The following is a 991,837-nucleotide window of genomic DNA, read 5'->3' as shown; positions in this document are numbered from 1 at the left end:
CCTGAAAGGGGGTTCCAAAGAGGATGGCTGTAGACTGTTCTCAGTGGTAGCAGATGACAGAACAAGGAGTAATGGTCTCAAGTTGAAGTGGGGGAGTTTTAGGTTGGATATTAGGAAAAACTTTTTCACTAGGAGGGAGGTGAAGCACTGGAATGGGTTACCTAGGGAGGTGGTGGAATCTCCTTCCTTAGAGGTTTTTAAGGTCAGGCTTGACAAAGCCCTGGCTGGGATGATTTAGTTGGGATTGGTCCTGCTTTGAGCAGGGGGCTGGACTAGATGATCGCCTGAGGTCCCTTCCAATCCTGATATTCTATAAGGAAAACAGCCATGTTAGGCCTGATTCTGACCAACAGGAAGGAATTGCTAGCAAATCTGAAGATGGAAGGCAGTTTGGGTGAAAGTGATCATGAAATGATAGATAGGAGGAAGGAGCAGAATAAGGACAATAAACATCAAAAAGGCATATTAACAAACTCTGAGAACTGGTAGGTAAGGTGTCATATGAAGAAAATCTAAGAGAAAAATGAGTTCAAGAGAGCTGGCAGTTTCTCAAAGAGACAAAAGCAAACTATCCCAATTGGAAAGAACAATAAGAAGACTACTAAGAGTCCAATATGGCTCTATTGGGTGCTCTTTACTGACCTGGGGAAAAAAATAGAAACATGAATTGTTAAGGAGGTGCACAAAAGAATAGCACAAGCATGTAGGGACGAAATCAAAAAGGCTGAGGCACAAAGTTAATTACACCTACCAAGGAACATAAAAGGCAACAATATGAGGTTCTTAAATTACATTAGGAGAAAGAGAAAGGCAAAGGGAAGTGTAATCATTCTACTTAGCAAGGAAGGAGAGCTAATAACTGATATAAAGAAGGCAGAGGTGTGGCATGCCTATTTTGCTTCTCTTTTCATTAGGAAGGTTAATTATGGCCGGATACTTAACACAATTAATATTAACAACAAGGCAGAAGGAATGCAAGCCAAAATAGGTTAAAGAATATTTAGATAAGTTAGATGTATTCAAGTCAGCAGCGTCTGATAAAATTCATTTTAGGGTTCTTAAGGAATTAGCAAAAGCAATCTTGGAATCCTTAACAGTTACCTTTTGAGAATTCCTAGAGAATGGGTGAGGTCCCAGAGGACTGGAGAAGGGCAAATATTAGTACCTATTTTTAAAAGGAGAAGAAAGAAGAACCTGGCAATTATAGACAAGTCATCATAACTATGATACCTGGAAAGACACTAGAACAAATGATTAAACAAACAATTAGTAAGTACCTAGAGGATAATGGAGTTATAAGGAATAGCCAGCATGGATTTGTCAAGGACAAATTGTGCCAAACAAGCCCAATTTTCTCTTTTATCAGGGTTACTGGGCTAGTGGATGGGGTCGAGGGAGCAGACATGCAATATCTTAATTTTTAATAAGACTTTTGACACACTTCCACATGACACATTCTCTTAAGCAAACTAGGAAAATGTGGTCTAGATGAAATTACTATAATGTGGGTGCACAACTGGATGAAAGATTGTACTTAAAGAGTAGTTATCAATGCTTGCGGGCAAACTGGGAGGGAGTATGTAGTGGAGTCCTGCTGTGGACATTCCTGGATCTGGATCTAGTTGTCATTTTTATAAATGACTTGGATAATGGTGTAGAAGAGTATGCTTATAAAATTTGCAAATGACACCAAGCTGGGAGGGGTTTCAAACACTTTGGAGAAGAAGGTTAGAATTAAAACTAACCTTGATAAATTGGAGACCTGGTCTGAATTCAACAAGTACTTCACTTAGGAAGGAGAAAATCAAATGCACAACTACAAAATGGGGAATCACTGGCTAGACAGTAGTACTACTGAAAAGAATTGGGACTATAGTGGATCACAAATTGAATGAGTCACAAATATGATGCAGTTGCGAAAAACGATCATACCAAACACCAGAATGGATAAAAGGCATGTTATATGTAAGATGCAGGAAATAATTGTCCCATTCTACTTGGCACTGGTGAGGCCTCAACTGGAGTACTATGTCTGATTCTGGGTGCTACACTTTAGGAAAGATTTGAAGACAGTTCAGAGGAGAGCAACAAAAATGATAAATGGTTTAGAAAACCTAACAAATGAGGAAAGGTTAGAAAAACTAAATGTTTAGTCTTGCAGGGCCTGATAAGTCTTCGAATATGTGAAGGGCTGTTATAAAGAGAACAGTGATCAATTGTTCTCAGGATCCACTGAAGATAGGACAAGAAGTAATGGGCTTAGTCTGCAACAAGGAAGATTTAGGTTAGATATTAGGAAAACCTTTCCAACTATAGGGATTGTTAAGATCTGGAAAATACTTCCAACGGAGGTTGAGAAATTCCCATAAATTGGAGGTTTTTCAGAACAGGCTGGACAAAGATGGTCTAGGTTTACTTGTTTCTTCTTCAGTGCAGGAGACTGATCTTGATGATCTCTCAATCTCCTTTCCAGCCTGAAATTTCTGATTCTTGCAAAGCAGTTTTAGAGAGCAGATTGCATGCCTGATTACGAAAGAAGTTATGTACTATCTTCTGTTTGACTATGCTTGAGGAAAAATAGAGAGCACTAGTGGATACCTATACATTCCTTATTGCTAGTTGTACTGTTTGAGCCATATGGTCTGTACCAGGAGTAGGCAACCTATGGCATGCATGCCGAAGGCAGCACTCGAGCTGATTTTCAGTGGCACTCACACTGCCCGGGTCCTGGCCACCGGTCTGGGAGGGCTCTGCATTGTAATTTAATTTTAAATGAAGCTTCTTAAACATTTTTAAAAACCTTATTTACTTTACATACAACAATAGTTTAGTTATAAATTATAGACTTATGGAAAGAGACCTTCTGAAAACGTTAAAATATATTACTGGCACGCGGAATCTTAAATTAGAGTGAATAAATGAAGACTCGGCACACCACTTCTGAAAGGTTGTCAATCCCTGGTCTATACATAAGTCAGGCAGAAACATATGACGTTCATGCATGAATTACTGCTCTAAGGTTTCTCCCACTTTGTACCAGTGCAAATACTCACAGAAATTACAATTTTAGGAGACTAAGAGATTTATGAAGAGCAGTTTGCATTTCAAATGCACAAAATGGTAAATATCACAATCTATTCCTGGAAAGGATATTCCAAGATCCCTATCATCACTTTGTTACTGTCCCTGTAAAATTTTGAACCCTGTGGATGCCTCTTATGCACATCAAGAACTTTAACATGTCACCCTGTGCTCATCCTATACTGCTTCTCCTTGTTCTGAGCACTCTCTTCTCCAGGTATTGGCTCCTTTGCTACCATTGATGTTTATAAGAATAACATGATGACATTATAGCTAAACTAGAGAAATCGTCAGTTTCCCTGTTTTTTTTGTCTTCCTTGTTGTACCTCTTGCCCTCATGGCTTGAGTCAGTATGCTCTAGTGATTCCATGCATGGTGCTCAGCAGTATTCATTCTGTAGTACTGTGTTCCACTTGGTAAAAGTTGATTATTGCTACACTTGCAGGTTGGATGATAATCTAATCTTTAAGTGTAAGAACTTTAAAAAAATAAAAATAAAACTTCATATCTAAGTAAGTTGTTATCATTCAATACAAATTATTCTACCATCTAATTTTTTGCATGGCCAGAAGATCTGGATACTGGTTAGTATCTCAGTAAGAGAAAAACAAGGAGAGATCATTCAGTTGTGGCAGCAACACCCCAAAAGTCTCACCTATGAAAGATTGCCAACCTCATTAGCAATTACTTAAATTTAAGGCCAGTGTTGGCATAAAAACAAACGAATAGAAACTAGGCATGAACAAGGTTAGGCTTGAAATTAGATGGTTTTCTCCATCAGAGGAGTCAAGTTCTGGAACAGCCTTCCAAAGTAAGTAGTCTGTGCAAAAAACCTAACTTATTATCAAACTGAGCTTGTTAAATTTATGGAGGGGATGGTATGATGAGATTGCTTACAATGGCACATGGCTGATCTGTGACTACTATTAGCTAATATCTCCAAAGGCTGGAGATGGGACACTAGATGGGAAGGGCTCTGAATTATTACATAGAATTGTTTCTTACATGTCTAGTTGGTGGATCTCACCTGAATGCTCGGGGTCTAATGGATTGCCATGTTTGAGATCAGGAAGGATTTCCACCCCAAGGTCAGACCAGCCGAGTACCTGGCTTCTTTTTCTCCTTTTTCTCCTTCATGGGGCAAGGGTCACTTGCTGGTCTGAACTAGAGTAAAAGGTTGATTCTCTAATTTGAAGTCTTTAAATCAAAATTTGAGGACTTTAGTAACTCAGCCAGAAGATATGGGTAAATTACAGGGGTGGGTGGGTGAGGTTCTGTGACCTGAAATATGCAGGTCAGACTAGATGATCATGGTGGTCCCTTCTGGCCTTAAAATCTGAATCGGTATGTGTTGAGCAATGGTACTGGAAATAATAATTCCATCTCTTTCTCTTTTTTTAAGCAGTCTCCCCCTCACTTCCCCAGGGGCATTTTGGAATGAGTATTGGCTTTGAGATAATTTACACAATTATATCTGGCAAAGAAGTATAGGTTTACTTGCAATATTTCTAACAATTCACCTAGACACAACCTAAGCTTTCATAATGCCTTAATAACAATAATTGCTTCAGAAGGTTCAGAGTATTTCTAATCTAGCTTTTTTTATCCTATAATTTCAGACATACTTTTTTAAAAATCTTTTTCTGTCATTCGGTAATCCTTTCTCTCACATGCAGTTCTCTTGATGTCAGTGGAAATAGTAAAGGCTACTTGTATAAGAGTTGGCAGGACAGGCCCTATATTTTAGTTTCCTTGATAGGTTATTCTTCCTGGATGGGCTCTTTTAGTGTAGTGGTGCAAATGGACAATCTCCTGCCTCGCCCCGCCTCTTCCCCACCCCCATTCCGCTGAGGACTACAGAGACGGTCGGGCCTGCACTCATCAGTAAGTAGAGTGACCTGGCCCCAGCCTGCTCCACTCCCCTGGCTCTCAGCCATGCCTTCGGCAAGTGCTGGGGGGTGGTTCCCCCCCTCCCTCCAAGCCTGGGAGCCAGAGGAGCAGAGCAGGCTGGGGCCGGGTCACTCCACTTCCCGCAGGAAGTGGCCAGCCCCCCTTCCTCCCATCCCCCAGGAAGGCCTGGGGCCAGCCCCCGGGTCCCCGCTGCAGAGGCCTGGGGCAGGGCCTCACACAGCCCCCCAGTGGAGGCCTGGGGCCGCACACAGCCCACCTGCGACATGGCTGCATAGGGCACCAAAATAGCTAGGGACGGCCCTGTTCACAAGTGTGGGCCAATATGAAATAAAATATTTCAATGAATGACTAATTTGATGATTTTCATACATTTTTAAATAATTTAAACACATTTACAAAGAATACATTTAATTATATAAGGTGGATGAATTATAGAAAAAATGGTCATTTTATTAATTATCAGGACATTTATCAGGTAACTATCACTCAACCAATTCTAGTGTGTACTTCTTTTAAATAAATGTGTACAGATTTTTAACTTCATACTCATGAACAATTTAGCTGGCACAATAGACTGGAGTCATTAATGTCAGTGCGGATGAATAATCAAAGGGCTTAGCTCTTTTATCAGAGAATTGTGATAATCAGTTGGGTCAAAAAACCTCTTTAAAGAAAGTTTCATGCACTAGTTTGTAATATGCATGAGCCTAATCCTGTAAATGCTAAATGCTTTGTTTCCAGTGGTAGCTGTGAATGATCCATACTTTGTGTTTGGAGAGAGAGAAATTCCCTTGGATCCATATAAGGAAATCACATTGATATGAATGAGGTGGAGGGCATGTGTGTGCATGTCTAAAACACTATATAACAGTTTTTAAATCAATTTTTTTCTTTGTATTTAAATGAAAGGGCTTAAAATATAGCAGAACCTGATTAATCAGTCAGTATAGCTCTTTTTCTCTTCTTAAAGATTTCATAGTAGAGATGCTATAGGGAGGTACCAAGTGAAGATTTTGCTTTCAAAATGTTCAGTGTTTTTATTAATAGCACTATAAATGAGTTACAGATATCAATTAAATGAACATAGCACATTTTGTGATCTGTTATCCTTGAGGTTTTTTTAATGTGTTCACTTATTCATGAATTCCTAGAATTCAAATAATTTGCAATAGGTCTATTGGTCAGTAAGGTCAAATAGTGATGGTGAACTGCTTGTATTTCTCCCACAGTAATTGGAATGGCTTAGGAGATGTTTTTTGCAGCCTTTGGATGACTTTCTTACGTCAAATAGCTGAAAGCTCAAAATACAGCCAGAGTTGGATGCTGTAGTGCTTTTTTGCACTCACACAATATATATGTTTCATTTTTTGATTGAACTGCAGCATGAGTTAATGGCAATGTCAAGTTCATCCTGTAGTTTTAGATTTTAAGCCTTTTGCCAATTCGTCCTGATTACAAATACTATTTTAGTGTCATATAGTTAGGAATGTTTTTGTGAATAATAATCCTCAGAATATTCTCAAATATTTAACAAGAAAGCAAACCAGATAATAAAATGACCAATCCATTGCATGCCTTGCTTGGCGATTGTAAGGGTGTTTTACCCCTCAAAGGCATGCAAGCTGTAGGCGTTTTGGGCAGGGATGTGCTGGTTTGACTGACCTTGAATCCAGAGGTATGGTAGGAGTGGTTCTTGTACCAGGCGCACACTGCCAGAATAATTAGAAATGCTTCAGATTGAAGGTCTGATAGAACTGGAATAATCTATTAAAACTGCTCAGATTCCTTAAATAAAAAAATTGGTCACTGGCTGACACAATTAAGAGAGCTCATCACACACTGTAATGAGTTGGGCAGAGCGCTCAAAAAGGTTTTAGCTATTTTATTTACTGTTTCTAATTCTTTAAGACCTCCAGGGAGGTGCTTCGGTAGGAACAGCCTTTTAGTGACTTCTTCTTCTTCTAAGAGTTGAACTTCTCTGTGTTCTAAATGCAGGAAAAAAGAATCCAAGCATATGCTTGTAATTAGAAAATAAATGGAACTGGTTTATATCTTTTTCAATAAAAATAAGGAGGGAAAATAGTTTGACTTGCACTTATTCATAAATGTGGTGTTCTGCTCTTTCTTCCATGTCCCCCTTTCTCAATACCTTGTTTAAATGTTGCTGAGTTTCAAAGTTTGCCAGTACACGTCAGGCTTTTCAGAACCCACAGACCTGCTTTTTGTCTTTCTTTTCCCATGGGAAGTGACCTGGAAGGTAACATTCTCCTATCTAAAATGCTATTCTAGCATTACAAGCAGCCACAGTAAATTATACTTCTCTGTTCACAGATTTAAGGTCAGAAGGGACATTAGATCATTTCATCTGACCTCTTAAAACACATGCCATAGAATTTCACTCAGTTGTCCCTCTATTGAGTCTAAAACATTGTTTTAATCAAACACATCTTCAGAAAGGCATCCAGTCTTGATCTGTGGACTCCAAAAGCTAATAAACTTTTCTTGGTAGTTTGTTCCAATAGTTAATTTACCCTCTCTTAAAAATTGTCTGATTTTTTTTTTTGGTCTGGCTTTAACTTCCAACCATTTGTTCTTGTTTGCCTTTCTCTGCTAGATTACAGAACCTTTTAATATTCATCTCCCAGGAAAGTACTTGTAAATCATCATCAAGTCCCCTCTTGATTATCAAAAACTAAACAGATTGAGTTCCTTGAGGAGGGCATTTTTGTTATCCCTCCAACTTCTCCATCCTTTTGAAAATGTGGACACAAATACTGCATCTAGTTATGTAGTGCTGGTTTTGTCAGTCTCCTATATAGAAGGACAACACCCTCTCTACTCCTCCTCTCCTCTTTTTCCTCCCCTGTTTATTGCTGTACTCCTTTGCAATCAAGGCCATAGGAGGTGAAGGAATTACTCCTGCTTTCCCAGAGCTAGATCCAGCAAAGTGCTGTGCATGACAGGTATGGGACACCCTCAACTTCCACTAATTACAATGCGAGTTGAGGGTGCCTAGAACCTAGCAGGATTAAACCCCCAGTGGGAGAAATTCTCAATCTCACAGCTGCCAAAGTGTCTCACATCTTCACCTCCCCCTTCCACCCACCACTCATTATTTTCTGTCTGTTTCCTCCTTTTTATCCCTCTAGCTGCAGGTCTTTACAAATTCTTTGAAATTTCACAGATTTCTAGTTACGAATGAGGCTGTACAGTAAGGTAAGGTAAGGTCATCTAGGTAGGAAAGAGCTGAGACAAGAAAGTACATTTTCCCCCAAGTTCCTAAACACAAGTAACTTGCTGACAATGTGAATGAGCAGTCCTTAATCTCTTAAACCACTCAGACGTCTGGGTCTCTAGCACTGCGGGGATAACCCAAAGAAATGAAGTATTTCAGTCATGCAAGTGAGAATGGATTGTATGTACCAGTCATGCATTCTGGGCCACAGGGAGGAGAACCTTTTGGCAGTGTATATGGGGCTTTATCAGTTGTTGATTTAGCTGCAGAGCGATAGTGCTGGACCCTGTTGAAATAAGCATTTGAACTGCAAACTTTCAGGGTTGGTAGTAACTTTTTTCTTTTGTGTTGGTGGGTGTGGGGGGGGTAGAGAAGGGCCAAGAATGGAATTCCAATGTCTTCATTTCCACTAGCAAAAGATGCCTAACAAGAAGGTTGCAGGTATTACTGTCACAGTACATTAACTCCTGGATTTTCAGCTAGTCCAAGTGTGTTTCATGAACCGCTCACACTGGTGTTTCACTATTGCCTGCCTCTTCCTTGTATTTTCTTGTTTGACCTCTTTGATAGTAGCTGCAACTGCTACAAATCATCCTGCAGCCAAGAAGGCAGAAACTTTTTAATAAGTTTGTGTATCCAGTAACTGACCAGTGTGCCCATTGCATTGCTCTGCTATAAACATCAACTGAAGATTGTATCATAAGTATTATCAAAATAGTTGTTCTTGCATAGCTCCCACTGATATTGGAGCATAAATAAAGATAAACCTCTATTTTTCCCCTCTGTCTGGGACCATGGAAAATGTAATCAGGGTAGTCTGTTGGAACAGTTGTTGAGATTTTTTTTTCCCAACCAGAAAAGAACCATTGAACAGATCTGACAACACCCTTCCATGTTTTATAAAATGAAAAACAAAATGCATAATATGTGGTTTACCTCATAGGTATATTTATTCTTCAAACATAAAGACACTTGCATTATCCCAAATGAAAAGCTTGGAATTCTGAAAGTAAAATGTAAGAACACAATAATCAAGTCTCCAGTTTAACTAATAGAGCTGCCAACAATATTGCAACAAAAATGGAAACAATCTTTTTAAAACTTTTAAATATTTTTTCCAAGTTCTGACCCATTATAGAGCTAGGTGGAAATGAAACAATTGAAAGCCATTTTTTCCCCCCAGAATTTCAACATCTCTTTTCTCCTCCCCCTGCCCCCAGGCACACACACGTTCCTACCTGCTGTATTCAGGCATAGCTCTCATGTACCTGCCCTTTGATACCGATATATGTTTTACCAATGTTTTCAGAATCTGAGACGTTATGAGCCTCGGACAATCTGAATGTGCTAAAAACAAAGAGCTAGATCCACAAAGAGACTTAAGTGCTTAACTGCCAAATTACACACTTAAGTCCAAATTTGGACCTTCAAAACCTCCTCTCAACTGTTATCTAACCCCAAAGATACCTAAATTCCCTGAGCAACTAAGTTTGTTTGCTTGGACAGACACAAAGCTGCCTCAGTCTTGATGACTCTATGTAGCTCTGTGCCTAAACTCCATCAGCATCCTTGAAGTAGGTGTTTTTCCCCACCTGTTTTGCCTGTGGGGCCTGATACAATAGGCTTTCTTAGAGCATGCTATGGGATTGGGCCCCACACAAAATAGCCAATAAGGTAACGGTGATGCGAACTAGTCATGAACCAAGACCCCATTGTGCTATGCCCTATACCAATATAGACCAAAAAATAAGTCCCTGCCCCAAGGAAGTTACAGTTTAAATACTGAAAGAGAAGTAAGGAATTCTGGATTACATTCCATTAACTGTGTCTTAGCTTCTTGTTCTGAGCTCACCTTTTGAGCATTGTATTTAGAATTATACATGATGACCAAGTTATGGAAATTTTCTGAAACTTCTCTTAAACATTTTGTGTGTAATTCCAGGTCTTTATTAATTAGGCCTTGCCATATTTCCACTGACCGTGCAGCAGTAGTACTTGTGACAGAAGTGTATAATCTGTAATAATGCTTTGAATACCAAGCTATAACAATTTTATGGACACTGTATGTGACTGGTCAATAAGTGGAAGTTATTTCATATTGAGTGTCTAATATTTTCCTGCATGAATGCATTCATTTAGCTGAATAAGGGGCTGTGGGAAAAATAAACAGAAAAGAACATAAGAATGGCCATATTGGGTCAGACCAAAGGTCCATCTAGCCCAGGGGTAGGCAACCTATGGCACACGTGCCGAAGGCAGCACGCAAGCTGATTTTTCAGTGGCACTCACACTGCCGGGGTCCTGGCCACCGGTCCGGGGGGCTCTGCATTTTAATTTAACTTTAAATGAAGCTTCTTAAACATTTTAAAAACCTTATTTACTTTACATACAGCAATAGTTTAGTTATATATTATAGACTTATAGAAAGAGACCTTCTAAAAATGTTAAAATGTATTACTGGCACGTGAAACCTTAAATTAGAGTGAATAAATAAAGACGTGGCACGCCACTTCTGAAAGGTTGCCGATCCCTGATCTAGCCTGTTGTCTGACAGTGGCCAATGCCAGCTGCTTCAGGGGGAATGAACAGAACAGGTAATCATCAAGTGATCCATCCCTTGTTGCCCATTCCCACCTTCTGGCAGACAGAGTTTAGGGACACCATCCCTGCACATCATGGCTAATAGTCATTGTTGGACCTATCGTCCATGAATTTATCTAGTTCTTTTTCAAATCCTGTTATGGTTTTGGCCTTCACAACATCCTCTGGCAAAGAATTCCACAGTCTAACTAAGCATTACGTGAAGTAAAATGATAGTGGCTACAGATGAGAACATCCCCATCTGCACTTGAATGACATGCTGGGACCTAACAGATGAAAGGGCAAAGTTGTAGTAGTAGTTGTGTTGGTCCCAGGGTATTAGAAACAGTTTTTTATTTGATCAACTTCTGTTGGTGAAAGAGACAAGCTTTTGTGCTGTCATAGTATAATTCCCAAATCTGAACCTTAGCATCCAAATATGGGTACTAGCATGAATTTCCCTAAGCTTAATTACCAGCTTAGATTCTGTAGCGCTGCCACCAATCAGGAATTTCGGGGCCTGATACCACCTGGTCCGCCCAAACCCTTCCCTGGGGACCCCCAAGACCCAGATTCCTTGAGTCTCAAAACAAAGGAGAATAAACCATTTCCCTTCCCCCTCCTTTTCTTCCTCTCAGCTCTTTCCCGCCCTGGGTACACTAGGAGACCACCGTGATTCAACTCCTTGAATCACCTCTTCCCCCTCCCTTCTTCCCCGGAGAGAGATACAGAGATAAACGCAGAGAGCAGGTTTTCTTCCCTCCTCCCTTTCCTTTCTCCCACCAATTCCCTGGTGAGTGCAGACTCCCTTCGCTGGAGTCTTACAAAAGATAACCAAAAAAAATCAATTAGATTCTAAAAAGAAGAGGAAAACTTTAATAAAGAAGGAAAACATAAAAATTGTCTCTGTAATCAAGATGGTAAATGTACAGGGTTTTTTTAGCTTATAGATAATAGAAAAAAGCTTTCTCCAGCAGAAACACAATTTAAGCTACTTCCAGCAAGTACACATCTGCAAATGGAAAAAAACAAGTTAAAAGACTATAACCACCTTTGGTACTTACTTTTTATTCTGAATAGATAAGAGACTGTAGCAGGGAGATTGGCAGAAACCTGGTTGCACCTCTAGTCCCGTCCAGGACCCAGAGAGAACAAAGCCAAACCCAAAAACACACACAAAGGCTTCCCTCCAAACGAGATTTGAAAGTATCTTGTCTCCTGATTGGTCCTCTGGTCAGGAGTTCCAGGTCACTGTTTGTTAACCCTTTACAGGTGAAAGAGACATTAACCCTTAGCTATCTGTTTATGACATGTGCTTACACAGTTTTTCTTCTAGTCTAGAAAAGTACTTGGAGTCACAGCTAAATACATGGTGAAATGAATTGTTTAGCGTAAGTAGTTAACACACATTATGAAAGACCATTCAAGGTACACTGGCCAGTTAACACCTCTGCAGTCAAAGGAGAAAAAAAGGAGGCTAGTGGGTTATTTTGTTGTAATAAGCCATAAATCTAATGTCTTTATTAAGTGCATGATTTTTAGTGTTTAGCAAAATTTAAGCTTCCAGGCTTGTCTTTTGAAGGTGTTGTGTAGATTTCCTTTGAGAATGAGAACTGAGAGGTCAGATATGAAATGATCACCATGAAAAGTTTTCACCAATGTTTGATAAGGTGTGTTTGTGTATCATTTTTTTGTATGAGTTCTTCTGAATGCATAGTGACAGTCTGTCCCACCAACAGCTATGTGGGTGAAACCATTTAGTACACTGACTGAGATATCCCACATTTTTGATAGGCATGTGTAGGACCCATGGATCTTGAAAGGTGTGTTGTGGGAGGTATTGATCCCCCTAGCAGTGGAGATATGTCTGCAGGTTTTGCATCTGTTGTTCTGGCAAGGTCTGGTGCTGCTTTGAGTTGATGTGTCCAGCTTGCTTCTGATGAGCTTGGTGAAGTTGCGGAAGGGAGGCGTTTGAAGGCCAGAAAAGGGGATTCAAATAGGATTTATTTCAGGGTGTGGTTCCCATCGAGTGCGGGTTGTAACTGTTTAATGATACCCCACCCTGAAGCCCATACAGGGTTGTAGGTGACACTAGCTGTGTGAGGCTGGAGTTTCCCCCCTCCTCCCCGTATTGAAGCAGGTTCTCTCTATGTATTTGGATGGCCCTTTCTATGATAGAATCTATTTCTCTGGTGGAGTGTTGTAGTTTGTATGTTTTTTGGTTTGTTTGAAGGCAGTTTTAAGTGTGTTTGTAAAGTGCATATCCCAGACTTTCTCCTTGGAGTATATTCTGTGGTATCTGAGTGCCTGGCTATAGATAACCAATTTCTTGGCGTACTTGGGATAGTTACTGGAACTGTGAAGGTAAGTGTGGTGACCTGTGGGTTTCTTGTATATAATTGTCTGTAAGGTTCCATTGCTGAAGTTGATTGTGGTGTCCAGGAAGTTGATGCTGTTGTGGGAGTGGCTCTCAGAGAGTTGATGGATGGGAGGTGGTTGTTGAAAGTTGTAGTGGAAATCTGTGAGGGAGTTTAAGTCATCTGTCCAGAGGATGAAAATAGCATCAATGTATATAATTGGTTTCATGGTGCATTTGTCCAGAAATTCTTCTTCAAGGTAGTCCATAAAGAGATTGGCATATTGGGAAGCCATCCTAGTGCCCATGGCTATTTCTATGGTCTAGACAAAGTATTTGTTGTTGAATGTAAAATTGTTATGAGCAAGGATGAAATGGATGAGTTTGGAATTGATATCTGAATGTAGTCCATTGTCTTGTAAATATTTGAGGCAGGCAGCAATGCTGTCATTGTGAGAGATGTTGGATGCCACCTCCATATAGACCATGGTGCCAAGGATGGTGTTCTGAAGGAGATTGTTAATGTTGCTGAGTTTCTGGAGGAAGCAGATTGTATTCTGCCGGCAGCTGACTCTTTTGTGCGGTGAGTGACTTGAGCATGGTTTCTATGAATTCTCATATTCCTTCAGAAAGAGTGCCATGGCTGGATATAATGGATCTGCCTGGCTTCTCTTGTTTTGTGTTCCTTGGGACTCATGTAGATGGCTTCTGGAATGAGATCACAGATGAAGTTGTAGACTTTCTCTTGGAGTTGTTTGGGGAAGGATTTGTTGATATCCTTAAATTCCTGGGTGAACTGTGGTGCTGTGTCTTCTCTGAGTTCTTTATAGTAGGTATCAGAGTTGTTTGTTGGCCTCCTTAATATAGTTATCATGGTTGAGGACTATGATGGAACCCCTGTTGTCTTTGATCATTATCTGGTGGTTGGTTTTTAGGGCCTATATGGCTGTTCTCTCAGCAGTGGAGAGATTGTGGTGGACATGATGTTTAAAGATCTCAGTCAATTTTTTTGTTTTTTTTGTGAAGCAATCAATGTAATAATAAAGAGTGTGGTCTCACCTGCCGTGCGGTGTCCAGTTAGATGATTCTTTTTTCTTATGACTGTTGGTGTGGGTGTGGTAGTTATAGGTGGTGGTGTCATTGTTGTGAAAGAATTATTTGAGGTGGAGTTGGCAAAATAATGTTTTAGTTCTCCACATGTTGGTATGATATCAGATTCTGTGGAGGGGCAGAAATTTGGTCCCTTCAGAGTACAGGTAATTCAGCTCTGGTTAGAGGTAGTCTTGATAAATTGATGATGTTTGGGTGCTCTGTATGGCCCATGTGGAGGGTCCTGAACCGTTAGTGTCTTTATTCCTACAAAAGAGTGTGAGTTGTCAGGAGCTTGTGTGTGTGTGTGAGAGAGAGAGAGAGAGAGATTGAAAAAGTCTAAAGAAAATGGTCCTTGCTGGATCCATGGAATGATAAACCATCAAAAAAGCTAGAGACATGCATGGTCTGTTTTGTTTAGATATGTTGTTTTTCTGAAATGCTTTTATTTTAAATGATACTTTTGGTTTAAGGAAGCTGTTTGGTCATTGATGACCATGATCATTTCCCCCAGAGGGAACACAACAGTAGGGCCTGAGCTTAAGTCAGACCTGCTGAGGTAACTGAAGTTAGTACTAGAGGACTGCAGCCAGGACCAGTTTGAGAATTGTGTGATTCCATCCTGAGACAAGTGATGACAGCTAGAAACTTGTGACCCAGAGGGTCAAAGGTGCAATTAGCCTGGTAACTGTGATAGTGCCATTGCTCTATAATCTTCCAAATCCTTCTCAAACATCTTTCAGTAGCTTTTGCAAACTTAGTTTTTCTCTATGGAGTCCCTTTAATTGTGTTTTGATCAAACCCTCTTTATGCTCAGTGAAAATGTGAGTATTTTTAGGGTAGTTGATCTTAGTGCAGAGACACAGATGTCATTGGGATTCAAGGGCATCAATTCTCTTTCAGTCAAACAACTTTGAGACTGATGGTAGTTATAGAAGAATTTATGAACTTCCGCACCATGTTTTGTGACTGTGTATGTTACAAAACTTTCTCAATAAGGTTTGAATACTATGTTCAACATGCATATGTAAAAATTTTAGGATGTTTGCACTTAAGAAGTTCTTTCACTTTTCATTTTTATATCCTTTGTCTGCCCAAATGGCAAATGCCTTTTCATGTTTTTCTCTGAATTCTTGGATTGCATCGTCAGCAACTCAAAACAAAATATTCTGCAATTCTATTCTATGATAGAATCAAAAATTTATGCAGGAATATGTTTTCTCCCAGTATGGATGGATGCATTATCAATTCATTTCTCAGTTTCAGCTAAGCATTGTGCTGAAATATCAATAGTGTTGGGGGTTTTTTTTCTTCCTTTAAAATTTGCTCTGATTCTTCACTTGCAGCATCTACCAGTGGACCTGAATATTTAAATTACTTATAGGCTGTAGTGCTTCGCTTCCTTGATTTAGCATTTTGTGCTACTTTGATGGAATTTTAAGGTTACAACTTTCTTATCAAGTTCAAGTCATTGCCTTTTGATCTTTGCTGGTTTTGGGGTAGGTGGGATTTCGAAAACGAAGATTTCTTCTGAATGAAGATGCTGCTGAAAGGCCTGAAGCAGGGACATAAATTAACCATTGTGCCAATGTTTCAGTTATGATAACTATGAAATGCCTCACTCACAGGATTGTTACATTCATCAGTGTTCTATCCTTTCACTTCAGTGTACAGTGTTTCATTTAGTGATACACTTGATCTTGAGAAATCCAGAGAAACTAATTGCTGTGCTTTGAACACAAATCCTTTCTATCTTGCCACAAAGTATACATTTTACTTTCATAGAACCATCTCTTCCATTAGTTCATGCAGTCACTTGATTTCTACTACTTCTTAAGGCAGGGGTCAGCAACCTACAGCACATGTGCCAATGGTGGCATGCGAGCCAATTTTTAATGGCACACCAAGGTCCCAGCTGCCGGCCCCGCTCAGCCCGCTGCTGGCCTGGGTGAAGGGAACCCCAGAGCGATAGCAGGCTGAGCGGAGCTGGCAGCTGTGACCCTGGCTGGCAGGAGCCAGTGGCCAGAACCCCAGACTGGCAGTGGGCTGATCGGGGCCCTGCCCTGCTTAGCCCGCTGCTGGACCAGGGTCCCGGCCACCGGTCCCGCTCAGCCCACTGCTGGCCTGGATGGATGGAACCCTGGGCCGGCAGCAGGCTGAGCAGGGCCAGCGGCTGGAACCCCGGCTGGCAGGAGCTGGCGGACGGAATTCCAGACTCGCAGCAGGCTGAGCCGCTCAGCCTGTTGCTACTCTGGGGTCCCTGCTGCCAGCCCCGCTCAGCCGGGGTCCTGGCCGCCAGGATCCCGGCTGGCAAGGGGCCAGCAGCTGGAACCTAGAAGTGAAAGTATGGCAGATCGTGCGCGCTCGAAGCCGGCCGATGCTGGGGTGCTCCGCTACGGCTAGAGGCACAGCCCGTGGCGTGCTCCCAGCTTGGGTCCTGCTGGCTGCTGGAACTCTCTGGCAGGCTGGCGCTGGCGGCCCTGTGCACCAGACTAAACAGCAGGCAGTCAGGCAAGTGAAAGGGGCCAGCAGGAGGCGCGGTGGAGGTGTCTGCATCCCAGCCTGTCCTATTGCCCCCGTCTCGCCACTGTGGCTGGATACCAGGGCACTGCAGGCACATGCTGTCCCTGCGGCATGCACAGCTACGGCCCCTCGGAGGGAAGAGAGTGGCAGGCCAGGGGGTCTTCTGCTGCTGCCCCCCATTTGCCTGCAGTTGCAGTGCCCCCACACAGCTGGCCCAGAGCTCCCTTGGCAGGAACGGGAACAGTGTGAGGCAGGGACCCATCCACCATCCAGGTAACCCGGCTGCAACCGAGACTGTCCCAGGCCAGCCCCAAGCCCTGGTCTTCCCAGGACTTCCCTTACACACACATACCAACCCTCTGCCCTGAGCCCCTCATGCCACCCAACCCTGTCTCCTGCACCCCCATGCTCCCAGCCCTGACTCTTGCCTCATCCACATCCTCACCCCCTGCCCTGACCCCGCCACACCCCAACCCTCAGCCCTGAGTGTTCCCCCCCACACCCACACAACCCAAGCCCCTGAGCTCATGCTCCAAAAACGTCTGTTAGTCTATAAGATGCCACAGGATTCTTTGCTGCTTTCCCAGAGGGTTTTCTTTTACCTTTCTTTTCTTTAATTAAAAGCCTTTTTCTTATTACTTGATTGATTTTTCCTTGTTTTTAGATCCAAGGGGATTGGATCTGGACTCAACAGGGATTGGTGGGGGAAAGAAGGGGGGATGGTTAATTTCTTCTTGTTTTAAGATCCAAGGGGTTTGGATCTGTGTTCACCAGGGAATTGGTGAAGTTCCTCAAAACTACCCAGGGAAAAAAAGTAGTGCTTGGGGGATAGTGGCAGCGATACCAAATCTAAGCTGGTAATTAAGCTTAGAAGTATCCATGCAGGTCCCCACATCTGTACCCTAAAGTTCAGAGTAGGGAAGGAACCTTGACAAGGAATCTTGAAAGCACTCATCCACCTTCCATAACTTTCTATATTGTAGCAAACCAAGCTCCACAATAGCTTGTATCAGCTGCTTCCTTCTTTCCAATATCTAATGATAACTGATTATATCCACTAACCAAACACCTTTCCCAGTCACCAGTGTCTCTACCCATTCCTTTCTAGTCAGTTTTCTAAGTTTCTTATTGTTTTCTAATTGTCAAAATGAGAATCTTGATGTCCTCATTACTCCTCCTCACATTTTTACAGTGGTGAAAGTTTTCATTCTGAAAAGAAACTGAAATTAGCCTTATCTAGTGATAGCATATACTATTAAATAAAGTAAAATAGGTCCTTCCATACTCTTCAGTATTAAAATTTGTTACATGTGCATTAATTTCCTCTAATGTCAATACAATCTCTGTGCTAAGCTATTATTACTTAAGAAGCTAATTTATTATTCTGAACTCTCTTCTGAGTTAAGCACTTGGATGTTGAAATAATAGTACAATTAAAACTTTTATCAGTGTTATGGTTAACATGACTAACAATGATGCATAGAGACATTGAAAAAGATCAGTTCACATGTAATAAAAAGAATGCAAAAAAAGAAGTGAATTGTTAGAAAGAAACTCTTACCAGGTCATATTGATTTCTTCAGTCTGCAGGGTAGTCTCTTCTTTGCATTATTAATTTAAGAATGGCTTTGATTTGATTTCCTATTTAAATCAGGTGAACTGCAAATAAATAGAATATTAATTGGGTTATGGTAATTTTTCTTCCTGTCTGTAATTCTAATCTCATTCAGCTCCAACACAGTGCAGTATTGTGTCTAGCCAATCACAGGTCCAGAACTGAATTTGGTAAGAAAGGAATGGCAGATCAGTAATAATCAGTAGGCTACAAGTGACATAAATGTTGTGAAGGCTTCAGGAGCATAATGTCGCTTTGGCAGTGACTGACTTCAAAACATCAAAATGCATCCAATCTTAAATATTTAGAGTACTCAGCAGAGAACAGTGTACTGTACACAATAACAATATTTTACATTTCTACAGTGCCTTCCATCTGAGTATCTGACTTCATTTTACAAGCATTAATGAAGTAAGCCCCATTTACATTAGTGATATAGGAACCATAAGTGGTGTTATGCCCATGTTATGGATGGATAAGCTAGGCACACAAGAGTTATGTCAGTTGACAGAGCCTGGAATAAAATTCAGGAGATTCTCAGTTCTGTTTTAGTGATAAGAGTTTCCTTTCTCTGCTCCACACAAGCATAGCTTTGCATGGGAACTTTTGGAAGAGCAGCCAATGCTAATGCATCTCTAATTTGTTTTAAAATGTGTATTAACTTGGACAATATATTTCACTAACATGAGGAGAATGCTACTTGTTATCTAATCACATAGATTGGTATTGAGTGATGAGAGGTTCTTCTGTTTACACATCTTGGGCAGAATTCTGAGACCTTGCTAACCAGGAATTGAAAATTAAAGTCTCTAATATTTCCTGTTTCCTCCTTCAACGTATATTTGGTTGTTTAGTTGGAAAGACACTGCAAGTGACATCACATGTTATTTCATACTCCAGACTGCACACTGCACTTCAGACTTGATTCCAGGCTAAGAAGACCATGAATTTAAATCCATTAAATAAATGCAATGAATCTCTTCATATTAGCCATGTAAATATGAGGATTTCTGAGAGCTTTAAGGAGTTGTCAGGATTAGTTCATTATTGTAAATTATTAGATGTTATGAGGATAAACTGAGACTGAGGGTGCTAATTGATTTATCGGCAGACAAACGGTCTGTGACAGAGCCAGTAATTGAATCAGAACTCTGGAGTTTCAGACCCCAGCTCTAAGCAATAGACCACAATCACTCTTTAAGACTTAAGGGTGGAATTTTCCATACAGCATAAGGAGTTGTGTCCAACTCCCAGTGACTTCTTATGGGAGTTGGGTGCCTAGCTTCCTTTTGCTCTGTTGAAAATCCAGTCATAAGACCATTTATGAATTTCAAAAGATAACCACTCCTATTTTTTATGATGTGTTGATCTGATCATTTGGATTCTTAAGCATGTAGCTGGTTTTTTTTCAGTGAGGGAGCTAGGACACTCTATTCAGCACAAATACCAATATTACCACATTGGCTTGTCAATCTTAATAGTGCCCACAGGAAAGCATTTTGAAGTGGCTGCTGAATCACCAGCAATGACTGATAAAGCAGGTTGTATTAAATGTACTCAATGCTAGCTCATGTTATACTCAGTGCTATCTATCTCAGCAGCACAAATATTCACTAGAAAAATAAAAGCTGAAAATCCTCATTACAAGAATTTTATCCTTAAAAAGTGCTGATATATTGTCTAGCAGAAAAGGGCTTAACTCTCTTATCAAACCAGTTTTACTTCAGAGCAACTCTGTCCACCTCAGTGGAGTTACTTTTGATTTACACCTGGGTGAGTGGAGAAACAGGCTCAGAGCTCTTTGCTTATTAGACCTGAAATTGTATCTGAAAAGAAACACACCTTATAGCGCATTGGAGTATTGATTTAGACTGTACACTCAGCTGCATCAGTGAAATCTCCACCGCAGTCAGAGTACCCTAACGCAGAATTTGGTCCAAATGTCCAGTTTTGATTGTATGTTTTTAAAAAAGTTATTTTAGTCAAATTGGAGAGAGAGCATCGTAGGACAGCTAAAATGATAAATGTATGGGAGGGATTCACCTGTGAAAAGACCTTTGTGAAATTGGTGACATTTAGCTTTCAGAGAAGGCTAACACCACTTGATTGAAATATTTAAACAAGCTAAGGGTTGTTAAAAAATTAAACTTGTTAAGTTTACATGGTATTTAACCATTGAAACAATGTACCAACAGAATTGGCAATTCATTATTACTTTGATTTGAATCAAGACTGTACATCTTTCTAAAAGATTTGCTATAATTCAGCTACAAATTATTGGGCTCAAGGGTGTTCAGTTACATATTAGGGAAGAATAATTTCCTCTACTGGAGGAATTAATGGGTGAAATTCTATGGCCTGTGTTATACTGGAGGTCCCGCTAGGTATCTTAATGGTCCCTTTGGGTTTTAAAAACTTTGCTTTATTTTAGTTTAATTGGACAAAGTAGACATAGGGGGTGTTGGTGTAGATTAACAGGTATAAGAATAATTGAAGCAAGTTTTATTTTACAGAGAAAGTTCTGAATAAGCAAAATGGGCTTTCTATTAAAGTAGTGATTTTCAAAAGTATTTAAACAAAAATACCAGGTGACTACATTACAACTTCAGTTAAGCAAACTTCCGTTGCTGGGAACTCCCTTTGTTAAAAACAGCAATAACCACTGATGTCTATTAATTACATTGAAAATTCTCTCAATTGTCGCTTAGCCTGCCTGCCTCCCTGCCTCAGTTTCTCATCTCTAAAATGGGAGTAAGAGAACACTTCCCTATCTCTCAGGGATATAGAGCATTAAACACTGTGAGGTATTCAGATACTACAGCAATCAAGATCATATAAGTACCTAAGATTTAGCCAAACTATCATGTACTCCATGATGATCCAACAATAGAAGCTATATATGAAATTCAATTAGATATGTTTATTTTCTGCTTGGGAATAGCTGACTGAATTTTTTGGGGGGGGTTAAGAGGGACTTAATAATTGATTTTTAGTTTGTATCCCCATGTTGGCTATGAAGTGTTTGCATAGTAGTATTTTTCCCCATTCTTACACAGGTGGTTTAAGAGGATGGGGCTATCAGAAGTGTCATTCGAAAGTTCTAGAAATAATAGTCCTACATGACTGTGTAACTCTGTAACTTTGTTTCTGAGCCATAAGGAGCATCATTGAAAATATTTACTTATTGTCTCTGGAGTGATCGCAATGAGAGAGATGGTTGCGAGTGATACATCATGGTTTTTTTTCTTAATACAGCTGTTGGTTTGATCATGTGCCAGACATTTAAAACAATTGTGATTTATCAAGTAGAGAGAGACTGAGAGAAAATGTCACCGTTCCTTGCCAGACTCCTTCAGAGATTGGGATCTGCCATAGTCAAGTGGGCTGGAGACTTATTAAAAAAAATGTCATCTGGAAAAAACATGTTTCCTATTTTATTACCATCTCTACGATTGAAAAGATGCACATTGGGGTGCGGAGGAATTTTAATGTACAAACAATGCTTTAGTCTTTTTCTCATTCTGTTATATAATCTTTAAGTAAAAAAATGAAATACCATTTAAGGTTTGGGCTTGGAGGCTGGTGGAAAAGCTCTCCACTGATCTGCTATAATAGAAAATAATTAGATATATTTCTAAAGTAATGCTTTTCTTTTTGTGTCATTCTTTACGGACTTCTTCGCTTAACGATTATGAAATAGTCCAGATAACAGCAAATTCAGTGTCCACACCAATTCTTGTGCAATGTGTGCTCTCCAGCTCTCTTGCTTCAATTTGTCTGGGTAACTGGATTGGCAGAAGGAGGAGTGAAAGGCAGAGAGGAATCTCATTAGTTAGTTCATGTCAAATCTTACTGAAAACATAGGACTGTTCAGACAGAAAGGGCTTTATGAACATGGAGAGGGTTTCACTGGAATTTGAAAGTGACCTACAAAATCTGGCATGTGAGGCAGCACTTCATATACATTAGTAGCTGAAAGCCCATGATGTTACATGGGTGTGGCTGCTGTGCCACGCAATCCACCATCTGTCGAGTCTACCTCATTACAACTAATGAAATTGTTGCATGTAAATTAGCTGTAGAGTTAAGATGTTTGGTTGAGTTACCTCTTAACTAGGACTTTTGGCTTGATGCACATAGGTCATAGTCACTTCACACTGACTCAACAAACATTCTGTCTGCCAGAGTGACACACACAAATTACTCTGCAGTTGATCAGTTTCGCTATTGCATTTCCTCCCTTTTAAAGCTCAAAATTGAAGCAGTGTGAAATACTCAAATGAAAGTCCCAAAGTACTCAAAATCAGTTTTGGGTCAACTTTGATCTGCATTTGCATACCCTGGTCTATGCTAAGTAGGGTGACCAGACAGCAAATGTGAAAAATCAGGACAGAGGGTGGGGGAGTAATAGGAGCCTATATAAGAAAAACACCCCAAAATCAGGATTGTCCCTATAAAATCAGGACATCTGGTCACCCTAATGCTAAGCAAGGCTGAGGTTTATGTAGATAGGAAACTTCCCTCTTCTCAGTCAGCCTCTCTTGCTCCTTCATCAACAGCTCCCCCCTTTTCGAAGATAGCTGAGATGAGAAAGGGGCTCTAAACTTTGCTGATGGGGAAGAGTGTAGCTGAGCAGTGAATCCCCTGAAAACTTGAATTTATTACTATTGTATTTGTATTACCATACCACCTAGGAGCCAGATCAAAAAGATGGTTGCTCCAGAGAAGAGCTTAAAATTTAACTTGAACCCTCAAATGAACTTGCAAAGGCTAATTTCATTCTTACTTCAAGGAACTGGATTGGTTTGTGTGATTTGTCTTGCTCTTCTCAGAATGCTGGGAAGATCCTCAGCTGGTATAAATTGTTGTAGCTCTATCAACTTCAGTTCAGCCTTATAAAAGAGGTCTGGATGTCAAATCTATTTTATGACTTAGTGACTGGTCTGAAATTGCTCAAAGGCTGACTTTGTATATTTTTTTTGGCGTCATGTCACTGCAGCTTAATATCCCCGTTTGTTTCTTGGAGTGAAACTATACAGCAAAGACATTTATAAATTACAATAGTACTTTTTAGATTTTGGTCCTTCTTTCTTTTTAAGTCATTCATCGGAGTCTGTGTATTTTCCTCTGAAAGAAAGGCCACAAAGTGAGACTCAATTGCTCACCAGATGAAAAGAAAATAATGGATGTATACAAAACCGGAGGCCCTTTACCACATATTGAAAACTTCATCTTTCATACAATAAGCAGCTTTTAGTTTTGATTTAAAAGCAGTGATTCAACATTTCATCCAAAGTCCAGGGGCCTTCAGTTTATATTATGGACATACCCAATGATAACCAAAATTGTGTATTTGGGAACACAATGTGAAGAGTTGTCACAGAGGTAAGTGTGACCATTTATTTAGTGGGGACTGTCAGGAAGTGGTGAACTCTTGAAATCAAAATGATGATTTATTGGGAGATACTAAAGAAACTTTGGAGACAGATGTGAACTGGCAGTTTCCAACCGTCATTAGATGTGATGTGTGTGCAGGCCCAGGACTAGTGTCTAATCTCACCACCTTTCCAAGGATTCTCTTTTATTCCTAATCAAGGCAACAATATAAACCTTACTCTGAACATCTGAGATGATTCTTCTAGGGTTTTGCCTTGCAAAACTTTAGCCTGAGCCCCAGTCTGTTGTTTGCCTTAGGGAAACTCCACGTTTTATATTTTGAGCTGAACTAATGAAATACTGCTGATGTTACTGTCAAGATGGATCCATAGAATAGCTTTGTATTGCCAATGCAGTGCCCTAGAACCTACTGTCCTGATACAACTGGGGTGAAGAATGCTTGAAATAGCAACATTTAAAATGAACACTTGGCCTAAGTGAGCAGAATTGATATTTAATCACCGCTATCACTTTAATCGGTTTAACTATCTCTCTTGTAATTCCAGTGACTATAAATTATATGTGAGTGTGTTATGGAACAGAAGGTGGTGGCATCTAATTATACAAAGTGTCTGAAACCTTGTGCTGCTGTACTGAAATCTAGATTGGTTTCAGTTTAGGTTTTTGTGTATGTGTGGTGACTACACTAATTAAATTTAACATACTTTTGAGCTCATCATTTCTGGGATAGATTCTTATTTTCCTTCACTGAAGTGAAATGAAAGTCATCCATCAAATTAGAAATTAAACTTTTTGTGGGAGTGCTCACGGAATAATAATAGGAAAGGCTAGAAGTTTAAGTCCAGTGACTGAAAGGTGGTACCATCTGATGGCTGTTTACTAGCCTATGTGAAATGAACTGATGATCTCAATCAAATTTCTTGTGTAGAGGTGTTCAATTACACAACCACTATTACCATTTGCATTATTTGCATCCTTGCTATCCATCCAGATGGAATCATTGTTAGGGTCAGGGCCTTTGTCTATGAGGCAGGCCCTTATAGGGACTGTACATGCAAGTCTTTTAGAAGTGCAATGGGGCTGGACTTAGACACTTGCCACGTAACTTTTGATGACTCTTAAGAGAAAGCACAGTTCACAACAGAAGCGTTTTGCTATCTTTCGTACAACGTGTGCAACAAGAAATATTCTCTGATCATGAGAGAGAACCATTTTGGCCTAATGAATAAACTTGATCTTGTTGCTGTTGCCATTGTGCTTCCTCAAACCCACTCTCCCAAAAGTTTGTTACCTGTGCATGTGGTTTCACCTCTATAACCAGAATGCAAGCTCTTTGTAGAAGGGACCAGAATTTGTAAACTGTTCTGTAAAGTGCCAAGAACATCTTTAGGTGCTGTAAAATATACGGAATATTCTACGACTACTACTAATTAATAAGGCAGACTTTTAAAAAGAACGATTGAGCCATGTAAACCCATGATATCTCTAAAAAACACCCACAATAGGAAAATTAACCATTTAGATCCCAATTCAACAAAACACTTGGGCATATGTTAACTTTGACCTCAATGGAACTACCACCTCCCTTCTTAAAGTTAAGTCTATCATTAAGTAGTTTGCTGAATTGAAGCGCTAGGTACTGCTCCTGGTCTCGATGTGAGTTTTAACCTGTTGACTGCTGTAGGAGCAAAGTTGGGATCTTTAACAGTCAAGATAAGCAACACCACCACATACAGCTCACAATAAAGTGTATGCTTACACTCTTTTCTCCAATTCAGTGCCCTCACATTCAGTTTATAAACTGAGACTGAGGAATGGGGACAAGATCTACAGTGATTTTTTTTGTTGCTGCTGTTTAACTTGACTATATAAAACAAGATTTTTTTTAATGTTACTTTACTTTTTTTTCTAATAGATACCACATCTTTATGTGGTTGGAACTGTTCTTTTTCCAGCTTGACTTTTTTACATGTGAAATGTTTTGAATCAGATATAAAACATATTGTATAATACCAGAAGGAAGTGGAAAATTTAAAATGGGCTTGCTTAGATTGAGGTAGTATCTCTGAAATATTTCTTGAGCTCAGTCCTGGAGCACAGCCTGCAGATTCAGGTTGTTTTAGTCACACCACTCTATTAGCCAGGGCTTATAAATAATATTAATTCTAATAATTAATATGCCTATTTATTTCAGGCAGTGTGTGGTCTCCTGTCAACATATTAGCAAGTTACCAGTTCTGCAGCTGATTTTGATTGGATCCCAATTATGCAGCATAAAGCAGCAGATGTTCTTGGCGTAATCTGATATCCGTTTTTATTCTGTATTTTCTAATGTATAATCAAGGATAGAGGGTTTGATGAGACCAAGGCCTCTGTCAAGCCCCCACCCCACTCTACCTCAAACTGATCCCTGACCTGAATAAGGAACAAACAGTTCTGCAGTAAAATTGTTTCATTCTGTGCTGTACCTTGTCCTGTTTAGTTGGAAAAATAAAAAACACTATGCAAGATCTGTTTGGACAGCGTTTTCCATCCTCAGCAACTTTCTCTATAACTGGAAAGTTGTAGGATTTTGTTTTTTTTTAAATATGTGAGACAAGAAAAATCCTTGTGCATAAATTTAATACCTCTTACTAGGAATAGATCACAAGCCTATGGAGAGTAATCACCTCTATTGTGGCAGATTTGACTATATGGTAACTGTCTGCAACAAGAATTAACAGGTTTCAAATGAAGAGGTGCTCACAGTGAAAAGGCACTACCGCTGGAATACTCTATTAAACACTGTCACTTTTAAAATTTGTAATTTAACCCAAGTAGAAACCCACCTAGATATGAAATGCAATTAGTTGATTGTTTGATTAATATTTGGCACTTCTGTATTATGTTTTTATGATTTCATGTACTTTTTTCACTGCCCAAAAGTGTTGTGGGTGCTAAAAAATATTCTATGGTCCTTTCCATTCCAAGGACCTTTTGTGAAGTATTGTAATCAGTTACCTAATCCGCCCAACAGACCTGTGTGGGAGGTAGGTAGATATTTCATCTATTTTCCAGATAGCTAAACTGGAGGCACTAAGTTACTTGCCCAAATTACTTCAAGTCAATGATAGAGCTGGTAATAGAACACAGGAGTTCTACTATCAGTGGAACCGCTAAACATTGAGGATGGAATGGAGGTTAAGGATAATCTAGGCATGGCCCAATATCTAAACAAATACTTTGCCTCAGTCTTTAATGAGGCTAATGAGGAGCTCAGTGATAATGGAAGGATGACAAATAGGAATGAGGATATGGAGGTAGATATTATCACATCCGAGGTAGAAGCCGAACTCGAACACCTTAATAGGACTAAATCGGGGCCCCCAGATAATCTTCATCCAAGAATATTAAAGGAACTGGCACATGAAATTGCAAGCCCATTAGCAAGAATTTTTAATGAATCTGTAAACTCAGGAGTTGTGCCGTATGACTGGAGAATTGCTAACATAGTTCCTATTTTTAGGAAAGGAGAAAAAAGGTGATCCGAATAACTGCAGGCCTGTTAGTTTGACATCTGTAGTATGCAAAGTCTTGGAAAAAATTTTGAGGGAGAAAGTAGTTAAAGACATTGAGGTCAATGGTAATTGGGACAAAACACAACATGGTTTTACAAAAGGTAGATCATGCCAAACCAGCCTGATCTCCTTCTTTGAGAAGATAACAGATTTTTTAGATAAAGGAAATGCAGTGGATCTAATTTACCTTGATTTCAGTAAGGCATTTGACACGGTTCCACATGGGGAATTATTAGTTTAATTGGAAAAGATGGGGATCTATATGAAAATTGAACGGTTAAAGGGGAGACCACAATGGGTCATACTGAACGGTGAACTGTCAGGTTGGAGATAGGTTACTAGGGGAGTTCCTCAGAGATCAGTTTTGGGACCAATCATATTTAATCTTTTTATTACTGCCCTTGGCACAAAAAGTGGGAGTGTGCTTATAAAGTTTGCGGATGACACAAAGCTGGGAGGTATTACCAATACAGAGAAGGACCGGGATATCATACAGGAAGATCTGGATGACCTTGTAAACTGGAGTAATAGTAATAAGATGAAATTTAATAGTGAAAAGTGCAAGGTTATGCATTTAGGGACTCATCAGTTAGAAGTAACAGAGGAGGAGAAGGACCTCAGAGTATTGGTTGATCACAGGATGACTGTGAGCCGCCAATGTGATATCGCTGTGAAAAAAGTGAATGCAGTCTTGGGATGCATTAGGCGAGGTATTTCCAGTAGAGATAAGGAGGTGTTAGTACCATTATATAAGGCACTGGTGAGACCTCATCTGGAATAGTCTGTGCAGTTCTGGTCTCCCATGTTTAAGAAGGATGAATTCAAACTGGAACAAGTACAGAGAAGGGCTACTGGGAGGACCCGAGGAATGGAAAACCTGTCTTATGAAAGGGGACTCAAAGAGCTCAGCTTATTTAGCCTAACCAAGAGAAGGCTGAGGGGAGATATGAATCCTCTCTATAAATATATCATAGGGGTAAATACCAGAGCGGAAGAGAAATTATTTAAGCTCAGTACCAATATGGACATAAGAACAAATGGCTATAAACTGGCTATCAGGAAGTTTAGACTTGAAATTAAATGAAGGTTTCTAACTATCAGAGGAGTGAAGTTCTGGAACAGCCTTCCAAGGGGAGTAGTGAGGGCAAAAGACATATCTGGCTTCAAGACTAAGCTTGATAAGTTTATGGAGGGGATGGTATGATGGGATAGCCAAATTTTGGCAATTAATTGATCTTTGACTATTAGTGGTAAATATGCCCAATGGCCTGTGATGGGATGTTAGATGGGGTGGGATCTGAGTTACTACAGAGAATTCTTTCCTGGGTGACTGGCTGGTGAGTCTTGCCCACATGCTCAGGGCTTAGCTCATCACCATATTTGAGGTCGGGAAGGAATTTTCCTCCAGGATAGATTGGTAGAGGCCCTGGGTTTTTTTTGCCTTCCTCTGCAGCATGGAGCCTGGGTCACTTGCTGGAGGATTCTCTGCACCTTGAAATCTTTAAACCATGATCTGAGGATTTCAGTGGCTCAGACATAGGTTAGGGGTTTGTTGCAGGAGTGGGTGAGTGAAATTCTGTGGCCTGCATTGTGCAGAAGGTCAGACTAGATGATCATAATGGTCCCTTCTGACTATAAAGTCTATGACTCTATGACAGTCCTCTGTTTTGACTATTAGAATTGTGGTGTCCATTCTTTTTATTAAGTAAATGTTGGCATATTTCTAACAGTACTTCGATATGGGATACTAAAATGGAACTTACAGTGGAAGTTTAGATTCTGTCTTCACTATAGAGCCACCACCAACACATCCATAATAAAGCACAAGTATACACCTAACACGATTGTTTGGGGGAAAGCTATCAATTTCCTTATGATTATAGCTGTTGTGAAAAATACTCCAAGAGAAATTAAGATAAAGTATTACAGAAACCCTGGAAACTACTCTGTTAAGGGATTATCTATTTTTCATTAATTCTACTTTGTTTTTCCTCTGGCTTTACAGGGCACAATGACTACATGTGTCCTGCTACTAACCAGTGCACCATCGACAAGAACAGGAGAAAGAGCTGTCAGGCCTGTCGGCTGAGAAAGTGCTATGAAGTTGGAATGATGAAAGGTGGTACGTACACAGCAACAAACACATTTTTTAGCACTGATGGCTGCTTAACTGGACAACCAACAGAGTTAAGCAAAGAGGCAACTATTGTTGTTGGCCAAAAACCCCGAACATGACAAAACAAGGGTGATATCCTGGCTGAATCAAAGTCAATGGAAATTTAGCCATTGACTTCAGTATGGGTAGGATTTCACCCCTAATATTTTATAATTCATTTGTTTTCTCACAAGTGGATTTGTCTGGCCGCAGGCTATCATGAGTGAAATCCAGTCCTAAAAGTTGTTTCTTTCTGCAATATGCCATTCAGCACTCTGTGAAACAAACTGATGATCTCAGTTCAGTTCCCAGTGGACAGGTATCCATATTGTAAAACCCAGCATCATTATTGTCATCTTGTGGACTGTTTCTGGGGGTAGGACAAGAGTTGTATGGGAACAGATAGTTAATTACCATTTATCTAGGTCAAGCATTAAGCACATTGGTGGGGTAGTTTGGAGAAACTTACAGTACTGCTGCTCCTACTGTACCACTTCTGCGGATTAACAAAGGGTTGCCACCTTCAGAGCTATTATTCCAGCACCCTGCAACAGCACGCAATGCACCTGAATTAATTTCTTTTTCCGGTATTGAAATATTGAGGACCTGATTCTGATCTCAGATACATTGAGCTAAATCACAAGTAATTTCACTGAGACACTGCAGTTATGCTGGTATGAGAGAAGAATCAGTCTTAGATGTCAACACTAGTTGCTGCACATCCCAAAACTGATTGTACTAGAGATATCTGGTGTTTAATGTTTAGAGGAAAAGTTTTATAAATAGATGACACTGCCATCAAATAACCTTTATTGTGCTGTTCTCAGAGCAATGGTTCTTTCCAAGAGGCCTTTGGGATGTTTTAGTAGTGAATTTTTTGAGCATTTCCCCAGTGGATGTCTTCTCTCCCTCCTTTAAATTACTGTTCCTTTTAGTTACGAGAAACAGACAGAAGGCAAGGGGAGGGGACAGGCAGAGATAAAAAAAATTAATCATGACTAATCGCATGTTAAACAATAATAGAATGCCACTTATTTAAATATTTTTGGATGTTTTCTACATTTTCAGATATTTTTATTTAAATTATAAATAAACAACATAGAATACAACATGTACAGTGCTCATTTTTTTATTACAAATATTTGCACTGTAAAATAAGACCAAATATTTTTCAAGTCACCTAATACAAGTACTGTTGTGCAATCTGTTTATCATAAAAGTTGAACTTACAAATGTAGAATGATGTACAAAAGAACCCTACATTCAAAAATAAAACAGTGTAAAACTTTAGCAATTACAAGTCCACTCAATCCTACTTCAGCCAATCCCTCAGACAGACAGGGGCAGTTACAATTTGCAGGCGATAATGCTGCCTGCTTCTTGTTTACAATGTCACCTGAAAATGAGAACAGGCATTCGCATGGCACTGTTGTAGCCAGCATCACAAGATATTTACATGCCAGATGCACTAAAGATTCATATCTTCCTTCATGCTTCAACCACCATTCCAGAGGACATACATCCATGCTGATAGTGGGTTCTGCTCGATAACGATCCAAAGCAGAGCGGACCAATGCATGTTCATTTTCATCATTTGAGTCAGATGCTACCAGCAGAAGGTTGATTTTCTTTTTTGGTGGTTCGAGTTCTGTGGTTTCCACATTGGAGTGTTCCTCTTTTAAGGCTTCTGAAAGCATGCTCCACACCTCGTCCCGCTCAGATTTTGGAAGGCACTTCAGATTCTTAAACCTTGGGTCAAGTACCTGTAGCTATTTTTAAAAATCTCACATTGGTACCTTCTTTGTGTTTTGGCAGATCTGCAGTGAACTTGTTCTTAAAATTAAAATCATTCAAGACTGCTGTAACAAGAAATAAATGGCAGAATGTGGGTAAAACGAAACAGGAGACATACAATTCTCCCCCCAAGGAGTTCATTCATAAATTTAATTAACAGATTTTTTTTAATGAGCATCATCAGCATGGAAGCATGTCCTCTAGAATGGTGGCCGAAACATGAAGGGGCATATGAATGTTTACCATATTTGGCACGTAAATACCTTGCAATGCCAGCTACAAAGGTGCCATGAAAATGCCTGTTCTGACTTTCAGGTGACATTGTAAATAAGTAACGGGCAACATTATCTCTCGTAAATGTAAACATGTATTTTTGTCTTAGTGATCGGCTGAAGTAGAACTGAGTGAACTTGTAGGCTCTTAAGTTTTATATTGGTTTTGAGTGCAGTTATGTAACCAAAAAAAATCTATATTTGTAAGTTGCGCTTTCACAATAAAAAGATTGCACTACAGTACATGCATGAGGTGAATTGAAAAATACTATTTCATTTGTTTATCATTTTTACAGTGCAAATATTTGTAATAAATATAAAGTGAGCATTGTACACTTGTATTCTGTGTTGTAACAGAAATCAATATAATTGAAGAAGTGGAAAAACATCCAAAAATATTTAATAAATTTAAATTGGTATTCTATTATTTAACTGTGAAATTAAATTTGAAATGCAGGGAATTATAAAACTGGAGATTAGATGTACCTGATTTAAAATGGAAGGAAGATCGATTGTGTGGTTTTAATGAAAAATATTTCAAAGTAACATTTATTTTAAAAATGATTACTAACCTCATTTAAACCTATTTGTAATGGAAGTGTTAGCAATAGTATCTTGCAGAGACTTAAATCTGGATGACGATGTCTTCTGAATGTTCAGACTCATTGGGAGGGTTTCCAGTGCTCATTCTTTATTTTTTCAGGTGAGAGACGTTTGGCTCAGGACTCCAATTTTAGGCTATTCAGAATGTTCCAGCTTTTCTCTGTCATTATTTCTATCATCCTGGTGATTAGGAGCAGCCAATTACTCCCCTCATGTGGCTTCTAGCTTCAGACTGAAATAGAACTTCGATAATTGATTCATGGAATGAATGTGTGTATATTGTGGCTCTCTCTTAATATTCTGGAGCACCTGGCTGGAGTTCATTTCTATCATGAAAAACGTAGTCCTTGCAAAACAAAAGAAAAAAATACAGTAAAGTAATGTTAGGGTTATATATTTAAGCAATTAGAAAATATCACAGTTAAGGCTGCAGCTGCTACCTTAACTCTGCCCTCTTGTATATATGCAGTATCATAATTTTCAGCTATATGATCATACACTATTTCTCAAATACAAAATATTTGTATCATTTTGTGCTACACCTTACACTTGATATATTTTCATTCATTTATATTTACATTGCTTTCATTGTCAGAATAATCCAGTACATCTCTATTCAGTTAAGATTTCTTGATATTCTCTTCCCTCTCAGGTATGCATTCTATTGATTTTTTCACCTGTGATATATTCAACAGCAATGTACATATACTTCTATTTTTAAGCAGCAGTGTAGCCTTAGCATCAGTTCTGGGGATTAAATTTAGGACAAAAAGGAATTTCTACTCTTAAATTTAAATTTGTCCCTGACCACCTCCTAATTCAGGGGTTCTCAAACTTTTTAATAATGTGGACCATCTCTTAATAGAGAGACTTTTTGTTGCCACCATCGTTCCCATTTGCAGTTCCATGGACCTTTCCATGATGGCATAACATCCCTATGGCAACTGTAGCAACTGATATTGAAAAATATTAGAAAACCAGTTAATGTATTTTAGCTGCCTTTTAACTCACTTTAATAGCTGAAAATAGGAAGAGCCAATGCCCTGTGATCAGCCAATTCTCTGTGAACTGCAAGCAAGCACTGTATGTGAACCACGAGTGGTCCACAGACAGTAATTTGAGAACCTCCGGTTTTAATGCAATCCTGTAGAAACTTCTTAATATCCCTCACCACCAGACTCTATATCTCCTCAGAACCTATGACCATTACCATCAGAAAGTTTCAATGCCTGACAAGATAACACCTGGATCCAGAACTGATAGTTCAAACTACACCCAAGCAACTCTATGGAGACATTGGTGGTCACTTAGTACTCATTCTGTGCTTGGACAGCATAGAGGTAATTGAACGAGTTATGTACCTCCATGATGTTCTGTCCTGAGCCAAACGTAGCATGTTACATGGCAGAAAACTTCTGAAGGACAGCCATCATGTTTTAGGTCTTCCGGGAGTGCTTGAAAGCAGCAGAGAGAACTTGAAAATGATTCTTACAAAGAGGTTGGTAAGCATTTGGAGCAGATGACCATACCATCTTAGGAAGCATTGGTGACTGACACCTATTCTTTCCTAACTGCTGTCTTTAAGGTGGATTTCAGTGAGGCCAGTGACTGACATCTTTCACTTAGACTTTTTTCTGACAAGCAGCACCTTTGAGCCTTCCTTCTTCAAGGGTAACATGTTCCACATTCTGATATGTAAAACCTGTATTTGTTAGATTAATTTTTATAGGTCTCAAGTCAGGTTGATCTGAAACACAGCACATTTTATGAGTTTCATAATAGTCAGGTGGGAGATCACTAGCTCATCCACCTCTATGCTGGGGTCCCACACAAAGACATGAGAAACCTGTGATAGGGTTTACCTGCTCCAATAAGGTTGCAAGTGTCCTGTATAGTGCACTGAGTGCAGGTAGTTAGGTTGTGAACTGGTGAGATGTGGCACTGTGCTTGTGGCAATCAGTGCAGTACCAGAATCAAAGCTGCTCAGACAAATACCTCTTCCACCATAGTGATATTGGTGGGAAGAACGAAATGTTTTAAGGAGCCAGTCAAGACTCTGACCACTCCTTCCAGTGACATCTTCTTTCTTCCATTCAGTGACATAGCATGAAGCCTTTGAGGTCCTACTGGACTCCTCAGTAATTCGTTTGTCCAATAACTACAACAGTGAGAAGTGCCTTCCTCCAGGTGTCAAACTGTCTGGAGGGGCTCAGGAGCATAAATACCAACCTCCAGGGCAGATTATTAAGAAATAGGGCACAAATCCCAAACTGGTTGTGAATTCTATACTTCGATTCCACCAACAAAGTATTAAGTACAAACTCCTCAAGCACTCTCACAGCCTCAACATGGAGTCACAGACTGTACCCATGGGTACTTGCTGCCCACGAAAGCCCATCTTTGTGATAGATGGTCCCTTACACCAGAAATCACAACAATATTGAGGTTACTCTGAGTTCCAAAGGACCAGTAACTTACCCCAGATTTATTGCATCTTAGATACTACACCAAAGCCAATGTTTGTAACCAATCCTACCTATTAACTAAGAAAAAGAAATGAGTTTATTTGCAAGGTTAAATATACGCAGACAAATGAGTTCTAGTCTTAGGTTCCAAAAGGTGGTAGAAGTTTCTACAATAAGAAAGCTTTATAAGTCCTTTAGGGCTGACCCAGGTGAAGCAATGGGGATCGTTTGCTAATGCAAATCTTACTCTCCCCAAATCCAAACAGCATAGAGATCTCGTTTATTCTTGTCAGGGATTTTTACTGCCTTCCCCTAGAGTTCACACTGATGGGATAAGTCAAAATGCAGATCTCCTCTTCAGGAAGGAGAAGTAATCAACAAAGGGAAAGTAATCAACTAAGTATCTATCCTTTGATGTTTCACAATAGCTCATTTGATTTCTGTTGGCCTTCTTGTGGGCAGGACCCAACACCTTCTATAGGAAGCCAGCCTTTACATTAATTTATGCTTCTTTCCTGTTCGGTGAGTTACACAGTTAGAGGTTTATAATGCAAACCATAACCATATAACATGGCGCACGGATGTTCAATGAAATTAATACATGCAGCAGCTTGCAAGCATTTCATTAAGTCTTAACACTGAACACTGGTTCATAACCCTAATACCTATTTTAGCAAAAGAAGGGTAAGACTGACTGGTTTCCAGCTATGCATTTGTCAGTGTTCAGTTGGGGCCTAGAGGCCTTAGCACCCTAGTCTGCCAGCATTACATCAGAATTTGCCAGTAAACAAGTCTCTTCATCTCCGATGAGTTTTTATGAATCATGCATTTGTCTCCTGCAGATTAGACTATTGTAACTCACTGTATCAGGGACCAGAGATGGCCGCATTGCAGCCCAGCTTGTGTGGAGTGCAGCATACCACCTCAACAGGAAAAAACACCCGAGAACACATTGCACTGCCAGTGCTGTTGCACCTCCATTGACTCCCATTTTCTTTCTCGTGTTAGTGCAAGGCTTTGGTCCAAATGGATTCAGTCCTGTTACAACAAAACCACTGAAGCACCAGCACTCTGTGGCAAATTCAGCTAACAGTGCACAGGACGCACATGAGATCTGGAGATAAGGCATTTTTGGTCAAAGGGACTGCCTGTAGAATGACCAATTGTAGAAGATGAGACTGAGTCAATCTGTTTTCAGGACACGCTACATGAGACACCTTTTTGGCAGAAGGTTTCTCACAATAATGGGTCCTTATCCATGAGTAATGCTCCTTGATGCTACAGTAATACAAATAATAATAGTAACAATAAGAGAGCAGTATGCAGAGCTACTAAACCCAAGAAAAGTAAATGGCAGAGTTCCACTATAGATGACGCTATGCAAATCTTAATTATTGTATTCAGTGCAAAAATCGTGAAGTAATGAGTGCCCTGAGACATGCTAAATAAATAAATTAGTAAAGACTTTTCTGCTTGCATATGTAAGGCCATAGTGTCAGCTGATATAAATCAGCATAGCTTCACTCATTTCAGCAGAGCTTTTCAAAGTCATTCGGTGGAGAAGGTGAAATTCATTTTTAGTTATGGTACGTAGCCATACATTTAGGATACCTTACCCCTTCCATCCACAGCAGAATCTCCATGGATGTCAGTGAGAAGATGCACAAAGATCAAGGGTGTAATCTAGCCTGTATGTAGTGACTAAACTTTTAATTACTATTATGTATTTATTGTCACAATCAGTATCACTCAGTGGGGAAAATATGCCTCCTTCTTTGGATCGCCACTGTGTTTACCTATTTTATTTCTTCCTTGTCTTTGTTTTTCTCCTGTTCTCCTGTAGCTCAGTCTCTCCCATGGTTCTGATATGTATAGGCTGTTCCCCTTCTGTCTGCAGTTTGAGGAGGCCATTCAAAGCTGTAGCACAACCTGTGCTAGCCACTCCCCCTTCTTCAGCCTGCTGCCAGATCTTTCTGCCTCTGTGGCAACAATCAAGTGGTGGTTCACTTTGCTCCAGATTTTTTTGACAGCTTATTATTTTATCCAATTTTTCAGACAGTAGCAAACAGATTTTCTTCTCCCTCTCCTGGTTTGAATATTGAACTGTGGCATGGTCTCATCCACCCAGAGCCAGTGCTGCAACACCTCTCTGACAGACTCCTCTCCTTTGCCCCCGCAAGATGCGGTAAAGCTGTCATGCAAACACGAGCTTAAATCCAAGCAGTGTTCTATTTGTGAGGCAGCTTTTACAGGCTCATAGGAGGGCAAATTGGGCCCTGCCTGTTCTCAGCCAGCTGATCCTTGCACTGCTAAGGCCGGGGGCTGTCGGGCAGGCATGTTGGGTCCCCACCTGCCCCAAGAAGTCACGATTCCCACACACAAGAGCCTGATCTGGAGGTGTTGAGCAAAATGAGGGAGGGACTCCATGGATGAGGAGAATATCAGCCAGCCTAGGGTAAGTTCCAAGGCAGAACAGGCCAGGGGAGGGGGTGAGGGAGAAACCCTTAACAGGTATGTGTCCCCCCCGAGCCCTGAAATGGGTCCCAAGTTCCCTTCTTCCCAGTTCATGTCAGGGAACCTATGGCAATAAAACCGCATTCTGCAGAAAGGGGAAGTGCCACCCTGAGAGGGAGGACATGAAGGGAGATGTATCTAGAGGACTCAAGATGCTGCATAAAACAAACAGCAAAAAGATCATGTGTTAGCCACAGCTAGGCAGCAATGCCTGCAAAGTGGGCCAAAAGGCTAAAAAATCCAAAAAGAACAAAAAGGAAAATAAAGGCTATCTACTGAGGAAGGGAAACTCTCAGATTCAGGCACTGAGGAAGACATGGAAAAAATGCAAACAGGATTTTTTCCCTCCTTAAATATTCAAAAGCGTATGCAAGAAGGTTGCATTCAAAATCCTGATCCAGCCTGAACAGGAGGTAAAGGCAGGACTAAATGCAAATACAGTACCTGCTGTCCAAAGTCTCACCTGAGACAGCAATCTTGCTGTACACAGCCTTTCAGATTGTGATCAGAGAGGAATGGGAAAAAACCTGACAAGGGTAAACACGTAAGTAGGCATGAATTTAGATATGAGTTGCGAGAGCTGACAAATGCTATTAGAGGTATACCAATGGTTGATTCTTTAGGGGCATCTCTAGCTAAATATATGATGATTCCGTTCAACTATTAGAAAGGTGGAAACCACCCTCAAAGGGACTTTGAGGCCTTGACAGCCACTTTTAAAGCAGTCTTGGCAGCTACATGCTTTGCAAGAACTAGTTGGATGACCTTAAGGCCCTGAAGGTTAAACTTTTCTGACTAATGGTCTACACTTAAGAAAATTTCTGTAACATCAGCCTTTGTGGTAGAGGCCTAAAAATGTATGCAGTGAGATTTTAAGCCATATCTGGCTTCATCCCAGAAGTCTGATGCTCACTCCAAATATATTCTGTGCTCATCTAAATTCCCAGGCTCTCCCCTTTTTTATGGAAAAACTAAACCAAGTGGTGGCAAAGAGTACTACCAGACTGAAACAGTCCCTCCCCTCCACCCTCAGTGCTCCAAGGAGGAAATACAGGGCCATCAACAGACAAAAACACTCCTTTTGTCCATCCTCACAAAGGTACCAGAGGAAATAAACAGATATATAAAGGGAAAACACTGGAAAAGGGTATCAAGTGGAAATCCAGGGGTGGAGCTACAGCTTCTAAGACCCCACTATGATGATAAACAAATATGCCTCTGCCAAGACCTGAACCTATGAGGTAGAATTTCTCATTTCTTAGTAGAATGGTCTTGATTTACCACAGACAAGTGGATAAGAGAGAGAATGAGTTGCAGATACTCCCTTGGAAGAAAGGCCATACCCCATCTCTTCATCCATTTCCCCCATCTCGAGTGACCCCATAAAATGAAATCTTGCATCTCTTGGACATAGGCTAATAGAAAGGATTCCCCCAGAAGAAAGATTCTTAGGACTGTATTCCATTTTCTTCATTGTCCAGCAGTGTATGGGTGGGTCAGAGCCAGGGCTGGCTCCAGGCCCCAGCGCGCCAAGCGTGTGCTTGGGGCGGCAAGCCGCTGAGGGCGCTCTGGCGGTTGCCAGGAGGGCGGCAGGCAGCTCCAGTGGACCTCCCACAGGTGTGCTTGTGGAGGGTCCGCTGGTCCCGTGGCTCTGGTGGAGCTTCCGCAGGGACGCCTGCGGGAGGTCCACCAGAGCCACTGGACCGTCGAGCTGCAGAGCACCTCCCGCTGCGTGCCGCTGTGCTTGGGGTGGCAAAATGGCTCGAGCTGGCCCTGGTCAGAGCCATCCTGGATCTCAAGCTGCTGAACAAACTGATAAAGAAAATGAGACTCCAGATAGAGATCCTTGCTTTCATGGTGGCATCCCTATACCAAGAGGAGTTTCTTGCTTCAGTGGATCTAGCACAGGGATTCTCAAACTCACAAACACACACCAATTCTGATGACAAAAATTACTTTACGACCCAGGAGAGGGGGGACGGAAGCATGTGCCCACAGAAGCCCTGCTGCCCCAGGTGGGGGGCCAAAGCTGAAGCCCAAAGGATTCAGCCCCGGGTGTGGGGCCTGTAACCTGAGCCCCACTGCCCCCAACTGAAGTGGAAGTCTGAGTCCCAGGCAGTGCAGCTAGGGCTTGGTCTTGGGCCCCAGGCCCCAGCCAGTCTAACACTAGCCCTGATGACCCATTAAAACAGGGTTGTGATCCACTTTGGGGTCCCAACCCACAGTTTGAAAACTGCTAATCTAGCGGATACATTTCTCCACATTCCCATATAACCATGCCACCACAGACTGCTGAGATTTGCATATGGCATGGCCTGCTGCCGGTACCAAATGCTCCTGTTTCAGTAGTCCCCAGGCTCTTTACCAAGGTGCTGGTGGTAATAGCGAAATTCAGATCTTGCAGCACTCACCTGTATCCCTTCCTAGATGACATCTTGATCAGAATTCTTGCCCAAGCAATGGATGCTGGATCTGCTTCAAACACATGGATTTACAATAAACACTAAGAAGAGCTGCTGGATTTCTTCCACATAAGTAATTCACCTGGGAATGAAGATAGATGTTTCTGTGGTGGCAAAGGTCTACCCATCACTGAACAGATTCCACAAGATATGGAACCTGATATCCATGTTGGTAAAATGTGCAAGGCTGAGCCTAGCTCAGTGTCTACTGCTATTGGATCTCTTGGTTTCATGTACAGGATTCCCATATCAGGTGCCTCCATGCCTTTCTCATGAAACTGTGGAACAATTCACCAGAACAGCTGCAAGATCAGGTACTGATTCTGAACAGGGTGCTGAACTCTAATGTGCTGGACAGTCCTACAAATGTCTGCAGGGGTCTTCCCATGTGCCTTTTAGATCCATGCACACACAACTGATGCCAACCTGACAGGATGGGGAGTGCATCTGGGGCACAGGAGAGTTGAATGTACTTGAATTCCCAGGGAAAGGAACCAGAGAATAAACCTGCTGGAAATCAGAATTGTCAATCTTGCCCTATGGAAATTACAGAACTATCTGGAGGGTGACTATGTTCTGGTTCAGCTGACAATGCGATCACTGTGGTATATATCAACAACCAAGGGGGATCAAGGAGAGCAACTCTTCCCGAAGAAGTGATGGAGGTAATGGAATGGAAACTTCCTTCTGTTAGTGCAGTACACATAAAAGGAGAGCTGAACCAAAAAGCAAACTAGCTCAGCAGATTCACAGTCAGCAATTCAGAATGGTGCCTGAATCAGGAAGTCTTCACCCTGATATCACAGTACTTCACCAAGGAAGCAGATCCCAAATTACTGGGGACAGATGCCTTTTAACATAGATGGCCACAAGGCCTGGTGCAGTTGTTCTCACCCTTTCTATTTCTAGGAAAGGAGATCCAGAAGATAAGTTGAGAAGAAGCAAAGGTGATAGTGATAGCTCTGCACTGACTAAGGAGATCACAGTTTGCTGATCTGATAGAGCTGAAAATCGTACTGGGGTAGCATCTATCAGTGAGACCAGATGTCCATTACCAAGGCCTATTCCTCCTTCCAGATCCAGACTGCCTTCAAATGAGAACCTGACTATTGAGAGGGAAGCATTAGTTCTAGCACAGCTCTCTTCCAAAGTGATCGGAACTCTCCTTTCCTCGATGAGCTTCAGCACTAAAGGCCTACTTCTCCACCTGACAAGGTTTAGTTTGTGGTGTCGAACACAATGAAAATCCCAAGGATCCTGGTTTCCCAGTTACCATGGGCTTTCTTTAGGAAGATGTAAACTAGGGACTTCAGTCCAACTCTATAAGGTACAAGATGTCAGCATAAGTAGCGTTATATTCGCAGGATCCTCTGATTCCTTGACAGATATCCAGATTTGTCAGAGCAGTTAGTCTGGTTAAACCTGTGGTCAGAACAATCTTTCCTAAGTGGGATCTGCCACTGGCATTGAAAGGTCTAACCACACACCCTTCTGAGCTACTGACTTCAATATCTCCATTCTACCTATCCATCCAAATCTGTTTTCTGTTTGCCATCGTGTCTATTAGGAGAGTGTTTTTGTTTTGTTTTTTCAAACTGGCAGATTTATCTGTACTGAAACTCTACTGTATATCCATGGTGACAAAGTGGTGTTAAGAACCCAAAAATTATTCTTGACTAGAATGAATTTCTTTCTGTGCCTCACAGGAGATTGTCCCCCTTCATCCTGTCCGAAACCACGGCACCTGACAGAAAAGCTGTGGCACACCTTAGATGTTTGAAGATTGTTGAAGATCTTTGTCAAGCACATTAAATCAACAAAAAGCTCCTTGTTTGTCTCCTTTCATCTGAATTGCAGGGGCTCAGGGTATCCAAGCTATCACTAGTTAAAATGGATCAAGCTATGTATGCATGTACAATACAAGGTCATGTGCTTCTGTTCCAGATGGCATCAAGGCACACTCCACAAGATCTATCGTGACTTCATGAGCAGAAAGAGCTTGCTTCCATTGTAGAGCTCTTCAGGACAACAATGTCATCAACACCTTTATCTGATGCTATAAGGTTGACTTTCTGTTCTCTGCGGAAGTACCCTTTGGCAGGAAAACACTGCAACGGGAGGTCCAATAATTATAATGACATTTTGGGCAATTAACTTGGTTGTAAGTCTTCCCTATCTCACTCTGCTTTTCTTATGACTCCTTATTTCTGTTCACAGCTTGCTACTTTCCATACATATTAGAATTGTGGGAGATGCTGAGCTGCAGAATGGTAAATTTCTTGTCTGATGATTTCCTTTCTGCTAGTAGTGTCTTTCACAATACTACCTTCTGTGGTTGGCTTCCTAACCAAGGGACCATATTTAATTTTTATATGTTTGGTTGGCCATATCCTACTATACATAGTTTACAGGTTGGTAATGAAGTTATTGTTACTAATCGTATTCTATAATCTTTTTACACAGCATGGGAATGAATCTTCTGTCAGCAGGCTACAGAAGGAGCCATAGCTATCATGGGCTGTACTATATTTCTGAACTGCCTGGAAACTACAGACAGAAGGGGAATAATCCATACATTTCAGAATTGTGGGAGATGTTGCTAGCAGAAAGGAAAGTATCAGGTAAGAATCTTACCTTTCTTTCCTTTCCTGCAGCAGTTTCCAGTTCTGACACTCTGAGCTTGTCCTCTACTCCATCCCCATTCCATCTGTTAAAATGATCAGCTTTGCAATACTTAGTGTTGACATTAAAGTGTTGTCATCATTTTAGTTAACATTCCAGTTGGGGGTTTGGAGTCATCCTATGGAGTTTTGGAGTTCTTCAGATAACTGGGTTCTTCTCTCTGTAGAGTAGTAGAATTTCTTAGTTTCCCATGGGTTTCTGATACTCCTTGCTTTGTCACTAGTGAGTAAAGCAGATCATCCCAAATTCATGATAATAAAAACTTTAATTTACATCCAGTTCTGGAGTAGGGGAAACCTCCAATACCTAAGATTGGATGCAAAAAGCCACTCTTCTCTGGTATCCTCTCAGTTACTGTTGGACCAAGTACCCACTTGAATCCAGATGGGCTAATGCTGGTCTTTCAGTCTCATCTAGCTAGGCTGGAATGCTGAGGCAGGACAAAAAGTTGAAACCGCAGAACAGAATAAACATCCTTGGAAGGTCCTATCTTTTTTTTCTTGTGAGGAACTTCCAAACCCTTTGATTTTTGTCTTTTGTGGACGGGAGCTGCTCTTTGTTTTTTCATAGTGTAGGTTCATGAGATGTTAGAAGACCAAACAAAAAAGCCAGATAGTTATTAAAAGCATTTTCAGAAACAAGGGTAAGCAAATGTTTAATGCAACAACTGGAAAAGTTCCAAATGTTCTAGTTTGTCATGCAATTATCTTCTAGTGCAGCAATTTATTAAAAATAGAAATTGGTGAATAAGAAGAAAGCAACTTAGCTATGAAACTGTTTGTGTTGTGTCTGAAGTGACTCTATAACATTTACTAGACAGGCTGTTCTGTTCTCATGCAAATTGGTACAGGTGGTGGGAACTAATACAAATATGAATAATTGCTTATTTTAAAGCAATAATTGATTAAAACGATGCAGACAAAGTATTCTTAAAACAATTTTTTCTTAGTGTTGTTTATAATAGCCACTTGGAAGGAAGCTGGAGCTGAAATCAGACTCTTTATTGAAATTTCTATTCACCCACTGTGCCCACATGCAGAGTGGATGATTATTGTAGTATCATCCCAAAGTTTAATCTGTTCCCCAAACAGAGCAAAGGGTAGCTCGTATTGAACCTTGATTCTTAGCTGCACATGTGCTTGTTTATTATTTGAAAATGCCACTTGGTCATATGCAATGGCTGCTAGGCTGTTACTAGAGATGTAAGGATATTCGTTGTGCAGTTTTTCATGGTTTACACATGTACATCTGTTTAAGATTGTATGAACTAAGGATATTTGGATATTTATTTATCTTTGCTTATCTATTTATATCTGACATTTCTTGGCAAGAGGTATGTTAATGAGGCAACCTTAACAAAGGTAACATTATAGGTATTTATCTGCTAATTTCCTTTAAAAACAGGGTCAGGGCAAATTTTAGGATCTCTGTGGGATCACCAACTCCCTCACCAACTACTCCATACAATGAGAACTTTATGGGACTGTAGATTCTCTGTTTATCTGTAGCTTGCACTGTCCTATGGAGTTTTGGAATTCTACAGATAACTGGCTTCTTTTCCCTGCAGAGCTTTAGAATTCCTTAGTTTCCCTGCATTTGACTCTCCTTGCTTTGTCATTAGTGAGTAAAACAGATCATCCCAAATTCATGCTAACAAAAACTCATATCATCCAGGGCCAGATTTAGTGGCAGACAACCCATTACCAGGGCACTTGAGGGGGCACCAGGCTCAGAATGCTGTTTTTGTTGTTAGCAACAAAAGGGAAAATAGAATGTTTGAAGTAAAATGTATCGGGTATCCCGTATGTGGATTAATTTTTCATTAACCTCCTAGAATGTTCTGGACTTTTGTAGAATCTCGTGGAACCTTCCAGACTTTCTGAGAACTACATTTTCCTTGAACTTCCTACAGTGTTGTCATCCATGTCCTCACGGGTACATAAGGGGCAGGGCGTCACCATCAGTTAGTGAGATATAAGAATGCAGTGAAGTGAGAGCCCAGCTGCAATATTGTGAACTTTGTTTTATTGTGTAATTGTAAGCGACTTTTTGATTTAAAGGACTACGGTTAAGATTCTAAGGCTGTCACCTATTGTAACGCTATTTAATACTGGTCCACCCAATGTTGGTACAATTTCTTGATATTAGTACATTTCAGTTATTCTTAAAATTAAAAAGTTTCTGTAAGCCTAGAGGCAATGATTTTTTTTATTTGCTTACATATGACATGAATAAATATAGATTTACAGATCCTAGCATGCAGATTGATCATCTTATATGATGGAAATAAATCATGCATGCAAATTGTGCATCAAAGTCATGAAATGGGCTACAAATGCAATACAAAATAAGGCATCCAAAAGTTGAACAAATAGAGGGGCAGCACCAAAGATGCTCTTTGCTTGGGGCAGAATTTGCTCTAGGACCAGCCCTGATACCATCCTGCACCATCATGTATTCGTTCTCTCTCCAACTGAATGCATATGAAAGGTTATAACTATGGAATACATTTCTTAATTCTCCAAACATGTGGCTGAGAGAAGAATTATGAAAAAGTGCTTATCAGGAACTTTTTTACTGCTTCAGTTGCATTCTGCCTACTAATCAATCTTCCCTGAGATTTATCCTAGTATTTCAAACCAATCAATATCTAAACAGCTATTGCTAAGGAAAACACTGTGTCAACTTTTTTTTTCTTTCACCTCGCCCCAGAACTAAAATTGCTTGGATGCAGGAATTACCAGACTGTGTCAGAAATGTTATATTAACTTCTGGACCAGTGTTTCATAAAACACAAAGTTGTGAGTGATTAGTTTTTTGTTGTATTTTTTTAGCATTGCATTGGAGAACTGGGATTACATGATTTCCAATTGTATACAGAGTTCAGTTCTACTGCCAGTCATGCAGTGCTTAATTTATGCCAGGGCTGAGCCCCAGTACCTTTCTAGGCATGGCAACTCATAGCCCTGGCATCTCTGGGCTTGCCACAGCAGTTATGAAAGTTAAAAAATTGCTTGAGCCCTGGTACCTATTTCATTACAAATTAAGAACTGCAGTCATGTTCGACTGTATAATCAAAACACCCTGATTTGTAGGGATGCTCATGTCAGTTTTGGAAGTTTCTAAAATGTATTAGTTACAATTTTCTGTCTGCCACTGAAACTGGTAAAATTGGACTTGTATCCATAAGGAACCTGACTTTTCTGTGGTATGTGGTTTAACCAAATACGTTATAGTATATGGTAGTATAAACTATTGGACGCTTGTTTGTGGTGTCACCATTGTGATAATGATGTAACGTAGACATGGAGCTGGATGTCATCTGGCTGTTGATGTCACTTAAATGTGTGTTTATCTTGCAATTTCCCCTGAGTGACTTGATATTATAAATAAGATGTCAAGTAGATGGGGGAGGAGGTTGAATCTCATGTGACTTGATGGATAAGGGCATTTCAGGCAGTGGAGCAGTTTCCTTTTATGATTATCTGCATTTGGTCTGATGATTGATGTCAAATGCAACAGGGAGATCCAGAGGAATGAACATGGATGGTAAGCCCCTTGTCAACGGACAAGAGGAAGTCATCTCTCAGTGCATCTGGTGCTGTTTCAGTTTCATGCCCTGGCATGAAACCTGTGAGGATCCACAAATGAGATTCAGGGTCTTCTGGCTCCTGAGCAGCTGCTGTGACTGCACTGCCACCTGACAACACTGTCGAAGCAGGAAACAGCCTTTGAGCCCTATGGGATCAAGCACAACTGGATGTTCCACCCTTGGAGGCCCTGACTGGCACTGCCTATTGCATTCCCTGATTTGTCCTAGGTATGCTATTTAAGGTCCAGGGAATACACCTGGAGGCTGTTTGCACAAGTAGGCAGATCTCCAGCTTGCTACTACAATAGATGCTGTTGCCTGTCCCTGATACCTTGGCTTGTTTCTGGTTCCTGGCCCCTGCACTGCTCCTGATACTGTGAAAGGCTAGATACCTTGCCTCTTTACATCTCACTCTGATGTCAGCTGACCTACTCGGCTCCGACCCAGTGTGGCTCATCAACTTTGACTCTGACCTGATCCTACGGAGTGACACTAGCACAAACAGAGCCGGCTCTAGGCACAAGCAAACCAAACATGTGCTTGGGGCAGCACATTTTCAGGGGCGGCATTCCAGCCATCTTCTTTATTTGCTTCAGGTGGCAAAAGCCTAGAGCCAGCCCTGGTAGCAGCAGCATGTCGTGCACGGGGGGCGCCCTGGGGCCGCTATGGTTCGCACCGTGGAGAAGCAGCACCTGTGCCTTGTGGGGGCTGGGCAGACTCCGAGCGGGGGACACTCGGGCTGAGGGCAACCCCACGGGGCACACTGAGCCGCCTGCAGGTGCCGCAGGGCAGCCACCCCCCAGTGCTGCAGCCGGGGCTGGGCGAAGCAGCCTGAGCCACCCAGGGACTGCGGCAGGGCGGCCAGAAGCAGCAGCGGGACCATAGAGGACAGGATGCTTCCGTGTGGGGCCCACGTTCTGCTCTGCAGGGCTCACTGGGGCTACCCTGCCCCAGCTCCTCAGCCCCCTGCTAGGGCAGTCCCCTGGCTCTGCCCTCCTGGGTCCCGACCAGTCCTGGAGGCAGGAGCCCTGGCTGGAGGGTCCCTAGGCTGAAGCGTGGCCCAGGAACCCTGCTGCTTACCCCAACCCTGCCAGCGCCGGACCAGCTGGAGGTGAGGGGGGAGCAGGCGGAGTCAGTACTGGTGGGGGGAGCCCAGGGCTGGGGTGGCAGGGGGTGCGGGTGGGGGGGGGAAGCCCAGCATTCGGGTGGCAGGGGGTGCAGATGGGCAAGAGCACCGGTGGGGGGGGTGAGAGCCCAGGGCTGGGGTGCGGGGCAGCCAAAATTTTTTTTACTTGAGGTGGCCAAAAACCTAGAGCCGGCCCTGTGCACGAATGGCTGCTTCTGGCCTTTTTGCTTTGGACTGAACTCAGATCTGATTATTGAGCCCTCTCCAACCCAGGCCCCCGTCTTGACTTGCACATCGTAGCTGGGATCCTGACAAAATCTGATTGAAAGGCATCTGGGATGTGGCAGCTATAGGGGAAATGGGAGATTATTCTTTGCTAAATTCTCAGTCAGCTTGCTCAGAAATTAAAGATAGGAACGAATGTCAGTTTGCAGGGCTACTGGCATTCAGCAATGATTTCTCTTGCTAATAAAACCTTTGTATACAACCTTGTATGCAAAATATAGTGTTCATAAGTTAAAATGGATGAGCTTGTGCTTGCATCCACCTCAGAATGGTCATGTCTTCATATTCAATTTGTGATGTAGTAAAGTATTTATCTAAACTCTACCTTTCCCAGGGCTCACCCTGCTGTTGCTTTTGCTCCTAGAAGTATTCTAATTCTCCAGTACAGATAATGCACAGTGGCTGAAAAGAGCTGCTTTGAAAGAACAAAATGGTCGAGGATTAAGTCTGATGATCACCTAGGTTGGTGATGTAGCCACAATACTACTCTTTCTTTTGGTAGATGGATTCATGTGTTGAGAAGATTTTATGAAGCAACTATAGAATTGAATAATCATAATCGAGTTACGTAGCTATACATGAAACAGTAATTAGCAATGAGTGGCTCTCCTAATATATAACTTCCGTGAAATGATTTGGAAAACTGGAGTGCTAGCAGCCTATGTATCTGGAATGTAGTGTTCTACCTGTAATGCTATGTGAAATGAGCATTGTCATTTCCACCCATTTCCAGAAGTACCAATCCCAGAAGGGCCACTTTTGGGTATGATGTTGTTGTATTAGAAATCTCGACTGTCTTCTGATGCTGCTCTTACAACTGTTGTCTTATATGAGAAGTAATGCTATTTGGGCTATAATGACGAATGGAAATATTGAGGTTGGCCTATCCAATGGCACCCTTATACAGATAGTCTACATAATTTAACTAGGATGAACCAGCCCTATAAGAACTTTAGTATAATTTCCATGGAACCTTTTAAACCCCTATGGAATTTAATATAAAATGTTTTCCTTTATGCAAGTCTCTTACAATCATGACATAAATTCAGTAGCAGGGATATCATTAGTTAAGTTCTCTAGTATGATCCAAAAAGCATATAGAAGAGCTGTGACTTTTTATTAAGTTCATTAGTTTGTTTTTTCCCTCTGTGAGGGCGCTTGAGTGCACACAGAATTTTCCAGCAACCTTCACTCCCTTGATAGAGAATGGCCAAACCAAACTAAGTTTAAACAGTTAGAAGCTCCACAAGACTTTTAAAGAAGTGTCTAACATATAGTGTTACTAGACTCAGAAATCTAATTTAACATCTTTGTTTCATTCCATTTGAGCTATCTACCTAAAGGTGTCCTTGTGTTTGGCTCCTGTGCAGAATTCAGCATAATCAGAAGGGCTCCTGAAATATTTATTGGTAACTCTGAAGTTTTGTTTCTCTTTGAAACAAATTGTCTACTCTTGTCTGTGGATAGTGAAGTCCATTACACTGTTGCGTGGCTGTGAAAATCAGAGTCTGAATATGAATCAAAGATCACTCAGGGAACTTTTTTTTCCTAAGAAGGAAAATCTTTGATATGTGCATGTGTGTGCGCGTGTGTGTGTGTGTATGTGTAAACTGGACTGAGGTACAGAGTGCCGGGAGCAAAATAAATTGAGGAAGAAAGGGCAAATTTGGATAATCAGTTTAATGTACAGCTAATAAAACTGGGAGGGGGACTTAACTTTTTTACTTTCACAGTTCAAACCCTCTGTTTTCTTATTGCCAAAGACCATTTTTGCAGAGATTGAAGTTTGAACTCTGCTAAGCCAACAGAGGGGTTGCAAAGCCAAACCAGAATTAACTCTGGGTCAGGGGGTGGGGAAGGAGCATTGAAAGCATTTCAGGACTTGTGTAGCCAAATATATTGACTTACTGATAGTTTTTGTTAAAATTCACATACCCTCATAGGAACATAATAAAACTTTAATAGCTCTATTTTCCCCAGTGACTCCTCCAGGCCACCTTACGTACAGTACTTATTTGGTGAGTAAGGGAAGCCTGTTACAAAGGATTGTCAAAGAGTTCAAATTTGTTCAATTAAATGTTGCATCTGCTGTCTTCAGCAATTAGTTTTAAATTGTAATTGACTATATGTTAAGCTGCTTTCTGGACCCATTTGTATGTACTGTATGCAACATTTTTCTGTGTCTTTATACTGCAGTGGTTCATCCCCTGCACAGAATGTTGGTAAGTTATTGCCAGAAATGTACTCTATTTCATAGCCAACCAAAATATATCCTATACCAAGCCTAGAGATGTTCTATTTCTCAACAAACAGGACTTGGAAGTATGATATATTTCTTGAGCTTCTATATAACCATTTAATCCACCAAATGAGACACAGACATATGATCCAAATGCCAAAGTACATCCGTCTGTGCTTTCCTGGCCCACAGTGCCTGGATTTAGCTACATCTCCTTTTAAACAACCTGTTGTGCAATATTCAGTAATGAGACAGGGAGGACTGCAGCAAAACAACACCTGCGTTGAGGATACAGATACACACATAGAAGCAAATTATCTTGATAAGTGAGCAAATCATTCTTCCCCTGCAAGGTTATGCATTTCATAAATGGTTGGTTAAAAGTAAGAAATGGGCAAAAGAAAGATGAGGATAAATCTGTAACTCAGCATGTCCATTTGCTATCACACAAATAAATCACATTCTCTTTTCTGAATGTTTAAGTATTAGAAAATGGCAGATTTCCCATTACTTGTTACCCCAGACCTTTAGAATATAGTAACTAGAACTGAGGTCACCCAGCCTTACTTAAGGTGAAACTATCAGGAGAAAAATTACATCTAAAAAACATCATTCCCTCCCCACTTCAGGCCATTTTCCTTACCTACATTACAAATAACAGCTTAGATTATTAAAAATGAAATAAATAATGGTAAAAAATAAAAATAAAAAATCTGAGTTGGAGTCAAGAGGCTGGATTTTAGTCCTGGCTCAGTCATTGGCTCACTGTGTAACTCTGGAAGTCATCTAATCTCCTTGCCTCAATTTCTCCATCCAAAAACTGGGGATAATATTATCCCATCTACCTACCTCACCAGTATGTTGTGAGAATTCATTAATAAATGTTTGTGAAGTGCAGTATAGGTGGTAGGGAGTATTATGATTATTTCCCTCCAGTCTTCTGTTTCACTGTACTTGGACAATGAAAACAGGTTTGTTAATCTGATTTTTGTGTAAAATCAGTTAGTCTCATGATCTATTGCCAAGGGACTAGTCCAGTGTTGCAGTGCTTGGGATACAAACACTTCAAGGGAATGTTTAAAGAAAAAACATAGTTTATTGTCTGTAAAAACCTAAATTTGGGGTTTTAATCAACCTTTGTTATTTACTTTCTATTTTATTTGTATTTATTAGAGTTTGATGAATAATGAGAAACATTAATTGAATAAGTTATTTGTAGTAGTAAAATCAATTGAATACATTATTCAGCCAATGCTGTCACTTACACAGTGCCATACATAAAATCTGTCCAAGTTGTTTACAATATAGATGACTAACACTGGGAAGGATGACAATAAGTAAAGAGGTATGGGAGACATGCACTACAATAGTGAAAAATCAAGGGATATGTTTAATATTTGTGAGTGGAATCCAGAATGAAGGCCAACATACTAAGAACCTTACAACATCAGTATCCCTTTTACTTTGCTGCTATTCCCAAAGGTAGTTATTCTTTTTCTTAATGCCTACACTTTGGGTCAGCTCTGAAGCATCAATACGGAAGAACTGCGCTCTAAGAGGCATTACAATTCCTGCTCTAGTAAGGAGGTACTTACAGAAACTACAGGAAAGCTAAACAACCTTTCAAAGCATTTACAGTTCCTGCTTGATGGTAGGTACAACAGGATAAGAAGAGTCCAAGGTTCTGAGCAGCTCCTATAGAGTGAGGGCATTGGACAGATCTCAAATTCATGATCTTAATGTGTATTCAGAACATTATCCTAATAGTTTAAGAAAATCAATATGGATGCACTGAATATGGCAAATTCTTGTATTTTAATTCTAGTTCCTTTTCCTAAGATGGAAAGTGACTTAAGAGTAAGACACTGATTTTAAAAAATGAAGTCAGGCAACTGCATACCGAGTTTGTAAGCAACTCCATACTCAGTTTGCACATACAGTTACTGCACTTGCACATGAAAACCAAGTAACTAATTAGCATTTACAGTTCCAGTAACTGCATGCCCTAATATCGACCCTAGACCTTCCCCATTGCAACCTGAGACATTGCTTCTTATTCTGTCATCTGCCACCACTGAGAACAGCCTAGCTCCAACCTCTTTGGAACCCCCCTTCAGGTAGTTGAAGGCTGTTATCAAATCCCTCCTCACTCTTCTTTTCTGCAGACTAAATAAGCCAAGTTCCCTCAGCCTGTTTTCATAAGTCATGTGCCCCAGCCTGCTAATCATTTTTGTTGCCCTCTGCTGGACTGTCCAATTTGTCTGATGCTTTCTGTAGTGGGGGGTTCAAAACTGGATGCAGTACTCCAGATGTGTCCTCACCAGTGCCGAATACAGGGGAATAATCATTTCCCTCAATCTGCTGGCAATGCTTCTACTAATGCAGCCCAATATGCTATTAGTCTTCTTGGCAACAAGGGCACACTGTTGAGTCATATCCAGCTTCTCGTCCACTGTAAGCCACAGATCCTTTTCTGCAGAACTGCTGCTTAGCCAGTCAGTCCCCAGCCTGCAGCAGTGCATGGGATTCTTCTGTCCTAAGTGGAGGATTCTGCACTTGTCCTTGTTGAACCTCATCAGATTTCTTTTGGCCCAATCCTCAAATTTGTCTAGGTCATTCTGGACCCTATCTTTACCCTCTAGCATATCTACCTCTCCCCCCAGTTTAGTGTCATCTGCAAACTTGCTGAGTGTGCAATCCATCCCATCATCCAGATCATTAATGAAAATGTTGAACAAAACTGGCCCAGGACTAATCCCTGAGGCACTCTGCTTTAGACTGTCTGCCAACTAGACATCGAGCAGTTCGTCACTACCCATTGAGCCCCATTATCTAGCCAGCTTTCTATTCACCTTATAGTCCATTCATCCAGCCCATACTTCTTTAACTTTCTGACAAGAATACTGTGGGCGACCATATCAAAAGCTTTGCTAAAGTCAAGGTATATCACGTCTGCTGCTTTCCCCATATCCATAGAGCCAGTTATCTCATCATAGAAGGCAATTGGGTTAGTCAGGCATGACTTGCCCTTGGTGAATCCATGCTGACGGTTCCTGATCACCTACCTCTCCTCCAAGTGCTTCAAAATGGATTCCTTGAGGACCTGCTCCATGATTTTTTTGGGGAATGAGGTGTGGCTGACCGGTCTCTAATTCCCCAGATTCTCTTTCTTCCCTTTTTAAAAGATTGGCACTATATTTGCCTTTTTCCAGTCATCCAGGACCTCCTCTGATCACCACGAGTTTTCAAAGATAATGGCCAATGGCTCTGCAGTCACATTAGCCAACTCCCTCAGCATCCTTGGATGCATTGCAGTAGTGGTGAAGCTGCAGCAGCATAGGCAGTGGCCACTCATGTATCTGTGTGTACCCAGGTGAAGATGCCTATGCTGTTGCAGCTGCACTGCCATTTGATCTAACTAGATCAAAGCTAGCTCAGATAGATCTACATATCCTCAGAGAGGGAAAACATATGGAACTTAACACAGGACATGCAATGAGGGCCCAGTTAAACAGGGATAGTGAAGCCTTGTTCATACCATAAGTAACATCTGATGATTGATGTGGGAAGGATTCAGAAGAGTCAGGTGATAGTGTGTAACCTGTATCCCTATAAGCATGTCCCTGAGGCTTTGTGACTATGGGAAACACCAGTGAGTCACAATTCCCTTGTGTTTCATTCTTGCTTTGGGTGGGGGTGTTATAATTTTGCTACTGGTCTATAACAGCAGCAAATGACCACCACCTCTGTGCCAGCTCAGCTTTGTTTGCCAGTGATGTGGGGTGTGAAGATAAGACTCTGCTTATTCTATATCCACTTCGTCTGGATGGGGAATAAGCAGCATCCTTGTACTCCTACACACCTGAACATAAGGTCCAGGAACTCAGATCAACCTGGATGGTCTACACACTCCCTCTTCCTCCCTTACATAAGGTGCGTAGTCCAAGTCCCAATCTAGTTCTATGGATTTGGGCAAGTGTTTATGGGCTACCATCTTAACTGCGCAGTTGAACATACACTTGTTTTAAGACAGACCTTAATTCTAAAAGAAATTCAGATAATTCCTGACAACATTTTTCTTTTAAAGTAACTATTTACCCAGCTGGGATTCCAGCACCATTCAAGTTTCTATTTAATGGCATTCTTAAAAGCATTCATTCTATAATAAATGAGTGTTCAGATGGTCTGAATTGCATCTAAAAGTAGTACATTAATATCTATAAATATTGAATTTGGAATATTTTCACAGTCAGCTTCCCAATGATCACAGTAATTTATAGAGAGAGAACAAAATGGGAAGAGAAAGCATCTCAGTCTGCCAGGCCTCTAAATCTCTTTGGGAGGACGATCATGCTGAAACACAATAGGACATTTGGACCTAGAACATAATCACAAGTGACTCTGGCAAATCTCCATCTTCTATAAACATAGTTTTTAAACTAATGAAAATTGGTTTGAAAAAACAATAACAACCTAGCCTTCTGCTCTTATCTAGGCCAGATAGCAGCCCCAGCGACTATATCTTTTTGGGGCACTCTTAGAGCGTAATTTCACTTCACTTTGTTAAAACTATTGATTTATAGAAGTGCCTGATTGGGAGTCCTGTGTATAAAGCAAAATAAAGGCACTGAAGTGGTTAGATATGTCAGTCAGGCCTCTGGCAAGAGTGAAACATAACTAGCCGCCATGTATTCTAAATATTGACCATGCTGTGTTCAGAGCATACCATGTTTAGTGCCAACTATGTCACTAATGGCTTGTCTATGCAACTTTTCCTGTGAAATCTCTCACCCTTGTACTACCACTAGTGCAGTTCCACCAGTGGTAGCAATAGTAGAGGTTTTAGTGTAGACACAAAGCAGTTGGGCAAATCCTTCTTCTTTACAGTCCTTTGTGTGATATGTCAGAGTATTGATCCATGTCCTGCTGATGCTATTCTGTGTGCACGTCACACTCATTCCTTTTTTCTGTCAGTGCCCAGTCTATACTAGTGTTTCCATTGCTGCTAAATTAAATCATTTTTCATTATTCTCTATTATATTTATGCTTTGAAATTGTTAATCAAATCAGTTTCCAACTCAGTTAGAAGAAGTGTCAGTAATTTTATTGTATGTATTTTTTGGCACCAGCAAGAGTAAAGAAGCTTCCAAGTTGCATGGAGTCTAAATTCTGGAAATGAAGTAAAGTCACATCTGCAAATAAATGTAGACTATAGAGTATCTTAAACAACCCAACCCGCACCCCCAAAATATCATCTGCATTCTGATGAAAATTGTAGTATCCAGTCATGGTCTGTAAGAAAAATAAATTGAACCAAGTACATTTTTGGGAAGGAGCATCTGATTTTTAATTAACCAGTTATAACATTTTTTTTTCAGTGTGCAAGTGGGCTCGATTGTACCTACAACCTGTGCAGGCAGTATACTACCAGTTTCTATTCCCACTTCATCTCTCAAATGTAGAACACAGCACTCCATTAACAGACCCTGTCATTTCCATATTTTATTGCAAAGGATTAGAGAAAATCACAAATGGTGATATAGTTATAATCGTATATATTGCATACGGTTTATTCCTAAATGTATTCTGTTATGTTTCACCCAATTCATGCTAATATTCACTCATACAAATTAGAATGATTAAGATAACAGCTTAATAGGTACCTTTGGTACATTGGACAGTTGTGTACTTAATCACTGTATTTATCTGCAAATAATGTGCATGTTTTTACTAGAAGAGATTGATTATTACTAGGACATTTAGAAAGTACCTATGTATTTGAACTGGCCTCTTCTTTATAAGTCCTAAGAGGACTGGAAGGCTGAGGTCTGCCCAGTGTGATGTTGAATGATTTCATCCATTGTAATGTTCTCAAGAGGAAGAGCTGCTGGACACCTCCCCACTTCCACACCCATATCCTTACATTTCCAAATAGCATGGACTCACTGATGGAGAAACCACTGTTATCTCAAAAATGATTGCATTTTAAGGTTTTGGATAGTTTGGCAATTTCAGAAGTATAGCAGCAATTCAATTTTTCAGTATTTCCTATTTCTACTAAGTATAATTCATTATTATTTCATTAATGCTTATGTTGTCTTGCCTACACTGGACGTGGGTGTTATGTAGTAGTAGGCCAAAAAGTATGATCCCTGTCTCCGGCAACTCAGCTTCTTCTTCCTTGTCTTTAAAGACTTCTGCAAAATCACTGTTGTTTCCTTAGATTTCTCTCCAATTCCTTCTTAACAATTTTTACAATTTTCTCTTAACTTCTGTCTGTATAGCATTCTTTTATTGAACATTTTTCTCTACAATTTGATCATTATGTCTTGTTTCTCATATTATCCTTTTCACTTGTTTCTACTTGGTTTTGTGTAGTTCTGAAAACTTCATTCTTTTTATCAGGTGTTTATATTTTTAGTCATATTATTGTTTAATCCAGTCATTAAATCCCTGCTTAATTATACCAGTTCCTTCTAAATGTGGGATTCTTTACAGGAGAAAGGTTGTACATGTATTAGGAGAGGAGTCTATGAGATTTTGTTATTGTGGTATATAATATAGTAGGTTATTGCAGTAAAACACCACGTCATACAAGTTGCATGGATAAAATGATTGATATATTTGATCTAATCTCATAAAATAAATCAACTGTATTGTTGAAGATGGAATAAAATGACCAGAAAAAAGAATAGGAAAGTCTATATATCAGAAATCCAAAATGGGGAGAAAAAATTTCTGGTTCAGGAGAACTAAAGCCCAAAGCTATGCAGCAAATGTCTAGATGGAAGCTTCTTTCCCATCTTAAAATCTGTTTATTTGGCAAGTCAGCAGAAATTCTATATGCAATAGCACTGATGTGGAAAAACAAAGCAGTACTCTGGTCCTTGGAGAGAAGCTGCTACCTACAATCCAGTTGCCTAGTAACCAGACTCTAACTCTCCTGCCCTCTCAGATATTTACTTTCTTAGCTTGATAGAAGTGTCAGGTTTCCAGGACTATTGGATTCCTTGCCTTGTAAATTTTTGGATTTTTACCTATCTGTCATCTGTATGGGTTTCAGTCTAATGGGTATAGACTATAGGACCCTGAAATTGAGAGGTAGCAGGCTGCTTAGAAGTACCTTTACTCTAGAGTGTTTAGAGGTTAGAGGACAAAGAGACCAGGCATGAAGGAAGGGATGGTTCTTGTAAGTTATTATTTTGGGCCACCATGTCGACAAATTAATGCCTAAATTCTTGAGTATTTTGTTTCTGAGGTGGTATTCTAACTCAGGGGGCAGGTTTTTAAAGCTAATGTAAGATGTCTCCTCTTCCAGACCCTCTGGCTGTCTCTACTATTAAATTCATAGCCTGCAACAACATAAGGAAGTAGGGAATTTGAGGTAGAGCTGGAATGTTTTTTTCTTTTCGCAGCACAGAACTCCTGCACCAGTCCAGTCAATTGCATCTGCAGAATTAAACAACAACATTAAAAAGCAATATTTCATTTATGTGAACAAAACTTTTTCTTCTGTCGTAGAATCCAGATTTTAAAAAATACATGTGCAAAAGTGTGTGAGCTGAATATGCAAAATGCCCAGTGGGCATGTAAAGGTCAGGGCTACATCCACAAATCTCCAGCTTGCTGCATGCATCTGGCATTCATGTGCTCAAAAAACTGCACACTTTTTGTGGGCCAAAAGTTTCTGTTAGATGTATTTCAAACAATGACTTAATAAACAAGATACTCATGGTTAAGGCACAGCAATGTGTCAGGTGATCTAGAGTCTATTTTCAGCTCTGCTATGTATATATTGTGTGACCTTGGACAAGTCACTTAATCTCACTATATCCCAGTTCCCTACTTCTCAGAAGCACTGGGAACTTAACTCACGTATATTTGTTAGCTGCTTTGAGATACTCAGGTGAAAGGGGTGATAATAATCAAATTTGTTATTATACTACAAGTTCATGTAGGGTTTTCTCCATTATTTCATCACATACAGTCTGTACAGCTGATTTAAATATTTCTGCTTATATCTATCTATATCTATATAGATATAGATATGTAACAGACTGCAGGAGATAATAGAGACCAGATTTTGATTTTTGATTCAGCACGGCTTTCTTAAAGAAACAAACAAAAAGCAGAATAATTAATTTCTATAGCAGTGATACTCAGATTGAGGCTCGCGAGCAGCAAATGACTCTTTAAAGTGTCTCTTGCAGCTTTTTGCAACACATGATATTAAAAAACTGCGTGCTTTTAATTATTAGCCAATTTTAGTTATTAAGCAATCCAGATGCTTTTATAATCAATTTGGATGTTATTAACCAATTGTAGTTGATAAAAGAATAATAGTTGGTCAGTCATTTTGCTCTCTGTGTGTACACACACACAAATTAGTAAACGAAACAATGAATTCACACTACTGTGGCTCTTTTGGGTAATTTGGCCCCTAAGCCACTGAGGTCTGAGTATCACTGTTCTATAGGAAACCAATGGTTATTTCATGTTGCTAAGCAACTGCCTGCAGGAGGACAAATATTCTGGATCTGCATATATTTATCATTTGAAGTACTGGAATGGGTTACCTAGGGAGGTGGTGGAATCTCCATCCTTGGAGGTTTTTAAGGCTCGGCCTTACAAAGCCCTGGCTTGGATGATTTAGTTGGGGTTGGTCCTGCTTTGAGGAAGGAGTTGGACTAGATGACTTCCTGAGGTCTCTTCCAACCCTATTCTTCTATGATTCTATGATAACAAACCTGTTTAAGAAATCTTCAATATAGTATTAGCACTGCAAATTGTAAATAAAAGATCCATTTGGTGTTTTGTGAGGTAAGCAGATATGAACGTGCTGTTTGCCATCATTAATTACCCTTCTGTGACTGAAGCTAAATAGGAGAATTGTGATATACACCACAGAACAATGGGTACAGGAAGGCTCTTATGTCATGATCGTGAGCACAGCCTAAAGAATGGATGTCCTTCATAGAGACGATACTAGATTTGGGGAGAAGGAAAGGAAACAGACTCACAATAGACAAGTCTTCTTCCAGCCTATTGATGGAGAAACATTGCTATCCTTGCCCTCCTTTCAGGAACATAAATGATACCAAGAAGAAAAGGTTTATGGAGAGAATAGTGAGAATTACTGTACGATAAAGGGAGGAATATCTACAATTCCCTGTTAGGATCTGTCTTTGATCATGGACCAAAGCCAAGAATGATGGGAGAGAAACACTTTTCAGTTGTTATTCTTTCGAAACAAACAAAAAAGCCCCCCCAAATTAGAGAGTACTGAGGATAAAAACCAATTTTTGTTACAAAAAAAGTTTAAATTAATGCTTATATTTATAAGGCAGTTTTTCTAAGATGAAGTGCACATTGACCTACTATATAGAGTCAGAAAGCCCCTTGGGGCCCACTATCTTAGAGCCAAGATCTCCTGTTTGACCTGACTTTAAGGGCATACCGGTACTGAAGTAATTTATATAGCTTTGCACACCAATTGACAGATCAACAAACAAGAAGTTGTCACTGAAAATGAATGGCTAGCTGAGGTCAAGCTGCACATTGGTGATGAACTTTCAGATGATTTCTTGAAGAAAGGTGATAAGGCCTGCATCCCTACCAGATTAATCAGTGCTATGGAGAGTTCTCACAAGCTGCAGGGAGTTGGACTAGGTCATGGGTTTTTTTGTTTTTGTTTTAATGGGATACCTTGAGAAGAATGCCATAGCTGCAACACATGGGTGCTTCAATAACATTTTCAGTCTCAGTCGCTACTGAACCAGGGCCCCAGCTTGATAGTAAGGTGGGATCTGGACTGCTGTAGGCACTGTGATGTAAAACTAAGGAGCTGACCACTTGTGGTCCATTAAGATCCTATGTCACGTACTGCAACAGTGGGGATGTTCACTGCTGGTCTGAATTCTTATTCAGCCTGCTTAAGTTGCTCTATAATTTTTATAGGATACTGCACTCATGTCCTGTCCTAATGTGTGCTTTTAAATAGCTCTTGTTTCATCTAGTGGTAACTACATTTCAGTTATAGATGCAGCAATTCCTATGTACTATGTGTTATATAAAATATATATAATACATTAAAAGTATATTAACGTTACAAAGCTAAGCAGTCAAATGTTAGTAAATGCCAGAATTAAGATTGTGTGCAAACTTATTTCAGCCTGCTTGTGCATATGCATTATGATACAGTCTTTACTTGCATGATCATATGCCAATCAGTTATTTGTATCATCCCTCTTCAAGAGGTTTGCAAGGTTTTGTTATTACTGCAGCTCTTAGACTCACTATCTCTATTAGTAATAACTGGTTTTACAGATTGTTTGTTACTATTCATATTCACCAGCGTATTTGCGTGGATGTATGTTTGAAACCAAGAAGGATAATTTAAAGATTGTCCAAAGTATCTTAGTAGAGTTGATGGTCTCCTTCTGTTTGTCATACTTAGTACTTCTGAGGTAGTGAATGCACAATAATGACTGAAGAATCCAGTGATAGTTTGGAGTTTGCAAAACATGCAGAACTTTTTTTTTTTAGGTTTCACAAAAGTTTCCTTGCATTTTGTGAAATACTTTCCCCCGCTTAATTTAAACCATTGTTTTTAAACAAAAATTTAATTTAAAAAAGAGCCATGCTTTAAGTACTGCTGTACTATGAAAGCAATAAGTTATTTGTTTGATAGTCATTTTTGCCAAGCTTCTAGGACTACAGAAGAAATAAAATAGCAACATATAAATCATTCCAATACTAAGATTTTTCCAGAGTGAAACAGAATTTGGACTTCAAAAATATTGAATGATCTTCTAAATCTAAAATATACAGTTTAGGGTCAATTCTGTGCAAAACAAATTTTCCTGCTGTCTCAGGAATAATTGACATAATGTACAAATGAAGTTGATGTTTTATCACTTTCCACAGGTAGATGGGAGGAAAAATAGAGACTGTCAGAAAGATTAGAAGTTGGACTTTGGGTTAGGATAAGATAATCACCCAAGAGTTCTACTGATTATTCAAAGCATTTCTAAATTATCTGGGTTTATTAGCAAAAGTTTTCAAAAATAGGTGGCTAGATCCATATATAGGCACTAAATATATGCCCTAGTTTTCAGCTGTTGAGCAGGTCCTATTGACTTCTATGGGAGCTGCCAGTGCTCAACAATTTTGAAAATTGGGTACTTATTTGGACTTTGAAAATCTTCATCATCGTATCTTTAAAACTCAAATGGAAATAGTGCAAGAACAAGATTTTTTTGCAAGATTCTCAGTACTTCCATTTTTGGTAGAATAGCCTTCCTCATAGTATTTTTGCAGTTCTGATTCTGTGCAGACAGGAATTAATGTATCCATACATTGTAGAAACTTAAAGATTCAGTTCAAGTTTGGCTGTAGAAATGAGTCAGTCAAATTGTAACTTGATAGAAATGTTTGCCTTAGGAATAAGGGTCTGTGGCTTGTTTTTCTTTTACTTAGGAAAACCCAAGTTAAAATTTGATAGGTTGAAAGAAATTTGGAGGCCCTCAAATTTTTCGGGGAGAGACTCATTCCTTTGGTCCAAGATAATGAATAATAGAATAAACATCTCATTTCTCCATCTAGGAGATAAGTGAAGAGTTAGTACTAGAAACTTACATAAATCTCTGATGAGCAGTAATTCTTATACAGATTTAAAGGACTTTCTGTCTGTGATCATAATAATTTCACTGCCTGATGTGAGACATGAGGAATGCATTTAAAATTCTCAGTTTCAGTCTCTGAGGCTGCAAAGCAGAACCTAGGTTATTAAGATGTTTCTTCTGAAGTAAAATATAAAACTTGGTTGTCACCAAGGTATGTTGGGTACATTCCCTGGGTTCAAAAATCTGACTTCTGAAGAAACCTTTTTCTTAATTTTTAAAGTTAAGTTAGTGGGAAACTCTAAAAAATCAATCCAATATACACATTTGAAATGTGAATTATTTGTATGATTACAAGTAGTCAGTTCTTTCATAGGTCAGCAACAGCATATGGCACATAAAATAACTGGCAGACATACTTCACCTGTGTGTATTGCCCAACACTTCCCCGTCTGACTTAAGAACACAGACAGCCAAATACGGAGCTGTTGAGGAGACAGGTTACATAAATTTGGTTAAAATATTTGCTTAGATTAATGCTCTCATTCTCAAACTGTGAGGCTGGCTCTGATTTTTTCCGGTGGAGGCGCAGATGTGCCTAGGGGAAATGAAAAAAGAAATATCTTTTCTTAAACAGATTATTTTCACTTAAGACTCAGCAGAAATGGACCTATTTAATTAAGTGAATATTCAATATTGAATATTCAATTGACAGTTCAGCTTTTGTTGATATTAAGTGCCAACACTAAGAGTTCCAGCAAGAAAATGAAATTAACAGGTTGCTCTGTAGTCTTCTAAAATGCACCATTTAGAACAGTTTCCCACTGAAACATTTTATCTCACTGATGCCAAAGGAACTCTAAATATTTCCTTAACATATAGAGAGGGAAAATCCTGGATTAGGACATAACTAATCTAAATCCTAACCGAAGTGACAACTTCCAATCTAAAATACAATATGGCCCGGTCTAAACTTGATTTTCCTGATTTATAATAAAGTGCCCATTTCATTTGTCTCTGGACACATAATTTAAACAAAACAACAAACTTAGTTAACTGACATTAAATAAAAATAATGTGCTCCATCCAGAAAATAAGCACATCATCAATGCTGTATATTCCCCACTTTCACCACCAGGCAGAGAGTCCTGTGAAAATAGATGGTCTTTACACCATGCACTGAAGGTTGACAAAATGGCTCTTTTGAACCAATGTGGAAGTGAATTCCAGAATTGTAGATGTCCTATCAGCAGCCACCACATATGCAAGTCAAGGCAATGTTAGAAAGAACACTGCACTCTTGTTGATCTGAAAGATTGTGGTAAAACAGAGAGACAGGTGATATCTCAGGTATGTATCGTCCAACCCAGATAAGACTTTAAAAATCACTTTCAACACTTTGCATTGCATTCGTAGGCAAAAAAGATGTCACCAGAAGCCACTGTTTGCAATGCATTGTGCTGCAATGTATATACTACATATTAGCACAGTATTTTACAAAAAAATTTAATAAGCATTGAGTGTATTGGTTGTTATATGCGGGACTGTACCATGTTTTGTGTACCAGTTGACTGTACCACTAACCATCACTGGAATGAGATACTTAGCTTAATTCTGGCTGAACTGATGAAGGTCTACAAATGTTCCTCTGCAGTATGGATAGAAGGCAACAAGTTTAGCAGACTCATTAAGTTGTCAGATCCTCCTAGCTCCATCCTACAATGCAGTACCTTACCTTTAGAAATTACCTCTGCTCCTAGCAATATTCATGAGCACTATTAGAAGGTGTCCAGGAATGAAATGTGGGTGTGTAGAACAATTTTGACACATCTATCAAAAACAAGTGAGCCAAAGGAACAACTACATGCTCTGTCTCTCCAACGTGTTTTTTCTTGTTCAGTACAGAAATAGTCTTTTAGGTTTATATCCTGAGCTAGTGTTATGGAACTCAGCTAACTTTTACACCACGTGAGGATCTGGCCCTCTGCATCTTGATCACAGGAACACCGAACAATTTGGTAATTTTATCCATGCCTTGCTAGTGAGGAATCTTCCGTTTTAAAATTTGATCTTGATCCTGCACAGGGATTGGCCCATATGGACCTTTATGCCTGTGTAAAGTCAGTGGGACCCCATGTGAGTGGATTGCTGTGCAGGATCAGCTCCATTGTGTGTTTGGTTTCCAGAAGAACATATTTAGAACATAGACAAAACTTGTAGAAAATCAGAGTAAACATGGATTGTAGAGCACTTAAGAGTCAAACTTTAAACTTTAACTATAGAAGAGTATATTGTGTTTTTGAAGAGGAGTAAAAAGCCCTCACACAAATATAGCAAAAAAAGATAATTTACAATAATTCGTTACATCAGACATCTACTTAGATGCTTCACTGCTGTGTAAGATATAAGAAATATAGGCCAGACAACTTTACTGGTGACTTAAATTTGCAAGACAAAATTCACCAGTATGGAAATTAATTATTAGTGTATACACTTATTGAATCTTGGAATATTTCTGGGCCTAAAATGTTCATGTAATCTTTTTTTGTCTTCAGTGCAGGTCTATTTGACCACTGAGTGGTATTATCTGGTGTGGTTTACACCATATCACATGTTATGCTCTAAGTGAATGTTCTGTGATCTTTGCTGTAATGAGCCATGTGACTTTATCAGAATTTGGTGGCATTGAGAATGTGTGAGGAGGAATAGTGATGAGACTATCTTGCCTCTACTCCCAGGCACAAAGCTTTCTCATGACCTCAGTGCCAGTTCAGATGTGGTCTTCTGGTTTCAACCTCTGCTAGCACCAAACTTATCATTCTGTGAAACAATGATCTGGGAAGAAGGAATGACTGGATGGACAAAGCATATAAGAAAAAGTCTTTTTCACACACAACAGAATGTTGCATTCTTGCTAATACCAAGTGGTGATTTTTAATAGATGAGTTTTGGGGTGGGTTTTGCCTACACAAAATGGGCATGAATTTGCATGTCAATCGATTATATACTGCTAATCACAGCAAGCGAGTAAATGTTAACAGATTTCACAGACATGCACATTTTATATTTCAATCAATTTGACTTTTTTTTTTAAACCAGAGATGTGTTGAATCAGCGATTCTATAATCCAGGATGTGGTTAAGTTATGATGTGCTCAAGTATATGTGAACCACATGGCTTTTTTCACACAATTGTGGCTGCTGATTTCATAGGCAAGTTTTAATTCACAAACATCATAGTCCTATAAACCATGCAACAGAAAATAGCAGTTAAGATCTCTTATTCAATAGTCTCCAGTAATCTACTTGTGAGAATTGGTGTTGGATGAAGTTTTGCCAAAATGTCTTTTGTTCCTGCTATTAGGAAGCCTTTGTGGTAGGAAAAATAACAATGAATTTATAAAAAATGGGAACATCAAATCTTTTAAGGTACTTGGCTTAGAAAAAATATTAGTTTAACTAATGGGTAAAACATGAGAAGGTCAGGTGATGGGTGTGAGAGATTTAATGAACCCAGTGTATGTGGAAAGATTCATTGAATATGGTTAGTGGAGCTACAGGGTATTAGTAGATCAGAATAAAAATTCTGCCCTCTTCACACTGCCCTAGTTCAGTGAAATGTCATTTTCTGTGGGAAGATGTTTATTCATAGAGATCAGAGATCCTCAGCCTGGAGGTCATGAAGAGGTTTCAGGAGAGTCATTGCCACCCTCCCTTTCTTTATGGTGTGTGTGTGTGTCTTCTTATCTTGTAACATTGGTTCACATTATGGGAAAGTTTGAAAACCATTTATATGGATGTTTGTTTACAGAAAGAGAGCACTACGCTGAGGTGGGGAATGTGGTGTCAATGCTACCAAATTTGGGGCCCCTTTTTATATTTAAATCATGCCCATAAGCATGACGATTTTGACACCTTTGAGAGGGCTTGAGATGAATTGCTTTTCAGTAGGTGCAGTGAGTGCCCAATATGACACATCCGGCCCACCCAATCAGCATGATATCTCTTGACCACTCTCTGGTGGTTCTTCTAAACCAGTGGTTCTCAAACTTTTGTACTGGCGAGTATAAAGTACAAAGTGAGTACAAGCCTCTGAGTGTGACCCCCCTTATAAATTAAAAACACTTGTTTATATATTTAACACCATTATAAATGCTGGAGGCAAAGCAGGGTTTAGGGTGAAGGCTGACAGCTCGCGACTGCCCATATAATAACCTCCCAGTCCTGACTCCCAGTTTGAGAACGTCTGTTCTAAATTATTCTCCCAGCCTCCTCCCCAGTTCCCTATCTGACCTCTCTCTTCTCTTTGCATTGATGGAACCCACTATGCTCCTTCAGAATATTTTCCTTGTAACTTTTTCAACAAAGGGAGATTTTGTTCTGTTGTAACTGCTCCTGTTACTACTACTATGGTAGGAATCCCAGTCAAGGATCAGGGCCTCACTGTGCTAAGCACTATCCAAACAAGGAACAAAGACAGTTAATGCTCCAGAAATCTTACAGTCCAGGTGTATTTTCTGTGCTTCTCTTCACTTAACAAGAGGGTTGCCATTTTATATTTATATATTATCTTATCTTATCATTTTATATTTATCCTTATTGTATAGTGTAACAAGGTTCCTCCTCTACCTTGGTGGGTCCTGCGCGTATTGGCAGATTTGCTCACCTCAGTGATCTTCCCCACAGTCTGGATCAACTCCTCCTGTGTCTGATCAGGAGTTGGGAGGTTTGTTGGGAACTCAGGCCCACCCTCTACTCCAGGTTCCAGCCCAGGGCCCTGTGGATTGCAGCTATAGTGCCTCTTGTAACAGCTGCATGACAGCTACAACTCCCTGGGCTACTTCCCCATGGCCTCCTCCAAACACTTTCTTTATCCTCACCACAGGACCTTCCTCCTCGTGCCTGATATCGCTTGTACTCCTTAGTCCTCCAGCAGCATACCCTCTCACTCTCAGCTCCTTGCACCTCTTGCTCCCAGCTCCTCACACGCACTTCCTCTCCTCTGGCAACTCCTTGCCTGACTGGAGTGAGCTCCTTTTTAAACTCAGGTGCCCTGATTAGCCTCCCTTGATTGACTGCAGGTGATCTAATCAGCCCGTCTGCCTTAATTGTTCTAGCAGGTTCCTAATTACTCTAGTGCAGCCCCTGCTCTGGTCACTCAGGGAACAGAAAATTACTCATCCAGTGACCAATATATTTGCCCTCTGCCAGATCCTTTACCCCACTGGTCTGGGTCTGTCACATAACCCTCTCCCCTGCTCAACACCAAGGGGTTGGGCAGCTTGGGAAGCCAGACAGTGCACATGTGGCAAGCCGTCAGCATTGCCGTGATGTCTCCCTGCTCTGTGTTGCACACGGAACTGGAAAGGTTGGAGGGATAAGAACCACCTTTTCAGCCTTGTGTTCTTCTCCTTGTTCTGCTGCATCCATTGAAGGGGGGCATGGTCGGTCACAAGGACAAATCTGTGCCCGAGCAAGTAGTAGCGCAATGTTTCCATGGCCCATTTTACGGCGAGACACTCTCTCTCCATCACTACATATTTTTGTTCCCTTGGAAGGAGTTTCCTACTGAGGTGGAGAATTGGGTGTTCCTCCTCCCCAACCATCATATAGAATGGCCCCCAACCCTACTTCTGATGCATCTGTCTGCAGGATAAATTCCCTGGTGAAATCAGGGGCTATCAGTACAGGGTTACTGCAGAGGGCAGTCCGTAGGTCTGTGAATGCTTCCTCTGCTGCGTCAGACCATCTCACCAGATCAGATCCATGGGCTTTCACTAGGTCTGTCAGGGGGCTTGCTCTAGTGGCAAAGTGGGGGATAAATCGTCGGTAATGCCCCATTACACCTAGGAATGCCCAGACTTGTTTCTTGCGACGTGGTCAGGGCCAATTTTGGATGGCCTCCAACTTGTTCACTTGGGGTTTTACCAGACCTTTTCCCACAATGTAGCCAAGATATTTGGCCTCTGTAAACGCTACAGCGCACTTGGCAGGGTTTGCTGTAAGGCCAGCTCGCCTGAAGCAATCAAGGACTGCCTCCACCTTCTCTAGGTGGGTTTCCCAGTCTGGTGTATGAATAACCACATCGTCCAAGTAGGCAGCAGCATAACTATTATGTGGGCATAATAGCTTGCCCATGAGGCACTGGAAAGTAGCTGGGGCCCCATGTAGCCCAAAAGGGAGGACAGTATATTGAAAAAGACCCTCTGGTGTAGAGAACGCAGTCTTTTCCTTTGCGTCTTCCGCAAGGGGAATCTGCCAGTACCCCTTTGTCAAGTCTAGAGTAGTCAAATACCGGGCGTTACCCAGATGGTCCACTAGCTCATCTCTGCGAGGTATGGGGTATGTGTCAAACCGGGATACTTCCTTTAGTCCCTGGAAATCATTGCAGAACCTTGTGGTGCCATCAGGTTTGGGTACCAGCACGATTGGGCTGGACCACTGACTGTGGGATTCTTCGATGATCCCCAACTCCAGCATTTTTTTTACTTCTGCTTTTATTTCCTCCCTTTTGGCCACTTGCACCCGATAGGGTCTCATTGTTATTCTGGCCCCAGGGTTCGTGACGATGTGGTGATATGTCTCGGTTGTTCGACCCGGTTTTGTCGAGAACACATCTTGGTTCAGGAAGATCATCTCAGATACCTCATTCTTCTGGTCTGGTGTTAAATCGGGAGACACTCTCACTGTTTGGAAGGCTTGTTTTCCTGGGTCAGGTCTTTTTGGACAGTTATGCACGCCTCTTGTGCATGCCATGGTTTCAGAAGGTTGATGTGATAAATCTGTTCTTGTTTTCGGCGTCCTGGCTGCTGCACCTTGTAGGTTACTTCCCCCATGGGTTCAACCACTTCATAGGGCCCCTGCCATTGGGCCAGAAGCTTTCTTTTTGCCGTGGGTACCAACACCATCACCCAATCCCCTGGTTGGAACTGTTGGACTTTTGCCTGGTGATTGTAATGGGTTCTCTGGGTCTCCTGTGCCTTTTCCAAATGTTCCCATACAATAGGGGTGACCTGGGCTATCTGGTCTTGCATCTGTAATACATGTTCTATTATATTTCTCCCCTCATTGGGTTCCTCTTCCCAGATCTCTTTGGCGATATCTAGTATGCCATGGGGGTGACGCCCGTCTAATAACTCGAAGGGGGAAAACCCAGTTGAGGCCTGAGGTACCTCCCAGACTGCGAACATAAGATAGGGTAGTAGGGGGTTCCATTCCTTCCTGTCCCAACTTACCACCTTCCGTATCAAAGCCTTGAGGGTTTGGTTAAACCTTTCTACCAACCCATCAGTCTGCGGATGGTAGACTGAAGTTCTCAGGGTATGTATGTGGAGCAGCGTACAGAGGTCCTTCATTAGCTTTGACATAAATGGGGTTCCTTGGTCTGTTAATATCTCCTTTGGTAGCCCCACTCGGGCAAAGATCCCAACCAGCTCTTTGGCTATCATTTTAGAGGCTGTGTTCCACAGGGGGACGGCTTCTGGGTAGCGAGTAGCATAGTCCAAAACAACAAGTATATATTGGTGGCCCTGAGCCGTCTTCTCCAGGGGTCCCACTAGGTCCATGGCTATTCGCTCAAAGGGGACTTCTATGATGAGAAGGGGTACTAAAGGTGCCCTCAGGTGGGGACGGGGACTGTGCAGCTGACACTCCGGGCAGGACGCACCGTACCTCCACACTTCTTCATGTATTCCGGGCCAGAAGAACCGTCGTAGGACTCGTGCAAAGGTCTTCTCTACCCCCAAGTGCCCCCCAAAAAGATGACTATGAGCAAGACTTAATACAGTGTTCTGGTGTTTTTGAGGTACTAGGATCTGCTGTACCTTCTGCCCCTGTACTGGTGCAACCTGGTATAAGAGATTCTTCTTCATTATGAAGTAGAGTCCTGTTCCCTGGGTTTTCCCTTCCACGGGGACCCCATCTATTTCAGTCACCTCCTTCCTAATGTTGTCATACCTTGGGTCTTCAGCCTAGTCCTGTCCAAAATTTCCTCTCCCGGGGCTAATCTGCCCAAGATCTAGGGACCCAGTCTTTGTTGCCTCTACTGATTCAGAAGCGTTAGGGTGGGGGTCAGACTCGGGTGCTTCTCCCTCCTGGGTGGCCTCCTTTTCAGCTGCTCGGGTCCACCTACCTATGAGAGCAACCCTCTGGCTTTGAGTCAGTATTTGGGTCCCCAAGGCCTTAGCTTCCCTCCTTTCCCTTTTTGACTTTCTACCCTGTCTGGGAATGGAAAATAAATCTGGGGATATTTCAGAGAAGACTGGAGGTTGACAGTCTACTGTGGATGCCTCACTAACTTCAGGGTTCCCCTTTTCCTCCAATCCTCCTACTGGGAATAAGTTTCCAAACCCTAGGAAGTCCCTCCCTATGAGCACCAGGTATGGGAGTTTAGGGACTACACCTGCTGCTACCTCAGTAGTGTCCCTCTGAATCTTGAGTTTTACTAGGATGGTGGGGTAATAACCAACTGTCCCATGGACGCATATTATCCCCGGATGCTTAGCCCACAGCAGCTGACTACACTTGACAAGCTTCCCCGAGACAAGCGTGATAGCACTCCCCGAATCAACCAGTGCCGTGGTCTCTACCCCATTTAGTTTCACTGGGCTGGTGTACATATGTGGGATTAGTGAGACCTCCACAAGGTGGATTAGGGAGCATGGGTCTGCCCAGTTCCCCAGGTTACACTACATTGGTTCCTCAGCATTGGGATACTGTGCAGCTATATGTCCCCACTCTCCGCAGGCATAACATCTGTATGGAGCCCTAGGCATTCCCCGGTCTCTTGGTTTGGGCAATCTAACATCATGATCCTCTTCTCCCTCCATGCTCTGACCCTTTGTGGCCTCTGGTGGGCCTTCAGCCCCTCTCTTTTTCCACCTGGGCCCTCCTGGTGGCCCAGTCACCTGAGCTCTAGTGCTTGGTGCTGCTAGTTTACCCCGGGGTACCTCTTCCTTAACTGGTCGGGTCAGCTTCCTCGCTGTCCTTTGCCTCTCTACCAGTGCAACAACCTCATCATAGGTGGAGGGTTGGTTCTGGCTTACCCAGGCACAAAGGTCTGGCAGTAGTCCCCTCATGTATCGGTCGATGACCAGAACCTCTAGTATCTCTTCCAGGCTCCGGGACTGCATTCGCAACCACTTTCATGCGAGATGGATGAGGTCATACAATTGGGACCGTGGGGTTTTGTTTTCCTGGTACCTCCACTCGTGATACTGTTGGGCCTGCACTGTGGTCGTTACCCCAGATCTGGCCAGGATCTCTGCTTTCAGCTGGGGCTAGTCTGCTGCAGCCTCTTCAGGCAGATCATAGTAAGCTTTCTGGGCCTCCCCACACAGGAATGGGGCAAGGATGCCAGACCACTGATCTCGAAGCCAGGCCTCCCGTAGGGCTGTCCTCTGAAAGGCCAGAAGGTATGCCTCTACATCATCCTCTTGCCTCATTTTCTGCAGCCAATGGCTGGCCCTTATGATCTGCATCCCATCATGGCCACAGTTCAGCTCTGTAAGGGTCTTTACCTGGTTTACCAGTTCCCGCAACATAGCCTGGTCTTGAGAAGCCTGGTCCATCAGCAGGCGATTAGTCTCTTGCTGCAGCCGCACTGCCTCCTGTTGGGCAGCTGCCTGGACATGGGTAGCCTCCTGCTGGGCTGCTGTAGCTTGTATCAATGCCCATACTAAGTCATCCATTGTGATGAAAAAAAAAACCCTCTACTTTTTTTTTAAATCACCCTCCTTCTGCAGCGCTGTGCACACCAAATCCCACGTCTGACACCAGTTGTAACAAAGTTCCTCCTCTACCTTGGTGGGTCCTGTGCTTACTGGCAGATTTTCTCACCTCAGTGATCTTCCCCACAATCTGGATCAACTCCTCCTGTGTCTGATCAGGAGTTGGGAGGTTTAGGGGAACCCGGACCCGCCCTCTACTCCAGGTTCCAGCCCAGGGCCCTGTGGATTGCAGCTGTCTATAGTGCCTCTTGTAACAGCTGCATGACAGCTACAACTCCCTGGGCTACTTCCCCATGGCCTCCTCCAGACACTTTCTTTATCCTCACCGCAGGACCTTCCTCCTCGTGCCTGATATCACTTGTACTCCTTAGTCCTCCAGCAGCACACCCGCTCATTCTCAGCTCCTTGCACCTCCTGCTCCCAGCTCCTCAGACGCACTTCCTCTCCTCCGGCAACTCCTTGCCTGACTGGAGTGAGCTCCTTTTTAAACCCAGGTGCCCTGATTAGCCTCCCTTGATTGGCTGCAGGTGAGCTAATCAGCCTGTCTGCCTTAATTGGTTCTAGCAGGTTCCTGATTACTCCAGTGCAGCCCCTGCTCTGGTCACTCAGGGAACAGAAAATTACTTATCCAGTTACCAGTATATTTGCCCTCTACCAGACTCCTTTACCCCACTGGTCTGGGTCTGTCACAATAGTTTTTGTCCGCTTATATAGCACTCATTACCATAGTATCTGAACAACATATGATGAGGAAAACCTCCCTGAGTGGTTCTTCCCCACTAACAAAGAACAAGTGCTCAGTGCTGTGTATTAAGCTCTAATTAAAATAATTCGTGGATCCAAGCCTCTTAAGGCTTTCAACACTAGCACCACAGCATTCGTGAGCAGTTTTGGGGTCTAATATTTGTTATCTGTTTAAGCCGCACATAGCATTCAGCTATCCCTGATGGCTTGCTCAGTGAAACGTGTGTGATTAGTTGTATGCTAGAAGCTAGGGCATGGTTTGGCAGTTCATATGGTAGGACAATATTTATTCAGTTCAGTTACTGATTTTTTAATTTTTTTAGAGGAGTGGAGCTTCAAATCATGGCTCCCCCAGGCTGGTGTTTGACAAGCTTGTCCCAAAACCAAATCCATTTAAATGTTATGAATCATTTGCAATAAAGAAGCATTCTTAATGTTATACTTTGCAAAAATATATAACGTTCCCCGTGTGCTAGCTTAAGATTCTATGTTTACAACTGATTCTTGGGAAAACAAATGCAAAAGGAGTGCTACATGACCCTACACAAAACTCTGCTGATTGGTTGAAGTTATAAACATGACTAGTTGTACAGGTTTAAGGAAAGGAAGCTAATTGTATCCTTGTATGTCTCCAGGGATCCGAAAAGACCGCAGAGGCGGGCGTATGCTGAAACACAAACGTCAAAGAGAGGAGCAGGATGCCAGGAATGGTGGGACTTCTTCTACTGAGATGAGAACCCCCACCCTCTGGACAAGTCCTCTTATGATTAAGCATAGCAAGAAGAACAGTCCAGCTTTGTCCCTTACAGCAGAGCAGATGGTTAGTGCCTTGCTGGAAGCTGAACCACCCATAGTCTATTCAGAGTATGATCCTAACAGACCTTTCAGTGAAGCCTCCATCATGACCCTGTTGACCAACCTTGCAGACAGGGAACTGGTGCACATGATCAACTGGGCAAAAAGGGTCCCAGGTAAGAAAACAGATCACTTGAACACTGGTTAACTGGAAATGTTCCAATATGACATTTAAGTGAAGAAATTTCCTTCGCCCTCTCCCTACTCCACAGACACAGTTTCCTCATTATCTACAAATCATTCATTTAAATATTCTTATCTGTAAAATTACAAACTTCATGCGGTGCTCCTTAGAAGGAAACTTTTGGAAACACAGGTAAAACTTTAGGGAAAAAATCTTGTTCAGAAAAATTAATTACTGTACATTATAATATATTGTCTGGCAAATATACTAGGTAGCTTGGGGGTAACTGGCACCAGTCTTTCATTGCCAGGTCAGTGAATTAAACTTTGCCTAGATCTGTCACAAATACAAGTTATTGCTGTACAAAAGATGTTCAGAGGCCTATGTGAAATGGGCTAGTTATCTTGGGTCTATTTCCCAGCACACAGGTGTCCAGATCACAAAATGCTACCAAATCTGGCACTGATTGACAGTCCAAGCAGAGAAACCATTGAATGGTCATTAAAAACCCTCTGATGTCTGAAGTTGTCAGAGTTGAAGGTCATTGACAGGGTAGCGTGGGGAAGATCGCATTTCTGCTGGACGGACTGATCCTGTTCTGTGGATAAAAAGAAGATACCAGCCTCCAGAGCTATCAGTCCAATACCTTTCATAAGCATTATATTCACTAAACATTTATTATGAATGCTGAATCTTTAATTTTATCACAGCACTTCTCTTTACTAGGCCTACTGGTACAATATACATACTAGTGTATTTTGCCTAGTTTAGCCAATTTTTAATATCTTTAATTTAATATTCTAGCCCTTTATTTCATTAACATTATGTAGATTTTGTGGACAAATGTTCTGAGAATGTCCACTACTACAGATTTAGTTAGGTCAAATGCTGTAGGTCATGCCTCTTTTCTGTGTCCTTCACTTAAGCTTGGCAAAATTTTACTTAGTAAATCAATAACAGAGTCTGTTTTCCAGTCCTTATGTGTTTTTTTTACCATCTTTCACGTGTCACTTTGTGGGCTCAAGCTGTGATCAATGAGAAGCTGTAAGGGATGTCTCATTTCTCATAGAAACTTAAAGGAAATCGCATGGGGAATTTTATTTTTAACATAGTTGCATTTTTAGGGCCTGATTCAAAGTCAGTGAGAGCCTTTTCATTAATTTCTGTGTGCTTTGGAACAGGCCACTACAACGTATTTTTAAAATAGGGACCTTAATGTTTAAAGCTATTGGTCATACTAATTTAAACACAGTAATGGCAGTGTGGACTAGAAAGGCTGAATTACAAATCTCTGGCGATATAGACTAGAATGTCTGTTGCATGGAAAAAAGAAGCACACTGCACTCTTGTCTTGCTCTAGAAAAATATCTCAGGTTTTGGATTAATTTATATTTAGAGTTTATAGGAATTTGAAAATGGATATCTCGTTTAAAGGAACTTGCCCTACAAACACCCTTTAACCATCCAAGGGCTAAACACAGAGTTAAATTATATGGTGATCTTACACTGTTGTGCAAGTTAGTGGAAAGCTTTCCTCCTATTTACATCCCTGTGAAAAGTCCAAGCATGGCAGCAGTCCTTGTGTCCCTGTGAACAAAGTCTGCTCAAGATCACTGCTACTTGCCCCTAGTAGGACTGGTGGAGCTCATGCAACATCCTGTCATAGGGTATCACAGGGTGTTTGCACATCTTTCACATAATGCCTCTTGGAGCTCTCCTGCAGAGGTGCGTCTGCACAAATGAATTCATAATGTACACTTTAATGGCCACTCTAGGTTCTTCACCTTTGTTAAGATGATAGGAAGGAGGCAAGGATGTCTGATACAAGTGCTTAGAAATGTACAGATATCACTCTTCTGAATGTGCATTGGACACTATCTGCCATTGCAGGAGTTAAGCTCTAGTATCGGGCATGGATACCTGCCCCTTTCCTTTCCCAGTGGCAGCGTAAGTCAATTTGGAATGAACACTGGAATTAGCAAATACTGTTTTTCCTCCTTCAGTTTCTCCTCCAGTATCTTCTGCTGCCACTGGGTAAAGGAACCGTAAGAATCATTCTCTGGAACACGCTTCAATGAAAGAGTAAGAGGATGAGATAGCTGAGCTTGAAGGAAGGTATTGAATAGACCTAATATTTGCCAAATCAAATGCTTCTACCTAGCTGATGTACAGCTTTCTCTTATATACAAGTTTAAACATGTTAGGTCAGAGTCATCCTGAGTATAACTCTATTAAAGCCTATGAAGTTACAATTGGGATGAATTTGTCCCATTCGAAATTAATTATTTATCAACAGTCCATTTTGCAGTGTTAAGTGGAGAAGTTAGTCTTCGATGGCATTTGGGTTTGGTTTGTTAATTTAATGAACCAAAATATATTCAGATAGAGAATAAATTGTGTTTGGGGAACTAAAATAAATTTTTATTATTGTCATTATCCCTGATGAGAAATCCATAAGGTTGCTTACTACTGGAATACAGCTGTTTATGATAAAAAGCCTTCTGAAACTGGAGAATCAACAGTTCACATTGTCAGCCATTTGTATACTTTACATGTTTTATTAGTATGTCATATATATATTAATGTCACTGTCAAGTGCCACACAACTCAAAGAAATATAGCTGCTTCCTAAGGAGGGATAGAGAGATGAGGACTTACAAGGAGAGACGGATGAGCACAAGTAGCTAATAGCTCTGTGTAGTTTGAAAGCTTGTCTCTCTCACCAACAGAAGTTGGTCCAATGAAAGATATTACCTCACACCTTGTCTCATAGATGAGCATGTTAACTTAGGGAGGTTTTTTTTTTGTCTTTTAAAGTTTGCTTCCTGATCTCAGCTTCTCTTTCTCTAAGGTAGTTTTGGGGTGGAAAAGGAGTTTCAATGTGTGATTATTGTGGAAGGTGTGAATCTTCAAGAGCCATTTGAACATGAAAGAGGGTGAGGACCTGACATACTGGGTTTGGGTAATTATTCCATAGAAAAGGCAGCAGGGAAGAAACTGAAGTGGCAAAAGAACATGAATAGAGTAGTGAGACTGGCTGCACTGGCAGAATAAAGAGGGCACAGGAGAAAGATAAGGACATGATCTGAGAGGTAGGGCAAGGCCAATATGTGTAGGCCATTTATGGCAAGGACAAAAAGTTTAAACTTGATGCAGTGGGCAATGGTGATTGAATGGTGGGATTTTAAATGAGACTACCTATGTGGTGGTAAGTATCTATGTGATAAACTGCAGAGCCATCTGATACATTGCATTAATCATACAGGTTTGTCCACCTCATCTGCCTATTAATCCTCTAGTGATTCTACTTTCAAAATTCCAAACCTCTGAGCAGCTTCAAACAACTGCTTTTTTAAAAAAAGAAACCACACACCTTTTCCCAAAATGGTTTCTTCTTTCCTCACAAAATTAGTTTACACTGGTGTTCAGGACAGGCAATTTTCAGTCTATGACTATTAGACTATGTGATGTAGGACTTCAAACATTGCATGAATTTTTATAAAAAAGCAGGTTGTGGTAGGAGGGGGACTTGCAAAATTTTAGTTTTGATTTTTCTTTCCCTCTGAATATTGTACAGTGGGACTTGTGATTAATAAGGTAGCCTGTCTTGGTGTAGGGATATAAAATATTCTAGATAAAAGTTTGAAAACACCATCAAACATTTCTAAAATGTTTTTCTGTAATACAGGCAGTACCGATAGAATTCATGATGGTGTGATGTGGTATAGAGGTTTTATTGATACGTTTTGCACATGACCTGCAAAACTTATTGGTAGCTTCAGCACTCATGAGTTAATGCAGCTCTCCTGAACTCATACAGATAATACCTTTATAACATATTATCTTGTATTGTCTTTCTCTTACATAAAGTGAAATTTATTCCTGTGCAGAGGGCCAGCACAATACCTATGCACCTCTTAAATCAAACTTAGTAGTGCATGGGCCTTGTGCTGGCTCTCTGCCCAGCAGTAAATTTCACCCATGCTGAATATCTCTATAACATGGCGCTTAATGATTGAAAAGGCTACCAACAACAATTATCCAAACAGAATGTGAAAATACAACTGCCTTTCCTACTTTCACAAATATGCTGCAGCACCTGTGCAAAAGTCCATATCATGAACTTTGAGGTGTTCATCACCTCATTGTGGGTGCGCTGTAGTACCTTAAATGCCTATTGATGTTAATGTGAGTTAAAAGTGCTGAGCACCTTGCAGGTTTTGGGCCAAATCTTTTGCTCTAAAATTGTAGACTGGCTCTCTACAATCCTTGTGTTACAGAGCTAGTCTATGAACACCAACATTTAAAGGGGTTGTATCTAGTGATAATTTTTTGCCCATCTATAGCACCTTACATTTGAATATCTCATAGTATTTTACAAATATTGATTTATGTATGCATTACAGCAACCTTTTGAATTAGGGAAACATTATTATACACCTTTTACACATAAGTAATCGCTCTATGAGTTTAAATGAGTTTCGGTTCTGAGAAATAATCTTGTGAAAATATCATCATGTTCCAAATTTATCTATCAACTATTTCCATATCCAATTTCTTAAAGTTACAAGTAAAAGGATTTTTTATCTAACTGCAAACTCAGTCTGGGTTTTGAGAGTCAAGATGAGTATTTGTACCAGGAATAAAAGCAATCAGGCCTGCCATTACACCTGCGCAACTTAACTGACTTCATTGGGGTTAGATTGGTGTAACTAATTGGAACTTGGTAAACAGTTCTGTTAGTGCACAGTAAAATGCAGGCTGGTTATGAATGCATCCTGGTTATGTTGACTTGGGGAGTAGATCTGTTGAACAAGAAACGAGCCATTTTTATAAAATCACTTTTCAGAGTAGAATCACATTTTGAGTAGCTTGATGAAAGTGCAATGCATGGATTCAGTGGAAGAAACAAGGACAGAGCCTAGGAGTCCTGAATCCTGGTTTGTTGGTCTAACCACTAGACTAGACTCTTACTACATTTACCAAAACAAATGTGTCAAGTATCAATATTATGTCAACTTTTCTAGCCCAATAACTGCTAAATCTACTCAGTCATTTAACATGACATTTGCTAGGATCTACAAGGAACTAAGTAAGCCTCAAATGAAACAGCTGCCACCGTCACCATTAAATTCATTTTCCCCTTTCGTTGATGGAAGTGGAAGCTATTGTTCTATACCCAGATGTACAGATGCTCTTTTCGCAACTGTGTATTATATATTTTTTAACATTAGCTTCAATAAAATTTTTAAATCTATTCTCTGTTTCCTTGTTGATCTAGATCTTTCTTGTAATTGTATTCTACAGCTGAGGTTTGGATCTATTCTGACTTCACATTGACATATTGTATCTGAATCAGTCCAGTAACTTGAGTAATGTTCCTAAATTACTATTTTCTTATGTGACAGCCTGATCCGTGTACCCTCCTCAAAAGCAATCTGCAGTGTCAAAGTATAACATGATTGCTAGCTGAGGCCCTGAAGAAAACTCTCAGGTGACAATGCAGTTCACAATTGGTGGGTGCACTGCAGATTCGTTTTCACCTCCTTTGAAGCATCATGTACGGGCTACTAGTGCAAATAATATATCAGTGTAGATGGGTAAAGAGTCTGATCTAGGATGGCATAGCCTGGCTCTCTGTCCTCCTCTAATGTCTGCACGATATAAATGTTTTTGAGTCTGCTACAGCCTTGGAACTAATATACTTGGGATTTTTTATAATTTAGGCAGTAAAGGTTCGTGGTTTTAGACCTAGGGGGTCCTAGGTTCTATCCCTGCTGCCAATAACGCATCCACAGGCATCACAGTATTATAGCAATCCTGAGGAAATAGCAATGCTGGGAATTCATAGACAGTATTTTATTTTTCATATATACCACTGTATTCATATCTGGAGCATCACGTGAAAGGAAGGAAGTTAGTACTTTCAGTGTGACAGTTGATGAGCGTGTTTGAGGGGATGTTTGCTAGATGTTTAGGTTGTATAAATAGTGGAGGGGCAGAGGGGAGAAAGAAGGTAGTTTTGAGGAGTTTTGGATTAAAAGGTGCAGTTTTTGGCACAGCTAATACAAGCTTGGCTAATTATTTATTCTGAGTACAGTAGCTGAACAGTTTAATGGCCCTAAAATGGTACATTGGGCATACAGGCTTTGAAGTTTTGAGATGATTCACGGTGTTGTACTTATTTTATGGTTTCATGAACTGAGAAGATAAACATTTTGGCACTGAATTTTTATTTTAAAGCTGCAGAAGTTGCTATTTTCTTAAGATATTGTTTTCTTATTTGACCTTCTAAATTGCTCTGTTTGTTAAATTAGGAACAGTGTGTGAAGGGACCAACAATAGCCACTATTTTACACTGTGTTTTACTGACAGCAAAAAAAAAAATATTGTTTGAAGCCAGGTACTGATGTACTGAAGTGCATATTACTACTGTACGTGTTTATGTACATGGTGGTTTGCAGCACTGTTCATTATAGTAGCCTTCCTGACAATAGATAATCCATTATCTCTGATGCTGTTAATCCAGGCAAATAAAGTGCATTTAGTGCCAGTGACTCTAATTGTTGTTGTTTAAATCCTCTAACATATTCACTATGTTTTCTTATCTGAGTTGGCTAATGAGCTGTATTGGAGACTGTGACAATGTTATCAAGTAATATTCTATTTGTAATCAGTTGTGGGTTTCTTTGACAGAGCTGGCATATACCACACTCGGGAGGTTTGGTACCCCACATATTTAGGGAAGATTAAAATAACTAAATATGTAGCTAAATGAAAAATGATGAACCTGATTCTGATTCCAAACCAGCTGTGTATTAGCGTAACTTCGATGAAGTTACTATTGATTTACATGGATGTAAAGGGGATCAAAATCCAGATGGCAGGATATAGTAACCACCTATAAGCCTCTGGAGATAGTAGACACCAAACAGAGAGAGGTATTGGTCCAAGGGAAGTATAACTAGGAGTGATGAGATGAAACAAAGCAAAAGAAAAAAAGAAAGCTGAATATCAAGTAAAAGCTTCCTAATACTCTGATCTGTTAGTTTGTGGGCTAGTCTGTGTGTCAAGAGCCCCATCGCTTGAATTGTTTATATCTAGTTAGGACAAAATACTGATGAATATGCTGTCAGGAACAATACTGTTCTGATGAGGCAATGGGCAAGACTATTAATAAATAGTAGGAATAGTTTATTTAGTGCCATAAATATACATCATTCTCTACAAACGTAGAGTAAGGTATGTTCCCTGCCCCACTGAGCTTCCCCTAGAAGATGGACCAGACAAATTAACATGACAAGACATGGGAGGATAGTTTTAGAGAAGAAACTGCAAGGAGAGATTATAGATAAGGAGAAGAAAGAAATATCAGTCTAAGAAGTTGATTCAAAAAAGGAGAGAAGGATTTGGAAAAACTGGAAGTTAGTATCGCAAGAGTAGGAATAGCATGTTAGAAGCATGAAGACACAAAGGCAAGAAGGTAAAAAATAAATAAAAGATTAAGTTGTAAGGATTTTGGGGGGGAGCATAGTATTCAGCAGTGGGAATAAGGGGAAAGGAGATCAGAGATGCGTATATATAGACTGGGAGGTGATGACAGGTGTTTGAATTTGATGTGGAAACAGAAGAGAAAAACCAGAAAATAGACAGTTATAGTAATCAAGGTGACTGACCAAGTTGTGGGTAAGGGTTTTAGCAATGAAGATATGGAAAGATGAACTAATATCTTTTCCATCTTTAATGTTTATAATTCTCTGTTAAGACTTCTAGGAGATTAAAGCAGTAGCCTAACACTAATACCACACATCTGTTTTGTTTTCTCCTTCCAGGATGCTGCACAAGTTGTTACCTTTAGACTGAATTTCAGAGATTACTTCATTGACTTTTAAAACAGGCTAATATTAACTGTTGGGTTTGTTAAGCAGAATGTTGTGTGCACTAACCTGCAGGTCACAGCAAGGCCTGTGAATGAACATAGATGAACTCATGTGGAGCTTTCCACCCTGTATTTGAATTGTGTGAGGACTTTGGGGTAGACATGAGCTGTTGTTGTGGGCAGAGTCCAGTGAAATGTAAAGAGGAGAAAGAACCGCTGATGCAATTAATGAGATCTCAGTCAGCAGAACATTTGGGAGCAGGGAGAGCTCATGTTCCAGTGAAGCATTTGTGTTCATATAAATAAAGGGAATTACTACTGGCTGAGTGTAATTAAGAGAAAGGAAGCAAAATTATTCCTCCTCAAGCCAGCATCCCTCAGTGGCGTTGCAGGTTAGGGTTAAAGTCCATAGATGTAATCACTAACTTGCTGCAGGAAGTTATCACACCAAGCACAACATTAAATGAATACTCTATTTACACCAGGGAAGTGACTCTTTCCTAGTTATCCCACTGACTGGGAACTTTCAGCTAACTGCCTTTCTCCCTTGGATTTGTGACACTTCTCTTTGGGGTCTGTTTTCATCGGGGTAATCTGGTTGTTTTGAGATTCAGGGTACTTGATTGGAATTGGGAGAAAACTATGATTTATTCAATCAGAAAGAAATGAGATGTGCCATGGACTATCTGTAAAATTTGCATTAGGAGAAACCCTAAAGAAAAATGTGTAGTTTGCCATTTGATTTTTGAAGTGTCAGAACCAAGTTATTTATAGTCTTCGTAACCCCAATTCTGCCACTTTAAATCCTGGGTAAGGGAAAATCTGTAAATGGGAAAAATGGGAGTTCTGTTAAAGAACTACAGCAGTGAAGAATCTGGTCTATTTAAGTGTGCTGATTCTATAGTATACTATGGTATGGAAGATAAATGTGTCTGTTATCTTTGTCTCTGCCTAAGAAGGTTCTATGCCTAACTTTGCTGTGGATAAAATGAGAACTGTATCTGCTGTGTGACTTTCTTTAAAGGTGCAGCAATAGTTAATCATTTCTCAGGTTACAAAGACTCAGCAATGTAGTAATTCCTAGAAAGTGCTATGCTAACATTTCATTCCAGAAATGCAGTTACTTCGCACATGTAGATGCCAGCAGGAGTTGAGAGAGAGAGAGATTGAATCAAGCATAGGATCCCATATTTTGGTTTCCCTGCTTCTAGAAGAGCTGTAGAACCTTTCTAGACAAATGTGGGGTTAGAGGTCAATTCAATTAAATTGCTGATTGTAATGATTATTCTGTCAAGTATCAGGGGGTAGCCATGTTAGTCTGTATCCACAAAACCAACAAGGAGTCTGGTGGCACCTTAAAGACTAACAGGTTTATGTAGGCATAAGCTTTCGTGCATTTGAAAAAGTGGTTTTTTACCCATGAAAGCTTATGCCCAAATAAATCTGTTAGTCTTTAAGGTGCCACTGGACTCTTTGTTGTTTTAATGATTATTCTGTGATCATAGGCCAATAAAATGGCATTGTGTCCCTACTCTTAAAGCTTCTTTTTATACATAAATGAATGTGTAATATAAATTTAAAGTTCATCTGTCTGATATTTTCAGGTAAAAGCATTTCTGTGAGGTGGTACTTGGATACCATCCCTCTTGTTGTGCCCTGTTCTGTAAACACGTTGCCCCAGTGTGGTGAAATCTATTTCCTCCACCTCATAAAGCCTTGAATAGTTTGACAATTGTCTGCAATCAGGCAACTGTCGAACTTCAAATTCCAGTAACCAGTCTTTCAGACATTGTTTTATTTGTTGTGGGGGAGGGAGGTTGTCAGAGCAGTCTTAGAGGAAGGATACAGTTAGAAACTGGTCTTCTGAGCATAGAAAGGATAGGAGATGCCTACGGTGTTACATTTAAGATTGCACTGTAACTCAGAGAAAAGATATACTTCAAGTAGAACTTAAGTTGGCTGGCCAGAAAACACCCTGGAGCCAACACCTTGAAATCAATCAGTGGAAATGTGCTTACTTATCTCAGTGGTGAATTAGTATTTTTAACCTCTGGGAGTCCACTCTGAAGTTTGCCTAAAGACAAGTTCTCTCTCCTAGTACATGGTGTGAGGCTATGGAAGAAAATGAGGTGGAGGACTTCTAGAATGGTGGAGGGGAAAGGAGATGAGGAATAGAAAGAAGAATTAAGCCTGTTACTAAAAATGACTTGTAGGCCATTCTTTGAAAGAGCTGGGCTATAGGTCACAAAATTAGGGTTCAGGTTTGAGACCAAATTTTACGTATCCTGCCCCAAAAGGTTCAGAGTGGATTTGGATTCTGGTTACCAGTTTAGACCCTGATTTCATTTATGCTAGGCTAGATCAAGGGGCAGATCCACAAAAGGGTCGTAGGTGCCCTGCTGTGCTCTCCAGGGGCATTCATAGTCCCAAGTTAAGTGCTGAAGCTCCCCATGCATTGCATGGGAAGAATTAGGCACTTAAGAAAGAGGTTTTTAGAAGCCAGCAAGCTGAGTGGGGAGCTGCCTAAGCTAGCCAGTAGGAAATGCTAAGGAGAGGGGCAGAGCCTAAGCCTCAAGAGTAGTAAGGCCCTTATCTCTGCTTAGGATTCACAGCTGTGAACCCTCTGCTGAAATTAGGCATCTAAGCCAAGTCAGTTCTTTCTCATGCAAAGCAAGAAATAACCCCCCATCTCATTATAAGCAAGAGAGAGCTCAGTGGTTAGGGTGTATTCAACTTCCTGCTCCAAATCAAACAGAGTGAATGCAGAGGTCCCACATTCCAGGAGAGTGCCCTACTTGCCAGGTAATTGGGGAGAGGGGTGTCTCTGTCTCTCCTGTGGAAGCTGTTTCACTTTGAATGAATAAATAAATACCGCAAACTCAAACCCCTTATGAATAAAAAACTTGAGAAAAATGAGTGGCAAGAAAGATAAATGTCAATTTCTGAGTCTGTTCATTCAGCTTTACCATTTTATCAGCCTAAACACTAAACTATTTTCCAGTGTTTCATTAGACTGCTTACAAAATAAGGGCTACATTTTCCAGACTTAGCACACCATGCATCTGTGCGAGAAAACCAGGAATTGAATATGCACGTCTGAACAAACTACTACTATTACTTGAAGCATTCAGTGCATGCATAGACTGTTTTTTAAACTGGTGCAAATATGTTAATATATGCCTGAGCAACTGTTTCTGCCATGTGCAAAAAAGCTGGAGCAACACTTACTGTCACATATCTGTAATTCTCATAGGAAAATGACATACAGTTTGTTATAGTTGATCATGTTTAAAAAAATGGAAGCTCAACTAATAATCCCTATACATTATGGATCAGTAAGTCGAAATGTTCTCTTAGAGGAATTCCTCTAGTAGCTCATTTTAGATTGTAAAATGCTTCCATTGTTTTGGCTTAGAAGGAGGATCTTTTAGAAAAACAAGAAGACACTATGTCCTAAGGAATATCAGATACATTGCGTAACAGTTTTCACTCGACAGAAGAACATATTTTAGAGTAATATGTTAAAAGCAAACTGTTTTGAGTGTGTGTGAGATAAATCAGCACAGTAGCTGTGCTTTACTTGTAGTCATTTAAAAATTACTTGTTTGTAGAGATGGACCTGAAATAAATTTCCACATCTGAACACCCCTGAACTTCATATTCTGATCCAGACCTGAATCAAATTTTTTTCTGTCAGACTCTAATTCCACAAACAGTAATGCATGTAAGTAGTTTCCAGTGAGTTCAACGGGACTATTCACATGTGTAAAGTTGCTTATGTGCACCAGAGTTTCTTCAGATTGAGGCCCAAACTGGTAACATGAGCCAGATCTACTCAAAACTTTCCAGGCTTTGAAATCCGGTCCCAGACCTGTTTCTGAATTTTGTGACCTGGGGACCGCCTCTCTTAAAGAATACATCTCTTTGACCACTAGTATTGGCTTGTAGATGTTGTTCTACAGATAACTAGCCTAACTTTTTGTTTTCCTTTTGCTAAACAGCCACAGGAGCAAAGTCTGATGTTAACTTTACTAAAATTTGCTAATATTCTTTTAGTTATAGCTAACTGGAGATTTTTATCCATTTACTAAGAGTTCATTGTCCATTCAATAATATATATGCTCAGAACACTTTTCCAAAAGGATTTTTTATTATACAGATGAAAAGGATATGAAAAACAAGCACCAACAATATAATGTTTGATATTTTAAATAATAAATGTTATAAGCCCTTAAAATTAATTTTTGAAAAATTCTTTAAAGATAGGAGCTTATCCTTTAAGCAATTAAAGGGAAATGCAAGTATGTGAATTGATTATTATCGGATTGAAACTTAGAGTGACCAGACAGCATATGTGAAAAATCGGGACAGGGGTCAGGAGTAATAGGAGCCTATATAAGAAAAAGACCCAAAAATCAGGACTGTCACTATAAAATCGGAACATCTGGTCACCCTATGATGAAACTCCAAGCAGGGCCAGCTCCAGCTTTTTTGCCGCCCCAAGTGACGAAAAAAGGAAAAAAAAGAAAAACCCAACTGCGTTGGGGAACCCTGAACTAAGGGAATGAATTCAAATGGTCGGTTGGTTGGTTGTATAGGGGATAATCAGGATGTGTGGTGATTGTGACACTGATAACCCTGTAGAGAAATGTTTAACAAAATAGACATCTGCACACAAAACTACACTAGCTTTTCTGTAAGTCAATGTTGATCAGTAGGAAGTAGCTACTCAGAGGAGTGATGCAGAAATATGCATATGCAGGACACTATAACTTTAAAATAAGATCTATGTTCCAGATCTATATAACATCTGAGGTGTCCCCTATTTAGTAACATTTGAAGGATGCTTGAGGCATTTTGGAATCAGTAGAAGTCGTCAAACCTTATTTGATTTATCAACGTAGAAAATGCAGCATATTGCTAGGTTTTGTAATGGTGTGAATTTACCAGTAAATAATTCAGTTGAACCAATGTTATTTGGCATGATTCAGAGGCTTAAGTATAGCTTTAAAGCCAGATTTCCTATCTCTTCTCTTAAACATCTTCTCCTTGCTTTCTGGTTCTAGGATCTTAAAACTATAGGATTTCTATACCAGGTCAGACCACTAGTCCATCAGTTCCAGTATCCTGTTTCTGTCACTAGACAGTGCCTGATGTTTCAGAAGAAAAGTCTCTCTTGCAGTGGATGCAATAGCAGCACACTATCCTTGCGAAAACAGTAATGGCACTAGTTATGAGTAACCATCAACAATGATGCACAACCATTCTGTACTAAAACACTGAACAATATTTGATCTGTCATATACTTGTTTCTGTTATCTTCGGTTTTGCTAGGATAACAGTAGATTTATTTTGTTTGGTAAATTACAAAAAAATTGTTTTGATAGGTGAGGAAAAACTACCTTGTAACAGTGGACTGTTTATTATCCAGTCTTCAACATGGCCTTACAGAGCATTCTTTAGAAGTAATTTTTTTCCATCAACACTCTTGATAAATTCATCCAGCATATTAAGAATTTGTCCTTTTGCGCACTAGTTCATTACACTTCCATGCCAATCTTTATTGGTAAATGCCTGTTTAGTAGTAACAAAAATCTCAACAAGGTCAAAAATCCATTCTTTTCTTTTTTTAAATTTCCATTTCCCTCTGCCCTTGCAGAATTTTCACTGTAATCTGACTTCCAGGTGTTGATATCATTCAGTCTTTATGCCACTCATTGAAGTATATATTGTACACCTTTTGTGGTGGTTTTATAGGCCTATTTGCTCCAAAATGTTTACTTAGATATATTTTAACATCACTCTGTGGAACCTCTCCAATGGAATGGATCACCACCTTTTTTGCTGTTCATTCACTTATGTTATCTGTAGGCCTAAAGAACTTCTTCTGATTTGCATTATGCTTAGTGATAATTGTGACTATTATTTTTCAGAACTCATTCTTCTGCCTTCATGTTCCAGCAGTACATCAAACTATTTGTTTGTTTTGCTTCTATCTGGAGTTGTCCATGAATGAACTTGAGAGCCTTGCATAAGTTCTGGAAGTCCTTTCAACTGAAGTTTGAACTCTGCATACAAGTGATCATGCAGCTGGTGATCTGAGTCAATATAGATGCAAGGCAAAATTTTACAGAATTCAGAATTTTTCCTCTTCTTCTGAATAGCAAAATCATGTTAGTGTCTGTGGAACTGATCAGGAGACCACTAGTGTATCTTATTCCATGGTACCAGAATGAAATATTAGCAATAATTAATTTTCTGAAGATAACAAAGCATTTTACATAGGAGGATATCACAGGTGGGTAGGGGGAGCTGCAAATAGGGACACAGCATACTAATGAGGGCTTCTGCCATATGCAGGGGCAGCTCCAGGCCCCAGCACGCCAAGTGTGTGCTTGGGGCGGCATGCCACGGGGGGCACTCTGCCGGTCACCGGGAGGGTGGCAGGCAGGGCTCCGGTGGACCTCCCGCAGGCGTGCCTATGGAGGGTCCACTGGTCCCATGGCTTCGGTGGAGCTGCAGGACCAGCAGATCCTCCGCAGGCACCCCTGTGGGAGGTCCACCGAAGCCACGGGACCGGCGACTGGCAGAGCGCTCCTCGCAGCATGCCGCCGTGCTTGGGGAAGCAAAATGTCTAGAGCCGCACTGGCCATATGGCATTTTAAACATTTATTATATGTACAGCATGCCCTTTCTTCTACTTAGTATTCATATGAACGCAGCTATGGAGAAGCAGTGGCATTCATATGAATACCAAAAGCAAATCACATTATATTTTATTATATTGCATCTGTTCGATGGAAATGTGCCCTTTAGACCAGGGGACTAGAGTGTCTAGCTTTATTCCTCGCTCAGCCAGTGACTCATTGTTTGACCTTGGGCAAGTCACTTACCCTCTCTTTGTCTCACTTTATCCATTTGTAAAACAGACATGGTGACCATTACTGGTCACGCTGGAGTGTTGTGAGGCTTGCTTAATCGACCTTTATAAAACATTCATTCTTGGCTTAAAGATATGATACAACTGCACATTATTGGTTTTATTATTTTTCTCCCACTTTACAGCATTATAACTGCCCATGATCAGCAGTACATCACTCTTTGGGACAATGTCTCTTACTTTTCCCAGGTGATTCAAACACTGTTTCATCATGCCGTTAGACATGTGCCTTAGGGAATGGTCAAGTTGGCCCCGATGTCCAAGTTTCTCTATAGGAAAACAGCATTACATATAACATTGAAAGAATTCATTCTAGTACAATGTAGCAATATACTTGTTAGGAAACAGAGCTGAGAAATAGAATTTATTCCAAGCTACCCATACAGTACTATTCCTATGGAAGTATTCCTTGATTATTTTGAAAGGGCCACTGCTAGTCAAATTAGTTTCAGAAAGATTACAGTACTGACACTTGGGTGAGACCACTCTTGGGCAGAGCCACTGCCTCCTAAGCACCTCCTCCCGCCCACAATGGACTGTGTGGCTTTGTGATGCCCTGCCTCCGTTTCCCCTCTTCGGGGCTCCTTAATAGACTCCACACAGACATTTTGTCCAATAATGCTGCTCCTACCTGCGTCTAATTTATTGACATAAAACTCAATCCTGTGGCTTCCCTTTTCCCCTGGACTCTGCTCTCTGCAGCACTTCCCTTCTTTGACTGACCATTCTCAGCCCTACCTGGATGGAGTCTTTTTTTCCTACTCCCCAGGTGTTTGCTCCCTCTGGCTTCCAGGTCCAAACTTCTCCTGTGGTCAGGGGCACTCTGCTTTCTGCAGTCTCTGCCACAACCTTCTGTTTCCAGTTACCCTCTGGCTCTTTACAGAGACCAGATGCCATTTATTGGGCCCATCAAGAGGCTGTTAGTGAGGCACAGCTGGTCTGCAACCCTTCCCTCTCAAAAAGCCCAATCTACCTTTTGACAGACAGGATGGCTCAGTTTCCCCATTAATGGTGACAGGTTTCAGTGGTAGCTGTGTTAGTCTGTATCAGCAAAAAAAACCTGAGGATTCCTCGTGGCACCTTAGAGACTAATAAATTTATTTGGCATAAGCTTTTGTGGGCTACAGCCCACTTCATCAGATGTACGAAGTAAAAAATACAGGAGCAGATATAAATACATGAAAGGATGGGGGTGCTCGTTCACCTGCACATCTAGCAATGTGATAGATTCAATCATATGCCAGCAATGGCCCTCTGCCATGTACATTGGCCAAGCCAGAAAGTCTCTGTGCAAAAGAATAAATGGACACAAATCTGACATCAGGAATCATAATATTCAAAAACCAGTAGAACACTTCAATCTTTCTGGTCACTCTAACAGACCTCAAAGTGGCAATTGTTCAACAAAAAAACTTCAAAAACAGACTCCAACATGAAGCTGCAGAACTGTAATTAATTTGCAAACTAGGTACCATCAGATTAGGCCTGAATAAAGACTGGGAGTGGTTGGGTCATTACAAAACCTACACTTAATTTCCCCAATACTAATTTCTCCCTACTGTTACTTACACCTTCTTGTCAACTGTCTGTAATGGGCCACTCTCTTACCACTGCAGAAGTTATTTTTCCTCCCTTGGTATCCAGCTGTTAATTGATTTGTCTCATTAGACTGACCTAACACTTGGTAAAGCACCCCCATCCTTTCATGTATTTATACCTGCTCCGGTAATTTTTACTTCATACATCTGATGAAGTGGGTTCTAGCCCACAAAAGCTTATGCCCAAATAAATTTGTTAGTTTCTAAGGTGCCACGAGGACTCCTTGTTTTTTTTCCCCCCATTAACTATCTCATTTCAGCAGATATTTCAAGTTGCAAGGTTCATTTGTTTAAATTCCAGACAGCCATTTCTGTGACTTCATTATCAGTAGTAGGACTCCTGAGAAATTTTGTGAAGTCCATCATTGTGATCTAATGTATTTGGCCCTGTTCTTTTTTTAGCAGCATAGTGTCTAACTCAAGGGTTCTCAAACCAGGGGTCGGGACCCCTCGGGATCATGAGGTTATTACATGGGGGGTTGCGAGCTGTCAACTTCCACCCCAAACCTCGCTTTGCCTCCAGCATTTGTAATGGTGTTAAATATATTAAAAAGTGTTTTTAATTTATGGGGGGGGGGAGTTGCACTCAAAGGCTTGCTATGTGAAAGGGGTCACCAGTACAAAAAGTTTGAGAACCACTGGCTAACTGGTTCTTCTTTTCCTGAAAGATGTTTACTTACAAGTGATGATATAAAATAAGTAGTGAGTTTAAATCGGTATCACAGTTAATGTACTCAGCTTGCCACTGGAAATATGTACTACTGAAATAAAAGGTGACTCTAGTCCTTAATGGATCAGCATTCTGTATGAGAAAGCGAGCAGCACATAATGGCATTATCCTGTCAGTAGCTGCTAAAAGATGCATAATGGTAGAATTCCAGAAATGTTCAAAATGTTCTTTTGTGGCATCTGCTTTCAGTATTTCATTAGAATTTTGATCATGTGATCCTCCCTTTCAAACAAACTGCCAGTCTAACTCCTTGCCTGTTGACTCCTGGTTGTTTAAACTTAGTTATCTACGTGCATTTGATGTTCTCCAAATGGCTCTTATGACTAGAACTTTTAATTATATGAACTACTTGGGCAACATCAAATGCTTTATTTGCTGCCCCCTTCAGTTCTGCACCAAGTACAACTTATCTACAGCTTTCAACCCTGTTTGTGATATTTATCAGATAGTTTCTGTAGGTTTGATATGAATATGGTTAATAAAAAGTTGTCCTAGTGCAGGTTTGAGCTGTGCAGGGAAGTTCCATTGTCTGGCCATAGCCAAAGTTTTCATTCTCACCTGTGAGCTGTCAAATTCAATAACTAGGTAAGAGAGAGAAGAAAAAGCAAATCAGACTTTATAGTAAAACAGGACAAGGCAAACTGCAGACTTTTTTAGAACTTCAAAAGGATTATAAAGCAAGATTTTTTTTCATAATCATAACATAAATTACCCTTCTATCATCTTCTCTTTTTCTGCCAATTTACTCAAGTTATTTTTAAAAAATCACAATGATTTCTTACATGTTTGTCTGTGATGACATTCTAATCAGTTTTTCAGCTGTAGTGAAGGATGAGTAGGGTTCATAGGTCCAGTTCAGATTGGATGCAGTTTCAGATGCTTATTCAGACTTCTTCCAAATCTTTGTATTGGAAATTTGGATAAAAAGTTAATCGGAACAAGCTTTCTCCGCTTCCTAATTTCATCCAGTTTGGAAATAATGCAACAACAGTGCTTGGTATTTTGTTATTTCACTTTCCTGACCAAAACCAGGAAATGCAGTGGCATGTGAAAATACACATTAAAATATTGTTTATATAACTTTTTCTGTAGTTTGCATTATGAGTGAAATTTTCGGCTTTCACCTGAATTGGGAATCAGCTTCAATTAGAGATGGCCAAAAACTGGAAAAGAGAGAAATTTCTAATCTGCCTGAGGAATGGCAATTCAAGTGGGAAGCTGGGCAAGTTTAAGTCAGAACCTTGATGAAATCAGCACACTCCCGCAGAATGTCTTGATTTGATCAAACTGGTATTTTCTGATAGGAAAACATTCCATTGGAAAATTTCTAGCCAGTCGTAGCTTCAGTGTGTGTGTGGGCGCTTACTGTTACACATAAAAGGCAGATTTCTCCAGTTAGAATAGCTGTGTTGTGTATGCATGCAAAGGATTTTCATTCACCCCAAGTTTCTCTGGTTGTTTGAGGCTTCGCAGGTGCCAGGGACTTCAGTAGGTCTTGTTCAACAAGAGGTAGTTCACAGCAAAAGGAGCTTGAGCTTGTTAGATGAGCGATGTGTTTTCTGGGAACATGCCGCTTGTTAACCGAAGTTTTACTAGACAGGAAAATGAATACAAATGGTCAGCTGCATTCCAACTTCTAAATCTTCCCCTTATGTATTCCTCTGCTCTCTTAGATTGTGACACTCCCACACAGCAGCTAAAGTGCTCATGTTATTGCAGTGGTTAAAGGAAATTGCTGCAATTAATTTTGCTGTCTCTTTTCTCTTTGATGTGTCCTCATGATTCCTTGGATGATATTTCAGAGGTTGGATTCTATTCAAAACCAATTGTTTGGGAGTTGGGGGAATGAAAGGGGAAAAATAATGTTTTTAATAAAGATTATAAAAGGATTATTTTCTCATTTGTACTTTCTGATGACAAGAAGAATGTCTCTAGTTGATGTTTAAATCTTACACTCGCTACATTTTAAAGCCCAATTATTATTTTTTTCTGCTTTGGGTGACATATACAAGCCAATGCAGTTATTTTGGGAGAGAGAACATATATTTATATTTGGTTGATATTGTGCATATACATACATGCAATAAGCAGGAGGAATTTTCCTAAATTCAGCCATAGGAAGATATAAAATGGTTGCAGGTGTCTTAGTGGAAGACTGATTTTATTTTCTAATGACTAAAAAGAACGACCAGACCATGAACCCTGAGGTTATGCTTCATTTCTTGGGTACAGTACATTATGTTCTGAACAGTTTCTAATTGTAGTCTTGAAGCTGTTTTAGTCTTCAGCTGCCTGACAGTTATTCCTCCCCTCTCCCCCAGAGTTTGGATTGCAAAAGAATCCACTTTTCTGTTTGTCCCATATATTGCCATACCTGAAATGATTACTGATGGGTTCAGAGATAATCACAGTAGATATTAGACTGAAACATGCTGTGGGATAGAAAGCTTAGTAAAGTGTCGTCTTCTTTTTGGTTTTACTATGAAGAATAATAATAAAAAATCATACCTGTCATTTTTCTCAATTCTTTCAAAAGTCTGAAAGTGATTATACTCACAGAGATGTTAAAAACAAAACTGAAACTTAAGCTTCCAAAAAATACCGATAGTAGGTGCTCTAGTGATTTTAAAAGGGAAAAACTAGGCCCACGTGGAGGTTCAAAATAAATAGAAATAGCCAAAGGTTTAAAATAGAGAATATGGAAACAGAGGTTTAAAAAAGAAAACAAACAGAAAGAAAAATGATAGGGGTAAAATTTTCAAAAGCACATAAGTTTCATACCTCATACTTATTTTCATACCTTAACACCTAATAAATGGGACTCAGGTTGCTGAGTCAGTTACGTGCTTTTTAAAATTTTACCCCTATCGTTTTTACCCCTATCATTTTAAAATAAGTTGGAACAACCAAATTATTTTTTTCGACGTGTAACAGTATAAATGAATACAGTTCATTGACAACTGGGGTAACTAATAATGACTTTTATCTATTTATATTTTTTTAAACGTGTGTGCACTCAAGCATGTGTGTCCATCCATCTTCCCTACCTTTTCTATGTTTTTTCCTATTAAATTGTACATTCCTCAGTGCAGAAATGGTACTTTTTGGTTTTGTAGAGTATCAAGAATAACAGAATCCTGGTCATGATTTTGGCCTCTAAGTGCTACTGCAGTAGGTATTCTGCTTCTCTCACAGAATGAAACAAAAGGAATTTGGCCACAATGGAGTCCTTTGTGGGTTTTTTTTAAACTTTAAAAACAGTCCCCCTTTAGGTTTCAAAGGGACACTTTTCAGCATGCACAATGATCAAAATGGCTTTTTGAAACAAAAAATCAGCCTACACAACAACTGTCTAGTTTTCTTCCTTTCATGAGCTGCACCTTCACTAAGCATTTTCAGAAATTCCCCAATGGGCTGGTACAGGTGTAGCAATGATGGGAGCACTACCATAGACCAGCTACAGGCATTGCAATACTGGGTTGTCTTGATCTGCTCAGAGTAGGTTGGATGACACCATGCCAACACCTGGAGCTGCACTGATTCTACACTAACAGAGAATTTCTGAATAAGCTCAAATACAGACACAGGACTGGGCCACTTTCTTTTATAGCTGGCATATGCATGATAAGAGAATAGTAATAGAATGAAAGGTTTTGCTCAAATAATGATCTGTAACAACTACAAAAATAACCCCCTTATCTTAACCTTAGCATTTATCAGCCTCTGATTTAGACCACTGCTGGAACACAGACTTTTCTTTTCTGTAACGTTGTCATCTAGTTCAGTGGTTCTCAAACTTATTTTTGTGGACCATTTGAAAATTGCTGAGGGTTTCGGTGGAACACTTAATGATCTTTCCAAATGTTGTTTGTACCATTAGCTAACTATTGTAAAGTGCTTTAGATAAAAGCACTATATTTTAAAAAATCCCTTAATAATTTTTTTTGTTCTACAAATAAAAGTACACAACTCATATTTTAATATCAGTAGTCTTACCTTTTTAATGTAATGGATGTGCCCTCTCTCCCCCACTATGGCAGACCCGAGCTGGGGATGGGAAGGAGGGTGGGGTCTCTCTCCTGCCACGGTAGCCACAGAGCTGAGGCTGGGAAGGAGGGCCATCTCTCCCTAGCAGATGCAGCCATGGAGCTGGGGAAGGTCACCTCTTTCTCTGGCAGCTGCAGCCCTGCACATCCCAAATTCCCCCCATCTCCTCTTCCCACTCCACTGCCCCCTCCCACCTACCCTCTATTCCCCCCAAGGCCACCACCTCACCCTATGTATGTGTCTCCTCCAGGGTGCAGGCACCTAATTTAATGGAGCCATGCCTGCGCGGCTCCACTAACTAGGTGGATGGCTTTTCATTCTCTCAGGTGTGCACCTGAGAGGGAACTATCCACGGATCACTTGAATGGAGCTCGCAGACCACAGTTTGAGAACCTCCAATCTAGTTAACTGATAGAACACATTGAATTCTCAATGAAGCACCCGAACCCACTCGTAGCTGTACCAAACATTGACTAATCAATAAAACAAAGGCTTCCTTCAACTGGACTGAAACCTGGAATAATGGTACAGTACCAAATATCCAGGGAGGAGGAGGGAGACCTGCTCCTGTACCACTAAAGCCAGTGTGAGTTTTGCCATTGACTGTTTGTTTCTTGACTTCAGTGGGAAAAACATAAGGTGTGTGTTGCTCTGTGGGCAGCCAAGGCCTTATCCATTTGGATTGTAAATCTGAATTTCCCAAGGAAAACAGACAACCTTAAAGGAAAAGAAAGAATAAACAGCAGAAAGAAGGTGAGACATTAATCAAAACCTAGCATGAGTCCTGGATAAGCATTACTGGACACAGAGGCGGTTCTAGATTCGCTGCCCCAAGCACGGCGACATGCCGCGGGGGGCACTCTGTCGGTTGCTGGTCCCGCAGCTCCGGTCAACCTCCCGCAGGTGTGCCTGTGTAGGGTCCACTGGTCTCGTGGCTTTGGTGAAGCCGCGGGACCAGCGGACCCTCCGCTGACATGTCTGCGGGAGGTCCACTCGAGCCACAGGACCAGCGGACCCTCCGCAGGCATGCCACCGAAGGCACCCTGCCTGCCGCCCTCCCAGCAACCGGCAGAGCGCCCCCCGCGGCATGCCACCCCAAGCACGCACATGGCTTGCTGGTGCCTGGAGCTGCCCCTGACTGGACAACTAGATTAGGGACACAGCAGAAGCAGACAATTAACAACACATGCTAGGGACAACAAATGTGTGTTGTTATATTAGACTGTTATATAGTGATGAACATCATTTTGCTGATCTTTGTTATATCAAAATAATTGTTTCTTAGAGGCTAAATACAGCAGTTATTCCTTTTACCTTTATAAATACAGTATAATAAACTCTTACTGGCAAGTTGGCAGCCTTTACTAACAAATAATCTTTAAAAATAACCATTTTGCATAAATACTCCAAAAGATTTTCTTTGAGGTGGAAGGGGAAGTTGGGTCAAGCCAGATGCAATGATTCTCAGTTACTTTGCTCATATTAATGAAGGTTTGTACGGAATAATCTGTGTGCCTTTATTTCATTCCAGCCAGGACTTTCTGCTCACATTTTAAAATCAGTTACTCCCAGCTCTCCTATGGTGAGGCTTTCATCTGCTCTTTAGGAACAGTTTGGTTTCACTTGACTTTATTTGTTCTTTTAATTGATTCACAAGTGCCAGAGTGAAGGTTGAACTAGATTTCAAAGACAGTTCTGCAGCTTGAAGATTTTAGAGGATTGGAGTCTGGTACTTGGGAGCCAGATGTGTCTAAATCCTAATCCCGGTCTGCCACTGACTCACTGTGCAGCCCTGCACAGAGCACTTAACCTATCTGTGCTCCATCTGTAAAATGCAGCTAATAATATTTAATGCCCTTTGAAAATGTGAAGTGCTGTGTGAGTGCTAAGTATTTTTATGATGTTGCCCTGATGGAAAGCCTTAACATTTTTGTACAAAATGGTCATGTTAATGCACTTTCTGGAATATTCTTTTGTTAACAAAATGAATGCATTGCCAAATGAAAGTACATTTCACTCAATTTAGACATTGTGAAACATGCTAAAAACGCCAGGAAATTAAGTTATGGTTGACATTTAGCCTCATGGTGACCTGCAGAGAGAGTTTTTTTTCCCCCAGTGAAAAACATGAAACTTATTTCTTTTTAAATCCTTCATAAAGAACAGAATATATAGGAAGATCAAGGGCCCGATCCTATTCCCACTGAAGTCAATGGGAGGACTGCTTATGCAAGAGAATTGGGCTTTTTGGCTACAATCATACACAGCCTTAACTTTATGTTCCTGAGTATGAGACTACACCCATGCAGAGAGTTAAGCATATGCATAAGTCTTTGCAGGATCAGCTCTTTAATTAGTCAGGATCAGGTCTGTGTGTTGTCCCACTGAATTTTAGTGGGACTATTAAAGTTATGCACATGCATAAAAGTTTCTAGGATGGAGGCCCCAGAAACAATACAGCCCTTTCATTGCAACATTTTGAGATAAAGTGAGTAAAAATAAGCCATTCCTTTAGCCTCACCCTTGTCTTAGAATCTGAGTCTGCACTTTCAGTATCTCCCTACTACTGTTGATTGTGGTGCATGGATCAGTGTTCACGTTGCACTCCCCGTCAGTGGCTGGGCCGGGGAAGCTAATGATCCAATCAGCAGACTAAATCTGGTGATTAATCCTGGTTGTATGCCAACTGAGGCACATTGAACATCCACTAAGAAGACCACTGTTGATAATTTCAAAGCCACCATTGACCTTCAATAATAATTATTGTTCTTTATGTATTTGAGTGCTGGAAATGTATTTGGTGCTGTACAACCTTTACAGGAAAACCGTGTCTGCCTCAATGCACTTGCAATTCATGGTAGAGAACATACAACATGAGGGGGAAAGCAATGTGTAAAAATCAAAATTATCTAAAGCCATTGGAGCGCATCCTCTCCTGGCACATCTCCTTTTAAGAACTGAAGCTGTTTTTGTTTCTATTCTGTTCTCTATAGGTTCTTATACCATGCTCATCCAGGGAATATCTGAGCACCTTCCAGTAATTCATTAAAAAACATGACTAACTTCTGTTCTTGTTCTCAGCCTGAGAGGGAAGCTTGTTGTGAGAGTAGTTCTTCCCAGGATGTCAGATTTATCTCACTAGATCTATTTTAATCTATCACCGTTCCTTCATGTTTGTGCTGGGGCTGATGGTAGCTATTCGTTGAGGGATATTACCTCATAACCATCTTCCCCCTGCCCCCACCACTATTGTGTGTCTGCCTCATTTCCATAGAGCTTTGTTCCCAGTGTAGATTGATGCCTTTTGTACCTGATTTTGAAGGGTTGAATTACTATATAAAACAGTAGAAAGCAGCTTCTATTAATGTGTAATGCTGTTTTTCAAAACTTTCAATACTGCAAATAACAATAGTTTGTTATAATAAATACCAAGGTATGTGAAAAGGGGACCATATCAAATTTCCCTGAAGTCCCTAGATGGTAGTGTCTTCTACAGTGTATGGATTATAAGAGACCTCTTGTTGTTGGTTTGAAAACCTTATAGACAAAAGCCAGGAAATTGAATATTAAGTTGTCTCAGCAGGTCCTATTGTGTATCTTGGGAACAATGGGATGGGCTTTGGATAGAGGGGCAGCTTTAACTTTGAATTTCCTGGGGGTTTGTTGTTGTTTTTTAGGGTTTTTTAAGTGTTTATGTTAGTATAGTAAAGATGAATACAGGTTGTTTTAAGTATTTCATATTGGGCTGATTAGAAAGTTCTATTCAAAGGGAACAAAAACAAGATTTTTTGTCTCTTGTATAACATCCTTTTGAGCCTTTTGGTAATGTGTTGCTCACTGGAAAATAGTACGAAAATATAAAAATCCCACATCTTGCATGGATGCTCTGAGAAAGGAGAATTTGGTTTGATACAGCAGATGATAGATGAAGTCTGAACTATGTTATATGTTGTTAATTTGGGGAGGGTTTGGTGAAATAGTTTCATATGGATTATGGCCTGGCGCAGCAATAAGCAAGGGACAATGTCCAGCAGTCAAGAGACAGATGATAAAAAAGGATACAAAGATAATTTTTAATAATTTTTTCCTAATTGCTTTTCATTTTCTTTTTTTATTTGATTTTACACGTGTTTTTTATGGCCAACTGAATGGCTCTTTGATCATTAGAAATTGTGCCCATTGTAGTCTGATTTACATATGAAAAGTTGCCTGTTTGCCTTATTTCACAGCTGCACCTGACCTACAGACTGAGGACAATTTATGTACTTCCTTTTACTTCCTGGCCTTAGATGGAGTAGGTTGGGAGATGGTGGGACAACATATTTCATCTCAGCTAGAGCAACAGAGAGGGTTTATCTGTCATTAGAAGGGTTGACTCCCGAATACTTCATTCCCTTCACTAACCAGAAATGTTGCTGCTTTTGACATTTTTCCAGGAGTTATTAGTGAACACCTTTGCCCAAGAAATTACAGTTCTAGAATCCAGTGAAGTTGGAAGCCATTGACAGATGTTTATTTACTTTTGATATCAGTGTTGGAATCTTAGTGGGGAAAAACTTCTTGACTAGTGAGTGGAAAACCCAAAAGAGTTGGATAGTTAGTTCTGCTCAGATATACACATTTGGTCTAATACTGGTCTTTTGCCTTGCTGTGGTGTGGCAAAGAGGGCAAAAAACTACCCTAAGTGGTCAACTATTCTGGAGGAATCCCTGGCTGGCATTCTGCTAGAGCTGGAGCACATTGCAATTTGGTGTTCCCTGATGGTGGCCTATTCAGGGAGTATTGCAGGCAAGTGTCGTTTTAGTGCAGTGGTAGGCAACCTATGGCATGCATGCCAAAGGCGGCATGCAAGCTGATTTTCAGTGGCATTCACAGTGCCCGGGTCCTGGCCACTGATCTGGGGGACTCTGCATTTTAATTTAATTTTAAATGAAGCTTCTTAAACATTTTAAAAATCTTATTTACTTTACATACAACAATAGTTTAGTTATATATTATAGACTTACAGAAAGAGACCTTCTAAAAACGTTAAAATGTATTACTGGCACATGAAACCTTAAATTAGAGTGAATAAATGAAGACTCGGCACACCACTTCTGAAAGGTTGCCAACCTCTGTTTTAGTGCATCCTCAGCTACAAACTATGTTGGGAGATGATGGAAAACTGGCCAGAGGATTCCAAAATAGTTCCTTTCTGATTCTTTACCTAAGTTGCACCCGCTAGTCACTCCTCCTGCCCAAGGATTTGAACAATCCAAACTCTTAGGAATGCAAAACTGGCTGAAAATCTCAGAACAGTAGGGTTTCTGAAAATATTTATTGTATTTCCCCTTTTCCATTGGGCTAGAAATAGTGAACTGTGAAATGTATAGCCGTTCTTGGCCTGGCCAGAGCCTGGAAAGGCAGAGGCCACAAAAAGTAGAAAAAATAGTTAGAAGGGAAAAAAGAAGACCAAAGTTTTGGTTCAGGTTTTGGGCAAAGGTTTAGATTCTTACTTTATTCAAATCACTTTGTCTATATCTGTTCTTGACCCAAAAAAAATAACATTGTGTGGAGAAAAGAGCCAGAGTGATGTGATGTAGAAGATGGATTGATGGATAAAGTTTGACCTACAGCATTACTGGATAAGTTATGGAAGAGAAAAACTAAGAACTGCAAATAATGTATTTATTTTAACGAGAACTCAAGAGATGGTTAACGGGATATTGTATGAACAGAGGGATGAGGCTAAAGGCTGATCTCTTTAAGGTCTGCTTGAAATGTTGTATGTGAGTGTGTTTTTTTTCTTTGCTTTGCTTTGCTTTTTTTGTCCCCCCAAATGGAGTTTGAGTTTTAGGAATATTTATGTTAATGTGGCAGGCGTCACCTACTTGCAATTTTTTTTAACTTACATCTGTACCTTAGAGACTGTGATTATAATCCATGATATAAAAAATAAGAAAAGCAGATATATTTATAATTGTATCAGAGGATAAACTGAGGGTGACTTATTAGTATCGTTTCCTACTGCAAGAGAAACTTTATACATTTCATCTGGCGAGCCTTGGTCTAATTTTCAAGAAATGATAGACGTTCACTGTAAGGATCCTCCTTGTGGTGTGAAGGCAATCAGTGGGATTGTTTTTGCATATGTAGGCCGACAGCTTTGTTTGTATGGCTTTAGTTCCTTCCCCCCTTCTTCTGAAAATTGCGGCTAGTCTGCTATTCAGGGAATAAAGAAGTGCAAGATAGCTGTCAAAATTATAGAATCTTCTTATAATATCGCACCACTTTTAAAGCCTTCTCTGGAGGGCATGTAGATTTGAAGAGAGCTCTCGTATGCTTTCAAGTCTACATCTCTTGTACTTAGTTAGTTAGGATAACTCATCCACCATTTCTCTAAGATATTATCTAATTTAGTTTTGAACTTTTCCATAGGCCACACTGGAAAAATTCCTCTACTGACCCCTTAAAAGTAAAATAAGTAAATAAATGAAAGCTCCTTCTGCATCATTTTGATAATTTTGTAATTATACAGATCTTTTGAAACTTTAATACCCTTTTCTGCAGTCCCTTCCACCAAGCAGTAATGGAGAAAGATGTTCTAGATAACAAGTTATCTGTCAGACCTCGAGGGAGTTGTAAATACAAACGATGTAAAGCAAATCACTAGTGTCTTATAATGAAATCTATAGGGTCTGATCCTTCCCTGTTGAAACTGATGGGAGTTTTGCCACTGGCTTGAATAGGAGCGTGGTTTTGTCTAACACGCTGAAGAAATCTGAATCCATTGGCTTTGTGGATTAGACTCTTAATAACCAGCTCCTGGCTGGGTTGCTTCACATTTGTGTTTAAAACACTCTCGCTGTTCATAAGCAAGATGCAGGTATCAGTAAAGCGCCAACAGAAGAGCACAAAGTCACCTGCAAGCTTGATAGTGGAGATGTGTGTTCCAACATACAAGTGCTTATTGTCCCTGAAACACACAGACAACAGGTGCCCTTTGTCAAGGAATTTGGAACAGTGGAGAGTTTCTTGCGCTTGCAGTTCAGCAAACACATTATTTCTTGTGTTCTGAATCAAATATAAATGAATGTGAATGCATCAGTGTAACAATAAATGAAAACCAATTGAGCACTACATAGTGTTTTGTCAAAACAAAACAACTTTGTGCATGGGAATAAATTCTACCCCAGCAGCCACTGACATGATTGGGTGCCTTCTCAACTACCTTGAAATACTTTTCATGGTGACACTTCCTCCAGTAGCAATGCTCCAAATGCTAAATAAAGAAGGTTATGAGAGTCTACAGAGATATGTGCTTCCTCCCACCATGTGTGGCTACTCTGTTTTCAGATGGTGGGACCTGCAAACTTTGATTCCCCAGTCTTATTTTTGCAGTCTATCAGTGAAGGAATATTGTATTGCTTCCACTCCATTGATTTGCTGTTGCTTTAACATGCTCTGCCTCCTTCTCTGGTATAAGGTATAACATATCAGCTGGTGTATGTGACATATACTGCTGCCTTCTACAGGATAGCATATGTGTCAACTGGAGCCTGTGACAGCTCCATGTGCAGGCAGAATTGGGCTGATTTTATAGTTTATTATTAATTTGTCAGCAGTGGAGTGTCTTTTTTTAAAAGCACCAAAATGAGATATTAGAATCTGGAAGAATTTCACTTTCAGACTTTAACAACATGAATGTTGCCAAAAATGGGATTTTACGAATGTACGCCGTACATTTAGAGTGTCAGTAATTAAAAAAAGTAATGCAGTATCCCAATCTATACATCTGGCAAAGTGCTTTATTAAGTAAGCACTTTGTTGCTTTCTGTCTTTAACTGGCATGTAGACTTGCTGCTAGGGATGAGCAAATTTTTTCCTAATTGTCCTTTTTGGGTTTCAAAATTCAGTTTAAAATTGAATGTTATTGCACTGATGTGGGGATGGGGGCTGAAAGGGGGACCAAAACACAGCCAGTGGTTAAAAATAGAGCAGAAAATAGGCAGAGTGAAAAACAAAGACAAGAGAGCATGTGAGAAATGGAACAGAGGAAGAGAAGTTCTAATGGGGGGAAATAAACATTCTATAAAGGGCAGTCTAGCACTGAGACATTGTTTTCTATCACTAACTTGTAGCAGAGGTCTCCCTTTCGTTTGAAAAACATGTGGTTTTGCTTTTTTAAAAAAACAGAGTAAAATAAGTTACAATAACAGGAAGAAAAGGCTTACAACTCCTAATTCACAAACCCAATAAACAGTTCACAAACCTTTAAGTTCCATGACGTTTGCTCATTTCCAGTTACTCTGTTCCTAAGCAATAGCAATGGCTGTAGTTCTGAGGTGGGTGAAATTGGTTCTTATGTTTTATTAAATGATTTGGGAGCTTTTGGAATGAAAAGAGCTATGTGAGATGCTATTGTTGTTACTTAACTTATTATTCTGCTGAGTTTCAAAAAGGAAGTGGTGGCTTTGTTTGTTTTTGCTTTTAGGTTGAATCCAAATGTGAAATATGGCTCTGACTTTACAGGAGTGCCAAAAATTTGGCATTCAAAGTACTGTAAAACTACCACGGTTTTACAGTGTAGTGGATTAGGACAATTGCAAAAAATTCAAATTGTCTGCAGCATATTCTTTTTCTTAGAAGCATTCCATTGTGGGACAGTGTGAAACGGTGGCGATATAATTGGCTTTTAATATGCTGAATGGGAATTTGAAATAATGGTAATCAGAGGGGGCAAACTGGAAAAGAAAAGTAATGGTACTCTTCCAAGTTATTGCTTACAACCCAAGTACCACCAACCAGAGGCACTAAAATGAGATGCCCCACTTACACTAGATAGCTTTCATAGCCTGACCATTTTTCTTATTCCTTGCATACTCTGCATGCAGTGATGTCAGGTTATCTTTATTTGTGTTCATTGATTAGCACTGTGAGAGTTAACAACGTTCATGTTTAGGCTGCAGCTCTATTGTTTTAGGCTGTCTACAAATTCAGACAGACATCAGTGTATCAGTGCACAGTTTATGGTTGCAAAGAGAATCTTTGAAGTGGGAGAAAATTACCTTTTTAAAAAAGTGAAGGCTTAGATTTTTGGACACAAAATTGCATCCTCCAAAACAGTAGCAGCATACCGAGCTGTGCTGAGCTGGCCCACTTCACCCTTATTTGTCATATCTGAAAGGATTTAATCCAGGATATAATCAAGTTCACCAACAATTTGAGTAGGATGCAGCTCACAAACAGACCTGTTTAACACTCAACAGCATTACATACAAATCCATAGTTCAGTGTTTTGAGGGAAAGAAGTGAACATATTTTTTGTTCTCTATGAATGATATCTGTTCTTTCTCCTCTTTATGTACTAATTCAAAACCACATTTTTAAACAACAAACAGCTTGAAACGTGGAGATAAATACAGTACTAGTTTCTTAGACATCTCAATGTAGTGAAGAGAGGAAACCAATTCTATTGACTACATAGAATAATATATTACTTGGAAATTATTCATTTACTTCTTCTGAGAATATTATTTGAAAGCCAAGAGCACTTACCTGGTTAATAAGGCTGTTTACCATGTAACCTGTGTGCCTTAATGTGCAAGTATGAATCATTTATAAAATCTTTAAAAATATTTCACAGTGGTAAAGATCAGCAGTATGGTTCAAGTGTTCAGATCAGAGTTACATTGTATTGGAGAGAACTATATACAAATGATAAATAACATTTGTTTCAAGAGAATTTCTATGTATTTTGTATATTATCAATCTCTCTATAAATTCAGACTGGAATTTCAAATTCAGACTAGAAATAAGGCACACATTTTTAAATGTGAGGGTAATTATCCATTGGAAAAATTTACCAAGGTTGGGCAGTCTCCATCACTAGCCATTTTTAAATCAAGATTGGATGTTTTTGTAAAAGATCTGCTCTAGGAATTATTTGGGGGAAGTTCTGTGTCCTGTGTTATACAGGAGGTCAAACTAGATGAGCCCAGTGGTTCCTTCTAGACTTGGAATCTACGAACCTTTTAATGAAGTACAAATAGATATGATATTTTGTAACTGGTCTCTTTTTGTTCACTTCATGTTGTTGTACATCTTTATAACTTCCAGGATATGTTTTGTGTCATCTAGTAGGTTATATTATGCAACCAATACATTATTTATTCCTTTGGACTGAATGTAGTGCCTATAAAAAGAGCTCGATCGTCAGACCTGGAAACTGAAATCCCTATATCCGGAGTACATGTACAGCAAGGGCAATAGTAGTGAATGCTTCTCCTCACTGCCCTACAAATTTACTGCAACCCTAGAAGAGACAACTTCTAGGAGTGAGATGATTCAGTCTCCATACTCAGTAAAGCCCGGGTGTGTCTACTGTGATGATTGTAACTGGGTGGGGTTCTTTTGTTTTTGTGATATGGACATCTGTGTAGTGCTATTAATCTTACCAACTCATTTCACTAGGCAAACAGATGATAATGGCAGCCAACCAAAGCAGAAGATCATTTTCTAAGACTTTTTGATACCAGGGACTGGCTTACTGCCTTCCTAAACTGGGCCAAGGAGATCTCAGGAACCGGTGCCAGTCCACGGACTGGTCATTGAGAAACACTGCTCTAAGCAACTGCTCTAAACTCTAAGCAACTACTTTGTTTCAGGCCAGTGACATACAGCCTAATCTGGTTTTACATTGAAGTTATTGCTGCTTTATATCAGTGTAACTAAATCAGAATCAGGGCCATAGAAGTTGAAAGGCTGCGTATCTCATTAGCATATCCCCTGACTACCCAGACAATGTGCTTTTTATTTTACCATTTATTTATTTCCTTGCTGACACAGTCTCTTCCATTATTAATTATTATTATTATTTTATTATTTTATTATTTATTAATTTGTATTGACATATCATTCAGAAGCCACATTTATATCCGCTCCATCGCACCAAGGGCTGTACAAATGCGTAGTAAGAGACAGACTGCAGTGTCTTCGGTGAAGGGACTAACTCACGACAAAAGAAAATTGTTGCATCTAGGAGCTGCAGTTAGGCTTTCATAAGTACTTGCTAATATATTTGTAGCACTGTGTCAGGCAAAAACACAGACTCAACATTTACAAGGTGCTTAGTTGCTCCAGAGCTCATGCAACATCTGTTCTACCATGAAGTTCATAATGTTCCAGGTTCTGGTGATTAGAGCCATTATTGCATACTATTAGTCAGTTTTGCCATTTTGTCATATTTTCTAAATGGATGGTAAAAATGGTAACTAGTATATGTAGATATGAGTCAGACATGAAAACAAGGAACTAATTTTTTTTTAAATTCAGACCATCTAGAACCCAGCCCTAAAGCCTCCTAATACATCCTCTTATCTGATTTTCTAAATACTTTGGTTTACTAACAGAAATATTTAATTATTATTTTCACACAGAGTATGGTTCTCCTGTAACCTGTTTATTTTTTTTCAGGGTTTGTAGATTTAACACTCCATGATCAGGTACATCTACTGGAATGTGCCTGGTTAGAGATACTGATGATTGGCTTAATCTGGCGTTCAATGGAACATCCAGGAAAACTCTTATTTGCACCTAATCTATTACTGGACAGGTTAGTCCACTTATTATTTATTTTTGTTTGTTTATTTATTTATTTAAATAAAATGTATCTCTACCACTTTTAGTCATTTTTAGCCTGCAGCCATCCCACCTGATGCTGAGATCCCATCACATTTCATAAATTAAGCAGCACTGGCCTAGTTAGTATTGAAAGAGGTACCTCTAAAGAACGCTCTGAAGGCGTTGTTAGAAGTGGTGTTGGTGATTCAATAAATGGCACTTTAAGTTGTGAGCTAATATGGTGTTAGAAGGTCCTCTCCTGCTGCAGGTGCTTACTTTCAAAGGAGACAGAAAATGAAGGTACATGCCATTTGTAGTTCTTAAAGAGTCCATTGCGCTTTTGGCAAGGGTAAGGATATAGAATCCAGTGTCCTGACCAGAAGCCATTTTGTTTATTATTTCTGCGTCCTAAAAAATCTCCCCTGCAGTTTCAGCCAGTTTTATACTAGTGCTATGTGCAATTAAACAGCTGCCTCTTGCCATTTTAGAGGACACTACTTTTCCACTGTAGAGGAAAACCATATGCTAGACCTCACTCTGCTTTGTGATAGTCTGGTTATACCAAGCCACCCAAAAGCTGGCTTAACTGACCACATTTCAGTGGCGAGGGGCCCTTCAGTGCTGCTGAAGATGTAGAGTGACTGAAGGGCCCCTCGCCGCCGAAATGCCACTGAGACCCAGACCGCCGCTGCTTCCCCTCTTTGCCCCAGGCCCCCTGAATCTTCTGGGTGGCCCTGCCTTGGGCAGTAGAATAATAAAAACAGCTCATTGGATGTTCTGATTTGTTCCACAGGTCTGAGCTGTAAAAGTGGTTTAAAGCAGGCCACACCCTGTCCCCCTCACACACTTTTAATCTCTTGTTCTGGGCTCATCTTGGCTGGGCTGGAGGGTCCAATCCAGGAATGCTATAGAAAAACAGATCAGCGCTCTGGCAAATCCAGTATTCTGAAACTTAGTTTCTCTTACTACATACTTCAAAGGGAGATGGAAAAACAACTATCTACTTGTACAATAGGGTTCTATGAAAGTGGGGAATTTCTTGTTGATTTCAGCTGGCATTCATTTCATGCACTGAAGCATGAGAATTGACATCTCTTAAAACTTATCCTAGCTAACATACTATAAATTCAAGTGCTTTCCTTATATTCATGAAAACAATCAAGTTTCAACCCCAAAGGAATTTTTTTAGAAAGATACAAAGAGATGAAAAAAGTGAATGAGAAGAGAAACAGTCTCTCAAACTTATAATAGTCACCCCAACTAACAGTATAATATCCAAGGCATGTTCTGGTGAGCAGTTCAGACCATTGAAAGGTTGTGTCACACCTTGCATTGTAAACCTGTGTGCCCCAAAATGCTTCTGCTAGTTTTGGCTTCCTGCCTGGGTCACACACACAGCCAGCAGCCAGCATGCACTTCATGTTCTGTGTGCTATACAGCTCTGATTCAACTACTTTGAAACCAATAGCCTGCCAGCAGTTACCACAGACACACTCTTGTCTTTACCTGACTTGGTTGATGTTAACAGGTGACCCCAACACTTTTCCAGACCTGTGTGTTCTGCAATGTCCAGCCCTCTTCTGCAACATTCAGAGGAATAAAAAGATCTGTTTGCTCTTTTAAAGAGACAAAACCCAACAGCTTGCCACACTGACTGGAGTTAACATTCATTTTTATTTAAACACAGTGCTGTTCATTGAGATTAATAGGAAAACAAGTTGATGAACAACAAGAAGGAAGGATTTTAAGTGACCAAGTACAAGAGAGAAAGTTAGAGATGGTTGCAAGCAATGAAAAGTGAAAACATGCATCTAAAAGTCTAAAACTTAATTTAACAAAACACAGACTTTGTTCAAGATGGCTTTGTTCATGATGGGTTTTCTCACCCATAGTGTTCCAGCAAGATGGTGGCTGATTTCCCCACCCTGATCAGGATTTCCTCCAGAAGCCCCAAAGTGCTGGTTCCTTTTAGGGTGACCAGATGTCCCAATTTTTGCATCTTTTTCTTATAGAGGCTCCTGTTACCCCCAACCCCATCCCGATTTTTCACATTTGCTGTCTGTTCACCCTATTTCCTTTGTCTTTTTAGGTGAAAGAGATCACTTGGTGTTTTCTGCCCCTTCCTTTTATAGTCCAGTGAACCTCTGAAATGGATTGTTTTGAAGGTTATCCCTCAAAGTAAAGTTTAGTCAATCTATAAGGAAGGTGACATGGTGTCTGGTGGTGAAGGAAACTCAGTGCTGTTTCCCCTCTCCCCACTGGTGTTTGCTAAAATGCAGATTGTTCTGTTTCCCACAATCTCCTCCCTCTGCTGTCTCGATAGTCCGGATTACTGCTTGTATGTAAACTGAGCTAAACCCACATTCCTTTGTTTAATATAGATCTGTTTACTAATTCCCCTTGACATGCCTAGTATTTAAATACACTTTAGTCATAATTCCGGCATATATCCATAACTCTTAATAAACAAGGCTATTAATGATCAGTGAGTTTTCAAATGATACTTCACAAGGAATATTTTGTACCGAGATATTACAATACTGTGTAGGGTCTGAATACCTGGGTGCTGGATTGGATCACAATCCACCAAAACTATTTAAAGAAAAGCTTGCTAATGTATTTTCCTCAATAATTTTCTGTGCTGATAAGTTCCACAGGCTTATTCCATATTGCATAGCAAATTATTAGCTTCATCCAATTGTTGCATGCCTTTGGAGCAGCCTTGCTCTGTAAAGTTTGATCCAGCACAATTGGTGCAAGCCAGAGGATTAGCACTGAGCAATCTTCAAGAAACAGGGTTTTGGTTTTTGTACTTTTAAGCAGCAGTTCAATAGAAATGCTAATATAATAGTATAATAACTACTATAAGAACAGGAAATAGATATATTTATTGCCTCAGAAAAAGCCCTATTCTGCTTAAATTTCCATTGAAGCACATAATCTTTCTGTGTGCTTTGGCATTAGGAAATGTATAAAACATTTTCTCTGTACAGAGCAGGAATTTCTCTGTTCATTTAAACTTAGATTTCCACCAGTGCTTATACTGGACAAAAAAATCAAGAGAACATAATAAAATTTTAAAACAGTCTTTAAGTCTTTGCACAGTAGCAATATAATTTATTACTTCAGGAAAGAAAATAAAGAATATTATTGGAAAATACAACATAAAGTACATATCTGCCTTCCAAGGACCCATCTGCTCTACATTTGATATTTTTCCAAGAAAATTGCAGATAAACATTTGCAAAATAGAGAGCAGAACCAAAGTACTTCTTTTATTTCAAAGAATACTTATTGAGGTTGCAGGAACAAACCATCCCAATGTGTAGAAAGAATAGTAAATATGACAGGTGACCTACCTGGCTTAACAGTGAAATCCTTGCTGATCTTAAACGCAAAAAAGAAGCTTACAAGACATGGAAGATTGGACAAATGACCAGGGAGCAGTATAAAAATATTGCTCAGGCATGCAAGAGTAAAATCAGGAAGGCCAAGTCACACTTGGAGTTGCAGCTAGCAAGAGATGTTAAGAGTAACAAGAAGGGTTTCTTCAGGTATGTTAGCAACAAGAAGAAAGTCAAGGAAAGCGTGGGTTCCTTACTGAATGAAGGAGGCAACCTAGACTCATAGACTTTAAGGTCAGAAGGGATCATTATGATCATCTAGTCTGACCTCCTGCACAATGCAGGCCACAGAATCTCACCCATCCAGAGGTGACAGAGGATGTGGAAAAAGCTAATGTACTCAATGCTTTTTTTGCCTCTGTCTTCATGAACAAGGTCAGCTCCCAGACTATTGCACTGGGCAGCACAGCATAGGGAGGAGGTGACCAGCCCTCTATGGAGAAAGAAGTGGTTCAGGGCTATTTAGAAAAGCTGGACGAGCACAGGTCCATGGGGCCTGATGCGCTGCATCTGAGAGTGCTAAAGGAGTTAGCCGGATGTGATTGCAGAGCCATTGGCCACTATCTTTGAAAACTCATGGTGATCGGGGGAGGTCCATGATTACTGGAAAAAAGCTAATGTAGTGCCCATCTTTTAAAAAAGGAAGAAGGAGGATCCAAAGAACCACAGGCTAGTCAGCCTCACCTCAGTCAATGGAAAAATCATGGAGCAGGTCCTCAAAGAATCAATTCTGAAGCACTTAGAGGAGAGGAAAGTGATCAGGAACAGTCAGCATGGATTCACCAAGGGCAAGTCATGCCTGACTGACCTAATTGCCTTCTATGATGAGATAACTAGCTCTGTGGATTAGGGGAAAACACTGGACGTTTTATTCCTTGACTTTAGCAAAGCTTTTGATGCGGTCTCCCACAGTATTCTTGCCAGCAAGTTAAAGAAGTATGGGCTGGCTACATCATCAGCTCAACAGGTAGTGATCAATGGCTCCATGTCTAGTTGGCAGCCAGTATCAAGCGGAGTGCCCCAAGGGTCGGCCGGTTTTGTTCATTATCTTCATTAATGATCTAGAGGATGGCATGGACTGCACCCTCATCAAGTTTGCAAATGACACTAAACTGGGAGGAGTGGTAGATACACTGGAGGGTAGGGATAGGATATAGAGGGACCTAGACAAATTAGAGGATTAGGCCAAAAGAAATCTGATGAGGTTCAACAAGAACAAGTGCAGAGTCCTGCACTTAGGATGGAAGAATCCCATGCACTGCTACAAACTAGGGACCGAAAGGCTAGGCAGCTGTTCTGCAGAAAAGGATCTACGGATTACAGTGACTCATATCTGAGTCAACAGTGTGCCCTTGTTGCCATGAAGGCTAATGGCATTTTGAGCTGTATAAATAGGACCATTGCCAGCAGATCGAGGGACGTGATCATTCCCCTCTATTCGACATTGGTGAGGCCTCATCTAGTACTGTGTCCAGCTTTGGGCCCCACACTACAAGAAGGATGTGGAAAAATTGGAAAGAGTCCAGCAGAGGGCAACAGAAATGATTAGGGGACTGGAGCACATGACTTATGAGGAGAGGCTGAGAGAACTAGGATTGTTTAATCTGCAGAAGAGAAGAATGAAGGGGGATTTGATAGCTGCTTTCAACTACCTGAAAGGGGTTCCAAAGAGGATAGATCTAGACTTTTCTCAGTGGTAGCAGATAACAGAACAAGGAGTAATGGTCTCAAGTTACAGTGGGGGAGGTTAGGGTGGATATTAGGAAAAACTTTTTCACTAGGAGGGTGGTGAAGCACTGGAATGGGTTACCTAGGAAGGTGGTGGAATCTCCTTCCTTAGAGGTTTTTAAGGTCAGGCTTGACAAAGCCCTGGCTAGGATGATTTAGTTGGGGATTGGTCCTGCTTTGAGCAGGGGCTAGATGACCTCCTGAGGTCCCTTCCAACCTTGATATTCTATGATTCCGTGATTATCCTCCCTTTAGCTAACTCGGGGAGGGGAGAGGAGGGGAAACATTCAGAGAAGAGGAGGTCTGCATTGACAAGTAACATTTTCTTCTCTGTCCTCATTTCCTGGATGGGGTGGTCACTCCTTTGAGCCATTTCCCTGGCCATCCTTGTGCAGATGGAATAGCAATAGACTTTAAGAGCAAAGAATGCTGTTTGGGAGTCAGGAAGCAATTGTACAAACAAGAATCTGTTTCTGTTGCTGTACTGTTGATAGTGTAATTAATGAGACAGACATCTCTATCAGGGTTAAAATAATAGGGGTGATTGGTACAATACATGCAATTTTAAAGTGATAGCTGGCCTCTTTAGAGAAGCTCAGTTAATACTTATTGTGAAGTAGAAAAATAGACACACTTCACAAAAAGTCATGCAATGTACATGGTTATTCTGAATGCCATTTTTAGGACTATATCTCATGAACAGGCCTGGCTTTAAACAGATGCTTTAAGCTGTTGAAAAGGGGAGATGCTTTGCTCTCCACAGGACAAGGCAGATGTTGCTAGCCTGAATGGTGCCCAAGAAAACAGATCTTAAAGATGTCACTAGTCCAGGACTGAAATTTGATAGATTTGACCCTTAGCTCGTTGTCATTTGGGAGGGAAATGTAACATTACAAAACAGAACCAGCTCAAGAACAGTAAATACCACCTTGGTACAACTCTAAGACAGAATTCTTCCTCTCTCGCAAGCACTAAGTCTGTGCCTAACAAAAAAAAAGCTTTTATTAAGAGGAGAGGGAACACAGCATCAATTACGAAAGGTGTACAAGCAGTAAGTAAACACCTGCCCCACAGTATCTTGGGTGGTAATCATTTGCCCCTCAACTAGGGCATATTAATTACAGTTCTGCTGCCCTTTAGTCAAGATTTAAGTGAATTTTAACCCAAAACAGCCACAGTTTGGCAAAACATTCTACTGAATACCTTGGCAAAGTAGGTGTTTCTGTGCAAATATGCTCTGCCACGGAGGTCTTTGCCCCCATGTCATCAACAGATGGCACGAGAGAATTCAGATCACTGGCTTATGTCATCTAAGCCTATGATTCTGTCAGATTTCCTGGTACAATGCTATGTTGGTAGTGCTGTATTAAGCTCCAGATATGTACCTAAATTTAGCTGAATGTTAGCGTCTGACATCATCTGACCTGCAGTGTCAACAGCCTTGTTCCTTCTGTCTCTTGTTGGAGAGGATAACTGGGCAGAGCCACAGGGTCCAGAGAGCAACAGAAGGGTTGTGAATGAGTATCTGGCTGTAGAGTACCTCCTTCCATGACCACAGAAGGAGCACTCTCCAACTGGAGTTGATTCCACGGAGTGGGCAACCTTTTAAGCTGCTGGCCTAAATGCTGGTCTCTCCCTTTCAATTCATGTCTTGCTGCTAGAATTACCAGGAAGACAGTAATAATAATGAAATTAATTAATAAGGCAGCAACCTAGCATTAATATTTCATAATTACATGTAAGTGTGCCAGACTCTATCATCATTACTTCAGAAATGGATAACAGTGCATAATACTGTTATGTAAACCCCAACTCTTCTACGAGCCTACTTTTGTGTTGTTGGGGAGAAACTCAGGGGCTTGCTGGTCCCCTTTGGTGTGTTTGGGACAAATGCATGTCCAGCATCTTTTGGGCATTCTTCCCTCTCTGTGTCTTTTCCTGGGGATCCACAAAGTCTCTCTTCACTCCCTTCTATGTTGAGCAATGGTGAAGGGCATTGGTTGGGTATCCTGCTTAACCCACAGCTATGGGTGAATCAAATAATTTGAAGACTAGCATAAATATCTGCTGCATTCATCAGCTGAGTGCAGATGAACAGTTTCCATTCTTATTTAGCTTTCTGGCTTTGGTTTGAAAATGTCCCACCACGTCTGAAAACTGTCTCTTACTGAGTTTCCTGTGCATGTTGTGCTTTCAGGCACTCAGATTCTACAGCAATGAGTCTGTAATAAAAGGCTAAGCACAATAGAATAAAATCAGAAAGGGACTATAGGATGGTTAGCTGGTTCCTCACATCTCGTAAAATGTTTCAAATGCCTCAGGACATCACACTCATAATAACTCTGTCTCTTGATTAAAGGGACAGCAAAACTTTGGTGCAGAACAAAGTAAATAAGATTTCTCCAATTTACCATCAGCTTATTAGAAAAAATAGAAGCAGGGTAGATACAGAGCTTTGATTCAAAGCATTTAATTAGTGACATATTATTTCTATTTATTGCCAAGGAAGTAAGCACATAAACACTAACTAAATCCACTGCTGCATTTCAAAAGCATTTTTTAAAAATCTATGTATAGATTTAATTTTCAATTAACCAATGACAGCGACAAGTTCCACTCTGGAAACCAGACCTCCAACAACCAGTCTGTAAACAAGTCACTTACTTAACAGAGCTGAGTGCAGCAGCCTGCAGTGAGCTAATAAAATGCAGAAATTGACTAAATTCTCTTCCATTTTTTGCTTTATTGATATACCTTAGGCTTGTTATTACATTGCAGTTATAGGCTATGGATAACTGGATAAACATGCATTTTAAGTATCAGACTTGCAATTCTTTTCAAGTTTTCAATTCTGCTTACTTGTATTTGGGGTCTCTACAAGGCACAGTGAATACTTTTCAAGGGTATTTCACAAGTCAAAGAACTTTAAAAATAATCAGTAGAAAGTCTATCTAGAGTTTTGGATCATCTTGGGTATTTATATTCTATTTATATTATGGTGATGACATTATGATTTTATGTAAGGTATATTTGAAATCAGAACTTGGAACTATAAACAAAATCCCATAGTGATGGTGGTGGTGATGTTCCTTTATTAAGAACAAGGGTAACTCCAGAGGTCTGTAAATATGATTGCCCAGCAGAAACGCTTGATAAGAGTGTCTTACATCCTCCGCACCACTGTGTCAACTGCTGTCATGGTTTGAACACAATAGCTATCCCAGTTTTATTATAATTATCATAGTGGAGGCATGAGGAAGGATGGAGATTTCTGCCACCTGTTAGTCTACAGATCTATTAAATATCACCTCTCATCAAGATGAATGAAGCCTTCTAGAAAAGATGCTGTGCTGCTTGCACACTTCAGGACAAATTCACCCCTGGGGGTCAAAACTCCATCAACCTCAATGGAACAGTAAATGTGACCTTTCTAATATAACTGCAAAATTTGATTAAATTGCCTTGTCCAATGCTCATTTGCTTTATTCTCCCCATGATTAAGTGTATAGCAGAGGCTACACTGATCTAGCAGTGCCAAATAATGCTACCCCTGAGTGAAAAATGATTGCTAAACAAATTACTGTTTATGTGTGTATTTGCATTTGTAAAGCACTCATCTCCGTAATATCTAGTGAAGTATGGATTCCTATTCAGCAGCAAGAGACATTTTAACCCCATAAACTGATATTAAAATGCATTTATATAGGTTATGGCCCACAGCTGATCCCAACCTTTATGAGGGATGTTAGCATCTCTTCAGAACAATGCTATAAGAAAGAGGCAGTTGCTATTGAGAACTACAGCGTGCAGTGAGGCATGATGCCACCTGTGTAGATCAGAAATATGCATAGTCTGTACTTCAGTAACGAAGGAATTCATTCTTACTACAGTAAAGAGGTTTATTGGTTTTCTATAAAATTCCTTTCTTTTAGTATCAAGGAGAGTAATGGTTCAGGGCTAGCTGTCCCCTGGATCACTTTCTAGTCCCTGAGTGCAGCTTTTCTAATGACAGGCCTTCATTTCTCTCAGGGTGGAATCCCACAATTCTCCTGTTATTGACTGCTCCCCTGCACTTCCTCTGTGCAGACCTGACTGGGTTCAACTACTGCAAGTCTCCTCCTTGGGAGCTGTGACCAGTGGTGAATACAATAACCCCAAACAGTCTTTTAAGCAGAGTATTGTTTGTTCTCAATATAGGAACAAAGCATAGAAAGAGAGAAGGGTTTTTCACAGAACCAACCAGTCTACATGCATCTGTCTCTTACTTTATGGCCCAGACAAGCCTACCTTATCCAAAACCCCCACCCTTTCCCCAGCAGTCCCTGCCTTCCTCTCTCCCTCTTGGTCTTCACAGGCTGTCCTTTTAACTGCCCCAACGTTCTGGGATTCAGTTTTTCCTGCTTGGTTCCTACCCTCTGGGGTTACCAGCTAAACCAATGGTTCTCAAACTTTTGTATTGGTGACCCCTTTCACACAGCAAGCCTCTGAGTGTGACTTCTCTTCTGAATTAAAAACACTTTAAAATATTTAACACTATTATAAATACTGGAGGTCAAATGTGGGTTGGGATGGAGGTTGACAGCTTGTGACCCTGCCCCATGTAATAACCTCATGACCCCTGAGGAGTCATGACCCCCAGTTTGAGAACCCCTGAGCTAGACAGTTGAATCCAGCATGGTCAGAAGTAAAACTTCAGTGTGAATGACAACCATATTGTCGTTTAAGTTCCATCTGATGCTCTTGTCTCCTGTGTAAATGCAAATAACCCCTGCTTGAATTAAACATGTGTAATTATAACAAATCCCACATTTTTTTAAAAATGGAGATATACCTATCTCATAGAACTAGAAGGGACCCCAAAAGGTCATTGATTCCAGCCCCCCTGCCTTCTCTGCCTGGACCAACTACTGATTTTCCCCAGATCGCTAAATGTCCCTCTCAAAGATTGAGCTTACAACCCTGGGTTTAGCAGGCCAGTGCTCAAACCACTGAGTTATCCCACCCTCCAATAATACTAGGACAGATAACAAGTAATATTTGTGAAATATTAGACAGCTCTTGCATCCTTTACAAATAATGTAGTGCATTATGGCTGTTCTGAGTTGCTTTATTATCTGTTCCCAGTTCTCATGCATTTTGCTGCTGCTGTTTTGTTTTGATATTTCCCATGTAGGCTGAGAATGAGTCACTGTGCTTTTATGGTGGTTGCAGCTAGTGTATCCTTTTGTATAATTTTCTGTGTTTGCCATCTAGTTACTACGGTGATAGTTGCTACATAAATATACTGATGGATTGTACAGGTTAATTATTTCTTTTTAGCTTAAAGAGTATTTATCACAACATTCCCCAAATGACATCTCATACCATAGCATCCTGAGGCAGAGTTAAAAATGGGCCCAAGCTTTCAAATCCAAAATAGTGTTTGAATCCAAACATCTCCAGAGTTTGAGGTTAGTTTGGAACTGATGCTCCAATTTGGCCTCTTAGAGAAAAAGGTTGGAGTTGCAAAGACCCAAACTAAACTTCCTCACTATCTGGGGGCAAGCAGATTTCATTCCACTTATTAGTTTGAGTCCAGTTCTAATCCCCATACTGCTGGGGATTCTTAGACTGTGATTCATACATTGACTCTATTAGCACATGCTTTTTGTCCAAAATTAAATTGGAACCAAAACTAAAGAGCTTTTTGAAAAATGAAAAGTTCATGCTTAGTTACCTTTTCTCATTTTTGTGCACATCTGCACTCAGTGCCAGTTTGAAGCAGACGCTATAACCACAGTAGTCCAAATATAAACCTTTTGCCACGGTCTTTACAGAGGAAACCATCTTGAAAGAGGGTAATGTAAAGGTTTTTATTCTGTATTCAGGTGCCGGCTGTGTATTTGTATACTTGGTTAAAAGGCTCAACACTAATAAGAAATAATTGCTGGAACTGGACCATTCCATGAACCTCTCCAAGCACTCACTTAAAATCCTTCTTTTTTACCATAGTATAACGATAAAGGATCATGTGACACTGGGGACTTATAAGTATCTGACAGAAATTGCTCACACTGAGGGCTAGTCTACACTGGGAATGCTAAAGCACTGCCATGGCAGCACTTCAATGTGGCTTGTGTAGTCACGGCAGAGTGCTGGGAGAGAGTTTCTCCCAGCGCTCTAAAAAAACCACCTCCATGAGGTCTCGCATTTCAGAGTAAACAGACAACTGCTGCTTTCACTGCTCTTGACAAAATTAGTAGGGATGACAAAGTAGAGAATAGCAACTTGAGAGTTCAAGTAGTGATTTTCAATTTTGTCACTTAATTTAACTTGACCTCATGCCCCATAGTGTGCTATACTTAGCCTACACTGGTTTAAATAGATGTACAGGCTCTAAATGTTTGAAAATACTCTTATTCATTGTTGGACGAATGAAAGGCAACAGAGCAGACTTCTGACAGCAGATGTGGTAACAGTATCACTATTTCACAATGTGCAGTAGCCAGCTGCCACAATACAAAGGGGAAAGTAAATGAGAGATATGAAGGGTTGGTAATAGGGAGTGCAAGTATGAATTACAGCTTCCTGATTGTGGGCAACACAGAAGAGGTAGAAGTTTTGAGCTGCATTTGAAAAAGGGATGAGGAATCAGGAGGGAGGAGAGCAGACTTCACCAAATAATTGCTATGGTAGCAGCAAAAGAGCAACCTCTGATGTAGGTCAACACTGGAGAAAGGGGGTGTGACAGACGTGAGACTTCGGAAACATGGAATATTCAAAGTGTATTAGAAGGAGACACACAAATGCCACAGACACATGGTATATTCAAAGACTATTCTAATATTTATGTGTTTGATACATCTTTATGAGCTTGCAGGTGATTGAGATTGGATTTCTGTCTCAAGGGATAAAATAAAGGAAGTGTCTGGCAGGAACTAAAGTCAACAAGAGGTAATTAATGAAAATCTCCAATATCGAAAACAATGTAGGTAACAAGTCATTTTGAAGTTTCACTCCCTGGAAATAGCTCAAGAGGCCTAACATGCAAAATGCCTGAAAGTTTATAAAGTGACATTCCTAACTTAGAGAGTGTCATTCACACTTGATCCAAGAACTGACATGAGTATATGACCAGAGACAAGCCCTATGAGAGGGCCTGAAGTACACTAATCCTATGAGGGGCTCCATGTAGAAGATGGCTGACCAGCTGGTAAGCTAAAATGCAGATAAGTTTGTTTTTATGATACGTTTTCTCTGAATTGCTTTTGTTCTGAATGAATAGCACTTTTCTGTCAGAGCTGACAGTCACTGATGATCCTATTATTGCTCCTGAGAGAGTGGAAATGCAGATGCTGAACTGAGGTCAGATATGGTGAGGTAATCACAGTGAATTGCAGGAATCTATAGCCTAAGTCCCCAGTTTGAAGAGAAAGGATTGTTGCACTCTGCTCTGAGATAGGTGATTGCTGAGTGAGGTGCTCTCAAGTAGGCCATGAAGGGGTCAGAGATGAAGTTATGTTGGGAAGTGTGACAGGGAGTAGAGGGAGAGATGAAATCATGGAGATATATTGGGATCATGAGGGTTCTTTAAAATGAGGAGAGCAATCTTGAGTGGGCAGGGAATCAATGGATAATCAAATATTCACTGGTGTTTTCACTTTCCTTCCTAAACCAAGATACAGACATCCCATAATTCCTTCCCCATAAGTTCTGTCATATGAGCATCCTATTAATGGCTTATACTCTTAAGCCTTCTAATACATGCACAGTTGATCAAACTTTAAAAATCCTTGTGACTGAAAGGATCTCTGAAATGAAACAAACAAATAGCATAGAGTCTTCACCAGAGAAGTTTCTTATTTTCTCTTCTGGAACAGATATTAATTCATCTATCGCCTATAGCTTTAGCAGGGTAGTTTATCAGCAAAGGGCATTAAGAGCCGATTGGCCATCCTGGCAATATTAGACTCGTGGCCAGATTTTTTCAAAGCTGCCAAGCACCTGCAGCTCCCATTGACTTCTGTGGGAGTTGAAGTTGCTCCACACCTCTGTGAAGAAGGCACAAGTCTCATAAGCCAATATTTTCAAATCTGGGAACTTAGAGTTAGGCAACTAAACCCACATTGACACGTAATTAAAAAAGTTGGATTTTTCGGAGGGTCTGTAGTATCCTCAACTGCAATTGGAGTAAATGGGAACTGCAGGTGCTCTGAATCTCTGAAATTCAGGTAATTCTGGAGGTGCTTAAATGTGAATGTAGTACTTTTTAGACACAAGTTTGAAAATTAAGGCCATGGTATTGCAAATAACTAAATGATAAATATTTAAGATTTTTGCTGAAGCCAAAGTAATCTAAAATTTTAGCCGTACAGTAGAGCTACTTGACAAGGCATCCTTGATTGGAGTATTGAACTTGTGTGAACTAATAGCCGTTAAAATATCTAAATAGGTCAGTATCGTTACACCTGAAGTTCTTTACAAAGACATTATCAGTAGGATACCTGATTGACCAAAGTATATTACTTGCTACTGAAAGATCGTTTTCCTCTCAGTTGAATTATATGACTCTTTAAAATGAGAGCTCATTGGAGCACCTAAAAAAAATCTATCTTTGCCAAGAAATATACATTGAAAACAGTAATGTGAAAATCTCAGAATCAGTCCAGACTGTGTAATGTTCTTAGGTGTTTTAAGCTGAAAACTGGCTGATAATAGCTAGATGGCTTTTGAGGAGCAAGTATATTTCTTACAAAGCCTCCTTAATGGTCTGCAATGGAAACATTCTTTGGAATATGCCAAGAGCCAGTGCATACTGAAATCCTGTTCTTACTGCTAGCTATCCATAATTCTTGTCTCATTTTTATCTGGGAATTTGCAAACTGTTGAAATGAAGACTTCTAGCTCCTCTGAAACCTTCTACATGTGGAGGTTTAATTCTGCTCCAGTTTAACACAAAACTACTAGCTGCTTTGCCAGAAACAAAGAAGCTGAACAGAGCAAGATGCCAGTCTTCTTATAAAACATCATGGAATGATTCAAGGGCTTTGTTTTCTGAGGATGTACATTTTAACGGGAAGTAGAGATTTGAGGAAAAGCGTGAATTGTATGCATCTTTTACCCCTTGCTTTGCATTACTAATTATTTTTATTTGTTCATGAAAATTTTTAACACCGCTTTTCTTTTCACTTCATTGATGTCCATACAGAGAGGTACATCTTACCTTACCGATGTACAGACTTTCCACACTATTTTCCCCATGCAGCTTTTCACCAGTCTTGCTGCTCTGATGTTAGTGAGTCAATACTGAGGCTGAGCAGCAGCTGCTTTTGCAGATGACCAAATCCTATGTTTTAGCTGTTGTTGCTGCTCTGAAATCAAGTGACTGATAACTAGAATTTTGAGAGAAAGACCCACTCCAGAACAGGCAATATCCCAAAGGTTAGGGCATTAACCTGGATCGTGAGTGCCTCATTCAGATCCGGGACTTAAATTTGGGTCTCTTAACCACCCAGGTAAATACCCTACCCACCAGGCTATAGAGTCACTCTCACTCTTCCTCTTCCTCCTCTGCCCCATCCATGAATATTTATTTATACTAACTACTACTCTGAGTGCATCTGAACCATCTGATTTAATCACCCAAAGTCTGTCATTGTGAACAGTGGGTCATGGGTTAAATGCCATTGTTAGTGGGTTGGTTGGATGCTTTACGGCAGCACTGAGCTTTGTCTTGAGCTAAACAAAATCATATAATGTCATGACATGAGTGCCATTAAATAACAAGGGACTCTTGAATCATTACACTAATGTAAGAGAAATATCAGTAACAAGTCAGAATACTGGTTTACAGTGTCAACAGGAAAAGGTTAGGGAGAAGTACTGTGAAGCATAAAGAAAAATGTTTGAAAGGTTATGTAAAGAAAGAGTAAAGAAAAAGAGGAGGCAAATTAATCAAAGCAGTAAAGAGGGAAAAAGAAAAAGGACAATATCTTTTAAAAATATCTTTGTTCTTAAGATGGTTTGCTCACAGGAAGTTAATCTTCATGATGACTCCTACTGGGTGTACAGCCCATTAAGTAATTAGCAACTCTTTTGAAAAAATAAAAATTTCTATATTTTAGCTTTGAGATGTTGGCCCTTATCCTCCACCGCCTTCCACTTTGTTTAGACACGTTGGTGCAAAGTGAGCATAGTGAGTAAATGCACTACACAATCAGAATGGAGTTGATAATTAAGAAGTCAAAGTGTAGTGGAAGGATCTAGGGATGAAAAACATCTTGCTGTTTGGATAAACTTGTGAACAGCTTGCTCTGTGATTGTGTTCTTGCAGGAATCAAGGGAAGTGCGTAGAGGGCATGGTGGAGATCTTTGACATGCTGCTGGCCACTGCTGCTCGGTTCCGTGTGATGAATCTCCAGGGGGAGGAATTTGTGTGCCTTAAGTCAATCATCTTGCTCAATTCAGGTAAGTGGCATGTTCACATATAACACTTTTATTATTTAATGTAGTAATTGAATTTTATTATTGCTGTGTGATTTCAGTTGTTGTTTGGATGCGAAAAGAGGCTGGATCGGAGCATTAGACTGGGAATTTGTGATGTAAAAACCTTAAGGCAAAGACAGACAGTGTAAACTTGTGCAGTACAAGAGGAAGCCAGGGAATTAATTAAAAAAGGAGTTGATATACTGAAAGCAACAGACCTAAAGGATGATTTGGGCAGTATTTTTGATGGATTGGAGGTGGGTCAAGATTGGTATGAAAAAGATCTGAGAGGAGGTGATGACAATAGTTGAGACAACCCTCATAATGTCCAGGGGTGATTCTAATTTTAGTTTTAGAACTGGAGCGTAAACATTCCTGTTTAGGTGGTAAGACTAAGGGAAGGGATGGCAAAGGCATGGCTAAATTTGTCAGAACTATGTTAAGACCTTGAGGTTGAAATGGCCAAATAAAGCTGAGAAGTAAGGCACAAAAAGAAAGGATCTTGCATCTTTGACTAGAAGGTTTTGTCTGTTTAAAATGAGAGAAAATAGAAAAAGATTTATTCTAAATGCAGGCTGAAGCATACAGCACTTTTCTAAAGCCGTAATGTTAAGTTCTGTTAAACAAGGCTCTGCTCTCAGAAGTGATTACAGAAAATTGGCACCACCTTAAACTCATGGATTTTTAGGCCAAAAGAGACCATCACAATCATCTAATCTGACATTTTTCACACTGTAGCCACAGAACCTCACCCTCCCACTCCTATAGTAGCTCCATACCTTTAGCCAAATTACCAAAGTCCTCAAATTTTGATTTAAAGACTTTAAATTACAGTGAATCCACCATTTACTCTAATTCCATGGTTCTCAAACTTTTGTATTGGTGACTCCTTTAACACAGCAAGCCTTGGAGTGTGATGCCCCTTATAAATTAAAAGCACATATTTTAAAAATATATTTAACACTATTATAAATGCTGGAGGTGAAGCAGGGTTTGGGGGGCTGGAGGCTGATAGCTTGCAACCTGCATATAATAACCTCATGACCTCTTGAGGGGTCACAACCCCTGGTTTGAGAACTCCTGCTCTAGTTCAAACCAGCAAGTAACCTGTGGCCCATGTTGCAGTGGAAGTTGGCAACCTCCTAAGTACTCTACCAATCTGTCTTGGTGGAAAGTTCCTACCTGACCCCATATATGGCAGTCTGTTAGAGCCTGAGCATGTGGGCAAGACCCATCAGCCAGACACCTAAAAAGAATTCTCTGTAAAACTCAGAGCCCTCCCCTCTAGTGTTCCATCTACGGGCATTGGAAATATCTGTGAATAACAGTTGTAGATGGACCATGTGCCATTGTAAGCAGTCTCAACCTTCATAAACTTATCAAGCTCCATCTTATAACTTAGGATTTTTGTCCCCACTATTCCTCTTGGAAGGTTGTTCCAGAACGTCACTCCCCTGGTGGTTAGAAGGCTTTGTATAATTTCAAGCCTAAACTTGTTTGTGTCTAGTTTATATCCATTTGTTCTTGGCCAATGCTGGCACTTAACTTGAGTAACTCATCTCCCTCCCTGACATTTATCCCTCCGATGTATTTATAGAGAGCAAGCATATTTCCCCCCAGCCTTCATAGAATCAGAGAAGATATGGGGTTGAAGAAACCTCAGGAAGTGATCTAGTCCAACTCCCTGCTCCAAGCAGGACCAACCCCAACTAAATCACCCCAGCTAGGGCTTTGTCAGGCTGAGCCTTAAAAACCTCCAAGAATGGAGATTCCACCACCTCCCTAGGTAACCCATCTCTGTTGCTTCCAACTGATACATCCCCAGTTTATAGCAAAATTCTTGTTGTTAGTCCCTAAATGTATGACTTTACACAATTAAATTTCATACCATTTCATTTACTCCAGTTTTCAAGGTCATTCAGATCTTCTTGTATAATATTTCTGGTCCTCCTCCATATTGGCAATACCTCCCAAATTTGTGTCATCCACAAATTTTATTAGCACATTATTGCTTTTTGTGCCAAGGTCATTAATGAAAACGTTAAATAAGATTGGTTCCAAGACTGATCTTTGAGGCACCTTATTTGCAATCTCCCTCCAGCCTGACAGTTGATCTTTCAGCATGACCACTATACTCTCTTCTGTAACCAGTTCCTTACCCTCCTTTCAATTCTCATATTAACCCTCATCTTGTCTAATTTAATTAATAATTCGCTTGTGGAACTGTATCAAATACTTCACTGAAATCCAGGTAGACTAGATCTACTGCATTTCTTTTGTCCTTAAAATTGGTTTTCTTCTCAAAGAAAGAGATCAGGGTGGTCTGGCATGATCTACTTTTTTTTTAAATCATGTTGTATTTTATCCAAGTTACCTTTTACCTCTATATTCTTAACTACTTTCTCTCTCTTTCTCTCTCTCAACATTTTATTCTAAAACCTTCCATACAATTGAGGTCAGCTAACAGGCCTGTAGTTTTGCAGATCACTTTTTTTCCTTTCTTAAATATAGGTACTATATTTGCAATTCTCCAGTCATAGGGTATGACCCCAAGTTTATGGAGTCATTAAGAATCCTTACTATTAGACTAGCAATTTCATGTGCCAGTTCTTGTAATATTTTTGGATGGAGATGATCCAGGCCTCCCAATGTGGTCCCATGAACTGTTTGAGTTTGGCTTCCAACTCAGATGTGTCAAGTATCAGAGGGGTAGCCGTGTTAGTCTGGATCTGTAAAAGCAGCAAAGAATCCTGTGGCACCTTATAGACTAACAGACGTTTTGGAGCATGAGCTTTCGTGGGTGAATACCCACTTCCTCAGATGCATATAATGGAAATTTCCAGGGGCAGGTATATATATGCTAGCAGCAGCTAGAGATAACGAGGTCAGTTCAATCAGGGAGGATGAGGCCTGTTCTAGCAGTTGAGGTGTGAAAACCAAGAGAGGAGAAAACTGGTTCTGTAATTGGCAAGCCATTCACAGTCTTTGTTCAATCCTGAGCTGATGGTGTCAAATTTGCAGATGAACTGAAGCTCAGCAGTTTTCTCTTTGAAGTCTGGTCCTGACGTTTTTTTGCTGCAGGATGGCCACCTTAAGGTCTGCTGTAGTGTGGCCAGGGAGGTTGAAGTGCTCTCCTACAGGTTTTTGTATATTGCCATTCCTAATGTCTGATTTGTGTCCATTTATCCTTTTCCGTAGAGACTGTTCAGTTTGTCCGATGTACATAGCAGAGGGGCATTGCTGGCATATGATGGCGTATATTACATTGGTGGATGTGCAGGTGAATGAACCAGTGATGGTGTGGCTGATCTGGTTAGGTCCTATGATTGTGTCACTGGTGTAGATATGTGGGCAGAGTTGGCATCGAGGTTTGTTGCATGGATTGGTTCCTGAGCTAGAGTTATTATGGTGCGGTGTGCAGTTACTGGTGAGAATATGTTTCAGGTTGGCAGGTTGTCTTTGGGCAAGGACTGGCCTGCCACCCAAGGCCTGTGAAAGTGTGGGATCATTGTCCAGGATGTACATCGGACAAACTGGACAGTCTCTATGGAAAAGGATAAATGGACACAAATCAGACATTAGGAATGGCAATATACAAAAAACCTGTAGGAGAGCACTTCAACCTCCCTGGCCACACTACAGCAGACCTTAAGGTGGCCATCCTGCAGCAAAAAAACGTCAGGACCAGACTTCAAAGAGAAACTGCTGAGCTTCAGTTCATCTGCAAATTTGACACCATCAGCTCAGGATTGAACAAAGACTGTGAATGGCTTGCCAATTACAGAACCAGTTTCTCCTCTCTTGGTTTTCACACCTCAACTGCTAGAACAGGGCCTCATCCTCCCTGATTGAACTGACCTCGTTATCTCTAGCTTGCTTGCTAGCATATATATACCTGCCCCTGGAAATTTCCATACATGCATCTGAGGAAGTGAGTATTCACCCACAAAAGCTCATGCTCCAAAACATCTGTTAGTCTATAAGGTGCCACAGGATTCTTTGCTGCTAACTCAGATGTGGTGATTTCTGCTTCCGTATCCTTGTTCCTATTAGCCTTGTGCCACAGCCCCCATAGCTGCTCATTACCCATTTTAAAAACTGAGGCAAAGCGTTTGTTGGGCCATACCTAGATTATCTTTAACCTCAATTCCATCGTCAGTATTTTGCAGTGCCACAGCTTCTTTCCTTGTTTCCTTTTTATTTATATGGCTAAAGAACCTTTTACAATTGTTTTTTATTTCCTTTGCAAGGTCTATCTCAGCTTGACTTTTGGCAATTCTCACTTTTTTCTGATGCTTTCTGACCTGCAAGAGACAGTTTTCTTTGCTAATCCGTCCCTTCTTTCATTACTTGAAGGTGTTTTGCTTTATCTTAATAACCTGTTTGAGATGCTTGTTCATCCAGTTTGGTCTGCAACCTTTCCCTACGATTTTTTCTGCTTAGTTTGGGATGCAGGGTTGCAGAATGTTTTGTCTGTTTAAAATTAGAGAAAATAGACAAATATTTATTTTAAATGCAAGCTGAAGCATACAGCAATATTCTAAAGTCATAATGTTAATTTCTGTTAATTTCTACTCCCAAAAGTGATTATATAAAATTGATACCACCTTAACTAACAATGTCATTTTTAGTCAGAATCTAAAGTAGCTTTTGAATAATGTAGAGTTCTTGTAACTGTGGGGTCAAAACAGCCATGGGGGAGCAAACTGGATTCTGTTGTAAAGTGCATAATTATCACAATGGAAAATTAATTTCCAGTGGTACCGGACCACACTCTTATTCTGCTTAACCTTAGAGTCTCCTACCATTCTCCAGGTTATGCCCAAGGTGAACACAGGTTAGAATCCCAGCCTTCTGACTGACTCCCAGGCTGCTAGGACAATGGCAGTACTTCTCAACAAGTGCTGGGTGGAGAACTGAAACTCTGTTTCACAGATGTTTCTGAAAATTTGGTTTGGTTCCAATTTTGGGACAAAAAACAAAAATTTCAAAATTCTCAGTGAGACAGAAATCTGAAAACTGTTTCATTTGCAAAAAAAAATCAAATATTCATTTTGATAATTTCAAAATGAAATAGTTTACAAACTCTGCAAAAAAAAAACCCAATGATTTGAATTGGATTGGGGAAAAGGAGCTGCTTTGTGTGGCATGCTTACCTGAGCAGCTGTAATGGGTCCTCTACGCCTTTGATGACTGTTTAGAAGGTCTCTTAGGGTGGTTGTGAGACACCAGCCGATGGTAATGTGACATCTTGGTTGCCCCTACCATAAATAGTTTGGAAGGGAGTTCTGAGGCAATTTCTACATGAGAAATCAGCTCTACAGTGCCTCATGTGTATCCCCACAAATCTCAGCCCAGTGTGGTTTTTAATGCATTTACCAATAACTATAGCCACACCATTTGTCAGTAATTATCACAAAGTGCATCTGAAGTAACATAGTTATTCAGCATACTTTAAACTGATATGGCAAACCTAATGATCAATGTGATAAATGGAAGATAAAATAACAAAAAAAGTCTCTTCATAAAAGCAAAACATTTTAATACTTCCTGAAAATAAAAAAGATCTGTTGTAAGTGACTATCATGGCAATTATGATCATTTTTAGCCAATACATTGAAACTGGATTATCCTCTTTGCATATTATTGATTTACAAGGAATATCTGATTTAACCCTAGAAAATGATTACTACATCATTCAAGTTTTACATTCCATTTATGTTTCTTGTCTGTTTTGTTTGACCCACACTTTGAAGTGTCCTTGTTCTGTGATTGGAGTTTAGCAAGTTGAGTGTTCCAGGTTCAATGCCATTTAGACTGGCAATAGCAGGACTTGCTTAGACAGTGCCCTTGCCAGACCTTGCCCACTGTGCTTTGTGGTATCTATCTGGCTTTTGTTATAGAGGGTTTTGTTTTCTTCTTATAATGGGGAAATTGTACAAAGTTAAGAAGTGAGTGCACTTGGATCTATATAGTCTGTGGTTGCTGTATTCTTACCTCTTGGGTGTCTGAGCAAAATAACTGTAATAAATCTCCCATCCAGCATGCACTATTGAAAAATGAATGGAAAGACTTTATGTTCTGCTTATTGAAATTTTTTATTTTGTATGTGGTGGTATGCTATTAAAGAAATATTTTATTGTAATGATTTTGGGACAGCATGGCTGCATTACACACTCAGCACTGAAGAGAACAACTCTGCAGCCTTCAGAGGGAGAGAGAGAGACACAGGGCTAGCAGCATATGCTGTGTGTCCTTTGAAAATATATGTAGCAAAACTTCATACACTCCCCCTACCTCCTAGTTGGGCTGTGAGATATCAGAACTTTAATCAGGTCCAGGAGTGAATATTGCCCAGAATTCACCTCAGGTCAATGTCTCTTTTTTGTGGATGGTTTAGGTCCTCTTGTGTGTACACGTTATGGTTCATTTGTTAATTACACAATCACATACTGGTTTTTCCACAGGCCCCTACCTTATTCAATGCATAGGATGGCCAGTGCTGTGGGAATGAATTAGGGTTGTATAGAGAAAGACCGTGGTGTCTGTAGGACTCCTGTGGCTTGTTTCTTGCAGGAATGTGCGTAGAGAAAAAGGTATTGGGCCCCAAAAAGAGAAAGGAGAACATCGTGGTTAAGCTCTTGAATGCCACCCTGAAGAATTGGATTATATACCTGCCTCTGCCACAGAGTTCTTGTGTGATGCTAGGAAAGTCTCTTAAACCAAACTTTTCCCAGGTCGTCACAAACTGTTAATTTTATGGGTGCCTAACCTGAGGCTCTGGGCGTGATTTGCAAAAGTGCTGAGCTCTTGCAACTGCAGATGAATTGAGTGAGAGCTGCAGCTACTGAAAACCCCTTGCAGTATGGTCTGAGGAATGAACATGGCTTAGGAGAAAGGAGGCCCTGTGTTTGAAACCTAGGCAAGTCACTTAGCATTTCCATTTCCCCATCTATAAAATGGGGTCATAATATTTCACCCATCTACCTCACAGGGGTGTTGCGATGATGAATTAATATATAACTGTACACTGCTGAAAACATATAAAGTGCTAAAAATGCTAAGTACTCGGTGAAAAATCAGATTTTTAGTGTCTCAAACTGGCTGCCCAGTGATTGAGCCACCCACAAAAAATGCTTGCAAATTTTGCCCTTAATCTCCCTCTGCCTCAATTCTCCATCTGTAAAAACTCCCCCTCTCTCCAGGGATGTCATAAAGATAAATTAATGAATATTTGTGCTGCACTACTATGGTAAGTGTAATGGAAAAAGAAATGAGTAATTCTGTACTCAGTGTGGATAGTGTGTGGTAAATCATGCCTGTGGCCACACACTGAATGAGGAGGATAAAAAGAGATATTTTACACTACCTCATTCCATGTGTGCAGAAGGAGATGGGATTCCTGTGGAAAATATACAGAAAACATGCAGATATTATATTTGGAAAAATAACCTATAGAAAATACACATGAATCTCATATAGCAAAAGCAGATGAAAAATGCACACAAAAATCTTGGAAAAACTTATTGAGAACCATGTTACGCAAATTACATATACATGGAACAAACACAATTGATCTCAAGAGGAACTAAATGTGTTTTCAGCCAATTTGAATTAGCCATATTTAGCCATAAATATTTAAAATCAATCTCAAATCTAATCTGTTAAATTGCATTTCTAAGGTGTTGTGTAGATTTACTGCACCAGATAAATGGTTTTTATTAAGTCTAGAACACTTTCCTTTCCCTGAAATTTTTAGTGCATGGTCATATTAGAGAATATTGAGATTAATTGTAGACATATAGGGCAGGAAGGGACCTCAAGAAGTCATCAAGTTCATCTCCCTACGCGATAGCAGGACTAAGTAAATCTAGACCATCCCTGACAGATGTTTGTCCAACGTGTTCTTAAAAACCTCCAATGATGAGGATTCCTTGATGTTATCATCATCTGCTATCTAATTCCACAATTCCTCCACCACTAATCAGATCTCTGTCCCTTTTCACTGTTTCGTGTAACTTCTTTCTTTCCCTGTGGCCTTAATCAGAAAAAAATAAAAGTGGCTTTTTTTCTTAAAGCCTCTCTCCTTCTGTATGAAGAAGTGAGAGTTTGTATTTGCACTGCAAGATACACTATATTGATTCCATTTGTGAATTTCTCCCAAGATACCATGGTGGCAGCTTGTCTCTTATAACTAGGACAGTGCTGTGGTTTCAATAACAAAACAGAATCTGTCCCTCCAGGGCTGCAGAAAATGAAATAAACCCTTCAGCTGCAAAACAAAGCTGTATTTTGAAAAGCACATTCAGTTCAGCTGTGCAGTGCTTCAAGGGCTCTTCCTTACCATTGGGGTCAAGGAGAACAAGCACCAGAAACACAAAGGCAGCAACATAATGCCGGAGTTCTTGCTGTTGGATTGGGTCTGATAAAAGGATCAATGGTATATGGCAAAGTGATCACCCTTTCTCTCTGGAAACCAATGTGGTGTTATTTCTGTCAAGGCAGAAAATTAATTTAATTGGTTTGCCCATGGAGACTGATAAAACTGAGTTAGTTGTATGAATACTTCAGGGAGAGTACTATACAGCCTTAAAACTACATGTGGATGGCTTCATGGGACAGCATAACCACTTGTTGTTCTTTTCCATTGATATTGTGGTTTTTAAACATCCTTTCCCACTGAGTCATTCTTGTATGTCAGTGGTTTCCAACCTTTTTTCCTTTGCAGACCCCTACAAAGTTTCAAATGGAGGTGCTGACCCCTTTGGAAATCCTAGACAGTCTGCAGTCCCCCCAGGGGTCTGTGGACCATAGGTTGAAAACCACTGATCTAGGTCATCTTGTCTTGTGACAGGTGAAACATGCAGGGTGGGATGTTGCATCGCCAGTAGTGGTCTTTAGATTCCAAGACTGAACAGACACTTTACACTCCACTTGTGTGGCTCTAGAAAGGGTGAAATGGGCTTTCTCCTCAACAATAGCATCCAAAAAGTCTGTCATTACCATTTGCCAACAGCATATATGGTAACATACTGTTTAGCCCCCTCCACAAATTCATTTGAAGCACAGCTTTGCCTTATTGGCACAGAATGTGGGCCTTACCCTTGCAGGGCTGTGGTTTTCCCTGTGTCTCTCCTTCCATGATGTTCAGGATATTGGATTGTTATACAGAGTTCGAAGAAAACAGTTTTGAAGGTACTTACTTAATCTTAGATTTTCTGCTTCAGGGCTTCGAGACAGCTTTAAGGCAGCCAGGACTTGCCTTGGTGAGCGAACTTTTCTGAAGGCAGCAGCCCTTCTTTCTGGTGATGAACAGCTGATATTCCTGTTTCTGAAATGCCTGCTCAGTGAGGAAAGGCAGCAGCAATCACCTGGGGCAGTGAGATAACTGATAACTGTCTTTCATTCAACATTTAATTAGTAGGGGTTGCCAATTGCCAAAGTCTTTTGGCATTTTGGGGGTGTTTGTTTTGATATTTTTAAACAAAGGTCTTCTATGGCTCCTCTGCTAAAGAAATGTGAGATCTGGGAGCTCCTGGCAGGACTCCTTCCTTTTGAGAGAGTTTTAGAACTCTGAAACTAGGAGGAATTCCTAAAGTATTCATAACACATGGCAGCATCCCCTGGCCAAGATGAGCTGTGCTGGTGCTATTATGGGACTATGAAAACATTTCCCACTAATGGATTAAGCCCAGTGAGTCAGAATTAAGAAATTAGTCCCTCTAGAATATTGCTAAACCATAAAACCTATTAGTAACATGGATGTGTGGAGGGTTGAAAATCATTTGGCTGAGAAAGGTCTAAGGGCCTTGTTCTCTTCAATGGAGTTGCTCCAGTCTGAAAAATGATATAGGACAAGCAGTCACTGCTTCATATTTGTAAAACAACTTCATAGCAATAGTCCAGTGCAGGCAAACAAATAAAAGGAAGAGCTGCAACTGCTGCCGTCCAGAGACCACACTGTAATAGCTGTTTTGTTCTCTATCAGTAGGCTAGCTTCTGATCTCACTTACTCTGATGTAAATGCAGGGCCAGTGCAACCATTTAGGTGACCTAGGCGGTCGCCTAAGGTGCTAGGATTTGGGGGCAGCATTTTCTTCGGTGGCGACTGCGGCAGCCAGATCTTCGGCTGCTCCGGTCACCGCCGGCATTTAGGCGGAGGGAGCTGAGGTGGAGGGCTGCGGGGAGGGCCGCCTGCAGCAAGTAAGGGGGGGAAGGGTGGCACACAGGGGAACTCCCCGCCCCAGCTCACCCCCGCTCTGCCTCCTCCCCAAGCACGCCATGGCTGCTTCACTTCTCCTGCCTCCCAGGCTTGCGGGGCCTAAGCTGATTGGTGCTGCAAGCCTGGGAGGCGGGAGAAGTGAAGCAGCGATGGCATGCTCGGGGAGGAGGTGGGGCAGGGGTGGGGAGGGTGCCTCAGGGCGGAGGGTAGGGGGTGGGGAGCTGCCGCGGGGTTAGGTGCCTCAGGGTGGAGCTGCCACGGGTGGGGGCGCCTCAGGGCGGGGGGTCGGGGACGGGGAAGGGTGCAAGGTGGAATTTTCGCCTATGGCGTGAAACATCCTTGCACCGGCCCTGTGTAAATGCCAATGAAATCAACAGAATTACACTTATGATCATTATTATTATGATGATTATTTCTAATGGTGTCCATAGGAGCACTAGATGCCTCTCAGTACGGATAGAAAACATGGTTTCTGTACCAAACAGCTATCAAATGTGAGGGACTAGGAGATGACAAGACAGTAGAGGTGGGGACGGGAGTAACTTCAAACAGATTACACAATTACTCAGTGAGGTGTAATACACAGCATGATGGAGCAAGGAAAGTGGGAAATTTATTATAACTATAGTAAATTGATCTCTTACTTAGGCTTAAATCTGGAGTAACTGAACTCGTAATCTGGCCCATTATCTCCAGTTCCACTTGACTGTTTCTCCAGATGCTGTCATCACTACTACACTGGTTGCTGGTTTACTTTCAGATTGCACCAGTGCTATCAGTCTGCATTGAAAGAAATAGTAAACTGCAAGCGCTAGATTTTATTGTGGATTGTTTATGAAGGTGCGTGGCTTGGAATATATAAAGAATCGAGTTTAGTCTTTCACAAACCCCACCCATCTTCTTTGAACAATACAATAACTGACCTAATAGCATCACCTGCCTTGGGAAAAAAAAAAGATTCTTTGAAATAGCCAGAGACTCTAAAACATGGAGCAGGTGGGATTAAGGCTTCAGGGCAATTTTCCCTTTCAGTCACTTTGATTATCCCACATTATGTATATCTATGAGAAACACTTTTCCTCATGCAGAAACATTTTTCTACCTTGTTTTATTCTAGGTACAGCATAAAGGACTCCAACCAAAGTGCCAATCAGTTTGCTTTCACCATATCATCTTTTTGTGTGTGTGTGCGGGGGCAGGGGCGGGGGGGTGGGTTGGGCTGGTTTGTGCATGAAAGCCACCACCGTTTAATAATAATCTCTGGGAGCTGAAGCAGCAGGAGTAGAGGAGGCTTAACAAGAAAACTGATTATTTATTATTTCTTACTCATATTTGCAGTTTGGGTTGTATAATATTTTCTGAGTATACCCATTGTTTTGTTTTTCATCTAGACCAATCTAGACCATCTAGACCATTGTCATTTTAGAGATACCTCCATTCTTTCCTTAGCCATGTTCTTTTTAGGTTGTCTCTAACCTCTTACTGCCAGAAGAGAACTAAGTTCACAGTGCGGTTGGCTCTCACGCCTCTTCTGACCTCTTAAGATACCTGTCTTTGAGACTGTAGCTGTGAAAATCTAATCTCTCTTTGTGTTGTCCCTCCCTCCCCCCAGGTGTATATACATTTCTTTCCAGCACCTTGAAATCTTTGGAAGAGAAGGAGCATATTCATCGTGTTCTGGACAAAATCACAGATACGTTGATTCATTTAATGGCCAAGTCAGGTCTCTCTCCAGATCAGCAACACAGACGACTGGCTCAGCTCCTCCTCATACTCTCCCACATCAGGCACATGAGGTGAGAGAGTGCACATGCAGCCTTCTTGCATTGTACAAGGCAACGGCACAAAATTCAGCATGCAGGGAAGGTTTTGCTCTGTTGATACAGCCAGACTCTGATAAACTCATGTTGAATAGTAATTTACTCCACAAGTGGTCTTTTCCTTCAGACACTACTTGTGGGGCAACATGCTAGTCAGTGTGAATGAGGGCATCATAGTGTGGCCCATAATTCCGAAATGCAAACAGCCCTTCTGCTTAATATCATGTGGGAGGGAAAACTGTCCCTAACGCTATTTGTTTCTTTTGCTCTTTATGGTTCCTCTGCTTCTGGTGTCACTGTACTGCAAATGAGTCTGATAGTGGAGGCAGGACCTGATTGTTGTTGGGTTATACACAATGTCTTACTCTGTTTATAACATACCAAGTAAATTGAAACAGTATATAACACCCCAGTTCTGCAACCCCTACTCACATTGAAGTATGGGATTCAGACTCTGTCTCCATGATTTTTAATAATAATTAACAGTTAGAGGTGATATGTTTGAAGAATTTAATTTGCTCTTAATCTAAGCAAAAGGTCTATGAGATAAGAATGGCTCTACTAGGTCAGACCAAAGGTCTGTATCCTGTCTTCTGACAGTGGCCAGTGGCAGTTGCCCAGAGGGAATGAACAGAACAGGTAATCATCAAGTGATCCATTCCCTGTTGCTTATTCCCAGCTTCTGGCAAACAGAGGAGAGGGACACAACCCTGATCAATTCAATTATTCAGTTCTTGAAGTGAAATTTGGCTCCTATACCTTATAGCTGGGGTGTTAGAAATCTGACAGTTCTAAACAGGTACTGTTTATTTTTAAGGTGTCAAAGCACACTGATTGGTTGTTGAATGGAGTTATGGTTCCTTGACCCCACTGCATAAGTAGCATTTAAAATAGTGGCAAGCGTCACTGAAGTTACAAATGTGGGTGGTGAAAGGATTAATAACACTCCCTAATTTTTTTTCCTCCCAGAACTGATCTAAATGTTCAGGCAAAAGCCAGAGTGGTGGTTTGTTTTTGTTTTTGTTTGTTCTTTTTACTTTTGTAAACTTTAAGTTATTTTTCTTGTTATGGTAAGTCTGACAATCATTGATTTGGTAGTTATGGGCGCTGAATAGACGATTAGCATTAAAAGCCAACACTTTGTGGGGGAAACTGTGATATCTTAGGTATTATTGTGTGGTAACTGTTGCCAGATGGTGACTTTTTAATGGCAATCACTATAAATATTATGGAGTGTTATTATGGAATGTCCTCTGACTTTGTTTTCATTGCAATCCACAGCAATAAAGGGATGGAGCACCTATACAACATGAAGTGCAAAAATGTAGTCCCTCTTTATGATTTATTGCTGGAAATGCTAGATGCTCACCGATTGCATGCCCCAGCCACCAAAAATGCTCCCCAGACGGAAGAAGAGAATCGGAGCCAGTTGACAACTGCATCAACTTCATCACATTCCTTGCAGTCCTTTTATGTAAACAGGGAAGATGAGAATTTGCAAAATACAGTATGAGGGTTCACATGTTAAAAAAGCCTATAAGGTTCTGAGAATCCCAACAGCATACTATCTAGTTCATACATCACTTTAGCTACATTGCCACATGTGTAAACACTCCAATAGGCACCAGTGATTTCCAGTCTGACTGTTCATTGATCACTTGCTAAAATCCTTAATGGAAGAGGTTTTGTTATTACAGATGGCCTGCAAGGATGGGAGGCCAACTTAATTTGAACTGGCTCTTATTTACCCCATGCATTAATTAGGGTGGGGATTCCTGTAGCCTTGGTCAGGCCAAGATTTTGGGCTTTGTTGACCGTTTGCTGGGAATCATTTGAGCCTGGGCCTGAGCTGAGTTTGAGTAATTGATGTTTCCACTGTAAGGTTGAGTGGCTCCAGGATGAGCCACAAGGAAGCCCCACTAAAGACTAGTTACACAGCTCAGATCTTGGTAGATTCCAGCCTGTCATATTCGCACAAAGTACTCCTTTCTGAAAGTAATATTGTTTTAAAATTTCCCTTACTGGCTGACATCAGCAGATGTTTCCCCCTTCAAGAATACATAGAATTTATATCCAGTTGCGGTTATATCATCCAATGGGCATACTGGATTGAATGCACTCAATCTTCTCTGATCTCAGTCCCTGGGGTGGGTAGTACTTCGATGGGAAGCCAGCTGGGAAACGTGTGCCTTTCTGTGGATGTGGTGCCATTGCCTTTAATATTAATAAGTGTTGTCAAACTCTATTGAACTCACCCATCCATTTATTTTGAGGAAGCTTTATGGCTTGTGTTATACAGGAGGTCAGACTAGATGATCAAAATGGTCCCTTTGGGCCTTGGAATCATGAATGTATGTAATTTCCACTGATACTAATAGGAGTTTAAACCACTTACGAAGGGCATCTAATAAAGGGGAAGATAAACTTTAATCTTCCCTGTACTGGGTACCATTAAAAATTAGGTATTTACCACCCTTTCTAGTTCAGTTGATTGCAGTATCTCACATTCTAATTAAACATTGCAATAGATGATCATTTCTAATGGTCTCCACTGCAACAAAAGTAGAACTCCTTGTATGCTGATAAACAACTCGCAGTAGGGAAGAACAGACATAGAGAGGGACAGTACAAGTTTACGCTGCAAGCCAAGGCCTAATATACCCTCAGGCATGTGCATCTTGACTTCAGTGGAAGCTGGTGGGGGAGGGGGGAAGGACGGGAGGAGGTATATATCAGAACACAGACTTTAGTTCTAAATCTGCAGGTAACTACTAGCTGCATGTGTGGTATTTTTTTCAGACTCCCTAGGAAGCTGGTGAGCTCTCAACTTGTGAAGCGCTTTCATCTCATCTTAATTTAACAACCCTCTTGCTAATGCAGATCACTAGTTTCGTTTCCAGTAGCCTCATTTTTTTGTGACTATGATAAAGCACTTGTCTTTGTGCTTATGCAGAGAAAGCATTGGTCTTTCTTTGCAATTCATTACCCAAAGCCACTGGGGGCTCCTAAGTGCCTTGTCCAAAATGTACACATTTTTATTTTCATTTTGTAGCAATTTTTTTTTTGTTGAGAAAATCTTGGTGTACTGTATATTATGGACATAAATAAGCAGAGGTGAAGATCTGAATGGGCCATAGGAATCTTATACCTAAGTTTAAAAGACAAATGTCACCGAATTGTAGCCCAGAGTTGCCCATCAAATATAGTGTGTTAACAACTTCCATGTTCTTTGTAATAAACTAGACAGAGCTCCTCTAAACTTCACAGTATCTAAATTAATGGCTCCTTCCTTGGTTCTCCCAACAAATAAGCACACTGGGTCAAATTAATCCTTGGATGAATTTAAATAAATGAATTTGGGCCATGGTTGGCATCTGGAAACAGAGGGCTGGATTCTGATACTTTCGCTGTGGTGAGTAGCACCCTCAGCTGCAAATTGTCCACTGAAGTCAATGAGCCTGCATATAGAATAAAGTGCTACCCAACATAAGGAAGGGTACCAAAACATGGCCTAGACTATTAAAAATGATTTGGCAAATAGAGGTGCACACCAGCAATTTGGGATTCTTTGTTAGCCTTGGCCTTTGCAATAAGACCTCATTTAGTTCAAATATACATTGTAACAAAAGCAGTGGGAGCCCAAGAAAGAAAAATAATGATTTCCCACAATACATACTTTTAACTCGGAGGCAGTGTCTGTGATTGACATCATTAACTTGTTCAAAACTTAATTTTTTCTTAAAAAGCACCTTAAATAATGTTATATATAAAAGATGCATTGCTCACATATCAGACAATTGAATGTAGCCATTCAGTAAACCCAGTTGACAAAGTCTATAATACATAAAACAAAATATGTTTTCATATGCTTTTGAGGTACCATATTACATATGTAGTTATTTGTGCCTGAGGCTAACTGATTGTTAGCTTATATGATGATTATATTTCATATATACTTTTATATTTGCAGTAGATAAGCCAGCACTAACTGCAATACCTAGTACTGGATATGAAAAAGAAAAATAATATCCTGTAGTGACTACATATGAGAAGGAAAAATATTCAGGGAAGCTAATTATGCTTTTACCAAACAATAATAGAGCAGATGAACTTGCTTTGCATAGCAAACCTGTTGCCATTCAAATAACAGTCATTTTAAGAAGTTCAGGGCACATGTGAAAGTAGTAATGTGAACTTGCAGACTGTCTCAGGTAAAACTCCTATGAAAGACAACAGGAGTGGTTCTGAAGTAAAAATAAAACAAACAAACAAACAAAACAGGAGCAATTTCTTGGTGTTTGTGGTGACTTTCCTGATTTTTCCTTCTTGTACATTTAAGAGGTTGGTAGATTAGAAAACGTGTCACTAAGGAAGAAAGAACAAATAGCTTACATTTCTACTGATAATGCAAGGTCAGTATGTTTTGCAGTGGAAGCAGTAGGTCTCATACTGGAGTCATGATCTATTTCAATAATTGATTACCGCTATTTTAATTCTTAAAGAGTTGTGCCAAAAATGAAACCAAACATCTAAGCATTAGAACTGTTTCCACCAAAATCCTGCCTCACTGAAGTCAATCTAACTACAGACTTAAATGGGAACAAGATAAGTCCCTGTTCTTGTGTGTGTGTGTGTGTATGTGTGTGTGTGTGTGTGTGTGTATATATATATATATATATATATAATATCCTGCTTTTAAAACTAGGATGCAACCCAATTTAAAACTAGCAGGATTGTGTGGATGCAAACACTAAGATAATGACAGCAGAATTAGTGTGATCAATTACTCTACATTATGTCAGCTATTTTGAAAGCTATTTACAAATATATTACATCTTTACAAACTGAATATTTTTGTATTTATGAAGTTAAGGCCAGGTCTTAATGCATAGTATGCGTAGCTAGTACCCAAAAATATACCACAATTTCAGATTGCCTTCAGTGATTTAAATGCTGGGTACCAAAAATTCATATTTCATTAAAAACCTTTTCTTTCTACTTGCATTCTCTTCTTTTTATGTTTTAATTCAAATGTAGATATTTTTTTATGTCCTAAAGGTTGTTTTCTAAGTGATTGTTGCCTTTGTGAGGGCACTTCAAATTTTGCACTGTCTGTAAGAGATTTTTTTTTAAAAAAAGCTCATTTTTTGCATTCAAAGGTGCCTAAACTTTTAAAGAAATATATGCTGCCATATTGCAATCTCCTCTTCAATGAGTGCTCTGTATCCCTGTGCATCTCCAATAAGTAATCTGTTTTCATTAAACAATGACCATCTGAGAGTGAAAAGAAAGAAGTTGCTAGTCACAAAGACTTGCATTAAAAAGCCACTTTATGCTCCCTTATTGTGTGTGTATATATATAAAAAAGAAGCTTCTTTTGTGAACTACCTATTTTTTCATTGTAGAGCCCTTTCTTTAGTACGAGGTTCAAGTGCCATAATGTATTTGTTGGATTATTCTGCTGATGCGTATACTGTTTTTGACGTCTTCTTGTTTTGTTAAAGTTTTGCTATGTTACATGAAACACACATTAAACCTCTTTTGCACCTTGAAACGAATGTTACAAAAGACTTAAAAAAAAAAATCCAGCAGCATACTTGACCTGTCCAAGAGTTTCTCAACCTATTTGATGTCAAAATAAAGAATTAACTAAAACAAGGTCTGTTGGATAGTTTTTAAAACTGCTTTTTCTGCTTATTGCCTCTTGATGACTAGCTAGATGATGGGTAATCATTTAGATTTATAAAAAATGTCCCCAGTACATTTGTCTAAGGCTAGAAAGTGCATTTGCAAAAGACATGGGAGTTTTGCCTTCATTGCAGGAAGAGAAAAGACCTCTTGAATTCTCCTATGGTAGTACCCACTTCCAAAGACCTTGTATTGCCTGTGTGCATGTATGTCTGTACCTGTTGAGTCAGGGCTCCTGCCAGAGCATGGATGCTCAACCTGCTGACTGCAGAGTCCTAAAATGTGGCTATGGGCTGCACCATCTATGAGCACTTGGAGGCTAAAGAGCAACCCTTATGGCTGTGAGTCTTTTGTCTTTTTTTTTTTTTTTTTTTAAATGTGACTGTTATTAGATGCCACTGAATCAGTCCTTCATGTCACAGAGTTTGGGCAACTTCCCTGCACAGCCACTCACTTAGCACTGTGCGGCACTCTCCTCTTTTCCAGAGTCAACAGGCACAACGAGACTAATCAAATAGATCGTGTTTTACAAGCGTTTAGTCATTTAGCATCTAGTGCAGACAAAGATCATGATGGGTTAATCACAACCAGCATATACATTTTTTTAAAGATCACTGTCTGTCTGCACTTGTTAACAATAACAAGTCACCGGGACCAGATGGCATTCACCCATGAGTTCTGAAAGAACTCAAATGTGAAATTGTGGAACTCTTAACTAGGGTTTGTAACCTGTCCTTTAAATCAGCTTCTGTATCCAATGACTGAAGGATAGCTAATGTAACACCAATATTTAAAAAGGGCTCTAGAGGTGATCCCTACAATTACCAGGCAAATTAATTGAAACAATAGTAAAGAATAAAATTTTCAGACATGTAGAAGAACATAAATTGTTGGGCAAAAGTCAACAAGGTTTCTGTAAAGGGAAGTCATGTCTTACTAATCTATTAGAGTTCTTTGAAGGGGTCAACAAACGTGGACAAGGGGGATCTAGTGTATTTAGATTTCCAGAAAGCCTTTGACAAGGTCCCTCACCAAAGGCTCTTACGTAAATTAAGTTGTCATGGGATAAGAGGGAAGATCCTTTCATGGATTAAGAACTGGTTAAAAGACAGGGAACAAAGGGTAGGAATAAATAATAAATTCTCAGAATGGAGAGGGGTAACTAGTGGTGTTCCCCAAGGGTCAGTCCTAGGACCAATCCTATTCAACTTATTCATAAATGATCTGGAGAAAGGGGTAAACAGTGAGGTGGCAAAGTTTGCAGATGATACTAAACTGCTCAAGATAGTTAAGACCAAAGCTGACTGAAGAACTTCAAAAAGATCTCACAAAACTAAGTGATTGGGCAACAAAATGGCAAATGAAATTTAATGTGGATAAATGTAAAGTAATGCACACTGGAAAAAATAACCCCAACTATACATACAATATGATGGGGGCTAATTTAGCTACAACGAGTCAGGAAAGAGATCTTGGAGTCTTCGTGGATAAAGATGTCCATGCAGTGTGCAGAGGCAGTCAAAAAAGCAAGCAGGATGTTTAGGAATCATTTAAAAAGAGATGGAGAATATCTTATTGCCCTTATATAAATCCATTGTACGCCCACATCTTGAATACTGCGTATACTGTGGTCGCCTCATCTCAAAAAAGATATACTGGCATTAGAAAAAGTTCAGAAAAGGGCAACTAAAATGATTAGGGATTTGGAGAGGGCCCCATATGAGGAAAGAGTAAAGAGGCTAGGACTTTTCAGCTTGGAAAAGAGGAGACTAAGGGGGAAATAATAGAGCAGGGATGGGCAAACTTTTTGGGCTGAGGGCCACATCTGAGTGGGGAAATTGTATGCAGGGCTGGGGCAGAGGGTTGGGGTGTGGGAGGGATGGAGTGTGGGGTGTGGGAGGGGGTGCATTGTGCAGGAAGGAGCTCAGGGCAAGGGATTGGAACAGAGGAGGGTTCAGGGTGTATGAGGGGGCTCAGGGAAGGGGGTTGGGTGTGGAGTGCAGGGGGAGGTGCAGATCATGGGTGCAGGAGGGGTGTGGATTGAGGGAGAGGGCTCAGGGCAGGGGGTTGGGGTGCAGGAGGGGTGCAAGGTGCATGCAGTCGGCTTAGGGCAGGGATTTGGGGGGCAGGGGGCAGGAGAGGTTCAGGCTCCAGCCCGGTGCTGCTTACCTAAAGTGGCTCTGGGGTGGCAGTGGTGTGCACTGGGGCCAGGGCAGGCTCCCTGCATACCTGCCGTGTCCCCAGCCCACACTGCTCCAGGAAGCGCTGCGGCTCCTGGGGAGAGGGGGGGCAACGGCGGGCTCCAGGTACCTCCCTCGAAGCTCCCATTGGCCATGGTTCCCCGTTCCCGGCTAATGGGTGCTGCAGGGGGTGGTGCCTGTAGGCAAGGGCAACACATGGAGCCGTCTTCCACCCCCCCTGGCCCCCCCCCCACCCAGGGCCTCAGCAACATGGTGCCGGCTGCTTCTGAGAGCAGCACAGGGCCCATGGCACCATAGGGGGCAATCCGGTGGGTCAGATCCAAAGCCCTGAGGGGCCGGATCCAGCCTGTGGACCGTAGTTTGCCCAGCCCTGTGATAGAGGTATATAAAATCCTCAGTGGTGTGGAGAAAGTGAATAAGGAAAAGTTATTTACCTGGTCCTATAATATAAGAACGTGCTGGTCAGCAAATGAAATTAATGGACAGCAGGTTTAAAACAAATAAAAGGAAGTTCTTCTTCACACAGCGCACAGTCAACCTGTGGAACTCCTTGCCTGAGGAGGTTGTGAAGGCTGGGACTATAACAGGGTTTAAAAGAGAACTAGATAAATTCATGGAGGTTAAGTCCATTAATGGCTATTAGCCAGGATGGGTAAGGAATGGTGTCCCTAGCCTCTGTTTGTCAGAGGATGGAGCTGGATGGCAGGAGAGCGATCACCTGATCATTACCTGTTAGGTTCACTCCCTCTGGGGCACCTGGCATTGGCCACTGTCAGTAGACAGGATACTGGGCTGGATGGACTTTTGATCTGACCCAATATGGCCACTCTTATGGTCTTAAGTGATGTTTAAAACACATTTATTTCCACAGTCTAGCCAAGTCTAGATTCGTTTATTTCCTGGGAGTATTCATGCCTAAGTGGACTCTCAGAATGCCTCTTTACCAAAAAGTCTGCTCTTACCAAGTATTACTAAGTGCATCCTAGCGAAGACAAGGTTGTTCGTGGTTTTTCACTACCTGTTAGCAGGTCAAAGTAAAGACTGCAGAGAAGCGTAGACTGAAAACTCGAGTGTTGTCTTGTGTTTGCTAATATGGGTAAGAACACATCTTTTTCCTAGTGAAGACTTTACCCTTTGCAAAAAAAAATACAGGTATAGCCTCAAAATAATTGTGGGTCTCTGAGCACAATCAATATAGCAACATGTATATTAGATTAGATTCTGTGCTGTGATTTTTTTTCGAAAAAAATCTCTTTGCAGTGCTACTTCAGGAAGGGACTATTGGCTCCTCTGATTGTGAGCCTGTACATTGAATAAGAGTGGGATTCACAAGCTGTTTAGGTGCCTAACTCCCATTGATTTCAATTAATTTTGGATGAAATCAACAGAAATTAGGTGCCTTTGTGCATCCCACCCTACAGGTGTATTTTTGGATTATATTTTTCCCTGCTGGGCAATGCTTCATTTTGGCTTCTAAGCAATGTAATTTTTCACTCTACATAGACCAGCATAAGAACCAATAAGGATATTATCCCTGGAAGATTATAAATAATTTGGTCAAACTCTGTAGCATGTTTTCTACATATGAGTAACAGATCATTCTGCCCCTTGCCCAACATGCTTGCATATGAGCTATTTGTTTTAAAAGGAAGCTTTGGATCTTTGAGGGCCAGCACTGGGCTTTTCTAGCAGAAATGAGCAGTGGTCCTTCCGCCCCCCCCCCCCCCCCCCCCCCCCCCGGAAACAAAACAAAATAAAACATTTTACCGGTACTGCATTTAGCGATCAGAAAACTAGATTGTGAATAACATAATACTCCGCTCATTTAAAGTGCTTTTTATCAGCAGCTCTCAAAATGATTTAGAAAGGTGATCAGCAGCCTCATCCCTATTTTACAGGTGGGGAAACTGTGGCACATAGAGGAACGTAACTTGCCCAAAGTTGTGCAGCAGGCCTGTGGCAGAGCTGGGAATAGAATCCAGGTTTCTTGAGTTCTAGTCCAGTGCTCTATTCACTAGGCAACACTGCCTCAGTCTTTCCCCACACAGGCACCCTCACACATATGCCTTGGGACACGTGAAGTATTTGCCAAAGATTTAGGTTGATTGCACATCTGTATGTGATCAAACGCATAAGCCAATGGACATGAACTGAAGTAATATCTCATATCACAGGATTGGCTCACAATCTAGCTGCACTCACTGGAAGCATCTAGTTTTATCTATCCATTTGATCAATCTGACGCTGTATTTGTAAATCACAAATGGGATGTTGTCTGATCACTGAAAACTGTTTTAAGATTGCTAATTTGGTTCACACACTTCCAGGACCAATCCAAGAAATTTTTCCCAATCAGTCTCTGTGGAGTCAGCCATGGTGCAACCCCTGGCCTTAGCGCCTCACCCACCAAGTCCATACCAAGCTCAGCCCCTGCATTCCAGCCAACCCCATTCTGCTGCAGTGTCACTCCCCTCACTCATCGGGATGGGGTTTCCCCCAGTGCATGAAGTGGGGGAATCACAGCACCATTCTCTCAATTTTCAGCCTCCCCCCCGGCCTTTTCATCATGATGGAGGGGCCACTGAGCCAAGGCTGAGCAGTGTCCCCTCCCCCCCCCCCATGACTGGGGTCACAATGGCACTCACTCAAGTTTGGTCACATGGCCTGAGCTGGCAGTGTGGCAACCAGTGCTTCTGCTCCTGGCTGCTGGCACCAGACACATCATGCACAGGACTGCAAGTGCTACTGCATATCTCACTGACAGAGAACAGCACAGCCAGGGATGTGAACATAATGGTCTGTGGCTCAGTGTCAAGCCCATCATGGTGCCAGTCCCAAATCATTATTTGAAATGTCATTGCATGTGGCTAAACCCTCCATTAATGCACAGTTAGAGGGTAGTTGGGTATGGGGAGGGCATCCCCTTGCAGAATGCTGAGCTGACCAAAATTGGCTGAAAGCAGGTACTGCACAGTTCAGATTGCCTTCAGGACACTGCTGACAGCGGGCAGCATTACAGCAAGCCAATCATGTCCCTCCCCTCCACCAACACCTTTACTCTGCCAACCCACAGTTGCTGAAAGGAACAAGCCTGTCATTGCTGTCTTTTACAAACCATTCAGACTCACCCACAGGATTCAAGCTAATACTATTAAAGGACAGCATCAAAGGCTTCCCACCCCACCCATCATCTACCATTGTTGACCTCATACTCACTGTCCCTTGGGTAGGGCCAATTGAAGTTCCCACTCCAGGCCCTGTGCTTCGGGTGAGGGGGGCGCCCTGTGGGCTGGTGCGATTGGCCGGCACAGTCACTCCCAGAAAAGATTACTCCGTCACTTCTTCCCCAGGCCTCTACTTTTTGCAAATAACATCAGTTATTAAAATCTTTATTGCACAGGCGTACAAAAAGTGGATCTGGACAGAGTGGTGGTGGGGAGTTCACCAAGTGGCACATTCCCACCAGCTACCCAGCAAGCACAGAGTGGCTGCACAGAAACCTGCCATGATTTTTTTCTTTATTGGCACATCACACTGTATTCCATCCACACTGCACATCTACCCAACCCAAGCAAAAAAGTTAGCATGTGCTCAAAGGCTGGTCACAATTTGGGTTCCCCCAAAGACATAGTGAGCGTCAGGATCTACCTTGGGTAATAATTGAGTGACTGAGACCATTTTGACTTGCATCATGCAATAATGTGAGCACTAGTGCTGCACCAAAAAAACCCCAACCCAAAACAGCAAGAAACTTTTTGAAAAAATAGCTAGGTTGGGCTTATGTCTCTGGAATGCCTGGCTCAAATGACCACATGAATGGGTCACTAAGCCTTCCACAAGACACAGCACATCAAGAAAGTTGGTGCAAGCAGGCAGATTTTTAGAGCAGTTGTCCTTTAAACAGGAAGGACAGAGGGGCGGTGGAGGGAAATGGTGTATCTGCACATCCATCTGCACCATAGGAGGCTCTGCAAAGTGTGAAGTGGCCTGTTGATCTCAATGTGATGTTTCTCAGCTGAATGAGCTCACCCCATGGGGATGAATACAATCCAAGACAATAGCTCTGAGACATGTGAACAGCTCCATTCACCTCAGTGGGTGTTTCCATCCCACTCTTATGGGCTTTAGAGCTGTGCATGAACTATGCCTATTCTCAGCTCTCCATGCAGATCCTGGCTCACATGGAGAAAGCCTGGCAGACCCTCTCAAAAGGGCAAGATGCCTCCTCACAAATCCAGCTCATGTGAGGGGCGTTAGAATTCAACCCCTCTAGATGGGCACAGGACCCCTAGCTCCTGGCATATGCCAAGGAGGCAGTGAGAAGGGCTCAGACATTCACAGAAGGGCATGGCCCCCGTATCACAGCATGGTGAGGGGGCATGGTAGGGCTCTCAGACACCACCTCAAGGGACAAACGCACACACATGGGAGCGGAGCATGTGGGGCTGACAGGTATCCCTGCCAGCAATTTAAAGGGGCCTGGGGCTCCCACAGCGGCTCTCGGGGGCAATAAAGGCCCCGGGAATTTAAAGGGCCTGCCCCTTCTGCCAAGACCCTGCCCCTTCCAGTTGAGCCCCCCCACACACACCTTACTCAAGACCCCATCCTGCGTCCTGGTAAGTCCCTGGCAATCAGATAGCAACATAGACATGAATTGATCCTCACACACATTTGCTGTGACCTCCCCACCCTCCACCCAACCATCACTTCTCCGTGGCATTTTTTTCCAAGCATTCCCCAATATCTCCCCAACAGACCTTCCTCTGAGATCTCTAAGGGAATCAACTAACTGGTGCCTAAAATGAGGCTGATTATGGCTCACTCTGTACAGCAGTGGCTCCAGGCACCAGCGCTCCAAGCCGCGGGGGGCACCCTGCCAGTCCCTGCAAGGGCAGCAGTCAGGCAGCCTTCGGCGGTGCACCTGTGGGAGGTCCACTGGTCCTGTGGATTCGGAGGCAATTGGGTGGTGAAGCCACGGGGCCGGGGAACCCCCCCGCAGGCAAGCCACCGAAGGCTGCCTGACTGCTGTACTTGGGGGCAGGAAAAAAGCTAGAGCTGCCCCTGACTCTGTACTAGCAAAGTGAGTCTTAGTGACATCAGTAATAATATCATGTCATTATCCTAGTACCAGTACACTGGATTGTGGCCAAACTGTGATCGGATTCTAAAAAAGAAGAAAAAAAAGAAAAAAATATATCAGCCAAATGGGAGGATCTTCTACTCTATTATAAAGTAACCCCAAGTAGCAGATTAGGATTCACATCCATGACATTTCCGCTGTTGTAGCACAAGCAACCAATCACTGCATAGCTACAGCACCCCCCTCTCCTCTTCTGCCCCCAAAAACCCCACCCTTCATCAAGCCTGCTTCAGCTGCTGTTTCAATTAAAAAGACTGACTTTGTCTCTTTGCTTCCCAGCCTATAAATGATTTATCAGTCTGCCCAGCGCAGCACTCCTCTGACAAGGAAGCTGGCCCATTCAAAACTGTTTAATTTTCTGGCTCATATGCAAGTGTAGTAAATATGTTTGTTACTGACAACTTTTATTCTCAGTTGGGTCAACCAGGGCGAGTCTATTGCCATGGAATGATAACAGGTCAGGGATCTGCACTGGAACAGAACATTTAATGCCACCACTACATTGCAGCATGGCCTGCTTAAACATCCTGTGTAACAAGTTCTGATGCACCTTCCACAGAACCAGAACACAGTTGCTGACACCCACAGGCCAGAAGCAGCACAGGCTGAAGACAAGAAGATAAAAAGGTAAACTAAATGAAAAAGGAATATTAATTACTCTGGCAATCGGTAATCCTTAAATATAGTGCAGCTGCACAGATTATTCTTACTGCAATAGGAAAGTCTGTGGGTTTTTTCATCCATATATGATCATACTATCCTTTAAAATCCTTGCACAGTGATTATTTCTTGGTCTGGTTAAACACTGCATTCCTTTCCACTCTATTACAAAGTCACTTCCTTCAGATCAAGCTAGAAAGAAAGAAAGAAACCTAGGCAGACCACAGCAGCATGGCAGTCTATGGTCAGTGCTGCTGAAAGTGTAAAATCACCTGCTGAATGAAACCCACTTATGTTCTTTTTCTATGGCCCACCAGGCTGTAGTTGTTTTCATTTTATCATGGCAACCTGCTGTCATATCTAAAGCAAACTAGGGGGGATGTCAGCTATTGGGACGTGACAATTAACAGGCAAAATATTATATTTAGAGCACTTCAGATTTTTTCCCTGCTGAAATATCTCTCAGGGATCTCTGCTTTTTCTGGATTTAGATATCACCACCAAGGGGCCGTCATTAGGAATTATTTGACTTTGCTCTGTCACATAGAAGATGCTTGTATTTATCTGCTGCTTCCTTCAGGTCTCAGATGTGTCCATGTTAGCTCCAGCTTTGGCTGTCTCATTATTTCAGGAAATTTAATTCAAATGCAACTGAAATTGTATTAGTCCACTCAATGCTCCTGCAGTGAGGTTTCAACTGTAGGGATTTTGGTACATAATGTATACTCTGAGATTTTTCTCAGGGAAAAAGAGCTTGCATATTACAAAGATCAGCATGCATTTTTGCTCTTTCACTAAATATGTTTGCAAAATAGAGGCTGAAAGATCCTTGCTTAGCATGAAAGCCTTGAAGCTGCTGAAAAAATACCTCAGTTTGTCTTTGAGAACATTGCCTCTGCGTATTTACAATTGTGGGATTCAGTTCTCTCCTTGTGACAGACCATATTCCTATGTTCATCCTTACTACAAGACTAGGATACATTTTGTACAAAGTATGCCTTGTGAGGTATCATTTGAAAACTCAATCTGCTGAACATTATTGTCCTGGTAAAATATGTGTATCAAAGTTGTCTGTAAAGTTATAAGATTCTCTTGTATAACATTGCTATAACATGCTCCAAAATTAGAAACGCAGGCCCAGATTAGTTCTTCAGAGACAAAAGACACACTGATGCTCCAGCAGGTATCAGCATCATCAAATGGACTATCATGACCTATCACCTGGCTAAGCAGCCATTCTTTGGCAGGAAGAAAGGTGTGAGCAAAAACTTTACATATTGGCAAAGGGGTTCTGCGTAAACAGACTGGCTGTTGTCTGAAACCCAGCTGGAAATATACCCACCTCCCCTCTTTGAGGATTAAGAATGAGAAAGAGAGAGCCCCCCAAATCACCTCTCTCCCTTATCTGTACTCACGGCAGTAACAATGTTTGAAAGACAAAGGAAGCATCATTAAACTGGAGAAGGGGTTCTATTAGTTTGTGTTTTACCTTTTATTTCTTTGCAACCAATTTTGATGTTTATGCCTCATTGCTTGAAATCACTTAAAATCTATCTTTCTGTAGTTAATACATTTGTTTTATTGTTTTATCTAAACAAGTGTGTTTGGATTGAAGTGTATGGGAACCTCCACTTGAGACAAAGGGCCTGTGCCTGTCACTTTCCATTGATGATATGATGGACTTTATGAGCTTGTATTGTCCAGAAGGAGAGATTTGGGCAGCGCAAGATGCACATTTCTGGGGAAGGTCTGGGACTGGGAATTTGGTGGTATCACCATTTGCTGATATCATGAGTGACTGGCCAGAGCATTCATGTAACTCAGCTGGGAGTGATTTTGCATGCTGGAGGCTGGGTGAGCAGGACCAGGAGTGATTGTTCTCACAGCAAAGCAGTGTAAAAGGCACCCCAGACTGCAGAACTGAAGGGACACAGCTATTCATCAGTCCAGATTGTACTTTGGGGAATGTCACACCCCACCCCACCTATCTCTGGTGATGCTGAGCTTCAGAAATCTGCTGGTCTTTTGGCTGACAGGCAATGGGAATTAAAGCAGCTTTGAGTAATGCCAGGAGATTATAAGGCCCCAGGATTGGGGAAGTGGGAAGGTGGTTTAAAGCCACCTTGGCATCCCACTCTCCTGAGCTGGCCCAAACACTCCTTGGCTGCAGCTCAGGTGCTAAGCCAACATTTTGAATAGCCTTAACATCTGCCAGAAGAAGTAGGCTTTAATGGTTGAGCTCCTTCACTGTATGGCACAGAGGAAATGTCTTATGCCCAAATTCAAAATCTCTACTAAAAGCAGTGTCTGATTTTCACCATTAGCTTCTCTATCCAATCCTCTCCCGCTTTTCCGCTCATCTTCCATTTGCCCTTGTGAACTTCATCTCCCCAGCTATTTTCCCTTTCTTCCTCCTCTCCTTTCTTTTCTACCTGGAGCTTGCTCCTTTTGGGAAGTGGAATCTAGTTCCCACTGCCTAAGTCTTTCCAGACCAATTAAGCCTAGATATTGTTTCAGTATGTAGGCTCTCCAAGCATTGTAGCAGTCCTTGTCCATACTCTGTCAAGACTGGCTTTTGCTTTTAGGTGATTGTACTCCAGATGAGGCCATACCAAAGCTGAATTGAAACTATTTCCCATCCTTTCTAATAATGATCCTAAGAATCATATTTGAAGCCTCAAAATGCAAAGGGAGTTTTGCCAGAATGAGGACTGCAGCTTGTTAGTTGCTATGGTGTACACCACCTGCATCAGCATTGATCAGCATATTTTCTGTTCCTAAGCCATTTTCCTCAGAGTACTCTGGAACCCACCAGTGTTTCTGAAAAAGATGCATAAGCAAAATAATGCAAAGAGTTCTGTGGCATCTTATAGACTAACAGACATATTGGAGCATGAGCTTTCGTGGGTGAATACACACTTGGTCGGATGCATCCGACCAAGTGGGTATTCACCCACTAAAGCTCATGCTCCAATACGTCTGTTAGTCTGTAAGGTGCCACAGGACTCTTTGCTGCTTTTACAGATCCAGACTAATACGGCTACCCCTCTGATACTTAGCAAAATAATGTATTTCCTCCCCAAAATAGTTTAAATTTAATCTGCCATTGTGCTGCTCAATGGCACCATGGTGAAATCCATCTGCTATTTCTCAGGGCCTTCACTGGTTTTAAGCCAAACAGGTTTGTCTACTTGTCCTCTTGCACATACAATAATATATTAAATAATTCAGAGCCCTAGGATCTCCCACTATTCATTTCTCTCTGCTCTTCGGAGCAGCCACGTAATATAACTCAGATTCCTATCTCTTAACTAATTTTTAATCCATGACAAGCCTGTGCCCCAGTCCCTGTGATTATTTATTTTCCTTTATCACTTCTCAGCAACTTTATTTAAAGCTTTTTTTGGCAAACCAAGTAGCTTGTATTTGTTTGGTCACTGCTGTCTACTCCTTTATCATCAATTATATTCAAATAATTCTAATAGTATTAAGCAAGTCAGAGCTCTCCCTTTAGAGGTATGCTACTATAGAGGTCTATATTTTGTATTACCATTAAAATCAATCAGTTTTATATTGCACCTTTCATGCAGCCACCCTTGGGTTTGAGGTCAACAATCAGCTGGTGGGGGCAGTAATGGGATAGTCTGGCAAAGTCACTGGCCTGTGACAACCATGGAAACTCATGAATTGGGGAGGGGAAGCTCCATATTCAGGGGCTTGCATAGAAGACCCCTAGGACTTACACAGAAGTCAGATTTTTTTACCTTAAAATCATGAAGTCTACAGCCACTCGTTAGAGTATTTGAACATTGTTTGTACCAAATCCAGGTCCAACCTTAACTAGGCCATCTCTTGCTCCCGCTGGTCTTTCTTCCATTGACCAGTTTCCTGAGACGCAGGTGAAAAAACTCAACAATCTGGATTTCACAGTATCTCCATTCACCCTGCTTCCTGCCCCACTTCTAAGCATCATATTACTGACTTTCCAGCTCGCAGCAAGGGTCTGCTAGTTGAAGTGTTTATTTCACACCCATGGCACTGGCTTCATTATTTCCCACTTATGGTCAGAATCCTCCTAGAAACACCAGCTAAATCCTGGGGAGTTATTGCTGTGGCGTGTCTCAGGTTGCTGAGATACTTCAATCTACATTAACCCTTTGAACACCAATTTGTTCTGAGGTAACTAGCAGCTGGAAATAGGAGTGGATGGTCAGTCATCTAGAACTAACTTGTCCAGGCCTAGGTGGGGGACCAGGGAGAGGAAGCCAGACCTTTACTATCTCATTACTTCAAGGAACCATTCCAACCCCTTCATCCTGATATGCCCTGTACTCACCGACCAGTCCAGGGTTACTAATCAGTAGTGGGGACAGGCTTCATAGGACTGGCAGGCTGGAGGGTGGGCTGGGGTTGTGTGTTGAGTGAGAACTGGCAGAGTAGCTAGGAGCACACATTTGGACAGCTGCCAGGTAGGTAGCTTTGTTGGGAAATGAAGCAGGGATCTCTGGGGGATGGGTGTGAGGCATGAGGCTGAGCAGTCAGGCTTATGGCTGTCAGGATTACAAGCACACATGAGGGGCGAATAGGAACAGACATTTAACGTGAAAACAAAAGTTCAGAAGTTCCAAGTTGGCTGCACAATCCTGAGATTGTATCATGAGTTTTGGGCTGCCTTTTGCTTTCCAACCTCCCTCACCCATCCCCTGTCTGGGTGACATTGGCGCTTACATCGGTGGCACTTACATCGCTCAGGGGGTGGTTTATTCACCCCCCTGAGGAACGTAACTTATACCAATGTAAGCTGTAGTGTGGACATAGCTTAATGTCCACACTACAGCTTACATTGGTATAAGTTACGTTCCTCAGGGGGGTGAATAAACCACCCCCTGAGCGATGTAAGTGCCACCGATGTAAGCGCCAATGTGGACAGGGCTGTGTCGGTGGGAGAACTTCTCCCACTGCCATAGCTACCACCCCTCACAGGGGCTGGAGTCATTAAGCTGACAGGAGAGCAATCTCCCCTCAGCTTAGAGCATGTGCACTAGCAGCGCTGCAGCCATAAAGCTCTGTAATGTAGCCTAGTACTGCCAACTCTCCCAAACGTATAAAATGATATTGGCCTCATTGCAGGAGCTCTCATTGGCTGCCTTATAGTGCAGAGCTTGCCCCTTCTCCTCAAAATTATAATTAACTAATTACACCCCCCCACCTAGAAATAATTATGGAGCTCCCCCCACATACATTTGCCCATTCCTCCAGCCCAGCAATTAATTATGCAACCCCACTGCTGCCCACCCCCTACCTAAGCAATTAATAATACATCTCCCAGCACAGCAATTAATTATACATACACTCCACCACAGCCCCACCTCTGCACCTACTACAGCCCTAGGGCATCCTCCCTGCCCTCTCCCCCTTCCCAGCACTGGTGTTAAGGGGCGGGGAGGGGGAAGGAGCAGAACACAGACTGACCCATTGTTCCTCCCTCCAGTCCCCTGAGAATGATGTCAGCTGCACCCTCCCCTCCCTGAAAACTCCTCTCAGTCAGTCGGGCTAGAAAGAGCCCTGTTGTGCCTCCTGCAGGAGCCCAGCCCCTAGGGCAGGAGAGGGGTACGTGGGGAAAGCAACTGGGGTGGCTCCAGCAGGAGCTAAAAGTTTATTCACTGCAGTGAGTTGGCAACACTGCTTTATCTCCCTGACCCTTTGATGGGCCAGCAGGGGTCACCAAGGGCTCTTATCCTGCAGATTGGGAAAGCAGGGTGTGTGTGTGAGAGAGAGAGACACTTGTCCTTCCCTCTCCCCTCCTGCCTCCAAACCAATAACAGGAGAGCTCTCCTCCTGAGTCCCCCTACTCCCTCAGCCACAGCCTAGGAAATGATGCGCCACTGTGATGCCAGCTAGCTGGTTTGTAGGCACTGTTAGTCCTATTCTCCTGCCTGAATTGACTCCAGAGTATCACAGAAATAAAGCCAAGCGCCAATGCCTGTAGGCATCGAAGCAACCTGTTCTCCCACCTGTCCCACGCAGATTTGTTGCTACAGCAACTTCCTGCAGCACTCTGAGCTAAAACAGAGAATAACAAGAAAAGCACAAGACGACGCAGAACCCAGGGGCAATAGAAACCATCTGTGCTAAGAGGGCTCTCTCTAAGGCCATGTCTACATCTAAAATTTTGCAGCGCTGGTTGTTACAGCTGTATTAGTACAGCTGTATAGGGCCAGCGCTGCAGAGTGACCACACTTACAGCAACCAGCGCTGCAAGTGGTGTTAGATGTGGCCACACTGCAGCGCTGTTGGGCGGCTTCAAGGGAGGTTCGGGGAACGCGAGAGCAAACCGCGGCGAAGCTGGTCTCCTTTCCCGGTTTGCTCTCTCGTTCCCCGAACCCCCGAACAAGCAGGTCTCCTTCCCTGCGGTTTGCTAGGTGGTTCGGGGAACGCGAAAGCAAACCCGGGAAAGGAGACCAGCTTCGCCGCGGTTTGCTCTCGCGCTCCCCGAACAAGCAGGTCTCCTTCCCTGCGGTTTGCTGGGTGGTTCGCGGAACGCGAGAGCAAACCGCGGCGAAGCTGGTCTCCTTCCCCGGTTTGCTCTCGCGTTCCCGGAGCCACCCAGCAAACCGCAGGGAAGGAGACCTGCTTGCTCGGGGTTCGGGGAACGCGAGAGCAAACCGGGAAAGGAGACCAGCTTGATTACCAGAGGCTTCCTCCTTCCACGGAGGTCAAGAAAAGCGCTGGTAGGTGTCTACATTGGATTACCAGCGCTGGATCACCAGCGCTGGATCCTCTACACCCGAGACAAAACGGGAGTACGGCCAGCGCTGCAAACAGGGAGTTGCAGCGCTGGTGATGCCCTGCAGATGTGTACACCTTCAAAGTTGCAGCGCTGTAACTCCCTCACCAGCGCTGCAACTTTCTGATGTAGACAAGCCCTAAGGGTTTGAGTGCCAAGCACAGGGTGTTGTAAGTGTAGCAGCTGAGTGACAAGAGGCTCCAAGCTGAGGAGGGAGTGGGAGACAAAGGCAGCTGTTAAAGAAAGGACTGGAGGGGATGGGGGACATGGAGAAAGGGAGAGAGACAGGACAAAAGGAGATGAGAGAAGGCAGAGTGGAGTGGGGCTGAATTATGAAGGGGAGACCAAGCGGCTTGAATATTATGTAGCAATGGAGATGGATCCAGTAATAGGATTCAAGGAGCAGAGAAGGGGTTGGGAGAAGGAAGATCATTGTATTTGCAATAGCTGAGTGGACTGGAGGAGCATGGTAGCAGGAGGCCAGAGCGGTTGAGAGGGCAGCAATAGAGGGGAGAGGCAATAAGACATGGACCAGCAATTTGACCATGGGGACAGAAAGGGCAGATTTTATGTTAGCTTCTAAAGGCTTCAATGCTTTGTATCCCCATTGCACTAGGCAGCGTACAGACACATAGGGCTAGATGTACAAAGGTACTTTGGTGTTGCAAGGCACCCTGCTCCCCAAGTGCATACTCAGTCCTGAGTTAGGTGCCCAGGATCTTCATACAACGCATGGGTTGTAGATGGGTGCCTAAGGAAGGGATCCTCAGAAGCCAGCAAGCCGAGCAAGGAGCTGCCTCAGCTAGCCAGGAGTAAAATGCTGAGGAAAAGGGCAGGGCTAAGAACCCAGATTCTCAACGGTAGTTAGGCACCTCTCTCTCATTGATCTGGGCTGGACCTGGCTGACTGGCTGGAAGAAGGCCCTTCCCCCAGCTCAGGATTCTTAGCCATGAATCATCTCCCAAAGAGTTCCATGATTAAGCCAGGTCAGCCACATCCAAAAATATTTAAATAAATAGTATTCTATTATTCTTTAACAGCATGACTAATTGTGATTATTTTTTTTAATTGCTTGGTAGCCCTACTTTGTACCCTTCCTAATAGGTCCTCCTCCCACCTTCCCTCCCTCTCCATGATAACCAGGATTGGCCAAACTCCATTTCACACCTTCTTCCCCCGACATTTCTGATTTTCTCCATAGTCTATGACCCCCTAGCCCCATAGCCCAGGGGTTGGGAGTTAAAGGCCAGAGGAACCAATCAAGAGATGCCCTAAACATAGAGAAAAGTCACTGCAAACCAAGAAGTTTCTCTGAAGATACTGACACTTCTCCCCTCCTTGGGGAATGGAGGTGGGAGGGCACTCCTGGAAGACTTCACTGTCCCTGCTAGTTTCTCTCATACTGTAGTGGAAGGCTCAGCTCCCGCAGACTATTTGACAGACAGAGGCTTCTGCATGGTCACCATACACCATCCTTGCCCAAGTGGCCCAGCATTCAGAGGTATAGTGGAGTAAGCAGCAAAAAAACTGAATGAGCAGGGGAGCCAAGGATGAGAAGCTTTCCAACTTGGAGGACAGGGAGAACAGCAAAGCTGCAACCAGATGGGAAAGGCTGGTAGAAGGACAGGAAGTTCAGTTTTGAATGGATAATTTAAGGCTTAATTTCTTACCTATTGCCTCCTGTATAAGACTTATTAAATAATCTTTTTCTCCCTCTAATTTTTAATTAACGTACTGATCCCTGGGAAGTCACAGGTGAGGCCGTGTACTCTTCCTAGCACCCTCTTTGGTGAACTTCTTGAAGATAAAACTTTAATGCTGGGTGCTTGCTTTCAGATAACATTTGCTGACTTCCTTGCCTGCATTGCCATCTCATGCTTCACAATCTCAGCTTTCCTTTTTGAAAACTCTCTAATCCGTATGGCTGCGAAGAAACCTTGAAAAAACACAAATCCAATTCAGTGACATCTGCCCAAGAATCTGGAACAATTGCTCCGAGATTTTATGAACTGCCACACGTTAACTCAGATGGCCTACTGGTGATAATTTTAATGACCTCCTGACTGGCCTCAATAGCTCAGTTCTAATCAGTCTCAGTTCAAACCATTGCTATCCAGAAAGGCAATCCCAAGAAGCATCAACTATGCAAATAGTTTTGTTTTCTTCAGGCTCAGCAAAAACAGGGCTTCTTTCCTTCTGCTTACACACTCCAGTCTATTCGCTCTTTAAATGAAAACATTTGTTCCTAAAATTAATGGGAAAATATACAGTATGTGTAATAGGTTTTTTTTGTAAAACAGAAAAAACGTATTAAACCAGAGATAACTTTAGGGCAACACTCTGCAATTTCTCAAACTTGAAAAAGTTTGGTTAAGTTATGACTCATAAGCTATGTGAAGTGCCTGCCGCTGCTCAGAGAGTGAGTTTGCTGTAATGTTTCTGGGAAATTTATGAGTTTTCATTTTGTTCTGTTTTTCTGCTATTTATGCCTGTGTGTTGGGTATATTCCATGACAATACTTCAGCTATTGGTCACGCATAAATATCAGTCTTAATGTCAGTCTATATCAAGCTGCTATGGAGAAGATTTAAACTTTTTCAACTCTCAAAAAACAAACTGTCTTCTTCAGTGTTGACTGGTAATAATAATAACTGGAATATGGGAGGCAGCATATATACACATAAATCTAACAGTTTGGGAAACATGGACTGTAAGAAACATATTAGAAAAATCTGGAGTTTCCAAATGTTAATTCATAATTAAATAGCTTTTTATATTCATCACTGATTCTATAACTGTATACTTTCCCATATCTCATACTGTTCTGCAGCAATTTTGCAAGGTCTTCCCATTCCCACAGATTCCTGCTACAATTCATTATTACAGCATTTCTTTTTATTTTACTTTTTTCTTTGAGAATTGCAGCATATACATGGTTTTATAATTGTTTTTACCATATATTTCTCATTCTAAACTTACAGGTTTCTATAATGGTCATTAAAAAGCACGTAGACAAAATATTGTATGGTATCTATAATAAATGCAAAGAAATCATTACAAACAAAACTTGGCTTAGCAAACTGTACATACATAAATAGGTTCCTTTTTATACTTGATATTCAATATTTTTTCTCATAAAACCTTCCATGTTCTTATTTATTACATCCATTTTTTTAAACCTTAAAAAAGTGCCTTTCAGATTTACAGCCTGTGCATCCAAAGAAAAGGTTAGAATGCCACACCCAAAACAAAAACCAAGGAAAAATAGTACATTGCCATACAAGCTTTTTAAAAAAATGTATGTTACAAAGTCTTTCAAATGTCCTTAGCACTGGTTCGTTTGAATACTGTTAGATACTGATAATATATTTAACAAAGATTGGCCAATAGCTCATTCAGAGCCGCACACAGGAAAGGTTCTATCGATAGTATAAAGTCCTTGGGCTATGCATAGCACAGGGCAGTGACCCAGATATAAAGTGGCCAGAAGATCCAGAATGTTGGATAGAAAGAAAATTCCCTCACTTACTTCATAGCCTTCTTCGTGCCAGAGATGTGAGTTTTGAAAGGATTACTCACGTAATGCATTACACATTTTGGTACGGATACATTATTAATTTAGTGCCAGCAGAATGATATGGGAACATTGGCTACAGTAGATAGATAAAGCTGCCACATTGAGTGCATTGACATTTGAAACAGGCCCATCTCCTGACATGCTTCTCCAACTTTATAGCTTTTCCACTGCTTCATAAAGGAGGAGGGCCATTAGTATATCTTAACATGGGGTGGAAGGACCGGGCAAAATTATTCGATAGGGTACAGCTGTAGTCCTCCTCAGTCATTGGTACAAGGCAGGCAAGACCAATCAAGAGCAGCAGAAGAAGCTGAAGTGGTAGAGCAGCTCTGAGGACTCTCAGGAAGAAGGACGGGTGCTGCTGAGCTGCCAGTGTCTCAGAATGGGAGGAATCTGATCCACCTCTTATGGACCTGAGAAAAGAAATCAATGCAGGATAAACAGAAGCCTTACCAAAATGGACACTGTTTTCTGGAATACAACAACTCTTCCTGGAGCATTAACTTTAAAATCAATACAAATCCTATAATTAACAAATGCCAGAGGTGTTTCATAGTGAATATGCTATTACTCTGACACTGTCACTGTTTAGCACTGATGGGATTGGAAAACAAAACATCTGATCAATCATAAAAAGAATAGCACATGGGCAGCTCAAGTGCCATCATTCTTACTTAATTGTGTAAAAGATTTTCCATGTGAAAAAAAGAATGGATTGTACTCTCTAGACAAGACAAAATATACTATCATGTCAGCTGCTGATTTAGTCAATATCTGCACACAGTCTAGAAGGGAAACCTCATTGCTTAAAATGTCAACTGCATTTCCTTTTAGGAATTATCATGATGAGTCATGCAACTAGAGCAAAAATATGCCAGTGTTTGATCAGAGGGATCTCAGTGTCCACAGAGTACAGCTTGGCTTCATTTTGCACTGAATCAGAAGTTAAAGTTCCTGAACTTGGATGGACTTCTTACCCTTTCTTTGAAACTTATTTCCTTGCTGTCTTTCTATGAAAAACCTATTACTAGCATGGCAGTCACAGCCTACTCTCAGTATCTGGTGGGGAGGTAGGCCTTGAGGTCAACATTTTCTAACCTGTATGTCTGAAGGTAAGCCCTAAATCCACAGCAATTTTTTAATGGATGGGAGACGTGGGAGCTCAGTACCTCTGAAAAACAAAAATAAGGCTATCCATTTAGATGCCTAATTTTAGGTACCCACATTTCAAAATTCTGACTGAAGTTTTTAGATTTCCCTGTAACATGGAAGTTGTTCTTTCTAGCACTGGATAGAGTTTGAATTTCATTTTGACACAAACCCAGAGTTGCTGGAACTGGAGGCGCTGCTGCACCTCCTTACTTGATGTGGTTTTCGTCATATACAGGGTTTACAGTTTGGTTTAATGGTTCTCAGCAGCCCCACCCCCCTAAAAACTGTTCCAGCACCTCTGCACAGACCTTCCCATTTTGTCCTCTTGACCTAACCTGTCAGAAAACTATTACATGGGTGACCTACCGAAAGGCTTCTTACAAGTTAGATGGGTTGATAAAGCCTGAAGGTTAAAAAACCCAAACTGAATGATTTAGATACATGAATTATGTGGCACGGAAAGGTACTGTGTTTGGCAAGTACTAAAATGCACAAGAATTTAATGGTTCTCAAGCTATCTCCTAATATTGCAGCTTACTTCAATCTTGCTTCATTTCTTTTTATTATTAAGTGTGTATCTGATATGGAAGTCTCAAAGCCATTTGATTACAGTTCAGGAACACCACACTGGTGTACTGAGACTAAGGAGGTAGAAAGATGTATGTAAAACAGCAGAAAGGAAGATGAGAAGCCATTTTCAGAATTACCTTTGTCTTGATGCAATTTTGGTTACATAGCCATGAAATTATGCCCTCCTCTGTACCTTCTGGATCACCGAAGAAACTAGTTCTCCAATTATTAATATCTTACTGGAGGACATCATTTGTTGTTACTAGCTCACTTATCTACAGATGTCTTCCCATGCTGAAGACTTCAAATGAAGCCAGGCAGCTTTTGGTTATGTTTAGTTGACTAATGGAGAGCTGACTATTCGAGTCCACTAAATGATTAACTTACTGGGATGATTAGGTCAAGAGGTCAAGATCAAAACAAAAGATTACACATTGCTTAAATCCACAGCATTGGAGCCAGAATGGAAAGCTGCTTATTCTTGCATCATGTAAGATCGTATATTATATAGAACGCAATGAAAGGACATGGCACATTTAACAGCATCAGAGCATTCCATATTAAAGTTCAATTAGACCAGGCCTTCCACTGTATAAGAATGCCAACACAGAGAATTAGTGGGCTGAGGTAGGAACAAAAGGAACATGGAGTGCTTAATTACCTTCCAAGCATTTCGCTGCAGAGTCTACCTACTTACGTGGCTTTTTGCATAAATACTATTGCCTACAGCTCATCAACAGATGCCACATTTTGCAGAGTGTCCACTTGTCATTGGGGTTAATGATCATGATGTGAAAAGAGGAGTCTTTTTTTAATATTTATCCAGTGACCTGAAAGTTTTTCTGGGGCTACCAAAAGGGTGTCTCAGGGAATTTCCAAGAGACAGATGAAAGGAGTGGGCTTGTTCATCAACTAGTAATTTTCCTCTCTTCCCAAGTCTATGGCAGCAGAAATGCACCACCAATTTTGTTTCTGTATTTCTTGAAAAACATAAAAACATTCAAAGTAAAAAGTGGTGGTGGGAAGTGTATGGAGGCTCTCGATGATGAGCCTAGTTAATTCTCTAAAGAATTAATGCCGTTATTGGAAAAGTGCTCTGAAATATAGTAGTAGTAGAGCAGGGCTAATACTGTATGGGAATGATCCAAGAAGTGAATAATGAAACATTTGCCTCTGTAAGAAACTCCTTCAAAGGGTCTTTTTTAAAAAGTTCAAGCGCTATATTCCTTTGGCGACATAACTGCTGTTTATCACACTTTCTCATACCATAATGGACACATTAATAGTGAAGGAAAACTGGATACGCAGCTCAAAGTGTTTAATGCGAGTGGAAAGGGGTGATTAAATGGTAACATCTGCAACCAAAGACCTGCTGTGCTATTGAAGTAAATGGAAAACTTCCTATCAATTTCAGTGGGTGGGGACTGGGCCCAAATGCTATACAGTATATTACTTTTGGGGGAAAGCGTTGTTCGTTTCTCTTGCCCATGGATTCCCTGCCTTCTCTTTCAGACTGCTCTGCCATTTGTCACACTGACAGCTGCTCAGTTTGGACTGAAGTCAGACTACTTCACAATTGTTCTTTACTCCCTTAAATAGATTCTAGTGACTAGATATTGTGGAAGGCACAGCTGCAAATCTGACCAAATGCATGTTTCCTAATGTCAAACCAAGTCATCTATGCAAGAACTCTGATGACTTGACCTTAGGCTACATAAAGCAGTCCAATTCCTCACCTACGGAGTTTGCAAAGTCTGGAGAACCAGAGCTCTACTCGTCTCTTCTGAAAAGCTCAGCTGGTAGGCAGAAGTTAAACTATCATGCACGGTTACCAGATGAGCAGGGGGAATTCTCATTTCACCTCCTGTGTATCTTCACCTTACTGCTCAGCATGCAGCTCAATTAGTTGTTGTTTGCTACGGTGTGTTCTACATCAACTACTCTGCGTCCCTCCTTCCCCCAAAGTTAGCTAGCTTCTTTACAATGTAAGATTAATATATCCATTTTACAGGTGGTTGAACAGGCAGTTTAACTGACAAGCCCAAAGTCAAGAGTGAGTGGCAGAACTGGGAACAGAACCATGGAGATCTGAGCCCAAATCTCCAGGTCTAATCAGTCCAGTTACACTGCCTGCTATTATGCAGTTGAAGCCTGTAAGAATCCTGTGGCCTCGTTTGGTTCAGGAATTAAAGGTGAGTTGCTATTTGAATCGAGGTGGAGGCAGGGTGGTGGTATTAGGAAGTGAGGACTGAATCAGTGGCACCGGAACTTGAATAAAGCTACCCAAGAAAGACAATGTAAACACACTGATGCAAATTGTACAATTATTTTTGTTTTTTTTTTTTAACATTTTAAATCACTTCAAAAAATCTGCAGGCAGGCATAGGTCCAGGTGTGCATTTTCTGAAAGCTATGTTAGCTGCCTAGGGGAAAATGCACTTTTGGGATTTGTTTTCCTAAATAGCATGCAACTGCTTGTATTGCCTGGCAAAACAGATTTCATGCCATACTGTAAACGTGGAGATCTGGGAGGATATCTTGCTAAGCAGACATGGTTTATGTGACAAATGAACAGGATACAGTAAATATGTTAACCTATTTCTTATGATAATTGAAAGGCAAAATGTCATCAAGCTTAATATAAAACCCCACTGACCCTCTAATTTTTAAAGTAAGTAACTTTCCATTGCAAAATCCTATAAGATAAAAATTTCTAATTTCTCTTTGGTTCTCCCTTACACTATAGTCTATTAGGGTTTGCTGATCCAGTGCAAGATCAAACACAAAGTACTCTGATCAGAGGCATGTCAAAATATTAAAGAACACAGTGACAGCTTGTACTGCTTTATCAGTTAAAACCACATTACACATCAACCACAACCTGTCTGGCTTGCGCATTTGATTAAGTTTCCTATTCAGTAGTAACTCGTTTGTATTCCACGCTTGTCTGAATGACAAATTGAATATTGTGTTGAACAGCTATGAGATGTGTTAATATACAGCGCTGAAGAGAGCTGATCTGAGAGGTGCCGCGCAGATGCCACTATTAGAATGCGGGCTGATTCCAAAGCTGCAAAGCGCTGCTAAGACGCACGCTGAGCCAGTTGCTCACCCTTACAACACAGAAGCCTTCTCAAAGGGGTGCGTGTGTGGCTGTGCATGTAAAGGGGAGCAGAGGAACAGATAACATATTCCTTTAGTTCAGTGTTGTTAGTGCAAGCATACGTATAAGCCTGATTTAAACATTGTTTTTCAGATAGGTTCATAAAAGACATATACTTAGCTGTTAATGGTCATAGATAAAATTTCTGATCCCCTCTTCCCCCTTTCTATAAGGAACAGAATGCCAAGCCTTATACTGACTGGAGGTAGAAAAATTCTCTCTGATTCTCCATTTGAGAGAACAGCAGAGAACTGGGGTCACTTGTTTAAGTACACATCACTTATTCTGTATGCTATTTTACTGTTTTTTTCAACCAAGCAATCTACTTTCTTGGAAGCATTGGAAGACTAAATGTTCTACCTACCATATATCACTTGGATTTTGATTGTGAACTGGTGCAACAAAAGTCGTCAACTGAATCCCTTTACACATTTAAAACATTGCAAATATTACTTCGAAATAATTTGGATATTGACTAGTTCTAAATGCTAGCAGTTTTTGCTCCCCCCCACAGTATTTCTCACTGTTGCTTTGTTGAGCAAAAGCAAGGTTTGTCTTTATGGAATAAAGGTCATCAAGTACAAAGTGCATTCAAGGTTTTTTTGAATGCCTGACCATTGCTCAATCACTGTATAAATCTATTTTGACCCTGCTTCAAACCTAAAATTTCTTGCATTTGAACAAGAACTATTTTAATGGATTTCAATTTTACTACATAGATGACAAAGAAAGTGTAAGTTTGATTACAGTTCCATATATATTTTCCCCCTCCCAATATAATTTTAATTTTTTGCTGCAACTCACTAGATGCTGGAATGGGACAGGACCTGTATCTTACAATGTTTATATATTTTTTGTTTTTTAAAACATTTTTTGTTTATTCTGTAGGGCGAAGTGAACTGATCAGTGAAAGAGTGACGGGAGACACACATCACACCAACAACAGAGAATGCAGAAGCACTGTTAGCCACAGAGATGACAGATTGCTGGAGACAAGGTGGAAAGCAAAAAGCTGCAGCTGCAAGTCTGCTCTCTAGTGGTCATCTAGAAATGGGAAAGTGCTGCTCCTAGAGTGATAGTGGATGCAAGCACTTGTCAAGTGTCACATTAATGTCAGTGTGTAATATCTGCAAAAAAGTTCTATGATTGCAGAGAGAAAAGATGCTACCAATTTTTAGGATGAAAATTCTCAAATTCTGACTTTTCATTCTGAATGATGAGAACTGAAAATCCACAAACTGAACAAAATATTAACAAAAATTAAAAAAAAAAAGAGGATGTTAGTGTGTTTTCTTCAGATTTGTGGGTTTTACAAATTCTAAAATATTGTATTGGTCTAATACCTGCCTTAATTTAATATCTAGAAATAAAGAGGATGATAAAAAGTCTTTGCCATGAACCTCATGGTGTATCTGCTGATCAGGTTTTAATGTAACAAGCAATATTATGAATGTAAACAAACACCCATGTGATCAAATAAATAAAATAAATTTAAATTTAAATGATGCTAATGGGAAGCAAAAGCTGTATATTCCAAGAATTACCTGATATTTCTATTTACATATATTTTGGTTGTAATAATTGAATCCTGCTTACAAAGGAACTCTGCACTTAACATGGTTAATTCCTGTCCCTTTGACAGATTAAGTGTGGAGAGACACTTAATGGACATCATGGGCAATTTCCATCATCCTCTTGGAATTCTAGAACAGAGTGCGGAAACCAGGAGAATAAGGTACCTGCTGTGTGGACTGCTGACAGAGGGTCCAGGCTGTGAGACACTATATTTGCCCCGTGGCTGTTTGCAATGAACAGGGGGTAAAGAAAGAAGAATGTTCAGTCCAGGCAAATAAAGACAAGCTACTGATGAAATCAAATTAAAAGTGCAGCAAAGGAAACATAAAATCAAATGAAGTGACCAATACCCATGAACCAAGGAAACTGGCTTTTCTTTTGCTTTGAGCGGAATATGAAAATGCTTTGAACAGACAAAAGGAACTTGACAGAATGTTTTAATCATTAGAATTAAAATCATACTAGGCTTAGTACCAAAAAAAGTGTGTTAAATATTTTTTAGATCAAGTGATTTGTTACATGAGATATTAATTAATTCATCTTATTGAAAGAGATGCACTTAAGTGTATTTATATTTAATTGCAGCTGAATTAATGTTCTGTAGAACATTAAAAATTATATTCCAAATGTCACCTTTAAAAAGTCTGGCTTCCCTCTTTCTACCCATAATTTTGAGGGCCAAATAACTGTGGGTGCATTACTGCACGTGCAATTATTTCCTAGCATAATTAATGATGCTTAGAAGGTTAACCAGCTGAAAGTCTCTGGATGGTAACAATTATTATAGATATAGCACTGGTGATATGCTTGGCATTAGAATTCTAAGAGACATCAGTTTTTGTTTCCAAAATTACAGGTGCAAAAAGGGAGGCCCTTAGGAGTCTTGCATCTTATACTGTACATTATGGACAAAAATGAAGAAAATAATGTTTGTAAACCACAGTATTATATTAAAGATGAACAAATAAATTAAAAGGTTAATATGAGGCATACTACATTTCTACCAATTCTTTAGTCAAAGTTTGCTATAGTAAATTACTTTATCACTTTCTGCAGTGTGCAGGCATCTTCTAGTTTATGGTATCATGACTTTTATTAGTAATTTTTGTAAAAAGTGGCTAATAAAAATATGAAATTAATGACTCCAGAAATAAAATGTTTCATGTTGTTCTCAACCCTTTCGAAAAGCCAGTATTCCTTTACATTCTCAAACTAGGATCTAAAGAAAACTAGTGAATGTAGCAAAATCAATTTCAAGAGACCACAAAGTTCATCAGGACAGAACTCAGATTTTTATAAAAAGTGCAAATGAAAAATCGATAGTTAAGAACGAAGGAAAACTGAATAATAATTAAAATAAATCAAACACAAGAACTGTAAAGAAAGACAAAAATTCCAGTTCCATACAGGGATCAAAGTGTGGAGAAGCAGAGTGCAGCATGGCGTGCTGCATTTCTTGTACTGTGTTCTAGTGGTGACAACATGAAACATTAGAGCTGTTGTCACAGCCATTGATCAGGTTCTGTTCCAGTGTTTCTGCCAATGCAGCCTCTCATCCAATGTCTCAATAAAATTCTGGCTCCAGTTACAGTTTTAATCGATCATGAAAAGAAAGTTTTATTGAGGTTCTTGACAAAGCAGCTCTGCAGAGGATGCCAGGTAGAAAGCAGAGGGATTGGCTGGAACTGTGCTGGGACAAGACCACACCTTGGGATGCTGCCATCGCTTGAACAGAACACAAGAGAGTATGCGCCATACCACAAAACTCCAGCCACACTTTGAGCCCAGATTTTATACAGAGCATTTTCTAATTCTGATTTCATGCAGGGAGAGTAGCAGCAGCAGGTTGGGGAAGCAGCTTTGTTTGAAGGGAATTCTTGGTTTGTGCCTTTTTCTTTCCTATCAGGGAGACAGTGTAGACCTCTCAGCTGGCTCCAGCTACTGTAAATATCTGGTGCTCCTGCCCAAGAGGTGATAGAAGGTATCTGGCATGAAATTACCGTTCTCTGTCTGCTTGGTGTGCTTCTGCCAGATACAGGACTGAGGGATCCTGAAGTGTCCAGTTCATCAGCTGAGGACCATGAAGACAAATCCTAAAGTTCAGAATCATAAGAGATTAGAAGAACGTAAGTAATCTGCCAAGGAAACCACACTCAGAAAAAGGGAATTAAATCCTTGGTTTTAGCAGAGTGCTTTGCATGACTGATCCTTGAAATATGACAAAGGGAGGTTTAGATTTCTGCAAATCTGTAGGATTAAACCACTATAAATTACATGTTAGGATCTGAAGAGAAAGACTGGCAAACAAATATGCTGCCAGAAATAACATTTAACTGCCCAAGGTAAGGCAAAGGCAGTACCAAGAAAACGACAGCTCTTTATTGGTTTTTAAAAGGTAAAGAGGTGTTGTGTACTCAGTGAAAATTCCCACTGGAATCCCAGACATCACTTTATACAGACAGAGAGAGACAGACAGACACTAGACAGATTAAAAACAGATCACATTCTTCATATTTTGTGCTAATTCATGTTTTGGGGTCTACAAGAGGAGGGACTGAGAACAATGGAGAGTGTTAAAGTCTTCTGTCTGACTGGGGCAGGTACAATGAAGACACAAGCATAACATTCCCAACTCTCATCTGCAAGAGAACTTGTGCTGCTACGGAATACACTTCCAAAGCTAAGAAAACACAAACAAATAGGGTCTTTGTTAGCAAACTAGAGAATTTATTTCAAGCCTTTTCATTAGTCTGTCAATAGGAAAGCAGATGCTGTTTACTCTGTGGAAATAACTCACATGCCACAGGTTCAGATACTGCAGCTACAGTAACTACCTCATGTACTCTGCCAGTTGTCTGAATCAATGGCAGCAAAGTAGGCAGCCAAGGCTGGAAGCTGAACCCAGACAAATTCAGATTGGAAATAAGATGCCAATTTTTAACAGTGAGGGTAATTTAATGACTGGAACGGATTACCCAGGGTCACGCAGGATTCTCAATCACTGGTGATTTTAAAGCAAGATAGGATGTTCTTCTAAAAGATCTGCTGTAGCAATTTTTGGGGGGGATGTTCTTTGGCCTATGTAACACAGGAGGTCAGACTAGATGATCACAGTGGTCCTGTCAAGCCTTGGAATTTATGAATTGGTGTCTCAGAGACAGGAAAGTTATTGGCCAGTACAAATTATGAAGGAGATTTCATAACGGTTTCATACCACTTAGACAGGCATCACAGTCCTAAGCAACAAAATAAGGGCCAATAGTGTATTTTACAGCTGATCATCTGAAAAAGGTCAGCGTGATTACAAAACTAGCCCTCAATGAGTGGTACAGGACAGAATACAATAGGACAATTTACCAGTTGACTGCTTGAGATGTCTAAGATTTTCTCTAGGTCCTTGATGTGATGTGTGACCTCCTTCAGTAGGAGCTTGAGTCTGTTTCCAATGACATGGACCTTCTCTTTAGCTTCCAGGCAGTCCTTGCCTTCAGCATTAACCAGCAGTTGGCAGGACATATCTTGGAGTGACACCACTTTCAGCTGAGACTCTAGCAACTCGCGTCTGATTTGCTATTGCAAAGCCAAAGAATCACATTTTTTAACTTAAATATTATGAAACATGTGAAAGAGAATGCTACAACTTCCACAAAAACAATAAAACAGACAGATGGCAATGACTTCAGTTTCCAAGACGACCACTATAAACACACTGAAAAAAGCTTTATTAGCCCTAAAATTCTGGCAGGTTATAATGAAGAAATATGATAAATGCCTTGCAATTTCTTTTAAACCTTATATCATGAGCAATAGACTCTTTTAGACTTCCTGTCGAGCCCAACAAGTTGCAATTAAAAACAGCCTTTCCAAAATAACAACCCCAAACTAAAAAACAAACAAACAAACAGCCAATAAGGTAATTAGACAGACGTTTTCTATATTAAACCAAATGTTTTTAACCACCAATTTCACTACCCCCCTCTACCCATGCTAAAGAGAATCCCTGACCTTCTTTGTATCACAGGATTAAGTATACTGTATACCTCACAGACCAATCACTAACCTCAAGAACTACCTTCTCTATGCTTGTCAATTTTTTTTGAAGGCTTTAAACATTCCAGGCATTTATGATCCTACCATTAGCAGTCTGTGATGATCCTGCAGAGTGTCCAAGTCTTGGTTTGGATTAATAGGCAAGATCTGATTTTTTCTTCTGTCAATGTTCTCCAACCAAAGCAGCAAACCATGGCTCATTTCATGGAAATCCTACAAGAGACATGTGAGAGATTAAGAGAACCCTGAATCATGCTGAGGTTTTCTGCCACAGCGCTATTTCCCACAATAGATTTGATTGGGTATATTCTTATATTACTATAGTATTACAAGCCTATATTAGTATACTATATTACAGTATTATTGCAAATACTTCCTGGGGTTGATACCCCTGCCACTGCATGAATATTGTTCTGCTCTGGTAGAACACTTTGCATTTGCTTTCCATAGGGGTGAATGCTAGCATACAGAATATAGATGTGGAGAAACATCTTTTAACTATACTTCAGTTTAGAATACCTCGAACGTGGACTTAGAACACATCTTTCAAGAGCCAGCCTTCACAAACTGAATTTTAGTTTGCATATGTGGGCAGCCTTAGGTTTGATCTTTCAGATTAGGAAGCTGTGAAGTAAATTGTGTGTGTAAAAGCTGATCATTTAAAATGAATCCCATCATCTCTAGAATTCCTCATTACGTCCAAGAAGGGAACGAGATTTCACACACCAATACTGACCTGACATTGCATTAGCGCATCCTGCAGTGAGCAACGCCATTCTTCAATCATACTGCATACATGTTCCCAGCGCATGTTCATCTGAGATAGGCGCTCCTGCAGCTTCTTGCTTTCTTCACTATCAGATTGAGTGAATTCAGAGCTGCACAGGTTGATGGACAGGACAATAGCTTTGCGGTTATCAACAGCTTTCTGCAACTCCTGGATGACAGGAGAATGGAGTTAAAAACACCCAGTAAGCATGCTACAGACTTTTAGAGGAATCAAATGTAGTGATTGTCATTAAACAGCAATTATTTGCTGTACAGTAATGCAAGAGTATTTAGCTAACCAGGTCCCTCTTTACTTAAGACAGGAAATATCTGTGGCAATTGTGGTAATACTGAAAGTGTTCACTCTTTAACGTCTACTATTTTATGTTTGCAATAAAACTTAATACACACCAGTTAAACTTTTAATATTTAAAACCCTGCTGTCATGGCTGAATTTTAAAGATCAGAAGAACTGGCTTGTGTTTCAAATGTCTGAAAGACAAGGAAGGCCTGGCAAAAAACAAACAGCCTAGTTATGCAAATATTGGAGCAAATATGAGATACAGGGAAAAATTGTGGTGTAGCTCCTGACAAATGCTTGACAACACTAAAGTTTCTGCCTCTCAATTATGTTGAAAATTATGTTGGCTTTTTTATGTTCATCATCTTGAGACCACTGTCCATATTATTTTTTTCTTTTTTCCAAAAGGAGAAAAAGAGGATTCTTATGGAAGATTCCATTTTTCCCCCTAGTTTACAGCCTTTTCCCTATGTCCTCATAATGCCCCATATCACGACTTCCATATCAATGAGGGCAGCTGGACTGGATTCCATCTAAAACACATTAATGCTGCCCCTGAATTGACTAGAGGGGCCACTGAAAGCAGCACTTTCCCTCTCCTCCGATACTCCAAGTGCTGAACATGCTGCCTTTCCATTGGCTCTGACATCCTTCTCGCCCAGGGTAAGACACCCTCAATCCAGCAACTGAACCTGGGTTGGTAGAGCGATAGCAGAGCGCACCAAGCTTAGGACCGCTAGGAAGGCACAATGTCAGGACTCAGAGAAAGAAGAGATTGTAACAAACAGAAAAATAGAAGCATACCATTTCTTTTAAAAACAGCTGGGTTTTGCCATGAGCTGGGCTAGGATAGATTTTAAATTTACTTAACTTGGCCTTTTCTAAGCTTCATGAATTCAGCTGGTTTCTGCTATTCTGAAAATGTAGCTTGCATATGGAGGGGTTTCCAACATTGATTTGGAATTTCAAGAAAATGGTGGTGGTTTATTTTTCTGTAAATAATGGATTTCTCAAACCATTTTTCAAGTTCCTCACCCCAATCATTATTCACATTCTCCTGTGCAGGGAATGCAGAAAGTGAATACCAAATATCAACTGTATCTCATGAATGGAGTGCAATGCACAGGATGCATGGTAGGCCATTACTGAAGCAACTGCCAGAAAACGGAGATAAAACCTTACTTTCAGTTTTTTAATTCGGAGCTCAATGGTTTGTATGTCAGTGCTGAGATCAAGATGACAGAGTTTCTCTAGCTCCTCTTCAGTCTCCACTAACCAAACCCAAATGTTGTTCAGGTCAGAGTTGAACTGCTGCCACTGCTGAAGGTTCTGTTTCATTCTCAGTTCCTTGCTTAGAGCTTGGGCCTGGATTAACTCCCAGCGATCAATCACACCTGCCCAAGCAGAGACATAATACAATAAAAACAAAGGCATATACATAATATGCACAATTACATCCATGTTTACACTAAATACAACACTCAGGATGCAGCAGCCTAAACAAAACATTAGCACACACAACCTTAAGTTAAGATGACACTGGGTATGTGGCTTTACATAGCAAAAGATGGACCAGATGATCTAATAAGTTTTTTTCAACTCTCACTTCTATGACTTTATGCAATTAAATATTTAGCCCACTGTGTGATATACAAGGGTGTCAGAAAATAAAACTATCCCTCTATATATGCATGCACACTTATACCTACCTATATTATAGCACTTATGTTAACAAAGCTCTTTGCAGACATTAGCTAATCCTCACAACAGCCCTGCAATGTAGGCAATTGTATTATTATCCCCACTTTACAGCTGGGGACACTGAGGCAAGAGACTAAGCTGCTTTTCCAAGGCTACACAGCAAATCCATGCCACAGCCAGGATTAGAACTCAGGAGTGACTTATTTCTCTCCTGAAGCCCTACCGCCATGGATAAAGCTGTTTCATTCATATAATGAATGACTGCGTGCACAATAAGGATTTTGTATTTGCAAATGGCCATTTATATGTTTAACTAGCCATTTGCACATATAATTATTGCTATCTGCATGCATCCTTGGACCTTTTCAATAAAAATATTTGTCCTTCCATAAATATGTTTAAATTACTGCCAGTGTATAAGACAAACATCGGTGTTACATGGAGATAAATAACGGCTGTTTTCCATAGTCATTCACCCCTTTTTCATGTGGCTTAGAGAGGAGCAGGTTACAATATTCGCTTTGCTAAAAATGTAAAAGTAATTTAGATCAGTGATTAAAATAGGCACAAAGGGTATTTTGTAAATTCAACTTTAAACACTTTTTTCCCTATAAGAAGATATCTAACTTGTATGTACAGCATCTAGAGAGATTTGCTCAAGTGCTTAGCGATAGATATAATGTGATGAGTTACTTAAAATGTGCACGTGTCGATATAAAGAACTGATTCATAAATAAAATGACAGTGGAAACAATCATACGTACATACACATATGGAGTAGCACAAGCTTGGTCAATATGAAGCAAATTCCTACTTTCCTGCATCATCCCAAGTGCTTACTCTGACAATACTATACATATTGCTGCTCATTTCACATGTGTTTCTCATGGAAGGATTCAACACTACGTACCAGCTGTTTGTGTTTCAGTAATGTTCAGGTTTATAAATCCAGAGAGCTTCTCCTCTTCCTCTTTCAGTTTGTAACCAAGCCTTTTTACTGAGTCTATGCTGCCACTGCACTCACCCAGTAGCTTCATCTGTTTAAAAAAATAGTTCTCATTAATCTATGCCATGGTAGAATAACTAGAGGTAAAAGGCTAATCACAAAGCAATTTTCAAAAACATTCTGAAAATGAGTCTTGACACGACAGAATGGGAAGCAGTCTATTGTTTTAATGATCTGTCAATTGTGAGAGTATCTTTCTGTCTCAAAAGCCTTTAGATACCCTGGCCAAGACAATCTCAGTGAGATGCTGTGTTTCTTGATATTATTTTTATCATTTTTGCATTGATCCACACACAAAAAAAGAACTGTACATGTGAGATTTAAGGGATTAAACGCAGAGTAGAGGCTCAAACGCCACTAACAGAAATAATTCAGAGCCACTGTATCAGGATATTGCCGGAGTCAAAGAATGGATGCCTTCAGGTGATTTTTTTCTATAAACACTAAGACTAGGACAGTGGTGCCCAAACTTTTGAGGGTTATGCCCCACCTTTACCCCTGTCCGTGCCCTCCAAGCCGTGGCTGGGAGCAGGGCCATGGCTCAGGGGGTGGAGGCTGGGTGAAGAGAAATGAATGCGAACAGCGGTAAGGGGCCAAGGCTGAGGCTGGAGCCATGGCCCAGGGCAGAGGCTGGGACAGGACCTTGGCTGAGGTGGAGGCTAGCTGCTGGGCCCTTGGCCAGGTGTGGCTCTGCTCCCAGCCCTGCCCCCTGCCTTGACCATGGTCTGTGAATGGAGCCGTGGCCAGCAGCTGAGGCTGGGGGTGAGGCCGGGAGCACAGCTGCACTGAGGCTGGGGCCAGGGCCAGGGCCAGGTGCAGGACTGGCTGCAGGGATGTGGCTGCGGGTGGGACCAGAGCAGAGCTGGGGGCAGGGAGCACTGGAGGACGCTCCCTTCCTGCACTCTGTGGAGGCTGGCCCAGGCCCTGCCACGCCCTTTCGAAGGTTCCTCCGCGTGCCCCTGGGAGGAGGGGCGCATGCCACAGTTTGGGGACATCTGCCCTAGTAGCTGGAAAGAAGATGATACTACGAGACTTGGGGAGTGAAAGAAAGTTACACAAGAGTGGAAAAATTAGGGTGTATCCACACATAAAATCTCTTTCATTCTGAATGTCATAGAATCATAGAAATGTAGGACTGAAAGGGACCTCGAGAAGTCAAGCCCATCCTGCTGCGCAAAGGGAGGACCGAATTAAACCTAGCTGCTTACAATGTTGTTTGTTGAGGTTTATTCTACAAAGTTTTCTCATTAAAATTATCACCACTGATTCCCATATACAATATGTTTATAATGTGTCATTAAAACAAGTTTCAGGCATTAGTCTATAAAATTCTGATCTTAAGAGGTAAGGACGTTTTCTTTAAAAACAAGAATGATCTCAGAGGGATAAATAGGTGAGTGTGAAATTACTCTGGGATATTGACACAAATTTAATTGGAAAATGAATTGACTGGGGTTATGTTCCTACAATCTCATGGTATTATAAACTCACAAATAATTACATAACCTCAAAATAACAATAACTGTGTGTGATCGAGGGCAGAGATTGTGTGTGAGAATGGAGCTGAGAGGCAGTAATAGCTTTATACCTAACCATCTGTTCTATTGCAAGAGCCATTTTTTCAATAGCTATTCTATGTTAATTTATTAGCACTTGTACTCTAAATATAGTGCCTTGTCACAAGGACTGTTATTTTAAGTATCAGAGGGGTAGCTGTGTTAGTCTGTATCCATAAAAACGAGGAGTAATGTTATTTTAAATTCAGTCACTAGGTGGCAATACACCTTGTACTCACATATCCTTTGTAACTAGAATCTAGTTCCGGTCCTGTGGGTGTTTTGCTGCGAATGATGTTTTCTGTTTGCTGTATTTGGAAACGACTAGTGTCTAAGGCCTTGTCCAGCTGACGGATGTGTGTTTCCAAGGCACTTGGTTCTCCTGTGGCAAAATTACAAAAGATGTGACCACTGATTTGAGATTTTTCAAAGCCTTTGCTTTATATCCAAGGAAAAACTTAAGAATTACTAACCAGGTTAGACAGCATGGAAAAGGTGGCTGCAATAGCACGTGTGTTGGGAAATGACAAAGCAAATTTGTAACTGATTACATGTTAGTGGGTTAGCAACTTTCCAGAGCACTGATGGTTATACTGATGAATGGGCTTGCCATGAGAATAGTATTAACGCTTCCATAGCTGCAAGTAGGCCTGCAACTTGCTTTGAAGAGATTCTTTCCCTAAAATAATTCCTGATCCCCCTGGAAGACTAAATTCTCAGTGGGCTTTATACCAGCCTCTCACAGTGACATTTTCTGTGACATTGCTCCTTTTCAGACCTGGCAATCACTCAGGACTAAGTATTTGTACTCCTCTCCTCAGTTTTTATTTTAAAGTTCAATTTTTCTCTCTCACTTTTTTGCAGTAGACATTGTGGCATTTCCCCTGAAGCTAACAGAGTGGAATTTTGGTGTACCTTAAGGATTCTATTTCTATACTTTTGAACATGAAAAGCAGTATGTAAATACCAAGCGATGCTGTTATAGTTACATCCACCAGGTCCAGCAGGCAATGCTTCTAAAACATGGCAAGCTTGTGATTTCTTCCTAGAGATCAAATCACTTCTGGAATATGCCTGATCTCCACTGGTTTAGGTAGGAGGAGATGTTAAAAAACAACATTTTTTTAAAAAACTGCAGATGATCTTACATCCTTTATGAAACCAGCCTCTTCCCAGAGGAAAACCAAGGGTTGGGACCCTGTTATAAGAATCTCTTATTCTGAATCCCTCTGCTACAATACTAGAGTCTGGACACCAAGGACACAGCACCAATTTGAGTAAAATACTGATTAGCTACATCTAGTTAGGCAGTAATTTAGCTAAAAGGTATTGCACCCTAGCCAGCTTTTTTAAACTCTTTCCACTCCTGTTGGGTGCATGGAAGAAACAAGACCTTTATGAATGGTAGTAAAGCAGGAAAGTTCTGCATTAACATGCTAGTGCTGTCATGTGAGAAAATATCTATCTTGTGAGCTGTGAGAAGTACAGCAGATGAGCTAAGAGAAGAGGACACTGTTACAGGTATGGGTTGGGTTATCTGGGTCTGGCTATGTTTAGGCTTTTTTGATGCCTACCAGAGATATTTCTGAGTGCATTTTCAGTAAGTTTTACATAGGCCTCGGGGCTTTCTGGGATCTCTACATCTGCAAAAATACAAGCACAATCTGAGTTGATATCTCAGCAATTGTTGTTTTATTGTAACAGGAAACCAACTTTCCCAGAAGGAGAGTAGATCACCAGTTCTAATTTCCAGCACATTTTCCTTTTGAATAAATAGAGTTAAATTGCATCACAAAATTCCTGCTGAAAATAGCTTTAAGTAAGTCAGCCTCTTTTTAGAAGGCATCAAGGAGCTGAAAAGCACAAGACAATCACAATTAAAGACAGAACAGAATCTTGAATTTAGGCCTCCCTAACAATAAATGGACAATGCTTCAAAACACATAGACACATTAGTCCTCATTAGTATTTGTTACACAATATGCACATTGTCATACAGACAGACAGGTTTCATGAACTCATAAAAGGCCAAAGTCTTGAAGTCTAAGTAAAACTTCTCAAAGATGTCAATGTGAGTCTTGCCTGAGTAACGACTGAGTAAAAACTCACTTAGACTTTAACATGTGGTCCAGTGGTGAATATGTCAGATGTTTCCTTGGAATTTTCTCTCCCTTCCATTTTTCTTACAATCATCCAGTACCATTTCCTCCAGTCAAAAGACTGTATTAGCCAACCCTGTTATAGGCGAGACCAGTGACATCTGGCAGACACAGAGTGCAATAAAATAGCCAGTTCCTTCTTTGTTATTCAGTGAATATGCCTCTGTGATATTCCAAGCCTGCACTCATCCAGAAGCCTGTAATATTGTGTCAAGAAGGCTAAAGGCACCATTCCAGGACAGCAATTTGAGGTCTTCTGAAGCTCTTTGGAATATTTTCCCATTCCTAGGAACTCCCCAGCAGTATGATCCTATATGCAATATTTATTTCCCTTTATTGAGAGCGATATAAAAGAGAAGCAATCAATACCTGCTATACTAGCTGCTCCTCTAAGATAGAAATCTTTGTCTTCTTGTCCTTCCTCCTCCTCTAAGTGCAGCGCCCTCGAAACGGCTGTCTCCAAGTCCCGACTGAGGTCATAGTCATGATCCCATTCCAAGGGGATGGAATCTACACTTGCAGGAGTATCCCGCCCTGACCGCTCACTTCTCATCGGTTGGGCAAGTGACAGTGAGAGGTTGGAGGAGGGATGTGGGAAGAGAACGCTGTCTGCAGATTTGTCGTGCCAGTGTATGTCAGAGAGATCTGCTGATTCATCCAGATCCATCTCTCTGTCAGAGAGGTCATGTTCATCGTCTGTCAGCTAGAAGGAAACACCACAACAGAGAACATTAATTCAACCTATGGAAACAATGTCCTTTCTACCTGGGTCAATGAGATAAAAATGTCACTGGATAACATTCAGACTGACAGGATTCCCATTTTATATCCTTCTTTCAACCTCCTTTGATTTTTTAAAAATGCATATAAAATAAAAAGATAAAATGAGTAAAAGAGGCTAAGAATAAATTCATCTTCACTGCTTAATGCTCATCTGTATAGTCTCATGTAAGGCAACTGTCTCCAAATTTTCTCCAGATATTATCTCTACACAGACAGCAAAATTAGAGCAACATTTTGGAACCAAATTATAGAAACTATAAAAGGCGTTTATCTTGACTGTTGCTCTCATCTATTCTTTCATGTTATGAAAAGCGCTTCTCATTGCTTTCCCTCAGTGGGCTTTCCAGTTTGATTGCCAAAATCACCCTCTCTCACTTCCCAGCTGTACATTCAGTTCTGGATATTTAAAGTTCCATCTGCCCTGCAAGGAAGGAGTGTCTTTATTTCTGTGAACTCAACGCTATTCAATCAGAGTGAAGAATTTTATGTCTCCAGTACTGCACCGTAACGCTCATTCATAAAGCTCTGATTTATAATGTACAGGTGTGCATGATGCTTTATAGAAATGAGACAGGTTCTTTGCCCTGAAGTGTCTGTAGTCTGAATAAGACATGACATAACACAGTATGTGATGATAACACACAGAAGTGCAGGGGGAAGGGAAGAATCAGGGTTACAAGTAAAGATTATGGGGTGTTTTGTCATATACATTACATCCCCCCAAAAACTCTTTCACCATTATTATATTTGTAAATTAATAATATTTCCTTTTTTTAAGATTTAAAGAGGGTACATACAGGAAGGCGGATCAATTTCTTGTGGTAGCGTTCCACACGACCAAAGACCTCTTGACAGTAATGCCGGAGCTCATCCAGTTCTTCTTCAATGACAGCTGCATCTATGGGTTCGCTTTTCTCTATCAGCTGCTCACCCTGGACAATTATCTGATCAATTTTATTGTTGTTCAGAGAGATCTCTTGCTGGAAAGCCTGTGCAGCATAAAAAGTCATGACTTTGTTATCATTAAAACCAACATTGAACAACTCTCGGTTACCAAGAATGCTATGTCTTACAGAGCTGTGTAGCAGAGATGGTATATTTACCAAAACACAAACAAGGACCATTACACAGAGTAAGCAAAATTTGATGGTGAGACTCAGCATTCCCTTGCTATACTCTCCCATATAAGCTAATGGGGTAGCACTTAAAGTTCTACCCAGCAAGTCTTATGATTTACAGTGCTGTATTTGGGAAGAGGACTGTCCTCTGAACAAGCCACTCCTAAGAGTTTTGAAAGGCTTAGATAGATAAGGTGGTTAGAATGAATGCAGATTCTAAAGCTATACTAACAAGTTGTTTTCTGTAGTGCCGTTTACACTGCAGATGTTCCAGAGTGCTCTGCAAATGAGTCACATTGTGGTAGAGCAGAAACCGTGCACAAACAGGGCAGGGCAGTTATGCTCTCAGCCATAAACACGCATAAAATCATTTCCAATGGCAAGGTTATCAAGAGAGTAAAAATCAGAGCACTGATGATTACCAAAAGAAACTACACCATCTGCTCAAAAAACTCCCTGAGAAAGCACAAGAACAGATCTGTACAGACACATGCCTAGAACCCCGACCAGGTGTATTCTATTTGCTACCCAAGATCCATAAACTTGGAAATCCTGGACGCCCCATCATCTCAAGCATTGGCACCTTAATAGCAGGATTGTCTGGCTATGTGGACTCTCTTCTCAGGCCCTATGCTACCAGCACTCCCGGCTATCTTCGAGACACCACTAACTTCCTGAGGAAACTACAATCCATCGGTGATTTTCCAGAAAACACCATCCTGGCCACTATGGATGTGGAAGCCCTCTACACCAGCATTCCACACAAAGATGGACTACAAACCATCAGGAATAGTATCCCCGATAATATCATGGCTAACATGGTGGCTGAACTTTGTGACTTTGTCCTCACCCACAACTATTTCACATTTGGGGACAATATATACCTTCAAGTCAGTGGCACTGCTATGGGTACCTGCATGGCCCCACAGTATGCCAACATCTTTATGGCTGACTCAGAACAACACTTCCTTAGCTCTTGTTCCCTAACGCCCCTACTCTATTTGCGCTACATTGATGACATCTTCATCATTTGGACTCATGGAAAAGAAGCCCTCGAGGAGTTCCACCGTGATTTTACAATTTCCATCCCACCATCAACCTCAGCCTAGACCAATCCACACAAGCGGTCCATTTCCTAGACACTACTGTGCTAATAAGCGATGGTCACATAAACATCACCCTATACCGGAAACCCACTGACCGCTATACTTACCTACATGCCTCCAGCTTCCATCCAGGACACATCACACAATCCATTGTCTACAACCAAGCTCTAAGTTACAACTGTATTTGCTCCAATCCCTCAGACAGAGATAAACACCTACAAGATCTCTATCAAGCATTCTTAAAACTACAATACCCACCTGCTGAAGTGAAAAAACAGATTGACAGAGCCAGAAGACTACCCAGAAGCCACCTACTACAGGACAGGCCCAACAAAGAAAATAACAGAACACCATTAGCCATCACCTACAGCCCCTCTCCAGTGCATCATCAAAGATCTACAACCTATCCTTAAAGATGATCCCTCACTCTCACAGATCTTGGGAGACAGGTCAGTCCTCGCTTATAGACAGCCTCCCAATCCTGAAGCAAATACTCACCAGCAACCGCGCACCATACAACATAAACACTAACCCAGGAACCTATCCTTGCAACAAAGCCCAATGCCAGCTCTGTCCACATATCTATTCAAGTGACACCATCATAGGACCTAATCACATCAGCCATGCCATCAGGGCCTCGTTCACCTGACACATCTACCAATGTGATATATGCCATCATGTGCCAGCAATGCCCCTCTGCCATGTACATTGGCCAAACCGGTCAGTTTCTACACAAAAGAATAAATGGACACAAATCTGACATCAGGAATCATAACATACAAAAACCAGTGGGAGAACATTTCAACCTCTCTAACCACTCAGTGACAGACTTGAAGGTGGCAATTTTGCAACAAAAAAACTTCAAAAACAGACTCCAAAGAGAGACTGCTGAACTTGAATTAATATGCAAATTAGATACAATTAACTCAGGCTTAAACAGAGACTGGGAATGGTTGGGTCATTACACTAATTGAATCTTTTTCCCTATGTTAAGTTCTCCTCACACCTTCTATGGGTCATCTTAATTATCACTTCAAAAGTTTTTTTTCTTCTGCTGATGATAGCTCATCTCAATTGATTAGACTCTTCCTGTTGGTATGCATATTTCCACCTTTTCATGTTCTCTGTATGTATAAATATCTCCTGTCTGTGTGTTCCATTCTATGCATCCAAAGAAGTGAGCTGTAGCTCACGAAAGCTCATGCTGAAATAAATTTGTTAGTCTCTAAGGTGCCACAAGTACTCCTGTTCTTTTTGCGGATACAGACTAACACGGCTGCTAGTCTGAAATCTAATAATCTTGTTCTGCAGTGTCAGTACTGGGGCCGAGCTCATGACATTAAACTGCATCCTCCACTGCCTTGTGGATGTACTTCTTGGTTGAAGTAAGGCTAAGGGATCTCACCCTGATTAGAAAAGGTGCTCACGCTGAAGCCACAGGCAGTTAGCAGCTCTATGCAATTTGCTCTCTGGCAGGAGATATAGCCTCTGTCACTGAACGTCCAGACTCTCTCTGACTTTGGATTCTGGCTTAGTGGTCTAAAGCGGGGAGGGTGACATGTCTATGGCAGCCTCTGCTCCTCCGTAACTTTGTCTAGGCGTATGTGCTGAAGGTCATGGCAAGATGGTTGCAGGGATCTGAAAGAGGCATAAGGGCTGTGGGGCAGCTAACAAGATTTCCAAGCAGCCCAGTTTAGGGATGGCCTGCTTGCCTCATGTGAGGGTGGCCCTAGAAAAGGCGGGTCAGACAAGCCCTGTCTCATTGTTTACATTTTGGCCCAACTGCTTTTACAAATAGAATTGCTTGCTGGAATATTTGGACTTTGACCTCGGATATGACTTTGTTCTGAATTCGGATTTGAGGAAAACGTCTGTGTTGAGTAACAAGCTTGCATGTTTCAGAATTGATACTGCAGCTTTTTTGGAAACTCAGCTCTCTGACACAGGGTTCTGAAGGGAGAAGGACTACATCATTTACTGGTATGGCAAACCTGAAGGAGTGTGGTGTGGATTTTGCTCTCAAAAATGAATTTATGTCATTGTGTGAAGCTCCGTTTGCAGTGTCCATACGTATAAACTAACTTCAAGTTAATCTACAGAAAGGATTCATCAACCTCATCAGTGTGTATGTGCCAACTCTGCAGGCTAGCAATGAGGGGTGGAACAGGTGGAAGAACTGATTGGCAGATTCCATGGAAAGAACCCATCCTAATACTTGGAGACTTCAATGCAACAGTTGGATCCAATGTTGAGATTTGGCCTCAGATTCTAGGTAGGCATGGCATTGAATATATGAATGATGAGGGTCAGAGAGTTCTGAAGCTCTATGCCAGACAACGCTTATCTGTGACCAACACCTTCTTTGCTGGTAACATAAGAACAACCACTCGGTAGAGACTGCTGAGGGCCAAGCACTGGCATCAGCTGAAATTGGTACTGATAAGACATACATATTTGAAAGATATCTTGCATACATGATCCTTCCAAAGTTCTGTGTCACAGCCTGAACACTCTCTTGCCTGCTGCAAAGTGAAATTTCAAGCTAAGAGAATGCACCTTAAAAAACTGCCATGCAACCTCATATTGACATGTGCCAAATCAATGATCCTATCAAGAAATGGACTTTTTAATGAAGTAGCAGCAAAGACAGTCAGAACAAATGAAACTGCTTCAGATGCATGGGAAGTGCTGAAGATAAGTATGTACGATGTGGCCATGAAGAGTTTTGGCAAGAGTACAGAAAAAATGGTACAAAGACCATTTGGAGATACTGCTACCACTCACTGATAGGAAAAGATCTGTGCTGATCACTTACAAGTCTACTTCTACTACTGATTCATTCAACAACCTAAGAGAAGCTCGTAAGGTTATTCAAATAGCTTCCAGGATTTTGGTTGGGTCTCTGTGACCGGATCTAACAGGCAACTGATGGAGGTGACAGTAGATGGTTGTATGAGGGTATTTGAAAAGCCATTGGGCCAATAAAGAGCAAGATAGCTCTGCTGAAAGATCAGGATGGCAATATCATAACAAATAAAAGGAAAGCAATGGGTGAGGGGGACTGAGCACTATGGAATGATATACTCAAGGGAGTCTATAGTAGGCCAATGTGTGCTACATAAATTTCCTAGGTTGAAGTTTTTGGATGCCAAACCTACACTAGAGGAACTTGACCAAAGCACCCAAAAGGTTCCCAATAACAAAGCTTCAGAATCTGTTTCTGCAGAAATCTACAAATGTACAAAGACTTGCTGCAAAGATTGCATGAGGTATTGCAATGCTCTTGGAAGGAAGGAACTGTTCTACAAGATTTTAAGGATGCTCGTTTCAGCCAACTCTCTAAAAACAAAAAAGAGACAGAAGTGATAGTAATAATCACAGAGGTATCTCTTTTCTTAACATTGTTAAAAAAAAACTCAAACTATATCATTTTACCTAGACTTCAAACTTTAGCTGCGAGAATCTATCCTCTAAGCCAGTGTGACTTCCACTAAGGAAGGTCTACCATAGACATGGTCTTCTCCATGAGAGAACTGCAGGAAAAGTACAGAGAGATGTACATGGCTTTTACAGATTTAACAAAAGTTTCTGAAATGGTTAGTTGGTCAGGGCTTTACATTGTTCTGAAGAAGCTTGCTTGTCCACCTATATTGCTAAACCTTGTGAAATTCTTACACAATGACATGAAGGCAATTATTATGTATGAAAATCAAGAGTCTGACTCATTTAAAATCAACAATTGAGTGAAGCACGGAGGGCTATGTACTGGCTCCTATATTGTTTAATCTTGTGGATCTAAATGTGGAGGAGGCCTGGAATTACTTTAAGTCGCAGCTGCAGAAACGATCAGAAGCCTGCATCCCAAGAAAGGGGAAAAAAACCATAGGCAGGAGTTGTAGACCAAGCTGGATGAGCAAGCATCTCAGAGAGATGATTAAGAAAAAGCAGAAAGCCTACAAGGAGTGGAAGAAGGGTGGGATTAGCAAGGAAAGCTACCTTAGTGAGGTCAGAACATGTAGGGATAAAGTGAGAAAGGCTAAAAGCCATGTATAGTTGGACCTTGCAAAGGGAATTAAAACCAACAGTAAAAGGTTCTATAGCCATATAAATAAGAAGAAAAGAAAGAAGTGGGACCGCTAAACACTGAGGATGGAATGGAGGTTAAGGATAACCTAGGCATGGCCCAATATCTAAATAAGTACTTTGCCTCAGTCTTTAATAAGGCTAATGAGGAGCTTAGGGATAATGGAAGGATGACAAACGGGAATGAGGGTATAGAGGTGGATATTACCACATCTGAGGGAGAAGCCAAACTTGAAAAGCTTAATGGGACAAAATCGGAGGGCCCAGATAATCTTCATCCAAGAATATTAAAGGAACTGGCGCATGAAATTGTAAGCCCATTAACAAGAATTTTTAATGAATTGGTAAACTCAGGGGTTGTATCGTACGACTGGAGAATTGCTAACATAGTTCCTATCTTTAAGAAAGGGAAAAAAAGTGATCCGAGTAACTATAGGCCTGTTAGTTTGACATCTGTAGTGTGTAAGGTCTTGGAAAAAATTTTGAAGGAGAAAGTAGTTAAGGACATTGAGGTCAAGGGTAATTGGGACAAGTTACAACATGGTTTTACTAAAGGTAGATCGTGCCAAACCAACCTGATATCTTTCTTTGAGAAGGTGACAGATTATTTAGACAAAGGAAATGCATAGATCTAATTTACCTCAATTTCAGTAAGGCATTTGACATGGTTCCACATGGGGAACTATTAGTTAAATTGGAAAAGATGGGGATCAATATGAAATTTGAAAGGTGGAAAAGGAACTGGTTAAAGGGGAGACTCCAATGGGTCGTACTGAAGGGTGAACTGTCAGGCTGGAAGGAGGTTACTAGTGGAGTTCCTCAAGGATCAGTTTTGGGACCAATCTTATTTAACCTTTTTATTACTGACCTTGGCACAAAAAGCGGGAATGTGCTAATAAAGTTTGCGGATGACACAAAGCTGGGGGGTATTGCTAACACAGAGAAGGACCGGGATATCATACAGGAAGATCTGGATGACCTTGTAAACTGGAGTAATAGTAATAGGATGAAATTTAATAGTGAAAAGTGCAAGGTCATGCACTTAGGGATTAATAATAAGAATTTTAGATATACATTGGGGACACATCAGTTGGAAGCAACAGAGGAGAAGGACCTTGGAGTATTGGTTGATCACAGGATGACTATGAGCTGCCAATGTGATATGGCCGTTAAAAAGCTAATGTGGTTTTAGGATGCATCAGGCGAGGTATTTCCAGCAAAGATAAGGAGGTGTTAGTACTGTTATATAAGGCACTGGTGAGACCTCATCTGGAATACTGTGTGCAGTTCTGGTCTCCCATATTTAAGAAGGATGAATTCAAACTGGAACAGGTTCAGAGACGGGCTACTAGGACGATCCGAGGAATGGAAAACCTGCCTTATGAAAGGAGACTCAAAGAGCTTGGCTTGTTTAGCCTGGCCAAAAGAAGGCTGAGGGGGGATATGCTTGCTCTTTATAAATATATCAGAGGGATTAATATTAGGGAGGGAGAGAAATTATTTAAGCTTAGTACCAATGTGGACACAAGAACAAATGGGTATAAACTGGACACTAGGAAGTTTAGACTTGAAATGAGAAGAAGGTTTCTAACCATTAGAGGAGTGAAGTTCTGGAACAGCCTTTCAAGGGGAGTAGTGGGGGCAAAAGACATATCTGGCTTTAAGACTAAGCTTGATAAGTTTATGGAAGCGATGGTATGATGGGATAGCTTAATTCTGGCAACTGATGTTTAATTATCAGCAGACAAGTATGCCCAGTGGTCTGTGATGGGATGGGATCTGAGTTACTGCAGAGAATTCTTTCCTGAGTGCTGGCTGGTGAGTCTTGCCCACATGCTCAGGGTTTAGCTGATCGCCATATTTGGGGTCGGGAAGGAATTTTCCTCTGGGGCAGATTGGCAGAAGCCCTGGAGGTTTTTCGTCTTCCTCTGCAGCGTGGGGCATGGGTCACTTGCTGGTGGATTCTCTGCAGTTTGAGGTCTTCAAACCACAATTTGAAGACTTCAATAACTCGGATATAGGTTAGGGGTTTGGTATAGAAGTAGATGGGTAGGTTCTGTGGCCTGCTTTGTGCAGGAGGTCAGACTAGATGATCATATTGGTCCCTTCTCACCCTAAAGTCTATGAGATATTTACTTCTCATTCCTGCATTAACATGTGTTCCATGATGTTTGAGAGGGTATCTATCTTAGCTCTAGACATGATGGAGGTTTGTTTAACATTGCAAGGTTCAGAGCTAAGATGAAGGTGAAGGAGATATCATAAGGGACCTGTTGTTTGCAGATGATGCTGCCCTTGTGGCTCATAATGTTGATGCCCTACAACATCTTATTACCAAGTTCTCTGATTCATGCAAAATCTTTGGGCTAGCAATAAGCTTGAAGATGACTGATCATGAACCAAGGCTCTTTAGAACCAGTTCCAGATATCATCTTATTCATATAGATGTTGTTAACCAATTTTGCCACCTTGGCTCTACTGCTACCAGCAATGCAGATCTGGATGCTGAGCTCACTAGTAAAATCGGCAAAGCCGCTAGGAACTTTGGTCTTTTGTAAGACAGAGTCTGGAACAATAACAAATTGTCAACTAAAATGAAAATCCATATATATGAGATGTGTGTTTTATCCACCCTCCTAAATGGCTCAGATACATGGATGACTTATGCCAAACATATCAAAAGAATAAACAGCTTTCATGTTAGATGCTTGCATAAAATTCTTCTAATAGGATGACAAGACAGGGTGACACATGGAGAAGTGTTAAATCGTGCTGGTATGTCATTAATGGGAACATTGATTAGTAAGAAAAGACTCAAGTAGCTTAGAAATGCCAAGCAAACGCCGAATTACAGGACCCCAAAGAGTGTGCTATACTCTGAAGCTTGTGAAGGGGTCTAGAAAGAGATGCAGACTGCTGCACAGATTTCAGGATGCTTACAAAGAATTTGGAATCTCTGCGGATGATCGGAAAAGGAGTGCAGAATGCTGTTCTGGTTGACGGGGACAGCTTGTAGATGGAAAGAGGCATTGCAAGGTGGACTGGATCAAGCTTTGTAATGACTGGCATCAGAGGAGGAAAGAATCTGTTGCTCAGATTCAGAGGATTGCTAGTGCATGGGTGTGCCCGACCTATGCACAGGACTGTCACTAGTGCACTGGACTCCGCAGCACATTAAAGGACTCATCAGCACATACACCATGCTCTATATAGAGCGACGGTTCCACTGATTGACTGGGGCTGAGCTCACATCCTGGGAATAAAGGGTTTTAATCACATAACACTATTCATGGAACATTTCTCACATTCTCAGTTCCTATTTGGATATTTTTGATGCCACAGACTGGCTGGCGTCCCGTACCTTGAGTTGCTTTATCTTTGCTTGGACGTTGCACTCTGAGAAATGTTCAATATTGGTCAACTGCAGATCCATCTCTGTTAGCCAGACCAGAATGTTGTCTCGTGCTGTCTCAAACTCCTCACGCTGGCCAATAAAATGCTGAAAAAACAAAAGGGAAAAAACAACCGAAACAATGTGAGGCCTCCACAAAAGTTAGTTTTCACTTCACTATCTTCTGAGTCTGACTGAAATCAGTACACGTTCTTCACTGATCTCCTCTATGCTCTTCCAGTTCCCACTTCAGTATCACTCTGCCTCTAGCACCGAAGAGCAAAGTATTCTTGGTCTTCTCTTCCAAGGGGAAGTAGGGCACCCAGGTCCACCTCTACATCTTCCTGCAGCGTATTACTTAACTACTTTAGATAGAGCACCCATGAAATCTCCAAAATAAAATTTAAAAAACCCAGCCAAAGAGAAAACTTGCATGGGCTTGAAGAGTCAGAAGCTCACAATATCGTTCATGCATACAGTCTAATTCTGTAAGAGAATTGCTTGAAAATGGAGAAATACTTTTAGCCTGCGCAGGATGGAAGTGACTCGTTTTTGTAAGTTGTCCCATCTCTGGTTCCCTTCATGGACCATCTGTTTGAGGCTGCAAGCAGAGTCAGTGCGGTTTTCTCGGGCCAGGCGGCGGTACTGTTTATTAATCAGTTCCAGCTGTGTCAGACTTTCATGCACTTGTCTTTGGAAGGCCTAAAACAACAATGGAAACAACAAAAGACACTATCAGACTGTCAGCTCCTGCAACTGGTAAATGGTCTCAGATTGTTCTTGTCTTTGGCTCCACTCCTGAAATTAGATCTGTACCAACATGGGTGCAAACATTTGCTGGTCCTGACCTGATTGTAGGACTGGGGTCTTTTGATTGGGATGAGCAAAGAGAAATGTTGTTGTTTACAAAAATCAATAAATGGCAGTAAGGACCAAGCATTTCAGTGAGAATGCTCCTGTCACAATGACAGCACAAGCATAGTTTTATTCCAAGAATGAGGTACTGTCCTTGCTTGGCTGGGCAATATTTTACCTGCATATTTTAGAATATAGAGGGTGTAAATTCTGAAACAGATTAAAAGTCTCTTAAAATGTTACATTAGAGGGCTGCATATGATATTGGCTAATTAAATTTCAGTGGGTTACAAACAAACAAGCACTGTAAATGGTGATATCAAATTTTTAAAGACATCAAAGCAAAAATTTCTATGGTTTTATAAGATTTCTCAAGTCTCAGTGAATCTATTTAGCACTACCTCTTGGCAGATGCTGAGAAGTCTTCATATGAAAAATAATTGTGAATTTGCTTTGACAGTATTCCAGCTAGCTTTTATTTATCTTTAATATGACAGGTATGAGAGCCATTTTTATTTCCACAGTCACAGAGAAAGAAAGTTTTGTGAATATTTAGACAAATCTGTATTTGAGCAAATGGCCAGGCCACATGTGACTTATTCAAATCCTACTTGTTAACTATCAGCTCTGTGTTCTTGGGGAACCAGGGTGCAGTACCCAGCCTGTCTGACTCACAAAAGACTCGCCCCCGCCCCTCCGCCAGCCTCTGCTTGAACTAAAGCCGATCAGAAGAAAGACTTACAGAAAGCAATGAAAAGGCAGTGCAAGACACACCTAAACCCCTCTGGACAAGGTTGATAGGATTAAGGAAATTCCCTTGCCTTATTTGCATCAAGGATGGGACAGGGAGACATTAAGGAAACTTCCATGGCCTCATTTGCATCAAGGATGAGACAGGGAGGCATTCCCATTAGCGTACAGAATGGAGAACAGAGATTCAAAGGCAAGAACTGCACTGAACTCTGGGGGACCTCTGCTCCAGATGTTAATGAACCCATGCCTGCATGCACCCAGCTCAGTAGTTATCAGACCAGTTCTAGTCATAAATCCTTTATTGGTATCCAGAATACTGAAGCTGCCTAATTGCATTGTGAGCACTCTCGAAGGAACACCATCCATAGCCAGGAATGAGCAGTTCCTATTGTCTAGCCCAGGGGTTCTCAAACTGGGGGGTCAGGGCCCCTCAGGGGGTCGCAGCTTATTACATGGGGAGTTGCAAGCTGTCAGCTTCCACCCCAAAACCCGCTTTGCCTCCAGCATTTATAATGGTGTTAAATATATAAACAAGTGTTCTTAATGTATAAGGGGGGTGGCACTCAGAGGCTTGCTATGTGAAAGGAGTCACCAGTACAAAAGTTTGAGAACCACTGGGCTAGGCTGAACAAAACAAACTTTGGTAAATCTAGTGTTCTCCCTTGAACCACTGTTCTTTCCCTACAAAAACTACTACCCATGCTCAAGTAAGTGCTCTGATGCCTGGATCCAACATCTGCATCAGTTTCATTGGGACCTCATCTTCTCCTGACTGATCGTGCTGGGGGCTCTGCCTGTCTCCAGCACTCTGGACACTCAACTACTAACATTTGGGACCCCCAATCAATTCAAGCTTCACTGAGTGGCGAGATCCCAGCTCTCTCTCTCTCTCTCTCGGTATAACCTTCTGACCCTGACTTGCGTAATCAGTTACAGTTTTCTAAACCTGACTTTTATAATCAAATTTAAGTTAGATTTAATATTATAATTGTTTTGTTTATTTGGCTCCCCTTGTATGGTTATTACCTGGCAATAAATAACTGTCATGGTTAAGCTGGTTGCTTCTCTCCCCCTGCCCACCCACTCGGGGGTGTTTTTTGGCTTCCCCATTTGCTCTGCAGCAACAGTCCTTATACTAAGCTAAAGATCCCTGCAGCACCCAAAAATCCTGTGGGGTTTGCTCATCAAGTGGGTTACTAGCAGAAAAACTGTAACATGAAAGTGAGGATAGAGACATGCTGAACCTGGGGCATGAGAGGCTGGCAGCCTGGAAGTGCTGCCCAACCCAGCCTGCTGAGTCCAGGGGCACATAAGGGTGTCAGATTGAAAGTGCTGCCCAAAGCAGCCTGCTCAGGCATGCTGTATTCCGATGCAGTGTCAATGGCATATGAAGGTGACAGCTTGGAGGTGCTATTCGACCCAGCCTGCTGAGTCCAAGGGTCTATGAGGTTGACAGCTTGGAAATGCTGCTTGACCCAGCCTCCTGAGTCCAGGGACATATAAGGGGTCAGCTTGGGAGTGCTGGTTAACCCAGTCCTCTCAGACAAGCTCTATTAATGTGTGTGTTCGTTCGCCTGATTCTGGGGCTGAAAGAACCCAGCCCTGGGGAACCTAGGTCCTGCGGGATAGCTGCATTGGGAGGGAACTTGCAGAATGGAGAAGTGGAGCTCTGTATAAGAACACAAATGACACAAACAATACATTGATAGAATTATAGACCCCCCCCACATAGAAGAGTAACCCTAATAAATGAGCATATCCCAAAGTAATGGGCAAATATGGTAACATTCTCCAGGTTATAAAAGTTTCAGTCAACCAATTCGGGAACAGAAACAGTACCATGTGGCTTAGATGATCAATCACACTGTATGAATAGCAAATACTCAAAAAGCAAGTTATAGCAAGAACCTGGTGAGCACTTTGTAGGCTCGAATTTGTTCACATATTTATTGTTGAATTTCTCAAGAGTAAAGTTTGTTTTGCTGATAACTCATGAACAGAGAAAAGGGCTAAATGTGTTGAATATTTCACTCAGCTCTATTTGAGACACATACAATTTAAAGGAAATGATAAAGAAGTGAATTGGCTTTGATTCCAGACCACATTTGTGCAAGTTTGCATTGTGTAGCATTAGGTAGCCGAAAAAGTGACAATGAGGATAAGAGGAGGGAGAGAAATGATAGCACTGGAAAACAAATATGCTAGTGGACCTGAATAAAAATTCATTATCAGTATCAGCTATGTTAATGCATATTGCCTCAATCTTGCCACTTGCCAGAATGTGTGTTAATTAAAAATGAAAATAAGCACTTTTGTGCAATGAAGTCACAGGGATAGCTAAAGGAGATAGTTAGAAACAACTAAATACACTGAAGGGTCCTTGTCACAATAATTACTTTCTTTGTTTAAATGCCAATGAAATAAGAAAGCAACCAACATGCGGTTCTATAATTGGAGTGAGAAGCACATTCTCTCACACAAGAGACATAAATCTGACCACTGATTTAACTTTGTAATCTACAACTTGGTGTAAATTTACAATGCCACCTCACCTGTTATCAAGTCTTGTTTAGCAAAAGAACAATTATATATGTTTTCCAATGTTCAGTTCAGCCATGCAGTAATTCATTTGCTTACGTTCCTCTTCGCATTACAGCCTCAGTGAAATACTGGACTACTGTGTGATTTTGTACAATGGAGTTCATGACATACTGGATGACTGAAGCCTTCTAATGTGCTTTACTAAAGTTCTTAAAGGTTTTATCTTATTGGTGGGATGGATAGGAGAATAAAATTAGGAAAAATTACAGTTACAATCTGAAGGAACTCAATTTTCTACCTCTGATCATGGCTGTCCCCATGTGAACATTAATTTTGGACGGACATCCCTACTTTGAGATGATAGTAGCTGCACGTACATGTAGATGTGCCAATTTAAACAGGAGTACTAGACTAAAAACTATTCTCCTTGTCTGCAATCTAAGTTCCATATGTCTCGGTGAGAATACTGTGGTGTGTGTTGGAAGAGAAAGGTCAGTGTATAAAGGTTGATACGATGAGAGAGCATAGACAGAGAAACCGGCTTAGGGCAAAGTCAGGTCAGCTGTGATCACAGGAGACAGCTGAGAGATTCATGGTAGCGTCTCATTTACAGTAACTCACTAAACATGATTTAGACTTTGGTCACTGAATAGAGGGAGGATGGAATGAATGGACAGGATAATTGTGAATTTGGCTTCACCATAATTAAGAGGTCTGTCAGTGGTTCAGTAATGACCATAGCTTCCAGAGGTTTGTACACAGGTAATAAAAACTGAGCCTGGCTGAAGCATTCCAAAGCCTAAGCCCAAAGAGTTTATTTTCTTGTGTTCGCAATTAGGAAAGAAAACTGAAACTAACACCTGAAGGGCCTCCAAAGAGTTCCATTTATTTGCATACCACACATACACTAGTCACAAACACCAATCAGTTACATAATTATAACATGGCTAAGCCCCAGGTAAGGCCCCAACCCAGCTAACACATAGGTACATGCTTAAGATTTAGCTTGTGTGTGCCCAAGTGATGTCAAAGGGAATACTCACACACGTAAAATTACTTGAGAGTATACGTGTTTGCAGAATCAGGATCTAAGGTGGGACTGTGGTAACACTTTGCAAATATATGAAGAGTGTAAATATGAAAAAGGAGAGGAGTTATTTAAGGTGGTACATTACCAGAAATTACAACCAGGAGCAATGGGATGAACTATAGTAAAAGAAAATATTTAGGGTGTATATACTCTTCAAAGAGAAATGATACAAGGATTTGGGACATTTTAAAATTATAGTGGAAAGAACCGTGGACGATGTACAGTAAGGAACAATCCTGCATTGACAGGGTGAGAGACTGGATAACCTAGTATGTCTTTTCCTATATCTGTATATCCATACATCTATAGCCTCTAATTTTTTTTCTTAAAAAATGCTAGTGGGGACAGCTGCAAAATTATCAACTCTTCTGTATCGTGTCTCTGTACTGAGCAGCTTATGTACTGAAAGGAGAACCAGCTGGCTGCTGTAATAGGATCTGGAGATATTAAATTTCAAACATAATAAGTTACCTCAAATTTCTTTAGCTCTTCCTTGGCAACCGTATACAGCACACCAGAGGAGCTAGGATAGGCAGCTGTCCTCTCTGAAATTTTCAGCCAGTCTTCAAAGCGAGAATAGTCATCTAAGAACTTCTGCCACAGTCGCCACGTCTCTTCAATTCTGCGACAGAAAATGGAAAATTACGGTACATTTAGATTTGAGGTCATTTGCCCTGCATTGCTCTGTCTGATCATAAGCTACAATAGGGAACCAGGGCTGCACTGAACAATAACTGGCTCTTAACCAAGCCTTGATTGCAAGGTTGATAAATGGACAACATAAATGGCTGGGTGATTCCAGTTTAAGCTGGAATAAGATAGCAACTTTTTTTTGTGTGTGCTGCAAATCCTCATTTACAATTGGTATAAAAAGAACATTATGAGCTGTAATAGGAGTTCTAAAAATGTGGCCATTTGCCAAAATGTAGTCCTATGTATACAAACTCCAATTAGTCGAATGTTCTAGAGCAGTGGTTCTCAAACTGGGGTCTACGGATCCCTGGGAGTCCACAAGGGTATTTCACGGGGTCCACAACTCATGTCCGGCTCCAGGGGGGCCCAAGAGTCATGTCCGGGGCTGCCGGCCCCACTGATCAACTCCTCCCTCCCAGTGCTTCCTGCATGTTGCGGAACAGCTGTTCTGCAGTATGCAGGAGGTGCTGGGAGGGCAGAGGAGGAGCAGGGATGGGGTGTGCTGGGGGGAAGAAAGAGGAGGGGTAGGGGTGGGGCCTTGGGGGGAAAGTGTGGAGTGGGGGCAGGGCCTGAGGCTGAGCAGGCGTTGAGCACCCCTGGGGAAAATTAGAAGCCAGCTTGGGGGTCCACAAAATTTTTTAAATAAAAATGGGGGTCCCTGGGTTGCTACAGTTTGAGAACTGCTGTTCTAGAGACAACATTCAGCTGTAGAATCAAACCATTCCTATAGGAAACCAAAATGTTGCAGCATGAACTGTTAAATTTTCCAGGGTAACTCAGCCAGGAGAAGGTAGTGTATTGGTGCTATTTAAAAACAAACATTAAAATGACTATGTATATCTGTCATAAATGACTTTGAATTAACATAAGGATGTGGTGACATTCTTTTGCATTCATCCGTAAAAATCAGTTTCAAGAATATCCACTGCAAATGTTTTTGTAACAATGTATTTTTAAAACATGAAATAAGTCACTGAAAAAAACACTTCAGCTGATGAAAAAACAATGTCGTTATAATTATACATGTAGTAGAAATGTAATTTGAGCCCTGATCCTGCAATTCAATGGATAGACTTTTAGGACTATACATAACCCCAGTAACGTCAACCTGGTTCCACACAAATGCAGAGTCCTACTTGTGCAGACTTCCTTGCAAGAGTTGGGACTTGGTCTGCTTTTTAAATATGGAGAATATTTTCTCAGGTAAGTGACTGTCTGAGAAAGAGCAACTGTTTTTTCCAGATTGAAACATCTGGAAAATATCTTGGGTTTTATGAGAACTTTGTACTTACTTAAGTCGCCTTTCCATTGACATTGCACAGATGTTTCTCCATCTTCTGTCCAGGTTCCGGGTGGCCTGCTGGATGGAGTCGCACTCTGTTTCTGTGGCACAAGCATCGCAGTCATGGAGAAGTACCTCACACAGGTTGAGAACAGATGCAACTCCAGTGCTGTGTTTCTCTATGTCCCTTTGGAGTTCCTGCAGGTCAAGAAATCAAAGCTTAAATATGTAAGCCAAACCATGTGCTCTTTGAAAATATTCTATTTAATATACTATTAAAATAATATAAAACAAAAAGTCAGGCAAGCTCATAAGAATCAGGCTGAATGAGTATTAAAATGCCCAACCTACATGGCATTGCTGCAATGTTACTAATAAACAAGTAGGTTAGTAGAGGTAGGCGATAGTACAGAGCTATCTGGTACTTGAGAAAACCTGCAGATAGAAGACAGGTCCTCAGCTGGTGTAAACTGTCATAGCTTCACGACAGCCAATGAAAGTTTTGTCTCATCACCATTTCTCACCACTGCCATATTACTATGGAATTGGATTTTATCCAGTTTTCTTGCTCCTCTTCCTCTCCCCCACCCCCGCCAAAACAAAAACAGAAGTTCAAAAGAGAAATGAGTGATAGCCAACAGGGACAGAAGCAGACAAAGCAGGGACTACTGAAATGGGGGTGAGAGACTCCGACACACACACTGGGGGCTCTAGGATCCAGATGTGCCTCACCGGCCCCTCGCCACATGGGCTTGGGAGAAAACTGCAGAGAGGAGCCAGCCAGAAGCTCCAGCTGGTAGGAGCAGAAGCAGCCAACACAATGACCTTTGGACCTTCAGAGAACTTACTACAGTTTTGACTGAATTTTCTCTGCCCTGTGCTGATTGGTGTTTGCTCCAAACCTACTGCGCCAGTACAGTCTCTTCACCTCAGCGCCACTCCACACCTGTCCTCCATCCCTCTCACCCTCTGTTCCTTTTCCTTCCATTTAGCTGAGCCTCTTGTTGAAACTAATAAGCCATTTGTCACCATCACATTGTTCCCTCTGCTTGTGTGTTCTACCCCTTCCCCCACTCTGCGTCTGTCTTGGCTGTTTAGAATGTAGGCGCTGCAGGGCAGGGACCATCTATTGTACTGTGTTTGTTGGGTGCTTAGCACAGTGGGGCTCTATTTTTGGTTGGCCCTTAGGCACTACTATAATACTTATGATGATGGTGATGAATATGTGTTAGCATGCGTTGAATGGCTGCAGGAGTCTCACTGGGAGAGAATATATGAACAGACACAATGAGGTTGACAAGTGTCTGCACTGGAGCCTTTCTGGGAAGTATGGATTTAAAGAAATCATATGGTATTATGACCACCAACTTGACAGTGCTCTACAGAACAAAGAGGCTAAGATTTTATGCGATCCCTCAATGTGGCAGCCTGAATGGTGCAGGCAAATAGCCTGGACATAGCAGCTGTAGAAAAGATGACAGACAAGACCAGGTTAATTGATATTGCCATACCAGCAGATAGACATATAAAAATGGAAGAAGAGAAAGTGACTAAGTATAAAGAACTCTGCTATGAAGAACAGAAAACAGAACAAATATGATTACTGGAGCACTTGGGGCAACCTCTAAGGGTACAAATGAGCAGCTCAGGAGCATGTTAGGTGTGCAAGACATCATGATCAGTGATCTCCAGAAGACAGTGTTCTTAGGCCTCATGAGAATTTTAAATAAAGTCGAAGTTGAATCAGTGCATTTAAGCACCTAAAATGCTGGAGTTCTGTGAATGGCTTAAGAAAAGCCCTGATTACCCAAACTTACAGTCAGTTCATGGTCAGGATTCATTGGTGACTCATGGGGATACATTTTAGACAGTACCTTTCCCCTTTTTATGCTTAAGTATCTTTTATGTTGTGAAGGCTATTTCTTAAAAAAAACCCACATACCTATCATGTCATACTGAGTGATGATAAATAATAATAATAATGGCAAGAAAAATAAATAAGTTCCACTGTACTGTGGGCATTCATTCTGCTATACTGTGTTTCCCTTCTAATTCTATTCTTTGCTAAGTCAAGAGGGTGTCTCTTGACATGTTCTGCAGGTGAGGCAGCAGTAGCACGTATATATCAGTACATCTTTAATACGAAATGTTGTTGTTTTCCCCTCAGCTGGCCAATAATAACATTGTTTTTAATTGGGGATGGCAGGGGAAAATGGGGGAGAAAAGTGACTTTCCACAGAAGTTTCATAGACATGGAAAGAAAAAGCAGTCCTCCTAGTGTCAGCACATTTACAGCAATTACACTCATCTAACTAACCTATATCCATCTCATTGTAATAAATTAAGAGGAGGGGGATAGGAATTTAAAAATTTATCCTGAAATTGGTTAGCTTTCCAACTCTACACATCTATAGTAAAATCCACAACAAAAATGATGAAGACACTAGAGATATGTGGACAAAGTGAGTAAGGAATCAACATAGGTTTGTGGAAGATAGAGCCTGTCAAACTAATTTTTTTTTTAAATGAGATTACAAGTTTGGTTGATAAAGGTAACAGTGCTTTGATTTGGAACCACATGACATTTTGATCAAAAAACCTAGAATTATATCAAATCATCATTCTAGAGATTCAATGGATTAAAAACTGGCTAACTGTCTCACAATATAGGTGTAAATGAGGAATCACTATCAAGTGAGTGTATTTCTAGTGGCGTCCTACGGAGATCCATTCTTGACCCTACATTATCTAACATTTTTATCAATGACCTAGAAGAAAACACAAAATCAGCATTGATCAAGTTTGCATATAACATAAAAACTAGAGGGATAGTAAATAATGAAGAGGACAAGTCACTGATACAGAGCAATGTAGATTGCTTGGTGAACGGGGCACAAGCAAACAACGTGCCTTTTAATATGGCTAAATGTAAACGTATGCATCTAGGAACAAACAACGTAGGACATACTTACACAATGGGGGACTCTATCCTGGGAAGTCACAACTCTGAAAATGATTTGGGCGTCAGGGCGGATAATCAGCTGAACAAGAGTTCTCAGTGCAATGCTGTGGTGAAGAGGGCTACTGTACTGTGATCTCTGGATGCATAAATTGGGGAATCCTAAGTACCAGCAGAGATGTTATTTTACCTCTGGATGTGGCACTGGTGTGACTGCTGCTGGAATACTGTATCCAGTTCTTGTGTCCATAACTCACAAAGGATGTTGATAAGGCTCAGAGAAGAGTCACAAGAATGATTAAATGATTAGTAAATATACCTTAGTATGATAAACAAAATAGATTGAGCTCCTTGAGTCTAACAAAAAGGCGGCTAAGGGATGACTTGACCACAGTTTATAGGTACCTACATGGGGCACAAATATTTGATAATGTGCTCTTCAATCTAGTAGACAAATACATACTATGATCCAATAGCTAGAAGTTAAAGCTAGACAAATTCAGACTGGAAATAAGGTGTACATTTTTAAGAGTGAGGGTATCCACTGGAACAATTTACCAGGGATAAATGTTGGAGTCTCCATCACTGGCAATTTTAAAATCAAGACTGGCAAGGTCCCAGCATTCTGCAACACTGTTACAGCAAAGTGGAAATTCTTTGGCAGCTTTATTTTAAAAATGAAGTTTTTTAGTGAAAATGAATGACAAAGTCAGTTCCATAGCACATGTACTATTTACCTGAATATTACATTTCCCAGAGAGCCTGCAGTTAGGATAGCCACATTTACTGGGTGTTTTTCCTATGATGATCATCAGTAAAATTGTTAACAATGTTGACTTTTTAATTGTCACCTTTAGGTTTCAGATTTCATACCCTATTCAGACCACACCTCTCAGAGTCATTGTTTCAGGATGCTTGTAGGCTCAAGAAAAGAAAGATGCACTGGTTGCAGTAAACCACATTTTCAAGGTTTTCTCTGCAACTCTAGGGGCTAAAAGCCAATTTAAACAAACAAAACAAACAACTGATATTTTTTAGTACAATTCCACACGATGGTATAGATTCTGCAGTAAATGTTGTGGCCTTGGAATTATAGATTACATGGGGACCAGCCAATACAGAACCAACCATTTGCACAAGTTTGGTTAAATGAACATAGATCTTGCCTCCTTCCTTGTGACTTCCTCTGCTGCATTATTCATCTGCACATAGCATAACCTCAGTATCACCTTTTTGAAATGGAACTCAAACATGAGTCAGTTGTTGCCGTGAATTTAGTGAATGCTTTTGCCGAAAAACCAATCCACAAATGAACACTTTAGTGTTTTTAAAGTCCAGTCTGCATCCATAAATGATTTACTGTATATTTGCTTTTACTTCCACAAGCTTTAGTTGCTGATCTGCCCTAGCACCAGCAATCCACACTATTGCAGCTCATATATTTCCTAACAGTGTTTTAACTCTTGGGAGTACTCCCAAGGACATGCATGGTACAGGACAACTATGAACGCTATCTGAAACATCCTCAAGGATTGCATTGCTCAGGTATGATCCTCTTTATTACTAATCTCCACTTCTTGGTTTTCATGACCTTTTTGCACTGGAACTGGTGTTCCATCTTGAAATGTCATTTCAACATATTTGTCTTCAGCACATTACTGGTGCTTGTGAGACAGACTATGAAAATGATCTGCTATTATTCCTGGATATGTGTAAGAATAATTCCTGCCCAACTGCTGACTACATTTGGATTGAACCTCGTGATTCAAATGGCTGGTTAAAGATGGAGAGTAACACTACCTGCAAGGAAACAGGAGGGAGGTTTCTGTAACACCTTGCCATGTTTCACATTTGTTGTGGCCTGATTAACAAAAAAGGAAAAAAAGGAAAAAAAAACTAGTTTTCCAGGGTTGGCAGATTGCAGTGAGGTTACACTCACTCTCCTTCAGGTCGTACTGCTTTAACTGCCCCTGAAGAGCAACTGCAAAGTTATTATGTGTGTTCCCCTCCAACTCAGACTTGCCTGATGAGCTAGTAGAAGCAGAGTGTGGGAGCCATAGAACTGGGATCCAGCCCTACTTTCTGGCAGGCAATGCTACATTTTTAATTAAATTTGAGATTTGTAGTTGAGTGATAGTTTCTGACAGTGGAGGCGGAGAGATAACATGTCCCTAAGAGAAAACAAATGTGGAAAAATATACAGATCAAACAGAAAGAAAAACTAGTGCTGACATAGCTGGCTGAAAAGGTAGCTGAAGTAAACTATGCTGTGAAAACCAAACAAATATTAATAGTAAAAGCTATAATAAAAATGCTTTCTTCTTTATGTTAAAAGTTAGTGTTTTCTTTGCTGTTAGTGTTATAACAAATTAAATTGGCAGGGAGCTGCCAAACTTACTATGCTTACAAGGCAAAATACACTTCCAGTGTTTGTCCCCTTTGGATTTCCAATGGAACCACTGGTACTTCAAAATGAACATTGCCACCATCTAGCATTGCACAGAAACAACAACCCAGAACTGCAGAGACTAGAGAGTTCAACTGATGTCTGTACCAAGAATGAATGAGCAGCAAAAGAGTCATAGCAAACCTTGGGATGCCCACATAGGTACACTCCCAAAAATCTCTAAACATCTGCTTTAACTTTAATACTTAGCACTGGACAGCACTTTACATCTTCAAAGCTCTGCACAGTATTAGCTACTCTTCATACCTGTCTTGTTTGTATTATTCACCCCATGTTACAGATAGTGAAATGTACAAACAGGTTAAAAGGCTTTTTCCCATAGCCACACAGTATGTCAGCTGAGGAGCTAGTATTAAAACTGAGGAGATTCTTAATTTTTGGACTTTCACTCTATTCACTGCATCACACTGTCAGTCTACATGCTTTATAAATCAATTGGCTGCAAAATGTTACAGTACTTTTTTCTCCACAAAAAATTAAACTTCTCTACTTTGTTGTGTGTTAAGGAGAGGTGTTATTTTGCTTTTCACATGCTCATCACAAACTGCACTGATATCAGTCAGCGACCAATCTGCCAAGAAATAACTGATGAGAAAACAATCTGCTATGTGACAGGCAACAGAATTTCTGCCCAGTGTGTCAAACAGAACTGGCATAGAGAAACAAAAATATGTACAGAAACAAGTGTTTCTTTACTTTGCAAAACTGATGTTACTCTTTCCTAAGTTGTGATGGAGGTGCACAGTTTAGCAGGAAAGGGAGCATACTAACAGTGTAGTACAACGTAAAAAACTACTACCAAAAAAAATAAACCACAGCTTATCTGCTCCATCCCACTTTTCCCATTTGCAGCATGAACTGCTTCATTCCAGCACTGCATGCAGGCTTTGCACAGTGCAAATCAGTTTAAAGTTAAACATCAGTTTTGTATTGCTCATGCAACTCAGCATGCAAAGGGACTCAAACATGTTTATGAACTGCAAAACAAAACAAAATCTGAAGGCATTTCCAAAGATGGACAACGTCAAGCACTTATAAAACTTGCAAGCGAACACTACAGTATAGTTTCATTTTAATTCTGGAAGTGGACGGTAGTTCATTATATACTAAAAAACAAAGAAAAACCCTCGACCACAACAGTAACCCACATTCTGGACATAACATCATGGTATCTTACCTCTGTCTGGCAGGATCAAGCAGCTCCTTGTAGATTCAATGTCAAAGCCGGCAGAAGACTCTACCAGAGTGATGTAATAAGCACTATCTGCCTTGAAATCTAAGGGCATCTTCTCTGCATCAGTGCCTTCTTTCAACACTGAGCTGGATACCGGCAGCCCAAGGGTATACTTTGCTTGGGTCTCCCCATACCACAGTGCAATTGCCAGTGTGGTGACTGTGTCAGCTTTTTTTACTCTTCTAACTCATTTTGTATTTTACCTGCTGTTCATTCAGTTTCCTTTGTATCTCCTCGGAATCACAGGTTTCGTAGACAATGGGTTTGGACAGCTCTGACTCAATATGAGCGAGCCAGGATCTCAAGCTGTTCATGTTCTTATCCAGCTGCTGCACAGCAACCAGGGTCTCCTTCAACTTCTTCACCCTGCCAAAAGGAGCAACAAAAGCACATGCACATCATTAAACAGCCTTTATAAGACATCACTTCTGCTTAATTTTCACTGGGAAAGAAACTCAACTTAACCTCACACTCAAACAACAGAATTGCTATCCAGGGCTTCCCCTTACTATTTACAGAACTACAAGCATATAAATAGTGTCCAAACCCAGTATTTCTAATTAACAGAAATTCAGGATTTTCAGAGGCCACACACAGAGATTTCATAGGCTTCTGTATCTCTGCCGGTGGAATCAAAGCTTGCTTTGGGGGGAAGAAACTGTATTTAATACGGTCAGTGTAAAAAAATCCATCTAAATGAGTTGTGCCTTCTGTTTCACTAATGTCGACACCTGGTCAGATTACAAGTAAATGGCTACTGCAATTAACAAAAGGAAACTGACCTGCATTGGTGTTGAACTACACGCATCTAATAAGACTTATTCATCTATAAGTTCTAAAGACTGAACTCTCTCGTCCTTAGAGATAGTGAGCTCGGTCCTTAGCTGGAGCAGAGCCCAGTACACTAACTCAGACCTCCTGTGGGTACACAGAGGTCTTCCAGGTGGTACATCAACTCAACTAGTTTTACAACAGACTATATAGAAAGCACTAGTGAAGTCAATGCAAACTAAAATTTCATACAATGACTTGTTAATACTGCTCTCTATACTATACACTGAAAAGTAAGTACAATATTTATATTCCAATCAATTTATTTTATAACTATATGGTAAAAATGAGAAAGTAAGCAATTTCTCAGTATTAGTGTGCTGTGACACTTTTGTATTTTTATGTCTGATTTTGTAAACAAGTAGTTTTTAAGTGAGGTGTAACTTGGGGTATACAAGATAAATCAGACCCCTGAAGGGGGTACAGTAGTCTGGAATGTCTGAGAGCCACTGCATTAACCCACTCTTTCACCATCCCCCAATCTTACGGGCTACTCTAACTTGCATTGGATTTTAATAGTTACTTCAGATTTACACTGGTACATAACAGAGTAGAATCTGCCCCCACAATGATTTCTTGGTTGTAACACGGCTGGTAACCTTGCTGTACAATAGTAATCACCAAAGACACCAATCAGCTCTCTTTTCAATAGAACATTATAGGAGAATGACAGAGACCTAACTACATTCCGTAAGTATTTATGGTCAGATGTTAACCATTAGAACAATTTACCAAAGGTCATGGTGGATTCTCCATCACTGAGAATTTTAAAATCAAGGTTACAGGTTTTTCTAAATTATCATATTATTATTATAATAATTAGGAATTATTTTGGCAAAGTTCTATGACCTGTGCTATACAGGAGGTCAGACTAAATGATCACAATGGTCCATTTTGGCCTTTGAATTTATGGATAGTCCTTTTGGTCTCCACAAATATCAGGGTTGTGCTGTTAGTGTTAAAAACCCCAAAGAGAGTGAACGTGAGAGAGGCAGAGTCACAGTCCTATCCCTACTAGGGTATTACTTTGTGGAGTGGAACTGGCATAGGGACAGTCTATGCTTCACTCTGTTTAGAGCTCTAGTTTTCAACCTGTGGCCTGCGGGCCCCTGGGGGTCCGCAAACTGTCTAGGATTTCCAAAGGGGTCTCGCACTTCCATTTGACATTTTTTAGGGGTCTGCAAATGAACAAAGGTTGAAACCACTGGTTTAGCGGGCTCAACAGTAACTGCTGCTATGTATTCTCCTGGAACTATAGGGCCTGCTTCAGACACAATGACTCCAAGCAGGGGTTTCTGGGGAACTGCAATTTAACCACTCACAGCAGAGCATGTAATAAGAGTGCACCACACAGAGCTATTTTCAGGGCTTCAGCTTAAATGATTCCTCCAAAAAAATCAGATCATAGTATCTTTGAAATTTGGACAAGTTTGAATGCAAACTTCGTGGCTTAAGTCCATCTCTCTAGGCTTTAGGAGGTTAAAAGCAAATCATTACAGAGCTGTCATCTGGTTCAGTGTTTGTGCATAGCACAATGGGATTTTGATCCATGTGTAGGGCTCTAAGAGGCTTTTTAATTATTCATCAGATGTGTAAATCTCTCAGATAACCTCAATATGTGCCTTTAATTACACTGAAACCACACTTTTCATGCTTATCCACAGGGCACGCAAGTGCTTCCGGTTCCACTCCCATCGCGCCGCCGAAGAAGGACCCTCCGCCGAAATGCCGCAGGCGACAGTGGCAGTCATAGAGCTGCTCAATTGCCTGCTGCTGTTTTCCGCGGACCTTCGGCGGTGCGACAGGAGCGGAACCGGAAACTCCTGTGCACCCTGTGGACAGCGCACAAAATGCTGCCCCCCCAAATCCTGGCGCCCTAGGCGACTGCCTAGGGTCGCCTAATGGAAGTGCCGGCCCTGGCTGTGCCCTTCTGGGGTTTTATTTGCAACAGCATTATATGAAAAAAAGCAAATTCTTCTGGGAAAATCCCACTAAACGTGTTACTGTAAGAGGCTTTGGCTGAGTTCCCCTGCTTGCTAACAAGGTTCCTAATTCAAATTAGATGCTTGGAACTATCACATGGCACGTTTAAGTAGGGTTGTATAAATTTAGCAAGCTTGACATATAAGTACAGGAAGTCCCTGAAGCTTGCTGTACTTTTCTCGTAGCCCATATTAAATCTCAGGCGTTTGTCCTTGCTCAGGAAGGAAAATACTATGTAATGCAATTGCTTAGTTTTGCAGTTTATTGCTAATGAGAAAACATTTGAAAGTTTAAGTCAGCTCATTACACATGCTGGTATAATTTAATATTTAAAGGAAAACAACATGATTCTTTTTTAAAAGCCAATTTCAAACCAAGAAAAATACTCAGAAAATATTTTGGAGCTGAAAACAATATGGAAGGTCTTTTAAAATGCAGTTAGCTAGAGTTAAACTAGATATGCTTAAATCTAAACATATACTGCCCCATAAACACACAACAGTGTAGTGTTCAGAAGTCATAACTTCAGTATTAGTTATTAGACAGCTGGTTACTAACATTAACTTAAAAACCAACCACAAAAATATGCATAAAATGCAACATCAGCTGAATCTATCACCAGCTTATAGTTTTAATTAGCTGTTAATCATTCACACACAATGTCTATAGTAATATCTAAGCTCAAACAAACCAGAGTGGCAAAACACTGGAATTCCAACTCAAGAGGGAGAAAACAATGAGAAACGATTCCTCCAACCATTTGGAGATACTTGAATTCTCAAATTCCAGGCAAATATATTGCAAGAACATAATGCAAGTGCACTATTCATACTTGAATGCTTCTGTTTGGGGAATAGTACCATGGGAAATGTTATGCATGCACCTGAACATATTGTAAAATTCTATCATCTAAAATAAACTAAATAGTGAAATGCAAAAAAAAAACCAAAAACTTGCAAAGTTCAGTAACTAATGCGTAGTTGAAAATGCCACATTTACTCTTCAGATTCTATATTTTATCTTTACTGAAAAATTATTTTACAACTCACAAATTAGCTTACACTAAAAATATTATGAAAAAATACAAGATGGAAAAAAAGGGAGAATATTTGACAAAAAATAAAAATCTTTCAGTCCAACTATATACATTGTTCAAAATTAAGCTACAAAGATCCATCTGGCTACAGAAATCTTAATAATATGTACATAAAAGGACGAGCTTAGCACATACCACATATTTTTGACTTTTGGATGTAGCCAGGCCCCCTTGATTACACAAACAGCAGGTAGTAAATTACAACCCTCTGGATCCTCTCACATGTTTACATGATCGTGTATTAAAAACAGTAGTAAAATCAGGTCTATGGTTTCACTCAGCCTAATTTAAGCACCTACTTACTAGTAGTGGTCAGGCTGTTTTCAATTAAGACAAACATTCGAGGATCCCAGAATTACAGCAATATAACAAAGCACATCATGATTTCCTAACACTCATCAACACCACTAAAATTCTGGACAGAAAAAAAAAGTTTTTCAGTAAGACAGCATGCCTATGGATTAATATCATGACAACTAGTTCCTCAGCAAGCTAAAACAAATTCCAAAAAAATGCATAAGAAAAGTAAATAGCTGCCTGCCTTGTGACATCGCAATTGCAGTCTGGGAGGTCTGAATCCACACTGCAGTCCTCTGCCATCCCACAGCACATAAATCCTCTCCTACCACCATGAAACTTTCCAGTACTAAAACCAAGAACTTGCAGTCCAAAAGCTTGTAGCCCAGCAGACTGTCCTGCAGGCAAGCTTGCCTTCACAAGTACTGTACAAAAATGCTCACATTCCAAACAAATGTTAGCAGACCCGGCCTGCAAACATGAGACTAAACGGTGACAAGTGGTCATGTTTCTAAATAAAACTTACATTCATCAACATGCGCCAGGCTTGATCTCCTGGAATGCAGGCCATGAGTGTCAGGAAGGCGGGGCGGGGGCAGGGAGAGGGAAAAAGAGGCCTTCAGTTGTCAACTGCCCAAGAAAAGTCTTGTATAAAGCATGCAGCCACACACTACTCCTTTACTGTGCACATATGCAGCTGGCCTATTTATCATAATGGACAATTCGTAGGGAGAAAACTTTCCAGCCATGAGAGGCCAGAAATGGGAAATCACTGAAGTAGGGAGGCAGCTGTCTTTCTGGGGAGTTCTGCCTTCTCCTCCTCTCCCTTCTGCAGAAGGAGTCAGAGCATGCAGAAGAAAATGTGAAAAGGAAATATGTTGTTGAAAAAGAAAATAGGCCAGAAGGAATATTTAAAATGATTACCCCAAATGGCATGAAAAATTAATTTTCTGACTGAAATATTTTCTCCAGGAAGAACAACTTGCTGTAAACAGAACATAACATTTTAGCCTGCTCACAGGTTAAAGTCAAGATTCTTTAATACAAGAGACGTAATTTAAAAACACAAATAAAATATTATATTCTTATTCATCTTCTGAAACAAACATACTATGAGTCTGTGTTTCTAAGAGAGACAAAGTGGATGAGCTCTGCATAGTTTGAAAGCTTGGCTATTTCACCAAATGAAGTTGGCTCAATAAAAGATATTTCCTCACCCACCCTGTTTCTCTAATATTGTGGACCATCACACTATAACTCTGTATTCTATTTTCCTGTAAATAGGTATCTCCCATTGGCGGATGGCTGCTGAAAACAAACCAATAAGCACATTCGAACAAAAGATGGCCTTGGCTTGACAGAGAGACCAGAAACATGGAGAATGTATGGACACAGTTAATATTAATATTGTCAAGGATTCAGAATGCAGAATTTGCACTATAATGTCAGCAGTGCCAAAAATAAGCTGCATTTTCCAGCTGAATGTATGAAAGTAGTAACATACTCTGATATACCAAATTTCATCCAAAAAGTATTTTACAAATTGTTTTTTGAGATGTGGGTATCTTTTTACTAGGAACTTTTCACTTTTCATCTTTTCGCTTAGATCACAAACTCATTTCACGCAGGTTAACAACAGACATTAGATAAGTCACAACCCACTTGGACCAGAGACGAATTGGCAAAAGCTCTCTATCCCTTCAGCAATCTTTTGAGCCAGTCACTACTCCAAGTTTAGCCACATGATATACAAACTTCACGCAGGGATCTCTTCACTCACAATTCAAATACAGCCAGCTCTGTGGTGAAAAGGGGCAACACCAAATTTATTAGATAAGAAATTATCCAACGGAAATTGATTGGGAAATTGAGGCAAATCTGTAATCACACCAATTAATCTATGGCCAGGAATATCACTCTGTACTTGAGGAAAATGGCATGGGAATTTCAACAAGTGTGTAACAATTCAGTTTTACAGCTCATCTGAAAAGACCACTGAGAAACAGAATCCTGAGACCCTGATCACCCTCCCAAGGTACAACATTAATCCCAGCACTGAGCCTAACAGATACCTAGAAGTACACTTTGCCATCTGCATATACCATCGCTTCTCGCTAGAAACCTCTTTAAGCTTGGTCTGGGCATAGTTATGTTTAAACATTAGAAATGCCTTCAAGAGAAAAGTATAGAATGAAGGTAAGTAACTGTTGTGCTTAAGACCCGGTGAGACACCACATCCTCTGAAACCAACAGACTTTTAGCCTGTAAGAAATGCCACTTCCTGAATAATGTTACATTAAAACAAAACACAGCCACCTTCATTTTAAAAGATCTGTACCCCTTAATGGCTTTGCCACTGTGAAATTCACTGATTCCCCACAATCACAGAATTCTGAGGAGAAATATTGTAGCACCGGGATCGGGAAAGTGACCAAACATATTTACAGAACCTAATGGATAAAGAGATAAATGTAAAAGGAATTGCTGCAAATAGGACACTGGGTATTGGTACAGACAGAAATATCTTTCAAGTTATGGAAACTCAAGCAACATGTCAAACATCCTTTATACTGCAGAGCACAGACACAATAGCCAAAGCTATGGCAAAAATGATTGTCTATTAGCTGGAGAGTAGTTGCACTACAGCTCAGAATGGACATTAGAAATTTAAACGAATATTCTTCATGTACTAACTGAGACTCGCATGTGCACAGTATATACTTCTGTAGATAACCTACTGCAAACAACTTTTGTTTTGTTTTGTTTGTTTTTGCAAGCTACTAGGCCCAATGGACATACATGTGTCTACATTATTTTCTCTCTCTCTCTCCACTAATCTAAAAACAGACAGAAAAACTAAACCACCTGCCATAAACTGTCCTTTGGGTAGGATTTTTAAAAGTGAGTCACTTAGCATCCTTTGGGCTGCCCTTTAAAGGGAACTGAAGATTTATGTCTCGCTGTACAAACCCCGTTTCAACCTAAATAACCACCCTTGACCACAAGACACTATACTTCTGACTGTAGCCAGTCTTGGTCATCCTAATAGGTACAGTGGATCAGAAAGGATAAGTTCAACCAAGCATGTTGGCTGAGAGCACTTACAGATCACAGTTAAGTGGACGGAGTGGGTAGAGACAGGTAAGAAAAAGTTCTGAGTCCTTCCTTGAGCTAGGAACTCAGGTGCCTTATGAATGTCAATACAGGTTTCTATTCCATGAAATGTTTAAAAACAAAGCAGCTGTTTTTACCTGGCTGCAATCAGATCCAGAAGGTGTTGCCATCTGTCATTGACCTTGCCAAGTTTATATTCGATTTCTGATGCTTTGCTCTCATGACTGGCTTTGGCAAGACGCTCTCCCATTTGCTGGAGCTGGATTTTATTCTCTTGGGCCACGGCAATTTCATCTTGATAATCCTAGATGGCAAAGAGGAATCACAGAGATCAAGAAGCTTATTCAGAATGCATTCAGCTCAGCCCTTCTGGAAGAACTAGAATAAACATAAGCAGTGTCTAATACTAAGTTGGAAATAGCTTGGTGAATGAACAAATCCTTGTAATCACCACCACCATATAAACATAAATAATCAACAGAAAGAAAAATATTCGCAAATGCATGTACAATAATTCATAAGTGGTTTACGGACACTTGTGATCAGGCATTTAGTAAAGCATTCACCTTTCTTGGTGATGTATTCATTTGGGGTATTTCTTTGTATTCTGAAAAATCCATTTCAAGAAGCACAGGGAAAAGGCACATAATTAGAGAAAAACAATGACAAAAATTCTCATTGGAACATACAGACTGCCATATATTGGATCAGACAGGTGGCCCATTTAATACAGTGTTCTGTCTATAACACAAGCCAGTACCAGATTACTCAAGTTCTGATAACTCAGCAAGAGAAGAGGAAAAGGTGCACATAACAGTATTTAAACATATAAAACCAAAAGAATTTTACCTTCTTGAGTTTCTCTATCATCTCTTCAATGAGGATGTCTCCATTCTGAGACACCTTACTCTCCATTTGTGTCAGCCACTCACAGAGCTCCTTGTTCTTCTCACTGAAGACTGCCCATTCATTCAGTCTCTCATTCACCTGCTGCCTTCGCAAGGAGATCTTGTAATGTTTACAGAGGGAGTCAATAAAAGAGAGTACAGTTAGTAGATGAGAACACACTAGTTCTCAGAGGTAAATTCTCAGCCCTGCAAAGAGTTTTAGCTACCTGGCTGCCATTAAGGTAAATGTGAGTTGTGCTGCAAAAATCTTGCAGGACTCATTATAAATTCAAGGTCAGCATTAATCTCAGGATGCTGGTAGCCAGATCCTGTTGCACACAGAGAAGAGTATACTCTAAATATAATTTGCTTCATAATAAGATACAAACCTGTGGTCTTTAATTCAGGTTTCCATAGCACAGTTATAAAATAGCCCTTTCATTGTCTTTAGAGTCAATATTTTCATTTATTAAGAATTACAATGTACATTGATACTTTTGTTAGTTTATTTGGAAGCACAAACTCCAACAGAGACAGATTGTTTAGCACAAAATAGATGCTTGACCCTTAGAAAAATGACATTTTTAAGACTGCAAACCAAATGGATGTCTAGGAGGATGCATGCATGGTATGGCCAAACTACAAACAACTAGTATGTCAACTGTATCTGTAAAATTTGTGCACGGATGAGATAGGCAGCACTCATAAACCAATCAATTGCAAATGCATGTGCAATTCCATGCTTGTGTCCACATGCATATATTTTGTGAGAGCCTCTTATTTTGCAACATTGCTACTCCCTGACCAGAGATTCCCAAGGGCTAAAGAATGCTATGACAGAAATGAACAGGCGATAAATGCAGACTGAAACAGAGAACAAAGCAACAGCATACACAGGAAATGTAGGCTTGTGTCACGTCACTTGAAAAGTAAGAGACTGCTGTATATTTAAGAAATTAGAAGAATGATATTTCAATCTCAAACTGTGAATTACAAGACATTTGGACAAATATTAAAAGGACTTGAAAGAATATTAAACACAGTATTCACAGTAAACTAATCTCTCCTGTCAAATTTCTGATAATCACATGGCTACAACGTAATGGCATCCTACTTACTACAGTTTCTTCCTCCTCATCTGAAATATGAGTTGCTTTTGACTCTACATCAGCTCCACTGATCATATGAGCATTGCACCTGCTCTTTCGTATATAACTTACTGCTCTTCTAACTGAAGCTTTTGATTTTTAAAGTCAGATACAAATGACAGCACATTTCCTTTTGCGGTAACACCCAACTACTAAACAAGAAAAAAAAGCCTCATTCATTTGATTACATCCTGGAAGGTTAAATATATAAATAGCAGACTAAGACATCCAATCTTTAATCCGTCTCCCCTTTAGCATGAAAGGTGTGTTGCAAGAATCTGGGAAAACCAATCAGAGTCTATATGGAAAAGGTCTTCTAGTTCATTCACCCACATGCAGCCAGTTCAGTTTCTGCTTTGTTTCATGAGAGTTTATGATGCATGAAGGCTTTTCACCCATGAATGCTGCTTAATTGTCTCTCTTTCTCATGATCCTATCAAATTCATTCACAAGACAGGAAAAGCATCCTCCAGTCTGAGTGCCCAACTGGAATTCTACAAGTTTCCAAAACTAAGTCTATTCCTTTGATACCTTTTAATGTTTATCCTGCAGGACAGATTTGTTTGCACCATACCATAATGAGAAAGGATATCAAGTCACTGGCACAATATAACTATGTTTTGCTGACCTACAATTTTTGTTTTTTTGACAGTGAAATGGTTCTTCACTGCTCGATACGTTCTGGAGTACACAAGTAAAATCAGGGCAATCCGGAAAATTTGGGATAGGTGGCAACTTTAAATCTGAGCCAGGATTTCTAAGCATAAGCAGCAACTATAAAATGCACCGGGAGCACTATGTATTTATCTCCCACATGGTGCCAAGGAATTAAGCGGGCAGCCTATCCAAAGAGAATGAGAAATGTGTCTTTTTTTTTTTAAACACAAGGAAAAGCATATCAAGAGTACAAGGTACAGTAGATTTTTTTCTCACATCAGACTATCTGGTCCCCACCTCCCTCAAGCCAGTAATGCTGTTCTGTTTCTTCTATATTCCTGTGGGCAAATTATGCCATAAATTTAACATTAGCTTTAATATAGTTTTTCTGAGTTTGTTTATACCCTGGCTCAGTAAAGTGATCATTTACAGGAAGTCTTGAAATATTAGTGGCAACTAAAGCAAATACTTGAAGATACACTGGACTGTTATTAATCTTAGCTCCACAGAGAAGCAAAGCTTTTAAGAGGAAATATTCTGCTGTTATAATAAAATACATAATCAGGCTTTCTTTCTTTTGTTGTCTTGACATGGCCATTGATTTCAATGGACATTTCACCAGGAAAGTTGGTCTCCAGGAATGTAAGGATGAACCCCTTTAGAGATTGCAGACACATACTGTATAAATCCTTTAACTATGAGGTTAGTCACAATTTCCTTCCAGGAATGAGATTCTTCTCGATTATTGTTCCATTTCATGGGCAGACTTTTGGTTATTCCACTCTAAGTTTGCTATTAAGTGAGTGATCACATTAAGATTACATCTGCTAACTCCTGAATTTTAGTGGGTATTTTCTCCACTCTTTTGTTTTAAATATCTGTAAATCAGTATGGCTGAAAATATTTCCCACCTCGCCCTATCCTCAAAAGTGTGTGTTGTTCCTCTGGATAAAGCTTGCATTTGACATGCCAAATTCTACTTCCTTAGTTCTGCCTCTGCATTAGGAGGCTGATGAGATTATACCTTACAAATGGATGAGTCTCAGTTCAAATTCAAATGCCAGGTTTGTCATCCAGCTGGTACCTGTCTGTTCTAACAGCTGCTAACCACATTCAGCTGTTCCTGTGCCCCTTTCATATGCATAATCACATCCAAGTTCAGTGTCACATTTACCTGGTGGCACAGCTCCTCCCATTGGCTGTGTAGCAGCTCAATGCGCTCGTTGAGGATTGAGATATCATCAGCACTGACGTAGGTAGCTAGAGTCTCCTTCAGCAGTGTCAGATGCGCAAGGTCATCCGTCCACCCTTCAACAGCATTTTCTAGCTCCTGGTTAAAAAAAAATAATCAAGATCTTTATGCTACTAGAGGTTTGGCAATAGTTGTGTTATACAAAGTTGTGTTTACCTGTTAACCATAGGCCCTAGCATTGAAGTCCTATTGTATCTAGCAAACCAAGTCTATTAACAGAGCCAACGTTTAGATGGAGAGTTACAACTATATTTAATAGCGTAATTTATAATGGACCACCTGTAAGACAGCATTATTTTTTCAGTTAGAAGGGAGGTCCCAGTGGTAGTAAAACTGATACAGCAAGATACATCAGCCCTTAAACAAGTTGAAATAGGTCTAAACTAAAATCCCAGAGTCTAACTTCTCCAAAGTTCAGGGCTATCTGGAATCAAGATTTTGGTTTGGGCTCATCTCTAGTGATCACCTTTGCAGTCTGCACTATGTTTACCCTCTGATTTTAAGAAAGGAAGAATGAGATTGGGATTCCCAGTTTGTTTCTAAATTGCAACTAATGCAAGATAAAAGTTTGTGACCTACAATTATCCTGAGTAGGAGTAATGAGCATTGACATGACACGGTTTTTAAATCTGTGAACTTTTACTTGTCTCATCTATAAGAACATGCTATAAGAACTTCTAAACTAAAAAGAACCACCAATACTTAGCACTTTTACAGCTCTTTATGGGCCTAATTCTGATCCGATTTACTTTGGTTTTACATTGATGTAACCTAATTTACACCAACGTTAGATTAAAGACAGGCCCTATATCTTCTAAGTGGTGTACAAACATTAATCAGTGCTGTGCAAACACTAACAAACAGATGTGCACACAAAATGTGCATGCCGACACAGGCAGGAAATTGCACATGCAGTAATTATGGGCTGCTGGTGTATATAGTCAGTAATGCCAAGGCTTATAATGGCTAAAGATGTTCCAAGACAAGCAAATTGCAGATCAGATGGTGCTCAACAGAGTGCTTTACCTTGCAATGAATCTGCTCTGTATGCAGCTCATCGTGGTGATCGGGCAATGGCTGAGAAAGCTTTTTCTTGAAGGATCTTAGTTTCTCCAGGGAGTCTGCTATGCCCTTTTCACATTTTTCCCAGTCCTGAAAGCAGAACAATTATTATTAGACTTTATTCCAGATGAAAGGGGGGGAAGGGAGAGAGTGGAAAGAGGCTCATCATGCTGAATCACTCAAGTTGACTAAATAATCATGGAATCATAGGACTGGAAGCCACTGCAAGAGGTCATCCAGTCCAGTCCTCTGCACTCATGGCACCAGTATCAACAAGCAGTGAGGATATTTGCATAATAGGATGTCCTCATAAGCCCTTTTTGTATAACATTCAGGTCTCAGAATCTGGATGGCATGCACCAGTAGAGCACATTGTCTATTGTGCTGTGCTCCAGTGCTAGTAGCAGGCAAAACTAAACCTCTTCTATTGCCACAGAGTCCTCAAGGTCTGATTTTGACCTTGCAATGTTGCTTCTCTCTGCCAGAAAGGGTTCCATGAGTCCCCTTAGGAATGACTTCATTAGGCAACCCATTGTACTTTGAAGAAGTAATCCCATACTAGGATTTTAGCAGACTGAAGACAACAGCTGACATACATAAATACAGCAGGAATTGACCAGACTAAAGAACTCAGAGGAGTACAGCTATATGTTTCTTTTGCAGAATGTCAGTTGTACGATACTAGAGAGGCCAGGATTTAGCTTCATAAATTCCTTTTTATGATAGCAGATAAAAGTGTGTGTGTGGGGGGGAAACAGTTAAGAATACAGGGAACATCCCAGCTGATTTCTCCCTTGAAGTGGTAAGATTCTATTTCTGTACATTTTTTGGGGGTGCGAGTTTCAGCATAAGAAAGAATTTTGCTGTCACATTACCTTTCAGAAAAAAAACAAAGACTTTGCAGTCATAGACTACAAGTTTCCTTCTGATCAAAGATTTTCGACCATCTTCAGATGATGTAGTAAGCAAAAAGAAGGCAAATGCATCAGTCCATCAAAAAGCATAGACCCAGTTAACATTTCATTGTCAGGGCTATTTCTAAATATCACATAATAAATAAACTAGATACATGCTCTTTAAAGTTGCATTTGCAAGTTGTTGAATGCATTAGACCTTGCTGGTTTCAACAGTGAAATGCATGAAAAAGAAAGCCTTGTGAGTTTATGTGGATGAACTTTACTTACAGTGCCACTTGTTTATAGCTGTTTAGCCAAAATTTCTCACAAGTGGCATAAAAGTCATCATGCATGTATTTTTACTGGAGTTTTTGATGCACACTTTTAACTACCTAAAGATTCAGGTTCTGAAATGTAAGGCACCACTCATCGTCAGTAAGAACTTCCATTGCCACTGCTGACACTTCTGTTGTCTTAATGAGGTCATAACTATGGTGGATAAAAATCAATGATTTTTATATTCAAATTATTTTTTTATTTAAATCATAATAAGTTTTTCTTTTTAAAAATGAGCCAGTTTAAAATGAAATCTGAATTTAATACAAAATACGTTAAGGTCTAAACTTATTGTAATCTCTTAAAACATTTAAATAAAAAAATTGTTTTGTATGTTTAATTAAATCTCAGTTACCATCTTAATGCAGATTTACACAAATCATGAGCAAAAGTTAATTATCTAGTAAATAAGCAATATATCATTCAGTATTTTCTTACATACTAAAATGTACAATTAAGAATCTGAAAATATTACATTATATGATTACTTAAATAAAATGTATATAGTTATAGCATACCTTCCAATTTGTGGTACTGTTTTTTCCCCTGGGGTGCAACAAGGGACTCAGGTCCTGAAATTAATGTGAGCTGGCACTAGACTGTTTGTACAACTCTCATTCTAAGTTTCTTCCCCTTCTCCACTTGTGAATGTCATGTTACATATTTTTGCTTGATCACAGGGATTTCAGAATCCATTAGACTTTCCTAACTATCACGAAGACTTCAAGTGCATGACACTTCCAGACCTGGTAAGGGATTTGATGACATAGCAGCAAAGTTTGTGCAAGTTGGGTATGGAGGAAGGAGGCTGGAAAGAGAGAATTATGTATTTGAGCTTTTACAAACCATACATGGTTTGGCCCTTTTTTCTTGAACTATGTTGCTTCCTCCTACTTATAACGAAACTAGAGACATTATGAAAAATGGTTAAGAGGCAACTAGTTACATCTATTGAACCCAAGTTGTAAGTAATTAGTTGCTTCTCAGAGAGATGGGTGGGACTAAGAGGCACCAGGTGATAACTTTATGGAACCTGGGCCTCATAAGAGAGAGAATTCAGTCTGAGGGGAAGAACCACTGGGAATCCTGAGAAGGATCCTAAGCCAGAGTCTGTAGGAGAAAATACATCTCAGGAAGGCTCAGTTGAGGGGCCAGTGCTCAGTATGGGAGCTAGTGGAGAAAACTCCAGCGTAGCTGAGAAAGGAGACTGAAGCCAGGGCCCAGTGGATAGAGAACTTACTTGCCTTTCTGTAACTGGAGTTCTTCAAGATGCAGGTCCCTATCTGTAACCCACTCTGGGTTCATTTGTGCTCCATGAACATGAGATGGGGGAATTCTTGCTAGCAATGTATATTGGCCTGTGCCTGTGCCCTCTCCTCATGCTCCTCACTGAGGATGTCAGGGGTAGGGCAGACTGACCATTTCTCCAGTTTCTTTCCTACTATGAATCTTGCCAAAAATCAAAGCAGAGGGGAAGGAGAGTGGGAAGTGGAATACAGACCCAGACCACACATCTTGAAGAACTCCAGTTACACAATAAGGTGTCACTTTCCCTTCTTTGAAGGGATTCCACTGTGAGTGGGTGACGAACAGTACTCAAAGAGAAGGAGGGAACAGCGATGCAGGTGGTATTACTGCTTCCAAAATCACTGTCCCAAAGAATGCATCAGCCAAGGTGTAACATGTAGATGGAACTCCAAGAGGTGCTCCTGCTTAATGTTTGGAGGGCAACTATGCGAAGTGATGCTACTAAGGCTGCTTGTGCCCTTGTAGAGCCCTTACCCCGGGTGAGGGAGGAAACTGCGCCAATTGGTAACAGAATACGATATAGCCAGAGATCCACTTGGAGATTCTTGTCCTTGTACTCATTCTGCTACGGCAATGAACAGGCCAGGTGACCTTCTGAAAGATTTTGTTCTCGTCAGATAAAATACCAGTGTTTGTCATGGGTCAATGGGATGAAGTCTCCTTTCCTGGTTAGAGGCTTCAGGAAAAACATGGGTAAGTGAAACAACTGGTTTATGTGAAATTCTGAAACTATTTTAGGAGTGAATTTTGTTGTCATCAGAGAGGAACTTTTGTCTTTATGGAATATTGCATATGATGGATTGGCCATTAGGGCCCCAAGTTCACTTACCCTTCTGGCCAAAGTGCTGGCAATGAGGAAGGCAACCTTTACATTTGAGACATGGAAGCTAGTGGTTCAAAAGGTAGCTTAGAGAGTGCTGAAAGCACTAAGTTAAGATTCCAGTGAGAGGCTGGTTTCTTTACTGGAGGAAAGGTTCTGATCAGACCTTTCAAAAGTGAGGAAAAAAATCAACCACCAGCCGATGTTGGATGACATACACTGACTGCCACCAGGTGAACCTGTAGTGAGTTAAGAAAAAGGCCTGCTGTCACAAGAGTAAGATGGTCTAAAAAAGAGGGAATATCATGGTCTCTGGGGATATTTGGTTTTGCTTGGCCCAGAGAGAGAAATGTTTCCACTTGGCAGGTAACATTTTCTGGTGGAAGCCTTTCTGCTATTAAGAATGAGTTGCACAGCTTCAGAGCAGGAATATACTAGGCTTGATGCATGAGATTAAGTGGGTTGGGATGTCTGAATCTGCTAGTCTCTTTAGTCTCAGAGATCCAAGAAAGGCCAAATGCTGTTAAGTGGATGGGATGACATTTGTAGGAAGACTTGAAAACTAGAATTGCCTGGGCCATTTGAGGATGATATCCAGTTGAATCTTCCATAGAACCTGAGGTAGTAGTGGGATGAGAAGGAAGGAACAGCTGAAGTGATCTATCCAAGGAAGAAATATAGCATCACCTCTGGAGTACTGACCTTGAGCTCCCATGCAGCAGTATTTGTTGTACTTCCTGTTTGCCCAAAATGCTTTTCACCACTGAATCACATAATTCCCACTTGTGATCAGTGGCAAAATGCCTGTTTAGGCTGTCTGCCAACAAGTTCTGGGCTCTTGGAAGGTGTGCCGCCAATAAGGTGATATGGTCCTTGACACACCAGTTCTGTAAGGTGACCACTTCTATACACAGGGGGATGAATCTCACTCTTCCCTGCTTGTTTATGGAGAATACAGTTGTTAAACTGTCCAACATTATGAGGATCTGAGAACACGGATGAGTGGTAGAAATGATTTGTAAGATTCTCGGACTGTCCCATATTCCAGAGGTGTGTGTATGTTCTGGTCTCCTGAGGTGTCCAAATGCCCTATACTGTCTGATCATCCATGTGAGCTCCCCAGCCTACCAGGAAGGCACCTGAATTATTGTATTGTCAGGTGTGGGGGATGCTAGAAGATGACAGGGTTACTGGCCTAATCCATGGGGGAAGCATTAGAAGGGATATATTTTGATCTCAGTAAGATTTTTGACAGTCCCACATCACATTCTCATAAAGAAACAAAGGAAATGCAGTCTAGATGAATTTACTATAAGGTGGATGCACAACTGGTTGAAAGACAACACTCAAAGAGTAGTTATCAATGGTTCACTGTCAAACTGGGAGGATGTACCTAGTGGGGACTCACAGGGGTCAATCTTGGGTCTAGCACTACTCAGTATTTTCATTAATGACTTGGTTATGGAGTGGAGAGTATGCTTATAAAATTTGGGGATGACACCAAGCTGGGAAGGGATGCAAACACTTTGGAGGACAGATTCAGATTTCAAAATGACTGTAACGAACTAGAGAACTGGTCTGAATGCAACAAAATGAATTTCAAGAAAGACAAGTGCAAAGTATTTCACTTAGGAAGGAACAAATCACATGCATAACTACAAAATGGGGAATAACTGAGTAGGTGGTATTACTGCTGAAAAAAAATCTGAGGGTTATAGTGGATCACAAACTGAATCCAAGTCAACAATGTGCTGCAGTTGCAAAAATATTTCATCATCATCCATGGGAATTTAATGACATATCCCATTTCCATTCATGAAATAGATGAAAGATGTGGCTAAATTCCAGTCTATCATGTTGAGTGCTTACATTGGGTTTAGCACGCATTTTGGAGACTTCTTAAATTAAAACATGTTTTAACGGTCTCTCCTCCAAGATCTAAGAAATTTGTCTTAAATAATGAGTAGTCAAGATGCTGGAGAGAAAACTAGATTACTTGGTAGCTAGGTAAATCCATATACTGGCATTTGAGTTGAAGAGGGAGATTTGCAATATTTGTAATACAATGTATATGTGGAATGATTAATCATAATGTTGCAAAATAAAATGCACATGCTTTCTGCAATGTTCACTAAAAGTATCAGCATAATATTTAATACATATATAGACCTTTACACATCAGTGCTGTGCAAACACTAACTAGTAAATATTCACAATAGTCACATGAGAGGGAAGTATTATTACTCCTATTTTATAAATGGGGAAAATGAGCAGTGTAGTTAAATGACTTGTCCATGTTTATACAGTGAGCGAATGGCAAAGCAAGATTTAATACACAGAAATTCCTGATGCCAAAGCCTATGATCATTCCTCTTGATTACACTTCTTCACTATGCCATAATAGTTACTGTGTGTGGTTTTGTGCCTACTCATTCAGCACGTTGTCATAAACAGAGTGTTAAGGGTTAATGTCTCTTATACCTGTAAAAGGTTACAAGCAGGGAACTGGACACCTGACCAGAGGATCAATCAGGAGACAAGATACTTTCGAATCTGGGTGGAGGGAAGTTTTTGTGTGAGTTCTTTGTTCTTGGGTTCTTCTCTTGGAGGGTCTGAGAGAGACCAGACATTACTACAAGCTCTCTAAGTTTCTTTTCAGATAGTAAGTAAAACAGGCGGTTTAGGCTTTTTAATTGTTTTACTCTATTTGCATTTGTGGATCTGGCTGGTTAACTTTTATATGTGTAGTTGCTGGGAATATTTTGATTTGTATTGGTACTGGGGGGAAGGTCTCTTTCTGGTGTCTGTAAGCTATAGAACCCTGTAATAGTTACATCTTGAAGTTACAAAGATAATTCTTTACTTTTCCTTTCTTTTATTAAAAGATTTCTTTTTAGAGAACCTGATTGTTTTTTTTTTTAGTTTCCCTTGTGTTATTTCAGGGGATTGGGACAACTCACCAGGACGGGTGGGGGAGACGGGAGGAGGGAGTGATAAAATCTCTCTCTGTTTTCCTTGAATCTGTTTGCCTCTTTGTGGAAGGGAAGGGAGATGCTTCTCTGTATGGTGATTTAAGAGGTCAGATCAGTATCTCAGGATAGCCCAGGGAGGGAAGTTCTGGGAGGGGGAAAGGTGGGGGAATGGTTTATTTCTCCTTGTTTTAAGAACCCAAGGGATCTGGGTTCTTGGGGTCCCAAGGGAAGGTTGGGGAGGTCAGAGTGCCCCAAAACACTATATTTTGGGTGGTGGCAGCCTATCAGATCTAAGCTGGTAATGAAGCTTAGGGAAATTCATGCTAGTACCCATATTTTGGACGCTAAGGTCCAGAATTGGGAATTATACTTAGGACACACGTGCACTTACTTTCAGTAGGAAGGTGAGCTGTTTCTTCTGTTCCTCAAGACGAATGGTGGCTAATTTCCAGTGCTCCTGAATTTCCGTGAGTTCTGTCTGCAGGGCTGCTTCAGCTCCACTATCAGCAGAGAGCAGCAGCTGCTTCCCAGCTTCCACAGTTAAAATGTAACTCCCTTGTTGCCGTAGGAGAACTTTCTCTCTAAGCTGCAAAAGTCAAGGATTTGTTAGCATCTTGTTTTTAATTCCAGTGAGTTATGATGTGTAAGTGACCCTAAAGCCAGCATGGGTAAAACATTTTTCACTGCTTTCTTAGCTTAGATACAGTGGGTTGCTACCCAAATGCATAAAGCTACCATTTTACAGTTCAACAAGTAGATCACTAGACAGAAGGTTTCCTCTCTTCATCCTCAATGCATACAGAGATTTTGAGAGTGGTGGGGATGAGAAAACTGACTTCTCCCCGCTCCTTCTCCACCTGAGTAGTTCAGAAACTCTGCAAGGGAGAAGCTCCTCTCTCCTGACTTCTGCTGTGAAGAGCACAGCAGACACGTACGTGCATCAACACTGCTATTTTCAGCCCTGCCAATTCCAAGCTAATAAGTGGATTTGTCTGACTTTGCACAAAGATGGACAACATGAGAGATCAAGGCCTTCTAAACATTATCTTAGCTCTGGTATGTCTTTAAGACCAAAGACTAATTAAAACATAAACATATAGGAGCACATACAGACCTCCTTGGGAGGTCAGTTGTGAATCAATGAAATAGGTAACTGGGTGAAAGGAAATCTTCAGTTGTTGCTTGCATAGTCTTTGTTAAACACTAAGTCACTGGGATTTCTTTAGATCCATAAATCGAGCTTTCATTCTTTCTGAGGCATGCTACTAGGTCTATTCTCTACTGTGAAAAACAACTATGTCCAATATTTCTGTGGCTGGACTCCACTGATCCATGACTACTGTAGTTAATTCGATTCCAGCACACTTTTAAGATTAAAAAACCTTTCAACTAAACATGAAAGCATACGGGAAAAGGACTACACAAGTATTGGACATACCTGCACTTCATCCAACAGGGCTCTGGCTTGCTGCAGTGGAATAGGAACACCACCCAGTCCACTCACTGGCTGATAGGACACTTCCATCAGCCATTTGCGTAGTTTTCCTGCCATCTCTCTGTAACGCTGCCATTGGCGGATCTGGCTGTCAATGATTCCCCTCCTCTGCTGTGCCCTGCGAATCACTCCTTGCCACTGATTACTGAGCAGCGTCAGTTTCAGATTAAACTCATCCCTATTAGAGAACAAACAAACAATACAAACCTGGGGTAAGAACTGTATCTTTGATCCATTTCTTTAATAAATGAAAAGCTGAAAAATGTATGTTTTCTGACAGCTCTCTCTAAAGTCCGAGTAGAAAGGGATGCACTACTCTTTCACATGGCAGCTAACATTCAACTGGGATCTAAAACTACCACATTTCAGGACAATAGCCAGAACCAAAAGGCTGTAATTCTCTTCTCAAGGAAAACATCTTAATCCAAACTGAAATCTTTGTAGAAATTATTGGCAAACCCGATGCAAGTTCACAACCCTCTCTCGGACAAATCTAGACATGAAAAACACCTATCACTGATCTCAAAGTAGGAAACAAACTAAATTTGTACTGGGAGAGGGATTTATGGCAAGTCCTGATATATAGTACAGTTGGATAAGGCTAGCATCTCTACAGCAAAAGCATTCCATATACATTAGTGGTGTGTGTTGATTTTTACTTGTTTCATCATTAAGAGTTAATTCTCCTGGCCACATGCTTGTTCTCACTCCATCCCATTTGTGCTGCTCTGGTGGTGCAAAGTGGATAGAAAACTGATATGACGAGTCAGTGGCGGTTCTTCTGGGATAGTTTAATTCCCAAATGACAAAGCAGGTATAGCTGGCTGTACACCACCCATTGCTCGCCCCCTTGGCGTAGGGGGCATTCTGGAGGCACGTCATTGTGGAAGGTGACAGGGACTATGTGCATTCTAGCCTGCAGAAACAGCCTCGGAGCTGCTCTGTTCCCAAAGATGACAAGTTGGAGGAATAAATGAGAATAATTTACATTAAAAACCCCAGTATTGTGCTGACACAGCACTGTATTACCAAGACACGGACAATCAGTACCTTTAGCTGCTTTACTTACATCTTCTGCGACTTCCACCTATCCTCTGCCTGTTTGCCTTTAATGGTGTTCTCCTCAATGTTAGCACTGTATTCCTTCTTTTCTGTTTGGCAATTACCTAGCACACAGCATGCGTTACCACACATAAACAAACAACAAACACACGGGTGTCTACCTGTCATCCACCTGTCCTTGCTCTAGTAGGTGCTGCCCATCAGTGATGATTGAATGTAAAATCTGCTGGCGACTGAACATCTCTGCCTGGAACAGCTATTACAAAAGAGATAGAAGTGGTTTTAAAGCAAAGGTCTCAAAGGTTTTCACCTCAAAGGTTTTTGCTATCACCGGCAAAAATTTCACTTCTCATTTAATTCACTCAGGCTTAATCCTGTTCCGGGTGAGCTCAATGGGAGTTTTGGTATCAACTTCGATGAGAAAGGGATTAAACCTTCAGTCTTGAGGAGGAGGAGGGAGGAGTAATTATTCTTCCCAGGAATGGAATATTTTTTACTGTACATAAAAGCTAAACAAGTTCAACAGAACCTCAGCTCTAGACATCCTTTGGAGATAATACTGTGATTGACCGCATGTTTTAAACACAAGCTGTATGAGGAATTTTGAATCTTGTGGTTTGGGAATATTTGTGCACTTCTCATTTTCTGAAATGTTTTTAAATATAAATATGTTCTAGCTCTTTGCTTTTTGAAGTCAGATATCTGCATGCAGAATTTTTGAACCAAAATCCAGTACAAACTTAACAACATTGTAAGACAATTTTACATTGCAGATAAACCCTCTTTGACAGAGGTGCACAGTTGCATGGTGACACTGAAAATGTATTGGCTACTTTTTTATTTTTACATTAATCAAATCAAAATCTTGGATTTTTAAAAAGTTTTTAGTAGAAATACTACTACTGGAGTGAATCACCATAACTCTGCTTAAGTCAATGGAGTTGTGCTGATTTACACCAGCTGAGCATATGGTCCATTGTGTGATTATTTAAAAATATATTTTTCTGAAGGACTCAAGGAGGAAAAAAGACAAGTTAATATTTTCAGAAGTGCCCAAGCGACTTGGGAGCCAAAATCCCATTTTCAAAAGTGACTTAGGCACTTGCAAGCCCTAAGTCTTAATCAAAGTCAATAGGATTTGGGCCCCTAAATACCTAAAAGTTACTATTAAAAATTTGTTTAGGTTCCTAAGTCACTTAGTTCCAGATTTTAAAAGGTATTTCAGCGATTACTTCTCACGGGAGTTAGGTGCCTAAATATCTTCAAAAATCTGGGTCTTAGATCCTTTTGAATTTTTTACCCAATATATCCTATAACTTCAGTACAAGAGAATGGTGCTTTCTGATATCATTGCAGACTTTTTCTGACAGTATTTTTGGGGATATGTAGGAACCTGAGGCAGAGAATGTTTTATGTTAAAAACATACACATGCACACCATTTGTATGTTTAATCCATGTAAAAAACTAGTATCAATTTTGTTACGGGTAGGTATGTGGGACAGAAAGGAGTTTATCACTTAATCATCTTGTTATTGCCAAAACAGGGCTGTGGACCTGAGAATTTCAGAAAGGCAGCTAAGAAGCTAGTAGTTAATATGTTTACAGAAGTTCCCATCATCTCAGTCTCACTCCAGGAAGCTAATTGCATAGGACAGGGAGACGAGGATGGAGCAGGGGAGCAATGGGAGCTAAGAGGGTGTTGGGAGATTAAAAGACTGGGAATTGATGCAGCAAAGACTGCAGATGAGGACAATGGAATGTCAAATGGAAGAAACAACCCTGTGAAATTACAAGATGATTTTTATATTCAGAAAATATATATATGGGCCACAGACTGCACACTAGTGGTCTATACACATGCTTAAATTATTAAGGTACAATATTTTCAGTGAGGATATAACAGAGGCAGTTTATTTCAGGATAATGTAAAATGTCTCTCCATAAAGTCGGTTTGTTTTAACTTGCCTCGTGTGCCCTCTGTTGCTCCAACAAACTCTGGTAGTTTCCTGAAATCTCTGCAGCCAGTTTCTGCTCAGTCTGAACCAGAAATTCCATCCAGCTCTCACATTTATCCAAAAAGGTCTGGTGTTGCAGCAAGAAAGACTGCAGCTTACTAAAATGATGAAAGGTCGATTCATTAATGCCTCCAGCTCACACAAAATAAAATGACAGTTGGTTTCCAGGGAGTCATTACAATTCTGGCTGATGCAGCTTTTCCATCACAAACCCACATGCTGCCTTATCCTAGAAGACTGTTTGATGTGGAACCCCCTTGTCCTCTCACCCTTTTTTCCCATTTCTTTAGTCTACACGTAAACAAAAACAGTATCATTTAAAATGTCAACTTGTGTTCATAAACAGACAATCACCATAACTTTACTTTTGGTAGAATTCCCTTTGGCTCTTAGCTCAATATAAAGAGGAACAAGCTCATTATTACTTTATAACAATGCCTGAGGTCATGTCTCCACTTAAAAGGGTTTGCCAATAGAGATCTACCAACAGAGCTATACCTCCCTAGTGGAGACATAGCTCACACTGCTAAAAAAAGTTCTTCTGATGATATAACTTAAACCAAGCTCCTGAATGGAATACCAAAATAGGATAACTGCATCTATAGTAACTGGGTTTTTTGCCAGGAGAATTACATCTACACTAGGGCTTTTGCCAGCAAACCTATATTGTTTAGGGAGCTGACTTTTCACACTCCTAATCTACATAACTGTGCTGACAAACCTTTTGAGTGTAGACAGAAACCCTAGTTGTGATCCCAAAGGCAAGCAGCATCAGTTAATGCAATATTGATAACATAAAAAGGCCTGATCCACATTTAAGTTTTACTGGCACAGCCACATTGGTTGAGGATGTGATTTTTGTTTTTAACCAACATAAATATACTGGCAAAAGCCCTGGTGTACATGCAGTGATGCTGGAACAACTGTATTTATATCAGCATAGTTTATGCTGGTTTCAGAGAAAAGTATAAGAACTTTTGTACTGATATAACTACATCCACACAAGAGCTTTTGCCAATGTAGATACTCAGGAAGACATGGGCTATAAAAAGCCCGCTCCTAAATGACCAGTGAAGCTAGCAAACAGGAGTGACTAACAGGAGAGTTTTGCGAGGAAGTTTAAGATACATGTAACATTCTTTAAAATTCTTTAAACTTAAGCCACAATCTCCCCCCTGCCCCAAAACCAAAACCTCAACAAAGGAACTAACTTCAGCAGCAAAAAGAGAATTCAGGCAGAAGTCCTGCCACAGAGTGCGGGCTATGCAGTTTATTGCATCCGATGCAGCATGTCTGATTACCTGCGCTATGGGCAGGTGGCATGTGTCTGCATTTGGTGCAAGGAGCTCCTGGCCCTCAGACCACGTGTGGGCTTTGGAGACCAGGGTGGCTCAGCTGGAGAAGCTAAAGAAGACAGAGATACAAAGATGAGACTTTCTGGGACACAGTAGAACGGTCTCACCCCCATCTAACAGCCCCTGTGCTGTTGAGGAGGATGAAAGTCTCAGGGAAGGAGAACATCCAACTGGAGCAGACGGAAATGATCCTATAGTTGGGACCCTCCTTCCAGATGTTGCGATATCCTCTCCCAGAGGGAACTCCAGTTATTAGGAAGAGACAAGTATTAGTAATGGGCGATTCGATCATTAGAAACATAGATAGCTGGGTTTGTGATGACTTGAGACCTCTAGAAAGACTTACATGTAGTGCTAGGAAGGAGCCAGTGGTCATGATACATGTAGGTACAAATGACACAGGGAGGGATAGGAGAGAGGTCCTGGAGTCCAAATTTAGGCTACTAGGTAAGGGATTGAAGTCCAGGACCTCCACTGTAGCATTCTCTGAAATGCTTCCAGTTCTGTGTGCAGGGCCAGTTACAGAGGTAGAACTGCAGGGTCTCAAAGCGTGGATGAGATGATGGTGTAGAGAGGAGGGGTTTTGATTTATTAGGAACTGGAGAAACTTTTGGGAAAGATGAGCCTATACGAAGGATGAAAAAAAGTCCCATTCAATTACATCATGCAAATGGCAAACAGGATAAATTTTAAAAGTGCTTATATATAAATTCTATAAGTCTAAATAATAAGATGGGTGAACTAGAGTGCCTTGTATTAAATGAGGATATTGATATAATAGGCATCACAGAAACTTGGTGGAATGAGGATAACCAATAGGGGACACTAATACCAGGGTACAAAGTATATTGGAAAGAGAACAGGTCGAGATGGTGGGGGAGTGGTGCTACATGTGAAAGAAATTGTAGAATCGAATGAAGTAAAAATCTTAAATGAACCAAACTGTACAATAGAATCTCTATGGATAGTAATTCCATGCTCAAATAATAATATAGCAGTAGGGATATACTACCGACCACCTAACCAAGATGGTGATAGTGACTGTGAAATGCTCAGGGAGATAAGAGAAGCTATTAAAAGAAAAAAAAACCTCAATAATAATGGGGGATTTCAACTATCCCCATATTGACTGGAAACATGTCACCTCAGGATGCAGAAATGAAGTTTCTTGACACCTTAAATGACTGCTTCTTGGAGCAGCTAGTTCTGGAACCCATAAGAGGAGAGGCAATTCTTGATTTAGTCCTAAGTGGAGCACAGGATCGGGCACAAGAGGTGAATATAGCTGGACCCTTTAGTAATAGTGACCACAATATAATTAAATGTAACATCCCCGTGGTGGTGAAAACTCCACAGGAGCCAAACACTGTAGCATTTAATTTCAGAAAAGGGAATTACACCAAAATGAGGTGGTTAGTTACACTAAAATTAAAAGGTACAGCAGCAAAAGTAAAAACCCTGCAAGCTGCATGGAAACTTTTTAAAGACACCATAATAGAGGCTCAACTTAAATGTATACATCAAATTAAAAAACATAGTAAGAGAACCAAAAAAGAGCCATCATGGCTAAACAACAAAAGTAAAAGAAGTAGTGAGAGGCAAAAAGGTATCCTTTAAAAAGTGGAAGTTAAATCCTAGTGAGGAAAATAAACTCCGGCAAATGAAGTGTAAAAATATAATTAGGAAGGCCAAAAATTTGAAGAACAGCTAGCCAAAGACTCAAAAAGTAATAGGATTTTTTTTTAAAGTACATCAGAAGCAGGAAGCCCACTAAATAAGCAATGGACAATTGAGATGCTAAAGGAGTACTCAAGGACGATAAGGCCATTGTGGAGAAACTAAATGAATTCTTTGCGTCAGTCTTCATGGTTGAGGATGTGAGGGAGATTTCCAAAACTGAGCCATTCCTTTTAGGTGACAAATCTGAGGAACTGTCCCAGATTAAGATGTCATTAGAGGAAGTTTTGGAACAAACTGATAAACTAAACAGTAATAAGTCACCAGGAGCAGATGGTATTTGCACAAGAGTTCTGAAGGAACTCAAATGTGAAACTGTAGAACTACTAACTAACATCTGCTTCTGCACCAAATGACTGGAGGATAGCTAATGTGATGCCAATTTTTAAAATGGACTCCAGAGGTGATCCCGGCAATTACAGGTCAGTAAGCCTGACTTCAGTACTAGGCAAACTGGCTGAAATTATAGTAAAGAACAAAATTGTCAGAGACACAAATGAACATAATTTGTTGGGGAATAGTCAACATGGTTTTTGTAAAGGGAAATCATGCCGCACCAATCTACTAGAATACTTTGAGGGGGTCAACAAGCATGTGGACAAGGGGGATCCAGTGGATATAGTGTATTTAGATTTTCAGAAAGCCTTTGACAAGGTCCCTCACTAAAGACTATTAAGCAAAATAAGCTGTCATGGGATAAGAGGGAAGGTCCTCTCATGGGTTGGTAACTGGTTAAAAGATAGGAAAAAAAGAGTAGGAATAAATTGTCAGTTTTCAGAATGGAGAGAGGTAAACAGTGGTGTCACCCAGGGGTCTGTTCTGGGCCCAAACCTATTGAACATATTCATAAATGATCTGGAAAAAGGGGTAAACCGTGAGGTGGCAAAATTTACGGAGGATACAAAACTACTCAAGATAGTTAAGACCCAGGCAGTCTGCGAAGAGCTACAAAAGGATCTCTCAAAACTGGGTGACTGGGCAACTAAATGGCAGATGAAATTCAATGTTGATAAATGCAAAGTAATGCACACTGGAAAACATAATCCCTATACATATACAATGATGGTGTCTAAATTAGCTGTTACCACTCAAAAAAGGGATCTTGGAGTCAGTGTGGATAGTTCTTTGAAAACATCTAGTCGATGTGCAGCAGCAGTCAAAGCAAACAGAACATTGGGAATCATTAAGAGATAGATAATAAGACCAAAAATATCATATTGTCTCTATATAAATCCATGGTATGCCCACATCTTGAATACTATGTACAGATTTGGTCACTCCATCTCAAAAAAGTTAAACAAAAATTATTAGGGGTATTTAGCGTCTGCCATATGAGGGGAGATTAATAAGACTGGGACTTTTCAGCTTGGGAAAAAAGGGGGATGTGATAGCGGTCTATAAAATCATGATTGGTGTGGAGAAAGTAAATAGGGAAGGGTTATTTAGTCTCTCTCATAACACAAGAACTAGGGTCACCAAATAAAACTAATCAGTGGCAGGTTTAAAAACAAACAAAAGGAAGTATTTTTTTACCCAATGCACAGTCAACCTGTGGAATTCCTTGCCAAAGAATGTTGACCAAGGCCAAGACTATAACAGGGTTCAAAAAAGAACTAGATAAATTCATGCAGGATAGATCCATTAATGGCTATTAGCCAGGATGGGCAGGGATGGTGTCCCTAGCCTCTGTTTGCCAGAAGCTGGGAATAGGTGACAGGGGATGGATCACTTGGTGATTACTTGTTCTGTTCATTCCCTCTTCGGCACCTGGTATTGGCCACTGTTGGAAGAGAGGATACTGGGCTAGATGGACTTTTGGTCTGATCCAGTATGGTCACTCTTATGTTCTTACTGGTTTTGTTATATCAGCAAAATTCACATTGTGCAGGTAAAGCCAAAGTTCCACATGCCATGCATTAAACTGCATTTTCCAGCTCAGAATGACTAACAGAGAGTAATATATGTCCTTCTAGCTGACCGACCTGAATCTTTCTGTCGTCTGAGATGAGATTATGGACCACCGCCTGTTCAGATTCTGCATCCTTTTGATTTCTTTATCATTCAGGGGTAGCCTGTAACCCAGCTCGTTCAGACGGTCCAAATCTGGTGCCATGCTACTGAACTTTAACATCTGGCTCTGGAACAAGTGATAAAGAACATATGTAGCTATAGACAAAGAAATTCAATAATTATCTTATTGGAATCTGAAAATTATGGGAAAGCTCTCAGTTGACAAATTTGGGATGGCTTGGATTGCCACCTTGTGGTAAGTGCTCTCCATTGCCAGGCAAGAGACTCATGATCCTAGATCCTTGCAAAAGGAGGCATCTCTTCAAAGATAGTGCACTTAGCCTGTGAAAAGAAATTTCTTATGCTGATCAGTACACCCATCAATTAAGACATAGTGGAGAGAAGTTCTGTAGCTATTTCTGGTGGAAGGATAACAGCAGGGCTAAAATGGAGGAAATACTGGGTTTGCGGGGGAGAAGGGGTGTCATCAACTTTCTGTCAGGGATTTGTTCCTGACAGAAGTAAAAAGACAAACAAGTGACCATATATATAGTATAATACACATACACATTCACTTTAATTATTAAGATATTAAAAATTAGCATATAAGAGAAATTACTTAATTTAGGGTGTAGAAAATATCACTACATAAAGTTCATTTGACTTAACTTGCCACTTGTGCAGATGTTAAGATATATTTTAAAATGTGTAATACTTTCTAGAGTTGGCAACAGATCAAAAATCTGGATGTGCACACTCCCATACTCGAGGAAGTTTGGATCTGGTCCTGAATTTCCAACAGAGTATTCTGGGAATCCCTTGTATAGTAAGCAGATTATATATTACATTTCAAAGAATGGTCGTTCTCATGGGATCAGGCTATTAAACTCTGCTTCATATTCAGGGGTCACTGATGCATCTTGCATCTCTGTTGAAATGTTACACTGGGGTATTTATTTTCTTTCCTGACACTATCCAGATATAAGAGGAAATGAGATACAGCACATACTATTCAGTTAGCTGTCCAAACGTTTGAAGGTTCAGTTTAGGTAAGCACCCAAAGGTCTGGATGTCCAAATCATTCTTATGTGAACCTCTTGTATCTGCAAAGCTTATGTGAACAGTCTTCCTGCTTCCATGTAGGCAGAAATAAAAGAGCTGCTTTTGTGGTACTTTATCTTTTCTACTTTCTGTGCCAGGCTCATGAATTGCAGAGGTTCAGGAATATGAAGAGAACAGAGATAAAAGAAAATACACAAACTTTTCTGAACTTCTAAAACTGTTCAAGTTTGGATGTTTTTGTACTTATTTTATTCCAATCAGTTTGCCCACCCAGATCCTTCTTACACTGAGGCACAAGGAAGGCAGTTAAGAATAGATTGCCAGAATTAACTTTTGGTTTTCTGTCTTTAGTGTGTGTATGTGAAGCTTTGATGAGAAGTGAATGCATGTGTAGATTTTGTGCATACGGTATACTATACAGAAGCTCCCCGGGTTGTGCAAACCTGACTTACGGAAATCTTCTCTTACAGAAAAAGTTTCATATGCTTTTTTTTTTTTGGGGGGGGGTGCATAACTGTTGGAGATACGTTCCCGATTTACACAAAATTCAGAACGGAACGCTTGCTTAAGTGGGGAGTATCTATGCATGGGTCATGCTGACCTCAATTTAATGTCATACTGTCTATATTTGCCACTCACTTTGAGTTCTTCCATCCTATTCTGGATTGTAGAGAGGTCAGATGAATGACTGGGGTCTTGTCCTTTCAACATTTCTTCAGCTTCTGTTATCCAGGCCTCCAGACCTTCTAGGCTCTTAGCAAATGTCTCATAGTCTAGAATTCCAGCCTAAGAAAAGAAAGTCCACAATTTAAAAGCTTAACATGAGGTCACATAACATTTATGTTCTTGCTGTGCTCTTCACTGCCCTTTCAAACATCCTGATGCTCCAACTCCCATAATAGCAATTCTCATTGGTAGCAATGGGACTGCTGATTGCTTCTCCACAGTAGAACCAATATTTTTTGATTAGAGGCAGTGATACTGCCTCCATAGTAAAGGCTGTATTTGTTTTGAAAGTGAGGTTATAATCCTTTTGCTAGGCATGAAAACAAGAGCTGATTGTAACAAAACTTACACCATTTAGTCTTTAAAGCACCAATTCAGCAAAGTACTTAGCACATGCTTAACTTTAAGCACATGCACACTGAACTCAATGGGACTTAAGCACACGCTTAAGTGTTTGATGAATAGAGGGCAACAGTAAACCTTTACTTTTCAAGAAAGTTGCAAGTAAATCAGCTCTGTTAGGAGTTCAAAGGGATTAACAATGGCGCTTTTCAAAAAAATTAGGGCTGATTTGGAGGTCCTTCACCATAAAAATAGCTTTGTTGTAACACTTGAAACTCTGCAAAAATGTAATTCTAAATAAAATCACATACACAAATTAATTTAAAAAGAAAAATTCAACCCCCAAAATTCTTAGCTTTATCTAAATTTTAAGGTTTCAAGACTGAATGCTAAAAATGTAATGTTATTTTAAAAATAGTTTAGGTGTCTGAGATAATTAAACTTTTCCCTTTATAAAACCAAATTGTCGGCTTAAGTAATACTGTTAATAAAAATAAAGAGTAGTCATAGTTAAATTCTAGATTGCTATAAAAGCCCCCTTCTTTTACACTGTATAAGAAATGGCATGCATGCTTGTTATTTTATAGGTTTAACAAACCGAACTGGCAGTCTTATGAGCACTTTCTACAGCACACAGCCATCTGGATATAAGCTACTTCCCTGTACTTTTTTCATGCATATGTACGTTTGCTGAAGGACTTGTGCTGTGCCGCCATTGTTGTGCTTTAATCAGCGGAACTGGACATTTCCCATGCCATTGGCAACTGATTTATGAGCACAGTTTCTTTACTGACTCCTGTATATATTTAATGTGGGATTTTCAAAAGCATGCAGCAATGGCCTTTTCCCATTGAAGTAAATGGTAACACTCTCACTGACTTCAACAGGAGCACAGCTAGGTTAATGAGGAATGCTTTCAAAAATCCAATCCTGGTTTCCCTACATGTTTATTGACTGTGAGGGACTCCTTGATATTTCCTAGCCCCTTGTAGCTAAGTAGCACCTGTGGATCTGGAGGTTAGCGCTATACACTGACTGACTGACTGTCATGTCCACAACTGCTATGTGGTTTCTAGCTTCCTATGGTAAATTTCTGCCCCTCTTGCAAGGTTTGTTGTCCCTTTTTCAGCACTGGGATTCACCTTCCTAATTTCCTATTATAGGTTTGGGCATGCTAGTTGGATTCTCCCACCTTTAGCTTTACTACACATACTACATGGATCTCTAGGGAATATGCCTGTGCAGATTATGCACCTTTTTTGGGTGTAATTTTCCATGCAACTTTGGCTAGATCAGTGCACATATTTTCAGGCAGAACGGAATGATCAGGAGCAATGAATACAAGTAAGCTTTTCATACCTGAAGTACAGCCTTTTGCCTGATGAGAGCCTGCTCTAAGGCTGACAAGTTTTGGCTCAGGGAGAGTTGATCAGACTGAATAGCTGCTACTGCGGAAGTCTCCACTTGTTGCTTAAGCTGCTCTCCAAGTTCATGAAGAACAAACAGAGAATCCTGCACTGTCCCCAGGCATTTCAATAGATCCTGTAGTGAACAAAAGCTTAAAATTCACTGATTCAAAACAATCTCAGCTGAGCTCTTGAGGTTCTCAAAATTTGTAATTTAACTCATGAAAAAAAAACTGATTACATTTTAACATAAATACTACTACATTCCACTAGAAAAGCCTTTAGTAACTCTTGATTGACCTCTGTAGTATGGAAAAGAGCATGTTTCAATATATACGTTCGAAGGATTGGAAAAGGAATGACCGATCAGCTATTTACATGCAAATTTTGAGCACTGATCAGAAACACGTGGAAAGCATCCACATGGATCAGTTGATATGATGTCATTTCTAGAAGCGAAAAATACCTCACTTTGGATCAGTAAGTTCAACTTTGACTGGACACACCCTCTCTAAGTTAACTAATGTAGTTGGAAGATTTTTTAAATCCATATATTTTTGTGCTTATTGTTTTCATGGCAAAAACATGCCAAATGAGCACAGGAGGAAACAATCCTACTTTGACATTTCTGGTTGTGAACCCAAGTGCCTGAAAACCCATGAATGCAATTTTAGGTAGCAATTTTTTATCTGTATATTTTGATAGCTTACACTAAATAGAATGAAAATGGTGAGGACCTGTATCACAGGGTGGCTGGCCCCAGTAAATGAAGCAGGTCCAACTCTCTGTGCCAGAATAGGTGAACATAAGAACGGCCATAGTGGGTCAGATCAAAGGTCCATCTGGCCCAGTATCCTGTCTTCTGACAGTAACCAATGCCAGGTGCCCCAGAGGGAATGAACAGAGCAAGTAATCATCAAGTGATCCATCCCCTGTCGCTCACTCTCAGCTTCTGGCAAACAGAAGCTAGCGACACTGTCCCTGCCCATCCCGGCTAATAGCCATTGATGGACCTATCCTCCATGAATCGATCTAGTTCTTTTTTGAACCCACTTATAGTCTTGGCCCTCACATCCTCTGGCAAAGAGTTCCACAGGTTGACTGTGTGTTGTGTGAAGAAATATTTCCTTTTGTTTGTTTTAAACCTGTTGCCAATTAATTTCATTTGGTGACCCCTAGTTCTTGTATTATGAGAGGGAGTAAATAACACTTCCTTATTTACTTTCTCCACACCAGTCATGATTTTATATACGTCTATCATATCGCCCCTTAGTCGTCTCTTTTCCAAGCTGAAAAGTCCCAGTCTTATTAATCTCTCCTCATATGGAGCACATTCCATATCCCTAATCATTTTTGTTGCCCTTTTCTGAATCTTTTCCAATTCCAATATATCCTTTTTGAGATGGGGCGACCACATCTGCACACAGTATTCAAATATGGAAGTATCATGGATTTATATAGAGGCAATATGATATTATCGGTCTTATTATCTATCTCTTTTTTAATGATTCCCAACATTCTGTTCGCGTTTTTGACTGCTGCTGGACATTGAGTGGATGTTTTCAGAGAACTATCCACAATGACTCCAAGATCCCTTTTTTGAGTGGTAACAGCTAATATAGACCCCATCATTTTAGATGTATAATTGGGATTATGTTTTCCAATGTGCATTACTTTGCATTTATCAACATTGAATTTCATCTGCCATTTAGTTGCCCAGTCACCCAGTTTTGAGAGATCCTTTTGTAGCTCTTCTGCCTGGGACTTAACTGTCTTGGGTAGTTTTGTATCATCTGCAAATTTTGCCACCTCACTGTTTACCCCTTTTTCCGGATTATTTATGAATATGTTGAACAGGACTGGTCCCAGAACAGACCCCTGGGGACACCACTATTTACCTCTTTCCATTCTGAAAACTGATCATTTATTCCTACCCTTTGTTTCTTATCTTCTAACCAGTTACCAGTCCATGAGAGGAGCTTCCTTCTTATCCCATGACAGCTTACTTTGCTTAATAGCCTTTGGTGAGGGACCTTGTCAAAAGCTTTCTGAAAATCTAAAGCTACCAGTTTGGCCAATTAAGAGGGCCAGTCAGCACCTGGGGCTATAAAGAATGGGGAGAATTGGAGACGGTCTCTCAGTGAGTGAGTGAGGACTGTCTTAGAGCACAGTCTGAGTCATTCAGGAAAAGGGCAGGTGAGAGCTGCCAGATACCAGGTGGATGGCGAAAGGTCCCAAAAGGAAGCTGTGGAAGGTTCCTGGGGAAAGCTGAAGGTAGGATAGCGAAGAGGGGTTTGCTGGCTGGCATCCCCAAGCCAGAGAGCTGATGGCAGGAGACCAGTGGAGGGGCTTACTTGCTGATGACTCCACACTTGAGAGGTGGGTCCAGGGAAGGATACTCCCCTGGTGAGGGATGATCTCCCAGCAGAGCAGCTGTAGGGGTTTCCTGCTGGTAAGAGCGGGGTTGCACTCTAGCTGATAGGGCTGGGGTGGCTGTCATAGCAGAGGGACAGAGGAGCCTACATGTGGCAGATGGCACCAGAGTGTGGTAAGGAAGGACAACCTACAGAAAGGGCGTGAGGGGGGTGCTTGCTGGGAAGAGCAGGGCTTTAAAGACTATATCCACCAGATGTGGGAGATGAACTATGTTTGGGACTTCTGTTGCAGATGCAATGAGCTATATTTTGGTAATAACCAGTTCTAAGAAGGGATATTATTAAAGCAGGAGAGCCTGAAGTGGAGTGACTGAGGACTCAAAGAGTGAACTGAGGCTGACATGCCTGTTGTGCTGTGGCCTGATGCTAGAGGGTGCTCCAGGCAACCTTCTATGACAATCTGCCTATCAAAGGCAGTGGTATAATGGGCTATCGTAACTCATAAATGAAGAAATTTGTCCATGTTTAGGAGATAAATTGTACCTTTGACATGAGATGTGGGTAAACTGATGAAGGGGCAGAATCTTGAGATTTCAACAGAGTGCATCATGTTCTTTCACAATCAAAGAGAGGTGGGAAAAGATTTTAAACTTCTCTCTTCTGTTCTGCCTGATGTATTTTCCAGTCTAGAGTATGTAGGCTAAATCATAGCAGCGGACCTTGCAATCCTCTCTCATGTGAGCTCTCTCACTGAAATCAATGGGAACAGTTCACCAAGTAACTGTGACTTGGATAAGGAAAGACCGAAGGATTGGGCCCAAAGATAGGTGCACACAGTAATTCAATTCATCTGCCTCTAGCATGGGCCTTGACCAATACACAGAAGTGTCTGAACTAACATTTAAGATGAGGAATGAAGTTAGCGTGAGAAAATCCCAGGAACCCAGGAGAACTCAGTACCCTGAATTCCTGATTCAGGAAGATGGGGGCCCCTTTGGCCTTGTCTCATGGCAGAATCTGGATAGGAAAGGCAAAGCCCATGGTTATTGCCTGAAGGATTCTTTAGTGAAGAGAAAATATCTCCCCTACATACAAATCTCAAACTATTTTGATTAGCCCAGATAAACAATTTAGTATAGAAAACCCTGTTGTGATATTAGCCCAGGTAATTGTGCTAAAGCAGTGAGCTTACATTGCAATCCTGAATCCAGGTAGTGACTTCATCATCAGCTATGTCCTTGTTAGTGGCTGTCTTCAACAGCTCATTGGTTTGGCCCTCATGCTGCTGGACTGAGGAGCAGCACTGGCTGTAACAGTCTTTGTACTTCTGCCAAAGCTGAAGCAGGACCTTACTTGAGTGTAGCTGCTCTGCAATCTCTTCCAAAAGGTTATTCCACCTGGCAGATATATCAAATGGATATGTCAAAGCGTGTGAGTTAACAGAGCTATACAGAAGAAGGCCTAAAGTAGCAATTATATACTGTTCATAGATACGTAAAGAATTACATGTTTGCTTTGACAAGTAGTGGTTTAGAAAACAAGTAACTCTTATGACTCAAATTAGATTAGATCATGGTTATTACATAAAACTGATGCTGTTTTAAATCATACTTTTTAAAAAAAATCAGTAGTACAATATTCTCTGAGCACTTAAACAGAGGAATGTATGTTCACATGAACTGCCATACTGCATCATATTTGTATCTGACAATAGCCATCACTAGATGCTTGCAAAAAAGGGGCAAGAAAAACTGCACAGCAGGCAGAAGAAGGGCGATACAGTCTCCTGCTAATCTCTAATAGCCACAAATTGGTTAAAGCTCTGAAGTCTGAGGGGTTACATCCTTTTTAAAAAACTCTTTTAAAAAGTATTAACTATAACAACTTTGGATATTCTTGTTATCCATACAATCTCTCTTTAAATCTTGCTAAATTCTTGGCTGCAATGACATCTTGTGGCAAAGAGTTTTACAGTCTAATCACATGTTGTGTGAAAAAGCATTTCCTTTATCAGTTTTGAAATTTGCCACCCTTCAGTTCACTCACTTTTCCAGAACTATGAGACACTGAAAAAAGAAATTCCCAGTTTACATTCTCAATATTGTATATTATTTTTAATACTTTTGTCAAGTCCCATCTTATTCTTCTATAAAGTAAAAATCCCAAACTATTCAATCTCTCCTCTTATGATAATTTTCCATACCCCTAATCATTCTCCTCATTCATCTGTGGAGCCTTCTAATTCTGCAGTATCTTCTTTGAGATGGGACGATCAGTACTACAAACAGTATTCAGGATGAGGGCGAGCCATTGATTTATATAATGGTATAAAGATGTCTTTGGTATTATTCTCCATCCTGTTCCCTGTGAATTTTAACATCTTGTTTGCTTTTTTCGACTGCAGCTATACCTTGAACAGAGGCCTTCATTGAGTTGGTTATGTGAAGCCCAGGTCCCCTTCCAGAGTTGATACCCTTAATTTAGAATACATCTAAACACTCTTGGTGCATGTATATATGAAAATTTAAGTTCTTCCTTCCATTTTGCATTACTTTGCATTTATCAACATTGAATTTCATTTGCCATTATGTAGGCAAATTACTTGGTTATGCCCTTCTGTTTCTTCAATCCTCTCCGGACTCAAGAAACCTGAATATTTTTGAACAATTTACAAATTTTAAAGTATATTTAAAGCTTTAAAATATTTCATACAAAATCAATGAACAAAATAAAATAAAATGAGGAAATCAGATAATCCAAACATATTTAAATTAGGTTTTGAGAGCTGGAAGCTTTCAACCATAACTTTCAGTTTAACAATGTTGAACACAAAAGCAACCTTTATACCTCATATTGACTTCTTTCAGAGAGTCAGAAAGTGTTTCAGTGACTGGTGGGTGACACTCTTTCAATAACTGGTTTGTCACTGAACCGAACTTCCGTAAGCTGTTCTCTTGCTTTTCCAACTCATCCTGCAGGCTCTGTATAGAGAGAAAAAAGAAAAACAACAACATTGAGATCTATTCCACTCCTGTAGAATAAAAAAGATTTTAATCTCACCACAGAAGTGCATGAGTCATATGACTTCATGAAATCAAGTTACATTTCTTATTTTTACCCCTATAATAATTCAAATCATACTTAAATACATGTTTAAAGAAACACTGTCGGGTTAAATTTGGCTCAAAATCTAGATTTTATAAAAAATTACATTTTTACCAAATCCATTTACCTAAATGAAAAAACGTTTCAATGAAACAAGTTGACTTTAAACAAATATTCACATACAGTGCTTGCAACCAAAAGACTACACTATATGCTAGTCTATCATGAATAAAAAGCAAAACTGACTGGAGGCTAACTACTGAAGAAACAATATTAAATTTGACTAGTCTATTTTCCACAGTCCAAGTGAGAGAAATGCACAAAAGTGAACTAGCAGCACAAGTAGTGAAAAGTAGATCTTATTTTTAAAATTCTTTTGGTTATTAATTTAGGATGTTCTTAGCAACACAAGGAAGTATGTTTTCAAAAAATATTGTTAACCTATTTATTTACACTGAGCAGAAGTTTAAACAAGTGTGGAATTCAAATCATCACCATTAGGGGATCTCAAACTTTTTAAACAATGTGATCATGAGATGCGCTCTTTGTTAAGAGACCTCCCAACCCATCCTTGGACTCATGAACAGCTACAATAATTGCTTAAGGCTAGATCATGAGTTAACAATCTACTCTCAACAAGGGAAAGTGCAGCCTGGGAAGGAACTTGTGACTAAGGGGAGCTCTACAGGAACATTTAGTTCAGAACAATCTGGGATGTAAGTCTATCCCACATCAGTCTTCCACAGACTAACTCTCCACGTGGACCTTGCTGACACACACTAACAGTCCATTAATGCGCTTTGATCTACCCTGCTTTGAAATGGGAGTAGATGAAAGTGTTAGTGCATGGCAGCAGGGTCCACATGGAGAGTTAGTCTGCAACACGCTAGTGAAGGGTAGATTCACACTCCAGCTTGCGGCAAACTAAACGTTCGCGTTGACAAGTTCTAAGGCTATGTCTACACTGCAATAGCAGATATGACTGCAACACGTGTAGGCACAATTGAGCTAACTTTGATCTAGCTAGCTTGCTAAAAACAGCAGTGAAGCTGTGGCAACACAGGCAGTGGCACTGGATAGCCACCTGAGTATGTACCCAGGGTACTGGTCGGTCAGACTTATGCTTGCATCATTTAGCCCATACCACCACCCATGTTGCCATTTTTAGCGAACTATCTTGATCAAATCTAGTTTGGCTATGTATAGACATGCTGCAATCACACCTCTTGACGGCACAGCCGCAGATCCTTTCCCAGTCTCCCTGCTGCTTCAAGGAGGGTGTAAACTGGACTGGGTCTGTCTGCTGCTGGATGTGTTTGGAGGGGTGGAGGGGGAAGGGGTACAAGGGAGCACTGCCCAGTCACCTGCTCCTGCCCACCCAAATAAGGAGAGGAGGAATACAGTGCTTCTGCTGAGCCTATTTCCCTTCCAGTGCTGTGAGTGGCAGTACAGGCTGTCAGCTCAAAGTAGTAAGGTGGCACCTTGGGCCCACAATCTGTCCCAAAGAAAAAAAATCAAAAGTATTTATTGTTTTACTTGCTGCCTTTTATGAAATGTAATATCTGGGAACAAGGAAAAGAGGCAGCACCATTTGTCAGCGAGTGCTCTGTGGACCTCAATTTCGGAATTGCAAATTTACACATATGCCATTTTCACCTTCACTTGTATCTTTGCAACTCCACTGACATGTATACAATCTATCTAAACTGCCAATCATTGCAACAACATCAACTTAAATTTGCCCCCAATTAACTACTAATAAAACACATTTTTAAATAAGTCCTAAGACATATGAAATGTTTCCACAATATTTTTAATTTCAAAAACAACGGTTTTAAAACAAACACACTTCTGTGCTGGCAGTGTTTTGAATGATCATGTTTTTATTATGAGCTTGTGATACTTGATATTTTTCATAAATCCCCTGCTCCTGGAGTCATTTGAATATGTGAGAATCTCAGCTTTTGTTTTTTTAAAAGTGTAAGTTTCTATCCCTCATGATTAAAAAGGAAAACTTGAAAATGTGACCTGAGTGTTCCCTAAAGACTCAGAAACCTGAAGGCAAATAAAAAGGACTCTATTTTTCTTAAACCCTCATGATTTTTAAGCTAGTTGCATGGTTTTGAAAGTTTGAGGTTGGCAATACTGTGTTTGAAACGCATACACTGCAACACTGAAACCTGAAAGAGAAAAAAAACCAATTACTTGCCTTTCTGTAACTTGTTCTTTGAGATGTGTTGCACATGTCAATTCCACTGTAGGCGTGTACATGCCTTGTGCACAGTTGTCAGAAAACTTTTTCCCCTCAGCAGTACCTATCGGGGCAGCTCAAGCACCCTCAGTTGTCACGTGCCACTGCATGTTGGCGTAAGAGGGTGGAGCTGCCCCGACCTCTCTCAGTTCCTTTTTACCTCCCACAGAGAGGGGAAGGAGGGCAGGTTGTGGAATGGACACGTAGACCACATCTCGAAGAAGAACAGTTACAGAAAGGTACGCAACTTTCTTTTTGTCTTCAAGTGCTTGCATATGTTATACATATTCCACTGTAGGTGACTGTCATAAACAGATAGCTAAGGGTTAATGTTCTTTTACCTGTAAAGGGTTAACACAGGGAACCAAACACCTGACCAGAGGACCAATCAGGAAACAAGACTTTTTCAAATCTGGGTGGAGGGAAGTTTTGGGTGTGAGTTCTTTGTTCTTTGTCTTGGGTCTGTGCCCTCTCGGCTCTGAGAGTGATATTTCTATCTCCAGGTTTTCTAATCTTCTGTTTCCAAGTTGTAAGTACAAGGATAGTAAGACAATAGGTTTATATTGTTTTTTTTTGTATTTACATGTGTGTAGTTGCTGGAGTGTTTTGAATTGTATTCTTTTTGGATAAGGCTGTTTATTCATTTTTTTCCTTTAAGCAATTGACCCTGTATATTGTCACCTTAATACAGAGACCATTTTATGTCCTTTTTCATTCTTTTTATATAAAGCTTTCTTTTTAAGACCTGTTGGAGTTTTTCTTTAGTGGGGACTCCAGGGAATTGAGTCTGCAGCTCACCAGGGGATTGGTGGGAGGAAGAAGTCAGGGGGAAAAATCTCTTTGTGTTAGATTTACTAAGCCTGATTTTGCATACCCTCTGGGTGAGTGGGGAGAGAGGTTAGATCTCTCAGTGCTTGTGTTTCAAGGACTTGAAGCAGGGAGGGTGGAATCCCTTTGTTTAGATTCACGGAGCTTGCTTCTGTATATCTCTCCAGGAATCCAGGGAGGGAACACCTGGGGGGGGAGGAAGGGGAAGGGAAATGGTTTATTCCCCTTTGTTGTGAGACTCAAGGAATCTGAGTCTTGGGGTCCCCCAGGGAAGGTTTTGGGGAGACCACAGTGAGCTAGGCACTGTATAATTCCTGGTTGGTGGCAGCAATTACCAGGTCCAAGCTGGTAACTAAGCTTGGAGGTTTTCATGCTAACACCCATATTTTGGACGCTAAGGTCCAGATCTGGGAAGAAATGTTATGACAGTGACTCACAAGCAGACAAACGTGTAGGTGGGCTGAGTCTACCTAAACTGTGACTGTATGACATCGCCCTTAGACTGAAATGGCACCGCCCTTTGGGGAGGCTTGGGAGGTAGTGGTATGGCGAGTTCCTGACACAGAGAGGTAGGTGCTGCAGGCATCGGTGCTTGCACTGCTGGAGATACCGGTACTGAGAAGCTAAGCAGGTCCCTGTGGCTGCGTATGTCTTTGGGGTGGTTGGGAGCAGCAATGAGCGACGGCTCTGTCACAAAGATCTTTCGGGATGCCCTTGATGGACCTGGCACAGGCTCTGGAGGTGGCGATCCATTTTTTTTTAGCTGTAGAGTGCTCAAGTGAGAGAGACTTCCCTGAATGTCTTTTAGAGTCTCTTCCTCTATTAGGCTTCAGCACCAACATGCCTGAGCAAGGTACTGAGCCTGAGGAAGGTCTAAGCCTTTTCTTTGGTATCGTGAATGGGACTGAGGAGCTGCTGTCCCCTCTGGTTTGCTCCAAACCTAGGCCAATGTATTTGGGGTGCTCTTTGTGTGAGAAGAGTCTGATGGGGGATAAAGTGCTGCCTCCATGAGCAAATATTTGAGCCTTGCCACTTTAGCTTTCTTTAAGTGGGGCTTAAATTCCTTAGAAATGAGACAATTGTCACTTATGTGGGATTCTCCTGAATATTTCAAACAGGCTGGGGGTGGGTTACTGACCAGCATAGATTTAGTACGAGCGAGGCAGGACTTAAAACCTGGTGAGTGCAGCACCATTTCAGTACTGATCTCAGTACCGGCAGATGAAAACTAGACCAAAAAGACCTAAGACAAAAAATCTATCACTAAAACTAGCTAAAACTAACTTAAACTTAACTAAGTAACTACTTTCTAACAATAACGAAGTACAGATACAAAAGAAGGAGGATGCTTATGACAAGAAGTCTGAGATTGTTTTAGCAACTGCCACTGGTGGTAAGAAGGGACTGAGAAGGGTTGGGGGTGACTCTGCCCTCTTATACTAGCATGCAGTGGCCTATGGAGACAGAGTCGCTTGAGCCGCCCTGATGGGTACTGCTAAAGGAAAGAGTTCTCCGACATCTGAGCACAAGGCTCGGACCTCCCTAACAGTGAAATGGACATGTGCAAACACTTGAAGAACTTATGATAAACATGTGAAACTGACTTTAATTGCTCAGGCCTGGAGAAATGCAAAAGTTACCAGTGCATGAATAAAGACAAGTAAATTGGTTTTTAAAAATTCTATTAATCTTCATATATTTCTAACAACTAGAGATGGTTAGAAAATGTAGAGAAAAAATATTTTGATTAAAAAAGCAATTTCACAAAAAACTACTTTTTAAAAAAAAATTCAGGACCAGCTCTTCTAGGAATGTGTATAAGGACATTTGTTAACATCAAATGTTGTGGCTTGGCAGAATATCTAAGATTCCATATTTTAAGGGCCAGATTCTGCAGTCAGCTACATCTGTGCAGTACTGAGGGCAGAATTTATCTCTAAATCTTTTCTTAAGATGTCAGGAGGCTCAGTACTCATTAGTTACCTGAAGGTTATCGACTTGGACTTTCACTGCTTCCAAGGAACCTGTGAGGAGATGAAAGCGGGACAAAGAATATCTAGCTTCCATCAGGTAACTATTTAGTTCTTCATAAGCCACTTTGTAAATGCTCCACTGATCAAGCACAGACTGCAACAATATCTTCAGCTGGCCGACCTGGGAGAAAAAAAAAAACAATCAACATGGAATGTGTGAGATGCATTTGCTATTTGCTTAAATTAATTCCCTTCATTTGATCTTGAATTAAAAAAAAAAGGTTAAGCACTCCAGGCTCAGTGGTATTTGTTCTACAGTCATGCTTAACAAGAAATGTGCTTGGTCACATAACAATTCTGGCCAAGATTTTCAGATGTCATTAGTGACTTTGGGTATCTCAATTTTTGGCTGCACAACATATAACAACTTAAAGGGGGTCTGATGTTCAGTACTTAGCCCTTAAACCACATGGTTTGTCATTATTGATAGCACACACAGTGACTATGAGAAAAACTATTTTTCACAGCTGTTGATCAGGCTTTTTCATGGGCCAGTACACAGCAGGGTGAGGTACTAGAACGTCTCTGAAGCTCCTGCCTTGTTCTGTAGAATCTCAGCTCTCTTTTTTTTTTTTTTTTTTTTTTAAAAGGCAAGTTTCTAGTAGTTATGGGAGAGAAAAAAAATCTCAGACACACGAACTGAGTGTAACCATTGCAGCCTTGTCTGCAGAAAGCCTGGAACAGTATATCTGAGAGTTGTGAACTGCCCCCTGAATCCCAGTGAGGCGGTAACTCAGAAACCTACTGATGATAGATAATGATGCTGACATTTCAATGATTTTATTCTTCATTAAAGAAAAGAGACTGACCTGCACAAGTTACTGTAAATGGTGTCTCGTTTGGTGCCAAAAGTGAGTTGTGTTTGGAAAGTTCTCCCACCCCTGCCCGCCAATCAAGCAGCAGCCCAGCCCAAGGAGCAGAACCAACAGCAGAGTCATGCCCCATGCAGGGGGAGTCAAATTAAAGGAGCCCAGTGGAGCTCCAAGAGCAGCATCTTTTTATTTTGATCCTCTGCACAATCTAATGGGAGCAGCATCTGATTTTGGCAACTCCTATGAGGGGAAGATTACTTTTGTGGGTGGATCTTGGAAGCAGCAGTGCTGGAACAATTTGTAGAGTGGGGTGCTGAGAGCCATTGAACTAAGCTGCAAGCCCTGTATGTGATGGAAGCCACTTCAAGCCAGGGGCTGCTGCCGCAACCTCAGCACCACTAGTTCCAGCCCCCCTGCCATTTCCCCCCTAATTCAACCTGTAGCTGTAGGTTTATTTATAGGCTTGGGGCAGTACTGCATACACTTTATTTGTAATGTGTGTACTTTAAAAGGTGGTCCTTGTAATGAATACAGCGCATTTCATGTGAAATCTGAAAGCACTGTGAAAACTTTAATAAATAAGAATTCAATACCCCTGTGAAATAGGAATTTTTATACCCGTTTTACCTGTGTAATCACATGAAGGTTGATAAAGACTCACTGCCCAGTCTCCTGGAACATCTACTCCCCTCCCTCCCACTTAGAAGAAATCCACCTGTTGCTTTCTGGTGAGCGCTATCTGCACTCACAGGAATACTAGGCACAGTTTGCCTCCTGATTAACAGAACCACGTTCTCTCACCATGTGGTCCAAATTGGCCCAGGAATGGTTAAGTTCTTGCAGGGTACTCATGACAACAGTAGAGACTTCTTCCTTCTTATTCCGGACCAAGGAAAGGCCACTCTGTTCTATTTTCTCGACTTCTTTTTCCTTTGCTTTAATCAACTCTTCCAACTCCTGAAAGAAACAAGCATTCATGTATTGCGTTTAGATCGATAATGCTTTCAGATACAAAAACTCTCTGCAAACCCCCAACTTCTGCAATGGTAACAATGGGAAGAGCACAGTGGTATGCTTAGTATTCCCTTAATAATAAAAATCCATCAACAATTTCTATGGCATATTTTCTATTTTCCATATTTATTTTAAAGAAAAAAAACAATGTTAATGCTGAGCGTGCGTGATTCTTTTTACATTACTACAATGCAGAATCTTGCTCTCATATACAGGTCCAAAATCATTTAAAATAATAGCTAGGAGACACATGGATCTACAGGAAACTGCTCTATTAATTATCAAAAGAGAAGCATTTTCTTGTTTCTTAGTTCATTCATTTCACATACCTTTTAATTGGTCATTGGCATCTGGATCTAGTAATCCTAACATGGACCCATTATTAAGAAATGGAGCACAGCAGCTCTGCTGCATGAGCTGCTCTGCCTGCAGAGACCCCACACTTCTCAACTTCTCCAAGGCTCCAGCAGTTTTGGAGGGGAGTGACAAACTCGGATGGAGGGTGGAAGAACCTAGAAAGCAAATGCTCTCGATGGCGTGCTCCCTTGGCTAACTGGTGCACTTCTAAGTGGAAATCCCTAACACCTTGGTGGAGCAATAATTACTGATCTATGCCTATCCTATCTGGAGGTAGTGTAAAGGGATCCATGCTGCCAGGTCATGGCCTGGGATCTGCTGGTCTGCCCTCTGGGTTGCACACTGATTCTGAGGTATCTGAGTCTGCACTCCCCACCTCCTCTATCCCCCCAAGCTACTCCTTTCTGAGAGACGAATCAGACAAAAACTGTAGATACTCATTAATATTCATCAGGCAGCAAGTGACTATTAAGGACCAAACCCTACCCAAGTTACACCCTTGAAAAGCCATAATATCAGTAGGAGTGCATGGGCAGAATTTGGGGCTCAATCGATAGCATACAGAGACATAAGCACATTCTAAGTTTTACAAGTATGATGAATTTCAGTCTATTGTTTCTTCTTACCATTTCATGTATTCTGTTCCATGTTTCTATTATTTTTAACTTTGTTATAATCCTCTGTTTCTCTTATACTCTATTTTCTGAGCTCTTGGCATCTGTTTTAGCAACTAAAATGTAGAAACTAGTTGATAATCAAATCATTTGGCATATTTTTTTTTATTGAATTTCAGTATTTCTACGTATTTCCCCTGCATTCTCCTGGACAATGGCATATAAATTGGGATGGACCCAAACCAGAACATTTATTGTACTCTCACCATTCCTTAGTCTTGGTGATTGATTCCAAACCGCAAACTTGGTTTGGAAACAATGAGGTTTCAGAAAATAAAAACTTGGACTCCTTGGTCCATCTCCAGAACAAGAGCTTGGAATAATACTTGCATCATTTTCATAACATCTGACACCAAAACAGCCAATTGTTCACTTTTTAGCAGTGCCAATTAAATCTGACATTTTTAACCAATCTAATTGATTTTAAAGTTAAAATGTATTATTTAAGTCTGTATGTGGTTGTTCCAAAAAAAAAAAAAAAAAAAAAGTGGATGTGATTTAAACTGGCAAAGCATCAAACGCCAGAAATACACAGGGAGCCAGAAATATTTACAGAGGAAACTGAGATGTCTATCCTTTCAATCTGATAACTCAGTTAAAGAGTCATTTATGTTTCTGTTCTATGATGAAAAAAAAATAAAGGCTGCCCTTAACTATTTAAGTTATATTGGATCAGTTTCAGTACCTGTTAATACATAAACTGTAGCTTTTGTGTTAGTTTAACTGAATACCTTACAATGTTTGACACCCTAGTGAAGTTATTTTTTAAACAATTTATTTTTCTAATGATCAAAGTCTTGCCATTCACACAGCTGTGAATTTGTTGACATCTCTGACCCAAAGGAACCATGTGTAATAAATCGGATTAAGCTTTGGACCTCTGCCAAGCAGAGTCTGCCAACTATGTCAAGTTGTGCTAATTATGCATGGTGGCTTCATTGTATGGGTTATTTGCTTTATTGTACTGAAATAATAAAGTCATTTGTACTGAAGACACAAGTTGGATTCAATTTGAAGTTCACAGGAAAGAACTTTAAAATAGTAACTTCTGACACTGCCAAACGTATCAGCCCTCTGCATTCACAGAAACATAGGTGGACTTACTAAATTCATGAATCCTGGCAATATTTTATTGTACTTTCTAGGATCTCAGTTTTCATATGAAAAAAAATTTCAAGCCCTTCTGATTATGATGATTTACCTGCTTCTGACAAAGTGGGTATTCACCCACGAAAGCTCATGCTCCAATACATCTGTTAGTCTACAAGGTGCCACAGGACTCTTTGTCACGATTTACCTGTGACTTAACTAATATAGGGTCATAATACTGTGTTGATGGAAAGCTTGGGGAGAAAGAAATGAACAGCAACAATAGGTGAAAATTCCCCTATTCTTCGTAACAGGACCATAACACTGAGCATTACAGACTCTCCACTCCCATGGGGATAGAGCTGGCCTAGAGCTTTGAATTTTTCACCATTTCCTGTTTGTTGTCTAGTAGATTAAATCAGTCTGGAGAGATCTGATCCCTGATACCATACTGATGGTCTGGCTTGGAAGTCCATATGCAAGCTGATTTCTCTAGAGGCTCCTACTCTATTTTCCTTGATCTGAAAAGAAGCAAGACATTCCTTCACGTTTAACGTTCCTAATATCATGCTGTCCCTACCTGATCAGAGAGCTGATTGTGGTTCCCTGATTCAGGGCCCCAGGCCCTGGAGCACATTAGGGCTACCCAGGCTCAGTGACTTAAGGCCAGTGGAGGGTTCCATCCATGCCATGCCTCGTCTCCTTCTCCCTCTTACAGGAGGGGCAAGGGGGGGCAGATGATTCAGGCAGCACCACCTTCACCAGCTATCCATCAGCAGAGAGTTCCCTGGCACAGGTGGAGTTTTCCACTAGCTGTTTCTAGTTGATTTAAGGCCCTTTGAGTTGCTTATGTGACACAAAATGGCCTTAGTGGTCTGGAAAATCTGAATTATTATTTTGGTTTCTTTGTGCATTTTCCATAGGGAAGGAGTATATAGGCCAAATTCGTTTTAAAGCATATTTTCCCCAGCATGTCCAAGGAAGGGAAGGCATCAGAAGGAGGGAAAGTAAACTTTTTAAGCTGTCAAGCGCAATGTTCATAACAGTGAAATCCAGAAAAGTGGCTGCCCAGAAAACAGAATGTATCCCTTTAACTCATAGAAATTCAGCATACCTGGGCATGGACCTGCTTCATTATTGCTATTACAATTATTAAGCTAGTATTCACATAAGTGTATGCATTTAGGTACGTTCAGCACACTATTACTCCTTTACATGTTGCACTTTAGTGGTGAAATCTTTACCTCACTGAACTCAAGGGGAGTTTCATCACTGATTTCAATGGAGCCAAGATTTGACCCCATGTTTGTTAGGTGCTGTTTCTATATGCAGGAAAGAGCACCCGTGGTTTTCAAGAAAATGTTACCTGACAGTCTTTCATGGTATTCTGGACTGAAGCCTGATCTCCAATTCTCTGTTGTTTCTTCAATCTCTTCTCTTGGGCATCAAACCAAGTTTTCAAGCACTGCACATTGTTTTCATATTCTGTCCAGGACTCCAGCAGGCTTTCCAACAGCTGGATCTGTAAAGAAATACATATGTATTTATCCTAAATGGAACAGCTTCTCTGTCAAGAAAATTAAATAATTCAGTGCAGATGAATGCTGATATGTGCTTTCCTCAGAATTCAGTGTATTCCTGCATTCAGAATTTAGAATAGAGCATACAGTCAAACTCTATTTTATTCATTCTCAATTTATTAAGGATTAAACAGCAAAGAAACAACTCAAAGAAGTCTTTCACTGAGGAGTTTCTCTAGTGATCTAGCTCATGATACCCCAAATTTGTGACAAGATGGAAGGAGATTTCCACATAAAAGTTTACATGAAGTTGAATTCTTTTCAGGTGAATGGTGATGGAGTGAAACATCATTTACAGTGAAGAATAATTCCAGGCCAAAATTATTTCAATGTAATTTACTTCTATGCATTTGTGGTTAACGAGAACTGCCACTCATTATGCAGATTTATATTTTACTTTGAAATAAGATTACAGGTTATTCACTTTTCTATTTTATGTTTGTAGAGTGCCTGGCACAACGGATTCCTGATCTTTATTGGGCCCTTCAGTGCTATTCTACTATAAAACAAACAAACAAAAATATAACTATATGACTGTTCCTTGACAGATTACCAGAATTTGCTAGTTGTTTGACTTCATAAGCAAGAAAAGTCTGCCGATGCCCAATTTTAAGCTCAACCTGCCACAAGTGACAGGTTAAGACAGCATCAATCTTCTGAGCACTTTAACTAATAGACATTGGAGAAACAGAAAGCATTCATTCACTCTTTGTTTCAATCTGAACACCATGGTCATAAGTGTGCAGGAGCATTTGAAATAATTAGGAAATGCATTAAGATAAATATAAAACTACTATTGGAAAGAAGATGACAAATCTCTGAGAACACTGAAGCAATTATGTTGACACTAGATCTTTTGCCAAGGGTGGTGTTCATATTACATAGGACATGCTAAATTACTTTTAGTATGTCTACTCCTGAATGAGTTGCATCTATTTTTAAATGCACACTTAAGAGCAGCTGGCCTTTTTCTTACCTTTTCTGTTATCAGGCTCTGGAGGATCTGCCAACGTCTGTTCATTGCTCCAAGCTGTTCTGCAAAATCAGTCTTGTCACTGCGTTTACTTTCCACGTCCTGGCTGCTAATCTGTAGTACGGACTGGTTCACAAAGTCTACTGTCAACTGTTTGCAATTTACATCAATTTTAAAGCCCTGGCAAAAAAAGAGAGGGGAGAAGAGGAGGATCCATCATCACTTTTCATGCTTATTCCTGGAGAGTTAGCATGGAAAATAGCATTTCTGGTTTATGATCTAGCAATAAACCAAGAGGTAAAATATCCAGACAATACACTACTAAAAAATGAATATAAAAATATCAGTCCTTAAAACTGTATGTACTAACTTCTGGAAAGTTTATTGATTATTACCTGTTCTGTAAGTGTTGTTCTTCAAGATATGGGTGCAGATGTGCATTTCACTAAGGTGTGTTTGTGCCAGGAGTACCAGAACTGGAGATTCTTCTTCCATAGGTTGCAGATGTGTATTCTACTGAGGCAGCTCACAAGCAGTACCGTAAGAGGGGGGCTACTGAATCTATTTAAATAATGATTGCAACACATATTTGCAAAGTTCACATCAAATTTGGATGAAGTGGTGATGGCATAATGAACGAACGTACATACTGAGGTCCAGGTGGAGGCCCTACAATTGTTCAGTATAGAAACATCTTCAGGAAGGTGACAGATGTAGCCTGGACCCTTGTTGTAAGGCAGAGAGTCTTTGCACAGGAGTACTGGCTACCCTGTAGGCTGTTATAATGCAGGAGGTAATCCATGTAGAGATAATCTGCGCTGACACTGTTTGACTTTTCATGCAATCAGCACTGGAGACAAAAAGATGAGGAAACTGAAAGGCTTGGTCCTGTCCCGACAGAAGGCCAGTGCCCTCCAGACATCTAAGGTACGTAGATCAGAATGTGGTTTCAGGAGGAAAACCAGGAGATGCATTGTCTGATTTAAATGAAAAGCTGACACTACTTTATTAACAACTTGGGGCTGCAGGGCTATCTTGTCTTTGAAAAATACTGTATAACAAGGGCCTGCCATTAAAGCTTCTAGTTCAGATGCTCTCCTGGCCAACATAACAGTTATGGGAAAGTGATCTTTTGGCTTAAGTAAGGCGAAGAGAAGATTGTCAAGGGCTCAAAGCCCATAACAGCTGCTAAGGTTGAGGTCCCAAGGAAGCACCACATCCTTAAATAGGTGGGAAAAGACATGCCACATCATCGGATGACTTACTTAGCAGAAGATTTTCTCATTACCACGAATAGTGTCTCCAACCAGTGTGCTGAGGTCCATCTTTGAAATTTAGTAATCATGGGGTTGGAGAATAGCAAGGCTCCTTGAACAGGAGGGTGAATAGCAGAGATAGCCACAAGGTGTACCCTCAGAGCTCACATAAATAGGATCTCAAATGCAGAAGATACTCTGCAATGTCTTGGACCCTCACTTTTGAAGGCTGTATTCCACGATTAGTAGACCAGATGGGAATTTTTTTCCCCTTAAACAGGTAAGTTTACCTTGTTGATTGCTTCCTACTGTTGAGTAAAATCTCTTGAATCGCATGCCCTATACTGGCCTAGCCACTCACAAGCCATGCCATGAGATGGAGGCTGCATTTGTAGCTTTTGACTGTGATGCTGCGACAGTCTGTCTGGGAGGAGAGGCAGACTGTGAAGAGATTGAGAGACTGTGAAGGTCTGAGAACAAGCATCCCCTGTCGTCCATTCCCAGCTTCTGGCAAACAGAAGCCACGGACACTTCATGGTTTTGCATCCCTGCCCATCTTGGCTAATAGCCACTGATGGACCTATCTAGCTCTTTTTTGAAGTCTGTTATAGTCTTGGCCTTCACAACATCCTCTGGCAAAGAATTCTACAATATTAACATAATGTGATCTTGTTTCAGTTTGTGAATGACATGTGGCATCAGAGGGACTGGGGGAAATGCATACATTAGCCCCGTTCTCCAGTCCAATATCAAAACATCGTTTAGTAAGCCCAGACTTTGAGTTGCCCAAAAGCAAAATTGCTGATACTTTTTGTTGTCTTTTGTAGGTTGACTGAAGGAATGTCCAATGCCCAAAGGATGGACCTCAGCATCCTGGTTTTGAGACACCACTCATGGTTGTGGGAAAATCTACTGCTGAGGAAGTTGGCCAGCTGGTTCTGGGTGCCCAGTAGGTGTGCAGACACAGGAGTGATATCCTCTGTGATGCAAAACTCTCAAAAGCTCATTGCCTCTTGGCAAAGCTGGCTAATGTGAGCCCTGCCCTGGTTGTTTAAATATTACATTGCCATTGTGCTGTTGGGCAAAACTTGGAACAACAAGCCCCTAATGCAGTGAAGGAAAGTTCAGTAAACTCTGTGACTTGCCCAGAGCTTGAGGACATTGACAAAGATCAGACTCGCGCTCCATCCAGAGTGCTTGTGTCCATGACCCTTCTAGGTGAGCTCCTTAACCTAACAAAGAGGCATCTGTTACAACTGTTGCAGCTGGAGTGGGGGTGGGAGGGTGAGAAGAGAGAATGCCTGTACATATATTGTCCTGGTTGATCCACTGCCATAGGGCATGCAACATTGCAGGTGGGAGCTGGACCAACTTGTCAAAATGGTGCTTACTTGATAATAGACCAATTTCAGCCATGCCTGAAGCATATGAAGACACAGTCTTACACACTTGGTTGCACAGGTACAAGAGCCCGTGTGGGCTAGCAACCTCAAATGAGTTCACAAGAATGTAAGAATGGTCATACTGGGTCACACTAATGGTCCATCTAGCCCTGTATCCTGCCTTCTGGCAGTGGTCAATGCCAGGTGCTTTGCAGGGAATGAATAGAACAGGCGATCATCAAGTGAGCTATCCCCTGTCGTCCATTCCCAGCTTCTGGCAAACAGAAGCTACGGACACTTCATGGCTTTGCATCCCTGCCCATCTTGGCTAATAGCCACTGATGGACCTATCTAGCTCTTTTTTGAAGCCTGTTATAGTCTTGGCCTTCACAACATCCTCTGGCAAAGAATTCCACAGATTATTGTGTGAAGTAATACTTCCTTTTGTTTGTTTTAACCTGCTGCCTATTAATTTCATTTGGTAACCCCCAGTTCTTGTGTTATGAGGAGTAAATAACACTTCCTTATTTAACTTTCTCCACACCACTCACAATTTTATAGATCCTCTATCGTAACCCTTAGTCATCTCTTCTCCAAGATGAAAAGTCCCAATCTTATTACTCTCTCCTCATAAGGAAGCTGTTCCATACCCCTAATCATTTTTGTTGCTCTTTTCTGAACCTTTTCCAATTCCCATATATATTTTTGAGATGGGGCAACCAGATATGCACACAGTATTCAAGATGTGGGCGTACCGCAGATTTATATAGAGGCAATATGATATTTTCTGTCTTATTATCTATCCCCTTCTCAATGATTCCCAACATTCTGTTCACTTTTTTGACTGCTGCTGCACATTGACTGGATGTTTTCAGGGAACTATCCACAATGACTCCAAGATCTCTTTCTTGAGTTGTAACAGCTAATGTAAACCCCATCATTTTATATGTTTAGTTGGGATTATGTTTTCCAATGTGCATTACTTTGCATTTATCAACACTGAATTTCATCTGTCATTTTGTTGCCTAGTTCAAGCCATGGTGGATAGATGAGATCTGAGGGACATGTATACATTGTAAATCATTTGAAATCTCTATTGGAAAATGAAAAGCAGTTAAAATTGTTGAGTCATGCAGGGTCTCAATAAACTTGAGTTTTGAGTAGGAATAAGTGTTGATGTTTCCCTGTTCAGGGTGAGTTCCAGATGACTGAAAAGACTGATGGTAAACCTGACAAGGACACTAATCTGGTCCTGGGATGGCCCTCAAATCAGCCAATGATTCAGGTGAGGGAAGACATGGATTCTGTTCTTTCTTAAGCAGGCTGTGAGCACCATCATGCCTTTGGTGAACACACGAGGCACTGATGATATGCCAAAGAGAAGTACTGTATACCAACAATTGTGCCCCCTGTCATAAACAGATAGCTAAGGGTTAATGTCTCTTTCACCTGAAAAGAAGTAACCTGAAACACCTGACCAGAGGACCAATCAGGAAACAAGACTTTTTCAAATCTGGGTGGAGGGAAGTTTGTATGTGAGTCTTTTGTTCTGGTCTTGTATCTGTCCCTCTCGGCTATGGGAAGGATTTTTCTATTTCCTGCTTTCTAATCTTCTGTTTCCCAGTTGTAAGTACAAAAAGATAGGGTTTTTTTTGTAGTTACATGTGTGTAGTTGCTGGTGTCATAAACAGATAGCTAAGGGTTAATGTCTCTTTCACCTGAAGCACCTGACCAGAGGACCAATCAGGAAACCGGATTTTTTTCAACTCTGGGTGGAGGGAATTTTGTGTCTGAGTCTTTGTTTTCTGTCTGCCTGCTTTCTGTGAGCTTTGGAGAAGTAGGTTCTGCTTTCTAATCTTCTGTTTCTAAGTGTAAGGACAAAGAGATCAGATAGTAAGTTATATGGTTTCTTTTCTTTGGTGTTTGCATGAATATAAGTGCTGGAGTGCTTTGATTTGTATTCTTTTTGAATAAGGCTGTTTATTCAATATTCTTTTAAGCAATTGACCCTGTATTTTGTCACCTTAATACAGAGATACCATTTGTATGTATTTTTTCTTTCTTTTTTATATAAAGCTTTCTTTTAAGACCTGTTGGAGTTTTTCTTTACTTCAGGGAAATTGAGTCTGTACTCACCAGGGAATTGGTGGGAGGAAGAAATCAGGGGGAGATCTGTGTGTGTTGGATTTGCTAGCCTGATTTTGCATTCCCTCTGGGTGAAGAGGAAAGTGCTTTTGTTTCCAGGACTGGGAACGGAGAGGGCGAGTCACTCTGTTTGGATTCACAGAGCTTGTGTCTGTGTATCTCTCCAGGAGCACCTGGAGGGGGGGAAGGGAAAAAGGATTATTTCCCTTTGTTGTGAGACTCAAGGGATTTGGGTCTTGGGGTCCCCAGGGAAGGTTTTTCAGGGGGACCAGAGTGCCCCAAAACACTCTAATTTTTTGGGTGGTGGCAGCAAGTACCAGGTCCAAGCTGGTAACTAAGCTTGGAGGTTTTCATGCTAACCCCCATATTTTGGACGCTAAGGTCCAAATCTGGGACTAAAGTTATGACAGCTGGAGTGCTTTGAATTGTATTCTTTTTGAATAAGGCTGTTTATTCAATATTTCTTTTAAGCAATTGACCCTGTATTTGTCACCTTAATACAGAGAGACCATTTTTATGTACTTTTTCTTTCTTTTTATATAAAGCTTTCTTTTTAAGACATGTTGGAGTTTTTCTTTAGTGGGGGACTCCAGGGAATTGAGTCTGTGCTCATCAGGGAATTGGTGGGAGGAAGAAGTCAGGGGGAAATCTGTGTGTGTTAGATTTACTAGCCTGACTTTGCATACCCTCTGGGTGAAGAGGGAAGTACTTCTGTTTCCAGGACTGGAAATAGAGAGGGTGGAATCCCTCTGTTTAGATTCATGGAGCTTGCTTCTGTGTATCTCTCCAGGAACACCTGGAGGGGGGAAGGGAAAAGGTTTATTTCCCTTTGTTGTGAGACTCAAGGGATTTGGGTCTTGGGGTCCCCAGGGAAGGTTTTTGGGGGGACCAGAGTGCCCCAAAACAGTCTAACTTTTTGGGTGGTGGCAGCTTTACCAGGTCCAAGCTGGTAACTAAGCTTGGAGGTTTTCATGCTAACCCCCATATTTTGGACGCTAAGGTCCAAATCTGGGACTAGGTTATGACACCCCCTCCATCACATAATCTAAGGAATTTCCTGGGACTGGGCAACATTGTGTGTCTTGAAGAGTGAGGGCAGTGAACCAATTGTTACCGACAAGGGAAGGAACGATTGATGCTAGGGTAACCATGCAGAATCTGACTTGCTTGATAAACTTGTTGAGAGCCAGAAGGTCCAATATGGGTCTCAGGTGTCCTTTGGACTTGGGGGTCAGGAAATAGCAGGAGTAGAAACCTCACCTCAAAACCTTTGGGGGAGGGATAACTCAGTGGTTTGAGCATTGGCCTGCCAAACCCAGGGTTGTAAGCTCAGTCCTTCAGGGGGCCATTTAGGGAACTGGGATAAAAAAAAAATCTGTCTGGGGATTTGTCCTGCTTTGAGCAGGGGGTTGCACTAGATGATCTCCTGAGGTCCCTTCCAACCCTGAGATTCTATGATTTCTAACCACCAGGGAACTTTCTCTATAGCCCTCAGAGTAAGCAGAGTCTGAACTTCTTGTAAGAATATAGACTCATGAGATGGATCCCTTGAAAGAGACAGAGATGGAGGTTGTGGAGGTGGGATGGAAAGACACTGGATTGAATATACCAGTCCCAGCACTCAGGACCTACTTATCTGAGGTTATTGCCTACTAAGCACTGAAGAAGTGAGATAATTTTTCCCCAAAAGCAGCAGGAGAGGGGAGGAATGGGAAGTTCACTGCCGGCTGTATTGCTTTCCTGAGAGCTTGTTGAAGGGGAGAAGATTGGTTAAAACTGGGGAAAGATGACCCTCTCTTCTGAGGCTTATGTTTCCTCCTCAAGATGTCTGTTGCCTCCGAGAACAGAAGGGCTGAATGGTACTGGTGAGAACATTGCCGTGGAGGCTTATATTGGCATCTCTTGATAACCGGACTATAAACTCCTAGGAAGCGGGAGAAGCACACAAGTCTTTAAAAGAGTCAACACCTGGTCAGTCTTGCCTGAAAACCAAGACTGCCCATCAAAAGAGTAGGTCCTCAAAAGATTGTTCAGTGTCTGGTGCTATACCAGATTTATATAATAATGATGCCCTTTTTATTATAATTACAGAAGCTATCACCCTTGAGGGAGCATCTGTGACTGGAGCGAGGTCTTTACAGTCAACCAGCTCTCTGCTGTGAAAGCCGTGAACTCCTCTTTTGAGTAGTCTGGCAATTTATCTGAGCATTTAGACATTGCCTCCCAGTTGAAAAAATCATATTTTGCTAATAGAGCTCATTGGTTCACTATGCACACCTGGAGCAAGGCACTGGAATAAATCTTTCTTTCTAACGAGTCCAGTCTTTTAGGCTCTTTTTCCTTTGGAATCGACTTAAAGTTCCCAGCCGCAACTCTCGCTGTCAGTGGCCATAACAATTAGGGAGTTTAGTGCTGGGTGAGAGTAAAAACACTCAAATCCCTGAGATGGGATGTCATATCTTGTCTGTTAATTTAGCTGTTGGGGTTACACACACTGGAGTAAGTCCTAAGGCTTTCATTGGCTGCAAGACAGATTTGTTAATCAAGACGGCTACTCTTCCTGGAATTGTTGCCTGGAGGATGACCAATAACTCACAGGTATTTTCCTATACGAGTTCAGCTTGAATATCCAAAGCTATAGCCACTCTCCAATGGGTACTATTGTGGGGGGAAAAAAAGTCTCCAGCTCTGGTATGCTTTGTGCAAATACACCTGAGGGAATACATGTCTGCAGCGATCTGAAGAAGAACTACTTCTTGTTGATGCTCTTTTAGAGAAAAAAAAAATCTGACTTTGAAAATAAAATGCTTATGTGCAGATGTATTTATCAGAGTAAGAATGTTACCAATTTGAAAGGAATGAGTTAAGAATTTACATTCTAAAAATTTGTCTTTCAAATTTCATTTGGATAAAGAATTTTTCCTATTTGGCCTAAATCATTGTCTAGAATTGTTTGGTGCTAGAAAACAACAGTTACCTTCCTGTTTAAGAGGTAGGTGATCTTTCTATGTAAAGAATTCATAAATCAATATGCAACATTTGCCGAATGTTTTGTGGTCTTTGGACAAAATTCAATCATAATAAAATTCAATTATTTTCATGTCACCTTGTCTTTGTACTGAAGTTACAGAATACAGAGCTTTAGTTCATATGCTGAATCTGATAAAATAAATCTCATGTATTTGCCAACCATCTCCACTTAATTACCTTGTACTTCTGTAGATAATCCTGAATGGCTTTATGTCCTACTACATTTTTTATATTCTCCTCATCCTCCTGAATGATATTTTCCATTAGTGAAATCCAACTCATGAGTTCAGTAATGGCATGACGAGAAGGAAGCTTGTCCATCTGAAGCTGTAAAGGCAAAGGATTTCAATTAATTACATACTGTCAAGAGAATGGATAAAAGCACTTTGCTCTGTTAATTCAGCATACTCTATCTTTCTCTGTCTTCATTATTCTGCATACTTACCAGATCATTTGGTCTGGTTTTCTGGATGTTTATAAACTGTAAAGTATAAGTTCTTTTTGGAAGTATATTATATTACATACATAAATATACGTGTATAATTATTGGTTTCAGAGTAGCAGCCGTGTTAGTCTGTATCCGGAAAAAGAACAGGACTACTTGTGGCACCTTAGAGACTAACAAATTTATTTCAGCATGCTGAAATAAATTTGTTAGTCTCTAAGGTGCCAGAAGTACTCCTGTTCTTTATGTTAATTATTGTGTGTCTATATAAGCAAAGAACCATATTTTAAGTAATATTTTTAAACCGTCACTGATCATAAACCATAAGCAATTTTGGATTTACTTCCATTTGTCACTGTCACTTTAGGGAGACATCTGAATGAGCCTATGAAGATTCCACTACTGAATTTTAATAACCTGTCAATTATCAGCTGTAACTACACTAATTACACATTGTACTAGATATACATGGGTCCCAGGACAATATCCTATACCCTCTTCCTTATTTGTTAACGGCTGATGAGCAAGTCTGCTGCAATGATTTCCTACTTCTGTGCCCTCCTCCTACGGCAGCTGATTTATCAATGGATTTGGGAGACTGGATTACTTAAAAATACACAAGTCATTTTCAGCTTTTGATGCAGCATTTTTAACTTAAATTTAGTTCTTCATTTCTTTTAAAAAAACATGAAAATTATTTTTCCCTGATGGCGGCTTATAGCTCTCTATCAGATTGCTTCTCTGTTTCTCAAGAAAAAGAAAAGTATATAACCTGCATTAGGAGAAGTTTCAGAAGGCTACAATATGGTACTATTTTGCATGTATGACACGCCATCTAATGCAGTGAGTGCAATTAAAATTTTTGCCTTTTTTCCAGCGTGTATACTATTACCAGGTCTAGCAGTATTCCTTATTATATAGTGAAAATTATACCTGCTTGAAGCCATAATACCTTACCTACCAATGAAAATAATAGAAGAAAACTTCTTCACTGAGACAACTATACCCTGTGCAATAGTACTGAAGTTAAAGGAAAAGTATTAAAGTAAAATTTCCTATTTCAAACATCCAGTTTCCCCCTATGAGGCCTGCAGCAGCTTTTTCTATACTTGTTTTTGTCTTTCCCAGAGTTGAACTCTGCTCACGCAATTTTGGCATATAAAGCAACAACTCTTAACAAACAAACCCCTCCTAAACTGACATTTCTAATCACAGGCTACTAAAAGGCTAGAGTGCAAAATGTAAAATTGACTCCCCTCATTTCTTGCAAATGCATATAATAAAGTTCTAATAAAATATAAAAATATGTATGTTTAAAAACACTTCAGGCTTTTTGCTTCGGTTTGTAAGATAAAATGTAATACTTACAGCTGCACTTAGCATTTGTGAAAGCAAAGGACTCCTAGCACTGACTAGGGTGGGGTACACACTGTGTAAGCTTTGCCACAGAACTCTGCCACTGCACATTAGCAAAGACTTCTATCCCAGCCCAAGTGTAGGAGGTTGGAGGGGAATCGTGCTCTCTCTTTAAGAGACTGCTAACTATGCCAAGAGATATGGCGGTGTGCGATGAGCAAGACGAGGAGGAATATACATTTTAATTTGAATTGGTCACAATTTGAAACTTAAGTGAAAGGCAGTGTTATTGATCCATTGTGCCACCCAACTGCACTTTAAATATTTCAAATGCAAAAGCTTTGAATTCAGTGACTGTATTTCTCTGAACATCAAAGGTTGTTGTAGCAGGAAACTTCTCCCCTACCTGATGTAGTTTTTCTTGTACTACTGGAATTTGTGTAAGTAACTCTATCCACTGGCTGTCGATCTGAGACAGTCCTGCACGCAGTGCTACTGTATCCACTTTCTTTAGCCGAAGGAGCTGGTTCCCAGTGCTTAAAACAGAAGATTTCTGGGATGATTTGGCATCAACCTCTTTTGAAAACTCCTGTAAAAGGATCATAATTTCATGGAGATACATATGTGATATTAACCAACTAAAAATAACTTTATTTCTCTACTCAAAAAGAAACATCTTTTAAAATATGTATTGGATTTGGTAGCCTCTTACATTTTAGTCTAGATGAAAATATAAATGTTTTAAAATTTCTTTTTTTGTGTTTTAATTAAAAGTACAAAATCTTTGTACAAGAACAAAAACCATCAAAGCCTACAATCACTACATACAATAGGTGTAACAAAGTATGAAGGGCACTTTCTAGTGACTTTGCTCAGACATTCTGTATTTAACAGTGCTGTTTAACATTCAGACATTTGAGGTGGGGGTTTAAAAAGCAAGCATTGTATTGTACAGCCGGTCTACACACACACAGACAAGGAGAACATTTTTTCACGTGCAACATTTTGCTGACGACTTATGCATAAACCTTATGAGAGTGGGACCATTTGTTTGCAATAAGAGATAAAAAGGTGCCTAAGATTCCTAAAGTGACTTACCAAAAAAGCATTCAGATGATCTCGCACCATTTCAAGTTCTTGAGGGACTGTCACTGACTGCTGAGTCCAGAACTCCAGCCGGTCCCTTGCCAATTGTAACCAATGAATCAGCTCAGCTGATTCACTCTGATATCTGTGGGGATATTAATGATAAAAACACAGTAATTGCCAACCCTAGTCTCTAGGGTAGTCTCTCAACAAATGAGGTTCTACACTGGAAGCCTGATTTTACAAAGACCACCACCTTCCTCTCCTAAAATCCACAAAAACATCATACGGTCTTGAAAGTTGGTAAGAGAGAACTGGGAACCAGCTCAAATTTGTTTTGCTTAACTGTGATGTCTTAAAATTAGATCTGTTAAAGCCAGCTACAGCAATGTACTTTTCCTCACTTTCTAGCAATCCCCACCCTCCATCCAGAAGCAAGATGAAACCTATTTTGTCAGATTCCCCTTGCAGAGATCTGGTAGCCAGGATCAATAATTAGTGAATAGAAGTCGAATTACAAAAGTTATTAATATTTTCCTGGTTTGACAAACTACATACTGAGGCAAGCTTTCCCTACTCTTCACTGGGCTGATTCTACCAAATGTGAATGGCACAAAATGTCTCCGTTAGATGAATAACATTTTAATGGCACGGGTCCTATATTTCCATCATGGTCTCTCTTTAAGAGATTGCCAATTATGCCAAGAGATATGGTGGTCTGTGATGAAAAAGATGATTAACCAGCCAATTAACCCAGGGTCATTAGACACAGAGCTTGAGTGCCTCCATATACAATACTGTACATACTGATCATGGAGTTAAAGCTCTCAGAAAAAGCAAAGATTAGTACGGTGACAAATCAGACCCTTTAGTATCAGAAACATGTATTGGTATGTATTAAATTATAATACAATTGTTTTATGGTACACATTTTTGAGAGTTTTTATGCAAAGAAGAGAGTCAGCTGGCACTCTATGGGGGCAGAGGTAAGGTAGTTTGGGAAGTGCAACTTTAATATTAATTTCCTGGGATTTTTAAAAAATAAACTCTACGTGTTTTTGAAAACATAACTCTCCTTGATTTTAATGGCACAGGATCAGACACTTAATCCCTCAGTTTCATTAGCACTACCTTGTCCAGTGCTTTAGTATAGTCTCCAGTCTGTGCAGTTCCTTGGTCACTTTGCTGGTGTTGTTTAACCAGTGCTCTCCTAACTGGTTCAGTTGACTTTCTAGAGCTGAACAGCTAATAGAAAAAAGTAGTCTTTTCCCATCATCCAACACCTGGTAAAGCTTGGGCTGGTATTCAGTCAGGCTAGATTTCAGGCGCTGTAATGACAGAGGACAAGAAAGACAGTTGATCAGTAGCTTCTCAGTGCCCCATTTTCCTTTTGCTGTTTTGTTTGGTATATCAAACTCCCTCTCTGTTTCAAGGACTCTTTTAATTCAAATTCTATAGCTCAAAAAGACCAGGCAAGGAAACACCAGCTGGACCTCCTGTTCATCATTTACCATGCCACAAAGTTGCTCTGCTGAAAATGACACTTGCAACATGGTGTGTGTTGTGTTTGCATGCCTGAAATTTCAGGGCAGCCTGCAGAAGCCAGCATTACTACTGAGAGGAAAGCAGAATCAAACTCAGAGCCCAATCCTCTGACTGTTAGCATCCTTGACTTCAATGGAAGTTAAAAGTGCTTGCAGGACTGGACCCTCAGACACCAACTCCCAAGCTTCGTATCTCCTGTAATGATTCTCCTCCACCACTAGGTCTTCTATGTGTCTCCTCCTTCCATCATCACTGTGACTTTCAGCTGTGCAGGTGCACAAAATAAAAGTTCACTCAACCTGTCCAGGCCATAAACTGTGTAACTGTGGGAGTGTGTGTGTGTGTGTGTGTGGGGGAGGAACATCTGAGTCATATGCAAAGTACAGTACAATTTAGGATGGACAGTTAAGTGAGTGAAAGGAAAAGAGCACAGGCATGTGAGAGTATTAAATTGTGCAGAATGGGAAGTTAAACTGAATTTTTTGTGGCACCTTATAGACTAACAGACGTTTTGGAGCATGAGGTTTCGTGGGTGAATACCCACTTCGTCAGATGCATGCATACATGCATCTGACGAAGTGGGTATTCACCCACGAAAGCTCATGCTCCAAAACGTCTGTTAGTCTATAAGGTGCCACAGGATTCTTTGCTGCTTTTACAGATCCAGACTAACACGGCTACCGCTCTGATACTTGAATTTTTTGATTAAAGATGGGGGCGGGGTGTCTTTTGACCCTGACGGGCAGCATAATTTGCATTTTTCAGAGACATTAAGAAAATGTGGTTTCATTATTCAGGCTGTGGAGACTTTGGAGACACATATACATGCATTCCCCAAGGTAGTCCAGAGCATATGGCAGTGTTCTAAGGGTTAAGAAGTAAAACACAACATCAGAATAATCACATAGTACGGGGAAAAAAAAATCTCTTGAGCACAAAATGCAGAGGGAAAGATCAGAATATGAAAATCACTACTGTGGAAGAGCATCAAGATGGCTCCAAGGCTTTCAAGCGACAAGGAAGCATCTCATGTTCCAGATGGTGAACAGTAATGTAGTCGAGAAAGAATAATCCAAAATATCCACTAAAACTCAGCAGTGACAGCATCAGAAACCTAGTTGCGACTGGGTCTTCCTCTGGATTGGACAATCTTGCCAGTTAGAAGATAATCAGGAAAACCAAAGATAGGCACATCCGTCAAGACAGAGAGAATAAAGCAGAAGGCCTTTCCATAAAATGAGACCAAGAATGCAGGATTTAGTAGAAATCCCAGATGTAAACTACTAGTTTTTACTGTGCTTAAGAGATTTATAATGAATGTTCAAAAAGTACATCATGTTTGAAAATCCCATGCTGCCACTGACCTGATAAAGCGTGATCCGATCTGTAAGCCTTTCCTCTGTCTCCTCTACCAAACCAACACTAGGGATGTTACTTTCAACAGCCTCCAGCTGTCTGGTCAGTTCCTGATAGTCCTCGTCCAGGTGTGTCCAGGTCTACAATAATAATTTATACATATGTATGGCAAATACTTGCTTTGATTTCTAGGTTTTTATTTCCAACTAAATTTAAAAATATTATCTACATCCTTTATGTAAATTTCTCCAAATGCATTTTCCCAGCCCTAAAGAAAATGCACAGTATATATAAAATATAATGTTACCTCTATCATAGACACTCAGGATCAGCCTTTAGTCATGTGATCCAAATCACAGACTTGGCTACTGCTTGGAAGATGACATTTTCTCCTCCGTGACGGGTCAAGTCCATTTAACTTTGAAAATGCTATACTACTAACATTATGGTTTGGCTGCTGAACCTGATGCTCTCATTGCTTCACAATACATGAGCATCAAAAATCGCACATAATTCTCCACTCTGACATAGGGGAATATGACAAGAGGGACCAAGGTTCACCAACACTGCCCTCCCTTTTCAGGGACAGGGGGGATGCATCCTTAATAGCGTATCATTACAGAGGAAGGAGAAAACAGAGAAACCCCTCACCTCTAGAATGTATTCCAGCTCAACACCCCGCTTATGAGCTTGTTTTAACACAGCGGAGGCTTGTGCCATCTGTTTCGTATGTGACTGGGTTTCCCTCAGGAGGGCAAAACTGCTTATCTTCCTAAACAGCGTTTCTGTCAGGATCATGTGAGATTCCAGACCCTGGAAATATTCCTGAAAGGATTCCAGAAAACAAAGATCAGAGTGTACCAGTTAGACTCAAGTCACCATAAAAAATTGCCAAACTCAAAGAGTGCTCCGACATTATTGTGATGGAGGCCATATAAGTACCTGGAGACATACAATGAGCTAACCTTCACTCCCCACCAACTGCCACACAAAATCTCACTAACGCTGGAGAAAAAGAGTTAATCTTTAAACAATACATTTTGCCCTTACACCCTGTGCAACATAGGTGGTTTCAATGATGTATATCAGAGAAGAATTTGTGTTTAATAACGTAAGAAGTTTTGGTGTACAAAGCAGCCACATTTTCCTGTGTTTGTGGAAGCTAGTAGCAAACCAAAACCTTATCTAAAGAAAATAGCATTAACTGATGTATAAATCAAGCAACTTTTCTCTTTCTAAAGTTTGCAGTGTATTCCAGACAATAGCTTTAACATATTCCATAGGTTGCTTTCAAGCAATAAGAGAATACTGAGTACAATGATGCATTCCAGAGAGATTCCCAAGTTCTTCACCTTTGCTAGGCAGCATAAAAGCATCAGATTTCCTATTCAAAGTCAGAATAAACTAGGATGAGCAAGAAAGTGACTACCATAATATACGGAATTTACTTACTGCAAGAGTACTTGCCAAAAAATCCAAGCTAGTCACTGATGGTGCACTCAACACCATTTAGTTAAAAAATACTGCATGTATCCTAAACCAGCAGTAAATCACCATCAAAATCCCTGATGCCTCTCCAGGTGTGAAGGCTGGCTACAGAATGGTCAGAAGTTAGTGGAGTGCAAGACAAGAGTTTTACTTAGCCTTCAAATAAACAGTTTTTTTAAAACATATATGTAGTTTTTACCTTGTGTTTGTCTAGTAGCATTTGGACTTCCTCCTTGGAAGCAACAATAATTTTCTGGTCACCTGCCATCTTTTCTTGCCCAGTTTCTATGAGGTCAGCCAGGTCCTGCAAAGCTCGTTCATACTGACCCTTGAGGGCCAGATTTTGGTTTAGCCCACTGCGTCTGGATCCAACGATCATCATCAGTTCATCATACATGTCCTTGGGAGAGACAAGCATCAACAGCGTTCCTCATTTCATGCATACTTTTACTGAACACATTACTTGTAAGCCAACACTGAAAATGTGCTCACTATATTCAAACAATGTTACCATAATTAGAGCTGGTCTTCACTGTGCCACTGTAGTGCTTCAGCGAAGATGTTACTATGCCTATGGGAGAGTTAATCCACCTCTCCGAGAGGCGCTAGCTATGTTGGTGGGAGAAGCTCTCCTGCTGATATAGCGCTATCTACACAGAGGGGTTTGGGGAAGGCCACTGTAACTATGTTGGTCAAGGGGTGTGGATTTTTCACACCCTTGAGTGACACAGTTATATTGATATAGGTCTGGAGTGTAGTCCTGGCCTAAGTATCTGAGTTGGGAACCTGCAGAGGGTGTAAACGGACAAAGACGACACACTTAACTCACTGGCAAATTAACAGTTCAGTGTTTAAAGAGAAAAACAGGTGAGAACTGCACCACGCTTGAGACCCTGTGTTTAAGAATGAAGTTAACTGAAGTGGCCTTCCTTAAGTAGCAGAGCAACTGGAGAAAGGACACATCCAGACACCTTAGGCTTCAGTCTCAGTTATACCAAGACTCATTTACACTGCTCTAGCAGTGTAAAGGGGCTTTAGGCCTGGTCTACACTACAAAATTATATCAGGATAGCTATGTCACTTGGGGTGTGAAAAATCCACACTCCCTGAGGAACAGTCATACCAACTGAACCCCCGATATGGACAGCACTAGGTCGATGGGAGAGTTTCTCCTGTTGCCATAGCTACTGCCTCTCAGGGACATGGGATTATCTACGCTGACAGGAAAAGGCACGTCTTCGCTGAAGCGCTACAGCGGTGCACTGCTGTATATGAAGACAAGCCCTTACAATCAGCAGAAAAGGACCCTAAAATTTTTCCTAGGTAGAGTGCCTTCCTGGCAAATGCAGAACTGGCATAAGGGCTGTAACTAAATGCTGCCTGGCGGAGAAGATGTGTGTGCACTATGGCTATTCCCTGCCTTCCTAGGGCCACAAAAAGCAACCATTCCACAGCTCATCCTGTTCATCTTTACATGTAACTACCACAGACAGCTAAGAACAAGAGAGATGACTCAGTAAGAAAGCAACCCAAGGAAAACCTCCATGAGTTGGCAATAAGAGAAACAACTAATAAAAGCTGGCTTATTGTTTCTCTGGGCTAATTATTTTGCAGTATATTTAAAAATAAAATTGGTGTCCAACAATTTAAAATGACTCCTTTCTACTCCACAATGATAAGGGGAGCTAGAAAAGAAAGAGTTGCAGTCTGAAGTGCTGAGAGGCAAAATGACTACCTAAGGCTGCAGATGGCTGTCTCTCCTAGAGTTAAAGGGAGAGCTAGCACAGATGCATGCTGGGAGAGGCTCCTATAAAAGAGAAAAGTCAAAGTAGGTAGTTCATAGGTAATCAGGCAGGATGACTGGAGGAAAGACTGATTTCTCACCTTCCTGAACGCTAAGGAAAAGATGGTTGCTCACCTTTGTAACTGTTGTTCTTCGAGATGTGTTGCTCATATCCATTCCAGTTAGGTGTGTGTGTGCCGCGTGCATGTTCGTCAGAGATTTTTACCCTAGCAACACTCAGTGGGCTGGCAGGGCGCCCCCTGGTGTGGCACCGCCATGGCGCCCAATATATACCCCTGCTGGCCCCACCGCTCTTCAGTTCCTTCTTGCCGGCTACTCCGACAGTGGGGAAGGAGGGCGGATGTGGAATGGATATGAGCAACACATCTCGAAGAACAAACAGTTACAAAGGTGAGTAACCATCTTTTCTTCTTCAAGTGCTTGCTCATATCCATTCCAGTAGGTGATTCCCAAGCCTTACCTAGGCGGTGGGGTCGGAGCGAGACATTGCGGAATGTAAGACCGCTGAGCCGAAGGAGGCTTCGTCTCTAGACTATTGGACCAATGCATAGTGCGATGCAAAGGTGTGGACGGAAGACCAGGTGGCTGCGCGGCAGATTTCCTGTATGGGAACATGGGCCAAGAACGCGGCAGATGAGGCTTGAGCCCGAGTAGAGTGGGCGGTAAGATGGTCAGTCGGAACATGAGCCAAGTCGTAGCAAGTCCGAATACAGGATGTCACCCAAGAAGCAATCTGTTGGGAAGAGATTGCCATGCCCTTCATACGTTCCACCACTACTACAAATAGCTGAGGTGAACGTTGGAAGGGTCTGGTCCTCTCGATGTAAAACGGGAGAGTGCTGCGGACATCCAGAGTATGCAGCTGCTGTTCCCTTCGCGATGAGTGCGGTTTTGGAAAGAAGACTGGCAGGAAGATGTCCTGATTGACATGAAAGGAGGAGACAACCTTAGGGAGGAACGCCGGGTGCGGTCGCAGCTGTACCTTGTCCTTATGGAACACTGTATACGGAGGATCCACAGTCAAAGCTCTAAGTTCCGAGACTCGTCTCGCCGAGGTGACAGCAACTAGGAACGCTGTCTTCCAGGACAGGTACAGCAGTGAGCATGTGGCTAAAGGCTCAAAGGGTGGCCCCATGAGCCTGGCCAAGATGAGGTTCAGGTCCCAGGTAGGGGCTGGTTGTCTGACCTGGGGACAGAGTCGCTTCAAGCCCTTGAGGAATCTGGAAACTATAGGATGGGAGAAAATGGAACTGCCAGCCTCCCCAGGATGGAAAGTGGAAATAGCTGCAAGGTGCACTCTTAGCGAAGAGATCGCTAGACCCTGCTCTTTGAGAGACCATAAATAGTCCATGGTGGGGACCGATACAGCCTGCGGAGAAAGGTCCTGCTGAGCAAACCAGTGACAGAAGCGCTTCCATTTAGCAAGGTACGTTGATCACGTGGAGGGCTTTCTGCTTCCCAGCAGCACTTGTTGCACTGCGGTGGAACAACGCAACTCCGATCGGCTCAACCAGCCAGCAACCATGCAGTCAGATGAAGGGACTGCAGGTCCGGGTGGTGTAGCCTGCTGAAGTCCTGTGTGATCAGGTCCAGGCAGAGTGGCAGGGGAATCGGGTCTGACAGAGACAGGTCGAGCAGCACGGTGTACCAATGCTGCCTCGGCCAAGCCGGAGCGATCAAGATAAGGCGGGCTTTGTCTCTGTGCATCTTGATCAGAACTCGGTGGACCAGAGGAAACGGAGGAAAGGCATAACAGAAGTGGCCCATCCACGGAATGAGGAACGAGTCCGACAGAGAGCCCAGGGAGCGACCTTGCAGGGAGCAGAACACTTGGCATTTCCTGTTGTCCCTGGAGGCAAAAAGGTCTGTTTGGGGAAAGCCCCACCTCCGGAAAACTGAATGGAGAATGTCCGGACGGATGGACCACTCGTGCGCCAGGAAGGACCTGCTCAGGTGAGGCTACTAGGTCTATGGAGGGGGCTATGCAGAAGTCCCACAGTAGTATCGCTTCCTGACACAAGGGGGAGGACCGTGTCCCTCCCTGTTTGTTTATATAATACATGGCCGTTGTGTTGTCCGTGAAGACTGCAACACAACAGCCCTGCAGATGGCGCTGAAACGCTTGGCATGCCAGCCAGACCGCTTTCAGCTCCCGGACATCGATGTGTAGAGTCAAATCCCGGGACGACCAAAGGCCTTGGGTGCGCAGGTGCCCTAGGTGAGCACCCTAGCCCAGAGAAGATGCGTCCGTTGTTAGGGACACGGAGGGCTGGGAAGGATGAAACGGTCGTCCTGCACACACCTGGGAGGGCGTTTGCCATCAGTCGAGGGAGCCGATAATGCTCAGCGGAATTGCCAGAATGATGTCTATGGTGTCTCTGCATGGCCGATAGACGGAAGCGAGCCAGATTTGGAGAGGACACATTCGCAGCCTGGCGTGCTTTGTAACGAATGTGCATGCAACCATGTGACCGAGGAGACCAAGGCAAGTGCGGGCAGAGGTTGTTGGAAAACGCTGAAGACAAGTGAGACTATGGCCTGAAACCGGTGGGGGAGGTAAACCGGCTGTCGCAAGGTTGTAGTCCAGCATTGCCCCGATAAACTCTATCCTCTGTGTAGGCACCAGAGTGGACTTGTCTAAGTTGATGATCAGGCCTAGATGCACAAAGAGGTCCTTGATAATGGCCACATGGCTGATGACTTGAACCTCGGAGGCCCCTCGGATGAGCCAGTCGTCGAGGTAAGGGAAGACGTACATCTGACGACGGCGTAGGGAAGCAGCGACAACTGCCATACACTTCGTGAACATCCGAGGGGCCGAGAAGAGGTCAAAGGGGAGGACAGTAAACTGGTAGTGACGGTGGTTTACCACAAAGCGCAGATACCTCCTGTGAGGGGGATAAATTGCTATGTGGAAATATGCATCCTGCATGTCAAGAGCAGTGTACCAATCTCCGGGATCAAGGGAACGAATAATGGTTTCCAGGGATACCATGTGGAACTTGAACTTTTTGATGAATTTGTTCAGTCCTCGCAGGTCTAGGATAGGCCGAAGGCCCCCTTTCGCCTTGGGAATGAGGAAATATCGGGAATAAAACCCCTTGCCCCTTAACTCCTCCGGTACCTCCTCTATAGCTCTGATTGAGAGGAGCTTGTGGACCTCCTGGATGAGGAGTTGCTTGTGAGAGGGGTCCCTGAAGAGGGATGGGGGGGGTAGAAGGGAGGGGGTGAAACAAACTGAAGACGGTATCCAAGCTCCACCGTGCGTAGGACCCAACGATCTGACGTCAACTGGGACCACGCCAGAAGGAATGAGGAAAGGCTGTTGTAGAACTGAAAGGAATCTGGGGAGGCAATTGGTACACTGCTCTCGGGCACACCCTCAAAAGTTTGGTTTGGGTCCCGGCATTGGTTCGGCAGACCGGAATTGTTGCCCCCTTGAGGTCCAGACTGACATCTGCGATTAGTATGACCTCTTCGTCTGGCAAAGTCTTGCCGTGGCCGAGGTGGGGGGTAAGGGCACTGCGGTTGAGAACGGAAGGACCGTCTGAGTCTGAGACATATGCATTCCCAACGAATGCATAATTACTCTGTTGTCCTTCAGACTCTACAGTCTGGGGTCCATCTTTTGCGAAAACGAGCTTGACCATCAAACGGCAAGTCTTGTACTGTGTGTTGCAACTCAGGTGGCAGGCCGGACACTTGCAACCATGATATACGGCGCATGGCTATGCCAGAAGCGACTGTTCTGGCAGCCGAGTCAGTGGCATCTAATGATGCTTGTAATGAGGTCCTCGCGACCCTCTTCCCCTCCTCCAGGAGTGCTGTAAATTCCTGGCGGAATCCTGCGGAACCAACTCAGCAAACTTCCCGACAGCCTCCCAGGTGTTGTAGCTGTATCTGCCGAGGAGGGCTTGTTGGTTTGCTATGCAGAGTTGGAGACCTCCCGCAGAATAGATTTTTCGTCCCAACAAGTCCATGCGCCGGGCTTCTCTAGATTTAGGCGCGGGGGCCTGTTGACTGTGGCGATCCCGTTAGTTGACGGACTGTACCACCAAGGAACAGGGAGCGGGGTGCACATAGAGGTACTCATACCCCTTGGAAGGTACCATGTACTTCTGTTCGACCCCCTTGGCTGTGGGTGGGATGGAAGCCAGGGATTGCCAGATGTTGTCAGCTCTAGCCTGGATCAAACGGATGAATGGGAGAGCCACTCTGGTGGGTGTCTCTGCGGATAAGATGCTAATCACCAGGTCCTCCACCTCTGGGACCTCCTCTACCAACAGGTTGATATTCTGGGTGACACGCCGCAGAAGGTCCTGGTGAGACCGGAGGTGGTCCCGATGATGACGTCCCTGCTACTGCCTCATCCGGGGAAGAGGATGACGACAGCCCCGGGACGAGTGGGTCCTGCACTGATGCCTGGTCCGGGGGGACTTCCGTCTCCGGAAGGTCATGCGGTTCCGGTGCGTGTGCACTGTTTTCCTCTGCATCAGTGGGGAGAGGTTGGCTGATGGTGGCCTCGGGCACACGGTGCTCTGAGTGACCGGAGCGTGATGGGCCAGTCGGATCGCCTTGGGCTTGATGATACGCCCAAGGTGTCCAAAAGGACCACTGATGAGGTCCGTGGTCCGGGCCATGGGCATGCGTATCCGAGTCTCCGTATGAGGCACTGTCCGCATGGGAGGAGACGGATGGATGACGCAAGGGCCACGGAGGAGCTGAAGTTGCTTGGACCAGGTCTCTGTGTCCATTGGACTCCTGTCTGTGCGGTACCGGCAAACGGTACCAAGAGTTGTAGCGGTGCCGGGAGCGGGACCAGGACCTGCGACCAGCGTGGTGCCGGGAGGTCTACAGGTGCCTCGTATCACCATGCCGAGATCTGCTGCGAGAGGTACGGCAGTGCCGGGATCTGGACCGGTGCCAAGAGTACCATGATGGAGACTGGGATCTCGAGCGGTGCCGCGAGTATGACCGGTACCGGGATGGAGAGCAGTACTGGGACTGCGAGCGGCGCTGAGAACGGGAGTGATGTCGGGATCGAGCGCGTCCGCGAGACCTGGATTGGGACCGGCAGCGTTGCACGGTGTCCAGCAAAGATGGCCTCATCATGGCGGGTTTGCCCAGTGACTGAAGAACCCGCTCCGGCAGTGCCGGAGGTTGGGGCAGCTCAGGCTCCGTCAGAGCAATTAGCTCCCGGGCCGTGGAAAAAGTTTCCGGCATCGAGGACACGACGAGCTCGACCACAGTGTGCACTGGGGAGCTGGTAGGCACCGGACTCGACGGCTCCTGAGAGACCGGAATCGACGGTGCTGAGGCAAGCAGTGCCACAGCAGTTGACGGTGCCAGGCGGTCTGCTTTAGATGTACACTCTGACTGCGGCGTAGACACAGGTGCCGCAGGGGCCTTGTGCCTCTTGCTCCTCGGGGAGAGGGATCGGTGCCTGTCAGCGGGTTGAGCCGGCGAAGGCTGGTGCCGAGGAGTCTTCACTGGAACCGTACGGTCCGGTGCGGAGGAAGCACTCGTCCCCGGTGCCAGAGTTGGTGCCGAAGATAGAGGAGTTAGAGCTGCCTCCATCAAGAGTTGCTTGAGGCGAATGTCGCGCTCTTTCTTCGTCCGGGGCTTGAACGCCTTGCAGATTCGGCACTTATTCGCAAGGTGGGATTCTCCCAAGACACTTTAAACAGGAGTCGTGCAGATCTCCTGTGGGCATCGGCCAATGACAGGCTGCTCAAGGTTTGAAGCCCGGTGAACCGGGCATGGGCCCCGGTACTGGGGGAGGAGAAGGGGCTAGCCCCCGACCCTCTAACTATATAACTACTATACAACTACTACTAATATAAAAGTTAACTAGAACTATATAAAACTAACTATGTACACAATAACTATATAAACAAGCGAAGAGCTAGGGAGGTGGAGATCAGCTAAGCCGCGCTCCACTGTTCCAAGGACCAACACGGGTGGTAAGAAGAAACTAAGGAGCGGTGGGGCCAGCAGGGATATATATTGGGCACCATGGCAGCACCACTCCAGGGGGCGCCCTGCCAGCCCACCAAGTGTTGCTAGGGTAAAAATCTCTGAAGAACGTGCACGTGGTGCGCACACACCTAACTGGAATTGATATGAGCAAGCACTCGAAGAACTACTGCAGGCTCTAACTAGATCTCACTGAACACGGACATGAGCAATTAAAGTCTGTCTTTTGTTTGTGACTATATGGCTGTTTTGTTGAGCTATTCAATCTCCAGGTCTCCTCTAAAGTTTAGCTTTATTCTTTGTGTCAGATTTATCTACCTTGGCACAGATATATTACCCTGTCATTGTTCCCAAGCACCTTCACTGAGTTAGTCCTGCTGGTTCCTAGGTCTTTGTCCTCACCTCCCCACCCAAAAGGATCCTGCAAGTGAAGAGCTAATCGAGTTCTAGAATGTGCTACCCCTGCATAGCTATTTTGAAGAATACTTAATATATAGTCCTGCAAGCTGCATTAATTCATCAAGTTTTAGTTGAAAAGACTGTAGAAACAGTAGAGATACACACAGGTTACAGAAAATAGAGGAATATCAAATATATATATGGAGATATACCTATCTCACAGAGCTAGAAGGGACTCTGAAAGATCATTGAGTCCAGCCCCCTGCCTTCACTAGCAGGACCAAGTACTGATTTTGCCCCCAATCCTTAAGTGGTCCCCTCAAGGATTGAGCTCACAACCCTAGGTTTAGTAGGCCAATGCTCAAACCACTGAGCTATCCCTTCCCCCTTTAAAATAATTCAATTCAGATGGAACATAATAGAGGTCACAGAGCTCTGGAAAGGACAGAGGCCAATATACACCAAACGTGCACATGCTTAACTTTGTTCACCTGAGCAGCCAATGGGACTGCACATAAACTGGAAGTTAAGCATGTAGAGATTTGCAGGATTGAGGTCAGTGATGCTACAAAAAAGTGTTAAATACAAGAAAAAGGAGGATATTAAGGAGAAAATTATAAATCTCTTTTATACACAGTGAAGTGGTATGAGATATATTTTTGTAAACTGCCCCATGTACAATAAAGATAAGGGCAGTTTACAAATATCCTCAATATCAGTAGGTAGTTATTATAATGTACCTTTCTTTGGAAGGGAACTATACCTGGAGCTTAGATAGCTCTTGCATGGAAGGCTGGTCAATCTGTAGCTTGTCCCCATGTTTCTTTAATTTGCTGATTCCAGCATCCAATTCCTTCAGACCATCTTCTGCCTGTAGTATAGCCTATATCAGGGAATTGCAACATTTAGCTAGAAGGTCTCAGAACAATCTTTTACTTGCACTACATGATTACCATCTACTTGAACTGTTTTAGATACAAAGTAGTAGTCTATCCCCATTTTTTTACTTGTGAATTTTGTATTTGTGGTGTTTCACTGAGAACCCTGGAAACTGAACAACCTGAAGAAATACAGCACAGGAAGCAGAAACATTCAAGATAATTTTTTGATTAAAGTGTAGCATGGCACTTTTATATCACATACATTGAATGTTATATTTGAATTGTTTAAAACAAAATCTGATTCTAGTTCTCTATTATTGTTTAGTAATATATAATGTTTATATTAGAAATCTTACAAACAATTAATTTAGCTTTGCAATGACCCTGATGTTGCACCACTGAAGAACATAAGCGCTTTGCAATTATCCTCATTATGAGTCCCAATATTGCTATGAGGTAAGAATGTATAATTAGCCCTGTTTTGCAGATGGGAAACTGAGTGACTAAGGGTTGGATTTACAAGACTCTCAGTGATGGCCTAACTTCGCTCACTGAAGTCAATTAAAGTTTTACCAATGACTTCAGTGGAAGCAGTGAGGCCAATGCCTTTTGAAATCTCACCTGAGGTGTCTGCTGAAGATCATACAGAAAGTTTGTGGCAGAGCCAGCAATAGCATGCTGATTTCCTGAGACTCAGTATAGTACCTTAACCACAAAGCCAGCCTTCTTTTTTAAGGCCCCTCTCCTGAAAGCATTTATACAAGTGATTGAGATTTCACATGCACAGTCTCTTTGACCTCTAGAAACTTTGAGCAAGTGTAGTTTTAAGACCTAATCCTGAAAACACTTATGGATGTGAGCAGTTCTATTGACTTCAGAATTAGGCCCTAAAACTGTACTTACCCAGTGCATAGCTTGAATCCATGACACTGAGATTAAAGGATTTATGGTTTATCAACTGAGCTAACATACTATTTCAGTCTGTTTCCTTGCCTACTTGCTTCCCTCCTTGTGTTCTATATATTGGGAACTAAATTCTGACTGCCTATTTTGGGTAGGTAAGCTAGGGAGGAAGGGGTACCAGGAACTACACAGCACATCATGCATGAGCCTGTCAGAATATAGACCTAAACACTCCCTGCACTGTAAAGGTGTGTTGATGCCTAATGTCTAACCCCCACCCACCTGCTGGCATCAAGCAACAGAGGCTGGAGCAAGAACCCAATGAGTTTTTTAAAAGCTGCTCTTTGGGGAACTTTGAACCATTATGTTTAGGTTTCTCCAACACAGGCAGAGTGACTGCCAGAATCAGTTTACTTATTTAGTTTCTCATATAGGTGCTCATCACGGTAGTACCTGAGCAAATCACTTTGCTTCTACATCTCTGCTCCCACCTACTTCCTATCACAAAAAAGCCAGAATGCAGTGTGCATCAAAGGACACATTTACCGAAGTTTGTTTTCAATACGAGGAATAACAAAAACATGGGACAAAAGATATCTAGGTTGAGATTAATTATCCTGTGCACATTTCCTGCTAAAGCATATTTTCCTCAGTCTGAAAAAACACAGAATGTGGAGGTCAGGATATGAACATCTCAGAGCACCAGAACATGCCACTTATTTGTAATCAGTGACCAGCAAGACAAAACATACTGAAGAGATCTAGGTCAAGGACTTATCCTTCTAATTTGTCTGTACTGAAATGACCATACTTTTGGATGGTCTCTGTGTGTCTATATGAATCTTCTTAGCTGCCTTGGTTTTCTGTGTGTGTATTCCATGCCCCTTCTATTTTAGAAGTTTTTAATATTTTGCAGAAGTACATTCTTGGACATGCACACATTTTATTTTCACATACAATGTACACACCATAAACATCCTCCTCCACACACCTGGTTCTTGTCCTATAGAGACTATTTCAATCTCAAGCAGAAAATCTCTCTGTATTCACCATACTCACACTGCTCTTCTTGCTCATAATACATATTTGATAATACCTTCATTTGTTCCATTTCAGGTCGCTCAGCTGCCTCTGCTAGTTTCTGCAGAACTATATATTTGTGATCAGCCAATGATGTAAACAGTAGTTTTAGATCATTCTGTAAGAGACAAAGTTCAAGTGAAGTTTTAAAAGAAAAAAATGATAGCCAATCATAACTCACAGCAATTAAACATTAGTCTCTTCAAAACAAGAGTATATCACTTGTTGACACAATGGACTAAACTTTCAGAACATTGTTACTTGTATGTATTCAGAATGGAAATTATGAACACAAATGCATACAATCTATTGTGTATTCAATTAGATGTACAAAGTGCTTTAAAATCACATGTGACACTGTTGACAACTTCAAAAAAAAAAGGTGAAATAACAACAATTATGCAAGTGTAACATTCAGAGGGGAAAAAAAAAAATCACCTATGTGGGCCCTTTCCATTCCAGTTCGACAAAATGAATTCATACTTCCCCTAAGAATGCCTTATTTAACAAAAATTAATAAATGACAGCTCAAATGCTTCTAAATCGCTCATTTTAGCTATCAAGCTTCTTCTACGAAAAAAATCTTTTTGCCTATAAACTGAGCAAATCTAACATGGAAGTCAATGGGACACAACAAACACGGATTCAATATTGCCGCTTTCAGTCATTTGTCAGAGCAGGACTATATTTTAACCTGTTTGTTGTTTTTCAGAACTACCCTCAAATCAATTGTTAGTGCTTTCTTCTCTGTTCACATATTTATCACAGCTATGCTCACAATACTAGAAAGCATCAGCAACATCACTACATTTTCAGACACTCAGCAATGGCAGAAAATAATGGTGATTTATTTTTATTTTCATATGATGACTTCTTATGCAACAGTACCTATGGTATTGCAACAATATACACTTCTGATCTCTTTTCTCTACCAGTTAGGCATTTTACACCTACACTTGTTGCTAGTGTTTGTTTCATTTGTGCCAGAGCAAGCCATCTCTCTGGGGGTTTTGGAGATTAGAACAAAGAAACATGACAGGCTGTGTGTCGAGGGAAGTTCCAGATATATGAAGAATAAAGATATTCATTCAAGATGAGACAACAAAAGCATATGCGACTAAAATAGATACTGTACTTGCTTCACTCTTGAATGTTATGAAAATCCTTTTAAAATACTCATTCAGTTTGTGAACCTGATCTAAACAGAGACAGAAGGCATGGGATATACCAATTTTACAACAGTTGCTGGAAGTTCTAATTCCTGTAAGAAACTTACTAAAGTGCCTGGCAGTGTAGGCTTCATGTGGCAGGAGGAGGGGAGAAGATGGCAGTAACACCGTGATGCCTGAAAAAGTTTCTAGGCGAATAAAGGGTTAGGGTAGTATGTACACAGAGTTTTTCAGACTGTAGGACACTTGAGGTAGGAGCGGTTAAAGGATAATGGGATGGTGTAAACGAAGTTGAGAAGGCAGATATCAAAACAAGGCTAATATTTTGCACTGTATCCCACCTTACCAACAAAGCACTATGCTGTTTGTACCTTAGAAATATGAAAGCGATAGTTACTTCCCCCCCTTCTTAAGTATAGTAGTCAAAGACTGCTGTTCATTGTAATACCATATATGTGCCATGCATTATTAGATGAACATTCACTGTAGCACACAGGGAACTATACGTACAACTATTCTGCTAAAAATAATGTGAGTTGAAACTTTGGCCCAAATTTTTAAACGGACTAGGGATTTTGAGTGCTTCCGTTTTTGGATGCTCAACTTGAGACAGACATCACAGTGTGAGTACTTAACACTTTCTGAAAGTCAGGTTTATTTAAGGTGTTACCAGTCAGATACCAAAAAATTGAGGCACTTAACACCTCTAGTCACTACTGAAAATCCTGTCTTAAAACTCCACTTGTCATGTGGAAATTTTATCCATTCATTCTATTCCCTAATAATCCCCCAAAACTTTCAACAGATAAAGTGACATGGGGGAAAGTCTAGAGAATTCCTTCAGAATAGGCAACCTACCTGGAAGGTGAGTATTTGCTGAAGTCTCTCTTTCATTTGATGGCATCTCTGGTTTACTACTGACTCCAGCATGGTCAGTCTCCTCAGTAGACAGTCCAAAGTGTCCTCTATAACATCCCTGTGATCACTGTTCTCGGGAAATGTTTGAGAAAACAAATTCTTGTTCTTATCCATTTCTTCTGACATCTCTTTGATATCTTTGGCAAGAGACTGGAGTTTTTATAGAAGAATAGAACAATTTTTGGAATTAGACACAAATAAGTAAACCTACTGTATTGCTGTAACTACCACCCCTTCATTCACAATAGACTCTAAAACCATGCTAAAAAGCCCAGGAAATCTTTTCAGTAACTATAAAAGCCCATTGCTCTGAGAAAAAACCTCTGAAACATAAAAGGGCTGTGGAACGGAACCGTTAGCCTAAACAACAGCTGTCCTGTGTCCAGCTACTGCAGAATGAGGCCGCCTTCTCTTCCACTCAAGCAGGGTCTGGTCCTTGTGAATTTGCATTGTGCATACAACCAATGGCTAAATCTGCCCCTGCTCTACTTCATTCCAATTTCTACGTACAAATATGGACATGTACCATCTTGCAGGAGTGCGCAGTCTCTCAATGTGGCTTGTTTACTGCTCAGGCCACTCCCTCCAATGCCATGGCCTGGTTTTTGAAATTGATGTTTTATCATCTTTCTACATAAGCTTGTCAGTTTACTCTAGTCAAAGAGAGTAGAAACAAGGGCCTCTAAAAGTGTGTGATCTTATTTCTCTTCTGACTAGACAAATATTGGGTCAGATTCTGCTTTCTGAAATCAGTAGAGTCACTTTACACTTGATGTAATGTAGCTGAAAGCATATTTTGGCCCACTGTATGCAAGTGTGCTGTTCATAGAATCACAGAAATTTAGGGTTGGAGGGGACCTCACAAGAGGTCATAAATACCATCCCCCAAAGCTGAGGTGGGACCAAGTAAACCTAGACCATCCCTGACAAGTGTTTGTCCAATCTTAAAAACCTCCAGTGATAGGGATCCCACAACTTCCCTTGGAAGCCTATTCCAGAGCTTAAACTACCCTTATAGCTTGAAAGTTTTCCTAATATCTAACCCAAATCTCTTTTGCAGCAAATTAAGCCCATTACTTCTTCTAGCCTCGGTGGATGTGGAGAACAATGGATCACTGCCCTCTTTATAACAATTTTTTATATATTTGAAGAGTTCTCTCTCTACTCAGCCTTCTCTTTTTTCTAAACTAAACATGCCCCACCTTTTTAACCTTTCCTCTTAGGTTGTTTTCTAAATCTTTTATCATGTTTATTGCTTTCCTCTGGACTCTCTCTCCAATTTGACCAGATCTTTCTTGAAGTGTGGTGCTCAAAACGGAACACAGTACTCCAGCCGAGGCCTCATCAGTGCCAAGTAGAATGGAACAATTACCTCCAGTGTTTTACATACAACTTTCCCATTAATACATTCCAGAATGACATTTGCTTTTTTCACAACTGCATCATGCTGTCCACTTATATTCAATCTGAGATCCACTATAACCCCAGATCCTTTTCAGAAGTTTTATCGCCCAGTTATTCCCAATTTTTAATCTGTGCACTTGGTTTTTCCTCTGAAGTGTAGAATTCTGCATTTCTCTTTATTGAATCTCATCTTATTGATTACAGACCAGTTCTCCAATTCATCAAGCTCATTTTGAATTGTAGTCCTGTCCTTCAGAGAGCTTGCGACCCCTCCACCTTGATGTGATCTGGAAATTTTATAATTTGACTCTCCACTCCTCCTTCCAAGTTAATGAAAATATTGTATAGTACCGGACTCAGGACTGACCCCATACAGGACCACACTTGAAATGTCTTTCTGGTGTGAAGGGAAAACATTAATAACTACTCTTTGATTTTATTTTTTCAACCAACTATGCACTCACTGTATAGTAATTTCATCTAGACCACATTACCCTAGTTTGCTTATGAGATGGTCATGTGGGACTGTGTCAAAAGTCTTACTAAAGTTCAGATATATCAAGTATACTGCTTCCCTAGGCCAGTAACCCTGTCAAAGGAGGAAATAAGATTGGTTTGACATGAATTGTTCTTGACAAATCCATGTTGGTTATTGCTTGTCACCCTATTATCCTCTAGAAGCCTACAAATTGATTGCTTAATAGTTTGTTCAAGTATCTTTCCACATATTAAAGTTAGGCTGACTTGTCTATAATTTCCCAGGTCGTCCTCCTCCCACTTTTTAAACATACATACTCTCTTTGTCTTTCTCCAGCCCTCTGAGACCTCACTCAACCTCTAAGAGTTCTCAATGGTTCCAAGATTGCTTGGGCTCTTCCTTAAGTACCCAAGGATAATGTCATCAGGCTCCGCTAACTTGAATACATCTAATGTATCTAAATATTCTTTAACCTGTTCTTACCCTCTTCTGGCTTGTTGCTTCCTCCTTGTTGTTCATATTAATTGTGTTAATCATTTCAATGAAGACTGAAAAATAATAGGCATTAAATACTTCAGCCTTTTTTGTGTCATCTGTTATTAACTCTCTTTCCCTGCTAACTATTGGACTTACACTCTCCTTTGTCTTTCTTTTGCTCTTACGGTATTTCTAGAACTCATTTTGCCCCCATATGCTTGTGCTATTCTTTCGTACTCATCCTTCGCAATATGTTCTTCTTTCCACTTTTTGTATTATTGCTTTCTGATTTTAGATAGTTAAAGAGCTGCTGATACAGTCATTCTAGATTCTTACTGTTCTTCCTCTCTCCTCCTCATCTGCATAGATTACTGTTGTGTCTGTAATACTGTCTATGAGAAACTGCCAGCTCTCCTGAACATCTTTTTCCCTTCGCTTTCCTTCCCACAGTATCTTACCTACCAATTCCGTATGTTTCTTGACATCTGCTTTTGTGAAGTCCCTCATTCTTATGATGACAGAGTCTTAACTGGAAGGAGTTTCCCAGTTTCATTCAGCTATGCAAAACTATTATTCTAGAGTCTTACTTCTCCCTAAAATACAAAGCAAAACAGAACTTGATTGGAAAACTAAAAATACTTACTTCCTGGTTATGCAGGCAAGTTTCTGTCTCTTCCGGAAGCAGGGCTGTAGCAACAAACAAGCCTTCTTCAATTCCATCTAGCCAAGAAGAGGTGGCTGCGACGCTGTCATACAGCTTCTGCTCCACGTGCAGGCTTTCCTTCTCTGCTCCTCCAGCCTGAGTGAAAGGAACCAAAGTGATAGGAATGTTTGTCAGTTCATACTGTCTCCATACAGGGAAGCCTCATATACCTTACTAATGTCCAGTGGTTCTCTAGTGTTCAGGGAGGCCAGCTCACTGCCAGGGGGAACTAGAGGAGTGTTCACTTTGTACAGCAGCTCTGCATAAAATTAGATTTAAAAACAAACAATGTCACTGTACCTGAGATGAAACATCTTCAAAGGCCTGGTTCAAACCAACCAGTATAGATTCAAATGACGATTTATCTTGTGCCTTTCCTTCCCCTTTATACAAGGGTAGGCCAGACATCAGTCTGTTTGGTCTGTTGTAAAGCTGTTAGGAGAGAAGTATTGGTTAGAGTATTTCTGATGCACACTGGATCTCTCAAACGAAAACATAGATACTACTACTGGCTGAGGAGCCGCTACACTATTAAATAAGTCACACACATACCGCTGTTATAAATTCATATTGTATAAAAGCTGCTCACACTGGAAGGTCACAGCATGTATGGACAGTTTAGCTGAGCTAGACTTAGCAATGAGATATGAATACCCAGAGATGCTGAAGTAGTAATACGTTGGACAGCTACAGTTACTACACCATTCTGGAACAGAGCACTAAACCAGTGCCTAACAAGAGAAAAAGTACAGTATAACACTACCCAATGGCTGGGAGCTGAAGCTAGACAAATTCTTCTCGACCTTGCATAGGCACTGACTATGGGGGTGTGCCAGGGCTGGAACACCCATGGAAAAAAATAGTGGATGGTCAGTTTTTTTTTTTTAAATTAATCAGGACAAATGAGAGGCCAATGAGGATCGCTGACTATATTTATATTGTACCATATTTTTAAATACAAAACCATCTACATTTACACATAAGGCCCAATCCAGCTTCCATTAGCATCCATGAGAAAGTTTTCACTGGGTTTTATGTAAACTGAGTCAAGCCCAGAGTGAGTCTACATAAACATGCACCTTCATCACTGTTGTTCTCATTCTTTACTCATTCTCTGTTTGATGCACACCCTTGGCGCATTTCACTTTAAACTGGGCTACAAGCTCTTTCACACAGAGCCAGTCTCTTGCCATATGTACATAGGAAGGCCCCAGTCCTAAGTGGGGCCTCTGGGCACTACTAAAATACAAATAAACTAATAATAATTATTAGTTTTAATCTCAGCCAGACCCTTGGATAGCTGACAAATGGTTCTGCTTACATCTAAAGCGAAGGTTATCTGCGATCCACGCAAATCTTGAACCATTTATCTCTTGCAGTAAAACCTCATGAGTGAAATCCTGGCCTCATTGAGGTCTGGGATTAATAATACTTCCAATTCTGGTTAATTTGTAAAATTTTACAAAAATCATGTTTTATGCTCCTTGAACTGACTATTTTTATATACATGTATTCTACATAAGGCATATTCTGTGCATAAACTGTACTTCGTGTGCTCAACTACATGCTTTTCATACCAGAGTGTACAGAGTCATTAAAAATAGCTACCGGCTGTGCCTCTTCCTGTTCCAAAGCATTCTGCAGCAGTCTCTGTTTGGTGCTGAATTCCTGGTGCAAGCTTTCCCATTTCATTTTCATTTGATCTTCAGCTGATGGAGTCTCACCTTCCAAGCCTAACTCCTGAGATAACACATCAGGCTTCTCCCTGTGACAAAAAAAAATATAAATTAAGCTCAAACTATACAGGAAGTATTGTAATTAAACGTGTTTCTTGCCCCTTTCAATTTTGATTTTTTCACATAATTCAATATTGAAATAAAGGCCTTTAAAAAAAAAAGCGTTTACTTGTACTTTCAGGCAGTAATATGGATACATTTAGAACAGAAATAAATACTCAGATATAACCAGACAAGTCCAACTCTTATGAACTGTATGGAGCTGAAAATATTCATATAAGCTAATAGAAATACACATACAACCCCCAAATTGATGAAAAATACATTACATTCAAATTTAAAATCTGAATCAGTTTTTATTTCAAAGAATGAAAAGTTGTTATTTAAATTACTAGTTATTAATTTGAATCATCTCTCTCTCTCTCTCTCTCTCTCTCTCCTTTTCTCCCGTATGTATCCTGCATTACTTCTCCTCATGTCAGACATGTTATCTGAACCTTGGTGAATAAAAGGTTAAGTTCAACTTTCCCCCTTCTTTTATAACCAAGTTCAGGAGTAAGACTATGAATGGGGCTATTTGGAAAACAACTGTTCCACAACTATTACAGGACTGGCTTGAATCCCAAACTTGGGAGATTTTCAATTTATTTTAAATTATTATACTTCCTTGTTGTAAACACTAACCCCTGAGGAAGACAAACTGCTGAGAGTAACTGACCTCCTCTGCTGAGACATTTCACATGCACTGGTTTTGATGTAAAAATCCCTAATATTGAGCATCAAAACTTTTGCTCCACAATCCTATGAGCCACCTTTATGCCTCCCAGATTCTGGCATATTGCAGGAGCCAATGTTATTCAAGCAGTTCTGAGAGCTGTTCTAATTTATGGCATCCTACCTGCCCCACCCCCAGGGCTGTTAATGGCCAGCTTTGCAGCCAATAGAAATCCAGGACTCTCCAGGTTCCCCAGCCCCATCCCTGCATACTCCCATGCCATGGCTTGCGGGAATCCTCAAGCAGGCTGTATATGTCTTCTTCAGTTATTGCCAGAGAGAATTCTCCCCCAGCCTGAACCAACGATTGGCGTAAATGGTCCAGAGTGAGGGTGAGAAGCTCACGCTAAAGCTCAAAATTCAAGAAACACTGGGAGCCAAAGATAAAAGTCTTAATTAACTTAATGCAGAGAAAATAAGTTATAGACACTTCAACTGTTAACAAGATTATGCTTTCAGATCACAATGGTCTAGGATAGTATTATTAGGAGCCCCAGTCATGGAAAAAGGCCCCATTGTGCTAGGCTCCGTACAAACACAAACAGAATAAAAATTAGAGAACACAATGTGGAAGAAACAGACAGAAGCAAGGAAGCCAAAATATGAAGGCTTAGGGATCCCTGCTGAAAAAAAATGTATCAAAGCTCACCTAGCTTGACGGCCATCTGGAGCAGAGTGTTGGTTTAGGATTTCTTCTCCACGGCTTGCTACTAAACGAAGCAGGTTCTTCTGCTCTGCCAGCTCTTGTTCCAGCTCCTAACAGAGAACAAAGGCAGCTATGTTAATAGGTTTTTTTTTTCTGGTCATAAATTCATGTGTATACTATGCATGTTTTTACCTCTCTTAACCATCAGAATTGGACAGCCATCAAAATAAATCCTCAGGAGATGTGTATAGATGCTCACAGACCTTCCCAGAATGATATTGATGTCCAAAGCCTTCCCCTCATTGTTATTAAGGTGAGTAATCTCAAAAAAACAATATGCTATTTATGACTCAGTCATGCCAAACTATGACACCACAAGGGTGCATGTATCTATTGCCTCCATCAAGACAGCAGTGGAGCACTTCAGAACCCTAATGAATGTATCCTTACAATACCTCTGTGAAGTAAGGTAAGTATCCTCCTCAATGTACAGATGGGGAACTGAGGGACAGTGAGATTAAGTGACTTGCCCAAGTTTACACAGAAAATAATGGGCAGAGCCAGAAACAGAAAACAGATTTCCTGGGTCCCCATTCAGTGCCATAACCACAAGGTCATCTTTAATCTGGTCTGGCTGACTCTATCAGACCTTTGATGGGGAGCATAATCTCTTTAGTGTTCCAGGTATGCAGGATAATGCAGCATGCTAGCACAAAGCTGTTAGGCCCTTATTCAGAAAGTATTAAGGCACATAATTAATTAATTTGCTGTACTGGGGCCTTAGATCCTGTGGTGCTATAGAAAACCCTACAACAGATAGTGCAACATGGCTCCCTTTCAGTAGCTTGGCTGGCTTGTGAGAAGAGAAGGTGGAAACATGGCCCCATACCCACCCTTTTGTCAGTGCATGGGAAGTACAAAGTACTAACTTTCTGTTGCTGGAGGTTGCTCTGTTGCTGCTGGGAACGGGTTGTTCGTGCTTGTACCAGCCATTCTTGGACACTGGGACTGTGTGAGGATACCAGGTCCAATTCACACTCCTCCTTGTCTTGTAAAGCTCCCTGCTTTGATTAAGAAGAAAAGAAACAATCACTTTATATAACAGGGACCTTTTATGTTACAATGAAATGTGAGACACTAGCTTGCTCAGTCCATATTAATGCCGTATAGTGCCTTTCAACTCTTTAAGTTGCTGGTTCACATAACTTCAAGTCACAGCTGAGCTAAATTTATTAGTTTGTTGGCCTGTATCAGGTAGGTCTCCATAAAACAAACCAAGCAAACACCTCCACCACAACTGGCATCTTGCTAGCAGAATCAGAGGAACAGGACTGGCATAGACTCTCTTACATGAGGTCCCTTCAGTTCAGAGAAAAGGCACATTAACAAGACAGCAATGAAAAGGGTTGCAGTTAGAATGGGGCAAATAATTGATCTTTCAGTTCAGCCAGCAAACCAAAATATTATTTTCATTCAGAAAATGTTTAGAATTTGTCAGCAAACTGGAAAAATCCAGTCAGATTCAGAAAAGTGACAGGGCATCTTTCCTTTTAACCTTTAGCTAGTGATGAGGGAACTGGCCAGGCATGTGGGAGACCCAGCTGTGAATCTCCACTCTGGAGCTGGGATTTGAATTCAGATCTCCCCCCTGAGCAGCCTCACCTCCAGGCTATCCTGGGGTGAGTTACTCTCAATCTCACCTACGGAAGATACCCCACTTTGTATACATATTTAAGCAAGACTTAAACTGAGGCACCCTCTTCTACTGTGCAAGTACCCCAACCACCAAGCTATTAGATATTCTGGAACAAGCTACTCACTCTCTCCTGTTCTGCTTTGTATAACTACTTAACTATTCATTGGGCCAGAGACCACAAGAGAATAAAGCTCTCACCTGAGAGGTAGGAGATGTGAATTTAAATCTCTCCTCTGAATCAGGCCGAGAGAAGATTTGAATCCACACCTCTTAGCACCAGGTGACTCCCTTAATCACCAAGTTATAGCCTCTTTCTCTCTCTCTGATCCAATTATAATCAATATATAGAGTGGAACAACTTCAGCAGAAGAGTTTGTGAGTAGTGTAGCTCAGTGGTTAGGCAGCTCACCTGGGCTAGGGAAGCACTGAGTTTAAGTGTTGCTCCAAAGTGGAGATTTAAACCTGCATCTTCCAGCTAAGTGCACTAATCACTGGCTAAAGGTGACACAAGCATAGTTTTCTGAGACTGGCCCTGAAAAATGTTTCCCAGATTAAACTAACTGGGTCAAATTCATGAATCATTTTGGGTCAATTAGAACTGCATTTTTTAATTGAATAAACTACTAGTTTGAAAAATTTCACCCAGCTCCAGTTGCAGTTGCCCTGTGCATTCATTCTGTGAATGTTATTCCATGGATAAACTGCAGATCACTTTCTTCAGGGCTGCTAATCCAGTACCTCACTCAAACATTCCATCTGTTTTTTAAAAGTGAAGACCTCCACTAATTGATCCCTGGCCTAAAATGCCTACCAGCCTTAAAAGTTCCAACTGACAATGATGGGAATTAGTTGATTGTTTCCATCAGCTTACTGATTATTTACAAATGAGAGAATGCTGGTTGTCATTCTGGCCTACACATTAAGCCCCAAAATTAATAATTATATTTGAATCAGTTTATCTGTGGTAGATAAAAAGATAAATACAAAAGATAGAGTGTTGATTATCAAAGACAAAGAGAGATAAAGAGATGGACAGACAGCAATTTTAAGAAAACTGATTCCCATTCACTCTCTCTAATTGTATATAATAGATCCTTTCTTTTCAAGTAAATTATTAGACAAATTTTTTGTATAAACAACCCTCAAAGAGAAAACAAAGCCCTCAATTGTACAGATGATATTTCGTTTGATCCAGCCACCTTTCCATAATCCTTGACCCCTAAAATACTCAATGAAATCCAAATCCATTGTACATTCAGAAGTGCTGATCAGCAATAGCAGAAGAATGTATTTAAATGCAGGGATTTAAGCACAAATTTTCTTCTCCAGCATTTTACAGACATGAACTTATATGGTTCTGGAATTTTGGGTTTTTGTGGTTGTCTGGGTATATTCAAAGTTAGCACCTTTTAAATATCTGGATACAGAAGTACCAGGCTATCATGGAACACTTTCTCCTGTTGTTTTTCTGTATTGATTCCAAAACCCCAAAATATATTGTTTGCTTTGAAAGCCTAAGAATCGCACTGCTTACAGAGCTACAAGAAATAAAAAAAAAAAAAATACAAACAAAGACAACTGGGAAAGAATCTATTAGTCACTGAATTTGTAGGAAACTAGGGACAAATTCTGCCCTCAGAGAGGCACAGACAGCTCCCACTGATTTCACTGGGAGCCAAATATGTGCAGTCAATGGTAAATTTAGGCCTCTGCTTGATTTTTAAAAAGCTACATGAAAGTTGCCAACAACACTTGAGTAACAACACTGAAATTGTGGTTAGTGGGCTTTTAACCTTAACTGAACTATACAAATTTGGGAACTTTCTGAGGAATAAAATGTTTCTCAGTCTTTTATTGCATTAGAAAAAGGTGCTCAGCCTTTCTAAAAATCAAGTCATTTATTTAGATGCTGATTTATGGACATAGGAGCCTAAATTTAGACATCACTTTTAAAAATTCTGGCCATTATCGTCACCATTTTCCTCATCTTTGCCCCTCTGCATCACCATTCCTGGTTGCAAGCCCATGATTTAGGGAGGGCTAGAATGGATTGGGCCTAGGATGGGAGATGGGAAGAGGATCTGACCTGTAAACATTTAATTGAATGTCTCTGGCTTACAGGTCTTTGCTTCCTTCCTACCCCTAGCCTCTGGTTTCCTCGCCCCTCCTGTTTAGTCCCTTCTAAACCTTTCCATTGAACACCTCCTTTTCCCAGCCTCATTTAAGAACTTGTTTCTGCTTCTTTTTCTGACTCCTTGGCTTCCATGCACTCATAGAATCCCTACTTCCTGCTCAGTGAGAGGGGAAGGAGCAGAATGAGGCTGGGACGTAGACTCAGGGACTGGGGAAAAAGCAGAGAGAGGGGATGATATGGCTCACCATATAAGAAGTGGATGAAGGGGCCAGAAAGTGTGATCAGGGAGAAGTGGAGAAATTGGGCAGTGGAATGAGGATGGGCTGCAGGGAAAATTGGTTAGCTGGAGTAAGGCAAGCGTGTATTATGTCCCTGCTATTGTTTGCACTGGTCATTGACTTTGCCATGAGCACAATAACCACAGAAGGCAACTGAGAAATTTTATGGACAAATGATGGAATACATTTGGATAACCTCATAGAAGAAAAGACACAGCTTTTAGAAGAAACAGCAAAGCAAGTTGGTTTGTTCACCCACAAGGGGAAGATAAAATATATGGCTATCAATGTCCCCCAAATGACCATTTGAATGGACAAAGAAACACTAGAAGTAGTAAGTACTTTAATCTTTCTAGGGAGTCTGATGGTGATACCAAACTTGATGTCAAGTAACAAATATCAAAAGCAGCAAACAATTTTCATACAACTGAAAAGAGTTGGAGAAGTTGCACAATTGGTACTGACAGAAAATGACACATTTTTAACTCTAGCATCATGTCAGTCCTCCTTTATGGAGCAGAGTCATGGAAATCTACAATAGAAACTGATAAGATCAACTCATTCATGCCTATGGACGATATTCAGAGTTCATTGGAAAGAGTTTCTTACAATATCAGAGAGTCTAAGTAGAGTAAACTAATCTAAAGCATCAAACATGGCAAGATGATGGTGATTGCCATATTTAGGACACATTTTAAGCATGCCACCACCATGACTTCCATGGGAAGTGATAATATGGACATTACCTGGACAGAGAAAAAGGGGGCAATCTAGAGAAATATTAAGCAGAACAACAGAGAAAGAAGTATATCCATCAACATGATACTCAAAAAGTATGAAGAGACCAGCAAAAGACCTAAATAAAAGGCAGAAAGTGGTGGATGCCCTGTGCATCGGAGGGTGCGGGAAAATAAAGAAAGAATTTTGTCTGCAAAGTAGTTTGTGCTCATCAAAGTAGTTTAACTTCTCCAGCATATTCGAGAGCAAACTATTAGGATAGGTACAGGCACAGAGCAAGAGTGTTTTGCAGCAGTTTATATACTGGGTCACATTTGCAGCAGGGGTGTGGGGGACGTGAAGCACCTCAGAGGGCACAATGCTCCGTGGGTCTCCTTGAGGAACAGGGGTAAGGTGGTTGCTGTCATTACTTGGGACAGAACAACATGCATTCCATTCATTCCTATCCAGCTCTATTGTCTGGTATAGGTTGAGGAAAGACCTCCTTCTTACCCCTCTCTGCAGCAGTCTTGTACCCAAGAGCAGTGACCTAGAGAATATGCAGGTTCAGGAGAGAATAATAAGCCTGTGATTTTATTTTTGCATTTTCATCTGATGAGAGCAATAATGGCCTTGGCATATAACATCTCCTCAGGATCAGTGATCAGCTGGGGTTAATGTCCCTCCACTGTATGTCAGGCCATCACGTCCTCTGATCATTAATCCACAGGAAATGCCCTATGCCTTGGTCACCTAATCACGGAAATCATTGTAAGATGAGAATCATGAATTTAAGAGAAATAGAAGTTCAGACTAGGAAATTATTATAAGAATGGGTCATTTACTAAAATATCCTTCACTGATCTGATGTTACACAGCTTCCTCTATCTTCCTATGTTCATGACCTGCAATTGAAGTCCTAAAAGCTAGAATAGCTGCTTACATGGATATATAAACTTCCAAGAACATGTTCTTTAAATAAAATGGAAGTGTTGCATTTATGTGACAGTTTGGGGTAAGCAGATGATTTAAGTCCAATAATAACATTAAATTATAACAAAATACCTTAATATTAGCAAAGTAGCCCAAAAATTCTGTAAATAAGCTTACAATAAAACTGGGGTTCATTTATCTTATCGTATTTAAAAACTCATCATGCAAGAAATCAAGTTTTGATACCTATTAATATCTTTGCATTTTGCCAGTGATTTTATATGACATATATGAGACAATATTATACCTCAGCACACTGCTGGTAACATTTATTTAATTTGCATAATCATGAGGTTTACTATGCAAGAATAATGCTGAAGGGGTACTTAGGATGAAATGTTTTCTTTTCAGAATAAAAAATTCGCAACACATCTAATACCTAATCTGAACAGCAAAAACATGATATCTGCTTTTTTGAAAAAAACAAAACAAAACTTTTTTGTTGTTGTTTTTTTGCACTTCTGTAGGCACTAGGACTAAAAATAGTTCCTAGTAACTTTTCAAGCTAAATGCTCCATAAACTTTAATCTGTATTACAATATAGACATCTTTTGAAGCTTATCATGTATTTGATTTGCACACCAAAGGCTAGAGAAGAAGAAAAAAAAATCCCAGAGCAAGCAAATTCAAAACCAAAAGCAAGTCTGTCATGTTACATGTTAGACTTTCTTGTGTCCTTTCTCTTCTCCGCATGCTAATTTAGCCTGAAGAATAAATAAGATAACCGTTAAAACAAAAGACATTATCTAGTTGCATTAGGTACAGTCATACTGCTGGGAGTAACATCCTAAAGCAATATTCAGATTAAATCTGTCAATCTTTGTTCCCCATTTCTTCAAGGGAGAGAATACCTTATCTAGATGGATGATACTTGTTACTGATTGCAACATTTAACATATGTTCCATTATTCTGTTGATGATTTGGTTCTTGTATGCCCACAATGCATTATATGGAAAAAAGTAAGTACAGTACCTGCCCCAGAGAGTTTACAATCTACAACAGACAAAAGACTGGGGACAAGGGTTCAGTAAATTTAGGCCAACTAATCAAATAGTATATTATTCCTGTCTAGTAACGATACTGAGATAATATTAGCTTAGTTAATTATGAAATCAACGATCTGTGTTATATCATGCAAATATTAAGCTACAGCTAATTCTGTATATGTTTTAGCATCCTGCTATTTGTTGTTTTAATATGTGTAACTTACATTATAATGGTAAAACATTTCTTAATTCCCTCTTCCAATTGTCTGAAACCCCTTATCTTAATTGTTACAGGGAAAAATACTGGTCCTTGCAAAGCCAATTACAAAGAGCTGCTTACTTGAATGTTGATTTGTTTGTCATGCAGCACTCTCTGCAGCTCCAGAAGGCTTCCCTTTAAAGTTCTGAGCTTTACGGCCAACAGCTCTGCCTCATCCTTTGTGTGTGCCTTTCCTTCCATGAGCAGGTTCTCATTGTGCACGGAGAGCTCTGACAAGGCCACCACTTTCTGTTCTATTTCCACCAGCATGTTCTGCAGCAGTAAAAGCAAAGAGGCAAATCCATACATTTTCCAGCATCCACCAAGCTTCTGGGCAAGGAGACCCGTGGCCTACCCCATCCTCTTCCAAACTAAAGATTTTCCTTGTTTTGCTCTCCAGTCCCCTCCACAGTCCTCAGAAATACGCTTGCAACCTTTTGTATGTCTCTTTTTATTTTTGGTTTTAAATTTTAAAAGAAGTTCATTGAAAAGTTGGCTTATTTGAAACAGAAAATGTGCTACAAAGGAGACACCCTTTTTTGCATTTCAACGGCAACTGTGGCTAAGATGCCTAGTGGCTACTCTATTCTTTTTGTGCTGGACAGTGACACCACTGCATAAGGACAATAAATAGATCACACACAGCTATGGCTACTCCTTTCTTCTTCATTGAATATACAACAGGAAAGAAGTCATTCTCTCTGCGTTCCCACCCTCCTTCCCCCACATTGCTGTGTCTGTATTGATAAGCTTCTCTTCTCACTGTTTGCCCTTTCTGATTGGTGCTTGAATGGCCTTGAGATCCCCTGTAAAATCCTCTTTAGTCTAGAAAGCGATTTACAGTGACAAATCTGTGGCTTACATGTTTTCATAATCTATTTTCCTGATATGCAGCTCACTATTTATATATTAAATAGATACACATTTTGCTGCTTCCAAATTAAAAGATCATATTAGAGTTTTACTCAGATTTAGTCTGATAAAGGTGCGTTTCCATTTTGACAGCACATGTCAAGTGCTCTAGAGCAGAGGTTCTCAAACTGGGGGTCATGAGGGTATTACATGGGGGGTTGTGAGCTGTCAGTCTCCACCTCAAACCCCGCTTTGCCTCCAGCATTTATCATGGTGTTAAATATAAATTTAAAAAACTTTTTATATAAGGGGGAGTCGCACTCAGAGGCTTCCTATGTGAACGGGGTCACCAGTACAAAAGTTTGAGAACCACTGCTCTAGCAGCTTTGTCCTCTGAAGGAATGTGTGCTGTAAAAGATGGGCAGAACTTGAAAAAATGAAAACATTTGTTAAATTTATTACACAAAGGATTGTGCTGTGAGTTTTGCAACATAGGCAATTTAAAGTACCATTACTTGAAGAGCAGTACTAATTTTTCCACACTAGATTAGCTATTGCCTTTTCACTAATCCATTTCCTATAGTTTACATACAAATGATAAATCATACTACAATTTTATTTTAACTTCAAAGTGTTGGTCTACAGATAGCAACAAATTTCCCAAGAATGAACAGTGAAAGATCATGGCAGGATTGGGCAGACTGAAAATCCAACTACTGAAGAGGTATTAAAGACTGGAAACATGGTTTGATTCTAATCTCTATTGCATCAATTTTCAACCAGTGTAACACCACTAACTTCAACAGAGTTACTCATGATTCACCCCAGGGTAGTTGAGCTCTGAATCAGTGCATAAAGGAAGACTAACCAGCACAGAAATCAGGGACCAAATCTTCATACCAGGATCTCCAGCACCCACCAATCCTTTTGGGGGAAATCATATTAAAATAGTATTTTAAAAAGAGTTTGCTTCTCCACTTATGCACATCAAGGATTACCCTGAGCATCTGCAGAGACAGGTACTAATTACCTGAAAAAAAACTACCTCTACATTACAGGACTTGGGTGGTTCTTAGGCTATGTAATGATTGTTAAATCTGAGCACCACATCTGGCTGTGTGAATTTTAATCCAACCTAGGGTAGAAATCTGAAGTGAAAAAAGCAGGCATGATGTTCCAATCTACCTCTACCAAACTGGATTTTTTATTTTGGGAAAATATAATCTGAATACCGTAGAATATTCAGAAGTGTAACGACCAGCATTTTGGCAGTCTGATCTAGTGGTCAGAGCAGGAGTTGGGAGCCAAGCACGATCAGATGTCAGGAGGTCAGAGTCTGAGACAGATCAGAGGGCAGCCTGAGAGTTAGGTGCCAGGAGGGATGAAAGGTCAGGTTACCAGGAAATTACTGACAATAGGGCAGGTACTGCAGGAGGAGGAGTCCTAAACAGGGAAACACAGTTGTGCAAACAACTTCCTGCCCCTGTGCTCAGTTTAAGTACAAGCAGGGAACCAATCAGGACCCCCAGAGCTCTGCCAATCATAGTCCAGCACTGGAGTCCTCTGTTGGAGTTCAGATTCTAGTTGGGCAACTGTTAACAGATCACTGGATGGCAGGTTACAGCTTATTGTGCCTACAAGCCCCATGGACCAGGGTTTGAGACCTCTAATCCTTAAGAAAAAGGCACCAAAACTACTTTTTAAAAAGAAAATAAACTACCCAAACAAATGCACACTTGGAGGGGAGGATACTTAGGGGTGGGAAGCAGGGTGAAACACTAAAATGGGAGACATGGGGCTGGGAGAATAGGTGCATCTATCAGCTCCCTTTCCTGTGTGCACCACAGTCTGAGGGCCCCAGCCTATCTACAAGCATGTGACACTCCCCATAGGAGCCAGGCTCTGGAGGGGGCTTGCCTATCTGGGGGTCTGAGCCCTGCCTGCTGTCCCTCATGTGTGTGCCCAGAGCTGGGGCTCCCTGAGCATCTATGGTGGTATGACCCATCCTTCTCGTCCCCAACATGAGCCAGGTTCTGGAGGAGCTTGGTTTTCTGGGAGGGTTGGGCCCCTCTCCCTACCTTTTAATACGTAAACTGGGATTTGTGAGGTCTGTGCCTCCCTGCTAGAGTCTAACTGTCTGAGCCCTGCTGCACTGAGTCTGTGCTAGGATCTGGGGCACCTGCCCATCTAGGGGAGGGTTGACCTTCCATTCTTATCCCATCATGTAAACCAGGTTCTTGACTTTCTGCAGGTGTCTGAGCCCTTTTCCCTCTGCCACCCCGCATGTGAGCTGGGATTTGGGGTGTCTTGTCCCTCTAAGGGGATCTGAGCCCATCTCTCTCTACTCTCCCCTGACTCTGTGAACCAGGGTCTGGGGAGGCCCTGCCCCCCTGGTTTGGGAGCTTAGAACAGGCATGCTCGGAGCATGCTCCAAGAACACAATGCTGAGTCTGGGGTGGGGAGCTGAGAATGTATATGCCTGACATGTATCAGAGAGTCTCCAGCACGGTGGAGGTGAGATGGAACACCGACTGACATGAACAAAGTAATTCACAAGTCTCAAAGCTCTTGTTTCAGGCTGTATTCATCTACATTTCTCTCTCACTTGAGAACATCCCACTGAGATCAATGGGCAATGTCAGACCCCTAAGCCTGCTCTATTGTTAACAGATGTGTAGAGCCCCTCCCCAGAGGTTAAGGCCAGCTTTTGGTTTCAAGGATGACTCTTCTAAATGCTCTAAAATCTATGTGCTTATGCAGATTGTCTTGAAAATTGTTATGCCTTATGAGAGTGTAGGGCAGGATTAGTGATCCAAATGTGGGCTTGTTTGAGCAAAGGGTTCCTGAGATATAGCCCCAGAAAAAACAACATTTCATTAAATTTAGAGATTCTTGCAACTTTGAGGTTTGAAACCCACCCTGGGCTGAAATCTGAGAAAGAGCTGTAAACATCTGTGAAAATCTGCTTCTGTCAAGTGCTGATATGGGTTTATTTACTTTTTTTTTTAGAACTGTCATCTGTGTACAGTGGAATATTCAAAAGATACTGAAACTATTTTTGAAAAGAAAATAAATTACACATGCATTCAAATGCTTACTGAGAAGGAAGTGGTGATTGGGCTAGGAATGTGGGGGAATGGGTGATAGGTCAGGGCCTAAGATGAGGGGTAAGTGGGTAGCAATTAGGGGAAGAAGATGAAAGGGCTGGAGAATGTGAGAGGCAGCAGAAGATGATGCTGTTGTCAGTCCTCTCAGAACCTGCTATGCTGAATTCTCCCCTTCTGGGGATGTGCTGAGATCTAGTGGAATCCTACCCCCCTGGGGCGTCTGAGCACTCTCCCTGCCCACTGTGTGTTCTGGGAAACCCTGCTCCTCTTGGAGCTGGAATTTCAGGTGGGGGGAATAAAGTTAACATGTATTTAAACACTGGAAACCGAGAAAGTGAATAGTTAACAATATACACGTTACCCCAGTGTGGAGGTTGGCCCATGTGTGGGGGAGGGGCGGACTAGAACATAGATAGGTTGAGATTTCTTGGAACAGTCCTGTTAGCAACTACACATTGCAAACATTTCATACCTTGACCATCATCCCCAGTCCACTATGTCAAACCAACAGGAGGGGGGTGGAGCACTGAGGAATTACATAGCAGCCATGTGGCCTAGTGGAAAGATCACTGAACTGAGACTATTGCTAGCTCTGTGACTGGCCTGCTGGGTGACGTTGGGCAAGCCACTTCACCTCTGTCTCTCAGCTGTAAAATGGGGATAATGATATAAAGTTCATTGAGATCTACTGATGAAACACACTGTATGAAGGCTAGGTCTTTTGATTATTATCTAGCCACAGTAGAATATTAACTGCAAACTTGGGTGAAAACCACAACTGCCTAAATGATTACTACCTCCTACCAACAAACATTTTATCTGTTAAAAAAACTAGGAAATTAAATGGCAAAAAAGACTACATTAATGCAGAGTTAAGGCTGCCCAGTGATAACTTGCGTCCTTCCAGAACATCGAGTTCAGCACAACTCAAACTTTTGAAAACCAGGACATACTAAGTTCAGGTAAACACCTATCCAACTTCAACTCTGCCCTCTTTAAGTGATGCCTCACAACACCCATAACACACACACTCCCACTCTGACTTTTCACTGTGAAGGACAGGTTCTACCTCCACCATGCTCAAACACTGAGCCTACTTGTCCAACACAATACTACACTTGTAAAATTTAACAGCCACTTCCTATCCTTATATAACCACTTCACACTTGCACACAGGATACCACCTAAATCTGTACTTTCCCCTTCCTGTCATTACCTCCACAGACAGTTCTCATACCTCTAGACATTGCAAGGCAACTCCAGTGCCCTGCTACTGTCACCACCTCCACAACTGTGTATTGCAGAGATGCAGACCTCAAAGTACTCATGCACCTCTTTCCTTTGATGCCTTACATGGGGGGACTCAGATCCAGATCTCCTCATATCACAATCACAGCTCTTCCAAGCTACTCCAACTTTTTTTTTTTAAATAATGGAGATATCCTATCTCCTAGAACTGAAAGGGACCTTGAAAGGTCATTGAGTCCAGCCCCCTGTCTTCACTAGCAGGACCAAGTACTGATTTTTGCCCCAGATCCCTAAGTGGCACCCTCAAGGACTGAACTCACAACCCTGGGTTTAGCAGGCCAATGCTCAAACCACTGAGCTATCCCTCCCACCTTCCCTTATTCTTCTGCCATGCAGAATAAGCTACACCTAACACAGAGAATGCAGCTGGAGTGTATGCCAATAATTCCCAGGGGCTATTGCCATCTTGAAAGGGGGTAGACTTAAGGTCGCTGTGTGTTTACCTAAACTCAGTATTTTCTGGTTTTCAGACGTTTGAGTTTTGTTGAACTCAATGTTCTAAAAGGGCACAAGCTATCACTGGGCATCCTCAACTGCCTTAACAAAAGTTTTAAATATTAAGGTTTCATATTTTTTGTTGGAAGGTTATAATCCCAAGGATCTCAGTAACCAGGATATAACAGTTTGTTAACATTATGTTGAAATATTGTGCCTTTTAAAACATGTTTTGACTGTGCTTGATCATTCTTTTTGTAGGTATGTAGGTGGAAAGAGCTTCCTAGACACCCCCTCGCTCTCTGCAGGTCCCATTGTCCATAATTTACCTTCTCTTCTACCCCAGCTGGCAACACTTCAGGTGGCTGGAAAAGAGACAGTATCTCAGACAGCCCCGGGATGTTCGGCTTTATCAGCGTAGTCTCTCAAAGTCTATTACCCTTTCAAGGAGTTTACCTCCTACCCCTCTTCCTGGGGCATACTGCTTTGCTGACAGCCAGGCACCTCTGGGAATAGTTTTTCCCACAGCTGTCTCCTCCTTGGCTGGACCGCCTCTGTTACCCTCAGTTTCTTGGAGGAGCAGCCTTCTTCCTGTTCCTCATGCCTTACCGTGGCAAATTTCCCCTTTCAAGCTCCTCCTGTTCTGGGCTGAACAAGCCCTGCAGGTGTGCCTTGCTAGTGCAGCACAGGCCCAGAAGAGCCCCTTAGCCTCCTCCTGGAGGGTGTGTCCCTTCACATGGTAACAAAGAATAGGCCTGATTCTACTTTTCTAATTCCACAGTGATGTCACTAAAGTCAATGGAACTATTCATGGAACAAGATATTACTCAGTGTAATAGTTGAAGAACTGAACCATCATTATTGTTTTACCTGACAGTCAACCAGTTGAGCCTCCATGTCCATGGGTTCCTCAGAAGTAATCGAAGTGGTGTCCAAAGAGGCTCTGGTATTGAGTAGCCAATGGTCAAGCTCATCAGCTTCACAGCGATATCTCTGCAGGGCTTGCTCTTGTCGCTGTTCTTCTAGCTGCTCATTGAGTTTTTCCTAGTGGTAAAATGTGGGCTGTTATTTGGGAGGGGTGTCTTTCTTTAGAAATACAATATAAAGCAGATGAGAGGTCCCTTAAATGGCAATATAGTAGGATGTGAGAAAGGTCGCTGCAGCCAGAATGTAGAACCAAGTTTGAACCAATAATTTCTATATGCAGAATGTACAATAAAATAAAATTACCATACTATTCCATCATTAAGAGTATTCTGTCTTTTTAAAAAGACTACTGATACATTGCATGTTTCTGTTTCTGCCTCTCTTTCACACACAAGTTCTCCAGCCATCATCTGTCAATTTTTGCATAGCAACTGAAAAATCTTATAATAATGCTTCCACTTACAAAAACGGTTCTTTAACACCTGGAATTCTCAATTATAAAAGGAGCTAGATTCTCAACTGGTATAAATCAGTGTAGTTCCACTGAAGTCACTGGAGCTACGTTGCTATACTCTAGCTGAAGATCTGGCCCAACATTTCCATGACACATACCGAGTTCATACTTCCTCTCTATAAGTATGATCCAAAACAACTGAAGTGAATGGGAATCTTTCCATTGAATTAATTGGCCTATTAATCAGCTCCTGTTGGGGTTAGGCAAATACTAGACACAGCATATGTTAAGGATCTGGGCAGTTTTCTAGATCTTTATCTTGTTCATTTTATCTTAAAGAAGATTAATTACACTGCAGGACTTTTGAAAGAATTCTGCAGTTGGTTAAGTATCTCAGCCAGCAAATACTAAATGTAACACTATTCAAGTTCTGGTTTACTTGTTAGTTACTTCCACATGTGGAGTAACATGGATATCCCACACTCATGGCAGTACAATCTGTATATCTCACAGCTCTAAAAATATATCTATATTTATATTCCACCCGGATGTAGGCAGAGCTTGCTTTCTGCACAAGAAGAAGAAAAAATAGCAGAAGGCAAGATCAAAAATACCCTACATTGGCTATGCCTGTGAAATATTACACAGTGTCATACTGATGTTCTTCAGTAGGTACAAACAGGACTGGAAATAATGACTGGATTAATACCGCGGGATAAATTTGCTCTGTTACTCTATAAAAATCAATATTCTAGTATAACAGAGCAATATTTGGCCTTGCATTTATGTAAAATCAGTCATAAGCACTTGCCTCTTTTTATTTATTTGCTATGATCTCCTAAATGCAATCAAGCAAACATACCGCCCAGTGCTGCAGAATGCAAGCTATACAGAGGAAGGGCCTCATTCTTGTTTCCAGGACCTTTATGGCACATAAAAGGGTCCTAAGAGCCCTGGTTCTGGCTGAGAGGATTCTCCCAGTTCAGGCACTATGGAGAGTCCAAAGGCTGCCTCCTAAGGACACTGTTTTTAAGACCTCGGGGCACAGGAAGTGTGCTGGGGGTGCAACTGCAGCACTCAACGCTACTTCTCACAGGGCAGCCCCAGGAACTGCCATAATTTAGACAAGGTCCCTAGGCAAAATTATGCTTGGGGTTCCAGAGCAGACCAGGATTAGGAAGCCATGTTAGCCTTCTCTCCCCTTCCCCTGGACTGTGAGTTCTGTGCTCTGCCTCTTAGGATATGCCTGTGCGGCAATCTGAGGTGTGACTGCTGCATGGGTAGACGTACCCAGGCTAGCATGGCTAAAAATAGCTGTGAAGATGCAGCAAGATGAGCTAGCAATGTGAGTATCTAGGGTCCTGGGCATGCTTGTATAGCCCACGCTTATGTCCGTGCCGCTGCATCTACATTGCTATTTTTAGCCATGCTGGTTCACGTAAAGCTTGTCCGAGTATTTCTTTTGTGAGTGCGCTGCAATCACACCTCTGATTGCAGTATAAACATATAAAATGACACAGCACAACACAGAACAGAACCAAATCTTCAGTATTTAAAGTAATCTTATATGAAAGACTGTAGCCAGATTCATAATGTGTTGTTGCATTCTCTTACCTGCAAAACTCTGCAACATTTCTGAATGTAAGCAGTTAGTGAAAAATTAAAAATGCTTTCAAGGCTTTAAAGTAATTCTGTTAAAGTCAGTAGTCAGAAAAATGAAAGGGCCCATCTCCCCGCTGACTGAAAAAAGCATGTACACAATTTATTGCAAAACTCAACATAAATAGAACAGTGTATAAATGCCATCCCTTTCAAACTGTTTTGTTCCTTAGTTTTCACTCCATCCCTTAACTTCCAGCTTGGTTAGCTGGACTCCTGTGTAAACATATGTAAAGTCCTTGTCCTTAAAACATTCTAGTATCACCTTAGATCAGGGGTGGGCAAACTACGGTCGACCATCCTGCCCACCCCCTGAGCTCCTGGCCCAGGAGGCTCACCCCCAGACCCTTCCCACTGTTCCCCCTCGCCTACAGCCTCAGCTCACTCGCTCCGCTGCTGGCGCAATGCTCTGGGCACAGGGCTGTGAGCTCCTGGGGCAGCGCAGCCACAGAACTGGCCTGATTCAGTTTCTGTGCTGCGTGGTGGCAGCGGTGGCAGCAGCATGGCTTGGCTCCAGCCGGGTGGCGTGGCTGTAGTGCCGCCAGCCACCAGTGCTCCAGGCAGCACTGTAAGGGGGCAGGGAGCAGGGGGGGTTAGATAGAATGCAGGGGAGTTTGGAGTAGTGATCAGGGACTGGGGTGTGGATAGTGGTCGGGGGGAAATGGGAGCTGAATGGGGGCAGGGGTCCCGGGGGGGCGCAATCAGAAAGGAGGTGAGATTGGATGGGTGGCAAGGGGCAGGGGTGTCAGGGGACAGGGAGAAGGGATGGTTGGATGGGGCAGGGGTCCCGGGGAGTCCGTCAGGAATGAGAGGAGGATCTGGATGGGGCAGGGATCCGGGGTGTGTGTCAGGAATGAGAGGAGGGGTTGGATGTGGCAGCAGGGGTCTGTGGGCAGTCAGGGGACAGGGAGCGTGGGTGTGTGGATAGGGCAGGGGTCCCAGAGGGGCCGTCAGGGAACGGGGGGTGGGGATGGGGCAAGAATCCTGGGAGGGGCAGATAGGAGGTGGGGACCAGGCCATGACCCCCTCCCCTAATTGGCCCTCCATACAATTTACGAAACCCGATGTGGCCCTCAGGCCAAAAAGTTTGCCCGCCCCTGCCTTAGATAATACTATCACAGCATGTGCAGGTTTTACTTCTCCTGGGGTAAGTATAATATCTAGGGAACACTGGACATACTGAAGTAATGTTATCGAAGGCTAACTAAAAATGTTTATGCTTGACCACTGAACGGGGTGTTTTGATGCTCTTATTCTCTGAGATTAGGGACTGAATTGCTAAAAAAAAATTAAACAAGTTTTGAGGAGCGTTTCCTTGATGGAAGGGAAAGTGAGAAGAAAGCAAAACTGGGGTTGGGCCAGTGTTCATTTAACCTGGAGTATTTAAGGGTGATTGGCTAATAATTCCTTAAAATGTGGTTCTACTCTGAACAATGACTAAGAATGTCACCTTATTACACAATAGTTCTGCTTCCTGTTGGTATTCAAAGTCATACCTGCTTATGTAATGATAAAAATTACAGTTTACTGCTTCCAACTACAGAGTTACATTCCCCCCACCCGGTTAACATGTACAACTCCTTTAAAGAGCCCATGAAGACAATAGGGATGGGCATGTGCAACCAAGGGCCAGGCTTTTAAAGCCTGAATAATTTGTATTACTGGTGGTGATATGTGAGCTGGAAACAACATTGTTTGCCACTGATATCCTAGAGTGACGTTTCAGTGCTGCCAGCTCTGAACTGGAAGTCACTGAGGAATAATACATTTGCAACCTTATATCGCAATTTTTTCAGAGCAACTTGAAGTGTGAGGAATCAAAGGGGAGGATTTTTGTGGAAATTCTGCTCGGTGAATGGGGAGTTTTTCTAAAAAGGAGAGAAGAGAAATTGGCTGATACTGAAGTTAATACACAGAGGAGGCAAAAGGGACAGAAGGAATAAAGTTGGTCCTTTGATTAGCAGGTACAGGAGGAGGATTGTCTGAAAGTAGGAGGATCTCTGTGTGTTGCTTTGGCTAATGGGAGGGAAACAGAAATATCTAGTACTGTGATTATGGTGGGAACTAGGCTGGCACATTGGTTAACAGGATGATTGGGGCAAGTTTTTCAATGTGAAAGAATGAAAAACTGAAATCAGACTGAAGCTGTACTAAAGTTTGGGGAGAATTACCTATAATAGAAGGGAAGGAGGAACAGAGGATCAGTCAAGATAGAAGCTGGGTGGTCAGGGGGTAAGAGGAAAGTAAAAACAATTATCAACATGACAAAAACCCAGAGAAGAGTACAGTAGCACAAGATCTCTCATGTGTAGCATTTTACATACACTGAAGTACACATTGTGGTATCAGCAGAGTGGAATGTTGCAGCAACTGAAGTCTTTGGAAGAAAAAAGTCATGGTCTATTTAAATATGCTAAAAGTAGTTTTCAGAATCAGAAATGTGGGGAAACAAAAAATCCTTTCAAAGTTCTCTTGTACCTCTAGCAGTTGTCGTTTTCCTGACGCTTTCATTCTAATAGTGGCCATTCTCTCTGCCAGGACAGTGAGCGTGGACTGCAAAGCCAACTGATCAGCAGCATCTGTGTCTAGTGATTCTGACACCAATTCCTCTGCTAATGATGTTTGAAGCTCACTGATTTCATCTTGTAACATCAGAATCTCATCCATCAACGCCTATTCAAAATAGAAGCAGACAGACATATTGGTTCATTTCGTATTGAGAAAAAACGGTAAAGAAATACATACTGGTAGAAGAAACTAAAATGGAAGTGGTCAGAGTATAAATGTGTAAAAACAGAACTCACTGCAATGCAGTTTATCATATTTTACTTTTCAAGATCAAGGGGCTAAAAAGATTGGAGCTTTCATTTCTATGGTTATTTGGGGATCATTACATCTGCTAATTTAAATATGGATTTCAAGTATATAATTATTAGCAATCTGTAGGAAATTTTATAAGCGAGCTTGAGTTCCACAGCAAACATTTAAGGCTGTACAAGAGGTTGTCCATAGCAGACAGAGGAAACAATATTATTTGAAATATGGCTGTGACATGGGTCCAAGCAGAAAATTCAATTCACCTAAAATTATAGTGGGTTTTAGTTTTAAGGAGGAACTGAAAACATCCACCCAGATACATAAACATTCAGAAGATGCCTCCATGCTGCATAGGGACTTCCTTCTACCATTCCAATTTTAGAACCCATCTTCCAGGCAAATCAGTAGGGGATGGGCCCTTGTCAGCCCCTCTGCATGGATGCTTCAAATCCAGAAGAGTTTGTTTGGCTCTAATTACAAAGAACCAAATTCTGTGTTCCTTAATTGCACAACGCTCCCATTGAAGGGAAAGGTGGCTCTTCAGACAGCTTGATACTAACTCATGGATTGTTTTGGAGATCAGGACCAGGGGTTGTACTGAATCCAGTATTTTACTGGAGTCCCTGAAGTACCTGGAGCACTGAGCTACAGTAGCTGCTAAGCAGGCAGGTTGCCACATTCTGAACTAGTATTTTGTTGAGTCTAGTTTTAATTATCTGAAGTGTGTAGTTTGAATACTGTTCACTAACAGGACATACTGGAAGGGTTTTCCATTACAATGGGAGTTCAACTTTCTATTATGTTATTTTTGTCAGAGCATGGCTAGAAAACATATGCAGACCAGAAGAATGTCTGGGTCCAGATTTTTGCAACCTTTCTGCATCCATATCTGCATATGCAGTTTTGGTTCCACAATTATTTGGAGGTGCAAATTATGTAATTTATATATCTAACAATTTGATAAACAGTCCCAGTCAGAGGCATGCCTAAATAGCAAACTGCATGTCAATTACTTCGTGAGCACAAAAAGGGAGGGTGGATTAAGTGTGGGCAGAAAATTAGGCCCATCATTTTTCCCCTTAGATAGATAATTTTGAAAGGCTAAACTGAACCCATTTTTAAATACAATGACTAGCTGGGTGGGACACTGCATCTTCCTCCTTCCCACATGAAGGGGTGGGACAAGTGCTTCCTTTCTGGGATCATCTACCCTCCCATCCTATGGACTTTGCTCATTTGTGAGTGCAAATATCTCCAGGTGGCACAGGCCATCCAGATTTCTGTGCCATGGAAGTTTTCCAGATTTTAATTTGAAGCTTTAAGCAGCTGAGTATGAACCTGATAAAATGAGTCAAAAATGAAAATACTGGTACAGCCCATTGCTTTGACAGTAAAGTTGTATATGCTAAGGGAAAAATCCTACTCTGAGATCTACATGGGAGATTTCAACTCTATTATTTTGCTTCCCCTGTGCTCTTATCACTTGTGTCAAGGTTAGAAACATGCATGGAAGAAGATCTGTTGTGTGGTTATCAGAACAAAATGGTTATTATACAGTCTTATTTCTTCCAGAGCCTCATTTCCTAAGATAACCATCATCTGTGCTTATAACAAGCCAAAGATCAGAATGAAACTGATTAAAATGCACCAGAACTAGTTATAGTCTTCTCTTCCCTTAACTGGCAAATTTAAACATTGTGAACGGCCAAATGCTGTGCTGACTGACACACTGTGCTTTGCTGAAAATGATGGTCTAAACCCTCTCTTTTTTTTTGAGTCACTTTGTAAATCTTTTCCCATCTCCATAACAGCGGGGAGTTCAAGAGGAGGAGCAGTCTGCAGGGAGCTCTTTCCTAAATAAAAAAGATTACATTTTAAACAACGTTTCAATCAGCCTGCATGTTTTTGTGAAGCATTCCATGAGTAACGATATAGCCATTTAATTCAACAAAAGCTGTAGCTAGTTAGCTTTTTTACCTGATGTGCAGCCATCTGGCTCTCTGGGCTCTTGCCAGGTTCCAAACTTTCATTCAGCTTTACCTCAATGGTCTCCATTTTTGTGGATATGGACTGGAGTGAGTCTTGGTATTTCTGCTGGCGTTCAAGAGCTTCATAGAGGGTGCGCTGCTTTTCACTTATCTAAAGAAGAAAGCAAGCTGTAAGCAGATATTCTGTCTCCTGAAGTAAGTTTTTGCTCATTCCTCTCTTCTCCCTCCTACAGCCATGGTTTCCATGGGACACTAAGCCAAGAGCTTGGTCTGCAATACCAGTTTTTAAGAATATAAATTATATGGCAAAACAGTCATACTAAGGAGGTTTAGTCACTGCTGGCCAAATTCTAGTTTCTATGCCTAACCCCCCTTATTTTAATAAAAGGGTGAAAACTAAGCACATTTCTCCTGCCACATTCTGGGCTGTATATACACAAACATGCCATGTGCATAAATTGCTACAGGCATGGTTCCACATTTCACATAATAGCTACTCTGTCTTTAGCAAGAATTCGAATTAATACCATGTAAGTGAACCTCCGGGGAAAAGTGTATAGGATGGGTTATATTTGTACATTACTGGATAACTGGGCTTTGCTGCTGTGCATAAATATGTCAGGTTGATCCAGTATTTCTCAGGATATGCCCACATTGCAATCAGAGGTGTGACTGCAGCTTGGGTAGGCAAACTTGCACTAGCTTTAATCCAGCTGGCACTGCTAAACATAGTAGTGAAGACATGGCATTGTGGGCTTTCGTGTGAGCTGTACAAACCTGCCAGGAACTCTGGGTGTGTACTCATGTTCCTCACGTGTGCCAAGGTCCATGGCACTATGTCCTCACTTCTGTAATTAGCTGCACTAGCTAGATCAAAGCTAGCACGGGTATGCCTACGTGAACTACCATCATACCTCTGAATGTAGTGTAGACATATCCTCAGAGACAGGATCCCTGGACTTCCTCTGCACTCCCTTACAGGATGTGTGGATTTTTGTGCGGTATTATTTCAGTTCATAGTTGGAATAAAGTCCTTGTGGGCTTAGAACAGACTGAAAGAATTTTTTTCCCTTATCATGCTTAGAATGTCACTTTGGATGGTACAAGCCCATCTTTATTCAAGCCTCCTTTGGAACTGTATAACTGTATACCTTCAGTCACAGAACTTCCAAAGATGAATTTTGGGCATTAATGACAATTGGTGTGTTTCTAGAGGGAGCTATCATCATTTATGACTTACTCAAATTTTCTGGCTTATAAATGGCCTTATTTTGCAACAGACTTTCAAAAAGTAGGGCTTAAATAAGTAGGGAAAATGGCAGGATATACACTAACTGCAAGTAATGTATACACACACACCTGCCAAGTAAGTAGAGTAAGTAGCGAAAATGCCAGAATGTCCAGCAAAAATAGGGATAATATTGAACCTGGCTTTGGCACAGTTAATTGAATCGGAGTCTCCACAAATCTCTCTTCAAAACTCACCTTTGCCATGCTGCCTACAAAAAACTTGAAAATGGGCTGACCGCTAGTATGCTGAGACCACTGGCCATCATACCAAGCACAATCATATGTTTCCCGTTTGTTTGCTGTGTTCACCCATTGTCTCTCAGACTCAGTGAGTCAATTCTTTGAGGTAGGGGCTATCTTTGCATTACAAGCATGTGCACGGCTTAGCACAAAGGGGCTCCAATTCCTCATTGGAGCATCTACATGCTACAAATCAATAATAATAAGCCACAACGGAGGTGATGGAGAGAATAGGGCTTCCTCACATGCACTCCCTGTGAAGCTCTAGAGTGCAGACACTCAGCCACAGGGTTCCCTCCAACTTTCAGCATCTACTGTTCAGACACCTATTTCCACACCAGAAGTGAATCAGAAGTACCTATGCAAATCATGCCCTTATGTGTTCTCGGATAGTCCATCACCCTCATTCACTCTGGCCACAGCCTGCCTTCACTGTATATATGCAGCATGGTATAATATCACGTGGGACTGGCAGTTCTTGTTGCCATGTGAATGCCAGCATTTAGACCAAAAAGTGTTGAGAAGTATTATGTAGAGCTGCGCCTCTGAGGTAAATGAGTTGTTTGCATTTTATTTCTATGAAACGGATATACTACAGATCAGTTTTGATACCTCTACGTTCAAGGACTTACCACATTCTTCAGTGTTTCCCAAGAACGCTGCAAATCATCCAGTTTGGCACTGGCAGCTGACTCTAAGCCTGGCTCATAGAACTCCTGAGTGGATGATGTGCTGGGCTGAATCTTGGCAGCTTCTGTCTGCAACTGTTCAGCAGATAAGGCTTGGTAATAAGCAATGTCCTATGAGCATCAAGCACAACATTGCACTTTCAAAACAAAAAATATACCACCTTGCTGTAATTATATTCCCTTAACAGCTACTCTAGGGTATAAATCTATTGACAGCCAAGACCATGGTTTAGCTTATTTTTTCCTTTTTTTAATAAACAAACATACAAGCATTAAAACGTGGTGCAGAGTGGTTTAAGCAAAACTACTGATATGGTTTGGAGCTCTATTGTGGTGGAGAAGGGAGCACTTGGGAGAGAACATGATGCATTTTTTGCCTTACTGTCTTTGAGCTAAAGGCCAGCAGGGCAACTCAAGTCTGAACAGTAGGAAAAAGGTCAGGGCTGGAGAGCTAGAACTGGGAGTCAAATGTGGGGAGATGACAGTCAAAGCTATGAGAGTGGATGAGAACACTCAGGAATAAGGGGAAGAAGTGGCAAAAAACATAGCATTAAGGGACTGTGACAGAAAGAGGGAAGGGGAGGAGGAGTCACCAAGGGAGACATTGAAAGAGTGGTTAGAGAGATAGGAAAAGAATTAGTCAAACAAGCAATCCAGACTCCTCCATATTGTGTAAGCACACCCTTTCTTAAACTTTGGGAAGCTCCACTGGGGAAAATGAAACCAATCAGATCTACCCTGCAATGTATTGTTAAATGTCAACCCACTTTGATTGTAACAATTTGCCCTCCCCCCCAGGTATGCAGCACACTTTGGGAAATACTGTGCTAGTGCAACTAAAGCAGACAGTGTAACTGGCTGTGAATGACAGCTAAAATGATAGGTTAGTGTCTGAGCTGAAAGGTACAAAAAACCAGACATATATTGAGCTGAAGCAGGAGAAATAAAAGTGATGCTTTTAAAATATCCTTCAGTTTTTATAACCTAGGGGTCACTAATAACACAGGTAAAGAGTCCCTTTGAACTAGAAGTGGTCAAAACCTGTGTTCCCTAACCAGCTAAAATTCGCACTGAATTCAGTGGGAGTTTTGATTGAATTTGGAATAAAGGGCTACAGGATATAGTCCATGACTTTTAACCTGGTGTCTCCCATAAAACAGTTAAAGATTGATTTTGATCTCACTTATTATACACCAGTTCAACTACTACTGATTAGTTTACTGGTATCGCCTTTGGTAGAGTTACTCCTGATTTACATCCGTATAACCCGAACCAGGGTTCAGGTCCATTATTTCACATCATATCTTTTTCTAATGGTTTGGATCCAGTCCTTCAGAGAGCTTCACATTGTGAGAGCCCCACCGGAATTCAATAGACTGCATTCAGGTGCAAAGATCTGTCCCTATAGAGCTCCGTGTGGGATCTAAGTCTTAGATTTCAAAGGAGTAGCTTAATAAATAAGCTTGAGAAATCATTTAAAAAACAAATATGGGACAATGCTGTGCCCTCTATTTGTAATCATTTCGGGAATTCAGTTGAATTCAGTGGGGAATTCTGCTTAAATATGGAGGAAACATAACCATGTAATATGTATTTTTAATTGTGTAATATTTATTGGTAATAATTGTTAATTAAATGATAACATTTGTTTCTTACTTTTGAACATTTAATGTATAGTAATAAGCATGAAAGTAGTATACAAGAGTAAGAATTTAGAAATAAGGGCCTGAAATTATGTGTTGTATCTCATGGAGGCAACAGCTCTTTGCTGCCAAAGGACATTTCTATTTATATGTATACATACATGAGTTAGATATATTCCATTTTTGAAAATCCAGTTTAAGATCACAAAACATTGCAGAAGAGTTTAAAATGTTTTCCTTCTTTCCCTCATAAGAATTTGGAATATCTTTTGATCAGTTAGGAATGAATATATTGCTGGCTTACAAGTTACAAAGCTCAAGATGAAACTTGGCAAGCAAGATTTTCACATGGGAACAATTTATTTTTTAATCTAAAACAAATGGTTTAGTCCTTTCTTGAATAGCTGATGAGCAAATAAAGAAATAAGTAAAAATGGACATTTGTGGTTTCCTACGTTTAAAGCTGGTTTTATTATTTCTTTAAAATTCAACATATCCCAATTCTTGGCTCATTATATAAACAAACGGCTGTAGGAGGTTTGAAAATACAAAACAACCCAATTGTTTCATTTGGTAAACAGCAGCCTTTCTACAACTTTCTAACATAAATGTGGCCTGCTTTATTGGTAGTTCCAATGACGCAACTGAATGTAATGGCTACCAGTCTACATACTCTGTGTCTGGAAGTCCTCCTAGGGACTCAATGAATTGCTGAGCAATAAATAGTCTTGTGTTTTAGCTGGGCCTTGATTCTGCAGTCCTCACTGGCAATAAGTGTGGCAGGACTGGGCATTAGATCATAAATTTGGGGGGGACAGGAATTTCCTCATTTATTCATGATTCAAAGATATTAGACATTTTCTTCCCAAAAGTTTTTGTTGTATGGACTAATCGTGAAGAAATTTGATGCTAGTAAATTATACTCAATATTCTAAATTTATTCAGTGTTGCTTAGTTGTTACAGGCCAGATTACTCCTGAGGAAATTCTGCACACAATATTTTAAAATTCTGCACAATTCTGCATATTTATTTGTCAAAATAACACAACATAATCACCATTTTCAGTTATTTTGGTAATTTATTTCAAAATACCTGTCAGCAAGCATGTCTGCAACAATACGGACAGAAAAGATTCAGGAAACGTTTTTTTGACAAATAGATTCCTTTCTAGGCATATTAGCACATCTATATGACTCCACAGTGCGCAAGAGGGACAGAGTGTTGCACGCACATGCAGCCTGGCCCCCTGATCCAGGTGTGGGGCAAAGCAAGTTCCTGCCAGGCTGATACAAGTGTGGAGGGGCTTAGCATGGGGGGAGAAGGTTCTGCGTGTGGTAATCTGGCTGCAAACAGCTTGATGGGGGGTCCGGGAGCAGGGAGAATGGGACTCTGTAGGGGGGCCCAGGTGAAGGTGGTTGGGGCTCAGTGGGGGGCTCTGGGTGCTGGGGAATCAATGGGGGGCTCTGGGTGCTGGGGTAGTGGGGCTTGGTGGGTTAGGGATCTGGGTGCAGCCGGTTGGGACTCAGTGGGGTGGGGGTCCAGGTGTGTGTGGGGGCTCACTGGGGTTGTCCAGGGCCAAGGGGGTGGGGCTAGGCAGGGTGGGGGTTCAAGTGTGGGGATCTCAGTGGGGGATGGTCTGGAGGTGGGGGGTCTGGATGCATGGGGAAGGGACTCGGCGGGGGGAGGGAGGGTTTGGATGCATGGAGGTTGGGCAGATCGGGGGGGAGGGGAGGAGGCAGCTCCCCATACAGTAAGTGAATCCTTCCCCCACGGCTGAGGACCAATGGGGGCAGGAAGTGGGGGATGTGTGCAGAACTTCCTGCAGCTGGGGGAGACGACCCCAGGGTATGTCTGTGCCGGTCCCAGGAGTGGCCTGTGCAGTGGAAAAAGAAAGTCCTATCCCTCCACAGCCCAGCTGGGACTAACAGCTAGAGCTCAGGGCACGGTAGGAACCAGAGGCCGGGGAGTCCCCAGCCCTGCCCCTCCCCAGCTCTGTGAGAAAGAGGGAAAGAGAGAGCCCGGCCCTACTCCTCAAGGTGGTGTTTATGCCTCCTTTGCTTATCCTGATGCCCAAGCCTGATGTACACCCCCCACTGCTACTAAGGAGGGGCACCAAAATCAATTTTTCTGTAGGGAAAGAGTAAAATCTGCCGGGAACATTAATTCTGCGATGTGCAGTGGTGCAGAATTCCCCCAGGGGTACCAGATGTGTGCTTCTGAAACATTCTAGTAAACATGCTAGAAAAACAAAATTGTTCAAATGTTTGTGGAAAGTTATCATAGTACAGGGCACAAGCATAGCTGAGTCAAAGTCACTTCAAAATAACTGAAGTCCTGACTTTGCCACCTATGCTCATATTGGGTAAGTAGTCATCATATCTTCTCTCCTGTCAGGGAGACAAAATCTGGCCAACTAAGGTACTTACAGGCTCCCACTTATATAGCCTCACAATCTTTTAATGCATTTAGCTTCAACACTCTATGATGTAGGGAAATACTATCCCCATTTTACAGATGGGGAACAAAGTTACTATGTGACTTGCCTAGCTTCATGCTGGAAGTCTATGATGGAGCAGGGACTTGAACTCAGGTCTCCACTGGACCTTCTTGCCTATCTGCACAGCCTTGACAGCTGACTTATTTCTGAGACTTTCTAATGATGGTTCCAGGATGAAAGACTTGAAGTTAAAGATAAGAAAGGATGGGGAGGGAAAACTGAACTGAACTGAACCAGTCCCTTTCCCCCTTTCGGTAAATTCTGCGCGATCACAGTGCAGCAGCTGCTGTTGTCAGATTTCAGTAGTGACACAGAGGGGGGAAGGAAAGAGAGAAAGATTTAAGTACATCAATATTGGCAGGGTTTTCTGGTTAGTGTGTATTTTTGGTGTGCTTTATATATAAAAATTCTTTCCCTGCACAGGGATGGAAGTCTAACCACCTCCTTTTTCCTGTGGAAACTGTTCAAAAGCAAGAGCAGCACTTATGCTTCCTTATGATGTTTCCCCTACTTAAGGGCAGGGGAGGGGGGGATATTTTGGTTGCATAATGAATCTGACAAGGGCTGTTATTGCTGTTGTCTAGATTTCATGAGGGTGAGAGGTGATGAAGGTTTGTTAACTAAGTCCTGGACAGGGAGAGAAAACATTAACTGTGGCCCAGTGTTGGAATTACAAGACTCACTGTGGCCAGAATGGGTGTGTGTCAACTCTTCAGCTTTCCCAGTTCAAACAGTGCCCCGCTTTTATATCTCAAAAAATTGCACCAAATGAAAGAAAAATCTTTGAATAAAGAACAAGTACAAGAAACTTCAAGCCAAAAGAGGCTTTCTGTAATTGCTTCCTCCTTCACAGTTGCAGTGCATGCTAATATATGGTCTGTGTTTATATCACAGACAAACAAACGAAAGACCTATTCAAGTTAAGATTTTCTTTGTGAATAACTAAGGGCTGGTCTACACTACGGGGGGAAATCGATCTTAGATATGCAACTTCAGCTACGTGAATAACGTAGCTGAAGTCGAATATCTAAGATCGGATTACTCACCCGTCCTCACCGCGCGGGATCGATATCCGCGGCTCCCCCTGTCGATTCCGCAACTCCGTTGGGGTTGGTGGAGTTCCAGAATCGATATAAGCGCGCTCGGGGATCGATATATCGCGTCTAGATGAGACATGATATATCGATCCCCGAGCAATCGATTTTAACCCGCTGATACGGCGGGTAGTCTAGACGTAGCTATACACACAGTATTAGGACGTACTCCCATGAGCCAGGGAGTGCTTTGAATCCAGTGCTGAGCATCCTCCACTTCCACTTGCTTCAGTGGGAGCTGAGCATCTCACAGCACCTCACAGAATTGGGCCTATAAGGAACAAACTATTTGCTTAATTTCCTTATGTTTCAAAACAAATTGCATGAAGCGATTGCTATCTGTTGCAGAAACACTGTACACCATAAGAACTTTTAAAATCCTTTGGGGGTTTAAAAATTATGCTTATACTCATATTTAATATTTTTGGTGTTGTTCTCTTTTAGTTCTGATCTCTTTAGAGCAGCACTAATGGTGCTGTATTTAGTGAGCAACTGATATATTTATATATTTAAAATGTACAAGTGTCAATTTACCACAATCCTAGGTTTTGGGACATCTTTTTAGTATTTATACACTTTCATTTTGGTCTATTATAAGTAGTATCTTGGCACTGCCATTATGCTCATGATCTGTGATATTAAGAACAGCCCAAAGGCAGAGGACAAAAGACACCCAGATATCTGGTGATGAACAGCAGCTGGCTTAACCAGTTCAAGTGTACCGCACTTCTTTAATGTCATGAAATATATCTGATAAGTGTAGTGCAAGGTGTCAATGAAAAGCTCACGACTCACTGCTTACTAACATCTTCATGTAATGTAGGGCAAGCAACTGATGCAGTTATGGACATAAACTGAAATTATAATTTTTAACATGCATTTGCCAATCAAGTAGAAATTACCCCAGCCTAGGAAAGAAATGTGGTTTCTCCACCTGGGTATTACTTCCATAGTATTTTGAAAGACAACGAGAATGTATTTACATGCTCTGTAAACAGACTCATCAAGCTAACAAGTGGTGGAGGCAAACCACACATCATCATGGCAGGGGAGGAAACTGATAATCACATGTCTAAGGTTCATTCATTTGAAATGGAGGGGGCAGAAACTAAAAAAAAATGCATTTTAGCAGACATCTCCAGCACAAGAAGAATCATCAGGAAACTTCCTTCAAGACAGACTTCGTTTTGCCTACCTTTCAGCTGGATAGAGACATTTATCTGGAGGCATTCTTCAGAAGAATCATTTTCAAAAGATACACTTGACTATAAAAGAGAGGAGCCAAGAAAACCCAAGTTATCTTTCATCTAAGACGACAAAAGGGACCAGCCTTTTGACTTGGGAGCTAGATCCTGATCCAGGAGTTTGGTCAGCCATCTTGAAAGAAAGGTGTGTTGAGGATTTTACCTAGAACCAAGTCTAGCTTGCTAAATTTTAGTTACTTGAAAATGATTTATCTTTATTTCTCTTGTAACCATTTCTGACTTTAAACTTTATACTTGTACTCATTTACAATGTCTCTCTTCTTAATTAAATAAATTTGTTTTATTTTTCATCTAAACAGTCCAGTGCTATGTTTAAACTGAAATGTTTGGTAACTCCAATAAAAATAGCAAACTCTTGAATACTGATTCTTCAAGAAGCAACAAAGTGTAACGTTCCTCTGATTGTTCCAGGAAAAGGCTGAACATTTCAGAAAACATGTTTTTGGGAAAATGTGGGGCTAGAGAGAATGTGGAGTAACCTTATCACTCATTAACTAAGGTTGGTGGAGACCAGTGGAAATCTGTGGTATTGCAGGCAGAATCCAAAGCATTGGACCAGAGCTGCCTAATAAATAGACGTAAAGTGCATGCATTTTTTTTTAAACAGAGCAGGAGACTGAATTTTATTTGACTTTCATAGTGCATATTGTAACACAGCAAATCTAAATTGTTTGCTAAAGCATACAGTCTTCAGTGCAATGATTACACTGAAATAATCACTGGATGTAAATGAAAAAGAACAACCAACAGCAGATTAATCATCATGATGCTTGTTGCTGACTGTCTGTGGCCCAGGCAGAGAGCCACAGTAGCAAGGGGTTACAGGGTAAGAAGTGATACAACTCTTCACTGGTCAGGATTGTGCTCCAGAATGAGACATGATCTTGTTACTCTTTTCACCCGCAGTTTGTAGCATTTTAGCAAGGGATCTCCCATAAGTTTATAAAACTGAATCCAATCAGACCTTTGAGGCCAGATTGTGGTTGGCACTGTGCAGGTGTAAAGAAGTACCCCTTTTGTAAAAAGTCCATGATGTTTAATAGGGACTCTTACAGAAACTTAAGTAGGATCTATAAAAATTACTCAAAATATTTATAGAAACTAAGACAGAATTATCTCCTCTCTAGAGGTTAAACTGAAACAGTATTTCCCAAATTTGGGATGCCGCTTGTGTAGGGAAAGCCCTTGGCAGGTCAGGCCGGTTTACCTGCTGCGTCTGCAGGTTCAGCCGATCGCAGCTCTCACTGGCCATGGTTCGCTACTCCAGGCCAATGGGAACTGCTGGAAGTGGCAGCCAGTACGTCCCTCGGCCCGCGCCACTTCCAGTGGTGTCCCAAGTTTGGGAAACACTGCTATAGAATACTAATTGTGTGTGTGTGGTGGGGGGAGGATTCTATACTGAATTCTAGAAGGTGGCTATTACATTCGATAGCCATGGTTCTCAACTTCTGAGCGTAGGAAAAGGTCTTCCAGGCAGTACATCAACTCATCTAGATATTTGCCTTGTTTTACAGCAAGCTACATAAAATGCACTATTGAAGTAAGTACAAACTAAAATTTGATACAGGCAACGACTTGTTTAGACTGCTCTGTACTATACACTGAAACGTAAGTACAATATTTATATTCCAATGAATTTATTTTATAATTATATAGTACAGAAGCTCTCTGACCTACGCAAGCATTCTGTTCCTTGCGTAAGTTGGGAACGTATCTCCGACATTTATGCAACAACCAAAACAAACAGCCAGCTAGCTTACGGAACTTTTTCCGTAAGTCCGGATTTCCGTAAGTTGGGTTTGCGTAACTCGGGGAGCATCTGTATAAATGAGAAAGTAAGCAATTTTTCAGTAATAGTGTGCTGTGACACTTCTGTATTTTTTTTGTCTTATTTTGAAAGTGAGGTGAAATTTGGGGGTTCGCAAAACAATTCAGACTCCGGAAAGAGGTACAGTAGTCTGGAAAGGTTGAGAGCCACTGATCTATAGGAGTCTTCCATAATCAGCACTGGTCCCCAGACTGGTTGTAGAGAAACACTGCCCTAGATGATCACTGCAGTGAAGTGCTCTTACCTAGACTTCTTCATTTAAAAGGATTCCATCTTTAAATTGAAAAAGCCTGGATGTTTACTTCCTTAAGATGCACTGGAAAATCTCTCTCTCTCACCAAGCTATTGCTAAAACCATTTTTAACTAAGTATGAAAAATCTCCAGGCTGATAGCTGTAGGGGAGAGACTTTAATATTGATGAAAAAATATTATTAATGTTATCATTAAACTTGCCTGTGCCTTTAGTGAAGCTTATGATATTTATAATTACTTTCATACATATGATGCTTGGAGAAAAGTACCTCATATGCATGTATTTTTGTTTATTAAATTATTTTAAATAGTCAAGCTAACCAAAGAAATTTGGGGAGGCTTCTACCTTAGCTCCCAAGGACAAGCAAATGTCAAGGAAGATAAACATGGCTTTATGGCTAAGAAGATTTTATTACCCTAAGTGTGTTTATGCAAATTCAGAAAAACTGTGTTTTAAAATTTACCTTGTTTAACTTTATATTATTTTCACTTGTGCTACATTTAAAAGTTATAGTGATTACTGAAATTTGCGCTTTGCACAAAATATTTAAAAGCAATTGTATTTAACAAACAATTGTAATTCTAAGGAGTTTGGTTCACAGAACAACAAACTACGTAAAACATTTATATTTTAGGAAAACAAATGCAGGGTGATGTTGTCAGAACAATAAATCCAAAGGTAAAGAGGGCTTATTGTTCTGACATCACCCTGCATTCGTTTTCCTACAATGTAAATGTTTTACATACTTTCTTGTTTCGTGGGCCATTTATTTCCAAAGAAAAAAACCCTTCTTGTGTTTTAAAGCTTTAGGAAAAGAAACATGTGTAGTTAGAGATATTTTATACTTTTGTTTATTTCTTAAATGTTAAAATGGAAAACACTTCTCTGAAATGCATGTGTTAGTCAATGCAAAGCTTCTAATATCACTGCTATATAAATGGCAAAAAAACGATGTACCAACATGGAATCTAAGGATCTTGCTAAACTAATAACTAATGCAGGAAGCCATTTATGTACAGAAAAGGGAATTAATTAATACTGGCAGTGTACATGAAATCCCTCCCCCAACTCTTGAAGACAAGAATCATCTCTCCAAAAATTGTTATGAGTCAATTTTTTAATTATTAAAAAAAGGACTTTGTAGGAATTACTTAAATTTTTTCAAGACTGTTTTGAGAATTAAAACCTTGTATATAAGGAATAGGAGTCTGGACTTTTTGAAAACAGAATTTAATTTCCTGTCAAAATCTAAGAAAATTGAAAGAATCTCTCAGAAAATGGATTCAATAAGTTAAGTTAAAACTAACTTTAACAGTTATTTGACACTTTCCCACCATAAGAAGAACAAAAGCAATTGAAGAACGTTGCATATTCATTAGGCAGACTGTATACTCAGAACTGAAGGTGTCACCTAAGGCGACCGCAAAGGCTCAGAGCCAGTGAAAGGGTAACAGCAACCAACTCTGCATCTAAACAAGGCAGAAAGAGGTGTGCTTCCTTATAATTTCATTAAATAGGAAGGAGAAGGGTATAAAAAACTGAAGTGAGCTCCACAGGCACACACCCTGTGCTACCTTGCTTTGACAGCAAACACTCCACAACTCATCCTGTCCATCTCTACTAGCAAGCTGCCACAGACAGATAAGAAAAACAGAGAATATTCAAGAAGAAACTAATTCAAGGAAAATCTCCAAGACTTGAACATGGATGGTGAGAGAAGGTTAACTAAATCACAGCCAAGGGATTAGATTTAAACTCTTGTTATGATTTGTTTGGGATATGAAATTGCTATTGTAATGTAAAATACTAACAGTTTCTCCTGTTAATCACTTGCATGGTTAGATCATGTGTTCCTGGAGCAGAAACAGGGGCTAAACCTTGGTAAACTGAGAAATAGTGGAATTTAATTGGATTTAAGATTCTTAATCTTTATAATTGGCCTGTCTCTTTTTATTTCTTTAATAATATAACCATGATTAATAATTGTGAATATTTTCTTGGTCTTTATCATGGTGTCCACTGAGATATTTAAAGAGACTAAAATAATGGGAGCAGTAAGAGAAACAGTTAGAGTTGGCCTACCATTTCATGTTTCCTCTGGACTAAATATTTCTAGTAATTTTCTTTTAAAAATTACATGTGTCCAACAACTAAAATTACTCCCTTTCTACCCCACATAGTGTTGATCAGAAAGATTTAGGCCATGTCTACATGGTATGTCAATCCACACTGAAGAGGTGGAAATTCTAGTGCATACTAGAGTGTTGCACACTAACTGGTCTGCATGGATCCTGCTGGCATGCATTAAAAGTTCCCTTGTGTGTAAATGTAGTCGCAATTCAAAGAACACTACTTTAACATGCACTAGGGAACTTTTAGTTCACACTAGCAGAGTCCATACAGATCAAGAATGCATGCTAGAATTTACGCCCCTCTAGTACAGACTAAACCATCATGTAGACAAGCCCTTAGAATTATTCTGTAAAAGCCTTCATATCTTTCAAGGTTAGATTACTACAATTTCCTGAAGTTCCTGCTTAGTTTCTAGGATGCAGCAGATCACATTCTCCCAGGAACACTGCTCTCTTAGCGTATTACTCTCATTTAAAAATCTTTACTTAAGCTCCCGGTAAAGTTTTGCATTGACTATAAATTATTTTACTTACATTTAAGGACCAGAATTGATGCAGTCTGGCATATTTAGCCTATCTTCTCTCCTTGTACATTCCTAGTTATTCGTTATGATCTGAACTGGCAAGGTTATTTAGCTTGTTTAGGTTATAATTTCATGTGAATAGGAACCTAAGCATTTTGTAAGTAACCCACTTGATTGTGGAACTTTCCTCCTTTTATTGCTTAGATCATGTGTTTCAACATTTATCACCAGACTGAAGAAACCTATGTCTGCTAACGCTTTTATCTATCCTGACATCATCAATAATTTTACTGCTTTTATGGGCTCAGTGACATTTTGTGACAGACACTGTGTAAATATATTTTCTGCCTATTAAGTTAGGTTCTACAACTTTTGTATTTCTTACGCCAATTCTTGAGATAATAGAATTTCTCACTGGACTTTTGTCGTTCTTTGAGCTGTCTATGTTGCTAACCTGATTTTCATTCTTATAAGAGAATATTAGTGAGCTTACATTGAATTGCATTGTGTTCATTACCAATTGCATTGTGTTCATTATCTGTCCTTGTAGATGTTTCAATGTTTGTTTCATTAACATGGCCTCCAGAGTCTTCTGCTGAACAATGGAACTGCCTTTCCACTGCAGGCAAGCTTCACTGGGAACTATCCTATTGTGTAGTGTAATATGACTTTTAAAAGCTCCTGGATTATTAAATCCCTTTGTTTGACTTTCTTTCTTCATATGGCTTGTCACTGATAATTGCCTTATTTTTATGTTTGTTCTTGTTTTAGCCAGTACAGCAGAATCATTTTATATTTAGCAATAATTTCAGAAATACATGCATCTTTGAAAGAAATTGTGGGAAGCTTAGAAGAGTTTTAGCAAATAGCATAACTATACTTAAAAAGATTAAACAACATCATTGTATTTCTTTGGTACTGAATTTAAAAGAAATACATGGTCAAGGAAAGCTTCATGTCTTCAGTTACTCAACTCTAGAAATACTTAGCCACAAAAACGATAAAGAAAAACACTGTTTAGACATGAGGAATAAAAATCAGATGTTGAAGGCAAGGGAGTTCAGACTACTCAGATGCACTGCATATATGCATCTACACACATGATATTGAAAGCACAAACAATAACCCAGCCTACCAAGAAAAACAAGTGTGGTGTACACCAGGTTACTTGAATACCAGAAGTCTCAGTTCCACTCTCAGTTTACATATGTGACCCCAGTGATTTCACGGGTTTGAACTGTTATAATTGAAAACAGAATTTGATCCAAAGTGTAGAATGAACACAACCCCCAACAAAATACACCACAGTTGATATCTTAATAGCTGAACCAATGGAAGATTGAACTATGGCATTGGTTGGACAATGACACAAGGCAGACAGACAGACACAGAGTGTAATATTTCATCACATGAAGTACAAAATTGTGTTCTCTCAGAATGCCAGATGCCATCATGTGTACTATTTGGAAAACAAAACCACGCTATAAATGCAACAGAGACACTAATGAATTAGAAAGACTGTTTAATACTCAAAATTTGTTTAAAAAGTAACCAACTTATTGAGTCTTTTTTCGCCAATGACAAAGGGTACCAAATTGATATGCTTTAAGCTTCTTGCATAGTATTTGTAACTTTTATGTATTTGGAAGCCAGGTCCTGATTATGCTTGATGACTATTCTCAATTCATGGGATGGGACACTGAAATTGTGTGCCCAACATTTAAAGAAAAATCTGCCCAAATTTTCTGAAGAAGGAATCAACCACAGGGTACACAGAATGGAACCAGGCATCTTTCCAGAGATCACAGCTTCATGAATGCCAACAGGCAGGTACCTGGTTAACAGAAGCATCTGTATTAGCCACAGGTGAAGGAGAGCGACAGGCAGGTGGAGAAGAAATCTCACTGTTGGTTCCCTCCTCCCCAGACTCCTCAGTGACAGGTGAGAGTAGTGTGTGACAGCGACCAGCAGTCATCTGTCACAGGAAATGCAACCCCAAAGGACAGGAAGAAGATCTGTCAATCATCTCAGTAAACGTTTGCATTAGATGCAGACCAAAACAAGAAAATTAACACAACGTTGGAATTACCAAAACACAATTTAAGGACTGCTGCTTCCTCCAAGCCCCTCAGAGTTGCTGTATTAACAGTTCAGGAAAGCAACAGGCAAGCAGAGGTATTTACTGCTGATAATTTGTTACTGAGATGTTGGCCATCTCCTGTGTTGCTAGGGAATTTAAAAAAGTTTCTACAGCCAACACATCAAAAATAAGTTAGAGGGTAACACACACAATGCATTAGAAGAAGTTATTGAAAGCCACAGAGTAATGCTGCAGATAGCCAGAACTACTGCCCTCAATACTTTACCTTTCAGGCCTAGTTAAATGATGAAGGAAAGAATGTTTCAGAGCAGAATTGGATCCAGATTTTAAAAACCACAATACACTATAATAGTAATATCTCAGTTCTGCTTTTCTAAGGTTTTAATATAGGGATAAATCCTGAAGTCGTCACTCCATTTTTACTCAGTCCTTCTCAGACAGAACTCCCACTGACATCAGTGGGGGTTATATTTGCATCTGGACTGAGCAAAATAAAGTAGGAACTCCAGCATGTATATATTTATTCATCCTTTATAAACGCGAGGATATAGTAGCAACAATGTCAATTATTGCAGCATATTTAATCAAAAAATGTTTTCCAAAAAATCTGGGGTATAAAACATTCTGTAGAATACATTTGATTCTGCACCCCCCTCCCTTTTGTCATTTATTTCAGTGCTTTTTCAGTGTTTGTTGTGGTGCATTGAGAAAACAACTCAGCACACATCCTGAAAGGTAAGAGAGCTTTAAATAATATTTTCCTTTTAATGGACTGATTTCTGTTATCCTCATAAACAACTTTATTCCCTATCTGTTGGCTTAGAAAACAGAGGTGACACAAAAACACTATAAGAAGTTGCAGTTTGTTCTACACCTGCAACTTCCAAAACATGTCAGTAAAGCAAAGCACACAATGTGCATTGTGGCAGTTGGCTGTATGGTAGGGTTTGAACAGCACAAAAAAGAGCAAGCAGCACCTAATGAACAGTGATGATACCAATTCATTTCTTACCATAACCACAGAAGGATGAGCTGAGTGTGTTGGGAGGAGTTCTGAGTCCAGCTCCTCCAGTCCTTCCGACAGCCCTTCCACTTCTGTCACTGTCAACAGCATAGTGGCATGTTTGGCTTTCATTGTTAGCATCTTGCATTTGGAATTCAAAGAGGCTATCTGATCTTGGTATCCTTTAATCTTCTGCGCCAGCTCCTAAGGAAACATTTTTTATTCAGTGGACCAGATGCAGGATATAAAGGCCACAGAACTAACTAATAGCAATTCAGCTTCTGTTAAGTAGGCAGGCTACCTCTCCGAGGCCAGCCAATAAAAATCACAGCTCTGTGTCTCAAGCCCCGATCAGCAACAGCACAAGCTGAAAGGCAGGATGTTGACTGTGGTAGAGAACAAGTCAGGCCGCATCTCACTGCACAGCTAAACCACAAAGGAGCAAGCTAAGCAGTGAAACAGGAAAAGCTCTGTGAAAGTCACATCTCTGTACGACACTGACAAAAGGGAAGAATATGTCACACTCACATACAATACCTAATCTACAGCAAATTCTATATGCTTTATCTTAAAGCGGCAGAAAGGGGAAGCTCTCTCTTTTTCTCCTGTTACTAAAACAAGATGAAAATGTCCAGATGGTGCATACCATGGAAATGAGGTCATGTGATGACTGGAACTGTAAAAAAATGCAACACTCAGTTCTCACCAGTCTGAACACAATGAGTAGCAGAAACAGATACATATAGTGGTTTACATGCTCGATCACTCCTAGTTATAACACATACGTGTTTGCATGGAGGATGCAGTGGATATATTTTCTCTTCTATGTGTAATTTCACAGATATTTTTCCCTAATAATTTTTGTTTTGCTTATGTCTTCACAGTCAAAATCCAAATTGGACAGTTATGTCCCTACATGAATGAGAATTTGGGAATTTGGCTGAAGACAGGATTGACCAAAAGCCCTGGTTTTTTCATTGCTGTGCAGTAGTCTGTGTGAAATCAATCCAATTCCCAACACTGCTAAACACACTATCACACCTGTCATATCAATGACTGCAAAAGGACACACAATCAAATAGGCTATAGGCTGAATGATCCTTTCACACATAGGATTGCTCCCAGCCAACAGGGGCATGTTTAGTGTTGTCAGTCCACCAATTTTCAGAGCACTAAATTCACATTAATAAATACAGAAAAAGATCAGTTGGGGAAGATCACACTTCTGCTAGAGACACTCTTTGTGTCTCCGTGGAGACAAGAGCTGCTCTAGCCATAGGAAACTAGACAGCTGCCTAGAGTGGCAGATTCTGACTTGTACAAGCAGGGTTGGCCAGGCCAAACCTGAATGGCGCTGTGAGCCTGTGTGCCAAGTCAGAATGTCACTCACTCAAATTTGACCCGTCCGGTCCACCATCATGGAGGAACAGCTGGGCCCAACCTGAGTGATGCTGACCCCTTCACCCACCAAACCTAACCACCAAACCCATCAGAAGACTCACTGCACCGCCCCACAAAAGACTGGTGTCTCCATCTCCCTCTCCCACCCCCTAGCTGAGAAACTCTGTTCTAGTGGGTAGGAGAGGGGTGGCACTCTGAAGGTTTGCCCAGGGTACAGAGTGTCTTGAGATGCCTCTGCCTGGAAACTCAGTAACACAGCAGCATATTGATTTACAAAGTGTTAACTAAATGTGCAGAGTTATTGCTGCTACAACAGCAACCACTGTGTTTATTCTTTCAAATAGATATTTGTATTTTACTTAACATCTGTTTAGATGTTTTTCTACTGCTGGCTCCCAAATCAAAAAGACAGGAGAAATGTCTATTTAGAAATAAGGTTATGATTTAGTCACGGGTATTTTTAGTAAAAGTCACGGACAGGTTACGGACAATAAACAAAAATTCACGGGCCTGTGACTTTTACTAAAAATACATGTGACTAAATCTTAGGTGATCTGGGTGGCTCTAGGGCATTGCAGCTGCTGTGCAGCAGGGGACTCTGGGGCACCATTGCTGCTGTCCTGGGGGCCTGCCGCTGCTGCTGTGTGTGTGTGTGCGGGGGAGGATAGCCCAGGGACCTACTGCTGGTCTGGACTGCTGTTCCAGGGCACCGCTGCTACTCTGGAGGCCTCTGGAGCCAGCTGCCTGGGCCCACCTGAGCAGTGGCAGGTGTGACTGGCCATGGGGCCACCCCAGCTGCTCAGGCAGCCTGGGGGATCAGCCGCACCGGCTGCTGTAGAAGTCACGGAGGTACCAGAAAGCCACGGAATCCATGACTTCCATGATCTTCGTGAAAGACTCGCAGCCTTATTTATAAAGCATGAGTGCCAGTACCTTCAATATTTCAGAACTATTAAATGCAGCAGAAATCTATTCCTTTTACTTTTGGGGCTGCCCAGGAGACCCTTCTCTTCAGTACTACCTGCTCTGTGTATATGAGCAACAATTAAACACTGAACAGCTGCTGCAAAGCCCAATAGGTAAAATATTCAATTAACGTATATTGAAAAAATGAAGTGGATAAGTTATAGCAGCCCCAGGGCAGTTTGGCTTTTGACTCTGCAGGTTATGTAAACTTTTATGAAACTACTTACACAACATCTCAATGGAAAATTTCCAGATAGGTGAGATACAGAGTTATAAACCGACACATATTACTACTTAGAGTGAGCACTTTTCTGATCTGAACTAGCCTTAGACTGGTGCTCTGCTCCCTATACTCTTTGCACTTTCAGATATCAGCAACCAAAGGGATTCTCCAGCTTCATCAGGAGGCTACGCAAAGCCTCAGGTGTGAAGCAAGTGGTTTTGGAATAAACAACTTTCTAAATCAAGTCAGGTTCTAACTCCAATGACTAATGGCCCCAAAACAGTTATTTGCTCCATTTGCCATAATACTAAGTTGTAAGTCAACCCCTACTCCAGCTCAGGAGCTGAGCAGAAAAAGTCTATCACTGTTCTACCCACTGGGCTTTAGCTACTTAACTTCATTACTATTATTAGGAATCCATAACATCTGCACAGTTAACAACCAGCACATTGGAGTACAAAACATACCCCTCTCCATCAAAATATATACAGTATTATAAAGTAGAACCTAGGTGTTAGGAACTGACTGGTCAATGACACACCTCATTTGGAACTGGCAGAATAAAATTAGGCAGCAGCAGAGACAAAAGTCCCCCCCCCCATTACAGTACTGTGGTAAACAAACTATTACAAAAATAAGGGGAAAGTTAATTTTTTTTGACAAGCTAAGGAAACTGTTTCAGTGCTTGTTTCATTTAAATTAAGATGGTTAAAAGCTGTATATTTTTTCTGCTTGGTAAAGTTGCAAAGCTGTATTAAGTCAATGTTCAGTTGTAAACTTTTAAAAGAACAACCATAATGTTTTGTGTGTGTATATTTATATATGGAACAAAATATATTATACAGACAGATATGTTATATAGACTAAACAGGCCTAAAACTGAGATTCAGAAGACAAACGTATGGGTATAAAGAAAAACAGGTGGGGCAGCTTGTGAGTACACATAGAAGCGTCAGATTTCTTTGCACTCGTCATTTTGTGGGAGCGCAGTTTTTCAATCAATATGGCACAATGTAAATCCAAGTTATTTTTATGGATGTGATTCAACAAACTACATGTTGTGCCTGGTCTGTATGCCATAGGTACCCAAATTCAACTTTTTGGTAAGACAACTGCTTGCATCGTAACATCATCATGTTTACGCTAGAAATATCCTCCAACAAAGTTGTGTCACCACATTGCAATGCAACATGATAACACTGAGAACATGATCAGGCTATATTGTAATCTCACGACTACATGGGCATCTAATGATTGCAGAAGACACCTAATATCTTGCAAGCTACTGTATTGCCCATCAAAATCACAATGCTCCCAGAAACATCAGAATAGGTGGCCATTCTATAACATGGAAGCCCAGAGAAAGAGACTTCTGTAAACATATTTATTGGGTAGAATGATACTCTGTGTTACTTATGTGCAAGGCTACTGCAAAACCAGGGGGAAATGACTTTCTTCTTCCCGTCTTATCTTTGTATTTTAAACATAGCTACTGTGTGTTCTGTTAACCTTCACACACATGGACTACAATTATATGTCCGGGTAAACTGTAATTTTTCTTTTCATTTATGCAAGCAATCTGCATCTTGCACACCTGATTAAAAATAAAAGGTGTAATCATACAATGACCCTGTAAGTCTTGTTTGTTGTATTGTGTACTCTTATGCAAAACTTAAGCAAACAAAAACGTAAATGCAGAAATGTGCATTATCTGTGTCTCTTTAAATGTATTCCTTTAAGATGTTTCAGACATTATACTCCAGAACGAAGCTCCATTTTATTCTACTTGCCACCATGTGAAATTCATGCACTCCACTTCCAGTGCCACCCAAACACTGTATAAATAGGGTTTGGGCAGGGGACAGACGACACCTCCCCAAACTTGGAGCAGCTTGCAGGTCTGCACCACAGCCGTTTTACAGCTAGGGGTTCAAATAAAAGGACTGGAACAGCATCTATTGCTTCTCTATGTTCCTCTAAAGGGATTCCCAGCTACTCTACTCATATATGTATGGGTCCAGTGAACCTTGTGCCGGCCCCACTCTTAATGCCTCCCTCTGCACTGATATTTTCAGATCTGTCTGCAGAGACATTATTAGGAATACCCTTCATGAAAACAGCAGAAAGCATTTGTATCAAATAGCTTCTTTTTAATTTTACTAAATAGCTTCTATGACAGTTGTGACAGAAAATTAACTAAGGGTATGTCTACACTACGGGATTATTCCAATTTTACATAAACCGGTTTTGTAAAACAGATTGTATAAAGTCGAGCGCACGCGGCCACACTAAGCACATTAATTCGGCGGTGTGTGTCCATGGTCCGAGGCTAGCGTCGATTTCTGGAATGTTGCACTGTGGGTAGCTATTCCGTAGCTATCCCATAGTTCCCGCAGTCTCCCCCGCCCCTTGGAATTCTGAGTTGAGATCCCAGTGCCTGATGGGGCAAAAATCATTGTCGCGGGTGGTTCTGGGTAAATGTCGTCAGTCATTCCTTCCTCTGGGAAAGCAATGGCAGACAATCATTTCGCGCCCTTTTTCCCTGGATTGCCCTGGCAGACACCATAGCACGGCAACCATGGAGCCCGTTCAGCTTTTTTTTTTTTTACTGTCACCGTATGTGTACTGGATGCCGCTGACAGAGGCGATACTGCAGCGCTACACAGCAGCATTAATTTGCCTTTGCATGACAGCAGAGACGGTTTATCTGTCATTCTGTACCGTCTGCTGCTGTCATGGGTGCCCCTGGCTGAGGTCAGCCGGGGGCACAAAGACAAAAATGGGAATGACTCCCCAAGTCAATCCTTCCTTTATGGTATCTAAAAATAGAGTCAGTCCTGCCTAGAATATGGGGCAAGTGTACTAGAGAACCAGTGTATCAGAGAACCAGAGAGCACAGCTGCTCTGTGTCAGATCCCGCAGAAATGATGAGCTGCATGCCATTCACAGGGGATGCCCCTGCAACAACCCCACCCGTTGCTTCCCTCCTCCCCCAACCTTCCTGGGCTACCGTGGCAGTGTCCCCCCCATTTGTGTCATGAAGTAATAAAGAATGCAGGAATAAGAAACACTGACTTGTTAGTGAGATAAAATGAGGGGGAGGCAGCCTTCAGCTGCTATGATAGTCCAGGCACGACATTAAGCAGTGTGGGGGAGAGGAGCCCAGCATCCCACTGCTATGATAGTCCAGGCAGTACAGAATCTTTTCTTTACACATGAAAGGGAGGGGGATGATGGAGCTCAGCCCCAGTTGCTATGATGAAGACGGTTACCAGTCGTTCTGTACCATCTACTGGGAATGACTTGGAGTCATTCCTATTTTTACCCAGGCGCCCCCGGCCGGCCTCACTTGAGGCCAGCCAGGAGCACTCAGCAGATAGCAAGAATATTGTACCGTCTGCCACTGGGGAGGGAAGAGGAGCGGATACTGCTCTTTACTGCCACAGCATCGTGTCTATCAGCAGCATTCAATAGACATAGGGTGACATTGAAAAAAGTCAAGAAATGATTTTTTTTCCTTTTCTTTCACGGGGGGAGGGGAAGGGGGTAAATTGACGAGCTATACCCTGAACCACCCCGGACAATGTGTTTGACCCTACAGGCATTGCGAGCTCAGCCAAGAATGCAAATGATTTTCAGAGACTGCTGGGGACTGTGGGATAGCTGGAGTCCTCAGTACCCCCTCCCTCCCTCCATGAGCATCCATTTGATTCTTTGGCTTTCCGTTACGCTTCTCACGCAGCACTGTGCTGTGGACTCTGTATCATAGCCTGAAGATTTTTTTCAAATGCCTTGGCATTTCGTCTTCTGTAACGGAGCTCTGATAGAACAGATTTGTCTCCCCACACAGCGATCAGATCCAGTATCTCCCGTATGGTCCATGCTGGAGCTCTTTTTGGATTTGGGACTGCATCGCCACCCGTGCTGATCAGAGCTCCACACTGGGCAAACAGGAAATGAAATTCAAAAGTTTGCAGGGCTTTTCCTGTCTACCTGGCCAGTGCATCCGAGTTCAGATTGCTTTCTAGAGTGGTCACAATGGTGCACTGTGGAATACCGCTCAGAGGCCAATACCGTCGATTTGCGGCCACACTAACCCTAATCCGATATGGTAATACCCATTTTAGCGCTACTCCTCTTGTTGGGGAGGAGTACAGAAACCGATTTAAAGAGCCCTTAATAGCGATATAAAGGGCCTCATTGTGTGGACAGGTACAGCGTTAAATCGGTTTAACGCTGCTAAAATCGGTTTAAACGTGTAGTGTAGACCAGGCCTAAGAAGTATAAGAGGAGTACTTCAGGAGATAAACACGGACTCTGAAAGACAAATTTAACCTTTTCTTCTAAAACAAAAGCATAATGCCATCTAGTGTCAAAAACCAGGCAAGAGAGCCACTACCAATTTGGCAGTCTAATGCATGGCATACCACACCACAATGTGAAGACCTGGGATTCCAAAATCAGTTTGGTGGCATGGAACCTCCACACAGATTGTCCTGTACTCATCTGGTCCCCTGAGATCCACAGGGTTTGCGGCATGGACCTGAAGCTCATTCCTCAGAGACAAAAAATCTTTGCTTCCCCTGACAGAGTAACCAGGAAAGGACCCTTTAAAATGATCTTTGCAGAGTTTTCTTCCTCTAGAACTTCCTTCTGTGGGCTTTACCTCAGGAGGGGTGATTCTGACCCCTTGCTTTAACTCTGTCTGTTCTCAGGCATAGCTCTCAGTAAAGGAGGACTTCAGGGTGGGTCTAAGATCACTAAGTGACAATGATCTTCAGTACTGTGTTACCGCATGATGCAGAGAGTTCCCACTGAAATATTTTGGAATTCCATACACTGTGTCTTTCAACCTTTGGTAATTACTTAATGCTTTAGTAGATTACCATGCCCTCAAGCCTTTGGGAGACCTACTCGGTAAAGAAAAAAAAAAGATGCTTGGAACTGTGGTGTTAACAGGAATTTGCTATTTGTGAGTATGTGAGGTATAAATCCTCCCTGCTAAGCTAGCCTTTGTGGACCTCTAAAAAGCTGCTCTGTGACCTCAAGGGAACTTAAGCTGACCAAGAGATCTCTCAAACTAAATTAACTGAGAACCTGGACAGTTGCATCTCTGCTGCATTACCTCATGGCGTGAAATCTGGGCCTGCAGCTCCTGGATGTTACTGGTTGCAACAGGTTTGTCTTGAATCTCACGGTGGGCACCTTCTATCATTTGCTGTAAATGCTTCATCTCTTGTTCGTATTGCTCATACTGTACCACGGCTTCCTAGAGAGAAAAGATACAGGAGATGTACACAGAAATAAAACACTGATGGTATTCATTTGATCGATCCAGCGGGGGTCAATTTATCGTATCTAGTCTAGACGCGATTAATCAACCACCGAGCGCTCTCCCATTGACTCTGGTACTCCACTAGGAGTAAGAGGCGCACGTGGAGTCAACGGGGGCACATCAGCTATCGACTCACTGCAGTGAAGACACCGTGGTGAGTAGATTTAAGTACGTCAACTCCAGCTACGTTAGTCACGTAGCTGAAGTTGCATAACTTAGATCGACCTTCCCCCAGCCCCGGTGTAGACCAGACCTAAGTGATGTAAACAGCCAGCTATCTGGAAAACAAGATATGAACAGAAAACATAACTTACAGCGGAGCAGTACAAAGTCTTCTGCTTACACACTTCAAAACTGGTTATACTCAGAAATGTGACTTGAAAAATGACATTGGGAAGCTCCACATTACTTTTTTTTTTTAAAAATACTTTCATATTAGAGTCTCTTATTTTAAAACTCATGTGTTTTTTAAATACATACACCACTGTAAATGCACTCATTTGGGACCTTAAGATAAACTTGCTTTCTTCCTATCTGCATTACACTTTAGCTGATGTGTATCCTGAGCAAACCTAAAACAAGATATCTGTATTCTGAAGATAGTACTGCAAAGCCAATATAGCCAGCACTAGTAAAAGTTTGATTTTGGCTGCAAAGAAGGAAGATAATACTACTTATAAAGGGAGTCAATATGTCAAGTGAGAACGGGCCACATAATCACACTATCAGTTTCTCTTAGTTAACAGGAGAGTTGGTAGTCTAGGGGTTAAATCAGAACTGCTGGCTTTATTCCCACCTCTGCCACTATCTTACTGTGTGATTTGGAGTGTTACTTAACCTTTTTGTGTCCCAGTTCAACCACCAATAAATGGCTGTGATACTATTTATCTTCCTCCCAAGGTTGCGGTCAGAATTAAATGACTGAAATGCCCACAAAAACCTTTGGCACCATATAAAATGATGTTTATTATGGATACAGCAACCTTTTGTCAGCTACATTTATAATCAAAGCTAATTTAATTTGAAAACAAACTTCACTCAATAAGACTTATTGAAGAGCCACATTTTGAAAGTAATGGTGCATGACTAGAAAAAAATATTATCAAATACATTGTAGAGCTCACTACATAAGAAATATTTTCTAGTGAGATATATTTCTGTAGACAGAAGAATTAATAGATTTTTTCTTGGCATGTAATTAATATGGAGAGTTGTTGAATAATACAGTTACAATGTTACCATGCAAATGATCGCAGAGAACTTAGAACTGGAAAAAAATTTGAATTCACTTTGCCCATCTCCTTTCCAATGATGAATTACTCTGTACAGCATATTCAATTGTTTTTTCCAATCTGTTTTTAAATTATTGAAAAGATATCATCTTCCACCTTTGTATTAGCATGCAAAAATAATAGGTTGAGACTTTCAAAGCTGACTCATTAATTGAACTGGGAAGTGAGAGAATAAATCCTCTAGTTGGCTTTGAAAAAAATCTCAGCCACACAAGCCGCAATGCCAAAGTGTAATGATGGAATGAAGGTCAGCACTGGCAAGTAAAGCAGGAGTGCTCTCATTGAGAAGATAGTTCATTGGGGGAACATTATGAGTTGCAAGGAAGCAAATAATTTAAAAGTCTTAATAGGCATCTGAGTAATTAAGATGGGCTTTGAACTGGCAATGCCCCAACAGAAGTGGAAAAAAAATATATGATGAAGCCTTTTTAAAAGAGTAAATGCCAACCACTGGGACTTGCCACTGGCTGCTTCACCAACCATGCCCACCAACAACGCAGTGTTGCCCACTCTTCACAATTTTATTACAAATATTGTGGTATTTGTTGTTTTCTTAAAGCCCCAAGTCCTGGGGCTGTATGGGAATCTCAGCTTTCATTTTCACAAAAAAAGTTTCTGGCTCTTTTGTTTGTGGCAAAAAGCTTAGAAACATGATCCGAGTGCATGTTAAAGGCTCTAAAACCAGAAAACAAATAAAAAGAACCCTGAATTAATAATTGGGAGAAAACCATACACTCATGATTTTCACGATAATCTCATGATGCTTAGGTCCTGCCTCATGATATTTGAATGCTTAGGATTGGCAAAACTGCATGGCCCCAACAACATCATCAGGAAGAGACTGCTACAGGTCACCTCAGGTTCTTATCCACCATACAGTGAGAAACCATTAACTACATTTGAAATGCAAATTTCATTTTTCAATCAAAATGGATAGATCAGACAGTCAAATTATGCCATGGTGACGAATGGAAGACTCAGGAGATTAGCAAGAAAATACAGTTTAGATTTTTGAAAATTAAAGCAATAACTGGAGAGGTTGTGCAATAACCCTTCACAAGGACATGGAATGAAAAGGGGAGTAATATTTTTTTAACAATGATTACAGACAGGGTAAAAGGCTAATTGGGTATTGAAGTTTTATTTCCTTACTTCTTTGGGAATTAATGCAGACTGAGAAAATTGTCTAATAATATGCTTAAAATTCCAATAAACATGGAGTTCAAAATCTTTCAAATATAAGTAGTGGGCATGTTATGCTTCCAGGCAAACATTGGGCTTAAAAAAAAAAGTTTGAATTATTTTGGGCCAGTATAAACCTTTCTAGTGGTATCACAATCTCTAATCCCCTACCCTCACCCACAGCTCAGTTTGCACTTGCCTGCATTATATTGCATTGCTGGATAGCCATGTGCTGCAGACGGCTGGCTTCCTCCTGAAGTCTGAGAGCAGTGCGACATATCTGCAGGCTGGTGACCACCTCTTCAGGCATCCTTAAGGCACTCTGGCAGACCTGCATGGCATGAACCTTTGGCTTCAGTGACTCCATTTCAGACAGCAGATGCTAGAAATAAAATTGGTGCCATAGTAAGTCATTCTCCCATGAATTTTAGATGATTCACACAGCCAGTTATCAACAAGTGAGTTCAACCAGCAAAATAAAAGATGAGTTAGATTACCCACAGCTAAATGAAGCATAACCAGGGCACTCAGAGTGGAGTTGCTTGTTGATTTTGTGATAAATATTTTATATTCTTAATTAAACAAAATGTATTTCAGCTATTGAAAAGGAACAAAAATGATGCAATTAAATCACTTTATGAGCCCCCTTTGAAACAAACCATTGTTTATCACTGTTCCTGGGTTTATGTCTAGACTGAAAGTAATTCTTTAAACTATTCTAGAAAATACATACAAAAATGCTTAAAAACCAAATGTAGTTTCTGAGCAACAGGCATTTGTTTAATCTGGTTTATATGCACATTTTAAATGTAAAACCAAACTGGGAGTCCTTCTGAGATACAGTTGCACATTTTCAGATGGGGCATGTAAAACCTATTATTTCTGCTCATAATCCTCCTTTGAAAATTTAGACCATGGCTAAAAATGATGATGTTTAAAATTAAATAAGCAACGAAATGGAACAAAATGCAGCTACATAAAGATTCTTCCCCTTGAATAAGCACCATTTGGCCTCCTTTGTTTATCTGGCCTCTCTCCAAGCATCTATTCTTCCCACATGCATGTGCCTAACTTCTATTCATATGCATGAGAACTGCTTATGCACAATTACAGGGGGATATATTAGATCTACATTCTTTTTATTGTCATTGAGGAGTTTACTGAATTCTCAATACAAAAAAATGCACGAATGAAGGCATGTGTAAACATATGCAGTCTGAAATTTTAAATTCAACAGGCTGAAGCCTCAGTACCAAAAATTTGACAGTATGAAGTACAGACACTTGTCCCTTTTCCCCTCTATTGTGCCCCCAGGATTACGGCAATGGAACTGTGGTGATGGGCTAGGGGAAGACTCTGAGATCTGGGGCACCCAATGTGTTATAGACTCACAGACTCTAAGGTCAGAAGGGACCATTATGATCATCTAGTCTGACTTCCTGCACAATGCAGGCCACAGAATCTCACCCACCCACTCCTGTAACAAACCTTTAACTTATGTCTGAGTTACTGAAGTCCTCAAATTGTGGTTTGAAGACCTCAAGCTATTGTGGGTTATTTTTCCTTTTAAGAAGGAGGGTAGATGAACTAAAGGTTGGTTTCTTCTCTCTGGCCAGCTTTGAAGGGGAAAGTGCTGCTTCCTTCCGGCCGCTGGCTGAGTGGCTGCCCCTACTCCTCCTGAGTCCTCTGGCCGGGCTTACAAGGCCGCATTTCGAAAGGGGCTTTAGAGCTGCAGGATAGGACCCCGGGGCCCTCTTAGCCCAGGGCCCTGCAGCCCCTAAAGCCCCTGCATTCCAAGTGGCCCTGCCTGCCGAGAGGGGAGGAGGGCAGCTTCCCCACTCCCTCGCTCTCTGCCTCCCTCCCTCCCTCCCAGAATGTGGGGGAAGTGCTGGGAGGGAGGGGAGAACGGGAGGGGGAGGAGGTGGAGAAGAGGAATTTGTACAATGCTCCCTTGTAAAGTCAGCCAAACGATGTTATAAGGGAGCATTGCACAACTTTAAACAAGTATGTTCCCTAATGGAACAGAAACATAACTTTGAAACAACGTTAAGTGGGAAGACGTTAAGTAAGGAGTTACTGTAGTGCCTTACTCCAAGGGCAGCCCCACTGATTAGAGCTGCTCACTTTGCTTCTATGTTATCTTTGTGGCTTAACCCTTTTACCTGTCTGTGAGATAGCTGTTCTTTTAGACTCAAACGCCCAAGCTCTGGAGAGGTCAGGGTAGCTTGGGCTTGTTCCAAAGCAACCTGTAGAATTTTCACCTCAGCTTCAAATTTCTTCATATCCTGCCAAAAATAAAATACAGGGCCAAACAAGAAAGAAATGAATGCCACAGATGTATCTGCCATTATAGTATCTACTATGTAATCCACACACAACGCCAGTTTTTTCCCCCCCAATATAAACTACAATTTTAAGTTATCGTGAGTGTCAAAAATCTGTACTCTCATTACACCCTGGGATCGGTTGGAAAAGGACTTCTCCAAGACACAGATATCAGCAACAGTATCCTCTCAAACAAATTCAATCTGGACTTGATTAAAGTGATGCCATTCACTTCCGTGATATTTCAGTATTCAGACCAGTGTCTGATTTGTACCATAAACAATAAAATCAGCCTTGACTTTATGAGCATTTGTGGTTTGACACGTTTTGTGCCTCAGATTTTATTTAAAAGTTCTGTATCTCCTTACTGTACTTTATTACAGAACATCTGCTACACTGTAATATATGATTGCTGCGCTCAGATCACGTGATGGGTCAAGGACCACATTTCAGATTTGACTAGAAAAAGCAAAGCTAACTGCATTTACATAACTTTCCCATATTTATCAGTTTGTATCTTTTCTGTACAGCATCTGAAGAAATACCTTAATTGCAATGGAAAACTTTCGCCAGCACCAAGAAAGCTACATTATGATACAACAGTTTCTTGTTTGACGATTGGCTTAAAAAATAAATCTTTGAGCCATTTTCTGGCCATAAAAGTGATAGTTTTTTTTTAAAAATTTCCAGTGGGGGTACTGAAAAAGATTTCTGCCCTTTTGCACGTGCCCTTGCCGAACTGTGCAAATCCCTCATGCACATGCACTAGGTAGGGTTAACACATACATTGTGGCATTTGCATATTAAAGCATGATACATGTGAAAGTGCACACTCTTTCGGGTACACCCATTTGGAAATGGGGACCTTACTCTACAGTTTTGCCACAATCCAACTCCCAGTCAAATCAGCAGAAAGACTCCCATGGACTTCAGTAGGAGCTGGATGAGACCTTGTAGGAGGAAGATATAAGAAATGGCACAATATCAGTTCCATTTCTTTTTCTATAATTAACTCTTTATAAACCACAGATGACCTGTTCTGCTGCTGCTCCTACAAACATGACGACATGAACAGTTACTCCAATTGTCAGCCAGTTATGAAGAGCACTTCAAGTACCTTGGCTGCATCCTGGAGATTTTGGAGCCGCAGTTTGATAATTTGCTGTAGCTCTTCCGTCTGCCGCCCCAGTTCCGACACTTGCTGAGTCATCCCTTCAGTATAGTAAACGCTTGAAAGATATTCTATCTTCTCATTCATGGACTCGAGATCACCATGAATCTCTCCAGATTCCTCAAGCATGGTCTGAATGGAGGAACCATATCAGAGTTAAGTGTCACCTTTTAGGCCCTGATTCAGCAAAACGTTTAGGCATATGTTCAACTTTAAGCACATCTTTATTTAGCATAGCACTTAAAAACGTACCTATTCTTAAGCATATGATTAAGTTCTATGGACTTCAATTAGACTTAAGCAAATTTCCACGTTGAGCATAAACTTCAGTGCTTTAGTTTATTAAGGCCATAAAATATTAGCATAAATTTTATCATTTCAGAAGCTGTACCTCTTCATACATCAGTTTTGTAAGAATTTCTCAATATACATTAGCATGTTGTTAGATAAAAATATAATACACACTAAGTATGGCCCTGATTCAGCCTGAACATCTGCTGGGCCTACGTGGCAGCAGAAAGATCTCAGGTGGAGCAAACAGTGTGGTGGCAGAGACAGTGGTTGTTAGCTCAGTCTAAAAAGTAGATGGCCTGCCCAGGAAGTAGGCAAACTCAGAGCGTCCTGGGGTGTGTGCTGAATCAGCACAACTCCTTAGTAGCCTATAACAGCAGGATGAGAAACCATCATGGATGGGAGAAATAGCATCTTCCTCAGGGTGAATTCCACTGGAGCTGAGCAACTTCACTAATACAGAGAACTGTAACTTATACCTTCCTGCTCTAGTGAGAATTATATACCTGGGGCCAGATTCACCAATACATTATTTTCTTCTGGTCTTGGTCAGATGACAGCACTTGCTGTTGGGTCGGATTTATTTTCTATTGACGGACTGGGATGGTCTGATTCTCAGAATCATGTAACACTCCACTATTCCCATGTATGCACAATCCACACAGTCTCTCACACATACTCCCCATACAATCAACACTGTTCAGGGGACATCAAAACTTGTGGATAAGCAGAGATGTGGAATATTCAAGGAGCAACTAGGAAAATGGCTACATTTCCCAAAGGATGGGTTCAGATAAAAGGTAGCTGTGATTTAGCAGGGCTTGGTAAACTGGTTTGCTGTATTATCATAACTGTTACATTTTAAAAAAATTGCACCAAAGTCATGTTTACAAAATATACAGTGGAATGCACATTTGCCTGCAGAATCAGTTAATGACACATATTTACTGTAATTCGTCAATAAGTAAAGAATTTTAGAACATTTAATATGAACGCTGCCATATGAGATCAAAGTCTCTTATTTTAGTTTACACTAGAAAAACACATCAGTGCATGTGTTACCAAATATACAGAAAATGTTGCTAGACATTGCTACACAATGCTAGACATCTGGATTTACCTGTCTGACCAGCTTGATTACAATAGGGACAATGAAAGTATATTTACATAAAAGGTAAACAAAGCCATCAAGCTAACAGATCATGGAGGAGACAACTTAGTAAGTATGCCAGGGGACGTAGTCTACACTCCAGGAAGGCTTCTGAGCTCTTGAGACCAAGACAATGGACTTGGAGAAATATAAGGGAAGCAAAAAGACATTTTAGTTATCCATCTCTTGGTGGACATGGGGTACAGCACTCTTTGAGCCTGTGAAAGTTGGATTCCCTATGCTGGTAGCTAGATGTTAAGTAAGAAAACTGCTTAGGCAAAGACCGTAACTTGCTGAAATTAAGTTTCAGTCAATAGAAAGCTTGTACTGTTTTGTTTATTACCATACCTGTCTCTCTCTCTCTTGCTTAGTATCACTTAAACCTCTGTTCCTTGTTAGGTTTCAGAATAGCAGCTATATTAGTCTGTATCCACAAAAAGTACTCCTGTTCTTGTTCCTTGTCAGTAAACTTATTCTTAATTTTACTTATTCTAAATTTCAGTGCTGTTATAACTGAATTACAGTGAGAGTCCTCAATTAAACTAACAGGCTGGTGTGCGCTCTGTCTCTTTGGAAGCAGCAAACAATGATTTCTGTGAATGTCCAGTGAGAGGAACTGAACACTGCAGAGAGCTGTCTTTGGGAGAACTTGGGCTCACTGTATGCTAGCTGCAAGGCAATGTTTAGACTGGCAGAGTCTCGGGGTTTGCTGGCAAAGCAGATAGACACACACACAGTCTAATCCCTCACTTGCTGAGGCAGAGTGGTAACACAGTGGCTTACGGTTCTGGGTATCCTGAACAGAATGGGAATTAAACTGTCCCTTGAAATCTGTAGCTCATATAGTCACCTGATATGCCATAAACTGGTCACGAAGCTGGGAGGCAGAATTCCATGTGATGCTACCATGCACTAGACTCTTAGCTTTCTCGATCCATTTCAGTGTGAACTCCAGCATCTCACTGTATTCTTCCAAGTGTGAAGCAGCCTGAAAATAAAAAGATCCATTTTATTAACCTGCACAGCAGGACTCTGAACATTTTTTGAAAGTGGCAAGAGTAGATCAAACTACCTATTTTTTGGTGGGGAGGGTAATTTGTAATATTTTTCAATCCTTATTATTAATTATTATTATTGAATTTAGTAAAAGTATTCCACATTATGAAGATAATGTATGTATGCTTCTAACATCTGGAGTGACTATTTTTTGAAAGTACTTCCTAGACAAACTAGGACACATTAGGAGTATGTGGGTGGATGTGCATGCCTGAGATTGTCACACATGAATGTATTCTCCCTTCTTGCTCAGCTCAAGACTCCCACTTAAGTATAGTCATTCTTATCTTTGTGCCTTATCTTAGGCTGTCCCTTATGTCTCTCTTCCCCGCCTGCAATCCCACACATCCCCCTCTCTCTATTTAAAGCCTGCTTTCTCTGTCCAGCCTATCAATGTTAATTTTCCAAAAGAAGAAAAGCGGTACACTTATTTTAAAAACACAAAGCCAAAAACTGCACTGATTTCTGATACACCCACTTTTCTGGTTAGCAAGTACATTATAACTCTGATTCTCCACTCACTTAACAGGAATAACTGCTGAAATCAATGGATTTGCATTGTGAGAATGGAGACAGACCCTGTGTATCTGAATTATATTGTTTGTCTAAAGCACTTGGACTGTAAGCTTCTTTGGATGGGGAATAGGGTTTCTTCTATGTTTTATACTCTGTTGTCCGGTATTTTAGTTCAGCAAACAACTCTTTCACGAAGCACTTTTTGCTAAAAGTAACACTGATTGAAAATTATTCTGACAGCTATTTCCGATCTTCTTTTGGGAAAACTTTCTTGCAGAGGCAAGGGAAAAGAATACCATGAAACATTATCCACTTCAAGTTCTGTAATATCTTCTCAAAGCATTTTGAAAATGGGGTTCATAACATATCAGGATTACGGATGGCAGACCACAAAATGTCCTTCCCTCACTCTTATCTCAACTATTCAAAATACCAAACATGCCAAGATAGTACCTCAAACTCCTTCCTTGTTAGTCCCTTTTTCTATGGCTCAATTGCTTGTACTGATCCAAATTTAACAAAGCATGTGCTCAATTAGACTTTACACACTGAAGTCAATAGGACAAAGCATGTGCTTAAGTGCTTTGCTGAGTAGGAACAGACTGCTGAATTGGAGCCATTTTTAATAATTTTATTTCTAGACTTTTCTATTGCTGTATACAGGCTATGATCACCTTTCCCCCCACCACCCCCCATGGTGCAGGGCATTACAACTTCCATCCAAATGAATATGAACGGAGAGCTGCACTAGCAAGATTTAACTCCAGAGGAGGGGGCAGGTACTGCACTGGGCATGCTGTCTGTTGGAAGGCAGCTTTAAAACCTGGTTAGGTCTCCATAGGAACTTTGCTGACACGTTTCCTGGCAAAGGTGCTGAATCAGCATCTCTCCAAGTTAGAATTATTCCACACTCCTGACTTGGCCACACTTCATTCATCCAGACTTACATCTGCCTAATGTCCATCCACAAGGAGTGAATTTGGCCCTGAATATGCATATATTACACATTATTCCAAGAGACAATAATGTTTTTATGTAACTACACAAAAAATAAAAGTCACTAATCAGAAATCGCCATTTTCTTGGAGCCTCTAAAAGGAAATAAATTAAATGATTTGACACCATACCTGGTTGAGTTTGGCTGCTCTGTACTCAGCCTGCCGAATGGTCTGTTGGTGTAGCCCAGTCAGTTTCCCTATCCTATTAGCCAGCTGTTTAGCCAGCTGGTTGTTCTGCTCTGCGAAATCTTGTACAGATGCGTCCAGTTCCACCAGCTTTATATTGCAGCTGTCCAATTCCTCACCTAGGATCTAGAACAGGGAAAGAGTATTTTACTTACAAATCAGTGAGTGGGGGTTGGTTTTTAACAGCCTTTTTGTGATTTTGACACTTTCCGAAGTTTCCATAGTTTGTTCCATTTCTATTTTGGCTGCATACCAGTAATGTTTCTTTAAGCAAAAAGGCAGTAGAGCAGGATGTGTGATTATCTTTTCAATGACTGTCATTGCTGTTTCTTCCCCGTGTTCTTGGACAAGATGGATAACATTTTCCCTCCTCCACCAGAAAAATGAGTCACTTAGTGTTGCATCTACCAGCGTTGGCTGTGGTCCTATGTTTGTCCTCAGACTGAGTGGTCAACACATTGTTATCATGATGCATGTTTGGGTTGGTCATATGGAGTATGGATTGTTTTTGTTTTTTTTTAAACAAAGAAACCTTTTCTGAAAAATTCAGAATGTGTCATTAAATATCAGTGTGTCCAGACTATTTTGTTTTTTTTTCTATTAGTACCATCAGTTTGTGCTGTGTACCTGACAATTTGTTCCTGTTACTGGAGGAGTTTGGACAACATTTCAGTAGAAAAAAAAAAGACTTAATCAACAGACTCTCTTAGGTAGAAATAGACGTCATTGTGTATAATGGTGTGGTGTGATAAAGATATTATACGAGCTTGGGAGGGATCTACCACAACAGGAAAAGCCATGAATTATGCAGTTCAACTTAAATGAGTGACAATAAAACTTTTTAACATACCAGACCTTAACGTATTTTGTCCTGTGTGGATGTATTTAAAAACATATTGGAAATGTTTTATATATAGTGGCAAAGAATCCTGTGCTGCTTTTACAAATCCAGACTAACATGGCTACCCCTCTGATACTTTATATATAGTGTTTTATGTACCCCACCACATGCAAAGGCAGGTGCCCTAGTTATCTACAATTCTTATTGCACAAATCTGTGAAGGAGAGAAGAAATGTTAGCTATTCCATGTTAGAAAAGTTTTCTTTAAAAAAAAAAAAAGCTCATTTAGTGCTTTTCTTTACACAGTGACATATGACATCTTGGAATCATTCAGGGCTGCACGAATATTACATGTATTACTCTGGAAATCACTCATTTCTGGTGGCACAAAGTTCAAACAAAAAAAGTTCAAGGTGCAATTTACAATTATTATTACACAAATCAAACAAAAAGAAAATCTGGGTCAGGACTGAACATTGTCCATGACGCATCTCAGAACAGTTTTATTGTGGGGGAAATTCTGGTTTAGATTGTTTTTCTATGATGGAGAAGAGTCCGGGAGGAAACGAAACATTACTCTGGCAGGTTAATCTTTATTTTTAATAAGATCTGTTTCAAGCTATTCAGAGACGTGGAATATTCTGGAAGTGATGGATTAGACCGCAAATGGAATGGGTAAAGGTTCATGGTAAATCAGCAACACGAAAGTGACACAGCTAATCAATCTATCCATAGATATACATACATAGACATACATCTACTTATTGCAACACACACACTATTGTACTGCAGGTGTGAATATGTTCATCTCTATATTGTAGTACTGAAAGCAGCAGAATTTATATTGATTTAAATTCCAATTTTTAAAAATGGAGCAATGAAGAATAATTTGATATATTCAAAACTAATTTGTATTCCATATATATAATTACAGCCATAGTTACATCATTAAAACAAAACTATTACTGCTGTGATAGAAGCCAACTTTGTCTCACAATTAATAGATAAATGCAGTTGTGGAAAATTACTATATGTCCAATGATGCAAGAACATTTCATCTAAAGTTGGAGATACAGGAATACATATTTAATTGGTTTTACACCAACTTAACTGGGGAAATTATGAATCAGTTTCAGTGGGATGCATTTCAGTGACCCTGTACAGCAGATAAGTATACTTGGGAGGCAAAATTTTAAAGCAGCATACTGAGAGAGACTGGTACTTTCTGTCACATCAGTAAATTTTCCTCCGTGTGCAGCACTTTGCTCACTTCCATGGACCAAGTCCATCTTACCTTAGTGTAGTTTTAAAAAATATGTAATATTTTGTGACAAACTTAATAGCAACTCTTCGATACAAATGAGCATTTGTGAGCACAATACATGTCTAATAGCCTCTGCAACCCTGCAAAATCATGAAGGGCCAGATTGTGTCACCCTTACTCAAACTGAGCAGCACATTGAGCTTCATGAGCAGTCCCACTGATATCAGTGGAACTACTTTCTCAGAAAGGTACTAATCAGCATGAACAAGGATAGCCCATTGAGATAACTCATGCTGTTTTGGTGCAGCCTGAATAAAGGGGCAGTGTGGTTGTCTCATGAGGCTCCCTAATTTCACTGGGTATGAAGGGGGTGATTTACCACACCCCTTTTTTGGGGGGGTGGGGGGAGGGGGAAGCTCACTCTTCTACTTATGGCCTGACAGCTCTGCCTGCTCCCTGTCCCTCTCACCCCACTTCATATTTGTTCCCATGGGAAACATTTGGGGGCAGCCCTGCATGTGCACACGTGCAGAGGTTGTGGAAACCCTCAGACAGTCTGGATAAAAGGGAACCTTTACTCCTTCTAGCTGCATAAGGCAAAGTCACCATTCAGCCCTTTGTGAGCTGGAATGTGCCAATTCAGAACATTCCACCGTATAAGCAAATAAAGCGTTTTTCTTACCTTTTGATCTATTTTAGCTTGTGCTATATTATTTGTCTTCTCCTTCAGCTTGGACAGAATTCCATTTAATTCTTTTGCTATCACCTGGATTTTCTGACCAAATTCTTGGTTTAATGTTTTGCTCTGCTGGACTTCCTTCTCTTTGGCTTGAATCTACCAAAAACAGCAACAGTAAGCAGTAAACCAATTAACCATATACTTTTCTTTCATAGGAGGATCCTCTTGCAAAACTAAGGAGATAACAACCCTTTAGAGAGTTTTAGTATGATCACACTTGGAATATCACAACATTTCATTCAGTTACTGTCCTTTTGAAGATTATCATAGTATCATAGGTTTATACAGTGCCTTCTTCCAGTAGGTTTTACCTGGTCATGTATAGTTACCAGGGCCAGTCCCACTTCTGCTAACTGAAGAGACAGTTCAGAAGGTAAAATGGTGTAAAGTCCCAGGTACTTATTCTGCTGCTGTTCGGCCATTTTCTCAACAGCTTGGCGGTGAGTAGTTACTTCACTGAGGAGACCCTAGAGGATAGAAAAAGAGGTGTAATTCAGGAACACCATAAAAGAAAAACAGTAACTGAATAGAATAAGCTAGCAGGTATCAAGAGTAGAGGCATGAGAATGTTTGTAAGAAAGCCTAGAATCACATGAAAATCCCCAGTTTTTGAGTTTCACTAAAAATTGAAAATTCAGATCAGTTCCATCGGAATCTTTGCTAGCTAAAGTAAACCAAACAATTTAGAATTTTGCATCAAAACATCATGCAAACATTTTCTGTTTCATAACATGGTTTTAATACAAAACCAGCAGTTTACACTGAGATTTTGGGTTCATTCATACATGAAATGTAAATCAATACTCAGGTAAACTGATGCTGAAATTATTATAAAAGCTGTGTTGGCTCTTAATCACTCAATCCTTTGTTAGACAGGCAGTTGTCTGCATAGCTAATTTCTGTACATGCTATTATATTTCATTTCACCTTCTCAAACACTTTTTGCCACCTAAAGAAAGAAAATACTTGTGTGAGCTCATCTATATTGAAACATCTTAGGGCATCTTCATTTAAAATGTTTTTCCCCCAAGAAGAAAATAAATACTTTATTATACTCTGCCATCCATATTCTAGAGTTTACTTTTAATTGAGATAGAATGAAGAAAGCTGCTAACTCCTATCCTAGGTATCTAGGAAGGGAGAATGTATCATAACTCTCTTGCTACACATCATTTCTGAAGCTGATGGGATTGTTTTATAAGTTTGTCCAATTGCTAGTGCAAAGATTTCATTCTTATTGTATAATTCCAATTCATTACAATTTAATCTGATTTAGTGCTCATAAATAGAAAACACCAAAGACGTTTCACAAGGGGCACAAGAAGATTACAAGTTTGATATACCTGCAACTCCTCAAGTTGAGCATCTATTTCCATGGTGGGGTTTAGCAAATATTCTCTAGTTTCCTGAATCCAAGACTTCACTATATTAATCTCTAGCTCCACCTCCTCACGCTCCTTGAGTTCCTGTTTCACCAACTTCCCACTTTTCTTCACCTTCTGTTGCATGCTTCAAAACATAAAAAAAAATTTGTGAAGAACTACAGCTTGCTAAAAATTTCATTATATTTTGTCAAATTTTACTGAATGATACAAAGAACAAATAAGGGAGACTGTTGCACATCATTATGCATTTACAAGGTGACTAATAAAAAATGAAGTGGTGTTATAGGACACTAAGTTTCAAATGTTTAACTCCACAGATCACCCATTTTATGTGGTATGTCTTGACTGTATATATGCAGAATTGTTGTAGGTATGAGTGTCCCAGGACATTAGAAAGACACGGTGGATGAGATAATATCTTTTATTTTACTATCTTCTGTTGATGAGAGAGACAAGCTTTTGAGCTTACACAGAGCACTTCTTCAGGTCTGGGAAACATACTATGAGTGTCACAGGTAAATATAAGGTGGAACAGCACTACTTATGCTAAACAGTCTGTTCCACCTTGTATTTAGCTATGACACCCTGAGTACATTTCCCAGAGTTGAAGATGAGCTCCTTGTAAGTGTGAAAGCTTGTCTCTTTCAACAACAGAAGTTGGCCCAATAAAAATAATCACCTTACTCACCCCTCTCTCATGACTCTACATCATTGTGACACCCAGAGAGAGACTGGTATTGATAGAGCAGCTGTTATGAGACACAGTTTAGTCATTTAGACTTGCGACTTGATCAGGCTACCCTGACTTTAAATACATTTACCATACTTCCATTGAGGACTTGAGTCAGAAACTGGAGTTTTTGAACTTTTTATTGGTATGTTGCCAACAGTACACTAATGTAAAAGAACATGACTTTTCTAGCAAAAATATTTTATTTAAATACTGTTTTCTCCTTACTTGTGGCATCGGTCTTGCATTGCTTTGATTTCTTGCATGAATGGTAGATCCTCTTGAGAAGAAGTCTCCATTTCCACATCCTGGAGCATGCTTACTGCATGCTGCTTGAGCAGACCCAAAGAGGACAGCTGCTGCTCCAGCTCCAGAATGAAAGTGCTGTGGTAACCCAGAAGATCCAGAAGCTCTGTCTTTGATGCCTTCTCAACTGAGCTCTCTGGTAAGCGACCCTGTAGCTCATCTATCATTATGGTGGCTTTTTGAATCTAAGGAAACGATACAGGTTTTGACAACAATAAAAGTAAAACAAAAGGTGGATACAGTCGATAGGAAAAGATTTAAACCTAGTGCTATATCACTAGATCAGTAACGTATTATGATTATACAGGACCCGGGCGATTCTAAAGCTATGTTATGGTCATACTGTAAACCTGAGCACAACACCAGGCAGTGAGTTCAAATCCAACCTATAGCAGAAATCTGAAGTAAAAAAACAAACAAACCGTCATGTTGTTCCAATCTGCCTCTCTATCAAAGTTGGATTTTTTTTATTGGTAAGGGAGGGCACAGCTTGTTCAGGAAGGTCAGGCAGGAAAAAAGGGAGGAGGAGTTGCCTTGTATATAAAAGATGCGTACACTTGCAGTGAAACTGAGATAGAAGTGGGAGGCAGAGCTGATAAAAGTCTCTGGGTAAGGATAAAAGGGGTAAAAACAAGGGTGATGTCATGTTAGGTGTCTGCTATAGACCACTAACCAGGAAGAAAAAATGGATGAGGCTTTTTTTAAACAACTAACAAAATCATCCAAAACAGGAGATGGTGATGAAGGGGGACATCAACTATCCAGATATCTGTTGGGGAAACACTGCAGCTTGGCAGATTTGCCAACAAGTTCTTGGAAAGCTTGGGAGACAACCTTTATTAAAGAAGGTGGAGAAAGGGACTATGGGTGAGGCTGTTCTAGATTTGATTCTGATCAACAGGGAGGAACTGGTTGAGAATTTGAAGGTGGAAGGCAGCTTGAGTGAAAGTGCTCATGCAATGATAGCATTTATGATTCTAAGGAATGACAGGAGAGAAAACAGCAAATAAAAACAATGGACAGCAGGCAGACTTTTGCAAACTCAGAGAATTGTAGGTAAGATTTCATGGGAAGCATGTCTAAAGGAAAAAAGAAATAAGGAGAGTTGGAATTTTTCAAAGAGACATTATTAAAGGCACAAAAGCAAACTCTCTCAATAGGAAAGACAGGGAGTGTGGTAATAGACCACCTTGGCTTAAATAGGAGATCTTCAACAATCTGAAATTAAAGAAAAAGAAGTCATATGAAAAGTTGAAACTAGGCCAAATTATGAAGGATGAATAAACCCAACACAAACATGTAGGGATAAAATTAGAAAGGCCAGCATACAAAGCAAGATTAAACAGGCTAGGGACATAAAGGGTAACAAGAAAACGTTTTTCAAATACATTAGAAGCAAGAGGAAGACCAAGGACAGGTGGGCCCATAACTCAGTGATGAGGGTAAGACACTAAAAGAAAATGCAGCAATGGCTGAAGTGTTAAATGCCTTTTATGTTTCAGTTCTCATCAAAAAGTTAGCAGTGATTGGATAACTAACATAGTGAACATCAGTTTAAATGTGGTAGGATCAGAGAGGCTCAAATAGAAGAGTTACTTGGACAAATGAGATTTCTTCAAGGGCCTGATGAAATATATCCTAGAATACTTAAGGAACAGGCTGAAGAAATATCTAAGCCATCAGCAATTATCTCTGAGAACTCATGAAGGATGTGAGAGATTCCAGAGGACTGGAAAAGGGCAAATACAGTACCCATCTATAAAAAGGGAAATAAGTACAATCCAGGGAATTGCAGACCAATCATCTTAACTTTGGTACCTGGAAAGATAATGGAGCGAATAATCAAACTATCAAACCTAATAGCCTTCTCCGACAGGACAATAAGCCTTCTGAATAGGGGGGAAGTGTTAGATATGGTATATCTTGACTTTAATAAGGCTTTTGATACTGTCTCACATGACCTTCTCGTAAACAACCTAGAGAAATATAGCCTCACAACTGATTGTAAAAGCGTACTCAGAGAGTAGTTAGCAATGGCTCAAAAACAAGCTGCAATGGCATATCAAGTGGGAGTCTCACAGGGTTCCGTCCTGGTCTGGTTCTATTCAATATTTTCATAAATGATTTGGATAATGGCATAGAGAGTACATGTATAAAGTTCACAGAAGATACTAAGCTGGCAGGAGTTACAGGCGCTTTGGAGGATTCAAAATGATCTTGTCAAACTGCAGAAATGGTCTGAAACAAATAGGATGCAATTCAATAAGGACAAATGCAAAGTATTACACTTGGGAAGGAATAACCAGTTGCATAAATACAATATGGGAAATCATTGCCTAGGAAGGAGTACTGCAGAAAAGGATCTGGGGGTTAAAGTAATTGCAAACTAAGTAAGAGTCAACAATGTAATACAGTAATCAAACATCATTCTGGGTCTTAAGCAGGACTGTTGTAAGCAAGATACTAGAAGTAATTCTTCCACTTTACTCAGCACTGATAAGCAGCAATCATAGAAAACTTTTTGCCAAGGAAAAATGCAGAATTTGTATTTTTACAGTGAATCTTTCATTTTTACGTTTTGTGAAATATAAAAAAAATTAACTACAGGGGACCCCCATTTATCCAATCTAACTGGGACCAGGGTCAAATTGGATAAGTAAAAAATTCAGATAATCTGGAAAATGGGCAAAGACCTTCAGCCCCAAATAGTGGAGCTCCCTCTGTCAGACTTTCAGCTTGAGCCCCACTGCCTAGAGCTGAAGCTCTGTGCCCATTCTCTGAATTATCCAAATTTTTCCCTATCTGATCTGGACCCGGTTCCTATTAGATTGGATAAATGGGGTTTCGTTGTATACTGTGGGTAGGGAAACTAAAGTTCAGCATTTCATTTTAATTGTAGAAAAACACAGATTTTAATGTTTTTGAAATCTGAGAATGTTGTGCTTTTTAATCACAAAAAAGTAAGATCCCTGAAGATAAGGCCTCAGCTGTAGGACTGTGTCCAGTTCTGAGCACCACACTTTGGGAAACATATGGACAGGAGGGTAATCAATTGTTCTCCTTAACCATGGAGGACAGGACAAGACGTAAGGGGCTTAAATTGCAGCAAGGACGATTTAGGTTAGATTTAAGAAAAACTTCCTAACTGGAAGGGTAGTTAAGCACAGGAACAAATTATCTAGGGAGGTTGTGGAATTTCCGTCACTGCAAGTTTTAAAGAATAGGTCAGACAAACACCTGTCAGGGATGGTTTAGATAATATTTAGTCCTGTCTCAGTACAGTGGATTGGACAAAATGGCCTTTGAGATCCCTTCCAATCCTGTATTTCTACAATTCTAGGATACTTGGCTGACCCAGTAGTCATTGCGGGAGAGCTCATTTGGGTTCAGAGACTGTACTTTCACTCTGGTAGTTGGCAATGATGGGGAGGATAGTAAGGGAATGCCTTGCATTGCCACTGAGTGTTGAGTGACACCTTGTTATTGAATCAGGCACTGTACCCCATTCTCTTTATTCAGAAGGAGTCGTCAGCCTAGAGTTGGCACTTTGGGAAGGCAAAGGAAAGAATGAGGGATTAGAGAGAACTACCAAAAGTATCAAAAACAAAAACAGGACTGAATTTACTGTACAGAATGTTATTTCCATTCCATTTCAGGAGTGCAATATGGTCTGGAGGAATAGGCATAGGTGTCAGGAGTTCTGATCCTGCCGTTGTTAATCCCTTGCTGTTTGGCATTGGGCAAGTAGCTGGGCTTCTTAGTCTGAGTTTCCTTATATGGAAAAATGGAGATGACAACATTAATGAACCTATCAAACTAATTCAGCCTTCAGCCCTGTGAGGTAATGTCTGTATAATGCTCTGAATCTGTAACACATTATATATTACAAGTGGAGAAAATGTGCAAACAATTAACTAGAAAGAAGTTACTCAGACCCTTATACCTTATCATTAAAGCATTTCCACTTCTGCACTGCATCTTCCAATATCTTCTCCTGCTCTTGGGCCACACTCCGGAGCCGTGCCCAGCGCTGCCAGACAGTTGTCATTGACCTGCTTATGGTTGCCTTACTGGCATCATTTCCGATTTTTTCCAGCTGAGAGGCCTTTTCCTCCAGAGCTGTGATCTTCTCATGGAAGGCATTTACCATAGACACCAGGGACTGAAAAAGCAAAACAAATGGCAGGGTTTTCCTTTATATAGCAATGCCTAACAGTACCAGAGTAGAAGCTACATCAACATTTCCCTTGTGAAGTCTATAGCACAGCTATGGGCTCAAATGAGACTTTAGCCTCAGAGCATTTATTTTCGAAATAGTTTTTTGCCATTATAATGTTTTACATACACAACAATTGTAAAGTGTATCCATTATCAATATTTGCATGCAAAGATTTATATTCAGTAACTTCAAACTGCAAGTTTGCCTAATGAGTAGCCAACTTGGCCAAATCAGTTTTTATATTATAAAGCACATTTAATTTATAAAATGCCTTGTGGGAAAGCCTCAGACTAACTGCATTTTACAAACTTGGTTTAGATCTGTGCAGTATTTATATAGGTATTAATGAGTGAGGAGTCCATGAGCAGAATGGGAATATTCAGTAAGAATTTTATCTTGAATCAAATATAGTTTAAGTTTTAGTTACTAGAAAGCATTTTATCTTTATTTCTCTTGTAACCATTTCTGACTTTAATGCCTTATATTTGTACTCACTTAAAACCTCTCTCTTTGTAGTTTATTTAACTTGACTTATTGTTTTAAAATCAAAACTATTCCAGTGCTGTGTTTAAAACTGAACTCTTTGGGTAATTCCATTTAAAGTACCAAACTGTTTGCATATGGACTCCTTACAGGGGCGACAAACCTCTAATATCTGAACTGCCCAGGAGCAAGCAGAACATACGTCTTTGAGAAAATTTAGGCTTGGGAGTGTGTTGGGGTTACCTTGCAAGTGGTAACCAAGCTGATAGAAGCCTGAGTGTGACTGGAGTGTTCCTGACAAGCTTAAGCTACACACAGACACTTGGGGCATGACCTGCATGCTGTTTGTAAGGGAGGCCCTGTTTGGGAGCAACAACTGAAAAGCACTGTGAGGAAACCCAAGGTTGCAGGGCAGGTGGTGACAACCCCTCACCAGTTTGGATTGCATCCCAGAATATGATAGTGGAATGCGAGTGTTTAAGATATCCCTGCAATACCATGAACTCAACTCAGAATTTTTAACTTTTGTTTGTTTAAAATAGATCCATATGAATATTTCAGTGCAGTTATTTTATATTTAATTAAGCCTTTTCAGTATCTACCATTGAAAACAATATATAGAGGAAGAAGTCATTCTTATAAGACAACTCTTTTTTCATTTAGCCTGTAAATAAAAGTCTACATTATAAACCTGACACCTCATCACCTCACATATCTATCTAGTGGAAAACAAACAACAATGCAAGTCACTGACTGTCCTTGGTATCCTGCGTATGGCACAAGATTTAACTGATTTATAGCGTTTTCAGTAACCTTACCTTATGTGCTAACAATTTCTGTTCTGCTTCATGACCAGAAGGAGCCTTGGCTACAGAGAATTCAGATAATTTCTCCTCAGCCTCATTCATCAATTCAATAACCTGCTGCCTTGCTGTCTGGTACTCCTGCCACTGAGACGTATGCCTTGGAAAATGAAACACCAGCAAGAAAGATTTAATATAACACAAAATCATTTAGAATCAAGCATTGTAACACCAGGGTCTACATTTCACATACTTTGCTATTAGCAAATATCTTCAATGGTTGGACATGGGACGCTAGATGGGGAGGGCTCTGAGTTATTATTGATAATTCTTTCTCAGGTATCCATGTCTTGCCCACATGCTCAGGGTTTAACTGATCACCAAATTTCGGGTCAGGAAGGAATTTTCCCCCATGTCAGGTTGACAGAAACCCTGGGTTTTTTGCCTTTTTTTTTCCTTTGCCTTCTTCTGCAGCATGGGACAGAGGTCCCTTGCGGGTTTAAACTAGTGTAAATGGTGAATTCTGTGTAACTTGAAGTCTTTAAACCATGATTTGAGGACTTCCGTAACTCAGCCAGAGGTTATGAGTCTTTTTCAAGAGTGGGTGAACGAGATTCTGAGGCCTGCAATGTGCAGGAGGTCAGACTGGATGATCATGATGGACCTTTCTCGTCTTAAAGTCTCTGAGTCTAATACCTTTCATGAGAGAAACTCAACATTTCCTACTATCATAAATCTCACAAAATCATGAAGCCCTGTAAATAATGTTGATGGCTACCACTGTACTCATTTAAAAATAAGTAAATTGAAACTTAGAGAACTTCCTAATAGTCAGACAGCAAGTCAGCAGCACAGGAAGAAATAGAATCTAGGAGTTCTGAATCACAAGCTACTGCTCTATTCAATAGAATACACTCTTTAACAAACTCCAGCGAAGTTTCTGAAGTGTCCCCCTTTCTCTCATCAACAAAACATGTTAAATTTAAAAAGTGAATAAAAAGGTACTTCTGCAGTTGATCCTGCTGGGTTTCAGATTCTTGCTTGGTTTCCTTGCCCTTTTCTTCTAAAACAGCTATATTCTGTAACAGCTCCTCTCTTGCTGTGGCCTGGATAAATGGTTCCATCTCAGACACTAGGGCTCGTAGCTCCTTCAGATGACCAAGGAATTGGTTTTCTGTGCTGAAAAATTCAGTGTGATTCCTCAGGTTCTCCTCAGAGCTCTCCACATCCAGACCATTCCTTGCCAAATGTAGCAATGGCTGGGCATCCTCAAGCCAGTCACCAGCTGTTTGTATCACTTGATAGTACCTTTGGCATAGGCTATAGAGTTTAGTCAAAACAGCCTGGAACAACAGTGAAAATACTGCACACAGTTACAGAGGCAACTATCTACAACAGCAACAAAAAAAATCACAAATAAGGTGTGACAGCTCCACCCACTCCCCACCCCTTTCCATCCTCTTGCTCATTGAGGGAACAGCAGCTGTGGATAACGTTCTTTCTCTGCCCACTACCGAAACTCAAGCTCTGAGGAGGCCACAAGGAATAGGTGTGTGAGCTGGGATGGGTCTTACGTCTTTTCTGTCCCTATACCGCTTCATAGGACTGGGCTATGAACTGTGCCTAAGACCTCAGAAAAGACAATATGATTAGCAAAGCCAATCTGTTCATCATAATCACAGACAATAAGCCAAGGCAACCTTATAATGATTGTTTTCAGCAAGAAGCAAATAAATTAAAATACAGACTAAACGATGCACTAACCTGCCTCATATGAATGGCTTCTTGAACTTCACCATCTAGTTCCGATAGCTCAGCGAGGCTGTTCTCCAAGTCAGCAGGTATCAGTTCTTTAGCCTTCACGTACTTCTCCTTTTCTTTATGGTTCAGTGCATTCATTATTCTCAGGCTTGACTGCACTTCTTCCTGATGAATCTGAACCTTTCGGATCTCTTCCTGAATGTTTTGCAGTTTTGGGTCCAAGCTTAACGTTCCATTAAGCTCTGCTTTCACCCATCTCAGCCAGTCAAGTGAACGGCAGATCTCAGTCTGGAAGTCTATGCTTTGCACCAGCCTGTTTTCACACTCCATCACTGTGTCACCAATGGCAGCATGCAACAACTTCATTTTCTCTTGCCAAGACTGTACCTGATGATTTGCCATCTCATAGGTGGATGGGTCAAGCTGAGGACAAAGTGCTTCCAGATGTTCAGTAACTCGCTTCAAAAGAATCCCTGTCTCTTGCAGGCTGCCAGCCAGAGAATGGTAGCCTTTCAGCTTCTCCTCTGCTGGGAGCATTTCTTCATTCACTTTCATCTGCTCTCTCTTCACTGCCTCTAATTGTGTCTCAAGCTGCAGGCACATTTCCTCATGTTCCTTGTAGGCCTCTATAGTGTCCTCCAAAAGATTAACTCTCTGTTCTATTTGCCTTTTCAGCTTCTGATACAGGGTGGTGAGTTTTAACATCTCTTCAGGTTTCCATGGTTGGCCAGTGCTTCGAAAAGCCTCCTTCTTCTGGTTCAATTCATCCACTGCTGCACCAAGGTTCACCACTTCACCTAAGAGAGCTTTGTAATCCTGCTGGAGTGACACACTCTCTTTGGATAAAAGAACCGCAGGAGCTTTGTTCATGCTTAAAAACTGATCTTCCAGTTCAGTTAGAGCCTTAGTTGTCAACTCAATCAATGAAGCATATTCTTTGCGAGCATGAATTGCTTCCTGAACCTTATAGAACTTATCTTTGGCTAAGGCAATGACAATATTAAATTGCTGTGGCAGGGCATTCAGTTTTTCTTCCAGGTAGGAATGATCCACTTCATTAAGCGATGGCAAGATCTCTTGACCATCCTTTTCCAGTGTAAGTAAAAGATTTTCATATTCAGGAGACAGCTCAAGAATCTGCTGATACTTTGCCAGCTGTGAGTATAATTCAGAGTTACTATTCATTAAATTTATTTCTGGAAATGTGACAATATCAGCTTGTTTTATCCAATGAGAAGCTTTATCCAAATCTTTCTTGAAATATTTCCTTGAAACTATATTTTTCTCCAGTTCTACCAGTCGCTGGCTACACTTTTGTAAAACAGTGTCATACACATTCTGTAATTCCTGGAGTTTGTTCAACACCTCATTCTTTTCTTGTTCCATTGTTTCTTTCATTAAATCCCTTCCCTGAGCCCACAGCCCAGTTACTTCACTCTGATAAGCCTTCAGGCTAGCTTGGGCACTCTTACAAGTCCTGATCTGTTTGCTCACATCTTCTGGCAACAGACAGATATGTTCATGGAACATTATCTTTTTCTCATATTGCTGAATTTGGTTTGTAGCTTGAAAAGCTGCCATGAAGAACTGAGTCTTTTCAGATAATGACTTATTCAGGTATTTTCTCCTCTGGCCAACCAGATCACTAAGACAATCCATGTGATTCTGTGCATCTGAAAGGGACTTCTGGAGGATCTGCCTTTCATTAAGGCCAAGGTTGGTCATCACCCTGTCAGCATCCTTTATGAGTGCTTTGAGAACAATCTGTTTGGCTTCCAGTTCACTGCAAATGGTGAGATGATCCATGAGAAGGCTCTGAGCCAGGTCTGGAGGAGGGCTTTGTTTAAGAGGCTCAGTGATGCTAGGCTGCTGCTCTTCTGCCCACTCCATCAGTTCCTGAAACTTAGAATGCACCAAACTCAGTTCCTCTAAGGTTGTGACAGAAACCTGGATTTTTTTCTTGACTAGGTCCTCCAGCTGAGACCAGCGTTGTTCAAAATGACCAGTCTGCTCTTTCACTAATTCTTTGTCATCTAGATTCAGATGTTCCATCATTTTCTGTTTCTGGTCTTTCAGGTCTTCAAGGGCAAATCTCCTCTCCTGCAGAGCCAGTGCTAAGTTTTTCAGAGCCTCAAGGTGTACAGTCGTACTTTCAGCATCTGATCTGTTGACAAAATGCATGGTACAAAAAATGAAATGCCAGATGATATCTCAGGGTATGGTTTTCAAAGGCGCCAAAGACAGTTAGGTGCCCACATCATATTGATGTTTATTGGGATCTGGGTGCCTAAATCCCTTAGCTCTTTTGAAGATAGCCACTTCAATCATTAACTACAAGTTTAATATTTCTACTATGCCTCCCCCTCCTCCACAAGGTGACTGTCATTTGGTAAAATATTCAAATTAGCAATGTAAGTACTGGCAGTTCACACATGTAACACTGTATATGTAAATAACAAATCAAATATTGCACTAGAGAAAATATTACAACAACAACAAAATATACCTTTGATTAGGATCCAATCCATTCAACTCAAAGGGAGTTTTACTAATTGATTTCAATGGGAGCAGAATTGGACTGTTACTATTTTAAAATATACGGTCTTTGGCAGTGCCCAAAATATTATCTCAATGATGCAGGAGAAATTAAGCTTTCAATAATCTGACCATTAAAACTAACCATTATATAAAATACAATGGAATAGTTTAGATATGTGCTACTAATATCAAAGCATGCCTTTTGGAAGTGCATTCCTGATTATTTCAGTCATGTATTCATTTATGATTACAGAATTATTCATGCATTAAATTTTGAATAGTTAAACTATAACCTTGCAAGATCTGACAACCCCTGTGAATATTAAAGGCCTTCTAAAGTAGCACAGGTATAGGCCCAAATCCTTAGCTGGAGTTAGTTAGTGTACATCCCTTGAGGACAAGAGCTGAGGATCTCGTCTATTTAAAAAATACAAGCATTGTGTACTTCAACCTCCTTCCACCTCAAAATAACAAATTCTGCTATTAGGAGTTTTTGTTAAGTAAGGTGTAGAAAAAGGATTTTAGTGGACGTAGCCTCTTAAGACACTGTAAGAAACAGGGTTGCCAGTTGTCTGGTTTTTGACTGAAAAGTCTGGTTGAAAGGGGACCTGTACAGAGTCCGGTCACATGTACTGACCAGACACTAAAATTCCAGTTACCACAGGGGGAAAGGTGAGTGGGGCAACAGAGGATGTGCTGGGTCATCAACCCACGACAGCCCCTGCTCTGCTGGGGCTGCCTCTTACCTGCATCTCATGGGCAGGCAGGCTCCCATCCTAGCCTCAGAGCAGAGGGATCCCAGCTCGTGGGAGGGCAGAGAGGGGGACAGGATTGAGCGGGGAGGAGTGAGTGACAGGGGTGGGACCTCGGGGGAAGAGGTGGGGAGGGGAGAGATTCTTGCTCTTCTGCTTTAGTGTCCGGTTTTCAGAAATCAGAAAGTGGGCAACCCTAGTAAGATTTTTTAACAAGTGTGGGAAGTGTCAGCTTTGTGTGAGTCAGGCCTCTCTACCTGGCCAGGTTGTCCCATTCCTTTGTAAACTTTTGCAAGAAGATTTCTACTACATTCATGCGATCATGGTAATCCCTCGTCCTCTGAAGATCCTCCTCCCGTTGTATAAGCAAATTGTTTGCCTGAAGGCAGAGGTCCAGCCACTGGTTGCTGAAGTGACCTATTTCCTTATGCTCAGGAGACTCCTGTCCTTGTGTTAATTTATTCACCTTTTCAGTCACAGCGGTAAGAGCTGCCTCTTTAGAATGCAGCTTCTGACTGAATTCCTGTTAGAGACACAAAACAAAAATGAAATTGAGATGTTCCATTACAAATATAATCTGAGGTTTGAATGAAAACTCTGAAAACATTGTGCTTAGCGCTAGGCTGTGGCACAGCTTTATGCAGTTCTGCAGGTATACAAGGGGGAATAAGATCCTTTCCTGACCCTGGCTTGCCGCTCCAAGTACCGGTTGGGGGAAGGGTATAAGAGCAATCTTCACAAACCTACAACTGGGAAGAGGCTAGTAGCAAATTACATCCTTCATAGGAGCAAGGGTGGACAAGGGGAGGAATTGAGACTGGAGTTATAGTCCCTTCTCTGGACTTCTCCTGGGCACACAGCTAACTCCACCTCTCCCACAAAGGCAGAACAGTCTAGCTTTTATTAGAGTCAATTCTGCCAATACTATATATCTCTATATCTATATCTATATATCTCATATATTTTCTTTTAGGGCTGCCTGTAAATCGCAGTTAACTCATGTGATTAAGTAAAAAAAAAATAGTCATGGTTAAAAAAATTAATTGCAATTAATCGCACTGTTAAACAATAGAATATCAATTTAAGTTTATTAAATATTTTTGGATGTTTTTTCTACATTTTCAAATAAATCTATTTCAATTACAACACAGAATACGAAGTGTACATCGCTCACTTTGTTTATTAATATTTGCACTGTATAAATGATATAGAAATTGTATTTTCAATTCACCTCATACAAGTACTGTAGTGCAATCTCTAACGTGAAAGAGCAATTTAGAAATGTAGAATGTTTTTGTTACATAACTGCATTCAAAAACAAAACAATGTAAAACTTTAGAGCCTACAAGTCCACTCAGCCCTACTTCTTGTTTAGGCAAGCGCTCAGACAAACAAGTTTGTTTACATTTGTAAGAGATAATGCTGCCTGCTTCTTGTTTACGTTACGTGAAAGTGAGAACAGGCATTTGCATGGCACTGTTGTAGCCTGTGTCACAAGATATTTACATGGCAAATGCCCTAAAGATTCATATGTTCCTCATTGCTTCAACCACCATTCCAGGAGATGCACATCCATGCTGATGACAGGTTCTGCTCGATAACGGTCCAAAGCAGAGTGGACCAACACATGTTCATTTTCATCATCTGAGTTAGATGCCACCAGCAGAAGGTTGATTTTCTTTTTCGGTGGCTTAGGTTCTGCAGTTTCCACATCAGAATGTTGTGCTTTTAAGACTTCTTAAAGCATGCTCCATACCTCATCCCTCTCAGATTTTAGAAGGTACTTCAGATTCTTAAACCATGGGTCAAGTGCGGTAGCTATCTTTAGAAATCTCACATTGGTATCCTCTTTGCGTTTTGTCATATCTGCAGTGAAAATGTTCTTAAATCGAACAATATGTCCCGGGTCATCATCTGAGACTACTATAACATGAAATATATGGCAGAATGAAGATAAAAGAGAGCAGGAGACAGTTAATTTTTTCCCAAGGAGTTCAGTCACAAATGTAACTGATGCATTATTTTTTTAACGAGCATCATTGGCATGGAAGCATGTCCTCTAGAATGGTGGCGAAAGCATGAAGGCGCATAGGAATGTTTTGCGCATCTGGCACGTAAATACCTTGCAATGGCAGCTACACCAGTGCCATGAAAACACTTGCTCTCACTTTCTGGCAACATTATAAACAAGAAGCAGGCAGCATTATCTCCCGTAAATGTAAACAAACATGTTTATCTGAGCGATTGGCTGAACAAGAAGCAGGACTGAGTGCACTTGTAGGTGCTGAAGTTTTACATTGTTTTGTTTTTGAGAGCATTTATGCAACAAAAAATTCTGCATTTGTAAGTTGCACTTTCACAATAGAGATTGCACTACAGTATTTATGAGCTGAATTGAAAACTACTATTTCTTTTGTTTATCATTTTTACCGTGTAAATAATTGTAATAAAAATAATATAAAGTGAGCACTGTAAACTTTGTATTTTGTGTTGTAAATCGAAATAAAATGTTTGAAAATGTAGAAAAAACATCCAAGATATTTAATACATTTCAATTGGTATTCTATTGTTTAACAGTGCGATTAAAACTGTGATTAATAGCCATTAATTTTTATTGCAATTAATTTTTTTTAATCATGTGAGTTAACTGCAATTAATCGACAGCCCTAGTCAAATTATATCAGACAATAGTTAAGACTGCTTTAGAAATAGTTATGTTATTTAGTTAGTTGTCATAGTATGTCACAGATTTTAACTTCAGACCAAATGCAATAGGCAATTAGCCTCCTGAAAACAAAGGAAACCTAGCACAGTAAAGATTTGACTGACTGCTCTAAAACCATAGGGAAGTATTAAAGTACTTCTCTTTTTGCTTTAGCTCTCCGTAGCACCAAAATAATAAACACAGTCCCCTCTAATCCTTCCTTGCATAGTTGTTACAGAATTAATGCACCCATGCAGGGCATACAGCAAGTTCTATAATCAAATGAACTGTTGGATACATTTCCTCCTTTCTTCGCTTTTAGAACACGACTCCTTACCTTAGCCTGCAAAACCATGTTCTGGGCAACGTTTAGTTCCAGTTCTGCCCATCTCCTCTTCATATTCTGTAGTTGGTGGTCTGCATCCTGGAAATATATCCAAAGCTCAGCCTTCATTTGTTTGATCTCTTCCCAACTCTGAGCCAGGTACTGTGAGTGCATTATCTGCTTCTCGATCTTAAAAAAAAAAATTAATAGTGATGGAGATGTTTTAATGTAATTATTCATGTGCTGTGTGACAAGTACAGTAGAACTGTGCAAAGGACAGATTTGAGGAGTAGATTGTTGAGGGGACTAAGTGGAGCTTGCAGAAGGCATTCCTGTCCAAAAAAGCCTTAACCTTGGAAAGTCACAAAACAAGACAGTGTCAGAGGAAAGCCACAAGAAGTTACTAGGAAAGCTAACAAAGAAATTCATTTTGATTCAATGGTGAAAGAGGCTTAAAAAAGAAAAAGAAACTAACAATTATTTAGAGAGAATTCAGGACCCAACGATTCCTTTAAAAGCTCAAATCAACTATACAATTAAAGTCTCTTTACTCTCTTGCTTGCACTTCATGAATCATTGACTTAGTGAATACTTAATTCAATTTATGTGTTTCATTTTAATTTGCCTAACACAGTTCTTTTGCTTATGTGTCTTTTAGGAGAATTCCAAGAATTCAGCAAGGAGAATGCTTACCAAATCTGAGTCCATCAGTCACGTTAAACCCATATTAACAGTGTCACTTGCTTCAAATGAAACAGTGAGATGCCTTTAAGACTTAGGTTCTCAAAAGGCTTAAAATGTCTTGGTGCTATCCTACTTATGTTTTTTTCTCCTGCTTGTTATTTAACAAGCCATTCCTATTGCTAAGACTTGAAGAACCTTTTATCTATTCTGTATATATCTGTAGACTTTAGTTTATGGGTTGCTTGGATATGGATTTTAACTTGCTTCTCTAATATGGAATATGATTACTGTATGGATTAGACTGTTACACTCAATGGAGTGAATTTTAAATGTTATCAGAATGTGGTTTCTCCTGGTAAAGCATATTCTGCAGTGAGATGTTTTTATGGAAGAATGTAACTAATGTTTCTTCGTGGATAGCTTAGGTGTATATATTTTTAAGTTAAATCTCTGATAATAATAGTATATTTCTACACACGCACATGTAAAAGTATATTTTATTTAAAAATTAAAAGTACCATTGTAGAAGATTTTATGGTATACCACTTTTAGTGATAAACAGGAAAATCAGCCTAGTGTTGCTTAGTGTTTAAGAAAATGTAAACTTATGAATCAGAAAATAGACAAAGTCATGTTTGTGCAACTGAAAAAACAGTAATACACTGGCCCAGTTCTTCTTTCTCACACAGCCATAATATACACTATATACTGCTGCCCTGAAGCACTCTTCCTGAATATCCCCACTCCAGTAACCTTACTCTAAGATGCTTGTGTTGAATAGCAGGATGGCAGCATGAAAGTATAACTTTAAAGGAAGTAAAATTTCCTCAGTGAGAAAGTTAAGATGCAAGTACAGAAGATGTTTCTTTACCTAATATGAACCTTGTATAAGCGGATAGATCAAGACAATTAAAACTCTAAGGAGGATTAGAGGTTGGCTGCTGAGGTTTATCTCCTACCGTTTGCTTTGTCTGCTGAATGTCTGTTGCTGTATTCTTCACTTTGGTGTCTGACAAATCGCACATAGAGCACAAGAGATCCAAGTATGTGCTTGCCTGTTCCTGCAGAGCTCGGAAATGTTTAACCTGAAGGAAGACAATCTTCACATATATTCCGGAACTCATCACATTGCATTAAAACTTTCATTTCTCATGATTTTTAGATGGATAGTAAATGTAAGAGACCAGCACTTCAGAGAAGGCTATTTTGTCATAACCACAAATTACCTGGACTATTTACAAATAAACCTATGGGAAATATATTGCTCACAATGCTAAAGAATGATGACTATCTCTCGTTTATTTTTTAGATCAAAGCACTGAGGGACATGCATCCCCCTATACAGATTATTCCCTTACAAAGAACTGCATGCTCTGCATGTTTAAACATGCAGAGTTTCATCTAGATCATTTCCTCAGTAGAAAAGGAAACAGGATTTGCCCCACTGTTGAGCTGAGAGAGGTGGCTGTCTAGACCTATGAATTCTCCAAGATCTGAATAGCTTCTGGAGGGATTCAAGGTAATCTGTGCAGAGGGCTGATTTCTCCATATTCCCCTCAGAGCCCTCCCAGTCCTCCTTTGCCTCCATGGCAGCACAACTCTGACAGGGCTACAGGCTTTCCCTCCAGCTACTGTCCATAGGATGCCCCTTGAAGGAGGTTTCCCGTCACACAGGAAAGGGTTATATTAATGTTGACAAGCACAGCACTAACTTACCTACTAAGTCATGTGTGGCTGGTAAGGAAACTGTATCATATAGAAAAAGCTGTCTCCCATAACTGGCCCCACCAGAGAGTGAAAACTCGTCCCTGAAGAACTCTTTCAAAGAGGCTCAAGCGAAGGGAAAAACAACGCTACAGGGGTGGTATTTCTTCCTTCTCTATCCTGCCCAGCCACAATCTGTGGCATGAGTCCTCTCCTCTAACAGATGTAGGTGATATGACCCTAAATTTCTGAATGCGCAGCTTCAAGTCAGTTCGATTTTAATACAGGGCACAAAATTTATGCAAAATAGTTAAGTATTAAAAATAACCGAGTAATAATGAAACAACAACAATTTCAAATTACTTTCTATGATACCAGAGTCTTATGACAACACCTTACTTCATACTTCCTTTGTATGTGGAAAAAAAAAAAACAACCAGAAGAGGTCAAAATCCACAAAAAGGGACATGGAAAATTCCTTAAGGCAATTTTGTATTACATAGTGATTCTGCATGGGTGCATCTGAAATCAGATCTCAGATAAGGACATTGTAAGAGGGATTGGGCCCTATGGGATATATAAGCTGTAGAAGACCAGAGATACTTCATTTCAGGTTGACAGAGCACAGAACTAAAACTTACTTACTAAAGTCACGTGTGGCTGATAAGGAAACTGTATCTTATAGAAAAGTCATCTCCCATACCTGGCCCCATCACAGAGAATAGCTGGATGACTATGGAGGCCACCCCGTCACAATGCCAGTGTGATGGTTACAAAGCATGTAGCTGTCTGGAGATGCGGAAATTCATACGTGAGCTCCCCAGTTTCCACACTCCACTATCTACCTGTCTTGTCATTTATATCATCATTATCACCACTGCTACCAAGGTCTCCTAGTCCTGATGGTTGGGACAGTGAGTATTCCTATCCAACAGCCAGCATTAATTTTGTTTGTCTAGGATCTGGGAGAACTCCCCTGTGTAGCTGTGGGTAGAGGAATTGATCAGCTTTGAACTTAGCTTTGTGCACTTCAAAATAAAATAAAAAAATCCTGGAAGCATTTGGGGACGGATCTTCTCTACCAGTTTCCAAGTGCTGACGTGCCGTGAAAAGGAGAGTGTCTGCCACCCTCTACTGTTTGGTTTCCATTGGAGAGTGTGGATGGGATGCATTTTTTCAAGTCCCATACTTCTGTGCGAGGTTCTGGGGAGCCTACATATCTCCTTGCTTCCTTTCCCTGGCAGAACTCCAAAAGAAAGCTATCAGCCAGGGGCAACCCAATAACCTCAGGATGACACCTTTTTAAATGTTTCCCATTACACCACTGTGTGCCAATGACACCATTGTAATGAGGCTGGTACAAGAACATAAATAGACAGATGGATGGCTGGGCAGAAAGGGAACCTCAGTGTTAAGCTCTTCGATGAAATCTCTGAGCATGTTTATTGAGTTGCTCAACTTTATATTAAATATCTTATTTTCATTTATGATGCTGGGCTAGCAAGAGTCTCAGTCCTGGGATGGAGTAGGTGCATGGTGCCTAAAACTGCATTATGCTGCCCCTAGCGCATGAACACTTGGAACTGTGAGTAGCCAGTGAGGCTCTGAAGTTTCCATGAGTGAAGAGCCAGAGAGGCAGTTTTCTGCTATATTAAGCACTTATTTGGATTCACACCAAAAAGGATAAGTGAGCGACATTTTGAGCAAACTGGGTTTACATTCATGTGCACAACTTTTACCTGCTTAACTGCATCTGCCAGACTGAAAGGTGGCCACATGCTTGGTTTTAACTCTAGCTGAACTGTAGAGAGCCAAGCCTGACACTGTTGTAGAGTATCCTGATGGTTAACATGCTTCTGGAGTTCATGTTCCAAACTCTGGTACACCTAGAATAAAAAGAACAGTAAGGTAATTGACACTTCTGACACTGATTAAAAAATGGAAGATAATATAAAATATGGGTCTCTCAATAAACTCCAACCAAGATGTATTTTTCAGACATTAGGTAAAATTTGCAAAAGAGGCTAAGGGCTTGTCTACATGGTACCTTAGTCTGAACCATGGTGCACTAACTGGCCCATGATGGAACTTGCTGGCAAGCACTAGAAGTTCCCTTGTTAAATTCACTAATCTTGTTCAAACTTCAGATGCTTTAAAAAAAAAAAAACAACCAACAACACTAAATCAGTCTAGTACAATATCCATAATATCCCGTTTCTGTACTTCAGCTACATCACATTCTAGAAATATTTATATTTTTTTCAATGTAATATATCTTAATATTATGAGGCAATTTCACACTTTTCAGGGAGTTTAGGTTAATAACTCTAGATGGTGATGACTGTTGCTTATTTGACATGTTAATATTCATTTTTCTTAATGCGTAAGCATTTGGCTAGTGTAAATTTGTTCAGTGATGCTTAACTATGTGTTGAAAAATTAAGCTCTGGACTTTTAACAGAGACAGTTTCAAATAAAGGCTAGGTTATGCCTTGTAAATACAACTCCATCTATGTGTGCGGGGACAGTGAAGAGGTCTGGGGGTGAGGGGGGCATAATGCTTTCTGGAGCAACCCACCAGGCCATAGTTAGTTAAATCTATGTATGGAGTGTATTGCACAAAACCTTTTATGATTGGTCAGATCTGCTGGCACGAACAGAGAGGCAGGACCATGGTTCTACCGCCTGTGAGGGCTGGCAGCCCTAACACTGTGAGAGCAAACCCTCCAGTGGTGTCTCACCCCATGCAGTCAGGGGTGTAAGAGGGAGGAAAGCTCCTGATGCTCTCACCAGGCCTTGGACACTTGAGGAGGAAACAGACACTGTGTAGCCCAGAGATTTTAGGAAGAAAAAAACAGAGATTGAATGAAGTGATTATTAGGTTGTTTTTGTATCTTTATTCATTACTTTTCATTTTAGGTCTTTTCTGCATACACACACCCCTTTTTAAAGAAAATGGCCCTTTCTGCTAACTGGATCAACAGGAAGGCCCAGCTAAGACTCTTCTATTGTGTCAGGGAAGACAGAATTTCTTAGCACATCATCAGTTGCTAGTAATGGATGTTCACAAAATGCTGGCACTAAGTATGAAGTTCACCCCAATGAAGGGGACCCCACACAACGTTTTCTTCAGAGAGGTGAATTTCACTCTAAAGAGTTGAAACAGACTTCACTACTGCCCCAATCCTGTGAAGAAATACCAACGTTTCACTTTACACACTGAACAATTCCATTTACTTCAGTGGAATAACTCATACTGCGTTAAGTGAAGCGAGTGGGCAAGTGTTTGCAGAATCTGGGCCAATATGAATCAATCTAAACCTAAGCTTGCTCAAAACAAATAAGCTTCAATAGAACTTTGACCTCAGCTGATTTTTAACACCTTTGATTATATACAGCATGGAGCTACACATGTGGACTTTATTTATTTAGCCACACTTAACCTTTATGCTTTAATAATAAATATAGTCAAACTCTTTCTAAAATTTGATTTAAAAACTCAGTCCTTTCCTGGACGGAGACCATGTTTCCCTGATTTTATATTAATAATAAATTTGTATACCCCTGTAAATAAGGATTTTAAGTCAATCTGGGGTTACGTGGAGTAGAAGTTATGGCAAAAAATGGCCACTTTAATCAGTCTATCTCTAGCATAAGGAATGGTGGCACAGTTAGTAACCTGTAGAGTCAGCTTTTACACAATTTCATGAAACATCAAATTATTACAGAAATTCTAATACATTATTCCCATCCTGCACAGAATTACAATATTGTACATAACCAGCATGTTTATAGTTATATCCCATATACACTGTTGAAAAAAACTTACTCTCTGAGCTGTACTACATATGGCTGAATAACTGTCCCTTGTCCCCTGTAGATGGGTTTGTGTGTTTTGCTTAAATTTTGCTTGAAGATGTTCTGCACCTTGACTGATCAAATAGTCACCTTTATTTTTAAGGCTGTTCAAATGGTCTTCAAATCCTGCAATCTCTTCCATCATTGCCTAAAAAAAGATTAAAACACTCATAAAAAATACTTTCATAGTCAAACAGCATCTGAGTGATGACTTCTTAAAGCAACACATTATATGCTTGAATATTTTTCTTAAATGTATTTGTTATAAACAGTTAAGGGTTAATGTCTCTTTTACCTGTAAAGGGTTAAAAAGCTCAGTAAACCTGGCTGACATGTGACCAGAGGACCAATAGGGGGACAAGATATTTTCAAATCTTGGTGGAGGGAAGTCTTTTTGTTGTGCTCTTTGTGTTGTTGTTGTTCGCACTTGGGACTAAGAGGGATCAGACATCCATCCAGGCTCTCCAAATCTTTCTGAATCAGTCTCTCATGTTTCAGACTTGTAAGTAATTAGCCAGGCAAGGCATGTTAGTCTTATTTTTGTTTCCTCAACTTGTAAATGTTTCTTTTTACTGGAAAGATTTTACCTCTGTTTGCTGTAACTTTGAACCTAAGGCTGGGGGGGGGGGCGCGTGTCTCTCTGGTCTACAGGAATCTGATTACCCTGTAAAGCATTTTCCATCCTGATGTTACAGAGATAATTTTTACCTTTTCTTTCTTTAATTAAAAGCTTTCTTTTTAAGGACCTGATTGATTTTTCCTTGTGTTAAGATCCAAGGGGATTGGATCTGGACTCACCAGGGATTAGTGGGGGGAAAGGAGGGGGATGGTAAATTTATCCTTGTTTTAAGATCCAAGGGGTTTAGATCTGTATTCACCAGGGAATTGGTGAAGTCCCTCAAGGCAACCCAGGGAGAGGACGAAGTTTTGGGGGAACAGAGAGTGCTCCAGACACTGGAATTCTGGGTAGTGGCAGTATACCAGAGCTAAGCTAGTAATTAGACTTAGGAGTGTCCATGCAGGTCCCCACATCTGTATCCTAAAGTTCAGAGTGGGGAAAGAAACCTTGACAGTATTTGTCATTAGATTTCATGAGAAAACTGTTATGTTCAAGCTATTAGACTGTACAATCTGTTTTAAAGCCTTTGTCACCCAAGAGATCCTAGTTTGACACAATCAACAGAATCCAGCAAATTCACATACATAGGTATCCTCTAGACATATTACAAACATCTTAAATGAACCAATACAATGTGCTTTGTCCTAAATTGAGGAACTTTCATCTTTCCTTGTCAACAGTCCCTCCTTGTTGCTGCTTATCACCTCTTTTTCATATCGAATCCAATATTAGGATCAAATTTTGACACTGACAGTAACTGATCCAAAATGGCCCCATTAAGAACAATGGATGAAATTATGGCCCCATGGATGTAGATAGTAATTATGGCATTGACTTCAAGGGAACGAGGATTTCACACAATGAAACGACTTAAGGAGTAACATGCTAATCAAAAAGTAAGTTAGGACATCACTATCTGGCCCATAGTTTGAAGGCATTTTGAGGTAAGGATTTTGACTTTCTTTAACTTCAGTGTGTACTAACCACAGCTGTTGGTTGCTAGCAATAATTATACCTTCCATGAGAGTATTTGAGGGTATCTTACAACCTAATAACAAGAGAATTATGATACAAACTCTTCTAAAAACTAGGAGGTTTTTGTCCTCCCAAGAATCAGGAATCAGTAGTGTACCGGGGTAGGAGGGCCCTACTCTGCCTCTTGCAGTCTATTTCTTCTTCTCAGCATGAAATAGAGAAACCCTAATACAAAATTCAGACACATATACATAACCTTCACATGTTGTCACTGATGCTCACTGAAGGTGACATGAATCAGAAACACACTGATCTGGATGTAGACAGTGAGTGCATCAAGTTATTCTTGTTAATCCAGTCAATGTTACAGATATTCATGTAAGTACAGAAAAAGATGATAAAAAAAGTTACAGCTCCAGAACTGAGATGGGGAATTGCTGGAGTAATATTTTTTTATTTTTACTGAGTAAATTACATGTGTTCAAGCACAAAGACCTACCTTGTGGTTGGCTAGTTGCTGAGTTATTATTTCTACACTGCTGCTCTCCATAAGGTCAGGAGCGACCAGCCTGCTGGACATCTGTAACAACCACTTTTCCACTTCTTGTAAGTCACAGTGATAATCTTCATGCTCTTTTACTTTCACCTCCAAGCTTTCAGCATGTGCCTGTGGGACCATATAAACCAAAATACAATTTTAGAGACATTTTCAAGAGAAAGGATGTCAAAAGTTGCTTTGAAACCTGAAAAGTTACTAAGAGTGATCCTGCAAACTATTTATTTCATAGGAGTACTGCTTATATGCCTAGATCACAGTGAACACATCAAAAGAACTTCTTGCATCAGGATGGGTCGGGCCCAGTTAAAAAAAAAGTACAAAAATATTAATGATAAAGAAAATTGATTTTTTTAAGGGCGAATATCAACTTGAAATGCAGTTAATCCCAATAATTTTTCCCTGTGGATGCCCCAACTCCACATAACCTTGTAAGCCTCACATAAAGGGGGCTTCTACCAGCCCTCTGCATGGGATGAAATGTCACCCACAGGAAAAAACCTCAACCTTTAAACTGGAAAAAAAAAGTTTCTCATATTGTGTGTTAGTGACATAAAAGGATTCCATAGTCCCCTTGCTGATTTCTTTTACCTTTGCCGTGTTGCAGAGTTCCTGGTAATTGGCCTGAAGTTTCTGAATTTTGTCCCCTAAAGTAACGTCATGCACAAGTTCAAGAAGGGCTTCTCCTTTTTCAGTCACTGATTTTATAGAAGGCTCGTGGGACAGCACCGTCTGTTGTACTGACTACAAGTGCAAGCATTATAGTGAAAAAATATACTGTAAAAAGAATAAGGTAAGATCACTTCCCTTAAATTCCAGGCTCAGAGAGTCCCCTCTAATTATGGATCAGCCACCTCCGTGACACTATCCTTCCCCAACCAGCCTCCAGAGCTGTATTATTTTTCCCTTGGAGCCCCCTCAGGAATTCTTGGGGCAACTACAATAAGAGACTGAGCGTGTATGTGGAAGGGGGCAAGTGTTAGAGGCCAGAGCTGGTGCAGAGGCAGAGTGCCTCTGAGCACATGGCTATAATCTGCAGGTTTGGGGATGGGCCCCACTGCCTTTTCCAGGAGAAACTCCATCCCCTTTAATGGGATGATGCAAGGGGAATCTGTAAAAAGGGACACGATCTGTTTAACTGTCCCCTTATTCCTGCCTTTTTAGAAACAACAAATGACACAATGGCAGTGTGTGCATATCCTGTCAGATATTGGCTTCCTCATATCCGATGCCTGAGAGTTGCAAGCAACATCTGCAGCCCTGTGGTGTTTTACAAAGACACTAATAAGGTCAGTTATTGGTATTATTGTTGCAATTTTCACTTTTAGAGAGTTATTATTTTGGTACAATGGTAAATGTTAAAAAACTATTTTTGTCTGCAATGTTGTTGTAACCGTGTTGTATATTAGAGACATACACTGAGGTAATATCTTTTATTGGACCAACTTCTGTTGGTGACAAAGACAAGCTTTTGAGCTTACATAATGCTGTTCCTCAGGTCTGGGAAACATACTCAGACCCTGCCAGAACAACAGATGCAAAACCTGTAGACATCTCTCCATTACGACAATGATCAACTCCGATAACACACCATTCAAGATTCATGGGTGATATCTATCACAACATGTGGTGCATATCATCCAGTGCCTGACATACCCCACTATGTGTGTGAAATCGCACTCATTACGCTCTCGAATAAACTCACACAGGAAAATGATAATAGACAAAAACACCCTTATCACCTGTGGGTGAACATTTTTCACAAAACTATCACTCTTTATCTGACCTCTTAGTCCTTATTCTCAAAGAAAAACTGCACAACACTTTCAAAAGATGGGCCTGGGAGCTTAACTTTGTAACTTTGCTAGACACTAAAAATCATGGACTGAACAGACACTGGATTTATGGCTTATAACAGTATATAACCCATTAACAACACCCAACACCAACTGCCTTTTTTTCCCGCTCTCCCTTCCTTCCTTTCCTGTGACTAACAGGGTATTAACAAGCCACTTCACCTTGAGTGGTCTCTTGAAATATGTGTACTACTGTGATAAACAATCTGTTCTACTACTTTGTGGACGGGTCAATAGTAGAAAATTAAACAGTAAAACCAATGTCGGTAAAGGATGTGAAAAATCCACATCCTAGAACGTCATGATTAAACCTACCCAAGTCCATATTTAGACAGTGCTAGGTAGATGGAAGAATTTTTCCATTAACCTAGCTACTGTCTTTCAGGGAGGTGGATTACCTATACTGACAGGGGAATCTCTCTCTGTTCCACTGTAGCATTTTAAGTGTACACATACTCTGAGTATGTTTCCCAGACCTGAAGAAGGGCTCTGGGTAAGCTCAAAAGCTTGTCTCTCTCACCAACAGACACTGGTCCAATAAAAGATATTTCCTCACCCACTCTATCTCTCTAAAACTATTTTAATTCTTAATATTTTTATAATGCTTTTAAAATTAATTAAAAACAATGGAGCCCACACTCTGCCATGTCAGCTAAAGTTTCAGCTTTAGTTTAAAAGACATCTCAGAAGAGTTCTGAATTATGCATCTTTTGTCTCAGACCAAAACAGGCTAGAATTTTTCAGATTATTCAATAAATCAACAGGTATTTTAAATTAGCCAAACGTGTGGCATGGCCAAATTCTGCTTTCAGCTATATCAGCATAAATCCAGAGTAATCCCACAGAGTAACCCCACTGCAGAACAAAATTTGGCTCAATTCATTGTGTCATTACACCTATAAAGCTAGTAGACTGATGAGTTCTTATTCCTTCAATATTCAGGGTTAAAATCAGAGGTGATACAAATAACAGTATGCAGTACATTATCTATATTAGCATGTATCGCTAAGTGAAAACTTGTGCACTTTAGGAATATAAAGGAAAGGTGCAACAGAAAGAGTGTAATTTAGATGCTGAGTAGGGGAAGCTAAATTAGGAAATGTGTAACTTACACACGTTACACGTGTAATTTACACACTGAGGTGGCAGTGTGTAGTCGGAAAAGCATTCATTCGAGGTCTATCTTGATTTCCTTTTCACCCTCTTATTAGTTGCTTTCCCTGCTACATTCTTGCCCTTCCATTCCCCACAATGTTTAAAACTATAACAACTTTTCTGAGTGTCATAAACAGATAGTTAAGGGTTAATAGAACAGGAGTACTTCATGTCTCTTTTGACTGTAAAGGGTTAACAAGTTAAGTGAGCCTGGCTGTCACCTGACCAGAGGACCAATCAGGGGACAGGATACTTTCAAATCTTGAGGGAGGGAAGTTTTTGTGCGTGCTGTTTTTTTTTTGGTTGTTGTTCACTCTGGGGGCTCAGAGGGACCAGATGTGCAACTAGGTTTCTCTCCAATCTCTTTGATATAGTCTCTTATATGTCCAGAATAGTGAGTACTAGGTAGATAAGGCGAGTTAGGCTTATGTTTGTTTTCTTTATTTGCAAATGTGTACTTGGCTGGAAGGAGTTCAAATTTGTATTTTGCTGAAAGGATTTTAATTTGTACTTGCATACTTAGGCTGGGAGGGTATTCCCAGTGTCTATAGCTGAAAGACCCTGTAACATATTCCATCTTAAATTTACAAAGATAATTTTTACTGTTTTTCCCTCTTTAATTAAAAGCTTTTCTTGTTTATGAACCTGATTGCTTTTTTTATTCTGGTGAGACCCCGGGGACTGGGTCTGGAGCCACCGGGGAATTGGTGGGGAGAAAGGAGGAAAGGTTATTTTCTCTCTGTGTTAGGATTACTTTCTCTCTCAGGGAGAGTCTGGGAGGGGGAGAGAGAAGGAGGGGGGAAGGTGGATTTTCCTCTCTCTTTCATGATTCAAGGAGTTTGAATCACAGTGATCTTCCAGGGTAACCCAGGGAGGGGAAGCCTGGGAGAGGCAATGGTGAGGGAAAGGGTTTACTTTCCTTGTGTTAAGATCCAGGGGTCTGGGTCTTGGGGGTCCCCGGGCAAGGTTTTGGGGGGACCAGAGTGTACCAGGCACTGGAATTCCTGGTTGGGGGCAGCGCTACAAGTACTAAGCTGGTAACTGAGCTTAGAGGAATTCATGCTGGTACCCAGTCTTTTAGACGCTAAGGTTCAGAGTGGGGAATTATACCATGACACTGAGTTACCACCATATAATTTTATACCACCATTTATGTCACCTCTGAATCTGGCCCTCAGTTTTCAGGTTAATTTTCATTATCTCTGTGGTAAATAGTACTATAAACAGTACTATAACCTATTTTCCATTATATAGAAAACTTAAATATAGCGAAAAAACAAAAGCATAAGGAGGCAATGTCAACAGTGACAGAAAAGTTCCAGGTGACTGCAGGTCAAATTCTATTGTCACTTAAACTAGTGTAGATCCAGAATAACTATTGATATCAGTGGAGTTACTCCATACTTATTCCATCAAATGAGAAAAAAAATTAGCCCCAGGTGGATAACCGTCAAACATGGAAGACTTATTATGGCACCCAAATTCCACATTTGGATGCTTACATTGGCTCTTTGGCATGGAAACTATGCTTTTATGATTTGAGCATCCAGATGAGGGATCTTATGGAATCTATCAAGGCCCCCACAGCTGAAAACTGGACCTCAAGGACTTTTAGCTCAAAACCTCATTCATACGACGGAGTTACAGCATCAATTCTTACCTTGTATTTGGATAACTGGGCCTTCTTTTCATATAATTCAGTTTTGGGCTCCACTTGAGTGTGCAATATGGCTTGGTACTCTGTCAGCCACTGAGTCTGTGCCTTGTACTTGTCTGAGAATTCCTTTGACAACTGGAGGCACTTCTCTAAGGCCATATGCTCCTTCCTGATAGAGCTGGCCAGTTCTCCAAGCTGCTCCATGTAATCACTGATCTCTTTCCTTAACTGGTCAGCTTTATTTCCTTCCATGTATTTAATAGCCCGATCACCTTTCTCACGGGCAGATTTCAGCAAATTGTGGCCTACATCCATGTCACTCAAAAGAAGCTATAAAGAAAAATATGGAGATTAACAGAGAAAGTAGATGAAGTCTTAACCCCTTTCAGTTTCCTTTGTTTTAATTTTTATGTCAAAGAGACGCTAGTAGCAATGTCTTTTTCAAACTACTGAGGCCAAAGAGATCGAGCAGGGAAGTGTGGAAAAGCTTGCACTTGTTATTCAACACAATATTGTCAACTGAGGATCTGGACTTCTCTCTCCAAGACTATCAGCTCATCACTTTTCATAATCAAGAAATTCACTTTAAAACAGATAACTACACAGTTCAAATTCACTGTAATTTTATTGCAATACAGTGAATGCTGACAGTAGATGTAGAGTGACTACTATATGTTTTATCACTTAGGTCAATATTTCAAAGGCTGATTTAAGTGGAAGAGATACAAGAAAATATAATTCTCCATTCTCCACTGCTTATTAAGTAGGGCTAACTCGAAAAACAAAACAGTGTGCATCTCAGAAAGGAATTAAAGCTGTCATTAATTTAAAGATACAATGTTTTAAAACCACATAATAGAAATCAGCCAGTGGTGGTGAAATTTCAGGCGTTGAACCAGGAAATTTTATTTACGGAGTTTGTCAAATACAACGTACACAAGAAAATATGGAATAGTTGAAAACTGTTCTTTGGCACAGCAGGTTTAAATATTGCAAGGAGACTGAGGAATTAATTCACAACTCTGAGGTAAAGTGTGAGTTTTACCACTGGGTTAGTTCAGTGGGGGAATGGAAGAAGAGTTTTGCTCCCCACAATGCATTTATATAATAAAATTTGTATCATATGATCATTTGAGTGTCTTTTATTTTAAACTAAATCAAAATATAAACACCCTCTATTAGAAGAATGGGATTATACCATTTGGCATCATCCATGAATTTCACTATGAAGTTATCAATGTCATCGAACTCCACACACTAGGAGAACATCAAATTTTACACCCAGTGCTCTCTATGCTGCTAACTACTCTGGACTGTTGGAATCAGAATTCTGAGTAACTGTGAGTACACCATTATATGTGGACTAGTGCATGTGACTTAACTCATGAAGAAAAATTACTAACAAATCCCAAGTTCAGGTGTATCGTACCTCCAATTTCTGCATTTTCTTCTCCATTGCTGTTTTATTCACTACATCAGTCTTGGTTACCACATTTTTAAAGTTCTGGCTAGTGGCTCCATACCAATCTGTGTAAGTGCAGAAAGCTAATTCTGACTCATCCATACTTCGAATCTCTTCTTCCAGGAACTTTATTTGTTCCTTCAAACAAATGTTGGAAACAGAAAGTGAAATGCTTATCATTGTCCAATTCTTGACAAGAGAATATTTAATAAAAGCAACAAAATACTATTTTATGAAAGAATAATCAATTTACTAAGTTCATTGACTTGTAAATAAGTCCTTTCATATCCACCAGATAATTGTTCTCTTAGAGGTTTTCTGTATTCTCTTCTCAATGTGTGTGTATAGCAATCACTAATGTTAAAATGGAGTAATATGGAGTAAAGGGGGAAGGTATAGGTGATAAAATTCTATTTTATATTTTTAAGTCAATTTAGGCCTGATTTACACTAGGAAATTACGTAGGTGAAACTTATACACCCCTGAGCAATACAATTAAATTGACCTATCCCCCAGTGTAGACAATGCTAGGTTGATGAGGTAATTCTCCCTCTGACATAGCTATCGCCTTCTGGGGAGCTGCAGTACCTATCCCGATTAAAGAAGCTCTCCTGTTGGCATAGGTAGCATCTTCACTGAAGTGTTGAAGTGGTGCAGCTGTGCCACTGCAACATTTTAAGTGTAGATGTACCCTTAGCGATTGCGAGAGGTGTCAGATTGAAAGTACCATAATCTGAAGTGATCTGCAGAATGGACCTTGCCAGTTCAAGTTTCCCCACAACACCTCATCGATGTGCCTCCTCCATGACAACCTGAAGGCACTTCTCTAAAATTCATTCAGTGTCCATGCACACTGAACCCTCAACTTGTCTGCTGGGACTGCCAAAAGAGGCATCAGTCGGTATCCCCTGGCATGGTATTTTTGTGATGCAGATAACTCACACAAACTGTCCATAAGAAAACAGAATGTGACTACTAACACATTTCACACAGATTGCTAAACACCCACGACATGGTGACAATTTATGATTACTGCAGAAGTTGACTGAAAGGTCTGTCTCCTATTAACAATGCCCTGATCCATCTAGCCCACTGAAATCTAGAGAGGGGAAGGTTCTTGTATGTGCACATTATATGATTAAGGATTCTACATCAATGAATAATTTGTGCTAACCGCACCCAATAAATAATACCTACCTGTGTCTCCCCTTTTGCTGACATTGCATAATATAATGAATGAATTTCCATTACTTACCAGTACATGAAGGATAAGAGCTTGGTACCGAGAGGTAAGCTGTGTAGCTTGATTTCCCATTCTACTGGTGGTATGACTTTCCTCCAGGATTTGCTGAGCTAATACCCCAACTTCCTCAACTTCATCTTTGCAGATTGTTATTTCTTCATGCCATTTCTGAGACAAAGAAGATAGATATTATCAAGTGTATGTGATTACAACCATGTATCTTAACACTGGAAATGTAGTAGTTTACTCTGGTCAGCACGGCAGAGACACTCAATACAGCCATGGGAGAGTGCACTGGATTAGATTCTGGTTCCCTCATCAAGAAAAGAATTGAATAGATTCCAGTTCCAGGAACAAACTCTTCTCTCTATTGTGCCTGTGCACTCTACAGCCAATTGAATTTCAGATCCCACACTGAGATTACAGCTCTGGCGAAATCATCTCTTCACCTGTAAGTGGAGCAAATTTGATCTGGACTCCCTGAGAGGCAATGACAATGTCATATTTACAGTCATTTTTCATCGCAGAACTACACTGTAACGTATAAACTATGTGTGATATATACAGGGTTTCTTAAACAGATGGAAAGTAATTACCTTCATTTGCTGTAGCTGCATCTCCTTTGTTGCTCTGTCAGACTGCCGCCCAGTCCTGATATTAACTTTCTCCTCCAGCGTCTTAAGCCAGTCATCTACCTTCTGAAACTTTTTCTCCATTAACCTCAGTTTGTTCAGAGTGGTGTTTAGCTGGGTCCTGGCCTCAGAAAGCCTGTGCTGGTAAACTTGCCAATCCTGTCGCATTGACTCCAGTGCTCTGTCTTCTATCTGGGGTATGCCCCAAGGTATCACCTCCTCCTTGCCATGGAGTGCTGCATTTAGTAATGCCTGTCCTTCTGCACAATTGACCTGTAGTTCCTGCAAGTTTACAATTACAGGGGTAACTTGTTCACATGTTTTACACTAACAGTAGTAATCACATTTTGCAGAGTAGATAACAGCCTAGCTCCTTTGACTTCATCATCCAGTGTATTTAAAGTTGAGTACCTTATACCACCTCGGTGGTAGCCTGGTCATGAACACCTTAACACAGCCCGGCACAGTGATTTTTTTTTTTTAACATGATCACTAGCATTGCTCAATGAATTACGGGATACATTTATGGCCAAAATGTGCTTATGTTCCTCCTTTAGTTGCTGAGCTTATCAGAACTTTCAAAACATAGGTCATCTTTGCCAGCATGGGCACTTGGGATCCCTGAGCACATTCAGCACATCCGTGAACTCAAGGCTTTCAGGCTGGCAGCCAGCACACTACTAGCTTGCCAATGTGGCAACTTTAAAAACCAAATCTGTTTCATTAGATTCCTGGATCTGTTTTCCATTGATCTTAGCCAGATGCCTATTTCTGCCTTATGTAGCTAAAAACAGCCACAAAGGGTACCACATTTTAAATAAAGTTGATTAAAAAAAAAGGCATACAAAACTAGGAAACAGCTGGTTTGGAGGAGATTTATGGCCCAGATTTTTTAGTAATAAATATGCCAGTATTTTCCCTGTAAATATTTCACATACAATTACAGACGAATTCCCAGCATCCTTTATAGTTAAGAATTACAACATGCTGGATATTAACTTTCTTCTCCAGGGTATTAAGCCAGTCTGGTTTTATTTTGAGACTGTGCAACTCAGGCTCGTCATAAATCCATTTGATACCAAAATGGGCTAACCAAATTACAGAGTATGATGGTCCCCAGTTTTCTGATGAATACATCTGAAACAGAAGACACACTTGAGTTTCTGCTGTTAATTCCAGAACAGAATGAAAATGACTTTAATAAAAAAGCCAAGAAGGGACCATCTGTTCAAACACTGCACAAGAGAAGAGCACAGCAATCTGAAACGTATACTTCTTTTCACATTTATTTCTAGGAAAGAGCTCATCCTTAATTTTAAGAAAAACTTTCCTTCCATGTAAATATTTTTAAAAGTATAATTTTGTAGAGAGATATATACATGCATATCCACACTGACTTTAATCCCTTTAAAAAATCTTGTGTAAGATAGTGGGTATTTCACATTTGCAGCCTTTAATCACAAATTGTCCCATCAACTTCATAAATACGTTATATTTGATTAATACTGTATAGCCCTTTGTGTTATTGCTATGTCAAGAATAGGACTAAAAAAAACCTCTCATTCAGTTGCTAAGTCATGAAAGACTTAAGATTCAATGAACCAAATTCTCTCTAATGTGATCGTATGGATTTATTTCAGCTGATTAAGAGAAAAGTGGTATCGTGTTTTCTCTTCAGATCCCTTCAGTTCTGGCTTTTAGAACCTGACAGTACTTTATTGTAATATTGTTGACCATATTGTAGACTGAGAGTTGTACAAAGTTTTCTTCTTAAAGACTTAAATTCAGGCCAGATTTACTGCAGTCTGCAAAACTGCAAAAGTTTTGTGTGACTGTGGCCTTATGGACTGATATATGGGGTCAACTGGAAGTCACAAAACTCAATCCCTAAAAGTCAACAGGATTTTAAACAAGAGTTTAAAGGCACCAGGATTGAGTCTACTAGTTGGGCAGCAAAGACCTTATACAAGAGTTCTTGTGAAAATGTAAATCAATTAACAAGTCCAAAGCCCACTATATCTAGAGATCTAGAAAACTTACCAGTTTCAGTCTGCAGTGGTTTGTGTGAATCATTTTGCCAGTTTTGGTTCATGAAGGCATTGATTCTTTGAGTTCTGAATTCAAACTACACTTGAAACTCTTAAGAATAACTCAGCTGAAAATATTAGGTTTTACCTGATATTTTTGCTCTACTTCCATTGCATATTAAATAAAATAGTAGTACCACCACCACCACCACCAACAATATAGTCAGAGCCATAAAAAAGAACTCTAAGAATCTGAAGAAAGCCTTTGATGAACCACAATATGTTGGGGAAGAGTCAACATGGCTACTATAAAGGAAAATCATGCCTCACAACTTTAAAAACATTATTGAGGATGTCAATAAGCATGTGGACAAGGGGGATCCCCAGTGTACTTGAACCTGCAGAAAGCTTTTGACAAGGTCCCACATCAAAGGCTCTTCAGCAAACTAAGCAGTCATGGGACAAGAGGGAATATCCTCTCATGGATCAGTAACTGGTTAAAACATAAGAAACAAAGGGTAGGATAAATGGTTAGTTTTCACAATGGAAAGTAGTAAGTAGTTGGGTCTCTCAAGGATCTAGGACCTGTGTTGTTCAACTTATTCATAAATGATATGGGAAAGGGGGTGAACAGTGAGGTAACTCAATATGCAGACCATAAAAAATTAATGAAAATAGTTAAGTCCACAGCCGATTGCAAAGAGTTACAAGAGGATCTCACAAAACTGGGTGACCGGGCAACAAAATGGCAGATGAAAGTCAACATTGAGAAGTGCAAACATATACTGGAAAAAATAATCCGCATAATTCGTATAAAATGATGGGGGTCTAAACTAGATGTTACCACTCAAGAAAAAGATCTTGAAGTCCTCATAAATAAATAAATAAACAAACATCTGCTTAATGCACAGCAGCAGTCAAAAAAGCTAACAATGTTAGGAACTATTAGGAAAGGGATAGATGATAAAACAGAAAATATTGTAATGAGGTTATATAAATCCATGGTGTGCCCACATCTTGAATACTGCATGCGGTTCTGGTTTCCCCATCTCAAAAAAGATATATTAGAATTAGAAAAGGTGCAGAATAGGACAATGAATATGATGAGTGGTATGGAACAGCTTCCATATGAGGAGAAATTAAAAAACAGACTGGGACTGTTCAGCTTAGAAAAAGAACGAACTAACGGAGATGGATATAATAGAGGTCTATAAAAAGGACAGTTACCTGTTCCGTAACTGGCGTTCTTCGAGATGTGTTACTCATGTCTAATCCACACTAGGTGTGTGTGATCGCCATGTGCACCAGTGCTGGAAGTTTCTCCCTTAGCAGTACCCATACTGGGGGAGCACTGTGCTGACCCCTGGAGTGGCGCCTGTATATCGCGTTATAAGGGGGACCGCGCGCTCCCCCTACCCTCAATTCCTTCTTGCTGGACAACTCTGACAGAGGGGAAGGAGGACGGGGTGCGGAATAGACATGAGCAACACATCTTGAACAATGCCAGTTACGGGACAGGTATCTATCTTTTCTTCTTCAAGTGATTGCTCATGTGTATTCCACAGTAGGTGATTCCAAGCCATACCTGTTGGAGGTGGGTAGGAGTTCACAATAGGCTGGGACAGAGTACTGCCCTGTCAAACCCGGCGTTATTCTTAGACTGGGAGACGACTGCATAATATGAAGTAAACGTGTGAACAGAGGCCCAAGAGGCCGCTCTACAAATGTCTAGGATAGGACATAGACTACGTAGGCAGCTGATAAGGCCTGAGCCCTCGTAGAGTGTGCCCTGATGATCGGCGGTGGGAGAACCCCTGCCAGATCATAGCACATATGCATGAGGTGATCCAGCGGGAAAGGAAATAAGTTGCCCTTTCACCCACTCAACTGAGGCAACAAAAAGTTGCGAAGATTTCCAGAATGGCTTGGTCCGATCCAGATAAAAGGCCAGCACTCTACGTACATCGAGTGTGCGGAGGCAGTGTTCCTCGTTGGAGGAATGGGGCTTAGAGCAGAGCATGGGAAGAAAGATGCTCTGTTACATATGGAAGGCGGAGATCACCTTCGGAAGGAACATCAGGTGTGGGTGGAGCTGGATTTTGTCCCTGTGGAAGACTGTATAGGGGGTTCTGAGGTCAAGACCCTGAGTTCCGAGACACGCTGGGCCGACGTAATCGCTACAAGGAAGGCTACCTTCCATGAGAGGTGAGACCATGAACATGTGGCCAGAGGCTCAAAGGGAGGACCTGTGAGTCAGGACAAAACTAGGCTCAGGTACCATTGTGGCACAGGGAGGTCTAGCATATGGGAATAAACGGTCAAGGCCCCTCAGGAAACGGGAGATTATAGGGTGGGAAAAGACTGAGTGCTCTTGCACCAGTGGGTAGAAGGCTGATATGGCTGCCAAGTGTACCGTGACAGAGGCGGGTGCCAGTCCCTGGGTCCTAAGGGATACGAGGTAGTCCAGGATAAGCTGGAGAGGAGCGGAGGAAGGGGAGACTCCCTGATCACTCACCCACTTGGAGAACCTGAACCATTTCACCATGTATGTCCGGCGTGCGGATGGTTTCCTACTTTCCAAGAGGACCCGCCTTACCTGCTCCGAACATCTGTCCTCCTCCTCGTCTAGCCACAGAGCAACCATGCTGTCAGGTGGAGGTGGCTAGATTGGGATGGAGGAGGTGGCCCCCATCCTGGCAGAGGAGGTCCGGGAGAAGCAGCAGTGTCCTGGGGAGGGGCGGCAAAGGAGGGTCCCGTACCATTGTTGGCAGGCCCACGCTAGGCCTATGAGGATGACTTTCGCTTTGTCTGCTTTTACTTTCTGCACGACTTTGTCAATGAGGGGGAACGGCGGGAAAGTGTAAAGGAGCTGGCCCGACCACTGCAGGAGGAACGCATCGGAGATCGCGCATCTCCCCACTCCTCCCCTGGAGCAGAACCGTGGGCAATGTTGGTTCTGGTGGGTTGCAAAGAGGTCGATCTGGAGACTTCCCCACTCTTGGAAGAGCCGGTGAGTGACCTCTGAGTGGACCGACCACTTGTACTCGGGGGAGAAAACCCTGCTGAGGCGATCTGCTTGCATATTGCTGTCGCCCAGGAGGTACACAGCCCTCAGGGAGATATCGTGGGCTATACAGAACTCCCATAGGCTCAGGGCTTCCCGGCAGAGGGGTAGGGAGTGAGTCCTGCTTTGCCTGTTGACGTAGTACATGGTGGCAGTGTTGTCTGTGAGGACCCTGACCACCTTGCCGCAAAGGTGTGTGTGGAAGGCCATGCATGCCAACCGTACTGCCCTGAACTACTTGACATTTATGTGAAGGGTCAAGTCCAGGATTGACCACGTCCCCTGGGTTTGCATGTTCCCTGTGTGGGCTCCCCAACCTAGGTCCGATGCATCGGTCATCAGGTCCATAGACGGGTTGGCATCCTGAAAGTGAACCCCTTGCAGCATGGTGCTTGGGTCAGACCACCATTGAAGGGAAGCCAGTATCAGGGACGGAACCATGAGGACCTTGTCTAGCCCATCCCGGCCCTGGGAGAATTGGGAGGCCAGCCGGAGTTGGAGGGGCCTCATTCGAAGCCTGGCATGGCGGACCACGTACGTACATGTCGCCACGTGCCCTAGAATTCGAAGGCACGCCCTTGCCATTGTCACCGGGAAAGCCGTGACCGAGATGATGAGACCTCTTAGGGCCTCAAAGCTGTCCAGGAGAGAGAGGCTGTGGCCCTTGAGGAGTCCAGCAGCGCCTCAATGAACTCTTATGCGCTGAACTAGAACTAAGGTTGATTTGGTCTCATTCACCACTAGGCCGAGACCATCACATGTCGACAGGAGCAGCTTCACATGGGTCTTCATCTCGGAAGACGAGTCACCCTTGAGAAGCCAGTCATCCAGGTGTGGGAAGATCTGTATCCCCTCCCGCCTGAGGAAGGCCGCTACCACAGCCATACACTTTGTGAAAACCCTGGGTGCCGTGGATAGGGCAAATGTGAGAACCGCAAACTGGTAGTGGTCCATCCCCACTAGGAAGCGGAGGAAGCGCCTGTGCCCCTCGACAATATGGATGTGGAAGTACACATCCTGGAGGTCCAGGGCCACATACCAGTCCCCCGGGGCCAGAGAGGGGATAATAGAGGCCAAGGATACCATGCGGAACTCGGAGTGGGATAGAGAATGGTTCAGGCTCCGCAGGTCCAGGAAGGGCCTGAGGCCCCCTTTGGCCTTCGGGATCAGAAAGTACTCTTTCCACCGCCCTCACGTGCAGTAGACGGTCCACCTCCTGCACTAGGAGGTGGGCATGCTCTGGGTCCCTGGGGCCTATAGGGGAGGGCGGGTGGTTCAGAGGGGAGGAGTTGAACTGCAACCTGTAGCCCTTGGAAATGGTGCCGAGGACCCACTGGTCCAATGTGATATGGGACTATGCCATGTGGAAGGCAGACAAACGGTTGCAGAACACAAACTTTATTAATTGGAGGGTCTCCCTGGCAACAGGCCCGGTGCCCCCCGGCAAATAGTCAAAACCGCCTCTTTTCCTGCCTCTTGCCCTTAGAGGGCCCAGGCTGCAGAGCAGAGCAGGACTGCCGCTAAGATTGTTTTTGGTCTCTTATATGGGGACTTGTATCTGCTCTTTGCAGGTTGAGCCGATTATTGCAGTCTGGCCTTGTCCTTAGTTGGAGGGACATAGAGGCCCAAGGTATGTAGGGTGGTGCAGGAATCCTTCATCCCATGCAGCCTGACATCTGTCTGGTCCACAAAGAGTGCTTTCCCATCAAACGGGAGGTCCTGCATAAGGGATTGGGCCTCCATCAACAGTCCAGACAGGAGGAGCCATGACATCCTGCACATGGAGATCACCGAAGCCATGGAGCGGGCTGCAGTGTCGGCTGCATCTGACGCCGCTTGCAGGGTCACTTTCACTGCCGCTGCCCCCTCTTCTACTAGTGCCTTAAAGTCCTTCCTGTCCCAGTCTGGGAGGAGAGGCTCAAACATAGGCAATGACTCCCACAGGTTAAAGTCATACCTGCTCAGTAAGGCCTAGTGGTTGGCTACCCTGAGCTGGAAACTTGTCAAGGAATAAATCTTTCTACCAAAGGAGCCCAGTCGTCTGGCATCCTTATTCTTGGGGGTAGGTGCCAGATGGCACTGACGCTCTCTGTGGTTTACCAACTCTACCACAAGCAAGTGAGGTGCCGAGTGGGAATAGAGATACTCATGGTCCTTGGCAGGCACAAAGTACTTCCTTTCAGCCTTCTTGGAGATTGGTGCCAAGGAGGTGGGAGTTTGCCACAGAGTGTTGGAAATGTTGGCTACACCCTGGTGCAGGGGTAGAGCCACCCGGCCCAGTGCCAAGAGGGATAATACGTTAAAGAGGGAATTGGAGGGACCCTCCATTTCCTCAGCCTGTAGCTGAAGGCTGGATGCCACTTGCTTTAGCAGGTCTTGGTGTACCTTAAAATCCTCCTGAGAGATTGGTGGTGGAGGCACCATTATGGTGTCATTCGGTGCCAGGAAAAGAGCAAGCACGGAGCCATGGGCCTTGGTCGTACAGGGGGTCGAGCCCCAGATCAGAGTCTGGGCGTGGATCCGCCAACCTGTCTCTTAGGCAACCAGAAGAGGCTGATGGAGCCTGAGATGCTCCGGTGACCGAGCGGGCCCCCCTCTGGGTGGGCATCGATGGCCACAGTGCCCACTGGCACCACTGTCCCTGCCATGGGGCCCCTTACCACTGACCCGACTGAGGGCCCAGTGGCGGTAGTTGTCCCAGCTGAGCCGCGTGGGCTGAGGCTGGGTGGCTGGGTGCCAAGACTGAGGTCACCGTCAAGCGCACAGTCTCACAGGAACGGTATGAGCGGCGGTGCCTGCGATGCCGCCTCCCTCGGGACCTGGACCTCTAAGTCGAGGAATGGTACCCGCCCTCGAAGAGCTGCTTCAGTACCCATGACGGCAGCGGGAGTTCCAGTGCCCCGGTGCCGAGGCGTCGTGAGGGGAATCTCAAGCACGATGTTTAGTTGAGCGGGAACTGGAACGAGAACAACGACATCTATCCCATCGAGACCGGCTGCGGTAGTCGTGTCGCGAAGGGAAATGGTCTCGATGCCTGTGCTCACTGGCAGGCAGCGTAGAGGGTCCTCGAGACTCCCATCCGGGTGGTGACTGGGAAGATCTGGTCGATGTTGAGGGAGGGCGTGAGCTGCTGGATAACCGGTCGCTGCACGCCGAATGGTGTGGGGAACGGTCCTCAGAGTGGGGACTGCGACCCGCAGGAGATTTGATGGGCACCGATTGGAGGTTTGCCCCGGGACTGGGGACCCGTCACCGGTTGCACATCTGGAACCGGGAGACTCATAATGTCTTTTGCAGCCTGCAAAGCCTCCAGTGTCGATGGAATCCATACCGGTGGAAATGTGCGCAGACGGCGCTGGGCTGCTCCACTGAACACGAGTCAGAGGTCTTGAGCATGGGGGTGGGGGGGGAGGACTGTGGGCTGCCCGATGCAGGAGCAGCCTCCCCTCTTTCCTTGTCTCGGCACCGCTGCGAGATAGGGCCCTTTCCCTGCTTCTTGGAGGGGGAACGGTGCCTCACTACGTACTGACGGTGTGGCGACGGGAGCAGAGTCCGCCCAGTGTGCCGGAGTTGGGGCCAATGCCGATGCCATCGAGAGAGCACGGAGTCTAATGTCTCTCTCCTTCTTGGTCCGCAGCTTGAATGACCTACAGATCTTACAACGTTTGCTGATGTGACTCTCACCCAAACAGTGGAGACACTCAGCGTGCGGGTCACTCCTAGGCATAGAACGGCAACAGAAGTCACACAACTTGAAGCCTTGGGCATGGGGCATTCCCCGAGCCCACTCTAACAACTCAAGTAACAATTCCACAAATGGTACCACTAAGGTCAAGTAGAAAGGCTGCAGCAGAGCTGGAACACAAAGTTCCGACTACCTTCACTGGCAGCAAGAAGGAACTGAGGGTGGGGGGAGCGTGTGGTCCCCGTTATAGAGCGATATACAGGCGCCACTCCAGGGGTCGCCGCGGTGCTCCCCTAGAGCAGGTACTACTAAGGGAAAAAGTTCCGGCACCGGTGCACGTGACGATCAAGCACACCTACTGTGGAATACGCATGAGCAATCACTCGAAGAATCATGAATGATGTGGAGAAACTGAAGAGAAAAGTGTTATTTACACCTTCCCGTAACACAAGAACTAAGGATAACCCAATGAAATTGATAGGCATCAAGTTCAAAACAAACAAACAAACAAATAAACGGAAGTACTTCTTCACACAACACAAAGTCAAGCTGTGGAACGCATTGCCATGAGATGCTGTGAAAGCCAAAAGTCTAACTGGGTTCAAAAAAGAATTAAATAAGTTCATGTAGGATAGGTTCACAAACGGCTATTAGCCAAGATGGTCAAGGATGTGACCCCACGTTCTGGGCATCTCTAAACCTCCAACTGCCAGAAGCTGGGACTGGACAACAGAGGATGGATCATGCGATAATTGCTCTGTTCTGTTCATTCCCTCTGAAATACCTGATATTGGCCACTGTCAGAAGGCAAGTTACTGGACGAGATGGACCATTGGTCTGATCCAGTATGGCTGTTCTTATGTTCTTAAGATGAACTAATAGGCTGGAGGTGAATTGCTTGTCCCTTTGAAGTGAATGGGATTTTTGCTATTGATTTTATTGCAGTCAGGATTTCACTCTCATTTTGCGCCAGTACAATGGGTGGCATATAGATTTCTCATTTGCATCCAGAAATCAAGTAGTTAGAAATAAAGTAAATGTCATTATCTGTGCCTGAAAATGGGAGGACCTGTTGAAGTCCACTTATAAAATCAAGGCCTGTAAGTCTTTTGCATGTCTAGAACGTGTTTTAAAAAACAACAATAGCAAAATAATTGCGTTGTGCATTAATTTTTCCCAAGATAAACAAGGAATACAACCTCTCTGTCATGAAATTAATGTTATTCTATTTTACAAGTCGAATTACTTTAGATTGGGTGCCATGCCACACATACTATACCTGTAGGTCCCGGAGTGTTGACTCATGTGTCTGAGCATCACCTTCAAGGTATGATAAACATTCAAGTTTTTCCTGTTCCTTTTCCAGCCATATTTCAAAGGCCTTCAGTTTTCTTTGGTACTCATGATGTAAGTGAAGCAGTTTCTCAGATTTGGTTACAGCCTCCTGTTTGTTAAAAATACTTCATTAGAGTCACAGCCAGTTAAGAGATCATAGAAACATAGAATTGGAAGGGACCTCAAGAGGTCATCTAGTCCAGTCCCCACTCAAGGCAGGACTAATTATTGTAAATTATAAATCCTAGAAATGGAAAACAAAGTTTGGATCTAGAGCTGAACTTACCCAAAGTTCAGAGTGTCTAGATTCAGGGGGATTGTTTGTGTAATTACAGAAAAAAGAGGGGGACACCTATGAAGATACAGATGTAGATTCAGTTGGGAACTTTGGCTCAGTTTGAGGCTATTTGAATCTGGTCTTTTGGTTTGAGACCATTTATAGTTAAATCGTTGATTAATAGTAACAATGGCCCAGATTTCATTTCCTTTGTTTTTAAACTAGCACAACTCCAGTTACTTATTTGGAATTATTCCTGATTGTCATAAGTGTGATCTCAGAATCTGGCCCATTTTCTTTTCAGGAATTCAGACCCTTTTCAACTACATACAATAATAGTTCCACCTCTTATTTAGAATATATAATAGCATTCATTATGGAGAATCTCACAGTGTTTTGCTATATCTGAAGATGACTTTGCTGATCACTAAGAACTAGACTGTAAACCCAATACTTACACTGATAAATAATCACTTTCATGAGTAGTTCCTCTGATTTCACAATCTGGCCCTAAAACACTGCCATATCTGGGGCACACCACCATAGCCATCATATGTCAGCAACATTACAGAATGGTGTTTTCAGAGGCAATACTAAAAGATTATCTGCAACTGAAACTGCAGGGGGATTTCTGTAATTACCAGCAGAGGAGTTTGGTCAGGATACTAGGGTTAAGTCTCATGCTTACTAAATGTGCCATGAGATCTTTGCTGACTACAGGAAGGTTAGGCTTCATTTTTAAATCTCATGTAAAAGATAATGACCCCAGCATTATGCTGGACTACTGCTTCAGGACTGATTGAGAATCTCAACACTATTATTGCACCTTGATTTCTCATCCACATTTTGTCCAGACCCTCGCTGGTTATTTTTTTTTTTCAGATGCCACAAAACCACAGCCCAATGTGGCGTGACTGCAGAAGAGTTTCTGCAAGTACACATAATTTTCAAAAGTTCATGATTTTTTTAAAGATATTGTATTAAAACTGCTTCAGCCTTCATCCGTCTGTGACATAAAACTTTCCAAAATCCTTTCTGGGCTAGTGCTGGAACCTGCCAGCACTTACCATTGAGTGTAGCACGTACTCTGATGGGTCATATGACACAGAAGTCAATGGACTCAGACCAGTAATAAGCACTATATGTAGTAGTAACTGTTTGTAAAATTAGGCCCTTGGTGAATTACTTAACAGTTTGTCTAGTGTTTACATTTGCAGTATGACATGCATTCATGGTCAAACAAAAATCCTTCTTTGTTTTTGCACTGATGTTTCTAAGCTTTCAGTCCTGTTGGGTGAAATCCTAGCTATACTAAAGTCAATGAGAGTTTTGTTTTTTGAATTCAAGATAGCCAGATATATTAAATCTGCCCCCCAAATTATACACATTAAAAAATTCTGAAATATACAAACCAACAGGCCCTCTCTCCTTCCACCCCAAACTCAAAGAAAAATATTGGAGTACTGCCAAGATAAACTGTACCATTGTCCTGTCTTTGAGGAATCTGTATCGTTCTTGGAGGTCCTGGAGTTCAAGCTGGGTTACATAATGCTCAGTCATGCCAGTGCCTTTTGCTTCAATAGTCTCTAGTAGACTGCTGTGACTCAACACTTCTTCACTGAGTAACTGCATAACAGAGAGTAAATGGACAAGTTAACTAATGATCAATATTCAAACAAGTCCAGAGACAGGTAATTAGAGGGTTTTTTTGGTCTGTTAGTTTGTTGCTTACATACATTGCTCTTAGAGAGTCTGCTCTCATTGGTCTGCACAGGCCTAAGTGACAGTGACATTGTGCCCACTGAATTTATTATGGTTCAAGTTCCTCCAAGTGCAAGACTAATTTCTTCCACTTTCCTATTTCTCTCAAACACATAGCAGTGTATGCATTAGGAAAAAAAACCCTAAAGCCAGAGATGCCTATCAAAATAGAACTCCACTCCACATACCTCTCCCTTGGGAGAGGGTGAAAGCGGGAGTGAATCACAGTCAGCTGTTAGTCACATTGCTTAATGCACTACTCAAAGGCACTCAGATATTAAAGTGGTTAAGGGTATGCATGTGTGTAAGAAACTATCTAGCACAACACTTCACTGGAGAAGCAACAGCAATAATGACATTGCATGGCAATTAATAACCACCTGGATTAAGCACATGAGGCTTCACTTTGGGCCCATATCTCCTTTAACTGGCTATTTACTTCAATCAAATGTCTGACTCAAAACATATTATTACTTAACTAAATGCAATGTATGACTATAATGCAGAATGGGTCTGATTCACTGTTGCCCAGCACTCTGTGTAGTTATATACACCAGCACAGAAGCAATGCTGTGAAGTAAAATATGTCCATTCTAATTTGGTAGCATATTGTGCCATTTTGCACAAGAATATGAGAGAATGATGAGAATATAAACTTGAAGAAGATTTATCTCTATGGCTTTTTTTTTTAAGTCAGTTGGCCAAAATTTGAACTTAACCCTACCATGGATAGCTTTCCTGTCTAGTATGGTTTATAGTACTGTTTCCCCCCTTCCCTCCCCAGAAATTAATGGCTGCTGCAGCAGATTTAATGAGGAAACGGGACTTCAATCCGAACAGCTATTTGCCCGATTTCTAGTGAGTACATCAGGGTAGCATCTCGGTATCAAACATTTGTATCTGTCTGTTTAGACATCGTCCTATTTATTCCATTATAACATACAATAAAACTATTACTCATACCACCAAAGAGGATTTTTCTTAAGACTACAGTAACAGTAAACAAACCTTTGCTTTGCTGAGGACAGCTGTTTTTTCCCTCAGCTCTGCACACTGTCTCTCAGAAGCATTCATGCTTGCTTCTACGTTGTCCATCCAGCTGGAAAATTTACGAACATCATCCTGGTAACTTGTCCATTTGGACAGAGCGCCTTCCAGCTGACTACAATTTAAAAATACATAGTTGATATTCAGTATCTCATGTTATTCTAGCAATGACTTAAGGCAATAAACAGTCATTCAAGTTTTACGTTTATTAGGGGGACAGAATAAAAGGAGACATGTAATATGCTGAATTGCCTCACAAAAAGTTGCAAGAAACTGTGCTCTGCTATAGATCTTGGTTGGCTAATATATAGAAGGGTACCACTATTGAGGCTACTTGCTCACATCTGAAAAGGGACAATAAAGCACATTAGTGGTGGATACAGGATGCTCTAGTAAATATATGGGTAAAGCATGGTATAAAGGAATAGAATCTAAGTCTTGAATCCAAGTACCCTACTTTATATCTTATCATACACTAGGGAGCAGATACTATCTACGGATAAATAGTCTTGGCTGTTTGAAACTTGGAAACATTTGTAATTAGTGATGCTCACCATATCAGACCGCATTTTTCTGTATTTCCTATTTATTTAAGTATTATCACCATGACTCTCATTGACAGTGACGGAATTACTATCATAATATTTTACATAACGTTGTTCCAGCCTTTGAACTCATGAGTACCTCCCGAGAAGTGCCTAGTGCCACACAGTTCTACTGAGGTCAGGATCTTGCAGGATTTGGCCCTTAATTTTCTTAATGTCCCTTTTATTTGGATTTCATACCATGGTTTTCATACAGCACAGCGATTAAAATAACTGAATGAAACTTAAAATATTTGAAAATAAAGCTTACCATCAAATTATTAACACAGAGTCCATTTTTAATGGTAACAATAATGGCCTGTTTACACAGTGAATTAGTGTGTGGCAAGCCAAGGTGTGGATCTACAGCACACCATCTTGCCACATAATAACTCGCTGTATGGATACATGCAGTGAAAGTCCCAGAATGCCCTGTAGTGGTGTCCACATGGCAAGTTACAGTGTGGCAAGCTGGTGTGCTGTAGATTCACATTGTGGCTTGCCGTGCACTAATTTGTTGCATAGACAAGCCCTTAGACTATAACTGTAGTATCTTTTAGTGGACCAACTTCTGTTGGTGAGAGAGAAGCTTTTGAGCTACAAGGAGTTCTTCTTCAGGTCTTGGAAATGTATTAGGAGTGTCATAGCTAAACACAAGTCATAAATTCAGTGTCTTTATTAAGACCATGATTTTTATTAAACTATTACTTTTTAAAATAGTTTTAATAAAAACCATGGTCTTAATAAAGACATTGGAGTTAAGGCTTTTTACAACAATCTGTATCCCATAACCTCCCTTTTTGTCCTATGACTACAAGGGTGTTAACTGGCCACTTTACTTTGAATGGTCCCTTAGAATATGTGCTCACTACTTATGCTAAAATATCTGTTCCACCTTGCATTTAGCAGTGACACACACACAGTACCTTTGCCAGACCTGAAGAAGAGCTCTGTGCAGCTTGAAACATGGTCTCTCTGATCAACAGCTGTTGGTCCAATGAAAGATATTACCTCGCCCACCTCTCCTGTCTTGTAATCATACGACTTCTGGAGATAACGCTATTATTTTCAACCGTGTTGTCTTCCGTTATCATTCCCCCTCACATCTCTTTTTACCTTTTACAGTGAATGCAAGAGGACAAGAGAGAAGCCCATGTTTCCTTAAGCGTCTGTAACTGTTGTTCAATGACAGGCACTCCTTCTGGAGAAGTGTTTTTCAGAACAGATTCTCCTTTTGTCAGCATCATTTTCATCTGGATTTCCTTCTCCTGCTTCACCGATAACAGTCCCTAGAAAGCAAATAGATCTTGTTCTAGCCTCATTGTTGTGGCATATATGCAGTCCTTCTTCTATAAAGAGAAGAAATGGTTAATAAACGTCACTAGAAAAGGAGTTATTAACTACACCCTGAATGGATTGTACAAGCTGTTTACCGGGAGGGTGGGCTTGACAGATGAGCCTCCCTAGTGAAAGAGGCCTTTCAAAGGAATAGTTTGGGCCATAAGAGAAACCCTAGGACTCAGGGAGAGACAGTTTTCCTGGAATCTGGGCAGAAAGGGCTTTGTTCGACAGATTTCAGAGCTGAACATTATAGAGAAGAAGAGACTATAGAAACAGTGAGAGTTCAAGTTCCTAGTGATCCATGGAGAACTGGAGATATTTTGTGGTGAAAGAGCTCTTCTGCTGTGGTGCTGAAATAAAACTGTGTTTAAGACCCACCTACAACATCGACGTGCCTTGACTTTTGAAATCCAGTGACCTCAGTATTGCCAGCTCTTACAATTTTATCACATCTAGCAGCATTTGGTGTTTTTCCTAAACCCTTGCTCTTAGAGTTGTGTGTGTATGGGGTTTTCAGCTTTCATTAAAAATAAAAAGGAACTGTCTAGCTCTAATGGTTGTGCAGAAAAGTCTAAAAACATTAACCATGACAGCCCCTCAAAACAGAAGGCAAATGAAAAGAATGCTACATTTATTATTTGGTTAAAAAACATGAGATTTCAACTCATAATTTTGGAGGTCTGACTCAGGATTTTTAAATGCTGGAGATTGACAATGCTGGGGATGCCCAGTGTTACAGACAATAACATAACCAGATCATCCACCACTTTTTTTTGGGGGGGGGGGGGTGGAGCATTGCAACATTTTCTGTACAGTGATAATATCAATTGGCATAATTTTCTCTAAGTGCAATGCTCCCCCCAACCGTGGTGCGGCAGTGTAGCACCCTCAACGCAAGATTCTATCCGAGAGTCACAATTAGGGTTACCATATTTGAACATTAAAAAAAAGAGGACACTCCACAGGGACCCCGAAACCGCCCAAACTCCGCTCCTTCCCCACCCCCATTGGGCCCCAAATCCCCGCCCCACCTCGCTTCCTCCCTTGAGCACGCCACATTCTCCCTCCCAGCCACCCAAAACAGCCGCCTCCTCCCCAGGCTCCAACTTTCTCGGCTCCTGCCGCTATCCAGCCTGTGCGCCCCCGGCCGGGCACTTCCCCCGTGCAGCAGCAGTTGGAGCCTGGGGGGCAGGAAGTTCCTTCGGGCCCCGGGCCTGCCCTCGAGCTGGGCATCCCAGCCCCAACACGCTCCCAGCTGTGAGGCTGCATCCCAACCGCAGGCCCCCTTCTCAGGGGGTCCTCCACCCCGCCACCAGCTGGATCCGCAAGGCTGCGGCAGCTCAGGCCAGGCGGCTGCGGGAAGGCGCTGCAGTGCGAGCCCTTCCTTGGGGAGGAGGGCTCCCAAGAGCCGCCGCCGCATGCCGAGAAACTTTCCTCTGCACCGGGAACCTCCCCCCAGGCAGTGGCTCCGCAGAGGGGTAGGGGGAGGCAGCCCTGGCTGCACGGACCGCTGGCAGGAGGGCTCCTTGCACAGCCGAGATGGAGGAGGGAGACTGAGTCTCTGCCAGAGCCGTAGGGGATGCTCGGAGGAGGGAGAAGCGGTCACAGGCCCCCCCTACCCGCAGCTGGCTGCAGAGACACCACCGCTCCTAGCTGTGGAGCACCGGGTTGCAGAAGCACTGGGTGGGGATGGGAGGTTGCAATCCACAGGCTGCAGCAAGCTGACACCCCAAGAGGAGAGAGGATCAGTGGGTAGTGTTATCATACGTCTGTATTTTCCGGATGTTTTTAGATATTTAAAAAATCCTCCCGGACGGTGATTAACAACTAAAAAGCCAGACATGTCCAGGAAAATACGGACATATGGTAACCCTAACCACAATCTACCCTGAATGAGCAATGCATTCGTTACTACAAACAAAGAACAAACTACGTGAACAGAATGTTATGGTTATACAGTACAGCACTTAAGTCACTTGTAAAATTTGACAGACAGTATGACTGTGTAACTAAAGAAAATATCATACTTTTTCTACAGCCCTAGTTAACCATGTATCATCTTGAAATTTTTTCTTCAATATTTACACCATTGTCCATGTCACAATGGATCAGTATATCTTTATTTTAAATAAGCCCATTATACTCCAAAAGGCAACATTTTTCCAAAATGTTTTTTTTGAAGTACATGAAAAATTAGTGTTTGAATTTTGCAAACTTACTTATAGTGGTCAGTATTTCATAGCACCTGAAGTAATGGGCCCTATGTATGTCATCTTTGTATCCATTTGTTTACATACCTCCAGCTTTAACATTCTGCTGTCTAGAACACTTTTGTCAGCTGTAGGGAGACAGTAAGATTCCAGCATATGAACTGCATCAGCCATCCAGTCCTGGAGTTCTTTTATGCCGTGAGAGAACTGATGGTGCTCTGCGACAATCCTATCCATTCTGGAAACCTTCTCCTGAAATTCATATGGATATTAACACTCCCAACCATTTCAGTGACTGCTCAGTATGCACTTAGCCACCTGCATCTCAAGCTCTAAACTTGACATACGCATTTCATGCATATGTTGCATACTCAAGTGCGTATACGTGAAGTTATCTACTTTGCATATACAAACGAGTGGTGCACACACTATATGCATGTGCCAATTTTACAAGTACACTCAATTCAGTCCCCCAAATTAGAAGATTTGGCTCTTCAAATGCTCCCTTTCTCAGTCTGTTCAATGTATCAATAGATTTAAGTGTTTAAACAAATCAGTCAGTCTCCTAAAATACTACATTAGCAAAACCATTTGAAGGGCCTACTTATAAGTGAGAATTTTTTTTTTACGTAAAGTAGCCATTTTCATTTACATTTCTTTGATTCATAGATTCCATGGTCAGGAGGGATCACTGTGATAATCTAGTCTACCCACCTGTATAACACAGGCCATAGAACTTCCCCCAAATAATTATCAGAGAGGATCTTTTAGAAAAGCATCCAACCTTGATTTAAAAATTGTCTGTGGTGGGGAATCTACAATTGGTAATTGTTCCAATGGTTAATTATTCTCACCATTAAAAAAGTATAGCTTATTTGCAGTCTAAATTTGTCTACATTCAATTTTCAGTCATTGGACCGTATTATTAAAACTTTCTCAGCTAGACTGAGGAGCCCATTATTAAATATCTGTTCCCCATGCAAATATTTATAGATTGTAATCAATTCACTCCTTAACTTTCTCTTTGTTAAGCTAAATACATTGAGCTATTAGAGTCTAATCACTGTAAGGCATGTTTTCTAATCCTTTAATCATTCTTGTGACTCTTCTCTGAGCCCTCTCCAAATTATCAACATCCTTCTTGAATTGTGGACACCGGAACTGGACACAGTAGTCCAGCAGCAGTCACACAAGTGCCAAATACACAGGTAAAATAATCTCTCTCTCTCTCTACTTGAGATTCCCCGGCTTAAGCTCTTTTGGCCAGAGCATCACATTTGGAGCTCATGTTCAAGTAAGTATCTGCTCCCACACAAAACTTTTTCCATTACTGCTCCCCAGTATAGAGTCCCCCATTCCATAAGGATGGCCTATATTTTCTGTTCCTAATGAATAAATTTGCATTTAGCCATATTAAAAATACCCAATGTTTGCTTGTGCCCATATCACCAAGTGATCCATATCACTCTGAATCGATGACCTGTTTTCTTCACTATTTCCCACTCCACAAATTTTTGTGTCATCTGCAAACTTTATCAGTGATGATTTTATGTTTTCTTTCAGTTCACTGATAAAAATATTAAATAGCATAGGGCCAAGAACTGGTCCCTGAGGGATCCCACTGGAAACACAGCCACTCTATAATTCCCCATTTACAATTACATTTTGAGAGCTATCTGTTAATCACTTCAATATATACTCTATACAGAACTAAATACAAAGCATGATTAAAATAATATTAGATACTAGCGCTTAACTTTATAAAAATAGGTGTACTTCATAGTCTATCATCCTTCTAGAGGATGGACACAAAACCTGACCTTGTGGACAGTAAATTCACTCCTTAATTTTAGTTACTATCTATAACTCATTCCATTGTGTCTATGTTCTGAAGTGTCATATGGCAGAGAGATTTAGAGTAGTTAATGGACCCCAAATTACATGTAATTTCTAATTTGAATTTGTCTCACTTCAGTTTCCAGCCATTGGTTTTTATTAGGCCTATTTCCATTTTCTTACATCCATATGCGGACCTTGCCTTACCTTACCAATGCCTTCATCATCTCAGGACTGAATTACTTCAATACACTCCATACAAGGCTGCACCTGAAGATCACTTAGAAACTTCTGGTAGTACATAATGTGAGAACACACTTGTAGAAGGCATCTCACAGCTCTGTGCAAGCAGTGGCACTCTGCTTTGGATGCTTTGGGTACAGATCTTTGGGATTGCCCCACATAGGAAAGCACAGAGGCGGGGGGTGGAGGGGGGAAATGACATTCCATAAACTCTCATTCTCTGACTTTAAGATGTGCAAGGAACTCCATTAGTTTCAACTCATGAGAATTTCCCCATATTCCTTTTCCCTTCCTGTAGTTTTTTTTTTAACCATGAAGAGCAGGATATGGCCCCATATACAATATTTTTTATATTATATGACTAAACTATGTTTCATAATTCTCTATTTGTATACACTTAGTTGACAAATTAACAAACTAGTGACTATTAAAAATAGAAATGATACTTTATTAAATGGATTCAAATTAAATAGTCTCCAATAACACACTCCTAATATTCATAATTGTTTATATTACAGTAGTGCCTGTAGTTTCCAACTGAGATCAAGGCCTCACCACAACAGGCATCACAGGAGCGACAGTCCTTGTCCTAAACAGCTTACAATCCAAATAGACAAGGAAGACAGAGGGTAAGAGGGGAAAGGGAGGTACACAGTGGTGAGCTGACTTGCTCGATGTCACAGCAGGTCAATGGGATAGATGGGAATAGGATGCAGGTCTCCCAGCCTCAATTCAGTGCCCAAGCCACTGGAGAATGTTACTTCGCTCTTGTCCTAACTTTCCTACTCAGATCTGAACCTTAGAGTTCAGAACATGAGAAGCTAGCATGAAACCTCCAAACTTAATTACCAGCTTGGATCTGATATCGCTGCCACCAGCCAGAAAATTCCAGTGTCTGGCTCACTCTGGTCTCCCCAAAACCTTCCCTGGGGGACCCCAAGACTCAGATGCCCTGAGTCTCACCACAAAGGGAAATAACCCACTTCCATTCCCCCTCTTTACCTCCTCCCAGATTTTCCCGCCCTGGGTACTCTAGGATATTCCCTGCTTCAAGTCCTTGAAACGCAAGTACCGAGAGATCAAATCTCTCTCTCCTCTCACTCAGAGAGTATGCAGAGTCAGGCTTAGTAAATCTAACACAAAGAGATTTTCCCCCTCCCTTCGTTTCTTAGCCTTAACCAGTGAAAACACTCAGCCAGCTCTTAAAAAGAAAGCTTTATATAAAAAGAAAGAAAAAAGACATAAAAATGGTCTCTGTATTAAGGTGACAATATACAGGGTCAATTGCTTAAAAGAAAAAATGAATAAACAGCCTTATCCAAAAAGAATACAATTTAAAACATTCCAGCAACTACACACATGTAAATACAAAAAAACAGTATAAACCTATTGTCTTACTATCCTTGTACTTACAACTTGGAAACAGAAGATTAGAAAGCCTGGAGATAGAGAGATCACTCTCAGAGCCGAGAGGGCCACCGAACCAAGACAAAGAACACCCACCCAAAAACTTCCCTCCCTTGACATTTGAAAAATCTTGTTCTCTGATTGGTCCTCTGGTCAGGTGTTTGGTTCCCTTTGTTAAACCTTTACAGGTAAAAGAACATAAACCCTTAGCTATCTGTTTATGACAGCTCTGATAACTCCAAAGAGCACTAACAGCTAACAAATGCTTTTAAAAAATGCTGAAGCCAACCTACCAACTTCTAGACACAAATTCATAATGCAGATAATAAACTTTACGATAAAGGACTGGCTAAGTATTAGCAACATTTCATTATTGTGATTCTGTATAAAATACTCCCCAGGTTTTGAAAAATAATTACCGGTACCTTATATGCTCCTGGGGATACTAATTATCAAACCAAATTATCCTAAATGGAATCATGGCTTGCTTTTTTTCATTCAAAATACCCAAATTTGTTTCATTTCAAACATAATTCCCTGCAAATCATCACTTTTTGGGGGCGATGGGTGGGGAGGGGACAAAGGGGGAGGGAGAAATTATATACCATGTATGTGGACTCTCAGTTTCTCTTCTCAGATCAATGCATTGGAAAAAACAATTAGCTCAGTGTTCAGTCAGGTAAACGATCCACACATACCTTTCCCCTCTGCAGCACAAGCCTCAGACATAGGACAGAGCAGACATACCGTACAATACAGCAGCAAGACAGTTGTGATATTTCAGAATTCAATCATTTGTTTTCACATCGGTCACATTCACAAGAACTGCTGGAAAGTGCGCACAAGGGGGTGCATTACCTTGGTTAGATTGCTTAGAGCTAGGTATTGAGAAGATAGCTGAGACACTCTGCGCATAAAGCTTTTGCTGGCAGCTTGCTCCTCCCACAGCTGCTGAGCTTTTTCTTTTAGCCTGTTGAGCTGAGGCTCGTGGCAGCTTATTTCCTCAAGGACAGACTGTAAAGCACAAGCATGTTACTATTAAGTGCGAGTGCAAAAGAGCAAGCAAAAAAGAAAGCAAGCAGCCCTGTTAACATTGACATTCATGCCCTTGCCATTAGCAAGCATCTTAAACAAAGGCAACAGTTGATCATTACGCACACGAGACTGTCACAGAAAGGAAACAACACGTCATCAAGAAGTGGTGAGACAAAAAAGCTGCCTGAGGATTGAAGTAGGCCCCAAAACTGGATGCAGCCTTTAGTTGGAGATCAGGGTGCCAGCATGATCAAGCATTTATTAGGAATTCATGACACAGGAAACCAGGCTAGGGATGGCTGGATGTGTTTTTAGGCCCTTATCACCTGTAACTTTTGTTGTTCTCTCCTCTTTGCAGGGAGGTCATGAAGTCGACTACTGCTTTCTTGCACCATCTTCTCAGTCGTGTTCAGCCAGTCCTGGAGAGGCTCAGCACTTGTTTCAAAATCCTTCATCTGGATCTTTAAGTTCTGTGGAGACATGTGATACGCACATTTAAAAAAACAAAAACAAAACAAAAAATAATGCACCACTATGTTTGCTGCAATGTTATTATGCAATCTATAATCCAAACACAGAAGTATGCTAAGGTGTGAAAGGTTCATTTCAGCTCTGCTTTCTCCCACACCCTGCACAAACGCTCAGAGAAAAGGCTATGTTTGGTAGCCAGAGTGGGGGAAATGATTTAAAAATGGACGCCTTCACGGCCAAGAGCTGTAGGACTTAGTTGAACCATTACTTTCTGACTGTAATTTGCTTTACTTTCAAGTCCTTATAAATAAGCCTTACAAAGCTCTTGCTGACTGCATTTTTTTCCTCATGGACTAATTCCATTGGCTGAGAGGAGAACATCTAAAACAATCAATGTGGAGTAAAAGCTCTAACCAGCATAGTTCAAGTAGTTTAGTTTTCTCAAGATTTTTAGACTAATTTTCTTTTCATCCCCATCACTTCAGAATGAAAGATTTAGGATGTGGATCTGAAAATTCTGGGTTTAGAAGGATTAATCCCAGTCCATGTGAGAACAGCACAGGATGTCTCTACTGTACTGTGTGACATCTCTCCACACATCCACTCTGAAACAAGGGAGGCCTAAATCAGTATAGCTCCACTGTCTTCGGTGCTGATTTACATGAGGTGAGGATCCGGCCCAAAGATTTTCCTACATTTCCTGTCAATGCAATTTAAAACTGACCTAAAAGATATTTTCTATCTCAACTAGAAGGTAGGGGCTTGAAACTGGAATCACTCGGAGAGATTTTATGGCCTATGTTATGATCATCCAGTCTGAAGTTCTGTGTCATGGCCCCTTCTGGACTTGAAGTATACTGTGTTAGTTTTAAAGATGTTTAATTTCTATGATACTTGCATCAGACATTTTGTAAGGAGCAGACTACTGTGGTACAACATTGTATCTATGATTAAAATATTTGCTTGGGTAATTCTTAATTACATTTCAGTGGGACAAACTTGGTCTACTGATTGCATGAAGGCCCAGATTCTGATAGCAAGGTACTATTAAACACGAGTAAGACTATTTGAGCTGGCCCATTTAAATCAGTTTAACTACTCACGGAGCAAGGGTATCAGAGTCTTGCCCTAAAACAATGTATTTTCATGCACTTTAGCTATTTGGTTTATTGGATGAAGCTCAAGCTGCTGAGGTTGGGCCAGATTCCACCATCCTCTACCTTGACTAGTACCTTATTATGTGAGCTATGCCATTTAAATTAATGGGATGACTTGTTTGGTAAAGAACTACTCAATGGGAGGAAGGGTGGCAGAATCCGACCTTCTGAGTTTAGCCATTTTCCAGTTGCATCAAAGGAGAGGCACTTAGAACTAGCTGTCATAGAGCCACGGATTCCAAGGCCAGAAGGGAGAACCACGTCATCTAGTCTGTCCTACTGTCTATCACAGGCAACCACCACCACCACCACGCATCTGTACACTAAACCTCCACCAAAATTAGGCCAAAATATTACAGCCCACAGGAGATTAAATTATTATATGTGACAGGCAGAAAATAGGAGGGATCGAGACACAATAATACCCACTTAAATCCAGCAAGTGACCCACACTCCATGCTGCAGAGAAAGGCGACTCCCCCCATCCCCCACAAGCAACTTCCAATGTGACCTAGGGAATAATTCCTTCCTGACCTCACATATGGGTGATCAATTAGACCCTGAGCATGTGAACAAGAATCAGACAGCAAAGCGGACCTTACTCAGTAACAAGAAATGTAAATTACTCAGTCTGTCAAGACACTTGCGATCAGAAAGGCAAAAGAAAAAAAAAAAAAAGGTTTCTAGTCAATACATTCCCTGTTTGACTGGCTCCATACCTCCAAAGCAGATTCCTTCTGGTGCAGGGTGGAGAGAAAATTTTTCAAGTCTTCTTTAGCACTAACAACTTTGGCTTGGATAACTTTAGCCTTTTCTTGGGGCAGAATAGTGCTCAGCAGTTCTCCTTTGAACACCACAGTGTTTAGTTTATGCTGGCCATTTTCGCTTTCAGATAAGGATTCCTTGGCAAAAGAAACTAGCCAATTAGTTATAGATAATGTGCAGAAAGAGCTTTCACAATCACACTAATTCACGTTTGTTTAAATGCATTCCACTTTATACCCAGTAAAAATCAGAGGCTTCAGGGACAGCAACAACCTAGACCAGAGGTACCACGAGCCTAAACGAAATGGACACTAACAAGCTAGGACTGTGTGTGAATTCATAAAATGACCCATTCTTTACTGAGATAGGACACCTCTTTGAAAATCTCAGTGTGTTGCAAGAAGAAGCAATACTTGGGATTCAGTAGGTGACAGGTAGACTTTGCTCAGAGGAGATATTGAACCAATATCCAGGCATAGTGGTCTCAGTTACTTTGCTACTGAAGAGATCATCTTTTAGGTGACATACACAGTGTAACTCAGTTGGAATCTTCAATAATCACAGGCCTTTAAAAAAAAAAAAAACCCGAGTGTCGGGTTGTTAACCCTGGTACTCGGGACAAACACTAATTGTGGTAGTTACATTCTGCTTAGTTACTTCTGCAATTCAAGGTATTCTTCACTTCATGGCCCTATTGCATTATGTGGATAGGTTAATGAACAGATTTCAAAGTTCCACCTCAAAAGTACTGTATTTCAGTATGGGTGAAATTTCTATGAATAATTTGTAAAAGTATTTTGTGACTCTCTGGATTGAAAGGAAATATATAACTAAAGATATTTATTATGATGATGATCAGAATTGCCATAATATAAAGTTTCTGGTTCACAATTACCTTACTAAAATACCTCTAGATTAAGAAATTATAGGCTTAATGCATAAATTACTAGGTGAAGTTCTACGTTACACAGGAGATCAGACTAGATAAGAATGGCCCCTTCTGTCTCTAAAATCTATGAGTGAAAGCCCAGCCCCCACTGAGGGCAATGGAAGTTTTACATCATGAACCTATGAATGTTTACTGATATCAAACAGGCTAATGGATTCCTAAATGTTGTCTGGATTAAGGAATGAAAGTGAACATGGTTTCTTGAGAAATGCCTGGAAGTATGAGCAGAATTTCTTTTATGTAGAAAGCGTATATTGTGCGTAGCAATCATGAATTTATACTTTTAAGCAGAAGGTGAGCAAATGGTTATTTTATTCATGAAAGGTTTTCATGATGAATAAAAATTGCTTGCCACTGCTCGAATGACAAACCTAAGATTTAATAGGCTGACATTTTGTTATTCACAAACATGGTTACCAGAAAAAGCCAAAGAGTTCTCTCCCTCTAAAGCAGGCTTCCTTAGATGAAAAAGGGGAGATATTAATCCAACATTATGCAAAATTTTAAGTACAATTCCAAGGGGAAAACTAGCTGTTTTGGGACTAGGAATCTGCAGATAAACTATTGGACACGTATTAGTATTACCTTTAAATGAAAAATATACAAGTTAATTGCCTGCCGGCATGATTGTAGTCCTTTACTTACATTACATTATAGATTATATTCATACATGATGAAAAGTTTGCAGAAACAATTATTTTGAAATAGTTTCAGGTATCACATAATGTTCCTGCCTTCCATTTTATGTTGTTGTTTTACAACCATTTTCCTATTTAAAAAAAAATGTGTCCCCCCGTAACTGTGTGAAAGACCCAGATGGAGGGAGGAAACTGACTATGAGTATATCTAAATGTAATCACACAGTGTGACTGCAGCTCAAGCTGACATACCTGAGCTAACATTAATGTAGCTGGCTTGGGTCCCCAAGTGGTGACGCTCTGGCAGAATGGGTTTCTGCGCAGACTAAACAAACCTATCCAGAACCCTGGTTAGACCACGCCTGCGCTACTCAGACTTGAGCTAGCTAGAGTAAAGTTAGCTCAGGTACATGAGTTTGGGCGGTAATCACATCCTGTGTTTACAGTATAGACATATCCTATAATGGGGAAAATAGTGAAAATGGCTATCCACAAAATGAACAAACCAAACAGAGAAAAAAAATAATTTTCTAGTCCTTCTCAGTTATAATCATCGTTAGTCTTGCTGTAACAACAGTAAACTAAAAATAGTAAGTAAACAAAATTCAGATAGATGACTCGGTTTTAAGCTAATCATGTCGCTCTTAAATCACTATCTGACTGCAGTACAATTACCTGTATTTTCTGTAGACTTGCGAGTGCTTCATTGATATTTTGAGGCATGTCGAAACATTTGGCGGTGGTGATTTTTGAACTGACCAGCCACTGTTGGAAGTCCCTGAAAGCTGTCCGGAATCTCTGCTGCAAAACCTGTTCTTTATTCTGACAGCCCTTTGAAGCTTGTAGACAGAGGCTGAGTTTGTCATTTTACAGAGTTAAATGAAAACAGGAGGGAATGGCAGATTCAGTTAGATATAATGAAATAGGCATTTCCACAGGTATTACACTAAGACTCATATTATATATAGTTTGAGACTAAAAGCAACTGAATAATCTGTTTAGGGTTAGATTGTGTTCTTATCTTGCATGGCCACGGGTGAAAAAGCCACCATCTCCTTAAAAACCTAAGAGGTCTAGAATGCATACTTCCCACCACTACAACCAAGTAAGAGGGAGTGAGCAGAGCCTTGGCTCCACCCTGACATTGCACCAGCCAGCAGAGTTGAGCTGAAGTGATGGCAGTAGGGGAGGAGGGACTAAAATGAACACTGTAAAGAGCTGTTGCAACTCCATTCCTCCCAGGAAAAAGGGAAAAACGGGAGGAATTGTGAGCCTGATTCACAGATTTTTGCCAGGGCTCATTCTGATGAGTAGCCCCCTTTGCTAGAGCTGGGTGACTTTTTCCACATGAATAGTTCACCAAAAAAAAAAGATAACATTTTGGTAGACTATTCATGAATTCAACAGCAATTCACTAAGTTGTTTCGGACATACTCCCACCCCCAATTTAGGTGCTGTTTACAAAATGGCCAGTGGTGATGCTTCTACCATCCTTATAACTCTTAGCTAAGTGTTCAGGGCACTCACTTGTAATGTGGAAGATCTAAGTTCAATTCCCTCTGTGATGGGGGCCCTGCGTATCGAGCTGGGGTGCTCCCGTTGGCCTAGTGCTGGTTTGGTACACCCTGTCATTGGGATTCCCCATTAAGTGGGTGATTTCGGCCAAGTGGGTCTTGGTCACTTGACAGGGTCACTTAACCAACTAGTCCGTGGTCTCTGGCCAGACAAAAGGAACAAACAGCCTGGGGGGGGGGGCAGGCAGTAGTACTTAGTAGCAATCAGGTTGCAGCCCCTGGGGCGGGGGCACATAAGCAATCTAGGGCCCTACAGCCCCCCAGCTGGGGCAGCAGTGGCACTTGGTGAATTAGCCTCCTGGGCACGGCAAAGCAGCAATCAGTCTGCAGCCCTGGGGTGGGGTAAAACAAACAGACAGTCTGTAGGCCTTACTTCTCTCTGGGCTGGGACACAGAGCAGGCAGCAGCCTCCTCAACGGGCAGCGACTTGGCTTCCCCAGCAGTCTCTGCCATTGGCAAGTCACCAGGAGCGTTGCAGGAACTGGCAGTGTACATCCTTCCTCCTCTGACACCTGCCCTGCCTGAGCTGGGCTGCCTCTTTTTATCTGGTTTCTCCACCTGGAGCATGTGCAGCAGGGGAAAGGGGGAATGGCCGCCTGGGCCCACAATGATTGGTTCATCCCCAGCGGCACAGTGTGGGATTGGTACACCTCATCACACACCCTCCCCCTCAAGTTCAGATCAGATGATTGCCCCCCATTCCTCTCCTTCCCCACTCCTACCCAGGAAAAGAAGTTTGCATTTGCATGAGCTTGGCCCAGGTGGTGAAGTACCTCAAATTCATAGGGTTGGAGGGCAAGGTACCATCTCATGATCCTGGCATTAGTGTCTTTCATAGAATGGAGCCATTGCAGGGGTGCATGACCTGTGATAAGTTGGAAGTGATTCCCCACCTGGTAGTACCGTAGGGCTTCAATGGCCCATTTCACAGCCAGTGCCTCTTTTTCTATTGTGGAGTACCTAGTCTCGCGATGGAATAACTTTCTACTCAGATGGAACATGGGGTGCTCCTCCCCCTCATGCTCTTGTGACAGGACCACTCCAAGACCTACCTCCGAAGCATAAGTCCGGAGTATAAAACTTTTTGAAAAATCTGCGTGAAAAAGGACTGGCTCACTCAGGAAGTCCATCAGTCATCAGGCATTCCCACTTCACTTCCACCATTTCCCCTCCTGTGGGGCATGGTCCGGAGCCTTCTGCAGGGCAGGAGGGTCTCTCCTCCTGTCCTTCTTCTTCCTTCTGGCCTAGGAGTCCCCTCACCCATGGCTTTTGGTTTATTTCTGCCAGCAGACAGCACCTCCATTCTCGCAGAATCTCCCTAAAGCAGGACCAGTCACAACCTAGGACTGTGGGATATGCCATCTTTTTGGCCAGGCTGACCTGGCATGTCTCCTCGTGATCACCCACCATTAGCTTTTCCTTAGCGCTAGAATACAGTTGTACATCCCCGTGGATGTACTAGAGGCATATAGGGGCCTCTATCAGGTCCAGTGACTTCACCAGATTGGCCTGTATGAGGGTCTGGCTGCAACCCAAGTCAATAAGACTGGATACTGGGGTGCTATTGCCTGCACAGGGATTATCAGCTTCGATGAGACTCTTTGCCGGGCCCGAGAACCTGCTACCTAGACCTGGCCATAATTGCAGCCCATGAAAGGCCTCTAGGTCATCTCCAGGTCCATCTTGGCCAGTCTCACTGGTAACCCAGTAAGACTGTTCTCTGAACCCTGGCTCACCCTAGCAGGGCCGGGTGGGCCCCTAGGTTGCAGGAGCACCACCATCTGCTGAACTAGCTGTTCTTGCTGGGATTGGTGTTGTGCAGCTAGCTCTGTAATCAGCTACTGCTGCTGCTCTTGGTGGTGGGCCATCTGTTGTTTTGTTGAGCAGCCATTTGCTGTAGCAGTTGGGCTTGTTGTTATTGTTGCTATTGTTGCTGCTGGCTTTCCAGCATCCATTTTAATATTTTGTCGCTATTCATTGTGTCTGTGTGACTCTTTCAAATAGATCTCCTTGAGTTTGTCCTCTTAGTAGGACCCGATCAGTGCCTACATTCTCCACCACATGTGACAGAGGCCCTGCATGTTGAACTGAGGTGCCCCCATCAGCCTAGTACACCCTATCACCCTGTTGTCAGGATTTCCCGTTAAGTGGGTGATTTTGGCCAAGTGGGTCTCAGGCCCCCTGATGGGGGTCACTTAACTAGTCTGTGGTCTCAGGACGGACAAAACAAAACAACCAGTATGGAGCCCTCTTCTGGCTGGGCCAGCAGTGGCACTTGGTGAATTAGCCCCCCGGACAGGGCAAAGCAGTGAGCAGGCCTCAGCCCTGGGGTAGGGCAAAGCAAGCAAACAGCCTAGAACCCTGCAGCCTCCTGGCTGGGGCAGGCAGTAGCACTTGGGGAATTAGTCGCCTGGGCAGGACAGTTAATTTATGGCCCCTGGGTGGGGGAAAACAGTCTGTAGGCCTTATTTCCCTCTGGACTGGGATGTAGAGCAGGCAGCAGCCTCTTTAGTGGGTGGTGGTTTGGCTTCCCGGGAAGTCTCCACCATCGGCGAGTTGCCTGGAGCATAGTTGGGCTCTACCGCCAGGAGCGTTGCAGGAACAAGCAGTGTACATCCTTCCTCCTCTGTCGCCCGTTCGACTGAGCTGTGCTGCCTCCTTTTATCTGGCTTCTCCACCTGGAGCATGCGCAGCAGGGGAAAGGAGGTGTGGCCACCTGTGCCCACAATGATTGGTCCCCAGCGGCCCAGTGTGGGGTTGGTACATCCCATCACACCCTCCTCTGCCTGATGTGAAAAAGGGATGCGAACTTGAGTCTCCTACACTGCAGGAAAGTGTCCTAGCCACTAGATTATGGGATATTTTCCCAGTCTCTCTTGTGGAAGCTTTTCCACTTTGTATAAACAATTAAATAACGATTGAAGCAGGGATTTGAATTCGATTCTCCCACATCTTTGGTGAATGTCCAAATCACCAGGCTAGAGAGTTATTTTCACTCTCTCTCTCTGACCCAATGACTATCTGTTGTCATTCACAGTGACAATTCTTAACCATTCAAAGCAGAGTCTTTTGGCTCAATCAAGGACTTAAAAAACAAGATGGCAATTTTTTCAACCTTTATTGCCATTGTGTTTAAGGCAATCAGTAAATAATCAATCCACTGTTCACTTGCCATTTTTTAACTTATGATATACTAGATCAAAAGGTATATGTTATATACACAGAGTATTGTTTAACTGTATATAAGATGAATGCTTACCTATTGTACTCTTTAATTAACCCTGAAACTTTTGTAGAATAGGTACTCAAATCCCTGGAAAATCTACAAAGGTCATTTAACTGAGTCTTGAGCTCTTCTGTCATATTCTCTGCCTTTGTTAGAGCATCCAGTGTTTCCTGGTGGGGGAAAAAAAAAAGTGTGAAAAGAACTGAAATTGTGGCTGTTCAATACCATTGTCAACAATTCAGATGAGGTGTGCCTTACATTGTTTGTGCTGTGTTAAAGTGAGATTGTACCATTATTCAGAAAAATGGGATGTGTACAGTTCCTCAGCGCTGTAACTTTTAAATAAACAAATAAATAAAATCAACACAGAATATTTTAAATGTTATGATGGCAAAGTGTTTGGTACTTCTGCAAGAAATACTGTCATATACAGTTCTTTTGTAAGATCTGGCCAATATTTTTAATTCTCGATGCCTAAAAGAAGGCTCTCAAAATCAAATTTAGGCACCTAAACAGAAATTGCCTGATTTTCAAAGGTGCTGTGCACATCCTGTTCCCATTAACTTGCAATAAGATATTTACTATCTTATTAGCCATCCTTTTCCTAAAAAGTCTCCTAACATTTTATCTTTTATGACTGCCGCTGCACATTGAGCAGATGTTTTCAGAGAACTATTTATCATGACTCCAAGATCTCTTTCCTGAGTGGTAACAGCTAATTTAGATCCCATCATTTTGTATAGTTAGGATTATGTTTTCCAACGTGCAATATTTTGCATTTATCAACATTGAATTTCATCTGCCGTTTTGTTGCCCACTCACCCAGTTTTAAGACATCCCTTTGTAACCCTTTGCAGTCTGCTTTGGGCTTACCTACCTTGAGTGGTTTTGTATTGTCTGTGAATTTTGCCACTTCACTGTTTACTCTTTTTTCCAGATCATTTATGAATATATTGAATAGGACTGGGCCCAGTACAGATCCTTGGGGGACTCCACTATTTACCTCTCTCCATTCAGAAAACTATTTATTCCTACCCTTTGTCATCTGTCTTTTATCCAGTTACTGATTCATAAGAGGACCTTTCCTGTTATCCGATGACTGCTTACTTTGTTTAAGAGCCTTTGGTGTGGAACCTTGTCAAAGGCTTTTGGAAAGTCTAAGTACATTATATCCACTGGTTCACCCTTGTCCACATTACTAATTTTCCTTAGGACTCTTAATTTTTAGTACTCCCTATGTTTTACTATAAATTAGATTATAAAGTAGAGGCATACACAGTAAGACTTCCGTTTTTCTGCATTCTACATATTCTAAATCAGCATATTTGTTATAAAAATAGCAAGTATATTAGAAAAGTACTACATTCAGCCACAATTTGTATACAGTATAAATATTAACAAGCAACATTTTGAAGTTTCTTGAGATTTTAAGGAGTTTAATATTTGTTTTTAAATACAGTAATTACCAGAGATTTTGTATGTGTGTTGATAATAATACAAGGTTAAAAATAGTATGAGCCAAGGGGAATTTTGCATATTCATACCCATAATGTCTAAAGTAGTATTACAGCCTCATCAGACCTGCTGCAGTGCACTGAATGCTGCATAGTGGTACTGTAAATCTGCGTATCAGAGGGGAATTCTGTGAAAGGGGAACTAACTAAGCAGGAGATGGAGATTAATAATCTCAGGTTAAAGGAAGAATACCTCTGGAAGTTTTAGAACATTTCAGATCTTCAGTGAAGAAGCGATAGTGCAAGCGGTACATGGCTTTCTCACTCTACTAGGACTGCTTTGGTGCAAAGCTAGCAGAAATTGAAACACTCTGCAACCTTTCTGAGACATATAACCAGGGCTTTGGAGCTGTGCTCCGGCTCTGCTCCAGGCAAAAACCTGCAGCTCCACTGCTCCGAAGCTGCTCCGTGCTCCAGCTCCAGGCTCCGCTCCAAAGCCCTGCATATAATATTCACATTTATAATACAGGAATATTTTTGCCTCTGCTACGGAAGATCAGCTTGGAGAGAAGTAAGAAGGAGAAAACGTTTCAACTGTCCCTCTCTGTCTTCAGGTAGTGCTGCTAAGCTAGTTAATGGAACAGTTAACAAGTAGATAATAGCTTCCAAGTCCTCTTCTCTAAATATACACCAATAGTTTATAATGCACAACGCCAAGATGTTCTGAGAAATGAGAAGAATAAACTGGCAAAAAGTAAGGATTAAATACAAGGAAACATGATGCCTATGATGGCTATCTGACCTTACAGAAAACCACAACATACAATACCCATTTCTGCAATCATGTGCTTTTGTGGCTTGAAATATTGAGGGACAGGGAAGGAAAACTCAAAACTAGCATTCACTGGTGTCTGCCTCTGCTGAAAGGCCCTGTTTTCAGCGTCGGGAGAGCTGAGAAACATATATTATGCCTTGTACAATGGAGGCCAAAGAGAATTGTCTCCATAAAAACACTGCACACTGTGACTCCTTTTCAAAAAGTTTATAAAGTCATTACTAAAGATTTCAGCTTTGAATTTTATATTTAAAAATGTATTTCAAAGCTTTCTACTTTTCCTATGCCCGTGTATTACAGTCACTTGCCGGCAAGTTTTCTTCAACAGAGTACTTGTATATTTACAACCAAAAAAAGGATTAGAGAAACAGAAAGTGGCCTTACTTTTTCTTGGTGCCAGCATTCAATTATTTCTTTATCAGTTTGCTTGCCATCCAGGAGGGTCAGCTTTTGAGAGCAGGCTGCAAGAAGCGTGGTGAACTGTTGCAGGGCCTTTTCCAGCTGAGTAACCTGTGCAGTGAACTCCTGCTCCGAGGAGGCCATCTGGCTAACTATATCCTCCAAGTTGTTCTGGGTTTGAAATATGCTCTCTTCCCACTGCTTCCAGTCCAACCGGAGGGCCTGCATCTCTGCATCTAGCAGTTCACACCCACTGGGAGTTGTGTTCTGTTTCACTGCAGGAGCCAGTGTCTCAACTCTGCTTAGGCGGCTTGCACCAATCTGCCTGGAATCTATCAGCTCCTGCAATGGAACATTGCCATGGTAACTGAAAGTGCTGTGATTCACTACAGCTGGAAATCTGAACACTTACAAATGGAGGGCAGCACATTCTACTGAGAAGTAACAGCCAGCATTTTGTGGTGAACAAAGCAGCAGTTTCAACAAAACCATTTTCACAATACCCACACCATCTAAAAATGTAAGTGAAAGGTTAAAATAAAATTAAAATAACACAGCAGACAGAATGCTTTAAACAGAGTGACTCTAAAGCTAGTATACTCTTAAATTTTCAGAAGAGTAGGAGAAAAACAACTTTCCTTAGACAATGCAAAGAAGCTTTTTTAGATTAAGATGGGAAAAAAACATATCTTTAATACAATAAATGCTAGTGTGCAGCTTATCTCAATTGTTTTAAGGACATAGAAACAGAAATGTGAAGTGCAGAAGGAGTGCTTTGCAATTCTGCCCATGATTTGTGATGTACCATTATTGGCTACACAATTTCTTGCTTTCCGTCAGACAGCATGTTGTGTATATTTGATTTTATATATACATGTGAGATCACATGCTGTCATAGGAACTATAAAAAGACCTCTATAACCTGGGGGGATATAGCACGGAAGAAGCAGCTCTCTAAATAGCCATCTATGTAGTATACGACCGTAATATCAGTAGAACTTGAGTGCCCCCCAATCATTCATATATTTATTCTCTCAACAGCCCCGTAAGGTAGGGAAGAACTCTCGACATTTTACAATTGGGGAACTGAAGCATCTGATAGACCAAATAGCACAATAAGGCTATGACTGAGGTGGGAACTGAACCCAGGACTCTTTAGTGTCAGTCTAAAAACCTGCCTACCAGCTTCCTACACTTTGCCTCAATCTAAAACTCCTCTGTGAACATCTGAAGTGAAATGTTTTGACAGCAAATATATGTGAACTCTGCTTTTATACTGCATACAGGGATACATAATTTGCTCTGGGGTGTATAAACACATAGACAGTGACAGCCCTCAGAGATTGAAGGGGGGCGTGCAAGGAGACTCCCTCACTCTATGGGCCCCATGCATCAGCACTTCCCCAGTGCTTGGAGAAGTGCAGGGATCGATCTCCCTGTGCACCCCAGGGCACATATTGCCCTAACACAGGGGTCGGCAACCTTTCAGAAGTGGTGTGCCGAGTCTTCATTTATTCACTCTAAGTAAAGGTTTCACATGCCGATGATGAGTGTGGTTCTGGCCTAGTTCTGCTTAGCACCCCAGTTCATCTTAGCAATAACACAGCAAGGCCTACTGGTTAATTTACTGGCTGGAGTAGACAGGCCAGCACAGACATCTGTGTGGCCTTGCTAGATAAGAGAATGCTTGCAGAGGCTGGGAAAGAAAAATGTTTACAAACACTTTTTAAAGTAACATGTATTCTTTTTTGTACTAAGCATGAAGTTATCAAGAAGTAACAGTTGTTCTTTGTTTTGTATTCTGGGAACAAATGTTGGGAAGGTACAGTGATGACACGACGTAAGTGATGACGCAACAGAACAGCTAATAAAAAACAGTTTGAATTTGTGAAGGGGGGCTGGTTCTGTATGGAGTGAGATGGGCAGTTCTCTGTTGTATGGCATGCTACAATAAAGAACTTGATAGTGGGATTCTTGCTGGTTGTTGTCTGTCTCTTTGCGGTCGGACAACAAAACCTGAGCCGTCTGGGATAAGACAGATCCCTGACACAGGTAATACATTTAAATGTTTTTTAGAAGGTCTCTCTCTATAAGTCTATATATTATATAACTAAACTAGTGTTGTATTGTAAAATAAACAAGGTTTTCAAAATGTTTAAGAAGCTTCATTTAAAATGAAATTAAAATGTTGATCTTACACCGCCAGCCTGCTCAGCCCACTGCTGGTCTGGGGTCTAGGCTGGCAGCGGGCTGAACGGGGCCTGCGGCCAGGACCCTGGCTGGCAAGGGTCCGGCAGCCAGAACCCCAGACCGACAGCAGGCTGTGCAGGGCCGGTGGCTGGGACCCCAGACTGGCAGTGGGCTGAGCGGCTCAGCCCGCTGCCGCTCAGGGGTTCCATCCGCCGGCTCCTGCCAGCCGAGATCCCAGCTGCTGAATCCGCTCAGCCCGCTGCCAGTCTGGGGTCCTGGCCCTGCCTACATGCAGTGGGTACCTACCTTCTCCCTGCTTCTGGCCCATTCTCTTCCTCTCTCTGCACTGAGCTGAGGGTGAGAGTGCACTGAGCACAGGGCTGGGGGTGAAGGGTCTGGCCAGGAGCTAGAATGAGGGAGGGGGCTCAGGGCTGGGGCAGAAGGTTTAGGTATGGGGCACTTACCTGGGCAGCTCCCATTTGATGCAAGGGGTGCAGGTGGGAATGTTGGAGGGCGTGTCCAGGAGCTCCCTTTGGTGCTCAGGGTGGGGATGTGGGGGGGGGCTAGGGATGTGGAGGGTGCAAGAGTCAGGGCAGAGGGCTGGGGGCATGTGAGGGAGTGCAGGTGCCAGAGCAGAGGGGGGGCTGGGTATGTGTGGGGGTGCCAGAGTCAGGGCTGGGGTCATGGCGGGGGGGGGGGGTTGTAAAGGTGTCAAGCAGAAGGCTGGGTGTGTATGAGGGAGGTACAGGCCCAGGACAGGGGCCTGAGGTGTGTGCGGGGCTCAGGGCAGAGGGCTAGGTGTGTGTGTGGAGGGGAGGTCAGGGCTCAGGGCTGGGTAACTGCCCCCCTCAGAACCCTCAACCTCCCCACTCCTTGGCCTCTGACTACCCCCTCCTGGGACCTATGCCCCTAACTGCCCCCCAGGACCCTACCCCCTATCTAAGCCTCCCTGCTCCTTGTCCCCTGACTGCCCCCCTAGGACACTACTCCCTACCTGTCCCCTGACTGCCCCGACCCTTATCCACACCCTCACCCCCAGACAGACCCCCGGGACTCACGTGCCTATCCAATTGCACCCTGCCCCAACAGGACCCCCAGAACTCCCGACCCATACAACTCCCCCTGCTCTCTGCCTGCCCCAACACCTCTCCACACCCCTGCCTCCTGACAGGACCCCCAGAACTGCCAACTCCTCCAACCCCCCCAGCTCCTTGTCCCCTGACCACCCCCTCCAGAGACCTCTCCACCCTAACTGCCCCCTTCAGGACCCTCCTTGCTCCCTGTCCCCTGACTGTCCTGACCCCTATCCAACCCCCCATCCCCTGACAGACCCCAGGACTCCCATATGCCCCATCCAACCCCCCGATCCCTGACTGCCACCTCCAGAGATCCCCCTGCCCCTAACCACCCTGCCTGGGATCCCATCCAACGCACCCTGCCTTCTGTCCCTTGACTGCCCCCACCCCTTATCCAACTCCCCTGGCCCCGGACCCCTTACCATGAGGCTCCAAGCAGAGCCAGATATGCTGCCCCACAGGAGCACGCAGCCCCACCCTCAGAGCATTGCGCACGCGGCGGCAGGGCTCCGGTTAAGCGGGGAGCGTGTCTGCCTCCCTGTGGAGACAAACACTGCCCTGCAGGAGTGCGCAGTCCCGAACCCCAGAGCGCTGCACACGCAGCAGGACTCCAGGGGAAGGGGGGAAGGTGGGAAAGGGGCTGGCAGTTTGCTGTGCTTGGCTGGGCGCTCCAGCCTGGGAGCGTGGACCCGACGGCTTGCCGCGCCGGAAGAGTGGGGCCATTTGCCCACCCCTTGCGCAAGCCTATGCTTCTGCTCCCTGCCCCCACAGAGGGGGCGGAGGGCAGAGGAGAGTGGGCCGGGCTGAGCAGGATTTTTAATGGCACGCTTGAGTTCCAGCAGGCAGCAGCATGCCATTAAAAATCAGCTTGCGTGCCATCTTTGGCACGTGTGCCATAGGTTGCTGACCCCTGCCCTAATAGGACAGGAAGGGATGTGGCAGAGGGGTGGCCCTGCCCTTGTCTCTGTTTCCTCTCCATATAGCTCTGCAGATGGGGCAGGCATTCTCGGAGGACCAAGGTGGCACAGCCTGTGTATTGGCCCATCAAGACAGTGGTTCTTAACCAGGGGTCTGCAAGCAGGTTTCAGGGGGTCCACCAAGTATGTCCAGTGTTAGACTGACTAGGGCCCTGGGCAGAAAGCTGTGCAGGACTGCAGCCCGAGCCCCAACACCCAGGCCTGAAGCTGAAGCCTGAGCAGTTTAGCTTCCTGGTGCTCCTTGTGGTGTGGGGCCCTGGGCAACTGCCCTGCTTCTTACCCCTTAATGCCAGCCCTGGATTTTATATTGAGAAAAACAGTTGTGGCACAGGTGGGCTGTGGAGTTTTTATAGCATGGGGGAGGAGGGATGGCTCAGAAAGAAAAAAGTTGAGAACCCCAGCATTAAGGCACAATTGCGCTCTGAGCCCACTGAGATGCTGCTGCTTCCAGTGTGGGCCTGTGACTGAAGACCTCCGTTTTAGTTTTACTTAAACCACAGGCACAGCAGCTGAGAACAGTTTGGCATAGCAAGTGCACTCTCAGATCAGTGAAAAGTAATAATAATTTCGAACAAATAAAGGGAAACGGTATCTTTAGATCCCACAGTACATCTAGCCATGTCCTGTTTTAGTGCCCAGGGACAAAGTTACAGGTAAAACCAGTCCAGTTGACTTTTCTTACGTTAATTTTGGCTAGTTTTTTCTGTATGGCTGATGTATCTCCAGACGCATCTGACCAGCGGTGCAGTTCTTCCTTTGCAGAATGGAGCCAGTCTGTGAATTCATGGATGGCATCAAGGTACAGCAAATGGTCCTTCACAATGTCTTCCACTTTCCTCATTTTCTCCTGTCAATCACATGGAAAACACTCATTTGTGCACTTAAGGAGTAGCATAATCTTTGGTCTCTCCTCCCCTTCCGTTTGCAGTGCTGTTTTGCATGCCGTTTGCAGGGCTGCCTCCAAAGTATTCTTTTTAATAATTGCCTTATAAACTATCCATAGTAAAGAGCTATGTTTTGCCTGGTCCTCCCCTTCCCCATTATGCCTCTGCATTAAAGATGTACACAGTTTGGTTGAGGAGAGGAGAAACTAGCTTCCCCAAAGTGCAGGAGGAGGGGAAAGTGTGAGAGCAGAGTCATGGCCCTGCTTCCCTTCTGCACGGGCCAATCGGGAGGCTGTAGGGAGAACACTCAATATATCCTTTCAAACGATGGCAAAGCTGCTGCTGTGCTGATGCAGCATGTGTTCCCTTGTAGACCCAGATAGCATTCTGGCAGAGTGAGCAAAAGTTACCACTTGCATGTTGTAAATAAGCAACCCGGCTTTCACAATAAGCCAGAAAACAAGCTTATCCCATTTCACTGGCTGTAGTTTAGATGCACAGTCTGGCCTATCCTCCAAAGTACTTGCAACCCCTCCCAACTTGGCATTGTCCACAAACTTTATAAGTGTACTCTCTGTGCCATTATCTAAATCACTGATGAAGATATTGAACAGAAACCGACCCAGAACTGATCCCTGCGGGACCCCACTCAATATGCCCTTCCAGTTTGACTGAACCACCGATAACAATTCTCTGGGAATGATTTTCCAACCAGTTATTCACCCACCTTATAGTAGCTCCATCTAGATTGTATTTCTCTAGCTAGTTTATGAAAAGATCATGCGAGACAGTAACAAAAGCCTTACTAAAGTCAAGATATACCATATATAGGCTTTTCTATAGGCTTTTATATTTTTTATAGGCTTGCAGAATTCAATTTTTATTTATTTAAAATTTTCACAGTTGGACAAAACTATGGTGTTTAAAGGATTTTTTTATTTAAATTTTCAGTTGTGTGAAGTTATGGGAGTCAGACAATAACTATTTAAAAACAGTGAGATTCATCCAGTTAAAGCTTTATAACCATTAAAACACAAATTGTCAGCATCACACATCAAAACATATAAAGTAAATATCCTTAAATCAAACTGTAACAAGTTCTTAGCCAGCATTTTTCTTATTCTGCCTATCTGTACATTTCTATTATTATTGGTGGGGAAATGTTTTCATTGGTTTGCCTGTGTCTGGTGAGTCTATCAACATTTACTAATAAATATCTAATCCTTCCAAGCCTAACCTTATGGAGAATGTTATACTGCCGGCCCCTCCTTATTAAATTGAGTAAATTCCAATTTGAGTACCTCTGCTGACTGCAGCTGAGGAATAATGGCATGCGGAGAGAGGTAGTTTCTCAGACAGGCAGGTCCCAATCCATTTAGGGTATACAGTGCAGAATGGAAACATATATATCACTAAAAGCCCCTCAGGGATGAAACGTGTGAGCTGTGCTACAATGTGCTACAACGTTACATAGCTTCAGGACAGGAAGGAAAAATAAAGAAATATTGTATCCAATAAGAAACTAGTTCTGCGACCTGTGTTATGGAGGAGGTCAGACTAGAAGGTCACAGTGGTCCCTTTTAGCCTCATATTCTATTTATGAATGTATTGATTACAATCCAACTTTGTCTCCAGGACACTGCAAGGAAGGTGGGGAAACACAGAAGACCTTCGAAAAATTGGTTCAACGCAAAGAAAATCCTTCATGATCTAAAAACAGACGATTTGTCAGACCTGCAGCACCTTAAAAAAACACAGCTCCTACACTACACCTGAGGGAGGGCAGCTAGTGGCAGCAAGAGGCTTTTGAAAGGCCTTGGAAAGTATAAATATGGGGGGGGGGCATACATGAGTCAATTAGCTAGCCTGGGTATTCACCCCCAGCCAATGGGAAAGTGGCAGACCTGAGGGAGGGTGGGCTCCCTCCTTTGCCACATTTGCCCCTGTGCACGCACGTGCACTCTCTCTCTCTCTATTTGGGCACCAGGTTGCATCCCCTGCAGTCTGTCCAAGATCCCTCCCTTGGTGAGCTTGGGGGAGGGGCATTGGCAGAAGGGGTCCCAAGAACAAATAGTTTGTATCCTCTTTCCTCGGAGACCATAAAGATGTGCCCTACGACATACCTAATATTCAGTGGCCCATAAAACAGATACTTTCATCTTCATCTTCTTTATAGAAATGTGTTTTCTGTTCATTAAAGCAATTTGTTCTTCTCTCATGCCTGTGTAAAACACTCCCCCCCCTTCTTTCTCATACATACACAAGTGAAACATGATGGAAATAAATGAGAAAGAAATAAAGTTTAAAAAAAAGGAATTGCAGAAATATTGTACATAAGACCTCAAGCTTGAAATATATGGATCTCACTACTCAAAATTCATAAATATTCCATCTGATAACCCCAATTTCCCAAAGGAAACAAACTGTTGCATCCCAGTGAATTACAGCAAATTAAATTAGACTCTATCTTAAGTAACTGAAGCAAAAAAAGCCAAGAAAACTTCAACACTTACATGGCTTTTCATGCAAGTAAAACTATTGAAAGTGAGTGTCAGGGCTGCCCTCTGATTATGTTTCAGCATAAATATGCAAGCAGTATGTTATTTAGGATGTGGTTCTTTAGTTGCCTTCTATGTTGATTTTACAGAAGTGTGTGTAAATATGCTCATTACTTGAAATGGAACTGAAATCTTGGCACAAGCTCATTTATTAAAACAAGTATGTAAAAGTTTGCCTTCTTTATGAGGCATTTACCTTGGCCACAGTTGTGATGTCACTAAACTGTGTTTTCAGTTCCTCTTCAGCTGCTTCCCTAATAGAAGCATCCTCAGTTTTCTCATATAGTTCCTTGGCTTGTTCAGTGAGTCGATGAAGGTCACTAGAGTGATCCTCTATATCAGAAACGATAGCCTGGAAGTGATCCAGTTGAGAAAACTTTTCTTTCAGACCAATCTGGGTCTGTAAAGGCTGTTCAATTTTGTGATCCACTGACTCCAACCACTGGTCCAGCTGGCTTTTCCTCTCCAGATGGTCATTCCACTGCCTAATCACAGACTCCAAACAGCTTACATCAAAGACACAGACACAGATACAGTACAGGTCAGAAGTCTTGCAGGCCTTAAGAAAAAACAATTCAGTGACTCTATAATACGCACCTGAGGAGCCCCACGGAATACTGTTCTACAGCCTAGCACACTGACAGATGTTGTTCAGTATGTAACCCCTCTTTCACTAAAACTACTTTCACGAAAAAACAGTATTTTGTAAGAGTCAAATTGCCTGAAATTCAATTGTGAAAATTTTCACAAACATATTTTCAGAATTTCACACAGCGCCAGAACAGTGAAGTGCAATCAAAAAGTTTTCATTCATCATTTTACTGGTAAGGTGATATTACCTGTTGTAGCCCAATTCCCTCTTCATAACTGTACTGAATACAGCAATTACATAGTTGGGTAACATTGACTAACTCCAGACAAGGAGGTGCTCTGCAGGTTTCACATGAAACTCCAAAGTACCTTAATCCTAACTCCTGAATAAAAAATAGCCCTTCTCTCAAAATAATAATTAAAAGTGCAGCAGTTCGGTGATTACTGAAAAACTGACAATTTTTGACTACTCAGTTCTAGTCCTCTCAGACTACCAAGCACATTGAACTGTGAGAGTTTTCTTATTGAGGGAAGTATTTTTGCAGTGACCAGTTTACACTGAACTCTGAACTCAAGCAGAGGAATCATCACATTGTCTTTCTCCATATTTTTTTTTCAGATAAGCACTTCTAAATTACATTTGATTCTGGGCCAGATTCTGCCAGCATTACTTACTTCGAGCAGCACATTACATTTCAAGTAGTCATCAGTGGAACTACTTGCAGTGTAAGGTACTCATCACTGGGAGAAAGGATGTCAGAATCTGGCCCTACGTTTAAAGAGAAACACAGTGAGTTTACCTCTGACAGCTCATTGAAGTGTTGATGATATCATTCCATACATCCTTTAACGTTTGTAGCTGGGTCTGTATCATCTTCTGCCCTTCCTCATTACTGCTTCTAAGAGCTTGTTCGCTTTTACCAATGGCCATGTTCAACTTAACTTCACCTTCACCTTTCATTAAAAGGATCTCCTGTGCAGCAAAAAGGATCACATGTATCAAATCCAACCATCCAGCAAACATAAAGGAAACCTCCAAGTTGCTGCTCCTCTAGCAATATTCACTATTGTCATTTAGTTCATTTACCCCTTCTGCACCATACTCCTGTGCATACCTAGTCAACCTGGACTGCCTCGCTGTAAGCTCGAAAGCTTGCTTCTTTCACCAAGAAAAGCTGGTCCAATGAAAAATATTACCTTGCCCATCTCGTCTCTCTATTTATATTTATGCAGAAGTGCTGTAGCAGCAAAGCCTAAAAGCATACAAGTGCCACCTGGTGCCTCCTAAGGCATTTACCTATTTTGCAGCAGCTAATGAACAGCTATGCCCTAAACTTGTATGACTGTGGCAGGAAAAATCCCTCTGTTTCCATGAATTAAACTCTAATGCAATTTTGACCTTATGTGCTAGCTCATGTAGCCCTGTGCTTTACCTGAATTTGCATCAGCCGCCTCTCTAATGTGGCTTTGCTGCCGATAGTGCTCTCTGCAGAAGCCAGCTTATCTTTAACATCTTTCACCCAGGACCACATACTCTGCAGTGCTTCTTCCAAGGCTTGATGCTCCTGGAGTGCAACCTCACATGTTCGCAACTTCTCCTTGACAGTTTTGACTAGGTTTTTATAGCTGGTGAGGTTTTGCGAAGCCAGACGTACTTCCCTCCCAGCACCATGTCCTTCTTCACTTAAAGCTTGAGCCCTCTGGGAAAGTTTAGCAAAGGATTCTCTAAAAGAAAGATTTGGCATTGACAATTAATTTTAGAAACCACTTGAACTGTTATTGCCATAGTGAGGATGGAAAATTACTTAATGCTGCCAGCGTAACCAAGTTTGACTGCAGTCATACAACTCATAGTTCCTAGAAAAGTTATCTGAACAAAGCCAATTTTGAGTGTATAATATATTGATTTAAAGTAACATAAATAACTTTAATGAGGGCCTACACTCTTGCTTCAACAATAACTGTTTGGTGCCAACAGTAATCAAGCTAAAAGCAGCGATCAGCTCGTTCTAATTGTATTTCCCATGACATCCACCTCTATTGATATTGCCAATTCCTTCTCCAACATGTAATCTATCTTAAAATATTTATCTGGCTCCCATTACAGTAGTATCAGAGTACTTCACAACCTGCGAGGTAGGGAAGTATCATTATCCTCATTTAACAACCAGGCAAACCAAGACACAGGAAACCAGAGCTCAGTGACTTGTCCAAGGTCCCATAGGAAGTCTGTGCAGAACAGAAAACTGAACCCAGGTCTCCCAAGTCCTAAACTAATGCCCTGGCCACTGAATCATCCTCCCTCTTGTTCCTGTATGTACTATGCTGAAGTCACATCTGACAAAAACCCTGCTGGAAGAGCCCTGGACGAGGATCGAGTAAGTGCCTTCTTTTAGTAGACTGTGAGGTTTAGCAAAACAATTGAATAATTTTTTTTCTACCTTTTCCAACAAACTGTAAAATGTTTGCACAACTATACAGTATACTAAAAATGGCAATTATCTCGTTGTCCACTCGCTGATTCCCAACTCAAGTAGGATTCCATGGCTGAGAAGTTTCATGGGCACAGTGCCTGGCGGGCAGCATATGAGCATGCAATCCAAGTGGAACTGGATGCCAGGGGGCAAAAGCAAGAAAACAAAAGTTTTTAAATGGACACTGTGATGGCTATTACTATTAGTGTGACTTTTGGGGGACATCTAAACCATAGTGCTAAAGCTCAGGGTGCTGTGCTGTAGTGCTGTGCAGATCATGTTTACTAACAAAGTTACTTCAAATCCTCTTAAATAGAAATGAGCCTAAGCCATTAAGTTTGGATCCAGATTCAAATTCAAATTTCCCCGAAGTCTGGAACTGTTTGAATGCAGCCTCTTGTAAGTTGTTCCTCACACAAACTGCATCCGCCAGCACCTCTCTCTCATACTACCCAGTCGTTCATTTAACTATGGCTGAACAGAAGGAATAAAGAATGCTGGCAACATGACATTAGAAAAGGTGTTTTTATACCTTGCAGCCAGTAACTCTTCAAGAAAATTTTCCACTTTCTGCACCTCATTTTTCTTCTCTGGGATGTGCTGTTTGCTCTCTCCTAGTGCTTCAGTACTTATCCTTTCCTCCATTCCACGGATCCACAGGGTCAGTTTCTTGTGCTGATCCTCAAAGCTACAGAACAGAAAAGTACCCTTTTAAAAGCAATTCCTAGGTATGCAAATATACTATTGAGTTTATACAGTATAATGCACACCCAGTAGAGCAGAAAAGCAGGCTGGATACCTCTTTAACTTTTAGTGAATGAGAGCACCACACACAGCAAATGTCTGCAGTGGCTACTAATCTAAAAATACTCAGCAAGGCTCTAAAAATGTTCAGCAAGATCATGGGAATTATGGTGTGCAAACAACCTTCCAAAATTTAAAGTCACAGTGCTCGTATTTATTACTATATTCAGTAAAGATAAGGAGGCTTAAAAAAAGTCTCTCCAAATCTTGCTTGTAATTAAAATTTAACCCAAGATTTTTTTTTAAAAAAAAGATGTCTACAATTAGGCTCTTAAAATGAAACTTAGGCACATAAACAAGTGGCCAGACTTTAAAAAGTATTGTGCACCCAACAGATCCCATTGAGGTTAATAGGAGTTTCTGGATGATCAGCACTTCTGAAAAATAAGGCCATGAATTTAGGAGTCTACGTTAGTTTCCTATTTTTGAAAATCTTACTTCAATGCGCATGCAGGCACAAAATTTCAATCTGATCTAATCTTGCTGTTTCATCTAACTATCCATTAATACTCTTCCTGTTACATTAGCAGTAAACATATTCTGAGGTAATAAATACCTTAGAGCCTTTGGATTTTGAGTTTGTTTAATCTAACATACAGAGCCCAATTGTTTCCCCAAAATTATTAGCATAGAGATGAATCTCTGAACTTCTCTCCAGAGGAGGGAGTGAACAGGCCCATAGTTACTACTTCTTTAACTGCAAGTTTTAATCTCAAATCATCATCTATATCCTCACAGTCTGAAAATGTCATTCACTGTAGTGCCCCACCTCCAAGCCATTTTATAATAACGTTCTGCAGCACATCTGGTTCTGTTGAAATAACCCACCTTCCCAGTTCTAAGGCACAATCTTCCAGAGCCTCTTTATCTTTTAGGCATTGTTTCAGGAACCCGTGGAAGTCCTGGTGTGACTTTGCTATCTGCTCCTGGATACTGCTCACAACTGGTTTGGATAAATAAGCATACATATTTTCTCCTTGCTTGGAGACAGCATCTAGTTTGTTCTGTCCGTCACTAATCGAGTCCAACACCCTCTGTGTGAGAAAAGAGTACAGGTTAAACAAGCAGGATTAGCCAATAGCTAAGGAAGCACTGTGTATACTAGGGATGACCAGACTTCTCCAAGAAGTTCAGAGCCAATGTCTAGCAGTGGAACTGATTACAACTGGACCATTTTATTAAAATCTATGATGGATAGAATGGACAATTCCTGTCTGTTCCCAATACATCCCCAGCCCTTTCTGCCTGTTTTATGTAATTTCCAAGACTATATTATAAGCAGACATTTTAGGGATTAGGGTTATTTACAAGAATTGGAGCAGCGTTTGCCCTGTTTGTGCTCTTTTCCATGACAGATCAGATCAAGGAAGTCTTAATATATCATATCATTGTATATATCAATGAAGGAGTGAGCAATAAATTGTCAAGGAGTGGGAAGAAGAAAGAAAGATATTGTAGGGAAAGATAGGAAAGCGGTAAGGGCCAGAGTGAGACAAAGACAGAGACAAAGGAGAAAATAGGATATAGAAATTTGCAGAGAGGAAACAAGAAGAGTTCTAACAGAACAAAAAATCCCACAAGCTGAAATACATTTGGTTGGCATCTTTTGGATGTGGTACAGTAATTTATTGCCATTTGGTGCCATTTTGATATTATCTTTCTAGAAAAAATGGAACTGTCAGATTTCTGTAGATATAAATTAGATAAGACATGGATGCAAATTGCCAAAAGTAGCGAATTATCACCTCTTGATTTGATATCTCTACCTGCAAATCATGTAACTTTGCTTCTATGGCTTTGCTGTCCCCAGACCTATCAGACGACTCTTTTACTGTTTCCTTCACACCAGAAAACCACTCCTGGAATTCCTGCATCAAAGCTTTTAAAAAGAAACAGAAGATATGAACAAGTTTCCAAAAGGGCATTTTACACTTGTACGATCCAAAATACCAGTGCTCATATCTTATCATCCCTCATTAGGCGCCTGATCGAAAGTCTGTTGGAGCTAAAGGAAAGACTCTTATTGACTTCAGTGGCCTTTGCATCAGGCACCATGAGACTGGCCTTGGTGATAGACTATATAGAGCATTTGTGTCCTATAAAGAGATGTTTTCAGGGGGATTATAATGGGACTAAGTGGAAGATGAGAAACACAGGAGGATTTCATCAGGGAAAGCTGAATTGGAACTCCTGTCATGAGGACTGCATGTATTAAATAAGGTTGAATTTTGTTTTTGTAAATCCCTCAGTTTGCAACAGACATTGAAACTAGCATTTGGTGAAAGCACTTTTATGAAAGTCTCTGTACAAGAATAAGAGCATAACTGTAAATGATGTCAATGGAAACTTTCCACCAACACTCTCTGGCAGACTCTTCTGAGGCAGTCTGATTCATGGCTGCAGTCTAACAGCTCATCTTAACAAGCACTCAGACTCACTGAGGATGTGTTTCTCCAGAGAGTCCTGCATGCTGGCCTGCGTTCTGGAACACAGTTGGGTCACAGCTTCATACTTCTGTATCAGTGAAGTGACACTGCAACCCAGAGTCTCCAGTTCCACTGTGTGGTACTTGCGGCACAGGCTATTGAGGTTCTCCTGAGTTGAATCGATGCTGCTCTGCTGGAGCTGAAGCTCTTTCTGTGTTTCCTAAAAGATAAGATTGCATTGTCAGTGCGACACGCCCAGCTGAACAAAACAGCTGCCTATTTCCCTTACTTGCCTGCTCCTCTGCCCTTCATTCAGCCACTAGTTGCAACTACCAAGAGCACTCTGCAGCAAGGAATTTGTGGAGGGAATTGAGGAACAGGGTACTAGATTATACAATTTCCTGATATTTCCCAACTGAGATGGCTCCTAGAGAATGTCAAGAATGTCAGCACAGAAAAATAGCTCTTTTTAGCATTCACCACTGTCATCTTTTTTAAAATATATTTTTTCAAAGCGCAACTGAAAATAATGTTTATTTGCAGTCAACAATGAGGGTTCATTTGGGGTACAACAGAGCTGTGTGGGGAAAGATCGTTCCATTAATGGAGGATTTTGATATTTCAAAATTTGGTTTCATTCTGCTTTGGAACAAAAAAACAATTTTTTGGACATTTTCCATTAAATGAGATGGTGCCCCAGCTCCAGGGCAGTCCATTCGGTGGGCTGCCCCAGAGCCATGGACTCTGGAAGCACTGGAGTCTTTGACTCTAGCTGCTGAGGAGCCAGGTGGGCAAGCTGGCAGAAAAGCAGATCAGTTTCTGATCAAAACCTACCTGGCTGACAGGGTTTCACTGGCTGTGTCCCATCAGAACTTTATAAAAATCAAACCATCTCTGTAAAACATTTCTATTTTGACAAATTGGCAAATTCCAGCAAAAAAATGTATTGTCAGCATTTTTCTGCCCAGGTCAAAGGTCCATTAGGAAAGCAATGTGAGTTGCAAGTTTGGGAGAGAGTGGTAGGATCATTAGCATTGCCTTTACTCATCTGGGGAACAGCATACAAAGCTAAATTTATATCAAAACCAAAGTTGAGAGTGGTTGTTTCATCAGAATTGCTATTTATTTACACCACAAAAACCTCCATGATGTTTGTCATGATATGGCCATGCATGGTAGTCAATATTCATGGAGAATCTAGGATTTAGATAGTGAAGCTGCTGCAGGTGACAACTGAGGTGCATTAGGGCAGAACCTAATATTATGCTGAGTTCTATCAGAGTTATTAGTCCCTTAATTGCATGAGCTCCAAATTCACAACAATTAGAAGGGCAAAAAACAGGATAGCATATATTCTAAAGCAATGCCTGAAAACAGTTTGATGAAACAACATTAGTTCCTGTCACAATAAAAGAGACTGCTATTCATTTCAGTTCTCCAAAAGCTTTGCAATACAATGAGTAAAAATGAAGATCAGAAATTCTTTAAAAATACGACTGTGTGTTCTTCACTGATATCCTAAAGTATAAAAATAGATAGTTTTAATCTGATCAGATTAAAACTAACATACATTTTAATAAATTGACTGCCATGATGACCAATCACATAAAACAATGCTAGAGTTAAATACAGGAGCCACTATGCAATAGAAAGTATATCTTCTGTAACACTTACCTTCACTTTACCTAGGCTCTTGGGATCCTGGTTACAAGCACAGTTTAACAGTGACTCTTCTACTTTTGTGAGCCAGTCTGTCATGTGATCTATAAACTTTAGTAACTGCATCTTCTGAGCACTGAAATCTTCCAGTGTCTCTTTTGCTGTCTCACACATTTCTTTGGCATGTTCCAGTTTTTGCCTTAAATCTGCTTCTAGGAACTAAATCCAGAATTTCATACGTTAGAGCACTACAGTGAATCACTTGGGCCTAGTATTGTAACTGATGGGCAGTTCACGTGGTATAACAAATGGAAAAAAGGGAAAGTGGGATATGAGGCCCATTTTTTTGTTTGTTTTTTTTTATGTGAATGGATACAAATATTTAAAGTAAATGAAAATGGCAGACATTGAGGGTGAAATCCTGGCTCCACTGAAGTCAATGGAAGTTTTGTCATTGACTTCAGTAGAGCCAAAATTTAACCCTGAATGAATGGCTATCCAACTCTGAGAAAATTAAGAAGTTAGTCTCCCTCTCTGCAGATTCAACATTGGAGTCATGAAACAAAACGAGTCTTCATCTGAATCAGACCTCCAAAATAAAAAAAATATAAAAAAAACAGTAAATGGGGATTCAAGGTTCCTGTTTTGGCCAAATTCTAATAATAATTAGTTTGATGCACTGATTCTAATCCAATGTGCTGTTTCTTGGTTTTGTAAAGTAGGCCAACATAATTATGCTCCACTGCAACACCACCATTCAAATAAGAAGCTATATCTAAATTCAGATGGTGGCAAGTGCTTATAAAACTTCAACCCCTCTGAATTTTACAGTATTTTGTTCAGAAACAATGTCAGTAACTAATTTAGAACTCTCTCAATAGGAAGAAAAATGATCAGAATAAGAGCAAGTGTAATATGTTCCCCCAAATAGACAAAGGCTATAGAAGGGGCACAATTTCAGGATACAGATTGTGATGAGTGACACCTATATCTTACCTGAAGATCTGAAGTTGACTCTTGACTATTGGTCAGTTCTTTGAGATCTGAAACTTTTGAACTAAGCTGCTCCAACTTCTGCCCTTTATTTATAACTTCAGACTGTAAAAGAGAATATAATAAATTTTTATACTGATCATAAAGAGCTCAATGAAGCTATAGGTAAGTGCTTCGTAAAAAGAAGAAAGAAATAAAAAAGTTTAGCTATTAAAACAAAGTTAAACATGATTATCCCTCGGTTTCCTTGTCTCACAAAAATACTTTACTTTTTTCCTTCTTTATACTAAGTTCAGACATTTCACTAAAAAACCACACAGCTCATTTTAGAGTTTAAAATGATTAACAGCTTGAGTCTCTGAAAAGTGGCTCAGTAAAAATGGGAATGCCTTTGTTTATGAGACTGGAAAAATTTACTATGGTCATTAGGTTCCACTTAATGGAATGCAGAGTGTAATGCACAACCCTCTGTTTTTTTATTACAGAGAACTGAGCTCTGAAATAAAGTCAAATGCAGAACTACATTCTGTGTTGAAAAGAGAGCTGAAATAGGATGGCTGCCTTTTATTTACTGACATGTTAGGCTCTCTAGTTTATTGTATATATTTCATAATAATAATAAATGGAGATATACCAATCTCCTAGAACTCGAAGGGACATTGAAAGGTCATTGAGTCCAGCCCCCTGCCTTCACTAGCAGGACGAAGTATTGATTTTTGCCCCAGATCCCTAAGTGGCCCCCTCAAGGACTGAATTCACAACTGGGGGTTTAGCAGGCCAATGCTCAAACCACTGAGCTGTCCCTTCCTTTTTCAACAAAAATTCTAGAGAAACATTTTATTTCTCAAAAATTACATAACTTTCACTTTGTAGTTTCCTGAGATCTGAAATACTAAACAAATTTTGGATATAAATATGCATGCCATTTCAGGGAACTTTAAATTAACACAGATCTCATTGATTAGAAGAGGTACATTAAGAGCTAAATTGTGGCATTAAGGTGGTGCAGAACCACCTCAGCAAAAATTCCAGGAGGCCTTGTGTTTCAGGGATGGACAATGCCTTCCACAGCTCCTGAGACATACAGATGCTGTGGCACTTGCAAAGTTTACGTCCCTCTGTGCTGAGACTTATCTATTGGCTGGTCCAGACTGGGAGCAGGCAGGAGGGGAGGTGGAGTAATGGGCTACAGCCCTGCTCACTCCTTTGCAGAAGCCAATGCAGAGCAGTGGTAACTGTGCAGAATTTCTGCATTCCTTGAGCGTAAAGACATCCACTGTACTCAACTCCTGTACAGTTCTTGAGCTCAGTTTGTTCCTTGCACACCCGGGCACAATCTGGTTCTATGCAAAACCAGTTTGTCTGGCTGGTCCCAATGAGAAATGGATACAATCAAATACAGTTTTAATGTAATCAAAGCAAATATGTTCCCTTTGAAGCATTTAATACTATTTACCTGTATTACTAATACAAACTTATTATCTGTTTAATATACGATCACTATCTTTTTTATTAATTCCAGAGGAAGTAGAAGAAACTCATTCTACAATGGACCTGCTGTATATTTTTGACATAACACTGTTCTCTTAAATACCCATAGCAAGGGAGTGCTATAGTACCACAGCTCCTTCACTTTTCTAGGATTTAGAGTCTAATACAGTGAGTGGCTTTCAAAGTTTATTGGTTCACATACCACCTTCTTAGAAAATTGTTGAGAAGTGAACTGATGGGCCATCAAGCTCACATGCCACCAATGGTCACATACCAGAATTTGGGAATCTCTGGTCTAATGTATTAAATCAACTCTTATTTAACAGCCTTTTCTAGACAAAAGGAAAAGTAATGCATTAGAGTATTATTAATGAACGTGAATCTGCTGTACTTGCTGTTAATGCAGGGTAATCACCGTGTCACAGAAATGAAATACTAGTGAACTTCAACACTGGATCCACCACCTGCTGTGTGACTAAGGCATAGCTCTAATAAAGTAATGAAACATTCCAGATATGCAGTGAGATTTACCATGGAGTGAGACTTGCAAGAAAGGCTGCTGCAAGGAATCACCAGCAAAAGGGATTTGAGGCACTCTTAAACCAATTTAAGAGTGTCCACGTAAGTGGGCTTGCTCTTATTTTACTAAATTAGTTTCTAAACATATTGAGTGAAATCAGACCAAGCCCAAATAATTTGCTCTTTACTCTTCAGCACACATCACCTTCATTGTATCTACAGGAACATCTGACTTTTAAATTGGGATTTTCAAAAGTGCTCAGCATTGGCCTAACTCTATTCCTATTGAAGTTAATGGTAACACTCCCATCAGCTCCAATGGGACTAGAGTAAAGCCAATGCTGACTGTCTCAAATTTTTTTGACAAGCCTAATAAAAGGAGGTATGGTAACAAGAAAGATAATGATGGAGTTTAAATGCAGTTTAATGCCAAGGTACATCAGTATTAGTTCTGAGACTAACAGACAGTCTCAAAAGGAGGGTGGGATATAGTTATTAGATTTTTTACATTATCCCTAACGGGTTGCTATGTTTGGTAACAGTGTAACTGAACAAAAGATCAAGAACAAAAAAAGCCAGATTCTCAGCTGATGTATATCGGCATAATTTCACTTACTTCTGTGAAGCTATGCTGACTGACACCAGCTGAGACTCTGAATTAAAGCATTTCAAACACTTGCATCATTTTTTTTGGTAAGCACCTGAAATTCCTTCAGGAAGGCCTCCATTTTCTGGCTGCTGTTCAGGTTGCTGATACCTTCATTCAATTGAGAGATGGCATTGCTGCACCACACATCAATTTCATCTCCAATGGTGAGCACATCATCCCACAGAGACACACTTACACTCAACTTTTCTACATTGTCTTCAGTCCTCTCTGAAACCTGTTGGAGAGGTACAGACATCAATATCCTTAATAATTAATTTCATATTTCTTTAAACTTGAGCCAATTGCAAGAAAATTAGCTCAGAAACAACTGGAAAACCTAACCTCGGGTCTCTTATTTTACAAACAGAAACACATTCAGAACAGCAAGACTTTAGTATCTGCATTTTAGGTTTATTTATTGTAAAACTGACATAAACCAGTACATGCCGATGCCTCTGAATGTGTATATTTTGACTAGGGAAAGAGTCGCAAGTGGAATTAGCTGAACAAACACACATTGAATTTTAAAATGTGTTATGTTGCTAGAACCCCACCAAACACTGAAAATTCACCTTAGAGCCAATTGTGATGCATCAAAACTAGTTCATTAATAGTGAGCAATGAAATGAGTCCAAAAAACCCAAGTCTCAAACCAAACATGAACCTTCTTTTAGATTAACTCTCTGCACACACACACACACGCACGCACACACACACACACACACACACACACTCTCACTCTCTCTCTCTCTCCCCTTCCTAGCTTCCCTTCTTTGACTCCAAATAAGCATCATACCTCTGCTTAAACCCATCTAGGGACCTCAAATGGCTTAGCAGTCTCAGCTAAATAGGCTGCAGTTTTCAAAACTCATGAGATTTGCAACTGACCTGGGGTCAGGAGGTAAGTAGAGAGCAGTTCTTCATGCACACTAAGGAATTTCTCATCTGAGCAAACCCCAAATGTATGGTACAAGAACAGAAAAGAGCAGCTCACTAAGAGCTTCAGAAGGATTTCAAACCATAAAGGGATTTGCAAATAAAGTTCTATAGATATGAAATCTTAAAATATTACGTTTTGTAATATACGATGGGCCACAAACTCAGTTGGTGTAAATCAGAGTACCTGCATTGACTTTAATGGAGCCTCACTGATTTACAGCAGATGAGGATCTGGTCCAAATTTACACATATTTCAGATACCAACAGAAGCGTGCACTGGTCTAGTTTATAGTAAATTACATCCAAATAGTCATTTCCTCATAAAATGCCTTTTTTTTCAATCTAGCCAATGTACCTGATATATATTTATATGAGCACATATGGTAGGTACAAACCAACCCCCAAATACTCATGATTTAACCCTCTGAGATTTATTCCAAAGTCACCTTTAGTATAAAAAAAAAAAGTATTTTCAGTTCCTAAGAGAAGCACACACATTGCAATGTATTCTCGGACTGTAAAGTGAGTCTGCCGTATAAGGAAAACATCATTCATTGTCCTTACATCCAGCCATTTGTCCACAGTACTGTTCATATCTGTTTTCACCAGCATGGGATCACAGTTATGAATTCTCTTCAGCTCTGCTAGCAAGTGTTTTCCTTTATTAGTGAAGGCATCCAGCTCTTTCTGTCTGTCATTTAGTTCATTCTTGACAGCTTCATGCTGTAAACATAAACGTTTGTCATAAATAAATAAATAAAAATTCAGCTTCCAGCCATCCACCTCTAGAGACCTAAAGTCACTGAACATATGGAATGTGTTTTCTAGTTATTCTAGTTTCTCACTAACAGTTGTCGGTGTCACTAAAGACAAAGCAATCTGTAGTTCTTGGAATAAGTGGAATAAGAAATCAATGTTCTGACAGTTAAAATACATAAGTGGTTATGCAATAAGAGCTTATGGGCCTATTACAGGACTGAGTGGGTGAGGTTCTGTGGCCTGTGATGAGCAGAAGGTCAGACTAGATCAGGGGTTCTCAAACTGGGGGTCGTGACCTATCAGAGGGTTGCAAGGTTATTACATGGGGGGGTCACGAGCTGTCAGCCTCCACTGCCAAATCCCACTTCACCTCCAGCATTTATAATAGTGTTAAATATAAAAAAGTGTTGTTAATTTATAAGGGGGGGGTAGCACTCATAGGTTTGCTGTGTGGAAAGGGTCACAATACAAAAGTTTGAGAACCAGTGGACTAGATGATCATGATGGCCATAAAGTCTATGAGTGGGAGTAACAAGATCTGGGTTGTTTTCCCACTCTGCAATAACTTGCTGTGGGACCTTGGGCTAATAATTTACAAACTTTCCAAGCCACCGTTTTCCCACCTGCAAAATGGGGATAACAGAAACACGTTACAGTCACGCAGCATATTTCACTATTGTTTGAAAAGTGCTTTTAGAGCCTCAGACAGACATGCATGCAGAATGTGCTGCAAGTGAGGGTTGACACATGCTGGCATGACTGTATGAGGAATCTTGCAAACTCCTGCATATGTTCTTCTGGCCAATGTTGTCAGGAGGTCATTGTCATAAGGCTTATATTAAAAAATGTTACCAGCAACATCAAAATAAACTAAATAGAAATAAAATAAACCATTTGTAAAATAGACATTGTAGCACTATGGACTCAAAGTCTTCTATGCAACAGTTTGTGAAGTTATAATTCAGAGAACTTCACTTTAACAGGATGATTATCTGAATTATAATTCCAGATATTATGATTTTTATAAAACATAGCCCATCAAGAGGCATGTTTTAGTACTGTGTGTTTTATGGTGCTGACTACCAAATATTAATGAAGATTTTGCAATATATCCACTACAGGCTTCCCATCAAAATTAACACTTTCTAATGAATGGAGAGAGTTTAACTCAGAACTTACTCTCAAGGCAGGTTGAGGATTAAGAGTGACTTCAGGCTAGCAGAATTTGGAAATTTAATAAATGTAATTCATGAAGTGTATGGAATATAGGGAACCAAAGTCCTCGACACTTTTCCGTGTCCAGTACTGTATCAAAGTAATCACTTTGGATAAACTAATCCACAGGCGCTGTCTTTCCAAAGTGTCGGGGGAAGCTCAACCCCCAGTTCTGACCCAGGCTCTGTCCCCACTCCACACAAGGCCCCACTCATCCCGCTTTTCCCACCCCACCCCTTCCCACCCAATTCCATCTCCTCCCCCGAGCGCACTGCATCCTTGCTCCTCCCCCTCCCTCCCAGCCTCCTGCATGCCACAAACCAGCTGTTCACGGTGGGCAGGACGGAGGGGGAGGTGCTGCTCCATAGGGCTCACCGGCAGGCGGGAGGCACTGGGGTGGGTGGGGGGAGCTGATAGGAGGGCTGCCGGTAGGTGCTCAGCACCCACCATTTTTTCCCCAGGGGTGCTCCAGCCCTGGAGCACCCACGGAGTCGGCGCCTATGGACGAATCCCCTTGCTGGGGAAAGGAGACAGAGCATGTGTCATATTTCAGGAACAGAGGCTAATTTGCTGACGTTGCAGCATTAGTGCCCTGCATTGTCATGGAAGAGACCAAAGTTCAGTTATCGGCTTGTCCTTTCATCTTGTTTTCAGATGAAAAAAAATTATCCAAGAGGTTATTCTGGTAAAGTATTAGAAACATGTTAGGCATTTTCTTCCTCAGTGCCTTTTGAGAAGCATATCCATCTCCAGTACCTATGCACAGCTTCTCCTTATATACAAATGTACTCTTAAAATCACTAACGGAATGTACAATATACTTAAAACAATAGAAAAGCAGATGCCTGCAAATTGAAAGGTTTTTCTGCAAAATATGCAGAGTGCACAGTAATGGCCAGATTCTTCCCCCATCAAAGCCCAATAGGAGATTTACCATTGATTTCAGTGGGAGATGATTTAGCACCCAATACTGCAAGGAACTTTAAGCAAGGATCAGAGACCAACTTCTCTTCAAACACAAAAAGAAATGATTCACCAAATTTGTTGAAACCGAAGATCCATTCAGTTATTGTTAAATGAAAATATCTGAATTACCTTTGATAAAGCCCTTCTGATATCCTCCTGATCCTTCAAAATGGATTTGGTCATAGTCACGTTGTCACCATTCTCTATGACTTTCGTTACTGACGATTTCAAACACTGATATTCTTTCATCAAATCAACCAGGACGCAGCACTGCTCCTGTCTGTAATGGAAAATAGCTGTGTTGAAAGAATGGTGTTCATTCTGACATTTGTGAATCCAGGGGCTGTGACACAGGCATTTGTCAGGGAGGACTTCCTCCGGAGTGGCCCAGGGGAATCAGGTTAGAATGTTAAAGCAGCAGGATCTATGCGGTTTTGTACATAATCATCCTTATTACTTATACAGCACTCTGGATTCATCAATCTCAATGCATTTCACAAAGGAAAGGTCCCTCACAGCCATTGTACAGGTGGGGTATCTGAGCAAAGTGACTTGCCAAAGGCTACACAGCAGGTCAGAGCTGGCAGTACAACCTAGGTTTCTTGATTTCCAGTTCAGTGTTGTACTCACTGGATCATTCTGTCTGAAAACCACAGTGCCATGTAGCTGGCTTCTGACTGTGCGTTTTCAACCTCTTGTATCAACTAACTTAAATTCGGTGAAGGATTTCAAGGTTCTTGGTTAAAAAGGAAAAAGTAGAAATGAAGGCTGAAGAAGAGGGAGACTTGTCCAGCCTCACTGATTTTTCAGCCAAAATATTTTCTTTCTTAAGTTTAAAATATTGTTTCAAACCTCTCTGACTTGAGACCATTCACCTGGACAAGGGAACAGTTTGCTGCTGAAGCAGGATCTTACGATTTTATTTTGGATTTCCCTGCCCAGACAGGGAACTTCAGGTCCAGTAGAAGTTTTCAATCAATTCAAGCTCTTCATGAGGAGGAGTCAGACAGAACAGGAAGCCCATATTTCCTTTATATAATTTACTTTCTTATAAACAGTGTTCCATTGACAAAAGGAATTTGAGAGCCACAGACGACCAAGTGTGAAAGCCGGTCACTTCTGAGTTCATCTCCTTCTCAGGAGCACACCAGAGAAATAACCATGCACAGCAAAATCCCCACTGGCTTACAGGAAAACAGCTTAAAATAAAGAATTATATTTGTTAAAAAATGAGAGTTAAAATTCCATTTCTTCAGGTCAGAAAGACTCTCTATGAAACTGACTTTCAGGTACTTATATGGTTCCCATTACCATAGTATCTAAGCAACTCACAGTCTTTACTGTATTCATCCTCACAACACCCCTATGAGATAGGGAAGTGATGTTATCTTCATTGTACAGATGGAGAGCTCAGGCACTCAGTGACTAAATGACTTCCCATATAGTAAGTCTGACACAACAGGGAATTCAACCCAGGTCTCCTGAGTCCCAGTCTAGTGCCCTACCCACCAAATCATTCTTCCCCGCTGTCATAGCTGGCCTATAGTTGGGTGAGTTAAAGGGAGCTAAATAACCCAGTTACATAACTCTTAAAACTGCATGTTTTATTCTTGGCTCTATCTCTATCTCTAACTGCTATTTTGTGTGTCCTTGGGTAGGTCATTTGGCTGTTCTGACTCAATTTCCCCACATGTATAATAGGGATAAATATACTTCCACAAAGGGATATTACGTGGATTAGTTAGGGAATGTCTTTTCATTGCTTTGAACATGTACATGCTATTATTAATTATTATTTATTATTAAGCAAGCAAGTATGGCTTTATATACGTACGGTATCTTCAGTTCCCAGGTGGCCTCTGAGACATCTGAGGAACCTGGGTGGCACTGGGGCTAGTGACTCCACAATAGAAATGCTGATCTATATTTCCATCTCCGTGTGTCATTCTTAAGTGAGTTGTTTTATGCACTCAGGCTGAATGGGGCTTCATGACTTCTGGGAGTGGAGATGAGAGCAGGACCCAGAGCAGCTGTCGCAGTGGGAGCAGGCAGGAACTGGGATGTTAGGGTTGGGAGCAGCTACCCCAGTGAGAGAGATGCAAATCTCCAGAACCCCGCCCCCAAACTGCAGCTGGCTGCCCCCTCCCGAAGGACCCCAAGTCTTTGTAGCTCTCCTCACTCCCCATACAGAGCACCCACTCTGACTCTCCTTCCTATTCCTGACACCCCGACCTCTCCCACTGTCCCCGACTCTTCCCACTCCCCATGTCAAGCAGCCATCTGGACTTCCTCCTGCTCCCCAGGTTTAGTACAATGCGTTGTGTGTTTAGGTCTCACTATTCACCTCTGTCTCCCCCATTCAAAGTGAGCTTCCACTGCCTTATCCATGCCTAAAATAAAGATGAGCAGCAGGTAGTCACCTTGACAGAATAGGTATAAGAGCCTGGTAAATTCAGTCCTACTCCTCCCCTTTGTTCAGATCTGCCCACTTCGTTACCAGATAGATATTGGGAAACTAGAGTGCATTCAAATGAACACAACACCTGTGGTGACTGTGATAAAGGGACTGACAAAGGATTAAATCTATAAAAGTGAAATGCACATAGCTTGGCTAAGTGCCAGCATGTATACAAATATTTGAAGGGTGTCAGTACGAAGGAGAGAGAGGAATTTTACAGTATAACCCAGAGTCATGTTTGAAAGAGACAACCGCTTATTTCAGCAAAAAAAACCCAAACAAACAAACAAACAAACAAAAAAAATGAATGTACAAACCAAAAACCTTAAAATAATGTTAGTTTTCTTTTCAAACAAATGCAAATGCAGTTAAGACTGGGAAAAAATACTGCAATATATATCAAGAGAATATATATCAATATATACGTATATAGAGAGATAGACCCCACCATGCCCTGCTGAGTATTATCTAACACAGGGGTGGGCAAACTTTTTGGCCCGAGGCCACACTGGGGTTGCGAAACGGTACAGTGGGCCGGGTAGGGAAAGCTGTGCCTCCCCAAACAGCCTGGCCTGCGCCCCCTATCCACTCCCTGACTGCCTCCCTCAGAACCCCCAACCCATCCACTCCCCCACCTCCTTGTCCTCTGACCGCTCCCTCCCGGGAACCCACTCCCTATCCAACCCCCCTGCTCCCTGTCCCTGACTGCCCCATCCACACCCCCACCCCAAATCCCACGCCTATCCAATCACCCTCTGCTCCCTGACTGCCCCCCGGAACTCCCTGCCCCTTATCCAACCCCCACAGTCCCCACACCCCACCTCCATACCATGCCGCTCAGAGCCAGCCATGCTGCCCAGAGCTGGCATCGTATCGCGCTGAGGCTGCAGAGGAGAGGGGACAGCAGGGGAGGGGTCAGGGACTAGCTGGGCAGGACAGTCCCACAGGCCGCATGTGGCCCGCAGGCCACAGTTTGCTCACCTCTGATCTAACAAATGGGTTATGATTTTACTCAAAACATAATCTTGAGCTGGGCTGACTGCCTAGAGGGTGTTGCTACATGCAGACACAAAGGAGACTTAAGCTCAGGAGTAGCTTCAAGCCAGTGGAAGACTGCCATGTCGCAGAGGTAGCATGCAGGAAAATAGTGCATTATGTACATTCGAATTACATAATAGTCATGTAGTCTTAAGGGACATTTCCAAACTTTCCAGCCATAGGGTAAGTTCAGAAAAGCACAAAAGAGCACATAATTAATGGATTTATTAATTATATCATGTTTGTACAATGCTTTTAAGATATCAAACAGTATATGATTGCTACGTGGTATTATTGTACATTGGAGCTGATGTAGCAAAACAAATAGCATACAAATACCTGAGCTCTCTTCCTCTACCAAAAGAAAGGTACTTCTTCTTCTCATTTTAAGTATATCCAAAATCTACTTACTTTTCATGGATTAGTTTCTTGGTATCCTCCCAGGTAGCTTCCAAACTATTTATCTCTTTGTCAATTTCAGGCGCTAATGTTATATCCTTCTGGGCCATTTGTTTCGCTTTGTCCATCAACCACTGCAGTTCATGCTGGTGAGAATTCAGTTCATCCTCTAGTTGGTTAAAGATCTTTAATCTGCAAATTGAAAGAGTGGTTACACATTTACTTCTTAGCTTCACTGAAAATGAAATGAGAGCGAGAAAGGGAGAGATTGTATATAAAACATGTCTGAGGGTCAATTATTGGCTTTAGATGTAACAGTGTGAATCTGGGACAACTCTTCTGAAGTTACACTGGATTGATGCTGGTGAAACTAAGATCAGAATCTAGCCCTCTTTGTTTCTATAACCACACATGCATATGCCCCCCTCCTCACTTCCCACTCAAAGTGTACTTGGAAATATTCTTCTAGAATTTTAGAATCCCTTTTAAGTTAGTCTCCTTTATAAACTGACAGTTTATTACAGTTAATGGGTTCCATTCATGCCCTGCTAATGTGTGAATACACAATCTGCAATGTCTGTGCTAATGGAGGCAGCTGTGACTCAAGAAAGGGCTAGCAGTTTTTGTACTGACACTTTACAGTATGGATTCTCTCAGGACAAAGCAACTTTTAGTGGCAGGGATTTCACCATCTGCTTTTCCAGAGAAAGAGATCTGAGGGATGTGCTGAAACAGAGCATCTCCGTGCCCTTTCTTCTGCCAGACTGCTCACTTTTGGAACTGTGCTGGCTGGCACAGATTGTGTGTAACTTGCACCATTGCAACCTTTTCCTTTGCAGACTTTCTACCACTGGAGACCTAGAGGAGTGAATTTAACCCCAAGGAATGAAATGATTATGGAGTCATCATATAGATGTCATCAAAACATCTAATACTATGAAATACAAACAAAAACAAAAACAAAAAAAAAGGCACCAAAGATCAAGTATTCCTAAGATTTTTGTTTTACCTTTGTTGTAGTGCCTGAAGTGTTGGCTCCTTCAATCCTTCTTTGTCAGCTCTTTCCTCAATATCTTCAATGCTCTTTAACATCTGTTCTTTACGTTCCGTGAAAGACTTCTGTAAGGCTCCAAGGGCTTCTGCTTCACTCTGTTTGGTTCCCAACAGATTTTGGACTGCCTCCAGTTCTAAGCACAGATTATCAGCCATAGCCCTACAGGATGACCTCTGCTCAGAACTTCCATGTCTTAGATGATATTGGGCTTTTGTAAGGGCTCCATCCAAACTGATTGCTGCAGGTGTTAATTTATTAATATCTTGAACAACTTCCCTCAGTTCTTTCTCCAGCAGTTCTGATTGAGCCTTATCCATGTTTCCAGTAGTCTCTACTGTCTGCCTCAGGTGATCAAGCACACTTGATGCAGCAGCATGTAATTCTAGGAACACTCCAAGCTGACTCAGAGCCTCTTGTCTTCGGCTGGTTATTTGACTGGCCTCCTGGAAGAGCAAGATGCAGTCTTCAGCCTTCCCCTGTAGCTTGTAGTGCTCCTCTGGGCGACTAAAAGAACACAGCTTTTCTACATGTTCCCTCAGACTTTGAAGTTCCTGTTTCTTGTTTTCCACTTCCATAGAGTGGTCCTTTTAGAAAGAAAGGAAACAAACTGATTTTCCATACAAAGGTTCAGAGACAAGTCTTGACAAAAGAAATTAAGCTCATCAGTACAATTAGCACTAAATAGAACCCAGTAGGAATAATGCTGCATTGCTGACTTGCATTAACCCAATCAAAAAAAGTGAACTGTGTAATATGAACAATCAGATTTCCAACAGGTTAAGCAGCTTCATCATAGTTTTAGCTGCATGGTCTTTGGAATGCACTGTGCACAGGATGCTTTTCTTCATATTTTCGAATATTTCAACTGGATAGTTTACCTGATTGCGGCATACAGCTGGGTGCTGATCAGCTGTGTTTATCTCAGAAGTGTCTTGCAATTCACCAAGAAACTGGTTAATCCATTCTGAAAAACTGAGCAGCAGTTCATCAAACTCCCCATGTTCAGCAACAAGAGACTGAAGGAAACTGATCCTACAGGATATCAAATATAAAAATGAAAGGTTAACTTCTCAGTGTGAGTGAGTCACTTTGATTAATCAAAACTGCAGCTGACTAGACAGTATTAAAATACATTCCAGGTGAGAAAGAAAGAAAGAAACTAGCTCATGGGAGCAAAGATTGCAGGAATGGGCCCATGATCTTAAACTTGAATTTTCAGACATAACAATTCTGTTTAAAGTAACTTCAAGCAAGTGCACTTTGGGCTCCGTCCTGAAAGGTGCTAAGCAACCCAGAGAGATGTTCATCCTTTCACAGAAGTACTCAAGATTAAGCCATTACATACTAAACTGAAAAAAAAAACAGCTATATCATTTCCTGTGCAGGAGAAGACTGAAGGGGGACAAAAAATGCTGCAAGATTTCCCTTGCAGAATTCCATACATATTCCCCTCGAGAGAGTTGGCATTTTCTCTGAAGAAGTAAAATGTTTAGTCTCCAAAATCAGGGGATACTTGAGATCCATATGGATATTGAGGAATCCATGGAGACAAGAATATCTGAGTGGATTCTAACTCACAGCGGCTATCAGCTCGGTTCTTGCAGAGGTCAAGATGGTAGGGGTTCCCGCACCAGCTGCTAGACAGGGGCCTCCCCACAAAAGGAAGGTTCCATTGTACCGAGCAGGAAAGAGCAGTATGTTAATACCAGTGTTAACTTACATGAGGAAGTCCCATGGCATTTGTTTGGGGACAATACTGCCTCCACCGCCTGCCCTGCCCTCCTCCTAGCACATAGATCCTCAACATTTCCACTGGAGAAGGGGAAGAATGATGTCACAGAGGCAGCATGCTGGATCTGTTGGATTCCCATTCTCTACTTCTGCGAGCATATGGACCATAAAACCTAACATTTCCAGTGTCACACTGTAAAGCTGTGACTGAGACAGGATATTCTTCATCTGCATTGCTGATAACTATTTTTGAGCATGTAAAGACACCATGTTAAACACACCCTGAAACACAAACCTCTTGCTAACAGTCTGTGGTAAAGCTTTCCATCTCCCATCCAGCTCTTCGAACTCTTGTTTCATGGCTTTCACGCTTTCTTCAGAAGCTGTTGTGAACAGTGACTCATTTAACTGTAACAGGCTGGTATACAGTGAAGCATGGGATGTAATATCAGCTTGCAAATCCTGGGGAAGAGTAGATTGCACATTTTAGGGTAAATATGGTATCATAGTATGCAAGTAAACATGTCAGACTGTAGTCAGCTGGGGAGCTCCAACACACTACTCTCAGTCAAGACTCCGGTATGACCAAATCCTTACAGGTGTTCAGGGTTTTCAGGACATCTAGACACTTAGCAAGTGTTCAGTACCTCTTGAAGGGCAAAGCTTTGCAATCATTTCTCTGCTTGTGAGCACTTATTCAAACAAATAGACAATCAAACTGCTTGTGAGATTAAGTGCTCACACAATGTCTGCAAAATCTAGCCCAGAATTTGGTCCTTGCCACCAGTGCTAGAGCTGTGCGAAAAAAATCACACTTTGGCCTGAACATAGAAAAACCTCTCCATTCTCTTCAGTACTGAAATGAAATTATGTCTTCACTGGATTTGTAAAAAAGAGCTGCTTTTTCCCAAATGCTTCCCATTAGTCCACTACAACACAGGGGAAAGTGCCTTAGACCTGTGTGAAATTTTACATTCAAAAACTCAGTGGAAGTGCTGCAAAATCACTATTTCCATTCTGAATGCAAAACTCCTGCAAGCTTTGCTCTCTGAAGTCTTCTCACATATGAAAAAAATACACAAGTGTATGACTTAAAGAAAATACAGCCCTGCAGTCTGAAGATCCTGTGACACTCACCCTGAAGCCCCTCAGTCCTCGGCGGGTGGTAGGGTATCCTGTAGCACTCTTCCCCAGGAAACAGCATATACTAATTGCAAAATATTTTTTTCCTTAAAACCCTCTGATTTTGCCTGCACATTGATAAACACCAATATCTTTTCTGTGTTTGTACAGCACTTAGCACACTGAGGTACTAGTCCATGAGTGGGGCTCCTAGGCACTATGACAATAAATGAATCAATAAATAATAATGTAAGCGCTTTCAGTTGAGTGAATCTCTACAATTCAATGTCAGACAGATTGTCAGAGGTCAAATGAGCAGATCCATTCCTATAAAGCTTCAGAAAAGCCAATCTGTAAAAGCAGGTACCCTTCTGGGCTAACTCTCAATCCCAAAATTTACCTGTGTTGACTGTAATTCACCTTCCAGTTTGACTCTGTCAGCGGAAACATACTGCTCTGGAGGTCCGGCTGTAGTTTCACACCTCTCTAACCAGGTCAGGAAGATAGATCGCTCCTTCTCCTGCCTAACAAAAGCACGGCACAGAACATTACCGACTCAAGCACCCCATGTTCTCTTGGACAATCTGCAGAAAAGTCTCTTGTATTTGTCAAAATAAAGGCGAGTGGGTTACTCACCTCTGCCACTGTGCTAGCAGAGTCTCTAGTAAGGTTTGTTTCTCTTTAGCTCTTCCTAGCAGCTTTTCATATCTCTCCTGTAACACTGTAACCTCTTGAATAGCTTTTTCTTTGTTGCTGATCTTATGAGCAGAGGCTAAAAGGGAGGTCACAGTGTTGTTCAATTTTCCCACAGCCTGGCAGAGATCCTGTTGATGGTGATAAGGAAATACAAGCCACAAATTAATAAACAAACAGTAATACCCACGAGCCAACTCCTACTCCTCCACAGGGGCTCAAAGGAGGCCATGAAATTGGTAAAACATGAAGGGAAAAGCCATGCACAGAGAGGACTCTTTGCTCTCTGAATGGCATGGAGCATTATTCCGTAACTGCTTGGATTTGATCCATGCTACTCTTTGGGAGGCAGGCCAGGGAAGTGGCAGGACTGTGCCAGGGCATCAGTAACTACCAAGATCCAGTGGCACAAATCCTGCTAAAAGCACAGTATCTGCAGCACTGCTACAGCCCAAGGATCATAGAGTTCCTGCATAGGTGCTCCATGACCTTAGAGAAAGGATTCCAACATCTCTGCCCCCCAACAAAGGTCCACTGCACGATGCTCCTTTTCTCATTAGGTCGGAGAATTTGTCTTCTACTAGAAACAAACAACATGAGCACATCAGACACAAAGTGTATATAGTACATGGCTTAAGAATCTCCTTGTAAACAACTTTAGGGAAAAACCCACTCAGCTATGAAATGGCCAGATCCTCTGGACTGGACAGGCTGTGCTTCGCACAAGGCTGGGTTGGAGGCCAAAGATCCAGACTCCCTAACAGCTGCCTAAGGCTGTTCTCATTTCTTTTGGCAGCTCATAACCCTACAGGGTCATTCCAGCAGCCGAGGATAGCTACAAAGTAGGGACACTCAGCCATGCCCTATGCGGGGAGGCATGAGAACAGTTACAGGGGATATACACTAACTTAGGCAAAGGGAATCCTGCACTAAACAGCTCTGCCAGTATTAAAGCAGCCTTGTCATGTGCCGTGTCAGGAGAACTGGGGCTAAAATGTCTACATGGGAACAAACCAGAAACAATAACAATGTTTCTGAACCCCTCTACACAGAATCCTAAGCTTGAAATAGCAAAGCACTTCTACCAAATGAATTACAAGGTGTGGAAAAGGATGCAATTATAGTAAATCACAGAAGAATCAGTCCATAGTGAGTATCTCAAAAAGAAACAAGAACGACACAGAAAGAAATGCTAATATTTTAAGGTAAATAAGGACGCAGAATTTGTTCTCGAAAGATTAAATTATCATGGTACAGTATTCATTAGTAACACTTAAGCGCCAAGCCCATTATGACTGCTTAACAAGCAATAATAGTAGAAATAATTTCACCTAGTGTATGGCTACATATCCTACATGCAACAATATTTTCTCCTCATTAAACAGACCTCTGTTGTTGCTACTATCTACAACTTTTTGCAGTTTAAGGGGCTAGATCGTCCTTGCAGATGGCCTTTGCAAGCAGCTGTCACTGACTTCAGTAAGAAGTATGCACACATATCTGCAAGGGCGCTCTGACCAAAGATTTGTATTTATTTTCCTAGAGGAAATAAGAGAGAAGTCATGATGAATGTGTATGTAATATATAGAGAGAGGTGAACCAAAACCCTGGAGGAAACTCCCCTGAACTTTGGCTTTTTGAAATCTGAATCCAGATCCAAATTTTGCTAATTATCTGTATCTTTACAATGGACGACATCGAAACCCAAAAGGGAAGCGCCTCGAGAGTTCTAGAAGCTAGAAATCTGGTTCTAGATATGAATTTTCCAGGTTAAGCCCATGTCTAGTGAGAATAGTCAGTATGATAAAGGGAAAACAAAAGAAAATCCATTCCTAATCATAGATTTCTATAAACCAGAGGTCACCAACCAGTCAATCACAATCGACTGGTCGATCCTGGAACCTCTGTCAGTCGATCGTGATCTCCGGATGCTAAAAGTCCGGTGGTGCAGCGGTGCTAAGGCAGTCTCCTTGCCTGCCCTGGCCAAGCGCCACTCCCAGAAGAGGCCAGCATGTCTCTGAGGCCCCAGGGAAGAAGGGGTGGGGCAGGGGTCTCTGTGCACTGTTCCTGCCTGCAAGCACCACCCCCACAGCTCCCATTGGCCAGGAATGGGGAACTGTGGAAAAAAGAGAGCTGCAGGGAGGAGAGCTGCGGTGCCTGCAGAGAAGGGCAGTGTGCAGAGCCATGTATCCTCCCTCTCCCCAAGTGTCCACATGGACACGCTGGCTGCTTCTGGGAGCAGTGTAGGGCCAGGGCAGGCAGGGAGCCTGCCTTAGCCCTGCTGCACTGCTGCTCGGGAGCCACCTGAGGAAAGTGTCGCCCAGTGGAAGCCTGCACCCCTCCCACCCCCCACCCCCAGCCGAGTCCCTTCCTGGAGCCAACACCCCATATTCTCTCCTGCACCTCAAAAGCCCTCTTGTACCCCAACCCCCTGCCCCAGCCCTGAGCCCCCTCCCAGAACCAGCACCCCATACCCCCTCTTGCACCTCAAATCCCCTCTCACACCTGAACCCACTGCCCCAGCCCTGAGCCCCCTCCCAGAGCCAGCACCTTGCACCCCTTCCTACACCCCAACACTTTGCCCCAGCTTGGAGTGCCCTCTGTCCCCAAACTCCCTCCCACAGCTTGCACCCCTCACCCCCTCCTGTACCCAAACCCCTGCCCCAGGCTCAGCCTGGAGCCCCATCCCACACTCCGATACCCTTGGCCCAAACCCAGAGCCCACACCCCCTCTCACACCCAACCCCCTACCCCAGCCCAGTAAAAGCAAGTGAGAGTGGGGGAGAGCAAGTGACAAAGGGAGGGGGGATGGAGGGAGGGAGCGTGCGGGGCCTGGAGGAAGGGGCAAAGTAGATCCTGAGTTGCACTTAAATTCAAAAAGTGATCTTGTGCATAAAAAGGTTAGAGACCACTGCTATAAACCAAGACAAAATGTCTTGGAATTTCTCAACAGGAACACTCATAACTATGCATTTCTTATCTTTTATTTATGACAATGTTTTAAAATGCAGACGAATTTATAAGTAAGTTCTCAAGGCTTGCTTCACTCCTTTATCTGCCCCTCAAGAGCAGAAAAGTCAGCCTGAAGGGATGGGGAGATGTAGTGACAAATCCCACTTTGTTGTGGGACTGGACTATCTGGGGACATGTAGATTTCGTGTATTTCCCAAGGAGTCTCCTGTGGAACACTGGCCCAAATTTAAAAGCTGTGCCTTCAGGCAGAACCCCTCAGAAGGCATAGCAGGGTGGAGGTGGTAGCAGTAACTCGCATGCTCCTCCCCAGATCCAGTTGCTCCATAGCCCATGGAGGTAAATCAGTCTCTCATCCGTAAGTTATTTCTGTTTTCTGTAAGAAGGTCAATGTAATACAGGTTCCCTCAATTAGTAAATAAATATACAAGCAGCAATTATGGCACGTGTTTTTACCATGTGATCTTGAAGAGCTTTGTAAGTATCCGCTGATGAAAAATATGAAGTAGCTGGCTCAGCCAGTTTTGCTTCAAATCTAGACACAGCCTGCTGCACCTATGAAATATATACAAAACAAAGGTTTAAAAAAACTGCAAAAAACAAATTCAATGACACATTTTAAAATTATATGTTTGCTCATAAATTAAGTATCCAGAGCCAACTACAGTTTGACGGCCTGACCCTGCGAGGTGTTCTGTGTTTCCTGAAGTTAATAGGAGTCTAGGGCATTCAGCTGCTCTCAGGAGATGCTTAAGCACCTTGCAGGACTGGCCCTTTATGCAAACAATATTCATTCCAACCTGGTACTGAAGATGGACAATTTCAGATGTCAAGTGTCTGGACTTGATTTACTGTTGCAGCATCCAGAAGAATTTTTCTGTTATTTTAAAGACCTATAACACTATGGTTCTGCATTATGATTTGTCTATTTCATTACCTTTTAAATCATTTTAAACAAAATTTACCAGTGGAGGATTCAAAACTGCTTAGCTAACTAAAAACAGACCTTAATGCAATCTCTTGTATAATATAATATGGTACTGTATGTGTAATTTTAGGGTTCTACTGGGAAACTATAGACATTCTGTACATTGTCTGTGAATAGTCTATTGAGTTTGCAGTGTTTACCTGTTTGAGATTTTCTTCATATTTCTGCTGCTGTGATGCATTCCCCGCGATCATTCCTTCCAGACAGCGCGCATGATCTCGAAGCTCTTCCCAGTACCTTCTGAGCTGTGCTAACTTGGCTCTAACATGGGCAGATTCTCCAGAAGTAACAAACTGAGAAAACGACTCAGCTTCCTCTTCTAGACTTGGGATTCCATTTATTTTACCACCTATTTCTTTACTAATAACCTAAAATGTAAATAATAATAAATCAGCAGCCACAATAGATTTTCAATTGATCAGAATAATCACTCTCCATTTTCTTTCTATTAGTGCTAATAGTAGTCACAGTAATTTTCTTATAAATCAATGTACAGGACAACTCAGAGATCACCCTACACATATGGTTACAAAAATCCTTATTATATTATCTAAGCTCCCTTTCCTTCTTGGATTTAATGTTGGAAAGCTGATTTAAAAAACATTATCTACAAAAACCAACTAGTGCAGGTTAAATGACATTTACATTAGTATAAGCAGACAGGATGATATTTAGAATCTTCTGCCCCTTGGAATTGGTTGAATAATTCTGGTTGGGATTCAGGAAGGAAAAATAAATGTAACTTAGTCACCAATTGACATTTAAAATTAGGCTTGACAAATAAACTTAGTAAATGTACAATGAAAAACAAACTACATTGATCAGGAGACAGACAATAAGCGAGTATGAATGTAATTTAACAGTTTGCAAGCATGTGCCCTAGAGTATAAATAGGAGGATTTTATAAATCAGAAAATAGGTATTTTCTATCTCAATTTTATGATCTCTCAGTATAAATCAGATTAGAAACTTAACTAGGGTGATTCTGCCTCTCAAGCACAGGGTTAAATGGAGAGCCAGATTGGAGTTCGAGACAACATTCTCCTCCAGGGTAGATTGACAGTAGCCTTTGATACTGTTCAACTTGCTCTGGGTCATTGAGCAGAGGTCCAGGATAATCTAGCATTGGCTTCTGATTTCATTAACTGCTTTGCAGGTAGGCACTAGCTGATCACAGTTTATTCTATTTTATATGCTTCTATGCTTATTTTCATTGGCAATTAGAGATAAGCATGAGACCTTCACACATGTTGGAAACTTGTGACACCTACACATATTTAATCATCTGTGCACATGGAAAATTACATTTTCTTCACCAGGGAAGAATGTTCACTCAGACCACGTGGCATACTCATGAAGCTCTGCTCACAAGTAGTGAAATATAGTTATCAGAACTTGCTGGCAATGGGGAGAGAGAAGCCCTCTTTTACTAATGTTGGGAAATGCTCTATCATCCTCATAAATGTTTACGTAAAGGTATATGTGAATGGAAGAATCCCAAAATTGTCATGAAACTGTACCATTCTAGGCACTAGATCTACTCAACCACTGTTATCATGATGATAACAAAAATACGAATTATATTTTACTTGATATTCAATATCAATTCAAATTCAAAATAATTACTCAATTTTGGATGAGTAGAATTTTGCAAGATTAGTATCCAGAACAGCAAAGTTATATAGTATAGCTAGAATACACTATAGTAAATCAGCAGTTATAAAGTCTATGTGTAATGTTTTGAATTAATTCAGATAAAATAACTTTTTTGCATGAAAATAAAATGCTAATGAGAGGTACTAGATTGACAGCACTGGAGCTGTAATCCTCTCTCAGCAGAACAGGAATTAATTAGGCAGTGAAAGTTTGCACCTACAGTGCACGTAAGAGGAGGTGGATAACTGAGTCTGCCAACAGTGGTGCCACTTAGTGATAACTGTAGTAGTAATTTCTGTGGAATTAGGAATTACAGTGAAATCGCCTAGGGTGAAACCCTAGCTCTACTGAAAGCAGTAGGAGTTCTGCCTCTGACTACAAGGCCAACATGTCATCCTTATTAGACTTTTCACATAGAGGTTAGTGAACAGTCATGCAATGATAATTATATTCATCTGTTCTGGTGATCTAGAGATGAGAAAGTGCGTCTCACACAATTTTTCCACTGAGCCGCTCAGATTGTGACTTGTTTAATACTGTCTACTACACTATAAGCACTATTAGGAACGTTATACAAAGCAGCAAATATACCACAATGCACAACACAAATTCTTCAAATGTAAACAGAACTATAAACATTATGAAAGCAACTGAGGTGGCATCTATTTATGTCTCGATGTTGAGGGACACATAGCTAGTTTCACACTTTGTCGTGCATCGCCTTGCTTTTGTTCATTAGAAACACACTCATCTTTATTTCATGTAGCTTCATGGTGAAGAACTTTATTTTATGGTAATTCACTCAAACATTTATCTGTTTAAAATAATTTTCAGTCTGATAACAGGTTGAAGTGTTATACTGAATTTCTCATAAACTTACACTGGGATGGAATGTAATCACTGCTAATCTGTTCAAGCACAGCACACAAATAGGTACCAATTCTCCAATCAGATCTGCATGGATGAAACACTATGCATTTGCATAAGTCAGTTAGTCTTCATGCAGAAGAACCAGTTCAGGGATGTGGTTTCTCAGTTATAACATAATGTCATGTGCAATTCAGATGTGCTCAATTTTCTGCATCAGAGTCACTGGGGTTCTATCTAGTAGCTGCTAACAAATAGGGATGTATGATTTAATGTGTCTCTGTGAAAAACACAGAGGTATTAATTTTATTCAGAGTTTTTTAGAAACATTGATTTAACGACAAGGCAAGAATTCAAGCAGTGCTTTATTTTTCACCGCTCCAATCAAGAGATAGATGATTTCATTTATTTAGTATACTTTAATATGATCACAACTTCAGAAATTAATATTTTGTCAAGAAACTCCTCCAGTAACCTGAATCAAATTGGACTTGGGACCCTTTCAAAGATATATTGTAACAACCTGCAGCAGCCGAACTGCAAGCCATTGCAGAGTTAAAGGGTTTATAGAAAACTCTACATTTTGGGACTTTGGATCCATGAGCACATGCAGGTTGAGAAGACATACCTATTATATTTTGCAGGGGGATGTAAAGTGATCCTTGGAACTGACAGCGTATTTTTGACTAAATGCAACTTTTAGAGGTATTGGGCATCTCTGAGGCCAATAAATGAACTAGGAGAAAATGTGTACCTACAATACTGTACAGATCATTTGGAATTCTGTAAATACTGTAGCAATAAAGGTCTATGGGTGCACAAGCTAGTGAGCACACTAGTTCCTTTATTATTTCAGCATAAAAAGATACACAGAACATCAGGTGCTATAAAATAAGTTGCTACCGCCACTGACTGATGTACATTTTACAATAGAAAGGCTTTCTACACTCTGTATTAACATACCACATGATTCTTTTGTAAGCCAGTGAGCTTCATTCAAAAAAAGAAAAAAAAACTATGCATTAATTAAAATGTTTTAATATTACATACAATGAAGGTTTTGTAGGTAAAAATAGTCACTAACAGAGAAACCAGCCTATAATGTTTTTCCTTTAGCTCTTGAAAAATCCTTGAGCTTGGTATCTTTGCATACAAAGTGTAACATCTTTACATCATTGTAGCTCTGAAACTTGAGTCAAATGTCTGTTCCTCACCCTTGCAGCCACTAGCAAAAAAAAAAATTTAAAAAAAGAAAGAGAGAGAGAGACGAGGTTTTAATGCTTAATGTAACATGTGAACCAATCACCTTCATTTGGCTGGTTTGCATATCCAAGGGAGATGATGATGTTTCCAAGGTATTCAGTTCTTTTTCTTTTTCAGTTATCCAGATGGACAGAGCTTCAAAATTATTGCCAAAATGTTCCCACTTGCTTTTCACCATTTCCATGGTTTTAATACTAAAATTAACCAAATTAAGTAGAGAAAATAAACAGTTTAATATAATTAAACTTTTCTTTTGAGGTCTAATTAAAAAAATACTACTTACCCAAATTACAGGCAGTTTGTATTTTCAAAAGAATGTTTTTAGAGAATGTAGATGTGTGTTTTGAACCAAAGTCATATCAGACTTTGCACAATTCCATTAATTTCAATAGTGGTACATACAATATGAGTACGTGTAAAAATCTGTGTATCAAGGAACACATGAAAGCAAGAAATAACAAAGAAGAGCAATCCAGGCACCATATACACACAATATTGTGTGAAATATGAACATTATATGGCTGTACCAGATCCCTAAAAATAAAGGGGTCTTCTTTATTCTCTTGTGCTATAAACAACAATCTGTCAGCCTTACAAGTAGCTGCTTTTTCCGCAAGAGTTAACACCGAGTGAAAGAACGGAAAACTGATGATGACTGAGCTTGATCCAAACTATGTTTTTGTCCATAAGTGTATATTTTGGATTTGTTAAAACAGGAACAGATTCTGCTTGCTCTTGGCTCAGGTCCGAGGCTTCACACAAGAGGTACCCTTCTCCTTTCTCTCATATGCCCCCCCCCCCCCATTGGGTATATCAAAATTAACTCCTTGGCCATAGCGTCAACTCCTCTCAAAAAATAGGACAGTGATTATGAAACCCAGGCCTGTTTGGTGTGGCATTCTACCTCCTCTAGTGGCAGCTAGACCAGATAGTGAGCAATGAACCTGCTACGGTGCTGGCTAAGAGAGGTCTGTCTTTTAGCTCAGGCAGATGAAGGTCATGCATTAAGCTCCAGAGGTCCCAGGTTTGATCCCAGCTGATGATGACCAGAGTCTGTCAGTGTTACAAGTGGGGGCTCATCCAGAAGTCTCTGAAGCTCAGGATGTGCTTCCCTAGCTAGAGGAAGTACGTAACCCATGTCTGCTTGATGTGGCACTCTGTCCCCCATGAGAATGATGAGCCTGCTGCAGTCTTAGCTAAGGGGTATGCATGTTTTAGTTCAGGCAGGAAAGGGTCATGCATTAAACTCTAGAGGTACCGGGTTTGATCCTAATCAACGACAAGGGTCTGTCGACATTACACTCAGATAAGGTGGCAATACGTATCCTAAGTGCATCATGATGCCGGGGATCAGAGTACAGGAATCAAAACACTGAGCAACTGGGATCTGATTTCCTTATGATTCCTTGGACTCTGCAGTATTTAAGGACACTCTATGTCCCCTCTGATCAGCTACAAATCCATGTGCACAAAAAGAATGTGTGTCAGTTTTGCTGTGTAGCTGACCATGCAGAGCTGTTATTCATTTTTCTCCTCCTGAATGTTTTCCCAGAGAAGAGCAGTGTGTGAGACCTGCTCTGTTTAGGGGGACATCTTCAATACAAATCTATGGGACCACATTTCTAACCACTGGCACCGCTATTCTGCAGTATGCAAGAGCCACCCTGTGACCGTATGTGCAAAATACTCACTTCAACGTAAACTACATGTTTTGCAGGTTCATCTGGTTCTAACGTCCAGTTATACAGGTATGCATGTTTTGCAGGAAGAAGTTATGGGCTATTGGGTAAAGATGCCCTGTTCTATCACAGTATCACAGACATATGACATGATTTTACTTCCAAATGAAAATCTATTCCAAACCTAGGTTGCATGGGAATATGGCCAAACTGTCTAGCTTTCTGCAAGGCTTTATAAAATGATACCACATTATTAAAAACAAAAATGAATATATATCACTGGCAGTAAGGGGCTACTCAGAGTCTGTTGAATCAAAGGACAGTGGCTTGCTCAATGATGGTGGGAAAAATCACACTAGCAAGTCAATTATTAAGTAGAAAATTATAGAATATTTAACAGTAAATGAATATAGTATTTCACACATTTTAGTGAGGGAGTGCGTAAAGAATGAAACTGCCAATAGCCAAACACATGCTACAGTAGCTGTTAGGATCAGGAGTCACATTTGGAAGAAAAAGTGGTTGAACTATAATCAAGCTCTTTCCAAAATTTCAGAATAGCTGGATAACGATCAATAATGAAATAGCCAACAACGTTGGCATTTGTGTTGCCTTTGGTTAGGCAACCACTGAGATGGATAGTGACAGATCTTACTTCTTGGAACTATTGGGGCAAATTCAACCCAAGAGTAACTCCAGTCAGGCAGCATGGGACTGAGATATACTTGGAAGTTTATCTTACAACCTGTGGATCAGATCCCTAGCTGGATAAATCACTGCAGTTCCACTGAAATAAATGGATCAAAGCAGATTTGAACTAGCTGAGAATCTGGTCCACTATGCTTGGAAATGCATATGTTTAATGGAAGCTTAAATGTAGGGCTGTTGATTAATCACAGTTAACTCAAGCGATTAACTAAAAACAAATGAATCGCGATTAATTGCAGTTTTAATTGCACTGTTAAACATAGAATACCAATTGAAATTTATTAAATATTTTTCATGGTTTTCTACATTTTCAAATATATTGATTTCAGTTACAACACAGAATACAAAGTGTATAGTGCTCACTTTATATTATTACTTTTGATTACAAATATTTGTAAAAATGATAAACCAAAGAAACTGTATTTTTCAATTCACCGCATGCAAGTACTGTAGTACAATCTCTTTATCATGAAATCTACTTACAAATGTAGATTTTTTTTGGTTACATGTCTGCACTCAAAAACAAAACAATGAAAACTTTAGAGCCTACAAGTCTACTCAGTCCTACTTCTCGTTCAGCCAATCGCTCAGAAAAACAAGTTTGTTTACATTAACAGGAGATAATGCTGCCCACTTCTTATATATGATGTCACCAGAAAGTGAGAACAGGTGTTTTCATGGAGCTTTTGTAGCGGCATTGCAAGGTATTTATGTGCCAGATATGCTAAACATTCGTATGCCTCTTTATACTTGGGACACCATTCCAGAACACATGCTTCTATGCTGATGACACTCATTGAAAAAATAATGTGTTAATTAAATTTGTGACTGGACTCCTTGGGGGAGAATTGTATGTCTTCGGCTCTATTTTTCCCGCATTCTGCCATATATTTCATGTTATAGTAGTTTTGGATAATGACTTGGCATGTTTGTTCATTTTAAGAACACTTTTGCTGCAGATTTGACAGAACGAAAAGAAGGTACAAATGTGATATTTCTAAAGATAGCTACAGCTGTCGACACAAGGTTTAAGAAACTGAAATGCTTTCCAAAACCTGAGAGGGATGAGGTGTACAGCATGATTTCAGAAGTCTTAAAAAAGAGAAACATTCCAATGTGGAGACTACAGAACCTAAACCACCAAAAAAGTGGTGGCATTTGATGCAGATGATGATGAAAATGAACATGCTTCGGTCCGCACTGCTTTGGATTGTTATTGATCAGAACCAGTCATCAGCGTGGACAAATGTCCCCTGGAATGGTGGTTAAAGTATGAAGGAAAATATAAATCTTTAGAGCATCTGGCATGTAAATATCTTGCGACACCAGCTACAACAGTGCCATGAGAACACCTGTTTTCACTTTCAGGTGATACTGTCAACAAGAAGCGGGCAACATTATCTCCTGCAAATGGAAACAAATTTGTTTTTCTGAGTGATTGGCTGAACAAGAAATAGGACTGAGTGGACTTGTCAGCTCTAAAAGTTTTACATTGTTTTATTTCAGAATGAAGTTATTTTCTGTACATAATTCTACATCTGTAAGGTCAACTTCCATGATAAAGAGATTGTACTACAGTACTTGTATTAGGTGAATTGAAAAATACTACTTTGTTTTGCTTTTTACAGTGCAAATATTTGTAATAAAAATAAATATAAAGTGAGCGCTATACACTTTATAATTGAAATCAATATATTTGAAAATGTAGAAAACATCAAAAATATTTAAATAAATGGTATTCCATTTAACAGTATGATTAATCACATGATTAATTGCACATTTAATTTTTGAATTGTGTGATTAATCATGATTAATTGTTTTTATTGCTTGGCAGCCCTACTTAAATTCTAAAGAAATTGTTGAGATCACAACATGGTGCATCCAATATTTTTTTGACACTGAATGCCAGTTTCACCTGCACTCAGGCCTCTATAGCTGGGCTTGATAAGAGTTTTTGGTACTAACAGCCGGAACTATGTGAATTTACCAACAGTTTCACTAAATGTCACTGCCCAAGCTGAAATATTCACAAACTTGTGAAAAAGTATTATATTTTTTCAAATGCAAAATGTCACATTTATTTTTCAGGATTTTCTCAATATTTCCATGGATCTTGATCTTTCCATTTTTACACAAATTTTGGCAAACCTTTTCTTATTTTCACCAGCAGAAATACTTATTGCATTGCCAATGAAAATCAAATTGGGCCATTCACTAAGTTAAAGGCACTTCTTGACATATTCCTGTGGAGAAGGTGGGAAAATGTGAGACAAACATGGTAATTATGTTGCTTTCAAAAGGTTCTAGTACCTAGAGAACATGACTAATTCACAAGATTGTGCCTGTGGCTTAGAAATAAAAAATTCTATTGGCTAAATATGTCTGGAATCATTGTAATTACTTTGTATTATCAAGCCACTATTTTCTTTATTGGTAGGTATTTGTGTTCTCAGCAATGTTTAGTACTATTCTCCTGGTTATTATCCCATGGCAAGTTGAAATGTACAGTGCCCTTTAAGACTTAACATGAAATGTTGAAAATGTAATGTAAAAATCGGATAAATTCTTATGGCAGAGAGGAAATACTAGGACTTGTTAAGAACATACTCTTCTTCAAGGGTAATTTCCACTTTTTTCACTTGTTCCTGGATTGACTTTGCCTGCTGTTGAAGGGATTGCTTGTTCTTTGAGCCCAGCTGTATCTCAGAGGAATTCTTCACAAGATTCTCAGCCTGTGCTGCAATGGCTATCGTCTGTTTAGAAAGTTCCTGTAAAGAGGCATCATAGTTATTATGAAAAAAAAATGTTTTACATTTCCTGATCCTAAATTTATTGTTTTTTCTTCTCCTGTGAGGAGAGAGGGTGTTTCCATGATTATTCATATTTATTTGTGGTATGTGTAAAAACTCAAGACCTTTTCATTTTCACAATTCTATTCACAAATCCTCATTTTAGTTAACTATTCCGATCAAACTAAGGCAAGAAACTACTATGATATGACAATAATATTCCAATGTACTCAGTTAAAAATCAGCGTACCAGATGGATTGTGAAGCAGTTTTATTAATGAAATTGCAGATGGCAGTGTGTCTAGAATATTCATTACATTTAATATCTTTTAGGTGCTATAACCCCTACATATACGGTGGATTTATAGCTTCATGTAGCTTTTAGCTTCATGTTTTTCTATGTTTAGCATTATTTCCTTTCATACAAGATAATGGTGGATTGCTAGATTGACCAGATTTAGATACAATTTGGTATCATAGTCAACAGGGAAAGGTATAAGCATTGAGAAGAACAATACACTTAGCTGGGGAAAAAGCAAGCACTATGGGCCCCAGCCTGCCCCCATTTAAAGTCAGTACCAAAGCTCTGATTGACATCAATATAGGAAAAGGATCAGGCTTTAGATAATATGAGTTGTGTTGTCAACACAAAGGGAGAGCAGAAAGAAAAAAGAAAGAGGATTTAGAGAGAGAAAAAAGGAAGTAACTAGTGCAGTGTTATGCTGAATGTGAGAAAAAAAATCAACTTATTTGGTGAACTGACTTCAAAATTACTTGCAGCAACAGGCTGTTGCTGTACACGCTGTAGAGAAAAAACACATATCAGAGACATAATCTCCAGACAGTGTGAGAGGGAAGTGAATAGTTTTGTTCATATCTACCCTTAAATTTATAATACTTGTATTAAGTAAACTAGTAAAGCTCAGGCAATTACTTTACTCTCCATATATGCGCTTCACTGGCAGATATATTCATTTCAGTGGTGAAATTATCATTTAACTCCTGAAGGCACTATACTGTCTCCAATCTGCATTCACAGCTTCGACAGACATTACTGGGAGCTTGGAAGTGGTGTAGCTCGAAAGTTCGTCCCTTCCACCAACAGAAGTAGGTCCAATATAAGATATGACTTCACCTACCTTGTCTCTCTCATTAATGGAGAACCATACAAAGATCAAAAGACAACTTTTGGCACTACCTGTTAACAAATCAGAACAGTGTCACAATTCCACTAATTCACACAGTGGTATTTATACCTTTGTCTGATCCAGTTCTGATGAGAGGCTCTCTAAACTGCTAAAGCTTAAGATCCGTTCAAGTGCAGAGCTTGCTTGCTTGAGATATTTGACTACTGTTTCTTTGTCTCTTTCAAATTGTTCCCATTTGTTTACTGTGACCTACCAAAAAAAAAGAGACAACAACAGAAAAGAGGTCAAAGGTTACAGACCTAAATGCAAAATACAGCCATCTTTTTTTCCCCCCTCTCAGAACCCCAGCTACACTACAGACACAACCATCTAGGAGACAATTACGGTCTGGTTGAACCCTGGCATGTGTTCTCTTTTGTTGCATAGAAAAGCACAGTTCTCTCTAGTACATTTCTCTCCAGATTTTAAGCACGTATCTGAACCTACTAAATCCTCAAGGCTATATAAGTAAAGGTGGAAGGACTGGGTCTCTGCTCAATGGTACCTATAGAATTAGAAAAAAATTTGGTTAAAAAAACCTAAACAGGCAAAATGGTAATTGTATTAATACCAAGCTGAATATAGAGAGCTATTTGTTCTGTTTATCTAACCTAAATTTTGGTTAACATGTGGCATTTGATTATTAGCTACTCCACATTTAGAACCCAACCTAGTATCATCAGTGTAATGAATATTTCCTTGAAGTGTCAAGTTTCTGAAATAAACTGAAGCCCCTATTAAGACTTGACAGAAGGTGGACCTTTTAGAAATATCCTAATTTGCTTCCACCAATAATTACAATTAAGACATCTTCTAATACTCTGCAATGTCAACCACATAGTTTTAACCTATCATAACAGGAAATAACTGTGGTGTCTTCAAACCTCCAAGTAAAATGACAAATCCAATGGCACGATCACCCTTGAGCAGCAAAAACTGAAGGGCGGGTGTAGTTTGGTGAATTGATCTTAGGGTCAGGGATCAGGAGGGAGTCAGTGATTTGCTCTGTGAGTCATTTAATTTCTCTGTGCCTCTGTTTTCCCATCTGTGAAATTCGGATATTTCATATAGCAGTTGTGAGGTTTAATTGTTTCTGCAGTGCTGTATATATGGTAGGTATTATTATCAAATGCAACCTAAATAATTTCATTACAGTGCAGTATCACCCTTCATGAATAAATATGCCACATAATCCCCATCTAAAAACAAATTCATAGGCATTTTGTTTATTAAATGAGAATTAACATAGTCAGTTAGGACTGAGCTAGAAGCTAATAAAAAATTGAATGATGTACTATAATCCAAAAGGGTTCCCACACTTGGCTCAAACAAGGAAAGAAAAGTATCAGGAGGATGGCTGGGTTCTGACTGTGAAGTTCCCACATACCAAGTTTCAAAGGTGAGAAACTGATCACAGGTTTGTTAAAAATGTTAAAATGTAGAGAAAATGCAACTCTCATCAGACAGATACAAGAGCAAGTTAAAGAAAAGGGCATTGACCTGTTACCACTGGAATAAGTAGAAAGTTGTCAATCCTATAACTAAATTACATGAAAAAATGGGAAAACAGAATACAGAATACTCATTTCTGTAATGTTACATGCAGAACACTCACCTGTAATTTTTCTTCCCGTTTCTCCATATTCTGCTGCATGTTTTCTAATGTACTTTCCAGCTTCTGTAAATCTTCTTGCACTGTGCTAGGCAGTCCTCCTTCAATCTGCAGCTGCTTAGCTCGCGCAATCTGCTGTTGAACATCTTGCCTCTTTGCACAGAGCCTCTTTGTCCTTTGCTAGAAGCATTTATTCAAGAGGATTGATACAAATTTAAATGATTCTTAGTTAAGTGTTGAAAACAGGCACATCAGTAACACACGCACAGCTTTCTGTATGTGTATATCTATACAAAGGGAATAACAGACAAAGGGCTACACTATCTCCTCCCTGAATAGAAAGAGAGTCAGAGGGTGAGGACACATGGAGCCTTTTTGCCCTGCTTGTGCACCCACACAGAAGGCAGGCATAAGCTGGCTACTAAGTAGTGAGTAATGGCTGGAGGCTGGCTCACGCTGCTTCACTACCCCTTGCCTCCACAGCACCTTTGGTTGTGTTGTGAACATGGCAGTAGCCCTGCTCCTTCTCTGTGTTACTCACCAGATGCAGAGCAGCACTGAGGGAAGTACACTGTACAGCCACACAGCCAGCAAACAGCAAATGCCAAAGATCCACCCCCTTGCATGTCAGTGTCCCACCCACCTCCAGCCTCGGACATGTCCCTTTGCTGGGGTTTACGAAGGAATCCTCAGAAAGCAGCCTGCAGCTGTCTGTCTCAGTTCTCTTCTGAGTGCAGCAAGTTCCAGGACTTTTAAAGACCCCATTTGTACCACTGCCCGCATCTGCCATACAGGGGCCGGGACAGGGTGAGAATTTCACCCATGACTCTTCCTGGCTTATGAAAGGATAAACCTGCCAAGTCTCTGTGAGTAGTGCTCCTCTTCCTGCCTCTCTCAGATTGGCTCAGGTTTGCGGAGCCTTAAAACCCCAGCACATACAGCAACTATAACACAGATGTAGTTTTTACAAATATGACACGTGCTGTATAGAAACAGAGCTACAACACAGCATCCTCTGGTTAGATAACAAGGCACATCCAACTGTGCAGAAACATGAGTTAATAAACACCATTTACACCATGCACCGACACTGATAATAATGTGATTCTTATTAAGGAAGCCCCAGAGTGACTGTCACAGAATAAAGCCTTATTCTACAGCCTGTAATAGAACATACCCTCAACCTTTATTAATTACTAATAGTAGTAGTAGTAGTAGTATTTGTTGCTATGTTTGAAGTGAACAGGAACAGTTAGCATAGATTCACCGAGGGCAACTCATGCCTGACTAACCTAATTCACTTCTATGATGAGATAACTTGGCTCTGATGGTGAGAGAGAAGCAGTGTATGTATTATTTCTTGACTTTAGCAAAGCTTTTGATACAGTCTCCCACAGTATCCTTGCCAGCAAGTTAAAGAAGTATGGGCTGGATGAATGGACTATAAGGTGGAGAGAAAGCTGGCTAAATCATCGGCCTCATCGGGTAGTGATCAATGGCGCCACATCTAGTTGGCAGCCAGTATCAAGTGGAATGCCCCAAGAGTGAGTCCTGGGGCCAGTTTTGTTCAATATCTTCATTAATGATCTGGAGGACGGCGTGGACTGCACCCTCAGCAAGTTAGCAGATGACACTAAACTGGGAGGAGTGGTAGATACGCTGGAGAGTAGAGATAGGATACAGAGGGACCTAGACAAATTAGAGGATTGGGCCAAAAGAAATCTGATGAGGTTCAACAAGGACAAGTGCAGAGTCCTGCACTCAGGACGGAAGAATACCATGAACTGCTACAGAGTAGGGACTGAGTGGGTAGGCAGGAGTTCTGCAGAAAAGGACCTAGGGGTTACAGCAGACAAGAAGCTGGATATGAGTCAACAGTGTGCCCTTGTTGCCAAGAAGGCTAACAGAATTTTGGGTTGTATAAGTAGGAGCACTGCCAGCAGATCGAGGGACGTGATCATTCCCCTCTATTCGGCAATGGTGAGGTCTCTTCTGGAGTACTCTGTCCAGTTTTGGGCTCCACACTACAAGAAGAATGTAGAAAAATTGGAAAGAGACCAGCAGAGGGCAACAAAAATGATCAGAAGGCTGAAGCACATAATTTATAAGGAGAGGCTGAGGGGACTGAGATTATTTAGTCTGCAGAAGAAAAGAATGAGGGGGGATTTGATAGCTGCTTCAACTACCTGAAAGGGGGTTCCAAAGAGGATGGATCTAGACTGTTCTCAGTGGTAGCAGATGACAGAACAAGGAGTAATGGTCTCAAATTGCAGTGGGGGAGGTTTAGGTTGGATATTAGGAAAAACTTTTTCACTAGGCGGGTGGTGAAGCACTGGAATGGGTTACCTAGGGAGGTGGTGGATTCTCCTTCCTTAGAGGTTTTTAAGGTCAGGCTTGACAAAGCTCTGGCTGGAATGATTTAGTTGGGGATTGGTCCTTCTTTGAGCAGGGGGTTGGACTATATGACTTTTTGAGGTCCCTTCCAACCCTGATATTCTATGATTCTATGAAAACAGTGATGTGTGTAACTATTGCATAATTGGGTTCACTGTCTATTAAGATTTAAAAAAACTTTTTTTTATTCTGTTTACCTGCAATCAGTTAAAATAAGAACCTATTACTGCAGTAGCTGAGCACCTGATCTGGTGAAAATATGACATCTTGTATTACATATCAATTAATGTTAACTACACAAAACAGCTTCTTATAGTTTTACACAGTCAACCAGAATATTAAGGACAAATTCTGCCTTCAGTTATATACACTCATGTAACTGAAGGCAGAATCTAGCCCTCAATATTAAAAATATTAATTGTGCAAATTGAAACATTGGGTTAATTGAACCATGGCAATATAATGTCATCAAACCAAATTCTGTTACTGGAGGCACAGTACTGGAAAAAATGACTGCGGTAAATAATTCCTCCAATTACACTAACAACAATCAGATCAGAATCTTAGCCTTTAAAAATGGCAATACTCGTAGAGTGCACCTTGTCAAAAATTTCAACCTTTGGCACCTAAATAAAAATGATCTGATTTTCAGAGGGTCTGGAACGCAAGTGAATTCAATGAGAGCTGCAAGTGCTCGTTACCACTGAAAATCTGGCTATTTTTATTTAGGGCACCCAGGTTTGAAAATCTTGGTCTCTTTATTTCAAAACAAAGTAAATGCCATCATTATAAACTATTATCACTTAGGTCATGTCTACACTAGCACTTATGTCGGCAAAACTTTTGCCGCTCCGGGGTCTGACAAAAAAACCCCACCCCTTTGAGCGACATAAGTTTTGCCAGCATAAGCGCTCATGTGCACAGCGCTATGTCTCTCATTGAGCTGATTTTATTATGTCGACGGGAGAGTTCTCTCCCATCAGCATAACGTAGCTACATGAGCACTCTTACAGAGGCACTATTTCCCTACGCTGGGCTATACTTTTTACCTGACATTGTCATATTAAATACACTGCAGTACACCATAGGAGAAGCTACACAAACACTCCATGCTTGTCAATGATGCAAACTCCACATAACAAGTATATCAAATCTGGGTATGACCAGTGTCCTACCTGATGATGCAGAAGCAGTTGTTGAGCCTGTAATAAGCTTTCTGTATCTAAGATTTTCTCAGCCTCGACTTGAGCTTCTTTTGAGTTGGTAATTAGTTCTTCTAGGGCACTTTTTACTTCTTCTTTGTATTGGACACAATCCCCAACAGTGCTTAACATCTTCTCAATCTATATTTATGGACAAAATTGAAATATGCAATAGCTGAACAGGGTTAATTTACATTTGGGGTATTTTTTGTAACACATGATAATTGTCTGTAATGCAAAACCCATACACCTCCAGGTCGTTTAGGACCTCCTTTTTGCTTTGTATTTAATGAAAAACTAAAAACATTCATAGCCCTAAAACATGACAATCCTACCCTAATTTCCATCTGTTTGCAATGTCTTTGTAATACTTTATGGGTCATATCTTCAAGTGGTATAAATTGTCATAACTTCACTTATTTCAGATCAGTTATGACAATTTACACAATTTGAGTATCTCTCTCATTGTATTATTTGTACTTCCTATTAGTCTAGCATTCATCAACAATTCTACAATAATATATCAGTGGAAGAAAATACAAATATAAGATGTAGTTAGTCAGAAAACAGATTTCAGTTTTTAGGAATGTGTGAAATATTTCAGACAGATTAAGAATCAACAGAACCTTCACTCTAAATTTGAGGACAACATAAAGCCAAACCATATTTAGGTTCTGAAAAAGTTTAGTAACCATTTCCTGGGTTTGTTTTAAATGTTCATGGATCTCTGCTTTTCTTGGCTCTTGCTGTTGGGTGAGACAAGAGGTAAATTCACTTAAATACCATGAAAAGTTATATTATGCAGTATTTCCAACCCACTGGAAATCAGGACATTATGAACCAACAGTTTTCACAAAATTTCAAGCCCAACTTTCACACCAAGGAAAATTAAATTAAGTTTGAATAAATACTTGGAGCCTGTATAAATCTGGAACAATTACAATGATGTAAGAAGGTCTCTGCAAGAGACTGCAGTGAAAGTGCCACTAGAGTCTCCATCCTGAATTTCATCTTCCTCCTAACAAGGACATCCCCAAACTCCTCCTAGTCTCTCTTATGAAAAATATGGAGTAGAGTCTTGAGAGGCAGGCTCAATTGCCTTTAGATCTAAGAGGAGCACAATTTATTCAGAACAGTTTGATGCTTCTCGTTGTTTGTCAAAGCTAGATGGGAAATAGATAAGAGCTGTGAGGGTATCCATGTGTCTGAGGTTGACAGGGTCCATAAACTTAAGTGAGATATCCTGCCTATTTTTGGAAGAAACAGGCCCTTGAACAATCACACTGACAAAGGCTATATCCTATTCCTGAATCTAGTCTTCTACTGGTGTTTTGTGCACAGATTCTGCCCCTGGAATGTGAAGAGTCTCTCCTTGGGTTAAGAATGAAAGGATCTTCTACCTTTGTACCAGAGCTTGTAGTCCTTTGAGCTTGTAGGAGAACCTGTAGTGCTTTGAGGGCTTCATTACAGTAGATAGCTCACACTATGGCTTATCTGCATTGTCAGTCACCACCTTAACAATCATTTCCTCCTGAGATTTTTGAGGCACAGAGAATTTGCTATGAATAATTTGCTGCCCAGGTCAGAAGCCAGAGTCAGTGCCTGGACATTGAGTTTGCTGCCATGACTCTTGCTGGCAACTTTAAGAAATCTACAGATAAACTGGTATAAATATGACAGCCAGGAATATCTTCTATTGTATCAACTTACTTGAATTCATCATAGATCTGGAGATGCAAGCATTTTATATCATTATAAATATAAATATTTTGGCTCAGTAAAACTGGTGGTCACTAGAGAGCCCTTGGGGCAGCTGAAGAAGTTTTGAAGTCACTTCTGAGCATGACTTCCATCATCTAGTCTTCTGCAAGAATTATCTTGCCATTTTTCACAAATGGCACTATTGCATCAGCTGTAAAATTCCAGGACATGCCAAGTGATCCTTTCCTCTTTACCTAGAGTTTCTCCCCCGCAACATATTTGATGAAGAAATGTAGGAGGTAGCAAAACTTTGTCATGCTGGCCACCACTTTCCTCCTTTTGGTTTGAAACATGTCCAAGGGAAAAAACTCCTCCTGCTTCTCTGGCTCAGAGTAATAGTCTGAAATCAAGAGTTTTCCCTCTTTAGAAAAGGAACTGGAGCTCATGGAAGCAGTTGAAGAGCTGGAGGGCTTTGGGGATTTTTTCTAGGGTCTCCTGTACATTTTTGGCTTTTTTCTCATCTTCTGCTTAATTTTTCACTTCCATGGCTATAGTTCCTGCCTGAACATTGAGGGGTGGGGGAAATTTTCACCCTTTGTCTCTCAGAAACGCCAACTTGAGACTCATAAAGTATGAGCAGGTGCCTACTTCAGACGTTTGGATCCCTTGCTTTGTCTGCCCCAGGCCATTTCCTTCACCTGTTTTCAACACAAGTCCAAAACCTTTACCACTTGGTACACGGGTTCATCCCCTTTGGTATAGGGATTCACAAGAGAAGGTTCCTCACCCTCTGCAATAACTGAGATTCTTTGAAATGGTGTCCCTGTGGATGCTCCACTTCAGGTGTTGGGTGTGTCCCTGCACCTTTGAGAGGAGAATTTCAGCAGCAGTGCTCATCTGAGTCGTGCATGTGCTCTCCCCATGTCGTGTCATTGTCAGTGCCTATCTAGCACCATACTACCAGACCTCCCTCAGTTACATTCTTATTCTTCAAGAAGTGTCCCTGTGGGTTCTCTACTTCAGGTGACTGTCGAGCAGTGCCCTTTGTTGGACAGAAGGGGCTTTGGAGTTGCGTAAGTCCTACCAGTACATCCGATCTTGAGCTCTGATTTATCACACAGTGTTTTGTTAACCTCTCTGCGGAAGCCCAGGTGACCACTTTACATATGTCCTTGATTGGTACATTGTTGAGAAATGCTACTGAAGTTGATAATGACCGTAGAGTGGGTTCGCATCCCTGGTGGAGGTTATATGTCATGCTGTTGTTAACAAAGGTGAATACATCCAGAAATCTATTTGGACAGCCTCTGCTTGCAATAGACAATGATAACGCAGACAAATCTTTAGATAGTTCCAAAGTTCTGAGTCCATGGGTGTGGGGCTGGCATTTGGGACTTTTGGAGCAGGGCGGCAGCCAGGATCCTGGGCAAGGGGCAGCAGCCAGGACCCTGGATGTGGGGCAGCAGCAGAGCCCCAGGCATGTAGGCTGGCAGCAGAGTCCCGGGAGTGGGCAGGCAGCGGAGTTTAAAAGTTAATTGAATATATTACCAATAGGACTAATGCTTATCAGTTAACCAATTAACGTTTTACATATGTACATTGGACCCTGACAAATCTGCAGCATTTTCTGAGGTCTAAAATAGACCGTTCTTTTCCTGAGTTAAGAAGTAGTGGGAGTAAAAACCCTTCCCTCTGTGTTGCGATGGTACGTGTTCCAGGACACCCAGATGTAGGAGATGATTTACTTCTTGCCGTAGAAAGTGTTTGTGAGAGGGGTCCCTGAGGAGGGATGGTGGGGGCAGGGATTAATGCTATTGTATAGCCTGAAAGGATTATCTCCAGAACCCATTTCTCTGTGGTGATGGATTACCATACTGGGAATAAACAGGTCAACCGGTATCCAAAACAGGGGATGGTGTCAGTGCATAAGAATGGAGGAGGCTGGTGATGCTTTGAAGGCCCCTGTCTTTGCCTTTGTGTGTCGTAGTGCCTTAGTTCTGAGGTGTATGGGACAGATCTCATGCGCTGAGTGGGCTAGTATTGACCCTTTTTTCTTTTTGATGCAGGTGTCTATATATCCAGGGAGCAGAGTGTCACCCTCGAGTCTTTCAGAGTATGAAATGAGTCATCAGTTTTTGCCACGAACAGCTTCTGGCCATCAAATGGGAGGCCCTCGACAGTGGATTGTACCTCCATTAGGAAGCCAGACAGGCGGAGCATGAAGCCTGGCACATAACTGTAGCAGTGGCCATGGAGCACACCGCTGTATCAGGAGAGAGATCACTTGATCATTACCTGTTAGGTTCACTCCCTCTGGGGCACCTGGCATTGGCCACTGTCGGTAGACACGATACTGTGCTGGATGGACCTTTGGTATGACCCAGTATGGCTGTTCTTACATTCTTATCAGCCACATCTAGAGAGGCCTGTAAGGAGGTTCTGGATAGGAGTTGGCCCTCTGAAATTATAGACTTAAATTGGTCTCTTTTGTTCTCTGGTATGATGTCAATAAATTCAGTGAGTTTGGAGTGTGGTTGTATTTTGCCATTAGGGCAGCATATCTGGCAATCCAGAACTGAAGAGTGGTGGATGAATAGGCCATGTGGCCAAAAAGATCCAAATGTTTCCGCTCTTTGTTGTATGGAGTGGATCTCTGTTGTTGTTGTCTGCCTTGTTAGTGAATTTGGTGCGGGGTGAGAAAATAAGAAGCCTAGTCCTTTAGAGGGAACATAGTATTTCTTATCCACTCTCTTGTAGGTGGGTAGTATTGTAGCTGGGGTCTGCCATACATTTTTGGCTGGTTCCATTGGTGCACCATGTATGGGAAGTGCAATTTGAGATGAGGAGGATGTATGGAGAATGTCCAGTAGTTTGTGCTGGGACCCTGGAACCTCCTCTAGACAAATCTCTAGGATATCAGCGATTCTTTTAAAGAGTTCCTGGAAGGGTTTAAAATTGTCCACCACTGTGGGTGGCAGCAGCATTATGGCCTCGTCTGGCGATGAAGAAGGATGTTGGTGTTGTAACCTGTTCCCAGGCTTCTTCCTGTTCTTCCGCTCTCTCCTCAGGGGGCTCTGAAGGTGCAGCAACGGAGAGTGATGGGGGAGATCTAAGCATCTCTCTGTATAGATTTGAGGGTTTGAGATACTGTCTCCTGTAGGCCCTCAGAGGTCCCAGTAGGGTCACTGAGTGGAAATGGCATAAGCAATGGCATCCATGGGAAGCCCCACCAGGTCTGGATGTCATCCTTGTGGTGGGTTTTAGGCTGTACTGGTGGACCCAGAGTAGATTCTATGGGAGATGACTGCTAAGATAAGAAGACACCTTCCTCTTCAGTATCTTCTTCCTCACTAGAAAACGGAGGGGCCAGAGGTGAAGTGGGCTGATGTGGTGCTGGGGAATCATCAGTGCTCAAAAGACTTGATTCAGGCATTGATGAACCATGCAAAAGCAGTTCTGTTTGCAGTGATTCATCAATAACCTTTTTCTCAGGCCAGAAAGTAGTGTCCTAGTATGCTGTCTCTTAGGGGCCAAAAACACCCACTGACTTGAGTGATACCAGAATTTGGTTGCACATCAGCCAGTAAGGACAGCAAGGGGCCCAACCACTTAGAGCCTGATTCTGCCAATCTAATTCATGTTAGATGTTCTTACTTTGGAGTGCAAGGATGTGATTTAGCCTAGGGGTTGCAACTGAAACCTGAGACTTCCAAACCTGAGAAACCCACATCACCAGGCTGTCAATGTGAAATGCCTGATAGTATTTAATTATAGCAAACTAATGTTCCTCTTTTAGATAAAAACTCCTAAAGCACTGCAGATATTCTGGATTCAGAAATGTTCATCTGAAGCAGAGAAAGATTCAGGAGTCTGCTGATCAGCTTTGTCAACATTTTTGTTTGTTAGACTCAAGGCTTTGCTGTATCTGGAATCTGAATGAATTTGGGTTGTTGTGTGCTTCTAGTGTAATTAAAAAAAACAGCAGGTCACTTAGTGTTGTGCAGCATGGCGGATGTCTCTACATATGATGCTGTAAATGTAGTGGCATTGTGTTTCTCATATTATACCTCAGCCAGCAAATGCAGGAGTCCCTTGAAATCGCTAGAAAGTTTAGATAACTCATCCTCCTTCTTTCTGGCTTCATCCTCAGCAGAAACCTCAGTCAGAACAGCAAGTCTAGATTTCAGCCAGTTGACATTTTCTCCTTGTTTGCTGATATCTTGTCGGATTATCTAACAAGAATCACAAATGTACGATCTTAGAATCAATTAAATATACCAGCAAATAATACTCATGGGCAATTTGCTATGAATCCTATGGTTAGCAGCACAAAAGTATGTGTGTACGAATCTGTGTATTTTCCTTTGAAGACTGCAGGATAGTATTTTTCTCTAATTCCCATGGAGTCTGTCATGTTCTACATAGGGCTGAATCTTGCAGTCCTTCCACAAGCAATACAGGATTGTCCCTTACTGATTACATTGCTGAAACCTGTTTTTTTTCCTCCTATAGGCTAGCATTTTTGGTGCTCATTATCCACATGGTATATATTGTATATATTTTGACCATACAAGATCCTGCATATATGTATCTAAAATAGGATTATATTGCATATTTTAAAGCAGGGATCGGCAACCATTGGTACGCGGCCTGCCAGAGTAAGCATCCTGGCGGCGGGCCGGGCCAGTTTGTTTACCTGCTGTGTCCATAGGTTCGGCCAATCATGGCTCCCGCTGGCTGTGGTCCGCCGTCCCAGGCCAATGGGGGCTGCAGAAAGCGGCGCAGGCCGAGGGATATGCTGGCTGCCGCTTCCCGCCACCCCCATTGGCCAGAGCGGCGAATCGCGGCCAGTGGGAGCTGCGATCGGCCGAACCTGCCAATGGAGCAAGTAAACAAAGCATCCCATCCTGTCGGGGGGCTTACCCTGGAGGGCTATGTGCCAAAGGTTGCCGATCCGTTTAAAAGGGTATGGGGATTAGCCAAATTAGCAACATTTTACTATGTTTTTTTCTATTTTCAGATACGTAGGGCAGAGCCACAAAGAAACTTTTTTAGAGTACTGATGGGTTCAACTCTCTTCTCCCCCTCAGGTGGCGGGTGACAGAACTGGCGGTCTCCCACATCTCAGGTGAATACACTAGCCACTAAAAGTTAAGAGGAAGGTTCCCTCCCTCCATTTTGTATCAGTTTGTCTATAAGTGCCAAATTTGGAAGGTGAGGACTGAACACGCTTCCCAGGTGGGCAATTTAGGAGGAGGAACACTGATCTTCTCCTGGATTGTGCATTGCTCTGAGGCTTAGGCATCCAGACCCTTGGAGCGGGGCTGCCGTGATCTTGCTCAAAGGCAGAAACATAGGCACCCAGGGAACTTTTACTGCACAAATGTAGGTGCCTACAGGATTTGGTGACAGCTAGGAGGGGGTTTTGTGAATTCCACTGGTGCCTGATTTGGGGAGTTAGGTGCCTAAAATGGCAATAGGCACCTAAGTCCTTCAGTATAAAAGGTAAGTGAAGCACATTTTCCCTACATATAAAAACCCATGCTTTTAAAAAAATATTGATATGGTCATTTTAGGGACCAGTGGTAAAAAGCCTTTCCACACGTGAGAAGTCCCATTGACTAAAATGGAACTGCTCAGAGGTGTAAGGGCTGAAGGGCTATTTACCAAAAACACCACTATTTTGCCATCTTACAGCTATCTCTCAGACGTGTATACCTTCTCATCACATCACAATGAAGTCATTCAATGAGGTATTAGCACTTCAGTGCAGTGTTAATAAACTGGTACTTAAATCAGTCAACCTTGCCTTCTATGGCTGTAGAAATCACCTGCGAAATCAATGAGGAGTTCTGAATAAAACTGGATGGCATGGTATGGAAAGCACTGCGTTAGCTTTGACTGTCTTTCATTAAGTACCAAGAAATGGCTTTTATCTATAGGTGACTGCACAAGCTCTTCTACTGAACACAGCAGATGTGGAAATTAGGAATGACCCGAATAGAAACAAAATGTTTCTTATTATACCTTCATATTTTTTACAAGGTGAAGAATGCTAACAGCGCAAGAAATCTCCCTGCTGCTTGTTAAAGAAGCCACAGTTATTTATAGAATGTAATAAAGATTTTAATTATAATTTTAGTTAATAATTTAATTTTTATTATTAACTCTGATTTTCCCTAGAGTATTATTTGTTGAATAATATTTCAAATTATATAAGCATCTATATACTTTTTAAAAATTTCTAAAATAGCAATTCTTTCCCATTTCATTCACTTTTTCCCAACTGTTTATGTCTCTAGGCTAGTGCTAATAAGAGGATATAGCAGAGTCATGCACTTTTTCAAGGTCACTCAAATTCCTTTTCTCGGCATAGATATGCCTTATAATCTGCTAATGACTTGCAAGAACCTCAAGAAACTGTACTAATTTGTAGTCCTGTTTTCCCTTCTACTGTAAAAAAGAAAAAGGGTCAAATTCTGTTCCGATATACATCCTGAGTTATTAACATCAATGAATTTAATCAAAGGTTCAGATCCTCAGCTACTCTACCAGCTCCCTCCTCTTAAAGAGCTTAATGCTCTCAAAGGGGGTGGGGAAAGACTGGATAATTTCCATCTCAAAACACTGAAAGAACTGGCTTGATAGATTGCTAGCCTGATAGTAAGAATTTTTAATACTTCTGTCTATTCAGGGGTAGTGCCATACGACGGCATCACAGCTAACGTCATAGATATATTTAAGAAAAGGAAAAAAGTGATTCTGGCAATTACAGATCTATTAGTCTGACCTCAGTTGTTTGCAAGGCTTTAGAACAAATTGTGAAGAATAATTAAATTCATGGAGGCAAATGGAAAAGGGGATATAATGCAATATGGGTTTACCAAAGACAGACTATGCCTAACTAACTTGATTTCCTTCTTTGAGGAAAAAAAACTGATTTTATAATAAGGGAAGTGCAGTAAAACTAATATTTTTGTACTTTAGGAAAGCATTTGACATGATTCCAGATGGGAAATTATTAGTTAAATTAGGGAAGGTAGGGGTCAAGAGAAGTATTGTAAGGTGGGAAAGGAACTGGCTAACGGGGATAAGACAACAGGTTCTACTGAAAGGTGAATTACCAGACTGGAGGGAGATTACTAGTGGAGATCCTCAAGGACCAGTCTTGGGACCAATCTTATTTAATATTTTTGTTAATGACCTTGGCACAAAAAGTGTGCACTAATGAAATGTGCTGATGATACAAAGTTGAGAGGCACCATCCACAATCCAGAGGAGGGTGGGAATATTACACAGGAAGAGCTGGATGACCTTGAAGCCTGGAATAACAGAAATGGGATGAAATTCAATACTACAAAGTGTAAGGTCTTAGGCTCTAATAATAAGAATTTCTGCTACAAGCTGATGGCTCATCAGTTGGAAATCACAGAACAGAAGATAGACTAGGTGCGTGGGTCTATCACAGGATGACTATGAGCCACTAATGTGATGCAGCTGTGAAAAAGACAAATGCAGTCCTAAGATTATCAGGCTAGGCATTTCCACTAGGGATAGAGGAGTATTAATGTCATTGTATAAGACCGGGGTAAGACCTCATGTGGAATACTGTGTACAGTTCTGGTCACCCATGTTCAAGAAAGATGAATTTAAACTGGAACAGGTGCAGAGAAGGGCTACTAGGATGATCAGCGATATGGAGGGCCTGTCTTCTGGGAGGAGACTGGAAGAGTTTGGCTTTGTTTAGTCTAGCAAAAAGAAGGTTAAGAGGGGACAGTCAACATGGTTTCTGTAAAGGGAAATCGTGTTTTACTAATCTATTAGAGTTCTTTGAAGGGGTCAACAAACATGTGGACAAGGGGGATCCAGTGGACCTAGTATACTTAGATTTCCAGAAAGCCTTTGACAAGGTCCCTCACCAAAGGCTCTTACGTAAATTAAGCTGTCATGGGATAAAAGGGAAGGTCCTTTCATGGATTGAGAACTGGTTAAAAGACAAGGAACAAAGGGTAGGAATTAATGGTAAATTCTCAGAATGGAGAGGGGTAACTAGTGGTGTTCCCCAAGGGTCAGTTCTAGGACCAATTCTATTCAATTTATTCATAAATGATCTGGAGAAAGGGGTAAACTGTGAGGTGGCAAAGTTTGCAGACGATACTAAACGACTCAAGATAGTTAAGACCAAAGCAGATTGTGAAGAACTTCAAAAAGATCTCACAAAACTAAGTGATTGGGCAACAAAATGGCAAATGAAATTTAATGTGGATAAATGTAAAGTAATGCACATTGGAAAAAATAACCCCAACTATACTTACAATATGATGGGGGCTAATTTAGCTACAAGAAGTCAGGAAAAAGATCTTGGCGTCATCGTGGATAGTTCTCTGAAGATGTCCACGCAGTGAGCAGAGGTGGTCAAAAAAGCAAACAGGATGTTAGGAATCATTAAAAAGGGGATAGAGAATAAGACTGAGAATATTTTATTGCCCTTATATAAATCCATGGTACGCCCACATCTCAAATACTGTGTACAGATGTGGTATCCTCACCTCAAAAAAGATATTCTAGCACTAGAAAAGCTTCAGAAAAGGGCAACTAAAATGATTAGGGGTTTGGAGAGGGTCTCATATGAGGAAAGATTAAAGAGGCTAGGCCTCTTCAGCTTGGAAAAGAGGAGACTAAGGAGGGATATGATAGAGGTATATAAAATCATGAGTGATGTGGAGAAAGTGGATAAGGAAACGTTATTTACTTGTTCCCATAATACAAGAACTAGGGGTCACCAAATGAAATTAATAGGTAGCAGGTTTAAAACAAATAAAAGGAAGTTCTTCTTCACACAGCGCACAGTCAACTTGTGGAATTCCTTACATGAGGAGGTTGTGAAGGCTGGGACTATAACAATGTTTAAAAGGGAACTGGATAAATTCATGGTAGCTAAGTCCATAAATGGCTATTAGCCAGGAAGGGTAAAGAATGGTGTCCCTAGCCTCTGTTCATCAGAGGATGGAGCTGGATGGCAGGAGAGAGATCACTTGATCATTGTCTGTTAGCTGCACTCCCTCTGGGGCACCTGGCATTGGCCACTGTTGGTAGACAGATACTGGGCTAGATGGACCTTTGGTCTGACCCGGTACGGCCGTTTTTATGTTCTTATGGATATGATTGTTTTGTATAAATACATCAGAGAGGTAAATATCAGGGAGGGTGAAGAGCTATTTAAAATAAAGGACAATGCTGGCACAAGAACAAATGGATATAAACCGGCCATGAACAAACTCAGGCTGGAAATTACAAGAAAGTTTCTAACCACCAAAGAGGTGAGGTTCTGGAACAACCTCCCATTAGGAATTGTGGAGGCAAATAACTCAATTAGTTTTAAGAGAGAGCTGGACATATTTATGAGTACGATTGTATTAAGGGGCCACTTGTGATGGTGGAGGACAGGGCTTGGCACCCCTTCCAGTTTATGTCCTACACTCCTAAAAATCTCATGGTTCGGGGCTTCAGCCAGTCACCTACAGGGGTCAGGAAGAGATTCCCCCACCCAAATGTATTCTAGGGTCTTTTGTCTCCTTTCTCTGAAGTATCAGGGATGGCCACTGCTGAAGATGGGACATTGACCAGGGTGGGAAGTTGTACTGAGGTGGCGTCCAACTTTCTCTCTTTCAGATTGGCTGATTCTTGTTCACACGTTCAGGGTCCAACTGATGGTCATATTTGGGGTTCAGAAGGATTCTTCTCCCAGATCAGATTGACAGTGATCTTGGGAGGGTTGCCCCAGTATGGGGTGTGGTTAACTCTCCAGGATCATTGGGGTATCCCTCACTATATTCCCTGCCATTGCAGGGATCTTGGGCTTTAGTGCACCTTGGTCCCTTCTATTCTCTACTTGTGGCAAACACCAATTTAATCTTCTGGGGGCTGTAACACTTCGGTCTAATTTTGGTTGTTGGGTTTAGTGTGCGGGTGCTGGGTGGTGTTGCTGGCTTGTGATATATAGGTCAGACTAGATATTCTGGTTGTCTCTTCTGGCCTTAAACGCTACATCTCTGTGTTGCCAGCCAGATCTGCTCACTGATGTGAAGGTAGGTGGTGAGATGGACCCTGCCTCCAGCTTCTCTTTTTGTATAGGCCATAGGTACCGATTCTGTTCAGCTGAACTGATGGGGAGCACCACTGAAGTCCAGGGAAGAAATCACTCTCCTTTATTTGAATATAAGCTAAGAACTAACCTCTGTGGCTGTTTTAAATCGTTTGTATTTGGTAGTATCATTGACATCATGCTTAATCTTCTTTAGCTCACTCTCCTTTGATGAAATCCAACTTGCTAATTCAGAAATTCTGAAATCAAAGACACACAACAGAAAACAAGTTAAAGGTAGCTGTAAACTAGCCTTTATCTAGCCACAGCTGATAATTATTCGCGTAAATTAAAAAAAAATAAGAAGAAAAACAGATTATTTTGGACCTACTATATAAAACAGAGTTTTCTGTTTGTGAACAAAAGAAGTATTTACTGTTCTTCGAATTGTATTTTTCTATGACTGGAAGTTTTAAAGAAGAGCACATACAGTAATTGTTCTGACCAAGGCTCTGTCATACCCAGCTAACAAAAGAACTAGTACCTATTCCTGTACTCCTTCCATTTGTCAGGGTTCTCTTTTAGCTTCACATAGGTGCTATCGATCTGAGATTTAAGTTCCTTGAGGGTTTCTTGGCTGCTTTCTGATGTAGTCTTAAGTTGATCCCATTCTGGGAGTTTCAGGCACAGTTCTTCAATCAGCTGCAGCCTTTTCTCACACAACTGATAGGGTCCCTTATCACTGAAGAAAAACTGAAAAGGGGGAAAAAGCAACAATAATACAAACTGACAAAGCCACAAAATACATTTATTTTTTTAAATAAAACTAAGCAGGCTCCCAGCTTTTGCATATCAGTACAAAAGTAAATCAAATTCCCCTTTCCTCTAATATTTCAAATCTTAGTACACTTAAAAGTTGTTCAGAGAACTTACAGAACCTCCATCCAGGGGTCCAATTTACTGCCATGTTACACCAATTTCACATTGCTGAAATCAATCGAGTTGCATTAATGTAAATCGGGAGTAACCTGATTGTGGTCAGTGAGACCTTGGTTTTTATATCCTTTGTATTTGAATGCATTTACACACGTCTACATGGTGGCACATGGTGCATACCTTGTGCTCTTTGATGATCTTTTCACTGCCCTTGCTGGCAACCAGCTTGTTCTCTCTAGCAAGTTCAGATCTACACTCTTCCACTGTGCCTAGGAGTTTGCTTTTCTCCACTTCAATCTTCAGATGGACCAAATGATATGGGGCTTCTGCCTGGAGATCCTATACTCCATAGGGAAAAAACAAGCACAGAAAGAAGCATGATTCTCATTTATCCAACGTAAGGCTAAATGAGAATTATAGAACAATTTTTGAAGTGCAACAGAAATCACATACATGCTATAACACAGAGAACAGATGTTTTTAAGCATTCATGTATGAAGGGAAATAAAATAAATCTATTACACAGAATTACTAGTTATATACTTAGATCACAAGCTCTTTAGGACAGATACCTTCTTTCACAATAGTGACAGGTTTCAGAGGGGTGGCCGTGTTAGTCTGTATAAGCAAAAACAACGAGGTGGTACCTTAGAGACTAACAGATTTATTTGGGCATAAGATTGTCCAGTTTGGCCAATGTACATTGCATAGGGGCATTACAGGCACATAATGGTATGTGGACAGTCTGTACGCAAAAGAATAAATGGACATAAATCTGACATCAGGAAACATAACACTCAAAAACCAGCAGGAGAACACTTCAATTTCTCTGGCTACTCAATAACAGACCTAAAAGCGGCAATTCTTCAACAAAAAAACTTCAAAAACAGACTCCAACGTGAAACTGCAGAACTGGAATTAATTTGCAAACAGGACACCATCAGATTAGGCCTGAATAAAGACTGGGAGTGTTTGGGTCATTATAAAACCTAAACCTAATATCCTCAATACTAATTTCCCCCTACTGTTCCTCACACATTCTTGTCAACTGTCTGAAATGGGCCACTCTCTTACCACTTCAAAAGTTATTTTTCCTCCTTGGTATTCTGCTGTTAATTGATTTATCTCGTTAGACTGACCTAACACTTGGTAAACCACCCCACATCCTTTCATGTAGTTATACCTGTTCCTGTATCTTTTACTTCATACATCTGATGAAGTGGGTTCTGGCCCACGAAAGCTTATGCCCAAATAAATGTGGTAGTCTCCAAGGTGCCACAAGGACTTCTCATTGTTTTCACAATATTGTGTACAGTGCTAGCACAGTGAGGTTCTGATCTATGACTGGGGCTTCTAGGTGCTACCTCAGTAAAAATAAATAATGAAGATAATAATAGTGTGGCTACATTTGCAACAGCCCCCGAGGGCACCTGCTTTTGTGTATACGAAAAGCCACAGGTTCACATATGGGGCAGGATTTTCCAAAATGGTCAATGTTGGCCTAATTTTTCTTGCATTGCAGTCAACAGTAAAATTCCCAGAGAATTAGGCCAATGCTGAGAGCTTTTGAAAACTCCACTCTAGATATTTAGCTACCCCAATGATGTATGCAAGATGGACTCAAATGGAGAGCTGTGTGCTTCCCCACATGTTGAACCTGAACATTCTGTTGGCATATTCTTAGAGGACTATTTGAAAACTTGGCCCATAAAGTATAATACAATTGTTCCGTGACTTATTATCAGTTTTTGCTCAGTCACTTCAGTCTTTGGGAATAAGCACTGTTTAAACTGAAAGCCTAATCTATTAAAAATCTGGTTTTTTAGTGTTACTATGGTAACTACAGGCAGCTCTGCTTCAGTGTAAAGCATGAAAAGGTTAGATGATATTAAAGGCAGCACTAGCAGCAGCACTGGTACCACCTCTTATTGCTCCATACTTCTCATTATAAAACTTGGTTTTCAGCTGCTTGCAACTTTTCCAAACTTTAACTGTTCCGGCTGAAATTTTCCATGTGAGATGTCTGACTCAGGCTGATGATTTTTTTTTTTTATTTCAGCCAAAACAGTTCAGCCATTTCCAAGAATGAGACTAGGGAAAAAACAAAATCTGGGCATTAGAAATGAGTGTTGGGACAGGTTTGGCAAGGAGACTGGAGTGCGGGATGTGTGATTGGGAGCAAATAGATAGAGTGGAAAGATTGAGATTGGATGAGGACCCTGGGGAGAGACTGGGACCAGCTGGGCAGTGGGAAGAAGATTGGGTGGAGGGGAGATACATCTGACAAGAAGCGAGGATGTAAGGGGAGAACTGGGACAAGGAGATGGCTGGTGGGGAGACACTGAGATTGGAGCTCAGGGAGGGAGGGAGACTGAGACTGGGAGCCAAAGACAACGGTGAATGTGGGAAGGGGGTGACTGGAGGCTGCGGGAAAAGAACTACTTCAATGAGAAGCCGAGAGTGGGAAACTGGTACTGGCTAGGCAAGGAAACTGGCACTGAAAACCTGAGGAGAGAACTGGAAATGACAGGGCAAGGAGACTGACTCATTGACATGCATGGAGGGAGACTGGGACTGTTATTCTAGTGGGGTAGACTACAACTGGGTGGGAACGGAGACTGGGATTGAGATTAGAAATCTGAGGAGTGGAGATTGGGTAAGAGAGGAGAATGAGATTGTGATGAGGAGTCAGGGATGAGAAAGAGACGGGACTGGAACAAGAAGAAGTTGGAAGGGACGTAACAGAAGAAATCAAGCTAGGGAGGAAACAGGCAGAAGAGTTTCTACTCACTAAAGAACACATCCCTCCTGAACCTGAAATGGAGCCCAAGATTCCTAGGTCTCACCATTCTTCTTCTGTCAGGAAATATCTGTGAAATCCACTGACAAAATGTGTGTCTCTTCCCTCTGTTGTGCTGGTCCATATAGAGTATAATAACCTACTACTGCTATCAGTTAGTCCATTAGCTCAAGTAGCAGAGGATTGTGTGGTGGAATCTAAAGGTTTCAACTCTGCTGATGATCCACGTGGGTGTCAACATGATGCCACGTGATGGAATTAATTATTTTTTCAGTTTGCCTTTTCAAAAAAAAACCTAGGAAATTACACACAAAAATTCACATTAAAAGAACAAAGTCAAGTACTCAAAAGTAGAAAGTACCAGAAGAATTAAATATGTCTTAGAAATCTTACTTTAACCCCCCCGTGTGTATACATTATGATACAGTCCTTAAATACGTAATCACATACTGTTTTTTCCATATGAACCCTGCATCATCCAGTGCAAAGGATGGACCTGCTCTGGGAGATGAATCAGGGTTGCATAGCAAAGGAGATTGTCATCTGTAGGACCCTATCTCATTTGTTTCAGAAGTTGGAAGGTGTGTAGTGAATGAGGCAGAGGATTGCAGGAAGAGAAAGGTGGGTTTCCTGATTTAGACAGCTGAATGTTGCCCTGGAAAACTGGCCACCAAGTTTCTATGTGACAGTGGGCAACTCACTTACACTAAATTCTTCACAGGTGGTCACTAGCTGTGTGTTCCTCATTCTCTGGGTGCCCAACTTGTGATCCTGGTATTTGATTTGCAGAAGTGCTAAGCACTCACAGGTGCAAATGAAGACAATGGGAACTGTGTTCAAATATATAAAGATATAAAGCAATATACTACTAAATATTCTGAAAAATCAAGTCCTAGGTGTTTCAAATTGAGCAATAAGCTTGACCTAATCCTTTTGTGCCTCAGTTCCCCATTTCTCTAATGGGGATAATTTCCCTCACCTCACAGAGGTATTGTGAAGATTAACTCATAAACATCTACAAAGCATTCAGATATTATAGTGATGGGTGACACAAGAATGCCCATGAAGAAATTAATAAATCTGTCTGTTTTTGAATAGTACAATAAATAAAGTCTAAAGCCATACACTAAACAATGAGGGGAAAAGAAAATATTGAATAGCTGCTATTTAAGTGAACACTGTCCATCCTGTGTTCTGAAGGACACAGGCATCCTATGGAAAAAAGTAGTATGTGACCATGTAATTAATGACTGTATCCTAATGCATATGCACAGGGGGACCAAGCAAGGCAAGCTTAATTCTGGCATTTCCATTACTTCTGTGTGCTCGACTTTGCAACTGTAATAATATTCTTTTAACACAGTTTTGTGTAACTGTATTTGATTTTACAGTCAATGTGTCTTTTTTACTTATTCAGAAAGAGGAAAAAGGAAGAAGAGGGACAAGATGTCCCCAGTTTCCATCCACAACATATTGCTTGGGCAGTTGGGTCTCTGAAGCTATTCAGTTTACAATTCCAGAGTTCTAATTTAAATACTAACCTTCCACTGCTTATGGAGTTTCCGAACAGCTTCCTGCAGGCTATGTTGTTCTTGCTCAGGAAGGATGTCGGTAAGTTCATCGCAAGCTTTCAAGAAGGCATTAAGCACTCTTTGGTCCAACTGGCTGAAAAACTCCTGATGTTGAAAGTAAAGGTTAGAAGAATAAGTTGCTCAGTGTTATTGATATGGAAAGCAGCAGGAATGAAGTTCAGAATTACATATTTTATACTACCACATACAAGCTCTCCGCAAGTTTGGAAGATAGCTGCATTAAAAAGACAGAATTCAAGTTAAGAAATGGTACAGTATTTAGCAGGAAGTTGGAGGAGTTAGCAGGAGATATTCCTGAATAATTTCTAAAGTAGAGAATCAACTAACTCTTGTACATTTCAGTAACTGTACAGAGTTGGTAGCTTATACACATAGGATTCTGCACTGAAACAGTATTTTAAAGAAGAATAAAAGTAGTAATATTACCAGTTAGCTCATTTACTTAATAAGAACTCCTATATTTTTTCTTGCCACTACATCCTCCTGAACAGTATCATTCTAACATCAGATTCCATGTCATTTATAAGATTAAATAGACTTTGTACTAGTGTAACATATGTCCATTGTTAAAGCCTACATAGTGACTGCAATGAACGTCACAGAATCTACTCACAGTATGTTTTCTGAGAAGTTCTTCAGGATTTCCTTTTTCTTCTAGGTATCCATTGGCAATCTGTAGCACTTTCTCTAGCTCTGCCCTGGACTCCTCAAATTGTTTCATCAAATGGCTATTTGCTTCTACATTTTTTCTCCAGTCACCAGTCTTCTTGACCATATCCTACATTACAAGTGAAGAAAAAATGATCTTGTATTTTTTCCCAGATTATTTTCTGAATGATGATCTTTATTGACTATACTATCCACAGTCCTTCATTAAAATGTTTCCGGCTGACCTTTGGGTTTATGGTGTTCACAGCTTCTCCTCTGGTACCTATAAATGTCCATGCTAATCTCATTCTCCCATTAACATAAAATAAATCTAAGGTAATGAATCTGGGGGATGTCCATACGACCTTTTTTAGACCTTTTTTATGCAAAGCAAGTCTTGAAATGTAAACTGGCTGGTATTGTAGGAAGTTTGTTACTGGGAGTTTTCTAAAGATCACAAGTTATTCATGGTCCCCTCCCATCAGAGATACCCTGGTTTGGCATTTGAGACCCATTAACTACAGGTCTCTTGATTTTTGAGGGGCCTAAACCAACCTCCAGATGCGGAGGTTGGCAAAAAACCTATTTCCATCTAGCTGCCTGCATCTGAGCACTGTGAATACTGCTCAGTACTGTGAAAGACAGTCACTCTTACGGTTTAGTCCCAACTCTAACACTCAGTCCTTCTGTGATGTTTGTCAAATTACTTAACTTTTTGCTTTAGTTTCCTAATCTGCAAAATAAGAGGAACAATACTTACTGATGGGAAGAGAATGGAGAATATATTGTGTCTGTGTTAGCTAATGTTTCTAGAGTTCAAATACACAAGTTCTCTTATTCACCAAGATGCATAAAAAACCCACAAAGGGCTTGGAGCAATAAGCCCCCACAGAAAACCAACAATCAAAAAAACTTTTCCATAGCTTACCTAGCTGCACTTCTCTTGCAGCAAGAAGACTGAAGATACTAACAATGGCAACAACCCCTGCTCACCAGAGACACTTTAAAGAACAGTGGTTTTCAAGCTTTTGGAGCAGAGACCTCCCCTTTGAATTACAATTTTTGGTTGTGTCCTCCCCCAATCCAGACAAAAACAGACACATGCAAAAGTATGCTTGATAGCCTATTCATAAACCTAACAGAGACCTTAACACAACTTTAATTAAATTACAAGTACACCAATACTTTAATGTGAAGGGGTGCCTGTTTCTCTGTGGAAAGTTTATCAATTTGTAAGGATTTTTTTTTTAAACTGACATTCTGAGGTTGTCCTCCACTTCCAGTCTCAGATGGTACTTTGTCTTTAGCACAGCCAACACAGAGAATCTGATTTCATACAAATAAGATGAACCAAACGATAAAAGGGCTTTGATTACACACTTTGACAAAGCAGGATATTATGACCCAACTTTCAACCAAAACCCTCCCAAAGACTTTTTTTTTAATTGAATGTCCAAGGTGCTATCACTTTGAAGTTCAATCAGCTTGTCCTGAACGTCATTTGAGAGATGGGACAAGGTCACTGCCTCAGCTACAAAAGGTTGGATAATCCAGTTATTCAGGGGTGTGCTTCCTTTGGGAAAATATTTACCCAAACTGGCTCTGAGAGAAGTCAAGTGATTCTCAGTTGGCTCCACAACACTGAATAGTTCTGTTTTGTCGATAACATCAGTTAACAACAGAACTGGAATACTTAAACCAGTTTTAATTTTTGTTTTCCAGAGATCTAGTTTTCTCTTGAATGCTGGTATTTTGTTGTGCAGGTAAAAAATAGTATTTTCTGCTCCTTGCAAAAAGACAATGCAAAAAGAATTTGTTTTGTCAAAAATATCAGCAAGGTAAGCCAAAAGCACAAGCCAGCAGGGATCACACGGTGTCTCCACGCTGGTGAAATTAAAATCCATCAGAAAAAGTCAAATTTCGTTTCTCAGTTCATAAACACGTTGCAACACTTTCCCACTGATAGCCAACTGACTTCCATGTGAAGCAACAAAGCATCATGCTCTGCTCCCATTTCTGCAAAAAGCATTGCAAAGAGAAGTACCTTTGTGGGCTGCGTCTTGATAAAGTTCACAGTTTTAACAGCAGAATCGTAAGTAGGTGATCCATGTTTCGACTTGCAAGAGCTTTGCAGTGTATCACACAATGAGTCCACAACATATGAGGCACAATTTCAAACATTTTGGCCTTTAAGCCTGCCCTACTTTCAGAATCAGAAGGGGCTCTATCCGTGCAGATTTCAATGCAGGCTTCCCACTTCAACTCGTGAGAAGTTAGAAAGTCATTTAAAATGTTAAACAGTTCAGATCCAGTTGCATGAATCTTAATTGGCTTCCAGAACAAAAAAAACTCCCAATACTGATGTTTTGTGAGAGTACCAAACGTAGGCAACTAAATGAGCTTTTGACATATGCATTGCTTCATCCAACTGGATTTCAAATAAACTGGTTTGCAATCGAGAGATCAGCTGTGCCATGATATTTTCTGACATGTCAAAGATTTGGCAGCTGACTGTATTGTCTGACAGCAGGGCCATTTTTAACTTCTCTGCCACACTGTCACCAAGCCTAGTCCTGCCAACGTCAATTGCTGCTGAGAGAATCAGTTTTTTCCCTAATTGTGTAAGGCTTTTTATTCTTGGCAATGTGGTATGCAACTGGATACGATGCCTTTAAATCACTTGCAGACGTGGATACCACATTTTTCACTATGTTTTTCTGTTGGTTAATTTCTTGTACTTTCATTCGAAAAAATCTGTTCTTTCGTACCAGATTCCATGTTTTCTTTCTAAATGGCATCTTAATTTTGTTGGCTCCAGGCTATTGTTTGCTAAAGTTACTGCACACACTACACACTGAGGCCTGACTTCTCTGCTAACGGCAATGGAAGTAAAACCAAAATGCAAATATGCTTAATCAAATTTTCTTGTTTTTGCAGATTTTTTTGTCTGTAATGAGTTCAGCCATTTCAGCTTCTGCCTTTCGTTTCGGAACACTACCATCCTTTGGCAATAACTACCAATCCATTTTTCACCAGCGGAATAAGCATGGCATAACTGCTTGCTGTAATGACAGGATACGATACACTGAACTGGAAGGCAGGAAAGGTAATTATTGCTATAGAAATGATCATTGGCATATAATTACATATATGGCAACGTTTTCCTGTGTACTGCATCAGCAGCCTTGTAGTGTTCAAACAAGTCCAGCTGATCAAATCGGTTGCAAAATGTATACTTCTACTGAAGGCCGTACTTAATTTGCGATAGTGTGGAAATTGCAGATCCCACAGTATTAGGACTCCACTGCAAATTTGTCAGCCGAGTGGCTGACAGCGGGAGTTCTGCCATACATGGGGCTGACAATGGGAGCCTTAGCCCGTGACGGTTGATGGCCAGGGTTCCCACTGTTGGCCCCAGTTGGCTGGAGGCACCTGGCTAACAAAACTGTGGCGGAAGGCTAATGTTGAGGGATCTTCAATTTCTACAATATTATTAACTAAGTGGGGCCTTAGTAATACCAATTTTTAAAAAGTAAAAAATGCCTCGTGCATCATGCCCACCCCTGAACATCTCTCCATGCACCAGTTTGAAAACCTCTGTTATAGAAAATATGTCAGTTAATTACAATACCTAACTCCTACATAACAAAGTGCCACATCCTCTTTACCGTATTTATTTTCGCAACATCCTGTGAGGTAGGCAAGTATTATTATGCCTGTTTCGCAGATGTGGAATTGAGGCACAAGAGGCTAAGTGACTTACTTAAGGTCATACAGGAAGTCTCTGATGGAACAGAGTCTTGAACCTGGGTCCCCGAAATCCTACACTAATGCCCTAACACTGACCCATTCTTTTGGGGTGCCTGAAATCATCTTTCTCAATCTCCCCAAAATTCCCAGGCTGACTGTGCATAGTAGTATGTTCATATAGGAACTGGTTCCATTCATTGAAAAATACTAATCCCCAGGTCCACAAATATACTAAGGCTGGCTCTGCCCCGTGAGGTAGGTCTTCTTCATATGTAAACTGAGATAAAAGTAACTACCCACTATTATAAGACTGGAATACTGTATAACATGAGCTACTTATCAAGCTCCATCAACTGAACCTGTCTTTGTAACCCATAAATATAACCCAAGAAAACACTTTTTAAATTATAAGCCATATAATGACATCTACAGATCTTCACTGAGAATCCAGATGTTCAGAAACGCTCAATGATAGCAGTGGTTCTCAGACTTTGTACTGGTGACCCCTTTTCACATAGCAAGCCTCTGAGTGTGACTCCCCTTACAAATTAAAACCACTTTATAAAATTTTTAACACCATTATAAATGCTGGTGGCGAAGCAGGGTTTGGGGTGGAGGCTGACAGCTTGTAAGCCCCAATGTAATAACCTCGCAACCCCCTGAGGGGTCCCAATCCCCAGTTTAAGAACCCCTGATTTAAACAATCAGCACTTCAATGTAGCTTAAAATTCAAGACATTACATTTCATAGAGTAATTAAGAGTCCAATTATGCCACCCTTATATTGAATAGTACATTAAAAGGAGTGTCTCTGAAACCAAAATTTGGAAAATCTGACTCTAAACCATACTGGATAATTATGTGCCAGACTTTGTTACACTTACTAAAGTTATGTAAGTACTTTACTACTCAAATAGTGCAGAAAATATCATTGAAACTATTCACAGAGTAAAATGCCACTTCAAGTGAGTAAGTGAGACAGATTTGGGCACTAAATGTGGAGTACTATACAAACCAACTGTAACTGTGATTTATTTCCAGTGGAAAAACAAATCCAGAAACACTGAGTTTTGCAAAAATCGCCATGCTCCATTCTTTGAGTGGGGTGGGGTGCATGAACAGATAGTTGCAAATGAGAGCCCTGATAACACTTGTTGATAGGGAGGTCTGGGCAGTAACACAGAAGGGCAGTCCCTCAGTGTGGATCTTCAAACCCTGTGAACAGATGGCCTGAAATCTGTGGGATTTCTCTGTTGATTTCAGGTTATCAGAGGGGCGCAGAGGACTTCTGACCTCTAGGTCATTACATGGAGAAGCAGACCCCAAGCTTCCTGAACACAGGACACCATGAAAAACTTGAGAGTCTCAATTCACAGAGCTTTGTGAATTATCTCCTCCGCTCCCACTGACCTAGTCTTTATTTCTGCTGCAACTTCAAATTCTAAAAAAGATGAATTATCCCACTGTATCATGGCACTGTTGGTACAGATGGGAGTAAGAGAAAGATTTCAGTGAGAATGAGCATCCGTGGCTGTGTATAAGTATATTGTATTAAAGTATTAAAAGTATATTAGATTTTAAAGTAATTTAGTTACATCAGTGCAAGTTTTATAATACACATAAGCCCCGTGTTTGGTTTAAAGAGTATGTGGATGTCAGGAGAAGAGAAAAACAAAGGAAACTTCTTTTGCTCCTTGTGGCAACAGCTGAAGACTGATAGAAAGCAAAGAGAACACAGTAACAAGTGCATATTAAGGGTATATATGTCTACACAGCAACTAGACCCCTGTGACTGGTCCATGTCAGTTGACTCGGGCTTCCAGAGCTCAGGCTGCAGTGTTGTTTCACTACTATGTAGACATCTGGGCTCGGGTTGGAGCCTGAGCTCTAGTACCCTGTAAGGTTGGAGGGTTCCAGAGCTCCGTTTCCAGCCCGAACCCAGAAATCTACAAAGCAATGAAACACCCCCCACAGCCCAAGCTCCACAAGTCTGAGTCAGCTGGCACAGTCCAGCCGCAGGTTTTCTTTGCTGTGTAGACATACTCTAAGAGATTCTCAAAAATATACTAAGAAGCAGCAAAACTACCTGAAAAGTGACCTGGATCTCTGTGACCTTCTTCTGAAGCATCAATGGATCAAAATGTTGTAACATCTTACTCGAAGCCACAAACTTCAGAATGCCCTGACTGTTTCTTTCAATCAGGGACAGAGCTTTCTTGCAGTTTTCTTGGTATGCTACCAAATCCTGAAAGAAAGAAACACAATTCTGTTCTGGCCAGAAACAAAGGAAGGAAAAGTTCAGGAAAAAAAACCTAGAGGGGCATTTGTGACAATAAGAAAATGGACATGATCAGGCTCCATCAAGAACAATTTAAACAAGACATGAGAGAGAATAATATAGATCCTGCAAACTTTTTCCAGGGGTGCTCAGCCCCATCCACAGGAATTCAGTCATAGCTTACAGGATAGGATCCATATGGGTAGTTTTACAAAATGCAAGGGTCTTTTCTGGCTTTGTGATTCTGTCATTACTCTTGATTTGGGTATTATTAATATCTATACCCACAGTATCGATTGCAAAACAGATGTCTTCATTTATTCAGTGAGTAGATAAAAGAGTGCTTGCTAAATGCTTACACATATGGTCCATGCCATCTATCAATCCCATTATTGGAATTTAAATGACCACAACAAATCATTAGACAAGAGAATCAGTAACTACAGCTACACAAATAAGAAGAAAAATCTCATTAATTCTCATGAGAGGAAAGCACACTGTGACCCTTTACTGTTTAATGAACTATCTGTTCCATGATTTACTCATCAGAAATCAGCAGCCTCTGTATAATCTGGCAGACTGTCACGGCTCTCAGTTCCATGGCTGGTAAATCCTCTTAGCAGAAATAAGCCATTTACTTAAAGTATGATGTCTAGGCTATGGTAATCTAAAAGCTGGAGACTTCATGATAATGCACTCTCCTCATTCTGCAGCTCTGACACCTGTTTCATTTGGTCTATGCTCAGACAGGACAGGATTTGTTCAGAACAGTGAGGGAGTTTAGATCAAGGCTGGACTGGCTTACACGCACAGTCAAGCTCAGCAGCCCAATATTATTATTCTTCAAAAAACAAAGACATAGCTTCAAATCACTGGTGGAGCACAGGCCCTCCCTCACTGAAGTGTGGCTCACATCTCCATATATCAGAGGGGTAGCCGTGTTAGTCTGGATCTGTAAAAGCAGCAAAGAATCCTGTGGCACCTTATAGATGCATCTGAAGAAGTGGGTATTCACCCACGAAAGCTCATGCTCCAAAACATCTGTTAGTTTATAAGGTGCCACAGGATTCTTTGCTGCTTTCACATCTCCATAGTCATTGCAATTAGAACATGATTTCTCACTGTTCTTTCATATACTGTACTAAGTCCATTATTCTGCTAGCAATATAATTTCCCTGTACTTGACGCTAAACAGCCCTTTAACATTCCAGCCTTACATTACAGATGCAAGAAGTCAACCTGAGATATTTTCTTCTGGATCCAATATGTTCTTTCATTGTCTAACACTGAGTTCCTGCATTTCTTCCCGCAGGACAGGTAGAAATTTAAGGCTCCATTACATTATATCTCCCCCACCTCCAATGACTTCAAAGAAAACTCTTGTCAAACACATGGGAAACCCATGAAAATCAATGAGAGTTCCTAAGCATTCTCAAGGAAATCCCAGTGTTCACTGCTGCTGTGTGCAATTGTATAGGGGCCTGATGTAGTTTCCATTTAAATCAAAGGAAAGTCTCCCACTGATTTCAGTGAGAGATGAAACCGAGAAATCCACTTTCAATTTATGTGAGTTTGTGGGAAAGTTGGTGGGCAGAGGTGACTTGTAGAGCTGGCATCTGTATCCCAAAGAAAGTGTTTAAATATTATTAAATGAAGATTAAGAAATTGCCACTCAATTAGGAATTGCTCCTCAATTCTTGCTGCTGCAATCCAGAGTCCTAACAATCTAATGTGTTGCATAAATACTCACAGGGAGTCTCATATTTTCCAGATTGGGTTTTGGGTGTTTTCTTTAAACTTACCTGATGGTTTTGTTTAAAAACAGCTGCAGGTTGCACTTCAGGATCTAAGGCAGAAATTATTTCATTGACTTTCTCAAGAGACTCATAAAAATATGTAATTTGCTTTTCTAATTCTTCCAGAGGAGACAGCAGCTGCTGAGCTTCATAGAGCAGGACAGGGCAACATTCCTTAGTCTTTTGGCAACATAAAGAACAAATCTCATTACAACAGAAAGTTACTGAAATGCAATAAACAATAAATAACTTTTCCATGTACACTACTTTACGTAAGCCACCTCCCTCTTTTGAAGGTAAATGGACCTGATATTTGGTTCTTATTCAAGCAAAATTACCATTAATATCAAGTACTTCAGGATCTGATAGTATATTCCACCCACAGTTATTTTAATATATGTGCACTAGATATCATCTGAACTTTTGTGTGGGAGATCTCTTCTTTTATTCTCGATTACATTATTTGCTACCTTCTACCTCATGGTCTCTCTCCTGCATTTCTTCTTCTCCCCTTCCACCTCCCTCCTTCTCTCTTCCACCCCAACCTTCCACTCTCACTTTTTCTACATACCCCTTCCTTTCTCCATTTCTTTTGCTTCTCTTTCTCTCATTCTCTACATTGTCTCTGGCCCAATCCTGCATTCCTTACACAGGAGTGTTGCATATATATGATTTGCAAGATCATCTATCTCTCCCCACTGTCCTTCTTCAGTTCTCCATCACTACTTCCCACTCAGTTTCTGTCTTTCACTACTCCATCCCCTTTATTGAGGTGGTTAAGAAGACAATACTGACTAAGGGTGTGGTGGTGGTGGTGGTGGTGTGTGTGTGTGTGTGTGTGTTTTGTTTGGATTTTTACACCTATATAATTTCTCTGTATTTCCCAACAGTAGAGCAATCAGGGTGGGGCTCTCGGCCAGTCTGAGTTGGACAAAAACACTCACCCTTTCACTATAGAAGTGTGGGTGTGCTTTTGGGGACAGCCTGTCAGTTTAGATGTAGTGCAACAGTAGTGACACAAGCTGAGATTCCATGCTCAGGCTTAAGCTCCATGAGATGATACGGGTAAGAAAGAGTATCTCATATATAATAAAACCATCTATTCAACTCAGGAGGAGTGTTAATGACTTCACGAAGAAGCTGCTTACAACACTCTGACTGTAAGGACAGGTCTGACTAATGCACAGCATTTGGTGGGGAGAGGAACTTGCATATGAAAAGTGTGCACTGGTCTATCATATATATGTACTGACATCCTGGTATGGGAGCTAGCACTCAGTCTAAATGCATACACCCGAAACATTATAATATATATAACTTCAACGATTTTTTCCAAGTTTATGCATTAGCTCAAATACTTTAGTTATACCAAAAAACAAACAAACCCCACCGAGTTATTTTTGAAAATATCAACAATTCTAACGTAAGTTTTCTTTTTAAGTAAATTGCCCATGTAAAAGCATATTTTTCAAAGACCGCTCATAAATGTCACTTTAGTGGCAGATGGACAAAAGTGGGGTGGTTTCAACTATGAAAAAAGAAAAACTCAAACCAGGGTGGGGGACTCAGATATGGCTCCCATTTTATCTAACCCCCCAAGGTCTGGAGGGAGAGAAGAGATGTTTAACATAAATAGTTTAGGTTTTAGCTCGTGTCCATTGGAAATAAAGAGGGGTCCAAACCAGAGTGTAGGTTTGGCTTTATAAAAACTCATTGTGTGAAACAAATCATAAGCAACCAGCACTAGGCCTGGTTCAGATATGGGTCCCATTTTACTGAGTCCCACGAGCTTGGGGTTGGTGTGACACTTGGCTATATGGTTTCTGTTTGGGCCCATCTTTAATTATTAGGCAAACAGTAAACACACGGCACAGCAGAAAAGATATTCCAGGACCTTGCTTAGTTGTGCTTTGATCCCTGTCATAGTTGCAAGCATTTCATTGACTTCTTCTTGAGGAACTTCCTTGGTAACAAGCTGTGCTGTCCTTGTAATTATCTTGTACTGAGCTTCCATCACAGGCACCTTCTGTTTAATATCCTGCAACAAATATTTTAACAGGTACTGTTACAAATTCATGTGGCACATCAGCTTGTTCTCACAATAGTTGTAGGCAATAGATCCAACTCCCATTGACGTCAATGGGATTTTTTCCATTGACTTCAGCGAGTGTTGGACCAGGTCCAGAATGTATTTGATATATACTAAGCGGAGGAGTTCATCTGCAAAGCTCTGTATTAAAGTTCATCAGTCAGCTGAAAATCTAGCGACACCCCTGCTTGTTGCATTAGAAATGTGGTCCTGAAACGTCACTCATAGAATGCAATCTTTTAGATTACCTAAAACACAAAATGCACCATTGTAGCATAAAAGTGCTGATAATGGCTATGTAAATAAATAACCTTCTGATCCTTTTATAAATTTAAATAGTTAAATAATTCTCTCTTCTGGGAAGAAAAAAAGAGAGAAAGAGAGAGAGACAGACAGACAGAAGGAAGAAACTCACCTCCAAATCTTGGATAAACATCTTGACATTTAGAAAGGACACTTCAACAGGCACAGAAAATTTTCCATTAGTGCAATCAGCAAAGGTAGACAATGTGGCAACACCATCCAAGTATTCCTTCCTCATTCTGTCAAATTCATCTGCCCGAGCATACTATGAAAAATGGAAAATAAAAACACAAAGAACATGTCAAAATATGCAATGCTGCTGCTTAAGGAAACTAATACGTTCTTGGGAGTAACTGCTTAATTTTTCTTTTCTTTTTATTCAGTGTGATATGCTAGTGATCTTTTAAGCTAAGGGTCCAGCATGTCATTGGCTGGCTGTTTTTAAAAAAAATTGTATTGATTAATGAAGCACATAGTTCTTTTTAGAAATGGGAAAACTTGTTTCCAACCCCCTAAATGGCCCTCACTTCAATTCCATCCATGAAAGAAAACCCAAACATATTTTAAAGTTTGGATCACTTCGAAAACTCCTTTCTCTCTCCAGTTTCTGAAGTGGACCCAACTCCCCAACTCACTGCTCCTGATCTACCAGTAGCCTTCCTTTTGAGGCTTTGTATTTTACCCTTTACTCGGTTTTGGACCTAGACAAGGACACATCCTATCTGAGCATCTACTTTCTCTCAAACTGTGATTTGCTAGTTTATCAGTTCAGTGGGTAAAATGCAAATAGTCTTCTAGTATTCTCAGTCACTGCAACCCTTTAACAGTGTCTTTGGGGATCTGGTTTTAATGATACAGCAAATATGGTAGCCTCTCCACTAAGGTCCTGGTGCCAGTCCATTCACATTCTCTGCATTGTTGACAGCATTTGACTGTGAAGCTATTAACATCAGGAAATATAAATGCATCAGCATCTGCAGCTCAGCAGGGAGAGAGGTAGCCACACAAAACTGAGGGAGGCTGGGAGGACTGAGGAGAGAGAGAAGTCAGGGAATTAGTTGAGGGCTGAGGTGAAGGAAGAACTGGTTAGATAGGTTAGATATATATAAAATATACTGGAAAGAATTGAGTGGGAGAATTTCTAGAAGGTCATGGAGAGAGATAGGGAATAGGAGTGAGGGGAGCATTCAAACTCTGGGTATTAGTATTTGCAAACTCTGGGTATTAGTGCCCATCACTAGCAAATAATAAAGCTGTGACTATGGTAAAAGCAACAGTTTGAAAGGTTTAAAAAAATAAGAGCCAAATGCTAACCACTTTACTTATGTGATATATTGACAGCAATGGGAATACGCATGAGAGTAAGGAGAACAGGATTTGGCCTCGGGTGAGTAGTCAAAAGTAATTAAATAAAAAAAATTCATTAGCCATATGATTACTTCAAAGCAGATGTTTTAAAATGTATATATAAAGCTGTTAAATACTTTGGTACAAGTTATATCTCACATCTTGCCTCACACCATTTTGAATAACTTCTTAAAATAACACTTATTTTCCAACCAGGTGAGTCTCTTTCCTGAAGCGAAGTTTTTTGTTCTCTGTGCCTTGCAGAGCACAAGACAACAATGATGTCATCATAGCTTTGGGAATGGGACTGCTTGATTAATGTGTGCTGCCTCTACTGCTGACTGGCTGTGATAAGTAGGTGCAGCTCCCATTAAAAAGCATTAGATGCATCCACTTACACAAACAATGGCTATTTTTTGAAAATCATTTTAATTTCTCAACTATAGAGAATGTGTATTTTTTAAAAAGTCAAGATCAAATATTACGGAGATAAGCTACGAAGTATGTTTTCTGATGAACTTGAACAAACCATCTCTAGCCATTTTTCTAAAAAGGTACAAATGCAACCAACTATTCTGGTGGCATGTATTGATTTACAATTTTCATATTATATACATTTATATTAGACATGGGCCCTGGACTCCTGGTAAATTGTCCCTGCAGGCTTTAGTGGTGCAAACCTTAGGCAGTCTTGCTGCACTGCAATGGTAAAATAATTATTTAAATACAACCATAACAACACATACTTGCTTAACTTTCATAAACAACTCTCTCCATCTTCCATTTAGTAGCAGCAGCTGTTGTTTAAGATCTCTGGAAATAGTCTCATCACAAGTTTCAATAAGAAAGTTACCAGCATCATTCATGGCTGTGTGCTGCTGGATCCAATGAGGTAAACGTCGGAAAAAATCCTAAACACAATATAAGCAACATTGCTAAACATTTTGCAAAAGTCAGTATGTTACACAATAAAGTATAAACCTAATCACCAACTAAGGACATGGATAAACCTTTTCCCTACAAGGCACATTATCCTCTGAAGCATCCAACATTGGGTACTCTGGTAAATTCTTATGTTCCAAACTAATATTTTAAAATAGAACTATCAAGATAACCTGCTGTGTTAATGGAGGAGACTCTATTATAGATCTATATCTATAATATGGATATAAACGATCAGTACCTTCTCAATTTAATCAAGTAGGCAGCACTACTGAAGTCAATGGGACTACTCTCCCGAGTAAGATAAAAGGATTTGAGTCTTAATTTATAATATTGTCATTGCTTCACCTAATTTCTGTTTAATTCCTACACACTTGAGGATTACTTTTGTTCATTTGAAGCCAAAGACCTACTAATTCACTATGGGCTGAATTGCAACTTGGACTTCCTGCCAGCACAGTAGGAAGAATCCCCCTTGTAAAACCAGGGCAGGTAATTGTGGGCCTCAGAGCAGAGGGGAAAACAAGTGCTTCATGGCTGCTTACTCTTATCTCAGAGCAGGTGAGTGGGGAGGGAGAAGAGAATGGATGGAGTCCTGGTTATGTCCCACTCTAGTATTCTAGGCTACACAGCTGAGCCTGGGGGTTGGGGAGGAGTGTGTGCGTCTGTGCAGGGGCAGCTCCAGGCACCAGTACGCCAAGCGTGTGCCTGGGGCGGCAAGCCACAGGGGGCACTCTGCCGGTCGCCGCGAGGGTGACAGGCAAGTTGCCTTCGGCGGCATGCCTGCGGAGGGTCCGCTGGTTCCACTGCTTTGGCAGACGTCCCGCAGGCATGCCAACGAATCCGTGGGACTGGGGACCTCCAGCAGGCAAGCTGCCGAAGGCAGCCTGCCTGCCCTGCTTGGAGCAGCAAAATACCTAGAGCTGCCCCTGGTGTGTGTGTGTGTGTGTGTGTGTGTGTGTGTGTGTGTGTGTGTGTGTGTGTGTGTGAGAGAGAGAGAGAGAGAGAGGTGTGTATGTGAGATGTGTGTGTGAGAGAGAGAAAGAGAAAGAGAGTGTGCATGTGTATGTGTTTGTGTTAATTTTCTGCTGTGAGAGGTCCCCAACAAATGACTCCCCACCTTCCTTTTCCTTTTTTCTCTGCCCCAAGAGCAAGGGGAATCCAGGGAGGAACTGTGCTTCAAACAGCTGTCTGAAGTACAATTCTTCCCAGCACTGCTCCAGGGATGCTGCTGTTTACACATTGCCTCTTGCTCATGGCTGTATCAAGAAGCGCAATCTCAAGGAAAGTCCTGTGACAACACAATAAGTGATGCAGATAGCATAACTTATCCATATTTAAAACACCTCCCATAAGCTACAAAGAAAATGTCAAATGGAAGCATATTGCTTAAATGTGTTGGACAGATAACTGAACACAATGTTATTTAAATCCCTAAAGAAGAGATAAATAAAGAGAACTTGTACTGTGTACATAGACATATTAGTGAATAAGCTTCATCGTCTCAGAGTACACTGGGTGTCATCTTCCATAATATTTGAGTTTGAGAATAGTGTTGCTTTCCTCTGGTGCCCAGATAACAATACTGATTTGTCAGGAAATACCCAACAGCATCCCAGATATATTATATAAACGTTTCCTTGTTGTTTTTTAAAGTGCTGTACACATGCCAGGTATGCTAGAAGGAAAACAAAAACAGCAACCCTGTTCCTACTGTTCACAACAAAATAACCCCTTCAGAACAGGAACTGACCAGTTCTCTTGTTGGCAGACTTAGCAAAGAGGTCAAAGAAGAAATGAGATGGGAGAACAAATTACTCTGCAGAGATAGACCTTCATTCCAGGTGTGAATCTCCTCTCCAGCAATGGGAAGCAGGGCTTGAATACCTCTGAGGCACCATTCCCCACCCCAGACCGTGCAGAAGTTTCTCTGCATAGACCCGTCAGCATGAAGGAGGAAGCTGAGTCAGGGCAGGCTGGGGAGCAGGTTGGAGGGAGAGGCACTCCCTGACCCAAAGGAAGACTTAAAAAAATGAATACAGTCTCAGGCTATACTATTTTTGGATTCTCCCCACAATCCCTTTGGGGCCTTGAATGAAGCTGCCAGGGGAGAGGCCCTGGGATCATGGCTCCAATGGAGCTGTGCTGGGTGGGATGTGAGAGGGACTGCTGGGGTTGAAAGGGTGTGGGGTTTCCCTGTGAATGGCTGAGGTCATCTGCAGGTTCTCAGGAATCCACTAGGTTGGAAGGCAAGTCTCAGCAGGTGACAAACCCTGCTCCTCCTGACATGATGCAGGGGCATCACAAATATTTCCCAGTAAATAGCATCCTTGTGCAACTTTGAAATTACTGGGCCAAATTTATCTTTAGTTAAAGTTCCTGGTAGTTGATGGAGTTACAGAGAAGATGGATTTGTTCAGTGATGAATTTGTTCTGTTGTATTTTAATTATTTGTATGAGGAATATGCGAGTCCAGGATAGTCTCTTCTGGCAAGTTTCAAAATTGTTTAGGTTAATGAGTTCATGCTAGAATCTCTTAAACTAGGGGTAGCCAATGGAAAATGGGGAAGACCCTTTTAGCATTGCAAACACATACAACTTGTAATCAGACAGGGAGATAAAAGAGAGTGAAAGCATTATGGTGTGGTATGAAGGTTTTATGGCCTACATTTGGGATGTACCATAATTCTCATGAGTAGTGAACTTAAGAGTGAGTTATGTAGGTCATTCTATATGAGTGCCATAAAGCCCTTATATCACACCACAGCATCAGGCATTTTCTATGTGACACACACATTACAGAACAAATATTTTGGAAATATTTCAGTAAGTTTTACTTTATGTTACTGATGCTATTTAATTACCTCTATCCATCCAGAAGCCAGGATGCCTTTGTTAACATTAGCTGAACTGTACAAACACCAGTGAGAGTGAAAGTTATACCTGATAAATTATAAAAGCCTCTTAAATGAGCTAAAATAGATTTGCCATACGTGATGATGTCATTCTCTTAAGGTCTAGTACAGCATCTTGAAAACACCTAGGACCACAAGCAAATTCTGTTACCTTCTGATAGTTGGGAACAATTCTGATCCTTGAGCCAGTGTAATATGAGGGAGTAATTGTACAATTTGGGGGAAAGGGACTAATTTTCCTGTGTCAGAGTGCTGTATTTATTTATTTATTTATTTATTTATTTAAACTGGCTATTTGAAGCTGCTGAGAGATTTGGAATAGGATTGCCAACCCTCCAGAATTGCCCTGGAGTCTCCAGGAATTAAAGATTAATCTTTAATTAAATATCATATCATGTGATGAAAACTCCAGGAATATGACCAACTAAAATTGGCAACCCTAGTAGTCAAAGAGTCCCAATGGAGACAGATTAGCGGAGTGGAGAGAGTGCAGATGGTCTGGTCAAAGCTGCACAATGAACGCAATTCATCACATGGATATCAGTAGCACACATGTGGCACTATACACACGTTCATATTTTGTTTTTAAAATCTGCTTTAGGTGAAACTGTAGAACAGACTTGACACACAGATGTTGACTTAAATGTTCATATGCAAAGAATATATCAATATTTCATTTTAAACAATATATGCACACAAACATAAACCACACATATAAGCCACCGACACCCATGTGCATTTATCATGTGTATGACTATCTGACTGTCCCATTAATCTACCATAGCCCAGACAATTTATAAGATGCCAAAACACTGAGACAACTTTTACAGGCACAAATTTTGTTTAAACATGAGAAAAGCTCCTTTCTTTCCCCCCAGTTCAAAGTACTGAATTTCTAAAACAAAACAATTAAACTGGCTTGTGGCCCACAGTGTGCAATATTCTGTCCTTAGCTAGTGTCAGGATTAAAGTCTGATATTTTTTTAAATAGGAGATATTTATTATTGGTAGTCCCAAAGATATTCAAATTGTGCCATTCAAACTGTACTGTTATCATTGATATGTGTGAAAAACTATTTTAGGTCATTTAAATAAGTTTCTAAAAAGCATTTGTCATAATTTTTCACCCCCTCTGAGGTCAGAGCACAACTCATGATACCAAGACAGACAGCCTTAACGGTGAAATATATAAATGCACACAATAGTTGGAACAACTTTTAGAACTATTTAAATAATTTCTAAAATAGTTTTAAAAATATTCTTATTTTTTAATTTGCTGGGCAAACAACTACATATATACGAAGATAAACTGGCTGCAGGCACAGCGTTTATTCAGAGAAGTAACCTAAGTGGCAAACAAAAAGGTAAAAGCATCATATTTACTGCACATAAATGCTTCTACATGAAGACCTTATTAAAACAGGTCACAAACTCCTAAACTGTTGTAAAGAAGAAAAGGGATTAAACCAGTTTTACTATAAAATATGTGGCATATACAGAACACGTACTGATGCAGTGTGATATAGCACTTGTTCTGAGTCAGCTGCATAACAACACATTCTTGGCTTGCCATTTGCCAACAATGCAGCCATCCTAAATTCATGCAAATAAAGACTTTATGCTATACCATCATAAGTGTGCTTGTTCTCTTTCCATATTTATACATGCATACATGAGTGCACACATGCACGCACACACAAACCTAAGACAAATATGCTCAGATAGAAAGTGTACTATGCATTTGTGAAGGTTTCTGATAGTGAAGAGAGTAGGGCAGGAATTATTCCATGCATAAATCTCAACCTGCCACAACTCTCATCATCTACCTGCCACAACTTCTCCCCGGTCTTTTGCAAACAGCCCTCTACTTGGGCACTGATATTTTTTTTTAAACTTGTTTCCTGTAGGTCATAAAACTTTTACAGAATAGTCATAGAAGCCATATGCAGGGGTTGGATGAAGTAACTAATATTCCTTACCTTTTTGGCATGTTCAGGCTGATTCAGCATTTTTTCAGCATCCTCCAGCCAGGCCTGCAGACTAGCTACAGTGCTGCTATATCGATCCCAGTTAGCAATCACTTCTTCTAACATGCTCCTCACACTTCTCACCTCTACCGATAGGTTCCTCCACTGGGCTGTTGTTTCATTCATGAATTTCATCACATTCTCTGCTTCTTCCACTAAGACACAGAAAGCATACTGAATTTTTAAACCCAACTTAAAGTCTTGGAGCTCCTGGAAGTATTTATCCAAGTATTTAGCATGTGTTTCTTTTATTAAAAATATTAACTCTCTTTTATTATTCTTGTTAAGTAATTATATTTTATATTCTTTTCAGCATCAGTAGGTTTGTTTAAACATATATTAAATGCACAACCTAATCACAGAATCATAAAACCATAGGGTTTAACCTCCTGCTAAGATGCAGGATTTGTTGTGTCTAAACCATCCAAGACAGATGGCTATCCTGCCTCCTTTTGAGAGCCTCCAGTGAAGGAGCTTCCACAACCTCCTGAGGTGTCTTTTCCATTGTCCTACTGTTCTTACAGTTAGGAAGTTTTTCCTGAGGTTTAATTTAAATCTGCTATGCTGTAGTTTGAACCCATTGCCTCTTGTCCGGCCCTCTGTGGCAAGAGAGGACAATTTTTCTCCATCCTTTTGTAGCAGCCTTTCAAGTATCTAATGATTGCTATCGTGTCCCCTCACCACCTTAATCTCTTCTTTTCTAAACTAAACATGCCTAGTTATTTCAGCCTTTGCTCACATGGCTTGCATTCCATCCCTTTCAGCATCTTTGTCACTCACCTCTGGATTCTTTCCAGTTTCTCTACATCCTTTCTAGACAGTGGTGACCAAAACTGGACACAGTACTCCAGCTGAGGCTTAACTAGTGCCAAGTAGAGTGATACTATCACCTCCCATGACTTGCATGCTATGCCTCTGTTAATGCAACTTAAAATTACATTTGATTTTTTTGAAACAGCATCACATTGTTGACTCATGTTGAGGTTGTGATCCACCACAACTCCCAGATCCTTCTCAGCAGTGCTGCTGCCAAGCTGCCAAGCCAGTTTTCCCCATCTGTATTTATGCATTTTGTTTTTCTTCTCTAAGGGTAGCACCATACATCTTTGTCTTTGTTGAACTTCATTGTATCTATAACCCAGTTCTGAATTTTAGCTTTATCCTCCAAAGTATGGGCAACCCCCCAACCCTCTCCCCAAGCTCTATGTCATTTGCAACATTAAGGTTGAGAAATTAAGCACACATTGCATAAAATAAAGGATACAAAGAATGTCACATTAATTCAGTCATGTTGCATATCCCGCATGTTATTGGTGTATGCATCTAGTCACAAAAAGGTAATATAGGAAGGATTATATTTAACAAGGAAAGAGAAATAGAAACCTGTATGTGTGGCTGATTCAGTGCAGAGTTTGCATTAATATATTAAGTGAAAATCTATTCTCATTTACAACCATGTAAATCCAGATTAATGACATTGGATTTTTGTCATTTACTTTTTGAATTTTCTGTTGGTGGTGTACTTGACTTCTGGGCCGTACCATTGCATTTGATTCCCTCTTTTTAAGGAAAAAAGATAATGCATCTGCAATGCAGGATCCTTTAAGAAATGAATTCATAGCTTAAGTGTCCTTAGTTTGCGCTATTTATGCTGCAAACAACTCAGGTGAATATTTATTTGTTGGAAAATGACTTATCGCTGGGATTTTTAAAAAAATCATGAAATAATTTATATTGCTCTTACATTTTGTAAAGTGTATTTTTACAAAAATCTAAGTTTTGGGACAAATTTGAGTCGACAGTGTCACTTTAAATGGGTAAGATATTCCTTTTCACTCCCTATCCATAAGCCATTTTACCAACTGCAGCATCTCACTCCAGAGATTGATGCACTATTATTTGACAGTGTTTAAAGTAGTCCCTACCAGATGCCTCCAGAGCCATCCATGCAACCTCACTGGACCCAGTGGGGTTGTATAGGTGGAACAGAGAGTAGCCAATCCATCCATAGGTCATCGTATACTGCACCTATCATTCTGATCAGTCTTTGTAATTCTGGGAAGCTTGTGAAAGATACTTCAGTGAATATTGTCTCTACTAATGATGATACTGGATGAGACTGCTTTGCACATAGGTGCAGAGGCACTGTAATACAAAAGATCCTTCCACAGCTTGCACACCAGGAATAAAAGGCCACTCCTTAAGCCTGGAGATAACAGGATGGTGCAGCTTCCCCATGTGTACTGGGGAGTTTAGCAAGGGCTAACAATCCCTCTACAACTTCATCCTGGATAACTGCTGCTCTGAACTGCCCCAACACAAGGCTGTTCAAAATGGCACAAATTGCATCATTAATATTATTTTTGTGACTGTCATTAAATCCCCATTCCAGATATTCTGAGAGGAGGTTGTTGCTTTTTTACGCCCCTCACCCCCCAAAAAAGCACAGATGACCTATGTTACTCAGTTCTCAGATATTATCGTTTCATAACTCCTTCCAGTTATTCAAAGTGGGTGAAATTCACCCCAGTGCAGAGGGCCAGTACAAAGTATGTGAGACTTATTTCCTGCCTGGGCATTGTGCTAGCCCTCTGCATCAGAGTGAATTTCACACTTTGTGAATCAAAATCATCTTCAGTTGCAACCAGGGGTGCTTTTCTACAAGTCAAAAGTGGAAGAACATTTTTACAATTAACACTTAGATTTCCTCATGTTCCAGTAGCATATTCTAACAATCACACAGTCAACACAAACTGGCAGAAATCCACTGGATTCTAGTTTTGTCAGATCCCACGTGGTTAATTACAGCTACAGTAGAACTGTATTGCACAGAAGGAATTGGCTTCTAAATATACTCTGAGGAACTAATTTAAAAAGGATATTAAAATCAACAGGACTAAAATGCCTTCAGAATTGAAACAGATACAGAGGTATTTACCTGAGCCATTAGCTTTGGCATACATCTCAGCTGCCCTTTTCAAGATCTGGTATGTAACTTCATACTGCTCAAAGAATTTACTGTTTTCAATAACAGACTGAAAAGGAAAAACATGGTTATAAGGGGCAAAAGTAAATGTCACATGGAATAATGACAATTCCTTTGAATTACAATTGTATTAAGATACAATTTCTCCAATTTCACCAAACCATCCCCCACTTAATTTACAAAGTTCTATCCAGAGTTCCCTTTGACAATGACAGGACAGGATGGTCTCCTCCCATAGGGTTTTTCTTTTATTTTCAATAGTACATTTAGGATGAATATTCTTAACATGCTCATAAGGCAACCTGTTAATTGCTCTTTCTTGCTGGAATTCTTGAGACTTCTTAATACTTAGAATTCAGCAGAAGCCAAAGAATTGCCAGAAGAGTCACTATTTATTAGATAACTCCTTCTCTGCTGAGATCTAAGTGAAAACAATTCAGTAAGGGCAAAATTAATCTTCATGCAGATAGCTACCACAAAATCTATGCACCATTTAAATCTCACTTAAGGCTTCAGAATAGCCCTTGCACTGACCCTCTGCAAAGGGACAGATTTCATTCAAAGAGAAGAAATATATTCCATCAAACTTCAGTTTGCATTCACATCTTCCAGAAGAGATGGAACAAGGTGTTAAAGAAATTCTACATTATGGGATGCTGCTTTACAAAGTGTTGCATAGGTTTTTACCTTTGCAGTTGATGCTAAACCTCTATATTCTGCTTTGAACATTTGCTCTTAAGCAGAACTGGGTAAATAATTTATAGGGAATGCTTATTCAACAAATGTTGCCCCTTTCTTTGTTTATGGATGGTCAGTCATTTGGGTTTTTTTTCCAAATGTATCTGTTTTTCAAAATTATTTGTTAAAGTTGTTAATGTGCTTAAGAGTTTTCAGGGTTGAGTTCTTGGGTTATGCCAACTGTCAAATGGAAATAATGTTTTCCTACCTTTGTAAATTCCTTTCAGATATGTAAGTGCAAGAAATATTAGCCCTGTTTTTCAGATAGGCTAACCAGGCTCACTGCTTTGCCAAGGACAGTGGCACCAAAGGACTTAAATTATGTGTCCAATACAAAACTGGGACTTGATATGATTTTTAAACACTTTTTGCCAACATTTTGAGAGAGTGTATGTTGTACAATGAAGGCATGTTGGGCTAACTTAGCTATGCAGTATACAAGCATACTTTATATCATCAGATACACACTGAAGCCCCACCCCAATTTAGCAAAGCATTAAGAACATTAGTAAGAATGTGAGTAATCCTACTAAAGCAAATGGGAACACACATTCTCAAAAGTTAAGCACGTGATTATTGAGTATTCTCTACTCTAAACACTTTGCCCATTCCAGATTAGCATCAAGAGTATGGAATTCTTGATATGCAACGGCTAGAGAACTATAATTATTAATACCGTCAATGAGCTGCTTTGATGAGCACTAAAAACATAATGGAAGTGAAATAATTGAGAGAAAGGTGTTTTTGGATCATTATTTTATAGTAAGCAGGAAAAGATCTTATTTTTAACTATTAAATGAAAAGCTATCTCAGGTAGTGAATTTGTTTTATTTTGAATTATTGATCTGTTGCTCTGTAAATTGACTTTGGCATGTGTAGACATTCCAAAAACAAACAAAACAAGAAGATATTGAAAAGGAACAGTTCAGATTGCTAACAACAGTCATGTGGGGAACTACCACATCATTTACAAAACTGAAACACATCAAAGCAAGGGAATAAATATATGAGGACTTCATAAATCTTACATGGCACATAATAAATACATTGGGCAAGAACCTCAGCTAATGAATATTCAGATCAGCTGAGGTTGGCTCAAATGTGCCTTATGTGTTTCCCCATTCTTAGAGCTGCTCTGCCCATGGCGAAGCCCCCAACACAAGTTAGACTGATCTGAAAGCTGCTTTATTCTCAATAAGCCACCAGTAGTCTCAAGGAGCCAAGTGACAGCTAGGCACCACGGTGTAAGAGATCTCTGACCATGCTCCCTTCCCCAATACCCTGGGCAGCCGTCTGCAAGGAGCAATGATGTGGAAGTCCTCATAGTAGTTCTGCATCACCCAAAGATCCTCCTAATTAGAGAGGCTGGATCTGCTGGAGTTAGAAGAACTTTGTACCATTGGAGCACCACAAACCAGCCAGAGCACAGCCAGGATTGAGGGCCATCTACTGGATTCTCTGTTGTCCTATACTTTCTGTGATTCTTTACACCTCTTCAAATTCAGTGCAAAGTAGATGTAAAATGCGGCCCTTCTCTTATGGTAGCATTTTACATTGTCTTTATATAGGTGTGAATCACAACACAAGGGGCAAGGCAGTGGAGTACAGATGTAGATGCAACAAAATTAAACAAAGAACAAAAGCTTACAATATAATTTTGTAGAAGTAGTTCTACCGACTCTCGTCTTCCATATTTGATAATCCATGACTTCAACTTTGATTCTGCAAGGACTAACAGTGACAGCAGACGGTATTTCAGTTCCAGAAACTCCATTTTCAACAGATGGAGTTCAGACGTAGATGCAACAAAATTAAACCTAGGAATGAATCACACTGTAGTAAAAAAGTGCAACATTCAATATGTAGGAGGAACAGAAGGATTTTTCTGTAGGTTCAAGCTACCTTGTTATATGTGAGATATATCCCCATTCCTTGAGCTAATGCAATGCCTAAAGGCATATTTAATTTTGTATGATAACCACTCTGAAGGCTGCTAATTAAAATGCTATAATTCTGTTTATACACAGAAGTAAAGTATCAGTTTAGGTCTAAGACTAAGTTGTTTTCATTACCAAAGCATCCCTCTTCCCATTTGTTCATAAGCATTATGTTGTTACATAATGTTCCTTCCTATGCCGAGTCTGTCTGAAAAATTATTCCTCTCTGAAAAATCAATAACTTGTTCAAATTGACCATTATCAATTATGAATATCAGGCTTTTCAATATATTTCTCATTTGTCTCAGCTCCCATTCTTCTTAACTAAGAACCAAATGTAAAATCTGATTTTTACATGAAAACATTATAAAGTAAACAGGTTCTCTGTCATTCACAGAGGAGGTTCCATTTAAGATTGAAATTATTCTTACCTCTCTGCCATATCGTCTAACTGCTCCAGTGGAACAGGGACTCCATTAACAGACCTAGCGCGGTGGATCCCTTGAAATGCCTTTTTGTGACCATCTATGTTTTTAAGCAGGTCCTGGTTTGATTCAAAGAGAGAGAAAAGGCTCACAGCAGACTAACTAATAAGCATGATTTTAAGGCTGCAATGATGAGTCAATGTAGTTAAGTATTTGAACATGCTGTCGTATTTGCATGCAAGTTAATTCCTAATATAAAAGCATTATATAGCAGCTTGAGCATCTGCATAGCGAAAGTACCTTATGAGATCTTCTGGTAAAGCTGTGTGTTATAATTCTGGCAGTTTTTAAAATAGATGGCACTTGCACTGCCTCAGAGATTTAAAGAAACACGATGAACTCTGGTTATATGTGACTAATCTGAGATAAAGTCTGCAATTGCTGAAATTTCATGAGTACATAATTTTGCTAAATTTACTGCTTATGTCTTTACTACAAATACCAGCTTTTATTAATTGCTATTTCAAATATTACACAACCAGTCTAAGCCCTCCTCCGCCCCCAAACAAAGCAGCAGATTCAGGGTTCCTGGTGTTATTGAATATTCAATGTGAAGTGAACTCCTGACTCTCAGCACCAAGAAGATTCAGTGATTATATGCTATATAATACACAAACCCACACTGAATGCAGTATCTAAACCTGTAGGCTTATGATAAGATATGAACAACCATAAGCCTCATAATAGCTCATTTCTATAGTAACCAAGCAACACTACTTCAAAGGATTTCCTGGAGACTACTTATTAAAATGAATGAGTAGCAACGGTTTCCAAAACGGTAACCATAACAATGTCAAGTCTTCAGAAGGCTGCCAAAATGTGAGGGATTAGATAGCTTATTGTACAGTTCCTCCCTGAACCTGATCAGTACCGTACTGACAAAGAAAATCATGCACAGCTCTTCTTCACCCCAGGCTGAGGGAGCTGAGTTAAAAAAATACAAACTAGTAAATTTATCTCAAATGTCAATTTTTTCAATGTGTTAAAATATCTGTTGCTCCTCTCCACAGACTGCTCTGACTGAGCACTTGTGCAACAGCAGAAATAAATATACAATTCTATTGGCTACAATTTACAAAATTGTGCCCAATATCCCCCATGATCTTCCACCAACCCACCTGACTCTACTCAACCCTCCCTTTTGGAAGAAAGTTTGAGAGAGCCGATAAAACTCTCAGTATGTCTGAAGGAGGATATATCAGGCTTTGTAAGGCATAGGGGATAAGTCAATCTGAGAATCAAGAAACCCTTGCTGAGAATTCTCTGCAGCTAGCCCACTTGCATTTAAATGAAGGATGTTAGAACAAACATTTCACATGACTGCATTTGCCACCTGGCCATGCAAGGGGGGAATTTGTCTCTAAGGTCTTGTCCACACTATCCCACAGTTCAGAATCCGGAGTGTGAATAGCAGTAAGCACTAAATTGCTGCTTTGCAACTTCCCCACATATGGATGGAGTGGGTGTGAACTGAAAGTGTCCTAGTTCACATTAATATAGTCCTCAGCTAACCAGACTACATTAATGGAAACTAGAAACCTTTCAGTTTGCACTCACAGCATCCACACAGGGCAGTTACAACACAGCACTTGGTGTGCACTTCTTGTCCCACCCCCATAGTCCAAACTGTAGGGCTATGTAGACAAAGCCTGGGATCCTCAGATAGAAACAAGCTTTTTAGATCTTTATTAGTCAAAATCAGTACTTGAAACTTCACCCACTAATCTAGTAGCTGCCAATGAAAACTCTGGCTTTCAGATGCAATTTGCTCCCCAAGTGAATTACTAATTATTAAGGTCATGACCCGTCAAAGACTAATATATGTGTTTAACTTTGAGTTAAACAACTGTGAGTAGTCCCACTGACTTCAATAGGGGGCAGGGCTGCCGAGAGCGGGTTTGGGCCCCGGTGAAAACAATTTTTCAGGCCTCCCAGCAAGGGCAGACAGGCTAAACAGGGCTGACGAAGCTGGCCCCCTTCCAAACCCCGGGCCCCAGTAATTTGTACTGGCTTCCTCTCCCTGCCACCTTGTTGGCCCTGAATAGGACTACTTATGGATGTAAAGTTGAACACAGCAAAGTTTGTGCAGGATGGTGCCTAAGAAGGCAAAACACACTTCGAAATATACTGATAAAAAGCACTATATAAAAGCTAGATGTTATTATTAATAATAATGTATTCTGCATTAGATGGAACTTCAGAATAATCTTAAGGGGCAATATAATATGCAATGTCATGTAACAACATGGTGGTGGTCTGGAGGTGACAAAGGTATGGCTAATGTGTTGAGGTTCCCAGCAGAGAGAAATTTAAAAAAAAAATTGTAAAGCACAGCTGGAAAAAACATATTGAGCCATTGCTGTTACCTAAGCAACTGAGGACCTTCATGACCCCTGCATCACGAACCTAAGCGACAAAGATGAGCAAACTCATACAATACAGGGAGCTGATTTCTACTAATTCTTCTAACGCTTTCTTCATCTCACATGCACTACATATAGGGCAGTGGTTCTCGCTTTCAGCCCATCAACACACAGCTGCAGCCCATGTGATATCCTCAGAGCCACACACGTAGTATTGAATGTGGCCCACATAACATATATATGTGGCCCAAGGTGTTAAGCAGGTTGAGAATCACTGATACAGGGCTTGAAAAATTCACCTGACATCTACTAACCTAAGGACTAAGTTTACTTGTCAGGGTGATTAATTAAGATGTGAGAGCTCAAAATACATATCTCTATGACTTCCAGGAATTGTTCTAGCAAAAACAAGGGTTGACATTCATGATATTGCCAAGATTGACAAAAACTTTTTTTGTTAAGAAACCTTTCAGGCCTTCACTATACTGTACACCATAAAGAAGCTAAAAGGACTAAAAATATAATTTTAAATAAATCCTTGCCAGATTATTTTTGCAGCAATAAAACAGTTGTGTCTTGTATCTTTATACCATGCTGTCAATCAACTTTCAATATAAAACATTTTGAAATATAACTTACTATACAGCTCTCTCTTGCTTCTGTAACACCTTCTTTCCCTTGCTGGTTCCACTCCAATTTTTCTTCTTTTTCTATCCTTATATTTTCAGTGTCTGTTCTCTCTTTTATTCCTCTCTTTCCCAGCTTACATACCCTTTTTTTCTTTCCCTACATTGTTCTCTACTTCATTCTCTATAGCTATGTCTTCACTACCCGCCGTATCGGCGGGTAGCAAACGATTTCTCGGGGATCGATATATTGCGTCTCATCTAGATGCGATACATCGATCCCCGAAAGCGCTCCTGTCGACTCCGGAACTCCACCAACGCAAATGGCGGTAGCAGAGTCGACAGGGGGAGCCGCGAACATCGATCCCACGCCATGAGGATGGTAGGTAAATCGATCTAAGATACTTCTACTTCAGCTATGTTATTCACGTAGCTGAAGTTGCATATCTTAGATCAACCCCCTCCCCTAGTGTAGACCAGCCCTATATTTTCTGTCTCATCTTTCTTCTTCTACTTCTCCCCAAAGATTTTTATCTGCCTGTCTATATATACAACTTACTTTTAAATGAGAGCTTAGAATCTGCAGAAATTGATGGCACTAATATTCAAATTTGCCTATGAAAGCTTCTTATTCACCATAGGAAAGTGGATTTTTCAAGCCCTGTTCAGGCGCAAAATGATCTAGGTTCACCTCATTTTCTTCCAAGCCTCAATCTTGGTTAGGCATTGGTTAAGACCAACTGCAATGTGTGTTATCAGCATATTTAAAATGTTGTAGTCTCTCCATTACCTCACCATTTCACTTGGTTTCCCAAATAGGTGGAGTTACACAATGGTATAGGGTGGAGCGCTGTAGGAGAGAGCTCTTGGAGCAGATGAACAGCTATGGAATATTACACTCTGGGACCTCTCAAAAAGAAAGGAATAAGAGTCATTCAAAAATAATTTGAACTACTTCTTCTAGAATCTGCAGACACATTAATAAAACCTCATAGTCAAAGGTATCATCTGATAGATCTAAAAGAAAAGGCATGGACTCTTGATCCTCATCTACCACCAGGAGGAGATTATCTACCAATACAACTAGTACATGTAGCCTCCTAACTACAGCATGTCAAAAACCCAATTTGTATGGCATCAAGGAAATCTTAGGACTCTATATGTTGTCCAAATTGCCTCATCATCACAATTCACTTTCAAAACAAACCAAGCAACAACAACCACGAAAATTTGTTGTTCATACAGCGTGAGTTCTCAGTCACCGACAATCCTAGGAACAGTGACCACACTGAAACTGGAATGTCATGCATAGAGATGTCTCATACAAAGTTACCTTATGCTGTTCAAGCTTCCGATGTATCATATTTGCTGTTTCCTCATGAGCTTGCTGGACAATTATTTCTTCCCCAACGGCAGCCTCTGCTCTGTAAAGCCAGGCACCTATGGTACCCAAAGGTGCAGGAAGAGATTTATCAAGATATTTGTGCCAATCTAGTAGCTGGAAAACAAAATTAAGAATACTGAATATCCTGCCAGGATTAATTGCACAAGTAACTATCCAGACAATGAGATACCTAACAAATCTGGAGCTGGATATTTACAAGGCCAAAAAGAAATTAAAAAAACAATAAGTGATGTATAAAATCTAAATGTTGATATTCAGTTTATGGCATTACAGTATGAAGGATGGTAATTTATAATTTTCCATTACAACAATTTGTTCTGGATAAACCATGCATGGCATCATTATTCACTAATGGTGCAGGTTACATTAGTACATGTACATTAGTAAAACTTGTCCACCACCAAAAGCAATCAGATGTTCTATATTTATACCACAGATGTGATGATGATAGTTTTGTGAAAAAAAATTGCAACCATGTCATAAATTGAACTTCATACATGTCAGATAGTTTCGTCTGCCCTATGCTCATTATCCCATCTCAGAGGAGACAAATGTCAACATTCCAGGGATCTCAGCAGTTTCAGACAGATGCTTACACATTGTGCTTCAGATATGCAACTTTATTCTACCTAACCTCCCATTTCTCTTCAAATTATAATTGTCTGGCATTATGCAGACTTGAACCTGACAAGCTTAGTATATCATCAGTTATCAGGGATAGTAACACTTTCCTTATCCCACTGAATGCCAAGAATGCTCTTTCCAATGGGATACAGCACTTTTTTCTTACCCTGGTAGACTGTGGAAGTTCAGATCTGAAGATTTAATATTAGTTATACAAAGAAGCTATTTTCAGTAATAATGAAAGGTCTCTATTAATTTTTCTCTTCCTCAGAAGCCTGGATATATTTGGATCTATACAAGTAAAGTAGCCTGTCTTACTGGAAGAGTCCCAATTAAGAAAGAGAAAAATAATGTCAATAAAAATTATAAAGCTTCAAAATATTTCCAATATAGTTTATTTTAAATACACGACATAGAAAAATTCATGACAGCATGGTGATTTATAAAGGTTTCACTGGCTCTTATTTGGAATGACCTACATACTCATTTGTTGCTTCACCACTCATAAGTAATGTGTCCATGCCAAACGAATACCGTTACACTTTTACAACACACTGCAACATTTAGTAGTTGGCAGGCAGACACAAACTGTTTTGTATATGAGCAGATGTAGAATTTTATAGGGCACTCAATATTGTCTAATGTTCTGTCAATCCAATTTGGGGGGAGCTGTGTATTGTACTATTAGTTGTGTTTTCAAAGTACTCAATACTACTATGTTTTTAGCAACATATTTTCTAACAAAGGGCAGTTCAAGGTAGGTGCCCTATCCCAAAGACCTTATGCAATCTTTGCTTCAGCAAAACTTAAAAATTTACGTCTAATAAAATGTATTCAGTGTATTAATTTTTTTAACTTACCCTGGAAGAAACCCTGTCCCAAGCTTGTTTCACCATAGCTTGCTCAAGTGACAATTTACCATCTTTACGTGAAGACTGGATTACAAATTCAATCTGTTTCCTCTTTATTTCATACTGGACTCGGAAGTGTTTAAATGACTGCATGAAAAGAAAATCAGTACAATGAGACATGGAAGGAAATAACAGGACACGTGTGGGGTAAGGTTGGCCATTTTACAATTCTGAATTGATAAAAGAGTATATCTTTCCCCAGTGGGAATATGTATTTAATTATGAACTTCCTTGAAATACATTTTTATTAAACATTTTAACAGGGTAAGAGACTCAAGGGACCTCTGTAGGGATACAGGACTCTGTTTTCCTCCAGTTATTAGGTACCTGAACCCTACATGAAAGGCAGAAATTACTGTTGAGTAGAACTAGCAATTACATTCAATTAGCTTTTAGCAGGTTAAAAGAGGGGTTGGAGCCCCTCTCAGAGGCAGAGAAAACTAGGTTTTGGTACAGAAATGGCCTGCAAGGAAACTCCTATGAATAACCATATTTGAAGTTTAGATTGAAGTTTATGATGTGGTGTTACCAATAATGCCAAACCCCAGGAAGGAGCAGGACTCTGATACTGCAAACGTTTATGTATTTGAGTAATTTTATGCACAAGAGTGCCCTGAATGAGCTGGGACTATTCACTTGTGTACCTTTACTTATACGCATAACTGTTTGCAGGATCAGGGCCTCCATTTGGACTTCATACATTGTACATATAATCTGTTCAGTAGAGGATGGGAATTCCATCTGCTTCAAAGATCTACCATGATTTTTGAACTAGCATCTTATAATCAGGAGTTGGTCCTGCAGCTGTCCTATGTATGGCACTCCCACTCAAATCAACAGGTATTTTGGCTGTGGTGGGACTTTGAGAGGAGGACTTACGGTATCAAAAACATAGAATTGGAACTTCACTGCTGAATCTGACAAAATAAGAAGCTAGGCTGTGAGGCACAAAAACCTATGATTTAACAAAAACTGCTGAAATCCACTCTTTAGAGCTAAAGCAGCTTAAATCCAGAGTCACACACGAAGTTCAACAGCCTTCTTCATGATTCACACCAAAAACGGAGTTACTCCAAATTCACACAATTATAACTGAGCAGAGTGTGACCCAAATACATATATTTAATGATAGAAGGAAAATACAGTAAAGTACAGGCAACAAAAACTGCTTATTTATTTCAATGATTTTAGGACCATTGTTAAGGCCTAGATCATCTCCTCCCACAGCAAACCCAAGGCCAGGGTTTTCAGAAGGAGCAAATCTCTACAAACCTCCCTGCCATCATCCTGTTAGAGGGGAAGAATTAACCGATCTAGAAAAGGTGGTAGGATCTGCACCTAAATTAGCCAGGGAAGACATATCCACTGTAGGTAGATCCTATGCCTCCATATTGACTCTGGATCTTATCACACCCACCCATTCCCCCCATGCAGCATGGCTCCACTGGAGCCACACTATCAACCCTCCCCTGGGCTATGACTGTCCCAGTGGAAGAAGGGGTTCCATTAAAATATAACACAGGTCCATTCTCCATTAGCCATTTTGACTAATTTCTAGGACCTGGCTGGAGAGGAGTGAAATGTGACCTTCACCCCTGCCCAAGTCCTGCCCATTCTTCCTCTTGGCCCACCTTCCCTTCAATTATTTCCCCTCACAGAACCTCTATCATGCAGAGCAGCCTCTGCAGCATCCGGAATGTATGTTTGGGAAGAGAGATGACTTAACTGCCCCTAGTTGCCCACCTAAGGGCAACCTAGCCATTCTTCCATCCTGCGGGACACAGATCTGTCTTAGACAAGTCCCCTTTATTTGAAGGGGGCACAATGTGGGCATCTGCAGACCTAGATTTGTTTCAGCAGTGAAACACTGCATACTTTTATGCAGTCAGCACACTGTATTAGTTATATGGAAGGATACAAATTCAGAGGCACATATTACACCAAATCATGACAAAAATCTTCCACCATTTAAGGTTTTCTACAGCTTACCTGGTATTTTTCCTGTAAACTTGCTTCTGCCATCTGTGTCCTGGTCAGGTCCCTTTCAAACTGTTCTACCCAAACTTTGAGGTCTCTCAGCATCAGTCTATCTTCCTTCTGTGAGACGGAAAACCCAAACAGCATTGTAGATGGTTATTAGTCAGTGCCACAGATAGGCAATATATTATTCTTTCCTAGAAGGCCATTTTCATTTACAGAGAAAGTCAATGTAGACATTTGGGTCAAATTCGACTGTCTATTATCTGCATGCAACCTGAATGAGTGGGGTTGCCTGGATGGGAGAGTAGAATTTAGATCCCTAAACACGAGGTTCATACTAGCAAGGGGTACTGCAGTGTCACATAGAGCATACTGTCACGTGGAGTTCTCATTTAAAGCCAATTTAATGTGCAGCCACTGCAATAAATCGCAACAACTAATTTTAATCTGCCACAGATTAAACACAATTTGTTCACAGTGAATTTCAATGAAGATCAATTTGTTTGGAAAAGGGCATTATTCCTGATTTTATCATTTATTATCACTTATGGTATTGATGATAAACCATGTCGTCATAATGACATCCTACATTACCAGACTGTTGGCTCCCTGATTTAAGTGCACCATCCTGTATCAAACAGCAAGTTGGTATCAATGACAAATGCTTACATATTCAACTATTGTATCAGAGGGGTAGCTGTGTTAGTCTGGATCTGTGAAAGCAGCAAAGAATCCTGTGGCACCTTATAGACTAACAGACATTTTGGAGCATGAGCTTTCGTGGGTGAATACCCACTTCGTCAGATGCATGTAGTGGAAATTTCCAGGGGCAGGTATACATATGCAAGCAAGCTAGAGATAATGAGGTTAGTTCATTCAGGGAGGATGAGGCCCTGTTCTAGCAGTTGAGATGTGAAAACCAAAGGAGGAGAAACTGCTTTTGTAGTTGGCAAGCCATTCACAGTCTTTGTTTAATCCTGAGCTGATGGTGTCAAATTTGCAGATGAACTGAAACTCAGCAGTTTCTCTTTGAAGTCTGGGCCTGAAGTTTTTTTGCTGCAGGATGGCCACCTTAAGGTCTGCTATATTGTGGCCAGGGAGGTTGAAGTGTTCTCCTACAGGTTTTTGTATATTGCCATTCCTAATATCTGATTTGTGTCCATTTATCCTTTTCTGTAGAGACTGTCCAGTTTGGCCGATGTACATAGCAGGGGGGCATTGCTGGCATATGAGGCGTATATTACATTGGTGGACGTGCCGGTGAATGAACCGGTGATGATGTGACTGATCTGGTTAGGTCCTGTGATGGTGTCGCTGGTGTATGTGGTCAGAGTTGGCATCAAGGTTTGTTGCTTGGATTGGTTCCTGAGCTAGAGTTACTATGGTGCGGTGTGCAGTTACTGGTGAGAATATGTTTCAGGTTGGCAGGTTGTCTGTGGGCGAGGATTAGCTTCCCACCCAAGGCCTGTGAAAGTGTGGGATCATTGTCCAGGATGAGTTGTAGATCCCTGATGATGCATTGGAGGTGTTTTAGCTGGGGACTGTATGTGATGGCCAGTGGAGTCCTGAAAGAAACCAACCAGCTAAAAACCCTCCAACGCATCACAGCAGGTTAGTGATTTGTACCCCAGCTTGCAGCATACTAAGTGATTATAGAGACAAGTCTAAAATGGGTGTAAAACACTACCATTCTCACTTGGTGACTGACTATATAAGCCACAAAGCCATGTGTGGGAATCAGACCCAAGATTCTTTGAAACATAGAATCAGGAGCAGCAAGAACATGTCTACATTAGCTGAAAGTAGACTTAACAGTTAAAATAAATCCTTCCATAATGTCCTTTGAAGACTGCTAAACCATGTGTCATCTAACAGCAAAGAAAACAAAAAGTAGCTACTTCTATATGCAGTAAGGTTGATTTTTAAGACGTTACAATTCTAAAAGAGTGACAGGCATCAAGGTTTTGTGTTATTCCTCAACTGGGCTTCCATATATTCTGTATCTGACATATAAATACCAATGAGTGGGAGATACTCAATAGGTTAGACAACTTTTATGTGATCTTGTGTTTAACACAGAAATTATATGCTTACTTATGAATATGAGAAGAAATAGTACCTCCCCTGCAGTCAGTCAGTGGGAGTCTTGCCATGAGGCCAGGATTTAAGCACTGAAGTTTAGCTCTTTACTCCCATATAGCACATTGTATAGTGGCACACAACCTCTGGGTGAAATTCCTGATCCACTGAAATAAATGGAAGTTCTGCCACTGATTTCGATGAAGCCAAAATTTCACCCTATATATGTAAATTCCAATACTGTATTTCATAGAAATGCAGGAGTAGAAGGGACTCAAGAGACCATCTAACTCCACCCCGCCCCCAGTGCTGAGGCAGGTCTAAGCATACATAGACCATCCGGGACAGGTGTTTGTCTAATCTACTATTAAAAAACTCCACAACCTCCCTTGGTAATCTGTTCCTGTACTTAATTATCCCTTACACATTTGAAGAGTGTCATCAGGTCCTGCTTCAGTCTTCTTTTCTCATGACTAACCGTATCCAATATTTTTAACCTTTCCTCATAGCACATATTTCTTTTTAGCATTTTTGTTACTGTTTTCTAGACTTGCTTCAATTCGTCCACATTTTTCTTAAAGTGTGGCACCTAAAACTGGACACACTACTCTATCTGCGGCCTCCTCACCAGTGCGAAGTAGAGGAGGACAATTACCTCCTATGCCTTATATACAATACTCTATTAACACACCCAGATATATCTGCCTTTTTTGCAACTGCATCACATTGTTGACTCAGATTCAATTTGTTATCCACCATAACCCCCAGATTTTTTTCAACATTACTAGTGCCCAGCCAGTTACTCTTCATTTTGTATTTGCTCATTTGATTTTTTTCTTCCTAAGTCTAGTACTTTGCATTTGCCTTTATTGAATTTCAGACCAATTCTCCAATTTACCACACTGTATAAAGCAAATTATTCATGTTGATAGACATGGCCCCACTATAGAGAAGGGATCAAATTCAGCTATGCTGTAAAATCAACCTAAAGTCAATAGATTTGTATTTACTTACACAAATGATGAATTTGGCCCAGAATGTTTTTGCCTAGGAATAATCATTGGTTAATTTCTTAAACTATTAGCCATGCTCCTATTTTACCACTCTGTTTTTGCAGCCTCCTTCACTGGACACCAACTGCTAGGCACCTTTGAAAATGGCACCATCAAAATCATCACAGTAATAAATATGGTAATAAAAGCTTCATCAAACCTCACATTGTTATGCATATATTTTCTCTTTCAGACACATACAATATATACCACAGGTACGTGAAACAACCTAATAGCTACCCAGCAGTTTTCAAACAGCGGGCCTGAGCTCCACCCCAACCTAGGGGCAGCAGGGCTCGGACTCCAGCCACTTTCCCCTCCCTATTCCCCCCACCCATCGTGTACTAATTCATGCAGGATAGGTCCATCAATGGCTATAAGCCAGAATAGGCAGGGATGGTGTCCCACGCCTCTGTTTGCCAAAGGTGGGAACTGGCGACAGAGGGATGGATCACCTGATGATTAACTGTTCTGTTCATTCCCTATGAAGCACCTGCCATTTGACCACTGTCAGAAGATAGGATACTAGGCTAGATGGACCTTTGGTCTGATCCAATATGGCCATTCTTATGTTATCAGAAGGGGGTCATGGTGCATGCTAAACTCTATCTATCTCCAAATAGATAGATAGATAGATAGACAATGCTTTTCATCTATCCATCCAACCCTCTCTTTCTATATATAGACTTAGATTTAACAAAACCATAAGGAAGCATGGCTGAGATACCCTACGAATAAGTTGATCTGCTTTTCTACCATATCGCTATAGAATTATTTACTAAAATAAGTCAGTGAAAAAGTTTATAGGAGTAACTAGTGTGAAAAAGCAGCAACACTCAGTTGAGGGATATCTTCTTATTCCAGAATGTTTAAACCTTACCTTTAATTTAGGAATAATAATGGGAAAAGTTGGGATTGCCTGAAGTGTGTCCTGGCAGGTTGAAGAAACAACGGATAGCCAATAAAACCAAATCAAACCAAAGAGCAGAGCAGATACAAAGAAGTACATTAAAAAAGTCACTCATCTAAAGAAACAGAAGTGACCTTCTTTGAAAGAGAGTGACATTGTGAGGTCAAGGTCTAGAGCTGCTATAAAGGGTAAAACACTGGATGCCTGTAGTGACTGCATCACAAAAACAGCACAGAATGACTTTTACATGCTTAATTTATTGTGTTTTCCCACAGGGACCTGACACATTTGCTGTTTTACACTCAGTCTCTGTTTTTGGTGTTGGACCCCCAAGTTGGGCCCTAGGGCCAGGCAGCTAGTGCTCCGGCCTCCACCCCCAACGGATTTTTCCCCCAGCCCCTATAGCTGCCACTGATCATGTAGCTGCTTGGAAAGCAGAACTTGTAACAGGAAAAGCAGCCTTGTGGTCAGCCGGTCTGAAGGGACGAAGTTCCCCTCACGACGGTTGCTACCTGGGTAAGGATGTAGGGGCCCGACTGCCTCCCTTGTATGGGCATAAGCCACTCGCGACCCCACAATTGGCTTATCACAAATTATGACGAAAAATTCGCTATATATTCCTGACCCCCTCCTGGGGACGGGGGGAGAGAGAACTCGAATTCCCGTCGAACCGTATCCAGGATTGATCAACCTGGCTCTCTCCTGGCTCACGCATTCCCCAGAGCCTGACTGCTTGCCGGCCGTAATGAAACTTTTGTGGTTTGTATGTGTAAGTATAATTAGTTGTTAAGGATATCTGTACATCTGTATTGTTAGATAAGAGGCAGAGACTGGTTCCAGCCGCCCCAAGGCTCCTGCTAGGGGAAACCCGTTGACCAGGAAACCTTGAACGCAAGGGGGACCAGTTGAGCCTAGCAATTTGTGTCTACTAAGATTAGTTGCTGCATTTATGAGTACTAACAGCACCAATATCACTTTTATTAACCCCTGGGACGACCTGAATAATTACTGGGACTTAGAAAAATACCAGGGCCAACTTCTATTTGTAATTGTAGTGTTTGTGTTATTTGTTCTAGTATTATATTGTAAGCCCAAGCTGTAACTAATTGTGTTATCCCTTATCCTTATCTGTGACTCCTTTAATAAATCCTTAATTTTTAACACTACACCTGATTGCTTGCGTTATCCCCGTCACTGCCCTTGGGCACTTGTCACCCCCCCTCCGGGGCATCCAGTGATCGAACCTCCGCCCTATTCCAACGCTCATTACCCGGTAGATAACGGGCACCTGGTGGCCATATCGGTGGAGCAAGGGGCGAGAGCAATCTGTAATCAACATGGCGTCACGAACAGGATGCCTTCGGGAGGGTCAGTGCCCGTGGTGTAGTGGGGACCGTGAGCAATCTGAGCTCGAGCAATTTCAACACCTGCAATTTCACCAAGTGGCCAGCAGACAGTCTGCGAAGCCCACCCTAGACTGGGTTTGTATTATAGAGTCAGGGTCAGGGTCAAAAAGCTATACGACCTCATTAACCCTGCCCGCCGTAGGATGTCTCCTCCACTGCCATCCCACCTTTAAATGTCAGCCGGCCGATAGCTCCCTGCAGCCCCAGTGCACGGGGGTTGCGGAGACTAGTCGGACCGAGACACCGTTGGGCATTTGGAAGGAGTGTAGCCGTATCATAAAAAGATCCGGGGCCACCGTTTCCAAACTCATACCCCCGCCCCGGGTACAGCCGGGTGATCCTGCCCATGGGTTGCTAGCCCAGTTAGTGCAGGAATTAGAACAGACCAGGCGAACAAAGAAACTTAGACCAGACGAGTATAAGTCAGAGGACGTGTCCACGGTCTTGTTCAGCGCACTGAATAAGGCGCTGGACCTCTGCGCGGTCCTTCATGGAAGCACTATGTTTGCTGCTAAACAAGCCGCTGCTAACAGCACTGACAGCGCAGAATGTGAGATAAGTGAAAAAGAGCAGGAGGACGGGAGTCAGACTAGTAAAAGCCCACCCCCCTATGAAGACCCCCCTTCCCCTTTAATTTACCCCGCACTCCCCTCAGCCCCACCTGCGCCTGAGAAGGAGGGGCAGATAGAGGCAATGCCCGTTGTTCTCACCAAAAGTAAGTTGGATTCTAATACAGGCCAGACGGTTACGACCACCGAGCTTCGAACTCGCACTAAGGCGGAGTTGAAGGAATTCTTAGCAGACACGAGGCGCAGGGAGGGCGAGGCACCCCTAATATGGCTGGGTCGTCTGGCTCTGGATTATGGGGCGGAGGTAGTGGATAAGGAGGAGGCCGCTGTTCTGGCCAAAACGTCTAATTGGTCGTCGGGGTTCCCGGGTCATCACCTCTTAGGAAATGGGGTCTGGCCGCTTACTATACCAGCCGCGGCCGCCCTAACAATGAAGGGAAGTTTTAAGGGCATGTATATTCCCCCTGGCAGCATAAACACCCCCCACGAAGTTATATGGGCCATTGCCGGAGCGTCCATCTTAACGTGGGACCCACAAGCGACGCCGTTAAATTTAAACCCGCAACAGCTCCAGTCGGGCTTCCCCTTTATTTTTGTCGCAGACCCCACTCAAATTCCGGTCAACCGGGACGCAGTGGACATGGCCGTAGAAGGCGCCCCACCGATTGACACAGGGGGGACCCTGCTGCTCCATGGTTGGGTTGGGCAACCCCTTATTACCTTATATGAAGTCATGTCCCGGCTTTGAATGCCACCAGCCTCGAAGGACCCCATTTCAGCCCTTCCAGCTGAGAGCCCTGTTAACAAGGGTCAGTCTAAACACCCTGAACGAACTAAGGCTGAAAGAGCACTTTTTGGGTTCCTGTTACATAAGGGGATCCCCAAGGAGGCACTGCGGAAAATGTCTGATACCCAGCAGCTAGATTTGGGGAGACAGTTAGGATGGAGGGACTGGGACGACTATTTGAGAACAAAAAACGAGTAGAGGCCGGGTGCGCCCCGGCCTCCACAGAGACTTGGGATGATCGACCATATCACACCCTATTGGTAGCCGGTCCCAAACCCCCTTATACCCCTGTATCTTTTTTGTTGGACACCGGAGCTCAAACCTCCATTATAAAATCCGATGTACCCCATGTACCCACAAGTTCTACTATGTTTATTCAGGGTCTTAACAGTATTGAAGAAAAGCCTGTAGTCACCTTTACTCTGATTCATAAGGGGTATAAGCGAAAAGTTAAGGCTTTGTTGGGGGGAACAAATTTGCTGGGGGTTGGGGATATAAAACGACTGCGATTACAAAAACAAGTCTGTCAGGCTCTGCCTGTCACCCTGTCGCCCGAAGCCCCCCCCCCTTATTGCCCCGAGCTTGTTAATGACAGTTCATGGAAATTTTCCCCCATTCCCACGAAGCCTGAAGGCATCCCCCTCATTAAGCAACTGCTCGCCCAGTTGTTAAAGGAGGGACGGATATCACAGGCGATCGCGTCAAACTATCTATCTCCCGGCTGGGGTATCCCCAAGCCCGGCAACCCCTCTGAATTTCGATTGGTAATTGACTATAGGCAGGCAAATAGCCGAGTCCGACACCTCCCATTCGCAGGCCCAGCCACCATTCCAGAAATACGGCAACAGCTAAGCGATGCCAGTGGAAGGTGGGCCTGCACCCTAGATTTAAAGGATATGTTCTATCAAATCCCGTTGGAGGACAAACCCCAAATCCTAAATTTCGCTTTTCAGGGCGCACAGTACCAGTGGAAGGTGTGCCCTCAAGGATTCTGTAATTCCCCCACCTTGGCCACGTCCGCTCTTGCAAAAACCTTAAAGGGGGTAGAAGCCACTGGGGGCACCACCATTTTGGCCTATGTGGACGACATAATTATAATTGGACCCAACGAACACATAGTCCAACACGTAACTAATACCGTGGTAGCCGAACTAAAGGCCAATGGGTGGCGAATTAATGAGGCAAAAAGCCACCTCGTGCCCTCTCAAAGCTTCTCCTTCTTAGGCCAACATTATGACCCTTATAACTGTGGCCAACCCACCTCGGGAATTTTAGACCCTTGGGTTAAAGACCCACCCGAGAATAAAAAGCAACTGCAGAGACTTTTAGGCCTGATTAATTATCACCGACACTTCATCCCAGATAAACACCTTGTAGACCTGGAAACGATTCAGGAACCCCTCTCGTCCAAACGGAAATGGGAAATATGGAGTCCTGAGGCCCAAAAAAGCTTGGAACACATAGCCACCTGGTTTGCCTCCAACCCACGGCTAGCGCGATATAAAAGGGATTCACCTTTTACCATTACCCTTTTCTTTACACAACATCACTATGGGTACTCGGTATCACAAGATGGGCAACCGGTTTATAACTGGGCCCGACGGCTCAAGGGTCCTCAGTATCGATATGGACCCATAGGACTTATGTTACTAGCCGCAGGCGAGGCACGCATTTGGGCCCCGCTATCTAGTAAAGGGACCCTGATAGGCCCCGAGGTACACCTTATTCCTTGGCTCACGCGCCTGCCCCCCCCCAGTTTTCACGGGACCAGCCTAACTTGGCAACAGCTGTGTTATTTGGGGGAAATCACGTGGCGGGAATGGACGCTTAAATCGCTGCCAAACGATGTCCGATTCCCAGCAGCCTCGGAGCCCTTGTGTATAGAAACAAAATATGACCCCTGGATTGTGTCCGACGGGGGCACTTCCCCGACCCCCCGGGCAGGAGTCCTCTGTGCTAAATGCGACCACTTTCAGGTTGATCTCCTTCCCCCGGGTTCATCGGCCCAGCAGAGCGAAGTTCATGGGGTCCTTCTCGCTGCCCAGCATGTTACCCAGGCCCATTCTGTTTCTGCTCAGGTTGTATTGGGTATAGACTCACAATTTTGTCTCAGCATCCTCACGGGAGAGGCTAACCCCACAGCGTTTATGCCCCTGTGGGAGACTATTTTTGACCTCATACGTAAGTTCTCCCGGCCCTGGTTTATAACCCATTGCCCATCACATCGTCCTGACTCTAACCCCCTCCACTCTGAATTGGATCACAAAATGAGGGAAATTCAAGCACCCCAAGTGTGCCTGGGGCAGCAGCCCCAGCTTAACACCGACCCATTCCTCCAATGGCTTCATGAGGATTGGGGGCATTTGCCTAGCGGCCGCCTATATAATCAGTTAGCCCTAGGTGCTCAGGGAAAACCTGAGGTACGGCGGCAGGACTGTGAAAGAATCGTGCAGTCCTGCCTTAAGTGTGCACAAATCAAGTCCCAAAACCGCCCACGTTATGAGCGGTGGGCGTACGCTGCGGAGTATTTCCCTCCTGGCGCGGTGTGGCAAATAGATTTAATGGGACCCCTGCCTGGAGCCCGTCGCCACCCAAAGGCTCTGGTAGTGGTAGATTTGGGCTCCCGTCAAACTCACTGTATCCCTCTAAATACCACCACGGCTGCGGCTGTGGCTGGGGCACTGCAACAGGTAGCCGCAGCATGGGGTGTGCCCTCCGAAGTTCAAGCAGATGGAGGACCCCCGTTTACCAGCAAACGTTTTGAAGCATTAGTGCTGGGATGGGGGGCTTCCCTCCATATTCACTTAAAGTATCACCCCGAAAGTAATGGTGTTGTAGAGCGGAAAATCGGGGTTCTGAAAACCATGATTCGTTCAGTTAATCCCAACGCTGACTATAAGGGTTGGAGTGCACTATTACCACAGGTTCTAATCTTTCTCAATGCAAACTATTCTCGTTGGCCTGAAATCAGCCCCAGACCTAGAGGCCCCTGGACACCCGTATATCAGCCTGACCAACTAGTCTGGGTGGCTGAGCCACAGGCCTCAGGTCACCGAGAACCCTACGCTGCACAAATTGTAAGTATAGGTAAATATCCTAATACCTACACGATTGTGGATGCCCGGGGCACCCACACCTTGGTCCATCATAACTGGATAAGCAAGCGTTCCGAGTCAGGAACGAACTAACGGGGGCCAATAAGGCCGCCTTCTGTTTGTCTTGCAGCTCGCAATGGCAGCAGGAAAACGGGACGACAACCAGAAGGGCCCCGATCCGCGGAACCTAGGACAGCCATATCCTGTAGATGAGAACGCCCATAAGCTTATGTTCGCGGCCTATTGGATCCAAGAAGTCCTGGGAGGAAACATCGACTTATCCTCACTGACACCTGACAACTGTCTTGCATGTTCCAATAGGCTGTCTGTAAATAGGCCTTTGTTTGATTTATTGCCATTAGTGTTTAACTTTAGTAGTATTAATAGTCCCCTTAATTGTTCTTCCTCCTTTGCTCAGTGGCTCCCTATCGTGCAGTGGACAGGTTGTACAAATGATTATTTTAACCCCATCTCCCCCCGTGTCTTTCCTATTTTTAATAAAACTTCGGCACGTTATCTAGGCCCACTCCCCTTGTCACCCGGACAGAGACCCATGGCGTCCCACTGTTGGGTGTTTTATGGCAATAAGGGACGACGAGGCCGGTCAAACTCACCCTACTGGGTAGGCACGTATCCAAACTGTTCCCAAACCCTTATCTATGACAACGTATCCCACGGCAACGCTGTTATGAATCGGGACACCCCCCTGCCGATAACCAATAAAACTGTCGTGGAAATAAATGTCATGGACCCACCCTTTAGTGACTTCTTTAACCCTCTTAGGCACACCTATTTTTATTCTAGTTGGGTTTTAAATAAGTTAAGACCCGGTCACTTTTGGCTATGTGGCGAGACGGCCTTTGCAGCACTCCCCCCCAATCCCAAAGGTATATGTACCATCGGGTCTATCCTAATAAAAGGGGGTGGTCTTTATGTCAAGACCCGGCAGCCCAGTTCGGCCGGGCGGGTTCGACGTTCTTGGGGATGGTGGGAGAGGGCAAAGGGTGCGTTATCCTCTGTAGTATCTTCAGCGGTTTCATTCAACCCCGTGGGATATATGTTATTGCGTGAGCAAGTATTATTCCAATCATTGGCTATTGAAACGCTAGCTAACACCACTGCACGGGGCTTCAGCTTAGTTAATCAGCGGTTAGATGAATTAGCAGAGTATTCTTTTCAAAATCGCTTAATGATACAATTTTTGTTACAATCACGAGATTTTTGTGAAACCCTCATATCTATGTATCCGCAGTTTAAAGATAAGTGCTGTATCTCTCTTTCTTCTATCTCTGGAAACTTAAGTGAAGTGATTGATGACCTTCAGGCCTTGGGAACTGCTGTGCGTGAGTCCAGAGAGACCTTCCGCTTCTGGTCATGGCTGGAGTGGCTGGGCCTTGGTGCCTATAAGGCTTATTTTCAGTCCCTTTTGGTGTCGCTCGTGGTGGGCCTCTGCCTCCTCTGCCTCGGGTGTGCTTTTGTTAAGGCCTGTGTTCGGCGGATGGTGGGAAGTGCCCTTATTGCCTCGGCCACTGAGACGCATCCGCTCGTAGGAGCGGACGCTGACTCGGACACTGAGGTTTAGGTACGTTGGGTGTTGTCGGCCGGAGCATGGGGGCATGTTGGACCCCCAAGTTGGGCCCTAGGGCCAGGCAGCTAGTGCTCCGGCCTCCACCCCCAACGGATTTTTCCCCCAGCCCCCATAGCTGCCACTGATCATGTAGCTGCTTGGAAAGCAGAACTTGTAACAGGAAAAGCAGCCTTGTGGTCAGCCGGTCTGAAGGGACGAAGTTCCCCTCACGACGGTTGCTACCTGGGTAAGGATGTAGGGGCCCGACTGCCTCCCTTGTATGGGCATAAGCCACTCGCGACCCCACAATTGGCTTATCACAAATTATGACGAAAAATTCGCTATATATTCCTGACCCCCTCCTGGGGACGGGGGGAGAGAGAACTCGAATTCCCGTCGAACCGTATCCAGGATTGATCAACCTGGCTCTCTCCTGGCTCACGCATTCCCCAGAGCCTGACTGCTTGCCGGCCGTAATGAAACTTTTGTGGTTTGTATGTGTAAGTATAATTAGTTGTTAAGGATATCTGTACATCTGTATTGTTAGATAAGAGGCAGAGACTGGTTCCAGCCGCCCCAAGGCTCCTGCTAGGGGAAACCCGTTGACCAGGAAACCTTGAACGCAAGGGGGACCAGTTGAGCCTAGCAATTTGTGTCTACTAAGATTAGTTGCTGCATTTATGAGTACTAACAGCACCAATATCACTTTTATTAACCCCTGGGACGACCTGAATAATTACTGGGACTTAGAAAAATACCAGGGCCAACTTCTATTTGTAATTGTAGTGTTTGTGTTATTTGTTCTAGTATTATATTGTAAGCCCAAGCTGTAACTAATTGTGTTATCCCTTATCCTTATCTGTGACTCCTTTAATAAATCCTTAATTTTTAACACTACGCCTGATTGCTTGCGTTATCCCCGTCACTGCCCTTGGGCACTTGTCACCCCCCCCCGGGGCATCCAGTGATCGAACCTCCGCCCTATTCCAACGCTCATTACCCGGTAGATAACGGGCACCTGGTGGCCATATCGGTGGAGCAAGGGGCGAGAGCAATCTGTAATCAACATTTGGAACTGGAAATTTTTTCTACATTGCAATAGCGCAGCCCAATTATCGGTCCAAAATACTATATAAACCCTGTATCTCCACTCTTAGTTTCTCGCCTCCATAATACTAAGGACCAAAAAACAAACAAAAAAAAAAATGGTGGCTGCATTATGTTTATTTTAAGCAATCTTTTTTTTTACCACAATTGGCCTCTCTAAGCTCTGGTAAAATAGAGACTGTGTATGTTCAGATTCAGCAGTTGATGAGATCAGTCTCTGGTTGTACATTTGCTGCTCGTGTAGCAGAAATGGTATTGTCTTACAAATTCAGCTGTCATCCCACAGATATCAAAGCAAAATTACTGCTTGCCCCATCCAACTTTTCAACTATTTAATTTTTTAGTCTTACTTAAAATGTAAACTGTGATATTTAGTCTGAGAAAGCCTTAGCTTGCAAAAAGACCTCTATTAATGCAGAATAGTATTGTTAAAAAGAGAGAAAGAGTCAGCTAAAATCGTAATGAAATTCCACCAGTATTTAGACCAGCTGCTATGGTAGACCTCCGGAAACCAAACACTAACTTTGCAGATTTCAAACCACACTTGGTTTAATTTCCACCAACCCTTTAAACGTCGGAAATTGGGCAACCCAAATAAAAAGCACCTTAATTTAAAAAAATGAGATATTTATTTTAGATTACATAATTTCATAGCTAATCTTGGCCTGCTATCATTTAAATTTTCCTTTCACCTAGCTAATCATTTACCATATAAAAATGTAATGCAGTATATACATTTTTTCATAGTTTGATATATTAGTCTATATAACACTAGACTCTCTATATGTGCAACATGCAATGTGAATTAAAGATACTGTGTTGCACATAAAAGAATATCCGGGAAAGCATTACAACTAGGTATGATGTTGCCAACAGGATTAGCCATACACTTCCAGCTTCTTTGTGTGTGCGTGGGTGTGAAAGAACTGCATAAATTAAGATGCTGATATTTGCTGGAATCTGACTTTCTTCCAAAGTCATCATAATGGGCTTTGCAAGGACACAGAGAACATCCTAAATGGCAAGAATCTGCTATCATGGGAAATATCAATTTTAATGTTGATAATACTCTGTGACAAATCATGAGTAGATCAGATCCAAAGTGTCTGTGGTGCAGAGTAAGCCTCTTAATCCTTTGTATCACAGAAATCCTTTACAATAATACAAGTGTGGAGGTTGCCAAGTGAAGGCTCTCAACCAATAAACCAAGAAGACAACTCCAGAGATTGTATATCGAAGCCAGACTCTACCAAAGTATTGCCAGTCTGTTGATATTCGGCTTTCTCAAAAAGCCTCTGCAGCAATCAGTTCCATGTTAAACAATTCATTGGTGATGTGAAAAAGGGCAGCTGGTGAGTTCTTCCTCAAGGGAATTAAGATTTCTTGGAACTAATAATATAAGATTAAGGATAGCTAAAATAAAAAATGTTGGTGTGCTACTTCTTCTATCATTTATTTTTCTTGGATAAGCCCACAGCCTGCCAGCTGACATCAGTAAAAAATATAGGCTTTCCCCAGGTTAGTATAATCCAGGTGGTATCTCTGGAGTGGTCAGACACCAGACAGCTAGCCATGGCTTCAGTGCAAACCCTATTGAAGTCAAAGGGAGTCCCTTCCATGGACTTGAATGGGCTATGTTTCTGGCCCTATGTTCCTGGAATTTAAAACAGATGCTAATAACTCAGAATTTCCAGAGTTTAATTTCCAAATCATTTCCCATGCTTGTATTTTAACAAAACAGGACTACAGGAAATGTCCATTAAAGTTCAGCTGCATCTTTTTAAAACTCCTTTGAGAGTAAAACTAAAAGGCCTTGACAGATCACAACAGGCATCCATAGCAATGATTTATGCAGTGCAACATTTATCTGTTACTGTTCAGGGAAGTGCTAGTTATATCAAAGTACCTCTAAGTCTTTCTTAGAGAAGAGAAACCCACAATGAGAAGAGGTGACTCTGGACAGACAGACAGGCAGACATTTGACTGATGTCAAATGAAGAATAATTTTGTTCTTGTTCTTCCAGATGATCCATTAGGGAGCTTCCTAGGATAAATCAATATCTTCCTCCTTTTCCAACTCATGCATCACAGTCACTGGTGGTTTAGCCAAGGAAGATTGGATTATGCTCCATTCTGAGCTCCTCAATATCTCTCCATAATCACCCACAGGAACTGTGGCTGAAAAGTGTTGGATACATCTTCCCACTTCTTTCCTTTGTCAGAGGCTGAGCAGATTGCCTCTGCAGTATTTCCAGCCTCTGACAACCCAAGGAGCAAATGATCAGGATTAAGAACTAAGACATGGTCTCTTGCACAGAGCACTACCATTTAGAAGGGAAGCCAGTTTCAAAGAGCATGTGTAAAATTGAATCAATAACAAGAAATATCATTGACTGAAAGCACCTTTTTAAGGTGAAAAATCAATCCAGACTGTGCAATGGAAAGGAGACCTTCTTGCCATCATAATTAACTCCCAAGTCCAGAAGATCCATTTGGAGCAGGCTTGGACATAAGCAATTTTTCAAACTTGAGATCTTGATGGAAAAAAGCAGTGGTGGAAATATAGCAAAAAAACTCATTCCTTCAGGTAATACATTATTCCACTTTCACTGACATTATGTCTGAAAGCCATCTACAATTTCTTAGGGTTACTCAGGCCTGGCCTCCTTCTTAAAATTTAGGTCAACATAGCTACAATGCTCAGGTCTGAAAAATCCACGCCCCTGAGCATCATAGCTATTCTAACCTAATCACTGGTGTAGAAACACATAGGTTGATGGAAGAATGCTTCTGTCAACCTAGCTACTGTCGCTTGGGTAGGTGGTGTTTCTATAGCAACAGAAAAACCCCTTCTGTAACCATAGGCAATGTCTACACTATGGGATTATGCCATCATACCTATGGCACCACAGTTATGCCACTATAGTCCCTCTGGTGTAGACATGGTCTGAGATTGCTTCTGTTCACCAGAGCTACTCCTGCTCCCTCTGCCTTCTGCTGTTATATGCAGGGTCATTATTTCAATCATCATTCTATTCTCTCTCACTTCAAAATTGTTACTAGTGTCCATTTACAACATTGGCTTCTTTTATAGTCAGCTAGTCCTTTCTGGACAATAGTCTTTCTAGCTCTGGTGGTTCTTCACTCAGCTGCTCCTTAAAAAAAAAAACCAGAGATAACCTATATGTTTTGAAAATAGATGTCAAAATATGCCCACTATGTGCATAAGCAACTGATCAAAATGGAAATGTAATGGATACCTACATCATTCTCCTGCATTTCAGTTGTATTATGAAGATCGGGATAGTGTTTCAGGAACTGTGCTATATAGGTCATGATAGACTTTTCGTCTGGCTTGTCAACATCCACATCTGGAAGAGTGCAGAATATAAAGTAAATTAATTCTTAACTGAACAGCAAAAATGTTACATACCATTGAAAAAATTTCAAACAAAAATTAGCCTATCCTAGTCCAAAATTTGATGCAGTATAGTTCACGTAAAGTACCTTCAGGATCAAGAAGTCTTGGGATTCCTAGTTCTGTTTCTGCAATTGTGAAGGCCTCATTTAGGTTTTCCCTGTTAGATCTTCCTTTCACTTTCTCCATGTCCACTAGCTCTGGACGAATAGCATGAATAACTGAATGAAAGGCAACACCACTCCTCCAACTTCGTCCAAAATCTTTGACTTCAATTCCAGCCTGCCTTAAAATTTAACAAAAAGAAAAAAAGAGACAATGTATCAGTCTAGTCATATGAAGACACAGGATACAAGGTTATGTTTTCTATCAGTGGCCAAGAGTGCATTTTCCAATATGCCTCAAGCTAAAATTTCTGTTTCCAGTGAGCTGTTTGGTTACATTAAGCCCCATGTGTTATGAGCAAATGAACTACAACTCTGGTTTTTGTATGTGAGACACTACAAAGTATGTTGCTATATAAAACACTACTCACTATTCCCTCCCCCTCTTACTGAATACTTCCAGTCTTCCTTCACAATAAGTATACTTACCTCATTATCTGCATCTGGATTTTTAAAGTAAATGATTACAATAATATTTTTCTCATTTAAAATAACATCCTAGGAAGTAATGCCATTGTGGTTGAGTTCAAAAAGGTAATGTGGAGTAATTTCTTACAGTTCTTGTTCCATGCATGAGCGATAATGTCCTCTCATAATATCCAATCCGCCTACACTGCCACTGTGAAACTCACAAAATGATGCAAGAGGGAATCCAAGGGCATGTCTACATTACATGCTGGATTGACAGGAGACTAATCCAGCAGGGGTCGATTTATCGCATCTAGTCTATTCACATAGCTGAAGTTACGTAACTTAGATCAATCCCCTCCCTAGAGTAGACCAAGCCTCAGTGATTAGCACTAAAGAGAAAATAATCAGCAATGGGTAACACTTTAATTTTTCAAAGTAATTCTGAAAACTATGTTCATGTCTAGATACTGAGGTCCTTATCCCGCTTTTTATACAGTCCTTATCCAGGCAAACTTCCAGTGAGGCCATCTTGCGGCCTTCAGGTGCTTGCCCTTTCTTGGGATAGTGCAGAGTCGCAGGGGTAGCTTAGAGAGGTTTATTTTTCATGGAGGCAGTGTCTTTTTCTGAGGGCCTGATCCAAAGCCCACTGAAATCCTTGGAAAGACTCCCAATCCCTTCAGTGGGCTTTGGATCAGTTCCTGAGGGCAGTTCAGGGTACCTCATGCTTTCAGACGGCACAGCCTGCTCCTGCAGTGCAGCCATTCCACTCTGTGAGTTTGTATAGAGGGATGGGGACCATGATGCTCCTTCCTCTCCCCATGTTTGGGTCAATTTGGTTGCTGTATTCACCCATCACTAGAATTTTTCACTTGCCACCTGTCTGGATGGCACTGCTATTGGCTTTCAGTAGTCTGTCTCTCACTGCAAACATTTTTGTAGGAAGAATGGTATGCCAAAGTAGATTGCATTGTATTGTAAATTGCCTTATACTGACTGCACTGGTGTTATAGAGACCCGGACAAAGAGTTCTATGACATTATGATCATATTTACTCTGGCAGAAGCTTCATTCTATTTCTCTGTGCTGGTTGTTCTCCCTGGATATTTTTGTGGATGTCTGTATGTTCAGATAATTATTTGTTTTATTTGAACAATTAAATACAGTTTATTCTTTTATGGCTTTTGGGTGAAGGGTCTATCTTTTTATTTTTCTTATTGTGGAAGCAATCAGATCACTATTGTCTCTTTGATCTAATTTACTTTTTGTTTTATGCCCTCTTTGGAATCGGCAAACATAGGAGAATTGTACCAAATGAAGATAAATGTTTTGAAGCTAACAAGAGGGTGCCCTGTTAAACCTCTGAACCAATTTAGTTTAATATGAAATGAAAATTAATGCAATTTGTATAATAATATGTAACTGCGAGTATCAATGATTAAAGCATGATAGTCACAATTTTCAACAACTCGCACTCAAGTGCAATTGTACTCACTCACTGAGACAGAAATAACAGAAAAGCACAGTCTCTAAAGAGTGCCCTTTCAATATGGGGCAAACGTTGTATCAAAGGTTTTGGCAGCAAGAGCCAACACTATGCCATTCAGACAACATCCAACTCTCCTTCCAGTTTTTCACTGTCTCAGGGATAATTCTGCTTCATATACCATAAAATGGGATTGCTTTGCAAACGTAATCTAAATTATTATTCATTATTATTATTTGTATTACAGTAACACCGAGGAGCCCAAGTCATGACCCAGGAACACATTGTGCTGGGCACTGTAAAAACACAGAAAAAGAACTCCAGTCCTATGTAAAAAGCTTACAATCTAAATTAATTTGTCAGTTTAACTTACTTCGCTGCTGTGTACTGCACCCACTTTAACAAAGCCTTCTTAGCGTTTCCTTGAACTTTGGGTACTACCTTCCGTTTTGTTGGTGGACTTGCAGCCTCAGAGCTGACGACACTGTCCACAGAAGATGTACTGCTAGACAATGACTGCAGCTGTGGAAGGTTGCTTGTCAGCTCTTCAATCTGTGTTTAGAATGAAATCAGTTTATTGTAATACTGATATTTATTTTAATCATAATGAACAGGACATTAACAGGAAAAGACAATTCCATCAACTTAAACAGAGCTGCATCTCCTGATGCCATTGGTGAATTTGAATCAGAGTGAACACTTGAAAGTGACCTTTCCAAACATGCTACGTTTAACCAACAATGACCAAGAAGAGGGCATTTGGTGGCAGCTGGGGAAGTTAACAAGGCCTCGGTCCTCTTCCCATGACCTCTTTTCAAAATAGTTTAAGTACTCTGATGAACTCGTTGTAGTAGTTTCATTTTCATTCCCAAACTAATCCATTGTTATGGCTTGATTCTGAATGACTGGCTGTCTCTAGTTAGGAGAGGCCTTGCAATGGAATAGTACAAGGGTGTTCATTAGCAAATACCGGTGAGGCAATTCGCAGAGCACTTATATGTCCCATGCTTAGCTCAAATGAAAACCATTAGTCCCACACTTTTAAGAGCATTACATTCACAACTTGATTTTAATAGGAAATGGTTTTATATTATATATAAACACAACTATATATATATATATATATATATATATATATATAGTTGGCACATATTTGCCTACTTGAAGAAACAAAGATTCAGAGAGTTTAGACTGCTCACAGAACATTACAGAACAGCTCAGTACCTTAAAGAATCAGGCTCTCCTAGAGAGTATCAGGGATTGGCAACAGCTGCTACATGCTCAGACACTGTACCAGCACTTCTCTGGTGCAAAGGTTGCTCTAGAGACAGCTTGGAATAACAGCTCTGCCGGGTGAGAAGTGCCCCACTCATCTCAGAGAGACATTGACTCAGTTGCCCAGTGATGATAATTTAAATGTCAACATGGTTAATTATTGCGTTCCTCATGTAAGAAATGAGAGGGAGAATCTCAGAGCTGCACAATTTACTGTAGTAATTTTGGTGCCACATATTGGAGATACCATCACTTCATTTTTCCCCCTGGTCAAGAAGGAACCAAGCCCAAGAAGCCCAGCAAGGCCCATGGGCCAGCTGAAGCTATACCAAGGGGAAGCCAAACTCAAGGAGCCCTGTGGAGCCAAAAAGGACACACAGTCATCCCTTTGTGAGCAATGTCTCATTTTGTCAGCTCAGAGGGGCACAGTCTGAAGAATAACACCATCTTTTTTCCAGTTTTGACCCCTGGGGAGCATTAATGATTTCCACTCTACCACCCACAGTGTTGCAGGCTGTATTCGGCCTTTGCAGTTCCCTGCTGGAGGCCCCATGGTCCTATCATACCCTGCCCCAAGAAGCAGTGAGCTGAAAGGAAAAGAACAGCTAATGTGGATCCTTCAAGCTTGCCTAGAGAGGATTCTCTGGAGTAGTCATTTTGAAAGCTAGAGAGATGTGGCCCTCCAAGGGATAGAGGGGCTAGCACAACCAATCAGTGCCCTGCTGGCCTAGACAAAAGAAGCTGCTTGGCCCGAGCAGCTCAGTTCGTGGCTGTTGTGTTGATACTCTTATGAGGCAGTCGTTCAAGTATAGGAAGATCATTACCCCTTACGTGCAGAGGTGAGCTGCAGCAATGGCTAAGACTTTGGAGAATACCCTTGGGGCTGTCAACAATCCGAAGGGTAGCACTTTGTATTGGTAATGTTGATGGCCTAGTGTGAAACGCAGGAATCTTCTGTGTGCTGGATGAATGGTGACGTGAAAGTAGGTGTCTTGTAGGTCATGGGACAAGAGACAATCTCTTTTCTCTAATGCCGCAATTATGGTTGCGAAGGTTACCATTCTGAAACGCTGATTCCTCACAAACGTGTTGAGTTTGTGTAAGTCCAGAATGGATCTCCATCCACTGTTCTTTTTCTGAGTGAGAAAATAACGGGACTAAAACCCTCTTCCCCTGTGTTGAGGTGGTAGTCGTTTCAGGGCTCCTAGCTGCAGAAGGTGATTTATTTCCTTCTGTAACAGGGGTGTGTGAGGGGGTCCCTGAAGAGGGACAGGGAAGGTGGGTGGTAGAGGGAGTAGAAGTAAATGGAATAAAGTTACCCTTCTGGATAATTACGAGAACCCATTTGTCTGTAGTGATGTTGTTCCAGGTAGTGTGCTAGCACACAGTCTCCAAATGGACTGGAGGTCATCTGATATTCCAGGATGGGAGAACACAGAAGTCTCGAGCCCTCATCCAATATTTCCAAACAAATGACGTGATGTTGAAGCTTGAGGCGTGGCGGGTTGATCTTGGTTCTGCCTGAGCCTCAATTATTTTTGTTTGTGGTGTTGATCATAATGTCTCTGGGAGTGGGTGTATGGAGTAGGGCAGAATCTTTGAGTGTAGAATCTGCCCCGTTTCTTCTTGTTTGGGAGGATGTAAATACCTAAGGTTTTCAAGGTGGTTTTCAAGTCCTTTAAGGTATGTAGAGATGCATCTGTGATTGCCGCAAATAGTTTTTATCCCTCAAAGGGAAGGTCTTCAACTGTGGCTTGTACTTCCCTAAGGAATCCAGACAGGTGGAGCCTTGATGCTCGATGCATGACCACAGATGTGGAAACATAACAAGCTGCCATGTCAGCAGAATGAAGGGAGGCCTGTAGGTCTGTTTTGGCAATTAAAGAGCCACACTGTTAGCTTTACATTGTTTTTTTTTTATTCCTCCGGCATTTGTTCATAAAAGATGTCATTTTATTAAACAAGTTGTAAGTGTATTTCACCAACAGAGCAGAATAGTTTGCTATGTGAAATTGCAGTGAGGCCGAGGAATAGGCTTTGCATTTAGAGAGGTCAAGTCTTTTCCAGTCTAACTGGATAGTTATTGGCTAGTTCTGTTTTCCCCTTTGGTTTACTGCCTCTACGACCAGTGAATCTGGAGCCGGCTGAGTAAATAAGAACTCAGCCCCTTTCCTCGGTACATAATATTTTCTGTCCAAGCATTTACAGGAGGGTGGGACAGTGACAGGTGTCTGCCATATTATCTTTGCAGGATCCATTATAGCAGCATTGATGGGCAGAGCTATGTTTGCTGATGGGGATGCCTGCAGGATGTTAGTAAGTTTGTGCTGGGTCTCTGCTAGACAGATGTCCAGGGATTCTGCAACTCTTTTGAATTAGTCCTGGAGAGACCTGAAGTCATCTCCTGTGGTGGGAGGCGGTGGCATAATTGTTTCATCTGGAGATGAGGATGAAATATGGGTGGGTGGCAGTGTGCCGCCTTCAGGGGTCTCTTCCGGCTCCTCTCCCTCTTCCTCCTGGGCCTCTGATGGTGGTGGACTCGTGGGTGAAGGGGACCAGGTGGCCTTGATGCTGGTAGGTTGGGGGTGTTAAGATTCTGGGCTCTGTAGACTGCCCATGAGTCCCAGTATGGCCAATTGGGGGGCATAACAACAGACAGTGGCATCCCTGGTTGTGCCTGCTAGCTTTGCCCTTGCATAGGTGGTTGTTGGTGAGAGGGTCCCGGTTTCGGGGAGGAATGACAAGGGGGCTGTAAGACCTGATTCATCCTCTTCATCCTGATCACTAGATAGTGGACATGCAAATCCACTAGGAGTGCCTATTCGGCTCGGTGCTTGTCTAACTGGGGTACCGTCGGTGCTGAACAAAGGAGTCCCCAGCATGGAGATGACTAGAAGGTCCGTGTGCCTCCTGAATTGGCACGGTACCAGGAAGCTCGGTGTTGGGGATGGGAGTACACTCTAACTTGCTGTTGATGTCAGAACTGTCAGTACCGCAGACTTGCTATGCTGCGTGGGTACCGAGGATGACCTCATTGCAGTACTTGGCGCTGAGGATTTCCTTGGCTCCGCCGGTGCCAAGGTAGATGTTTTATTCTTATGGTGCATGCCTGAGAGAGAGCTTACCTATGCTGGGTCTTTAGCGCCACGGGATGTCTCCCTACTGAATGTTCCCAGTGCCTCGCAGTACGACGGTTTTGGGGCTGTTGATACCGGGGCAGATTTTCCACCCAGAGATGACATTCTTTTGGCCAAACCTCTCTGTGGGGATGTATGGGTCCGCTTTTTTGAATCCATTTTGGAAGCAAGCTCCTTGGTAACAGGCTTAGAGATAGAACCCCTGTCAGAGGCTGCCGATGGTGATCATTGGCTCGGAGGCATTCTGGTCTCAGTGTTGGAGGCTGGTCTGAGGGATTTTTCCATCCTTAACAGTTTAAGTTGGAGATCCCTCCTTTTTGTGTCCTAGCAGCTGACTTTTTACAATGCGGACACTTCTAGGCAATATGAGTCTCGCCAAGGCAGCGAATTCACTGAGCGTGGCCATCCAATACAGGAATGGAGAGTCTGCAGGTTAGGCAGCATTTGAAACCAGGAGAGCTGGCATGCCTAAGGGAAGGAGATGAGTCCCACACTTAGCTGCTGTTATTTAAAGTGGGGCCTGCTGGAGGCGAGGTGAAAGAAAGAAACTATAAAGAAAATGAAAGGAAAGGGTAGCTATTTACAATTTGAGAGAGGTACTGCTGGCGGTCCAACTCAAGCCAAAGGCAGTAGAGAAGGAACTGAGGGATGGTTGGCTGTGCACGCTAAGTGGCTGCTCGGACAACCGAGGCACTGCTACTACAAATCTCCGACTGCAAGCGCAGGGCGCCAAGATACCTAAAGTGGAGCACCCTCAGGGACACTCCTTGAAAAAGAACCAGAGTTTGTTTCTGGCTGCATTTGCTTTATCTGGGTTTACAGGGAGAGGGAGGGTCTAAGAACCTTACCATGAGATAAGCTAACATGGACCAGGTAGGGAGAGGGCTAAGGAAGAAGCAGAAATGAACTGAAAACAAGCCATACGTGGCTGCTGTATACAGAATTACTGGATTGTAACTCAGAGCAGTGGGTGGGGCCAGGCTCCCCTACTGGCCTCAATAGTCTCAACCACAAGAAGGGGGCAGGGCTTATTTGAGAGTCTGAACAAAGGGCTGGATTTAAAGAGACCAGAGCCAGGGACTTAATAGGACTGCTCATTTAGTAGCTCTTTACTATTGTGGTAGGGATTCATTTGGATTTTGTGGCCCAGTCAAAGGGCCAAGCCACAGAAGATCCCAAAAAGTCAGCCAGCAACCTACAGGGGGTGCCAGGAGCAGGAAAAGGCATGCAGTACCACACCCAGCTACAAGAAAGTGCTCAGAAGGTGAGTGCCTCATTACACACAGGATCAAACTTTGTCCTTGAAAATATCTGCAGCTCCCAATGAAATAAGTAGGTGTCACACATGTATATGTGAGGCCAGACTTCAGCCATTAAATAGTAAACTCTGTTTACATATTGAATGTCCTGCACTTGAAAACTTGGTACATTCGCTAGCAGGCTCTATCAGTATAAATAAGGAATACAGTGATTGATGGTGCTTGTTTACAACTAGTCCTTTTTATTTACTTGGTTTTTTAGATAGATAGATAGATAGATAGTTTGCTTTCTTCAGGAAAAGAAGTGGGAGTGTATGCCAATAATCACTTGGCATCATTTTAAAGGTACATTCCTGAGCCTCAATCCTGTAAAAAATTACACATGTTTAACTTTATATATAGTGAATAGTCCCATCCTCATACATACATTGGGCCAGATCCTCAGGTGGTGTAAACTGGCATAGCTTTATTGAAGTCACTGGAGCTACACCAACTTATGTCAGGTGAGGATCTGGCCCATTACTTCAAAAATAATAGTCAAATGTAGAAAATGCAATACCTGAAAATATAAAATTATGGTCCACATCAAGCCAAGTACAATAGAAGGCCTACCATCGGCAATATCAGTTGAATTGATGTTGACTAGCTTAATCTGTTTAGAAAAGAAAATACATATTATCACATACAGGAGAGAGTGACAATTATTACATTGATTCTGAATGGGTTTGGTGTGTAACAAATTTATGCAAAAATAGTTTTTTTCTTCAAAAATTCAGTGCAGTGACCAGAACTTCAGTTAATATATTGCACAGCTATAGTAATGCCTTAAAATGGAGCAAGATAACAAACAGAAGTATAACAAAATGAATATATTTTTCAGTTTGTGATTGAACATGATATATCATAAAATCATAGAAATTACATGCAAAAACTAATCTAAACTACCACTTTGGCCAATACTGGATTGTTCCATTAATATATTCAACTTCAAATGGAAAAAATATACCACTTAATTTATACTTTTTGTACTTATGCAAGTTTGTTATAGGGTTAAAAATTCCAGAAAATCTTTGTACCAACCGGTGATCCTCTGTACACGGACTAGCATGAAAAGCAAAGGGGAAACAGTGATATATAAAATCAGCTTAATGTGATACATTAATTCATTTTACTGGTAATTAAATTCTGGAATGAAAAAGAAAGCACGGCTATAACAAGACAATGCATAGAATCCACAGTATTCCATTCTTGCACTCACTTGCTGTTATCTCAAATTACTCATTTAGCTATGAACAAGCTGTTCTTGCCATATTTTGTATGAAGATGATCAGTGAAAAAGAGAAGAAGGGAACAGGAAATAAATGGGGAGCCAGAAAAGAATAAACAGACGTTGAAAAGAAAAGATGAGATATGTGTCTAGGAGAGATCCTTTCATGCAAGTGTTGTAAAGGACTTTAACCACATTAAGATTAACTATATCTCTAGTGAAGTTGGCATTATTATGCATCTTTTAAAATAGGTAAATAGATGCACAGAGAAGAATGAATGACTTTCCAAAGTCATGCAGTAAATCAATCACAAAGACAAGAACAGATTCTAGGATCAGAATCCGACTCAGGGCTGGTCTACACTACCATGGTAAATTGATCCAAGTTATGCTACTTCAGTTATGTAAATAACATAACTGTGAAGTCAACATAGCTTAGGTCGATATACCACTGTGTCTACATCGCGCTGTGTCGACAGGTGATGCTCTCCCATTGACTTCCCTTACTTTTCTTGGGGAGGTGAAGTACACAAATCGATGGGAAAGTGTTCTCCCATAGACTTGGCAGGTCTTCATCAGACCTGCTAAATTGACACCTGTTGCATCGATTGCAGCAGTGCTGATCTACCGGTAAGTATAGACATGACCTCAGGGTCCTACACTAACCGCTAGACACATGCTCACCAAAAATAACATCAAAAGACAAAACTCAGTAAAGAAGAGGTTGAATATACAATAGACTGTAGAACCAAAGAAAATGTAACAGCAAAACAGAAAGCCATGAAACAGAATAAGAGAGAATATCCACAGAATTAGCATTAAAAAACAAAGAAAAATACATAGTGGGTCTGATTCTTCTGTCAGCTGCATTGATGCAAATCAGGAATAACTTTTCTGAAGTCAATGTTACATTTGTGTAAAACTAGTAAATTTCAACTTTTTTTCTTCTCTTTCACATTGGATTTTTGATATATTAGGTTTCTATTGAAAGTTTTCAAAAACAAACACAGACAATTGGAAAAACTATGTATCTTAAGATAAAGCACCACCTCCCAATACATCATCCTGCTAAGAAATTCAGGAGAACCTCCTTTTGTTTAAAGAACCAAATATCTATGCATCAGGGCTTAAATTCTCATAGAGTATTTCCCAGCGCCCCCTACATCCCACCTTCCAACATGTTATGAAAACTTCAGAGGGGTTAAAAATATTTACCAGACCTCCACTCCAGACAGCTCCGGCTGAATTTCAGGTCTGCCATGCACTTCCAAAATATATTAATGAATAAATTAATTAATTTAATGTCAATGTTCTGTATCCTCAGGCAGACAGCTCCTCCTTTTTTCTGTAAAAAGCATTAGTACTGCCAGTCACCACCAATAATTTTTAAAACACTCCTTGGGTGAACCCAGTCACTGTGTTATCTCTGACCAAGAACTCCCAAGGTGTTCATGTTATGCAGGTATGTTTGTGAGAGGAAGATGGGGATGAGGGTGGAGGTCGGCGGAAGAACCTTCAAATGTTGGTTAATACTAAGAGGGCAGGAGACTAATTTCATGTGACCTTTAACCACAGGAGAAAGGAAATGACCTTTGACCCAGTAACAGAAGAGTAACAGAAGCTTCTATAACAGGGGTGGGCAAACTACAGCCCATGGGCCAAATACAGCCCACCAGACATTTTAAGCTGGCCTTCGAGCTCCCATTGGGGAATAGGGTCTGGGGCTTGCCCAGCTCCGGCACTCCAATCAGGAAGCAGGGTCGGGAGCCGCTCCACATGGCTCCAAGTAGCAACCACATGGCTCTGTTCTGGCGCTTCAGCTAGGGAGCAGAGTCAGGGGCCACTCCACGTGGCTCCCAGAAGCCGTGACATGGCCCCCCTCCAGCTCGTATGCACTCCAATGGCCCCCTCTGACACTCCAATAGGAGCTGCAGGGACGATGCCAGCGGACATGGCAGCATGCAGAGCTGCCTGGCCACGCCTCCACGTAGGAGCCAGAAAAGGGACATGCTGTTGCTTCTGGGAGCCACTTGAGGTAAGTGCCGCCCAGAGTCTGCACCCCTGAGCCTCTCCACATGCCCCAACCCACTGCCCCAGCCCTGATCCACCTCCCCCCCAAACCTCTCCATCCCAGCCCAGAGCACCCTCCTGCACTCCAAACCCCCAGAGCCCATACCCCAACTGGAGCTTGCGTCGCTTCCTGCACCCCAACCCCAATTTTGTGAACATTCACAACCTGCCATACAGTTTACATTCCCAGATGTGGCAAAAAGTTTGCCCATCCTTGTGCTATAACATTTAAAGCAAAGAATCAAGGTTTGTTTGGCAAAACTTCCGTGTAGGGTTGTACAGCTAACTCCCTCCTCTCTTAAAATCCCACAGAAACTCTGAATAGAGCCCTAGAGGAGAATTCCCCACAAGATATTTTGATAATCCACTCCACAGAAATCTGGTATAAGTCTCCTGAGGAAACTAGGATTCTGTATTTCTTCTACTGGTTAACAAGGATAAGTTACTATATATAGCCTAGCTCAAAAATATATATATTTGGGGGCTCATCCCTCAAAGCTGCCTCAAGCCCCAACAAATCTTCATTTCCTCTAGAAAGTGAAGCTTTCATAACAGATCCCACAGATAAAAAGACTGACAGGGCTCTCAAAAAAGCTTTTGATTAGGCAACTGCTCATATGAACATATCCTTTCAAGTACTGTATTTTCTCTGGCTTGTACCCTATTAAAGTTGATTGAGGAATTAGAAAGGAAATCTTCCAGGTCCACGGCAAAACCCAGTTTTGTCCAAAAAGATATTAGGTTAGTGCCAATTCGTTTTCAGATTTTTGCAAAATGCAGTACATGACTCACTCAATTCTACCTCCGAATATATGAAAATGGGAAGCAATGCTGTAGCTCAAAGGGAACTTTGGGTGAATCCCTAGTCCCAGCCTTATCATAGGAATATAAAATATTAGCTTCATTTTTAAAGACATCCCTGTGGTATTTGTAGAATCACTGGATAAATTCATAAAACTTATCTGACAAAACCTTCGCTACCCCAACCGAGACCAACGACAACATTCAACAACAGAGCGTAAGATGGATCTCGGGGCTCCTCCAAGAGATGGTCCAGCATTCCTTCTGTACAGAAGGAGAGTTTTTTGATGAAATGGTGGAAATCACATGAGATTGCTTTAGGTTATGTAATGTGGCCTCCACCAAAGATTATGCAGGACTCTCTGAGAGAAGGAAAATAGCTATGTCTTTCTTTTTGCACCCTGGGTTCTCTCTTCCCCTGGTCCTAGTCATTTTTTTGGCACCACCAGTCTGAGCAGGCAAGGCAGCCCTCACTGTATTTGAGCACAAAGTTCTCAGGGTGAATGGCTGCTGTAGCTCAGTTTGTATTAACAAACTTCACTAGGTCAGCTGAAGCAAAATTTTGTTTTGGGAATACTTTTGTCTTTTCTTGAAATCTACCATTCCCACCCATGACTGAGCCAAAAAAAACAAAACAAAAAACAACCTGAGGTGGATTTATTTCTACAGGGAGCTGCTATGACAGTCTCTTGTGTAGCAGAAAAGTAATTAGGTCAGAGATACCATAGTGTGAGATGGAAGCAAAATGTGCCAAAAATCACTGATGGCTGCTGGTTCATAGGTTTAATCTCTCTTATCACTATGCTATCAGATGCAATCTGGTGTTGCAGAAATTTAAAAAAAAGCCAAATGTAAAAAGGAACTAAAGACATCTAAGCTAATAAAAAAGATAAATGTAAGTCAATAAAGACAGCAGGAGGAGGAGATCCAGGAATATATGCAGAAGTAGGATTACTTTATTTGGCATTCATACCAAGAACATTCTGAATTTTATTTATTGTGTTTTGTTTCATTTCTGGTACTAAAATGGCAACAGTTCGATTTCTCCAGAATCAGGCAGGATCTTGGCCTGAATGCCAGTCAGAGAAATAATGACCAGAATGTTTTCAAGTTCTCACATCTATTCTTTTTGGGAATTTATTTTTGCAAATATCATTTAATTAAGTTTGGGGATGTGTTCTAATTGCAGATGAGCTGTTTACCCCAAATGTATCAACAGGTAGGGCAGCTTTTTATTCATAATGGGATCTAAGAAAATTAACTGAAGAACACATAATAATTGAGGAGTCCATTAATAGTTGCTCAATGTCCAAAAGAGAAAAGTTGCACCAAAAATATCATATCTTGGCAGTTGATATTTGGATTTCATTCTATCATACCTTTATAGCAGACCTATGTACAGCACATAGATACTTAGGATTCTGTGTAGCCCAGACTCTTCAAGATTACAGCAATTAGTTGAAGCTAGAATATGGACTTCAGGAAAGAACAACTGGGGAAAACAAAATGGTGCTGACAGAATGTTAATTAAACTTACCCGCCTTCCTTCTAGAAACTTAAGGGCAGAGCCAATATTAGCCACCCAATGGATTCTCTTCAGATGACGTCCCTGCTCGCAGGGCTTAAAGAAAGATCAGTGCAAATTACAATCAGATTTATACCAACGTTCTTACAAAGTGACGGCCATGTCATTATAAAAGCACATGTACATGTGCAGTGACCTGACTGATATGTTAAAATATTGTTGAATGCACTCAGATTGGGATTTTTGTATATGCAAATAGATATATAGCAAATATAATAATAGATATGAATATTGAAGGTGAATTTTACAGCTTTGCTTAAATTTTAGATCTATGTATTGCAATCCAAAAGTATAATCAAGTTCTATTTAGTTAACAACCTCACAACACAAGCTAGTCAAAAACAATATTCACTAATTTCTCTATTCTTTACTATATTTTTTTCTAAATGTATAAATGCAGAAGATTCACAGAAGTTTAAATAACAAATCACAATTCTTATAATACTAATAGCTACTTTTCTTCCCAATAATGCTTATGTATTTAAGCAGATTTTGTTTTTTGGACACATAAGTAAGGGAAGTGAACATGCCATCTCCAAAGTATTGTTTACAAAGTGAATGATAATGGTGGTTATTACTACAAAAATTCAATTTGAAGTAGATCTTTTCACTTTTTCCAGGAGAACGCTATCAAATATGGTTCACGGCCTTTCTGAGGCCAGCAAACTATCATGAGTCCTTTCTGAACAGGGGGTTTTCTCCAACGGGGAGACATACAAGTCTCTGAATGTAATCAAGACACAAACACCCTGTAAATCCTAAACTTTTAAAATTTGAAAGTGAACATTAACATTTACATCTAATCATCCTGTGATACATTATTCCATCAAGATAGATAGAGAATGGTTGTATCATTCTCAAGAAATCTCTTCAGTAAATTTTAAAATCAAAGTGTAGTCTAGACAGGTTTTAAGATCATGTAAATATCATATCTGAAAAATGGATCTCTGAGACCCAGTCCCATAGGTTTCCCCTATCTTGAACAAGTCATTCTACAGAATGCACCTAATAGGCAATCCACATTTTGGTATCACTGGATCATTAACTATTTCCATTTTCATTCCTATTCAGAAAATCATAAAGTACTTTAACAAAGTTCTGCTATGGATCCTGAAATTCCCCCTGCAATTTCAGTGGGTTCTAATAATCTTCCCTTCCTGTCTTAAACTGTAGTGTATTGTTGCTGTGCACTGTAAAACACCAACTATGTTCCACCCCAGCAGTGGCTGTATTTCCATAGATGGTAATCCTAATACTTATATATACATTATAAAACACTCTGGGATCATACTGGATGAAAAGTCCTTTTCAACCTGTAAATTATCTATTATTATTCTTTTGCCTATCCTTTCAGTAAACCTGATAAAGTGTCTTTTTAAAACTCCAGTCATTTTTCTGGGTCACGTTGCCTCTTTTCTTTCAATAGTGTATTTATGTTGGCTTCGATATAATGAATTTCAGTGTCACTATTGACTACGGTAAAGTTCCTTCCTTGGATCATGAATAACATGGTACCACAAGGGGGAGACTTCCCTTCTTAGAAAAGCATAGAACAGAGTAAAAAAACTAGTGCAGTTCAACACAGCAGAAATCCTAGTAACCCTTCAGAACACATAACTCAAATTAAGCAATCTTCATTGAAGTGAAGTATCCTTAAGCATGCTTACTATCAGACTTGCAAGTAGTTTAAATGACTTTAAAGCTGTTATAATCTAGTGGAGGTTGCCATCTGGAATCAAAATGCCTCCCTATATTTTATGGAAGCAGATGATAGCTAGATACAACTAAAGAATAATGGCTGAAAATTGGCATTTAGACAGTGACTTGAGTAGGGGGCAGAGTGAAACTCCTGAGCCCTAGAGTGAGTTCGGGGAAGGATTCTATCTCTATCCTTTAGGGGCTTGCAATCTGATCCCTGGGCTGGTTTGGAAGAGGCTGGAACTCCTAACGGATAACCCTACTCACCACTGCTGACCCACATAGGGCCAAGTTGGCCTCAGAATTAAAGACTGATTCGCCCTGACATTTCATCTCAGGAGGTATGCTGCCTGGCAGGGGCACATATCCGAGATGTTATGGAGGCATTCTCGAGGATTATCCAGCCCTCTGACTACTACCCCATACTACTCATCCATTTGGGCACAAATGATACTGCAAGGTGTGACACTGAGCGGATCAAGAGTGACTACAGGGCTCTGGGAGTATGAGTGAAGGATTCAGTAATAAAAATAATGTACCGTTGTCTCTATACTTTATTGGACCTAAACAGAATAGAAACACAAATAAGGCGCTTTGCATGTTCTTGTCGTTTATTGTTGTTTCTTTTGCTTTTTTGGTTGCCTTTTTTTTTTAAATAAAGACTTGCTAGCTAGTAAGTCTACTAGCTAACTGGGAGGCCCTCAAAAGTGACATTAACAAACATACAAATATCATTTTTCACAGCAGACTTACTCAGTCCCAGCAAGTCAGGAGACAAATTAAGCCCTGGATGAGGAGGTGGGTTGGGAGGCAGCAGAGGTTAGGGGCAATGGGGGGGATGGATGGCAGACTGGGGGGATAGTGGGGGCCAGGGACGATGTGTGTAGGGGGTGAAGCTGGGACTGGCACCTGAAGCCAGAGTCCACTGCCAGGCACCTACAGCCCACCGACCCGCAGCTGGGAGTATGGAGCCCACTGACCCAGTGCTGAAGCCAGAAGCCCAAGTCCTACTGCCTCCAGGAAGGAGAGGAATTCACACAGGCTGCCTGCTCCTCTGGTGTTTGTGGCTCCAAAGGGGGGTGGCGCCAGAAGGGGAGCTACTGCTTTGCCCATCTCGTCCCCCTCCTATCACTGCCCAGGAGCCTGTGGCCTCAAGAACAGCCCCTGGTGGCCGGTGGCCACACTTGAGAAACGCTGCTCTAGCTAATATTAACTACTCACCACTCTCATAAAGAAATGAATAAACTAAACAAGTAAGATAGCCACTATTTCTGTGAGATGTACAGAAAGTGTTGTGTGCTCTTATTTTCCCTCTACTGGCTCTAATGATTTGTGATTTTTGTCAACTTCAGATCCTGATGATGCTGGTGCACAAACACAACAAAAATAATGTTGTGTTTTAATGTTAAGCTCCAGTGAAACACATACACACTGATAGCAACAGACACTGTGTGCATATTTTCAGGATATCACAAACAGGGAGTAAAACAAAAAATGTCAGTCTATAATAAAGTTTGCCCTATACCTTAACCCGGCAGACCACACAGCTAATATACCTGTTTTATGATGTAATACATAGGCACCTGTTGTCTTTCATGTATTACAATGTAAAAAAAATGAAAAACAAAAACCAGAAAATTATTTAATTATAATAATCAACTTAGAAGTTCAGAGAGCCATCTTATCTCAGTTCAAATGGAAATAAATCCTTACCAGTTTCTGACCAGAAAGAACCTCCAAAAGAGCAAGTAGCATAACTCCATCTTTGATATCTTCAAATAGATCATTGACCACCAAGGGGGGATTGCGCTGAAAGGTGAAAAGAAATCAGATATCAGAACTACCAATACTACTACTTCATTAAAATAGAAAGGGATAGAAAATTAATCTGGTCTTTGTCAGCAATGGTTTAATGGGACAGTTACCATTTGGCATTGCTGGCTCTGGAATGTAATACTAGATGCATTCATATCATATTGGAAGGACCTGAAATAAATCTACTACCCTGCACAATGAAGGCATGGAATGTTGAACATATAGGGCCAGATCCCCAGTTGATGTAAATCAGCATACCTCCATTGACTAGCCATAAGATCCAGGTAAAAATGACAAGAGGGACAGAGAGTGAAAGGTAGCTATATTCTGCATTAGTGAGATAGGCAGCTGCCAAGTTATTCCCACCAACTAGCAGCATTAAGGTCAAAGAGAGGAGTGTATAGTTACATGTTCAATTTTCATGCTCAGGATCACACTTCAGTTTAAGTCTGTTTATGCACGCTAATTTGCCCTCTCACAATTAGTCCTGTTTTTGATTCTGTGTTCTTGAGAGGAAGGGAACATTCAAACAATAGGCTTAGAAGCTCCATATGAAGGACTATGTCTACTTTTTAATCTTATTAATAATGCCCATGGATAGCTTCCACATCCACTTGCAATGAACACATAGACTTGCAGGATACAAAGTTATTATACAAATGTGCAATGTAAAAAATAATATAGTGGCACCTTAAATATTCTTAAACTTTAAGCCCACATCACTGAACCCTTTACCTAACGTCCTGGCTTTAAGTGAATGTTTACAATTTCAATAATCATTACTGATTTCCAAACCTAAAATCATCTTTCATCGACATTTAGATTCACCATCATTTTAGTTGTAGAAACCCAAAAATTTGTCATTCTTATTAAAAACTGTAAACTTCGGAGGAATCTACAATGTCGATATACACATTAAGAAACTATTAAGTAAGGGCAAACACACAGTTCCTGAATACAAAATTACAGCCATATTTTGATTTATCTCATATTCCACCTAGTATTCAATACGGTACCAGAATTTCAACAGTCTCTAAACCTGGAACATACGACTGGGTGAGTAGTATGAAGGGAAGACAAGGTGTGCCAGGAAGTCTTTAGAGTGCTGGGGCTGTTGGAGTGACAGTTCTACTTTTACATTGTTGACAATTGTTTCAGAAGATTGTCATATTTCCCCCACTCCCTTTCTCCTCGAGGCACTGCAGTTCTCTAACACTAAGTTACTCAGAACATCAGTTCCCGCTCATGACAAGTTACTGTAACACATGCTGTTAAATTTTCAGAGACCACATGACAATATTGAAAATATACTTAAACAGATTTTGTTTCCAGATATTCTGAACAATAAGATGTCATCATTAAACTCTACTCTCTCAATTGCTTTGACACTTCCTGTGCCATTTTATGTAACTCTATCAGCTGGATAGTACAATAACAATTTCATGCATTTTCCCTAACCTAGCACATCAAAAAATATAGTGAAATCCTGGACCCATTGAAGTCACTGGAAAAATTCACATTGATTATACTGAAGCCAGGATTTCACCTCGAGTTTATAAGCATCCACATGTTTTGTTGCTGATAATTGTCTAATAGGGCAACAATAAAATTGATTTTTCAGGTGCACACTTTTTTTCTAAACTTTATTTTTATTTCTTTAAACACATAATGAAACAATAACAAAATTCAGTCTTCATTGTTTGTAAAACCTAGAAAAAAAAGAAACAAACAAAAAACCCTGAGCTCTCAGAAGTCATGCAGGGCAACAACTGTTACTGTGACTAAACAGATAAATACGTGAGAACATAACCCATGAGTATCAGGGACTAATATACACTAAACTGCAAAAGAGGTGCCTATTTTGTTTTATGGTAACATCAGATGTACATCTGAAAAATCATGCTTGCACAACTAACTTGATGTACTGCTCTTGTATAGTTAATACAGAAAGTAACTGAAGAGCTGGAGATAAAAAAAGAAGCATTTCCCTTCAGGAGCAGCGATGATATAACAAGGCAGGAAAAAGCAAAGTATCCCTGGGTTTGTAGCCTCCAACACTGAAAATACTCTCCCTTTGTTGTTTTATCTAGATTATCTATTTCTTCTGTGAAAAAAAATACTTTTAGCATTAGGTGAAAAGAACATTCTTTTGTTGAAATGAGTCTGTACATTTAAGTATCAGAGGGGTAGCCGTGTTAGTCTGGATCTGTAAAAGCAGCGAAGAATCCTGTGGCACCTTATAGACTAACAGACGTTTTGGAGCATGAGCTTTCGTGGGTGAATACCCACTTCGTCAGATGCATGTAGTGGAAATTTCCAGGAGCAGGTATATATATATGCAGGCAAGCTAGAGATAATGAGGTGGTTCAATCAGGGAGGATGAGGCCCTGTTCTAGCAGTTGAGGTGTGAAAACCAAGGGAGGAGAAACTGGTTTTGTAATTGGCAAGCCATTCACAGTCTTTGTTTAATCCTGAGCTGATGGTGTCAAATTTGCAGATGAACTGAAGCTCAGCAGTTTCTCTTTGAAGTCTGGGCCTGAAGTTTTTTTGCTGCAGGATGGCCACCTTAAGGTCTGCTATAGTGTGGCCAGGGAGGTTGAAGTGTTCTCCTACCGGTTTTTGTATATTGCCATTCCTAATATCTGATTTGTGTCCATTTATCCTTTTTCGTAGCGACTGTCCAGTTTGGCCGACGTACATAGCAGAGGGGCATTGCTGGCATATGATAGCGTATATTACATTGATGGAGGTGCAGGTGAATGAACCAGTGATGGTCTGGCTGATTTGGTTAGGTCCTGTGATGGTGTCGCTGGTGTAGATATGTGGGCAGAGTTGGCATCGAGGTTTGTTGCATGGATTGGGTCCTGAGTTAGAGTTTCTATGGTGCAGTGTGCAGTTGCTGGTGAGAATATGTTTCAGGTTGGCAGGTTGCCTGTGGGCAAGGACTGGCCTGCCACCCAAGGCCTGTGAAAGTGTGGGATCATTGTCCAGGATGGGTTGTAGATCCCTGATGATGCGTTGGAGAGGTTTTAGCTGGGGACTGTATGTGATGGCCAGTGGAGTCCTGTTGGTTTCTTTCTTGGGTTTGTCTTGCAGTAGGAGGCTTCTGGGTACACATCTGGCTCTGTTGATCTGTTTCCTTATTTCCTCGTGCGGGTATTGTAGTTTTGAGAATGCTTGGTGGAGATTTTGTAGGTGTTGGTCTCTGTCTGAGGGGTTAGAGCAGATGCGGTTGTACCTCAGTGCTTGGCTGTAGACAATGGATCATGTGATGTGCCTGGGATGGAGGCTGGAGGCATGAAGGTAGGCACAGCGGTCCGTAGGTTTTCGGTATAGGGTGGTGGTAATGTGACCATCACTTATTTGCACCGTGGTGTCTAGGAAGTGGACCTCCTGTGTAGACTGGTCCAGGCTGAGGTTGATGGTGGGGTGGAAGCTGTTGAAATCGTGGTGGAATTTTTCCAGAGACTCCTTTCCATGGGTCCAGATGATGAAGATGTCATCAATGTAGCATAGGTAGAGAAGGGGCGTGAGTGGATGAGAGCTGAGGAAGCATTGTTCCAGGTCGGCCATAAAAATATTGGCATATTGTGGGGCCATGCAGGTGCCCATAGCGGTGCCACTGATCTGAAGATATATATTGTCATCAAATTTGAAATAGTTGTGTTTGAGGATAAAGGCACAGAGCTCAGCAGCCAGTTGTGCTGTGGCATCATCAGGGATACTGTTCCTGACAGCTTGTATTCCATCTGTGTGTGGGATGTTTGTGTAGAGAGCCTCTACATCCATGGTGGCTAGGATGGTGTTTTCTGGAAGGTCACCAATGCTTTGTAGTTTCCTCAGGAAATCAGTGGTGTCACGGAGATAGCTGGGAGTGCTGGTGGCATAGGGTCTGAGTAGAGAGTCCACATATCCAGACAGTCCTTCAGTGAGAGTGCCAATGCCCGAGATGATGGGGCATCCAGGATTTCCGGGTTTGTGGATCTTGGGTAGTAGATAGAATAACCCTGGTCGGGGCTCTAAGGGTATGTTGATTTGTTCCGGTGTTAGTGTAGGGAGTGTCCTGAGTAGATGTTGCAGTTTCCTAGTGTATTCCTCAGTGGGAACTGAGGGAAGTGGCCTGTAGAATTTGGTGTTGGAGAGTTGTCTGGCAGCCTCCTTTTGGTAGTCAGACCTGTTCATGATGACAACAGCACCTCCTTTATCAGCCTCTTTGATGATAATGTCTGGGTGGTTTCTGAGGTTGTGGATGGCATTGCTTTCTGCACGACTTAGGTTATGAGGCAAGCGATGTTGTTTTTCCACAATTTCTGCCTGTGCACGTCGGCGGAAGCATTCAATGTAGAGGTCCAGACTGTCATTTCGACCCTCAGGAGGAGTCCATGTGGAGTTCTTCTTCTTGTGCTGTTGGTGGGAGGGTACCTGTGTATCAGTGTGCTGTTCAGTGTTGTCCTGAAAGTATTCTTTGAGTCGGAGATGGCGAAAGTAGGCTTCCAGATCGCCGCAGAACTGTATCGTGTTGGTGGGGGTGGCAGGGCAGAAAGAGAGTCCCCAAGATAGGACAGACTTTTCTTCTGGGCTGAGTGTGTAGTTGGATAGATTGACGATATTGCTGGGTGGGTTGGGGGTACGATGGTTGTGGCCCCATGAGGCAGGTAGGAGTTTAGACAGCTTACAGTCCTTTTTCCTTTGTAGAGAGGTGAAGTGAGTAATGTAGATCTCCTGTCTTATTTTAGTGAAGTCCGTTTGTATGGAAGTTTGGTTATTTCGCCATCTCCGAATAATTTTGTTTAAAGAAAAACCCTCTGCTTACCACACTTACATTTCTACTCATACCTCGATGCTAGACCAAACTCTTCCTCACTGTGACTCCAGTGAAATCAATGGAGTAACAAATTCACTAAGAATGGATTTGTCCCAGGCAACCTTGCATTACATGCTACAGATAAAGATACAATTCATTTCCTTCTGTGATGTTTTTTCCCATGTAAATTTTGAAGCAACTTTGTACTTCTTTCAAGTATTTGGATTTAGCAATGAAGATAATGATCCATAAGGGAGGTCATCACATCAATAACAGTGGGTGAAATCGCGTCATTTTGCCATTGTCTTCAATGAAACCAGGATTTTTCCCAGAAAATTTAACTTCTAAAATGCTGTGCTTTCCATGCAATCTAAATCTGTGAAGACACATTTCATAGAACTTGGAAAAGGAGACAAAATATAAAGAGTGCTGGAAAAGATGAGAAGTGGCAAAAAAACAACCAAATTATCGAGAGCAAAGATTTTGAGACCAAATGCTGAGAAGTAAGGGAAACCACAACAGTTCCTTTTAAATCAAGAGACTGCAATTCATCTCTTGCTGGTACTAGCTGGTAAAAATAAATCTCAGCGTATTCTATTGACTGAAGTTGTCTTATTTTTTTTCTCTTTACAGTCACTCACAGTGCATAGCAGAAGAGAACATGTGCATAGAGATATAAATAAAACCAGTACAAAACAGATAAAAGGGAAGCAGAAAACACAGATAAGTGACATATGAACATTTAAGAGCTAACTTTTGTGCAATACACAATTACTAGATTGGTATCATTCTCTCATAAATTTTAAATTAGGTAGGTAGGTAGCTTGCTTCCTAACCCAAAATGCTTGGTGCAATATGTAAAGTCTTCTAGTGCCATTAAAATGTAGACATCTGTTTCAAAAGAGAAAAACATCTAAGGACCCATTTAAAAATAATGTGTATGCATAGCTAATAACTCAAGACTCTTTCTGACGAACAATAAGTAAATGACATAGCAACTTTTTTTTGTTCTGTTTCTTTTGTATGCTGCCATGGTCATGCTGCATTAGTTAAAACATTACTGATTTAGCGGAAACAAACAATAATATAAAGCCAAATGCTTTGGCAGCTCTTAGAGTTCTCACTGACTTCCATCTGTATTCTGGTTATATTGGGGCAGAGTGTGATGAAGTGAATTGGGATTTTGCCTGAGTAAGATCTAAGTCAGGACTGCATGATTTGGCACATTGCATTTAGAAGCACCTATATGTGAAGCATGTATACAGTCTGCGATATTTAACTGCAAAAAAATCCAACACGCACATCGATCCATCTCCAACGTGTTTATTATCAATACACAGTGGTCACAAACTCAACATTTCTCACACTGTTATGCCTGTGATACCACAATTATCTCCTGGAGTATTTCATGCCAGTGTGAGAATGGTTAGCAAATATTGACTTTTTAATGACAATCACTTAACTCTTCTTTTTAAGGTTTCTCTGGACATCAGCCTTATTGTAGTTCAGCTCCATGTACCTATGAAACTCAGTATATCCCAAGTAGTATGCACAAACTTCCTGACATGTAGAAGTTTTAAAATATTTATTTTATACTATTGTATATGCACCACTAAATATATGATAGCTTAAATAAAATTCCTGTTTTTCATGGGAAAACTTTCCATTCACACTAACACAGAGTGATTCTTTTGCTAGAATAGATAAACATATGTCCCCTGGCAGCATATGTAATGTCAACTTGAATCATGTGAGTCAGATAACATTTACTTTTTCCTTGGTAGTCTCCAAATGAGAAAGTCATTACCTTTTGTTAAAAATGTGAATAAGTTAAAATCTACTGAATACTGTTTATACTAGAGATGGACCAGAACATAACAAACATTCCATCCAGCTACCAGTGTGTACTCTCAAAATGTTAACATGAAATCTGTAGAAACACGTGGAACAAACATACTTGAATTTTAGAAGATATTAGATCTATATTCAGACACTGGATTTGTGATTGGTCCCTACAACTATAGCGACTGAATCAATAACATTGATCTTAACATGCCATCATGCCATATGTGCTGGCATTATAGAAAAGTTAGTGTTGATATAATATATATGTTTTGCTATTGCTCTGATATTTTGTTAAACTGGAAGCAGTAAGCGGACAACAAAGGCCTTGTCTTCACTAGGAAAAGGGGTGTATTTTTAACATATATTAACTAACATACATTAAAATCCTAGTGTAGCCAAGTTAAGTTGTAAACATATAATTTTCCTCAATCAGCTAACATGTATATAAACTACAACTTGCCTAATCTATACCAGGATTTTAATACATCTTAGTTAGCTGATGTGTTAACACCCTCTCTTCCTAAAGAAGACAAGGCCTTAGGTGTCTGCTTTCTTCCTCCAAAATATCAAAGCAATAGCAAAGCACACATATTATATCAACACTAACTTTTCCATAACTCCAGCACATACGGCATGACGGTTACACTTCTGATAATAATAATATTTAAGAGTGGCTGTGAGGAGGCAAGACATGAGTGGTGAGGCACACTCACCACAAGTAAATTTATGAGCACTGTGGGAGGCATATGAATTAACTGGGAAGCTTCTTAAAGGTTAGCAAACTGATTTTTTCCCATACTAAGTATTTTATTTAAATACAGATTAGAACTGATCACAAATGTAACAATGTGGGAATTCTTTGGATAATCCTGTTGCTCTTTGAAACTGGTCTCTCGTTTGTGATAATATTCAGAAAATGTCTTTGAACATTGAAAGCAATATAATTTAGAGTTTATCAATTAATATACTTAGTATGTAATTATTAAAATCAGAAAAGCAGATTTTTAAACAGCCTACAAACTGCAGTCTCTCTTCTCTCAGAAGTATTAAACTGAGTAACAGAAAACTTTTTGAAAAACCCGGACAAAAAGCATGGAACAAACAAGACATTTGCTAAACTTCTCTGTTCTGTCCTATTTTTTGTTGTTGTTGTTGCATTGCATCTCCTTTTCTGTATTTTTCTGTTGTTTCTCTAAACTGTAACTGCTTTGATCTTTCTTCACACCTTTGAGTACACTGTCTAAAAAATACTGTTGAAGCTGTACAAATGAAAACAATAGTGTTCTGCAGATCCTCTATAAAATGTTCTGTAGAACGTTGTGAGACTTCTGTTACTAAAATAAGCGGTACCTGAATTTTCAAGTAGCTTCAAAACTGCATGAGCAAATCTGACACATGCACTCACTCGCACAAATTGATATCTGTGTGTGTAATTACCTGATTTGTTTGCATTGATTTGCCTGAACAAGCTGATGCGCATAATTTCAAAGGCTGTTTTGAATATCTGACCTTTACTCCTCAATGCCAATTTGAAGGATTTATCCTGATGCCTCTGGGTCACATGCCCCTTCTCTACAGGCATGCTCATAGATTTGGGTGCCATCTGTGTGAGTACGGGCTGCAGGATTAAGCCCTAGCCTTAATGTGTCAGTTTTCTTCCAAGGATATCTTTAACCAATGTTTCATTATTAAAGGAAACATACCATAATTACATCCCATAATTGACCAGGAGTCAAACCTCCTGGGTTTTCTTCTCAACATTAGACTGTTTGGTTTTTGGCTTATTGTGTGACTCCATGCAAGTCACTTAGTTGATCCATGCCTCAGTTTCCCCATTTGAAAAATAAATAAAATAGTACCCAATTCTGATGGTTACTTATCTAATAGATGTAAATTATTCAGCTTCTTTTATGAAGCCACTACATATTCTAAGTGCAAAGTATTATTACATTTAAGCTCACAGTTGACTAGATAAGATCTTGTTATGGTCTCAAAAATTCAGTAACTATTATTATAGATGATAATATCTATTCTTGATTATATTTCTATTTCCTTTTCTTTTCTAAATCGATAGAGGGTTTGTTTTTTTTTCAATTTACAATCCTGAATATAGAGATACATCTATAGTACAACACGATAACGCAGAGTAGTGTTTCATAAATATATCCTAAAAACCTTTCAATCTTAGCTTTATTTTGGTTTATTATCCCTCATCTGCTTTTGTTTTATGATACTCTCCATTCTCTTTTTTATACAATTACTAAGTGAACCATATTAGTTCATTTCTGTGTGTGTCTGTTTCAGAAAGTAGCCTGCTCTGCCTGACACTTGGTAGCAGAAGTTAGATAAATACTGTTGTATTCCCAAAGCTGGGAGAATGAGAAGTTAATTATTGTGTAGAGTAACCAGGGTTGTTTGAGATGTGTTGTCCATATGCACCTCATGAACCAGAGATGAGAGGGTTTTTGGCCAGCAATACCCGTGCGCTCTTTCAGACTTCATGCTTTAAAATGAGAGCAAATGGGGTGAGGCCCACCAATCATCATTTGGCTCCTTCTCACTGCAGAATCCCTGGAGGTAGGGATTTTGAGTTAGAGGGGATGGAAAGGCAGGTTGTGGAATCTGCATATGGACAATATATCTTGAGGTACCCCAGATACTGTACACAGTAACTTTTTGCTCTCCTTCAAGTGCTTGTCCCTATGGGTATTCAACTGATGGTGACTCCCAAGCAGACATTTTGTTAAGGAGATGGGATCTTGGAGTAGTTAGGTAAACAACGACTGAAGAAGGGTTTTATCAAATGCAGCATTGGACCTGGAGGCTTCAGTCGGGGCACAGTGTCATGTGAACATGTGGACTGAAGCCTAAATCATTGCTTTACAAATGTCCAGTACTGTAAGTTTTGCAGTGATGCTGCTGATGCAGCTTGTGCTCTAGCAGAGTGACCTCTGATTGTGGACTGTGGATCTACCTTGGTCACCTTGTAGAAGGTTCTATTGCAATTGGAAATTCTGTTCAGTAGTCTCTGGGATAAACTGCAGAACCTTTTGTCCTGTCCGCAATAGAGATGAACAGTCCTGGTGATGTTCTAAAGGGTTTTGTTCTGTTTAAGCGGCAAGCCAAGACTCTCCTAACGTATGCAACATTGGCTTAGATCCAGCTGCATGGAGTTTCGGGATGAATACTGGTAGATGTATTTGTTGATTCAAATGGAACACTGTCACTACTTTTGGGAGAAATTTAGGGTGTATTCTCATGGACACTGAGTGGAAAACCACGTGTGGCGGGGTCAGCCACTATGGCCTCAATCTCTTCCACTCTTCTAACTCAAGTTATAGCAACCAAAGATGCCACCTTCATTGACAGGTGTAGCAGAGAAGGAGCCCAGAGGTTTTGAAGTGTAATCTCTTGAGGGCTGCAAGTAATAGGTTTAAATCCTGTGGGTGTACAGATTCCTTGACAGGCAGGAACATTTTATTAAGCCCCTTTAAAAACTGAATTACTGCTGGATGGGAGGAGACTGTATGATCCTCCACTAGCAGATGGTGAGCTGAAATCGCTGCTAAGTGCACTTTGAAGGCACTGAGGGACAAGTTCATCTTTTTAGTTATTAAGAAACTATTTGAGTATCTGTGGAAACAAGAATTGACACAGAATTAATAAGTTTTGGTGGCACCATGGGGAGGTCCTCAGCTATTTTGCCAGTAAGTTCTCTCCCACTGTTTGTTGGAACTTTTCTAACCAGGGAGGAGAAAGCCTGCTATACTGATGACATCCATCCAACTGCCATGCTGTGAGATGTAGGGATGTTAGAATCAGGTGTAGAATCTGTCCCTGGCTCTGAAACAGCAAATCTGGGAGTAGAGGTATGGACCTGAGCTGAGATACTGACTGGTTCAATAGCTCCTTGAACCACAACATGTCTGAGCCACGCTAGAGCTATGAGGATTAGCTTTATCAAGGCCTCCTTGTGTTTGCAGAACACTTTGGGAATCAGAGGGGTCAGGGATAAGTATACATCAGGTCTTCTGACCATAGTATGAGAAATGTGTATTCTATAGACTCTTGACTCAGATCCCTTCTTGAGCAGAATTTCTGACACTTGTACTGAAGTTGACAGTAAGGGGGACTCCGGTTCCAGATGTATCTCCATTTCCATCGAGCCACGTACCTGAACAATGCTGTGCAGGGAAGTGTAGATAGGTGTGCTGGAGCCAGATTTTTCTCAGGGTGGTACCGCAGTCCTTGGAGTAGCAATAGTGTGCTTCCCTGGTTGGCTTGGTTCAGGTGCCAAGGGAGCTGGCATTGGGGCTATTGAGGTAGACGGTGTCAAGGTTGGTGCCAAACTTTTTCCCAAAGTCATGGATTTTGGTGCCATCAAGTGGGAACCAGCACAAGACTGAGTTTCAGCAGGAATCATTCTAGGCTGCAAAGTCCCAGATTATATTCAGTACCAGGGGAGGTTTTCTTGTCAGAGGAAGCCTTGTTCAGCAATCTACCTGTGGGGCTTCTGGCTCCCTACAGCTTGTCAGATGACGACTCTTTAATCATGGCCCTGGTTCTAGTCAAAGCTCTCAACAGCAAAAAGCCTGGCATTTATGCTCGTGGGCTCTGAAGGTCCCTGAACTGGAGGTGGGGGGAGGGGTGTCATCTAGCAAGCCCAAGTTGGAAGTGGGTCTCATAAATTTAGTCATCAGGAAGACCTGAAGGTGGGCCTTCAAGTGCTTCCAAACCTAGGAGCTGAAGGACTTACAAATTGCACATTTATTGGGAAAGTGTGATTCTCCCAAACAACAGGGGAACTTTGAGTGTCCATCTGAGGTTAGAATAATTCCTTCACATGAGGGGTAATGTCTGAATCTGGGAGAACCAGATGACGTCATACCAGCAACAAATAAAACTCTAAGACTAAAAGCAACTGGACAACTAAAATTACTATAAAAGCAACAAAGAGTCCTGTGGCACCTTATAGACTAACAGACGTATTGCAGCATGAGCTTTCATGGGTGAATACCCACTTCGTCAGACGCATGTATATAATTACTGGTTAACTATGAACTAAACTGCAAAAGTAATAAGCTATCAGCTATAATAGAAAGGCTGTCAGTTCTCAGACAGTCAGGGTTCCATCTCTAAGCCATGAGGAAGCAAGAGGAACTAAATGGCAGCTGACAAGCCCCACTCTTACATGATCTTGCTACAGAGCATGAAGACTGAAAGAGTGCATGAGTGCCTCAAGCGTACTGCTGGCCAAAAAGACTCTGACTTCTGGCTCATGAGACACATGCACACTGGAATGTGCATAAAGACAAACACTCAAAGGAAAGCTGACATTTCCTGACTGGTTAAGCCTGTGTCTAGTTTATTGCCTTTTCTAAAGCTTTCAAATTCCTATTTTCAATCACCTTCTGCCAATGACAACACTAGCAGAAAAAGATAGGTCTTTTGTTTATTCTGACAGTGAACATCATTATTTCCTCTTCTTTAACCACTCAAGGCCTATCTAAAAATTCAGGACAGACACTGAAATGGAAAACTCTTGAGTAACTGCTGTCCAGAACTGCTGTACTAAATCAGTCTTGCAAATATTTCAATTTAACTTTGCAGTGCTGTTCTCCATTTTAAACTCGACCCTTAGATAAATTCATCCAAACCAGGAACAGGCAGCTTTCTCAAATTATTTCAGATTTATTTTTACACCTGCCCTCAAGAGAGATAAATAACCTACATTCAAACAATCTGATTTTAAGATTCAAGCCCCAATCCTGTGCAATCATGCATATGTCTAACTTTATGAATATGAGTAGTTCCACTGTTTTCATGGGTTTTCTCATGCACAAAGTTAAGCAGTTGAGTAAGTCTGCACAGGATTGTAGCCTTAAATTTGAAATTATCTCGAGGTTTTTAGTTAGTACTTTTTGACTGACTGGAGATTTTAAATATGCATTGTATACTGAAAGTATTTTCAGCATATTTTTTAATCTATTTTTTATCTATTCTGAGTGTTTTAGTGATGTTCATCCTGAGCTAGAATCAAATAAGTAAACTAGAGGTAAAGCGATTCCATATCTCATTCACAATGCATGGAGATATCCATTCCCTTTTTTACTTTTATTTATAACTTTGTATAAACCTAAATTCTATAAGTTTAAAGATACATTCATTTACTTATGATTTCATAACTAAAAAATAAACCTAAACTTACACTGATCAACTATTACATTACACAAAGCAAACAAAAAACCTGACATTTCAGAGATTTATTAAGGACTCAGATACCACTCATATTCAACCATCACTTACCAAGATGATAGACATGTTATAGATTAGACACACTTGATAAAACAAGATTAGACTAAACCACACTAAAATAAGATTAGATTAGACAAACAGAGTAGAATACATTTCAGTGGGAGCTTGTGTCCAAAATAACAGTTGCCAACATTTAAAGAAAAATCCTTGGACCAGTCTGCGAATGGTATACCTGACAGAAGGACAGAACAGATTTGATGCTCAACGGGTATGGCAGAAGGTGGCTTGCTGGGTTAGGGGAGCAGAAAGGATTCAGTAAATTAGAGAGGCAGGAAGGGGGATGCAGATGTGCCCAGCTACAGTAGTATTGTAGGAAAAGGTTCACTAAACTACAGGCTAAGAGCTGAAGGATCTAATCCTTGCTTTTCTACTGAAGCTTTTAATATTTTCATCCACTTCACACCCTTTATTGACAAAGGCTTCATAACCCAGACCAAGGAAAGGCAACTATCATTTACCCATTTTACAGATAAGGAAACTGAGAGGTTGCACAGAGTCTCTGCAGGTAGAGCTGGGAACCTATGTCTCATCCACTTTCCTACACTTAAACTTTCAGAAGAAATAGGTCAACCCTACTCTTAGTGACTATTTGCCCCTCCCTGATGGCTAGATCATATGTAGAGGTTTATGAGTCTAGTACTGCCTACATACTAATAGAATGATCCTGTAGTTCAAGGCCTATGCTCAGATATCCCAGAGTTCAAATTCAGCAGAAGACTCAAGTAAGGCCTATATTACACTTAGTGATACTGTCTGCAAGCATGAAACTATACTCTGTTCTCAGAGTCAGGAAATGAACCCCAGAATCCTGATACCCAACTTTCTAGTGCTGTTTCACAAATAGTCATGGTGAATATTCCTGTTTATACCCAGGTAGCAGGCGGTGATATAAATACTGGCTTCTGGAAGCACACACTACTGTATATACTTGACCAAAATGATGTAAAGACAAACAATGCTACAGAGACAAATTCAGCTCTCAGATGCACACACACAGGGCTGCTGTTGAAGTTAAATCCAGTTTTTACTTCAGTGGAAGCCTCATGTGCATATCCAAGGGTAGGATCTGGCCACAAGTATCTTCTTTGAGGTCATCATGGTTTAACACTCCTCTCCAGGGAGAAATTAAAAGGGAACCAAGTATCAGAGGCATAGCCATGTTAATCTGTATCCAGAAAAACAATGAGAAGTCTGGTGGCACTTTAAAGACTAACAGGTTTATTTGGGCATAAGCTTTTGTGGGTAATAAACCCACTTCTTCAGCCTCCATGCATCTGAAGAAGTGGGTTTTTTACTCACGGAAGTTTATGCCCAAATAAATCTGTTAGTCCTTAAGGTGCCACCAGACTCCTCGCTGTTTTTATTCAAAAGGAACTATTCCTAAGCAACATTTCTGGATCAGCAGAGCTATCAGTTGGTTATAACCCAGGATACAAGGCACAAATCAGTTATGGTGAAACTTCGTAGGACACATCCAAAAAAAAGGCAGACAGTATCAATCTAAAGCATCATGAAAATGCTAAGTAGGCATTTATTGAGAGCAACAAGAGGCAAACCAATTAAACTTACTGTAACACTACAGGACCAGCCACTGAAAATAGCAATGGTAAACTATGCACTCCTGAACCAGCCTGGCTGGCCCCATGCAGCATGTACTCCAAGAGTGATCAGGATGTGATACCACTTCCATGTTTTTAAATTATGGTGGATGCTCCCAAGGATGCTCACAAGTGGCGCAGAAGCAGTGCATCACATACTTGGCCTGGCCATACCCCCTTCTGCCAATGCGTTTTGGTGTTTTTCCTATACATGAATTTTGCATCATTTTCAGTCTTCTTTAAGGTTTTTGGGAGGGAGGAGATGTCTAAAATCCTTCTCTCTGTCCCCTTCTCTGTTTTCACCTTCTTCTCCCCTCTCCCTACCAATGAAATATGAAATTTGGGGTGTTGTCTGTCTCTTTTTTATTGCCATCATATAATTTGGGGGTTTGAAAACTTCTCTCTCTCTCCTGTTCTCCTTGGCCTTGTCCACCACTCCATGCGAATCCAGAGGTTTCAGCTGCTGCAGTACCTCAGCAGAGAAATAAAACAGAGGGGAGAATAAAGTGGAAGTCCTATAAGCCTAATGCATCCCTGAAGCACAGCTAACAATTTAGCCAGTTTATTTTGCTGAGAAACAGGGACATGTTTCTTTGTTCACCGTACAGGGATGTTTCAGTGAACGCTGCCTGCACCTACTGAGGCTCCAGGGATGGGAGGGTTTGGCCCCATCCACATCTAAGCCTAAAGGGAGGAGCCACTGGACCTAGGCATAAACTCTGCCTGCAGCTGAGGAGGCAGAATGAAACTAGGGTATTTTTGTAGTGGAAGGGATGCTGCCCTCCAGTTTACAGGCAAGCTGAAGACCTATTGTTACAGAAGTATGGACCTTACCAGGATCATGACTATCCAACCAGGCTTCTGGACACACTTGTTTTCAGAAGTACCTGCCTAGCGGACTGTTAATGGAATATGAAACCTTCCATCTTTGGATCCCAAGTTTGATTCTGAGCCATGCTGATAGTGTCAGAAAGTCATTACCATGTAATGGCTGTTTGGTGAGCAATGTGGAATAAGCTGAAAATATCAGTCCAGTTCTTAGTGCTCATATCATACTAGGCATCTTGTTGCAGGTCTCATGGACTTAAAGACTTTAAGGCCAGAAGGAACCATCATGATCATCTAGACTGACCTCTTGCACACTGCAGGCTACAGAACTTCACCCAGCCACTCCTGTAATAGACCCATAACCTCTGGCCAAGTTACTGAAGTCCTCAAATCAAGTTACAGAGAATCCACCATTTAAACAAGTTTAAACCTGAAAGTGATCTATGCCACATGTTGCAGAGGAAGGTGCAAAACCTCAGGGACTCTGGCAGTCTGACCTGGGGGAAAATTCCTTCCTGACCCCAAATATGGTGATCATTTAGACCCGGAGCATATCGGAAAAAACCCACTAGCCAGACAACTGGTAACTCAGAGCCCTACCCATTTAGTGTCCCATCTCCAGCTGCTGGGGATATTTGCCACAGCAGTCACAGAGGAGCAACATGCCATTGCAGGCAGTCTCAGTATACCACCTCCATAAACTTATTAAGCTCAGTCTTGAAGCCAGTTAGATTTTTTGCCCCCACTGCTACCCTTAGAAGGCTGTTCCAGAACTTCACTCCTCTGATGGTTAGAAACCTATGCCTAATTTCAAGCCTAAATTTGTTGATGGCCAGTTTATATCCATTTGTTCTTGTGTCAACACTGGCGCTTAACTTAAATAACTCCTCTCCTTCCTTGGTGTTTACCCCTCTGATGTATTTAAAGGAAGCAGACATATCTCCCCTCAGCCTTCATTTGATGCAAAACAAAGCAAGTTTTTTGAGTCTCCTCTCAAAAGGTCGCAGCAGAGGTCACAAAATGAATTGGTATGGAGGCTGAACTACCATTTCATCCTAAAGCAAGAGCTGTTCTTTCTGGGACAGAGGATATCAGACTGTAGGACTGCAACTACAACACCTTTAACTGGTACTAAATTCCCTTTAAACAGAAAAATAGATTATTGCATATATTACTTGTTGAATGCAGATTATCACAAAAGTTAGCATTGCTCATACCAAGATCTTTATATTTTAATTGTCCAGCACTTTAAAGCTTGGCATTTACAGTTGTAGTAGAGCATACAAATCTCTATAAAAATATTTCTGTCCTAGAAATCATCTGGAATAGCTATAAAATGTTTCTAATCAGTTATTAAATATATTCACATGATGCCAGCATACTTAAAATGATGTGTGATTTCTCAGAAGGAAACAAAAACATTTTGTTTCACAGCATGATATTGTTGCTATTTTCTTGATAAATCTCATATCAAAATCATTTTTACTTATGAAGAGATATCAATGTATTTTAAATTTGAGCCCTTATTATAGGTCCATTATCAGGAAAGTTCCCTATCTACAATCTCAAATAATATTGCCTTCTATGAAACCTAGTTAACACTGGATTGTGCTTTACATGTGAGGGATATAAAAAGACAAGTATAGATCAGATGCTAAATCAACACCTCTGAGAACTACAGTATGTCACAACAAGCAAGACAGGTTTCTCAGGAGAGGAACAGGGTAATATGGAATGAATCTTGCTTATTGAACAACCTCCATTATAAAAAACAATTCTTAGGCAATAAATGTGATGAGTTTTATACTATTTGCAATCCAAAATTATTTACTTTGATATCTAAAAACAATGTCCTTTTAAAGGCTAACTTCCCAAGTTTCAGAAAAAGATTATTAACTCAAAAAAGGGCAAAATATAACATAGATAACAAGAGGCCAGTTTCTGAAAATGTAAAGGCTAAAAACACTAAAGATGTAATCCTGGCCCCACTGAAGCAAATAGCAAAACTCTCACTGATTTCAGTGGGGCCAGGTTTCACTTTGAATTTCTTTATGAGCTTTATAGTGAGCTATATTCTTTGCCAAAGACTGTAATCTTACAACATTGAGGTAGTTGGTTTTAATTAAGGTAAATGTAGTATTTAGCTACTAGTGAATGCTTTAAATATATTACATACAAAAATTATGTTAACAATGTTACGTAGGTTTAGAAGTCAAACACTTGAAAGTTAGAAAGTGTCAGATTTACAGTTGCCCTTGAAACCTTAATTTTTCCTATTTGTGTGTCCATCCTCTCCACTGAATGAGGCAGGGAGAAAACAGTATGTGATCATGCAATTCAAACCGTATCCTAATGCATACACACAAGAATGCAGAACTAAGATTTCATGGGCCAGGGGTTCTCAACCTTTTTCTTTCTGAGACCTCCAAAACATGCTATAAAAACTCCACAGCCCACAATAACTGATTTCTGCATATAAAAGCCAGGGCCGGGGTTAAGGGATAGCAAGCAGGGAAGTTGCCCAGGGCCCCATGTCATAAGGGGAACCATGACGCTAAGTTGCTCAGGACCCCAGGCTTTAGAGGAGTGAAGTTCTGGAACAGCCTTCCAAGGGGAGTAGTGGGGGCAAAAGACATATCTGGCTTCAAGACTAAGCTTGATAAGTTTATGGAGGGGATGGTATGATGGGATAGTCTAATTTTGGCAATTAATTTGGCAATTGATCTTTGATTATCAGCAGGTAAGTATGCCCAGTGGTCTGTGATGGGATGTTAGATGGGTTGGGGTCTGAGTTACTACAGAGAATTCCTTCCTGGGTGCTGGCTGGTGAGTCTTGCCCACATGCTCAGGGTTTAACTGATCGCCATATTTGGGGTCCGGAAGGAATTTTCCTCCAGGGTACATTGGCAGAGGCCCTGGAGGTTTTTCGCCTTCCTTTGCAGCATGGGGCATGAGTCACTTGCTTGAGGATTCTCTGCAGCTTGAGGTCTTCAAACCACAATTTGAGGACTTCAATAACTCAGACATAGGTTAGGGGTTTGTTATAGAAGTGGATGGGTGAGATTCTGTGGCCTGCATTGTGCAGGAGGTCAGACTAGATGATCATAATGGTACCTTCTGACCTTAAAGTCTATGAGTCTATGAGTCTATGCAGTGGGACTTCGGCTTTCTGCCCTGGGCCCCAGCAAGTCTAACATTGGTCCTGCTCGGCGGACTCCTGGTTGAGAACCTCTGGCATGGGCCATGTGTTTGGGCTGTGATGGCCTAGTGGAATGGGGCCTGGCTGCTCCCCATCCCCTCACTATAGCTGCTCTGGCTGTTCCCAGGATACCATGAGCAGTTTCTATGGTGGAGGCATGACTCCAATACTTTAGAAACATCAAGATTGGCTATTATTCTGGCAGATGGCCAAAATTTAAAAGTTTATATCTTCACCAAACCTGAATGGAATTTCATGGGGAAAAAGAAAGATGTATCTCCAGGGCTTCCCCCTGTCAAATTTCAAAGGTCTACTGGAAACAACAGAAGTGTGAGAGCAGCTCAAGTAAAGGTCACAAGAATGTTTTATGTGGAAACTATTAGACAATCTACATATAGGGGCCTTTATCTTCTTTCCCTATATATCTAGAGTATGGGTGCATTCCAGGGGTTTAGAAATCTCATCAGCAGTTACTACAAAGTATGAAGAAGTTGACGTACACATTTTTACACTATTCAAAACCATGTTTGTGGCTAGCTAAAATGATAACACTTTAACACTCAATAGAATATTCAGCATATTCCTTCTGTTCTTCTGAGTCTAAACTCCATAAACTAATCCTGTTAAGGGACAGACACACACTTATGGGCCTGTAAAAATTAGGGATGTAAAATATTAAATGGTTAAACAGATAACCGATAAGTATTAGTCTTGCTGTTAACATATTGCAGTTAACATTTCAAACACATTGGTAAATCAGGTGCTGCTCGGCTCCCCTTGCTTCCAGCAGCTCCTCCTCCTCCTTCTCCTCTGCTGGTACTGGGGGAGGCGGCGGTGGCCGCTGCAGGAATATGTGCTTGGCAGCATATGCCCAGCCAGGGGAGAGGAAACACAGCCAGGATGCTCCTGCCCTAGTACAGTCTCCTTCAGCTGCTGCTGGGGCCCCAAGTCCCTGCCAACTTCTACCCACTCAGCAGCGGCCACCCACAGGTGGCTGATCACACTGGGCACTGAAGACCAAAGGGGAGAAGCGTTAGTGAGTTCTGCTACACCACCACCACCCCCGCCTCTTCCATGCATCTGTCCCACCCCCTCACCTCTGCCCCGGCTCCCAGGACCTCGCACGTACACACCACTCATGTGCAAACAGCCTTCTCTAGTTGCAGATGGTGCTGTGCCCCCTTCCGCTGGCTGAACTTCTTAACAATTAAACAGTTAACGAATATAATTTTAATAGCTTAAATGGGTACTTTTTAAAATGGTATTTACATCCCTAATGGAAATGATCAACTGTTAGCAATGAATAATAATTAATAAGTTTTTCTCAAAAACAGAAGAATCCCAAAGAAAGAGGTGACTTTTCCCCCTTCCAGCAAATCTTTATGGCCTGATTCATCTCAGCACTTAAGCTCATGCTGAAGTCCCCCTGAAATCCAACTGAAGTAAATGTGACTCAGCATGTGCTTAAGTGCTCTCCTTAATCAGGGCCCATGCGCTGGTATTTCCATGCATTTCAAGAGGGCTGGGGAGATGAAGCTCATTCCTACTCTAAATCCTGAGCACCCAGAACCAGGACGGTTTAAAAATGCCCTTGCTTTTGCAGCTGAATTCTGCAAAGCCAAGTCAATTCATTTCATATGGGGTATTTCTTATATTTTCCTCTATAATGCAAGTAAGCTTTGTTGATCAATTAAAGTAACGCAGTAGGCCATATCAGATGGATGCATTTCATTATCTAGAATATACAGAATTGAATATACCCTTCAGCCTGGACATTTTTGAGAATGTATTAACCAGTACATTCTATAGAGTAAACATCTCTCCAGGCTTTTAGATACATGACTTAGAAAATATGCCCTTCAAAAAGCACTGCCTGTATTTAAATATTGTAATTTACCGATTTAATTGATAATCACAGGTAGAGCTGTGTCCTAGAGCAGGGTCCTATAGCCCAGGCTCTAGCCCGAGCCAGGAAGTCTATTCAGCAATGAAACAGCCCTGCAGCCTGAGTCTGAGTCTGAGTTAGCTGGCGCGGGCCAGCGCAGTTTTTTCTTTGTTGTGTAGACATACCCTATGAGGCTGAGTACCTAAGGAGCAGCTGGGTCAAGTTTTCTCCTACTATACCTTGAGTGATAGTATCAACACTGCTCAGTTTGCACAATGTCCTGCTCTCTACAAGGCAGTCACACATTCCTTCTTATTGACTGTAGTAACAGTTCCAGGCAAGGGGTTTTGGCCAATGAAGCTGAGCAGTTGTGATTCTACTGGCCATGCCACAGCCCCCAAAACCATTGTCATCTTGAAACAGATTAAACCTCTATAACATACAAGTAATGTGGACCCCATTTTGAAGGGTCTCTGTGTCATAAACAGATAGCTAAGGGTTAATGTTCTTTTACCTATAAAGGGTTAACAAAGGGAACCAAACACCTGACCAGAGGACCAATCAGGAAACAAGACTTTTTCAAATCTGGGTGGAGGGAAGTTTTGGGTGTGAGTTCTTTGTTCTTTGTCTTGGTTCAGTGACCCTCTCGGCTCTGAGAGTGATCTTTCTATCTCCAGGCTTTCTAATCTTCTGTTTCCAAGTTGTAAGTACAAGGATAGTAAGACAATAGGTTTATATTGTTTTTTTGTATTTACATGTGTGTAGTTGCTGGAAGGTGTTAAATTGTATTCTTTTTGGATAAGGCTGTTTATTCATTTTTTCCTTTAAGCAATTGACCCTGTATATTGTCACCTTGATACAGAGACCAATTTTATGTCCTTTTTCTTTCTTTTTATATAAAGCTTTCTTTTTAAGACCTGTTTGAGTGTTTTTCACTGGTTAAGGCTAAGAAACGAAGGGAGGGGGAAAATCTCTTTGTGTTAGATTTACTAAGCCTGACTTTGCAAACGCTCCGGGTGAGAGAGATTTGATCTCTCGGTATTTGTGTTTCAAGGACTTGAAACAGGGAATCCCCTAGAGTACCCAGGGCGGGGAAATCTGGGAGGAGGTAAAGAGGGTGGAATCCCTTTGTTTAGATTCAAGGAGCTTGAATCTGTATATCTCTCCAGGAACCCAGGGAGGGAACACCTGGAGGGGAAGAGGGAGAAGGGAAGTGGGTTATTTCCCTTTGTGGTGAGACTCAGGGCATCTGAGTCTTGGGGGTTCCCCAGGGAAGGTTTTGGGGAGACCAGAGTGAGCCAGACACTGGAATTCTGGCTGGTGGCAGCGATATCAGATCCAAGCTGGTAATTAAGTTTGGAGATTTCATGCTAGCTTCTCATGTTCTGAACTCTAAGGTTCAGATCTGAGTAGGACAGTTATGACACTCTGCAACCTACTTCTATCCCCATCAGTAGAACTGCAGAGGTTCCATTGCCCCAGTGCCTAGTTATCAGCAGAGGAGCAGGATTTTGAGTTAAAAAAAAGATCTTTCCAAGATGTTTATTACCTTGGCCAGATGAGTGTTGATCCATTTTGTGAAAGTCCTCTTTTGCACTGCCTCTTGCTCATCTGGAAAAAAAAATGGAACCCATGTGATTAGACATTGCTAAAGCTCACCGGGGAATTACATGATGGGGGAACAATATTCATTACATATCATGCAACAGCTCCACAAATGTCACTTTTTCTTGTAAATCTGTTAATTTTGCCTGTAATTCCCTGTACCAAAAAATTGTATATTCTCCCAGTAATGTCCTGACAGTTGTTTATTAGCAGTGCTTCACAACAGTATTTAAGTATTATACTTTCTTTGTGTTCTGAGAGAAAGTACAAATGGAAATGTCTAAATTAGGCTCCTAAATCCACGTTTAGGCTCTGAAAAAAGGGGCCTGATTTTTCAAGGTCCTAAACACTCACAACCTCCACTGCATTCTGCATCTCTGAAAATCAGGCCACGTTTATTTAGGTGACCAACTATGGATTTAGAAGCCTAACTTTTTGGGACACTGCCACTATCAGATCAGTTGACAATGCACCCCAGCAAGCAGGAGCTGTTAACATGTCCAGTTTCTACAGCACTCTTGCTCCTTGCACTGGCTTAAAGGGCATATCTGACATTACAATGAGCTCTGCCAATTCTCAGCTGGTCCCTTGCAGGTTGCTGATACTGACACAGGTGAAAACAGTTTCTGAACTAACTGTTCTAACCTATGCTGGGGTTACAGTATTAAAAAGCAGAGAATCAGAGAGCCATAACTGGTGAGTGAATTCTGACACAGGAAAGAATTTTACACCACTGGGGTCAAATGCATAAAGTTTGTTGTTGTTTTTTTTAACTACCTGTTTCACCAATAATGTGATTTCTTTTATCACCACTGAATAGTTTTGAACACTGCTCTTGTCCTACACTACAGAAAATCCAATGCTGGCTGAAGTTCTTTCTTTCTTTCTTTCTTTCTTTCAATAAGGATGCACTGTGGTTCACCAGATGACACAGGTCTAGAGCCATTAAACCTGGATTCTATTCCTGCCTCTGCTACTGACTTGTGGTGTCACCTTGAGAAAGTCATGTGAGCTTTCTTGATCTGTAAAAATGGTAGGAAAAAATGTTTAATCATCTTTCTAATGTGCTTTGAGATTGAGAGATGAAAAGTGTTAAATAACATTATTAATAAAATGCCCCCTTATTTCCATTTTCATTGTGGTAATACTACCAAGTACTCTCACAATAATACCACCACTCCTACCTTCCCACTACCACTGCCTTTCTAACTCTGGAATGTGTTACAGCAATGTTATAAAGCAGAAATGTATAACTTTACATACAATTTAGATACATATATTTTATCAGGACAATAATGGTCAACAGATTATGAGTTTTCAAATGATACACTACAAGGCATACTTTGTACAAAATTTAGCATAATCTTGTCAAAGTGGTGAGTAATAGTATAGACTGTCACAGTATGAAAGGGTTGGTTTTTTTTTTACAAATAGCAGGGCAGATATTTTAAATGGTTAGCATATACACAAGGAAGGACAGTAAAAGAGGGAAAATACATTCTTGAAATGGCATTACATAAACTAGTGAGATGAGTTCACCATGAATAAAAGTGGTGAACTTTTTATAACTATAGTATTTATCCTCTACTGTACACTTCAGGAGCTATGAACTGGACTGGGGAAATAATTTGAAACTTGCAAATTACTTTTGCGCTGTTAATTTTGTTAATCTTCGCTATGGATGGTGAGTCTGATCCAGTTTTTTCTTGTTAAGTTCATTCAGCTTTTAGAGATTCTACTGGTTCCACTGGTATTTCCTTTTACATAGGTATAAAGAACATCATCCAAACTGGAAGGAGATCTCTCAAAACTGAATGAATTTTTAAAGTGCAACAACTGCAGCTGCCCTGACACAGAGTTGCAGTTATAAAGTTATATATAATTTGTAAATCTGTATATCTTAGAAAAAGAAATATTGATGTGCGATAGTAAACTTGTTACCATACAATATTTCAAATCTAACTGACCATAACAAATACAAAAATGATCCTAGACGAAAACAAAATAAATAGGTTTAGTTACATGTGCAACAAGACTATATTCAGGATATTTTGGTAACCAATGTAAACAGGGTATTTTACGTTTGATGTGCAGTAAGTCATAAAGGCCAAATTTGGAATTGATGAGCATTTGCTCATGTAAGTAACCTCATTAATTTTAGTGGAACTACTTGCAGAGAAAAGTACACTTCCACCTGAATAGGAATTGGGACTGAGACACAGAGGCTATGTCTACACAAGGATAAAAACCCCATGACTGGCCTAGGTCAGCTTACTCGGGATCGTGGGTCTTGAGCTGTGAGACTGAAAAATCGCTGTGTAGATGTGCAAGCTCAGACTGGAGCCTGAGCTCTGGGCTGGAAGGCGGAGGATCCCAGAGCTCGGACTCCAACTCAACCATCAGCACAGAGATTTTTAGCTGCACAGCCCAAGCCCAGCAAGCCTGAGCCAGCTGTGGCCTGCCAAGGGTCTTTTAGAGCAAAATGAATCCCTGATTGCTATTTCATTTACACCCCTGTTTATTAGGAGTAACTCCATTTAAATCAATAGTGTGTCAGACCAGAGATGAGAATTGAGAAATTAGAATTCAACTTTCAGATCAAAGAAATAAAACAAAAGGGAAAAATAATCAATTCTGGCCTGCTTGTGAAATCTTGGAAAACTCCCTAGGCAGAACACCCAAAGGATTTATTGACTGTCCTTCTGACAACATATTGAAAATCAGGTGAAAATCAGGCTAAACTCCTAGCTACTAGGAGCTGACCTATGGTAGGCATAATCAGTTTAGATCAGTAGATAAGAGAATTATTCTTTAATGTGACCAATCCCAAAGCAAAATCTGTTGACTCATATAACTCACGATCTGTAAAATAACTATTTTCAATAGTTTCCTACTTTTTAGTACTTATTCTTTAGAAGTGTAAAATAAATAGACTGAATTACACCATTTAGAGATCCAAGATACAAGTAAAATAGAAACGTGGTTTGATTTCTACAAATACCATGGGAATTTAGCATGCACTTCTTACAATTTCCATAGACAGGAGGACAGTTCTTTCCATTTGTTAAGATAATTTGAATTCTCCTTAGATTTCACATTTCTCCAAGATCACAAGACACAAACACTTTACAATTTTTACACTCTGTATGCCATTGCTTACCCCACCTGCAAGGGTTGTCAGTGCTTCAAATTGCACCACTTACCCAGCTGGTATTGAAAGAATCCGGTCACCAAATTTAACAATGTAACCTTTTTGCCACTAGCATCTTTGTAACGAGCCATTGCTGCTGTTGCTGCTGCTGCTGCTTTTGCGCCTTATATAGTAAGCCTCGGTTATTTAGACTTGAGCTAAAAGATCATTTTTCAGGAAAGATCGTATTATTTCCTTTACCATAAATGCATGCCTCTTGCATAAATCCCTCCACCATTTCCCATTTAAAGTGGGATCATATTAATGCAGGGTTTTTATAGCATCTTTCACATATTTTTTTCATACTACCCGACAAAGCCAGCTGTGTTCTGAGTAACAACCCTGCTGGTCTCACTGTCATCATTCCTCCTAACTGTTTTCCTGAGGAAAGATTTTAATTTGTAAGCCCCAGCCAATCGGCTAGTGGAAATTTGTGATGTCAAGAGCCTGAATAATTTATCCAGGGATTGGGACAACGCAAGTGTAATGCTGAGAACCTAAAGAAGCAGGCTGTGTGGCTGTAAAAAGCAATTCCACCTTCTCACCAGAACTTTGATAGTAATATAATGTACAGTAAGCATAAAAACACTGAATAAAATATTGTTATTGCTTGACATGCAAATATATATGTAGCTTTTAAAAACAACCACTTGGATTCATCTTATCATACTGTATGTTTAGACACGGATGTCCTTCAGCTTGTATCTGAAGTACTGAACTGGAAGAGATAATGAGTAATGAATCTGACGAGACATATAGGCCAGTTAGCTTTTAATAATGTATTAGAACTACTTTATAGTGAATATAAAATATATCTAGTGATGCACACAATTTTGTAGTGTATTTGAGGAAGCATTCTACATGCTGAAAAATGTGAAAATAAGCAGTATTTGCTAGTTCAAAAGCAAAAAATCTGAGGTAAATAGGTTTGAAATAGACTCTGTTTTGCTATACTAAAATAAATATAGTGATGACCAATAAGATCTGGAGCACATGTAAATGCAATGCACATTCTGTTTATTCTAGCAATAGAATAGCATATAATTTTGAAGAGGATAAAATCTGTCCACTTTCTGTGGTTTTTTTGTGTAATGTACCTTACATCTACAGGCTTTTTAAATTTACTTTAAGAAGTTAAATTTGGAGGTTCAAATTCTGCCTGCAATTATGCCTGTGTAAGCCCCATGAATTTATGCAGATGTGGCTAAAGAAAGAATTTGGGCCTAGAATTTTTCATAGAATATCTTTCCTTTGTTTGACTTGAAGTGTTTATATATTTTTACAAGTCTTTTTTTTCCTAATGCATCACTAACAAATGCCTTTTTCAGGTAGCTAAAAAATAAGCAAAGCTATAGTAACTGGCTATTTTTGTTTACAATAACTATGGATAAGACGTTATGAAAGATGAACCCAAATAATTTTCTGTTTTTAGATATTTGCAAATATGTTGCAGAAATCTTCAAGAGCAACACGTATATTTTAACAATCAATGGACAAAGCCATTCAGCTATCAATAATTACCGGTATTATTTTATTTTAAGCAGCATGGCACCTACTTTACACTTGTCATGCAGGCAAAACTCCCTTTAGTCCTGAATGTGGAGTGTAGACTTTGGCTAACTGAATAGCACTATGAGACATTTAGCAGATAATGGAGAGATTTTCAAAGGCCCAAATGGCAGGTAGGTGCCTAATTTCCATTGAAAACTAATGACAGCTAGGTGCCTGTCATTTGTTCCTTAGAAAATCCCCCCCCATGTAGAATGTTGTCACAGGATAATGTCCAGCTAAGCAGGCAGCAAATCAAAACCTATATCTATACTTTTAAAGTTGGCAGCACTGATCATATCACATTTTCCACACGTTTCCGCTAAAGTTTATGGGCCAGATCCTTAGCTGGCGCAAAGCAGTACAGCTCCATTGAACGACGTGCACTATTAAATCATAGACCTGGGCCACTAAAATATATCTTTTGTATCTTAGGCTACCATACAGATTGTTTGCTCTGATGACACAAAAAAGAGTATTCCAGCTGCTTACTTTTCCCCATAATTTTTTTCTGTAATTTTTCTTAAAAACTATAAAGAGTTTCTCATAAATCTGCTTTCATTTTCATTTTCCAGGGGGATTTCAGAGCTGCTAGAAATAGTGTCAAGAGATCCATAACTGTACAGAAGAGTGCCAAATCAGCTACAGCATGACAAGATGGCATCTGGGAACATGTAACAGTCGGCATACAGAGATGTGAATGGCACTGCTCAAGGAAAGTTCCTTTGGTCAGCAGTTTGGCACTGGCACTGTAAAGTTTTAAGTGAGCAATATTATATGGTAATTTCCATCTCCATTAATTCATTTTTTAATTTAAAGCAGCTGTACAAAGGCTTGCCAAGTCAAAGCAACAATGTGGACTCTTTACTTATAAAAGGTAGCAATGGTCTATGCTTACATAGTAGTTATTGCAAATCTACTCTGCTGAGTACATGAATTACCCCATTCAGACTTACTGGACAAAGGGGAACCGGGAAAGACTTAACTGTATTTTTTGTATTTTTAATTATTTTTTTACAGGCCTGTGCCAGAACTATGCCTCTTTCACAACAAAAAGGAGAATGGTAGCAACGCTAAAACCAGTGTATGCTTTGTAACTTGCTAGGCCTACTCTGTCTTCTTCAATCAGGACAGAAATAAATGATGGGGAATAGGAGGAAGAAAATGAAGGTAGATGAAAAAAGATTCAACAGCAACAGCAATACAGAAGCCACTGAAATTCAAGAATGTGCATGTACTGATGTTGGGAGAGGCAATATTTTTCAGATACTCTATGTATTCATGTGAATTTTGCCCCTCCCCCCTTTTTTTTTGTGGTGAAGGGGAAAAAACGGGATTTGAATCAGTATGGGCTTGGGCTATACTGTCTCTATTGAAGACATTTTAACAGGCCTTAGTGTGCCAATAGAGATGGTGAGACAGCCTCATCACCTGATCAGTTAGTGTCCTGGCCCTGAGACCTGGCAGTCTGTTATTTGGAGAGTGCGAAACCTTCTCCGAGTGGTGGACATGGTTGAGGAAACAGAAAAGTAAAAGTACAGTATATCAGCTGTTTATATATGCAGTAGATGGTTGTTGGGTTGATTAGGACAAGGGCAGTTGTGATTATTGCCTGTATAGAGTTTGCTATAAATATTTTAATTTTTTTTCCCATTTCTAAATCAGAAAAGATGCCCATCCAAAGCTCCAAGAGCCCTGCCATCTCTTAAAATCACATACAAACTTACTCACTTGTCCAAATCAGCTCTACCCCTTAACAAAATACAGGTATAGTCAAGTATTAAAAATAAATGAATCAGTAGGACATCCTGCTTCAAATTCTGATCCAATCATCCTATACTCCTACCTTTCCCAAAATCCCACAAAAACAGAAGGGTCTGCAGTGTGCCTGGACGGTTGGCATATCTGGGCTATTTCTGACCAAGGAATAAATTCTAAAATCTAGGAGTGCTGATGAAGAACAAACCGCCCGCACCTCCCTCTCACACATAACAAGAGAGCGTATTGTGCCTGCCAACTTGCCACATTTACAGTTCTATAAGGATACCAAAGAATTAATATATCACAGACTTTCCCAAGAAAACTACAGCAATGTCAAAATCACTTCCTGGTGGAAACTGTTGCAGAGGTCAGCACAAAAGAAGAAACCTGGGTAAAATGATGTTGGAACAGATTCTGGACTACGTGCCTGCCATTTTTTTTTTTAAGAAGTAAACGTATTGGTAGCTTCACAATAATTGTTCACTTACACTGAGGATATGTAACAGAAAAATGAGTTGGAAATGCACTTATTTACATTGACAAACTAACAGCCTATCCTCCCTGGTTCAGTTCATTCTCATTTAGAGAGGAGGAACAAATTAGTGCAGACACACTGACAGAACTTTCTAGGAGCCTGGTTTGCCTTGCCTCCCACCCCTCCCCACACACTCCATGGATCTGGAATGGGGGTTGCTACTTGGAATACACAGATTTCAGGCTTCAGAGTAGCAGCCGTGTTAGTCTGTATCTGCAAAAAGAGCAGGAGTACTTGTGGCACCTTAGAGACTAACAAATGTATTTGAGCATAAGCTTTCGTGTGCTACCGCCGATGAAGTGGGCTGTAGCCCATGAAAGCTTATGCTCAAATACATTTGTTAGTCTCTACAGTGCCACAAGTACTCCTGTTCCCTTTACAGATTTCAGGGGATCTGTGGAAGCCAGACCATTTGTACAGAAGCCCTGTGCTTCCACACTATCTCCTGGCCCAGATTCACGGTAGCACCTTCAGGAGCTGTGCTCTCATTGTTTCACCAACTGCTGCTGCCACAATCCCCTGATCTGTGAGAGAACCCACATAAATTAATGCAGATAGAATCAACATTAATTTATGGTGAAAATCTGCACTAGGTTGAGGGTTTGGGATGATGCTATAGATTAGGGTGATCAGACAGCAAATGTGAAAAATTGGGACAGGGAGTGGTGGGTAATAGGAGCCTATATAAGAAAAAGACCCAAAAATTGGGATTGTCCCTATAAAATCAGGACATCTGGTCACCCCTACTATAGACAGTGACCTCTCTACAACCTGCCCCTCTTGTTCCAATGGATGCCAGTCCCTGCAGCGTACTCACACACAGGTTTCTGAAAGGTTAGGGGTGGAGCGGCACACACTATGTAACCAGCACTTCCCAACTTCTGCAGCATGCCTGCCTGGGTCTGCTACATTTTGTTCCCCTCCACTAATGGTAGCACAGGAGCGCATTTAGCCCCACACACTGATTATTATTGCATTTCATCCCTACAGCATTTCCCCTGTGAACTGCAGATCTTTTACTGTTCTTATTACCTTTATTAACCTTTGTCTTAATCTCCTTGGGGATTTAAATCCATGTGTCCATTCTCCCCTCTTTCTCTGCTAAATGGTTACTGTCCTAACCTTTATTCATTGAGATGTATATGTATTTTTTTCTTTTTAACTGTCTCTTCTTACTGTCTGCCATTTAGAAGTATTTGATTATTTTCCTGTAAATAAAAAATAAAATAAAATAAAATAAAATAAAATAAAATAAAATAATTAAGCTTCGAACTAGCTCCAATAAGCCTTCCCTTTCTGGTATCCAGGCCAGTCAACTCATAAAGACCATCAGTAGACAACAATCCTCATTTCAATGTGGTGGCCTGAGGCTTTCTCCACTCTGAAATCCTGATATTGCACAGAGAATTGTTGGACCTGTGTGGATTATATTACCTTCCTTCATACTATTCTCAATGAAGTGAGTAAAGCTGCAAATGAAACAACCTCCCATTGGAAAATCATTGCTATGGTTTTCAAGAGATTTACATGCATTTAATCCGCCTTTCAAGGCACTAATCTAAAGCTGGTTATTAGCTAAAATCAATATAATCAACTATTGAGGTGATTATTTGAAGTGAATTTAGTGCTTGTGAAAGGTGCCAGATTGGCAGTCCTAGCAGCCTAATTGCTCTGTTTATTCACAGTCTAGGTACAGCAGACCTCCGCATGCCTCAACCTTGACCTAGATGGATCACTTCTCAGGGTGACAAGGTACTTCATTTTCAATACCCATCCAACTCCCAGCCTCTCTGTTGAGACTGCCAGAAAGGACGCCAATAAATGTCAATGGGTGGTGGTCAGAGAGACAAGGTGGCTGAGGCAATATCTTCTATCGAACCAGTAATCTTCTATTGAGAAAGAGAAACTTTCCAGCTTACACTGAGCTCTTCTTCAGGGCTAGGAAACTTACACAGAGTGTCACAGATAAATACAAGGTGGAACAAATTATTTAGCAAGGTAGGAGGGTCCAAGAACCCAGGCTCGAGACTGAGCCTGAATGTTTACACTTCAATTAAACTGTCCTGTATCCTGAGCCCCACAAGCCCAAGTCAGCAGACACGGACCAGACATGGTCGTAATACTGTCTCAAAGAAGTCTGTCTGATCTATGAGTGCCCTTTTCCTTAGCTTCCGTTGCAGCCTGCAGAGTAGTTGTAATACTAGTCAGCAATGGCAGAGTGGGTGCAAATGTGAAAATGATCTGATTTTGCTGACTGGGGTGTGCTGCATGTCTGCATCAGCTATTGAGGTCTGCCCCTACCGCAGCAGAGTCTGGGATGTTGCCAACAAGTGAGAAAATGCAGTATTACTAACTCAAAGTTCACAAGAACAGAAAACGAAACAACGCTAGCCGAAGCAGCAGATGTTCCAGCACCATCACTGGTGGCAAGAAGGAACTGAGGGTGGGGGGAGCCAGTGGTGCCCCCTATACCGCCCCATGTGGGTACCACTCCAGAGGGCACCAGAGCTGCTCCCCTATGGATACTGCTGAGGGAAAAACTTCTGGCACTGGTGCATGTGGCAAGCACACACACCTAATATGGAATGGACATGAGCAAGCACTCAAAGAACTAGTATGTTTATGTACACTTTTCATTGTAGTATATTAGTCAAAGTAGCTTATGTATTTCCTAGTCTGTATTTTACCTGATTTGAATAAACAAGGAAAAATAATGAAACTACTACTCCAAGGCTTGAAAAATTCACTCACCCAATCATCAATAGTAAGGGGAAGTTTTCCTAATAAGTGTAGAAGCCTAAGGTATCGATTTCTGTAGAATATACAATATATTTAAAAACACAAGAAAACTACAGTCAATGTCATGGCTGCTATTCAGAGCCCTGTGGGCATCCATGAAATTGACAAAATGGGCAAGAGAATTCCCTTTTCACCAAAGCATTGTTCATAGACCTCAGGGGTGGAACCTTCACCCACATCTTTCCAATTTAATTTGAGCTACTAGATTTAATCTTCCACCTCGTATGTGTCTTTAAAACTGTTCAAATGCTGTACTTCCAACATAATTCTTGCTCCCTGAGGACAACAGCTCCCAGCAAGCACATATTCAAATCGATACAGTTTATAACTCTTTTTCCTCTCACCATAACTGTAGAGATAAACACCCACATAGCACAATACAGAAAGCCTTACACAACTAATTGTCACTCTCGAGAATGATCCCATTGAAATCTCTGGGATTACTCATATGAGAAAGTGTTTCAATTTGGATCCATAACAAATAAATTGAAAACATCATTCTTTGGAACTTTTAACAATACAATCAACTCCCTTCAGTTTTGTGGATTTTTTCTTTATGCTGCTTATAAATTCTGATCAGTTACAGAAACACAATGGGCAATTAAAAATAGCTCAACAAAAATCACAAAAACATCTTCAAATTAAAGGAAAAGTAAGTGAAGAATGGTAAAAAGGTTAAAGCAGTACTAGCTTTCTGGCATCCAATCACAGATCCCACTGAGTTCTAGAACGAAACTCATCAGCATAGCTTGTGGACAGAAAAACTAGTTGCCAAATAGACATCAGGTAGGAACATAAACTGCAGCGTGTACAATGTGCCAAGATGTCAATGCCAAAACAAAGTTAAATTAGGCACACAGCCTGATCTCCAGCCCAAATTCTAGTAGGATCATAGTTATGTTGGTGACTATCACAACATCTAACTTTAGAGCCCTGGAAAAGTGACCCATCTTGTGTAATTTGGGGGAAATTCTGTTCACTGATTAGGTACCACTCTTGTCAACCAGCTCTTTAAGTGAAAGCTGCACAGGAAATACTGTCTAGGAACTCTTAAGTTCTGATAGGGCTAGGAGGGGGGTCCTCACCTCACTGGGAACATCTTTGAAATTAACATACAGATACTTGGTTGAAAGCATCTCATTTCTTAAATAGTCTGAGTATGTGTCAGGCACAGTACATTTCCCTGGATAAATTAAATAGGAGGGAGCCAGTGCCCTGCCTGAGCAATGGTGGCAATTCAACAGAACTGCCTGACGCTTGCAATCTAAATGTGAGAAACTGAATTTCTGTTTCTTTGCCGTGATGAGGTACGGAGATACAATATATGCTCAAGTTTTGATTAATCTTAATGAAAACTGGATATTTATGGAAGATTTTGTTACAGTAAGGTAAAGAGTTGGAAGGATACACAGTTGCTCAGTATTGTTCTAACCATATTCTGTTATAACCAGTTCTACCTGAGAGAATGAGTTGTGGTTGAGATATAAAGGCAGTGGTGATTTATTAGATGCAATGTTTTACCAAGTCTTCTAGAAAAGTACAGTACTTTTTGCCAACTCATGTAGGTAATGATATATAGATGTAGATGTATACATGCATACGTGATATAGGTGTGTCAAAACTCTCTTTTAATTTTAGATTGTCATTGTCCTCACCCTCATGCCTTTTTTGTTTTGTTTTTTACACTTTTTATTCATATATTTGTATCTCATTGCCTTGTACTATACCTGTTACTATAGGCAGGGCTGTTGGCACTACATGTTATTAAAATTCCCTGACATTTCCCATTAAAAGATGCTGGTTTCAGTTGCTTTACAACTTTGCTAAACTTTAACAATTTAGGCTTAACTTTTCCATGTCGAGTGTCTCCCTCATATATATACAATTTTCAGCCAAAATGGTTTAGTCATATCAGAGAATAAGGCTTGAAAAAAATAGATATAATTTTGCCCATGTTAAAAAATTCTCGAGACCTTTTCTTTGAAATGTTCTATGGCCCCCTATACTTTGGAGTAGAAATCTAAAATGTGGCAGTGGTTGGCCTCTCTGTCGGGGATCATAGAATCATAGAATATCAGGGTTGGAAGGAACCTCAGGAGGTCATCTAGTCCAACCCCCTGCTCAAAGCAGGACCAATTCCCAACTAAATCATCCCAGCCAGGGCTTTGTCAAGCCAGGCCTTAATGTGCCTTCTGCTTTCCCCATAAAAATGTGGCCAAGTGATAAGCCTTTGAAAATGTGCAGTTTACACATGCTCAGTAGAGGTTTAAGACTCCAACCTCACGGAGCATACTCCATCTTCTCATAGCTACTAGTGCTGATCGTGCATACCTCATCACCACAGAGTGACTAAGCATGCTCCAAGCCCACAGCTAGGGGGGCACAGACGGATTTCCCTCTAAAAGCTGATCTGTGACAGATGGGCACTGGAACTGAGAGCAGGGAGCCTGTTGCCTGTGTTCTCAATAACACACACACACACACACCCACACACCCACACACACACACACACACCCCACCCCTGGAACCAAGGCAGCATGGAGAAGATAGCCTTCTGATTCAAATGTGGACAGGACAAAAGCTGAACTGGGGAGCGGGAAAGGAGCAGATTGAGGAAAAGAGTGTGGTGAGACTGGGACTGGAAGGGGTGGGAGAGAAACTTGACTGGAAATTGGAAGGGGAGACTGGGACTGGGTGGGCCAGGATACTGGGAGTCAAGGGAGAGGGCAAGCCAGGACTGAGTGAATTGGGAAGATGGGTTTGGTTGGGCAAGGAGACTGGAGGCTGGGGGCTTTGAGGAGGGGGAAAACTGGGACTGGAAGCTGGTGAAAGAAACTGAGGGGTGCATGGGGATGGAGACTGGGAACCAACTGTTGGGGGTGGGGGCAATGAAATCAGCTGAGGAACTGAGGTGACAGGGGAAATTGGAACTGGCTGGTCAAGAAATCTGGGACTAAGAACCAGTAGGGGGGTGGCAGGGAGCAGAGACAGATTTGATAAGGAAATGGGTTGTGGGAAGAGAACTAGGACTGGCTGGGTTCAGAGACTAGGATATGGAGTCAGGGGGGAGGTGGGGTGGAGACTGAGATAAGAAGAGGAGCATTGAGAGGAGACTGGAATTGGGAGCCAGGGTGGAGGATGGAAGAGTGGATCAGATCCAGAGCCAGAAGGGAGAAATGGACCAGATGGGCAAGCAGTGTTGCAGCAGGAGGGGAGAAAACTAGGGCTGGCTGGGCAAGGAGACCTGAACTGAGTGCTGGGTGGGGAGAGACCGAGAATCAGGGAGGACTTTGGGATTTAAACAAACGCCCTGTCAGGAATGGTCGAGATATTACTTAGTTCTGACTTGGGTGCAAAAAACTGGACTAGATGACAATGAGGTCTCTTTCAGTCCTACACTTGAAGGATTTGGACACCAAGCCCAGAGGCAGGGACTAAGACTGGCTGGGCAAGGAGACTAGGACAACAATGAGAACCGTAAAGAGTAGAAATGGGAACTGAGTCAGCAAAGTTAAGAGGACTTGGACAAGAGGCCGGGGGGAAAGATAAGGAAAGTTTGGAAGGGACAGGTCAGAATAGGTCAAGTTTGGGGGAAACAGGCAGAAGAGTCTGCCTCACTAGAGCAGACTCCACTCCAGACCCTGAAATGGAACCCAAGATTCCTGAGTCTCATCATTCCTCTACTGTCAGAAAATACTTGTAAAACCTGCTGACAAAATATGTGTCTCATTTCCCTCTAGTGTTGGTCCACACACAGATCTCAACTACTACTACTATCAGTTATTCCATTGGTTCAAGTGGTCTATGTGGTGGATCTAAAGGCTCCAGCCTTGCTGAAGACCCCTCTAGGTGTCAATATGATTCCACAAGATGGATTTTTTTTTAGTTTGTTTTTAAAAAAACCTAGGAAATTACTCACAAAAGTATGTTAAAATAACATTATTAAGGTTATAAAGTCAAGCACTCAAAAGTTTGGAAATACCAGAATTAAGGCTGGCATATATATTTGTATTCCTAACTTTTGACTTGCTTGTAAACTCTGCCTATAAACATTGTTCTAACAAACACAGTTTAAAAGTAGATCACGTTGAGATCAAATAGCTGCAAGCCCTCTGAACAGTAAGCAATCAAAGGCACATACATTACTCAGTATAGCTCATACCCCAAACACCTCTTTCTGTGGTATTAGTCCACAAGTGTCCCAGTATAGATAACCAAAAAAATCCCAAACTAAATTAGTAATAACATATGAAATGTGTAACAGTGTTTATAGCCTGGAAGCAAAAAATCTCCAATAAGTTAATAGGAATAGCTCCTAGGCCTGGGTTTACTGCAGAGGCAGAACACTCTGCCCTTAGGGGGAAAGGAAGCAGCCTCACATCTCCTTGCATCAACTCCCTGGCTGGCTTAGAAGTAGCACTGATGAACTCCACAGGGAGTTCCAGCCAGTTCTCCTCAGCAGGAAGGTCACCACAATGAAGAAGCTTGAGGGTTCTGGGTTTGTGTAAACAGCGGAGGAGGGAGAACAGGGCCTGAAAGCAAATAATTCTTCTCCTCCTCCCTTAAAAGCCAGTAACATGATATGTTAATCTTTAATGATACAAGGCAACTACTCTTAAGAAAACTACAAGGTCATTGTGGGTAACTGACTGATATAATAAAAAGGCTTATTAGCCCTGTACCTCTTTGCTACTCATCATTTTTTCTCTAGGGCAGCAAAAGATTTGGGGGGAAAGGGCAAAGCATGAAAGGAATTATGATTTTCACAGTCTTTGGCCTGGTCTACACTAAGCGTTTAAACCGATTTTAGCTGCGTTAAACCGATTTAACGCTGTACCCGTCCACACTATGAGGCCCTTTATATCGATATAAACGGCTCTTTAAATCGGTTTCTGTACTCCTCCCTGACGAGAGGAGTAGCGCTAAAATTGGTATTACCATATCAGATTAGGGTTAGTGTGGCCGCAAATCGACGGTATTGGCCTCCGGGCGGTATCCCACAGTGCACCACTGTGACCGCTCTGGACAGCAATCTCAGCTTGGATGCAGTGGCCAGGTAAACAGGAAAAGCCCCGCGAAATTTTGATTTTCATTTCCTGTTTGCCCAGCGTGGAGCTCTGATCAGCACGGATGGAAATGCAGTCCCAAATCCAAAAAGAGCTCCAGCATGGACCGTACGGGAGATACTGGATCTGATTGCTGTATGGGGAGACAAATCAGTTCTATCACAGCTCCGTTACAGAAGACGAAATGCCAAAGCGTTTGAAAAAAAAATCTACAGGCTACACAGTGCTGCGTGACAAGCGTAATGGGAAGCCAGAGACTCAAATGGACGCTCATGGAGGGAGGGAGGGGGTACTGAGGACTCCAGCTATCCCACAGTCCACAGCAGTCTCCAAAAAGTATTTGCATTCTTGGCTGAGCTCCCAATGCCTGTAGGTTCAAACACATTGTCCGGCGTGGTTCAGGGACTAGCTCGTCAATTTATTGCCCCCCCCCAAGTGAAAGAAAAGGGAAAGAAATAATTTCATGACTTCTTTCAATGTCACCCTATGTCTACTGAATGCTGCTGGTAGATGCGATGCTGCAGCAGTGAAGAGAAGTATCCGCTCCTCTCCCCTCCCCGGTGGCAGATGGTGCAGTAGGACTGGTAACTGTTCTTCTTATCAACCCATGAGTGCTCCTGGCTGGCTTCAGGTGAGGCTGGCCGGGGGTGCCTGGGTGAAAATAGGAATGACTCCCGGTCATTCTCAGTAGATGGTACAGAACGGCTGGTAACCGTATTCATCATAGCAACTGGGGGCTGAGCTTCAATCAGCCCCCTCCCTTTCATGTGAAAAGAAAAGATTCTGTACTGCCTGGACTATCATAGCAGCGGGATGCTGGGCTCCTCTCCCCCACACTGCTTAATGTCCTGCCTGGACTATCATAGCACCAGGAGGCTGCCTCCCCCTCATTTTATGTCACTAAAAACTCAGTGTTTCTTATTCCTGCATTCTTTATTACTTCATGACACAAATGGAGGGGACATTGCCACGGTAGCCCAGGAAGGTTGGGGGAGAAGGGAAGCAATGGGTGGGATTGTTGCAGGGGCACCTCCCGTGAATGGCATGTAGCTCATCATTTCTGCGGGATCTGACACAGAGCAGCTGTACTCTCTGATACACTGCTTCTCTAGTACATTTGCCTCATATTCTAGGCAGGACTGGCTTTATTTTTAGAAACCATAAAGGAGGGATTGACTCGGGGAGTCTTTCCCAGTTTTGCTTTTGCGCCCCCGGCCGATCTCAGCCAGGGGCACCCATGATAGCAGCAGACAGCACAGAAGGACAGATAACCATCATCTCATTGCCAAATTACACTGGCAGCAGACGGTACAGAACGACTGGTAACCATCTCTGCTATCATGCAAAAGCAAATGAATGCTGCTGTGTAGCGCTGGAGTATCGCCTCTGTCCGCGGCATCCAGTACACATACTGTGACTGTAAAAAAAAAGCTGAACGGGCTCCATGGTTGCCGTGCTATGGTGCCTGCCAGGGTAATCCAGGGAAAAAGGGCGCAAAATGATTGTCTGCTGTTGCTTTCCCGGAGGAAGGAATGACTGATGACATTTACCCAGAACCACCCGCGACAATGATTTTTGCCCCATCAGGCACTGGGCTCTCAACCCAGAATTCTAAGGGGCGGGGGAGACTGAGGGAACTATGGGATAGCTATGGAATAGCTAACCACAGTGCAACGCTCCGAAAATCGACGCTAGCCTTTGACCATGGACGCACACCGCCGAATTAATGTGCTTAGTGTGGCCGCGTGCACTCGACTTTATACAATCTGTTTTATAAAACTGGTTTATGTAAAATCGGAATAATCCCGTAGTGCAGACGTACCCTGTCTCAGGGCTCCTTCTCAGGCAGTGGAACTACACACATACCCTTATGAAGGATTACATCTAAAGACAAAATCCAGCCCTAAATACATTTAATTTAGAGTGCGTTTTGTGATCTCTATCCCTTAGGCGTTTAATTATTGAAAAGTGAATAGTGAATGAAACAGTCATGCTTTCATGATGTTTGGAGCAAGAATTTAGAAAAGAGCCCTTTGAGCTACAAGGCAGAATTCTAGGTGAATCGGCCTGAATGCCTTCTGCTTCCTCCAGGCCTCCAACATGGGAAGAAGAGTGGGGTAAAGAATGCTGGAGGTAATCCCCTGGCGGCTGGGGGCACTGGAGAGTCAGATGCAGAGAAGTTAAGTAACTTCCAGACAGGTACTGAGGTCTGGTAATTTTGGTACAGGAATGCAAGGATTTGGGACTAATCCAGACTCTGAAATTAATACAGGAACCAATCCAACTCCCATTGAAATGAATTGGAGTATTTCTATTGACTTCAACAAAACTTGAATTGGGCCCTAGCTGAGTAATCTTAGTCAAATCTCTTAATCTCTCTCATCTTACATTCTGTTATTTGTAAACTGGAGACAGTGTTTTTTTTGTAAGTGGAAAAAATGTGAAACTATATGAGGTTTAGTTTTAGCATGTCCACAGCCACAGGCAGGCAGGGTTTGTGTTCATTTCACTGTGAAAGTACTAATTTATATATACAGTGTCCTTGTTTAGGGACATGTTTCTCTGCTGAAGAAGTATAATCAAAAACAACAATAGCAATGCATAATTACTTATAGGGCCTAAGACATCTGGGTGCTAACAAAATGTAATCAAATATGTTTTAAGCAAAACCAGATTTTAAAATGATTGTATACAAAGCAGGTGCAAAAACAATGAAAGCAAAACAAAATCCCATAGCCATCATCCAAACATACAATGAATAAAACAACATCCATCATAGGACTCTAAAAAGAAAAAGAAAACAAGAACATCTTGAACCTTCCCAGGAATGATGTGACGAGTGTACTCTGTATTATATTTAAGACAGTATTTACCAAATCCAACAGTTTTACCTTGTTCTTTAATCAGCAAAGTTTCCCACAATCTCAATGCAAGTTTTGCCTGAGTAAGAAGTGTAGGATCAGGATCTGTACTGGCGAAGCATAGAGACAGCGAGTGAAATCCTTGCTCCACAAAGTCAATGGGAGTTTTGCCATTGACATTAATGGGACCCGGATTTAGATAAAGTATTTAGAGAATATGGAAGGTTCTTAAACTAACGGACTGATACGCATAAGAAAAAAATGACTCGAAGAAAATATTGGTACATGATTGAGAAAACATAACTGCAGACTGAAACATAAACAACAAGGGTAACCTGAATATTTAAAAAAAAATTGAAAACCACGGACAAGACAATGAAATCCATCTCCTCCTGCCAAAAAGACACTAAGGTCTACTTGCAAAGAACTAAGGTCAATGGGAAATTAATAGGCTACACTTCAACTAGAGCAATTGTCACAAGAGAAAATAAATGTTGGGACCCCTCCTTCCAACTAGACATAACAAAAAAGGAGAGTGATCACAACCCCCGAGACCTACTCGTGACCCTACAGGGGTTGTATCCCCCAAGGATACAGCAGTGGCACTGTCTGTAGTCTGGTGAAATAAACAAGACTCTAAACACTATTTATTAAAAGGTTGTTTGTTATGTTGAATGGTATTTTCATAGTAACCAGAGTGCTGCATGCACTATTCATGCCCTCTCCTGCCCCTAATCTGTCCCTGACTCACCTCCTCCATGGAAGGGGAGAGTGGGTGGCACAGAGTTGAGTACCCTGGCTACATGCCACTGGGAAATTCTCAAAAGGAAAATCCCAAGCTGCCCTTTAAAACAACTTTGTTCTGCTAGAGCAATGCAAAGGGGAAATACGCTGGGTAGGGGTCAGGTTCAAGAATAGGTTGATTACTACTAAAAATTGTAATGGCAATAATAGCGAGCACTAGATGTCTAGTTATGGTTTCAATAGGGATTTGTAATCAGCACAGTAGCACCATCAGACATTTCAGGGGCACAACATTTATGAGTTTTGCTGGTCAGAGGAGGCTGAGGACGTGGTAACAGAAAATGCTCCTTTTCAGGGTGATCCAATCAATAAGGAACAGACAAAAGTCAGGCGTCATTTTCCCTTCCTCGCAAGTACCACCAGCTACAACAAAATTGCAGACCTATCTTAAGGTTAAACTTGTGTTTTTTCTTTTATTATTGTGTTTACTAATCAAGAAATTTACAAGGGAGTGGTATGTTGTTTTGAGGGCTGCACTGGAATTGCAAGCTATCACTTTATGGGCATTGAAGAGGTGTCCAGGTCCTGATTGTGGGCTAGAGAGTTCTGTAACAAAGCATGCAAGTACAGTCATTCTGGAAACAGCCACCTTAAAGCAAGGTGGGGTGAGTTGTGGTGGAGCAGATTATTTTCTCTCTTTTGGGTTCTTGTATATTCTGAACTCTAAGAAATAAAGTAGGGTAACACAGTACTTTCATTTTTATCTAATTTCTCTGTTTCCGTGCCGTAAAGATCACATACTATCCAACAACTAAGCATGTAGTGTATTTGTTTGAATTTACAAATATTACAGTAAACTAATGAGAATACTAATTTAAGTCTTTCTTTGGAGCTAATGCTGAATATGTAGGACACGATCTGATATTCTGCTGAGAACAGTATTTGGTCTTTCGTTTTCATTATGTCTAGTGCATGTCTGTTCTTTTTCTGTGTTAGTGTGTTCCATGGCATCCCAGAAGGCATTTTATGCAAAGTGTCCTAATGCTGTCATGCTGAACACTTAAAAGCCTGATCTTATCTTAAAAGCTTAAGCTGAACACTTAAAAGCCTGGCCTGATCTCATACTGCTCCATCTACTTCATTAAAATGGATCCTGGTCTACATTGTTGTGAGAGCAAAGCAGACCCACAGGTATCTTTTTAATAAATACTGTAATTCTAGTAAGCATACAGTACAGGCCTGATTCTGATCTCAGTTACATTGGTGCACATTCAGGAGTAACTCCACTGAAGTCTATGGAGCTATGTGGTGAAAAGTCAGGAGAATCAGACCATATTTATTTGGCATCTCCCTTTTTAACAGCCATTTTTTCTTTTGGTATTTCCTACCACACTTTTATTTTATTCAAACAATAAGAAAATGAAGGTGCCATCATACAGATACCCATTAGCTGAATGTCCTAATTGGCAAACAAAATTCCAGAGGTTTACTCATTTCAGACAAATCAGTGCAATTGCCATCTTGAACTTCGCTAAATTTAAACCATTTGGGTTGAAATTTTTCATGCCAGATGTCTGCTTCAAGCTGACATATATACAAAATAAATAAATAAATTTGTTAGTCTCTAAGATGCCACAAGTACTCCTGTTCTTTTTATATATACAAAAGTTTCAACTAAAACAGTTCAGCTGTTTCAGTGTAAGATATTAGGGTAAAATACGTTGGTTTGCACGTTATACAAATTCTTGCAACAGTTTATTTAAGAAACTCTAGCACCCCCTCACATTAGAACAGAAACTTGAAATTTGGCAGGGTGATCACTGTAATGTCAGAAATGTGCCATTTGCTGTCCCTTTAATATCAGCCCAACTTCAGCCAAGTTATAAGACTCTGAAAAATCTCAGTTTGCACATGCTCAGTAGAGATATCTTAGAGTTTAGTAGCTTAATTCTCCAAAGATTCTGTAGACACCGAGCATGCTCCATCTCCTCATTGTTCCTACGTGGTGATGAGACTACATAAGCACCATCTCCACCAAGCTAGAGAACGGGGGAATGAGCAGAGGGGCCAGAAGAAGATGGTGAGGCTATGAACACAGTGAAGGGAAGCAGGAGCAGATGAGGGAAGACAGGAACAGAGGGGGAGCAGGGGCAGGAGCTGGGAGGAAGAATAGGAGCAGTGGGTGAGGCTAGGGCATGAGTTGGACACGAGGCAGAAGAGGATAATAGGACTGAGGAGGTGAGAATAGAAGAAAAAGGGGACAGGAAGAAACTAGCATTGAAAAATCTGTAACAAGTAAGTAACACTCTATTCCCCTCTAGTGGAAGGCTACTCCACTATTAGTTCAAGTGGCAGAGCACTGTACTGTGGGTATAAGATCCCAATCCTGCTGATTCACCATCTGAGCGGGAGCGGCAGTATGGTTCCACAAGATGACATTTTTATGTTTTCAAAGTTCAAGTTTTAAAAGTCTAGGAAATTACTTTAAAATATATTAAGAAAACACTCAGGTTGCAAAGTCAAGCACTCAAATCAAAGTAGTACGTGTGTATATATTAGTTTTATTACATGGTCACATTTATTACATTTTTCACAGGACTTTGAACCCTTCATTCTAGCATTTCCTAACATTTGAATGCTTAACTTTGCTATCTCAATGTTCTTTTAACACAGGTTTTTTGGATGCAATACAACATTATTAGTTATAACATTATAAGTGCCTTGCCAATAGTAGCTGATAGGTAACTCCTTATACAAGGAGTTTAATGCAGCTCTGGCAAAAAACTATATTAATGAAAAAATGATAGCAATGACTTTTTTATTTATTAACATCTTTATAATAAAAGACAACGCATAACCATTTGTATTATTTTTATGCAGGAATTATGAAATGATAAAGGAGTTCTTCATAAACTGGCACTGCAGAAGAATGTGATGACATCAGTAAGCAGAATGACAAAATGATTTTACTCCACTTCCTGTATTAGAGATACTATCTATATAACCACAGTTGTTATCCGGGTATTGCAATCATGGCATGGGCTAACAGCAGCAGAAAGTGACTTAGATTTGCAAAAATGATCAGTATTTTTGGAGCATAGCAGCAATTTGGTTAGTATTTCAGTTTTCTGTAATTCTGAAGTTTCTTTAACACTTTTAAATATAGGTGAGGCAAATTGCTGTGATAACAGAGACAAACCAAACTACATGCCACTTTGCAAATTAATATTTACATGTTACATTTTAATTTTCTGATTATTAGAACTGTCAAATAACTCTGACATTTTTCTGCAAGTATTGCTCAGATAAAATACTGAATTAGTTCTGTTCTCCTGTAGCTTCTCAGTAAGGTTGTATATGTCTGTCATAGCCACAATCTCCATGGAAACGGTGACAGGGTTTGTTTGTTTGTTTCAGAAAAAGTCCTGGTCCTAGTCACCAGAGTAAGTTCACTACTGAGCAGACTTCCTATATGATTAGTTATAAATTTCGTTTTCTACATGTCTCGTGAAGAGGATTATGACACATAATGTTGAGGACTGCAAAATGGTTTTCATGCCTTGAGCATCGTTGATAAGAACGCTGTAGCTTGACTTGACCCTACAGCCCTGGGCTGACCAGAATCCAACTACTCTTAACAGAACAGAGATATTCATAGCACTTTATTAATACTGAGCTAAATTCTTCCATCTTTAAACTACTTCTTACACAAGTTTCATTGACTTCAGTGGGACTACTTACATGAGTGAGAATCTAGGAGAACCTGGCTCTTTATTATTAACAGTGCTATTTTACTATTGGATAGCAATCAGGTGTTATGTCTCACAAGTTTGTACAGAATCCACTTTTTCATCAGCTTACCAGTAATTACCATTCCAGCACTAATGACAATTATTGTATTCAAATGTTTTTTCAAATTCAGGGCTTTTCCTGTAATTCTTTCTTTTGATATCATTTTCCCTACCCTGCGAAAAGCAGTATTTCTTAATCTGTCAAAGGGCAGAAAATCAAACTGTCTAGTAAACAAACATGTCCATACTTGTCTTTCAGAAAGTACTGCAACAGCATACAGAGCTCATATATTTCATTCAGGTTGCAACATTCACAGTTTTGCAACCAATCTACTTACAGCATTCTCAGCCCCAACTGCATTTAGATTTTTTGCATACTGCTTAGCAGCTGCACATATATTTTTATTCTTGAAAGCTAGAACAGTGCTAGAAATGACTACCTGGCATAACCTAATGTGTTAGTTTCTCCCTTGAAAACTAAACTACATACAATAGTTGATGCTTCCTAGTTGCTATAGAGATAACGTTTTTCTTCCTAAAAGAAATCAAAAGACACAAAGGGCCTGATTCAAAGTCCAGAAGTTCCCATTGCCTTCAGTGGGCTTTTGATTGATTTCTAAGCTGAACTGAATCAAAACTCTATTAACTGCAAGTATTCCAGTTCGCTATTGATATTCTGGACTAGCTCAAGTCTACGTGCAATTTTTTTAAACTAACCAGCGGAGTATTCATGAATTATCCTGAAGGCAAATGACAACATCATGCAATTTACACAGGACCAGAAAGGAGTAATAAGCCCTTCATGTCAGGAACAGTCTGAGGACAACTCTGTCATCTAGGTGCCATATAATTTAATTAGTTCACAAGCATTCCTGCACAAGTATTTTTGTGGTCAGCAAATATTTTCATCTTTTAAAAACTTTTTAAATTAAAAGTTCTCATTTTTCAACTGTATCTTTTTTCAAAGAAGATGACTAAAACTGAATGCTATACTCCACATGCAGACTAATCTGTTTTTTGTAAAGCCATAGCAAAATCTGCTTGAACTTACTGAATATGTCACATTGTTGATACAGTACATAAAGATGCTTTTAACATGCCTAATTAAACTATGCTTAGCTTGACCTGAAAGTGTGACTATGGTTCCCTTCATTTTCATCGGCTGTCCCTTTTGGTTTGTATTATCAGAAAGGGTAAACAGGAGCAAACGATTTAGTTATTTCATTAGAACATGATTTATACCCTTCACAAATCTATGTGCAGCTGGTAAATTATACTTTTCCAATTATATCCTTAAACCAGACATAAATATAATCTCCAAAAATGTACTTATTACAGGCTCTGATCCAGCAAAACACTTAGGCACATGCTTAATTTTAAGCATGTGACTAGCCCCGCTGAAGTTGTTTTTGAACAGGCATTTTTACTATTATTATTTAAATATAAATGACACACAGCTTAGAAGAAATGGGTTCCTATTAAATAACAGAGCCAACAGAAATGTGGCATACAAGGTGTTAACCCATGACAACTCCACTAATCTAAGGATTTTGAAATTATTGTAGTGCTTAATGGTGTTAGTGGATCATTGGTTAGTAGTGGCAGTTAGCTGGTTAATAAGGCAGAAGTTATGCATAAGGCAAGAGTTGCACATTTCTGATTATGGAAACTTAGCTCTACTAGAAGAGGAGCAAGAGGAGTCAACCCTTACTAAATGATTCCAGCTTTCTTTTTCGTGAAAAATATTTCTAGTTTTAATCTCCTTCTTCCCCAGGTGTACAGTGGTTTGAATTTTTTATTTTGATCTACCAGAAGTTCCTATCCCAAAATCTAGGTACCTGGAGGTAAATTATTTCTAACATTTATTAGAAAAAATCCACACAAAATTCTAGCAGCCTAGCAACCACTAAACTCCCAACCCACCATAAAAACACCTCCTATTCCCAACCCATAGTAATCACCTATCCTCCCTTATCAGAAAAATCCTGAGGGCTAGATGAAGCCTAAGTAGGGTTGCCAACTTTCTACTCGCACAAAACCAAACACCTGTGCCCTGCCCCCTGTCCCACCCCTCCTCTGATGCCCCGCTCCTTCTCCAAGGCCCTGTCCCCCAACTCATTCCAACCCCCTCCCTCTGTTGCTCATTCTCCACACCCTCACTCACTCGCTTATTTTCACCAGGCTGGGACAGGGGTTTGGGTTGCGGGAGGGGATGAGGGCTCTAACTGCGGGGTGTGGTCTCCAGGGTGGGACCAGAAATGAGGAATCCAGGGTGCAGGAGGGGGCTCTGTGCTTAGGCAGCGGGTTGGGATGCGTGAGGGGGTGAGGGCTCCAGCTAGGGGCGCAGGCTCTAGGGTAGGGCCAAGGATGATGGGTTTAGGGTGCGGGAGGGGGCTCCTCTGGGGTAGGGAAGGGGGTTGGGGTGTGCGGGGGTGTGTGATGTCTCTGGGCTGGGTTTGAGGGGTTTGGATGGTGGGAAGGGGTCAGGGCTGGGGGAGGGGGCTGGGGCATGGTGGGGATGAGGGCTCCTGCTGGGGGTGCGGGCTCTGGAGTGGGGCTGGGAATAAGGGGCTTGGGGTGCAGGAGGGTGCTCCAGGCTGGGATCAAGTGGTTTGGAGGACGGGAGGGGGATCAGGTTTCGGGAAGGGAGTGGATTACAGGAGGGGTCAGTGTATCAGGGGATCAGGCTCCAGGCAGCTCCTGAAAGCAGCAGCACGTTCTCCCTCCTACATGGATGCATAGCCAAGTGGTTCTGCATGCTGCCCCATCTGCAGGCACCACCCCCGCAGCTCCCATTGGCAGTGGTTCCTGGTCAATGGGAGCTGCAGAGCTGGGGCTTGGGACGGGGGCTGCGTAGGAGTTGGAAGGGGACATACTCCTGCTTCCGGGAGCTGCACAGAGCCAAGGAAGGCAAGGAGCCTGCCTTAGCCCCCCTGTGCTGCCGACCGGATTTTAATGGCCTGGTCGGCGGTGCTGCCTGGAGCTGTCAGGGTCCCTTTTCAACTAGGCATTCCAGTCAAAAACCAGACACCTGGCAACTCTAAACAGCCTAAGGCACAGTCCTGAACCCTAACCCATAAGGAGCTCAGCGGAGGGAACCATTACCCCGCCTCTTCTTCACACTTTTTGGGGTGATGTGTGTTCTCCAGAGCTCAAGGAGGGAGCAGTCTCAGCACTCCCCTGAGCACAGGACTGCAATTGTCCCTGCCCCTGGCTCAGGGCATGCACTGGTGAGAAAGAACACTCCTTCAGCCCCTTCCCCGTCCCCCATACAAACCCACGTCAGGGCTAGTGATAGTATTGCCAACCCAACATGCTCAAAAAATATGCATCAGACCCTCATCAGTCATGAGATTGACTTAAAATCATGACATTTTTGAGAGGAATGACTTTGGCATCTTTTTATTTGTTTTCTGGTGTCACAGCCTTTAGGGGTCATGTTGCAAGCTATTGCCACCACCACAAATTAGTAGCTTTTCTTAAAAATTATAACTTGGATTTTCATGTAATCCCATGAATTGAGAAACTGGGGCTTTCAGTAAACTACCAAACATTGTGATGTTTGACAACGTTGCAGTCAGGACCTGAAAACTTCAAAGATCACAAAATCCAGGTGCTGTAAAATCAAGCCAGGAAGTTTGTTCCAGAGATGAAGAGCCTTATCTGAAAATGCCTTATTGTGTTTCTGGTTCTAACACTTAATGCTCCTGGAATTAATTCTTATTGTGAGCAAGCCTGGGACTGTGTGAGTGCTAGAAGCTACATACACCACAGAAAGAAAGTTACATGGTCAGCTACCATAATTTTTAGCACCTTCATAATTCAGAGATCCTTGCTGCTTTATTGAATGGTCTATGTCATTTGACTTTTGTTTAAATTACCAAACAACTTTTTGTTTGAAACTTCCTGTACATGGTCCTGATGAGTGCTGGACAGACAAATAGATCCATCTTCCTGTTTAAAAAGTTTAACTTGTGCAAATAAAACAACATATATTCATTATGGTAAATAAGATTCATGGGAAAGGATCTGTGTGTTAAGAGCAGAAGAGGGTTCTATCAGAACTATGATATTGTGCAGCATTTATTTTAGTCTCATTGAAAACACTGTAAAATCAAAGCTGTGTTACTGTTCCCACTATCTTAAAGTTATTTTTAAGTGACAAAGTGAAGTGCCAAGATTAAGTACTACTGAACCAGGCAGGAAGTTCTGCAGAGGTAGCATGAATCACTGCAGAGCATTCTCAGCCGACATCTCACACATACACACAATTCCACATAAGGCCTTAAGGAGGTATTTGATTGTGGTTTATTAACTTAGTAATACAGTTTTGCTGAACAACAGAGAATGTGACTGCAAAGCCTGATCCACATCTTTCCACTGGAAAGGGTCCACGGAGAAAAATACAACATCTAACATGCTTCAAAAATTGCCTATTTCTTGTTACTCACTGTCAAGCTCATGCTTAATCTCTACTGTATCTTTATAAATCTTACCATGCCCACTATGGGCAAATCTGTAAGCCATACTTGGGTTTTCCTCCATTTTTACTTAGTCAAGCAAACTCCTTTTGTCTTGGCAAAAAATAATTAAAAAATAAAATAAAAGCAGAGTAATAACTGAGTAAAGACCTTGGGATTTGGCCTTAATTTACAGTTCAGAAAGAATAAAGAATACCCAGCCTGCAGGATCTAGCAGAGATGTAGCTTTTTAAATGCCAGAAAAAATATAATGAACTGCCAGTGTACTTCGTGCATTATAAAAGAGGATCTTCTTACCACAAGGAAACTTATATTGTTTTATTAGAATTCATAATGCAAGTATTTTATTCTTAGAAATTGAAAACCAATCTATTCTTAACCTCTGATCTTGTTTACTAGGTTAAGAGAGTACTTTTGACTTAATAAGGTGGAGATAGAAAATGCCTTCTTCAAATTATTATGCATTTAGAGAGAGTCAAAATAGGAAATCTTGTAAATTAAAGAGTTTGGGGCTTAGGAGAATCACCTTTGATTTGCAGTCATCATGGGATCAGCAGGGGATGGTGGGAAATTTTTGTTCTTTACCAAAAGACTCCTCTTAATTATGTGATGGAGCTGCTAAGCAGGGGACTACAACTCCCATCAGTGCCACTGCACTTCCCTTTCTCCCTGGCCAGGTAAGAGGAAATGTCCTAAAACAAGAGTGCTGGGCTCTGTTTGGAGAAGTGGCGCTGGCAGCCACATTGAAGCCAGGAGCTGGACAGAAACCGGAGGCAGAAAATCCCCAGAAATCATATGCAGAGCTGCGTGTGGAACAGGCTGTGACTGCCAAACTTCACATCTGGGTGCAGGTCTGTGTGGGACTTATGGGGGAGCAGCAGCAGTTGGGCAGCCAGTCAGTACAGAGGGGCCCCAAGGAGAGACACTAACTGAGCCTCACTTGGAAACCCACAAGCTCCTATTTTCTGCAATAGACCCTGGACTGAAGAGGACACTCCAAGTACTAAAAATCTGAAGAACCTGACTGTCCATTTGACTAGCTCAGAGGCCCAAACCAGAACCACTACTGCTCCCATTGAATGGTGCCTGGCTGTCTGCAACCTTTGCCCTTTTCTGTCAGTCCTAGTAAAATACTTAGCGATGTTTCTGAGTGATTTTGGGGACCCACCAGGGCAAGGCCTAGCTGCTGAAAAAACTACAGTGCTTACCTCCCAGTCGTGACACACCTGGCACTAGAGTGGCCACTCACATGTCCCCAGAATAACAGACATTCTAGCACTTCAGGGAATGGCATGGACCTGGCCTGCCTGCGTGACCTGGCCCCTGCCACCATTACCTCATACGTCACATGGGGGATGCCACATTCAAGAGAGCATGTATACATGGTCACACCAGCGGGGGTGGAGTGGTGCATTGTTCAAAATGGCATCCCCTGTCCTATACCGGACTAAGCCACATCCAGTTTTGTCTGAATCCAGGATGAGGGCCAACTCAGCCAAAAAGAGGACTGTCTGGTATAAAACCAGACAAATGGCCTCCCTACCAGGCACACTACTGACACCCTAAGGGTTTGGTGTACTTCAGCACTGAGCAGCCATAATAATTACAATCACCTCTGGTACCAATGACCATTTTTACAGCAAATCTATTTCATGTTATTATTTTTTCAAAGTTGTCCATTACTTCATGAATTAATATTATGTATGCACGGATGACCCAAATGTGTGCTGGGTTCCAAACAGACACCTACAAAATACACAGTTGCTATCCCAAAAAGATGGACTTATCCTTTAACCCATGAGTCACCTCAGTGATATCAGTGACAAATACATGTGGGCATAAAATTACAGGCCAGATCCAAAGCTGACATAAATCAGTATAGCTCAACTGAAGTTAATGGAGACAGGATGATTTATGCCAGCTGAGGATCTTACCCTATATCTTTAAGTCTTGGCAAGACTGGACCATATATGAAACATGCTGTAGTGAAGTGATGACAAAAGAGAAGGATGAAGATAGAGCATATAGCTAATATTGCAATGGGATTATTATGTAACCATGGTTGATTCTGATTTAAATTTTACTTTAAAAATTGTAAGATAAACATAACCAAATAAAAGAGCTGCTTTGAAGTAGGTCTTACGAGATTATACTTGATCTTTTAAATCAATCATAGTTATTTCGTGATGTAATACACAATCTTTAGCTACTGCATTTTTAATACAAATTTCTCAACATAGTATTTCATAATTCTGGTTATCTTGGCTATTGCATGGGTTAGTGAGGAGTAAATCTGGTTGAAGAATGTAAACACAAAAGAGCTAACTTTGAAACCTGAACAATTGAATTTGAAAATTTAAAAAAAAAATGTGTTCATCGGGTTACGAAATGAACCCATTTAAAATTATGTATATCATTTTTAAATGTACAGCCATTCAATTTCATCTAGTGTCCCCTTGTTCTTGCATTATGCAAAAGAGTAAATAGAAATGCCTGGCCCACTTTCTCTGTATCACTTATTATTTTCTATACTTTGTCATCTCTTCCCTTATTTATCAACTCTCAATGGTAAACAATCTTCAGTCTTTTCAGTTTCTTGTCATACGGCCATTTTTTCATGCTTCTAATGATTCTCTGCCCCCATCCTGAACCGCCTCCATTTCTGCCACATCCTATTTGATATAGCACAACTAGAACTGAACAGTTTTCTAGATGAGAGTGTACTACTGTTTTATATAATGGCATTATAAATATTGGTACTATTCTCCATCTCACCATTACGTCTGTATTCTAACATGTTATTTCCTTTCTTGATCAGTGCTGCTCACTGAGTAGAGGTCTTCACTGAGTTGCCCACAAGGATGATACATGATCTACTAGCTGTTAAGTTTTAGCAGGATTGTATTGCACCCAGAAATTTTTGGAGGTGCTTTTATAAATTTAAATAAATATCTAAATGCTTTGTAGCAATTAGCGTTATTTGAATATTGAAAAACAGATTAGGAAACACAAAACAGAGCTTTTTAAAGGCTTCTAAATGTCAAAATTTGGAAGGAACTAATGTTTTTTCACAGCTCATCAAGATCAAAGTCAGTCAACCTTTCTTGTGAATTAATTTAATAATGCACAAGAATAGTTTTCTTTGGGTATGTTCAAGCCTGAGTATTATGACAAGGTAAAAGAATTGCTTGCGCATTTAAAAGGAGCTTCATTTTTTATTATTAGAGAAACCCACAAATCCCACTAAGTCAGTTGGAACTGCAGGTGTGCTGCATCTTAGCAAAACAGCACACTCGTATAATGTATCTAAAAATGGAATTAGCTGTAACTACCCAGGTTTGGAAATGTTGGTCTTAAAGAAATAGATTGAGTAGATCTATTGCAGCTAGACTGAAAAATCTTCAGACTTCCCCCAGGCCTGAGAAGGATAATTAATAGAGCCCCAATCTCCACTGTGTGCTCCACTACAAATAATTGTTTGATCGTAGATGTCCCATTACCAAGTAACTTCTTAGGCAAAAATAATAATACTACATGACAGTATCCCTCATGCTTCTGGATCTCACCCTGTAACACTCGCGCTCTCTCTCTCTCTCTCGCTCTCTCTCTCTCTCTCACACACACACACACACACACGGGAAATACAGGATTATTGTAGCAACCTTTTCAACTTTCAGTATACTGAGAGCCAGAATTGTACCAGTGACAAAGTCTATGATGCCACTCCCAACTCCCGTTGAAAAGGGGATTTTCTGCAGCAGTTTTCCATGATACCCACTAACAGTTGCTCCAGTGATACTGTTGGGAGTTTCAAGTATGATGATGAGACTGTTGTTTTTATCCTTGAAGATGTAGGGTTTGCTTGACAGGGTCTCATGTCATTGCATCTGGAAGTCTCTTGAAGCCACATACTGTACATGCTATAAACAGCCCTCCTCCATTAAGACCATAACTAGATGTGGATGACCTAAAGCTGTCATCCAAGGTTTCTCTTGTCATGATAAACTGATTAATTATTTGTCTTTTTTTTTTGCCAAACACAGATACTTTTCTACTTCAGTGCCCTAAATCCCACTGACTAAAAGAGCTCTAATCATCCCACAGGATCTCTTTGGGGAAACTTTTAAATCTACATACCACATTAGGAAGAAAAGAATCTGAGTTGTGATGAAAGAGGATATAGAGAAAATTCTCTAAAGCACCTGTAAACATTAAGAGAAAACTTAGATGACAGCCTCTCTCCACAAGCCCAAAAAAAATGCTGCTTTTGCTTTCAAATCTAATGGCAAGAATTTAACTTTTGTAAATGAAAGTAGATTAGGATAATCAAAGATTAGGATAATTTAATAATCCTGTGCCTGCTGTTCACTTCTTTGCTTTCCTAAAAGAAATAACCCACTCTTCAAGTTCCTATAGTCCATCCACTTATTATTTTGACAAGATTTTAATTTACTATTCAATCTGGAGGAACAAGAATCTCTCTTTTAGGAACAAGTACTAAAGAACTGTGTATTGTGTGACAAACTCAGACCAGTGGGGTACAGGAGTCTGGTAGAGGGCAAATATACTGGTCACTGGATGAGTAGTTTTCTCTTCCCTGAGTGACCAGAGCAGGGGCTGCACTAGAGTAACCAGGAACCTGCTAGAACCAATTAAGGCAGACAGGCTGATTAGATCACCTGCAGCCAATCAAGGGAGGCTAATCAGAGCACCCGGGTTTAAAAAGGAGCTCACTCCAGTCAGGTGAGGAGGAGCTAGAGGAGAGGAAGTGTGTGTGAGGAGCTGGGAGCAAGAAGCACAAGGAGCTGAGAGTGAGAGGCTGTGCTGCTGGAGGACTAAGGAGTACAAGCGTTATCAGACACCAGGAGGAAGATCCTGTGGTGAGAATAAAGAAGGCATTTGGAGGAGGCCATGGGGAAGTAGCCCAGGGAGTTGTAGCTGTCATGCAGCTGTTACAAGAGGCACTATAGACAGCTGCAATCCACAGAGCCCTGGGCTGGAACCCAGAGTAGAAGGTGAGCCTGGGTTCCCCCCAAACCTCCCAACTCCTGATCCGACACAGGAGGAGTTGACCCAGACTGTGGGGAAGATCACTGAGGTGAGCAAATCTGCCAATAAGTGCAGGACTCACCAAGGTAGAGGAGGAACTTTGTCACAATTGGAAAAGTGTCACCAAGGATGAGTGTCCCATGACTGGCCAAGTCTAACCAAGGACTCAGTGGAGACCTTACATGAGCTACCTTATCCTTGCCTGATGTTTTCTGTTTTTCATCCAACTGGCTGGAAAACAAGCACACCTCATTTACTCAGCACAGTAGATATGACTTTTCAAAAAAGTGATAGGAGTCCCAATGTCCTGTTTGAATCTGAAGTTTTTTTAAATGCAAATATGCAGGAACTCTTACATTCACAACTAATGGAGCCTGAGGAATATTTCACAGCTGTAATCATTAAAGTGAGACTGTGTCATTTTATGACTGAGTCACTGCTTTAAAAATAAACTCTCTGTGTAACATCCAGGACCAGACTCTATAGGATAGATCAATAATTTGGGCTTAAGCAACTAATAGCCTAAGCCGCAGGCACTATGAGTGAAATCCTAGCCACAATGAAGCCAATGTCAAAACTCCTACTGACTTCAACTGGGCCAAGATTTCAGTCTATATGTTCATAAATATTTACTTAATTGTCCTTTTTGCAATGTAAATTTCCTGAAGATGCCTTCTTTCAAGGACTATGTGAAATTGAGGGTCATGACTAAGGTAATTAAAGACTGTTGAGTCCTTTCCACAAAAGATGAGGTATTAACCCCATTGTCCTGGCCAAATTCCAATCTGAGCAATTACTCTCTAGTTGCCCAGATTTCCCCTGCAGATTAAATTGAATGATATGGTTTATTGCAGTACTGTTGTGCATTTTTAAAGGCAACTTACAAAGGAAAAAAAAGTGACTATTTCCTCTTTTCCTTACTGAGAATGAAAAAGGCCTGCTATTTTTTATTCTTTGTTAAAGATTTCTTCCCTACTAAATTTTATGTTAGATATTCTGCTCTTATCTACTCTGGAAGTCTTGCCTGACTGGAGATCTAGCGAGATTATGACATCATAAAAGACTAGAAAATGAATAGTTAAGAGGGGAACTGATTGTTGGTCAGGTGGCTTCCAATTCTTTGGTTTTTGTGAAAACCTTTTCAACTCCAGTGTCAAATTAACACTTGTGAAACAGGTTGTCTTTGTTAAATATATCCCATCCCTTCAATTATAGGATGAGAGAACAATCCCAGATGCCTTAACTGTAATCTGTGGTGAGCAAGGGGACAGCACAGGCTTCCCCATCTTTTAGAATAGTGCATCTTGTTCATCTGTTGCAAGCAGGCTTCTCACCAGACTGGGCTGCTCACCTCCTTCTGTGCTCTTTAACCCCTCAGAGATCCACTGAAGGAGTAGCCCCTAAATGCACACAAGTGCAGGGACTGCAATTGTGACAGATCCTTGTGCAGTGAGAGATTCCCCTAGCGGGGAGGAAAAATGGATGGGCTTGTAGCAATCTTGCCCAATGAGAGCCGAGACTGGACTTTCATATAATTTTATGTAAACAAGGACATACGTGTTACTGGAAAAGTGGAAAAACATTGGGACTCTATCATTTTTTTGAAAAGTCATATCTACTGTGCTGGGTAAATGAGATGTGCTTGTTTTCCAGCCAGTTGGATGAAAAACAGATCCGATTTGCAGACAAAAAATAATGGAAATGTCTCTGAGTTTGAGCCTGTCTCCCTATTTATGGTCAGATCAGTAAGTGCAGCCATGGTAAATTGATTAGTCTGGGCCTGCCAGGTGAGGCAGTCATTCTTATAAGCAGCTGCTGAGTGAGCAGAGGCAACTGCAGAAAGCATGGGTAATTGTTTGTGGCAGTAGAACTCAGGCCATGAAAATCTACTGCAGCAGGCAAAGCATGCTACAGCACAGCATCGAAAACATACGGGGTTAGAGAGGTAAACCTAGGTCAAAACTTAGCAGGAAATATATACACTGCACAGCTAAAATTACCTAAGGCATAAATGTGGTCTCAGAAAAGTAGGATTTTTTCATACAAGTTATATTTTTTACATGAGCCAGCATGCAGTGGAATGCCCAGCTCATGTGACAAAATCAGAACATTTCTCCTGGTTAGGGTGACCAGGTGTCCTGTTTTCGACAGGAACACCCAGTTAAAAAGGGGCTCTGGTGGCTCCAGGCAGCACTGCCGACCAGGCCGTTAAAAGTTCGGTCGGCAGTGCTGCAGAGCTAAGGCAGACTAGTCCCTATCTGTCCTGGCTCTGCGCTGCATCCCAGAAGCAGCTAGCAGGTCTGCCTCCTAGGCAGGGGGGCCACGTGGCTCTGCACACTGCCCCCACCCTGAGTATCAGCTCCGCACTCCCATTGTCTGGGAACTGCGGCCAATGGGAGTTGCAGAGGTGGTGCCTGTGGGCGAGAGCAGTGCACAGAGCCACCTGCCACGCCTCTGCCTAGGAGACAGACGTGCCAGACACTTCCAGGGCGCAGTACGGAGTCAGGACAGGCAGGCAGCCTGCCTTAGCCCCCCCTGCTGCTCTGCTGACTGGGAGCCGCCAGAGGTAAGCCCACGCCTCAACCCCAAGCCCCCGCCCCCTGTGCACCCACCAACCCGGAGCCCTTCCTGCACCCCAAGCCCCTCATCCATGGTCCCAATCTAGAGCCTGCACCCCGAGACAGAGGTAAGCCCTCACTCCCCCTGCACCCCAACCTCATGCCCCAGCCCAGAGTCCTCTCCCACATCCTGAACCCCTCTGCCCCATCCCCTAGCCTGGAGCCCCCTCCTGCACCCCAAAGCCCTCATCCCCAGCTCCACGCCAGAGCTGCACCCCCAGATGGAGCCCTCACCCCCCTGCACCCCAATCCCCTGCCTCAACCTGCAGTCCCTTCGCACCCTGAACCTCTCAATCCCAGCCCCAACCCCGAACCCACACCCCAACCCCAGCCCCCTCCTTGCACCCTGAACCCCTCATTTCTGGCCCCACCCTGGAGCCTGCACGTCCAGTTAGAACCCTCATCCCCACCCGCATGCCAACCTCCTGCCCCAGCCCAGTGAAAGTGAGTGAGGGTGGGGGAGAGCAAGCCACTGAGCAAGGGGGCGATGTAGTGAGCGGGGAGAAGAGCATCGCAGAAAGGGAAAGGCTAGCGTGTTCAGTTTTGTGGGATTAGAAAATTGGCAACCCTACTCCTGGTTACCTCAGAAGTTAGAATAGTGAGGGCTATTTGGGAATGTTCCAGCTAAACATTTTTCATTGGAAAATATGATTAATCAAAAGTGAAACTTTTCATGAATGAATGTTATGTCAGGTGATTTACTAAACTTAACAAATTTTTGGTTTAAAATTTTTTTGAGATTTTTTTCCAGAAAGTTTCAGGTTTTTTAGTGTAAACAATTTTTCATTTTGAAATTTTAGTAAATTTACACTGTTTTTAAGGGGGAAAAGCCTATCAAATTTCATAATTATCAAAAAAAGTGATCTGAACAGAAAAAAATCTGATTTTTGGTTGGTGAAAATCTTCAAGATTTTGACTTTTCATCCCTATTGAAGACAACAAAAATTTCCAAATGTTAAAAGTTCTCACAGGTGTGATATCTGTTTCCTACTCAGCACAAGTCTGTAGTAATATTAATGATTCAGATTGTTTATACCCTACCTGGCTACAGCTGAATTTAATAAAACAGTTATTCAGTCTTAGCAAGTCAATTGGGAGGCATACGCAAATATATTTGTTGTGAATGACTCTTTAGCAGTGAACAGTAATTTGTTCTGCATTTAGTCATATCATCCCTTTAGAACACTATTTTAAAATAAAGTTATCCAGTTTCACATTTCTAATTATCTCCTTGACATATCATCCTAGAGGTCCAGTCAGCCACTCCACTCCACATGGCAAAAGTTCATCTCCTTCTCTTTCTCTCATCTTCTATTTTCCATTGACACTGACAGCATTTCCAATTACACTTCATCAGCAAAGATCAAAACCTTGTTGCACTATTCACCTCTCCTTTTTCTATTGGCAATTGTAAAATCCTGCCTGATCTTTCTCTGCAATGTCACACAATTTAAACATTTGCTCCCTATTTCTACAGACAATATGCTTGCCCACGGGGCTATCTCCCCACCTCAGCTACTCCGAACTCCTTCTCTTGTCTTGTTTGCACCATCTCCATTGCACTCTTTTCAATAGTACCCAGAATGCAGCAACTAAAATCATCTTCCTCACCCACACCTTAGAAAATTCTACCTCCCCTATCTGATTCCTTCCCCTCGCTTCTTCTCACTTTCCATAGCCTCATCCTTACTTTCCAGGCTCTCCATGAATCTGGCCTTGCTTTTTCTTCTTGCCATTAGTTTTTTCCTCTCACTTTTGTATTCATGCTTTCTTTCAGGCTTCCTCCTATACCTGGAATGCCCTCCCTATCCCAAAGTGCCAAGCTTACAGCCTTTCTTCTTTTAAATCACCCCTCAGAACTTACTTGTTCCATAAAGCCCACAGATATTAAGTCATCTGAGTAAAAATGCTGCCAGACACCCAATAGTTAAAAAAACAAACATTTCAAAGACAGTATCTTCCTCTGAGTCTCCAAGGACACTTAGAATCCAGTTTGTATATTTGAACATATAACATTCATTCATCAAATGAGATAGTTCCTTGGAGTAGGGACTTGGGTCTTCTTCTGTATCTTATATAATGGCAACCACATTGTCAACACTCAAGACATTCATGACCTTAATGAAAGACTTTCAGATGTTTCCTAATGAAATTATTCAGAATTTATCTCTCTCTCTCTCTCTCTCTCTCTTTCTATATATATATATATATATATATATATATATATATATATATATACACACACACACATACACACATACACACACACACATATACATATAAAACTCCTTCTCTCTTGGTATGCACACACAAACACACACACACTTTTGTTTGATTCAGCATCAGTACTGCCTGTGTTTGATGTAAACATTGACCAAGACAAATCTTTCAAGTCAATACATTGTGATGTTCACCTCAACAGAAGTCAGTAGGTCCAATGCTTAATGTAACTCAGAAGGATGGCAGGGGGCACAAAGGTACACCTTTGCTTCTCTGATCTGATCTGTTCAGGTATTGGGCCAGTTACTGGCATAAATTAGAGCAGCATGCTTTCAAGAAGCTATTATAGCAGACTGGGGTTGTTAGAGCTCAGGCATCCCCTAGTAGCATATCTTACACCAGCTGCAAAGAGAGGGTTGATATATGAGCCATTAAGGCAACTCTACTACTCCCAAAGATACTCCTATGAAGGGAAATCCTTCTGTGACCTGCTAAGATGGCTATGGAGCTGTTTTGTGCTGTTGGAACAGCACAAAACTTCACCAGAACAGCCACAGGTTGGGTCCAATATTTGTTATCACTGGTAAAAGAAGATGCACATTTACATCTGACTTAGACACAAAGGAAATTAGTCTAGTGATCTCACATAAAAACCAATCTACAGAGGCCATCCATCCTCATCACAATCTCCCTAAACATACTGGGTTAACTAATTGTCTCTGCTTAAGAAAGTCCAACAATCAGTAAGTTGTGAAGGTCAGGGCAGAGGCAATCTGGGTGATGTGGTGTGGATAAGTTTGCACAAATACTATTATATCTGTTTACAACTTTCCTAGTTTCACCCAATGTTAGTCCCTCACATTTATGAAGACTAAAAAACATCAACATTTTATGAAAGAACCCCCTTCACAGACATAATTCAATATTTGAAAGTTTATTTTTTAAAAAACCATAAATTTAACACAAGAATTATATTTCCTTTTCCTGACTTTCTGCCATGATTTCAATTCTTCAGGAAAACAGTGTATGGGTGGAGCACTGTAGAGATTGGAAAGAACTGCTAATGACCTCATCAATTATTCTTGTGAAAGCAGAACAGTCAGGCCTCTTTCACTGAAAACATTTGTGATTTCAGATGTTTTTATGGGGTGCTCTTTGTTCACTCCCAGTTTTCAAAAAGACTTACTCCAGTTTAATAAGAGGAGCATAGAGCAAAAAGCACACAACAAAACATTTAGCGGTTGATAAGTCAGCACAATATTTCTGAACAGAGATCAAAAGATTACTTGAACTGCATACATTTTTAAACAAAAGGGAGATTTATTATAATTGATCATCCAGAAAAGAGTATCTTCGGCCCCTACTACAAACGTCCTGCTCAAAACTTTTTAACAATCATTTCAGTATAAAGTAATATTTCACATTATTTTTTGATTTGCATGTCCTGTAACTACAGAAATGCCAAAAGACTGCAAGAGAGAGGCTAATATTGGCATTTCTGCCAGAAGCAGGAAGTTCCAGAAATCCCCTAAAGGCTGCTCTCATGAGATTTCAGGCCATATTTTGAAGCCCCAAGAGTTCTGCATAATTTTGATAAGCACCTGACCTTTTGGATGCTTATTCACACCAGACTCAGGTTTACCCATCACTAGTAAATCGTGCCTAAGTAAGTTCACAAATTTTATAGAGCATTAAAATAATAAGTAGAAAATATAACATCTAAAAATATAACTTATTACAAAGAGAGTGAAACCTCTTAAAGTGATTGTTTGCAGCAGAGGTTACAAGGTACTAATAAAATAAACAATTTGCATATAGGTAACACTTTTCATCTACACAACTCAGAGGACTTTGCAAAGGTAGAGAAGCATCTTTATCCATGTTTTACAGTTGGGAAAACTGGTCACAGAGAAGGGTTTGAGGATCTTCTTGATGGTCCAGTGTTTAGGGTACTAGCTTAGGGCTTGGGATACCTGGTATAAAATCTATGGCCTTGTCTCAGACTCCTGCAACCTTGGACAAGAGGCTTAGTCTCTCTTTGTGAGAACCACAAAGTCTGGGGTTTAGTCACGTTAGTCCCAGTTTAGGCTGGACAGCGATCCACAAAGCTGCTGCCTAAAGTCACTCAGTGCTTAAGTTTGCAGAGTGAAAGTTCCCTACATGCCTACATTTCTGCCTCTGGGCATGTGCACTGCTGCACCACTTTAAGCATGCAGATATCTATCTCCTGCTAAGCCCGACACTGATTCAAAAAACAGGGGAAGATAGGCATTCGACCACCGTTGGAAGACAGATACTGGGCTGGAGGGACCATTGGTCTGACCCAGTATAGCTGTTTTTATGACCACTGAAGCTGCTTGCGGGGCCTGATCCAGTAGGCATGCTCAGGGGCTGCCTACCAAATCAGGTCCCATTCAAAATCTGGCTGAAGGAGAAGATGGAGGTGGTGCCCAACTTATAACTTTTAGTCCAGTGGTTAGCACACTTGCCTGGGATGCAGGAGATCCAGTTTCAATCCTCTTCTCTGCCTGATGGGGTGAAAGAATTTGAATAATGGTCTCCCACCTCTCAGGAGTATACACTAACCACTATGCTAGGTGACATCCTGACGTTGGGCTCAATCAAACTGTGCTGCTGAAGTTGTTCCAGGGTGGATAAATAATGAAACAGTGAATGGAACAGAGGGTCTGGACCCAGGGTCTCCCACCTCCCAGGGGAATGCCCTGACAAATAGGCAACAGTTATTATTCCCTCCCTCCACCCAATGATTGTTTAAGTATTTATCCACAAAGTAATAGTCAGTGGGACAGAGAGAGCATGTGAGAGAGAATGAGAATGACTCTTGCATTGGAGGTAGGTCCAGTCCCCTACTCCAATGATTCTTTCATTATCTGTCCACAGTGGAATAGCTTCAACAGACTGGGGGAGCCTTACATCAAAATACCCCATAGCTCAGTGATTAAAGCACTCTCCTGAGAGGTTGGAAACCCCTGATTAAAATCCATTTTCCTCCTCTGGCAAAGAGGGGGAAACTGAACGTTGGTCTCCCACATCCCAGGCAACTACTGTAACCACTAGGCTAAAGCTTATAAGATGGGCACTATCATCACCACCTCCTCCTGCTCCAGCCATTATGTGAGGGATGAGACAGGTGCCTTACTCATTGCTGCAAAGAACAGCTTAGGCATCTAAGCCACTGGACTCCAGGAGATGGTTCCCATTTGTGGATCACTCAGCAGAGACAGGCGCCTCCCTGCAGCCTGTACTTAGATGCCAAGAGAGGGGCAGCACTTAGCACACACCCTCTTATCAGTATCTCCCATTGGCTAGCTTAGGCAGCTCCCAATTAACTACTGGCTTTTGTGGCTCACATTCTTAGGCACCTGTCTCTCCCCTTTCACTGCATAGGCGCCTAGGTGCCTAATTCACCTTTGTGGATCGCAGTGTTGTTCCTGTGATTTCCTATGTCCCTTCATTGATCTCACCCTCTGTGCCTTAGTCTGTCATCTATACTATGGGGATAACAGTATAATAGTACTTCCCAGCTCACAGGGGTTTTGTGAAGATAAATGTATTATATATTGTGAGGTGCTCAGATACGATGGCAATGAGGACTATACAACTACTACATAGAGACAGGAGTAACTTGAAGAAAAATACAATGAATGAGTAACAGCATGAGAACCAAAGTGTCTTTTTCCCCCTGCACTAATACTCAGTTCACTAGATTATGGCTGCTTCTGATCATAGCGTCAATTCACCCCTCCACCCTGCCTTCCTTTTCCTTTGAACTCTAGTATTTATTTGTCTCCGGTGATGATGATATTTTTTTACTGCCGTGAACATTACTTTGTTCTATTTCAAAGATAAAAATGATGTTACAATTCTTAGAACCTATTTTTAAAAGCACTTATGACTCTACTTTGTGCAAGTTTTGCCATTTAGAAAATGGATCTTGCTGTCCATTAAGTGACCTCACCTTTAGGTCAGGATCAGGGTGGAATCAATGATTTTTTTAAAAAAATCAAAAATTTCGGATATATTTTATTTAAATCGGATTTTTCTGATCAAATGCTTTTTGAGGAAAAAACCTATCTAGAGATAGTTTTAATTAAGATACATTATAGCTCAAAGATATCTCATCATGGAATAGGGATTATAAATTCTAATTCTATCGTATGAGACAATATATTCATGTAATGTTTAAGAAAAGTTTTGTAAATGAGTTCCAATAGTTCATTGATGAGGGACCCAATCTTAGGGGGTTCCACCGGCTTTGTTATAGATTATTTAGGTTAATCTTTCCATCTACCCAATGGGACTCAGTGCTCAGTCTAGATGATGCCATCAGAGATGCTTAGTTTTGCAGTTCCCAAACTATGGATTTGTGTCTCCAGAGGTAACGTGCTTGTTAACATCAAAAGTGTTTTTAAATAAATAATATATAGAGGTGAGAAATAACAGACCTCAACTCTACTGTCCCCCTGCAAATTTGTGTACACAGAGTCAATCCCGTACCTCTCTCTAAAAGTGAAAATTTTCAAAAAGTTTAATGAATAGAAGATACTTGGGGGCAGAATAGATCTGGACAAGGAGAAGAAGTCTGGAGATAAATGTGAGAAGTGAGGGACATATGCTTGTTTTGTTAAAATATTATATGTTTGCTGTTGAAAAAAAATCCAGAATACTCAGAGTTGTTGTTTTAGTTAAATAAAACAATTTAAATGTCTGTCTGGTGATGTTCTCCTAATACGACATGGCAAGAAAATCCTCCAAATATTAATGATTAACATGTTGAATTGGAGATAGTTCACCTCCCATGACTTCATAAATATCTGCTTCTATTACCTTTGGTAAATGAAATAACCAAACAATCATTCATTTTCTGATATAGCGGTAAAACTAATCTGTTTAAAAATGAATAGTGTGTACTTTCTAAAAATGAAACCTACATCCAAGTTATGAAGAATATGTATTAAGGTTATAACAACCAACAAGAATGCACTTTTATGTAGAAAACCATGATTAAATCGAGTCTTTCTGACTAATGATTTAAATCAATTTGATTTAAGTCAAATCCACCCTGCTCAGGTTGTATTAATCCTGTGGTTGTAGACCATAATCTGATCAGCAGAGCCCGCAACAATAGTGACTATTGCCCTGCTTAGAAAAAAAGTCATTTGGGGATCAGAGCTGGCTAATATAAGGGTGCGCTTCTGGTGATCAATAGCCAAGCTTCCAGATCGCACAGGGTTACGAAGTTGGTAAGGGCATTTCTTCTACAATGCTTAACCTTCAACATGGTCAGTGGAATGGAGATTTTTGGCTCCAGCTTACAAGTTGTTTATTTCGTTTTCTTTTAAGGAGTCTTGTCAATTCTAGGATCCAGAGAATGGGTCACCTATACGGCCCTCCATGCAAGGCAGTTGTTGCAGCAAGGACAATGTGGCTGCTAGTGCCCCTCAGTGATCACACATGGGACAATGGGTCCTTCATCCCCAGTAGGGCTGCTAGGCAAAAGGCCATTTGGAGATGGCTAGGAACCTGGTGGGGTGTAGGGAGGAGGCAACCAAGCTAATGGCTGGCGCCTCCTTGTGACTGATGTTCAGTGCAGGTATTCCATAAATTAAGGCACAAAAGAACGAAAAAATGGCTTGGAAAAGGAATTAAGAAGAGGTGCTTGGCAATTGAGCAAGCTGAGGGCAGCTAGGGACTCTTATAACTGCTACAGCAGGGAGTCAACCCCCCCTTCATTAGTACACCTTAACCCCTCCTATGAGGGGGGTGTGGTTGGTAAGGTCCTGGCAAGGAAATTGCTGAAGGGACATGGTCCCGGCAAGAATATTGCTGGAGCGACCTGGATGAAAAGGGGGAAGGGAGTTGGTGAAAGCTGTGGAAACCCCACCACCACCAAAATTAGCTGGAATTGGTAAGGTCCCAGCAGGGAATCTGCTGGAGAAACATACATTTTGCACCTGAACTGCACACATTTTATCTGCTGGCTTAGTCCCAGACATCTGTCTAATAATAAAGCTGCAGCCTGATTAAACCCATATCTAATGTCTCCTGTCATTCTTTCAGCATAGCCAGACAAAAAGTTATAAGAGGAGTTTGCTCACTTTGATAAGTTCCTCTTATTATTTCCTGATCTTTTCCTCTTTTCACTTCCCCTCACCACCTCTTGCGCACTATCTCCAGGTCACTTTATGCAGTAGTATTTGCCCAACCTGAGATCATTGCTTTTTGAGTGATAGCACTGCTCAGTTTACAAGAGTTTACAGTCAGTGTTCACAAAAATCCTGCCTTTCCTATGCACAGGCACAGACACGTTTTTCCTGTCACCCAAATGGGAGAATCTCATAGGACTATCACTCAGCACAATCGTGCTAGTTGCAAAGTTAACAAAGCCCTGAGTAAAGGCAATGTGGAGCCACACTGGTCTAAGAGCACAGGAGAGAGTTTGCCTCAGGAGGGTCTTGGACAGAGATTGTCTCAGGAAGAATCTCAACTGGGGTTTCTCAGCGTACATAGGAGGTGTGCATAAGAATGGCCGTACCGGGTCAGACCAAAGATTCATCTAGCCCAGTATCTGTCTACCAACAGTGGCCAGTGCCAGGTGCCCCAGAGGAAGTGAAGCTAACAATTATCAAGTGATCTCTCTCCTGCCATCCATCTCCATCCTCTGATGAACAGAGGTTAGGAACAACATTCCTTACCCATCCTGGCTAATAGTCATTTATGGACTTAACCACCATGAATTTATCCAGTTCTCTTTTAAACGCTGTTATAGTCCTAGCCTTCACAACCTCCCTAGGTAAGGAGTTCCACAAGTTGACTGTGCGCTGCGTGAAGAACATCCTTTTATTTGTTTTAAACCTGCTACCTATTAATTTCATTTGGTGACCCCTAGTTCTTGTATTATGGGAATAAGTAACTAACTTTTCCTTATCCACTTTCTTCACATCACTCATGATTTTATATACCTCTATCATATCCCCCCTTTGTCTCCTCTTTTCCAAGCTGAAGAGTCCTAACCTCTTTAATCTTTCCTCATATGGGACCCTCTCCAAACCCCTAATCATTTTAGTTGCCCTTTCCTGAACCTTTTCTAGTGCCAATATATCTTTTTTGAGGTGAGGAGACCACATCTGTACACAGTATTTGAGATGTGGGTGTACCATGGATTTATATAAGGGCAATAAAATATTCTCAGTCTTATTCTCTATCCCCTTTTTAATGATTCCTAACATCCTGTTTGCTTTTTTGACCACCTCTGCACACTGTGTGGACATCTTCAGAGAACTGTCCACGATGACTCTAAGATCTTTTTCCTGACTCGATGTAGCTAAATTAGCCCCCACCATATTGTTTGTATAGTTGGGGTTATTTTTTCCAATGTGCATTACTTTACATTTATCCACATTAAATTTCATTTGCCATTTTGTTGCCCAATCACTTAGTTTTGTGAGATCTTTTTGAAGTTCTTCATAGTCTGCTTTGGTCTTAACTATCTTGAGCAGTTTAGTATCATCTGCAAACTTTGCCACCTCACTGTTTACCCCTTTCTCCAGATCTTTTATGAATAAATTGAATAGGATTGGTCCTAGGACTGACAGTTGGGGAACACCACTAGTTACCCCTCTCCATTCTGAGAATTTACCATTAATTCCTACCCTTTGTTCCCTGTCTTTTAACCAGTTCTCAGTCCATGAAAGGACCTTCCCTTTTATCCCATGACAGCTTAATTTACATAACAGCCTTTGTCAAAGGCCTTCTGGAAATCTAAGTATACTAGGTCCACTGGATCCCCCTTGTCCACATGTTTGTTGACCCCTTCAAAGAACTCTAATAGATTAGTAAGACACAATTTCCCTTTACAGAAACCATGTTGACTATTGCTCAACAGTTTATGTTTTTCTATGTGTCTGACAATATTATTCTTAACTATTGTTTCAACTAATTTGCCCGGTACTGATGTTAGATTTACCGGTCTGTAATTGCTGGGATCACCTCTAGAGCCCTTTTTAAATATTGGTGTTACATTAGCTAACTTCCAGTCACTGGGTACTGAAGCCAATTTAAAGACAGGTTACAAATCTTAGTTAATAGTACCGCAACTTCACATCTGAGTTCTTTCAGAACTCTTGGGCAAATGCCATCTGGTCCCACTGACTTGTTGAGTTTATCAATTAATTCCAAAACCTCCTCTAGTGACCCTTTTAATCTGTGACAGTTCCTCAGATTTGTCACCTACAAAAGCCAGCTCAGGTTTGGGAATCTCTCTAACATCCTCAGCCATGAAGACTGAAGCAAAGAATCTATTTAGTTTCTCCACAATGACTGTATCATCTTTAAGCGCTCCTTTTGTATCTTGATCATCAAGGGGCCCCACTGGTTGTTTAGCAGGTTTCCTGTCTATAACACCCATTCGGATGAGACATATTGCTCTCCTCTCTGTGCCAGTCCCATTCCACAGACCTCTGCCTCCTCTCTGCCCTCTTTCAGGCAATTGGTTAATTGGGTGAAGAGGGGACAAGCAGGCCCTGTTCACAAGGACTGCTATTGTGATTAGCAGTTTCATAGTTCAAAGGTAAAAAGGCTTCTTGTGTATACATGTGTCCTCACCAGGGCTGAAATCAATCTAATCCAAAACAGAGTGATCACAGGTGAACAGAGAAAGTGGGAAGCTGACATTCTTTATACCAATATTAAATACAGAAATTACAAAAGGTTAGTACATTCAAAAACAAGGGTTACAATGATCAACTGTGGGAAGCACTCTGTGATGCAGTGAAATTAATCATATATTATATATAGATGCTCCATGCTGCCAATCAATCATTTTAAAAAACAGACTACAAAAACTAGGCTTACACAATAGGCCACAACCAACTTCAACCACAAAAAAAACCAAACCCTACACAACATACATCGCTATATTAATTCCATGGCCAAGAGAGTCCATACAAAACAAGGACAGAGTCTGGTAAATTATAAACTCAAGGCTTCATGTGAATACTGAGATAGCAATTTCCAAATAACTGATCTTATCAAATGTTTGATCTACAAATCAGAATAGAATAATTACAGATTTAGTTAAAACGGTATTTATTGAAAAAGGTGCTGCAAGGAGCCAAAATCAAGAATTAATAACCAAACATTACTGCAGATGTTACATTTTCAATTAAAAATTAAACAAAAAGTTAATTGTTAGATCTCCTTTCCCTAAAGCAACATTAGGAGGGATGAGCTTGAAAGTAGTTATAAACCACTCTTACAAAACCATAATAACTTTGCCAGTCACACTCATAAAAGTAGTCACTCATATCCCCAGGGCCTTTGTGTCAACAAGGGATAGGAATCTCAGGGTCTGATCCAATGCTCAGTTAAGTCTGTGGGGAAAAAAAAAAACATTTACTTTAACTGGTATTGGACCAAGCTCTCAGAGCTGAGGTCTCAAGTGGCAGCCATTGCCTATCATTTGATACTTAACTCTGAACATTTAACTTTATATGCCTTTGATCTCGACACCAAATACTTTTCTAACACCTTTTATTATTATTTTATTACACCTCTACCCTGATATAATGTGACCCGATATAACACAAATTCGGATATAACGCAGTAAAGCAGTGATTCAGGGAGGCGGGGCTGTGCACTCCAGCGGATCAAAGCAAGTTCGATTTAACGCGGTTTCACCTATGATGCAGTAAGATTTTTGGCTCCCGAAGACAGCGTTATATCGGGGTAGAGGTGTATTTTAAAGAATCCACTCTGAGCTCAATATTATCTGTATATAGTGCATTGAAACAGAGGTTCAGATATACAGATCGGACACAAAGACACAAAGTTCAGATCTACAGATTTTCCCTAACGCTCAGGGATATTTGGATCTGTAGTTTTCACTCAGCCCATAACAGAGATGGCCTCAAGTGACCAAGCTGATGAATATGTAAGTCCAGGGGGTTTGTTTAGCAGGGATGGGCCCATTTGTACACTGAATTGGATACAGTAGCTACGGCCTTCATTATATAAAGTACTGTAATAACTTAACTAACTGTCAAACACTGCTGTAATTAAATACAAAGATAATGAATAAACTCTTTTTAAAAATTGTGGGAATGCTAAGGTGTTTCATAACTTTTCAAATAGTATATATGTGAGTTCCCATATTAGCTGCTATTGTACATTTTCCTGTATGGGATCTATACTTAATAGAAGACACCACTATACCTGTCATTAAATACATGTGCTCTTTCCTCCTGAATTGCTTCTTTTGGGGATATCCCTTCTCTTACATGTCTGCGGGATTCACTCCTGGAGGAGGTTATTGAGTCAAGTACTGTGGCTGGATTAAGAGGTAGGATAATCATATGCCCAACAATAATGCTGTAGCTAGATAAACTAGGATCATGCTAATAGTAGTTAAATCTCATGCTAGAGAGAATAAGCTTATCATCTGAAGGTGTCAGGAAGGATCTTCCCCCTTCCTGTGTATTAGCTGCCGGTGAGGGCATGTGTTTGGATTACTGTAAATTGACCGAATGTTGGATCCATGTTTTTGTATATATTCCTTTCCTTCTCTCAACATACTAACAGCAATATTTTCAAAAGTTCTCTCTGGTTATGAGTACCCAACCTGAGACACCTTGAATATCCTGATTCCGAATATACTGAGCATTCACAACTCCATATGAAGCTAACACTTTGTAAGGCCCGAGGTGTCTCAAGTTGGGCACCTAAAATCTGCAGCACTTTTGAAATTGTGGCTGCAAATATCTGAAAATATTGCACTATATCATGTTTGTCAATGGTTTCTTGGTTGTCTTTGTTTGATGGAGAAGAGGAATTTCAACCAAATTTGATTTTATTCCCAATTCCTCTTGTCGATGGCAGGGCAGAGTAAAGGTGGAAAATGAAAGGGAAATTTTTTCTTACTTTTAGATTTTAGCTTCATCACTTAGTTTTCTGGAGTTTTCTAATCAAGTTCCACAGCAACCCCTCTGCTAGTGCATGCAGACAGGAACCTAGGAAGGCACAATTCTTCTTGCCCATGTAGCAGGGGAGGAAAGCTGCCCCTACTGCACCCTCTCCCCCTCCTGGCTCTCCAAAGAATTCTCTCAGCTGAAGCATTGCAGGAGGTGAGACAGAGGTCTGGTCTACACTACACGTTTAAACCGATTTTAGCAGCGTTAAACCGATTTAATGCTGCACCCGTCCACACAATGAGGCCCTTTATATCGATATAAACAGCTCTTTAAATCGGTTTCTGTACTCCTCCCCAATGAGAGGAGTAGCGCAAAAATCGGTATTACCATATCGGATTAGGGTTAGTGTGGCTGCAAATCAACGGTATTGGCCTCCGCGCAGTATCCCACAGTGCACCATTGTGACCGCTCTGGACAGCAATCTGAACTCGGATGCAGTGGCCAAGTAGACAGGAAAAGCCCCGCGAACTTTTGATTTTCATTTCCTGTTTGCCCAGCGTGGAGCTCTGATCAGCATGGGTGGCGATGCAGTCCCAAATCCAAAAAGAGCTCCAGCATGGACCATACGGGAGATACTGGATCTGATTGCTGTATGGGGAGACAAATCTGTTCTATCAGAGCTCCGTTACAGAAGACAAAATGCCAAAGCATTTGAAAAAAATCTTCAGGCTATGATACAGAGTCCACAGCATAGTGCTGCGTGACATGCGTAACGGAAAGCCAAAGAATCAAATGGACACTCATGGAGGGAGGGACAGGGTACCGAGGACTCCAGCTATCCCACAGTCTCTGCAGTCTCCAAAAATCATTTGTATTCTTGGCTGAGCTCCCAATGCCTGTAGGGTCAAACACATTGTCTGGGGTGGTTCAGAGTATATCTCGTCAATTTACCCCCCCTCCCCCTCCATGAAAGAAAAGGGGAAAAAATTGTTTCTTGACTTTTTTATATGTCACCCTATGTATACTGCATGCTGCTGGTAAACACGGTGCTGCAGCAGTGAACAGCAGCATCCTCTCTCCTCCCCTCCCCCGTGGAAGATGGTACAGTGCAGTAGGACTGGTAGCCGTCCTTTTCATAATCCCATGAGTGCTCCTGGCTGGCCTCAGGTGAGGTCGGCTGGGGGTGCCTGGGTAAAAATAGGAATGACTCCAAGTCATTCCCAGTAGATGGTACAGAACGGCTGTTAACAGTCTTCATCATAGCAACCGGGGGCTGAGCTCCATCAGCCCCCTCCCTTTCATGTGTAAAGAAAAGATTCTGTACTGCCTGGACTATCATAGCAGTGGAATGCTGGGCTCCTATCCCCCCACCGTTTAATGTCCTGCCTGGACTATCGTAGCAGCTGGAGGCTGCTTCCCCCTCATTTTATCTCACTAACAAGTCAGTTTTTCTTATTCCTGCATTCTTTATTACTTCATCACACAAATGGGGGGGACACTGCAATGGTAGCTCAGGAGGGTTGGGGAAGCAGGGAAGCAACAGGTGGGGTTGCTGCAAGGGCACCCTCTAGAATGGCATGTAGCTTATCATTTCTGCGAGATCTGACACGGAGCGGCTGTGCTCTCTGGTACACTGGTTCTCTAGTACACTTGCCCCATATTCTAGGAAGGACTGACTCTATTTTTAGATACAACATAAAGAAGGGATTGACTCGGAGAATCATTCCCATTTTTGTCTTTGCGCCCCCAGCCGACCTCAGTCAGGGGCACCCATGACAGCAGCAGATGGTACAGAATGACTGATAACCATCATCTCATCGCCAATTTACAATGGCACAGCAGACAGTACAGAACCACTAATAACCATCTCTGCTACCTTGCAAAGGCAAATGAATGCTGCTGTGTAGCACTGCTGTACCACCTCTGTCAGCGGCATCCAGTACACATACAGTGACAGTGACAAAAGGCAAAACAGGCTCCATGGTTGCCATGCTATGGAGTCTGCCAGGGCAATCCAGGAAAAAAGGGCGCAAAATGATTGTCTGCCGTTGCTTTCACGAAGGAAGGAATGAGTAACGACATTTACCCAAAATCACCCGCGACACTGTTTTTGTACCATCATGCATTGGGGTCTCAACCCAGAATTCCAATGGGCGGGGGAGACTGCAGGAACAATGGGATAGCTACGGAATAGCTACCCACAGTGCAACGCTCCAGAAATCGACGCTAGCCTCGGACCATGGACGCACACCACCTAATTAATGTGTTTAGTGTGGCCGCGTGAACTCGACTTTATACAATCTGTTTTACAAAACTGGTTTATGTAAAATCGGAATAATCCCATTGTGTAGACATACCCAGAGACAGAGGCAGGAGCTGAAGCCAAACAGCATAGTGTCCTCCCCTACGCAGCCTATGGTTATACAAGCAGGTATCCATGTGGAAGATGATGACATGGTAAGGTCTGCAGCTATTCCTGAAGCAAGCACAGTGCCCTATTAGAGCTCCTTTCAGCACAAGGCAATAGGATGCTGCAGCATCCCTGAAAAAGGCACAGAGACCACTTTTCTCAGAGACCAGTGGAATGTGAAGGAGGGATGGCCATTTACCCCTCTCATCTCTGCTCTCTGTAGTCCTACCTGTGGTTGGACACTAGCTTTGTACACGGGAGGTAATTGGCTCACTCTGCTGTGTCCTGTTCTGGGCACCACTCTTAGAAAGAAGTGAAAAAATTGCAGAGAGTCATTGGAAGAGCAACAAAAATGATAAGCAGTTGAGAAATCATGTCCTACAAAGAAAGGTTGAAAGAACTGGGTGTGTTTAGAGAAGAGAAGACTGAGAGGGGACATGATAACAGTCTTCAAATATGTAAAAGGTTGTTACAGAGAGGACAGCAATCAATTGATTTCCATTTCCATTTCCAGTGAAGTAGAATAAGAAGTCATTGACTTAGTTTGCAGCAAGGGAGATTTAGGTTAGGTATTAAGGAAAACTTTCTAACTACAAGGATAGTTAAGCACTGGAATAAGCTTCCAAGGGAGGCTATGGCATCCCCATCACTGGAGGTTTTTTAAGAATAGGTTAGACAAGTACCTGTCAGGGATGGTCTAGGTATACTTAATTCTGCCTCAGTGCACAGGGATAGCCTAGATGATCTCTGGAGGAGCCTTGTTGGCCTACATTTCTATGATTCTAAAATCTGCTCCAGCTCCCACTAAAGTAAATAAAAACCATCCATTCAGGTCACTATCTCTTACACTAAAAGGAGAGTGCAAAGACCACACTGTGCCCATTCCTACATGGGTGTAACAGTTGGGAAGGCTCCTTGATTTTATACTCTCTTACTTTGCCCTCCACCCACATTTGTGCACCCATACAGTATGAAGCAAAATCTGACTCTGAATGTGTGTTAACTTCTCTGTTAATCACATCAGAGTTTTCTTATAAGAATCTTCATGAATACTGTTGCTAGCACATTAAAAAATTGCAGTGTGGCCATGGTGTCATAGGGAGCGTGTTGGGCTATTGGCGTGAGTACGTACTAGCATGGCTAGCCTCAGACAATGCCCTTGCCACCAGGGCCATACTGCTATTTTTAGCACAGTAGCTCAATCACAGATAGTGTGTCTCTCTACCCGCACTGTGAAGCATCCTCCCAGTTGCTCTGTAAACATAGCCTGTGAGACTACTTACAGGCCACGTCTACACTACAGCATAAAATCGAAATTATTGAAACCGGTTTTATAAAACTGGTTTTATAAAAATCGATTTTACGCGTCCATACTAGGGCACATTAATTCGATGGTGTGCGTCCATGGTCCTAGGCTACCATCGATTTCCGGAGCGGTGCACTCTGGGTAGCTCAGTAAAAGAATGAGACCAATAACTTCAATTTCCGTCCACACTAACCCTAAATCGATATAGTAATATCAATTTTAGGGTTACTCCTCTCGTTGGGGAGGAGTATAGAAACCAATTTTAAGAGCCCTTAAAATCGATTTAAAGTGCCTTGTAGTGTGGACGGGTACAGCGTTAAATCGATTTAATGCTGTTTAAATCGATTTAACGCTGTAGTGTGGACCAGGCCACACAGCAGCTAAGATACTGGGGTGGGGGATTATTATTCCCCTGCCACTGTACATGGCTTTGATAAATACTCTGAGTACATTTTTCTGCCAGTGCTTAAGTCTCATTAGCAATAACTCGGTTTAGGTTTGTTGCTCCCTATTAAATGCACTGGAAAGATTACTTTTCTTTGATTACTGAAGCTAGTGTAGGATCCTATTTATGAGAGAAGTTAGACCAGAGTGAACACGTTGTGGGTTTAAGGAAAACATAAAAATTTCATCTTATTGCATCTTTGTTCATACTAGCCACATCACAGTCAGCCTCTATTGGCATTAGAGAAAGATGTAGGGAATAGAAGGATGAAATCTTCAGCCTAGGCTACAGCTACTCTTACTATATTTGTTACTTTTTCACAGCCTCATTCTGAAGTTTTGCAGCATGGGATACAATTTCCCCTCCCAATAATGCAAAAGACTCAGAAAGGAAAATCCACCAAATCAGCTTATGGCTGACACTGTTGGCAAGCAGCCACAAATTCTGTCTAGTCAGTGAGAAACAACCTTCTGGAAGGCAACCAGAACAGCATCCTATAGCACTGGTCTGAGATAAAATGAAAAAGGTCACATATATGTAGCAGATAGCTTTCAGTGACACGCGACTTTAGGTTGTATTTTTGCATGTGAATATTTCTGGTTAAATATTTATATATTAGAAGATGAATATATCCTACAATCCCTAAAAATACACCTGACCTGCTAGACAGAGAACATTTTTATCACAAGCTACTATCTGCTATTAATACAAGGTTTTTTTCCTTGTTCGGCTTTTGTCTCTGCACCAAAAAAGGTAAAGTTATTTGACAAGCCAAATAATGTTGAAATTACTTGCCATGAACCCAGTTGGTTAGTAGTAACGGTTAAATGAAACTGAAAGCTTTGAAAGTCTACCAGGATCTAAGACAAATCTTCTAGTTAAAGAGTCTGAGGGGGAAAAATAACCTTGAAAACGTGGATAACAATTGACTGGTATGTAGCTAGTCTAATTACATGGACTAAGGGCTTCCAAGAATTGAGGAATTGAATTGCTGACCCAGAAAACAAGCTCCCATTCTTAAGTTTATAAAAGATATTTTTAGAGTGCAGAAAGAGAAGAGAAACCAAGATAATTTTCAGTAATTGATTAATATATTGCTACAGGTGTATAGATTAGAATTCTTCTAAGAATTCTTCTAAGGAAAGTAACCTTGCTGGCAGCATCTTTTAAGATATTTGTGAAATAGACAAATCTCAGAATAGAACAAATAAAACAAAGCTAGCATGTACATTTTACTCTGCTGTTTTGGAGTTAAAATTATGTATCCAGATTAAAGCTGTGCTCATCTTCAATTTAAGGTTTTCATAACAGAATAAAGAGAGAGCGCCATGGCTGAAATCTATGCTTGTTAAACACAACAGGGTGCAGGCGCTCTGTGGAAGCCAGATAGATCTTTCATTGACAGCTGCTATATTATGTCTTTATAAGTCACAATATAGTCAAACTGTGGGGAAAATAGCTCTCCGGGACAAACACTAACCATCGTCACCATCATCACACTCTGTCTACTGCAGGTTAAGTTCTTGACTTGGTGCCCACTATCCTGAGCAGAGTACACCCTATGTCTTGCAAAGGCAATCTCTCCATTTTCATTTCTGGAGACAGCATCACCAGTGGTCTGTATCATATGTTATTTTCCATTCCACTCTATTCCATTCAGCATTTCTTCATGCGACATAACAAGGAACTCCAAATGGCCATACAATGAACGTCTTCAAAATGTATTTAACTTTAATGTGTTTTCCCACCCACTGGTTTGTTCTGTTTCTTTCTGAGCACTCCTTTTTCTATCTCTGTTTGTCAAGTTTTAGTTACTGGTCTTTCTTGAGGGTAAGACCTATGTTTCTGCTTTTTTTTAGTAATATGGGAGCTCTCTCTTTATGAAAGCATACTCTCCCATTAAGCCTTGATTTCTCTTTCAATCACACTCCTGCTTTAGAATAACAAATATCTAACGGGTTCAGAAACTCTTCAGCAGCCTCTAATTTTGACCCATCTACTCTAATCTCTTTTTCAATGTTTGTTACACATGATAGGGGTTCAAGTCCCTTTGAAAGTGTCGTTTGAAAATTTAACCCAACCACATAATTGTGGCCTTCTGTATATCCCTTGTGCTCCAGATTAAGTTCTCTGATATTTCTAGCTACATCAAAGTCTTTAGGGATTTAAAGTGAAGATGCCAGTGTACAAGACTTACATCCAACAAAGCCAACATTTTCCTTCTGTTTCCTCAACACAGTCTAATACAAAAGTACTGGTTAATCGCAATCCAGCTGGAACACATTTAAAAATGTAATAGTTTGTTATTTCTCTGTAATGCTTTAAATTTTGCTGTTTCTACTGCAGTATTCTCTGCTTCATTTTTTCCCCACTGTATACAGTAGTTTGAAAAGATACTTGAAAGTCTTCATATCATCTTTTTTTGTACCATTGCCACCTCTCTCTCCTCCACCCAAACATAGTCCTTCTATTCTGAAAAATTTCAAGAGAGCTACCTCATAACACTATAACCAGAAACATATGTACATGGCTTTTTTACCAGACCTGAACTCTGGCAAGTGATGTTTTATCACCATTCACAGTCAGGAAGGTATCAACAGATTAAGGGAAGTAACAATAAATGTGATGCGGGGTTATAAAAACAAACATGTTTATGTAGAGAACAAACACACGGACATGTTTAAATTACTCACTAAAATATCAAACACAAAATCACTGAGAGAGCAAACATGGTTCTTAAGCTTTGCAAGCTTAAAGGAGGAGGGGAGGTTAGTTTCTTAGGAATTAGCTGTAAACATTAAAATTAACCTTTCGGATTCAGTTAACTATTCAAGTCACCTTTGGATAGTTTGTTACACTCATAGCTTTCTTAATAACAACACAAATATAAAGCCAGGTTTCAGCTTCAGGAATGCTAAAAACGTATTATGTAGATATTCTATATATTACAATAGCACACTGCTCAAGCAAAAGGACATTCTAAATACTGTGCTAACTAACTGGAGCAGGAAGAATCATAGAAATATAGGACTGCAAGGGACCTTGATAGGTCATCTAGTCCAGTCCCTTGCATTGAGTCAGGACTAAGTATTATCCAGACCATCCCTGATAGGTGTCTGTCTAACCTGTTCTTAAAACCTCCTGTGATGGAGATTCCACAACCCCCTTAGGTAATTTGTTCCAGTGCTTAACTACCCTGACAGTCAGGAATTTTTTCCTAATGTGTAATCTAAATCTCCATTGCTTCAGTTTAAGCCCCTTACTTCTTGTCCTGTCCTCAGTGGATAGGGAAAACAAATTTATCACCATCCTCTTTATAACAACATTTTATGTACTGGAAGACTGTGATATCCCCCCTCAGTCTTCTTCTCCAGACTAAACAAGCCCATTCTTTTCAATCTTTCAGCACAGGCCATATTTCCAAGATCTGCAATCATTTTGTAGCTCTCCTCTGGACTTTCTCCAACTTTCCACATCTTTTCCGAAATGTGGTGCCCAGGATTGAATGGATAAATCAGAGGCCTTATTAATGATGAGTAGAAAGGAAGAATTACATCTTGAGTCTTGCTTACAACACTCCTGTTAACAGATCCCAGCATGATGTTTGCTTTTTGTGCAACAGTGTTACAATCTAGTCAAAGAAAATTATGCAAGGTATTCTTCCCTTTTCTACAATATATTGCTCCACTGCTGAGACAGCCAGTGTTAAGAAACAAGATGAATTCCTGTCTGCTCACTTAGCAGTCACCACTAGCTCTGCAGTAATATTCCAGAGCTTTATATTCAACAAGATTGCTATACAGATAGCATCAGTTATAATATCATTTATGTGTATTAAAGAACAAAAAGGGATGCCTGAGATTCTTCTCTCAAGAACTTCTTTTGAGACTGTTCATGAATGAAAAATGAGAATTCAACAATGTTAATATTTTTATATTATTAACCAGATCTAAAAATAATCAAGTACTCCAGACTTCTGATAACTGAATGGAAATAATATCCCAAACCATGGGCCAGATTCACCTTTATGCTCTTGGGGGTCACATTTCTAAAGGTATTTAGGCATCTGAAAACACAGCTAGGCCGTTAGGTGCTTTTGAAAATCCCAGTAGGCACCTATTTGCGTCTGTAGATACCTAAATACCTTTTAAAAATCGAGTCCTCGCTGCATTGCACCACTCCAGTGAGGAAAAGCAGCCATAAATCCAACTTAATTAGCCTAATGTTCTATTCAATCAGGCTCAAATCTGGCTACAATGATCCATGTATTCATGACTTTCAGACTTGATTACTGGAACTCATATCTATCAGTGAAGCTACAAGGCCTGAAAAAGCTCCAGCTAATACAAAACACAATTGTTTGGTCATAATGCTTTCTGCACTGGTTTGCCACTGAATACAGAATTGAGTTCGATGTTCTTCGTCTTGATCTTTAAAGCCCTCTATTGGATTGATTTTGGCTACCTGAAAGATCACCTCTTCATCAACAACTTTGAACTCTTGGAAAAAAACAGATTGTCAACCAATAAAGAGGCTTAGGAGTGCAGGAGACAAAACTTTCATGAGATGGACCAACACTACAGGATTCATTACCATCAAAGATAAGAATGAAAATGGACCTCCCTCACATTTAGAACTGAATAACACTCATGTCTTCAGCCTAGCTTTCCATCAATATTCCCTCCACTCCCCCTCTCATTCATGCACACACACACCACACACACAAACACTAACCCAGCTCCCCTCCTGCCTCCTTCCACAAAAAAAAAGAAAAAAAAACTTATTCTAATGAACCATTTTCTCCTATTATTTAGGAAGGGAGAGAGAGATGTATTATGTCTTTTTAAAATGTTTGGCTGGTGTTTAGATAGTATGGTGATGGGCATCCATATGACACCATAGGCAGGTGAAAGAACTAGAAAGAACTTTGAGGAAGAATTTGCTGTTAATTGTTCAATCCAGTGACGTGAAAGAGAGGCCACCATGTTTTGTGATATGGCTTTGACAACATCCTATATGGCATCACTAATAACATCAGTGATCCAGTCAAACAAAGGCAGAACATGACCGAGTTCTGAGTAAACATCTGTTGCCTATCTTCTACAGCTACCTCACAATAAGCTCACTAGGTATTCACATTTTATGTTGTTGCTATGCAGTGTAAGAAACTAATAAAAAACTTGAAGAAATATTACAAGACAGGCTCTTAAAATCAAGTACAATTCTTGTAATTCAGATGTTTGCTTCTGAAGACACTAAAAACTGCAAAGGACACCATGTTGTCTCCAGTCTATATTGTGGAAATCTGATTTGGCAGTCATATTAAAGCAAGGAAAATACTCTTATTTTGTGGACCACAAAATCCAAGATTTTTGGCTCTTGAGAAAAATTGCTGAACACATATAAATGTGTATGCAATCATTTCAAGGTTTTTGGATGAAACACAAATAACACAGAGCTGACTTAAAAGGGGTTTCATCTTCTACTTACAACCTAGGTACTTATACTTTCAGAATAGAAAACAGATTTATCAGTCCATCTAAGCACAATCTGTACTTTTCACTATAAAAATATAATGGTAACATTTACTCTTTTGGTGGTCAGTTTTGCGTTTGCAGTACAGTTTTTCTATCTTAACCCTTATTAAGTAACCAACAACATGGAAAAATAGTCTTGTGCTTCCTTTGGAGACAACTAAATCAGATCCTGTAACCTAGAAGAATGCTACTTGGTACCTAATTGTTGCAAAGCATTGTTGTCTCTAAGTTGTCCACAGAGAAAAATGCAGCAGCTAATGTTCCTTATCAACTAATCTGATCTATGTTAGCAAGTATTCCTGATAGTAAAACGTCGCTGAATTGGGAAAATGTATTCAATACATTTCAAGAGTCAAAAATCAGAGTCAATACATTTCAAGAGTCAAAAATCAGAATTCTGGAAATTGATTCACAAAAGAGAAGCTTTGTGACAGAAAATAAAATAAATCATTTTGTTTCAGCAGGTGTGGTTTACAAACAATACTTTCTCTCTAGAAATAGTCTATGGCAAAAATTATCAGTAATTGTTAGGTTTTATTTTAGATGGATGTCTTAATTTACTTTGAAGTACTTTCTCTGCACTCTATTATCATCATTAATGCTAATGAAACTTCTCATTTCCACAAAAGTATAAATCAAGACTACAGAAATACAGCAGAATGTCCTGGTTAAATTTTTTTTCCCTTTACACTATAGGAGTCTTTTATCTTAGTATATCAATATAACTGACAATACTTCCTTTAATAAAACATAAAAGCAGTTTGATAATCAGTAACAAAAGACAAGAATCATGCCATTTTGTAATTTCCAGCTTCTCTATTAGTAAAAAAAAATAAATAAATAAAAAATCACAGAACCAAAAGTTCAAAAAGGAATGGTATTTATGGTACACAAAATCTGTAAGTCCAAATAATATTAAATGTACAGGGTTCACTGCAGGAAACTACTAGTATGAGACACCTCTACAAAGATAAAGATTAAATTTTATTAGTTCTGTAATAAACAGTGTAAACACAGTCAATGAACAAGATGTTACAAAGCTAATGAATGGTCACAGTGCCATAATCTGTTTTGAAAGAGGTATACTGAAATGGTCTGAAAGCCAGCCATAGTACTTTATATATTTGCCCTATAAAGCCAACTCTACTACTAAAACAATGCTATATTACAGGGGTCAGCAACCTCTTGCACGTGGCACGCTAGGGTAAGCACTCTGGCGAGCCACGTACCAGAGGTTCCCGACCCCTGCTATATTATATCTGCAGCTCCACTGCAAAATATAGGCGTTGCTCACACTAAGGCCTGGTCCACACTACGCGTTTAAACCGAATTTGGCAGTGTTAAATTGATTTAACCCTGCACCCATCCACACAATGAGGCCCTTTATATTGATATAAAGGGCTCTTTAAACCGGTTTCTGTGCTCCTTCCCGACGAGAGAAGTAGCGCTGAAATTGGTATTGCCATGTCGGATTAGGGTTAGTGTGGCCGCAAATTGACGGTATTGGCCCCCAGGCCGTATCCCACAGGGTACCATTGTGATCGCTCTGGAAAGCAATCTGAACTCGGATGCACTGGCCAGGTAGACAGGAAAAGCCCGGCGAACTTTTGAATTTCATTTCTTGTTTGGCCAGCGTGGAGAGCTCACCAGCACAGGTGACCACGCAGAGCTCATCAGCACAGGTAACAATGCAGTCTCCGGAGAATCAAAAAAGAGCTCCAGCGTGGACCGCACGGGAGGTACTGGATCTGATTGCTATATGGGGAGAGGATTCCGTGCTAACAGAACTCCGTTCCAAAAGACAAAATGAAAAAACATTTGAAAATATTTTCCAAGGCCATGATGCAGAGAGGCCACAGCAGGGACTCAGTACAGTGCCGTGTGAAAGTTAAGGAGCTCAGACAAACCTACCAGAAAACCAAAGAAGCAACGGAAGGTCCGAGGCAGGGCCAAAAACATGCCGCTTCTATGCTGAGCTGCATGAAATTCTAGGGGGTTCCGCCACCAGTACTCCACCCCTGTCTGTGGATTTCGAGGTGGGAGTGGTAATCTCAGCCATGGCTGAGGATTCTGCGGACGGGGAAGATGAGGAGGAGGAACAGAAGGATGAGCTTGCAGAGAGCACACAGCACTCTGTTCTCCCCAACAGCCAGGAGCTTTTTCTCACCCTGACGGAATTACCCTCCCAGCCCTCCCAAGCCACTGTCCCACAAAATGAAGCCATGGAAGGGACCTCTGGTGAGTGTACCTTTGTAAATATAAAACATGGTTTAAAAGCAAGCGTTTTTTAATGATTAATTTGCCCTGAGGACTTGGGATGCATTCGCGGACAGTACAGTTATTGGAAAAGTCTGTTAACATGTCTGGGGATGGAGCTGAAATCCTCCAGGGACATCTCCATGAAGCTTTCCTGGAGGTACTCCAAAAGCCTTTGCAGAAGGTTTCTGGGCAGGGCATCCTTATTCCGTCCTCCATGGTAGGACACTTGACCACGCCATGCATGTAGCAAGTAATCTGGTATCATTGCATGACAAAGACTAGCTGCATATGGTCCTGATGTTTGCTGGCATTCAAGCAACATCCGTTCTTTATCTCGCTGTGTTATCCTCAGGAGCATGATATCGTTCACGGTAACCTAGTTGAAATTCAGGAATTTAATTAAGTGGACAGAGATGGCCATTCCTACTGGGCTGTTTGCCTGTTGCTTAAAAGAAATCCTTCCTTGCAGGTAGCCAAGCGGGGGGCGGGGGCGGTGATTGGCGCTGAACTTTTTCGCGTTTGGCTAGCAGTGATCTTCCATGATACCAGCCACGCGGTGGGGGGAGGAATAAAGCGATCAACCCAGAGAATTGGATGGTGGGTGGTTTCTGTTGCTGCATGTTAACAGGAAAGAAGCAGCACTGAACAGGCTTTGCTTGGTATTTGGGAAAGGAGGGCACTGTGTATATGAAGGCTGCAGAAGCTGAAAGACAATGGCTTAACATGGAGTTATGCAAGCTGAATTCTGCTGCCCGGACCTGCGTCTGTGAGATCTCTAACACCAGAGCTGCAGGCACTCAATATTAAGATGCAAAATGCGACCTTGTAGTGAAATCACATGTGCTATGTAAGCTGAATAGTGTTGTTCAGCGTGAAAGAGTATAAGCATTGTCCTGTAAAATGTATCTTTTTAAATACTTCTCTCCCTTTTTTCCCTCCTTCTTGCAGCTGCAAATTTTTCAAGCCTCCCTACTCCATCCCGAAGGCTATCTCAGATAAGGCAGTGGAAAAAAAAGACGTGAGACAAAATGTTCTCGGAAATCATGGAAGTGACCCGCAATGAAAGAGCTCATCTGAATGAGTGGAAGGACGTGGTATCAAATTACAGGAAAGATGCCAGTGAACATGAGGACAGGAGGGACGCTCGAGATGAGAGGTGGCAGCAGGAAGATCAGAGGAGGCATGATGCAACGCTGGGGCTGCTGCGTGATCAAAATGACATGCTCCGGCGTCTGGTGGAGCTTCAGGAACAGCAGCAGGATCACAGAGTGCCGCTGTAGCCAGTGTGTAACCACCCTCACCCTTCACCATGTTTCACATCCTCCTCACCTAGACGTGTAAGAAGGCATGGGGGGAGGCTCCGTGCACCCGCCCACTCCACCCCCATGGATAGCCCAACCAAAAGGCTGTCATTACTTTGAAATTTTTTTAGTGGCCTTTTCCTTCCCTCCTATCCTCCTCCCAAACCACACTCGGGCTACCTTGTCAGTTCTCTCCCTCTTTTTATAATGAATTAATAAAGAATACATGATTTTTAAACGATAGTGACTTTATTTCCTTAAGCAAGCTGTAATCGAAGCAGGAAGGTGGGTTGCTTACAGGGAATGAGTCAATCAAGGGGGGAGGGGTTCATCAAGGGGAAACAAACACAGCAGTCAGACCGTACCCTGGCCCGTGATGAAACTCGTTTTCAAAGCTTCTCTGATATGCACCGCTTCCTGGTGTGATCTTCTAATCGCCCTGGTGTCTGGCTGCACGTAATCAGTGGCCAGGTGATTTGCCTCAGCCTCCCACCCCGCCATAAAGGTCTCCCCCTTACTCTCACAGAGATTGTGGAGCACACAGCAAGCAGCAATAACAAAGGGGACATTGGTTTGGCTGAGGTCTGAGCGAGTCAGCAATGTGCGCCAGCGCGCCTTTAAACGGCCAAATGCACATTCTACCACCATTCTGCACTTGCTCAGCCTGTAGTTGAACAATAACTGACTACTGTCCAGGCTGCCTTTGTATGGCTTCACGAGCCATGGCATCAAGGGGTAGGCTGGGTCACCCAGGATAACTACAGGCATTTCAACATTCCCAACTGTTATTTTCTGGTCTGGGAAGTAATTCCCTTGCTGGAGCCCTTTAAACAGAGTAGTGTTCCTGAAGACGTGAGTGTCATGAACCCTTCACGGCCATCCCACGTGGATGTTGGTGAAACGTCTCTTGTGATCCACCAGTGCTTGCAGCACCATTGAAAAGTACCCCTTGTGGTTTATGTACTGGGTGCCCTGATGCTCCGGTGCCAAGATAGGGATATGGGCTCCATCTATCGCCCCACCACAGCTAGGGAATCCCATTGCAGGAAAGCCATCCACTATGACCTGCACGTTTCCCAGAGTCACAACCTTTCGTAGCAGCAGCTTAATGATTGCTTTGGCTACTTGCATCACAGCAGCCCCCACAGTAGATTTGCCCACTCCAAATTGATTCCCGACTGACCGGTAGCTGTCTGGCGTTGCAAGCTTCCAGAGGGCTATTGCCACTCACTTCTCCACTGTGAGGGCTGCTCTCATCTTGGTATTATGGCGTTTCAGGGCAGGGGGAAGCAAGTCACAAAGTTCCATGAAAGTGCCCTTACGCATGCGAAAGTTTCGCAGCCACTGGGAATCATCCCAAACCTGCAAAAACATGCGGTCCCACCAGTCTGTGCTTGTTTCCCGGGCCCAAAATCAACGTTCAATGGCTACAAACTGTCCCATTACCACCAAGATCTCCAAAGCGCAGGGGCCCGCGGTTTGAGAGAATTCTATGTCCATGTCCTCATCACTCTCATCGCCACGCTGCCGTAGCTGCCTCCTCCTCGCCTGGTTTTGCAGGTCCTGGTTGAGCATAGACTGCACGATAATGCGCGAGGTGTTTACAACATCCATGATTGCTGTCTTGAGCTGACAAGGGTCCATGCTTGCTGTGCTATGGCTTTTGCACAGTTCACCCAGGAAAAAAGGCACCAAACGGTTGTCTGCTGCTTTCACGGAGAGAGGGGTGAGGCTGTACCCAGAACCACCTGCGACAATATTTTTTGCCCCATCAGGCACTGGGATCTCAACCCAGAATTCCAAGGAGCGGGGGAGACTGCGGGAACTATGGGATAGCTATGGGATAGCTATCCACAGTGCAACGCTCCGGAAATCAACACGAGCCTTGGTACATGGACACACACCGCCAAATTAATGTGCTTAGTGTGGCCGCGTGTACTCGACTTCATACAATCTGTTTTAAAAAACCAGTTTCTGTAAAATCGGAATAATTCCGTAGTGTAGACATACCCTAATAACCAACATTGTGCTACTTTCATTCTTAGGAAACTTGAGAACCGTGGACATGGGACCAATTTAAAACACTGTAAAACAACTCGTTGTTAAGGTTACACCCTCACAGCTACGTTCATAGTTGACACTTTTCTGTTCACACTTACAAGTTTCAAAATATCAGCTCCTTCGATTTTGTCAACAAAAATGACTGACAGTCTTATGACAATGTTTAATGCCTTAAATAGCATATATATTCTGAGACTTAAGAATGTGTTAGTTCTTGTCCACAAACATAGTGTACTGGACATACCTTTCAAAGTAATTGTGTAAGATAAATGGTCACTCTGCATTTTCATTTTTCCATAGGAGAACAGCGGTCACTTACAAACCACTTCCCCAAGAATGAACCAAAACAATGACATTGTGGCATGGTGGAATTTTAATCATTTTCTGCCATGGAAAATGTAACAAATTTTATAATCTGAAGAAGTAGATTCTCAGATAATTTTTTAAAATCCATTACTCGATGGAGAAGTATATTTTTTCTTACATTACACTTTCTGTAGTCCCTCTAAAAGCAGCAAAGAACCCTGTGGCACCTTATAGACTAACAGACGTTTTGGAGCACGAGCTTTCGTGGCTGAATACCCACTTCGTCAGATGCATGCCATGTAGTCCCTCTAGTGCTTTGTACTCTACAGCCAGCCAGAAGGAAGAGCACAAGTTAACTAGCCAACCCTTGTTTGAGAACTGTGCTAACATTATCAGTAAGTGTGGGGAAGAAGCAAAGAAGAAAACTAAATAGGAACTTCTTGGTCTGTGCACAGCAATTAATTCTGGGATGAAAAGAAATAGGAAAGGACAAATGAAAGGGCAAAATCAGTAGGAAAATAAATTGTATTTTTAAAACCTGCTCAGAAGGTTTTGCAAACAAAGGAAATGTTTACAATAAAAACCACTGAATTAATAAACAAAACATCAGTAAGTACATTCTCCACTCTACAGTCCTCCTTTAACTGCACTGCACTGAAATGAATGCTTCATCCCTCATAGTGCCCTCACACACAACTTCTCCTGAGGAGAGCATACAAATGAACCCAAAGAAGCATATAAAGTGATATACTGTGGATCAAGGACAGTATATGGTCCTTTATACTGAACTATTTTTGTTGATCCATATTGCAAAACATCACACAGAACAACCAGTGCATGTTTCTGTTATTTTTAAGACTAATTCATGCCTCTTTTTCTTGATATCCTTTCCCATAAGTTTCTGTAGCTCCTATAGATGAGTCAGGAAAATGCTATGTCAGTGTTTTAGCAAAATACTAGATTACCTCAGCATATCTTTATTGGATCACCTGCACTGGAAGGGACCTCTGATGGGTCTCTTACTCCATACCCTTGCACTACCACAGGACTTTATTTCAGTATATTCAGTCTCCACTAAAAGACGGTGTCTAGTCAAGCCTTAAATACATCCAGCAATGACAATTTCACAACAGGCTTTGGCAGCTCCCCTTGTGCAGTTTTAACTAATATTTAACCTGGATCTCCCTGGCTGCAGCTTAAACCTTTCACTTCTTATCCTGTCCATTAAAAAAATGAAAACAACTGGCCTCTTTTCTCCTCTTCCTTTTAGTCCTAAACAGTTATCGAGTTTCCTCAGTCTCTTTTTCGCTGCATTGAACATGCCCAGCTCTCTTATCTTTTCCTCACACATCTTAGTTTCCAAACATTTTCTCTTGAGTATTTCACACCTGTATCTCTCTCACATTGTAACAAATCAATTTCCTTGCTTAGCAACATATCAGCTGTCAACATTCCTATTTAGACTTGCAAATCATCATTCAAACTAGCTTCTTACTTCATTAGTACAAATCTTTTAATTCTTCCTGGTCCTTCTATGTGAGAGATACTGTAGGGGAATGCTATCAATTACATTTCCTTTAACTCAGTTCCAGTGGGTAATGAGTTAACTTGGCTCGAAGACTCATTCACTTAAGGAGGAAAAACAAGTTAACACAATAACTGCTGTATTTCAGAAACAATCCCTGGGACCCAACTGGGAAATTTCAGGGAAGGAGGGTCCACAAAGAGAAGGCACCAGAAGGAGAATTTGGAAACAGCAAGTATCAGGGGTTGGGAGGAAATGCAGCCATGCAAGGAGCATGGGTGGGAAGCAAATGTGATTAGGGACTAAGCCCTGTGAAGCAGGGACCATCTTTTTGTTATGTGTTTCTACAGCACCTAGCACAGTGTCTATGACTAGAGCTGCGAGGTGCTACAGTAATACATTTAATACATAACAATAATAAAGATTCAATTAGGCAAGATGCTCAGCACTCTGCCCCCTATTCAGCAAAGCACTTAAGCACATGCTTAACTTCAAGACTTAGTTCCATTGCCTTCAAAAAGAGAAAACAGCAAAAGCAGGAAGATTTTTGGAGGCAAAGTGGGCAGCAGTATGAGGAGACAACTCTAGTAGCTGATCTATTACTGATGCTACCCCTTTATGGGAAAGGACGAAGAAAATTTCGAAAGAAAGAGAAAGAAGAGCTAGAAATGAGGGGGAGAGGCGGAGAAGGAAGAGGCATATACAGAGGAAGAATACACTGTCTTTGTTAGCATTAGCAGAAGGAAATCACTACCACTTACAAAAACAGAATCTATCCAGGCTTATGTAATCTGAGATAGCATCATTATTGGGCTTTTAGCCAATTGGTTCCTGAGCCTCTGAAATCAGTCACGGCTACTGTGCATGTTACAGTAGTTCAGGGGTCGGCAACCTATGGCATGCATGACAAAGGTAGCACATGCGCTGATTTTTGATGGTACACGGTGGTGGGCTGAGTGGCTCAGCCCACCGCTGCTCTGCCGTTTCGTCGCCAGCTCCTGCCAGCTGCGGTCCCACCACCAATCCCACTCAGCGCCCGCTGCCGACATGGGTGAAGGAACCTCAGGCTGACAGCGGGCTGAGACCCCGGCTGGCAGGAGCCAGTGGCCGAAACCCCAGAGTGGCGGTGGGCTGAGCATGGAGCCTGCTCAGCTCACTGTCTCCTGGGTGCTGCTGGAAGATGGGGTACTGAGCTCTGGGGTTTCGGCCACTGGCTCCTGCCAGCCAGGGTCTCAGCCTGCCACTGTTCTGAGGTTCCCACTTCTGGCCCCTTGCCAGCCAGAGTCCTGCCGCTGGCCTCACTCAGTGCCTGCTACTGGCCTGGGTGGAGGAACCCCAGGCTGGCAGCAGGCTGAGACCCTGTCTGGCAGAAGCCAGCGGCCAAAACCCCAGAGCAGCGGCGGGCTGAGCATGGAGCCCGCTCAGCTCACTGTCGCCATATGTCTCCTGGGTGCTCCTGGCAGATTCGGTACTGCAGTGCTACACAGCAGCATCCCCTTGCCTTGCCTTGCCTTGCCTTGCCTTGCGGACGGCAGATGGTGCAATACAACTGCAAACCATCATCGTCGTCCCGTGGGTGCTCCTGCCCGACCTCGGTGAGGTCAGTCGGGGGCACCTGGACAAAAATGAGAACGATTCCAGGTCATTCTCTTCTTTAAGTTTTGTCTAATGGAGATTCAGTCCTGCCTGGAATATCATGCCAGCTGGAGGCTTCTGCCTCAAGCTGCTCTCCCAGTCGGCAGCACCGCACAGTCGCACCTACCCCAGCCTACCCCTTGCTCCCATGGCTCATGAAGCCCGGACAGTAGAAAGGAGCAGTTCAATTATAGACTGAGCAAGTGCATAATGGTGGTAGAATGTGCCTTTGGACGTTTAAAAGCTCTCTGGTGCAGTTTACTGACTGGGTTAGACCTCAGGGAAACCAATATTCCCATCATTATTACTGTTTGCTTTGTGCTCCACAATATCTGTGAGAGGAAGGGGGAGACATTTATGGCGGGATGGGAGGTTGAAGCAAATCACCTGGCCACTGATCACGTGCAGAAAGACATCAGGGAGGTTAGAAGAGCACAGCAGGGCGCACTGTGCATCAGAGAAGCTTTGAAAACCAGTTTCATGACTGGCCAGGCTATGGTGTGAAAGCTCTGTTTGTTTTTCCTTGATGAAAAAAAAAAACCCGCCCCATTGGTTCACTCTGCTTCCCTGTAAGCCAACTGCCCTCCCCTCCCCACTTTTATCTCCGCTTGCAGAGGCAATAAAGTCATTGTTGTTTCAAGTTCATGCATTCGTTATTAATTTGTCACACAAATGGGGGGATAACTGCCAAGGAGGGGTCGGGGAGGAGGGAAGCACAGGGGTGGGGTAGTTGTAGGGGCACCCCCTAGAATGGCATGCAGCTCATCATAGAAGCAGCATGTCTGGGGCTCTGACCCAGATCAGCCGTTTGCCCCTCTGCTTCTTTGGTAGGCTTGCCTGAGCTCCGTAAGTTTCACATGACACTGCTTCGGGTCCCTGTTATAACCTCTGTCCTTCATGGAGATTTTTTCAAATATTCCAGCATTTCGCCTTTTGGAACGGAGTTCAGATAGCACAGATTCATCTCCCCATACAGTGATCAGATGCAGTACCTCCCATTTGGTCCATACTGGAGCTCTTTTGCGATTCTGGGACTCCATGGTCACCTGTGCAGATGAGCTCTGCATGGTCACCTGTGCTGATCAGCTCGCCACGCTAGGCAAACAGGAAATTAATTTCAAAAGTTCCCGGAGATTTTCCTGTCTACCTTGCCAGTACATCTGAGTTGAGAGTGCTGCCCCGAGCGGTCACAATGGAGCACTCTGGGATAGCTCCCGGAGGCCAATACCATCAAATTGCTTCCACACTACCCCAAATTTGACCCAGCAGGGTAAATTTCAGTGCTAATCCCCTCGTCGGGGAGGAGTATAGAAATCGATTTAAGAGCCCTTTAAGTTGACAAAAATGGCTTCGTCGTGTGGACGGGTGCAGGGTTAAATCGATCTAACGCTGCTAAATTCGACCAAAACTTGTAGTGTAGACCAGGGCTAAGAATGACAAGGTCAAGGAAAACTGACCCAGTGTCATTTGTGTAATAGGACTGCATAGGAGTTACCTAACTACTGTCACAAGCATGACCACATAGCTTTAACTGTACAAGCATATCACTAGAGGAAAGAACAAAATTACACCCATGCCAGTCTTAAGAGTACAAAGACATAAGGCACTAGAATCTGCACCTCCCAGCTTTATCTTTGGAGGGTTATATTTTGATTTTTACAGCAATTACAAGGGCTCTAAAATATCTTGAATCTCTTAATAGCTATAATTCCTATGGAGAGGAATACATGCATTCTTGCATTCCTGGTGAAACTCACACTTATTCTGGGCAAAATAGTTTGGCCCTTACATGATTAACATTTACTCCCATGAGTAATCACAATGACATCAACGGAACTAATGTCATGAGTATTATTCATCTTGGTACAGCATCCAGGAAAACAGGGTCCCAATCCTAATCACAGAATCTTAGAAACATAGGGCTGGAAGGGACCTCAAGAACTCATCTAGTCCAGCACCCCAGCACTCAGGCACAACCAAATAAATCTAGACCATTCCTGTCCAACCTGTACTTAAAAATGGCCAATGATGGGGATTCCACAACTTCCCTTGGAAGCCTATTCCAGAACTTAACAACCTTTATAGTTAAAAAGTTTTTTCTAATGTGTAGCCTAAATCTCCCTTGCTGCAGATTAAGCCCATTACTTCTTAACTTCCGTGGACATGGAGAACAACAGATCACATCCTCTTTGTAACAGTAATTAACATATTTGAAGACTGTTATCAGGTCCCTTCTCAGTCTTCTTTTCTCAAGACTAAACCTGACAAGTTTTATAACCTTTCATCATAAGTCACGTTTTCTAAACCTATCATCATTTTTGTTGCTCTCCTCTGGACTCTCTCAAATTTGTCCACATCTCTCTGAGGGTAAGTCTTCACTACCCGCTGTATCGGCGGGTAGCAATCAATTGCTCGGGGATCAATATATCGCGTCTCATCTAGACGCGATATATCGATCCCTGAATGCACTTATATCGATTCCGTAACTCCACCAACCCGAACGGAGTTGCGGAATCGACAGGGGGAGCCGCGGACATCGATCCCGCACCGTGAGGACGGTGAGTAATTCGATCTTAGATACTTCGACTTCAGCTACGTTATTCACGTAGCTGAAGTTGCGTATCTAAGATCGATTTTCCCCCATAGTGTAGACCAGCCCTTAAAGTGTGGCACTCAGAACTGGACATAGTACTCCAGCTGAGGCCTCACCAGTGTTGAGTAGAGTGAGACAATTATCTTCTGTGTCTTAGATATGACACCCCAGAATGATATTCATCTTTTTCACAACTGCATCACATTGTTAGCACATATTCAATTTGTGATCACTATCGCCACCAGATTTTTTCCAACAGTACTACTACCTAGCCCCTTATTCCCTATTTTGTAGTTATACGTTGGATTTTTCCTTCCTAAGTGTAGTACTTTGCACCTGGCAGATTCACCTTACTGCCTTCAGACCAGTTCTCCAATTTGTGAAGGTCCTTTTGCATTCTAATCCTTTCCTCCAAAGTGCTGGTAACCTCTCCCAACTTGGTGTTATCCACAAATTTTATAAGCTTACTCTCCACGCCACTATCCAAGTCATTAATAAAGATGTTGAACAGACTGAACCAAAGACAGATTCCCATTACATATGTCCTCCCAGTTTGATAGAAAAACACCGATAGCTAGTTTGTAATATAAATAGTAAAATACATAAGTAAATATTAATAATATAAATTACAGTTGGAGTTACAGAATCTTGCTCTTTATTAGCACAAGGTGACTCACACAAGGTCACCGCACAAGGGTATGCACAATAAGGAATGACGGCAGTAATTTGTGGGATTTAGCAACTGGCTTACATAAGGTTCAATGAAGAACCATATCTCCTTCTCAAGCAGCTTGGCACATATGGTGGCTGCACACGATTCTTCATTCTTTAAGATGCTGTAGCCTGCTACTCTTCTTTGAGTGCTGATCCAGAGGGGTACGAAGCCACACCATCACTTCTCTCCTTCCCTCAGAGTTGGGCTGAACAAACAGTACCTATGCTGTCCTGAGTGCAGGGACTGGAATCGTGCTCCTTTGCAGGCTACAGAAAGTGGAACAGATTCCTTACATACTCCCAGCCCCAATGCAGGTTTTCCAGACCTTTTCCCAATCTGGCCAGGTGAAGTGCTAGCATTGACTAAACAGACTGAAAGTTTTACATTCTGCATCTGCCATAATTACTCTACCAAGCTGAAATAACCGATGATTTAAAACAAAGAAAGCTTAGTTTCCTGGGGTGATCATTAGTAATTCGATCCACATACAATATCTATTTAGGATTTCAAAACTTAAATGTAAGGATCCCTACTAGTAAATATTTTTTCCCAGAACATCTACAGGCAGGTGGCCAAGTGAACCTGAAAAACTCACTACACAGTGGCAAAGAACACAGATGGATTTCCATCACCATTCTGTCCCATCACCCATTCCCAGTCATTCCCAGAGGCCCTTCCAAAGGCTCAGGATCAACAACTTGCAGCACAGTTCAGCCATGCCAAGGAAAAGCACCATCCTACCCCAACATCAGGGCAGAAACAGAAGACATATAGCCAGTGCAGCAGGCAGAGTGGTGGCTCTACACTAGTCCAGGATTCCCCTACTCAAGGCTGTTACTATTAGGTGCTGAGCACCCTCAACTCTACTTTCAGTGGGGAAAAAGTGCTCAACACCTGGCAGGAACAGGACCTGGGATTCAGTGCAATTACGCCAGGCACATAGCTCTGCAATTCTCTACATTCCTGTCTGACCTCACATGGCTGTATTTAAATTAAGACGACAGAGATAGGATAGTTGTACTTTGTAAGGGCTAACGGGAGTATGCACAGCAGATTATCCACTCATCCATAATGCAGCACCACAATCTATAAAAGGCTTATGCTCAAACTACTATCAATCTCGCCAAAGGTAAAAGATTTATTTAGCTACTGCAGCAGAAGTGTAATCCTAACAATATCAGGCTTTTCATTTGAAAAGCAAGGTAGCTAGAAAATGATTTTTAAAAGCTATTCTGATGACTAAAAATTCATAAGCAACTCCATGTCTGGTTTCAGTCTACTTCATTTTAATGTTAATTAGTTATGTTTTTGTCTGATGCCTTTCAGGAATCTAAAGAGCAAAATTATTATAGCAATTTTTGTAACAAGTGTAGCAGATTTTTAATACATAAAAAATATAATCTAAAAATCATGCAGTGCCACAAATGAACATGTACCTGAAGACTAAATGCTTCACAAATGGCTATGAGGCACCAATTTTTTAGGAGGATAAGATGCAACAACTTGACCATTAAGACACAATATCTCCACAAGGATTACACACAGCTACTAATTAAGTATCACTTGCAGCAGCATCCTTGCTCATAACTTCTGCAGAACAAGAAAGAAATATAGCAGACATGATAAGAACATAAGAAAGGCAATACGGGGTCAGACCAAGGGTCATTCTAGCCCAATATCCTGACTTCCAACAGTGGCTAGTGCCAGATGCTTCAGAGGGAATGAAAAGAACAGGACAATTATAGAGTGATCCATTCCATGTCATCCATCCCCTGCTTCTGACAGTCAGAGGCTTAGGGACACCAAGGGCATGAGCTTGCTTTCCTGATCATTCTTGGTTAACAGCCACTGATGAATCTATCCTCCATGAACTTATCTAATTCTTTTCTGAACCAGGTATAATTCTGGCCTTCACAACATCCCATGGCAACAATTTCCACAGGTTAACTGTGTGCTGTGTGAAGGAGTACGTCTTTATGTTTGCTTGAAACCTGCTACTTATTCATTTCATTGGGTGACCCTTGATTCTTGTGTTACATGACAGGTCAAATAACACTTCTTTAATCACTTTCTTCATGCCATTCCTGATTTTATAGAGCTCTATCATATTCCCCCTTAATCATCACTTTTCTAAGATGAACAGTCCCAGTCTTTTTAATTTCTCCTCACATGGGAGCTGTTCCACACCCCTCATCATTTTATTGCCCTTTGTGATACTTTTTCCAATTCTAATATATCTTTTTTGAGATGGTGTGACCAGAACTGCACACAGAATTCAAGATGCGGGTGTACCACAGACTTGTATAATGGCACTATGATATTTCCTGTCGTTTGTCTATCGCTTTCCTAACAGGTCCTAACATTCTGGTAGCTTTTTTGACTGCCACTGCACATTGAGCAGATGTTTTCAGAGAACAATCCATGGTGACTCCAAGATCTCTTTCCTGAGTGATGACAGCTAATTTAGACTCCATCATTTTGTATGTATATTTGAGATTTTTCCCAATGAACATTACTTTGCACTTATCGACACTGAATTTCATCCGTTTTGTTGCCCAGTAACCCAATTTACTGACATCTCTTTCTAAAGTAACCCAATTTACTGACATCTCTCTGTAACTCTTCACAGTCAGCTTTGGATTAACTATCCTGAGTAATTTTGTATCACCTGCAAACTTTCCCACTTCACAGTTTACCCCTTTTCCCAGATCATTTATGAATATGTTGAACAGGTCCCAGAACAGATGCCTGGGGAACTTTGCTATGTCCCCTTCTTCAGTGTGAAAACTGACCTGTAGCGGGGTGGTCACTCACTCCTGCCCTGAGGGCTTAGAACAGCCTAGCAGAGGGCTGTGGCTGGGGCAAGAAGCTCCCAGGCTGATTGCGGAAGTAGGCACAGCTGGGAGCCATGCCCCAAACAGACCACAGCCGGCCTCTATAATCAGGCTTTGAGCCAGGAGCACAGACATTCTCTCTCTGCCTTCAGAGAGAGGGTAGCCTGGCAGCTGGGAAGCTTAGCGTGCTTAGAGTGAGACAGGGCTGGGGAGCTCCAGGCTGGCAACTCCCCAGATTGCAGGGCCTTGTCCAAGGCCTCACAGAGGCACTGGGTTGCAGAGAGAGGCAGCAGGTCCAGACCTAACCTTACCTATGATGAGTGGCTGACACTGCAGTCTGCTCCAGGGAGCGGGGGTGAGTAGGTGACTGGCAGTAGTCTATGACTGAGGTGAGGTAGGGATGGGGGGCGTTCCCCTGGGTGGGGAGACCCTGAGACTGTGGGGGTATTGCCAGGGGGCTGCATCCCAAACACAAGGGGCACTGGGTTCTGGGAGGGTATTGCCAGGGGGCCAGCAGCAGCGGGACACCGGCCTGCAGAGGGTGCTCCAGAAGCTGGAAGAGAAATTCCCTGGACAACCAGCAGGAGGTGCTGCAGGGGTGAGTCACGCATTGCTACATGAACATTTATTCCTACCCTTTGTTTATTTTAAACAGTTACTGATCCATGAGAGGACGTTCCTTCTTATCCCATTACTGCTTACTTTGCTTAAGAGCTTTGGTGTGGAAACTTGTCAAAGGCTTTCCTGATAGTCAAAGTACACTATGTCCACTCAATCACTGTTGTTCGCATGTTTGCTGACACCTTCCAAGACTTCTAACAGATTACTGAAGCATGATTACCCTTTACAAAACCTATGTTGATTCTTCCCCAAACATATCTGTGCCTGAGATTTCTCTTGTTTACTACAGTTTCAATCAATTTGCCTCGTACTGAAGTTGGGCTTATAGGACCGTAGTAACCAGGGTCACCTCTGGAGCCTTTTTTTTAAAAATTGGTGTTACATTAGCTATCCTCCAGTCATCTGGTACAGAGGCTGATTAATGCAATCGGTTACATACCTCAGTTAGTAGTTCTGCAATTTCATATTTAAGTTCCTCCAGAACTCGTGGGTGAATACCATCTGGTCCAAGTGACTTATTACTGTTTAATTCATCAATTTGTTCCCAAACTTACTGTATTGACACCTTAATATGAGACCGTTCCTAATATTCGTCACCTAAAATAGAATAGCTCAGGTATGGGAATCTCCCTCACATCCTCTGCAGTGAAGACAAATGCAAAGAATTCAACAGCCTTGTCTTCCTTGAGTGCTCCTTAGCACCTCAATTGTCCAGTGGTCCCACTGATTGATTGGCAGGTTTCCTGCTTTTGATGTACTTAAAAGAAATGTTTCTATTAGTCTATTTATTTTATCAATAAGATTTTCTCCTGCATAGAGATACAATAAATCTACCCAATTGTCTCTAGAGACGATATGCCGCCTCCATTTACGAATTAACATATTGGGGATTTGTATATTAAATTTCGTAAGGACTAACCCTCTATCTCTCCCTCTAGAATAAAACAATCCATTGGTAGTACACTGCGGTAAATGTAAAATCTCCTTCACTATCTTTCTAACTAAAACATCCAAGTCGTCTAAAAGGTTAAAAGAAGGCCCCATTAAAGGCAAATTATAAAATAACCTCAGTAAAATATACGTCTGCAGGTTTATTTAATATGTGTTTTTTAGAGGGACTGGCCCTGCATGTGGAACAAGAAGCATTTCAGAGATTGCTACAATGGAGATCCTGGACTTTAGTCTCTTACCTAGAAGCCTAAATTTGGCCTCCGGGATGTCTCTTACCTTTCCCTGTGTCATTGGTCCTTACCTATATCATGACCACCAGCTCCTCCCCAGCACTGCACATAAGCCTTTCTAGATGTCTTGAGCAATTCGCAATCTTCACACTCAGCAGGCAATTCACTATGCAGTTCTCACAATCATCACAAACCCACCTCTCTATTTCTAATGATCAAGTCCAGCAATACTACCTGTTTCTTCCTAATACCTGGAGCTGCCTCCCCTGGAGAGGTATCCTCGGTACAAGGGGATATCATGACATCATCTGGAATGATGTTCCACATTGCAGAAGCCCTGCACTATATTGCACTAACCACTACACAGCTCCACAATCCCTCCACTTGTTAAACCTTCAAACAACATCTTTATTGCTTTTTCCCATGCCCCTCACTCTTGGGGAAAAGTTGTCTGTAAACACCCACAACACAACCTGATTGTCCAGTTTTTTGAGAAGGGAACTAAGGTTAAACATGCCACCATGACTGTATACACAGAAATGGGAGGAAAAGAACAGGAGAACAAAGGAAGCTTCAAGATGTAGAAAGTATAGACAATTCTGTGCACTGAACTCTTGAAGGCCATGGAAGCTTTGTGTGTTGAGGAACTGCAAAATTAGGTTTTGATCCTGAAATACTGAAGTTAATGGGAGTTTTTACACTGAGTTGAATGGTAGCAGGATTGAACCATTAGTCCCTAAATGTCACCCTACTGCTGATAACAAAAGTGCTACTAAGAAAGTGTTTACAGAGGGCTAGTGAATACTTTAAAATGCAGGCATTTTAAATATATATATATATTAGATGGTACTTCTTTACTTCTAAGTTTATAAACTTTAAAAAGTTTTAATGGACATTATCCTCTCAGTTAGCCATGTTTGTTTGTGATAAAGAGAACTTAGAACTTAATAAGTTGCTTTATCTTTTGACCACTGACTGCAACAATAATCAGAAGTCCCATGATTCATAAGGATATCAACTCGGACAACAACAACACTTAGCCTCTATACTGCAAGTTCTTCAGGGCAGAGACAGTCTATTACTGTGTGTCTGTAACAATAGCCAGCACAATGAGGCCCTAATCTTGTTTGGGGCCTCTAGGCCTTATTGTAATAGCAAATAATTTTTAAACTATTATATTAATTGAGGACTTTTCATCTATAGTGCTCAAAACAGAGAAGGAAAGTAAGTGTCTTTATCACCATTTTACATATGAGGAAACTGAGGTATAGACAGGTGACTGACTTTGCCCAAGGTCACAGAGCTAGTCAAGGGCAAAACCAGGAATAGAACCCTGATGTCCATACTGCCAATCTACTGCCCTATCCAATAACCATGCTACATAATGACATATGCTTTTAAACATCATTAATAATGTAATACAAGAGGAAACACAACCAGAAATCTGCAAACACATCATAAGCAAACATTTTCCTATAGATTAGTTTAGAACAGCAGGTTTTTGAAATGTATAAATTTTAAAATGCTTTTCTGGCTTTAAAGAGTATTGTATTTGTCATCTATATGAACAGATGACAGATATAGCCATTCGGAATCAGTCACTTACCTTGAAGCCTTTGCATAACATCAGCAATATCCCTGGGAGATCTCCCTACTAGCCTGGAGGAGGCCATGGTCTCTTTGCAGCAAGAAAGTTTTCAGTGACAATCTCCAAACCAAGCCGCAGACATCAACAGGATGGAGAGTTTGGACTACTTCCTTTTATAAAGCATCCCTTAGCTTGAGTACAGCATGCCTACGATGAGTCACAGCAGCCTTTCCCCCAATGAAAGCACAGTACTCGCTTGCAATGATTGTGCTACAGCACTGTCCTTCCTTTATGAGACCTCAGAAGTCTGAAAAAAGAGAGATGTGGGCTTTAGAGAAACCTACACCAGTTCCTGTAAAACTAAGAACCATCATCTTATTAGCTATTCTAATGCATAAAGAGTGGCATGTGTGGCATAGATTGTATCACTCAAGCCAGAGACACAATTACTGCTGAAAGCTTGGTTGGCAATCACTAATTCAACTGAAAGTACAAAAACAAATGATTAAAGTCAATTGAAAACATGCCAGATATTGATACTTTTTATGACAGGATTGAGTGTGCTGTTTCAGAAGGCTATGGTACATCAAATATTAAAATAATATTGCATCTAAAGGAAGAAATATAAAGTCCCTGGTAAAACTGAAACAGTTTAAAACTATCACTATATTTCGTTGCATTAAAAAACAGGTAATAACTTCTTGATCAGGATAAAATGTTAATCCCTAGTTCTACTAGGTTACTGTCCATAATCTGAAATGTCTTTCTTTGCCTATTATAATTTTTTAATCACAGTAGTAATGTACAGTAAAGTTGCTTTTTTGGTCAGTTGGCATAAAATTTGAAGTGTAATTAACATTACAGGTCCTTAATTCACCCCTGTTACTCAAGTTTTATGCTAGCGTAACCCTACTGAAATCAATGGAGCTACATTACTGTAAAACCGCCCTGTTACAGCAACACCTTGGGCCTCCAAAATGCTCCTGTAAAACAATATCTGAACAGCAAGAAAAAAATTGGACTTCCAGGGTGGTTAGTTCCTCAGTGGAAGAGAAATAAGTAGATACAGACCTAGAACATTCTTTCCTACCTTGTTTTATTCATAGTGCATACACAGGGCCAGCATCCCCTCGTCCACCCTGGACACAGTTGAACTGCACTTGACACAAGGTGGGAAAAGTAGCTGGAGCCAAAATGCCCATTGCCCTAACAGGGAGCAGTCACTAGACTGTTCTACATTAGGCAGTCTAGAATGGTCTGGTAGGGTCTGCACCACCATCTGAGGACTGTAAAAGCACATCATACTCCAACTCCATCCTCATCCTCCTCATATCCCCTTCTGCCCTTGAAATACTCCCTACACCCTTATATCCAGGGAATCCCTGTCTGCCATTTTAGGCAGTTCTTGGTGCTCTTTCCACTGTCAGAGCAGTACAAAGTGCACAGAGCAGGGAGTCAGGATCCAGCCCATTGTTCCTATTCACAGTGCTGCGCTCAAAATCTCATCCCAAAGTGTGTGTGATTCTGCAGGCCTAATTCTCCTCTTAATCCTAACAGTTTTACATCAGTGTGGCTCCACTAACTTCAGTGGCATTGTTTCGATTGCACCTGTTTCAGTGAAAGGATAATCAGGCTCTGCAGCACTATCTGTATGTTATATCTGTGCCAACCCTAAGGCAGTGTGAAACATGGGTTCAGCAGGAACAGGTTTGCTAACATTTTGAACAGTAATGTAGACAAGGTGCAGGCATTTTAAATTGCATGCAGCTGGAGGACCTCCTGTGCAGGGCTAGCTGACACAGTATTAAAAACACCTCCCTACTGTCTACGTTCCAGCTAAAAACTTAAGTAGTACCCTGACGGCTGCACCTGTACCACATGTATTATTCTCTCTTATAGCAAATAGTCAAATGCTGGTGTTAAGTGGATGGTTCTGGCCAGAGAGAAGCATGGCCAGAGCAATTCTGGGATGCATCAATTCAGGTCACACACTGTGGCAGAGCCCCCTCTGGTGCTCCTGACAAAAATTAAAGCTACTCTTCCGTAACAACATCTACAAGGTAGATTGGCAATGGAAACAGTGCTTGCCCTCCCCCAAAAAGTTAAATCCCCTTTGAAGTACAGTGGACTGTGCTGGTGAAAATAGTTGCAATTTGCAGCTCTCTCCTCCAGTTGCAGTGAACCTAGTCCACCAAGCTGAGTCAAGGGTGCACAGAACTATTCCGCCCTCTTAACGATTAAATTTGAGTATCTATATGCACAGTTGATCAGCTTATTCAGTGAGTGGTCCAAAGATAGCCACATCAATTGAATATACTGTATTTTTAATTTTCAAAGAACCAGTTTTGTTGTCAAATAGTTCTTTTTTCCTATTGATACAATAAAAATATTTTCTTAAAATGCTTGTATGAACTGGATGATCATTATTAACCCACTCAAAACATGTGGCCCTAGATCCTCAGCTAGTATAAATCAGTGAAGTGCCACTGAAGTTAATGCGTTGTTTAGACCAGCTGAGGAAGACACTCACTCCTTAGTAAATTTCAATTACAATGTAAAAATCTAGAAAATGCTGCAGTGCATGTATATTTAGATTTCCCTTACACGTACTGTTTTCTCTGCATAAAATTTACAGGTTGAACCAGTTCACCTTTATAAATGGGATTGCGGTAATTAATAAATTATCTTCCTGAGATTAAAGAATGAGTGCTGTGTAGTGAGAATCTGTGGCCCTAAATCATAATTCATAATCCTTTGTAAGCAGTGGGAAGCAATTCTAATGTAAAGAGGGGGAACTAAGCTGCAACAGATGGGGAGAGAAAAAGCTATTAGCAGACATGGAAACAACAGCATCACTACAGTCACCTCATCAACCAGAAAGAACCATAGGAACATACAGTAGGCATTACCAACACAGATTAAAGGAATATTCTTTCTAGTCTAGTATCCTGTCTCCAGTAGTGGCCATCACCTGATGCTTCAAAGGAAGATAAAAAATAAAAACCAACGTGCACATAGTCCGTTTTGCAGTGTAATAGGGAGTATATTTTTTCCTCACTCCCACAGGCAATCAGTTTATATCTCAAGATATAAGATTTGTTTGTTGTTCTAACAATTTTTTACTCTTCAGAGTTGCAAATACTATTAAAAATCTCATTACACTAAACATATTTACAGCACTTACAGAAAAACATTTCATTATAAAAAGCTAGCAGGTTTTCCCACTGTGGACCAGCCACATGTATTAAAAACTTGAAGGAATAAATTTTCAAAACATTGCATAGGTTTGTAGCTATTTGGAGTCCTTGTCTTTATCGGCAATTGCATGGCTTAAAACAGCAATGCTTCAGAAAATTTGCTCTAAACACAAGCATTTCTAGAAAACTTAGATTGAAGTACCCAGTAGTCTGCAAGCTGCTCTAGGTTTTAGCATTCTACAGGTGACTAAAGCCTTGTTTTTGTTACATTATTATTCTGTAATATTATTAATTACATTTACTTTTTGACCCAGACATATGGTAGAACCTCACAGTTACAAACACCTCAGAAATGGAGGTTGTTCGTAACTCTGAACAAGACATTATGGTTGATTTTTCAAAAGTTTACAACTGAACATTGACTTAATAATGCAGCTTTGAAACTTTACTATGTAGAAGAAAAATGCTGTTTTTAACTATCCTAATTTAAATGAAACTGGCTCAGAAACCTTGTCAAATCTTTTATTTTACTCTTTCCCTTTATTGTTTTAGTAGTTTATGTTTAACACAGTACTGTACTCTATTTGCTTTGGGGTATTTTTTTGGCTCTGCTGCTGCCTGATTGTGTACTTCCAGTTCCAAATGAGGTTTGTGGTTGACTGATCAGTTTGTAATGCTGGTGTTCATAACTCTGAGGTTCTGTTGTACAGAGACTGGTGCTAGTTTTGTATGTTGACAAAGACACAGCTGAGATTACAACTCAGGAGTTCCTGGCCTGCAGCCCCATGCCAATATCTTAATCTATGCTTCCTCTGGAATAAAGTTTAATAAAGCAGCCAGATATGCTCTTATTTAGCCCAAAGTGTTCACCTACAGCTGTAGCAACCATACTATACGAAGTCCATTTCAAGGAGAAAATTTAAATCTGAAAAGCATTAGGATAACAGTGTTTCAAGCAGGAATACCATTTGGTTTTTAGCCTTGTGCATAAAAGAAAGAAATTGCTATTGGACCACATTTAAATTGCAAATCTGTACTTGTTTGCTAATGCATTGTGCAATACAACAAGCCTGTGTGTGCTGGTGTTCTTCCAAAAACTGCTGGATCTTAAACATACATTACATAAGATCATGGAAAAAACATCAGTTTGGCTCTGGAAAGTGTTTAGATACCGCTGTTCCCAACTCCCATTCCTGTCACTTTGTACTTCCTCTTTTCTACATCACGGATTGCTTTCGGAAAAAAGGTAAAGGAAGATGTAGATGTTGATCTTTCAAAAAGAACACAACATAGAGACATTCAAACAGGACACCAGGTTCTAAGCTATTGTAAATGCCTCCACTCCAAAACTGAAAGAATTAATACTGTAAAATTCTTTTTTTTCCTGAAAAAGCAAGTGAAATACCCTCTTTGGAGCATCAGATGTTTCTTGTTCTGACAGTTATATTTCTGCATGCTTTTACACTTTAAAACATAAAGTTGAGGGCTTATAAATTGACCATATGAGGGGTTTGGGAAAGGGGTCATATTTAACAAAAGCCAACACTTGACATTTTAGAATACGGCATATACATTGTGCAAATGCCCTGTACCTTACTCTGCAGACTGTAAAATGGTCAGTGAGGCTCCATCCTGCAAGCATATAGCGATGTGCTTAACTATAAGTGTGTGAATAGTCCCATTGATTTCAGTGCAACTATTCACTTGTTACAAGTTAAGCACCTGTATAAACATTTGTAGGAAGGAGATCTAAATGTGTATTTGCTTTTTATATTTTCTGTGAAACCAGGCAAAATATAATAACACTTAGGTGCCTACCTTCTCGGATGGGTATGTACTCAGGCAGCTAGCCCCTCCTGCAGCTTGTGCCATGGCTACTCTTTTATTTTTAGCACACTAGCTCGATCAGAGGTAGCATGGGTATGTCTACTCAAGCTGGAAATTTTACCTCCAGCTGGAAGTATAGACTTACTTTTCCGCAACTTTCACTTTTAACTGTTCCATTCAGACAGAAAAACATTAAAATTCTTGATCAGTCCTGAGACTTCCAAGCAAAAAGGGGCAAGTGGCCTATGGTGATAAACACTCCCTTTCCTGTTCAAAAGAAAGAAAATTCATAGTAGGGGTTTTCTTTGACACTAGGTGCCAATGCTAATATAACTCAGCATAACCCCACTGATGTCAATGGGCTGTACCAATTTATGCTAGCAGGGGAGCTGGTCCTAGTGAAGTATCCTTTAATGAGTCAAGCTCCAATTTTAATAAACTAAAACAAATGCCCCATCCTGATGTACATTCATGATTATGAAAACTCTTGAGTACAGTTTATTTAAATTGTAACAGTCTGAAGCACAACTACCATTTATTAAAACAATTAATTTATTAACTGGAAAATGTGCAGAGCTGGTGATGAAAAGGAAAGTATGGATTGCCTGCATTCAAGAGACCGAATGGAAGGGAGAAAAGAGAAGAGGTACTGGGGAAGGTTGTTAACCATTCAACTATGGAATACTGAATAAGAGAAATGGCGCTTTAGACAAAGTGGTGCAGGAATGTGCAGTGGTTGTAGACAGGATAAGTCACAGGATAATTTTCATTGTTAGCTCTTGAAAATGTGCCCCTAAATGTTGTATGTGCATAACCCCAAGTAGAATGGGAGGAACAAGAAAAAGAGAACTTCTGGGGGGAAATGGACACTGTTGTACAAAAAATGAAAAAGTGACTCCAACGATAAATGATGGGAAACGACAGTAAATGCTTCAAAAAGGCAGCATGGCAGCCATGGGTCTGGACATAGTTTCTTCTTCCTTGTTTCTATCTTACAATACACCCATTCATATGATTTGGTAGTCAATACATTCTTCACATTGGATCAGAACAGTAGTAGAAGGTAGCAGACGGTTTATCAGAAGAACATCAAAAACTGTCAGATCATCCCAGGGGAAAGCAGTGCAACTGAGTATAGAATGCTAGTTCTTGACAATGGGTACACAGTGACTATGCGAAGAAAATGGTCCAAAGCAACACAGAAAACCAAGCGCTGGAAGCTTAATGAAGTTAACAAGGAGATTAAAATGAACATGTTGGAGATCTATTTAGAAGACTTAAGAGAAAATATAAATCAATGATGGAAGAATACTGCAAGCAAAATTCCAGAATGTGCAAAGAGTCTGCTTGGTGAAACAAAAGCGAGAGCCTTTTTCCCCCCAATCACATCTGATGGTGGAATGAGTAACTTTGAGAGGTTGTGGAGAAAAACAAACAAGCATTTTTAACTTTGGCGAGCAACGTCCAATAGCAGGATTTTCAGCAGTATAAAAGAGCGAAAAGAGGTGGCAGCCGCCAATGCTAAAGCCATGGAAGGCTTATATGACTGTCCTGAAACAAAGGAGAGTGAAAAGGAAAGATATAGACTAGCAAAGACCTATTGAAGACATTGGTTAAATCAAAATAATTAAACTGAAAGTGCAAATACATTGATCAATGAGAACCAGATTAAGGAACATGGGAGAAATTACTTTGAAATGTTTATGAATGAAGAGACTCCAAGAGAACCGTGCTGCATGATAAAACCAAACCAGGGTCTGCTGGCACCAGTCCTGAAAGAAGCTACAGAACCAACAAGCAACATGGAAAAATAAGAAAGTTCTCAGCCCCAATGGCATAGCAGCAGGAGTATGGAAGTGCCTGGGTCAAATCGGTGTGAATATATTGACACAACTCTTTAATTCCACCCTGAGGACTGAGAAGACAGCAATGCCTGAGAAAAATACTGGTACTAATGTGCTCTAAGAGAAAAAGAGACATACAAGACTGTGTAACTACCTTGGCATCAAACTTATGTTAGGAATCATTAAAAAGGGGATAGAGAATAAGACTGAGAATATATTATTGCCCTTATATAAATCCAGGGTACGCCCACATCTTGGATACTGTGTACAGATGTGGTCTCCTCACCTCAAAAAAGATATTCTAGCACTAGAAAAGCTTCAGAAAAGGGCAACTAAAATGATTAGGGGTTTGGAGAGGGTCCCATATGAGGAAAGATTAAAGAGGCTAGGTCTCTTCAGCTTGGAAAAGAGGAGACTAAGGGGGGATATGATAGAGGTATATAAAATCATGAGTGATGTGGAGAAAGTGGATAAGGAAAAGTTATTTACTTATTCCCATAATACAAGAACTAGAGGTCACGAAATGAAATTAATAGGTAGCAGGTTTAAAACAAATAAAAGGAAGTTCTTCTTCACACAGCGCACAGTCAACTTGTGGAACTCCTTACATGAGGAGGTTGTGAAGGCTGGGACTATAACAATGTTTAAAAGGGAACTGGATAAATTCATGGTGGCTAAGCCCATAAATGGCTATTAGCCAAGAAGGGTAAAGAATGGTGTCCCTAGCCTCTGTTCATCAGAGGATGGAGATGGATGGCAGGAGAGAGATCACTTGATCATTGCCTGTTAGCTTCACTCCCTCTGGGGCACCTGGCATTGGCCCTTGTCAGTAGACAGATACTGGGCTAGATGGACCTTTGGTCTGACCCGGTACGGCCGTTCTTATGTTCTTATGAGCCACACAATGAAGATTTTGGAGAATGTTATTGATAAGAGACTATGAAGGAAAGCAAAAGGTCAGTGACAAACAGTTTGGATGAATTCCAGGCAAATCAACAATGGATGTTATTGCTGCATTAAGATTTCCCTATATTTTTCCATAAGCAAAAGAGAAAAACCTTGCACATAATATTCATTGATCTTCAAACAGCTACTGACCACATTGTGAGAGAAATAATCTGGTTGTGTACAAGAATGAAACAGATACTTGAAGAATATAGTAGTCATCCACAACAAGTACAAAGGTGCTGTTACCACAATTAGAAGGCCAAATGGAGAAGCCCAGCAGTTTCTTGTAAGAGTTGGAGTACATCAAGGCTCAGCACCATGCTCTTTTTTGTTCATGTTGGTGCTTGATTTACAGAAAACATGCAGAAAGAGTGGCATGCGTTCTGCAGAAGATGTAGTGCTCATAGGGGAGAGCAAAGAGGGAGTGGTAGAAGATTTAGAGAGATGGAGGTATCTATTTGAAACAAATGGCATGGAAATCAGTGACACAAAACAAGAGTATATAGTTTATAGATTTGACGATGCATTTCAGAAAGACAATGAGACTAAGTCTGGGGGAGCCAATCACTACCCAGAGGTACAGAAATCCGAGTACCTAGGTTTGATAGGATAACGGTGTACTCAACAATGAACTTTATATGTAGAACAGGAAAGACATGGACTAAATGGAGAGAAGTGAGTGGAGTGATCTGTGATAGGAGAATGCCTATCAAACTGAAAAGCAAGACCTATAAGAGTAATTAGGCCTGCACTTTTGTATGGCTCTGAATGTTGGGCACCAAGGAAGAGCCAGGAGTAGATCCTAAATACAATGGAAATGAAAATGTTAAGATGGACGCTTAGTTACCAGAATGGACCATATTCAGAACAAACAATCTAAGGGAAGTGTGAAAGTGGTACCAATTATATAAATCTGGAGGAATCCAGGCTTAGGTGGTTTGGACATGTGAAAAGATCAGAAGAATATAGGAAATACAGTGAAGGATTGGAAGACCAAAAACTGGATGGATGAATGTTATACAAAAGGATCTCATTAGCTGCGGAGTTTCCAAGGAACTGCTTCAAGACAACCTGGAATGGAGAAGGACTCAAAGAGATGACCCCATATCGACGGAAACAAATGCTAGAAGAAGAGATTTAATTTAAACACAAATCACACATGAGTTTGAGCACTTCAGTGATTAATGTCCATCCAGTTGTATTTCATAACGAATGGTATAAAATGGAATTGCCACTGATTTAGTCAATGTCTGAAGACAACATATTAAAAATTAAGATCACAGATTAAAAGAAATCCAGGAAAGCAGAGACACTCTTTCAAACTTCACATTTGGGCATGATCTGTTTGATTTTTGGACAGTAGTTCCTCTTTTCTTTAATAAAATGTCTTAAAGAATGTTTCAAACATCCACAAAATAATGAACAAGTGGTTGCTGTCAGAAATAGTGAACATCTCCAAAAATTATACTATTGCACTTATAAAACAATGTGCCACGTAATTTACCACTTAAGGTTAGTACCACAATCAAGGTATTTCTATTATTCATAATTAAGCCAAAATAGCACCCAGACAGATGAAAGTAACATTTTAATATAGTTGAGCAACATTTTGTTATAAAGACTTGAAGTGTTAAAACACATCTTAGCCTTTGTGAAAATGATTCTCGGAGATTAACATTGATTATCATCAATACTACAAGAGAAAAATACACCCTTTTGGGGTTTCTTTCAGACAACAGCTTCAGCACTTGCAAGGTTTTGGTAGGCACCCACAAACAACATACAATCTCCCCACAAATCACACAGGAACAGATTATAAGCCCCTTACTGACATTGCTATGCAGTTACTCACAGGAGTAGTCTCAATGACATCAACTGGCTAACTCATGAGTATCTATCTGTTCACACAATCCAGCCCATAACAGCAGACTCTGAGAATAGTTCAAACAAACAGCTCTCTGTAATCACTAGTATCACTAGAGGAGAAATCATCATGTCTCAATGTCAAAATCCTAGAAACAGCCTTGACTGTTAAGGATTCCGGATCTGGTATCCTTCAAAGTTTTTACACACACTCTCTCACTCACACTCACACACACATACACACACACACACGGATTTTTGTTCGAATTTTTGTTGCAATAGTCTTGCCCTTAATGCATCACCATTCTGTACAGCCCAAGCTGGGCAAATACATACAGTTATAACGTGACAAGTCATTTGTTTCTAGGTGAAATATATATTGCTCTGTAGTGAATGTCAGGACTGGATGCTATTGTATCATTCGTGTGTGCAGTTTCCTAGCCTTTGGTGCATATTCTCCCTCCCCCCCATCCCCAACCCCTTGGGTAAGGGCCTGATCTATAAAATCCATTGAAGTCCATGGAAAGTCACTGATTTCACTGGGGTTTGGTTCAGGCCCAAGAACAGTTTCTGTGGTGGGGTGCTCTGCCTGATACGGTTTGATTACAATCCCATACTTCCCAAAATACATGATTATTAACATCAATGCCCAAAAAGCCACTGTCCCTGGGTCCTGCCTCGCACCAGCTAGCCCTGAGACAGAGAGAGCTGCTCCTAACGGAAATGACACTGTAGAAACTGAGCCATCTTCGCGCAGGACGCAGCAACCCAAACTGCGCCCATCCTCGGGAAGGCAAGTCAGCCGGGAGGCGCAGCATAGCTCGGATCGCCGCTTGCTCCCCCGGCCGGCACCGTACCTCTTCCCGCAGCGCTCCGCTCCTCTGCGGCCGCCCTCCCGGCGCCCCGGCCCCTGGGCTCTCCGCGGGATCCTGCCTCCTCTCCGAGTCCCGGGCTGTGTTTGCAGGGCTGACAGGACGCCCCTGGCTGCCTGGTTACCGAGTGCAACAATCACACACACGCGGCTGCACCTAGCAGCGGCCACCTCCTCCCTCCCTCCGCCGCTGCCCTTCTGCAGTCAAACCATGCGGACGGAGCCTCCCTCCTCCCCTCTTCACCGCGGGCTTCGCGCCGTCGTTGCAATAGGGAAGCAGGTGTATGTGTGAGGGGGAGGGCTCTGTGGCCCTTTGGCAATTCCCTTGCACGTACAGGCGCCCCTCCTCCGAAGGCTCTGGTCCCTCCCCGCCGTTACACGCAGTGCATCGCTCGGGGCTGCACTGCGTGTAACAGTGGGAGAGGCTGCGTGTATGTAGGCGATGCAGGATTTCCCTGCTCAGTGAGCCCCCCACACACACACCACCCGCAGCAGCACACACGCGCGCGCGCGCTAGCCCGCCCCCTTGCAGTGTTTCCCAGGCAGCGGCTGTGCTGTCATTTGTCCCTAGCCTTCTCTCTGTCCCCTCCCTCACCGGGGAGGTTTCCCATTAGTAGGAGGAGGAGGGGCTGGCCCTCATAACACGCTTTCCTCCAATCTCCTACTCTCTGCCCCCTGTGATTTGCTTTGCAGAGTCCAAGCACAGCGTCTGGTCCACTGCACATTATTTCTAAGGGGGAAAATGTGTATACCAAGCCCTACATTTTTCAAGCACGACTCTCATATCGTGAACGCAGTTGGATGCATGTAATTGGGGACAAAATTGCAAGTGCAATCAACCTGGGCCCCAACGCTATCCGTCTACATGCCTAGCTGCCTGATTTACCAGTTCAATACTAGGATCTAAATTGCACTGCAATTTTGCACTAACCTGTAATTGCAGGTATATAATTGCACCTGTGATATTAGAAGCAAGCTTCAGATGCAGCTAAAAATGAGGCCAAAATATTCTCTAGTAATGATCCAAAACATCACAGCTTATTCTTAAAATACTTTGTACAGGGCCTTCAGTGTGGATCTCACAGCACTTCACAAATATTAATGAGTTAAGCATCCCTGTTTGAGGAAACTGAAGCACAGAGAGATGTGAGTGACTTACATACTATGACCTTACTAGAAGTATTTGAGGTATCTAGGAATACAATCTAGGTCTCTTGACTCCCATTCCTGAGTTTGAAGCACAAGATTAACCTTTGTCCAATAGTATTACTGCAGGGTTTTGAACCATTACTGTAGAATAATGCTGTATTTGTTAGTAAGGGATTGCAGATGTCCCTTTTATTTTAGGGTCTTTATTTTTTTCTCCTTTCCATTTTTATTACATTTTGGTTAAAGCTTTTTCATGCAAAAGATAAGAGGATTTTTTCCTCATAAGGCATCTCTGCTCACCTCTCTTCTGTGGCACTGAGGGGAACAAAGGAGTGGTATCTGGCTGCAAAGTGAGAAGGGGAGAGGAGCAGAGCCAGTGTAGCACATTCTTTACCTTTCCCAAGGCTCTGAGAGCCTCTCTGTGGCAACTAGAACTTGCTAACATTAGAGCACTCTGGGTTGTGGGTGCATTGGCTGGCTGAAGGAAGTCAGAATTAGGGATTAGAAGTGTTACATGGCATCCTCCCAACAGAATACCTGTGATTTAAGTAAGGATGTTAGTGCTGCCCTTCCAACATGAACTTCTAATCTGCAGCATCTGCCTTGCTCAGAGGGGTAAGTATGTAGCCAGTGGGCTAATCTACACTATCACTTAAGTCGATGTAACTTATGTCACTCAAAGTTGTGAAAAAGACACACACACACACACCCTGAGAGACATAAGTTACAGTAACCTAAGCACTGTCCACACCAGTGCAATGTCGGCAGGAGACGCTCTCCTGCCAACATAGCTTCTGCCTCTGGCAGAGGTGCAGTAATTATACCAATGGGAACTCTCTGATCGGCACAGCACATCTTCACCAGATGTGCTATAGCAGCACAACTGCATCAGTGCAGCTGTGCCGATGCAACACTGTAGTGTATACTTGTCTATAGTATGACAGACAGTAAGACCAGAAAGCTGGAGCCAGGACATCCGGGGTGGATCTGAGGTCTGCAGAATTACAAGACAAGGATTCTCTATGGAGCTTTGGAGTGTATGCATTTGGGAGGCCTGCCCTGGGTCACTTCTACTAGGTCCCAATACCTCTTTACCCCTGGGGAAGCATAGCCACAGATATTTTTTCCTTACATTTTCCTCTTCAGGTTTCTGTGTAGGAGGGGGGTCATGGAGCCCTTAACATTTGTTTTGTCTTTAAAAAAAAAAATCTCCATTGGCCTTGCTATTGTGTCTGTTAATCATGACAGTTGCAGCACAGAAGGTAGTAAAAGGAAGTGGGTGGTGACATACTTGCTGAATTTCCCCTTAAGGCACACCACATCTTGTTCTTAGAGAAATTCCTCTTCTTGCTTGCTGTCTCTTTCCAAAAATTTGGTTTCCTTTCATCTTCCTGAGCAAAGAATAAGAGTATCTTTTTCACTATAAGAGTGTTAGACATTACACTATAATAAAATCCCATTATTGAAATAAATGAGCAATAAAAGTATACAAAATGGTAAGAAAGTATACGATCTTCACTGTTGTATTATGCAACTTAACTGTACAGTTAAAACTATTGAGATATATTTTGCCTCTCAGTTACACTGGATAAGCCCAGAGAAACATAACTGACTTCAGTGCAGTTACACTGGATTTACTGTGATGTCACAGAAAGCAAGAATTGGCCCTTTCTTTAAATCTACCCCTTCTTGTGTGTTACACAAAACTATAACGTGGGCCTCATCCTTCTTCCTGACACAAAACATCATACCCACACTTGAACAAACTGGAGACCACCCTCAAAAAGAAATATGTTTAGTGATTAAACTGGGTTGCATTTCAGAACTTTATTGTTTAAATGCCTAGATCTAGATTTTTGCCACAGTCAAAGGAGTGACAGTAACTTCATTCAGACTCATGGCTTATATCTTTCTTGAAAGCAGAGTGTATTCCTTTAAGCCAATTTTTAAGATTGTTTTCTCACAACCAAATAATGTTTACCAAATTTTTATGAAAGAGCCCTTCTGCAGTAATTGCTTCTTGTACCTTATTTTCTTTTACTATTACAGTGTTTAGGAGAGCTAGAGGAAATAACCAAACTTATTTGCAGCTTTTTTTGTTAAAGAAATACCTAGTGTGACATCTCAGTGAAGCTATACTACAATTCTCTTCCAATAGGTTGTTTTGTTTTTGAAAGGTTAAACTCAGAAACTGAAATCCTGTTTGTCAGTAGGATGTTTTCAGATAACGCCTCTGACGGGAAGAGAGATTACTTCTGCTAAAATGCAGCAAGACTGAAAGGGGGATTCACCTGTTCTGCAATACACACTAAGCCAGTGTTGCTGGGGCTTGTGGGGAAGGGAAGTCCATGAACATAAAAGATCTTTTTATCTTCTTATTAGATATTTTTATCTTCTTATGAGACTATAAAAGAAAATAGTGAACAGAGTTGATGCTCTCCATATCAATGGCACCTGACATCCTGTCACTTCGACATCTTGGTTATTATTAATTGTTATTTATTATTTGTATTACCCTAGCACCAGGAGCCCCAGCTAGGTTATGTACAAACGCCAAACAAAAAGATGCTTCCCATTCCAGAGAACTTACAATCTAAATGTTTTGATAGTCTCATGTCTCTTAAAATGACATTAGTTTTTCAGGACTAAGAAAAGTGTGCTTACTGTGGCACAAGAGACAAACAGTATAGATTTCTGCTGAGACCCCTATACCATTTGTCACAGGGTGACTGGCACCTTTAAGGGGAGATGGGACCAGTCACACCTGTGCCGTAATTAATTAGCTGCTTCCCACCCTGAGAGGTGGGGATAAGGGCATCAGGTCATGCCTTAATAGATACCTTGGCCTTCTAAAATGACTAAGATAGCAGTTGGGGGAATGGGCAGGCTGCTAGGGAAGGCCCCGAGCCAGGGTCTGCAGGAGGCTGGGCACTCAAGGGGAACCAGTCAGAGGTCCAGTGCTCTGTACTGGGGCAGGAAAGAATGCAAGGGCCAGCAGGGGCTGAAAACTGTACTCCAGAGGAACCAGCCTGGAGGCTGTGGGCTTGGCTACACTACAGAGTTGCAGCGCTGGTGAGGGGGTTACAGCGCTGCAACTTAGGATGTGGTTGCGCTGCAACTCCTGGTTGCAGCGCTGGCTGTACACCCGGTCGAGCCTCGGGTGTAGGGATTCCAGCGCTGGTGATCCAGCGCTGGTCAGCAAGTGTGGACACCCACCAGCGCTTTTATTGACCTCCGTGGTATAAGGAGGTATCCCAGCATACCTTAGAAGCCTCTCTGGTAATCATGCACACTCCACTGGGCTCAGCTGGCCCCCCCTTTAAATGCCCCGGGAATTTTAAAAATCCCCTTCCTGTTTGCTCAGCCAGGTGTGGAGTGCAATCAATCATTCAATCAATCAGCAACCATGCCTCCACGCCCCAAACGAGCCCCAGCATGGAACAATTCTGAGCTGCAGGACCTCATCAGTGTTTGGGGTGAGGAGGCTGTGCAAGCACAGCTGTGCTCCAGAAGGAGAAATTATGATACCTATGGGCAGATATCGCAGTCCTTGCTGAAAAGGGGCCATGAACAGGACGCGTTGCAGTGCAGGGTCAAAATAAAAGAGCTGAGGAGTGCCTATTGCAAAGCCCGTGAGGGAAATCGCCGCTCAGGAGCTGCCCCCACAACCTGCCGTTTTTACAAGGAGCTGGATGCCATACTTGGGTGTGACCCCACTGCCAATCCGAAGACCACGATGGAGAGTTCAGAGCAGGGAGAAGTGGGGGAGGGTGTAGAGGAAGCCGACAGTGAGGCTACTGGTGTGGAGGGAGACACCCCAGAGTCCCAGGAGGCATGCAGCCAGGAGCTCTTCTCAAGCCAGGAGGAGGCTAGCCAGTCGCAGCAGCAGGAAGTTGCTGGTGAGGAAGAAACTGAGGAGCGTGCTCGGGGTAAGCAGATTTTTATGTTTTGGGAGAGGAGGGTTTGGGTTATGGCTGCCTGCATGCATGCCTAAACATGGAATAGCCCATTGATTTGCTCTATCACGTCTCTGTAATCTGCCTCGGTAATCTCTTGAAAAGTTGCGGCCAGAGCGTGTGCTTTGTGCTTTCTCAAGTTTATCGGGAGAGCCACCGTGGTCCTTGTCCCGGTCAGGCTAACTCGTCCGATCCACTGTGCAGCGAGGGGTGGGGGGACCATGGCTGCACACAGGCAAGCTGCATAGGGGCCAGGGCGGAATCCACATTGCTGTAGAAGACCCTCCCTCTCTTCCCAGGTAACACGCAGCAGTGATATATCTGGCAGTAGGAAACCCTGTTGAGAATTTAGGGATACTTGAGTGCAGGGCGCCAGGTTCGCGGTCAGCCCCCCCAGCCCCGCGGTGCGTTCCGGTCTCCCTACCCCCTTCCCAGCAGGCAGCCAGCCCTGCGGTGCGCTCCGGTCTCCCCTCCCCCTTCCCAGCACGTAGCTAGCCCCACGGTGCGCTCCGCTCTTCCACCCCACCCCCTTCCCAGCATGTAGCTAGCCCCGCGGTGCGCTCTGGTCTTCCCCCACCCCCCTCCCAGCAGGCATCCAGCCCCGCAGTGCGCTCCGGTGTTCCCCCACCCTTCCCAGCAGGCAGCCAGCACAGCTGTGCGTTCCCCCCCCTCACCAGCAGGCCGGCAGTTACGCGGACCCCCCACACCCCGCCAGCAGCTCGCCACCTTCCTGTTCACTACTGTCCCCTGTGCAGGACACCAGCTACCTCCTGTACCCAGTGCAGATAAACCCCAGTGACCCATCGGTCAATTCCCCGTCCCAGGTGCACTCGGGGCAGAAACACTCACCCCATTGCTCGCCATGACTTTCAGCTTCCCTGGCCTCTCTGTGTTATGTGAGGTATGTGGGAAGGATGCTACAAAAAGTCTAAAAACTCCTTCACTGTGTGATAATAAACAATGTAGCCTCTGTGTATTACATGGTTCTATCTTTGTTTTTTCTAGTGACCTTGACTAATGCAGCCGGATCACCGGCCTCACGTCGCTTGCAGAACTTGAGAAGAAATCCCAGAAAATCAAAAGAAGAATTGATCAAAGCAGTTATGAATCACTACAACAGAGAAAGTAGGAAGACGCAGGAATGGAGAGAGAAAATGTATGAATGGAGAGAGAAAATGTATGACTGGAGGCAAACAGAAAGCAGGAGAAAGGAATTGGCAATCAAAAAAACCTCAAAGCAGATGATAAGCCTCCTGGCTCACCAAACTGAGTCTTTCGAGTCTCTCGTAGCCATGCAGGCAGATCTGTACCGTGGTAACCCACAGCCCTCCCAAAGCTCTCTTTCTTGTTCCCCAGTATTTGCACAAAACACCTTTCTCCAGCAGCCAGTTTCTTATTACCCCCAGCTGCCCCCAACACCTGTACGATCACCTACCAGCCCTGATAACTATAATTCTTACCCTGTGCACTCCACCCCCATTACCCTGCAGCATAGTAATCCTGAAGTGCACCAGACATTGAACAGTAATCAAAACAGGACATATTCAAACCTATGAATGTACAGTCCACCACCCTAACCCCCCTGGTCTTTTATGTACTGTACTTTGAATAAAGGATTTTATGGCTTTTACAATATGTTTTATTATTGCAGGAAGTGGTAAATATTGTACCCCAAGGTAAAACAAAGCACAGCAAAGGCACCAAACATTACTGTTGGCTCTCAGCATCAAATTGCTCCCTTAAAGCATCCCTAATCCTTGAAGCCCTTTCCTGGGCCTCCCTAGTAGCCCTGCTCTCTGGCTGTGCAAATTCATCCTCTAGGCGTCGAACCTTGGAGGTCCATTCCTCACTGAATCTTTCACCCTTCCCTTCACAAATATTATGGAGGGTACAGCACGCGGATATAACAGCGGAGATGCTGCTTTCCCCCAAATCTAGCTTCCCATAAAGACACCTCCAGCGGGCTTTCAAACGGCCAGAAGCACACTCCACAGTCATTCTGCACCGACTCAGCCTGTAGTTGAACCGGTCCTTGCTCCTGTCAAGCTTCCCTGTATACGGCTTCATGAGCCATGGCATTGAGGGGTAAGTGGGGTCTCCAAGGATCACAGTGGGCATTTCGACGTCCCCTACTGTGATCTTGCGGTCTGGGAAAAAAGTCCCGGCCCTCAGCCTCCTGAACAGGGAACTGTTCCGAAAGATGCGTGCATCGTGCACCTTTCCAGGCCATCCTGAGTAAATGTCAGTGAAACGCCCACGGTGATCCACAAGTGCTTGCAGAACCACGGAGAAATACCCCTTGCGATTAACGTACTCTGATGCCAGGTGGGGTGGTGACAGAATAGGAATATGCGTCCCATCTATTGCCCCTCCACAGTTAGGGAAACCCATTTCTGCAAAGCCATCCACAATGTCCTGCACATTCCCCAGAGTCACAGTTCTTCTTAACAGGGTGCGATTAATGGCTGTGCAAACTTGCATCAGCACCATTCCAACGGTGGACTTTCCCACTCCAAACTGGTTCGCCACCGATCGGTAGCTGTCTGGAGTTGCCAGCTTCCAGATTGCAATAGCCACCCGCTTCTCCACTGGCAGGGCAGCTCTCAATCTCGTGTCCCTGCGCCGCAGGGTAGGGGCGAGCTCAGCACACAGTGACATGCAAGTGGCTTTTCTCATCCGAAAGTTCTGCAGCCACTGCTCGTCATCCCAGGCTTGCAGGACGATGTGATCCCACCACTGAGTGCTGGTTTCCCGAGCCCAAAGGCGCCGTTCCACGGTGCTGAGCACGTCTGTTACTGCCACAAGCAATTGAGTGTCTTCAGCATCAGGCGTTTCAATATCATCGTCTGACTCCTCACTGTCACTTTGCAGCTGAAGGAATAGCTCCACTGCCATGCGTGATGTGCTGGCAACATTCATCAGCAAGGTCCTCAGCAGCTCAGGCTCCATTTGTAACAGAAATCTCAGAAATCGTGCTGCAGACTCACAATGCCGCCAAACTGCTCGGAATGTGTAGCAAAGCACCACGGGGCGTTGGAACAGGAAGCGGAAAGATCCGCACACTTCCTTCCCCTTCCCACAAGCCACAGCGCCAAAATGGGATGAGGTGCTCTGTGGGATAGCTGCCCACAATGCACCACTCCCAACAGCGCTGCAAGTGCTGTAAATGTGGCCACACTGCAGCGCTGGTAGCTGTCAGTGTGGCCACACTGCAGCGCTGACCCTACACAGCTGTACGAACACAGCTGTAACTACCAGCGCTGCAAAACTGTAAGTGTAGCCATACCCTGAGTGTTGTATCCCAGAGCCAGAATTATCACTTCAAAGGCTGGTCATCTCAATTATCACTTCAAAAGTTTTTTTTCTCCTGCTGATGATAGCTCATCTCAATTGATTAGACTCTCCCTGTTGGTATGCATACTTCCACCTTTTCATGTTCTCTGTATGTATAAATATCTCCTGTCTGTGTGTTCCATTCTATGCATCCAAAGAAGTGAGCTGTAGCTCACGAAAGCTTATGCTGAAATAAATTTGTTAGTCTCTAAGGTTCCACAAGTACTCCTGTTCTTTTTGCCGAGCCAGAAAGACTCTCAAAGATGATGCAGAGGATGGGCTGAAGAGAAGCTCCAAAGGACAGAACCACAACTAGGAGGTGGCCATCCCACATGACACCATTTTGCAGCTTATCCCTCTGGATGACCTTTTGGCTCCAGCTCAGGAAAGTGCTTAAGTCCATCCTTATCCACACTTAATCACATGCTAACTTTAAGTACATACTCAAACCCCATTGACTCCAATGAGATTTAAGCATCTGCCTAAAATTAAGCACATCCTTAAATGGGGTCCTTCCTGAGTAAGGATGTTTTCCTAAATCAGGGGATTTGTTATGATGAGAAGAAAATATTATTCCTAGCCAAAAAATGAGAAGGGGAAAAGGGTCTAAATTAACTTGGATGGCATAGTCCAGTGGTTACAGCAGAGTAAGGAATCAGTATTAAAATAAGAAATGAGATACTCCCTCCCCCACACAACCTTGTGCCTCAGTTACCAGCTATAAACAGAACAGTGTAAGACACTTAAAATAACTCTACAGTCAATTAAAACATTATAATAATGTTAAATTTACAAAGTGAAACACACAAAATGTAATAAATTCCTATTCATTTGCAAACTTAACACTATCAATTTGGGCTTGAATGGGGACTGGGAGTGGCTGGCTCACTACAAAAGCAATTTTCCCTTTCTTGGTATTAATACCTCCTCAACAAATATTGGGAGTGGACCACATCCACCCTGATTTATATGGCCTTGTCATCACTGGTTCTCCACTTGTAAGGTAACTCCCTTCTCTTCATGTGTCAGTATATTTGTGCTTTTATCTGTAATTTTCACTCCATGCATCTGAAGAAGTGGGGTTTTTTTTACCCACAAAAGCTTATGCCCAAATAAATCAGTTAGTCTTTAAGGTGCCACTGGACTCCCCATAGTTAACAGAGACTCAGCACCTTAATGCTTCCCTTATGATTATACAGCCTTAGATACTTAATCACATATTATTTCAACAAGAATCCTGCCTCATTCAGTGCACAGGTTAGAAGTTGTACAAGGAATGAAACAGGGGATCTACTGATCTGTAACTCATTTTGAGCAAATTCTCTTTGAAATTACCTTCAGAGATCATAAGCAATGATGCCCTGCCTCATTTACAGGGCTTGCGTCACTCTATAAACATTATTGCATTGAGTGAAACAGGATTTCCACAGTTTTATAGTATGATACTAGTTTCCAGACCATATTTCTATGCATGCATGAGCATTCCCATTAGAACATCATTTAGACAACCCTAATTGTTATTACCAAATTAAGGCCCTAAGTGTACATGAACAAAGTATGAAGTTTAAAGCATAACTGCATGACTAAATCATAATGGATTTTCATCAGACCAACTATTTAATAAATGCATAGATGTTGCAAGCTGATAGTGCAGCAACACAAAATGCTCAGACTACAGTGCTGAGTACATTAGAAATACTGTACCTAGCTAAAGAAGATAGACTACATATAGCTATGATTTGTCAGTTCTCAAAGATAACCAGAATTGCCTCGCAAGTTCTTGTTAAGAGATCTATGTGTGTTACTAGTATGGGAGTACCTATGTTAATATAGGTCTTAAGTATTTAGATGATTATGTTGGACGTTTCCAGAGGCATACACAGTCTCAGTCTGTGCTGCGGGCTCATACAGTTAGCTAAAGTGTTGTGCTTTCTGTTCTGACAAACCTGATTCCTGAGTGTTCACAGAACATGACAAATTCCAAGGAAATCTAGCCAGTACAATAAATGATGCTGAGGACATGGTAGGTGGTATTTCACCTGCAAAGTTAACTGTGCCTCTGAATCGTGGAGGCCACAGCACTATTACCATGCCAACTTTCAGCTGAGTTGTGCCTGGAGATCCCTACCTCTGGAGATCCCATAGCACTTTTCAAAAGAGTGGGGGTGGTAGGCCTAATGTCTTTGCCAAATTCAAAACAATGGGTAATTAAATTCTTCCTATTACATTCTTCTCCAGTTTCAATTTTATATGATATTCACCATTCCTCCCTGTCCTATACTGTTGTGTGTTGTTGGTGTGCCCTGCTAAATAATTGCCACATCCCACCTAAGAGGTGTCTGCATTCTTGTTGTAGGGGAAGTGGCTCCTATACAGTATAGGTTGTTTGTAAAATGCTTTGGGGGTATCCTGGATAAAGGTTCTATTTTTATTAACATTATTTTTTTTTAAAGTGGAAAAGCTTGGGCCAACAAATCTCAGCAGTAAGTTGGGTAAAAATAGGTCACCAGCAGAACACAAAGAATATGCACATCGAAACTTGACTGTCCTGAGTTATGTGAACTGAAACAAAAACAAATATTAGCTTTCCTTACTTTATATTTGGATGAACAACTGAAAGCAATAGGATGAAACTGTACAAAGGGAAACAGAAGCTATATACAGTATATAGAAAAAAAATCTCAATTAGACAATGGAGTTTTCTTGCACTATGAAGTTATTGAAGCTCTGTCACCAGAGATATTCCTAATTACAACTGACAAAAAACACGTAAAGATTGAGCACAATCTGGCACTTGGCAGGGGATGACCTAAAAAGAGTTGCATTATATTTCTAATGCCATTTACTTTAATGTTTTCTAGAGTCTAAGTATGGATATTTTGAATAGTTTATTGTTGTGACAACTCCTCTGCACTGTGTGCTTCAAAAGTTCTGTTAAATTCTAAATTCATTTCTGAAAATTCCATATCATAAATGGAGCTCATAGAAAAATAGGGAAATAGTGACAACTTTTTGTAAACAATTTCCCCCCATTTTTGTCCACTATTTTTTAGGAGTGAGGGGTGGGGAGAAGGAATAGAACATCAACCACCTCTAGTGAGCTTGATATTTTAAAAGGATTACTAAGGTTCATAGACAGCTAAAAGAACCAGCTCACCAGTGAAAAATAGTGTATGTTGTATAACAGTTGAGTTTTTAAAAAATAAATGCAAATGGAACATGTCAAAAGTAATTACTTGTTTAACTTAGTCTTCAAATTAGCAGTACAAAACAAATATAATCAAATAATGCCATCTGCTGGACTATGACAAAATAAGCTGGGCTAGAGCCATGTACAATTTTCATTAAGAACCCTCAAGCTAGCAAAACGGAAGTAACTTTGCATTTCAAACTGCCCTGAAACTCAAGCTATGCTACTCAAAAGGTTCACAAATCTTTTGGCACAACTGGGCTATTTTGATCTGAGGGAAATGGAGCCAATTCCAAGCAAAGATGGTATCATAACCTTAGTCCCAGATTTGGACCTTAGCGTCCAAAATATGGGGGTTAGCATGAAAACCTCCAAGCTTAGTTACCAGCTTGGACCTGGTACCTGCTGCCACCACCCAAAAAATTAGAGTGTTTTGGGGCACTCTGGTCCCCCTGAAAAACCGTCCCTGGGGACCCCAAGACCCAAATCCCTTGAGTCTCACAACAAAGGGAAATAATCCTTTTTCCCTTCCCCCCTCTTTGTTCCCAGTCCTGGAAACAAAAGTACTTTCCTATTCCCCCAGAGGGAATGCAAAATCAGGCTAGCAATCCAACACACAGATCTCCCCTTGATTTCTTCCTCCCACCAATTCCCTGGTGAGTACAGACTCAATTTCCCTGAAGTAAAGAAAAACTCCAACAGGTCTTAAAAGAAAGCTTTATATAAAAAGAAAGAAAAATACATACAAATGGGCTCTCTGTATTAAGATGATACAACACAGGGTCAGTTGCTTAAAAGAATATTGAATAAACAGCCTTATTCAAAAAGAATACAAATCAAAGCACTCCAGCACTTATATTCATGCAAATATCAAAGAAAAGAAACCATATAACTTACTAGCTGATCTCTTTGTCCTTACACTTAGAAACAGAAGACTAGAAAGTAGAAACTACTTCTCCAAAGCTCAGAGAAAGCAGGCAGGCAGACAAAAGACTCAGACACACAATTCCCTCCACCCAAAGTTGAAAAAATCCGGTTTCCTGATTGGTCCTCTGGTCAGGTGCTTCAGGTGAAAGAGACATTAACCCTTAGCTATCTGTTTATGACAGATGGTCATATCATTTCAGTGAACATCATCAGAAATGTTCAGTGGTTTAGATTTTTTTTCTTTTTGTTTTATATGAAACTAACTAAGAGGACAGATCCTGCTGACTTTATTCACTTTAGCAGTGAGTTTATTGACATTTAATGGAATTATTCACATGAGCAGTGGAATAATTTTCCCCAAAATGATGAGAGGACAAGACAGAGACACTTCCCTGTAGCATCATAACGTCACTGTCTTTCACTGTAAACCAAACAGGTACCAACAAAAGCTATTGTTTCTCCCCCGTCCCTTAGAAATAAACAAGACCTGCAGCATTTATTTTGGCCTCCTCCTTCCTGTCTTGTAATGGTAAAGACTTTGACTGGCTCCTGTTGGGTGCTGCAGAAATCTTCAGACAACGTGCTGACGTTCCAACATCCTCCTAAATTCCTAGTCTCTCCTCTTCCACTTCCAGATGTCTCTCCATATGAAATCATCCCAAACACTCCTACATCCGCTAAGTCCTCCAATGTCTCTTCCCTTTCCCCTGGCCCAAATCTCTCTTCTCTTTCTCCCAAGACTTTCCTCTCACTAAATCCCAGTCTCTTCTCTCAAAAGCCCCATATTGCCAACTCTCATGATTTTATTACAAGTCTCATAATATTTGGTATTATTCTTAAACCCTCAAGTGTTAGAATCCAGCAAAGCCAAGAGAATCGTAGCTTCCGTGTTAAAAAAAATTAAGTGTTTGGCCCTCATGATTGCAGAGAAAAGCTTGAAAACATGAAGAGAGTGCATCCTAAAGACTCAATAACCAGAGGGTAAATAAAAGGAAACCAATATATTGTTAAAAACAAAAGGCATATTATATTTTGTGCCTGACTCATGATTTTTGAACACAGAGTTGGTAACATTGTGTCTCCTCTCTCAGCCACAATCTACATTGTCTCAGTTAATATAGCCCCTAACACCCCTCATTCTGTCTTCTGAAAATTGCCTCTTGTCCCAGTTATTTTCCTCTCTCCAAAGTCTTTCCATCTCCTTTACCCTTTCCCCAAACTCAGCCCATAGCTGCCCCCTTGGGCCTATGTTGTTCCCCACTTCTGCAAGTGGTGTCCCTATTATGCCCATTCTCCATAGCTGTTGCCCCATCAGTGCTGCTCCCTCATGCCCTGTTTGGGTCTGAGGCCTTCAGGCTGGAGCCATCGCTCAGGCGCCTGCCTCCCAAGGTGGAGGGACATAGCATCCCCTACTGGCAGGGCACAGCAAGTGCAGCTACTGCTTGTTTATTGTGCCTAAACTGCTAACCAGCTGATTGACAACAGCAAGGAGGGGAGAGGAGATACTCTGCTAGAACTGCTGAACAAAGCAGCACCAGACTCTCCTTTCTGCTCCCTCCTTTCACAGTCAGTCAAAAAATGGAGAGGAAAGGCATTGCTGACCTCTCACAAGCTATGTGCTGTGTGAGGGAGAGGGGTCTTTGCAGCCTTCTTATAATTAGCCCAGGGACAAACAGAATTTGACTGGAATGTTGGCAGATTTGGCTGAGACTTGCTTTGGGGTTTATTCAAGCTCCAATTCCAAAGTGCAACTCAGAGGGTGAAAAATGCCTCTAGCCCAGTGGTGCCCAAACTTTTTCCTGTCACATCCCCCTTACCAGTAATAGAATCTGTCCACACCCCATCTTCAATTACTGCACAGTTGTCTCAGCAGAGGAGTTTGGGCTGATAGTGGAGCTGAAGACAGAATGGAGGATGAGCTGGGGCTAGAGGCAGAGCTGGGCTGGGGGCAGAGAAGGAGGCAGAGTGGAGCTATGGCTGAGGCCAGAGCTGGGACGGGGGCAGAGTGGAGCTGGGTTGGGCACTGCTCCCTCCCTGCCATGCACCCGCCCTCCAGAAAAATTTCCTTCACAGCCTTCTGAGAGGGCACACCCCACAATTTGGGGACCACTGCTAGAACCTCAACTTCCTCCTTTGCTGTCTTCTTCTCCCCTCTATTTCTAGAGATTCATATAAAAAGTTATAGCTGGAATCTAAAATCTGAATTTTCTGATTTTTGTGCAATTAAATTCTCAAGCTTAAAGTTGTTTAAAACAGTCAGGGCGATGGCATGTATCATTAGCAGGGGAGAACTCTCATTCACACCAGGACCTTGGAAGAGGTGCTGAGCAATGAGGCTGGGAGGTTTGGGGATGCTGCATAATGTCTAAAATGGCATTACACAGCTCCTATCTAGAAGGAAATACCTGCTCAGATTAATGTTACCATCCCAGAGAAACCTGCAGAGTTTCTGCTAAAGGCATCAGGGAGGGTGTTCATTGTGAATTAAATACAATGAGCCAGATCCTCAGCTACAGCACTGCGTGGTGCAACTAGCAAGAAGTGGGTGGGGTGGGACAAAAAGTTGTGCTTTGTGGCAGTCTGGTTCCCAGTGCAGGTTCATTCATTGATTACACATTCAGAAGTGGCCATTGTGATCATCTCCTCTGTAACACCAGCCATTGGACTTCCTTGAATTAAATTTTCTTTGAACTAGAGCAGATCTTTGAGAAAACATCCAGTCTTGTTTTAAAAGTTGCCAGTGATGGAAAGCCTACCACAACCCTTGGTAAATTGTTCCAATAATTATTTATCTTTGCTGTTAAAAACGTGCTCATTATTTTTAGTCAAAATTGTCTAGCTTCAACTTTCAGTCAGTCAGAGGATTTTTTATTCCATTGTCTGCTACACTAAAGAGCCCTTCATTATCAAATTCCTCCCCTCCTCCCTTTAAACTAAGTTAATTGAGCTCTTTGGACCACATTCAAGGAAACTTAGGTGCTTAGAAAGTCACTGGGATTCACAAACCCTGAGTTAGGTGCCTTGGCTCCCTGTACAATAGGAAGAGATAGGCCCATGAGACTGGGATCTGCAAAAGCCAGCCAGCTAGATGGGGAGCTGCCTACGCTAAGCAATGAGAGAGCCCAGGGAGAGAGGTGTGACCTAAACCCTACACCTTCTGCGGGAGCTCAGCACCACTCTATGGCTGAGATTCTCAGCTGCAAGCCCTCTCTTAGTATTAGGTTCTTATGCTGTTTTTGCAAGAAGCAGGGACAGAGGAGGACTCTCCTCATTACCCTAACCCATGGGCTAAAAAGGGTCTCACCCGGGATGTAGGAGACCCCTGACTGAAGTCCCCCCCTCCACCCAAGAAAAAGGGATGTGACCAGGGATCTGCCATTGCTCAGGTGAATGCCTAACCACTGGGTTATATGGGATAGTTTGATGTAGTACTCCCTGAATCTCTTCTGTTAAAACTGTTCTATGTGATGCTGTAGACTAGTGGCTAGAGCACTCCCCAGAGAGGTAGAAGACCCAGCACCACTTATTTTTTTAGATATTTATCAGCAGTGGAACAGCTTCAACAGGAGAGACTGAGCGAGCACCACATCAGAATATCTTATAGCCCTCTAGTGGCTATGGCACTTATCTAAGAGGTGGCAAATCCCTGTTCAAGTCCCTTCTTTCCCTCATGTCGAGGGAAAGAGACGAGAATGAGGGTTTTCCCCACTGCAGATGAGAGCCCTAAGCACTGGGCTGATCATTAGGCGGGAAATCTTTCTTTTCCTCTGCCACCCCCAGGCTGTTCTGTATAAACTTGCCTCTAAAGGCCTAATGTGATAAGCGTACATAGAGCTCACCAACTGGCTCAGGCCCTGCAGGTGAATCAGGCAGAGGGATACCCATTTTCCCTCAGTCTGTGTACCACGTGAGGGCTTAGGCATCCAGACACAGCATGGGGCTGCAGTGCAGAACTTTAACTGCAAAAATTTAGGTGTGGAGCAATTATAGATGCCTACAGGGTTCGGGGCAGCTGAGCAGGAGTCTTTTGAATCCCAATTGGGTCTGATTCTGAGACTGAGGCACCTAAAGTGGCAGTTAGGGGCTTACATCCTTTTGTAAATCTAGTCCCTTGTGTCTTTCACTTATAAGGCATGTTTTCCAGTGCTTTAATCATTTTCATGGCTCTTCTCTGAGCCCTCTTCAATTTTGCAACATCTTTTTTGAATGGTGGACACCAGAAGTAGACATAGCATTCCAGTAGTAGTCACATCACTGCCAAGTGCAGAGGTAAAATAACCTCTTGTCACAGGGTGCTTCTGCAGTTACTCAGTGAATAGCGCTGCTGAACCTGTTTTTATGGTCTCCTAGTCACAGACACACACAATGTTTCTTTTCACCCACATGTACCTTTAGTCCTCCATTTCCAAATATTTCAGGACATAGCATAGAGGAGCAGCAGGAGCCTCTCACGCAACTTCTCTCCTCCATTCAGCTCACTTTCTATGTTTCCTTCCTCTCCACTTACTTTCTTTTCCTCCGATTGCATGGCATCCCCATGACTAAGCCAGTTACCTCATTAGCGCAACAACTGTCAGCAATCCCCACCAGTAACAGGTTGATTGTGGGCTGACCCGGAATCAGGCTTCTCTGTGCTGCAGCAACCTCAGTGACCAGGGTGCTGCAGATAGCACTATCTCACACCTCTCTATTCTTACTCAAGATTACCCAGTTTATGCACCCAAAGATCACATTAGTGCTCTTGGCCATAGCCTCACACTGGGAGCTCATATTCAGCTGATTATCCACCAGGACCTTCGAGTCTCTTTCAGAGTCACTGCTTCCCAGGATAGAATGCGCCATCCTGCAAGTGTGGCCTGTGTTCTTTGATCCTAGATGCAGGACTTTACATTTGGTTGTAGTGAAATGCATTCGTAGTGATCCAGATTGCTCTGTACCAGCGACTTGTCCTCTTCAGTGTTTGCTATTCCCTGAAATTTTTTTTTTTGTCATCTGCCATGAGACAGCCAGGGATCACCAGCATAAGGGAACCCTGGCCACATCCTCTGCTCCCGACATGCCTCCTGTGATGGCTCTATGCTACTTAAGGATGCAGGGAACATCTTCTGGAATCAGTCTACTGGGTTTAGGGCCATTTTGCACAAGTGGGGTGCTGTAAAAGCAGACTGAGTACAACTCAGAATTGGAGCCTATATCTTTGATCATATATTACCAACATGGTGGAATCCTTGGTCCCATCATATTATACAAGTTGGAATCAGCTTGCCTATTGGGAATTATTTTACTTAACTGTTACGAACCTACCAGAAATCAAATAGTTCTTTTTACTGCTGGTTTAGAAATGTCTTGCCCTCAAGCCCTAATTCCATTTAAAGTCTCTGATCTACATTTCTGATTTCTCTGTGACGCCGCTAGGATCCTCACAGAAAACCTCCCACAAGCTATCAACACTTATTTTAAGATGGCAAAGAAAACATTTGAGTCTGACTGCCTACCTCCCAACATTTAAAGTGGTAAAAGGGGGATGGGTCCTGTCCCTGGGGATGGGAAGCCTGGGGGAGTTACAGCCTTGCTTGGTTTGGCCTGACTCCTTGATGGTGGGGCAGCCAGCCAAATCTGAGTGAGTGACATTCAAACCTTGTACTGCAGGGGCCAGGTCACAGTGCCCAGAGCAGGGAGTTGAGCCCAGCCAGCCCTATGGGACAGGAGCCACTTCAACTGGGACGGAGGGCTTCAGGGGTGGGGATGGGACAAAGCAGGACAGTCTCATGAAACCCAGGAGTAGTGGGAGGTCTGTCACTCAGGGGGTAGAAGAGAATGAAAGTCTGGGGTCTGGCTGAGAGAGAGAGAGTTGAGGACTAGCGTGGAGCCCCTTCCTCTTCTGTCACCACCCGCTGAGCAAACACCTGCTGCTGCTCTTTCCCTGCTTAGATCCAGCAGTGGGAGCAACCAGAGGGAAGAGAGACATGGGGCTACTCCTGGGAGAATTCTGCACCACTGTGCAATGCACAATTTTGCAGAAATTAATGTTGTGTATGCAGAATTTCTCCCCCCCACACCACAGAAATGGACTGCAGTGCTGCTAGCCACCACTAGGGGCTACTGGATTTAGCAGAGCCCAGCTTGCACACAGAAGATATTGCTGGGAAAGAGTGCTAGACGGTTCCTGGCACCTGTAGTTCCCAGCATGCCCTAAGGGAAGGAGAGGGCAGCACGCAGGAAATGCTATGCAAAACCTGGGACCAAGCATCAGGCTGTTTCTCCCTCTGGGCTCTGGGGCGGGGAGGGAGATAGGTGTCTGAGCAAGGCGGGGGTGATGGGGAGTTGGGCTCTGGAAGGGAGGGGAGGAGTTATGGGGGTCTGGCCCCCTGGCTGCACTCTGGGGAGGGGGCAGAGAAACATGAACTGGGTTGTCATAAGGGTTTCTATAGGGGTTTCCCCACGGGGACTTTTGTGTTTGTCTGTATTGTTGCAAACATACTTGCTGACAGATATTTTGAAATAAATTACCAAAATAATTGAAACTGGTGTGATTATGTAGTGTTATTTTGACAAATAAAGTTTGCAGAGTTTTGGAGAATTTTAAAGTACTGTTCACAGAATTTTTAAATTTTTGGTGCAGAATGTCCCCAGGAATAATGAGGCCCGGCTTCAGGCAGCTGGGCTCCACAGCAGCCTCTAGACCACCTATAGGTGGAACTGCAGCTGAATGCATGACGTACAGGCTAAGCTGTGGGCAGGAATGACAGGGCTGGCAACTGAGACTGTCATGTAAGATGTGTAACACTGGAAAAGCCCTGCCTTGTAAACCTAGAATGCTCCTTCAGGAGGATGGGGAGGTGAGAAGGGGAGTGTTTGACGGGAGACTTAAAAAAAAATCTATTAATATGATTTCCCTAGCACTACCAAGAAGGAAGTCACTTATGTGGCACAGAAGAAAAACAAAATTCCTAAACTGCTTTTGTTAGTTGTTTGTACATTGCCTGGTACAATGGGCCATAAGTCTTAGGGCAACTACAATATAAATAATAGAAAATAAGCTATACCTGGACATTATAGTCCTGATTCACATGTCAAACTAAGCACATTGAAAGCAGGGGGGTTAACCATGTGTCTGATTGTAAGTATATGAGTAAGTACCTTCCTGACTCAAACCTTCAGTGCATGGGGTCCAGACCTGTATTCCTCACACCCTGTGTAAAACTTTGCAAGGATGCAAGTTCAGGCCCTTAAAATATACTTGGTTATCATATCATACCCTTCTGTATTATATCATTTTCCATCAGATCACTGATAATATAGACGAGTGATACATAAAGCAACAAAAATAAATTGTTTATCATTTCTATCCAAGAATTGCTTGATTTAAGATAAAAATGGATATTCTGCTATTAGTGAGTGGTCGAAAAACAAAACAAAGAAACAAACAAAAAAAAAAACAATAACCCACCCCTACCTAAATCAGTAAATGAGGCCCAAGAAAATTAAGCATTCAGTGATCGCTGAAAGGCATTTCCTTCAATTGTTGGTCTTACCTCCACTCTTACCCTTTCCTCCCTGATTTCCTTTTGTTCTAAATTTCAGCAAGGCTTTATTTTTCCAGTAAACAATATCTTCATAGTATTAGTAAACCAATGTATCTCCTCTGATGTAAAAAGCCATCATGATCAAAAGTTTACCATTGTTTCCTTCAGCATTGTGTGCTTATAAATGGTCTGGCTCAGAAAACAAACTTTTACTATTGTAAGTCATTTGGGTAGTAAGATGAAAAAAGGATTTTCAGCCTAGATCGGCATCTAAAGAAAAGCAGTCCTGAAAAATTAAACAGCTTTGACTCCTACATGAGACCTACATTAATGAAAACCAAACCAGGGTATAATGCAGGTGTTGTGGCAGATCATCCGATGTGGGACCCTTTTGTGTCTCCACAAGCCAAATCCACCAGCTGGGGGATTAATTGGACCCAGTATCTGAAATTAGACTGTGAGCAAACCCATGTTAAATCAGTTCTGGAAAAAAGTGTTTGGAGGTAACTTATTAGTATTGGAAACGGTAATACTAGAAGCAGTAACAGCAATGGTTTTGCTCATGGAATCCTCCCATTAGCTCTCTGGGACAGATTTCAGATACACAGCAGCAATAAATATTAACATCACTACAGAAGTATTTATCTTTCCATTAGTATTCTGAATTTTATCCAAAGACGATTGATGTCTACGGAAGTCTTTTTATTAACTTTAGTGCCTCTTGAATTAGGCTCTTACATAATGTGTACTGCATCCACAGCTGGGAAGCATTTCTGAAAAATGCAATGTAAAATTTGGTCCCAAAGAGAGGTTTTTTATGCATTGCTCCATACATTCAGATTCTGCTCACAGCTCAGGTAAAAAAATGAAGCCTATGTATTCTAGACCATGGTGGAATATAGGCTATAGACAGCAGGATCCACCTGTTCAATAACAAACCAGTTTTGGAGCTATGTGTGATGATGATGTCCTTTGTGATCAAAGATGACACTGACAACAATTTTAAGTCTTGTGAATATGGTTGTGGCTAAAATGACTGATGTGAGTGGCAGTCCTTTCCACATGAAGTACATAGGTAGCTCGGTGCTGGGGAAGGGATTACAATCTGCATCTGCTGAGTTTGACACATCCTTTGTGCCTCAAAATCCATACAGCAGTTAATCTCAGACTGGGTAAGCCCATCATTGACTGCTGCTTGCCAGAGTGATCTGTCTGTTGCTGATAACTCCCAGCTGTCAGCCTCAATGTTGCACTGTTTCAAGTTGTGCTTCAGTGTCTCTTTGAAGTGTTTCTTCTAGCCTTATATGCGGTTGCCCACTTTCAGTTCACTGTACAGCAACTGCTTTGGTATTCTGGTGTCATCCATCCTCAACACATGACCAGCCCAGCCTATGATGCACTAAGTATGGCTTCAATACCTGCGGAGTGATTATGTTCCAGAACCTCATTATTGGTAACTTTATCCTGTCATACAATGTAAGTATAGCACACCAATGTCATATGTGGAATTTATCTAGCAGCTTTGTGTGATGCCTGTAACAAGTTCAGGTCTCACACTCATACAAGTTGAGTAGCACAACCACTTTATAGACTTAACTTGGTTTGATGCTTAATACCATATTGCTGCCAGACTCTGTCAGATAGTATCAACAAAGTTCATTATTTGGCAGACTATAGACCAGGAGCTGATAAGTCATAACAATACACTACCAAGAGAGCAGAAGTCTGTAACAGCATTCAGCTTGTGTTACTAATGGTGACATTTGTTTTGTGTAGGTGTAGTGAGGTGGTATGGCTCCATACCACCCCAGAGAGGGACGAGCCCTTCCGGACACCAGAGTAGGGAGAGCTAAGGAGCTCTGAGCCCGCCCCTCAGAGGGTCAAGTGGCGACTCAGAAGTAGAAAGGCTCGACCTCAGAGCTCACTGGAGAGACAGCCGCTGGGGAGGCCAGATACCTGTGGGCTGGCCTGCAGCTGGGAAGCCCCTGCGGCCCTAGGTGCACCCAAGGACTGGCCTGACTTGCCCCTCGCCCGCTACCTGGAGGAGTTGCCATATCTGCATCTCGCCATCTACCCCGAGGAACCCATGATGTTGGACCCTCCCACCCCCCAAGCAGGGCTGGCTTTAGGCCTATTCCCATGAATCAGGCCCCACAGTGTCTGGAAGAGGGGCCCCGCAAGGTCAGGCCCCAGAAGACAACTGCTGCTGAGGAAGGACTCTCTGCTGAAGTTCCACTGGAAACAGTGGCAGCGATTGAGCTGCCGCTATCTTTGGCGGCATTTCGGTGGCAGCTCTTTCAAATTGGGCCCCGCACGTCCTAAGGTCAGCCCTGCTCCCGAGGACACCACCGTGATTCAGGTGCCACCAGAGGGGGAGCCTGGAAGTAGCCCGGGGGCAGCTGACCGTAGTCTGGCTGCAGCACTGCCAGAGCCTATGTCAGTGTGTTGCGGCCAGGATCCCCACTGACAAAGTAGTGGGTCTTCTGCTGCTGCTAGGGCCCCGGGCTGGGATGCAGTGGACTGAGAGGGCCTGCGTTCCCCCCCCTCCGCCACCCAACTTGTGGGTGGCAGTCTCCTCCCTTCCCAGGTCCTTTGAAGGCCTGGGCTCATTGGTACTGTTTGCATTGCTACTGCTCAGCCCTGCGTGAGGGCCCGAGTGCCTGACTCATTGTTGCCCCACCCTGACCCAAGGCCTGGGCTTATTGTTACTGTTTGTATTGCTACTGCTCAGCCCCTGCCTGAAGGCCTGAGCACCTGACTCACTGTTGCTTCACCCTGACCTAGGACCCGGGCTTCCTGTCCTTATTTCAGGTGCCACAAGGACCGCTGAGGGAGACTCCCGTGGCTGGACTAATTCCTCCAAGACATCAACAGTGTATAGGGAGGTGGTGTGGCTCCCTGCTGCTCCACAAAGGGACGAGTCCCGGCTAACCTCTTTACAGTAGGTTTTCCTTGGCACAGGTTGATACATGATCTCTGTCTTTTTCAGAGTGATTGTCAGTCTGTACCTTTCTATAGACTCTGCAAATCTGTTAATAATCAATTGTATATCTTCTAGAGTATGTACTTCTACAGCACAGTCATTGGCACATAGCAGATCATGAACAGTTGCCATGAAGACCTTTGTGGAAGATTGCAGCCTGTTCAGATTAAATCATTTTCTAGAGGACAGGAAATGTATTCTGATACTGACATTCAAGTCTCTCGTAGCATCTTTGAGCATTACTGAATAGGAGAGATTAAACAAGAATGGAACAATTATGAAGCCCTGCTTAATACCATTAGTAATAGGAAGTGAGTCAGACAGAACACCATCTAAGCATCCCATTATGAAATAGCCTCCGAATACTGGTGAATTTTTCTGGACAACCGAACTTATGTAGTAACTGTTAAAGCCTGGGTCTACTGACTGTGTCAAATGCTTTAGCCAGGTGAATAGAGACAGTTTAAATGCCCTGTTTCTGTACTCTGCATTTTTCCTGCATCTGATGGGCTGCAAATATCATGTCTGCCATTCTGTGTGTTGGCCTAAAACCAGGGTGTGACTCCAGTAGCATTTGATTAACAAATGTTGAGTAGCAGATAACTGAAGAGTACGCTCATCAGAATGTTTCTAGCTATGGAGAATAAGGAGACACTGTGATAATTACCACAATCAGACTTTTCACTGTTCGTCTTGTATATGGTGACAGTAGTGGTATCCTGGAAGTCGTGTGGTACATCTCCAATACTCTATGAATTGAGGAATAGTCCTTGCAATCGCCTCAGCAGGATTTCATCTCCATACTTAAATATTTTTGCGGGAATACTATCAGATCTGGGAGGCCTGCTGCTCTTCCTGGCACTGACTGCAGTGCTTTGTCAAGGGACAGAGCTGTGTCCGTGTTGTCATTCCATGTAGGCTGGTCCTCTACCCTGATTAGTGTCTCATCTGTGCTATTAGAGATTTTAAAAAACCCACGCAAACCTGAAATGCTATTGCCATCTCTGAAGGATCTCTCCTTTGTCAGTGATCCGTATTAAGCGGTCAGCACTCTTCAATGGCATTATAGTGGTATGCGTAGGACCGTGTACATCTTTCAAGCATAGGAACCTTTGGTCTCATGATGGTCAGCATAGCCCTGGATTTCATCTTCCTTGGCATTTGACCTTTGATCCTGCATGTCTCTAAGCTTAGATTAGACGTCATGGCAGATTCTGGTATGTTATAACTGTGCCTTTGACAATGCATCTCATGTTTAGTGAGTACCTGTTACATGTCTAGATCATATTTGATTATATCATTTTGTTGTATCCAACATGCCAAGAACCACTTGATATAGTATGTCACAAAAACTCACCCACCTCACTGTTTAAATTATCACTAGCAGTCAAGTCAGCAGAGTCAGGAAAAGATGCTGTAATGTTTTTACAGAACTGTACTTGTGTAAAAGCAGCAAAGAGTCCTGTGGCACTTTATAGACTAACAGACATTTTAGAGCATGAGCTTTCGTGGGTGAATACCCACTTTGTCGGATGCATGTAGTGGAAATTTCCAGGGGCAGATATATACGTACTTGTGTAGTTTCATCTGGTAATCACTTTACATTAAGCAGTCTCATTGATTTAGATGAGGGCTTGTGACACATTGGTTCAACTACAAACAACAGTTTCGAGTGGATCATGTGATGGTCTGTCCACCAGTCTGGCCCAGGCATGGCTGCAGTGATTTGTACATCCTGTAGACCATGCTGCTGGAAGATGTAGTTGATAAGATGCCATTGTCTGGATTTTGGGAGCATCCATGACATTTTATTTGTCTGGTAGGTGGAAAAAGATATTCATGATTGCATCAAATGGCAATTATCACTCACTAGCAGAGTTCCATTGCTATTTTCTTTCCTATTCCCATGGTATGCCACCTGCTTACCACATTCCTTTCAACCCTTGTATTAAAGTACTCCATGGTAATCACTTTATCTGATGCTCATGTAGACATGAGTTTCTCATCGTTGACATTTGTCGCAGTAGGAGCCTAAGCACTGATGGTGGAAACATACGACTTACGTTTCAGTAGCAACTGTAAAACCATAAGCTAATCACTTATGCCTTTAGGTAGACTTTCAAACTTGGTAGAAATCAAGTTGCTAATGGCAAAGCTAACACCTGATGCCCATCCTCAGAAACATGACTAACCTTGCCAGAAGAATGCATACCATGCACCAGTCTCTGAGAGTTGCCCTTCGTCAGCGAGTCTGGTTCACTGAGTGCAGCAATGTCCACCCTATATCTGGCCAGTTCTCTTGCAACAAGTGCCGTGCCGCTCAGGTCGACTGGTGGCAGGGTTGTCACAAAGTCCTAACATTCCACAAAGCAATTATAATTGGTGTCATGAGCTACCTACATGCAGATCTGCAACTACAACTGCCAGTGTCACATCATCTGTCACAGCGCCACTCACCCATCAGTGTATAAACAACAACAAAAAACCTGTCCATCATTGGAAACATGCATGAATTGTTGTTTTCAGTGGTGATGGCTTGTATTGTCCCATCTACACTCTTGCCTGTTCAGCTCTTCTCCAGTGGCATGCCTTCATAAGACAACTGGCAGGAGTTAGGGTGCAGTCTATGGCTGTCAATGTGGAATCATTCCATGCACCCTCTATGGTAGACAACTGCTATGTCTGCATCCACTTGCTACGCCATTATAGAGTGTAACACTTGTCTGCCACGGAAACTGTGGAGGTCTTTGCTACTGATCCAGTAGCTAGGGGCCAAGGTTAATGACCATCAGGGTGCAGTCCATACACCAGCGGGCCTGTTCACTACACCTCTGAGGATCCATGCTGCTCAGAAATCCCTTGCACAATTTGTCTGGGCATGCAATACCAACCAATAATTGGGTTATCACTCAGGAGGTACTGCAAGGGTCAGAGAGGCAATGTACCAGCAGGGAGGACTTATGTATTCTACACCTAAACGAGGCTTGTTGTCCACCAACAATGATAGTAGTTGAATCATTACATTGATCACTGGCACTAGACAATTCACACAGGCCTGTGCCACTAACTGTGCCGTGGCACTAACCAACCTGTGTATAGCTCCATACAGAAAGCCTTTGATAAGGACCCTCAGCAAAGATTCTTAAGCCAACTAAGCAGTCATGGGATAAGAGGGAAGTTCCTCTCGTGGATCAGTAACTGGTTAAAAGGAAACAAAGGGTAAGAATAAATGGTCAGTTTTCACAATGGAGAGAGATAAATAGTGCAGTCCCCCAAGGATCTGAACAGGGACCTATGTTGTCCAAGATATTCCTAAACTACCTGGAAAAGTAGGTGAACAGTGAGGTGGCAACATTTGCAGATGATACAAAATTACTCAAGACAGTTATGTGCAAAGCTGACAGTGAAAAATTACAAAGGGACCTAATTACACAGGGTGACTAGGTGACCAAATAGACTAAATTCAGTGTTGCAAAGTTATGCAAATGCAAAGTAATGCACACTGGAAAACATAACCCCAACTGTACATACAGATGATGGGGGTCTAAATTCACTGTTATCACACAAGAAAGATCTTGGAGCCATTGTTGGTAGTTTTCTGAAAACATCTGGTCAACATACAGCAAAAATAAAAAAAGCAAACAGAATGTAAGAATTGTAGTAGGAAGAGAGCCTGAGATATAAGCCCTTGTATCAGAGGCCTGGTATGAGGCCTGAGCTAAAGTAGTGGGCAAGCTTTGCTGATAAAGGAAAGTTAGCAAAAATTAGGCTGTAAACAAACTTGCAAGTTCACAGAATCTGGCAAGAATAGGGCTGATATTGCAGAAACACACATTCTGAAGAAGTGCTAGGCACAGAGTACTCATACAAACACATTCCAGAAGAGTGGTACCAGAACATCCTGATATAAAGGATGGTACAAAAACATTCCCTAAGGATAACAGGAACACACTGACCACTCCTAAAATATAAGGTCAGGATGACAGTGTGATGAATAGAGATGTTTTGATTGAACCAACATGTACGAGGAGATGGGTAATAACTATTCACGTCAGCGGGCAGTACGGAACTTATTTGTATCAGGGTATAAAGAGGTATCTCAGAGGGTGTCTTGGTCCAGCCGAGGGGGGAATGGAAAGTCCTGCCATTTACTGAGCTGTGTCCATTGTCGCAGGCAGACATGTCTTAGTATCCTTGAAGAGTCTCATAAGTGCTATTACTGTGCTTTGTCGACAATAAACCTGGCCTGGTGCCTTCATACCTTAATGGATCCTCTGGTCATTGGGCGGTTCGCTCAAGGTCTGCTGTGCCAACTGTCTGCACAGAGCTGGGGCAGCACACAGGGAGAACACACACATGCAGCCAAACATCTAACCACAAGAACCATTAGGAAAAGAACAGATAAGACAGAAAATATAGTGCCACTATACAAATCCACAGTACGCCCACACCTTGAATACTGCATGCAGTTCTGGTTACCTCAACTCAAAAATATATTAGAATTTGAAAAGGTACAGAGAAGGGCAACAAAAATGATTAGGGGTATGGAACAGCTTCCATACGAGGAGAAAGATTAAAAAGGCTGGGACTGTTCAACTTAGAAAAGAGACGACTAAGGTGAGATATGATAGAAGTGTATAAAATCATGAATGGTATGGAGAAAGTGAACAGGGAAATGGCATTTATTCCTTCACATAACAAGAACTAGGACCATCTGATGAAATGAATAGGCAGCAGGTTTAAAACTAACATAAGTAAGTACTTCACACAATACACGTTCAACCTGTGCAACTCATTGCCAGAGGATGTCATGAAGGCTAAAAACACAACTGGGTTAAAAAAAGAATTGGACAAGTTCATGGGGGATAGGTCCATCAATGGCTATTAGCCAAGATGATCAGGAATGCAACCCCATGCTCAAAATGTCCCTAAATCTTCAACTGCCAGAAGCTGGGACTGGAGGACATGTGATGGATCACTTGAAATTACCCTGTTCTATTCATTTCTTGTGAAGAACCTGGCTCTGGCCACTGTCAGCAAAAGGATACAGGGCTAGATGAACCGTTGGTTTGACTCAATATGGTCATTATGTTCGCACATCAGCTATTATGCAAGTCCATGTGTAAACAACATTACTCAGCAATATGTTTGTGGTTAAGTAAGATGTCAGGTCCTTTAAAAGCCGTTTGACAACTTAGGACACATGTAATTCTGCTATGATATATGTCATACAGTTTAATAGATAAAGTGGACTCCATGTCTTTCAAAAAAATTCATCTCTCTAGGTTAAGCAGTAGAAGCATCATCCAGCATGAATAAACATAGGCAGATCTATGAAAGTTATTTTTCACTGTCCTTTGAAATTTCAGGCCTCCTTCAGGGTGAGCAAAATCGGTATGATTTTCTTTTGTTGTTTTTAAAAAGAACAGCAGGTGTGTAAGAACTCAATAGATCAAAAATGGTTTCGCCAAGACAGAGTAGCTGGATGCACAATTTATATCCCTCATATAGGTTGGTTTTAAAATGCTCATAGACTTTAAGGCCAGAAGGGACCATCATGATCATCTAATCTTACCTCCTGCACATTGCAGGCCAAGAACATTGCCCAACCACTCCTGCAATAGACCCATAACTTCTTGCCGAGTTACTGAAGTGTGCAAATCATGATGGCTACAGCAATGTTATTTTCTATTGAATGATTTTTCATTTTTCCACAAGGGAACATAGTTTTTCCTTCTGTGTCGTAGGCTAAGGGGGTGGAGGGTGGGGTAATGCAAACAAATAGTTAATAAAAGTGCAGTGAATTCGTATGTACACACAACAACATCAGAAGGAGAGAGCTAACAAAGCCTCTCCCCACCAGGTTTCTACATGTGGTTGTTAAAGCAGGCAGCTGTGAGAGAAAGACATCAATCATACCAGCATGTAAGACATCCACATACAGATCAATGCAATATAAATGAAATACCAGAGAGAAGCTCAAACTGAGTAATTAGTATCATACTGGAGTTGGCAGGTGGACCAGTGAACCTTTTCCCTCTCTCTGTGTCTCATTCTTCAGCCCCACACTGAAGTCAGTGGCCCACAGAGATTTGTTTTTCTAGATAACAGGAACATCACTCTGCAGTTCTGGGCTGGCAGGAAGAGAGAGGACTCATCTTCTCTGCCTCCTCTCCTCTCAGTGTCCTCAATTAAATTCCACATGGTTATCACATTCAGTGATATTCAAGATTGCAAGGTCTTGTGTTGAATTTTGGACCTAAACACCTTGAAAAAGTGTCTCTTTAAATCAAGCATATTCACATCCAACAATGTTGCATTGTCCCATCACTAGTGTAGTGCTACAGAAATGGTCAAGAAATTGCTTTCCTTCCAAGCCACACACACACACACACACACACACACACACACACACACACACACACACACACACACACACACACACACACACACCCCACCCCTGGTGCTTACTGTACTTTCTTGGGAAAGCTATGTCACTGAAATTCCTAATGCTTGTTCTCAGCCCAGGGAAGAATTTTTCTGGAAGTATAATGAAAAGTAGTTAAGTCTTTGCCTTTACTGGAAACCAAGAACCCTCTTCCCCTCTTGACATGCTGATGCGTCTCTAAAAGCCATATTCTTTTAGCATCCACTGAGGGAGAGGCAGGCTCAAAGAAGCAACATGCTAGACACATCATTTTGAAGATAGGTTAAGTAGAGAATTTAATCTTCTCAGTGAAGAATAAGCTCCACAGCAACTAAACTGCAAAACTGCATTGAGTCTATGGCTTTGTTCATGCACAAATGAATCATTATTGAGTGTACCTTTCAGTGATAATTTCTTTGTCATTTATCATATTATGACTATCCCTTTAAATAGATAGCCCATTATGAGATGGGAGCATTTTTCCATCTCTAGTTAAGAAAAACAACTATTCCTCGGTTGTTCTTCATGCCTCTGGACAGCTGTAAATGAACCAAGGACAAATCTGAGATGGCTGAAAAGTGAAACAATTAAAGGAAATCCCAGTCTAAATCAGAGCCTCCAGATGGAAAGAGTAGAATAAATTACTGCACATACTCAACTGTAGTCTGTCTCAAGAGCTTTATAGGCTCTTGAACGGCAAACAAAGGATTTCAAATTCTCTCAAAAGAGTTCAACATAAATACATACAGTGCATTAAACCCTGAAAAGTGCTAATAAAATGGGGCCTAGTTTTCAAAAACAGTTAATATCTCAGGGCACACGTACATTGCTAATTTATAAACAGAGATATGTCAATTTCTGCTTCTAATTACTCTGGTGTGAATCAAGGTAACTCTTCTGACTTTGCTGACAATGTTTAAGCACAAAATTTAGTTCCTTTTTATGGAGGAGTGGATGATTTAATTAATTTCAGTGGAGTTATGTCCACATCTACCAGCAATGAATTTGACAACTTGTCGTCCACTTATTCACCATCTCATGTCTGTCTGAAGTCAGTGGGCCAGATTTAACCCATCCTTACTCAAGCGGAGTAGTATTTCAGTAGTCTTGTTTACAATAATACCATTTGCAGAGTAAGGTAGTTTTCAATATGAAAGAGTATGGCAGAATTGGCCCATTGAAGAAATGGAGCAGCATTTCTAAAAACATATAACCAGGACATTCAAAATTTTCGCCACTGTCATATTTTTAGTAGTGCTTAACATGTAGAGATAAAATAGGAATTGTCATACTGGTCAAATTAGTGGTCTAAATAGTCTGGTATTCTGTCTGACTGTGGCCAATACATGATGCTTCAGAGGAAGGTAAAAGAACTTCAATGATGGAATAACCTGCCCATAGAGAAACTTTCTTCCTAGCCATCACCTGTTAGTGCTTAATTTACATCACTCAAACGTGGGGCTGAAGAATGAGACACAGAGAGGGGAAAAAGGTTCACTAGTCCACCTGCCAACTCCAGTATGATACTAATTACTCAGCTTGAGCTTCTCTCTGGTATTTCATTTATATTGCATTGATCTGTATCTGGATGTCTTACATGCTCGTATGATTGATGTCTTTCTCTCACAGTTGCCTGCTTTAACAACCACATGTAGAAACCTGGTGGGGAGAGGGTTTATATTCTACAGTGGATGTTTGCATTAGCCATATAGATGTCCAGTTCATTTTGAATCTTGCTAAGCTCTATTTCTGAATGATACTTAGTAGTAGTAATCATTTCCATAGACTAATTATCCATTGTGTAAAAAATATTTACTTCTATTATTTTAAAATGTATTACATTACAATCTCATTGAATATCCTTTTGATCTTATATTATGAGAGGGTAAGGCAGAACAGTGACTATATGACCATCTATACCATTCACAGCATATCTTTATCATGTGCCCTTTTATTTGTCTCCTCTCTAAAATAAACAGTCCTAGTCTTTTCAAAGAAATGGATTTCATACTTCTAATCTGTTTCGTCACCCATCTCTGTTACCTTTCTATTCACTGATAATTGGAAATTGGATTATTACTATAGTTGATTCATTCATTTTGGCAACATGGTGTGAAAGGCATCACTATAATGTCATTTCAACTAGATCTGCAGAGCATTTCCAAAATCAGCAAATTTTCTTATGTTCTTTGTATTGACCTTGATTGCCCTTCTGTTTACTCATCTCTATATGTTTAACATCCCTGAAAAACAGGCCTCTTTTGGTTAGGAGTCTAGACATGGATGTAGGCACCAGGTTTGAAAGTTCTGGCCACTGTATTTTATTATTTCTTTTAAACATACTTCAAAACTGATGATTTAGACCTTAGACTTGTTTAGGAGAGAGAAGATTTCTTCCCTATTAATAATTTTCAAAATAATTCATACTTCTGAAAGTCATGCCTCTTTCACTTAGATGTCTAATACTTGGCCCCTGACTTGAAAATGTTGGTCATTGAGTTTTCACTAACAAGTCATGTTTCTTTCTTTAATACATTTTAGCTTGGTGTAACATCAGAGTTTAGAATCAGTAATATTGGTCTAGAACGAAATCCTCAGATATAAATATGCCTGAACTTTGAGGTTTTGGAATTCAAAGCCAGACATGGATGATGTAACTGATCTAATTGTCTATGAAAGGCTGAACTGCACCCTACAAAAACTCTGGAAGAGAAAAGAGGTTTGAAATATGTATCAGAATTTTATAGATCTTATAGACTTATCACTAATTAATTAGCAGGTGCATTTAAGAAGTAAGAGCTTTTGCGCTAGGACCTGCAATGTTTTCACAAGAATACATGGTCATCTGTATTCTACTGCTCCTTCTTCATTTTCACAGAAATATAGCATATAAACAATGTACATACCATTAAGTCTCTTGATTATATTTTTAAGGCATAAAGTGTGTATTATTATTACTATTAGGGCTGTCAAGCGATTGAAAAAATTAATCATGATTAATCGCACTATTAAACAATAATAGAATACCATTTATTTAAATATTTTTGGATGTTTTCTACATTTTCAAATATGTTTATTTCAATTAAAACACAGAATACAAAGTGTTCAGTGCTCACTTCATATTTATTTTTTACTACAAGAACTTCTACTGTAAAAAATCCCAAAAGAAATAGCGTTAGGTGAATTGAAAAATACAAGTACTATAGTTTAATCTCTTTATAATGAAAGTTGGACTTACAAATGTAGAATTATGTACAAAAAACTTTCATTCAAAAATAAAATTATGTAAAATTTTAGCGCCTGCAAATCCACTCAGTCCTACTTCTTGTTTACCCAATCGCTCAGACAAACAAGTTTGTTTACATTGCTGGAGATGATGCTGCCCGCTTCTTGTTTACAACGTCACCTGAAAGTAGAGTGACCAGATAGCAAGTGTAAAAAATCAGGACCGGGTGGGAGGGAGAAGAGTAATAGGTGCCTATGCAAGAAAAAGTCCCCAAAATTGGGACTGTCCCTATAAAATTGACACATCTAGTCACCCTACCTGAAAGTGATAACAGGCATTTGCATGGCACTATTGTAGCCGATGTCACAAGATATTTATGTGCCAGATGCGCTAAAGATTCATATGTCCCTTCATGCTTCAACCAGCATTCCAGGGGACATGCGTCCATGCTGATGATGGGTTCTGCTTGATAACAATCCAAAGCAGTTTGGACCAATGCATGTTCATTTTCATTATCTGAGTCAGATGCCACCACCAGAAGGTTGATTTTCTTTTTTGGTGGTTCGGGTTTTGTAGTTTCCACATCAGAGTGTTGCTCTTTTAAGACTTTGAAAACATGCTCCGCATCTCATCCCTCTCAAATTTTGGAAGGCACTTCAGGTTCTTAAACCTGGGGTCGAGTAGTGTAGCTATCTTTAGAAAGCTCATATTGGTACCTTCTTTCTGTTCTGTGAAATCTGCAGTGAAACTGTTCTTAAAATGAACATATGCTGAGTCATCATCCAAGGCTGCTATAACACGGCAGAATGTGGGAAAAACAGAGCAGGAGACATACTATTCTCCCCTCAGGAGTTCAGTCACAAATTTAATTAATGCATTTTTTTTAACTAGTGTCATCAGCAAGGAAGCATGTCCTCTGGAATGGTGGCTGAAGCCTGAAGGGGCATACAAATGTTTAGCCTATCTGGCACATAGCATATCTGGCCAGCTACTAAAGTGCCATGCAAATAAATGCCTGTTCTCACTTTCTGGTGATATTGTAAATAAGAAGAGGGCAGCAGTATCTCCTGTAAATGTAAACAAACTTGTTTATCTTAATAATTAGCTGAACAAAAAGTAGGACTGAGTGGACTGAGTAGGCGCTGAAGTTTTATTTTTGAATGAAGGTTTTTGGTACATAATTCTACATTTGTAAGTTCAACTTTCATTATAAAGAGATTGTACTTGAATTAGATGAATTGAAAAATACTATTTCTTTTGTTTATCATTTTTACAGTGCAAATATTTGTAATAAAAATATACAGTTTGATTTAAATTACAACACAAAATACAATATATATGAAAATGTAGAAAAACATCCAAAATATTTAATAAATTTCAGTTGGTATTCTATTGTTTAACAGTGTGATTAAAACTGATTAATTGCGATTAAAAATATTAATCACGATTATTTTTGAGTTAATCGTGCGAGTTAACTGTGATTAAATAGACAGCCCTACTATTTATTACTTCTTTTGCAGTGGTAAGTAGAAACTCCAAGCAGGGATTAGGGCCTCACAGCACTAGGCAGCGTTCAAACCACAAAATTGCTTTCTGGAACATGGGCTCTCTCTTTCCTCCCCACATACATCCTTAGATTAACAGAGGAACTGTGAAGTATAGTAATTAAAACAATATTCATATGAGTGGTGAGATTGTCAGGCCTAAGCTTTTGTTCTAGTTGAACAAATAAAAACATACTCTTATGAGACATTTAAGGAAAGGATATTTAATAAGACACCAGTCCTGCCTTCCTGGTTTCTTGACAATTCCCCACTGAAGTCAATAGGTGTTTTGAAATGCTTAAAGTAGGCAGGATGAGGGGGATTGATGTGGGGCAGAGGAAGGAACCCTCATCTCTCTCAGATGACTTTGGATACAGTGGCAAGCTTCAGAAAAAGAGGAGATTTGGTATTGTTTTAAGTCAATTCACTCCTTAGCTGAGGAAATGACGAGAGGGAAATTGTCCCCGTCTCAGGAACCATGTGGCACTCCAAGATAAGACAAACAGTTGCTAATTTGAGTCTAAAAGCAGGAAATGTGATACTTTTTATTTCCTTCTATGCAAGGAAAACAGTGTGACTGGCTGCGTGAACCCATTTCTTCTCCTGCTGAACTGCAGACATATCAAAATCTAGTGCTTCATCGTGGACATACCAATTTCGCATTTATTATTTTGGATGTTATGGATAAAAACAGCACTCATTTGGATAGTTCATGGCCGCCAAACTTTTGGGGTAAGATTTTTTTTTACTAGAGTATTATTAGTAGCAATTATAACACAAGTATGCCACCAATTACTTTGTAAAATGTCATGTTATCACCGGGGCAGATTTCTAGAATTATTACCACTGAAATAATTAATGGATTACTTATTCTTGTGGTGCCAATATTTTCCAAATGCTCCTTAATGAAGTGTCAGGATAATTTCTTGAAAAATCCAAACAGTTGAGATCTAGCAGGTGGGTTTTTGGACCAACTCTCACCCATTGTCAGATCCAAAGTCCATTATTGAAGTCAATGAGACTTTGTCAATTGATTTCAATGGCTTGTTAAGCACCTAATCTCAGTAATTTAATGAAACTGCTCGTATAAGGAAAGCAAGCACGATTTGGCCCATTTTCAGATGAAAGGGATGTAGCAAAGACTAAAGGAAGTGCAATTTTTTGAATAATCGGGTTGTCTTTCCAAGCTGTGAAAGTTTTCTAATAAGCTGAGAGCCTCACAAAATCAACTCGTCTTCACTGTCTCTCAGAATCTGACCTGTTCTTTGTCCATTAACTCTAATGTGCTATTGTTAAAACCTGGGAAGGGTTTCTTAACCAAAATATATTGGATATAAGACAGGGATATTAGTAATATCAAAATTCAGTAGGTAGAGTCACATGCAAAAAAAAACAAACCACCAGCAGCAACCATGGAGAGCCCTTCACTCCAAAAAGTCCTAAAACTTGCCCTGATTTGCATTACACAAGTCACATACTGTTTATTTGCCTATTTTAGTCTTATCATCCCTTGTGATCTTTTCAGGAGTCCTTGCAATATGTAAACCTACAAAATAATATACTCTAAAAACAACAGAGGCCTGCTTTACTATGAGGATGCATTGGGAGTAAAGTGGGAGATAAGCTTATGGGACACATTTGCGGGAGTTCCTTTGTGTCACCTTGTGTGAGTAACAGACCTTTGAGTGCCATTCTCTGATTCTTGAATTGATACGTGCACTTCATAGGATGTGCTCTCCTTGTTTCGGGTACTGTCCTCTGGTATCTGAAGCAAAGATGACTGCCAGTTTTTAGAGTGAAACTGCATATTTTTGTAAAGTAGCTATTTCAGAAAAGGAATGAAAGAGTGCTTTCATATAGCCGATACTTTGAGAATTCTTGAGTAAGAGGCACTACCTACCGTAAACCCCAGATTTTATTCCGTTCTTAGCCAAGTATCCAGAGCACTATATTTTCTCTCTAATAGAAAAATCCATCAGAAAGGCAAAGTTACATGAGACATTGTGAATTCATAATCCAGAGTTTCTAACTCAACAGGCACTGTGGTTTTCCAGCCAGAGGAGTCTGTGGACAAGGTCCTTCATCTGCACTAGAGGCTGGGCATCTGCTCTACTCCTGGGGCCTAGTGCTGGCACTATGGCCCCCTTAGTAGCTGTATTGCTATTACTTTTCTGCTCACTTTTGGGTGCCTCTCAGGGCTTGCCAAACCTCTGATTGTTCCGTGCTCCTGGCTGACTGTACAGAGAAGCACCTGCAGAAATTGCTATAATGCTGAGAGAGTCAGCATTCACTTCCATAAAAAATTTCTTATTGTTGCTAAGGAAATGATATTGCATTGCACCACAATTCCCTCCACTTGGTGACACCCACACAGTAGATCAACTTCTCAGTGAACCAGTGTTCCCACTGAAGGGCTTCCATGGTTACAGAGAGAAGAAAGAGAAGCCTCTGGCTCAGTGCTTCTCTCCTCAATAGTTTTGGGACATAGCAGTGGGATTGGCACTTCTTCTTTTCTGCCATATCACGTGGGAACGGGTGGAATAGGAGAGGAGATCAAATGACACTGATTTTCAGGAGATGTCATCAGTTAAACTGAGGGTATAGCATACCTGCTTTCAGCAAAGTCTGACTTTAAGAATACATTTTACACTCTCTTTTTAAAGAAGCATATAGGATTGTGGGCACTAACAAATTACTTGGACCCAATCCTGCAGTAGTTTACACACAGTCTTAAATTTACTCTTGAGAGTCATCCAGTTGGTTTCAATGGGATAATAAATGGGTAGACTTAAGCGTGTGTGTAATTGTTTGCTGATCAGGGACTTACTAGAGGTGGACAAAATTAAGTACTGTAAAAACTGTTAGAACAATTCACCATCATTATTAATCTATTGTCCAATAGCTAGTATCATACTCTGGAAATTATCTACAGGAATCCTGTTTTCTGGAACTCTTGAAGTTTCCACTGTTAACTTGAGACTATAGCTCTTTTAGAAGTGATTTTAAGAATTTTAAAACAATGAACAAAGTCAAGTCTCCACTGCGAGACTTACTGTTTGTTTATATTTGAGCACACATTATTCTTTTCCAAACCAGTCCATGCCACAGTATATTATTAAAAGCCCACATGTTCACTCACTACTAGGTTACCTCCTTCTGGCTATTCAGGGGATAAGCTCCATCCAGATCTGATGCCTCTTTCTGTCATTTGCTCTCACTGCTGCTCTTTTTGCTTTCTGGGACTCAGCACATTCTCTTTTCATGACTTGGCCCTCCAGGCAGGTCACTATTGGTGTTTCCCCTTTGGGGTATTAAAGTCCCACTAGATCAGCTATCTTTATGCCACTCCAGACAGTTTTCCAATCCAAGGCTAGGTCCTGGGCCTCTTTCCCAGTGGCTGTAAGATAAACTCAGGCCAACCCAGTACTCCAGGCTCCAATCCAGGGACCCTATGTCTAGCAACTATGGTCTGCTTGCTTCCATGACACCTTTCTACCTCTCTGCTCTATTTCCGCCCCCAGTTTTCCAGCCTAAACACTCTTCTTCCAGGAAACAAGTGTGCTATTTGACTGTCTAACCCCAAACATCTTCCCTTCTCCCAGGAACTAACTACAGATGACTTCCCCTACAGCCCCCTTCTGGCCTCAGCTTGCTGGCTTTGCACAGGGCCAGCCTATACCTGCTCAGCTGAGCTTCATCTTCTGTTAGGGTTTGCCTGTCCAGCCTAATTCTTCCCCAGGTGCAGCCTCTTAGTTTAATTAGCCCCTTGCCAGTTATCTTAAACCCTTCAGGTGGTGTGCGGAATGAGCACCGCATCACAGCAGCTAAGCAAAGTTGTATAGATATATATGATAGGAGCAGCATATATGCACAGCTTGGTTTGAGTCATGTTATGCGAATTGAGTTAGTAGTCTCAGTCCACTTCCTATTAGACAGCTGTCCACATCATAAAAAAACACCTTGAGAAATGACTCCCAAAACCCAATATACAGCACAAATACATGAATAAACTGTAAACGGAATAATTTTGTGGGAATAAAAATCATGAGTTTTTCTATTAAGTATAGAAAGATTTATTTTATCCTCCTTTCCTAGTGTACACTTCCATGAGTTTTGTAATAGATGTCATAGCCTTGTCACTAAACTTCCTCTATTTAATAGGGAAACCATAGCAAACATGTGATAGGATGTGATACCTTCTCTTTCTGTCACCTAGAGGTACTTAGCAAGGTTGTTGTAGCCTCTGGCAGCTCTGTTCCTTCCCTAGTCAATTCAAGAGATCTCAAGAGGTGCTTCCTGGTTGCAAGGAGGAATTATTTTTCCCACTTGGAAAGCAAGCATATGCCTGTCTCGGACAACTTGGCTGGACTAATCTGGCAAAGAAGAAACCTCCCCCTGTAGCCACTTATCTCTTTTTGGATCCCATCTGTTTATAGAATCATAGGGTTAGAAGGGACTGAAAGGGTCATGTAGTCAGGGGCAGCTCTAGACATTTCGCAGCCCCAAGCAGGGCGGCATGCCACGAGAGGCGCTCTGCTGGTCGCTGGTCCCGCAGCTTCAGTGGACCTCCCGCAGGCGTGTCTGCGGAGGGTCCGCTGGTCCCGTGGCTCCATCGAAGCCGCTTGGGACCAGCGAACCCTCCACAGGGATGCCTGCGGGAGGTCCACTGGAGCTGTCTGCCGCCCTCCCGGTGACCAGCAGAATGCCCCCCCGGCATGCCTCCCCAAGCACGCGCTTGGCGTGCTAGGGTCTGGAGCCGCCCCTGCATATAGTCTACCCCCTGCCAAGATTTTTTGTTGCCAATATACTCTCTCTGGGCGGAAATGGGAGTTAGGTGTGAAGATACAGTAGTACCAGTTTGTGTAAAGAAGGATCAGACTGCCAGTCTCGTCAGAATGGTGGCTACGGCCTCATAGATTTCACTGACATACTACTGATGGAGAAGAGTGCTGGCATGAAATGTTGTAGGATAATCTAATGTATCTGTGCATTTCTAGTGTACTCACTAAATATGGCATCTTGGGAACAGGGTCTGGGGCATCTTCCTCCAGAACTCTTTTAGAAACTCGCTCTGAAAGCGAATAGTTGTTTGTCTCCCATTCCCCACTTTCTGAGTGAGTCTCCCACTCTTCCTACTGTGTCTCTCACTTCTCTTTTCATTGTCACTTCCTTTTAGGCACACTTTCACTTCCCCCATGTTCCTCCTACACTCTTTGCACTCCTCCATTCTACCCTTAGCAGTACAGCATAACAGTTCCAACAACTGCTGTGACAGTCTATATCCCTATGTCCACCCTTTTTACAAGACTATGATGGATTTTGTACAAACTATGCCTTGTGAGGTATCATTTGAAAACTCATAATGTGCTGATCATTACTGTCCTAGTAAAATATGTGTGGCAACATATTATTTACTGTATGGCTTGATGAAGACAGGCTCCAAGTTTAGAAAAGCAGGCCAGTTCCTCAGAGACAAAAGGCAAATTGATGCCTCAGCCAGGTGTCAACAAAATCAAATGGACTATCACCTGGATAATCAGCCATTCTTTGGCAGGAAGAAGGGCGTGAGCAATAATTTTACATCTTGGCAATGGAACAGATGGAAGTTCCTGTGAAAACAGACTGGCTGTCACCTGAACCCCAGCTGGAGATGATTCACAAAGAAGAGAATTGTTACAAAAATGGGGAGCAAACTTCCCTGATTACCTCTTTCCCCTTGTCTTTACTCATGGCATCAACAATACTTGAAAGACAAAAGAAGCCGCATAGAATTTGGGGGAAGGGTCCTGGCTGAAAGGATTCCAGGCAGACTGCTGTAAACTTGTGGTGAGAGAGAGCCTTTGCTTTTAATTCACTTTAGCTTGTTCACTTAGCTATTAATTGTATTTTACCTTTAATTTTCTTATAACCAAATTCTGACTTTTATGCATCATTACTTTAATTTCTTAGTCTTTCTGTAGTTAATAAACTTGTTCTATTGTTTTATCTAAGTCAGTGTGTTTGGATTGAAGTGTCTGGGAAACTCCACTTGAGATAACAAGGTTTGTGCATATCATTTTCTATTAATGAAATGATAGACTTTATATGAACTTGTATTGTCCAGGAGGGTGCTGGGCAGTACAAGATACACATTTCTGGGGGAAAGTCTGGGACTGTGAATTTGCTGGTGTTGCGCTGCAGTATAATTTAAGGGTGGCAGGCTGGCTGGCTGAAGCACTCTTGCAGTATAGCTGGGGGTAATTTACCTGGTGAAGGCTGTGTATGAGTAGGCCAGAAGTGGTTGCTCTCACAGCGAAGCATTGTAAATGGCACCCCAGGTTGAATAATTGAGGGCGCACAGCTGTCTAAGAATCCAGATTGTACCCTGGAGAATGTCACAGCTGCCTTACTATCTTGCTATAGTTACGGACATTGAAAACCAGAACCTTGGGTCCATGTGTGGTGCACATGGGATGGGAGGGTAATGGTGGCTTTAACACATCATTTTCTTACCTAGTCCCAGGGCTGTTCTGTGCTGGGCCAGATCCCTGGCACAACCTGAAAGGGCCATTGTTCTGGCAGCCCATGATCACTAGGGTGTATGATGGGCCAGACACAATTCCTGTGCCAGCAGATTGGAGGTGGGAGGGCAAGGCACAAAAGCTCCCCACCACCTGAAGTTCTGTTATGCAGGGGCACTCCCCAAGAGGCCACCTAAGCCAGCTTTAGGGCAGCCTTGCATAGCTGGAGTGGAACAAAGCAGCTGGAACACACCCCACAATCAGGGCCTCAGACTCCATGTGCTGCGTCACCCTTAGTAGCCTTGTTTCCTGAAACAATATTACTGGTTTTCCTTTTTTAATCATTCCATGCTGGAACAGCTGTTTTTTTTAAATGGTGTTTTAATCAGTAGGGATGAGCCAAACCTGTCTCTGGGAAGGATGGCTTAATACCTCAATTGCAACTTTCCCTGCAATCATTTTCTTTCTGTCTCTTTTCTAGGACCCTTATTATAATGTGTAAAACCCAAAGATTAAAAGATGTTTCAGCAGTTTGACATATCACCCCACTTACCGCAGAGGGGTAACTTAACTCTAAGCACCTCTTTTTCCCCCTGCAGTTGCGGCCTCCTTCTGCAGAATCTTTGGGCTGGATTAAGACTGACTCCTGCCTAGATTTACAACTGGGATGTGGGAAAAGAGTGTAAAGAGCCTCTTCTGGCCTTGCACCTCCTGGGCAGGCATGAGACTACTGCAATCTTTACAAACTCTTGTAGGTGGTAGCAACTCCATGGGACCAAAGTAGAGAGGAGAAGGGCTGTAGCCTTTCGGCAGAACTATCCAACCATGTTGTATCATCCCAAAGTACAACCCCTTCCAGAGCTCTCCCTGGGGCAGTAGGGCTCTCCACCTCTCCCATCATGAACTAGTAGCTAGGAGCCATGATGGAGCCTTTTGTGTGCAACTGAAGATATTGTGATGGTACAAAAGGCACATATGCAGTAATTCTGATGCCTGGGTAAGCACGTTATCAATATATAGTACAATATGTGCAATGTGGATGAATTGATGTTGCTGTCTTTGTCTTAAAATTATTTATATTAATTGTTTTGCCATCTTTAATTGTCAACCTCACTGTGGGTTTTTTTTAAAGTAATTACCATATATAAAATATAGATCAACTCAGTAAAGTGTTTATGTAAATATCAAGCCAAATTTAGCAACTGGATGTGGAGGAGTAAAGATGGCAAAGCAAAGGGTGGTACTTCTAAGCAACATGGTGCGGGGGGGGGGGGGGGGCGGGGCGAGGAAGGGAACGGAGGGGAGAGATTTAGTGAGCTTGTAAGACCAGGAGTCAGAATATCCCTAAATTCTTCCTAGAACAATGTGTCTGCATCTCTCATAAACTGCCAATAGGAGCATATAACCTCCCACACTGATCACACCTTCCCAACTGGCAGACTCTGCCCTTTTGGAGCTATGGATCACAAGCATGTGAGTTAGCCAGACCGCCAGTTCTATCAAACAACAGATGGCTAAAAGTGTACCGTGTCAGCTACTATGTAGCTGTACTTGGAGAGGGTGATGAGGAGACGCTCCTTCTTCCTCAGAGTGAACCTGTGCAATAGAGGACAGGATTTTATTCACTGATTGAATACTCTGAAATATATTCAGATTCCTGGGTTAAGGAGCCCATTTTAGGGTGAAGTGTTAATTCTTATCATACCCAATGAGAGATTAGAAGTGCTGTCTTCTCTTGGGAATAACCAGAACTTGGTTCTATCTGGCTGCACCAGGTAGAGACTTTCTATGGAAAGAATTACACTGTCAGACAGTGTTTCGTTAATAGCCATGGATGGCATTTGGGGCACTGATAGTTGTGGCAATTCAGAGTGCTGTAGAATAAAGATGAAGGATGATGCGATGGTTAGAGCCAAGCCTGAGACTTGGGAGACCTGCTCTTGCACAGAGCTCCTGTGTGACCTTGGGCAAGTTACTTAGTCTCCTTGTGCCTCAGGTCTCTTTCTGTAAAATGGGGATAGTAGCAGTGCCCTATCACATAGGGGTGTTGTGCGGATAGATACATTACAGACTCTGAGATGCTCAAATACTATGGTAATTGGGGATACCTACAACAGAACACAGAATCTGATAGACAAAGAGGCAGACTGATGTGTTTTTTTGGTGTGATCCCATGGAAATACACAAAAATTGTGTAATTGCTTAACAATAAATTTATTTTAGGGACAGAAAGGAAACCTGTATATCACCAAAACTGAAATACTTAAACAGCGTTATGAAGGAATCCTAGAGCGTGATTAGATAACTCCTTATATTTTTTTTCTCCACCTTATCAGCAATCTCAGATACAATGTGCCTCCAAGACCTTCCTCTAATTCCATAGGGAAATGTTGCACCGTGACATGCATTTGATAGTGATAAAAATTCTCCTTTTACTTAACAAAAGATTTAATTTGTATGAGTAATTCTGTTTTTCTTATTACTGGAGCATAGTGACAATGTGTTTACATGGTGCATTTGTGGCAATTGGGATGACTCTGATTGCAAACTTGGTTTTGATTGTAAGCCCTTTTGGTTAGGAAGTGTGCATACAGTGTGAGCACAATGGGGCCTCCTTTGGGTCTCTTGGCACTACTGCAATATAAATGAATATAGTAATTGTAATCAATATAAACCCTGTCTAATGGAGACTGAAAGCACTGGAAAGGGTATTTTTTTTCTGAGGAAGGATCTAGAATGTGTGTATTCCCAGTGGTCTCAGTGTAACATTTGCTAGATGGCTTCTGGGGCAAGATGGGTCTCTCTGGATGAAACGCCAATTTCCTGCTTTCTTTATTGGAGCTGATATAATTCAATGCAAACCCATAAAGTATTGAGGCCCTTATCCTCAGGTACAGCTGAGGAGCGCACAGCACAGTTATTCACCATTGCACTCCCTTAGTGCTGGGCTGGCTGGCTGCGGATCTGATCAGGCATAAGCTAACAGCCTGAGGGCTGCCTAAAGATTCTGATATCCTGGCATCCCCTCATACACTGGCTACCTCTCTCATACTGGTGAAAGTGAGGCGGGTTGGTGTTCTAGCTATTATACCAGCTCTACACCACTTGAGGGTCTTCCTCTTCCCATCTACATTGACTTTAGGGTGATCTGTACTGGTGGTATGGTGAGGTCAGTCATGTCCATCAGGATTGCACCAAAACATAGAAAGCAATCCAAATCACACAGATGGCAATACAACATTCAAAGACTTCAATCCTCAGTGCACCAAGAGAACTTCCAAACACACCTCAGAGAAAAACTGGCCATATGCACACCTGGAAATGACAATACAAGTGTTGAAGACTGGGAAGCCCTAAAACAGACGATCCATGAGGTTTGGGAGGAATCCATTGGCCTTGCTACCTGCCGCCAACAGGACTGGTTTGACAACAACAACATTGAGATTATAGCCCCTTTGGACCAGAGAAAGAAGCTTTCTGTAACTGGCAAAACCAACCACTATCCAGTTAGAAGCAGAACATTTTCCATCAGCTCAAAGCTGAAGTTCAAAGGAGGAACTGAAAAATCAAAAACAAATGGTGGGAGGACAAAGTAAAAGAATTCCAAACATTCGCTGACAAACATGATATGCAGAGCTTTTTTTGTGAGACAAAGACCCTGTATGGACCTAGCTCATGTGGCCTCACACCTCTGAGATCTGAAGATGTAGCACCCTTCTAAAAGATAACAAATCCATCAAAAAGCACTGGAAGGAACACTACCAAAAGCTTCTAAATCAATAATCGACTGTGACTGATGACACCATAGACTCCATCCCTCAGCTCCCAATCTGGGAAACTCTTGCCAGCCCAACAACACCTGAGGAGGTCTGCAGAGCTATTAAACAAATGAAGAAGAATAAAGCACCAGGTCCTGATGGCACAACAGCTGAAAGTGGGGGAGAAACACTGACTAACAAGCTTCACTTGCTGCTCCTCAAAATCTGGCGCACTGAAGAAATCCCTGCTGACTAACATAATGCTAACATTGTCGTCATTTTCAAAAAGGGGGACAGGGCTGATTGTGGCAACAATTGAGGCATTGCCATCTCTCCATCGCTGGGAAGATTCTTGCTAGAATCTGACTGAATTGCCTGCTCCTTCCTGCAGAGGAAGTACTTCCAGAGTCCCAGTGCTACTTCAGACCATCACGAGGCACCATCAACATGATTTTTGCAGCTAGCAGATCCAGGAAAAATGTAAAGAACACCAGGAGCTGTATATGGTCTTTATCGATCTGACCAAAACCTTCGACTCTGTCAACCATGAGGCTCTGTGGAAAATCATGTCAAAGTTTGTCTGCCCAAGCAAATTTATCATCATTGTAAGACTCCTCCATGACCAGATGATTGCCTCCATCCTGTGCAGTGGCTCTACAGTGGGCACTGTGTGAGCATGCCTGATGTAAGCATACCACAACAACTGGTGTATGCCCAACTCAGCAAAAGAGAAAGGAAATGAGGTGGTCAAAAGAAACCATTTTAAAGACACCTTCAAGATAAACATCAAGAGACGCGGCATCGACACCACACACTGGGAGACAGTATCCCAGGATAGGGATAATTGACGAAGACTTGTCAGAGAGGGAACCTCCACCTTTGAGGAAAATCACCTGGCTCTGGTCGCAGGAAAATGCCAGAAAAGAAAGGAAAGACAACAGTCATGCAGCAATCGCGGCCCAACCCTGTCTTTCAACCATAGGCACTGACTCCGTGGATGCTCTGGGGCTCAAGCACCCACAGAAAAAATAGTGGGTGCCCAGTGCCCAACAGTCAGAACTTGGGTGTGGAATGTGGTGTTTTCTGTGCTGCTAACAACTTCTTCACTTGGGGCAGGAAGTTTGTTTATAAACAGAGACAGGGTGATTAAGATAACAAAAGGCTTGTCATTAAATTAAATTAAGGATCGTTAGATGATCCTGGAAAGGATTCCCAGGCACTCCAGTTAAAAGATAGGAAATAAAAGAGTAGGAATAAATGGTCCATTTTCAGAATGGAGAGAAGTAAATAGAGGTGTCTCCCAAGGGGCCTATCCGGGCCCAGTGCTGTTCAACATATTCATAAATGATCTGCAAAAAGGAGTAAACAGTGAGGTAGCAAAGTTTGCAGATGATACAAAACTACTCAAGATAGTTAAGTCCAAAACAGGCTGCAAAGAGTTATAAAGGGATCTCACAAAACTGGGTGACTTGGCAACAAAATGGCAGATGAAATTCAATATTAAATGCAAAGTAATACACATGGCAAAATATAATCCCAACTATACGTACAAAATGATGATGCCTAAATTAGCTGTTACGCATCAATAAAGATATCCTGGAGTCATTTGCGGTAGTCTGGAAGCACTATGTTTCCAAAGTACTGCAAATTCATAAGAATCCTTCTCACTGTGCCTGTATCATCCTGAACTGTGGAATGCTCATTGGCCTTTTTCAGAAGACTTAAAAATTATCTCCAGCCATCAATGGGATAGATGCAACTGAATAATATAGCGGCCCTTAATGTGCATCAAAATAATACCAGGGAACCTAGATGTAAATAAGATTGCTGACAGTTTCATCCAGAAAGCTACAGTGAGACATAATGTCTTTAACTGGGATGTTAGTGAAGGCAGCTTGTAGGTGATTGCAATGATCTTAATATACTGTAATTCATGATAATGTAATGTTGTAGTTCATAACAATTGAATCATTATTAAAATAGTAAAGACACCAACAATAAACACATTCAATAACTAGAATATGAAAGAAGTGTATAAATATGCTGAAAATAATCTCCCCCCAAAACTGGCAGAGTGCCCCCCCCAACACACATCTCTTCCATAGCAACTACTGGTAAAAACAAAGGTAAGCGCCTTTGCTTCCAACACCACTTGCAATGTCTGCCAATAAGCCTCTTCAGTCACCAAAGGACCCATGAAAAATTAAACCTGTGAAGGAGCTCATCCTTGACCTCGAGGGCTTGCCGCCACCGCTGACTGGTAGTATGACATAGAGTGGCTACAGGACAGACGGGGCCAGGGACCTTAGCTTTAAATCAGAGGAGATTAGGGCAATGGCCATATTATAATGGAGTACAAGTGACACAAGGTATAGCATTGTTATAATTGCCCCCACACTAAACTTTTTGAGACACTGCTTTCATTTCAAACATTTGTTCTTGTTTAGGCTGACACTACTAGATGTAAACGAAAGGCAGCTGAAAAACCCTGCTCAGCTGCTGCCTAACCCTGTAGATCCCTAAATTCCCTAGTCACCTACATTTATGCCTGTAAAGTCTGATAGATGCCTACATTTCTGCCAGTGGGATGCACAAAGCCAACTAAGTTCTGTCACTACTGAGCGCTTAAGCCCTGGTGAGATCCTCAAACTAAGCATTCCCTTGCCAATCTCACCTATGGGGCCTAATCCAGTAGGCATGCTCAGAGGCTGCCTAAGAGCAGGCTTATCAGATTGGGCTTTACACAAAATACAGCTGTTAGTAAGCCTGCTTCCTCCTTTTTATAACCCAGGACGTAAGAGATGTGAGTTCAAGTCCCCACTTTGTGTGATTCAGTGCAGGGACTTAAACCTACATTTCCCAGCTCCCAGATGAGTGCCCTACCTATTGGGATATTGGGCATTCAGGAGTGGGCCTTTTGTTGAAGCTGTTTCACTTTGCAGGAAATGTTTAACTGTTCTTTAGAGGACTGGAATGACTCCATAGCCCTAACCACTGGGCTATAGTCAGGGATGAAAGTAATTTAAAGGATTTACTGGTATGCTGGACTTCTGAGCAGAGGATGGGGCCTCAACCAGAAGGGGTGGGGTATTTAGAGCCCCAGGCACTTTAAACTGAGATTTAAAGGGCCTGGGGCTCCAGCTGCCACAAATGCAGCAGAGCCCAGAGCCCTTTAAATCACTGCCTATGCCTCCTGGCCACCTCTGCTACCCAGGGGTTCTGGCAGCAGTTAAAAGGGCCCAGGGATTTAGTTGCTGCTCCAAATCAGGTAGCGGGAGGACTTGAACCTAGGTCATACACATCAGCAGCAAAGGCACTAACCAGCAGGCTATAGGTGAGGCAACAGTAGCACACCTCCTCCTAACTTTTTTGCAAGAAAGGACTGACTTGGCTTAGGTGCTGAGTTCCAGGTGTGGGTTCATAGCTGTGAATTCCAAGTGAAGATAGGTGCCTCCCTTCTGGCCTAGACGTCCTGTCCCCTTGGCATTTCCAACTATCTAGATTAGGTGACTCCTCACTTATCACATTAGTTTTTGTGAATCCCTTGCTTAGCCAGCTAACTGTTCCCATAGGGAGAGGGATAGCTCAGTGGTTTGAACATTGGCCTGCTAAACCCAGGGTTGTGAGCTCAATCCCTGAGGTGGCTATTTAGGAATCTGAGGCAAAAATCTGTCTGGGGATTGGCCCTGCTTTAAGCAGGGGGTTGGACTAGAAGACCTCCTGTAGTCCCTTCCAATCTTGATATTCTATGATTAAATGTATATAGGGAGCCTGGATGCCTAACTTAGGGCTGAGGATTCCTCTGCTGGCAAGGGGCCTACAGTTAGGTATTGCAGTGCTGAACTTTGGTCCCTTACTCCTACAATATTTGTGGTGATGGCAGCTATATATAGTGCCATTCCTTTGGCAAACCAGCAGCAGTGATTCTCATCTCTCTGTAGAGCCTGAGGTTTTTTTCCCCCCACAAATTTATTGGAAATATTCATGTACCTGAAGACTAAAAGATGGGATTTATTTTTATGATGTATTTTATAAGGGATCCATTGTTCATCTTCCCAGCCACTTTTCCAGCATGTCAAGTGTCTGTACTCACCAGCAATATTTGAGAGTGAGGGATTTGTAAGTAGTTTGTCAGTCAGATTTCTTATGTCTTTGACAGCATTGCTGCAGGATGTCTCTCTGGCTGCTGTTTTTGTTGTCTTTCTATGTTACTAAGGAGCACCTGAAGCAGTTTGGTATTCACCCATGCACTGTGTTTGCCAATTTTGCAACCCACCCAACAACTGCAGGAAGCTGAAACTTCCTCCCAATTTGATCATGAGTATGAATAGAGGTCATAATTTGAAAGGAGGCACCATTTCCTTGGGAGGGACAGTGGTGTATCAGCTATGTTATTGTGTTTTGTTTTCTAGCTAGCCCCTTCATTACTGGATGTCAAATATAGACTATCATTTATATGAACTTCAGTAAATATAAAACTAAAACACTAATGCACTCTCTTCTGATGAGTCTTATTTAGACCAGTTTTAGACTGGTGTAACTGCACTGATGTCACTATCAGGGGGCTGCTGAGGATGGAGATTTGGCAGAGAAGACACCAAATGGATCCTTGGTATAATTCAGATGAAGTCACTGATGAATGTTGGGATCCACACAGGCAAGCAGATAAAACAAATCACAAGCTACATAGGCGCAAACTCACCGGAGAGAGAAACTGTGTGCATTGTACTGGGAACTGTTTCCCTTTGTCATTCTTCTGCTAAACCTGAGGTAAACATTACAGTGGCTGTAGCTGGGTGAAAACAACACACCCTGTAATGGTGATGGGGCGTGATCTTATGCCTGTGTGCTGTCCCTGCAGGCTATGTATATTGCCTTCTGCTAACTGCTACCTTCCTGATCCTTTTGCTCTCATGGCTCAACCATTCCACTGGAGGAACACAGAGCAAGTGTAGTGGTAGGGGGGAGAAAGGCCAAGAAAACATTGCTTAATAATATTACTTGAGTTAATCAAATATATTTTATACTATATTTGCCAAAAAAAAAGTGTGCAACAGTTACTGTGCTGCTTAGCTGAGGGCTGCTGTTTATTCCCACAACTGATAGCTCCCCAAAGCGTCATGGATTTTTCTCATTTGAGAAAAGATTCCAAACCCTGGAAGTAGTTTTAGGAGAAGGTCAAGGACTCAGTCAGTGTTTGAATGTGTCTGCACCAGTAGCAACACAAGGAAACAATCTTTCTTTGTGCTCTCTTCTCTGGAGGATAAATTACATGCAGGTGAATTCTAGATTTAGGGATCACATGTCAAAATCTAGCAGGACCCAGAATCAGATCTGACCAGCATGTCATGGGGCCAAGAACTGTTCTTCAGCTAGTCTTGTTACTGAGCCCTCATTTTAAAGCCTTTTGAAGAATAATACTTTGTTACCAAGTGGCTTCCATCTGATTACCTCGGGGTACTTTAATGTTAAAGTGCACGAAACAAAGTGTTCCTCCTACAGTCACAAATGTAGCGTCAGTCTTCCTGTGAGCTATGTATTATTATTACAAGTGTTATTGTCCTCATTTTCCAGATGAGTAAGCTGCAGCATGGAGAGGCAGGGGGACTTGCCCACAATTACAAAAGAAATGTGTAAGAGCACTAAATAGAACTAAGTTGCTTGGGTCACAGTCTTGTGCTTTACAAGACTATCCTTCCACACATAACCCAGTCTTATGCCCCGTAACTAGGGGTGGAGGGAGAAAGTGAAAGAAGTTCAGTGTCATATGGAACAAGATTTAGTACTGACTCATTGTATTTTCCTCACTCTTTATAGCAGAATTTTAACTTCTTGCATGAATCTAATTTAAACTATTGACTATAGAGATTCTGGTAGCCATATTATAGCTAAGGTTGCAACCAGTGCTCCATTATAAGATCCACAATCAGCCCTCTATTGACTCTTCAAAAACAAACAATCACCTTTACCATTTCTAAATGCAAAAAGCTAACTCTTACTTCTGAAAATCTGAGAAGATGCCTTGCCAATTACTACTGGATAAGAACTTAGCATTGTATTCTCAAAATGGCATGCACAAAAAAAGAAGATGCAATTTTTAATTTCCCTGCTACACTAAATTTAACACTAGTGGCTGGAACTCAGATATTATGGTGATGAGAGTGTTATGAGAATCTGTATAGATTAGACTAGGGTTATCTCCATGTTACCAGCCTGAAGTCAATATTCAACAAAATGCACTAACTGGTAAAAAAATGAGACAATCTCCAAGTGAAAACAAGAAATACAGAGAGGGGAAAGAATGGAGGGAAATGGGACAATCTGAACAAGTAATGGAGAATATAAATTGATTCATTAAGGAAACACATGGGATATTTTTGAACTGGTGATGCAGAAGTTAAATCCATCAGCAGAATTCTCTCCACTGACCTTGGCAGCATTTCAGTGGTAACAGATTTCTATTTAATGAGGGACTGTTTTTGAGAAATTTTTCTAATGCTTTAGGTTCCAACAGGATGTCCTTCAGCATCAGGCAGACAACAAAAATATTATAGAATTGCATGTGTTAATATTGAGGACCTTTTAAAAGTATCACATACACTCAAGTCCTTACATTAAGCTGAAGATCTGCATCTTTGATCCAATACTGTACATTTTCTTTATTGTAATGTGCTGCTAACTACAATGTATCCCATTAAAGAAATCGCTCTTCATTTGTGAAGTCTCCATTTTAACCACAATATTAAATATCAAAATTGTGAATAATTTTACTGTCAGGTTTTATATGATATTCTTATTAGCTAAGTAGTTACTACAATAAAAGGTTGTGCAATATTGCACTGTGGAATTATGTTCACTATATCAGTACATTCAATTGGTTTAAGTTCTTTAGAAGTGCATGCTACTCCAACTCTGTTTTTACAAGATAGACAGTAATGCTGTGCTAGAGGCTCGTGCGCTGCACGTGTGAGCAGATGAAAACCATATGTTGCTATTTCAGCAGTATTTAGGAAAATAGGCAGAAGCCCTGAAGTAACAGTTTCTACAACTGCCTTCGCACAGGATTCTTTAGAAGAGCCAGTTACTGCTTTGCTTAATTCTTTACATGACTGTGCTGATGTCAGGAAATAAACACGTTGATCTTAGATGTTTCCTCTTGGTCATTAGAATTACTCTGTCGTTATTATCCCTTTCAATGCTGGTCACTAGAGAAATCAAGTGAGCTCTCACTTGGTTTTTATGATTTTCATATGGCATCTTAAACTTTTCTTTTCAGCTTTTTATCAAGAACAAAGGCTGGTAATGTAGCGCACGTCCAGACTAACCCGCGGCATCGGCGGGTTAAAATCGATTGCTCGGGGATCGATATATCGCATCTAGTCTGGACGCGATGTATCAATCCCCGAGCGCGCTTACATCGATTCCGGAACTCCATCAATCCGAACGGAGTTCCGGAATCGACACGGAGAGCCGCGGACATCGATGCCGCGCCGTCCAGACGGGTGAGTACCTCGATTTTAGAAATTCGACTTCAGCTACGTTATTCCCGTAGCTGAAGTTGCGTATCTAAAATCGATTTTAATACCTAGTCTGGACGTGGCCGTAGACACAAAGCAAGTTTACTACTCCAATCCTAAAATAGAGTTTAATGCAAACATTCACAAATCCCTTGTAAACAATACTTCACAAAGTTTGTTTGAACATTCCCCTTCACATGACCATTCCAAACTCTGAGCAGAATACTAACCCAAGAGTCTGCACCAGAGAGGTCAGAATCCTCCTGAGTTTCTAGCAATTACCAAATAGAGCATTGGCCATGGTGCTCTCCATCTCCTGAATGTTTGCTGTGAGTACTTCTAGCACAACATCTAAACTTTTATCTATTGCTCTATTTTCATCAGTGTAGATTGCCAGCAGAGGGCAGTCTTGTTTCTAGGTAGGTAGCTTGGTTATGAAATTTAAACCACTGTACTTTCTGTTCATGAGCATTGTTCTCTTGATGGCAAACATAATAACTACACCTCAGGGACTCATGATTTTCCTATTATTGATTCAGTTTGGCTAATTATTTCCAGAAGCTTCTAGAAACCCTTCAGGTAGAAGAGTGTTAGATAGCTGCCTACTTAACCCAGCACCAGCCAGGCCTGCTGTGTAAGCCTCCACAACATCTGTTTGTTTTCCCAATGTCCCAATTACCTGAATCAGTCTGTGCTGCAGACAATCACTTCTGTTCTTTTCACCATTACCACACTGTGACCTTTCCCAACATTTGCCATGACAAAGATCACAGCTGGTTCATTCTGTCAACCCACTGATTCACCCAGGCTACTGAATCAGGGATTTGTTACAAACAGTCAGAGGGTTGTTTGGACCTGGCAATCAGTGATAAAGATGAGGGAATAGAATAATTCTAAACACTTGTCAGTTATAGAGATGTTGTTTTGGCAAACTACACACAACAACAATACTGTGTGCCACATGGGTTGGCTTATTGATCTGAGCTCAAGAATCTTGCTGGGCTTTTTAGAAGCAAAGTCCAAACCCTAGCAGGTTCAACTCCTTATCTCATAAGTGCTAGGAAATTTTATTTAGTTTATTTGCTTGTGATCTTGCATGAATCAGACTGCAGAATGAACTACAGCTGATGACTTGAGAAGAGACTGGTTTATCGTGGCAGAATAATCACAATCCTCACAGTTTCTCTATTCCAATTATTTAAGAGTTTACTGATTGGATGCAGGTGCAATTCATCTTTTGTCCACAAGTCCGTATTCTACTTAAATTTCCATCACCTGCTCAAATATGGCTTTCCATATCACAGATTATTTCATTTAGCATTAAGGCAAAATTGTGATGAAGAAAACCATTTGGCTGGCTTGCAGTCTGGAAGTCTGCATGCCTGAGATGGAAAACACCTGATCAACCATTGTTTCCAGCTTTAAAACACTGTATTTTGTGGATTGGGCAGTTGGGAAAAAATGAATCTCCAAATAGCATTCATGCGTTGGGTTGAATCAAGTTTTGTCTCATCAGCACATGCTGATCTACTGTCCCAGCACAAGGGAGGAAATGCTTGCAGGAACATGAAAGGGAGAGATGTGAAAAAGGGAAGGGACAAAAATGATCCTTCTTCATTGTACAACAGATGCTTTCTGATGCATCCTCCTTTAACCCAACCAAAGTCAAGCAGCTTGAATATGTCATGTTCTGTGCATGAATTTGCTAGAGCCTCCAGAAAGCAGAATTTGCTTGTCTGATACATAGCACTTCATTTATTTGTTATATGTTCTATGCAGCTGCTGTGAGATTTCAGTGGGGGAAGGGAATCACTCCCAATTATTGTGGAGAAATAGAGGCTTGCTCTAGCATGAATAAATCCTTCTCTACAGGAGGCTGTGCACTTGAATTCAGAGCAAGGACTCTCCTGTCTGATGCTAAGTTAATGTTCCCAAACAAAACCCTTTGTCAAATTTCAAATAGGTTACTAAATCATTCTCCTTTTTAATAAAACAGTAATAAAAGAGTGTGATGTCCCAAAATCTTAGAGTAGATTTCAGTATCGGGGACCGATCCAAACGCCATTGAAATCAGTAGGGATCTTTCAACTGACTTCAATGGTCTTTAATAAGGTGCTTTAGTCATAGTCCACAGTAAGGAGTTGTCTCATCCCGGGGGGAGTTCTGGATGTTTCATATTGCCAGGTAATAATGTGAGTGGACTCCAAGTTTGAAAAGCTAACCTGGCTCTTTATTCATAGGTGCTGGAACACAGGGTGTTTGTGGTTGGGGGGAGGAGGCTGGCTGGCTGGCAAAGGTTTCCATTATATACAGGGTTAAGTCAGTTATTTTTGTCAAGGTCCAGATTTCTTGCTCAAAGTATAGTTAAGGTCCAGACTTCAGAGAAAACAATTACATTATAATAATGCTAATAAATACATAAAAATATTTTGGGGTCTATTCAAAAACATCTGGCAGGCCAGAGTTGGCCCACAATCTGTCTATTGACTACCCTGGGTTTACAGTTTGGTTCAATGGCTCTCCACACGCTCACTATACAAAGTGTTCTAGCACCCCGTCTTTATTAAAGCTACTGTTTACAAAGGTGCTGCAAGTATTTGCAGCATGTGCACACTGACTGATTAATTTGTTCCTTTCCAAACTCTTTCCTCCTGTGGCCCATGCTCCAACTTCCAAGTTCCCTGCAGGCTGCTACACTGAGAAGCATCTTGCACACCTGCTACTACATCTTTTTGTAGGGCACTACGTATTCTCCCATTTAGAGGGTCAGTTCAACTTGCTAGCAGAGTGGGGTAGTCATGGGCCCAGCTCTACTGTGCCACCCTTGGCAGAGCAGCGTTTTACCTGGAAGTAAAGGGATGGAGCAAACCCCACAGTCCTCTGAGCCCAGGGAATGGAATTCTGCCCTGGATCTTGAATGAGACATAAAGCAAAGGGTAGGTGTTGAGAGGTGGATAGGGATAATCTCTAGTCCTTAACTGAAAATTCGGAAATTCACTGTCAAGGCTACCCATGTATGTCAATCACCAATAACTTATAGTTACTTTTAAAATTTACTATTTGAAACTGAAGCCTTTCAAATGAAACTTTTGTTCACCCTCTTGGTGTGGTACATGTTATGTTCATGGCATGCACATAGAAAGGTTAAATAAAAACATATTTTTGAAAGGTTGCACTGTAACTATTTAATTTCTTAAAATCTAGAGCCTTATCAACAGAGGAACCAAAAACAGAAACACAAAACAGGCTGCTCCCCGAACAGAGAGGCACAACTCATCCCATCTTAGGGCTGGTCCACACTACGGGGGGAAATCGATCTTAGATACGCAACTTCAGCTACGTGAATAACGTAGCTGAAGTTGAATATCTAAGATCGGATTACTCAACCGTCCTCACCGCGCGGGATCGATGTTCGCAGCTCTCCCTGTCGATTCCGCAACTCCGTTGGGGTTGATGGAGTTCCGGAATCGATATAAACGCGCTCGGCGATCGACATATCGCGTCTAGATGAGACGCGATATATCGATCCCCAAGCAATTGATTTTAACCCACCGATACGGCGGGTAGTCTGGACATAGCCTGTATGTAAACTGTCTGTTGCAATCTGACTGCTACTAGTCCCAGATTGTGCACAGAGCCCCCTACCATGCATGGAGAACCAGGAAAACCCATCGAGCATTTAAAAAGTGACAAGAGTCCTGTGGCAACTTATAAACTAACAGAGACATATTGGAGCGTAAGCTTTCATGGGTGAATACCCACTTCGTCAGATGCATGTGGTGGTAATTTCCAGAGGCAGGTATAAATATGCAGGCAAGAATCAGTCTAGCGATAATGAGGTTAGCTTAGTCAGGGAGGATGAGGCCCTCTTCTAGCAGTTGAAGTATGAACACCAAGGGAGGAGAAACTGCTTTTGTAGTTGGCTAGTCTTTGTTTAATCTTGAACTGATGGTGTCAAATTTGCAAATGAACTGAAGCTCAGCAATTTCTCTTTGAAGTCTGATCCTGAAGTTTTTTTGCTGCAGGATGGCTACCTTTAAATCTGCTGTTGTGCATCCAGGGAGGTTGAAATGTTCTCCTACAGGTTTTTGTATATTGCCATTCCTAATATCTAATACAAAAACCTGATCATGTGGGGAAGAAGATTATCCTAGCTACAGTCCTTTTCCAGAGCCTCTCAGTGCTGATTATTAGAGTGCAGGCAAGTGTAAGAGGGCTAGAAATTTTACACTTTGTGCAATGAGAGCTTGACATATATATGTCCCCAAAACTGGGGGTCAGGAGGAGGAAAACATCCATTAGCTTTTTGTGTTTCAGTGGTCATCTCTGACCAAAATCATCTCAGTGCTTTTCCGGTAGAGCTGTACATCTGGTCTGCATCTGATTTGTAATAGGTATTAACAACCTCCTGCAAGGTCATGAGTACCTTCCACTTCCAGTCTTCTCTCACTCTCATTGGTATCAAACAGGAGTTACTGACTGGAGTCACACTGTTAAAAGCTAGTGTAAGTGAGATCAGCATCAAACCCTGTATTTCTGTTGCAGCGTAATTACAAGTTGCATGTGTCCTCTATAATGTCACTAAATGAATATCTTTAATCCTTATTGATATTGCCATATCAAATTCATTTTCTAGACTGAATAGTCTGTATGGTAAATAAAGCAACCTTGCTGTTTATTTTCTGTGTTTTAGGTCAGATGATAATAGCCTTCTCAGTGTCCATGGTGATTGGATTGGTGATTGGAGGGATAATCTGGGCTTTGTTTACTTGCCTGTCCCGTCGCAGAGCCAGCGCACACATTTCACAGTGGAGCTCGTCAATCTCTAGCCGCCGTTCCAGACCTTCTTCTCAGGGCCATGCTGCCAACAGGACTGGATTCTACCGGAACAACAGCTGCGAACGCCGTAGCAATCTCAGCCTGGCCAGCCTCACCTTCCAGCGGCAAGCCTCCCTGGAGCAAGCCAACTCCTTCCCAAGAAAGTCAAGCTTCCGAGCCTCCACCTTCCACCCCTTTTTGCAATGCCCTCCGCTCCCTGTGGAAACTAACAGTCAGCTGATTACTCTGTCTCCCACCAGCACCACCACTACCCTTGTGGGGAACACCACCAACAGCTTAACTCGTCCTGAATTCCACTGGTCCAACAACAGCCTCCGCATCTGTCATTCAACACAAACACCTCCTCCTGCCTATGAGACCATCATTAAAGCTTTTCCAGACTCTTGAACTGGAGTCTTCCTTTATTTCTTTAAAAGGAGGACTCTGTTGTCTGAAGCAGATTTTCTGTATGCTCTGAAGGCCTCTGGGAAGCTCCCTGGTGCTGCGGCATGCCGCAGGCAAACAAAAGAGACATGTGCAGATGACGTTGATTTGCTAGGGCAAGGTGTGGTATCCTGCAGCCACAAGGATCTTACCCTGCCCCACCCCCAACTTAACTGGTCTGCAGTGTAATTCTGTATCTATATTATACCTTTAATTTGTAATCACTGTAAGGCTTTTAGTTTAGAAGAAAGAGAAACTTCTGCAGTCTACAAAACTGGCAACTTAAATGAAGAAACAAACCACATTAGGAACCGTCTGTTGATAATTGCTTACTATTTTCCTGCAAAGTTCACTCATTCATTGTGTTTGTTAGAAATCCTGTTTTTGAACATTTGTCTGTGAGTCTTACATTTTCATTAGATACTTTCCTTCATCTTCATCCTGGGTTGCTTCTATGCTTCCTGAACCACAGGGTTTCCTATAGCTCAGGAATCCCTTGGCAGAAGTAGAGTTTAAAGTGATTTTAGTGTCACAGTCTTGTGGCAGGTACCAGGGCCCCTGTTTTGATATTCATAGGGGGCTCCAAATGACCACTGCCAGTCCTGTTTACAAAAAATTCCCAAAAATATAGCAAAAAAGAAGTATCCCAAAATGTGTGCAATGGGAGAAATGTCTAACCAACTGAAAAAAGAATAACTCTATAAAAGGACTTCATCCTGCAACCTAGCAGGGATCACATTTTATTACCCTATAAGGTTACAATGATACTAGTCTTGGTCCCCAAGATAAACAACATGAATGGCAACTATTTTTTATTTGAGCTTCCTGTTTCTGTATGGGAACACTCATTTCCTTTCTTTAAATTGTTTCTCAATTTGTACCAGGGTTTTATCCTTCCTGGTGTGTAGTACAGTGAAATCCTGCATTTTGCTAAACGAAATTTCTTAGACATCTAGGGTGAAATCCTGGCCTGACCAAATTCAATGTCAAAATTCCCATTGACTCCAGGATTTCAACCCTTTCATCTATAATTATGAAACTGCTTTTGAGTATGAAGATGCTTAGGACAGATTAATGCCCATTTTGGACTGTCAGACCTGTAGAGCTATTATAACATACTGGCCAACTGGCTCAGAGGTGACCAATTACACTCACATGTGAGAAGTCAAAGCTTGGAAGCAACAGATATAGCACAGACACATGGATCTGCAATGGGAGCTGGTTCATTTCTAAGGTGGTGCATTTGAACACAGAGAAGGGCATTTCAGTTTAGAGAGTACCACCTGCTGTGCCAGGCCAGATTAACGCTCCTGTGGGTCTGGGGCTAATAGATTTTATGGGGCCCCTGTATACAAGTCTTTTTCCTGGGAAGGAGTTTGGTGCAGGAGGGGGCTGGGGCAGGGGATTGGGGTGTGTAACCGGGCATCACTCACCCCTGCGGCGCCTCCTGCTGGTTACTTCTGGGAATTAGCTCTTCCAGCTCCAGAGCGCCCTCCTCCACTGCAGGCCAGTGATCTGCCTTGGTTCCTGCTACAGGCCCCGTGTCCCTCCCTGGACCCCGGTGTCCCTTTTATGTGGGGTTCTGCCCCCTGGCAGCAACCCCTTTTCCTTAGGGGTTTCCCCTCCCTGGGAACACCCCACCCTCTATCCCCACTATGCCTCAGTGTAGGCTACTGCCAGTCATTGTCTAGCCCCACGGCCTGGGGCAGACTGTAGTATCAGCCACTCATCATTAGCAAAGGGGTTTGGACCTGCTGCCTTGGCCTACCCCTGGGTTGCACCCTACAACCCCAGTACCTCCTGGCCTAATTCTAGGCCACAGCCTTGGGTTTTCCAGGCAGGAGCTCCCCAGCCTTTCCCCAGCACTGCTTCACCCTAGGTACCTGCTCTGGTTCTCAGCAGCCAGGCCCTTCTCCCTCTACAGGCAGAGGAAGACTTCTGGACTCCTGGCTTCTCTGCCCTTATGCAAGGGCCTGTTGCTCAGTTTGAGGCATGGCCCCTGCTGCTGCCACTTCCCCAATCAGCCCAGGCTAAAAGGCTGCTTTCTCCAGCCCCCAGCCCTTATTCAGGGCTGTTTTAACCCCTTCCGGGCCGGAGCAGAGACCCACTCTGCTACAGGTGCCAGAGGAGGTGTGGGGTCTGAGAGGGAGTTTGGGTGCAGGAGGGATTCTGATCTGGGGCAGAGGGATCGGGTGGAGGTGAGGGTGCGAAGTGCAGGCTCCATCCGGAAGGTGCTTACCACAGGCAGCTCCCAGACGGCGGTGCAGCAGGGCTCAGGCTGCCTGTCATAGCCCCATGCCACTCCCGGAAGGGGCTGGCTGCTAGCACATCTCTGCGTGCCCCTTGGGGGGGAAGGGGAAGCGGGTTTCTGTACGCTTCCTGTGCCCACAAGCGCCACCCCGTAGCTCCCATTATCTGGGAACCAGCCAATGGGAGTTGTGGAGACAGTGCTGGGGGCACGGGCAGCACATGGAGCTGCCTCCTCTGCCACCTCAAGGGCCACAGAGACATGCCAGTAGCTAGCCCCTTCTGGGAGAGGCGTGGACTATGGCAGGCAGGCAGCCCGCCTGAGCACCCCTTTTAGTGGCCTGGAGATTGCTTCCCCCTAAAGCCCCTGCCTTAATCTCGCCCTGCTGCTGTGCAACACCACCATTCCTGGCTTATTAAGAACTCTTTGGTTCTTATGGAGGATTATGGGAAGAGGTATTAGTTACAGTGGGCCTGATCCTTAGAGGGCCTGATCTTGTGCATGTACCGAGGACCTGCAATCACAGTTGTGGTTAACGGGAGCAGTTCTCAGGAACAGACAAAGTGGATAACACCTTAAACTTCCTATATGGTCAGCAGCAGCTGAGGGACTGCATTGCATTGCATTGCATTGCTCAGCACCTCTCATGAATGGGCCCAGAGTAACCATAACTGCTCTTATCGCTGCAGTCTCTAACCCTGCTATTTTCTCATTGCAACCATTACTACTAATGCTAAACAACCTGTCCTGCTCTCTAACTTTAAAGGCAAATTAATTTGCCTTTAATCAGACTGACTGGCTTTTGTTCTTTTTATGTGCATTTTTTTTCATTTTAAGAAGTTAAACCTGATTGCTAGAGATGCACATTGTCCATACAGATTGCATACAGCATTTTATTTTTATTGTAAACTAAGAACATTACTATGTTGGAAAATGCCATCTGACTCCAGTGATGGCAGGATATGGTCCTAAAATAGTGAATACAGATGTATTGTTTACCCTTTCCCATAATACAGCAATCCGAACTCACCCAATGAAATTAATAGGCAACAGGTTTAATGAAACAAGAGGAAGTACTTTTTCACACAATGTTCAGCTAACTTGTGGAACTCATTGCTGTGGATGTTGTGAAGCCAAAAGTATTACTGGGTTCAGAAAAAAATTACATAGGTTCATGGTCAATTGGTCCAACAACTGCTATTAGCCAAGATGGTCATGGATGCAACACTATGCTTAGGGCCACCCTAAATGTTTGACTGCCAGAAACTAGGAGGGGAAGATGGGGTGGATTGCTCTAAAGTCTCCTGTTCTGTCCACACTCCCTGAAGGTCTGATACTAGATACTGTTGGAGTCAAAATACTGGGCTAGATGGACCATTGATCTGATCCAGTATGGCTGCTCTTATGTTCCTTTGTAAAAGTATACTCTTTTATGAGAGCAGGCTTCTATTATTGTATTAGATCTTATTGTTTTTATTTAGCTTTTCAGTAGGCTTCACTGTACTCTAAAGGCTTATAGTGTCTAAGTTCTCTCTTGCAGATAATGTCATCTGTCGTAACATTCCCAGGAAAAATTGCATCTAATCCTGCCCCCCTCGCTCATTGACTTTAGTGGTCTACTTGAATGAGAACAGCAAGGAGGATTTGGTCCACAGTGTGTAACCAAGGTGTTAGAAACGATCATTCCTTCACAGAGAAATTATTTTAAAAAACTGAATACATACTTGTGGGTTATAAATGCAGGATTTGCAATAGAGCTTTACATGATATATTATTCCTTGTATTACACTATATTTAATAAGTAATATAGGAAGAAAAGCTATAATGTACTGTATTTTTTTTCCTCTTGAAATCTGCATTGGACACAAAAACTGTTTTACATTCCCTGGATTAGGGAAGTTAAAAATATGAAATATTTTGTGCATAACCATTTTGGAAGTCAGCTGCTTAACTAACAGCTTAAACAATAATGGATATGAATATTTTGTTAGCATTGTGAAAACTCTGAAATGTGAAATAAAGGTAGAAATTATAATCTATGCTGCATGATTTTCCTTACACTACATTTTACATTTGAAAAAACTAAGTTATATGTAAAATCCTTGCTGAAGAAATCAGACATAAAGAGCTGGAAAAGTTATATAAATAATGTCAAGTTCAGCCTTTATTCTATGATAATAAGATCCAATGGCTAGAAGCTGATACTAGAAAAATTCTAATGGGAAACAAGACTCAAATGTTTAACAGTGAGTAATTAACAACTAGAACCACAGGATGCAGTAGATTCTCTGTCACTTTAAGTCTTTAAATCAGGATTGGATATCTTTCTAAGAAATATGCTCAAAGAGGTTCAAACTGGCAGGGTTTTGAGCAGTATGTCCTTGATGCGGGAAAGTGGGTAAGCATACAGTTAAGAATGAGTAGTCTCTATCAAGTCAATGTTTAATGAGATGGTTTATGTTTCAAAAAAATGCATTCTATTTTTTTCGCAAGTGAAATTTTTAGTGCTTTTCACCTTCTGTCATGCTGCAGGAAGGCTTTTGGAGGGGGTCATTCTTTTCAGAGATATTTTACTGACCTTATACAACAGCATTTTCTACAGGAAAATCTCAATGCACCCTCACATAATGAATTAATAAGCCTAATAACAATTCTGGACAGTAGGTAATCACTACTTCCACCAAGTGAAGCACAGAGAGATTAAGAGACTTGCCCACAGTCACACAAGAAGTCACTGGCAGAGCTATGATCAGAACTTCGATATTTTGACACTTTTTAAGCACTAGACAGTGCTTCCTCTTCTCTTCTTAAAATGAAATACTGTCCATACCTTAAATCACACTCATAAGCTATTGCCCATGTTTCATGCAGAGAACAGATTACTGCCATTCCAAGGTATTAACACAAATGGTTTCCACTATATTCCTTGACCTTTCCTTACTGAAGAACTTTGGTTTGCTTATTCAGACATCTACTGGATTATAATACTACTTCTCTGACCATGGTAGGTCTTTGCCAAATCAAATTTTTAAAGTTCACTTGCAATTTACCATGAAGTTTTTTAGTCATCTTGACATCTCGTCTTAAGTGTAAACTGAAAACTACATTTACTGGAAATGTCCACTCAGAAACGAAATGACACATGCCAGATCCCTGACCTATAGGTACTTTATAAAATTAGACAATGTCTGTGATACACTGCAGCTTCCGGAGAAAAGAAAGAAAACACTAATAGGAAATTTACCTCCACTATGTCCAAAACAGATTAAAGAAAAGAGTGTTGATGTACTTTATAGAGAGGAGGCCCATAAATCAACTTTGTCCAACCTTTTCAAACGTAGGTGCCTACATCTTTTTTTTTTTTTGGCACCTTGACAAAAGTGACCTGATTTGCAGAGGGGCTTATTTACCTTTTTAAAAAATGGTGATAAGGACAAAATCCTAATTATATGTGGGTTACAATTCAGTGTAATGACAACATAGACTTTTATTTCTGTAGCACTTTTCATCCAACAGGATGATTAAACCCTTTCACCTCAGGACTGGAAGGGGCTGCCAGTAGCTTTTCTTGAACCTCAGAGAGCAACAGAAGGGGGAGAGTTTTCCTCAGCTCAATGAGAATCATTCCCCCATCCCATCCTCATTCCATCATCCCCTCAGTATTCTCCCCGTCATCTACTGTTCCCCTAGTCTCTCTAAAACATAGGAATTATTACTTCAGCAGTTGACTATCACTGCTGGTGGTATTATAAATAGTCAAGGACTGTGGCCCTATTGTGCTAGGTGTTAGAAGGAAAAGATCTAGGGTGACCAGATAGCAAGTGTGAAAAATTGGGACAGGCGGTGGGGGGTGTAATAACCTTAGTCCCAGATTTGGACCTTAGCGTCCAAAATATGGGGGTTAGCATGAAAACCTCCAAGCTTAGTTACCAGCTTGGACCTGGTACCTGCTGCCACCACCCAAAAAATTAGAGTGTTTTGGGGCACTCTGGTCCCTCTGAAAAACCTTCCCTGGGGACCCCAAGACCCAAATCCCTTGAGTCTCACAACAAAGGGAAATAATCCTTTTTCCCTTCCCCCCTCCAGGTGCTCCTGGATAGATACACAGACACAAGCTCTGTGAATTCAAACAGAGTGAATCTCCCTCTCTGTTCCCAATCCTGGAAACAAAAAGTACTTTCCTATTCCCCCAGAGGGAATGCAAAGTCAGGCTAGCAATCCAACACACAAATCTCCCCGATTCCTTCCTCCCACCAATTCCCTGGTGAGTACAGACTCAATTTCCCTGAAGTAAAGAAAAACTCCAACAGGTCTTAAAAGAAAGCTTTATATAAAAAAGAAAGAAAAAATACAAATGTTCTCTCTGTATAGATGATACAACACAGGGCAATTGCTTAAAAGAATATTGAATAAACAGCCTTATTCAAAAAGAATACAAATCAAAGCACTCCAGCACTTATATTCATGCAAATACCAAAGAAAAGAAAACCATAGAACTTACTATCTGATCTCTTTGTCCTTACACTTAGAAACAGAAGACTAGAAAGTAGAGCTACTTCTCCAAAGCTCAGAGAGGCAGGCAGACGGAAAACAAAGACCTTAGACACTCAATTCCCTCCACCCAAAGTTGAAAAAATCCGGTTTCCTGATTGGTCCTCTGGTCAGGTGCTTCAGGTGAAAGAGACATTAACCCTTAGCTATCTGTTTATGACACGCCCCCCAAATTGCAGACAGTGGGGAAGCTCACTGGCGGCGATTTCCTTCTAGAACTTGAAAATAAACAGATTAATACAACACATACACCTTTACATATACTCCTAAGTATATAACTAACAGACTTCTACATTTTAAGAACACTTTTTAACTACTGAATTCTGGGAAACTCTCACGGGAGAGTGCATCAGCAACTTTATTAGAAGCTCCTGTGATGTGTTGAATTTCAAAATCAAAATCTTGGAGAGCTAAACTCCAACGAAGAAGTTTCTTGTTGTTCCCCTTGGCAGTATGAAGCCACTTTAGTGCAGCATGGTCAGTTTGTAGTTGGAACCGCCGTCCCCAAACATATGGGCGTAGCTTTTCCAGGGCGTACACAATGGCATAGCATTCCTTTTCACTGACTGACCAGTGACTTTCCCTCTCAGACAGTTTCTTGCTGAGAAACACGACAGGATGGAAGTTGTGATCTGTTGCTTCCTGCATGAGCACTGCTCCTATACCACGCTCAGATGCATCCGTGGTTACTAGGAATGGCTTGTCAAAATCCGGGGCCCTGAGCACAGGGTCAGACATGAGCGTTGCCTTAAGTTGGGTAAAGGCCTTTTGACACTCATCAGTCCACTTAACTGCATTTGGCTGGGTCTTTTTGGTCAGGTCGGTCAGTGGGGCAGCGATTTGGCTGTAGTGTGGTACAAATCGCCTGTAGTATCCGGCCAAGCCTAAGAAGGATTGGACCTGCTTTTTGGACCGTGGGACAGGCCACTTTTGGATAGCATCCACCTTGGCCTGTAGGGGGTTTATGGTTCCTCGACCCACCTGGTGCCCCAGGTACGTCACTCTGTTTTGGCCTATTTGACACTTTTTGGCCTTAACAGTTAGTCCTGCCTGCCTGATGCGCTCAAAGACCTTTTCCAGGTGTAGTAGGTGTTCGGGCCAGGAGTCTGAAAAAATGGCCACATCATCGAGGTAGGCAACTGCAAATTCTCCCAGTCCAGCTAGTAGACCATCTACCAGCCTCTGGAAGGTGGCGGGTGCATTTCGAAGGCCGAAAGGAAGGACATTGAATTCATACACCCCCGCATGGGTGACGAATGCTGACCTCTCCTTGGCAGGTTCATCTAGCGGTACTTGCCAGTACCCCTTGGTTAAGTCTATTGTAGAGATGAACTGGGCACGTCCCAACTTTTCCAATAGCTCATCGGTACGTGGCATTGGATAGTTGTCCGGACGAGTTACAGCATTTAGCTTACGGTAATCCACGCAAAAGCGTATTTCCCCATCTGGTTTGGGTACCAGAACCACTGGAGATGCCCATGCACTGGTAGATGAGCGGATTATACCCATCTGTAGCATGTTCTGGATCTCCCGTTCTATAGCAGCTTGGGCATGAGGAGACACTCGGTAGGGTGGGGTTCTGATTGGGTGAGCATTACCTGTATCAATGGAGTGGTATGCCCGTTCAGTCCGTCCTGGGGTGGCTGAGAACAATGGGACGAAGCTAGTGCACAGCTCCTTGATTTGTTGCCGCTGCAGACGTTCCAGGGTGGTTGAGAGGTTCACCTCTTCCACGCCACCGTCTTTTTTCCCGTCGTAGTAGACACCGTCAGGCCACTCAGCATCCTCTCCCTGGACTGTAAACTGACAAACCTGTAAGTCTCTGGAATAGAAAGGCTTGAGAGAATTAACATGGTACACTTTAGGCTTTAGTGAGGAATTGGGAAATGCTATGAGGTAGTTTACAGCTCCCAGGCGCTCTTGGACCGTGAATGGCCCTTCCCATGATGCTTCCATCTTATGGGCCTGTTGCGCCTTCAAGACCATAACCTGGTCTCCTACCTTGAAGGAACGTTCTCTGGCATGTCTGTCATACCAGGCCTTTTGCTCTTCTTGAGCATTCTTTAGGTTCTCTTTAGCAAGGGCTAAAGATTGTCGGAGGGTGCTTTGTAGGTTGCTTACAAAGTCCAGAATGTTAGTTCCTGGAGAAGGCGTAAACCCCTCCCATTGCTGCTTCACCAACTGTAATGGCCCCTTAACCTCGTGACCATACACAAGTTCAAATGGTGAAAACCCTAAACTGGGATGTGGTACAGCCCTGTAGGCAAACAGCAACTGCTGCAACACTAGGTCCCAATTATTGGAGAATTCGTTGATGAATTTACGTATCATGGCCCCCAAAGTTCCATTGAACCTTTCCACCAGGCCATTGGTTTGATGGTGGTATGGGGTGGCAACCAAGTGATTCACCCCATGAGTTTCCCACAGTTTTTCCATGGTCCCTGCCAGGAAATTAGACCCTGAATCTGTAAGGATGTCAGAGGGCCAACCTACCCTGGCAAAGATGTCTGTTAGGGCCAGGCACACAGTGTTAGCCCTGGTGTTGCCTAGAGCTACCGCTTCTGGCCATCGGGTAGCAAAGTCCACTAAAGTCAGTACGTACTGCTTTCCTCTGGGCGTCTTTTTTGGGAAAGGGCCCAGAATATCCACAGCTACTCGCTGAAATGGGACCTCAATTATGGGGAGTGGCTGGAGAGGGGCCTTGACCTGGTCTTGAGGCTTTCCCACTCTTTGGCATACCTCACAAGACCGGACATACTTGGCAACATCCTTGCCCATCCCCTCCCAGTGGAAGGACTTCCCCAACCGGTCCTTGGTTCGGTTCACCCCAGCATGGCCACTTGGATGATCATGGGCTAAGCTTAAGAGCTTCCCCCGGTACTTAGTTGGAACCACCAACTGTTTTTGCGGCTGCCATTCTTCCCGGTGTCCACCAGAAAGAATTTCCTTGTATAAAAGTCCTTGGTCTATAACAAACTGGGATCGATTAGAAGAGCTGAGAGGCGGTGGGGTGCTCCGTGCCGCCGCCCAAACTTTCTGAAGACTGTCATCTGCTTCCTGCTCAGTCTGGAACTGTTCCCTTGAGGCTGGGGTCACCAGTTCTTCCTCAGACTGTGGACTTGGGCTTGGTCCCTCTGGAAGCGATGTAGGTGATGGGGTTGTTTTCGTTGCTGGTGAACCGCTCTCTGCTGGTGCACCTGAGGGTATTTCAGGCTCTGGCTGAGCCTTTTGGGTATGGCTGTCTGTTGCTTCTGCCAGTTGTGGCTCGCTGGCGCCCACTGGCGTTGAGTTTGAAGAGGGGGTTTCACTTGCTGGTGCTGGTTGCTGTTCCAGTTCCGGGCCTGGGACTGGAGATGCTGTGGCTGTTTCAGTGGTAGGCATGGAATCCGGGTCCACTACCTCTGTCTGGGTCTCTGGTAACACAGACGGGGCCTCTGTGGACGGTTCAGGAACAGGAATGGGTCTGGAAGCTTGCCTGGTTGCTTGCCTGGTTGCTTGCCTGGTTTGGCTACGTGTAACCATTCCCACTCTCTTGGCCCGCCTCACCTGGTTGGCCAAGTCTTCCCCCAGTAGCATGGGGATAGGATAATTGTCATAGACTGCAAAAGTCCACATTCCTGACCAGCCTTTGTACTGGACAGGCAGTTGAGCTGTAGGCAAGTCTACAGCTTGTGACATGAAGGGGTAAATTGTAACTTTGGCCTTTGGGTTGATGAATTTGGGGTCAACGAAGGATTGGTGGATAGCTGACACTTGTGCCCCCGTGTCTCTCCACGCAGTAACCTTCTTTCCGCCCACTCTCAAATTTTCCCTTCGCTCCAAGGGTATTTGAGAGGCATCCGGGCCTGGGGATCTTTGGTGTGATGGTGGTGTAATGAATTGCACTCGCATGGTGTTCTTGGGACACTTGGCCTTGATATGTCCCAGTTCATTACACTTAAAGCATCTTCCATCTGATGGGTCACTGGGCCGAGGTGAGTTACTGGAGACTGGTGAGGTTGAAGGGTAGGGTATCTGTGGCTTTACTTGGGTGGTATGTGGGGTCTTTGGCTGTCCTCGGTTGTAGGGTTTATGGTCTGTGTGCCCCCTGGGGTAATCGTTCCCCTTGACAGTAGCTTTCTTGCTTTCTGCCAGTTCCATCCATTTGGCTCCAATCTCCCCCGCCTCAACGATATCTTTGGGATTTCCATCTTGTATGTACCGTGTGATGTCTTCAGGAACACCATCCAAGAACTGCTCCATTTGTATGAGGAGGTTCAGTTCTTCCAAGGTTTGAATGTTGTTTCCTGTTAGCCAGGCCTCATAGTTTTTTGCAATGTAGTAGGCGTGTTTGGGAAATGACTCCTCTGGTTTCCACTTTTGGTTTCTGAAACGCCGACGGGCATGATCTGGGGTTATCCCCATTCGGTATCTGGCCTTGGTTAGAAAAAGTTTATAGTCATTCATTTGGTGCTTAGGCATTTCAGCTGCCACCTCTGCTAAAGGTCCACTGAGCTGTGACCTCAATTCTACCATGTACTGGTCTTCGGGAATGCTGTACCCAAGACAGGCTCTTTCAAAATTTTCCAAGAAGGCCTCGGTGTCATCACCTGCCTTGTAGGTGGGAAATTTCCTGTGCTGTGGAGCAATATTTGGCGCCGGGTTGTTAGGGTTGGCTGGCACATGCAGCCCAGCTTTTGCCAACTCCAGTTCATGTTTTCTCTGTTTTTCCTTCTCTTCATTTTCTTTTTGTTGTTTTTTCCATTTCTCGGCGGTGGGCCGCCTCTCTTTCTCTTTCTCTTTCTCTTATTTCCATCTCTGTTTGTTTTATTTCCAGTTGTCGCCTGTGTTCAGCTTCTCTGACTTGCTCTTGGGCCTCAATTTTTGCCTTAGAAGTCATGATTCCTGTTTTCTTGTGTTGGGGTGCCCTCCGGTGTTTATCTTCTGAACTGCAGGTTCTCTGTTGCCTCCTGAAGTCTGCCTAGCAGCAGTGTTTTTTGTCCTTTTCTCTCTTTAGCTAATGTTCAATGAAGGGAAACCAGAAAAACCACTTTATTTGCATGCCTATAAGTGCTGGTATGACTCTCAATGGGAGTGCTATTGTGTGACAAAAGACTGTTAATAGTCCTTAACGACTTCTGCTTAACATGCAAGCCACAAACTGCGAGAGAGAGCAGAAAAAAAAATTCTCTCTGGTTCCCTTTTAAAACCAACTGTTTCTCTCTGCTAAAAAGCCCTTAGCAGAGAAAAGAAAAATATAATATTCCTACTGGCTTCTGGATTCTAGTCCCACCAGCTGCACACCATGTAATAACCTTAGTCCCAGATTTGGACCTTAGCGTCCAAAATATGGGGGTTAGCATGAAAACCTCCAAGCTTAGTTACCAGCTTGGACCTGGTACCTGCTGCCACCACCCAAAAAAATTAGAGTGTTTTGGGGCACTCTGGTCCCTCTGAAAAACCTTCCCTGGGGACCCCAAGACCCAAATCCCTTGAGTCTCACAACAAAGGGAAATAATCCTTTTTCCCTTCCCCCCTCCAGGTGCTCCTGGATAGATACACAGACACAAGCTCTGTGAATTCAAACAGAGTGAATCTCCCTCTCTGTTCCCAATCCTGGAAACAAAAAGTACTTTCCTATTCCCCCAGAGGGAATGCAAAGTCAGGCTAGCAATCCAACACACAAATCTCCCCGATTCCTTCCTCCCACCAATTCCCTGGTGAGTACAGACTCAATTTCCCTGAAGTAAAGAAAAACTCCAACAGGTCTTAAAAGAAAGCTTTATATAAAAAAGAAAGAAAAAATACAAATGTTCTCTCTGTATAGATGATACAACACAGGGCAATTGCTTAAAAGAATATTGAATAAACAGCCTTATTCAAAAAGAATACAAATCAAAGCACTCCAGCACTTATATTCATGCAAATACCAAAGAAAAGAAAACCATAGAACTTACTATCTGATCTCTTTGTCCTTACACTTAGAAACAGAAGACTAGAAAGTAGAGCTACTTCTCCAAAGCTCAGAGAGGCAGGCAGACGGAAAACAAAGACCTTAGACACTCAATTCCCTCCACCCAAAGTTGAAAAAATCCGGTTTCCTGATTGGTCCTCTGGTCAGGTGCTTCAGGTGAAAGAGACATTAACCCTTAGCTATCTGTTTATGACAGGGGGTAATAGGCATCTATGTAAGCAAAAGCCCCAAATATCAGGACTGTCCTTATAATCTGGTCACCCTAATTAAAGACCATTCCTGCCCCAAAGAGCATACAGTCCAAGTAAACAGCTTGAATGAGAGCTCACAATGTTCTATGGGCCACTAACTAGTCCAGTGCAAGCAGAAATTAATGAAACAAATCGCTTACAAAGGTTCAGCAGGTTCACTGAGCACACTCCTCCTTGTATCTCATCTGGAAAGGTTCCATGCTGGTTACATTGCCACTTGCTGCTACGGGAAGGGGGCAGACGCATGACGAGCATGAAACAAATTCTGCTGAGGTACTGCTGTAAACTGTAAACCAGTTTTATGTCTTCTGTTTGTACAGACATGATGAAATGGCAACAGGCACTGAAAACAAGATTTTCTTCGTTCAGCAGCAAAAACAGGCTGATTTTGCCCTTATGGACACTAAACGATAGAAATACTGGTGCTGAGTAGCCATTTGGCTTAAGTAAGTCTTTACTGGGGGGATAGAATGGCTCAGACTATTGGTAATTAGACAAACCTTTCACGTCTAGGCCACCAGGTCAAATCCAGACTCAGGTCTGTAGTTACTCAAAGTCATGGCCAGATGACAGCACTTTGGTGACTTATGTGGAAAAAAGGGAATGATATCCAATTTGTTCCTAGTGGACAGGTGTGAAAATCACAACTGGCAATAATCAGTGGTGGCTTTAGGTATTTTGCCACCCCAAGCGCTGCAGGCAGGCTGCCCTCAGTGGCTTGCCTGTGGGAGGTCCCTGTTCCCGCAGATTCGGTGGCATGCCTGTGGGAGGTCTGCCGAAGCTGCGGGACCAGCAGACCCTCTGCAGGCATGCCGCCGAAGGCAACCTGCCTGCCACCCTCGCAGTGACCAGCAGAGCGCCCCCCATGGCTTGCCACCCCAAGCACGCGTTTGGCATGCTGGTGCCTGGAGCTGCCCCTGACAATAATGTACAGCCTTTTGGATAAGATCAGTGAAGCCATCAATGATTAAAGGAAATTTAAGACTACTCTACTGCCTTAACTCTGCATATGGTCCTTCTAGAACTGGGCTGATGCACACTGGTGAGTCAGAGTGAGGAAGTTTTCTCTCTCCATGCTACATGTGTTTTGTGGACTTCTGTAAGTGTCAAAAAAGCACAAAATTCACTGGAAACTAAATATTATCCTCCATTACATTAACTATGCTATTTTCATTGCGGGTGAAAGGAAAGAATTTCAAGTATACCATTTAATAGAGACTATTTTTAGAGTGATTTAATAACTGATATTTCTCATGACACTAGGCAGTTCAGTAAGGAACATCTATCCCTCTTTCTGTGGATTCTGTCAAAATATTGGTAAAAATTCAGAGGTCTTCCTCAGACCTAATTATTTTGTTGCTTTGGCAAGCAATAGAAAAGGTGACACCAAAGAATCAGTTTGTGAAATGTATTGGCTTGCATTATTTGATAAAGCCTTATGAATTAGCTTGCCAGTATTGAACTGCTGTATTTCTTTTTCTGTAAGGCTTTGGGCACGTGTCATAAAATGGTATGGACAGTCACTTTGTAAAGCTTTGAAGTGCCTTGCAAAATCCTGGTAAATCCGTAATATAATAATTCATCATTCAGATATTTATGAGCTTCCTGAATAAAACAAGATGTCTCCTGCAGAAATCCCTGTGCACTGAACAAACATAGTTTTGCATATTTTACTTATATATTGGGTAAACTTTTCAAAAAGTGCCCAGGTGGCTTAGGATCCTAAGTCCCATTGACGTTCTCTGGGAATTTGGCTTCTGTCGCTTCTGAAGATGGAACTTAGGCTCCTTAGTAATGTAAGCACCCTTGTAAATTTTACAAATACGTTTTTTTAAAAAGCTTAAAATGTTAAAGGTTGAAAAGTAAAGCACTCAGAAATTAAGAAATGGCAGGATGTCAGGGCACGCATTCATTATATAGCCTTTAATAACATGATCACTAACTATTTTGAAACAGGACTCCTCAAGCTCTCTACAGAAATAGTAGTATGCCTACACACAGTGAATTGTGGGTTCAGGGCCTTTGATTGGACCACTCTGCTGGTTTAACTGGAATTGAAAAGGTCTCATGTTGCAATATCTTCACAGAACATGAATAAAAAAAATTACCAATTAGTAAAAATATTGATAATTTGTATTAAATTAATAATAATTTAGTACTGCTTCTTGTTATGCATTAAATTCACAGATTTCTTGGTTCTACTAAAATCACACAACCATCTTCCTTTACATTTCTCTTTTTGTAATTTTAGCTTATTTGCACCAAATCCTAAAGACCATTAAGGCCTCCTAATCCCATGGGCATGCCTGCACAGCCCTCAGCAGCAAGACTCTGAGCTCCGGTTGACAGATTCAAGCTAGCAGGGCTTGCTCTACTGGACTAAAAATAGCTGTGTAGATATTGTAGCTTGGTCTCTGTGACAAATGAAGGGAGGGAGGGATGGAGGGGTAGCTCCCTTTTATGGACACCCAGCCAGCCAGTTAGCTACAAAATCCCTGTTAGTAGCTGTTCTTTACTCACTTTACCTGTAAAGGGTTAAAAAAGCCCATAGGTAAAAGGAAGGAAGTGGGCACGTGACCGTAAGAGCCAATGGGAGGGCTCGAACTTTTTAAAATTGGGAAAAAACTTTCCCTTTGTCTGGTTGCAGTTGTTTTCTCTAGAGAGGAGACACAGAGCAGCAATGCTGTAAGAAGCTTGCGCCAGATATGAAAAATCATCAAATCATACCTAGAAACTACTTATTTGAAACCCCAGATATGTAAGTAGCTCAGGAAATGACTAGGAAGACACAATTAGGTTTATCTCTTTTATTTCTGTAAGGCTTGTGGACTCCTCTGTGCTAACACCAGGTGCTTTTGTTTGCTTGTAACCTTTACACTGGACCTCAAGAAAGTTATTTTAATACTTAATCCTTATAAGTGGTTCTTTTTAAAACCTAGCAATAGTCTGAGTTTTTAGATGTATTTTCTTTCCTTTTGTTTTTAATAAAATTTACCTTTTTAAAGAACAGGATTGGGTTTTTGTGTCCTAAGAGGTTTGTACATACGTAGTTTAATTAGCTGGTGGCAACAGCTGATTTCCCTTGATTCCCTCAGCTCTTCTCCAGAGCAGGGGTGAAAGAGCTTAAGGGTACCCCAAAGGGAGTAATTCCCAAGTGCTCCTTCCTGGGTTCAAAGGGGGGTTTTGCATTTGGGTGATGGCAGCATCTACCCATCCAAGGTCAGAGAGAAGTTGTAACCTTGGGAGTTTAATACAAGCCTGGAGGGGCCAGTATTAATTTTTAGAATCCTTGCTGGCCCCCACCTTCTGCACTTGAAGTGCCAGAGTGGGGAATCAGCCTTGACAGCTTTGACAGGCCCACTGTGTAGATGTACCCACTGAGGCTAGCTGCATGTGAGCCTGACTGATTTGAAAATGGTCAGCTAGTACAATAGGGGTTCTGAAAAGTTACTCTACCACTCTACAGTCTGAATCCACAGAGGTCCAGAAGGAGGTAAGAGGATCTTTACTTGTCATCTGAAGACCCTGATCTCCATGGAATCACAGTCAGGGAGGGAGGCAGGGAGCAAGGGTAGGCAGTCATCAAGCATCAAATTAACTATGTGCCATCCTTCCAGGGTTTGTTCACTGCATCAGTCTGCATCCTTGCAGCTTGGGAGCATCATTATTAGCTCAGGCAGTCAGTGAATTTGAACTGGCAGAGCCACTTGCAGTTTAAGAAGTAGGCTCAAGAAGGCATAAGTCTGTGAATGATATGAGGAGCATGGTACATCTCTTGTTAACGGCAAATGAACTCACTTCTGGTCTGTGACTAGTGCATAAAATGCACTCATTTTATTTTCTTCCATAAAGGGTTAAAGAGCATTTCGGCTCACACAGCCTGTTAAATATTTTCTCTCTCTCAGTCTGAGTGTTTTTTGGTCTACAGATATTTGTGTGAAGTCTTAAAATACAGTGACAGGGATGTCAATCACCAGGGCAATAACAAATCCATGTCTGAAAACAATTCACAAGGGCCATATATTGCTTGATAAATTTACTGGTGAAGTGAAGATGTCACACAACTCATAGTCCTTGATGTCATCGAGTGCATTTAAATGCATTTACTGGGATCACAAGAGATATAAATAGGTGCTCTTGCTTCCTCCAGAGCTCCTGGATGACACTGAACTGCCAGTTGATTTAAACGCTACTGCCCACTTTACAAAAGATTTGGAAACGGAGTGTAGATATTACATATCTATACGTATATTTATTTATTTTGTTTTATTTCTTGACAGTGAACTCAGACTAAATCAATGCTGAAGGAAACTTTTCAGGCTAGCTGTTTAGCCATGGTTAATTTACATCTGGATGGCAAATCCATTCTCCTTTCAGGGTCAGCTATAGCATAGATACCAAAAGAAAAGAAAAGTAACATGGTTCTTTAAATATTACTGTACTGGGGATAGATTTGCAAATAGTGCATGTTAACTGCATGGTTGATGACTAAGGTGTGGAAAATAGCGTGTCCAGCAAAGCATTTAGGCACATGCTTAACTTTAAGCCTGTGAATAGTCACATTGATGGTTGACTGGATTAGGATTTGCTCTATTATTGACTTCAGTGGGACTACTCATGGATTTAAGTCCTTTGCTGACTCAAAGCCTAATTTCTTAAACTATGTAATTCCAGTGACTAAATTTAGGAGCATAATTTGTGCCCTAACTACTGAATGCTGCTTATTAAAATGCTTCTTGCTGTGATGGGTTGGATCACAGAAACCCCCTTGGAGCTGCCAACTGATGTGCCAAGACTACTTCTGCCCCTGCTTTCCTGGCCAGCCTGGGACTCCAGCACCCTGTCTTGTTGAGCCAGACATGCCAGTCTGCTCCAAGACGGACACAGGGTCTGAACCACGTGCCCCAACGCTGCAGACTTAACTGAAAGCAACTTAAGAAGTGTTCCTGTCTTTAACACTCAGATGCCCAACTCCCAATGAGATCCAAACCCCAAATAAATCAGTTTTACCCCGTATAAAGCTTATTCAAGGTAAATTCATAAATTGCTCATCCTCTATAACACTAATAGAGAGATATGCACAGCTGTTTCCTCCCCCACCCTCCCCGAGGTATTAATACATACTCTGGATTAATTAATAAGTAAAAAGTGATTTTATTAAATACAGAAAGTAGGATTTAAGTGGTTCCAAGTAGTAACGGACAGAACAAAGTGAATTACCAAGTAAAATAAAATAAAACACGCAAATCTAAGCCTAATACTGTAATAAAACTGAATACAGATAAAATCTCACCCTCAGAGATCCTTCAATAATTTTCTTTCACAAACTGGATGCCTTCCTAGTCTGGGCACAATCCTTTCACCTGGTACAGCCCTTGTTCCAGTTCAGGTGGTAGCTAGGGGATTTCTCATGATGGCTCCTCCATTGTTCTGTTCCACTCACTTATATATCTTTTGCATAAGGGGGGAATCCTTTGTCTCTCTCTGGGTTCTCACCCCCCCTTCTAAATGGAAAAGCATCAGGTTAAAGACGGATTCCCGTTCAGGTGACATGATCACATGTCACTGTAAGACTTCATTATCCACTTACCAGCACACACATATACAGGAAGACTTACAAGTAAAACAGAGCCATCTACAGACAATTGTCCTGGTTAATGGGAGCCATCAAGATTCCAAATCATCATTAATGGCCCACACTTTGCATAATTACAATAGGCCCTCAGAGTTATATTTTATATTTCTAGTTTCAGATACAAGAGTGATGCGTTTGTACAAATAGGATGATCACACTCAGTAGATTATAAGCTTTGTAATGACACTTTACAAGAGACCTTTTGCATGAAGCATATTCCAGTTACATTATATTCATACTCATCAGCATACTTTCATAAAAATCACAGAAATTTAATGTCGATATATGTAAAGTAATGCACATTGGAAAAAATAACCCCAACTATACACACAATATGCTGGGGGCTAATTTAGCTACAACGAGTCAGGAAAAAGATCTTGGCATCATTGTGGATAGCTCTGTGAAGATGTCCACGCAGTGTGCAGAGGCAGTCAAAAAAGCAAACAAGATGTTAGGAATCATTAAAAAGGGGATAGAGAATAAATTATTGCCCTTATATAAATCTATGGTACTCTCACATCTCAAATACTGTGTACAGATGTGGTATCCTCACCTCAAAGAAGATAATCTAGCACTAGAAAAAGTTCAGAAAAGGGCAACTAAAATGATTAAGGGTTTGGAGAGGGTCCCATATGAGGATAGATTAAAGAGGCTAGGCCTCTTCAGCTTGGATAAGAGGAGACAAAGGGGGGTATGATAGAGGTATATAAAATCATGAGTGATGTGAAGAAAGTGGATAAGGAAAAGTTAGTTACTTATTCCCATAATACAAGAACTAGAGGTCACGAAATGAAATTAATAGGTAGCAGGTTTAAAACAAATAAAAGGAAGTTCTTCTTCACACAGCGCACAGTCAACTTGTGAAACTCCTTACATGAGGAGGTTGTGAAGGCTGGGACTATAACAATGCTTAAAAGGGAACTGGATAAATTCATGGTGGCTAAGTCCATAACTGGCTATTAGCCAGGAAGGGTAAAAAAATGGTGCCCTTAGCCTCTGTTCATCAGAGGATGGATGGATGGATGGCAGGAGAGAGATCACTTGATCATTGCCTGTTAGCTTCACTCCCTCTGGGGCACCTGGCATTGGCCACTGTCGGTAGACAGATACTGGGCTAGATGGACCTTTGGTCTGACCCGGTACGGCCGTTCTTATGTTCTTAGAGTGCAATGTCACACTTGCGTGTTAAATTAATGACTACACTACCAGGCCTCTCTATTCATCTTTCATTCTTGTTTAGGTATGAATGAGGCATGGTATCTCCACCATGGATTGCCTGTTGATGGACATAAAGGAGCTCCTTACACCCACTGTGTAGGCATATAAGAGGGCTCATGAATGAGCTCTTAGTAACTGATCAGTAATCAATGTCCTGCTTGACCTTGAAGAGGACCTTTTCTTCACTGCAGTATTTGTAAGGCATTTTGTGTGATATAAGATCAAAGAGGAGAACTCCTGAGTCACAACCTCCTCAGAGGCAATGTAGGTTTAGTTGTTTATTTAAACCTGGTTTCCTCTGAATGCCACATCATATCAAACCTCTGGATGGCACCTATATGTATCAGTGACATGGGGACTGACAGCAATAAGGGCTCTGTTGAACTTCTTTAGGGTCATTGTCTCTCACTGCTAGAGGCCTCTGCCAGGGGAAGGCACAGCATCAGGGAGGGGAACAAGGTCATTCCTGGGTGTCCATTTGGGAGAGAGGCCTCTCAGCTGGGAGTCCTGAAGTTACTAAGGGCAGTTGGAGAGCAAAGCTGCACAATGCCAGTTCCAGCACAAACAGGCCACTTTCACCACCTGATCTGCCCCAGAGACTGCACAGCACAGCACTGAACTAACTCTAGCAATGTGAGGCCTCAGCAGTGACTAACGGCGCCAGAAAACCTGGACACCAGAGGGATGTTGTCATGGGTCGCTGGCCCCTTTAAAGGGAGTCCAAGTCCAGGCTATGATTGATGAGCTAATTTAAAGGGAACATGCCCATCTAGACAGCTAATTAAACAGTGGGGATGCATAGAGGGTGGCCAGGGTCAACCCTCCCCCCCCCCAGATTTACAGCTTAGCTTGAACTGAGCATGCTTACATGGACTGAGTATGCTCAATAACACTGCTGAAGAGAGCTGCCTTCACTCACCGCCCCTTCCACTATCGGCAGGCATGGGTCACCTCTGTAATTAAATAATGAGCACCTGAACCAATTAAAAGGCCATCAGGGCTCAGTTACAGGGAGGTGGGCACAGACAGAGAAGCTCTCCTAAGGGAATGGAGCTCTCAGAGGAACACAGGCCCTAAGCAGAAGGGCTGTGCAACCCCTAACACCAAGGGGAGAGACTTTATTTCAAGTGTATTTGTACATAATAAAGTAGAACCCCAACAGCAGAATTTTGTCTTATGCACTTTTGGACTGCGCTGAGTGGGTCTTGAGAAAAGAGAAGCAGATGTAGAGTGCCTGCAGTGCCACAATAGGTCAGGAGGGGGCACTACAGAGCAGACATGCCCTGCAACAGGCATGTTCCAATGAATTGTGCCAAAGGGAGAAAAGCCAGTTAAAACTGAGCTTGAGAAACCCCCACTAAACTCATCTCCTTCATTTTGTTACATTATAACAGCCTGAGGAATCCAACAGCATAACCAGCAAACACAGTGTAAGTTACTCTGTTATTCACAATTACTAGTGTGCAGAAGTATCTGTGATTATATCTTGTGGGAGGGACAAATGGAGTGCATTTATTGTAGTTTATTTCTGTTTCACTAGCTATAATCCTATCTAACCACTGACCCAAGTTCCTTGTCCCCCCTTATCTAATGAATAGACAACCTTGTGTCTAAATCTCAATCTGGTTTCCTACAGTGTTTTGCTGTTTCTGCAGAAGCTCGGCATTAAGTAATATTTGTTTGTTTTCTGGAGATTGCCAGGTGAAGGTACCAGGTGTTAATTTAGATTGAATCCAGGGGTAATTTATACTCTTGCCACAATTTTAGCACATATTATATAATCCCTTGGGTGTAAGAATGGCTACATTTACACTTGTGTAATTTCTGGGTCTGAGTCCTCTGTGCCTAGTGCTGTTATTGAAGGATAGACAGCCAGAGTTTGGGTGATATCATTCCCCATCAACTGGTTTCAGGTTCCGGCTAATAATCTTTCCCCTGCATTTTAATTTTCCCCTTCTTTTCAACAAGAAAATGTAATGCATGATCTCTGAGTTTGCACATGCACCTACCTGTAGAGCTTCCCAAGTGTCATAATACTTTGATTTGCCAAATAACTTAGCTATTGATACTGTGACATACAAAAGTTGCTGATAATAATAGTTTCTCACTCTGGTGCCAACTGCTTTTTACCTTTCTCCTATAGGAAGCCACCAGGGTCTGCCTTATAATTTACAAGATTCCAAATTGCAAGTGGTTGTAGATCAGGTCATGAGTTTTCTCCTTTTCAAGTCCCACTTCTGGCAATACTGGACAATTAGAATCATCTGCCTTTGTCCTTGCTGCTGGATTGGGGTGTTCAGGTCTGCTACTGAGTTGCATAGGGTCCTTCTAATCATGGATCCCCTTGCAGTTGCTTCTATTTCTTATGCTTAGCTATGGCCCTGGGATCAATCCAGTGCCTTAAAAATACCTTTGCTACATTCTGGAAGAAGGGAATAGCATGAGTACAGCTACTGCTGTAGCTTGATCATTCATCTGGATCCCTAAGATCAGATCTGGATCGATGAAATTTGAAATCAAGTTTCAGGTCAATTACAACCTGGACCTTCCTAAAGTTTGTCAGTATCCAAAATCTAAGGCTTGCGGTTCAGCTCATGTCTAAAGAGTAGTTAACAAAATTTTAGAATGTTCCTGCACTGAATGTTTCATTCGTATCTCTTAAAGACCTTTTAATTCTTTTGCACTTCTTCACTTAAGAAATCAGGGCATACAATGATGTACATGTGATAGTTGTCGTAATTATTGCTGTGTTGATTAATGTCTCTTTTTGTCTGTTGCAACTGAATCTATCTTTTACTTCTCTCATCCTCCTTCCAAAATTGTTAGGAATCCAATTAGGAGTAAGTTTATTTATGTGGAGTTAATAATGTGGAATACATTGATTGCACTACCATGTTCACTGGAACATTTTTTAATGCTTCATGTGGGGTAAAAAAGTATAATGAGCCATTGATTTATCAGCCAAGAAACAAATTAAACTAGATGTAGGGTTTTATTGTTTGTTTGTTCCAGTGACTTGTGGAGTTGAACTAACACTGTATTAGAACTGTCTCTCTCTTGTTCATGATCACTGTAGAAATGGTTTCACAATTAATATTAAAAATAAGATCAAAACTGAAATTTATGAAAGAAGAAACTAACAGATTGATGATTTCTTCTCTGTAGTTTATTTAAGTAAATTAATTATGTTGATTGTGTTTTTTCTCAGCCAGAGTAGTGTACATTAGGGGTAGTTTAAGGTACATAGAAAGCCTCATCAGCATATCATACTATGCCCTCTGCACTCTTTATACATACATGCAATTTTAGAAAACATCTTTAGGCTGATTTAAAATGAAAACAATAGGAATAATTTGCTTGAGACTGAAGCATCTTCTAATTGATTTCCACAATCACTTTTTAATTGTTGCCTTGTGGAGTTTAGTAAACAGGAAATGTGGGGTGGAGGGGTGGCCGGGCCAAAGGGTGTTGTGACCTGGCACCTGGGGAGTCTGCTTTTGTATGGCAGAGCGCAGGGCAGTCCGCTGAGAACTCAACTCCTGGTGGTGCCAGCTCATGCATTGTGTGGGTAAGAGAGAAGGTTGATTGTCAGGGGGAAGGATGAGCTGGTGCTGGAATGGGGTCTCTACCCATTGGAATCCAGAATCCCTTCCCCCAAGAAACATCTGAATTGGTAACAAAAAGCAAGGGCACAGTGTGAATGGTGGAGATTCTAAACAGGTCCATTGGAACACAACCTATAACATGCAAGAGATGACAGCACACCATAGTACTTCCTGAGGCAGGGTTTGTGAAGTGCTAGATGTTTTTACTTTTCTTTTAGAGCATGCAAGCCACTGAAACCATTGTCTCTTTATACATTTGTTTAAAAAACCAATACTACGATAAGTCATTTGTCATGTCTGCCAATTTAATTTCATTTATTTGATATGAAGAAGTTATAAAGCACTGATGTGGTAAGCACTGATGTGACTTCAATGAAACCATGCTGATTTTCAGCAGCTGAAGAGTATTGACCTAAGAATTTTTTTAATACATCAGTTTCAGCACATTTCAGACATAATAAATAGCCGTATACACAAAAGTTATGTTAGCCAGAAATTCATAGCCAGCCGACAAATATCCAGCTCTCCTCCAGAAAGTTTGTGGCCATTTTAGTTCACAGTATATGGTTGAGTATGTTGTGTGTACATACACACCTATGTATACGACCACATGCGCACGCGTGCACACACCCCCACACACTTTTCCTGCAATTTTTTCCAAATTCTGCAGTCTTTCCTGAAATATCTCAAATGACAAGGTTTCTGTGATTATTCAGTGTTCTACAATTCCATTTTTGAGAAACTTTTTCTGATATTCAAACTAAAGTTTCCTTAATTTAATTTCATCCCACTACTAGTTATACCACACTCTAGAACCCAAAACAGATCTTTAAATTCTTTGGTGATTACACCCTTCAAATACTTTTGGACAGCTATATTCTTATTCTTTTGCTTGCTTAAAAGAAGGTAAGATGTGGTTAGGTAAGATGAATAAAAATAAACCAAAGGACCCCAGCTAATGTGGGCTCTTTGTTGAGTGAGTATAGAAGTGGAGTGCTACGCAGAGATATTCCTGTTGAAAACTTTGGCATTTCATGGGCTGTCAGCTGCAAAATACTATCTTGAGTGGCAGGGGATGGATCATTTGATGATTCCTGTTCTGTTCATTCCCTCTGAAGCACCTGGCATTGGCCTCTATTAGAAGACAGGATACTGGGCTAGATGGACCATTGGTCTGACACAGTATGGCCATTCTTATGTTCTTATCTTCCTGAAAATTATCTGTGCCCAGTTCTTACTCAGTGGAAACTCCGCAAGTGTTATCTCATATTGTTTCCTGATAACTTTTTCCTTGTGGAAAAAGGTTTTCCCATCAGTGGAAAATGCCTCAGGCCTGTGGATCCACCTAGATCTCAAGGGATCAGCAAGTGGCAACCAGCATTCATGTAGGGACTGCTTGTCTCTCCTATGTCTCCTTAGGCAGTCATGTTTTCTTGTATGCATGGCTTGTGCCTACCCAAGTGTTGGCATTATGGAAATACAACACAATAATATTATTATTTCAAGAGGAGATTCCAAAACCCAGAAGAGGAAGTAGTAATTTGTAGTAGCTTCCCCAGAAGATTTTGAAGGAGAGGAGAGTTTGGTAGGGAACTCTACTTGCCACCCCAGTCTCCTCCTTGCTCATCCTGCAGATATCTACCCTACAGAGAGACTCTGTGGCAGGAGGAGAGAGAGTCAAGAGAAAAAGAGGAAGCGTGCTATGGAAGTGACATAATCCCCTTCTGCACCACTTAGCCTGGTTTCACAGGAGGAAATAGAGGGTGGCATGGGGTCATCTTTGGAGAAGAAAGATAATCCAGTCTGGAAAGAGGGAGTTGGCATGTCTTTACTTGCCTAAGCAGTGCCTCACCATCTACACTGCTACTTATGCCTATTCTAGCGGTGTGCACAGAGTATGTATTCTACATGTTGCCATGAGGAGTCTGCTGTGTAAGGGTACATCTACACTGCAATTGAACACCCACAGCTGGCCCATGTCAACTGACTTGGGCTTGTGGGGCTGTTTAATTGAGGTATAGATGTTGAGACTTGTGCTAGAGCCAGGGTTCTGGGACCCTCTGAGTGGGGAGGGTCCCAGAGCTCAGGCTCCAACATGAGGCCACATATCTGCACTGCAGTTAAACTGCACCTTAGCCCAGGCCCCATGAACCAGAGTTGCTGTATATGTTTAATTGCAGGTTAGACAGACTTTAAAAGAGGTAGGTTCAGTTCCCAGCTCTGCCATTGACTTCATCTATGACCTTGGGCAAGTCACTTAGTCTTTCTGGGCCTTCATTTCTTATTTGTGAATGGGGATAATGCCCTACCTTTCAGGGGACTGGGAGCTGCTCAGATACTGGGTCTATGGGAGCAATATAAGACAGACAGCTCTTTCAGGAAGGGTGTCACATCTAGACAGAGCCTGCTGTTTAACCTCATCCACACAGCTCAGAATTGAGCTCCACAAAACATCTGTTAGTGCTTTGCCTCGTCTAATTCTCTACTAGCCACATACATGCCTTGTGAGATTAGCAACAAGGTCGTGGCAAAACAGGGAGTTCTACATGCTTCCTATATCAGGAGGTACCTGATTTTTCCCATCCTAGACCAAGAATATCCATGTTTGACATTCACTCCTGTACTCGGTTTATTAGGCTAGACGCAGGGGAATTCCTTTTCTATCAAGCCACCACAAGCCAAGAATGTCAGCGCTTTAGCGTGTAGGTGGCGCTCGCGCCACATGTAGATCTTGAGGTTTCACGCTTTCATGAAACTCACCCGCATGCTTTTTGCCAGCTGTTTGTTGTGAAACTTTTCCAGGGAATTGGCTGGACAAAGAACCCTGCTCGGGAATAACCTTTGCAAGAGCAGCTTCAGTTCTACGTGTGCGAACGCTCTAACGTTGCCAAAGTCACACGCTCCCACACAGATAACTCGTCTTTCAAAATTAGGAGTATCTTCCCTAAAACTTTTACCTGTGTTCTTCCACAGGCCCCTTCCACTGCCTGAACTTTCAAAAATGCCATTTACCAATCGTTTGAAGCACTTTATTTAAGCCTCTGTTTATCATCACTAGCCAGCAGTGCAGCACCTTGTAAACTCCACGTAGAACATTTAAGAGGAAAAACTTCACCAGAAGTCAGGTGAAGAAGAGCTATTAATGCTCATCATGCCATTCCAGAACAGAACTGCTTATTCGACCTCCAGTTATGTAGTAACAAGGGAAAATTTCCTGGAATTAGGCCATTGCAGGAACTCTGGTTTGAGTCACAGCTGACATCCGAGAAACAAATTTCCAGGCATTTTTTAGTTTAATTCACTTAATTGTTATGTAACCGAATTAGAGAATGCGATTAAGGCTCGCAGAATATTCACCGTCGAGCCTGTCTAACCTTATGGATACATGAAACAGAGAAGCACAGAAAACGTATTATAAGTCAGAGGAAATCGCCTGCATTGGTTTTGTACATCGGGTATCTTGGGTTAGGAGGACTAGGTGTACATCACATACGCAAGAAAGCTAATGCAGAACTGGATATTGAGCCTTTACTGGAATGCTTACTTGGCGGGGCTCTTTTGATGTATGAGTTTTAGATACAAAAAGTAATTTCGGCAAACAAAAGAGGAACGTGCGAAAACGTCCTCGGCTGTAGAAATCAGACTAGCGCTAGGCAGGATACTGTGTCTAACTACCACGTGCCTACCAATCCGATTCCCCGCAAAACAACTTCTCAGGCAACAATTGGGGGCTGTATTAAAACTAAATGACTCGCCGCATGCCGTGGTAGTGATTCCACCTCTGGTGCTCGGGGCATGATTCAAATTCGGAACACGCGTGGGCTTTCCTTGCAAGCGCAGGTCCCCTTGCCATTCACCTGCCCAATGTCAGGGCGTCACCTATTATCTGTTCTGGAAGCCTAGTGTCTTCCAGGCTTTGGTTTAGTTTCCACGCACCTACTACTGCTTTATTTCCCTCGAATAATCTGAGTGAGCAAATACGCTTTAAACGAGAAAACAAAGAAGAGTAACTGAATTCACAAAAATCATATCTGTCGGCAAACAGAGAGTTAAAAAAAGACACCTCTTCTCATCCAGCTATACTGCCCCAAATCTCCTCGTTAAAGGTTACACGAGAAAGCCCTCTCGCGGTATAGAGCTTTCTAACTGTGTCCGGTATGGTGATAGTTCACCGCTGTTCCCCTAGGACGGCAGATAACGCTCCTCCTGAGCAGCTAGGGTATATCTGTAGCATAGCTGTGTATGTGCAGAGAGCGGGAGCTCTTGGAAAGCGGAGCTTGGCAAAGTCCTTACACTTCATAAGTAAACCGTGAATAAAGACTTGTAATATACACCCAGAAAAATAAAGATGTTTCTCTATAAATCTATCTATCAAAGAGCAGAAGCAGCCCCCCGAATGCTGTGCACTGTGATAGGGAAAAAGAGCTTTAACAAACTCTTCCTTCGACGCAACCTCAGCGGGACACTTAACAGTTTACAAGACACCAACACTTTTCTGGGAGTAACAAAGAATCCTATGGCACCTTATAGACTAACAGACGTTTTGGAGCATGGCTACCCCTCTGATACTTTTCTGGGAGGGGATGTGAGGCTGCTAAGGTCCTTGCGACTGTTCTGAACAGAAGCTCTGCTCAGAACTCATGCTTGGCCATACGTCCAGCTGCTACCCACATGTTCGCTCTCTCCCCCATCCCTCGTTGTCTTTAATGTACAGAAGGAGAACCAGGCTGCTAACAGTTCCCGGTTAATCATACACAGGCTAAACATACAACGGGGCTCCCTGTTGCAGCTCACCGAGTGGCAGGACCTGCCCAACTATCTTCTGTTGTTTTAAGCTGAATTATGTTGTCAGCCAAGTCTTACTCACTGGATAAGCCATTCATTAATATAAATCAATAAAAATAGGGTACGCAGGCTGCTCATGAATTAAGTATGAACTTCTTCCCCGGCTCAGAGCATCCTGAACAAAGCGATCACTGACTTCCATTCATCCCCTTGGGAATAGTGACGTCTCCCAAGTAACGTGATTGCTTTTTCTGAAGCAGAAACGTGGTCCTATGTATAAACCCTATAAAACGAGGCTGTTTGGAGGGCTGAGCAGAGTGCTGCTGAAGGGGAGAGACGGCATCAGCCTGAGGAGGAGTGCTGGGGAACACCACGAAACACGGACCCAGCCCCTACACATTCCCCTTCAGGACCCAGGACAGAGTGCGGGTCGAGCTGCCGAGGAATTCAGCACCTAGGAGAACTCCCAGCTCCGGGCGGACTTCCCAGGAGAAAAGACAGTCTCCTTGCCTCGTGAGTACCGCCAGCTAGCCCCGGTCTCAATAAACCCACTGGAACTTCCTAGCGAGTAGAGAGAAGAAAGGACCCCCCGATTGTAAGAGCAATGCAAACAGTCTTAACGCTAAGGAGTTGCTGACCAACCAGCAAATGGGAATGTATAGAACAGTCCTGCCTTCTCTGACGCTACCGTCTCCTTCTTAATCCTTTATCAATTCCTATGGACTTTAGCTCAGATTAACCAGTTTAGGGTGTCTTTGCTTTGCTCGGGGAGGGAGCGCCTTTCCCTGTACGTCTCCTTACTGCGGCATGTTAGCTGCCCCTCCTCCAGTGCCGATGTCTTCCTTATGGATAGTTATCACGCGTTTGGTTACTTGGGCTCCCTCTTAGCGCTTTTATGATTTTATATCCTCAATTTAAATTCACCGAATTAACTAAATCAAGCCGATCGTTCTTTTCTCGCTTTACCTGCACTTTTCTTTCCTGCCCGGGGTGTGTGTATGTGGGGCTGGGTGGGGGACTGGGTGGAGGAACTAGAAGAGGTGTTGATACTCTACACAAAGTTTCCACTTCAAGTCTCTGTTTCGAGCTCAGAGGGATGCAGGCTGGTTTTGAGCGAACATGAACATTCCTGTTTAGAATGTTCAACTCAAGTTCCTCACTGCCTGCTCCTGCCTTTTGGTAGCTAGAAACGAAGTGCACGTCCGCTTTCTACGGCAGCATGTACAGTGCAGCGTGAGAACCACCGTTCTGTATTTAATTAGATTTAAGTTATTAAACTACTGCAGAGAAGTAAGTGTACTTGGCTTCCCCAGCGGAGCACAGCGTAGAGGACGCACAGTATTAGTTCACATTATTACTTCGTTCTTCAAATTCAAACGGGTTTATTTTTCACTAATGTCTGAGTTTCAAAGAGGTTTACGTTTTGGATAGAACTTCTCCCTTTCACCCTCTCCCTGCCTTTGGCCTTCAGCAGATACTGGGAATTACAAAGCAGAAGCAATAGTTTCCTTGCAGGTAAATTTAGAAAAAAATAGTTTATTGTCAACCAGATCTGTATTACCGAGTGAGTGCCCCCGACTTTTAAAGCAAAAGTAAAAGATTATAGCTCGCAGCAAATTTTAAACAGCAGTACCCTGGCATGCCATATTTGAGGGATGAGGTGTAGCCCGCAGCAGGGATCCTCACTTTTCCACGTGGGATCCGAAATCTTCCGCCCCTTTTCCTTCAGACAGCAACAAAAGCATCTTAGAAATGGCCCTCTGTCTATGCAGTCGGAAACCCGTGCGATGGGAGATAATTATTGTCTCCTATTCATTAACTCAGGTCCAGCATGATGGAACATAGAAGCAGCTCCCAGCTTCTTCTGTCCTTCACACTCTTCAGTGTTCTCTGCTCGCCAGCACTGGCATTACCCCCTTTGGGGACATATTCGGCTATGAGGTAAGTAAGTGCTGTTCCAACTCATGCGACCTCGAGCTAAAGCACCCCGCGGCTCGCTAATGACACAACACGATCTGCGAAAGGCGAGATTGCGGCAAATGGGCTAGTTAGTTAGCATCAGCGGCGTCCTACTGTACTTGTTATCTTGGAAACTCTAATCCAACGCTTGAATGCAAGGCTTCTCTTTAGCAAACGTGGTTTATTACATTCTCACATCAACATTGCAGGAAGGGACTAATAATTATTGGGTACGCTGGTAATCTTTGCAATAGCGTCAGTCAAGATTTCCCCTTTTGGCAGTAGCATGGATGGTATGGGCTGGTCTACCTTCCCTTTCTGTAAATAACGTAAACGTTAAAAGGGTTTTAAGAAGTGGCGCTCCCTTCTCCATCTGTTCCCCAAGAACACCAGGAAGTGATGTGATCCTTTCATTTAGCCAGTGCCAGCATCACTGGTGGATAGCAATTAAATGGCTTCTTCTTATTTTAAAGGTCCTAAGTACCATTTCCACTCGAAAAGCCCTTTCGTAATGATTACTATTTACATGAAGAATATGACAAATAGTAAACATGCTGAATTGTGTTTCTGGGGTTGCATTGGCCTCTCACAAATAATAAGTATCGGCTCTTCTTATGGCAAAACCTCCATTTCACCTCAACCCTACCATTGTAGCTGGACTGGTATCCTGTAATTCTTTTCAAATATATAGCAGATTAAATGTGCCTCAGATTATGGCTGTAGACTGTATTACAGTAGATTGTGAGAAAGTGACTTGCCTACATCTATGCATAACTTTGGCATTAAGAACACATTATAGTTTGATATTTTGAATTTTTGTTGTTGTTTATTTCATAGATTTCATAGAATATCAGGGTTGGAAGGGACCTCAGGAGGTCATCTAGTCCAACCTCCTGCTCAAAGCAGGACCAATTGATAAAGTCAAATGTTACAATGCATTTTTCAGTATTAAGTTGAAACAAATGTACATGCTGAAAAGAACAAATGAATATAACTATAGTTATATAATTTTAAAATTTTCCACTTGGGTTGGTTTATTTCACACAACAGTAATTGTACTTGTTTCATAATATATCTGTAGCTGAAGGAATACTCGTAAGAGCTAAATCCTGCATGTCTTACTCCAATAGGGATAATTTGTCCGCAGGAAGTATATGCCTTCCATGTTAGCATGAAATCTCTGCCCAGCCTCCGTGTGTGATTTGGTACATCATCACATGCTGCATCTACCACTCTGACAGGAAGCTATCATTTTCCATAGAATACAATAGTGACCCAAAGGAATATCTGTGGCCATACCACTGCAACATAGTCATCTTATCCTTAATAATACATGAGATCATGCATCAAACTGTGGGAGTGGGCAACATTAACAAATAAGCTAACAAAAAGTTTATCAGTCAATGTTTGCGATATTAACACTACTTGAAGAGAATTATGGTTATGATGAAAAACACATTAATTATTAGCAGTGAGATATTCTGATGAGTTTCTAGCAAATCAGTCTTAAAAGATAATAAAAATCAGTATATAGCTATATGTTTATATCTTATGTGGTAAAATTCATCCGTCTCCAGAGAACCTGAACAAAGGCCTAAGAACCACTTAGTTCCACTTATGTACCATTTTAAGGTCTTGACTGGAACTCAAGTTGCACATAGATCTTCTGGCCCTTTACACAGAAGTGAATTTAATCCATAGTTTATATCATATACATATTCCTGTATCTTGCAATGGTTGCCATTAACATTTTTACAATTGCCATTTGCAAGTAATTATAATGACCAGGGATTGCATGGTATTCCCTTAAGTCAATTATTTGCAAAGATAAAATTATAAAAATGTGAATGCTGACCCATTATGTAGATTCATATAAATATATGGTTAAAGATGGAGAAAATCTATTACACCAAGTACTCTATCATCTTGCCAATGGAGGATTAGTACTTGCAGAGTATTTTCTTGTGCTTTATCCAGTTTGCATTAAAATGTCTTGGGCATTAGACACATGTATATTGTTTGACACATATGAGACTGCATGCAAACTGCATTGAAAGAGACAGTATTAAATATCCTCATTTTGCAATACTTTACGAGATTTTCTTCTCCAATAGGTTGGGAAACAGAATGCCATTTGATGGAGCAAGTGAACCTGATCAAGCCCAAGGTTCATTAAAACCTGAAACTGACAGTTTGCAAAATATACTACCAGAAAATGACAAATTTTATCTTGACATGTCCAGAGCTTTGGATAGGTGAGAATTTTTGTTGCCATAAATATAAGTTTTGATGCATTGCTTGAATGATACCACGGTAGAAAGTGCTTTTCCTGCATTTGTTTAAATGAACTTTTCAAACTGCTTAAGACAATGACTGATAATGACTTTTAAAATAAGTGCTTATGAAATCGAAAATAAAAACTGTATTTACTTGTAATACATGAAGCCCAGATTTATTGTGGAGTTATTTTTTTATCCATATTAGGAATGCAAGACATGCTGATGGACTTTTCACCAGTGGCTACAGCAAACTTTTGGGTCAACTTTCTGCAAGGAGATATCTGGAATCACTTATTGGAAAACGGGTTAGGTGAGGTTACACTTAAATAGAGCTTTTATTCAGCTTGCTTCACTAACAGTTCTGTGCATAAGTTTCCCCATCTGCAAATTGGGGCAATGATATTTACCATGCTTTAAAAAGTTTTTTGAGATCTTCAGATATAAGAGCTAAGTAATTAAATATAATTCAGTAACATTAATACATTATTATTTATTTGTATTATATGTACTGTAACTTTTGTCCAAACGTGACTTTTTGAATTATAGTGTAATACCTGCGAGGAGTCACATCACACACTAAACACAGCTCTGAAAAAAATCAGACTGTATGCTGTTCAGGCTAATGATAAATACTGTCAGTGATATGACAATTATTGGGTGAATTTTGTAATATTTTTCCCTTTGCAGTCCATGCTTTGACATTCAAACTTACACTTAGGTGCATAAATTCCCATTTTACATGCCCAGAAGGTGATTAGAAATTGGGCACTGAATCGGCACTTATTTCTACCCAGCCTACTTTGTCCCTAAATACAAAGAACTGGATTCTGAGCTGGTGTAACTCTGTAGTTCCTTCAGCAGAGTGATGGCAGATACACCATCTGAAGATCTGCCTTTAAACTATGAGGCAGGAAATTTCTGACTTCAACTTTGGCTTTCCCAAATTTACTTAAAGCCAGTGGTGCAGTAGATTTAAAAAAAAAAAAGAAGTGGGTAAATTAACCTAAACTCCTCATTCCTCAGGTGAGAAGTGGGTAAACTCCATTTACTCACTTTTATTCTTGACTTCACTACTGCTCAGAGCAAACATTTTAAAGCTATATATAAACATGCTGTAATACTTGGAGCCTGCTCCCATTGAAGTCAAAAGCAAAATTCCCACTGACTTCAATGGGAACAAGACTAGGCCCTTTAAGAGGTTATTTATATTTCAGTCAGCCTATATACCATATATACTCGTTCATAAGCTGAATTTTTTTTGTAAAAAAGGGAAGCACCAGAGACGGGGGTTGGCTTATGAACGGGTATAGAGAGGTGAAGAGGTGGTACACAGTCCTTCCCCACAACAGAGGGATCAAAGAGAGGCAGCACAGCCAACAGAGCCAGAAGGGAAGAGGCGGGGGCAGAGTGTCTTTGCTTCTGGCCACGCTGCTCTTCCCCCAGACTCTGAAACAGCTGCCGCTCCAGGGCTGGTTGGCTGCAGCCATGCCAATCGGCCCACCAGAGCAGCTCTGGCCAGGTCAGAGACATCCTCCCCTGACCTACCCCGACCCAGATAAAGTGGGAAAGGAAGGGATGTGGAAGGTATAGGGGAAGGAGGCTAGGGGAAGGGTCATGTGGGGGGTGGTCACAGGGGTTACTCCCCTGACACCTCCCAGCTTCTCCCCCCACAAATTTCCCCACCAGTTGCTATCTCGGCCTGTCAGGGTAAGCCACTAGTGGGCCAGGACACTTTGCTTACTTAGGTTTACCTCCGTGCCTGTGGATGCTCGAGATAAACAAACCATCTCGGCCTGCCAGCGGCTTCTCCTGATGGCCTGGGAGCCAAAGTTTGCCAACCTCTTAATTATAGGGTTGGCTTATTAATAGGTCATAACAAATTTCCATTTTTACTTATCCATCTTGCGGGGGTCGGCTTATAAATGAACTGGCTTATGATTGAGTATATACTATAATTTGATAATTTACTAAAATATCTTTCTAGTGTAAATCAGGATGATTTCAGTTTGTTTAAAAGGGTTTCCTAAGTTACAAGAATTGGCACATAAGGGTTTGTGATTTTAATTATTAGAAAACAGAATGGGTCAAATCCTAAAAAGTCTATGCTCAACCCTTGCTCATACAAAACTTCCAGAGACATCAACGTGAATTCTAATTACACTGAGATGGGAGGAAGTCAACAGGAGATCTGCCTAAGTAAAGACTGAATAAACATTTCAGGATTTTACCCATATGATCAGAGTGACTTTTGAAGTAGTAAAAGAAAATTGGAATAGAAATGAATTTTTACTCAGCCAGTCAGCAATTGAAAGACTTACTGCATATAGTTCAAAGTATTTATCTTTTCTAGTTGAGTATATCTGTGATAATTTCCACTGTTTTTGTGTTTACATAGCAACAACCTCATGGACGAACAGATGCCTGTCAAACGTCACTCTGATGCCGTCTTCACTGACAATTACAGCCGATTTAGAAAGCAAATGGCTGTGAAGAAATATTTAAACTCAGTTTTAACTGGAAAAAGAAGGTATTAATAAAATAAAATAAAATACAATGAATATTAACGATCTTGGAATGTAATCTTAATATATAGACAAGTATTAGTGACATTTTCTTCTAGTGATTTATTTACAGCACACTTCGCAGTCAAATTTGAATGAAAGAATAAGAATAACACACAGAATTTGGGAGTCTTAAAATAAGAGAAAATGCTATTGAAATATCCTTAAAGTGCTTTTATTTAGAACAAACATCCTAGTAAAGGAAGAACTAAAGAGCTAGGGTTTATGCACAGGACTTGCAATCAGGTAACAATTTTACAATGAAAATGCACAATGTTTGAAATTTGCAGATATCTAGGGAAGAGCTAGACATGTTACTTCACTGAATGAAAAAAAATGTTTAATAAAGTTTAACAAAACAGAAAGTTACTATGATTAGTTCTGTCTTATATTTCTGAGTACAACAAAATCCATGTTTCTTGTCTGCAACAGCCAAGAAGAGCTAAACCCTGCCAGCCTTCGAGATGAAGCAGAATTGCTTGAACCCTCCTTTTCCGAAACCTATGATGATGTTACAGTAGATGAGCTGCTGAACCGCCTCCCATTGGTAGGTGCAAATTTACTTTTACCCTTCCAGTTCAGCAGTAGTCACCCCACCCTTAAGATATTAATCTTACACAAAAGATGGCCTCCCGGTAAAGTGCACCCCTCTGGCATAAGCCACATTCCATTACATATTTTATGTCTCTACAGGGAAAGTGTCTCAGCATAATGACCTCTTTAATAAGATTAATTAATGATCCCCATGATTACTTTCACTCTAACTTCCTAATTAAATGAGCAGTCTGGCACTGTTGGTAATGTGCCTAGCTCACTTGGGTGTTTCAAACCACGTGCACTGAGGCAAAAAAGTGTAATTGACTTTTATTTTTAATTAGGAAGAATATTCTGGCTTCTGAGAATAAATACACTGGTTTTCTATAATTAAAAAATAAAGTTCCATCCCCCCTTTTTGCCTTACATCATTCTTTCTAATTGAAATCCAAGCTCCCCCTAAAACTGTAGAAGGAGAAACACGTGCACCACCATCCCAACCTATGTGACAGCTGATTCCTATCTGAAACTGAGTATCAAGTGGGGAAGATCCTTTTTTCCTCTGTTCTGATATGCTTAATATCTGAATTACTACTTAATATCTGTGTTACTACTTCCTATTTAGTTGTGTGTCAGAATTTTGGAGACAATGCACCTCATTCAGAACTGTGTTACTCTACTTCATAGATTTCAATGTATTACACAGACCTTACATTGGAGTGATAACACAGTGGTGAATCAGGCCTGATCTTGAAGTTATATTAATCTCTGTTAGAGGATTTTTCATATCAGTGGTGCTGTTAATGCAGTTGGGCAAAAAATGGACTACAAATAAACAAAAAGTAATTATTTACCCATCCTATCATTTGATGGACACTATAGCCTAATACGAGTAAGAAAATGTTTTTCTTCAGTTTTTCATTTCCTTTAGATAATAGAAGAAAATGCATGTTTCCAAACATAAGCAAAAATCCAAAAGATCACACTTCAGGGTATAAGACAACTTCTAAATGATGGGTTTAGGAAGAAATGTTCCCTATGGGAAGATTTTTCCATCATTTCCTCCTGCAAGGTTTCTTACACCTTTTTCTATAGTATCTGGTGCTGGTCACTGTCAGAGTCAGGAACTTGGACTAGACCATTGATCTGATCCTAGCAATTCTTAAATTTGTTCCTTCCTTCCTCCCTCCCAGATTAGGGGACTGTAACCATGCTACATATTTCCCTGAAGAGGGGGAATCTGGTCAGCATTGTCCATTATTCCATCAGTATTCATTGGTGCTATTTCATCTTGGTAATCTGCATTTATTGACTTAAAGGATACAACTGCTTTTAGTATCATCTCTTGCCTCCTATGATGATATTCAACAACACTCTTGTTAGTTGGGCTTGATTCTACAAACACTTCCTACCAGGCACAGTGCTTCTTGCCATGAATAGAAGAGGTTCCATAGATATCAAAGTTACTACTCCCAGTAGGGACACTTGCACCCAGTAATTGATGTTTGCAGGATTTGGGTCAGTTGTATATGCTTTAGATAAAGTTATCTGATGTTGCAATCACTTATAACATTGATTTTGAAACACACATTCTTCTTGTTTTTCAGAGTCTCTGAAGGAGAGCTGGTAAAATCTATGACAAGAACAAACTATTTTTTGAGTTCCACATAGTATTTCAAAGAAATGACTTCAGTATTCAAACCAAAACAAATATGTTGTGAAGTGACAGTTGTGATATATTTGTTTCTGATATAATAAAAGTTGATGTTTACACTGTAAATATTACTTTAGAGATCTCTACCTAAAGCTGTACATATGTATGCTAGTCTAACTCATGAAAACCCTGTGATTTCATATGATGTAAACCCTTTACTTCAATAAATGCATTTGAAAAAGAGGAATGCACATCAGAAGACAGCACCAAATTACTGATTAAATGGCTTATTTTAACTATAGGAACACTTCAGGTAAAATTGCATGATGCAATAGATACATTTGCAGACAACTTAATAAATACAAAAGACCATAGAAAGGAACTATGTTCAGTATGTTCAAACTGTGTAAGAAAAAAATGTTGGGGGTAGGATCTGTACAAAAATATATGCTTTTCTAACAATTCACCGACTTAAATAAATAAAAAGGCATTTAAAATGATTGGATCTTTCATGGAACCTTATTTTTGTCCTCTTCCATTTTGAATGTTTTCATTAAGTTGAAGCCAGTAATATTTCCTTTATTTTTAATGTTAAACACTTTTTAATCCAATGTTGCCAAAGCACAAAGGAGGAGAAGGGAAAAAAAGCTACCACTTAACGTTTGATGTGCTAAAGTCATAGCAGTAAGTTTATTCTACATTTGGTTGTGTATAACTTTGCTGATGAGCGCATTCCTTATATATAAAGTAGATCTGAAGATAGTTTACTATTTTTTCAAAATGAATGTAACTTATGAAATACACAGACAATAAAAAACATTTTATTATCACTGCAACTATTATTGGTTCGCTTCAATGCTGCAATTGTCTGAACAGACAAGACCCTCTATTAATAACAGAGACAAAATAAACACATTCTTCCTCTGGGATATACTATATATCTTTCTCATTGTATTAAAAGACACAATGAGCCTGATTCGTGATTGTGTTATTCCAGTTTAATGTCAGTGTAACTCTGATGTAAAACTGGAAGAATGTTGCTGTGAATCAGGCCCACTGTGTATTTTAATATAAGCTACATAATCATTTGCTCAAGAAGGACCTTTTCAGAGGCTGTTTATAGCACTTGATAATTCTAGTACAGTATGAAAAAGACCTACTGTATGTACTACTTATGTAGTAAGAACACCTCAGTACAAATTTGTATGGAATACCAGGCCTAAAGCTAAGAAAACCCATTCATAATTTAAAATATTTTTAAGTTTGGAAAGGGTGAAGAAAGTATGTAGAGGGTGCTTAGCAATATGCATATTTCCATTTGGAATGTTACTTAAATGTATGTATTACAGACTTAATTTGCTTCCATTGATGTTAACTGCAAAACTTTATTGACTTCTATGAGTGTGGGACTGGTCTTTAAATTATTGTTGAGTTAAGTGTGCACAGAAAAAGCTTGCTTTTATTTTATTCATGCTGGGAAATGTTAATGTGTTTCAAAAGAAAATGTCTCAAAGTTGCTTGTGCATGCTAAGCCTAAGGGCGTGTCAACCAGCTGTCGTAGTTCAGTGTAGATGCTACCTACAGCAATGGGAGGGATTATCCTATTGGCATAGTTAATATACCTTTCTGAGAGGAGGTAGCTAGGTCCACAGAATTCTTCTGTCAACCTAGTGCTGTCTACACTATAGGTTAGGCTGGCTTCCCTGTATTACTCAGGGGCTGTGGATTTTTCACACTCCTAAGCAACATACTGGGTGAACATAACTTTTGAGTGTAGATTGACCCAAGACTTACATGGAAAAAGGTTATACAACTTGCAGGCTGCCGGTTTTTTTCTGAACATATCCATTTATGTACCTAAAGGGAAATCAGCTTCCATAAATCAAGTAACTGATTTTCTAGTTACCTGTCTTGGATTTTCAAATTCTTTTTGGCATAAGCTAGTACATGTATATGCAAAAATTGCACACATAATTTCAGTTTTGCAATTGGACACACAATGAATATTGTGTTCCATTGGCAATTCCTACCTAAACTGATTATGAGAATATGAATGAACAAACAGCTATTGAACATTGCTGACAAATTAAAACTTTTTACTTTGTGATGTTTTATACAATGTAGTTGAATTCACTCAGCATTTCCATGAGAAAACCTTTTTTAAAAAGATAATAGATTGGAAAAATACTCCTTCAGAAATAAAAATTGGTATACATGTGGTCTCAACACACCATATTTTTTGTTTTAAAATAGGAAAAGTTCATTCAACCATTTTGAAGTACACAAAATAGGAAAATAATGTAGAGGACAGAAGTTTCCAAAAGTTTTTAACTCTTAAAAAAAAAAGCATATTTTGAGTAATTAAAATTGTATAGTTCTAACAGGCCAAATTATCTTTAGATATTTGCAGTTTGGATTTCATAATCTGGAATGGTTTATTTGATTTAAAGTCACAAAAACTAAACAATGACTTTTTTTCAGTACATCAGAAGCAGGAAACCTGCCAAACAATCAGTGGGGCCACAGAACAATTGAGGTGTTAAAGGAGCACTCAAGGAAGACAAAGCCGTCGTGGAGAATATAAATGCATTTTTTATATCAGGCTTCACTGCAGAAGATTTGAGGGAGATTCCCACACCTGAGCCATTCTTTTTAGGGGAGAAATCTGAGGAACAATCCCAGATTGAGGTGTCAATAAAGGAGGTTTTGGAACAAACTGAAACATTAAACAGTAATAAGTCACAAGGACTACATGGTATTCACCCCAGAGTTCTGGAGGAACTCAAATATGAAACTGCAGAACTACTAACTGAGGTATATAACCTATTGCTTAAGTCAGCCTCTGTGCTAGATGACTGGAGGATAGCTAATGCTTATTTTTCAAAAAGGCTTCTGAGGTGATTCTGGTAATAACAAGTCAGAAAGCCTGTTATTGCAGGAAAATTGGCTGAAACTATAGTAAAGAACTGAATTATCAAACAAACAGATAAAAATAATATATTGGAGGAATCAACACAGCTTTTGTAAAAGGAAATCACTCCTCTCCAATCTATTAGAGTCCTTTGAGCATCTCAGTAAGCATGTGGACAAGAGTGACTTACCAGTTGAAGTAGTAGAAGTAGAAGTACTTGGTCTTTCAGAAAGCTTTTGACAAGGTCCCACACCAAAGGCTTTTAAACAAAATAAGTGGTCATTGGATAAGAGGGAAGGTCCTCTCATGGATCAGTAACTGGTTAAAAGACTGAAAGCAAAGGGTAGGAATAAATGATCAGTTTTCACAGTGGAGAGAAGTAAATAGAGAGGTCTTTCAAGGATCTGTACTGAGACCAGTGTGGTTCAACATATTCATAAATGATCTAGAAAAGAGGGCAAACAATGAGGTGGCAAAGTTTGTAAATGATACAAAATTACTCAAGAGATTTAAGTCAAAATCTGACTGTGAAGGGTTAAAAGGGATCTCACAAAACTGGGTGATTAGGCAACATAATGGCAGATGAAAGTCAATGTGATAAGTACAAAGTAATGCACATTGGAAAGAATAATCCTAACTATACATACAAAATGATGGGGTCTAAATTAGCTGTTACCAGGGCCAGCGCTACCATTTAGGCAGCCTAGGCAATTGCCTAGGGCGCCAGAATAAATGGTGGGCGCCGTTTTGCCGGAGGAGGCGGCAGCCAGCTCTGGTGGAGCTGCCGCAGTGGTGCCTGCAGAGGGTCCGCTGGTCCGCGGCTCCAGTGGAGCTGCCACAGTCATGCCTGCAGACGGTCGGCTGCTCGCGCGGCTCCGGTGAACCTCCAGCAGGCATCACTGCGGCAGCTCCCCCGGAGCCACGGAGCACCAGACCCTCCGCAGGCACCACTGCGGCAGCTCCAGCGGAGCCGCGGGACCAGTGCGCGGGGCGGCGAAATTGCCGTCCGCCTAGGGCGCTCAAACCCCTAGCACCGATCCTGGCTATTACCACTCAAGAAAGAGATCTTGGAGTCACTGTGAATAGTTCTCTGAAAACAGTGACGCTCAAAAAAGTTGACAATGTTAGCAACTGGGAGACTTCCTCTGAAACTTCGAGCTGCCTGAGTTTGAGTGACTGCAAATGTTTGCTGTAACTGGATAGTTTGAGATATTATTCTTCTATTTTTAAACAGAAATACTAGGACAGATTCACATAATAGATTAATATCAGTTGAGGATCTGACTCACTTTATCTAGAGAATGACCAGATTTTCAAGGTGAAAAAACTTTATGGGAGGAGGCTATTACTTAGCAGGGTCAGAGAGATATGATAGGAGGGTTCTGCTTACTGGAGCAAGGGCTAGAGAATGTAAGAGAAAAGGCTGCCCAATCATCCCTCTGATATTTCCAATGCTTTCCTCTGTCTTTCCCCTACCCTTTCCCTCACTCCCCCTTGATTTCTCCACTTTCCCCTTGCTTCCAGTGGTCTCTCCTTTTCCTCCTCCCTCCCTAGCTCTGTCACCATTGTATCCATAGCAAAAAGCTATTTGTTTATTCTGTTTGGCATGTCTCTGTCTTTCAAAGCCTGACCTTTCTGTGACCTTTCTCTGTGCCTTGCTCAAATTGGGAGAGAATAGAGGCAGCCGTGTGCTAGGCTGGGAGGCCTGTCCTCAGTACACAATCATTCTCCCTATCACATCTACTATCAGTCCTCTAGGTTTCCCCTTCTTCCCTTATGTTGTCCCCTTTGCTCAATACTCTGCCTGAGCATGGTGTTTACTTGTGGTGCAGGGACGACGAGCAGCAGCACGAATGTCTTATCCCAGTTAGTGTCCCAAGCCACCATGAATACAGTGATGGCCCAGGGGCATTGTCTATAACTCATCAATTGCAAGCGGATGCTTAAGTGCAGCTTTTGCACTTGTATCTGCTTCCAACCCTACTGCTGGTACAAAGTGGCTTTGTGCCGCCTCCCCTGCTCGCTGCTGGTGTAGGGGGCATGGACCTGGCCACCTTTCCACACACTTCCCCTTTGTGCTGTGCCATGCACTGTAGGGCTGGCAGGTTGTCTCCTTCAGTGTATATGTGCTCACTCAGCCCTCATGTCTGTTTCCCCAGTTAGTTGTCAGGCTGTACTTCCATGTGGCCAGTCTGATATGGTTTAAAAGACAAACAAGCCAGCACATAATACTATTTCCTGTGAAGATGGCAGGCTCAGACCCTGAGAAGAGGGACATCCTTGTTTTCATTGTTACTCTAGTCATGTATGAAAATAGATTGTGCTGCTCATGCCCGTGCATGCAGGGTGAGGTGCCAGCATGGTGAGCAAGGATTGGTCATATTTTTTGTAGTACGGAAAGGCTGGGACAGAAGTAGGTAACTTTTGGGTGCAACAGAGAATGTCTTGTAGGCAATGCACAAAATGCTTATGCCAGCCCTGGAGAGGGAATTAATTTTCCAGAGCGCTGGCACAAACAGAGTACAGGAGGTGGAGATGTCATTTGCAAAAGCTCCCTCTCCTGCTCCCACACAGCTTTCCAATTCCCCGCCACACAGTTCGAGTTTTAGTTTGGTTTGTGACTACTGCAGCATGCTGACCTTTCCCTTGGATAAATCCACCTTCTGTGGATTCTGCATGTGTGGTCTTCTGGGGCCTGTATGGCTCAGCTGGCCACAGCTATTTTCAGCTCTTCTCAATTCTGCTTTGGAACGTACAAAAACAAATTGGTTGCCAAAACTACTTGGAATAATTAGATATGACTTTCACTTTTGAGATGCAGAATATGAACCCTATTACTGAATAGAAAAGTTTTTTTCACTTTATTTCTCTCTTTCATATACAGACACGATGGCTGTACTAGTAGTAAAAGTGCATCAGTACATAAACTTATGAGGAAGGAAAAAATTTCTACTCCTTTATGAGAGGAACACCAAAAGCCAGTATTTGATGAACAATAATTTTAAGAGATCAAAAATATCTGAATTTAAAAAATGATCCTCTCTGTTAAGCTCGGAGAATGAATACAGTGTGATATATCAAACAAAACAATTCTGTTATCTAAATATGATCTTTAGAAAGATTCACTCTGTGACCAAAGTATATTTGAAGGAGTGGTATCCTGGAGGAAAAAGAACAGGCTAAATTTCAGCAACAATCCCCTCCCCTCAAATATGGGAGTTATTGACTTCTAGATGCAAGACGTAGGGACCTAAGGCCAAATTTTCCAAAGCATGTGAGTGATTTAAGAGCCTAAGTCCTATTTTCAAAAATGACCTAGGACTTAGGAGACTAAGTCCCATATACTTTCAATGAGAAGTAGGCTCTTAAATGGCTCAGTCACTTTTGAAAATAGGACTTTGGAAAATTTTACCCCTAGTATAAACATTTACTTTGATCCACATTGCATCCTTTCTACTTGGAAAAAAACAGAAGGAAAACCTGATTGCTGACTATTTGAGTCATACTCTTCCCCTGCTGGTTTATTTTAATCAATGATAACCTTCCAGACTGGAAACATACAGAAATCAGTAATTCTTACAAATATCTTATGATGAAGCTGGGCTGCTGACAGTGACAAAGAGAACAGAACATTAGAATGTGGCATGTCAAATTCTATGGTATTGTTGCCCCCCATGCTGAGCCAGGGACTTTCCCATCAGTTTCCTGATGGAGGAGAAATCAGTGATGTGGAGAGTGGCTACAATATCAATAGCACTTGTTTATTCTACACTATATACCCCAGGCCTTTGATGCAAGGTGTCACACAGAACATGCAGACTATCCCTTCTTTTCAGTCACAGTCAAAAAACAATGCCCAGGTCCAAAGGAGCAGCTCTGCCTCAAGAGTTGACTCTCCTTAGAGAGACTAAGGCAGGGTGCAACCCTCCGTAACAAAACAATACAGCATTTCTTTGAAGACTGAACCCTGCTCACACACTAAGACCTTGGAAGGCTATGTCTACACTCTGAGCTGGGGGCGTTATTCCCAGCTCATAGACATACTTGTACTAGCTCTTGTCTGAGCTAACACTCTATAAAAGTAGTGCAGCTGCCATAACTCAGGCAGAGACGGAATGGGCTAGCTGGCCCAAGTACAAACTTCCCTAAACTCCATGGTTGGGGTAGCCTGCCCACGCGACCCTTGCACATACTACCATGACTACACTACTATCTGTAAAGAGCTAGCTCAGATGAGAGCTAGCACAAGGATGTGTATTGCACCCTGGCTTGTATTGTAGACATAGCCTAAATATACCTATGCCGCCTGGTGATTCCAGCCATAACACTACACTGCACACTATGTTGTGGAGACATCAAAATGTGCTGCTCTTCTACAGCATGTTGTAACTGAGAAGGTCTGAGCCCCATTCCTGAGGACAATAACATATGGTTAGAGAGCGAGAAAGAGAAATCGAGATATGTAGAGAGAGTGCAAGTGAGCAAGGAAGAATCTCCTTGTAACAGTAGTCAGTGATAAGTGATACATCCAGACATGGCTATTATGGGTTTTATTCTGTTGCATAATTGTGGCCTACATTTTCAGAAGTGACTAGTGCCAACTCCAGATGCCTTGAAGGGTACTGATTTTCAGAGACAGGATGATCAGCATTCAGATAACTTTAAAGTGTTTCCAGTTGGACATCTAAAAATTGAGGCACAAAAATCATGAGTCACTTGAAAAAGTTATGCCTGTGTATTTTGATAAGAGTCTGCACTCATCCACACCAACCAAGGGTGCACACACAGGGAAACTCTGACTTTGTAGAATAGCTGAGACTCTGCATATTGGGTGGACTGATCTTGATCCTTGAATTTTACCCTTCCCCTTTATCCTGAGGCCAAGGCAGCTGAGAGCTCCATTTCTAATGCTGCTCTTCAGTCATCTGCGAAGGAATATTGGAGAGTGATGTAATGTCATCTGAACCCATCATCTGTTGTGAACATCGCCTCTGCAACTTTCTACCACTCTGAGGAAGGGAAACCTGAGGGTCAATGCACTGCACACTAGTGATGGACCACCAGGTTTATAGCGGCAATTCAGTGCAAGTGTAGGTTGCTCGCTGTAAGAGTGCAGTGAGGTGAAAACGTAAAAGAAAGAGCGAAAGCAGCTACTACAGCACTCACTTGCTGACCTATTTTGTGTATATTAAAATATTATGCAAAAGTGTAGTGCCAATGACTATTAGTGGGTGGGGGTCTCTTTTTATCCACAGCTAAAGGGATTAGCAGAGGGATTACCTACTGGATCATTAGTCTGCTGCTGTGCAGGAATAAAGAAATCCAGCTGAGAGAACTGCTTGGGTCATTTGATGCTTGCTCTTTGATTAATGATTCATTCTCTGTTCCATGGAGGTGAGCACACAAGTGCTTAATGTGCCCTTCTCCCACAGAAAAAAGCCCCAGCTCTGTAAAGACTGGATTTAATTGGCTGCAGCAGGATCTTTAGCACTCTGGCCCTATTTGAATATATTTTCCTGCAGAAGTGGGTAATTCAAAATTTCATTTCCCTTGCTTCAATTCAGCTGAATAGCTTTTGAACGTTTTTGGTATTCTGAAGGGTGTCAGTGCAACACATGAAATATTTAAGTTGTTTTTTGATGGCAGAACATACAGAACATCGCTTAATAAAGTCAGAACAGCATTTCAATAAAAGTCTTTCTTTTCTATTCTTTTAAAATTTGTTTTACATGACCTTATTAATAAGAAGTGCCTGGCCAGCAGGTATCTTACTGTCTGTACTAAAGATACTTAATCCAAATGAATGTTTTATTTTTCATGTCTAATTATGTTACTGCTTAATTGTTTCCTAAAAGAAATCCATCTATCTGAAATCTTACTTTGGAGAGGTACCGTGTTGCGTGGTAAACTTGAGTGTAAAAACAACAAGCCATCAGAAGTGCTATTTTTCTGACTAAATTAAAAACTGATTAAATCTGAATAAATCTTGGTTCCAGATTCTTCACTTCCCCTATTATTTAATGGCTGCAGCAGTGGAGGGCCAAAAAGGAGCCAGTTATGGTTCCATAAGCCTTTGTCCAGTTCTACATTGGTCCTGGCAAAATTTCGAACAGTCTCAGAGCTGTTCAAATGTATACTGTCTGGTTATAGCTCACAAGAGCTGTCCATCAGCTGAAGGTGATCAGCGTAACCTGTGTACTGCTCATGGACCCTCCCATGCCAAACTCAACTCCAGCATCACCACTACCCTAGTTGTTGCAGAGGGCTGGCATACGAGCTAACTCTGAACCAGCTGAGGACTCCCTTGTACTGTAGGAATCCCCAGCTGGGGAGATCCATTAGCTTTCTGGCTTCTTAGGAGGGCTGGTCAGCACCAAAGAGACATTCTAACCTATTATATCAAATAGCATCTCAGTCCAGATATTTCAAGCTAAGACACATTAGAAAAGCTTAGTCAGATGGATGCTTTGTATGAATATTAGTAATGGTGAATGTAAAAGGGGGTTCCACTCACTGCAGGTGTGCCTACGTGAGATTGGCTCTGGAAATTAGCTCTCACTGCATCTGATGCCCCTGTCCAGAGCTTATTCACCTCTCACATGTCCTCCCTACCACCTCTCTTTTCCTATAGAGAGATTGCAGAATCTCTCTCTACAGTCTTCTGTTGTTAACATCTTGGTTTCCTACTACTATTTCTGCTTCTCCCCCAGCAGGGTTTCATCTGCCATTAGGCCTTTTGAAGCCCAGGGTCCTCTCCAGGTGCAACGTACTAGGTTAATTGGCCTCTTCTGGCCCACATTAACCCTCTTGAGACTTGCGTGGGGGCGAACATCCCATCACAGTGAATCTGTTGCTAAAAAAAAAGGACAATTCCAAATCTTTGCTTGACCCTCACCTTACTGCAGAAGTCTGAAACATTCTGTTCTGTTTTTCCACCTCCACTTTCATCCTGTCATCAGAAACTGGAGTGCTAAAATAATGGGAGGAAACCCCCCCTTTTTTTTTTTTAAACAGCAGTTCAGGCCAGCACCAGAAGAGCCGCTGCTTGAAATCCTGTTTTGAAAGCTTTTGAACTTTCGGGTGCTAATTTGAAATAAACGTAAACTCGGAACATTTCAGAGTCTCCCCCCCCCCCGCCTAACACAAAGAATAATAAGTGTAACCATCAAAGCAATCCATATTTCTTCAATTGCTTTTTGAGTTATTTTCTTCAATTACTGCTTTTCAAACTTCATATTGATTATAGAACTTCATCCAGGCAATAGTCCCTGGTCAATTATCATACAGCATATTAAGTTATTATTGGCAGACTGTCCACCTGTCATTTTTCTTTTGCATTCTGTAACTTTGATGCAAATATATCTTGTAATGAAGAAGTGAAATTGCTAATATTCCACACAAGAAACAAAAGTAAATATTAAAATAAAAGAAAAGTGGCAATTTCTCCACAAGTAGTGTCTCTCCAATTTATGTTCAGTAGTAGTGGAACATTTTATACTGAACCCTTCAAGTGCATATACAGAACGTTCATTTAGACTCCCTAAATCTAGTGGTGCTGACACACAGGCAAATTAATGCTTTTAATCTTGTATTCCTTTTGTTGATATTGGCAGCCAGTGAATGAGACTCTACCAGACTTGGATTTTAAACAAAGTGCTTGGAAGAACTTGATTCAGTTAGGATGTAATTCATTTAATTAATAAGCTTCCACTTTTCAGTCTAGACAATATCAGGAGAATGTGTTGCAATCGAAGTATTCTCCAGTTAATTCATTACCTTTCTACTGTGATAACGGATAAAGTAGTAGTATGAAATACTAGAACTAAATACTACTACAAGTAAAGAACATGTTCACATTCTGGCAGAAGGAAAGTGTTTTTGCACTTACACCTGTTTCTTTTTGCTAATTATGTGCTGTATGCACATGGATTTTTTAAATCCCTCTATCTGTGGTGGAGGCCAAGGGTCTGTTGAGTATTTCCTCATCCCCACAATGGTCTCTTAAAGCCATACCTTTTGAGCATTCAGGAAGTGAAGGGGTTTGGGACAACCCCCCTACCTTCTCCCATGGTTAGAAACTCAGCAGGTTGAAAATCTGCATAGCGGATGCTTTGACCCTCAGTCAGTGACTCATGTCACCACAGTCTCTACTCTGCTTTACTCTTCTTTCCTTTTATCCAATTTAAGAGACTATCTGGCCTTTGTCACACACCTATCTGGCTGCTCTCTTTTACTTAGTATGCCACATACAACACGGGTGTAAGCAGGTACAAACCTCATGTTTCAGGGGGGAGGGATAGCTCAGTGGTTTGAGCATTGGCCTGCTAAACCCAGGGTTGTGAGCTCAATCCTTGAGGGAGCCGCTTAGGGATCTAGGTCCTATGCTGGTGTCACTTGAATAGATATGTGGACAGAGCTGGCATCAGGCTTTGTTGCAAGGATAGGTTCCTGGGTTAATGTTTAAGTTGTATGGTGTGTGGTTGCTGGTGAGTATTTGCTTCAGGTTGGGAGGCTGGCTATAAGCGAGGACTGGCCTGTCTTCCAAGATCTGTGAGAGTGAGGGATCATCTTTAAGGATAGGTTGTAGATCTTTGATGATGCGCTGGAATAGAACATATCTATTCAAGTGACACCATCATAGGACCTAATCACATCAGCCACGCCATCAGGGACTCGTTCACCTGCACATCTACCAACGTGATAGATGCCATCATATGCCTGCAATGTACATTGGCCAAACCGGACAGTCTCTACGCAAAAGAATAAATGGACACAAATCGGACATCAGGAATCATAACATTCAAAAATCAGTGGGAGAACACTTCAACCTTTCTAACCACTCAGTGACAGACTTGAAGGTGGCAATTGTGCAACAAAAAAACTTCAGAAACAGACTCCAAAGAGAGACTGCTGAACTCGAATTAATATGCAAATTAGATACAATTAACTCAGGTTTAAATAGAGACTGGGAATGGTTGGGTCATTACACTAATTGAATCTATTTCCCTAAATTAAGTTCTCACACCTTCTATGGGTCATCTTAATTATCACTTCAAAAGTTTTTTTTTTCTCCTGCTGATGATAGCTCATCTCAATTGATTAGACTCTTCCTGTTGGTATGCATACTTTCACATTGTCATGTTCTCTGTATGCATAAATATCTCCTGTCTGTGTGTTCCATTCTATGCATCCGAAGAAGTGAGCTGTAGCTCATGAAAGCTCATGCTGAAATAAATTTGTTAGTCTCTAAGGTGCCACAAGTACTTCTGTTCTTTCTGAAAGGTAAAAGTCAGTTTGCAGCTTCCGGTGACAGAGTAATCCACCAAAGAAGTGTCTGGACTGGGGGGGTTAGACCCCAACAGCATCCCCATCCTTTCCTCTTCTTTTCTGAGGGAGAATAATGGATCATCGAGAAGAGAGCTGGGAAACACTTTTTTGACCAACTGAAACACTGAGGTAGATAGGGACTGTGACCAGGCGCCAAGGCTAAGGAAAGGTAGGAAGCAGCCCAGCGAAGGCTTGTTAGGTATGCCAGAATGAAGTGACCGAGTGCCTCCCTCCCTTGGGCCCTGGGCTGGGACCTGGCTGACAGGGAAGGCCAGTCCACCTAGCTATTCCCTACATCTGTCTGGGGAGCAACTAGGCTGTTCCTTGACCAGTGAGCCTGCTGCCTGTCAGGTAAGTCTATTCAAGGACTTTGAAAAGACTGTCAAGCCACCATCTGTCCATTAGGTCTGCTGGCCTCTGAGCAGAACCCACTACAAATTGGTGGGAAAGACCGTTGAGACACAGCCTGCACAGTAGGCTTGTTGGCCTTCAAGAGAAACCTGCTGCAGAACCATGAAACAGGAACAGATTGCACTTATTTTCACCCTTTTTGCCTTGCAAATGCACAAACCTTCTGAGAATGTGTACTTTTTTACTTGTTTATAAATAGCCTTGATGTCACATTTTGCTTTAATACTCAGCTATTTTTCTGGCTCCAGGCAACTGTTGGCTTGTAATTCCCAAGAGAAATGACAGTGAAATGAAAGCCTTGTTAATCTGAAGGTTATTTTTCAGTATCCTGAAGGTTACCGTAGGTTGCTGAAGTTCACTTTTCATAACCAAGAATAAAGAAACATATATTTTCTTTGACTTAATGCTCCTGGGCTCGGGGGGAGGAAGCATATTATGCAAGGAAATACATATTTTCCAGGGACAGGTCTTTTGATGCAGCATCTAAGCTTAAACAAAAGCCGCAATCTATGTTAGAAGAGGAAGAAAGCATGCTGCAGAAAACACTGCCAGTGGCATAGCCCGTCTGCATTCTTTGTGCACCCAAAATCCCTACTGAAGTCAATGAGAGGTATGCAGGGTTGGATCCTATTGAACTAGAAACCCCGGAAGTATGTGGCTTTCAAGAAGAATATTGCTGTTGACAAACAAAATACAAGTACTATAATTAGAAACTGGGACTGGGAGAGAGACAGGACTTAGACAAGATTTTTATAAATAGGCTTTAGAAAATGAGTTTGAGTCAAAGCCTATTGAAGACAATGGAAAGTGCCTTGGATCAGGTCCTAAATGCACCATTCTGCTAGGTGCTGGTGAACTTCAGCTGCCACTGAAATAATTGAACTCAATGGGAACTGAAAACTTCTAACACCCTGTAGAATCCTGGGGTGAATGTTGGCATCTATCCATTTCCCCTTCAAGCCAGAACCTGACAGAAAATAATTATGTCAATAATTAACTGAATTGTCTGAAAAAGAAAACTTTAAATGTGGCTGTGCCTTAGAACCTACATGATGCTTGCAGGTAAATGAAACAGAAAGCTCAGACCTGAGCCTGTACAGTTGGCTGGTAGCGCCAATTTGCTTGCATGGAGTCAGTGGCAAGATCTGAGCCTTAGGGAAATACTAAGCAATGATAATGCTGTAGTTTATCATCCTATATTATTTTCCTGTATCTGAACGTACTAAATGAATCTGAACTTGTACAGTCAGTACATTTTGACTAAGTGGCAATTTCCATTTTTTTCTTTATGTTTTGCAAATGAAAAAAATAAAACTGATTAAAACACACAAACCAAACCCCAAACTAAACAAACAACAAAAAATCTCAAACAAACTTGAATACAAGTATGAAAATGTGTGAGACCCTACTTCTGCCATCAGGGCCGGTGCAAGGATATCTTACGCCCTAGGCAAAACTTCGACCTTGCGCCACCTCTCCCTCCCCTCCCCCTGGAGCGTCGTTTATTATAAACTTTCAAAATGAATACAGTGAAGTCACATCTTACGTGGGGGTTTGGTGCTAAGGTCAGTGCATAAGAGGAAAATTTCATTTAGTGAAAATTACCATAAAGTACAGTACACACAGTCTATGCTAGAAGAGGGGTTCTCAACCTACGGCACACATGTCAAAGGTGGCACGCGAGCCAATATTTTTTTTAATGGCAGGCTGCGGGTCCCGGCCATTGCTGAGCCAGCTGCCAGCCTGAGGTTCCATTCACTGAGCTGGCAGCGGACTGAGCAGGGTCAGCAGCGGGCTGAGTGGGCAGGCGATCAGGACCCCAGCTAGCAGGAACCAGCGGACAGAACCCCAGACCGGCAGCGGTCTGGGGTTCTGGCTGCTGGCTTCTGCCAGTCAGGGTCCCAGCCGCCAGCCCCACTCAGCCCGCTGCCAGCCGGGTTCCAGCCACTGGCCCCATTCAGCCTGCTGCCAGCCTAGGTGAACGCTCTGGGATTCTGTTCACCCAGGGTTCTGTCTGCCAGCCTGTGGTTCCATTCACCTAGGTTTCCTCTTATGCACTGACCTTAGAACTTAATCCCCATGTAACATGTGACTTCACTGTAGTGTAAAAATAAAACTGGGGGGGGCACTGCAGGCAGTCCCACATGAAGCCCCTTTAACTTTAATAGAGTCACTCCGTATGGAGTCACTTATAGTATAGAGCCCTAAGTCAATCAAAGTTAAAATTAACTACTTGGAAATAAACATTGGCAATATTAACAGAACTGCTAAAAATGGGTGTGTGGGGGTGTGTGCATTCTTGCAAACCCACTCATAAGCATGTAATTGAAGTTAAAGGAATTACACTGGAGATGAATTTAACCCATTAGTTCAGATGCTGCTACTTAATTCCCTCAAGACAGCATTATCTTAAAGTGTCCTTAATGTGATATTTATTGGGGATATTTATTTCTTCTGTAGTGATTTCAGGCCCTTTGGATGAGAGATTTCTCTCCATCTCTGATAGAGTTTACTTATAAGTTGTTGTGTATTTTTTCTACTTCCTCCACATAAGTTTCCATGAAAATTTGCTCCAATTGTTTCTTCAGTCAAAGGCTGGTGACATACTGTATGTCATATAGAATTGTTATAAATAGGTTTGTTGTTGTGATTGCCTTTCTGGTCCTAATTCTGATGTCATTTACATGTTACACCCCCATTACAAGTTGCAACATATATACATAACATGGACCTGAGGCAGCAATTATCATATTTAAAATGAAATGGGAGACCTCTTTATTAATATAATTTGATACAGTATAGGCAAAATCCCCCAAAGTAGTATTTAATCATAGCACTCTAGGTGCTATGCTAATTCCAGTCCATTTTATAAAACTCTCAGCGAGGTACAATACTTTTAACAGAAAGTAGAAAAATTATCAGGTGAGTCACTCATCTCAAATTATTTTGAATTCCCAATGATTTAGGGCTCATCAGTGAGTATAGAAAGAGAAGAAGTTAAGTAAAACTTCCCATTGCATTGAGGCTCACAATAAATGTCTGCCCCAAAGTGAAAAATTATTCTGAACTAAAATGACCTGTTGGCCTCCTACACAAGGATCCAAACCACATATTTATGGGATGATTCAGCTGCATTAATTCACAGTTTATTAGCTACACTGATTTCCTTATCCTTCAAGAGAAAAGAAAAGAAATAGAGGGACATTAAGAGAAGAGATGGAATTAATAGACACTGGAAACTGTCAGAAAGGTTACAGCAAGCACCTGGGAAACCCAATGAGATCACAATAAGTATGCTTTTTTATCCAGTATTTAAGAGGTCAGCCTGTTAGCACTCATTGCAGTCAGTTCATGGAAGACCTTCAGGACTGACTAAATCACAAGGATGTCTTGACTCCTTTGAGATTATAAAATATACTCCACATACTCATCCAGGGAACAGCAGAAATAACAAGAACTTAGTTTGTACATATGACATTTACTCCATTGCAATTTTGTTACAGGAGCACATGCTCTTATGACAATGAAACTGTGTTACTGCAATTCCTATATGAGAGGGTTCTCAGAAAGTTTTCTCCAGCACTTGAAAACTGAGCAAAAGGCAGCAGCACATTTGCTTGCTGGCTTGAGCTTTTAAAGCCTGTTAAAGACTGCTCTATATTCTTTACTCTGCCTGCCTAGAAAGTAGCAGGTTGACTTTTAATTTTTGAAGGCCTTGATGTTGCAGTCCCCAAACTCTCTCTGAAATCTCCTCATTATGCTCCGGCTACGGGTCAATCCTCTTTCACATAATGCAAGCATATATGAAAATGGCACAAATGAGCTCTATACAAGAATTTAAATCCCCTTATTCCCTGTCTGTTGAAGCAACTGTCAGTAAGGTAGAAAGAGAGAAAATGTGTCTTCTTGCTCCTAGTACTATGTAGCAAATGGACTGAAGGAACTTAAAGATATTCCCAATGAACATTTTACTCCACAGTGTTGAAATTCCTGCTAGCAGAACTTCATAGGAATCGGCAGAAAATTGTTTGCTTCCTTTCACTGGTGACTGGCCTCTCTGTCATTTGTGCATCTCACCACTCTCTCAATCCATGCCCAGTTCAATTACTGGTGCGTCACCCATATCTTGGGCCCGAGGGTGACGTTCTCATGTGCTGCTGTAGTCTGTGGGAGGAAAGATAAAGCCAAAATTCAGGCATCTAAATTCAGTGGGGAAAAGGAAAATATAAAATTTTGGTCCCTAATAACCATTATTAGGCTCCATGGAAACAGAGTCCTCAAAATCTCTGTAATCTTTGTGGCCACAGATTTTTCTTTCTTTCTTTTTTTTTTCCTCGCTGAATGCAGCCATATGCTTTCATAAAATAGTTAACTGCCTAGGCATAAGAAGTGAATGTTAAAATAATTTAATATTTTATAAGATGCATAGGGCGCAGCCTGAACTTTTTACTCAGACAAAACTTGCATTAAGTAAGACCGCACCCTTAAGGAGTTAAATAGGCACATGCATTAAATATGTATATTAAACTGGACCTTTGTGAAAAGCCTGCTGTACTCTCTTTCCTTCTGGGAGGATATTGCTCTAGTTCATTATGAACTATAGGGAAGTAACTTCACTGGGTTATATTCCTAGAAAGAGCATGGCAATTTTCACAATTCAGATACATTTTTAGCTCAGCAGCTGTTCCAAACGTCAGGCTGTTGATGTTCAATGTTAATTGGTAAGCACTTGTGAGGAATATACAGAAAGAAAAACTAATCTGCCTAATAAAGCTGCAATTGCTTCTTGAAGTGAGGGGGATTAAATAAGCAAGTGCAGTAATGAAGGAGTGCAGTGACTTACAGAAAAATCATAACTTTTAGACTACTAAAGACAATGGAGTTTTAGACCATGTTTGATGAGCTATCTTTCCAGCTGTTGGATTGCCATGGGCTGCTTTCCTATCACTCTCTCACTTCGGCAAACTGACATTCTAGCATTAAATTTAGCTCTTGATCTTTGAAATAAATGTCACCATCGTGTCTAATTTACTACTGTGTTACTCCAGTTTCATGCTGGTGTAATTCTTTTGATTTCAGGGAGTTACACCAGGAGTAATGCAGTGGTGAGTTAGGGTTATTATAGGTAAGACCATGCAGATTCTAAATTAGTACTGTAATCTATTGCATCAGAGTCTCAGCAGGTGTAAATTGACATAGCTTCGTTGACTTCAATGCCACCAGCTGAGCGTCTGCCTCATTTTTGGTAAAAACTGAAATAATTTCTTTTTACTCTTATTTTAAAAGTTGTTAAGTACAGAGACCTTTGTAGAAAATGTTAGCGCTCCTTCCCAAAAGTCGTATAGGGTACAGGTTCTTCCAGGGCAGAACAATGTACAGTAATGGAAAGCATCTACTTTTAAAGGAAAACAGAATAATATCTGGTGAGTTACTCCTCTCATACATGCATTCGACGGAGTGGGTATTCACCCATGAAAGCTCATGCTCCAATACATCTGTTAGTCTATAAGGTGCCACAGGACTCTTTGCTGCTTTTACAGATCCAGACTAACACGGCTACCCCTCTGATCCTCCCATATTGGTCATGCCAAAACCAATAAACATAAAATGCTTCTTTTTGCAACTCATATTAAGTATAAAATGGAGTTTGGGTATTTGACGCATACAGGAGCTGTAGATGGAGCTGTGACTATTCATGCTAGCTGTCTCATGGTTTGGAAAAATAGAAAAACTGCCAACTGTTGATTAAAAATTATATACATATTATTCAGAATTCATTGGCTGTTTTTGATTCATTTAGCCAGATGAGTGAGAACAAATAACATTAAACAGAGAATACTATTTGGAGTAGCATTGCCAGTAGCTAGACTTTTGATATTTTATGGGACAAAGGGAGTCCAATGTCAAAGTGGATTTGAAGAATAAATGTACAGAATCTATTGAAATAGGTTCTATCTTATGTGACCCAGGGAGCCCTCATTGCCAACTGGCAGAAGGCACACAGTACCATAACTCTCTTCAGACCTGACATACTAATTGCCCCCAACTCTCTGTTGTCATAATCTGCATCTAAAACATGTAGTATAAAGTATCATATACAAACTGGTAACATGCTAGTCATTAATGTTGTGTGATATATGTGTGGGCAGTGTATAAACAATTATGGATGTGTGCTGGAAATACATTCCTGAAATATGTTTGGCAGGCAGTGCCAAAGCCCAGCCTGTGCTAGACAAAGGAATGTTGTTTTGCAGGCTTGACTGTGTCTCCAGTATAAATTGAGCAAGGTGAGACCAAAGACAATGAAAAGCACACTTACAAGTAAGGTTAAATGAAGCCATGGGGTGAGTAAGTGGGGAAGATGGCCACTTAGCAGTCTTGATGGGGATGGAGATTTCACCCTGGGAAAGCCTGCCTGCCCCTTGAAACAAAATCAGTGAGCTTTGGGAAGATACAAGCAGAAGCAAAAAGCCATTTTGTCACCCATCACTGAGGAGACAATAGGATACAGCAGCCTTTGAGTCTATGAAAGTTGGGTCCCCTGATCTGGAGGACTAGGGATGCTGATATCTTTATGTAAATAAGTAAACTTGGCTTCCTTTTTATTAAAGCCCAGGGTACTTGGCCTGAGCCGCTCAGACACACACTGGTTAGGAGCCTAGACTGTTCGCAGGTGGGGAGCAGTGGGGTGAGCCTGGGTTGCAGGATTATTTTGTTTGCCCTTTTCATTTAGACTGCAGTCATCCCCAGATGCGGGAGGGGAGCTACTTCCCTAATGCATACAGCTGGAGGCTGCACTCTGTACTTCGGTGGCTCCTGCAGCCAGAGGAGAATATCTGGGGTCAGAGGAGTGCTCACCTTCACCCCAAGGGGGCACCCTCCAGATACAACCCAGGACAAATGGACACAGGTTACTATGCAGTCAGAAGGCATCCCTAAGCTATAAGTAGAGCTGTTTTTTTTTTGTTTTAACCAACACATACAGACAAAACACTCTGTTACAAAAAGGTGTGGAGGAGTGGGGGTGAAGGGGGGAGTTGTCCAATAGAAAAATCAATGGAAATGTTTACTTGTATTGAAGGGCTTTTCTATATGGGACAAGCAGTACAGGCGAGTCTCATCTTACACGTGGGTTCCTTTCCGCGGTTAGTGCGTAAAGCGAAAATCGCGTATAGTCAAAATTGCATTGAGTTGAATGGCGGGCACAAGCGCCTGCACTGCAAGTACAGTATTAAAATTGTTATTTTTCTCTTTTTTGTTTGTTTGTTTTTGCCAACCGCATAAAGCTGAAATTGCACATGTTAAATGCGCATAAGATGCGACAGACCTGTAATGTGGAGCTTGTGAGTATGATTTCTAAAGCACACTAATGTGTTGTGCATTAATTGGTCTGTGTAAATCCTGCTATTGTGCACTAAAGGTTCCTTAGTCCACTTTAACATTGTGCTGTTTGAAACAGTACTACCTTTAAACACACCAGGGAACATTACAAAGAGATTACTCATTACAGTAGTATGTACTTTAATGAGTAATGTATCTAATATACATTATATATATCATGAACAGTAAAGACAAAGCCCTGAAAACCTTATTTTTGTACATACCCCGCCCCAAATGAAATGAATAAATTGTCCAAAAAGGAAGTCCTAGCTATAAGGAAATTGCAGCTATTTCTTTTGAACTGAGGTGCACGGCGTATTGATGACATGTAATAAATATGTTCCATTTTAATCTTACTTGGTGTAGCGATACTTCTGATTTCCAGTTGTGGATTCTCTAATACCTTCTCATCCATGAGCTGTGCTTGTACAAAGGAACTAAAAGTGCCACTGGTTTATTTGTAAGTTTATAGAACTCCCTTCCAGCCAGGTGTTATCTGGAATCATTTGCAGAAGCTTATTAAACTTTATGCAAGAAGTTTTGTTAATTCAGATTGTCAGAAAACAACAAAGGCCACATCCACACTACAGATTAAAATCGATATTAGTAAAATCGATTTTATAAAACAGGGTTTATAAAATCGATTTTACGCGTCCACACTAGGGCACATTACGTCGGTGGTGTGCGTCCATGGTCCCAGGCGTCCATCGATTTCCGGAGCATTGCACTGTGGGTACCTATCCCATAGTTCCTGCAGTGTTCCCTGACCCTTGGAATTATGGGTTACTACCCCAGTGCCTGATGGGGCAAAAATCACTGTCGTGGGTGATTCTGGGTACAGCCTCACCCCCTCCCTTCCTGAAAGCAGCAGACAGCCATTTTGTGCGTTTTTTACTGGGTGAAGTGAGCAAACGCCATTTTACAGCAAGCATGGACCCTGGTCTGATCAGTACCTTGATCGTGGACGTTGTAAACAGTTCACGCATTCTCGTGCTGTCTATGCTGAACCATGAACAGCAAACGCAGGAGAGGAGGCTGCAGCTACGGCAGCGCGGCGACGAGAGTGATGAGGACCTGGAGACTGATTTCTCCGAAACCGCGGGCCCCCGCGCTTTGGAGCTCCTGATGGTAATGGGGGAGGTTCTACCCATTGCTCGCCGATTTTGGGCCCGGGAAACAAGCACAGACTGGTGGGACTGCATAGTTTTGCAGGTGTGGGATGATTTGCAGTGGCTGCGGAACTTTCGCATGCGTAAGAGCACTTTCTTTGAACTTTGTGACTTGCTTTCCCCTGTCCTGAAATGCCATAATGCCAGGATGAGAGCAGCCCTCACAGTGGAGAAGTGAGTGGCAATAGCCCTCTGGAAGCTTGCAATGCCAGACAGCTACCGGTCAGTCGGGAATCAATTTGGAGTGGGCAAATCTACTGTGGGGGCTGCTGTGTTGCAAGTAGCCAAAGCAATCATTAAGCTGCTGCTATGAAAGGTTGTGACTCTGGGAAACGTGCAGGTCATAGTGGATGGCTTTGCTGCAATGGGATTCCCTAACTGTGGGGGGGCCATAGATGGAACCCATATCCCTATCTTGGCACCGGAGCACCAGGGCACCCAGTACATAAACCGCAAGGGGTACTTTTCAATGGTGCTGCAAGCACTGGTGGATCACAAGGGACGTTTCACCAACATCCACGTGGGATGGCCAGGAAGGGTTCATGACGCTCGTGTCTTCAGAAGCACTACTCTGTTTAAACGGCTGCAGCAAGGGACTTACTTCCCAGACCAGAAAATTACAGTTGGGGATGTTGAAATGCCTGTAGTTATCCTGGGGGACCCAGCCTACCCCTTGATGCCATGGCTCATGAAGCCATACACAGGCAGCCTGGACAGTGGTCAGGAGTTGTTTAACTACAGGCTGAGCAAGTGCAGAATGGTGGTAGAATGTGCATTTGGGCGTTTCAAAGGTCGCTGGAGAAGTTTACTTACTCGCTCAGACCTCAGCCAAACCAATGTCCCCTTTGTTATTGCTGCTTGCTGTGTGCTTCACAATCTCTGTGAGAGTAAGGGGGAGACCTTTATGGCGGGGTGGGAGGCTGAGGCAAATCACCTGGCCGCTGATTACGCGCAGCCAGACACCAGGGCAATTAGAAGATCACACCAGGAAGCGGTGCGCATCAGAGAAGCCTTGAAAACGAGTTTCATCATGGGCCAGGGTACGGTGTGACTGCTGTGTTTCTTTCCCCTTCATGAACCTCCCCCCCCTGTATTGACTCCTGCTGCAAGCAAGCTACCCTCCACCCTTCCCTAACAGCTTGCTTATGGAAATAAAGTCATTCCCTGTAACCAACCCACCCTCCCACTTGCTTTGAATAGCATGTCATTATAAGAAGAGTAAGAGAAATAAAAAGGTACCCCGGGAGTGGTTTGGAAGGAGTATAAGAGGGAAGAAAAAGGCCATTAAGGACATTTCAATGTAATGACAGCCTTTTGGTTGGACTGTCCACGGGGGTGGAGTGGGCAGGTGCAGAAAGCCTTCCCCCACGCGTTCTTACACGTCTGGGTGTGGAAGATATGGGACATGGTGAGTACTGAGGGAGGTTAAATATGGGCTGGAGTGGCACTCTGTGACCCCGCAGCTCTTCCACCAGACTTCGGAGGATGTCAGTTTGATCGCGCAGCAGCTCCAGCGTTCCATTCTGCCACCGCTGATCTTCCTGCCGCCACATCTCATCTCGAGCGTCCCTCCTGTCCTCACGTTGGTCCCTCCTGTCCTCACGTTCACTGGCAGCTTTCCTGTACTTTGCTACCACGTCTTTCCACTCCCCCAGATGAGCTCTTTCACTGCGGGTTACTGCCATTATTTCTGTGAACATCTCCTCCCGTGTTCTCTTCTTCCTCAGCCTCCTTATCTGACCTATCCTTCGGACTGGAGCAGGGAGGCTTGACAAATGTGCAGCTGCATGAGTGGGGGAAAAGAGTGATAGAAGGATCATAAGAGATACATTTCACAGAACAATGGTTATACTCTTTCACAGTGAACTACACTATTCACCGTACGTAGCACATGTCACTTCACTACAAGGTCGCCTTTGAATTCTTTTAGTATTTAGTGCTTGCAGCCGTGGTGTGACAGATCAACACAGACGCAGGTCCGGGGATTACAAATCAGCTTGCAGGCGGACATGGTAAGGCATACATCTAATGGCAGTTAACCGTACACCTCCTCTTTTCGCCCCACCCGTGGCTATTAGCAGGTAAAATTCATGCTGGGCAGCCAAACTGCTAAAAAGCACATCTTTTGCTTCTTTTCTTATGCCATCAGAAAGGTTAAGCACTAGAGGAAAATTGTGAATGGTTTTCCCCCCCACTCTGCATGTCTGCTGTAATGGCAGGTCACTGAAACCTTCCCCCCTCCCCCTTCCCCCCTCCCTTGGCAATTAGCAGCGAAAATTCCTGCTGCCCAAATGCTAAAAAGGTCAGCGCCATTAGAGACACCTCCCCATAGGAATGGGCTGCTTTTTCCCTTCACCCCCGCATGGCTAACTGCAAGGGAAGGATTTCTTTTAAGCCGCAGGAAAGCATCACCGTAGGAATGGTCATCTCTGTCCCCTTAATAAAATACATTACTTTTTACCAGGTGACCATGAACGATATCACTCTCCTGAGGATTACAGACAGAGAAAAAGAAATTATGCTTCTTGAATGCCAGCAATCCCCGGGACCATACGCAGCTAGGCTTTGTCATGCAATGATACCCGATTACGTGCTCCAGGCATGGCGTGGTAAAGTTTCGTACCATGGTGGATGGAATAAGGCTGCCCTGCCCAGAAACCTTCTGAAAAGGCTTTTGGGGTACCTACAGGAGTGCTTCATAGAGATGTCCCTGGAGGATTTCCGCTCCATCCCCAGACATGTTAACAGACTTTTCCAGTAACTTTAATGCCAGCTAATGCATGCAAGCCCTCATGGCAAATCAATCATTAAAAAACGCTTGCTTTTAAACTATATTTTATATTTTAAAAAGTACACTCACCAGAGGTCGCTTCCATGGCTTCATTGTCTGGGCTAGTGGCTTGGGAGGGCTGGGAGGGTAATTCTGTCTGGGTGAGAAAAAGCTCCTGGCTGTTGGGGAGAATGGAGTGCTGTGTGGTCTCTGCCATCTCGTCCTCCTCTTCCTTCTCCTCATCTTCACCCTCCGCAGAATCATCAGCAATGGCTGAGATTACTACCCCCACCTCGGAATCCACAGACAAGGGGGGGCTTGTAGTGGTGCAGCCCCCTAAAATTGCATGCAGCTCTGCGTAGAAGCGGCATGTTTTTGGCTCAGATCCGGATCTGCCATTTGCTGCTTTGGCTTTCTGGTACGCTTGTCTGAGCTCCTTCACTTTAACTCTGCACTGCACCGAGTCCCTGCTATGGCCTCTCTGCCTCATGGCATTAGAAATTTTTTCAAAAGTTTTTTCATTTCGTCTACTGGAACGCAGTTCTGATAGCACAGAATCTTCTCCCCATACAGCGATCAGATCCAATAACTCCTGTGTGTTCCACGCTGGAGCTGTTTTCCTATTCTCAGGAGACTGCATTGTTACCTGTGCTGCTGAGAGCTCCACGCTGGCCAAACAGGAAATGCAATTCAAAAGTTCCCGGGGCTTTTCCTGTGTACCTGGCCAGTGCAGTAGAGTTCCTTTACCTGTCCAGAGCGGCCACTGGTGCACTGTGGGATACCTCCCGGAGGCCATTAACTTCGATTTCCGTCCACACTAGCCCTAAATCGATTTTGTAATATCGATTTTAGGGTTACTCCTTTCGTTTAGCTGGAGTACAGAAATCGATTTTAAGACCCCTTAAAATTGATTTTAAGTGCCTTGTAGTGTGGACGGGTACAGCGTTAAATCGATTTAACGCTGTTTAAATCGATTTAACGCTGTAGTGTGGACCTGGCCAAAGAAAGTTGTCACCTCAAAGGCAGAGAACTTGCTTTGTAGAAAAAAGCTTTTTATCAAAGTCTTGTTTGAACCCAGAATATTCATGTAAATTGGAGAAACTCCATTATTATGCAGAATGAATCCTAATCATATGCCAATATGTGTCTAATACCAAGGAAGGTCCACATTGTAACTTGGTTCCTACATACCAGATGAAATCTTAATCAAAAGCTATTGTATGTGACTACTAGTGACATTTTTACAGCAAAAACTGTTTGAAGTGGTTCCTAGACTGTCCACATCCTACAAAGAGCTCTGATTATCTCCATGACAGTGACTGCAGGGAATAGCCTCAGTTGTGGAAGCGGTGAGGTAACATTGCTTTCAGTTACTTATATGGTCCACATCAACATAGTATCATAACCTCAATGTATTCTCACTACACCCTGTAAGGCAGATATTATCCCCATTTTACAGATGGAGGACTGAGGTGCAGTGACTGAGTTGAAACACTCTGGCAGTTGGTAGCACAGCCAGGAATCGAACACAGATCTCCTAAATCCCATAAGCCCAGGCTTCCCTTCTGTCTTCATCACATATCTAATGCTAGTGTATAATATTTGTTTATTAATGGCCCAACAACAATGTCTGCTTCAATAATAAAACACTCCTTTTCTTGTACAAATATCAACACTTACGTGCCATTTTACTGTGGCATACTAACAGTCCAACTGGACTTTTTTCAGATAAGAGTTTAACATTTACTTTGATGGCATATGCTAAATGATTGACAATTTTAATTAAAAGCAAACAGTGGAATTATCAGTAGATGTTGAAAGCCAGATGTGAGATGTAGCTATTGCCAAAAAGGGCGAGAATAAGTGACATCTTAGATTTCTCCAAATATTAGGAAAAACAAGACTTATGATTGGATACAGCATGAATAAAATGCTTTAGGAGAGTTAATATAGAGGGAAAATGTATTATGACTTAAGTATAAAAACACAAAGGACTCAGATGTTAGTAAACCTTATGTGAGACTTCAAGAAGTTAACTATAATGGCAGCAACACTGAACTGAAACTGAATCAATGCTACATTTGTCAGTGCTCATTTCATCAATTAATTCCCTTAGGTAAATGTAGTGCTCAGATAAAGCGTTAGACATCCCTGCAGAGCGAAGTCTTATTTTTCAACAGAAGAGGTACAGTGTGGGCAGCTATTTCCCAGCATGGCTTCATTAATGTGCAACCCTCATATAAGACTGTCTTTTATGGGTGTGTTAACTGCTTGAGAGGCAATCCCTGTAGAGAGCTCCCAGCTTCCTCATAACTGGTCTTCCTGTGTTCATGACAAATTAGTCCAGTCCATCAACTTAACCTAAAAGAAATCAATCAGCCCTTCAACTGCAGGGCTTGCAGTCTTCCTTTGTCTCTCTGTCAGATTCTTAGAGGCAGCCTGGTGTAGGGCTGTTTCCCTGCCACTATCCCAGGCCTTTCTGCCTCCCCATCTCTCTCTGTTCTCCTTCCTTTTATAGCTGGGCTTGTTTTCCTTATTGGTCTCAGCTGGGGGTCCATCATCCATGCCTTCATACCTGGCAGTTCTGGCATGTGTGCTGGGGTGTGGTCACCCTGTTTGTCTGTAAGCAGGGAAGTCTCTCCTCTTTCTTCTGCCTATGCTCAGTGTGGGGTTTGTAAACTCTATTACAGGGCGACCAGGTTAGTTTTGTAAAAGCAGCAAAGAATCCTGTGGCACCTTATAGACTAACAGACGTTTTGGAGCATGAGCTTTCGTGGGTGAATACCTACTTCGTCAGATGTATGTAGTGGAAATTTCCAGGGGCAGGTATATATATGCAGGCAAGCTAGAGATAATGAGGTTAGTTCAATCAGGGAGGATGAGGCCCTGTTCTAGCAGTTGAAGTGTGAAAACCAAGGGCGGAGAAACTGGTTCTGTAATTGGCAAGCCATTCACAGTCTTTATTTAATCCTGAGCTGATGGTGTCAAATTTGCAGATGAACTGAAGCTCAGTAGTTTCTCTTTGAGGTCTGGTCCTGAAGTTTTTTTGCTGCAGGATGGCCACCTTAAGGTCTGCTATAGTGTGGCCAGGGAGGTTGAAGTATTCTCCTACAGGTTTTTGTATATTGCCATTCCTAATATCTGATTTGTGTCCATTTATCCTTTTCCATAGTGACTGTCCAGTTTGGCCGATGTACATAGCAAAGGGGCATTGCTGCCATATGATGGCGTATATTACATTGGTGGACGTGCAGGTGAATGAACCGGTGATGGTATGGCTGATCTGGTTAGGTCCTGTGATGGTGTCGCTGGTGTAGATATGTGGGCAGAGTTGGTATCGAGGTTTGTTGCATGCCCATTCACAAGTCTAGTTTCTCTGTTGAAAGTGCCATCAAAGGGGCAGTTCATGGTAAATGTGATGCACATCAGTTCATCAAGTGCTAGACTGGGACAATCAAAACATTTAATGTATGCCACTGAATAACAATTTGATGGCAATGATCTTTGGTCACTGTGGAAAGGGGCTAGATTCAAACTTATTAAATACTGGATCTGGAAATTATTAGCATTTAAAAACTATACTGGAAATCCTTTTTTGAAAAATGCGTGCCTTAATTGACATGGGATTTTGTGAGAATCATGAAGCTCACTTTTCATCTAATTTTCCTGCGGGGGAGTAAGTTCTATTTTGCCACCATATCACTGATGAATAATGTTACTTATTTAAAAAAAAATCTGACTACTTTGGAGAACTCTGAAGTCAACACAGATTTTTTATTAAAACTGCTTTAGACATGACACTTAAAAAAAAGATTGTAATAAAATTCTTCAGTCAGCCTCTGAGCAGGTGAAGGTCCACAACCACATTACCTGACATGAAATCTGCCAACAGAAAATATCAAAATTCTGCACAGTTTTAAGCATATTATTAATCTTTTGGGTTTTGATCTTAGCCTGGGACCATCACTTTTCACAGTTCAGTCTTTGGTCCTCAGGCGTTTTCAGATATGTTGCTGTAGGGAGAGTGAGGGCCCTTCATGTTGTCATTGTCCCTCTTTTATATCTTCCCCCCGCTTGCTGGAAAGCTTTTTTGCTATGATCTGGGGCAAACAGTTCCCATTGTATAGAGCTGTCTCTGGGAGGTTTCCATTGCACACAGTTTCTGGGATTATCATTATGCTAATGTGCATTTCTTCAATAAGTCCCCAACACTGTTTGGCCTCATCCAACATAGCACATTTGAAATACAAGGACATGGTCAATATTCCCAGCTTCAGATACAAAAATGATACATGCATACAAATTGGATAAACACATTCAGCAAATTATAACCTTTCCCATGATATTTTACAAGACACATCTTGCACAAAGTATCTTAGTTAGACCATATTAATATCATAATCATATTTCTATGAAGAATATGGGGTGTAACGTCACACCAGTCTTTTATGAAGCATCTCTGCTCATCAAGGTACCTCCTCAGTGAATGGATCCAGAGTCTGTCTCTCCACCCTGTGATATAGTTAATCAGTCTTTTGTGTTTATTCGCAGATACGATGATCCCCTTCCTGTTACTTGCAAGTGGTTTCAATGTTTATAGTTTGTCTTTCCATTGACTTTTCTGGGTTGGTGCAACGGTGGATAATTAAGCAATGCATTATGCAACTGGATAGCCAGGGTGACAACTCCCTCCTGCTTGTATGGGCTATCATGAAGACACATGATTCCCTGGTGACTCACTTTCAATCCAAGACCACAAGAAAATAATTTTAGTATAGATAAATTATTCCTTAAATGTTACCTGTACACACGTCTCTCACTGACTGAGTATCAATAAGTTACAAGGTTTCAGTAGAGATCTCACATGCTATCCTTTATGGATAAATATCATGTAAGTAGTGTCTTGGGTATAGTGAGTTGCTTGTAGAGAATAGTGAACTCTTTGCTAGTTGGCACCAATGTACCTGTGTCACATTGTATGGGGTGGCTGCCCCACTTCTGCAGCACAGGGGTTAAAAACAGCCCTGGAGTGGAGTGGAGGAGATAAGTAGTGAGAGCTGCTGAGTGAGTAGCCGACCACAGGTGTGGCCAGCTCAGTCAGGGCCCAGCTGTCCCTAGTAAGAGGGCTGTGGGCCAGGAGCTGTAGGAGTCTCTCTCTAGCTGTGGTGAGAGAAGGATCTGGCTGGCTGGGAATAGGGTACCTGGAGCAGATCAGTGCTAGTGAAGGGGAAGAGGAGCTGGGGAGCTCCAGCCTGGGAAGTGCCCAGGCTGTGGCCTTAATAAAGGCCTATGTGAGCACTGAGGCTGGGAGGTGCAGCTTGGGAATAGGCAGAGGCAGCTGGTCATAACCCCTTGCCAATGATGAGTGGCCATTACAGACTGCAGTCTGCCTCAGAGAAAGGTGGCTAGATGATGACTGCAGTAGCCACAGAGGCAAGGTGGGTTCCCCTGGGAGGGGAGACCCAGAGAGTAGGGGTACTGCTGGGCAGAACCCTGATGAAAAGGGCACCAGGGTCCAAGAGGGACACGGGGCCTGAGGCAGGTGAGACAGTCGCTGGTACACGGCACTCTGAAGGCTGGAAAGAGCTAATTCCCAAGATGACAAGCAGGAGGTGCCGCACTGGTGAGTCTCGACTTTGCTATACATACCTTTCTATAGAGCCATGAAACCCAAGGAGTAAAAATTGCATGAAATAAGAGCTGCTTAAATAAATAAAAATGAAAAATTTAGACCTTTGTTTCCAAGTGTTCAAAATGGAACCATTTTTTGTTTTTTCCCCCAAAATTGTTTTTAAAGTATCTTTTCAAAACCACAAAAAAAAAACAAAACCTGCTATAAATCATTCATTTTTCCTAAACTGGGTTTTTTAAATTACCATTTTGATCACAATTTTGTAAAATTTTAAAGGCATATTTTTTGTGAAATGGAACTTTTGACAGTCAGCTATTTTCTGTGCTAAAACCCGCTCCCAAAACAAAAACCAACCCCCAAAACACCTGATTCAAAACAGCAAAAAATAAAATAAAATAACCAATTTTGCTCAGCTCTAATTGGAACCTTCCTTGCAATTTACAAATAAGATTTCTTTCACAGATACTGAATTCTTCTATATTCAATATATTTTCTTTCCTCTTTGGACTTCAACCTACCTTTCATTGCCATGATTTTTAGAGGTTTGGAATATGGGACCTCCCACCCTTTACTGTGATCTTATAGGCAATGCAGAAGAATACATAATAGAACATTTGTTTTGCAGTCCAGACTAGGTTTTACAATAATATCTTCCCATCATCTTTGTAGACTGAACACTCCAATTTATCGTCTCATCATATTTTAAAACTCAGATAACTACTTCAAGTTTTTATGAGATCACTGTTGTTCTAGGTGTCCTATTGCCAAAACATTTTAACTCAAGATTTCTAGACAGCTTACTAAAGCTTGTCTCTTTATTGAATAAAAGACAATACTTCTGTAGCTTTGCTAGCACTCTGTTAACTGAAAATTACCTGCTAGTCTGGATGCAGAACAAGGAACACAAGAGTGTCATAGGGTGGGACTCACCCCTGTGGTGCCTCGTGCTAGTCGTCCAGGGAATTAGCTCACCAGTCTCCATAGCACCCTCTGCAGGCCAGTGTCCCACTTGCCGCTGGGCCCAAATCCCTCCTGGACCCTGGTGCCCCTTTCAGTCTGGGGTGCTGCCCCCTGGCAGTACCCTCCCACATCTTGGTCTCCCCTCCCTGGCCTCAGACTATGGCTACTGCCAGTCTCAATCTAGCCCCTGTTCACTGGGGCAGACTGCAGTGTAAATGCCACTCATCACAGGCAAGGGGGGGTTTGGACCTGCTGCCTCTGCCTACCCTTGGACTGCCCCTCTGCAACCCAGTACCTTTTCTGCAGGGGCGGCTCTAGGGCTTTTGCTACCCCAAGCATGGCAGGTAGGCTGCCTCTGGCGGTTTGTATCCGCTGGTCCCACGGCTTCGGCAGACCTGCCTGCGGGAGGTTCTCTGAAGCCGCAGGACCAGTGGATCCTCTGCAGGCAAGCCACTGGAGGCAGCCTGCCTGCTGCCCTCGTGGCACTGGCAAAGCACCCTCCGAGGCTTGCCGCCCCAAGCGTGCGCTTGGTGTGCTGGGGCCTGGAGCCGCCCCTGTTTTCTGACCTTTAACAAGGCCTGAAGCCTTTCCAGGCTGGAGCTCCTCTAGCCTTCCCCCAGCCCTGCTCCACTTTAGGTGCTCTGTTCAGCTCCTAGCAGCCAGGCTCATCTCCCTCAACAGCTAGAGAGAGACTCTCAGCGCCTAGCTTCACTGGCTTTTACAGGGCTAGCTGCAGTTTGATTGGGGTGTGGCCAAACTGCGGCTGCTTCCCCATTCAGTGAGCCTGTAGCTCGCAGCCCCATCCCTCTCCCAGGGCTGGCTTCAAGCCCTTTCAGGGCAGGAGCAGGTGACCACCCTGCTACAAAGAGAATCAAGAATATTAGCTGCTGGCAGAAAAATAAGAGGAACATATATTAATAGGCTTTACAGATGAGGCACATGCATCTGCTAACAGTGTAGATTCTGATCCAACACCTTCTGAAAGACACCCATTAACTTCAGTGAATGTTAAATCAGGCCCTTAATTTCCTTCAACTTTGTCTTTTAGTGTCTATGACCATTTTAATATGTAGTGTACGATATTGAAACATGCTAGCATTATCCCCTTCATGCTGTCATTATGGCTATCCTCTTTGCCATTGATTTACATTCATAAAAAACAAATAGTATTCACATTCTGATAAATCTAGGTGAAATCATTTGAGTAGACACTTTAGCTGACAGCATCTAACTATGTTGAATGTTGTTTACTGCATCTGCATGAAACAACTAAAATGATGTAAACAAATTACCTTTGAAGTCATCTTTAGTGTAATTATTTACATTATAATAATACAATTATTTGTGTCATGATTCTATGGTAAAAGAGAAAGAAACTGCTATCAGAACTCTCACTGAATTATGATGTGCTAGCAAGCTAATTTTTTAGCAGGAACACACCTGATTCTGCAGAGGTGCTAACCTTTGTAGGGTGTGTTGTGATGACAACTTCAATAAGCTTTTATGCTGATCAGACTACCTCATCATATTGCACTTAGCCTCGTTGACTCACATAACAGTGGCTCTTCCTCATGCCCCATTGTGTCAATAAATAAATAAATAAATAAATACATTAATTAAATAAAATAATTGCACAGCATGACTGACCCATACCTATGCACTCCAGTGCAGAAAGTACTATACTTCTTTAGTTTTTAGGTACTGGAAATCTCCACAATAGTCTCCTTTGCTAGGTTATAAAATCTCTATCTGTATCTCTTCTGTCCGAACTTTTATCAGCTCTAATTGCCTCTCTGCTTTGATGTACTCACAAAGTCTTTCAACACTTCCATTCCCTTCCCTCCCACTTGGGAAAATATCCCAATCCCCAGAATGTGACCTTTGGCTTCTTTCATGAAGACTAAGGCAGAGAATTTATTCAGGCTCAGAGCAATACTAACGTCATCATTAACCAACTTCCCACTTTCTGTATTTCCCTCAGTGGCTTCACAGAACTCTTGGCTGGCTTTTTGCTTGTGTAGCTAAATGACATAACTGATAAAGTATCTGTTTCCTTTTATTGTTTTATTATATTTGCTACTTTATCTGGCTATATTCCTTTTCAGCATCCTGATTTCTGACCAATATTACAAATTTCCCGTTCACTTCTTTTTCCTTTTAACACGCAGGGTGAAGTCCTGGTCCCACTGAAGTCAATGAGAGTTTTGTTATTGACTTCAGTGATTTCACACTCTGGCTCATTGCCTTCCTAATCCATGTACAAATTATCCCCATATATGTATTTCTCACCAACATGTATTGCATTCACACTAAGCTTTCTTGGAACTCTGTTTTTGCATTTAGTTCTCCTTGGGCCTTCATTTCAATAGTGAGCAATTAAAAACTTGGTGCTTTCAAAAGATAGACAGAAATCCTCTCAAGCTATATAGCAAGAACAACCTAGGAAACAGCACCACCACACTGTCCCATGATGTGCCTGAACCTTGACTTGCAGAGACCACCTGTGGGGGTAAGAAGATTATTAAAAACTCATTCTAATGTCCATCTAATCCTTGTCTGCAGTAAGGAAGCCATTGGAGAGTGGTCTACACTAGGACTCCCACTGTTTCTGACACCTCAAATACCAGAATGAAGTCATGTAAGGAAGTCAGCTGTGGTGGTGGCTTTCAGTGATGTGGACCATATTGTCCTGGGAACTGGGCTGCGACCACCACTTGATTTCACAAAGGCCATCAAACAGTTACAACATTAATCCTTTTTGATATCTCTCCATTGGGAATTGGCCCCAGTTTCACATTAATTCCTGTAACCGGCCTCTCTGTTCCTGTTTACCATTTCGGTTTTATCTTTTTCCCACTTATCATATCACACCTAATGTGATCAGTTTCCAAATCTTATCTATTAGATTTCTAACATGCCTCTTATGATGGCATCTAAGTATTCTTTAAGTAAAGACTCAATGGAGTCGGGTTCCTCTTCTTAGGGTAGGATAAATAAAGATTTTTCCTCCCTGTCCCAATTCGATAAACATATTTAAAGCTGTTTTGCTTTTGCCCATACAAGTTTCTGGCTCTGCTATGAAGAAACTTTATTGGCTCTCTTGGATTAATTGTTCTTGGGTGTCATCATTTCCCCCCCTCTTTGTTTCCTTATTTTTGCTTTGTCTGTGTAGCTGGGCAAGTGGCTTTTCCTTAAGCCCAGGTCATTACTACACTGTGGGTAAGTCTACACTACCTGCCAGATCAGTGGGTAATGATTGATCTATCAAGGATCGATTTATTGTGTCTAGTGTAGATGTGATAAAATCGATCCCCGAGCGCTCTCCCATCGACTCTGGTACTCCACCGTCACGAGAGGCACAAGCGGAGTAGATGAGTCAACTGCTGCCGCTCCCCCAGCACTGTGCACACACCACGGTAAGTAGACCTAAATATATCAACTTCAGCTACTCTCTTCTCATAGCTGAAGTTGTGTATCTTAGGTCGATCCTGCCTCGTGTAGACCAGGGCTGTGAATCAAAGGATAAGAGACCTTTGTAATAAATGGCAGTCATTCAATCCCAACACTAGGAGTCCATGTAGCCCTCACAATCCACAGAATCTTCTCAGCAATGTACCTGGCCTGTGGAATGAGAAAGTTTCCATTTTTAGATACCCAGCACTGAGGTATACAGTACCACTACACAGTACTTACCCACTCTCACCACGAATGTAAGACATATGAAGGCAATGCACTCTGGACCCCGTGCATTATCATCACAGACAACACTTCTCAGTTCCCATCTTTAGTAGACCATGTAACACAGAGATTATGTTTCCAACAACACTTCTCTTCTACATTAACTTTTCATAATGATGCTATGGTAATTGTGTGCAATTGCTGTCTTGCAGGTGGGCTCTAAGGTAATTTCTTTACATCACTTTAATGGTTCAGAACAGATGTGCTAATCATCCTATCAGTTAGGAGCTGTCATCATGCCTGTTTCCTTTCTATGGTATGCTTGATTATGAGCCTGATTCCACTTCGAATAAACTTAATAGGAGCTTTGCTGTTGACTTTGGTGTGAGCAGGATTGGGCTCTTATTATGTTAACAACTTGAAACAGGTGTGAATACTTCATTAGTAAAAATCAAGAGAGGAATGAATAACTGACTATCCCAGCTCAATGTTTCTAAACAGGAATTTGACTCACTCACTTGCCAGACAGTTTTGCCATTACAAAGCAGGTCTAATATTTGGCAACCCCTCTAACTTTTTTTAATCTGTTGGAGGAAGAACTGCACCACATGGAATTTAGGTTAATGAATACAACAGTTACATGTAAGTTGTTTATAGACTAGTTTACTTTTTAAAAAGTGACCTTGAATGGATTGACAATATGATTGTATATGTTTTTTTTTCACTGCATGGCTTGCCAACTACAGAACCAGTTTCTCCTCCCTTGGTTTTCACATCTCAGCTGCTAGAAGAGGGCCTCATCCTCCCTGATAGAACTAACCTCGTTATCTCTAGCCTGCTTCTTGCTTGCATATATATACCTGCCCCTGGAAATTTCCACTACATGCATCCGACGAAGTGGGTATTCACCCACGAAAGCTCATGCTCCAAAATGTCTGTTAGTCTATAAGGTGCCATAGGACTCTTCGCTGCTTTTACAGATCCAGACTAACACGGCTACCCCTCTGTGACATGACTTAGACATTTTTATCACCCATGATGTCTATAAACTCATAAAATCTTCTCTGCTGTGACTACCTGAGCACAAAGCACAGGGAAACTTGACTGTCCAATGACAGTGCTAGATGCCAGAGGTGAGTGGACAAATAGGAGAAGTGTCAGGTGTAGAGCAAGCAAAAAAGGCCTCACTCTTGCCCCATCTCTGACTTTATCATGGTCATGGTGGCTAGGCAGCCAGTGGACAGCCTTGGGTGTCACCACTGGAGCTCTGCCTTTTACACCTAGGGCACACTCCTCCCTGTGGCAATGGAGACCATCTGGCCAATAGTCAGAACAAGGATCTCCATTATGACAGCACTTCTGGGACAGAAAGCTACGCCAGCACAACTGTCACATTGCCCCATCCTTTGTGTCTCTGTGACCCATAGAGGATTAGGAAGTTACCACTCTTTGTTCTCCCTCCCACCACCCATACACTGGCTTGACCCAGTTGTAGGCCCCAACGGAATTGGTTTCCAGTAGTATTTCACCCCTTATTTTCTACATTCATTTCTCTAATGATATAGCTGAACCTGCTTGCTCCAATTGCCTAGTTGGCTGACTGGCTGGCTGACTAACTAGCTAGCTAGGAAGGGGAGGGCCTATTTGATCTTTTGAGGGGGGCAGAGACCCCAGGGAAGGGGAGGGCTTATTCTAAATCCCAGAGGAGTGGGTGGAACCCACAAGAATGAAAGACCTATCCCCTCAAACAAGATGGGAGGGGGAGAGCTTGACTGGCGAGGAGAATGAGTTTAGATGTCACTCAAATGTCCTGTTTCTAGACAAGTTTGATTCAGATTTTTGTTCCTTTAATCACAAATTTCAACTAAGTTTTGTTCCAATGGGGGGCAGCTCTCAGAAAATGCTATATAAAATGTAATATTTTATGACCAGCATCCCTTTGTTTGAAGGAACCAATTTTTTTTTCCATTTAGCAATTTCCTGTGCTACTGTCTCAGGGGTTAGAGGAAAATGCATGAGCTACAGGTACTGACCTTGGCAACTACCGTGAGATAAATATTAAAGGAATTGTCAAGATTAGGGGCCTTGTTTGATCTCAGGCTGACATGATTTAAAGATGACAACTAATCTCATACTTGTCAGATCATGGCTCTGGGGGTTTCCAAAAGGACAGAAACTCAGATTTGTCATTCACTGTGAGCTTAGGATGTCTCAGGGAGCTTTTTTACCTATGGTGTGTTTACCAGGCTCTTTGCAGGCCTGACTGTACCTCCAAAGATGCATGGTCTTGTTCTGTAAATCTTTGGTGTCAGAAACATGAAAGTACCAATATTAAACCTTGACTTCTTTTTGTACAGACCAAGAAAAGCATAACTTGGAAAGTAGATATTCCAGCACAAAGAACAAATAAAAAATATTAAAGTGAAAACGTGTGTAAACTTAGTAAACTCTTACCAGTCTCTGGGGACAGGAAGGGAAGGGTTAAGGTGAGAAGGGTTAAAATATAGAGTTACTGCCCTAGTTGTTTCATGCACTTGTTCTAACCTGTCTTAATCTAAATTTGGAAGCTCTCTGGGGCAAGGGCTATCTTTTACTGTGTGTCTGTACAATCTTGACACAATGGGGCCCTGAGATAGTTGGGTCCTCCAGGTGCTATTGTAATAATGCTAATACCTTTCTAGATAGGTAGGTGAACTTTGCAGTCCTCCAGGGATTTTAGTCCAACAAATCTGGAGCCCTGTTCTGAAGCACTAGCCCTTACGGGATTAGATGTTTAATCATCAAAAGTGCAAAGGTCAATTAAAAACAATTATGTTTGCCATTTCAAGCATAGATAGGGCTAGAATTGAAAATGGCAAAACACAGCTGAACTGAGGAAAACAAAAATTGCCGAGAAGGAGCAGTATGTAATTATACCACCCATCACAGGGAACCTGGTCCCTGTGAGCAAAGGTAGGCCCAGCTCCCCTGTGTCAGAGCAGGTGAGCCCAATCCAGCTAATTCAAGCGCACTAGGCTGGGCCTATAAATGGCAGAAAATGGGCACAGGCTATGCTTGAGGAAAGGAAGCTGATGAACTGTTTTGACTCCAGTGGTGGGTCCCTGGAACAAGGGGCCAGGTACTCAGGGAAGCATCCCTGGGCTGCTGCTCCAGGAAGGGAGCAGAACTTACTGGCATTCTTGCTCCTGGGAGCTTCCCAGTTTCAGAGACCCCTGGGAGAGGTGACCTGAAGTCTGAGACAAAGGACGGAGTTAAAACATGGTTCTCTGTTTTAGCCCTTGTGCAGTTGCATGAGAGGAAGAGTAAGACACTGACTCTTTCAGAGCTCCCCATGGGAAGGCGTGGCTCTAGGCAGGTGGTATATAACTGCCACTATCTGGCCTTCCTTATATATAAGAATCTCCTTTTTTTAAATTTCTTCTTCTGCTCTACTAGGAAGTTATCCAAGCTTTAATTTATATAATGGGGTTTGACTAGGTCAGGTCTTTAATGATCCCATATGACTTTTTCTGTCTGAAAATGCTCCTTTGCCATGGAGCATACACAAAACTTGATAACTGCTAGGAAGCTGGTGTGCTGAGACCACAGCCTATACCCTGCTGACCAAAATATCTAATCGTTTCCTTGTACTTCCCTGTCTGTCTCCTTCTGTTGTCTCCCCTCTTACACTCAGGGCTTGTCTTCACTACTGGGGTAAGTCGCCCTAAGTTACACTACTGCAGCTACGTGAATAACTTAGGTCGACTTACCCCGGGGTCTACACCACACTGTGTTGATGGGAAACGCTCTCTGGTCAACTTCCCTTACTCTTCTCAGGGAGCTGGAGTACCGGGATTGCCCGGCGAGCACTCTGCCATCAACTTAGTGGGTCTTCACTAGACCATTAAATTGACACCCGCTGCATCAATTGCAGCAGCACTGATCTCCCTGGTAGTGAAGACAAGTTAGATTGTAAGCTTTTTGGGATGGGGGCTGTCTTTTTGCTCTGTTTGCACAATGCGGTCCTGGTCCTTAACTAGGGTTCCTAAGTGCTACCATGCTGTTACTATTAATAATAATCAAAGGTTCTATAGCAAATGACTTTATGTTGGATCAGGAAGAGAACATTAATACATAATTAGATTTAATGTACCTGCACAGCATTACAGGAGAGGCTGGAGACTTGCAAGGAAGCATTGCTAAAGATATATTGTACCTACATCACTAAGAAATGGGAAATTACTAACGGCTTTACAACTACAGTCTATCAGCTACTCTATGACATATGGTACTGAGGTTAGTCTTTCAGACAAATATTTTTAACTGTTACTCTGCCAAATGTTGACGCCATTTGTATATGGTATTTTCCCCCCTGAGAGCAGTAAAGGTCCTTGAGAATGTGCTTTAAAATCCAGTTTTGTCTGTGAATGTTTTATACCATAGATTATGTACACAGAATACTTGTTAAGGAGACACACTCAGACTATCCTTCTTCAGTTAGCTCTCCCACACGCTAACCAACTTCCTGGGAGCAAAGAAAAGCAATCTACAAAACAATAGTTCTAGCCTGAGCACAGTTAAGTTAGCAGACTACCATGGTGACCTTAATCCAAGAGAAGGTGTTTAATGAAGTGGGGTATGTGTGTAGGAGGGAGATTAATTGTAAATTCACTTTTGGACTCTAACTAGATAAGTTTGGATTTGACAATTGTTTTTTGTCAGAACTTCATATGAAAACCTCCTAGCAAAGATTTATAATATTAACAGTGTGTATCTTGTTGTGATGCGCAAATTGTCTTGGTTTTAATTCCCCACCTGGAAACTCCATTGGCAATGGAGTTAATATTGACACTGTCAAATAACATTACTGATCTGACAGGAAATGGGGCTGAGGGAGGACATGGAAAAACAGACTGATCTGCCGTCAGAGAAATGAGAGAAATATGTAGGGAAATGTGAAACAGAGGAACAGTAGCGGAGAGAGATACGGAAGGAGATAGGCATAGAAATAGGATAATTGAGGGATAATAGAATGGAAAAAGGAAGACACATTTAACATGAAAGGATAGAGTGAAACTAACCATTGTTGTTGTAGATATGTTGATCCCAGGATATGAGAGACAAGCTTGTCCCTTCCACAGAAGTTGATCCTACAGTAAAAGATATTACATCACCCACCTTCTTTCTTTTAGAATGTATGTACATAATCATATGTATGCATAAGAAACCAGCAGCTCACACAGTCAGCAGCAGAGATACAGTGTCCTGAAACAAACTGGCTTAAGGCAGCATGAAGATAAAACATTGGTACTGCATAGTCACACCTAACAGGATATGTTCTTGACAGAGCTGGGCAAAATATTTCAGAAAAGGCTTATTTGCTGAAAAATTTAGTTTCAAGTTGACCGAAGCTATTTGTGAATTTGCTCCCTATTTTGGCAGATTTTGTCCAATTTTTTTCCTTCTTCTTCACAAAAGTCAAAATGTTTAGTTCCAACATTTTTGAAAGGAAACTTGCATTTTCATTTCAAAATTTAGCTAGACTTATTTAAAAAAAATAATTTCCAGTTGAATGTTTTGCCGAGACCTGAAAAGAACTTTGTGTCAACCTAAAATTTATCCTTCCTCCTCCCAGATTTTTCAGTTTGGTCACTGAGTTAAATAACTAATGAGTTTGCTCAGCTCTAGTCCTTGATATCTAGAGGGAGCTTGTTTGCCTTTTCTTAAGAAGGTCTAAAATCTGGGGATACTGAAAGTCAAATAGCAAGAATAGCCAAGAGCAAGTTTTCACAATCTTTTCATTAAGATGGGACATTTCCCATGAGACATGGACTTTGTCACAGTTATCCATGTCTTTTATCACCTCCAGATTAGATTATTGCAATGTGTTCTAGAAGATGCTGCCATTGAACACACACAGAAGCGTCAGCATAACACAACTGCCCGCTTTCTTAGCGCTGTTTCTAGTACAGCAAAGATATATTTTACATGAGTATACTGGTTAAGATAAAAGCCAAGAGCTATCTTTTTTGCTGTGCCTCCCGGGAGATGCAGCATAGGGGGCAAAACAGGTTAAAGACAGCTTTACCCTAGAGAGAAATTCAACATTTTCTTATGAGAAAAAGGACAATTTTTCAAAAGAAATATTCTTTAAAATGTGTCCTGATTTGACCAGCTCTATTTATGCCACCTTTGCTATCTCTGGATTGTGTGTGTGTGTGTGTGTGTGTGTGTGTGTGTGTGTGTATGTGTGTGAGAAATGGGTCCCTGAGGACTGCACTGACTCACAATAGCCTTCTCAGGGTTGTCTATGGGCTTTGTGTCAGTCCCAAATCCTCAGAGCACTCAGAGCTAGAGGGACATGTACTCCAACCCCCTTCTGAGGCTTCTGAGGGGAAGGCACAGGGCTGTTTATGTTTGCTCTAACTGCTCCTATAGCAGGCCCTTGCAACTCCGTATATAGCCCCTATTCATGACTGTAGGGGCTGGAATTGGTGCCAACAACACTATAATTATATTCATATCAGAAAGTCTGACAGGTATAATGTAATAAATTAGAAAATAAAACAACAGTGATGCCTCTGTTTAGCAGAGAATTGAACTGACTCATACTATTTAAGAACAGTTCCTATCTCTGGGGGCACTTATATCTTACCATAATTCAAGTACTTACACATCTTGTATGGAGATGAGTGGAAGACCTCATATTTGCTATAGAAGTAATTTTGGAGCTGGCTCTGCATTTCCTGTTTCATGCTTAATAAGAGCTATTTTTTTCTGTTTTGGTTCATGCTATTTAACAATTCTGGATGAAACAGGGGGCACATTTGGCTAACATCAGTAAGAATATGAGGGTGTTATTTTGGCCACCAATGAATGTATATTGTTCCAGAGCTGCAGAGCTATGTTGAGAATTGCACACAAATGAATTTTTAAAAAGACACAATAGTGCTCAAACAATGTCTGAGGAAGATGTGTGTGTGTGTGTGTGTGTGTGTGTGTGTGTGTGATGGTGCAAGACAATCCTGCAGGGTTGGAAGGAGATGAGGAGACTTCAAGCCCTGTCCCTATCCCCACCGCCTCCAGATTGGTAGGGGGTTAGTGAGAGGACTCCAAACATTGCCTTCGTCCCAGAAAAGGGAATCAAGTTTGCCAAGGAGAACAGTGCAGGGCACATCTCTGCAATATCCTGCCTAGACAGGGACAAACCACCAGGAATCCCCAAGTCTTGCAAGCTAGAGGAGGCTTCTAAAAATATGGGGGCAAGAGAATGAAATGCTGATGTTGCTCTTTTTCTACACCTTTCTCCTCATCTATCTTTTTCTCTCTGCATCTCTGTTCAAATTAGGTAAATTAGTGTAAATATATGCAAATCAATGTGTCTCTGCAATCTACTGACTTACATTTTTAAGCTTTTGGCACCCCAACATTTTGCCCACAGCTTGTCTTGAATTGAACCCACTCCTTTACTGAGTTTCAAACATAAGACAATGCCTCAATAGCTGTCTTTTGCTCTTAAAATAAATAGCTTCTTTACTGGGGCACTGAGCCATCAGTGATGAACAATCATTGGGGCACAAACCTACCTATATCCAAAAGTAGGAGGAGCTTGTTTGGATAATGAGTTACACCTTCCGTGTTTGATTATACTCCTTCTCCCATCCTCCTTCACTAGGAGAAACAGCTGCACCTTCGAGGATTTGGCCTAGAAGAGAGCAACAAGTTGTGGCTATTCTCTGTAGGACCCCATGCAAGCAGAGGCTACATTTCCCCTTGCCCCACCAGACAGTGCCTTGGTCAGCATAATCAAAACTGAATCAAACTTGTTAAAATGAGAGAAATTATTCTAGTATGGCATTAGCATTGGAACAGAACTGAAAAGTGACTCGTCTGAATGGCAAACGTTTCCCTCAGCCAGTTATATGTAGTTTTTGCTCTCTTTTGAAGACAGAAATTCATTTTTCTTCCGTTTGGATAAAGCTCAAAAGCAAGTTTCTATCATGGATAATGGGACTGCCTGATATTGTAAAAGAGTTCCCCTTGCAATTCTTGAAATCTCTACTCGTAGTGTGCTCTGTAGAAATGGAGAAAAAGGATCAGATTCCAGAAGACACCCAGTTTGGTGTGACACCAGGGATTCAGGAGTACAAGCTTGGTCAAGCTGCTACTTGGCAGACATAGGCCTGTCAGCACGCTCAATAAAAATCTCCTTCCTACAATTCTGCCTGCTTACTGCATCACTTGCTTCTAATGAAGCAGTAACAACATTCTCATGCTCCTTTTATTTTCTTAATATGGTTCTGGCAGCATTGGTCACCACTTCTTACCAACTGCAGCAAAGAGCGTAGTTCTTCCCAACAAATTATACCATTTGTCACTTGGGGATTTTGCAAACTTTCATAAGGCAAGCCCTACAAAATCATGAGATTTAAAAAAACAATAGTAAATGTTGGTTTCTCTTCTTTACTGTCTGCTTTCTGAGCCTCAGGGAGCACTTGCTTCATGATTTCAAGCTTTTCTCCACATCTGAGAGGACTAGTAATGTATTTTGCTTTTAAACAAAAGCTGAAATTCTTATGCAGTCTCTTGTTTCCGGCACCTGGGGCTTTAAGAAAAACAAAAGATCATGAGACTTGTAATTAAAATCTCAGGCACTGACAATACTAGGTAAATGGCAAAGCTAATGTGGAGACTGAGTAAAGCCCAGATTTGGGCACTGAATGCATTATTCTATAACAATTTAGCTGAAGTCTCATTGCAAACCTTTTTCACTAGGATGCCAGGGAATGCTGTTTTCTAGGATGTGCTCAGCAAACCAGGAAGTACCAGAAAGATTTCACAGATGGGAATTATTTTAGTAAAAGGCAAGCTTGTACATTTTTTTTTTGCCGTTTGCCCCCACCCACCATCTAGAGAGTGGGATCATTCCCCATGTAAATATATGCTTAACTCAATTTTCATTTTATCATTGCAGTTCACCATTAACAGCAAAGCTTCTAGTGCTCTCGAATGTTGTCAGCGTTAGATCTGAAAATCCCATAGGGTTCAAGCAAACATCCTTTATACACACAAGGCTTTTCCAAACTCTGTTAAAAAACAAGTTGCACTTCCATAACTTTGACTTCAGATCTGTTGTAATTACCAGCAAACATACAGCTTCCCCTAACTTCTCATGCTCTCCAAATGACAAGCTTCTATTTTCCTCTCCTAATTATTTCCTTTCTTGCAGTAAGCATTTAATCAAAATGGCTTAATCTTGCATTAGGGATGCTGGCTTTCCTACCTACTAAAGCATTCATCTCTTCTTGTGATGGTGCCAGAGCTATCATAGAAATAATTATCAAACCATCATTTCTCCAGATGATTGAGGTTCCCCCTTCCCATAATTAGTGTAAAAGTCTTTCTCCATGGACTATATTATTACAAAGTATACAGTACAGAGGAAGAAGGTGCTGAGAATACTCAGGCTGGGCTCCTGCATCTCACCATGATGTAATATCTACAAAAGCAAGTTGGTTATGAATTTGTGAAGTTGTTTCTATTCCTGATTAAGGTTTTTATTATACTTATAGTAGGATTTTTTTAAATAAATCAATCTTCTAAATATTGCTTTCATTAAACACTTTTTAAAACTAATTTTATATTCACAAGAAATAAGTAGTAGAAATAACAGCCTCATGAAACCAAAGCAGCATTTTTCTATGCATACAGAATTCAAAGTTGCTTTTACACTACATAGCCCATTTAGCTATCATTAATACATAACACTGCAGTTGTATTTTTGTTAACTGGAGAGAGTAGAATAAAGAAATTTCTGATTGTCTCTGCTGCATACGTTATGTGAAGTTGATAACGATTCTGATAGAGGGTTTCTGGTAACATAGCTCTTGATTTCGTTCCCATAGTTTGCTCCTATGGCATAGCACCCTACCGGGAGAGCAGTGTGTTTCTTACTCCCGATACCTATCCTAAACTGAATAGAAAGAAGCTGCACCTTGAAAATATGATTTGGAGATGGTTGGTGCTTTGGAACCAGCTTTTAATCTAAACATTCTTGCCAAATAAGAAGCAGAAGAACAAATGTGTAAAAAAATGAAACAAAAAAGCCTCTGGATTCTCCTTATTCACACCAGTGCAACTCTGTTGAAATAAACAGAACTACAGTGGTATGAGAGGATAATCTAGTGTCATAAACAGATAGCTAAGGGTTAATGTCTCTTTCACCTGAAGCACCTGACCAGAGGACCAATCAGGAAACCGGATATTTTCAACTTTGGGTGGAGGGAATTGAGTGTCTGAGTCTTTTGTCTGTCTGCCTGCTTTCTCTGAGCTTTGGAGAAGTAGTTTCTACTTTCTAGTCTTCTGTTTCTAAGTGTAAGGACAAAGAGATCAGATAGTAAGTTCTATGGTTTCTTTTCTTTGGTATTTGCATGAATATAAGTGCTGGAGTGCTTTGATTTGTATTCTTTTTGAATAAGGCTGTTTATTCAATATTCTTTTAAGCAATTGACCCTGTATTGTATCATCTTAATACAGAGAGCCCATTTGTATGTATTTTTCTTTCTTTTTATATAAAGCTTTCTTTTAAGACCGGTTGGAGTTTTTCTTTACTTCAGGGAAATTGAGTCTGTACTCACCAGGGAATTGGTGGGAGGAAGAAATCGGGGAGATCTGTGTGTTGGATTTGCTAGCCTGATTTTGCATTCCCTCTGGGGGAATAGGAAAGTACTTTTTGTTTCCAGGACTGGAAACAGAGAGGGGGAGTCCCTCTGTGTAGTTTCACAGAGCTTGTGTCTGTGTATCTCTCCAGGAGCACCTGGAGGGGGGAAGGGAAAAAGGATTATTTCCCTTTGTTGTGAGACTCAAGGGATTTGGGTCTTGGGGTCCCCAGGGAAGGTTTTTCAGGGGGACCAGAGTGCCCCAAAACACTCTAATTTTTTGGGTGGTGGCAGCAAGTACCAGGTCCAAGCTGGTAACTAAGCTTGGAGGTTTTCATGCTAACCCCCATATTTTGGACGCTAAGGTCCAAATCTGGGACTAAGGTTATATCATGAGTGGCAGCAGGTGGGATATAGACAGAATCCAGAAGCCAGTAGGAATATTATATTTTTCTCTTCTCTGCTAAGGGCTTTTTAGCAGAGAGAAACAGTTGGTTTTAAAAGGGAACCAGAGAGAATTTTTTTTTCTGCTCTCTCTGGCAGTTTGTGGCTTGCATGTTAAGCGAGAAGCCATTAAGAGACTGTTGAGGGTCTTTTGTCACACAATAGCACTCCCATTGAGAGTCATTACCAGCACTATATGAATGCAAATAAAGTGGTTTTTCAGGTTTACTTAACATTGAAAATTAGCTAAAGGCACTGTTGCTAGGCAGACTTCAGGAGGCAACAGAGAACCTGCAGTTCAGAAGATAAACACCGGAGGGTACCCCAACACAAGAAAACAGGAACCATGACTTCTAAGGCAAAAATTGAGGCCAAAGAACAAATCAAAGAAGCTGAACACAGGCGAGAGATGGAAAAACACAAACAGGAACTGGAAATAAAACAAAAGAGATGGAGATGAAAGAAAGAGAAGAACAGATCAGAGAGGCAGCCTACCAAAGAGAACAGGCACCCTACCAAAGAGAACAGGCAGCCAAAGAGGCAGCACACAAAAGAAAACTAGAAGAAGAAGAGGTAGCCTACCGAAGGAAACAAGCAGAAGAAGAGTTGGCCCACAGAAGGAAGCAAGAAGAAGAGGAGGCGGCCCACCACCAAGAAATGGAAAAACAACAAAAAGAAATGGAAAAACAACAAAAAGAGAATGAAGAGAAGGAAAAACAGAGAAAACATGAACTGGAGTTGGCAAAAGCTGGGCTGCATGTGCCAGCCAACCCTAACAACCCGGCGCCCATTATTGCTCCACAGCACAGGAAATTTCCCACCTACAAGGCAGGTGATGACACCGAGGCCTTCTTGGAAAATTTTGAAAGAGCCTGTCTTGGGTACAGCATTCCCGAAGACCAGTACATGGTAGAATTGAGGTCACAGCTCAGTGGACCTTTAGCAGAGGTGGCAGCTGAAATGCCTAAGCAGCAAATGAATGACTATAAACTTTTTCAAACCAAGGCCAGATACAGAATGGGGATAACCCCAGATCATGCCCGTCGACGTTTCAGAACCCAAAAGTGGAAACCAGAGGTGTCATTTCCCAAACACGCCTACTACATTGCAAAAAACTATGAGGCCTGGATAACAGGAAACAACATTCAAACCTTGGAAGAACTGCACCTCCTCATACAAATGGAGCAGTTCTTGGATGGTGTTCCTGAAGACATCACACAATACATACAAGATGGAAATCCCAAAGATATCGCTGAGGCGGGGGAAATTGGAGCCAAATGGATGGAACTGGCAGAAAGCAAAAAAGCTACTGTCAAGGGGAACGATTACCCCAGGGGGCACACAGACCATAAACCCTACAACCGAGGACAGCCAAAGACCCCACATACCACCCAAGTAAAGCCACAGATACCCTACCCTTCAACCTCACCAGTCTCCAGTAACTCACCTCGGCCCAGTGACCCATCAGATGGAAGATGCTTTAAGTGTAATGAACTGGGACATATCAAGGCCAACTGTCCCAAGAACACCATGCGAGTGCAATTCATTACACCACCATCACCCCAAAGATCCCCAGGCCCGGATGCCTCTCAAATACCCTTGGAGCGAAGGGAAAATTTGAGAGTGGGCGGAAAGAAGGTTACTGCGTGGAGAGACACGGGGGCACAAGTGTCAGCTATCCACCAATCCTTCGTTGACCCCAAATTCATCAACCCAAAGGCCAAAGTTACAATTTACCCCTTCATGTCACAAGCTGTAGACTTGCCTACAGCTCAACTGCCTGTCCAGTACAAAGGCTGGTCAGGAATGTGGACTTTTGCAGTCTATGACAATTATCCTATCCCCATGCTACTGGGGGAAGACTTGGCCAACCAGGTGAGGCGGGCCAAGAGAGTGGGAATGGTTACACGTAGCCAAACCAGGCAAGCTTCCAGACCCATTCCTGTTCCTGAACCGTCCACAGAGGCCCCGTCTGTGTTACCAGAGACCCAGACAGAGGTAGTGGACCCGGATTCCATGCCTACCACTGAAACAGCCACAGCATCTCCAGTCCCAGGCCCGGAACTGGAACAGCAACCAGCACCAGCAAGTGCAACCACATCTTCAAACTCAACGCCAGAGGGCGCCAGCGAGCCAGAACTGGCAGAAGCAAAAGACAGTCATACCCAAAAGGCTCAGCCAGAGCCTGAAATACCCTCAGGTGCACCAGCGGAGAGCGGTTCACCAGCAACGGAAACAACCCCATCACCTACATCGCTTCCAGAGGGACCAAGCCCAAGTCCACAGTCTGAGGAAGAACTGGTGACCCCAGCCTCAAGGGAACAGTTCCAGGCTGAGCAGGAAGCGGATGACAGCCTTCAGAAAGCTTGGGCGGCGGCACGGAGCACCCCACCGCCTCTCAGCTCTTCTAATCGATCCCGGTTTGTTATAGACCAAGGACTTTTATACAAGGAAATTCTTTCTGGTGGACACCGGGAAGAATGGCAGCCGCAAAAACAGTTGGTGGTTCCAACTAAGTACCGGGGGAAGCTCTTAAGCTTAGCACATGATCATCCCAGTGGCCATGCTGGGGTGAACAGAACCAAGGACCGGTTGGGGAAGTCCTTCCACTGGGAGGGGATGGGCAAGGACGTTGCCAAGTATGTCCGGTCTTGTGAGGTATGCCAAAGAGTGGGAAAGCCTCAAGACCAGGTCAAGGCCCCTCTCCAGCCACTCACCTTGAAAATATGATTTGGAGATGGTTGGTGCTTTGGAACCAGCTTTTAATCTAAACATTCTTGCCAAATAAGAAGCAGAAGAACAAATGTGTAAAAAAATGAAACAAAAAAGCCTCTGGATTCTCCTTATTCACACCAGTGCAACTCTGTTGAAATAAACAGAACTACAGTGGTATGAGAGGATAATCTAGTCATTAAGAAATGATAGTATCAACGAGACAGTAAGTAGAGGCACCAGTCACACAGTAGGTCATAGCTGTTAATGAGAGCAGCCATTGCAGTGTAGAAATGGATCTGGCTATTGGGCATACTTCAAAGAAATGAGTGAATGTGCAGTTTTTGGTTTATGAAGAGATACACACTCCCTTATATTAGCAGCCTCTGGACCACAATGGAGTGCTTGTGAAATATTCTGACAACTAAATGGTGGGAGATTGCGGTGCTGAGAGCTGAAGTGACCAGGAGAGGATCTTTCTCTGTAGAAGGACAAAACTGGAGAATCCCTGTCCTACATATCCATGGAGAAACTTGTACCATAAATGACAAACTAAAAATCGGCATTTTAGGTGACTGGACATTCCCATGATACCTTGAAGTAAGAATGTGAGTGAAGGTGGACCAACTAGATACAAGAGCCTGATTTAACTCTTTACACACAGTTAATAATTCATAGATTCATAGATTCTAGGGTCAGAAGGGACCAATGTGATCATCTAGTACGACCCCCGCACAAAGCAGGCTACAGAACCCTACCCATCCACTTCTATAACAAACCCTTAACCTATGCCTGAGTTATTGAAGTCTTCAAATTGTGTTTTGAAGACCTCAACCTGCAGAGAATCCACCAGCAAGTGACCCATGCCCCACGCTGCAGGGGAAGGCGAAAAACCTCCAAGCCCTCTGCCAATCTGCCCTGGAGGAAAATTCCCTCCCTACCCCAAATATGGCGATCAGCTAAACCCTGAGCATGTGGGCAAGACTCACCAGCCAGCACTCAGAAAAGAATTATCTGCAGTAACTCAGATCCCATCCCATCCAACATCCCATTACCAACCACTGGGCATACTTTTCTGGCGATAATCAAAGATCAATTGCCAAAATTAGGCTCTCCCATCATACCATCCCTTCCATAAACTTATCAAGCTTAATCTTAAAGCCAGATATGTCTTTTGCCCCCACTACTCCTCTTGGAAGGCTGTTACAGAACTTCACTCCTCTAATGGTTAGAAACCTTCGTCTAATTTCAAGTCTAAACTTCCTAGTGTCCAGTTTATACCCATTTGCTCTTGTATCTGCACTGGTACTAAGCTTAAATAATTCCTCTCCCTCCCCAATATTAATCCCTCTGATATATTTATAAAGAGCAAGCATATCCCCCCTCAGCCTTCTTTTGGCTAGACTAAACAAACCAAGCTCTTTGAATGGGGAAGGAGGAGAGTAGGGCTTCTGATTCATTTTCTAGTTTTCAGCCACCCTGTGTTCTTACTGGGGAACCTTAAAAAGTGAAGTTCTATGCTGAGGAGAGACACTGAAAATGGCCTCGGAGTAAGAAGAACAGGCCAAGGAGTAATTCTGAGAAGCATAGTCCTGTGTTTGCTTTCAAGAGTTAACTTGCTCAGGTTACAAGTAGAAAAATGATTTATTTAATTGCCAGTTCTGCAACTCAAGCTGAGTTCTTGTGCATCAACACCAGTGGCAAAAATGCTGCAGAGCAAACTCTGCCTTCTGCATGGTGACTGTATGCAATGGGGCTCTATGGGTGTAACTGAAGAGAGGGGCCTGGAGGCAGGGTGCTGCTCTCATTCAATTATTCCCTAAAGAGGCAGTTGATTATTCAAGCAGATATCTGCACTCAAGTTAATGCTGCTAGAGGCTGTATCAGCCCAGCCTCCACACCCACACACCCCTTTCAGATGTGTGTGTGTGGGGGGGGAAGGGTGCAGGTTGCAGATGGATAGTGTGCCTACCCAGTTGGCAAAAAAACTTTTACAAGTGAGGACTAGAGAAGCAGTGCAACTAGGGGACTAGAGGTTCCCTTCCCAATGGATCACTAAGAACTGGAGAGGCTGGTCACAACTCCTGCCATTGGTATCTCTGTGGGAAGATATAATTTAGACCTCAGTATCACACATTGCATTTTAAAGTGTCATCGAACATATTGGTTTCCTAAAGCATAGTTTCTTAACGTGTGTACTTGCTCTGTGAAATTGTTATGTTTTGCTCTTAAGAACTGCATACACTCTTGCTGTTACTTCATATAATGGAGCTGTAACAACGACGGTTGATTTATGCATTCAATAGCTTCAATCCTTGTTTCAAGAGGGTTGTTATTGCCCAGAAAGTAGGACTAATGAAATATAAATCCACTTTCGTTGACATTTCTGCTGCTGAGTAACACCCAGGCAATATTAGCTCAGTGTTAATTTCTTGCTTCATCCATGGATGGATGAAAAAGAGTGAACTCTACTTTTATTGTGAAAGGATGAGATGCTTACTTCTGAAAAACCTTGAGCAGAAAATTCCATCTGAGATAAAAGAATCACATTTACAATTTCTGACTAGTGCAGAAAAATATGAAGGGTCCATGTATGTTCATAATGTTACTGTAATCCTAGAAAAAATCATATAAAAACATTCACATAATTATCAATTGTTTAAGGCCTGATCCAATTCCCACTGAAGTTGAGCCATGAACAACAAGATCATGAGTAGCACACAGCTCTTAACGCCACAGAGCTATGCTCAGTACCATGGTGATGGGAATGTTATAAGTACATAGATGGATAAATTACAGATAAAGAAGGACATTTAAAAGATATCCCAAATGAATGCTGAAATTGCAAACATAAGCTTTGCTTGGTATATTACCAGTTTTTCTCCTTAATTCAAGGTAGCAAATATTTGCTGTTGGCTCTAGCAAGTGAAATAGGTATTACAATGATTTGGCAAAACTATAATTATATAAAAAATGTGACCGCTGCACTTTTCTACTAATCTGATGGGGAAGATTAATCTTACACATTATGGAAACTACAAGGAAGATCAGAAAAAAAAGACAATGCACTATAGACTATATAAAGAATTATATGTATATTAAAGACAACTCTAGAATGCAATGGATTAGAAAATATTGTGGAACAAGATTCTGTTCGAGTCTGAGTATTTTTGTTTAATCTTTATAATTTAAATTACTAGCTGTCACAGTGATTAGCACTACAGAAATAAAGTGTAACGTAATATAGCATAGTTAGTAATTGTAATATAGCCTGAGAAATCACTTTCAGGCAAAACTGAAAAGATGCAAAGTTCCTATTACTTTGGAGGCCACCCCCGCAAGTATGATGCTAGGAATATTTTTAGATAATTTTTCAGTATGCAATTTTTTCCAATATGTGTTTTAAAAGTAAATTAGGAAATCAGTCTTATTGAATACAAATTATTTAAATTCAACAACCAAACCAAAGAGGAGTTCACAAGTAATAATATAATAAAGAGTAAGGTTGTATTATCAACAGAAGGACAAGATCGGAACAACATTGACAGTGTTTCCTTTCCATGTTTTGTCCAAAGAGTACTTTGAGATCCTTAGATTTAAGGTGCATTAGAAGGGCAAGATGATATTATTACCACTCAAATTTAGATTTAGTTTAGGCAGCTTCTTTTCATGTTTAATGGTTTGAGTTGAGTTTCTGATGCCTGGATTTCCACTCTGCCTATTTTCTTCTTAATATTCTAGCACTGTAATCCTGCAGTGTGATGTTTGGGCAAAAAGGGCTAATGGAACCCTGATATGTCTAAACAGGGGACTAGTGAGTAGGAATAAGATGGTGATGTTTACCTCTGTATATGGCACTGGTGAGACTGATACTGGAACCCTGTGTGCAGTTTTGGTGTCCACTTTTAACAAGGATGTTGAGAAACTGGAGAAGATTCAGAAAAGGGCCATGAAAATGCTTTGAGGGCTGGAGAAAATGCCTTAAATCCTTAAGACTTAATCCTTTTAGTTGAACAAAAAGGGGATTGGAAAGTGACTTTTATGGGGAGAAAATACTGGGTGCCAAAAGGGCTCTTTAATCTAGCAGAGAAAGGCTTAACTAAACTCTGGCTGGAAGCTGAAGCTAGACAAAAGGAAATTAGAAATTAGGCACAAATTTTAAACAGTGAGGTTGATTAACCATTGGAACAATAGGAAATGGTGGATTCTCCATCTCTTTGATGTTTCAGGTCAAGACTGATTGCCTTTCTGGAAGATCTGCTTTAGTCAAACACAAGCTATTGGTTTCAATTCAGGGGTAAACTTGGTAAAAATCTATAGCCTGCAGAACTGGGTTTACAGTGACGCTGGGTGCACACTCAGAAGGGGTCCCAGTGCCCAGACTATAGCTCCACCCACTCTGTGCTCTGACTGCATGCCCCAAGACCACGCCCACTCACTTGCTCATCTCCACTCCATTCCTCCCCACCTGCTGCTTGCTCCTCTCTGCCCACTCCCACCATGCAAGCACTGGGTGGGGCCTCAGGGGGAAGAGGCTGAGTGGGGGCAGGGCCTCAGAGCAGAGCATGGGTGGAGTGGGGATCGGGGCTCACAAGAGGTTAATCTGGCCCTGGTGGCCTGTGGTATACAGGAGATCAGACTAGATGATCTAATAGTCCCTACTGTTCCTAAAATCTATGAATAAGCCAATTTCATGCCATGTCAGTTCATAGTGGAATTGAGAATGCCCTGATTATTTTCAGAATAGTCTACCAGTTTGTAATCATTTCTACAAATATTTCACCTGTCAACAGACAAGAATTAAATCTCTATCATATCTCTTCAATATGAGCCTGATCCAGATCCCATCAAAATTAATTGGAAAATTCCCATTGACTTCAGTGGGAGCTTGACCAAACCCTTCATGTCTGAGGAACCATCCAAGATCAATGTGGAGAGGAAAAGCAGACAATATACCCTGGTGAGATTTGCAACTTTACACCTAACTATCAGACTCTCACCGGAAGAAAAAACCACCTTGTGAATATATTTGGTGTGTGGGGAAGTTCAGAAAGTTGTTTGCTTCCTGGTGTCAAAAAGTGCACCCATTTTTTCAAGTGAAAATGTCAGTTATATTAACCCCTTTTGAGCCTCTTGTCACCATTTCACCCCCTCTTTTCCCTTATGCATCTTCTAGGGCTAGATCCAAAACTGCATTCAAAACTAGAACAATAAAATCAGAAGGCAGCATGGTAATTTTTTGCAAACTTTAAAATAACAAATTCAAGGTCAACCTAGTTAAGAGAATGGATGCTTCCCAGGGTCCCTTTTGATTCTCTTATAGCACCAAAAGCCTAAAAAAATCTGACCTTTGCATGGAAAGTGAAATCAAGAAATCACCACAAATAATGACTCCAAGAGAATGCGTTAATGCAGAAATAGTAACCCAAGACCAGTGAGAGATTTCATTTCCTCAAGATACTGATGGTGCTGTTGACACTGCATGATATTCCAAAAGGCGGATGTTGTGTTTCATGTACAATTTCCATATTTCATTACAACTGAATAACTGGGGACATGACATGGACTATCAATGCTAGGGATTTTGAAACAGTTCAATGATATGTCACTGGTGAGGCACGCCTTAGCTAGTGGAGTGGAACTCAGACTAGTTCCAGTGAAGTCAATGAAGCAACATTAATTTACACCAGCTGGGTTTTGGCCCTGAATGTTTATAATGCAGGCACTTGAAACCCACATGACTTACAGATGAAGAGTAGAGCTCAGGCTTTAGCATTACCATTCTCCCAACCTTTATGTGCTTAGATATACAAGAGAAGAAAGACCAATGTGCTATAATTATCCATTTCCTTCCTTGCCCTTTAGGCCACCTGTATACAGCCCCCCTCAAGGAAACTATTTAAAGCTCATGCTTTTGGTTGTGCGGTTTGTTTCCTTCTTTAAAACAACTGTTTGTTCTACTATTAAATCCAAGAACGACCTCATGATGAGCTGACTTTGCAGTTGATTGGGCTTTCCAGAGCAGGATATAACCCTTCCTATGTAATTCTTCATACACTGAAAAGATATAGGTTCACAGGAGCACCAGTGCTGAGTGTGGTCCAGGGAGAGCGCTAGCAAATGTAAAACAGAAATATTGGAATAGTCTGTTTCTCATGTAGAAAATCCAAAGTTTATTCTTTTTGCTGGGCTTGAGTTTATGACATGCTGTGCACCCTTAACATCCACTGAGTTCAATAGGAGTTGAGTGAGTTCAGTGCCTCACAAGATTGGGCCCCTGGTGAGCTATTAATTATAGGATAGATCCTCAGCTGTTGTAAGCTGCCATAGTTCCATTCACTTCAGTGGAGCTGTGACAATTTGTGCCAGCTGAGGAGCTGCCCCTATATCTAGAAGTTTGAGAGAGGAGGGAAGAGAGGGAAGAGAGGGCCCAAAAAGGGTGAATAACTTTAGCTAATGTATTAATTCCACTCAATGGCATTAATTTTTTACTTTGAACTGGGAACTTTTTGTTTAGCTTTAAAAGTGAGCCTTCTAATGACTTTTATATTTGTAAAAGGTGAGTAAAGAGTTTATTGAACAACTGTCCGGTAATCTCTTTGCACAACAAAACTGGGAAATATTTGCTCAGACTACTAGCTGGGCATTGGGCAGGGAATGTTTTGGATTCATGAAAATGGAAGAGTGTCTGGCCATACATTTACCTTGTATGAAATTTGAAGTGATCCAGTGGAATCAAAAGGTCTGTATGTGACATTTGCAGATATCGCCCGATGATACTAAATATAGGCAAGAATTCACCTTTGAGGAAAGAGGCCTTGGCACAGAGATAACATTACTTTTAGAATTTACTTCAGATTTCCACAGATGTGTCCAAGATGGCTTTTGGGCATTCACAGAATATAGGTGTGTGGCTGAGCTGTGTGAACATAGAAGTTCACATACAGGACACAGCTAGGGTGACCAGATGTCCCAATTTTATAGAAACAAAGGGCAGGAATAAATGGTCAGTTTTCAGAATGGAAAGAGGTAAATAGTGGTGTCCCCCAGGGGTCTGTACTGGGACCAGTCCTGTTCAACATATTCAAAAATGATCTGGAAAAAGGGGTAAACTGTGAGGTGGCAAAATTTGCAGATGATACAAAACTATTCAAGATAGTTAAGTCCCAAGCAGACTGAGAAAAGCTACAAAAAGATCTCTCAAAACTGAGTGACCTGGCAACAAAATGGCAGATGAAATTCAGTGTTGATAAATGCAAAGTAATGCACATTGGAAAACATAATCCCAACTATAGATGTAAAATGATGGGGCCTAAATTAGCTGTTTCCACTCAAGAAAGAGATCTTGGAGTCTTTGTGGATAGTTCTCTGAAAACATCCACCCAATGTGCAGCTGCAGTCAAAAAAGCAAACAAAATGTTGAGAATCATTAAGAAAAGGATAGATAATAAGGCAGCACATATCATATTGCCTCTCTATAAATCCATGGTACATGCACATCTTGAATACTGCATGCAGATGTGATTGCCCCATCTCAAAAAAGATATATTGGAATTGGAAAAGGGCAACAAAAATTATTAGGGGTATGAAACAGCTGCCGTATGAGGAGAGATTAATAAGATTGGGACTTTTCAGCTTGGAAAAGAGACGACTAAGGGGGGATATGATAGAGGTCTATAAAGTTGTGACTGATGTGGAGAAAGTAAATAAGGAAGTGTTATTTACTCCTCATAACACAAGAACTAGGGGCCACCAAGTGAAATTAAGAGGCAGCAGATTTAAAACAAACAAAAGGAAGTATTTTTTCACACAATGTGCAGTCAACCTGTGGAACTACTTGACAGAGGATGTTGTGTAGGCCAAGATTATAACCGAGTTAAAAAAAGAACTAGATAAATTCATGAAGGATAGGTCCATCAATGGCTATTAGCCAAGATGGGCAGGGATGGTGTTCCTAGCCTCTGTTTGCCAGAAGCTGGGATTGAGCAACAGGGAATGGATCATTTGATGATTACCTGTTGTGTTCATTCCCTCTGGGGCACCTGGCATTGGCCACTTTTGAAAGACAGGATACTGGGCTAGATGGACCTTTGGTGTGACCCAGTATGGCCATTCTTATGTTCTTATGACATTGAATGAGAGAGTTCCTTTCCTTCTATTCTTTTTCTCTCTTTTTCCTCTTTGGTATGAAATGGATAAGAGGTCAAAAGTCAGTCAGGATATTGGTTTGTCCATCAAAATGACACTCTGAGTGGAGGTAGATTAAGAAAATCCAACTTTCTAAAGAAAATGAATAGATGTTCATTCAGGATCAGATCTATTTAAGGTACTTATATGGCACCCATTGCTGTAGTATCTGAACACCTGACAATCTTTAGTATATTTTCCCTCACAACACTCCTGGGAGGGAGAGAAGTATTATCATCCCCTTTTTTTTAGATGAAAAACTGATATACAGAGAGACTAGGGGCCAGCTTTTTAATAGTAGTTAGACCTCAAGTGGGATTTTCAAAAGGGCATAGGCACCTAACTCCCATTGACATTAATTGGAGTTAGGCACCTAACAAGCTTTTGAAAATCCCATTAAGCACCTATCTGCAAACTTGAGCACCTAAATACCTTTAAATATCTGGTCTAATGTGGCTTACCAAAGGTCACCCAAGAAGTATGTGGCAGAACAGGGATTTGAACTTGGGCCTCAGGCTGATATCCTACCACTTGACCAGCCAATATATATATTAGGATGTAATGCACCTGCACAGGATTGCTGGTGAGTGCTGTTGGAGAGCAGCTGAAGATTCTCCCATCCCAGATGACACCACAGATCAAAAGATCCATTGGCTTTACAGTCCCTTTGTGCTAGTAAGCTGGTGCAAAGTGCCCATGAGCACAGGAAAGAGTCTAGGCCCTTATATTAGGCATGCTTGAAACCTCTTCCTGCAGATTCCCATCAACTTTCAGCAGGATGCCTAACTAAAATGTGCCTTTGAAAATCTTTCCCAAGGAACAATCTGGCCTTTGCATGTACTCCATCCTTCCCCGGTCTGATGAAAATTCTGTGAAATAGGCATTGTCTAAAGCAGGTGTGGGCAAACTTTTTGGCCTGAGGGCCACATCGGGGAATAGAAATTGTATGGTGGGCCATGAATGCTCACACAATTGGGGTAGAGCTGTGGGAGGGGGTGAGAGCTCGGGGGTGGGGGTAGAGATGAGGAGTTTGGGGTGTAGGAGAGTGCTCTGGGCTAGGACTGAGGGGTTTGGAGGGGCTCAGGGCTGAGAAGGGGTGTGGGTTCTGGCTGGGAGTGCGGGCTCTGGGGTGGGGATGAGGATGAGAGGTTTGGGGTGCAGTAGGGTGGCCCATGCTGGGATTGAGGGCTTTGGAGAGCGAGAGGGGGATCAGGGCTGGGGCAGTACGTTGGGGTGTGGGGAGAGGCTCAGAGGGGCAGACTCCAAGTGGCGCTTACCTCAAGCACCCCCCAGAAGCAGTGGCATGTCCCTCCTCCAGCTCCTATGCATGGAGCATCCCACGACCCTCAGAGCGGGACCATGCTGCAGCTTCTGGGTGCTGCCCCAACCCAGTGCCCTGGCTGAAGTGCCAGAGCAGGGTCGAGCAGCGCAGTGCGGCTCCTGACCCAGCTCCCCAGTGGGAGCATGCAGGCTGGCTTAAAACAGCTCACGGGCCAGATGTGGGCGGTAGTTTGCCCACCCCTGGTCTAAAGTGAAAAGAATTCTGATGCACTGAAATGAATGTTGATGATGAGCTCACAGGAAGCTGTGGAACTCTACATTACAAGAACCCAGGTGTTTCAGGCACCCTATCACGGGGAAATATTTTTTATTTCATCCTCTGTTGGTCTGGGCCCTTTTGGCTCCTATTCAGTGACTGAACACTTCGTCATCAAGTAACCATATTTCAGTGGGAGTTTGGTGCCCAGTAGAATTTTCAAAAGCATATACCTGCATCTTTAGGCACCTAAATACCTTTAAAAAACCTGGTCTACAATGTGATGTCTTTGCAGAAGAAAGCCCAAGAGGGATGGAGCATGATACAAATGGCGCAATCGGCTCAAGCCCAGCCAGACAACTAGATCTAACAAGTTTTTGGACCATTGTTGCTGAAAATAAGGTGGGGTAGAAAAAGCTTGAGGGGGCTGTTGCAAGTTGCTAAAAGCTATAAGGGACAGGGCAGGGGAAAGGTGAAGAACAGGAAGGAGAGAAAGGGGGAGGGAGATGGAAAGGAAAGCTCAAAGGATTTTGATGAGCATCAAGGATTTTCAGGGCTTAACTGAATCAAACTTCCAAAGCTATTGAGATACACCCTTTACTGCTTGTAATTCTTGTCATTCAGCAATCCTAACAATTAGTGGTTTAAAGATGCCCCTTCTGCCCTTCACAATACTTGCCAACTGGTGAACGGTGGAATGAGCAGTCTGAGTGGAATACAATCAGCACACCAGACATTATCTGTCATAATAGTTTGCAATTTAGCAAGACAGTCTAGATTTGTGTGTTTTGTTCAATAACCAAAGAGCCAATAGGTTTTTACACCACAGTTAAGTACTGTAAATTCTGTGTTGCCCTGTGGATTAGTTTTACTTTAAAGCAAGTACCAAAGCCACCTCCCTCCAAAAAAAAATAAAAAGATCCCTTTTGGTGGAACAATATTTAACAATTTGTTCTTGAGACAAGTCTATTTTATTCCCCTTCCCTGATATACTTTGGTGGATGTACTGTATCTTTATTAGTTGATTAACTGACAGTAAACCTAATTACACAATGTTCACAATGTCTAATTTACCTTTGCTTTCAGCTAATTGGTCAATTAGTTTGATTTGGGCAATAATCAATTTACAGTGCTGAGTACATAAATGGGATTTGTAAAGGGAAGACTAAAGCATAGAGCAAATAGTGATACATATAATTATTACTTTAAATACTCTTTTTTCTTAAGACATCTTGCAGCAATGCCTATGAGGTTTAAATCCTGGAATATTAAAGATAAACCAAGGAATCAAGCTGTTAAAAGCTAATTGGCTCCGTTCACCAGAACACTGTGCCTACTTTACACATGCAAAAGTTGATGATGCAAAAGCGGATATATGCCCAGTCTAACCAAGTAGATTAATAGGGGCAGTGCCACCTTTTTCATATCTGGAACAGTCCAAAAAAGCCAAAGTGTGCATCTAGCCTGATATTCTAGATATGGTAAACTAAAACAGGTAAAATGACTGAATGTAGCTGAATCTTAACTGGAAACTTAAATTATTTGTAGAATAAACCTATGGCAGATTTATTTGATTGCACACCAAACAAACCCATAGTTACCACTATGGAGCTCTTTTGAACAAATCTTTGTTATTACTTCCAGTAAGAGGTAAATTTCCTGCATTTTACTACTTTATATACTCTATATAAATCCAGGCCAAAGGAACATTTTCTTCGCTTTGTGATGTAGCTTCCATCTCTCATGCCCCTTGTGGAATCAGCAGCTATAATTCTAGTCTTCTGGGTTTAGGTGAGCACGACTGCATGACACTGAAATCTCTCCAGCGTCTAACACAATTTAATAAGGGAACATTTTTATGAAGTAGAAACATGGGTCAGCTGGGGTCCAATTTAAACCCCATTTTAGAAGTAGGTTATTTATTCCTACAATTGTAATCAGCTTTATTATTATATTTGATTAAAAATCTGTTATTTCAATACTGACTTAACAATCAGTTTATTTCTGTGTATCTAGAGGTCTAACCTTCCCCCTGACCTGCTGGGCTCCCTTACTGAAATTCTGCCACATAGCTGAAGGAGAGGCTGGGTCTTTGGTGCAGTCTGCCCCATCTCCCTAGCAGAAATGTTTTTATCTCTAGATCTTATAAAAATAAGTCTGAAGAGTAACTATTTTACCTTCAGAATGGACCAGATTGTACCAAAGGGCTGGCATTGTCTAAAAATTCTCAAGGTAAGAGACATCCAGGTTCTCTCCTACGCCCTGCTTCAAATAGTACATGCTGAACTTTGTCCTGTACTATCAATATACTTAATAGAGTTTTCAGGAGCCAAGCATAAACAGAGAGAGCAACTTACCAAGTTTGTTTCCTATGTGGCATTTTCTCCCTCTTTGATTAGATTTAAGATGGCTAGTTGTTGGGTAGAGGGGAAAATGGAATGAATTCTGTAGCCCCTTACTTGCAGCACATGTATCTGGTACAGTGGCTTTAACATTAACTATGTAAAAGCAGCAAAGAATCCTGTGGCACCTTATAGACTAACAGATGTTTTGGAGCATGAGCTTTCGTGGGTGAATACCCACTTCCTCAGATGCATGTAATGGAAATATCCAGGGGCAGGTATATATATGTGTGCTAGCAAGCAAGCTAGAGATAACGAGGTCAGTTCAATCAGGGAGGATGAGGCCCTGTTCTAGCAGTTGAGGTGTGAAAACCAAGAGAGGAGAAACTGGTTCTGTAATTGGCAAGCCATTCACAGTCTTTGTTCAATCCTGAGCTGATGGTGTCAAATTTGCAGATGAACTGAAGCTCAGCAGTTTCTCTTTGAAGTCTGGTCCTGAAGTTTTTTTGCTGCAGGATGGCCACCTTAAGGTCTGCTATAGTGTGGCCAGGGAGGTTGAAGTGCTCTCCTACAGGTTTTTGTATATTGCCATTCCTAATGTCTGATTTGTGTCCATTTATCCTTTTCCGTAGAGACTGTCCAGTTTGGCCGCTGTACATAGCAGAGGGGCATTGCTGGCATATGATGGCGTATATTACATTGGTGGATGTGCAGGTGAATGAACCAATTAACTATGTAGAAACTTTCAGGGGGTTCCATAGGTTAAAATACTGGCAGCATATCACTAGTTTTGAGACCTGGGTAGGCATTCAGTCTCTCTCTGAAGCGTTTGCTTTCTATCCATGCCAGAAGCATTACTGAGATTGGAGGGATTCTACCTTCCCCTGTGGTTATAGACCACATTCAGAGGCTGTTATGGTATGTCAATCCCTGTGTTCCTATGGCTTGTTTTGCAGAAGTAAAACAATCTGTCTTTTATGTTAGAAATATAACATATTTTAGAAGCAGTATTTTAATTTGGGATGGACCAGCAGCAGAAGTGTATAGCTACTTTTCTGGTTCAATCATATCAGTAATTTGAAACAATTATGTCATGTACTGTGCTTCATCAACTCTGTTATCTGCTGCAACACAATTTGATTAACAAACCTCACTTGTATTATCAACCTTCCCTGCTGGTTTTCTGCTAAGTGCGGTTTTTCAATTTGGGAAGAGTTTGGAAATCTTGTTTTGAAGGTCTAGTAACCAACTACTTGAACTCGAAGGGCGTAGTTCATTAAGGGCCTGTTCCAGCTCCCACTGAAGTCACTGAGGTCTTTCCATTAACCTTAACGGATGCCGGATTGGACCATATGTTAATAGTACAGTTCAATGAAATATGCTTTCCTGTCTGCTTGTTTACCTGTTCTTCTTATAATGCACACACAAGGTCAACAGTAACTCTTAGAAGTTCCTGAATATGAAGATCAGAAGTAATTAAGCACCTGCCCACTCCCGGCACCGCACACTTTATGCAGGGACTGAGAACACAAGTAATGATTTTTTTAATAACATTCAGAGAGAAATTGAACACCATGGAGCTTACAGTGTATGGGCCTTTCAGATGAGAATTTAAACACCATAGTCTTGTTTGTTTTGCATAGATAATAAAGATATCATGGCTCTTCTCATAAATTGGGAAATGCTTCCTATTCCAGGGGGATGGAGGAGGGAACGGGAGTGCCCATTTTTTTTAATCCCTCTGCCAGAATGATTTCAGGGAATGTTCATGGCTGTTTCTACCTCCCACAAATATTGCTCTGAGGGAAGGTGAGCCAGGCTCTGGCTTGTTTTGTTTCGGATAATTACCCAACAATTCAGATGGTTAACAAAGCCACCTTTAATCTATAAACAAAGCTTGAATTTTCATCTCTCATGGGACTGCCTGGACAAGATGCTAGAACCCTTGTTATATAATTTGCTCTAAGCTACTTGCTTGCTGTTCAAACGATACTTCTCATCACCACTTCATCCAACATCACTGCTAGAGCCGCTTGCTAATTTAATTGACAACAGTATAATCACTAATATAGCAATCATCACATTGTACTCGCCTTATTTCAACAGTTGAATTAAATTTATCTCATGATTTCCTTTCCTTTCCCCCTTGGTTTATCTACTTCTTGACATTAGAACAAATGGGTCCTCCAATCTTTCTTCAAGAGACAATCTTAGAGATTCATCAAGGTGCTACAGTATGTCATATCTCAATCCACCAACGTCATTCCTTGGTCTGGCTGCTGAAAATAAACTCTTTAATGATCCATTTCTCACTAGCTCACAGTATAAACAGTAAAGCAAAGATCTTTCTATCAAGCTTAAGCTAGCTTGGGACAGAGACATCTGTTAGCACAGATACCTCAAGCTGCCAAGAAATAGCTAATCAGGTGTACATTGCAAAATTGGAATTGTCTTAGCTACCTAAAAAATGGATTCCTGAGTTCACAATGTATTGGTCCTGATTTGCAAATGGTACTGACGCTCTTGAAAATCAGGCTATGTCATACTATTTAATATTCATATTACCGTAGCATCCAGAGACCCAAACAAAATAAGAGCTAAAATGTGCTAGGTTCTGTGCAAATGCATAGGGAGACGTGGTCACTGCTCCCAAAGAGCTTATTTTACACACACACACACACACACACACACACACACACACACACACACACACACACACACACACACACACACACACAATTTTAGTATTATATTATTTCTTAACCTATCATCTGAACAGACCCAGAGGATTCCGAAGCACAATTTTTTGAAGCCATAATGGAAAGTAGGGTATTTTGTATGTTCTTTAACAACCTGGGTGCAAATTTTGAGATGTCAGAGTTTGAATGTGCTCCTTACCTCCCTGTGACTGAAAAATACACTGATTACATCTGTATGTCACAAACTAATTGTCTGGCTTCTCCATGATTTCTCTGCATATTAAGGAAGGTTAAAAAAAGAGAAAATAGAATGGTTTCCATGTTGCTGGCAGTGGAGACGATTTACCCATTTCTGCCCTGCCCATTACATACTTGCCTATCCTCACTCAACTTCAGCCCGTCCCAGCAAACAACATAAATAATGTATATAAAATAAGTTGTATGTGGAAAGGAATTCATAAGAGTAATTTATCTAAGCTATAGAAAGGCCTTTGGAATTTTTCTGATTTTTCAGCATGGTCTGATGATGAGCAGTGCTTACTCAAAGGCTATATTGTAGCTGACCTGCCAGAGAGAAGGTGGGCCTTTGCATGGCCTGTGTACGGGTCAGCCTCAGTGGCAGTGCCTTTGCTCAGGGGAGTGCAGGGACTGCTCGCTCTGTAGTGCCTCTGAGAGGGTGAGAAAGAGAAGAAAGAGGAGGACATGGCTCTTTTCTGCCATGCAATGGCCAGCTGCACTGGTTGACCATGTGGAGGATGTTGGGAATGAGCTGCACCCTATGAGTATGAGGGAATGTAGCAGCAGGTCTGTTACCTCTGTGTGCCAGGGAACTCTGGAAGACATTCTGCTTCCTTGTGCTCCTCCTGTCACGGTGTGACTCCACACCACCCCCACCACAGGGGCTGTGCCCGTTAGGCATAGTTGAGCTGCAAGTGAGCAATCCTACTAATGTAAGTGTCGCTCAGCCTGTGTAAGGGTCTGTCATAAACAGATAGCTAAGGGTTAATGTCTCTTTCACCTGAAGCACCTGACCAGAGGACCAATCAGGAAACCGGATTTTTTCAACTTTGGGTGGAGGGATTTGAGTGTCTGAGTCTTTTGTTTTCTGGCTGCCTGCTTTCTCTGAGCTTTGGAGAAGTAGTTCTACTTTCTAGTCTTCTGTTTCTAAGTGTAAGGACAAAGAGATCAGATAGTAAGTTATATGGTTTCTTTTCTTTGGTATTTGCATGAATATAAGTGCTGGAGTGCTTTGATTTGTATTCTTTTGGAATAAGGCTGTTTATTCAATATTCTTTTAAGCAATTGACCCTGTGTTGTATCATCTAATACAGAGAGAACATTTGTACTTATTTTTCTTTCTTTTTATATAAAGCTTTCTTTTAAGACCTGTTGGAGTTTTTCTTTACTTCAGGGAAATTGAGTCTGTACTCACCAGGGAATTGGTGGGAGGAAGGAATCGGGGAGATCTGTGTGTTGGATTGCTAGCCTGATGTTGCATTCCCTCTGGGGGAATAGGAAAGTACTTTTTGTTTCCAGGATTGGGAACAGAGAGGGAGATTCACTCTGTTTGGATTCACAGAGCTGGTGTCTGTGTATCTCTCCAGGAGCACCTGGAGGGGGGAAGGGAAAAAGGATTATTTCCCTTTGTTGTGAGACTCAAGGGATTTGGGTCTTGGGGTCCCCAGGGAAGGTTTTCAGAGGGACCAGAGTGCCCCAAAACACTCTAATTTTTTGGGTGGTGGCAGCAGGTACCAGGTCCAAGCTGGTAACTAAGCTTGGAGGTTTTCATGCTAACCCCCATATTTTGGACGCTAAGGTCCAAATCTGGGACTAAGGTTATTACAGGGTCTCATAAAAGCACATCAGGTGAGAAAAGCGTAGCACTTCTAACACCCACAGGAATCCTCTCTTTCATCTTTCAGAGCTGCAGTGTTTGGAATAAGAGTCTCATTTGAAGTTTCGGGTGCTATTGGGTGCACGGGCAGCTACTGTCAGACCAGCTGCCAGGGGCTGGGAAAACCTGGTAGAAAGAGCTTTGGAGGAGAAAATCTCCACTAGCACCCCCACACAGCACAGAATGTTTCTTTAATTCTGCCCCAGAGAGTGGAGATAGATTGCTGGGTCCAATTCCAATCCTCCCCAGGGCTCAGAATGGATCTGGGGGAATCAGCGGTAAAGCCAAAACCATTATTGCAGAGATACATGCCTCTACACCATTTTAAGTAATTTTTTAGGTGCAAAGTTGCTGTCTAGAGATTATATTCATGCAAGCAACCCAAAACATCATATGATATCAGAAGCCCTCCAAGTATAGAAATAGTCTGAGAAAGGACAACTGGCCAATCTTGCAGAGATGGCTGAAGTCCGGCTGCCTAGCTTAAACTTGAACAAGCATGCACCTTCCTGAGCAGGAGAAGATTTCCAGCAAAGATCCCCTGAAATCCAAGCATTAGGAAGAAAAAAAAAATGTAGTCATCTAATCTTGAATGGAGAGAGACACTTATTTACATTTATAATACTTGGAAAGATATTGTAAGTGAAGAGAAAACAACAACTGAGGACATTTGCAATAGCTTTAAAGAAAATGCTACCTTAATATCCGGCCAAGCGTTTGCATACCATACCTTTTATAACAAAGTAAAAGAACCAAATGAACCCGAAGACAGTTTTTTGTAACTGAGCTAAAGCTGCTGCCTAAAGACTCTGTATTTACCAAGATAGGTGAAATGATTTGGAACCAGACAGTGTTTGGGACAAATTGACTGATAGTCAATGAAAAACTCATATGTCATGAAGCTGAGCTTGATTTAAATAGTGATAGACACTGGCAGAACACAATCCCAGTTAAAATCTGTGGCCATTATTTTTAAACTTTAATTTCTTAAGTTAGGCACCTCAATAGGAGTGGCATCTTTTTTCAGAGGTTTTGAGCTTCCACATGCCTATGCCTAAATCCATGAGACCAGAAGTCGAGAAAAAACATGATCACATAATGATATTTGAGAATGAAGCAAGAAAATTGACTGATGCTCAGTTTTCCAGTTCTGGGTACTGGTAGTTAAAATTGGACAGAGGAAGTCCAGTGCTAACCACCTTTAATACTTCACAAGGGAGATCACAGATTTACCTGACTACCCTTTGGTATTCATTCAGCTAAGAAGTTTGTCAAAGAAAGAAGATGGAATCGATGTTGGGCTTTGTAGGGTTGCAGGATGGATGTTGTTAAAGGTGTTTGGAGCTGTCATGGAATCAACATGCATTTCATGCTGCAGATATAGAGGAAATCCAGCCAAATGGGTTTCACATAGCATACTTCAGACTTGGGCCCTATGTGTATGTGGTTTTTATTTCTCTGTATAATTCTATTACTTTTGGGAGCAAAGTCTGTGAAGTCCAATACAGCACAGTTATATACTCATTTCATCCTTTCTTCCCTCATGCAAAGACTGTATGACTGAGAAGCAAATAATAACTGATCTCTGTAGAATAGAATTTATTTTTATACAAGTGCTTCAGGCAAAGATGTTGATTCTGTGCTTATGACTGACCCTTCTGTCTTCTTCACTGTCTCATACCAAAGATGTAGTTGTATCATAACATGTTTCATTTTAGCTAATAAGGGAAGTTAATAATTAGATGGTGCTCTTGGATTCACTGAATCCAACCTTTGGTAAGTAGCAGTTTCCTGTGTCTTAATAGATTGGAAATTATTCAGGAAATTGCTTGAAAATGACAGAGGCAATGAACATGATTTTAATGTCAAATGACTTGAACAATTTTGTTGGAACCATCCTGAACCAAAGGGTCAAGTCTGCCCTGTACTACCATAGCAAGTATGCTTCAGGAGCTGAGAAGTACGTAGCCTGACATATGAAAAGGGTTGGCATGGTGAAGTAACTTAGAACATGTAAAGAACATACGAATGGCCATACTGGGTCATATCTAAGGTCCTACCAAATTCAAGGTACATTTTGGTCAATTTCACAGTCACAGGATTTTAAAAATAGTAAATTTCATGATTTCAGCTATTTAAATCTGAAATTTCAGGGTGCTGTAATTGTAGGGATCCTGACTCAAAAAAGAATTGTGTGGGAGTTCACAAGATTATTGTAGGGGGGATTGTGGCACTGCTACCCTTCCTTCTGTGCTGCTGCTGCTGCTGGCGGAGGCAGCGCTGCCTTCAAAGCTGGGAAGCTGGAGAGTTGCAGCTGCTGGCCAGGAGCCCTGCTCTGAAGGAGGAGCTGCCACCAGCAGCAGTGCAGAAATAAGGATGGCATGGTATGGTATATCCACCCTTACTTCTGCACTGCTGCCTGCAGAGCTGGGCCCTCAGTCAGCAGCTCCCACTCTCCGGCTGTCCAGCTCTGAAGGCAGCCCAGAAGTAAAGGTAGCAATACTGCCACCCACATAAAATAACCTCGTGACCCCTCTGCAACTCCCTTTTTGGTCAGGACTTCCAATACGAGAAATGCTGGTCTTCTCCATGAAATCTGTATAGTATAGGGTAAAAGAATGTAAAAGACCAAATTTCATGGTCCATGACATGTTTTTCATGGCCATGAATTTGCTAGGGCCCTAGTTATACCAATAGTCCAGCTAGTTTAGTCTCCTCCTGTCTTCCAACAGTGGCCAATGCCAGATCCTTCAGAGAGAATGAACATAACAGGGAAATCATACAGTGCTCCATCCCCTGTTGTCCCATGCCAGCATCTAGCAGTGAGAAACTTAGGGACACCCAGAACATGGAATGGTGTGCCTGGCCATCTTGGCTAATAACCATTGATGGACCTATCCTCCAAAAACTTTTTTAAAACTAGTTATACTTTGACATTCACATTCCCTGGCAATGAGTTCCACAGATTGGCTGTACATTGTGTGAAAATGTGCTCTCTTTGTTTGTTATAAACCTGCTGCCTATTAATTTCATTGGCTGACTCTGGTTTTTATGTTATGTGAAGGGGTAAACAATACTTGCTTATTTTCTTTCTCCATACCTTTCATGATTTTATAGCCCTCTATCATGTCCCCACTTATTCATCTCTTTTCCAAGATGGAGAGTCCCAGTCTTTTTAATATTTTTTCATATGGAAGCTGTTCCACACCCCTAATAATTTTTGTTGATCTTCTGTGTACCATTTCTGATTTTAATATGTCTTTTTTGAGATGGTGCAACCAAACTACATGCAATATTCAAAGTGTAGGCATACCATGGATTTATAGCATTGTCATATTTTCTGTCTTATTATCTATCAATTTCCTAAAGGTTCCTTACATTCTGTTAGCTTTTTTGACTACCACTGCACATTGAGCACATGTTTTTAGAGAACTATCCACAATGACTCCAAGATCTCTTTCTTGAGTGGTGACAGCTAATTTAGACCCCATCATTTTGTACGTATAGTTGGGATTACATTTTCCAATGTGCATTACTTTGCATGTCAGCTGCCATTTTGTTGTCCAGTCACCCAATTTTGTGAGATCCCTTTGCAGCAGTTTGCAGTGTGCTTTGGACTTAACTATCTTGAGTAATTTTGTATTGTCTGCAAATTTTGCCACCTCACTGTTTACGTTTTTTCCAGATTATTTCTAAATATGTTGAACAGCACTGGTCCCAGTGCAGATCCTTGGAGGACCAACTATTTACCTCTCTCCATTGTGAAAGCTGACCATTTCTTTGTGCTTTTCATTTCCTATCTTTTAACCAGTTGCTGATCCATGAGAAGACCTCTTATCCCATGACTGCTTACTTTGCTTAAAAGTCTTTGGTGAAGGACCTTGTCAAAGGCTTTCGGAAAGTCCAGGCACACTGTATCTACTGAATCACCCTTGTCCACATATTTGTTGACCTGCCTATGTCAATAGTATCTACATGTACCACGCTCACTGTCTTCTCTCCAGCACTTTGTAAAGGGAAAATGGAGCCCAAGAAAGGTGCTTTGATATTGAAAAGCTTCCATTATATCATATTAGTGTACATTCGAGGTTCTTTCATATTCTATCTTGGGATAATTCTAGTAAAAGAAATAGTCTACTATTCTTGATGGCAAAGTAGGGGTGCTGGAACAATTTTGATAATGGGGGTGCTGATGATGGAAACCATTGTGGCGTTTAGATGCTGCTTGTAATTATTAGAACTGGGAGCACTGGCTGTAGGGAGTTTGAAAGGACAGGAAACAGGAAGAAGAGGGGAGGAGTTGAGCAGGCACAGTGAGAGTTACAGAGGGTGCAGCAGCAGCTTGGAACCAAACAACGACTATGGGATCTGTATTGGTGGCCAGAGATGGACTCTCAAACTGAAGCACTCATAAATTCCTGTGTCACTTGCCAAATGCATGATAAGACAGCAGTGACATATACCCCTCCATTACAGCCTATTCCTCTTCCTGAATCTGCATGGGAAAAAGTGGTGATTGACATTGTAGGACCTTTTGATACTGCTCCAATTGACTGTCATTATGCCATCAGTTTAATAGACTATTTCAGTAAATGGCCTGGGGTAGTGTTTACATCACAAATTTCTTCTGCTACAGTAATTAAGTTCCTCTCTTCAGTTTTTAGCAGGGAAGGTAACCCCAAAGAACTGGTTTCAGATAATGGCAGTCAATTTACTTCCCTGGAGTTTGAAACTTTTCTAGCAGTGAGGAACATTTTAAACAGAAGGTCATCCCTATATTACCCTCAAACCAATGGGGAAATAGAATGGTTTAACAGAAGTTTGAAACAGAGTTTGCAAATGGCTAAACTGGAAGGGCGATTGTGGATACTCTTCACTACTGATTTTTTGCAAGCATACCGGGCTACACGACATGCCACAATGCAAAGATCACCTGCAAAGTTACTGCATGGGAAACAGATGAATACTAAACTGAACGTTGCTGGATTGTTAAAGGCATGACCTGAGGCCCCAACCGAGGATGATGTGAGAAAAACAGTTGAACAGAACCAAGCAAAGTATAAGGCTTTTACATACAAGCGGTGGGGTGCTAAGGAACCAGTTTGAGTGAGGTTCCTTTGTTAGAATATGAAAACCTGGAATTTTACTCAAAGGGGACCATAAATTCACAGCTCCTCTTAAAATCATAGAGAAGAAGGGACCTTACACCTATTGACTTTCTGATGGGCGGGTATGGAATGCTTCTTACCTTGCACCTGCTTATGCACCAAGAGGAGATTATATCAACACCCAGTCTGCATTGGATGACTTCACCGTAGTATCAACACAACAAGACATTGCATTGGAACTGGGGCTTGAGAGATGGCCTGTTAGACCCAGACGACCACATGTCTGGACTAGAGACTATGTTATGTAGTATCTACAGTGTTTTCAGTGTAATATTTCTGTCAATAGTATAGTGTTTTGTTTCCTATTTCTTCCTGTGGTTAGAACAACAATGTTTATTTTAATTGGGAGAGTTTCTTAAGAGAGGAGGGAACGTGGTGTTTAGATGTTGCTTGTAATTATTAGAACTGGGAGCACTGGCTGTTGGGAGTCTGAAAGGACAGGAAACAGGAAGGAGGGAGGAGGAGTTGAGGAGGAAGAGTGAGAGTTACAGAGGGTGCAGCAGCAGCTTGGTAAAGAGGTTTCCACTTTAAAAATAAAGTCCTGTTGAAGTTTGTTAGTACCTTGCCTGGTTGATACAACAACTATACATTTGGTGTTTGTTGCTACTACTTCAAGCCAGGGAGTGCAACAGCACCCCTAGTTCCAGCACCCCTGCTTTGCCATCAAAGGGTGTTAAAGCTGTCAACAGACAGAGAGGATAACTTCATATGTAACTGAGAAGATAGACTTAGTTGGATTTGCATTCACCAGGTATAAGTTTTCTTTGTGCCTCTTCCCTAAACTAAAACTACTGATAACTATCAAAGGAAACAAGCCAATGACATTTCCTCATTATTAGTGTCTGAAGCTCTCTGCACAGTTTCTTTTCTCATGTGCCTGCTCTTTGGTTCTAATACATAGATTACATTTCACATTTATTGATTCATAGCAGATTGTGTGTCAGTCTATTTTATTTTGTTGCTCGGTCTCAGCATTAGTTGGAATTCTATTGTATGAGACTCAAGAACTGGAAATGTAATTACTATATTAGCTAATGTATGTATTTAGACTTATGAAACATCATCCATTGTTGCTCATGCTGTGGTGAAAAACTACAAAAAGAAGATTGAAACAACAAATTATATTCATGCTCAAACAAGCTGCTCATCCAGAACAATCCAAATTCCAAATAATTGCCCACAAACCAAAAACAGAACACCCAAACTTGTGCGGAACAGGAGATAGATACATATTAATTTAGTTTTGACAGTTTAAAAATAAGGAATCTGTTCTATTGACTGGATAGATATATTGACCACTGAACTGAAATTGTGTAGTTGCAGGTAATCTGCTAAAGTGTTAACAATGCTTAAGTTATCAGCCATTTGTGAATTAAGTTTAAATGATCTAGACCAAATTGTTCAGGAAGTAAGAACTCTCTGGCCAATAAGGAGAACTACCAGAGAGATAGTAGACAGTTTTTCATGCATAACACTTAAAACAGCTTTCCCTTATATCATTTATGTATTATCTCAAACGCCAACAAAAAGCGACAATGGGTATGTGGGAATGTGCTGCAGGAAATGGAACAAGAATTGCTCACCTTGAGCCATTTTGTGCAGTTATCTCCCTTGTGAAAGGCTAGGAAGTTCACGTAAGAAAAAAGAATGTGTTCATAGGCGTGGTCTACACTACGCGTTTAAACCGAATTTAGCTTTAAACTGATTTAACCCTGCACCCATCCACACAACGAGGCCCTTTATATCGATATAAAGGGCTCTTTAAACCTGTTTCTGTACTCCTCCCCCCCGACGAGAGGAGTAGCGCTGAAATCGGTATTGCCATGTCGGATTAGGGTTAGTGTGGCTGCAAATCGACGGTATTGGCCTCTGGGCGGTATCCCACAGTGCACCATTGTGACCGCTTTGGAAAGCAATCTGGACTCAGATGCACTGGCCAGGTAGACAGGAAAAGCCCCGCGAGCGTTTGAATTTCATTTCCTGTTTGCCCAGCATGGAGCTCTGATCAGCATGGGTGGCCATGCAGTCCCAAATCCAAAAAGAGCTCCAGCATGGACCATACGGGAGATACCGGATCCGATCGCTGTATGGGGAGACAAATCTGTTTTATCAGAGCTCTGTTACAAAAGATGAAGTGACAAAACATTTGAAAAAAATCTCCAGGCTATGATACAGAGTCCACAGCACAGTGCTGTGTGACAAGCGTAACGGAAAGCCAAAGAATCAAATGGATGCTCATGGAGGGAGGGAGGGGGGACTGAGGACTCCAGCTATCCCACAGTCCCCGCAGTCTCCAAAAAGCATTTGCATTCTTGGCTGAGCTCCCAATGCCTGTAGGGTCAAAAACATTGTTCCTGCGTGATTCAGGGTATATCTCGTCAATTTACTCCCCCGTCCCCCTCATGAAAGAAAAGGGGAAAAAATCGTTTCTTGCCATTTTTCAATGTCACCGTATGTCTACTACATGCTGCTGGTAGATGTGGTGCTGATGCGCTGAGCAGCAGCATCCCCTCCTCTTCCTTTCCTGATGGCAGATGGTACCAAATGGTGGAAAACCGTCATCATCCCGTGAGTGCTCCTGGATGGCCTTGGTGAGGTCGGTCGGGGGCGCCTGGGTAAAATTGGGAATGACTCCCAGTCATTCCTGGCAGACGGTACAAAATGCTAGGTAACCATCCTCATCATAGCAGCTGGAGCCTGAGCTCCATCAGCCCCCCCAGCTCCCTTTCATGTCTAAAGAAAAGATTCTGTACTCCCTGGACTATCAGAGCAGCAGGAGGCTGCCTCCCCCTTGTTTTATCTCGCTAAAAAGTCAGTGTTTCTTATTCCTGCATTCTTTATTACTTTATCACAAAAATAGGGGGACATTGCAATGGTAGCCCAGGAGGGTTGAGGGAGGAGGGAAGCAATGGGTGGGGTTGTTGCAGGGGCACCCCCTAGAATGGCATGCAGCTCATCATTTCTTCAGGATCTCTGGGGCTCTGACCCAAAGTGGTTGTGCTCTCTGGCTCTCTAGTAGACTTGCCCCATATTCTAGGCAGGACTGAGTCTATTTTTAGACAAAACATAAAGAAGGGAATGACCCGGGGAGTCATTCCCATTTTTGTCCATGCGCCCCTGGCTGACCTCAACGAGGCCAGCCAGGAGCATACATGACAGCAGCAGACAGTACAAAATGATTGATAACTGTCATCACCAATTTCCAATTGCAAATGGTACAAAATGATTGATAACCATCATCTCATCGCCAATTTACAATGGCAGACGGTGCAATAGGGATGGTAACCATCTCCGCTACCTTGCAAAGGCAAATGAATGCTGCTGGGTAGCACTGCAGTAACGCCTCTGTCAGCAGCATCCAGTACACATACGGTGACAGTGACAAAAGGCAAAATAGGTTCCATGGTTGCAATGCTATGGCATCTGCCAGGGCAAACCAGGGGAAAAAGGGTGCGAAATGATTGTCTGCCCTTGCTTTCACAGAGGAAGGATTGAGTGACAACATTTACCCAGAATCACCCGTGACACTGTTTTTGCACCATCATGCATTGAGATCTCAGCCCAGAATTCCAATGGGCGGGGGAGACTGCGGGAACTATGGGATAGCTACCCACAGTGCAACGCTCCAGAAATCAACGCTAGCCTTGGTACTTGGACGCACACCACCAAATTAATGTGCTTTGTGTGGCCGCATGCACTCGACTTTATACAATCTGTTTTACAAAACTGGTTTGTGTAAAATCGGAATAATCCCGTAGTGTAGACATACCCATAGTTGCTATACTGACAGCCCTGAAAACTGAGGCCCTCTGTATGTCCGAAAAAGAGGGAGAGAATGGGTATCAGCAGTGCAAACTCCCCCATCAATACATCTCAAATCACAGCATGGAGGACCATCTCTTCATTCCTTTTCAGCTGTTGGCCTTTCTGCTGAGATTGACAACAGTGAAGCCAATTAGTGCCAGCTAGAAGCATGTGTCCACATGTCCTCTCAGACTTGCTCGGAGAAAGCTAACTCATACAACAGGTCACTGAATCATCATCTCTGATGGAAAGACCATAAAACTGAGGGATTCATGCTTGCCCAAGGAGCCTGAAAGACCACACGTGAACAGAGAAGAACAAAAATAATTAATTATTGTGTAATTATGTGCTACAGAATAATTCATTCAGTCAAATGGGCAATAGTCCTAAAGCCTTTCAGTCCAGTTCCCCATCCATATTACAGAAAACTCCATCATCATAATTACCACTAATTGGCACCGTTGTTAGCGGAGTCAACATAATATCTAATATTGAATGGGCATGAAAACTGAATCCCCATCACCGGTCCATGTGGTCTTTCCCAGGCAAGTGAAAATGTGGAGAAGATTATATGAATGTTTTCCATATTATAGTTGTTCTGTGCATAAAATAGAGGATTTTAGTCAATCTGGTGTCTTTCACTAGCATTACATTCACTTTAAAAATAGTCAAGAAATTAGGATAGAGCTGTAAAAGCAGCAAAGAATCCTCTGGCACCTTATAGACTAACAGACGTTTTGGAGCATAAGCTTTCGTGGGTGAATATTTGTCCATCCCACACTTTCACAGGCCTTGGGTGGCAGGCCAGTCCTTGCCCACAGACAACCTGCCAACCTGAAACATATTCTCACCAGTAACTGCACACCGCACCATAATAACTCTAGCTCAGGAACCAATCCATGCAACAAACCTCGATGCCAACTCTGCCCACATATCTACACCAGCGACACCATCACAGGACCTAACCAGATCGGCCACACCATCACTGGTTCATTCACCTGCACATCCACCAATGTAATATACGCCATCATATGCCAGCAATGCCCCTCTGCTATGTACAGCGGCCAAACTGGACAGTCTCTACGGAAAAGGATAAATGGACACAAATCAGACATTAGGAATGGCAATATACAAAAACCTGTAGGAGAGCACTTCAACCTCCCTGGCCACACTATAGCAGACCTTAAGGTGGCCATCCTGCAGCAAAAAAACTTCAGGACCAGACTTCAAAGAGAAACTGCTGAGCTTCAGTTCATCTGCAAATTTGACACCATCAGCTCAGGATTGAACAAAGACTGTGAATGGCTTGCCAACTACAGAACCAGTTTCTCCTCTCTTGGTTTTCACACCTCAACTACTAGAACAGGGCCTCATCCTCCCTGATTGAACTGACCTCGTTATCTCTAGCTTGCTTGCCCCTGGATATTTCCACCACATGCATCTGAAGAAGTGGGTATTCACCCACGAAAGCTCATGCTCCAAAATGTCTGTTAGTCTATAAGGTGCCAGAGGATTCTTTGCTGCTTTTACAGATCCAGACTAACACGGCTACCTCTCTGATACTAGGATAGAGCTGTCATTTGGTTGAAATTTCACTTTAAATTAGAATGTTCTTAGGACCAAATAATCACATTTTAAAATGTTACTTAGCTTTATCTAAAACTTTCTATGGTCCTGAGACTGATTTGAAGTAGACGTTGCACCAAAAATATTTAATTATACCCATGTACTCTAGCTATGTGATACTCTAACAGTCACTCTTCATTGTTGTGGAGCTAATAAATAACATATAAAACAATCAGGTTATAATCTGGATTTTTCAAAGCCCTTCCCTCCAATTGTTTTGTATGTTTACAAATAATGCACAAACTATATATATTTTACAGCTGCTTAACTTTTGGAGAAGAGAACTCACACCTCTGTCTCATGATCTCGTACCAAACAGATGAATATTTTGTATAGTCAGGCTACAAAGAAATCATTAGATCTTATAACAAACAAAAATTAGAACCAGAAAGGGCCCTTTATCATTTGGACACCTAGTCAATCTCTCTGCCAGTGCAGAATATATGCTAGAGTAAATTTCCATTTGGTGTAAATTGCCATAACTCCTGAGGATCTGTCCCACTGACATACTAAACCCTGTATTCCATCAAATGATTTTGTTTCTAATATGTCTGTGGACATAAATTTATACACAGCTCTGTACATATTGTGACTTTCAATGTTACACAAACAATATTTTAGAGATTTTAGTTGTCAGCTTGAGTAAGTATTTGATTGCTGCTTTTGTACAAGTTGCAGCTGAATTCTCACAGACCAAGTCAATTTTTTCTGGATTAGGACAAAAACCAATAGGATCCTGGGTAATCTGATCTGAACTGCTGACTCATGACAAGATCCCTCAAGCAAACTACTCATGCTTCAGTCAACCCACCTGGAACATTGAGCAGAAAAAAAAGAAAAGAACCTCATTGAAAATTAAATGCTGCATCTGCGCTGAACTTTCTTCCTGAGTAAACAAATTACAAATATGGAGCCATGCATATTAAAACACTCATCCCCCTCACTTCTCTTGATATTATATATTTATGTCATTTCATTTAGAAATGGGTTTTAATAAGCGTGTGCCATAATTTGTTTTTTTCTGTTCAACTTGAAAAAGGGATTTGGCACAAACATTGTGTCTGTACATGGCAGTTACAGAGAAACACAGTGCTTCTTCAGCTTGGTGGGAGCCAAAATGACCCTTCCGGTCAATGAATAATGCAGAATGCAGGATTTATATGACAACCAGTATTTGCTCCTTCTAAATCAGATTAAAAATCTATGCTATGGAAAATCTCCATACAGTGGAGCAGAGTTTCATACAAGACACTAAGTACTGGCAGTCTGGCATAGGGCAGTTTACTATGTCTACTAAGCAAGCAGGCTTTAGACCAAAAAGACTATGCATAGATGACATCTTTACTTTGAGATGATTGACTGAGAAAGGGCTTGCTTATCAGAAAAGATTAGTCTTGAACTTCATAGATTTCACCAAAGCTTCAGACTGCGCCCATAGAAAGTCACTATGGAAGATCTTGCGACCATATGGGCTTGCTAGAAAGGTAGAATCACTGGCTAAGATGGCTGTAAGAAGGTCCAAAGTGCTGTGGATGGACAAAGGGTAGAGACTGACTGGTTTGATATCACCAATGGAGTGCAACAGGGATGCATTTCATCACCTCTCCTGCATAAGGAAAGATTATGAGATGCGAAGAGCAACATCGAAGGAAGATACGGGAATTATGTGGAGTGCAGGAAAACTTCAAGATCTCAGTTTTACAGATGACATTTAGCAGATGATGGTGCTATGGAAAAGACTGACCATGTGAAAGGTCAGGCTGCCAATGATGGTGCACACATGGTCAATAGTGAAGCATGGTTCACAAGTCTGTATATTTTGGAAGCACAATCAGTGCTGCTGGCCTACTCCATAAGGAGGTGAAAGCAAAAACTGGGAAGGCAAATGGAGCCTGGCAAATAGCTGGAAAAATAAGGAGATTCACAGAAGAACCAAGGTAAAATTATACAATGCCATTATGCTACCCACACTTAACAATGAATTTTGTCTGCCATTGTGTTGTCCAGTCACCCACTTTTATGAGAACCCTTTGTAACTCTTTAGAGTTAGCTTTGGACTTACCTATCTTGAACAATTTTGTATCATCTGCAAACTTTGGCACCTCAGTCTACCAATATGTTTAACAGTACAGGTCCGAATACAGATCCTTGGAGGACCCCGCTATTTACCTCTCTCCATTGTGAAAACTGACCATTTATTCCTGTCCTTTGTTTCCTGTCTTTTAACCAGTTCCTGATCCATGAGAGGACCTTTTTCTCTATCCCATGGCTGCTTACGAGCCTTTGGTAAGCAGACTTGTAAAGGCTTTCTGAAAGTTCAAGTACACTCTATTCACAGGCTCACACTTCTGCACATGCTTACTAACACCCTTAAAGACATCTCTTAGATTGGTGAGGTATGACTTCTCTTTATAAAAGCTGTGTTGACTCTTCCCCAACATATCGTGTTTATTTATGTCTGATAATTCTGTTCTTTACTATAATTTCAGCCAATTTGTCTTGTACTGAACTTAAACTTACAGGCCTGTAATTGTCAGGATTACTTCTGAACCTTTTTTTAAAAACCAATGTTGCATTAGCTATCTTCCAATCATATAGCACAGAGGCTGATTTAAGTGATAGGTTACATATCACAGTTAGTAGTTCTGCAATTTCATATCTGAGTTCCTTCAGAACTCATGAATGAATGTCACCTGGTCTTGGTGACTTATTACTGTTTAATTTATCAATTTGTTCTAAAATATCCTTTAATGGCATCTTAATCTGGGACAGTTGGTCAGATTTGTCACCTAAAATAAATAGCTTGAGTGTGGACCAGAATTTTTAAAATAAGCATCTAAAATTCAGTTTTTTAATCCATATTTGTATGCCTAAATATAAGTGACCAACTAATGTCCCATCCCTCCTGTCAATATGCTGCATCAGTTCTCCCTCAAAAAATGGCAGCTATTCTTGCTGACTCCTCATAACGCACTGCTGCAGTACTTCAAAAACAAAGTTATAACAGTTACTTACAGCAGCAACACTACCACAGGAACCTTTCTGGGGTATCCCACGGTGTTTCATTGGGAAGCTTAACTTCAGTGTCTCAGGGTTCCTGTAAGGACTGTTGATTAATCACAGTTAACTCATGCGATCAACTCAAAAATAAAATAAAATAAAATAAAATAAAATAAACCGCACTGTTAAACAATAGAATACCAATTAAAATTTATTAAATATTTTGGATGTTTTTCTACATTTTCAAATATATCAATTTCAATTACAACACAGAATACAAAGTGTACAGTGCTCACTTTATATTATTTTTATTACAAATATTTGCACTGTAAAAATGATAAACAAAAGAAATAGTATTTTTCAATTCCCCTCATACAAGTACTGTAGTGCAATCTCACCATAAAAGTACAACTTAGAAATGTAGGGTTTTTTTGTTCCATAACTGCACTCAAAAACAAAACGGTGTAAAACTTTAGCACTTACAAGTCCACTCAGGCCTACTTCTTCATCAGTCAGAGAAACAAGTTTGTTTACATTTACAGGAGATAATGCTGCCCACTTCTTAATTGCAGTGTCACCTGAAAGTGAGAACAGGCATGGCACTGTTGTAACTGGCGTTACAAGATATTTACCTGCCAGAGTCATTAAAGATTCATATGCCTCTTCAAGCTTCAGCCATCATTCCAGAGGACAGGCTTCCATGCTGATGACACTCATTAAAAAATAATGCATTAATTAAATTTGGGACTGAACTCCTTGGGAGAGAACTGTATGTCTCCTGCTTTGTTTTACCCTCATTCTGTCATATATTTCATGTTATAGTAGTCTCAGATGGTGACTCAGTACATGTTGTTCACTTTAAGAACACTTTCACTGCAAATTCAACAAAATGCAAAGAAGGTACCAATGTGATATTTCTAACAATAGCTACAGCACTCAACCTAAGATTTAGGAATATGAAGTGCTTCCAAAAGCTGAGAGGGATGGGGTGTGGAGCATGCTTTCAGAAGTTTTAAAAGAGCAACACTCTGATGCAGAAATTACAGAACCCAAACCACCAAAAAAGAAAATCAGCTTTGTTCTGGTGGTATCTGATTCAGATGACGAAAATGAACATACATCAGTCCGCACTGCTTTGGATCCTTATAGAGCAGAATCCATCATCAGTATGGACATATGTCCTCTAGAATGGTGGTTGAAGCATGAAGGGACATATCAATCTTTAGCGCATCTGGCACATAAATATCTTGCAACACTGGCTATAACAGTGCCATGCGAACACCTGTACTCACTTTCAGGTGACGTAAACAAGAAGCGGCAGCATTATCTCCTGTGAATGAAAACACACTTGTTTGTCTGAGCAAATGCCGAACAAGAAGTAGGATTGATTGGACTTGTAGGCTGTAAAGTTTTACATTGTTTTATTTTTGAATGCAGATTTTTTTGTACACAATTCTACATTTGTAAGTTCAACTTTTATGATAAAGAGATTGCATGACAGTACTTGTATTAGGTGAATTAAAATACTTTTTTTTTGTTTTTACAGTGCAAATACTTGTAATAAAAAATAAATATAAAGTGAGCGCTGCACACTTCATATTCTGTTTTATAATTGAAATCAATATATTTGAAAATGTAGAAAACATCCAAAAAACATTTAAATAAATGGTAATTCTATTATTAACAGCAGGCTTAATTGCATGATTAATCACAATTAATTTTTTAATCACGTGATTAATGGCAATTACTTTTTTTAATTGCTTGACAGCCCTAGTTCCTATCTCTTCTTTCCTGAGAAAACTTTCTGTTTCTCCTTACACATCAGCCTCTTTAGTATCCCAATATTGAAACTCCTCTAACCACAATCTTTGTTTTTAAACACTTTCCACTGCTGCTTTGCACTAAAGTTAAAAGGCCTGATAAAGAGTTGAACAGTGTTAAATAATCCTAATGCACATCTGTCCCATGGCTTTTTTTTTTTTTTTTTTGGCTGAAGCTTTCCTTTTGAATCGAAATGTCCTTGACCGCTGGTGGGGAGCTCTTAGAAGTGTTTAGATACCTCAACAACAGGCCCATTATAAAGACATGAGAGGACATAGAAAGATACATGAAATTCAGATCAAGTGTGGTTCATACCCCCAGACTCCTATTTTCACTTCTTTCCTTAATGGAGAGGAAGTTTTCCTTTAAGAAACAAACATTTTTCACAAGGCAACTGGCTCAGCATGACCTAAGCACATTGCACAGAAATCAGTATACACCAAAAATACATCAGTACATAAAGGTTTCCCTGCAGATGTTTGAATGTGCTGAAATATCTCCAGTACATATAGACACGTGTGCAAAAGTATTCATGTGCTGAAATTTTTAAAGCCCGGTCAAACTGTCTATAGTATCAGGAACATCTCAACAGCCTTTGAAGTCTGTGATCACGATCAGTAGACCCTTTGAACAATTTTAAAGTCTTCTGATGTAACTCACCAATTAACTGGGGCTCCTCCATGCTACAAAAACAATAAAACAATAATAATATCAATAACTCCAAACCATCATTTGAATAATGAAGTGTCTACTGTGCATGTGATTATATGACAATTGTGCTGTTTGTGATCAGGCCAGACAGTATTAACTCCCTGGGCAATGGAAAGAAGAAATTATTTTTTCCAAGACACTCATTGTAGGTGGAGTATAGTACTGTATTCTAGCTGTTTAAAAACAGCGCTTAATTTTAAGATCACTGACATTTACAGTTTGACAACACATTTAAAAAATAATTTTAGTACTTTTATTTACTATTCCATTTTGAAAACACCCTGATCTCAGATTTAAATACAAATATCATATATTCTGAATAATACTCTTGGTTCTTTCAAGTTTTTATAAAGAGCAATGAAAACATTAATCTTCTCACACTATTTAATCAGTGATCATTCAAAAATATTCAATCACCTTACTGAGATTTTGTCATTCTTAGTTATTTCAGAATATTAAATATTAAATATTAAAATATTTGATTAAATGAGAATGATGTCTCATATCACGGAGAGAACTGCTGGATTAAAATAATATTTAATCAGTTTGGAAATGTTTCAAAACGTAATATTATAAAATATCTGAAGGTGGCAAAATGAGCAATATTCCTGCCTTGACACATCAGGTAGTAAGTTTTGTGGTTTCAGTTCTATAGGTCTAATCCACTAGAAACACAGAACTGGAGTACCTTCCAGAATGGAGAAGTAAATCAGGATGACCCATCCTTATTATGGGTCTCTTCTTTTCTCAAGTGGCAGCAAAAATTTTGGACTTTTCAAAAAAAAAAACCCAACCTTGTGTTTTAATTATAGTTTCTCTTGTTACGTGGGAAATCAAAGTTGAAGAGGTGAGATTTTCATTTGGATCAATAGGTGATAAACTTTACAATTAGTCTCAGATCCACAGGAAATGAGTTCCATAGCTCTGGTCCTACTCAGAACCAGTATATGCACTGGAATACTTTGGCATTAATGCACATGGATCTTAGGATAAATGCCTCTGAACTATGATTCAAATGATATCAGCCCATATGGTAAACTGGCTCCCTCAGGATCTATGCTCTCATGTAGTCACCACCAGAGATTGCCCCAGAATGTGAGCTTTCAGAGCTTGGAGTGTATTACAATGTTGAGAAGGCTAAAAAGTTCAAGAATATATTGAGAGGAAATTCACTAGTTTGCTTTGGAAAGCTGATGTCTTGTGGAAGGCCTCTCCTCTCAGCCGTACCCTTTGCAGACCTGTAGAGCCCCACCATACAGGCTGTACCCATGGAAAGGGAGTTGTGACATGACATGAAGGTGGGAGCATGTTGCGGAGCTTCTGTTTCTTCTTCTAGGCTTCCATCCCTAAGTGTATCTGATCTGTCTTCTGTCCACATACAGTACCCAGAGGAAAAGTCTGGGCCCTTTATTTGGGTTATCAGGAAAACTCTTTCCCCTGTATTGTATTTTTGATTATATAATCCCATCTTCAGAGAAGGTGATAAGAAATTGCAGAGTTATATTAAAAACCAATTAGAAAAACACAGCGCATATATATTTTTTTGCACATCCAGTTCTTGAATCAGCATCTTTTAGTGCAAAAGCTATTGTCTGTATTATGGGGGTGGGGGACGTGTGTAAATTCCCAAATTGATTTTAAGTGGTTCAAAGTGGTACCGTACAAATGGAAAGGTTGGGAATATATATATGTGTGTGTGTGTGTGCATCAGACATAATCTAAAAATAAGAAAAGACCAGCTGAAAGCAAAAACACATAGTGTGTTCATGAGATGAATTTCAAAATGGAATACAATAAAATTATCAGCTAGTAATAAAATATAGAGAAGAAATATACATCTGTGGCCGCTTTTCAGATGCCAGAAATTTAATCATGTCCAGGGTAAGAGAAACAAATACATCTTTAAGAGTGGTTTAAAATTCCTCTAGAGATCTCAGCATATAAATAGTTAAAGGAAAGGAACTTCAAGTCTCCTATACTAGGTTTTTTTTCCTAGTGGAAAGTACTGTGACATGAATATTTAGTCTGGTGCTACACTATTAAGGCCAAATTCATCAAAATTTATCTGATTGTGTCTGTAAAACCCAAATTCCTTTGATTTTCAGGTGAACATAGGCCTGGAAGAGACCTCTTTGGTCACTGAGATCAGTTGGCAACTCCATTTTACAATCCTATTCATAAAATTATCAAGCTCCAATTTAAAACCAGTCAGGTTTTTGCTTCCACTACTCATACTGGGAGGCAGTTCCAGAACCTCACTCTTTTGATGGCTTGAAACGTTCTTCTAATGTCTAGCCTAATTTTATTGTGCCAACTTTGTCTAATAACTTAAAGAGCTGTTCTCCTTTCATCCCGATATATTTATAGAGAACAATCATATCCCCTTTTCAGCCTTCATTTTGCTAGGCTAAACAGGCAACGCTCTTTCAATCTACTTTCATAAAATAGACGATGGAGATTTAGTAGTTCTTCTCTAAACCTGTTCCAGCTTTAATTAATCTTTTTTGAACATGGGTGACCAGAATTGTACTCAATATTCAAGATAAGTTAACACTAGTGCCAACTTTCTGTTTTCTGAAAACCAAACACCCTTTCCCTGCCCCTGCCCCGAGGCCACGCCACTGCCCCACCTCTTCTCCGGGGCCCCACCCCTGCTCACACCATCCTCCTCCCTTCGTCACTTTCTGTCCCCCATCCTTGCTCACTTGCTCATTTTCACCGGGTCGGGGTGGGGGCTGGGGAGTAAGAGGGGGTGAGGGCTCTGGCTGAGGGTGTAGGCCGCCCTGGGGTGGGGCCAGAGAGTAATAGTTTGGGGTAAAGGAAGGTTCTCCAGGTTGGGGGTTGGGGCTGGGGGTGCAGGCTCAGGAGTGGGCCAGAAATGAGGGATTCAGGGTGCAGGAAGGGGCTGCAGACTGAGGAAGGGAGTTGGGGTGTAGGGGGATGTGAGGGCTCTGGCTGGGGGTGAGGGCTCTGGGGTGGAAATGGGGATGAGGGGTTGGGGTAAAGGAGGGGTTTGGGGTGGGGTGCAGGATGCAGGCTCCAGGAGGCAGTTTGGCAGAGGCTCAGGACTGGTGCACGTGGTTGGAGAATGGAAAGGGGTGTGGGCTTTGGGTGGCGCTTACTTCAGGCGGCTCCTGGAAGCGGCGAGATTCCGTCTGTCTCCTAGGCAAAGGTGCAGCCAGGCAGCTGTGCGCACTGCTCCTGCCTGCAGACATTGCCTCCGCAGCTCCTTTTGGCCGTGCTTCCCAGCCAATGGGAACTGTGGACCCGGTGTTTGGGGTGGGGGCACCACGCAGAGCCCTCATGGGAGGGAGATTATCCGGTCATCACAACAAGCTCTTTGATTTTTGCTTCTTCTATCTCAGTTGTGGTCTTTTTCGTACACTCATTTCCTCATGCAGTCATTCTATATACTCATTTCCACTAGCCATCCTGCCTTTGCCCCTATGTTCTACATTATCATCCTTATTGAAAACAGAGGCAAAGTATTCATTCATTCTTAATCTCCATCCCAATCTTGCTGCATAGCAGCTCACTTAGTTCCTCATTTTCTTTCTGACTAAAAAACCTTATATGTTTTGTTTTAATTGTCTTTGCAAGGTCTAACTCGGCCTGACTTTTGGCAATTCTCACTTTACCCCTATACTTTCATACTTTCAAACCTCCCAGATGTAGCTTTCATTTCTAGTCAGTCCCTACTTCTGTTTCTTATAGGCTCTCAGCTTAACCTTTTCCAAGTGGTCATTCATATCTATGTCTGGAGCCCTTCCCTAAAAGCTATTTCCTCCTGCTTGGGATTCAAATTCCAGAAAGATTTTGCATCTTTGGCATAAAGAAATTCCAAGAGCCTCCACATTTAAGTCCCTCAGATCTTCAATCCAGCTGACTTCACGAACTAGTTCTTAGTCTCCCAAAGTATGCCCTTATGTAATCAAAAACCTTAGTTGCCAACCTGTTTTTGACTATCCTTCCATTTAATTTAAAGGGAATCAACTTGTAATTACTTGATCCAAGGTTATTTATTATGACCAGCTGTTCTAGAATGTTTTTGTTACTGATCAAAACAAAGTCTAAAATTGCATCACCTCTTGTTGGTTCAGTGATTATTTGGTGAAGAAATATGTCATCTCCAGGAATAACTGGGCCTTACCATTATTAGTAGCATTTGTTCTCCAATTTATATAGGAAATTAAGTTCTTACATAATGACACAATTTCAAGTAGTATTTATTGCCTTAATTATATTAAAAAGATCTCTCTCCATATCCAAAGCTGATTCTTAAGGTCCATAGCAGACTCCTAAAACTCTGTTCCAACAGAACCTCTTTGATAGTCCTTTCCCAAAGTGATTTTGACCCAAACTGATTTTGTTGTATCTATGTTATCACTTATTTCTTTACAATATACTGCATAATTGATGTACAACTCTACCCACCACCTGTACATTTATTTATGTCTCTCTTGAACAGTGCATACCCTATGATATCTGTATTCCAGTCATGCTATCTATTCCACTATAGTTCTGTTATCCCTGCAATATTCTGTTTTACATTCTGCACCTGTTCTGTCATTCCTCTGTTTTGTTGTCTAGACTCCTTGCATTAGTGTGTGAACTTCTCAGTTATTTCTCTCTGACTTCACCCAATTTCCTGGTTGGATTATATATTGTCCATACACCTAACTTCTGGTGTTCTCTGTCCCTTACTGTAGCCCCATTTATTTGATTTTTCAGTCCTGTGTATTAAAACTAGCCATGGAGATTATACAAGTCTCTCCCAAACATCCACCCCCAACCCAATTTCCTAGTTTAAAGCCCTTCTTGTCTACTCTATCAGTCTTGATCCCAGAAAGTAAATACCCCAAATGGAGGTGGAGTCAGTCAGTTGGGAATTGTCCTCTTTCCGTGAATGCCTCTGTGACCCAGGGACCCTTTATTGCCAACTGGCAGAGGGCACAGGGGGAGCATAGGGTTGTTCAGGGATCCACTAGATCAGATATCTGCATAATAGTTCTGCAAAGGGTGGCATGTGAAGTCACTACCAAGAACCAGTAGCTCACTAGTTGTCATAATCATTGCAAAATGTGTGGCTGGATAATATTTGAGGAGTTATATAGCTATACTGAAAATTATACTCTTAAGGTCTTGGAGTTAAGGTATGTCACCTGAATGTGCCATACCTTGGAGATGTTCCTCTTAGGCAGGAGAAAACTGACACCTACTTACCTATCTGCATATTTGTGTATTGTATGTCTCACACTGTATGCCTATTTGCATACTGAGCTTGGTGCAAACTGAAAGAATGCAAAAACTACAGGATAGGAAATCTACAAGAAGCAAAAAACAGCAAAGGGGGGTGTCCTGTTTATGAATAAAGATGGAGGATTGGTCTGGTAAATATGGGAGCGCAAAGAGACACCCTGAATTCTTCTCCTAGGAGGCAACTGACAACTTGTTTGGAGAAGATAGGGATTAATGGGAGAATTGAAAGATAGTTAAGGAACTTGTTAAAGGGGAGATAATGGGTCATACTGAAAGTGAACTGTCAGACTTGAGGGAGGTTATTAGTGAAGTTCCTCAGGGATGAGTGTTGAGACCAGTCTTATTTAACATTTTAATTTTTTTTAAATTGGAGATATATCAGTCTCCTAGAACTGGAAGGGACCCTGAAAGGTCATTGAATCCAGCCCTCTGCCTTCACTAGCAGGACCAATTTTTGCCTCGGATCCCTCAGTAGCCCCCTCAAGGATTGAACTCACAACCCTGGATTTAGCAGGCCAATGCTCAAACCACTGAGCTATCCCTCCCCCTCCACTGAGCTATCCCTCAGTGGCACAAAAAATGGAATTGTTCTAATGAAATTTGCAGATGACAAAATTGGGAGGTATTGCCAATAGGGAGGAGGAACAAAATAGCAAGCAATAAGATTTGGAAGACCTTAAAAACTGGAGTAATATAAATAGAATGAACTATAAGAGTGCAAAGTGCATAATCATGTACTTAGGAGCTAATGACAAGAGTTTTTGCTAGAAGATTTACCAACTGGAAGTGACAGAGCAGAGGAAAGACCTGGGTGTATTGGTCGATCACATGATGACGCTGAGATGCCAATGTGACGCAGACGTGAAAAAAGCTAATTCAATCCCAGGATTCATTAGGAAAGGTATTTCCAGTAGAGATAGGGAAGTGTTGTTTTCATTGTACAAGTCCCTGGTGAGACCTCATCTGGAAAACTGTGCAGTTCTGGTCTCCCATGTTTAAGAAAGATTAATTCAAACCGGAACAGATGTGGAGAAGGGCCACTATGATGATCAGAGTAATGGAGAACCTGCCTTATGGGAGGAGATTCAAGGAGCTTGGCTCCTTTAGCCTAACAAAACAAAGACTGGGAGGAGAGATGATTGCTCTCTATAAATACATCAGAGGGGAAACTCCAGGGAGGGAGAGGAGTTATTTAATTTAAGGGCCAATGTTGCCAAAGGAGAAATGGATATAAGCTGGCCATCAACAAGTTCAGGCCTGAGATTAGATGATGGTTCATAACCATCAAAGGAGTGAAGTTCTGGAACAGCCTTCCAAGGAAAGTAGTAAGGGGAAAAGACCTAACTTGTTTCAAGACTGAGGTAGGTAAGGTAATGGATGGGGATGATATAATGAGGTTGCTTACAATGGGATATGGTCCATTCACAACTGCTACTAGCAAATATCTCCATTGGCTGGAAATGGGACACTAGATGGGGAGCGCTCCGAGTTACTACAGAGAATTCTTTCTCAGGTGTCTGGCTGATAGATCTTGCCCACATGCTCAGGGTCTAAGTGATCACCAGTCAGGAAGGAATTTTCCCCCAGGTCAGATTGGCCTTCTGTAGCATGGGGCACAGGTCACTTGCTGGTTTGAATTAGAGAAAATGATGGATTCTCTGTAACTTGCAGTCTTTTCATCAAGATTTGAGTAACTCATTCAAAGGTAATGGGAGTATAGAAGGAGTGAGGTTCTATGACCTATGATGTGCAGACGACCAGACTAGATGATCATAATGGTCCCTTTTGGTCTTAACATCTATAAGTTTGTCTCTGAAAGAAGGGTCATAGACTGCCTGACCATAAACATTGCAGCGATTTTGGGCAAGCAAGCCTTTATTAGACATAGGAGTATCATGTCAATTAACTCTAGGCTTTAGAATGCATGTTATGATTTATATGTAATCATTTGTTTCCTATACTTCTACTTGCTACTCTTTGTAAATCTCTATGCTTTGTGAAGTGAATTTATACTTGATTTCACTATAAACAAGTGCTGTGTGTTAAGCAGAGTGGTGAGCTGAGGTAGAACTGGTAAGCTTGGGTATATTGCTTCTTCAGAAGCAGTGGATTGGTGAATACTGTGAGTTTCCAGTGGACCAGGGGCTGGATGCCCCAGGAAGATGCTCCAAAGGCTTGAGGTTTGGAGTATGTCTATTGCTAACCTGAAAAGCATTATAGTGAGGCCAAGAGGGGAGCACTTGTGTTGCCCATGGCTGGTGGAGTTGGGGAGCTGACCCACGACAGGCACAGACAAGGCTTCCTCACACTAAGGGCAGGTGATAGCTAGGTGACTCTCAAACTTAGGTATTGTCAGGAAGTGTCACAACCTCCTAATGGTTAAACATCCCAAATCTTCCTCCTAGCACCAATCCTTGAGCCATCTATTGATCTTCAGCATTTCATCATGGCTTTGCCCTCTTTCTCTAAGGACTGGAAAAATACCACTGAAGGTCACCTGAGCAGCTGACTCTTTGAACATCTTCCCCAACCTAGTGGAGTAGTCTTCTATCTGTCCCATCAGGAATCTGGTAGTGTCGTTTGTCCCAAGATGAAGAACAATCAATAGATTTTCCCCCACTCCTGTCAGGATCCTTTTCAGCCTCATGTCCACATGTTGTATCCCTGCTTCTTTTAGCAGACAGCACACCATTCTGTTCTCTGGATCTGCCCTAATGACAGGCCTGTCGATTCATCTTAGTAAAGAGCCCCCAGTCACGTAGACCTGCCTCTTCCTGGTGTTAGTGTGAATCTCAGGGTCTCCCCATCTTTTTTTTCTTTTGCCTCCAGATCACTCTGTCTTCTGTTTTCTCTCACAGTCCTGTGTATATTATCCTTATCCTTCTAAGAACATGGGTCTCAGTGGATGTGGCTTTTCATAATGAGAGATCCCGATCCTGAAAACACTTACACACATGAATAAAAGCTCATGTAAATAATCCCATTGAAATCAAAGAGAGCTTAGCTTCAGTTATTGACTGCAGGATTGGTCCTCTTATATATGATGTGACACTGGTAGACCAGGTGCCAGCACATGCCGAAGCCCCAGGCCAATTCACTTGTGTATTAGCATACATCAAAGTGATTGTTAAATGTGTAAAAGTATATTTGGTATTTAAACTTCATGAAAACTAGTAGGATGTTACTTGCATTGTTTCACTTATCTGTTTCCTGTTATGATGTAATAGCAGACATATTCATTGTGTATATCCCTGTAACTAAACAACTCCCCTGTCATAACCTTAGTCCCAGATTTGGACCTTAGCGTCCAAAATATGGGGGTTAGCATGAAAACCTCCAAGCTTAGTTACCTGCTTGGACCTGGTACCTGCTGCCACCACCCAAAAAATTAGAGTGTTTTGGGGCACTCTGGTCCCCCTGAAAAACCTTCCCTGGGGACCCCAAGACCCAAATCCCTTGAGTCTCACAACAAAGGGAAATAATCCTTTTTCCCTTCCCCCCTCCAGGTGCTCCTAGAGAGATACACAGACACAAGCTCTGTGAATCCAAACAGAGTGAATCTCCCTCTCTGTTCCCAATCCTGGAAACAAAAAGTACTTTCCTATTCCCCCAGAGGGAATGCAAAATCAGGCTAGCAATCCAACACACAGATCTCCCCGATTTCTTCCTCCCACCAATTCCCTGGTGAGTACAGACTCAATTTCCCTGAAGTAAAGAAAAACTTCAACAGGTCTTAAAAGAAAGCTTTATATAAAAAGAAAGAAAAATACATACAAATGTTCTCTCTGTATTTAGATGATACAACACAGGGTCAATTGCTTAAAAGAATATTGAATAAACAGCCTTATTCAAAAAGAATACAAATTAAAGCACTCCAGCACTTATATTCATGCAAATACCAAAGAAAGAAACCATAGAACTTACTATCTGATCTCTTTGTCCTTACACTTAGAAACAGAAGACTAGAAAGTAGAACTACTTCTCCAAAGCTCAGAGAAAGCAGGCAGACAGACACAAAGACTCAGACACTCAATTCCCTCCACCCAAAGTTGAAAAAATCCGGTTTCCTGATTGGTCCTCTGGTCAGGTGCTTCAGGTGAAAGAGACATTAACCCTTAGCTATCTGTTTATGACAAAGGAGAAAGAAGCCCTGTGTAATACAAATGAAGAACTTTAACAAAAAAGTGCTAATTTCAAAGCCAGTGTTCATGGTATGTGACAATCTGAGGTCAAAGACTCAAAATGCATTCCTCATTCTCTGTCATCAAAGGAAAAGTCCACGTGGGTAGTTACACTGCCAGCTAGTTATCTGCAAGCAGAAACTATACGTATGGATTCAAGGAACGATCCAGCATCTCTGGGCTGTTTGGATTCTTACAGGGAAGTGTACCAGATGAAAAGTGGAGATCCCCAGAAACAATCTGGGTACCCTGAAAAGAGTTTTGGGAAACTGGCAGTTTATTACATCACTGCCACCATTTGGAATTACAAACTGTGACTCGCCTGTGTGTATATTTTACCTGCTTCCACCTTTGAATAAGGATCACTTCCTTTTCTTGGCTAATAAACCTTTAATTAATTTCCTATAGAATTGGCTACCAGCACTGTCTTTGTTGTAAGATCTAGAGAACCAATTGACCTGGGTAAGCAACTTGTCTTTTGGGACTGAGATCAACCTGGTGTGGTGTCATTTTTGGTTTAAATGACCTTTTGTCACAAAGTCCAATTTGTCCAGGTGGCAAGATAGACTGGACAGTCTAAGGGGACTGTCTGTGACTTCATGATAAGACTGATATAGTGACTCAGGAGTTCACATTTGTTACTGGGCTTGGTGAAATCGTTTGGGGTGTATGCCCTGTTTTCTGACTGCCCTGAGCCAAGCACTCTCAGCTGTGAACCACTTGTGGCAAGGCACCTCTTTTCTCTTGCCATACTTAGCGCTTTCCCCTCTGGCAATGGTGGGCCTGGGGTAATCAACCCCACTCAGGCAAGGTTTGCCTTCCCCCTTCTGTACTCCCTTGGTTGTATTTTCAGGGTAGGCCTTCTAGGACAAGATGTTGTCCTGTGGTTGTCCCGCGGTGTCAGTCCTTCCCTTAGCAGGCACTCAGGTTTGGCTGTTTTCCCTATGGAAGGGAGCACAGTCTCTCACCCTGGAACAGCCTATTTCCCTACTGCCACTAGGCAGACAGGCTGGCTACCCTTTGCTCTCTCCAGAGGAGGGGTTTTTTAAAGGCCTCAGGCAGCCCTTAATTGGATTCAGGTGTTCCTAATTGACCTGAGATAACCTCTTCTCAGCTAGTAGAAAAAAGGGCATTTAACATTCTAGGGCTAATATATAGGCCTTCCAAGACCCTCCTGCAGCCATCCAGCCTGGCTGTCACACACTCCAGACAGCATAACATATGGAACCATAACAATAAGCACAAATAAGTAAATAACTATTGTGATGACTAATGAAAGCTACCTACAGTGATGGAGATCTAACTTCACTGTTCTAAGAATTGTCTTATAAAAGTATCTCTGAAAATCCAGATTCATAGTGCTGGCTTCCAAGAATATGAATGTACATCTACATCCTCACTAATCTCTCCACTTCCCTTCCCTCCTCTGCCTTGAGGAGATATAACAAGACAAATACCAAGTATATGACTACATCTCTTCTTGAGCTCCCCAGTCCTTTTACTGTGCTTACTCAGACTTGCCCAAAGGGGGGGAGGCAAAAGTTAAAGATGGAGTCATACTGAAGAGTCTATTCAGTGTACAGAGAGTTGTGCTAGTTTGAAGTTTCGTGCATGCTCTTAGATAAGCACATTTTGTAAATTGATCAGTAAACAAAGAAGGAACTCAGCCCCGCACTGTTCTTCAGATGTGCAGGAAAATGAAATCATCCACCTTTCATATTCTCTCCCTTGACCTGCCTGCTCTGCCAGCTGGATCCTGGAGAAGGAAGGGCCCACACACCATCTTCTCTTAACACTGCTCAATACAAATGAAAAAGATTATTACATTAAAAACCCACATCACACCTCAGGAAATATTCACATTGTTTCCTTACTGTTTTTGAAAGTCTTAATTTTTTTTCATTGTTTAACCCCAATATTCTGTCAACAATCCCAAAGAAAGGCAGCTTGGAATGCAGGCCATGATCTGTGAAGTCTTACTATATTAATCTTTATTTTCTAGTAAGGGGAATTCATTGCTCTTCCCATTTGCTTACTGCTCTTTTGGACAAGCAAATATACAGTTACCTACTGCCTTTGAAACTGGATAAGAACCTACTATCAAGCTGGGACTGGCTCCAGTTCCTATTCAATAAAGGGGAGTTTTCCCAAGTCCAAGGTTGGTAAATTCAAATTGTACTGATGAGCTCCCTGGTGATATGATATGGGCTTCAAAAAATGGTGCCCTGAGTGATTATCCAAAATAAAAATGGCAGAGGCTGGTTCTGCTCTTAATGGCACTGGTTTTACAACATGCAAGTTCACAGATTTCAGTGAAATTACTCTTGATTTATACTATTGAGAATGAGAAGAGAATCAGATCTATAGTATTTGAATAGAAATATATTGTTCTAGATCCTTGGCTGAAGTAAATCAAAGCAGTGTAATTGAAGTCAATAGAGTTGTGCCAACGTACACACGCTGAGTATCTGGGACATTCTTTGCCAAAAGAAAATAACCAATGTCTGTGTTTTACCCAAAGAATAATTACGGTAGCCTTTCACATGAAGCCCAGTGCTGCAGAAAAAGCCTGACTACCTTTTCCATGTGTTGTCTGTCTTTCTCTGATGTAAAACATGGTTATACGGAGGCTGAGTCTTATACACTGACCAATGAAAGCTAAGAGATAAAATATGTCCTAGAACTACAGTAGGGCCTTTTTATAGGAAAGTTATTCTTTCTGCAGAACAGCTTCACTATGGGTCTGTGATATGGCATGCCTGCCCTGCAGTGCTCCCTGCTGAGCCCCAGTTTCCCTTTTTTAGGAAGCCAATAATTCCACTCTTTCTACTCGATTCAATTATACCCTACTTAGGGATTGTTTATTAGAGAGCTTCCTACAAAAGGGGCCATAACAAAAAATGCCAAAGAAACAAAAGATCCTTCTGGTTTTCAGGGTTCCTCTGGAACCTGCCCTGTAAGCTCTGTTCCCAGATCCCTCAGGGGTCTCTCTGACTTTAAGTCTCTTCTTATACTAGGAACCTGAGCTCTACTCCTGGAGTTGGGTGGAAATTTATCTCCCTCAGTTTGCCCCCCTTATTCTTCCAGCTCAGAGGGTTTGGCAGTCTTCTCCTACTGGTGTCTGCTCCCTGCTAACTCAGGACCCTATAGAAGCCTTCTTACTCCTTTTAGTGTTTGCAGGCACATGAGCTGCTATGAAGGAGGAGGCCAATATTTATACTGGCTGCTTCTCCCAGCTCACTCCTTTTAGGACATGAGAAATGGGAGACCTGCCACACTGTCTCTGCAAGGCTCCAGGTCCTGGGTCCTTAAAGATACAGTAACAGGATTTCTTCTAAATATTACTTTTTCCAGGGACCCCTTTCTTCTCTTGTCACATGTCCTCAGGTTCTGAGTGTCAGACCACCCCAAACTCTTAAAGGGCTATGCCATGTGATAGGGAGAACTGATCAATGGGCAGTACTGCACTCAAGGGGACATATCGTGAAGTTTCTGCTTACTTTTTTCTTTGACAAAACTCCCTTCAAAGCAAAAAAGGACTGAATGAAAAGTGAATAAGGATTTCAAGATCCTGCTCTATATAAGCAGAAGTTAATTATTATCACAAATGCAATTTGGACATTTTAAAAGCACTGAAATCATCTAGGACTTTCATTGCACTTCATTTAGAGTTAAATCTACCCTTCCCCATTGAAATCCCAAATAAACCGCTTATGTTACAGGATTTCTCCACCAGGGTTCTCCGTGTGATGAGCGACATAAGATCTGAACCGTATGATGTGGGGAGCTGGGGCATAGACTACAGTAGTCTCTGTATCCACTATCTAGCCCCAGCAGGGTGGTATTGAGCATGAAACTTTTTCAAGAAACTATTTCTGAAGTTCAGAAACTGATTACTTGCCACAGGGAGGACTAAATGTAGGACAAAGAGAAAGGTAACAGCTAAGTATTGCGGATGGTCTACATGTCACACTGCTGGGCTCTGTGTGTGAAATCTTCCATCCCAACATGCACATCTGGCCTGTCTGTCCGGTAGAAAAGAAAACAATTAGGCAAAATTAAGAGGCAATTTCTTTAAGGAGGTTTTTTTCTCTTTTTTAAAAGAGATTGAAATAACTTTAAAGCCTGAAAGCATATTGAGGGGGTGGGCTGTGTTTTTCTTTTCTTCTTATTCTTTTTCTAGAAAAATGGATCTCTGGACTTGAATGGGCTTTGGCTTGTCTTATGTGGAATGAGTACATAGTCCAGATCATTATAATTAATTTGCTATCTCTGATGTGCACAGAGAATATGAGCTCAGAAGAGAAGCTGAAATGTAATTGCTTACAAATATGCTACGTGTATTGAGGAGCAGAGAAATAGCAGCTGCTTCCCTAAGTCTCCCTTTGTGCAAATTTACAATGAGCTGCGTAAAGGATGAGGCAAATAAAGGATATAAACTACAAATTATTTTGATGAAATACCACGAGTAAAATTTAATATGAAATTTCAGCTGGTAAGGGAGACCAGGTGCTGATGGAAAAAATGATCTCTCAAACTTTAACATTACCCTCTGCTTGAATTCAAGGGACTATAAGCATTAAGTATAGGCTGAATGGTAACAAACCCTTTAATAGTGAAGAGTTAATCTAAAAAAATAAGGGGCCAGATTCTCAACTGGTGTAGATTAACATTACAGGCAAGGCTAATGATAAATAAGTCAATAGAGCTATGCCAATCACCAGAGAATCTGGCCGGATGTTTTGGTTTGTATAAGAATAATACATTGCATTTTTTTTCATATCTTCCATCCAGGGATCTCAACATCAATCAAGCATCGCAACCCTTCTATAAAGTAAATAGCTCAATTTTGTACAGGAGAAATTGAGCTGCAGCTGAGTTAAGGCCATTTTTGAGAACTGGGTGCCTAAATTAAAGTGTCTTCTTTTTTAAGAGGTGCTGACCCACTTGCAGTTTCAGTTGATTATGGTCAGATTATAAAGGTGGGAAGAGATTGGAAAAATAGGCCCTGGAGTCTTCTAAGTGGACTCAAAAGGTTTAAAGATATTGTATACTTACCTGATCTGAAGCTCTAGATCTTTCAATGTCTGCCCATCACTATTTCCAGCATACGGATGTAGTCTAGAATCTTGAGAAATCCAAACCATGTTATATATTTTATACCACACTGGAAAAGTATTTGTTAAAAAATGACGTCTTTCCTACTGATAATTTTGGAGGCAAACACATATTTCTAAAATCTGAGTTGTACAGCTGACTTTTGCTATCCAATGATTCTTTTCTCCCTCCCTTTTTATTCATTATTTTCTGTTTCTCTTCTTTCTTGAGTCTTTTCCTCCCTAGTTTCTATTCTGTCTTCCACCTCTATAGTCAAATTTCTGTTCACTCTTTTCCATGTACATTCCAGTCTGCTTTTTTCTTTGGTTTTACACTCTCTCTCTCTCTCTCTCTCTCTCTCAGTGGGTCTAATTCTAATTAAAAAGATCACAGTCTTGTGATACAGAAGAGCAACTGCACTAGAGACTAGTCTCCTATTGTTTGCATATGTCTTATAAAGTCAGCTGCTGCTCTCCTAGAAAACAATCCTCACAATCCTGTCCATGTGATCTCCTCTGTAGCACAGATCTGCAAAGCTGTTCCATGATGGTGGAGCCCTGAGCCCATGCAAAGTCCCATTGAGAATGACCCATGTGAGTGAAGAAGCATTGAGCAGTTTGCAGGGTCAAGGCCCAAATTTTGTTCTTTCTGTCCAATTTACTAATTACTCAAGACCCTCTTGGTTACCATTGGTATTTACTAGTACTTAATTCATCCCACTGCAATTTTGTAATATCCATTAACTTTGTTAGCTTGCTGCTGACTCCTTTCAAGCCATTAATAAAACATTAGCAATGGGATTGAATATGCCAAGATAGAGTGGAACTAAAATATTTTTTAATTGACTCACAAATAAATTTCCAAATATAAAAGCTGATTTTGGTTTATTGTACTTTAGCCTCTTGTCTTTATATCAAATGCTACAGAAGAGAATTATTTTACTAGGTACAACAGTTTAGATATGGACTCTGAGTTTGCCAACCTTCAAATTATTCTGTTTTCACTTGTCAGATTCTTACAATTTAAGGCAAAATATAGCCACTGTCCCTCATTTCATCCACAACTAATAAAAACAATAGATCATTGCTCAGGTTTTAAAGAGTGAAGACCTATTGTATGGCTGACTCCAAGCAAACTCCCATTGACTTTGTTGCAAGTTAAATGTGTGAGTCAATAGCAGGATATGAACCTAGGACCTCTTTCAAGAAAGCATGTGCTTAAATCCTGAAATCAATGGGTCATAAGCTCATACATAAGTGCTTTTCCTGAATAGGGATGGGTTTAAACATGTAGTTAGCTGCTTTTCTGAATCAGGACCCTAATGCCTAGGATTAAATCATTTTAAAACCTAAATATACAAACAAATAAGATACCTAGTTTGGCAGATGGAAAATCCTAGTTAGCTGCCTGTCTCTTCCTTGCCATTTTGAAGCTCAGTTGAACAAATGAATAGTCCGCAGGAATTCCCAAAATCTGTGTGCATCTTTCACCATTTGGTTTGCATGTAATGTGATGTTGCATACCAAGTGCCAGGATAATGTCTTTAACTGCAGGATAAAAAAAAAAATCATAACTCCTGTAAAGGTATTTTGTGAGGACAATTTATGGCATTTCCAATAAAAGTGTTAATCTCCACTGTGAGAAACAGGATAGTTTAGCATGTCATTTATTACCCACACAGCCTCAATGTGCCGTTTCCATGCAATCCACCATTCCCCACTATTTAAATTTGGTCTTCGTAAAAGAGGCAGATTTCCAGGTATTAAAGCTGGTAGAGATTTCATGCTATATACCAACTACTCTTAAATAATTAATCCCTATGTCACAGCTGCACCTATTCTATACAGTATTATTAATGGAAAGTCTTTTACTGGGGAACAAATTTGAAGAGTATCAGACAAATGTATTATCTCAATTTTACATGAAGAGATGAGAACAAGTTTTTAATAAGGAACTCAATCAAAGATGGATTACGTTAGAGAGGTTTTTCTTTTTTTTCCATATTTACATTTGACCGCCTCATGTTAACACTGATATGCGAGTTCTGAATAAAATATTTTAGATGCACATCTGTTCATCTCTCTGCTGATAATAATAACCTGATCTCTGCATTTATTTGTAACCCTTCTGCCAAGTGTTGTCAGAAGCAACAAGAACCAAGTTTAAATCACAAGGTGTCCCTCTTAAAACAAACCCCACCAGCTTAAGCCCCCACTCAGAATTTCTGGGATCACTAAATACCTTCCCTGGGCACCCTTAACAAATCTGTGTATGAAACAAAGAAAACATTATTAGGGGAAAAGTGATCACAGCATCAGCTTGGAAACAATATATCTAAATGAATACATAAAACACTCCCATAGTAACTTTGGCAGTAGTTTGTTAACTCATTTCCCCATCCACCAGCATAAATGAACTATATGCAAATATCCTTCTATCACATCACTTACCCCTTCCTCATCCACTAAATGCCATACAGGGTTTGGTGTTGAGGGGAGCATGGTCCCAGAGCTCCAAGATGCACTTGGGCAGGCCTGTCCCCAGTCCCCCAGAAAGTGCTGCCTGGTTCTGCCCTGGGGCTCCACTACTTAACTCAGCTGTAGTGATTCCCACTTTATTTAATTCCTTGATTGGAAGTACCTCATCAGAGCTCACTCAGCTCTCTCACTATCCCTTTAGTTTCAGTAAACTGCCAGTTATGCATTGTCTCCCATTGAAGAATCCTCCCAACAGCACAAAATTCTCTATGGAAGGGAACAATACCATATAAGACCCTTGATCCTGGCTCCTTACCATTGAGGCTACACCTCCTTACTTATCATATAGGAGTTCTGTTCCTGCTTTCAATTCATCTCTACTTCCTACCCTATTCTGAGTCTATATACAGTTACAGTTACTCCCAAAGTGTCACTGGAGGAATTCTGGGTAAATACATCATGCAAATGAAGCTGCTTTGTGTCTGTTCTTCTCCCTGTTCACCAACAGATGGGAGCAGAGAGCTCCCTATCATCTAGAGCTGCAGGCCATAGCATGTTCAAAAACACAGATGACAAAATTCACCCCACCTGCATAAAGCTTGAGTAATTGGGCTCTGTGAAAATGAAATGCAAGATAGCTAGAAAAGTGAAATCCATTCCTCAACCCAGAGAATGGATGCTAGCTAATACGTAGAACTTCCCATCGCTACACCCCTATAACTACTATTTTGCACAATGGGCTGGAAAACCATCTGTGCTGGTTGCAGAGTTTGTCATGGCCACTTATCTATGCAAACATGTATCCATGGCCCCTTCCTTACCTTACCCTAGCCAAAGTCATACTGCCCATGTTTGGGGGGGTCAGTGTGGCAACCATTGCTGTGGGACACCTATGCAGTCACTTATCAGGCAGACAATGGATGCAGTCACTATGCAGGACTAAAATGGTGCAGAGGGACGTGTGCGAGCCCTTTGCACCATGGATGAATTTCACCCCAATCCTTAGATCTCATTTTGTTTAGGTTCTGTTTTCAAGAACCAAGAGCAGTATTGTACAATGAAACTACTATAACACAGATTGAGTGGAGATGGGCTACCAGGCAGATACCTCTCTGAAGGGTTGCTGGAGACAGAAAGGTTAGTATTTATGAAGTATAAATGCTGCCTGATTTAGAAAAACAAATTGATAAAATTAGCAGCTGAAGGGGCAATAGTAAACACGAGGCATAGAGCTGGTTGAAAAATTTCTGCCAAAAGTTTTTTTTTTGGAAGGAAAATGGCTTTCTTGACAAAATATCAATTTTTGCCAAAAACATTTGGGCTTTCATTGAAAAATGATTTTTTTCTGATTCTGAACCAAAAACTTTTGGGTTTTGGATTATCAGTTTTTTGACAGGTAGCCTAAGACATTTTTTAAAATGTCATTTTCATCATAGATTTTTCTTGGGAAAAAATAATTCCCAACAAGCTCAAATAATGAGCCAAATTTTAGGTTGAGGAACGGGGGCCCAGCCTCGAGGAAGGAGAGAGCGGGGGTGGGAACATATTTTTTTTAATTGCTGCAGATATCTATAATTCTGCTCTGCAGAGCACAAAGCAGGTGCAACCTGATGGCATGCAAGTGGATAGAAGGGATATGTTTAGTGAGGTTGTGCTGGGAGGAGTGCTGGCTACAAATCTTATGTAGGTATTTCAAGTCTCCCTGTTCAGCATGTCCCACTTAGGCTACGTCTACACTACAGCATAAAATTGAAATAACTAAAACCAGTTTTATAAAACCGATATTATAAAATCGATTTTATGCGTCCACACTAGGGCACATTAATTCGGTGGTGTGCGTTCATGGTCCGAGGCTAGCGTCGATTTCTGGAGCGGTGCACTGTGGGTAGCTACTGTAAAATGATGAGGCCAATAACTTCGATTTCCGTCCACACTAACCCTAAATCGATATAGTAATATCGATTTTAGCGTTACTCCTCTCGTTGAGGAGGAGTACAGAAATCGATTTTAAGAGCCCTTAAAATCAATTTAAAGTGTGTTGTAGTGTGGAGGGGTACAGCGTTAAATCGATTTAACGCTGTTTAAATCAATTTAACTGCGTAGTGTGGACCAGGCCTTAGTGCTCCAGAGGCATTGGTATGGCAGACTGCCTCCTGTGATTGTATCTCCTTCCCCTTCTCAGTGCTGCGTTGCCTCTGCAGAGTTATAACTGAGTCCAGTACCAATGGCGAAACTGTTACTTAGATTGAAAATTGGCTAAGTACTGTAAACAAAGCAGAAAAAAAAAGAGAGCTTTTAATTCCCTAGAAGAGGTAATTTTTAATCTCCTTTGACAATCATATCCATTTGTCTCCCTGTTGTACTGCCACAATGAGCTTTCACATATTGTTCCCACTGCTGCTCATAGTAAATATTTTTCCTTAACATCATTTACAGTAAATAGGACCCAATCATAATAAAACTGAACCATAGAAAGTTGTTTCTGTTTTAGAACTTCAGTAGAGTATTTTTTCTCACAAACTCTATTTCTAAAAAAAAAAAAAAAAATCTTTGTGAAACATCTGAGCTCTGTGAATGTAATTTAAATATCTCCAATACTCATTAATTTGCAGTTGGGAAATTAGGCCAGATCTGTATTCCTAATAATGTAAAATTTTGCCTTCAGGAAAATCAAAAGAATTTTAATGAAATTTCTTTACTTAAATAAAACAGTAATGCCGTTCTTTTTTTCCTGTGCTATTTTCATTGTGCTTGCTAATGAGTGGGAATATACCCCCTTAATTGAGCATGGTTTTATATAATATGCAAATCAGTATTTAGTGGTTCATAATCAGTAATGTGAACTTGAGAACTCTGCATTGAGCCCAGAAAGGGCAGCTTTCTCTGCACTACAAAAATAACTATGTTTAAACATGTTTACAATGACTGACTGTGATGTCTCAGCTCTGTTATAGAGTGCCTTTTCTTGTCTGTGTGGACAGAAATCGTGTTCCAAATGTCTGAGGGAACCATGTTTTAATTCCAGGCTAAACTACGATTCCAGAATTTTATTATAACTCTTTTTTGGTTCAGACAGGGAAGAAAAAAAAGTTGGAGCAAAACCCTGTTTAAGCCTGAGAGTCAAATGGAAAGGTAGAATGGTTTTGGGATTAAGACATCGGACTGGGACTCAGGAGATTTTGGTTCAGTTTCTGGCTCTGCAATGGTTTCCTGTATGATCTAGGACAAGTCACTTAACCTTTCTTGGCTCAGTTTCCCTTCCTTGTACCCTCTTTTGTCTAGTTTGATGATGAACTCTTCAGGGCAGGGACTTCCACTTACTGTATGTATGTATGATGCTCAGCACAATGGTGCTTTTATCTCAGTTTGGGTCTTTAGAGTTAATAAAATAATTATTAATTATAATGTTACAGGAAGAAAACACTTATATTAGGTCCTGGTCCTGATATTTATTCAGCATCTTGCAGAAATGGCCTTTAAATTGTACTTTGTAGTAGTACCTACTTATAATATCAATATGGTGTATCCCAGAGCTGAAGTAGTCACATCTGCTAATATAAGTCACCTAAACAAAGTCTATGGTAAGAAGAAAGTGCTACATAAGAGTTACAGCATGGGCCTTAGAGTCAAGAGATCTAAGTTCCATTCCTTACTCTGCTACAACGGTGTGACTGTAGACATGTTACTTAACTTCTCTGTGCCTCAGTTTTCCTATCTGTAAAATGAAGACAATAATGTGTCGCAAATCTAATTCAGTGAATGTTTGCATTCTTCTCAAGGCGGGGCCTTAGAAATCCTTAAAAATGTAAGCGTTATTTTACCCTTCCCCCTCCCATCCCCAATGGAGGGCTCTCTCTATTCCAAATGCAATCTGAAGCGGAGGATCCCCCCAGTCCATCAAGGTTCCATGTTGTAGTGACTTTTCTTGGCTGAGAAAAGCAGGATGGAGGTCCCTTTGCTCACTGGAGAGATAAAGGCAATATTTCTCTCAGGGGCTCAGTATGCTGCCTCCACATGATAGTGGATGCTTCTTTGCAAAATTGTTTTAAACTTTCAGACCAGAGTAATGTTTTCCACTTGCTCTTGAAGATGAATGCCCTAAAGGGAATCTTCTTCCCATTCACATGTGGTAAAATTTCAGACTTCAATTCCCTCTCCCCTATTTTGCTTTCAATCTTTCTTTCTGTCCTCTCTTTTTAACTATCATAATAATGATTAAGCTTTTCATCCTCAGAGCACTTAGCAAACATTAGCTTCCCTAGGTGCTTATCAAGATAAAGAATAGGAAGGAAGATTTACCTAAGAAGAAATATTCCCTGGGAGTTCCCCAAGAAATGAAAACATCATGGAGCCTCAGTTAGTGTCTTGCTGGAAAATTAATATACCACACTTGAGGTAATTAAGGCATCTGCGTGTGATCAGGACCTAGCTTGAAATTTTCCCTCCTGAGGATTTTGATTCATAACAGAGAGATAAATAATTTATGTCTCTGAAAACTACTTTTTTCCCTCTTTTGGGTAAAGCACTGTGGCAAGTTAAATTATTAGAATTCATCCCTCTGGGTTAATCAAACTGTAATGTTCTCCGGGAGGTTAGGATTTCATTTTCTTTGAGTAGTGCATTCCAAATACCAAGAGATTCATCATTAGATATTACGCACTTTCAAACAAAACAGAAAACAATGATACTTTAATACTGCCACTCCTAAGAACATGGCTGAAAAAACAATCTCCCGCATGCCCTCCCCCTCAATGTTCTCCATAATTTTCATATTTTCATGAGGGTCCGATATGTCTTGCTGTCGAGTATGATTGTTCAACATTAATTCACTGTGGCTAAAACACAGGAATCTGACTGATTCACTGTGTGACCTTCAGCAAGTCACTGAAGCTCTTCACCTTGTGCTACTACTGTTTGCCTGGTCTCTCCACCTGTTGTCTCCCAATATATATGCAGGCCTCGAGCCTGCAATTTATTGTGCTCTTGTGTGGTGAATTGCAGGACTCCAAGCTTAGATTGTACACTGTTTTGGGAGCAGGAACTGTCTTTTCATTACATTCATGTACAGTTTCTAGCACAATTGAGCTCTGAGGACCCCTGAGTGAGGCCTCTAGCTTCTATCTCAATACATATCATAATAATAAATAAATGAATACAATAAAAAATAAACCTCTCTCTATCCTAAGATATGTCTACACTGCAACTAAACACCTGTGTCTAGCCTGACCGCTTCCAGGAGATAGGCTTGGGAGTTGTAAAATTGTGGTGTAACTGTTCAAGCTTGGGCTACAGTCTAGGGTAGACATACCCCTAGTGTCCTGATATATAAAATGGGAGGAGGGTTGTGAGGATTATTTCATCACTTTTGGTAAAGTGCTTTGAGATCCTCTGGATTGAATGTACATGAGAATTACTGCAAACTGATATATCCTGTGCAACCCCTTCCTCTACAGCATTTGTCAACTTTAAAGTCGAGAAATAAATAAATTTTGTGAATTTTTGCTCTTTCTTATACCACGTTGTCCACAAGCAGACTGCAGTTCTTTCACTCTATTCATCTTTACATCTTTTATTGTGTTCATTATTTGCATTTTTGTAGTTTGGTACAAATATTCATAATTTGTGATGTTTCAAATATCACACAGTAGATTTCTATTCCCTGATTGGATGAGTGCAAATGTAGAAACACAGATATTCATTAGTTCATTTTCTGCCAGTATTTTTGAATATTTCATAAAAATGTGCTGTTTCTATAAATGTCCTTGCCAGTAAATTTGTTCACTGGAATATTTTTGGAAAGAAAATGTAAAAGGAGCTTAAAACACAGCTTAAAGTGAAAAAAAAGTCAAATGTATTTTTGTGGGAAATGTTTTGCAGTATTCACCCAACTCTACTCAAAAGTCAGGATATGTAGAGTCAAACTTGAAAGCTCAACCTTAACTCTGCTTCCTTACAAAGGGCTATGTTTGTCCCAAGTATTAAGAACACTGCAGAGTAGACATACCCTGAATGTAAACCCAGGGTTAGTGAAACTCAAGTCAGCATACTCTGGGTTTGAGCCCATGGAGCTTGAGAGTTTACACTGATTGCCAACCCCAGCTTAAGAATTTTTTAACCCAGGCCTGAACCCAGGACTCCAGTGTCTACACTGCAGTGTGCAGAACCAAGTTCAACCAACCATATCTCAGATTTCCTAGTGCTCTCCCAAAATGTGGCCACTGTAGCCCTTTGTTAATGATACAGTGTTGGAAAACTTGACTGTTCATACCACATGTAACAGGAAGTTTGAATAGCTTTTCTTCTGTGTGCTTCCAACAGCCAAAGCCAGCAAAATGGAGGAATCACCATTTTAAGAACTTTTCTTGCATGGGTTTTAGATCCTATTTCAGGATTTCATGATCCAGGCACAGCTTTCATGAGACATTGGCAGCATTTTCTGACCCACCAAATGTGTCTGACAGAGCTAATGATTTAGCAGAAGGATGGGGACACAGACATGTCAGACTTAAACTGGCTGATGCTGCTCATAACCCTTGGGTTAGCTGCTGATGGTCCCTACATAGATCAGTGTTGTGATGAGGGCAATAAGATTTCTTTATAAAATAAATAGCATTTATTTTTACATATTTATAGGGAAGGTACAATATTAAATAATTGCCTGGTGGGCCAGCTACCATTAACACACCAAAACACCAGCAACACCAGAAGGCTTAAAAGTAACCAAGAACAAAGTACATAAACAAGTGGAAATAGTGAAACTATGTGCAAGACCACCCCCCTCCAAACACATCATTACTGTGTGTCCACTGGTCCCCCATTCTCCCTTCCACATTTGCCATGCACCTGGTGCCAGCGAAGAGAGGTGGACATGTCCATGAAGGAGGGGTTTAGCACTTGGGACTACATGGGGCACAGTAACTCATAGGACCTGATTCCTTGGGCCATCCAGCCATGGAGTTGTTCAAGCTCGTCCTGGAACACAGGACAGGGTACCATGGAAGGGGTGCAACCCATGATGCAGGCGCAGCAGGAGCCTGTGGGGAGCAGCAGGTGCCTGCTCTTTGGCCCTTCAGAAACAGCAGCTGCTCAAACAGTTTTCTCTGTTGTGCTCTATCTTTCTTCCCTTTACCAATGTTCCTGTTCCAGGAACTGTGAAGTGAGTGCCTGCTCTTGCATTGCTACCTTGTCCTCAAGCTGTGAAGCAAGACTGAGCCTCTCGGCATGGCTTTCCTCTTGCTGCAAGTTCCTTTGCCTTTGGTACTCAGCCTGCTTTTTGGCCCTCTCCAGAACTTCAACCATAAGTTCATAACAGAAACGCTTCCCCTTGGAATGGTCCACAAAGGTCCGATAACCTAGGTTTCTGCAGCGTGGGCAGATTCTGGAGGTACTGCAGCCTAAAGAGATTGAGGTGCCTGGAATAGGACAAGACACAGAAGGTTATTGTCTTGAATAGCTCAGTGCAGGAGCAAAGAAAAAATCATTTTGGAATTTCAAAGACAGAAAATGTTACTTTTTGAAAATGAGCTTAAATATATTGTCAAGAAAACTGCTTCAAATCACAGAAATTCGTTGGGCACAGCCGGTTTAATCACAATGAAAAAGTGCAGAGAAATTGGAAAGGTCAAAATCTCTGCATTATTTTTTTAATGGAGTTTGTGGGGAGATTGGTGGCCATGCCGTGCTGCATAAGCCTCCGCAGTCATTTCTGGTACTGCACATATTGGAGGACATAACAGTTCTTGTGGTGGTTCTTGTGGCACAGGAAATGGTGCAGGTCACTCCCTTCTCTACTCCTACCTCCACGAAGGTCTTTAGGGTCTGCAGCCAAAACTTATACAGAAGGAAGTATTTTCTGCCTCAAGGACAAATCCAGGACAAAAGAAATCCAGGACAAAAGCACTTGTGAGCACTGCTTAATGGCAGAATGCCAAAGTTACAATAAAATGCACCATGTATGAAGAAATAGCCATTGTCTGATAAGTGGGAGTCACTTTAGGACTCATGCAGAGCCACACAGCACATTATAAATGATTCTCTTAATTCTAACTTGTTGTGAAGTGTTGTGTGAACTAACACAGAAAAAAATTAGTTATTTAACTCTTAAGACATAATGTGCATTCTCCCTTCCTAGTTATTGTGCCATGCGATGTACAGGTTATGGCCCAACAACATTAGCCATGAAACAGAGAAGGGTCTTACGGAGATCAGCATCTTTGCTTGTGTTTATTGTATTACATTGATCCAGAATGCCTCTCATTTATCTGTCTACATTTTCTAAAGTATTCCTAAGTTAAAAGCTTTAAAAGCATGTGAAGGACACATGAATGGTATCTACATGAGAGGCACAAAACCACAGATAAATGTGTAAAATGTGTAACATCTTTAAATGAATGAAATTAAATGGCCACATGATGGCAGCAGAATAAAAGAAATGAGGAAGGGTCTGCTACACCTTATATTGACTGACTCTGAGGACTTCTTGTTTTCCAGCACCCATATTTAAAGAGATAGTCCTTGATTTAAATAGTTTGAAACAGAAGCAGCAGCAAAGATGTAAACATGAGTGCACACTAGGAAAATACATATGGACATGTAAAAAACATTTATAATATTGTGGGGGTTGCAGGACAGAAATGGCACCTCCTAGATTTCTTTGTGCACTGCTGGGTGTCATGTATTTGCCATTGAACTAGAGTAATGTGCTAAACATAGTCCAAATGTATGATGAAAGAAAAATGTAAGGCATATGTCTACTGATGTTCTAACCCCTTTCTGATTCATCATAGCATATACAGAACGGTCCAAATTCTGCCCTCAGTTACACCCATGCAATTATGCAGGCTTTGCTGTGAGCAGATATTAGTCCAATGGGTCCCTGACACATGCAACAGGCTAATAGGAGCATTTCCTGTACAAGTACAGGGAAAGCACTCAAGGAGATCACTAAAATGGTTTCAATTGCATAAAAATATTTATAGGGAGCCTCACGCATAATTCTGGTCACTTCCAGATCTAGGCCTACAAGAGGGCAGATACCTCATCTCTTGCTGTATCCTCTCTCATATTCTTCCGCTTCATCCTTCTTCTTCCTAAACTCTGCTGTCCCTGTGCTGTTCTCATTGTTCAAGACCTTTTTTCATCTATCCTTGTTACTCCTGTTACCTTGGCCTCTGCTGCAGGACGTGCTGTGGCTCCAGTTTGTCAGTTATCCATGGCTTACTAGCAGTTGCCCCTGGCACTGCATACACAGGTCAAGAGAAGAAAGGGGTTCATCTTATGTAGTGTTGCCAACTCTCTTTATAGCAGGTCTCACAATATTCGTTTTTTTCTTAAAGCCCCACCTCCTACAGTGATGTATTATGTGAGAATCTCAATTTCATTTTTTTTTTAAAGTAAGTTTCTATCACTCATGGCTGCAGAGAAAAACTTGAAAACATGACCCCTAAAGATTTAAAAGCCAGAAGTCTAAGGAAAAGATATATTGTTTTTAAAATTTCTTGATTTTGGGACCTGATTCATGGTTATGGAATACCTGTAATACTGCAAGTGTCATTAGTGGCAGCAGAAAAAGCATAGACAAGGCTCCAAGCTGCCCTCTGCATGCTTCCTTTGTAGAGATTTCAAGGCAAGGAAAAGGTGTGGAGGATTATTCACCCACAACTGTTTACCTTCTGACACTGTATTTAGCACACCTGCTGCTGCACAAGAAAATATCTCGTCCACATGCCCATGCTGGCCAAGTGTCTGTGAAAGGCTGAGTTACACCTATGAATCTGATGACAGATTGCTTTGTTCAGATACTCTTGCCACTCCAGGATGTGAGGTGCAAAGTGGGAAACTTTTCTCAGAAACACAAGGTGTTGAAATTAAATGTAGCACCCTTCAGTCCATGGGGACCAGTACGACGACCTTTCTGACTGCAGATACTGACACAGAGACATGGCTTTTTCAGATAGTCTCAATTCAGTGTGGAAATGTACTTTAAAGACCCCAGAAGGGTGACATTGCAATATGCCACCAGATCTACCAAATAATTTAAAGTACAGTTCTTTTTTCGGATGCCGAATTATTTAACAATGATACTGTAGCTCTGGTGATTTTTGGTGCCTTAATCGGAAAGGAGTTTGGCGAATGTGCTATCGGAGAACAATGCACAATTATGCAGTCATGTGTTGTGTGCAAAAATGTGTGGTATGTGCTTATAGTTATAGAAACAAACTTCATCTGATCCGTTCAAACTCTGCAGACAGTAATGGATGGCTGAAAATGCAAGAGTTTTGTCATGCTCCTGTGGTACTTGTGGGTCAGATCTTAAGCTGTTGTAAACTGGGATAATTCCACTGAAGCCAAGATCTCACCTAGTAAAAATATCAGGGAAGAGATGTGCCAATATGTTACAATTTACAATTTTGGTACATTGCCTTATTGACAAAGAGTTGTCTAGAACGAATGCATGTGCAGTCTACAGCACCTAGAACTGGTGGAAAATTAGCTAAGCAATATAAATCTATTTATTTTCTGTCCATTTTATTAATTTCTGGGAAAGCTAATATATTAGTTTTCTAATAAAACAGTATAATATATGTATGATATTTGTAGAATTATGCTAAGATGCTACAGTGGATACTCCCTTGCTAATGGGAGCACTAGAACTGCCTAGATATCTCAGATCCAATTTGTATTATTAAACCATACTAGTTAAAGTACTGGTTTAGCTATACTGCGGCTACACTACCATTTGTTTCAGAGTGGTAGCCGTGTTAGTCTGTATCAGCAAAAAGAATGAGGAGTACTTGTGGCACCTTAGAGACTAACAAATTTATTTGAGTGTATGCTTTCTTGGGCTAAAACCCACTTCATCAGATGCATGCAGTGGAAAATATAGTAGGAAGATATATATACACAGAGGACATGAAAATATGGGTGTTGCCATACTAACTATAATGAGATTAATCAGTTAAAGTGGGCTATTATCAGCAGGAGAAAAAAAACTTTTGTAGTGATAATCAGGGTGGCCCATTTCCAACAGTTGACAAGAAGGTGTGAGCAACAGTAGGAGGAAAAAAAATAGCATGGGGAAATGGGTTTTACTTTGTGTAATGACCCATCCACTCCCCAGTCTTTATTCGAGCCAAATTTAATGGTGTCCAGTTTGCAAATTAATTCCAATTCTGCAGTTTCTCTGTTTTTGAAGTTTTTTTGTTGGAGTATTGCGACTTTGAGGTCTGTAATCGAGTGACCAGGGAGGTTGAATTGTTCTCCCACTGCTTTTTGAATGTTATAATTCTTGATATCTGATTTGTGTCCATTTATTCTTTTGCGTAGAAACTGTCCGGTTTGGCAAATGTACATGGCAGAGGGACATTGCTGGCAAATGACTGCATATATCACATTGGTAGATGTGCAGGTGAATGAGCCTCTGATAGCGTGGCTGATGTGATTAGGTCCTATGATGGTTACTGCTGAATAGGTATATGGACAGAGTTGGCAACGGGCTTTGTTGCAAGGATAGATTCCTGGGTTAGTATTTTTGTTGTGTGGTGTGTGGTTGCTGGTGAGTATTTGCTTCAGGTTTGGGGGCTGTCTGTAAGCGAGGACTGGCCTGTCTCCCGAGATCTGTGAGAGAGAGGGATCATTCTTCAGGATAGGCTGTAGATCCTTGATGATGCGCTGGAGAAGTTTTAGTTGGGGGCTGAAGGAGACGGCTAGTGGCGTTCTGTCACTTTCTTTGTTGGGCCTGTGTTACTCCACTTTTAAACTGATGTAATTGATTAAAATCAATGTAGTTACACCAGTGACAAGGAAGTAAAGCAAGGCCATATTTTCACGTATGTTTATTTTTGTGTTTTTCCTGACTTCTTTACCATTACTAAATTTGCATAAGGCTTTGCTACATATCAGTTATTCAAACTTAATTTAAAATGAAAGTACTGTTTCCCCCTATTAAACTACCTAAAAATAGCAGAAATGACATCAGAACAATTAAACTGTGATTGCCAGCATATTTGACCCATAAAGATTTGACTTAGATTAGTAAATCCATTAAATCTTAAGGTTCACTCCTGTGGAGGCATTAATAATATGATCAGTTGAGATTGGCAGCACATTGAGTAGACGTCATTGACAGAGCTGATTAAACTTTGTGGAAATTAACACAGAATCAGTTAATCAGATTTCATTTACTGCTGATGGACAGTTTTAGTCTTAAATCACAAAAACAATATAGTCTGTCCCTGGTAATCCTAATATTTACTGAAAACCTTGAAAGGAATATTTTTTCTAATGGCTCTGTTCTCATTCTAATTAATTTGCATAGATCTCTTTAAAAGCGCTAAATAATTTTTTTCTATTAAATGAAGGTCTGCTAAAAGAATAGGTTATTTAGGCACTAATACTGCAATTTACAGCACACAGGTACAGCCCTGAACCTCCACTGAGCCCCATTCTTCCATTTCAATGAGCTTTAATGAGATCTTCATTGAGCATACCAAAGAAAAGTGACTTTGAGGCTAAATGACAATGTATATTGTCATCTTCCATAAGAGATAGATGTATTTGTTTTATAACTAAATGGCTGTGTACTGGAGGTGTAATTCTGTATCTCATTTACGTGCAGCAACAAAGAGGTTTCTCAAAACATTTTGAATATTGTTAGTAGTATATGTTTATCTATATACCTGTATGGTATATGCCAGCACCACTATATCTGATCCTAACTGGAATCACACATGGGGGCAAAGCTACCTGGCCTCAGTCACATGAGTGAGTCCCAGTGAAAACTAGTTGGATGAGGGGAGTTGTCTTTTGATCACTATATTATACTGTGTTAATATACAGACATTGACAGATATACCCTATGGAAATGTTTAATAATTAAACTCAGAATATGCAGTTTCCTGTGGTCAAGAAAACACATTTTCAAATTTTGGCACCCCCATATACCATTATTTGTATCTGAACCTGCCATTGATGGGGTTGCAAATGGATAATTGAGGACAGAATATGTCTTCTATGTTAGATGGTACTCAGGCTCTGACCCAAATAGGTGGTCACAACATCAGGAATTTCGGATTTTTTTTCTTTTACTGTAAGTGAATTTAGTGCTCAAGATAAGTGCCACACTGACACAAATAGATCTCCTATAGCAGGGAGAGAAAAAAAATACAATTAAATCTGGATTGAGTTAGTCTGAGCACATCCGTGAAACAGGGTAAACTCAGATTAATTACTAAACCCTTGACCTCTTGTGATGTATTTCAGTTTGTTTAAGGCCATACTTTGATGTTCCTTACCTGACCCTTCTTTGCAGAAAATGTTCCCCTCCTTTCTGTTTTGTTAGTTGTTCATTTCCAGTATTGTACCTGAGCATGAGATTCACAGGCCAATATATTTCATTCTGTGAATCAGCCGAAAAGGTGTGTAGTGAAATGAACTTGACCTGGAGCAGTGGTGCCCCTAAAGTGGCCAAATGCAGTCAATGCTATCTTAAAATAGGGAGCATGGTTCAGCTTTAAAACAGAGGTGCAGCCCTGGGAACAGTAGCTCTGGCCAGAGACCAGGCGGCTCAGATCAAAATAGAGCATTGCATCCAAATAGCTCCACAGATTCTGTACAGAAGATGAAGGTATTTGCAGTCACCTCCTTTTTATTCAGATTAAGTGCTGCACTCGACCTCATAGAAAGCTACTCGTGCCTGATGCATTTGGAAATATCTGGGCTTGGCTGATTTGTAAAGCTTGTGTACCATGTGGTTAACCCTTGGACAAACACTTCACAAGGAGCAAGTTGATCTCCCAAGATTTTCTTTGTGATCTGTGACTGTAAGCTGTCTAAACTTCTACCTGCCACATGAGGCCACAACAGTGGTACCCCAACCCACCCAGCAATATCGTCAAACTATCCAACTAAGCACTCAGCCCAGAAGAAAAGTCTGTCCTATCTCAGGGACTCTCTTTCGGCCCTGCCACCCCCACAAACATGATACAGTTCTGCGGCGATCTGGAAGCCTACTTTCGCCGTCTCCGACTCAAAGAATATTTTCAGGATAACACTGAACAGCGCACTGATACACAGGTACCCTCCCACCATCAGCACAAGAAGAAGAACACCACATGGACTCCTCCTGAGGGTCAAAATGACAGTCTGGACCTATACATAGAATGCTTCTGCCGATGTGCACAGGCAGAAATTGTGGAAAAACAACATCGCTTGCCTCATAACCTAAGTCGTGCAGAACACAATGCCATCCATAGCCTCAGTAACCACCCTGACATTATCATCAAAGAGGTTGATAAAGGAGGTGCTGTTGTCATCATGAACAGGTCTGACTACCAAAAGGAGGCTGCCAGACAACTCTCCAATACCAAATTCTACAGGCCACTTCCCTCAGATCCCACTGAGGAATACACTAAGAAACTGCACCATCTACTCAGGATACTCCCTACACTAACACCGGCACAAATCAACATACCCTTAGAGCCCTGACAAGGGTTATTCTATCTACTACCCAAGATCCACAAACCCGGAAATCCTGGATGCCTCATCATTTCTGCAATGCATTGGTGACCTTCCAGAAAACACCATCCTAGCCATTGTGGATGTAGAGGCTCTCTACACAAACATCCCACACACAGATGGAATACATCTGTGATGATGCCACAGCACAACTGGTTGCTGAGCTCTGTGTCTTTATCCTCACACACAACTATTTCAAATTTGATGACAATATATACCTCCAGATCAGCACCACTATGGGCACCCGCATGGCCCCACAATATGCCAACATTTTTATGGCTGACCTGGAACAACGCTTCCTCAGCTCTCGCCCACTCACGCCTCTTATCTATCTATGCTACATTGATGACATCTTCATCATCTGGACCCATGGGAAGAAGACTCTGGAAAAATTCCACCACCATTTCAACAGCTTCCACCCCACCATCAGCCTCAGCCTGGACCAATCTACACGGGAGGTCTACTTCCTAGACATCACGGTGCAAATAAGCGATGGTCACATTAACACCACTCTATACTGAAAACCTACCGACCGCTATGCCTACCTTCATGTCTCCAGCTTCCATCCCGGGCACACCACACTATCATTGTCTACAGCCAAGCACTGAGGTACAACCACATCTGTGCCAACCCCTCAGACAGAGACCAACACCTACAAAATCTTCACCAATCATTCTCAAAACTACAGTACTCACACAAGGAAATAAGGAAACAGATCAACAGAGCCAGAGGTGTACCCAGAAGCCTACTACTGTAAGACAAACCCAAGAAAGAAACCAACAGGACTCCACTGGCCATCACATATAGTCCCCAGCTAAACCCCCCCCCCCCCAACACATCATCAGGGATCTACAGCTCATCCTGGACAATGATCCCTCACTTTCACAGGCCTTGGGTGGCAGGCCAGTCCTTGCCCACAGACAACTTGCCAACCTGAAGCATATTCTCACCAGTAACTGCACACTGCACCATAGTAACTCTAACTCAGGAACCAATCCATGCAACAAACCTCGATGCCAACTCTGCCCACGTATCTACACCAGCGACACCATCACAGGACCTAACCAGATCAGCCACACCATCACTGGTTCATTCACCTGCACATCCACCAATGTAATATACGCCATCATATGCCAGCAATGCCCTTTTGCTATGTACATCGGCCAAATTGGACAGTCCTTATGGAAAAGGATAAATGGACACAAATCAGATATTAGGAATGGCAAAATACAAAAACCTGTAGGAGAACATTTCAATCTCCCTGGACATACAATAGCAGATCTAAAGGTAGCCATCCTGCAGCAAAAAAACTTCAGGACCAGACTTCAAAGAGAAACTGCTGAGCTTCAGTTCATCTGCAAATTTGACACCATCAGCTCAGGATTAAACAAAGACTGTGAATGGCTTGCCAACTACAAAAGCAGTTTCTCCTCCCTTGGTTTTCACACCTCAACTGCTAGAACAGGACCTCATCCTCCCTGATTGAACTAACCTCGTTATCTCTAGCCTGCTTCTTGCTTGCATATATATACCTGCCCCTGGAAATTTCCACTACATACATCCAACGAAGTGGGTATTCACCCACGAAAGCTCATGATCCGTTATGTCTGTTAGTCTATAAGGTGCCACAGGACTCTTTGCTGCTTTGTGACCTGGGACATCAATGCACTATGACCAGTTTAGATGACCAAACGTCAGAAGGAGGGAATTAAAAACAGCCAGTGATTGGATAACTTAGGTGAATTTTTGCATTAAAATTATGGATTAATATCCACCAAATCAAATGCCTCCAATTTCTGGAAGTAAAATGGCCAAGAATGGTGCCCAGCTTCTCCTCGTTTTCTGAAAAGGAATGCCCTTAACTTCCTGTCCCTCATTTCAGCTTTGGTCTCTGGTGTATGCTGATGGGGTTCAAAAGCACTGTCAGCCTTACGATCTTTGACAGTTAACTTAGTTTAATTTCTGCCACCCAATGTAAATGTATTTTTAAAGACTATTCCCTCACAGAGCTGATTCTTCAAACAAAGAAACATTGTCAGACGTGTGGTTCTTTTAAAGGCATCAGACATGAGAGTCCAAAAAGTACTCACCAGATATGCTGCCAAGAGGTCTGGCATAGCTCCATAGTCAGTAGTGTCAGGGATGCCACTAACACCTCTAAAGGTATATCTACACAGCAGCTGGGAGAGTGCTTCCTTGCACAGGTAGCACAGGTAGCTTCCTCGCACAGGTAGAGACATTCCAGCTCTGCTCGAGTTAGCATGCTAAAAATAGCAGTGTAGCTTCAGTGGCAGCTTAGGACATCCACAGGTACAAGCCTGCCTGGCCCCCTTGGTACGTACTTGGGTGGCTGTCTGTGCTGCTGTGTGGCCACAGTACTATTTTTAGCATGCTAGCTTGAGCAGAGCTAGGACATGTCTGCCTGCTTGCTCTGTGAAGCATGCTCCCGGCTGCTGTGGAGATGGAGCTGATGAAAAATAGAATCTGTCTCACATTTAGTCCACAGGGACACTTTTGCAACACTGAGCTGGACTTTTATTTTCATTATCCATGGCCATGAGCTGAAGTAGATATTTTGTTGCCAATGCTTTCATCATGGAATGATAATTGATTAAAGTGCACAGAATTTTCAGCACAATTTTCACTCTCAGTAAGAAATGGGCAAATCTTAAAAGATTAAGAGATTAAATATTGAAAAGCATCCAATATTTTGAATGTTTATTGGGACTATCTGAACCTGCTGCGCCTGCCAAATCGGTTGGGTCAATTTCAGCTGAGGTAGGGTGGAAAGGAGTTGACTTAAACTAAATGGATACAAAGCACTCTTAACACTGATTTGAGTGGCCACACATATGGTTGCGCTGATTTAACTACTTCAGTTTCTAAACCAATTTAAAGAAAAGGGTATAAAATTCTGTATGGAAACAACTCTGAGGATGTCATGAAGTAACTATTAACTGAGGAGGACAATACTTCAAAAGTGGGATTCACCATCCTACGATGTTGTCATAACTTTTGCTGTTTGGCAATGCAAATGCAAAAACCAAACACAACCCAACATTTGAAAGTTTGGGAAAGAAACATCAACACACACACACACAATATATGCAACTATTTTTAAAAAATTAAGCAGCACAGAGATTTTCAATGCTCTGGTTTCTATCAGAAAAACGATTTAGGGACTGAGTTCAATCCCAGGCTGTTTATGAATGCAGGGCAATTGTCTCGGTATCTGAATGCTTTCTTCAGATGAAGAGCATTTTTGTTACAAGAGGAAGACTATAAACATGTACAATACAGAATAGTTCAGATCCCAAATGTTTATAGGATCAAAATGGTCTGTTCATATGTCAAAGCAGATAATTAATAAAAGATGAATAGCACAATACCAAAAGACATCTGTGCTGGCTGCAGAAACATAATGAAGACAATTTAATAAATCTCAAAACAAAACCAAACCCCACAAACCTTTCTCAGCTCAAACGAATCAGCTAAGTTTTCAATAGAAATCACTTTAATCCACTGCAGTGCTTTGCACATATGGCACTTCCTACCCACAGACTTCGTAAAAAGCTTCTTTAGGGACATGGATTGTACTGTAGGTAAATTTGTTTACTGTTCCTTTCCTCATACAAAATAAAATCACCAGATCATGAGTCAGAGGGAGCACTGGACAGAAGGGTCTGTGCTTTTGAGAAAAGGTTTAATCTTTTAAGGTTCCATTTAGTGAGCATGTGGAGTTTTGCCTGTGGTTGCAATAACTCCAGGGACTTCAACAAAACCAGAGATGGTGGACCTGCTTTTGACTTGTGGTCTCGGGGTGAGCAGCAACTAAAGATAGGTAATCTTTGTAGACTACAATGGGGACCTCTGTTTGCCAATGCTTGGAAAACAATGATTGCAAATATTTATATATGGAAAACTTCCCCCAACAATTTACACATGGTTCAGTTGTGCCTTTATAGTAGAGTTCTACTCTGAGCCCCATGCATTCTAAGCACATGGGGGAATATGTGAGAATTGTCAAAGATTAAGGTTTACCTGGGCCCTCTTATTTCTGACAGCTGTAAAGAGGAGGACATCTATAGCAACATGGTGCTTTTTAACTGTTCTAAATCAGAATAATAACCATAGGATATCTCCGTTATAGTCATTTTGATTCTTAAATACTTGTTACACTACTATTCCATCCATTATATACTCTCCATTGGGTAGAGCAGCTTAGACAGCAATGACAGCTTGATTTGGAACTGTGCCCGTTGTTCTATTTTACAAGGATATCTAACATTCCTGAGTTGTGGTTATGATAGCACAACTTCAATTATTTTGAAAACATACATTAAAATGTGGTGTTTGAGAATGAGATGTGAATAAATTAAAGTGTCTTTGTGTGTTGTTTTTTAGCTTCTTCTCTGCCTTTGTTGCATTCATCTGACACACCACTTTCACAGCAGTGTCTCTCTAATTTCAAGGGTGTTATTATTTATTTACTCCAGTGTAAACAAGATCAGAATCAGGCCCTAAATGTCAGCTCCTACCATAGTCCCATATCACCTTAGCCAATTACATTATCATTGATTTTTGATAATGCATTACCATGAAATTATGATGATCTTTGTGCATAGAATTCTTTCATAAATAAATTCCATAATTTTCTATGGATTTTCTGGAAAATTAATACAGTTAATTAATAAAACTTAACAGTGCTGCTGTGACTCATAACTAGCTGTGAGTCAGAGTCCCCTAAGCCATTTCTGTAAAGGGCACCAATCCAGCTTCAGAAGCCCCAAGAAAAAATAGACTTCCATAAAAACAGAATAGTATTAACTTTGGGCAAACTCACAGAGACTCTTTTCATCTCACTTTTCTGTTGTTTTTATCTAGCTCAGCTGGTGAATGCCCCTCAATTCAACAGCACCATGCACCTTGCTCTCAATTGCAAACCAGCAGCACTCAGGGCCAAGTTGTAACTTTACAGTCTTCCTGGACTGCATTGCAGACAATTTTTTATTTCAGAAAGTTGAAAAAGCTACTAGGGGGGAAGCTATTCTAGACTTGATTTTAACAAATAGGGAGGAACTCGTTGAGAATTTGAAAGTAGAAGGAAGGTTGGGTGAAAGTGATCATGAAATCATAGAGTTTGCAATTCTAAGGAAGGGTAGAAGGGAGTATAGCAAAATAGAGACAATGGATTTCAGGAAGGCGGATTTTGGTAAGCTCAGAGAGCTGATAGGTAAGGTCCCATGGGAATCAAGACTGAGGGGAAAAACAACTGAGGAGAGTTGGCAGTTTTTCAAAGGGATGCTATGAAGGGCCCAAAGGCTCAGGGGACTACTTGCCCCGTAAGGTTGTAAGGGCGGTTAGGATCTGGTCTTTAGTAATTTATAACTGTGCATACTGCAGCCCATTGGGTGTTTGCAAAACAATTCCACTATTTCTATTCATCATTCATGGTATCACATTGACTTGTTTCTGCTTTCTGACTGGATGACCAAAACTTTATACAAGAGAATTTGGGTATTTGTATGGAAAAACAGCCATTCCCTTACTTTTATGTGCACAAAAACCAGTTTGCATAAATGCTAATGGCAAAATAAACAAAAGGGATGGAAACATGACTGAATTGAAAAGAAGGTCAATATTACACAGAATAGTCACACTTTTTTGCATTATTTGCCCCATTCAGCTGTTAAGAATAACTCGTTTTTGGCACCATTACACCTTGCTATTAAAATAAGACTCTGCAGGCAGGTGATTGTGAGAGGCAGAAAAATAGCAGAATCAAATTTAATGTGTGCCTGCTTTTGTGCCATTCCCATTCAGCTTTTCTCCTCTTTGCAGTCTAGTTCCTACTTGTTTTCTAAACTCAGTATAATGATCTTCTAGGAAATTGTATACTCATCATTCCGTTTTGAAATGTTGACAGTTGCCATAATGGCAGAGCTAGTTTCTGAGCAGTTAACTATGATCCCTTCCTATACGTTGGACCTCAGAGCTCTTCTGACTGAATTAATTTCTCTCAATAAAAGTTGTCTGATGAATGCCATAATCATCAGTAGGTGGCATTTGCTTGCAATATCCTCTGATTCACTTTGCTTCCTGCTGACTCACTCTCTCAAGTATCCTTTTGGGACATGAATTCTAATAAAGCACAGGGAGAAATTATCTTAATTTTTAAGATAAATCATGATGTCTTAGAAATGTTCATCTTTTTCATTATGATTTTCCTGAATATTTTCTGTCTTTTCACATTGCTTATCAGTATGATGTAGTGACCACTACAGAAGTCCCATTGATATTCTTCTATAGTGCCTTTCACATTGCTTCCCTGAGCCATTTTACCTCGGTGTCTGCGGGACTTTCTCTCAGCAGTTCTCCCATTCTCTCAGCTTGCTTGTCCTTTTGCCTTAGGGGCTTTCTTTGGCCCAGTGATGTTGCCCCAGTTAGTGAGGTTATTTTTTTCTGATGTCTTGGAGCATAAAAGAGGGAGCAGTCCTGAGAAGGACAGTATGTCCAGGATCCAGCACGCATCTCATGCAGATTACCAGTGAGAAGGTGGTCCTTTTCTGAACACCTTTATGAGGGAGCAACTGGTGAATGACCTAAGGGTAAATGCTTGAAAAACCTGCTCTCCCAGGACAAGGACAAATTTTTGCCCCCAGGAATGTTCAGTGTGGGGCCAGGAGCTGCTAGATCCTTCTTTGGAAGAACTGGGAGTAGGAGATGCTGGGAGAGGAGCATGAAATGACAGCAGCTTCGGGCCTCTGTAGAAGTCACAAGTTGAGGGCAACATAAAATGTCTGGGCAGGGGAAAAGAAGGGAATGCTGTGAAGATGGAGAAACTGAGGCAGCCTGGTTAAATGGTGTTATGTCTCTGGCAGATCTCCAAGACACTCCCTTCACATAGTCCCCATTTTCTTTGCACACGAAGAGGTACCCTGCATTGGAAGAAGCCTGGGGCAGTTTCCTTGTCCCTCCCTGGATATCTCAGAATAGAGCCATGATCTGACTTCACAAATTTAGTATAGAGGGTACTGTATAATGAGGACTGTACAATGGGAAGCATTTAGAAACCCTTTTCTGCTAAAGCAGCAAAGAATCCTGTGGCACCTTATAGACTAACAGACGTTTTAGAGCATGAGCTTTCGTGGGTGAATACCCACTTCTTCAGATGCATGTGGTGGAAATATCCAGGGGCAGGTATATATATGCTAGCAAGCAAGCTAGAGATAACGAGGTCAGTTCAATCAGGGAGGATGAGGCCCTGTTCTAGTCGTTGAGGTGTGAAAACCAAGAGAGGTTGGTTTTCATACCTCAACTACTAGAACAGGGCCTCATCCTCCCTGATTGAACTGACCTCGTTATCTCTAGCTTGCTTGCTAGCATATATATACCTGCCCCTGGATATTTCCACCACATGCATCTGAAGAAGTGGGTATTCACCCACGAAAGCTCATGCTCCAAAACGTCTGTTAGTCTATAAGGTGCCACAGGATTCTTTGCTGCTTTTACAGATCCAGACTAACACGGCTACACCTCTGATACTTTTTCTGCTAAAGAACATCCAGTTGTTCCAAAAGAAGATGCAGCTGCAGTATGGGCAAATAATAGCTGCATAATCAGAGAGAAGGTGGAATCATACTTGTTACCACCTGCTGTCAGTCTGCAGGACTAAGATGGCCCCAAACTCTCCACAGCTCACCAAGGTTTTTATTTTATTATCATTTTAGAGCTCTGCAGTCTTTAAAAGGCAGCTTGGAGTCAACTGCCAAGCTCAGATGTTTAACCAAGATTTGTTGACAAAGCTGGAAACAACATTAGTGAGTCAGGTTCACATTTTATGGACTGCTAAAAAGTAAACATTATTAATTCAGTTTTGCTTTCTTTTTATTATTTTTCAGCCTGAGGAAAAGGCTATTAAAATCAGATTTGTGCTTTATTATTCAATAAAGGCAGCAATTTATCACTGGAAAATAATAACTGTGTGGTCAGCATCAGACAGAAGATCAAAAAGAACAGCATTTAGATCATTGGAGAATAACAAAAATAGCAAATATCTAAACACTGAACCTTGAGGCACATCAGACTAAACTCGGAAAGTATCAGCCACAGTGAATTTTAGTTCTTTAGATTTAAATGTATTTTTTTAAAAGGACTCCCACACAAAAGTGCTGAATGCCCTGACAGTAAAATAAGTAAAAGAAGACTCTGCAGTTGTGCTGAATGCCCTGACGGTAATTAGACTTATGGCTCAACATACTGAAATGAGAGATGGGCCAATTAGACAGGATTGAGATATAGTTCCTAATTAGAGTGTAGGCTCTAGATTAAGATTAGGAATGGTTTCCAGTGTGATGGTTCCAAAAATCTCACAAGCTCTTTGGTCATCCTCAGTGATTAAACTCTCACAAGATTAGCTGTACTCAGTAGCTTTTTGTGATTTTGATACTGAATCTTGCGAGAATGCTTGTCAGTTGCATCAAACCGTATGCAGAAAATAGGCCCTTTCTAGTTTTGGATTTGACCTGGAACCTAGCCATAGGGCCTGCTAGTAGTTACCACTGTCAGCCTTGTGAAAGAGCACCTAAAGTATGAGTCAGAACATGTTATGAAGAAGTATGGAGTATAAAATATCTGTTGCTGACAACTATTATATACATTCTGTTCCAGTCGGTTAATACACCCATATTGTAATTGAAAGGTTATTCCTGTTTTATATAAATCCAAGTTTGCTATTTAAATCCGTTCTTTACTTTTTGTTATAAAATGATGATGATGATTTTTGTTTCTAAAAATTGAAGTGGACAAATGCAGACCTTACTCTGAATGGTGATTATTGAGGACTGAGACAAGTAGACTTTTTGAGGCCTAAAAGAGTTTAGATACGCTGGGCCTGGGTGCTCAATGGTCTAGGCCCACATTATCTAAAAGATCACCTAAAGCTCCAGGATACAGACTATGGTAAACAGCTCTGCTCCTCAGGCGCTATTGAACTCTACCACAAAAGTAAAGCTCCTCTGTGCAGGATACAGAGCCCAGGGCTGCCCAGAGGATTCAGGGGGCCTGGGGCAAACCGAGGGAGCTGCGGCGCTGGTACTCACCTGGCGGTGGTCTGGGTCTTCAGCAGCATTTCTGCGGTGGGGGGCCCTTCAGTCACTCCATGTCTTTGGCAGCACTGAAGGGCCCCCCCCCGCCACCGAAATGCTGCCGAAGACCCGGACCACCACCGGACCAGGGTTTGCGGGGCCTCTGCCTTCTCTGACATACACATAGTAGCTTGTACTTTTAAACAACTGCAAAACCTAAACCCTACCAAAATAAAACACTCCACTGCACGCACAGTTCTCCTCCTTCAGAGAAGATGAGAGAGTAAAAGAACCAGGTGCGAGAGATATTAATCATGTCACTTAATGCACTACTGGAAAGTGGACAGGTGATAGGCTATATAAGAACCTGAATAGAATAGAACAGAATAGAGTTTGCTTGTGCCTTTAGGTACAACTCATAGTGCAGGGTAGTGTGAAGGTGAAATACCCCACTAGAAGTACCAGGAGGCATTCTGCCTTGGGAAAGGAGCACCTCAGAAGAAGTATGACTGCTGCGCCATCTTGCTACAGGGTTCAGTGGTCCCCTCATCTTCCTTAGCAGGGGCGGCTCTAGACATTTCGCTGCCCCAAGCACAGCGTCATGCCACGGGGGGCGTTCTGCCGCTTGCAGGTCCTGCGGCTCCAGTGGAACTCCCACAGGTGTGCCTGGGGAGAGTTCTCTGGTCCCGCGGATCCGGTGGACCTCAGGACCAGCGGACCCCCCACAGGCACGCCTGCAGGAGGTCCACCAAAGCTACAGGACCAGCTGACCCTCTGCAGGCATGCTGCCGAAGGCACCCTGCCTGCCGCCCTCCCAGCGACTGGCAGAGCGCCCCCCATGACATGCCACCCCAGGTACATGCTTGGCGTGCTGAGGCCTGGAGCCGCTCCTGTTCCTTAGGGGCCAACTCTTTTGGATAATGTGGAGGTAGGCTGGCAATGGCCAGCAGTACTGCCAGCAGCAGTACTAGCCTGGAGCAGTCAGTCCTGTTCAGAAAAGCACAAATTTGCCAGTGCATTTGATCCCTGTTGGGGACAAGGTAGGGAAGCAGTGGCCTCCAGCAGCTTCCCCCACTTGAACTTCCCCCAGTGCACCAGTATAGGGAAGAGGCACAATGTGGCTTCCTATCTTGCCGAATGCCTAGATTCATAGCTGAACACTCTAGGATGGTATGCTGATCAGACCTGCTTGTGGCTGCAAAATTGGTACGAAATTCTCATGAACTGGGCTGGAAGCACCAACTCATGGTATTTTGGCATTTCCACTTTCAGTGCCAAAACCAAAACAAATACTCCACCAAAGATTTGGTACAGATTTGGTTCATGGCTTGGGCAAAGGTTCAGGTTGGTTCTCATTTTTTTCTGGAGCAGTTTGCCCAGCCCTATCAACATATTCTCAAATATATATGTTCTCAAAAGTTAATCAGAAGACATTTTAATTCCTCTAGGACAGAACTTCCCAAACTTTTTGCTGGCATAACCGCCTTTTAATGAAGTATTTCCTGCTGAGACTCCAGACAGCATGAATGATGACATTTTGAAAATGGCATCCTCCATACACTAGGGATCACCGCCCAATCTGCTGATGATGCAAGCCCATTTGGGACTGTGACACCCACAGTTTGGGAACCACTTCTCTAGGGCCTGAAGGGATGCAGTTTAGTTTTTTTGCCCTTGTCACCAATACTGATCCCAGATTGCTGAGAATATCATAAAACCTTTGGTCTAATATACAAAACATATCCATAAATAAAGCTTTTTTCCAGAAGTAATGTCTTGCATTGGGTATCATTTGAAATCAGATTTGAGAACTGCAATGATTTCATGAAGATACTATAAATATTAGTATTGTGTCACTGGAAAGACATTATAGACAGACTTGTAACTGGATGTAGGTGGCTATGATGACACACCTATAAATTAATTTTTCGCTCAGTGAAGTTAAATGATATAAGCAGAGATAGAATTGCATATTATGCTCCAAAGAGCTAATGGAGTTTCTTTTCCTGGGAGCCTACTCTGCAAAGCTCTTCAGAATGTTATTAAAAAAATTGGAAATTAACTTTTTATGTGGACATTACCAGTCTGTGAGGTTATTTTTTTATATAGTTAAGATGTCATTGGCCCGCTATCAGAGCTGCGCAAATACTAAGAGAACTGATCCATGAATATAACAGCCCAGTTCATTTCAAAATAATTTGTGAGCTCAGATTATTCATTATTCACAAGTGGTGAGCGGTCATGAAATGTGCCCAAATCTAAAATGATTCAAGACTTTGAGTGTGAATGATTATTTATCTAAAGATTTAACAGGGAAGTATATAATTCATATTTTAGTATTTGCAGTTTGCTATATTCCTGGTTAAAATGTTTCACTCCACTCAGGGAACAGAAAATATCATATGGAATAGATGACAAAGCACATGTCACAAATAACTAATGTGAATATCCAAAGCAAGCAGTCTGCAAACAAACAATGATAATTATTCATTTAAACAAGCTGGCATATGCTTACAAATAATAAATATCTTTTTAGAAAATTGGGACAGGATGCTGAATGATTTGCTAACCAAAATAGAGCTAAAGTAATAATTATTGATCATGAATAGCTCTAACAGCTCCAGCTTGTGTTTTATTAAGAGACCTCAGAAGTTTAACATCTTAAAATTTCATAACTACTCAGTGCAGTTTCTTTCAGATAACTTGCATTTAATACTATATGTACGTTATTTCACTAGACATAGCAGTTGGAAGGTGATATAACATCAACCACCAATTCAAAAGCTGCACTTTTCCTTAGAGTTCAGAAAACATTTCATTAGCTACCTTATAAAAGGAATTATCTAATTGGTTGTTGAAACTCTGGACTGTGTGAGTATTCAGTGCAATAGTGCTCTTTGGGATTTGTTGTTAATTTCTTCTTCTAGAAATCATACAATCATAGAATCATAGGACTGGAAGGGACCTTGAGAAGTCGTCCAGTCCCCTGCACTCATGGCAGGACTAAGGTCTGGTCTACAGTGAGCGAGGGTGATCGATCTAAGATAAACAACTTGAGCTATGAGAATAGTGTAGCTGACGTCGACGTATCTTATTTCGACTTACCTCCTGTCCTCATGGTGCGGGATTGATGACCACGCCTCCCCTGCTTCCGCTTCCGCCTCTCGCCCTGGTGGAGTTTCGGAGTTGATGGGGAGCGCTTTCGGGGATCAATTTATTGTGTCTAGACGAAAAGCAATAAATCGATCCCCGATAGATCGACCGCTACCCGCCAATCTGGTGGGTGATGTGGACGTACGCTAAGTATTATCTAGACCATCCTTGACAGGTGTTTGTCTAACCTGCTCTTAGAAATACCCAATGATGGAGATTCCACAACCTCCCTATGCAATTTATTCCAGTGCTTAATGACTCTGACAGTTAGGAAGTTTCTCCTAATGTTCAGCCTAACTGGCCTTGCTGCAATTTAAGCCCATTGCTTCTTGTCCTATCCCCAGAGGTTAAGGAGAACAATTTTTCATCCTCCTCCTTGTCATAACCTTTTATGTACTTGAAAACTGTTATTATGTCCCCCTTTGTCTTCTCTTCTGCAGACTAAACAAACCCAGTTTTTTCACTCTTCCCTCATAGATCATGTTTTCTAGACCTTTAATCATTTTTTGTTGCTCTTCTCTGGACTTTCTCCAGTTTGTCCACATTTTTCCTGAAATGTTTATTCAGGGCCTGATCCAAAGCCCACTAAAGTTAATGGACAGACACCCACTAACTTGAATGGGCTTTGGAATGTAACGTTGAAGGAGAGAAAAAAAGCTAACAAATTACAGTAGCATTTTACATTCATATGGTACTTTTCCTCATCAAGGAGACAGAAGCCCTTCTGAAACTAAATACACTGGGCACTACTAAAATGCACCTACCGAAGCTGGGGATAGCGGCAGCCATTTAGAGCATAGCATATGGCACAACATTCAGTGGAAGGGAAATTTTATCCCAGAACATCAGAAGAAACTCCTACGCTCATAAAAAGTGACATGTACAGTTATTAGAAAGTGACAGGCAATAGTAGTGGGGGACTCACTTATTACAAACGTAGATAGCTAGGTTTGTGGTGACCAGGAGAACTGCACTGTGAAATGACTATACAGTGCAAAGGTAGCAGATCTCACAAGATATATAGTTAGCTTTATAGGTCGTATTGGGGAGGAGCGGATGGCTGTGGTATGCAGGGGTACCAATGACATAGGGAAATGTAGGAGAGAGGTCCTGGAAGCCAGATTTAGACTGCTAGGTAATAGATTAGAGTCCAGGATCTCCATGGTAGCATTTTATGAAATGCTTCCTTTTTTCACAGATTGTAGGGCTGAAAGGGACCTCGATAGGTCATCAAGTCCAGTCCCCTGCCCTCATGGCAGGACCAAATACTGTCTAGATCATCCCTAATAGACATTTATCTAACCTACTCTTAAATATCTCCAGAGATGGAGATTCTGCAACCTCTCTAGGCAGTTTATTCTATGCACATGGTCAGAAAAACAGGCAAAACTGCAAAGTCTCAACGTGTGGATGAGATGATGTTATAGGGAGGAGGAATTTAGGGTAGGGATGAATTTATCAGAGGTGAACTCTATATCCTAGTAAAGAGAATAGTAAAGAAGTTGATAAAGTATGGATAGGAGCTAGTGAGGAGCAGTTAAAGGTCAGAGTCTCACTGAAATCTTACACATGAAGGCAAGCAACTGAATATTGACAGACTGCACGAGTGTTTCTATACAAATGTTAGAAGTCTAAATACTAAGACAGTTGAACTGGAGTGCCTGGCCTTAAATGAGGATATTGAAATAGTAGGCATCAGAGAACCTTAGAGGAAGGAGGATATTCTATGGGATACCAGGATATAAAATATCTAGGAATGACAGAATAGGTCATGCTGGGGAGGAGGAGAGTAGCATTCTGTGTTAAAGAAAACAGAGTCAAATAAGGCAAAATTCTTAAATGAAACAAACTGTACCAAGAATCCCTATGTATAGAAATTCTATGACTGAGTAATTAAGAGTATAGCAGTAGGAATATACTACAGACCCCCTAACCGTTATTCCCACAGGAAAATGGCTAAGTATTAATATTTGATCAACTACATTTGGTTAATAACTTAGATTGAGTAATAATTGAATCTCACTGTGTCTTAATATTATGTGCTCCAAGAGCCACAGGAGACATATTATAGAACCTTGGGAGCCTCAGTCTGAGTATCACTGCACTATATAAATCCATGGTCCACCCACACCTTGAATACTGTGTACAGTTCTGGTCACCCCACCTCAAAAAGGATATAGTGGAACTCGAAAAGGTTCAGAGAAGGGCAATCAAGATGATCCAGATATGGAACCACCTCTGTATGAGGAGAGGCTAAAAAGATAAGGGCTGTTCAAGCTTAGGAAAGAGACGACTAAGGAGGGGATATGATAGAGAACTATAAAATCATGAACGGTATGGAAAAAAGGTGAATAGAAATGTATTTACCTTTTCCCACAATACAAAAACTTAATGAGCAGCAGGTTTAACATAAACAAGAAAAGTACTTTTTCACACAACATAAATTAACCTGGGGATCTCATTTGGTCATGTAAAGGCCAAAAGTATAACTGGATTAAAAAAAGAACTAGATAAATTCATGGAGGATAGGTCCATCCACGGCCACTAGGCAAGATGGTCATAAAAGCAAACCCATGCTTGGGGCAACCCAGGGCTGTCCCTACCCATATGCAAAGTATGCAGCTGCATAGAGCACCAGGAAATTTGGTGCCCCAAATTTCCTGGTGCTCTGCGCAGCTGCGTGCTGCTCCAGCCCCTGCTCTGCCTCTTCCCCATGGTCCTCACCCCTGCTCCACTCCAGCCTCACCTCTTTCTATCCCTGCTCTGCTCCAGCCTCGCCACCACTCCACCCCTTCCCCAAAGTCCCCACCCCTAATCTGCCTCCACTCCTTCCTGCCCCTACTCCACCCCAGCCCCACCCCCACTCCCCTGAGGACTGTAGCAGGGTCAAGCCTGCACTTACCAGCAGTGGGAAGTGCAGCAACCCAGCCCCAGCTGTGCCACCAGTGAGTGCTGGAGGGTGGTTACCCCCTAACCCCCAAGGGTGGAGGGGCTGCGTGGGGCCCCAGGATAGCTAGGGATGGCCCTGGGGCAACCTTAAACCTTTGACTTCCAGAAGCTGGTAGGTGAAAACAGGAATGGGTGACTGCATCTGCCCTGTTCTATACACTCTCCCTGAAGCTCTGATACTGTCCACTGTTGGAGACAGGCTACTGGTCTAGATGGACCATTGCTTTGATCCAGTATGGCAGTTCTTATGTTCTTACATAATGTCACAGAGCAGATGAGACCTTGACTTCTAAGGATAGTTTTTCCTGAAAGTTCAAGTGCTTCAGAGCATTTAGACCTCTAAGAATGTGCATTTAAAATTTTGATAAATAATAAATAATACTTAACTCACATAGTGTTTTCAATAGTATATATTGTAACACCCTTTAGAAAGGAGAGCTGTATCATTATCCCCATTTTACAGATGGGGAAACTGAGACACAGAGAGAGTAATAAAAACAAATTTAAGAAGAGTGCAGCAGTAACTCATACAAAATAAAAGCTATCCAAAAAGTTGCTGCGGGGACTAAATGGCAACAACATCCAGCTTAATTTTCATTTTAGTCGTCTAAATAAAGCACATATTTTCTTTATTAATAGTTCTAAGAGATGTCTCATGATTTGTCACATTTGTTTGCATGCAATGCAGGAAAGAGGGGCCTTTTGGATCCTCTGTTGTAGGTTTTGAATAGATTGTTAGTAATGAGAGCTTTACCCACACACAAAAAGCCTGGTCAGCAGCATGGAACAAGAATGCTGCCATCAGTCCTCAGTAGTAGAACAACAGGAGCTAATTTATGATAACTGGGAAATCAAGCGTATAAAAGCGATGGTTATTTCTCTCTTTCCTTACAGTACGAACTGTGAAGTTCGTCTCTTCATGGTGTCTGTATTGATATTTTCAGAGCTATGGAATTTACATAGTTCTTGCCAATCTGAATGATGACACTCCTAAAGCCACAGAAGTTTATTTCAGGGAGGAAATGAAGATGAAAATGAATTCAGAAAATAATTTTAAATTATTAAAAGGTGGGGCTCCACTGAGGCTCATAAGTTATACTGTTTGTGGAATTATTATTATTTGTACCAGAGTAGTGCCAAAAAGGCCCAAATCTAGTTTGGGGGCTCCATTGTACTACTTGCCGTACAAACACATAAGAAGACACACTTCCTATCCAAAAAATTACAGAAGGGAACAGGGGAGTGCAATAACCACTAGGAGAGAAAGCGGGAAAGAGGATAAATGTAATGAAAATAAAACCAGTGGTTACATAGGTTAATTTATTGGACTATTTGTTGGCTACAAATTAGTATCAAATTTTTAAAATATGTACAACAAAATCAGCTATCCCAGACTATTGCACAAACTAGCTGGCATTGGTTGGGTAACTTAAGATAGGCATCATAGCAGAAGTGAGTTCCAAGGAGGAATTTGAAGGAGAAGAGACTAGTAGCCTTCTAGATTAATTCAGTTAGTGCAATCCATCGACATGATGCCCACTGGGCACATCCAAAATTAAATTTGCTTCTCTTGCCAAGCTAAGTTAAAGCACAATGTACTCCTAATCCTGTTTTAATTGACACCTGCATGTGATGGTTCTTGAAGTTCTCTGGACTATGCATCATGTTGTTACCCCCCTGCCCCTAATGTGAGGGAGACTTGCTTGTGCTTCGCTGGGTGTCAGCTCCCTGACACCACCAGCCTGAGAGTTACCCAAAAACCCTCCTCTGGGCTATGGCAGCCCTGTCTTTGCCTTGCACATTAACAATAGGTGCACCCCAGTCCTCAAGCCCCTTTGATGCATTCTCCTGTAGTGTCCAGCCCCTTCTCCACTGAATGATCACAGAAATACTAGGTCTGCTGTCTTCAGGGGAACAGTGTACATGCCAGCTTGTATGATTCAACTCGGGATCAGCACCTTGCTTAATATCACAGCTCTGGGATATATTTATAGATAGTGAAATCAAGGCTAAGCTTATTACAGTGATTCAAGTGATAGTGAGTAACGGCACTGGAAACAAATTTTTACACATAAAACAAAATCATAACATGCTTTCTAGAGACTAAATGTAATTAGCAGTTAACCTCTTGCCTAAAGATATTTATCCCAGCCTCATGAATGTAAACACGGTGCTCATTAGTTTCCTAGATGCAATATAAAGGGATATCTTCTTTGCCTTCTAGTTATAATCCCCAACATTCATTGTCTTTACTCAGAGACTGGGTAACCACCTGTTGCTTGTTTCTCCTGTGTGCTGCCTCCCAGTTGACTTCACATCTCTTTGATGACATCATGTGTAAAATAGTCATCCATTGTATTAGCTTACAATGCTTCATTTACATTTGACAGAGAGATAGGTGAATAAACATCACTTCTCTGACAGAAAACCTATTTATTCACCTCTGCTGATAACTCATACCTTGACACAGACCCTAAGGACATATTTTCAGTATATACCCAATTCCTTAGACAGTATCAGTACATACATTTAATGAGATTAGTGACCAGGGATGATCCCGGCTTTCATTTAAGACCACACATGACATTCTTTGGTGAACCAGAATGTGCATACCAGAATCAGGACATTTCTGTAACCCAGTTGGCATTAAGAGACTCTCGGGTCACCCCACACAAATATAAGATAGGATTTTCCTGCTTATGGACCATTTCTTTGGTAGCTGTATTGGTGCTTCATTGAGACTAACATCTTCTTTACCAAGTCTCACACTCTGCCTACTTGGAGCTGTTCAAATACATCACTTAGATCGAGTAAAAATGTTCACATAAAGATACAAACTGGTTAAACACTTTTCTTAAGGAACAGTTTATAACTGAAGTATAATCATCAATATACTAAATCTAATTCAGCTTCTATATTTGTTAGCCAACAGTTGCTCACAGGGAATCTTTATAAAAATGTGAGACCATAACGGTCCAATGTATAACGCTTTACCTGCATTACTCCCATGTAGCATCATTCACTATATGGCAAATTGACCCACTTGGATGGTTTTGGACTTTATAGGGAACAATTTCTAATGCAAAAGTATAGATGCATAGTAATGTTTTGCTACAATGGGGTTTCAATAGAGAAAGCAAGAATGCATCCTGTATTTAGGCATTCTGGGCCAAATTCTGCTGTCACTTAAATGATGCAAATCTAAACTGACTCTGTTGCATAACTTACTCTGTTGACTCTCGTATAAATCTGGAGTAGGTGAGAAAATATTTGGCCCTCTGAATTTAATATTTTCAACCACTGAGTAATCTGAAGATTTGGGAAAGGAGATGAAGGGCTAGTGATACTAGGGCTTTAGATTTGCTGCATTCAATTAGAACAGCGACTAGGAGGAGGAAGACTTTCATGCTCAGACATGAAACAGAGATTTACTGAAAATTGATTAACGTCATATCTTTGCAGCCTTCAAAAGGGATGACAAGCCTCTGGCTGTTTAAAATCCTATCAGGGAACATGTTTGCTATCTAGAGAGCCATCATCCCCTGTAGAAAATCAAAAGAGATTGTAGTGTCTGAGCCATGACAGACCCCAGCAAAATCATTAACACATGAACAGCTCTGTTCAGTGCACATATGTTACACTTTGTGCATTACTATGCTGCTGAAGTGAGGTACACCAGCATAGTCACATACGACTCCTTTTGTGCTAGTGAAGTGGAAATTGGCAGCAGAGTTCTGTATAGGGGTTGTAACTAGCATCCTATTCATATGTCCTGCACAACATCTTATTTTATGTATCAGGGCAGGGATGTGTGGTAAGTTGCACATTAATATGATGTGTTCGTAACAGAAGAGAGAGATAAATTCTAAGTAGACAAATAACTCAGTCCATTATTTTCCATTACAGCACTTAGTCCAGTACAACATGGTAATTTGCTTCAGACCCTTCTGGATCAGAAATCCATTATAGCCAAAGCAATGGTGGCACAGAAATGTTAGTCTTATAATAACTGAATACATTAATTTTTGAAAACTGTATGGGTCCCCCCCATCACCATATAATTTTGTTTTGCAGATGTATACAGTTCAGAACTTAATCCAGCCAGTCCCAGTTCTGAAGAGGCAACTCTGAGAATGGAGTGGGTGGGCAGAGTAATGGAACAAGAAGTCTTTTGTCATAGCTCACAAGTTCCAACACATGAATGTGACAGGTGTTGATCTTAGTCTAATCCAGTCCCAGGTTTCCATATCACAAAAATATCATTGCAATCATCATTAATTGGCAGTCTAAGAGGAGCCAAAGACTGAATGGGTATGGAGGCTGAACTACCCTCCTCAGACAGAGGTTTGCTTCTTTAAGCTTAGTCTTGTAGAATATTAGCCGGCCAGTGTGGAGTAGTTTGAACTCTCACTGTCTGAGCTGTGAAGCATTTGTTCTATAAAGAGAGTTTTTTAGTTCCTAGTCCTGTCAAACCATCACTAAATTCACTTAAAATAATTTATGAGAGCACTCAGAATTATAAATCCAATTAAGCACTTTTTTATTTCCCATAAGCTAACAGTAATAGCAGTAGTTTATTGTATGTGAGCGCAAAGTATAATTAGTATTGCCTATAATTTGTCATAATTTCCAGATTTTCTTATTCCAGCCATAGTATTTAGGAAGGAGAAACATTTTAGAAAGAACCCTAATAAACCCTAATAAACATTCCCAAACTAACCTATGTTGGGACACAACTAGTTATAATGAAAAACTTTCCCCTCTCAGGTCTCCTTTCCTTACACAAGGGGCATATAGTTCTTTTGCCTTCAGGAGTAATACTACATAACTTACCACCCCTGACATCCTTATGTCTAGAGATGGGGCCCTAACTTTCTGACTCCCAGAACTACGATGGCAACTGTAACACTTGCACACTAGACTACTGTAATCCATTTTCAAGGTTAGTCAGAAATATAAGCTGGTGAAGAATGTGATTCCCTGCTAATTAAGTGGAGTTTCTCACAGAGATGGCATGTGTCTCATATAATGGCTTCTAAAAAGTTTCCAGGTAGAGTTTATAGTGTTGGTGTTGACCTATATTATTTTTGCCCTGATTGCCTGAAAGACCACCTGTGTGATACTGCAGCACGTACAATCAGCAGGAACGCTTCTGCTGGCATTCCCCTGGTTTCAAACCTGCTAGCAAGTCTTTTTCCATGAAGGTTACTCAGGTTGAGATAAACTTCCCCTTCCTTGTCCAGAAAAGCTGGATATTTTTGGCTCTGACAATGAGGATCTAGGTGTCTGAAGATGGGTATACAAAGACTGAGGCACACAAAATTAGTAGACACTTACAAATGTGAGCCTTCGTGACAGTCTGTGGCTGGGGCAGGCATAGAATCAAGGGCTCTCGGTCTTGTGTTCTAATGGTAAGTCTAGCTTCTACAGTACTGAGCTAGCCCACACTTGTAATCTACTCCTAGCTTTGCCTGAGTTAATATTTTTATTTAGATAAAACTTCTTCCTCATTCATCTTGTTGAAAGTATCTGGCTCCTGTTTCATGGCAAGAGCTATGCTGTGTGTTCAGTTAACAAAATGAAGTATTGTGCAAATTAGCATCAAGGAAATCCTCAAGTGAATCAGAGGGTTGATTGCATAATGAGAAGCTGAGATCAAGGGCCTAAGCTGGCATGGTTCTCTTCTGAGAGAATATTTATGTTGCATATGAGAGGAAGGAGAAAGGAATGTTATTCCTGAATAAGAGGTTGTGGTGCAGAAAAGGAACTCCACTGGGAGTCAGCAAGATATTTCCCCTGTACTACAGCATTCAGGGGTGGCAGAACCAGAAGGCAGGACTAGCACCCCACAATGCAAATATCTGTGGGGGGTTGATGTATGTTTCTGTTCCCCTCAATATCTCATGGCGGACAGAACTGGGGGAAAGCCGACAGGTGCAGAGGAGCACGTGGTTCAGACACAGACATTCTTTAAGGGAGGAGTTGTTTAGGGGAATTCTCTATATTATAATAAAGAGAAGAGGATTTAAGCTAATAAAGCACAGGTAGGAACTGAAGAGAAAAAGAGTCCCATTAAATTACATCAAATGAAGACAGTCAACTAAATATTGATGAATTTTGTAAGTGCTTGTATACAAATGCTAGAAGTCTAAATATTAAGATGAGTAGGCTTGATTGGGTGGTATTAAATAAAGATATTGGTATAGCAGGCATCAGAGAAACTTGGGGGAATGATGATACTCAATGGGACATGGTAATACCAGTATACAAAATATATAGGAATGACAGAATAGGTCATATGGAGGGAGAATGGCACTATATATGAAAGAAAGCATAGAATCAAATAAAGTAAAAATCTTAATATAATCAAACTATACCATAGAATCTCTGTGGATAAAAATTCCATGCTTGAATAATAAGAGTGTAGCAGAGTATACTGCTGACTGCCTGACCAGGATGGTGATGGTGATTGTGAAATCCTCAGGGAGCTTAGAGGGGCTACAAAAATAGAAAACCCAGTAATAATGTGGGATTTCAATTATCCCCATTTTGACTGGGTACATGTCACCTCAGGATGGGATACAGGGATAACATTTCTAAACACAACTAATGACTGCTTCTGGGAGCAGCTACTCCTAGAACCCACAAGGGAAAAGGCAATTCTTGATTTAGTCCTAAGTGGGACACAGGTTCTGATCCAAGAAGTGAATATTGCTAAATGGCTCAGACATAGTGGCCACAAGGTAATTTAATTTAAAATCCACGTAGGGGGTGAAATACAAAAGAAACCCACCACAATAGCATTTGACTTTAAAGGGGAAACTAAAAAAAATGAGAGAGCTGATTAAATGGAAATGAAAAAGAACAATTGCAAGAAGGAAATGCCTGGAAGCTGCATGGAAACTATTTTAAAACACCGTAAGAGAGGCTCAAACTAAATGTATAGCCCAAATTTAAAAAATAAATAAGAGGACCAAAAAAACTCACCATAGCTAAACAAAGCAAAAGAGGGAGTTAAAGGTGGAAAAAAAAGAAAAAATCCCTCCTTTAAAATCAGCCTCTGTACCAGATAACTAGAGGATGGTTAATGTAATGCTGATTTTCTAAAATAGACTCCAAAGGCGATCCTGGCAATTACAGGCCAGTAAGTCTAACTTTGGTATCAGCCAAATTGGTTGAAACTATAGTTAAGAACAGAAATATCAGCCAAAGATGAACATGATATATTGAGGATGAGTCAATATGGCTTTTGTAAAGGGAAATCATACCTCACCTATCTATTAGAATTATTTGAGGGTGTCAACAAGCAAGTGGGCACGGGTGATCCAGTGCATATAGTGTACTTGGACTTTCAGAAAGCCTTTGACAGGATCCCTCATGAAAGCCTCTTAAGCAAAGTAAGGGGTCCTGGGATAAGAAGGAAGGTACTTGTATGGATCAGTAACTGGTTAAAATACAGAGAAAAAAGAGTTGGAATAAATGTTCAGCATGGAGAGAGTTGAATAGCAAGGATTTGTACTGGGACCTATGCTGTTCAACATATTCATGAAAAATCTGGAAAAAGGGGGAAACAGTGAGGTGGCCAAGTTTGCAGACAATGCAAAATTACTCAAGATAGGTACATTCCCAAGCTAACTGCAAAGAGTTACAAAGGGATATCACTAAACTGGGTGAGTGGGCAACAAAATGGCAGATGAAATTCCATGCTCATAAGTGCCAAATAATGCACATTGGAAAAAATAATCCCAACTATACATATAAACAATAGGGTGTAAATTAGCTGTTACCACTCAAGAAAGAGATCTTGGAGTATTGTGAATAGTTCTCTGAATACATCTACTCAATGTGCAGCAGCAATCAAAAAAGCTAACAGAATGTTAGGAACCATTAGAAAAGAGATAGATAATAAGAATGAAAATATCATAAAGTCACTGCATAAATCCATTGTACATCCACACTTGGAAATACTGCATTTAGTTCTTGTCACCCCATCTCAAAAAAGGTAGGGCAAGAAAAATTATTAGGGTTATGGAACAGCTTCCGTACAAGGACAAATTAAAAAGACAGAGAATGTTCAGCTTAGAAAAGAGATGACTAAGAGGGGTGGGGAAGATATGATAGACATCCACAAACTCATGAATGGTGTAGAGAAAGTACATAAGAAAGTTAGAGATACGAAGTGGGTGAAGTAATACCTTTTATTTATCCAGTAAAAGAAATTAGCCCACACACCTTGTCTCTCTCATATCCTGGGATCGACAGGGCTACAACAACACAATAAACAACAATGAATAAGAAAGTGTTATTACCTTTCACGTAACACATGAATCCAGGGTCACCCAATGAACTTAATAGGCAGCAGGTTTAAAAAAAACGTGAGGGGTTACTTCTTCACACAACACAGAGTCAACTAGTGGAACTTATTGCCAGAGGATGGAGTGAAGGCCAAAAATAAAATTGAATCTAGATAAATTAATGGAGGATAGGTCCATCAATGGTTATTAGCCAGGATGGTCAGGGATGCAACCCCATGCTTTGGATGTCCCTAACCTCTGACTGCCACCTCTGAAAGACTCATAGACTCATAGACTCCAGGACTGGAAGGGACCTCGAGAGGTCATCGAGTCCAGTCCCCTGCCCTCATGGCAGGACCAAATATTGTCTAGACCATCCCTAATAGACATTTATCTAACCTACTCTTAAATATTTCCAGAGATGGAGATTCCACAACTTCCCTAGGCAATCTATTCCAGCGTTTAACTACTCTGACAGTCAGGAACTTTTTCCTAATGTCCAACCTAAATCTCCCTTGCTGCAGTTTAAGCCCATTGCTTCTTGTTCTATCATTGGAGGCTAAGGTGAACAAGTTTTCTCCCTCCTCCTGATGACACCCTTTTAGATACCTGAAAACTGCTATCATGTCCCCTCTCAGTCTTCTCTTTTCCAAACTAAACAAACCCAATTCCTTCAGCCTTCCTTCATAGGTCATGTTCTCAAGACCCTTAATCATTCTTGTTGCTCTCCAATTTCTCCACATCTTTCTTGAAATGCAGTGCCCAGAACTGGACACAATACTCCAGCTGAGGCCTGACCAGCGCAGAGTAAAGCGGAAGAATGACTTCTTGTGTCTTGTTTACAACACACCTGTTAATGCATCCCAGAATCACGTTTGCTTTTTTTGCAACAGGATCACACTGTTGACTCATATTAAGCTTGTGGTCTACTATGACCTCTAGATCTCTTTCTGCCATACTCCTTCCTAGACAGTCTCTTCCCATTCTGTATGTGTGAAACTGATTGTTCCTTCCTAAGTGGAGCACTTTGCATTTATCTTTATTGAACTTCATCCTGTTTACCTCAGACCATTTCTCCAATTTGTCCAGATCATTTTGAATTTTGACCCTGTCCTCCAAAGCAGTTGCAATCCCTCCCAGTTTGGTATCGTCCGCAAACTTAATAAGCGTATTTTCTATGCCAACATCTAAATCGTTGATGAAGATATTGAACAGAACCGGTCCCAAAACAGACCCCTGCGGAACCCCACTTGTTATACCTTTCCAGCAGGATTGGGAGCCATTAACAACTACTCTCTGAGTACGGTTATCCAGCCAGTTATGCACCTACCTTATAGTAGCCCCATCTAAATTGTACTTTCCTAATTTATCTATAAGAATATCATGCGAGACCGTATCAAATGCCTTACTAAAGTCTAGGTATATCACATCCACCGCTTCTCCCTTATCCACAAGGCTCGTTGTCCTATCAAAGAAAGCTATCAGATTAGTTTGACACGATTTGTTCTTTACAAATCCATGCTGGCTATTCCCTATCACCTTACCACCTTCCAAGTGTTTACAGATGATTTCTTTAATTACCTGCTCCATTATCTTCCCTGGCACAGAAGTTAAACTAACTGGTCTGTAGTTTCCTGGGTTGTTTTTATTTCCCTTTTTATAGATGGGCACTATATTTGCCCCCTTCCAGTCTTCTGGAATCTCCCCCGTCTCCCATAATTTCCCAAAGATAATAGCTAGAGGCTCAGATACCTCTTCTATTAACTCCTTAAGTATTCTAGGATGCATTTCATCAGGCCCTGGCATCTAAATTTTCTAAGTGATTTTTTACTTGCTCTTTTCTTATTTTATCTTCTAAACCTACCCTCTTCCCGTAAGCCTTCACTATATTAGACATTCCTTCAGACTTCTCAGTGAAGACCGAAACAAAGAAGTCATTAAGCATCTCTGCCATTTCCAAGTCTCCCTTTACTGTTTCCCCTTCCTCACTGAGCAGTGGGCCTACCCTGTCCTTGGTCTTCCTCTTGCTTCTAATGTATTGATAAAAAGTCTTCTTGTTTCCCTTTATTCCCATAGCTAGTTTGAGTTCATTTTGTGCCTTTGCCTTTCTAATCTTGCCTCTGCATTCCTGTGATACTGGAGTAGATGGACCACTGGTCTCACCTAGTATGGCCATTCTTATGTTCTTATAATCTAGCTGTATTTCCATCCTGCATTCATGTGTGGGTGGAAGGGCAGGAGAGAGGAGGTGACAGTGAGACCTGGAGGACAGACTGGAGCAGCAGTCACAGTGCACAAGATGAGTTGGCCATCAGGGAGCAGTAGGAACAGCAGTAATGTAGTCCTGATTTGGTCAAGTACCAGTACCCCACCTCTGCCCCATGATTTTGTGTCTGTATAAATTCCTGAGCCACTGGAAGAGCTCTCCCTCCCCCCTACTTTCCAGTCACCCGGGGTCCAGTGGAGACATCCAGCCCAGGAGAGTGGCAGCCACCGGAGTGGGTGACAGGGCATCAAAACCTGGGTGGGAAGAAGTGGGACACTGGTGCACAGAACGCTAGTAAATTATTGGGGTATGTGCGAGGAACATAGGGCACTGGGCATCAGCTGCCAAGGAAATGCCAGGAGGTCCCTTCACAGCCTGGACCCTTTCACTCCCCCTTCCATCCCTCTGCCCACCACCATTCACAGCTAGTTTCCACTCACCTCCCAACAGCATTTTAAGCCAGTATAGTGCTCCAGTAATGGGATAGAATAGTTCTGGATTTGCATGGACAAAATAATTTGTACCTGCAAATTGAACAGTTACATATCTAAATACACGATGTTCATATACAAATCACAGTGATGGGAATGCTTTAAAGGGTTCTTTATTGAAAAAAGTAATTATAATCATGTAACACATACAAAAATACAAAGTCTTCCAGGGAGAAAATATCACATAGAGTTGGTTGGGAAATTTTCATCAGAACAGTTTTCCTTCAGAAAACACCATTTCATCAAAATCAACATATTTTATGGGAAAGTGTCAGTTTTGATGAGATTTCATTTTAAAAAATAAAAAAGAAGCATTTCAATTATGTTAAAACATTCCATTTTGCTGTTATCAGAACAATTAGATTTTTTGTTTCAAAATATTTTTTCCTTTTGAATTTTTTTGAAAAAATTTTTTTAAAGTCAAAATTGGAATGAAACTTTTCTTTTTATCAAAACAAAATGTCTTGAATGACTCAAAATGACTTTTTTTTTTTTACAAATTCAATTTTGCAGGAAAATTTGAAACTTTTTGTTCTTGTTCTGACTGAAGACAAAAACAAAATTTCAAAACCACAGAATTTCCCATAAAACAGAAATTCCAGTTCACACTCCGTTCTAATATCAACATTTTTATCACCAAATACTTTGAGTAGTTTTCTTCACTGGCCAGCATTTGGGGACAAAGACTTAAAGATATTAAATATTGCTATTAAATATCCACGTATTAAATATTACTTTTTTTGTTGGGGGACAAACTGAATGTGGGACCACGGCTAGTCTTTGCACAAGTGCACAGTTTAGATGGCCTAGATCTTGTGCTGCTTTTGGAGGACCTAAGTAACTTCTGTGGCCAAAAGAGGTTCTTATCACCTATGCCTGACAAGAAGAGTGTGACCTTTTTGGTTTGCTGTGGATCTTGCCACATTTGTCCATGTCTTTGTCACACCAAAATGAGATTACTGTAGGGCAGGGGTGGGCAATTGTATGATGGGCCATGAATACTCACCAAATTGGGGTTGGGGTGCAGGGCTCTGGATGGGGAAACGGGCTCCAGGGTGGGGCCAGAAATTAGGAGTTCAGGTTGTAGGAGGGGGCTCTGGGCTGGGGCAGAAGGTTGGTGAGCAGGGGGTGTGAGGGCTCTGGCTGTGGGTGCAGGCTCTGGAGTGGGGCTGGTGATAAGGGGTTTGAGATGTAGGAGGGTGCTCTGGGTTGGGACCAAGGGGTTCAGAGGGTGGGAGGGGGATCAGGGCTGGGGCAGGGGTTGGGGCACAGGGGTGTGAGGGCTCTAGCTGAGGGTGCAGGCTCTGGGGTGGGGCAGAGGGGTTTGGGGTGCAAGAGGGTGCTCTGGGCTTGGATGAGGGGTTTGGAGCGTGGGAGGGGGATCAGGGCTGGGGTAGGGGGTTGGAGTGCAGAGGGGTGTGGTTCAGGGGTGTAAGCTCCAGGCAGTGCTTACCTCAAGCGTCTCCCAGAAGCAGTGGCATATCCCCCCCTCCAGCTTCTACATGGAGCCGCAGCCAGGCAGTTCTGCTGTGCACTACCCCATCCACAGATGCTGCCTCTGCAATTCCCATTGGCTGTGGTTCCTGGTCAATGGGAGCTGTGGAGGGAGCATGCGGAGCGGAGCCCCCTTGCTGCCCCTAAGTATAGGAGCTGTAGGGGAGACATGCAACTGCTTCCAGGAGCCATGTGGAGCAGACCCCACTGTGCTCCCTGGCTGGAGTGCCAGAGCGGGGCAAGCCTCAGACCCTGCCTCTCAGCAGGTGCTTGAGGGCCGGATTAAAATGGATGGCCGGCTGGATCCACCTCATGGGTCATAGTTTGCCCACCCCTGCTTTAGGGTACTTAGACTTGGAAGGATTAGATTTTTATCAGTAAATGCTGATAAACATTTATTTCACTGTACAATAAATTAATGAAAAAATATTTCCAATTGATAATAACTGAAATTTACAGATAGGTAAAACAAGAAAAATGCTGTTTGAGAACTTAGTTTGATTTAAGGACACTTACTTTGTACATTTTGATATGTTATGTCGACAATTTGTGTTTTGATAGTTATAAAGCTTTACCTTTTTGAATCTCAAGGTCTATTGTCATTAAATAATTATTGTCTGACCTGCTCCCCCCCACAAACTCCCACAACCGTGACAATTTAAATTGAGAATAGAAAAAATGCTTAAAACACAATTTTGCACAATTGTAAAAACTTAAAATTGATAAAAATAATTTAAAGTGCTTACAAATAAACATTCTCTGTCAAAAATTATTGAAAAGTAAAAATAGAATTTTGCCAAGCCTAAATGTGCTCTATGTGTGACTACATGTCTACATGTTTGGAAACTGGAACAAGAGTAACTTGGGGAGATCTGCTTATTCTGTAGGTTCACGCCAGGAACACATTAGGCTTAAGTGTCAGGAGACTCCAAGGCCTGCAGTTAGTGGATGTTTTGAACAAAAAAAGATGAGTGATACCCCGAGAGTGAAATGTATGTTTTCACTAAATAGTTAAACCAGGCTCTTACCCGGTGTTGTACCTAACCTGGTTCCCATCTATACACACAATCTGTGACCCACATCTGGTGGCTATAAGCCCATCTACAGCCAGTCTAGTTGGCCGGTCTGGGCCTATAGCTTAAAGCCAGAGTGCAGCTTACACTCTGGCAGGTAACCCACCCATTTTGCACTGTGTCACAGGCTAGTCAACTGGGATGCTGCTATGTCCTCCAATACCTTCCCGCAGTTCTCCCTGGGCCATATTTTCTTGACTTCTATTTATTCCCCTACTCTGCACAAGAAGTCACCTACCAGTTTACACACCCTGGCATTTGGCATTTAAATCTTGTATGTGGTCTTCTGTATCAGCTGCATTTCTACATTTCTACTGTGTTTCCATAGCTCTTGAACAGAGTGGACTTCTGGCACATCATCCTTCCAGAATGTTGCCAGCTGGCCAGAGGTTGACACCAAGGTCATGGTGGACCTCTAGTGTGAGGTCAGTAAAAGCTATAATGTGGGGAGATAGACCCAAAATCTTCAGTTCTACAAGGCCATCTCCAAGAAGCTGGCAGAAGAGAGGATTCACGGGATGGGAACTCAGTGCAGGGAGAAAATAAAACCCCTCAAGAACATGTACTAGTAGACCAAAAACCAGAACTCCCAGTCCAGCAACTCACTAAGGTCATGCCCCATTTTACATGAGCTGTACCATGTGCTCAGCGCCAGCCTTATCATATAGCCCATCTTCATGCTGGACTAGCATATATCAATGTGCTTTCTCTCACACTGGCACTAGCATGAAAGCATTTTCAGAGTAAGACAAGCTATTAAGTTCACTGTGAACCCTTGCAAAGTCTCTCAGAACCACAGGTCCAGTTTCCAGCTGCTGCAGGTGGAAGGGAGAGGTTGCAAACCCACATCGGTGGTGGTTCTATGCTGCTGCATCTTAGTTCAGCAGTTGGTTCATATTGGCCTGAATGTTAGTCCACTCCTGGATAATGATGCAGGTGAACGTCTCATGCAGCAGAACTCCAAACAGTCTGTCAGGTTTCTAGGCAAAGCAAACTTGACAGGCTCTCCCTTGTAGTTCATAAATCCTCTCCAGTCATTAATCTGCTCATCAGTCACAAGGTGACAAAGAGAGTTCCATGGCATAGATGGAGGGTTTTCTACCAGATACCTGGAAAAGACGGTTACTCACCTTTGTAACTGTTGTTCTTCGAGATGTGTTGCTCACATCCATTCCAGTTAGGTGTGCGCGCCGCGCGTGCACGTTCGTCGGAAACTTTTTACCCTAGCAACTCCAGTGGGCCGGCAGGTCGCCCCCTGGAGTGGCGCCGCCATGGCGCTCAATATATATCCCTGCCGGCCCACCCGCTCCTCAGTTCCTTCTTGCCGGCTACTCCGACAGTGGGGAAGGAGGGCGGGTGTGGAATGGATGTGAGCAACACATCTCGAAGAACAACAGTTACAAAGGTGAGTAACCGTCTTTTCTTCTTCGAGTGATTGCTCACATCCATTCCAGTTAGGTGAATCCCAAGCCATACCTAGGCGGTGGGGTCGGAGTGAGAAGTCGCGGCATGGAGCACTGCAGATCCGAAGGCCGCATCCTCTCTTGACTGCTGGACCAGGGCGTAGTGGGAAGCAAAGGTGTGGACCGATGACCAGGTCGCTGCCCGACAGATTTCCTGGATGGGCACATGGGCGAGGAAAGCCAGCGACGACGCCTGCGCCCTGGTAGAATGCGCAGTCACACGGCCCGTAGGAACGTGGGCCAAGTCATAGCAGGTCCTGATACAGGACGTTACCCATGAGGATAACCTCTGGGAGGAGATAGGAAGCCCCTTCATGCGGTCCGCTACCGCCACGAAAAGCTGGGGGGATTTGCGGAAGGGTTTGGTCCTCTCCACGTAGAACGCGAGAGCCCTACGGACATCAAGCGAGTGGAGCTGCTGCTCCCTGCCTGAGGAGTGAGGTTTCGGGAAAAAAACCGGAAGGAATATCTCTTGGCTGATGTGGAAGGACGAGACTACCTTGGGAAGAAAGGCAGGGTGTGGCCTCAGCTGCACCTTATCTTTGTGGAAGACTGTATACGGGGGGTCTACCACAAGAGCCCGGAGTTCCGACACCCACCTAGCTGAGGTGACAGCTACTAGAAAGGCAGTCTTCCAAGAGAGGTAAAGCAGGGAGCAAGTAGCTAATGGTTCAAAGGGGGGTCCCATGAGCCGGGACAACACCAGGTTAAGATCCCAGGTTGGAGCAGGGAGACGGACGTTAGGGTATAAACGTTCCAGTCCCTTAAGGAATCTAGACACCGTCGGGTGAGAAAAAATAGAGCGACCATCCGCACCCGGGTGAAAGGTGGAGATAGCTGCCAGGTGGACTCGCAACGACGATATCGCCAGACCTTGCTGTTTGAGGGACCAAACGTAGTCTAAGATATCGGCCACCGAAACTTCCATAGGGCGGAGATTTCTCTCCACGCACCAACAGGAGAAACGCTTCCACTTGGCCGAATATGTCGCTCTCGTGGAAGGCTTCCTGCTGCCCAAAATCACCTCCCTCACCGGTGTGGAGCAGCGCAGCTCAGAACCGGTCAGCCACGCAGGAGCCACGCCGCTAGGTGCAGCGACTGCAGGTCAGGGTGACAGAGGGTCCCGTGCTCCTGGGTAATCAGGTCCGGGTGAAGGGGCAGGGGAACTGGATCGGCTATGGTCAGGTCCAGCAGCATGGGGTACCAATGTTGCCTGGGCCATGCCGGGGCTACCATGATCACGCGAGCCCTGTCCCTGCGCACCTTCAGAAGGACCCTGTGGACCAGAGGGAACGGGGGAAACGCGTAGTACAAGTGGGTCGACCACGGAATAAGGAAGGCATCCGCTATCGACCCGGGCTCCCTGCCCTGAAAGGAGCAGAACGCTTGGCACTTCCTGTTCCCCCCGGACGCGAAGAGGTCCACACGGGGATAACCCCACCTCCGGAAGATGGAGAGGGCGATGTCCGGGCGAAGGGACCACTCGTGCGACAGGAAGGATCTACTCAAGCGATCCGCCAACGTGTTCCGTACTCCGGGGAGGAAGGAAGCCGTGAGGTGAATGGAGTGGGCTACACAAAAGTCCCAGAGTCGCATCGCCTCGTGACACAGGGGAGAGGATCTGGTGCCGCCTTGCTTGTTGATATAGTACATGGTCGTCGTGTTGTCGGTAAACACCGCGACACAACGACCCTGAAGCTGATGGCAGAACGTTTGACAAGCGAGGCGGACCGCTCTCAACTCCCGCATGTTGATGTGCAACCCCACCTCCTTCTGGGACCACAGGCCCTGCGTTCTCATGGTCCCCAGGTGGGCCCCCCAGCCCAGATCTGAGGCATCCGTTGTGAGCCCGGTGCCGGGTGCCGGGAAGGGCTAAGCCCCCGGCGAACAACTATTTACAACCTATTTACACTTAATTACTACTATCTATACTTAACAATCTAACTAACAACTATAACAATACGAGAGATAACGAGAGATAACAAGGAGAGCTAGGGACGTGGAGGACAGCTATGCCGCGCTCCACAGTTCCAACGACCGACACGGCGGTAAGAAGGAACTGAGGAGCGGGTGGGCCGGCAGGGATATATATTGAGCGCCATGGCGGCGCCACTCCAGGGGGCGACCTGCCGGCCCACTGGAGTTGCTAGGGTAAAAAGTTTCCGACGAATGTGCACGCACGGCGCGCACACCTAACTGGAATGGATGTGAGCAATCACTCGAAGAAGAACAACTGCTTTTCTTTCCCTCCAGCAAGTTCACACCTTTAAATGCCATGACATGATGAAATAATATTAAGACCATCACTAGTAAAAGATGCCTGGCCTGGCCTCTCCTACCCAAACTCACAAAAGCCAATTTTTAAATTTAAATACACATAAAGCACTTGCCAATGTCTTGGTGGGGAGAAACCTTGGGAGGCAGTCACTTTAGAGCAGAGATGGAGGAGCATGCGTGCCAAGGATTTAAAAGTTGCAACCTTTGCCTTACTGTGACACAGAAAGTTAAAGGAGAGAAATTCCCCCACTCCAGACAAAAAAATAATGTGCCATTTCATTGCTTTTGAGGGTCATCCATCTCTGTGGAGGCAAGGTACCCACCTAGGAAATCAGTAACTGTTAGGAAGACGGTCCAGAACCTTTGGGAGAAAAGAGAGAGGACCAGCCTGCTGAGGGAGATGCAGAAGGACTTAGCCACCAGGATGGACCAGCTCTTGGAAGTCCAGAGGGAGATGCTGGATCAGGACCATCAGGCTGCAGCTCAGGCCATGCTAAAGAAGGAGAAAACAATGGCAGTGGACTACTTCTAGCATAACTGTGTGACGAGAAAGCAGGACTGCCAGCAGCAGAACTGTTTGATCAGCTGCTTGGCATGACTGTCAGCAGAATTTGCCACCCCAGACACTGTCCTGGTCCTGTCAATGCAATCCATGAATTGAAGTGCATATGGGCAGATGTAGCCAGTGCACTCCATCACTGGGCATTCCCAGGGGAAGGAGAACAAGTACACTGAAAATTGGCAGTGACATTGCATTTAAGTTTTATTTTTTGTTTTGTTTTCTTTGCACTTCGGTTTGTTGCACTTTCTTTAGTTTGTGTCAGTTAGACTGCTTTTGTTGTATGTGATGTTCATGGCATACAAACAGAGAAGTTAGATTAAAATACAAAATACTCTTTCTGGAAGGTTGCAGTGCAACACTATTTTATCTCTCACACAAGAAATAAAGAGTGGTAGATGACAGCCTATGGGGAATGGACAAAGGGATTGGTCAGTAAACAAAGCTACATCATGGAGTTTATAAAATGGGTTATAAAATGTAGGAATAAAGTGAAAAATGCTAAAAGTCAAGCTGAATTAGCACTTGCCAAGAAAATGAAAATAAATAAGAGGTTTTAAAGATATATAAATAAAAAGTGAACAAGGAAAAGTGAGATTGGACCATGATGCAGACTGGATGAGAAGGAGAGTAAAGCTAATCTAGGTAAAGCCCCAAAACTAAATGAATATTTTGCCTCAGTTTTCAATAAGGATGATAATATGGAACATGTACATGAAGGCAGTACAGCTGATGGAAATGAGTGTCCAGAAATGGAAATTACCACATGAGGGAAAAGAAAAATTTAAAGGGCTTGATGCACTCAAATCAAGGGGACAGGATAATTTCCATCCCAAAATACTGAAGGAACTGACACATGAGATTGCTAGTCTGGTAGTAAGGATTTGTTGGTACAGACTGGAGATCAGAGGCGGTACCTGGTAAGGATCACATGACAGGAGTCAGTGTCAAAGTCAAGTTGGAGTCGGAGATCAGGAGACAAAGTGAAGTCCAGCATAGTAGCAAGATCTGTGTGGTTGCCCAGACATCTACCTGGGCAATCGCTGGGGTTAAGTAAGGGTACTTGGCCAATCAGAGGGCCACAGTGTACGGTCACTCTGGATCTCGTGGGCAGTACTTCCTATGGCACCTATTCTCCACAGTGCTCCCTGGCTGTGCCTCTGCAGGGTCTTCTTATGGCACTGTGGGAATCTTGCCCACCCCAGGCTCTGCAGACCCATGGTCTAACAGTTCTGGGTCCTTACAATCAGATTGACAATGACCTTGGGGTTTGCCTTCCTCTGCAGTGTGTGGGTGCGAGTAACTTGCCAGGATTATCTGGGTATATCTCACTGAATCATTTTCCTGCCTTTGCAGGCACCTCGAGCACTGGTGCACCTTGGTCCCTCCTATGCGCTGCCTGTGGTACATAACAATCTTGTTTCCAGTGGACTGTAATACTTAGGTCTAATTTCGATTGTTGGGTTTAGCGTGCGGGTACTGGGTGGTATTGGTGGCCTGTGATGTACAAGAGGTCAGACTAGATAATATGGTGGTCCCTTCTGGCCTTAAACTTGATCACTCTACGACAGTTCACAAAGCCCATTCTCTTAAAGTCTGCTATTAGTTCATATCCCTGATATATGTCCATCATCTGTGCGTGAACCACAGCGATAATTGGCCTGGCATACATGCAGCTCCACAACACCGACAGTTGACATGCCAATGCCAAACTGATTAGCCAGTGACTTGTGGCAGTCTGGAGTAGTCAGCTTCCAAATGGCAACCACAAGCCACTTCTGGACTGATATGGCCTGTCTCCACTCCATATTCTGATGCCAACGGGCTGAGACAAGCTCCTCACACAGGTCCAGGAAGGTGGCCTTTCTCATGTAGAAATTCTGGGTCCACTGCTGGTTATTCTAGGTCTGTAGGACAATGTGGTCCCATCACTGTGCATGTAGCCTTGCTCCAGCACAGTGGGATTCCACAATATTAAATCCTGAGTCATCTGGCTCCACTATGGCATGTCTATACACAGCTTTGTAATCTCCCTGCAAAGCACACCACCAGCCTGTAAAGGCAATACGCCCTTGAAAATGCCCTTCACCACATTTCATGTCCTGTATCTGCCTCTGGTTGCTGGAACAAGTCATCATCCTGAGTTGGCTCCATGCCTCGGCCACTAGTTGGAACAGAGGCTGTGGACAGAAATCTAGAGCATGACAAAGCAGAAGTGTTCTACTTTACTGAATTAGTGGAACAAGACCATATCTGCACAGGCACCCAGGAAGGGCAGACAACTTCTCCTACAGTACACTGTGAAAGAATTCATAGAGTGGCACAGCTTGCTGCAGTGCAAAGAACCGTGAGCTATGCTCCCAGAAATCCTAGTGGATCACTCAGGTGAATATGGCACCAGTGAAGATACAGCAACTCAAATATGGCTTCGCAATGTGGCTGCTCACAATTTAGGCAAATCCAGTGCTCACACTTGGATCCTGATCTCCCAGGTTAACTCTGCAGTGCAGATGTACCCTGAAAAAGAGCATGTTTGGGATTAGATGTTATACATGACATAGTCAAATTTCTGATTCAATGGTGAGAAAGTTCTACTTCCACTATTGTAAGTTTTGTCTTTGAGGCAAGTTGCCACACCGTTTCCACTAAGGATCAGTTGTGGTGGTGAGAAAAAGGGAAAGATGGTCCTTACTGGGGGCCTAGCACTCATTTAGGGCTTTATGGATAGTAATCAATATCATAACTTTCACTCAAAAGTGAATTAGCAGACAATGCAGTGTCCGTAGCACAGATGTAATATGTTTTGGTTGGTCTGCCTGCAGGAGGAAACATTTTGAATAACTGGCAAAGGCTACCTCTGCCTTTTCAACTGAGGAGATTTGCCTGCATTGTGTCAAAGTGCTTTGTAACCCTGAGAGGGTCTTAGTTTTCTCTGCTCATACAGACCCAGATGAATCAAAACACTTGACTAAAAACACTTACGTTCATTTCTGGTTGATTTTGGATTTTGTCTCTCACAAATAATCCTTATTATTGGTTATCCATGCCTTGACAATCAATTTTAGCAGCTAGTATGGGGTAGAAGAGTTATTCCTGCTGTAATAGCCATATAATTTCAGGAAATACTTTAAAAACGCACCTTATTTGTGGACTTCAGTCACTTAAAGTTACACAAATGGAATGAGGTATCAGAGGGGTAGCCGTGTTAGTCTGGATCTGTAAAAGCAGCAAAGAATCCTGTGGCATCTTATAGACTAACAGACGTTTTGGAGCCTGAACTTTCGTGGGTGAATACCCACTTCCTCAGATGCATGTCAATGGAATGGAAGTCAGCTACACAAATTGTTTTGACAGTTACACAACTATTTGTGCATCTGTTATACATTTTCCCACTAGCCATCCTTTTTTGGAGCTGTGCTTAAACAACAGCACAATACTGTATGTGCACTGTATGTGCAAATGTTTAAACTTCCTTGAGTAGTTTATTCCATTCCATGCATGCCAACCTGGAAATGCATTTGCATGGGAAAGGACCAGATTTCAGACATCTTTGGGTTTTCTGTAGCACCTGTCACTACAGTATCTAAGTTTCACAGAACATTTTTATAATATAGATCCTAAATGTTTTAGGAGCATCAGTTCAGTGCTCCTGACATGTATAAATACATTTCCCTCCATCCCTATAGCAGCAGAACACAGCTGAATCATCCTCACCCAAATGTCACTGAATTTCCTCTCCGTTTAGGCTGTTGGCAGGGCAGCTCTCAGAGCCAGTGTCGAGGGATGCACAACTTGGAAAGAACATTGTTGTGTGACTGAAGCAGACAGTGAGAGCATTTAGATTAAATGAAGGAATAAATGCTGTGCTGTGTGTGGTGTGTGTGTGCGCGCTTCTTGTAGGTTTCAGTTAAGTTTCCATTTTCTTTTTAAAAGTTCTTCATTTTTGAAACTAAATAGTGTGTGTATTGCTGCCATTTACCGATTGTATCCATCCAGGTCCATACGTACCATGAGAACAAGCACAGTCAGAGGGCTAGCCATCACTCTGATAGTTGGTGTGACAGACCCAGGCCTGTGGGGTGCAGGAGTCTGCTGGAGGGCAAATATACTGGTCACTGGGTGAGTAGTTTTCTGTTCCCTGAGTGACCAGAGCAGGGTCTGTACTAGAGTAGTCAGGAACTTGCTAGAACCAATAAAGGCAGACAGGCTGATTAGAACACCTGCAGCCAATCAAGGCAGGAGAATCAAGGCACCTGGGTTTTTTAAAAGGGGCTCTCTCCAGTCAGATGGGGAGGAGCCAGAGGAAAGGAAGTGCGTGTGAGGAGCTGGGAGTAAGAGACACAAGGAGCTGAGACTGAGAGGGTGTGCTGCTAGAGAACTAAGGAGTAAAAGCGTTATCAGACACCAGGAGGAAGGTCCTGTGGTGAGGATAAAGAAGGTGTTTGGAGGCGGCCTTGGGGAAGTAGCCCAGGGAATTGTAGCTGTCACACAGCTGTTACAAAAGGCATTATAGACAGCTGCAAATCCGTAGGGCCCTGGGCTGGAACCCGGAGTAGAGGGCAGGCCTGGGTTCCCCCCAAACCTCCCAACTCCTGATCAGACACAGGAGGAGCTGATCCAGACTGTGGGGGAGATCACTGAGGTGAGCAAATCTGCCAATAAGCGCAGGACCCACCAAGGTAGAGGAGGAACTTTGTCACATTGGTAAGAGTGCCATCTCTATTATGGATAAATCCGCATACAAGTGTCAGCTTTTTGGTGCAGGAACCATCCTCTTGTCTTATGTTTGTACAATGCCTCGCACAATCGGGTCCTGGTCCAAGACTAGGGCTTCTAGATGCTAAGGTAATACAATTAATATTTAATAACAATAAAAGTAATCAGGCATTCACTAAAGAGACTTCACCAAACTTTGGTCAATTACCTGAGATTATGATAGCAAAATGACTAGCTACTGGAGACCAGGCAGGAGCCCCCAGATTCCTGCTGTAACTGAAGAAGAGGGTTTGAAATGTTTTCACTCAGCCTAAATCAGCCCTGCTGCATTTCCTGTGCATTCTACTTGACATTTCCTGAAATGGTCCTTTATCCTGTTGTGTTTGCTAACTCCTTAACAGAAAGTCTTCCTAAATCACTAGCTGAAATGATGTTCACAAAATACAAGCGCCCAAAACTTCATATGGCTAGGCAAATATATCGGCCAAACCTCTTGGATCTGTATGCACATCTGACAATATATTTTTAGATGGACATATTAAAAGTTACTCACCTGTCCATAGATATACCCAGCTCCTGCCCACCATAATCACTTAGCAATGCATAGAGCTATCATTAGGATTTTGGGATAGGGTAGCAAAATGATTCCTTGGAATTCAACCAAAACTGATCTGCTTCATTTTACATGGAGAGACAGTGTTTAGATATCTATTTACAGGTTCCTATCACTTTCTTACATCTCAGGATTCAGGACTTTCTTTGTTATAAAAAATTTGAGACCCTGAATACTCTTTTCCATTTTCCATCCAAATCTTGCAGTGAATCATCTGACTCTTAATTTCAAGTGCTGGATTTCCCCAGATATTTGGTTCATCAGACTTTCTTGAATTTGATTTTGATTCTTGATGCATTCCCATCATATCTTCCAAGAGTATGCTGTCATTGGATTTGTTGATTTTAAAACACTTTTTGCTTTTGAAGAGATGAAGCCTTGGTCTTCTAGCTTCTGCGGAACATATTTGACCATGACTCAAAGCACTTAATTTTCTAATTTTCTTCCTTACAACTGTGATCTCTGCTGCACTGAAAACCATTTCATATACCTTAAGATAGGAACAGCTAACATGACGTACCTTCTATTTAACTTTAATTGGAACTGTTTGTTTTTCCATCACTGCAGAGTAATATTTTCAATAATTACAGCACCTTTAGAGAGATTAATGAGCAGCATTTGCCATACAATATTTATTTTCAACAACTATTGCAATCATTTTTATTATATTGTCTCCTACAAAATTAAGGTTAAATGGTTCACATCTAGCCAATGTATTAGCAGTTGTTATTATAATATCTCCTAATTTGAATTTAGCCATGTCTTCAACTCTAATCTCCAGTTAGATTTGATATATAAATATATTTTATTTATGCCTCATGTTTGAATTCCAGCCTTTACATATGGTCACTGGACAAAATTTTAGGTAAAACATCTGATTTGGACAGATAAATCTATGACTAGATTTTGGGCTGAATTCAGATATTTATCTAAGTTTTGTATTGATATATTTCATCATTGAATTAACAACTATAAAATCTGAATATAACATTACTTCATGTTCTTTCTCTACCTATTTTATCCCTCTAATTTTTTATTATTCCCTACTGGTAATGACAAAGGATTCTGAAGCTAATGGCAACAATGGACATCCTTATCAGATCCTCTAAAAATCTGTTAATAGAAGACCATTTATTTTATAGATGCTGTTGGTTTAGAATATAAAATATTTTATATTTTTAAATTTTCTTCTAAAGCTGAATTCAGTCAGAGTGGAAGATAATCACTCCAAATCAACACTATCAAAAGCATTTTCAGCATCTATTGATAATGTCACTGTTGTCATAAGTTTTTGTTTTGTTTTGTTTTTTGTTAGGTATACAAGTCTACTTTTCAGCAGTTTGTGTTCCTTGCATAAATCCCACATTATAAAATAATTAGGACAGAAATCAAATCTGATAAAGTCTGCTTGCTTTTATTAAACCAAAATTTTGTAGTCCATGTTCAATAACAATATGGCTTTGTAACAGCTGAACGGATAGTCAGTTCCATGTCTGGAGATGAAACCTCAATGTATTTGTATTGTGAGTAGACTCTGTACTATATCAATTATGTATTTGACAAGGCCCTCTAAACGTGAAGACTGTGGTCCAGTTTTTAGTATGTTACATGGGCATCAATCCCATTAAAGCCAAAACACAGTACTTTTTATATTACTCCTCAGTCACACCAGTGTCAGTATGGTTAGAATCTAGTCTTACAAGTTGTAAAGTTTTTTTAAATCATAATTTCCTGCTGACTTCCTATGCTGCAAACCATGCATTGGCTCTATTACATTTTCAAATGTTACTATATGGGTATCTCAGCTCTCTTTGACTAATTTTGGAAAATAAGTAGGTAAATGTCCCCATAGTCCTTAAAGATTCTGAATTGTATAGATTTTATAAACATCAGCAAAGTCTCCATTAACTTTGGTGGGGTCAGTAAGTAGTTTTCTTCAATTTAACTGAATATGTACAATTGTTCTATTGTCACCCCTTTGTCTAACATAGCTATCTAGCAGTGTCACTGCTTTAGTCTCATAGACATAATTGGACTTATTCTCATTTACATTGGCAGTGTAGAGTGTACATTTACACAATGGCCACTTTATATTGCCATAATTGTGTGAGGGGTCCTTAGCGTAAATGAAAGTCAAACTCCATGTCTTTGCTTCAACTGAAAGTATGTACTGTGATGGTGCAAGGCCAGATGGCTACAGTAAAGTACTGAGAAACAGGTATGTTAGCCCCAGGCTAAACAAATCCCTAGTACCCTGGTAACCAAATGGCAGTTGCTCCAGGTTAATCAAGGCACCTGGGGGCCAATTAAGATCTTTCTAGAAGGCAGTGGAGATAGCTACTTTAATTAGAACACCTGCAGCCAATCAAGGCAGGCTAATCAGGGCACCGGGGTTTAAAAAGGAGCTCACTCCAGTCAGGCAGGGAGAAGTCAGAGGAGAAGGAGTGTGTGTAAGGAGCTGGGAACAAGAGGGCAAGGAGCTGAGAGTGAGAGAGTATACTGCTGGAGGATTGAGGAGGACAAGCATTATCAGACACCAGGAGGAAGGTCCTGTGGTGTGGATAAAGATGTTTGAAGGAGGCCATGGGGAAGTAGTCCAGGGAGTTGTAGCTGTCATTCAGCTGTTACAGGAGGCACTATAGACAGCTGTGATCCACAGGGCCCTGGGCTGGAACCCAGAGTAGAAGGTGGGCCCGCGTTCCCCCCAAACCTCCCAACTCCTGATCAGACACAGGAGGAGATGACCTAGACTGTGGGTTCCACAAGAGGGGAAGATCACTGAGGTGAGCAAATCCGCCAATAAGCGCAGGACCCACCAAGATAGAGGAGGAACTTTGTCACAGTACTCTGTCTTCTTTTGATACATTTGATTAATTTAATATTTCTTTCCAATTCATTCACAGTTTCTGTTTTTGTAGGTTCATCCATATAAACTCTTCCTCAAGCCATCTTTGCATTTCCAATTCTGATATATTTTCATTCAGTTCTTGTTTAATGTTATCTAAGATTTTTAACCTCAATCCTTTACCATAGGCCATGCTAACCTTCTAGAATCCTTCCTGTGTTTCAACTGGATCTTTATTGATCTGGAGCCTGTACTGATTTCAAGAGAGATTCTTGTTCTTTAAAGATGTCTAATACACATTACTGAATAAAGTATTCAACCTCTCCTATGTTGTTTTTGGTTTAATGACAATCCATATTTGCTACCTCTATTGATCTCCAGTAGGCTGGCTACTGCTGCAGCAGTACTCTGGACAAAAACTATCCAACTGTAAAACTGATGAAGGTTAAGTAAAAATAAAATGTAGATCTTTTGGGTTATTTAGATTCCATACATCTATTTGCCAGCTGTGGACTGCTGATATTTTAAGTAGGGCACCCACAAACCATTTCCACCTCAGTCTCTGATATTGTCCATGTAACCGAAGTAATTATTCATAATGATTTATGAAATAAAGAATTTGAAATTATTTCCCTGAGCTGGATAGCTCCCAAATAAATTTGAAATAATTATTTATAGATCATGTCCAGAAAGTTCTTGTTATCTCCTCTTGAATAAAATTCAGCGCACATTAAACCATTACTGTGGTCTGTGCAAGTCTAGGTGATATTCTATGGCCCATGCTATATGGGATGTCAGATGAAATGATCTAATGGTCCCTTCTGGTCTTGAAATATATGAATTAGTGACACTACAAAAATCCTAGAATATAATATTGCCATTAAATTCTTGCTTTCCCATTATGCTGCAAATGAACAGGTTTGTATCCACAACTAGGCCTTATATATCTCCAAGTCCTTTCTATATTTTCTTTCCCAATTGGCTTTATTTCTGACTGATTATTGTATTTACATTCCAACTTTCAAATATGAATTAGTGATTAGAGAACTTTCATGGTTACTGGAAATGGTCTTTTCATGGAGTAAAGGGGTGCTTTAATTTATAAGAAACAGCTGATTCATGAATACTGCGTTGTTGGTATTCTATATAGAAATTGAAAGCTATTATTTGAATTATATTAAAATTGTGAGGTGGAGAAAATGTAGGAAAAGTGAGTGAAGTTTTGGCCTTACTGAATTCAATGACAAATCCTATTGACTTCATTGGGGCCGGGATTTCTACCCACTGTTTAAAAAATGAAAATCTTCAAAAGCATCTTCCTATTATCTCTTTGAATCCAACCTACAGTGTATGAAAATACATTTTTTGTTGTACCACTGAAATCTTCTAGAAGGCTAATTTTGTTTCTCTTTATGATACTTTTGCCCAACTTTTTGTGGTATAATTATTATTTACCTCTTCTGGGGAAATAATTTGACATTCATTTCAAGAAATAAATATAGAGCAATTTACAGATCTCTTTGGGAAGATCAAAGCAGCTTGATAACACAATGAGATTAGAGAGCAATTTACAGATCTCTCTGGGAAGATCAAAGCAGCTTGATAACACAATGAGATTAGAGAGGTAACATGAAGATCAGTTATTCAGTATACAAGAAAAAGAGGTGTCTAATTACACTGCAGATTCTTAGTATTATAGCCACTTCTATATGTAAGATTTAAAGCTATGTACCAGGCCACGTGATTTAAGTCAAGTGAAGCTTTTTTGTGAGCTAATTGCTCTAATGAGCATGTAATTTCATTCTCAGTTCCATCTATCTAAGAAAGGGCAAGAGGATGATTAATTATATATTGTCTAGAAGAGAAATTATGTTAAGTCACAAAATTCTGTGATGTTTTTGCCACTCAACTTGGAGGCACATAAGAGGGATGATGCGCCTGTTCAGGATAGTGCTTTAAGAACATCCCTACTTAATTGCTGTTCCATGCTCCCTGACTGATTAATTTCACCTTTCCAATGTGCCTGGTACCTATTAACTTGCAAAGGCAAGTATTGCCTGACCTTGCATGAGCAGCAGCTTGATTTCCTCAAGTGTGCCAAAAACTTTGGAGAAACTGGCAGAGTCTCTAGTATGTCACAAAGTTGTAAAAGAAGTGAGTTTATCTTTCCAACAAATGTATTATAGTGGTTGATGACGTGCTGCATAGTCTGCTGATGTAGCAAAGAGTCTGTTATCAAGAAAGTCTAGCTGAAATATATCAAATAATTCACAGTATAGAACAGGTACTACTGGTCTTCAGTAGCTTGTAAAAACGAACTGATTCAAAATACTCAAAGGAACACATTCATCACTTGGGTTTTTCCAGGCAGCAGGCCTCAAATGCCATATATCTTCCAAGAGCAGGGCACAGTGATACATGTGCATCTGATCTGATTCATTGCATCAACTTCATGGTCTCTGACCAAAAGGTATTTATTCACCTCTGGCTGTAAAATCAATTGCTTCCACTAACAGAACTCCCAGAAGTTTGCTTGCCCTCCCTGTGGACAGAGGGAGTCTGCTAGGGATGAATCTGGCCCAAGATCCTTAAGAAGAGATATAGTGACTGGAGCAATGGAGTTCCTCTAGGATCAGGCTTGGGACCAATCTTATTTAATATTTACACTAATGACCTTGGCAGAAAAAGTAGGAGCATTCTAATGAAATCTGTTGGAGAGATAACGTTGGGAGGCATCACCAACACAGAGGAGGATTGGAATATTGTGCAGGAAGAATTGAATTACCTTGAGAACTTGAGTAATAGAAATGGGATAAAATTTAATAGTACAAAGTGCAAGGTCATGCACTTGGAACAACAAACAAATGGATATAAACTGGCCATGGGTAAATTTAGGCTGAAAATTAAAAGAAGGTTTCTAACCACCAGAGGTGTGAGGTTCTGGAACAGCCTCCTAATCGGAGTTGTGGGGGACAGAAACCTAACTATGGAGCTTCATATGTTTATGAATGGGATTGTATGATGATGTTGCTTGTAATAGAAGGGGACTAGATTTGATGACCCAGGAGGTCCCTTCCAGTTCTATGTTCTTATATTCTTAGAACTTAGAGGTCCCAATGATGCATTAGTTACACCCGTGTAATTCCACTGAAGGGGTTTCTCAAGGATAACTGAAGGTAGAATTTAGCTCTGCATGTCTTTACAGTGCCAGTTCCTAGATGCACATTACCAGTTAGAGATATTCTAAGAATCATAGGACTGGAAGGACCTTGAGAGGTCATCTAATCCTGTCCCCTGCACTCATGGCAGGACTAAGTATTATAAAGGTCATACCTGACAGGTGTCTGTCCAACCTGCTCTTAAAAATCTCCAATTAAAGAGGTTTCAGAACCTCCCCAAGCAATTTATCCCAGTGCTTTACCACCCTGATAGTTAGGAAGTTTTTCCCAATGTCCAACCTAAACTTCGCTTGCTGCCATTTAAGCCCATTAGCTTACACTGGATCTTTTCAAATGGTTAGCCCATTGTCTGGGATGGGGCTTTGGTGGAACTGGAAGTAGTGTAGACACCCCTTTCAGGGGCCTTAGCTAGAAGCAGCATTTCTCAGCCACCCTTCCCCTCGCCTCATACATTGAGGGTTATTGTTTCTTCCTGACGTCCCCTTTTATGATGGTGGGAGAAAGAAATGAAGGGAGATGCATTTCACTTGCAGGTGATGAAGACTATCTTCTCACATCCACTGACATTGGGTAGTGGTGGTCTACCCTGTGGTTGTCCAGCAGGGATAGGGAGGAGATGCAGGGGGAGTATCGTCAGCTTCCTGGACATGTGAAGCCATTACAGGGTCCCTGTTTCAGCCCCAGCATTACATTCAATTTACATGACATAATATTGCAACTTCTGTAATGCTAGAGGCTAGGCCAATCACCAGTTTTGGCATCTGGAAGGGATTTTTACCACATGGAGAAACTGACAAAATGCTGTGCAAGTATTTTAGCCCTCTGCTTTGCATCCTGGAGATCTGGTTTTGGGTGCTGGTGGTGGTGATGTTAAAATTAAAATTGGAGATCTTTGGTGTGTTCCAATGATGTTTTGGGGTAAGGAAGGATCTATTTGGAGGCCCCAAGAACCTGCGCAGTGTTTGGGCATTGACCTAGGGCACTCACATGACACGGTGAGGGAATATACTTTAATGTCCGATGAGCTTGTGTTTCTCATCTCATTTCTGGCACAGAGAAAGGGAGATATCCAGGCTCTGGGTTCTAGTCAGGATTCTCTGGCAGGCCTGAGGGCACGGGGCGGGGGGGGGACGTGGCCTTCATGCTCAGCCTCAGGTTCATACTACCACATAGAACATTAATACCACTTTTAGATCTGTCCTGGTACAAGCCTGGTGTTTAGTCTGGGGTGATTTACCCAACTTAACTATTATTTGTTAGATAAAGTTACAGTCTGCACATTATGGTGTCGGTTGTTTGTGTCCGCATAAATTCTGTAGAACAAATATTACACAAAGTAGCTATGGCAAAATAACTATCCTCCTAACTGTACAGAACACCAACCCATTGTTCTGAGATCTTCCAAGAAAGGAATATTTGCCATACATTTATATACAGTGAGTGGGATTATAATCAATAATGCTAAAGTATGGCAATTTTAACTGCTTCTTTCTTTGCTATTTGCTTTATATCTTAGCCTTTTTTTAGCATGGTTTTCTGGATTTAAAGGAATTATTATTGTTGTATGCAGCATCATTGTAACATTTTTTTAAAATCTCTTGTTGAGTTGAGCTAGTCAAAGTTTTTTCAGCTGAAAATTTTTTCCACCAAAAATGGGGTTTGGTCAAAATGGAAATTTTCAATGGGAAAATGTAATTTGGCTACATTTTTCAATTTTGCAATGGGAAAATTTCAAAACAAAACTTCTGATTAAAATTTTGTTTTAGATTTTCAGATTTTTGTTTTTCCTTGCCTTTCTTCTTCTTTGTGCCACTGAACGCAACAGACCAGGGATTGGCAACCTTTGGCATGCGGCTCACCAGGGTAAGCAGCCTGGTGGGCCAGGCCAGTTTGTTTACCTGCCGCGTCCATAGGTTTGCTCACTCGCAGCTCCCACTGGCTGTGGTTCGCCTTCCCAGGCCAATGGGGGCTGCCAGAAGCCACGTGTCAAAGGTTGCCGATCCCTGCAATAGATGATGCAATTAAATGAACTGAAAAGCCCCTCACACACACTTTTTCCCTTCTGTAACCTTTGAAAACTTCTCCAATTTCAGAGGAGTTATAGTAGGAAAAGATAAAAGGAAGCACTGCCACTCTAACTTTTCCCAGGTGAGTTGGTATTAGACCTACTCAATGTAATTTGTCTTACAAAGATAGCTCTACCAGTTCAAGTGCAGAAATTCCCAAACTGCCTTGTCAAAAAAGCCAATGGAAGTGGTAAAGGAGAAAAAAAGAGTATACAAGACTCATGTGCCTTAACTGTATGTTTAAGCAAACAAATATACTTGTCAGGGCAGAATACAGCTCTTTCAGATATAGCACTGAGACAAAATGAAATACAGCTGTCTGTATCGTTATAATCTAAAGGTCAGTTTTAGCATTAAAAGAATAGAGAGATACTTGTTTCATTACTGCAGCACAGGCAAAACACAGTCTTTTTTTTTCAAAGTGTATGTGAAACACTGTAGCAGTATAACCAGCCTAATAATGGCCTTTTTAGCCAATGATATCTCTAATCACTGTCACCATTGACATCCAGTAAAGAATCTAGCAGATTGTCAAATTCTGGAGTGTGTTATTGAAAGTTTTCTGCAAAAAGCAGCCAATTAATTACTGTGGGATTAAGTGTTATTTAATTGTTAACTATATCAATTTAACTCAATCTAGCCCTTTAACTACACAAAAAGAGGGCTGGGAGACTGGGATAGATGGACTGATACCTAGAAGAAGAGAAAAAGGGGGAAAGGTGCCTATATACCAGAGTGATCAGAGTTGCAGAAATTAGGGAGGGAGAAGATCTATTGGATAACCCAGTCTATTCCATTACCCTGATAGGTAATGGGCATATTACAGATGTTTAATATAGAGAGCAAGACAAATAAAATGCGATAGTTACTTTGTATGATGATATACTGCTAAGATTAAAGGCTTTACTTTGAAATGTACAACCAGCTCTATTCTGATTAAGAATGTTTATTTTAATATATTATACAAGTTATACCATTTTTGGTGAATTACATATTTTGTGGTATTCAAATAGCAATAAGTACTAGTTCAACACTATCTTTCTGACTTAGGATCTGACCAATACCATATTAGTTGACTAATCTGGCTAAAATATTTTTGGTATATGGCCAGCTGTAATCAGAAAGATTAAAAATATATTTAATTATCAATTATTGATGGATCTGTGGCTTTCCTATAACTAAATTAGCTATGACATTATAAGTATTGTTACACAGTAACTGGAGATTCTTGGATATTAACCACTGTGGATATACACAGACAACTCTTTGCTATAAAACCATACCAGATAACACTAAAAGCCTGCTGCACCTTCAGGCTTCTATTTAAGTGGTCCCAGAGTAGATAATAGTTATATCTGACTAAATTCACCATTCAAATTAAACATTACACAAACATGATTTACAAACTGGCCACACTAAAAAAAACCAAACCAAAACAAAAAAGACATCAACTCAAAACAAATGCTAGGTGGTTTAATATTGCTTCAGTTAACCTTTCCCTCTGTCATGAAGGCAAGTTTAGAATCCCCTGATGTTGAGCAAGTTGGACAACTTGTAGCTTTAGCCTGAATCCAAGAGAGAATGTGGCACATTTTGTTCTATATAGGTTCTTATACCACATTCATCACTGCGGTAGCTGAGCACCTCGCAAGTGTAAGTCATTTCAGGATGAGGGCTTTAATCTGCCTATGCAGGTTGCAAAAAGTACAAAAAAATTCTTCTTTTACATGGAGAGTCACAAAGTCTCATTAACTATCCATTTCACCTGATATTAGAGCATATTTTTCACCCTTGTTCAAATGGTAAAACCATATGTTAGAATTTCTGCAAAACGAGCATATCCATAAGACAAATGTATTTAACCAGCAATGAATGTTGTTGTGCGCTGGGTGGTGCATTGCTGAGACAGCTGTGAGAGAGAGTTAAGAAGCCCCCAGCTTAAAAGAAAGGCATACATCACTGAGCCTGTCCTGGAATTTGAACTGTATGGGCAGAGGGCTTTGGCTGGGCATTGTTTTAGGTAAAGTGTGTGTATATAAGAGAATCAGGACACAACACACACAAAAGAGACAGACAGATGCAGCCTGGAGAAGCATGGTGCACACACCTGGGCCAAGCCTATAGAGAGGGGTTCCGAGACTAGTGCTGAGGAAAGAGGCTTGGCACTGTAAGAAAAGCAACTCTCTCCTATCGTTTCGTTCCTCTTATGTTTTAGGGGGAAAGGACTTTGTACATTCCTTGAAAATAAACAAGATTGCACCAAAGAAAATTCCTGACTCCATCATCAATTTCCTAACTGGATCACCCTGAATTTGGCTAACTGCTCAGGTCAAAAGGGGTAACAATATAAACAAATGTAGATTGTTTTTATATTTACACTTTCCTGTTGGCTATTAGGACACTGAGTGACCCTATCAAAGGTAGATAGACTTTAAGTGGAAAACTTTATTAGCAGGCAATGAGCCCATTCCTCTGGAGAGAAATTTAGCTTGCCAGGTCAAGGACTGTCTCATCATTCATTATTTGTACAGCCCCCACCCCAGTTGAATCCCCAAACCTGAGTGGAGCTTTTGGATATTGCAAAACAAATGATTACTACCATAACTATTATTATTTCTCAACATTTCTGATCTATTAATATATTTTCCCTTAATTGATTGGAACAGCCTCTGACTCCACACCTGCCTTTTCCTTCACTTCTTTGTGCCCATTTCTTCTATAAAGTCTTCAGCCACAATGTCTGTATGTCACTTGATATCTGTATGCTACAGGGGAATGTGTGCATATATGTCCACAGACTTCACAGTGTTAATGTCCAGCACATCCCTCACATACAGATAGTATTGACTAGAGCGTTGATGTCCACAGGCATAGATTATGTAAGTGCTAGGAAGATAGAGAGCCCATAGATATGGAGGGACATCTGCAACCATGGCCTCTTTCAGCAAATGTAATTATCACCCACTTTGCAACATGAAAGTCTAAACCTAATAATTTACCTGTGACAAGCTTTGAATTCAATTATCCTTTAACATCTTAAATAGTCAATAATCTATTAGAATGGCTCTAGAAAGATTAATTCCAGAGTCTAGTTTTAAATGTTAACTCTAAGATTATTGACATTTCAGTTTAGCATCTATATTCTCATTTTCAACTTCTTTTAGACTGTGCTGTGTTGAAGATTGTTAACAGTAAAGAACTGGTGCTGAATTATTCCCACTCCCTAAATATGCACCTGGGGAATCAGGCAACACAACTAGACTAGAAACAGAGAAGCCAAGAACACGTGTTGGAACAACCTTATTGTAAAAATTCCATACAGACTTTCATGATGTGTAAGTGATCAAAACTCAAACCTTGGTCCAAATGTAATGCAGAACCCCAAAACCCTTTTTAGGAATATGAGAAAGCTTTATCAACAGTTTCTACCCCCTTTAAATGTTTTTGGTTTTATATATATATAGTTGTGTTATACCCAACCAGGCTGAAATCAGGAAATACTGGTAAGAATAAACTGTGTGGTACATTTAATCCAACCACACCCCTGTGTAATAAAGAATCTGCTGTTATAGAGATAGGGAAACTGAGCCCTCGTCCAGACTAACCCGCGGCATCGGCGGGTTAAAATCGATTGCTCGGGGATCGATATATCGCGTCTAGTCTGGACGCGGTGTATCGATCCCCGAGCGCGCTTACATCGATTCCGGAACTCCATCAATCCGAACGGAGTTCCGGAATCGACACGGAGAGCCGCGGACATCGATGCCGCGCCGTCCAGACTGGTGAGTACCTCGATTTTAGAAATTCGACTTCAGCTACGTTATTCCCGTAGCTGAAGTTGCGTATCTAAAATCGATTTTAATTCCTAGTCTGGACGTGGCCACAGACAGAGGGGTTAAGTGACTTCCCAAGGTTACAGCAAGTCTATAGCAAGGCAGGGGAAAGACCCTGTATCCTGACTCCCAATCCCATACCTAAAATTCCTAAATCAAATTCCTAAATCAGTCTCCCGCAAACAAAGCCTGTTGTCAGGAGCTTTTCAATCCAAAGAGATTTGGATAAGCATTTGATTCTTAAGTTTGCCCACCACTAGCAAAAATATGATTGCTTACAAGCACTTTGTGCACATATGGGAATTAAAAAAAAGCCATTTAAAATTCACTGAAAGCTCAAATAAGAGAAAAAAGTTAAAGTATACCTTAACTCTGTAACAAAGAGCACGTGTGTAAGAAACAATAAGTCACTGAGATACAAGAATGTATAGATCTGTAACACTGAGCTACAGAAATCAGAAAGAATATGAAAGGTGAAAAGCGCTATTGATGAGCCCTGTTTATCTATTAGGAAGATAAAAATGGTCTTAACATGCAAGCTACAACCACCTGAGTTTATGGCTCTCTCCCTTTTTCTACAGCTACTACTCTCATCTTACATGAAAGTTTAGCAGAAATAAATCTAGTAGCATTTTCCTAAGTTTTCCTCTCTAATCAACAAAATGCTCTTGCTCTATCTCATTCCCTAAGGAAACATCCTCCTTTGCTCCCACACACTCTTTTAATGTAGCTCAGAACACTCATGGGCCAATTGACAGTTGAAGATAATTAACCGTCATTATCAGCTGTTACCTTTTCACCTGTTCCACTTGCAAATACCTGGCACAAACTGACTTTCAGATTTGTCCATATCTAGACTTGTGCTTATAACCCCTTGGTAGATGGGGCCCCAGACTTATGTTTTCATTATATTACATTTGTTTTTACACCTTTGGCTTCCCAAGTGTTTTGACTAAATGTAGGAGAGATATTATGTAAATAATATTATGCTATTATTAGCTTGTTCTGATGCATCCTCCATAGGAGGAGGGAAGAAAACAGCAAAGTCCTTAAGGGAATTTCACCTTTGCCTGCCAAGTCTCAGGCATTTCACCAGTCTCTGACCAGCAGTGAAAAATGATATTCCTTGCAATACATTCACAGTGTGCCACAGCAAATGTTTTATCTGTCTGGATCACTAATGGAACAATTCCTACACCATTATTTGTGCTTATGTATATCTAGATTAACTGGTCTTTGTACAGGTTACCAGAAAAGTTTGAATTCCTGGTATCTTAAAATGAAGTGGTATTTGTTCTACTTTTCATATTTGTTTCTTAGTAGCTTTAGAAAGATGTAGATAAGAAAACAGCTCGAAAAATGCTTTCTTCATTTTTCCACATAGTCTCCAGCCTCTCTGTGGGTTAGTACTTTTGATCCATATATTACAAAGCAGTTCACATAGTAGGATAATTATTAGAGCTAGTCTAAAAGTATGTTTTGGGAAACAAATTAAAATATTTTTTTCAAATGTTTTTGATGAAAAAGAAACAACAACTAAAACCACAAGTGTTGACTTTTTGGGTTTTTTGGCACTTTCTATCCCTTTCCTTTTCTTACTTTGCCATGGACAAAGGGGAAGAAGAAGGAGGGGGAAATCCAGTAGTTCAAAACTTAACAAGTTTGGGGTTTTACTTTTGAAAATTGAAACATATTAGGTTTTCTGGTTATTGTTTTTCTTTCCTTGACAAATGAGAAAAAAACCAAAAAGTTCAGTTCAAAATTCATTCTCAAGAAAGTTTCTTTTTGTCAAAATATTTTTGAATGAGAAGTTTTGAGCAGCTCTAAGTAGTATTACTAACATTAGGTGGATGAAGAAATTGACATTCTTAACACAGCAAGCCTGTGACAGAGCTTGGATGAGAGCTCACATCTCTTGCTAGTAAGTTCTAGAACTGAGCCACTGGACCACACTCCTTTCTGCTTAGCACTGCTGCCAACGAGCTGCTATTGATAACCTTCCTAATACCACCATTTGCTTGCCCATTTCCTCCTCTTCCATTCACACCAGTCAGCCAACTACAACAGTCTGCTTGGCTGGCTAATGTGAGATGAACTTTCACCCAAGCCAGCCTGAAAGAGGCAGCTTGATAAACAGAGATTGATTCAGCAACAACTGATGATGGCCACTTTAGCCTCTGTTGGTTTAAGCCAATGGATGCATTTATTTTATGAGACAATCAAGCTGCTAGACAATTCTTATATATTCTGCATGACAAGCGAAAGATGTAAAGCTGCTGCTCAGAAGTTAGAGTTTGAGTCACTGCTAGAATTCTACTGGCAGATGCCAGCCACTGAGGCAGGAAACCATGCACATCATTGCAAGCCTTGCACAACCCCTATGCCACAGGTGAAGAAGAACCTGAGCCAGCCATGCAGATCAGAAATGAGGTGTGGCAGATGAAAGGAGGGTGATTTATGGCAAGGGCACCTGAAAGATGTGATGAATCTCTGGGACTGCCTCTGTTAGTGAGGCTGCTATAGAGCTCTGACTCTACTTTCAAGATGCCCTCCTGTGTCATGAGTTTTGCAAATTGCACCTTCTGCACCTGTGAGGATGACTGAAAATCCTAATCTTTCACTTCCAGGTCACAAGGATATTTAAAGGTAGCTTTGGTTTTCCCTGCCCGGTACTTATCCTAATGGTTATTTTACCAGTTTCCTGAGACAGGCCCAGAAGATGGAGAGAAATAGAGGCCTGCATAGAGGGATCCTCAGATGTCACAAAACTATCGAATAGCTCCTACACTACCCACTCTCCCCGTCCCACAGCTGCTAGGGTGGGGAGCATGACAGCGGGCACAGCTGGGGCTTCCCTGTACCATAGGGATCTTTGCCTTCTATAATGTTCCCTGGAGGCCATTAGCAGGTGGCAAAGGTTACAGCAATCCTCAGGCTGCTCTAACCTTTGCAGGAGACTACCCTGGTGCTGAGTGACTCAAGGACAAGGACAGTGCAAAGGGCACCTTTGAGTTGTTTGCCGATCTGCCCGCTGAGTCAAATCAAGCACCCTCAGCATTGTATGTTTTCATTAGTTCACTGTTTGTGTGATTTCCAACCCAACATTTTCCCTCAATACAATATGCATTTAAAACTATGGCTGTAAAGTGCAGATCATTGTAGGTTTTGACCTCTTTATACAAGTGTAACAAAGAAATGCTTACTGTTCTTTTTTTCTGCACATAATAGGAACAGGATTTTCAAAGCTGCCTAATGTTTTTGAATGCCCAGCTGCTATTAATTTTTAATGGGAATTATGCATCCAAATCCCATAAATGGCTTTAAAAATACTACTCTAATCCCATTGCCTTCCATGGGTTTGCACAGTTGTAACTGATCAGAATTCAATGTAAAATGCACAAGCTGGGACAGAATCTAGTTTATTTTCACTTTGGTGGTATGTTGGCTCTGAAAGGCTAACAGGTGTCAAAATTATTTTAGTATCAAAGGGATAGCCATGTTAGTCTGGATCTGTAAAAGCAGCGAAGAGTCCTATGGCACCTTATAGACTAACAGACATACTGGAGCATGAGCTTTTGTGGGTGAATACCCACTTCGTTGGATGCATTCACCCACGAAAGCTCATGCTGAAATATGTCTGTTAGTCTATAAGGTGCCACAGGACTCTTTGCTGCTTTTAAAATTATTTTAGACACTCAGGGTGTTAGTTATGACACAAAAAGCAGGTATATTAAATAACAGAATGTCAACTTTATAGTAACTTTTCAGCACAGAAGTGCACTTTAAGGATTAATGTAGAAAATTAACTATACATTTCCAATAAACAGAATAGATAAGTTGATTTCTTTTTATACTGATTACTGGTATGCTAAAAAATATGGATCTACCCTCCCCACAATATGTATGTACTTTCAATTACCAGCAAATTACACATATTTAGGAGACATCTGAAATCTAACATATAAAAAACCAAGGGCTAATTAAAGCCTGTACAAATACAAGTAAGCAAGGTACGGTAAATAATCTTAAAGCTGAAAGGTGAATAACTGAATATGTAAAAATTATGAGTCTCAGAGAATAGGATTTGATTGTTACATTAGTGACAGGATTAGGAGTCACACACCAAATAGAAAAGACAGTTCTTGTCTTGAGAAGGAGATGGGATTTGAAGAGAGAGAGAGAAACAATTGAGTGCAGTGAGGCTGTTACAGATGTTGGCAAATGAAACACGATGAAGAAGCAGAAAATGTCTAGAATTTCAACATTATAAGGATCAGGAAGAAATTATATCAGACTGACGAGAGGAGAAGGTTCTTGGAGGGTCTTGTAGGGCAGAAGGTAGATTTTTGAAAGGGAGTAAAAAACAGTGAACATCTGACTATGAAGTGTGATGGGGACAATATGAATGATCAGCAATATTGCTCATTTGAGAAAAAGTGTATAAATGTTAATCTTTAGGGCCTTAATCCAAATCCCACTGAATTATAGAATATCAAAATTGGAAGGGACCTCACCTAGTCCAACCCCCTGATCAAAGCAGGGCCAATCCCCAGACAGATTTTTGCCCCAGATCCTTAAATAGCCCCCTCAGGGATTGAACTCACAACCCTTGGTTTAAGCAGGCCAATGCGCAAACCTGAAGTCAACGAATGTCTTTCTAATAAGTATGGTGAAAAGTGGATCACATCCCAGGGCAGCATGTTACTAGTAAGTAAGTCTGCAGAACCATGCACTCCAGACAACTGGCATGGGGTTACTGAGCAATGATCCCTTTAAGTATTGAAAATCCAGAAAAGAGATATTGAATTAGCCTTGCAATGGATATGCAGTATAACTAAGTTATAGGTTATATTTATGCGCTATAGCCTGTGTGCACCTATGGGCCATACGACTGATAAGAAGAGAGGCAGGGTGTGGGATAAAAGGACTGAATTTATTAAAGTAACTTTAATTTAAATGAAAGTTTAAATATAAGAAGAATTAAACAGACCAGGAAAATGTTATTTTAATGTAACTTGTTCTTCATATGAAGCAAGAGATAAAACAAATATAAATTATTCATATAAAGAGCCATGTCCATTGGTTTAGTAATTTAAAAAAATGTCTTGAATGTGGCTTTTTCCACATTTAAAAATGTTTACCTTATGAACATGAACCATGGAATGGAATAAAGTTATTAAAAATAGTAATACTTTACAGTGCATATAAGGGCAGAATCTTAATAGCTGTGATCATATATGTTTTATGTGCACACACACAAAAAACCCAACATAAAATGATTATAAGAATCTGACTTTAACAAAATCAAAGAACTAGAGTGCTGTGCCATGCATCTCCATGCCCACTCCTCACCTCAGGAATGCCCTGTATGCCAAAAGCTATGAAGGGGCCCAGCATTAGAATGGTTCCACTAGCTTTACATTAGCTACAACCCCCTCACCCAGTGAAGTATTGCCAAAGGACTGTTTCTGTCCCTGTTACACCTGTGGATCAGGCCCACAGAGTCTAATTCTAATCTCCAAATGGAAGAATGATGCCTCTATAACAAAAGATGTGGTGCAGGATCCCCACTCTTCAGAATAACTACAGGCCAGTAGTTAATAATTTAATGAAATATGCACATAACATAAACAGGCAGGGAAGTGAGTAGCGGAAGTGAAGAAGGTGTAGAGATCATGATTTTTGTGTCAGACACCCATTTGTTTCTTCATGCCATTGTGTTTCCTCGTTGTATTGTTCCTTGCACAACCCTTTAGATTGTGAGGTCCTTTGGGTAGGGCTTTTGTTCATTGTAAAACACCAGGTACACTTATGGCACTTTGATGATAAAAATAGAATAATAGAAATGTAGGGCTGAAAGGGACCTCAGGTGGTCATCTATTCCAGCCCCCTGCACTGAGGCAGGACCAAGACAACCTAAACAATCCCTGATAGGTCTGTTCAGCCTCCAGTGACGGATTCCACAACCTTTCTTGGATTTCTATTCCAAAGTTTAACCACTCTTATAGTTAGAAAGTTTTTCCTAATATCTAACCTAAAGTTCCCGTGCTGCAGATTAAGCCCAGTGCTTCTTATCTTACCTTCAGTGAACATAGAGAACAATTGACCGCTGTCATCTTTATAATAGCCCTTCACCTATTTGTCGTGCTTTTTTTCTCAAGAGTAAAACATGCCCAGTTTTTTTTCACCTTTCCTCATAGGTCAGGTTTTCCAACCCTTTTATCATTTTTGTTGCTCTCCTTTCTCTAATTTGTCCGCATCTTTCCTAGAGTTTGTCTACATCAAAATTAGTTATAGCAAGCTGGCATGTAAATCTACCCCACATTAGCCTGCTGCACACTAACCGTCCATGGGGACCCTGCTGACATGCACTAACAGTTGGTTGATACACTTTTGATCCAGTCCTTTTTTAAATAAGATGACTCAAAGCACATCATCCTACTTTTAATGTGCATCAGCAGGGTCCACACAGACAGTTAGTCCAGTGCAGGCTAGTTCTGGGTAGATGAACACCCCAGTTTGCCACAAACAAAATGTTTGTGTAGATAAGCCCTTGATAATGATCAACTGCAATAGCTATGACATTTTTGTTATGCTACAATGTGACAAATACAAGTATCTGAAACCAAAGAGAACATTGTTTCCCTTTGGCTCTACATTTTCCTAAAAAGCCAGTCTAATATAAATGAAATCTTGTATTTAAATCAAAGTATGTATTAGTGCTGAGACTTGCATACCAAGTTTCAACATGAAGCAAATTAAATTGGCTGAAATAGGCAGCACCATAAAATCCCTCCTTAATAAGGGGATGTCAACAGAAATGCTAAGAGATCTCCATATGCAAAACAGAAACAAATCATAAGCTTTATCTTGATCTTGTTTGTGTTCATGACAGAAGTACCAAACACCGGCATATTTCCTGTGCGCTCACATTGCTATATTATTCATGGATCACATTTAAAGTGGAACTAATAATTTAAGAGAGATGCAGCAATAGTTTGCATGGCTGCTACCCTCAATGAATTCAGTGATGTACTCAGGGATGCTGTTTGCACAAAGCATCCGATTTACCAATAGTTCATGGTTTGAAAATAGCTGACCTTTGACCCCCACAGGCTAGAAGATCTGACATCACTGAGTTAGTGAAAACAAGGGAATCTGAGAAACTGGCTACATCTAAAAGTAACATTCACGCTTGACTAAAAAGCATTGGGGAAGTAATAAAATTGGTTAGCTGACTGGGAACCCTACAGGAGTTTTTCACAAAACAGGAAAATAGTGTTAAACTGACATTTACTAAGCAAACTGCTGAAGAGCAGTGCTTGGGGGGTGCCCTGTACTGAAGCAAAATGCCAGAATTGTATAATGATCAGACTTTGATGGATCCAACTGATGCCCCAAAGGCTGTTCTTCTATTTTTTATTTCTTCCTTCTGATCCCTATCCCTGATTTGATTAACTATTTTTAAGTGTCTGTTTTCCTTTTGAACTGTGTACTAAGGTTCGGCAAATACTCCAGTTCAGTATCTCTCTGATTCCAGAGCTTGTTATATATCTGTTAAAGTGACACTATCAACTGGAAATTTAATCATGTTTTACTATTTTAAAACATTGTTATCTCTTTTGACCTGAGTGCTTAACTAAAAATTCAGAATCTTGCAAGTTGTTTCAGTTAGGGAGAAAAATTGGTGATTTTTTGATGCAGGAATCAGGCGTTTCTTTGATGCAATCTGCTTTATTTACAAAGAATGTATGACATCTTCTTTCCCTGAACACAGTGAGAATTAGACTACAAGGGACAATATTTTTGCCTGCAGTTCCAAGCCCTTTTCCCAGTCACCATCCTGCCCCAAACCTCTCTCTCTTTCTTAACTTTTCACAGGGCCACACTGCTAGTGTTTGTTCTGACTGTGTCCTTGGTTTTTTCTGTCTTTGATTCTCTATGTCTGCTTTTGTGATGTTACTCCCTCTCATACACCTCCACTAAAATAATACCTAGCTAACCCCACAGCCTCTGCCCACATTGTTCAAATTCCTGAGTGGCCTCACATGTACCTTTATTTTGGGCAGTGACATGTGCCTAAGTTTAATTAGAGGCCACTTTCTTCTAGCTACTTGCTTCCATAAAGGAGTTTAGTGGTGTCTTACAACTACCTTAAATGAAGGACGGTGATTGCACTCACGCACACAGAGTTTCAAAGAGGTTTAACTAAACGCACAATATTTTCTTTTCCTCTCTGTGTGAAAGATCCACATAGATGGGGAAACTTACTATACAGGTGTAACAGTGAAGCAGATGCATAGAATACTTGAAAATAAATTTCAAGACACAAAGGGTTAGATACTCAGCATATTTCCATTTAAGTCATTGGAGCTGCACCCATTTACAGCGGCTGAGGATCCGTCCCATTATACTTTAGGATAAAAAAAAATAAGTAAAGGTGAAATTTATTCAAGCCAAAGTAATTATACCCCCACACCCACCTATTGCAGTGCTCAACTCCATGCCAGCTTCATGTATTCCACTTCTAAAACAATTCTCTACAGCCCTTATGAAACACAGGAAGTTGTGGAGTTTACTGAAGTTCAAATGCTGTAGCTAATACACTAGGAGTTTGTCCAGTCATATATTTCAGAGTGTGATGAGGCTTAGTCTTGATTAAAATTCCAAGGTGTATTGATAGCAGGTGTTCGCTACACCTTCTAACTAACATGTTCTACAACTCTACAGAGGACAAGGCACAGTAGACTGTAACATGTACTAAGATGGTCAAGTTGAATCATAGTGGGGTGCCTATGGTTCACTCGACTAACTTTGCACATGAGCAGTTTAGGATGAGTTACAGTGCCTTATCTACACTTGAATTTTAGAACATAGTAGTTAGAATGTATGAGCTGATTCCTAACAAAAACTCCTTTCAGTCCTAGTCAAGACAAGTGAATTCCTAAGCTTAAAAACTTCAGCTGCTTTCATCTGCAGTGTTACCAATGAAGGAGAAAAGTGGTCTTTCAGATACTCAAAGCTGAAAGTATTTAGGGTTTTGTAGATTTAAGACACCTTGAACGTCACTCAGAAATGAATGTAAGTAAATACTCCTCGTGATGAAGTGCCGGCTTTCTCCTCAAAGGAAGTCCTGATGTCTCAGAGGCGGAAAATAAAGTGATCCTCATCATTTCTAATATAAAATTAATGTCTTTGGGGAGAAATCAATGCTCTTGGTGTAGTGATTGTTTCTGCTGTACTAATAACTCTGAGAACATTTTCAATTAATGGAAATAAAACCAGCTTTCTAGTGACCAGAATTTAAATAATTATCTTTAAAAAGGAGAACAAAGAGGACTCAGAAGTTGGAGACCGGCCAGCATAAATTTGATCCCTGGAAAGATACAGGAACAAATTATTAAACAATGAATTTGTAAGCACCTGGAGGATAATGAGAAGTAATTGCCAATATGGATTGATTAAGAACAAAGTATGCCAAGCCAAACTAATTTCCTTCTTTGACAAGGTTACTGCCCTAGTGGACGGGGTGAGGAAAGATGTAGTTATGATATATCTTGATTTCAATGAGGCTTTTGTCACAGTCCCACATGACATTCCCATAAGCAAACAAAGGAAATGTGGTCTAGAGGTAATTACTGTAATGCAAGTGCATAATTAGTGGAAAGACTACTCAAAGAGTAGTTGTTAATAGTTTTCTCTTGAACTGGGAGAGTGTAGCTATTGTGGTCCCAGAGGGGTCAATCGTGGGTCCAGTACTTGTCAATATTTTTATTAATTACTTGGATAATGGGGTGATTATGCTTATAAAATGTGTAGATGAAACCATTTTGGGAGGAGTTGCAAGAACTTCAGAGGACATGATTATAATTCAAAACAATCTCGACAAATTGAAGAATTGGTCTGGAATCAACAAGAATTATAAAGACAAGTGCAAAATGCTACACTTAGGAAAGAAAAATATCAAATACACAACTACAACCTGAGGAATAACTGGCTGGGCAGTCATACCACTGAAGAGGACTAGAGGTTATAGTGCATCACAAATTGAATATCAGTCAACAATGTGATGCACTTGCACACACACACACACAAAGGCTAACATTTTGGAGTTTATTCACAGGAGTGTTGTATGTAAGACATGGGACATAATTGTCCCACTCTACTTGGAACTGGTGAGGTCTCAGGTGAAGTGCTGTGTCTAATTCCAGGCTCCATACCTTAGGAAAGGTGTGAACAAAGAGAAGAGTCCAGAGAAGAGCCACAAAAATGATAAAGGGTTTAGAAAACCTGACCAAAAAGAAAATTGAGCATGTTTAACCATCAGAAAAGAAGACTGAAGGGGAACCTGACAACAGTTTTCAGGTATGTTCCAGGATGTTTAGGATGAGCATGCACCCCATTTTGGCCAGGACAGTACCTTTTTTAAGCCCTGTCCTGGCTGCCCTGACTTTTTTGGTAGAAGTGGGTGTAACAGGTCTCCCCGAGGTGCCACCTGGAACTGGAGTATCCCTGAGCCCCCTGACCCACCAGCCTGGGCTCCCTCTCACACTGTACTGATATGACCAGCTGCAAAGCGCTCCAGCCTGCACTTTCACCAGCATTCATACAGGTAGGGACACACCCAGCTGCAGTTACATGCAGGCTTTCTGACCAGCCCCTGCATAGGAAGGCTACAGCCAAGGCAACTCCCAGGTCCCCAGGCATGCACCCCCTCTGGAGTATAAACCCAAAATTAAACCATCTTGCACTGCACAGGGAACTGTACAGCACAAGCTCATAAAGTTCACCCTCCTCCACTCAACGTGGAGAGGAAAATGCAACAGCCTTTGCCCCTTATGCTAGGATTCCCATACACTTCACTCCAACTCACTGGTTTAGATAAAGCAAAAAAAGTTTATTAACTACAAAAGATAGATTTTAAGTGATTATCAGTGATAGCAAACAGATCAAAGCAGATTACCTAGCAAATAAACAAAAAACGCCAACTATGCTTAATATACTAAATAGACTGTCTATGAATAACAGATTCTCACCCTAAGAGATGATACAAGTATGCTACAGATTCTTAAGGGGCAAGCATTACAGCTTGGAATACCCAGGTGTTTCATTCACAGCTAGAAATCGACTTAGCCTGGGTCCAGCACTTCCCTCAATTCAGTCTTCCTTCTTCAGGTGTTTCCAAGAGTCTTCTTGGGTGGGGCATGAAGAAACCAGATGATGTCACTCCCTGCCTGATATAGCTTTTGCATATGGTGGGTACCCTTTGTTCCAAAGCCTGGTTCCCTGACCAGCCTGTGGAAAAATACTGACATCCTAAGATGGAGTCCAGCAACATGTGCCTGGTCACAGGTCCTTGCAGAGTCATAGTAGCCATTACTTACAGGCTGTTTGGAGCATTCTCAGGAAGGCTCCCAGGTGGGAAATAAGCTTCTCCTAAGGCCTATTGTTTTTTCCTAATGGCCCATTTCCCTGAACAGGCCCTTCCCAAACAGCTATCTAGACTGAAAGCATCTTGTCTAGTGGGCGTTACCCAGGTGTAACTATATTTGAAATACAGATACATAGGCAATATTCCTTACTTCATATACAAAAATGATATATACATATGATAGGATAATCATTATTCAGCAAATCATAACCTTTTCAAAGACCTCACACATGACCATAAAATGCATCATAATTATGCCATAATCATATCATTATGACATCACTGTGAAGAAAGGGAGGCAGTGTGACAGTGGGCATTTGTCCCATGTACTCTTGCCAACTTGATCAGCTGGCAAGACCAAACAGGACAAATGCCCACTTTTGTCAAAAAAGGGAGGTGAGGAGAAATGTGCAGGGGGACGAGTGGCCATGCCAGTTCTGCACACAGGGTGGGAGGCAAGGCTCTGGCAGGGGCCAGGAGGGCCCAAGCAAGCAGTGATGTGAGCCCCAGCCTTGCCTGGGGGACAGGGAGGGCTCAGGCGGCAGCAACACCAGCCACAGAATCTGGGAAATAATGTGCATCGCATCATTGCTCTCCCGAGACTTGCCTGCCTCTCGCACTGGGAGGGAGGCTCAGGCCAATGGCTCAGGCCCACCCTGTGTGGGGGGCCTTGGGTAAGTGGCTTGAGCCAGCCCTGCATGAGGGGGGTGAGAAGGATGAGGGCTTCAGCAGCCTTGCACAGTGTCCCATTTTCCCTTTAGGAAACATGGTCACCTTAAGGATGTTATAAAAAGAATGGTGATCAATTGTTCTCCATGTCCACTGATGGTAGGACAAGAAGTAATGGGCTTAATCTGAAGCAAGTTAGATTTAGGTTTGATATTAGGAAAAACTTTCTAACTATATGATTAGTTAAGTACTGGAAAGTAGAATACCTATTATTGGAGGTTTTAAGAACAGGCTAGACCAGTGGTTCTCAAAGCCGGTCCACCGCTTGTTCAGGAAAAGACCTTGCCAGGCTGGGCCAGTTTGTTTACCTGCCACATCCACAGGTTCAGCTGATCACGGCTCCCACTAACCGTGGTTCGCTGCTCCAGGCCAATGGGGGGTGCGGAAAGTGGCGCAGGCCGAGGGATGAATTATTTACAAGGTTAAAGCAGGTAAACACAAAGACTAACAAATGAGTTACTGTGTTAGATTCCAAAAGGTAATAGAAGCTGCTGTAATATGCAAGCTCTAAGGCCCTTAGGGCAAACCCAAGCTAAACAGCCAGGGGACCCTTGCTTATGCTTAGAAGTCTTGCCTTCTCCCTGAAGTCCAAGCAGCATAGGGATGATAATCCCTGTCAGGAAGAAATTCTTATTCCCTTCCTCCCTTCCTCTTCATGGGTGTGGGGAAAACAAAACATTTTGTCCACTGATGATCCACAATGATTTGTCTGGTGTTTAAAGGCCTTCTTTTGTTGGGCAGAAAATGATACCTCTTGTGGTAAAATAGTATTTTACACTTGATAATTCTTCTCTCCTGACTATGGGATTTCCAGTTTCATAGCAAATACTTTCATAGTTACAGAGCAAATGCTTAAATATTACCTTATAACATGGGATGTTATAAGTGAGATTAATACATGCAGCAACTCACTAGCATTTCATAAAGTCCAAACAATAAACACATATCTATAAATCCAAAACCTATTTTAACCATACTAACACAGGTGAGCCAGACTGGTTTCCAGCTATGCATTGATCAGTGTTCAGAGAGGCCTGGGCCTTGGCGGGAGCTGTCAATTGGCCTGCCAGCATCATGCCATATGCTACAAGATGTTATTCTATACACGTTGCTACATACAGAACACATTGTGAAATTACGTAGCACTTGGTATGTGAAGAGCCTCAACAGCTCTGATAGTGTTTGAAATAACCGTTTTATTACGTGTGAGCTTTTTCTAAAACAAAAAACAAAAAAACAAACAAATCCCAAAACCTGCACATGATTTGTCTGATTGCTGTGCTTTTGTGGGGGGGGCGGGAAGAGGCTTTTTATGGGTTTAATTTTTGGCAGACTTGTATTTACATAACAGAATATGTAAAAAAAGGAGTAAAAGAAAATATTTCCCATGGGGTTTTCACAATTATAGGACTTACGGCAAATGTTTAAAACATAATAAAGATGTGTTGGTAGAATCATAATATCGAAAGAAAGTAGGAGGAAAAAAACACCACAAATTTAGGCATGGGGCTTCTGAAGCAAAAATTCAGTGCTTAATGAGCTCATTTACACATCAGTCCCCAGAATGTTCCTCATTCTAATAACCAGAGGTTGGGAACAAAGTGAAAGTGTAGCTATATTTACATTGTTTGACCAAGAACTGTGGAAAGCATTCTCTACTTTTTGCTGCCATAGCTTTTGAGCTTACATCTGACTATGCAGTCAGCTTTGCCCAAGGTTTAAACTATAAATATTAAATTTTACTCTTACATTAAATCTCAAGTGTTTCCTTTGCATTTTAAATCGACATTGCAAAAGCAATTCGCTCCCAGTATGTAGGCATATAGACTGCAAGCTACTGTATTGGAAAATAAACAGCCATTTTTTACTTTAGGAAGTTAACAAAGCATCAAAGAAGTTTATTTCAAATATTTTTGTATTCCTATAACTCATGCCTCAACAAAAACAAGGTGCTTAAATAGGAATTGACTAGGGCTACCAAAAAGGACCCTATTATATTATGTTTCTTATTTTAACATGTCTAAAATGAAACTGCTTTACAGGATGTTAGCAGCAGCAGATCATTCTCACTTGGCTCTTTTAAAATTCAAGCAGGGCCAGCGTCCCATTATTTCTGGCCTTTGTAGGACTTATTATTATAGTACCATCTGTTAGCACCAGGATAATTGAGATGGTGTCAATGTTTCCTTCGCAACCCCCCTATTTTCATGGTTATATAAATCAGACATAATAATCTGCTTTTGGCTGAAAGAGGAAATTTGAAACAAATAATCTGTTTGGCTCTTTATATATTACGTGTATGAAACATATAAAGGTTCTTTGTTTCCAGACACATTTTTACACTCGTATCATTCAGAAACAACTTTTGTTTTTTAATATGAATTGTGTGGGGATTGCATTATAAGGAGAGTGGTAGCGACCCCTACATTTATGTTGCCTAACCCTCTCCTTTATAAACTGTTTTCCTACCCATTTTTGGAAGCTCTCTCAAGCCTCTACGGTTTATAGCAGGAACTTTAAATTTAGCAGGGGGACAAGCCTGGGATGAGAGTAGTACCTTTTGCTCACTTTGTGAAGATCTGTTCACATATGGCTGAGCTATAAGCTGTTGAAAATCATTATTTGCTCTCTGCATCAGTTTCTCCCCCATTACCCAGCATTTTCTGTGGTTGAACCTATACATAGAGCTAAACTGCTGCAGGTCTAGGGTTAAAACCTTGCTGATGAGGCACATAATAGAATGTTTTAGTCTAGAAAATTATACTAAAAATGTATATTAAATGAATATTAAGATTGCAACATCAAGCCCTCAAAAGTTAGGAAATAGCAGACTTACGGCTGCCCACACAACCTTCATTATTCTGCTTGTGTATAAGTATTGTCATATATGATGATGTGCAATTTTTCCTACAGGACCCATATCTCATTTGGAAGACAGATGGACAGTGCTCTGGGGTTGAATCGGAGATGGGCTCTGCCTCAGTTGTTGCAGAAGTGGAAAGGTATGTGAGGATGAGATGACTGCAGGAAGAGAAAGGGTGATCTCTTTGTTAAGGCAGTTGCCTGACAAACTGGAGTTTTTGGCTTCTTCTCTGCCACAGGCCTTTTTTGTAATGCTGGATAAGTCCTGTCAACTAAAATTTGTCACTGGTAGTCACTAATTTTGTGTTTCTCGGATTCTGGGTTCCTGACTTGAGACATCTGGAGTCTGATTTTTGGAAGTGTTGAGCATTCACAACTGCAACTGAAGTCAAAAGGAGGTATAGATCCTTTAGCAGTGAGGGAGAGTGGTCTGGAAAAATAAGCTCAAGGGTAGGAATCAAGAGACCCTGTGTTCTTACGCTGACATTGATTTGTTGTTGTGGCCTCAGGAAAGTCACTTTGCCTTTATTTCTCAGCTTCTCCAACTGATGTGGAAATGACTAAGTAGGCTTGAAAGGATTAGATATTTTCCAATAAATATCAATTTAACTGACCACACAGAAACCTATGAAAAAAACATTTCCATCAATAATCATCAAGATGTACAGATAAGAAAAATGCTGCTTGAGAATTTCTTAGAGTTTGATTTAAGAGTATTTACTCTGTATATTTGACATGTGATGTTGGCAATTTGTGTTTAAATGGTATAAAGTTTTAACATTTTATATCTCAGTGCCTACTGTCATTAAATAATTGTTGTCTGCTTCCCCAATTGTCTGACTGCCAATAATTTCCTGCAACTGAATTTTTTTTTAAAAAAAAGCTTAAATATAAACATTGATATTATCTGTCAAGATTATTAAAAAAAAAATAATCTGCCAAGCCTAGATGTAAGTGAGAGAAGAATAAGGCCCTAAACTTTTAGTTTGTACCACTGTAAGAAGCAAGACTAAAGAGGCAAGAAACAACCCAAGCTGGAAGAATGTACGTGAGGAGGTTCTAGTGGTGTTAGATGAGAGGAGGTCAGTGATAGATTCAGAGGCGAAGGGATGGGTGAGAGACTTCAAACTTTATCGCAAACTCCTCATTGCAGGGGAGAATAGGAATCGGGAGGACTTGCAGCCAGTGGGAGCAGGGGATAGACCGGAAAATCACACCGTCACCAGAAAAAGGCAGGTCTACATGATTGGGGATTCCTTACTGAGAAGAATAGACAGGCTTGTAACTAGAGCTGATCCAGAGAACAGAAGGGTGTGCTGTCTGCCGAGTGCTAAGATATGGGATGTGGACCTGAGGCTGAAAAGGATCCTAATGGGAGCGGGGAAGAATCCGTTGATAGTCCTTCATGTGGGAACAAATGATACTGCTAGATTCTCGCTGGAACATATCAAAGGAGACTATGCCAGACTGGGAAAGACACTTAAGGAAATCGAGGCTCAGGTGATCTTCAGTGGGATTCTGCCGGTTCCTAGAGAAGGGCAACAAAGGTGTGACAAGATTATGGCGATCAACAGATGGCTCAGGCAGTAGTGCTATAAGGAGGGCTTTGGGATGTACGGCCACTGGGAAGCATTTATGGACAGAATACTGTTCTCTCGGGATGGACTTCACCTGAGTAAGGAGGGAAATAGACTTCTAGGATGGAGGCTCGCCGACCTGATTAAGATAGCTTTAAACTAGAAATTTGGGGGAGATGGTTGGGAGATGTCCAGGTAATCTCCACGCCGGAATTTAACCTTGAGAGGGAAGAAAACAAAGTAAGAGAGGATACAGCCATGGACAGAAGAATTGACATAAGGAGGAAGGGTAGTGCAGATACCAGTCTAATAGGTGATGCTGGTGGTAGAATGTCTGTGACTAACCGGGTAAAGAATGTCAGTGAAGCCAAACGGCAAAAATTAAGATGTTTGTACACTAATGCGAAGAGCCTAGGGAACAAAATGGAGGAACTAGAGCTACTGGTGCAGGAAGTGAAACCGGATATTATAGGGATAACAGAAATATGGTGGAATAGTAGTCATGACTGGAGTACAGGTATTGAAGGCTATGTGCTGTTTGGGAAAGACAGAAATAAAGGCAAAGGTGGTGGAGCAGCATTGTATATCAACGATGAGGTTAACTGTAAAGAAATAAGAAGTGATGGAATAGATAAAACGTAGTCTGTCTGGGCAAAAATCACACTGGGAAAGAAAGCTACTAGAGCCTCCCCTGAGATAGTACTTGGGGTGTGCTACAGACCGCTGGGATCTGATTTGGATATGGATAGAGACCTCTTTAATGTTTTTAATGAAGTAAACACTAATGGGAATTGTGTGATCATGGGAGACTTTAACTTCCCAGATATAGACTGGAGGACAAGTGCTAGTAACAATAATAGGGATTTTTCTGGATGTGATAGCTGATGGATTTCTTCACCAAGTAGTTGAAGAACCAACAAGAGGGGATGCCATTTTAGATTTGGTTTTGGTGAGTAGTGAGGACCTCATAGAAGAAATGGTTGTAGGGGACAACCTTGGTTCGAGTGATCATGAGCTAATTCAGTTCAAACTAGATGGAAGGATAAACAAAAATAGATCTGGGACTAGGGTTTTTGATTTCAAAAGGGCTAACTTTAAAGAATTAAGGAAATTAGTTAGGGAAGTGGATTGGACTGAAGAACTTGTGGATCTAAAGGCGGAGGAGGCCTGGAATTACTTTAAGTCGAAGCTGCAGAAACTATCAGAAGCCTGCATCCCAAGAAAGGGGAAAAAAACCATAGGCAGGAATTGCAGACCAAGCTGGATGAGAAGCATCTCAGAGAGGTGATTTAGAAAAAGCAGAAAGCCTACAAGGAGTGGAAGATGGGAGGGATTAGCAAGGAAAGCTACCTTAGTGAGGTCAGAACATGTAGGGATAAAGTGAGAAAGGCTAAAAGCCATGTAGAGTTGGACCTTGCAAAGGGAATTAAAACCAATAGTAAAGGGTTCTATAGCCATATAAATAAGAAGAAAACAAAGAAAAAAGAAGTGGGACCGCTAAACTCTGAGGATAGAATGGAGGTTAAGGATAACCTAGGCATGGCCCAATATCTAAATAAATACTTTGCCTCAGTCTTTAATAAGGCTAATGAGGAGCTTAGGGATAATGGAAGGATGACAAATGGGAATGAGGATATGGAGGTAGATATTACCACATCTGAGGTAGAAGCCAAACTTGAACAGCTTAATGGGTCAAAATCAGAGGGCCCAGATAATCTTCACCCAAGAATATTAAAGGAACTGGCACATGAAATTGCAAGCCTATTAGCAAGAATTTTTAATCAATCGGTAAACTCAGGGGTTGTACCGTACTACTGGAGAATTGCTAACATAGTTCCTAGTTTTAAGAAAGGGAAAAAATGTGATCCGAGTAACTATAGGCCTGTTAGTCTGACATCTGTGGTACGTAAGGTCTTGGAAAAAATTTTGAAGGAGAAAGTAGTTAAGGACATTGAGGTCAATGGTAATTGGGACAAATTACAACATGGTTTTACAAAAGGTAAATCGTGCCAAACCAACCTGATCTCCTTCTTTGAGAAGGTAACAGATTATTTAGACAAAGGAAATGCAGTAGATCTAATTTACCTCGATTTCAGTAAGGCATTTGACACGGTTCCACATGGGGAATTATTAGTTAAACTGGAAAAGGTGGGGATCAATATGAAAATTGAAAGGTGGACAAGGAACTGGTTAAAGGGGAGACAATGACGGGTCGTACTGAAGGGTGAACTGTCAGGCTGGAAGGAGGTTACTAGTGGAGTTCCTCAGGGATCAGTTTCGGGACCAATCTTATTTAACCTTTTTTTTACTGACCTTGGCACAAAAAGCGGGAATGTGCTAATAAAGTTTGCGGATGATACAAAGCTGGGAGGTATTGCTAACACAGAGAAGGACCGGGATATCATACAGGAAGATCTGGATGACCTTGTAAACTGGAGTAATAGTAATAGGATGAAATTTAATAGTGAAAAGTGCAAGGTCATGCATTTAGGGATTTATAACAAGAATTTTAGTTATAAATTGGGGACACATCAGTTGGAAGTAACAGAGGAGGAGAAGGACCTTGGAGTATTGGTTGATCACAGGATGACTATGAGCCGCCAATGTGATATGGCCATAAAAAAAGCTAATGCAGTTTTAGGATGCATCAGGTGAGGTATTTCCACAAAGATAAGGAGGTGTTAGCACCATTATATAAGGCACTGGTTAGACCTCATCTGGAATACTGTGTGCAGTTCTGGTCTCCCATGTTTAAGAAGGATGAATTCAAACTGGAACAGGTTCAGAGACGGGCTACTAGGATGATCCGAGGAATGGAAAACCTGTCCTGTGAAAGGAGACTCAAAGAGCTTGGCTTGTTTAGCCTAACCAAAAGAAGGTTGATGGGGGATATGCTAGCTCTTTATAAATACATCAGAGGGATTAATATTTGGGAGGGAGAGGAATTATTTAAGCTTAGTACCAATGTGGAAACAAGAACAAATGGGTATAAACTGGACACTAGGAAGTTCAGACTCGAAATTAGACGAAGGTTTCTAACCATTAGAGGAGTGAAGTTCTGGAACAGCCTTCCAAGGGGAGTAGTGGGGGCAAAAGACATATCTGGCTTTAAGACTAAGCTTGATAAATTTATGGAAGGGATGGTATGAAGGGATAGCCTAATTTTGGAAATTGATCTTTGATTATCAGCAGGTAAGTATGCGCAGTGGTCTGTGATGGGATGTTATATGGGATGGGATCTGAGTTACTGCAGAGAATTCTTTCCTGGGTGCTGGCTGATGAGTCTTGCCCACATGCTCAGGGTTTAACTGATCGCCATATTTGGGGTCGGGAAGGAATTTTCCTCTGGGGCAGATTGGCAGAGGTCCTGGAGGTTTTTCGCCTTCCTCTGCAGCGTGGGGCATGGGTCACTTTCTGGAGGATTCTCTGCAGCTTAAGGTCTTCAAACCACAATCTGAAGACTTTTATAACTTAGACATAGGTTAGAAGTGGATGGGTAGGATTCTGTGGTCTGCTTTTTGCAGGAGGTCAGATTAGATGATCATAATGGTCCCTTCTGAGTCTATGAGTCTATAAGTCTATGAGTCAGTGATAGATTCAGAGGCGAAGGGATGGGTGAGAGTCTTCAAACTTTATCGCAAACTCCTCATTGCAGCTCGAGTCCCTGTGCTAGTGGCCTTGTAAGTTTGTGTGTCAAGAAACATAAGAATGTCCATACTGGGTCAGACCAATAGTCTATCTAGCTCAGTAGCCTTTCTCCAACAGTGGCCCACAGCAGAGCTTCAGGAGGAGTGTACAGAACAGGGAAGTTGGAGTGACCCACTCATCTTCTCCTGGCTTCTAGGAGTCAGAGGTTTAGACATAAGGAGAGCTTGTCCCTGTAAGATGCAAAGTGCTCTGAACAAAGGGTATGTCTACACTACAAGATTATTCCAGTTTTACAGAAATTGATTTTTGGAAACAGATTGTATAAAGTTGAGTGCACGCGGCCACACTAAGCACATTAATTCGGCGGTGTGCGTCCATCTACCGAGGCTAGCGTCAACTTCCGGAGCATTGCACTATGGGTAGCTATCCCATAGCTATTCCTTAGTTCCTGCAGTCTCCCCTGCCCATTGGAATTCTGGGTTAAGATCCCAATGTCTGATGGGGCCAAAAATTTGTCGCGGGTGGCTATGGGTAAATGTCACCAGTCAATCCTCCCTCTGTGAAAGCAACGGCAGACAATCATTTCACAGTCCTTTCTCTGGATTGCCCGGGCAGACGCCATAGCATGGCAACTATGGAGCCTGTTCATCCTTTTTTCACTATCACCGTATGTCTACTGGATGCTACTGACAGATGTGGTACTGCAGTGCTACACAGGAGCACCCACTCTGCCTTTTTTTTCTATTTTTTTTTTAAACCGAATGGCTTTATTAGCACAGGGAGAGTTGTCAGGAACTAGAATTATGCCATTCCATAGGTCACCAGAGTAGTGCAGGAAAAGGAGGCAAGCATTTTGATATCAATCTGAAAGAATCAGCAAGTATCATTTTAATTTGCTCAAGTGTTTATTTTACTCATCCCTGATATCAAAGTTGTTTATATGTCCAGAGAAAGGAGACAGAAGCAGAATGATCATTAAATTATTGGGATCACTATTGCTATTTGGAACAAGCAGGGCCGCCCAGAGGGCACCTGGGATCTTCAGCAGCGGGTCCCAGAGTGAAAGGACCTCCCGCCACTGAAGACTCGGAGCAGAAGAACAGAGTTTTCTGGGGGCCCCGGAGTGAGTGAAGGACCCCACTCCGGGGGCCCTGAAAAACTCTTGTGGGGGCCCCTGTGGGGCCCGGGGCAAATTGCCCCACTTGCGCTCCCCCTCTGGGCGGCCCTGGGAACAAGCTTTTTGTACTTCAGGCTAAATGAATTAGCCAAAATATTATTTCTCTTTATAGCAATTTGTGGTACAAAGAAAAAATCTTCATTTATTAAAAATTTCTTTTGAAAATATCCAATCTCTGGCTTAATTACAAGTTCAATTTGGTCTTACAAAGGTGATTTTTTTTAATTTAAAATGCAGTGAATGATTTTAGGTAGAAGCACTATCAGGAGGTTTCTCTGTTTCTTTCCCACACACATGTTCATTCCTATCGAACTGGCCTATTATACCTAGTGCTCTCTCTCTCTCTCTCTCTCTCTTGCTCACTCGAAAGAAAGAAAGAAAGAAAGAGCTAATTGGCAGGAGATGAGGAATGCTGCAAAACCCCGCTAATGGAATTCTAATTGTTCTATTATGGGATGAGGATTGTTCTGCCCCCTGTAGAATGAAAAGGGGCTGCCACCAATTAAAACTATGTGTGTTGAGGGATCTCCATGGCCACTGGGACATCTACCAGAGTCACCTCTGCAGTGGTTCCCAATCTTAGGACATTATTTATGTTACAGAAGCATCCAGTATATGCTAGGTGCTGTGCAAACATCTAAGGTTCAGTCATGAGTCTGGCTGCTGAACTGTGCAGGCATAAGAAGCCCCTTTATTTCCCTGCATGGGCTACTCATGTTGCCAGACCCTGTGAGGGCTCTGGAGTGGGGAGGAGTAGCCACCAGCAGATTGCTATGCCCCCTTCTATACAGGTGAACAGGCAGCAAGCAGGCAGGGTCAGGGAGTGGAAGGAGACTGGGCTCTTCCCTGTAGACTGTGCAGCTGAGTCAGTGTGGAGGGGGAAATAACATGCACCAGGAAAGGGATAGAGGGGCACAATTTACTGCCCTCATCAGGGTGCTGGAACACTTTGTACAGTGGGCATGCTGAGAGCCATTGAGCCACACTGTAAACCCTGTATATGATAGACACCACTTCAAGTCCAGGGGTGCAGCAGCACCCGTAGTTCCAGCTCCTATGGCCCTCTTGGAGCTAGGGGGAACAAATGACAAAATTGTGACTCACAGGTTATAATTCAGTTCCTGTGCTTGCTGCTACATATTCAAACTGGATTGCAAGGTGCCTGTCAAGGTCTGATTCCCACTTTGAACTTTATCATCCAGAAAGTGGGGACCTGCATGTACCCCTCTAAACTTAATTCCTAGCTTAGATCTGATAATGCTGCCACCAACCAAAATATAATGTTTGGTACACTTTCTGTCCCCCAAAAACATTCCCTTGGGAACCCTGAGATATACACTGATCCAAACTCCTTGGATCCTAAAACAGAGAGGAACTAACCTTTCCCCCCCTTCTCTCCCTCTCCCAGACTTTCCCTGAGAGAGACCCTGATCCAAACTCCTTGGATCCTAAAACAGAGAGGAATTAACCTTTTCCTCCCCCTTCTCTCCCCCCACCACTCCCTGGTGAGTTCAGACCCACTCCCCTTGGGTCTTACACAAGAATACAAAAATCTATCAGGTTCTTAAAAAGAAAAGCTTTTAATTAAAGAATTAAAAAGTAAAAATTATCTCTGTAAAATCAAGATGGAAAAATGTTTACAGGATATCAGCTTTACATAGACCAGAGAGACTCCCTCCCCCGTAGCCTAAGTATAAGTTACAGCAAACAGAGGTAAAATATCCTTCCAGCAAAATACACATTTGCAAATCAAGAAAACAAATGTAAAGACTAATTCGCCTTCTATCTAGTACTTACTAGTTAGAACATGAGAGACTGTTTCAGAAAGATTAGAGAAACCTGGTTGCATGTCTGGCTCCTCTTAATCCCAAGAGAGAACAACAAACAACCCAAAAAGCACAAACAAAGACTTCCCTCCACCAAGATTTGAAAGTATCTTGTCCCCCGATTGGTCCTCTGGTCAAGTGTCAGCCGGGTTCACTGAGCTTGTTAACCCTTTACAGGTAAAAGAGACATTAACCCTTAACTCTTTGTTTATGACAGTGCCAATCCAGTCTGCAGGAAGGAGGATTGATGTTTTATGTCCATCTTTGGATTAATGTATCTGGAAGACATTATTAAGAATCATGTTGGTCCTGTATTCTTCAGTCTAGAATTGCATTTGGGGTTCAGAGGTATGGAAGTAGGAGACGACTTGGTTTTTGTGCTAGGGTATTAAAACTGCAGAGTTGATAATCTTTGCTTGAACCCTTTCAGATACATGGCTTTGCGCTTGTGATAAATGAAGGGGTTGGGGGCAGCTCCCTTTTATGGACATCCATCCAGCCAGCTAGCTATAAAATCCCTGTTAGTAGCTCTTCTCTACTTGCTTTAAGTCTGACTGCATGCATAGGTAAAAGGAAGAGAGTGGGCACCTGACCAAAAGAGCCAATGGAAAGGCTAGAACTTTTTAAAATTGAAACAAGACTCCCCTTTGGCTGTCTGTGGTTGTTCTCCTGGAGAGGAGAGACAGGGCTGGAACTATGCTGTAAAAGCTTGCACCAGATATGAAAAATCATCAAATCATACCTAGAAACTACTCATTTGAAATGCCAGATATGTAAGTAGATCAGGAAATGTCTAGGAAGATGCAATTAGGTTTATTTCTTGTATTTCTTGTATGGCTTGTGGACTCCTCTGTGCTAACCCCAGGTGCTTTTGTTTTGCTTTTAACCTTTAAGCTGGACCTCAAGAGAGCTATCTTTATGCTTAATTCTTGTAACTGTTCTTTTAAAATCTAGCAAAAAGCTTAAGTTCCAAATGTATTTTCTTCCTTTTTGGTTTTAATAAAATTTACCTTTTTAAGAACAGGATTGGATTTTTGTGTCTTAAGAGGTTTGTGCACATGCTGTTTAATTAGCTGGTGGCAATAGCTGATTTCCTTTGTTTCTTTCTCAGCTCTTCCCAGGAGTGGGGGTGAAAGAGCTTGAGAGTACCCTGCAGGAAGGAATTCCCAAGTGCACCTTCCTGGGTTCTGAGGGTTGTTGTTTTTTTTATGCACTTGGGTGGTGGCAGCATCTACCCATCCAAGGTCAGAGAAAAGCTGTAATCTTGGAAATTTAATACAAGCCTGGAATGGCCAGCATTAATTTTTAGAATCCGTGCAGGCCCCCACCTTCTGCACTCAAAGTGCCAGCATAGGAAATCAGCCTTGTCATAGGTTTCCCCCTGCCCATTCTGGACTTTAGAGTACAGATGTGGGGACCTGCATGTGAACCCCTAAACTGAATTACCAGCTTAGATCTGGTCTGGTTGCCACCACCCAAATAGTTTGAGTCATTTGGGAAACTCTGTCTTCCTCCAAAAAACTTTTCCCTCCCTGGGTAGCCTTGAAAGACTCCTCCACCAATTCCCTGGTGAACACCAATCCAAACCCCTTGGACCTTAAAACAAGGAAGAATTACTCATCCCCCCTGCCTTGCCTTCCCCAATCCCTGGTGAGTCCAGATCCAGCCCCCTTGGATCTAAAAACACGGAAAAATCAATCAGGTTCTTAAAAAAGGCTTTTAATTAAAGAAAAGAAAGGTAAAAGAAAACCCTCTGGGAGATTGCATACAAGCTGATCTCACAGACAACAGATTCAAAACACAGAGGATGTTCCCCTGGGCAAAAACTTAGTTGCACAAAAATTACCCAATTTGATTATTCCCTAATGCCCAAGACAAGTTACAAAGGAAATAAACATAAACCTATTTATTCCCTTCACTAATACTTACTACTTGATAAGAGGCTGATTTCTGGAGCTTTCCTGGTCCGGTCAAAACTGAAACTGTCTCTAAACAAAGGAAACTTCCCTCCTTCCTTTTGAAACATCTTATCCCCCCATTGGTTCTTCCGGTCAGATGTCAGCTAGGCTAGATGAACTTTTTAAACCCTTTACAGGTAAAAGAGGCATTAACCCTTAACTATCTGTTTATGACAAGCCTTGATAGCATTTGTGGTACTATATTGATGCATCAAAATGCATAAATAAAAGGCCGGATTCTCCACAGCCTTGCACCAGTATAAAGTGAGCTATCCTGATTTGCTAAGATTTTATACCTACTTCATTCTGGTGGCAGAGGAGAATCAGACCACCTACTGAGGAGAGAATTTTTTTTACGTTAAGATGGAGCAAAAGTCTACCCAATTCTCTTTGCACTGTCCAAACGTGAGCTTATTACACTCAAGACAAAAGTCATTCCTGGTGTAACTCCATTGATGGCAGTGGAGTTTCAGAGATTAATTTGGCTTCCAGAACTTGAAACTACAATGAAATCACTTACAAAAGGCTGAAGCGTGAGATCACTGGCAGCAATAGCATACCTATTATCTCTGCATAAATAATAATAATAACCAACACTCTATGAAGAAGTGACTGTAGGTGTCTAAACTACATGTATCATTTAGCAGTTAAAATAAACAAAATAATCCAAAACATCTGGATGAATGGAATCATACAGCACTACAAAACCTTTTGACAATTGCACTGATTCCACAAGATGATACACTCTTTTAAATACATTTTAAGTGGGAAGTAAAGGGGATGTTCACCTTCCAACTGAGCTGGCCCTAATTCTGTGGCTGTAGTAACACAGTGTACTCTGCAGAGTGAATATGAAGTCAATAAGCACAGGAAATAGTAATTGAAGATTAAAGCTTCCTTTATCTTGGGAAGATAAAATGCACGAGGGTTCTGATAACTGATTATCTTTACTGCATAAAAGTGTGATGGCTGAAGTACCATTATTAGTTAGTTCTCATTGCTGACTGAGAGGATGGGCAATAGGCAGTCAGCCAATTTTTGCATCCTGTTGGAGGATTAAAGCTTGAAAAATATAAGATAACCCACATTTTCTTCATATTTTATATAAGTGAAACATAAAAAGGCCCTAATAACTGAAGAAATGCTCAGATACCATAGTGATGAACATGGCACAAAAAGACAGATAGAAATTAGCTTAGTGAGCTTCACATACTATGTTTCCAAATCTCAGGATAGGTATGGAAAGGAATTTGGTATCACAAACCATGCTGTACCACCTACCTATTGGCTTATGCATAGTACTAGTCCTACCAATTCCTGCCACTAATGACTTGGATCCATCATAAGGCTTTCTTTCGGTCTACGAAAAGCATGATGGGCCTTCGAACACTAGGATGACCTGTCATAAACAGATAGTTAAGGGTTAATGTCTCTCTTACCTGTGAAGGGTTAACAAACAGGGAACCAAACACCTGACCAGGGAACCAATCAGGAGACAAGATACTTTCAAATCTCAGTGGAGGGAAGCCTTTGTGTTTTTTTTGGGTTTGGCTTTGGCTTTGTTCTCTCTGGGTCCTCGAAGGGACTAGATGTGCAACCAGGTTTCTTGCCAATCTCCCTGCTACAGTCTCTTATATATTCAGAATAGTGAGTATTTAGTAGGAAAGGCGGTTATAGTCTTTTGATTGTTTTCTGTATTTGCAAATGTGTAGTTTCTTGGAAGTATTTGGAATTGAATTTTGGCTGGGGGGAGGCTTCTTTCTAGTGTCTATAAGCTGACAGACCCTGTAACATTTACCATCTAAATTGCAGAGATAACTTTTACTTTTTTTCTTTCTTTTTATTAAAAGTTTTGCTTTTAAGACCTGTCTGACTTTTTCCCTTGTTGAGGCTCAAGGGAATTGAGTCTGTACTTAACAGGGAAGGGGAAGAGAAGGGAGGGAAAGTCTGGGAGAGGCAACGGTGAGGAAAGGGGTTTACTTTCCTTGTGTTAAGATCCAGGGGATCTGGGTCTTGGGGGTCCCCAGGGAAGGTTTTGGGGGGACCAGAGTGTATAAGGCACTGGAATTCCTGATTGGTGGCAGCTTATCAGATCTAAGCAGGTAATTAAGCTTAGAGGAATTCATGCTGGTACCCCAACTTTTGGACTCTAAGGTTCAGATTGGGGAAAAATATTATAACATGACCTGGTAACAATAATGAATTGTAGAAAAGTGAAAGGAAGGAGACACATGGATGTCTTCTCCTTCCATTCACTCTAGTTCAGTGATGGGCAACAAGCCCGCGCCACTTCCCAAGGCTCCCATTGGCCAGGAATGGTGAACCACGGCCACTGGAAGCTGCGGGCAGCCATGCCTGAGAATGGTCAATGTAAACACAGTCTCACAGCCCGCCAGCGGATTACCCTGACAGACTGCATGTGGCCTGTGGGCTACAGGTTGTCTGTGCCACCTTAGTTCATAAGCGTGGCATTTTCTAAGTGTTTGGGGGGAGGGATAGCTCAGTGGTTTGAGCATTGGCCTGCTAAACCCAGGGTTGTGAGCTCAATCCTTGAGGGGGCCATTTAGGGATCTAGGGCAAAAATCAGTACTTGGTCCTGCTAGTGAAGGCAGGGAACTGGAGTCAATGACCTTTCAGGATCTCTTCCAGTTCTATGAGATAGGTATATTTCCATTTTTAGGGGGGAAGGAATAGCTCAGTGGTTTGAGCACTAGCCTGCTAAACCCAGGGTTAGTGAGTTCAATCCTTGAGGGGACCACTTAGGGATCTGGGGCAAAAATTGGTCCTGCTAGTGAAGGCAGAGGGCTGGACTCAATGACCTTTCAAGGTCCCTTCCAGTTCTAGGAGATTGGTATACCTCCAATTATTACTATTACTAGTGCTTGACTTTGCAACTAAAATAAATTTTCTTTTAACATAGCATTTTTGTGTGTAATTGTTTTTATATAGAACACCAGGACACAATCGTAAAATGTGACTTCCCTGGTTAGCACATACTGTCTGGGTAGACAGGCATTCATGATTAAAAGTAAGCACATTGGACAAGGATTGTGTTCTCAAAGAAACAAGAGGGAGTTGTGTTGTCATAACCAGACACAAATGGATCAGTGGCCAAGTGGTTGATCAGTTGTCATTCACTTCACATTAGGCAATCTTCGTTTGACAGCTCTGCTCTGGCCAGCTCTAATATGATTATCATATTACACATAACTCTATGCATGTGTTTTGAAAATGACCGTCAAATTGGAGCACATTTTACACCCAATTTTTAAAGTTTTGATTATTTTCAAAAAATATTTTTATTAGCATCAGTTTGTAACACATCCATATTGCAACCCAAATTCCCAAGTGCACAAGGAATACAGGCACTTGGTCTCAGATCCTCAATGGTAATTAGGCACTTAATTATCATTGGTTTAATTGGGAGTTAGGCACCTAAAGGCCTTTGAGGATCTAGGTCCTAAAGGTAGACAATAATGGTCTAAGACATGAAAAGAGAAAAGAAAAACTGAAAAGCTGCTTGCCCGTGTGATTTAGTAACATGCTTGGGACAGCCTTATGCATGCACCCTTGAACGGATCTAATAATCAGATTGACTCCTTCATTAAGAGAAAACTTCCTTTTTTCAAAAAAATTACAGACATGAAATCAACCAACACAGGGAAGGCCACAAAGGTGCACAAAGTACAACTTACAACTTACATCATGTTGGAGAAGGGATGACTCGGCTCTTGGTTTGGGAGGGAAACAACTCTTTTCGTTGTTGTTGTTGAGGCAGACTATGAAAAAAATGGAATCAAGCGAAGAACTGTGGATGCAAATTGCCTTTTTTACACTTGTAAGCAGCTAGTAGCCTGATCACCAGGATGTGCACCAGTGATTCTTTGTAGGTGCAAAATTGCGCCCACAAAAGCAAAGGATGAGCTAAGCCACATCTGAAAATCCAGCTCCAAGGGTGAACCCTGGTCCCAGTGAAGTCAATGGCAAAACTCCCACAGACTTTGCTGGGACAAGCCCTCATCCCCAGATGTCTAATTACAGATGAAGTTTTCAGTCAGGAAATGATCATTCTCTAAATCGTAAGCCATTAAGGTGGAATCTATTCTTTTTTTGCAAAGGAATAAAGGGAATGTATTTTAGTGGAGTGATATAGGAAGCTATCAGGCAGATACAGTATTATCATTTCTATTTAAACAAAAAATACGAACTACATTTAAGTGGAGACTGAATCCAGCTTATTTTGAAGAATCTGATGAGAATATGGTCTGATCGTTCCAGCAGCACAATTGCTACTGGAGAAAAATTATTTGGAAAAATCTAGATATTTGACTTCAAATTGAAGAAATGTATAGTTTTTATCATCCCTTTTTGCCCTCATGGTAGATTGTCCTTGTTAGCAGCAGCCATAAAACCTGCTTCTGCTCTCACTGACAATCAGTGACAAAACTCCCATTAGCTTTAGTTGAACTAGAACCAGCTTTTGTTAGGTGATTAAACCTATGCATAAAAATTACCTGTCTCCTTCAAGAGTTAAAATCAGAAAATGCCATTACAATGTGTTAACAAGATGACAATGAAGATCAAAAAACATGGAGAAGTGTGAATTCCGGAGCCCCCAAAGACTAATGTCACTGAAGATAGCAAGATCTTAAAGCCAATATTAACACCAGAGATATCAGAACAAGATGTATATACAGAGGAAATGCTGTTATAAAGTTTCCATTGTCATTGGATTGGAGGGATTACTACCCTCCAAATTATTATTTCAACAATGTGTTCTTAATGTGGAAAATATTCCTTAAGGAGACAAAGAGCAAGACAACTGAACCTGGAAAAAAAATGAGATGTATTACAGTTTGAACAATGTGCTCTATTAAATCTAATACCTAATACTGCAGGGAAAAAAAAATGTTGTCTAGTGTGCATAGACAGGTTTGGTTTTTTCATAAATGAAGCCAGAGGGCTTTCTATGCCAACCTTTTGCTGTCTTTTAAGTAATTAAAGACAGGAGATAATTTCATAGATATAATTACATTGAGCAACATCCTCAATGTTAAAATAGTAAAGGGCTTAAGTGAGATTATTTGTCTGATCTGACTTCTTTCAAGATCTTTCCAAACTTTAATATAGCAATTGCGGCAGCATTGTACCATGATTAACATCACTATTCTGGTGTCGGAGCTCCCCTCTGGGTACGAGACACAATTGCCACCTTGTTAGTTCTAAACTGTAGGACTGATGTTGAAGCGCTACAGTATATACTTCCAGATACTCACTAAGCATCCAGTGTTCTGCTCTGTAGAACTATGTAAAAGTTTTGTGCATAAAGAAACACTAGGGGGAACAGTGTGTGGGAGCCTAAGGATGAAAATAAAACAGAAAAGGAGAGCAAAGCTAAATCGTGGTAGAAAAGGAAAAACATCCTAAAACCAGAAGGACTCTAACATAAAAGGGAAATAAAACTAAGGACAAGAGATGGGCTCTGTGCCATTACACAGCCTCTATCTCTTGCATTGTAAGTATGTGGAGTGACACAGAAGGAAGAAAATAGGCATAAGCAGAATTTGTAATGATATTACCTACTGGTAAAGGTAAACAATTAATTTCTACAGCAGTGAAGAATGTGAAATAGAGGAAGTACATCATGGGTATCACTATAGATACAGATACAGGAATGAAGAGGATGGTGGCCTTCCAGGGGCAAATCTCTGAGGTGTTAGTTTTTAGTGCAAGTGCAACTTCTGAGTATGTTATCAACAAGCCAGAAGAAAAGGAAGGAAAGGATGAGGTGCAGTTTGACTTTAGTAGTGAAGAGTCTAAGGCCTTGGCTACAATGGCACTTTACAGCGCTGCAACTTTCGTGCTCAGGGGTGTGAAAAAACACCCCCCTGACCGCTGCAAGATACAGCGCTGTAAAGCCTCAGTGTAATCAGTGCCGCAGCGCTGGGAGCGCGGCTCCCAGCGCTGCAAACTACACCCGTAGAGGATGTGGTTTACGTGCAGCGCTGGGAGAGCTCTCTCCCAGCGCTGATGCTCTGACCAGACTCACACTTCAAAGCACTGCCGTGGCAGCACTCCCGCAGCGCTGCCGCGGCAGTGCTTTGAAATTTCAAGTGTAGCCATACCCTAAGGAGAGTTGAGGCAGAGATGCTACTAATCAAACTCATAAAAGTCAAACTTCAGGGGAAAAAGTAATATGATTTTAAGGGCAAGTATCTGGATCAGAAGAAAGGCCTAGGCCCATGTAGCAGCGTGGACCCCTGTTCCTGCCTTGAAGTGTTAAAAACAGCCCTGGGAGGGGGCTGTAGCTGGAGAAAACAGCTACTAAGCTGGGCTGATTGGGAAGTGGCTGCAGCTGAGCCATGCCCCAATCAGGTCACAGCTGGCCTGTATAAAGAGGCTGGGAGCTAGGAGCTCAGAAGTCTCTCTGTAGCTATAGAGGGAGATAGGCCTGGCTGCAGGGAGCTGGACACAAGGTACCTGAGTGAAGCAGGGCTGGGGAAAGGCAGAGGAGCTGGGGAGCTCTAGCCTGGAAAGCCCCAGGCTGCGGCCTAGCATTGAGCCAATAGGTATTGGGAGTTGCAGGGGGCAGCCCAGGGGTAGGTCAAGGCAGCAGGTCCAAACCCTCCTTGCCAGTGATGAGTAGGCTGATAGTGCAGTCTGCCCCAGGGCGAGGGGCTAGACAATGACTGGCAGTAGCCATATACTGAGGCAAGGTGGGGATAGTGGGTGGGGGTTCCCCAGGGAGGGGAGACTCTAAGACTGAGGGGGTTAGTACTGGGGCAGCAGCCCATGCAAAGGGGCACCGGGTCCAGGGAGGGACACGGGGGCCAGAGGACAGGAGGATCACCAGCCTGCAGAGGGTGCTCCAGAGCTGATTCGAGCTAATTCCCGGAAGTCATCAGCAGGAGGCTCCACAGGGGTGAGTCCGCTTGTCTACAGCCCAGAAGTATCTTCTGTGTGGAATGGGGTATTTTTAGAAATAGTAGTGATACTGCTGGATGAGGAAGGAGGCTGCTATTTGCTCTCAGACATTTACAAATTCATCACTGTCAAACTGTCTGGCCAGAAGATCTGTAATATCAGTAGAGCATTTTCCCCCGCTGCTGGACTCAGAAGGTAAGAATAGTGCAATATATGGATACGCATTTTTAGTATGCCCATTATAATGATGCTAGCTACCCATCTGATAATTGTAAACAAACAAACATTGTGTTCCTTCTTTAACGACAAACTCTTCTCTTCCCCTGATAGCATGGCACTATCTAGCCATCCCTCACAGATGGCCTTCATTTTGTGAGGTGTCACTCTTTTTAGTCCCAAAATTCTTTTTCACACAAGTTTGGTGCTCACCCCACTTTTATTGTTTTGAAATTATATGTATCAGAAATAAAGACTCACAGATCAGAGATTAGTGGTTCTGCATGTCAGTACCGTTTGGGTATCCATTCAGTTGCACTTTTGAGTAATGCCAGGGATGCCTAAGGTATATGGATAGATGCTCCAGTTAGTGTTTTACACCAATTAATTAATAACTAAAAGTGAGGAACAGGGAGGTGAGAGTGTAGATAATTAGGATTGCTAGTTTCTTTTGCATGAAGAGACCAAATTCTGAACAAGTTCTGCAGGCCCCTGGTTCAGGTTTACACTGAGAGTGTGGATAGATCTTATAGGAGAGATCAAGAGCTTCCATTTCAATGGCTTTAATCCCAGAAACACTGAATTTATCACATACACCTGAAAGGAGAGCTCAATTTTCACTCACTTCAGCAAGAGTAGATATTTACTGGGTACTTATCCTAGCATAATTAACTTTTAAGGTCAATTGCAACCCAGACTGGTATTTCTAGCTAGCAAAATAGGATGCAACAGGGTGATATAGAGAGATACCATCTACTGCTAAACATATACTCTAAGGAAAGAAAGAAAGTGAGATTTGTACCAACGTTTTAATGTCACTTGTCTTTCACCTATTGTAAACTCATCAGGATCTCCAAGCACAGACGTTAGCCACATAATCACTTGACAAAGCTCAGAAAAATCTTTACTAAAAGAATGAATTGCTTTATAACCTGTTAATTAGGGCTACTCAGAATTGGAAGATGAGAAAAGGCTCAAGAGGACAGCATGATATGTAAGCATAACTCACAAAAGTATTTTCTCAGTCAGGTGAAGAAAAAGGGTCAACCAGCCAAAATCTCTTTTAAAGTGTAGCTTTTTTGTTAAAGATGTATTTCATATTCTTTCCATTGAAACCTCTTAGAAGTAGTATGTCTTATCCTGTTAATTACCGGCTGGGGAAAGGTTGTTCAGACACTTTATCTGAATTACTTTGGGATGGAAACCTTGCAAGATCAGACTCCAATACAGTTCAATTTGAGTTTTGGGCTACAGTTCATGTTGGTTCTCATTTTATCTGAAAGAGTTTGCCCATCCTTAATGCACCCAAGATTATGTAACAACCTTCCAGACAGGATCTGGAAATATTCATTCAAGTGAGTATGAAAGTGGGACAGGATTAAGCCAGACATGTAAGTAACCCAACATTTCAGTGATGGGCAGGCTGGACTCAGCAGCACCAGTTTGCAAAGAGAATCAAAGAGGGTGAATTTTGGATTCTCTTGAAAAGGTGGGAGGGATGGGGAGAGAAAAAGGTGAGGTCAAACGAGGCACTAGTCCCGAACACCACAGTATCTTCTTTTGTAGCCAACGCCCATCAGTTCCTGTTTAAGGCCCAAATTCTGCAAAGACCTATGCACCTGCTTAAATGTGCATAGAATGCAACTAGAATACATTACTTTGGAACCTGTTGTGGCAAGGGAGGGTGAACTGATAGACTTTGGATGTGGACCTTTTTGGTGAAATTGGCTGAGAGAGAAAAGGGGGAGTTTCCTTGACCCTCACACTTTGACTCAGGTCTGTGTAGTGCAGTGTAGACGCATGAGCACAGATATAAGAATTGGGCCCAGAAATTCTAAACTCAGGGTCAATATTCAGGGTGGATGCTCAAACCCAGACTTACAAACACCATGTCTGTGGGCTCAAGTACACATTGCTTAACATTGCAATGCAGACTTACAATTGTCTTCCCAATTAGGGTATCATTCGGTTCTCTCACAGGATGAGTTTACAAGCCCTCCTGATGTGAAAGATTGTATGGGCATATTTAAAATCCAGTTTCCATTAATATTTGAATTTGTGACTTTGAAATCTGTTATGCAATCATTTGTACCAGTAAAGTTCTATTATTTGCATATTTGCTGGTGTGAGCACAGCCAAAGAAAATTCATTTAATGGGTCAAACAAAGAGTCAGAGACTCTTTTGCCTTATTCACCTCACCTTATTGTAAATAAACCTAAAGACCCGGGAAGCATTTGTTTTTTGGCTTAATGTGGAAGTCCTGTTGAATTTCTGTTCAGCTCTGGTCCTATCACAAACACTGGTGCTAGTATTGTCAAAGAGGGGCTAAGGAAGTCAGGCATCATTGAACATCATATGGTGTTCATTGTGTGGCCTGAGTTTTTGTTTTTCTTTTATACATCTTAAGATCCTAATCATAGCTCCTTCTTGGAAAGGAATACAAATATGAATCAATGACTTTCTGAACATTTTTAATGGATCTAAATTATAGTGTATAAAAATTGTGCATCCATAGCTGAATGTTTCCCTCTAATTCTAATTGGCAATGAATCCCTTTATGCTTCCTGCATTGTCATCTGTTTCAACAACATTAAATTCCAATTTGTTGACATCTGGTCCTACCCAAATCAAATCAGAGATGTTTGACATTGTTGAGCTGTACACAGTGTGCTTCAGACAAACACCAGAGTTTAGTCACAGCTCTTCAAACCCTACAATACATTCTTTTTCCTACTGTAACCTGAACAATAATTAGGGATCAGTAGGAAACCAAAAATATGGGCCTGAGTCTCTCCATACTTATGCCACTGTAAGTCAAGAATAGCCCTACTGAAGTCAATGGAGTTGTACTAGTGAAGATGAGAGGAGAATCAACCACTTCTTATTATTTTAATATAGAAGCTTATTCCAGAAGGTCTGGAGATTTTAAGCATTCTAATAGGAATTTTTTATCAGTATGGAGAGTTTAAATATTCTAATTAGAATTCTTTATTAGCCATTCAGGTATCACACTAGTCTGTCCATAATTAGGGTTTAACTAAGGTTTCCATAATAACCCTCATCTTTGTCCTCTCTAAACTAACTTTCTCCAGACTAAATAAATTCACCCAAAATTTCACAGATTATACAGGAATGAAACTTCTCTGGAATGTTTGAGGCAAGGCCAATAAGTTATTTAGAATCATAGAATATCAGGGTTGGAAGGGACCTCAGGAGGTCTGGGAGACATGAGATTTCAAAGTAGGAGGTTATCTCACTTCTTGCACATTATCCTAACTTTTAGTCTCTTATTATAAATCCAAAATGGACTAGTCACATAATCTGGTGTAACTTTTCAGTCTTCAAGAGGCCTGAAACATTTGGCTAGCTTTACAGGGCATCGAGGGGAATTCTGTAGCTATGATAAGTTATTTTTAATTTACAATGGGAACCCCCATATAGACCCTGATTCAGACTTCATAAAGGCCCTGAAATACTTAGATCTTTGCATCTCTTTATGAAATATTGTTTCAATCTGAAGAAAGTAGATATGAAAATAAAGGAAATAAGGTAATGTAATAAGCAAAACACAGAAACAGGAGCCAGAAATGCCTGAGTTATAATCCTGGCTCTGAACTGATTTGCAATTGTTTGCCTCCATTTCCCCATTTGCAAAATTGAAATAAAGTGGCTGTGAAGATAATGTTTTTGTAGTGCTTTAAAAATTGTAACATGCAGTGTATTACTACTAAATCAGACTGTAACAATTAAAGAATGCAACAAGAGAAGTCATTATACTGACAGAAGCTCTAGGAGGCATACGACAGAACTCATAGCTCTGTAGGAGAGAGGCTTTAATCCACCTTCGTGTCCTCCCAACTCTGGGATGCTTCAGAGGCCAGAATTGTCCCTACTGTAATTGAGCAACCCAAGGATTTCCTCTAAGTGATGGCAAGCTATCCCAGTGGGTGGCAGTGACACCCAGAATGCTCCCTCCTCCTGTTTCTAGCATGTCCCCTATGTCGGGTTTTTAAGGGCATCTGTATAGGGCAGGTCTGTCCAACAAGTTTCCCCCCAATCAGCTATGGGGCTTTTATAGCTAATGTACAGGGACTGTAGTAGGAGGGCAAAATTGTACCCGTTGGATTTTCAAAAGTTAGACAGAATAGCTCAGCCCTTTCAAAAATATAGCATGAAGATATACACAGAAGAACCCAAACTGCCTTGTAACCTAATGGCTGCAATACCTCAGTTTGAACCTTACTTTTTGGTACATGACATCTGTGCCAAGTTTCCAGCACAGAGTGAATTTTCAGGGCAACATTAAAACTCCCTGAAATTAGGGACTGACAGTGAAAATACTAGTCTAGGGCTAAATAATAACCTTGTCCCTTGTTTAGAGAGTGCCAGGGTGGGAGGACTCCAACAGTCTTCCCTCCAGCCCCTTGTGTTGTCTGTACAAGGGGAGAGACAGTGGCAGTCGCCATGCACGTGTGCCACAAGTAACACAAATTGTCTCAAAAGGATCGAGATGGATGGGAATATGCTCCTGGCTAACACACAGAGCACTAGCCAGCTACAGCGGAGAGCACATACTGCGCCAACCCAAAGGAACATGCAACATGAATACCGTCCCTGGTACACCAAGAAGCTGTGGAAGGGAGCCAAAATCCCTACCAGAGCTCCCCCAACATGGTGTGTAGGCCAGTCCAGAGTCACCAGCCAAGGAAAGAAAACTCAGAGTTCTAATTACAGGTCTCTTCACATCCTTTTCCTCATAGCTGCTTTATTTCCAAAACCAAAACTCAAAACCAGGAAAAAATAACTCATTCTGCTGGGTAACAACCAGCTGAGGCCTTGTCAATTTCAGCCAAATGAGAGCAAAGTGGACACTGCCTTTCCCTCTGGTAGCCTCCTTTGCACCAGCTTTCCATTTCCTTTATTAAACCCATCCAGATAAACCAGGCCTTCAATGTTATTATGCCTTTACAACTTGTCACAGTGTGGCTTGACATTGACCCCACCAAAGGCCAATAATTAAGCACCACAACTTGGCCCATACCCTTCAGTTCAGAGATACTGTGCCTAAAACTCATAATTTAACTGAACTGTGGTACTAAAGACCGAAACCAATCATTATGGACTATCTAGACCCTCTTTATGAGAAATGGATTGCCTCTAGCTTTACAATTCTTTAGCTCTTTGTCTAGACTAGTGTTAAATCACACAAGCAATGTGGCTTCCACTCCTTCTCAAGAGGGAGTATAGTTGTCATAAACAGATAGCTAAGGGTTAATGTCTCTTTCACCTGAAGCACCTGACCAGAGGACCAATCAGGAAACCGGATTTTTTCAACTTTGGATGGAGGGAATTGAGTGTCTAAGGTCTTTTGTTTTCTGCCTGCCTGCTTTCTCTGAGCTTTGGAGAAGTAGTTCTACTTTCTAGTCTTCTGTTTCCAAGTGTAAGGACAAAGAGATCAGATAGTAAGTTATATGGTTTCTTTTCTTTGGTATTTGCATGAATATAAGTGCTGGAGTGCTTTGATTTGTATTCTTTTTGAATAAGGCTGTTTATTCAATATTCTTTTAAGCAATTGACCCTGTGTTGTATCATCTAATACAGAGAGAACATTTGTACTTATTTTTCTTTCTTTTTATATAAAGCTTTCTTTTAAGACCTGTTGGAGTTTTTCTTTACTTCAGGGAAATTGAGTCTGTACTCACCAGGGAATTGGTGGGAGGAAGAAATCAAGGGGAGATTTGTGTGTTGGATTGCTAGCCTGACTTTGCATTCCCTCTGGGGGAATAGGAAAGTACTTTTTGTTTCCAGGACTGGAAGCAGAGAGGGGGAGTCACTCTGTGTAGTTTCACAGAGCTTGTGTCTGTGTATCTCTCCAGGAGCATCTGGAGGGGGAAAGGGAAAAAGGATTATTTCCCTTTGTTGTGAGACTCAAGGGACTTGGGTCTTGGGGTCCCCAGGGAAGGTTTTTCAGAGGGACCAGAGTGCCCCAAAACACTCTAAATTTTTGGGTGGTGGCAGCAGGTACCAGGTCCAAGCTGGTAACTAAGCTTGGAGGTTTTCATGCTAACCCCCATATTTTGGACGCTAAGGTCCAAATCTGGGACTAAGGTTATTACATGGTGGCAGTAGTGGGATATAGACAGAACCCAGAAGCCAGTAGAAATATTATATTTTTCTTTTCTCTGCTAAGGGCTTTTTAGCAGAGAGAAACAGTTTGGTTTTAAAAGGGAACCAGAGAGAAATTTTTTTTTCTGCTCTCTCTGGCAGTTTGTGGCTTGCATGTTAAGCAGAAGTCGTTAAGGACTATTAACAGTCTTTTGTCACAATAGCACTCCCATTGAGAGTCGTACCAGCACTTATAGGCATGCAAATAAAGTGGTTTTTCTGGTTTCCTTTCATTGAACATTAGCTAGAGAGAGAAAAGGAAAAAAGCACTGTTGCTAGGCAGACTTCAGGAGGCAACAGAACCTGCAGTTCAGAAGATAAACACCGGAGGGCACCCCAACACAAGAAAACAGGAACCATGACTTCTAAGGCAAAAATTGACGCTGAAGAACAAATCAAAGAAGCTGAACACAGGCGACAGATGGAGATGAAAGAAAAGGAAGAAAGCATGAAACTGGCAGCCTTCCAAAGAGAACAGGCAGCCCAAGAGGCAGCACACAAAAGAAAACTAGAAGAAGAAGAAATAGCCTACCGAAGGAAACAAGCAGAAGAAGAGTTGGCCCACCAAAAAGAAATGGAAAAACACCAAAAAGAAATGGAAAAACAACAAAAAGAGAATGAAGAGAAGGAAAAACAGAGAAAACATGAACTGGAGTTGGTAAAAGCTGGGCTGCATGTGCCCGCCAACCCTAACAACCCGGCGCCAAATATTGCTCCACAGCACAGGAAATTTCCCACCTACAAGGCAGGTGATGACACCGAGGCCTTCTTGGAAAATTTTGAAAGAGCCTGTCTTGGGTACAGCATTCCCGAAGACCAGTACATGGTAGAATTGAGGTCACAGCTCAGTGGACCTTTAGCAGAGGTGGCAGCTGAAATGCCTAAGCACCAAATGAATGACTATAAACTTTTTCTAACCAAGGCCAGATACAGGATGGGGATAACCCCAGATCATGCCCGTCGGCGCTTCAGAACCCAAAAGTGGAAACCAGAGGTGTCATTTCCCAAACACGCCTACTACATTGCAAAAAACTATGAGGCCTGGCTAACAGGAAACAACATTCAAACCTTGGAAGAACTGAACCTCCTCATACAAATGGAGCAGTTCTTGGATGGTGTTCCTGAAGACATCACGCGGTACATACAAGATGAAAACCCCAAGAATATCGCTGAGGCGGGGGAGATTGGAGCCAAATGGATGGAACTGGCAGAAAGCAAGAAAGCTACTGTCAAGGGGAACGATTACCCCAGGGGGCACACAGACCATAAACCCTACAACCGAGGACAGCCAAAGACCCCACATACCACCCAAGTAAAGCCACAGATACCCTACCCTTCAACCTCACCAGTCTCCAGTAACTCACCTCGGCCCAGTGACCCATCAGATGGAAGATGCTTTAAGTGTAATGAACTGGGACATATCAAGGCCAAGTGTCCCAAGAACACCATGCGAGTGCAATTCATTACACCACCATCACACCAAAGATCCCCAGGCCCGGATGCCTCTCAAATACCCTTGGAGCGAAGGGAAAATTTGAGAGTGGGCGGAAAGAAGGTTACTGCGTGGAGAGACACGGGGGCACAAGTGTCAGCTATCCACCAATCCTTCGTTGACCCCAAATTCATCAACCCAAAGGCCAAAGTTACAATTTACCCCTTCATGTCACAAGCTGTAGACTTGCCTACAGCTCAACTGCCTGTCCAGTACAAAGGCTGGTCAGGAATGTGGACTTTTGCAGTCTATGACAATTATCCTATCCCCATGCTACTGGGGGAAGACTTGGCCAACCAGGTGAGGCGGGCCAAGAGAGTGGGAATGGTTACATGTAGCCAAACCAGGCAAGCTTCCAGACCCATTCCTGTTCCTGAACCGTCCACAGAGGCCCCGTCTGTGTTACCAGAGACCCAGACAGAGGTAGTGGACCCGGATTCCATGCCTACCACTGAAACAGCCACAGCATCTCCAGTCCCAGGCCCGGAACTGGAACAGCAACCAGCACCAGCAAGTGCAACTACATCTTCAAACTCAACGCCAGAGGGCGCCAGCGAGCCAAAACTGGCAGAAGCACAAGACAGCCATACCCAAAAGGCTCAGCCAGAGCCTGAAATACCCTCAGGTGCACCAGCGGAGAGCGGTACACCAGCAACGGAAACAACCCCATCACCTACATCGCTTCCAGAGGGACCAAGCCCAAGTCCACAGTCTGAGGAAGAACTGGTGACCCCAGCCTCAAGGGAACAGTTCCAGACTGAGCAGGAAGCGGATGACAGCCTTCAGAAAGCGTGGGCGGCGGCACGGAGCACCCCACCGCCTCTCAGCTCTTCTAATCGATCCCGGTTTGTTATAGACCAAGGACTTTTATACAAGGAAATTCTTTCTGGTGGACACCGGGAAGAATGGCAGCCGCAAAAACAGTTGGTGGTTCCAACTAAGTACCGGGAGAAGCTCTTAAGCTTAGCCCATGATCATCCCAGTGGCCATGCTGGGGTGAACAGAACCAAGGACCGGTTGGGGAAGTCCTTCCACTGGGAGGGGATGGGCAAGGACGTTGCCAAGTATGTCCGGTCTTGTGAGGTATGCCAAAGAGTGGGAAAGCCTCAAGACCAGGTCAAGGCCCCTCTCCAGCCACTCCCCATAATTGAGGTCCCATTTCAGCGAGTAGCTGTGGATATTCTGGGCCCTTTCCCAAAAAAGACGCCCAGAGGAAAGCAGTACGTACTGACTTTAGTGGACTTTGCTACCCGATGGCCAGAAGCAGTCGCTCTAGGCAACACCAGGGCTAACACTGTGTGCCTGGCCCTAACAGACATCTTTGCCAGGGTAGGTTGGCCCTGCGACATCCTTACAGATTCAGGGTCTAATTTCCTGGCAGGGACCATGGAAAAACTGTGGGAAACTCATGGGGTGAATCACTTGGTTGCCACCCCATACTACCATCAAACCAATGGCCTGGTGGAAAGGTTCAATGGAACTTTGGGGGCCATGATACGTAAATTCATCAACGAATTCTCCAATAATTGGGACCTAGTGTTGCAGCAGTTGCTGTTTGCCTACAGGGCTGTACCACATCCCAGTTTAGGGTTTTCACCATTTGAACTTGTGTATGGTCACGAGGTTAAGGGGCCATTACAGTTGGTGAAGCAGCAATGGGAGGGGTTTACGCCTTCTCCAGGAACTAACATTCTGGACTTTGTAAGCAACCTACAAAGCACCCTCCGACAATCTTTAGCCCTTGCTAAAGAGAACCTAAAGAATGCTCAAGAAGAGCAAAAGGCCTGGTATGACAGACATGCCAGAGAACGTTCCTTCAAGGTAGGAGACCAGGTTATGGTCTTGAAGGCGCAACAGGCCCATAAGATGGAAGCATCATGGGAAGGGCCATTCACGGTCCAAGAGCGCCTGGGAGCTGTAAACTACCTCATAGCATTTCCCAATTCCTCACTAAAGCCTAAAGTGTACCATGTTAATTCTCTCAAGCCTTTCTATTCCAGAGACCTACAGGTTTGTCAGTTTACAGTCCAGGGAGATGATGCTGAGTGGCCTGACGGTGTCTACTACGACGGGAAAAAAGACGGTGGCGTGGAAGAGGTGAACCTCTCAACCACCCTGGAACGTCTGCAGCGGCAACAAATCAAGGAGCTGTGCACTAGCTTCGCCCCATTGTTCTCAGCCACCCCAGGACGGACTGAACGGGCATACCACTCCATTGATACAGGTAGTGCTCACCCAATCAGAACCCCACCCTACCGAGTGTCTCCTCATGCCCAAGCCGCTATAGAACGGGAGATCCAGAACATGCTACAGATGGGTATAATCCGCTCATCTACCAGTGCATGGGCATCTCCAGTGGTTCTGGTACCCAAACCAGATGGGGAAATACGCTTTTGCGTGGACTACCGTAAGCTAAATGCTGTAACTCGTCCGGACCACTATCCAATGCCACGTACCGATGAGCTATTGGAAAAGTTGGGACGTGCCCATTTCATCTCTACAATAGACTTAACCAAGGGGTACTGGCAAGTACCACTAGATGAACCTGCCAAGGAGAGGTCAGCATTCGTCACCCATGCGGGGGTGTATGAATTCAATGTCCTTCCTTTCGGCCTTCGAAATGCACCCGCCACCTTCCAGAGGCTGGTAGATGGTCTACTAGCTGGACTGGGAGAATTTGCAGTTGCCTACCTCGATGATGTGGCCATTTTTTCAGACTCCTGGCCCGAACACCTACTACACCTGGAAAAGGTCTTTGAGCGCATCAGGCAGGCCGGACTAACTGTTAAGGCCAAAAAGTGTCAAATAGGCCAAAACAGAGTGACTTACCTGGGGCACCAGGTGGGTCGAGGAACCATAAACCCCCTACAGGCCAAGGTGGATGCTATCCAAAAGTGGCCTGTCCCAAAGTCAAAGAAGCAGGTCCAATCCTTCTTAGGCTTGGCCGGATACTACAGGCGATTTGTACCACACTACAGCCAAATCGCTGCCCCATTGACCGACCTGACCAAAAAAACCCAGCCAAATGCCGTTAAGTGGACTGATGAGTGTCAAAAGGCCTTTACCCAACTTAAGGCAACGCTCATGTCTGACCCTGTGCTCAGGGCCCCGGACTTTGACAAGCCATTCCTAGTAACCACAGATGCATCTGAGCGTGGTATAGGAGCGGTGCTCATGCAGGAAGCAACAGATCACAACTTCCATCCTGTCGTGTTTCTCAGCAAGAAACTGTCTGAGAGGGAAAGTCACTGGTCAGTCAGTGAAAAGGAATGCTATGCCATTGTGTACGCCCTGGAAAAGCTACGCCCATATGTTTGGGGACGGCGGTTCCAACTACAAACTGACCATGCTGCACTAAAGTGGCTTCATACTGCCAAGGGGAACAACAAGAAACTTCTTCGTTGGAGTTTAGCTCTCCAAAATTTTGATTTTGAAATTCAACACATCACAGGAGCTTCTAACAAAGTAGCTGATGCACTCTCCCGTGAGAGTTTCCCAGAATTCAGTAGTTAAAAAGTGTTCTTAAAATGTAGAAGTCTGTTAGTTATATACTTAGGAGTATATGTAAAGGTGTATGTGTTGTATTAATCTGTTTATTTTCAATTTCTAGAAGGAAATCGCCGCCAGTGAGCTTCCCCACTGTCTGCAATTTGGGGGGCGTGTCATAAACAGATAGCTAAGGGTTAATGTCTCTTTCACCTGAAGCACCTGACCAGAGGACCAATCAGGAAACCGGATTTTTTCAACTTTGGGTGGAGGGAATTGAGTGTCTAAGGTCTTTTGTTTTCTGCCTGCCTGCTTTCTCTGAGCTTTGGAGAAGTAGTTCTACTTTCTAGTCTTCTGTTTCCAAGTGTAAGGACAAAGAGATCAGATAGTAAGTTATATGGTTTCTTTTCTTTGGTATTTGCATGAATATAAGTGCTGGAGTGCTTTGATTTGTATTCTTTTTGAATAAGGCTGTTTATTCAATATTCTTTTAAGCAATTGACCCTGTGTTGTATCATCTAATACAGAGAGAACATTTGTACTTATTTTTCTTTCTTTTTATATAAAGCTTTCTTTTAAGACCTGTTGGAGTTTTTCTTTACTTCAGGGAAATTGAGTCTGTACTCACCAGGGAATTGGTGGGAGGAAGAAATCAAGGGGAGATTTGTGTGTTGGATTGCTAGCCTGACTTTGCATTCCCTCTGGGGGAATAGGAAAGTACTTTTTGTTTCCAGGACTGGAAGCAGAGAGGGGGAGTCACTCTGTGTAGTTTCACAGAGCTTGTGTCTGTGTATCTCTCCAGGAGCATCTGGAGGGGGAAAGGGAAAAAGGATTATTTCCCTTTGTTGTGAGACTCAAGGGACTTGGGTCTTGGGGTCCCCAGGGAAGGTTTTTCAGAGGGACCAGAGTGCCCCAAAACACTCTAAATTTTTGGGTGGTGGCAGCAGGTACCAGGTCCAAGCTGGTAACTAAGCTTGGAGGTTTTCATGCTAACCCCCATATTTTGGACGCTAAGGTCCAAATCTGGGACTAAGGTTATTACATAGTACAGTGCAAATGATCCCTCAGGACCCTGTTGCTGATATTAAGCATAAATTGACTTTAGCTTAACTCCATCTCATCTTCACAAATTCCAATCTTCTGATCATCCTATATATTTTTCCTGCTCCTTGGTGCCCACACTTAGCGTTGTTCTTAGTTCCTGTTCCATATCTTCAGCCTTCTTAGGCCAGCAGCCTCTCAGGCATGCACATTTGAAATGGAAATTGAACCCTGGATAATCTGGTAATCAGGCTATTACACATCACTTTGTAAATCAGTCTGAGCTGCTGCTGCATGCATTAAATGAACACTCATTGGGCTGCACAAATATACAGACTGACAGGTAGTTATTGTTTCCATGGCTAATAGTCCTTTTTGGATTATACATATTACAAGACATAATACATCCTCTAAATCAGGCCTGCACAACTCATAAAGCGGCGAGGGCCACATTACTCCAAAGAAAACAGCTGAGGGCCGAAACACTCCAGCCCCTCCCCAGCACCTTCCAGCCTGCGGAAACACCTCCCCCCAGCGCCGTCCAACCCTGCAGAAACAAACCCTCCTTAACCAGCGCCGCTCCACCAAAACAGCTGTGGGCCAAAAAGGAAGGTTGGGGGTGGGAGGTGATACTTGATTTTAAATCAAGCAGGGGCTCCCAGCTGAAGAGGTGGCTGGGAGCCCTTGGGGCAAATTAAAGGGCCTGGGGCTCCGGCAGCTGGGGAAACCCAGAGCTTTGCGGGGTTGGGGCAGGGATTTAAAGGGCCCAGAGCTCCTGCTGCTGAGGGGAGCCCGAGCCCTTTAAATCCCAGCCCCAGCCTGGCCGCTGGGGCCATGGCCGGGATTCAAAGGGCTCTGGGCTGCCCGCAGAGCGCCGTGTGCTCAGGATTTAGAATCCCCCCATGGGCCACACAGTGAGCCTCCACGGGCCACATGTTGTGCAGGCCTGCTCTAAACGAAATAAGATTGGCCTGACTTGAAGATACACAAAGAAGAGCAACTCTGAACAATACCAGTAACAATACCTATCCTATGTAATACTGTATTACCATATAAACACATTTTCCTGACACAAAGTGTTTGTTCATTGTAGCTCTCAGTTGGTTTTATAGGAATATTGGAGGTGAGCCATTCGTCATCAGCGGAGCATCATCCTGTCAATTACTACTTGCTGAGTGTCAAGAATATGCAGTCATGTAAATCCATCTGCAGAGGACCTGAAGCTGTCAAGTGTAGACAGAAAGAGACAGACTAAGCCCCCTGAGCTTGCTTGTATTTCTCAATACCTTGCAGGATCAGGCCCACAGTAAGCCAGGGAGGGGAATCAACATGTATGCACCCTGCCAGACAAGGTCATGCTGCTGTTTATAAATGTGCTGTGAAATGTGATTTAAAATCAAGAAGCATTTCTTAGGAACTGGCTGGAGAGCTGAAGCAAAGGGATCAATTGTTGGTAGTGACAGTGACAGCAAACCAGCAAAGATATGAATCCAAGGCAATTGCAGGCAATGGGGCACCATACATGTATTTACACAAGCTGTTCCAACCTTAACATGGGCAATTGAAGGCCAGCAATTCCTAGAAATGCTCCTGAGCAGTAGTCAATCCTACAGATCCCTCTGCACCGCATCTGTCTTGCTGCCTTTACTCCTACAGCCACCCTAGGGAGCTGGTATTGTGAGGGAAGAGAGAGAAAAAACCCACACTCCTGTCAGCCTGTCTCTCTTCCCCAGCCTTCTATTTAGGGGAGGATGGTTAAATCCTTTGCTGAACAATCTCCAGAATCTGAGAGGGATGCTCAAAGTACAGCAGCTAGTCTCATCTTTTGACAACAGTCAGCTCTGAGTCACCACTCACATTATTAGCGTTACATACTTAATATGATACCACTGGGTGGATTATCAGCAGTAGGGATTGAACCTGGGACTTCTGGATTTTAGTACCTGAATCTCTACTTCCTGAACGGAAAGAACCTGCTCTCTTAGCCAAAGCTGTAGCAAGTTCACCACTAGAGGGAGACAGACTGCCACACCGAATAGGCAAAGTTTACATATGCATTACACTTGACATAAATTCATAGATTTTGAATCTGACTGATAGCAAGTCATAGGGTACAAGCAGACACAAGTTTTTCCTTTCCTGAGAACTTCTCAATGTGGCCAACCAGGTAATTTGCTCCACAAGACTAGAGCTGTTTAGAGTTTTCCATGGAAGGGAAAGAACCATCTAACTATTTGTAGTCTTACAAAGAGCATCATATACCATCAGACAGACTCTAGAAACATTATATCATATAGGAAGATATAGCAGCTCAAGCTTTACTGGTTGTGGAAAAAACACATGACACCTATGATTTAACATGCATGATGGCCAAGCTTTTCCAGAAATGACTAATGATTAAAGACTATTTCTTCAGTTTTGGGGGCCTGATCTGAGACACCTTAAAAGGGTCTGATTTTCAGTAGTAGATACTCAGCACCCTTTTAGGTTTCTCAAGCTAGGTCCCCAAAATCTGAGGCATCCAAAATCACTAGTCACTTTAAAAAATCTTGGCCATGTGTATATATGGAATCATACTCTAGAAAATTGTAGACAATGATACAGCTATGTCACAGAGTTGGTCAGTCTTACCCTGCTGGCAACTCACTAGATAGCTATGCGGGGATCCAAACCTTGAATCCCTCATGTGTTCTAAGCATCCTCTATGTGGTGTGACCTGGCATGCACAATGTGTGCAATATCATGCCACTGGGGGTGAGGTCATGCAGTCAGGGGTGGACCAATGCCATTCCTGGAAATGCCAGAATGTCTAGTATTCTGGGGATGTGAGAGTGGCCACTCTACCCAGAACTCCTCCTGAAGGTGTGAGCCTTCTGGTTTCCCACTTCAACGGGCCACGTGGAAGGCATAGCATATAACACACAGGCACTTTGCACAGAAGTCTAACACATCATTGTTCTTTACTTTATCACTCAAGATCACACAGATCTATACAAAAATAATAAACCCTACACACATTTGCCTGTCTCTGTTTCCTCACCATATATAGTCTTTTGGGCCCATCTAGAGTTCTTCTGGCTCCAGTGCATTGCTTGTGTTCTGAAACATGGAGCTTTCTCTACCTTGGTCATCTTGCTTCCCCTCCACTTGGCCAGTCCATGCCCTTTCTTCCTCCTCCCCAAATTTCCTGAGTGTCTCCTAGTTTTTTTGTAGAGTCCTGCTTGGTCACTTGGTTTCTTTGTCCTGTGTTTAGGGATTTTCCACTCTCCTAATCTCCCCCCGACCTGCGGCAGATGGGGAGGATAAAACTGGTTTTTCCTAGGTTGAGCTCACCCATTGTTCCAAGGTGTTTTCACTTGCATAGACAGTCCTTGAGTTCTAACCATCCTCCAGTGTATCTGGTCTAGGAGGATGTGACTCGGACCAGGACAGCCAGGGCAGAATTCACATACACATCGAGGAGTTCAAAAATACAGCAATTTCATAAGAACAACTTCCCAATATCAATCAGAATTCATAAGATGTAAAAACAGATTTCCTAAATCACCATACATTAGTATTAGCTGTTCAATATTTTGTAAAAATGACCTTTTAAGAGAATACCAGTCCAATAAAAATCATTACAAGGATAGTCTCATTATGCTCGTTTGCAGCTCTGATGACAATTCTTTGCTGAATTATTCAAAGAGATACCACCCTGGAATATTACATAGAGTATTACACATGCTCCCTTGCATTTCTCTTCCACCTGAAAAAGCCTGTCACTTTCAATATCATTCTCCATACTTCAGCATCGTCAGTTAATCTCAGTAACTGGTATTTTTCCCAGCAAAGGCATTAAATCAACAGGTTCATCATACAAACATCATATTTAAATACATTTTGATTCACCCGCAAATCTGGTGTGTGAGTAACACTATGATGGGTTAAACTTGGCATGACTGCCCAGTGCTTGAATATGTAATATAGATTCACTATGTTCTAAACCCAGAGGGATGGGGGAAAAAGCCTGGGCATCCATATCTTCTCAATGGGCACTAATTTAGCACCTAATTCTCTCACACACATCAGTGTAACTCCATTGCCTTAAGTGGGGTTACTCCAAATTTGCACCGATATAAGTGAGAGGAGAGTCAGGCCCATATATCTTAGAAATATAACAAACATTCCCTACACACACGTTGGATCAGATTCTGGTGCAAACCATGTAGTTACTCAGATTTACACCAGCTGAGACTATGGCCCAGCAAGTGTAAGCTGTAGACCCCCAACTGAGAGAGAAATCTCTTGGAAGCTACAGCTAATGTTGAATTTATATATTTTATTTAATTATTTTTAATTTCAACAAACCATCTATCCTAAAGTCCTAGCCAGCCAGCAGGAATTGTCTTCAGTGGTGCTATTTTCAGTGAGGGTTTCACACCAGTGCACAGAAGACAACACTAGTTACCCATTCACTTCTGGGTAAGAGTCAGGGCATGGCAGCTAGTGGCCTTTAAAGACCTGCATGACTTTGGTCTTAGCTACCTGAGAATCTCTCTCTCTCTCCCTCTCTACACTCCTGTGACAGAGGGGATCAGATGATGGATTCTCACCTGCAGTCCCTACATTTGAACATCTGGGTGCTGCTGGAAGAGCATTTTCACCAGTGTTGGTTGAAATTTTCTGACTGAAAAAATCTCATCCTAAAAATGGGGTTTCATTGGAAATTAAGTTTTTCTATTTTTCAACTGGGAATTAAAAAAGAAAAAGAAAAATGTAATTATATGTTAGACTCTCATAATCTCTGGTGCAGTGTGAGGTGGCTAGGTCAGAGACAGAATGGGACAATCAGCTGAGGGGTAGGATTGAGTGTTTTCATAGCACACTTATCCTGCAGAAATTCTGGCTTGCTCTGGACAGCAGAGCAACCCATCCGGAACCCTCATGAAAATGCCTTAAATCAGAATATTCAGAGGCTGCTCTAACTTATGTCAAGGGCTGTTTCAGCCTCTGCATCATCCCAGCAGCCACCTTTCCCCTCCTTCCCTCCTTACCCCTGCTGCTGCCTTCTGTGCTCACTTCCTGGTACACCTCTGACCATTAGACCCCAGGGGTTTAAAATTGGACTTACCTGAACTCATACAGACAATCAATGGCACAGCTGGGAATGTACCCTTGTCCCTTGCTCTAAACCAGACATTCCCATTAACCCATAATAGAAACATTGCTAAACAAATTCTAAAATACTGCTGTGAACATGGCTTCTCTGTCTAGAGTCTTTAACAAATTAAGAGTGTGTATGATTGTCAGGAAAGAACAATCATAAACTGAAAAGCTGTACTATACTAGTTGTTTCAGTGGACCACCTCTTAACAGAGAGATTAGCACATGGACCACCCCTCTTCTCCCATTTGTGACTGCATGAGCAGATTACATAACATCCCGGTGGCAACTACAATTGTTTACATAGAACAGTACTATTAGGGAAATATTTTATGTGTTTTTATCTTATTTTAATGCTATTTAGTAACTGTAAACAAGGACAAGGAGCCCACATCACATGACCAGCCAGTTCTGCATGGAATGTTCTGTGGACCACAGTTTGAGAACCTGTATGTTATACTATTGAAGTCCAGGTGATTACCCTTAGCTTTCCAGCCTCAACTAGAGAACAGAACGTTCTTCACATGCACCTGATGAATTGCTATATGACTTAAATTTAATTAAGACTGTAGGTCACATCCTAAGAGGGTGTAAATTGGAATATGTCCACAGAAACCTAGTCTCTATGACCCACACTATGAAGAACCACTAGTATAATACAACTATCAGAATTATGATTGTTCTTTCATGAACAATTCCTATTATGAAATCAACAGCGCTACAACAATTTACATCAGCTGTGGATCTGGCTCCGTAAGTATAGTCTGAAACAACATGTTTCTTTTTTCATGATGGGTGAGTGTGTATCAGTGAGAGTGAGTCTGCAATCAATAATAAGGCAATATTATCATAGACAAGCACTTCAGTGGATTAAGCCACCCTCAAAATTTAAAGTAATCCAGAACTGTGGGAGGAGAAGGTCACTGCAGAATTGAGGGTTTAAAATTGTGGGATTGAGAAAAACTCCCTAATTTTGAATCTAGCCTGATGATGCCTGGGAGATTATACTCAGCAAAACTTTTAATTCTTATTAAGACAGGATAAAAACTGAACCTAAAAGGAGAATCTCTCTAACTCTAACAATAATATTTAAAACTAAACAATAATAAAAATACAGACAAAACCAAGGCATCATTCCCAGAAATTTGCGGTTTTTTTTAAATAAAAATCCCTCAACCCTTTTGTTAATATAACCAGGCAAACATTTAAATTCAGCGAAATTTTCTTATCTTGAGCTCTGCTATCTTTCTCAAATGAGTTTTGGAAATGAATAATTATCAATGACACAGAAGCACTGTGCTGGAATTCAGCCCAACATGGAAGCCAAATGATAATCTTTTTTGTTAAATCTCTGATGTAAAGTAGAAGTTCCTGGCTCTTGTTTTATTTAATAAAGACTTTTTTTTTCTCTCCACATGCCTGCCTTTTCTCTAGCTCAGGAGGACATTTGCTGTGCATATACATCAGGGTATTGGCATCTTTATTGTGATCCCCCAATTGCCATGATTATTAAGATTAGGCCTGATTCACTGTGACTCTGCACTCTGCGTAATCATCATTGACACCTGTTAAAAATGAGTGCAATGCTGGTACAAAACAGTTCTGATTTGATAGCTTTTTATACCCAGTTTACAGTAGTGTAAAGGACATCACAGGGTGCAGGGTAACCATGCCTCAAGGCCATATTGTCTATAAGCCTGATTCTGTAAGTCCTTACTGATTTAAGCGGTCCCACTGGTTTCAGTGCAACCAGAAGTAAAGAACACCACTAACATGAGTTAGCATTTGCAGAATTGAGGAAAAGAATAGGCAAAAGGCTTGTAACACTGATGACCTAGCACTGCAATTTGTTTTGTTTTTTTAAGTACCTTTTATGCATTCATGTGCATTGTGATCTTGATTGTTATAATGGTCTTTGGGGGCCATTTTCAGCTGCTGTAAGTTAGAGAAGACTTCATGCTGCTCTAACTCTCCCTGGGGTACCAGTATGGTGCAGAATGGCCAGGAGCAGGGAAGTGCAAAGATACTTTAAATCTTTATGTTTATCCTGCTCCACATATTGCTCAGAAGACTCCAGAGCCAGAGCTGAGAATCAGGCTCTGCATGCCCAGCTCATCCTTGGTCTCTGCTGAAAATACCAAAAAGGGATCTGAGTCTCAGTCACCTTGTACTTTCTGTGGTCATTTACCCCAGTGCAAAGTGGGTGTGAAATGCTCTCAGATCAGAATGGTAGCACTGCATACTCACTTTGCACAGGCATAAATGGCTGTGCAGCTGCAGGGCTTGTCTACATCATGAAAATTCTCACTGGTTTAACTACCCAGGGGCGCTTACACTAGTGCAAACCCCTAATGTAGGGGTGCTGTACCAGTGCAAATGGGGACTTACAATGGAGCAGTTTAATTCAGCAAGTGTTCAGTAATCAGTTTTACAGACCTTTTTTTCTAATCTTTTCCTTGATCCTGCAAGCACTAATCCATGCTAATTGTTTTTACTTATTGTGGCAACTTGGTCAATGGAGCAACTTGAATCAGTGAGGACTATCTTTGTGAATAAGGAATTGCAGGACATGCCAGTGGACAATGACCCTGTTTAGACTAGGACATGACAAATTAGGCTATCCTGGTTAAGCCCCACTTTGTGTCAATACATCATGTCTACAGTAGGGCTTTGCATTGGTGTAACTCCATTGACATAAATACACCAGTGAAACTTTTATTAATGTTGATAAGCCCAGTGTCTTCTAACAAAACAAAACTTCTATATTCAAATTTCTCACCTATCATATATATTTTTAATGCTGTATGTATTAACTTGGAACAGTGAAATGCTACCTGTTCTGCAACTCCCCCATGTCCTTTTTATAGAAACTCGGTGTTAGTCCTCAGAATTCAACCTGCAGGCCAAGATTGTACAGTACATAGAATTAAGGCAGTATGGTCTAGTGGATATGGCATTGGTTCTAGTCCTAGTTCTGCCACTGATCTCTGGTTTGCAGAGATTTGGAAAAATCTCTGGTCTTCTGTCCTCCCACCTTTAGTATCCTAAGTTCCTTGGGGCAGGGACTGTCTCTTACTGCATGCATATACAATAATAAGAACTTTGGGTCCTCTAAGTGTTCCCACAATATAAATAATAATAGGGGTCTAGAGAAGAACTCCAGGACAGATAAACAAAGGAGCAAGCAAATAATAAACTAAAGAAAGTAACTTTATCAAGAGATCTACATCTACTTCAGACTTAGCAAAACCAAACCAAAGGATGTTTCGTTAACTCTTCCTGCGCTGGGATGGATGGCAAACTGCCCAGATGTATCTTTTAGTTTTGTTTCATCCTCAGATTATAGAGGAATAAGAAGCCAGGAGCGTAGGAAGGTTTAGTAAACTCTTTTTTAAAAAGTAGTCTGACTCTTTTGTACTTGGTCCCCGGTGGCCACTGACTAAGAGGACCTTCTCAGAGGTCAAGTCTGCTGATTCAGAGAGTCTTAACTTGAAAGCTCATGAAAGACTCTTGAAGGTGCTTAAATCTGCCACATCAGCAGCATGATAGAAATAAGATGATGGGGGTCAGGGATTAAAACACAAAAAGTTGTTATAAAATTATACAAAGCCCTAAACTGACAATAGAATTTAAGATTTTATAAAGTACACAATAAAGCTAAGCAAACTAGATGACATCTTCCATTATCAAGCTTTCCTTCGCTTAACTAAATATCTAACTGTATCCAATTACACTTCCCGGAGGGAATTTTATTCTCCTTTTTCAATTTAATCTTAAGCAAAAGTCATATTTTTACTCTGAATTCAAAGTTGATGCCATCTAAGGTGTAATGTGAAATGAAAGTACTGCTTTCATTTCACTCAGAGAGCCAACACTCATCACTCGGAAGAAATGATTCTAACTTCAAAACAGCTGAATAACGTTAATGTTAGAATATGAGGGGAACTGGTTCTTCATAATTGTTTCACAACAGCAGTGCAGCAAAATCTCTGAGAAATTCATTCATCTCTCATGTGACACTACTGAGTACACTGGCGATGCACCAGGGAAGAATTTGGCCCTTCTCTTTCCCAAGCTGCCCCTACATTGGCTAGCTCTCTGGCATATTCTGTGCATAAATTGGCAGAGGTTTTTGACACCGTTTTTTGATTTTCTCACATTTAGGTTCACAATGCTTAATGTTTTGCATCTTAGTCTTGCAATGAGCTATGTGCAAGCCCCCAAAAGACATGCTTGGGACAGGATTTTGGGATTGTGCCTCTTGTTATGTTAAACTTTAAACACACACCTTCATTTGCTGGGTTTAAATAATTTTCAATGTGAAGAGAACTGAAACTGTGACCTACTGTGCTTTTAATTAAATACACTTTTTAGTTATGTATCTTTTTAATCTGGAATATGACATGCTGTATTGAGCACTTCTGTGATAGTTCCATGAATTTCTGAAGAATTTGAAGTGCAGTTCTTATTCTGTGTCTATCAGCTGTCTACTCCCATTGTCTTTGACAAATGGGCTTTCATTTTAGCTCTATGACAATTTTACCTGAATTCAGACTTAAATGATCAAAAATGAAAGAAAGATCAAAACTAAAGTGGGTCAAAATTTTTCTTTTTTTTTTTTTTTTTTTTTTTGGTCAAAAATGAAACCTGTTGCCAAAACATGTCAACATTATAATAATTTTCTATTTGTTTCAATATTTTCTGTGATTTTAACTGAATATTTTACAAAGTTCATTTTAATAAGAACATGCTGTTTTGGTCAAAAAATTGAAAACTATCTTGATAAAAATGAGAATTAAAATATGGAAAATGTCACAAAATATGGAAAATGGATCCATTTTGAACACTGAGAAATGGAAACAACTGCAAAATTTCAAAAAGATTCTGCAAAATATTTTCCCCATATTTAGTCTATCTCTAATCACAACTTTTAGTGAAGGATTGTGACCAATATAATGTATGTATGAGCCTTGAGTAAGCAATCTTCAAAGGAACAGGAACAGTGATCAATGCCTATACAGAAACCCCTGGAAAAGAACAATTCTTTAACCTGAAGTAATTAGTAGAGTTGGCTGGAATATTTAAAAACAAAGAGTGAAATTTCAATGAAAACTGAAAAAATGTTCAAAAATGTTTACACACTTTCTTTTCCATGTTATAGCTTTCTTTTTAAGTATATTTCTCTGAAGATCTCTTTGCCCTTCCATATGACTGATTAATCCAAAGAGTGTTATAAATTTGAAACAGAAATCTGTCGCAGATGGTCCTAGTTGTTTCTTAGATGGAGAATGAGACAGGTCTTCCTTACATTTGGAATTCAGACATTTCCTTGATTCCCAGGGACTACACATGATAGCAATACTCACAGTAAAACACCTGCTATCCTCTTCTACCCATTTGAGGCCTGATCCAAAGCTTTCTGAAGTCTAAGGGTTACACACAAATACAATCTAGCCCAGGCTTACCCACAAATTGCGAAGTTATTTTAAAATGCTTTCTCTGGACAGGTTTCACAGCACTCCAGGGTCTATCTAGCCTACTATGGGCACTCACTGGGTTCTGAGGGAGTATAAGTCTTATAATTCTCCACTGGAAGCAAAAGACACAGACATGCTGTAAATTAGTCCTGCTCTAATGTTCAAACAAATTGTCTGCACAGGATGAAGATGTAATTGAATGTGCTAACTCTCCTACCAGCCAATTTTTTTAATAGTGCCAGAGTTTGTCATCATTTCACTTAGCACTTCAATACTTTTCACTACTGTTTATTCATATACAACAGCTGTTTGCTCCTTAAATATTTTGTATATATGTTTTGCTATAACTACTTAAAAATGTGCCCCAAACTTAGCTTTGATTTTAGATTCCAGCTTTCTGGGTTTTGGCAAGGAAATGAACTGGTAAAGTATCTCACTTTACAACAGAATCATGTAATGGTACAAAGTACTTTAAAGTCAGCCTTGCACGAGCCTGTAAACATAAACAAACACTTTGACCTACCATACATGAGAAGAATTGTGATGAAATCTATTTTTCTGAAGGCAAAGCTGAATAGGTCCACTGCAGTCCACATTCCATGCATCCAAAACAGCAGCCAAACCTTTCCATTTTTTATTCTAGAGTTATGATACTACCATGAGAGCACTCTGACTTGGAAGAGCATTCTGGGTATTAACATGCAGATGATCACAAGATCACATTCCTATATTCATACCATGAGTGTTCTGTTTCATGGTTATCTCATAGCCAAGGCCGGCTTTAGACCGATTAGCCTGATTCCCCGGAATTGGACCCCGCGCCTATGAGGGCCCTGTGCCTTAGGCGCCTTTTTAATTATTTTTTTTTACTCACCTGGCGGCAGTCCGCTCCAGGGGTCTTTGGCGGCATTTCGGCTGCGGGGGGTCCTTCGGTGCCGCGGAAGACCCGGAATGGACCCCTCGCCGCCGAAGTGCCGCCGAAGCCCCGGACCACCACCGGGTATTTGAATCGGGTCCCGCAGTTAATAAAGCTGGCCCTGCTTATAGAAGTAATATGATTTTGGTGGTTGCACTGAGCACTAAGAACGCTAGATATTCACACTGAATCTTCAGTGGATCAAGGAGTTGGTTCATTAAAGAGGATATGTCTTTATTTTGAATTATTTCTAAATATGACATTCCCAGGGAAAGGGCAGGGGGAGGGGAACAATGTATAAAGCAAGCCAAATGCACACAAAAGGGCTTCTCTGAATTGGAATCTAGTAAAGTGCAAATGTGAGATATTTAACTGTTTTTTTGCACATTTGGAATACAGTATGTGAGACAACGAACAATGGGGAGCTACAGAAAATACATGGAAAAAATAACTAATGTAAAAATATAAAACAAAACCGACCAACCAAAACCCCATACATCCACTTTTTGTGAACCAACCCCTTAAAGTTTAACCTGAAAAAGTAACATTATTTTTTCATATGAACTTTTCAGTAAATGACAGACAAGTGATATGTAAGGAATGTGTAAAATGCCTTTATTTTGTACATCAGCTACCTTCCTGATTTCCCAGTTTTTGCTATTTAAAGAAAAAAAACAAATCAAGATGGGGAATGGATTAGTTGGCTATGTGAAGTTAAGTGTGTGTGTGTGGTGGAGGAGATCAGGGCCTACATTGTTACTGATAAGTTAGAGATGACCTACACATGATTTTCTAAAAATGTGATTTGTGCCCCCTTTTATTTCTTTATGATGTATAAAGAAAGCTTAAAAGGTGGTGGTTGGGGGGTGGAGGATTTCCAGGCCGGATTTTACCTTAAAAATATTCTGAATGTCGAGTCTGTTTTTTCTGACAGACTCCCACAATGTCTCAGGTCATGCATGGTAGTAGATAGAGCACCAGACTGGGACTCAGGACACCTGTGTTCTATTACTGGCTCTGTTGCTGGGAGATTTAGGGCAAGTCATGTCAATGCTCAGTACCTCAGTTTCCCTATCTGTAAAATGGGGATAATGGCACTGACCTCCTTTATAAAGTGCTTTGAGATCCACTGACAAAAAGTGTTATAAAAGATTCCTTTTTTCTTTTTTTACATTGTGATGTCTCACACTTTTATGGTAGAATCTTACACAAAAATATTTAGGTCCACAATAAATATGTACTGTGGCATGTAGAGTCTTCCTAACATGGACAGCAATAATGCTATGGCATGTCAGTAGTGTTGTAATAATTGGATCTACAAATTTACCCTAATTGTGCCCTCAACTGAAAAAGTATGCAAAATTTCATTAGATGTCACAATAACCTATAGTAACAAATGGGAATGGGAAAAGGTATGAAAGGGAGACAGACTGAATTATTCCAAATAAAAAGGCCCACTGATATAACTTGGGAACTGTGTTAAGATCATGGTCAGTAAACAAAAGAATAAAAAAGTGTGGAACCAGAAATCAGCGAGCCAAAATTGGTGTGTCAGAAACTAGGCCTAACTGGTGGACAAAATAAAGAGGGAATAGGCTATTCCATCCATCACTCCCTTTGTAGGTCCTTAAAGAAACAGACTTTGGGGAGAAAAACTGGTTACTGGAGTGAGCTTTGCCATCATGGCTACCACCTCCACCATCTCCTGGGACCACAGACTTTCTTGATCCTGAAAGATGTCCTGACCAGACCTGACCAGAGAGAGGGACCCAAATGACATTGCTATCTCCACCAGCTCCAGCTGAATCCCAAACACCAACTGGGACATGAGGCTCTCTCCCTCCTACTGTGTGTCCTTTTCAATCCTGCCTTATTTCTCCTCATCCTGTCTTTTTCCTTCTGTCTAATAAGAGTCTGGCTTAGCCAGGCAAGATTGCATATTTTGCAGTATTGCTATAAGCCCATGATCAGAGAGGGGCAAATAAAAGCAATGCCCTAAACAGCCTGATGCTGGTCCAAATTTGCCAAGTCTTAGAGTGGCTAATAAGTCTGTGCCTTGCATGTGTTTTTCAAGCACTAAGGTTGCAAGTGAAAGTCAACACCAGAGGCAGAAGCTGTATCTTCTATCTTTGCTGTTCTTTTCTCTCCTCTTATATATGTGTGCGTGTCTGTTTTGTCTTCTTAGGAAATGGGGTGAGACATAAACAAAAGAAACAATAATAGATCTGGCTCATCTCAAATAACTTCTTTTTTCCTCACAGAGGACAGTTATTACCATCTTCGATACCATCTAAGACTGTCAGACAAGGGTTTTTTTCCTTCTAAAACTCTCACCGGCTAAAGGGAAAGAGATGTTGTTAAAATGAAAGCCTGATTTAGTACTTTATTTTTCAAATGTTTTAACTGGTTGTCCTTTTCCTGTATCTGTATTAAAAAGGTAAAGGGGTTTTAATGGTGTATTAGCCATGGAACTAAACAAACTGAGATCCCTATATGACAGACCCCAGAATGTTGAACAGTGACTGGGTTATGCTTACATCTGTAGTTCAAAGATTCCATCTGTGTAGGGGCACACCCTCATTTTGGTGGAGAGGAGACTCATGAGGGCTTCTGGACACTGATGAGACACACCTGTAAGGGGAGTGTGGGCGGGAGAGGAGGGGTAAGAAGGGAAAACCTGCCACAGGGGGTAGTAAATAGGATGGAGACTGCCACACCTCAGAGATTGATCACCCAAGAGGGAAATAGTTGTAGACCTCACTGCCCCTGAAAGTGCATGGACCAGCTGTAAAGCAGAGTACCCAAGAGGAGAGGCTGGAGGTAGACTCTAGTTAAGGACAGCAGGCCAGGCTAAACCAAGCCCCAAAAGGGCTGGCCCCAGAAAGACTGCCCACAAGACAGGCCACATGAGTTTTTAATTTCTTTTACTCAGATTCCCTTTCTCATAAGGGAGACTGAGGGAAAAGGACTTTTATTTAGTTTGTTTGGGGAGCTCCTTGTGCTACAATCAGGGGAAGGACATTATAAACAACTTGAATTGGGCACTGGTGTGGACTCAAGGGGGCCCTCCCCCACACCATCTAAATTCCTACAACAGTAGGAATACATCAAAAATATTTTTAAGAAAAGGAAATACCTTTTCTTGTAAAAGGAAACAAGAGAATAACTAAAGTTGTTCCCATCAGCTGGCTGTTCAGTGGTCTAGGTGAGTTAGGTTGAGTGATAACAGTCCAGTTCCCTGTGCAGCATCTACTACCAAAAGGTCACTACCACAGCTGTTGACAGGCTGAGTAGAGAAGCCAAACACTGAATAGGCTTTGGAATAATAATAATACTGACCTCTAATAGAGCACTTTTCAGCTGTAGCTCTCAAAGCACTTTACAAAGGAGAGCAGAATCATTAGCCCAGTTTTACAGGTAGGGAAACCAAGGCACACAGCAGTAAGGTGACCTGCTCATGTTACTCCAGCAGACCAATGGTAGAGTCACAAATAGAACCCAGGTCTCCTGGTTCAATATGCTATCCACCAGGCCACACTCCATCTATAAGATAATACTCACTTCTTGCATCTAGAGGCGACCCCAGTAGTTTAAGATTGAGGCAGCCAAGCATGGAAGCTTGTATAGATGCTGCCTGTGCTGTAACTGTACAATAAATACTGGACTTCAGTCTCTAGGACTGTCAGTCAGGCAACTGTCACATGAATTAAATTCACATACACAAAATTTAAGTGAATGTAAAGTGTTACCTTAACATAAGAAGGGGAGACTAGAATTATTAGCAACCAGTTGCTGTTCCAAATTGCTATTTAGAATCTATGCTGACACACAGGAAACCTTGTTTTATTTTCATTGCTTTGTTTTCCTTCAACATATGATGACAATTCTGCCATCAGATTGTCTCTATCCACCATAGCGATCTTTTCTCGCTATAATTTATGTAATGACCCATTACACAGTCATTAAGTGCAGTAAGGAATGGAGGAGATATGTGAGCCATTGGGGGACTTTCATTTTCATGTCAGCACCTGGTCATACCACGTAAATGTATCAGAGGGAGCTAGTGCTACATTATTCCACTGCCTTGATGTAAATATGTTTTGGTTTGGGCAATGCAAAGCATTCTAATTGAAATAATTTGTATGTTCTTTTGCAAGCAGCTGGTGTTTAAAATGTATTTGTAAGCAAATTGCAACTGACTTCTTCCCTAGTAATTTGGTGTCCTGGGACAAGCTTGAAAAATGAGTTCTAAATACGACTAAGGAAAAACTGTAGTATTATGCAATTAGCTAAACAGAGATAGACTCTCATAAGCTGACATTAAATGTATAAGGTGTCTCTCACAGGCCTTGTATCATACTGTTTGCATTATGATTCATGCACTATAAAGCTACTGTAAAGTCCCTTGGATGAGAGTTCGTCACTCATGTTATTTATTGAAAAGGTGTTACTGCGACCTCTAGTGGAAAAAGAAAAAATGAGCACAGTAAACCAGAGTGTCAGCAGGTAACAATCATCATCATACTTAGCAGTTATATAGACGGTTACAATATTCATTGCTCTTTCCATACAATAATCTATTAAGTAAAAACAACATAAAAATAAAAGACAGTGTTCAAACCTTTGGCAGTGCATGATAATGGGCACTTTTGAAATGCTTAAATGCAAAGGCGGATAGAAAATACAAATTACACTCTAAACTTGGGTAAGGGAATGATACACCAATGTTTGGGGTAAATTCCCTGATCAGAAAATGACACAAAGGCAGTACGTTAACTTGAGGAGTCAAATTGTTTGTTTTATCTTCTTTCTTAGTCCTATCAAAGGAAAATTGTTTCTTCCTCACACTATAATTGGTTGACTTGATCAAAGGGTACAAACAAGTTTCCTTGATTTAAGTATTGTGATATAATAAGATATGCAAAATTAGCCCTAACTAATAATCTGTGCTCTAATTTAGTGATGATTGGAGCAGCTCAGAAAATGAGCATTTTTCTGAAACAATAAATATACTTTTCAAGGAAAAGTGGAAAGCCAAAACATTTCAGTTCTGAACTGTTGCCTTGATGACTTGGGGGAATTACAGTTGGGGTGTCTTTATGCTCTTATTCTGCTCTGTATGATGAGCTCCCTGGGTAGACTACATCTCCCATGATAAACCATAGTCTCTCCTCCTGGTGAAAAGAAGTGGTTGCATCATGGGAGATTTGAAAAAGTAAATTTATTGAGTTCTGAAAAAAAGGGGAGGAAAGTAGCAAATATGGAATAAACTGCAGTTTGCTAGGAAGAGCTTGGATCTTACACAAATCTTTTTCCCACAGACCTCCAGAATTATTGGCTGGTTAGTATTTCAGAAACATCATCTGAAATACATCATGTAGTATTCTCGAGGAAGCAGGCAATCTCACGTGAATTACATTCATTTAACAGTTACATCAACAGCATAATGGATGAATCTGAATTCAGTATGTTATTCTAAGAAGTGCTTATCTTAGCCTGCCTCCATGGCTCTGTCCAGCCTACTTCCTCTTTCATAGCTGCAGTTACCACAAGATGGCACTATGATACAGAATATGTGTGCATACGTTGGATGTGATTTGGACATCAGCTTATTTCCTCTTCCCCTCCCCCATATTTTTGTTATGAAATATTAAACTCCTATTATCCAACACAAAACTCACTCTTCCAAGAGTATATTTTAATGCACAGAATTATAAACAAGTATGTACCAATACAATGGAAATAAGAAAAATAAGTGAGAAACTTTTGTTTGTAACAAAAATATTGCAATCAGGCAACAATGTTGTCCTAAGAAATATACTAATGCAGTAATCCTAGGAGGAACTCTCTCTAACCATATGAAAGGGTAATAAAGGTTCTATTGACTTCAACAGAGCTATAGTTTACACCAGGGGTCGGCAACCTTTCAGAAGTTGAGTGACGACTCTTCATTTATTCATTCTAATTCAGGGATGAAAGTAATTTAAAGGATTTAGGAGTACTCTGGAGTCCTTGGGAGGGGGTGGGGCCTCAATAAGAAGTGGCGTGGCCTCTACCAGAAGAAGTGGTGCCTTTAAATCCTCAGGCACTTTAAATCAGGCTGCTACAGCCCAGGATCCTTTAAATAGCCGCCAGAGCCCCACCACCGCTATCCCAGGACTCCGGGGACAATTTAAAGGGCCCACGGTGGTAGCTGCAGCAGGCACCCCAGGCCCTTTAAATCGCCACCCAAGCCCTTCCATCGCTTCCCCAGGGCTCTAGCAGCAGGGATCCCCAGGCCCTTTATATTACTGCCAGGGAAAGCTGATCCATCCCAGTACGGCGCACCAGCTCTTGCCAGTATGCTGTACCAGGGCGTGCCAGCTTACTTTCACCTCTGCTCTAGTTTAAGGTTTTGCGTGCCAGTAATACATTTTAATGTTTTTAGAAGGTCTCTATAAGTCTATAATATATAACTAAACTATTGTTGTATGTGAAGTAAATAAGGTTTTTAAAAAGTTTGAGAAGCTTCATTTAAAATTAAATTAAAATGCAGAGCCCCCGGACCAGTGGCCAGGACCCATGCAGTGTGAGTGCCACTGAAAATCAGCTCACGTGCCACCTTCGGCACCTGTGCCATAGGTTGCCTACCCCTGGTTTACACCATCTTAGGACTCATCCCTTTGCTTTTGCTGTGCCTTCTTGCTGCTTCTTTACGTGTAAAGACAGCCTCAAAGATCCTCTGCTTTATTTTGTTTTATGTTACAAATATCAGCTCTCGACTTTCCTGCCTTTGCTAGAGTGCTTTTTGGTGGACTGGAGAACTACAAGAGTGGGATAATGATACATTGAGTGAAGCCTGAGCTGCTGTTTCCACAACCTCAGCTAAGAGGAGAAAGGATGCGTATGTAGCCAGAATACACAAAACTTGGAGTTCTTGTTTGTTTTTGTAGAAACTGATTTAATTCAAACTCCTGAAAACTGATGAAGAATCCCTCTGGGTTAGATTGACCAAACAGTGCATATTGCAGTGGTTCTCAAACTTTTGCACTGGTGACCCCTTTCACATAGCAAGCCTCTGAGTGTGACTCCACCCCCCCTTATAAATTAATATATATATTTAACACCATTATAAATGTTGGAGGGAAAGCAGGATTTGGAGTGGAGGCTGACAGCTTGTGACCCTCCTTGTAATAACCTCATGACCACCTGAGGAGTCCTGACCCCCAGTTTGAGAACCCCTGGCATCCTGGTAGTAGCCCAGAGTGAGAAGCACCACCCCAGAGGGATTGTCAGGAGGCATTCTGTCTCAGGAAAGCAGACTGTCACCCTGAGCTTCCTCCTGTGCAGAGGCAGTGCACACACACTATTAGCCCCCTCTGGGGTCCAGCAGACTCCCTTCCTTTGAGTGCAGATTGCAATTCTGCCAGACTCTTCAATAGCCCAAGTAGCTACACTTCATCAAATAGACATAACAAAACAGGATTGCCTCTGCTATCAACAGTTGAGAATGAACGTTATTTTTGGAACCAAAGATTAAAAGCAGGGCTTAAATTCAAATTTGTTTGTCTTAGCTATTGATTTAAAACTAATACTCTGAACACTAATTTTTAACTACAAAATCCATAGCAAGATAACGATCACTTTCAATGCCGTCAGTCTATATGCAAAGGAAATAGATTAAGAGATTCCTGATGATGCCAGCAAAAAGAAGTTTACAAAACTCACTTTGTGCAATGTTTCAAGAGCACCATCTTGTGGCTTTCCCTTTACATGGCACATTTTAGCTTTAAGAATGCTTTAATATAGTATAATTGCCAGGAAGGGAAAATCTAGTCTTATCTGAGAGTTTCCTTTCTTGGACTCCTAGAATCATAGAATATTAGGATTGGAAGGAACCTCAGAAGGTCATCTAGTCCAACCCCCTGCTCAAAGCAGGACCAATCCCCAGATTTTTTACCCCAGTTCCCCAAATGGCCCCCTTAAGGATTGAACTTGCAACCCTGGGCTTAGCAGGCCAATGCTCAAACCACTAGAGCTATCCCTCCCCCGCTCCTATCTCACAGTCTCATATGGCTTTCTTCTCCTGGTATGTGATTTGACAAGCAGACAAAATCTTTGGTCCTGATTGGAGCATACTGCCTTTGAACCTTTACCGGAATGGTAATTTCCAAAGCTATGAAAGACTAATTTTCTTGTTAACCAAAATATTTCAGCATGTAAAATGTAAGCCATTTGTAAGTGAGCCTTCAGCTACTGGCAACGTGTTTGAAATATAGCTTAATTCTGCAATTTCTTAGACAATCTACCAAGTGAGGGTCAGCATAGGTTGTGGAACATGAAGGGTCCAAAACTCAAATTGATCAGGTAAGATTTTCCCTTATGTTTCCTCCATGGGATTCTCACTGCAGGAAAGGCCATTCCTCACAGGTGGGTTACATTGATAGCTTAGATTCTGAGGGAATATGCTTTTGTTTGGAGTTTTTGTCATCCTTCACTACCTCTGCCTGCTGGGGTTGGATCTTTAGTATAATTATCTTTTTTGACTATCTGAAGAGGTACAGGAGAAGTCTCCTGAAGCGTCATCTTCCTCAATCTCACTGGGACAGTTCCCTCTTCTTTTGGGAACAATAAACTAAGTGACAAAAGTTTTTCTTGCTTTTTGATTTCTTAGACTTGTCTTGAGGTAAGTGACTTCTTTGAATTGCATAGATCTAAGGCTTAAAAACCTTTCTAATTCTTAAGGGGCTAGTCTGGGTCAAAAGCAGACTTAGGGCACAAGATTATCTGTCTAGTCCCTTTATTCCTATTATTAGATCTTTAATGTTGAGGTGGGGTGAGTTCTGGGAATAAGTGAGACTCAGGAGAGGTGTTCTTATTTTTGGTTTACTTCTTTGGGGCAGGCTGAATATCCATCTGACTGAGGATTGTGGAATTAGTTCTCAGCCCTTTCAAGTATCGATTTTGACAACTGGCAATCTGGGATTGAGGCTGGGAACCTTGAACAGAAATAGAAGCCATAGAAGCAATGTCCCATGAATTGGGATGCAATAGTCTCTAAAAAGATAGCTTAGATTCTGAGGGAATATGCTTTTGTTTGGAGTTTTTGTCATCCTTCACTACCTCTGGCTGCTGGGGTTGGACCTTTAATATAATTATCTTTTTTGATAGTTACGATTACTCACCTTTGTAACTGTTGTCCTTCAAGATGTGTTGCTCATATCCATTCCAGTTAGGTGTGCGCGTGCCGCGTGCACGTTCGTTGGAAGATTTTTACCCTAGCAACACTTGGTGAGTCGGCTGGGCGCCCCCTGAAGTGGTGCCGCCATGGGGCCGGATATATACCCCTGCTGACCCAACCACCCCTCAGTTCCTTCTTGCCGGCTACTCCGACAGTGGGGAAGGAGGGCAGGTTTAGAATGGATATGAGCAACACATCTCGAAAAACAACAGTTACAAAGGTGAGTAACAGTCTTTTCTTCTTCGAGTGCTTGCTCATATGCATTCCAGTTAGGTGATTCCCAAGTCTTACCTAGGCGGTGGGGTCGGGGTGAGATGTTGCAGAATGCAAAACTGCTGAGCCAAAGGCTGCATCATCTCTGGACTGTTGAACCAGAGCATAATGTGAAGCAAAGGTGTGGACCGAGGACCAGGTAGCTGCGCGACATATCTCCTGGATAGTACACGAGCCAGGAAGGCGACAGATGAAGCCTGAGCTCTGGTAGAATGCGCGGTGATGTGGCTTGGGGAAATATGAGCCAAATCATAACAAGTGCGGATGCACGCCGTCACCCAAGATGAGATCCTCTGAGAGGAAACAGGTAGGCCTTGTATTCGGTCTGCTACCACGACAAAGAGTTGGGGCGTTTTACGAAACGGTTTTGTCTGCTCAATATAAAATGCGAGCGCTCTATGGACGTCCAAGGAGTGCAATTGTTGATCCCGTCGCGTTGAGTGTGGCTTCGGGAAGAAGACCGGGAGAAAGATGTCCTGGTTAACTTGAAAGGCCGAAATCACCTTAGGGAGGAATGACGGGTGTGGTCGCAACTGCACCTTGTCCTTGTGGAACACAATGTACAGCGGATCCACTGTAAGACCCTTAAGCTCGGAGACTCATCTGGCCGATGTAATGGCTACGAGGAAAGCTGTCTTCCAAGACAAGTATAGTAGTGAGCAGGTTGCTAAAGGCTCGAATGGGGGAGACATAAGTCTGGTTAAAACAGGTCTATGTGGGGAAATCCCCACTTCTGGAAAACAGAATAAATAACGTCCGGGCGGATCGACCACTCGTGAGACAGAAAGACCTGCTGAGTCGATCCGCCAGGGTGTTCCGAATGCCTGGGAGAAAGGATGCTACCAAATCTATCGAGTGGGCTATGCAAAAGTCCCAGAGTTGGATGGCCTCCTGATAAAGGGGGGAGGACTGTGTCCCTGCCTGTTTGTTTATGTAGTACATGGCCGTTGTTTTGTCTGTAAACACTGAGACACAACGGCCTCGCAACTGTTGCTGGAATGCCTGGCATGCCAGGTGGACTGCTCTCAGTTCTCGGACATTTGTGTGTAATGCCAGCTCCTGAGAAGACCAAAGCCTTGAGTACGAAGGTGACCGAGGTGAGCACCCCAGCCGAGAGATGATGCGTCTGTCGTCAGGGACATTGAGGGTTGGGGCGGATGGAACGGCATCCCTGCACACACCAGGGAGGGAGTTAGCCACCAGTCTAGGGTGCTCGGGGAAATGGTGACTATCGTGTCTATTGGGTCCCTGCCGGGGCGGTATACCGAGTTGAGCCAAACTTGGAGAGGATGGAGGCGGAGTCTGGTGTATTTGGTTACAAACGTGCAGGCAGCCATGTGATGCAGGAGACCGAGATAAGTGTGAGCCGAGGTCGTCGGGAAATTCTGTAGACCTCTGATGATTGTTGCCATCGCCTGAAACCATGGCTGTGGTAAGCAGGCTCTGGCTACTTTGGAGTCCAGGATAGCTCCTATGAAGTCTAACCTCTGCATGGGAACCAGAGTGGATTTTTCTATATTGATCATCAGGCCTAGACGCATGAATAGGTCCTTGACGATGCCCACATGCTGAGTGACTTGTGTCTCGGAGGCGCCTCGGATGAGCCAATCGTTCAGATACGGAAAAATATATATCCGACGTCGGCGGCGACTACGGCCATACTTTTTGTAAATACCCTTGGGGCTGTAGAAAGGCCAAACGGCAGGACTGTAAACTGGAAGTGCTGACGGTTGGCTACAAAGTGGAGGTATCTCCTATGCGGAAGAAAGATGGCCATGTGAAAGTACACGTCCTTCATATCGAGGGCGGCATACCAGTCTCCAGGATCCAAGGATGGGATAATGGTCCCCAGGGATACCATGCGGAACTTCAACTTTATCATAAGCTGGTTGAGTCCTCACAGGTCTAGGATAAGTCTGAGACCTCCCTTCGCCTTGGGGATTAGGAAATAATGGGAGTAAAACCCCTTGCCCCTTTCGTCCATCGGTACCTCCTCTATAGCTCCTATGGCGAGGAGCGTCTGCACCTCGTGTAAGAGGAATTGCTATGAGGGGGTCCCTGAAGAGGGACAGGGTTGGAGGGTGGGAAGGCAGGGCTGAAATAAATTGGAGGTGGTACCCATACTCCACCGTGCGTAAGACCCAGCGATCTGAAGTTAACTGGGACCACGCCGGGAGGAAGTAGGATAGATGGTTGGAAAAGGGAGGAGAGGGATCCTGGCCTGTAACTAGTATGCCATCCTAGGGCGCACCTTCAAAAGTTCATCTTTGGTCCCAGTGGTGGTTTCGAGGGACCTTGATTTTGGCCCCCTTGGGGGTCCTGATGGTCGTCTGCGACCACCTCGGCCACGGCACCTGCCAAAGTCCTGTCTTTGTCTAGGCAAAGAGTATGGGCAGTGAGGCTGGGGATGGAAAGTCCTGCGTTCGGTCACCGGCGTATGCATGCTGAAAGAGTGCATTATGACCCTGTTGTCCTTCAGGCTTTGCAGCTTGGGGTTAGTCTTTTCCGAGAAGAGGCCTTTACCATCAAATGGCAAGTCCTGAATGGTATACTGCAGCTCCGGTGGGAGGTTTGAAACCTGAAGCCATGAGATGCGCCTCATGGCAACATCCAAGGCCAGAGTCCTGGCTGCTGAGTCTGCTGCATCCAATGAGGCTTGGAGGGAAGTTCTGGCCACCTTTTTCCCTTCCTCCAAGAGGGCAGCAAACTCTCGGTGGGAGTCTTGAGGGAAAAGCTCCGTAAACTTACCCACCACTACCCAGGTGTTATAATTATAGCCGCTAAGCAAGGCTTGTTGATTTGCCACTCGGAGCTGTAGGGCCCCTGCCGAGTACACCTTGCGGCCGAGTAGGTCCATTCTCCTAGCCTCCTTCGATTTCGGGGCTGGTGCCTGCTGGCCGTGGCGTTCCCTCTCATTAACAGACTAGACGACTAGTGAGCAGAGAGGAGGATGGACATACAAGTACTCGTACCCTTTGAAGGGCACCATATATTTATGCTCGACTCCCCTGGCAGCAGGAGGGATAGAGACTGGGGACTGCCATATAGTATCGGCATTTGCCTGGATGGTCCGAATAAATGGTAGGGCCACTCTAGTGGGGGCATCCGATAGAACGTCCACTACCGGGTCCTCTACCTCCGGGACCTCATCCACCTGGAGGTTCATATTGAGTGCTACCCTCCTTAGGAGGTCCGGTGGGTGAACTGGGGCTTCCTCCGCAGCAGTCGGAGAGGGACGGCTAACCATTGCCTCTGTCACTCAGTGCTCTGATGAGACAGAGCAGGATGGAACTACTGGTACGCCTTGGGCCTGGTGGTATGCCCAAGGTGTCCAGAAAGACCACTGATGGGGTCCTTGGTCCTGGGCCTGGGTCTCTTTCGGCTAAAGCAGCTCCTCATGGAGGCGGCTCTTACCCCCCGCCTTCGGCACCGAGCGCTGGTCAGTCGGCAGGCAGAAGTACCTCCTCGGCACTGGACCGCGTCGGTACTGCCAAGGCCTCTCGGCACCAGCCGTCGCCAGCACCAAAGTCGACTTGGCACCGCTCCCTCTCCCCAAGGTCAAGAAAGCCTAAGACTCCTGCTGCTTCCGTGCCACCTGCACCACAGCCAGAGAGCTCATCTAAGTTGGATCGCCCGACACCAACATCTGTCGTGGCACTGATGACGGCACCATCGATTCCGGTCCCACGAGGGTCGTCGAGTCCGGTGCCTGTCAGCTTCCCAGCATGAGGAGCTGCTTTAGCCGAAAGTCCCGCTCCTTTTTTATTCTCGACTTAAAAGCCTTGCAAATGCGACACTTATCTGTCAGGTGAGATTCCCCGAGGCACTTAAGGCAGGAGTCATGTGGATCTTCTGTCGGTATCGGCTTATGACAGGCCGAGCACGGTTTCAAACCTGGTGAACCGGGCATGGACCCCGGCACCAGGTGTGGGGAAGGGGCTAATCCCCAAACCCCTCTTAACTATACATTAACTATGAACAATAAAAATTAACTATAACTATATAACTTTGAACTATATACACAACAAAATAACTAGAGAACTATGAGTAGCTAGGGAGGTGGAGGTCAGTAAAACCGCACTCCACTGTTCCAACGACCGACATGGGCGGTAAGAAGGAACTGAGGGGCGGTTGGGTCGGCAGGGGTATATATCCGGTGCCATGGCCGCGCCACTCCAGGGGGCACCCAGCTGACCCACCGAGTGTTGCTAGAGTAAAAATCTTCCGACGAACGTGCATGTGGCGCGTGCACACCTAACTGGAATGGATATGAGCAAGCACTCGAAGAAGAACTAGGGATTCCCAAACTTGGTTTGCAACTTGTTCAGGGTAAGCCCCTGGTAGGCCTGTCTCCACTTTTGGGTTCTGAAATGCCGACGGGCATGATCCGGGATTATCCCCATTCTGTATCTGGCCTTGGTTTGAAAAAGTTTATAGTCATTCATTTTCTCCTTAGGCATTTCAGCTGCCACCTCTGCTAAAAGTCCACTGAGCTGTGGCCTCAATTCCACCATGTACTGGTCTTCAGAGATGCTGTACCCAAGACAGGCTCTTTCAAAATTTTCCAAAAAGGCCTCGGTGTCATCACCTGCCTTGTAGGTGGGAAATTTCTTGGGATGTGGAACCATAATTGGCGAAGGGTTGTTAGGATTGGCTGGAGCATGCTGCCTAGCCAGCGCTAACTCCAGTTCATGTTTTCTCTGTTTTTCCCTCTCTTCACTTTCTTTTTGTTGTTTTTCCATTTCTTGGCGGTAGGCTGCCTCTTCTTCTGCTTGTTTTATTTTGTGGGCCACCTCTTCTTCTTGTTTTCTTTTGTGGGCTGCCTCTTTGGCTGCTTGTTCTCTTTTGTAGGCTGCCAGTTTGATGTTTTCTTCCTTTTCTTTCAGCTCCACCTCTTTTTCTCTTTTTTCCAGTTGTCGCCTGTGGTCTGCTTCTTTGATTTGTTCTTCTGCCTCCCTTTCTTCCTTGGAAGTCATGGTTCCTGTTTTCTTGTGTTGGGGTGCCTCCGGTGTTTATTGTCTGAACTGCTGGCTCTGTTGTCTTCTGGAGTTTGCCTAGCAACAGTGCCTTTTTTTTCTCTAGCTAATCTTTTAAATGTAAAGTAAACCAGAAAAACCACTTTATTTGCATGTGTATTGTGCTGGGTACTTGACTCTTAATGGGAGTGCTATGTTTAACAAAAGACCCTTTGTCACAGCTTGATAGTTCCTTGCTTAATATGCAAGCTACTGCAAGGAGAGAACAGAAAAAAAAATTTCTCTCTGGTTCCTTTTAAAACCAAACCCTCTCTGCTTAAAAGCCCCGAGCAGAGAAAAGAAAAATATAATATTCCTACTGGCTTCTGAATTCTATCTTTCCCACAACACTGCCACAATGTCATAACATTTTTTCCCAGATCTGGACCTTAGCATCCAAAATATGGGTGTTAGCATGAAAACCTCCAAGCTTAGTTACCAGCTTGGACCTGGTAATTGCTGCCACCAGCCAGGAATTATACAATGCCTAGCTCACTATGGTCTCCCCAAAACCTTCCCTGGGGGACCCCAAGACCCAGATTCCTTGAGTCTCACAACAAAGGGGAATAAACCATTTCCCTTCCCCCTCCTCCCCTCCAGGTGTTCCCTCCCTGGGTTCCTGGAGAGATATACAGAAGCAAGCTCTGTGAATCTAAACAAAGGGATTCTACCCTCCCTGTTTCAAGTCCTTGAAACACCAGCACCGAGAGAGCTACTCTCTCTTTCCCCTCACCCAGAGGGTATGCAAAGTCAGGCTTAGTAAATCTAACACAAAGAGATTCTCCCCCGACTTCTTCCTCCCACCAATTCCCTGGTGAGCTGCAGACTCAATTCCCTGGAGTCCCCACTAAAGAAAAACTCCAACAGGTCTTAAAAAGAAAGCTCTATATAAAAAGAAAGAAAAAGGACATAAAATATCTCTGTATTAAGGTGACAATATACAGGGTCAATTGCTTAAAAGAAAAATGAATAAACAGCCTTATCCAAAAAGAATACAATTTAAAACGTTCCAGCAACTACACACATGTAAATACAAAAGAAAACAATATAAACCTATTGTCTTACTATCCTTGTACTTACAACTTGTAATTAGAAGATTAGAAAGCCTGGAGACAGAAAAATCACTCTCAGAGCCGAGAGGGCACAGACCCAGAACAAAAGACAAAGAACAAAGAACTCACACCGCAAAACTTCCCTCCACCCAGATTTGAAAAAGTCTTGTTTCCTGATTGGTCCTCTGGTCAGGTGTTTGGTTCCCTGTATTAACCCTTTACAGGTAAAAGAACATTAACCCTTAGCTATCTGTTTATGACAGGGCCATGAGATGCTTTGTTTACCTGAGCGTCCGCAGGTATGGCCGCTTGCAGCTTCCAGTGGCTGCAGTTCGCCGTTCCCAGCCAATGGGAGCTGCAGGAAGTGGCCTAGGCTGGGCCACCATTTCCCACAGCTCCCATTGGCTGGGAATGGCGAACTGCGGCCACCGGGAGCTGCGATCGGCTGTACCTGTGGACACTCAGGTAAACAAAGTGTCTCACGGCCCGCCAGGGGCTTACCCTGAACAAACTGTGAATCAAGTTTGGGAACTCCTCCTCTAGACATAGTGGTACTGGAAAACAGAAGACACATTGGCCCAAATACTCAAAGGTGCTTAGAACAGTGGTTTTCAAACTGTGGGTTGTGACCCAGTACTGGGTAGCGGAAAAGACAATTACCTTTTCCATAACTGGTGTTCTTCGATATGTGTTGCTCATGCCCATTCCTCAAAAGGTGTGTGTGCTTGCCATGTGCACCAGTGCCAGAAAGTTTTTCTCTTAGCAGTACTCATAGCGGAGCACCCCTTGTGACCCCTGGAGTGGAGCCACCATGGCGTGGTATAACGGGCGCTGTGCACTACCCCCACCCTCAGCTCCTTCTTGCCAGACAACTCCAATAGAGGGGAAGGAGGGTGGGATGTGGAATAGACATGAGCAACACATCTCGAAGAAAAGACGGTTACTCACCTTTGTAACTGTTGTTCTTCAAGATGTGTTGCTCATATACATTCCAATTAGGTGTGTGCGTGCCGCGTGCACGTTCGTTGGAAGATTTTTACCCTAGCAACACTTGGTGGGTTGGCTGGGTTGCCTCCTAGAGTGGTGCCGCCATGGCGCCGGATATATACCCCTGCGGACCCAACAGCCTTTCAGTTCCTTCTTGCCGGCTTCTCCGACAGAGGGGAAGGAGGGCGGGTTTGGAATGGATATGAGCAACACATCTCGAAGAACAACAGTTACAAAGGTGAGTAACAGTCTTTTCTTCTTTGAGTGCTTGCTCATATCGATTCCAATTAGGTGTTTCCTTAGCCTTACCTAGGCGGTGGGGTCAGAGTGAGATGTTGCAGAATGCAAAACTGCTGAGCCAAAGGCTGCGTCATCTCTGGACTGTTGAACCAGAGCATCATGAGAGGCAAAAGTGTGGACCGAGGACCAGGTAGCTGTGTGACATATCTCCTGGATGGGTACATGAGCCAGGAAGGTGGCAGATGAAGCCTGAGCCCTGGTAGAATGTGCTGTGAGGTGGCTCAAGGGAACATGAGCCAAGTCATAACAAGTACGGATGCACGCTACCACCCAAGATGAGATCCTCTGGGTGGAGACAGGTAGGCCTTTCATTCAGTCTGCCACTGCGATGAAGAGTTGGAGCATTTTACGAAAGGGTTTTGTCTGCTCGATATAAAATGCGAGCGCTCTACGGACGTCTAGGGAGTGCAAGTGTTGCTCCCGTCATGATGAGTGTGGCTTCGGGAAGAAGACCGGAAGGAAGATATCCTGGTTGACATGAAAGGCCAATACCACTTTAGGAAGGAACGCCGGGTGTGGTCACAACTGCACCTTGTCCTTGTGAAACACAGTATATGGTGGGTCCACAGTGAGAGCCCGAAGCTCGAAGATTCATCTGGCTGATGTAATGGCTATGAGGAAAGCTATCTTCCAAGACAGGTATAGTAGCAAGCAGGTTGCTAACAGCTCGAATGGGGCAGACATAAGTCTGGTTAGAACCAGTTTGAGGTCCCAGGTTTGGACAGGGCAGTGTACTTGGAGGTATAGGCACTCCAAGCCCTTGAGGAACCTAGAAACCATAGGGTGCGAGAACACGGAGTGGCAACTCTCCCCTGGGTGGAAGGTAGAGATGGCCGCCAAGTGTACCCTCGATGATACCGCTAGGCCCTGCTGTTTGAGAGACCAGGGGTAGTCCACGATGGTGAGGATTGAGACCTCAGTGGGAGTAACATTCTGCGTTTCGCACCAGCAGGAGAAACGCTTCCACTTGGCCAGATACGTTGACCGAGTGGAAGGTTTCCTGCTACCCAGGAGTACTTGTTGTACTGAGGCAGAGCAATGTAACTCTGACTGGCTTAACCACACAGCAGCTATGCCATGAGGTGAAGGGACTGCAGGTCTGGGTGGTGAAGTCTGCCGTGGTCCTGAGTTATGAAGTCTGGGCGAACAGGCAGGGTAATTGGTGTACCAGTGCTGCCTGGGCCACGCTGGAGCTATCATGATCAAGTGAGCTCTGTCCCTGGGGAGCTTTAGCAGGAACCTGTGAACCAGCGGGAATGGTGGAAAGGTGTAAAGCAGTTGGCTTGTCCACGGCATCAGGAAAGCGTCCGAGATAGAGCCCGAGGAGAGGCCTTGGAAGGAGCAGGACATCTGGCATTTCCTGTTCTCGCGGGAAGCGAAGAGGTCTATGCGGGGAAATCCCCACTTCCAGAAAACAGAATAAATAACGTCTGGATGAATTGACCACTCGTGAGACAGGAAGGATCTGCTGAGTCGATTCGCCAGAGTGTTCCAAACCCCTGGGAAAAAGGACGCTACCAAGTCTATCGAGTGGGCTATACAAAAGACCCAGCGTTGGATGGCCTCCTGACAAAGGGGGGAGGACCGTGCCCCTCCCTGCTTGTTTATATAATACATGGCCATTGTGTTGTCTGTGAACACTGAGACACAACGGCCTTGTAAGTGCTGTTGAAACGCTTGGCACGCAAGGCAGACTGCTCTCAGCTCTCGAACACTGATGTGCAAGGCCAGCTCCTGAGATGACCAAAGGCCTTGAGAGTGAAGATGTCCGAGGTGAGCACCCCAGCCGAGAGATGATGCATCCATCGTCAGGGACATAGACTGGGGCGGATGGAACGGCATCCCTGCACACACCAGGGAAGGCATCAGCCACCAGTCGAGGGAGCCTAGGATGCTAGTGGGAATGGTGACTATCATGTCTATGGCATCTCTGCCCGTGTGGTATACCGAGTTGAGCAAAGATTGGAGGGGACGGAGGCGTAGCCTGGTGTGTTTGGTCAGGAACATGCAGGCAGCCATGTGACCCAGGAGACCGAGACAAGTGCGAGCCAAAGTCGTTGGGAAGTTCTGTAGGCCTTGGATAATTGTTACCATCACCTGAAACCGAGTCAGTGGTAAGCAAGCTCCGGTGAGATTGGAGTCCAGGATGGCCCCAATGAAGTCTATCCCCTGTGTGGGAACCAGAGTGGATTTCTCTGTATTGATCATCAGGCCTAGACACATGAATAGGTCCTTGACGATGTCCACATGATGGGTGACTTGTTCTTGGAGGTCCCTCGGATGAGCCAATCGTCCAGATACAGAAAGACGTGTATCCGGCGGCGGAGGGAGGCGGCGACTACAGCCATGCACTGTGTGAATACTCTCGGGGCTGTAGAGAGGCCAAACTGTAAACTGGGAATGCTGACGGTTAGCTACAAACCGGAGATACTGCCTGTGTGGAGGATAAATGGCGATGTGAAAATACGCGTCCTTCATGTTGAGGGCGGCATACTAGTCTTCAGGATCCAAGGATGGGATGATTGTCCCCAGGGATATCATGCGGAACTTCAACTTTATCATGAATTTATTGAGTTCTCACAGGTCTAGAATAGGTCTGAGACCCCCCTTCGCCTTGGGGATTAGGAAATAGCAGGAGTAGAACCCCTTCCCCCTTTTGTCTTTTGGTACCTCCTCTATGGCTCCCATGGCAAGGAGTGTCCGCACCTCTTGTAAGAGGAATTGCTCGTGAGAGAGGTCCCTGCAGAGGGACGAGGGTGGGGGTGGAAGGTGGGGGCGAAATAAACTGGAGGTGATACCCAAGTTCCACCGTGCATAGGACCCAGTGATCTGAAGTTAACTGGGACCACGCAGGAGGAAAAAGATCCTGGAAAGTAACTGGTATGCCGTCCTCGGGCGCACCTTCAAAAGTTCGGCTTTGGCCCTGTAGGCAGTTTGGAGGGACCCTGATTTTGGCCCCCTTGGGGTCCAGATTGACATCTACGATTGCCTCAGCCGTGCCTTCTGCCAAAGTCCTGTCTTGGTCTAGGTGGGGGATAAGGGCAGTGAGGCTGGGGATGGAAGGACCTGCGCTGAGTCACCAGGGTGTGCATCCCGAGGGAGCGCATGATGATCCTGTTGTCCGTTAGGCTGTGCAGCCTGGGGTCAGTCTTTTCAGAAAATAGGCCTTGACCGTCAAAGGGCAAGTCCTGTATGGTGGTTTGTAACTCAGGTGGAAGGCCTGACACCTGAAGCCATGATATTCACCTCATGGCGACACCTGAAGCCAGAGTCCTGGCTGCGGAGTCAGCTGCGTCCAGGGAGGCCTGGAGAGAAGTTCTCACCACCTTCTTCCCTTCCTCCGAAAGGACAGCAAACTCTTGGTGGGAGTCTTGGGGAATGAACTCCTTGAATTTCTCAACCGCCATCCAGGTGTTATAATTGTACCGGCTAAGCAGGACTTGCTGGTTTGCCACCCTGAGTTGGAGGTCCCCAGTAGAGTATACCTTGCAGCCCAATAAGTCCATGTGCCTAGCCTCCTTTGATTTTGGAGCAGGAGCTTGCTGGCCATGGCGTTCTCTTTCATTGACTGATTGCATGACAAGGGAGCAGGGAGGAGGGTGCACGTACAGGCATTCATACCCCTTAGAGGGTACCATGTACTTCCACTCAACTCCCCTGGCCGTGAGCGTAATAGACGCTGGAGATTGCCAGATGGTACTGGCGTTTGCTTCGATCGTACGGATGAACGGCAAGGCCACTCTTGTGGGGGTGTCAGCTGACAGGATATCCACCATCGGGTCCTCTATCTCCGGGACCTCCTCCACCTGAAGATTCATATTCAGGGCCACCCACCTCAGGAGGTCCTGATGTGCCTGCAGGTCAATTGGAGGAGGGCCCGAGGAGGATGTCCCCGCCACTGCTTCATCTGGAGAGGAGGAAGAGGAAAGGCCAGGGACAAGAGTGTCCTGTGTGGGCTCCTGTTCTTGAGTGACGTCAGGTTCAGGTGGAACTTGAGAGACTGTCGGCTGAATGAGAGCCTCCTCTGTACCTACGGGAGGGGGGCGGCTGACCATTGCCTGTGGCACCCTGTGTTCCGATGGTGCGGAGCGGGATGGCACTGGAGGCGCACCTTGGGCTTGATGGTATGCCCAAGGTGTCCAGAATGACCACTGATGGGATCCCTGTTCCTGGACCTGGGTCTCCTGGAAGACTCGGCCGGGCGCATCTGAGTCATGGTCCTGTGCATAGGAAGCACTGTCCACGTGAGATGACACAGATGTGTGACGAGATGGCCAAGGAGGAGCTGAAAAACCCTGGGAAGAGTCTCCACCTCTAAACAACCTCTCCCTGTGTGGCACCGGAGAGCGGTACCGGGTGCCATATCGGTACTGGGAACGAGACCGGGACCTGCGACCGGAGCGGTGCTGGGAGGTCGACTGGGATCTGGAGGCTCAACGTCTGGAGCGACTGTGAGAGGCGCGGTGCCGGGAACAGTATCGGGAGCTGGATCAGTGCTGAGAGTATCGGGCTGGCGAACGGGATGCTGATCGGTGCCGCGAGTGCGACCGGTACCTAGATGGAGAGCGGCGTCGAGACCGGGATCAGCGACGGGACCGAGAGCGCCGGTGGGACCATGATCGTGATCGGTGCCTCTCAATGGTACCGACAGAGGGTGGCCTCAGCAGGGCAAGCTTGGCTATTGATTGAATGACCCTCACCAGCGGTGCCGGGGGTTGAGGCAGCGCGGACTTTGTCAGCGCGATCAGCTCCCTCGCCATAGAAAAGGTCTCCAGCGTGGAAGGAATTGCGAGCTCAACCACGGCGTGCACCGGGGAGCTTTCAGGCACCGGACTCGATGGCGCAGAAGCTGTCGATGCCGCGGCAGGTGTTGGTGCTGGTGCTCCAACTGTGGTGCAAGCAGCACGGAAGCCGTAGGAGTCTTATGCTTCTTAACCCGCGGAGAGAGGGAATGGTGCCGAGCAGACATCGGTGCCAGTGACGGTCGGTGCCGAGGGGCCTTAGCGGTACCGGCTCAATCCGGTGCTGAAGAGACACTTCTGCCTGATGCGGACTGCCCAGCGCTCGGTGCCGAGGGTGGAGGAGTAAGAGCTGCCTCCATCAGGAGCTGTTTCAGATGAAAGTCCCGCTCCTTCTTCGTCCTGGGCTTAAAGGCCTTACAGATCCGGCACTTATCCGAGAGGTGGGATTCCCCGAGGCACTTAAGACAAGAGTCATGGGGATCTCCCGTTGGCATCGTCCTGTGGCAGGTCGAGCATGGTTTGAAGCCCGGCGAATCGGGCATGAGCCCCAGTACCGGGTGTGGGGAAGGAGCTAATCCCCGAACCCCTCTCAACTATATACACTAACTATAACAAAGAATGAATAAAATTAACTATAACTATAACTATATACACGAGAATTAATAAAAGAACTACGAGTAGCTAGGGAGGTGGAGATCAGCTAAGCCGCGCTCCACAGTTCCAACGACCGACACGAGCGGTAAGAAGGAACTGAAGGGCCGTTGGGTTGGCAGGGGTATATATCTGGCGCCCTGGCGGTGCCACTCTAGGGGACGACCCAGCTGACCCACCGAGTGTTGCTAGGGTAAAAATCTTCTGACGAACGTACACACGGCGCACGCACACCTAATTGGAATAGATATGAGCAAGCACTCGAAGAAGACCAGTTATGGAAAAGATAACTGTCTTTTCTTCTTCGAGTGATTGCTCATGTGCATTCCACAATAAATGATTCCAAGCTATATCTGTTGGAGGTGGGTAGGAAGTCACAGATACTCTGGATGGAGCACTGCCCTGCTGAATCCAGGGTCCTTCCTAGTTTGGGAGACTATCGCATAATGCGAGGTGAACGTGTGGACCAAAGACCACATGGCAGCCCTGCAAATGTCCCAAATAGGGACATGAGCCAGGAAAGCAGCTGATGAGGCTTGCACCCTAGTCAAGAGTGCCCTCATAATCAGCGGTGGGGGAACTCCTGCTAGGTCATAACAAGTACAGATACAAGAGGTGATCCAGTTGGAGAGCCTCTGAGTGGAGATTGGCTGACCTTTCATGCGCTCGGCCATGGCGATGAACAGCTACGAAGACTTCCTGAATTGTTTTGTACATTCTAGGTAAAAGGCCAGAGCCCGTCTTGCATCTAGCATGTGAAGGCGGAGTTCCTCACTGGATGTGTGGGGCTTGGGGCAGAGCACCGACAGGAAAATGTCCTGGCCCATATGGTAGGCGGAGACCACCTTAGGGAGGAATGATGGGTGCAGGCAGAGCTGGACTTTATCCTTATGAAATACCATGTATGAGGGCTTGGAGGTCAGGCCCTGGAGCTCTGACACCCTCCTAGCAGATGTGATCTCCGCAAGAAAGACTACTTTCCAGGAGAGGTAAGACCAGGGGCATGTAGCAAGTGGCTCAAATGGAGGTCCTATTAGCCTGGCCAGCACCAAGTTCAGGTCTCACTGAGGGACCGGGGCCCTAACATAGGGAAAGAGGCAATCCAAGCCCTGAAGGAATCGACTGGTCATGGTACGAGAGAATATCATGTGGCTGTGCACTGGCGAGTGAAAAGTTGATATGGCTGCCAGATGCACTTTGACAGATGAGGGCACTAGGCCCTAGGCCCTAAAATGAAGAAGGTAATCTAGTATGAGCTGGATCGGAGCAGCCACTGATGAGATGCCCCGATGCGTGGCCCACCGGGAAAACCAAGACCATTTCGCCAGGTAGTCCTGATGTATGGAAGGCCTCCTGCTCTTCTGGAGGATGGACTGGACTCCCTCCAAGCAATTTTCCTCCTCCCGGCCTAACCATTGAGCAGCCATGCCATGAGGTGGAGGGATGCTAGGCTGAAGTGGAGGAGGCTACCTTGGTCCTGGGAGAGACGGTCCAGGCGGGTTGGCAACGGCCATGGGAGGGATGACTGCCAAGCTCGTGAGAGTCCTGTACCAGTGCTGCCTGGGCCACGCTGGGGCAATCAGAAGGACTTGAGCCCAGTCCATCTTTATCTTTTCCAAGACCTTGCCGATCAGTGGAATTGTGGGAAAGGCATAGAAAAGCTGACCCGACCAGGACAGAAGGCAGGTGTTGGAGATCGTGCCCCTGCCCAGCCCTCCCCTGGAGCAGAAAAGGAGGCACTGGTGATTCTGCTTGGTCGCAAAGAGTGCCCCATGTTCAGAAAATCCTGTGCACCACCTCCAGGTGTAGCTACCATTTCTGCTGAGAGGAGAAGTCCCGGCCTAGCCGATCTGCCCAAAAATGTCAGACGCCCGGTAAGTGGTAGGCTTCCAAGTTGATATTGTGGGCTATACAGAAAGTCCCACAGCCTGAGGGCTTCCTGGCAGAGGGCTGAGGAGCGGGCCTCACATTGCCTATTGATGTAGGACTACCAGCAGAGGGGGACTAGCACAGGTTTGGGCACAGTGAGGACTTAGTCCATCCTGACTCTGGACTGGGAGAATGCTGAGGCCAACCAGAGCTGCAGGGGCCACATCCTGAGTCTGGTGTGACGAACCACGTACGTACACGCCAACATATGACCCAGGAGTTGGAGGCACACTCTGGCAGTTGTCACAGGAAACCTTGTGACCACTCCGATGAGCTCCCTCAAGGTTTTGAATCTGTCTGGTGAGAGGGAGGCTCTGGCTGATGTCATGTCCAGAATCATGACAATGAACTCTATGTGTTGCACCAGAACCAATGTGGATTTGGTGTTGTTTACCAGCAGCACCAGTGTGGTGTATGTGGACAGGAGGAGTGTTACGTGATCCTGTACCTGTGATCTGGAGCTGCTTTTGACCAGCCAGTCATCAAGGTAGGGAAAGATCTGGACCCCCCTGACGCCGGGGGTAGGCCGCTACCACAGACATACACTTTGTGAAGACTCTGGGTGCCATTGATAGGCCAAACGGGAGGACAGTGAACTGGTAGTGCTCCTGGCCTACTGTGAAGCAGAGGAAATGCTTGTGGACCTCGAATATAGGAATGTGGAAGTATGCGTCCTGTAGATCATAGAGTAGATCATACCAGTCTCTGAGATCCAGAAAGGGGATGATGGATGTCAGAGAGACAATGCAAAACTTGAGCTTTACCATGTACTAGTTCAGGCCTCGGAGATCCAGGATGGGCCTGAGCCCCACTTTTGCCTTTGAGATAAGGAAATAGCAGGAGTAGTGCCCCTTGTATCTGAACTCCGCTGATACCACCTCCACCGCTCCTAAGCAGAGGAGCTTCTTGCTTGAATAAGCTCTCATGAGAGGGGTCTCTGAAGAGGGACGTGGTGGGGTAGAATGAAACTGGAGGGTATAGGCCTAGGAGATGGAGTTGAGGACCCATTGGTTCAAGGTCGGCAGCGACCACTCCGGGAGGAAAGTACATAGGCGGTTGGAGAAGGGAAGGTCGAGTGGATCCCTGATACAAACTGGTAAGTTGCTCCTGGGCATCTCATCAAAAATGGCGCTTACCCACCTGCTTGCCCTTAGAGGGCTCAGACTGGGGCGCAGGCCCAGATTGCCATTGCGGGCGCTTTTTGTAGTCCCTTGATTTTTTAAAAGGTGGTTCATATTTGGAGTGGGTCGCCTGATTTGGGGCCTACTGCGGTTTGAATTTGGTCCTGGCCGGGGCTGGGACGTAGAGACCAAGGGTCTTTAATGTTGTGCGGGAGCCCTTAAGACTGTGTAACTTCACATCTGTTTGTTCCACGAACAGGGCCTTGCCATTGATCGGAAGGTCCTGTAAGGAGTTCTGTGCCTCGCTGGACAACCCAGAAAACAGGAGACACGATGATCTCCTCATGGACACTGTAGAGACCATAGATCTTGCAGCTGTATCCGTGGCATCCAAGGCTGCCTGAACAGCTGCCCTGGCGGCAGCTGTGACCTCCTCAACCAGAGCCTTAAACTCCTTTTTATCAGGATCCTGGAGGGAGTCCGCAAATTTGGGTATTGAACCCCACAAGTTGAAGTTATATCTGCCCAGCAGGGCTTAGTGGTTCGCCAACATCAGTTGAAAGCTCGAGAACGAATAAATTTTTCTACCAAATAAATCTAGTCTCCTCAAGTCCTTATTCTTAGGGGTAGGAGTGCGTTGACCTTGATGCTCCTTATGATTGACCACCTTGACCACAAGGGAGCTGGGGGCGGGGTGGGTATATAGATACTCCTACCCCTTGGGGTGCACAAAATACTTCTGTTCTGCCCTCTTAAAGATGGGGGGGCAAGGAAGCCGAAGTGTGCCACAGGGCATTTAAGATCTCTGCCACCCCTTGCTGGAGTGGGAGGGCCACCTTGGCGGGTGCCATAGCCGAGAGGACATCGAAGAAGGAATCCAAAGGTTCCTCCACCACCTCTGCTTTTAGGTTGAGGGTTGATGCCACCCTTTTCAACAATTCTTGGTGGGCTTTCATGAGCTCCTGTGGGATGGGAGGAGGAGGAGCCGTGATTGCCTCATCAGGGAGGATGAGGATGGGAGCGCAGTACTTTGCATCCCCACCAGTGCTGCAGGTCCCACCACTTGGTCCCTTTCTAAGCACGGGACTCGGGATAAGCGCTCCGCAGGCCCTTTTCTTGGGGGCTGAGAGAGGGAAGCTGACAGTCTTTCTGAGGCTCCGGCCACCGAGCAAGCCACCACCAGGAGTTGAGTCAGGTCCTATGGGGCCCATTGGTACTATGGTGCTGGCGAGGGAGCCCAGTGCCACAGCAGGTACAGTGGCACCATCAGAGCAGACTGCCCTGCCTCACTCCCCACCAACTGTCAATTTTGAAGGGAGGCTGGACTGGTATATGATCTAGTGCCATCCTGGGATGGGGATGAGTGGCGGTGTCGCGAGTGGTGCCAAGCACAAGACCGTGATCTCAGCATGGAGGAGCAGGAGTACCGTGGAGCTGCTCCACGAACGGCTCATATGGGCGGATCCACGATGGCATAGTGCTGGCGATCTACATCTGGGGCAGCCGGAGGGGTGCCATGGTGGGGACCTCAAGCATGATGACGAATGGAAGCAGCATCAATGTCCATACCACGAAGAGCTACAATAGCTTCTCGGAGACAACCAGCTCTGGTGCCATCTGTCCCAGTCCCGGCCGGGAACGCTCTCATCGCGAGGTCTGTGGTCCCTCGAGGCGGAACGGTGCCTGGAACTCCTGGTGCTTGGCACCCAGCCAGACAACCTGGTGGGGGTCGATGGAAACCGGTGCGGGCTGTGTGCAGGATGGTCACTGCAGAGAACGGTGTCAGGAAACTTCCCTCAACTGTGAGCAGTACTGTCCGGACGCCGACTGTGGAAGGTCTGAGCGGCGGCTTGCCTCTGGACTTGGGAACCGCTCGCATCGGTCCAACTGGTACCAGTAGAGACATAATATCTCAAGCTGCCTGCAGGGCCTCTGGCTGGGAAGGCACTGGCACCCAGGGAGGTTGGTTCAGACTGGGCCGGACTACTCCTCTTGACTTGAGTGGGAGGCTGCGAGGCCAATGGGGATCGAGAGCTGCCCAACATGGGTCTAGTCTTTCCCCTAGCCTTGCTCCCGTGCCTTGGCGGAGACCTCTTCTTTGCCTTTTTAGAGTGTCCCGTGGACAGGGAGCAGTGCCAGCTGGTGGAGGGCATTGTTGTGTAGCTGACTCAGAGCAGTGCAGCAGTGTCAGGGTTAGGGCCAACTCCATCAAAATGACTTGGAGCTGTATGTCCTGCTCCTTCTTTGTTCGAGGCTTAAAGGATCTGCAAATTTTGCAGCGATTGCTGAGGTGGGTTTCCCCGACAGCGTAAACCAGTGGTTCTCAAACTGGGGGTCAGGACCCCTCAGGTTATTACATGGGGGGGTCACGAGCTGTCAGCCTTCACCCCAAACCCCGCTTTGCCTCCAGCATTTATAATAGTGTTAAAAATTATCTATCTATATTTATTATGGGGGGGAGGTCATACTTAGAGGCTTGCTATGTGAAAGGGGTCACCAATGCAAAAGTTTGAGAACCACTGGCAAAAACAGTCTGAGTGAGGATCACTCATGGGCATAGGCCATTTGCAAGTGTTGCACAACTTAAAGCCCCGAGCACAGGGCATGACCCGACCTGGGCGCACTTAACTCTTCTAACTAAACTTTTTTTTTTTTCTTCTTTTTTTGGAAACTACAGGTATAACTAACTACGAACTAACAAAGTCCAGAAAGGGAAAGCTACAGAAGAGCAGTTCCAAAGCACCTTTACTGGCAGCAAGAAGAAACTGAGGGTGGGGGGGAGCACGCAGCACCCCTCATACAGCGCCATGGCAGCGACACTCCAGAATTTGCTAGGGGCACTCCCCTACTGGATTGCTAAGGGAAAAAACTTTCCAGCATTGGTGCACATGGCAAGCACACACGCCTATTATGGAATACACATGAGCAATCATTCAAAGAACGTTAAGATGCTGGGTTGCAGCAGCTCTGGTCAGCACTGCTGGCTGGGCCATTAAAAGTCCTGTTGGCGGTGCTGCTTGGCTAAGGCAGGCTAGTCCCTACCTGTTCCGATACCACGCTGTGCCCCAGACGTGCCCAGCAGCAGCCAGCAGCAGATACAGCTCCTAGGTTGGGGGGGGGGGGCACACAGAGCTCCGTCCACTGCCCCTGCCCCAAGCACCGGCTCTGCACTCCCATTGGCTGGTACCCAGCCAATAGGAAATGGGGGCAGGGGCACTGCCTGCAGGCAAGAGCCACATGCCTCTGCCTAGGAGTCAGACCTGCTGCTACCTGCTTCCAGGGCACACCATAGTCCACGGTGCCAGGACAGGCAGGAAGCCTGCTTTAGCATCCCCGCTACACCACTGACCAGGAGCCGCCTGAGGTAAGCCTGTGCCCTCATCCCCTGCCCCATCCCCCCAACTCAGAGCCCCTTCCTACCCCTATCCCCAGCCCCACCCAGAGCCTGCACCCCCAGGCCAGAGCCCTGACCACCTCCCGCACCTCAACACTCTGCCTCATCCCTGAGCCCCCCTGCACCCCTCATCCTCACCCAAGCCTGCACCCCAACCCCTGCCCGGAGCTCCCCCCACACCCTGAACCCCTCCTTCCCAGACCCAACCCCGCAGCCCTCATCTCCCACCCCAACCTTCTGCCCCAGCCCTGAGCCCCACCCCAAACTCCTCATCCCCAGCCCCATTGGGTCATGGGCATCAATTTTCTTCAACTGGGTCACCTGAAAAAAAGTTTGAAAACCACTGGCTTAGACATTGCTCAGTTCAATGTTGCAATGCCTGCTGGGCTACATGCCCTGTTGCCTAGTAGAATCCTCAGCCACCAATTAGGCACTCATGCTTCCCAAACAATTCACTGTGAGGGTTAGTTCTCTAAGGACTTGTTTAAATGATGCATTAGTGCACACCAGCTGCGTAGTAAATTCTAGTGCACACCAGCATGTCATGCGCCAACCTGTCCATATGAACCCTGCTGGCTCATACGAAGTTTCCTAGTGTGTGCTGACGTAGCGCTGTGAAACTGAATTACATCAACACACTAGGAACTTTTAATGGAAACCAGCAGGCTCCACATGGCCATATTAGCAGACAACATGCTGGTATGCAGAATTCACACCCCAGTTGGTGAGCACTAACAGTATAGACAAGCCCTAAGAAAGGAATTCTCAGAAGCCAGCAAGCTGAGCAGGGAGCTGCCCAAGCTAGCCAGGAATAAAATGCTGAGAATGGCTTAGGCACCTAAGCAGCTGACTCACCTGGTTGGTGGGCTAGATAAGCACCGCACTCCACTTGGAATCCTCAGTTGTGAACTTCTCCTGGAATTAGACACCTAAGCCAGGTCAGCTGCTTAGGTAGCTGATGTCTAATAGCCAAAACTGCATGGCTCCCGCTCATTCACAGCACCTCATGCTTGCCTGTTTCCTGGCTTCTTGAGTGCTGTCCTGCACCCAACCTATCAGTGGCCTGCATGATTAGAGCACATCAACAGAACTGGGTCCTGCTGGCAAGACAGGTGTTCTCCTTAGTCTGACCTGCTCCAAAAGGCAAATTTGCTGGCTAAATAAACCCAAGTTCCAAAGCATGCATAGGAAAGTTTTGAGTTAAGACATCTGAATGCTCTACAAAAAAAGTTCAAGACTTAATGCTTGGCTTTCTTGGCAGAGATCTGTAGAAGGGGAAGTCCTATGGCTCCAACCAAAATGTATGTTCTGTAGAAAGTGTTACAACTGTGAGACATGATGGATACAACAAAACATATTTTACAATCCATAAGTTTGTTAAACTATAAATCTTTGTATTGAGCTCAATCTGTCCTTTTACAACTATATTAAAA

At 41.7% G+C, this 991,837-nt stretch overlaps 4 protein-coding genes across 20 annotated transcripts in view; 3 read left to right on the top strand and 1 right to left on the bottom strand.

Moving 5' to 3' along the window:
* ESR1 (estrogen receptor 1) overlaps positions 1 to 138,035 on the top strand; it is a 311,043-nt gene extending 173,008 nt beyond the window's left edge. The window contains exons 4-9 of the mRNA XM_050951601.1: positions 29,350 to 29,466; positions 72,261 to 72,596; positions 105,253 to 105,391; positions 120,844 to 120,977; positions 132,830 to 133,013; positions 134,319 to 138,035. Coding sequence (XP_050807558.1) covers positions 29,350 to 29,466; positions 72,261 to 72,596; positions 105,253 to 105,391; positions 120,844 to 120,977; positions 132,830 to 133,013; positions 134,319 to 134,550 — 1,142 coding nt within the window. The 3' untranslated portion in view covers positions 134,551 to 138,035. The remainder of the gene's footprint in view (positions 1 to 29,349; positions 29,467 to 72,260; positions 72,597 to 105,252; positions 105,392 to 120,843; positions 120,978 to 132,829; positions 133,014 to 134,318) is intronic.
* Positions 138,036 to 156,386: 18,351 nt separating this feature from the next.
* On the bottom strand, positions 156,387 to 648,796 carry SYNE1 (spectrin repeat containing nuclear envelope protein 1). Of its 14 annotated transcripts, XM_050949357.1 has the most exons (146): positions 648,400 to 648,796; positions 637,882 to 638,170; positions 561,900 to 561,961; positions 539,775 to 539,870; positions 536,316 to 536,399; positions 531,721 to 531,741; positions 531,200 to 531,292; positions 525,343 to 525,521; positions 523,001 to 523,197; positions 522,758 to 522,864; positions 506,931 to 507,038; positions 504,891 to 505,028; positions 503,335 to 503,499; positions 498,959 to 499,071; positions 498,239 to 498,407; positions 495,805 to 495,901; positions 492,819 to 493,021; positions 487,729 to 487,893; positions 485,748 to 485,900; positions 485,138 to 485,281; positions 483,250 to 483,423; positions 481,256 to 481,414; positions 475,386 to 475,550; positions 474,722 to 474,856; positions 470,561 to 470,719; positions 469,989 to 470,197; positions 469,596 to 469,704; positions 463,428 to 463,592; positions 457,633 to 457,800; positions 454,067 to 454,243; positions 452,521 to 452,661; positions 451,083 to 451,243; positions 446,132 to 446,282; positions 442,443 to 442,670; positions 441,771 to 441,869; positions 438,288 to 438,475; positions 438,052 to 438,175; positions 436,825 to 436,991; positions 435,677 to 435,830; positions 434,754 to 435,382; positions 433,757 to 433,936; positions 429,979 to 430,129; positions 427,474 to 427,632; positions 426,023 to 426,205; positions 423,315 to 423,416; positions 422,334 to 422,537; positions 420,672 to 420,879; positions 420,000 to 420,112; positions 419,062 to 419,267; positions 417,962 to 418,117; positions 416,389 to 416,680; positions 415,756 to 415,928; positions 414,561 to 414,870; positions 411,605 to 411,769; positions 406,665 to 407,021; positions 404,025 to 404,161; positions 399,867 to 400,044; positions 397,559 to 397,741; positions 395,538 to 395,681; positions 395,035 to 395,190; positions 390,778 to 390,942; positions 388,256 to 388,428; positions 386,517 to 386,670; positions 385,230 to 385,373; positions 383,415 to 383,579; positions 373,324 to 373,641; positions 372,740 to 372,895; positions 371,452 to 371,622; positions 370,026 to 370,352; positions 365,946 to 366,098; positions 365,298 to 365,465; positions 363,176 to 363,352; positions 361,086 to 361,232; positions 358,602 to 358,727; positions 356,971 to 357,147; positions 354,187 to 354,452; positions 350,643 to 352,803; positions 349,884 to 350,221; positions 348,894 to 349,038; positions 347,317 to 347,535; positions 343,296 to 343,558; positions 342,296 to 342,461; positions 341,264 to 341,419; positions 340,896 to 341,048; positions 338,052 to 338,234; positions 336,203 to 336,340; positions 333,858 to 334,043; positions 332,578 to 332,700; positions 330,611 to 330,797; positions 327,732 to 327,871; positions 320,026 to 320,220; positions 318,747 to 318,887; positions 305,618 to 305,785; positions 303,445 to 303,606; positions 301,129 to 301,323; positions 296,481 to 296,654; positions 289,990 to 290,181; positions 283,774 to 283,908; positions 282,848 to 282,954; positions 281,297 to 281,453; positions 279,989 to 280,120; positions 279,629 to 279,784; positions 276,567 to 276,776; positions 274,556 to 274,657; positions 272,439 to 272,558; positions 263,696 to 263,896; positions 262,660 to 262,833; positions 262,017 to 262,148; positions 260,239 to 260,435; positions 259,120 to 259,252; positions 258,428 to 258,610; positions 256,398 to 256,547; positions 248,411 to 248,587; positions 247,221 to 247,376; positions 243,522 to 243,677; positions 241,859 to 242,029; positions 236,539 to 236,672; positions 234,884 to 235,088; positions 231,270 to 231,452; positions 229,482 to 229,628; positions 227,753 to 227,907; positions 222,629 to 222,776; positions 220,824 to 220,918; positions 219,544 to 219,778; positions 218,497 to 218,691; positions 211,738 to 211,863; positions 210,634 to 210,789; positions 207,617 to 207,775; positions 206,905 to 207,071; positions 199,650 to 199,812; positions 192,797 to 192,984; positions 191,283 to 191,433; positions 186,092 to 186,274; positions 185,543 to 185,680; positions 176,672 to 176,863; positions 175,461 to 175,794; positions 174,507 to 174,575; positions 173,172 to 173,314; positions 171,281 to 171,407; positions 169,852 to 170,063; positions 168,337 to 168,537; positions 167,685 to 167,813; positions 166,908 to 167,120; positions 165,551 to 165,643; positions 163,715 to 163,773; positions 156,387 to 157,503 (listed from the first exon to the last, which is right to left on the bottom strand). In XM_050949357.1, exons 2-146 carry the CDS (start codon positions 637,946 to 637,948, stop codon positions 157,263 to 157,265), a joined length of 26,442 nt encoding a protein of 8,813 aa, XP_050805314.1. In that variant the 5' UTR covers positions 637,949 to 638,170; positions 648,400 to 648,796; the 3' UTR covers positions 156,387 to 157,262. The 14 variants fall into 14 exon arrangements, with proteins under 14 accessions (XP_050805314.1, XP_050805317.1, XP_050805312.1 ...); XM_050949360.1 differs by lacking the exon at positions 531,721 to 531,741; XM_050949355.1 differs by lacking the exons at positions 637,882 to 638,170; positions 648,400 to 648,796 and adding an exon at positions 565,159 to 565,324.
* Positions 648,797 to 683,315: 34,519 nt separating this feature from the next.
* MYCT1 (MYC target 1) lies at positions 683,316 to 709,998 on the top strand. Its single transcript, XM_050949939.1, has 2 exons — positions 683,316 to 683,406; positions 705,143 to 709,998. Exons 1-2 carry the CDS (start codon positions 683,355 to 683,357, stop codon positions 705,673 to 705,675), a joined length of 585 nt encoding a protein of 194 aa, XP_050805896.1. The 5' UTR covers positions 683,316 to 683,354; the 3' UTR covers positions 705,676 to 709,998.
* VIP (vasoactive intestinal peptide) lies at positions 683,341 to 743,780 on the top strand. 4 transcript variants are annotated; one of them, XM_050949918.1, is made up of 8 exons: positions 726,937 to 726,997; positions 734,215 to 734,470; positions 735,782 to 735,898; positions 738,028 to 738,171; positions 738,401 to 738,505; positions 740,591 to 740,722; positions 741,189 to 741,303; positions 742,898 to 743,780. In XM_050949918.1, the coding sequence occupies exons 3-8, from the start codon at positions 735,789 to 735,791 to the stop codon at positions 742,904 to 742,906; spliced, it is 615 nt and encodes a 204-aa protein (XP_050805875.1). In that variant the 5' UTR covers positions 726,937 to 726,997; positions 734,215 to 734,470; positions 735,782 to 735,788; the 3' UTR covers positions 742,907 to 743,780. The 4 variants fall into 4 exon arrangements, with proteins under 4 accessions (XP_050805874.1, XP_050805875.1, XP_050805876.1 ...); XM_050949917.1 differs by lacking the exons at positions 726,937 to 726,997; positions 734,215 to 734,470 and adding an exon at positions 683,341 to 683,406 and having other exon boundaries at positions 738,031 to 738,171; XM_050949919.1 differs by lacking the exon at positions 734,215 to 734,470.
* The last annotated feature ends 248,057 nt before the right edge of the window (positions 743,781 to 991,837 follow it).

This window comes from Gopherus flavomarginatus, chromosome 4 (assembly GCF_025201925.1).
Source record: "Gopherus flavomarginatus isolate rGopFla2 chromosome 4, rGopFla2.mat.asm, whole genome shotgun sequence".
Classification (NCBI taxonomy): Eukaryota; Metazoa; Chordata; order Testudines; family Testudinidae; genus Gopherus; species Gopherus flavomarginatus.
Note: the sequence above shows the minus strand (reverse complement) of the source record. Positions and strands in the feature narration are given on the sequence as shown.

What these genes read in the sequence shown, in the direction of transcription:
- SYNE1 (XM_050949355.1), bottom strand. Translation starts at nt 565,237, where the DNA reads ATGGCTCGTTACAAAGATGCTAGTGGCAAAAAGGTTACATTGTTAAAT. An exon ending in AGAAAATGCAGAAATTGGAG is followed by an intron (nt 370,353 to 371,451) that starts GTACGATACACC and finishes TTTTCTTTATAG; the next exon opens with CTTCTTTTGAGTGACATGGA. An exon ending in ATACCATGAAAGACTGTCAG is followed by an intron (nt 243,678 to 247,220) that starts GTAACATTTTCT and finishes TGTTTCTTTCAG; the next exon opens with GAGTTGGAAGAGTTGATTAA.
- MYCT1 (XM_050949939.1), top strand. Translation starts at nt 683,355, where the DNA reads ATGGATAAAAACAGCACTCATTTGGATAGTTCATGGCCGCCAAACTTT. An exon ending in ATGGCCGCCAAACTTTTGGG is followed by an intron (nt 683,407 to 705,142) that starts GTAAGATTTTTT and finishes TCTGTGTTTTAG; the next exon opens with GTCAGATGATAATAGCCTTC.
- VIP (XM_050949917.1), top strand. Translation starts at nt 683,387, where the DNA reads ATGGCCGCCAAACTTTTGGG. An exon ending in GGGACATATTCGGCTATGAG is followed by an intron (nt 735,899 to 738,030) that starts GTAAGTAAGTGC and finishes CTTCTCCAATAG; the next exon opens with GTTGGGAAACAGAATGCCAT. An exon ending in CTTATTGGAAAACGGGTTAG is followed by an intron (nt 738,506 to 740,590) that starts GTGAGGTTACAC and finishes GTGTTTACATAG; the next exon opens with CAACAACCTCATGGACGAAC.